This window comes from Mustela erminea, chromosome 10 (assembly GCF_009829155.1).
Source record: "Mustela erminea isolate mMusErm1 chromosome 10, mMusErm1.Pri, whole genome shotgun sequence".
Taxonomy (NCBI): domain Eukaryota; kingdom Metazoa; phylum Chordata; class Mammalia; order Carnivora; family Mustelidae; genus Mustela; species Mustela erminea.
In genome coordinates this window covers 94,498,098-95,646,488 of record NC_045623.1, presented here as the reverse complement: position 1 = coordinate 95,646,488, position 1,148,391 = coordinate 94,498,098, and the positions used below count along the sequence as shown (strand labels likewise).

General features: G+C 46.8%; 19 protein-coding genes, 8 long non-coding RNA genes and 1 pseudogene across 95 annotated transcripts; 14 read left to right on the top strand and 14 right to left on the bottom strand.

Annotated features, from left to right (window-relative positions):
* The first annotated feature begins 37,013 nt into the window (after window positions 1-37,013).
* On the top strand, window positions 37,014-44,785 carry PLA2G5 (phospholipase A2 group V). 2 transcript variants are annotated; one of them, XM_032302297.1, is made up of 5 exons: window positions 37,014-37,119; window positions 39,775-39,824; window positions 40,933-41,077; window positions 43,206-43,312; window positions 44,013-44,785. In XM_032302297.1, the coding sequence occupies exons 2-5, from the start codon at window positions 39,785-39,787 to the stop codon at window positions 44,132-44,134; spliced, it is 414 nt and encodes a 137-aa protein (XP_032158188.1). In that variant the 5' UTR covers window positions 37,014-37,119; window positions 39,775-39,784; the 3' UTR covers window positions 44,135-44,785. The 2 variants fall into 2 exon arrangements, with proteins under 2 accessions (XP_032158188.1, XP_032158189.1); XM_032302298.1 differs by having other exon boundaries at window positions 37,015-37,083.
* Window positions 44,786-54,437: 9,652 nt separating this feature from the next.
* Window positions 54,438-60,002, bottom strand: LOC116567315. Its single transcript, XR_004276185.1, has 3 exons — window positions 59,463-60,002; window positions 55,623-55,804; window positions 54,438-54,660 (listed from the first exon to the last, which is right to left on the bottom strand). It is a non-coding gene; the product is annotated as an uncharacterized LOC116567315 (long non-coding RNA).
* A 1,579-nt stretch (window positions 60,003-61,581) lies between these two features.
* On the bottom strand, window positions 61,582-68,480 carry LOC116567313 (group IID secretory phospholipase A2-like). The gene is made up of 4 exons (XM_032302296.1): window positions 68,376-68,480; window positions 65,736-65,880; window positions 64,749-64,855; window positions 61,582-63,160 (listed from the first exon to the last, which is right to left on the bottom strand). The coding sequence occupies exons 1-4, from the start codon at window positions 68,461-68,463 to the stop codon at window positions 63,015-63,017; spliced, it is 486 nt and encodes a 161-aa protein (XP_032158187.1). The 5' UTR covers window positions 68,464-68,480; the 3' UTR covers window positions 61,582-63,014.
* A 13,913-nt stretch (window positions 68,481-82,393) lies between these two features.
* PLA2G2F (phospholipase A2 group IIF) lies at window positions 82,394-90,532 on the top strand. Of its 7 annotated transcripts, XM_032303025.1 has the most exons (8): window positions 82,394-82,409; window positions 82,697-82,822; window positions 83,497-83,549; window positions 85,352-85,496; window positions 86,139-86,260; window positions 87,045-87,189; window positions 88,119-88,228; window positions 90,257-90,532. In XM_032303025.1, the coding sequence occupies exons 2-8, from the start codon at window positions 82,707-82,709 to the stop codon at window positions 90,466-90,468; spliced, it is 903 nt and encodes a 300-aa protein (XP_032158916.1). In that variant the 5' UTR covers window positions 82,394-82,409; window positions 82,697-82,706; the 3' UTR covers window positions 90,469-90,532. The 7 variants fall into 7 exon arrangements, with proteins under 7 accessions (XP_032158916.1, XP_032158917.1, XP_032158919.1 ...); XM_032303026.1 differs by lacking the exon at window positions 82,394-82,409 and having other exon boundaries at window positions 82,569-82,822; window positions 85,415-85,496; XM_032303027.1 differs by lacking the exons at window positions 82,394-82,409; window positions 82,697-82,822 and adding an exon at window positions 83,184-83,261.
* A 15,688-nt stretch (window positions 90,533-106,220) lies between these two features.
* PLA2G2C (phospholipase A2 group IIC) lies at window positions 106,221-140,341 on the bottom strand. Of its 8 annotated transcripts, none has more exons than XM_032302174.1 (7): window positions 127,398-127,765; window positions 122,993-123,062; window positions 122,263-122,435; window positions 119,690-119,805; window positions 117,619-117,763; window positions 115,851-115,954; window positions 106,221-107,646 (listed from the first exon to the last, which is right to left on the bottom strand). In XM_032302174.1, the coding sequence occupies exons 4-7, from the start codon at window positions 119,781-119,783 to the stop codon at window positions 107,477-107,479; spliced, it is 513 nt and encodes a 170-aa protein (XP_032158065.1). In that variant the 5' UTR covers window positions 119,784-119,805; window positions 122,263-122,435; window positions 122,993-123,062; window positions 127,398-127,765; the 3' UTR covers window positions 106,221-107,476. The 8 variants fall into 8 exon arrangements, with proteins under 8 accessions (XP_032158065.1, XP_032158063.1, XP_032158068.1 ...); XM_032302172.1 differs by lacking the exon at window positions 127,398-127,765 and adding an exon at window positions 124,460-125,503 and having other exon boundaries at window positions 122,826-123,062; XM_032302177.1 differs by lacking the exons at window positions 122,993-123,062; window positions 127,398-127,765 and adding an exon at window positions 140,253-140,341.
* Window positions 127,012-136,667, top strand: UBXN10 (UBX domain protein 10). Of its 3 annotated transcripts, none has more exons than XM_032302169.1 (3): window positions 127,012-127,098; window positions 131,383-131,657; window positions 131,766-136,667. In XM_032302169.1, exons 2-3 carry the CDS (start codon window positions 131,398-131,400, stop codon window positions 132,211-132,213), a joined length of 708 nt encoding a protein of 235 aa, XP_032158060.1. In that variant the 5' UTR covers window positions 127,012-127,098; window positions 131,383-131,397; the 3' UTR covers window positions 132,214-136,667. The 3 variants fall into 3 exon arrangements, with proteins under 3 accessions (XP_032158060.1, XP_032158058.1, XP_032158059.1); XM_032302168.1 differs by adding an exon at window positions 129,658-129,759 and having other exon boundaries at window positions 127,040-127,098; window positions 131,383-136,667; XM_032302167.1 differs by having other exon boundaries at window positions 131,383-136,667.
* Window positions 140,342-209,035: 68,694 nt separating the features above from the next.
* LOC116567217 lies at window positions 209,036-216,613 on the bottom strand. Of its 2 annotated transcripts, XR_004276152.1 has the most exons (6): window positions 216,317-216,613; window positions 213,453-213,653; window positions 212,822-212,972; window positions 212,107-212,199; window positions 211,701-211,793; window positions 209,036-210,091 (listed from the first exon to the last, which is right to left on the bottom strand). It is a non-coding gene; the product is annotated as an uncharacterized LOC116567217 (long non-coding RNA). The 2 variants fall into 2 exon arrangements; XR_004276151.1 differs by lacking the exon at window positions 209,036-210,091 and having other exon boundaries at window positions 211,580-211,793.
* On the top strand, window positions 216,041-273,591 carry VWA5B1 (von Willebrand factor A domain containing 5B1). Of its 3 annotated transcripts, XM_032302164.1 has the most exons (23): window positions 216,041-216,326; window positions 226,343-226,466; window positions 233,150-233,314; window positions 235,060-235,212; window positions 236,406-236,676; window positions 240,149-240,294; window positions 241,196-241,327; window positions 241,970-242,094; window positions 245,435-245,611; window positions 250,338-250,448; window positions 252,074-252,276; window positions 252,750-252,864; window positions 254,294-254,479; window positions 256,898-257,081; window positions 257,955-258,145; window positions 261,501-261,702; window positions 262,197-262,511; window positions 264,353-264,490; window positions 267,349-267,480; window positions 268,723-268,797; window positions 269,443-269,512; window positions 270,052-270,169; window positions 271,612-273,591. In XM_032302164.1, the coding sequence occupies exons 3-23, from the start codon at window positions 233,176-233,178 to the stop codon at window positions 272,116-272,118; spliced, it is 3,690 nt and encodes a 1,229-aa protein (XP_032158055.1). In that variant the 5' UTR covers window positions 216,041-216,326; window positions 226,343-226,466; window positions 233,150-233,175; the 3' UTR covers window positions 272,119-273,591. The 3 variants fall into 3 exon arrangements, with proteins under 3 accessions (XP_032158055.1, XP_032158056.1, XP_032158054.1); XM_032302165.1 differs by lacking the exon at window positions 226,343-226,466 and having other exon boundaries at window positions 236,457-236,676; XM_032302163.1 differs by lacking the exon at window positions 226,343-226,466.
* A 2,592-nt stretch (window positions 273,592-276,183) lies between these two features.
* LOC116567218 lies at window positions 276,184-285,540 on the bottom strand. 2 transcript variants are annotated; one of them, XR_004276153.1, is made up of 2 exons: window positions 285,440-285,540; window positions 276,184-277,528 (listed from the first exon to the last, which is right to left on the bottom strand). It is a non-coding gene; the product is annotated as an uncharacterized LOC116567218 (long non-coding RNA). The 2 variants fall into 2 exon arrangements; XR_004276154.1 differs by lacking the exon at window positions 285,440-285,540 and adding an exon at window positions 277,821-277,876.
* An 18,671-nt stretch (window positions 285,541-304,211) lies between these two features.
* LOC116567940 lies at window positions 304,212-335,704 on the top strand. Its single transcript, XR_004276441.1, has 3 exons — window positions 304,212-304,438; window positions 304,483-305,102; window positions 335,405-335,704. It is a non-coding gene; the product is annotated as an uncharacterized LOC116567940 (long non-coding RNA).
* Window positions 335,705-374,316: 38,612 nt separating this feature from the next.
* On the bottom strand, window positions 374,317-376,779 carry LOC116567342. Its single transcript, XR_004276196.1, has 2 exons — window positions 375,597-376,779; window positions 374,317-374,834 (listed from the first exon to the last, which is right to left on the bottom strand). It is a non-coding gene; the product is annotated as an uncharacterized LOC116567342 (long non-coding RNA).
* Window positions 376,780-378,514: 1,735 nt separating this feature from the next.
* CAMK2N1 (calcium/calmodulin dependent protein kinase II inhibitor 1) lies at window positions 378,515-381,605 on the bottom strand. Its single transcript, XM_032302340.1, has 2 exons — window positions 381,327-381,605; window positions 378,515-379,841 (listed from the first exon to the last, which is right to left on the bottom strand). Exons 1-2 carry the CDS (start codon window positions 381,490-381,492, stop codon window positions 379,771-379,773), a joined length of 237 nt encoding a protein of 78 aa, XP_032158231.1. The 5' UTR covers window positions 381,493-381,605; the 3' UTR covers window positions 378,515-379,770.
* A 13,262-nt stretch (window positions 381,606-394,867) lies between these two features.
* On the bottom strand, window positions 394,868-403,036 carry MUL1 (mitochondrial E3 ubiquitin protein ligase 1). 2 transcript variants are annotated; one of them, XM_032302110.1, is made up of 4 exons: window positions 402,764-403,036; window positions 398,789-398,876; window positions 398,288-398,408; window positions 394,868-396,874 (listed from the first exon to the last, which is right to left on the bottom strand). In XM_032302110.1, exons 1-4 carry the CDS (start codon window positions 402,881-402,883, stop codon window positions 396,145-396,147), a joined length of 1,059 nt encoding a protein of 352 aa, XP_032158001.1. In that variant the 5' UTR covers window positions 402,884-403,036; the 3' UTR covers window positions 394,868-396,144. The 2 variants fall into 2 exon arrangements, with proteins under 2 accessions (XP_032158001.1, XP_032158000.1); XM_032302109.1 differs by lacking the exon at window positions 402,764-403,036 and adding an exon at window positions 402,380-402,757.
* A 30,988-nt stretch (window positions 403,037-434,024) lies between these two features.
* Window positions 434,025-436,577, top strand: FAM43B (family with sequence similarity 43 member B). Its single transcript, XM_032303311.1, has one exon. It carries the CDS (start codon window positions 434,493-434,495, stop codon window positions 435,465-435,467), a length of 975 nt encoding a protein of 324 aa, XP_032159202.1. The 5' UTR covers window positions 434,025-434,492; the 3' UTR covers window positions 435,468-436,577.
* Window positions 436,578-473,805: 37,228 nt separating this feature from the next.
* On the top strand, window positions 473,806-504,145 carry CDA (cytidine deaminase). Of its 2 annotated transcripts, XM_032303817.1 has the most exons (5): window positions 473,806-474,021; window positions 485,795-485,906; window positions 492,901-492,958; window positions 502,688-502,760; window positions 503,978-504,145. In XM_032303817.1, exons 1-4 carry the CDS (start codon window positions 473,868-473,870, stop codon window positions 502,730-502,732), a joined length of 369 nt encoding a protein of 122 aa, XP_032159708.1. In that variant the 5' UTR covers window positions 473,806-473,867; the 3' UTR covers window positions 502,733-502,760; window positions 503,978-504,145. The 2 variants fall into 2 exon arrangements, with proteins under 2 accessions (XP_032159708.1, XP_032159707.1); XM_032303816.1 differs by lacking the exons at window positions 502,688-502,760; window positions 503,978-504,145 and adding an exon at window positions 496,404-497,321 and having other exon boundaries at window positions 473,810-474,021.
* Window positions 504,146-507,010: 2,865 nt separating this feature from the next.
* PINK1 (PTEN induced kinase 1) lies at window positions 507,011-526,979 on the top strand. Its single transcript, XM_032303814.1, has 8 exons — window positions 507,011-507,499; window positions 516,808-517,086; window positions 518,939-519,039; window positions 521,976-522,158; window positions 522,648-522,811; window positions 523,801-523,928; window positions 524,465-524,701; window positions 525,546-526,979. Exons 1-8 carry the CDS (start codon window positions 507,104-507,106, stop codon window positions 525,801-525,803), a joined length of 1,746 nt encoding a protein of 581 aa, XP_032159705.1. The 5' UTR covers window positions 507,011-507,103; the 3' UTR covers window positions 525,804-526,979.
* Window positions 526,980-527,238: 259 nt separating this feature from the next.
* On the bottom strand, window positions 527,239-535,259 carry DDOST (dolichyl-diphosphooligosaccharide--protein glycosyltransferase non-catalytic subunit). Its single transcript, XM_032303815.1, has 11 exons — window positions 535,052-535,259; window positions 534,729-534,839; window positions 531,321-531,407; window positions 530,220-530,323; window positions 530,012-530,106; window positions 529,626-529,719; window positions 529,094-529,242; window positions 528,571-528,718; window positions 527,934-528,054; window positions 527,721-527,827; window positions 527,239-527,630 (listed from the first exon to the last, which is right to left on the bottom strand). Exons 1-11 carry the CDS (start codon window positions 535,203-535,205, stop codon window positions 527,481-527,483), a joined length of 1,320 nt encoding a protein of 439 aa, XP_032159706.1. The 5' UTR covers window positions 535,206-535,259; the 3' UTR covers window positions 527,239-527,480.
* Window positions 535,260-536,766: 1,507 nt separating this feature from the next.
* Window positions 536,767-577,900, bottom strand: KIF17 (kinesin family member 17). 5 transcript variants are annotated; one of them, XM_032303809.1, is made up of 16 exons: window positions 577,334-577,900; window positions 571,483-571,629; window positions 570,392-570,493; window positions 565,240-565,429; window positions 562,132-562,584; window positions 559,175-559,284; window positions 555,232-555,379; window positions 553,041-553,609; window positions 552,092-552,163; window positions 551,613-551,711; window positions 550,806-551,011; window positions 549,083-549,314; window positions 541,130-541,388; window positions 540,108-540,178; window positions 538,837-538,957; window positions 536,767-537,741 (listed from the first exon to the last, which is right to left on the bottom strand). In XM_032303809.1, the coding sequence occupies exons 1-16, from the start codon at window positions 577,562-577,564 to the stop codon at window positions 537,563-537,565; spliced, it is 3,189 nt and encodes a 1,062-aa protein (XP_032159700.1). In that variant the 5' UTR covers window positions 577,565-577,900; the 3' UTR covers window positions 536,767-537,562. The 5 variants fall into 5 exon arrangements, with proteins under 5 accessions (XP_032159700.1, XP_032159702.1, XP_032159701.1 ...); XM_032303811.1 differs by having other exon boundaries at window positions 538,837-538,954; XM_032303810.1 differs by having other exon boundaries at window positions 540,108-540,175.
* Window positions 577,901-580,362: 2,462 nt separating this feature from the next.
* Window positions 580,363-591,527, bottom strand: SH2D5 (SH2 domain containing 5). 8 transcript variants are annotated; one of them, XM_032303187.1, is made up of 11 exons: window positions 590,863-590,947; window positions 590,209-590,384; window positions 586,833-586,961; window positions 586,395-586,478; window positions 585,816-585,890; window positions 584,657-584,803; window positions 583,148-583,396; window positions 582,811-582,985; window positions 582,376-582,484; window positions 581,761-581,920; window positions 580,363-580,910 (listed from the first exon to the last, which is right to left on the bottom strand). In XM_032303187.1, the coding sequence occupies exons 3-11, from the start codon at window positions 586,917-586,919 to the stop codon at window positions 580,707-580,709; spliced, it is 1,290 nt and encodes a 429-aa protein (XP_032159078.1). In that variant the 5' UTR covers window positions 586,920-586,961; window positions 590,209-590,384; window positions 590,863-590,947; the 3' UTR covers window positions 580,363-580,706. The 8 variants fall into 8 exon arrangements, with proteins under 8 accessions (XP_032159078.1, XP_032159079.1, XP_032159081.1 ...); XM_032303188.1 differs by lacking the exons at window positions 590,209-590,384; window positions 590,863-590,947 and adding an exon at window positions 591,388-591,527; XM_032303190.1 differs by lacking the exons at window positions 590,209-590,384; window positions 590,863-590,947 and adding an exon at window positions 591,245-591,271.
* On the top strand, window positions 587,077-588,763 carry LOC116567847. The gene is made up of 3 exons (XR_004276383.1): window positions 587,077-588,224; window positions 588,305-588,405; window positions 588,511-588,763. It is a non-coding gene; the product is annotated as an uncharacterized LOC116567847 (long non-coding RNA).
* A 9,291-nt stretch (window positions 591,528-600,818) lies between the features above and the next one.
* On the bottom strand, window positions 600,819-639,742 carry HP1BP3 (heterochromatin protein 1 binding protein 3). 10 transcript variants are annotated; one of them, XM_032361456.1, is made up of 13 exons: window positions 638,652-639,067; window positions 634,140-634,332; window positions 633,592-633,691; window positions 630,207-630,360; window positions 628,562-628,721; window positions 626,087-626,230; window positions 623,587-623,667; window positions 622,125-622,279; window positions 612,889-612,979; window positions 607,619-607,778; window positions 605,686-605,797; window positions 603,170-603,283; window positions 600,819-602,574 (listed from the first exon to the last, which is right to left on the bottom strand). In XM_032361456.1, the coding sequence occupies exons 2-13, from the start codon at window positions 634,233-634,235 to the stop codon at window positions 602,280-602,282; spliced, it is 1,662 nt and encodes a 553-aa protein (XP_032217347.1). In that variant the 5' UTR covers window positions 634,236-634,332; window positions 638,652-639,067; the 3' UTR covers window positions 600,819-602,279. The 10 variants fall into 10 exon arrangements, with proteins under 10 accessions (XP_032217347.1, XP_032217353.1, XP_032217351.1 ...); XM_032361454.1 differs by lacking the exon at window positions 638,652-639,067 and adding an exon at window positions 639,630-639,742 and having other exon boundaries at window positions 601,226-602,574; XM_032361457.1 differs by lacking the exon at window positions 638,652-639,067 and adding an exon at window positions 639,630-639,742 and having other exon boundaries at window positions 601,226-602,574; window positions 633,592-633,688.
* LOC116568239 (serine/arginine repetitive matrix protein 1-like) lies at window positions 637,733-639,980 on the top strand. The gene is made up of 4 exons (XM_032303752.1): window positions 637,733-637,767; window positions 638,391-638,513; window positions 638,692-639,432; window positions 639,533-639,980. The coding sequence occupies exons 1-4, from the start codon at window positions 637,733-637,735 to the stop codon at window positions 639,978-639,980; spliced, it is 1,347 nt and encodes a 448-aa protein (XP_032159643.1).
* A 14,581-nt stretch (window positions 639,981-654,561) lies between these two features.
* EIF4G3 (eukaryotic translation initiation factor 4 gamma 3) lies at window positions 654,562-998,070 on the bottom strand. 20 transcript variants are annotated; one of them, XM_032301982.1, is made up of 38 exons: window positions 997,966-998,070; window positions 997,433-997,613; window positions 904,560-904,635; window positions 873,060-873,188; window positions 822,191-822,286; window positions 820,636-820,749; window positions 816,884-816,916; window positions 806,662-806,682; window positions 805,630-805,809; window positions 804,946-805,060; window positions 793,552-793,649; window positions 791,486-791,608; window positions 780,237-780,345; window positions 773,564-774,403; window positions 745,790-745,878; window positions 740,469-740,715; window positions 736,850-736,983; window positions 734,718-734,837; window positions 734,230-734,340; window positions 727,544-727,714; window positions 720,551-720,748; window positions 707,252-707,398; window positions 706,581-706,817; window positions 705,052-705,156; window positions 702,917-703,049; window positions 699,447-699,541; window positions 696,922-697,015; window positions 694,753-694,870; window positions 692,210-692,430; window positions 690,355-690,473; window positions 685,198-685,370; window positions 678,473-678,598; window positions 676,878-676,959; window positions 674,703-674,801; window positions 665,642-665,788; window positions 660,091-660,172; window positions 657,849-658,013; window positions 654,562-655,520 (listed from the first exon to the last, which is right to left on the bottom strand). In XM_032301982.1, exons 5-38 carry the CDS (start codon window positions 822,218-822,220, stop codon window positions 655,339-655,341), a joined length of 5,058 nt encoding a protein of 1,685 aa, XP_032157873.1. In that variant the 5' UTR covers window positions 822,221-822,286; window positions 873,060-873,188; window positions 904,560-904,635; window positions 997,433-997,613; window positions 997,966-998,070; the 3' UTR covers window positions 654,562-655,338. The 20 variants fall into 20 exon arrangements, with proteins under 20 accessions (XP_032157873.1, XP_032157857.1, XP_032157859.1 ...); XM_032301966.1 differs by lacking the exon at window positions 997,966-998,070 and having other exon boundaries at window positions 997,433-997,765; XM_032301968.1 differs by lacking the exon at window positions 997,966-998,070 and having other exon boundaries at window positions 657,849-657,995; window positions 997,433-997,765.
* LOC116567108 lies at window positions 750,711-754,550 on the top strand. Its single transcript, XR_004276106.1, has 3 exons — window positions 750,711-750,752; window positions 753,824-754,014; window positions 754,423-754,550. It is a non-coding gene; the product is annotated as an uncharacterized LOC116567108 (long non-coding RNA).
* Window positions 761,565-773,477, top strand: LOC116567106. 4 transcript variants are annotated; one of them, XR_004276104.1, is made up of 5 exons: window positions 761,565-761,690; window positions 767,066-767,223; window positions 771,480-771,533; window positions 771,645-771,741; window positions 773,398-773,477. It is a non-coding gene; the product is annotated as an uncharacterized LOC116567106 (long non-coding RNA). The 4 variants fall into 4 exon arrangements; XR_004276103.1 differs by having other exon boundaries at window positions 767,042-767,223; XR_004276105.1 differs by lacking the exon at window positions 761,565-761,690 and adding an exon at window positions 767,741-767,843 and having other exon boundaries at window positions 767,024-767,223.
* LOC116567307 lies at window positions 923,002-923,873 on the top strand (annotated as a pseudogene).
* On the top strand, window positions 997,819-1,001,453 carry LOC116567105. The gene is made up of 2 exons (XM_032301987.1): window positions 997,819-998,650; window positions 1,001,303-1,001,453. The coding sequence occupies exons 1-2, from the start codon at window positions 997,985-997,987 to the stop codon at window positions 1,001,327-1,001,329; spliced, it is 693 nt and encodes a 230-aa protein (XP_032157878.1). The 5' UTR covers window positions 997,819-997,984; the 3' UTR covers window positions 1,001,330-1,001,453.
* A 27,239-nt stretch (window positions 1,001,454-1,028,692) lies between these two features.
* On the bottom strand, window positions 1,028,693-1,144,962 carry ECE1 (endothelin converting enzyme 1). 5 transcript variants are annotated; one of them, XM_032303670.1, is made up of 19 exons: window positions 1,138,628-1,138,687; window positions 1,091,613-1,091,699; window positions 1,082,775-1,082,916; window positions 1,077,469-1,077,681; window positions 1,061,024-1,061,145; window positions 1,059,570-1,059,716; window positions 1,058,435-1,058,500; window positions 1,057,210-1,057,401; window positions 1,050,931-1,051,073; window positions 1,049,595-1,049,709; window positions 1,045,387-1,045,497; window positions 1,043,897-1,043,995; window positions 1,043,336-1,043,413; window positions 1,041,720-1,041,823; window positions 1,036,318-1,036,428; window positions 1,035,554-1,035,621; window positions 1,034,550-1,034,740; window positions 1,031,875-1,031,970; window positions 1,028,693-1,031,197 (listed from the first exon to the last, which is right to left on the bottom strand). In XM_032303670.1, exons 1-19 carry the CDS (start codon window positions 1,138,670-1,138,672, stop codon window positions 1,031,021-1,031,023), a joined length of 2,307 nt encoding a protein of 768 aa, XP_032159561.1. In that variant the 5' UTR covers window positions 1,138,673-1,138,687; the 3' UTR covers window positions 1,028,693-1,031,020. The 5 variants fall into 5 exon arrangements, with proteins under 5 accessions (XP_032159561.1, XP_032159562.1, XP_032159563.1 ...); XM_032303671.1 differs by lacking the exon at window positions 1,138,628-1,138,687 and adding an exon at window positions 1,144,825-1,144,962 and having other exon boundaries at window positions 1,031,021-1,031,197; XM_032303672.1 differs by lacking the exon at window positions 1,138,628-1,138,687 and adding an exon at window positions 1,117,877-1,118,143 and having other exon boundaries at window positions 1,031,021-1,031,197.
* Between the last annotated feature and the right edge of the window lie 3,429 nt (window positions 1,144,963-1,148,391).

Here is a 1,148,391-nt window from a genome sequence, read left to right as displayed (position 1 = left end):
CGTGGTTCCCCTTCTAGACTGTGTTCTGGGTGCTTGCGACTCTGAAATTTCCTTGCCCAAATGACCCTGAGTCATCTCCAGGGCCCCTGTGGGTTGTTTGCCCAAGTCCATCTTCTTGAGTGAAGGTGACGGATGCCATGCTATGTGAGCAAGAAATAAGCCACTGTGCTGGCTTGAGAATGAGAGGAATCTGGAATGAGTGTGGGAGGAAGCAGATGTGAGTATCATCTAAGTCTTTCGGAGTAGCCGAAAGAGCGGGGATGTGGGGATATCACTAAGCTTCTTGATTAAAGTCTTTTAGGAGATATGTACTAGGTCTTGAAAAAGACTGTGACCCGTTGGCCTTATGCCTCCCTCTCAGTGTAGGAGTGAGGGCACCTTGTTACCATGAGATGATGGAGGCCCCATGTTTACAGTGGAAGCTGGGTAGGATGGGATGATGAGTAGAGCTCATTGGCTCAAGGGGAGGACTGTGTCAGACACCATTGACGTGTCTCCCCAAATTCTTTATATATATGAATATATATTCTTTTTTTAATATTTAAAAAAAGATTTTATTTATTTATTTGAGAGTGAGAGAGAGAGAGCACACAAGAGTGGGGGATCCCAGGATGCTGGGATCATGACCTGAGCTGAAGGCAGATGCTTTTAATGGCCTGAGCCACCCAGGTGGCCCCTGAATCTTGAGGCCCCACCTGTGTCCTGGACCCTCAGCAGCCTGCATCCAGGCCAGGCTTCAGGTGATGAACCAGGTGTGGTTTCTATCCTTGAGCTTCTCCCAATCTGCTATTCACTCATTCACGCACCTAATTACATCTCACTGTATTGTGTATAGAAGACTTTCAGTCTCAGTCGGTCCCCTTCCTGCCACTTGGCATGCATCTGACTTTATTCTACTTGCATCCATTGAACTCTGTCCTAAAACTCTGGACCAAGGCCAAACAAAAATAATTTTTGGATTATGTGTGATTTCTGTTAAGATAGCTGAGAAATAGTGCAGGGGCCAAGGGCAGGCTTCCCCCAAATATGTCACTTTGACATATTGATCATTTCATTTCATTTTATTTATTTTAATTTTAATTTTTAAAGAGTTTTTAAATATCCACCACAGCCTCTATTGAATTCTTTACTCTTTTGCATTCTTTCCAAACAAATTTTACTGTTTCTATTTCTTCTTCTGATAAAAGATCTGCCAGGAAGGTATGAAAAGCAGAAATAGAACCAGTAAATTTACTTAGCACCATTATTTAGTTGTCTTTCTTTCTATTTTTCTCTCTAAAATTTGACCATCCTACTTTTCTATACAATTTTCCTAAGAAATTTATTTATTTTCATTGCTCCAACTACTGCTTTGTATTTCAAGTGTTAACAGATCTGTAGATCCAGCTTAGGCTGACATGCTTTGTAGGCAAAAATTTTGGATCATCACTGTTAAAGATTTATTTTTAAGTAATTTCTATGCCCAATGTAGGGCACAACCCCAAGATCAAGAGTCATGCTTTACTGACTAAGCCAGCCAGGCATCCCTTATTTTATGTATTTACTTTTAAGCCATCTTTACACCCAACACAGGGCTCGAACTCACAGCCCCAAGATCAAGAGCTGCATGCTCCAATGACTGAGCCATCCAGGTGCCCCTGCATATTGATTATTTTAAATAAAATTACTTAAGGGACAGCCTGCACAAAAAGGACTCTCAGACACTGCCCCCGCCCCCCCCCCCTTGAAAGCAGGAAATAAATGTCCCATGTGAAAGGTGTCCTCCCTTGCTAAGAGGTAAAGAGACATCCCTTTCACCAGAGATGGGAAATTTAGAGCCAAGAAGGTCATATAAACGACCCTTGTTACTTTTTACTCACTTACTACCCCAGCCCAAGTTTGGTGTAAAATTATTTACCAATCGAAGTTCCCAAACTTCAGTATTGTTTGTTCTGTTGATTTCTCAGATTTATTATCTTCTTGTCTAAAAAGTATAAGAACTGCCTGTCCTGGTCATTTCTGTAGGTCTCAATTTCATTATTGGGCCCCCATGACCATGTAATAAAACCCTCCTTTTTTCTCCTATCAATCTGTCTCATGTAAATGTAATGCTTAGTCCTGCTGGAAGACCGTGAAGGGTAGAGGAAGAATTTTTCCTTCCCTGCAATAGCAAACACTGGGAAATTCTGATTTCATCCTGGCCAGACTGTATAAACTAGGATCCTGAGGTCTGCCGGGCAGGTGTGTTGGCTGCTACTCATACAGACGTTCTGCTCAAGCTTTTAACATCAGGGGCAGTAAAACAACAAACTCTGGATCACAACAGCTCTGGGTTTGAATTCTCCCTGTTCCTTACACACTGCTTGTGCACATTGTGCGTGCATATGTGCATGATGGGGTACATTTCCAGGAGTAGGTTTGCTAAGTCAAAGGGCAAAGGCGTTTGTAGTTGACCAGTTGCTTATCCTGTTACACCACACTTTTCCCTCCCAGCACGCTGTTATTATTGGTTTGTGCAAGACACGTTTTATTTTATTAATTTCATTCTTTCTCTCCCCTAGGGATTTATTCTTCATATGTTTATTTAGATATATGGTTGCTTGAAAGATATGTAGTGCCTCTGTGTGTGCTCTCAAATTATACATAAGGTATTGTGATATACATTCCCTTTTCTCTTCTGTCAAGTTTGCAAACTGGCCTAGGTGTCCCTTAGCTGAGGCCAATGTGGCCAAGCCAGATTAGAGAGAGAAGCTTGGGTTTTTCGGGGAGAGAGGGATCTGATCTCCACTGCTGGGGATGGTTGTTGGGGAGAAGGGACCGGCCATGCCCCGGAGCAGAGGACAGCCTCTTTTGGCAATGACTGGCTAAGATGGCAGGAATCTTCTGGAATGTTCTTTTTCCTGTCCCTTTGCCTCTTCACCCTGGAGGCAAATATGAGGACTGTCCAAAGCCCTGCTGGAGTGAGGAACTGTTGACAACAGTGTAGGCTGCTCGGCTGCCCTTAGCCCTTCATTTGTGCCTCTCCTTCCCCTCCCAAGCGCGCAGTCCCAGGGACTGCCGATTTCAGTCTCGCTGATTTCAATCTCGGGACATGGCTTCCTGCCAGTTCTGCTCCTTCCCAGGTGTTTAATGAGGAAATCCTGAGCGGAAGAACATATCCTTTCAAAACGTCATTCCAGGTGAGGTTGTAAAAGCAATGTTCTCAGGAATGGAAGGCCTCCAGATTTTTTGCACACAAAAACTTAACACTGAAAATATTCTGGGAAGAATGCTCAATTAAGAAGTGCCAGGTCTCTCCTGGAGGGCGAGCTGTAACAGAGCGAGCAAGTCCCTCCCTTCCTTTCCCGACCAGAGCGACGCACTGAGGCACTGAGAGGAAAGAAAAGCTCTTGGTAAGCATTGAATTGTGGCTTTTTACAAAGGGCCCTTTTGGGCCTCCCTTGAAACTGAAAAGCAGATACAGAGGAATAATGTGGTCACATCCTTACTCCTCCCACCAGGGCTGAAGAGTAACAGGAAAGGAAGAAAAGTTGGGGCACCTGGGTGGCTTAGTCAGTTCAGTGTCTCTCTTCGGCTCCGGTCATGATCCCAGGGTCCTAGGTTCGAGAGCCCCAGCAAGCTCCGCACTCACTGGGGTTTGGGTTAACCTGCTTCTCTCACTCTCTCTGCAGTAACTTCAGCTTGTGCTCTCTCTCTCTCAAATAAATAAAATAAATAAAATCGTTAGGGGCACCTGGGTGGCTCAGTGGGTTAAGCCGCTGCCTTCGGCTCAGGTCATGATCTCAGGGTCCTGGGATCGAGTCCCGCATCGGGCTCTCTGCTCAGCAGGGAGCCTGCTTCCCTCTCTCTCTCTCTGCCTGCCTCTCCGTCTACTTGTGATTTCTCTCTGTCAAATAAATAAATAAAATCTTTAAAAATAAATAAATAAATAAAATTTAAAAATATATATAGGAAAGGAAATAATTTTACCTACACAGCAGTAAGTCTCTTACTTTAAGTCAAAGGACAGACACGTATCGCTAGTTATGAAGTTGTGAAGGGTATCTGTCTTTCTTCAATACAGGTTCAACAAGTGCTTCCTAAAGTGGGGTCCACTGGCCAGTGTGGGTCGTTTCCCATTGAGAGTGTTTAGAAATTTCAAAGCAATTTGATAAAATGAGTTTATTATGTTCATTGAATCAAATAATGAAATGTGTGAGTTCCTATTACATCTGTCTTTTGTTCTGCCAAAACAGTGATCTGAGGCAGGTTAAAGACAAAAAGAATTGGTCCTTTACCAGGGACAGTTTGAGAAGCACCCTGTTAACCAGGAACGAGTGAACTTTTCTTACAAAAGGCCATACATTCTCTGTCACACTATTCAATTCTGCTGTTGTAACTCAAAGCCGTCATAGACAACATGTAAACCAAAGGTCATGGTTGTGTGCCAATAAAACTTGATTTATTGCCATTGCAATTTAAATTTTGGAGCCCTAAAGCTTTTTTTTGGGAGCATTTACTGTGTCTCAAGGTATTATCCTTCTTTTGACTTTTCCCCCAACCATTTCAAAAATGTAAAAACCATTCTTAGTTTGCAAGCTTTATAAAAACAGGCAGCAGATAGACTTGGCGGGCAAACCTAATCCCTGGATTAGACTCTATTGTCTCTGAGAATTAGCGTCTGATTTAGGGAGAGGAGAAAGTTTGTGTGTGTTTGATGATGCTAATTTTGTTTTGAATCAGAACTATATCCATAGGCTAATTTTTTAATTAAAAATTATATATTGAGAAATCTCGCTTGCACCCCATCTGTGTCCGCTCATTTCCCCACCAGCCCTGCTCCCCAGGTAGGTCATCACTTAAATTAGCTTCTTGTGTGTGAAGTGTTTCTGGCAATATTGGCAAATACATGCTCACCCTTCCGCGCTCCCCTACGTACATGTAGCACACTGCACACTGGTTATCCTGTGGTCTGCCTCCCTTGCCACCATATCCTGGAGATACGCTATGTTGCAACAGAGGAAGGAGATTCACTATGTTGCAACAGAGGAAGCTTCCGGCATGGAACAGATAGAGTCTCCTGGTTTGAGATTGTGTCCTTGTTTATTTAACTAGTCCTCTCTCCACACATACTTGGGTTATTTGCAACCGAATTCAAAACAAAGTGGCAATAAAAAAAAAAAAAACTTGCTCATGAATCACTGGATAAGTGCTTATGCGTGTGCATGTGTGTATGTGTGCGCCTTCACAGGGGAAGCATCCAGAAGCGGGGTCACTGAGCCAAAGAATAAATGCGTTTATCGTTTTGGTAGCTATTTTCAGTTTGCCCTTTCTGGGCATTTTGCTCTTCCACCAGCCCCCGTTGGGTGTTCGGGATTTTTATCTCTTCTAACAGATACAGTTGATACCCCAGTGGAGCTTAATTGGCATGTCTCTAATTATGAGTAAGGGTGAACATGATGAGGAATACTGTCCACAAACAAAGCATTTTGGGGCAGAATTAGAACAAGTCACCCTTCTGGGCATTACAGAAAGGCACCACGTCTGGGTGAATGCAGAGCCGGCTGAGCTGTGCATGGTTCAAGTTCAGCTCCCATGGTGCCCCATAAGTAGGGTGCCTTTGTATCGGGATCCACACTCAGCAGCCCTGATGATTCAAGAAGCAGGTGGGAAGAGCTTAGAGGAACCCTGAACCCTGGATGACCCCAAGGGAAGAAGCATCCAGGTGAAGGTAGGACCAGCTACCTAGTTTGTGGGTCCCTTTACAAAATAAAAATGGGACCTCTTGTTATGAACGATTTGACGATGGCTGCAGGAGGGCATTAAACTAGGTGTAGCGCCATTCCAAGCACTGGGCTGGAGGTTCTGGACCCAGGAAGCTGGCTCTGGGGGCAGGGAGAATGATGTCCTGAGTGGAGTGTCCAGCTGGGGGCCAGCATTATCCTGACCCACCCCATGCGACTGGCCACACCGGAGAGGAAGGTACCACGCAGAGGATGCAGACTGTAGCTTCCTGGGACAAGACCGGTGGCTGTTTCCTCCCAGCAGGCCAGCAGAAGCTGCTCTCGCCCTGGGAAGGGGTAATCCATGGGTAATGATAATGACAGCCACAGACAGGTCAGACCCAGCCCTTGGCATCTGTTGTCTCTTTTAATGCTCCAGTGACCCTGTGCACTTGGACATCAATATTGTCTGTGTTGGGATGAAGAAACTAAGGCTCGGGTTGTGGGTGGAGGGGGACTGGACTCAGCCCGTGTGACCCCAGTCTGTCTTTTCACCCCTTATGCTATATTGCCTTGTACTGGCTGGTTTGCATGCCAACAGCACACACATGCACACACACACACACACACACACACAGGTGACCCATGAATCGCTCTATTCAGAGGAGGTTCCAGGAGTGGAGCTGCTGCTGCTGAGCAGGAAGTTGGGCTTGGAGACGGTGGAAATGGGGAAATCTACTGCCCAAGGAGGCAGGGGGAATGGGGCCAAGGCATACATGGCCCAGGCTTTGGACTTCTCACTCTGGATAGAAGACTTCTGTCTGAGGATAGAAGGGCTCCTGTCTTGTCTCTAGAAAGGAAGAAGGGTGTACTCTTCTTTCCAGGGAACTTGGCTAGGGCAGGGAATGGAGTGCTAGAGAAGGAAACTCAGTATCAGGTGGGAAGATTCTAGGGGTAGGGGACTCTTGGCACCCAGGGCCCTCCCTTTGCACCACGGGAGTACCTCTTACTGGAGGTCTTCCAGTGTCTTGCAGAACAGTAGGCATCAGTTTTACCATGTTGACACAGCTGATTCCTACAGTGGTCCTGTTAAGTTGAAATTTAAAGAAATAAACACCAGATGGGGGGGTTAATATTCTATGGCTTTGGGGGGAACCCTGGGGAAGAGGACACAGCCCCTGTCTTCCAGAAGCTTCTAATCTGAGATAAGTGCCTAGGCACCAGATATTTCTAGCTGATGGGGAGACAGAATTCCTGCCCTTGGGCAGCCAGCCCCCGTCTGATAGGGACAGACAACAGCCAAGCACGGGGACACTCTACTAAAGGGCTTCCCAGCAGTCATTGCCTTTTTCTTCTTACTGACAGATGTGTCCAGGTGCAAAGCCCTCCATTTTTAGGTTACGATGTTTGGAGCTGCAGCATGAGTCTTGGCATCACGAGTTTAGAGATGGCCAATATGGCAGAGCTGACGGTCGGGGAAGCTGAGTCCTTGCCAACATGGTTGGAAAGCTGCCCTCTTTCCAGACTCCTGTCATGTGAGAGTCAGTCTTCCTCATTGTCCAAACCTCTTTTTGCTGGGCACTTTGATCCCATGAAGGGGTCATGACAGGGAGACATAATTTTTGCTCTTTAAGGGCTGTTGGGCAGGAGCCATGCCCACCAACACTTGTTGTTTCTTGTCTTTTCAATACCAGCCATTCTGATGGCGACAGGTGTGAGGTGGTCCCAAAGACCATTGTTAGGTGTCAAGTTCTTACTATCTCTTGACTGCGATAGCAATGGTCTTCTCACGGGTCACCCTCCACCTTGTCTCCAACCTCCCTGTAGCCAGAGTCAGTCCTCTGACCACCAAATCTGATCAGGTCACTGCTTTACTTAAGAGACCCCTGCTGCTTTAGGATAAAGTCTAAATGCCATATGACCTTGAAGGCTAAGCTCGGTCAAGATCCTTCCTCCTTCTCCTCTTCCCAGAATCATCCCCTCCGCCCACTCCTCCCCTGGATTGCACCGCACCCCTACAAGGGTGCATTAGACCCTGCTGTGCTCTTTCATCACAGTGGCCCAGCTTTCCTTTCCTCTGACTCCCTTAAGACTGAACCTTCCTGGAACCTCAGGCTGTGAGGTTCTGCTTTCTTTTTTCCCCTTTTGCTTTCTTCCTCCTGGAGTCCACCATATTGTGTCTCATTTTCTTTACTTCACTCAGCTCTGAGCCTCTTACATGCAGCAGGGACCCTGTCCCCTTGTCCTGGTGCCCAGCATAGTGCCTGGCACAGCAGACGCTCAGCAAAGCCAACAAGGGGGACTGGGTGGTGTTGTCGGACTCTCGATTCCACACGCAAGTTTTCCCCTGTGGTAAGCAAACTCAGAGTTCAGCAATTTGGTGCCGCAGCTGTGTTTCTGCACAGCTGTGCAGAAGCTGTGGGGCAGTTTTCTGTGGGGCAGCCCCTGCGACAAGAATGCCTTACTGAGGCTCACCCCGCCCCCCCCAACTACCTGGTTCCCTGTTCTCTCACCCACTTGACCCTGGGCTGAGACCCAGTACCTCTGGAATAGTCTAGAGCAGAGTTTCCAACATGCTGGCTGGGGCTCTGTGCTGACGGAGCCTCACCGTTACCCTTGCAGCTCGCAGGCCTGCTGGGGCCACAAGTGGGCCAAGGGAAGGGACAGATGGGGCACACTCATTGTTTCTCTGCATCCCTGGGGGACCTTCGCTGTTGATAGCAAGCATAGATGGCATAACGGGGCACAGCTTCCTTTCTGTTGCCAGTGGGGTCATTTCCCAAGAAGTTAGCAAATCCCCAGACTTAGAAAGACATCGCCTTGTGATGGGGCTGGGCCCCTGTGTCCTCCCTCTCTGGTACCCCCCCCCCCCCCCCCAGTGGCCTCTCTCTTTCACCCGCTGAGACACAGCCTGCTGCCATGAGACCAGAAACTGAGAGATGAGGACGTGTCCCTCCTTGGCCAACAAGAGGAAGGACTTCATGTTGAAAGTACTGTAGAGGGACAGGCCTAGACTCCTTGACCAGGTGATGCCAGCATCTGTCCCGGCACCTGGCATCCCACTCACACTCAGTACCCCCGGAGAAGGGAGTGTTCCCGACATGCTCCTCCATGCCAGGTGGGGTCCAGGGTGACAACCTTCATCACACACAGAGGACACAAGGAGTGTGCACTCACATGAGCTCCTGGCCCTTCCCATCCAGGTAAACTTCTCACACGCATGCAGGCCTCCGATCCTTCAAGACCTCCCCATGATGCCCTAAAGAGACCTCCATACTCCTCATCTGACTGAAGTTTCTGGAAGGTTGCCAGGGGGTCATCTCAAGAGACTGGGGCAAAGGGGAATCTCTGAGGTCATCGGTGATATGTCCCCCATTAGACATGATATACTAATCCCCACCTTGGATTCAAGGCTTGGACATTCCACTCATGGAACTGGATCCCCAATGTTTTTCTTCAGAATTAAAGCAGCAGCCTTCTTATGCAAGACTCTCCAATGCTTTACACATAAAAACAAGCACAAACACCTCCCCACATACATATATATGCGGACACACACTCAGAGCTCACCCACTAGGGCAGACCTCCTTTCATACAATATATCCCCACACGCACACGACATGTGGGAGCACATATGATTTGTTATGAACCCTCTGTACATAGCAAATCATGTGCATGCAAGTTCATGCTCATAGACACCTACACACGAATGCTCACACACACACACACACACACACACACACACACACGCATGTACAACACAGCCCCTTGCGAAGGCAGCCAATGAGGAGGGACTCATACTCCTGACAGAGCATTAATTTCCAGGTATTTACCCTTTAGAGGCCGCCAGAGTTGGTATCCCCAAGCGACAGCCTCATTTATTCTGAACTCCAGCCCCCCTTAAGAAGCTGCTGCCTCTGAGAAGTTGGGGGCTGGGCAGGAAGGAGTATGGGGGTGTGTGGGGCCGGGGAGTGGACTGCCTGTTATGCCCGAGTTTTCAAGTCCGAGAGATCACCAAGGAGCAAACACCGATGTAAACACACAAGGGTTTATTCAGTAAGCTTAAGCTTGGGCTCAAGGACACCCGACACAGCGGAGTAGGGACTTGGACCCCGAACCAGATTACAGTCAGTTTTTAAAGGCAGAGTAGGGGTGGACTCGGCGGTGGGTGAGGACAAAGGCGATATTTAGAAGGGCTATCAGGTTAAAGAAGACTGTCAGGATATTGGAGGCCTGGTTATTATCAAGCCAAGGCCGTTTTTCCCTCTAATGAGGCACTAACATGAAGACAGTTGGGAGTTTCCTGGTGGAATGTCACATTCCTTCTATCAAGCATCCTTGTTAGTGAGATTTAACACTGGGACATTTGTAAACCGAGGGAGACTCCTGTCTTGCAGAATTGTGATTTCTGCAAGTTTAATATTTGTTCACACATACTATCGAAGGGGGGGGAGCGGGTGGAGGGGGGGTGCAAGGTGCCAGCTTTTGCTTTGTCAAGATGGCGGTACTTATGTCAGGCCTAGACTCGAGGTGGGTACAGCCTTGTTTTTCTTGGCCTCCACACTGCCCTTGCTCCTTCCCCTCACCAGCTGGCAGGACAGAGAGGAGGATGGAAGAATTGTGGGTGCTGTGAGCTGATGCCCAAGCCTTAGATTATTTTAAAATATTTCCTGCGGACCTCACTCCTGACTGAGTGACTTCTCATGACTGGCTCTGGGAGTCGCAGCCAGTCATCTCCCTGCCCGCGCTTCCGGGAGGGGCCGGAAGCTGGCTGCTGTTCCCGGGCCCACAGGGCCTTTGACTGAGTGAGGACCGCTCTTCTCTTCTGCTAAATGTGGCATTTGGGACTAGGAAACGGGGCCTTTTGTGTGACTCATGCATTCAATCAATCACTCATTCACAGAAAGTACATGCTAAGCCTCTAGGAAGTTCCAGACACGTGAGAGCCTCTCGGGAGGTGAGGATGACTTGCCTCTGGGAGCCCTCAGCAGGGCATGGGAGGCAGGGGGCAGAGGGTCCCTGCCCAGTGATTTGGGCCAGGACCTCCACCTTCTTTTCTTGTCCATCTTTCTTCTCCTTCTTCCCCCTCCCTCCCTTCTGGAAAAAGTCAGATACTGTCCCGGATTCCCTCCCCCCCCCCAAAGTACTCCTGCCACCTTATCCCCAGGCCTCACATGCTTGCCGATGGGGCTGCTTAATGCTTTCTGGTCTCTTGCTCTTTCCTTTTCAGCTTTCAGGGACACAGGGACACCAGCTTTCATTTGTGAAGCAAATAGTTTTCCCTGCCCTGCCATACTTGCTCAGAATTTAGTTTCTGCGGCCTTAAATAAACATTCCTTGATACCAGTCCCCCCAAAGTCAGCATGGCCGAGAGAGGCTGTGCTACTCACATACACTCCGTCTGCTTCCCACCTTCCCCAGGCCCCCCTCCAGGTACACAGGCCCAGGAGACCGGCTCTGACTGTCAAAACCTGAGCATCTGTGCCAAGGGCCAGGTCCAGGCTGAAACAAGGTAAAAACCGTGTGCCATGACTCAGCCTTTCTCGGCCCCTCGTGGCAGCAGCAGAAGATGAAAGAGGCTTGGATCTGTGAGTCATGGCCCAGAGGCACCTGTCCTGGAGCACTCCCCAGACCCAGGGATGTTAGTGTGAGCCACACAGAAACACTTGCTGTTTGAGGCCACTGATCATTGAGACTGGAAGTGACTGCAGGTACCTCTCAATAGACAGGACCAGGCCTTGTGGTTCTTACTGCAATGGCAAGATGTCCTTCAGCAATAACCATCAGGAAACTTTTCAACAATAAGGATTTATTACTTCTAGGACTTGGGAATTACATAGCACACCTGGGGCCACACAGCGAGGTCATGGGTAGAGAGAGTGTGTGTTGGCCTGCGGTTCTGCATTTCTTGGGGGTGAGGACCTAGGATTTTGCAGGCTCATTCTTTATTGGTGAATTTAAAACCTAAGAGCAGGGCTCCTGGGTGGCCCAGTAGGTTAAGCCTCTGCCTTTGGCTTGGGTCATGATCTTAGGGTCCTGGAAAGGAGTCCTACATCGGGCTCTCTGCTTAGCACCCTTTCTCTGCTCCCCCACCCTTTCTCTGCTTGCCTCTCTGCCTACTTGTGATCTCTCTCCGTCAAATAAATACAGAAAATCTTAAAAAAAAAAAAAAAAAAAACAACCAGGGGGTGGGGGAAGTGCCTGGCCGGCTCAGCCAGTGGAGTGTTGGGTTTGTGTGTTACAGCTTCATGCTGGGTGTAAAGATACTTTAAAAAAAAAAAAATCTTAAAAAAATACCCAAACCCAAAACATAAGAGTGGAAATTTAAAGAGCAGGAAGAGAAAAAAACAAGCTATGGAATGGTCAATTATCTAAACCAACCAAGATTTCTAAAACAAAGGAAGCAGAATGGACGGATGTGGGTGCCCTAGCTCTTTAACTAGTGGCTGGCAATGTATTTATGGACACAGTTAATTGAGATAGTCTTTGCAGTGGATGCCTTGGAAGCAAAGCTCAAGTCAGGCACTTGAATTACAAAAAAGAGAAAACTCAACCTTGGGGGTTCACACCAAGATAATTGAATCTATCCTAACAACCCTCTAGGCCTCTTTCGTCTCGAAGATGTAATTCACTTTGGGGGCTAGAGCTGGTTATGAGCTGTGTTGTGTCCCCCTCCAAATTCCTGTGATGAGGTCCTAACTTCCAGTCCCTCAGAATGTGACCTTGTTTGGAAACAGGGTCTTTATGGAAGTGATCAGTTAAGGTAAGGTTATTAGGACGGGCCCTAATCTAGGATGACTGATGTCCTTCTAAGAAGAGGAACTTGGACAAGGAGATGCGTGCCTAGGCAGAAGGCCATGTGAACATGAAGGCAGAGGTTGGGGGATGTTTCTATAAAGTAAGGGATGCTAAAGGTTGCCAGAAAACCCCCGGAAGCCAGGGCAGAGGCCTGGCACAGACTGTCCCTCCTGGCCCCCAGAGGAACCAACAGCACTGAGACCTTGACCTCTTTCTCCAGAACTGTGACATTTCTGGTGGCCCTCGTTGTCACATCCAGCCCCCAAAACCAAGGACTCTGGTTATGTCAAATGCAGCTTCTCCTGGTCCCATCTTTTCAGGATTTTCCCCAAGAATTCCAAGTCCACAATTTGTCCTTTTGTCCTTCATCCAAGGACTAATATAAACATTTGGAGGACATCAACAAACAAAAGCATTGCTCTCTTTATACGGCTTCCCCTGTAGTGGAAAGACAGACAATAGACATAAGACACTGTAGGTAAATCAGACACATATCAGGTGGGGACAATGCAATGCAGCAAGAAGAGGTTGCAGGAGTGCATGGTGAGAGGTGGGTTGCAGTGTTTCCTAGGACAGGTGGGGTCTAAGGCATTGTGCTTTGAGCATACTCAGCACTCAGGAAAGTTTTCTCAAATTATTAATAATTAAGAGTCAGCGTATTGGCAGTGGTGATTTTCGGTGTCAGGATTGCAGTTGAAATTTTTCTACAAATCTCTGCTGTTTCCTGATTTTTCCTTTGTGAGAAAAAATTACTCACTGTTCCTTTTTTTTTTTTTTTTTTTGCTGGAGGGAAATTCTTTTTATTTTGAAATACATTTGTGCTTACGGGAAAGTTGCAGAAGGAGAGTTCTTGTATCTCCCTCCTCCAGCTTCCCTGAATGTTTTCATCCTCCATGGAACCATGGGACAACATGGAACCCAGGAAATGAACATGATTCATTAATCTATAGCTCTTCTTAGAGAGTCTAATCAATGGTTCATGATACTGATCACCTCGATCAGTTGGTTAAGGTGGTATCTGCCAGGCTTTCCCAGTGGAAAGTGACAATTTTTCTCTTTGTAACTAGTAGTTATCTAAAAGAAAGATACTTAGAGACTTTCTCATCATACTTTCACTCACTAATTTTGGCATGACCCAATGTCTCTTACCTGCAATAATTAAAACTGGTATTTTTTATTATTACTTTTTCATAAGGAATTCGAATTCTGCTATAGGCAAGAACTTTTCCTGTATCCCTTATTCAATTATTTATTTATATTCTATGCAGTCATCATTTTCATCTATGGGTTATAATTTAATGGCATCATTCTTTTTCTTTCTCTCATATTGTTCCATCTTGGCCATGGAGAACACATTCAAGTTGAAACCTATGTCTTTTGGTATGCCCTCATCATTTTTTTTTTCTTAGCATTTCCTTACTTTCTGACGCCACAAGATGTCCCAAGCTTGTCTTATATTTTGCCTTTCCAAGCTCTAGAATCAGCCATTTCTCCAAGGAGTCCTGGTTCTTTTCCTCCCCCACCTCCCTCCCTCTTTTTGAGGATGGTATTTAGACGCAGATATCCCAGAGCCAGCGGTGCTCATTGCTACTGGGGTGTCATTGCCTCAGGGCTTTCTCAGCAGTCAAAGCTGGAAGTAGACACACACACACACACCCACACACACTCTTATATGCACTTGCACAGTGACTTTACACTAATGCCTCCAATTCCAAACTAGCACCACAGGGTTCATTCTAATACTCTACCTTCCTTATTTAGAACTTTAAAAAATATATTTTATTTATTTATTTGAGAGAGAGAGAGAGCACAGCAGGGAGGGGCAGAGGGAGAGGGAGAAACTTATGGCCTGCTGAGCAGGGACCCTGATACAGGACTTGATTCCAGGACTCCAGGATCATGGCCTGAGTGAAGGCAGGTGCCCAACCAGCTGAGTCAACCAGGTGCCCTTAGAACTTTTTCTGAAAGGAGTTTCATTACTCACTACATATTTACCTATTTGTTCAGTTTTAGGACAAATACAGTACTTTCAGAATCATAAACCCATGCCTCTGTGAGAAACAAATTTGTGAAGTTCTATACATATTTTCTCCTGATCTGTGTCTTTTCTCTTGACTGTGTCTTTTGCAGCACAGAAATTTTTAATTTTAATGAAGTTGTCCAAGGTATCTCAAAAGTCATTTAAAGCCAAAGTCATCTAGGTTTTATCTTATCTTGTTTTCTAGGAGTTTCATGATTTTGTGTTTTGCATTTAGGTCTGTAATCCATTTTGAGTGAATTTTTGTGAAGTATGTAATGTAAGATCTGTGTCTAGATTCTTTTTTTCTTTCTTTCTTGCACGTAGATGTCTGGTTGCATAAGCACCATTTGTTAAAAAGACTATCCTTTCTCCACTGAGTTGCCTTGTTCCTTTATCAAAGATCAGTTGATTCTATTTTTGTGGGCTTATATCTTTTGCCTCTCTGCATGAAGTTTAGAATCTGTTCATCAATACCCACAAAATAACTTACTGGGATTTTGATTGGGATTATGCTGAATCTATAGATCAAGTTGGGAAGAATGGACATCTTAGCAATATTAAGTCTACATATCCACGAACATGGACTATTTCTCCATTTTTAAAGTTCTTTGGTTTCTTTCATCAGAGTTTTATAGTTTTTGTCATATAGATCTTGTACATTTTTGTAAGTGTTATACCTAAGTATTTAATTTTTTGTGGTGCTAATGTAAATGATACTGTTTTTAATTTCAAGTTTCAATTGTTCATTATTACTATATAGGAAATCAATTAACTCTGGTAGATTAACTTTTTAGTCTCTGATCTTGCTGTAATTGCTTCTCAGTTCCAGGGTCTTTTTGTTGTTATTGATTATTTGGGGGTTTGTACGTAGACAATGTACATAGACAATGGAAAAAGACAGTTTTATTTCTTTCTTCTCAATCAGTATATTTTGTTTCCTTTTCTTGCTTTATTATATTAGTTAGGATCCCCAGAATGATGTTGAATAGGAGTGGTAAGAGGGGGCATCTTTGTCTTGTCCTGATCTTAGTAGGAAAGCATCTAGTTTTTCACTCAAGTGTGACTTCAGCTGTAGGTTTCTTTGTAAATGTTCTTTATCAAGATGAAGAAGTTCCCTTCTATTCCCAGGTGCTGAGAATTTTTACCATGCATGGTGCTGGATTTTGTCAAATACTCTTTCTGCATCTATTGTTATGGTCATGTGGTTTTCTTCTTTAACTTGTTGATGTGATGGAATACATTAATTGTTTTTCAAATGTTGAACCAACTTTTTATATTTGGAATAAATTCCACTTGCTTGTGAGGGATAGTTCCTTTTATACAGTATTGGATTCCATTTGTTAACATTTTTGAGGATTTTCACACCTATGTTCATGGGAAATGACAATCTGTAGTTTTCCTTTCTTACAATGTTTTTGGTTTTGGTGTCAGAGTGCTGACCTTATTAAAGAAAAAGGGAATATTTCTTCTGTTTCTCTTTTCTGGAAGAGATTGTAGAGAATTGGTCTAACTCCTTCCTTAAATATTTAGTGGAATTCACCAGTGACCTCATCTGGGTCTGGTAGTTTCTGTTTAGGAAGGTTTAAGGAGGTTACTAATTATTGATTCAATTTCCTTAATAGATATTGACCTTCATTAGGGTATACAAAATTGGTTTAGTTAAACTGAAAGTGAATTTCTCATGGAATTACCATATAGCCATGTTGAACAGCTCATGCCATTGGGAAAGTCAGCTCAAAGAGGGACCACTTAGTTGGAAGTGAGGTACAAATATGGGAAGAAGAATGTGTATGACACTTGAATAAACAAAGAATTCTATGGACTTGCTTGTTCGACATCTACTCCAACTCCTTCTGTTGTATCTTCCTGTACTGCTGAGGCTGGAAAGCTTAAAACTTGTTTATAAGACTTGCTTGCAGGTAAGATTCCATATAGCTTAAGATTCTGCTTATCAGATGTATCTGTTTGGGGTCTGAGGGGATGGGAAGAGGGACAGGACATGGAGCCTCACTTGGCTGGTAGAGGCATGACTCTGATGGGAGCTGTGACATCAGCTTCATGGCTGGTGAAGGAGCACTGATCGTGTTGTTGCCAGAGCAATGGCTCCCATGGCAGGTCAGTTCTGTGAGGTGACTCTGGGGGTTTGTTTTGGAAACTCAGCCTGCCTTTCGGCACTCCCAGGGCTTCTGTAGGATTTGCTGCTCTCCTGTAAATATTTTTCTTCTAAATAAACTGGACTTCCAGCCCTGAGTGGTGCCCTAGAGGAAGTTTGTTGGGGGCATTTTAGGCAGAAGAAGCTGTAAGTCCTGGGGCTGGCTATGAGAGGAAGTGTGCTGTTGGAGGAAGTGAGAAAAGGCCAACGGAGCCCAGAGGCTGGGGTGCTGGTGGGAAAGTCAGAAGGGTCCAGGTTACTGCAGGCATTCCAGACTTCTCCGCTCAACCTCTGGCACTGTGAAGCCATATTGTGAAAGATGGACTCTTATTCATCAGCCCTTATCTTCAAACAATTCAATATTTTCAAGAGAGAGAGAGGGAGTATTGTGGCAGGTTTAGGTTTGCTAAAGAGGACCTCATTTGGGGATAATTTTAAGACCCACAGGCAACTAGAGGCTAGTGTTAGAATAACCTTTAGGAACAAACCATGAGCCCAGTTGGGAGCAAGTCTTTCACTGTCGTACAGGTTGGACTCGTAATGACCCTTCGTGGACTGTGCAGCCTGGTGATTCCATTCCCCCTTCCTACTTGGCCGTGTGTCTCACTTGCTCACACCTCTCTCTGGGAGGCGATCCAGGGACGCAAATAAAACCACGTCTCCATCTTTGCCAGAGCCTCGTCCTTCATTCTGTTTTCCACTATGAAGACTTGGCACCTGGTGGGGCCTCCTCACACTCGCCCCACGCCGGTGTGAGGGCTGCGCTCACGCAAATCTCTCAGCATAACTATGAACGTGGGCTTCTCCTTCGTGCTGGAAATGAGCAGGGCTTCAGAGAATCCTCCTTGTCGCATATCTTATGTCAACGGACCTCTCCTGGGTGGAAGCCATCTCCCTCCCTTCCCTTGGCAATAAGCCGGCCCACCGCTCTTCGATAAGATGTGCAAGACCGTGGATCTTAATATTTGTGTGTCCAATCCGCCCGCCAGACAAGGAGGTCTTCCAAGTCTGGGGGCTATCCAAGCATCAAGCCGTGCCATCTCTTTCCCATCAGACAGGAAATTCCCTCCCTCTCATATAGCTCGGTCACCCCATGTCATACTCTAGGAAGCTGTAAAAAACTTGTCCCTTTAAGTCAAACCACACAGATGGTGCCAGGACAGCGGCGAGGTGAATGAGGAAGGCCACCGCAGAGGAAAATCTCATCACAGTAGAGGTCAAGGAGAGCTCCCTCCCCTCTTCAGAGCTGAACACTCAGAGGGCACTTGCTGTGGGCTGACAGGGCAAGGTAGTCATTGACCTGCATCTTGTTCCTAGCACATGGCTCAGGAATGGAATGGAAGGGGCTCATAAGTGTGTGTTGAGTGAATGAATGGACTATAAATACGTGATGTAGAGTGCTTATCCCAGACACCATGTACTTGGTCAACACGACCCCACCTTTGGAAGCCACTGAACGGGCAGATAAGCTGCTTGTCTGTCTTGTGTCTGGAAAGAACTGTGGTCTGTAGTTTCCAGAGTCCTAGAACCAGCAGCTAAGAAGGGCCAGTGTCCACTCATGGCTTCTCAAAGTTTGTGTTTGGTTTAGGTCAAGAGTTTGATTTCCTCATGGTAAGTAGGTGCTCTAGATAGTACTGGCCACTTAGTCATTTTCTTAGCTGACTTTCTTTCCTTTTTGTTTTTTTTAAAGATTTTATTCATTTATTTGACAGATAGTGATCACAAGTAGGCAGAGAGGCAGGCAGAGAGAGAGAGAGAGAGAGAGAGAGAGGAGGAAGCAGGCTCCCTGCTGAGCAGAGACATCCCCCCCGCCCAATTTGGGGCCCAATCCCGACCCTGGGATCATGACCTGAGCTGAAGGCAGAGGCTTTAACCCACTGAGCCACCCAGGTGCCCCCTTAGCTGACTTTCTGCATCTGTTTCAACTGCAGTGAAATCTTCTTAAGCTCCAGGAAAGAGCCAGGAATGTCTCCAGCCAGTTGTCCCCACGGCTATCTGAAGTCAATGGAGGCTACAGCCAGAAGTTGGGGGAAGAAGGTGTTCTATTGGTGCCCAGGAGAGGCTGTCTGTCCCAGAAAGGGATTCTCCCTTAGCTCTGAGATATGAAGTCAGGCAGCTGGATGGCTAGAACCTTGTCCGATTGCTGCTCAATGGACCAAAGGAGAAATCAGCATGGGGTTGGGGTGGGGAGGGATACAGCTAGAAGTCTGAAATCCTCGCTCTGGAAAAAGGAGAGCCACACCTTGATTTGGAAGGAACATGCTCAGAACGAAAGTAGAGGAGGCAGTGCTGGGAGGGCCCTTCATGAGGGTGGAGCTCAAGCATCTCACTTTCCAGATGGGGAAGCTGAGGTTCACAGAGTTCCTGGCAGAACTGGGACAGAACCGGGCAGAGTCCTCCCGGACTGCTGCACTGTGCCATGGCTAGCTGGAAACATAGACTTTGTACAGTGCAACCACCTCCCTCTCACAGTGTTTGCCCCCTGACTCAAGACTCTCCTTCAAGTAAGCAGCATGTCCTTACTAATCCCAAAGTAGCCGTTGTCTGGGCAACCCCAGGAATGACCTTCAAAGCGTCTAGAATGTTATATGCACTTGGCTTGTGCAGACACGCGTATCTGGTGGCCCTATGGGTGGCCATTAGAGTGTAATTGGCCTTTTGTTGAGTTTCACTCAGACATATGAACTTCTAATCTCAGCTGCTTCGTTTAGTTCCAATGCCTTTGGAAATGGAAAATACATATGATGCTGAGAGAAAGGGCAGGGAAAAGAACCTTTTAAAGATGGATATAAAAATTACCCCTAAAAACACTGATTAGCGTTGCTGTGAAATTAGATATTTCTTCCTTCCCTTTTATTTAGGAGGCAGATTACAGAGGGTTGAGACTGGTCCCATTAAGTTGTCTGTTTGCATGTCCCGCTACTCTTGTGTAGCAGAGTGTAGACCACATACCAGCAACACTGGGATCTCCAGGGAGCTTGTTAGAAATGTCAAATCTCGAGCATCTCCCCGGACCTGTGGATCAAAATCTGCATCTTGACTCAATCCCCGGGGTAATCTGTAGGCACAGAAAGATTTGAGAAGCACTTCCCTAGAGCGTGAAAGCCAGTCAAACACAAAACAGGCTCTGAACAGGGAAAGAAAATAAAATTTTGATCATGCTTGTGTTGTAATCGAGAATATATGTAATCATATAAAAGCATTTATTGCAAAAATGGTTCTTTTAAAATGAATAGGCTTTGTGCTTTTTAGAGCAGTTCCGGATTTGCACAGGATTTCCATATACCTCCTCTCAGTTTGGATGTGCACAAAGTTTCCTGTATTGGTAACATCTTGTATTATTGTGGTTGCTTGTTATGATGAAGGAATCAATACTGATACATTATTATTAACCAGAGCCCATAGTTTATGTGAAGATGGACTCTGTGTGTGTTATGTTCTGTGGGTTTTGACAGATGCATAATGTTGTGTATCTACCATGATCATATCTTACAAGATGGTTTCAGGCCCTAAGGTCACCCCACATCCTGCATTTCACCTAGATATCCACTCTCCCCATCCCACATTCGTGCGACCACTGATCTGGTTACTGTTTTCATTAGTTTTGCTTATTCCAGAATGTCATATTGCTGAAATCATATAATATGTAGACTTTCCAGATTGGTTTCTTTCATTTAGTAATCTGTCTTGAGGACTTCTCCATATGTCTTTTTGTGGCTTGATGATTCATATCTCTTGTCGCTGAATAATATCCCACTGTATGGATGTACCACAGTTTGTTTATCTGTTTACTACTGAAGGACATCTTGGTTGTTTCCAGTGTCTGGCAATTATGAATAAAGCTGCTATAAACATTCATGTGCAGGTTTTTGTGTGGGTGTAAGTTTTCAGCTCAATGGAGGGAAGACCTAGGAGTACAATTGCTGGATCATATGGTAAGACTATATTTAGCTTTGTAAAAAAAATTGGGAAGCCAAACTGTCTTCCAAAGTGGTTGTACCGTTTTGCATTTCCACCATCAATTTCCACCACCCGCACCAGCATTTGGTGTTGTACGTGTTTTGGATTTTAGCCCTTGCAATAGGTGTGTCAGGGTTTTTGTTTTATTTCCCGAAGACATATGGTGTGAAGCATCTTTTCATCTGCTTATTTGCCATCTGTATGTCTTCTCTGATGAGGTGTCTGCTCAGATCTTTTGCCCATTTTGTAACTGGGTTGTTTGTTTCCTTACTGTTGAGTTTCAGGGGTTCTTTGTGTATTTTAGATACAAGTCCTTTACCAGATGTGTGTTCTGCAAGCATTTCCTTCCAGCTTGCGGCTTGTGTCTTTCACAGAGCAGAAGTTTTTCATATTAATAAAGTCCAACTTAACAATTCCACACTGGGTGGTGTCACGTTGGTAGCTTGAAATCGGTTATAATGGAAACACTCACCACCCTTTGGAGCTGGCGAACTCTACACAGCAAGTTTTATTTTTTCTTTTTTCCACCGCAAGAGCTGGTTGTAGAACATTAGCGGGCAAACCGCTGCCTCTCGCTGTCTATTGAATCGTTCCAATTGTTCTATGACTTTTCTAATCATTTTTTTTCTGTGTGCCATAGAAGTTTTTCTGTTTTGTGTATGTAGGTAAAATATTGGTATTTTCTCTTTCTTTTTGTTTAATTGCTTGTAATTTTCATATGTTCCCCCCCAACATTGGAGATATGGTGATGGTCATTTCTTATCAGGGATTTTTTTCATCTTAAATAATATCAATTTTTTAAAAAGATCTATTTATTTATTTAGACCAGTGGGGAGGGGCAGAGGAAGAGAGAGAATCAGACTCCATGCTTAGCACAGTGCCTGAGATGAGGCTCAATCCCACGACCCTGAGATCATGAGTTGAGTTAAAATTAAGAGTCAGATGCTTAACCAACTACGCCACCCAGGCGCCCCTACAAACTGGTGGTTTTTTTTTTTTTTTTTTTTAAAAGATTTTATTTATTTATTTGAGAGAGAAACAGTGAGAGAGAGCATGAGCGAGGAGAAGGTCAGAGAGCGAAGCAGACTCCCCATGGAGCTGGGAGCCTGATGCGGGACTCGATCCCGGGACTCCGGGATCATGACCTGAGCCGAAGGCAGTCGTCCAACCAACTGAGCCACCCAGGCGTCCCAAACTGGTGGTTTTTAATCCTCAATTTTTACTCTTATTTCTTTATAAATGACATTGATATTAATAATTAGACTGAGTTCTGACTATTGATGTAATGTCATCACAAATGATTATTAGTTTAAAAACAACTAGTTTGGGGGGCACCTGGGTGGCTCAGTGGGTTAAAAACAACTAGTTTGGGGATGCCTGGGTGGCTCAGTCGTTAAGTGCCTGCCTTCAGCTCAGGTCATGATCCCAGGGTCCTGGGATTGAGCCCCGCATCGGTCTCCCGGCTTAGCGGGAAGCCTGCCTCTACCTCTCCCCCTGTTTGTGTTCCCTCTCTTGCTCGCTCGCTCTCTCTGTGTGTGTCAAATAAATAAATAAAATCTTCCAAAAAAACCCTCCCAAGTTTATATCTAAAATGAATAATCACCAATAATAGACTAACTCAAAGGAGACAAGGAGCTTTTTTAACTTCAGATAACTGATTTTTTTCAACATATCTAAAATCATTCAAAGTATAAGCAATAGTTATATAGTGAATTTTTGGAATTTAATTTGAAGAGCTAAGTGCAATTTGACAAGATAGACCTCCTATTTTGCTTTGCTGTGTACTTGAAGTTCTTTTCATAAAGGAGGCACTCAATAAATATATGTTAAAACTACAGTTAAAGTCAGGAATAAGACAGATACCTGCTATCACAACAGCAATTCATTATTTTACTAGAAGTCTAAGCCAATGGAATAAGATATCAAAAATAAATAGGGTTGTCTCCCTCCCAATCCCATCTTGTTTCATTGCTGGGGGGAGGGGGGTTGGGAGAAGGGGGGGTGGGGTTATGGACATTGGGGAGGGTATGTGCTTTGGTGAGTGCTGTGAAGTGTGTAAACCTGGTGATTCACAGACCTGTACCCCTGGGGATAAAAATATATGTTTATAAAAAATAAAAAATTAAAAAAAAATCCTCCAACAATAACAACAACAAAAATATGTATAGGGTCATCTGGGTGGCTCAGTGGGTTAAAGCCTCTGCCTTCAGCTCAGGTCATGATCCCAGGGTCCTAGGATCAAGCCGGGCATTGGGCTCTCTGCTCGGCAGGGACCCTGCTTCCCCCCACCCCGCCCCGCCTGCCCCTCTGCCTACTTGTGATCTTTGTCTGTCAAATAAATAAATAAAATCTTTTTAAAAAAAGGTATAAAATTTAGGCTAAAAAGACAATATCATTGTTTGTAGACACTATGATTCTCTTTGCAGAGACAATTAGCATTAGAGACTAAGAGAATTTGACAAAGTTGCTAAATATAACAATATACCAAACAATCTGAAGTCCCATCCACATACCACCAAGAGCCATTTAGGAAATAAAATGGAAAAAAATTCCATTTACAATAAACACCAAAAAATACAGAATTTCTACAGGAAATCTATTATATAGTTAGTAGATTTTTTTTCTTTTGAAGAAAAATCCCCTTGTCCTATTTTTTGGAAGAAAAATCATACAACTTTATCAAAGAACATATAAGAAGACCCAAATAAATAGTAAGACTATGTTATGTTCAGACTTGGTGGGATGAGAGATCGTTAAGCCATATGCAAAATTCAGTGTAATCCCAACAAAATGCCAATGGAAGTTGTCATGGAAGTTGAAAAACCTTCTTCTAAAATTCACGTGAAGGAGGTAGTGTTTAATCAAATCCTTTGGGAATAACCAAAACCTTTCTAAAGAAGAAGGAAGGTAAGAGACTTTCTTTAGGATACGTGAAGGCTTAAACAGTTGTAGACATCAGGCAGAGTGATACCAGGGCAAGTATTCACAGGTAGATGAACGTGAAATAAGGAAAATCCAGAAAGAGATCTAAGTATAGGTGTAGGCTTTTGTTACAGAGGAAATATTAAAATCGGAGGGGAAAGTTTGGATCATTCAGCCAAAGGGGTTGTAATATTTGACCTTTATGGAGACACTCAATTCCTGATTCCCGTCATGCTCACAAGCAAACTCTGATAGGAGAAAATGCAGAAAACTCTTCTTTTGACCTCAGAGTCATGAGCGGCTTTGCTAACAAACTACCAAAGTGGACTGGCAACTTATTACATAAGAGTCAAACATTTTTATACTATAAAAGATGCCATAAATAAAGCTGAAAGACAATTGGCATGCTTAGAGCGTATATGTGCCACATAGGTAGCAAAAGGTTGATGTCTTGCCAATATTCTGCTTCCCGGAAGCATCTGATCCAGGAAGTGTGCCCCTTCACAGCACCCCTGCCCCTAAATAGAGCTGAGCATAGTGCCTGAGGAAGGGATGGAGCTGGGGCACATGGCATCAGAAGTAACACAGATATGAACAGACCATTCATGAAAGAGGAGGTCCAAATGGTCACTAAGAGTATGCAAAACGGCATGACTGCCCTAATGGTGTTAATACACCACTTCATTAGGAAAAATTGACAAATGTGACTAGTAAAGTGGAAAATGTGCATGGCCCCTGCCTCGCCTGGTTCGCATCCTTACCAAACATGCTTAACCTGACAACCATGAGGAAACAATGAGACCAATCTAAATGGAAAGGGATTCTGCAAGGCAAATGGCCTAGATTAAAAAATGTCAATGTCATAAAACACTAAATAAAAAAAAAGATTGAGGAACTTGGTAGATTACTAAAGATTAAAGAAGCACAACAGATTACAACTAAATGCAATGCCTGATTCTTGTTTGGATTCTGTATGGAAAAAAAGCAAAAAAAAAAAAAAAAAAAAAAAGGACCTAAAGGATGCTATTTTGGCAATAGGAGAAAATAGAACATTAGATGTTTTTTAATGTTCACCAGATAATAGTGTTACCTGGCGTACAATTATCTGCCATAGTTGTATTGGATTATTTAAGAAAATGTCTTGTTTTTAGATGACAGATCCTGTCTGCGATTTATCCTCAAATGTGTGTGTGTGTATATAAAAGGGAAGCAGAGCAATTGTAGCAAAATGTTAACAGTTGGTGAACCGAAGGGTTTATAGGTGTTCACTGTATGAATATTGCAACTTTTCTATAGATTTCAAATTTTTAATTTTTCAAAATAAAAATTTAGGAAAAAATGTGAAAACTCTATGACCCAACATTGCCCTTTTCAATACATACCTAAGAAGAAATCGGACCCAGAGGGACCAATATGGATTGAGTGAACAAAGCAAGTTGTGTGATGTTAAGTATGCTATCATTCCACTTGTAGAAAAATAAATAACAACAACAAGAAATAATGTATATTGTTTATGGATACCTGTATGCAGCAGGAGCATAAACTGAGCACTCGATCAATTTCAGAATCTGGTTGCCTGTGGAAGGGGAAGGAGATATGGAGATGGGTTGGGAAAAAGGGCAATGAGTCAGTTCCATTTAATTTGTAAGGCATTAATTATGAAGGAAAAAAAAAACCCCAAAAAACAAAAATCAAAGCTAACTAAACACACACACACACACACACACACACACACGAAAGAAACAACAAAAACACAAACAAATACAAAAGCCAATTTAGACAAAAACAAACAGGGAGAAAAAGAAAAATTCTCTTGGGGGTGAATATGGGGAAGTTTCACATTTCTAGGTTTTTTTTTAATGATTTTTTTCCCCTCCTCTCTGATCATGAAGAAAAATAAGATTTAATATCTGTATTGTGTCACGGATTATAGCAGTCAAACTAGGAGTTGCCAGTCTGGACAAACAGAGTCCTTCTTTTAAGCTCCTGGGAGCCTCTGGTTAGCTGTGTGACCTTGGCCACTTTCCTGAACCCCCTGTCTGAATAGCACGTTTCCCCATGGAGTTAATGTCTGTATTCAAAGGGGTAAATCATGTGTTGCACTTAACATAGCTCCTGGCGCACAGTAAGCGTCCGGTAAGCATTAACACCACTACTATTATTGCAGTGGCTGCTGTATTATTATTCCCCAGCCCCCACTGACCAGGGCAGGGAGTCCCTCTCTAGGCTGCTGCTCTGGGCTTATCCATCTCTGCACTTCTGCAATGTTTTGGGTGGTGTGTTCATTCTCATGCTGTCTCTACCTTTAAACTCCAAGCAAGGAATCTCCTGCTCCCATTCATCTCTGTATCCGGCGTCTGTCATGGTGTGGGTACTCAGGACATTGGTTTTGAGTGAGTGTTGACACCACTGCATTTCTGGCCGCTGGTCCCCACTCTCAGAGCTCACTTTCAATATATTTACTTCCTCAATGGCTCCAACACCTTGCGCCCTCCCCCGCTCCTCCCCGTGTGTGCTCCTGGGCATCCCATCCCTGGGCTCTGTGCTCAGGCCCCTGTCTCAGCTAAGACCGAGGACCCCGGATGCTCCAATAGGCAGGTTACTTAGCAGATTGTCAGAGTCTTGAGAGAGTGCTGAGCTCAGGGCCGCCAAGGTGGGGGTGAATCCTCCAGGCTAGGGGGATTAGCAAAGGATAAGGCTGTGACCAGGATCATTCTGAAGCCACCGCCACTGGAATTCTCTCTGGGTCACTGCCCACAGACAGTAACACCTGAGTAATACCTCCAGCCCCAGGATCTGGCTTTCTGTTGGATTTCCTGCATCTGTGAAGGCAGTTGGGGCCGGAGCAGAAGAAAGCCTGGCTCGTGCAGGCAGAAGTGTCTCTCACCACCTCCAGACCTGTCTTGATCACTTGCTCCCATTCGGGCCTTTAAGATTCTGGAGTCTATTGGGATTTGCACCCCCAATGTTGTGGCTGTGGGCAGGGAGCCAACAGGACCTGGAGCCCAATGGGGCTGCTCGTGAGAGCAGGTTCCAGGAGCAGGAGCTGAGGCCAGGCCAGAAAGGTCAGTCACGGCATGAGGCTGCTTATAGGGGAGGGGCAGACCAGCTGGAGTGGGAGAGATGGGAGAAGGTGGGGTCTGGAGAGCAATGAGGGCGCGCCGGGGGCACAGATCCCCAGGGAGTTTCGGCAAGACATAGGCCCTGCTGGAGGAGTCTCACTAGGGCCTTGGGGTCCCTTTCCCACAAGGTGGCAAGCCCTGGGAGCTGTGCGGTTCTCACGGAGGCCAGGCCGACCTGAAGGGAGCCGGACATCACCTAGAAGGTTGTCCCCGACACTGGGGGGCAAAGCCAGCACAGTTAGGAAGAGGGTTAGAGTTGGAATCTGTGTTTACTTTAATCTGAGGCTTTGCCTGGATTTCTTTTGAACTCAAACCACAAGAAAATATTCGTCTTTGGGAAAAAGAATCATCAACAATTCCTGAACTTTTCTGAGCATCCCCTGTAGGCAGGCACTTGGGTACACGTGGGTGGGAATGCAGAGCTGCGGGGTGCCATTCCAGCTCAATAGGGAAATGGCGCTGGGCTCTTCCTCTGGCCCCCTGCAACCCTCCTCTCTCTGCCCCCAAGCCCTGCCCCCTCTCTCTGGAGAACAGTTTAGCTTTGGGCGGAATTTATGCAGCCTTGGTGATCAGACCCTTCAGGTTCGACTCAAAAGCCTTTGCTGCCATTCTAACTGGTATAAGGTGATATCTCAATGTGGTTTTAATTTGAATCTCCCTGATGGCTAGTGATGCTGAACATTTTTTCATGTGTCTGATAGCCATTTGTATGTCTTCCTTGGAGAAGTGTCTGTTCATATCTTCTGCCCATTTTTTGATATGATTGTCTGTTTTGTGTGTGTTGAGTTTGAGGAGTTCTTTATAGATCCTGGATAAAGTGGAGGTGAACCATGAGAGACTATGGACTCTGAAAAACAATCTGAGGGTTTTGAAGGGGCAGGGGGAGGGGTGGGAGGTCGGGGTACCAGGTGGTGGGTATTATAGAGGGCACGGATTGCATGGAGCACTGGGTGTGGTACAAAAACAATGAATACTGTTATGCTGAAAACAAATTAAAAACAAAAACAAAAACCTAATGATGTAGCCCACCTTGGCTAATTGGATTAAAGTTAATTAATTAATTAAAAAAAAAGCCTTTGCTGCTTACCAGCTGCATGATGGGGCGAGCCATTTCTGCGCCTTCCGTCCTCGCTGTCCTCATCTACAAATGGCAGATGGTGGCAGTGGCCACCTCCTAGGATCCTTTTAAGGGTAAAAGGGGAGAAGGCACACAAAGAGCTTAGCATGATATCTGTGCTCAGGGAGCCTTGGCTATTTCTCTTAGTCACTCCACAAACATTCTTTTCTCAGACCCGGTCCGTGCCAGTGTGTTGGATCATGGAGCTGAAGTAGGACTTCCTCATGGATTCATGGCCCAATTGTTCATTCATTGATGGATCCACTCAGGCATCCAATAAATGTATATTAAACCCAACACTGGGCACTGAGGGGGTCAAAATAAAGGACACAGTCTCCGTGCCCGGGTGGCGCACAGTCTTGTGGGGGAGAGGCTATGATAGAACACGATTGTCCTGGGATGAGGGCGCTCAGGGGCCACAGAGGACAGAGAAGGGAACCCATCCAGTCCGGGGTGGGGTTGGGCTCACTAAAAGCCTTTTTTGGGGGGTGGGGGAGGGCAAAGGAAGATCCAGTTTCCTTATTGTTTCTCCAACTCACAGCCACGCTTCTACTCCAGGACCTTTGTGCATGCTCTTCTCTCTGTCTGCAGTGGTCCTCTCCAGGATGTCCCCCATGGCTCCCTCACCTCCTCCATTGCTTATGTCCAATGTCGCCTCCACAGTTGGACCTTTCCTGGCCACCCTATTTAAACTGGCAGAGCCCACTGTCAAGCTCCCGGTCCCAACACATGCCCACAGCCCTCTGGTCTCCCTTCCCCGCTTTGTTGTGGGTTACCACCTGCTAAGCTGTATCTTCTATGTGGTATATTTGGGGACAAGTTGGGGAACCATGAGGGTTCTTCCCAGGAATGCACTGGGAAGCAGGTGGTAGGTAGGCGGGGCTGGAGAGGGTGGTAGTGGGGCCAGATCATGAAGGGTCCCATTCCTGGGGCGTGGGGTGGGGGACAGGCACCTTTGACCTTGGCAGCAGGTGATATGTGCTGACCTAGAGGTTAAGAAGCTTGATCCAGGAATACAGGAGGAGACCAGGCTGGCAGGTATCAGGAAAGGCCTCTCAAAGAGGGCACAGTACCTGTTAGTCCCAAGGAAGGGGTCCATATGTTATTCTAGGTTTATGGCATTCTAAAGGCCTGGTCTCATTTCCCCCATCCTACCAGACAGATGCTGGATTCTCGAGGCTAGAGTGCAGAGGCTGATTTCTTTTGTCTCCAGCAGGGCCCAGCAGCAGCTCTGCCCACAGGAGTTGCTCCAGAAATGATTGCTAGGTTGGACTGGGATAGGAGACAAGTGGAAGGGCCTGGGATTGTGTCAGGATCATGAGCCCAGAATCTTGGGCGCCACGTTGGATCTTGCCAGTCCGAGTCTGTTCTAGGGTTTCTCTAAAAAAAGAAGTGACATTACAGTGTGGGAAAACAAGTAGGCGTTTACAAGGCAAAAAAGACAACGAAGAACATTCTGGGGGCGCAGGGAACAACAGAAACAAAGACAGAAAGAAGGTTGGCTCAAAGTATGTTTCTTGAGAATGAAGAGTTTGGTTTCGCAAAGATAAAACAAAGCGGGTCCTTGTTAGGGACTAGGTGTTTGATTTTGCGTTTTCAGCAAAGGTTTTGGTGGAATCAGAGTTCAGTTTGTTATTGAAAAATAACCATTGCCAATGTAGGAACAGATTGAGCCCCAGATAAGACGAGCTGTGTGTAACTTTATTTTATTTTTATTTAAGGAATCTCTACACCCAACTTGGGGCTCGAACTTGTGACCCTGACATCAAAAGCTCTGAGGCAGCCGGGCACCCCTGTGTCTGTCTTTAGAGCAGGCTGCCAACTTAGAGAATGACTGAAATCCGGGGAGGTTTGCTGCTCCCTCAAGTCTTGGCTCCTTTCCTCCAATTATTCTTTATCCCACAGATAAATATCAAATACCCTTATGTATTGGGTTCTGTGCTAGCTGCTGAAAATACGATGAACAAGACTGATGGGTTTCCTGGCCTCTAGTGGAAGGGGCAGGAGACAGAAGTCCTAAACAAGTCAGGAAAGAAATCCATGAGAGGTAAAGATGATGGTCAGGGCCGCAAAGGGGAAAAACAGTGATCCAGGCTTAATTTGAAGGGAGAGGAAGAGCTACCTTGGGTTGGTGGTCAGGGAAGGCCTCCTGGAAGAGGTGGCGTTATGAGACCTAGAGCTCATACTGATGCTAAGTATTAGTATTCCAGGCAGGGAGAGGGGCAAGTGCCAAAGTCCTCAGTAGAAATCTTGGAGTGCTCAAGGTTAATGTGACAGCAGGCACTGTCAGTAGAAGGTCAGAGCCGGTGGGCACCCTGGAGCTCATCCAGTCCGTATCCCACTCAATTAATGTGTTTTTTGTTTTGTTTTGTTTTGTTTTTTTTTTTGCAACAGCCCTGAACATGACTGTGGCATGAATCAATGTCAGGCGTGGGGAGGGAGCCTCATGAGGCAGGGAGCACAGACTATTTGACAGCTCTCCCCATGCAGCTGAAGGGCTCCTGACTTTTCTGGGTGTGTGTTTTTTAATTTCGCTAAATTGTCATTTTTTTACACTTTTACAGACTAGAGCTGTTGCTTCATAATTGACTTAGCTAACTTCATGTGCTTTTGACTGGTCTCTAGTATTCCTAAAACTTAAAGTTCCTTTCCCAGAAGAGCATGTGGCGGCTGACCCCACCTCCTCAGTCCCCACCTTTTGAACTATATTTCTTGTTCTCAAAATGCGATAAAAAAAAAAAAAAAGTGCCACCGGGGACGGGAAACTCACCACCCTCAAGACTGTTCATTCTATCCCCAGAACATCTGGGCTTTTAGGAAAAAAACTTCCTGGGCTTGATCCTAAATCAGCAGCCTCACCTGGGGCTGGCTCTGTGATCTGGAACCATGTGGGACAACTGTGGTCCCTTTTTAGCCTCGACGGCCCTTCACGAATTTGGAGACAGAGGCTGGGTACCCTGAGCCCCCTTCCAAACACCAGTCAGCCCCTGTTCCCTCCATCCGACAGGTATCCCGTGACCCAGACACCCCCAGTTTTCTGGAAGCACTCTCAGAGCGGGGGTCAGGACCAGGCACATCCCTCCCAATGAGGTCAGCTAGGATCCCTCACTCAGGGCATCACACTGACCCCCGCACCCCACCCCCCGCCCCATCATGGCAAGGATGGCGCCGCCTCTGAAATCTGAGTGCTACCAGGCTTGGGGTCACAGATCTGATGGCTGAGCTGTGTTGTCCTGCCCTGTCCTTGCAGGGTTCCATTTTGGGGTTCTCGGGGTAGGATTTATTCATCTCTTGTTGAACTCATGTTCATCTTGCTCTTGATCGAGGCCGTTCTGGGACACCATCAAGAGAAAAGTCCAAACTCCTTAGCCTGACCCCCAAGGTTCTTTGGGACCTACCCAGCTGCTTCTCTTCAGCCAGCCCTTCTACCATTCCTCAATTCCTACTAAACACGTAGAGAAAGTTCCTTTTTCTGAGAAATCGAGCGTGGGCCTGCCCCACTTTCCTATTAAAAATAGCAAATGTTTGCTGAGCCCTTCTGATGTGACAGCACAATTCTGAACACCTGCCACCATCAGCTCAGAACATTGGGATGTGGCGGGTGCGATGATTATCCCCATTACCGAGCTTAGCAAACCGAGGCACAGAGCAGTTAAAAACCTTGTTTAAGGTCACATAGCTAATGAGCGGTGGTTCCAGAACATGAGCTCTTTATCAGCAGGCAGCGTGCCCCAGTCAGTTTCCTGCACGTCTTCCTGACTCTGCATCTGGTAACATTCTGTTAAGAACATGCTATTGCCCACTGTATGAGTTATTACAACACGGCAACGGGCAGATGTTAAAAATCAGGGCTTGTCTCCCCACTGTCCCTGAGATCCAGTTATTAAATATTCACTCAAATATCACTGCCTAATGCCTTCAGTCTCAACCATTTATGGCTTCCCAAATGAGCCCTTGTGACGTATACCTGCAAGTCCTGTATAGGCTGATCCTTCTACCTGGGATGCCCTATCTTGCATCCCTGCCTGGTGAACTCTGATCGACTTTTTTTCCTTTTCCCCAATTTTTAAATTTTTGGCAAAATACACTAAACCTCGAAGTTACCATCTCAACCAGATTAAATGTACAGTCCAGTGGGTTGTTTCCACATTCAAGAGACAACGCAGGTGTACAGATGTCTCTTTGAGACCCTGCTTTTCATTCCTTTGGGCACATATCTACAGGCAGGACTGCTGGGTTATATGGTGATGATACTTTTAATTTTTTAAGGACTCGCTGTACTGCTTTCCACAGCAACTGTACCATTTCTCATTCCCACCAACAGTGTACAAGGGTTCCAATGTCTCCAACCTGCTTTTAAAGATTCAGTTACAGGTGTCTTTTCTTCTAGAGAGCCCTCCGTGATCTCCTTGTCCTGGGATAGGTGTCCCTAATGTACATTTACGGAGGACCTGCTGTGTGCTAGGCTCTGAGCTCAGCCCTTCAAGCATAAGTTTGCACAGGAGATGATCTCTGCTCAGGAGATGATCTCTGCTCTCAAGGCGCTCCCTGTCCTAGGACTCAAACTGGAGTTCTATAACAGGCCACTAGAGGGCCCTCCAGGCAGGGAGCAACAGTGAGGTTGGTGGGATAAGACAGTAAGGACCAGTTGGTGGGGGGTAAGACAGTAAGAACCAAGGCAAAGCTAAACACATGTCCAGTGGATGGGTCAGCTCCTTCTCCGCTCTGGCCAGCTGTTGTCATGTAGGAATCTAGAGCTGGGATCACTAGGTCTTTTATTTATCTATTTTATTAAAATTTAAAAAAAAATTTAAAAAAAAGATTTTATTTATTTATTTGAGAGAGAGAGAGTGAAAGAGAGCATGAGAGAGGGGAAGGTCAGAGGGAGAAGTTGACTCCCCATGGAGCAGGGAGCCCGACACGGGACTCGATCCCGGGACTCCAGGATCATGGCCTGAGCCGAAGGCAGTTGCTTAACCAACTGAATCACCCAGGCACCCTTAAAAAAATTTTTTTTAAAGATTTTATTTATTTGTTTGGCAGCACAAGAGACAGTGAGAGCAGGAACACAAGCAGGGGGAGTGGGAGAGGGAGAAGCAGGCTCCCCACTGAGCACGGAGCCAGGTGTGGGGATTGACCCAAGTACCCTGGAATCATGACCTGAGCCGAAGGCAGAAGCTCAATGACTGACAGATGCCCCTTGCCAGGTTCTTAAATGAAAAGCTGACAATCTGGACTTCTGTCTGAGATCTCTTAAGGCTCACAAGTGAGCTGCTAATTCCAATGTTTTGAAAGGCACCGTGGAGGACAAGCTCAGCGCTAGCTTCGGGCTGCAAGTTTATAACCCAGTTCCACTCATTAAGCAATTATCAGGAATTAGGAGCTCAGCTTTCACTTCTCCATGTGGAGTATGAGGAAATCACATGACACTTTTCTCAGGGGTCTTGTGAAAATCATGATCATTAGGTCTTTATTGGATGTCAACCCCCTTGTGGGGTGGCAACCACATGGGCCAGGTGACTGGCCAGGCTTTAGGCTTTGGGTGTTCTTAACACACCTGTCCCTCAGTCTGGGCTCCAAATGCCTCACAAGATTTTGTGGGATTTCAAGATCCCAAGTAGTGACCTCGCCTTGTGCTGGTGGCACTGTGGACAGTCACCAAGTATGGAGTTTCTCCCTCTTTCCTTCCTGATAAATCAGCTTCGAGACTTCCTCCAGATGGAAGTGCTAGAGCCAGCAGTATGTGTGATGAGTTCTACAATATTCCAGAGACAGACAAGCTTCTTGTGGAAGGAGGAATCAAGGAGAACTTCCTAGAGGAGGAGGCTAAATGCGGCTCATCAGTTAGAGAGCTCTGGGCAATCCTGCTCTATGTGCCCCCCTCCAGGGTAGGGGCAGCTACAGACCCTCTGATGAGACCAAGGGCACTTTGGTAGCTCTGGTCTCGGGATGAGAGAGTGCCCGGCTGTCTCCAGCTGCCCTCTGCGGGGCTTCGGCCTTGGGACGAGCCTGCAGGAAAGTGCCAGAGAACAAGCATGTTTATGAGATGTTTAATTTATCCCACAGATCCTTTTTGAGGGCCGAGCAGGTGTCAGATGCTCCTCTAGGTGCTGGGGTCAGAAATGAATCGGAGAAGGATCCTGCCCTCCAGAGGCTTCCACTCAGTGGAGGTTGATGTGCTTGGGGTGTTTTCATCACTGAGGTGTGAATGACTAACTGGATCTGGCACCTGGAACAGGGGGTGCTGGGAGAGGCTGGATTGTGGGGGAGACAGTGAGTTTGGTCCTGGTGTTCCTGCGGGACCTGAGCTACACTCTCAGGCAGGTATTTGAACTGTAATGATTGTATATATTTAATCACCATATATGAAGTGTGGGCCACAGCCCTGGGTATGAAGCTGGAGCCAGAGGAGGCATGCATTTCCTTGGCAAACCTACCTTAGCACCTGCTCTGTGTGCCAAGTGCCAGGAGCACAGACGGAAAGCAGACACAGTGCCTACCCTCGGCGGGGCATGGCTCTCAGTTCAGCGTGATGTCATAATAATGATAATATTTATAATGGTTACGATTCACTGAGCACCCACGAGGTGCCAGGCACTGTGCTGAGTCTCTCTGTCCACTTCAGTGAATGATCACAGCTACAGAATAAATCTGGGCCCGTGACTGGCCCATTCTACAGGTGCTGGTAAAAGCAAGACTTGAGGACACCAGGGGACGCTGGTGGTCGGAGGGGACATCCAGATTTGAATCCAGCCGACTGGAAGCTCAGACGCTTGGACCTGACCTTGTGCTTTCTCTTCCTTCCCCTACTCATTTCAGGGAGCGTCAAAGTTGATGCTGGACACTGTTTGGCCAGGCTAGCCCCTGGACATTTGCAGAGAGATAAGCCCTAAGTCCCTGACCATGGCTGAGCTCAGCTCGGGAGAGGTGGGGACAGACAGGAGCAGACTTCAAGGGCAGATCTTTGAAAACACCTGTAAGTGGGGGGCCCACAGAGGTGGGGGTTAGCCGCGGAGGGCGGCTGGCAGAGTGTGGCCTCCCAAAGCCAGAGAGAGAGGGTTGGGGATAGGGAGTGAAGCCCAAGCTTGGGCAACACCAGGCTTTGTGTGTGTGTGTTGGAGCTGGCTCCGGGACACAGCGGAGGCTTCAGGTGGCCCTGCGTTCAGAAGGAAGTGTGTGATGAGCAAGTGGAGACTTCTTGGTCCAGAAATGTGACTTTTATTTTTTTTAATTTTTTCTTAATTGAATTTTATTTTTTCAGTGTTCCAAGATTCACTGTTTATGCACCACACCCAGTGCTCCATGCGGTACGTGCCCTCCTTAATACCCACCAAGAGACTCACCCAGCCCCTCACCTACCCCCTTTCACCTGCAAAACCCTCAGTTTATTTCTCAGAGTCCACAGTCTCTCCTGGTTCGTCTCCCCCAATTCACTTTTCCTCTCCTTCTCCCAATGTCCTCCGTGTTATTCCTTGTGCTCCACAAGTAAGTGAAACCATATGATAATTGACTTTCTCTGCTTGACTTATTTCACTCCGCATAATCTCCTCCAGTCCCGTCCATGTTGATGCAAATGTATCCATGGACCACATCTTCCTTATCCATTCGTCCGTTGAAGGGCATCTTGGCTCCTTCCACAGCTTGGTGATTGTGGCCATTGCTGCTGTGAACATTGGGGTACAGCTGGCCCTACTTTTCACTACATCTGTATCTTTGGGGTAAATACCCAGAAACGTGGCTTTTAGAGGAAAAAAAAATGCTGGAGAGACGGGTCGGCAGACGCGAGGCTTCCTTTTCCTCACTCATTTTGTTTAGTTTCGGACGGCGAGGCCTGTGGGTGTCCGCAGGCGGAGAAAGGAACTGGTGGGGAAAGGGAAAAGTTGCTGAGGAACAGAGAGGCGTCTCCCCTACCTCTCCGCTGGCGCCCCCAGACGCCTTCACTATCTGTTCCCTCAACCTCAGGTGGGGCGCGAGGGGGCCCGGCCTCTGTCTAGTTCACAGCAGAACCCCCGAGCGCCTTGCGTGTAGGAGATACTCAGTAGGTCCTTTCTGTATTGAACTGGGGTTCACAGGGTTCCACGGGGTGCCCGGCCGTTAGGTCTCGGGAAGAGAAGGGCTCGTGAGGGCTGGAAGAGGAGCTTCTTGCTGATGCTGCAGCGAGCTGAGCGGAGACAGGAGGCAGGAGAAGGAGGAGCTCACACCCACGACTCAGAGAAGTGTGTGCACCTGAGGGTCAGGGACAGGGCACAGAAGTGGAGGATTTACAGAAGTGGGGGATCAAGAGTAATAACAGTTAGCCGTGCTCCTCAAGAACGTTCTAGAAGGCTACTCATCATTTACTTATTCGCATTGTTTGACCACTGCTCTGTTGGAAAGGCCTTCATTCACTTCATCCTCACAAGGACTCTCTGAGGCAGGACAGGTCCAGCCAGCCTGGAGGAGATGTTGCTTGTGGTGGTGAAGCCACAGGATCGGAACCCAGGACTTGAAGCTCGTTGAGAGTCTGTGATGTCAACCCCTGAGCCACACGCTTCCCGCTCGGCCTTATTTCATACAGTTCGTTCCACACCATGAGCCTCTGGGGCGGCAGGGAGCCCTTATTCTCCGAGATCACAGGAACAGAGAAGTGTGGTGACTTGGCCCGAGTCACACAGCTCCCGCGTGGCTGAGTGGGGACGGTGACCTGCATGGCTCTGACCGCAAGCCTGGTGGGATCTCCTTCCCAGAGAAAAGGAATGTAGGAATTCCATAAGGAGTCCAGTGCCAAAAGGGAAGTGCCAGCCACAGTTCCCAGCATCTCCAGAGTGGGGATCTCACAGGCTCCTGGGTCGCCGCACCCCAGGAGCAGGCCAGAGTCGGGGGTTGGCAGGTCAGGAGCGACAGGAAGAGGGGGTGCTGCCTGGCTGCCATGGCTGTCCCTGAGTTGAGCCCCAGGGAGACTGAATGAGGACTCCACGGGGACTCAGGGTCACCGGAGGAGGGCGGCTACCCTGGGAGGGTGATTCCAGCTCTCCTTTCCCTGCTGGAGAGCCCCGGACCACGGGTGGCCCCAGCTAGACCCTCCTAGGTGTCTCTCCTGAACATCGCCCGGGCACTATGACACGCTCCAAGGAATCGCAGCTTCGGGACACAAGAGGCGAAAAGTCCTCGGGGGTCCTGAGGGGGCAGAAACAGGCCTTCCTGTTTGAGCCGTCAGAACTCCTGGATCCGGCCCAGGCCAGAGCGTGGGAGGAGGGCAGAGAGGCCTTTAAAACCCGAGGGCCCAGCCCCTGTGTCTTCTGCAGGCCTGAGACGGACAGAAGGTCTCCCTGGTGAGGAATCTCATTCTGGGGGCTGCCTTGCTTGAGGTGAGGTGGTGGGCAGGGCCCAGGGAGGGGGAGGAGGCCCCTGACCCCCCAGTGCATCCCCCCAGATTGAGGGGGAGGTCTCTCACATGTCTGCTGTGCTGTGGGGCTCGGAGCTGTCCGTCCTTTGTGGTTAGAGACCTGACCGTGGTGGGGGCGGGGCGGGGGGTACAGCTGCTCCATCCTCTCCTTCCAGGGACCCGGCCACTTCCGACCCCCACGTTTTTGGGCTTCTGTTAGGCTGTCTGTCTCCACTCCCTCCACCTCTCATGACCTCAGCCACCACTTGACTCCAAAATTATCTCGCGGCTGTGCTCATTTCCCTCTGTGGTCGCTTGATAAAAATAGCCAGCTCCCCAGCCTTCTCCTGGGGGCTGGCTCTGAGCTCCAGAGATGGGCCACTTTCCTGGCCACTGGGCCAGCTGTGTCCATGCCTCGGTCACCTCCTCGGTGAGACCTCTGTGCATCAGATCCCTTCCCACGGGGCCTCACGCTGTTCCCTCCACCAGCGGCCCCAACCCAAGGTGCTCTAAAACCTGCCTGGGAGTTTGGTTCCTTCCCGGTGTGGTGAGGCCAAGAGATCGGCCATTTAGAGGACAGTCTGTTATTTACGGTTTCTGAAAGAAGGGGACCCACGGCGTGGTCAGGGACACGCAGGGAAGCACCAGAGCCGATCAGCAGGCGGAAGAAATGAGAGCAAGCTCTGCCCGGAGACTTTCTTGTGTTTTCCACGGGCAAGGCAGGGCAGGGCAGGGCAGGGGAAATAGTTCGGGACTGGCCGGCTCCAAGGATTTCAGTGGATTCTGGGCTGCAGGGGCGGTGGGGGGGGGGGTGTCCCTCGCTGCCTGCTTCCTGGTCCCGGCGTGATTTAGGGCAGCGGAAATGCTGGCTGGAAGTGGAAGAGCTCGACAGAGGGGTTGGGGTGTGAGCTGCGGACTGGCTGGTTTGCTTGTATGAAAGCCAGACTCCCAGGGGTCTTTTGTTCCCTCTAGAAATTAGCTACTCCCGGGAGGGACTGTGTCTTCCCAGGCCGGCAAAGCATCCACAGGACATCAAAGCATCATCAAATATGGAAAAGGGACCCCGTGAATAGTTCACAGGGGCCGCTCAGAGGCAGTGAGAAGAGTAGAGTCACAGTCCTGGGCCGAAGCACTGGGTAGCTCACGTCCCCCTGCCCGAGCCTCATTTCCCCCATCCGTGGGATCGATGACTGTTATCCCTTCCTTCAGCAAGTTGAAGGGACAGACACCGTGCCAGAAGGTTTAGCAATAGTCACCTGGCAGGGTCCTCGGCAGGCTTGAAGCGACAGGGGACAGAACCCGGCACGCTGCGGATGCCCCGTGCGTGCTGGCTGTCTCTCTCCTCCTGTGGCTGCTCTGGGAAGCAGCCGAGGAAGACTAGTGTGGAAGGATAGGGTCTAGAGCCTTTTCCCTTGGCTGGTTAGAGCTCTCGGGCCAGAGGCCATGGATGGACAGAGCCGGGAGGAATGTTCTTGGAACGCAGAGGTGCTGCTGGACAAAGGGCGGCCGGGAGAGGCCAGCCCGGTAGCCAGAAGCCCCGGGGAGCAGAAGCTTGTGTGTGCTTGCAGCCAGGCCTCGGGCGGTGCCCGGGGCTCGGGGCCAAGCACTGCACAAATGCCCTCTAGCCTCAGGGATCAGAGACAGCTGGGCACCGAAGGGGAAATCCTGGCAAACCATCAGCCAAACGAGCAGCTGTGGATAAACAAGGATTCTGGGGCAAGGAAGGGGAAGGAAGGGAAACAGGCAGTTGCCGGTAAAGAACCTCTGAGAGGCCAAGTTGGAATCAGGCACTGGCCCAAGACACATGGAATGTCCTCTGCCTTCTGGGTGTGACTTTTCGGGACTCAAGTGGGTGATTCAGATGTTTGCCGAAGGCAGGTGCTGGGGAGGGAAGCTGGGGTCTCCAGGCTCCATGGCTCAAAGAGCAACTCACCCTCCATGACAGGAGGCTGTGTCCTGCCGTGAGAGGTGCATGGGCCAGGCTTTGAGCCCTTCCTCCGCTTCTTACTAGCTGCATGGCTTCTGGCAAGTTCCATGAGCCCTTTGAGACTCCTTTTTCTCCACCAGCTCCATATGAGCTCTCAGTGGGAACAAGGACACCTACCTTTTGGAGCCCTCATGCGTACCTCCGGTCGACTTATTCCTTAGGTAGGCACAGTGCCTGGGGCCCATGGAAATGTCTGAACTTGAACTCTTAGAAAATCAGGAGGAAAAAAAACGAATGTAAGAGTCATGAATAGGTAATACCACATTCAGCCTGGACTGGGTTCGTTTCCATGCCAACACAGTTGTAAAATAGCACTTGAGAGAATTTTTTTTTTTTTGGAGGAAGGGGCCTGTGAAGGCAAAAGTGCTCAAGACCCACCAAGCACAACAAGGCCCCAAAGGGTGGGCACATGGTCTGCGAAGTGTGTTATTGCATTGGGGCTTTTGTGGTGGGAAAGTCCTCTCCTACCTCTATGGGGGAAAGTACCCTATGAGGGCTCTGGGATCAACTCCTTACGGTTTCTGCCTCTTTCCTGACTGAGGTCACCCACATGCTGCCCAACAGGAGTGTGTAGGGCCTGGCGAGGACCCAGAGGTAGGGTCCGAATGTATCTCCTGAGAGACATGTCACAGGATGTGTTTTCTTTTCCAGAATCCCAGAGATGAACGGCTTTCTCCCACTGGCTTGGTTCCTCATTTGTAGTAAGTGCTGGCCCCATGACCTCTGAACTTGTGACCTTTCACCTCTAGGAACAATAGGGTAGTGGAAAGGAGCCTAGTCTTTGAGAATGGGGATTCTTAGTTTGAATCTCGGCTCTGAGCCTCTGTGTCCTCCTCTGTGACCCAGGGTGATATGCAGCCCCCAGATGGGGCTGTCACACGATTTCAGGTGGTGACGAGTGAAGACTGTGCTATGAGACAACAGGTGGCTTGCAAATGTGGGAGGCATATTTTTTCCTTTGGTGCAAAACAAAACAAAATAAAACCCAAATGAGAACAAGACCCATCTGTAATGTTCAGCCCTGGGTCATTCTCTGCAGAGGCTGGTCCCCCCTGCTAACACCTCCCAGCTGGGGAGAACTGGCATAGCACATGAAAGCCCCATTACCATATGCACAGCACCCCAACAGGCTGGCCTAATCTTCAATGTCTTGCCAGATCCCTGGAGACTGCCGGAGAGCAGAGGGTGGAGATCTAGTGTAGGGAGGGAACCCTTGGCTCTCTGTGAAATCCTGAACCTTTCCCTCCAAACTACTGTTTCCCAATCTGGAAGGCAAGGGAGCTGGCTTCAGTGATCTGGAGGGATCCCACCTTGCTAAGGTCCTGGGCCTCATGTCCTAAATGGTATACATGGCATCATCAGGAGAGAAAGGTACCCTATTAATTAGACCTCCCATTTCTTGGTCGTTCACTAGGTGTCTGCCTAGTGAAATTCACATACTTTCTCTGCCTAGAAAAGACACATGCTTTCTCTCATTTTAACCCTTAGGATAAGTCTAAAATGTAGGCATTCACTTTGGGCCCTCCCACCCCACCCCATTTCCAGAGGAGGAGTCAGAGGCTCTGAGAGATTCAGTGACACACTCAACCTCATGCTGTGAAATGAGTGGCAGAGGCAGGATTTGAACCCACGGTTCTCATTCTCCAAGTCCAGACATTTAGCTCTACTGCTTGCCTCCCCCTTCTTGCTCCTGTCACACTAATGGGGAGAAAGAGATGCCTGGCTCCCCACAAGCCCCAGGGTGGGGGCAGGGGCAGGTGCCTGCCCGATAAGAAGCGTGTTCCCCGGGGGCCGGGGGCTGTCTTCCAGGTGTTTCTGCTGTAGGCGGGGGCTTGCTGGAGCTCAAGTCCATGATTGAGGAGGTGACCGAGAAGGACGCCTTGATGAGCTATGGCTTCTACGGCTGCTACTGCGGCTGGGGCGGTCAAGGGATCCCCAAGGATGGCACTGATTGGTGAGCTGATTACCATGATAATCCTTTATGCTCAGCTTCTGTGCCCACATGAGCTCGAGTAATTCCGTGTCAGTTTTGGAAGATGAGTGTTCAAGGGCCATGTTATATGTGAGAAAATTGTGTATCTGGGGGGTTAACTGACTGGCCCAAGACACATCTAGAAACGTCATGCTTCTCAGTGACCACGCGTGTCAGTTGGTCTGTTGTTATGTAACATATCACCCCAAAGTGTAGTGGCTGCAAGTGACCATGACCATTTATTTTGCTACAAATCTGCCTTTGGGGCAGGGCTTGGTGGGATGGCTTGTCCCTGCTCCACCCGGCTTCTGCTTGGGCAGCTCGAACAAGGCTGCACTATCCAGTTTCCAGATGGCTCGCTCCCATGTCTTCTGGCTGCTGGCTGGGGGCTCAGTAGAGGCTGTGGGCTGGGGACCTCGATTCCTGTCACTTAGGCCTCTCCAAGGCTGTTGGGACTTCCCCACAGCACAGTGACCATGGGGTTCCAAGACTGAGTGTTCCAAGACTGCATGAAAAAGGGTTTAGCCTCAGAAATTCTATGGTGTCCATTGGTGGAGGCAGTCACAAAGACTTTGGAAGGAAAGGGACCTAGGTTCCATTTCTTGATTGGGAAGTGTTCAAATTCTAGAACATGTGAGACAGAGAGATGGTTCTTTGGAAAATTCTGAGACTCCTGGTGTGGATGATGGCATAGGTCCATTGAGCAAATGGATGGCAGATGGTGGGAGCCAAGTTTTCCATTGTTGGAGTTCACTTCTGGGGCGATGGATTGGAGATGAGGATGTCAGTATGAACTCCTGTTTAGCTTAATATAGGCACAGGTGGTTGCATTCAGAAATAGGTACAGATGTGTGTACAAACACGGGTTAATAGAGACACATTTATTTTGCTCTGGCAGCTGAGAGGACTAAATGAAACAACATCCCAAGAGCAGTAAGCAACTCCTAGTGCCCAAACGTGGTCTCTAACACTATTCGCCATAAAGGGGAACCAAGGCTCCTTAGAGACCTGACTGGTTCTAGAACCAGGGCAGAAAATATACAGGATGAGTCTGGAGTCTCCTATAAGGCCAAAAGATAAGGAAGTTCTCCCTTGATAGAGATATGTGAGGGAGCCCAGGAGCCAACGGGAAGGGCTCCCATTGGTCAAAGCTGGAGTAATTAGAGAAGCAAAATAAACCCATCGCCCCAGTCTTATCATGAGAAAAACATCAGGCAAACCCCATAGAGGGCATCCTACAAAATACCTCCCCATCATCCTCCAAACATCAAGGTTATCAAAGCCAAGGAGAGTGTGAGCAACTGTCACAGCCAAGAGGAGCCTAACGAGACATGACCACTAAATGTAATGAGGCGTTCTGGATGGGATCCTCACGTAAGAAAACATATTAGGTAAAAACTAAGGAAACCTAAATAAACTATGGACTTTTTATAATTAATGAATCAATAATGCTATGTTATGATTTCACTGATTATTTAGTCAGTGACATCAACATTGGTTTGTTAATTGTAACAAGTGTATTGTATAAGATGTTAATGATGGGAAAAACTGGGTGTGGGGTAAAAGGGAACACTCTGTACGACCTTCTTTATTTTTCTGTAAATCAACACACACACGAGAAATGCAATTGGCCGCACCTCACATACTGGAAGTTTGGTTTTTTTTGCTCACATGACAGTTCCATGTGAATCACGTGTGAATTCCAGGACCCAGGTTCCTTCCATCTTGTGGCTCTGCCATCCCTGGTGGCCTCAGGGTTCCCTGCAGGGTCATCGCCATCCTGCTGAGAGATGGACAGTGTGGGAGGGTTTCATGGGTGGGTCTGGAAGTGGTGGGCATCCCTTCTGCCCCTGATGCCCTGGTGGGAACCAAGTCATGTGGCCACACCCAATTGCAAGGAAGGCTGGGAAACGTAGGCTCACATAGGCTTTCCTGGAGGAAAGAGGGGGTCAGTGAACCCCTTGCCGATGGCAGGCAGCCTCAGTGGAAGAGCAGAGACGTATCTAGCCGTATCCCTAGATTCTTTCTTTGCCAGACCACACCCACCTAGTGGCCCCTGCTCAAGTGACGTGCCCCCTCTGCTCAGGATCTATGCCTCTTGCAATGACAGGTGCTGCTGGGCCCATGATCACTGTTATGGGTGGCTGGAGGAGAAAGGCTGCCAAATCAGGACACAGCCATATACATACAGATTTGCACATGGACGGGTCACCTGCGGTAAGACTGGGGCTTCCCATTCGAGCCACTGATAGAATCTGGGTTCTGAATTCAGCTTCCCCTAGATGTTAGCCAGCCTATACCTTGGAGGGCAGAGCTGGGGGGGCAAGGGAGGCAGGATTATCGCAGCCACATCTGACCTCTGGGGAAGGGCTGAAACGTCGCAGACTGAGGATTCACCAGGTGTCAAATGCTTTGCTTACCTCCATTTACTTGCTCCCCCAAACACCTTTTGAGGCATGTTTAGTCTTCCTGTTTTACAAATGAGGAAACTGGAACTCAGAGCCTTGCCAGTGCACACAGCTACAGCTGGGATTCAAGTTCATCTTGAATCCATCTGAGTTCAGAGCTAAGTTTGGGGGTGGTGTCTCCTCTATGAGAGCTGGAGTTCCTCCGGAGCAGGGGCTGACTCCACCATCAGACTGGGGACTCCCAAGGGCAGAAAAGGTGTCTCTACCACCAGACTGGGGACTCCCCGGAGGGCAGGGGGCCAAAACCTCTCCCTGGGGCAGGAGCTGTGCCTCTTCCATCAGATCCCACATTTCCCAGTTTGGAAGCTGTGCCTCCCTCATCAGACTGAGAGCTTCCTGGGCCAGGAAGCAGACTGGGGAGTCCTCTCAGACTGGAAGTAAGCCCGCGGGGCATTGTTGGTCGAGCCCACTTTCCCTTCCTCACTGTGCATTTGGTGTCCTGTCTGCAGGGTCCGGGTCTCTCTGCCAACAGCAGCTCTGCACCTGTGACCAGAAGCTTGCCTACTGTCTAAAGAGGAACCTGAGGAGCTACAACACTTTCTACTCATACTTTCCCAAAGACTTCTGTTGACCGAGGCTTTTTTCCCCTTCTCCTATACCACGGAGCTCACTCATGCTGCTGGGTTCTTTGCTGTTAGGCTCTTGAGAGCGGCTCCTGATCTCGGCCCTCCTTCTCTCTCCATGGCCCATGGGGCTTGGAGGAGCCCCACGGCCACTCTTCATGCTGCACAGAGTCCCAGGAGAGGATCTCTGCTGGTAGGACATGGTAAGGTCAGGGTCCCTGACCTCCGCTTGTGAGCTCGCCCCTAGCTCCGGGCTGGCTCTCTCCCCCTTACCCTGAAGACAGCACCACCCCCCAATCCAGGAAGATGCATTTACTTTCCAGTTTCTGTAATCTTGGATTCTCACCACCACCCTCTAGAGAATGTTTGCTCAAGGCAGAAGCCAAATTGACCCTATAAGTCTGCCATAGAGATAGTAAATAAAATTTATTCTTAAGACAAAATCCCATAGGGACTTTCCTCTGCTCCGGGGAATAACCCGCACCTCTTCTCCCTCTGCCACTGGGGCTCTGGACCCCAACTTTACCGTAGACTCTCAGGAACAGAGAGTGTGGGTTCATAAATAGAAGCTTTTCGGGGACCAGGGGCACCGGGGTGGCTCAGTGGGTTAAGCCTCTGCCTTCAGTTTAGGTCATGGTCTCAGGGTCCTGGGATTGAGGTTCCGTGGAGAGCCTGCTTCCCCCTCTCTCTCTGCCTGCCTCTCTGCCTGCTTGTGACCTCTCTCTCTGTCAAAAAAATAAATAAAATCTTAAAAAAAAAAAAAAGAGAGAAGTTTTTCAGAGACCAGATCCAAGTCTCCTTTGGAGTTCATCTCCTGACACCTTGTGGGGGTCTCTCCAGCCAAGCACTGGGTTTCATTCTACCTTGAGTTGGTGGGGAGAAGATGCTTGGGAATCATGCCAGCTTGGGCTTCTGGGCCAGCGAGGGTTATGGGCCAATCCCAGCACTGGCTTCTCCAGCTGTGTGGTCTCAGGCTTGTTACCAAACCTCTCTGACTTCCCGTTTCTTTAAAAAAGAAATGAGCTCCTTGATATGAGGAAGTGGAGATGCAACGTGGAGGGGTTTGGGGGGTAGGAAAAGAATAAGTGAAACAAGATGGGATCGGGAGGGAGACAAACCATAAGAGACTCTTAATCTTACAAAACAAACTGAGGGTTGCTGGGGGGAGGGGGCTCGAGAGAGGGGGGTGGGGTTATGGACATTGGGGAGGGTATGTGCTATGGTGAGTGCTGTGAAGTGTGTAAACCTGGCGATTCACAGACCTGTACCCCTGGGGCTAATAATACATTATATGTTTATCAAAAAATCAAAAAAATCAAAAAAGAAAGAAAGAAAGAAAGAAAGAAAGAAAGAAAGAAAGAAAGAAAGAAAGAAATGAGAACATTTCACGTAATGTAAGTGGGTAATCCAGAGGTCACCTGGGTGCTGACACAGGAACGCTGAGGTTCTGGCATGTCATAAAGAAGGAAATTAAAAAAAAAATAGGGGGGGGCGCCTGGGTGGCTCAGTGAGTTAAAGCCTCTACCTTCGATACAGGTCATGATCCCAGGGTTCTGGGATGGAGCCCCACATCGGGCTCTCTGCTCAGCAGGGAGCCTGCTTCCCACCCCCCATGTTGCCTCTCTGCCTACTTGTGAACTGTCAGTCAAATAAATAAATAAAATCTTTTTTTTTAAAAAGATTTTATTTATTTATTTGACAGACAGAGATCACAAGTAGGCAGAGAGGCAGGCAGAGAGAGGAGGAAGCAGGCTCCCTGCTGAGCAGAGAGCCCGATGCAAGGCTCGATCCCAGAACCCTGGGATCATGACCTGAGCCGAAGGCAGAGGCTTTAAACCACTGAGCCACCCAGGCGACCCTAAATAAATAAATCTTAAAAAAAAAAAGAATCTGTTTCTTTCTAAAAAAATATATATATATATATATATATACACATATATATATTTATATATATATATATATACACACACACATACATACATATAGGGTTCAGAGGAGGGGTTTATTTTTACCAAGCAAGGACTCTTAAAAATAAACCCCACCTCATCTATTGATTCATCAAAGAAAGGATGTTCTAATGCCAAGATTGCAGGAAGAAAGCGCACATTCCAAAACAGAGGAGAGTCCCTTCCAAGAAAGGACCTTTGGTTTCCTTACGCCGACAAACCCCAAAATAACCGTATGATAAATGGGATCTATATTTAAAAATTCCAACGCTGAATGTTTCCAAAATAAAATTTAATTTTATGAAATGACTCCTAATGTCTTAGAAAAGTTTGCGTCTGTATTTGACAGAGTTTCACGGAAGGGCGTTCAAACGTCCCATTTGATCATCAAAAAATAATTTTTTTTAAATCAAAACCACGTCCTAAGTCCAAAGTTAAATAGGGCTGTTGGAGAGTCAGAATCTTTGCTCTGATGCCATCTCTCCCCAGTTGTGATATCCTGGTTGATGGAGAAGAGATCCCAGGCCTGGCTTCTCCCGCCTCCCGTCAGGGTCAGGTGGCAGGCGGGGGTGGCCTTGGTGCTAGGTCCTGCAGGACGGGCAGACTGCAGGCTGTCCTCTCTGGGCATCCCAGCTCGGGGCACCAGTATTAAGACCGGCGCAGGCAGGTGTTTTTGAACAAGGGAGGCTGTGAGGTTGGGAAAGCAACACCACAGGCTGAGATGGGCTTGAACTGAAAGGACCCCTGAGGGAGCTTTTTTTAATCTACTAGAAAACTGAGGTGCAGAGAGATCAGGAGACTTTTCCAAAGTCGCACAGCACATCAACAGCAGAAGGTAGAGTTGGACCTTAGATCTTGGTTCTAAGCCCTAGTCTTTGACCGCTAACTCCACTGTCTTCTACTCCGGTCCACAAAGAGAGAATACAGAACCTCGGGTGGTTCAGGGACTCGTCCATATTGGGGGGTTCTCAGGATGATCCCTTGGATTCCACCTGAGGGCCCCGTTCCTCTCTGCTCTAACTGTCTTGGATAACAGAGGCCGTCCCTGGGTGGTTAAGCCAGTTGGAGCTCTAGCTTAATCCTCTGGAGAGGGGGACCCCACTGGGGTCCTCCATGGTGACTGGTCCAGATCCTGTCTCGCTGCCGTGAACATCTCTGGGGGAAATGATGAAATCCAGGAATCATCAAAACCTGGGAGGAAATGTTCTCTCTGACTCTCTTATTTGACTAGCTCTTGAGTGACAGGAGAACCATCAGGGAAGTCATGTCTCAAAACGGCGAGGCCCCCCCAAGGGGTGGACTGTCCTAGATCTATCCTATGTCCCTTGGCTCTGTGGAAACTGCATTTCCCAGAAATTCTATCCCTGCAGAATCCCAGGCTGGTGTGGGTCTCCGGAGATGTTCTGCGTGAGATAAACACCTGTTGAGGCTGACACCTGTTGTCCTGTATGGGCTGTCTCACCGTGCCGGTGTCAGGAAGTACCAGGACCGCAGCTGCTCCGGGTCCTGCCCGGGCACCTGCTTTAGCTCCTATCATTGGAGGTGTCGAGATGGTGAAGGGCATCCTGGACTATCCTCACGGGTTCCACTCATCCCTGCCATTTTGGTTCTCCCTGTCGCTTGGGCCACAGTATTCCAACAGCACCAGCAGAACAAGAAACAGCCTCTCATATAATTTTTTTTTTTTTTTTTTTTACTGGCACCCACAATCATGGAAGTCCAATCCCTGTAAAAAGTTCCTGGTTTTTTAAAAAAGATTTTATTTATTTATTTATTTGTCAGAGAGAGAGAGAGAGAGAGAATGAGAGAGCGAGCACAGGCAGACACAGTGGTAGCAGAGGCAGAGGGAGAAGCAGGCTCCCTGCTGAGCAAGGAGCCCGATGTGGGACTCAATCCCAGGATGCTGGGATCATGACCTGAGCCGAAGGCAACCGCTTAACGAACTGAGCCACCCAGGTGTCCCCAAAGTTCCTGATTTTTTATATCGGAATCTCCTTGCTGTTCTGGGGCTCCGATCAAACCCTGGTTGATAGAGCCGGCTTCCTGGGGTGTAGCGGCGTGCATGGCACACAGCAGGGGTGTCACAAGTGTATGCTGACTGAGTAAGGGGCTGGATGATCAGATGAATGAATGAGACATAGTCAGGAGCCAGGGGAGATAGCTCGGTGCCCCGATGTCTAGCAAGGGGGTGTGGTCTTCCTGCAACTGGCTTGCCTCTGGGATGAGGTTCCAGACTGTTCCATGTGTCCAGAACCTGACCAGACAGGAAGCCAACTTCTGGTCACCGCTTCTGTTTCTGACACTTGCTCTCCGGACCTGTGCCAGCACGAGAGTGCTCCCCTCTGCTGCCGTCAGAGAGAACCATCCTATCCCACTCAGGTGGCAAGAGCCTCCCTTGAAGTCCTGCCACCTCTTGGAGGCCTCTTAGGATGGTGACCATACCCTTCCCTGCTGAACTCAGAAAGCTCACCACCATGGCACAAGTCAAGCCCTGGTGCAGGTTTGTTGCTATCAGTCAAGGATCCTTAATCCATCTTTTCTTTCACATACTCCAAATTGTGCCACTCCCTCCCTCTAAGGCCCTCAGTGGCTCCCCATTGCGGTGTTCTTCAGGCTGATGTTCAAGGTCTTTCCGCGGCTGGCTGTGCTGCCCTTCCTCGATCTCCCAACCATTCCCCACTTCCCCAGATCTCCGCGCCTCCCATTTTGCCCTGTGGGTTCCACTCTGCCTCTGTTCTTGCTGCTGCTTCTCTTCTGGGATGTTGTCCCCTCTCCTTTACCTGTGAGTTGCTTTTTTTCCTTATCAGTCATAATAATCATGAAAGCTACCACTTACTGACCACCTGCCACATGCCAGGGACTTTCCCACGGGTTATGTCCCTTCATCCTCCCGACAACCTGACAGGCAGGTGTCACAATCCCACTTCCTGGGCAAGTCCATTGAGGCCAAGCATGAAACCTTGGCCACACACCCAAGAGAAGCAGAGTGGAAATTTGAACCTGGGACTGTACAGATCCAGAGCCCAAGCTCCCCGGGGCAGGGAGCCTGTGCCTCCCTGCTGTCGGCTCATCTTTCCTTGCTTGGCACAGGGTCTGGCACAGGGGGCGTGCCCGGTGAGTGTGCCCTGTGTAAGACCCCAGGCACGCTGCTGTGTCTGTCCGCGCTGCCTTACATCAGAGACGCTCAGGGAGTGAGCAGGGAACCACAGCCAGGAGGCAGACTTAGGTGCATACAGAAAACCTGGGCGTGAGGGGAGCCTAGCTACCTGAGACTCCACTGGCTCAGTGAGAGCTGATGGCCACAGCCGGGACCCAGAGCCTCCACTCTGTCTTCTGAGCACTCGGAGAAATGTGCTGTTAGACCCTGACTAGCAGTAGCAACTTCATACCCAGACCATCAGTTGCTCCCTCCGCACTCAACGGGGCTAGCATACTATTAATCGGAATTCAATAACGAGAAGTATTGGGAACTAGATACCAGGTTCTAGTCCTGACTCTGCAAACATCTTGGGTGACCTAGGGCCACAGTTTGACAGATAATTTTAACCGTAGCCCTGGTCCATGAGTGGATTGTGAAATCAGTTTTGAGGGTTGCATCTGGTGTGTGCATGTGCGTGCGTGTGTGCACGTGTGTGTGTGTGTGCCACATGTGTGTGCTTGTGCATGTGTTAATATATCACAAGCAGTAAAGTGCTGCTTCAGCAAATTGTGCCTCTCTGGTAGGGGTGTGTGTGTGTGTGTGTGTGTGTGTGTGTGTGTGTGTGTGATTGTGTGTGTGTCTGCTGGAGGCTGGCTGGTTCCAGGTGTGAAATTTCTTAAATTCTGTGGGCTGTCATCAAAAGGATCTGAGAGACCCTTGCTCACAACCTGCCTGGGTCTGAAGCTGCGGGCATCTGAGTGGCTTCCCTGTACGAACCTTAATTGCGCAAACCCGGAAAGGCACCCCTGGGGTCTGGGGCCCCTGGGCCCCCTCATCCTTCTCCTCAAGCCTTAGATTGGAACAGGGCTTCTGGCCATGGGCCTCCAAGCTCATGATGGCATGAGTCCCTGAATGTTCTGGAACCACACAACAGAGGAACTGGACATAAACACAGGTGTTTGGCTCCTGGCTGGGATACAGAGAACTAAGCCATGAGTTTAAGTCCTGGGGAGACAGCATTCAAGGGCTTTGGCTTGAAGGTGGTAGCTCTGTGTTTTTCCTCACTGAGTGACCCCAGGCCTGTGATTCTAATTCTCCAAGCCTCAGTTTCTCAGCTGTCAAACAGGCTAATAATACCTTCCTCAAGGCTGTTGGGAATATTTGATGACATGATGCACGTAAATTACCTGTTGCAGTGCCCGGCAAACAGTAGGCACTCAATAATGGCACCTATTGTGGGAGAGGACCACCAAACCCAAGCCCAAGAGTTTGATTGCAACTGGCTGGTTCTACACACAAGCACTAGAGGCCGAGGTTGGTGTCCAGGGCAGAAGGCTGCCCCGTGAAGTGTTTACCACATTCGGCGTGGGCGTTGGTGATGCTGTCATCACAGGTGCAGTGACCCCACAGGGAGCACAGTGATTGATCTCTCTCAGGCGAGCATAGCAGCACTTACAGGTGAGGCTGCACCTGTGGGCCCGCGGCAGTGAGCCTTGCATCCGGTCAGAGGCTGTGCGTTTCTGCACCTCCAGCCTCTGTCTGCCCACTACCCCGGGCCACCTGTCCACCCACCCCTACCAGCTAAATCCCTCCCACCTGTCCAGGCCAGCTACATGCTCCTGCCAGGTGACCTCTGTCCCAGTGTCTCCAGCAGAGGCCACCGTTCCTCTCCAGGGCTCCCGTGGAGTACCAGTCATGTGTCCACTCAAGCCGCCTACCAGGTCTTCACTGCCCACCTGGGTGAGGCATGGGGACACAGAATAGCCATCACAACACAACATCAACCTCTCCCTCAAGATGCGCAGTCGGGGAAGGAGACAGCCACTCCCCACCGTGGCAAGAATGAGATGCTCGATGAAGGAGTTTGCGTCGAACCAAGAGGCTACTTACGTCCAAGCAGGAAGGTGGTGGGTGGTGCTGCCAGCAGCCTCCCTCCTCACAGAGCCTCTTGGTCCGGCACAGACGGCTGGACACCATCTCCACCAAAGCAGCAAAGAGCAGTGCTGCTTGCACACGAAGGCCCCAGTTCACACATGCTCAGGCTTGGCGAGGTCACTGAGCCAGACTGCCACGCCAGGTGACCCTGTGACTCTAGCTCGACCTCCTAGCGTCGTGCATCTTTTCTTCTGGGATAGAAAGGGTTAGGAGTTTAGTCCTAGTGGAGCTGGGATAGCTCGTCCCCCCCACCCCTGCCCCAGGTACCTGATGTGTTCTCGGGCTGCCCTCTGGCCTGGCAGGTGGAAGACCTACTTCTGAATTACCTGTTGTTGCCAAAACAAATCCCCAGACTGGGTCCCAACTTTCAGGCTGGGGACCAGAAATCTGTGTTTGTAAACAAGTTCCCAGTTGCACCCAGATGTGCAAAGCAGTCAGGTGTGGGGAAAGCGGGAGGCAGGGCAGGTCACTAAAGATGAGCCAGACCCATCTGGTACACTCGCATATACCCATGGGGACAGCCTGTTGACATCCACAGAGACTAGGATGACCTGTAGTCCTAGCCCTATTTTTGCACATTTCTAAATTCTAGACGGTGCCTCCAGGGGTAAAGGTGTAGGAGGTGTGCCCTCCTAACAATACTGAGTTATAGATGACCATCCTAGTCCACTTAACCCATGCACATTTCATGACTTTCCCTTTTAATTAAAAAATTTACTTAAGGGGCACCTGGGTGGCTCAGTGGGTTAAGCCTCTGCCTTCAGCTCAGGTCATGATCCCAGGGTCCTGCGATTGAGCTCCGCATCGGGCTCTCTGCTCAGCAGGGAGCCTGCTTCCTCCTCTCTCTGCCTGCTTCTCTGCCTACTTGTGATCTCTGTCTGTCCAATGAATAAATAAAATATTTAAAAAAAAATTTACTTAAAACAGTTTTCATTTTTGGGGGCGCCTGGGTGGCTCAGTCTGCTAAGCATCTGACTATTTCTGCTCAGGTCATGATCTCGGGGTCGTGAGATGGGACTCTGTGCTCAGTGGGGAGTCTGCTCCAGATTCTTTCCTTTCTCTCTGCCCCTCCCCCGATCTCTCTCTCTCTGTCCCAAATAAATTAATAAATCTTTAAAACATATTTCATTTTTTATGATAGAATATTTTCTTAAAATGTGTTACTCACCTCTCCACTGTTTAAACCAAGAACATCCCTGTAAGTTTGTTACTGACAAAGGCTCACCTTACCCAACCTTTCACCTAGGCTCCTCTATGCCCTTGTTTGACTGGGCTCTGTCCCTGAGTCTCGTCCCCAACGGCAAGAATTTTGTTAAGTCACTTTAGCGAGGATCATTAGAACATTGCTGGGTCTCTAACGTTCTATTTTTCAGCTTTATTTTTCATGCCTTTTTTCTTGTCTTGTAAGTTGTCTGTGCTCATAACAATTTAGTAGACTCTACTTTTGTAAACGGAAATGAAATATTTATGTCTTCTCCTTACCTGTTCCCTCCAAGGTTCGGAAATTCCTAGTGAGTCTTCTTATTTCCACGGCAATATAATTATTTGCCTGAGTTCACTAAGAATCAGTTCTCCCTGCAACAGATACTCAGTGGAAACATTGGTTATGTAACTGAGGCTCTGATGGGAATGTCCTATTTGAGAACGATGTACATAGTTTTAAGGACTTAAGGTTGACTTCATGGAACCAATGCTCATGAAGCCCTTTTGAAAAAAAAAAAATTGTTCTAATCCCTGGCTTTATAGGGCTCCTAGCCTTGCAGATGAGTAAAGAAGGTAACTTACTGGCAGACCCAGGGACCACAGGATATCTTGGGGACCTTGAAAGGAGAGGAAGTCACCCAAATCTATGGATACAGAAGGCAAAATCTGGTGAAGATTTCCCAGACTTCCCAGCCTCCAGAGTTTTCTTAAGTGTCTAATCTGAGATTCCCTGTGAAAACTTCTAGGACAGAGCAAACTAAAAAAGGGATATGTGGTCAAAATCTGTTTTTGTCATCCTTATGTAAATAATCATGTCCAGTTGGATGAGACCAGAATAATTTTGTAAACAAGATCAGCTGCGCTTAGATTATCTTTGGTCAGAAAGGGGGTGCTGACTGCAGAGAGAAATTTCGTGTTTTAATGGAAAACAACAGCTCACCCTTGGGGTTCTCCAATATCTGACTATAATTCCCCAGACTGAAGTTTCTAATTATTCTCCCACCTCCCTGGCTCGCATCCCTGAGAACTGAAACTGCCGTGTTCCCGATGCCCTATAAACAGAAGCTGGACGACTTGAAAAAAAATCTAGAGAACTCATGATCGATGGTGTCTGCTGTTGTGTGAGCCACTCAGAACGTTTACTGGAATGCCCGATGCCATCACCAAAGACATTCGAACCGCAAGCCGGCAAGGTCGTTGGATCATCATTGCTGTCCTCACTCCGTCCCGTAGATGTCTCCAGCCCCACATCTAGAACTCTTCCAACTGGCTGCCTTCGGGTCTCAGAAACTGGGCTCCCCATGACTAAACTTTGTCTCTCCATTATTTTCATAGAAACTCCCCTATCTGAGGCCTGACTGCTCAGACCATCCAGCAGCTAGCTGCTAGGACCAGGTCCCAAGTAGTGGGTTATCTGATCCTTCATGAAAAAAAAAGGCAGCAGAATAATAAAAGGACTCATGGTGTTCTGAGGAAAGATTGTCTCTTCTTTCCTTGAACAAGGAGAGGGACGGATGAAGACTCTTCTGGTCCAAATTGAGTCAGGCTCCTCTAAGACCTTTTTTGACTCAGCCACATCCTTAAGAGCAAGAATCCTGCCAAGGAGCTTTAACCAAAACCCTCACCCTCGATATCTGATCACTTTGATATCTGATCACTTTGATATCTGATCAGATTCCTCACCCCTCATCATCCTTGAGGTGATGTCTGATCAGCCAGGGCTCCTTTTGGCAAGAATCCTGTTCAGTCAGCTTAGCTGGAATCGCCCCCCCCCCGCCCCTTACTTCTGATGTATATTCTTTTAGTGATTTTCCAGGCCCACCTGCTCCATGGTTGTAAATCCCCACATGTCCATCCTGTATTCTGAACTGAGCTCTATTGTATGTGAAGGCTCTTGTCTCCCATTGCAATCATTCCTGGTTAGAATCTACTTTTTTTTTTTTTTTTTAAGATTTTTATTTATTTGACAGACAGAGATTACAAGTAGGCAGAGAGGCAGGCAGAGAGAGGGGGGAAGCAGTCTCCCTGCTGAGCAGAGAGCCCGATGCAAGGCTTGATCCCAGGACCCTGGGATCATGACCTGAGTCGAAGGCAGAGGCTTTAACCCACTGAGCCACCCAGGTGCCCTGGTTAGAATCTACTTTTACCCCTTTAACTACTGCCCACCTCTGGATTTCCTTTGCCTTTACCTTTTCCTGGAAGATTCCTTCCTGGTCATTGTGTGAATTCCTCTGCACTGATGTTTTCATTCTACTTCAGCTGCCCTGTCCCTTCTCCAGCAAGGAGCTGGAGAGAAAGGGAGATGGATCTTCTAGCAAAAAAAAAAAAAAAATCACATCTCAGACTCATCAGTCCATCAACACCAAAATGATAGATTCTGGGAATTGGCAAACAACTCATTTATCAGGTTTGACAACCCCTGAGGCAGAGAATCTGAACATTGTTTGGTTGCCGTGCCTAAAAACTCTTTGAATCATCAGTTCTAAACAGCTGATTTAATAAATCTGGAATGTTGCACAATTGGTTTCCTGCCAGACGCCAAGATTACTCAGGTTTCAAATAAACGTGTTGATTGTAAACCTACAACCTCTTATTATCTTCTCTAAGGATCTCTGTATCTGGACACGGTTGTGCTATCATACTGTGCATCCAGTCCAAGTTCTAACGTGTTTCAGCTGGGACACTTCCTTTCTATGTAGAACTCTCCATAGAAAACTCTCCATATTAAAAACCTTCTAATATTTTATGCTTCGCAAAGTGTTGTCAAATCCATGATCCAATAGAACCTCAAAACACCCCATTTTACAGAGTGGGCAACTGAGGGATAGAGAGAAAAAGGTCCTGCTTGAAGTTATTGCTGTCAGCACTTGAACCAGCTTCTCAGAAGCTGAAGTTTGGGGGAGTCTCCCCCTCATGGGAACAGGGACCTCTTGGGGGCTGGACTGGCATTTCTTCATGAGCGCCCACTGCCTTGCCTGGTGTCTGACACAATGGGGCAGATCCCAGTGTAGATAGTACCCTAAGTGTGCTTCGCCATGGTTCCACTGAATCCTCATATTAACCTACAAAGGAAGTACAGCAAACACCTTATCCTGTATGTGAGGACACTGAGGCACGGGGAGGTCAAGGAGCTTGCCCCAGGAACCACAGCTGGTAAGCAATGCAGAAGGGAATGAACCCCAGAGCCCGCCCTCTTCGCCCAGGAAAGCTGTGCTGAATCAGTATGGCGGCCCCCGGCTCTAAACGATGCCCAGACAAGGTTTCAGTTCAGACCTTGGCCAGCACAGCTGCTGACCCAGGAGGGATGGGTTTCCAGTTGCTGGCACCGCAGGCTACCCTGGTTGCCCAAGCCACAGTGACAGCCACAATGAGGTGGCTAAGGAGGGGTGTCTTCTCCACCGCCTGCCTGCAAATGCCATAGAGCTCCAACAAGCAGGCCTGGCTGAGCACGAGCTCTGGGGAGAAGGAAAGAAACAACAGTCAAATAATGATGGGGATGCCACCACCAGGACCCACGACCACTGCTGCTAACAGTCCTTCAACAATGAGCCTGACAGTGACTGCTATGTGTTCCACAGGCTGGTCTCTAGGGTGCCAAGTGCCTTCCAGAGGTCTGTCATTCACCCCTGACAACACCCTGTGAAGACAGTATGATAATTCCCATTTTATAGATAAATAAATAGAGGCCCAAAGAGTGACTTGTGCCCAAGATCCTACAGACCCCAAAAGCTGGCAGACCTTATATGTGGGACTCTGAGCCCACACTCTTGACCACTACATTAGAGCATTTTTCCTGCCAACTTTTCATGTAGTGCATTTTCCCCACAGAGTCAAATTGTTCATCTTGTTTTATTCACCTTTCCATTTAACATGAGCCTTTTCACCCTGACTGCTTTGGGGTCAACAGGGAACTGCAGGCCAGTGTTGGTGAAGAAAACTTTTCTCTACCCTCTTAGATGTAGTCCATGGGGGCCTGCAAATTAAACTAACAAAAGACAGATTAACAGGAGAAAAGCCACATGATATTTATTCATATTGACATGCACAGGAGTTCACAGAAAAGAAGTCAAACTCTGAGTGATAAGACCCAGAGGATTCCTTTATAGCAGAGAGAGAGTTTGAACTTAAAGGAACATAACCTGTGAGGAAATGACTAAGAGCTATATGGGGGCAACTAATGGAAGAAAGGCTATTTTAGAAAAGTCTGTTTATGCAAACCAATCTGGCTGTTGACTCCCCAGCTCTGATGATAAGAGCTGCTGTTCTCTCCAAGTACAAGGTTGGGGGCAGTTTCCTCAAAAGGAAATTTATGTCCTGCTTTGAGGCAGATAAGGGATGGACAGAGAACTCTTCCCGCATCTTTGCATTCTCAACTGTCTTCAGCTCAAAATAATTTCTATGCAAAGTGGCATATTCTGGGATGACATATTCTGATCCCTTTTGAGGCCTTGGAGCAAGAGTATCACAGAAGCTGGCTTAGCGTGGGTGTCTCCTAGCTCCCGGTCCGGCACTCCGTGACTGCCTTCTTCCCCTGTGTGCTTGTGCTCCCCAAGAGCAGATCTTGTGTTCCTCCTCCCTTGTCTCCAGGACCTTCTACAGCATCAACCAGCTGGTGTCCCCCCATTCCCCACCTGGCTTGGGACTCACCAGAGAAGAGGACAGTGTTGCTCACGGAGCACCTGACCTGCTCTCTCTCTAGTTCCTTCTAGTCCTTCAGAATACCACCAGTTGAAGTCGGTCTCTGCGTGGAGCCTGGGCATCCTCAGCACCTCTCCCGTACTTGCTAGTTGACCCAACTATTGGTCCTGCTTTTCTCTCTCCAATAAGAGTTTTATTTCCATTGACTTTTTTGTTTGTTTGTTTGTTTGTTTTCAGTCACCTTCTGTGGATGACACGTGATACTGGTTTTCTCTATACCAGAATGGAATTAACTTCCTTCTTAAATATTTAGGTTAAGAAAAGTTAAAAGAAGAAGAAGAAGAAGAAGAAGGAGGAGGAGGAGGAGGAGGAGGAGGAGGAAATTGAATTATTAAACCAGACATCTGGATGGTGGTGTGTGAAAGGCTGAGGTTTGGGAAGCAGGTTCCTGCCCCCTCCTACCTGGCAGAGGACTAAGTGGGGGCCAGGAGAACGGGGCTTGCATGGAGTCTGATCTAGAAGGTGGGTCTCCAGGCTTCCAGCTGGCTGAGCTGTGCTGGCACAGGTGGAACCAACCTTGGCATGAACGGGCTGGTCAGCCCCACAGTTGACCATGGGGACAGACTCTGCCTGCTCTGGATGCTAGCCATAGGGGGAGTGGGTAATGGGAACCTGGGGATAGAGGTGACAGCCTGCACCCTTTTGAAAGATGTTGCTGGGCCAGTTGAAGCCAAATGTCCAGCAGCACTTGGTAAAAATACAGGTTCCTGGGTCCCATCCTAGACTTACAGAATCAGACCTCCCGGGTCTGGGTTCTGGCCTAAGAACCTGCATTTTAAACGCTCTCCTCCTGGGAATTCTTGTCCACTGTGAGGTTTCAGAACTTCCCCCTTCGGGAGCCCACCTTCCGGGCCGGAGAGAGTGGCCCTGGGTCGCGGAGCTTGGTGTGGTCTGGCCTCGTGTGCCCAGCCTCTGCAGCTTCTTGCTGATTGAGTTACCTCGGGCAAGATATTTTACTTATCAGAGCCTGCTTCCTCCCCTATAAAAGAAGGTCAAAATACCCGGCTGGGGGGGCAGGTGTAAGAGATCATGTGTAGAAGGTTCTTAGCACCGGGGAACCCTGAAAAATGGCATTTTCCCATCTCCCTCTTAAGAAGCCAGAAGCCACCTGGTTTAATTATTTCCTCTTCCTGCTGCTCTGTGGTGCCCAGACTTGGGGTTTTGGGGACCGAGGAGACTCAAGTACAGCAGGGATCCGTAGAGCCAGGCCCTGGGGCAGACTCATCTTGGGGCTTCAGGGGAGAGGGGAGCCCCACCCCAGGCCAGCCTGGGCCCGGGGGAGGGGCTCCAAAAGAGATCGCCGGCCTGGAGAATGATCTCTGACGGCAAGGTCTCCTGGGAGGAGGGGCGTGTCCTGGGCAGAGGGAGGGGCTGATTCCTGAGCGTTCTGAGGGAGGGGCTGGGAGGTGATAAACTAAGTTTTTCCAATCTAAGATAAACAAATGGCTGGATGAGTGATTAAGAAAACCAACAGAAAAGGCAAGCAGAGCATTGAGATAAGTCAGGGTGTGAGGGGGTTGCTTTAGGTTGGGAGGACCCTGATCTTTCTCAGGGAGTGACTCCTGGCTGAGCTCATGACGGAAGGGGGACGGTCTTGCAAAGAGCCGGGAAAGTCCATCCAGGAGAGGCGCCAAAGCAAGGCTTGGCCAGGAACCTAAAGCAGAGAGAGGAAGGAACCTCTCTGCCTTGCCTTTTCTGACCTGCTTTGAGTTTTCACAGACTACTTTAAAATCTCTCCTTTATTTTAAGTGGAAAAAAAGAAAAAAAGGACCTCCTCCAACCCCAAGTTCTAGAGAGAGCCAGGCCTTCACTCCCTGTTGTCCAGGTTGCCCTGTGAGGTCAGGGCGGGTCTGTCCTCAATAGTTAGCAAGGACACCTTGCACTCCGAGGGAACACCCCCAAGCCCCCTCCAGGGGCACTGGCACAGGGGTACTGACACAGGAGCCTCAGCCACCCCAACCCCCTCACCCCTCCACCCCCTACCCCCTCACATCACAAGGAGCTTGGGTGTTTGGGAGAGGTTCCTACTGGGAAAACAGGCAGAGCTGTGGAGAAGGCCCCTCATGCCCCAGGCTGGGTCCCCTGCCCCCTGGAGGTGGTACCCTGGGTCCAGGTGGCCTGGGGATTCAGCCAGCAGTGGGATTAAGGGCTCCCACCGTGAGGGCTCTTAAGTGAGCCCTGCTGTGATGGGCTCCTCTCAGTACAATATTACCCCCATCTCTCTCCCCAGGTTGCTTCCTGCCTGGCCACATTGCCTCTTACCTCCTCATCCTCTTACCCACTAAGGAGCACCCAGGGCCCTTATTCACCAACTTTCCCAGGAAACAGTGTGGGAGGTAGGGGGAGACACAGCCCCGGAGCCAGAGCGAACTGGGTTCGAGTCCCGACTCTGCCGCTTATCAGCAAGTGACTCACCCTCAAGTTTCAGTTTCTGCAGCTGGAAGATGCAATACCATGCCCCAGGGAGGGGTGGGGAGTGGGGGAGTGGGCACCCCAGGTGTTCCGTGTTGGCAGCTCTGTGCTGGCTCCACTCCTGCCCCTGTGGTTGTCCCTTTGTGAGTCTGACCCCCGAAGGGGCGGGGAAGCATGGTGACTCGTGTCCTTCTGTCTGCCTCCTGCATCCAGGCTCCTTGAGAGATGGGCGCGGAGAACGGAAACTGCCGGTGAGTCTCTCCTTCCTTCATGCCTCTTACCCAATTCCAGGAACAATTCCAGGAACTGGAAATTGGCCCAGAATGAGAATGCACGGGAGGGAGCGGGGTCCTACCTTACTTTGCGGACTCAGTCCTGGCTGCCCTGAGACCCCATGTGCTCGTCCCACCTCTTGGTCCAAAGTCCCATGTCTTTACCAACCTGGGATTCATTCATTCATTCATCATTCATTCATTCATTCATTCATAACAAACAACTCTCAGTCACCAAGCAACTGTGACCACCAGGCCCTGCACCAGGTCTTAGCTACAGGCACGGTCCTGCTCCTGACCCAGCCTTGGACTTGCCCACCCAAGGCCATCCTATCAACAACCCCAACCGCTCTCATTGTAGCCGTTACCTGCAACTCTGGGACATTGACCCGGTCTCCTCTCAACGGTAAATAAAACTGGAGGAATCAACAATAGCCAGAGTAATCCCATCACCTTGAAGCACTAGGGTTTGGGGTGGTCAGTCCTGCGGGTAGTGGTAAGGCTTATTGAAAACAGACACAACAGGGACCGCATGCTCTCTGCTGGATGTTATCATGTCCAGGTTTGGGGTCTGGACCACAGCTGTGATCTGGAAGCTGGGAGGAGCCACCCAGGGTACGAGGTGGGGAGGGGGGGCAAAACAGCATGGCCAAGGTGGTCCATGAGCTGGAGAGACCCCCGGTGCTGATGCCATCACCAAGTCACCGAAAAGCCACCTTACCCCTGGACTTCTTGTCATGTGAGGTCATTGCTGAAGCCCATCAAGTCACAGGAAGCCTCCTGACCAGTACAAATGGGACAGGGTGCCAGGGGCCAAGTAGGGAGAGTCTGGGGTGGAATCCTGGCTTCGCCTTTTGCTGGTTGTGGGACCTCGGAGGTTGCTGTCCCCATTCTGAGCCTCAGGTTGTAAGATGAGGACAGTAATGTCCAAGCCTGCCAAGATGGATCTTGTCACCATCCCAGAGCCTGGCATACAGGAGTGCTAATGGACAAGCAGGGTCACCAGCTCTTGAATAAATGAACATTGTGCACCAGGATCTTACTGACACGGCTTGCACCGTCACGTGGATGGGAGAGAGGAATTGGGTGGAAAGAAGGGGGACATCGATTAACTATTCTTTCCTGATGGGTCTTGATTTCAGATGTGGTCATTACATAACAACAAGAGCAAGAGTACTACAGGTAACATTAAAGAGGCATTATCGGGGCACCTGGGCGGCTTGGTTGGTGAAGGGATGGACTCCTGGTTTCAGGTCAGGTCATGATCTCAGGGTCATGAGATCGAACCCAGAGACGGGCTCCATGCTTAGCGTGGAGTCTGCTTGGGAGTCTCTCTCCCTCTGCCCTCTCCTCTGCTCTCTCCCTAAAATAAATACATCTTTTTTTTTTAAAATAAAGAAGCATTACCATGTGTGGGGTATGGTGCTGACAGCTACATACACAAAAATCTTATTTAATCCGCTGACCTCGTCTTATTTTCTTCTAACTTTTGCCTATACTTTACATGCCTGGAAACCCAAGATTTCTTAGGTGAGGTCACATGGCCAGTCAGGGGTATGACTAGTATTTGAACCCAGTGCCCATGGTTCTTAATTCCAATTACCTGCCTCACATGAGCCACTGAACTTCATGGGGAAATAGGAAACATGCTTTGACAGTTGTTTCACTTACGGGTGTCACAGGCTGGAGGGCCAGTAGCTCCTGGTGCTCCAGCCCTGTTGTTGGGGACACAGCTAATTACATATAAATGACAGATCCTTATATGAAGAAGCCGCCCGTCCATCCGTCCACCCGTCCATCCATCCACCCATCACAAGTCAGTTTCCCTAGAAGCTGAGCCTGAGACAGGATTCTTGTGCAAGTGAGCGATTTATTGAGGGCATGCTCTCAGGAGAAACCTGTAAGGCAGCAAGGGAAACAGGCCAGACCAGGGTATGAAGCTAAGCAAAGAGGTGTTCCGGACGTCTGGCCTCAAGCCTGCTTCCATGCTGCCCGGTGGTCCTGCAGGGAGGCTGGGGCTGGTCAGTTACATCCTTCTGGTATTACACTCTCTAGGCACTGGTTAGAGGTGAGCGGGGTGGGGGGGTGGTAGCTCCCAGCAGACAAGGAGGAGGAGACAGATGTGAGCACACAGCAGCCAAACATCTGGCTTAGCTGGGGATTGGGGAAAGGGCCAGGTGGGGATCTGGGTTGGGTACCAGCAGCATCTACCACAACCTCCATCCATCCATCATGGGATCATTTTGTCTACGAACATTAATCGAGCCCCTTTGCTATTTCGGGGAGCAGAGGAAACAAAGATGAGAGACAAAGCCCCTGTCCTCTAGGACCTCTAGTCCAGCAGGAGGGGATCAGAAAAGGCCAAATGTTAAATCCCACTTAAGATCTAACCTGGTAGACTACAGACCCGTAAAGTGCTATGTGGGTCTGGAGGATGGAACAAGCCCTCAGAGCCAAGGAGGAGTCAGCCAGGGGAGGCTTCTGTTGCAAGTGGCCCTGGGACCCTGAGGAGCCTCGGTGGGGCTTGGCCACCTGAGGATGGCTCCGCCAAAGTTCCAGCCCGAGAAAGCTCCTAGAAGCAGGAGCGGACACACCAGGTGTGCGTGCGGACCTGCATTTGGAGCAAGAGGACCAGGCAGCTTCATCTGGCCTTTAGCTCCAGAGGGATTCGTGGAGTTCCTTCTTGATCCTGGGCATGACTTTGGATGCACAGATGCAACAAGTCCAAAACAGTCATGGGTGCTTCCCACAAGGACCGCCCAGCCTAGTTTGGGAGAGCGACATAGTGGTGGACAATGCGGGTCCCAAACTCTGTGAGATGTCCTCCCTGGGGCGGGGGTGGTGGGAGGCTTTGGGTTTTAAGAAGTAGAGCCATGTGGACAGAAGGGTCAGCATTGCCCTTCAGAGAGGCCATCCCGGCTGCAGCTTGGACAGTGTGTCAGACAGAGGGAGACTCGGGCTGGCGAGTGGCTGTGGCAGGGAGGACGCGCCGCACCATGGCCCCCAAGTCCCCACCCCTAACACCTGCAGCTTCACCCCAAACACCATCCCTAGGGGGCTTCCTGGACTTGGCTTCTTCTCAGATCTTAATCCACAATCAGAAGAGAGTGTCTGCCTCAGTTGGAAAGATTTGGAAGGTCCAAGAACAAGAAGGAGGGTGGGGCGTGGTTGAGACCCTCCCAGGCCAGTGGAGGGGGTCCGACGCTGGGGCAGGGGTGGAGTTCCAGAGCCGCAGATGCTGAGGAACGGAGGAGGGAGTGCAGGGCAGCAGGCTGGGCTACTCCTAGCACGTGGGGGGCTGGCCTTTGCAGCGGGGACGCCAGTAGTAACGCAGGTCCTTCTGATAGGTGTGCAGGTTCTGCTTCAGGCAGAGGGCTATTGTCTTGTCACAGGCGCACAGCTGCTGCTCGCACCAGCTCCCCTTATCCGCTGCAGGTGGAGGAGAACAGAGCTCAGTGTCTATTCCTTCCCGAAGCAAAGCCCAGGGTGGCCTTAGGGTGCCTGGAGGGAGTTTCTGAAGGCAGCCCTGTCCTTGCTCAGCTAGAGTACCCTGCCCAGCTGCTTGGGCTCTAGCTGCATGACCTTGGGCATGTACGGTGACCTCCCTGGGTGCCTTGCTCCTTTTTTCGTTTATTCATCCATTTACTAGACAACTGAGCACCCATCCTGTGGCAGGCCCTAGGGGGACAGGACTGACCCAAACTGACGCATAGGGTTTACACTCCCGGGGTTGGGGGGGCAGCAGATATTCGAGAAGCACAGAAATGGGGATCATAGCCTGTTCCTCGTGGAAGTAAGGGATGACGCAGGGTCTACAAGACAGTAACATGGCGGAAGGGGACTCAGCACCAAGAGCCATTTGAACTGAGGTGGGAGGGGTCTGCTCCCCCTGCGGAAAGCCGCGGTGGCCAAGGGGGTGTGCTCAAGGCAGAGGAGACAGCATGTGCAGAGACTAAGGCTGAACGGACCTTGGTGCATCAGTTTCAGTATCTGTCCTTGGGATGAAGGTAAGAGCTGGCCTTGGGGCTGCTGAGAGTACAGGAGAAGCAAAGCGCTCAGCACACAGTAGGTGCTCAATAAATGTTGGCTATTATTATTGCTATTATCATTATTGAAAGATTTTATTTATTTATTAGAGAGAGAGAAAAGAGTGACAGTGAGCATGAGGGGGAGGAGGGGCAGAGGGAGAGGGACAAGCAGATTACCCGCTGAGCAGGGAGCCCGACATGAGGGTCGATCCCAGACCCTGAGACCATGACCTGAGCCAAAGGCAGATGCTTAACTGACTGAGCCATCCAAGCACCCCTGTTGCTATTATTATTAAGTCTTCAATGAATAGGCAGTGATGTGATGAGCCCACTTGATTCCCAGGCCTGGGAGCTGCTCGCTGTCTCCAGGCAGGGGCCCAGGGCCGGGGGGGACCGGAGGTCTAGCCCAGGCTCTGTCACCTGCAGCTGGGTGACCCTGGACAAACACCTCGTCCCTCTGGCCTCACTTTCCTTGTCTGTAAAATGGAGATCATCAGGGTGATGCTGCTCCTGGCCGGGCTGCTCTGAGGACCAGTAATGATGTAAGTTGTAACGTTGATACTGTACTTAGCCCAAGTAATTGATCTGAGCATGCGCCTGGCAGCAGACACGTGTGAGGCTCATTCGGTCTGCTTGCATTTTAGCTCTGAAATTAACTTTAGGGAGTAGAAGGCTCTTATCATCCCAAGTTTACGGATGAGACTACTGATGCTCCGAGGGGTTAAACAATGTGTTCAAGGTCACGCAGCCAGTTGATTGTGGCTCTGGGATCCAAGCTGAGGTCTGCCGCCCTTCCAGATCCAAACGCCCACTGGACCTCTCCCTACTCCCAGCCCCATTCCTCCAGAACCCCGCTACTGTCGCTGGACATACGAGAAAAACAGACAGCTTGAGGGGCTTGTGTACTGTCACACAGCACGTGAAGGCAGTAAGCGCCAGACCTCCGTTCCTCAGCCTCTAACTCCAAACCCGAGACCCCCGGCACTCACGGCACTGGATGTCCCCGTCGGAGAAGGTGTAGTTGTAGTGGTCTGTGTGGACACGGCACTGGTGCTGCCTCAGGTAACCATAGCAGCAGTCGTGGCTCTGACAGCACCTGGAGAGAGAGGACAAGAGGAAGGACAGGCAGGGAGCACGGCTGCATGGGGGGGAGCTGAGCGCACGCTATGGAGGGTGCACTAGCTCAGGCCTATTGAGGACTTCCTGTGAGCCAGGCACGTGTTTCCTGCGTGAATACTCCCTTCATCTTCACTGCTCCCCTGTGATGGGGGCACCAGTATGATCCCCATTTCACAAATGAAGAAACAGACTCAAGGAGGTCAAGCCACATGCCCAGGGCCACACAGCCTGTAAGTGGCGGATGAGGGAAGTGGCCCTGGGTCTGGATGGCTCTCTTCCCTCCTGGCCGATTCCCCAGGGGGCCTGGTGAAGATTGCACGAGACGGTGGCAAAAAAGAAGTAGGAATTTTTTTAAAAAAACAGCACGCAGGGGCGCCTGGGTGGCTCCGTGGGTTAAAGCCTCTGCCTTCAGCTCAGGTCATGATCTCAGGGTCCTGGGATCGAGCCCCACATTGGGCTCTCTGCTCAGCAGGGAGCCTGCTTCCCCCTCTCTCTCTGCCTGCCTTCTACCTACTTGTGATCTCTCTCTGTCTATCAAATAAATAAATAAATAAAAATCTTTAAAACAAACAAACAAACATAAACCAGCATGCTGTGGCAGAGGGAGTGAGTGTGGGTATTCTAACTAGATTGGGGTTGGAAGGGCCGGGGGCCTTCGGAGACTCTGCAGAACCATCCAGAAGGCAAGCTCCAGGAGGGCCTGGACGGTACGGGGCCCCAGCAGGGTTGCTAGAACAGACCACAAAATGAATTCACGGAATGAATCCATGGGAGAACAGGAAAGGGGAGAGTCCCGGGGTGCGGGCAGGACGGGACAGGACAGGACAGGACCGCCGCCCTGCCCGTGAAGGGATTACCTGTCTGTGGCATCTTTGGGTTGACCTTTGCCCCCAGGTCCACAGTGACAGCCATAGGACCAGTAGGAGATGAGGGGTGTCTTTCTGGTCATTTGTTTGATCATCTTGTTCAGGTTCAAGATCCCGCCCTGGGTTGGAATCACACCTGCCAAAGAGTCCAGCAACAAAGAGAGGACGTGAACGTGAGAGGTGGCCAGCGGACCACAGGCCTGGCACTTGTGACCGGTTGCACCAAACCAGTGACCTTGGATAATAAAATGACAACAGCCACTGTGCACTATGGCTGTTAAAAATACAGCAATAGTGAGGGCTTATTGCGTTTTCTTTTCTTTTTCTTTTTCTTTTAAGAGCGAGGGAGAGCACGAGCAGGGGGAAGGGGCAGAGGGAGAGGCAGAGGGAGAAGCAGGCTTCCTGCTGAGCAAGGAGCCCAAAGCAGGACTTGATCCCAGGACCCTGGGATGCTGAACCGACTGAGACAACCACGTGCTCATGTAGTCATTTACTGACTTCATTCAACCTGTGAGATAAATCCCCCCCCCCCCCGCCCAATAAATACTCTTTTTATTTTGGTACTTTCTAGAGGTACAGAAAAGTTGCAAGGAGTTACAGAGCGATCTTATACACCCCTCACCTACTTCCCTTTGAAGTTATGATCAGCTTACGTAATTACGGTATACTTTTGGGAACCAAGAAACTGACATTAATACAACAAGAACTATGCTTAATGCCCACTTGATAGATGAGCAGCTTGAGCCTCGTACTGGGTCACAGTGGCCGGTACATGGAGGAGCTAGGACTGAAATCCCAGGCGGCTTGGCCCCGTTTCCTGCTTCTGCACTGAGTTTCCAGTCTGTAACAGGAAGACTCACCCTTCTTCCTGCACCCTGCTTTGCACACCCTCTCCCCCACCTCCCTTAGAGAAAGCTACAGAAAAAAGCTCTCCTGTGGCTCACCTGGGAGTGAGCCCTAAATTGGGGGAGGGGGAGGTGGGAAGAGGGGATTTGGGAAGGGATCCTACAATGGGCCAAGGGTGAGATCCCCAGCAGGTTGCCTTGGGCTGCAGCTAAAAGTGACCGGGGGTGTCTGGTACTTGCAGGTCTGTTCTGTCCCCGGTGTGTCCCCTCAATGTACAGGAACCCATGTTGTTACTCCTGTTTGACACGGTGGCTCCAACTGGACACACTTGCTAAGCCTTAAGGGGACTAATGACCCATCCCAGGCCCACCGGAAGCCCAGTTTCTGTGCTAAGGAAACCGGAGGCAAGCCACAGCAGACTTCCCACCCACCTTGTGCGTCAACCAGGGACCTGAGTTCAGAATCTTGCCTTTCTGGTCTTCCTCCTCCCTCTTTCTGCCCCAAGTCTGGCTCTTTCCATGTCAGCTTAGCAATACACAAGTAAACTCACACTTGAATGATGTCGTTTTCCCTTGCCAGGCAAGCTGTACGTTGAGCTTTGGTTCAGAATGCGTTGGTATGGTAGTCTTCTTTCTTACAATTTTACAGTAAGGAGAAACCAGCCCTGAGACACCGAGGAGCTGGGGTCATGATGCCTTTGGTGAACTGGCTTAGCTTGTCAGTAATTCCTGTCCCGGCAACTCTTTCTATCCTCCGCTGCCACCAAGGGGGATGGGCGCCCTCCCCCAAGAGTTACAAGGCTATCGGCTCATCACGCACATGCCATGTGTGAAACACCAAGGGGGATGGGCGCCCTCCCCCAAGAGTTATAAGGCTATCGGCTCATCACGCACATGCCATGTGTGAAACTATTGTTTGCTCATTATTAATCCCACTTGCTAAACCCTTTGGATACATTTTCTCTTCAAAGTCCTAACAACCCTATGAAGAGGGTGTTATTGTGTCCATTTTATAGGTGAGGACATAGAGAGGTGGGGTGACTCGGCCAAGGTCATCCTGCTAGGAGACAGCATTTGAAAGCAGGCTCGCCTGTGTATTTTATCTCTCCAGCGTATTGCTTCTTTATATCTGAGAGATGAGTTCCTGTAGCTTGACTGCAATTTCCCTGATGGTTTTTGCTGTAGCCCTGGAGATGTGTTCCTCTAAAAAAAATGTAGTAGTCCCAGGATTATATAAAGCCCCACTTTAAAGTACAAATCCTTTCTAACACTGGATACTTGGATGGATTGAGGAACAAAAACACCGATTTGCTAGCAAGCACATTTTTATATTTGATCTGCGCAAGTTTGAATGGAAACCGCCCCATCTCCCACCACCATTAACAGGACCCTCTTCCCAGGTTCGAAGGAGACAATGAACATGAAAGAAAGGGTTCTAAAAGTACATGGTACTGTGCATAAGTGAAAGATTGTTATTATCTGGTCAAGGTGACAAAGGGGAGCAGGGTGAAGCGGGGAGATCCTTTTCTGTAACTTGGCGTCCAAAGTCCTGCAGGCACCTGCTTAGCTGCATATCCTTATGGCAGACCAGAGGCATGCTGCACAGCGTGGCAGCCCAGAGCTCCCCGGCCAAAGCCAGTGTTCTAGGGGACCAGCCACTGGGCTGGCTCCTTGCAGGGGCAGAAGGATTGAGGACTGGGGGCCAGCGTAGGGGATCAGAGCAAAGGCTCAGTTGAGGAAGAAGATACAGCACCCACTCACGTCCCACCTTCCCTTCCCAGCTCACCAGCAAACACCAGCAGTGTGCACAGCAGGGGAAGCTCCATGGTCCCAGCACAGAGCAGTGGACGCAGCTGCTGGAAGTACCTTTCCATACTGGCAGCCTTTTATATCAGAGTCGCCCCACCCGGCACAGCCCACCCCTGTCCTTCCCAGCTCTGGCATCCAGCACACTCTTTCCATTTCCTGTTTTTAGCAACGGGGAATTTTATGGTTTTTATTTTTAATACCAGTTTTTTTTAAACCTTTTGATTGCAAAATGAACACATTCAGTGGAGGAGACTTGAAAATCATAGACAAAACAATTTAAAATCGCTTGTGAATCCGGTATACACCATTCCCTTTCTTTGGGATTGAAATATATTTGACATATAACATTGTGTAAATTTCAGGTGTGCAACATGTTGAGTGGATACATTCATATATTACACCATGACTGCCAATTTAGCAATAATTAGTACCTCCGTCACGTCACAGAATTATAATTTCTTTTTAGTGGTTGGAATAAAGATCTAATCTCTTAGCAAGTTGAGTGATTATAGTGCAATATTGTTGTCTGTATTCGCTAGACTGTGCATTTGATCTCTAGGACTTATTTATTACTTGTTGCAAGCTTTTGCTTATGAACATTACTTGTCCTATTTTTGTTCCTCCCTGTCTCCTGGTAACCACCATTTTACACTCTGTTTTTATGAAGTTGTTTGTTTGTTTGTTTGTTTGTTTGTTTTAAGTACTTTCCATGCCTCATGTGGGCTTGAACTACTAACCCTGGATTTGAGATTGAGAATTTCATGCTTTACTGCCTGAGCCAAACAGGTGCCCCCTGCGTTTGGCTTTTTCAGACTCCACAGATAAGTGAGATTAAACAGTATTTGTCTTTCTCTCTCTGACTTATCTCACTTAGCATAATGTCCTCAAGGTCCATTCATGTCACAAATGGCCCGATGGCCTTGTTTTCATGGCTAAATCCTGTCTCATTTTGGTATCTTGACCCCATCGACTTCATTCACCCACTGAGAGGCACCTGAGTTATTTCTACCATTAACCTTTTGTGTCTGTTCTTCTGGTTCTATGGCTTTACAGACCTTTCCACACTTTTCCCTTTCCAGATTAGAAAAATGTTACAAGTAGTCCTTTGTCTTTTCATTGACCCATATAGCTTGAACCTATTTCTATGTCATTAAGGATTCTTCTGTGGTAACAGTTGGCAAGGCAACTCTGTATTCCTTTACACATCTCTGCTGTACATTTAATGAATCCCCTATTGATGGACATATGGGTTGTTTCCACTCTTTTTTTTTTTTTTTGTAATTTTGTAATACTAGTCCATACAGTGGTACAGTGAGAGACATCTTTGAGGCTAGATCTCAGTTTGTGTCCAGAGTTATTTCGTAGGATCTGTTCCTAAAGTGAACTTGAGCGTCTCAGCATGGGCACAACTTGAAGGCATTTGATGGGTGTTGCCATTTTATTCTGCGGGTCTGCCTCCGTTTGCATAGAAGAATCCTAACACATTCCATGGTGTGGACCCAGCCTAGCTAGGGTGAGTGGTAGCAGGCGTTCTAGAGGTTTCCTGCAAACACTCCACTGGTAGCCTTTCAAGTTTTAATAGAGGGTCCACTGGTAGTAGAGATTGGTTTTCTCCCATGCCTGTTAAATGGCGCTCAAGGACATAGTCCACAGACTGACCTTGCTGCCAATTCACCCAAAAAAGTGTGCCAGTAAGAGTCACTGCTGAGAGTTCTTTCTTGAGTCTAATTTTTTTCCTTTGTTCCTTGACTCAGTCACCAACTGACCACTTCATCTGTGAGAAAATAATCTTCATGCAAAATAAGCAAGCAGTAAGCTCACCATATGTCCCGGGCATGGTCTGTGACACGCCTTCCTGTCATGGGCTCTGTGGTCATTCCCTTATACTGCTCTCAGTGTGGGACTTCACCATACTGTCCTCGGGATCTGGGCTCCTGATGGGACACGTGGGTACCTCTCAGAATCCCAGCTTCTCCTGATCTAGTTATCATTTGGGTAGGAGCAAAACCAGCAAGGACCACAGGTACTTTGTTGATTCCAGAGGCTTTTCCCTAATGGGAGAGAAGACATACCATTCATGCTACAAAGAGGCCTCAGAACCACTGTCCCTGACATGTCCTGAGACCTCAGGGCACACCTGAAAGGCTAGGGGCCAGAGGGACCTGCTTCAAATTCTGGCTCCTTCTCTTACCAACACTGGGACTCTGAGCCAATCACTCCCCCTACATGAGTCTTGGTTTCCTCATTTGCTGGTGGGGACAATATAAGGACAATAGTACCTCCCTTCTCTGGTCACTATGGAGTTTAGAGACCATGTGCATCCAGTACACTGTACCGGGCCCCACCTGTGGGAAGAAAGCCGCCACAGTGACCACAGCTCAGGCTGTGTAGCATTTCATGGAGGTGAAGAGGGTGGCAGGTGGTGTTCAAATCCAGACCACCTGGGTTAAGGCTAAACTCCCTGGAGCTCCAGCTGCCTCACCTGGAGCATCATGTCTTCCTCTTCCTCTTGTGTAAAATGGAACAATGACAGTACCTACTTCCCAGGCCTGTTGCAGGAATTAAACAACATGGTAGGTGAATGGGGCTTGGTCCAAAGCTGGAGATCCACAGATGGTAGTTATGATGGTTCCCACCATCAGCACCATCTTTATCAGTACCATTCCTGCTTCAATGAACAGAAAACAACTAGCCTTTTCTTCTGTGTTGTCAAATCTGCCTTAGTCCTGTCCACTATTCCTTTCCTCTGGTTACCTTGGCGTGCTCACATTGTGAAAATTCCTTCGACATCTTTACAATCAGACTGCTGCGGCTTTGAACTCCAGCTTAACAATGGCATTACCTTGATTCCACTACTTCATCTCTCTGAGCCTCAGCTTTCCCATCTGAGAAATGGGGCCAGCGATGCATCCCCTGCTGGCTTTCTGTCATGAGTTCAGGTGGAATGACAGGGAACACAGGTACACAGGCGGTGATCGGGAAATGTATGGCACCTGGTGACCCTTCCTCCTAGGAAGAAAGACTCGAAAGTTCTGACCAAAGCGAGAAGCTGGGCAAACTGACCTCCCCACATGTCTCAGACCCAGAGTCTCTTGTTTCTAAATGACCCAGGGCTGGTCACACATAGCAGGGGGATTTCCACTTTGACTTCTCAATTCATTCAGAGTGACCTAAACACAGACAAGTGGCCATGAAATGTACTTTCAGAATCACTTGAAATCCCCACAGGCAGCAGCTTTGTGGTGGTCATTGCCAGAAGGTTCTTCTGTTCCCAGCCCCAGCCTTGCCCCTGCTGCCTTCCTCCAGCACCACCCCAACCTGGGAGGCGGCAAAGCCTGGGCATTCAGAAGGAAATGGGGCCAGACCGCCTGGCCTGATGTGGATTCTCACTGCTCATCTGTTTCCTCATCTGTTAAATGAGGTGGAGGGAAAGGAGAAAGCACCCCACCGGGTTTCTGTAAGGATTCCAAGGGGCATATGTGGTGCTTGGCTCGTACACTGTAAGCTCTCCATAATGACAGCCAGTGTTGTTACTGATAATTGGCTTTTGGGAGGCAAAGACCACACTTCCAAGAAATTCCATGGGAAACCAGCAAATGGCTCCATTTGATAGGCATTTCCTGAGTACCTTCTACACGCTAGCTGCCAGCATGTACAGCACACTGGGTAGGATGCAGAGAGGAAGGAGTAAGGCAGATCCCCACCAGGAACTCATTATGTCCCCAGGGCAACCAGACACTTTGGAGCTGGTTGGAACCTGGGCTGTGCCAACCCCTGGTGCCCCAGCTCCTGGTGGGGATAGAGGTCTCCTACCAATTTACATGAGATGATTTGGATGGAGATATTCGTTTTGGGGATTTGGCTGGAGCCCCATGGAGAGGGCCATACGGAAGTTTCAGACCTAGGCTACGGTCATGGGGTAGTTCCCAGGGGACAGAGGAGAGCAGACAGGGCACAGTGTGGAGCTGGAGGAATGTCCCCTCCTCTGAGCAGAGCAAGAGTGGCTCTGAGATGGGGTGGCCCCAATGAGTGCCTGAGAGCCTGCAGCTTTGGGGTGCTGAGACCTCCATGAATAGCTGTGTAGGTCACATGGGGGAGCAGAAGAGAAGACTAGGAGAAGCCTGGGGCTCCCAAGGCTCCTACAGAGACTCCCAGAAATAACAGCAAGACTTTATTTGGGAATTAGGAGCTCAAGGGGGTTCTGACTTACATGGGCTGGATAATAAACCAGAGGCATTTCTTACTGTCCATATGACCCAGAGGCCCTGTGAGCCCCAGTAAAAGGGTTAGCTTAAAGGGATACACCATTAACTCCGTGGAAAATAACAGTGCTTTGCCTTGCACAAAGCCTTTGCTCTCACTCCCTCCTCAAAGCACAATTTAGATGCTGGTACTATTTGCTCCCTTCCAGAGGGGTTAGTGGGACTTTAAAGGGTCAGACCACTCAAACAGAGGGCTAATCAGACCCAATGTCACTCCCAAGTCTGGTTTTTCTAGTGGGCTGTAGCTGTGGGCCATGTGGACAATGGCTGAATGGTGTCCTCCCTCAATTTACATATTGAAATCCTAGTCCCCGGTACCTCAGAATGTGGCCATATTTGGAGAGAGTCTTTAAAGATGTAATTAAGTTAAAATGAAGTCATTAGGGTAGGTCCTAATTCAATATGACTCCTTTTAAGAAGGGGAACTTGGGACAGGGACAGGTAGCGAGGAACGATCATGTGAGGACCCAGGGAGAAGATGACCATCTGTAAACCAACGACAGAGACTTCAGAAGGAACCAACCCAGCTGACACCTTGATCTGCATCTTCCAGCCTCTGGAAGTATAAGAAAATAAATGTTGTTGAAGCCACCCAGCCTGTGGGATTTGTGATGGCAGCTGGAGCAGACTAACACAGGTGTTAAGGGAGCCCAGAGAGAAGCCTACCCCACGTAGGCTCCCTGGAGGAGGTGAGCTTCTATTAGTCATCATCCTCTTTCTTCTGCTTGCTCCCCTTCTCCACCCTGAGTGTACACACACAAACAGTGCCTGCAGTGCAGGGATCTGATCTGAGGGACTGGTGTGATCCTCCAGACACTGCCTGTAGACAGGCCTTCCCTGACTCATAAGGCCCTCCTGTTTATTGCCTCAAGTATCCGCCTCCATGAAATGGGAGCAATGTCCTTTGATGCCTCACTTCCTCCACAGTCAGCTGTCTAATGATTAGGGATGACTTGGCAAAGCAATCATTATAGATATGGATATATAAAACATTTTTGTTATAAATGTAGAAGCCGTCTGTTTTTTCTTAGAAAGGTTCTTTGTTTCTTTTAAAATCAACTTTACTGAGGTACGATTCACATAGAATAAAATGTACCAATAAATGCGTCAAGTTCAATGAGATGTGTCAATGTACACCTTGTTTCTTTTTAAAATCAGCTTTACTGAGGTATGATTTACATAGAATAAAATGTACCAATAAATGTGTCAAGTTCAATGAGTTCTGACAGATGTGCACGACTGTAGAACCACACCCCCAGCCACCACAGGAAACACTTCCGTTCTCCAAGAGAGTTCCCTCGGGCCCCCCTGGAGGTTGTGCTGTCCCATGGAACAGGGGTCCCCTCTTTTCAACCGCGGAGCTGGTATCTCGTTGTATGACTGTATCACATGTATGTATCCCATTGTATGACTGTATATGTATATGTGTATGCATCTCATACAAAATCCTTTTTCTGGTTGGTGAACACTTGGATCATTTATAATTGGGAGCTGTTAGGAATGTTTGTGTATATGTCTTTGTATGAACACATGCTTCCTTTTCCCTTCGGTAAAAAGCAAGTGGTGGAATGACCAGGTCATATGGTAGGTGTATGTCTAATTTGGTAAGAAAGTGCCCATCTGTTTTTCAGAGTGGCCATACCATTTTACATTCCTTCCACAAGTATGGGAAAGTTCAGTTACTTCACATCATCCCCCAAATTTGGTACGGTCAGTCTTTTATCTTTTAGGCACTCTGATAAATGTGTAGTAGAATTTCATGTGGTATTAACTTTCATTTCCCTAATGCCTCATGAGCCTGAATACCTGTTGTATATGCTCATTTGTCAACTATTATCTTCCTTGGTGAAGAGTCTGTGCAAATCATCTACTCATTTTAAAAAATTGTGGTCTTTTCTTATTATTGAGTTTTGAGAGCTCTTTATATATTCTGGATATAAGTCCTTAATCAAATTTTTGCAATATTTTCTTCTGGTCTGTGACTTATCTTTTCATGCTCTTAGGAGCCTCTTTTAAAAAACAGAAATTGAATTTTCAAGAAGTTCAGTTTATTGGGTTTATTTTCCCTCTTATATGTTGTTATTCTGATGTTGTAATAAGAAATCTGACTCCTCTGACACAAAGATTTTCTCCTATGTTTCATCTAGAAATTTTATAAGCTTAGGTTTTTACATTTAGGTCTGTGATCCATTTTTAAATATTTACTTTTATAAATATTTTATTAATATATACAAAACTAACATTTGGTATCCTTACCATTTCCAAGTGTACAAGTTAATGGTACCCAGGACGTTTACACTTTTGCAACCGTCATCACTGTCCGTCCACAGAATGCCTTTCATCTTGCAAAACAAACCCTGCACCCTTTAAATATTAACTCCCCATCCCTTTCTCTCTCTAGTCCCTGGCCACCAACATTCTACTTTCTGTCTCTATGAATCTGGCTATTCTGGAGAACATCATAGAAGTAGAATCATATAGTGTTTGTCCTTTTCTTGACTAGCTTGTTTTACCTAACGTAATGTCCTCAAGTTTTATCCAGATGACATGAATCAGAATTTCCTTCCTTGTTAAAGCTGAATAATATGATCCATTAAAAAATGCCTTTAGGGTGCCTGGGTGGCTCAGTGGGTTAAGCCTCTGCCTTCCGCTCAGGTCATGATCTCAGGGCCCTGGGATCAAGTCTCACATCATGCTCTCTGCTCACAGGGAGCCTGCTTCCTCCTTTCTCTCTGCCTGCCTCTCTGCCTACTTGTGATCTCCCTCTCTTTGTCAAATAAATAAATAAAATCTAAAAAATGCCTTTATCGAAATATAATTTCGGTCCCATACCATTCATTCATATCAAGTATACACTTTGGTGTATTTTTTTCTCTATATTCAGTTATGCAACCATTACCACAATCTAATTTACCACCCCCCCCCAAAAACCTTACTCATTAGCAGTCACTCTCTAACCCCCTCGGTCACACACTCCCTCCCCACCAACCTCCACCGTACCCCCCATCCCCAGCCCCAGGCCGCCATGAATTTATTTTGTGTCTCTACAGATTTGCCTATTCTGGACATTTTATGTAAATGAAATGATATAATATGTGGCCTTTTGTAGCTGGCTTCTTTAATTTCACATACTTTTTCAAGGTTCATCCATGTTAGAATATGTTTCATCAATATTTTTTTTCCTTTTCATTGTTGAATAACAGTCCACAGTACAGATAAGACACATTTTATGTGTCAGTCCATCAACTGATGGACATTTAGGTTTTTGCGACTTCTTCGTTATTATGAATAATGCTGCTATGAATATCTGTGTGCAATTTTTGTGTGTGTGTGTGTGGATGTGTGTTTTTATTTCTCTTTGGTATATAACCAAGAGTGGCATTGCTGGGCCACATGGTGACTCCACGTTTAGTGCTCTGAGAACCCTTGAAGTGTTTTCCCAAAGTGGCTGCTCTGTTTCACATTCCCAGAGGCAATGTATGTGGGTTCCAATTTCTCCACATCTTCACTATTGCTTGCTGTCATTTGTCTTTTTTATTATAGCCATTTAGCGGATGTGAAGTGGTATCACATTATGGTTTTTATTTGCATTTCCCTACTGACTAATGATGTTGAGCATCTTTTCATAGGATTCTTGGCCATTTGTTTCCTTCTTGGGGAGAAATGTCTATTCAAAGCCTTTGCCTATTTTCAAGTTGGGTTGTTATTTCTCAATTGCTGAGTTGTAAGAGTTCTTTTTATATTCTGGACACAAGTCCCTTATTAAGGATGTGCACGTATTTTCTCCTATTCTGTGGGTTGTCCTTTTACTTTCTCGATAGCATACTTCGCAGGGAAAAGGTTTTAATTTTAATGAACTTAAGTTTATCTTTTTCCCCCACTGTACTTTCATTATCGTATCTAAAACTTCATCCAACCCAAAGCCACAAAGTTTTAATCCTATGTTTTCTTCTAAGAGTTTTGTAGTTTTAACTTTTCCGTTTAGATCTGTCATCCATTTGGAGTTAACTTCTGTGTATGGTGTGAGGAAGGGATCCAACTCCTTTCTTTTGCATGTGGATATCCAGTTGTCTCTGCCCCATCTGTGGAAGGCTTTCCTTATTGAATTGTCTTGGCACCCTCATCAGACTATAATCCATTCTGATAAATTTTTGTATATAATGAGAGGTGTGAATGGACATTATTTTTTTCTTTTTCCTTTTTTCCTTCCTTCCTTCCTTCCTTCCTTCCTTCCTTCATCCCTCTCTCTCTTTCTTAGTGATTATTATTCTAGCACTATTGATTAATTATTCTAGCACTATTATTGAAAATCTATTCTTCCTCCATAGAATTGCCTTTGCATCTTTGTTGAAAATAAATTTTTCCAGGGGTGTCTGGGTGGCTCATCATTTAAGTGACCATCTCTTGATTTTGGCTCAGGTCATGGTCTTGGGGTCTGGGGATTGAGCCCTGTGTCAGGCTCCATGCTCAATGGCGTCTGTTTGGGATTCTCCCTCCTTCTCTCCCTCTACACCCCCTACCCCACTCATGCTCTCTTGCTCTCTCTCAAATAAGTAAAATCTTAAAATGTTTTTTCCATAATTGTGTAGTTTTGATTTTGCATCATCTATTTAGTTCCATTGGTCTTGTTGTCTATTTTTATACCAATGCACACTGTCTTGATTATATAATGTTACGAGCCTAAAATCAGATGATGTAAGTTCAACAACCTTGTTCTTCATTTCAAAGTTGATTTGATATTCTAAAGGTTTTTAAATTTTCCTTTGAATTTTAGGACCAGCTAGGCAATTTCTATAAGAAACACCTATAGTATTTTAATTGGGAGTGCGCTGGCTCTATAGAGCAAATGGAGAGAACTGACATCTTAACAACATGCAGTCTTCTGATTCATGAACATGGTATATCCCTGCATTTATTTTTGTCTTCCTTGATTGTCCTGAACATTGTTTTATAGTTTTCAGTGTACATGTTTTCCATGTATTTTATCAAATTTATCCTTAAATATTTCATATTTTTGGATATTATTATGTGTTTTTCAATTTTGATTTCCAGTTATTCATTACTAATATATAGAAGTACAACTAATTTTCTTACAATTTCATCTTCTATTACATAATGTTCTAAGCTCATTTATTAGTTCTAGTAGCTTTTTAAAGATTCTACAGTGTTTTTTACATGGACTGCCATGTTTATGCCAGTAGAGATATCTTACTTCTTCCTTTCCAATCTGAATGTCTTTTATTTCTTTTCTTGCCTGGCTAAAACAACCAGTACAATGTTGAGTAGAAATGGTGAGAGTAGATATCCTCACTTTGTTCCTAGCCTTTGGGGGAAGAGCAACCAGTCATTCACCATTAGGTATGATGTTAGTTGCAAAGGTTTTTTGTACATGTTCTTTTTCAAGCTAATGATGGTCCCTTCTATTTCAGTTTGCTGACTTTTTTTTTTTTTTTAATCAGGAATGGTTGTCAGATTTTGTCAAATGGGCTGTTTCTTTGTATTTATTAAAAATATCATATAGTTTTTATTCTTTAGTTTGTTAATATGGTTAATGACATTGATTGATTTTTAATGTAAAACCAACCTTCATTTCTGGGATAAACCCCACTTTCTCATGGTCTTTTTTCCTTCTTTATATTGTCAGACTCTTTGCTAATATTTTGTTAAGAATTTTTGCCTCTAGGGACCCCTTGGGGGCTCAATTATTTATAAGTCTAGCTCTTGATCTCAGCTCAGGTCTTGATCTCAGGGTCATCAGTTCAAGCCCCACATTGGACTCAAAGCCCCAAATAATTTTTTGCATGTATCTTTATGAGGGATATTAATCTGTAGTTTTCTCTTCTTGTAATATCTATATCTGGTTTTGGTATCAGAATAATCCTGGTTATCAGAATAAGTTAAGTGGAAACATTTTCTCCACTTTAATTCCCTGGAAGAATTTGAAATTGGTAATTATGGGCTGCATTTTGCCCCCCCCCATTCATATGTTGATGTTAACCCCCAATATCTCAGAACATGACTGTATTTGGATATATGGCTTTAAATGGGTGATTAAGTTAACATAAGGTCATTAAGTGATCCCTGATCCAATTGGACTGGTATCTTTATTTTTAAAAAGATTTATTTATTTATTTATGAGAGAGAGACAGAATGGGAGAGGGGCAGAGGGTGAGGGAGAGACTCTCAAGCAGGGTCCCTGCTGAGTGCTGGATCTCACCACCCTGTGATCATGACCTGAGCTGAAATCAAGAGTCAGACACTTAAATAACTGAGCCACCCAGTCGCCCCCAGAGTGGTATCTCTATAAGAAGAGGAAATTTGGGGGCACCTGGGTGGCTCAGTGGGTTAGGCCTCTGCCTTCAGCTCAGGTCATGATCTCAGGGTCCCGGGATTGAGCGCTGTACTGGGCTCCCTGCTCAGCAGGGAGATTGCTTCCCCCTCTCTGCCTGCTTCTCTGCCTACTTGTGATCTCTGCCAAATAAATAAATAAAATCTTAAAGAACATAAAAAAAAAAAAAAGAAGAGGAAATTTGGACATAAAAGAGAGCAGATGGCCCCCTGTAAGTCAAAGAGAGAGGCCCTCAGAAAGAAACCAAACCTGCCAGTGCCTTGATCTTGGACTTCTAGATGCAAGAACTATGAGAAAACAAATTTCTGTTACTTAAGTCACTCAGTCCATGGTAGTTTGCTACAGTAGCTCTAGCAGTCTCATACAACTTGTATTATTTCTTCTTTAGTATTTGGTCAAATTTACCAGTGAAGTTATATGAACCTGGAATTTATTTATGTCCTTCCTTCCTTCCTTCCTTCCTTCCTTCCTTCCTTCCTTTCTTTCTTTCTTTCTTTCTTTCTTTCTTTCCTTCTTTATTTGACACAGAGAGAGAGAGAGCTAGAGAAGAAACACAGCAGAGGGAGTGGGAGAGGGAGAAGCAGGCCCCCCATGGAGCAGGGAGCTAGATGCAGGGCTTGATCCCAGGACCCCGGGATCATGACCTGAGCCAAAGGCAGATGCTTAACAACTGAGCCACCCAGGCGCTCCTATGAAAATGTTTTAATCTATGTATTTAATTTCTTTATTAGATATAGGGATAGTTCCAGATGTGTGAGCTTGTGTCTTTCAAGGAAATTGGCCTTTCCATCTTGATTATCGAATATATTGTCTTGCATTCATTTTAATAAAAAAAAACACCAATAAGAAAACAAAGCCACCAGTTATCCTACTGTCTAAAAATAACCATTACTCATGTTTTGCTGTATATTCTTCCAGATAATTTTTATATATGGGCACACCAACTTCCTTATTTCCCCCTGCCACCCCCCCTTTATTTTTTTAAATAAAACTGTTATTACTCTTAATACCCAGGGTTTTTGTTTTTTGTATCACCAAATTTTTGAAGACACAATTGTAGATAGATGTCTACTAATGTGCTTCACTCACGCCCTAACTTACGTTTGTTCTGATTTGTGGAGGAAGCACCACAAAGAATGCCACAGTCAGTGCTCTCTGCATTGTTGCTGGGAACAACTCAGGTGTGCATCTTGGTTTACAGGCATAGCAGTGGAATGACTGGGTTGGCCGGTTTATTCTTGACTTCTGGTGTTGAGTACCCGGTGCTTCAGGGGAAGTAGGGGGAGGGAAGAAGCCATCCCAACCCCTCCCCCCACCCCCCAGGGACTCACTGTCTCTAGAGAACAGCCCAACCAGCACAGCCAGTGGGGAATGTGAGATGGGAAAATGGCAAAAAGGCAGTTCGGAGGCTCTCAGGAGTCCCCCGCTCTGGCCATGGCCTCTTGCATAGATCAGCAGGTTGGAGCTGTATCTTCAGTGTGTGGACTGTGCTGGGCCTTACTTCTTGGTTCTTGTTTCCTTCCTTGAGCGAGTGATATCATTAAGAGGTGTTTGCAAAAAAGCTTTGTGCAGACATGCTACAGCAGAGACCAGCTTCATTCTCCCGTCTTGCTACGTCCTCAGGGATCTCCCAGTCTGCTGGGGCCAATGCAGCCCCTGTCCCATGAGGAACCCCCAGACATTTGGATAAAGTTCTAGTCCCCTGTTCTCTGGGATTCCCAGGCCGAGGGAAGGGTCAAGATCCACAAGTCCAAACATGGACAGGTACCTACAAAGGAATAAGTAAGCAAGTGTGCGGTAGTACCTTCCGTACAGGGACACGTGAGTGGGCGCAGTGGGGTTTGGGTACAGTCACTTTCTCGGAAAGAGGAGGCCTGGCATCCACAGAGAGGAAGTGGGCCAGGGGAGGTGGAGGCAGGGAGAAGGGGAGCAAAGGCCACCTGGTTTGGCAGAACCAGAAGAGGAAGTTGGAAAAGTGAAGGGTAGGAAGGGAAGCCCCACGGGATCACTTCTGTCCCTTGTCAGCAAGTTTGGGGACGCTGGGGGACACAGGCTGGCATGAAGGTGGGAGAGGTGGTATGGGCTAATTTCCAAGAGTGTTCTTCTCTCCCTCTTCCTTGTTCCCCTTCCCAACATTTCAGCTCACCTCAAGGGCTGGAGAACAGGCTTCTGCTCAGTAGCAGTCAGATCTTTAACTGGGCTCTTGCCACAGGTCCCGGATGACTGGACACCTGTCCGAGTGATCCTGACTCGGTAAGGCCCGGTTACAGCTGCGGACTCAGAAGCCAGGGTAGGGAACCCTCCTGCTGGGCTCTCAGAGCCAAGAAGAGGCGGTGCTGAGTTTGAAGCCCTTGTCGGTGCAACTGTCCAAACCTTTGGGGGCTCCAGGGCTCCAGCCCTGTTCTGTTTCTCTCCTGTCCCTCTCCTCCCACACACCTGCCACCCCCAAGAGAGGCGAATGGCAGCAACTCACAGGCCACCAGACTTTCAACTGGAGACAGCTATGCCCCCAAGGGTACCTCTAGAAATGTCTGGAGACAGTTTTTGGTTGTTACAACTTGGCAGGGTTTGGGGAGAGTTGCGTGGGGAGGGGGCCCCTGCTGGGTCTCAGGTCAGGGACGCTACCCAGCACTCTGGATGCCCAGGACAACCCCCACCACAGAAACGCATCAGACCGCGCGTGCCCCAGTGGTGCTATGGCGCAGAAGACGGCTCCCAGAGCAGATGGGCTCGCCCTTTCAGATGCCAGCCGGGGGGGGGGGGGGGGCTTCCTCCAGTCCTCACAGATGTGCTGGCAGGTGTGGGTAGAGCATTCCTTACAGATTCTGAGACCAGCACCCTTCCAGCTGTGCACGGATGCTTTATAGACATGGGCATAGCCACACGGAGAGCCCCTGACAGAGACTTCCTCTTTGACCAAGCCCTGCTCGGGCTCCCTTGAGCTCTTCTTCAAAGAGGGCTGGACTTTCGGACCCCTGTGTTCGTCTCTGTGCTGACCTGCATTCTCTCCACGAACCTCTGGGAGCCAGCTCAGCCAGGAGCCCCCAGCCTCCATATCTGATCACCCCCGATGTCTGACAGGTGTCCCCATCAACCCCCACCCCCAGGTGATGTCACCCTGGCCTGTCCTTTACAGGAGTCCTGTCAGGTGGGTTTTGCTAGAATCCCTCCGCCCCTTTAGTAATTTTCCATCTGTTGACCCCCATCCTGCTCCTTGGCCACAAATTCCCCTTTTCTTTGTTGTATTTGGAGTCAGACACAGTCTCTGTCCCCCACCGAAGTGGCCCCACTTCTCTCCAATACCCCCTTGTGCCAGACCCCCTGCCCTGTGCTTTAACAAATGTAACTGAATCATTTTTTGTTTCACATCCGTTTCAGGTGGGAACAGGGAAACCTCCGGGTGATTTTCCTTCCAGATGTGCAGGGAGGGACCAGCTCCTGGGCAGGTGTGCAAACCCCCACCTCCCTGGGGCAGGGACCGTACCAGGCAGCTGTGGGCAGGGCGGTGGCTGTGGGAGGGAGGAGGTGGAGTCTCCTTTTTCTAGGGCAGTGTCACCAGCCTCCTGCCCAGGGGCACTGCCCCAGCGCTACCCTGCCAGTGCGTGTGGCTGTGTGAAGCTGGGGCCTGTCCCCGGAGCCTTCAGAGAGATCACAGACCTTACAAGCCCTATGTTGCTGGACCCCCAGAACACAGAACATGGCAGATGGGGCACAGGCCAACCCCAGAGTGTTCAGGAAGAAGGTGCTGGTTAGGCATCTCTCTGGGTGGAGGGGCCCAAGCCTCAGGGCCTCTTCTCCTTGGAGAAGCTCCAGGTATGTGCCTACTACCCTGGGATGAAATCCTCCATGGGGAGCAGCAGGGATGGGGCTGGGGAACTGGTGCCTAGAGTTCATTTCTCCAGAAAGAAGAGCTCTAAGTCTCTGAGTGATGGCTGAGATATGTCACTGCATTTGCAGCACCAGAAGGGCCTTGGGATCATCTAGTCAATGCTCATGAGGCACTTGAGGCCCAGAGAGGGTAAGAGATCTACCCGAGGTCACACAGCCATTTGGAAGAATAGCCAGGACTAGAATGTAGGGACCCAGGTCTCTTGGCTTCAAGTGCAAGACCCAGCCAGCAGGTTGGGTCATGTGACTTCCTGGAGTGTGTATGGAAAGGGGGTTGGTGCTGATCCGTGACAGTGGCCCGACCCCATGGGACAGCGAGCTTCCTGTCTTGGAAGCTGGTGCAGGAAGTGTACTCCTACTCAGGGTAAAAAGGAAGGAGGCTCCGGTGCCTCCTGGCTCTGCCATCCTGGGGACCATCCTTTCAGCAGATGCTGGGAAGGTGGGGAGTGCTCCCCACAGAGCCCGGGTAGCCAGGAACAGAGGCCTGAAGGGGCACCATTGATGGGGCCTCTAATGAGGCCCAGGAGGGAACAGCAGGCCCGGGGCTGCAGGAGAGTGGAAGGGACGGACCCAGGACTTGGATTTTTCTCCTCTCTCAGATCTAGCTTGGGTATGAAGAAGTTCTTCGCCATGGTCATCTTGGCCGGCAGCGGTGAGTAAAGGCTCTGGGGAGGCTCCTCTTTCTCTCCTGCTCCCAGACTTTCTCCTGTGACCTTGGGCACCTAGGTTCTCGAGCCACTGGCTGGCAACAAGCCTGTGGCCTGGGCTGCCTGTCTGGGCCACCAGGGAGGCCTTCATTGTCTTGGGGCTCTTTGTTCCCCTGGCCAGCCGTCAACACACCAGGGGCCCTTGGCTTGGCATTTACGAGCCTGCAAGGCGGCAGGGCCCAGAGCTGAGCAAGCGTCATAAAACGGTCGTGTTTGCTTAGGGCGTCTGGCCGCCCCAGGACAGCCTGGGTGTTTGTGTACATGTGTACATTAGACAAGAGCTAATGAGTTTGTGTGTGGCTGTAAGCATGTCTATCTCTGCGTGCAGAGGTGTGTCTCAGCACATGTCGGGAAAACGTGTAGGTGTATGTTAATTGGGACACTGGGACCGGCATGAGGTGTGTGTAGCAGGTATCTGTGAACGCTCAAGTCACTGGGGGCAGGGCCTGGGGGCCCCTCCTTTCCTGGGACTGCTGTTCCCAGGTGCACCGCCTGGGGACAGCTGAGGCTCCTGACACAAATCTGGCCCCCCACAACCAGGTGTCTTGGGGAGGTGGGAGGTGGCCGGACCCCTCACTGACTTCTCCTCCTGCCTGTTACACAGCATCCAAACGCAGCCTGGTTTGAGGGAAAGAAAGAGACACCAGGTACAAAATAGGGTTCAACGCGGCCAGAAGTGAGAAAGGGGGGGCTTGAATCGGCTGCTAACTTGATTGTTGTTGTTTTTTTTTTAAGATTTTATTTATTTATTTGAAAGACAGAGATCCCAAGTGGGCAGAGAGACAGGCAGAGAGAGAGGAGGAAGCAGGCTCCCTCCTGAGCAGAGAGCCCGATGCGGGACTCGATCCCAGGACCCTGGGATCATGACCTGAGCCGAAGGCAGAGGCCCTAACCCACTGAGCCACCCAGGCGCCCCGCTAACGTGATTGTTGTGTAGAAAACAAGCATCTGCCTTGAGCCCCAAGCGCTGGCCGGGAACTGCTCCGGAGCGTGGATCTCTTCTGCTTGGAGCACGCATGTGGGTTGTAGGGGCCGCATGTGTGTGTGTGTGCAGATGTGAGCCCGAGTGTGTGAGGTGTATGTGTGATCATGGGTGTGTTTGCGGGTGTGAGGTGTGTGAGTGTGTGAGGCGTTTGTGGGTGAGTGTGAGCAGGACTGTGTACGTAACAGTGTGTATCCGTGTGGGGGATGTCTGTGAGTGTGTCACAGGTGTGTGCTTCGACACACGTGTAGTGTGTAGGGGCAAGTGTGAGTGTGCATCTCTCCTGAGGGTGCTGTGTGTGAGGCGGGGGAATGTGTGCAAGTGAAGTGTGTTTCTACGTGCACTATGCATGGCTGGGTGACTTGTGTATGTCTGAGTGTGAGGCCGCTGGGCGTGAACACGTGACTGTGTATGAGGTACGTGTGGGTGAGTGTGTGCCCCAGAGTGTGGTGTGCAGAGGAGAGTCTGAATTTGTGTGTGTGTCCGTGGGAGTGTAAGGGGGTGTGTCCCTGTGCATGAGGTATGGAGGGCTCGTGTGATCATGCCCACCTCGTATGGAGCTGCTGGTCAGGGCGCCCTGGGGAGGGAAGCTCCTCCACCCCCCACCCCAGGGTAACACCTGTGCAGCCAGATTAAAGTGGCAGGAGGCGGGGGCTTCGGGCCAGGGAGCCAGGAGGCCAGGACCCCACAGGGCACCCTGCAGGAGTTTGGTGTTCTCCCCAGCTTTGGCCATGGTGTCAAAGAGCTTATGCAACCTGCTTGCAGTGCCGCAGCGCTCAGGGAGAAACCTGTTTGCAAACCCTCGGGTGTCTGGGTTTGACTTCCAAGGTCAGATTCAAGATCGGACTCCCCGTGCTGCTTGGCACGCCCACCCTGAACCAGCTGCCGGAGGAAGGCCTGGGGGACAGAGGTAGCATCCTGTTTCTCCCTCCCCTCACCAACAGCCCTCACAGCCTTGTGCAGCTCAGGGATGGGCTCAGGCCCACGGGACATGGGGTTCTGCCTCTCCCTGCCCCAAATCCCGCTGACACATGTACTTTGCTCTGCAGCATCCTCTTAAAGCCACTTGTCCCAACTCCTTCCCCATTTCCTCTCTCCTTTGCTCCTTGGTTTCTGTAATGACAAAAATCACCCCAACCAGCAGACAGGGAGGCTCAGGAAGAGCAGGGATCCCCAAGCCCATTAAATGGGGCTGCAGTGGCTCTCCTGCCTACGTGCGGGGTGGCCTCCCCCGAGAAAAGACTTAAGCACCTGGCTTGGGATTGACTCAGCGGTGAGCGTGGAGGAGATGCTGAGTCAGCACAGGCCCAGGGCCCAGGAGTCGGGGAGCAGGGGAGGGGAGAGTCTGCCAGGGTGGGCTGGCCTGGCAGGTGCGGGGAAGCTGCTGAGTTTGCTGGTGCGGGAAGGGGTCATTGTGCTATTGCTTCCTGCGAGACACAGACCAAAGGAGAAAGTGTGTATGTGTGTGTGTCTGTCTGTGTGTCTGTCCATCTGTCTTCGCTGAACGACCAGAGCGCTGAATTGTCTCTGGCTTCATCGTGACTGGCACCAGCCCCAGGACTGTGGCAGGGACACTGAGTCCATGCTGGAGGCAGAGAAACCCGACCAAGCCCAGGGCCCAGAACCAAAGCCCTGTGTTCAGGGGAGCACATGGCATTTGTGAACCTTGTTACCGTGAGTGGACTGGGCATTGGGGTCTCACTGCCCGGGTCCAAGTTCTATCCCTACCAGTTTTGATAATGTTCTCGGGAAAGCTGCTGGGTGCTCTGGGCCTCAGTCTCCTCCTCTATAAAGTGGAGATAATAACACCACTCAGTGAGTTAATGCATGGGAGTGGCTTAGGACAGAGCCTGGCACAGAGCCCTCAGCAAACAGCAACAATGATTACTTTCTAAGGGCCCTGGTGCCTCACGGTTGTTCGTTTGTTTGTTTTAAGATTTCATTTATCTAGGGGTGCCTGGGTGGCTCCGTGGGTTAAAGCCTCTGCCTTCGGCTCAGGTCATGATCCCAGGGTCCTGAGATCGAGCCCCTCATCGGGGCCTCTGCTCAGCAGGGAGCCTGCTTCCTCCTCTCTCTCTGCCTACTTGTGATCTCTGTCTGTCAAATAAATAAATAAAATCTTTTTTAAAAAAAAGGATTTCATTTATCTATTTGAAACAGAGAGAGTATGAGCAGGGAGAGAGGGGTAGAGGGAGAGAGGGCAAGCAGACTCCCCGCTGAGTGGGGAGCCCAACACGATGTAGCACCTGATCCCAGGACCCCAGGATCATGACCTGAGGACCACCCAGGAACCCCCTGTCACAGCTTTTTATACATGGCTTCCCTTCCTGCCTGTGCTCACCTTCCCTCCCGCCCCCCTTCCCTGGCCCTGGGGTGTGGGGAGGACAGTCACTCAGATGGGGCAGGGGTGGGGACCCACCAGGCAGGACACTCACAGCACCCCTTGATTTTCTTGCAGTCCTGCCTGAGGCCCGCGGCAGCCTGCTTAACTTGAAGTCCATGGTGGAAGCCATCACGGGGAGGAACGCCATCCTGTCCTTCGTGGGTTACGGCTGCTACTGTGGGCTGGGAGGGCGCGGGCTGCCCATGGACGAGGTGGACTGGTAGGTCCCGGAGCGCCTGCGCTGCTGTTGTGTCAGGACAGGGAGGGGAGACAGTGAGGGTTGGACTGGTCTCCATCTCTGACAGATGGGGGAGGACTCTTTCCCCAAAGGATGAGGCTGGTCCAATGAGTTAGTGACCTTGACTCATGCCCTCCTCCACTGTCTTGGATGCTTTCTACTGTCCTTCTCCAAGTCTTGCGCTTGGAGGCATTTGAACTTTGCACTCTTGCCAGGAAGGAAACATTGACCTGCCCCCAAAGCACATGGGAGCAACGAACACACAGCTCACGCTCAGCAAAAGCAAGGACTGTGACCCCTCTTGCCCCCATCACCCTAGGGGGCTCTGATGGAGGGCTTGAGCTTCTTCCATCAGACTGCTGACTGAAGCCATGGTTACTTTCTGCTCCTATCTCCCCAGAAGCAGCCAGCACTAAGTCTGGCATCATGGGGGGCGGGAGAGGAGGGGGAGACTTGATAGATTCATGTTGACTGATTGCCTTCCTCCACCAGAGGGGATGGAGTTGGCCACACTACATTTGCTTCCTGTCCCTGCACCTTTGTCTCTCCCTGGCCATCCCGCATAGCCAGGCATGGCCCCTTCTTATAGCCAGGCAGGCTCCTTGGACACTGACTGAGCCCTGATCCTCTTTCCTATCCTGACGGCATTGCCAGAGAGCCTGACGCTTCCTGCCTCCTGCAGCTGCACTCAGGGCTCTCAGGGGGAAAGGTGGGAGGCAAGATCATGGGCAAGAAACTGGGGCACTGGCCGGGCTCTGCCTGGCTATGTGACTTCAGTCATGTGATTGCCCCCTCTGGGCCAGAGTCTGAAGGTCTGATCTGTAAGGAACTGGTACAGAGAGCTGGGATCTCTACAGTGAGAGACAGGCCAAGCCTGGCTACATCGCCTGCTCTCTTCCACCTGCCCCTAGGTGCTGCCACGCCCATGACTGCTGCTACCAGAAGCTCTTTGACCTGGGCTGTCACCCCTATGTGGACCACTATGAGCACACCATCGAGAATAATACTGAGGTCGTCTGCAGTGAGTTCTCCCCCTGCCATTCCCTCCTCCCCAACCTAGGAGAAGAACTTAGATTGCCAGTCCCTCTCCCCACCACCCTGTGTGCACAGTTGCCAGGCAACAGACAGGGTGCCCAGTTAAATTGGAGTCTCAGATAAACAATGAAAACTATTTTCACATCATTCTATCCTAAATATTGCATGGGACATACTCATACTAAAAAAATTCAATGTTAGAGTAAAATCAATTACTGTTAGTATAAAAGTAAGAATTAGCATAAGTATATCTCATGTAATATCTGGGATATAATTATACTAAAATATTTACTGTTCGTCTGAAATTCAAATTAGCCAGGCCTCTTGTTCTTGTTCGTTAAATCTGAGAACCCCAGCCATGGTCCTCATCCTGATGTGCTCAGCCTGAATGAGTACCCTCATTCCCTGATCCTTGATTCCTCAGCTTCTCGGGGTTTAAGAAGCGGTTCTAAGTCAGTGGGTCTGGGTGAGGGCCCAGAAATCTGTTTTTAACCAGATCCTCTGGTGATGGTGAGACTTTGTGACATGCTGACCTGGGTTCAAACCTGGATTCTGACAGAACCTCCTGCTGGGTGTAACCCTACCCAAGGTGTTCCCTTACCTGGCCTCAGTCTCTCCATGAGTCCTTGGAAGAGTTTGGATCAGAACAGACCTATTTCCTTCTAATTCTGTCTTTGGGACCCTGCTGGAAGATGGCCTCATCCTAGGATGCTCAGTGTTTCCAGGATTTAAGCGATGAGAACCAGGCCTGGCAACATTCCCTCCCTTGCCATGGACTTTCCAGGCCATTGCTCAGTTGAGGGATGTGGCATCCAATTTAATGGCTCAAGTGTCCCTGCCCTCTCTCCCCTTAGGGCCCCATGGGTAGCCCCATGTCTCCTTGTCTCCTTGGCTTAACCAGGTTCTGCTCACTATTCTTCAAGCTCACCAGCAAGCCCAGATTTGCAAAGAAACCCCAAGTCTCCTGTTCTCTGGTGGGGAACTGGGCTCAGGTGGGGCCCTCTGGGAGCTGAGGTCCCCGTATTCTGCTATTCAAACAGTGGATTGGCGGGGCTGGCTTGGGAGAATGGGGTGGTCCCTCATTAAAGCATTTTAGGGATCTCCAAAGGCAGTGGACTAACCCAAGCAGTGGTTTTCACGTTGGGTTTTGGGGGCTCCTGGGGTCATGGGGAGTCAGGGCATGGGGGTCCTCTAAGTGGTCCAGCTGGCCCCGTTAGCCCATCTGATAGCCTAAGTGCTTCTCTTTAGGCCATTTGATACATTAGCCTCCTGCAAAGAGTTTCATTTAAGAGCAAGGATTCTGCTGATGCAAAGTTTGAGAAGTATGCACACCACTGAGCTGGGGGCAGTTCTCAAAGAGGGTTCCCTGACCCAGCAACATCGCTATTACCTAGGAACTTGCTAGAAATGCAGATTGTCGGGCCCCATGCAGACCAAGTGAACCCGAAGCCATGGGGCCTGGGCCCAGCAGTCTCTGTTTCCATAAGTCCCCGGCAGATCCCCAGGCAGCCCTCAGGTCGATACGGCCAGGGTGGAGGGTTTCTGGGCGCTCACAACACTGGCAGCAACGGTGGCAGTGGGAGCAGTGACTAGGTCTTAAGCCTTTGCCCGTGGGTGGCCCTGCGCCAGGTTCTTTAGGAAGCCGGCCTTCCACCGAGGCTCCTTACCACCAGCTCCCTCCAAGGGCGGGGGTCCGCGATTCCGTGATGGAATCAGGGAGTTCCTGACCCCTGAGTGTCTGGCCCAGCTCTGCCTTAGGTTGGCTGGGTGACTTAGGTAAACCAGTCCCCCCTTTTCTGTGCCTGCCTTGGTTTCCCCATCTATAAAGTGGCCCATTGGACTTCAGGGCTTCTCCGATTGAAGCGCGCCCCAGAGCCACTGGCAGGGCGGTGGACACAGATGGCGGGGCCCACTGAGCCGTGGGCCAGGGGTGAACCCCCAGTGAGGCTCTGCTGCCCGTCCCCCCACCATGGGACCACCTTCTGAGGCCCACTAGAACCTCTGCCCCGCGCAGGTGAGCTCAACGAGACGGAGTGCGACAAGCAGACGTGCGAATGTGACAAGAGTGTGGTTCTGTGTCTCCGGAACCATACGTACAACGAGAAGTATCGAAACTACCTCAACATCTACTGTCAGGGCCCCACGCCCAACTGCAGCATCTACGAGCCACCGCCCGAGGAGGTGGCCTGGAGACACACTGACCCCACTCCCCCTGCACCTCCCTAGTGCCCTCTGGGGACAAGACAGACTGAGCAGGGGGAGCTGGGGCGGGGGGAGACTGGGAGCCCAAGGACTGCCTGGCTGCTTCTCCCTGAAGCCCCTCTGTGAGACAGGCTCCCGAGGGCTCGGGAAGGCCTGGGCTCTGACTGTGGCCCCCAGGCTGGTCCAGCCAGGCCCTGGGTGTGGCCATGTTCTGCCACCGGTCCTAGACTTGGCAGAGAACATGCAGCTTGTTGGGGCTTCTCCTGAGTGTGGAAGGCAAGGCCTGAGAGAGAGGAGGTCCCCTGAGTGGGGCCTCTGCTCCTGGCCACAGCCTGACTTGTTTGGCCTCACCCTCCAGGTTGGACCCCGGGGACTTAGAGACTGAGAGTTTTAGCTGCCGGCACAACCTCAGAGCTTGGTGTGTTCTCAGACAGGTTGCCAGACCGATGGCGGGCTGGTCCCAAGGTCTGGGCTCTGGAGGCCTCCTGGCTGCCCCTAGGAGAACTCAGGGTGACCCTTGCTTTCTCCCTGGAGCTCCAGGGTAGGTGGCCCAGAGTCAGAGGTGGCCCAGACATCAGAGGGTGACCACAGTGCTTAGCGTCTCTGCCCCAAAGTCTGGCCTCAGAGCGGTCTCCAGGGCTCCAACAGAACCCACATTCCTAGTGGCACTCCCCTCAGTGCAGGGTGACCCAGATGGGGGCACCGATATGTCCCCAAGAACTCACAGCTCTTCCCCTGCCTCCCTGCTGAGCCGGGCCTGCCATAGGGCATGGCCCAGAGGAGCTCCCAACCCCAGGCTCCTGGGACCCTGGCAGACGTGGAGGCGACAGGGCTGTCCCCCCATTCCCACACCTCCTGTCCTGCAGCAGCCAGGCCAGTGGGTGGAGAGACCCCAAACCCCTCTCTCCCTGCCAGGGAGAGACGAGGCTGCACCCTGGGGTCAGAAGTCCTCTCCATGGGGAGGAGGCCGAGGGCGGGGACCCACCTCCTCGAAGGGGGAGACAAAGGCAAGAGGGACCAGGTCCAGGAAGGAGGCTGTGGGGAAGATTCAGGAAGGCCGTGGGGAGGCAGCAGCATGCAGAGGGATGGAAGCGGAGAAAGTGGGAGAGAGGTGGGGCCCAGAGGCGCCCAGACCTGAGGGGTCTGGGCAGGAGAAGCACAGTAAAGGAGCCTGGGTTGCAGGACCCTCCTTGGGCCCAGGTTTCCACTGAGCCCGTGGGACTGTGGGCCGAGGTGGAGGAGGGTCAGCCTCGGTGGGGGTGGGGGGGGGTGCAGCTTTCTTGACTCTGCGCCAGCACTGCTGTTTCTCCAGGTGCACCCTCCCCTGTCTTGCCTGCCTCACCTCCTGACCTCAGCGGCCTCCAAGTAACCAGCACGCCCTGCCTCACCCCGATGACCCCCTGGCCCAGCACTGTGACTCACCTGGACACCAAGAGCAGCCACCAGGAGCTCGCCCTGCCCTGCAGCACCCCGTAGGCTGCTGTCAGCAGGCATGGCCAAGAAAGCTGGAGGCAAGAGAGGCATGGGGGTAGGGAGAGACTGCCCACCCCCCAAACAGCAGGACGGGGCAGACGCCTTGCCTAGTGGCACCTTCTAGAACACCGGCCTCGGAGACTGAAGATGAAGCCGTTGGCGTCAGCTGTCACTGTGTGTGAGAGGAGGCCCTTCCACCGCTCACCTCCCTCTGACGTGGTGGCCGTGGTCTGCTGTGAGCCTCATCGCTGACGTCTTCCAGCTAACGAACTACCCTCTCCTGGCTGTCTTGGGAGGGCCCGTTATCTCTGAGCGGAAGTCCCCACCAAGCCAGGGGTGGGACCACGATGGGGCACCCAGTGTCCCCGCTGGACTTGGGGTCTGCAGAAGCCTCCGCCCTTCCCCCGTGGGGACCCAGGTTTTGGGCTGTGCCTCTCCACCTTGCACACCCCTCCACCCCAGAGAGTCTGGGCCCATGTGTTGGGACTAGGTTCTCTGGCCAACAGTCTTGCCTGCCCCACCCCCCACTTTGCCCCGGCCTGTTCAGGATGCTGCACCCCAGAGACACTCCCTAGGACTCAGCACGCCCTCCTCAATCTAATAAAGTCCTCCTGCCTCAGTTTCCCCCTGCTGGTCCTTTCCTCCTTGGCTGGGTGCGCACTGGCCGGGCATCAGGGGAGGGCACAGAGACTCCCTCCAGGGTTTGCAGCTCTGAGGAAAGCAGGTGCCCTGACACCCAGCATCTGGCATGGTCTGACCCCTTCCTGCCCCAGGGCCTGGAGGCAGTGGTCCCGCTCTAGCAGAGAAGCGAGTATCAGGAAGGCTGGAGAGTGGTGTGTTGCAAAGGCTGGACGACGATAACTGTAGGGCTGGGTGCTTGTCAGGCATCAATCTCCACCCCATCCTTTACTGCTGAATATCTGAGGCCCAGAGAGGGAAAGTAACTTGTCTAAAGTCACACAGGTTGTCAGTGATGGGGCTGGTTCTGACTCCTCGGGGTCAACTTTTTTTATTTAAGATTTATTTTCTTTATGTATTTATTGGGGGAGGGAGCAGAGAGAGAGAGAGATAAGCAGACTCAGAGCTGAGTACAGAGCCCAGCTTGGGGCTCTATCACATGACCCTGAGATCATGACTTGAGGCCAAAACCAAGAGTAGGACACTTAACTGATAAAGCCAGACAGACACCCTGCATCTGACTTTTAACTGCCCTTCCTTGCACTTTCTTCTTCTTCTTTTTTTTTTTTTTAAGATTTTATTTATTTATTTTACAGAGATCACAAGTAGGCAGAGAGGCAGGTAGAGAGAGAGAGGGGGAAGCAGGCTCCTGCTGAGCAGAGAGCCCGATGTGGGGCTCCATCCCAGGACCCCGAGATCATGACCTGAGCCGAAGGCAGAGGCTTAACCACTGAGCCACCCAGGTGCCCCTTGCACTTTCTTAATCATGACCTGCGCAGCTGGGCACAGTGGAGCCAGCAACTGAAAATCCACAGGACATCAAGTCCTGGTCCCTGCCCTACATCTTCTTTGATTTAAGTCCCTTCCCTGTTATGGGCATCAGTTTCCCCATGTGCAGGGGGACCAGAGAAGCTGTTCCCCAAAGCCATGTGTTCTCCTGGGCACATCTGGAATGATCTCTGGGGCTCTGCTCCCCACCACCTCAATCTTCAGTTAAACAGCTCTGCTTTGCCTCTATTATGTACTGAGCATTCACACAAACTACTGTAAGAAGAAAAAGACACTCTTCATTAATTTCTTTCAAAGTTTGAAATCTCCTGGACAAGATTGTCTGTTGGTTCATTCATTCAATGGACCTGTACCGATGGTCATCGGGAACCGGGGTGGGGGGGGGGATATCTCTGATCAGTCTCGGACTCTACCCGAGGAAGCCCAGAGGCTGGCAGTGGGGGCAACCTGAGGTAACCTGGCCGTATGGGGCCAAGTGGTGTCATGGGAGCTTGGGGAGCATAGGGACTGAAGCCCCAAGTGTGTCCGTGGCAGTCCCAGAAGGGACCGCCCGCGGGAGAAGGGGTGGGGCCCCCAGTATCTGATCAAATTCCTTCCCCTCCCCCATTTCCCAGGTGGTCTTCCATCCACCAGCCTCTCTCCTTGCTCCTTGGCGATACGTCCCCATCTAAGAAAAGGGAGTGTTCATAATTGTCTTACTGAGAATGAGAGCCCAGTTCCATATGGGCCCTTGTTGCAATAGTTCTTGAATAGAATCTGTTTCTACCACCGAAACGACTGTCTGGCTCTGGTTTTCTTTTCTTTTTTTTTGTTTTTTAAAAGATTTTATTTATTTATTAGACACACAGAGAGAGATCACAAGTAGGTAGAGAGACAGGCAGAGAGAGAGGGGGAAGCAGGCTCCCCGCCGAGCAGAGAGCCCCATGCAGGACTTGATCCCAGGACCCTGAGACCATAACCTGAGCCGAAGGCAGAGGCTTAACCCACTGAACCACCCAGGCGCCCCTGGCTCTGGTTTTCTAACTGCCATGGTGCCATGACTCGTGTGAGAACAGAGTCATCATACTGGGCCCCTCGCCGTGTCACCCAGGACCCCAAGCGGACATCCTGAGGCTTTAGTCTTCAGCCCTGACTGATTGATGGGGGATCCACTCTGAGCCCCACTCCTGAGCCGGGGCTCTGTGTAAAGGTCCACTGAGGCCCGACAAGGATAGGTTTTGGTTCTTAAGGTTCTGAGTACACTCTGTGAAGCCGGATGAGAGGTATAGGCTACTTTGTTTGACAGAGACCTGCTGGGCTGCAAGTCTTTCTTCCTGGCCCTTTCGAGTGGGGATTCACTCCCTGACTCCCGAGCCTGAATACTTTTCCTGGTTCTTGGAATGCCTCTCTATTCTATTTGATCCTGTTTCTTCCAAGGGAACTTCTCAGCTGACCCAAGCGCACCCCTCTCCTTCCTGACCCTCTGCTGAATTTGGAAACTCACTGCTTCCTCTAAGACCTCTCCCTTCCCACGCCCCGCACCCCCACCTTCTTTGAGCCTCCCTTCAGTCCCCTTGTGTCCTCTTATATGATGCCTTCGAACCCCTGCCTCCTCCCTCCCTCTGCCTGCCCCTGCCAGACCTTTTCCCTGCCCAGGCCAGCCCTTTGGGTCCTTGCATATTTAGCTCTCTGCCTCCGTAAGCATTTCTTAAGGGACTCCGGGACCCCTAGAAGCAACCACCTAAAGCTAAGAAGGAAAATGCTCTTTGGAAACAACTAGATATTTTATTCATTTAGAAGGGCTTTGGAGACATCCCAGCAGCTGCTTGACGTCCCCTCAAATCTCTCCCTTAAAATGTATTCCATGGCCTCCTTAAAACTACATATTGGGGTGGAGGGGCACCTGGGTGGTGCAATCAGTTGAGCTTCCGACTCTTGATTTTGGCTCAGGTCATGATTTCAGGGTCGTGGGATCGAGCCCCGCATCATGTTGCCCACTCAGTGGGGAGTCTGCCTCTGCCTCTCCCTCTGCCCTTCCCCCTGTTTGTGCCCCCCCAAAATAAATAAATAACCTCTTTTTAAAAAAATTACATATTGGGGCAACTGAAAAGCTTAAAAGTCTCTGCCACAAACACCAGTGAAAATCTTAGCTCTCATGCTGAATACACAACCTCAGCTTGTCCCATCTGCCAGAAACACAATTCAGATAAAAAAAAAACACAACGGAGTGAAGACCAGATCCAACTATTTTGTATAAATCAGAGAGTGTGCATCACTAGGTTTTGCTATTCATGGCTAAATTTTTAGAGAGAAACTGGTAAGGTCTCTGTCTGCCTGTAAAATAGTTTGTGCGTGTGTGTGAATGTATGTAATATATATGGGATATCATTCTATTCAAGATAGCATTGCCAGATTAATTCACGACATCTCTTCACGGAGCTCTGTTCAAAGGGACTTGGATAGAAATCAGCACTTCTGTTAATTAAGTATTCCTAAATCACACAGAAATCTAGCAAAGAACCCAGGTATTTTCCAAGCCCATACAATTCGAGCAAATCTTGGTCTAATGGCATTGGTGGAACAAAAACAGAAATGTCTTCCGATTCACCAGCAGGAAAGGACAATATGAGCATATGTTTTATTCTACTGGGGTTTAGTAGTTAAATAAGATAATGTCATACCGACTAGGTATTTAAGATTGTAAAAAATTATAAACTGAACCTAAGGAAAAAATGTCTAAGTCAAGGTGCAGTAAAAGTGAGTTGCTTGATATCTGCTCATTTGTGTTGATCAAGCACTACAGAAAACAGAAAACCCGTGTCTGTAGGTTTTTTAGGTTTTGGTTTCTACAATGTTTGCCTAACGTGCAGGTACTGTTAATATAGTTAACGGAAATAGCTTGAGATGCTAGAGAGTTTTGCTTGATGTTCTTATATGCTCGCCTAAGAACAGCTTCCATAATTTTTTTAGTAGCTTGCCATCTTTTTTTAAATAATTTTTGAATTTTTTTATTAGCATATAATGTATTATTAGCCCCAGGGGTACAGGTCTGTGAATCGCCAGGTTTACACACTTCCCAGCACTCACCATAGCACATACCCTCTCCAATGTCCATAACCCCACCACCCTCTCCTTACCCCACTACCCCTGGCAGCCCTCAGTTTGTTTTATGAGATTAAGAGTCTCTTATGGTTTGTCTCCCTCCTGATCCCATCTTGTTTCATTTATTCTTTTCCAACCCCTAACCCCCCACATTGCATCTCCACTTCCTCATATCAGAGAGATCATATGATAGTTGTCTTTCTCTGATTGACTTTACCCTCTAGTTCCATCCACGTAATCGCAAATGGCAAGATTTCATTTCTTTTGATGGCTGCATAGTATTCCATTATATAGATATACCACATCTTCTTTATCCCTGCATCTGTTGATGGACATCTAGGTTCTTTCCATAGTTTGACTATTGTGGACATTGAGTAGCTTGCCATCTTAACAGTTAAGCTAATTAAATTAAGTAATAGATAGTCATTAACTATCTAAATCATTTCTAAGTCAGATAAACCACTAAGACATTAATAACTAAACACAAGTATATGCTTATATACTTTTGGCTTTTTACTTTTATAAGGTATGAAGAAATACCTTTGGGTCTATTAATAAAAAGGAAAAATTGTACCAGAAGAAATATATGTATTTCTAGGAATTGTGAGATGCTATATCCATAAAATTTACTAATTTACTATAGAATGTTGATATATAGCAGACAGTTAACAAGTGTCTACTTCCTTGTTTTCACTGGAAATTGAGATTCCTGTGGGTTAAAGATCCCAGTCATGTATAACTGAATTGCTAGAAATTTCTAGGAATAATAAGGATAAAGAAAAAACTGCATGGAAATTATGCAAGAATGTGGGCTATATTTCTGTTAAGGAAAAGGAGAAAAATTTTGTCTTCAAAGTACAAATTGTTTAAAGGTTGATTAAAAGTTATTTTAGGGACATCTGGGTGGCTCAGTGGGTTAAGCCTCTGCCTTCAGCTCGGGTCATGATCTCAGGGTCCTGGGATCAAGTCCCGCATCAGGTTCTCTGCTCAGCAGGGAGCCTGCTTCCCCGAGGCCCCTGCCTCTGCCTGCCTCTCTGCCAACTTGTGATCTCTCTCTCTGTCAAATAAATAAAATCTTTTAAAAAAATAAAATAAAAGTTATTTCATAATGAAAAAGAGGAAAATATAGGGCAAAAAAAATTTGCATGTCTATAGAAAGTTGTAGAGGGTTTGTGAGAAGGAATTTCCTGTGTGGTCAAGCTGGCTTCGTTGAATTGATTTATTTATAAAGTTTTAAAAATGAGCCCAATAGTGTAAGATGCAAAACTAGCATTTGGTTTGCTTTCTGTTGAAACAACAAACTTTTCTTGGATGATTCGCCTGCTCTTTCTTTGAGATTGTAGAAAGCTTTTCTTTATCTTTTAAGTAAAACTGCCTAGAAAACAAAGATTATGTTTTATCCGAATAATTTCCTGTGTTTACATTAACCATACCATGTCAGTGATTATTTAAGAGAACACAGACTTCTCACTTCTTAAAAAAATTTTATTTATTTGAGAGAGAGAGGGAATGTGCATGCACAATCGTGGAGAGGAGCAGAGGGAGAAGGAGAAGCAGGCTTCCTGCTGAGCCCCAGAAGCAGGGCTCCATCCCATGACCCTGAGATCATGACTTGAGCCAAAGTCAAATGCTGAAACAACTGAACCACTTGGGCACGCCCCCCCACCCCCCAGACTTTTCACTTTGAGAAGAGCTAGGGGTTTACGGCTTGTTTCGTTTTTACTTTTCTTACAATTTTGCCTTCCCAAAAACCAACTCCTAAATGAAATCCTGGTCTTACACTGACCTTGCACTGGGTCCCTGGAAAATCTCCAAGGATTTGTTCTCTCACCTTGTAAAAGGAGAGATGTTAAAAATAATCTGGTTTATTCGACATGTTGGATTGCTTGGACGGCACTGTCAGATCAGAAGAAGTACTTTAACTTTCCTGTTATACTTGAATGGGTAAATATTTTAAATTAAATATATAAATATTTTAGAAATTGTATGAAATTCGTAGAAATTTGTCTATGCTTTGTTGCTTATGAAACATCCTGGCATAATGTTATCAGTCATAATTCTAGTTATTATCTTAATGTGTTGTATGTCACAGAGACGATTACATTCCTTTGTCGGTTAATTGTTTTATAATGAGCTCTCATCAGATCTTTAACCGCAGCTATTTTAAGCCTCTTGTCATTTACAGATAGTAAGCTTTCCTCTGATGCTTTCCTGAAAGGTTATGCCAATCACTGGGCAGCCAAAATGCTCTATTTTCATTAGCAATTTTCATTTCAATTTCAGAGACCCCTGGAAAGGACTAGGGCAGGTATTGTGGGGAGCAGACTTCTGATGATATTCAATGACCTTTAGATCACATTGCTGACCTCAGTAAGGGTTTCCAGAACCAGTAGAGAAGCTGACAGGTTCATCAAATTGCGAACCCAAGATCAAGCAGAACAAGAATTAATTACATGGGACTGAATTAACCAGTGAAGGATGATGCTAGTTTTCCCTTCAAATGTTGCTGTTTTTTTTTTTTTTAAATGTTCTATTTTCTGGGTTTACAGAACTGTTTTCCCTTTTATCTCAAGCTGTCTATAATTCATGACAATTTAGTAGATGGTACTTTTGCAAGCAGAAACAAAACAGGTTATCGTTTCTCCCTGCCCGATTCCTCCAGAATTTGGAAACTTATACATTGACTATTCTTATTTTCATGGCAATATAATTATTTGCGTAAGTTCAAGAAGAATCTGTTTCCTTATGACAGAATGTCATTGGAAACTGGTTATATTCCCAAGGCCTTGGCTGGAATGTCATGTTTGAGAATGATGTGCATAGAACACAATGGAAGAAACTAAGGTTGATTCATGGAGCTGGCTTTGCAGGGCTCCCGGCCTTGCAGGCGAGTAAAGAAGGTCATTTCCTGGCAGACCCAGCGACCTTAGGCTATACTGGGGACCTTGAAAGGAGAGGAATTCACCCAAATCTATAGGCATTGCCAGAAAAATCGGGTGGTGAGTTTTTAACTTTGCTTCCTAACCTTGAGAGGCTCTTGAAAGGCTAACCTGAGATTCCTTACAAAAGATTCCAGTAAAGCAAAGTTTAAAAGGCCTATGGGTCAATTACCTTTTTCACTGCCCTTGTGTGAACAATCATGTATTGTAGAAACGGGAATCAGATGAATTGTATGAAATCAGATGTATTGTAGAAACAGGAATCAACAAGGGAGGTGTCTGTAGAGACAGATTTTCAGTGTTCCAATGGGAAACTATGGCGCATATCCTTGGCTTTTTAAATGATAGTCCTATTCATTGTTTTTGAGCTATTTTCGCCCCTTGGTGAAACTCTGTTTTCCTCTCTACTTAGATGCCCACCTGTAAGCTGGACTGGGTTCTGCCTTCTGCACCTGGTGTTGGATCTTCTGGAGAAGAAGATCTCTCCTTGGAGATCTAGCTACAACTCTCCAAACTGACTTTTCTGATTTTCCTGCTGACCTGCAGTCACTGAGAACTAAACCCCATTGCCCAGATCCTTAGGGGGAGCATCTGAAGAAGCCCTGGGAGCTGAGGCCGGATGCTTCCACGCTCTTCTCGGAGGAATAGACATGGCTGTGACATTCATGGCTGGGCCATCGCCAAGGACATTCAAGTCACACGCCAGGAGGTCCTTTAGATTTTCTCTGGTGTTCTCACTTCACTGTCTAAAGATGCTCCAGGCTTAACTTCTAGAAATCTCCACTGGCTGCCTTCTGGGCTCAGAAACTGGGTTTCATCCAGTTCCAGCCATTCATCTTTGGTTTTCTTTTATTTGCATGGAAATCTCCCTCATTGAAATGCCTGGTACTTTGCAACATCCAGCAAACATCCTCTACTACCAAGCCTCACAGATGGTTCTGCGGGCCACGTCTGAACAAAATGACTGATGAGAAAGGGACGCGTATTGTTCAGAAAGGAGAATGTCTTTTTCTTTCCTCGAACAAGAACAGGGACAGACGAAGACTGTCTCCTCGACCAAACTTCAGTCAGGCTCCTCTGAGACCTCTCCTCAACCAGGCCTGACCATTGGGCTTCTGTGCCCCTCTAACATCATTGGCAGGTGGCCAGATATCTGCCATGTCTGTGTGGCAAGAGCGCCCACCTGTCCTCAACACCTGGTCAAATTCCCTCCTCCCCCACGCCGCACTCCCCACCGCCCGTGCGGTCACCAGGCCTGCCTTCTGCAAGACTCCTGTTAGGTCAGTTTAGCAAGAGCCCCCCACCCCTCACTATCTTAGCCATTCTCCACCCAGACAAGCCTCCCCCTGCCCTGCTCATTTGGCTGTAAATCCCCATTTTTCTGTTTCAGGTGAGTGCAGTTGATACACTGAAGTTTTTTCCCCCTCGTTGCCATAGTTCTGGAATACAATTGGTTTTTACTTGCACCTCCGTCCAGCTCTAGTTTTCCACATCAGCATCTCTGCCCAAATCTAGGTCAGAATTCTGCATTCGCTGGAAGCACAGCTCTCCCTACCCTATTCTTCAGAGCCCTCCAGGAGGGGCTGCCAGCTCTTTTCCAGGACTCCAGTGACACCTAGTGGTCATTCTGGGTCACCGCCCATTCTATGCTCCACATCCCCTGCCCCCTCTGCTTCTGGACCCTGTCGCAGACTGGCCATGCTCAGGAGAGCACAAGGACATGACCAACTGGTGACCAGCATTGCCTCTGTCATCCTTTATTGCCATCAACACCGTCTCCTGCAAAGAGCAGACAGAGCCACATGGCCCTGAGCCCAACACCGCCCCCACCTATGCACACGCCACCTCCCTTCCTCTGCCCTGCACAATGAGGGTCCTAACGAAGAGCACATTGTGGGCACGAAATGAGGCCACGGGTGGGAATGCCCTAGCACGGAGTCTGGAGCAGAGAGTGGCAACTGTCCGCACCGGACACTGGTGCCTTCGGCTGACGTTTCGGACCAAAGGTCTGCAGGGCCAGATTGGCAAAAAGCAGTGGGTAGAAGGAAGAAGGAGCTAATGGAACATTCATGGGGGACCTTCTCCCCGAAATGGAAACCTGGCAAACGCAAAGCTGTGGGTTAGCAAGAAAATCTGGCTCCTTGCATATGGGTGTGAGGGGGAGAGGGAGAGCAGCAGAGAAGGAGGAGGAGGGGAGAGAGACAGTAGGAAGGTCCCGTGCAGCACGCATGGCCATGAACCCACAGGTGGGCACCTGGCATCTGTCCAGCCCTGGGCTTGCTCCACTGGGCCTGGGAGCCACCACTCCCCCCAACTCAGGATCGGACTGTGAATTCAGAGAGGCGGCCCTCTCCTCCCCAGAGGCTGGCGCGGCGATGCGGGTTGTCAGCTACCCAGCTGTGGCTTTCTAACAAGCAGCTGACACCACCAAGTGTGACAAGAAACACAGTTCGGGAGGCAGGGCTGCCCGTTACGCGGGTGTGGAGCCCGGGCCCTGCCAACAGCAGCCCAGCTGGAATTCGCACCCTCTACCCGGGCCGCCCGTCCGGGATGTCATGCTGTCGGGGCCCTGTAAGAAGAACGGGATGTATTAAGCGCCTGCTGTATGCCGAGCAGGTGCTCAGGGCTTTGTGTTTGCTATCTCATTCAATCCTCTTAACGACCCCATGAGGTGGGGGCTAGTGATGGCTTTATTTTTAGAAGGAGCAAACGGGGTCCCAGAGAAGGTCAAGGTCATGCAGCAGAAACAGGGTTTGAACCCTGATTCCGGAGCCTCCGTGTCAGAGAGCAGCCAGTCCAGCCCCCTCCTCTTGAGAAAGGGGGTGGGAAATGAGATTTGAATCAGAAGACATGGGTTCCGACTCCAGCCAACCTGTTCCCTTGGGCCTTCTATTTCTATCTGTGAAATGAGGATGAGTCATTCCTGAGACCCTCTGGTGATCAGTAACACAAAGCTACACAAATGCTGTGTTTTCAAGACCAGGACGAAATCAGGCTCAGAAAGAGGCGGGGCTTGTGCGAGGTCATCCTTTCTCCAGATGCCTTCCTCAAGACCTGAGCTTTCTCTCCCACGCCACCCCTGCTCTGCACTCACCTCTGCTCCTGTGCACCCCCCCCACCTCCCCACTCTGCACCAGCCTCCCTCCTGGATCACGGGCTCCCCTCCTCTCTACCTTGCCTGCTAACGCCCACTTATCCTCAGGCAGGTGCGAAGGCTTCCCAGAGCTGCAGGTCCGGATGGGGGGTCCCCGAGGTCTGCCTGCCGCCGGGCTCCCTGCTCCTCACTGTGCTGTTGGTGTCTGTGTGTCCCTGCCTGGGCTGGGAGTCTCAGGTGGAGGGGAGACCCCCTGCTGCTCCCACTGAGTCCACAGTGCCCAGCCCGGTCTCACCACGCTGGATATCCGTGTGATGGATGGATGAACCCATACCATGAGTTAGTGGCTTAGCCAGAACCTAGGCCTCCCCTTAGGGCAAGTGTTTAAACCCTTGGAGTAACATCCTCGGTCACTGCCCTCCCCACCCCTGAGTCTCTCCAGTTCTGAATTCCTTCTGGGACAAGCCTGCTGAGGGGAACTGTGGGGTAGCGGGGGCAGAGTCTGACAACACCGGGCTCAGATCCCCCGCTCTGGCCGTGTTAGCTGTGTGGTTTTGCAGTGAACTAGAACTTTTAACAGCCCGTGCCTAAAGGTGGGTCGCTACTCTGTGTCTGGACAAGGCGAGCACTCAGGACCTGGGGGGCTACTTCAGGGGGGGTGGGGCACACGTGGACTCCCCCTCTCCCCACTCAGGGTTTCAGGGCCCAGACAATGCCCTACTTGGTTCTCTCATCTGGATGGGACCCCCGTTTCCCAGCCAGCCCAGCAATGCCTGGCCCATCCCAGGAGCCACCAGCCCAGGCACTCACCGACCCAGAAACCCAGTCACCTCACTCCCCACCACGCCCCAACACCACCTGAGCTCAGGCCCACAGCCACACCCCCACGGCCATACGCCACGGTCCTCACTTCTGCTCGGACTTTCACAGCTTCACGGACACCCCGGGAGTGGGAATGCGGGACAGTGACTCCAGACTCAGCCCACATGTGCACGGTCAGCCCAAAGCGGCGACTGCAGAGCGTCTCCCCAGGAGGGCACTGAGCCTAGCACCTTGGTGGAGGGTGTGCCGGCCGCTCCACCTCCCTCGCTGGCTGAGAGCTTCCCCAGGCAGCAAGAAACAGCCGGGGGAAATCTGTAGAGAGCTGCTGTAAAAAATGCATCCACATTCAAAGGCTGTCCCCTTGGAGGCGGGGCTCTCACTCCAACAGCGCCCAGTGGTGAAGTGATTGAACCTTATGGAGTCCCTGTCACTTCCCTGTGGGTCCCCCTTGATCACCGCAGGCCACGCTCTCGGCCATCTAGGTTGCCCCCGAGGATATTAGGCCTCAAGACGCTTGAGCTGCCCAAGTTCACACATGCGGAGAGTGGTCATGTTGCAGAGAATGGGGTAGGGGTATCTCATTGCTCCCAGGATCAAGCCCAGGCTTCTCGGGGGGGGGGGGGGGGGCGGCAAGTCTCTCCTTCACCCAGCCCTGCCCGCCACCTCACTTGTGTTGGCTCTGGAAAGCCCCTCCCCGCATTCCCGGCTCTCCACTCTTGAGCTCCTGGCCATCCCCTTACCTTCCACATTCTCTCTTGACCATGTCCCATTCAGCATATACATCTGCGATTAAAAAAAAAAAAAAAAGAACAAAGTTTCTTGCCCTCATGAGTTTACACTCTGGCTGGGGAGACAGAGGTCAGGTGTCGAGTGGCAGAGAACAGAGCTGGAGGGGGCAGGACCAGGGAGAAGGGAAGTGCCAGGGGCCAGTGGACAGCATCTGGCAGGCTGGTGGGCACCAGCTTTATGAAGACGGGGAGATCCCAGGGCAGCTGGAGGTGGTAGGGAGGGAGCGGTTGGGGAAGCCCATTCCAGGAAGAGGGAAGAGCCGGGTCCTCTGGAGGGAGCATGCCCGTGTGCTCGAGGTGTTGCAGGGAGAGAGCGTAGGAGCTGGGTCCAGAAGCAGGCTGGGGCGTTATGGGGACCTCCTGGGTCCCGGGAGGACGTTGGCACTTACAGGGAAATGGGGAGCCATTGCCCAGCATGGGTAGAGCAGGGACCTGGTGGGACGCCAGGCGCTGTGCTGGCTGACCGGCTGCTGCGTGGAGAAGAGATGGCAGAGGCCCAGCGTTGGGGGGCGGAGAGAATGAGGAAGAGCTGCCGTCGCCCACCCTGGGAATGGCGGCTCGGACCAGCCATCATGGCAGCCCTGAAGGTGGCGAGAAGTGGTCAGATTCTAGATGTTTCCTCTCTCGTTTTATTTTTTTTTAATGTGTGCATTTTACTAAGTGTTTTATAAATACATACAGAATCTAGTTTTATTTTGAAAGGAGTGCCAACAGATTGGATGTGGGATGTGAGATATGAGAGAAAGAATTTGACATGCAGATTTTTGCCCTGGGTGGGGGAGGGCAAAGATGGAGGAGGCCCTCCCCGGCCCCCCAGCGGAGAAGGGGAGAGGCAGGTGGCAGAGGCTCTCGCGTGTGTGCATATTGAGTTACCTTCCATCCCTCTATGGGGAAGCTCTGCACACCCCGCTGGGCCACCCCGAGAGCCCACTTTGTGAGATGTCAGACCCTCAGCATTCCTCTGGGAAGCCTGGCCTGGCCCTCCTGGACGGCAGTCGTTGCTCCCCACGTGGACCCTGTTCCAGCATATTCTGCAGCCTACTTTGTGGTTGCCTGTGGACTTGTGTCGCCTGACCTGAGAGCCACTTGGAGTCTGATGCCTCTTTGTTTCTCTGCTCTTAGCACAGGGCCTGGCTTGGAGCAGCCCTGGGCGTGCACCTGTGGGTAGGGGAATGGCTGTCCTTCCAGGAGAGCAGGCTTTCCCAGGGAAAGTCAACGACATCCCTCTGCAGTCCCACGTCTCAGACCCGAGCAAGGTGGCCTGGATCTCTCACTGGAACCTCTGTCCCCCATGCAGAGTGCAGTCCTGGCCTGCCTCTTCCTTGGTGGCAGATGGCCCAATACGTCCAGAGCCCTAAGCCTGCCTCTGCTGTGGTCCGAATCCTGCTGGGAGCCAAGGTGCCTGGCTGGGACCCGGCCACACTAGGTCCGCACCCGCCTCTCTGCAACCGCCTACCTCAGACCTTTAGGACAATCGCCAATGGATACACATTGACCTCAAGCTCCTCCTCTGTGGTTGTAATGACTAAAGCATGTGGGTAGGGGAGGGGGAAAGGAAGGGGAGAGGGAGGGAGGGAGGGAAGGAGGAAAGAAAGAAGGGCGGGCAGGTGAGTTTACCACTCGATTTTGCCTGCTGAACGAGGCAGAGCACAGAGCACCAGCTCTCAGACCCTCTGCCGACCACCCCTGGCTTCCCTTACTGTCTTCCCATCAGGGAAGCATCACTCAATCCAGATTCTAAGTGTCTGAACTTGAACTTCTAAAGGATGCTATGGCTCTTGAAGTTCTCCCCAGGATATTGAGCCCTGATTTTGTTTGTTTTCTTAAAAATCTCTGAATCCCTACTGCCCAATGCTCAGTGGGGGCTCACTAAATGTTTGTTGGATGACTGTGTGATCACAGCCCCTTGCATGTTCTCCCTTATTATATGACCATGGCCTTCCTCCTCCCAGACCTCAAGGTATGGGTCAGAGGACACGTCTGTAATATTTTCTGGCCTCCAAGGGTAGCACAGTGCTGAGAACCTGGAGTCTCCAGGAACAAAGACCCGTTATATCGGTGAGCTATCCCGTGTAACAGACTACACCACACCTAAGAGACTTGAAATGGCAGCCTTTATTCAGCTCACAATTCTGCAAATGGCAACTTAGCCTGGGCTCAGCCGGAAAGTGTTCTTTGGTCCCAGAGAGCTTCTCTTGTGGGTCATGGTCAACAATGAATAGGTTTTGCTGACCTTTGCCAAGAGTTCTTATATGTCCAGTGTCTGAGTGGACACAGTGGGGCTGATGGACTTTGGCTCCCACCTGCCATTGGGCCAGCCCAGGCTTCTTCTTGGCGGAGCCTGGCATCCTGAGAGAGTAGAGCACCAGGTCTCCTTGGCCCAGGCTCAGGAACTGGCAGACCATCATTAGGTTCCACTACATTCTACTGACCAAAATAACTCACGGGGCCGGAGCAGAGTTCAGATTCAACCACTGGCAAAAATAAATTCTACTTCTTGATGGACAAAGCTGCGCATTCCTTCACGAGAGGCAAGGATGCAGTGGGGTTAAGGACAATTGTGGCCAATTGTGCATTTTGCCATGACAGTGCGGCATTAAAAAGAACAGAATCCGCTCAGCTCAGGTCACTTTGGTGTTCATTAGACTCTAAGTCTGATAGCACTAGGAGCTTCTGGATTTGGGTAGAAATTTTGGGTCCCTCTGATGCCCCCTTCCAGGTCCTTTCTCCATCTCTGTGACATTTTCCTGGGACACCCATGTGGCAATGGTGGGTGTGGATATCTTCATGCTCTATCTCCGGAGAGATGGAAATGACATTAATCTTTCCTACCTGAGGGATTTTGGAGAGCAGAACCGGAACAGAGGAGAAGCGAAGTCCAAGTGCAGCTCTCAGATCCTTGGCTGTGTGCCAAGACTGTGTTTTGCAAGATCCCTGCTTTGCCCACACCTGGATGTGGGTTGCATGACCCGTTCCCAAGTCCACCCTGCATCCTGATTTGGGGATCAGGGCGGAGGGAGAACTTAGGGTAGATCCTGCATCCTCTTCCCCTTCTAGAAATTCCTGGGTTGGGGTTCAGAATAGCTCTCTATCCTACCACCAGTTGATTGCTTCTGAGCCCATATGACTATTGGAAAGTGTTATTTATTTGTGTCTATATGCAGGGGCTCCCTCCATAGCATGCCAGGATTTTATCTTTTACGTTGCTGATCAGCTGCTTTCTGGGGTCGAGTGACAAAGGTGTACCCGAGGCCATGTCCTGAAGGGTGACTGCGGAACTAGAGCCTCCTGAGGATGGCATGAGAAGGCTTCAGGAAGGACAGGTGACCTTGGATCCCATGCTGACCCATGAGGAGGCCCATGGCTGCCTAGCACTGGAGCTTATGCCTGCCACAGCGGGGCCGGCTGGAGAAGAACGGCTTGAAGTTTTTCTCGTAGGTGGGCAGGCTCTCTCGGAAGCAGTAGGCAGACTGCCTGTCACACTCACATGCCCGCAGCCCACAGAGGCAGCTGACGCTGGGGTCAAGGGCACATTGACCTGCAGAGAGAGAAAGGTCACTGGGGGCTCCGCTAGGTTCTAAGGTGTGGGAAAATGGGGGCTTGCTGCAAGGGGTCAAGGGTTGGAAACAGAAAGGGAGGAAATTTGGAGCCTGTCTTCTGGGTCCCTGGTCACACCTGGACATGCCACAGAGAAGCCCGGAAGGAAACGGGGAGGGGGAGGCTGGGCTGCATATGGGGGTGCCCTGAGTGGGCACGCAGACCAAGGACACAGGACCACTTTCTCAGAACTCACCTCTTATATCCAGCTGCTTGCTGGACATCTCGCTGGGATGTCTCAGGCATCTCCAGCTTAAGGCATTCAGAAGGGAACATTCAATGTAGTGCTCCCTCCGCCCACCAACCTGTCCTTCACCCACGCTCGCGGCTCGAAAACGGCACTGCCTCCTACTCGAGCCCGAAAGGGAGCAGCAGCCTGGGTTCCTCCCCTCCTTCCACTTTGCACATCCAGTCCACAGCAAACGCCACCGATTTCTCTGTTTAGAGGACCTCACGCTCTGCCCTCTTCTCTCCCCCTTCCTGGCCACTCCCGCATTCCCGGTCCCCACCAGCTCTTCCTCCCCAACAGGAGGAAATGAACAGGGACTTTCTTAGACTGTCACCCCCATCAGGTCCACTCTCCTGCTTCAAGCTCCAGTGCAGTTTCCTAGTACTGCGGGAAGACATCCAAATCCTCACCAGGGGCCGGAGAGCAGCCTTGCTGTGATCTGGCCCTTGCAAACCTCTCCTTCCCCACTGACCTTTGCTCTGCTCTGGGAACATTGTCCTGTCACATGCTTGGCTCCCTCTTGTCCCAGGGCCTTTATTCTCATCATTCTAAAACACTTCTCTCCAGGATCTTCAAGTGACTGGATCCTACTCCTCCTTTGGGTCGTGGTCAGATTTCCTCTCTTCAGAGAGGCCCTCCCGGGCCCCTGACCTAGAGCGTCATCCAGCAGCCCCTTTCCCGTCTATCTCATTCACTGTGTTTTGCACAACCCACGCATCTCTTATGCATTTGTGTGCATGTGTCTGTCTCCCCTCGACAGAGTGAGCTCTGCGAGGCCAGGGTTTTGTCTGTCTTGTCCATCACAGCATCCCCAGTGTGCAGAACAGATGGTAGCACATAGTGGGTGCTCATCTGAGGGTCTCAGATAAATGAATGCAGCCAGCCTTTCTCTGGGCCTTTGGGGTTGAGTGTCTGCCCTTTGGCCAAGTCACCACTAGATGGAGATCTTTTATTTAGTTGCCAGAGCTGCAGTGCTCTGTGTGTGTGTGTGTGTGTGTGTGTGTGTGTGTGTGTGTGTTCTGCTCTCTTCTGAGGGTGAGGGTTGGGGCTGAGGAAGGGAGGCAGCCAGACTCACCAGTTTGTTGATCATGGGCAAGTTACTTGCAGCATCCACATTTACAAAATGATGATGAGAACTATAAGTGTCAAAAATAAATCATGGTGTCTGCGGTGCAGGCTCCTTGTGAGGGTTCTGGCCGCAGGGTACGGAGGGAGCGGTTTGCACGTGGCAGGCACACCCACCGTGCTCCGTAAGTGCTGACGGTGATGACGATGGTGATGCCTCTGGGAAGAAGAGGAGCCCTTCGGAGTTGGTCCCAGCGCCGGCCGTCCTCCGTTCGCTTGCCTTTCTCCCACTAAAGTCCAACTCCGGCAGCAAGCTGTCCTCCCACACCTCCCCAGAGACTTCGTTTCTCAAGACGCGTCGACAGCCCTCCTACACTCCAGCTGTGCCCTCCGTGTGCCCTCCTGGAGTGTGCCAGGGATGTTCCCGCCCCTGGCTCTGGGCTCCTGCCACTCCCACTGTTCCCGACACCTGGGTCACCTTTGCCCTCGCACTCCCTCTTTCCATCTGAGAAAAATCCTTCAGGATCCATCAAGCCTCAGCTCCCCCCAGAAGCCCCGCTCAAGTCCCTGTCCCCTCCGGGTCTCTGGTCTCCCTCGTACCCAGCACACCCCTTGCTTCCTGCCGTGGTCTGAAGGGGCCCACCTGGACCTGTGGCTGGTGTCCTCGGGGGGCTACTTGGATGCAGGGCACTGCCCCCCTTCAACCATGCTCTCTTCGGGAAAGGGCCTGCCACTCGTCCAGGCCACCGTCACTCTGCTTGGATCCCCTCCTCTCTCTTGTCCTCTTTCTGGTTACCTCTGTCTTCTGGTCCTCGCTTCCTCTTTTCCATCTCTGTTGTCCTTTGTCTTTTCTCTCACTTCGCTGTCCCTTTCTGGTTTTGTCTGGTCCTTTCAGACACACAGATTCTGACCCTCTCCTGACACACAGTGTGACCTCTGAACACCTCACCTGGGCCCCAGGCGCGCTGGAACTGATCTTGAACTGGGGCCAACGGCTGTGAGCTACTATTTCCGGGGCATCCCAATGGCTGTGAGCTACTATTTCCGGGGCATCCCATAGCCATGGCCGGGCCAGGCCCCTCAAGACCTAGAAGGAGAGGAAGCCTGGGCAGACAAATGTCCTCCTTGCCTGCCAGCTCTTCCCAACCAGCCTGAATCCAGTCCCTGCATCTTTCGGTTTGCTCGTGGAGACGCCAAGACAGGAACTGAGTCTTGAAGAAAGGACCTGAAGGCTTCAGGGCTGTTTTTCTCAGTCCGTGGAGTAGCCTTCCACGACAGGACGAAGCAGGACGCTGTACAGGAATGTTCACCACAGAGAACTCGGGCTGCTGACAGGCCTCCTCCTGCCTGTGTCCCAGGCCTCTGCCCTGCTCTCTAAATTCTCTCCGTGGGCCTCTGGTTTGGTCTCAGGGAGTTAAGTGCCATCTGAAGGATGCCTGCTTGGCTCAGTCGGTTCCGTGTCTGCCTTTAGCTCCAGTCATGATGCCAGGGTCCTGGGATTGAGTCCTGTATCGGGCTCCATGCTCAGTGGGGAACCTGTTTCTCCTTCTGCCTCTCCCCCTGCTTGTGCTCTCTCTCTCAAATAAATAAAATCTATTTATAAAAGAAAAATAAATGCCATCCGAATGTCCATGACTCTTGGGTTCTTGCCCCAGTCAGGTGTCTCCCCTGAGGTCGAGACTCCCGTATGCTCCTGGACACTTGACTTCCCCATCGGGTGTCTGATAAGCATCTGAAACTCAGGAAGCCTCATGCCAAGTGCTTGCTGGCTCTCCGTAGCCTGTTCTTCCCCATCTGCACAAGCTCAGACAACACCTTCCGCACAGCTGCTGGGTCCGGGAACCTTGGATTCTGTCTTTTTCTTCCACACCCCGCATCTTATCCATCAGCGACCCCTGACAATCAACCTGCAAAACACCCGGCATCCGGCGCTTCTCTCCTTCTCCACTCCACGCCCCGTGGAAGCTTCTCGCAGTGCTCACTAATGGCTCCCCATCTCTCCTCCCCAGTTCCCCAACCACCATGGACAGTGGCCAGAGTGATCTTTCTAAAGCAAGAGTAGACTGTATCCTGCAGCAAATGCTCTGGAGGCTTCCCCTGCAACGGATGGAGAAGACGCCCTCCTCACCTGCCGGCCCAGCCCCGCGGACCCTTTCCCCGTGCGACACCAGCCACCGCGGTCCCGATGCCCGTGGCCTCTGCTCCTGCCACACTGGCTAAATGCTGCTTCCGTCAAGGGCTTCTTCGGCCCCCTGAAGTAGCTGTCCTTCCCTCTCCCTGTCGTCATCATTCTGTATCCTGTTGCCTTGTTGGGACACTTCATTTCTCAATATTTGGGAATATTGACTCGCTCCCTGGAGGCAAGCTCCCTGAGCAGGGAGTGTGTCTTCTCATTACATATCTACCATGCTAAACATCCAGGGAGCACTCCATCCCTAGGCGCTGCTGCCCCACTGGCTGGAGGTTCACCCTCTCTGTGGCAGCAAAAGATCCCCTTCCCAGGCAGCGGGAAGCAGGTTCTCCATTCAGACCCACCCCCTGCGTGCTTTAGGATTTCAGGCAAGTTGCTTGTCCCCAAGCCTGTTTCCTCGGCTTTCAAATCGGGAAACAGACATTAGCATTGACTATTTTATGAGTTCATTCATTCCCTCATCAAACACGTATTGAGTTCTGAACATGTGCTTGGCCTTTGGCTAGGCACTGGAGGTACAGGTCTGAGCCTGGAGACCCCACTTTGCATAGCTCTCAGGGTGTCCTTCTTTGTGGGTTCTAATGGGGATGAGTGCCCTCCACACAAGGCAGGCTTTTTCCTTGCCCTCCCGGACCTCACATTCTGGTTGGCAGGAGAGCGGATGCATAAACAAGCAAGGCAATTTCAGGTAGAGACAAATGTGAGGAGAAAAAAAAGGGCGATGTGTCAGTGGTGAGGTGTTGTGAGGGATACATCCAGTAATGAGGGAGGAAGAGCTTTGCACACCACGAATGCCAGGGTTGCCCTGTTCACCTTCCCTCGTCGGCGGAGGGAGAAGTCAGAGGCTGTCAGACACGGAGGTGGAAGAGGGACCAGGCCTGGAACCTGGTCTCTGCTTCCCATGGCCTCTTGCACAACGCATACATGGCTGTGTGGGTGGAGGGGGTGGGTGTCTCTGCTGGCTAATCTTAAAGTCCCTGGCAAATGCCAAGAACTTACATAAGCCCACTCAGAGGAGGGATAACAACCTCCCTGGTCCCCCGGTTGCTCGAGGGCGGCCGTCCCCACCTGGCAAATTGGCCCCAGGACTGGGGTTATAGGCCTTTCTCTGCACTGATCTCCCAGTGACATTTAAAGACGTGGACAGGCCAAGTTGTTTTCCTTTCCCTTCCCTGCTCACTAACTGCATCCCGGGATCAGCTGCAGGTTGCTAGGCAACCTGGGGCCAGGCTCTGGGTAGGGATTTCAGAACTTGAAGGTTGGGGGTTGGTGGTGGTGGGGAGAGAGTTAACCCTTACGGGGCTGCACTTTGAACCGCAGTGTAACTGAGGTGGGAAGAGCTTTTCTTCTCTAGGGAGTTAATAACGTTAGCTTGAGGGGATACAGGGGCAGAGGAGAGGCTTCTGAGAAATCTAACAGTCATGAAGAAAATCCCAGTGCTTTTCTGCAAAAGTAAAAGGGAAAAGAAAACTTAGGAGCAAAAAGAAGTCCCGGCTTCTAAGAGGAAAAGCCTTGCCTAGGCACCTGCTATGGGCCAGACCCTGTAGTGCGATTACTTTAGCAACTTTACAAAGTGCAGAGTATTAGCCCCATTTTACAGATGGGGAGACTAAGGCCCAGGGTAGTCATGCAATTATCTGGCTAGAAGTGGTGGAGCTGGGATTCAGACCCAGCTCTAAGCCTGACTCCCAAGTGTGTGCTCTCTCTGGGCCTCTTAACGGGGAACAGAAAGCTAGAACAGAAAGATCTGGGGCATCACAGAGGAGCCGAATTCATCTGCCTTTCTCTGTCCGCTGGGCCAGTGCTGCGCATTCTGATGAGGATGCTGCCAACAAGGAAGGCAAGTCCAACAAGACTTGCAATTGTGGGAGCCCTCCAACCAAGCACACCCCCCCAACACCCTCTAACCAGCCCCATACCATGGGGGGGGGTGCAGTGCGAGGCCGGAGCACCAGCTCTGGGACCAGACAACCTGGGACAGACCAACTCAGGACTCTGTGACCGTGGCCATCTCAACTAACCTCTCTGAGCCTCAGGGTCCTTCTTGATAATCACATTCACCTCAAAGGAGGATCCCAGGGGTTAGCGTGCTCTGTGTAAAGCACCCATCACAGATGCTCACAGACCGCTGCTGTCACTAATGCACCTGTTTTATGGATTAAAAAAACTGAGGCCCAGAAAACTCATGCCAAGCAGTGCGTTCCAGAGCATTGGAAAAGCTAAAGACACATGTGTTTTAGTCTTGCCTGTTAATCAGATCAAACGCTTATGCTCTCTGAGCCTGTCTCCCTGTCCCTATAATGAGAGGTTGGTCTAAAGGGACCCCAAGGGTGCTTGTGGCTCTGGAGAATGCCAGGAGAGCAGGACCTGAGTCTGCCTTGCTCTGTGTCCCAGCCCCTGCACAGCACTGGCTCTGGGTGGGCACCCAGTAGGCGCTTAGGCAATACTGGACAAGTAAATGAATGTGCTGGGTCTGGTTTGTGGGCTCAGCAGGTACCAGCAGCAGACCCACCATCAGAACTCAGATCACCAGCTCCTGGCCCTCCTCCTGGGAGCTGGGGCTTGGCAAGGTCAGGTGGGGAGGACGGTGGTTGGCCTGGTACTCACTGTCTGGGAAGCACCTGCCCCCTCCCCATGCTAACACCCTTAACAGGGTGCCAGACTCTAGGAGGTCTTCTCAAGCTTTAGGGGCAACTGGCTGCCTGGCAGGATCTGTGGGAAGCACAGCCTAGGCAGCAAACTTTTCCCACCACCACCCAGCAGGTGTCAAGCAGAGGATGCTTCTGTGTGCCACCTTGGTGGGGGGAAGGGGAGGGGTTCATCTGGTCACTCAGATCACTGTCTTCCCCAACTCCTGGGTCCCAGGCTGTGGCTCTGGCCCTACATGGGAGAGGGAGGAGGACTGCTCAAGAAGCTGCACCAAAAAGAAGAAAGAAAAGAACAGAGCAGAAAAGAAAAGCTGCTCCAGGTGCAGAGGGCAGAAGCTCGCCCCAAACCTGGGACCACAGTGTGGGCAGGTGCTCCGCACCGGCTGAAATTCTACTTCCCTTCTCAGATCACCTTCTCCCTTCTTCCTCAGTCCCCACACTTCCTGGGGGCACCAGAGGACAGAGCTCCTCGAGGATATTTTCTCTAAAAGTGGTAACTTTTCAAGCACCTTTAAAGTAACACTTGACATGACAGATGTTGTGATCAAGAGGAAAAGCCACAAGAAGAAACCATATGGAAGGGAGACCATGAGCCAGGCTGAGAAGAGTCAGGGGCATCTTTGCTGCGTGCCCCTGCTCCAGCCAACCGCCAGGCTTGCCCCCCTGACTCCTGCCAAGGGTGGGGGCGGGGAGGAAGGGTGAGAAGAGGCAGCCAGAAGCTTGGTCCCTGCCTCTGAGGGCATCATGCATCAAAGTCAGCAACACTTTGGGGGCAACTTCCTCCGGCCCTCTTCCCTTGGCCACCCACCAGGCCCTGACCCCATCCCAGCCCCTGCACATGGTCTGCAGGATCTCCCAGGAGACACACGGCTTTAGGTATGAGCACCGTCATGGCCAGAGAGCTCCAGCACAGAAGTCTCTTTGAGCTCACGTGGGAAATCGGGGTTCTCCCCATTGACAGTGTGGCCGGGGGCTGAGGGCTGTGGAGGCTGAGACGTCGACTATCTGTCCTCCCATTGTGGGGCTCTGAGACCCCAGCCTCATCCCCCACCCCCGCCCGGCTCAGGTCTCACCTCTGGGTCAGGGACACCGCATAGTCCTAATGCTTGGTCCGTCTTGGTATGTCCTGAGGGAGGGCTCCGGGGTTGGGGGGCGCTGAGAAGCCCTAGGGTTTGGGCACTGAGCACCCATTCTAAGGTGGGGCGGAATGAAAGGAAGGGAGGTGGTTGTTCCCTGACCTTGGGGGGCAGGTGAATCCTGACACACTCACAGCCGAGCACAAATACAGGTAAAAAGGAAAGTGGTTTGTGCCACTCCTCAAGGCCAGGTGGGAGGCCAGTTGCCGGAAGGGACACTCAAATCACTGGCTCCCCTGGAATGAATGACATTTATGAGAAAGTTACAGCCAGGGACTTCGAAAGTGCTTGCTCTTTAGACCAAACTTTCCCTAGACACACACCCCAGGAGCCTCCAAACATGCTCCCGGATAGCGGGGGCCGCTCCCCACCTGCTGGACACTCAGGTTTGCCCGCCCCTGTTCTTTGCTCTCCTCCTCGAATGGCCTTGATGACACATGGGTTCCCTCCCCCGACCCCTCCTATTTACTTTTGTGTCCCCAACCCCCCCAGCCGCCCCTGACAGCACCTACCAGGGCTTGGCATGTCCTCGCCCTTAACAAATATTTATTCAACTGAAAGACAGCTAAGCTGCTTTGTTAACACATGACAGACAGAGGAATGTTCTCGACAGCAACAGTTGCCAAGCAAAGCTGCAAGATGCAATGTAATCTCAAGTCAACAACTACTTATCGAACAGGTGTTATACCCCAGGCTCCCGGAAGGTGCTGGAGATGCAGCCACGGACAGGACAGACCAGAGACCAAGCAAGCACTCCCAAGAAGCTCCGATTGCTAGAACTGTCCATCTTCATCTCAAAGCGCTCCTCTACCAGGAGGCAGGCATTAAGGAGAGGCCCAGGTTCAAAGTCATGTCCCTGCAGAGAGGGCTACTCACAGGCCACGGTCCCGTTGGCAATGTGGAATTCGTAGCTGTTCAGCACGGGCTGGCAACCAAACTGCTTTAGCTTCCCGTAGCAGCAATCATGCGCCAGGCAGCATCTGGGGGCAAGACCAGAGCAGGTGATGGGGGAGGGCCTTGGGGTATCGGGGATGGGGGACGGAGGGGCGGGGGGAGCCATGGGTGGACCCTGGAAAGGACGCCCCTGCCTCCTCCCCAGAGCGAGAAAGCATTGATAACAAGGAGGTAAGTTCCTGAAGATATTAACAATATAAACATTACCACTCACATTTCGTGAGCCCTTTCTAGTACCTTCTGCTATCTCATTAGTTCCTCCATGTAACCCTGTGAAGTGTGATTGTTCCTATTTTTGTAGGGGAGGAGATGAGCTCCCAAGGGGGGAATTTCATTAAAGGATACAGCTGGAAAATCTCACACACACACACACACACACACACACACACACACACACACAGACACGGGGCTCAGACCTAGGTCCATGTGACTCGGTCATTCACGTAATGGATTTTTCCTGAGCACCTACCATGTGCCAAGCACTGTGATAGTCTCTGAGAAGACAGGGCTCACCAGAACACCCAAAGCACCATGTTCTCATGGTGCTCAGAGTGGCCCAGGGCCGAAAGGGAGAACACGAAGAAGAGAAAGCAGCTGGGGCAGGACCGGGGACCGGATTCTAAGACACAGAAAAGCAAATGCTCTGGGCCAGATGCTTCTGTCCCTCCTCTCACCAACCCTACCTGGGAGCGGGCTCTTTGCTCTTTGTCGTCTTTGTCTCATGGTATTAAAATTGTCATCAGCCTTTGGGCTTGGAAGGGGAGGGACAGTGGGTCAAGGGTCCGGATTTGGAAACAGGCAAATTCTTATTCAAATCCTAACTTGGCCACTCAGGGGCTGGTGTGTCTTTAGGTTTTGCCATGGTGGTTTAGGGGGTCCTCATGGCTGCTGCCTGTCACCTAGGGATGGGACCACGGCCTTGGCCACCGGATATGTAAGATTAAGTTAGGTCCCACTTGCCAATCACCGATCCCAGTGCTCAGCACAGGATGGGGATTCCATCTGTGTCTGTCCCCCTGTAGTGCTCTGGGATTCCTCTGGATGGAATATTCCAGGCTCTCAGGAGCCCAGCCCCAAGGAATCAAGCTCCAGGAGTGACATTTCGGGTCCCACTACAAGAACATAATTTACACACAGGAGCTTAAAAGTGGTGAGAAACATCATATTTCTCCACATGAATGATGTACAAGCTTTCCTGTTTCCTCCCTCCCCATGCCCTCGCCAGGTTACGCCAACCTCCACTTCTTCTCAGGACTCACACTCCCCACCCCACGCTCAAGAGTAGGCCTGGCAGCCACGCTGGGCCATGTGGCCTCGCCCAGATGGACAACTTTTCCAAACTGGGCCACTGGGATTCTCTCTCCCGGATTGTGGAATTAGGCCCAGGAGACAGCAGGGCGGCCTTGCCGCGGTCTAATCCTAAAAACTGGGTTGCTGAGCGAAGATCACGTTTGCCGTGACGTTGGAGAACTGAAGACGTTTCTCGAGCTCTGAGCAGGCCTGACTGGATGGTTTTTCAAGGCCTGGTGCAGCACGAGAACTCGGGGCACGTCGTCTGGACACAAGGATTTCAAGATGGTGGCTGCGGGACTGCGAATGGGCTTCTGTCTCTCGCAGCGTGAGCGTCCTAACATCCTGCCTCGCCTCAGGCTTGGGTTTCAGTGCACATGAAAGGAGCCCCCAGACTCACCTGTCTGTGTCGTCCACGGGGGTCCCTTTGCCCCCAAGGCCACAGTAGCAGCCATATCCGTAATACGAGAAGAAGGCACTCCGTCCCGTGATGAGTTTGACCATCTTCTGAAATTGCCAGAAGCTGGTGTGGGCAGGGGCCATCACTGCCGGCCAGAACACAAGAAAGAAGACACTAGGGAGTGAGAACATGCCAGCCGGGTGACTCGAACTGAGAGCAGTGGCCTCTGGGACACCAAGAGACCCCAAAACATGCCCCCAGACATGGGCATGGCCCGGGATCATCAGCCCCTTTCCTGGGGAAAGGAATAGGATCAGAGAACACTGTGCCCCAGAGCCAGTTTCTTGCCATCCCAGGACGAGAACCCAGCTTCCATGATGTTTGGGACATTACCGTCAACTATGTCTCCCCACAGCGCACCCCCCGCCCCCGCCATGCCAAGTGAAAAACCAGCACCCCAGGCAGAAACACCCTTGGGTCTCATGCAACATTAATGGGAAATTTTTAAAACCAGAGATGCCAGTTCCTACTAATATCCTCAGGCATGTACAATCTCTTAAGAGGCAGAAAAGATGCCCTCAGTCTTATTTTTTTTAACGGCAAATATACAGAGACCTGGCAATTTTTACTTCTACAGAATGTTTACAGAAGTGGGGGTAGAACACACACACACACACACACACACACACACACAGAGGGATGTTTGCTGTAGCTTGTCCCTTGTGGTATCAAAAAATTGAACACCACCCACATATCTACTAACAGAGGGAGAGTAACTAAATTGTGTCTTGAAAACATCTACTTTTAATAGCAATCTCTCCGGGATTGAGCGGTGGGATTGAGGAAGTAGGTGGAGAAGAAGATAGACACCATTTATATACTTTTATGCTATTTGGCTTTTTTTTTTTTTTTTTACAGTGACCATGTAATACTTTGTGACCAAGTAATACTTTTCTATTAAAATGGTTGAAATGAACATGTGGAAAAGTCTAGAAGTCTGAAGAGTGGTTACCTTTGGGTGTAGGAAAAGGACCAGGGTCTGGGAAGGATGAGAAGTGGCTTCAGCTTGTTATAGTCATTTATTTTACTTTTTAATTACCTGCATATATTAATTTTGCAATAAAATAACATAAAAACATGAACTTGGGGAAGAAACACACAGAGGCGTGTGGAACATGTTCACAGGAGACTCCCCATGTGAAACTGTGGTTTTATTGTCCTAAAGCACCACAGAAGGGGTGGGGAAGCCTGGGGTAGTCACAGCTGTTCCCCAGCAGCCCCCTCGAGAGAGAGAGGCCAGGCACTGATCTTGTAGAGAGCCCACCACGGGGGCTGCAGAAATGGTTCTCCCTGTGTATCCCCCCCCCCCGCCCCCCAATGACTCACCATCTTGAAAACTGTAAATTCCACCCCGGACTAAAGGGAAAATGGGAGCTCCATTTCTGACATTTTGACTTAGAGACCTGACAGTTACAAAGCTGAAACAGACAGAAAAATGGATCTGGAGAAAATTCTATGAATCAAACCCATCCGAGTCAAAGAGTTTTCCAACAAACTCAACACAGTTTGCTAGCAAGTTCTTTCTCACTGTGCAGGGGTGTGTTATCTGATCTCTTGGTAGCAATGACTTATAATTATCCATTATTCCATAAGTCACCATAAGAGAGCCTTTCTGATGAGAATTAATTGTCCCTAAATTAGCTAGATATATGTCTGCGTTTTTGTTCTGGAATCTACATGACTTTAAACAAAGGCAAAGAAGGAAAGAATAAGAGGCTTCCAAAGGGGGTGTGGGGTAAAACAGTAGTCAAGGCCCCCTTTCTTTAGCAAATGGTTAGCAACCTTTGATTTTCTTGAAGTTTCATGAGGTCCCAGTGCTGGGACCAGCCCATTTTGTAGAAGTAACAGAAGGAGGAGGACTTTGGTGGGCGCCTATTCTCTTCTGATTCTCTTTTGAGTAACACCTGATTTCCCCCTAACCCGATGCCACGTCAGAAGGGGCTGCCTGGAGACACGGCCACCCAGACAGGAGGACAGAGCCCTGGAGCTCTCCCAGCTCCATACTACTTACGGCAGAAGGCAAAGACCACGAGAACTCCAATGGCCTTCATTCTCGAGGACACCAGGGGGTCGGGGGCAGGGCGATCACACCTTTCTCTGCTCATGAGGGGTCTGCCAGCCGAACTCCTGAAAATAACCAAAATGAGGCGAGGCCATGTGGGTGCCAAACCCCAATCACAGCTTAGGGCTCAGAGCAAAGGGATCTTTTTCAAACCTAATTATCTCTGAATATGATACCCTTTCTGGTGTTTAGAGCCTAAATATAAAGATACGAAGGGCTCTGTTGTCTGAAGAGTACAAGTGTTTCTTTTCTTTTTCTGGCAATACCGTCCCCTCTTTTTTTCTTCTGAGGAGTCGGTATTTCCACTGTTCCCAAGTTTAAAGGCATCCAGGGTGTCCGTGATGGAAATCCCACGCCGGGAAGTCCAGCCCCGCTAGCACGGTGGGCCCACACCCGTGTCTTCCTTCCCTCCTTGGAAGGGAAGCTCCTCCTTCAGAAGAGCTTAGCTCCTCTGAACCTGGGCTTCCCCTCCTATCAAGTGAGTCTAAAAGACCTGACAGTAATTTCAAACAGTTATTAAGGAGTTCCTCAATGTCATGTGCTGTTTTCTTCGAGGTCTTTGCGAGCATTCCATGGTTTCATCCTCACAAACTGAGAGGCTCTGTCAGAAAAGCCTTCTCGAACCCACAGAGCCCCCAGCTCCGCAGACTTGGGGGACCAATGGAAACAAGGCAGGTAAATCTGTTCGGTACCGAAAAATGCTAGGACAGCGAAACACACCCTTCTTAATACTATTTGCAGCACTAGGTGTCCTCATATGTGGCTCGCTTGCCATAGGACAACAGAGGAGGCTCAGGGACCCCCGTTGTCCCCAGAAGCCTTCCCACCCCTGTTCCGGTACGAGCTCTAAGTGCAAGTGGCCTTGATGTGGCCCATCGGGAATCGGGATCGATCTGATAACAGCAGGACTCGGAGTACAAACAGTAGCTCTGCTGAGCCCAGAGAATTTGATAGGCACTGAGCTTTGGCTAGCTTTACTCTCCGTGACAAAGTTTCCCGGGAAAACTTCAGAATGAGCTCCCTGCTGTAGGGCCCCGGGCCAGGGCGTCAGGTGTCCTTGCTACCTCTGCCCCTCTCTGGCCTGGTTCTGCTGGAGGATGTAAGCCTCGGCCTGGACCAGGCCTGGTCTCATTCAGCCTCTGTTCCAAGTGCTGCAGGGAAATTTTTAAATTAGGTTCCGTCTCTACAGGCTGGCTCCCTTTCCTCTTCTGAGTCTGCAAAAATAACCGTGCGATGGTGTAGTCCAAGAAGAAGGCATGCACGTCTTTTAGATGAGCAGGTGATGACGCTTTGGAGAGACAAAGAAAGGGACTCGGGTGTGTTACTGGTAATGAAATCAGTGTGTCTCTGGGCGCCAACTCCTCCTCTATGCGTCAGCTCCTCTTGAGTGTCAACTCCCCCACTGTGTGCCAGCTTCTCCTTCTCTGTCAGCTTCTCCCTCTGTGTGCCAGCTTCTCTCTCTCTCTGTCAGCTTCTCCTTCTGTGTGCCAGCTTCTCCCTGTGTGTCAGCTTCTCTCCCTGTGTGCCAGCTTCTCCCTGTGTGTCAGCTTCTCTCCCTGTGTGCCATCTTCTCCCTCTCTGTCTGCTTCTCCCTCTGTGTGCCAGCTTCTCCCTCTCTGTCAACCTCCCACCATGTGCGCAGCTTCTCCTTCTGTGTTTCAGCTTCCCCTTCTCTGTCAGCTTCTACTCCTGTGTGTCAGCTTCTCCCTTTATGTGTCAGCTTCTCCCTCTCTCCAATCCATCTTTGTTCACTTCCTGACAGATGTCTCTCCTGGGACATCTCATCCTGGGATCCTCCAGAGAATGCACTTCTCCATCTCAGAATCTGTGTCCAGGGAGGCCAACTTAGTCCCATGTAGAGTGATAAACAGTGAACTCACATTCAAAAGGAGGAGTTGGAGGGGGCCTTAAACTACCTTAAATTTGTATTCCACTCCTATTGGCTCCTCCTACAACCCCACAGGTAAAGCCTATCACTTTCCCGTTTGGCAGTTGAGGAAAGCAAGGCTCAGAGAGCAGTGACTCACAGCTACCAAGTGGCAGGACCAGAACTGAACCGCTGGTCCCGACCTCCCAATTCAGCGCTCTTTCCACCTCACCAGGCTCCCTGCCTAGACCTCTTGCCCATGTGGCCTTTTGAGGGTGACAGAGCATTTTCACAGACGTCTACTGGCCTCCGCGGCTGTGACTGAGGCGGGACGGGCACGGTCCTCTCCTTTGACTGACCTCTTGCGGGTGCTTTGGACTGCACTGAGCTGACAGCAGGGGCACAGGGCCGGAGGCCCGGGGACGTGACGAAGGGCAAGAGCATGGTGGGGAGCACGGCACGGGCTCCAGCTCCAGCTCCAGCCTCTAGCGCAGCAGCCAGCGGGTCAGCAGGTGCCGGTGAGCAATGCCCTCAGACCCATCAATTCATCTGATGTAGACAACGCTGAAATGTGGGCTGGCTTTATCCCCACCGAGAAAATGAGGAGGAAAGAACCCATAAGCTCCATCATCAAAGCTCATTCTATTTTGCTCACCTCTTTGTTCCCAGTACCTCCCGGCACACGCAGGGCCTGGCACACACGAGGATGATGGTGAGGATGAGTCACTTTTGTGTCACACTTCCACACCCTGCGAGGCTTCTGAGCACTTTGCAGACAGATACTCCATACATCCTCACAGCCCTCGGCCGGAGAAATGCCGCTATCAACTTCATCGTGAGAATGAGAAAGCCAGGCACGGAGAGGGGGAGGTAAATCCATATGTGAGGAATGAAAGAAGGAAGGAAATGATCAGAGTCTGATGATGCTTTGAGTTACAGAAACATAAACAAAACCATCCCCTCCCCAGGGCCAGCACGGACTAAGCACTGTTTGTGGATTATCTCCCTTAATTCTCTTCCAAGTCTCCCCTTGTGGCCCAGATGATCCACCCCAGTTTCTAGATGGGAGAACAGAGACTGGCAGGAGTGAGGGGTTTTGTCCTGCACACTGATGGAGCCAGGACTCGCCGCAGGTGTGTGGACACCAAAACTGGCATCCCTAACCCTGAGCCATTCTCTTGCTTCCCTGTAGAGCACGGAGCCCCGGGCTCTACCTACCCAAAACACAGTGAATGTTCTTACTTGAGACACAATTCCAGCAAGGGGTCAGCTTCTTTTTCTCAGACCCAGCAGTGGAACGGGAAGGGAGTTAAATGGTGGCTTTTAGTAGGCGGGCAAGGGAGAGAAGGGAGTGATGAAAATGGTAACGGACCAAGCCTGCAAACCTGGAACCACGGAGTGTGGGGACGGGTAGTTCTGGCTACAGTAACACCATTGCACCTGGAGTGTTGTTGACTTCGAGTCATCAAGAAAAGGTGCATTGTGTAAGAGACCGCGATGCAGGGCAAACCGTTCTGGCTTCTCTGTTGGAAAAGAGGGTAGGAGCGGGGGGGCCCCCCACTGCCTGGCAGAGCCACTGAAAGTTCCTGAACCTTCCCTTCATCAACCGCAAGGTGGAAACAATGAGCCTGCCCCTCCCACAGATTGCCAGTAAGACTGAACAAGTTCCTGAGGTCGAAAGCACTTGGCCAACAGTAGCCAAGGTGAAGTACCATGTTTGCTATGTTCTGCTTAAGAAGACAGGGAAGGAGGCACAACATTAATGGATGTTTTCTAATAATATGGGGAAGCAGTAGAATCTTGCACTTTAAGAGGTGGATTTCATTATCTAGAAACTTCCCTCTTGCAGGTCCTGTTGGGATGCTCAGGCATCAGGACGCGTAGTAATTGTGCCAGCGTCTTGGCCTCTCCACCAGGGCACACACCCTGTTCTACGTCTGCTTGAAGATTACCCACGGTCTCAATCAACACGTCTAATGGGATCGAGGGCAGAATAGTACACTGGGTATAGACTCCAAAATTTGGAAGCTGCTAGTTCAAAAAGAGGCCACCTGCTCTTTGGGGACAAGCTGCTGAGACACTGAAGCTCTTGCCTTCAGCCCAGCCCTGGGGGAGGTCATTTAGACTTCAAACCAGTTATCCTTGGGGGATGCCAAGCGGCAGTCAGCCTGGTCCCTTGGTGGAAAAGCCGGCTGTGGAATCGGCATTGTCTCTTCATTAATTTAATTCATTTGCTGAGCGCATATCATGAAGTGGGCACCGTGCGGGCAAAGCAGGGGACTCAGACACAGGCAAGTTCCTAGCCCCGAGGAGCTCAGGTCCTGCTGACGGAGGGGCACACGGAAGGCGAAACCAATGTGATAATGAACACTAACCCTCCCCAAGCAGTCACACGTTCCCTGCACATGCTAAGACCTTTCCATGTAGCATCTGATTTCACGCCCAACGCACTCCCATTCTTAACCATCTATGTTCTACAGAGTTAGAAACCAAGGTCCAGAGAACACTAATCAGCGACCCAAGGTGTCTAGCAAGCTAGCAAGCGGTGGGGCCAGGATTTAAACTCAAGTCCGGATTCCAGGGCCCATGCCCACTACCTCACAACCAGGGCAACAGGCGGGTGCAGGTAAAGGTGCCAAGCGGGAATGCCGGGCTGGAGGTGGGCTCTGGAGTACGGGTGGAATCAGTCAGATTGGGGTTCTGGAACAGCTCGGCCACTCAAGAACTTGAGGGATCCCGAGGGTCCGTTGTTTTTTTTTGTTTGTTTGTTTTTGTTTTTATTTTGTTTTGTTTTGCAAAGGAGGCCAATGATGCCTTTCTGGAAGAGAGCACTGAAGATCGGAGGAACTGACCTGGTGAGGGCGGGGGGCGCCATCTTGGACACGTTCCACTGGACCAAAAGGGATCAATGTGGTTTGGGGTTGGGGAGGAGGTGGTCAGGAAAGGCCTCCATGAAAGAGTTGACTTTTTAACAGGGGCCTTGAAGGATCAGTCAATTTGGATTGACTTCGAGGAAGGAAGCAGGGGCAGGCATGAGTAACGATCCTGGAGTTGAGAAGACCAAAGGCCCGTTTGGGCAATAAGCTGGCTGGAACCCACGGAGGAATCTGGGGAGTAAGGGAACCACGGCTGGGAATGAGGGTGACCCACTTTGAACCTGGCAGAGCAGGTGCCTCTGGCCACATTTACTGAGAGTCTATTTTGCACGTGCGTCAGAGACTAGGCCTTATAGGGTTTGTCTTTTGAAGACACGTTCTTTAAAGAAAGGGGAGACAAAGGTGGCAAAGTCAGGGCTCTCTCTAAAGAGCAGGAAGGCACAGCCATTGGCGGGTGGGCTCTCCTTCCTTCCCTCCAGCTTCCCCTGGCACTGTGCGTTACATAGCCCTGGGGAGCAAAGGACACGTCCTGCTGAATATTAAACAGACCCCAGGCATCAGCCCCATTTCAGTGCGTGCCCACATAGGGACACACACACACACACATACGGTAGGGGGAGAAGCGGATTTGATTTTCCAAAAGATTGCATAATCCTTAGGTGTTATTAAAATAGCTGATGAAGAATCTACTTTAATCTTTTTTGGGTGGGCGTCAAAGGCCTGAAGAGCATTGCTTTAGATATTTCTGACAGAATCATTTACAAGCAAGAAGCCACCCAGCACAGAGCTGCCAAGCCAACGGCTCCTAAGATTGTCACCTCATGCACCTCCTTGGGGCCCCAGGTGCCACCCCGGATGTCCAGAGCCGGGGAGGAGGCAACCCCAGCAGGTGGCATGGCTCACCCGCAGCTTCCACAGGTCAGGCACAGCTTTCCTGGGACAGGAGGGAACCTCACTGCTGAAATGATCCCCACCTCCTGGGGCCCGAAGACCTTCCTGTCAGCGTCAGAGGCATATAACCACGTCCAACCCCTGCCCGCTCTCCCATTCTTGGCTCAAACTGTATTTTGAAAACAATCTGATCTATAACTCCTCAAGGGCGTGTGACACGCCTTCTCAACCAGACTGTAACCATCTCAGAGGAGGGTCGCAGTCGTGTCCTAGCGCAATCCCATGCCCGTGTGTCCAGCACACACGAGACAGCAGATATCCGGACACAATGTTAGGATACCCTGATTCTTTCTTCTGATAATTTGGTTTTTGTCTACTAACATTACCCTCCAATAATACAGTCACGAAATTATTCGTCTGCGAATTCCAAGAGTCTAGAACCATGCCTGGCACACAATAGTAGTCCAGTAAGGGTTCCTTTTGAAGCTATGTTAATTCCTTTTGAAAGAAAGCCTTCATCCATTCAAGTTGGGATCTGAAGGCTACGTGGGCATTAGGCAAAGGAAGAGAGGAGGCAAAGCTTGGGGAGGATGGAGAAGACTCTTCCAGGCATCAGGGACAGCAGGAACAAAGGTCTGGAGCGTATGTGTATGGCCTTTGGCAGGGGACTGGCTTCGGGGCCGTTGGAGGAGTAGGTCTTGGACAGAGGCAGAGGACATGTCCCCTCCCACTGAGCAGGAGGGATGGAGGAAAGCAGGCAAGTGTGTAGTCTGATGACAGAACACTAACAAGGCTTCCATAGGATGGCTTCTCTTTTGTCTCTGAAGAGGGAAGTAAGGATTCTTCTGCGTTGGAGGAGGGGCAGGGGAGAGGGGTGAGGTTTCAGGAGTGAGGACAAGGTTTGAAATAACCACCAAAGGAGAGAGGAGACCGAAATGAACTGGGAAGTGGGAGGATTTCTGCCTGGGGTTAAGGGTCCAGTAGGTGTTGGAGACCACACCTTTCCACAAATTATGCCAAGGTCTGCGGCTGGTCAAGGTGTCTTCAGCCCCTGGGTGCAAGTGGACTGATGGAATTTCATCAGGTGGGAGGGACCGAGTGGCAGCAGGACAAGGGCGAGGGGGATTCTCCAAAGGGAATGGCCTGGGTAAAGGACTGTGGGCTGGTCAGGGCAGGAAACAAGCAGGTTTGGGCGGGGGCGGGGGCAGTGAGAAAGCCTAGAGGGCAATGGGTTGCGGTTTCCACTTGAAAGAGGAATCGGGGAGGTGGATGGGGTTGCTGGAAGTGCAGGGGTCCTGGCTAGAGAAGGCAAAACGGGGCAGATGTAGTTGATCCCAAGGGTCCCGAAGCCCCCCGGAGTGTGGGGCTGGTGTTAAAGACATTGCCCTGAGAACAGACAAGGCAGAGAGAGGCCCCAACTCAATACAAGCCCTAGAATCAGCCCCTGAGCATGGAGGGTGCCCCGGGAATCAGTCCAGCAGCCTCTCCCCAAACCGGGGACACTGAGCGGGTTGGGGCCTGCCCCCAGGTCACAGCATACGGTGCTCCCCAGCCCCGCCCAGGAGAGGACCCAGGAGGCCCCCCACCCGCTCGCCCCTGGGGCGGGCGGGGTGCCCCACCGACCGGAAGCACGTGGCCCCCTCCAGCCCGTTGCCCCGGAGACGCCGGCTGTTTACCAGCCGGACTGAGCCAGGCGACTGCGGGGCGGATGGAGCAGCGGCCAGGTGAGCGCGCCCGCCGCCCTGGGACAGGCCGCCCTCGGGGGGACAGGAAGGGGTCCCGGGGAGAAGCGGCCACTCCGGGGCAAAGCCAGCCAGCCCGGCCCAGCTCACCGTTGTCAGATGGGACAGTTCCCGGGCTCCGCGGAAGACGAAGGGGCTGGGAACCGGGCCATGCGCTCCTGGCTGGGCAGTACGGACTGGGACACAGACAGACCCACGGGGACTAAAGGACGTCCTGCCCTCGGAGAGACGGGAACTAGATCAGAGCCTCCCCCAGACCCATGCGCTTTCACCCAAGGCACCTCTCACTTTCTAGACGTTCTTTCTTGCCCCTCCTCCAAATGTCTGCTTCTGCTGTTCCAGCTCAGCTCCTTTCCTTTTAGAGATGTCCCTACTTGGAAATAATTAAGCTCTCCTCCTCCTCCCCTCCCCCACGCTGCTCTTGCAACCATCCCCACTGCCTTTTCCAAACCTTTGATCACTTGGTGGCTTGTGGTCCAATTTCTCCACTCCCCCTTGTAAAGGTGGCACTCTGCACTCTGCGTGGGACAGAGCATTCTAATCATTTAGCCGGGGGTAGAACTGGGAATGGTACCAAAGTTTTCTCCTGCTCAGGCCAACTACCATCTCCTGTTGATTCTTCTGAGTGCTTTCATCTTGAAAGCCTTACAGAGGTGGGGGTGGACTGGGGCTGGGGGGTGGTGGGGTTGTTGGCAGGGGATAGTATTAACTGATAAACATTTTTAAAAGACCAATTCAAATTATGCATGCTCGGTATATACCAGCAGATGGTACGTGGGTGGGTGTATTTTACTGCATTTGCTGTGGGTTTAGATTTGGGTTGCCAGTGAAAGGGGGTGGTCTGACCCTGTGCTAAGAGGTGGGCTCCTTTGGAAAGCAGGAATATGGCCTCCACCTTTCCTATCCAATGTTCTTCCTTTCCAGTCGATTGGACAATTCATCTTAAGCAATGGGTACCTGCCCTTTTGGCAGTTCCCTGGAAACCATTACTGATGTTTGTTTCCTGACTCCTAGCAGGCCTCTGGGGTGTAGCTATTCTGTTTAAGCAAACAGGCCACTTGCCTATTTGGTTGGTGGCTTGATGGGTGCCTACACCAAGATCTTGTCAAATCACTTTGTGGTTGAACGTCTGCCAGGCCTCGAGGTGGGGAAATGAGCTAAGTGGCGGGGGGGGGGGGGGGGGGGTGGAGCTGGTAATGATGGGCACTGCCCAAGCCTTCCGGCACCTAGGGGAATGGACAGGGTTCGGGACCCAAGGTGTAGATACAAAAGCATGGTTGGCCCAGGTCCTTAAACACCTGTTCCCCACCACCACCTCCCCAGCTTCCCCTTTCTATGGGATAGATGCTGGGGAGAGTTGGTGTTCCCTCCGTGTAACAGATGGTCCCCGCGCTCGGGAGGAGGCAGTGGGTTATGAAAGCAGGTTCGATGGAACGGTTTTACCTGAAGGAGGTGTTAGTCTCTAAATAACCATGAGTGGGCTTATAGGAATTAGTCATAATTGAGGTTTTTTTTCTCTGAGATAGCTCGCAGTCATGTTATCTTATGACCAGGGTGTCTTGAATATGACACCCCCCGAACATGGATAATTATATAGTACCAAAAGGTATAGAAAGTGCATGCACATAGTCAAGTTTTACTGTTAAAAATAATTCAGCAGAGAGCCTGCGAGAACACATGACTTTCCTCATCAAAGTTGTTAAGGAAGAGGTTTCTAAGTTACCAAACTTACTGACAGTTAAACCTTCCTGAGGCATGTGTGGGAGTTAGAAGCCAAGTCTGTGATAATTCTGTAGAAGCTGTGGCAAATTAATAGCCATTGCTGGAGGGGGGAGGGAGGACCAAGAAGGGGAGCTGGTTCCCAAATTGCGCTTATCTTTGGCAGAACAGTTGGACAATAATGACCTTCTCATGTCACCTTGAGTTAAAGTGCAGAGCTGCTTAATTACAAGTAAAAGACTTTAGAACTCAGCCAACAGGGGAAAAACCACATTCTTCACAGTTGATCAGAAAACAGATTAAATTAACAAGGAGACAGGCCGGCTTTTTTTTTTTTTTTTTTTTTAATGCCAAGGAGAAGGTTCCTGAACTCCCAGCAGCCAGATTGGGTGTGAAAACCTAGCGAGAAGTAGAAGATGGGAAGTGTGGAAAGACCCAGTCTGTGGACAGAAGGGAGCAAACATAGAGGCCTTTAAGTTAAGAAAGGAAGGATAGCTTTCGAACTGGCTAGTGCCTGGGGAATATAGGGGAAGTCTGCGTCTTGTTTGGGTATGGTTTTAATGGAAAGGAAAAGGATGCTTTCTAAAATTTGGCAACATGGGTAAGAGGCACAGAACAATAACATTAGAATGCAAGGTTACAGGGTTGGAATTACATTGCTCAGGACTGTGTGACGAAGGTAGCTTGGTGTAAGTTGGTTTGAGGTAAGGATGCAATTAAAGTGGGACATCAAAAGGCATTTCTTAGGAAAACATGATTTTGCATTTTTGAGCCAAGTTCATGGGCAGTTTCTGAAATCAACCTTCCTGCGTTTCTGTGCAGTGGGCGGGGCAGGCACGGGTTCCAGGGTTTGCCCTGCTGGTCAGAGGTGGCTAGGAGCAGAACCACAGAGGGTCCCCTGGGGGAAAAACTCTGCAGCAACAGGTAAGGTTTTTGGACCTAAAATAATAGAAAGCACTAAGCAAACAGAAAACCAAACACAAAAGCAAAAGAACCTTACCTCTTCTTAAGCCTTGACTACACATGCCCCGAGCCCAGTGTTTATGGCCACAGTTATGTGATTTCGTATTACCGACTTCCTGTTGCGGAAAAAGGGACTGATTTTAGAGGTATTTAAATAATGTCTTCAAGGTCATATGGCTAATTCTATAACTGAGGAAAGGGATGTATCAGGAAGGTAGATTGACAGTCCCATGGTTGCCCAGCTAACTCCCAGCAGAGCCTGCAGTAGAACTCCAGACTTAGGACATCAGGTCCTGGTTCCTTTGCACTCAGACGTGCTGCTCCTTGGGCACTGTGAAGCACTGGGAAATTACCAGAAGGTCTTTAGAGGGCAAGGAGACACCTGGTCAGCCTATGCGGTGGTGGTCAGGATTCCAAGGTGGTGGGAGCCCTAGACGCCCTGCAGTGTACAGGAAAGGATGTCACCAGGGCCTGGAAGGGGGAGGTGGTGGCCACCGGGTTAATGAAGGGGCCACCAAGATGGTGGTGGGGGGGAGAAGGAGGCTTGATCTGGCCATTGGGGCCTGCACAGAGAAGTGCCCACACTACCTCCTGAGAGCTTCTATGGGACTTTGCTAGCACGCATGAGCACCCCCAGCGGGAGGTAGCTAGGAAGACAGAAAGTGAAGCCTGGTCCTCCAGAACAGGACCTGGGGTCACAAGACCTGGGTTCAAGTCCAGGCTCTGCCGATAGGGGACTTTGTGAGCACGGAGCAAGTGTTCTGGGTCCTACACCTGTGGGATGACCTCGTGCCCAGCGTCCCTATGGAGATGGTCTAAGACCCGGTTTGGTACACGATGGCCCACTGCCAGTTTTGTGGGGCTTGTGGGCTAAGAATAGGTTTTGTACTTTCTAATGGTTGGGGGAAAATGGAAAGAAGAGGAATCTTTTGTGCCCCATGAAAATGACATGAAATTCAAATGTCAGTGTCCACAAGCGAAGACTCATGGGCACTCAGCCACCCCTGTTCATTCACCTGCTGTCTGTGGTGGCTGCCACACCCTACAGGCAGAGTTGTGGAGTTGTGTGACAGACCCTGTGGCCGGCAAAACTGGAAATATTGGCTATCTGGCCATTTACAGAAAAGGTATGCTGGCCCCTGGCCTAGAACCTGCGTACCTCCCTGTGAGTTCTGGCCGAGGGTCTGAGATCAGCAACGGTGCTCCCTGCTCCCTGCCCAACCCCGTAAGAATAAGAATCCACCCACCACCCCCCCCCCCCGCCCAAACCAAGTCACTCCCTGGTGCCGACTTTGTTTATTTTCCTCATGGCAATTATTACTTATTGAAAATATCTCTTTACTGGTGGGCTCGACACCTGTCTCCCCTCACTCTTGGTTCACTGATTTTTCTGAGTGGTTGAAATGACTGAGGTTGAGAAGGAAGGCGTGGCACCCGGTACCCCTCCCCCATGCAGGAAATCCAGAGAGGACCCCCAAACTCCCGGCCAGTTGGCACTGATTCCGGCCCCGGGGGTGACCGGCTTGGAGGCGGGAGTCCCGGGGAAGTATAATCTACGGCTTCTCTTCTCTCCTCCTTCCTTAGGGGTCTTGAGAAGCAATGGCCACCGAGGCCCCTGTGAACATAGCCCCCCCTGAACGCAGCACCGCGGGCCACACGGCCACTGACGGCTTCATCTGGCAGCCAGACTCGGCGAACATGCACGTCCTCAGGCCCAAGTCCGCCAAGGGACGGACGCGGCCGAGCCCGCACAGACCGCAGGGCACAGAGCCGGGTCCTCACCGCCCGCCGGCCTCCCTGCCTCCAGCCATCCCCTGTGAGCCGCCCAGCGGCCAGAGGCCGGGAGCCTGCGCACCCAGGTCTCCAAACCAGGGAGCTCCCAGCGAGATCCCCGAGCTGCGGCAGCAGGTGCCGGCTGGCGCTTCCTCCTCCCTCAATAAATACCCAGTCCTCCCTTCCATCAACAGGAAGAGCCTGGAGGAGGGGTCTGTGGAAACAGTGGTGAAACAGGCCGGCTCCCTGCAGCTGAGCGGCACAGTGAGTAAGAATGAAGAAGAGTCCAGAGCTCCAGCTTCTTCCCCAGAGAGGAAAGTCATCATCCGGACCAGGAGACAGACCTCCCCCAGGGCGGGGGACCCGGAGGAGCCCTCAGATCAAGAGCCCAGGCTGCTGCTGGCCGTCAGGTCTCCGTCGGGCCGAAGGTTCATTCACCATTTCCGGCCCACCGACGCCTTACAGATGGTTGTCGCTGTGGCCGAGGACAAGAACCAGGCCAGCTACCAGCCCTGCAGCATTGAAACCATGGAAGTGCCCAGGAGACGGTTCTCTGACCTCACCAGATCCCTGCAGGAGTGCAGAATCCCCCACAAGTCGGTGCTGGGCATCTCGCAGGAAGAAGGGGAGGGGGAGCTCTGAGTCCGCAGCCCCCTAGCCGGGGTCCTGGGTCTCTGAGCAAGGAGCACGCTTGGCTGCTGTGGCCTTCCGGGCAGCTCAGTCCCAAGTGCCGTGTGAACTTGGGGCGGCTGTGATCCTTGTGACCCACCTTCACAGCCTCTCCTCTGCAGGAGTGAAATTTGCACATGCGCCAAGCACATTGAGAAGGTTCTCTTCCAGTTGTTGAAATTCCCTCCAGCACTGGAGTGAACTGGCAAGTTACCAGGGCTGTTCCTGAAACCACCGTGACCAGGTCTCCCCCTTCCCCGAGGTCTGGGTCCTTTCTGGAGCACCCGCTTGCCTTTACAAATGAACTCTCCCTCTCTTGAAGCCAATGGTTTGCCTTTCTGTATTTGATGCAGGATTAAATACTTCCCAGAGAGGATTCAAGTCTGGTAAATAACCAGGGCTCAGGAAATGTCGAACTGGCATTTGTATTTCTTGCAAACATCTTTAAGAAACAGGCAGTTGACACTATCTTGGAAGCAGCCTCTTTGCTGGGCTCGGGTGGCTAGAGTTTCTCGGGGATTACAGTTTGTGTGATGTGGCTTCAGAGGAGAGAACAGGTCTTTCGCTAATACAAATCCCCCAACACATCAATGTTTCTGAAATAGTCTGGGAGCTAGAAAGCATATAGCGTCCACAACTGTGGATTAGCCAAGTGGCCACTCTTAAATAGAGACTAAGTAGGTTTGCAAACATCGGTAGCTACTCTCTACATGCCGCAGTCTTCCCAAACTGAGATAAACCAGTGTACTCTGATTTCCTTCGCTTTTGCTGCTCATGGAATCTTTTTGTTTTTAAAACCATACGAACGTACAAGTCTGTACAAGTTTGCCCTGAAGGCGCCATTGGCTTATCGGGGTGTGGAGATGTCATCTCGGTGTTTCGCCTCCTTCCCACAGAGACTCCCTGGAGCGGGGACAGCGGTGTCCCTGTTTTGTGATTTCGGAACCCCAGGGAGGACAAGGGTTCCTCTGTCGGGCCTCACTCGGCTGCACCCATGCCGAGAGACCCTGGGCCCACGTGTCCGTCTGATTGGCATGTGGTGCGTCTGAATGCCTTAGCCATAGCCATGTTGAAGACCACGGGGTCTTGGGTTTCCAACTCTGAAGTGGTGACGTGGACAGCTCGCCAGAGTCCTCTTATGTCGGGAGTTCAGCAAGACCTCCAGGTCTCATCAGGATCCTCTTTGTGGCCAAATCACCATTCAGAGTAGGGGAGCCGGTCCCTCAAGAGCTCTGCCATCACGGAGCACTGAGTACCGAGGTGCCCTCCCTGTTCCTGGGTACACAGAGAAGGCAGGAGTTCCAGAAGCCTATCAGCGTGGCAGCCTCAGCAGCAAGTGCGCCTTGTACCTAGATAAGGAAGGCGGCTGGAAATGTTACATCCAGCAACTTGATACTCAGCCATGGAGATTAACGCCAACATCGTTTCCTCTCAAGAAGGCTCGCCTTGTCCTTCCCCATCCCACACCACCCAGATCACTCAAGAGTGGGTTCTTTCATAATGTGTGGTCCAATTTCCCAATACTAGCTCGGTTGCAAAGATTGCAAAGCTGGGACTTGCTGGACCTTGGGCAGCTCACGCAGCTGGCCACCTCTCCCAACCAGCGACCATGGTGGAGGGGACTTGGGCGGGTGGAGGGGGGGGATCAGCATCCAGCCTGGTACTCTCAGGCTGGGTGCATATCCGCCTCTGATCCTAGGAGGCTGGGGGAAGAGCCTCCCTCAAAATCACACCTACTCTGTGGTAAGAATAAAATCCCACCCACCTGGGACTCGGTAATTTCTCCAGGCAGGAAATCTGTAGAAAACTTCAGCGAAACAGAGCATGCTGGAGGGAGCTAGAATCTTCTGCACTTAGGGCTTTGCTGCTGCAATTCAGCTTGGAATTTGGGGGTGGCAAAAAAAAAAGTGGAAGGCATGAAACATAGAAATATTTTAGGGTATCTTAGGACATGAGAATAGAGCTAGATTTGAGCCACCTTGATAAACTTTTTTTTTTTTTTGGACAAAAGGATGATGACACAATAAAAATTGATTTGTGTGACACCAAGTAGGCAGAGAAACACGCCTTCTGTTTTCAAGCAGGACTCTGGCCCCTGCGCTCTGGCGGACAGAGGGGCTCACTGACCTCACCTCCTTGGGAAAACACTGAGCTCTGCTGTTAAGTCCAAGTCCCTGTCCCCAGGCACCCCGGGTCCCCACCCTTCCCATAGCTCTTGCTTTCAGGTTACAGGGTCGCACCAAGCTCTCTACGGCAAGAGTCTCCTGAATTTCTCTGAAAAATCATTCCGAGTATTCTCCTTTGGAAGTTGGCAAGAGCTGCCTCTCTCACTATCAGAGAGGTGTGACTTTGTAGATGGCACTGTCACGTGGGCACCCCGGTCTAATGGGTGGCTTTGGGTGACCGCTTTGTAGTCACAGACCTCACTCATTCATTGAACCAGTGGTCACTGAGGGCCTACTCTGTGTCATACACGGGTGACCGGCATTGGCGTCCCACCAAGGGACCATTGACAAGGAAGCGTAAAACCATCTCGGGAGCTGAGAGCCCGACCCAAGTGAGGGGCTGTAGATTTACCCGTGAAGGATCCTGGAGTGAGGAGGAAACAGGCTGTTGCTGTCTCCCCGCTGCCTTGTGGAAATGCAAAGGCGAGTCCTCCCCACCTTTCCAGCGATGGCACCAGGAAGAGTGGTCATTAGGGACGTGAACTTTGCGTAGGACAAAGCTTCAAGACCAGTTTTCCCAGCATCTCCCCTGACACAGTCCAAGAGGTAAATTAGTTCTGGCGGCAGAAGGAACAGCAGGAGACATAAGTGACTCATCATTTAGAATCCAAAAACTTTTCACCAACAGATGGCAGGTGGTTTTAACACAACAGTCCTTGCCCTCAAAGTACCTGGGGATCCAGCCAACAGCCGGCAAGGCAGGGCGGTCCTGATGAAGAGATGTAGGTGAACGTGACCGTGGGCCGGTAGTCACTCCAGAGATCCCGCAGAAATACTCCACAAGCGAAGAAACGTAGACAAGCCTTGAGGTTTCCATTACCACGAAAAACCTTAAAGTCTAGTGACGGATCACTGTCCCAGGCATGCATTACGAAAGGCGGTGTACCGGGAACCAAGTTTCGCTTTTGTCTAAGCATTTTTACCACCATCTCGTGTGCATTTCTCGTGTCAAATAAAACCACGCTGCCCCAAGGGGCCAAAAAATAAAAAATAAAAAAAAGTTTCTCTTTACACAGTTTTTTAATAAGTTGAGATAAAAGGGTGCATGGTTTCCTGTAGTCTGAGGTGTATCTCAGACAAGACTTTTATATGGTAAGAGGATCTACTTTCCTACCCTTTAAACAGAGCTGCAAAGGAAACTAGATGATTCAACTTCAGCCTCCATCTGGAATCAGTCTGCGAAGCAAGCGCAGGAACATTAGTTTCCGTCGTGCACGAGGCAACACACCACTGTCAAGTGCAAGGTTTGGACCCCGTTCACCCTGACCCTGAGCCAGAACCAGCCCAAACCCGGCCAAGGTCAGAGGCCAAGGTGGAGGAGTTGGCGAAATGCAAGCAGAGCGGACTTGGGGTGACTCACCAACACACAAGAGAGTAGCTCACGTTGTACAAATAAAATTGGGTGTTTTGTTTTGCCTCTACACTGGTGATACGGCGTTTTCCTTCCCTGGTGAGGGCAGGGTCTGGTAGCCCTCTCTGATGCCCCTCTGTGCTCCTAGACTTTCAAGTCACGGAGGAAGCGGCAACGCTCCCTAGTGATTTGTGCGGAAGATCAAATCTCTGGAGGTATTTTTGGACACACTTGAATCCTATTCCAGGAGGCTGAACCGCGGATAGGACAACTGCTCATGGGTAGGGTTAAGCAAGTCTCCCTCAAAAGGTCTGCTGTGCTGGGGGAGGAGGGATCACTCTGGGCGCTGTGTTGAGAAGTTGACCTGTGGGGGTCAGGTTGGGAGACAGAAGACCAGCTCTGGCCGTTGCCAGTGACCAGGGGAGAGACGGAGCTAACTTGGGTCAGAACAGCAGCCGTAGATAACATGGGAGGTCTCAGATTCTGGACACATTATCGGTTAAGGGGGGAAGAAAAGGCAAGATAGTTTTGGGGATTCACCCAAGTGGACATCACTTGACCATATCGCCACGGGGGGCCGTTCCTGCAAAAAACGAGCAGACACATCAGCCGCGACTATATGCTTGGCCCGGGAGAAAGCACTGACCAGCAAACATATTCATAGGAAAGAAGTACGTGAGTGTTTTTGGAGGTGTACAGAGAATCCGAAAGCCACTGATTGCTTTAATTGAGAAGAGATGCAACTAGAACTGTTATTTCACTGAACATCAATGAATCACCATCTAACTCTTGGGGTATGATTCCTGACCAAGGTTTCTTATTAAATTAGTTCCCGTAAAAAAAAAAAAAAAGCGTTTATATCCCTTTCCTTCCTTTCCTGCCTGCCTCCATTCTGTTTATTCAAACCCAGCAGCTGACTTGGGATGTATTTCTTGGAAGGGCAAAGAAAACCACTGTCCTCCAACCTAATTAACAAAGCTTCCAAATTTCAAGATTTTCGTACCCACCTTTTTTTTTTTTTTAAGATTTTATTTATTTGACACAGAGAGATCACAAGTAGGCAGAGAGGCAGGCAGAGAGAGAGGGAGGCAGGGTCCCTGCTGAGCAGAGAGCCCGATGTGGGGCTCGATCCCAGGACCCTGAGATCATGAGCCACCCAGGCGCCCTGGCCTTGGTCCTTTTTGTGAGCAGCTGAGGGCGGTGCGTTCCGGCATCTGCCCCGTGAGGGAGAGCCAGGTCTGCTCTGGTTGGCAGGTGCCACTGACAGACACCCTGGGTGGGCTCCAGCCCAGCCCACTGGTGCCCAGAGTGGCCAGCCCCTCGCCAACAAACCGTGGGAAAATGGCAGCAACTCTCCTGCTGCCAGCTGGAAAGTAGAGTCTGGGAATGACCTGCCGCCCCCGCTCCAGCCCTGCATCCAGCTTTGGGACCCTGCAGTGTCCACCTAGACCAGATTTCAGTATAGCAAGTCCAGAAGCCTCGGATCCAAACTCTGGAGGGTTTATTAGTTTCTCCAACCCAGCCTGGGCCTCAGCTGCTCTTTACCTTCTTTTTTTTTTTTTAAGATTTATTTATTAGAGAGCACACAAGAGCGGGGGTGGGAGGGGCAGAAGGAGAAGCAGACTCCCCTCTGAGCAGGGAGCCCAACACAGGACTCAATCCCAGAATCCCGGGATCAGGACCCGAACCGAAGGCAGACACTTAACAGACTGAGCCACCCAGGGGCCCCACTCTTTGACTTCTTCTTTTTTTTTTTTTTAATTTTATTTATTCCTTTGACAGAGACAGATCAGAAGTAAGCAGAGAGGAAGGCAGAGAGAGGAGGAAGCAGGCTCCCTGCCGAGCAGAGAGCCCGATGCGGGACTCGATCCCAGTACCCTGAGATCATGACCTGAGCTGAAGGCAGAGGCTTTAACCCACTGAGCCACCCAGGCGTCCCACTCTTTGACTTCTTAACGGAACTCCCAGCGGGCCCTAGTCTTATTCAAATCATCTGTAGCAATTTCGTTCCAAAAGTATATACTAAGAACCTATATGCCAGAACAGAGCAGAGCGAAAGTCCCTGCCCATATTGAGGTTACACATTAATTAATGTGGGGATACAGAAAAGAACAATAAGGAATAAATAATGCAATGTGGTGGAAACGGATACATGTGATGAAAAACAGAGCAAGGTAAGGGGGATCTGCAGAGCATGGGGGTGGGCTAGAGGATGAGCCATCACGTGGTGGTCAAGGCTGACCTAACTGACAAAGTAGCATCTGGGCAGAGAACTTGCTGGAGGTGAGGGGGTGGGGGTGGGGTGGGAGGTAGGGGAGGTGGGGGAACCTTGTTCCTGGCAGAGGGGCTGCAGAGGCCCTAAGGAGTGAGTACATCCAGCCTCTTAGAGGAAGGGTCCCAGGCAGGGTGGCTGGAGTGAGGGAGGAGCCATCAGACATGGAGGTGGGGAAACAGATCACAGGAGACCCTGCAGGCACCATCGCTGCGTAAAATGGGGAGCCACAGCAGGGTGCTGATCAGAGGATTGGGAACCTGAGGCGTCTTCAAATCAGTGATCTGACTGCTGTGCTGAGAACAGGCAAAGGGAGCCAGTGGAAGCACAAGTAGAAGCTACAACTTCCCATCATCCAAGGGAGCCATGAAGACCAGAGCCATAGCCACAGACATTATGAGAGGCTGTCAGCTGCTGGGTAGATCATCCCTTCACTTTTTAAAAAAGTAGTACTTACTTTTTGGGGCACCTGGGTGGCGCAGTAGGTTAAGCATCTGACTCTTGATTTCGGCTCAGGTGGTGATACTCAGGGTCATGGGATCGAGCCCTGTATCGGGCTCCGCACTTGCATGGCTTCGGCTTGAGATGCTCTCTCTCCCTGTGCCACTCCTGTTTGTGCTCTTTCTTTCTCAATAAACAGATCTTAAAAAGAAGTAGTATACTTACTTTTTTTTTGCAAAAACAGTATTAAAGTAAATACTAACCCATAATATGCATCATCATTCTTCTCAATCATTTTTCCAGGCAGGAGAGGCTCTTACAGAATCCACGATGCTTTGTCCCCCAAACAAACACACATGCCTTTTTATTTTTTAATGCAAAACTTAGAAATTATAGAGAAGATTGAAGAGGAGAATAAAAAACCCCGACGATCCTTTCTGTCAGAGATCCGTTGTTATTAATATTTTGGCATATGTTATTTCTTTCCTAAGGATGAAATTGATTTTGTACATCACTCCCTTGCCGGCAGGTGCACATACATTTAACATTTGCAACCTCAACAAACACAGCGGTTGTAGGTTCTTTTTTTTTTTCAAATTTCTCCCCTCTCCCTAATTATTTTAAGGCTGAGTAATATTTCAACATGTCGCTGTACTGTAATTTATTAAGCCATTTTCCTGTTGTGGAACATTCCTAGGTTTCAGCTTTTGCTATAGAAATCAATGCTTGACGCTGCATCTGTGTTTCAAATCTTTTGAATGATTTCTTTAGGACAGTTTCCAGAAATAGGACTGGTAGGTCAATTATCCAAAAAAACCCAAAAGAAAAACAAAACAACACCTTGTGGATTTTGCTTTGCTTTCGAAGGATCCTATAACAAGCATCTCACGTTTCATCACGGTACCCCAGCTACTGCTGTGGATATAATGTTCTTTACTTTTATTGGTTGAAAATTGTAAAAAAAAAAAAAAAAGTTTTTTCTAATTTGCACATTTTTGATTGCTATTCAATATTAAACATCTCATGTGTCTTTCAACATAATTTTGACGTTAAAGCGAAAAACCCAAAGTGCAGTGAATTTGTTGCCTTAACCTGGGGCAGTTGGTGGGCTGGGAGATATATTTCTTTGTTCTCAATATTCCTATTAATTAATATATGCATTTACCTGATACGAGGATTACACTTTTTAAAAATACATATAGTCATGAACAGAACTCTGTGCATGTTGGATTTTTCTGAATCAAATCTTAGTTACATCCATATCTTTCATCGAGCCAACAAACTAGCCATGCCCGTGCATGGAGGTGGGGCGTAAAGACGAATCAGGTAGGTCTTGGCTCTCGATTGGGATTTCCAATCTAGTGGGAAGAATCATGTAAACAAGAAATCTATACACCATATGCAGTAAGTACTATACTAGTCTTTCACCTCATTTCACAATAGTCTGAAACCCACTGAGTACAATCGTGGCAGAAAATGGCCTTACTGATTTACAACAAACGGAGCTGCCCATTTGTTGGGTACCCCTCTGAGGACCTGGGCTAGCCAGCCACTGCCTCCTAATGCCTTTTAATTTGGGTTTTAAAAGAGGGCAGGAAGAGGTGGGAGAAGCAGATTGAGGCAAAGGCCAGACTGGGAGCACTGGGAACCTACAAGAGAAGAATTTGCCCCCAATGCCATTTACCTTGGAGAGGGGCTATGGAGGGGACACCCTGGGACTTACTGGAATGTTCTTGGACTGGGTCCTGGCTCTTCAGGCTGTGGGTCGCTGCTCCAATCATTCCCTACCAGGAGGGGCCAGCCAAGGCATCTGGTAACCCACCAGTCTAGATTCCTCAGTTCCATCTCTAGGAAAAGTCAAGGTGTGAGCCACAGACACCTGCTCATGAGAGAAGAAATCCACAACACACACACCCGCAGTCAACCCCACACACACCCCCCCCTTCGTTTTCAGGCAGAGGAGCGTGTCAGATGAGGCAGGAGAGCGTGCAGCTGGCAGAAAAGCACTGGGGAAATGCAGACCGTCACCAACAAACCTCTGACTCATCATGACTGGAAATGGGGGACTCAGCCTCTAGAAGGCTCTAGAGGTTTTTTTTTTTTCTTTTTTAAGATTTTATTTATTTATTTGATATAGAGAGAGAACACAAGCATGGAGAAGGACAGAGGGAGAGGGAGAAGCAGGGAGCCTGACTCAGGACCCGATTCCAGGACTCAGGAATCATGACTGGAGACCAAGGCAGATGCTTAACCAACTGAGCCACCCAGCACCATCCCTTCATTCCCCCCGCCTCTAGAGCTTTTTAAAATGATCTGCTCCAGATCTTCTGAATTAAAGGCTCAGGGGTTGGAGGCTAGGAAGCATGGATTTAGAAACTCCCCCCGTGCTAAGGGTCAGCAGGCTCAGAACTGCTGGGCAGGGCTAGGCCTATCCAGGTCCCTGCTAACTCCTATGGTCTCTGAGTCTCTTCACCTCTGCCCCAGCAGGCCAGACCAGTGACTGGCCTCTGGACCCGCGCCCCAGGGCAGGCCTGCTCTCAAATGTCCCCTGGGGCTTCCTCCTCTCAGAGCCGACCCCCCCCCCCACCCCCGACTTGTCAGGAGCTGCCTGGACCCAGCGTCAGCCCAGCTTCTGCAGGAAGGGAAGTTTCTCCCTGCCCTGAGCTGCCACAGCTCATTAGCCCCCTCACGTTCTCAGAGAAGAAACAGTCCTGTGTGGAGTTCAGAGAGCACAGGACTCGGCATCAAAAGTCCCGTGTTCCACGGAGTGGGTCACACGCTGCCTCAGTCTTCCTACCCAACTGTTTCCCAAGGGGCTGTTGAGAAGAATCCGATGACGTAATGTTTACTGAGAAAGGGTGACATCTGGTAAACACATGTGCAAATGCTTGTCTTTATTCTAGGAACCACCCACATGATATCCTTGCTATTTGCTGTCTTCCTGTGTTCCACAGATGTTCACTGAGCAGCTGCTTTGGGCAGGTCCTGGGGATGCAAGGGTGAAGACGTGCTCCCTGGCCTCCAGGCAGGTCGTCCACAGAAAACTAGAGCCTCAAGGGATGAGTGCACCAGTCTCAGCAGCAATGGGCACACAGCGGGTGCTCATTAAGTGCTTGTGGAATTAATGAATACATGAAAGGATGCTAGGGAATCTCAGATTGAGGATGGAGGAAGGTTCTGGAAAGTACTGTGGGAGCTGAGGCTCAGAGGGATGCGTAGGAGAGATGGTTCTCCATCTCTCCAGCCAAGGCAGGAGCCCTCTCCTAGGACGGGCACAAAGCTGGCCTCTTTCTCCAGACCATGAGGCCCTTCAACAACAGCCCATGACTCATTCCACCTCAGGCTGCACTGGGCATCTGGCAACGGGCCCTGCACATGGTGGGTACCCACCTCCCCGAGATGAAACCGTGGAAGATCCTGCTTTTGAGACCAATCGCTTAGCACCAAAGGTGTTAGGCTATCTTGGGTCATTTGGCTTATCTGTGCCCTTCAGCCAGTTCACAGCAAGGTGTCCCATCATCGTGCCATCCCCAGTGAACGGGACAGGATTTACAGTGTCCTCACGAGGGCTCTGTGTAGTGCTGGCCAACGCAGGTTGGTTCAGTCCATCTGCTTAGTCCTTAGGCAATAGAGCAGCCCACGCCTCTCCTTGCCTTAATCGAGATAATATATTCTTAGCAGGGAGGGCCGTGGAGACAGGTGGGTTCCCGTTCTCTAAATATTTCGCATTTTCACAAGAACAGAAGCCTGGTCTGCAGCTGAGACAGCCACCATATTAGTCATCAAATATTCTAGTGGCCCTTCATTAGGCCTCTTTCAGGAACTCTGTTTTTGAATGAATGAAAATACTGTGACCTGGGCTTAAAGAGTCGACCTGAAGCAGAGTGTAACCCTGGTAACATTAGAGGCCCCCTGGCCCGTGACCTCCGTCTTTGGATATATCCAAGAAGAAAAATGGGGCTTTGGGACCAGAGTTGATCACACATTCCCTGTCTGAAGACAGAGGCTGGGCCATCTCTCAGGATCCTTCCAATTCTCTGACTCCACAGAGCACGGGGAGTGGGGGGGGTGTCTTGAAGACTTGTAACTGGAGATTTTGCTAAAAGCAAGCATCACTGCCAAGCTGAAAGCATGAACAAGTTCCTTCCTCCAAACCCTTCAAATCTGAGGTTCAAGGTTGGTGATTGCCCTTGAGCTCTCGGAGCCCAGGCTGAGCCCAGTGACAGCCTGAACGGGACTGCATTCCCGCAGCATCTGCACCTGGGGCCAGGTGAGCAAGCAGGCGCACAGACAGCCTGACCAAGCTCCAGACCCTCCCAGGTACAAGTCGTCCCTTATTTAATGCCTAGCCTGTGCCCAGACCGGTCCTACAACCAGAGAGGGAGCCAGACGGGTGGGTGTGTATAGAGCTCTCTGTACAAGGCAGATGACATTTTCTCAGCCCGAAGGAGATCACAGAACTAGGACATATTTAGTTTAAAATCTATACAGAACGACCCATACAGAATGATCTCCCTGCTGCCCCGGGTTGTCCACGCCCTCCCCTCCACCCCACCCGCCACCCAATACCATTCAATCTCTGCCTCATTCACCTATCTTTCCTCTCCTTCCTTTTTTAGGATTACCTGAATTTTTCTTATTTATTTATTAGCTGTTTTCCCAACCCCAATACAAGGTCTGGGACCTTGCCTGTCTGGATCCCTGCTACCCCCTGCCTGACTGCTAAACGTGCATTGAATAAATCAATGGATGTCCCACATCCAAGGGCACCCCCCGGCCCACTGGGTTTGGGCGTCTTGAAGGTGGCAAGCAGAAGGTACCAGAGGAAGTGGAACCCCCGGCTTCCCGGAGTCTCTTCTGCACGCCAGAGCCGCTGACTTCGCCTCAGCCAGAGGTAGCCGGCGCCACGAGAGTTATGTCAGCCGCTGGGGCAAAATGAGCTCTGTGGCAGGGCGGTGCATGTTGAAGAACAGGCATCCTCGGGCCAGATCCCCTGAACTCAATCCTAGCCCTCCCACCTGCCCGCCAGGACAGCTGGGGCAAGGATTGCACCCCCTCTGTCCCTCAGTTTCCCAGGGTTTTTAGTGTACCGAGCTCCCAGGGTTGTGAGAATTGAGCAGGCTGACACACGTAGCCCCTAGAACTGGATGTGGCGCATGGTGACCCCTCTTGTCAACAGCAAAGAACACGGAGGAGAGCCTCCTGCCTGAGCTCAAACGTCATCTGGAGCCAGAGGATGCCCCCCAGCAGGGGGCGGGGTCCATCCCCAGCCTGCCCCGCCCCTCCCTCTTCCCAACTCGCCCCCCCCATCCTTCCCCTCAGTCTCTTCTATCACTCCACAGCGCCACCTGCCGAGCTGCCTGGAAGAGGGGGGCCGCCGGTCAGAGGCCAGGCTTCCTGGCACCGCCCCACACCCCCCACCCCCACCGTGAGTAAATCAGGTGGACCCTTGGACGCTGACCAGAAATGTGCGGCAAAGGCCCCGCTCCTGCAGATCTTCCCCGAACACCGACGTGAGTTCAGATCCCTGCAGCCCCTGGATCAGAGGTGTCTGAGGGTAGAGCTTTTCCCTGAGGAACAGAAGGGAGAAAAGGGCTGTATTTCTGCCCAAGCGCTCCCTGACCCCTCTCTGTGCTGCGGCTGAGAACCTCCTCTCCCCGCGGCTGCAGCAGCCAGGAAAGGGCGGGGCATGAGCCCTGCTTTGTGTCTTCTAAGAGCTTCCCAGGTAGACCCTCCTTTGATCTTAAGGATGTTCTTCTGAGGTAGATGTCATCCCAGCCAGGGCCTGGACGAGGCAGGTGGGAATTCAGAATGTGACCTTGGCCAGCCCACGGGTGTCTCCGATGCTCAGTGATCACCGGGGTCGGAGTCGACAGAGGGTGGGTGGGCTGGGGGGTGGGGAGGGCGCCGGTCTCCAGTCTGGTAGGAAGGAACACCTTCGCTCTGTCCCCCACCCCTGCCCCGGGAACCCCTACTGGGGGTTCCATTCCCTTCTGGGTGTTTCTCCACGTTGTCATCACACCAATGATGAGACCATTAATGACATTTAATGTCTCCTAATCAATTTCCATGTCTAGGACGATTTCTGGTGCCAAGGTTGACCATGTTTCCTAAGGAGGGTGACACAGAGAGCCTGTGCCCCATCTGGAAGAATGTTTTCCGTGGGGGGCTACACTGTTCTGCAAGGCCCGAGCCTGGTATTGACCTGCCAGGTGGCGGGAACCAGGGGCCAGCTCTCGAGTGAATCGTTGAAGACCTAGGTGCCTACACCAGGCAGGAGGTTCCTGCTCCCAGAAGACTGTGGGACCTTTGCCTGAGAAAGTCAAGAAAGTCCACACAGAACATGTGCGGAAGTTCGGAGTCAGGAAGGGCCTGCCCTGCCCGGAATGAAAACCTTGGCATGCCTGGAGGGTCCTCCTGAGACAGTAGGAGGTGAGGGGCTGGTACAGGGCTCCACAGGCCCTGCTGAGGAGTAGGCGGCTGCTCCCTTCAGGCAAAGGAGAACTGGCCCTTTACACAGGAGTGTATCATGTCCCAGATCAGAAGCTGGTTCTAGAAGGACCTCTTGGTGGCCATAGGAAGGGTAGCCGAGGGTCAGACAGCCTGGAAGCAGGAGCGTGGGTTTGGAAGGTCTGAGCTAAGGCCATGGCAACATCAAGTGTGGCCTCGATCCAAGCCACTAGGCAGTTATTAAGGTTCTTTATTATAATGGGCAGCATGGTGCTTCTGCATTTATAGCCATGCTGGTGGGTCAGCATCCCTGTCTTAGCACAATCTGGACGCCAGCCTGCACAGAGAGGGGCGGGGCGGCAGTGGAACCAGACCCCCAGGGCAGCGGCTCTCCCTGTAGCATGGGCGAATCCATCACAGTCATGCTGGCCCTACCTGCCTGTGAAGATAAGCCTGAGTGCGGCTGAGACCTTCGGTGGTCATGGCAGCAGGCCTCCTTGACCTCTGTCTCTGTTTCCCCATTTGCAGAAAGGGACACATCTCCCCTGATGCTAACATTATGAATAAGGCAGGCAATGACTACTTGAAACAGCGAAGCTTAGTCAGGCGGATTCTTTCTTTTAACCCCATGAGCATCCTAGGGACAGGCTCTAGAAGGGCCAGCAAAAGCCAGATTGACAGAAGCGTCCCCACAGAGAAGGGAGAACCAGTTCAGAATCATCGGAACCCTGAAATCCCCAACCAGCTGCTCTTGTTTGATAACAGAGCACATCACGTAGAGAAATCTCTTCCCCCACCTCTCTTGCATCCCTCCGCATCCCAACGGACATCAGAGTGGCTTTTCTGAAGGCCTCTAGCACATGCTCTTTGTCTACCAAAATGTCTGCGGAATATTTATCATATTAAAAAAATAAAAGTGTTTCCTTAATTGGCCTTTCTTTGGAGACTTTCACTTGTACCCAACCTGAGAAGCGACTCTAACGTTGAATGAGGAGGTCTGTGGTCTTCACCGTGCGCTCATTGGTTATGCCTCCCAAGTCGTGATTTTAAAAAGACAATGAACTCTACAGGTGCACAATGAATTCCTTGCCCCCCTAACATTCACCGCTCTCTAATGAGGCTCTAGAGAGTGACTTGGAAGCAATCTGGTTCACGTCCAGCATTTGCAGCGCGGAACGGTATTGGGGGAGGGGAGCCAGTGTGAGCTACCGCTAGTCTGGCCGATTGGAGGTGAGTCCTGCACGATTCTACTGTTACTAACTTAGGAAGACATCTCAGCCGGCAAAGTTAACTAAGAGCAGAAGGATTCTAAACAACTACTTCTGCAAACTTCTCATGTACCATTTTAAGAAATGCTGCACGACTCGCCGTTAGCAGGTGTCTTCATGGGTGGAGACGCGTGTTGCCAAGTTGGGGAAAGAGAACATTTCTTTGTTCCTCTGTGAAAAGGCCAACATAAAGTCCAACCGTCTCTGGGGCCATATGTCAGAGAGCTGCCCCATCCAGTGCCTGAGAAAGAGGGGATCTCGGGGTTCGGTCAACCCTTGCACATGATCTAGAGGCCAAAGGGTGTCAGTGAGGAAAATGACCGCAGGGCAAAGCTACGCCAGAGTGGGGACCAGAGAGGAGGGTCTCTGAGGCCCTCAGCATATGACAACTCTGGCTTCCCTGGGGAACCATGGGTATTTAGGGGAAGACGTTTCCTCTCTGGTCTTGAAGCAGAGTCAGGAACTGCGGAGAAAAACACCTATTGGGATTCTGTGGCTCTGGCCTCCAAGGGAAAGTTGGGCCATGGGCCTCTCCCAAGTAGTGTCCAGATCAGCCTCCACGGCTTCCTGGTAAACCTGAGGTGTTGCCTAACGTGAGGCGGAGAGAGAGAGCAGAAATGCCTGACCCAGGGCTCTCAGAAGACACCCCAACACACTGCAGTGTTTAGAAGGACCCCTGGCCTCAGCCCTGGGAGACTCCCCCACCCTCCAGTCCTGGCCGTCACGTACCAGCTCAGCAAACAGATGCCTAGAGCCTTCGTGAATCTCAGCCTCCTCTGCACTGTGGGGCTGTTGTGGACGCTTGCTCTGCCGGCTTTCCAGAACGGGTCTGAGGAACCAAAGAGAGAGTAAATGCAGGAGCACTCTGTATACCGTAGAAGCCTGTGTCCACACCAAGTTAGGAGCTCAGTCTCAGGGACCCGACCCACCTAAACCTCTACCTGTAGGCCCCGAACTGCTTGTGGGACTCGACCTGAACCCCAGTGTCTCCCATTTCTGCTTGACCAAACCCCTGCCATAATCAGCCTTAAAGCTGGGGTGTGGTTGTTAACTTTAGAATTCCCCAGACATTCATCTAGAACTGGTAAATCTTTACCATGCCTTTATATGCTGAAAGGCATGCTCTGGAGAACACAGGAAAGGATCCACCAGGCCCCGTATTCTGACCCAGTGTGGTCAGACTACCAGAGTGCAATACGCACCCCCGTCCAGACCTGGTTTCTAAGGCAAAATCTAGCCCTCTCTTGTGCGATCACCAACCAGAAGGTCAAGGTTGAACAGGCCCCTGAGCCATTTTCTTGTGGAGGGGAGGTGGAAGCCAAGACCAGCTGTCTCTCGAAACCAAGGGGAGTTGCAAGGTGGCCAGGTGGTCATCTGCCCAAATATAGAAAGAAAACCTTTACCTAGATTCTGCTTCCAGAAGGGATTCACAGTTTGTACTGGTGGAACTATTTGCTGGCTGAGAGCTGACCTACATTGCCATCCATGCCCACACTGGTAATTGTTTACTGTGGGGGGCCTGTCCTTTGGCCACCATCCTTCCTCTGGTTTCCAGGCTGTTAATTGGTTTCCAGTGGTTCTGTTGCACCAACTGTACTGCATCCCTCCCTCTGATCTGTTCACTGGCTTCCTTGGGCATGCTCAGGGGAACAGACCCCCCCCCCCACAAAGGCATCCTAGTGGCCCCAAAGAGGCATCCCACTCACAAAAACCACCTTTGAAGATGGGATCCTTTGACCGTTCTTGACGAATGCTTGGGACCCCACGGTCACGGAGAAGGGAGAATATGGCGGTGGGGCGCGTAAGACAGGGGGCAGGCAGGTGAACTTGATGGAGAGGTTCTATGCCTTCTAAAGACCAAAGAATAATCAAAGCAGGAAAGAACTGTGCGAGGCAGAAAGAGAAGTTGGTTGAATGCCTCACTTAAGGAGAGGCAGGGGAGCTCTTCTTTCTCGGCTGGGAAGCCAAAAACTCTCCAGTATAAGGAGGGTCACAAAGCAAAGTGCTTTTAGATAAGTCTCAGGTGCAAGTCCTTACTCGGGACGGAGTCAAGTCTTTCCCTTCTCCGGAGGAGGAGACTAGATCAGAGAGGGAGAAGTCACTTGGCTGATTAGTGGAAACAGCATCTGGACTGGCTCCCGAGGCTTCCTGACGCCAGAGCCAGCGGTCTTTCGACTCACTGGACAAATGTCATTTATGTCTTCCCCTCAAGAGCCCCATGTGGGTTCTTATCTGCTTTATTCACAGCTACGTCCCGAGTGCCTTGGGAAATGCCTGGCATGCAGAAAGAAATCAATCCTATCTTTGGAATAAATGAATGCGTCCTATTGACCTTCAGGCATCGTGGATTTGGGATATATCTTGCTGCTTTAGAGCTCTGACCTATACGTGCATTATATAGGACCTTTTTTTTTTTTTACATGCTAATCACGGTCCAAATTCAACGCCTTGGGGAGGGACACTGTTGTGACCGGCTGGAGAGCTGCCCGCCGCCATGTGCACCGTGTCAATGCGGGGCTGGTGGCAGAGGAGGGCAGAGGACATTGTGAAGTGTTCAAAGGCCTTTTAGTTAAAGGGATTCGGTGAAGAAAGAAGAGCCGGCCCCGTGCGGCACAACTAGGGGGCTCGCGGCCTCAAGATCAAGGCCAGCAGAGGAAAGGAAGGGGCTGCGGCGTGTGCAGCTGGGGAGGGACAGCTCAGTTCAGGAACATTGAGTAATGAGCTGAGGCCCCGCCAGAATCAAGAGGAAACAGGCGAGTCAGAGATTTTCTTCTGACGGATGATTACAGAGGTTCGGGGACATACTGGCTTTTAGGACAGGCTGCGGATGTCACTGCGATCCGTTCGGTGCGAGGCCTCTGGCGAGCAAGGGACCCCAATTATAAGTGTTCCTGTGGGAAAATACAGTCTGCATCATGAAGATCTTCTTTACAGCCTCTTTGGCAGGGATGTGTTGGGCTGGAAAGCAGGGCTGTCTGCGTCTGCATCTCAACAGAGTCCTGGATGCTACAACAAAGGCCAGCTTTAACCAAACACTTTGAGAATTCATGTTGGAGAATTAATGTTGGAGGGCAGGACAGGGACAGTGGAGAGGCTGCAGGTGCAGGTGGAAGCGGGACCTCCCCAGGGGTGGGGGCAGGGAGGGCTTTCTGTTCCGGGAGCTGCCAGGCAGCAGACCTTCGGAGCTCGGCGTCCAGAGGCTGTGCCATCATCCAGAGACCTCAGAACACTTGTCCTGGGGTAAACCAGGCCATGCGATGCTGCACTGGGACTGAGCCAGTGCCCTGGGCACTGAAGGTTTTGTCAGATCCTGGCCAGTTTGGGGCATTCCAGTCCACAAAAGTCCCTGAGTCTGATTCCCTGGGTTAGAAAAGCAAAGCAGCATGAAAAGTTCCCCTACTCTAATCGACTACGAAGAAATTAAATGAAAGGAACACATTTAAATGTTAACAGCACACCCTTGATACTCACGTTCACTACTCAGGACTCTGCCAGGAATCTTCGGTTTGGAGCAGGACAAGCTCGACCTTCTGGCTGGCATGATGACGGTCCAGGAGTCCAGGGAAGGCCCTGACTCAGAAAGAAGAGAATGCAGTCAAGAAATCTTTCTGCTGTTTTAGGATGAGAAACTAGACTAAGATTTATCCCAAGGCATAGCCATATGTTTCAAGTCAACATTTAGGATTTTATTTTGAGGGAATGAAGTTGGGCACTGGCGTTCACCTTTCCCTGCATCCTTCATACTGACACTGAATAATGCAGCGTGCGGTTTCCACAATCGTGGGTAACAGGCTACTCCGTGTACATGCCTTTTAGCTAGAGACTGGCTGAGAAGCCCACATGGTGTGTGGTTCCTCCCGGCAATCTGCTTTAACCCGAGGTCAGGCAGTCCCTAGAGTGCAGGAAACGGGGGTCCTGCGTCCCCTCCTCCACCCCATCCCTTTGCTGGGATCTGGGTAGCCTGTGCATCTGGGCACCTGGGAACACAGGCTTGCAGGGAATTTCTAAGAGGTGGGAGAGGGAAGTAAGCTTGAGATCAGAGGCGCAAGCTTTTCCTGGGCTCTCAAAAGAGTGGACAGGAGGGCAAGAGCTTGGGAAGGGCTGGGGATGGCTGCCTTCCCCTCTTTCTCTTCTCCCCTCGGGGCACAGGTAACCTGTTGCATCTCCTACTCCATCACACATTGTCATGGATGTGGGCTTATCCCGTGCAGAGTTTCAGGATAGACTTTGGGGAGGCAGGGGCAGCAAGATGGACAACTGACTTTGTTCTAGCCTTGCACCCATCCCTGAGAGAGTGCGGCCAAGGCATTCTATAGGACAGAAAATAACAGAGGTCCCCACCTGTGGTCCCCTCCACCTCAGCAGAGGTCTGAAATGCCACCTAACAGACACTAGAAGCTCGTTTATCTTCTGGTTTCTTTACTGTGGTATCTACAGCTACAAGAGGGCGGAACCAAGGCTCGACCGACGAGATTCTGTAATGTTGAAGCTGCCTCTGGCTGGCTGTGTGACATTTGGGAAGCCCATTTCCTTCTCTGGTTCTCAAGCTTCTTTGATATCAAAGGAGGACAGCTGATTCTTTGGTCTATTTCAATGACACTCTGCTAATTTAAAAAAAAAAAAAAAAAGGACCAGAGCGGGGCTTTTCTCCCCTTTTCCACTAGATGGCACTGTGCCTCCAATTGCTGTTGAAGGACCTGGCCCAGTCTGGTGGGTATTAATCTATTTGCTCCGTAGTTTCACTCTGGGAGCCCTGTGAAGGCAAGGGTGGTACTGCTCTGCCAGGACCAGGCAAAGATGGTGCAATTGGGCTTTGCAGGTTGAATCAGGACAGAACAGGAACTGGTCCGGAGCTTGTATTTCAAAAAGCAACTTGGTTTTAAAGGGATAACATTCTGGTGAGGGTTGGACAAGCTAGGCAGGTCTTAGCCTCTGATTCCCACAATGTCACCCTTGTTTCCACATGTATTTGCTGTTTTTGCCAGGACAGAGTCCCAGAGGATTCTGGTGCAGGCTCTGTGCTGGATCTCCCTTTAAGGCTCTGCCTTCTAGAATGTCAGCCTTGCAGCTCAAAGACTCTGCTTAAAAAGAACCTTAGGGTGTGTCCCCTCTGAGCTGAGAGTGTCCTGGTCCCCTGTGACCAGCACCTTCCTGCATGTCTGTTCGAGTCAAAAATAAGACTGACATTCTTTCAACTATAAACTTGCTTTTTATTTTTTTTAAAGAGATGTCAAATAGCTTAATTCAACAAATGTTCCAGGACAGCCACATTTTAAAATGTAGCCAGTAAGTCCTTTTTAGAGAATCTGAAACAATGCAGTATTGGATAAAATTACTTACAGTCTTTTGTAGGGGGAGGACAAAACCAGTGTCTAAAGCTATGTTAAATTTTATTCAGGTATGTAGGCAAATATTATGAGATAAAGGACAAATAGAAACATAGTTTTGTGTATGACATTTGTGCCATAGTGGGAGAATTTTTCTTTCTTATTAAAGTTAGAGCGTTCTTAGTTTTGTTCTGATGTATTAAAAAAATGTCAATAGCAAATCCCTGATGATCAGGAGCTCCTGATCCCTAAAAAGCTTCCTGCATTTCCCTAAAAATGTGTTTTGGTTTTATAAAACCCATTTTCAAGCCCTCTGCCCAAAGGTCAGAATTTCCATCAAGAGTGACTGTTCTTGAGTTGTATTTAAAGATTCCCTTTCTGAACCTCACTATTAATGATTTTCCCATTGATTTTTAAAAGATGCAATGTTTGAGATATAACAGAATAATTATTGGTTCTTCTCAAGTTGAAGGCCATATTACATAGGAAATCCATTTCATAAAATATTAATTCATAATCTTACCACTATAAAATATGTACTTTCCCCGTGTGTATTCCCACCTGGATGCTGGCCATATACCTGGATAATTCGGTGTAGTTGCAGGCATAGAAATCATGCTATTTTGCAGAAATCTTCCTTCAAGAAACTGGTCGATATTTTTCCAATATCGGGCTCACATAGTTTCCAATGCCAAAATTGTCAATACCTGATCCGAAGAATGATACTCAGCCTAAGCTAAAAGGATACTGGGAAATCACGTTACCGAACGCGACCCATTTAGTTCTTAGAAATAGTAACATCTCCAGGTTCTGATTAGTCTCAAAGGGCAAGGAGGCACCCACAGACATGATTCAGCGATCCTTACCCCGATCCTCAGAGTTAATTGGCCCCCGCCTCTGCATGTCTCCCCTCCCCCCGTGTCTCTGTGGAGCACATTGGAAGTTCAGTCTCACTTAGCTTATTGTTTACCCCTGTGTGTGGTTGGCACTGGGGCGGTGTCTCCTTACCTTCCTCTCCTGGCCCATTGCCTAGCACAGGGATTAAACTCAGAGAGTGAGCGATTCCCAGGAGGGCGCACTTTCCTTTGTCAGAGACGGTGAGCTGCAATCCATGGCAGAAACTGGGCTTCTGAAAGAAAGTGAGAAATAAGAAGGAGCCATCTCCCAGGGCCCAGAATTAGGGAAGAATTAGAAATATTTCTCAATTACCAAGAGTCTGCCTTCCGTCTCGCACCGCAGGGAGGAATGACCACCTGCCGTAACCACACAGGTTTACGCACACCATTCACTGCCCCAGTCTTTCTATAATCTCAATAATATCTTTTAGTGGTCTATGCAAATCTAGAGAATTCCAAACCGTCCCTCTTCTCGGGGCAGGGCTTCCTGCTCACTGTACACCAGGCTCTCTCCAGCTGCTGGGGCTTCCTGATAAAGGGCAGGAGCGCCATCAATTAACACAGGGCAGGAATGAGACAGGGGAGTCACTTCAACATCGAATATACTTCTGGCAGCAAAAGGGATTCAGACATCACTTTGCAACACAGTATTTTTGTTGTAACTACCTACAGGACAAGTCAAGACCAGCCCTGATGTTTAGTTAAAACAAATACAAGTAAACTACTGTTGTGTCCTTAAATTTTGCTCAGAGCAGCCTTGCAGATTCCAGTAATGAGACATGGCAGGCCAGTAATTAAAATGTAAACTTTGCTTTCATGCCCTTGCAGGGTAAGAATGGGCACAGCTTGCTAAAATACTTCCATACAATGGTAATTACTTGATACTTCTCTGCAAGGTTCTATTAAAGCATTCCCTGCAACCCCAGATGCCAGGATGAAAGAGATACCTTTTAATAAAGCTCTACCCCGTCGTCATCTATTTATAACCTGCCTTGACTCAGAAAGGATTTGAGGTAGCCCACAGTAGTCCTGACAGAAGTCGCTACCATCTGTGATTCACTATCACATGTCAGACGCTGTGTTTTATTGACATTGCCTATAATCGTACAGAAATCTCCCCTCCCCTCCAAGAGAAATATTATTAGGGAGATAATCAGTGCGGAGGTTCAGCACTCAAGGTCCTGAAGTCAGACTCTGGCTTTAAGTCCTGGCTCCATCCCTCACCAGCTGGGATGCTCTGGTTGCCTTGACCTCTCTGTGGCTCAGTTTCTCATCCATATAATGGAGGTATTAGCAATTACTTCGTAAGATTGAGGATCGAATGGGGTGAACAGGTGAAGCATTTACAACGTCGCCCAGTCCACAGGAGCGGCTCTGTTGAGGGCAGGCAAGCAGCAGAGACACCTGGCACTCACTCAGAAGTCCATGTGTCCGAAACGGCCAATCCCCCAGCAGTTAAGCAAAGCCCTGAGACCCAGTCTGAGTTAATAAAATATGAGTGGAAGTGACGTGTGTCCAGAAACCAGTCCGTGACTTTTTAGCTCTCTTCTCTGACCCGGTGACCCTGGAAACCACATATTGAGGTGGTGGATGGAGGGCACCTGCTTCCCAGAGTCACCAGATGGAGAAGTGCCCAGATGATGCACAGATCTTGCAAGAAGGTAGAAGAAAATCCACGTTTGCCTCATTAAGCCACGGGGATTTCCAGATTTCCTTGTTACCGCCGCAAAGCATACCCCCTCCTGACTCACGAAGTTACTGCTGTTCCCATTACCTTCTTTTTGTTCTCCGAAGAAACTCAGAGCCAACAGGGAGAACCTCCATTCAAAACCAGGTGTTTACTGAACTCCCACAGCAGCACGATTGCATTAACGTTTGCCCTCTCTGGAGTCCCAAACCGGTGAGTGCTATGGGAGAAAGTCCATCCTCAGGTCAGCACGGATCGAAATGTCAGCGATGGTAACTGTCGGGAATGTGTGCATTTGCCTCCTCCAAATTTGTGCCAGATCACCCTGAAAGACTCTATCTGGGAACTGGGACGGAGAATGGCTTCAGATTTTTTTATACCCTGACTCCTGAAGTTGAAAGTTATCAGAGATGGGCCAGTGTGCTAGAGACACCAGTGACGGAGAAATCTGGGAGATTGGGACAGCAGGGGTGGGGGGGAGGAGCTCAGGTCGTCTGACTATCACAAGAGGACCAGAAGAGTGCCAGACGCTTGGACCTGGCTCGAATTCAGCCAGCAGGAATTAGGGCCACTTTCTCCAGCTGCCAAGAGCCTTCCTTCTACACCACCTCCAATTTAATCCTGAATCATTCAGTGTCCCTCCTTTCTCTCTCTCCCTCCTTCTCTCTCTCTCTCTTTTTTTTTAAATTTAGACAGCAAGTGGGGGGAGGGGCAGAGGGAGAGCAAGAGAATCCCAAGCAGACTCCATGACCAGCACAGAGCCCAATGAGGGGTTCGATCTTAATGACCTGAGATCATGACCTGAGCCGACACCGAGAGAGTTGGATGCTTAACCAACTGAGCCACCCAGATGCCCCACCCCTTTCCCTTTTAAAGGGCTTCAGCAGGAATAACATTATATATGAGACCAAAAGCTCTAGAACATTCTCCATGCCAAGGAAGAAGGCGTGGGTATTAGCTTTCCAAACACTAGGCAAGCTCACTCTTCAATCTCTGTCTCCTCTTTTGGAGGTAGGGGACCACAGGCTATTTCTAAGTCTCCTGCTGATCCTGACCACCTATGCATCTGTGAACAAGGAGCAGTGGTCATACGTCCTCACACAGGGTCCAGTCTAGCAGCTTAAAAACATCTGTAGAAGCAAGCAAAATGCAGTCTTCATTTTGCACCTGCTTTTTTTTTTTTTAATGCACAAAATCATTACAACTCCTGCTGCCTACCATACAGGATGGTATGAAAATGAGAGCTCAGGTGCTATAAAACCCCAAAAAGCCTCCCAAGAAATGTTATGTAAATGCTAAACATTAATACCCAACAGCTATCCCTTGCTACCAATTTCTAATTTAAAAATTCTACCGCTATCACCTCCATGAAGCTATGAGATTATATCCTAATCTTTGTTAAATAACATTTAACAATAACAATAATGAAACCTACAATAACAATAACAATGAAATTTACATTGAAGTTTTTAATGTGTATTATGAAAAGTTAAAAAATATGGGATGTATAAGCAATAAAATAAAAACCACAGTTCCACTGAAATGCACAACGTGGGGCAACTTTGTATATTTACAAAGATAAAGATTTTGTATCTTTACAAAATCTTTGTATCCTTAGTGAGGTCAAGACCAGAACCAACATACAATTTTCCCATGTCTCCTATGAAAATCTTCCCTTGAGTACAACTTTCAGTGGCTCTGTGAAACTCCATCTTCTGGTATGTTCCAAACCCCTTAACCAGGACTTTGTTGCCGGACATTTTAGGTGTCTGAGATGAATCTCTTAAGCTTCTTTGGTGTTCCTAATGTTCTTTGGGCATACACTCACGTGCAGCTAAGTTGTACTAAAACAGCTTCCAGCAAATACTCAATACTGGAAAAAAGTAAACAGAATCCCATCATTGTATTTGATGTCACTCAAGTAGCAGAGCTCCTTCAGGGAAGGCTTATGAATAGAAAAGCTTTGTCTTCCAGCATAAAGATGCAAAGAAAGAGTAACATTTTGGGCTGCTTTTAAACTAGGGTTAAGATACTGTTATATGGTACCTCTTAACCAGAGACCTATTAAATCAAGACTAGACATTTGTTTAAAAAGTGTAATATTTCCATGCAAGGGTACGAATCTGGCCACCCACATCTTCCTTGTAATCCATCAGCCTCTCTCAAAAGCACAGATTGCCTGCCGACATTAGCTGACAGACATAGAGAGCTTTGAATGGATAACCTTTATGTGTCCTCCATCTGAAAGCAGAGCTCTGGGGAGCTCCACGCTCCCCTAAACAGTTGCCAAGGATACTCCGAGTAGCTCCAGAATCAACACCCAATTAGTCCAAGTGTCCCCATTGGTTAAACACTTTTTCTTTTTCTTTTGACGGATTAATTCACATTTTTCAAACACAAAACAGGCCAGATTCATAAAGCGATCTGGGTTTCATTCTCTGTATGCAGAGAATTCAGCTGCAAGCAACTATTTTTCATGCAAAGGTCTCTCTTTAACAGAGGCCTATCCCATCGATAAGCATCCAAAGCGTGTCATTAACAACAATAATTCAGAACAGCAAACCACGGTTGCATCAGGCGGTGCTCACTTCCATGCACACGGTGGGGAGACGGATCCATCATAACCATTTGGGATGCGCCACTGGGATGACAGCGAGTGAAATGAATGATTTCCCCTGGGGGGGAAAAAAATCTGGTTTATGAACAATAAGTGTTTCTTAGGTGACTGCATAGGCCAGACACGTTACCGGGGGCTTTCTGTATATTTTTGCCCATTTCCACCACTAGTCTGCCGCAGGGAGGGGCTCCCAGGTCCAGTGTGCAGAGGAGGAAACCGAGTCTCCCAGAGGTTAAGGGACAGATCTCTCCCGTGGGTAGTAAGTCTAGAGCTTAAATGCGGGATCGTGTCCGGAGCCCTTGCTCTTTCCTTCATTCCGCCTCCTTTGGCTTCCTCAACCGGATCGGTAGGCTGGCGGTAATCCTTGGCTGAATGCCAGGGAGGCAGAATGGTTGAAGAAGGGGAGATCCGAAGGGAGACAAGCACCTGACCCAGGTCCACGGTAAGTGGGAGAGAGAAGTGAGCAGCCAGCTTCCCGGCGCCGTCCGCCCGTGCCTTCTAAATTGAGGGTCACAGCACGGCAGCCACAGACGGTGAACGAGAAGTGTTTACAGCTTCTCTGCTCAAGGATGGCTCTTGAGAACTTTTTTACCTAGTCGTCAAAAAAATAAAAAAAAGAACCATTACTCAAGTCTCCAAGGGAGGGAGGCCAATTCTGCCTCCCCCGCGAGGAATTCCCTAACCCTGTCCACCCAGAGAAAGCGCCGCAGAGCCTTTATATTGGAACCATCCTTGGGCCAAATCCTGGAAAAGGAAATGAAAAGAAAACAAAAAAGCATTTCCACGAGAAAATGTGAGAAGTGGGCTCTTCCTTGAAGGTAAGAATTCAAAGGGATGGGGAATCCGTGAAGGAGCCGGAGCCGTGACAGGTGGTGAGGACAAGCAGGAGAGGCAGTCCCACTTCCGCTCGGGAAAAATGAGTTCAGAGAAAGTCACTTGTCGCCGTGGGCCTGGTGGGTGATCCGGAGAGAATGCCATTTAAACCAGCGAAAGCCACCTACGGCTCGGCTCGCAGACCAGGGGGTTCTTGCTCCAACATTTCCATATTTATCCAGCGCTGGTAACTCCAGAGCCCTGAAAGAAGGATCCTAAGAAAATTGGGCTTGAAACCAGGACTCGGGATTCCAGAAATCACGCTTGCCAGCAAAGAGTTGAAGCTTATTCTCACCTTTAGGTAAAAGAAGGAAAGACCGTAGCAGATCGGAGGGCCCTTCCAAGTTTAATTCAATGTAATTTAATCCAATTGGGCTAACACTGATTCAACACCCACACTGTGCCAGGCATTATCCTGGCTTTGAGATGTAAAGACTTGGTCCCTGTCCTGGAAAAACAAAGTCTGGTGGAGGAGGAGGGTGTGTAAATAAATAACCTCAGGGAGGAGCCCCGTGCAGGGGTGGGGGTGGGGCACGATCAGTTCTGAATCATGGGCTCGAGGAAGGTTCACAAAGCCAGTGATATCGAAGCTGAGTTTTGAAAGATTATGCGACAGGGGTTGATGGGAATAGAAGCTGTGGTGTCTGGTAAGGGGTTCCCCAATGCTTTCAACCAAGAGCAAGGCAGAGAAGTCAGATTCTATAAGCTCCCTCCATGCAAAGGAGCCAGACCTTTGGTTGGCTCAAGTGGGCATCCTTTAAGGCAGAGCTCTACTGATGCCCTTCCTCAGAGCCTGGGATTCAGAGGTGGGTGGTGGGGCTGGCAAGAGCAAGGTAGAGAGAGCAGGACCCCAAGCCCAGCCTCCACCTTTCCAGGTGACATCTACAGGAAGTTTCGGTCTCAGGGGACTTCTGTTGCTTAAATGCCTTTGCAAACCACTGCTCTCGGGCCTGGAGTGGTTATCTGTTCATGGTGCTCTCCTCCCGGAAAGCCTTGAATACAAAACCCAGTCCCCAAAGAGGTCCTCCCTGATTCCTCTTCTCCTCTCTGAGAACTCCTTCTTAGTTGCCTTGGCTGATTCCATAGTCCTCCTCTGCTCAGAGACCATTTAATGTTGGAATTCCTCTGGATTTGAGTTTCCTCTCAAAGGAAGGGATTTCTTCCCCCTGCAAGAGGATTTTGGGGAGTTCCGCAGATCACGGACCCCTGTTGGCCCATCGATGGCTCAGTCATCTCCAAGCTTCAGACCGTCCAATCCCACTGCCCTCTTTGACATAACCACTGGAGATCCCCAACCAAACATGGCCAAGACTGGATTTATGATCGTCCCACCCCCACCCCAGGTCTACTCTCTCCCCATCTCCCTAATCTCAGCAAAAGGTCCCACAGTAAAGCTGCTGTTCAAGCCATACTCTAAGGAACCCTTCTGGCTACTTCCTCTTCCTCATCCCCACATGCAATCAACCAGCAACTCTTGCCCCTTCCTTCTTCAAAAGGCCTCTCAAGCCGACATACCTGTACCCTTCCCCATTACCAGCATCCCAGCCCGGGCCGCTTAGACCACGGATCCCCCCCCCCCACCCTTCCCATCTGGACTCCTCTGATCAGTCCCCCACACAGCTGCTGGGATATTTCGAGCATACAATCTGATCCAAAGAATCCCCTGCTTAAAAGCTGTTAATGCCTTCCTCGCAGCCCCTTACAGTTCAAAATCCTTCCTGTGGCTTAAAAGGCTATGCATGACTGGGCAAAACCCCGGCCTCAGCTCACGGAATCCTACCCTGGGGTTTTTTCTTAGTTCCCAGAACCAAAACTGCTCACCTCCCTTCACAGGGGCTATTCCTACAAGGGGGATGGTTCTGGCCCCACTGCCAAGCCCATGGCGCCCTTGACCTTCACTTCTCGGCTGCAGCTTTGTTCCGCAGGGCAGTCTGCGGTGTCTGTGCAGGACCTGCCTGTAGCGCTCGAGATTGGTCTTTGGCAGCACTGCGCACATTTAATTTATCTACAATCATTTGCTTATGGTCTGTCTTGTTTTGTTCGCTGCTCCATAACCTGAGCTCAGCAGAGCACCTGACACACAATGAATGCTCAGTATGTATTTAAAAATATATATATTTTATTAAACCGCTTTGCATCGCTCTCTTCTTCGGGGCAAGCACGTACGGCCCTCCGATGCTTGCCTCCTTGGAGCCTCCTCTCCTGGGTCCCCATCTCCTGGTGTTTCCGGTCATCAGGATCACCTTGGGGTTCGCAGGCCTGGCTTCACTGCAACCCTCACACGTTCTGGAGAGGACTGCAGTCTAGAAAGCAATCTTATTTTCTACTGAGTAATGCCTGCCATGTGAGATTTCACCTGCTATTGCTATTTCTACAAAATTCATCACGAAAATTCTGTGTGGACTCCGGTCTCCAGGTTAGCAGGGGAAGAAGAAGAAGGAAGAGGAGGAGGAGGGGGAGGAGGAGGAGGGGGAGAAAGGGGAGGGGGGAAGAGGAGGGTAGGAGGAGGAGGAGAAGAAGGAAGAGAAATATTATTTAAAACCTTTCTTTGGTTTCAATGCTCGCTGCCACTTTTTCGGGTAGCTACGTGTGTATAGGCTATGTCAGCAGTCAGGAGCAGGGACAGGTAGACAGGGTGGTCCTCTTGGAAGTGTGGGATTTAGAGCTTCAGGCACACAGGAAGAAGAAACCTTGCTTTCTACAGTCCCATTGCGCGCCCCCTCTGCAGCGCAGCCTCTGGCCAGCCCTGGCAACGTGACCAGGAGACAAGCAGCGGCAACAGGGGCTGACTGGTTCCACGCAGCCTGGCTCAAAGCAATTAAAAAGAGAATGTCATCTCCTGTGGAGGCTGCAAACAAAAGGCCAGGGATGTTTTTTCCCTTTTTTAATTGATCTGAGCTGTCAACTACTTCATTAGCAACCCGATTAGGTTCTAATTAGCATCCTAATTAAGTGCGTTTAAATCAGAACCTGAGAGGGGTGTGAACTGAAAAGCAAAGGTGGGGGGCAGGTTGGACAAGACACTTGCAAGAAATGCAAACGGCTTTCTTAACCTGAGGCCGTGGCACACACTCTGTTCCTGCCCCTGGATTTCCAGAGAGAGGGAGCGAATGGCTCAGCCCCGTGCTTAGGAAGTCTGGGACGATAAAGCACAAAGGATGGCTTGGTTAAGAATAACACGGGGACACCTAATTGGAAAATATTCCACCTGCAGGAATGAAGGCAGAAAACAAAATTGATGCTTGTAGCTCAGTTTGTCCACACGAGTTCTCCTGGATGACTTTCTCTGACCTTATGAAACCACTGGACTTCAGAAGGACCAAGAAGGACCTTGGAAAGAGGTCTCAAACCTAAGATTCATGCAAACCCCGTGCCATGCCTTGCAACAGTCTATTTTAAAAGTACTTCACTTTGAGCTGTTGGCCGGGGCTGGGGGGGTGTGGGGTGGAGAGGTGCTCAACAGCTAATGTGTTCCTTTCAGCCACCAATCTGAAGTGTCCTGGTCACGCTCAGAACAGACTGTGGGATGGAAGGCAGCTCAACGCCCGGTGGACGTCCAACGTAAAGACTGGGGAATTGTAGTTTTCAAAACCACAAGCACCAAATTTCAACCGCTAAGTTTGGAAAAAGAAAAAAAAAAATCAAGCACAGAGGAAAGAAAACATCTTTATTTATTTCCTAAACTCTCTCTTTCAAAATAATTTTGCTTTCTCTTCCTGTGTTGGCGGTAGTGGTAAAAGGACATCAAAGAAGGGATTTGGTAAGGCTCTTCACAGAAGCAAGAATTTTCCACACACGTGTCAGCTGGAAAAAAAAAAAAAAAAAGCCAACCTGAAATTAGGTTAGTCACTGTTGTATTGGTCTTACTGGGGAGATGGTATTTCAGATTGCTCTGAAGGAACTGCTCCGAAACTTGTCAGTTGAAAAGGGGATTATAGGCAAGAAGGGGGAGGGGCATACACGCTTGTGAGAAGTCCTAAGATGGGCTGTCTCAAGGTATAATGCATTTGGCTGTAAAAATTGAGGCTGATTTCCACATTGACACGTAAAATGCCCTTAGTGATCTCCGTGCACCATATCTCCATCACATCGGATCGTTCAAAAACATCGCCCACCTATGCCCCCACTTCACTGTTTTCCTGTCCCTCATTTTGGGTTTCTTCCACTTGAGATGGTCCCAGGGGCCACCGTCGGTCACCTCCTGCAGTTGTAGGCACACTCAGTGTGGCGGCTGGCTGGTGCGGGGAGTGAAGATATTATAATCCCCACTCCGCCTCCGGAATTTTCTAAGCTCCGAAAGTAGGTTCGATCCATCTGGCTACACCACTGGAACCATAGATAGTGTGAGAAGGTACAGAATTAAAGCCCTCCAAAGCCTTGTGTGAGTTCAGGGGAGGGTCCAGGGTCGGCGGGGTGGGAAGGGGAGAGGTAGGCATCCGTCCCAAAACTGTCCTTGGTTGGCATTGTCAACAAATCTAGGTCAGTACGTAGGAATGTCTTGTTTGGTCATGCCCTTTGCAGCACTGTCCCTCCATGTCACAAGGGTGGTGAGAAAACTGAAGTTGCCTAAAGAGCATCTTGAAGTTACGAGGACGTCACAGAGCCCTGTTTAGTGCCCGGTCAGCCCTGCCAGCGGGTGGGGTGTGCGGGCCACCCCTGCTGCCGTGGCCTAACGGAGAGTCTTTCCTTGTTCCGAGTCCCTGTTTCCTTACCTGTTAAAATGGGAGTGACAACCCCCTCCTTAAAAAGGTTTTCTGGCAGGACGCCTGGGTGGCTCAGTTGGTTAAGCGGCTGCCTTCGGCTCAGGTCATGATCCCAGCATCCTGGGATCGAGTCCTGCATCAGGCTCCTCGCTTGGCAGGGAGTCTGCTTCTTCCTCTGCCTCTGCCTGCCTCTCTGTCTGCCTGTGCTTGCTCGCTCTCTCTCCCTCTATCCCTGACAAATAAATAATTAAAAAAAAAAAAAAGGTTTTCTGGCTATTAACTAAGAAGATATCCTTGAGCATGCAGATATGAGTGCCTGTCTCCTCTCTTCCTTCCCTTTTACGGTTCAGTCCCTCTCTTCCTCTTCTCCTCCTAGAAACACACTCTTTAACCTCTGAAGTCAGAAAATCTATTTTCATCGATTTAACGGAGATCAATTGAACCCGAAACACGAGACCATCAGTACAATTCCTTGCCTATGATTTTCATGGGCTTTTCTGGAAGTCTCGGAATTCCCGTGTAAACAATGGAGATTCGGGGTGCTTACCGCAACAGTCTAAAAATGAAGCCCTGAGAATAATGGTTCATTGTCCTCATTATTCTAGGACTTTTGCAGAATCTTTTTATCCCATCTCTTGTCATAGAGCGCCAAACGGTGGTTACCTCTCTCTCTGCCTCCTCCTGCCTCCCTGCATTATCAGCCTTGACAATAGCCCCTGTTACAAGATGAGAGGGTGCCCTTACTCAAGGGCGTAAGTTGAAAACAAAATCACTAACACAATTCACAAGCTTTGACAGACTGACTTTCGGAGCCCAAATGCGAGATGCTCTGGTTTATTCCTGCAAATGACGGGTCTGCCCGTCCTCCCTAAAAGCTGTAGCATTAAAAAAAATAATAATAAAAAAAAAATAAAATACACGCCGCCGACTGGAGGGCTATTCACAGCCCCGGAGGGTTTATGGGCCACTTTCAGCGCAGTGGGAGACACTGGAGAGAAAGAACAGGGGGAAAGGAGGAACAAGGGAGCAGGAAAAGGGCCAGAATCGGAAGAACACCCCGAATTTAGAGGGCAGGAAGAGGGAGAGGGGCCAGCAAAGGAAACCAAGAGCTAATGGGGAGAGAAGCAGGTGAACCACAGAGGTGATTTCAAGGAGATGGAGGAATTGGGGAAAATGAGGGCGCTTTTGACAGCATTTACTAGTAGAGATGCCCAGCATTTCCTGCCATTGCTGGAGTCTCTTCTCATGCACCTGCTACCTGGCTTACCAAAGCGGATGAGCTTGAAGATGCTACTATGCTCCTATTACGGATAACGAACCTGGGGTCGTGGGCAGACTGGTCAGTCTGCAAGAGCCCACCACAGTGGGTGGCAGACAGTCATATTCTGGTCTAGACCACATGGCTCACCAGTTATTCTCTGTCTCCTGTTAGCAAGATGCAGGCTTATAACCCGGATGCTGGGGCACAAGAGGGTGGACATTTCCGCTGAGTGCATCTCTGCTGACAGCTGGTTCCCTGGGAAGCAGATCCAGAAACAGAGATTTGTACAAGATGGTTTACTGGAGCGGAAGCCCCAGAGCACACCTGGGGAAGACGGAAGGCTACTACATAAAGGTTTCCTCCCCAGTTTCGTAGAAACCCAATACTCCATCCAGAAGGAACAAAGTGAAGCTACCAGGGCTGCCATGAGTTCACACAGGACACACTCGCTCCAGCCCCTTTGGGAAATACCAGGTCTTGGCCACACAACCTTATCCTCTGGAGGTTTGCATGTCCGAAAACAACTACTTCCTCGCTGTCTGTGTCTCTTCCTGCCTTGTCAGGCAGAACCCAGAAAAGGGGGCTGGAGGCCCTGGGAGTTCCTAGAGTCAACCCACTGTGACATTCCCAAGCTCAGGAAAGCTGGTCAGACACACACGACCAGAAAGAGAGAGAAGAGACCCACCCAGGAGAGAATAGTGACCTCAGCAAATGTCAGACACCATGATGTTTTCTCTGGTGGGAATGGCAACAGGCAGAAAGCCCAAGGGTTTCTTAATGAAAAAAAAAAAAAAAAAAAACCCTGTCCAGGCTGTAATCTTCGATTTGTTGGAGACTATAAACAAGCACAGAGGGTAAAGGCACTCCTAATCCGTGAGAGACACTATATTCCCTAGCCAGAGATGCAAGGAATTCTACCCTTGTCCTCAAGATTAGATGTATTTTCGGGAGGGCGGGGCTGGGAGGGGGAAAGAGGATTTAGGGAAGCAGACAGGGCCTGTCTGGGGAGGAGGAGGGACAAGAGAAAACTATTATTGGGTGAGCGTTCAGTATGGTGCTAGATACTCAAGCTTTAGCTCATTTCATCTTCGATAGAACCCTGAGAGAGGGTATTGGTATTATCCCTGATTTTCAGATTAAGAAACCGAGAGGCAAAAAGGCTAACATTTTCCCATGTTCACTGGATTTGGACTGGGGTTTCTCCGCTTCCCACCACCACTATGGTGCCTCCAGTCAATGACCTTAGCGTGCCTAGAACAGCCTCAGGTCTCGCCACTTTCTTGCCTCCCCCATGTCCCACTGCAGACCCAGGGTCCCCCAGGTCCCACAGCTCAGGGTCCAGTGGCACGTGGCTGCCAACTGCACGGATTCCCCTCCTGCCCAAGTCCAGCCACCTGGACCATCCACCTCCCCAGGGGTGTCAGGGTTCCCCCAGCTGCTAAGGTCCTCAGCAAGTCAGTGAGCTCCATGACCATGAGCCTGGAATGGAAAATTCCAGCGAGCACTCTGGCACCCCTGAGTGGACCCTGTCATCAAACTTGTGGAAGTCTGACACATTGCTCTCCTGTGTTGTTGACAAAAGACCTTGGTTCTAACTCTACCCTGGATCATTTATTAGATGCACGATCTTGGGTAAATGATGTGACCTCTCTGAGCTTCTGCCACCATCATCGGTAGCTGGGGAGAAGGATACTTCCCCTGCAAGCCTTACACACAGCAGTGCGTCCCTCAGCAGGAGACAGAGACACTGCAGTGGCCAGTTGCATCCTGGCAGGGCATCGAAGAACACGTGAGAATGTTCCTCTCTCCCAGTCATTCCAGCTGAGAGCAGAGAACCCACCTGTTGGGCTCCAGGATATCTTCATGGCTTCTCTGACACCTGCTAATCTCCCTTTTGAACAGAGAGGAGACCTTGCATCAAGAGCATCATCTGGCTGGACCTTGACAATACTGCTTTGGTTTTTTTTTTGTTTGTTTGTTTTTGTATTTAAGTTCCTGGCCGCCTTCTATTTATGGTAAATGATGCTGGCTATCTATTTGCCATGGTGGCAACAACTTTTTTTTTTTTAATTCGCTTACTTAGGTGATAATGTGAATCGATTTTAAGGACAGTTGAATAAGACAATGGTATAGGTGGTATACAGAAAATGGTAAAAATCATGAAGACAGAACACAAATGACTGAGTTTTGGAGAACACTGTTGAAGAGAATAGAGGATGCTGCCAATTTCCTAGCATACGCCTCCCACCCCGTATGGTGGGTACTCAATAGATACTAGCTATCATACTGTAATTTTTAAAATTATTATTAGCCTTGGTTTTAATTGCACAGATCACTGCCAAAGTATCCAGGAGCCCCAGTTGCTTTTTTGCAGTGCTCTGGTAGGGACACTGCAGCCTTTCTAATAAAGGAGGAGAGGGAGAAGGGGCAACAGCTTACAAAGATCCGGATACATAGCTCTTCTATCACTTGCTAGGCGTACAACCTTATTTAAGTCAAGCACCCTGGCCAAGTTCAAACTCTCCACGATAGTGGCTACCCCTTCTAAGCCTTTATTATACACCAGGGCACTGGCTTTCCATCAACCATCCTGCTTAAATCTCACAGCATTCCTATGGAGGGGGGATGGCTATGTTCATTTTTCAGATAGGGAAATGAAGCTCAGAGAGGTCCCTTGAGGTCCCACAGCTTGTGAGTGGCAATGCCAGCGTTCAGACCCAGGTCTTTCGAACTCGACGCCCACCCCCGGAGTTGGTACAGAGATTAAAAGATGTCACAGGGAGGATGTGACTTCGGCCTGACAGACATTTGACAAACAGCTACACCTCAACCCATTTAGAACTGGGTTAGATCCTGGCCCAGGCGTCAAAAGGATGTTATTTTCTCAAACTGGGTTCAAGAGATGCACGGGAGGAAAACAGGAGGAAGCAGCTGCGGCTCAGGGAGAAGTCTGCCAGCATCCGAACATCCGGCTTCCAGCATCAGTAGCTGGGCTGGAACGTGTGCTTCCCTGGCGCTCTGCCTTGAAGAAAGACAGCTAATGAGGTTGAGCCAGGATGGGTGCACAGCACACAGCTGCTCCTGCCAACCACGTTCGCACTTGGGATGCTCAGGGCTGACGAAGAGAGCACTGCGGGGAGGAATTACCCCCATCCACTGCCGATCAGGGACCGACTCAGGAAATACAGACTGCACAGGGCCGGGGGCCAGGGCGGGGACTACGTAGGGTCAAAGCCCAGCTCCCCAAAGATCCAGGACAGGTAGAAACACGGTGGGATTAAGAAGGGGAGGTGATGCCATTCACCATTGTCTGCACTTAAGAAAGCACCTGCTGCAACAGAGAGGGGCGCTGCTTCCAGTGAAAGGCCAGGTTCGGCCTGCTGGTCCCATGAGTCAGGTGTCTGCACTGTATAATTCATGACATCGTTATTATATTCAATTTTCACAAAAACGAAGCTACGAAGGGATGAAAGCATGGAGTTCATGGGGGGCTGTGCCCAACAAAAGTAGACAGGACCTTGAAGTGGGTGTGGAAGGCCAGGAAGATGGGGCAGCAAGCTAAAGTTTCTTTCCGCCTCGCCAGGGAGGAAAGACAGGAGCCTCTTTTGCAAGAGCAGGAAAGGAAGGAGAATCAGCTGACGGCAGGCTGCATGTCAGAGAGACAGGGAAAAAGACACCTCCGCAGAAGCATTCAGGAAATGGCTCCATTAATTTTGAAGGGCATGAGCTGATAAATGTTGATTGTACTGGGGTGTGTGTGTTTGTGTGTATTGCAGATGAACCCAAAGGGGAGAGATAATGCTTCAGGGTCGCTGCCTGTCGTATTCTAGTACCTTGCATTTTGAAAAGGGTTAGGGGTGGCTGACTTAGTCCTTAAAATACCTGAGTGGGAGTCAACGGTTTTAAACACCATTATTTCAGATCTGACTCATTGTGGGCAACATTAATTTCCTATTTACAGAAGCCGCTTTCCAGCACATGATAGATCGTATTTATTCAATTTACCACCTACATACCTGTCAGATGTTCCTGATGTCCAGAGGCTTTACAAATGCTAGTCTTCCCCACACATTTGAAAAAGCTATGCTCTTTCAATTACAGTCTGAAAATGTTCATCTCAATCACATTAAATTAATAGATGGGCCATGAATTGTTAAAAAGACTTAAGAGTCCCGGAGAGGGGGCGGGGGGAACCCTGCATCAAAGTAGGTCAATCCGTCAGATGGCAATCTTTCCACGAGAGCTTCCCACACCAGCCCATCCCCCTCTCAGCCAAGGTCGCCACAAAACAATTCATCACCCTTGTTCACAAACATGTGTTTAATGCTCGCATGGTTCTATGGAGTTTTCAGGAAGTTGAGAGCTCATGGACCTAGCCAGCTCTCAAGAGATGACATCGGAAGATGGAAAATGGTTTAGAAAATTTGCATCTGTTTCACATGGAAGACTGTGCAGTAGAAGAAATGCCTACAGGCAGAAAGTAAAAACACTTTATACGGATTCCTTTCGGCTGTCCTTAAGCTCCTCCTCCTTGAATGGGACGAGTATGGACTATAGCTTTTCTTGTCTAGCCAGTCCTTGTTAAAAACTTTGCCAGAGCTACATTACAGTTTGTATTAATGTGCCTCTTGGTACTATTACAAAATGAGGTGGGTTTTTTTGTTTGTTTTTTGGGGTTTTTTTTTGACAAGTGCACATTGAGAGGATACGAGATAAATTGAAGACACAGTTTATACATCTGCCACGGGCCTTGTGTCTTATTAAGAAGACATTTACAGTAGTCTGCTATCCAACCCCCACCTTTTATTCTTCCTTTATTGTTGTGATGTTATTTGTGCAATAAATAAAAATGATGAGAAAACTTAAAAAGAATCCGGTCTTTTTTTAACCCAACTTTTAACAAGATTTGTTTATTTGAAAAAGAGAGCGGGGGAGAGAAGCAGAGGGAGAGACTCTTAAACAGCCTCCCTGCTGAGTGGGGGAGCCCCTCCTCAGTGGGATCAGCCCCAAATCAAATGGGGTTTGATCCCTCCACCCTGAGATCATGACCTGAGCTGAAACCAAGAGTCGGATGCTTAACCAACTGAGCCATCCAGGCGCCCCAACCCAATTTTTATGACAACTCATCCAGAAAGAATGAAATCCCCATGAACCTAGACAGGTTAACAGTCCTGTGAAATTTTCAATCTCTCCCTCCAAACATACTGCTGCAACAGCTTCCGAAATGAAATGTGTCTTCTGTTTGAATGGCAGCGGGTGACCAATTTGTGGGTGAGGAGATCGGTGGGCTCCTAGGCACCTTGTCTGCCTCCCAGCCCCTTCCTCCCCTTCTGATTTATCGCCCTGGAGACAATCCAGCAGATCTATGGTGATCTCTGGCAAACAGAGAGTTGTAAGAGGCACTCAGATAGTTGCAAAGAACTGAGAGACAGAGATGCACGCTTGCAGGCCACTGCAGAAATCAAAGAATGGACCACCCCAGCAGGGCACTGCTCCCTGCTTCCTTCGTTTCTGTATATCGCCAGACTGACCCTCTTTCCTGTCATGGACATTCACTGGTCTGGGGTCTAGTCTCCAAGTACTTTGCAACAATTCTCTTTTCATTTGGAAATTCACTCCGCCCGGGTTTCCTTCACTGTGGTTTGGCCGGGGACGACTCCACCCTGAACTGGGGAAGCAGGGCTGTGAATTTGAATTATGTGGGCCTCAGCCACCTGGCACATTGCTTTCCTCTGGTAACAAATACTGGACCTGCGAGGGGCACCTGAACCAAACCAGGTTGTCCCAGTCATCTAGATTCAATTCCAGGATCTCTATTAGAGCCACCAGAAAAGTTGATGATCCCTTCTTCTTGGACTTCGGTCTGGAAAGATGTGATCCTGGAGTTGCTGCAACCATTCTATCACCATGAGGGGGAGCCTACCAGAGAAAGGAGCCTACTCAAAGGATGCTGAGGGCAGAGGGTTCAGAAAGAAACCAGTTATACTATTTGGGCTTTTCGATTAGGCTATGCCTCTACTCCTGGACTTCCCAGTTGATATAAGTGAATAAATTCCCTTTTATTTAAGCCTATTTGGAATGGGTTTCTCTCACTGGCAACTGAGAGTTCAAGGGTTTGCCACTGATTTGCAAATGTTACCACTCATGCTCAAAAATATCAATGCTTTCCTACTGTCTAGAGAACAAGGTAAATTCCTCAGCTTAGCACCCAAGGACATCCACAAGATGGCCTTGACTTGCTTCCCAACCTGTATTTTGAATTGCTTCTTTATATGAAACTCTCTTTCTGTCAACTGGCACACTCTTTGTCACCTGAATATTCAAAGCCCATGGACACCTTTGAATCTTGTTTCCCCTCAGAAATAACTGAAGTCTCAGCCACCTGAGGCCCCAGTGAACTCTTCTGCCTCTGAATTCTCATCACATTCATTGTTTTTGAGATTTTCTTTGATACCTGACATCTTGCTGTTCATTCTTTCACCCATTATTTAAGGGGCTTCTGTGTATTCTAGGCACAGGGCTGGGTACTCAGGAGATGTGATGTCTGTTCCCAAGAAGCTTATGGACTAGTGGGCAAATCAGTAACCAAATATTGATGCAAAGAGTACTATATAATTACAATTAAGATGAATTGAACCCTCCCAAGAAAAGTCAGGGTTCCACAAAAGGTATAATAAGGGAACCTATCCAACTAGTGGAGGGCTGGGAAGATTTCCCTGAAAAAGTGAACATCGGTGCACAAAGAGAGCTCCGTGTGTCTGGAAGGAGGCAACTGGGTGAGGAGTGGTAGGAGATGCATCAGAGAAGTCAGTGGGGCAATGTGTATGGACTGTTAGGGGGCTGGGAATGACTCAGAAACTTAACCTACCAGCAAAGCCATTGGAGTATTGTCAGTGGGAAAGTGACCTGACCAGCTCTGTGCCAAAAAGAGGCGGCACATGGAAAACGGATTAGAGGGGATGGTTGAGACGCAGTTGTTATGGTGGCACAGGAGACAGATGGCGGTTCAAATGTTGAGCTGGAGAGAATTGCATGGTCCAGTTACATTTTGAACGCAGAAACTGTATGACTTCATGATTTGTTGGATGTGGGCAGAGGGATGAGGTACAGGGGACTGCAAGGAAGACGGGGGACACTGGAGGTAGAACAGGTTTGGAGGAAAAGGAGGCTTGTTTCAGATAAGTTTAATTTGAAGTAGGTGCAGGGTAAGTGCATTTGTTAAGTAGTTACATATTTCAAGTTTAAAAGGAAGGTCTAGACTTCAGATATAAGTTTGGCTGTCTCCAGCATGTACTGTGTTTTCAAAGCCAGGGAGGTGGGCCAGCTCATCCAAGGAGACTGTTAAAGCTAAATGATGACTTGGGCCATTCCTCAGATCATCTCAACTTTTAGAGGTTTAGTTGTTGGGTTAGAGGCAACACACATAGGAGATGGAGACCTATAGCTTCTCAGACAGACTGAAACCTCTTGGGTACTGGAACCCAACCTCATCTATTTCTTTGAAGAGACAGTATTCTGAACTTAATCTGTATTAAAGAAATAGAGTAGATTACACCAAATAGTGGAGTGGACAGAGAATCAGAAGACGTGTCCTCTAAAATGCTATGATTCTGGGTGAAAACCTCAATCCACACTCATAATTTAACTGCAAGTGACAGGCCTTCATTCATCCCACTAGTATTCAAAAGAGCCTATAGACACGAATGCTGGATAGGGCCCGGAAGAGGAAACATAAAGGGGAGGAGGGAAGGGAAAAATGAAAAAGGTGTTTGCCATCTTATTTCTTTATCTGAGTCTCACTACATACCTATGAGGAACACTCCTGCAGAAGACAGCTTCACACGTGACAGCGGAACAAACTGAGGTTCACGAACTTTTAGAAACCTAGCCACTAAGTAGCAGGACCAGAATTCAAACTCAGATCTGCTGATCTCCCAAACCTGTGCTTTTTCATCTACTGTAGAGTGTCCCTGAATCCCTGCTCAACAGCACACAACGTATATGAGAGTTAACTAATAGTGCAAAGTGGTCTACGGTTAAATGTCCAGGTAAGAGCCATGGATGGTGAATGCTACTGTTGAAACAAAAAGAAGATCAGTATGATACAGACATAGTTCCCTGTGCCTTGAAATAACGGTAAGAGATCTTAAGGGCCAAGAATATGTGTCCGTGGGATAGGGCAGCAAAACCCAAAGCCACAATGCTAACAAGAAAAACAAAATTAAGGCTCAGAAATTCTCCTGTTCTGTCCCTCACCCAGCTCCTTTGAGAATATGTTCCCAGAAGCAGGGGAATGTCTGTGATGGTGGAGGGTTGAGCAGGAGCAGGTAAAGTACTTAAATTACTTTTTAGGACAAATAAGTGACTGGGAAAGCACGTAACTTTGGCTCTAAACAGCGTTCCCGGAAGACACAAGGCCAATCACTAGTAGAATGAAACAACCCACGGCTTTAATGAAATAATGGAGGTTTTCTGTGAAATCCCCATTTAGTCCTAATTTAACTCGATCCCCTACCACATTCTTTCCCCTCAACACCGTAAGCCTCTTGAGACCAGAGACCATATCATAGTCATTTCTTTATGTCTTGGCACAACATCTTGTCCAACTTAGTCTTAGTACGAACATGTTTTAACGTACTAGAAAACAGATGTTATATTATACGTCCACAAATGGAGCCCCGATGCTTGTGAACGAAAGGAGGAAGGAAAGGGATGACAAGGGTGTTGATCCTATCCCTGGGCTTTTATCAACCCAAGGCGAAGGAAGGAAGGCAGGAGCCAAGGGTTGCATTCCCGACATCAACAATTTTCAACCTCCCAAACTCATCAGGAGATTGAAATCTATTCCGAACCTGCCAGAGAACTACTTAAGAGCAGTTACAAATCGCCAATTCACTTTAACCCCGGTGAAGGAGCCGTCAAGATACCCTGCAGGGCCAGGGCGATATGGTAGTCATCTGTCTGCACTGAGCCAATGCTACTCTCAGCTCTCCAGTGACTCATTGGATCCATTTAGAAGACATCTGGCGGAGGAGAGCGGGGTGACCCGAGGCCAGGAAACAGTAAAGCTTGAACTCTTTCTTAATAAAAATGACTACAAACGCAAAAGCGAGTTCCTAAGAGCTCACATCTATAACACGCTTAAAAGCGTGCCAAGCGCTTTTGTTATCTCATCTGATTTCCCCACGACAGTCTTGTGAGTCAGCAGCACTTAGCACAGTGCCTGGGATTCTCCGAACCCACAGGACCAGGCACCCAGAGTCCTGTTCCTCTTTTTTTTTTCCCCCTTAAGATTTTATTTATTTATTTGACAGAGAGCACAAGCAGGCAGAGACACAGGCAGAGAGAGGGAGGAGGCACAGGCTCCCCGCTGAGCAGAGAGCCCCACGCGGGGCTCGATCTCACCACCCTGAGATCATGACCTGAGCCAAAGGCAGAGGCTTTAACCCACGGAGCCACCCAGGCGCCCCCCCAGAGCGTCCCATTCCACCGATGAGAAACCCCCGGCTCCGAGCAAAGAAAAAGGAAGCGAAGTTCTCGCCAGCGCTCCCAGGAGGGCAGGGTTCAGTCTGCCCATCTGCAGAATGGGCGCATGCACTGAGCCGATGCTCCCCCAGGTCGAGGCCATGGTATCCTCGAGGTTTCACACACCACGCGCGGCACCGGGGGCCCTTCCGGGTTCCACATTTTTCAGAGCTGCCCGGGGTCCACCCGCTCCCGCCCAGCTCCTCACTGTCGCCCTGCCCGCCGCCACGTCCGCAGGTCGGCGGGGAAGGGGGAAGGCCGCCTGCTCCTCCCACAGCGGGACCCGCCCGCCACTCCCAACCGGTGCGGGCTGCGCCTGCGCAGGAGGCGCCTCGATTCCCGCCGGGTGGGAACCCAAGCCCTGTACTTCTGTTCCGGGGCAAAACTCTCCAGCCGCGCCCTCTCTTTCTAACCCTGAGGAGCAACACCACCCCGCCCTAGCAGACAGACCTTTACGTTATTACTCCAAACGGCTAGTTAGGACAAGGAAGCTAAAGTCTCAGCTAAACGGTAGCTCCTGGAGAGGCAGACGAAGAGCCAGGCTGCCTGGGTTCAAATGCCAACTATACTACCTACTGCCTAGGTGATGTTGGGCCTCAGTTCTCCTCCCGTGTGAGTGCGAGTTTTAAATGTGTTCATCGATGCAGCCCGCCTACACGGGAATTATGTCGGGCACGCAGTGAGCGTCATATAAATGTGAAGTTTAACTATCCCAAATATTTTACTGGGCTAACAGGTTATCAGTACTACCCTTGAAATAGCATTTTTGGGGGCACCTGGGTGGCTCCGCGGGTTAAAGCCTCCGCCTTCAGCTCAGGTCATGATCTCAGGGTCCTGGGATCGAGCCCCACATCGGGCTCTCTGCTCAGCAGGGAGCCTGCTTCCTCTTCTCTCTCTGTCTGCCTCTCTGCCTATTGTGATCTCTGTCTGTCAAATAAATAAAATGTTTTAAAAAAAAGAAATAACATTTTTGGTATTAACGTCTGATGACGAGATTCGATCTCCTTTCTCATAATTGTCAGAGAGTCTTCTCTCCTTCACCTGAGTATTTCACCATCCCTCCTGCAGGGCTGACTGCAAGCTTTGTTCCAAAAGAAGGGGTCTTAGACTGTGCTTGCATACACAAAGACATCAACACTTTTCATGTTATCAAGACACTGAAGTCAGCTGTCGCTCCACATTTGTCCGGTGATGGCTCTCTAACATGTCTTTCCTTGGTACATATTTTTCAATAAACAAACAAACAAAAAGCCTTACTTTGCCTTCTGAGTCTGTGGTTTTACGTTGGCAATACCTGTAGTCAATTGCAAAAATCCTCCCATCCCCGTATGCATTCCTCTTTGCAATAGGTGTTTCAGAGACGGAGTCCATTTCTCTACCCCTTGAATCTGGGGTGGCCTTGGGGACGTACTTAACAAAATGCAACAGAAGTCTCACTGTGGGAGTTCTGAGCTTAGACCTCAGAAACCTCACTCCCATTCTCTTTCTTCACACTCCCAGGATGACCACCCATCCTGATTCTCCTGGGAGTCTCCCGTCATATAGGGCTTTCTTTGTTAAAACCAAGCTAGTCCCAGGAAAAGCAGTATGGTTGGTCATCCTTACCCGTGGCCCTGAAGCTGCCGTCATCCTTGAGGATGAGAAGTCAAGAGGAGAGCATGGCCTAGTCAACATCCAGCACCACCAGCATTTGGGTCTTCCAGCCCTAGTCTACTTGCCAGAGGATAGCAGCCATGGCAGTTAATTCAGATGAGACCAACAGAACTACCCAGCTGAAATTATCCCACATTTCTGTCCTGCAGAATTGTGAGCAAATCCAATGGTGATTATTTTAAGCCACATAATTTTGGTTTGTTATGCAGCAACAGATAACTGATACAATACTCTAATCCTTTAACTATAAGGTCTTAGCCAAGGCCCCCACATGTCCCAGTAAGAATCATAGGTGACTTAACCACTCCTTTTGCTTTGTCCTTGGATGCTCCCCATCCTATATAAGAAAGCTTGTCCCACTTTCTTATGGAACCAACAGATAATGAGTACATTAATCTCTGGATTGTACTTTTTTTGGAGTTTCTTGAGCACTAGCTATGTCAGCATCCGAGCATGCATTTTTTCCAACAAACATTTTTTGTGCATCTACCTCTGTGTCAGGCACACTCCGTGGCACTGAGGATACAGCGAGCAAGACAAAGTCCCTGCCCTCTGGTAGAAGAGACAAGATGCCAAAACAATAATTCTGTAAATATAACATCAGGTAATAAAAAATACCACGAGGAAGCAAAAAGCTCAATACGAAAATAGAGAGTGATAGGTAAAACAGAAGAGCCTCCCACTTCAAACAACAGCGTTGTAAATGAACTAATTACCAAGGAAGAAAAATTGTAGCCATTGTCCAAAGTTTAGAGGAGAGGCCAGGGAGCTGTTCTTTCAGCACCTCTCCCATGATCTGAACTCCCTCTTTCACCGGGCATGTACTGTGTTGTGGGATATTGCTCTGCAGAGTAAGAGGAGACAAAGGCAAACAAAGCATGGACCCTCTCCCCAAGGAAATTGTACCTGGAAACATTACAAAAATGCGCCATACTGCAGCACATTAATTTTGCTAGTGCCATGCCAGAGCAGGGAGGCTGATAGGTATCTCTTTCCTTCCCAATACTCTTCTACCTCACCTGGCCACTTTCTTACCCTCCAGGATATCCTGATTTCTTTTAGTTTCTTAAATGTTTGTGTCCTTCCCTTGCGACCTTCGCTCATCCCTCAGCCTAGAAAGGTCATCTACCCCTCTCCCATCCATTTACTTTAGCTTTCACTGAGATGCCATTTTTTTAAAAGGGAATCTTGCCACAGCCTGCTCAGACTGCCCGTGTTATCATTAACTGTAAATAATAATGTTGTATAACAAATAACCACAACAACTTAGCAGCTTATATCAATGAGTGTTTATTGAGCTCACAAAGGTGCAGGTTAGCTAGAGGTCAGCTGACCTAGGTTGGGATTGACTGGGCAGCTCTGCTGATCTCTCTCAGTCATTTTTTCAAAATAGTATATTCCTTTTTTTTATTGACTAGTACATATATATTTCTCTAGCAGGGAGTGACCCACCCACGTCATGTCACATCTCTTCCCTCCTTTGCCCAGTTACAGATTTCTTGAAAGTCCCCCAGCATGAGGATCATGCTTATCACACCTCCCATGGTACTCAGAGCATGTGATGTGGCTCCTTGAGTGGCTTTTAAATTACTATGTGTTAGAAAAATGGATGGTATGATGCTGTGTATTTAGCAATCAGGAGATTTAGTTCATGAAATGTTTTTCTGAAAACTCAGTGCTTGAGCATTGTTGGTAATTTTCCTCATATTCCTCACTGAGGCATGGGGGAAAAAATGAGCTTTCCAAACATGAGTTCACTTAGCCTGTGATGAAGCTGTCCCCAAAAGTTGTCCATGCTCATGAGTATTGGGGTTTCAGAAGTGACTGCAGTGATCCCACTATGGTTTGATGGAACTCCAAGGTACCATGTATGGGAAGCTCAGTGGACTCTGATTCAGTTCCTACAGGTTCCTGGGAAGGCTCAAAGTATGTGAGCATCTCTCATTCACTTTTAAGGCTCAGGGGAGAGTTAATCTAGAATCTGCTTAGCTTGAATGGCTCCCCTGGGGAGGCTTTGCTCCACCCACCTTTTCTTCATAGGAAGCTTATTTTTCAAGGTGATGGAGGGGCATAAGAAGGCAAATGGGAACACACAAGACCTGTCCTACCTACACATGGACTTGGCTCACTGTCATCTCCACTTCATCTCCCCAGCCCAAACAAGTCATAGGGCCCACCAAAAGTCAACAGGATGTGTTATGGGAGAAACTTCCAACGTTGACAAGTTGACGTGACAAGGTTGAAACCATAAGGAGACGCCAAGAACGGGGGCCAGTGGTGCAATCTGCTATAATTAAGTTCCCTCTCACATCCTTCCCAGGCAGGCTCAACTTCTTCTTGGGGCTTGACACACTTAAAATTGTCTTAAAATGGGTGCATTTATGTGTTTGATGTTTATTCTCCCAACACAATAAGATCCACAAGGACAAAGAACACATCATGATTGTTCATTTCTGGATCTAAGCACAGTGCTCGTCCCACAGTAGGCACTTAGTCAGGTTTTGTTGCTTGAATGACTGAGAGTGGCAGAAACAATGGTGGGAAGGGCTCACAGGAGGGAAAAATAGTTTCTGAATGAGTTGAGCCAGGCAAGCTCCTTGAAGGAAGGGGTTATGAACTAAGAATTCAGCGCATTTCTCTCTGGCTCAATTCCACTCCCTTTAACTTAGTGACTGGACTTCAATTTATTTATCCTAAACAGCAGATGTTTGCTATTTCCCAACCCCCTCCCCTTGTGCATGGTGGTGAGGCCTTTGGGAGGGTCCAGAAGCATAGCAGAGAATGCCCAGGACTGGAGCCACAAACTCTAGGGTCTGGCACTAGGCTTCCCATTCACACACTCTCCATTTGCCCCTTCACCTTTAGCATCCCAATCCTACAGTCAATCCTCTCTCTGCAGAGTGAGAAAACTGATTTTGTTAAAACCTCTGTATCAAAAGCCTTCTAGGGGCGCCTGGGTGGCTCAGTGGGTTAAGCCGCTGCCTTCGGCTCAGGTCATGATCTCAGGGTCCTGGGATCGAGTCCCGCATCGGGCTCTCTGCTCAGCAGGGAGCCTGCTTCCTTCTCTCTCTCTCTCTCTGCCTGCCTCTCCACCTACTTGTGATTTCTCTCTGTCAAATAAATAAAATCTTTAAAAAAAAAAAAAAAGCCTTCTAACAGTTCTCGTAATATCTGAAGCTCAGGTATGGCTGACAGCTTCCTCAGAACGGCAAGTCCGCCTCCTGAGTCAGCTGCACTTCTTGACCTGTGCCTGGCCTGTCTCCACCTAAGCTCGAGAAGCACTGTATTGGCTTCAATTTCTAGAAAACACCAAGCCAACTTCCTGCCTGAGACTTGATTCACGCAGTCTCTCCTCTGCCTGGAACGTCCTGTCCTACTCTTTCCCACAACCTTCCCACCCCCTCCACACCCCCCAGCTTTGCACTCCTCTCTCTGCCTTCCATTTATTACGTCCTCTGGAAAATCTTGCCTGACATATCTATCAAGCTGATCTCTCCCTCCTTCATTTCTGCCTCTCAGACTTCTGTTATCACACATGAAATACTGTTTGAGGATGTTTGTATGACACGGTGGTTAAAAGCATGGATTTCAAGTCCCTACTGTGCCACTTGCTTGTAGTAGATGATAGCCCCTCCTTTATAAAGTGTGGCTCAGTCAGTTAAGCATCTGCCTTCGGCTGAGGTCATGATCTCGGGATCCTGGGATTGAGCTTTCCTCAGCAGGGAGTCTGCTTCTCCCTCTGCCCTCCTGTTCATGCTCTCTCTCAAAGAAATAAATAAATAAAATCTTTTTTAAAAAAACCACTCAGAATATTGCTGGCACAGAGGTGATGATCATTCAGTGTTAGTCACCATTTTACTTCGGTTTCTCTTCTCAACATGCTTCCTCTCTTGCTTTAGCTGCTAGGAAGCTCTGAGAAAGTGATTGTGAAAGTCAAGACATCTTTGATCCCCTCCTTGGGAGATCTTTTTGTCCAGTTACAGGGGACAGACATTAAATCAATAATTGCACAACTAAGAAGTCAGCTCCAGCATTGCTGGCACCGTGAATAAAGAGTGTGGGAGCTATGCAAGCATGTAACTTGGAGAAATTAAACTGTTTGGGGGTAATGTGACAGGCAGAATACTGACACCCCCCCCAAAGATGTCTACTACTTAATCCGCAGAACCTGTGAATATGGCACGTTATATGGCAAAAGAAACTTGGCAGCGGTGATGAAATAAAGGATTTTGAGATGGGAGATGATTCCGGATTAGGCGAGTGAGCCTAATGGAATCACAAGAGTCCGGAAAAGTGCAGGAGGAAGGCAGGAGAGTGAGAGTGAGACAGCATCAGGAAGATCTGACTGCCCTGCTGGCTTTGAAGATGGAAGAAGTGGCCAAGAGTTGAGGTACTGGGTGGTCTCTAGAAGCTAGAAAAGACAAAGAAATGGATTCTCCCCCTGGAACTTCCAAAAGGAATAGTACCACCTTGATTTTTAGCCTGCTGAGGTCTGTTTTGGAGTTCTGACTTCCAGCAGTGACATATAATAAGTTCATGTTATGCTAAGCCACCAAGTTTGTGGTCATTTGTTATAGCAGTCATAAGGAACTAATAGAAGTGGTCATCTTAGCCCAATTTTGAAAGGAAGGGAAGAAAAGAGAGAGGAAGGGAGGAGGGAAGGGAAAAGTTTAAGTCAGGGGAGGTGGAACCAGTTAAAGGAGATGGTCTCTAAGGTGGGCTGTAACCTACCAGCCTCTGATGCTGTTTGTGGGAAGGAAAGCCTTGGGGGGGGTCACTAATCACTACGGGGGTGTCTAACCCCCATGCTATTCCTTGCACTACTTTATTGCAAGTCACCTTTGGCCTTCATTTTAAAGCACTCAAATCAGACACACAGATGGTCCCAGAGATCTTGGAAAGGTACAGAATGGAGATAACCCATGGACATATTGAAAACTAATATTGAAATGTAAACTAATATTTCCTATGAACCTGGTTGTAGTACCATAATCTTCTGTGTTGCAGAGCAGACCATGGGGGAAGCTGTGATTGGTTTGTTGGGAATGCCCAGCATCTCTGTATATACAGGTGGCCTGTTGATGTCCTGCACTGCCTGGTGTTGGTTAAAGCAGGACGAAGCCAGGCAGAACTTTGTGACTGAGCAGGCCAGCAAAGAAGGGGATAAGCCCAAGTGCAGAGGTGGCCGCTGTGTGACAGAATGTCCTGGAAAATGGCCCACCCTAATGGGGCTTATTTAATCTCATTTGAAAACTTTCCCTCCAGTGCAAACAAATGTGTCCCTCAAATTCTCTTGCTTTCTACATCAGCAAATTTGCCCTCTGGATGAAAACTGCTCATGGCTTGTTGTTTACCCCGTTTCTTCTGTCGGGACTGAACCACCCCAAATGGGGCAGTCAAGGGGTGATGTTTCCATCTCATTCCGGGATCAGCTTTCAAATCTCCTCCTCAGAGAGGCTCTCCCTGACTTGTCTGAGTTGGCTCACTCATTTTGTCATATACCGAATTTGTCACTCTTGGAATAGTTTATTGATTTGTTTATTGTTATCAATAGTTTATTGATCTGTTTATTGATTTGTATGCGGTCTAAAGCGGGTACCTCATCCCTCTTGAAAGCTGCCAGGTTGTCTTCCCATTCTTCTATCACCAAGTTACAAACTGAACTGTGTCCCCACAAAAATTCTTATGTTGAAGTCCTAACCCCCAAGGCTTTAGAATGTACCTGTGTTGGAAGAGAGGGTCTTCAAGAGGTAATTGAATGGAAATAAGATCTTTCGGTGGGCCTAATCCAGTTTGACTGGTATCCTTATGAGGAGAGGAGGTTTGGATGCAGACAGGGACTGAGGGAAGACCATGGGAGGACCCAGAGAAGGGAAGGCCAGGAAAGGCTATCCAGCAGCCAAGAAGAGAAGCCTGGAACAGATCCCTCCCTCGTGTCCTCAGCAGGGCCCTACCAACACCCTGATCTCAAACTTCTGGCCCCCAGAACTGTGACAAAACAGACTGCTATTGTCTACACTGCCCCATCTGTGATGCTTTGTCAGCAGCCTTAGCAAATCCACCCACACCACCACGAGGAGAACCAGGGGTTTGCAAGAAACCCCTGGAGGGAGTGTCTGTTAGGAGTTCCTCCTCATCAATTAATTAAAGGCAATAATCAATTGCCCTAGTGGCCATGGCACAGCACACTCGAATTAGGTAATTGGGCGTGAGTTTAATAAAAGGACCATTTGTGGGGATGTGGCCAGGCCATGGGGCAGCATGAGGGAGAGTGCAGCAGGCTGGAGCTAGTGACTGTGGGGAGCCATTTCTACCCCCGGGCTGCTGGGGATGGGGCAGGGAGCCATCAGCAGGAACAGGAACAGAGAGTACATTCTGTGGAAGCAGAGTTACCTGAGTAAAAGCTGTGGCCTTTGGGGACCAGCCAGCTGGCAGTGACGCCGCAGGGAAATAAACACCCCTACCTTACTCCCTCCCTTCCCTTGGCAGGCAAGGCTCAAACGTGGCAGGTGTCATGAATGCAGTCCCTGGGGTCTGGCCTTCTGGGGGCAGAAAGCAGGTGGAAAGTAGGTCTGGAGAGCCCAATGGAAAGTTCCAGCCACAACACCCTCTTTCCCCATTGCTGTTGAAGGATTTCTCTTCCGCTTGCTAACTCCTGCAGAGAAATGGGCCAAAACCTACCTCATCTTCAGCTCCTGCAGTCTGGGAATGCCATTTCTACACGACACTTTGGATATTGCATTTCATCACAGATGTCCCCAAATGAGCCCATAAATAGAGGTTTTATTTCTATTTTACTGAGAACATGTTCTGAGAAGGGTAGCACGGTCTTAACACCTGCCTCGCACAGATGTGAGCCCCTAAACCTTTGCTCTGTGGGCTTTTTGGTCACCCCGATGAGAAGATTATCCTCTCCAATCTTTCTCAGGCACGAATCAGCTTCTGCAAGTTTGGCGTGCGTAAGATGCTTCAAAAATGTTCATTCATCAACACCCAGGAAGATTCGAAAATAGAAGGAAATGGGTGGTTCATGTTTACTAAACACCTATTAAGTGTCAGGCATTTAATCAGCCTAATCCTGAAAGAATTTAAGGTCAGAGTGTTATCTCAGCTTTCGGAGGAAATGAGGCTCAGAGGAGGAAACTGACCAAGGTCGCACGGCCAGCAGGTTAGCAGAACTAACTGACCAGAACCCTGGGATGTCTCACTCCAGTGTCTGTGTCCTTCTCGCTCTACCAGATGCTTTCCAAAGAAACAAAATGGCTCCAAAAAAAAAAAAAAAAAAAAAAGAGTTTACTGGTGAAATAAGGTGCTCAAAGTAACAATAATGCCAGATGTATATTGAATATTTAACATCTGCCTAGGCACTGTGATTTACGTGAGTTATCGCATTAAGTCCCCCCAATCAGGGCACCTGGATGGTTCACTCGTTGAGCGTCTGCCTTTGGCTCAGGTCATGATCCCAGGGTCCTGGGATCAAGCCCCGTATCTGGTTCCCTGCTCAGCAGGAAGCCTGCTTCTCCCTCTCCTGCTCCCCCTGCTTGTGTTCCCTCTCTCATTGTCTCTCCCTCTGTCAAGGAAATAAATAAAATCCTTAAATCAGTCAATCCTCAAAACCACCCTAACAAGCTCTGTGCTCTTTTTATTCCCATTTTGAAGATGGACCTTGAGTCTTCAAGGACTTAAATGACTTGTTCTGGGTAAGTCATGTGCTCACGATCCAAACCCCAGGCCTGAATTTTGGAGGCCAAGCTCTTCACAATAATTACAACTTCGAAGAATCCATTAAGATGAATTTAGGAGAAGGGCAGAGAAGGGAGACCCTCCCACCCCACCTCCCTCCGCCTCATGTGTGGAAGCCCCAACCAGCACAGATTACCCACCAGTGCAAGGTAAAGTCCCTGCTTGGCACTGAGTTAAGAGCGAGAAGAGCAAGCACAACCAGAACTGCTGAGGGAACCTTCCAGAAAGAACCTGCTTCTTCCGTGTTCACACAGACTTAAAGAGACTGATCTCATCCCCAGCACTACTGACGTTTGGGTGGGAGGAGGTGTTGTGTCCTGCGGAATGTTGAGCAGTGTCCTTGGTCTCTCTCCTCTAGATGCTGGTGTAGCCCCTTTGTCCAGTGAGATAATTGAAAAGGTCTCTAACCCTTTCAGATGCCACCTGCAGAGGAGCACGCCATCTCCTCCATTGAAGAACTCCTGTGCTAGCTTGGGATGAAGGTGAAGAGGAGGAGAAAGCCTCAAATAGGAGCTCTTCATGTGGAATGCCCAGATATAAAACCTCGAAACGGAAGGGCTGACCTCTGGAAACAAAGCAGAGCCCGGGACAAGGAAAGACACCGAGAAGAACTCCTGTTTTGATGGAAGCGCCGCTATGACGGGCAGGTGTGTCACTTATTACTACTACCCAACAAGGGATAAATTGCTTCGCCTTGCAGACTTCTGGTCTCCCCAGCTGTGCGAGGCTCATAAAAATACCCACCGCTCAGGGTCGTTTAGGGATCAGATGATGTGTCTAGTGTTCCTCATGTGACTGGAGTTCGCAAAGTTAGTTTCCCTTTTCTCTCTCATTTCTAAGACCAGCAAAGTCAAGTTCTGCAGCTGGGCCATGTGACTGCTATCCAACTTCCTGCCTTCATCTCACTCCGATGAAGTCCTTTCTCGCCCTCCAAACAGCTGGCCAAGAATGACTCACCACCACAGGAGAGCCATATCTCAGAGAATGAAGGGGGAGGGGCACTGCGGGCAGGGAAAAAAAAAACAAAACAAAACCCAGCCTTCGCACTGAGGGAAGGGCATAGAGAAATTACGAACTATGGAGTATGTGGGAATGGCAAGTGGTCTGGGGAACCCTAAAGCCTGCAGAGTACTATCATCCCAGCAGCTGAGGCCGAAAGAAATTAGAACCAGACTTTGAACAGCCAAGCTCTTATTGTTTGTCCGCCAAACTCCTATTCATCCTTCAAGACCCGTCCCAAAGAAAGAAAAGTAGAGCTAGTCATATGTGGGTGTGAAACATTCGGGATAAATAATCCCAAGAGTTGGATCCAAAGGAGAGTTTGAGACCAACCTTTTTTTTTTTTTTTAATTAATGTATAATGTATTATTAGCCCCAGGGGTACAGGTCTGTGAATCGCCCGGTTTAGACTTCACAGCACTCACCATAGCACATACCCTCCCCAATGTCCATAACCCCACGACCCTCTCCCTCCCCCCTCCCCCCAGCAACCCTCCATTTGTTTTGTGAGAGTAAGGGTGAGACCAACTTTTGAAAGGCTAGGCCCTCACTCTATTTGCATGGTAAACTACCTTCCTATTGTCATCTATCTTAAATGCCCAAATGTCATCCTCTTTGTGACACCAACCCAGCTTCCCCAAGTAATGTACAAATTTCTCCTTACTTTTCTGTGCTCCTACCGCTCTTCTAGCAATATATCCGTTGTACCATAAAAGCTTGTTTTGTGTTGGGCTCGCCTACCAGGCAGTATGACCTATGGTGGGAAAGGATCACATGCCGTACGTGTTCACACTCTACGTGCCTAGCACAGAGCCTGTGTGACAGATATTGCTAGTGGCCTACTCAATATCCAACCCTCCCGTCTTCTTTTCTAACAGAATACCAACGGGGCAATATGTTTGATCAAAAATATCCGTGGGGCACCTGGGTGGCTCAGAGGGTTAAAGTCTGCCTTCAGCTCAGGTCATGATCTCAGGGTCCCGGGATCGAGCCCCGCATTGGGCTCTCTGCTCAGCAAAGAGCCTGGTTCCCCCTCCCCCTTTGCCTGCCTCTCTGCTTACTTGTGATCTCTCTCTCTCTCTCTCTCTCTCTCTCTCTGTGTGCCAAATACATAAATTAAAAAATCTTTAAAAAAAAAATCCACCTCCCCGGGCACCCCTGAAACAGGTGCGTTGTGACCTGGCTTGGACTAATGACTTGCGACCTGGGTGCTCTAGGGTTTGCTTCTAGAAAAGCCATCGCTTTCCTGATTAAGGGTCAGATCCATCTGGCTTTTTGACTTTGACCCCTCATAACCACCCCATTTCCCTGCCTGTAACCCTGGACACCACACCTCGAGGTGGAGTGGTCGCTTGTGACCATGAGGATGAAAAGTCACAGTGGGGATGGCTGAGCAAGCATCTGGAACAATCCCGAGTCCTTAAGGACTTCCTTGGGCAGCTGTGAGCTCTTAGGATTTTCCTCTTCTGGACTGGTTGTCAGATATAAAAATCAAACCCCAGTATGATTAATCTATTGGATGGGTACACGCAGCTCCCTGAGATGCTAAATGCTATGACTAGGTGCAGAAGCCGTGCTTAGTGAATTGTGATGATCCAACTGAATGGCCAGATCTCTACCTGCTCAGCTCAGGCTACTTGGCTTCCCCTGGACCAATAAACATGTGTAAGAGAGGCACAACTGTGATGGAACCCTTAAGATTTTTCTTATTGCGTTAAAAATTCTCAGAAGTTCCCAGTATCCTTAACATGGCAAGGAGCCCAGGGCTTTCTCCATCTGGGGCACCACCTTTCTTAAAAGAGGCTAATTTTGGAGACCATTCTCATCTAGTTGGTATAAATTTTGAGGCAATTGTCAGACTGCGGCATGGGATCATTTGGATCAATTACCTTTTCTTTCTTTCAACACTTATCGACCAGCTGGTCTGCCAAGGGGTAGGCACTATAATGAGAACTGGGGCTATGGGAGGGGGTGGTTTGCAGAAACAGCCCCCCACCACCACCCCGCCAAGGAGCTTACGGTCTAGTGGGAGAGGCAAAGCCTCCTTGAACAACAGCACTGATGAATATTTAATTATAAAGGAAGATAGGTAATACATAGAGACTGCTTGGACATACTACAAGGATCTGTTGTGGCCTGTCCTGGTTTTCAGGGAAGGCTTCCTGGAGGGGGTAGCATTTAGGCTAACATTGGCAGGTGACCTGTGTTTAAATCTCCCTCTGTCACTTACTAGCTAGTGTACCCTGGGCAAATAATTTAGCTCTTCTGGGCCTCCTTTCCTACAATTGAAATGTAGAATTTGTAATATTTTCCACTAATATTTGTGAGGCTTAAATGAAATAATGTTCATGGTGTGACTCATAGGAAGCACTTGTTAGGCAGCTGCTCTTAGGATTTTGTTTAGGTCTGAGCCCCCAAGGCTGTCGCCACCTGGGACCAGTGTGCTAAGCACCAGTGCTCAGAATGGGGGGGGGGGTGCTGGCGATTCCCACCAGTTCAAACCTGTAAGGACTCCGCTCAGGAAATCATGTGCCGGTGAGAAAGAAAAAAAAGGCTTAGGACACAGTGATGGGTAATTAAGTCCCTAAGGCTGACCATAGCAAGGTGTCCTTCTCCGAGCTCTGCCTCTGCCCCCTCCATGGGGTTTCCAGTTACTTCCAGGCTTGGCTGATGCCAACCTGATGGGGGCGGTGGGAGGGGGGGGTAGTAGAGACCACCCCGTGATACCCTGGAGAGATTCAGAGATGCTGGCTGGGAGGGGCTTCAGAGAGCAGGATCTGCAGCTCCAACCAGCTTCACTTCCTCTGTACCCCACCTGCGGGCCCGTGGGGAAGAGAAACTCTGGGACGTCTACTCCCCTTCTTTAAGCCTCAACTCCCTCATCCGCAGATAGGTTGTTAGATGAAATCTGTGCTTCTCAAACTATGCTGCATGTCAGAATCATCTGAGGGAGATTTTAAAAAAACAAACCAACCCAGAACCCAGCTGAGCCCCAAACCAATTCAGAAGCTCTTGGTGGGACCCAGGCATCAGCATTTTTCAGACTCCCCAGAAGATTCTAATGTGCAGGCAGGTTGAGACCCACGCTAGACAAGCCCTAAGGATCCTTTCGGCTAGGAGGTTGGATGCAACCTCCTCCAGCTGTGTGACCTCAGAGACGGGACTGAAAGTCTCTGAGCCTCCATGTCCTCAGCAGTAAAGAAAGGGCAGAAACAGCATTCCCCTCTTAAAAGGATTCATTTCTGTGAAGTGCTAATAATGGTGATGGGCACCACGGAAAGCTTCCAATAGTGGGAGCTGGGGCTACTCTCGCTCTTATTGTGACCACGAAGAAAGAGGAGGAAGAGGAAGAGGAAGGAACTCTGTGTCAGCCCCCCACTTTGTCCCTTCTCCCAACCGTGCCCATGACTCTCACAACAATGAAAGGAAGACACATTCAGCTCTCACAACCTGAGGAGACCAGGATGTGGGGATGTGGCACTTGAGAGTGCCCCATTGGTAGAAGAAAGGAGGGATGATCACAGCCAGTTAGCAGGGGTCTGGTGTTGTGCTGCCCAGCATCTTTGGAGAACTGCTGAAGGAACCTTAGACATTACCTAGTCCTAACTTATTTAATCAATGAAGACTCTGGGGCACAGAGAGTTTAAATAATTCATCCAAGGTCACACAGTCTTGGGTCTAGCCAGGCCCCAAATCCAGGGCTCGCTCTTTCTTTCTTTCTTTCTTTCTTTCTTTCTTTCTTTCTTTCTTTCTTTCCTCTCTTATTAACTTCAGTCTAGAAGTCATTAAAAAGAAAATAAAAACACCCTGCAGCCTCCTCTCAGAGGACAAAATCCATCAGCATTAATCAGTCTTTTTGCTTTGGCAGGGATGCCTTATCTCTTCCTTCTAAGCAGACACTGTGCCTACAGCTGAAAGAGCAATCGTGATAATTAATAATAATATTTTGCACTTGGAATTTTCCCCTGGCAGCAGCTGCTCTGAAAGCATCCTCTCATTCAGCCACACGGTATCAGCCAATCAATCAGTCCCCAGGAGCCCGTGGCGCATCTGCTGCCAGCCTCTTGGCCTGTGCTGGGTGCTTGGAAGGACCCAGCCGCATAAGAAACAGTTCCAGAGCTCGAAATGCTGGGGGAGGAAAAATAAACCCCGACAAGAGGCTGTCACTGGCAGAGGCGCCAGGCCTTTGTCACATCAGTTTCTGTGCACGGTAATGAAAGTCAGATACCATTATAGGAGCTTCTGTTTGATTTGCCATGCCTGGAACTGCCCCTGAAGTTCATTGGCCAAAGGTAACTAGCATTCATTCAAGAATAATGCCAGATAGCGCCCGCTGCACCGAGAGGCTTAAATGAGTGAGAGCATGTGAGGCTCTTAGAACAAGACCACACGTGGGAGAGCACCCCATAAATGCTAGGCTTGATTGGTGTTGTTCTCTGCATCAGCAAGAGTCCCGCTCAGGAGACAGAGGGAATGCTCAAAAGGTTTACCAGGAAGAGAAAGTAATAAAGAGATTGTTTATGAGGTGTGGGCAGGATTAAGGGAAGCTATAAAGGGTGGTGAAGCACCCAAGGGGCCAGCAAGAGCAGATCTGCTCCCGATCTTGAAGGACAAGAGAAGGGGTCATGGAAGAGGGAGCTCCACAGGGGCTGTGGCACAGAGAAAAGCAGTCACTATGAGACCCGCCACAACCAAGCAGGAGAGAGTCGGGAGAATAGAGGCCCCATTGATCTTTCTTCTTGCCTTCCAATCACCTCTTGGAACCTCCAGTAGGAAGCTAGAAGCTAAGGAGAGCTGGCTGATGGGTGTGGAGTAGTCAGCCTCTGGGGACACAGAGTAGGTAAGAGAAGAGCAGATAAAAACCCAGAAAGAGGGACGCCTGGGTGACTCAGTTGGTTAAGCAGCTGCCTTCGGCTCAGGTCATGATCCCAGCGTCCTGGGATCCCACTCGCCCTGTCGAGTCCCACATTGGACTCCTTGCTCGGCAGGGAGCCTGCCTCTCCCTCTGCCTCTGCCTGCCACTCTGTCTGCCTGTGCTCGCGCTCTCTCTCCCTCCCTCTCTCTCTCACTCTAACAAAAAAATAAATAAAATCTTTAAAAAAAAAAAAAAACAAAAAACCCAGAAAGAGACAGTAGAAGTGGAGAGGGGACAAACTGAGACTTACCAAAGGTAAACCCAACCAATAATTCAAGATGGCGGTGAAGGTTTGGCATGACCATACTTTCATGCCATGAGCTCTAAATCTTTATTATAGAATTCTGGAGAGGCCCTTGAGCCAAAGTTTTGAAAATGTAGATCCTTTGAAATGGAAAATAGTGCAAAACTGTGGGAAAACTTACCCCCAAAGTTGGGTTTGGGAGTAGCCAAGGAAGGCTCCTGATAAAGCTCCCCTCACATTAATGTGGGCCTCTCTTGTGGCCCTGATCCCTCTTCTGTGGGAAAGGGGGTCTTCAGGCTAGGCTTCCTCCCCCCTTGCTCAAAACTATAGAGTTTTCTCTGTTTTGGATTTTAGAACCGGACAACCTATCTTTGGCTCTCAGCTTTCCACCCTCAGTGGCCATGTGTGTTTTGCCTGATCACTCAGCCCCATATGAAAGTGGGGATAATGACCCTTCCTTCCTCATAGAGGTGTTCTGAGAATTAAATGACATAATACATATAAAGTGCTTACAACCCATTGACTGCTAGCTTTTTGAGGTCAGAGGTCAGGACGATTCAACTCTAAACCTCAGTGTCAAGAATGTCTCACATATACCTAGTAAGAATCAGTGCACAAGACAGGACACTACTCCTATTTTCCCCAGTGAGAAACTTGAGTCTCACAGAAGTTACTTGAGTTGCTCAGGGCCACAGAGTTATTAAGAACCAGAGCCATGATTAAATCCAGGTGACCTCACTCCAAAGCTCTATCTTCTACACCAGTGGTTCTCAAGTTTTAGCAGGCATCTAGGTCACGCCAGGCTAGCTAAGACTTCCCCCAAGTTTCTCACTTGGCAGATCTGGGATAGGGCCCAAGAATTTGTATTTGTAACAAGTTTCCAGATGATGTTGGTGCTGCTGGTCTATGGGCCCCTCTTTGAGAACCACTGGTCTACATTTTCATCTGGCCAGTGTTCGTCTCCACTGTGAACACTCGTCTGATTTCTTCAACCTCCTGGGAGCAATCTGCACAATCCAGTTCCAACCTGAGCCCATGACTCTATCTCACTTTCCAGATGGAATCCTAGCATGTTGCCTGAGTTTGCCTGAGAGACTGGCAGCTCCCGGTGGGCAGAGACCTTTTCGCTTGCTGCTTCCTACTCCCACTTATTATCTTTCCCTCCCTTCTCCACCCTCAGCCCTTGGGACAGCCTTGGTGTCTACTCTACCACGCCTGTCTGTGCTCACACAAACATACACATGTAGGTTTTTCCCTTTTTAAAAACAAAAATAAGTTTGTGTTATATAACCACTTCTCTCTCTCTCTCTTCTTTCAATCTTACCCTCCTGGGAGAACATTTCTTCCCCACTCCAGATGAATCCTCCAGGAGCAATGCTCCCTAGATGCCACTCACTGCTCTCCATCTCTTCAAAAGCCTGCCCCACTGAGTCACCTAGCTTATTGTTGGGTCTGGCATACGGAACTTGGCAACAGTAGCCCAGAGCCTTCCTCCCCACTATCTCCATGAGGATCCAGGTTCTGCTTGGTTCTCACAGTCCCTGCCATGGCCCAAAGCTGCCTACACCCTAGGAAGAGGGGGGCAAGTCTGCCTATTCTGGTGGAACATAAGGCAGCCCACTCTCCTGCACATAGAGTCATGTTCTCCAGGAGCAGCTATATCTTTGGTAGAGGCGATGTTTTGGGGCTCCATCTGCCTTTCTCTCCTTCTTCTTTCTCGTTGGTTCCAAACGTGGGTGGGGAAACAAGGTATTGTTTATCAGCTCCTCTTGACGTGCAGCACTTACAATATATCTCGGACCCAAAGACCTGGCTCATTTTAACAGCTAATTCTGTTAGGATGCTTTTGGTTGCAAACAACAGACGGTGCAACTAAAAGTAGCTTGAACAATAACGGGGCTGTTATCTCATATGGTAAGAATTCTGCAGACAGATCTCCTCATCAACCTCCTGATCTCAAGTTCGTTCCTTTCCTCAAACTGAGGCCCAGCTCTGGGTCCCTTTTCCCATCATTACACATATTGTAATGGCAGGAGAGATGGGACAAGTTAGACTATCAGGTCTCAGTATCTGTTGTGCTACCTCCTGTCTATGGGTTCTCGGGTAAAGGACCCAAACTCTTTGACCCTCAGTCTCATCCTTTGTGAAGTGAGGATAACATGATCTTCCTTCTAAGAGTGCAGGAGGGTTGGAATTAATCCACGAAGAGTGTCTTGCACAGTAGGACTCAATGCCTGCTCATTCCTGCCGCATTTTCTCCCCTACGACCTTCTCAGGTGAAAGAGACCTAACTCAGTACTAAGAAATACTTCGAGTTACACCTTAAGTCAGTTTTGTGTGTACGTATTTGCATGTGCTTTCCCCAGGCAGTGGGGAAGAGACCCCTCTTGAACCAGCTGGCCATCCTCCTACTTGTTTCCCCTTGGGACAAAGGATCTTCTTGGGTCTAAAAGTACAATTCCTAGGTACAAAAAGCGTTTTTCTTCCTCAAGCCCATCTGTCAACACACACAGAACAGATATGCTGTATCCTTCACTAGGGCTGCCGGAACAAAGTACAATTTAAACAATGGAAATGTATCATCTCCCAGCTCCAGGGAGAGAAGTCCAAGATCAAGCTGTCCTCAGGGCCACACTCCCTAGAGGGTTATAGGGGAGGATCTGTTCCAGGTCCTCTTCCCAGTGTCTGATGGCTTCTCCGCCAGTAGAGGCGTGACTCCCCTCTTCACATGGCGTTCTCCGTATGTGGCATTGTGTTTAAATCTCCCCTTTTTCTAAGGACACTGTATCTTATGGGATTAGAGGCCCACTCTACTCCATCATGAGCTCATCTTAACCAATTATATCAGCAATGACCCCATTTCCAACTAAAGTGCAATTCTGAGATGCTAGGGGTTATGACATCAAGATACGCATTAGAGGAGGGGACACAGTTCAATCCATAACCCACCCTATGCTTCAACAACAGTATCCCCCAAACACATCCCCTACTCTTTTCTTTCTGTTTTTGCTCACGAGATGACACACCCCTTCCCTTCCATCTCTTCCAAATCCTACCCATCCTTAGAGGCTCTATGCAGACCACCTTCCTTCAACCCTCTGGTCAAACACAGTCCCTCCTTTCTCTGTCCTCTCATACCTTCTCACAACAGTGCTTTTCAAAATCAGCCCCACACTTGGTTTTGCTGAGTGTTCAGATCCCAGATAGTCACTTTCCAGCTGGGTGATCTAGAATCTCCCTACTTGGGTGTGGTCTGGACCAGAGGAATCTGTGTCATCCAGAGGCCGTTAGAAATGTGGAATCTCAGGTCTCACACCAGACCCGAACAATCTGGGACTAGACAAGATCATCAGCGGTTTTATATGTACCCTGAAGTGTGAGATGCTCTGTTTTAGCACCAGGAACTTATTTGAGCCTCAGTTCCCTCACCTGTACGATAGGAATATAATAGTATGAGCCTCATAGGGTTTCTGGGGGATGTGGGGAATGACTGAGAATGTGTGTGGTGCTCAACATTGTGCCTAGAGTTGGATCATGGTGGTGACAATCTTTGCGGATATTAGCATAAGCTCTTAAATAGCAAAGATGAAGATTCAAGAAAGTAACGCACACAAAGCTCTTCGAATAACCAAGCTCAGCACTCAGGAAGTGACAGCGATTGCCGATCCTATCTATGACGCTCCCCTGTTTTCTCCTGCTCACCCATGGTGGGGGGCACTACCCAGCTCAAACATTGCTCATCAGTGTTCCTTGACAGGAGCGCAATGGCCGGGTTCACAAGCGCATATGGAGAGGGGTTCCTGGGCCTCATCAGTCCTAATTACATGCACTCGCCATGCCAAGGCCTTCCACCCAGGCTGCTGTCCCTGAGCCAGCTGCCCCTTGCCCCAGTTCCACTGCCATCCAAGAGCCGTGGACACACAGACACAGTGGTTTCCTGTCCCCCTTCATCTCCAGGAGGATCCACAGCAGTGGGGAGAGGGAGGGAAGCAAGAGAGAGGCCAGAGCGAGCGAGAGCGAGAGCGAGAGCAAGAGATAGAGGAAGAGGAGGACCTGGAATTGTCACGGAGGGTCAAGCGAGGTTGTAGGATATAATTTTGGAACATGATATACTGTGTTTCTGCCAGGAAGGGAAGGGACAGGACTTGCTATATGCTGGGAACCCTCTGGCACCTTTCTCATCCCTTATCTTATTGATGAGGAATACTAGTCGTAATTTTTGTTCTCCTTTTGTAGACGAGAAAATGGAGGCCTATAGAGATTAAGGAACTTAGATGAGGTCTTCAGGCTGGTTTGTGGCTGAGTTGAGGGTCTAAGGCCGGTGTCTCTGACTCTAGCCCCCCTGCCCTGAGATGGACAGGGGTGAGCAGGGAAGGGAAGACACACAACCAATCCTGCTTCCCAGTTTTGTTCATAGCAGAACAAAGCCTAACACAGAGAAGAGGGTGGGCTTGACAGAGAGAGTCAATTATCGTATGGTTTCACTTATTTGTGGAGAGTAACAAATATCATGAGGACAAGGGGTGTTAGAGAGGAGAAGGGAGTTGGGGGAAATTGGAAGGGGAGGTGAATCACGAGAGACTATGGACTCTGAAAAACAATCTGAGGGGTTTGAAGTGGCGGGGGGGCGGTGGGAGGTTGGGGTACCAGGTGGTGGGTATTATAGAGGGCACGGATTGCATGGAGCACTGGGTGTGGTGAAAAAATAATGAATACTGTTTTTCTGAAAGTAAATTAATTAATTTAAAAAAAAAAGAGGGTGGGCTTGAGCAGAGAGGAACAGTGGAGAGGGTGCCACCTGGCCTTCTCGCAGCCTCTCCCTTCCACAGATGGACAAACTGAGACCTTGTATTAGCAGGGGAAGGAGACGCATATTTATAGGGCCCTGTGCCGGCTGACCTCCCAGGGTGCCCCACCGTGTCCCTTCAGCAGCTGCGGAAGCTCACCAGACCATTCTGCTCCCCGTCAGCCGCCATACCAAGTTTTCTGTGGAATTAAGCAGGGTCCAGATTTTCCAAAAACTCCTATTGCCCCCCACAGATAAGAGAGCTGAGGCTGAGATCTAAAGGAGACTTACCAACCCCTCAGAGCCAGGGAATGGCAGAACCAGGAAGTGAACCCATCCCTCACGGCTCTCAAAGCCCACGGGTCCTGTCTATGCCCTCTGAGAGAGGGAGTCAGCTCAGAGGCACAAGAAGAACGGATGGAGGCTACCTTCCTCTGGCCCCGAAGCCGCAGCACACCTCGCCCTGGGGGCAGAGGATGAGAGAGAGTTTGTCTTCCTGAGGCACAGCAGACACCACCCTTATGGCGTGGGGAGGCGGGTAGAAGTCCGGCCCAGAAGGCCCTGTTCATTGAGGGCTTTGGACATCCTGTCACCATCGCCGGAGGCAGAACATTCCACAGTTATTTCCGATCTCTGACCTCAGCAGACCCAGATCCAGCCAGGCCATGCCTCCTGTTGCCCCACTCTCTCTCACCAGCCATATGCATCCTCGGTGAGCACCGTGCCCAGAGTTAATTGCCACATCCTTTTACCAACCGGTCCTGTTATGTGCTTAATCCTTTTCTTTAAAATGATTAACTTTTAACGTGGCCTCTTCCTGAAGAATAATATCCACAAAATTGCAGTCATGGGATGCTCATTATTCATGTTGATGTCCATGGAAGTGAACACACACCATTAAAGTAAAGTGTACCTATTTGTGTAGTAAATGAAATTATGTAATGCTCCGCCAGTGAGTGATGTAGCCATAAAACTCTGGGTATGGATCCAGAAAACTCTGACTGGTATGCATGAAATGAATCCCCCCCACCAACCTCTAGGTGGTAGGGTTATTGCTTCTCTCAATTTGACTGATGAGGGAATTGTCCCAAGGTCACACAGCCAACAAATGGGGGATCTGGGACCCCTGGTTACTGATGCGCCCCCTCCCCACTGCCCTGAAGAACAATCCCCTTAACCAACAATTCCCTCTTAACCAACCTCCCTGAGTCCCCGGCAGTGGCTTTGGGCCCACTGCTCTGCCAGAGTAACCATTGAGAGGACCACCAGTGGTTCTCCCTTTGTTCAAATCTCTGTTTCCCTCCAGCTTGGATGCCCTCATACAGGGTCCAGAACACTTCCCCCTATGCCAGCGGCCTCTGAGGCAACCCAGAATGGACAGACAAGAAATACAGATCAAGCTGTCTTACCCCAATGTAATCAAGATATTGCAAGGGGAAAAGTCAAGCAATGCTTCCAAGCAGCATCAAACTCCCCCTCCCTGCAGGACCATTGGACGTCCCTTTACACAACTCCCCTCTCTGAGCCAAAGCTTCTTTTTGCCACCGTGGCAGATCTCTGCAGCCAACACCGAGGTTAGGGACCTTTGACTGCATGGAACAGAAATCCATACGGGCTCACTTCAGCAAAAAATAAATTTATTGGAAAGATTTGGGGAAGCTTACAGGTCAAAAGAAAAATTGAAACAAAACAGAATAAATCAGACCTCAAAAAGACTAAGAGAGCAAGGATTCAGGCAGCAGGAGCTAAAGCGTAAGCCAGGGCCTGGTGAGTCATGGTTACCCCGCCACTGTCTTCATGCGGCTGCTCCTTAGACTTGAGCTCCAGAAGCATCCTGAGTTCTGTGTTCACCTCTAGGCCAGGGGATGGGCAGGTGTCTTGGTTGACAGCCGCACAAATCCTGCCCATGGTGAAGAAGGGGGGGTGCAGAAGCAACACCAGAGCTTCATGATCCTAAAAAGGAGGCAAACCTCGGGCATCTGATGTCCTCTGCCATGTGGGCTTTAGAGGATGCTGAGGGGTCCATCATTTGAGCACTCTAGGCAATGTTAGGTCCCTATCAGTGCTGTCAAATGAGGAGGATTTCAGTACGGATGTTCTCAAACACCTAGCTAGACCTAAGGAAGGGGGACAGGAAACTCTCCTGGGAGCGTCTTGGCCTCCAAAGGGCTCTGCCTCCAGATGACTGTCAAGTCCCTTGGTGGTGACCAGAGGACCAGGGGCAACTCAGAAGTTTCCTCCTCACTCATCTTTGAAGCCTCCCTCTGTGAGGCTCGCTTCCAAAGTTGGGCACACGATTCCTCCCTCTTGCGTGCCCTTCCACTGATACTGGCTTTGCCACTCCTCCCACCAAGAATCTATTTCTGCTGTCCCCTTGAATCTGAGCCGGCCCTCTGCCTGGCTGGATGTGATGCTGTGTGACTTTCCCATCTAAAGCATCAGAAGCCTTGCAGCTTTGGTTTTGTACCCAGTGCCTGGCACTTAGGGGATGTTACCTGTTATGGGTTGAATTGTGCCCCATCAAATGAGAATGTTGAAGCCCTAATCCCCATTGTGACTATGTTTGGAGATAGGGCCTTCAAGGAGATCATTAAGGTCAAATAGTAAGGGTGGGGCCTGAATTTAATAGGGCTGGTGTCCTTACCAAAGGAAAAGCCATGTGAGGACACTGCTGGCAGGCAGCCATCAGCAAGCCAGGAAGAGAGGTCTCACCAGAAACCAACCCTGCAGGGACCTTGATCTTGGTCTTCCAGCTTCCAGAACTGTGAGAAAATACATTTCTGTGGCTTAAATCACCCAGTCTGGGGTGTTCTGCTATGGCAGTCCCAGCAGACTCATGAACTACTCATTTGTTGGTGGGAAATCTCAAGAATTATCCCTACTCCCTTTCATCATTCCGCACTCTCTTCCTGGTGGATCAATCCCGGGACCTAATTGCCACCTGTATGTTGACAACTGCAAAATATATCTTGAATCTGCCCACTTCTCTCCATCCCATTGTCATTACCCTAATTCAAGCCAACCTCCTCTCCAGCTCAGTATATTAGCCAGCTATTGCTATGATAATGCTGTATAACAAACACCCCCCATGTCAGTGGTTGGTCACAACAAACATTCACATTTCTTTTTTTTTTTTTTTTTTTAAAGATTTTATTTATTTATTTGGCAGAGAGAGATCACAAGTAGGCAGAGAGGCAGGCAGAGAGAGAGAGGAGGAAGCAGGCTCCCTGCAGAGCAGAGAGCCCGATGCGGGACTCGATCCCAGGACCCTGAGATCATGACCTGAGCCGAAGGCAGCGGCTTAACCCACTGAGCCACCCAGGCGCCCCAACATTTCTTTTTTTTTTTAAAGATTGTATTTATTTATTTGACACAGAGAGAGAGAGAGAGAGAGAGAGAGTGATCACAAGTAGGCAGAGAGGCAGGCAAAGAGAAAGGGAGAAGCAGGCTCCCCACTGAGCAGAGAGCCTAATGCTGGGCCAGGTCCCAGGACCCTAGGATCATGACCCACACTGAAGGCAGAGGCTTAACCCACTGAGCCACCCCGGCGTCCCAGCATTCACATTTCTTGATGATAGGTTTATGAGTCATTTGGGACAGTACTTGCTCAGGCTATAGGTCAGGTTCTGGTCTTCTGTATTAGTCTCCTCTTTCTCCATGGACCAGCACCTACCCTGGGCAGGTTCTCATGGCAGGTAGTAGACGCATGAGTGTAAGCCACATCTTGCAGGTAAAAGCCCCTGCTTGTGTTACACCCACTCATAGTCTATTAAAGCAAAGCTATGCAGTTAAGCCCAAAGATGAGGAGGCAGAAAAATATTATTCCTCCCATAAAAGGGAAGCCAACCAAGAGCCAGGAAGGGAGGAAGAACTGAAGGCACATAATATGTCACCGCACCTGGGCTACTATGATAACCTCTATAATAGACACCTCCCCAAAACACTGGAAGAGATATCTTCTAAAAGAATATTCTAATCAAGTTGCTCCTCTGTTTGAAACCATTGGTGGCTTCCCACCGCTCATAGGATAAAGTCCAGGTTCCTCCTGTTGTCTGCAAGGTGCTGTGTGATCTGTCACCTTCCTCCCTCCCACACCATCCACCCCGACTCAAGCTGCTCCAGCTGCACTGGTCTTCTAACTCCTTGAACTCACCAGGACACTTGCCCACTCTTGGCTTCTTTTCTTTTCTTTTTTAAGATTTACTTACTTATTTGAGAGAGATAGAGAGTACACAGGACAGGGAAAGAGGGAGAGGATCTTTCAAGCAGAATCCTTGCTGAGCCTAGAGCCCTATTCAGGGCTCCGTCTCAGGACCCATGAGTTCATGACCTGAGCTGAAATCAAGAGTCAGAGGCTTAACTGACTGAGTCATGCAGGAGGCCCATGCTCTTGGCCTTTCCACCTCTGTTTCCTGCACCTGGAAGCTCATCTCTGTCTTCCCCCACCTGCCGTCCTAGAAACCTTCCAGTTCTCCAAGTCCCTATGGAAATGCCATTTCTTTAGGGAGATCTACCTTGCCCCTCTTCTACCTGCAACCTCGGATCCCCTCTTACAGATTTTCTAACTTCCTGTGATGGGCTGAGATTCAGGTACTGAAGTCCCAACCCCCAGGACCTCACAATGGGACTCTATTTGCAGAGAGGGTGACAGAGTTAAAATGAGGTCACTAGGGGGTGGGCCCTATCCAATGATTGCTGTTCTTATAAGAAGAGCAAATTGTAAATTAGGACATACACACAGAGGTAAGACCATGGGAGGACACGGGGAGAAGATGGCCATCTACAAGCCAAGGAAAGCCGTCAGAAGAAACCAACCTTGCTGGTTGGTTATCTTGGATATCTAGCCTCTAGAACTGTGATGATATAAATTTTTGTTGTTTAACCCACCCAATCTATGGAATTTTGTTATGGCAGCCCAATCAGACTAATACACTTCCAGCACTTTCCTTTCTAGCATCATCCACAATGTGATATGTTACTGTGTACTTTCTTGTGTGTCCATCTCTCCCACTAGACAGTGAGGTGAGCAACCATACCAGGGACCACATTGTCTTCTTATCCCAAACTCTATCCCCAGCACGTAGCTTGATGCCTTGCATACAGTAGGTGCTAAAAGAAATATTTGCATAAATGAATACACAAATGAGCCTCATCTCAGGAGACAAAGGGAGGTGAGGGCGTTGCAGGGTGGGAGAGGGTCTCAGCACGGACCCACCCCGTGCCTCCCCTGCCTCGGTTCTTCTGTTTCTAATGACCTTCCCAACACAGAACAAGCTCAACTGTGAGACTTGTGATTTGATTTACTCCCTGGTGACATCATAGCCTTCACCATGGCAACACCCAGTGATGCCTGTCTGCCAGACAAAGTCGCTTCCATCAGGAAAGGGCAAAGGGACACCCAGAATGGGAAAAAGTCTCTTGTGAGCACAGCAGCCACCCCCACAGCCCTCCATGGGCAGCCAGGACCCAGTGGGGCTGTGGCTGCTGTGCAGCCATGTCTTTGTCCCCACGGAGGGCCTCCAGACTTCCCTGCCTGCGAAAGAGCTCTTTATCTTTGAGACAGGCCAGCCAGCCGGAAGCAAAAGTGTGTAGGTGGAGGCCAAATATAGTACTGGCCCGTCTGGCTGGTTTACCTGCAGCATCTGCTCGTAGCCGCTCAGACACCTGCGCAAAGCTCTTGCTTCCCGTCTGTACATCATCTTTCCTTCCTGGCTTTGTGCTTTCCCTCCTGCCTGCCATCCTCCCCACACCAACCTCCCCCATTTTCTTTTTTCCTTCTTTCTTTTTTTGGGGGGAGACCAAAAATCGACAGAGAACCCACTGTGTGTCAGGCACTATCTTAGACAGGAGTGTCTGCCTGTGCCCAAAGGGGTCTCTGCCTTATAAAGGAGTTAAGCCCCCATGCTTCCCCTTTCGGAGGGGCTTGACAGTAGGAAGCTTTGAAGGAAGCTTCAAAGAGAAGAGATATATTGCTGGTATCATGAGTGAGATCTTGGAACGCATTTCTTGCATCAACAAGGTTCTAAGTGGCCGTTAAGTGTCATTGAAACACTACTACTAATCCTCAGAGTATTTAGGGGATTTTGAGGGCCAGTCTGGAAATCCAACTACCATCTTACCTAGGCAAAGGGATTCCAGATTTCAAACGTTTAGACGCTACCTTCGTATTGGCTGAGCACTCTGTCTGGTGGTATCCCCGAGGCCCTCAGACCTCCTTAATCCCCACAAACAAAGGCATCAGAAACTTAGGAGACATCACAGTTTTGTCCAGTGCTTACCCCCAGAGAAAGGGCTGCCCAGTGATGAAACAACTTGGTACATAACAATCAATGCAGGTTTGCATCGGGGGCACCAGGGCTCCCACCGACCACTCCCCTGGCCAGCTGGCTGATCTTAAGTGAGGTGCCCTCCTTCCAGAGGCCCAGTGTTTTCAGCTATAAAGTGGGGATGGTCCCCCATCCATTTCATTTCAGGATTATTGGGGAGTGACGACTTAGCCTGGTCTACAGAAGTCACAGAATACACACCAGCTGTTAGAGTAGCTTCTTCAGGAAGGTAGAGCCTGCCTTAGAGTCACCCCACTGGCGGAAGTGTCAGCAGGAAGGGCGAGATGTTGAGAGATGCCTCCTGAGCTGGCAGGGAAGCCAAGACAATCTGCTCTAGAAAGATCCCAGCAAGCTGCCTGGGTTAGGGGAAATCCAACCGTGATGACACGGCACCGACTTTGCAAGATGTTACCTGATTGTGGAGGCTCATGAGGGACAAGCAACCACTGGGCTGATTTCTTTTCCCATAGATCAGCGGCATCTCCCCAGCCCTTACCAGAGCTGGAAAAATAAGGACTTTCTGGACAAGCTTTCAGGCTGTCGACCTTTGATAAGTCACCCGAATCCAGAAATCAGATTTTATAACTGGTCTCTGCATTGTCACCAATCACTTTGGTAGGTAGAGAACAGCACTGGCCTGTGGGTTCTCGAAGGGCTGTGCCTTTTTGATCCATATAGTTTCCAAACATAGTAGGGTATGGCACGCAGTAGGTGCTCATAAATGTTTCTTGGATGGATGGCTGAATCTATGAAGTGCAGTGAGCTGAACTGAAAATTGCTTCCTTTCTGCCAGACAAGTCCAGAAGCATGTGAAGACCCTGGCCTCGGGGAGCAGTGGGGCTCAGGCTCTGGGAAAAACTGTGAAGACCATGAAAGTAATTGAATCCTTAGGGCCCTTGAGACCCAGAGCAAACCATTCCTTACCTATGTACAAGGCATATTTCATAGAGGAAGGGACTGTGGGCTTGGGGGCCAGCCCCATCCAGCCTCTCCTGTTGATGGTGAGGGCTTGGCTCTGTTTCCTCTCTATAGCAAGGGCATAATGGCATCTCCCTTGCAGGCTTCTTACAAATTTTTAAAAATTATTTTTATTAACACGTAATGTATTTATTTGCCCCAGGTGTACATGTCTGTGAATTGTCAGGCTTACACATTTCACAGCCCTCACCATATCACATACCCTCCCCAATGTCCATAACCCACCCACCCTATCCCTACATGCCACCCTCCAGCAACCCTCAGTTTGTTTGTGAGATTAAGAGTCTCTTATGGTTTGTCTCCCTCCTGATCCCATCTTGTTTCTTTTTTTTCTTCCCTACCCCCCAAACCTCTGCCCTGCCTCTCAACTTCCTCATATCAGGGAGATCATATGATAATTTTCTTTCTCTGATTGACTTATTTCACTAAGCATAATATCCTCTAGTTCCATCCATGTCGCTGCAAATGGCAAGATTTTATTTCTTTTGATGGCTGCATAGTATTCCATTGTATATATATATGCCACATCTTCTTTATCCATTCATCTGTTGATGGACATCTAGGTTCTTTCTATAGTTTGGCTATTGTGGACATTGCTGCTATAAACATTGGGGTGCAGGTGCCCCTTTGGATCACTACATTTGTATCTGTAGGGTAAATACCCAGTAGTGCGATTGCTGGGTTGTAGGGTAGCTCTATTTTCAACTTTTTGAGGAACCTCCATGCTGTTTTCCAGAGTGGCTGCACCAGCTTGCATTCCCACCAACAGTGTAGGAGGGTTCCCCTTTCTCCACATCCTCGCCAACATCTGTCATTTCTTGACTTGTTAATTTTAGCCATTCTGACTGGTGTGAGGTGGTATCTCATGGTGGTTTTGATTTGTATTTCCCTGATACCGAGTGATATGGAGCACTTTTTCATGTGTCTGTTGGCCATCTGGATGTCTTCTTTGCAGAAATGCCTGTTCGTGTCTTCTGCCCATTTCTTAATTGGATTATTTGTTCTTTGGATGTTGAGTTTAAAAAGTTCTTTATAGATTTTGGATACTAGCCCTTTATCTGATACATCATTTGAAAATATCTTCTCCCATTCTGTCAGTTGTCTTTTGGCTTTGTTCACTGTTTCCTTTGCTGTGCAAATGCTTTTGATCTTGATGAAATCCCAATAGTTCACTTTTGTCCTTGCTTCCCTTGTCTTTGGCGAAGTTTCTAGGAAGAAGTTACTGCAGCTGAGGTGGAAGTGGTTGCTACCTGTGTTCTCCTCAAGGATTTTGATAGATTCCTGTCTCACATTGAGGTCTTTCGTCCATTTTGAGTCTATTTTTGTGTGTGGTGTAAGGAAATGGTCCAGTTTCATTCTTCTGCATGTGGCTGTCCAATTTTCCCAACACCATTTGTAGAAGAGACTTGTCTTTTTTTTTTTTTTAAGACTTTATTTATTCATTTGACAGACAGAAATCACAAGTAGGCAGAGAGGCAGGCAGAGAGAGAGGAAGGGAAGCAGGCTCCCCGCTGAACAGACAGCCCGACACGGGACTTGATCCCAGGACCCTGGAATCACAACCCGAGCCAAAGGCAGAGGCCTCAACCCAATGAGCCACCCAGGCACCCCGAGACTATCTTTTCTCCACTGGACATTGTTTCTTGCTTTGTTGAAGATTAGTTGACCATAGAGTTGAGGGTCAATTTCTGAGCTCTCTATTCTGTTTCATTGATCTTTGTGTCTGTTTTGTGCCAATACCATACTGTCTTGATGATTACAGCTTTATAATATAGCTTGAAGCCTGGAATGGTGATGTCACCAACTTTGGCTTTCTTTTTCAACATCCTTCTGGCTATTCGGGGTCTTTTCTGGTACAATATAAATTTTAGGATTATTTGTTACATTTCTTTGAAAAAAAAGTTATGGTATTTTGATAGGGATTGCATTAAATGCATACATTGCTTTCGGTAGCACAGACATTTTTATAATATTTGTTCTTCCAATCCATGAGCATGGAATGTCTTTCTCCATTTCTTTGTGTCTTCCTCAATTTCTTTCATGAGTACTTTATAGTTTTCTGAGTACAGATTCTTTGCCTCTTTGGTTAGGTTTATTCCTAGGTATCTTGTGGGTTTGGGTGCAATTATAAATGGGATCAACTCCTTAATTTCTCTTTCTTCTGTCTTGTTGTTAGTGTATAGAAATGCAACTGATTTCTGTGCATTGATATTATATCCTGACACTTTACTGAATTACTGTATGAAATCTAGCAGTTTTGGAGTGGAGCTTTCTGGGTTTTCCACATAAAGTATCATATCATCTGTAAAGAGTGAGAGTTTGACTTCTTCTTTGCTGATTCAGATGCCTTTTATTTCTTTTTGTTGTCTGATAGCTGAGGCTAGGACTTCTAGTACTAGGTTGAATAGCAGTGGTGATAGTGGACATCTCTTGCAAACTTTTTATGGAGCTAATGCTAGCTAAGCTGTTTGCATAGAGCCTGACATATATATGTGCATAGTAAATATGTTAGTGTTGTGTATGCATAACATAACGTACATATGTAATAACATAACAATAGTTATACGTACCATTAATGAAATGTATCAGTGTTTATAACATACAAACACCCAATAATAATATCATTGCTGAGACAGAGGGACCTGGGGCAAGGAGCAGATACAGGAGAATAAGAAGTTTACCTTTCTTTAGTTACATTGCTTCTTGAGTCTTTCCTTTCCTGGTTGCAGTGACCCTTGGGGGTGGGGGGTGGACAATGACACCGCCATCCGAGCCCTGCTCAGAGAGAGAGCGCTATCTGACCTATGATGAGAGCCCCAAATTTCAGCCCAAAGGAAGAGAGATGGAGAACCACCATGAGGTCCTTGGAGAAAGCGTTGATTGAGCTTGGGGTTCTGAATGGGCCTTCTGCCAGCCATGATGAAGTGGGCAACAGGTGGGCAACAGCAGAGGCCAGGAGCCCAGTTAGGGGCCTGATATGCCTGTGAAAGAGAAGAAAGGAGGTGGTGGCTGTGGGAAAGGGAGATGGGAAACGGATTTGGAATATAGTTTCAGAATACCGATGGAGCACCTTTCCTATCACCTCGGATCTCTCCATAGCCACTCCGGGCCTGCCCTCCAAATCCTCACCCGGAACTCCCCTGACAGTTTAAAATCAGATCTCATCTGCATCAGCCCCTGCTTTAAAGCTTTCTGATGGCTTCTACCACCCTTGAGATTAAAGGCAGATTCCTCAGCATGGTCGGCAAGACTCCGCCAGGTCTGGCCCTCATCCTCTTTTGTCCATCTGCACCACCAGGCCTTGCACACAGGCCTTGTTCCCTCTTCCTCTGCCCTTCCTCCTTCTCCCCCTCCTCTAATGAACACCCATGCATTTGGATCTCAACTCAAGTAGGCTTCCAACCTCCCTGATTAGCCAAATTCCCCGTGTCAGGCAAGCTCCATAGAGCTCTCTTGGTGACGTCTGTCCCTTTAATTAGTAGCTCCCTCTTCCACTAAAATATAATCTTTACAAGGGTCAGTCCTGTGTGTGTTTGCACTCTCTCCCTGCATCCCCAGGGCTTGGCACGTAGGAGTGCTTAGTGAACAACTTGAGCAAATGACTGTCTGTCATCGGCCAGGCATGGTGCTAGGCACTTGGGAAGGCATCAACAGGCAGGGATTTTTCAGGAGCAGAGAAGCAGTCCCTGGGAGGGAGATGTCCTTCTGAAGCTCTGTCCCTGCTTCCCTGTGTCTCCTCATCGGTATTCACAGCACTGGAGCATCTCAAAGGCTGGCATCCCCTTGGCAACGTTGCCACCAGCCTGGCATGATCTGATACTTATCTGGACCACGCCGGCTGTGCCCAGCCTCAGAGGAGCTCAGGAGGATGCCATGGCAACGGCCTAGCTCCTGGGAAGGCCCAGACTTCTGGACATGCCAGATTAGGCTTCTCCCTTCTCTGGCAACAGAGTCTGGGGTCCAGCCTTATAGGGACAAAATCTTTGAAGGAGAAAAATCAGCTTGAACCTTGCTGGGAATGCATCCTTGCACTCCATTGCCTCTGAGAGCCCAGGGGAACCGCAGACCCATCGGTCCTAGCCATGGGCCTGTCTGCATGTCGACAGTGACTATCCCCACGGGGATGAGTTTCCTTGGTGAGGATGGGGAATCACGATGAAGGAGGTCACAGAAAGCTCCCATGTGGGGGTTGCAGGGAATGGGCATGATGCCAAATCTTGGCTGTGCCTTCTAATTCCCTTTACCTCTGAGTCCAGTGTCCTCCTTTACAAACTAGGGATTGTAATGAATAATAATATAATAATAAATAATAATAAAAACTTACTTTGCAGGACTCTTGTGAAGGCCAGATTTGTTGACAAGTAGGAAGTTCTTGGAACATGGACAGTACACATGAAATCATAGCTGTTTTTACCAGGAGCGTGGCAGGTGAGTCTGTCCTCACAGTGCAGGAGCCATGCTGGGGGTCCATGCAGAACAGGAAGGACTCGTTAGTGGAACAGCTGTTTATTGAGCATCTGCTGTGTGCCAAGTCCTGTGTTCAGCACTGGAGCTGCCCTGGGGAACAGATGGGACGTGGTATTCATCCTCTGAGGAGCTTGTGGTCCGGTAGGTTGGTGAAGGGGGGAGATGACAAAGCACAAATGAACAGAGAAATTTCAGGTTGTGGGAAGAGCTACTAAGGAGACAAACAGGATGCCGTTTGTGTAAGATAAACTAAGAAGAGGTTGTATCTTTGCATCAGTAGTCAGGGAGGACCTCCCTGAGGAGGTGAAAATTCTAGTAAGACTTTAAGGGGATTCTGCCAAAAGTGAGGGGCTGGACACTCCCTGGGGGAGGGAGCAGGGCCCCGGGGAGGCCCTGGGGGCTGGGCTTGAGGAACTGAGAGGAGGGGAAGTATCTGGAACACAGGTCGAAGAGGGAAACTGGGCCCTGGGCGGGGTCATCCAAGACCAAGGTAAGGATTTTGGATTTTGAGCGTGATGTAATTCCCAAAGTGCTTTAAGCAGGGCAGGGAGGTGATTTAATTTATGTTTTTAAAGGTCACTTTGCAGGGCGAAGCAAGAGGGAAGCAGAGCCATAGGAGGCTGCTGCAGAGTCTGGGGATGGTGGGCGGAGGCGCTAGGGGCAGAGGGATGAACTTAAATATCTGGAAGAGAGAATCTGTTATGCCTGGGGATGGACTAACCACAGATAGATAGCGCGATTATTTTGTATCATAAAACCAACCAATACTCTTCGTTTCAACCAGGAAGTGCTCCAGACCACACTTTACACACCTCTCCCCCTCTGGCCCGGGGTGCTGGCCCCCAAGTCTTCCTGCACTCAGTCTCCCTGCCCCAAGCGGAGCTGGCAGCAACATCAGTGGGCTGCGTTGACTTCAGCTCAGCCAGGAGCACCACGCCACCCGAATGAATATGTGTGAGTTCATCTTGGCCAAGCAAGCAAGAAACCAGGCACAGCAGCTCCTTTCTAGGCTGTGTTTGGGAGACACTGGGGCCCAGAGAGATTAAAAGACTTACTTACCTAAGGGACATCCTTAGAGAATTTGCTTCAGTAAATAGCTAAAGATTCATTTATTCAATAAGCCCATCGAGCTTCTGTTATCTATTGTGAACACTGGCTGTTCATTAACTCTTGCAGGCCCCGCACCCAGGCAGCCTCTGGAGTTTCAAAAGCAAATCAGAGAAAGCCCCCTGCCCTTGCAAAGCCTGCTGGTTTTTTTTGGGGGGGGGGGTGGATGTTGGCGGGGAGGACCCTGAGGATGTCTCCAAAGGAAAGGGGTAGAATGCCATAGAGGAACACAGTAGCAAAGACACCTCAACAGCCTACAGAAAAGCAAAGGCAAATGGTGCAGCAACCTGGTAAACATGTATCCAGTATGAACATAGAACACATACGTCCAAAGGGCGTGGAAATATCGTTCTCCAGCTCTTTATCCGTCTTCCTTACAAGTTGTGCTTAGCCTTTTCATTCGGACCACACATGAAAGCAGACTCAGAGGGTAAGGTAAATGTCATCCTTGGCTCTTCGGAATCGTCCCACATTCCAAACTGTGTGGCTATTGTTCTACGCACATCATACTGCCTTGGCTTCCGGGGCGCCCTGAGTAACATAAGCTCCTTGAAGAAAGAGATTATGACCTTGGATTTCTTTTCATCTTCGTTTTTCCTTTTTCTATAATGACTTAACAAAAGCTCTCTATGCGTTGGGTTGTAGATGCTGGAGTCATAGGGCAGTGACGATGATGGCGTGGTGGCCGCTGTCATGGGACTGACGACAGTTCAGCCAACTCCCAGCCCACAGAGGGTCCTGCTATGCGGGGCTAAATACCATCTCAAGCTTAACGACTCCCAAGTGTCGTCTTCTGCTTAGTGTCCTCTGAGCTCCAAACTCATATATCCAACTATGAACTCTCCCCAGATAGCTGATTTGCCATAAACTCATTATGTTCAACATAAATTTCTAGATTCCTAGCCATGCTGCCTCCGACCAGGTCCTCCCCACCTTCCCCACCTCTGTGAAGGGCACCCATCTCACTGCACAAGCCCATAACCTAGGAAGTGCCCTCGGTTCTTCTCTTTCCGGTACCGCCCCCCACCCAAGCCACCACTGCTGTCACCACCATCTCCCCCACCACCCTCTGTTACTTCTATTTCCATGATAGCTTCCCCCTTGACCTTCTCCCAGCTCACCCCACTCGAATTCATTCCCTACACAGTGGCTAGGATGACCCCATCAAATGTAAACAAAGACTTATTTCTCCCACTTTATCATCTCCATGGGTTTTCATTGCTCTCAGAGTAAAATTCTTGCTCCGCAGGGACAGGCACTGCTCCTGTCGCCCCACTGCCCCTCCCCCACTATGTGGGCCACTCTTACACTGCTCCAGCTAGCCTGCTCCCCTTCTCTTCCTGGAGCCCCTGGCACCCCCCCCACGCTTTGCACCTGCTGCACCTCTGCTCCTCCCCCACCCCATTTCTGAGCAGCTGGATCCTTCCTCACCTGCTTCCGCTCAGATGTCACCTCCTCAGAGAAGCCTCCCCTGACTTCCGGATCCGACATCAGACCCCTCACCCTAGTGGCTCTGTGCCACGTCGCTCAAACTGTCCCCTCTGAGGCTTTTCTCCAACCTTGAATGTTCTCATGACTGCAGAACGTAGGAATCATGATGGCAGGGGCAGTGTCCCTGCTCAGAACTGTGGCCCCGAGGCTGGCAGAGGAGACATTCAAATAGTTGTTGAACTGAAACAGACCAAACAACAACAGAAAAGGCTTCCCAGAGCTGTGTTGAGAATTATGCGAAACAGTGTGTGTACGTGTGTGCACACGTGCGTACATGCAAAAGAACCTGGCACGGTGCCAGGCTCATTGTAGGTCCTCCATGCACAGGGTGTCCCGGGCTGGCCTGCAGATTTGTAGGGACTTGAAATGCATTCTCTCCTCTTCTCCCAGGAAAAAGCAGGAAGAGACGAGAGGACAAGAAACGTAAGGAGGGCTCCAGCCCACACTTGAAGCGATATATGCTTCTTTATTCTCCTTCCTTCCTTCTCTGTGATGCGTCTACGGTTTTCAAAAGCCGAAGAGCGCAGTCCGAGATTGATAGCTTCAGAGATTCGGCCCTTCTCCGTCCCGTGAGCGATGCCTCCTTGCCTCCTTCCCATCACTGCTGAACTGCCACCTGTTCCGAGGCGCCCACGTCTGTCCAGGCGCCCGCCTGTCCCTGCAGCGCTGAGCCATCCTCCACCCCTGGCCAGGGTGTCTGTGTTCCCGCCTCCGGGACAGCTTTGAAGCCAGGAGCTGCCGCTGCCTGTTTGTTTGTACCGAGTCACCATGTAGGATAACAGAGCATGAATAAGAAACAGGTACGTGATGGCAGAGCAGCTGTCTCCTGCCAGCACTGACCTCTGCCAGCTGCCATCCGCAAACCCCAGGCATCCCAGGTTCTGGAGAGGTGGCAGGGTGCAGGTGACACACCCTGGAAGTGGAAGCAGAGCACACTTCAGCTCAGCACACAGGGACCCAGCCCCTCCGGGTGCCACCAGCCACGTCTGGGTTCTGGCCCTGGCTGTGCCACTAAGCCAGGAGAATTGGGTAAGTCCCTTCACTCTTGTGATCGTCCATTCCCTCATCTGTAAAGTGGATATAATAATAATTCCAAATGGGTACCCAGGATTTATATTTTTGATCAAGGGCTCTACCTGAGGGTTTTATTCCATTTCATTTATTCGGTCGTTCAGAAAATATTTACTGAGTGACTGCCCTGTGCCAGGCACCGTGCTGGGTGTAGTGTATACAGTTGCCAAAGAAGATGAGATATTAGCCTTCCTGGAGGCATCTTTGCCATAGGGGAGAAAGACATGCACCATGTGATCCCATGGTAAGATGTTCAGTGCTGTCTTGATAAGCGTCATAAAGTCTACAAAGGACTGGTGCTCAGGGCAAGGAGACTGACCTGGGGAATTTGACCTCGAGCATCCCACGAGGAAGTGATCCTTGAGCTGACATCTGATGAAGTAGAGGTGTTCATTAAGAGAGGAGGAAAGAACGTTCCGGAGAATGGGAACTGCTCTGAGTCAGAAGGTAGCTTGGAGACCAGGGGGGCCTGGCAGGGAATACAGTGCCTTTGGAGGGTGCAGAGTGGAAACGAAATGGGAAAGTCATCAAAGACCAGATCTGTGGGTGGTCCTTGTTGGCCGAGGTACAGAGGAATTATGTCTTTATCCTGAGAGTAACGGGAAGTGTTTGCAGACTTAAACAGGGTCGGATGCTCTGCAGGGTTCACTCTAGCAGCCGCATGGAGAACTGACTGGAGGGGGCTGAGGGGAGCAAGGGCCTGGAGGCTATGGCAGTCACCCTGGAGGGGGCTGAGGGAAATTTGGCACAGTGGTGGCATCAGAGCCAGAGAGAATGTCCAGTGGAGGGCTGCACAGTGGGATGGACGGGGTTGCCATTCATCAGGGGGAGACAGGAATTACCGTCGCCACTCTGGAGATAAGAGAATCAAGATTCCGAAAGGGAAGTGGTCCCTGCAAATAGGAGTGATAGGACCAGGCTCATGACCTGTCTTCCAACTTAGGGGTTCGATCCCCAGGAGACCAGTGTCAGATATCATCATGTAGGTGAGTACCGAGTGGCTGGGGGAAGACTGGTAACCAAGGCTAGGGCTGACTTCTTTCCCGAAGCTCATGCTGTCAAAGGTGATGAGGGCAACCTCTGGGTTGACCGGTTCTATCTTCAGCCAAAGCCCAAGGGTGCCAGCCATGGGCGGGAGAGGGGGAGAGAACTTGAGGGTCAGCTGGAGACAGGACCTGGAAAGAGTGGAGATGATAAGCTCCGGATGCACACAGACCTGGGTGCAAATCCTGCCTTTACCCCCTTTCAGCCATGTGCCCCATGGCCTTCCCAGTAACTCCCAGCATGTAATCTGAGCTACAAGCGTTTGTAACCCAGCCTGGGCTCACTGAGGTTGCCAGTGTCCCTCTCCCTAGAGACTGAGCTGCCCTTTCTCTCCAAGGATGTCCTGAGCGGGGTGTAGTGCAGACTCTCGTGAGGGTGGTAAGCATCAGAGACGGAGAAAAGAGGTCCTCCCCACAGCAAGACTTCAAGGCAGAGGTGGCAGGAGTGGTCTTCCCAGTAGGGATGATGACTGGATCATTGACATCGTTCTAACTTAGCACTGCCCGGTGATAAAACAGACTGATTAGTCTATCTGATGGTTTTGAGCTCTCTGCACACAATGCAACTTCTCTCGCCTGAACTCAGAGCAGACGGCTCCCCGTGTCCCTCAAGGCCCCTCCCACCTTCATCCCACTATGCCCAATGCCAATCCCCGCCACACACACACACCACTGCCACCTTCCCTGGGGAGGAGAGGAGGGGTTTGCCTTAACTCTCTGAAGGGACGTGGTCATGTTCATGCATTCACTTATTCAACAGATATTTGTGAAGCCCACGTGCCCCAGGATCAGCAGGGATGTTAGCATGGGACTGCGTATGAGAGAGACTAATTAGTCCAAACCCTCGTTCACTTATTCATCCAACGTGGTATTAGTTGAGCACCTTCTATATGCTGGGCTGTGCACTGAGCACAGGCTACTATAGCTCCTTGGTCAGCTGATCTAGCAGGGACAGTCAGCTTCCTCAAGGAGCTGGAGCTTCACCTTAGCTGGACAAGTGAAAGATAGCTAAACAGAAACAGGGAAGGTCATCTTTGAGCACCAAAGCGATTAACGGTAGGTCGGTTCAACCCCAGAAGTTCGAAACAACCCAGTATGTGAGGAACCACAAGTAGTTCTACATGGCTGGGGGAAGGGTCTATTTGGGGGACTGGGCAAGAGCAGGGCCAGAGAGAGGGCGTGGCAGTATCATAAAGGGCCTTAAATGCTAAGCTAAGAAGGGGACTTTCTACCGAAAGCCGTGGAGGGACATTTTAAAGGTTTAGGCTGGGCTGAGAACGGGATAGTAAGTAGGGACCAGCCAGAGAACTGGCTACAGTGTGGGGATAGGAAGCCATTAGGAGGCTGGAACTGAGGCCGGGGGTGGAAAGGAGGCGGGTGCTCAGAAGACATCAGGAAGCCAAAATCTGCAAAAGGTGGCTTATCACTTCTCTATTGCCAGAAAATGCTGCTAACCAAACCACTCCACTCGCAGTGATTTACAACAACAATCATTTATTCTAGATCAGCTAGGAGTAGGCTGATCTCAGCTTGGCTAGACTGGGGTGGTTTGATCCCTCTCCATGCATCCCTCCCCCTCCTCCTCCTCCTGGCCCCAGCACACCCTCTACCAGGGCAGAGGCAAGCGAGCAAGCCCAATCAGGTGAGCACTTTGCAAGCCTTTGGTTACGTCATAGCCTCCAACATCCCATTGGTTGTCACAGGGCAGATGTCAAGGTGAAGGGGCGGGGGCTCTAGCCACTTTGCAGCCAAATCACGGGGCACAGAGGACGCATGGATATAGGAGCACTGATGATCTGGGAGGATTTCACTATTTCCGGCAGCAGAGGAGGGGCTGGAAGGGAAAGCAAAGCAAGGGAAGGAGGTCATGAGTTTGTTGCCAAGAATGTCCCCCATGGCAGTCCACTGCCTCCAAAGCTGGGACCTGGTCCCTTTTGCACCCCACGCCATGTAGCCACAGGAATTAAGCCTGAGACGGGGGCTGTCTCCCACACTCTATGCGTGCAGCCTGGTTACCATGCCCAGGGGCTTCCGGTGAACGAGCCCACCCACTGCCCATTACCCCAGCTGGACCCTCCTGATCTGCCTGCCAGCCCTGCCCTGGGCCCCCAAGCTGTGTTGCTGGAGGACTCGCTTTGCCTTCTCACCCAGACTGTGTTGATTACACATTCCGGAGGCTTGTTTTCCTCTGTGTGGGCAGAAACAGTTGCACGATTGCTTCCAATTCTGCAAACAGAGGGCTGGGTGGGAAAAGAGGTGTGTGTCTGGGGACAGGAGGAACCTGCTGCTTCTGTCCTCACTGGGGTCCCCTCTTCCCCTCTATACCCCCTCCTCCTCTCTTGCTGCCCCTGTGGACCATCCACCTGATTTCTCTAACTGCACAAGAAATGGGAAAGAGATTCAATCTCCCCTGAGGGGAACCCTATACCCTAGCTGACCCAACCAGGTGATCTTAGGATATGTCATCTCCCCTTTCTGGGTCTGAGTGTTCACACCTATAAAACAGTAACACTGCTCTAGGGAACACTTAATGCTTACTTTAAGACTCATGGGATGCTAACTAAGTGCCATACTTTCTTAAATGTTTTGCAAATGAGAACCGATATAATTATCATAATAACACTTGGAGTATCCCCATTTAACAGAGGAGACACACTGAGGCACAGACAGGTTAAGTGATTTCCCCAAGGGAGCACAGCCAGGGAGTAAGAGAGTCAGGGCTTGAAGCCAGGCAGTCCAATGCCCAGGTCCACACTCAACCACCTTTTTATACTGACGCATGATTTCATCTCCTCTCTGACTTTCTAGAAGTCCAGAGAACTGGCCATGTGGAGTCATGTACCAGCCCCACATCTTTATTACCTTCCGAATGCCTTTTGCAGGTTGAATTGTGTCCCAGGAAAAGATATGCTCAAGTCCTAACCCCCGGTGTGTGAACATGACCATCTTTGGATGGAGTCTTTGCAGGTGTAGTCAGGTGGAGACAGGGATGGGTCCTGATCAGCGCCAGGAGCTTGTAGAAGGGAAAGGAGAGGGAGTTTGGAGAGAGACACGCCGAGATATGGAGACACACCTGTATGAGGCTGCGTGACACAGAGGCAGGATCCAGCCACGCAATGCCAGCAGAGGAAGGCTGGACGGCGGAGGATCACCGGGAGACCCCAGGGTGTAGACAGCAGGAAAGGCTTCTCCTCTAAACCTTCAGAGGGAGCAAGGCCCTGAGGACACTTGATTTTGGATGTCTAGCCTCCAGAACTGTGCAAGAAAAAGGGTCTGTTCCGTTAAGTCACTCACTTGGGGGCCATTTATCCCCGGGGCCCTGGGAACCTGACACGGTTGGTAAGGAAATCTCAGGGCTTTGCGCAGAGGCAGCTCTGGAAAACTCCTACAAGCTGGCAGGCTTCTCTCCCCACCCAGACCTGGGCTCAGTTCCTCCCTCTCCCGCCCCCTGTGTTTCTCCTGATGGCCTCATGGCCCCCTCCCCCAGGCCGACCTTGAATCCCAGAGAACTGGGGTCCTCTAATGCAATCTCCAGGCGTGGAGTGGCTGAGTAGAAAGGATGATTCTGGAAGTGGCCTGAACGAGGTGGGCTGGGGTGGGGCAGAAATCTTGAACTTCATCGGAGTTTAGAATTAGGCTCTGGGGAAGGCTGGGGATTCCAAACGGCTGTGCCCCTTAAGCCCCAGCCTGCTACCTGCAGAAGAAAGTGGCTCAGGGGGACTCCAGGTGCCAGTCCCACCCCCTTCTCGGACTCCACCCCCCACCCTTCCAAGAGCAGGGCAGATTCGCCTGCTTCCTGGGGGATCCCAAGCATTCGAGCATTCGAGAACACAGAGTCTGGGGGTAAGTGTTCAGGGGACTGCCAAGTGGAAGGAAGGTTGGCTGGGAACCCTTGTGCCTCTTCCTACCCGGGCCGGTTCCTGGCCCCTGTGTCTCGCTCCTCAGCACCTTCTCCAGCACGGAACCCAAAGCCTGGCTCACTGTGGGTAAGCGACGGCGCTGCAGTGAATCCTGCCTCGTATCTCTAATCTATGCTGAAGTTTTGCTCAGGCTGGCTCTCGTCCCTCTCCACGTCTCCATTCCCCCTGCCCAGCAGGACCCTCCCAAGTCCCTCCCTCTCTCCCTCTAAACTATTCTCCAAAATTCTCTTGCTGGGGCCTCCCGGTCAGCTGGCTGATAGCTGCAGTGCTGAATGAAGGTCTGGGGGAATGTTAGTCCCCAGGGAACCCTAAGATGTGACTCTCTAATGGTGGAACCATCCATTCTCAAGCTTCCAACTCAGATCTTGTGTCTTGGATCCCACAGGACCTCTCTGCTTCTTTCACCCCTTCCTTGCCCCAGGGCATCTGCCCACTGTCCCCAGCCCACCCTCAGACTCCGCCCTCCTGAGACAGAGGGTCCAGAAAAGGCTCTGGATGTCGCCTGATCGGTGGTGAAGGAGGCAGGGTGGAGAGACGGAGTCAGACAGACCTGGATTTGAATTTTGGTTCTCCCACTTACTGTGTGGGCAAGTTACTTCACCTCTCTGGGCTTATTTTTGACATGAAGAAGAATATAGCCTCCACCACCCCGTGTGTGGCACAGAGCAAGTGAGCCTGCCCTTCTTCCAGGCCCTTCGTGCTGTGTGTAGCACATAGTGTGTGGCACACGAGTGTGTCAAGGGAAGTCCCCACTCGGCAGAGTCTGAGAGGCATGAGTTCGCGTCCATTCCTTCCCCTCCGAGCATGTGTCCTTGGGGGAGTCATGTCACCTCTCTGAGCTGCAGTGCCCCTCTCACGCTGGGATGAAGCCCCTCTTCTCAGGGTTTTAGAAGGACTAAATGAGAAGCACAGGGAAAGGGTTGCTAGCTGGTTCTGTTCTCCCTGCGTATTCACCTTCTCAGCCAGGGGCTCCTGAACTCTAGACTCCAAGTTAGGTTTCACAGACCCTCCTGGCAGACCTCTAGCCTCCAGATCTCTTTGTCCTTCATACGATAAGCCTCTGGTTCTCTGTGTGGTCCAACTTCGTACCCCAGAGGCCAGACCTCTAGTTTGATGCCTCCTGGAGCTTCACCAAAAAGCCCTAGCAATTTCTCTTGTGACTTCGGCATGACCCAGGGCAAGAGGCGAGGGCTGGGGGCTCTAGGGCTAGATAGACATGGCCAAAGTAAGTAGAGCCACCTGCTTGGCTGCATCATGGCCCCAAGGGGTAAGGGGGGCACTCTGTGATAAAGCCACAGCCAGGACTTGCTGGAGGACAAGGAGACACAGGGGGACCCAGCTCTGCTCCAGTCCCAGGGAGAGGGGTCCTGGGGCCATGGCAGGCCCAGCATAGGGCTGAAGGACTGGAAGTGCCCCTGTTCCCTCAAGGAGGGGCCACCCACAAGCCTGTTATCCCTGGCCAGGCCCTTCCCATCAGCCCCAGCAGGAATTAGCAGAGGCTGCTAAGTGGCCTCCTGCTTCCTCCAGTGGTCGAGAGGAGGGGGAGGAACGGGGGAGGAGGGAGCAGCACCCGCGCTGTGCGCATAGGGTGATTGTCATGGTTACGCTCTGACAAAACCCATGGCTCTGCTTCCTGCAGGCCACCTAACCCGCCATGGCCATGTGGGCATCCATCATGCCCGCGGCCAGGGCGCTGGGCACTGGGCTTGGGCACCCCCTCCAGCAAGTCTGTGTCGGGGGAGGCAGCCTCGGGGGCTGTGGACCAAGGGAGTATTTTGCGCAGGCACGTGTTGCTTCTGGGGCAGGTCAGGGCTGGTCCAGCTTGCTAGGAGAGAGGGGCCGGCTGCTGGGCTGTCCTGAGTGTGTGCGCGGAGGGCGTGCACGGGAGTGTCAACGGGACGACTTCGGTGGGGGGCTCTACTAGCGCCTGTGTGCCGACAGACATCAGGTTGTGTGTTTGCTCTGGGGAGGGGGTCAGAGGTGATGGGATTCAGGATGTTCCAGCAGGAGAAGTGAGAATTACTACTACCACATGTTGCTGCTGGAATCCTCCTCCGTTCCTCCCCCCTCCCCCCTCCCTCGCTCTCAGCCACTCTCTCCCTCTCTCCCTCTCTCTCTCCCCACTCCTTCCCCCTCTCTCCCTCTCTCTGGAGCTCTCTATTTCTCTCTTCTTTTCTCTGTGTGATTCTCTCTCATCGCCTTCTCTCTGTGTCTCTCTTCTCTGTCTCTGCCTCCCTCCTACCCCCCATCCCAGCCACCTGTTTCCACCATCATTGGGTCCCCATCACCTCGTGTCTTGTCCTCCGGAGCCCTGGGGCTACCAGGAAGTCTGCAGGCTCTCCATCCCTGGCTGCCTGGCTCGTGCTGGCTGCTGTCCAGGTGCCCGGCGTGGGAGTGTCCCCCTAGCCACCGGCTGAGTGCGGCACATGTCCCTCACCTCCTGCCAGGTAAGCAGGGCTCCAGGACTGAGAAGGGTCCTCCAGCGGTGGGACGTGGGCTGTGGGCGGTGGAAGGTGACAGGCGGCAGGCGCGGGGGACTTGGTCCGGAGTGCAGCAGTGGTGTCTGCTAACATGTCAAGCCATGCTGGAGCCCTGTCACTGTCATTACATCTCCCGCAGCCCCAACAGTTCCCTCCGACGCGACGCTCCCTCCGCTCCCTCCACAGGGCACCAGCGCAAGGGCAACCGCAGTGGAGGGAGGCTTGGTGGAGGTTTGGCCACCGGGCGGAGGCCAGAAGCTTCCCCTTCTCTACTCCCTCCGCGAGCAACAGGCACTTTCCTGCGTCTCTGCTCCTACTCTTTCTTTCTTCCTTTTTAGCTTGCCTTCTTTCTTTCTTCTTTCTTTCCTTTCCTTTGCTTTTTTTTTTTCTTTTTCTTTCTTTCTAGAAGTCTTTAGAGGAAGCAGAGCATTCTTCCTCTCCTCTGCTGGCATAAAAGCTCAATCCCCGGGTTCATTTGTCCGAACCTGGGCAGGTCCCCGGGAACCGGGCTCAGAGGGCACTCCATGAACTCCTGCCGTCTTGCCCAGGGTGAAGGGCGCTCCCTTGGTCAGCTGGGCTTGGAGGGGGCTGAGCACATGTGTATGTGGTATATAGGATGTGAGTTGAGAAGCGTGTGGGGTATGTGTGTGCAGGAGTGTGTCCCTGGAGGGTAGGGATACATACGGAGTGAGCTCCATGAGTTGTAACCGGGGGCACGTCGCATGTATAAGTGTGTTCATGTGTCTCAGGGCACTTGTGGCACTTCTGTGGGATGCACAGTGCCTGCGGGGTTTTAAGAGCACGGGGCGTATGTGTGTGTGGCTCATGTGCACACATGCACGTGCACAGATGATTGTGGATTAAACCTCGCCCAGAGGTTTCTGGGCAGGGTCCCTGAGGCCTCACCCGACTTCGGTTAGCATCACCCTCCAGGAAGGCTGCTCATTTCCATCCGGCCCTCCCGCAGCTGGCCATCCAGGGCCCGAGGTGAGGCGGGCTCTGTGTTCTGATGGGTGGACTGCACACCCCACTGCTTTTCAGATGTGAAACAACCCAAGGTTCCCAGCCAGAAGGGCGGGTAACTAGGTGTCTGTGGCCTTGCAGAAAATAATGCAAGGACCAACCCCAAAACCAGGCCAGACTAAGCTCTCAGTAGAGATCCCAGCCATTGACTGTTGTTTTGCTGGGCAGTGGAACAGTCTGTTAGTAAAGTTGTCCTGAGCCAGAGGAAAGAAAGAAGGAGAATTTCTGTGCCTATGGGTGTCCCTCACCATACATCGCTCTGAGTGGACACCTGCACGGAACCCCTGGCTTCTCCTTCACCAGCAAATGATGCTGACTATGGTTCTGCAGGAGGCCGGCTCCACAGGGAAAGGAGGCAGCCCTGGAAGACTGGGGACAGTGAAATAATCCCAGCCAGAGGCTCTAGGTCAGCCGCTCCTTCAGGACCCTGACCTTAGTGTTCAAGCTATCTTTTCTGCTGGGTGAGTGAGTCTCTTTGAACACCTCCTGGCTGAGTCCCTCCACCTACATGGCCAGGGTAATCAAAGGCCAAGCTAGCCTAGATTTCTCATGGCCTCCCTAGTGTCCCCAGTCTGGCAATGCCAAGTAGAGGGTCACCATAAACCAAAAACAGACTTCCCTGTGGGCATTGGGAACTGCCCAGTGGGCTGAAGGAGCAAAGTGTGGTTCTAGGTTAGCAGGGATGAACACATCTTCTTATGCCTTTTAACCTCCTTAAAGAAAATGTGACCACTGGGGACTCCATTGTGAAAACCCTAGCCGGTGCTCTGGGGGGAGGTGGGGGCTCACCCAGCAGCATGGCTGACACAGGAAGCCTTCTGGGAGAAGGGGTTGGGATCACGGGCTCAGCGTGGGGCTAAGAAGGCTTCCTGGAGAAGGTGGTATTGGAGTGGGGACTTGGAGGCAGCAACCGGAGGGGATGTGGCAGTATGAAGGGACAGAGAGGGGCAGGGGAGGGTTCATACAGACTGGAGGCGTGCCTACAGGTGGGGAGGGGCAAGAGGGCTTTGTCCATGGGCATCAGATAGGCCAGTCTGAATGGACAGGCAAGGTAGGGTGAGACGAGGGGAAAGCATGCCAATCATCTGGGTAGTGGATGCCCACTTTATGCCAGGTTCTGTACTGAGTCCTGGGGCCCTGTCCTCAAGGAGTTTGCAGTCTCCAGGAGGGAGACCAACACTAATCAACTAGCCAAGATTATGTAAAATAGTGCCCAGGAGACGGGCACTTGACGTCTCCTTGAGCCAAGCGGAGGAGGCAATGCGGTTTCTCTGGACCTGAGGCAAAGGGATGGGTCCAGGCTGGGGAGACACACTTAGAGGAGTTGGCTGTTCGTACATTGCAGCGGGGCCGGGGTCCACTGCTTTGGGACAGCAGAGAAGGCCTGAGGTGGGCCCTGGAGGAATGTGTGTCTCCATGCCCAGTCACTTGCCTCACAGGGGGATGAATCTGCAAAAGAGACAGAAGGGGCAGCCAGAGAGAGCGACCAGTACCTCATGTCTTCCCTGCCCTGCACTGTCCCCTTGCCAGGGACCTTACCCCTGGTATTTTTATTTAATCCTTACATTACAGCTGATGAAACTAAGTCTTGGAGATCTCCAAGCACTAGGTTTGAGGTCATCTAGCAAATGACAGAGCCATGGCACCGGAAATGAAGCAAGGGATGTTCCGGAGCACATGTTATGGGCCTGGTGCCGGGAGAGAAGAGGAATAAGGAGGTCTCCCTGCCGTCCTCTTGGAGATGTTAGAACCATCACGGAGGGGGATGGTTATGGCAGGATATGGCTTAGGGGGTTTGGGGGATGGAGCCTCGTACCAGATAAAGGGATCAGGAAAGTCTTCAAGGAGGAGGCGGGACCTGAAAGGGCCCAGAGGACAAGGAGGCTTAGAAACTGGTAGATGAGACAATGGTCTCTTGGTGGAGGGAAGCATATGAACAAGGACATGGATCTGGGGGCTCACGGGGTTCTAGGGAGAAACATACGTACTGCTTTGCCAGGAGCACAGAGTTAAGGGGAAAGGAGAACTATGGGATCAGGCAGCAGAAGTGGAGAGACGGGTGACCATCAGGGAGGCGGAGTTTGACATGAAGGAGTCAGGCTTCAGCCAAAACTACTGGCAATCCTGAAGCAAGGAAGCACTGGACAGGGGGCGACCCCAGGACGACAAACTGACGAACCCAAGCATTTAAACTTCACCCCTTGAATAGCCACCGGGATCTGGGAGTATTCCGGTCCTCAGTATGAAACTCTGTGCTGGATTTTGCACTGTGAATGTTCCTAAATTCCAGGCGATCCCAATACAAAGGTCTTCTCCCTCTTCTTAGAGCCACACCAGGGATCACACTGCTGGGCCCAGGACACAAGGCAGTTCCTTCCATAGGTGCCATTCTGGAGACAGGGAAGGACCCAGGGTCAGGACAGACAGCTGGAGTGGTTGCTCCCAGGACAGCCTAGAAAGGAGCCGTAGGTGAGAGTGGTTGGAGGTCAGGGGGCGGGTCCACCTGGTTGGACAGGTATCTTCCCTATTCTTTGTTCAGATCCCATCCAGTGGTCCCAGTAATCATTATCTGGGACCCCACAGATGTGAGATTGTAGGTTTAAAGAAAGTCATCCTAACAGAAGAACGTTAATGAATGTTCTTCATTCTGACTGACCACTCAATGACCACTTAATGCCGGACCACTCTGAATGACCACTTCATTCATACTGACGACTTAAGTAGTTCCCGACTGAACATCTCTCCTTGCTCAATGCCAGCATCCATCCCTGGCCATCACTAACACCGACACCCATCAGGCTGTCTTTGGGTTTGGGGCCGTGTCAGCAGCCAAACTCACAGTGGTGAAGGATCACAGAACGGAACTGAAATCTTGTGAAGGTTGTATGATTTGTATTCTAGTGGACCCACTGGCCAAGCTCCCTTCCCCAGCTATTACTCCCTTCCTAATATTGTGGTTTCTGTCCCTGGACCGTCATCTGTGCTCAGACACCCAAATAGTTCTACTAGCCAAGTTAGATCAGATTGTGCTGCAGGAAAAAGCAGCAACCTTTTTCTTCTTGCTCCTGCCACACACCCAAAGTGGGCCATGCATGTTGTCACATAACACAGTCACTCTTAGATCCAGGATAACAGAGGTTCCTTATGGACACGTGTCCCCACGATCACAGTGGCAGGGAACATGACACAGCTAACTACACACCAGCTTGGAAAGCTTTCTCCTAGAAGTGACACTCACTTCCTCTCAGTTCATTGGCCAAAGCAAGACACACAGCCATACCCTCCAGAGGACAGCCTACAAGTGCCCAGAGGAGGAGAATTGGAAAGGTCTGCCGAGCAGAGTGAAGATCGCATGTGGGCTTCTTCGAGACAGAGACATCATAGTCTTTATGGTGATGCAAATAGAAAATGGGAGGAAGGTTTACCTTGCGTTGAATCCCATCAGGCATCTTGGCCCCCAATCCCAGCTGCCGAATACCTTGTGGCTAGCAGAGTCATCTCCAGTCATCCTCAAGCCCAGCCTTAGCAAGGCGACTGGAGAGTCTTCATAGTGTCTTAGTGTCTTGGCCTGCTGTCCTAAGAATACCCTAGAATGGGTAGTTCAAACAGCAATTTGCCTTTCACAGTTCTGCGAGCCAGAAGTCTGAGATCAGGGCGCAGGCGTGGTGCGCTTCCGGGTGACAGTCCTCTTCCTGGTTTGCAGGTGCTGGGCACCTTCTTGCTGTGTCCTTACAGGGTGGGGAGAGGGAGAGCTCTGGCTTCATGTTCTCTTCATATAAGCCCATGGTTCCACCCTCATGATTTTAGCTACATCTGATTGCCTCCCAAAGGCCATCTCCAAATACCATCATGGTGGGGACCAGTGTGGACACGTAGGAATTCGCAGAGACACGGGCCTTCAGCCCATAGCACGGAGACCGCTCTGCTGTAGGAGCTCTAATTCTTCTGGGTCCCTCCCCCACTGAGCCTCAGTTCCTGATCCTCAGAACGGTTACAATAATCGTTATTTTGCCCCAAGTCACAGAGCTCCGGTTAATTCACAGATATTGTGTTATAAATCGCTCCATATGAGGCAAGGACGCTCGTTATTCATACTTTCATGGCACCGTGGTCGAGGCGGAAGGGTCAGTTGGTCAGAGACTAGAACCCCCTCACTACTTTAAATTCCATCATTTTCAATTCTTTGAATCCTGAAGTTTTTTTTTAAAAGGTTCCTCAAGAGCCTGCCGGGGGTTCTGACCTCGACCAGGTTTGCCCCTCCGTCCATCTTCCCCCACACAGGCCAGAGCTGCCCGTTTACCTTCGAAAGCCAACCCTCCGTCGTTCGCACAGCTCTGGGTCGCCGCTGACCACCTCAGCTGAGCTGTACACGCCTGTACAGATACGGTCAGCCCCGACTCTGGGCCGGGCACCGATTGTTCCACCACGTCAGGACGATGCCCAAAGCAGGCCTGCTACTGTGTCCATTGTACAGATCAGACAACTGAGGCTCAGAGAGGTGAAGTTGACTTGCCCTGGTCACTCAGAGGTACCAGTCAGAGTCCGGCTTCCAACCTAACTGTTGGGACTCTGGAGCCTGAGCTCTGGACCCTCAGGCTGGCTGGCCAGAGGCACCCTGCTTCCTCTCTCCGCCTTCTCCTCCCCAGCTGGTTGTCTTCTAGTCTCTGTTGCGGACCATCCCACTTTGTATCTTGAATTCTAAGAGAAGGCTTTTATCTTGCTTCTGAGCATGGGGGCTATTGTCATGGCTTCTACAATGGCTGGAGGACAGTCGCAGAGGCCCCAGAAGGAGACTGCTGGACTTCTAGCCCCACACCTCCCACGGACTAGCTTTATGACCTTGGGCCAGTTTCTTAACCTCTCTTATGTGCACCCAGATCATCTGTAGAAAAAAAGAAGAAGAAGAAGAAGAAGAACGAATGAAAAAAGAAGCGCTGTAAGCTCATGAGGAATCCATGTGCTAATCCACGTAAACCACTTAGCGCAGTGCGGAGTCGGTGACAGTTTAAGTGTCGGGAGCCTCTGAATCCTATCTCCTTAAGCCTGGTTGGCAGTGGGGACTCTGTCTCCTGGACCCAGCTCCTTCCACACCTTCCCCAGGTTCCCTGCTAACCTTCAGCCGCTCCCCAGCAGCTGGAGTCCTCCTGGGAAAAGGGAGCCTGCAAAGCTCTTCTGAGTTTCTCCTGCACTGGGACCCCCTGAGACCCATTTGGATGCCAGTCTATGTGTCCACAATGTTCTGTTTGCCTTTTGGCTCAGCCGATTTCCCAGCAGGAGTTGCTTCAAATATGCCGGCTGGGTAGGAAGAGGACGGGATGTAGAGCCATCCCTGCTGCTGGAAGCCTGGGGAAGGAATGTCAGAAAATGGGAGCCAGTGCGCTGTGGAACCTGGGGCTTTTGTCCCAGCTGATGCCAGGATGGCCCCTCTGAATAAGAGCAAGCAGCTCCCGGGTGCCCGGCCAGGCTCTTGGCACCTGGATCTGACAAGGAGGCAGCAGAAGGACCCAGTTAACAGATTACATTCTAGAGCCGGACCGCTGGGTTTCAAACCCTAACTGTACCACCAGCTTGCTGTGTGACCTTCTTTCTTTAACCTCCCTGGGCCTTGGTTTCCTCTGCTATAAAGTGAAGAGGATCTGCTTCATAAGGTCTTTGTGGGGTCGGGGACTTAAGTGAGTTAATCCCCTGGGGAACTGCAGAAACAGTGACGCCTCTGAATGGAGCCTGAAAGTCACACATGGGCCCCCTTAAAATGGGAACCTTAAAATGGGGAACCCGTACAGGGCACGTGGGTGGTTCAGTCAAGTAAGCATCTGACTCTTGATTTTGGCTCATGTCATGATCTTAGGGTCGTGGGATCGAGCCCCTATTCAGGCTCTGCATTCAGCCAAGAGTCTGCTGGGGATTCTACCTCTCCCTCTGCCCCTCCCCACGCTCGTGCTCTCTCTCAAATAAATAATCTTAAAAAAAAAAAAAAAAGATGGGGAGCCCATGCACATCTGTTCCCTGAGAGCAGTTGGGAGCACTCGATTTCTTCTGGGTGGACCCTGGACTTTCAACTTGGGAGAGAAGAGAGAAGATTAAATTCTCCAGGCCCCTCTCTTCATGTTAGATAAAGATGCCAAGATTGGGTCAGTGTTGGGAGGTGACCTTCACCAGGTCACGGCATTAAGTACAAAGGGGCCTTGTGGTTAACAGACAATCTCTGAAGCCAGAGTCTAAATTCTAGCTCCATTACTTAGGAGGGTATCACCTTGAGTAAGAGATGTAAACTCTCTTGGCCTCAGTTTCTTCATCAGCAAAATGGGGATAACAGATCTGCCTCCTCTTCATAGGGCTGTCCTGAGAGTTCCTGGGGCTAAGGCCTAGCAGATACTCCTTGCTCAACATGCGTTGGCTGGTATTACTTTTATTTTTCTATTTATTTTAGATTTCATGTATTTATTGGTTTTTAGAGAGAGCAAGTGGGGAGACTGTTAGATGGAGAGACTCTCAGGCAGACTCCATGTTGAGCATGGAGCTTGATGCACGGCTCGAACTCGTCACCCTGAGATCATGACCTGATCCAAAATCAAGAGTCGGATGCTTAACCCCAGGCATCCCTGGCTGTTAGTACTTTTAAAGAGCTCTTTCAGCCACTCCCTGTGTGCTAGGGAACATAACTAGGAATGAGACAGTTTGGGTCTCTTCCCCCCGGGGATGGGGTGGGCAAGGACAGACGCTAAGCCAGCACCCTGCCCGATCTGCATCCCACCAGGCGCCCTGAGTGCAGGACCAAGTCATGGGCACGGCCAGAGCGTGTGACAGCAGGGTCCCCGGCGGCAGCCCACACAGAGCAGTCGGCAGAGCTGGCCCTGGGGCCTGGGGAATTTGTTTCTTTGTCCAGCGCCCTTGCACTGTCCCACGCAGCCTGTCTGTGCCATCCGAGGGAACAGCATGTGCGGGGGTGTCGCCTCGCAGTGTGGCACAAACCGACCTGGGACCTCACAGGGAGTTAAGACAATGAACCCACGCTTCTCCTATACCCAGGCTGGGTGCTATAGGAGAGGGGTTCCCTGGGGTGGCTGGACGGCAGGTCTGGGGGCCATGGGTGGCCACGACCACCATGGGGAAATGCCAGAAACACAGGTGCCCAGATGCAGCCTGAGCTGGCAGGAGAGTAAGACCAGGAAGAGCTCCCAGAGAGGGAAAGAAGTGAAAGTCCCGCCAACATGTATCTAGGAGGCGGCCCTGGGGTGAGCAAGCCCTCTAGACTCAGTGTCTCACTTGCAATCCTTGCAAGAACCTGGGGGGCTAGGCTCCCCCTCTACGTGCTCCTTACACAGAGGGCGAAACTGAGTTTCAAAGAAGTTGCTTCGAGAAAATTGGCAAGAAAGAGCAAAGGCGGTGTCCCGAAGCAGCAGCTCGCTCCCTAGCCTTGTCACTGCATCCCTCCCATGCGTTTGAGGAAGGCACGGTTCAAGGGTGTCACGTCAATTTCCTAGGAGCCCCCCCTGTGCAAGAGATCAATTCTAGAAGGCAAAGGACTGCGGGGGGGGGGCGGGGGGGGGATTCTAAAACAGCCCTTCCCTGGGGGCCGTCCTCCAGGGAACTCCTCAGTGCCAGGGAGGCATGGACAAGGCTGAAACCACAGGCGACCATTTAGTGCCTTCCCTGGGGCTGCGGGGACGCTGGTGGCTCCGCGTAGGGGGTTCACCTTGTACCTGTGGCCCCAGAAAGATGGGCACCAACTGCGTTTGTGTCAATGGAGTGCAATTTTCCCAGCGATGGGGTAGCTCATTTCTGAATGATTCTCCGTGGGCAGAGACCCCAACGCCGGGCCCTCACGGGGTCCCCGGGAAACAAGCATCTGTGCACCTGGCAGCCAGCACCGCCCGTGAAGACTCACACCACCTTCTCGATGGTGGACAACAGAGACTGTCTTCAGAAACCTGACAGCCCGCATGGAGGGCTTGGAGGACGCGTACTTTTCGGTGTGGTTGTGCCTCTTCTTCCTCTTATAGCAGGCTTCTTAACTGGAATCTTCTGCCGCCGTGGACGGCTTGGGCCTCAGCCACCCGCCAGGCTGGCAGAGCGGACATCCGGACTGGCCAGACTCCAGGTCTCTCTCGGCAGTGCCAGCACACCAAGCACTGAGCGGCCTGGGCATTTCTGGCCTGATTATCCCCCGATCCCCCACCCAGCAGACGACTACGTCTATCCCTGGGATGGACTTCCACAGGCTTTGGGCTGAAATCAAGAGATTTCTCGCACTGTTAGCTGCTTTAAAGGAACCCATGGCCGAGGCCTGTCCCCACCCACAAGACCGTCCGTCCTGTTCATTTATTCATTCATTCCCTCCCTCGTTCAATCACTGGGACAAACGGAGCACCTGCCAGCATCCATTCGGGTCATCGGTGAGCCCTGATTATGGGCCAGACAGTGGGGGGGATGGTCCTGGCCTCGAGCGCTGGGAGCTGATGGGACACAAGGGGACAGGACCCAGGGCCTCGGGAGCAGAGTTCTTGTCCATTGTGCTCGCCTCTGGGACCCCGGCGAGTTCTGGTACATGGGCGGCCCCCCATCCGTGTGCACTGAGTGGACAACACATGGCCGATGAGAGAGTGGCTGGCAAGTTCATGGAGGTGGGGTGGCATTTGAGCTGGGCCCGAAAGGATGGGTGAGTGCTCCCCGGGAGGGCAGGGTTGGGGCGGGGATGGCCTTCCTGGCAGAGTCAGTAACACCAGAAGAGATGTGGGAACAGGAAAATCAGGCTTGTTTAAAGGAAAAGCAAGTGGTCATGACAGGTTGGAGCATGGGGTCAATGGGGCAGGGGCGGGGGTGGTTCGGAAGCATCGATGTGGGCCCAACGCGGTGGGGAGGTGGAGAGAAGGAACCAGAATGTGAGAACCTCAGAATTCTAGAAGCTTGGGACAATCGGCCAGGCCTGAGAACCCATCGACTCTGCCCCAAACTTGCAGGGAGCACTGGTGCTGCTCTGTGTGGGGGGTCGTCCTTGGAGCCCAGGTTCCCAGTGGCGCATGAAAGCATGGACTTTCTAAACAGCTCGGTGACAAGGAAAAGGATGAGGACCCCCAGCCCAAGGTGAGTGGGCAGGGGGCAAGGCCTGAATTGCTTGGTGGGCTCACAGTATATATGTCTGGCCCGGGCCTGGCCAAGACCACTGAGCTGGGGAGGCCCAGCCCCTTGGACACAGTCTGGGGGCATCTGGCCAGGGGGGAGGGGACAGGTGTCCATAATGGCTTCCCAGGTGAAGGAAGGCTGCCGTGATGTCTCTGGGACAAACTGGAACAGGAGGGAGAGGGGACAGGGCTCATTTCAGCAGCAAGACCCGAATCAGAGGCTTTCCTGAGGTGGGCTCTTGGGTGGGGACCTTCTCAGCTTCCCAGGGATCCCAGGGATCCCAGCTATGCGGACTTGGTCCCTGTGCAAGCTCCTCCAGCCCAGGAAGAGGGGGTCCCTACAGGGAGGGTCTACAGGAAAAGACATGGAAGAGAAGCCTCCAGGCCCATCCAGAACCCACTAACTTCCTGTCCACTCACTTGCAGGCATTCTGTCCTTTATGCTTCTAAGGAGGTGGGCACTATCGTGGTCCCATTTTACAGCTGCGAAAGGCACAAAGAGGTTAAGTAACTTGCTCAAGGTCACACAATATGGAGGTGGCAGAGCCCAGCTGAGTAGCCACCAGGAAGTGGCCGTCTAGGACTCTCACCCAGGCAGTGCTCCAGATCCTGGGGCCTGGCTGCCAGCCACTAGCAAGTTTCCCGCCTCTCCAATCCCCTTCTGGCAAGCAGGCAGGAGGGCCCTCTCCTTGAACCCAGGACCCTGATGCATGCATTCTCCAGCCTGTTGTGAGGACAGAGGACAAGCAGGGTTCCCACTCTCTCTACTCCTGGCTCCTGTCCCTGGGCATGGTCCCACATTGCATCTAAACCAAGCCCTCTGTGGGTTCCTGTTGGCCCAGGAACTCTAATGGGGCGCCTACCAGGCTGTAGTGCTTTACAAGCATTCCTAGTGCTCACACCCACCTTCCCTTTATGGGTGGGGGAAACGAGATGCCAGGGATGTCTGGAAGTGTGCTGGCGAGTGCTCGGGCTCGGTGAGTTCTGTTCTCAGCCTAGAGCCCTGCACCCCAGGCTATCCCAGAATAACTGGGGCCCAGACCACAGCCTGCCCAGAGGCACCGTCTGGGGTTGGCTCCCGGGGGGAGGGGGCGGTTGTGTGCAGGGGCTGGGTGAGCTCATGTGCTCAGAATCAGAGCAGCAGCTCGAGAGCATCCCTGCCAGGGGAAGCCTCATGTCGCGCAGCTCAGGCTCCCCAGGCTCCTGGTGTTCCCTCCTCTGCATCCTCCCTCCTCCGCCAGCCTCTCCTGGGCTTGGCATGGACTGGGAAGGAGCTGGAGAAGGGGAAGGGCAGGTGCTGGCTGGGGGCAGGCTGCTTCCTATCCCACCGAGCCCGAGCACTCGCCAGCACACTTCCAGACATCCCTGGCACCTCATTTCCCCCACCCATAAAGGGAAGGTGGGTGTGAGCACTAGGAATGCCTGTAAAGCACTACAGCCTGGTAGGCGCCTCATTAGAGTTCCTCCTCTGAACTGAGCCCCGTGCGGGGAGCTGGGACCCAGGCACAGGAGGGGAACCTACGTTCTTGCAGCGCCTGGGGTCGCCAAGCATCCCTAATTAGAAGTTACCGTGCTTCGGATGACAGTTGTGACAGACAGGTGCTCAGAGGCTGTGGAAGCCCCGGAGGAGGGCGTGCCTGATAGACTGGGGCGTTGGGGACCGCACGGGGAGGGAGGCTTCAGAGAGAAGGTGGCTGTGAAACTGGGCCTTGAAGGCTGAACAGGTCTTTGAAAGGCGGAGAAGGAGGAAACCATCTTTTCAGGGAAAACCCCAAGAGTGAGAAAGAGCCCCGTCCGGGGCGCCGTGACAAGGTCAGGGTGTCTGGAACAAAGTGACCATGCAGAACGAGGCAGGAGGTGACACAGGACAGAGATGGGGACCCAATGGGGATGAGCCCAGAATGCCATGCTGAAGGTTTAACCTGTTCCGACAGAGAAAAGCGATGAGGAGCCATGACGCTCAGGGTAAAAGGAGACTGTGAGTGTCGGGGTGTGTGTGTGTGTGTGTGTGTGTGTGTGTGTGTGTGTCGGGTGTGTGTGTGTGTGTGTGTGCGCGCGCGCGCGTACGTGTGCGCACATGCCTGAACTGCCAGAGTGAACTGGAAGGGACGCAGCCTGGAAGGTGAGGGACCAGGGCAGAGATGGTGGCGATGGTCCAGGACAGAGTAGGGAAGCAGCAGTGGTGGAAATGGAGAGAAGAGGAGGATGTCAAGAGAGTGCCTGGGCGGAAACGGCACAGCTGCGGGGGCAGGTTAAGCAGGAGGCTGCACAGCCACACAGTGAAGCGAGCACTCGGGCTCTGCGGTCCTTCTGCTTGGGTCCAGCTCCCAGCCCTGTTACCTACTAGCTGTGGGACCTTGGACCGTCTACCTCACCTCCCTGAGCTTGATGTTTTTATCTATAAAACAGGGGTGCTAGGAGTACCTATCCTGGAGGGCTGTTGCCAGACTTTATAGATGAAGCCTGTGGAGTGATGTTTCATTCATTCAAACACAAGTATTTATTGAGCATCTACTAGAGCCAGGCGTTATTCTCTTGGTAGCGGGGTTAAGCAGTGGAGGAACTGAAGCCGTCCCTGTGCCCTCATTGGGGATGACGCTCTGGAGAGCTGGGGAGACACGTCAAACCAGCATACACAGCACGCCAGACGATGACAAGTGTGTAGGAGAAATCAAGGAAAGAGGGCTCAGAAGTGCTGGGAGTTGTGATTTTTAGAGCGACCTATGTGACCGAGATGGAGCGCTCAGGGGTGGCGTCCCAAGCTCACGGCGTGGGAGTGGAAGTAGCAAGCTGAGCTGGAGTGGGAGCAGAGATTTTGGAGGGGCGGGCGCAAGGGATAAAAGCGCACGGAGTTGGACACACCATCGCTATGAAGTTACTAGGTTCATGGCAGGGCTTGGGGAGCGGAGGAAGACGGGAGTCAGAGGCCAAGTGTTTGCTATGAGGAGGGTGTAACCAAAACCTTGGGAATGACAAGCAATGGTGGGGGGTGCCTAGCCAAAGGGCATCAGCCCTCTCCCTCCCCCAATCCCCACCATGGAGAATGGGTTTTATGAGCAGATTAAAAGTGGTGATCTTGGAGCCGCAGCTGAGACCAAGCATCTGTCCCAACTCCTGACTCAGGGGTGACAAGGAGTCAGCAGCCCTTCCTGTCTAAGGCTGCAGGGGAAGCAGGTCCTTGGACAAGGACTCAGAGGGAACCCCAGGAGAGGCCCAGGATACAGGGTGTCCGGTGGCTCCAGTGTGGTGGTCACAAAAGGCACAGTGGGGCTCGAGGCGGGGCGGGTGGCCAGAGTCTGGCCCAGGAACACAGAATCATGGCGTCCCCTGTGGACAGAAGGTAGAAGAAGCTGGGACCCTGTGTTGCCAGTGATGGTGTATTTGAGGTCTTGACATAAAAATGAGATGGAAGCCTAATGGATTTAACATCAGCTTCTTCCCTGAAGAGTCCCTCTGGTGGTCAGAGGACATCTGTCTCTCAGCCGGGTGAATGAGGAACCCGGGAAGTGCTGGCCTGGCGTTATCGTTTATTCATTCATTCATTCGTTCATTTCACTGTGTAAATATTGAGCGCCTAGTGTGTGCCAGGCACCGTACTGGGTACTTTCTATACATTATTCACTGTGATCTTCACGGTGCTGGTGAGGTGGCAGTCAGTGGCCCTTCTGCTCACCCAGTCTTGCTGACGAGGGAGCTGGCATGCGGGTACTAACACGTCCCCATGTGGGGGAGCAAAGCAGTCGCTATCTGGGCTTGTCTGGCTCCATCTCACATCTGGGCTTTTCTGGCTCCAGAGAGGCCTTCCCGAAGGGCAGGGAGTGCTGGAGATTTACAGGTTCTAGACCATCAAGGACTGTCTTGGTTTCAACAGTCATCCCGGGAACCTCCTACAACCGGAGTGTTTCCTAAGCCCCGGTGGCCCCTTGAGCCCCAGCTTCGGATGGTTGGAGAGAGGATCCCGGTCCCATGAGCTCTGGGTTCTACCTCCCACAGGGCTGGCAGGGGGCTGCTTCAGGGGAAAGCCCCTCACACAAGCACCCATTGTACCCCCCTGCTCTTCCACACCACCCCGCAGACTCCTGTGCAAAACCAAACACATCTATCTCTGGGCCTCAGTGTCCTCAATCTGCAAAACAAGAGTGGGCCTTAGAAAGTGCTTGTGAGGATTAAGAGTGCTTCCTTCCAGCACATTCCATGTTCAATAGATTCCAGCTATCATTACTACGCCTCCGCCTACTCCCCTTCCTCTGCCGCTAGATTGGTTGTAAGGTTCTTGAGGTCAGAGTTGCGTCTTACCTTCGTACCCCCAGTGGTTAATTCAGGGTTTAGAATATAGTAAGTCTTTATCCGTGTGGATGAATTGGGAAAACATGTGCATTGTTTAGGCCCCAAAGAATTTCAAGTTCCCTCTTCCCAAGAAGGGAAGGTATTGATACTGTTAAAAGGTCCATTCTGAGTGAGTCTGCTTCCGGGTTACCAACTTCATTCAGGTAAGCCCCACTTCCCAGGTGAGCCCACACCCTCTCCCACCTCCTGGGCAAGGTGCTCTAGGCATGGGCCCCACGGACAGTGTGGGAAGGTGCCCCAGGGGCGTCTTCCTGGGATGGACTCCATCCTGGGATGGACTGAAGCGGAAGGCCTAGTTCCCCACACAGCTGGGCACTGGTTCCCTGAAGCTGCATTCCTTGGTCAGCATTCCGACCAGGGGTGACCCAGGCTGAGGAGGAGCGCGGCTGGTGGGGAGGGTGTGTGGCAGCAGGCGTGGCGGAAGAAATGAACTCCGCCATCTTGTTCTGTCCCCTGGGAGAAGGCGGGCTTTGCTGGGTGAGCACCGGGACAGAACGCTCCTGAGAGAAGGCAGCTGGGGATACAATGGCCCCCTCCTAGCTCCTTATCTGCCTCCTGCTGTCAGTCAGCCTGCCCAGATAAGGCAGGGCTGAGAGCTGTCTGGGCCGGAGCCCCAAGGGAGAACATAATTAAAAAGACATTGCTGCCAGACAGAGAGCGTGGGAGCACCAGAGGATCCTATCAGGGGCATGAGGAGGACCTGAAGGGGATGAGTCCCCTCCTTTGAGTAAAGGCAGAGTAATAAGCACACATTGAACAGTCTTGCAAACAAAAGCAGCAGAAGCTTGGCCCAACTCAGCTCCACGGGGTGGGGGAAGGGGGGAGGGGACTGGGGTGGGGGGACTTGGAACAAATCTGACCTCAAATTTGTATTGGCCCATCCTTTGACTTTGCTTCCCATTCCCAGTGCACCCTTCAAGCACAATGATGACCCAGGGAGGGTCTTGGGACCCCAAGAGACAGTGGACACATCCCTGCCCTGAGAAGTCCAGTCATCCATTCCCATATTCATTTAATCAGCACCGAGGATAGGACAGGGAGTGCGGAGAGACCCAGCTCATCTCTCCAGGAGCGCAGGCTGCAAACGGGATGACAGACAGCAGCAAAATAATCTCGCACAACACACAGCATCCTTACAAAGGGACGGAGGAGCTCCGAGGGCTGTGCAGGGAGAGGACGCTGGGCCCAGTAGGGGGGAGGGTGGTGTGGCTTCCATCGGGGTGACCCTCGGTTGACACTGAAGGACAACAAAGAGGTTACGAGTCACTAGTTTGAAAGTAGGTCGAGGGGTGAGCCTTTTGGGGGTGAATGGCGGGACAGAGGCGGGAGATCACAGGACATGTTTGAGGAATGGACTGGAAGCTGGGAGAGCCACGAGGGCTGTGTGAGGATGCGGAGACCCACAGGGAAAGCCAGCCGGGCCGGACTGCACAGGTACTGCCAGGTTTGGGTCTCTACCCCAGGAGCAAGCAGCAGGGCATGGAGACTCCCCCGTGGCTGTGTTCTCTGGGGGCCTGGCCGCTGAGAGAATGGGGTGGGAGGGACGGTAGCTCTAAGAGGCCGATTGGGAACCTCCGTCCAGACGGACATGGTGGCGGCTGAGACGATCATGCCTGTGGTGGGGAACGGATGGGTGCCCTGGCGTTTGCAGAGATAAATGACGAGCTTTAGCTGTGGACTGGGTATGGGGGGAGGGGTGAAAAAGAGGAGCCAGGAATGACTCCCAGCGTTTTGACCTGCACACTTGGAGGAATCAGGTGGCTCCTTTCATTTGAGTATCTTTTGGGGGTACCCTCACTCCCCTCACAACCTGTGCTGACATGGTGGGTAGATTATTCTAGATGCCTTCAGAGAAGGGGGGATGTGGTGAGCTAGCCCCGTTCCCTCATTCTGCTGAGGAAGCAACCACAGCTCAGGGATTAAGGGACTGACAGAGGGATGGGGTCCGGGCCCAAGTCCCTGGACTCCCATCCAGAGCTCTAGGAACACTGTCCCCTGGGGAGGATTCTGGGTTGGCCGTGAACGTGCTTGGGCTCTGGCCCTGACTCTGTTCCCTCCCGCTGAGTGAACCCAAACAGGTCCCCTGTCTTCAGGCCTCAGTTTCTCTGCTGTGAAATAGACAAAAACAGAATTCCCACTTCTCTCAGGGATGGTGGAGAGCAAGCAGGAGTGACTCCCACGAAGGCGGTGGGGACAACTGGGAGAAGGCTGGCCGCCTGTGGGGACGGAAGGGGAGGCCTGGGCTGGGGAGGGATGGGGGCACCTCTCCCCACTTCCCGCCCTTCCTGTCTCTTACAGGCCCTAAAGGCTGAGTAGCCAGCGGGATGCCAGGTCTGCTGAACCAGATCACAGGGGCAGCCCTGCCCCTCACCGCCTCTGACGTCACCTCCTTCGTCAGTGGTTACGCTCTGGGTCTGACTGCCTCTCTCACCTATGGCAACCTGGAAGCCCAGCCCTTCCAGGGTGAGGACCCCTGATGCGGCTTCCCCAGGGCCCCCGTCCACCGTATGTAATCCTCACCTTGACAAGTACTAGCCCATCCACAGGACGAGTTATGTTCATTCTCTGACTCTCAGTTTGCTCATCTGTGAAATGGGAATGGCGGTTCCGCCCCTCGGGCCTCAAAGCCAGTAACACAGCAGGTTAGGATTTGCGCTCGGCCCCAGCTGGCTGTCCCAGGACAGCCCACAAGCAGGCCCACCTTCCTCAAATGGCCCGTCCCCCCACTTTCTCAGGAAGCCTCCCAATAGAAGAGGCATCAAACTCCACAAAGAAGTAGCAGCTCCCGCTCTTTGTCCCTGTGACCTTGGGGAAGCCACTGTCCTTATCCAGATCGGGATGCTTCTCTGCCTATCTGGATGCAGGGGTTTACAGGAGGAGCCGATGAGGTAACGCGCAAGGAAGGACCGCGCGGAATGAAAAGCAGCGTGAGACTATGAATCATCCGTGCGGGGCACTTGAGAGAGAACGGGAAGCTGGCCAGCCGAAGTCTGTCAACCCATCGCCTGTCTCCCCACTTAAGGAAGGGGGTCACGGAAAGGCTGGCTGGGAGGGGCTGTGTAAAGCCTTGTTGCAGCCAGGATTCCTCCTCAATCTAAGCAATGAGGACTTCCTAACCCCCAGGTTTCATGTCTTGGGGTACCACCCTCTTTCCCAACCATCTCGGTCCCCAAAGGAAACGGTAGGAAAACTGACTTTTCCTCAGAAAACTTCTGGGCAGGACAGATCACCCTGGCTGTCTGTTTAGGAAAATCTCCAGGGGGCAACTTAAAATGGAACTTGCTAGGGGCCCAGGAGACCAAAGGACTGGCCAATGTGGGGAAGGTCCTTGAACTTTCCACGTGCAGGGAGAACCAGTGTCCCCATCAGTGTAGAGGAGGTTGCTGAGGCCCAGAGGGATGGGAGCCGGGGACTAGGGACGGCTCGCCATGGACCAGGCATTGTGCTGCCCCAGGGTTCGTGGGCACTTCAAATGAGGTACTGTCTTGATCCCTCGAGAGTGGCCCCAAAGCCATTGGCATCACTCAGGAGCTGAGTGGAAATGCAGAGTCTCAGGATTTGCCCAGAACTGCTGAATCAGAATCTGCATTTTAACAAGACCTGCCCCTCCCTGACCCCAGGTGACTCGTGGGCTCTTAGACTCTGAGAAGCACTAATGTATAAAAACACAGGGCACGTGGCTAAATCACAGTGACTACTTTTTCCAGTTCCACGACAATACCGTGAATTTGGCTCTTTGGCCTCATTGTACAGATGGGGATGTAAGGCTTCAAGAAGCCCCATGTCTTATGCAAGGTCACCAGGCCAGGAAGGGAGGCAGGGACTGGGTTAGAGCCTTCATCTGTCTCCTCTGATGCCCCAGCTCCTTGGCACACACAACAAGTCACATAAAAACCCAGATTTCTCTTGTCTCTTGAAAACTCAGACACCCTGGCCACATGGGTCTCAAATGCCTGCACAGTGAGAGCCGGCCGGGACAGATGACCAGCTGTCCCTTTGCCAGCCCCACCCCCACTGCTCCCACAGGGCCTCTGGTGCACTTACATGAACTGCCCCAGAGCCATGACCCCAGCCGGGGGCCTGGGGTCTTTTAAGTGGCAGTGAGTCCCGTCCATCGACTGGCAGCTCAAAGGCTTGGCTTCCCTCCCAGGGGTGGAGTGTGCGGGGTGCGGCTGGAGCCCCCCATGATACCGGCCCTTCCCCTGCAGGCCTCTTCGTGTACCCACTGGATGAATACACCACGGTGATCGGCTTTGAGGCGGTCATTGCCGACCGGGTCGTGACAGTACAGATCAAGGACAAAGCCAAGTTGGATAACTCCCATTTTGAGGGCACCCGTGTCCGAGCCACCTCTGTCACAGGTGAGGAGAAGGGCAGTAGCAGAGGTCCTGGGCCTGGCTAGGGTCTCGAGCAGACTGAAGGGACAGCAGTGGGACAAGGTAGAGAGAGCACTAAACGGGGAGTCAGGAATGCTGTGTGATCTCAGGCCAATCATTTAACTTCTCTGAACCTCATTCTCTTTTGCTCTCACCCCAAAGGCATCATGAAGATCAAAGGCAACAACCCCATGAGTTGTGGCCTCTATCTCTACAGGTAACAAGTCCGTTCAGCTCGGAGGCTGTGGAATGAATCACACCGGGGCTTGACTCCCCAGCTTATCTTTTGCAAATGGTATGAGCTTAAATAAAAAATTAAGCTTCATCTGTAAAATTGAACTAGTAATTGTGTCCACCCAAAGCTCAACAGAGCCATGGTTGCAGAGATGACAGTCTCTGATACCAGGGCTACTGGGCCCGCTGTTGAAGGTACCGAGGCACAGAGAGGGTGAGTGACCGGCCTAAGTTCACACAGCACGTTAGTGACAGGCAGGATTTGAATTTAGATGTTAGAGATTCTTACCATTGGATCTGTGATCGAATGGGGTTAGTTCGCCTGATCGTTAAGATGTTCGAGAATATTTTAATGAGCAAGTAGCATGTGTAAGATACCAAGTTGCCTTTAGGTTGTTCCAGGAAGAGAGCAAGGACAGGCTCGGGGGGTAACCACAACAGGAGGTGGGAGGTGGGAGTGGCTCTGGAGGAAGGGTTGTGGGTGATGTCGGAGGAGGGAGAGAACGGCCAGGTGGGGACCAGGGAAGTTTCCACGGAGGGCTTGGTGGCTGAGCGATGCCAGCTAAGTGAGGGTGAGGAAATGGGCCTCTCGGACAACAGGAGAGAAATGAACAAACGCACTTGCCTCAAAGCTGGGAGGGTGCTCAAATGTGATTCTGTGAGGGGAAGCAGAGTCCGGGGATGGGGACATGACTTCTGTCGGGGTTTCATGGGTCCCAGCCTCCTACTCCCAGCAGAAAGTACACGGGGCCTGGCCTCAGACCCCTGTGAGTTCAGATCCCGGTTCAACGAGTAAGTTATTCACTGAATAACTTGGGTAGGTCGCACCCCCCGCCCCGAAGCCTCAGTTTTCCCACCAGCAAAAGGGGCTCGCAAACCTACCACAGTTACAGGAAACCAGAGATAACATATGCAGAACTGCTGACTCCACGCCTGTCGCTCAGGGAACGCTCTGCAGGAGGCGATGTCCGCCATCCCTCCTTCCTGCACACCAGGGAAGCTGGCTTTGGATGAGGATTTGGAGCGGATTCTGTTTGTGGTCAACCTGGGGACCATTGCCCCTATGGAGAATGTCACCGTCTTTGTCAGCACCTCCTCGGAGCTCCCGACACTGCCCAGCGGGGCTGTGCGGGTCCTGCTGCCTGCTGTCTGCGCCCCGACTGTGCCTCAGTTCTGCACGGAGAGCATCGGCCCCTCCACCCAACAGACCCAAGGGTAAGGCGCCTCAGCCTGGACCAGGGGTAGAATCTCGGGTGGCCACAGGGAGTCAGTTGGATGAAGGCAAGAGAGTGAGGGGTGGGAGACATAGGCAGAAGAAGACGAGGCTCAGTGCTAAAGTGACCACCATCCAAATAATTACTCCCCTCCGCTCACTTTAGAACACTTAAGAATCTCCCTGAAATGCCACCCTGTCGCTATTGGCCAGAAACTCTGGTATTTGGGCAGCTTGGGATGAGAATATCCAAGCTTTATTTTATAGTGCACATGAGAGGTATTTTCTGAGCACCTGCTAGGTGCGAGACACCGAGCTGAGCATTAGGGATACAGAGGGCACCAAGCCATGGTGGCTCCTTCTTATGTGGAACTGGGTAGCAGAGATCATTATCCAACAGAGAACACTAATGATAGGTGGGTAATTGTTTCTGTGCTTGCATGCATAATTAACGATGTGAAAAGTGCAATGAAGGAGAAGTTCATTGGGCTGATGGTATAAAAAAGGGACCCATGCTGGGGGGCAACTAGACTTCTCTGGGGAGTCATGTTTCAGCTGGGAGCTGAGCCATGACAGGGAGGTGGGCACAGACAAGAATGTTCTGACAGAGGACAGCAGGGGCAAAGGCCCTGAGGTAGCAAGGACAGGACTCCAGAGAGAAACTGAAGCAGGGCGACAGAAGATGGGGCTATAGACACACAGGACGCCCTGTGGCCCTGACCAGCTTCAGATCTCTCCCAAAGCCACGAAAAGCCAGTACAAGGGGTTTCAGCAAGGTGGGGCTGGGGATACTACAGACCCAGGGCAGGACAGTTTCTCTCTGGGTTGCAGCCTAGAGCCCCTGCTGCTGAAATTGGGTCCCTTTTCCCCACCTGAGGACTCAGGAGGGGGAGCGTGTCCCATGCAGGGAGAGGACGCCCTCCTTACCAGCTGCATTCAGATGTCTTTGGAGGTGTCTTGTATTTTGTCATTCACATGTGAATTTTAAAAATCTATTCCAGAGGGTCTTTGCATCGCTTTGGCAGAAAAATAACCTTCACAATTAATGGCCAGTTACATTACCTAACTCCCCCACCCCTAATGAGGGTGAGTGAGAGCCAAGCTGAAAACTGGGAAGGTGAGCCAGGTGTATCCAGAAGTTTCATACACATCCTCGTGAGGTTCTGGGGACTGCCAGGGACACAGAAGACAGTGTCAACAAAGTTCTGGAGGCCACCATTAAAATGCTGGCCTCGGGCCAAGCTGGGGTTGGGGGGAGGGTTATAGCAGCTTCCCACATGAACTCAGCCTGGAGGGCACTCCTCGGTCACGACCTGGGCATTAATTAAGCACCTACTGTGTGCCAGACACGGTTCTGGGTGCTGGGAATATAGCAGTAAACTAGAAAGACAAGGTCCCTGCTCTCATGGGGCCGGCATTCTGATGGGGGCAGGAGGGACATGGGGACAGACAATAAAGAAATAACCTCACAACATGTAATATGTTAGATGAGTTCTATGATGCTAAATGCTTCATAGCATGGAGGTTAGAGTAGAGTGGGGTTAGTTGCTATTTTAGCTCAAATAGATGGCTTAGGCAACATGTGAAGCCTGATCTGAAGAAAAGGAGGCTGGAAATATGCTGGAGGAAGAACATTTTGGGCAGAGGGCAGAGCAAGTGGTAAGTGCAAAGGCCCTGAGGCAGTAATAGGTATGGTGTGTTGGAGGAGGAGCAAGAAGGCTAATATGGCTATAGCAGCTTGAGAATACAAAAGAAAGAAGTCAGAGGGATGATGGTGAGTCCAATTATAGGATCTTGAAGCCTAGGGTGAGAACACCTGTTGGCACAGCAGAGAAGCTGGCAGCACAAGCCAACATCAGACCAGAAACACCAAAGACACACTGTGTATTGCCAGACTGCTTTCTAGGCTGAAAAGTTTCCATTTCCACCAGTAGAAGGAAGAGTCTCCTCTCCTCCTCCTCTAGCATTTGGTATTACCTATTTTTCTTTCTTTCTTTTTTTTTAAGATTTCATTTATTTATTTGACAGAGAGAGACAGCTAGAGCTAGAACACAAACAGGGGGAGTGGGAGAGGGAGAAGCATGCTTCTCGCTGAACAGGGAGCCCAATGCGGGATCCCAGAACCCTGGAATCATGACCTGAGCTGAAGGCAGATGCTTAATGACTGAGCCACCCAAGCGCCCCATTACCTATTATTCTTGTTTTATTTGTGTCACTCTGTCTGAGCAACTTCAAGGTTCATGGGGATTTGATGCCGGCTTCTCCCAAGAGCATCTGTTTCACTCTGCCAGCCGGGAGGGGCAGGAATAAGCTTCTCAGGGCCTCCCAGGCCTCGTGTTCCTGGTCCCACCAAGGTCTTGAATGTCCCCAGCTCTGGTAGGACCTGCCTCTCAAACACAGAAGGCTTGCTGCCAAGGCCAGCAGGTATAAAGACAGCAGCACACAAGCCTTTGACCCAGGAGCCCCGGAGAAATTCTTTCCAAAGTCCAAAAAAGGGACCCAGAGAAGGATCTTCTGGGCAGTGTTATCTGTTGGGACAGGGAGGCAGGAAGAAATAAGTAGGAGATAAGATGCTCCTAAGAAATGCCCTGTCCCGGCAAAGGCTGGTTTGCAGACGGCCAAAGAGAGGGAGCTCAGAAACACAGCAGTGAGCGAGAGGAAGGAAGTGATAGAATGTGATTCAGCACACAGTGTGCTCTCTTCCATTGAAAACACACAACCTCGTGCCCCCCTCCCCCGCCCCAACCCTGGGACATCACCAGGAGACCTTTCTGTCAAGTATTAAGCAGACAGAGCAAAGAGCTTAGGGGCCGTGGCCCTGCGGGTGGGGGATGGATCAGGGTCCAAGACCGGGTGAGGATGACCCAGAAAGAGAGCCCAGAAACTTGAGGCTTCAGCCGGGGACGCTTCCCTGAGTTCTCATTCAAGGCGCCTCATTATCATCCCCATTTCATGGATGAGAAACTGAGGCTTGGAGAAGCAGCTCGTGCAGGCACTCCCAGCTCACAGAATAGGGCAGGGAGCCAAGAAGCAAGGTGATGTGGTGTTAACCTCTTCACCGTGTAGCCAGACTGACCGGCAAGAACGCACTCTCTGCCCAGTCCTAGCTGTAGGAACTTAGGCTAACCGCTGCACCTTGTGGAGCCTCTATTTTCCCATGTGGGAAATGGGGAAATGGGGACCCTGATCCCTCTTCTAGGGGCACTGGTGAGAAGGATGTGCGCCGCTGCTGAGGGGCACCAGGCCTGGCGTCTGGCTCACCACTGTAGGTAGCTGTGCCTTATGTCTGAGTGCCCCCTCTCCCTAGAGGCAGGCCTTGAGGAGGAGTAAGGGTCTAGGGTGGGGGGGGGCAGATCAGCCCCCTGGAGAGATAGGCTACGGGGGTATCAGGGCTGCTGGGGCTCACCATCTTCTTCTGTCTTTCCACTGGGCCCCTGCTGCCTCCTCCTCTTCCTCTCTCCTCCCCTCTCCCAGGAAAGACAAGCATTGCTTTGGCACCCGTTCCCTGGACTCCTGGAGCAAACTGTGCCTGGCGACTCTCCTGGATACCGACGTGTCCAACCCCATGGAATATGAGTTCAACTTCCAGCTGGAGATCCGTGGGCCGTGCCTGCTCGCAGGTGAGACACAGCTGCCCAGACCTGGACTGGGACTGGAAAGGAGACCCGAGGCCCCAGAGTAGGGGGAGCTTCAGACCGAAACCTGCCAGGGATAGAGGGGAAGAGGAGGGCAGGGAAGCAGTCCTGTCCAGATGGAAGACATCCTGAAGCTCACGGAGCCTTACAGACCCCCCATTTCCTGCTTCCTGACATCTGGCCCTAAGATGAGCCCCGCCCCAGGCAGGTTTCAAGGCTGTCCCCCATGCCCACTTCAGTGGCTCCCGTGAGCGATGTCCATGGGGGCATGGACATCCTTGGTCCTCCCCTAGAGGCCACAGCCCCCCAGTGCTCCCTGTTTCTTACTTTGCGTGGTCGAATCACCTGGGGAGCTTTCAAATCCTGCAGCCCAGACACCCCCACCACCACCACCGCAGGGCTCCTGATGACAGTGGTCAGAGGTATGTGCCGGACACTGGAATATTTCAGAGCTCCTGGGCGATTCTAGCATGCAGCCAAAGTTGGGGACCATTGTTCTGATGGCTCCCCTCCCCAACCCACTCAAGGATTTAAAGGGATACAAGGACACAGTTTCTTGTCAATGAGGGCTCTCCCAGAGCAGCACGATGGTCCAAGACAAAAGGCATTTACAGGGTGCCCAGCGATCGACCGTTGAGCTTTTTCTTTATGTGCCCCAAGAGGAAGCAACACGTTGACCCCAGTGGGTCCTGAGGTTGGGGCGGGAAAGGACATCGACACCATCCGTCTAAGTCCCCGTTTTGCCAGTGGGGGAATTGAGGAGGCCTGTCCGTGGTTACAGCAGGTCGGGGGTCCCTCATCTCTGACCTGGGTCTCCGTGTTCCCCCACGGAGCCCCTATTTCTCCCAAGACTGCTGAGCCTCTGCCACCTTTCTGTGCCACCCAGGGGTGGAGAGTCCCACCCACGAGATCCGAGCTGACGCCGCCCCGTCCGCACGATCGGCCAAGAGCATCATTATCACGTTGGCCAACAGGCACACCTTCGACCGGCCCGTGGAGATCCTCATCCATCCCAGCGGTAGGGGGCACCAGGCGGGCCCCGGGGTTGGGGGGGTGACATATGGGAGGAAAGAGATGCTGAGCCTATGGGGAGCAGACACAGTGATGGCCCTTCGTCCGGTGGGCCAGATCAGGGGGAGCGCAGGAGCATATGGCAGAAAGAGAAGACCAACGAAGTGACTCCTGGAAAATGAGTCTAGCTGGCAGAACTGAGTGCCCAGATTCTAGCTCCAGAGGCCCCCAGGTCTCATTCACCTATAAGGGAACTTTGCCTCCAGGGTAGCTGAGCAGATGACCTTTGAAATCCTAAACTCAAGGGGACCCTCCCAGCTCTGAACACTCAGGGAGGAACTGTTCTGTCTCTTTAAGGATTCCTAAGATGTCAGGATCTGAAAAGATCAGAGCCCGGTCTATCCCCCATTGTACAGATGGGCCAACTGAGGCCCAGAGAGGGTCAGTGAGTTATCCGAGACCACTAGGCTCTCCTACCTGCCAGCTCAGTAGTCTTCCCATGGCCCCACACGGCTCCAGGCAGTCAGGAATTCTATTCCCCTCTTCCAATCGGGATTCCTCCCCACTTGAAGATCCTGTTCTTAAACCAAGGTCCCTGGTATTGCCCTCGTATTCGGACAACCGCCAAGCATTGATCTCATCTCTGCAGAGCCCCACATGCCACACGTCCTGATGGAGAAAGGGGACATGACCCTGGGAGAGTTTGAGCAGCACTTGAAAGGAAGAACGGAGTTCATTAAAGGAATGAAGAAGGACAGCAGGGCAGAGAGACAGGTGAGGGTGGCTGGGGCTGCGTCCATGGTGACAGAAGTGGGGTGACACGGGGAACTGGGTCATCACTGCCCCAATGAGGATACCGAGCAGGGGAAGGGGGTGGCTTGCCTGGTCACTCCCACAGCGAGCTGGTGGCAGATCCTCGTCCATGCTTCCCTCCGTGGGCTGGGGCACCTCTGGGAAGGTGGACATCCAAATGCGGCAGCTACCCTGTCCTCCCGCTTCCTGCCAGGCCACTTGTTCCTGGTGCCACCAAGGGGCCTGAGCCCGGTGGCGTTTCTAGGCTGGTGGCAGAAACAACCTTGGTCTTCTCCAGGTTAATCCACCCCAAATGGCTCCCAGGACCCTATAGGCAGGTGCCCTCCCAGCCCCATCTTTACCTCTGGCCTTCCCTGTCCCTTCCTGCTAAATGGGTCTCTTGCTCATCCTGTCTCTGAGATCCTTGCTACTATGACATAAAGAATAAAGGTAGAGCGGAGAAAGCCTGATGAAGACCCTTTCTCGGCCCGCTCCCTCCAGCATGAAGTGCCAGTACAAGGAGGCTTCAGCAGAGCAGGACGGGGGTGGGGGCATTGGGGAAGGCTGGTCGGAGGCCGGGACCCCGGCTGTAAGCTCTACCAGCAGTCTTCCCTGCTCATGGCCCATGGCTCTGCACCCCAAAATGGGCCCTGAAGACCAAGGCAGGTTTAAGAGCGATGTCATACTTCTTTCTCTGGTCTCCCCTTTTTAAATGAGAACATGAGGGTTAGCACCCGAAAAGAATGGGTAAGCTGGGAGGAGAGGGTAGACTATTCCCTCGGGAGGTGGCTTCGGTGACATGACGCTAAGGACTTAGAGTCCATCTGGGGGGGGTTCAGCTTTGCTGGATTTAAGAGCCCCTCCCTGAGTGGCAGAGGATCCTGGGGTTTGGGGGGAGGACGTATGGGAATGTGTAGATGGCTTCCTGCTCATGTCTTCCCCCTTGTTAGATATCCCACCAGAGGGGCCTGGTGGGGCATAGGAGGGATGGCAGAGATAAAGGGTCAGTAGCTCATGTACTATATCATCCCACGTTTAGGGAAACACACCTGCCTTTGCAGAGGGACCCTCTCACCCAGATGAGTCAACTGGGGGAAGAGGCTGGGGCCAGAGTGGGGGTGTCCCTGGGCTTTGAGAACTATAGCATGTGAGCAGCGGGTGGGGTCATTGGGGCTCTCAGGACTGGGGCTGGCTCCCCTACCTGCCAGCAATTCTCGGTTAGCTCTGGGACAGCTGAGGCAAATGAGAATTTGCCAGCTTGGGTTGGTTATGCAAATACCCTGTATTCCCATGAGCTCCAGGACTGATAGTGATCACTCAAAGCTGCTAAGAAGTGATGAGTCTCTTTTAATTGGATAAGGGCAGCTGGAGAAGACACTGGAGAATTCCAAGCCGGGCCCCCACGCCACTTCTCTGAGAGGCAAAAATCATGTTCCCTAGAAGAGGCTTCTTGCACAGGCAGATGGGGCTGTTGCTGCCTTGGGCTCTGTCTTCCAGAAAGCCCAGCTGGGCAGTGGCCTTTGGCAAGAGAGCTCCACGTGGGAGGGAGAGCATAACCCCTCACCACGGAAGGAGGCAGGCATCCAGAGCGTGAACAGCAATCAGGAAGAGGGGGCAAGTGACAAAGAGGAAGATACCATGTACAAGAGACAGAGATGCAGATAGAAGCAGAGACAGGTAGAGACAACAGAGAGACTAGGTGAGGGGGCGGGAACCCCAGAGATGCACACAGAGGTCAGTGGCAGATAAAAAGACCCATATAGATTCAGCCTCTCGTTTATTCATTCAACAAATACTAGGTCCCCCATAGATGTCAGTCTCTGTTCTAGGCATTGGGGAGACAACACTAAAAATGACATGTCCTTTTTCTCATGAAGCTTGCATTCTAGCACAGACAAGAAGTAAATGAATGAGCAAGATGAGTGTGCAGAGGACTGGGGTCCATGAAGGAAACAAAGCAGGATGATACACTAACGAGTGATAAGTGTGGGTGCTCTAAGCCCGGGGTTTAGAGAAAGTCTGTCTGAGAATGAGACCTGGTGAGTGGTGAGGAACGGGAAGCCATGCACAGATCCGGAAGCAGGACAATGGTGACATGTTTGGGAAACAGGTGGTCGGAGTTGTTGAAATGTCTTGAGCAGAGTGGGCAAAGATGGGGTGGACAGGTAGCCAGGGGTCAGGCATTAGGGGGGGCCTCATACCCATGATCCAAAGTATGAGGGGAAGCTATTGTTTAAACAATGGGATGACAAGGATGATCACGCTCCCTGCTCTATGTGGAAGGGACCCCAGCAAAGGACATCTGGGTGGCTCAGTCAGTTAAGCATCTGACTTCAGCTCAAGTCATGATCTTGTGTCCTGGGATCCATCTCTACCTCTGGCTGCCTGCTCAGCAGAGAACCTGCTTGTCCCTCTGCCTCTGCCCCTCTCCCTGCTCATGTTCTCCCTTTCTCTCCCCCTCCTCTCTCTTAAATAAATGAAATTAAAAAAAAAAAAAAAGATGGACCGTAGGGAGATAAAAGTGGCGGAAAGAGGACACTCAGGCCCCAGACAAGAGATTGTACTGTCCCGCACTGGGGTGGTGGCAGTGAAGACAGAGCAGAAGACACGTTCAGAATGCATCTTAGCTGCAGAACTAACAGTCCTTTGCTGAACGGTGGGTGTATGGGGTGGGGACAGAGAGGAACCAAGGACAACCCCTAGGTCTTGGGTTTGAACACCTGCATGTGTGATGATGTCATCGATTGAGTTGAGGAAGGGACTCCCATAAAGAGAGAGAAACAGACACAGAGAAGCTGGTACCCAGGCACAGTCAGACAGAGACAGAAAGAGGAAATCGGGGTGGAGGGGGAAAGAGGGGGCAGCGTGAGGAAATGAGCATGGGTGCGTCTGGAAGCAGCATTCAGCCCCAGCAGGCCAGCGGCTTAGACACTGGGAGCAAAAGACAGAAGGATGCTTTCCAGCCTGCACCTGTGCAGGGACTTCCTGCTCAGGGTCATCTTCTAACCTCCCTGAGAAGGAGATGTCATTTGCCCCATTTTATAAACGAAGAAACAGACCCAGAGGAGGGACTTGCCCAAGATCACACAGCTGGATGGTGAGAGCTGGGATTTAAACCCTGATCTTTCCAAAGTCCACACAACTGGGAAAGTCTAGCACACAGAAGAGCCAGGTGCAGTCGACCTGGGGCTCTCTCTACAGAGCATGATTGGGGTCTTGACAAAGCTTGGTGAGTAGTGGGAGGACCCCCAAGAGTGGGCCCCCAAGAGTGGCTCTGGACCCCTGAGATGTCCAAGTGAGAGAGCTTTCCTTTCTCCTCCAGACAGAAATCATCCGGAAACGCCTCCACAAGGACATTCCCCACCACTCCGTCATCATGCTCAACTTCTGCCCTGACCTTCAGTCAGTCCAGCCCAACCTGAGAAAGACCCATGGGGAGTTTATCTTCCTCATTGACAGGAGCGGCAGCATGAGTGGAACCAACATCCACCGTGTCAAGGTACTATAAGAGAACCCTTGCCCCCGGGGACTTAGGGTTCCAGACTAAATCAGCTGTGCTCCCCCAAACCAGCTTCCTCAGTGCTCTTGTGCTCCAAGCAGCCCTCCTTCCACACCTGAACTACTTTTCCTCAATGACTACATGGAACAACTTAACCAGAGACACCCAAACTCAACTGTTCCCAAAATAAAACTTTGAAGTGGTATGAACGGAAGTAGAACTATTGTCCAAGAGAGAAAGTCATCTAGACCTCTCCTTGGCACCCCCCAAACCTCTGTTGAGTGCATGCTCTGACTGAAACACCTCACCAGGTCCTGGGAAGAGAGGGGCCCAGAAAAGAGGGGAAGGAACCAACATTTGCTGAAGCTTACTATGTATCAGATACGACCCTAGGTATTTATTGCACAGCTTGATGTTGGGCAGTAATCCTTCGAGGTTGGCCCTATTGTCACCATTTTCCACATGAGAAAGCCAATCCTGAAAGTTTCAGTAACCTCCCCAAGGTCACACAGCTGGTGTGGTCTAAGATCAAACTCTTGTCTGTCGAATTCCTACCACTTGACATCAGAGATCCATTGCGCATGGCCTTGAGGAGTGTGTATAATCCAGTAGAAAATATTTGGTTCTTTTTTTTTTTTTTCCTCAAGCGCTGTGGTTGGCCAACTGGAAAGACAGCAGGTTGTAAACATAGTTCCTGCCCTCCAGGAGTTCACAGTCGAGTGCAAGGGCAGCCCTGCTAACCAGCCATAGCTGGGACCATGGCCTCATTGCAGTGGGAAGTTCAGAAGAGGAATAAACCTTCCTCTCCGTGTGCCCCCAAGTGTTTCATCTCCCTCAGGAGATTATTTGCCTCGATTATGGCATTATCTAGCTCCTCTTTGCGTGTTTGGTTGTGTAGATGTGTGTCTCCTCCTCTGGAGTTATGAACTCATTAAGGGAAAGGGCCAGATCTTTTTCATCTCTCTCTCCCTATGGAGTCTGGCTCTGTACTTATGCATAAAAAGCCCCCAGTCGCTGTTTATTAAACTGGGTAAAGGCGCATCGTTCAAGGAAATGAAGGATGCGGGAACAAGAAGAGAAGGGTCTGCCATCACCTGAAATTTCATCCCTTTAGTTTGTCCCCGGAGCAAACTCTTGTTTCCAGGGCAACAGGACTGGCAAGGAAGGAAGGGGATGTGTGGGATCTGTGATATCCGCCATCTCCTCGGGCTTGCTATGACTGGGTTTAGTCTTGAAGTACGACTGAGCAACCATGTATGAGACCAAAGTTCCCCGTTTGAAGCCTCCTGACACTGAGGTAGATGCTAGACTGGCCTCTGTCGTCCTTCAAAGACAAGAATGAGACTGGGGAGCTGTCCATAGTCCTGCTGAGACACACTCCAGGTCTGTGGGGCCATGTGTATTTCTTTCCACAGCTGTTATCAGTTTGTAAGATAGCTCTTCAGTTGCTCTCAAGTATCATGGGATCTTATGATATCTTTTAAAGAGCATTTACGCTATTTTCCCTGCCACTTTCCAGGTAAGGAACCTGAGTCCCCAAGAGCCTGTTTTCCCCAGCCTCATAGGGCTAATGAGGAAATCAAAGTTTGCCCTATCTTGGATCAGTGCTCATTTTCCTTACCCTGCTGATGGGGAATGACAATACTTCTCTACGGAGAAAACCTCTCTTCTCTGATTATGTCATCTACCACATGGCTTACTAGAAAGAGCAATGTCTGGGTTTAAGAACCATTCTGCCACTGATTTGCTATGTGGCTTTGGACAAGTTGATTCTCAACTCTGGGATTCAGTGATCCTTTCTGTAGAATGAGAAGGAGGGATTAACTCAGGGAGGGCAAACATATGTCACATGTCCCTTTGTTCTCCTCTCCCAAGGCCAGACAGACATCAATAATTGACCATGGCATTTTTTTCTCATGCTGAGCCTGGACTCATTCTCTTTATCCTTGTCATCTCTGGGTTCCAGGCTGTTACTGCCAGTTAAATGGAGTTAGTTTATGAATGGAAATCCATTTCCTGAACTAAAGACCTTTCCAACTTTACCTCCCAGAATTTTCAGACAATAACTTCCTCTGACTCTCTTCTCTGTCCCTTTCCCTTTTGGAGTCTCCCCTGCTCTCTTGTCCAGTTCAGCTCACTGAGCTCAAGGTCATCCCTTCATGAATGGCTTTGCTCTGGCACAACGCATTCTGCTACACATGCCCCCCCCCTTTTTTTTAAAGATTATATTTATTTATTTGACAGACAGAGATCAGAAGTAGGCAGAGAGGCAGGCAGAGAGAGAGGGGGAAGCAGGGTCCCTGCTGAGCAGAGAGCCCGATCTGGGACTCGATCCCGGACCCTGAGATCATGACCTGAGCCGAAGGCAGCGGCTTAACCCACTGAGCCACCCAGGCGCCCCCACATGCCCCCTCTTAAAGAAAGGTGCAGAAATTACCTAGGACACACATTCCTTTCCCCACTGGCAATGAGGCCATAGATGTGTTGCTTGGGTCATTAATTGTGGCCTTCAGGTAGACTAAGGAAAAACTAGGCTTAGGGTTGCCTGGGTGGCTCAGTGGGTTAAAGCCTCTGCCTTTGGCTCAGGTCATGATGCCAGGGTCCTGGGATAGGGCTCTCAGCTCAGCGGGGAGCCTGCTTCCTCCTCTCTCTCTCTGTCTGCCTTCCTCTCTGCCTACTTGTGATCTCTGTCTGTCAAGTAAATAAATAAAATCTTTTTTTTTTTTTAAAAAGGGGGTGGCTGGAGAAACTAGGCTTAGGGAGATAGGAGAGAACAGAAATCTGAACAGCCACATCAAGGGGGAAAGTTCAGCCAATTTAATCTCCTGCAGCTGGTCTCATTCTCCAGCTGCCACTGGCTGCCAAAAACATGGCTTTCAAAATTCTAATAGGTGTGAGCGGAGACAATCTGTATGTATCAGCAGTCTCTCGCTAGCAGGAATATACATTAGAGGCTAATGAAAAAATAAGCAGATATTGACCTCTTTTGTAGAGAAACAAAATGTATTGACACGGGCAACAAAAAGAGATGAGGAAACATGGATGTTAATGTTTGATGTTTACAGAGGGGGATGGGAGAGGGGCTGCAGGTCTATGCAGCCTGCAAGGCTATATGCTATGGAAGTGGCCAAGATCCAGTTGTCGCTGCTTCCTTCTAGATTCTGGAACACAAACAGTTTGTCTCTCAGAAGCCATGCTGAGGTCCCTGGGGTACCATCAATAAACTACTTGGGATGAGGGAGAGTCCCCACCACCCTTCCCGAGCTCTGTGTCATGGCAGAGAGCCAACGTGAATGATGATTTCGGAGCTGTTTTCTGTTTGCCTGTTTGTTTTTTTAAAGATTTTTTTTTTAATTTAATGAGAGAGATAGAGAGAGAGAGAGATTACAAGTAGGCAGAGAGGCAAGCAGAGGGAGGAGGAAGCAGACTCCCTGCTGAGCAAAAAGCCCAATGCGGGGCTTGATCCCAGGACCCTGAGATCATGACCTGAGCCAAAGGCAGAGGCTTACCCCACTGAGGCACCCAGGTGCCCGCCTGGAGCTATGTTTTAAAAGCTGTTCTGTTCTTCGGTTTTGTGATCCAATGCAACTTCTTAACTCTCTGAGATTCAGTTTCCTTTTCTGTAGAACAAAGGTGTTGCTATTAATGTTTCTTATGGGGTTGGTGATCGTAACCATTTACTGAAGGTTTACTAGGTGCCAAGCTGAGGCTCCAAGGAGTGACCTAACGAGTCCAGGGTCAAGTTAGTAATGGTATAAGTGAGATTTAAAACCACAGATGTCTAACTTCAAAATGTATCTTCTTCTTCACTGTGCTGTAATACATGTTACAGAGGTGAAAGCAGATAATTAATGGAAAGTGCTTAACACGGCGGTTGGCACAGAGTAACAGCTTGATATTTATTGTTGCGCTCTGCGACTGTCATCGTCACCACCACCATCATCATCTTCATCCCTCCTGCCATCTCCCCCACCTTTCCTCTTTGTGATTTTTTATTTCGACAGACTTCAGCAAGGGCTCTTAGTGGTGCGGAGTTAAGCCGGTTAGCACCCTGTAATGTTCCCAGACTCTGGAGGCACGGAGACTCGCGTTAGAGCACTGGCTCTGCTACTCTCAAAATGTGCACGAATGAGTCATCCCCCCTCTCTGTGGCTCAGTTTCCTCTTGTATAAAATGGGGATGACATTGTGCCTTCCTCAAGGCTCACAGTGAGGATGACATGAAGTAAAGCATGTAAACTGTCTCCCAGGTGTTTAACAAATACGAGCTGGAGCGACTGCTCCTGAGAGACTTGTTAACTGGAGCGTTAGCCATTGGTAGGGCACGTCGGATGCAGAAGGGCCTAGACGAAAGCCTGTTCCATCCACGGTGTGCCCCGGACCCAGCCACGTTCCCCCCTTGGATGTCGATTTCGTTTTTGCAGAAGGAAGTGGGTGCTCCCTGCTCGCCCTACCTCTCAGGGTCCACAGGAGGTGAAATGGAACTGGCAAGCATCATAGAAGGGCTTTGAGAAGTCAGACTTGCCACACGGATGAGAAGTTTTATGATGATGGCTTTGGTCCAGCCTCGGGTTGCTGTCAGCAAATTTCTTGATCTGAGGGCAAAGGCACTGTTGGGTGTGGGCAGAGGGGGGAAAGCCTGTGCGGAGGCTGCTTCTAGCTGCTGGGTGGTGGCAATACCAGTAGCTCCTTCCCAAACTCTGAAAAATACCTTTCTTGCCTGCCAGGATGCCATGCTGGTAGCTCTTAAGAGCCTCATGCCAGCCTGTCTCTTCAATGTCATTGGGTTTGGATCCACATTTAAGACTCTCTTCCCTTCCAGTCAGACCTACAGTGAGGTAAGGCAAGGGCAGGGCTGGGTCCAGAATGGGTGGGTGGTGAGGAGCAGAGGGAAAGAAGAAAAAGAAAGCGTGGGTAACACTGAGGCCTGCCTCAGCTGTCGCCCCACCCCTTGCCTTGTAGAAACTCAGTGATGCCCACGGCAGAGAACTCAAGAGGTTCTCTCTGGGTAGGCCATTAGCTGACATCTCATCTTCTGACATTCCTCCTCTTTTAATAAGGACCATTGGGGGGAAAATTATGGGTGTGCTCGGAGAGAGGGCAGAGGGAAGGGGTAGAGAGGGGATATATCCTGCTTCTGCTTCAAGAGAACGAGACATTCATGCAAGTTTGAGCTAAAGGAGTGAATGGTAAGGGGTTACGGAATGAGTAGGTGGGGAGAGGGGCTAAGAATAGAACTCACAAGGCTCCAATGACAATTTAGAACAAGAGGATGGAGGCCCTAGCAGCACATTCAAAACTGGAGCCTATCCTGTCCAGGTCTAGGAACAGGAAGAAAGAATGTAAGGGAAGGTAGAGAGAAAGGAAGAACATGTTTCCATGAAAAATAACTTCAGAGGTTTTTAAAATACTAGAATAATATATATTGATTATCCCCCAATTTTTAAAACCAGATAATAAAAGGTCTCCCATGATCACATCAGAAAAAAAAAAAAAAAGGAAAGACCACCATTAAGAGCTCCGTATAAATCCTTCCAGACCTTGTTCTGTGTGTTTACACGCATTTTAAATAAAGACAGTAATAGATCTGCCATACCATTCTGTAACTTTCCAACACAACAGTCTATCATAAGCATATTTCTATCTAAGTAATATTAATCTACACAATAACTTCAATGGCTGCCTAGTATTTAGTGTTGAACTAAATCCCTACTTGAGCTTGCTAGTTGCTTCCATATTTTTCTATTCAGTCATCTTTGTAGCGAAGACTCCACACCCATCCTTAATGATTCCGTTGGGATAACTCCTTAGTCTTATTGGCTCAGAAGGTAAATATCCATTTCAAGACTTTTGATACATGCCATTAACCCAAGCATAGATGTTGGAAGAGCATCTTCATGACTCAGGAGCAGAACATCTGATAGCTGTCTAGTGCCAGGAGTCCTTGGGCAGTCGGGTTCCGCAATGCTGATCCAGGAGGAAGGGAATCTGAAGCCCACATTGGGCGCTAAATCTAGGGATTTAGCACCACAGGCAGGGCTAGAATTTGAGTCTTAAGATTTCTAGTGTAATGGTCTTACCATTACAGACCTCCTGCCTCGCTCATCAGAAAAGGACACCTCATTTGTGCTAAGCAGTCAGGGCTTGCCATTTTACCTTTTCCACAGGTGTTTATATTTTTAATGAGGAACAAAGGAAGACAGTTGTAAGTTAACAAACCATGGACAACAGCACTTAGGGCATTCGTAGGGGTTGCTATTGGGCAGAATCACACCTAATGAGTGGCTATCCTTCTTCCTGTGCATGGGACAGAGATGAAATCGGGAACATGAGTCAATTCAGTGAGACCCGGCTAAGATCTAGGGAAACAAAGTACTCATCCTCCAAGGACTTACAGTTTCGGTGTCATACGGGGATCCCTCTCCATGGCCCTATCTTCCCTCTCCATGGCCCTTCCCTGCAGGAGAGCGTGGCCATGGCCTGTGATAACATCCAGAGAATGCGTGCTGACATGGGGGGCACCAACATTCTTTCCCCGCTCAAGTGGATCATCCGTCAGCCAGTGCGCCGAGGCCACCCACGGCTTCTCTTCCTGATCACCGATGGTGCCGTCAACAACACCGGCAAGGTGCTAGAACTGCTGCGAAACCATGCCTTCTCCACCAGGTGGGCACAGGCTGAAGGTCTAGGCCTTGGTTATCCTGGGCTGTCCTGGGCTGGGGGGTGCCAGAACTGGGGCATCATGGAGGATGCCAGAAGGAAAGGAGAGAATTCTAGTTCCTACGGTGCTTTGTTTCCAGGGTGGCTGGTGTAACTGACTTCAGAGTTTGCCTCTTTCCCTCAAGAGTTCAGATGGGATGCGATAGCACCTCACCTCTGCGTATAGCTCCCAAAGGGCAGCCTAGGGGGGACGATGTCCTTCCTGCTCCTTTGACTCTGTCCTGGGGTGAGATTTAATGGGTTATTGTGAATGTTGGTGGCTACTGATGGCTCTCTGCCTTCTTCTTCACCCTCTGCCTGATGCTAGGATCAGCTCTGAGATCGCTCTCCTCACTCATGCTTGGTCCCTTTCCCCACAAAAGGGACAAAGAGGACACAGAGGATGGGAAGTAGCCTCCTCTTTCTTTCCCTTCTCCCAGGTGCTATAGCTTTGGAATTGGACCCAACGTCTGCCACAGACTGGTGAGAGGGCTGGCCACTGTATCCAAGGGCAGTGCTGAGTTTCTGGTGGAGGGGGAACGGCTCCAACCCAAGGTAGGCAAAAGGAGCTCACTGTGTTCTGGTGCCAGTACCTCAGAAGCCCAGACTGGCCATACAGCAACTCATTGGTTGGGATTTCATTTCACCCAAGTCTGAGCTCCCCACTAGGCCATTATACACCCCAGTGACAATCAGAGCGGTAGAGGCCACAGAGTAGATAGTCCCCAGGATCACTGTACTGGAGTCAGTAGAGGACACTATGCCCACAGGTCTCCAGCCACTGGATCACATGCTCCAGCCACCGGACGGGCAGGACTGGGGCTTCCGAGTCACTGCGTCTGTGGTTATGGAGTTGTGTTTGGGGTCATTTCTGGCCACATTGCTGATGATGACAAATGGTGGCTCAGAAGCATTTAAAGGACCCAGAAATCAAGGAAATTATAGTCATGTCTCCATTTTCTGCACAGTTGGCACAAATAACCCAACTCTTTGAAAATCCTTGGGTCAGTCCAGATCCTCCAGGAACCAGAGAACCACAGACAGAGCAGGATTTAAGAAGTTCATAACTACAAGAAGTCCACTGGGGGATAATATCTGTGAAAGAAAAAAGAGGAAGAAGCAGGAAGGAGAATTCTTCAGCCTGTAATACCCATGCATACCTGTGAAAGGAAAGGAGGGAAGCAGGACTGAGCAGGGAGGGCTTCACACTGCAAGTCTGGCAAGGTCTCAGCCAACCCAACAGGGACCTCGGGAGCAAAGATTACCCTTTAGGCAGTCAAATCAGGCTGAAATGCCTGCACCAATATCTGGGCAGCTCAGTCATTGTGGAAGGGTTTCCACAGGGAGGTGTGGTCTTGGCTTGAATGCTGGGGCATTGCATCTGGAGACTATCACCTAACTGCATTCCTTGCAGCAAAAGATCATAGTCTTCCTCAAGGAGATGTGGGAGTGCACCCTTATGGCTCTCACAATTCCCAAGTCATTTTCCCCCAACTTTGCAGTATATCTGAAGAAATCAGCCTAGGTGATGCTTAACCACAGCTGTCATTTATTGAACACCTATCATGAGGTAGCGACTTCAAATCCAGTATCTCAGCTAATTCTCCCAACTACACTGAGAGTTGAAAATTACTCACTTTACCAGAAAAGGAAACAGAGGCCCAGCAAGGCAAATTAATTTGCTCAAGATCACTCTCCAGTCCCATGCTTTGACACAAATTTTCTGTGGGTCCCACGCTAGTCACAACCTTTCTTTAGGTCTTAGATCTCCTCCTTATAAAATGCTAAGCTTAGAGAAACAAGCTCTGCTCCAACTCTGACATTCTAGTAGTCTAAAAAGCTAGAGGCATATTCACTGCTGGACAAGACCTAGTGTGTCTTCTTCTCTGCTCACACCCCTTCATGCTCATATCCCTATGGTCTTTGTACTCCTCCTCTGTGCATGTCCTTGCTCAACGACCTGTGTTCTGACCCTGCCCAACAGATGATCAAATCTCTGAAGAAGGCCATGGCCCCAGTCCTGAGTGATGTAACTGTGGAGTGGGTCTTCCCTGAGACCACCGAGGTCCTGATCTCACCTGTGAGCACCAGCTCCCTCTTCCCCGGAGAGCGGCTGGTGGGATATGGCATTGTGTGTGATGCCTCCTTATACATCTCCCATCCCAGATCTGTAAGTATCTTAGACATTCCATAACAGTGGGGCTCCAGAACCATGCCCACAAAGCCACCCTTAGCTGGAAAGGCTATTGGTAGCCTCTAGAAAGTAATTGGGTCTAGGCTTACAGTTGTGGGGTCTGGTTGCCTGACCGTAGGCACGCAGTCAAGATGACACTGCTTGGGTCAATGTTATCCTCACAACACGTGGTTCTTAAGATCCCCTGCAGCAGAAAAATTGGGAGAACGTGTCTAAAATGCAGAGCCCAAGGGGTGCCTGGCTGGCTCTGTTGGGTAAGTGGCTACCTCCTGATTTTAGCTCAGTTTTTAATCTCAGTGTCCCGAGACTGAATCCCACAAGGCGCTCTATGATAAGCAGGAAGTCTGCCTCAGGATTCTCTCTTCCCTTCCTATCCCACCCCCAGCTCACTCTCTCACTCTCTCTCTCTCAAATAAATACATAAATTTTTTTAAAAGATAAAGTAAAATGCAGAGTTTCTGAACTCTGCCTCTGAAACTAATGCTATATGTTAATTGAATTTAAATACATTTTAATTTCATTTTAAAAATACTTACCAAAAAAAAAAAATGCGGAACCCAAGCTCCAACCCAGGTCTACTGAATAAAAGTCTTTGAGCATAAGGCCCAGGTCCCCACATTTGACATAATCTCCCCAAATTGATTTTTGACAAACAACTCCGTTCAGAACAACCGCACTCAGGTTTCTTTCCCTAAAAGCTCTATTCAGGTCACGTCTCCTCAGATGAGTTTGTGTTTTACTCACACGAATCATTCTCTTGTATGTGGTGACAGAAGTGAGATAAAAGTGAGGAACTTCTCAAAGGAAGGTGGAATTCATGCTAAAATGTGGGGGATTGCCTGAAGTTCCCCCATCCCTCCTCTTTAGTGAGTCTCTCCACTTCTGCTTGAAGGATTTGTCATCTTGCTTCATTTTCAAGCAGGAGTCACCAACTCATTGCCTAAAGGGACTGGCAGGTATAAAATGAATAAAATGAACTTCTAAAAATAAAAGTAGAAAACACCATGAAGGACAGCCGTTATCACGGTGTCCACAGAGAGGCAAGAGGGGTGATGAGGAATATGGCGAACGGGATGGCACACGGCCATCTCAACTGGGCACCCCCTCCCCAGGGTGGGCTCTGTATTAAAGGTGTTTTCAATCTTGCAAGAGAAGTGAGAATGGGTGTGTGATATTTCCAGCTTTTAGAATGTTATACACTCTCCTAAGAATCACGGTCGGGGTAATGGTTAATGTGTTATGGAGAGCGGGGAGTTCAAAAGCAGGGAGAAGATGCTAAAGAGAATGTTGGTCGGTCTTTGAACAATCTAGACCCTTCCTGGAGGTCTGGGAGGCATCCGATCATCAACAGACTCTACCACTGGAAGGAACCATCAAATAAAAGCCTTCTCCTTTCCTTACCCATAAAACTGGCCAAGTTTTCTCCTGATACTAACACAGCTCTTGGGGAAGGGTATCCTTGCCTATTGTGGTTTAAGTATGACTTTCCCTTCTTTGGAAAGCAATCTAGAAATAACTAATGAAATTAGAAATACATAACTTTTCAGCCCAGAAATCTGTCCTAAGAAACTAACACCTAGAAATAAAAGTGATGCAATGGATTTATGTCAAAGGATTCACTGCAGCAATTTTTTATGGTGCAAAAACAATGGATCCCATCGGGTGCCTGGGTGGCTCAGTGGTTTAAGCCTCTGCCTTCGGCTCAGGTCATGATCTCAGGGTCCTGGGATCGAGCCCCATATCAGGCTCTCTGCTCAGCGGGGGAGCCTGCTTCCTCCTCTCTCTCTCTGCCTGCCTCTCTGCCTACTTGTGATCTCTGTCTATCAAATAAATAAATAAAAATCTTAAAAAAAAAATGGATCCCAAAGCAAAGTCTTAAAAATAAGGAGTGGTTGAATATTGTACAGTCAAAGGTTTAAAAGAATGGCTGATATATAGGACTTCCAAAATGTTTTAAGTGCAAAATCCAAGATACTGATAAATGCAGGTAATATAGTCCACTTCTTGTAAAATAAAAATTACCCCCAAAGCTCTTATGTTTTATATATATGTGTGTTTATATCATGGAGAATGGAAGGGAAGGAACAGATGGTTCATTTTGTTAATTTTGGTTACCTACTTGGAGACAGCAGTGGCATTTAGAATACACTAAAAATTCTTTTAAATAAAGAAGATAATTAAAAATATAAACAATATAAATGTTATGAAGAGTCAGTTCCATTCACCATCTCTTAAATGGAAGTCTGCCCAAATGACTCAAGCAAGAAAAAACTTTCCTGTTATTCCAGATCCTCAAAGATAGAATGTCTCCCACCTCCTGTCCTACCCCTGCCTCCCCTACAAATGCTCTTTCTGACATCTACTCCCAGCCCTCTTTTCTCTGCCTCCTTCCAGGACAAGAGGAGACGATACAGCATGCTTCATTCCCAGGGGTCCAGTAGCTCCGTCTTCTACCAATCCCAGGATGAGGGGCCCAGCCCAGACGCCAGAAACTCTGCCAAGAGCATGGGGTCACACTTCAACCTCAGACAGCCCAAAGATGCCCAGCCAACCACTGGAGATGCCACCACTAATCCTGGTTAGTCTGCTGCTCCTTGTCTTCACTCCTTTTTCCAGGGAGGCCATGATTGCTACATTTTACTGAGCACTTACTCTGTGCTGAGCACTTTATAGAACCCATCTCACTGAATAGTTAGCACCTGTGAAGATGGGTCCTAGTTCACCAATTTTACAGATGATGAAACTGAGTCTTGGGGATGTTAAGCAACTTAGCTAAGCTCATGAAACCCAGCAAGAAGGAAGGTACAGACAGGTCTAGAGCTGTTTGCACTCTTTATGGTGCTAATTTCCATTCATAGGGCATTTGTTGATCACCTACTAAGGCTAAGTACCAAACACAGAGTGGGAAACAAAGATGATGCAAACATAAATCCTTGTCTTTCAGAAGTTCTCTGCCTAGAGGAAGAGATACAATTGGCTCTAATATTGATAGAAGCAGAGTGACAGGGACCAGAGTGAAGTTTAATAAGCTGTGGGAGGTCCCAAGATGTCTAACACATTGTTAGACGATATCAACAGAGACATAATGAGGGCACTGCTTCTTAGATGTGGGAAGGGAGAGGAGATTCCAGGCTGCAAAAAATGGCTGAGCAAAGATGTAGAAATGTGACACCTAGAAAAGACATCGCAATTGATTACTCATCTCTTACATTTGAAGCATAGGGTACACTGAAAAAGGAGCAGAAAGGACAGTAGCTGGGTAGATGGATTAGGACCCCAGTTTACGTAAGGCTTTGAATGCCAGGGTTGGTGAGACATCTACAAATATTTCAGCAGGCAAACAGTGGGTAATGCAAGAAGTTTCCAAGCAGGAAAGGAGCATGCAGGCCTCTCTCTCTCTCTCTCCACTCTTCCCCACCCTGCTGGCTCCCCTTGTCACCACCCTACCCAGCTCTAGACTTCTCCCAGCGACGGCGGGCATACAGCACCAACCAGATCACCCACCACAAGCCCTCCCCAAGGGCTCCCACAGCAAGCGACCCCACAGTGCCTGCCAAGAGATACCCACTTCGGAAAGCCAAGCTGCAGGACCTCACCAACCAGAGCATCACAGATGACCCTTGGTGGCAGATTGATCTGCAGGTACCTGAGCAGGGCGGGTTGGAGTTGGAGAGACCATAGCTGGGGAGAGAGCTGCCTCCTGCTTCAGCCACAAGGTCCACTATTTATACTGCAAAATGAGTGTCTTCTTCCTCATTTTTCTGGATCTTGATCTGCTTGAGCCTCTTTATAATAATGGTATCCAGTATTCAGTGACATCACCCATTCTCCACACACAATACTTCCCAGCTGGCCAGGAGCAGCCCCATTGACACTCATTCGAAGGGGCTATGTCCTGTGTCTTGTAGAATGTTTGACAGCATCCCTGGCTTCGATCAGCTGAATACCACCTTCATCCATGATAACCAAACCAGTCTGCACTCATTGCCAAATGTCCCTGGGGAAGAGGGTAAAACCACCAGATAGAGAAACATGGCCCTAAACCAAATTGGTGTTTGTTATTATCTGCATACTTTATCCACTTTCTTAATAATGGGTTTCATGCAGCTTTGTCATTGTAAGTGACGGTTCCATAAAAGCAGCCCTTCGCTCTCCCCTTCCACCCACCATCGCCATCCCTCCCTGCCTTTCCATAAGCTCCTCTAGTTCCCAAGGGGAGAGATATTGCCACCTTGTCCCTGCGAGCCCTTCTCTGTGCTTAACCAGGAATCACTTGATGCAGCTAGAAGACGCTGACCTTGGAGTCAGGTGGACTCTGCTCCTCAAACATGTTGCTTACCCTCTCTGAGCCCCAACTTTTCCATCTAGGAAATGGGGAGAGTCGTTTGTACAGCGGATTGAGCTAACTGCCATCAGCAGGCATTGACTGGGAGCTAACTCTAAGTGGAAGACTTGCAGGCAATGGCTGATAGGAGAGGAAATGCCTGGTGCAGCCCCTGGTATACAGTAGGTGTCCTTTAAATGCAACTCTCCTTGGTGAGAGGTCTGGGAAGTTTAGCATCTGTTCTTTACTGCTTGCTCCTGGCCCATCCTTGCTCATGTCTTTCTGATCGCCTGCTCAGCTTCTTCTCCAATCTAATTCTCCCCTGCACACGCACACACACATGCCAGCACACGCACACACACATGAGCACACACATACACCCTCCCTGAAGCCTCTGGCTGGGTGAAAGGCTGAATCTTAGACTAATCCGTTGCTATGGAAACTGTAGCAGCGTCTGTTTCTCAGTGTGTTGATGATGGTAGGGCAGGGGTGAGGGGAATCCCAGCCTCTGATGGGAGACAGGGATTAAGTACCCCTTGGAACCCAGGATCCAGCTGAATACCAGCTCCTACCAAGGCCATCCGACCAATGACCAGTCCCTTTCTTCTCCCACACCCTTGTACCATCTCTAGGACCTCAGGCCCAGAGGAGACAGGAAGGAGGAGCCCAGCCCTTGCCCTAAGGAGCCCCTATCTAATGGAGAGACACAATCCTCTTCCCAGTAAATACCTAATAGAGATGAGAAAACCTCGATGATTAACTGTTGACCTAAAAACCTGAGAGGCACTTTTTCTGTTTCACCCTGCAAGTGCCTTTTGCCCCTGCCCCACCCCCTTCCCCCTACCAAACATATGTGCTCCCGGAGGCACAAAATTCATTTTTAATTAATTTAATATTCTTTAATTATGTAAGTAAGTATGTATTACTTACTCAGAGTTTGCAATGAAAAACCCTCAAACAGTTCAGGCAGGTATAAAGTAAAAAAATTATCCCTTCCCTGTGCCCAAACCCTCTGATTTTCAATGTTTCCTTCCAAAAATACTACACACACACACACACACACACACAAAACACACATATGTGTTTTGCATAATCACATTGCAAATCTCCAATTATATCCAATTATCATTGGATTAAAAGAGTAAATTAAAGATTTGCGTTTGGATTTTGGAGATATCCAATGATAATTGGATATCTCCAAAATCCAAACGCAAATCTTTAATTTACTCTTTTAATGTCTTTTTAATTCTCTCTCTCTCTCTCTCTCTCTTTGGTATTCAGTAAAATTCCTCTTTTTGGTGAACAGTTCTGTGAGTTTTGACATACGCATAGTTCTGTAACTATCTCCACAGTCAAAATACAGAACGGTTGCAATTTACTTTTTTAAGATATGTTTGATCTTGGACATCTTCCCACCCTGGTATGAAGAAATCTGACTCTTTCATTTCAGTGTTTGTTGTGTGGCATTCCATTGCATGTATCTTCCATAACTCATTTGTCACCCCCATTAGATGTGCATTTTGAGAATGTCCAAAGATTCACTTTTACAAACAACGCTGCAACGAATCTACAAACATGCACATAGATATTCACTTCCTGTGCATTTCCACAGAACCTCTAAAAATGGAATCATTGGGTCAAAAGAGCTTGTGCACATTTAATGTTGCTAGACAGCACACAGCTAAAGTGTCCTCCCACAGGTGTGCCTCAAGTTCATACTCCCATCAACGGTCCACAAGAGAAACCCTGTCTCCCAGTTGGCCACAGTAGGCGTAATCAAATGTTTAAATATCTGCCAATCTGGAAGATGGAAAAAAATCATATAACTTATTTTATTTTAGAGCAATGTTCATGAGGCAGAGCATTTTTTTCATGGGTTTATTGGATACTTTTTCCATGTATTGCCTATAGATACCCTGAATCCATAGTCTCCCTCTGCCTCCCTGCCGCAGTGATTTATAAGACCTTTTTCTTGAAAATGATCTTTGTCATGTGTGTTGCAGCTATATTTCCCAGTTTATCCCAGGCCTTTTGGTGTTTTTTGTACCAGCACAAGAACAGACAGATTAAATCCACAATACAGAAGAGAAGGTCCAGAAATAAAACCAATGTACATGTGAGCTTTGACAGGATACAGGCGGGGGATTGATAAACCTTAGAAACTTAATGAATGAACCATATTTAAGAAGTGGTGTTGAGATCTGTACTACTGGGAAAACCAAGGAAAAGGTTTGTTCCTATTTCTTTACACTAAAATAAATTTCATGTGAGTCAAAGATTTAAGCAAACAAAAATAAATCATAAAAATTCTAGATTTTTTTTGAGTGGGAAAGACCTTTTAAGCATGACATATGAGAAGACATAAGGAAAAGGCTGATAATTTTAGCCTCCTTCCAACACACACACAAAGTTTTAAACTTTATGGAAAAAAAAAAAGAGTGGGTTTAGAATATTATCCCTGGTATGTGATTTTTCACAGTTTTCCATGGTTTGGGCTGTATCCATGCTTTGGGATTATCTGTGTTGATGGTTCTCATGGGTAATGGAGAGTAGGTTATGTGGCCTGCAGTACTATAGGACCTGGGGTGCCCTGAGAAAGAGCTGTGGCTAGGGGTGGAGGGAAGGGGCAGCCACCAGGATCTCAGCTTCCACCCCTCCCTCTTGCACTCCTAGCCCTTGCTGAACAGTGGTCTGGACCTGAGCCAGGGCCCCAAACTCCGGGGCCCAGGGGCCCGAAGGCCCTCTCTGCTGCCCCAAGGCTGCCAACCCAGCCTGCCCTCCAGCCAGGAGACCCAGACCTGGAGCCCCATGAAAGAGCAAGATCTTGGGTCTAGCCTGAAGCTTGCCTCAGACAGACGTAGCCCTGGGGACCTGGGTAAGTGCCTACAGGGTTTAGGACCTGATCGGGGACAGGGACGAATTCTTGACTGTAGCCCAGCTTCATATGATAGGACTGAGGGCAAACGCCTTTGTCTGTGCCCTTGGCGGGGAGGGGGGTGGAGAGGCCCTTCGGTGCCAGAGAACCTCACAAATCCTGATCTTCCTGGACCAACCTGGCCCTTGGGCTGGCTGTGAGGCTCCCAGATGTCCCTGTGGCTGCACTCTTCACTGCCCAAGTGTCCCCACCCCACCCTATCTGGCCACCTCAGGTACTGGATTCCTGGAGGTGGGTCTGCCCCATGTTGGGGACAGGTCCATACCATCCAGCTGCCCTAGGGAAGAAGTCATGTGTTCCTCGAGGTGGAGGGTAGGGGGAAGAAGACTGTACTTGCTTCGCGATGTCTGAGCCCTGGGGAGGTATGACGTCCCTGAGGGTTGACCCTCTGTGCCCCAGCTCAGAGCACCGCTTGGTTGTCCCTCTGCCCGCAGAACCGTCCCATCACCCTTCCGCCTTCGAGACTGAGACGTCCTCGGACTGGGAGCCCCCTGCAGAGTCCGAGGAGCGGATCAATCCGGGCAGGCCCCCCACTCCAGGCCCGGTGCTGGGCAAGGCCGTGGTCAAGGGCTTGCGTGACAGTCAACGTTTGCAGTGGGAAGTGACCTTTGAGCTGGGGCCCCCCGGCCCGGAGCGGGGAGGGGCACACGACGCCGACCTGTGGAGCGAGACCTTCCACCACCTGGCGGCCCGCGCCATCATCCGCGACTTCGAGCAGCTGGCGCAGCGCGAAGGCGAGATCGAGCCAGGTGAGCTCCGCTGCCAGCGGGCTCCGGACGGCCTCCGGGAGCCCCTCCTCGAAGCCCCGCCCCATACCCCTCCCCACTTCAGGGCCACGCCCCCTCCTCGCAGCCCCGCCCAACGCCCCATCCTACAGCCCCCACCGTGATCCTCTCTCCTCCTCCCCACCTCGGGCCCTGCCCCCTCCATAAGGTCCCGCGGAAGGCCCCACCCTCCTCCTGGCCCACCCAAGGGTGATCTGCTCTCCTCCCCAGGCTTCAGCAACTTCCTTCTTCCCACAGCCCGCCACTGTCTAGTGCTCCATCTCTTCGCGCCCCCTCTCCACCGCCCGCCCACCCCGAACCATTGCCTCCCGGTGACTCCCCACGGTCCCAGCACTACCAGCCCCAACCTCCACCTCCCCTGCCCCCCACCACACACACACACACACACACACACACACACACACACACACACACACACTGAGCCCAGGGTTCCATCCCTTCCTTGATCACCGCCACCCCTCGCCCCGCCCGGTCACCCAGCCCCCAGATGCCTCCCGGCTAGCCCTGGGTTCCTTCACCCCTCCCATCCCTTCCGGTGATCCGCTGATCTGGAGATCTGGTGATCCGGTGATCTGTCCTGTCCTCTCCTCTCTTTCCTTTTCCCCGTCTGCTGCAGTACCCATTCCTTCTCACTTCCCAGGGCGTCTCCTTGCAGCGCCCCCCGTAGGCCTCCAGAGACAGAACAACGGGGCCAGCCGGATCGCCCCTGACCAGCTCCCCTGGGACCACACCTTAGTACAGAACCCACTAGACCTAGTTGGTCCACTCACTCATTCCTCAACGCCATTCATTGATTTTGGATCATTTTGGGGCCAGGCTCGAGGCTGAACAGTGCAGTGACCACCACAATTCCAATCCTTAACGCACGCACTAGCTGGGAAGCCAACATGAATCAAATAATTGCGCGCACAATTAATTGATTGCATTTGGCCTGACTGTCCTATTAAGAAATACAGGGATCCAAGAAATCCTGTAACAGGGATGGCGGGGAACTAACGGAGTTCAGGAATTGGGGCAAAATTTCCTAAGACCGTGATTCCTGGGATCACGATGGTGCACACTGAGAATAGATCGGTATAGATACAGAGAACACACAACCCTCTGGAGACTGCTCACCTGTTTTGTGGGAAGAACTTGGGTTTGGAGGTCAGAGCATCCTGAGAGTTCTGATCCCAGGGCCATTACTAACTCGCTGTGTGACCCTGTGTTTTCTGCTATCCCTCTCTGGTTTTCAATCTTCTCTACAAGATTGTCCCAATGGGCCAGACCAGTGGTCCCCACCCTGCCAGGGGACCTGTGAAATCCTGCAGCAAAGTTTTTATCGGATAGCAGCAAAATTAAAATAGACAATACGGGTGGCATAGAGGGTTTGGGGGTTTTGCTTTTTTGCTTTTAGCTTTTATTTTTAAGTAATTTCTACACCCAACCTGGGGCTCGAACTCACAACCCCAAGATTGAGGGTGGCACACTCAGGCCACTGACTGAGCCACCAGGTACCCCTAGAGGATTTTTTTAAAAATAACACTCAAGTTATTTAAGGGGTATAGCTATCTTTTTGTCCTAGATGTCTTAGCTCTTTTACATTAAAATGTCCTCATTTTATGAAATGATGATGGAGGTTAATAATCTTGGGGGCGGGGGTTAATGTCCTTAACTGGCAAGTGCACAAACCCTTTGATCTGAAGGGCTTCTGGAATCCCAAAGACAGAGACCACTGGTCTAGTCCTTCTTTTAGCTTCCAGAATTCCTGGGTCAGCTGGGACTTTCTGGGTCCACACACTGACCCCCAGCCTCTCCCTCCGCAGGGTCCAGCCGCCGTTATCAGGCGAACGCTGTGCACACCAGCAAAGCCTGCAACGTCATCAGCAAGTATACAGTCTTCATGCCTGTGGACGTGAGCAAGAGCCGGTACCTGCCCACCGTGGTGGGGTACCCCAACTCTGGTAAGGCAGATGGGCTCTTCTGAGGGCCAAGCAGCCCCCCTTGGCTGGCAGAGGGGAACTGGGACACAAAGGAGCGCAGACCCGCAGAGAGGGGTACAAAGAATGGCCCAGAAGCAAAAAGGCCCCTGGCCAATGGTTCAGTCACCACAGGGTGGTGGGTATGTGAACCCCTACCCACTATTCTGCAAAGGACAATGAAACCACCCCCACTCCCTTTTTCCCACCAAAGGAATAGGACTTTACTGTATTCTTCCAATTGGGACAATGTGTGCACTCTCCATAGAAAATTCTAAAATACAGAAAGACATAAAATAAATAAAAATGCCTGGACTTGACAGTCATCCAGAAATGAGTACCTCCTTACCTCCTTGGCGTGACCATCTTTCCAGACTTCTCTCTATGAAGTCAAAAGACAGATCATTTTTCATGAGTTGGATTATACCGATAGGTGCTGTATTCTACCAAATGTGGGTGTGGAAAAAAAAATCTTTCCACGAAGGTGAATGTCTATCACCACTTCAATAGCTACAGGGTTTTCTATATTCATCATCAATTAGACAGAATTCTAAAGCACTTTATCTACATCGAATGTCTTAATCCTCAACACAGCTCTGCAAAGTAGATGCTATTATTACCCCCATTTTACAGGTGGGAAGATAGAAGCAGAGGGAGCTAAGCTCCCTGCCCAAGGTCACGCAGCAGTGAGAGGCAAAGCTGGGCTTGGAATCCCGTGGCCTGGCTGCAGAGTCTGTACTCCCTCCTGACCCGCTCAATTACCACTTAACGTTTATCAGAACCTTTTCCATGAGCCCCCCAGATACTAGACCTTCATTTTACTCCCCTCTTGATTATTGTAAATTATGGTGCAAAGAACATCTTTTTTTTTTTAAAGATTTTATTTATTTGACAGACAAGATCACAAGTAGGCAGAGGCAGGCAGAGAGGGGCGGTGGGGCAGAGGGGGGGAGGAGCAGGCTCCCTGCTGAGCAGAGAGCCCAATACGGGGCTCGATCCCAGGATCCTGAGATCATGACTCAAGCCAAAGGCAGAGGCTTAACCTACTCAGGCGCCCCCAAAGAACATCTTTATGCCCCTGTCAGGTTATCTCCTTGGGGCTAATTAACTCTCTGAAGTAAGATTGCAGATCAAAAGGCCTGCCTGTTTAAAACTGGGATGAGTTTTAAAGTTTTTCAAAGTGACCTGACTACAAAGGTTGTTCAGGGGGTCGGCTTTGCACCAACACTGTGTGCTGCTTGTCTTTCTAAATGCTGCCAGGCTCGTAGGCAAGGGAAGAATCTCTCTCTGGGGAATATTTTAGGTTTTTGTTTTTTTTTTTTTGGTGAGATACTTTTCATAGGTACATAAACTATATGTACTTTTTCTTTCCTGAATTACATTTTCCTACCCTCTGCAGCTCCTTTTTTCCCCTTTTTCTTTTTTGTTTTTTTTTAGCAGATCTCCTGAAAGAATGTTTAAAAACAAAATGTGCCTCTCCTTGTTCCTGTCTCCCTCCTCTCCTGCTGCTTTTTATCTATGGCACCAAAACCATCGATGACCTGTTCCCTCCTTGGGTTGCTCTCATTTCGGGCTCTGGCCAGCGGCCCAGACTGTTGCTGCACTAGGCATATTTTCATTCTCTGGGCTTTGTCAACCCAAATGACATTCTCTCCCTCCCTGCCCGTCTCAGACCATCCCCCTAGCGTCTGTAGCACACACAGCCTGGAAGGTTCAGAGAGCTGGTCCATGTCTTAACCTAAGTCCCACAGCCCCCTAAGACCTGGATCAGTACTTCCCAAAGTGTAGTTCAGGAAACCAGGACCCTAAGTGCATGTCTTGAGCACGGCCATTCTGCGCAAATTAGGAAGGCCCAGTTTAGGAAATACATTTAGGAAGCACTGGATTAAATAAAGTTCAACAGTTTTCTTGATTGCAGAACTTGTCAGAGCCTTTAGTATGTTAACATATATCACGAGGCTCAGAGAAGGGACTCTAGTATAAAGCTCAACAGTTTTCTTGACTGCAGAACTTGTCAGAGCCTTTAGTATGTTAACATACATCATGAGGCTCAGAGAAGGGACTCTAGTTTGCAGCTTCTTCCAAACTTACCTCCCCGTAGAACTCCTCATTTATTTTTATTTTTTATTTTTTTAAAGATTTTATTTATTTATTTGACAGAGAGAGAGATCACAAGTAGGCAGAGAGGCAGGCAGAGAGAGAGGGGGAAGCAGGCTCCCCGCTAAGCAGAGAACCCGATGTGGGGCTTGATCCCAGGACCCTGAGATCATGACCTGAGCCGAAGGCAGAGGCTTAATCCACTGAGCCACCAAGGCGCCCCAAACTCCTCATTTTTTTTAAGGAATAGTTTACAGACTTTTGTCCTCCAAGAGTGGAGCTCCCAAAAACTCACTTAAGGGTGCTATAGCTTCATTTCTCTTTATCCACATGCTGTTTGAGGCCCTGCGACTCCAGGGGCCTGCCCTGTGGGAGAGGAAGGGGAACCTTGGTCTCTGAGACCACAAATTAGGAGAGAATGAAAAATGGGATGTTTTGAGAAAACCAGCCTTTTAACTAACTAGAAAACATTACTGCTTCCTGAGCGTCGTCTTGGCAATAGCACGCACCTGGCAAGGTTATTATCCCCTTTTCCAGATGAGGAAACTGAGGCACAGAGGGGCTAGCACCCCCTCCAGCTACTAAGAGATGGGACTGAGGTTCAAACCCAGGTCATTTTGGCTCCAAAGTTCATGGTCTTACCTTGTACAATGTCTTTCTGCCTCTGGACAAGTGACTGACCTGGGGGAAAGGCAAAGACGAACACAGTTGTACCCAACTGACCCCCTCTCCTTATCCTTGTGAAGGTGCCGCATGGCGGATGGTCAGCTCTCAGGTCCTGACCCGACAGAGGAGAGGCCCAGCTGCTGGCTTCGGACGATCTCAGACCCTGCTCGGGGAAGACTCGGCAGCAGGAGATGGCAAATTCCAGAACCTAAGTAAGAGCTGCCTCATGTGTGTTCTATGCCTAAGCCTGGGAGGCACCCCGGTGTCCAAGGCTCCCAGAAGCCAGGCTCCCAGAAGCCAGGCTCTGAGTCTGCGCTCTGGGTCCCCTTGCAGAGCCCAGGTGAGGCCAGGCCTCCCAGACAAGACTCTCGGAGGCTCATGTGCCGCCGCCACCACCACCACCACCGTTAACACAGCTTTGCTGAGAGAGCTGCGGGGAGCCCACACCATCCCCCCCCCCCCTTTCAAAGTCTGCCCAGCCCCGGGGCTGTTCTCAGCTGCAATCTCTTGAGTCCTCTCAGGCACCAAAGGCCAGGAAACCTAATAAGCAAGAGGGGAAGCGAGGAGCAGAGAGGCAGCTCCATCTGTCTGGGTCCCACCATCTGCTGCTTTCAGGATTCCCGAAGCTTCCTTTCTGCCTTTGCCTGATTTTGTCAGGTCCTTAAGTGTCCATGAGTTGACCCTTTTGTGACCTGGCACTCATTCACAGGAATAGTTTTAACTCTCTGTGTCCTGAATGCGTGCATGTCTTTTGGTCCCTCCAAAGACAGCCTAACTGCTGCATGGGTCCTAACCCCTGCTTCCTTCACGCCCTCTCACGTTCAGTGAGGATCTTGGCCTCCTCCTGTGCATGGGAAGTACATCAGAAGTCCCACCTGGCCACGAGGCCAGACACCCAGATCGTACTAAGTTTTTACCTGAGGAACGCGAAAGTTCTCACAGACATTGATGGTGTGAAAAAGGAACAGTGTGTGAGGGGTAGAAGAATGTGTAACTCCAGAATTAAAAAGCTCTGCCAGCTCTTTGGTCCCTCAGGGCCTCCCAAACTGGGGATGGGGCGGCGGTGGTGGTGGAAGGGGTGGGGGCAGCTGTAAGTCCTGAGGCAAGCTGGGCTTCGCGTCCAGAGGAAGTTTCTGTTTACCTTTTCATTTCTCCATAGCTCAGTTCTTGGTGGCCCATGGCGTCCCTCAAAATCACAAATCCCTTCTTTTCTTTTTTTTTTTAATTAATAAATTTATTTATTTATTTTGAGAGAGAGAGAGAGAGCAAGCGTGGGACTCTTAGGGTAGACCAGGGGTGTTATCTCTGGAAGACAAAGGCGCACGCAAGCAGGCTCTCCCAGCCCACCCCACACATAGTGTGGATGTGGACCTTCACTCTCCTTGGGGGGCTGAGAAGTGAGAGAGGGAAGGCCAGAGGAGCTCGGGCCTCACTGGCTTCATCATCTGTTGTAGATGAGGAAGAAAGCCCCACTGCACCCTTTGGTGAGACCACGTCCCCGGGCCGCGAGAAGTACGTTGCTTCCGAAGGTGAGTAGGTGGTCAGCTGACTCTGTCCTTAGTTAAGGTAGGGACAGTGACTGACCCACTGGCCAAGAGAGTGTCTTAGCTCAACAAAGTCCTCAGTGGTTCATTTATTCCTCAAAACACCCCTGCGTGAGATTAATAGAGGAGTACCCTCAATCTAAAGATGTGGAAACTAAGACTCAGAGAAGTCAAGGGACTTGTCCAAGGTCACACAGCAAGTTAGTAACAACACCAGGCCTGGAATCGGACTTCCCGATTCCCAGCTGAGGGACCATTCTACCACCTAACCCTGCTCAGAAGCCTCCACAATGTGCCAGGGAAGGAAACTCAATGTCCCCCTCTCAGGGATGGGGGAGGGGCTGATGTGAAGCCATCACTGTCCCCCACGGGTAACCTTCCAGAAGACACCAACAGCCACTGGCCATGGAAACTCAGAGGCCTATTTCTTACACGTGGACATACGTATTTCATCCTTTCCCACACCACCTGGACCAAAAGCAATCCTGTAGTCTAACAGTTAGCTCGGATCCCCCAGGGATGGAGGCAGGCCCCTGCTCCTCTCTGGGCCTCTGTTCCCCCTACCCCAGGCAGGAAGCCTGTGGACAGGGTCGTCTGTCATGCCCCAGCTGTCATTCTATGGCTCTCCAGGTCCCCTGCGCAGTCTGGCCACCAATACCCTTTCTTCCTTCAAGACCTCAGACTCTCTCTTTGGATCCAGGTACGTGGGGTCTCCCCTCAAGGTAAGCTGTGCCACCACCTGCTTCCCCAGGGCCGTTCCTGCTTGGAAGGCGGAAAGCAGGTCCAACCTGACATTTAGACAAAAATGAACAATCTGAAGGGTATTGAGAAGGCCCCCTTACCCAGATATACCGCCTTCCAGTCTTCACATTGTGGAAGCCCCCCACCTCCACCACTGTGGTCTCTGTGCAGGTGCAAATCCCCCGGGAGAGCTAGCCTAAGCTTCTCTGGCCACTGGGCTGAACGAGAGCATGTTATCGGAAGAGGGCCCCAGAAAGAACCCTCACCTATTCGTCATCTAGGCTGCCGCTAACTCACTGAGTGACTCAGGAAGCACAAGCTCCCCTCCCTGGGCCTCAGTTTCCCCAGCTACCAAATGAGGAAGTTGGAGGAAGCCATCTGTCATGTCCCTTCTGGCCCTGACTTTTGGGGGCAGCTGAGCGGGCACTGGGTGGGGTGGAATGACCGGGGACGCCAGGGGACAGCTCTGGCCACTCTTCCCCGCTTCCGCCCACACAGGCTGAGTCTGAGCAAGTCCAGGCTGCTGACTCGGGCAGCCAAGGGCTTCCTGAACAAACCGCTGACCAAGGCTCCAGAGTCAAGCCCAGGGACCCAGAGTTTCGACTACATCCCACTGGTGAGTGCCCCAGACCCCAGACCTCAGCCTCTAACACTCCCTGAGGGGCCTTCTTGGGAGCCTCCTGCCCACCCGTCCCCCTTCCCAAAGGGAAGAAGACTGAGACCTTCCCCCCCCAAGTAGACTGCAGGGCAAGAGCCAGGGGGCCTAAGAGTGCTGCTAGAAGCCAGCACCAGCATCACGAATATTCTTTGCAATCTGCTCTCTTGGCTTTAAAAATTCACAGGAATTTTGCGTTCTACTCCACCATCTATGTGTGTTTATTTTCCAATACATAAAAATAAGCCTTGAAATAGCTCACAAGCAAGTAAAATTAACACCGCAGGAACACACACTGTGTTTAGCAAGTGACGCTGTAGACAGCCCGGCATGCTGTGGCAGGGTGAGAAGCCCAAGTCTGAAGCAGGGTGAGAAGCCCAAGTCTCTGCATTGAAGAGCAAGGGGGCCTGGCCCCACCGCATGGGAGGCCCAGTGAGGCTTGGGGATCAGAGGGTGCTGGGGGAGGGGCCACGGTGTGAGCTGCCCCACACAGTCCGAGTCCCTATATGCCCGAGGCATAGTGTCACGCTGAATTTCCAAGGCTCCTGGGCCACAGAGCTTTGTGCTTGCTTAAGTGTTTGTGGAGCCTGGCATGATGCTAGACCCTGGGAGACGACCCTGAACTGGATGCACAGAGTCCCTGAGCTCATGGCTCTCAGTGTCTAGTGGAGGCACAGACAAGGAACCAGACATTCCTGATGCTTGGGTGCTGTGAACTCAGAGGTCGGGTTTGGTGCGTTGAGGTGTGGTGGCTGCGGAGGGACATAGACTCCAGGCAGTGGTCAGACCAAGACCAGAAGGGTGAGGAGTCGTGACCGGCAGTGTGGGGAGGAGAGAGCTTGGGGACCAGAGCACTGGGGGCTGGGGGCAGGGAGAGGACGAGCCAGTGCTCTGGAAATCACGGATTCTAAGAGAAATTTGAAGTCACTGAGCTGATGGCTTCCAAAGAGCTCCATGGTTTATGCCTTACTAGAACCCCTCCAAGGCAGGAAAGAGGAGAAGCAGGGGGGTGGGGGGGCAGGGGAGGGGAGTGGAGGCAGCAGAGTAGAAAGGATACCCGTCGGTACTTGGAAACTGATCAGTGTGGAGGGAGGGACAGGGAGGTGAGCTGCCCGGAGTCTGCCGAACGGCAACGGATGACCCCAGAGCCCGAGCAGGGCCCCCCTACACAGGACAAGAGGCAGGTGTGGAGTAAAGAGCTTGGGTTGGGCCTGATCAGCCTGAGGTGCCCATGGGGTAAGCTCGGAGATGCTCAGTTGGCTGGAGTACCCTGCAGATCTCCCAGGTGGGAGGGGCATCTGGAGGGATCAATGGGCGGGCTGTGTGGACCCAGGCTTTTGCACGGCCTGGTGCTCCACAGTCTAAAAAGTTTGAGGCCCACTGAGGGGCTGCCCCACACACAGGTGTCTCTGCAGCTGGCCTCCGGAGCCTTCCTGCTCAACCAAGCCTTCTGCGAGGCCGTCCACATCCCCATGGAGAAGCTCAAGTGGACCTCACCCTTCACCTGCCACCGAGTGTCCCTCACCGCCCGCCAGCCAGAGTCTAAGACCCCGAGTCCCCAGGGGTGCACCAGCCCCTCCGTGCGGCTCCCCTCCTGCGACAGCTTCTCCCCGGAGCCCCTGGCAGAGGGCAAGCCAGGCTGGGAGCCCAGGGCTGTGGTAGAACACACGGGGAAGCTGTGGGCCACCGTGGTGGCGCTGGCGTGGCTGGAGCACAGCTCGGCCTCCTACTTTGTGGAGTGGGAGCTGGTGGCCGCCAAAGCGAACTCATGGCTGGAGCAGCAGGAGGTACCCGAGGGCCGCACGCGGGGCACCCTCAAGGCGGCTGCCCGCCAGCTGTTTGTGCTCCTGCGGCACTGGGACGAGAACCTGGAGTTCAACATGCTTTGCTATAACCCGAATTACGTGTAGTAGGGGTGGGAAGAGCGGAGAGGGAGGGGACGGTGCGGGCCTGGCAGGGGGGAGCTTTTGCAGCTGTAGCCAATATACTGATTGCTAGAAAGAGCCCTGGACTGGCAGTCAGGAGGCCTGAGTTCAATCCCAACTTTGCTACCACCTAGCTGTGCGATTGTAAGCCAGCTCCTACCCCCTGTCTGGGCCTCAGTTTCCCCACCTGTAAAATAAGTGCGTGAGGTAAGGGAGGTTGGACGAGATCTCTAGAAGCTCCAAAGAATGCCCAGGCAGCTGTGGGCTGGGGAGAGAGAAAATACAGCTTAAACCCCAGTTCTCTCTGGAAGAGGGTCCCATGGGCAACGTCCCCCCCCAAATAAAAGGGTGGATGAGTGAACCCAAAGACTGCCAGTAACCAGACCTGCAAGCTCACGTCCAAGCACGGGAGACCACCGCTGCCCACTGCCTTGTGCCCGTGGTGACAGTCCAGCACCCTGAAATCCCACTCACAAACCCACTGGCGAATTCGCCTTCCCAACATGCTACAAAAAGTCACTCGGGGGCCTTTTCCCGGGGCTTGGAAGCCCTAGTGTACGTCAGTTTGCAGACTGTCGGTGACCTCCAGTCTAAGAGGACAAGGTAGGGAGGCCCAGGAGGGACACCTGCCGCTGAGGTATTAAAACCAAGCTTCAGTCTGTGCTAAAATAGTCCGAACAGAATAGACATGGTCACAGAAGCCGGTGGAGAAACCAGGCGACAACTTAAATAATTTGCACAGTTTCAGGAATTGTGCAAGGTGAACTCCGCCGGTGCTGAGGGGCACGAGGGGGCCCTGCGTCAGCTCTATTTTGGGATCCCGGGGGCCCTCTTTGCAACAGAGAACCAGACAGAGCCTGGCTGTGCGTTTGGGACCAGCAGCTTTAGCTGGGAAGGGGCTTTATTCAAAGAAATGAAGGACGCTTGAATGGTCCAGCAGACACCGCCCGGGAACTTCCCCCCCTCAAGCTCACCTGGACCCTGTGGTGATGGGCGCAGCCTCGGACACCCTGGGGGCCCAGTCACCTCTGCCCTGAAGACTCCTCTGGAAGCCGAGCTGTCCGGGACCCCAGGCTGAACCCTCACACGCCCTCTCCAAGGCCTTAACATCGCTTCACCAAGTGGTCCCTTCGGGTCCCAGGGCCCTGGCACAAAGCCAGTCCCTCTCCAGGGAGATCTGGAGGTCCCCACAGAGCAAAGTGACCTGCGGGGGGTGCTGTGGGCTCTGGCACACGTCCCAGCCTCACGAAGCCTTGAGAAATGACCATTCTTCCTCAGGGGCAGAGGTGGAGAGGGGCTCCAACAGAATGCCCTTCAGGCGTAGAGAAGAGGCAGCCTGGATAGGATATGGTGTCCTGCACCCCCACATACTGGCCTTGGGTTGGGGGCCCTTCTCTACCCTCCCCCTGTGCTATGAAGTTTCCCAGGAGGGGTTTTCTCCACACCGGTCCTGCTGAGGCTCCAAAACCCTGGTGATTCAATCCCAAGGGAAGGGGCTGGAGACTTTGTATCAAGTCCGGTCTGCTGCTTGGCTGGCTGGCCTGCTTTAGAATCACCCTCTGGGGTGGAACCCAGCCTGGTAGCCCCCAGCACCGTGGCCACCAGGACCCCAGGTTGCGCACGGATGACAGTCCGGGCTTTTGGCTTGAAATCAGTGCCACTGAGAGGGATGAGGGTTTTAGGCTGTGTTGCTCACGGCCTCAAGCAGGTGTGAGGACAGCTTTGTCCTCTCCCTATGCGACTCCCAGCACAAAAGTAACACGTGCATCCAGCAGTCCCAGCCTCAGGGTAAGGAGAAAGGGGTGTGACCTCCCTCCCTTGGCCCACCATTAGCAGAAATACCTATCAGACTGAGAGTGGGAACACCTGGCATTCGTTTGGGCAAGTGGCTTCCCATTGCTGGGTGCACCAGAGCTGGGAGGCTGCCCCTGTCCCAACGTTCCCATATTCTGTGCCTCTGAGATGATTCCCCTTTAGTGACCATGGACTTGTGCTCACCACCTGTGACCTTGAACCCGTTGCGTGTGCTTTCTGGGCCCCTCTCCTCTCACATGATGTTGGACTGAGCCATCCAGCTTTCCAAGCCACCTGATTCTGGTTCTCCAAGTGTGGACAATGAGCAGGTTCAAGGTGGCTTACTGTGGAACTGGAAGGAGTAACCGAGAACCCAGCACGGTGTTGGGTGTACAGCCCCCTTCTCCAGGGAATGTCCTTAGATCCTGCTCCAGGAGCAGCAGCTGGAAATCTGGACTGCTGACCTCCACACCCCTTGGCTCCCCTGACTAGCACCCAAAGAAGCAGAGCAACAAATCCTTGTTGATATCAAATAACCCAAGGACTTTGGTGGACATCCGGATAAGAGATATTTTTTAGAGAACTTCAGACGTATGAGATGACACACAGTCTCCAGAAACTGCCACCAGAACTGCCAAGTCCAAAGAGAAAAAGGCTTAAGGAAAAAATAACCTTAGGTAATTAGCGCAGGCATTGAAGCTAAGGTGATTCCAGAAATTATCAAGGAGGGACACATTGCTCCGGCAATTGGGATTAACTTGGATTAATCTGGATTTTTTGTTCAACTAGCCCTTGCTTTCTATGTGATGCAAGGAAACGTTTATGCCCTGCCTGAATGAATGAGTACCCTGATCTGCATCCTTCCTGCCCAGTGGTCCCCTCCAACAGAGGCGGGCCTCCAGGGGCAAGAACACTGAGGAGAGCTGGGAAATCTCGGTGCTTGTCCGAACTCCCATCAGTATGCTGTGTGGCTTCTGGCAAGTTGCTTGCTTTCTCTGGGCCCGGTTTCATCTTCTGTAGAATGAAGAGGCTTATTCAATCAGCATTTCCAACACTATTCTTTGGTTGATATGTGAATTAGCAATTCATGAGAAACGGTCCGGCAGGCAAATATGTTGGGGAAACCCAAGGAAAACAGATTTCTTTAGGTCAAGACAGACTCGGAGTCATGAATATGTAAATGTGTATTGTCAGTCTCCCATGAGGTGATTCAGAAGGCTGCTCTCCCCAGGGTTATTCAGCTGGGAAAACGCTGGTCTAGATATCCCTGAGGGATCTTCAGGCGCTGACATTCAAAGAGCCTTTTTTGAGAGCCTCCTGCATGCCAGGCGTCCCGGGGCAGCAGAGTGAGCACCACATCGGCTGGGGGTTCCTTTCCTTTCCGAGCTTGGTGAGAAGCATCAGAAGCGAGTTTGCTCCACCCACCATTAACCCCCTCCCTGGCATGCCGGGGAGGGCATGTCTTCGCCTGCTGCTTCCCCAACCTTTGAACCTACCATATGTCAGGGTGGCTTCAGACTGAGCTGTCCGGGCATCCCTGGCACTAGAGGCCAGCCCCTGAGCTTTCGGACACCGGTGGTGTGATAGAGTGGTTCCCAGCAGCAGCGTGGGACCCTGGCCAGAGCACCTGCGGTAGGCTTCCTTGCCCCGGGGTTTGGGGTAGGGGGAGAGTCTGCCACAAAGTGTCCCAAGGGGCCAACCTCCCGCCACACACAGGGCAGCATCATCCCTCTGGGGCCCCCCTCTGCTGAGATCAACTCCAGATCCCGGGAAACTGGACCCCACCCTTAGGCAGATTTGCCCTGGATTTGAAAATAAGCGTTTTCTCCATCTGTCCCCTGCCCGCGGACAGAACAAATGACGTCCTCTGTCCTCTGCTGCTGTGACCGAAGGAATAGAGTCTTGAGTTCTCAAACTACCTGCTGTGGGTTGGAGGGGGGTGCACCTGCTCGCTAGGAGGGGAACCTCCCCTCTCCCTTGGCAGGGACCCCCACTGAAAGGAAGTGAGGAAAGGAGTCTCCCCGGATCTGTGTGCAGCCTCCACCGTTCACCGGCTCCGCCAGAACCCACCACACAAGGACCTGCTCGTGTAGGGTACAAAGGCTGCTTTTCACTATGTGCATCTTGGAACCTCTCCCAAGTGGTCCCCAGACACAAATGCTTCTGCATCCTTCCTGCAAAGGGAGAGATAAGGGCTTTTCTACCCCAGGAATGGGCTGTGTGTTCACTGCCATGGTATTTGAAAGGTTTTTTTTTCACCAATCTAGCAGGGACGAGGGAGATCAACCCCCCACCACCATGGGTGCATCCCTCAGCGGGAGCATGTCCCCCAACGTCATATAAAAATAAGCAGGGCAGGGGATATATGTGGTATTTCACAGCTGGAACATCTGATCTGCAGAGACAGGTCCCTAAAGTCAGGACCTTGGCAGCATCTCCCAGCCAGGCTCCCTAGCACTCCCTACCATGGAGCTCCCTGACCTGCGTGTTTACCACCACCCACCACCCCCACCCCCGCCTGCTGAAGTTGACCTCCAAACTGCCTCCCAGATCACCTGACAAAGTGGGATTCCTCCTGTTCATGCTGCAAACCTTGGCTTGTGGCCAGCTGCCTTGAGCTTACAGCTGCTTCCCATGGCAAAGCACCTTGGCTCCATGCGGTCGAACGTAGCGACACACCCAGTATAGTTTCACTATTTGTCCTGGTGGCTTTGGCTCAACCGGCATGGCCGGTGCTTGTCCCCCTCGGAGCCTTAAGTGCCTACAACATGCTGCACTGTTCCCTTGCCTGCTCACCTATAATGTCCCTACAGTGCCTGTGACACTTGCTGTTCTTAGAATACCCGCTGCCTTTTTCCAGTGGCCAGTCCCATGGACCCTGCGGGAGTCCTGGATGGCAGCTGTCTTCTATCCACCAACAATTAGCAAACCACACCCGGGGGCTGTATGACCATGTCTGGTTTCAAAGGAATGGCTTATTTGTCATTGGTGGCTACTGTTCTCTTAGAAGTGTTTTTAGCTCGTAACAACTAATGAACCTGATATGACAAAATGATACTTGTGTCTGCTCTTTTGTTCTCATTTTGACAAAATGCTACTTGTGTCTACTTGGCTTTCAAACTAGTGGTTCAGTGGTCTGTTTGCCTTGCTCAGTGTGCTCACATCTGTCTTGGTTTGGGACTCCCCCCTCCGGTGACCCATCATCCCTGTCTGTCTGGTGCTGAGGTGCGGGACAGTCTTGGGATATGGGACTTTGACTTTTTAAAATTGGAACAATCCCAGGAAAATCAGAACAAGCTGGTCATGGTGGTTCCCCCAGAAGCAGAGCTTGAGGTAAGGATTCAGTGCAGAGAATGTATTTGTGTGATCCCCAGAAACACCCTAAGGCAAGTGAGGAAGTAAAAGGGCAACACAAAGGACACCAGTAACGGGAAGGTTACGGCTGTGAGTGTGGACTTTGATCCCACTGGAAACGAGAGTAGACACACATCTCCAGTGTGCTCCAGCTCCACTCCGCCACTGGTTGAGGGTCTCTCCCAAGAAATGCCATTCACTCCTTAGCACTTCCGGCCCACCACCGGCGTCCCGGTCGGGCTCACTTCTACAGTAGAGAAAACCACCAGTCAGAGAAGTACAGGTGCTAGCAGGTGTCCAATCCAGGAGCTCCGGGACCTGAACGAGCTGTGAGGGCACGCCTGCACCCAGACAGCACAGCTGTCACCACAGCTCTGCACGGCTGCCTCCCACATTTCAGATTTCCCTCCAAAGCAATTAGTGGTCACAAAATATATATATATTTGAAAATCATCGCCAACTGTCATTTTGTCTTACAACCCATACAAACTGCCCCCAGAAGCAAACCTAAGTCATTTGGAAATCCTTTAGCATCTTACCTTATTTCATCACACCGTGGGTCTTCCCTCTGCAGCCTTCAGGGAGAACAGGCAACTAAAACAGGAATTTCCAATAAACCCAAATCATCGCTCTGATGTGCTAACTGCCCTAATAGGAACCATCTGAGGCTCCAACATGCTGCGACTGACGAGGCCAACAGAAATACTGCATACTGGCCTGGCCCTCGTAGATGACTCTCAGCTAGGTAATGGGCCTTTGCTGAGCTAGACAAGCCTTTTCTCTGACCTCCCACAGCAGCTCTAGGCTGCTGGGGGACCGAAAACTCCTTTAACACCTCACTGACCTATGAACAGGCACAACCTCCGTCTTTATAAGAAACCTGCTTCTTTGTTTTCTTCTCCAGTTGTGCATTCTGTAAAAACCACCGTGTGTGTGTGTGTGTGTGTGTGTGTGTGTGTGTGTGTCCTGGTGGGGTGGCAATAAGGATCTCCTAGTCCCTTGTGCTATGAAAAACATACTTAGGAAAGCAGACCCTCGACCCTTGGATTCTCTCCAGGAACTCTGTGGAAGGAGAGAATGAAGGGAGCCCAGTGGTTCAGGTCTTGGGTCTCCTGGGTCTTCTATCCTGTGGTTACCAGTTCCCTCCAAGGCACTGCTGGCCTCCTGGGAACCTAAGCTTCCTTGTCCAAAATGGGGAGAAAACAGTATGTTGAGTCCTAGCCTAGCTCTGCCAAGCTCTCTTGTTCTGCCATCCAGCAGCAACTACCCTCCTTCTCATCTGGGCCTCACTTAGAGTCTCCCAATGGTGAAGCCCTTCTGGAAGCATCCAGACTACCCACATGAAGTCTAGCCACTCCAGATCCAGGGTTGGAGAAAGAGAAGGACACATCCGCTTTGATATAATGAGACATAGGTCATCTGTTCGGAGGAGGTCCTCTCCTGGCCTGGGGGGAAGGTGGGTCCTGGATACTCAGAGCTCCTGCTCTCCGGTAAGATCTGGAATGGGCAAGGGGAGTTGTCTATGATGGCTCCCTTAGCCACTCCAAGTAGAACCGACCACCCCCTACACTCCTCTTAAGCTCCAAGATCTTTCAGGATGCATATATGGACCATCCCAGGCACTGAACCAGTTCCTGCCTATCCTTCATTCCTTGCTTCTGAATCTGGGGCTTCCAGAGGCCAGAACTGGGACTGTTTGCACAAAGGCCTTGGCGCCCAGAGCCTGCGGTGCCGTTCTGATGCCTTCCGGAAGAGGGCGCTGTGGGCGTGCACTGCCTTTCAGGTCTGGGCCTGCAGAGACATTTGGGAAAAGAGGAGCGCCGCGGCAGGGATGAAGGGAGGCTTCAGAAGCTATTCCTGTCCCCTGTCAACAGCCTTTTTTCCCCGCTAAAAATGGGTGATTCGTGATGGCTAGGAAGCCCACTGAAAGGCTGTGCCGGTCACGTACTCATCCGTGAGTCCAGGCACTGGGCTCGCTCCCCTGGAACTGGAAAGGAGGTGACCACTTGGGCCTTCCCTGCTCTGCCCACTCCTCCTCCTGGTCACCCTATGAGTACCCCTCCTTCTCCAGACTCAGTGAGAGCCCACCTCCTTCAGGAAGCCTTCCCAGGCCGCCTCCAGGCAGCAGCTTCCTACGGGATATTTACTAGTGTAAACGTTTGTGTGTTCTGTCTCCCCCATCAGACTGGGAGCTCCCCACCATACCTGTTGGTCTCTCCCAGGGCAGGGCTATGTAGCCCTCATCAGATCGGAGGCTCCTCAGGGGCACAGACCTTATCTCCTCCATCTGACCACGGGTTTTCCAAATAGGGTCTGTCTCCTCCATCAGACTGTGTGCTCTCTGAGGCAACTCTTGCACAGTTCTGGGGACACCTGTCTCAGGACTCTGTGGGCAGACAGTAACAGTCTGAAGACAGCGTTCCCCCTTTCCCCCACGGGGACATCTGTGATGCTCCCAAGTCCCCTGAGCTTTGCACCGGGAGGGAGGAAGATGGGTTGGATCAGAGGAAAGATCGCCACTCCGGGAAAGAATAGAAAGCAGGCAGGCGAGACTCGAGAGGGATTGAAGACAGCAAACCCCCTGTTTGCACCACACACTGGCCCAGATGCTGCAGGTTCCCCCCATTCCATAGGGGCTGCAACCCAGGATGTGTCCCTCATCACTGCATGTCAAAAACAAGGGCAGTCTATTCGAGAACTGTGGCTGGTGCCCCCTAGTGACTGGGTCACGCAATAACAAAACAGCCTTCCCCTGGGCGACAGGCTAGGCTGCACAGTAAAGGACCACAAATCGGGAAATGCCACGGCTCTTGTTTTGGAGCCTAGAAGTCCAAGATCAAGGTGTGGGCAGGGCTGGTTCCTTCTGAGCACTGCGGGGAAAGGGTCTGGTTCATGCCTCTCTCCCAGCTGCTGGGGCTTTCGTGGCTTGTGGCAGCCAACCCCAGTTTTCACATGGCCTTTGCTCTGGGACGCAACGGCCTCCAAATTCACCCTTTATCCAAGGACCCCAGTCATATTGCATCAGGGCCCACCACAACGACCTCGTTTTAATTTTATTACCTCTGGAAAGATCGTATTTCCGAATATGATCACCTTCTGAGTACTAGGGGTTCAGAGTTCAACATAGGAATTTGAGGGGTGGGGGGCACAAGTGCACCCACAAGGCTGCACTCATAGGGCTGATGGTCTAATGGAGAGAGACAGACAAGAAACACAAAATCAAGGAACTGTACATTAAGGCAAAAAGTGACGAGGCAGAAAAATGAAGCAGTATCAGGAGAAATGGAACGTGAAGGAGGGGAGGATGCTCTCCGAGGGCAGACAGAGATGACCTTTGGACAGATGACAGAGGAGCAGAGACTGGATTCCAGGTGTCCCCCAAGCAAGACGTTCATGTCCTTGCCATGTTTTCTCCGCCAAGCTGGACATTTATCAAGAGCCCAGTGGGCAGCCCACCTCCTCCAGGAAGTCTTCCCCGACCTGTACCCTCAGGGCCGGCTGGACCTCTCCCACACTCCTTTGTACTCCAGGTTACAGCTGTTACCAGCACTTTCCAGGTGTGGTATTTCAGGGTTGTGTGTCTCCCCATCAGACTACAAGCAATCTGAGAGCAGATACTGGGCTTGTAGATGCTCCATACATGTAAGCTGAAGTGCTCGCTTAGAGGGTGAGCCAGTCTCCTCTCTTTAATAAAAAGGATCAGAAGTTTTAAATTGGGGAGTCCTAAATGTCAGCTATATTCTAAGATCATTCCAGCGATGTCTCTCATGGGCTCCTCACAACTCTATGAAGTCCCCTTTTGGTGTTTCCAGTGAGAACACTCCAGTTCACAGATACTCATTAATCTGCTCAAGGTCCCCCAGCCAGAGACTGGTGGGGTAGGATCCAGACCCACGTCCGGCCAACCTGAGGGCCAGTTCTCACTGCCCCACTGGTTCCCTCACCCCACATCTCCTGGATGCTGGGCCACGCAGGGGCAGGGAACATTTGCTACAAGTTTTTCATGTTCTCCTGTGCTACTGAGCTCAGCTGCTGGGACCACAGGCTCGCTGCCCCTCTTGCCCCCTAAGTCCCCTCCTCTCCACCCCACCCCCCAGGAGGCAAGCACAGCTGCATACTTCCCATCCCTCCCCAGAAGGCAGCAGAGGACCAGGAGTCTCCAGGCACAGGAAGGGAATGGGTAACAAGTCCTCCTCCTGCATAACACGTCCATAGAGCTTTGCCTCTTCTCTGCTGTTTGTCCCCATCACCGCCGCCACTCCGGCCCCAAGGAAGCGAAGCAGCAGATGGCCCTGGCCCATGTGACCCAGGTCCCAGCTGCTTCTCCTACTGTGGCCAGCCTTGAGCTGTCAGGGCTTGAACGGGTGCTCAAAATCCTCCAAATGCCCACTTTGCCCCATAATACAGATGGAGATATTGAGTCCCAAGGAGGGATGTGGCCTGGACCACTCAGGTCCCCCCAGGCCTGCCCTTGTTGGGTCTCAAGGGCGTACATTATGGCTACTCTAAGAGAAGGTCTTCAGAAAGGCTCCTCGGGACACAGGTGTGTGGGTAAGGACGTTCCCACAAGCTAGACTCTGAAGCGGCAGAGTCAAGTCCTAGGGCAGGAAAGAGCACTAGGTGATGGGGAGCAGAAGGCTGGGCACACAGAAAATGAACGTTGCCACCCTCCCCACTTTGTGGTTAAAACCCAGACGCCCTGATGCTGAAATAAGGAAAAGGGGACAGGTACCTTCCACAGCTCACCTACCCTCTCCCCCAACTGCCCTGCTGTGAAGGCCCAGGTCTTTCCAGGACACAGACTCTGGGTCTCAGGTTCCCCATCTGGGGAATGAGGGAGGGCTGAATAACTCCCAGGCAGTGACTTTACCTTCTTGGTTCCAGACTTCAGAACATTCCAGAACATCCATGGTTGGGGATGCCCATGAGGTTGTATCCACTCTCCTGAAGACAAGGACTCGTCCCTTAGGCCACAAGGCCCCGGCATGCATGGCCACAGCTGGTCCATGGGTGGAGACATGAGCTCTGGGAGTCGGGGGAACCTACAGAGCATCACCGATCCCACGGATCCACCGGATACCATTCCAGAAAGTTCCACAGCCACCACAACACTGTCCCTCAAGACCAGAGGCTTGATGAAATTACAACCACTATCAGGGAGTGTTTGGCCCTGAGTGGTGGAAAACCCAAGCTTCTGGGCTACTCCATCCAGCGTTGGCCTGTCACCATCCCCCGCCCCCCTCAGCGCTGTTCAAAAGAAGAAATGTGCTTGGCCCCATGCAGCTCAGAGGGGGACCCACAGGGCTGCTAAGCTGCCAGCCTGAAGTCAGTTTTTACTGAGGGCTCTGGGGCGGGGATGCCTGGGGAGCTGGGGGGCTGGGCTCAATTCCCTGGTTGTTTTTTGTTTTTTTTAAAGATTATATTTATTTATTTGACAGAGAGAGAGAAAGATAACAAGCAGGCAGCAAGTCAGGCAGAGGTGGGGGGAAAGCAGGCTCCCTGCTGAGCAGAGAGCCCGATGTGGGCTCCATTCCAGGACCCTGAGATCACGACCTGGGCTGAAGGCGGAGGTTTAACCCACTGAGCCACCCAGGCGACCCTCCCTGGGTTTTCTCAAGCTGCAATTCCCAACCAGGAGAGAACGTTCAGGGTAACGCCAACAAGGCCTGGGAGTGGGCAGACACTGTACCGACATCACCAGTAATAAAATGAATCAGAGTCCCCAGACTAGCCCCTCCCGCGAGGAGGACCGCCGCCTGGGAAGGGCTGCGCTAATACCGGGAGGTGGGTGCTCCCAGGCGAGGGGGGCGGCCCGCGGGCAGAAACCAGCTCGCCAGCGCCCTCTCCCGCTGTCTCCTGCAGCCTCCACGCCGCCTCTGTTCTTCCCCAGCTGTATTTGCCGAGGTCCCTCTTTATCTGCTTCTCGCTCCCAACTGTCGCCCACAACTGCCTTTGTCTCCTCTCTCCAGGGGCGCCCAGCCGGGGTGTCTCTCGGTCTATTTTCCCCGCCCCCCTCCCCACTCCGTCCAGCCACCCTCCCGCCCCCGCGCGCCCTGCCTCCAAACCCGGCGAAGCCACATCTGTCCTTAACCCAAAATCCTTCCAATTAAACCGCTCCCTCCGGCTCCGGCGGCTGCTGCTGACGTCGGGAGAACCGGGCGAGGCGAAGCCCCAGCCTACGCGCTGGGGTTGGGGGAGGCGACGGCCCCCTCCCGGGGCCCCGCGGTCGTCCGTCGGTCAGCCCACGACCAGGCGAGCAGCGCGGAGGCCCAAGCGTCCGGAGTCCAAAACTCACTTCCGCCAGGCCTTGCGCTCGGGGGTCCCCCCCCCCCACCCGCTCCAAGACACCCCCATCTGGGTCCCCTGCCCCGCCCCTCCCCCCTGAGATCCCCGATCTTTCCTAGACCTCCACCTGAGTCCCCCTGCCCGGCCTCCCGCTCTCGGGATCCCCCACCTGCTCGAAGACACCCCCCCGCCCCGTCTTCCCTGCTCGGGGAAGCTGAGTTCCTGGTGCTCAGAGTCCCCCACCCGCTCCAAGACTCGCATCGCGCTCCAGGCGAGAGCTCCGCGACCCCGGACCTGCGCTCCCGCGTCCCCACCTCCCGACTGCGCACTCCCAGCACCCTCTGCGCCCTGGCCTCTCTCCGCGCCCGCACCCAGCGGTCAGCAGCACTCCCGGCACCCTCCCGGCACCCTCCCTCCCCCCCCACCCCCGCCAGCGCGTTCGGGCCTCAGTTTCCCCTCTCCAAGCGGCGCCGACTCTGCGGCCAGGAAGACGTCGCCGTGGGAACCGGGACGGGGCACATTAAGAACGATTAGCCCACGCACCGCTGAAAGCGACACCTTAATAAATAGTAGTCTGACCCGCATGTAAATAAATATTGGAACGCATTAGGCGGGCAGGAGGCGCGCCTTTTGGCCCACAAGCTGCTTCCAAGACCTCGGGAGATTGGCTGGAACCTCGGCTGCAGGAGATCCCCGCACCCCAGGGCCTCAGCCCCTGCGGCGCTGAGCAGGGAGGGGTGGAAGCCGAAGCTCAGGAAGGGAGGCCAAGGGAGAAGAGGATGGAGACACAAAAAGCCCTGGGGAGAGAGAAAGTGAGCGTGGGGGCAGGGAGGGACAGGGATAAACCCCAAGAGGGGAGTGAGGACAGAGAGGAGAGGGAAAAGGCAGAATCTGGTGCCCCAGGATAGAGAGGGGGAGAGCTCCCTCCCTCCTGCTGACCGGCTTCCTTCCTTGGATTCTCCTCCTTATCTCCCTAGTCTCTTAATCCTGGGGGACCCCAGGCTCAGACACAGGCCTCTTCCTATCTGTCCCCACTTACTCACTAGAAGAGTGCATTTAATCTAGATGTTTTAAATGTCATCCGTGCACAGGTGGGGGAGGGGGCTTCCACGGGCACCACCCCAGCCATACTTGTCTCCTCTGAACCCCAGACTAGCACCCCTCTCCCATGGCCAAGACCTTAACACAAGGGAGCACCTGCCCTCCTCAGAAACCTGAGTCACCCTTGGCTTTCCCATTTGCTAAGTGGCAACTCCCTCCTTCCAGCTGCTGAATCCAAAAACCTGGGTGTCATCCTGGATACCTCTCTCCCCGCCTATGAGGGAATCTTGTCCTCTCCACCTTGAAAATATTTCTGGAATTCTTCCACTCTTCCCTGCTCTCTGGCCAAGCCCCCACCATCTGATTGTTGCAACTGCCCTGCTCCCCAGGCTCTCCCCAACCCTGCCCCCATGGTCTCTCTGTGGACAGAGTAGCCACACAAAAACACGAGTCAGATAAGGCCACTCCTCTGCTCAGATGTTTCATTCAGAGGAACACTGCCAGCCTTAAATGGCTCACCAGACCTCAGCAACCTTCCCTCCCCGGCTCCCTCCCAGTGCTGATCACCTACCTCCCCCACACCCCCCCTCCACTTGCTCACACTCACACTCGCTGCTGCCTCTTCCTGGAACATTCTCTCCCCACATACCATCAGAGGTTAACCCATCACCTCCTTCAAGTCTTTGTTCAAGGGTACCATCCCCCATTAGTCAACTCTGGCTGTCCCATTAGAACTATGAATTTCTCTAACCTCTCCCTCCCCTTCATCCTGCCTATCAGTCTGCCTTCCATTTCTTCACAGTGCTCAACCTCTTCTAAGAGCATAACTTACCCATTTATTCTTTGTCTCTCTCTCTCCCAAATGGACACTGAGTTCCAAGAAAGCATGGCTTTTGTCCAACCGCCCCCCCACCACAACACCGCTGTATCTTTAGTGCCTAGAATAGGGTAGGAGCATAAAAATGTCTCAAAAATAATTGAAGGAAGGGAAGAGAAGCGGGTGGTTGGTTGGAGGGAAGGAAGAGGAATGACAGAATAAAAGAGGAGGGAACAGCCCAGGCAGATATAGGGTTGCTCGGGCAAGCATTAACCGGATGGGGAGCGTGTAGCTGGACTAGAGCTGGAGTGGCCCTGGGACTGTCATGTGTGAGCCATTCTTCGCCAGCCGGTGCCCAGGCTGGAGGAGCACCTGGTGGGGGTGCAGCAGTCCCATCTCAGGTCAGCCCCCCCCCAACCCTAGGGCAGGGAGCACCAGCACCCCCTCCGGCCCCAGCTGGGTGTTGGACCCCGGGGCCGCGGGTGGTGCTGCATGGGCAGGCCCCTAGTAACAGCCACAGTAATTACTGGTTGTATGCGATTAGGGGATAATTATGCTTAATAAGTCCAAAAGTAATTACCATGCAGGCTGCTTGCTGCTTTGGAAAACAGAGGTCCCTGGTGAGCAGGAGCCAGGGAATGGAGAAGGGGGAGAGTGGGCTTCCCAGAACATCAGAGGCACTGGTTCGTTTCTCCAGCAGGTGCCTGAGTCCTCTCAGTGGCATTCCCACCGGGGGCTTGCTCACCTCCGACGATGAGACAGCTCCTTCCATCATTGGATATCCACATATACAATTTCAGCTACTTCTGCCCGTACCATAACCTCTGTGCTCTCACTGAACATCTTAGCATATGCACAAACAGAACTAAAGTACCATTTGGAAAAGGAGTAGAGTGCACCATCACATGCATTGCCACGGACCAATTTATTGGCTCACAGCACTACTAACATAGGGGGTCCTATTAGTCCCACCACCCAGATGAAGAAATAAACCCTCACAGAAGTCAAGCTCAGAGCAATGGAGAAGAGCAGAGTCTGGGTTCACATTTCAGTCTCTCTGATGCCAAAGTCTATATTCCCAGCATGTAAGCTCTGCTCCTTCTCCCTGAGGCCACACAGAACCAGTCCAATTCACCCTCCCAGAAACTAACCCAGGTCCCCAGGACTCTAGTCGTTTTTACTCTAGACAGAAGCAGTGGCTGGACTCTGCACCTGCCCAGGAGATCATGTGGTACAATGAAAAGGACATCAGTTTCTTTCCATTGGTTCTGCTGCCAACTAACCCTGTGGCCCTGAGCAAGTCGTTGGATGCCCTTGGGCCTCCATGTTCTCATCTATGCAAATGAGGTAAAGGGGCCCCCAGTTTGTGACTCTGGATTCTCTCCCCTCCACCCAACCCTAAGACCTGAGCTGCTCTAGGCCCACAGTGGCCCAAGGCTTCAACACCCTCGGTCTGGGAAATCTCAGTGACCTTCTCCAACCCCCGGGACAGCTTCCTTTCTTCCTCTGGACTGGACTTCCCTTTAGAGTTAGCTCAAGAAGATGCTTTAGAGGGGATCAGTGACCAATACCCTGACCAGACACACAACCCTACCCTTCCACAACCCAAACATCAGCCTTCTTTCTTTTTTTTTTTTTTTAAGATTTTATTTATTTACTTGACAGACATAGATCAAAGGTAGGCAGAGAGGCAGGCAGAGGTTGGGGGGAAGGTTCCGCTGAGCAGAGAGTCCGATGCGGGACTCAATCCCAGGACCTGGGACCATGACCTGAGCTGAAGGCAGAGGCTTTAACCCACTGAGCCACCCAGATGCCCCAAAACGTCATTCTTAGAACTCAATTTCCAGGGGAAGGGGAGAGAAGTGGAAGTGTGTAGTCCACGAAGAATATCACATTAACATGCAAATGTCCTCCTTAAGTTTGCTGCCATCATCTGGGTAGATTCATTTGTATGATTAGAATAACTTGAGGTTACTTAAAGGATGACACCTTGATGTCCATTTTCTCCCATATCTCTACACCAACCCTGCTAAGGCATGGTTAGAGCTGTCCTCATTTCACACATTCAGCAACTGAGGCCCAGGGAGTGAAAGCAACTTGTCCAAGATCACATGGCTAGCAAAAGCAGAACCAGACTTTGAACCCAAGTCTGACTCTGAGCCTTTAATTGTGATCACTACTCTATACCCCCTCACAGCCTCAAAGCCAGCTTCTCTGGCATCTGGAAGTTAGATAAGAGGTAATGAGGGCTTAAAGGGTCAGATCCACCCTCCCCACAGCATTAGAGCCCGTGTGGGTCGTTAGAGGCTGGGGAAGCTGTCTCGCCCCATCCTGCTGGCATCTTTCTTGGTAGAATGTCTAATGCAACCATCCCTCTACTGAGGACCGTCCTCAGGGTCCCAGAAGGAAAGAGAAGCATCTAAAAGAGAAATACCACAATAGAGACATCTCACTGATTCCTGGAGCATTGCAGTGTGGGGACAGAGAACACAGAAACATAATTAAAACTGCTCTAGCACCCTAAACTGCCAGGCCTGCAGGCCGAAGGAAAGAATGGAGTGGACTTCATATGGAATCGGGAGGCAGTATGCACCCTCAAGCTCCAAGTGTGGGAAAAAATGGCTATGCTGTAAACAAGATAGAAGAGCCAGCCACCCATAAAATCTGCCCCATTAATAGAAAACATATAAAAAAATTTTTTCTCTGTGAGAGTATCAAAATTACAAACTGCTTTCAGAAAATAATATCACTGAAAAACACTGATCCATGGAGAAGCAGACTAGGGCTGGGACACACAAATGCTCCCTAAGGCTGTGGGGTCCCCAACCACCCCTCGGAAGATTTCCAAACATGAGGAGGCTGACCCCTGGCCCCAGGAGATTCTGATGGAGCAGATAAGGTGCAAGACCTGGGAATCACAGTATTGGTGGACTCTCCCCAGGAGATGCAGTGGTATTTCCAGCCGGGTCTGGGGCCGAGAGACCACAACCCCCAAATGCCAGACACGGTTCAGCACCAGGGACAGGGGCACACGCACTGGAGCTTGCAAAAGTGGCAATCACTATGCCCATGTGGGGAGTTAAGCAATTTTACTCTTACTCTTTTCCATGGGGAGAGAAGAGTGGGAACTTCTTAATCCTTCCTTTGTGGTTGGGAGGAAAGCATATGCTCTTCATGGCCGCGGTGACCCAAGCTTTGCAGGACATGAAAAGTCAATGCGGAGCAGGGTGGAGACTCACACCAGTCTCAAAGATGAGGGTTGCCCCTCCCCAATAAAGGACTTCCTGCTTTTACTTGGCAATGAGGGAGAAGCAAGAGGGAAGTGGAAGAGTCCTGGACTGGGAGTCCTGTGCATTAGTCTTGAGTCTCTCCCTTGGGCAAGCCACCTTCTCTCTCTGGGCCTGACAGCATCATTGCCTGGGCTCTGTGGCTGACAGAATAAGGCTGAGGTTTGACCCTAGATCTTTTTGTTGACTCAGATAATGCTTTCTACCTCGACCTCACTCATCATGATCTCCAAACAGTGAATAATCCCAAACCAGTGTTTCTCAAACTGTGACCCTCCAAAGTGGGCGTGTTCCAAAGGACAGGTGTTTCGTGCCTCCAAAGAAGGAAGGAGAAATACTATAGAAAAAACAAGTTTGAGAATCACAAAGGTAAACAAGGTCAAAGCGGCCTCTCTGCTGTAGGACTTCTGGGCCCTCTAATGCACTATTGTGTGTTATTTCCAAGATGGTGAGCAAAAGGTACTCAGTGTTTCTCAAACATCCTTCCATGGAACACCTATAGGAACAGCTAATGGTTTTATAAATACACACACCACATATATAGCCCTTCTCACATGCCAGGAGCTATTCTAAGATCTTCCCATTTTAGGGCACTTAACTTCACAACAATCTATGAAGCAGATACTATTACTATGACCATTTTTGCAGAAAGAGAAACTGAGGCACAGATGGGATTACATACTTGCCCAGTCACATGGCTGGTGTGCTCCAGAGGCTGCACTTTAGCTGTGTCCCTGGACCGCAGCTCCCACCTTGAGGACCTGGAGTTCACAGGCCACCGTCTGGGAAATGCTGTCCCGCGTGCAAGTCTATTTAGCCTTGGATTTTAGCAAGAGATTTTCCTTTCCACTTTTGTTTGCTTTGGACTGCTGTTTACATTCCCTGAGCAAACCGTGGCAGGCCTGGGTGATGACTGGGAGGCAAGAAGAGCCTGTATGGTTAAAGGTATGTGTGTCTGTGTGTGTATGTGCCAAGTTCAGGTTGGCCTTGCTGTCGGGGGCGGGGGGGGGGGCTGAGAACTGTTGCATTTCCAGTCACCTGGTGGTGGAACAGGAGACAGGAGAGAACGGAAGGAGAGGAGGGAAAGGGGCAGGGGAAGAAGAAGGAAGGGGGAGAGAGAAGGAAGAAAGCAAGGGTGTGGGGGGTGGGGGATAGGCTGGGGAAGAGGGAACAGAGCAGGGAGCAGGGAAGAGGGGAGCAGAGGAAGAACTCGGGATGGTGGGAAGTTGTGAACCACCTCCCCTCAGTCCCCAGAGCCTGGGGTCTTCTGCCCTACCTTCCTCTCAGGGCCTCACTTACCCCCATCCTCCTCCGTGAGGGCACCTCCCTTCTCTGTAGCCTCAGCCCAGGTGAGTCCCCCTCCCGCCATGCATAAGGGCTCTGGGGACACCTGGGGGGGGCAGGATTTGGAGCTGGTCCTGCCTTGGGATCCCCAGGACTGTGTCTTGGGATCCCCTCCATCCCTGGAACCCCATTCTGGGTCTAGCTCTCTCTCTCAGGACACTTTTCTGCATTGTTTCTCCAGGACAAACCGACACCTGTCACTCACCAACACTCCTGCCCCTCCCTGGAATTTCAAATGGGCCTGACACAGTTTCTCTCCAGCGGCCCTTCCCTGCTTCTGTGGCTCATCTGCTCTAGGACTCAGCTGTGTTTCTCATATTCTGGTTTTTTAAAAAAAGAATTGAAACATGGGTCCTGCTTCTCTTGCCATGGGTAACATCAACACCAAACTGGAACATCATTGGTGACAGTCCCTGCTCCAGGCCCAGCCCTGGGGCTTCCTTGAAGGCATCAGGGTGATGTCATCCCACAGGCCTGACATGCCAGTGGACTCCGGCCCCATCCAGGTCAGCCCCCACCCAGCCTTAGGTCTCTCCCAACCCAAACCCTACTCCCAGCCCGTCCGGGAAAACATGTGGGGCCAATGTTGCCATGGTAACCATGATACCAGCGGTTCTTATTCATTAGGTTCAGGGTGTAGAATTACATGGCCTGGAATCACAAAATAAGAAGCATCTAGCATCACGGGAAGAACAACAGACTGGGCTCACCTCTGGCCACAGCGAAGTTGCTATCAGGCAGAGGGACCCCCAAGTTACCTGTCCTTGCTGGGACCCCACCTGTCACACACACACATGCTTGTGTGAATGTGGGGAGGGCTGGATGAGATGATCCCCAAAATCCCTGAATTGCTGGATGCCACCAGGAAGGTCCCCCCGCAACCACCCAAACAACTACCCACCAGCTCCACGGAGAGAATGGAGAAACGGTCAGAGGAGTATCAGCAAAACCTCTGTTTTAGGTCTCCCTCCCACGGCCGGAAATCAGGAACACCTTAGTCCAAAGGAAGCCAGCCTCCTTCAGGAGTTGGCCTCCCTTGGAAAGAAACCACCCTCCCTGGGCCAGACTGCCTGGAACCCCAGTCCCTTTCCCATCTACCTGCCCCTGGAAGCAGCCCTTCCTTTGGTCTAATTATTTCCCTTCCAGAGATCTAGGCTCAGGCAATCACCTGAAGTCAGGAGAAAGCTTGAGCTCAAAGAAGTGCATCCATGTTGCTTATAACATGGAAAACTTGGGAGTCCGTGTTTTGGCTATGAAGGAGTGGCTAAGGAAGTTGGGGCACATGTCCCCAACCAGAATACTGCGACAATCATTAACAATTATAGTTACTGGGACTTGTTTCTCACCTAGGAAATTGCTTATGCTCTGGTGCTAAGTAGGAAAAACAAGCTGCCAAGTGGTCTGTGCTGTATGGGTTTTTTTTGTTGTTTTTGTTTTTGTTTTTAGAGCATAGGAAAAAAAAAATAAAACCTTGGCTCAGGATAAATTGTCTTCTTTTTTGAACCTTACTTTCCAAATCTTTACAGCTAGCATGTATTATTATATTCTAGGAAGATTAATTCATCATTTTTTTTTAAAGTGAGCCTTGACAGGGAGGCAACAGGGTTTGACAGTCCTTGGTTCGAATCTTGACTCTGACATTTTGTCCTCATGGGCTTGATGATTTCCTTAACCTGTCTGTGCTGTGGTTTCCTCGAACAGGGATGGGGATGATGTCTAGTTTGAAGATAAGATAAGAAAGGGCCTCTAGAATACCCAGCACAGCCTGGCAGAGTAGGTACCCAGTAAACAGCATCTAGTAGCTGGACTCCCTGTGGCCATCGTCATACACCTGGGCTGGCTCAGTCCTCAGCCCCTTTTCAGATTCTTGGCCTCTGTCCCTTAGCCTACAGTTGTAACTCTCTCCTGCTCTCTCAGCCCGGGTCCAGCTCCCTTTGGTGAGTCTGTCCCCTGCCCCAAGCACAACCCCATGCCAAGAGCCCAGTAGCCCCACATCATGCTCAAAGAGTTGCCCAAAGGATTCCTCCAGGATGCCCAGCTCACTGTGCACACTCTTCCCACGCCCCTTCCAGCACTCTGAGCCCCCCACCCCAGCCAAGGACACTCCAGCCCCAGGGGCTGCTCCTTTCCATAGTCTTTGTCACCTTCCCTGAGTCCTCTGGGGGAGACACAGTCAGGCCTGAGTCAGCCTGTGTACCCTAAAGCCCTGCCCCGGGGGATAGGAGCGTCTTTCGATGAATCAGCCGGTGGCAGCAGCCCCACTCACCGGGCCTGGTGACAGACATGTTTTACCTCTGATAATTCCACCATTTCTGGCACCTAAGAGTCAGGGAGAGATGGAGCAGAGCAGGCAAGAGAACCGTGAATATTTCGTGGGAGCCAGAAGCAAGGGAAGCTCTCTGTGGAGTGACAGGCAAGGGAGAAGGGACAGGCTCCGAGGTGCCAGTGCTGAGCAGGGGGTGGGGGCCTGGGGACACAGCCCTGAAACCCATCTTCCCCATCTGCCTTCTCTCTCCCTCGTCTCTCGTCTTTCCCATTTCCTTTCCTCCTCCCTTCGTCTCCTTCTGTGTTCTTGTTTCCCCCTCCCTCTTTTCCTCCTCATTAATTCATTCCTATTTTTAATTCTTCCCCATCTATTTGTTCAAGTGTCCTCCCTTCTGCTCTCCCACTCTGTGCTGAGTCCTGTGCTGGGCACTGGGGACATGGATGAAAGAGACACAGCTTAGGTCCTCAGTGACCTTCATAACCCCCTCACTCCAGAGACTCCAGAGCTCCCGCCAGAGAAACCAGGGCTAACCAGCCCTCTGGGGTACCTGGGAAGGCTTCCCTGAGGAGGTGTTCCCCATGCAGAAGGATGAGACCTTCGTCCAGGGCACAAGGGAGGGCAAGGCAAGGACCGCGGGCACAGAGGCCAACAGTGGGCCAAAGTCAGAGTGTCACAGTGTGGCCAGATGCTGAGAAGATGGTGCCTCTTGATTTCCTGTGACCAGGCACTTTGCTAAGTGCTCTCCCTGTACAGAGAGGAAACTGAGGCTCAGAGAGTTGCATGACTTGCCCAACATCACACCACCAGTAAGTGGCAAAGCTAGGACTTGAATCCATACCTGGGTAGCTCTAAAGGCCATCACCTTGCTCCTTGACCGTGATAAGCCTCATTTCAATGGTTCTCAGAGGTGCAGGCCACTCCTGACAGGGGACCCATGAGGCCCATCCCTGCAAGCTCAGGACACACGTGGTACTTCTCTGCTGCCCACAAAGGCAAGGAGCCTCTGTCCTGTGAGCATGAGGCCTCAAGCTGTCCTGCACCACCAGGAAGAAATCAGGACAGGCCTTTCCCCTGGCCCCTTTCCCATCTCTCCAGGAGAGGTCTGGCTGGTGAGCGAGCCCAAATGGTTCTGACGACAGCGCTCTCCCCAACGCCCCAGCACCTTATTCACACTGGGCATCTGTCCCTGGCTTCTATAGGATCCAGCTGCTGGGGGCGGTGGGTGGACAACACAGCAGTCTCCCAGCCCTGCCCTGGGCCTCCCGAAATCACAGGGTTGCAGGTGGTGAGAACCAGAACACTAGGGAGGTCATTACCACCAAAGGCCTGTGGGTGGCAGTGCTGAGTACCACCAGCCGGGAGCCGGTGACAGACCCTGAACCACCACCTCCCTCTAAATGCAAATAGCAACTCCCACTTCCTCATTGCCTGGGACTCCTTTTTAGCTCAGCAAACGGTAGGGCAACCTGGAGAAATGGAAAGACTGAGGACTCTGGGGGCAGAGTCCTTGGCCTGGGTCCCAGCTATGGGACCTCACCTCTGAGAACCTAGGTTTCCTCATGTGCAGGAGGCTGACAGTGATATGCCCCCAGTACCAGGGAAAGTAAGTATTCATAATACCTACATGAAATAACACCAATTAAGCACCAATGCTTTAGCTGCATTTCATTCATTCATTCATTCATTCACTCATTGATTTTGTTCAGCAAATAGGCACATAGTGCCTATGTATGCCGGGCACCGAGTAAGGCACAGGGATGAGAGTTGAATACTCAAGACTAAGAATGACAAGGTCCCTCTTTCAACAGACTGCACGTGTTTGGGGCTGCCAAGAGTGGAGTGCCAAAAAGTATAAAACTGGGTCACAGAATTGCAAATGACTGGGAAGCTACCTGAGACAGGTGATTGTGGATGAATGGCAAGAAGGAGCCAGTCATGTAAAGACCAGGAGAGACATTGTGCAGAGGGAGGAGCATATGCAAAGGCCCTGGGGGCTCAGAGATCTCCCATCACCTCCCTCAACACCTGCAAGCTGTGTTCACATCTCCTGGTGACCCCTCAGAGCCCCTCCAAGAATGTCTGGGAAAGCTAGTGCCCCACTGTGGGATTCTTGGAACTGGCACTGCTCAGGGCTGTCCCCACAGAACTACCCCATCTCCTCTCTCCCCGGTGCCTTCTCTCCCCGCTCTGTCTCTGTCCATTTTCTCTTTCTCCTCTCCCTTTGCATCCATACTCCATCTCTCTCCATCTCCTCTCCTAGTTCACATTCTTCCCTGTCTCCATCCCACCGTCTTCTTCCTATCTCATCTAGATTGACTAGTTCGTTGGTTGGTTGGTTGGTTGGTTGGTTGGTTGACTAACTTCTCTCTCTTCTGGTTCCTGGCAGACTTTTAGGAATACATGAAACTCGAGGTCAACAATGATCCAGTCCAGGGGTCTCAGGTGGTCAGGTGGTCAGGCTCAGTCCAGGAACCGATGTCTGTATTCCCAAAGGAAGACGACTGCTCCGACTGCCCCACCATCAGAAGACCTCCTACCAAGAGTGCTTCTCTCCAGAAGGCTGTAGATAAACCCTATGATGGGAGACAGTGAGGTGTGTTCCCCAGCAAGTGTCGTAGGGCAACATCCCACCTTCATGTGGCTGATTGAAAACCAAACTATTGGCTTCCAGGAGTCCCTAGGGGATGGTCGGTTCAGACCACCTGGGCAATTTATTGGAAATAGAGATCCCTAGACTCAACCAAGAATTACTGAAGTGAATTTTCCAGGGCTGCAGCCCCAGGATTTATATTTTTAATAAGATTTCTGGGGATTTTGACAGAAAGTGGGAACTGAAGAAGCCAACCAGGGTGAGGTCTGCAGAGAGAGGAGTTCTCTCCCTCTTGAGTTAGCCATTCACCACCTCCTACCAGGTGCCAGGCAGTGTGCTCAGAGTGGGTACTCATGGGTGGAATCAGACAGAGTGCCTGCCCTGTAGAGCTCATTCTGCCAGGATTCTGACCCAAACCCTAATGCTCCTAGTAGGCCCCATGCAATCGGCCCATCTACCACTGGACCACTCATGCCAGCTGCACTGGCCCTCATCTGGCTCCTTGAACACTCTGCATTCTTCCTACCACCCAGCATTTTCCATGCAGCTCTATTCCATCTGCCTGGAACTCACCCCATTCCCATGCACACCCCATCTCTGCCTCGTTAAATTCTCTCATCTGCCAGAAACATTGGGAGTAAAATGGCTGAGAATCTGGATTACAGAGCCAGAGGGCCTGCGTTCAAATCTCCACGCCGCTACTTACCAGCTGTATATATCAGATTCTACTCAATCTTCCCATGCCTCAGTTTCCTGGTATGAAACATAATGGTCATTACTTCTTCGAGGAAGCCTCGACTCCTAAAACCAATTCCAGTTCCCTGTTAATAACTTCTCTTAAGCGTCCCCATCTCTTCTGGGTAGAGATTAAAGTATTTGTAATAAGGTTTCTGTTTGTAAAACTATTGGAGTCATGTCTGTCTTCTCCACAAGAGCAAGGACCACTTCTACTTTGTCCTCACCACTGGTCCCACACAAGGCCTGGCACTTCATGGAAGGTACAAGAATCTGTTGTATGAGCAAACCAAAGAATCAAGCGTTGCCCCCCTCAAACCAGACCATTTCACCTCTTCCCTGAAATCAACATCAAGCATGAGTCACAGTCAGAGGAACATTTGTCTTATACCCAGAAATCATAAGAAGGCAAGTTGAAGGCTTTCTGTAGTCTCTTGAGAGAATGCCAAAAGTGGGGGTTATAATCTTTGCTCAGACCAAACATCTTTAAATCCCTCCAACTCTGCCTCTGGGCTGCTCTAGCCTCTCAGGAAAGGGGACAGTCTGCTACTCTCGGCCAGAAGCCTAGACTGAAATGCTGCTGGTCATCTTTCTCATGAGGAATCTAAAGACCATACCATGTACTCTGGAACCTTCCTTCTCTAAGGGAAGGATTCCCTGGCCAACCATGGGACATACAAACCCCTGAAGGACTGATGGACAAAGAGCTCTCAGTTCCCCACTCCAGGCCCAACCAGCCAGTCTTGAGGTCCCCTTGGAAGGGACTTGGAGGTCCCTCCTCCACCATTTACTATAAACCAGCAATGAGGAAAGACAGTCTTAGTGTGGGTGCCTTTCATCACCTTTCATTCTTGATAAACATAGAGTCCATACAGTCCTCACAGAATGTCTGTGCTGTCAGGGAGTTGACAAAAAGGAAATATACTCTGAGCCTTCAGGAAGTTTTTTCCCCTCTCTGAGTTTTCATTTCCCCATCCATGAGAGGCTGCTAGACTCTCTTCCAGCTGGAAACCAACCCAGGGTTCAGGTACATCTAAAACAGCAAAAGGAATTGGTCCAGGGCTTTAAGGCATGGAATTAGAAAGAGCCAAGTCTTCCCTGGAGACTTCCTGGGGCAGTCATAAAGACAAGAAGGCTCTTAAGTGACCAAAAAGCCCAGGTCAGCTTTTATCAAAATGTATGTGGTATAAGAGTGCCTCTAGGTGTGGGTCTGAATCACACATAACATTTCTTTCCCATAACCCTCAGTCTGCCTAAGACACATTTGCATCTAATCTCCCTCAGAGGGCTGTAAAGGCACCCACGGTCAAGAAGCACACACATTTTTGTGTCCCTGGTAATGGGGGGCACCATACCATGTGTGCTAATGGAAACTCATTAAGTGTCTGCTGAGATGAGGTTTTTTTTTTTTTTATTTTTTATGACTTCATAGCCTACTGGCTGTGTGCTTAACCTCTCTGAGCTTCAGTTTTCTTACCTGAAGGAAGAAACTAAACAATATACATACCTATGAGGTCATTCTGAGAATAAAATTATGCATGTAAGATGCTAAGCTCTATGTCACCACAGAGAAAGCTCTCAAAAATGTTAATAATTAATAGTATTAATTATGGTAGTAAGATGGTAATGATGGTGATAATGGTGGTGAGGATGGTGGTGATGGTGGTGTGGTGGTGTTGACAGTGATAAAGTTGTGATGATGATGGTGATGATGGTGATGATATTGGTGGTGATGCTGGTGGTGATGGTGATAATGGTGATGGTGATGATGCTGGTGGTGATAGTGGTGATGACAGTGATGTAACGGTGGTGATGGTGGTGATGTTGTTGGTAAGGATGGTGGTAGTGGTGGTGATGATGGTGGTAGTGATGGTAGTGATAGTGGTGGTGATGGTGGTGGTGATGATGGTTGTGGCAATGATGGTGCTTGTGATGGTGGTGATGGTGGTCATGATGTTGGTGATGTCGGTGGTGATGATGATGGTGGTGATGGTGGTGGTGGTGGTGATTATAGTGGTGGTGGTGGCAGTGATGGTGGTCGTGATGTTGGTAATGATGTTGGTGGTGGTGGTAGTGGTGGTGGTGGTGGTGATGTTGGTGGCAATGGTGATAATGTTGATGGTGATGATGATGGCAGTGGTGATGTTGGTGGCAATGGTGATAATATTGATGGTGATATTGGTGGTGGTGGCAGTGGCATTGGCAGTGGTGAAAACAGTAATGGTGCTGATGGTGGTGCTGATGATAAAGATAATGATACTGTGATGGTGATGACAGCCCTGCCTAGGTCAGCTCAGGTTAGTACAGAATCACCGCCCTCTGGTCCTTTGAGTCCAGACAATACTTGGCAAAGCAAGGCACTTGAAACCCCGACAAGTCCTTCTGGCCTTAGGTACTGCCACAGAGGCCGTAGCAGAAAGTACACACCCACACTCAGTAAGAGGTTGGGATGTTTCATATGGCATGTTCTGCCAACAAAAGGTGAATGTAATAATTTTGAAAGTAATATTTGTGCACTTGAGCTACTGAACAGCCATTTAACACAGTGCTCAGCAGGGAAGGCAAGACACACGGGCAATAAGGAATCTGTATCCATTACACCCTAGAGGGCGGCTGACGCCGGTGGGTCGGGAGCCGAATTCCATTTGTCTGGGAAAGGGCTACCTATGGAAATAAACCACAGACATTTGTTGAGCATCTACCGTGTGCTGTGTACAGGCTGGGCTCTACAAAGGGGTACCACTGAGTATGAAACCCAGCTGTTACCCTGAAAATCTAGGTATGGAGAAAGGAAGCACAATACATAGAATAGTGATGCTATCATCTGTCCATTCATTCAACAAAAGCACTAAATACCTAGCTTGTATCAGGCCTGTGGCATGTACTGGGAATACTCAAATAAAAGAAGGCTCTGTTCTCAAGGAGCTCCCAGCTTGGGAGAAAGACAGATGAATAAACAAATACTCACAAAAGAGCAGGCTCCAACGGATACAATGGCCATCACTCACACAAGGCTCGCTATGTGCCTGGCACTGGACAAAGCATTTTACTTCTGTCATATTTAATTAATCTTACCATGAGCCTGTGAAGGTGGAACCATTAGGATCCCCACTTTACAGAGGAGCAGCCCCGTGGCCACATAGGGTAAGTCATTTGCCCTAAGTCACAGAGTTCCTAAGTGGAGGAATCAGGATTGGAGCCTGGCCTTGGGACTCTTGGGCACCCTCCTGGTCCAGGAGATAGGGGGCCAATGCTCCTTGGAGGACCAGGCAGGGGTTCAGAGGAGACCCCTGAGCTGGGCCATGAAGGAAAAGGAGGAGTATGCCAAGAGCTGGGATGCAGAGGGCAGGCGGGGTGTGAGCAGATCAAGGCATTCTAGAAGTAGCCACGGAGGGAACCACACGTGCAGTTGAGAACACATGTGTCATTCTCAGGGGACAAAGAGAAGAACCAGGGGCTAGATGGAAAGTTCCTACAGGGGAAGGGGGAGTTGAGACTGCTAAGTGAGGGGTAGGGGTCTGATGCAGACCACTGGACTGAGAGCTGAACTATTGGGAGTCTCAGCCTGTGCTGAGCTCTGCAGGCTTGCTGGGCAGTCCAAGAGCCAGGAGTGACTTCTTGCCCTCCAGGCACCTGGTCCTTAAGAAAGCCAAATCCTTCCCGGGCACCGATTAAAATTCCACTTTCAAATACATCTCATGGGGTAGAAAGAGCACAAGCCTGGGCTAGAATTCCACCTCCAACCCATGCTATCTGTGCAACTTGGGGCAGGTGCTCCAACTTTTCTGAGACTCGGTTTTCTCACCTATAAAATGGGCTGATTTATACCTACCTCACTTTTGTAAGAAGCAGGACAGTATTAAGAAAGAAGGAAGAAAGGAAGGAAGGAAGGGAGAGAAGGAGGAGGAAGCAAGGCAGGCGGGCAGGCAGACTAGACTAAGAGCTGACATCCAGTAGTTCCTAAATAATAAATCTTTACTTTCTCTCCACTTCCTTCCCTTTTGGTTTCCCCCATTCCTAGAGAGCATGGAAAGTACAGAGCCTCAATGTTCTGATTGTCCTGATTTCAAATATTCTGTTCTCTTGTCCCCACACATCATCAAACATCCCCAAGATCCTAAAGTTTCTGCATCCAACATGTCTTCCAGAATGTGCAGCACTCCTAGAACTAGCCTGGAAATCCTCTGTGGGTGCTGGTTTGGGGTTCAGAAAATACCTTCCCCATATAGGGAGGGCGCAGGTTTAACACAGGTAACATGGGAAGATGCTTATCACATTCCCCAATGTTCTGTCTACCTTGAATTAGAAATCAGTCTGCAGTACTAAGGACAGATGAGGCTGGTTGCTTCTGGAAGGCGCTGGATGCAGAGGGAACCCTGATGCGTCCCCTTAACCTGGGGCTGGGGCCTGGGAGGACACCACACCTCTCTCCACCCCTTCCCGGAGCTCCACATGCTTCTACCAACTGCCATGAAGATGCCTCAGAGGCGATGCACACTCTACCTGACCCCCGCTCAGCTCCTGCTCTTCATCCCCAAGCCTGCCCCCACCAGCAGCCCCATGTTTACCACTTCAGTCCATGGCTCCAAGGCAGTCCAGATAGCCAGAGCTCATTGCCAGCATCCCTCCCCCTACTGGTCTCCTCCTCAACTGTCACAAGCCTGTGCTGCCGCCCCAAGGTCTCACAGCCTCCCCTCCTCTGCATCTCCACCCTTGTGACCTAAGCCAAGCCCTAGCCTTCTCTCAGGACAATACCCCCCTCCTGTCTGGTAACCTGGGGATCCTGTGCTCACCCCACCCATTCATCACACCACAGTCCAGCCTTGCAAAATGCAAACCTGCTTATGTCACTTCCTGGCTTGATGGTTCCCACTGCTCTTAGAATAAAGGCACCAGTGGGGGACCTGGGTGCCTCAGTCATTAAGCAACTGGCTTCAGCTCAGGTCATGATCCCGGGTTCCTGGGATGGAGTCCGGCATCAGGCTCCCTGCTCAGTAGGAAGCTTGCTACTCCCTCTCTCACTCACCCTGCTTGAATCCCCTCTCTTACTGTGTCTCTATTAAATAAATAAATAAAAATTTAAAAAAAAAAAAGGAATAAAAGCACCATTGCTTCTTTTTTTTTTTTGGCACCATTGCTTTATTCAAGCCCAAGGCAGGGCTCGAACCTAGGACCCTGAGATCATGACCTGAGCCGAAGGCAGAGACTTAACCCACTGAGCCACCCAGACTCCCTGGCACCACTGCTTTAAAGACAATTTTCCCTAATGGGTCAGAAAGACCCCAAATTGGCTGGCCCCACCTTCTTATCTATTCTTACACCCCCTCACTCAGATACCGCACCTTCCTCTCCCTTCTGCACACTTGCTCTGCTCCTTCCCACCCCAGGGCCTTTGCACATGTTTTCTTTTCTCCCTGGAAGGCTCTTCTAGCCTCTCTTTACCTAACTAGCATCGTATATCTAACTTCTCAGTTGTCAGACTCTTCCTCCAGGAAGTCTTCTGTGACTTTTCAGACTAATTCTGGGTTCCCACAAAGCACCACACGTCTCTATGGGGCATTTATCACAGTTGCAATTGTACATCGATTTGTGTGGTCATTTGATTAATGCCAGTCTCACTGGGACTCCCCAGAGGCAGGCCTCGTGGCTGGTTTTATTGATTCCAGAACAGAGGGCACTGGTATATTGTGAGCACACAATGAATAAAATCAAATGAATGAACGCATGCGTGAATGAATGACTTACTTCTTCGGGTGCACACCCTCTACTCCCTGACCTTCTGCGAACCCTAGACTTCTACAAAGGCAGGTGGAGACAATGAGAGGAAAAATGACTTGTCAAGTCACAGAGCAAGTACACAGCTGAGCCAGGACCAGGAGAATCCAGGCTTCCTGAATGCGACACCCTTGCCACCTGCTGACTTGGGAGTCCAAGCTCCAGAGTGGGGGGATGGGGAGGGGGTGTGGGGAAGACTGCCTAAGAGGGCCAAAGAAGGGAAGAATTTTATAGGCCTGGTTTCTGCACACCTGGGCTCTAATCCAGGCTGCAATCACCCTGGCGAGAAAAATGTGTTTTTCCCATGTTCTGCTGGGCCCTGCCGACACCACATGCAAATGTATGCAAATTATGTGCAAACACAGTCTCTGGCTTGGATGAGAGAAACCAAAAGCCTGGTACCAGGGGGAGCCATCTGAGATCAGACCAAGCTGGCCAGCCCTTCTGGCCATAAAGGCCATAAAACTCTGACGCAAGCCTTTTGGCCACACAAGTGAGCGGGGGCATTAGCAGGTGGGAGCATTTCCCCCAGATAATCCCCCCTCCTGGCCTCCCGTCAGCCCTGGGGGACTTGGGTGCTGGGAACTTCGGGCTGTTTTTCTAGGAGTGGGGTCGTCCCCTGCCCACCCATCCTCGGCACAGCTGTAAGAAGGGTCTGTTCTGAAGGGAGCACCCTTTGGAGTCCATAGTGGTTCCTCGTGGCTTCACTCTGGTGTCCTGCAAAACACAGCCCAGGGCCCACCTTCAGAAACAGAACTTGCAGGTCCAAAAGGGTCCTCAGCTTCCGCCTAGCTGATGCCTTTCTGTCCCTCGACACTCAGCTCTAGGATCCCCTGTGAAACATCTTCCCCTGCCCCTCACTCTCCCCAGCTGGCATGGACCTCCACCCTCCTTGTGTCTCCCTGGATGCCATCCAGCAGCGCATAGCCCTCCCCCTCCCCGGGGAAGCTCGCTCCATAACGATCTGTCTCTCCCACTGCACCGGGACGGCCTCGGGAGGACACGACCTAAAGTGGGGGGCAATGTGTTGAGTGAATGACTGCAAGTGAGTCATGGGGAAGAGGGAGAGAAGAAAGGGAGCCTCACTGATCTCTTCAGGAAAATCCTAGAAGGTCTGAGAGCGCCAGTGAGGCAGGAAACTGTGGGCTGGGTGGGTCTGGCCTCCTGCCCCAAGGGGCCACTGAGGCCTGGCCCTGCCTGGGCTGACACCTTCCACGGCTCCCCCTTCGCCCCATCCGAGCATCAGCCTAGTCAGCTGTCGGCGCGGGTCCTCCCGTCCTCCGTCCAGAAAGTGAGCTGTTCCTTGAAACCTCACAGCCTGTGATTAGATCTATGGCAGCTTTCTAAGCGGCTCAGTGGTTCCCATGGCAACCCAACTGGTACCCAACTGGCAGTGGGCCACCTGGAGCAGAGGGAGGGAGGAGGGAGACAGGTGTGGGGCGCTGCCTGAGGCAGGGAGAGGAAGAGGGAGCTCCAGACAGGATGGAGACCGCAGGAGAGGCCTGGGAAGAGGGAAGGGCCCAAGTCACAGGGCCCTGGGGGGTGAGTGGGGGTGAGCTGGGGAGGCCGCGGGACCCAGGAGTGGTCAGACGGCGTGGGGGGAAGCCGAGGGAGGTGGGGGCGATGAGAAGGTAGGACTTGAAGGGATCTGGGAAGGGGTTGGGGGAGGGGGCCTGGGTGAGATGGACAGAAAGCCAGGGGGATGACAGAAGACAGAGAGCCTGAATGGGCTGAGGAAAAAGCAGGAAACCAGAATACTGCACGTTGGGGAAGCTAAGGCAGAAAATGGCCCCCGATTGGCCGGCACCGGCACATACCTTACATAAGGAAGGAAAGAGAGGGACACAGCCACTGCCCACCAGGTCCCTCTGTCTCTGACCTCAGCCCCTCTCCCAGCTTGGGGCCTAGGGCCTTGCAGCATCCACAGAGGAGAGATCTGCTTGACCTCTGAAAGGAAAAGGGGCCTCATCAAAAAGCCCCCTCATGGCTTCAGGGCCCAGGTGTGGGACGAGGGTGACGTGGAGCTCGGACTCAGGCAAAAGCGCCCCTGGCCTAACAAGGCCCTGGGCCTTCAGCACGCGGGGCTGCCCGAGGACTGCCGGCGGGAGACAGCCACCACGCAGGCCAGGAGAGGAGGCCCGGCGGCGCTCTGTGGCCGTGAGACAGCCCAGAAGAGGTGCCAGGCTGAGGTCAGAAATTCAGGAACTGCCCCAACTCTCGGCCCGGTCGTGGGCTCACTTCAGTGGCCACTTTACAAAATGTCTGGGTTAGAGAAAGCACTTGGCGGGAGTCCTTCACACATAAGCGACAGGAGCCCAGCTCACAGCAGTTAAAGGCAAAACTAAATGTATTTGCCCATGACATCGAGAGCACAGTAAATTCAAGCGTGGACCAGGCAACATCCCCGAAGGACTCCCCTCCCCTTTCTTCTTCTTTTTCCTCTCAGGCAAGCTCTTCCCTGAGGAGGAGCCTGGTCACAGCAGCCGCCACAGGCTAACTTCCTCTCTCAACAGAGACTTCCTGACGGCGCCCCCAAAAGCTCTCAGGGCGGTACTGGGTCCCATGCCTGTCCCTGAGTAATGGCAGGGTGGCAATGAGCCCTCCAGCCACTGGTCACATGCCAGGGATGGCTCTAGACACTTGGTATTTTATATATATATATATATATATATATATATAAAATGATTTTATTTATTTATTTGACAGAGGGAGACAAAGCGAGAGAGGGAACACAAGCACGGGAGTGAGAGAGGGAGAAGCAGGCTTCCTGCTGAGCAGGGAGCCCAATGCGGGGCTCGATCCCAGAACCCTCGGATCATGCCCTGAGCCAAAGGCAGATGCTTAACGACTAAGCCACATAGGCACCCCCACTTCATACGTATAAACCCCTTCGTCCTCAGAAATGCCAGGACTGCTCTTACTGCCGTTCCGCAGACGAGATGGATCTACCGAAAGTTCTGTAGCTGGTCCGTGGCTCATGATGGCGGAGCTGGACCTCCAGCCCCCACCCAGGTGGTGTGGCTTCAACGTCCCGACCCTCACAGGCACAGGGTCCCCAGAGGGCTTGGGAAAGCAGATACCTGAGAGCCCGGAGGTGTGGGCTGGGTCCACGAATGGGCGCTGCCGCCTGCAGACCACGCTTCCAGGAACACAGAAGTGCCGTCACCTGAGCCCCTTGGCTCAGCCACTTGAACCAATCATGGTGGCTCTGATTTGCCACACGTGGGTCCCATGGCCAATCCTCGTGTTTGGGAGACAGAGGGAACCAGACCTAAGCCATGGAGACCCAAAATGGGAGGAGAGCCTCAAGGATAAACACAGTTTCTGTAATCACATGACGTTTGGACAACTTGGTACCCCCCCGTGCCTCAGTTTCTTCATCTGTGATTTGGGGACAATAGCACCTGCCTCGCTGCATTGTTGTGAGGACAAAATTAGTGAGACCAGTTAAGCACTTCAGCTCGTGCCTGGAACAACAAGCACCTGATGAGAATTAGATACCCACTTTGTGCATGTTACAGCATGAATACAACATTTATGTTGACGCTTGTGACAAGGGCACAAGAGCCCCCAGCCCCACGTCTGCAAATACACGTGAGGATGCAAACATGGACGGAAGCCACACCACCACTTGGAGCGCACAGGCACATGGGACATCTGGAGGATGTTCACACAAGACACGTATGTGAACACAGATGGACACAGGCTCCAAGCCCTTTGCACACACGGTAAGTTAGCGCCCCCCCCCCCCCCGTGGATCCTCTCTGTGCCCACTGCTGTGGGATGCTGCCCCGAGTAAGCTCCCCTTGAGGGGTCTCAGAGAGAGGAGGCAGCTCAAGGACAAGGCCACATCACAGCGAGGAGCCAGACATTTCAATCCATCGAAGTTAGATTTGTGACCATCTCCAACAATGACGAGCATTGTGACCTCAAGCGAGTTGCTTAATCTCTCTGAACCTGTTTCCACCTTCATAAAATAGCATGATCTATACCTACTTTCCAGTACTGTAGTGAGAATGAAGTGTGTGGGCTACAGAAAGGGCTCAGTGAGAGCTGCCTGTGCACACTGCTTTATCACAAAAAGCATCTCTTGACTCTGCATGGGCCTCCAGGCGTGGGGAGAATCCGTGCAAATGTGGACTAAGAGCCAGGCCCGGGTCAACCTACGATGTTGCCGCAGAACCAAGTCCTCCCTCCCGCCACCATGGAGGTGGGAGCAGCCACAGCGCCAACTTACTCTACCCTCCCAGAGCTGCGGCGTGCCCAGCAGGGCTGACAGCTGTTGACAGTGTCCCCTGCAGTTCAGAGCCTCCCCCTGCAGCTCCAAGTGGCAGGGCAGTGTTTAGAAATTACAACAATCTGTAATTTGTATTCAGTGATTTGTATAAACGTATAGGATCCATATTAGCTCTGGGCAGACACAATCTGCATTGCAGAATGGCCTTCTCTGTGGGCAGGCAGCAAGGAGCCCGGCTTGGGAGGTCTGCCTGAAGTCCCCCTGTGACAGCCTCACAGTCAAGGACAAGAGGGATTAGGGCCAAGACAGCATCCAAACTACCTCTCCAGAACTCTCCTGCCTAGCCCTCTCACTACGCCCCCCCCCCGCCGGCAGTCAAGTCAAGTGGTTAGGAACTTGGGCATGGGAACCAAGCAGTCCTGGATTCAAATCCTGACCTCTCGCCCTCTCCCCATGCAGCCTTGGGTGAGGCACAGCAGCTTCAGGGGTCTCAGGTCCTCTTCTGGAAAGCAGAGCAAATAAAAGAGCCTACCCACTATGGCGGAGACGTCAGAGACTCCTTATAGGCTGGTACTTAACAAGTGCTCAATAAACAGCACTTGGGATTTTCCACCACTCTGCATTCCTCGTTAGGTGCTGCCCTATCTTCGCCTTATTTTTCCCCCCAGAAACACCACTGAGCCTAGGCTCCAAGTCAACCATCATCCACTGGCCCCTACAAGCACGACCCAGCACAGACTCTAGAAACAAAACAGTGGCAGCACCTACCCTATAAGACAAACGACTCACCTCTGTCTTTTAAACCCTCTGATCGTTAAACTGAGATCCATGATGATGGGGCATCTATCCTGTCTATGGTTGTGCCCCCAGCTCCTAGGACAGTGGCTGACTCACAGGAGGCACTCAACAAATATTTGTTGACTAATGAGTACATTTGTCTGCTCACTCATCCTGTAAACATTATTGGCATCTACTGTGTCTCAGATGCTGAGCATGGACAGAAATCAAACACAACGTATGGGGAGAGGGGAACATGGCAGCAAAGAGAAAGTATAAGGTGACAGTTCCTCCAAGAGGCCTGACCACTCTCACAGGCCCAGTCTTGGCTTTGACCCTGAAGAGATACTTGTGGTCTCTACTCCAAGACAGGTGCTTTTGAAAGTCAACCCTACCCAGATTATTTGTCCATTCAAAAAGTGTTTGTTCCCCAGTCCTGAACCCAACAGAGATGCCAGAAAGCCTAACTAGCTGCTCTCCCTTTTAAGAACATTCAAGAACAGCCAATTCAGATCATTCCATCTGCTGTCCTATACTCTAGAGTTAGTATAAACTGGTCAGTAAGTACATACCCCAGGTGTTTTGCTCATGAGAGTCTCTATATCCCATCTGCTTCCCATCTCTCTCTAAAACTGGCATGAGGCTGTGGAGAGGTCTCCTCCTGAAATGCTTAGGTCCCACTTACTCCAGAATCTGCAGACTATCCCTGCTTAAGCCTTAATTAGCTTTTAGCATGCACTTGGGCTATTCATGCAAATTAACCTCCCCTCCTTGACAGCTGTCACAAAAGTTGGTTTTCAGTCTAAAGTCCTAAGCTGGCATTCAACAGCAATGAAAAATCTGGCTCCAACACTGGATGGTTGGATGGATGGATGGATGGATGGATGGATGGATGCATGAATGAATGGAGAGATGGTGGATAGATGGATGGGTTGGTGAGTGGATGGACAGGTGGGTGGGTAAGTGGAGGAACGGGTGTGTGGGTATATGGATACATGGGTAGATGGGTATACGGATGAATGGATGAAATTCCAACACTCTCCTCACCTCTGATGGGCCCATGTCTCTGGTCCTAAAAACCTGAAATATCTGGCCCCAACCCTGGATAGGTAGGAGAATGGATGGGCCAATGAGTGTATGAACTGTTGATTCCCTGAGCTCCTCTACTCTCTCAGTTGGCCTACCTCTCTAAGCATGTACACCTATGCACTACTGCCTTGAGGGTTTCCTACAAGCCACTTACCCAAAGCCCCTGGGGAATAACCCTCCAATGTTTCTTCATCAATGAGGAGCCTCCAGTCAGCAGCATCTAGTGAAATAAGTGAGATAATACAGATAAACACTCATTCATCCAATCCACAAATAATTATTGAGCACCTACTATGTACTAGGTACTCAGGCATAGAATAATAAACCAACCTCTTACTCACTCCAGGCACCTGACCAGGGCCAGCAGAAGAAACAAAAGACCTACATGTTCTCACACAGAAGTTTGGATTTACACATTTATACAAAATGTTCAACCCCTTGCCTCCCTCCCCCATCCCACTTACACCTCCCCCAATCCAACCCCAGTGAGAGTCCCTCCACCCAGAGATGTTGGATGGACCTACAGGAAGAGTCAGGTCAGAATCACAAGGTGAGGTTGATTCCCACCAGGTTCAGTTTGGCTCCATTCTGCAAACATCCTCTGAAAGCCTTTCTGTGCCCAGTTCTGTGGGATAGAAGAAGGGCTCCTGCCCATGGGCCCTCACAGAACAATGGCAGGGCAGTGAGAAAGTCTCAGCTACAACTAGAGACAGTGATCCAGGAGGGGCTCCTCTGGGGCAGGGGCTGTGTTTGAGTCATGGCCAGGTCCTCACACCCAGCACACTGTGGTACATGGTTGGTGTTCAATACAGATTTGAAGAATGAATGAACCTACAGTTCTCTCCTTTGAATTTTACCAGACCCACCCTAAAAAAAGCCAACATGGGAATTTTTATTCCAACTTCAGAGATGCCAGTTACGTTTCTCCAGAAAGGACAAGGATGAGAAGGGGAGTGGAAATGAGATCAGAGTGAGGGTAGATTTTCTCTGGACTGGCTCCTTTGCACTGGATCCTCAGGAAGGAAGACCCCCCACAAGGTCTACAAGTCCAGAGTAATGATGATGCATGTCCAGAGTGAGCAAGCAAGTCCGAGACCTTGACTTCTGAATCTGCAAATCTTCACCCAGCTTCCTGGCATCTTTGCTTGTGCCCAATTTTGTTTTCTTAAATTTTGAGTAAATCTCTCAGTGGTAAATGCAGCTGTTTCTCTGCTCTGGGCCAGGGGAACTCAAAAAAGAGCTGAAAATTAATACCTTCTGCAGGGAGCACTAGCAGCAGGAAGCAAATGTGGAAAACCCTGAGGGCAAGTGCATTGGAAGCCCCAAGCAGCTTGGTGTTGCTAAAAGAGCTGACCAAAGTTGAACCAGACTCTTCTGCTTACTAGCTGTGGATGATCCTGGCAAGTTGTTTTGCTTCTCTGAGCCTCAGTTTATCTCTCTGTAAAATGGGGATCATTGTAGCAACCCATGTGGTGCACGTGAAGATCCTCCATGGAAGGGAAGAGATTTTTGCTTGTGTTTCTATTTCAGGGTGGAAATTAAATGGAATGATGAAAGGAAGGCACTTAGCCCAATTCTTGGCACATGGCTGGCACTTCCTACTTGCAGAATCTCTAGTACAGGGGCAGGTATCTGGGCAAGAAGAGAGATCTGAAGAATGATGATAAAGATGGTGATGGTGATGACAATGGTGATGAGTACGATGGTGGCAGTGGTGGTAATGATGTTGGAATGAAGGTGATGATGATGTTGGGGTCAAAGTGATGGTGATGTTGGTTGTAACGATGGAGGTGGTGATGATGATGATATGATGATAGCAAGAAGAGAGAAGAGATCTGTAGTACCTACCTTATTACAGATTACGTTCTGCTCTAGAACTTTCCTGGACACTATCATACTGAATCCTCAATTGAACCATACTGTTTGCCCATTTCACAGATGAAAAACCAGAAGCTTAGAAAGGTTCAGTGACTCACCCCGGACCATACATTGCAATTCCAGGTCTGTCCAATGCTGGGACATTAGCTCTCAACCTGAGCCATCCTTAGTGAATGGGAGGCAGACAAAGTTATTCCAGAACCCAAGGCGTGGCCTCTACGCAGAAAGAACTTTTTCTGATCTTCCATTCTCTGTAGCTTCCTGATCTGCTCTTGATTCATCCGCTCAGCCTTGCGGCTGGGGACACCGGAGTGGCTCACACAGTTCTTTCCCGCACTCTCCCAGGGACCTTCACGTGGTGTGAGTTGGGGAGAGCATTGCCTGAACAGTTAACCACAAAACTAGGTGACGAGAACCACTCTCAGGGCCATGGGAGCATCCAGAGGGACTGTCGTTTCTCCAGGGACAGGCATGGAAAGCTTCAACAGAAGTGCCTTTGGGCCGGTTTCAAGGGAGGAACCGAAGTGTGAGGATAGAGTGAGTGTCTGAGGGAGCGAAGGCATGAGGGAGGAATAGAAAACGTATCCAGAGAACCATGTGGCCAGAGTCGAGGGACCCTGGAGAGGAGGGAAGGCGGCAGCTTATGAAAGGGAAAGGGCCCTGAATGCCACCTGAGGCGATTTTTATTTTCCCTGGAGATGGGGAGAGCCATGAAGATTCCAGCTGGGGAGCGGGAAGATCAGGTTTGTGTCTTCCGAAGACCAGTGCTGGCAGCAGTGGTGTGGAGAGGGGGTTAGGCAGGGGTGGGCAAGAAGGCATCTGGAGAGAGGCCTGGACAGAGGGGAGAGAAGAGGGCTGAAAAACGCTGGCTTGTATGTACCCCCAGCCCTCTCTGCAATGCTCTTCCTCCCACTATTTGTCTTTCCTTCAGCAACCTGACCCCCCCCCCTCCTGGGGCAGGGGGACCTCTGAGACTGGCTTAGTACCTGAGTTCTGAAGACAGACCCAGGTTCTGCCACGTAGCAGCTGAGTGACCTTGGACATGCCACGTAACCATTCTGACCCTCCAACTTCCTCATCCGAAAACTGGGTCGTCACAAGGTTGAGTAGAATAACATATGAAAATGATCAGTCTAGCACTTGGTAAACGCTCATGATTGTCCCCTACTTGATAAAGGAAGAAGCCGCGGTCCAGAAACGTGCCGTGACAAAGTTATGCAGCCCGAGAGCCTCAAGCCAGAGGCAGAGGCTGTCTTCCCGGTCTCTGTGCCTCAGTTTTACCCCATTTCTCCTGTAAATGGCCTTCCCTCAATTTCCTGCTCCGTACAATGGGATCAGGGACCTCCCTGGTGCCATTAGTCAGGGCAAGAAAAGTGGCCGATGAACCAAGAATCAGAAGGGAGAGGGTAGGGGGGGAGCCAGTGGGGCCCTGGGGCTCGGGCAGGTTCTCCCTTCCTCCCCACTCAATATCCTCTGCTGTCCTCTGGCCTTGATCATGAAACCCTGCCCTGATTCCTTCAACACGGCATCAGTGGGCACAGGAGGGGTCCCTTCCCCCACCTTCCTACAGGGCAGATAAAGCTCCCCTACCCAGGAGCAGAGCCTCCATGAAATACGGAATCCAAACTTGGTCTTGCTTCTGGATCAAGCACTCCGGGTTCGAGTTCAGACTCTGCCTCTAAATCACAGTGTGACCTGGACCTTTTCCTTCTGGGGACCTCAGCTTCCCCATCTCAGAGGGACTGGGCTGGACTCTCAGCTTTGTAAGGACCCTCTCGGCCACACCCTGCAGCCCATCCCTCCTCTCCTGCTCTCCACGGCTCATCCTTCCAGGCCTCGGACCTGGCCCCTTGCTCCCATGGGCTTTGCTCAGGCTGCCTGGGGCTCCCGGGCTCCAAGGGGCACAGACCCCAGCCAGCGCTGAGCCTCTCTCTGACAGGGAACAGCCCCCACTTACCAGCAGGGTACCTCCCGATGCCAGTGATGCCCCCCAGCCCTCTCACTGAGAGTCCGCAGTGCCCAAAGGAAACCACACCCCCAGCCCCATCTCGATTGACTTCGGAGGCTGGCCAGAGCCGGGGTTTAAAAATACAAGTGCCCGCGCACCCTCCGTGCTGACCGCCCACGCAGCCTGCGCTTGCCCACTTCACAGATGCCGCCGTGGCCACCGTGGGTGGCACAAAGGGAACAAAGAGGGGTGGGGAGTCCAGAGAGGCCCGGGGGTGGCTAGTGAGGGGGACGGACATTCCTCAGAGCCTAGACCACAGAACGGGGCTGTTTACGCCATCTGGCCCTACCCAGCTCTCTGGTGTCCCAAGAGAAGCAGTCCCGCTCGGTGCAGACTCACAGGGTCATGGGCTCGAACGTCTCACGTACCCGCAGTTAACTCCCGGTGTGGCCACTGACTGGCTGTGTGAGCTGGGGTAGGTCCCTTGTCCCCTCGGAGCCTCAGCCCCATCTGTAAAACAGAGGTAATAAAAGTGCGTACATACTTCACGGGTCTCTCGGGAGAGCTAACCAGGCCCAGGCCTGGCCGAGCAACGGTAGCTCTCTTCATTGTGACTGTTGCATCTGTGTTGTGGCCGCTCTCTGCAAGGACTCAGTCAGGGGGCCAAGGAGAGAGAAGGGACAGAACGCCCAGCTTCCACTCTCTTGCCCACCTCCGGAACACCCCAAAAGTCCAGGCACGTCTGGCACCGGGGGGTGGCTGAGAGTAGAGTGCCCCTCCCTAGAGACACACAGGCAAGTCAGGGCCCGGAGAGAGACGGCCCCCGCGGACAACCACGGGAACATTGGACCCTGGAAATCTGGGCCTTGCCCCCAAGGTGAGAGGGACTTAGCACCCTTGGAACTGTGAGGGCCCCTGGAGCTTCCCCAAGCCACTTCTCAGCGTTCCAGAAAAGGAAACTGAGGCCTGGAGAGGGGAAAGGATCTGTCCAGTTCATGACAGAGTGGGAATCCAACCCAGGCTTCCCGGAGCCCTGACGGGTGCTGCCCCCCTCCACACCATGGCCTTGCCCTCCCCTCCCCTGCCAGGTCCCAGCGGGAGGTCTCAGCCCCAGGCAGGCAGCTGAGCAGCTGTGGGAGCAGGAGCCTGGTCCCGCACCCCCCTGCCGCACCCTTCCCCCCCAGACTTCAGCTGGGGGTTCAGGAGCAAGGGCTGAGAGCACTGCTCCTTCCCCAATCCCACCAGGGCCTGCTACACCCTTACATAACCTGTTCCGAGTTATACAATCTGCAGCCGCTTCATTCCAGAATGGGAGCTCCAGGAGCGGGTTCTAGCGTGGGGAGAGGCTGAGCGCCTCCGTGTGAAAATCGGGTCATTACCAGCACTCAGGCTCCAGCGCCAGCTGATGGCCTTCCCTCCACGGCCTGGGGCCTGCCAACCTCCTCCCGGCCCCGGAGAGTGGGAAGGCCCAGGGAGGACCCAAGCCCCATACCCAGGCTCAGTGCAGAGGGCAGTCCCTGGCAGTGGGGGTGTGGGGCTGGGTACCAACCCAGGGCTGCATCCTGCTGCTCCAGCCTCCACGCAGGCTCTTGCCCCCAGACTCCACAGCCCCAGGCAAGCATATCAGCCTGAAGAACTCCCCGGAGGGAAACCTAAGGCGGACACTTTGAGGGGCCATGAGCTCTAGGATCTCAGGTCTGCGTTTGCGTTGGATTATCTCCGTCATCAGCCAAATTACCACACATCAATTCACTTCTCTGCATCTTGGTTTCCTTATCTGAGAAACGGGACTAAAAGAAATTGGCCTCCTTGGTTACCGTTCATATTAAACAACGTCCCGACTCACATAATGCCTGGCACGAAATAAATGCCCATTTGGCAGACGAAAAAACTGAGACCCAGACAGGTGACATCTCACCTGGGAGCAGCAGAGCTATGCACAAGCGAGCGAGCCCCTGCGTGCCAGGCACACGCTCTGCCGAGATTGGGCTACTCCCCGAAACAGCTCTGTGGGGTCGGTCCCCTTGTTCCTCCGATCTGACAGAGGAAGAACCCAGGCTTACAGGAGACAAGGCACCCATTTGGTGGCAGACCCAGGACTCAAACATGGACGTGGAGCTCCAGAGCACAGCGGTCGACAGCAGGTGAGCAAGACAGCAGCCGGGAGTGATGACCCCCAGGGCTGTTCTCTCCTTCAGAAACACGGTCACCCTCCCCATTCCCTGTCTCTGCCACTGCCGTGCTGCCCGTGACCTTGGCCAAGCCAGCTGACCTCTCTGGGCTCTCATGGCCCCTCTGAAGCAAGCCCCATCCCTGGGCTAACCATTACCGGGGTTATGGTGAGGACACATTAAGACAACGAGTTAGAAACTGCTTTTCAGCAGAGAGAGCCGGCACAGCTGCGCAGCTCAACACTTCCCCAGCCTCCCGCTCCCTCCGGCTCAGCAGGAACTAGCTAATGGACTGACACCAGGGGCCTCTCAGCATCTCTGGCTGTTCAAACAAACACCTCTCCCCTCTACTGCCCCCGCTCCGGGCTGCCCTTCGATACAGGCGAAGCCCCCGGTCTGTTCTCTGGCCTCTCTTGCGCGCTGGGGCGGACCAGGCTGTACACGTGAGTCGCCCCCTTTCTGCCTTTCTCTCAAAGAGCATTCCTTGTCTCGTGCTTCTCGGGGCACCCTCACACTGAATCCTCGCCACGGGCCTCTGGGAAGCTGGGATTCATCCCCCTCCTCGCGCAGAGGAGGATGCTAAGGCCCAGAGAGGTGAAGTCACGTGCGGGGGTCCCACAGCCGTCCACCTCCGCGGAGTCGGGATTCAAATCTGTGCACCCCGGCTGCAAGGTTCAAACTCCTAACCAGAGATTTAAGCCAGCCCAGCTGCCAAGGCCACAGGATGCCCATTTCTCAGGTTAGAAAGATTAGGGCACTTGCCCAAGAAACCCAAAACGAGAGCCAGTACAGTCTCAGCATCTACTTCTCTCCGGCCGCTCTGTGTCTTGACCAGGAGGCACAGGTGGGAGCCATGCAGTCAGCGCTCAGTCAGCCAGGCCGGGTAGACGCCAGGGGTGTTGACCAAAGTACAAGTAGAGAGCCCTGGCAGACTGCCTACGTCACAGGGCGAAGGACTGCCTGAGCTGGGCCTGGGCCTACTCATGCTCCTCTCTGGGCCTCAGGCTCCCCAAGGGTAGAAGAAGCACCAGACCCCGGATGGGCGGGGTACACCCCGCAAAGCCCCTCTAACTACAGGAGGCTCTGTCCTGAGCAGAAGTCCCCACACCTGGCCACTCACCAGAAGCCCCGGGGGGACTTGTCACACCCCGAAACACCGGCCACACCCCAGAGTCTGATTGAGTAGGGATGGGCAGGGGCCTGGGAACCTGTATTCTTTATATCCACCATGATTCCCTCCCATGCCCCGCACCCCTCACTGCCACTCCAACTCCTGTCCTCAGCCAACTCTGAGAATCCCAGGCTGGGACAATTTTCCCAAAGCCAGGGGGACCCTAGTCCCCTGCCTGTGCTCAGAGTTCCCACCTGGGGGTGAGGTGATCCTTAGGGGTCCGTGGGGGTCTGCAGTAGGTCAGAGATGGTGTCGAGGAGGTCTCTAATGTTGGTCTCTAACAGCTCAGAATCAGGACCTGGTAGAATTCTAGATGTTCCGGGGTTGGGCCAGGACCTTGACCTGTCCCCATCTTCTTATCTAGTTCTTTGGTTAGCAACTACTAATGAGCAGCTCCCATGTGTCAGGCACTGTTTTGGGTGCCAGGGGTGTAAGCAGTGAATAAAACAATGTCCGTCCCCTTGGGACACTTCCGTGCTGCCAGGGAAGACAGTCATAAAGCAGCCGAGATTGGGCAGCCCCTCTGCAGGTTCCAACAGCATCCAGCATCCACGACCCCTTACCTCTGACCCTCATCATGAGCTAGAAGCTCAGCCCCCATTTTACGGATGAGTCGCTGAGGCCCAAAAGCCATTTTGATAGCCTGTCTCCTTACTCCAGGCAAGCAACCCTCCCAGCCAACCCTGTGTGCGGCTGCCTCTGAGCAGAACTTTCCCTGTTGCCACGGCAACCCCCCTGGGGAGGCCTGTCCTACTTTGCATCCCTGGCGCTGAGCTAGCGGCCTCACCCCACCCCCCCTAAGACAGAGAGGTGGGTTTATCCCACACAAGGGAACAACTGGTCCCACCGGGCAAGGACCAGACTCCCTCACTCAGACATCCAATCACAGCCAAGCCACATCAAGGAGGCACCAGGGACCAAGCCAGGCCCTGGGACAGAAGAGGTCATGGTCACGGTCCCTGCCTTTAGAGAGCTCCCTACCCTCCCAGGGGTGGTGACAATTGCCACAGCCCCAGGGACAGCGTAGCCGAATGCCAGGTGCAGTTCCTGCCCTTCCCATGTATGACCCAAATAATCTTCCCATGAACTCTTGCAGCAGGGGTCACCATTCTCCCTTCACAGATGAGGACGCTGAGGCTCAGAAAGGCTAACAAACTTGCCTGAGGTCACACCGCGGAGAAGCAACAGGGCCCGAAGTAGGACTCGGGGAGATCCCAAGCCACACCGCAGGTGCTCAACATTGCGGGGGCGGGGGGAACCCCATCAGACTGGTCCAGGAGGGTCACAGCATCTGTCCTCAAGAGTCATCTCCACAAGAGGAGAGGAGGGTGGGAACAGGAGCACGGTGGGGCCCTAAGAACTGCACGACTGTGGGGGGAAGGGGGAAGAGCCAGGACCGCAGGAGCAGCTTGGTGGGGCTCAGCTGGGACTTGGGACCTGGGAGACCTGAGAAAAGAAAGCACAGCGGAATGTGGTCTGCCCAGAGAGCCCCGCTCAGGAGCCACAGCGCACCGGCCCCCTGAAGACAATGCAGTACCCCTGGCAGCTCCCAAGGGGGCAGCCTGGAGCAGGCATGCACAACTCACCAGGAGCCCACCTTCACACTCTAGGGAAGGAAAGAAAGGCCCAGGCAAAGGTCTGACTTCATTCCTCAGCACCTTGTATTAACACGTTAGTGCAGTAGTTCCAGGCACAGACCGCAGAGCAGACAGCCTGGGCCCACAGCCCATCCCTCCTACGTCCTAGCTATGGGAACTTGGACAAGGGATGGAAACTCCCTGAGCCTCAGTTTCCACATCTGTGAAATGGGGATAATAATACAGACCTACATATGTGTGTGTTGGAAGGGCTCAGTGAGTCTACACCCCCTCCCCCCTCATTCACGGCACCTGGCACCTAGCGTGTTCACTGTCAGCTGTTGTGATTATCTCTAGCACACGGACACAAAACAGGTCTACATTTTTACACAGACAGGGGCATGAGGGTGTGCAGGCCTGTGCACACTGTGTACCGGTGTGCCGGTGCATGTGTACATCTACCCCTTTAGGTAGACCTGAAGGGACACCCACCAGGCGTGTGAAAGATAGCCGAGCACAAAGGCTCGGGTCGCAGACAACAACTGCATGCCTGCAGGGAGGCATGCCCATGCGAGGTCCAGCATGGCCCATCCCCTTGTGAACACCTGCCTTCTCGTGTGCACCCCCAGGGCCTGCACGGACAGCAGGCACACGCAGTTGCACAGTGGAGGTTGATATGTATTACATAGATGGGTTTTGAGTTTTTCTCCTGGAACCACTGTGATGCGAACAAATCTTAGCTCTGGAAATCACAGATGGATTGGGGGGTGAGGGAAACAGGTGCTCAGGGCATAAGCCTCCTCCCACAGGTCCCCCCCGCCCCCCGCCACCCAGAGTGTTAAAGCCACCATCAGGGAAGAGAACCTGGTGAAGATGAAAATGAGGAGCCCAGAGTGGGGGAGCCAAGCCACCAAGTGCTTCTGTTTTCCCAGCCAGGAGACTGTCCCCGAGGAAGCCACATCCTCTTGGGAAATCCTCAAACACCAGACCCCCCCCCCCCACCTCAACCAATCAGGAAGCCCGTCTTCCAGGAAGAAAAGAATTCTACCCATCCCTACCACTGCCTTGGATCTTACTCGGAGAGAAGAGAGTTAAAAGAAAAGCTTGCCTAGCAAGACCCCTCTTGGGAAATTGCCCTGAAGTGAAGCCTCCCCACCTCCTGGGGTGTGAGGAATAGGGGAGGGGGGATATCTGTGCCTCAAGCAACTGATAATTAGTCAAGCCTACAAGCCCAAGCAGCACAGAGGGAAACAGATCCTGAAATGAGGAAGACTTCTGTTTATTCAGCACTTTATTCAAAGGCATCAGCTTATAGAACTGCATTGCACACTTCTGCAGTTCAGAGAGGTTCAGCGACCTGCTCCAGGCCACACAGTATTTCATCTGTAAAGCTAAGACTTGACCCCCTGTCTGACTCCACATCCCGTGGCATTTTCTTTGCATCACGGCACTGCCCAAATGTAATAATGTCATCTATTGACGGCACAATGAGCAATCAAATAATGTGGGGTCCGTTCCCCAGGAGCGATGTAGGACAAAATCAAAAAGCAGAAAATGGAGGCTCATCTGTGCTGTTCCTACTCCAAAGGTCATGGGAGAAAGGAGGGCTCCGATGGCCTTGGTGGCAAGGAAATTCTTTGTGGAGGATGGGGGGAGTTTTTCGTGGACGAGGAGGAGTAGGGTTTGGATAAATTGTGAGTTACAGTGGCATTCCAGACAGGGGGACATGATGAGCAAAAAGGCAGAAACTAGGAGCTTAGGGTGTTGGCACTGCGGGGTGGAGGCAGAGATAGACATGTGTTGATCTCGATGGGAGAACATCTGCTTGGTTGAGGGGGAGATGGATGGCGGGGGGGGGGGGGGGGGCGGGGGGGGGGGGGGGGGGGGGGGAAAGGGTAGGGACCAGGTGACCCAACCATGAGCTTTCCGTCTTGTTCATCCCATGATGGTACAGGGCATTCAGCAGGTACTTAATATCTTTCTGAGTGGCTGAAGGGATGGATGCAGGATGGATGGAGGGAGGGATGGACGGACGGACGGATGAATGAATTATATGAGGTAGAGGTAAGTATGACAGCAACAGCTCTGGGCTGGGAACTGGAAGCCTGAAATTCAGGTCCCTTTCCTGCCACCATCTGAAGGAATGTCTCTGGGCCTCAGTTTCCCCATCTGTAGAGCCCAGGTGATTCTCAAAGGTCTTCCACACATGACAGTCTGTGATTCTGGAGACAAAAGCAGAGTTCAGGGTGGGGGTGAGGGGCGCTGGCTGCAGGGGCTGAGCCCGACAGCCCCGGGGAGGGGAGACAGGGTTCAGCCAGCCTCTGCTCCTTCCTGCTGTCACCTCCCCTCCCTAGACCCCAGTTTCAGCAGATGCATTCCAGGATTTTAGGACCCTGTGAGACTTCGTCTGAGGGTGAGGAGAACGAGGAGTGAGGAACCCAGCCCCAGCCCTCTCTTACCCCACTTAGGAGGTTAAAGCAACTTGGGAAAAAGCACGTATTCTGGGCTCCTGGAATCACCCTTCATTTTCCTGGCAGATAAATGGGGCAAAACAGAAGATACTGATGCATTTAAATGGATCAAGGCAGGCGGAAGTTTATAGGATTTGAATACACTTTTTGGCTGCCTTTGAATATTCATTTGCCCAAGGGAGTGTTGGGCAGCCAGATCCATGGGCCCTAGTGGGAGGTTATCTGAGGTTGGGGGGAAGGGGGGCACACAGGAAGGGCTGGCAGGAATCCCTGCTCATCAGGCTCTTGGGAGCTAACTGCGCTTCTCCACCAGCTAAAATGTCACAGGCTCAGAGTAAATTCTAGGAGTTGATACACCCCACAGTTGCTGTCGTCATAGCAACCACCTCCCTGCAACCATGTGTCCCCGCAGATCGCAGCAGATAAGACAGGTCTAGCAGGTGAATAATGAGGAACTTGCCCAGGACGCCAGTGGGCCCCCCAGGACTCAGAAATCTGCCTTGGAATTCCGGAATACACTGTAGGCTTCTCAACCATCCCTGAGATTCTGAACTGGAGCCCAGAGTTCCAGAACAAGCCTAGAATTCCAAAATCTGTCCTCAAATTCCAGAATACTTTTCCCACGGCCCAGAACACATTCTAGCTATCCAAAGAATCCCCCTCATTTCTGGCAGTCAGGGCACACTCTGCAGGCAGCTCCACCAAACTCTAAAACACACCCCTAGACAGACATACATTTCCATTCTCATCTCCCTCTTGAGTCAGTTCTTCCCAGGGGCAGGTTTTCTGTCTGAACCTCAAGGACTATGGAGCACTCAGGTCTCGTGCTGGAGAAAGAGGGTCCGGGGATGAGCCTAGGGTTTGAGAAAATTGACCTTGTCCTCATACCCAGGAAGCGCACCCTGCCCCAGACGTGTGGGCACCTGCCAGCCAGGCCTCAGGGTCAAGGGCAGCTCCCCCAGCCCGGTGCTCGCAGCACTTTCCACGGTGTACTCTGTTCTCCACAGTGGGCATGAATCGATGCGAAGTCACCCCTACTCTCACTAAGGCCCCTGGGTGACCATCAGCACATTAACCCTGGCCCTTCCAGGAGGAACCAAGCTGGAGGGTGGCCCAGGCAGCCTGAGATGGGGGGCAGCTGAGTTATGAAGCCTTTCCCTCCTGGCCTGGGGTGGGGGTGGGGAGGGTGAGAGAGGTTGGGGGGTGGGTGAGAGGAGTCCACAAGCCAGCCCTCCCCCCCCACCTGCCAACACTGTCTCCCAGAGCGATGGGTAAACCAGAGCATCCTCTCTGCAAGCTGCTGGAAGCTCCTGTCTATTTCAGTCTGTTCCCTCTTCCTCTCCAACCACACTGTTCACTGCCGCTGGTCATCTCCATCCTCAGTTCCCCTTCCCTGAACCCACCCCTCACTCCGCCCCTCCTCCACAGCCCAGGCCCTACAGGCTCTCAGCCTTCCCTTCTCCCTGCCTCCCAGCCTCCACGTCTCCCCTGTCCGTTCTGCTGCTCTCTCCCAAGGGCCTGACCATCCTACCATCCTGCTCAGAGCCCAAAGCGCCACCCGCACACCTCACATCGGCTGGGCCCCCTGAGGCCTGGACACACCCCGCATCTGCATCTCCGCATCTCCCATTTACAGTCCTATTATGACCTCTGCCAAGCCGGCTGGCTCGCTATTGTTAGAGAAGGCCCAGGCCGAGCTCCCAGGCCTCTGCTTCTCTTCTCTTTTCCCTCCTCAAAAGCTCTTTGCACCTTTCTAAACCTCCAAACTGGTTTAAGGGCCCCTCCTTGGAGGTGACTGGAGATGCTCCCCATGGTTCTCTAAAGCCGCAGCCCTGCTTGGCAGTGGGGCAGACAGAGCTGGCTGTGGACTGTCAGAGCTGCAAGGGGCCGTAGAGATAAACAAGTCCAAGTGGTTTTCAAGCTGGGTTCCGTGGCATCCGACTCGGGGGTGGGGGGGAGCTTCAAAGACTGTGGGAGGAGGGAGGTCACAAAGGGTGGTCGAGGGCAGAACGTCATTAACCAAGCGGGTCAGAGAAGGTGCTCGGAGGAAGTGACATCCAAGCTGACTCTTGAATGGACAAGGGCCACGTATGTACAGATCATTCTAGGAGCAGGATATTCACGCAAAAAGAAAAGCCAGTGTAAAGGTCCTGAGGCAGAAACAAGCCCGCCATCTTAAAAAAGAGAAAAAGTTCAGGGCAATAGTGACCAAGAGCCAGAGCCATCCGAGGTGAGACCTCCATAGCCCATTCCATTTGGGGAAAGTGGGTTTCACTGCTCAAAAAAAACATCGAACCCACTGACCTCGTGTCATCCTGCTGCTTCATAGGAGAAAAACTAAGGCCCAGCATGTCCAGGCATTGTCCAGCAGAGAACTGGTGGCCAGGCTGAGGCCAACACTCAGGTCGCAGGACACTGCCCCAGGCACCATCTGTCACCCATGGTGGGCAGCATGGACCTCCCTGGGCTCCGCCTCTCCCTTGAGCCTGCTCGGGGTCCCCGCCCCACGCCACAGGTGAGAAGCATGAATGAGGTAACATCTCCCAGGCTGGGGAGCTCCGGGGAGCAAGCAGCCGGCCAAATAAAGGCTTTATTGGATTTGTTAAACATGCGTCCTGTGGCCAAGGGCCTCCTGGCACAGACAGCCTCACAGAGGAAACACCAGGCGAGCAGACGATGAAATTAAAAGGCTTTTCATTTCCAGAGTGGAGGCTGACAGACGCACATGGAGAACATGCCTCTCCCCAGCTTCTCCTCAGCCTCTTCCCCGGGCCCCCTCGCCCCTGCCTGTAGAGCAGGTGCCTGGGCATAGGGCTCCCCATCCCCCTCCTCAGGGCCGCCCACACCTTGCCCAGGGGTCAGAGACCTGGAAGGGACTCTGGTGAAGGAAGGACCCATGGGAAGTGTCTGAGAAGTCACCGAGTCCATCCCACTGGCTTGGGGCTGGATGACCTCCATCGCACAGGACAGCGGGCCGCAAAGGCGAGGCAGGTGGGGAGATGGTGGGAGAAGCCAGAGAAGCCAGACAGGCAGGGGTCCTGTCCCCACTCTTGCCCTGACCAGCTCTGCAGCCTCTGGCACATTACCTGGGCACCAGGTGTCTCCATGTCCTCGGCTGCAGAAGGGAAGGGACGGCCAGTACGAGGATGAAGTGAGAGTTGTCCGGGGAAAGCTCTGGCCTACAGTTGGCATCAAACAAATCTCACTTAAAGATGCTAGAGCTCCAGTTTTCCTCTGAGGGCAAGGGGGGGCCTCTCTGTATTTGCACTCCCCGCTCACAGCCTCACACCAGCTTCCCCTGAGCCTCTGATCATAGTAAACTATTTGTGCACAAATACATCCCATTGTACAATATTTTCACGGCTCGCCCCGGAGAATATGACCTGGTTTCCTTTCAGGCCAATCAGAGCACTAAGATATTGGTCTGGAAACAGATGCTGTTTCCCTTCGTGATCACCCAAGCCTGTGTAGGTATGTATGAAACTTTGTTAAATGCAGATTCCCAAGGCCAAGGTTACCCTCTCCTGTCCATGTTGCCCTTAGAAAAGGCCTATGGGAATTGCACCATAAGAAAACAAGATAGAGGACGCCTGGGTGGCTCAGTTGGTTGGACGACTGCCTTCGGCTCAGGTCATGATCCTGGGGTCCCAGGATCGAGTCCCGCATCGGGCTCCCAGCTCCATGGGGAGTCTGCTTCTCTCTCTCTGACCTTCTCCTCATTCATGCTCTCTCTCACTGTCTCTCTCTCAAATAAATAAATAAAATCTTAAAAAAAAAAAAAAAAGAAAAGAAAAGAAAAGAAAACAAGATAGTTTATACCTCACTTTAAAGGAGACTGAGTCACTGGTGGCTCTTTTCAATGTTTGGTGTTTTGCTTTGTTTTTTCAACAAACAACTATTGGGCACTTAGTGTGTACAAGGCAATGCATTAAATATATTTTGTTTACAAGAGCAAACAAATCAGACCTACCCCCTTTCTTTTCAGAAGAAGCAGCCCATGTAAGGGCTGAGGGACTGGATGGCTAAGTAGAACCAGAAACAGTCTGGTCTGCTTCAAACAGACCCAGTTCAAGGGGTCCTGGTACATGAATCAATGGCAGCCTGCAGGAAGACTCTGCCCACGTGGAACATGATTCTTTCTTCGGACGTTCTCATCAAGGATAAGATGATGGAGGAGTCCTGGGTGCCAGCAAGCTTGGGCGTTCATGCACAGATGTTCACAGAGCACCTCCTCTTGGCCAGGCACTGTTCCAGGCACCGCAGACACAGCAATGAGCAAGACAGACCAAAACATCTCTTCGTGGGGCTTATGTTCTAGTTGAGGGAGACAGATAATCAACCAATCGATAAGTAAAAGAAAGAGAAGACCAGATGCTAGTAGATACTATAGAAACATTAAAGGGGAGGCTACAGAGTGCTGGGAGGTGGGGGATGCCTTTAAATATGACCGGGAAAGGCAGCTCTTTCTGCCCATGAGTCCTGTCCCCATGTTTCAATAAAACCAGTTTTTTGCATCACAAAAATAAATAAATGAAAACTCAAAAAAAAAATTAAATATGACCAAGGAAGGCATCGCCGATAAGACAACATTTCAGTAAAGGCCAGCCAAACCAGCTGGGTAACACAGAGCATTCTGAACAAAAGAGAAGCATGTGCAAAGGCCCTGGGGTAGGAGTGTGCCTGGCATATTCCTGAAATGGAAAGGCCAGTGTGGCTGGAACAGAGTGGCCAAGGAATATGGGGTAGGAGATGAGCTCAGAGGGGAAACAAGAAGAGGCCATTGCAGGAATCCCCACAGCAGGCAGCCAGTGGAGACGCCTAGACCAGGTGAGACGTGCTGAGGGGTGGGTAAAACATGGGCTTTCTAGTCAGGTTGCTGGGATCAAGGGGAACCTTGCCTAGGTGACTTTACCTCAGTGCCTCCCTTTCTCCATCTTAAGATGGACATGGTAAGCAAGTGTCCCTCCTGGGGAGGCATGAGGATTAAATGAGCTAACACCCGTGATCGTGTTCGGTACACATCAGGCACTTCAATGTCAGCCCCTTCCCCTCACAGTGGGGAGCCCTGGCAAATGTCACCTTCACCTGATGGTCAAGGTTCATGTCACCAGTGATGCCGTGCACCCCCACTGTGATGGGACGAGGAGGCCACTTGGCCTCTGTGGTACACTTCCCCAAGCCCCATAACCTCAGTCTCGTCATGAGAAAACATCAGACGAACCCAAATGAAGCGGCGTTTTCCAAGAGATCTGGCCATTACTCTTCAACCCTTTCAAGGTCACAGAAAGCAAGGAAAGGCTGAGAGTATCACAGACCGGAGGACGTGAGGGATACAGGCCAGCCACACACTGCACACATTCCTGGAATAGGAAAAGGACATCAATGGGAAAATGGGTGAAGCCCTAAGGAAGTCTGGGTTTGGGTGAATCATCATGTACCCAAATTGGTCTCTTCACTTTGACAAAATACACCACAGTCAGGTATGGTGCTAACAGCAGGGCAAACTAGGGGAGGGGGTGGAAATCTGAGCTCGTATGAAACTCCCCAAGGACCAGACTGGCATCTTTGTATTATTTGTTCAACAAATATGGAGAGGGGCATCAGGCCGACCCCCCTTAATTCTGCAGAACCCCCCAGGGAGAAATGAGGGCCAAGCAAGGAAGGGAAGCCTGGGGAGGAGAGGTTCCCTAACAATCTGGGTTATTCACCCCTGCAAAGGGTGCTTCCCCACTGTGGGAAAGGCTCCAACAGAGGCTGGAAAAGCCCTCGCCTTGGAGACCACAATCTATTCCATCCAAAGAGGAGGCTGAGAACAACCTGGGCAGCTTGAGTCCCCACCAGGACATCTGCGTCCCTGGTTGATCTCCAGCCTGAACCCAATCAGCCCATGGGTCAGCCCCAGATCACCCTTTCCTGTCCTGTCCCTGATGAATGCTGCAGCTGGCAGAGGGTAGTCACTCCAACCCTCCCCTGGTGATACATCCGCCCCCCACTGCACACTTTACTGCCAGGGGTTCAACCAAGTTTTTGCCCCCTATGGCAAAGGGCAGAAAAAACAAGGGGGCAGGCCACAGAGGGGTCGGATCTCAGCCTTGCTGCCTCCAGGGGGGAGGTGTGAGACCAGGACCAGGCTGGGCCGCCTACCCTCTCCAAACCCACTTCCTCATCCCAAAGAAGACAGAGTAGTAGAACCTATGTCAGGCCTGGTGTGAATGCTCATTTAAAGAGAACACTGATGGGTGCCTTGGTGGCTCAGTGGTTAAGCCACTGCCTTCGGCTCAGGTCATGATCTCAGGGTCCTGGGATCGAGCCCCACATCGGGCTCTCTGCTCAGCGGGAAGCCTGCTTCCCTCTCACTCTCTCTGCCTGCTTGTGATCTCTCTCTGTCAAATAAATAAATAAAATCTTTAAAAAAAAAAAAAAAGAACACTGATAATCATTCTGATACAGTACACATTGCGCTGGACACAAAAGGGGTACGAACTTGACCAGACCTGACCCTGACATCTTCCTGGAGGGAAGTCGGGCCTTTCACAATTCAGTGCATCAAAGGAGAGAAGGACTATGGAAACATCTGTTCGGTCAGAGTGCCCGTGCCTGGCCCCCAGTCCCATATCTCAAGGCTTCAAGAAAGGAATTGTAGGGTCTCCCCCTCAACATTTAGGGATCCTAGCTTAGTCGGACTAACATGCCAGAGAAGACTGGTATTTGAAATCTGCAGGCCTTGATTAGAGAAAAACTCTTTTCGGCTTTTTAAAAACAACAGAAGCAAAGACGCCCTCCTCCTTTCCCTTACCCACACACCCCAGCAACCCTGCCTGCCTTCGCTGCCGCAGCAGCTCCGGTCCAATGGGCACCCCAGGCTCCAGTCTGCCTCTGCTGCGCCCCACCTTGGTGCCACACCAGTTATCCCAGTGATGACTGTCTCCAGTATGGCCAGCAGGTAAGGACTCCAAGTGCCAGGGCCAGGCTGTTCAGAAGCCAGCACCACATGCAAACGGGCCAATCCCTAAGTGGCAAAGGGCCAACCTGGGGGGGACCAGGGACTCAGCCAAGCTGCCCTGGGCACCAGGAAGGAGTCAGGTGGAAGCATCTGCTGTTGGATGTGCAGAGCCAATGAGCGGGGGCCAGCGATGCCTGGCTCATAAGAACAGCAATTTCTATCCCACGCCTACTCCATGCCAGGCCCTGCAAAGTGATTTCATTAACTCATTGAATCCTCATGGAACCGGGAACTCTTTTTCCCCCTATTCGGTAGGAAAAAATGGATTGAGGTCCAGACAGTTGTGAAACTTCCCCAGCTAGTAGGGGCAGACCTTGACTTCCTGTCCAGGTGCCCATTCTGACCACACCCCTAGTCCGCATCCTTCATTCCATTCAGCTGCTCCTTTTGCGCCCCCCAGGTTGCAAGCTTCATGGGACACTGAGCGGAGCAAGACTCAGTCTGTCCTGGAAGAGCTTGCAGATGAGGGTGGACAGAGAGTAGCAGCCATTTATAAGAAATCTGACACTCCCCCTGCCAGCAGGTGTAACCAGCTCTGACAAAGCAGGCAAGGAGCAGCTACCTCTGTCCTGGGCAGTCCTGGGGGCTTCCTTGAGGGGACATCATTGGAGCTGGATCTTGCAGGATTCCCACAAGGGCCTGAACAACAGGCAGCGAGAAGTTTATGGGCATGGGCAACCTAGGGATAGGCACCACTCCAACTTCTTTCCCCAAGACAAGAAACTGGGTTTTAGTCTTATTCCTCCAGCCTTATGAGCAGCATGGCCAGGAGCCAAGGCTCTTGGAGCCAGGCTGGAGCCAAAACACCCTCTGCCACTTTCTGCCTGTAAAATATTAACACTCACAAGGACAATGATAATGCATGGATGGATAAAGGGATGAATGGATGGATGGATGGATGGATGGATGGATGGATGGATGGGTGGATGGAAGAGCTATAGACCCAGAGCTCCTTAACAACTTTGCCTGGAACAAGGTGAGTCCCAGAAACAGAGCCAAGGCTGAGCAAGCATTCACTCCTTCATGAATGCATGCAGGCAACACAGACTTGCTGAGCACTTACTAGACGCTAAGCACTGTCCTAGGTGCTGGGGATACAGCAGGGAACAAAATGAGCCCAAATCCCTCCCTCAAAACCATCCACAGTAGAGGATGGAAGCATCTGCTTCCATAGGATAACTAAATAAGCAGATATAAATGTGTCTAGCCTCGGGAGTTGCTACAGAGAAAGATGAAGTGGGATAAGAAAGACGGGAAGGGTATGAGCCCCACGGGTATGTGCAAAGAGAATGCTCCAGGTGAAAATAACAGCCAGAACATGAGCAGGCTTGCAGGTTGGGAGATGGCTAGGTGGCCAGTGTGGCTTGGGAGGTGTGCAGGGCTTGATCACACAGGCTTCTGTTGGCCTTTGTTGGGATCTGGGCTCTTACGCACGGTGAAAGAGTAACTCAGGAGAGCTTCAGGAAGAACAGTGACAGAATATGGCAAGAACAGGCTACTGTGCTAACTGACAGTAGGGAACACAAAGACAGAAAGAGGCCAGCATGGAAGTTCCTGCAAGCACCCAGGTGAGAGTCAATGTGGTCTGGCTTTGGATGGTAGTAGTGGAGGCAGTGAATTCTGGATATGCATGGGAAGCAGAGCTCAAGAGATTTGCTGAGAGCCTGGATGTGAGTTGTAGGGAAAAGGGAGAAGCCAAGATGGCTGCAGAGTTTTGATCTCAGCCACAGGAAGTATGGAGCCCCCATGTACTGGGTTGGGGAAGGCAGTGAGACACGAGGATGTTCATGTAAAGAGGGCAGGTTGAACACACACAATCACCTTGGTTCTCCCCACCTCTAAGGTGCTAAAACAATAGCAAAAGGGCTTCTTTAAACGTTTGAAAGTTTTGAGCCCACAGGATGGGAAGAAATGGGGGAAGAAACAACAGCAACAAAAGTTTAAGAGCTAGAAAATAAATGGACAATTGAGGAAAAGGAATCAGGGCGGGGGGGCATCCCCCAAAGACTCAGAGATTGACCATATCAGATACCTCTGGAAGTTGGAGTAAAGAGCAACTTAAATAAAGAAGATTCTTTGAAAGGCTGATTAAGAAGCTGTTATCACCCCAGCCCACAGACACCTGTAGATTCGGGGACACCAGGCACAGTGCCCAGGATGGTCCTCCACTGACAACAGGGAGAATCCGTGAAGAAGCTGGATGTCAAGACCCTAACCACCTCCCATCACTCTGCTCTCAGAACACCCGCAGCCAGACTTACACCCTCCGGGCAGACAACGGGAAGAGCTTTTTCTGGGAAACATGATGAACCAAGAAGAGAAGACCCCGAGAAACCCTAGAGATACCAACAGTGGAGGTCTTCCAACCAAATAGCTCTGACAGATCACCCTATGAAGAAGCCCACAGCCCACAAGACCTACCCATGTACACAGAGCTTCCAATGAGCTCCTACTTTACTATTTTTAAATATGCATAGATAACAAAGGTTTGCCAGACATCAGAAGAATGCCTTCAACCTGAAAGATAAAAATAAAACAAACAGAAAACACCAACATAAAAAAACATGTCTTAGTATCATCATAAGACATGCAGAGGTGAAATTAAAATAGGATTCTCATTTTTTTTGAAGAGACACAGAGCACAAAATTTAAAAAAAGCTTTTAAAAATTAAAAATATAACAGCAAAAAAGGAAAAGGAAAAAATTGGAAAATAAGGTTCAGCTTTTCCAAAGTGACAGATAAGAAAAAAAAAAGGGGGGGGGGGGAGAGAAAATAAAAGAAAATTGGAAGACTTGTCCAGGAGTTCCATCTTCAAATAATAACAATTCTAGGAAGAATAGAAAAATGTGTAGGAGGGACAGGAATTGTCAATAAAATAGATTAAGAAGATTTCACAGATCCAAAAGATAGCTTTCTAAATTTCAAGGACTCAGAGAGGCCCCAGCACAATACATAAAAATAGACCCACACCAAGGTACATCATCATGAAATGTCACTATCTTGGGACCCTAAGAGAAGATTCACTAAGATTCCAGACTGAAAAGGTAAGGAATGAGAACAACTTCCTTCTTCTGGAATAGCCAATAGAGCAAAACCTTCAAATGTTTTATAGGAAAATAATTTCCAACCTGCAATTCTATACCTAGACTAACAGCCAATCAAGGATGGGATAGAATAAAGACATTTTCAGATGTGCCAAGTCTCAAAAAATTAACATCTCATGGATCTTTTTCAGGGGGCTACTGGTAGATATGTTCCCCTAAAACAAAGGAACAAACCAAGAGAAAAGAAGACAAGCAATACAAGAAGCTAAAGACCCAACACAAGAGAGAGTCAGAGGAATCCATTTGGCTGGTAGCAAAGGATCCTAGGATAACAACTGTGCACCAAGTGCAGAAAGCAACCAGCTCAACAAGAAGAAGGTCAGGGGCTCGGAAGACTTATCAGGGAGATGAAACTGATAGGAAATGGATGCATGCACATGTCTTGAGAGGAGACTCACATTATTGGCCAAAAACTTGCACAGAAAAGGGGGAAAGTCATTGCATTATTGGGAGACTAGTAGAACGGAAAGAGCAAGGTAATGGGGGAGGGAGCAAAGAGAGCCAAATCCTCAACTTCCTTAGTGTACAGCCAGATAGCTAGAGTTCCACTTCTGACATGGCAATGTGAGGAGCTCTGCAGATTTGTTTCCCAGTGAAACTGCTGAAAATTATTTTAAAACAACCATTTAAAGTCTGTGGAAATGTTCCTAAGGGCATACAGCAAATGAAGAAACATTCATTCAAGAAAACCTAATAAAGCTCTATAAGAACAGCAAGAGTCTGCAGCATTTGAACTATGATCCACTTCCTCCCTCTTCCTTCTCAGATCAGCATTATGGAAACTCCACTCTAGATGGGCAGAGCCAATAGCCCAGGGCTCTCTCCCCCGCAGTTCCCAGTTGGAGGCCTGCAGTATCTTCCCAGGAAGGGGAGGATATCAGTATATCTCATCCTGCCTCAGCTTAGTATTGCACATGTTAAGTCTAGGTGAGTACAACTGAAAGATGGGGGCTCCCTTCTTCTTTCCAACACCCACAGTGGGATGGAGGCTCTCCTTTGTGTATGGCATGCTGGGGTCCCAAACACCTTCATACTGGCTCATTCATAAGGCAGAGTTCCATGCCAGGAGAAGCAAACTGAGAAGACCAAAGGCCACATCCAGCCCCCACTCCATCAACTACCCAGCTCCTAAAGGCGGAACATCACTCAGAGAGAAGGCGCCACTGTCCCCACACCCAGTTCCAGAGCCCTGACTCAGATACCTTGCCCATGGAGAGAGAGAAACCATAAATAGAGAAGTCCAAAACTTGTCTCAAAAGCGCTGAATTCATTTGCAACACAGGCTGGGGAAGTTGAAGCTTAAGGTCACTCTCAAAACCAATAAATATTGCAGTGAAAAACAATTAAGAGGAGACCAGGGGTTCGTTTGACATTTAAGTGAAATCCTAAACTTATCAGTGTATTAGAGAGAACCAGGGAAGGAGACAGATAGGAAGATTCCTCTTAGGGTCAGAACAAATCTCAAGCAACGATCTCAAAAACTATATCCTCAGAGAAGACCAGAATTGCTATCATATATTATTTAAGACATTCAATTTCCAACAAAAAAAATTTACAAATTATGCATAGAAATGAGAAATTTTGGCCCACACACAAGAAAAAAAGCAAGCAACAAATTGCCTGTGAGAGTAACCAGATGTCAGATTTAACAAAGAAATCTAAGTAGCTATTATAAATATTTTCAAATAACTAGAGAAAGTCATGCTTAAAGAAGTAAAAGAAGGTATGATGACAATGTCTCATCAAATACAGAACATTAAAAAAGAGACAGAAGTTATGTTTTAATGGAAATTCTGGAGCTGAAAAGTACAATAATTGAAATGAAAATTTCACTACAGGGGCTCACCAGTTGATTGGAACTGGCAGAAGAAATAATTAGCAAACTTGAAGATAGATTGGTAGAGATTATGCAAGCCAAAGAACAGACAGAAAAAAGCACAAAAGAAAATTAACTTTGGGGAAGTGGGGAACCCTATTAAGCTCACTAACGCATGCATAATGGGAACATCAAAAAGAGAAGAGATAAAGAAATGAGCAGGGAAAAAAATCAAATAATGACTAAAAATGTCCCAAATTATGAAAAACTTTAATCTATAGATTTAAGAACTTCAAAAAATTCCAAGAAGGATGAACGTAAAGCAGCAAAATTGCTGAAAGCCAAAGATAAGAAGGAAATCTCCAAGATAGCAAGAGAAAAATTATCACTTATAAGGGAACTCAATAAAATTAAGAGCTGACCTCTCACCAGAAACACTGGGGCCACAAAGCAGCAGCAAAACATATTCAAAATGCTTACAGAAAAATTCTGCCAACCAAGAACCCAGAAAAACCATCTTTCAAAAAAGAAGGAGAAATAAAGACAATCCCATTATTACTCTAATACCAAAACCAGAAAAAGACATCACAAGAAAAGATTACACACAAATATCTGTTATGAATATAAATGCAAAATTCTCCATAAAAGCTAGCAAACCTAATCCAGCAATATATGAAAAGAATTATGCACCATGACCCAGTGGGATGTAGCCCAGGAATGCAAGGTTGGTTTAACATCTGAAAATCAATCAATGTGATACACCATATAAACGGGATTTTGTAATGTCACATGATTACCTCAATAAACACAGAAAAGACATTTGACAAAATCCAACACCCTTTCATGATTTAAAAAAAAAAAAAAAAAAACACTCAACAAACCAGGAATAGAAGGAAACTCTTTCAACTCGATGAAGGGCATCATTGAAAAATCCACAACTAACATCATACTTAATGGTGAAATACTGGATTGCTCTTCTGAATTTGGGAACAACACAGGGGCACCTGGGTAGCTCAGCCGGTTGTGTATGAGTCTTGATTTCAGCTCAGGTCATGACCTCAGGGTCATGAGATCAAGCCCGACATTGGGCTCCACACTGAGTGTGGAGTCTGATTAAGATTCTCTCTCTCCTTCTGCCCCACACCACCCAAATTAATTAATTAATTAAATTTAATAGGGAACAAGACAAGGATATCCACTGTCACCACTTCTATTCAACATTGTATTGGAGGTCTAGCCAGGGCACTTAGACAAAAGAAAGAAAAGTAAAATTCCTCTATTTACAGATGATATGATCATATATATAGAAAATTCTAAGCATCTCATTGAAAACTAACAAATTGATCAAGGTTGCAGGATATAAGAGCAATATACAAAAACGAATTGTATTTTTACCTAATTGCAAAGAAAATGAAATTAAGAAAATGGCTCCATTTAGTTAGTATCAAAAAAATCAAATACTTAGGAATAAATTTGACAAAAGCAGTGCAAAACTTCTACTTTGAAAACCACAACACCTTATGTGTGACTCTTGGTCCTGGGTCATGTCAAACCCCACATTTGGTGCAGAGATTATTTAAATAAATAAAAACTTTTTTAAAAAAAAGCTTTAAAAGAAAAGAAAAGGGGCACTTGGGTGGTTCAGTTGATTAAGCCTTCAGCTCAGGTCATGATCCTGACATCCTAGGATCAAGCCCTGTGTCAGTCTCTCTGCTCAGCAGGGAGTCTGCTCCTCTCCCTCTGCCTTCCCCCCCACACCCCACCCCTGCTTACTCTCTCTCTCTCTCTCTCTCTCTCTCTCTCGTGCTCTGTCTCTATCTCTCAAATAAATAAAATCGTTAAAAGAAGAGAAAAAAATTAAAGACCCAAATTAAACACAAGACATCCTATGTTTATGGATCATAAAAATTAATATTATTGGGACACCCAGGTGGCTCAGTCGATTAAATATCCAACTCTTGACTTCAGCTCAGGTCATGACCTCAGGATCATGAGATCAAGCCCCTCATCAGGCTCTATGCTTAAGATTCTCTCTCAGGGCTCCTGGGTGGCTCGGTTCCTGGGTGTCTGACTTTGGCTTGGGTCATGATCCCAGGGTCCTGGGATTGAGCCCCACATCGGGCTCCCTGATCAATAGGAACCCTGCTTCTCCCTCTCCCACTCCCCCTATTTGTGTTCCCTCTCTCCCTATGTATCTCTCTGTCAAATTAATAAGTGAAATCTTAAAAAAAGAAAAAAAGATTCTTTCTCTACCTCTCTCTCTCCCCCTCCCATTCTCTCTTTCTCAAAAAAATTTAATATTATTAAGATGGCGATATCTCCCAAACTGATTTGCAGACTCAGGGCAATGCTTATAAAAATCTCAATGGCATTTTTTATAGAATTGGAAGAATTGGTCCTAAAATTCACATATCATTGCAAGAGGCCTCAAAAAGTCAAAACTATCTTTAAAATGAATAGAGTTGGAAGAATCATACTTTCCAATTTCAAAACTTACTGCAAAACTACAGTAATCAAACCAGTGTGGTACTGACATAAGGATAGACATACAGATCAACAGAATGGAATTGAGAGTTCAGAAATAAACCCAAAAACCTACGGCTACTTGATTTTTGACAAGAGTGCCAAGACCATTCAATGGGAAAATAACCATCCCATCAACAAACAGTATAGGGATGACTGGATAGCCTCATGCATAAGAATGAAATCTGACCCTTACCTCCCACCATGCCAAAAAAATAACTCAAAATGGATCAAAGATCTAAATGTAATATTTGAAACAATAAAACTCTTAGAAGAAAGGGTGAAATCTTTATGGTGAAATAAAACCTTGGATTTAGCAATATATTCTCAGATGTGATACTGAAGCTATAAGCAACAACAACAAAAAACAGGTAAACTGGAGCTCATCTAAATTTTAAAAATTTGTATTTCAAAGGATACTAGCAACACAGTGGAAAGAAAACACACAAAATGCGAGAAAAGTGTTTACAAATCATAAATCTGATGAGGGATTTGTATTTAGATGATCTAAAGAACTCGTACAACTCAGTAACAAAAAAACAAACAATCATAATTAAAAATGGGCAAAGAATCTGAATAATCATTTCTCCAAAGAAGATATACAAATGTCCAAAAACACTTGAAAATATAATCAACAGTATTAGCCATCATGGAAATGCAAATTGAAACTTCAATGTGCTACCATGTTACGCCCACTGGAATGGCTATAATCAAAGAGTCAGATAGTGACAAGTGCTGACAAGGCTGTGGAAAAATTGGAAATCTCATACATTGCTAATTGGAATGCAAAATGGTACGGCGGCCCTAGCAGAGAGTCTGGCCGTTCTCAACTGTTTAAACATCAAATTATCTTATGACCCATCAATTCCATTCCTACGTATGATACACTCAACAGAAATGAAAACTTAGGTCCACACACAAAATTTGCACACAAATAAATATTCATGGAGGCATTATTCATAAGAGCTAAAAGATAGAAAGGACCCAACTGTCCATCATTTGATGAGTGGATAAACAAAATGTGGTCTATCTATCCAATGGAACATTATTCAGGTATGAAAGGGAACAAAGAACTGACACCTGCTACAATACAGATGAACCCTGAAAACATACACTAAGTGAAAGAAGCCAGCCACAAAAGGCCACATGCTGTAAGACCTATTGATATGAAATGTCCAGAGTAGAGAAACATAGAGAGAAAGTAGATTTGTGGTTGCTCAGGACTGGGGGCAATGGGGCAAACCTTGACTATGGCACCTGCAAACCTCCTACTGGCAAGGAGTTCACGGTTGCTTTTCACAGGCTAGCTGGGACACAGTCAAGACTAGCTCTCTTCCTATCACAGATGGGCAGGGAGTCAGCCCATAATGCAAAGACCCTCCAGGGACAGCATCCTAGAGCCCAGGGACCTGACCCTCAGTCCTCCCCCGGATGCCACGGGGCTAGCTTAGCCTCCTGGTCCGCTTGGGCGTCCCCTCGGGCCTCCCCTCTTATCCACATCTGAGATCCAGTGTGGCGATGCCGTCACCAAGATGTCCTCTCCATGCCTATTTTATTTTTAGATGTTATAAGTGTGTTAGGGAAGAAAAAAAAATCCGCTCTCCTGTTCAGACACATTGACATCCCTCTGAAAACGCCCACCTCCTCTGTCACAAAAGGGCCACCAGGCTTTCTACTTTGCCGTACTTGCACTCATTTCTCCAGGTGCTCAGCCCTGCCCCCTCTCCAACTCATCTCATACCCCATTCCCTCTCACCCCCCTCCACACGGGACAGCCTGGAATGCATCCGGTACCTCCTCCCTTCCGGGCCTTTGCACCTGCTGCTCCTTCTGCCTGGAACCCTTCCCTCTTGTCTCCCTTGTGACTGAGCTCTAAAGGAAGCTCAGCTTGAATGTCAGACGGGGTCAGGCTCCCTGATCCTCATTCCCACGGCATGCAGAACTTTTCTTTTGCAACACATTACACACATTTATAATGACTTAAGAATTTGCAATTATGTATAATAATCTCATCCCTGCTAGACTGAAAGCTTCATGGTGATCATCCCTGTGTCCACCTTGTTCCCAGTTATCCCCAATGCCTAGCAGAGTTCCTAGCACTTAGTAGGTGCCCAACAAACATTAATTTGTTGACTAACTGACCTACTAAGGTCAAAGGAAAGCTCCCACTTGAGTGCCTGTACTTAACTCTGTGCTATTCTCACAATTGTTTTACAGAAAGAAAAAAAGCAAAACTGCAGCTTGGAGAGGTGATGTGACTTACCCAAGGTGATGCCATGCAGGAGGAAGGAAGGGGGCTGGGATGGAAATCCAGGCTGGGTCCTTCCAGGTCCCAAGGGAACACCCTCTCCTCCAAAACCTCCTCCCCTGGAGGTTGTAAGGGAGAGGTCCTGGCGACAGCCTCTGCCACTGGGGGCAGCCCAGACCTGCCCCAGGCTCCAGAGTACAATCAGCCCAGCTCTTCGGAGGACCCAGTTGCTGTGGGGCCTCCCTCACCTACCCCATCCAGGCACCCACAGCCCGTCCTAGGCAGGTAAGTCAAGGGCGACCGTGGCGCCTCGGCGCCCTCTAGCGGTGGCAGGAAAGGGCGGCTGAGGGGAGGAGAAGGAAGGGAGGGAGGTGGCTGGGAACGGGTAGGGGAGGGGACAGGACGGGACCTGACGGGGGTTGGGGGTGGGGGAGGAGAGGAAGTGGAGAAGGGAGAATTAAGGCTAAGGAAGGCGTAGGGCTGGAGCCAGAGGAGACCCCGCAGGGCATTTTTCTTGGCTCCAGAGTCCCTCCTCCTCTTGCAGTGCTCGCTGGGCAGGTGGTCCCTCTGGGTTTCTGCCCTCCGGCTCAGCTCAAGCCCTGGGCACTTCAGAGGGACACCCTGCCCCACGGAATGGTTGAAACTCTGTTCTCTCCCTCCAGGCTGGGATAGTCCCTCTGTCTCCTGGGACAGAGCTGCTGACCTTCTCCCCCCAAGACTTCACTCAGTCACTCAGCTGTCCCAAGAGGAGGCACAGCCTCCCTCTCCTCCCCCCCCCGCCCCCCCCAAAATCGAGACCTCCACAGTCACAGGGACAAAGGTCCCAGGTCGGCCCCAGCCTGGCCCACTGCCTCCCCTCCCCCATCAACCTCCCCCAAAATCCCAGCAGCTGCGGTTGCCATGGTACCAGCACCCCCCACCCCACCCCCACCCTAGCACCTAAGAAGAGGCCAAACGTGCGAGGCGCCAGCTCATTTCCCGCCCCCCAACTTCGGCGTAATTAGTGCAAATTAAATTTCACACCCCTTCTACTGAGCAGTCAGAGCTCCCTGGGAACGAAGGCCCACGATTCATGGGGGAACACACTCTGTTCGCAGTGTGCAGACGTGACAGAACATTTCTCAGCCGTGAGTTCTCACGGTTCCCCCAAGTCACCGAGGCGGCCTCAGACATACACGCACGTGCCGCTAGGGGGCGGAGGGGGGGCCCGACCCGGGGAGATGAGGAGGCCAAACCCCTCGCCCCAATTTCCCTGGCTCTGCTCTGAAACCACAAGGATAGGCCAAATAAAGGAAAGCCACGGATCAGCAAGGCCTCGGATCAGCAAGGCCTCGGGCGCATCCATCCAGCGCCTGCTTCTCTCCCGCCACCTGCGCGTTCACAGGAGACCTCACGCTCAGAAGCCCCGCCCCCCACCAATTTCTCTTTTAACGGGGGGGGGGGGGGGGGGCCCCGCATTCCATTTTGCACTGAACCCAGCCAACTTCGTAGCCAGCCCTCCCTCCTGCGTGCATTTATTTGCACAGAAGGATCCGGATAAGCAAAGGAGCGCCATACACCTCAGTGCAAATAACATTAATAGATCCGATCCTGCGCCGCACGCTTTGTAAATGCTTTCTATACTTTAACCCCCTTGAATCCTCACAACAAACCCTACGAGTCACTGCCTCCTACAGTGTTTCTTGAACTTGCCTTTTCAGGTCTGGGAATCCTGTTAAAATGCAGGTTCCGAGCCAGTAGGTCTGGGGAAGTGCCTGTGACACTGCATGTACAACAAGCTTCCAGGGGAGGCCAATGCTACCGGACCCAGAAGCTCATTTTGAGAAGCAGAGGTCTGGTAAAGGCTGCTGGGCCGCCAGGCTCTGGAATGCTTCCCTCAGCCCAACCGGATCTCCCCAGAAAATGCCTGTGAGACTATTTCTTCCTCCTAGTGGAGGGCTCAGGAGGCACAGCCAATGACCCCAGTGACTGGTAGGCAGCGGCTGGCCTCCCTGCCCCAGGCTGGGTTAACCCCGGGGATCATTCAGGCTTCAGGACTCCGCACGGGCTGAGCCCAGGCAACCGTCAGATGAAGTCAGATGAAGTCAGATGAAGCCACCTGGCAGCTTAGCGCCTCCTCTAGTTCCACCTGCCTCCCTCATTCCCTTACCATCTCTCCCTAAACGAGTCACTTGTGTCCCTGTCTCAGGGGCTTTGTAGACACCCTAGCTAGCCAGCGAGCTACTATCCCAGTCTACGAACAAACTGATGGACCAGGAGGTTAACTTGCCCAGGACATACAAGCAACAGAGAGAAAATTTGAACCAGCAGCCTCGTTCCATTGCATGAGGCCGCCCCGGAACGCGTGTCTATACCATGTCAACCATGTTTGTACTCACATGCATATACTCCTGTGAACACACCTGCTTGTGTGCACATCCACACACACACGGCGTTTTCTGCACGATACCGACACTCGGGCACGTAAATGGCTAACAGTCCCTTCCGACATCTACTCCCACACAGGGACACCAGCACACACACGCACACCCCCCCGACACCTACATCCCCCGAGACACAGATGTGCAGAATCACTCCTTCACTCAGTGAGCAAATGAAGGATCTCACCTGCACCTGGACATCTGTCCATCAGATTTCAATTCAGACATCACCCCACCTCCCCCCAGAGCCATCCCTGTCTCCCTGAGATTAGGTCTGGAGCCCCTCCTCCCAGCTCCCTAAGCTGCCACCCTCACCCCTGTTCGCAGGTTTGTCTCCTCAGCTGCTCTGAGGGCTCCCCTAGGGCCGGACACACAGTACAGGACCTGGCCCACAGCAGGCACTCAGCATATATTCCCTGAACTACATTTCACCCGCTCTGCCATTTCCCAGTCTTGTGGCCTCAGACAGGTTCCTTCCCTTTCTGGAGTTCCTCATCTCCCAGGAACATGACACTGGGAGCTGATGGGTCCAGTCCAGACATTAGGAAGGCACCAAAGGTTTCCCCCAGGAAAGAAAGGGACATTGAGTAGAAATTGGAGGGAGGAACAAGATTTAGCCAGGAGCAAAGGGAAAAGGAGAGCGGTAGGCAAATGGAACAGCACGTGCAAAGGCCCGGGGGAAGGGCTTTTTCAAGAAGAAACCCACTCAAAGGAGAAACCCATATGTCTGGAATGTGGGGAGAATTCTCCGTGAAGAGGCAGGATTGATGCTGAGGGGCCACAGTTTGGATTTCATCCTGGGACCAATGAAGAGTCCTTGAAAATTTTAACAGTGATATGTGATCTGCGTTTTTGAAAGGGCATCCAGACTTCTACTAAGAGACTAAATCCAGATGAGGGTGGGGGCCAAGGGAACAAGAATGGAAGTGGGGGGTAATTTTTTTTTAAGTAGGCTCCACATCTGGTGTGCTGCCCAATGTGGGGCTTGAACTCGCAACCCTGAGATCAAGACCTGAGCTGAGATCGAGAGTCAGCCACTTAACTGATGGAGCCACCCAGGTGCCCTGAGAAGACCATTTGGAAGACTGTTGCCAGCAGCCCAGTGCAAGATGATGGTATCTCGGACTCGGGTGGGATCAGTAGAACCAGAGAGAAGTGGACGGTTTAGAGGTATTTGGAAGGCAAAATCAAGAGGCAGCTCAGATATGGAAACGCAGGGAGAAGGAAGAGTTGGTGAGACACCCCTCGCCTCAGACAGACCCCCATTCTGACAGATCCTCCTCACCCTGCCCCACCCATCCCCATCAGAAGCCAGGGAGCCACTCCCTTTACTCGCCTCTGGTCTACTCTCTTCACTTTTATTGGCCATGGCCAATCCCACATGAGCTCAGAGCCAATTCGGTCACAAGGCTGTTGCTGCAGCCAGCTGGTCCTTCAAGGCCTTGAACTCCTGTCCTTTCCAGCCTCTTCTCCAGGCAGCGCTCTCCCACAGCACCCAATACAGAGACACCAGTCCACAGGGGTCTAAGTGCCCCCCCTCCCCCACCAGCTGCAGCAGAAAGGGCCCCTGGACTGAAAGTTCTTACTCTCACTCGACACCTACTTGCTGTGTGGCCCTGAAGAAGTTGCTCTTTCTCTCTTGTTTCCTATTTCTGCATCTGTCAAGGAAAGGATGGAGTGCAATGACCTCTAAGGATCTGGCCAATCAGAGCACGAGACAGATCTTCTAAGATACAGTGATTGGTCCCAGACTGGCCCGAGCTGAGCCAATGAGAGTCCGTCCTGGGACTTTGATTGAAATTATAATAAACATCGCCCTTGCTGCTGAGGTTGCTGGCTGGCAGCGTGTGAGCCTAGAGATAACAGGTACACCTGGGAAGAGAGTCTGCCTTAGAACGAAGCCAATATTTATCCCTAAGGATGTGGTTCAAGCACCTGGATCTAGCCATGCCTGAAATTGGTTACATGGGCTAATAAATTTCCCTCTTTGCCTAAGCCAGTCTAAACTGCACTTCTGATGCTTGTCTCCAATGGAATCTTGACAGGTATAAGTCTTTCCACTCAAACGTATTATATCATATTTAGTGCTTTCTCCTGTGATTCATTTAAGATGCCTTCCCTGTTCTCAGCTGAAATCTCCCAATCCTCCCATCTTTGAATGTAGCTGAGGTGCCTCCTCTTCCAAGAAGCCTTCCCTCACCATCCTGGTCCATGCTGATTCTTCTGTGTCTGGAATTTCTCAATATATGTTTCTCAACATTAATCCTTTAAAAATCCCATTTAATGAAAGGACTGTATGATCAAACAAGCCTGGGAAACACTGCGTGCTATATCTTCCTTCTGAGGGATTCGCTATCCTGAACCTATTAAGAATTCTGAGGGGCAACTGGGTAGCTCAGTCAGTTAAGCATCTGCCTTTGGCTCAGGTCATGATCTCAGAGTCCTGGAAGGAAGCCCGGCATCAGACTTCCTCCTTGGCAGGGAGTCTGCTTCTCCCTCTCCCTCTGCCCTTGCCCGCCTCCACACACTCCCCCCCTCCCCGCCAGCTAATACTGTCTCTCTTTCTCTCTCTATCTCAAATAAATAAATAAAAGCTTAAATTAAAAAAAAAAAAAAGAATTCTCAGTTCTAATGTAAAGAAAAAAATTCACATTGTGTTTCACAAATTTATTTCCTTCTTTTCTCGTGGGATACCTAATAACCCCCGACAGGACAGTGTTCGGGGTCTTACAGGGTAAACACTACTTCATCCTCAACTTCCATGGATTCTGCCTTTATGCCTTCTGGGGGTACTTTTCAGATCAATTTCCCTAGTGCTTATTAAATGCGTACTGCATGCCAGGCCCAGACCAAGGGGCTGAGAATGAGTGAACAGGCAACCATTTCCCAGACTGGGAGGACCCTGCAGGTTGAGAGACAGTCATGCCTGACTGCACAAGTCTGACCAGGGCCCACCAATGCCATGTGACCTCGAGCAAGTCACTCTTCCCCTCTAAGCCTCAATTTCTCCATCAGTAAAATGAGAGGATGGGATGTCATGGTCTCTAAGGATCTGGCCAACCAGAATACCAAATCCCCAGGGCTGCAGTGACTGGTTCCAGGCTGGGCACGAGACTCAAGGTGAGCCAATGACAATCCATCCTGGCACCCTGGGGCCCTTCAGGAAGTCAGCTGCCACAGGAAATCATAAGGCAAGTATGGATCTGAGTACAGGAGTGTATTTTTTTGGAGCGGGGGTGGAGGGAAAGGTCCACAGCTCTCAGTACATTCCCCAGTGCCTCCCTGACCCAAAGGAGGTTTACAAATGCTGGCAGTAATGAAAATTCAGTAACAGGAGACTGTTCCGGTGAGGAGCTTAAGACCCGTGTGAAAGGGCAGGGGATTAAGGTTCTGAGTGAATGAACTTGCTCAAACCTCTTTGAATGCCTTTATGTTCACCAGGCTGGGGCGGTTTTCATCACCTGGCAAGTAAAGACTTTGTCTCCAATGAATTCCAATGGCTCTACTTAATAAGCTATGTGTCTTCAGGCAAGTTACTTAACCTCTCTGTGCCTCCGTTTCCTAATCTTATAAAATGAGGATGCTTTCTGGTCTGATGTCATAGGGGAGGATGAGATGAGATCACCCAGGTCAAGGTCTTAGTCCAGGGACGGACACAGGACAAACGTGAAATAAAGGTCAGCCGGTGTGATCGCAGCATTGTGTAAATCAAGCAGAAAGAAAAGTCCTATGTGAAGACAAGAACAAGGGTTCGTGCTCCTTGGGCCCATGGTAGCAGCTTCCAAGCTGGCTCCCAATGATCCCCACTCCCTGGTTTCGGGTCCTTGTGTAATCCCCGCCCCTTGAGGTCACGTGGCAAGGAACAGAGGGCAAAGAACTGAGGACCTCCATCCGATAGCCCCCAAGGAACTGCATTCTACAACCACAGGTGGGCTCAGAAGCAGGTCCTCTCTCTGTTGAGCCTTGAGAGGATGCAGGTATAAGTCCTCCCCAACAGCAATTGTGAGATACTAAATGTTACTGTTGAAAGCCACTAAGGTTGGGGGCAATTTGTTACACGGTAACAGGGAATTATTATCCATCTAGTAACAGATAACTGATACCCTAACAAAAAAAGAGACTTTTTTTTTTTTTTTTTTTTTTGGCTCATTTAACTGGGAAGTCTAGGAGTGGAGTTTGTTTCATGTATGATTGAATCCGAAGGCTCAAATGTCAACAGGCATCCATCTTTGTTTGGGTTTCTAGGAGAACAGGCCTGAGACAAGGACCCGGATGCCGGTGGTTTATTTGGGAGGGAATTACAGAAAGCAGGAGTGGGAGAAAGAGGGGTTTGAGACAAGCAAGAAGGAAAGTGGGGAGAAAGAGTGTGTTTCCACATTTGCTGTGATAGGCAACATGGGCTGGACTGCTCTGCAGTCTCTGAGAAGCGTGTTGCCTCCCAGCATTGTCCTTCTGAAGAGCAAGAGTGGGGGGCATTGATGCTGTAGCCCCTCACTACACTGGCTGAGAGGGGCCCGGAAGGGATTTAACCTCCCGAGAGGCAGGGCTGTGCCTGTGCTCTGGCTGGGCGGGCTCCTCGGCTCCTGAGATGCTCGAGGTGGATGCTGGGAGCTGGGAGCATCTGCCCACTACCTCCTGGTTTCTCAGCTCCCCTCCTCAGATCCCTGCAGCATCAGGCATACTCTCCCCCAGGGGCAGCAACACTGACATGGGCAGTCCTGGGCTCTCCTCTACAGCTCAGCAAGGCTTGGGGATGGAGCCTGTCTTTCCCCATAGAGGCAGCAAATGTCTTAGGATCGGGTTTCATTGGACGAGAAGGATCCCATGCTCACTGCGTCAGCTGACCAGGGGTCTTGACCTATCCTTGAAGCCAGGGATAACAGCCATAATGATGTCTGTTAAGTCTACATGAGTCTGACTCCTATTAGTGGTTTATGAGATCCATATATTAGGTGATAACTAGACTTTTTTAAGTAAATGTAATAAAACAGTGGTTCTCAAACTTGAACTGCTTCAGAACCACCCACAAGTCTTGTTAAAAAACAGACTGGTAGGCACTACCCCAGAGTTTCTGTTTCAGCAGGTCCAGGATGACGCCCAAGAAATTGCATTTCTAACAAGTTTTCAGGTGATGTTCATGCTGCTGGTCCAGGGACCACACTTTGAGAACCACCGGGATAGACGGTATCAGAGGCCACTGTATGTCATAAGGCTAACCTCTGTCCCAGTGACTTATGAGTGTGGACGCAGGGTCACCATGTAAAAGGCACTTCCTACTGAAATCTTCCCAGTGCCATGAGATTAAGTAATTTGCCCAAAGTTGTAAGTAAGAGCACAGTGGCTTAAAGGCAGGTCTCATGGGCTTTGAACCATAACACTAAACAACTTTGCCACGGAACCACACACAAGAACTCAGGATTTGGGCTGGTTGTCAAGTTGTGCTTGCCTCATGAAGAAGCAAGGTACAAAATAAGCCTTTGTAACAAATCGACCCCAAAATACATTGGCTTAAACAAGATAAAAGGTCACTTCTCTCTCATATGACAGCTTACAGGTACATATCCAGGACAGCTCTGCCAGCCTCCACATGTGGCTTCCCTCCTGGGATCTAAGGGGTCTTCAGCAGTAGGAAGAGGAGAAGGGAACTCCAGTCCTTTTAGGGGAACACCCAGAAATTGCCTAAGGCACTTTCATTCCCATTCCCATTGGCTATATCCCAGTCACATGGTTGGATTAACTGCAATGGATGCTGGGAAATGTAGTCTCGAGCTGGGGGACCAGGAACACTGGAGATAACTGGTGGACTCTCCAACACCAGCCAATGTGGCCTAAGGTGCCTGACCGAGGCCCCCAGGGGGAAGGAGTACAGTCCCTAGAAGGACCCCTAAGGACCCCCTAAGGGGGTCTTGTAGTGGAATCCCCTTCAGAGGACAGGATGGTGGCCCAGTCTTAAACCCCAGAGACAGGGGCCAGCCACCTTCTCCAGCACCCCTCTGTGGATCTCATACTGAACTCCAACCCAGACCATTCTCTGTATTCTAATAGGTTTCTACAGACAGCACATTTTCCAGTTTATTACATCGTGTCAAGTAGAGCTTTCGATTTTAAGCTTCAAAGTTTATTTACGTAAAAGATGTTTGCTTTATCAAAAAGGATGCTGCTGTGTGGATATTAATAAAGCCATGTACCTCCAGCCAACAAAGTGATCTGTCTGGCTGAAGGGGGTTGAGACCGTTAGACTTTATGCCGGAGCTTATTTTTACGGGCCCTGCCACTGAACTTCACCCCTCACCCCCCCAGTTTCATTCCCAACCACAGATGCTTCTTTTTCTAATCTTTCAAAAAAAAAAAAAAAAAAGGCAGTGACTCACAAACAAGAACAGATTTCTCTTGCTTGCAGAAAAGGTAAATTGCTGGCAGAAATAAATTTGCAGATGCTAGAATTTCACAGAAAGGAGCTCATTGGTGGAGAGGGTTTAATATGAGCCCCCCCCCAACCCTCCCCTTCGGAACTCTACCCTCCTGTCTTCCCTACTGAGCCCAGCGGGGTGCTGTTGGGGCCTGGCTGCCCCCATGTTGGGCGGGGCCCAGAGGTGGGCTCCACCTCTGAGAATGACTCCCCTGTTTATCTCCAGGTTTGTCCCAGTTCCTGGGCCTGGGATTGGGCCTGGGGGCCCCTGAGATGGAGGACTCCTCTGTATCCCGGCTCCGCACAGTACACCGACCTCGATTTATGTGGGTTACTCCCAGCCCGTGGATCTGTGGCCTGGCGAGGAGAAGGCCTGTGGGACCTGCCCAGGGCCTGTGGGAGGGGGTTCCTCACTCAGGCTGACTGTGGAACCCAGGTCAGCAGGAGACAGGCTCAGATGCCGGAGCACCCTCCTCCTGAGAGTGAAGGCCCTGGGGTAGGGTCTGGAAAGTTCGCTGTCTGAGACAGAATTTATGGCAGAGGGGTTTGGGGTCAAGACTGCGGCTTCCCAAGCAACGTTGTGTGCTCTCACCATGCCAGGCCTCCACGGGCATCTCCCCCAGTCCTCACAGCCACCCCAGGAAGGGAGTGTACCCATTTTACAGATAAAGAAACTGAGGCACGGCGAGGTGGGGAGAAGCCACTCGCCCACACTCACATGCCCTCTAGGGACAGACTAGGGATTCAAACAGACCCTGCAACTGGTACCCTTTTCCTTCAGACCTGCCTTCTCTTTCTCCCTCTCAGTCTCCCCCTCCCCCCCACCCCTCCCCCGCCAGCTCCCCCCCATCCCCACTTCACTCCTCTCCTGGAATCCTGACTTCCTCCTCCTCTCCACTGCTCTTTTCACACTTCATAGAGAATCCAAGGGAGAACATGAGAACATTTTCCAAGGAAAACAATCGTAGAGGAGCCAGAAGTGGGGGTAGGAGGATCTTGGAGCCCAGCAGAAAACACTCAGCTCCCCACAGAGGCAAAGGCCTCAGAGACACAGGCCATGGGAGACATGGGACTCTCCCCTCCTCCCGCCAACTCCCGCAGACAAGTTAGACTTGCAGTGCCCAACCACATACCCAGAACCACTTCCACAACTAGTATTTTTTTAAGATTTTATTTATTTATTTGAGAGAGAGCACGCGAGCTGAAGCAAAGGCGGGCAGAGGGAGAGAATCTCAAGCAGACTCCAGGCCGAGCACCGAGCTTGATGTTGGATTTAATCTCACAACCCTGAGATCATGACCTGAGCCAAATCAAGAGTAGGACGCTTAACCAGCTGAGCCCCCAGGAGCCCCCACAACCAGATTTTTAAATGTCTAATATCCCTACACGTCCCTCTCATGCCCCAAATCTCCTCTATTGATCATTGGTTTATTTAAGCTTCTAATTCCTATTAAAGCCCAACTATCTGCACTCCCTCAACCCACTGCTCTCTCAGAAGGGGTTAGTTATTTACACGTATTGTGAGTAAATCTTTGACCCTTCCCTGGGAGAGGATGTGACCAGGAGAGGTTAAGCCCATGGGCTCTCTCGATGTCCACTCTTCTCCGGTGGCCAGAGGGATCTCAGGCTGCATCGTCGCCCAACTCTCCAGGGCTGCAAGGTGTCAGATGTGGCCAGTAGCCATCCCGGATCTTGTCAGGTGCCTCCCCACACTCATTCCTAGTGTGGCAAAGGCCTGACGGAGGTCCCCACAGGCAGCAGATGGCGAGCCAACTTCTGCGTTGCCATGGCAGCCCTGGAATAGGGGTGCGGAGACCATGCTGTGTCTTGTGCCCTAGATTGCAAGAGAGCACATGGGTGGACTGATTCAAGTTTCCACCGTTATCGTCCCCTCCCCAACCCCATCAGGTGGCTGCTGGAGTCTCTGGCAAGATGGGGAAGTGGCTGGGGGCCCAGCACCTAGAGGCCAACACACCTGGACTCCAGACCACCTAGCTCCTTCCTTCCTGGCAGGAACAAGGCCAGCTGTAAGGTCAAGTGCAACCAAGGGGCTTCCAGGAGCCCACACCCACCCCACCCCCCGCATGGAGGTTCAAGGACCTCTTATTTGTGGGCCCCTCAAATACAGCATGGGTCCCAGAGGCCAAAAATCTTTGGGGGCCAAAGATGAAGGGGTAGGTTGGCCAAGAGAAGCCCCCCAGGACCTGCTTCCTCCATCTCTGCCAGTAGGAGAAGCAGGGGCCCAGGTCGCTGAGCGGTACCAGCCTCCAGTGCAGGACACAGCCTGAGGGACGCCACCTCCCTCCAGCTCCCTCCAGGCAATCTCCATGCCCTGGGCCTGTGTGAGCTGTGCAGGCAGGAACCCCGGACGCAGGCCCTGAGGCAGGCTGGTGAGATCAGGCACCGGAACGTCCCCAGCCGAACCCCAGAGCCAACCCCCCACTTCTGAACACTGACCACTGCACATTTACCACATGTATAATAAACAGTGTGTTTGTGTTGTACACATACACACCTGCACACACACCCAATGTGCATGCACTCAGTTCACACACAGTGCACACAGAGTGGATAGTAAGTGCTCAGGGTGTGAGCTCGGCATGCCTCTGCCCCAGGGCCCTGTTACCTACCAATGCATGCACACACATGGTGCATAACTTGTGCACACACCTCACACGTGGGAGGCCCACACATCGGACAGAAACGGGTACGGTGAGAACTTAGGAGAACACACCCACACACCTACCGGCCATGTCCCCAGCGAGCGCATGGAACAAACAACACGTGCGTACGTCCCCAGCACCCGCACAGGGCCGGCGCAGGGAAGGGAAGGAAGGACTCAGGGAACCACCCCTTGTCTCCTCCCTGGAGACAAGCTAAGACCTGGAGGGTCATCCACAGAGGCAGGTTGGGGCCTGGGTGATCTCTGACTCAGCATCTGTGCAGCCCCTATAGACAATGAGGTCAGCGACCAGTTCCCCTGGAGAGGACCCAGGAGCCAGTGTCTGGGCCACAGCCAGGCCCCGCAGTCCTGTAATCATCGGGCACAGAGGTGGGGCCGGAGGACAGCGCCAGGGAGGTTCCCGGAGTCAGGCTGAGGCCTAGGGTGGGGTGGGCTCCACAGGGCCTGGGGAAAGGGGGGAAGGAAAGCAAAGCAAAAAGCTCCAGGATGGGGCATCAGGAGGCCTGGGTTCTAGGCCTGGCTCTGCTTCTGCCCCATTGGGCCCTGCCCCGGTGTCCCCGTGGATACCCAGGGTGGGACCCTAGGTCCTGCTGCCCCCTGTGCTCATACTGAAGCCTGTGTCATAGGGGGTCACTTGCCACCTGCACATCCTGACCCCAGTACACAGGGTCCTCCATGGCCAGGGGCCCGGCCCCATCTCTCTGGGAGCTCTCCTGTACCAGGCCTGGGTGGGCTCATGGGAGAGTCATTGAGAGGCTTTGCCACCCAGGGAGAGGGAGCCTACCCCTTCCGTGTGGCCTGGGCGGGACAGGCTGCAGGAACCAGCTGAGTCTGCTCTTTTGAGCCCCCTGGTCAAGGACACACATACCTCTTAGGGGCATGACCCCCTTGAATCATGGAAAGCGCTCCAGGCTACAGGTCAGAGCACGTGGGTTCTGGCCACAGACATTGTGTGACCTTGAGCAAGTCCCACACTTGGTCTCAGCTCTGCTGTCTTTAATCTGAGGAATCTGACTTAGAACTGGTCTCCAAGGGGCACCTGGGGGGACTCAGTTGGTGAAGCATCTGCCTTTGGCTCTGGTCATGATCTCAGGGTCCTGAGATCGAGTCCCCCCTCAGGTTCCCTGCTTAGCAGAGAATCTGCTTCTCTCGCTCCCCCTGCTTGCAATCGCTCACTCGCGTGCTCTCTCTCTCTCTCTGTCAAATAAATAAAATCTTTAAAAAAAAAAAAAAAAAGAAACAAAACTGGTCTCCAAGGGACATCCATTCCATGTCACCATGAGCAGCAGATGGTTCCCCAATACTGAGGCCTCCGAAGCACCCCTAGGGCAGGCCCCAGGCCAAGGCCTTTGTAGCCACCACCTCAGCGTTGAGGAAGGTGCTCGTCAGAGCCCCAGTTTATAGATCAGGGCCGGACAGCTTAGTTAAGGACTGAGGTCACAGCCCCAGTCCATAGCAGAAGAGAGACTCAGTCTCACCTTACCTGACTGCAGACCTTAAACCCCCAAAAACTATACCACAGGCACAGTTTCTCTAAGTGCTTTACATGCATTAACTCAATCCACAGGCCAAACCCAAAGATGGGTTCTATGATTCGCTAGATTTTAGAGAAAACAGAGGCCTCCCTGTGAAGCAATTTGCCCGAAGCCATGCAGCTAGAAAGGGGGAAAGCTGGAATCAAAAGCATGGATAGGGGTGCCTGGGTGGCTCAGTGGGTTAAAGCCTCTGCCATCGGCTCAGGTCATGATCTCAGGGTCCTGAGATCCAGCCCCGCATCAGGCTCTCTGCTCAGCAGGGAGCCTGCTTCCCTCTCTCTCTCTGTCTGCCTACCTGTGATCTCTGTCAAATAAATAAATAAAATCTTTAAAAAAAAAAAAAAAAAAGCACTGATGACAGTGTCCGTCTAGAGCTTGAGGCCTCAAGCGTGACACTGAGCCCATCCTCCCCTCCCCCCCACCCCCTGCAGCCAGAGCAACAGACAGTCCCCAGCAGAGGTTGAGCAGTGGGTCAAGCCACACTTTTCCCACTGGCCCTGGGTATCCCTTATCTGCTAACGTAAAGCCGAGTGACAACCACGAAACAATACACACTTATCCCCTCTCTCAGCAGCGCATGAGACAGCCGGGTGGTGCTGCTGCTCTGGGCCGGGCTGGGCTCCCGTCGGCTTGCCTCCGGGAGGGCCTGTCCATTGCTGGCGGCTGGGCTGGGCTGGCGTGTCCAGGGTGGTCTCTCACCTGGCTGGCGTGTCCAGGTCTCTCACCTGGCTGACAATTAGTGGGCTGTCAGTGGGGATGAGAGAAGTGACTGGGCCACCTGTCTCTCATCCTCCAGCAGGCTCATAGGCTAGCCCGAAAGTGCCAGCGGGACGGTCTCAAGGGTCAGGGAGAGGGAGAGACCATGAGCGAGATGAAGGACTAGACAGGGAGGCCGAGGAGGCACGCTTGGAGCCGGCACCGTGCACTTTGCATTAGCCCAAGCTAAGCATCAGGACAACCAGAGCCATGGGCTAGGGATGCAGACCCCACCTTCCCAGAAGGGACAAGGTGCAGAGTCATTTGTCAAAGGCACGCTCACAGACAGAAGGCAAGAACGGGGCACACTTTCACAATCCATCCGCTACACCATGTGTCTGCTTTCCAGTTTTATTGTGACACACCTGCTCCTTCTATCAGAGTCAGAGAAAATCAGAGCTGGGACCGGGGAGCTTAGAATTCAGCTCGTTCCCAGTCACCCATTCTACAGATGAGGAGCCTGAGGTCCCAAGAAGGAAGGAACTATGCCAGGGGTTGGCATCCCCTGCACTTTCCTTTGGCTCAGGGAGCAGAGCAGACTGGCATCCTTCTTGTGCCTCTTAGCTGCTGGTGGCCTTGCTACCATCCCACTGAGCTGGTGCTTGGCACCCGGGAGGCTGGTTCCCATCTCAGCCCCCACCCTCTCCTGCTATCCAGTGAGTCACACCGAGCCCTGACATTTGTGTAATTGTCTTCCATGTACAAAGTGCCTTCACCCATTACTCAGTCCTCACGATCACCCTAAAGGGGGGGGGGGGGCAAAGCAAGAATAACAGCCACCCTTAGCACTCACCAAGCACATTCTAAGGGGCACACATTGTTCTAGGTGCTTGGCATATATTAACTCATCCCACGGAGGAAGGCATGATTGTTATTCCCGAATTACAGACGGGGAGAGTAAAGTTTCAGAGAGGTGAAGAGGCTTAACCAAGACCACATAGCTGGTAAGTATGGGAGCGGGGACACAAACCGAGGTCAGTCTAGCATCTGACCACAGTCTATGCCAAGTCATCAGGGTGGCCCGGAGAGGTACCCGGCTCCTATTTTTAGCTCTCCAGGGTTCTGGCCTGGAGTGGGGCTGGGAGAGGAGCTATGCACCAGCCCACATGGAATCGGGGTAGCAGGGAGATAGAGAGCCTAAGAGCTTGGCACATGGAGCTCAGCCACCTGAGGTCAAATCCTGGTTCCGTCGCCCAAGAGCTGTGTGACTTTGGATGATACATGTAACTTCTGTGCACCTCAATGGTCCAATCTATAAAATGGGGATGATGATACTCAAACTCATCTCCCGGCCTGGCTTGTGAAGATTAAATGAGTTACTATATAGAAGACAATTAGCAGCACATAGTAAATGCTTAATAAACATCATCTATTATGATATCTGCCTATTACATCACTATCTGAGCCTCTTGGCTTCCGGGATGCCAGACTGACTGCCTGAACCGAAGCTAATGTGTCAGGTCCCCAAGCTGCCCTGCGGGGCTCGAATCTCTTGGCGGGAGGGCTGGGAGGCAGTCGTCCAGGGCTCTGCTCTTCTGCCTTCACATCCCCTGAGGGCCAGGTCCCGACTTTCGGAGACTCCAGTGCCATAAGAAGAGTGTGGGGCTCCCCATGCTGTATCAGTCCAAATAAAAACAACACCATAACATAGAAGGAGCACAAAGAAGTTCACCAGAGACCTGATTTGGGGGATGAGGAGTCCGCGAGTGCTTTGTCGGGGGGTAACGTTTGAGTTTATTTTTCTGTCTCCATCTTGTTGGCATCTTGAGGAAGTGCTTGCTCCAACTTGGCACCTTCCTGCACGGGGCTCTCAGAGGGCCTGAGGAGTCCGTAGGCACCAGGCTGGGAGCTGGGGCCCTTAGGAGGCCATGAGCCCATCCTCTCCCCAGAGCACCCACCCTTTGGGGGGCGATGCTAGAAGAAAACCCCCACCCGGAACGCTAAAAAAAACCCTCCAACCAACAATTTGGCAGCTGCGGTTACCAGGGAGATGGTGAGGGCTGCGTGTGGTGCTGCCTCCTGCTTGGCAGAGCCTCTGCCTCCACCCCCAGGGGGGCATTCTCCTGGTGTCATCGTGGGGGCGAGGGGCCAGGCCAGGAAACAGAAGCCCACGGATTGCATTCCCCCATTGTCCCCGCTGTCCTCAGAGCAGAGGGCGTAGACCAGACAATGGGCTGATGGACAATGGAGAAGGGCAGATGGTCTCCCCAACCCGCCCCCTTGCCAGCTGGAGCCACTCAGCCTGCCAGCGCTGCCGCAGAGGTCGGGGTGGGGGGCCCCGGGCTCAGCTGGCTGCAGACCCCAGCCTTGCACCTGCCCGCATCGGGTTTTCGGAAAAAGGCTTGAACCGGGAATTAGGGCCCCTGAGTGATGGAAAATAAGAGGAAGCATAATAACAGCCAGCACTCACTGGGTCTAAAATAAATCTGTTCTTCATGTAAAATCCAAACTCCTGCAAGGCTCAGCACAACCGGGAACTCGCCACATCCCTCTCGTGTCCCCACACTACTCTCTCCTGGATCTCGGCTGGCGTCTTGCCGCCCCTCCTGCGCATGGCGTGTGGTCAGTCCTTTCCAACCTCTGCACCTTTGCCTCTGCTGTTCCACCTGTGCTTGTGGTCAACTCCCCCCGCCCCGGCCCCCATCATCAGGACTCCCCTTAAGTATCATCTCTTTGCAGAGACTCTCTGATCGCCCTCTCTGAAGTAGATGAAAATTCGGCTCCTTCAAGTAACACCTGTCACAAATCATAATTAGTGACTTTATCTGTTTGTTTCTTCATAATCTGCTCCTCCCCCGGTCCTGCAAGCTCCAGGAGCACAGGGACTCCTATCCCCCGTACCAAGTGCCTGGCATATCCGAGGTGCTCAGTAAATGTTTCGGGAATTCACCAAGCTCCAGGCACTTGATACTCCCAGTCTAGCCTATGAGGCTGTCTTTGTCCCCATTTTGCAGAAGCAAGAGCGGAGGCTCAGAGAGGTTAGCAAGCCAAGACTAGATTCGGGGCCGAGCCGGCTCAAATCTTTGTTCTTTGTCCCACTCCGTCCCACTCCAGCCTCCCGGCTGTACCAGGTCCCTGCCTGTTTCCAGGCCTCAGTTTTTCCATCTGTACAATGACAACACTGAGCTTCCTATCCCTGGAGACTCTTGTTACTCTAACAGTCTAAATCCTCACCCAGATAAGCAGCCCAGCCAAGCGTTCCCCACCTGCCTGCCCTCTTCAGTTCACTGTCTCTCCGCTGCTTGGGCTTCCGGAGCCCCAGGCTGAGGAGTTTTAACAAGGATATGGAGGAACCTGAACTCTCATTCCCTGATGGAGAAAAGGCAAAACAGGAGAGCCACTCTCCGGAACACTCGACATCCACTTACCATGTGACCCAGCAATTTCACTCAAGAGGAATGAAAACCTACATCCACACAAAGACCTGGATGTGACTGTTTACCACAGTTTTATATGCAATCGCCCCGAATTAGAAACAACCCAAACATCCATCAGCCGGTGAGTGGACAACTGGTGCATGGACCCTAGAACGTTCCCAGCAATGAGAAGGAATGCACAGACGCAGCAACGGGACGGCTGAGTCTCACCGTAACTGTGCTGAGTGAAAGAAGCCAGACACAGAAGACACATCCTGTATGATCCCATCTGTGTGAAATCTGGCAAAGGGCAAGATCACATGGAAAACAGATCGGTGGTTACCTGGGCCTGGGGGTGAGGAAGGGGACACCTACAAGGGGGCACAAGGGAGATGACCAAGTTCTCCATCACGACTGTGGTCACGGTGACACCACTGTAGGCATTGGTCACAAGTCATCAAACTGTACACGTGAAGTTGGCACGCTTTCTTGCATATAAATTATACCTCGATAAAGAACCCAAACAAGGCAAAAGGGGGAGGTCTGGATCACGTGCCAGGCCCGCCATGCCACCCTCATGCTAAGAGTCTGCCTGGGGACTGAGTCCGGGCCTCCCCGGTGAGCAAAGCCTGCCTGGGAGCTGATGGGAGCTGATGGGAGCTGATGGGAGCTGGCCCGGCCCGTCCTTAGCGCTGCTCTCGAGCCCCACCAACAACACTCAGTGCACTTGGTCCTGACCAGGGTTCGGGGCTCCCACTGTCCCTGCTCTCCCTTTCTGTGGGGCCCTCCCTCACCGGCTCCTGGGCAAGGCCACAACTTGGAACAGAGCAACATGTGGCACTCAATTCACCCCAAGGCCAGAGAGTGCCTCCTCAGAACCTCCTGACATCACTGAGGGCCACCTTGTCCCCCCTGTTGCTACGCTTCCTCCCCACGGACAGGATGGCCCATCCCTGCCCAGCCATGGTTCCAGCGGGTAAGACAGCTCCAGACGCAGCCAAGAGAGGAGTCCGCAACACAGAGGCCTCCAAACTCACACTCACACTTCCCTGCCTCCACACCTGAGGAGACCCTCTTTCCTGCAGGACAGTCAGAAAGGTGGAGGTACTGGACCCTCACCTAATACTGGCTAGGCCCCAGGGCAAGCATACCAATGGAGGTCAAGTCAGGAGCACCCCCAACCTCCTCTCTTCCCAACACGGATTCCATCTCACTCTGCAAAGGGTTTCAGGAGCACAGGTGGGGACTCACAGGAATAAGGCCAAGCACCATCCACAGGTCCGACAAGCGGCTGCCCCTTGGACTTAGAGACGCACACACCGGAAGTGTGGTCCAGCTGTCAGAGAAGATGACCCTGGGAAGAGCCCCAGGCAGACAAAGAAAGCAAACCTAGGGCCATTCAGCTGGGAACTGGGGATCCCAAAGTGTAGTCCAGAGGAGAAGGTGTGGCTTCTGGATGGATGTGTCCCCTTGACCTTGCAGACTACTTGCCCCAGGGGGAGGGGCCAGGCCAGAGGAAGGCCAGAGCAGGACCTTCTTCTTTTTTTTTAGGATTTTATATTATTATTTGTTTGAGAGAGAAAGAGCACGCACGAGCAGCAGGGAGGCACGGAGAGAGAGGGAGAAGCCAACTCTTCTCTGGGCAGGGAGCCCGATGCAGGACTCGACCCCAGGACCCTGGGATCATGACCTGAGCTGAAGGCAGCTGCTTTAACCAACTGAGCCAACCAGACACCCCCAGAGTGGAACCTTCTAAAGCACAGGCCCAGGGCAGGGGCCCCGGTCACCCAGGTCTGAGGGCTAAGGGCAGTACTGGGAGGTGGTGATTCTGGGATCAGATGACGAGAGGTTTCGAATGTTAGGCGAAAGCCCTCAGCCTGCAAGTCTGACAGAAATGAACACCGACTGACGGGTTCTGGGGGCACAAGAGAGTCCAGAGCAGATCTGGATTTTAGAAAGATTGATTGAATACCCATTTGTGCATCATCTGCTGTGTTCCAGTGCCTAGGCCAGAAGTTGGCGGTGTGAACATGACCCCAGGGTGACTGTCAAGAAACCAGCCACACCAGAAGGGTAAAGAGAGTGCTCGGTGGGAAGGGGAAAGGAAGCACCGTATGGGCTGAGCAACCCTTCTGTGCTGGGCTCAGTTCCCGGCATTTTAGCAAAATGACCTGGGTTCATCCTCCCCATAATTTACAGATGAGGAAAGTGAGTTGCCCAAGGTCACACAGTCAAAAAGGAGTTGAGCTTCATTGGAAACTGGGTCTGACTCCAAACCCACGGTTTTGTTGGCTTCTGCAGAGAATGGGGGTCCTGGGGGGGTCCTGGAAGGTGATAATACCGTGCGGGACAAGGGGTTGACTGACCCCCAAGGACCAGGCAGTCCGCAGCCCAGCCAGCCAGAGGGGTCACCTGTCTTGTGGAAGAAAGAATAAAAAACTTGTCGAGCAGTTGATTCTAGCAGGAAACGGCTGGACCCCCAGTTTCCCTGCGATTCCAACCCTCTTGCCTACCTCCTGCCCCTCCCCGGCTGGATTTCCCAGCATCTCAGAGGAGCAAGAAGGAAGTAGGGGAAAGGAGAAGTTCCCCTCTCCAGAAAGCTTAATTCTTTGTATTCTTGAGAAGGATTGGATTGCAACTGGCCAGGGAACACCCAAAAAGAAGATTTCTCTGGATTTACTCATGTGAAGACCCTAGCCAAGGCGTCAGGCAATCTTCTCCAAGGACCACAATTCAGGGGAATGTGTCTGTCTACATGCATGTGTGTGTCTAGGGGTGTGTGTGTGCACGCACACGTGTGCGTGTACCTGTTTACCTGTATGCGTCTGTATGTCTTTGTGTGTGACTGTGTCTGCCTGTGTTATCTGTGGGCATGTCTGTGTGTGACTCTGTGTGTGTGTGTGTGTGTGTGTGTGTGCGCGCGCGCGCGCATGTGTGTTTGGCTGGGTAAGTGAGCATCTGATCTGACTACTGAAAGTGCAAAGGCTCCATGGCTGTGGGCCCCCTCACGGAGTGGCCAAATCTCTGGGGTCTCCCTCCCTCCCCCATGAAACGGGAAGAGGACTGTCCTTGTGCAGCTAAGTTGTAGGGAAGAGGGATTGAGTGACGTATTATGTGCGTCAGATATAAACTGAGTTTGATAAGGTAGATTTTTACACCAGTTGGCCCTTTCTCTCCCACCTCTTACTTCATTCTGGTACCACTTTCATTCATTCATTCAACCCCCATTCTGAGCCAGGTACTCTGGTTTTAGGCAGTAAATACCCTCTCTCAGAAGTTACAGAAAAAGAATAGAAACCAGACTCGAATCATCCTGGTTTAAGCTTTTTTTGGTTGTCGTTGCTATTCTTGATTTTGAGATTTTTTTTTTTTTAAGATTTTACCTTTAAGTAATCTTTATGCCCAACGTGGGGCTCGAACCTACAACCCCGAGATCAAGAGTTGTGTGCTCGGCTGACCAAGCCAGCCAGGAGACCCATTCTGGTTCGAGTTCTTCTGAATTCTTCCATTCAGTATTTCCTGCATCCCTTTCTACTGCGTGACCCCAGGCAAGTCATTTTCCTCAGTGAGTCTTCATTTCTTAAGCAGTAAACAGGGCATGGGAATAATGCCTGCCTACCTTGTTTGGGCATTGGAAAGCTGAACTGAAAACAATAGGCCTTTTTCATAACACTGCACAAATACTAGTTGTCGTTAATGTAAGCAGCTGCATTGCCATTTACGGTACAAAGCTTTATGCGTGCAGCTGGAGGAACGTTTGGGTTATAAATGATAAACCCAGCGGTAGCTCATAGGCGTCCTGAGGAACCACATCACCCAGCTTGCAGGAATTTGGTACGAGGCTCTTCCTGACTCTGGGTCTACCCTGGCCCAGGTGGCTCTGCCTTCTCTGGGCCTCTAGGTTTTCCTTCCTTGAGACGTTCTCCTCTTGGTCTTTGCCATCAGGATGCAGCCACTCCCCTTCTCCAGGCCCGCATCCCCAAGCAGATGTCCCCCCCACCTGTTACCCTCAGGGGCAACAACACATCCCCCTCAACAGAAACTCTTCAAGAATCTGGGTCACCCACGCTTACCTTCAAAAACATTTTTGGTTTACCAGTTGCCCAGCCTGGAATCTACCTCCTACCCCCTCCATATGCCATGGACACACCCCCCAAAGCCTAGCAAAGCAGAAGGAGCTCGGGGTGCACCCCAGCTCTATCTCTAATCGCTGTGCCTCTTGCTTCATTGCATTTCCTTCATCTGTATAATGGGAAGAATAGTAGTACCTACCTCATAGAGTTTCTGTGACAATTCAGTTAGAATGTGTGACTTTCTTAGAATAGTCCCCGGCACATAGTACGCACTGAGTAAATGTTAGCTTATGACTCCATCCTACATGACTCAAGTCAAGAAGCCTCCCCTGGCTAGCCAATTTCTCCCTCTGAGCGATTATCAACACTCCTGTGGGTATTGACTTTTTCCTAGCTTCATCCCTTTTACAAGTGAACACTGAGTTCCCACAGAGATCAACAAACAAAGCAGGGCACTGTCCCCAAGGCTCACTTACCTAATGGAGAGGAAGAGGAAACAGGTCATCAAATCCTGAGTGCAGGGATGGAGAGAGTGAGGGGCAGGAGTGGGGAGGGCTGGAGAAGCCCAGGGGTCAGCTGTGTTTGGTCAAGAAGCTTCCTAGAAGGAGAGCTAACTGAACATAGTCTTAAAACATGAGTAAGCAGTAGTCCACGAAAGGGAATAGGGACTCCTCCGACAGAGGAGATAGTATGTGCAAAGGTCCTAGAGGAAGAAAAAGCCTGGCCTTTTGAGGAAGTGCAGACAATTCAGGGTGGCTTGAGCACAAAGGGTTAGGGTGAGGGGCTAGAGATGGGCTTGGAGGTAAACAGAAGACAGACCACAAAAGGCTTTCTATGCCCTGTTTAAAAGCTAGGAGTTCCCAGTGCAACCTGGTATCCTGGACCAGAGTCTGAAGCAGAAAAAGGACAATATTGGAAGAACTGGTGAAATCAGAATGAAGTCTGTAATTTAGCTAATGGTGTCATACAATGCTAATTCCTTGATTTTAACAAACATACGATGGTTACGTGAGACTAACATTAGAGGAAGCTGAGTGTAGGATATATGGGAGTTCTCTACAATATCTTTCCAACTCTTCCATAAATCAAAAGTTATTTCAAAATGAAAAGTTTGGGGGTTTTATTTGGAAAAGCTAGGACTTTATCTTGGGAATAATGGGAAAACCAATGAAGGGTTTATAGCCATGGAATAACCCGATATGAGCACTCTGGCTAAAGCCAGAGGTTGAAGGGGCCAAGCCTAGACCCAGTGAGAGACTCACCCATAATCCAGAAGGCTGTGAGGCTGGAGAGGAGTGAGCAGAGCTGAAGGTTCATCAGAATGTGGAGTTTAAGAAATTTGGTTTTGGGACACCTGGGTGGCTGAGTGGGTAAAGCATCTGCCTTCCGCTCAGGTCATGATCCCAGGATCCTGGGATCGAGCCCTGCATCAGACTCCTTGTTCAGTGAGGAGCCTACTTCTACCTCGGTCTGCCACTGCCACTCCCCCCTACTTGTGTGTGCGCTGGATCTCTCTCTCTCTCTCTCTCTCTCTCTGACAAATAAATAAATAAAATCTTTGAAAAAAAGAAATTTGGTTTTGTTTGGATGAGAAGATAAGGGGGCTGCTGAACCAAAGAAGACACTTGAGTTGCTAGTTTGCGCAACGGAATCACCAGCATTCTTTGATTGCAAGTGACAGAAACACCCTAAGAGAAAAGGACAAATGTATTAGCCACCCACTCGGCCCTGCCCTGAAAACACACGGAAGGGAAGCCAGAGAGGGAGCTGACTTCAGGAACAATTGGAACCTGGCCTCAGGCAACTTGAGGACACCCTCTTCCTCCTGGTGTCTTGGTGTCTATCCAATTGCAAAGAGCTCAGGACTCATATCTTTAAAGCCTTGTACCTTGCCAGGGAGGCATCAGGCTCAGGAGGCATCCTCTCTGGGAACCCCATTTGGCTTCCTATAAACTTGGAACAGCCAAACTTCCTGTCCCCAAAGCCCCAAGGGCTTCTGAGGCCTAGTGCTCTTAGCATTGATTGGCCCTCCTGGCCCTCCTGGACACATTGACTCATCACCACCCACTCACACCAGAGCTGCACACCTCATGCAGCTCCAACCCCCCACCCCCCACTCCAACCTCCGCCAGCAGAGGGAATATAAGAAGAAGGCTTTGGGCTGCCTGTGCAATGTTCTCTTCTTCCTCACCCCAGACCTGGCTCAAATGGAATGCCCACTCAGGCCTTTTTCTCACTCTCTCCCCATCCCTAGGAATTACAATGGGGAGATAAGGCAGGCAGATGGTCAGAGGTGGAGAAGATGACGATTGGGGGTGAGAAATGTTAGGTTGTTGGTGGGAAGGTGTACAGGTCAGCTTAAATCATTCCTCAGAGATATTTCCCATCACAGTGAAGCAAAAGATACCGGCTCTGGAGTCAGACACCCAGCCTTAAATCTCACTGATGTTTTGCCAACCATGTCACCTTGGGAAAGTTGCTAAAGCTCTGTCTATCTTACTGTCCTCATCTGAAATGTGGTCATAGTAATTCTACCTCATGGAGTCTTCGGAGGTTTTAGTTTCTTTTACTGAATTAGTTAATATATGTGCTGCACTTGGCACAGTCAATGAGCCCTGGGGGAAGGATAACTGCTTGTAGTTCATCCTGTTTGGTTTTATTTGTGCAGCTTCCTTGGTTTTGAAAGAATGAATGGTGGGGGTGCATTGATGATAGATAGATGGAGGGCTGGATGGATGGATGATGGATAGATGGATGATTACACAAATGAATGATTATAGAGACGGATGGGTGGATGAATGAATGGATAAGTGTTGAATGGAAGGTGCATGATGGATGGATAGAAGGATGGGTGGATGGTTGGATGGATGAATGGATAGGCATTGAATGGACAGGTGTTGAATGGATAGGTGGATGGTGGATGGATGGATGGTTGGATGGACAGATGAATGTTTGGTGGTTGGATGAATGGATAGGTCATGGATGGATAGGCAGATGATGGATGGATGGAAGAATGGATGGTAGGTTGGATGGATGTTTAATTTGTTAGGTGGATAAATGGTTGCATGAGATACTGAAATGTGAAATATGTAGTCCTTGTCCTCACTGAACTCACAGTTTCATTGACACCAAAGAGACAGAAACAGATTATTACAACAGAGAAGCAGAAAATCCAGCCAGGGGTGTGCAGGAGGTAGGGGCAACCAGGAGTCAGCCTGTCAGAAGAAGAGGAGAATTAACAATGGTAGCTCCTGCCCTCAAGGAGCTCACAGTCTAATTAAATAATTAGCCACTTCAGATTCTTTTTGAAACTGAGCCAGATATAAATAAATCTCTAAACAGAACAGTTAAGTAAACAAGGTGTTCTTTAAAAGGCAGTGAGCTCAGATGTACAATAAATCCTGATTCAAAACATCATTTTCTCCTTGGAACAGCCTCAGAGTTAATTCCCCAAATTTGCCAGAACACACACATTTCTTTGTCCCTGCTGCTCAGCCTCACCTCCTCGCTAGTCCGCCTGCGCTACTGTGATAGGAAAATAAATACCCAAAGCCCTCTCCACCCAGCCCACCTGCCTGCCGCTGTGTGTTACAAGGGGAAACAGATACAGTCCTCACCCTGACAACTCTGCACGCATCCCCCCAGAACAGGCCATCAGAAACAGGGATCAAAGGGCCGAGAGCTTGTTTTCCCAGTAGTGCTTTAGGATTCAGTCTTAAATGGGAACTCATCCACAGCACAAAATTTGAAAAATACCTGGCCAAGAATAATTGAAGGAGCCCCAGACTCAGCCCTTGTCCCAGCTCTGTCAATGGACATTGTGCAGAGCGTGGGGTTGTGGGGGGCGAAGAATGAGGTCCCCCATCTGTCTAATAGAAGGATCCAACAGAATGATTTCTGAGCTCTCCGTTCTGCTATTGAGCAACACACACACACACACACACACACACACACACACATAATTTTATTTGTAGGTTAAAAATGAGGGAGTTTCAAGAGTTTTAAAAGGAGCAAGCCTCTCCCCCACCCCCTCCCCAGAATTAGCATCCGCTCCAGGAAGGTAATCGTGCAACCTCCCAGCAGGGCTGCAGGGTTCACACGTGACCACATTGGTGCGGGCATTGACAAACTGTAAAGCTCTCCACCAGCGAACGGGAGGATCCCTTCTTTCTGGACACTCGGAGTTGTGAGCTGGGAAGAAGCAAAAGAAGTGAAATGTCCCACTAACTCTGAAGGGCCTTAGATGCCGGTTGCCCACCTTTGGGTGGGGACCTCTCCTGGGACTAGAGCCAGGTCCCTTCGCGACCAGGACTCTGCTCATCACAGGTGCGGGCCTGGCCAGAGCCTGGGTCCTCCAGGGTCTCAGATCTCAGGGGAAGGCAAGAGCAGATTCCAGATCTCTTCCAGCAGCTTCCCCAGCAGCATGAGGCATGAAGTTTGCACAGGTGAGGACATCCAACCTGCCTCGCACTGGTAACAATGGTTATCCATCAGCAGCTGGGGAGTGGGTGGCCCGGGAAGGTGTCGCTTTCCACCGTGTGTGGTGCTGGCATGCCGCAGCAGAGGGCTGCCAGCAAGGCAGGGAGAGGGAGTGGGTGTGGGGTCTTAGAGCCAATGGCAGTGGTCCAGAGTCACCCGGTTCGCAAACCAAGTCCCGCCCCTTCCGTCCTACCTGTGTGGCCACAGATTTCATCTAGTTAAGCGTTTCTCTTGATGTCAAAATCGTTTAATCGAGGTGTCTCCTTCAAAGGGCTGCTGGGGGAATTGCATGAGACAGGGGACAAAGGGCTGTCCTACTTCAGATTCCAAGATGAAGATTTGGACACAGGAGCCAGGGAAGGCCTGGGGAAAGCCCCGCGAAGGGTGCAGGAGGCATGGCTGGGCAGGGAGACGGGGATCATCACCCACCCCCCAGCCAGCCCTGAGTTCTCCCACACTGAGGCCAGGGGCCCAGCAGTGAGCTTTTAGCTGGCAACACTCCTGGAAACCAGCTGCGAGGGCCTCAGTCCTGAAGGGGGACCTCAGCAGGGCACTGCTTCACCCCCTTAAAAGGATTTAAGCCTCAACAAATATTAGCTCTTAATATCATCTTCCTTCTTATCACTACCTTGTTTAACCCTCACAGCCACCCTGGGATGTCTGAATATCATTTTACACCTAAGGAAACTGAAGCTCAGAGATGTTAACTGACTTACCCAAAGACGCACAGCTTCCACATAACAGAGCCAATACCGGAAAACCAGATGGGTCTGTGACGAGTGCTCATGCCTCTCAACTCCAAGACGAGGGTCTGCCTATCCCAGTCACTCTTCCTTCCAGAGCTGGACAGATGGCCTCCAGCTAGTCCATGAACAGGAGCTGACGCCCTCCAGGGCACCCCGATCCAGCACCAAGACTCCGTGATGGGGCCAAAGCCTGTCTCATCTCTCCAAAGCTTTTACCCACTCAAGCACTAGATCCTAAAATAGTCTAGCTCATATTTCAACCATAACTGTCCCCTTTCAGGGCAAGAGAAGGGAGCTCCAGAGGTGGGGCCTTATGAGACCCAAGTCTCAGAAAGACACCCATGGCCCTGAAATGCCCTTGGCCAGACGCCTTTCCAGAAAGATGCTGCTCAGAGCCCTCCGTGGGAGCTCCGAACCCACCCGACTTACCCCTCCCACTTTGGGCCTCCCTTCCATCATGCTGGCATGTTCCAGACCCTCCACACAGCCTGCTTACTCCCACCTGCACCTTGGCATAGACCGTTTCCTCCTTTTCCTCCTCCTGGTGCTGCCCCTCCCCACTTCCTCCCCAGGCTTCCCCTCTGGGTCCCAGCTTAGATGTCAGCTTCCCCCAGGAAGCCTCTGACCTCCAAGGCCCAGGTGAGGGGCATTTCCTCAGTGCCCCCCAGCATCCTGTGTTTGCCCCTCCCCCACCACCTTGGGCCCCTTGGAAGATCAGGAACCATGTCTTGTTCGATGCACCCAGCACAGCACTGGGCACATGGCCTGTGATGAATAAGTAGTGAGTGAGTGAGTGAATGAATGAATGAATGAGGTGATGGTATGATCTAACCCAGTCCTCCACTGAGGACCCAAAAAAGGAGAAAGCACTCACCCCAATTTCACCCTGCCCCTCTGCCCCACATTACTCCAAAATCCGACACCCATTTAGGAAACCCTCCCCAGCCCTACACAGCGAGAACCCAAATGGCTCCCAGGCAGGCATGTTGCGTTTGTCCTAAAATCATAGCCACGACGGTCCTTAAAAACATGTCAAAGCCAGATGAGGAAACTGAGGCCCTTGAGAGGCGACATAAGCTATCCACACAGCTAGCTGGTAGTCCAGTCACCCAGCCTTCCCTCGGCCTCAGAAAATCCCATGGACTCTTTTTCGCTGTTGGGCTAACCCTGCAGCCCCGTTGGCTCCTCTCTCTGGGGACAGCAAGTGCAGGACACATCCCTTCTCCCGGTCCCTGCCACCAGCAGGATACTTGGAAGTTCTCCGGAATGGGCGGGTCCCTTATCCCCCCTCCCTCCCCCACCCCCAGCCTCCCTGGCCCCCACAGCTCTGCAGGGGTGGGAATGTGGGAAGCTGGCACCAGGGAGGCTGCAGGTTGGAAATAAATTCTAATCAAAGCCAGAATCATTCTGTCTTCTCCCTCTGCTCCGAGGACAGCGTTTTTGCTGGGAATTACTCATAGGTTCGGAGAGAACTCTTCTGAGGTTTCTCAGAGCCAGAGGGGAACTTGCAGGGTTGGAAGGATAAAAATCTTTTCTTTTTCCCCCCAGGCTGGTTCTTGCTTTTATTATCTTCTCTCTCTCTGCCTCTCATTACGGGCAGGACTTTGAGGAGACAGACTTCACTGGGCTCTTGTCTCCTGATCTTAAAGGCAGAGGAGGCAGGGTGCTGACAGTTGACTGGAGGTTAGAGGCAGGGGGCTGCGGGGTGGGGTATGGAGCTGGTGGCCCCGTGTGTTGACGGGAAACAAGAGGGGGCACAGGGGATGCATTCTCCCATGCACTGAGGACAGGGGCCACTAGCAAGGAAGTCACTAGAGAGAGGATAGCCTTTCCCAGAAGCAAGGACCAGAATCAGTATTATTCTTAATCAGTATTATTCTTAACTCCTGCCCGGCCTTTATCCCAAGGCCACCTCGGTCCTATCTCTGTCCCCAGAGGGATCCACAGTCCAAGCACCCCTCTCTCTTCTCACAGCTGCGGCACCTCCATTCTGGTGGACATTATCTCCTCTTTAGCTCGCCATGGTGGCCCCCCATTCCAGCACCCCACCCCAAGCTTCCAGTCCTTCCCGCCTCACCCCAGTCCACCCTCCACCCAGCCTGAGCTGGGCCACGCCACTGCCCCCTCTTCCCACAGAGACCAGAGTCAAACCCCAGCCACAGTCAAGGGGGGCTCCGGTCCCTCTCAGACCCCTCTTGGCCTCTGCCCTCCCCTGCAGGTCCCAGCCACCCCAGCTTTGTCCCTGACCCTAGAACACGGCAGCTCTCCTCTCCAGGTCTTGTCACAAATGCCGTTTCCTCAGAGGGGCTTTACCCATCCACCCTCCCAACCCCGTCATCCCTGCCACGGGATCCCCTTCATATTCAGGATAGCTGCTGTGCCCTGAAGCCGAGATGACTTCTCCCCAAACCCCCTCCTCTGGCAAGCACTAGGCAGCAAGAGACCTCTCCAGTGACTTTGGGAAGCAGCCACCGCCATGTTTGCTATGCTCTGAAGGTCCAGGGCAGGGCATGCCCTGGTCACCCATCTCCTGCCCCCTGTTGGCAAGGGGTGGCCCCTAGGCCTGCAGCCACTCCAGCTCCCCCAGATCTCCCCTGAAGCTCGCCGAGTTCCGGGCCGAGTTCCGGGCCAGGTATGCGATCTGCTCCATGGTGAAGGATGCTGGCTTGTCCAGGAGCTCAGCCCAGCCTAGGCTGGAGGTCAGGGGAGTCCTAGGCAGGGCCCAGTTCATCCTTCCCCAAGTCCATGGGCAGCTCTCCTTCCCATTGCCAGCCTGAGCAGCCTAGAGCGACTCACGCTTAAGCCCAGATGCAGGGGCCACAGCCTGCCTATGAGTCTCCGCACTTGCACCAGGTCTGACCCCTAGAGCAAAGCCTTCTTCTGTACCCTTTGTAATGATGCTGCTTCTCTGATGAAAGCCCAAAGGATACTCTCTCCATTTTAGCCCTTGTCAGTACTGAAGCTTAGTTTAGTTATAATATGCCCTTTTCTTTCTCACCACCCTACCTGGGAAGATCCTGGAAGGCTAAGATCCAGTTCATCTTTTCATGGCTGCATCTGCAGGGCCTGGAACAGAATCTGGCACAGGGCGGTGCTCAGGGGTTACTGAGGGGTGGACTAGCTACCGTTAGCTGGCAGGACTTGGGGAATAAGAAGGTGCTGGAGACATAAAAGGATGAGAGGCCATTAAACACTGGCCACACACCTACTATATGCCCAGCACCGAGGGGACCCTACCCTTCTGTCTCAAACTGCATCCCACCCAAAGCTGTCTCCCACCCCAATAGCAACCCCCCTCACTGCCCACCTCTTCCAAAGAATGGCCACAGCCCCCTACCTCTTGACTCTTGGTTCTCACCTTATGCTCACAGAAGTGGCCATACCTGAGGTCACCAGTGTCAGGGGACCACCAAGCCTTGGATCTCCTCTGACGATGCTGACCACCATCTTTTCCTGGTCTGGTCCTGCGGCTTCTGCTCCCACCTCTCCGAGCATGCCTGGTCTTCCCATTGCCTGTTACCCAGATTCTGTCCTCAGCCTCCTCTCCCTTCTCTTCTTCACCCCACGTGTCTCTCTGTGGCCCCAGCACCCGGCCCCAGCCTAGGCAAGACCATCCCCCCATCACCACCAAGGTCATAAACTTGAACCTTCATATCCCAGTTCAAGAAGTGTCCTGACGCCCCCATGTCCAATGGCCTGGGAGAGTTGTGACCTGACACGGTGTTTGGACCCAGAAACACCAAAGTGCTTGTGGCCAATTTTAAGTGTATCCTTTTATTATCAAGTACTAGTCCCAGCCCGCCTCGATGACTTGGAGCCCACTGAGCTAGGTGAACAGACCCTTGGGGAGAGACAGGAATGCCTAAAGCCCAAAGCCATGCACCAGGTGAGTGATCCCCACTCAGCACTGGTCACCCACAGCACCCTGCTTCATGCACAGCCTTCAGCAGGTGGGTAAGACTTAATAAACACCTACTGAATTAGCGTGTGAATGGGTTGGGCTGGGGGAGGGTAAGCGCTGATTCAAACCCCAAGGCAGGAGATCAGAGCGCTTGATGGGAGACCAATGCTCCCCTTCAGGCATGAACACAGGACGACAGGAATCTGAAAGGAGGGCACCCAGGGATGGTGGCTGAGACTCCGTGGGGGACACTGATATGGGCTAAGTCTTCACCCTCAGCTTGTAAGACTGCCTGCGAGGCCCTGTGTGGTTAGACCCAGGGGAGGACCAACCAGTCTCGGGCCACTCTGACACCAAGTCACAGCCAGCCCACAAGGAATGTTCCCTGGATCTCCAGCCAGCAGCACCTCTACCTTTGCAGGGGGAGCGTCTGCAGAGCCGTAGAGCTCCTGGCCTCACTCTTGCACCCATGTGGTGTCTGACGTGTTGCAATGACCTAGTATCCATCATCCAGGGAGGTACTCCTATCTCCCTTTCACAGAATAGGAAACGGAGGCTCAGAGAGGGTAAGTGACTTACTTGCCCAAGAGCTAACAAAGAGGTTTGGTGGGATCTGAAGCCAGGCCCGTCTGGCTGGAACCTCACCCTTCCCACTCCAGGCTGCTATCTTCTGAAGACAGCGGAAGTCCAGACCCAGTTGCGGTGCACCCGAGAAGCGCACAGGCGAGGCTGGGTCAGGCGGCCGGGGCGCACTTCTGGTGTTCCACATCCGGACCATCTGTGCACGACTGGTGTTGAATAATGCGGACAATCCAGCACGGAGTGCGCTTATCAGATGCGCGATGGTGATGGCACATGTTGCCGGGGTGGGTGGGGGGTGTCGCAGGAACATGTTAACACCCTTCAGCCCATTTACACAAGCTGGATTATCAACCCAAATAGTTGCCATCCAGCAAGAATTGGGGCTCTGGAAACGGATGGATTTGACAGGTAGGGAGTAGGGCTGGAGGGGTCAGGGAAGAGTGGGGAACAGAGCCAGGAAAGGCAGCAGAGAGGAGAAATAGGGACTGGGGAGAGGGGAGGGTTGGTGTGCTAGGGGAGGACACATGACAGGAACCAGCCAAAGTGTACGAGCCAGTGATTCCCTTTTGACCAGTGATTCAAAGGAATCCCGGGGTGATGATGTTGGCAATAGCGCTACCCAGGGTGCAGCCTCTCACCCCCAAGACTCCAGCTGGGTGTCAGACCCCTTCTCTCTGCAGCCACAGACCCCTGAACTCACATGCCACCTCACTGTTTGGTTACCTGCCTGCCTCCCAGACCACAAAGAGATTTAAAACCAGGCAGTCTGACCCCAAAGGTCTAATCACTTACCCACCATTATACTGCTCTGTAGTGGGTGGCTGAATGAATGGAGGTTTAGGTGGTTGGATGGGTGGATGAATGGGTGGAGGGCTAGATGGATGGGGGCAGGGATGGAGGGAGGGAGAGATGATGGATGGAAAGATTTAAAAAAAATAGGAGGATGGGGAAGTGAGAGGTGGTAAGATGTTGCAATGATGGCAGTCATGATCATTTAAAGTCAGAGCCCAAGAGGGATTAGGAGAAAACTGAATCAAGGTCTCGCATAGACCACCGTCCCCAAAGCCCAGAACTCAAGCCATCCTCAGTAGAAAGGCCTGAAAGGACCTATGGGCCTTTGATCCCTAAAGATGAAGACATCCTTCAGCACCCCTGGTCTATACCAGGACACAGGACAGTGCCCAGATAGAGCCGTGCACATCCGCCAGACCTCACACAACTCCAACTGAATTTGACGAGGACTAATATTTGCACACCCACTGTGTGCTCAGCACAGTCTTCTGCTGACCCGCTGGCCAGCTGGTTGGCTCCCTCGTTCTGGCTGGCTGGCAGCCTGGGCTTGGCCAGGCGGCTCACAGAGCCCGTATCAGCTTACACAGCAGTTGGTGTTTCCTTCGCTGTAAATGCCCTTGTCTCCCTGGATGGAGGGAGAGTGTGATGATGACAGGGGTGGTCAGAATGATTTACTTTCAGCTCTGATGAGCCCTGCCTGGGGAGTTCTCATTGTCATCAGGTGGTAACAGTTTATGGTGGTGAGTATTTGAACAGCTCAGCGCCTTGTTTCGATAAGCATCATAAAAAATTATTAACCAAGCAGATGAGAGACGAAAGGGACAGACAGCCTGAGCTGTTTGGGGAGCGCTTACCCGGGAGCTGCTGACCCAGGCAGAGGAAACATATTGACATGAGTGTGTTCTCAGGGCATCCCAGGTGTTAATTAGGGAGGCGACTCCCTGTGGTCCCCGCTCTTGAATCCAAAAGGCCTGAGTCTGTCCCCTGACTATTGTGGTTTTGGGGGGAAATAGCTTATCCTCTAGTGATAATAAGAGTAATGCACCCTTACTGTAAAATATTTAGAGAATTCAGGGAAGTGGGGGGAAAAAGAAATAAAAATCATCCAATAAGCCTCATCTGAAAGAAAACAGCATTGATCTTTTCTTCCACTCTTATTTTTTCTTCTGCATATTTGCAGTAGCTGAGATGATCATAATAATTACCATAATAACCATATCTTAATATGTGACAGGCATTGTTCTAAGTGCTATCTGTGTATTAATTCATCTAATCCTCCCAATGGCCCTCCGAGGTAGGACGACTAGTAAATACCTGATTTACAGATGAGGAAACTGAGGCACCAAGAGGCTGGCTTGCCTGAGCTCACAGCCACTAAGGGGGCAGAGCTGGCTCCAAACGGTTCCACAACCCTGTTCTATTGTGGGTCCAATTTATATTCTCCTTTTCGCCTTGAGCATCCTGACATCCGCACTTTCCCATGTCAGCACACAAACTGCAGAAACATCATTTTTAATGGTTGCTAAATATTCCAAGTGGATGGACTACAGTTTACTTAGTCATCCTCCTATTTTGGATCTCTCTTTCCTGAATGCTGGGTGTTCCTAGGGCATCAGCAGCACAGTGGCGAAAATTACTGGCTCCCCTTCCCGAGAATGGACTCACACACCCACCCCAACACCACCACACAAAGCCGGCCCCAACTCCGCACCAAGGACTTGACAGCAGCCACCCCTAGCCCCCAACTCCCTGCCCCACCCCGCCCCCAAACCGAAAGCCTGGAATCAGAACTCTGAGGAGGCTCCCACCGTGGGCCAAATATATCACACAGAGATCCACGCCTGCCAGACAGTGTGGGCAGTGCACCTGTCCCGCCAGCCACCTGGGCAATACACCTCACTGTTTTCTGCCTTATAAACCAGAAACACCGAGCCCAACCCTGCCTACCTCGAATGACAAGTTCTCTGCGAGGATCAGATGACATAATTGCCATAAAAAAGCTTTTGAAACTGGAAAAAAGCTTTACATATGCAAGAGCTTGTTATTATTGTAACATTAATTCAACGACATTCCCGAGGAGCTGCTCCACACCAGGCATTTGTGTGATGCCCCGGGGAAATAAAGACTCAGAGGAGAGCCCCAGTGCCACCCAAGAGGGAAAAACAGTCTGATGGAGGAGCACAGACCAGCAGGAACACACAGGAAGACAAGTGACGGAACAGAGGAGTCTCAGTGAGGGAGCTAATTCAAGGGGAGGGGTCTCAGGGAAGGCTTCCTGGAGGAGGTGGCGTCTCAGCTGAAACCTGGAGGATGAGCAGCATTAGGCCGGACAGAAAGGGGGTGGCAGACTGAGAGAACAGCCTATGCAAAAGTGCGGGGGCAGAAAAATCATGGCATTCTGGAAAGAAAGCATGACCAGGGCATAGCAGGTTTATAGAGAAGTGGAAAGAGGGCTGGCTTATGGTGTAGACACACCCCCATCTGCTCTCTTAACTGCCAGTGATCCCCTAGCTGCTTAGGGAATGGGGAGGGAGCACATGACCCACTCCCCAGGAAGGCAACTCCACCAGGCACACTGGCAGCTGACAGCAGCATCACACACTTTACAGCTGAGAGGCAGCAAGGCATTGTGGGAAGCCCACCCCCCCCCCCCCCGGCGGTGGGGGAAGATGGGTGGGTTGGTCTGTGCTCCCCAGACAGTACAGGGCAGCTCCCCAAGCCTCAGCCCACCCTTGACCCTGCATCCTCCAGGTGGGAATAACCGGTCTGCGGTCTCCCCCTTGGTTCCTGGGGATGGATTGCCACTTCTTGAAATCTCGATTTCACACCCGTCGGCACAGTAAGGACAGTGCCACTGGCTCTGGGGGCTGCGATGTGTTCCAAGAGGCTGTAGCGTGTAGACCGAGCAGCAGTTCCGCTGGTTCCCAAACACGGTGTCTCATGCGCACACGTGGCAGGCACCCACTTCCCCGAGGTCAGGACTAGGGTTGGGTGATATCTGAAGTCTCTCCAACATTGGTCAGAGGAGTAGATGAGTCCAGGCCCAGACACTAGGGACTGCTGAGCTGACGGGCTCGCAGGTTGGGTCACAGTCCAAGATGCCAGTCCTTCCTGGCTCACATGGCACTCTGGGGAGACCCAGGACCCTCAGGGCATCTCAGAAAAGCCCCAGGGTCCCTTTCTGCCAGTGCTAGGAACCTAGTGAGGTTCCAGGGAACCAGAGAAACCACCCGGGGGCTTTCCGGAGGCCTCAGCCAAAAAGCAAGGGGATGAAGGTCCTGCTGTGTGTCTCCAAACAAGACCCTCAACCTTTCTGTTGAGCCCCAGTGTCTTCCCAGTCGCAGGAGGCTTGGGAGCCTGCCAAAGTCCACAGAGAGTTTACGTACTTCCCACGAACATTTATTTTGACACTGCTCTAGATGCTGGGGAGACAGCTGAAAACAAGACATTGCCCTCGGGAAGCTTCTACCCTCTCTTCCACCCTTTTCCCTGTTAAATGGAGCTCATAACATTGCCCATCTCCTGGAGTTCTGAGGAGTAAAAAAATTTATATATGTAAAGAGCTTAGTGCAGGACCTGGTGCTTAGGAAGTGCCCCCCCAGGGGGGCCTGGGTGGCTCAGTCAGTTAAGCATCTGCTTTCCTTTGGCTCAGGTCACCATCCCGGGATCCCAGCTGGGATCGAGCACCTTGTGCACAGAAACCCCCACCCCCACCTCCCACCCCCACCCCCCACCCCCACCCCCGCATGGCTCCCTCCTCAGAGTGGAGTCTGCTTCTCCCTCTCCTCCCTCTACCCCTCCCCACCCCACTCATGCTCTCTCTCTCTTGCTCTGTCTCAAATAAATAAATAAATAAAATCTTTTTTTTTTTTTAAAGTGCCCCCCAAACACGGTTATTAGTAGCAACAGCATCTGTGCCTGGGTTATAAGGATTGGATGAGCTACTGTAAGGACAGCATTTATGGGAACATGGGCAGACAGCAAGTGGGAAAATAAAAACAGCCATTTCCTCAAATGGGAGCCCATATCATCAGCCCATTTTAGAGAGGAGGGACCTGAAGCGTGAGAAGCCAAGTGACTTGCCCACAGTCTCATTTTGGTTAAGTGGAAAAGGGTCTTCAACAGACTCCAATTCAGGATTCCTCAACCGCAGCACATCCGGGCCTGGCTAATTCTGCATGGTGGGGGCTGGCCTGGGCGCTGTTCAGCAGCATCCCTGGCCTCCGCCCACCAGATGCCAGGAGCTCCAACTCTTCCCCACATTTCAACAACCAGAAATGTCTCCAGACACAGCCAAATGTCGCCTGGAAGGCAAAGTTAGCCCCTGCGGAGAAGCTACTGTAAACCAACCCTTGAGCTCAGATGCAAGGACTTTCAGCGTCTGACCGAAACCCCCTCCTCCAACCCCCGCCAGCACTGCCCGAAATGCCTTGTTCAACCACCACCCAGAGGACGGGCCCTTTCTCAAGCAAACCCCCAGCTTGCCAGCCTCTGTCCTTCTGCTCCTCTCCCCTACACCCAGACTGCCTTTCCCACTCCCACCTCCATCTCCAAGGGCCTGCCCAAGCCCACCTGCTTCCTGAATGGCTCCCCCACCCCAGCCCAGAACTCACTGTTTCCTCCCCAGCTCTCCAGCTGGTATCCTAACTAGTCATAAGCATGTCTGGCCTTGCCTGCTCCCTGTCAGTGTGCCCCACCCGCACTCCAGACTGAAGCAACTTGAGGGCAGGGGCTGTGCCTGACTCACCCCTGTGTCCCCAGCACCTCACAGGGGCTGGTGACACCAGGCCGGCCCCCTGCTCTGTGCACCTGGCGGTCACAGAGGAGACTGGCGCCCAAGCTGACTCCGGGGGCTGAGAAAAGGTCCTGGGCCTTGGGGAGGCAGTGGTGCTATCCCACTCGGGAGGGGTTCAGGATTAAAAGTGGGAGCCAGGCTTGGGCTGTTGCCACCTCCGGTTCCTACTAAGGACTGACTGAGGACAGGTTGGGCAAACCTCCAGACATTGGTGTCTCCACAGGTGAAATGGGGATGATCTCCAGTGACCCAGATTGATAGGACTGCTGGGAGGGCTCCTCGTCCAGTGCTCGCCCTGGTTCCAGCACAAGGATTCCCCGAGGAAGGTGGGAGAAGGTGGGAACCTTCTGGCCGCGCTCCCGGGGGAGGCTTGACATTTGAAATTCTTGGATCAGGAGGGCAGGGGCTACCCCGCCAACCCGGATAAGGAGAGGCCACGGGGACCCGGAGGGCGGAGGCGGGCGGGAGGCCGCCCGGGAGGCCGCCAGACGCAGTAAATAATTCACACAGATGAACTGGCGATAAGTGCGGCTTCGCGGGGGATCGAGTTCAGGTCGGAGGAGGCGCAGACCGCGGCAGGGGGCCTGTGGTCTCCGCAGTCTAGGAGGGGAGCCCCGGCTGCCGGGAAGACGCGGCCCCAGGTGCCGGCTGGGGCGGCTCCCCGCGAAGGGCGGGAGCTCCCCGGAACTGCCCCGCGGGGCACGGAGCCCCGCCCGCCGCCTCCGCCCCGCCGTCCCCATGGCAACCGCTGGCCCGGTCCAGGGTTCACTGCCGGCCGGATCCTCAACCTCTCCACCCCCGCCCCCCTCCCCGCCCCAGATGATGGGCCTTCGGGGCTCTGTGCGCTGGGCGCGGGCCTAGCCCGACCCCCTCCTGATCCTGGAGCGGTTGAAACCGGGGACTCTTGGAGTCGGGTCCCCTAGGGTTCTGTCCCAGCTCCACGACTTCCTGACTGTGCCGGGGCAGGCAGAAGACACCAAGGCTCTGTGCCTCGGTTTCCCCTATCTGTAAAATGGGGATAATAATCCTAGGAACTATCTCCTTGGGCTGTGAAAATTAAATGAATTAAATGCGAAGAGTGTGGAATGGTTACTGGTGTACAGTGAGCCCCGCACAAACGTTATTTTCCTTGTGGGGAGAGGGAGACCCAGAGGGGCAAAGACCTGCCCGCGGTAAGGTTCACACGCAGCACATTTGGGGTTGGAATAACAAGTCACCAGTCCTTTCTCAAACACCCACCGCGTGGGCTGGCCATCTGCTCTGGGGGTTCCCCAAGGGTTTCCTAAGCTTCCTGCAACACCAGCCCCCCTTCCCAACTTCTTGAAGCTGCCCTCTCGTCAAAGGGTCACTGTCCAGAGAGTGAGGTCCCTGAAGGCCAGTTCTGTGGCCCCAGTGCCAGCCAAGTCCAATACCCAGCCCGCCCACACCCCTCATCCCTGGCACAGGAGTCTTTAAAGGAACAGGGATTTAGTTCATTAATTAGTTCATTTCCTCTGCCCCAACACTCTCCCAGACCAAGCCCCCTAAGGCCTTGGCTACCAGCTCTCTGCTTTCCAGGACACCCCTTTCCCTGACAACTTCCTGCCATCTCCGCCTGCCCCTCATCTGCCCAGCCCCCATGGCCATTCTGTTAGGATTTCCCATGGCACATTTCCCAGATCCTTCTCCTCCCTTCGGCCTGTCCTCCTCCCTGACCTCCCTTTCCCTCTGGTGACCCTTTGTCCTCGAACAGCTGTTTCTGGGTCAAGGACCTTCCTCCAGGCCCGAGGGCATGCACAGCCCTGGGTTAAGGACAAACCCTCCAATGTGAGAGGTGACAAGATAAATCAAATCTTCCTCCCAGAATGATGGGGGGGTGGTGAGGCCCTGAGGTGGGGCTGTCTTCCCGAGACTTTGGGTTGCACTGAAGAAGCGGCTGGGGCCCATAGGCATGGCCTCTCTGTCCCTGGGGGCCACCCCACCAGCTCGGGCCCAGCTGCCAGGTTTCCCGGGATACAGCCCGGTCCTCGGATTTATTTTTGCATATGGTTTGGGAGAATCTCTGTTGCCGGAATAACGACAACCTTTTTTTTTTTTTTTTCTGTTTGCTTCCCTCCAATAGGCAGATTTTATAAACCAGAGCAGCTGCCTGAGGTTTCCAAGAGAAAATTCTGCACAGTTTCTAACCAGGGTGACAGTTCCCCTCCACAGGAAGTTGCTTTTATTAAGATTGTTGGGTTTTTGTGTATGTGGGTTTTTTTGTTGTTTTTTTTTTAATCTATTTTTTTGTAGGACTCCATCTATCGGTCATCAGGCAGCACCTTGGCCTTATGGACATTTTTGGTTGTTGTTGTTGGTTTGTTTTTTTTTTTCCGTTTGCTGGAATTCATGATTACATCTAAACCACAGTAGGCTTGCCCAACACAGGGCAGAGTTGAATGGCCAAAAAGTGGGTCATTCACATGACCTGAGCAGAAGAATCCCAAGTAATTTATGGAGATATTCTCCCAACAGAGTAATTCCCCACACCTTAAGTGGGCTACACATGATGATTTCCTTCCAAAGAGGACGGTATGGAAGGAGACGGGAGGGTAAGACACCTGACCAATGCCACCTCAGTTGAATGATCAAGGTCAATGGCAACAGTGGTAAGTCATGCTGATAGCATGTGCTCTTGATATGACGTAATGAGGGACAATTTACCTCCGTGCTTCCCAAAACCCATAACCCCAGCTGAATCACCAGAAAATCATCAGATAAACCCCAGTCAAGGGACCGTCTACCAAATACCAGTCCTCCATCAAAAACAAGGGAAGTCTGAGAAATTTTGCTGGCCCAGAGGAGCTCAAGGAGATCCAATGACTAATTGGAATGTGGTGTCCCAGGTGGGATCCTGCAACAGAAAAGGGACATTAGGTAAACAAGGAATGAAATCCAAATGAACAGTGGAGTTTCACTAGTGGTGGTGTACTAGGGTTGGTTCCTGGGTTGCAGAAAATGTACCAAAGTGGGGCATCTGGGTGGCTCAGCCACCTGGGTAGCTCAGGTTAGGCATCTGCCTCCTGCTTTTGGCTCAAATCATGATCTCAGGGTCCCTGGGTGAAGGCCCGAGTTGGACTGCCCTCAGCGATTCTCTCTTCCTTTTCCTCCCCCTCTGCCCTTTCCCTTGCTCGCTCACTCCCTCTCTCAAATAAATAAATAAATGCACAAAATCTAAAAAAGAAAAATGTACCATAGTAATGTCAGACATTAACAATAGGAGAAACTGAGTCAGGGGTATTGAAAACTCCATGCTATCCACACAACTTTTCTGTGAATCCAAAACTATTCTAAAGTAAAAATTTACCTTTTGGAAAAGTGGGATTCAGGCAACCCCTAAGACCAGGTTCTTTTTGGTTCCCTCTTTTTTGCCTGAAGCAAGGGTCCAGGCTGCGACTTTAGCGGTACCCCAGCCCAACCCCCTTTCCACAGAACTGTCATTCTTTTCAAGCTCAGTGAAAACTCCCACTTCCTAATGGCTACATACTCGGTGTTTGGCCCATAGCAGGTGCTAAGTTGAAATTTGTGAAAATGAATGGAACTTGAGGACTTGTCAAAGGAGAAGATCTGAGCAGAGAGCCACACTCTTCCTTTTCTTAGGCAAGAGGTTCAGTACCTGCAAGTCCCCATCCAAGTCCCCATCCGGAGAAGAAAGACTTCTGGCAACATGGTTAGAGGGGTAGACTTCTCCGAACAGGGCCTTTGGAAAACAAGCATTGAGATTTACTTAGGATTGAATTTATCAGGGGTTTTGAGGAGCTGATGACAATAGGTAAGCGGACTCCTCCAAACTGCTCCCAGACTCCACAGTGAAGCCTCCACTGCCCCCTCCGTACCCCCAATGGGTACTTCTACAAAGACGCTTCGTACAACAAGATCTGTTTTCCAGGTTCTAAAAGTCTACTGCCTGGCACATAGTAGGCACTTGATATACATTCATTGGTGGTTACTATTCATTATGCGCCAGGCTCTAAGCAGGGGAGAGGTAAGAGTTCCTATTTAATCCTTTAATCCAGTGACATTCGAGTCTCTTTCTTTTAAAACTCAATTTGCCAATTTCTCCCTTAGAGGTGCTTTTGGATATTCCTCCGGACTGTCGACCTGGATGGGCCACAGAAGCAGAATCCAGGGAGATGCATGCTTATTTGCAAGCATTCAGTTAGTGAAGTTTGAACAATGCAGCCCTGGTGGCTGGATGGATGCAGGGAGGCCCTCCCCCACCTTGGACTCGTCATGGCCTTTTCCATATTTATTGCCACCTAAGCGGATACTTCAAACATATTCGGCCCTTTGTATAATCCGGTATCTGCCCAGTCCCCAAAGTGCCTTCCCAACAAATGTTTACCCCGATGTTAGAGTATATTTAAAAGATTGATATTCCCTTTTGCTGAATGGAGCTCTCCGGAAAAGCCGACTCTGTCTTCCCAGGCAGAGGATCCTGCCTTGACTGACGGGGTGGCCTCCAGCGAGAACATTTTAATACGTCACTTATTAAAGTGGACCCAGAGCCTTGGCAGAGGGCTACCGTGCTCCCCCCATTCCTGGCAGAGGGCAGCTCCAGGCCGTCGCTGACACATCCAAGCACTGCCTCCCTCCTGACCGCTTATGCAGTTGTCTGTTGTGCAGAAGGCAGAGAGCGTAACCTCGAAACAACGAACCAGCTAAAGGGTCTTTAAGGCTGAAGGATAATGTCTGCAGCTGGGACTGAGCTCCGGTGATTCTGCATTGCCCCCCCCCCCCCAACATCCTGGAACTGAGGCTCTGGGTTCTACTCCTGCTGAGCCGACCAACTAGCACACCGGCCTTATGCAATTTACCTCGCATCTCTGAGCCCTGGTTTCTCCTGCACAATCAGGATAGGAATAAAGCCAGCTTCCTAGGGCTATTGTGAGCCTGGCGTACAGTCAAAGCTCAGCTAGTGTGGTTGTTTTGTGGTCCTTTTAGCCCTTCTGGGGCATCCATTTCTTCACCTACCAGAGAGTTCATCGTTGTGGCTTTCCAGAGTTGCCGGGTGGATTACGGGAGAGAAGGGCTGCACTGTATCGAGCAGCTAAGCAGTAATTACTCCTGGTATGGACCAAGAGGTGTCTTCAGAAAGACTCTTTTCATATGGCTCCCGCCCCTCCTGGCCGACTGAGGCCGAACAGAATGTGGGCCCTGCCTCGCGCTCCCAGCGTGGCAAACTTCCACTTTCTCACGGGAAAAGCACAAGGGGAAAGAGAGTCAGGCTCTGTGGTGCCTACAGGCCCATCAGCTCCAAAACACTGGGATTCTCTGGGGTTGGCCGGACACAGAGCCAGGTTCAGGAACAGGTCACGCGCCTGGGAAGCTCAAGCTGCCATCCCCCGGGCATCCTGCTGCCACCACCAGCTCCCACTTCCCACCACCAGCCCTCCATTCCCACTAATGGCTCATAGGATGTCCAGCCTCTCTGCTGGGCCCTCCTGAGGCTCAAGGCCTCCACTGCCTGGGAAGGGGGATGAGACATCACCCCCTCCCCCACAGGCCCTCTGGAGCCCCTCTTCCCCACCCCCACTGCCACCACCCTGGGGCCTGTCTTACCTGATGTCTGAGTCACAATCACACTCCTGTCACCATGAGCAGTGTTGTGACTCCCTGGCTGACAGTTTTACAACAAACACATTAAAAACTCCCGGCACTGAGGTTCCTGGATGCAGAACAGCCCCCGGAAAAAAGAAAAAAAAAACTTCTTCAGGCCTTTCTTCAGCCAAAAACCCTTCTCCCAAACCCTCCCCCCACAGGGACCTGCTCCATCACGATTACCTGCCCCCAGAACCCCGCAAGGGACTGAGATTTTGTTTCATAAGGACCCTCTTTGGTGATTGGGGGAAGCCTGAGACCTACCAGGCTGTGTGGGCCCCAGAAGACGGGGCCCATCCCTTACACAGTGACCTGTGAACTCTGCAATGGCCTGTGAACTCCAGAAGCCCAAGGTGCAGGGGAAAGGGTGTCGCTGCTCCTCAGTCCTGCCTTTGAGGACAGATGGCCCCCGGTGAAGCATTCTATGGGCATAGAGCGGCCTGTAAGAGTGCTACAGCCTGCTGGGTGCGGTGGTAAACTTCCCACAACTCCAGGAGGCAGGAGCTGCCTGACCCCCAGCTCACAGATTTGGAAACTGAGGCTTCAAGTAGCAAGGTGACTTGCTCAAATCCATATAGGTGGGACGCGAAGAAGCTGGGATTTTAATCCAAGTCCGCCAGCCTCTAAACACTACTCTTTTTAACAAGACTGCCTGCCTCCCAACACACAGGACCTTCATCGCCAGCACCCAAGGGATGGCAGCAACCGCAGGGAAGCAGGGAGAGCCCTTTGCAAATCCAAACGGAACGAACTCTCCCTCCGGCGATGGCTGTCAGTCTACTGTCTTTCCTGCCATCTGAGCCCAACACCGCCCTGGGGGCCCTCCACACTGCCTTGCTGCCTCCTGGACCAAAGCTACCAGTCCCTCCTTCTGGTCTGCAGCCAGCAGACAAAAGCAAGTCCCCCGACACCAAAGCAGAGACCAGAGAGGAGTGAGACACAGGGACAGTTCTTTTATTGTAAGTTGGAGAAAGAGCCCCGTGTGCTGGTTACAGGTGCGACATCCAGAATATCGAATTAAGAAAAGAGGGAACAGGGAAGGGAAGAAACCTCTTGAGGTCCAAAGTTGCAAACAAAAAGTGGTAAAAGATTTCCTCACGCAAGAGGCGTTTTTTTTTTTTGTTGGTTTTTTTTTTTTGCAAATACCATGCAAAACAGGCAGCTGGTGTGCCTTAAGAGAACCCCTATAAATAACAGAAAAGACACTCCAAGCATTCCTTTACGTGGACTCAGAGCACAGGGAAAAAGAAAAGAAACCAAAATGCCTTTCGGCATTTCAAGATATTTGGCACTCTTGTGATTACATTTTTTTACAGCCCATTAAAGAGAATAAACTGACACAATATTAGAGAAAAAAAACAGGCTGCTCACACAACAGACTGCAGGAAGAGGTTAGAAAGAGCTCAAGCATTTTTTTTTTGTTTTGTTTTGTTTTTCTGGGTTTTTTTCCTGACATATAAAATGTGTCCATTTGCATTAACTTGGGCAAATAGCTTGCAGCAACAAAGAAACACAAGCTTTACAAGTCATTTTAAAATAAAACAAGGATTCTTCCTTTGTATCATTCCTTAGAAAAGTTCTCTTCTTGTTTTAAACACATTCTGATAACTTCAAATGATGACCAAAATAAAACATAGTATCTATAGAGATCATCTGCTGATTTTTCATACATCCAAGGATAACAACATAAAAAAATAAAACCGGACAGCATTTCACATCCAAGTGCACAGAATCATTTTTGCAAGATTAAATAGTGTAAACATTGGGAACAGCCAAATCAGTGAAGAATGCCAACACCTCAAAACACCCGGTGTTGCCGCTTCATTATTTAAGTGGTTCAAAATCCAGATCATTGCGCAATATTCACTGTATATAAAAGGAAATGGATATTAATTTTGACAAATAGCTGTACTGAGACTTCTTTTTTATTTCTTTATGTGTGTGTATATAGTGATTTTTAAATTTTTAATTTTTTTTTTAATTTTTATTTTTGCTGAGGAGCCCAGAGCCTTCTCCTCCTCCTTCTCGCGCCTCGTCTGTCTCCCGGCCTGACACGAGATACAGGTTGTTGATTTCATCGTGGGTAGCAAGCTAGTCATGAATTTCAAAGTGCTTTCTCTTTTCATGCTTTTTGCCAATAACTGTTACCGCCGTTCTTACTCTCCCTTAACTCATTGTCTTTGGGGGAGTTAGACACCAGGAGGTGCCTTGTCTGTCATATTTTTCAGCACGTCATCAATCCTATCATCTTCAATAACCACTGCAAAAAAAGGGGGAGAGAAGGAGACGTGAGCGCGCCTGGGCCTCGCCGGGGGTCTCCGATGTCGCCCGCTACGTCCGGGGACTGGGAAATGCGGGAGGCCGAGGGAGGGGGGGTTTCCTCGCGCGCCAACCTCCTCTGTCTCCGCCGGGGGACCCTGTGCCGCTTCCCTTTGAACCGCTTCCCCCCGACCCCAGGCTGAGCCCGGGTTCGGGTCTGAGAAAAGGCGGCGGAAAGGGCGCAAATCCCGCAGGCCCGGCCGCAGCCGAGACGCGGACCCGCCGCGTCCTCACGGAACCGCACCTCCCCGGCGCTATGGAAAGAAGGCTCGCCAGCAGAAGGCGGAAGGGAGGAGGTGCTAGGGTCCCGGCTCGGGGACCCTCGGGGGTGCCCCGAGCGCGGCGCCGGTGTCTAAGGCTCTGGGTACGGAGATGCGGGGAGCAAGGGGGCACGCGGGGGCCCGGGGGCCCCCGCGCGCGGCGGGTCGCGGATCTGGCCTGGCCAGGGCCGGCGACCCCTCCTGCGCGCCCCCTCCGCTCCGCCCGCCGCGGCAGAGGTCAGAGCCTCCCGGCGCTGCCGGCCTCCGCCGGCCTCTCCGCCTCTCTCACCGCCTCTACCTAGCCAGCCTCGCTTTCCTCAGTCCCGCCAGCAGTCTCTCGGCGTGGCCGTCACCTGTCGAGGTCTTTGGGTCTCTCTCCGTCTGGGGTGTCGGTCTCCCTCATTGTTTCAGCTGCTTCTCTGTCCTTCTCCGACTGGCGTCCCCGGCTCGCTGTCTCCCGCTCTGGCTCCCTCTCCCGAGCTTTGTCTTGGCCTCTGCCCCTCTCGGTCTCCCCCAATCCACCACCCGCCTCCCCCACCAGCCCCCCATCTCTGCCTCTCAATATCTCCGGGCAGCTATAGGTCCCCTCATTGTCCCCGCGCCTCTGGAGCTCCTCTCCGAGCCTCGCTGCGTCCCAGTCTCCCCCCGGTTTTTCCAGCTCCCGCGCCTAGCGCTCGGACTCCGCCACCCCCTCCCCGTGCTAAGTAACAATGAGAAGCCGTGCGACCCGAAAGCCCCTAGCCTTCCCCGCGGGAGTGGGGTTCCCCCCAAGCAGTTCTCCACGCCGTCCCTGGGGGAGCCCTGGGCCCCCCACTCCCGGGTTATAAAGCGAGTGCAGCTGCAACTACACTGCGCAAAAGGGGAGGGGGGTTAGAAATCGAAAAGCAAACTTTGCCGCGGGTGGGGACCCGAGAATAACCTTCCAGCCCCCGCGGTAGCTCGAGGCCGCCACGCCCCCTGGGTGACCCCAGCGGGAATCAGGCTGAGGGGGAGGGGTTTCCGCGGCCAGCGGGCGCGGGACCCGCAGTGCAGGATCCCCCCAGTTCCGCGCGATGGGATTCCGTTCGGTCGGAACCGGCTCCCGGGTGCTGAAGAGCCCCCACAAACCTCGGCCAGGTCTCGGCGCCCGAGAAAAGGGGCGTCCGGGGAGGGGGCCGCTAACTCACCCCGCTTGCTCCGGCCGATCTGGCCCAGCTTGGGCGGCCGCTTGTTCTGCCCCGCGCCGAAGAAGTTGTTGGTGTCCTGCAGGCGGCAGGAGAAGATCTGGCCCACGTCGCCGCCGTCGCCGTAGGGGCTCAGCTTCTCGTCGCCGTAGGGCAGCACCTCCGACATGGTCGCGTCCGGGGGCTCCGCGGCGGCGCCTCCTCCGCCCGCGTCCCCGCCCGCGGCGGACAGGGTCAGCGGCGCTGGGGCCGGGGGCGGCCGGCCGGGGACCGCCCGCGGGCAGCTGCGGCGGTGGCGCCGGCGAGGGGCCGGGGGGCACCGCGGAGGCGAGAGCGCGCCGCCCGCCCGAGCGATCCTACGAGCGCCCGGCGCTGCGCTGCGCTACGCTCCGGCTCGGCGCGCGAGTGGCTGCTGCTCCGGCACCGGCGAGCAGGACTCACATCCTCGGCGCGCTCGGGCGCTGGGCGGGGGCCGGGCCGGGCGGGGCCGCGAGCCGGAGTGGGGGGGCGGTGTCCCGGCGAGCCCGCGGGGCGCGGGGCCGAGGAGGGCGCACCCCGGGGAGCCCGGCGGGCCGGTCCTGCGACGAGTGCGGGCGGCGGCCGCGCGGCTTCGGGGAGGCTGACTGGGGAGCGGCGAGCCGCGGGGCGCCGAGGGGCGGAGGGGGAGGGGAGCGAGGGAGGAGGGAGGGCACGGGGGTGGAGGGGAGAGGATGCCCGGAGGGAGGGAGGGGAGAGAGAAACCGGGAGGGAGACGGCGAGAAAAACAGAGGGGAAAGGGAGAGGGAAGCAGGGGAACCGGCAGGGAGAGACGGAGGGGAGGGAGAGAAGAAAGGGGAGGCAGCGACGGGTCCCGCTCGCCGCCGCCGAGGGCGGAGCGGAGAGGCGCGCGGACGGGGCCGGCGGGGAGAGAAAGAGGGTCGGGGAGGGAAGGCGGAGAGTGGGAGCGCGGAGGAGGAGGCTGGGACGGAGAAGCCGGCCCGCGAGCGAGCTGCGAGCGAGAAATGCCGGCCGCTTCGCGGAGGCGAGGCGCCGGGAGGAGGGCGGGAGGAGGGCGGGGACGAGGGGACCCGGGGCCGCGGGGAGAGATCCCTGGAAGCCGCGCGACGTCACCGGGCCGCGCGGGCCGGCTCGGGCCGCGGCTCGCTTCCTGCCCCCGCCCCCGGCCCCCGCCGGCCCGCCTGCGCCCAGGGGCCCCCCGCGAGCCCCGCCCCGGCCCGGCGGCCTCCGGGCGCCTCCTCCCCCCGCGCCCCTCCCGCGGGGTGTTTACCCGGCCCCGAGCCGGTGAGCGCCGGACCTGCCGCCCGCTCGGCCTCCGGCAGGGCGTGGGGCACAGGGCGTGGGGCGTGGGGCGGGAGGCGGGGGTAGGGGTTGGGGGGGCGCGGGCCAAAGACCACACGCCGGGAAGGACAGATGGACGCCGGTCTCCCCCGAGGCCGGACGCTTGGGCGAAAGGTCGGAGGGCGCGAGGGCGACCTGAGGACGCAGCCTCCCGCGCCGGCCTCAAACCAGGAAGCCCCCTTCCCCCGCCACACTGGCGCTCCCCCCTTCACACGTCCGGCGCCCGGCCCCTTGGGCCTCACCCCCTTCCTCCCCCACGGCGATCGCCCTGGAAGGCCCTGCTCCCAAGCCGAGACTCAGAACTCTGGCTCCCGCAAGGCCTCTGGGTGGAGGCGGATGGGGGGGTGGAGGGGGCAGCCCCGCCTCCCGGAGGAGAGGGGAGTGCCTCATTACGCCGGGCTCGCCCGGGGTGCCGGGCTCTCGGCGTCCACCGCCGCCTCCTCCTCCTCCGGGGACACCCCGGGCCTGCAGCCCTCTGCCCTGGGGGACCTCCCTGCCAGCAACAGCCTCGAGCCCTGGGGAGACCCTGTGGCTTCTGTGGCGAGGAGCGGGCTCCCGATCCCGGGAGGGAGACTGGGGCAGCCCCCAGAGGCCTGGGAGGCGCATCTGCCAAGCAGATGGTAACTCCGAGGGGGGAAAGGGACGTGAGGAGGGCTCGTTATCCTCGCCCAAAGCCAACAGCTCTTCCCCTGGAGAGCGCCTTCACTCGGCAGAGCCAGTGCCGAGAGGAGTAACCGTCCCTAGGTCGTGCCACCAGCGAAGGCAGAGCCAGGGAACACATCTAGGTACCCCCCCCCCCCCCCGCCCCGTGAGGCCTCAGCTGGACCAACCGCTGCTCCAGCACCTGGCCCCACCCTTGGTGAAGGAGCACCCTCAGGTTCACGCTCCCCTTCCTTCTGGAATTCCGCGTGGGGGCAGGTGGGAGGGAAAGGAGTGTGGTTTTTAGGACACCACATCTGGTCGAGGCAGCGACGAGAGAGGAGCCAGACCAGCCCCCTCTCCCAACTGTGCAAAAGGGACCCCTGCCCAGAAGCCAGGCACCCTGGGGAGAGCGGAGGAAGGGGGCTGAGAAACAGGAGACAGAGACAGTGGGATGCCTGGATTGGGTGGGGAATGGGAGGGGGCCTGGGTTTGAATCCCTATCCTGTCATTGGCTAGCTGTGTGGCTTGGGACAAGTCACGTCCCCTCTCTGAACTTCCATTATCTCAGCTGTAAAATGGGGCATTTGGCTGGCTAGCTGCCTGGATGCCTCACAGGGCTGTTAGCAGAACAAAATGAAATCAGGCTCCTGGTGCTTAATGAGTAGTGAGAAAGAACACTAGCGCTTCATTCATTCCCACTTCTGAGCTGTCAGAGCTGGGAGGATCCCTAAGGGACGAGGCAGCCCAACCTCATGGACAAGGGGGCAACTAAGATCCCGAGACAGAGGCTCAGGGACCTGCCCCAAATCCCCCAGCGAGTCAGCTGGTCAGTGCCGGTCTGCAGCTTCCCTTTGCTTCCCCTCCACAAACCGCCCCATTCATGAAGGCTCTGCAGAGTGTCGGCTTTGAGGTTAGCATCAGGCCAAATGCTGGAAGAGAAAACAAAAGCATAACCAGGAGGATGATCAAGTTACAACAAGAAGCTCTTACAAATGTATCCTGCTTTTCTGTTTCCCCCCCAATGCATTTCACATCCATGATTGACCTTGCTTCTCAAAATAAATATCTTCCGAGGTAGAAAGAGGAGACCTCCCATCCCTGTCTAACGATATTCCCAGAAAGGGGATAAGTGACTTGCCAAGGTCACAGGCTAGTGATGGAGCCAGGAGAAGCCACTCTTGCCAGCTGTAGTTCCAGGTCCTGTAGGGGACACTCCACGCAGGGTTGGGACCACCCTACTCATCCAGTTACCTGCAGAGATATGAAGCAATTTACACAATGAGCATTCAGCCCAGTCCCTGCTCTACAGAGGTGAGCACAGCAGCACAGGGAGGGCTGAGGAACCCTGCACACACAGCAAGCGAGAGTAAGAAGATAAGCCGGCTTTTAAACCCCATCTGTTTTTAGGTTTTCCTTGCCCTGTTCCAAATAAGGTTAAAGGTGGCTGCATTGCACCTTCCCAGCTCAGTACACACCCCCTTCCTGAAGCACACCCACACACACACCCTCCAGGCACTCAGCACTTGACAGTTAGAAAAGCATTTCCATGACTGTTACACCCTCCGTGGGAGCCTTCCCTTAGCCTTTAGAAGCTGCAGGACTAGGACAGTCAGGCCCATTTTACAGATAAGGTACCTGAAGGTTGACTGGTGTCTTCACTGGTGTCTTCAAGTTCACATGACCGTGCTGCAAGAGCAAGTGTGAATCAGCGTGGTATTTGTCCACACCTCTACGCCTCCCAGCTGTCTCAGTTACAAATACCGCAACCATCCTCCCTTCTGTCCAGCCTCCAGTGGGGCATCCCTTTATTCCCAGGGCACTAGCCCTGGATGCAGACATAGCCTGGGGATTCGTGCGTTCTCCTCCAAAGCTGAAGGGCTGGCTCTGAGCCAGATGCCCAGGGCTGTGTTGAGGGTGCCAGGGCCAGATGGAGGAGTGGACCAAGCAAGACCGGAGAGGAAGCTGCCCTCCCTGCTACCCATCAAGGAAGACTGGCAATACATGGTCTAGTGCAGTAGCCCCCGGGGTGGGTGGCAGCCTTCCCTGGGGGCACCACATTCAAATCCCTAGCCTGGCATTTCCTAATTTCATGATTATTTCACCTCATGGTGCCCCAGTTTTCTCATCTGTCGAATGGGGCTAATAATTATTCCTATTTGGTCAGGAATAATCATTCCTATTTGTTCGGGAAAGGAGCTCATACACTCATCATATGCCTGGTACACAGTAAGTCCTGGATGAGCGTACTTCTCATCCTCAGCTATTGACTCTCTTTGTGGCCCTGAATAAGCTGGTGCTCTCCCCTAGGCCTCTGACTCTACATCACAAAATAGAAAACAAAGAAAATCGCATCTTTTTTCCAACTGCAAAATCAGCCAGTTCTCCCAAATCTCAAATAGACAAAAACTCCTTGAGGCAAAAGTGGGGGGCATTCCCCTCAAATTTCATCTGAAATCTCCTTCAAGGGACCCTAGGACTCTGTAGAATTGGGGGCCACAGGACTGGACTACATCCATGGCCCCTGGGGCACTGACATTCCCAGGTTGAAGTAATAGATCTTGGCAGGTCCCTGCTGTGCACTGAGCCCTACACCAGTGTTTGGGGGGGGGCGGATAAAGGGAAAGCCAGCCCCAGCAGCACCAGCACAAACCTGGCACACAGTGGTTCTCTTTCTTTCCTTCCCTTCTCTCCTATCCAGACGGGGAAACCAGGGCACAAGTGGCCGCAGCCGAGAGCGATGGCAGAACTCAGAGAAGAATGAGACCGTGGGGAAACTTCAGCCTCAGGGATGCCGCCACAGAGGGGACTGCGGGGAGTGTGGAGACTTGCCAGGGCTGGCTCCGACCCTAGCCTCCCATCAGGACGCTGTGCGAGGTCAATGGCCAGCTGGTCACCTCCAGAGAGGCTAAGAGGCCTCCCAGCAGGGCATCGTAGCTCTGAGCCAAGTCTGGATGCCAACCCGTGTCACCCCTACCCTTGTCGGCTCAGGGACTGGAACCTGGGTGCGGCCAGGCAGGGCCTCTGCCTCCCCCCACCCCATCGGCTCTGTCACATATGCCCGGGGAACACGCCCTGAGAGAGAGGCGTGTTAACGCATGGACGTGGCTTAGGCCTTGAATCGAAAAACAGAAAGAGAAGAATTCGTGCGTCTCTCACTCCTTCAGCAAACGTGTGTTGAGGACTTTGGTGGCCGCACCGTCCTTCCCCCAGGACGGCCCAAGGGCTCTTCGTTTCTTCCCTTCATCTGTCTAATCACCAAGCCCCTTTCTTCAGAAATCATCTCACAAGAGACCCCAGTAAGTAAAATAATAGATAAAGGGCAAGCTGCTGGGGAGCTAAGGGTTCAAGACCCACCCTTTGGCTCCCCCCAACCGCCCCCTCCCCGAAGGGTCTCCAAAGAATGCGCAGAGCTCGAGACAGCTCCGTGGGAAACCACCCAGAGTTCTGCTAGTCCAGCCTCCTCCCAGCACAGACGGGGAAACTGGGGCCCCGAGGCCAGGCCTTGCTGGAACGGAGGGCTCCCCTCCATCAGCGCTGTATCGCTCAGCCCACCCGGAACTGCACAGGGGGCGGGAGATGCAGCACCCACCATTAGTCAGAAAAAAAGGGCCTTTCTCAACAAGGACGTTTGCTGTGTTTCAGACAAAATAAATAAACGTATCGGAGAGTGATTTTTTAAATTTTTTAAATTTTTAAGTTTTTATTGTGCCCACAGCCCACAGAGTAAGAGTCCCATAGGTTCTTCAGGAAAACCTAAAGAACGGTGGGTGAGGACAGCTGGGAGGGGTTTAGGAGCCAAATGTCACCGGTATGGTGTCCTGTCTCCGCTCTCCCCCACCCTCCTCCTTCTGCATCCTCACACGTGCGGGGACGGGGGGGGGGGGGGGGGGGGCGTCCTGGAACTCTAAGAGAGCAGCTCTGCCTATAACCCCCAAACCAGACCGAGCCGCTGGGGTGCTGGGGCTCTGTGTCACCCTGGGAAATGATAGCCCCTCTCGGGCTGGGAAAAAAGAGAGCAGCTGACAGGCCTGGCGCCATGGTGCTCTCCGGCATCCACACGACCCCAGGGGCAGACAGGGATGGGTAGCCCTAGGGACACATGGGGAGGCTCAGGAGCCTGGGAACTGGGGTCTGACTCTGAGTCCAGGGCTCTGGATATTTTACCTAGGTGTCTGCCTTCATCTGTCCAGAGCTCCCAAGAGGCCCAAAGTCTGCTGACGAAAGGGTACCTGACCCCACCACAGCAATGAGCCGAGCTAAAGGGGACAAAGAAGGAACTGACCCCCAGCAAGTTCAGAAAGGGCCACCACCACCTCCTGACCTCAAATTCCTACTGCCCAGTCACTACTAAGAGCTTACCAGGCCCCTGATCATGCTAACGGCTGTAGACAGTCTATGCTCACCATTACCTTGGGAGTGACTCTCATCTGTCTTAGACCATTTGTAAGGGTCTGCAGCCAGGAAAGTGGAGTCGCAAGCCCAGGGCTGCAACGGCCCAGGAGAGGCAGCGGGTCTGTCGCAAGGCTGAGCTCTCAACTGTTGGGCAACACTGCCTCCCTGAGGATACCCAGGACAAGCCTCTTCCGGCCTCTGCACCTCGGCATACCCACAGAAATGGAGAGGCTCTAAGCTTAAAGAGTCTAACCCTTGTAAGCCGAGAACTTGGAAATCTGATCAAAGAGATGGGATTCTCTTTCCCAGAAGCAGAAAATTGTGTACCCAGTACCCAGGGGATCTCTGAACCTCCATGGCCCCTTAAAGTTAAAGATCGCAGGACTAGATCCCACAACTGCCATTCCCCAACAGTTTCCTGCGACAGCAGAAGGAGACAGCGTCAGGACCAAGACCCCAGGTCTCCCGGCACAGATCTGTCTACTGGACCTGCTGAAGAGCAAGTAAAAGAGAGTAAATCAGAAGACCCGTGCCTCGCCCAGCTGCACCCCTTCCTAAAGCCCTCCCTACACCACACGCATGGGCGTGGATGCCTTGCTTCCCTCTCTGAGCCAGAATTCTTCACAGCTCCGAAAGGGGGATAACTACATCAGCCTCAAAGGGAGATTGTATGGATCCAATGAGGTGCTGTGGGGTCATTGCAGGGGAGAGTCCCATGCTGTGAATCCCACCACCTAAAGCCCTCCGGGGGTGGACAGAAGGGCCCTTGCTCCCTAGGAATGGAAATCCCGATGTAATAGGAAGGGGAGAAGAGTGAGAAGCAGCCACTGCATGGTCACAGAGCCCTCCGCATCCTACCCTGCCTGAGCAGGGCACGGGGAAAGAGGAAACTCCGTCTGCGAGGGCAGGTGCAGGCGCAGGTGAGGAAGATGGAGGGGAGAGAGCCACACAGAAGCAGAAGCAGACAGAAGCAGCCCCTGGCTCCCCAGAGAGAAGCAGAGAGCCTAAGAAAGCCTCAGGGAAGAGGACGGATCCACACGCAGAGGAAGAAACTCTTACCCACATTGGAAGGCAAGAGGCAAACAGGGCAGATAAGAGGTAGGACTGCCAAGTAAAGTAGTTGACAAGAGGCAGCCCGATCAGGGGACAGAGGAGCTGGGCACTTGGATGAGGGGGCAAAAAGGCAAAGGCAGGGCAGAAGAGACCGAGAGCAAGGACAGCAGGCCGGGCTAAGAGACACTTCTTTCTCCTGCCGAGAAAACACTTCTTGGGGGAGAATCAGAATCGATGCCATACAATTTTTTAAGCATCCTTTACCAGTGTGAAGTCATTTGGGTATTTTAAGAACATGTGATGCATTATGCATATCTCATTTTTGTTGAAAGAAATCATGGTTAGTATATTTAAAGATGTGAATGCCTGAAAAATTATCGGGGGAGAAATGGCGGATTTTTTTCCCCCAGAATTTTCTGGGCTTCTTGAAACTTTCACATCTCCACCCGGCTTCCTGGTGAGCTGGGCAGAGAAAGGAAAGAACCAGAGAGAAAAATCCCTGCTTCTCTCCTTTCCAGGCTGTGCCCCGCTAGACTTGAGATCAGCAGTTCGGGATCCTTCCAGGCCTGTTTCTGCCCCTGAGGGCAGAGAAAATTTGCAAAGACCTTTAGAAGCACAGCCTAGGTGGTTCCTGAGGCCTCCAGCCGGCCTCAACCGTGAGGGCATAGCGCCACCTGGAGGTCACATCGGGGACTGCAACCGTAGGAGGGATCCCATGCAGCGAGTCCTGGCAGTGGGAAAGGGTAGGAAGAAATAAAGACTATGGACAATCTGAGGGGTTTGAAGTGGCGGGGGGGGGGGGGGGGGGGGGGGGGGGGGGGGGGGGAGGGGGGGGGGGAAGTTGGGGTACCAGGTGGTGGGTATTATAGAGGGCACGGATTGCATGGAGCACTGGGTGTGGTGAAAAAATAATACTGTTATGCTGAAAATAAATTTTAAAAAGACTATGGACCAATTTATTGCAAGAGTCTATGAAGCTCCACCCTATAAAGAACCTTAAATACTAGGAAAGAAGATGAGGGGCTGGGAGGCCTTCAGTTGGGGCAGTTTGGACTTTAATATTAACACAACCTCCCTCCCTCCCCTCCCCCAGCCTAGAGAACATTCAGGTTACAGATACAAGGTGCCAGGCGCACTCGGTGCCTAATTAATGCTTGTTCAATTATGGCCCCCAGAGTCGTGGCTGAATCCTGGAGGGATCTGAATTTGAGGAACGTCGTGGAAGGGAATCACTCTGGCAAGGACAGAGGGTAAAGGGTAAGACAGGAGGACCCTGGCCCAGGCCTGGTCAGTCCCTCTAACCAAGGCTGGAGTCACTGGCTCAGCCTCGTGCGGCCCGCTCTTGGTGAAGCGAAATGCCAGGCCCCTCGGCTGGCATCTGGAAAACAATAAGGCAGCTGCAGGGGACGTGACTAATGAGCATCCCGGGGAGCAATTCAGGACATCATACACTGAAACTTATCTCGTTCAAAATTGATAAGTTAACACTATCTAATTAGAAAAATGTGCTGCTCTCCACGGCTTTAGGGGAAAGTGGTCCTGAAGCTATGGTGGGCACCTAGCCTGAAGAGGGCCCAGCTCTCCTCTGTCAGACCTGCAACCCCAAAGAGGGCCCCCAAATTCCCCCTCATTGCTCCCCCACCCACTCTTAGACATGCAAAATGGCAGAGCTGGTTGAAGGTTTGGAGGGCTTCGATCCAACTCGCTCCGTTTATAGACAGAGCTGCAGCCCAGAGTGGTCAAATCACTCCATGAAGATCACACAGCCCCAGAGCCAGGACCTGAGAGCAGGCCAGCCTTTGGGCTGCCAGTGCAGACTATTTGCCACCACACAATGACATGGTTCCAACTTCCCTATGTGGAGTCCTCAATGCTCTGGTCAGCTCACTGGACGTGATGTTCCTCTCATACGGTTTATCGTCATTGGCCCAAAGCCCTAGAGAGGAGGGGTCCTTCCCTCACTTCATACAACCAGGTCATGGCTCTCATCTCTGGTCCCGTTAACCGACTCCCACAGGCAGCCTTTCAGGACCGCTTACCGCACGTCTCGGACACTTGCTACTCAACACGCATTCCATGGACATTCACTGCTTGGGCCTGGAGTCAGACTGCATGGGCTTAAATCTTGACTCTCTATGAGCTCGGCAAGATACCTGACATCTCTGGGCCTTGGTTTCCTTCTCTTTATTTATTTATTTTTTAAAGATTTTATCCATTTATTTGGGAGAAAGAAAGAACACGAGTGGGGCAGAGGCGGAGAGAGAGAAGCAGACTCCCCACTAAACAGGAAGTCCACTGGGTCTTGATCCCAGGACCTGGGGATCAGGACCTGATCCCAAAGCAGACACGTGACCAACAGAGCACTCCCCCTCCTCCACTGGGAACCCGGGTTCCTTCTCTTTTAAAGGAAGACTAATACAAACACGTAACTCAGGATACGGATTAAATGACAGGCATCGTGGCGAGCACTTGGTGAGTACCCAGCAAAGAACAAGCCCTAATGTTAGCTCTAACTAGTGTATAGAGACGACCTGAGAGAAAATAAGATGTGGGTCCTTCCCAAGATTAGTGTGAAGTTTTTCCGGCGAGATAAACACAACACCAGGCAAAGTGGGTGCAAGGCAAGATTTATTAAAAACACTCTCCGGCGAAGTTTCAGGGCTCAGGAGAAGGGGAGCCAGGAAAGTTGCGCCGGGAGGAGGTGGGTACCCTCAGGCGAGGTTCCCTGACTCTGGAAAGCAGAGTGGCAGAAGTCGTGCCCAAGGCAGGGAGGAGGGGGCTTTTAAGGGGTCTTGAGGGGAGCTCAGGGGTCTTTTGGCAAGTTTCCCTTATTCGGATATCTCCCCTGCTCGTCGGGGTCCCATTGGTCCACTGGAGCCCGGGGCGGGGGTCTCAGATTCCTGCTTGGGCGTCTGTTCTCCTGTCCGAGCTCAGGTCTTGTGGCAGGAACTTTCGCCATCTTAAGTAGCCCTTCCTGCCAGCCCAACAATTAGGTGCAGGAATGAGAAGACTGTATTATGGAACCTCAGGGGAGGAGCCCTAACCCCGCAGAGGCATCGAGGAATAGAGGGGACACTCACCTAAAGCTGAGTTTGAAAGGGTAAGTAGACATGAGCGACGTGAAGGGCCAGGGTGCCGCGGGCAGGACCCGGCACAGCCTATCTCAGGAGCCTCACTGACCGCATGGCCAGAGCCACACGCGTGGGACAGAGGGATGCGGAGAGGCGTGGACAGGTGGCCCGGGCTCTATTATGCAAGCCTTCAGATGCCAGGGAAGAGCCAGGGCCTGGGGCTGGAGATCACAAGGAGCCTGGGGAAGAGCTTCCAGCAGAGGATGGAAGGCGTTGGCGTTTTCCTAGGTCATTCTAGGCTCTGTGGGGTCCGTCTTCTCTGCCTGGCTCCCCTTTTGTAACACAGAACTGCCCTTGGTTGGTTGATTCTGAATGGGAATCTGCTCTAACCAGGTCCGTTTCAAAGGCCCATCCCAGCTCCTGTATTCTGTGAACCACAAAAATGCCCAACCCCTGAGGGTCATGACACCGCCCCCGTAAGGTTTACTGCCTTTCAAACAATGCTGGTGGCTGGTGTATAGAGACAACTCGGAGCCCTTTGAGGGCAGAGACTATCTTATTCATTTTGCATCTCCAGGCACAGACTGTTAAATATACGTTTAGCAAATATTTGTTAGATGAATAAATGCCCATCAATGAGCTTGAACATGACCAGCTCTTGCTCTGAGCATTCCAGAGGCCCTGTGGGATCATCAGCCTCAGACCCAACGTCCAGTTAGGATTTTCATGGCCTGGGACCAAGCTTGTAAAGGGTGCTAGACTGGCCAAATTTGTCGTGTTGTTTGCTTTTTAAATGTTCCCCATATTGTTGCTTCTTTAATTTTCTATCATAATTCTGAATGAGTTAGGATTCCAAAGACCTGCCTTCTGGCTTCTGTTCCATCAGGATAAGGTGGGGAAGTGCAAAGCCTCTCCCTGTGATATGTAAAACCAGGGGATGACTGGTGATTGTTGAGGTGCTGACTGGCCAGGAAAACGCTGGGTCTGCCACACTCAGGGGTCTGTTAGACAACTTCCCCTTCCCTCTCAGGCTTAAAGTAATAAAGACAAAATGTGGAGGCATTCCAGTTGGATCTTAGTAGCCTCAAGCATATCATATAACCTGCAAAATGGGGTGATACAGTCTCCCCCTCTTGCTTGCCTTAAGTCTTAGGAACCCCGCCTGTGAGGAACCTGACACGGGCTAGCTCACGATGTATGTGGCTGGAGGCAAACCCAGAGCCCTTCTGAGCCTCGCTTGTGAAGCAGGGATAACCATGTCCACTCTATGGACCCTACCCACCCACCGCATTAATGCACACAAGTGCCTCGCAGACATTCGAGAAGCCAGGAGCGGATATTCAAGAGGACCCCTGAAGGTGTCTGTCTAGGATGGAAGTGACGGAGCGTGAGGGTTGAATTAGCAAAGAACTGAAAACTCACAACTACCCCAAGGTCGGTTTGACACTAATGTCCTGTGGTCCTCCCCTCCCTGTCACTCCCCACTCCCCGGCCTGGGCCCCTCTGTCTCAGGGTAGGTCCTGTTCAGCCCTCCTGGAGATGAGGCTCCTCAGTGGAAGGTGGGAAGTGCCACAGGGCCAGGAGGCTGGGAGACAGTGTCAGCCCCTCCTGGGCTAGGACTGAACAGGGACCTCAAATGCAGAACCCAGGTACACGCGTGTCCATGTTTCCTGCCATCTGTCACTTCCTAAGACAGGGAGCATGTGGCACGGCTCTGTGTCCCCAGCTGGGCTTGGAGTAGAGGCATATATGGTCTGCCCAGATCCGAGTGGGGTTAGGATAGTGCTGGTGGCCTTCCCTGTTCGATCACTCTGGTCCGGCTTACTCATGAAATCTGTGCTGAGAGCTGAACTCTGGATAGATCGCCACATACGCCGGCCATAGGCGGCTCGTTCAACCTCTACTGAAAGCTGGACCGGGGCGCCTGGGTGGCTCAGGTCATCTTCTCGGGGTCCTGAGATAGAGCCTCAAATCAGGTTCTGCGTTCAGTGGGAAGTCTGCTTGAAGATTCGCCCCCTCTGCTCGCCCCCCCCCCCCGCCTTTACACTCTCTCAGAGAAATAAAAATCTTCTTAAAAAATAAAAATAAATTGGGGGGCCTGGGTGGCTCAGTGGGTTAAGCCTCTACCTTCGGCTCAGGTCATGATCCCAGGGTCCTGGGATCAAGCCCCACATCAGGCTCTCTGCTCAGCAGGGAGTCTGCTTGTCCCCCCCCTGCCTGCCTCTCTGACCACTTGTGATCTGTCAAATAAATTAATAAAATCTTTAAAAATAAATAAATAAATAAAATTTAAAAATAAAAAAATAAAAGCTGGACCTTCTGAAAAAGTCAAGGCTGAAGGACAAGGAAAAGGGGGCAGGTTCTTTCAGGGCACTGGGTCACTCCTTCACTCGCCCAGCCCCCAGGCTCTTCCCACATCCCCAGACAGGACTCAGTGCTGGCAAGAGGCTTCTCACCTCTGCCCATGCCTCCACAGCCCGCCCCTCCATGAACTCAGGAGTGAGTGTCCTACGCGGTTCCCATGGACCCTGAGGAACTTCGCCACCACCAGCGAGCGGGAGGGTCCGCGGGTGGAGTTCAAATCCCCCACCACTGGCTATGTGCCCCCCGCCCCACAAACCCCCTCGGGGGTGATTTCCTCATCTGTGAGATGCAGATGCCATGAGAGCCTACAGGTTTCCTGAGGATTAGCTGACCCTGAAATGAAAGCTCAGAAGAGCACACAGTATAAAATCTAAATGCTCATTTCCCCCCCTGCTGTCCCCCAGCACCCCATCCCGGTGCCACTGTCCCCCTGCCCTTCTGTTCAGGACTTCTCAGCGAGGCCAGAGATACCAACCAGCTGCTCTCCAGGACGCCCGCCCCAGGCCTCTGCCTCACCAAGCCGCACACCCCCATAGGAGCCCCAAAGCACCTTTCCGCCCAGGAAGACACACACAGTGGCTCTGAGGTCTCTACATCATTCCACCCCTGGTAGGATTCAATCCCATCTTGGGCAAGCCTCACCCAAACCACCGAAATTTCGTTGACAAAGCAAAAGGCTACCACTTGGTTGTAACATGTTTATTTCGTGCTGTCCACACTGGATCCTGCATCCAAGGGGTATCCGCACCCAAGACACCCCACCTCCCCCAGAGGAGGAAAGGGGATGAATATTCAAAGCCAGGGAAGGGAGAGAGCTGTGCACAAGACCTCTGGCTAGTCGGAGGTGGGGGGTCCCCCACTTCTCTCCACAAACAGGAGGGGGCAGGAGAGGGAATGAACAGCGACCCAGGGGGGGACAATGCGATTCTGCCAGGGGACGTTCACTTCCTGATGTGAGGCAGGACCTGGAGAAGGCTCTGTGCTCGGGGTGCTGGCTTGGTGACAGCCTGGGAGGGCGGCTGGCAGAGCGAGGCTGGGGGAGCAGCGGCCCTACTGCTTCCTGCAGGAGGTGAGGCCTTCCGGGCTCATCTCGGGCAGGGTAAGTCGGAGCCAGCGTTCAGCCTCCTTGGGCCCCAGGAACTCCCAGTCAGGGCCGGCGGGGTGCGCGGTGTGCTCCGTGTGCTGGGACGGCCCTCCCTTTAGGTCACGGAGACGCCAGGAGGGCGGCTGCCAAGCTGCCATCTTCACCACTGGGGACGACGCGACAGTCCGACTGTCCCTTCAAGTGGCCGCTCTTCAGCCGGCTGACCAGAGCCCCATCTTTTAGGCAAGCAGCAGGCTTCACTCCCTTCTGTCCTGACACACACGTGCACACATTTAAGAGGTAAGGAGGTGAGGGGAAAGGGAACCAGGTGACACGTCCAGCCTGGCCTTTCTCCTGGGGTATAAGCAAAACAAAGAAAGACTTGACAGTCTCCTCAAAGGCGACTCTTCAGAGACAGCTTGGTGAGGCGTACACCAGACCCAGCGCCCAGCTTGCCACCCTGCTGGCTGAGTCACTCAAGGTTCCAGACCACAGTAACTCCCCAGAAAGGACCAGAAGAGCTAGAGATCGCCCGCTTGGGCCCTTAGGTCACACACACACACACACACTCTCACACTCTCTCTCTCTCTCTCTCCACAGGTGCCAGGAAGGAATGCAAGGCCACCACATCCACCCCCGGAGCGGGGAGGGGGGGCGTGAGGCTCAGCCAGCGGAGGAAGGGTCCCCTCTCACAGCGGCAACAAGGCAGCATCCCAGTGTCAGAGGCATGGGACTAGGACGCCCCCCACCAAGTCCCCTCCCTCAGTCGTAGCTGGGCTAACAGCGGCCCCCACCACTGCACTCCTAAAGGCCTCACGACAAAAATTCCTGAGAAGGGGTGTCCCCCCTCACGTCGCCCCGTGGGGCCCTCGCACGGTTAGCTGTTGTACAGGGGGATCACGCGGGCGATCTCCTGTCTGCAGATGGGGCACCGCTTGGGCTCCGGCAAGGCGCGGTAGCACTCGGCGCAGGAACACACGTGCCCGCACTCCAGAAACACACACGACTTGAAGCTGCTCAGACACACGACACAGGCGCTCTTCAGACTCTCCCTGTCCTCGGGCTTGGCGCGGCTCAGCAGCTGCGCCTCGTGCTCCTGGAACTCCTGCTCCAGCTGCCTGAGCCGCCGCCTCTCCTGGCGCTGCAGGTAGTGCTTGCGGAGGATGAAGAAGAGGGCGGCACAGGTGGCGAAGCCGAAGACCAGTGTCAGGACCTTCCAGAGCCGGACGCGGGCCTCCTGGCCCTGCAGCAGGCTGTCGAAGTCCTGGCTGCTGAGGAAGTACGGCAGGCCCTGCTTGGGGGGCTGCAGGCGCACGGAGCTGCTGTCCAGCACCAGCTCGCCCACCCCCGTGAGCGTGGCGCCCACCTTGAGCATCTCCTCGGTCTCCTGGATGCCCTTGGGCCGCTCGCCGCTGATGTAGTGGCCGATGACATCGGTGAAGGACTGGACCGAGGGGTGGAACTTCTCGTACACGGTCTCCAGGCCCAGATCCTGGGAGTCCAGTGGCTTCAGCACTCGCACAGCCATGGCCACGCCGTCCTCGTGGGGGACCAGGTCGAAGGGCACTGTGTTGGTCCTCTGGTGAATGATCTTTGAGTAGTCGTTCCTGAAACAACGAGAGAATCCCAGATAGAAGAGATGACAGCAAACGCCCCCTGCCTAGGCAGAGAGGGGATGGCCTAAATGCCAGGACAGGGTGATGTCCGCACTAACCGGAAGAATACGCACAAATCTCTGCTATCCTAGTGCCTTGGGACGGGGAAGCTCCGTTTTTGAGGTTCTCAGGCCGATCAGTAGGCCCTAAGCACTGTCCTAGACCACCTCCTCCGTTTACCACTCCTTGCCACTTTCAAATAACTATCCAATTCCTTAGAAAGTCAAAAACAGGACTACTGTATGATCTGGCAATCTCACTTCTCGGGGTATGCATCCCAAGGGAAATCAGGGTCTCAAAGAGGTACCTGCGCTCCGGTGTTCCCCGCAGCGCTATTCACAAGAGCCAAGATGTGGAGACAACCTAGACGCCCACCAGCAGATGAGCGGAGCGAGAAATGTGACACACACACAGTGGGACATTATTCAGCCATAAAAAGGGAAATTCTGCCATATGTGACAGTGACAACAGGGATGAGCCTGGGGGATGATAAGAGGAACTACGCCACCACGCAGAAAGTCAAATACTTGTATGAAGGACCTAAAACAGTCACACTCAGGGGCACCTGGGTGACTGAGTCGGTTAAGCATCCAACTCTTGATCTTGGCTCAGGTTATGATCTCAGGGTTGTGAGATCGAGCCCCACGTTGTGCTCCATGCTGAGCGTGGACCCTGCTTAAGATTCTCTCTCCCTCCCCCTCTGCCCCTCCCCCATCTCACACAAACATGCACACATGCTCTCCCTCTCTCAAAAAAGTAAAAATAAAATAGTCATTCATGGAGACAGCAGGACGGTGGCTGCCAGGGGCTGGGAAAGAAGAATATGGGAGCTGCTGTTCCGCGGGTATAAAGCGTCAGTTATATAAGATAAATATATTCTAGAGATGTGCTGTACAACTTTGCACCTGTAGCTAATAGTACTGTATGCCCCAGTACTGTTAAAAGGATAAATCTTGGGGCGCTTGGGTCTCAGTCAGTTAAGCATCTGCCTTTGGCTCATGTCATAATCCTGGGGTCCTGGGATCGAGTCCAGTGTCGGGCTCCCTGCTCAATGGGGAGTCTGCTTCTCCCTCTCTCTCTGCCCTTCTACACCCCTCCCCATTCTCTCAAATAAATAAAATCTTTTTTTTAAAAAAGGGGGGGAGTTGGTATCATGTTAAGCGTTCTTACCACAATAAAAAATACAAAACAAAAACCCACTAGGATTGGCTGGAAAAACCGTTCTCCCACAAGAATACCGTCAGCATGAAGGAACTGGTCTAGGCCTTGTCTCAGGAGAACCGGAAGACATGGAAACAGCACCCAGGACACCCGCGTTTGAGCCAGCCAAGTGGGAGGCCTGGCCAGAGGAGAAAGGCTATGTACCAAAGGTGGGTCGTCCGGTTCCACACCATCTTGTGTTCCTGCAGCGTCAGCCGCTGAATCACGCCCTTGCAATTTTCCACGAACTGGCTGTTGAGCGTTTCTTTAACAGATCGAACAGCCCCTAAACAGAAACAGATTCTTTTACTTCTGAAGAACTGTTCTGCCCTTTCCTTTCAAGGTGATTTAAATACTGTTTTTAGTTTGAGTTCCATTGATCAAAATGAGGAAAATGACATCACTGTAAGTTCTGCTCTGCAGGCACTTTACAAGGATCCATCATTTCAGCTCTCCAACCCCCCTGAAAGGTTGGAATGCTTGTTCAGATGGGGTAAGGGAGGTTCTGAAAGGCTGGGTAATTGCACCAGGATCACACAGATCTTCCTGACCCCAAGGTCCAGGTTCTGGACCACTGCCCCAAACTAAAGGACCTCAATATCAGCCAAGAAGATTTTTCATCAAACTTGGAGAAGAGGAAATGTTTAATTTTGCCAATAAACATACCTTCAATAACAGCGTAAGGCACACATTTTCCTGGAGCTTCCGAGAGAATGTTCTTTAAGTCTTCACCCAAGTGGATTCTTTTAGCTCCCTAAATGGAAACAACACATTCAACCAGCTGCTGAAAACTCCATGTTCTACCACACTGACAGGCCCAACACGAAAAAAGCCTATTTACTTTTTTCACGTAATGAACAGAGAACAAGGAAATCAGGCAGGAAGGAGAGGATGGAGAGTCACACTCCCAAGCTGTGCCCCAGAAGTTTCTCCACATAACCAGCATCTGTCGCCCTCCAAACGGGGGTGCCGGGGACATTCTCTCCCCAGTTAACGGAAACACACCCTCCTCTTCATTTTAACTTTTTTTTAAGTGAAAATATGAAAGGGACTTATTGGTTTTCATGCCACAGACAAAACACAATTTCATCTCTTCTTGACGATGACACAGAGCCACGCGCCTAGAGGGCTGCTGTGGAAGGCAGCCGCGCCAGTGCCTCGGACACGGCAGGGGCTCAGGCAATGGTGGGCCACCCACTCTCATTCACTTTCCAACCTGCTGTGCAAGGGGACCAAGCCAGCCTGGCACTGCTGTATCGAAAATAAAGAGATTAATAAAACCAATGACCGGTTCCTGAGTATCCATGTGGGCTGGGCACGGGGGATTCAGGGATGAATCAAGGACACTTCCCGCTTCCAGGGAACTGCCATCGACAAATTGGAAGGATGGGAAAAAAAATCTGAAGGTTGCCAGCTAAGTAAGCCCTTGAGGCGTGAAGAGGGATGGGTACTCTAAGGTCACTGAGGTCGCTCAAAATTGAAGCTCGACCTGCACAGTGCATGACAGGAGCAGGGTCAAACCAAACTGACGAACCACCTGCAGTGTGAACATAGTACAATAACCACCCAGCAACTAACACTTACAGTCTACTGACTCCTTTGTTCTGTGTCCCTCCCCCGGACTATTACACTGGAGGACAGCTGCGACCTCACTTGCCTCGTTCACTGCTGTCCCCCTAGGGCCAAGCAAGAACAGTGCCTGACCCACAGCAGGCACTCAGTATGTAGTCAGTGAATGAATCATCACTTAGACTACCACTGGCCCTTGGACAACACAGGGGTGAGGGGCACTGACCCGCCACGCTGTCGAAACTCTGCATTCTGCATATAAATCTGGCTCCCAAACTTCACTACTCGGGAGCTTACTGTTGACCAGAAGCCTTACTGATAACCTAAACAGTCAATCAACACATATTCTGTAGGTTATATGTATCATAGGCTGTGTTCCTACAATAAAGCAAGCTAGAGAAAAGACTTTTTAAAAATCATGAGGGGCGCCTGGGTGGCTCAGTCAGTTAAGCATCTGCCTTTGGCTCAGATCACGATCCCAGGGTCGTAGGACTGAGCCCCACCTAGGGCTCCCTGCTCTGCAGGAAGCCTGCTTCTCCGGCTCCCATGCCCCCTCCCTGTGTTCCCTCTCTCGCAGTGTCACTCTCCCTCAAAAAAATAAGTAAAATCCTTTAAAAAAAAAATCATGAGAGAAAATACATTTACAGTACTGTATTTACTGAAAAAATATCTGCATGTAAATGGACCTGCACATTTCAAACCCATTTTGTTCAAAAGTCAAGTGCATATACCAGGCACTACGCTAAACACTTTAAAAGCATAAATGCATGTAATGCTCCTACTGTCCCTATACAGAAGACATTATCCCCAATTAAAGATCAGGAACCAGAGGCTCAGAGAGGTGAAGTGCTTTGCTCCAAGTCATACAGCGGGAAGAGTATCCACCACAGGAGAGCCAGTTAGAATTTTTTTAATGGGGAGAGGGAATACGATCAGAAAGACCTGGGGTTGAATCAAGTTTCAGTGCATCTACCATGACTGAACAACCTGAACCTGTTTCCAAAGCTGTAGAAAACGGAGAGGAAACGGTCACTGATTTTTATGTGTATTAAATGACGGAAGGACACCCAGGTGATTCAGTCAGTGAAGCGTCTGCCTTCAGTTCAGGTCATGACTCAGGGTCCTGGGATGGCTCCCCAGGTGCTCCCTGCTCAGCAGGGAGTCTGCTTCTTCCTCTCCCACTGCTCATGCTCTCTTTCGCTCTAATAAATAAAATCCTAAAAAAAATTAATAAAAAATAAATGATGCATAAGGTGTGAAGGAATCTAACCCAGGAGCTGGCACGTGTAGGCAAGCCATAAAGAGCCATTCCCATCACTATGAGAGCTACACAAGGATAAGACTCAAACCTACTCTGGAGGTTTTATAATCTGATCAAGAAACTAGCATCTAAAATTTTAGGAATTCCAACTCTTTCCAGGAAGGGGCTATTTCATCCTCATTTGGAAACTGACTGGCAAAACTTTTAAGGTCACCCAAAATGGGATCCTGGAGAGTTCACTGCTTCAAACGTCCCACATTCGGCCAGCCTGATTTCAAACTTCTAGGGTCAGAAAGTGAAGTATCGGTTATACCTCCAGTCACTGACTTCAGCAGTAAATTTGCTTATTTACAATCAGACAAGCAACTGGGCAGCTGGAATTCCCTAGGAGGCCACTTGCACCACAAATCCAACTGTCTGGTAACTTGCTTCATTTCAGATGGATTACCAAACTCCCTTCCCCAGCAGGGATTTCACACACTGGTTTCTAAGCCCTTCCTGAAAACAGTATGATGATAATGAACTAAGGTTTAGGAATCCTTCTTCAAATAAATGTCAAGTGAAGAAGCCCGAACTGTGCTACTGTGACATTGTGGTATTTCAGCCAAAAGGAATCCACAAACATTTACTAAGCATCTACCACTGAGTCAGAACCTGGGGGGGGGGGGGAGGATAAATAAGACGGTTTCTGACCTAAAGAGGTCCACCTCTCATGGGCCAGTCAGACATTCACAATAAAGCAATGTGATCGATGAGGAGGAAAAAAAAAAAAAAAAAAAGCCTACACTTGGAATCAAAAGATCTAAGCTCAAGTCCCAACCAGAGGAGCTGTAAGACCTTTGCTCTGCGTCTCCATTTCCCAATTTGCAATCTGGAGATGACTGTCGTTTTCCCTACCCCAAAAAATTACTGTAGGGGTGCCTGGGTGGCTCTCTGGTTAAGAGGTTAAGGCCTCTGCCTTCAGCTCAGGTCATGATCCCAGGGTCCTGGGATCAAGCCCCACATCCGGCTCTGGCTCCCTCCTCTCTGCCTACTTGTGATCTCCCGTCTGTCAAATAAATAAATAAAATCTTTTAAAATAATCATTGTGAAGAAAAAAGTAACAAGATGAGAATGTGCTAAGCTGTCGAGGGCAGCCTAAGAAAGCAAGCGTTATTTTTAAAAATAACTAAAATATTAAAAAGGAAGCGTCTGTAGAAGCAAGGACGTGAGTGGTTACGTCAATGGGCAAGGTCTAGGGCTCCTGCACTGGCTGCTCCCCCCGCGTGAACCGCTCTTCCCCTAGACACCTGCCCGGTCTCCCTCGCTTCCTCCTGGGCTCTGTTAAACGTCACCTTCTTTGAAATAGCAACCCTCCCTTTCTCCAGCGCTGCATTCCCCCTCTTCCCCGCCTGAGTCTGCAGTATTTTTCTCCCCGTCTGTCATACCATCTGAGCTACTCTCTGTCTGTCTCGCCGTAGGGGAATGGAATCTCCATGAGGGCAGGGACTTTTGTCTCTTCTACCCATGCCAGAGCCCCAGTGCCTGGAGCCGCGCAGGCCGCCCCTAAGTATTTGTCCAATCAAGTAATGAAGTCGAGATTCTGAGGAACGGGGGCGGCTGAGGAGAAGAGGGGCCGGGCAGCGGTTATCACGAGACCCGAATTCTGATCCTAGCTCCTCCCGTGCCTGGCGGGGCGACATCTCTCAGGGGCCGACTTCCTCTTTAGGGCCGTTTCGGACGCTGGAGCGGCGCGAGGCGAGCGGCGGGCTCACACCACTCCCGGGGGGCAGGGGTGAGCCGGCTGAGGCCAGGCTGGCTCCAGCACTGACCTTGAGCTCTTGGGCGACCTGGGCCTTCTGCCGGTACACGGAGTACAGGACGGCGGTGACGACAGAGCTGGTGCCCAAGAGGAGGAACTGGCCCAGCGAGGGCCGCCCTCCGCTCTCCATGGCTGCGCGGAGTCCCGCGTGCCGGCGGCGACGCCGAGGTCAGGCCGCGCGCCCCCCTTGCTCCGCCGCCCTCCGCCCCGGAGCGCGCCCCCAACCCAACCCGCCCTTCCGGAAACCCGCTCCTGGTCGCGCCGGGCCGGAAGTGGGCGGGGCCGAGTCGACCGGAAGACGGCGTAGCCGAGGTGCTCGTGGGGCCGCGGAGCTGCCGGAGCCTCCGCAGGGGCGGGGTCTCCCTCGCCGAGGGGCGGGGCGAGCTGTTAGTGCCGGGGTAGTTGGGGATCGCTAGTCGCCAGTGACCTTTTGCTAGACGCGCGGTGTACTGGTGGCGAGGGGCGTGCCCGCGCCCCCTGCTCTCGATCCCTCTGGTTTTCTGGGTTATCGGGTTGTTGGATGGGTTCTTGATAGCTCCAGTCAGTAGACTGAGAGGAAAGGAGAGAAGTAGTGTGTAGCAAGCCCTTGGGAGTACTGCACGTGTAAACTCAGGGCAAACCTCGAGCCTTGGATTTTATTCTTCCACTTTCCAGATGCGAAAACTGAGGCGGGGGAAGTTAGGGGATGGGCTCAAAGTCACACTGCCGGAGAGAAATCCATCGGGCTCCAGAGCCCTTACTGCCAAGAGGGCAGATTTTACCACCTCAGCAGCCCCTTAATCTGTCATCGCAGCAAGTAACCTATTGTTTGTTGGCTAATAACTAGAGCTACTTTATTGAGCGCCTATTATACGCCGGGTATTGTGACAAAAGTTTTGCAGACATCCTATTTAATCCTCACAACACGACTATGGGGCAGATTTCAGACTATCTTCTGACCTCTTTAGTAATTTCCTTACTAAAATAATCAGAAGATGCCCGAAATCGAAATCAATGCATTTAAAATGCATCTAAAATCTGTAAATTGCTCCACAAGAGTAAAATCTCTTTATGAAAGAAACGGGTTCTCTGTGACATTTTTCTACCACATTCCTTAATTACCCTTCGAGTCAAACAAGAATTACTTTTCTGTGAATATGGGTTTAGAATCTCCAGATTGTTAACACCCCCAGATAATTTTGATGATTTTCGACCCAAGAAGTGATCATAAATTTGTTACACACACACACATACACTTAAAATTAAATCAAGGGGCACATGGGTGGCTTAGTCCTTAAGCATCTGCCTTCATTCAGCTCAGATCATGATCCCAGGGTCCTGAGAGCGAGCCCTGCATCATCCGGGCTCCCTGCTGGGTGGGAAGTCTGCTTCTCCCTCTCCCACTCCCCCTGCGTGTGTTCTCTCTCCCTCTCCCTCTGTCTCTGTCAAACAAGCGACCAATCAAATAAATAGCTGTCCAAAGTTAATAACACATCATGTTGGCAACAGTGAAGGAAAAGAGATTCCCATATATCACTTATGGGTGTGAAACTGGATGTTCTTTGTAAAGAACAATTAGGCAGTGATGATCAAGATTAAAAGTGCCCACACTTATTGGCCTAGCAATTCCACCTCCAGAGATTCTTCCTCCATAAATAGTTACACATCTGAAAGGCAAATATACAAGATTATTCATTGCAGCATTGTTTTTAATAACAAAAGAATGAAAACAACTAACACATTATCAATAGTTAATTTGTTAAATAAGTTTTAAATGTACATGTATGTGGGCATCTTAAAGTGAAAAAGCAAAATGCAAAACTATTTAAATATCCCATTTATTTTAAAGAGGAGGAAGAGGGGTGCCTGGGTGACTCAGTGGGTTAAAGCCTCTGCCTTCGGCTCAGGTCATGATCCCAGGGTCCTGGGATCCAGCCCCACATCGGGCTCTCTGCTCAGCAAGAGCCTGCTTCCTCCTCACTCTCTCCCTGTCTCTCTGCCTATTTGTGATCTCTGTCAAATAAATAAATAAATAATCTAAAAAAACAAAAACAAAAACAAAACAGTTGGCAGTATTTAAAAAAAAAAAAAAAAAGCACTTTCAGGACACCTGGTGGCTCATTTAAGCATCTGCCAGGGATCAAGTCCCACATGGGGCTCCTTGCTCGGCAGGGAGCCTGCTGCTTCCTCTGTCTGCCACTTCCCCTGCTTGTGTGCTCTCTCTGACAAATAAATAAAATCTCTAAAAATTAAATAAATAAGCATTTTCATCCAAAGTTTTCCATTTCATAGAGTAGTTTACAAAAAAATTCCCAAAGCAAATTAACTATTAAAACACTGTCAAGGGTGCCTGGGTGGCTCAGTGGGTTAAAGCCTCTGCCTTCGGCTCAGGTCATGGTCCCAGGGTCCTGGGATCAAGTCCCGCATAGGGCTCTCTGCTTAGCAGGGAGCCTACATCCCCCTCTCTCTTTGCCTGCCTCTCTGCCTACTTGTGATCTCTGTCTGTCAAATAAATAAAATAAAATCTTTAAAAAAACTAAAGAGGAGGAAGAAAAATATATACATTTATATATGTCTAGAAGGATTCAAAAAAAGCTGATAATATTGGTTATTCACATAGAATGGAATCTGCTGGCTAGAGAACGGAGTGACTTTTCACTCTTTTATACTTTTTAGTGTGCATATATGGCATACTTTGAATTAATAAAACTTGTTTTTAAAAGAACAAGAAGAGGAACGCCTGGGTGGCTCATTCGGGTAAGTGTCTGCCTTTGGTTCAGGTCATGATCCCAGGGTCCTACAGGATCCCTGCTCGGCAAGGAATCTGCTTCTCCCTTTGCCTATCATTCCTGCGGCTTGTGTTCTCTCTCTCTGAAAAATAAAATCTTTAAAAATAAATAAAAAATAGGGGCACCTGGTTGGCTCAGTGGGTTAAGCCTCTGCCTTCGGCTTGTGATCTCAGAGTCCTGGGATCGAGCCCCTCATTGGGCTTTCTGTTCAGTGGGGAGCCTGCTTCCCCCCCCCCCACCCCCGCCTGCCTCTCTGCCTACTTGTGATCTCTGTCAAATAAATAAATAAAATATTTTTAAAATAAAATATAATATAATAAAAATAACAAGAAGAGGATTGCCTGAATGACTCAGGCAGTTAAGTGTCTGCCTTTAGCTCGGGTCATGATTCCGGGGTCCTAGGCTGGAACCCAAATCGAACTCCCTGCTCAGCAGGGAAACTGCTTCTCCCTCTGCCCCTCCTCCCCTGCTTCTCTCTCTCTCTCTCACACACACACACGCTCTCTTCTCTCTTTCAAATAAATAAATAAAATCTTTTAAAAAATAAGTAAAAGAATAAGAACACACCACTCCACGTGATACAACCATATCCAGTCAGGCTCTGCCTTCTGGCTGTTTAGGATCTTGGAGAGAAACAGACATGGACGGCTATCTGTTATGCAGACCTAGTGAAATTAGGACAAGCAAAGTACCACCAGCGTAGGGAGGTGCAGTTTATTTTCCTCCCTAGGGAAGGAATTTGAGTTCTGCAAACAGAACAGAGGGTGGAGTGGACAGATGGGGGTAGGAAAGACTTTTCACGCAGAGGAAAGAAGATGACCAAAAGTGCGGAAGCTACCGAGAGCTGGCTGGTATAATTCAAGCCCAGGACATGCAATGACAGAGAATGTGGAGCAAGTACATTAAAAAGGAGGGATGCAAGCAGATCCTGTAGGATCCTAAAAACCAAACCAGAAATTTAAACTCCCTCATATTGGGGATTAGATCTAGTAAAGCTGTTTGAGAACCAGCAAAGCATGATCTAATCTGTTTTCTTATCATCAAAATCCCTATATCCTTAGCACACAGCAGGGGAAAGAACAAAGAAGGGGCCATAAAAATGAAAACAGGTGTGGTGTCTCCACTACTAGGGGTCCTTGTTTATGACTTCTGATTTTCTGGGGCCCTCTTGTTTTTTAGTCTGCCGACCCTTTCATGGGTTCCTTGGGAGCTCATTAAAAGACCCATCGCTCCTCAACGAAACAGTTCGGTTTTAACTAAACCTGCCATTTCTTTGCCAAAGGCTGAAGTCCTTCGTTAGCCATGCTGAGCACGGTCCTATTGGAACATTTTGAAATGCACATCCAATGGCTCTTGTTAGGAACGATGAGAGATGGGCCGTTTCGGCTGCAGCCAGATGTCCCTAGGGAGCCATTCCCAGCTCCGAATGGCTGTTCCTCACGGAGTCACAAGGTAAAGATGAGCCTCTGATTTCAGGAAAGTGAGGTAAGTTCCCAAGGCACGAGGCAGAGACTTTGGGGGTACCAAACCTGGGAGAGATAGGCTACCAAGGACAGTGCCACCACTGGAAACACAGAGTTGAGGCCATTAATTTCCTCTCGGAGGAGCAACAACTCCCTGTGAATCACTGAGTAAATGCCCTCTTTGGCCATCCATCCAGCAAGACACTTAGCAGGGTCCAGGCCCCAAATTAATACAAAAGCAGTCACCTTAGCACCTGCACTGACGTTACAGACAGGAGCCATGGGAGACAGAAAATAGAAAAGATCCACATCTGGTTGTCACTCAGTATCCCTACTTTCCCTTGGGGGGAGCCTCTAACATAATAAGTATCATATATAATAATTATATGCTGTATATATAATATGTTTACATAATTATATATAATAATTATGTAATTATATAATATTATATAATGTATTCAAAATATTTTTAATAAGCATCTTCCCCATGTAATGTACTCTTCCAGATATGGGACACAAGGATAATGTACAGGACATGCCCCCTCCTCTCATGGGGTACAAGTGAGACTTTTTTTTCTTTTTACAATGGTTGACGCCCCATCTATTTGTGAAAAGAAACTGAGATGATTTCCTAAGATGGAACATACCATAAAACAGATATATTAAAAATAAACATAGAAATCAATCAATAACAAAACCCAGCTGAGGGGCGCCTGGATGGCTCAGTGGGTTAAAGCCTCTGCCTTCGGCTCAGGTCATGATCCCAGGGTCCTGGGATGGAGTCCAGCATCAGGCTCCTTGCTCAGCGGGGAGCCTGCTTCTCCCTCTGCCTGCTGCTCCCCCTGCTTGTGTGCTCTCTTTCTCTCTGACAAATAAATAAATAAAATCTTCAAAACCCAGCTGAAAGGAGCAGGAAACTAACAGGTACTGGGCATCTAGAATGAGTTAACAATTACAGTTGGCACCATCTTTGACCGTGAGCTTCCCAACAGCCATGGCAAAAAGGAAGTGTGTTGGGTACGATCTCATACAAAAGACAGGGTGAGTACCTGAGAGATCAATTCAAGGCAGCTGGTGAAAAGTGTGATGAAGAGGGAGGGGCCAAGTTGACTAGAGGTCAGAGGGTCGATCCACCGTCCATCCCCAAGGATGCTGCAGTCAGAAGCTCATGGAAGGATACAGGCTTTCAGGATTTCCCAAAAGAGGGTGCACTCGGGGTGGGAGCGGAGGGGGGAGTGTAAGCCCAGTGGGTTCACTTTCACTCTCAGTCGTCTTTGGGCCCATGGCACCTACTTACCATTGACTGACCAAAGGTTCCAGCACACAGATGGGAAGTCTCGTGGAAGGCAAAATAGCTTGTGAGGATGTAGGGTTGGGCCTTGGCCTCACCAGCACCGCAAACCATAGCAGAAGTCCTAGCCCCTAGATGGGGACTGACCTATTCACTACTTCACTCTGAAATTCCTCAACACAGTATGTTATCAACCGAACATTGTAATTTTCTTTTTTAACAGTTTTATTGACATATATTTCAAGTGTACAATTTGATACGTTTTTTAAAAGGTTTCTTTTTTTAAGATTTTATTTATTTATTTGATAGAGATCACAAGTAGGCAGAGAGGCAGGTGGTTGAGGGGGAGGGAAGCAGGCTCCGCACTGAGCAGAGAGCCTGATACAGGGCTTGATCCCAGGACCCTGAAATCTGACCTGAGCCGAAGGCAGAGGCTTAACCCACTGAGCCACCCAAGCGCCCCACAATTTGGTAAGTTTTGACATTTGTATAGACCCATCAAACCATTAGCACAATTAAGTCCGTAAACATACCCATCACCCCCAAAAGTTTCCTAGAATCCCTTGGTGGTGTCTCTCTTCTGCTCCCACCATCCTTCATCCCCAGGAAACCTCCTATCTTAGTTCGCATTTTTTGAAATCTTCTGTAAATGGAATCACACAGCAGGTACTCTCCCGTCTCTGACTTCTTGTGCTCAGAATCAGCATTTTGAGATTCACCTAACTTGTGTGTAACAGTGACAGCCCATCTCTTTCTTACTGTGAATCGTCTTCCATCGTAGAAATACACCTCCATTTCTTTATCCATTGACCCGTTGATGGACATCTGGGCTGTTTCTAGTTCAACTACTACAAACAAAGCTGCTTTGGACATTCGTGTTCAAATGTTTGTATGGACATAAACTTTACCACTCTGGGGTAAATTCCTAGCACTAGAATGCTGGGTCATACCGTAGATAAACGTTCAAGAAACTTTTAAGAAACTCCTAAACAGTTCCCCAAATTGGTTGCACCATTTTACATTCCCATCAGTGGTGTATGCGAGTTCTAGATCTTCCAAACCCTCACCAACATTTGGAACAATAAGCCTTTTTTTTTTAAGGATTTTATTTATTTATTTTTGCAAGAGAGAGCATGTGCACGAGAGAGCGAGCAAATGAGCAGAAAGGAGGGGCAGAGGGAGAAACAGACTCCCTGCTGGGCAAGGAGCCCTATGCCCATGGTGGACTGGATTCCAGAGAGACTCGATCCCCAGACTCCAGGATCATCACCTGGGCCGAAGCAGACACTTAACCGACTGAGACACCCAGGCGCCCCCAATCAACCTTTTTATTTTAAACATTCTAATAGGTGCAGAGTGGCATTTCATCATGGTTAAAATTTGCATTTCTCTAATATTAGACTAATGATGCTGAAGGTTTTTATGTGTTTATTTTCCACTCATCTGTGTTCATGGTGATGTGTCTGCTCAAATCTTTCTCCCATATTTTTGCTGGATTGTCCTGCTAATTATTGAGAGTCCTTTATATATTTTGGACACAAGTCTTTCATCAAATACGTGATTTGTAAATATCTCCTCCATATCATGTCTTAACTTCTCTTAAATTGTCTTTGGAGAGCAGTAGTGTTGATTTTTATGAAGTTCAATTTATCAGTTTTTTTCTTCTCTGGACCATGCTTTCTTTCTGGGTTGCATTAGCTAACCTAAGATCACAAAGATTTTCTCCTCTTTTCTCCCCCCAGAGTTTTATCGTTTTCGGTTTTACATTCTGTCTACAATCTGTTCGGCATATGTGGTGAGCCAGGCACTGGGATTTCTGTGCACCATCTCCTGCTATCCTCACGTTTCCCTGCAAAGTGGTTACATACTATTTTCCTCCCCCATTTTCAGATGTGGGAACTGAGGCTCAGTGAGGTAAAGTTATAGGGTTTACCCAACTTCATCTCCCCTCCAGATCTATATGCCTCAGCACTAAACTATACTGACTCATTTCTCTCTTGTTGTTGGCCCTAGAAACAACTCAGTGATCAATCAGTCCTTTCCTACCCTGAACCCCACAAGTTACTCCTGTTCAAAGATTGAGTCAATGACAGCCCATGTGGGGAAATGGTCTAGAAATCGGGACTCCTGAGCTCTAATCTTGAACCAGGTTGGTTTTACCACTGCAGGGGGAAAAAATGGAAATTATTTGTAAAACGATCTCCAAAGGTCCTTCAATTTCTACATTCTATGATTTCGGGGATTTTCCCAAGAACCAGTGCAGTGGATACTTTTAGCCACAAAGAGGCGCAAGGCGTACAAGAAGCAGCAGGCGAAAAGCCAGAGGATAAAAGGGACAGGCGAAAAGCCAGAGGATAAAAGGGACCAGGGGCCTAGGGAGGGGAGGCAAGGGCGGTGGAGGGAGCGCTCAGGCTAACTGTAGTCCCTGGCTGGACTGTATCCAGGGGTCCCACTGCGACCTATTTGCTGGCAGGTCCTGTGACCTTCACGTGTTGCTAGTTTTACCACCAGCCTCACCTGGGAAATACAGGAGCCCCCCTAATTATGAACAGCACCCCTTGGCCAATTAGAAGGACCAGCACCCTGGGTATTGGGAAAGGGGGGAATTAGGCAAGACTGGAGTCCTAGGCTCTGCCATTTACTAGCAATGTGGTCTTCGGCAAGTCCTGGGTAAAATGTTTTTCATCTATAGATGTAGACGGTCCCCAGATTATCCTCCAGCTGGGATTCTGCTAGTTAATTTCAAACTACTTAAAAATTGGAGAAAGAAACATTCTCCTCCCCAGGTACTAAACAAACCATTGCCCCATTCCGAGACTGTTTTTCTTAACTGGAAAGGCAGGTGATGCTCCCTGGTCTTCCACCCAGGACTGCTGTCACCCCACATAAGCTGGTGCGTGGGAAACCGAAATGGACATGTTAGGAATTGTTTTCATTTTAATTATCGTTTGTGTTCTTGGCTTGTAAAACATCGGCGAGGAGGTTGATAAAATTGAACAGTTCGAGATTTTTAACTAGTTGAATCTCTTCGGCATCATTTGGTAGGTTGATATTGTAGTTTCTGGGTGGAGAAAATGTACTGTAGACACAAAATAAGTTAACAGTTTAATAATAAAGTCAAAATGTGGCAAATGAGTAACACACAGACACAGATGACACAGAGGTTCAAAGAAGGAAAACTTTGTCAGAGGGTTTCTATGGTTAGGGAATAACAATAGCAGTAACATTTACTGAACACCTACTATGTGCCATGCCCTCAGCTATGCAACTATGTACAGAATCATCCATTTTGCAGTCAAAAGGGACTCTGGAGCTCACCTGTCACACCAGCAATTCTATATATACATGTATAATGATTCATTTCCGGTCCATCTCCCCTGCTGAATTCAAAGCTGAATGAGCCCAGGTATCACTCTTGTCACCTGCTGCATTCTCAGTACCTAGACCAGGAGCTGGTATACAATAGGTGCTCAATAAATACTTGTGGAATAAATAAATGAATGAGCAAACCCAGTCTAAACTCATTCCCAGTAGAAGAAGCCCTTCTACGGGGATTCAGAAAGAGTCAGCCAACCGTTACCAGAATAATTCCCTCGGTGGGGAACTCACTACCTCACAGAAGTCTATGGGCAGCCGTCTGTATCTCTGGCACTTCACCTTCTTGGCCCTGGTCCTGCCATCCCCAGGCTTTGACCATCCTGAGGAAGAGACTGAATACTGAGCCCCTCTGCATACCTCAGAAACTTCCCTTGAGTTCTGCCAACCCTGAGCCCACCTAACTCTAATGGAAGGAAGTGGAGAAACATTATGGCAGGCAGAAAGAGTATAAGAAGGTGCGGAGCCTGGGCAGCTCAGTCAGTTAAGTGTCTGCCTTCAACTCAGGTCATGATGTCAGGGTTCTCCTATTCGAGCCCCAGGTCAGACTCCCTATGCAAAGGGGAACCGGCTTCTCCCTCTGCCCCTCCCCTTGCTTGTGCTCTCTCTCTCTCTCTCTCTCCCTCTCCCTCAAATAAGTAAATAAAATCTTTACAAAGGAAGGAAGGAAGAAAGGAAAGAAGGGGGAATAAGATGGGAGGAAGTTATCTATGTGTGAAGCAGCTGGGATGGACCCTGAGAAGGAAACAGACTGTAGACCCTGGAGAGGAAGGGATAAACAGAGAAACTTCTGGGGGACCATGTGTTGAAGGAGGTGGGCCTTGCCTTTAGCCTCAACCAATGAAGGTGACCCTGGTTCCCTTGCCAGGGATTGGCTTAGGAATGAGCTCATAACCCAGTTCTAGTCAATAAGCTAGAGGGAAGGTCTGCTGAGGGGCTTCAGAAAAGCCTTCTCTTAAGACTTCTCTTAAGAAGCACAGGCTGAAAGAGATGGCCCCTGCTCCACCTCTGATGGATGGATCTGGATGTGATGCAACTGTTGAAGCCCTCTTGATGCCACCAAGACCAATACATGGAGAAGGGAAAATCCAAGAGAATCATAGAGAAGTGGAGTTGGAACCTTGATCAAACTGTGCCTGAAGGTGTTCTGTCTCTGAACTTCTCATCAACGGAATAATAAACCCTAATGCATAATCCCAGTGAACTGGCCATTGGTATTACCAGCAAGAGCATCCTAATAGATACAAAGATAAAAAGACAGCTGCATTATGAGGGCTCTTTCAGGGACAAGTGCAGAAGCTCAACTTCAACATGCTTGAAAATAGAATGCCTTAGTTCAGAAACTAAAACATTCAGTGTTGGCTGGATCCAGGACTCATTATGTTATCAGGACTCATTTTCTCTCTCTCTCTCTCTCTCTCTCTTCTCTGTTCCATTCTGAGGCAGTCAGTCCCCAGATCATAAAGCAGTCACCAGGAGCCCTAGACCCATATCTTTACAGCTTTGCAGCCCCAGTAGAAGAGGAATTCCCTTTCACAATTGTTTCAAAAAAGTTCCTATGATTTGAGTTCCATGGACTGCCTTGGATTTCATATCCATCCCTGAGCTAATCACAGAGGACAGGGAAGGAAAACACTGACTCGTCAAGAAGGAATGGTGTAACCAATATTAGATGCATTATGGTGTGAGAATTGGCCAAAGATCAGAGTGTTGTTCAGTCCAATCCAATAAATATTTACTGATTGCCTTCTATGCAACACACACTGTTCTAGGCACTGTAACCCAAGAAAGGGGTTACATAAGACATGCCGGAGCAACAAGAACTCAGAAATGTACAACGACAACTGATCACATTATAACCAACACAACCATATTCCTGATGTAATAGCTTGTGTTACAGTCCAACCAGTAGTTGGCACATGTGAAATGAGCTACAGTTTCCTTTCTTGGTCTAGATACCCATGGGCTTTGATCCAGTCACCTATGTTCTACAGGAGGCACTCATTAATATTTAGATGTATTTGGCCAATTTGGTCAACGAATATGTTTTTAACTTGTGATTACAAAATATAAATAGAATTTTTGTTGATCAAAAATTCATTCAGTTCCAAGTTAGTGAAACTCAATGGAGGGCCAAAGATGAAGGTGAACCAGCTTGTACTCTAGGATGCAAATTTAAGGAGGCACTCATTCTCAGGTCTCTACAAACAAGCTTGCCTTCCTCCAGTCCCAGCTCTGGCTCAACTCAAACTAGCTGAAGCCAAAAAGGAAAAAATATTTACAAAACAATATTCTAACTAGGAAAGGTACAGTGGTGATGCTGGCCAATAGGGCACATGGATCCAGGACTGAAAGGCACCCATATTTATTCATTCTCTTCTCTTCTCCCCTTTCTTCTCCCTCCTCCTTATTTTTCCGCTGCCTTTTTACTTCCTTCTCCTACCACCATTCATCTTTCTCCTTACAATTACATCATCATTGCAAGCAGCTCTGGGTTAAGCTCTTTGTCTTGTAAGCAAAATGGGAGAGGGGACTGGAAGAGTTTCCTGGTAGTGGCATTAAGGAAAACTCTCAGGGAAGACCTTGCATTGGTTATCTTTGGTCACGTGTCCATGCCTGGACCAATCACTGTGACCAAGGGGTAGGATAATACGATGGTATCATCTGGGACATGTATTTGTTCCTGTGGTCCAGGGGCTGCAGGTTGAGGCCAGGAAACTGTCTGGTAAGCTGAGACAATGCCGAGTATTGTAAGTCTGAAACAGTCTAGCCCTTGTTTGTTTGTTTGTTTGTTTTTTCCATTGAAACAATTATTTTTAAATAACAGTTTGATAACCTGATGTTCAAAAAAAAAATGCAACAATTGAGTTACAAAAGAAAAGATTCCACTTGGAGCAGGGAGTGTGGAAATTGTGGGGAAAGAGGCTGGAAAAAATAAAGCCCGATCAATGAGGTCCTGTAACTGATTAATTTAATAAACTTATACATCAATGTCCACCAAATCGTGCAGTCCGCACTCTACTCAGGAAGCAGCAAGGAGTTTTTGAGCAGAGCAGAGGCATGTCCGAGTGAAAGAAATGGCTCTGAAAAGCCACCAAACTGTGTGGCCAACACCTCTCAGGCTGGCAGGAGAGGTAACAAGGCCCACGTGCTGGAAAGGACTGCAGTCTGGGGAAGCCGGTAGCCCGAAGGCACAGAGCACAATGCACATTGTCAGGGCCCTAACTCCTATGGCATCGTGTGGGTCCTCAAACTCAGAGGACTTCCACAGGGTCATCCCTGACACACCCTCACCCCCATATGACTCCCTGCTCTTTCCCAGGCAGACCCACTCAAGCTCCCCAGACAGGACCCACGACCATTCCATTCTGTGGCCATGGGGCAGTCACTTAAGACCCTTGGACCCCCGTTTACTCAATGTTTACCAGGCGCAAATAGCTCCCAACCACACATACATGGAGAAAACCCGCACTGAAATATAGCTAATATTTACCCAGTGCTTGTTCTATGCGAAATCCTTTGAATGCATTATCTAAGCAAATCTGTGTGACAGTGAGTGGTAGAGACGCTAACCGCACCCAATATTGGTCCCATCCATTCTTGCCTTGTCATAAAAGCTCCTGGTTTCAGCTGGGCCCATAAAAAAGGCATTTCCCAGCCCTTCTTCCAAAGGTATAACCATCTCAGCAACAAAGTTCCAGACAAAGGAGAGGAAAGGGAAATGTCACATTCCAAGGAATGTTCTTAACAAACATCAGTTTAATTAAGAGTAGGGAAAGAAACACTTCAATAGTTACATACTTGGATCATAAGACACGTCCTGATTTTATAAAGAAGCTCATCCTCCTGCACTCCCTCCTTTCTTCCTGTTGGCTAGAATATAGTCAAGATAGCTGGAGCTCCAGCAGCCATTCTGGATCATGAGGGAGAAGCCAGGTGCTGAGGATAACAGAGCAGTAAGATAAACGGGTCCTGGATCCCTAGTGGGTATAAAGTCAGCCTGGACTTCCTACATCTATCATAAAGAAGTGAACTTTTGTCTTTTTTTAAGTCGCCATCATTTTGACTTTTTTTTTGTTACTCCCAAGTGAACCTAATCACAACTACTAAGCCTAACTACCCTGCACTAGCTGTCCCCCACCCCTTCCTGCTTTGTTTTTCTCCAGAGCACTTACTACCATCTAATGTACTCTATTTTAATAATTTGTGTTTTTATCATTGGTCCATCCCAATGGGATGTAAGCTTACAAAGGCAGAGATTTTATGTTTTGTCCACTCCTGCATTCCTAGTTCTTTGATAGTGCCCAACTCAGAGTAGATGCTCAAACAAAATTAGTTGAATGAACAAATGGAAGGATAAAGTTACATAATAAAATGAACTTACAGATGAGGGTCTGAGAGGGTCTCACAGTGAGGAGCCTGGACCTGAAGGGAACCCAGGCTGTCTGACTCTTGAACACTAACTTAGCTGCTACCCAAGTCAGGGAACTCCTCAAAATCCTTCTGACTGGAACCATACCTTGTTTCTTTTCTTTTTTTAATTGATGAATTTGTTTATTTATTTGAGAGACAGAGAGAGCATGGTTACAAGCTGAGCGAGGGACAAGAGGAGAGGGAGAAACAGACTTCTGGCTGAGCATGGAGCCCCGACTAAGGGCTTGACTTGGGACTCAATCCCAGGACCTTGAGATCATGACCTGAGCCAAAGGGAGACACTAAACTGAGTGAGCCACCCCGATGCCCCTCATACCTGATTTCTAACGGGAAAGGCTACACTTCTTCAGGGAAAAAATACGAGCAGGAATCCGAAGCAGAGGAGATTCTCGGAGGTCTCAGGCTTAGTTACTCATGACTATTGGGAACAACGTTTTCTTGATTCTAAGACACCACTGATTATAAGACACACTATCAATTTTATTGGGAGTGAGGAAAGAAATGCTTCATTAAATAGGGACATTGATCATAAGACATCTTGATTTCAGAAATATTATACTGGGGAAAATGTGTGCCTTCCCTTGAGGGAGTGGAGGGGCCAACATGCCTTTAAGAAAGCTGTCAGAGGTATTTTCTTAAGTCTTCCTCGAATGAATAGAATTGGGCCAATTTTTTCCATAAAAGAAGCTAAAACAAGGCTGGGTTCTTTGATTTCCTCCCCCCACCTACATCTACGCCAGAGCTAAGCACCCCCTTCCTCCCTCCCTGTGCCTTATGCACGACGCCTCTTTCTTTCAAGCCACTATGTAATTTGAGTGTTTACTTATCTCCTCTTCAAGATTCTGGGCTGGAGAACGAGGATCACTGAATCCTGTCCTATTTGCCCCCACAGCCCCAGCACAGGGTCTGGCACACAGGAGGGTCTTAGTGAATTTTTACTGAGGAAATGCATGAATGAATCAAAGAGCAAGTAAGCAGGACAATGGGTGAAGCGTTATAGGGTTATGCCTCCACCTGTCAGATCCTCAGCCCATGGGAAGTGGGGGGCGAGGGTTCCCGTATATGTGCCCAGTGGAAGCCAAGCAAGGCCCCAGGGATTTGAACAGCATCAAAGAAGAGAGGGGCAGGAGTCAGATCTCCTTCCCAGGGGGTGTGTGTGTCGCGGGGGGCGGTGTGTGTGTGTGTGTGTGTTAGACATTGGTTATGCAACCCTGTGGAAAAGAGCTGTTTTTACACTGGGGGAGGGGCTCGGCCTCTAACCCGATACCCTCAGGGGCTCATCAATTCTGGAAGGAAACCTGGTGCTGCTCAGCTCACCTTCCCCCTCCTCAACCCCCAGGCAGGAAGAAGACAAGACACATTTTCTCCCCAAAATATGCAGAACAGTGGTTGCCATGAGCACTGGGATCCGCATGTTGCTTGACATCCGTTTTTTCAGAAGTTCAGTTGCCATGGTAACCAAATACCGTTTTCGAGACTGGAGATGAATCTCGGGCTTGAAGCTGAGGGAGACAGTGGCTCTTTCTAGACATCTCCTGGTGCGGTGGGGCGGGACTGAGCCTTCCACCTCGCCACTCAAAAAAACATCAAAGAATTAAATCGAATTGCACTGAAGCAGCCTAGGAAAAAATGGAAGGGAAGTGCAGCTCCCATTAGCCTGGCTGGGCTGGGGGGCTGCTCAGTGCCCTCCTTGAAACCACGCTGGGTACTGTTAACACTGCCTGCTGCTTAGGTGGCAGGGACTTTCCAACAGGAGCCAACGTTGCTGGGGGCACATAGCCCAAAAACAGGCAAACACAACCACAGCCGAAACAACAGGTGTTTATGCCACAGTAGCATAAACAAAGCATTATTGAGCAGCTACTATCAACCACGGATAGTCCTAGGCACTGGGGATACAGACAAAAACCTTCCTCAAAGAGTCTAAATCCTGCCCCCAAGAAGACAGATGATAAACAACACAGAAGGAAAAGATGGTTTTTCAGAAGGTGGGGTAGGTTGACAAGCGTCCCACCCCCTGCAAAAGATGTCCTAATCCCTGTGAATCTGTGAATATTTCATCCAAAGTAGCAAAAGGGGTTTCCGCAGTCATGATTAAGTTAAGGATCTTGAGATGAGGGTCTTATCCTGGATTATCCAGGTGGGTCCCAGATAAACAAGAGGCTATGCTGCTGGCTTTGAAGGTGGAGGAAGGAGCCAAGACCTAGGAGTTTAGGAAACTTCTAAAAGGTGGAAAAGGGAAGGAAACAGATTATCTCCCAAGCTTCCAAAAGGAATATAGCCCTATGGTGTTCTGATCTCCAGAATTATTAAGATAATAAGTTTGGGTTGTTTTAAGCCACTGCTTGTAGTCATTTGTCATAGTGACAATAGGAAACTGAGACAAACGGAAACACGTCAATGGAGAAAAATACAGCAGAGAATGAGGGCAGAGAGTAGGGTAGGGGCAGTGGGTGTGGTGGGAAACGGTCAGACCTCCGACGTTCTTGAAATAAGAGCCGAGGTAAAAGGGAAGAAGGACTGGCTGAGGGTGTGAAGGAAAGGAAAGAGTCAAGATTGATGCTCAATTCTTGCCCGAGTAACTGGCAGGCTAGTCATCACTGGTTTGGGTCATTTCCACTTTGAGAAGTTTATGTGACCTGCAAGTCTAGGATAGGAAAGAGTTTGGAGTTCAGAGGAGAGGTCCAGGCTACAGATAGAATTTGGAGGTCGTTGGCTTATAAAATGGTATTTTGGGCTAAGAGCCCAGATGAGATCACCAAGGGAGTGTGGGCACTCCAGCACCTGAAGGTCAAGGAGATGAGGAGAGCCCCGTGGAGGAACTTGAGAGTGTGGCCATGGAGAGACAAGGACACCAAAGAGGATGTAAAGACGAATGTTCTGGAGGAAGGGGTGACCGGATGTATCAAATGCTGCTGGGAGCTCAGTGAAGGTGCGCACTGAAAGTTGACACTGATTTAGCAGCTTGGCAGTCGGCCGGGACCTTGAGAAGCACAGTGGAAGCCAAAGCCGGATATGAACGAACGGATCCAGGAGACCGGGAGGGAAGGAACTGGACCCAAGAAGCAGAGAGCACGTTTTCAAGTTCGACTGCAAAGAACAGTGGGTAAGTAGGCACTGGCTAAAGACAGCATGTCAGATCAAGAGAGGATTTTATTTTGTTCTCATTTTGTATGGGATGAAAAATGATGGCATGTTTGTATGCCGATGGAACAATTCCCCAAAAGAGGGGGTTGGGGGGAATTGAGAACACAGAAGAGGGCACAGGGGCTCTCGGGATGGGGAATGGGGTGGGCTGTGGGCTCACTCCCTGCGGTGGAGGGCCGGCTCTAGGCAGCTGCTCCACGGTAGCAGAAAGGAAGCAGCATGTGAGCACAGATGCAGGTGGGCGGGTGGGTGTGCTGCTGAGTCTGAGGAAGTTCTCTTCCTAGTGCCCCAATTTTCTTTGTGAAGTAGAAAGCAAGATCCACAGCTGAGAGTGAGGGCCAGGAAGGAGGCGTGGGGGTCTGGAGGGAGAGGAGGTGTGAAGTCATCACGGAGAGCGGGAGAGTGAATGGACTCGGGACATAGAGTAGAACCGGCTGGCTGGCTGATGTCTGCTTGAGATGAACAGTCGTGAATGGAGACCAGGCTGCGGTCTCCGTCTTGGTCCAGCCAGGCCGAGCTGCACGGGTGCAGTAGGTGAATGGTTGGGTGAAGCGAGATTTGGGATTCTGCTCGGGTTAGTAACTCAACCTGGGGGAAGAGCAAAGCACTTGAGGGGACTTGTGGGAGGCAGAATAAGGCCCCCCTCCCCAAAGATACCCACAGCCTTATCCCTGGAATCTCGGCATATTTTAGATTACAAGGCGAACAGGAATCCGAGTTAAGGTAGCAGATAGAATAAAGACTGGCAATCGGCGGACCACGCAACGGAGAGATTATCCTGCGTTGTTCAGGATCATGGGAATGAGTGCTAAGACTGGGGCAGGAGACAGGATCCTCACAGGAGGAAATGGGGGCTGAAATGGTGGGGGATCCTGTTTGTGGCTACAGCAGAGAACAATGAGCCAGGACTTAACATCTTTCAGGGGGAAAAGGTCCCTGGGGCTGGTAAATGGCCACAGCATGTGGGTGGCACAGTCTGGTGACATGGGAGATTTCAGAGGGGGAGAAAGGGATTTTGATTTGGGAGCAACAATGGGAAACAGCAAGGACCAGTACCTGGCCACAGGTCCAGTGGTTTGAGTGGTGTGGGATAGGGCCCACCCACCCATTGCAAGGGCTCCAGGAAAACGTTGTATTGGAGGGCCATTGCTCAACCCCTACTGACCCATCATTTGTAACTAGCCTCTAAAATGCCTCCTAAGGATCCAATTTCCCAGCACACATAACCTGATAGAGTCCCTCCCAGCCTGGAGCAGGACTGGTCCTGTGTGACTAATAGAACATGGCAGAGAGACACTCTGTGACTTTGGAGACTAATCATAAAGGGTTTGCAGCTTCTGCGCTGGCCTCTAGGCTCATTCTCTCTGGGGAAAAGTCAGCCACCATGCCACGAGAACACGCAAGCAGTCCCATGAAGAGAAACTAAGGCCTCTGCCAACAGCCGTGCCATCTTGCCAGGTACAAGGGTGAACCCTGTCACAGTAGACCCTCCAGCCCCAGGCGACCCTTCAGATGACGGCAGCCACAGCCAGCGTGTGGCTGAGATCTGAGTAGAGACCCTGAGAATTCCTGACCCACCGAAACCCTGAGAGGTAATCAAATAATTATTGCTGTTGTAAGCCACTGCGTTGTGAAGGGAATTGTTTCATAGATAACTAAATAAACCTGTGCTTTAAAAAAAAGGGGGCGGGGTGGGGTTCCTGGGTGGCTCAGTGGGTTAAGCCTCTGCTTTCAGCTCAGGTCATGATCTCAGGGTCCTGGGTTCGAGTCCCGCATCGAGCTCTCTGCTTAGCAGGGAGCCTGCTTCCTCCTCTCTCTCTGCCTGCCTCTCTGCCTACTTGTGATCTCTCTCTCTGTCAAATAGATAAATAACATCTTTTTAAAAAATTCTTATTTATTAAAAAAAATCTTATTTTTTTTTTATTTGAGAAAAAGAGCATGAGCACGGGGGAGGGAGAGGGAGAAGCAGACTCCTTGCTGAGCAGGGAGCCCAGTGTGGGACTCCATCCAGGATCCTGGAATCATGACCCGAGTCAAAGGCAGATGCTTAATGACTGAGCCACCCAGGCGCCCCAAACCTGTGCTTTTTTAATAGTCTCTCCTCGGTCAACACCCCTAGATTTCAAATGAAATGACTTCCTCAGGCAGGTTGCCCCTGACCCTTTTCAGAGCCCTCTGTTCTTCTCACCACATAGTTAAATAATAATTTGCATAATCGTTCGTTTTGTGTACATTCTTAGGACACATGCCCCTCTCCCAGCCAAGACTATAAGCTCCAGACACAGCCCACACATAGCTTGCGGGCTCCTGTCCCCCGTGCCTGCCACATAGCGAGTGCTCAGAACTCATCTGTTGAAAGGCCAGCAAAGTGACTGAAGACTGACCACATTTGCTTAGGGAAGGGGGTCCAGTGGAGGGGGGGCCCCGTCAAGATCAGCTTTGGGACAAAACGGAGCCACATCCCTGCCTCTGGCCTTGTGTTTGCTCCCACCTGCCCGGGCTCAGGGCCTGGGGGGTGGGGGGGGACACAGCTGTCTCCTCTTGTCTGCATTCCCGAGAGCCAGCTGTACCCAAACACGGGCCTCAGTTGAGACTCTTCTGTTTGTTACGCAAACGTGATTTTGCTTTGAACCAAACTATAATTTGATGGATGCACCAGGAGCTTACCTCGTGAACACAGGTGCGCTGAAAATAACATTTCATCCATCACCCGTGTTCATCTCCTACCTTTATACCACTCGGCACTCAGGCATCTGATCGTGGACCAACGCTATCCCGAAGGCTCCTTGACATTTTACATCCTACTGAATGAATAGGAATTCTTGCCACACTCCTCTTTTTCTTTCCTTTTTTTAAAATTAATTAATTATTTATTTAGAAAGCACAAGCAGGGACGCCTGGGTGGCTCAGTGGGTTAAGCCTCTGCCTTTGGCCCCGGTCATGATCTCAGGGTGCTGGGATCGAGCCTTGCATCGGGCTCTTTGCTCAGCGGGGAGCCTGCTTCCCCCCTCTCCCTCTGCCTGCCTTCTGCCTGCTTGTGATCTCTCTCCCTCTGTCAAATAAACAAATAAAATCTTTAAAAATAAAAAAAAGAAAGAAAGCACAAGCAGAGGGGGAAGGAAAGAGGGAAAGAGAGAGAGAATCTCTGGCAGACTCCACGCTGAGCTCAGAGCCTGACGTGGGGCTCAGTCTCTTGACCCTGAGATTATGACCTAAAACAAAATTAAGAGCCAGAGACCTGACCGACTGAGCCACTCAGGAGCCCCTACCCCACTCCTTTTTTAAAATTTCTGAATCACAAATCCACATGTGCAATTTTTCCAAAGGTTAAGAGCAAGCCAAACAGATTTCAGCTCTTTCTTCACCCGCTGCGTGGCCTTAGAGAAGCTATCTATCATCTTTGAGCCTCAGTCCCCTCATCTGTAAAATGGGGATTACAACAGTTCCTGCCTGGCAAAAAGTGACTGTAAGGTTTGGCTTGGTGAAGGAAAAGGTTTTGCATAATGCCTGGTGCTGAGTTAGCTTTCACTAAATATGGGCTTATTATTATCACAAAAGAATAGAGCCAAATGACTTAGAAATGAATACAGCTTCAAATACAGCTTCAAACAGGGGCACCTGGGTGGCACAGTCGGTTAAGCATCTGCCTCTTGCTTTCAGCTCAGGGCCTGATCTCAGGGTTGTGAGATCAAGTCCCATGTCAGGCTCTGCCCTCATTGTGGAGCCTGCTTGATGTTCTCTCTCTCCCTCTGCGCCTCCCAATCATACTCTCTCTCCCTCTCAAATAAATAAATAAATCTTTGTAAAATACATAGCTTCAGGGGCATCTGGGTGGTTCAGTCGTCAAGCATCTGCCTTCAGCTCAGGTACTGATCCCAGATTCCTGGGATCGAGCCCTGCATCGGGCTTCCTCCTTCTCCCTTTCCCACTCCCCCTGCTTATGTTCCCTCTCTCACTGTCTTTCTCTCTCTGTCAAATAAATAAATAAAATCTTTTTTTTGTAAAGATTTTTATTTATTTGACAGAGAGAGATCACAAGTAGGCAGAGAGGCAGGCAGAGAGAGAGAGAGAGAGGAGGAAGCAGGCTCCCCGCTGAGCAGAGAGCCCGATGCGGGACTCGATCCCAGGACCCTGAGATCATGACCTGAGCCGAAGGCAGCGGCTTAACCCACTGAGCCACCCAGGCGCCGCAGTAAATAAAATCTTTTAATAAAAAAATTCAGCTTCAAGCAAATCTGTAGAATTTTAGATGTTCATGAGCAGTCTAGAACAAACATAAATTCTTCTTTAAAACAAATAGACACACAAAGGTCTATCAGTTTAGCACCCAAAGACCTACACACACACACACACACACACACACACACACACACACACCCCTAGAACTGTGATGCCTCCACACCGGAACATAACTCATTTCTATTCACAATTTACGCAATCACTTACAACCACCTGAATATTAAGAAAACTGTACTTTAAGAGCTCTGAAAACCTTGCCAAAAGCCCTCTAAATGAAACGGTTCCCAGCCTTCAAGAGAAACATTGCACCAATTACTCTCTACCTTTTTCAGAGAAGGAAGGCAAGCTGCCCAAGGTCACAAAATGAGTCATTGTCAGAAGTGAGTTTTGTGTTTTAGTTTTTTGTGTTTTTTTTTGCTTTTTGTTTTTTTTCTTTTTTAAATTTAAGTGTGTGTGCTGTCCTTTCAGAACAACGAACTCGAGATTTGCTCTAAGCTGCTTCTGTCTTAGCGGAGAGGACGACCACTGAGTCAGCAGGCAGAAGCACCTCTCCTTCTCATGCTCATGTCCAACAAATGTCTTTTCAGAACCTGCTAGGTTCTGGATGCTCTCGGGGACACTGTGGGGTTCAGCAGCGTAAAGCATGGACACACTCCCTGCTCTCGGCGTGCTCCGAGTCTTAGGGGTAGAAAGAGTCAAGCCTTATATAAATGATTACACATATAACGACACGATGACAATTCTGATCAATGCTTTAAGGGTGCTGTGAGGGACAGAACCAAGGGAAGGCGGGAGAGCTTAGGGGACTGTTTCCCTGGCGGTGACACTTCAGCATTGGCTTGGAAGATGAACAGGCTAGAAGAGAACTAGATGTAGGGGAAGCACGGGGGTGAGCAGGAACAACCTGCAGAGAGGAGGGGACAGGGCTGGGGAGGTGGCAGGACTGGAAGGAGCCTGGCATAGCATGGCTGAGGCCAAGAGAGGGTCTCCCAGGGAAGCCAGGAGTGGGGGTGGAGCGCAATCACATAGAGATTTGGAGGGGGGGCCTGTTGACAGAGTAGGGATTGTCTTAATTATCTTCTGCTTTAAAAAAAAAAAAAAAAAAGCCTCCCTCCCAAAGCTTAGCAAGTGAAGACCCCAGTAAGCATTTATTACGTCCCAATTTGTGGAGGGCAGGGGAGCCTCGTGGTCTGGCACAGGGTCCTTCACGAGGTTGTAGTCCAGATGAAAGCTGGGTCAGGGTCACCTGAAGGGCTGACTGGGGCAGCCAGGTCACTTCCAAGTGGTTCCCTCACATGCGTGATGAACTGATGCCAGCTCTTGGCTTGAGGCCTCAGTTTCTCCCCATGTAGACTCCTCCAGACACTCGCTGCTCGAGTGTCCTCGTGACCCAGCAGCTGATTTCCACCAAAGACGGTGACCCACAATGTCCTTGCCTCAGAAACCACACCATGGGGCACCTGAGCAGCTCAGTCGATTAAGCATCTGCTTTCAGCTCAGGTCATGATCCCAGGGTCCTGGGATCGAGCCCCACTGCTCAGCAGGGAGACTGTTTCTTCCTCTGTCTGCTCCTCTCCCTGTGTATGCTCTCTCTTTCTCTCTCTGGCAAATAAGTAAAATCTTTAAAATTAAAAAAATAAATAAATAAAAGGAGAGAAAAGATACCACTCCATGTCCAGTGCACAGGCGTGAATACCAGGGAGGCAGGGATCAGCGGGAGCCTCTCAGTGGCTGGCGCAGTGGGAACATCTCACGCATTTCTTCAGTGTCCCCTGCAGTGTCTGGTTTTGAACTCAGCACCGACTCAATAAAACGATTCCTATGATGGCACAATGTCCAGACTAAAAAGGACAGTGGCGATGAGTCCAGCTTCCTCAATTGGCAGAAAAACATTGCTGAATGAATATATAAATAAACACAGATGAACGAATCAATTGATGTGCATCGAGGTGCTTTTATGATCCCAGGAACAAATGGTCATGAGAATATGACATGTGACTCCTAAGCACAGCGTTGACCCATCTGTGGGGCGCCCGGGGAGGGGGGTGGTGAGCTCAGTCGGCTGAGCACCTGACACTCGGTTTTGACTCAGGTCAGGATCTGAGGAGAGTGACACGGAGCTGGGTCCGGCTGGCAGTCAGCACAGAGCTGCTTGAGATTCTCCCTCTCCCTCCGCCCCTCCCTGCCTTGCTCTCTCTTTCTCTCTCCAAAATAAATAAATCTTTTTTAAAATGATAAAATAATAATGGGGTGCCTGTGTGACTCAGTGGGTTAAAGCCTCTGCCTTCGGCTCAGGTCATGATCCCAGGGTCCTGGGATCGAGCCCCGCATCAGGCTCTCTGCTCAGCAGGGAGTCTGCTTCCTCCTCTCTCTCTCTGCCTGCCTCTCTGCCTACTTGTGATCTCTGTCTGTCAAATAAATAAATAAAATCTTTAAAATAATAATAATAATAAAATAATGGTTCCTCTGAAACTACTGAGGAGAGACTTCGGTAGACATGGAAAATTGAGGTAAACTCCCCAGTCCCTCCCCAAGCCTCACCAAGATGACAACAAAAGACCAAAAGTGGCATCAACTGACAAGAAAAAAAGAGAGAAGTGGATGACAGACACTCCGAGGTGTTAAGAACATTCTGGAAGGCACACGGGGAAGGGGTAGCAAGCTCAGTAGGGTGGGGACAACAGAAACCTCACAAGAGTCATGCCGGGGTGGGGGGGGCAGGAACCGGGGTCGGGTAGAAGGTGGCAGTGAAAGCCCCAGATGCCATCCCCTTTCCTGAGAAGTGCACACATTCCCACTTCTCCCCTTGGGGGGTAGACTAGAGCCTTCCTCTCTGGAGGGACTGTCCCCAGAGCATCTGGACCGAGGACCCCGGGGCACAGCCCAGGTGAGGGATTCCCTGGCAGCCTGCCTGGCCATCAGGAGGCAGGAGGCAGGAGGCCCCATCTCCACTCCTCCCCCAGAGGGAGGCAGCCCTCCCCCAGGTGCAGGCCGCTCTAGAAGTTCTCTCTGGGGCCAGTGGCTTGCCCAAAAGAAAAGCCCTACAGACCTTGATGTTGTGAGGGTTGTTCGAGAAAAACCAGAGCTGGACTGTTAAAGTGGTAAAAACAGGTTTCATCCAGAAGTGATTGCAACAGGGGAAATGAGACCTCGGTACAGAACTGGGCTCCATTCCCAAAACAGCAAGAACAAGTGGGGCTTTATAGCCAAGGAGTAGTGTGGACTCAGTGGGTGGAGAGTTAAGAGGCTCCAACAGGGATGAGGGGCTCTTCTCGCTAAACCGACTCCGCAGGATTCTTGCTGAAGGTGATCAGATCTCCCCTGCAGGGTGGTGGGGGGTGAGGAGTTGGATCAGACATTGAGGGTGACCAGATACAAAGGGCAGGGCCCTACTTCATCAGTAAAGTGACTTACTGAGTTTCTTGCTATGACCGAGTGATGCAGGACTGGGGCCAGAGCAAAAACGGAGCACAAGGGTCTGACTCAAGCTCTGGCAAGGAGAGCCTTTGTCCGGCTTGCCTATAACATCGACGGCTGAGTTCGTCCTCAGATACTGAGGCCAGGCACAAGTCCTGTCATCCCTCTCCACTCCCCAGACATAACGAGTTTCCAGACTGCGTTTGTGCCTCTCAGACACAAGAAACAAGGATTCCCAGACAGTACGGGAAAGCTGTCCACAGGAGAATCAGAGATTTATTTTTCTAGAAATGAATAATAAAAAAATGAAAAACAAGAAAAAGGAACCCAGGGAGCAGAGCAATGCCTGAAACTGAAGAGGCCTTTTTAAAACAACTATAATTATAATTCCAAGGTTATCTTTTTCTCTATATATAATCAATGTAAAGCCTTATCAGAATGATGTAGTAATAATGCAATGTTTATAAAACATAATTCTCATTGCTCTTATTTTAATCAGGATACCAGATTGAATAAAAATCACAACAGTCTCCAGAAATAATAACAACAATAATAATAAATAAATAAAATGTTAAAATAAAAACAACTGGGATTCCTGGGTGGCTCAGTCAGTTAAGCGTCTGCCTTCAGCTCAGATTATGATCCCAGGGTCCTGGGATGGAGTCCCACATTGGGCTCCTTGCTCAGTGGGGAGCCTGCCTCTCCCTCTGCCTGCTGCTACACCTGCTTGTGCTCTCTCTCTCTCTGTGACAAATAAATAAATAAAGTCTTTTTAAGAAATAATAAAAATAAAAAATAAAAACAACTATAATTAGAAAACCATAAAAATACCACAAAAAACTTTTAAAGCAAGTTCAGCAAAGTTACAAAATATAAAACCAACACACAAAAATCTGTTGCATTTCTATACACTAACAATGAACAATCTGAAAAGGAAATTAAGAAAACAATTTCATTTACAATAGCATCAGAAAGAATAAAATAGTTAGTAATAAATTTTACCAGGAAGGGGAAAGATCGGTACACTGAAATCTATAAAATGTTGCTGAAAGAAATTAAAGAGGACACAAATAAATGACAATGTTCATGGACTGGAAGACTTCATATTGTTACAATGTGTCTATCCTACCCTAAGAAATTTACATATTCAATGCAATCCCTATCAAAATCCCAATGGCACAGGAAATCTGGGTGTTTCAGTCGTTAAGCGTCTGCCTTCGGCTCAGGTCATGATCCCGGGGTCCTGAGATTGAGCCCCGAATCAGGCTCTCTGCTCTATGGGGAGCTTGCTTCTGCTTCTCCCTCTCCCTCTCCCACTCCCCCTCCTTGTTCTCCCTCTCTCGCTGTATCTCTCTCTGTCAAATAAGTAAATAAAATCTTTTTTTAAAAAATCCCAATGGTACTTTTTTGCAGAAATAAATATATTCATCCTGAAGTTCCCATGGAATCTCAAGGGATCCCAGATAGCTACAACAATCTTGAAAAAGAAGAATAAAGTTGGGGGTCTCACACTTTCCTTTTTCAAAACTTACCACAAAACTATAGTAATCAAAACAGTGCAGTACTGACACAAATACCAACATGAACCAATGGAATAGAATGAAAAGCCCAGAAATAAATGCTTGCATATGTGGTCAAATGATTTTTGACAAGGGTGCCAAAATCACTCACTGAGGAAAGGACAGTCTTTTCAACAAATGGTGCTAGAAAAACTGGATACCTCTATACAAAAAAAAAAAAAAAAATTATGTTGGATCCTCACCTCACACCATATGCCAAAACTAACTCCAAATGTTTCAAAGACCTAAAAGTAAGGGTAAAGCTATAGAACTCTTAAAAGAAAACAAAGGGAGAAAACTTTATGACATTGAATTTGACGGTGCACCAAAATGGCAGGCAACAAGGGTAAAAATAGTTAAAATAAACTACAGCAAAATTTAAAACTTCTGTGCATTAAAAGACATAATGAGGGGCGCCTGGGTGGCTCAGTGGGTTGGGCCGCTGCCTTTGGCTCAGGTCATGATCTCAGGGTCCTGGGATCGAGTCCCGCATCGGGCTTTCTGCTCAGCGGGGAGCCTGCTTCTTCCTCTCTCTCTGCCTGCCTCTCTGCCTACTTGTGATCTCTCTCTGTCAAATAAATAAATAAAATCTTTAAAAAAAAAAAAAAAGAATAAAAAGGCGACCTAAGGAACAGAGAAAATATTTGCCAGGCATAAGGGGTTAATACCTAGAATATGTAAAAAGCTCCTACAATTAAACAATTTTAAAATGGGTAAAGTACTTGAATAGACATTTCCCCAAAGAAGATACACAAATAACCAATGGGCATATGAAAAAAAATGCTCAACAGCAATAGTTAGGGAAATGCAAATCAAAACAACAATGTGATACCACCTCACAGCTATCAGGATGGTCACTACATATTTTTAAAGTAATAATAACAGAAAAATAGCAAGTGGTGAGGAGATGAAACTAAAACCCTCGTGTGGTGTAAAATGGTGCAGCAGCTATGGAAGACAGCAAGGTAGTTCTTCAAAATATTAAAAAAATAGAATTACCATATGATCTAGCAATTCCACTTCTGGTTCTAGATCCAAATAATTTGAAAGCAGGGCCTTGAAGAGACATCTGTACACCCACATTCATAGCAGCATTATTTGCAGCAGCCAAAAGGTGGAAGCAACCCAAATGTCCATCAACAGATAAGCAGGTAAACAGAATGTGGTATATCCATACAATAGAATATTATACAACCTTTAAAAGGAGGGAAATTCTGGCACCTGCTACAACACAGATGAACCTTAAGGACATTATACAAAGTAAATAAGCCAGTCACAAAAGACAAATACTGCATGATTCACTTATATGGAACCACAGAGATAGTAGAATGCTGGTTGCGAAGGACTAGGACAGGGAGAAATGGGGAGTTGTTGTTTAATGGGTATAGCATTTCAGTTTTATAAGATGAAAAAGTTCTGGAGATTGGTTGCACAACAGTGTGAATACGATTCACAATGCTGAACCTATATTTAAGAATGGTTAGATGTACTCTGGAAAACAGCATGAGGGTTCCTCAGAAAGTTGAAAACAGAGCTACCCTACGACCCAGCAATCGCACTACTGGGTATTTACCCCCAAAGATACAAATGTAGTGATCTGAAGGAGCACGTGCACCCGAATGTTTATAGCAATAATGTCCACAATAGCCAAACTATGGAAAGAACCTAGATGTCCTTCAACAGATGAATGGATAAAGAAGATGTGGTATATATACACAGTGGAATACTATGCAGCCATCAAAAGAAATGAAATCTTGCCATTTGCGTCAACGTGGATGGAACTAGAGGGTATTACGCTGAGTGAAATAAGTCAGTCAGAGAAAGACAATTATCATATGATCTCCCTGATATGAGGAAGCTGAGAGGCAACATGGAGGGCTTGGGGGGTAGGAAAGGAATAAATGAAACAAGATGGGATCAGGAGGGAGACAAACCATAACAGACTCTTAATCTCACAAAACAAATGGAGGGTTGCTGGGGGGTGGGGGAAGGGAGAGGGTGGTTGGGTTATGGACATTGGAGAAGGTATGTGCTATGGTGAGTGTTGTGAAGTGTGTAAACCTGGCAATTCACAGACCTGTACCCCTGGGGATAATAATACATTATATGTTAATAAAAAAGAAAGAAAGAAATTTATCTTGGACTGTCAGGGGTAAAAAAAAAAAAAAAAAGATGTGGGTGGGTGCACCTGGGTGGCTTAGTCGATTAAGTGTCGGACTCTAGAATTCAGCTCAGGTCATGATCTCAGGGTTGTGAGGTCAAGTCCCAAGTCTGGCCCCACACTCAGCATGAAGCCTGCTTGGAGATTCCTTCTGCCCCTTCCCCCGCATGCTCTCTTAGATAAATAAAAATATTAAAAAAAAAAAAAAAGAATGGTTAAGATGGTACATTTTATGTTATGTGTATTTTACCACAACTAAAAACTAAAAAAAAAAAAAAAAAAGTTAAAGCAACTATAACTACTATTCTTTGAGACATGAACAAGAATGAGATGCTCTAAAAAAGAACAAAAAATTGCTTTTAGAAGTGAAAAATTATGGGGTGCCTGGGTGGCTCAGAGGGTTAAAGCCTCTGCCTTAAGCTCAGGTCATGGTCGCAGGGTCCTGGGATCAGCACCACATCGGGCTCCCTGCTCAGCGGGGAGCCTGCTTCCCTCTCTCTCTCTCTGCTTACCTCTCTGCCTACTTGTGATCTCTCTCTCTGTGTCAAATAAATAAATAAAATCTTTGAAGTGAAAAGTTATGAGAAAGATATGAAAAAAAAAATCTAATGGAAAGGTTGGAAGATAAAGTTGAGGTAATGTTCCAGAAAACAGAACATTTTTTAAAATGGAAAATTGGAAAGAGCATTGTGAAAAATGAGAAGACCAGTCCAAGAGGTCCAACATCTGACTAAACTACATCTGCAAAGAATAAACAAAAACAGAATGGAGGGTATTAACACAAAGAAATGTCCCTCAAACTGATTTCCAGATTAACAGACTCACCAAGTGCCCAGAGTCAATGCACATCGCTATGAAACTTATACCTCTGGAAGACCATTAAAACTTGCAGAGAGAAAGGCACCTGGATGGCTCAATGGGTTAAGCCTCCGCCTTCAGCTTGGGTCATGATCTCAGGGTCCTGGGATCGAGTCCCACACTGGGTTCCCTGCTTGGTGGGAAGCCTGCTTCTCCCTCTCCCCCTACTTGTGTTCCCTCTCTCGCTGTCTCTTTCTGTGTCAAATAAATAAATAAAATCTTTTTAAAAAACAAAATAAGATAAAAATAAAAAATAATGCAAGTATCAAAAAATTAAAATAAAAATAATACAAGTATCAATATGATGGAAATAAAAATGAGTGGAAGAAGGACACCCCCCCCAAAAAAAATTCCAACGGCACAATAGTCCATAAAACAATGATGGCTGATGCAAAGGAGCTTGTACCAAGGACCAGAGTGAAGAGAATCTGAATAAAAAGAACAGCGGAGCTCTGGATGCTGCTGAGCCTGCTAAGGGACCAAACCTGGCAGAAGTGCAGGTCTGAGACCAAGCCCAAGGGTGTAAGGAGGAGTGAGGCGTGGGAGGAGGGGGGGCAGGGGGGAAGGGAGAGGTGGGTATCCCTGCCAATGAGGACAAGTGAGTTGTGAACAAGGTAACAAATGAACTCACAATGTCAATTGCAGCTTTGAGGTCCAGGGGACCTCACATAAAAGCAGACTACTGCACACTGATCTCCCACAGCCCTGGGGACGCCCTCCAGAGGGGATGTCCCAAAGGCAGTGGCAACAGAAGCCAAGGCAGCTTAGAGAGGCAGTGAAGGCCCTCCAGGCTGCACACCTACCTGTAGCTCCTTGATCTCTCCTCCTCTGGGAGGCAGGAGGCTCAGGGACCAGACAAAAGGCATGCAATCCTGGGGACCTACTTGTGAAAAAATGGTGGTTTATCTGAAATGCAGATTTAAGTCTGTGTCTTGCATCTTGTATGTGAACCTAGTAACCTCAAAGGCCTGGACGTATCTCCTTTTTTGCAGTCAATACTTCCCTGCTGGGGCCACTCCCACCAGGGCGAGGGACTCAAGGCACCCTCACCCGGAGCTTCTACGCAGGAGACCCCAAAGCAAGAAACAGCAGGATTTCTCCATAAGCTACCCCTCTGGTCAAAACCACCTCAAGCTTTTTCCATAAAGGGAGTTGGCTGAATTAATGTCTCCTCTGGCCCAAGAGGCAAATCTAGCCCCATGAAAAGCACTCAAAACATTCATTGTGCTTCTCAGAGCCTGTTCTCTTGTGGAGAAATGAGGCCACATCTTCAGGGCGGCGGGAACAGCGGAGGCTTCCATGTCCTTCTTGAATGATTGTTGATCACAAGCACGTATTACTTTTATAATCACTAAAAAGCAATAGACATTTCCATATTGAAAATAAAATGAGGCCACAATAAACCAGATCATCTGTGAGGGCCCCTCCAAGGCTAAGAGTCTGCAATTCTAAGTAATTGTCTGTTCGTTATTTGCATGTAATTTTAGAAACATTCCGTGATACAGCCTAGTTGTGGGTTTTTATTTGTTTGTTTTGGGGGGGTATTTGGAAGATTGGGGGGGGCTTTGATTCCCCCAAGGACTCTGAACTCAGCCACTCACTACTGCTGCCTGCTGACCCTGAACGTTGAACAATCTTCCCCCTCCCCCCACTCCCAGAGGTCACTTGGCTTGCCTGGCAGGGCAAAGCTTCTGAGCTGGTTCTTGACCTAGAAGACTCCCCAGATGACCTGTTCTGAAGCCAAGGAAGGAGCCTGGATGTTGGCTGTGTAAGAGCTATGTAAGAGCCCCAAAGGCCCCATCGGAGCAGACCTGGGATTCTATAGAACCTATGGTTTAACAAATCCTGAAAGGGGGAGATGCGTCCCCCCACCCAGGGGGTTCCGAGTTCCCAAACAGGAGTTTTATCTATTTAATCCTCAGAGGGCCCAGAGGCAGCCCTTTGGCCAGAAGGAGCTTTTCAGCTGCAATTCCCACAGACCCAGGACTGCTCCGGAACGTTCCCCCACCCTCAAAAAGTATCCCTGTGCTTCCGGCCAGGCGAGGGGCTCTACCAGGCGCTGGAGCAGTGACTGCTCTCCCGGCTCAGGCGCAGCAGCCTGGCCCATGACCTTGGAAGAACCGAGGAGAAAGCTTCACCAAGCGACAGTACTTTTCCACTACAGGACTCGGCCACCTCAGCTGGCTTTCTGCTGTGCAGACTGGAGGCAAAGTGCGCCAGGCCAGCCCCATCAGGAACCCACCCAAAAGCACTCAGAGATGGGGGTAGGGATACGCGGTGACTGACGGGCAGCAGGAAACCTGGAGAGAGGATGGGGGTCCCGAATGCGCCAAGGGGAGTGTGGAGACCACCAGGGAGGTCAGAGGAACGTGCATTTAGCAAAGCCCTCCCGTACATTTCAAAAGATTTCTACTCCTTAACCGCCCCTCCATCCCCACTCCTCCAGTAAGAATGATTAAACCCGTTCCACCGCGCCTGTGCCGGGTCCCGGGCGAAGAGCAGCGCGAGCCGGCGCGGGGGAGGAGAGAGAGGAGGGCGAAGGGAGGGGACAAGAGAGCTAGCGGTCCCGCCCGGTGATGTAGGCAGCCCGGGGAGGTGGAGCCGCGACGCCTGAAGGAGTCCCCACTGCAATCGCGCTCTTGGTTTACCCCTCCGAACGGCCAGCCGCCAGCCCCAGCTCCCGCGACCTCCCTGCAGCCGCAATTTGAGCGCCAGGGGCCGCGGATTCCCCGGTGCGGGCCTGGGGGTCGCCTCCACCACGCCCAGCCCCCTCCCCTCTTCGCTTCCCGGACGGCTGGAGCTACTCCCGGGGGAGTCTGTTCCCGGACGCTCGGCCGCCGCCCGGGCATCTCGGCTGCCAGCCCGGCCGGGCACCGGGCATCTCCGGACACCGACTGGCCCCGGCGCCACCCAGCTGCTGGCGACCCCGGGGCCGCGGGCTTCTGATCGCCCTCCCCTCCCCCGGCCGCCGGGCAGGACGCCCGTGAGCTCCCCGTGCCCCCAGCCCCTTTGGCCACCGCCGCCGCGATGCTGCCCTGGAGACGCAACAAATTCGTGCTGGTGGAGGACGAGGCCAAGTGCAAGGCGAAGAGCCTGAGTCCGGGACTCGCCTACACGTCGCTCCTCTCCAGCTTCCTGCGCTCCTGCCCGGACCTGCTGCCCGACTGGCCGCTGGAGCGTCTGGGCCGCGTGTTCCGCAGCCGGCGCCAGAAAGTGGAGCTCAACAAGGAGGACCCGACCTACACCGTGTGGTACCTGGGCAACGCCGTCACCCTGCACGCCAAGGGCGACGGCTGCACCGACGACGCCGTGGGCAAGATCTGGGCGCGCTGCGGGCCGGGCGGGGGCACCAAGATGAAGCTGACGCTGGGGCCTCACGGCATCCGCATGCAGCCGTGCGAGCGCGGCGCCTCGGGAGGCTCGGGGGGCTCGGGGGGCCGCCGGCCGGCGCACGCCTACCTGCTGCCGCGCATCACCTACTGCACCGCGGACGGGCGCCACCCGCGCGTCTTCGCCTGGGTCTACCGCCACCAGGCGCGCCACAAGGCCGTGGTGCTGCGCTGCCACGCCGTGCTGCTGGCGCGGGCGCACAAGGCGCGCGCCCTGGCCCGGCTGCTCCGCCAGACCGCGCTGGCGGCCTTCAGCGACTTCAAGCGCCTGCAGCGCCAGAGCGACGCGCGCCACGTGCGCCAGCAGCACCTCCGCGCTGGGGGCGCCGCCGCCTCGGTGCCCCGCGCCCCGCTGCGCTGGCTGCTCAACGCCAAGTGCGCCTACCGGCCGCCGCCCGCTGAGCGTGGCCGTGGGGCGCCGCGCCTCAGCAGCATCCAGGAGGAGGACGAGGAGGAGGACGCAGACGCGGAGGAGCGCGAGCGGCCCGAGGTGCTCAGCCTGGCCCGGGAGCTGAGGACGTGCAGCCTGCGGGGCGCCCCGGCGCAGCCGCCGCCCGCGCAGCCCCGACGCTGGAAGGCCGGGCCCAGGGAGCGGGCGGGCCAGGCGCGCTGAGAGCGCTGGGGGGTGGGGCGGGGGGCAGGACTTGAGGCCCCAGCCCCTGCCGGCCTGACTTCCAGTCTCCAACCCTGGCCGTGCCCGCTTCGGCTCCCCTCTGGTGTCCTGCCTCCCCCGCCCCCCGCCCTTGCCTCCCTCGTGGTCTCTGTTGTTGTCTACCCCTTGTCTCATCCTGGCTCAGGGTGACGCCTGATAAGCCCTTGATTATTGGGGGACAGAGGGGAGGAGAGCAACAGAAGTATTCGATGTTCACCTTTCCCCCCACATCCGGAGTTTCTGACTGCCTTCCATTGTGGAATTGTCCATAAGCTTTACAACAGGTCTTTGTCCATAGACCACCCCCTCCCTCCCAAAACAACCTCTCCAAAGAAGGGGAAAGAAGTTTCCAGAAATCCAGGCGGGTGGCCTTGGATGTTGGCCAGGTGGATGCGGTGGTCCTCCCCTTGGCCAGTCAAGCCTTCCTCGCTGGGACTGGACCAGTTCTGGGCAGGTATTCTCACAGAGCACGAATAGCGGCCCCAGAGACCTGAGACCAGGTCCAAAGTGGGAAGAGAGCCCGCTGCCATACTCACAGGCCCTATTCTTGGCCTTTCTGCCCCCTGGAGGACTTCTGGACTTCGCTGCTCTGCCTCTGGAGAAGACTGGGCTCGTCCTACCATCCCGAACAACAGGTTAGACCAGGTAACAGCCTTCTGCCCAAGGCAGCTGCCCAAGATTGTGCCCTGGTCCCTGGCACCCCCAGAAGACTCCACCCCCCATCTCCACAGACAGATGTGTGGGATTCCCCACTAGGTACCTCCAAGTAGGACCAAGATAGGGTCTTCAAAGGAGGTAAGGAGAACCTCTGGCAGGTGCTTGAGGACACTGACTACCCAGAAAGTGGACACAGAAGGGATGTCCCCCTCCCCCCACTTGCAGTGGAGGCTGGTCAGAGCAGGAGGGTCCTGACAGGAGGTGGGTTCTCATAGCCAGCTGAGGAAGGGGAGTGTGTTCACCCAGCAGAGGGAGAGGGCCCCTGCTCAGGTGTGTCTCAAGAAGGCCACAAAAAGCCCAAAGATCTATGTGTCACCAAATGATCATTGTAAATAAAGTGGACCTGCTTTTTCATCCTTGTCTCCACTCTGGTGTTTTGTTTGATGCCAGGCTTGCTAGGGACAAAAATACTATCAGCACTCTAAGGGACAGGACAAGCCCCTAGGAAGGGGCCCCCTTTAGCATCTGGAGCCAAGAGGCAGGATGGGCGGGGAGGGGCTGCCGCCAGGAAGCTGTTCCCTTAATGTCAGGGAAGGAGACAGTAGCAGGTGTGACATCACCTGTGCCAAGCCTTGGAGGAGTGTCTGTCTCTGCCTCCCAGAATGTCTGTCTGTCTGGGCACTCAGAGGCGAGTGTCTCTGGGATGTTGGCAGGGAGGGGGCACGGGGGTGGGGACTTCTCATCAGCCCCACCTCTTTGAGAAGATTCCCATGTATGTCAAAGCCTGTGGTCTGAGCACGGTGTCTCCCCAGGGATGAGGAGGGGGGCGGGTCATAAAGGAGATGGGGTGGGTAGCACATTTTTCTTTCCGAGGAGCTAGAGAAATCTGCCCAGACCTTTGTGACACAGTGAGTGTTGAGCTGGGATATCTTTTTTATTCCTGTACTGAACTGGGCACCGATCCCAGACTTGTCCGGAGCCCAGACGAGTAGCCTCTGCAGTGGCCGGCCGTCAGGACAGTTCTGTTTCCTGGAGCTTCGGGAACAGAGGGTAATGCTGTCACTTCACCAGGCAGAGCCCAGGCAGGGGCAGGGCTCCTCGAAGGGGGAGGCTAGAGATGACTCCACGTGTCGGGGCAGAGGGACGACAGGGACCCACCAGCCAGGATGTCCTCATGTTCATGGCTCCCCTCTTACACATCGCCAGCGGTTCTGTTGGTGTTCCTCTCCATTTGCAAAAGAAGAGGACCCAGGAAGATGTCAGACCAGAGAGACCAGGATGCACTGCCGGCGAGGCAGCTGCTGGTGTGTGAGGCAACCTCACCTGGAAACAAGGTCGCAAGTGCACCATCTTTAATCAAACTCATAGGGGTGACGCTGACCCAATGCCTGTCTCGGGACAGGCACTGAGCTGGACACTGGGGGTCCAGGAGTCCCTCCCCTGCTCCCCTGGGGCTCTTGCAGTCTTAGGTGAGATGCACATGATTAAAAGAGCAGAATTGCTGCATAAGAATGCACAGGCACCTTGTCAGCCTCAGCTCCTACTCTGCTTTTCTCTGGGAGCCTCCCAAAACACACACACACACACACACACACACACACACACACACACCCCTCCTCCCTCCTTCCCACTCTACTCTCTATGCCTGGGTTAGAACACCAGGGTGAGGGGACTCTGACTCCTTACCAGCTGTGTGACATGGGGCAACTCACTCAGCCTCTCTGAGCCTCCTCTTGATTAACAGTTAAAAAAAAAAAAAAAAAACAAGGATAATATCAACCTCACAGGCTAATTGTAAGAATGAAAGAATGAAATAGAATCCTACCCCAAAACACTTTGGTAAACAATAAAACACCCAGCACATATGAAGAACAGCTGCTTTACCCAGAGGGCCCTTCTCTTAAGATTAGGACTTCAGCATGCTTGCCCAGCACCCACTGCAACCCCACAGCAGTGGTTACAAGTTGTCTTTCTGGCCACATCTCCACCTTCAATGACATAAGCCACAGCGTAGCACAAACTGACATCAGGTTATAGAAGGGGATCTCTGGGAGCATCATTCCCACCAAGAGAAGGGGCCACTCTGACCTCCATCTCTGCACTGACCTTGGCTTTCTCCCTGATCTTAGGTACAAAATGGAGAGGAGCCCTGACCCACTGGTTAAGCTGTCTGGTGCCCCTGCATGTTCTCTCCCGGCCGCTACAGGTTCCCCATCTGTAAAACGAAAATTGGGTAGACTGGACCAGTGGTTTTCAAGTCATGGTCCTCTGAGTCCCCAGGGGTGCCCAGGATGCTGCTGTTGGGAGTGATAGGCAGATGGGATAGGAAGGCTCCCAACCTGCTTTAACTGAAGCCACTTATCTGTTGTTTTCTCTTTGGGGTTTCTGTGATTCCCTTTGAATAAAGGGATCCTCCCGATTTTTCTTTAAGTTCAAATCACTGGGTGACCTGCTCTGTCAATTCCCCTTCCAGCCCCGAGGCGGCATGCATCTGAGGTCCGTTGGGCTGACGGGGTCTGAGAAATAGCACCGGCATGTGTCTTCCCAGGACCTCGTGGGCCTCTTTTCCCACTCTCCTGATGCCCCTCCACAGCAGCTGAGCTGTGACAAAGGTGGGTTGTGCCGCCATCCACAGATCCCAGGGTCAAGTCGCTGACCCACCCTTAATGCCCATCGTGACTCTGTGGCTCATCTTCCGGACGGGGTCCTGTTCCCAGTTCCCCAGACAAGTCCATGTGCTCCCACCTCGAGGCTTGTGCCTGTTCTCACCACCGGGCATGTCCTTTTTGGCTCCACATTTTCAAATCCTACCCTCTCTTCAAAGCCCAGCTCAAATCCCACCTCCTCCAAGCTTTCCCTAATGCACATCCCTCTTCCCCTCCTGCCAGATCCAGCGGGGAGCTCTCCTTTCAAGCTCGCACAGGACATGGTCCTCATCACGAGACCCCTAGGATTGCCCTTTTTCTGTGTGTCTCTCATAGAGATCTATTTCACTTCCCCGCCCACCTTGACCACAGCGGGGCAAGGGCCGGTGCTTGATACTAATTTGTTGAATGAGTGAGTGAGTGAGCCAGATGGAAGAGCCATCACGGGGTAGGAAACCAAGTGGGTGGAGAAGCTTTCCTTCTGCCAAGCTTCTGCCTGGAGATGCTGAAGGAGAGCTATAGCCTCAGACGCCCTGTTCAGATGGATGGCTATTCTTGGGGAGAAAATCAGCAGCCTGACATGAGGTCACTGGGGGAAACAGAAGCCGCCGTCCCTGGGATCCGCTCTGTGCTCCAAAGCCTCAGGACTAGGCTTTCTTGCTCTGCAGACTAGACCAGCGCCCAGCACAGGGCTGACGCAGAACAGAGCAGCTCCTCGTGGTGACCCTCCAGGCTGGCTGGCTGGGCAGCCGGAGGACCGTGCAGACAGCTGCACTCTCTAACACACAGGTAGTCGAACCTGGATTTGGGTGTCAGACACATCTGAATGCCAGCCCCAGAGCTGCGCTTTGGACGGCTGTGTCACTTTGGGCAGATTTCCGAAGGTTTCTGGAGCCTTGGTTTTCCATCTGCAAAAAAAGCGATAGATGAGTCTAGGTCTTATATGGGTGTTGGGAGGTTGCAAGAAGGCACTGCCTTTGGGTAATTTATTTAGCCCTGTGCCCGCCAAACCCAATAAGCAGTAGCTGTTGCTTTCTGTTGATTATTACCATTCTAGCTGACGCTGCTCACTGATAGCACTGGGATGACATGAGGTGCCTGGTCACATGATGCCTGCTCCCCACCCCAGGGTGGCTCTCTGCCTAAAGTCCCATCATCTCTAAATCATGGGAGGAGATTCAACTACAGCTTGTCTCATTTTTGTCTCTAGTTGTTCAACAGACATAAGCCCAATCATCTTAACTCTAGAGTAGACCTAGTATCTTGTGTCTTTTTTGTATATCCTTTTCTTTTTGCAAAAGCACACCGAGCAAAGCACACCTAGGTGAATGAATGAATGAATGAATGAATGGGTGAATAGTGAGCTAAGATTAGCAGCTGCAGGCAGCAGTGCTGACACGTATCCTTCCCGGCCAAGGTCTTCAGAAAGCTGGGAGGTCATTCCTTTGTGAGTGATGGCTCAGCTTCTCCCTGCCGCCCCCCCTTAGCCCATCCCTGTTTGTCCTTGGCTCCAGACTATGGAGATGAGGAGGATGCTGCTGGCTGAGGGACCAGGAGGTCCCCAGGAGAGCACAGCTGGAAAGGATCAAGGGGGCTGACATGCAGATGTCATGTGTCTCGGAGCCAGAACGGTCCTCCCTCTCCTTCTGCTCCACCGCCTGCCTGTCCAAGAGCCCATATGGGTTTGCTGACTGACCCGGAATAAGTGACTTTCATCATCCTCAACTTCTAAGGGGACAGGAAGCTGGGCAGGCAAGACACTAAAGAGGAAGCTGGCAGTCAAACCACCATAAGGGAGACCTCAGCTCAGAAGAGTGGGCTAGTACTGCTGTGTGCTGGGACTTCTTGGCAAAGAGAGAAAGGAGCTGGGTGGTCCTGGAAAACAGGCAGATCTTGGTTTTGCCTGCGCAGCATTGCCCCCCTTTATGGTGGAGTCTGCTTCCTCTTCCTCCTGGGAACACAACTAAATTCTCCCACTCTCCTCCTGTGCTGAGGTGGCGTCGTGCGACTGGGTTCTAGCCAACACAATTTATGACTGTCACCTGGGAGGGGGATGGACCACAAAACATAAGCTTTGCTTTATTCTCCTGTCTGCCTGCTGGGTGTCATCACCCAGGGTGTCCTTGGCAGCCATGTGTTGAAGATGACAGCGCCTCCATCAGCCTGGGCCCCTGAATGACCGCAGGAAGTGGACTCCCACCCCTGCCACCAAGGGGACCAAGAAATAACATTTTCTTGTTAGCCCCAAACCTATCAGGGCTGTTGCAGCACATAGCTTACCTTCTTGTGACCCACTGCCCTGGGGTTTCCGGTGAAACCACCATCTCCCACTCTTAGTTCCTGGTGTTCTTTCCAGGGGAGCTAACTTTGCTCACTTGGGCTCCAACGGAGGTCATATGATGGGGTCTGACCAATCAGAATAGCCCATCTCCTCAGCTCCAGAGATTGGTTCTGGGATGGGCATGAACAGAGATAGGAGAACTTCGTTCTGGGTCTGTTGTTGAAACTTGGGGAAAGAGAGACTCTTTCTGCCAGGGTTCCTGAGAGGTGGGGATATATCCGGTGTTGCCAGCAACCATCTTGCCACCATGAGGAAAGAGAGCCTTAGAGACCAGCACTCTGAAAAGCAGAGGGGCGCCCAGAGAGAGCAAGACCAAGCCCCATGATGTTGCTTGAGTCCCTGGATCCCCATCACACCTCCCCAGTTCTGCTTTCGGTGTTTTCAGTTCATAAAACCAATAAGTTGTACTTTTTGCTTAGGCCAGTGTGAGCTGGGCTCTGTGTCCCTTGAGGTAGAGAGAACCCTGACCCTGCCATCACTGTTCTTATTGGGTCCCCCATGCTGGAAAAGGGGGATCCTTGAAAGGCTTCAGGGTCTGTCACAGGTCAGGTCTGGTTATGGGACATCCAGCTAGTTCACGAGATCCCTAAGTCCCCAGGCCCCTTCCCTCTCTGGGGGCCACGCGGTCTTCCATCCTGGCTACCCTTTACACCCCTTCCCCCCTCCTCTCTCTGGTGCGGGTTCCTTCCCTGTTCACGTGCCTCCGTGCCGTTGACCAGGACATGGCTCTGACCCCAGCTCCACGTCTGGTTATACTTTAGTATAATCAAAGTCTCTGGCCTCTGGCCTTCTTTCAAGTGCTACAGCATGAGGCAGATGGGTGCAACTCAGACTCTGGATGGTCCCCCAGCTCGAGAATCCACCCTCCCCCACTTAGCTATAGCTGGGGAGTGGGCTCACCAGATGGAAATCTCTTAGGGAACCTTCCCTGGGGAGGCTCGCTTCCGACAGTGGAGCCGAGGCTGAGCAGGCTGATCTGAAAAGCAAAAGCCTAGAACTGCCTTCTAACTGCTCTGAATGTCCACTTTCTCTGTCATGTGGAGATGATGCTCCCAGCGGCTCCTGCCTCAGAGGGTTGTTCTAAGCGGCTGGCCAAATGGGATGGAAGGCCCAAGAGCTGTGAAAAGCATCAGCTTCCGTAAAAGAGCCTGGGGCCTGGGTGCATCCTTATTGGCTCCAAGCCAAGAAAGCCGGAGCGAGGCAGCTCTGCAACACCCAGGCTGAAGGCTCCCATTTGCAGGAAGGAGCCCACAGCAAAGGAAATGAGCACAGAGCCCAGGAAGGAAGGTTTAAAATAGACATTTGCAGGGATTTCCCGCAGGGGAGAGCCACATGGCCAGGAAACAGCTTGTGGAGCTCCCAAGATAAGCTCTCCACCTCCGCGTGTGCACAGACACCACCCCCCAGGGTGGACTTGGGGGATGGGTGGTGCACCCCTGTCTGCACACAGTGGGGACCCCCAAAGACCCTTGCAACCGGAGCTGCCCCTGAAGTTCTAAAGCAGGAATGGGGAAGAGCGTAAGCCCACCTGTGCTCTCCTACTCACGGGCCCTGGACAGCTCCAGTGCACTCCAGCCACTAAAGCTAGCCTCAGATCTCATCCATTGAGTGTGGAGATAGGGAGGGGAGAGGGACTTTGCAGTCAGATCAAAGAGGACACTTACCGCTTACTCAGTCTCCAAGGGACAGGAGACTTGCATCATATCAACCCCTCTGCCAAATGCCACTGAGACACAGGTGCAGATGGCAAAATGGACTCTGGGAAGCCTCCCGCTAGCCTTAGGGAAAGCACACTGGCAGATGACTTCCAAGGTCTAAGTATTGCCCATGGAGCCGTGCATGTGGTCAGGGCCAGGAGATGTCTACAAGGATGTGTCCCCCAGCGGTCTGGCTCCTTAGAGATGAATTAAATTATTTTTCTAAGGTTATTAAAGGGAACACTTTTTTCGAAGCTAGCAAAATGACAAAGATGTAAGAAAAAATTAATACTCTCTCCCAACCCCTCTCTATTCCTTGATTCCCGTGCCCTCAGCATGCACACACTGCTAGATAACTAATGGTACAGACCGGGGGTTCCTCTCTCCCACTGTTTTCCTTAGTTGTGAATGTAAATAAACCCACATACATGCATATAGCGAGTTTGCCATTTGGTTACACAAAAATGGAGTCATTCTCAAACCCACTCTGCAAGGAGTTTTATTCTCACTTACTTCATGCACCAGCCCCCACCCCGCCCAGTTCCCTGGACCCGAGTCTGACTCCTTCTCTTTCAACAGAAGCACAGTGTAGTCCACATCTTCTGTTAGTGTGTGTTCAGGTGGTCTCGTGTTTTTAAAAGCACCTAATGAACCCCTGCCAAATGCAGATCTCCAGACCACGTCTCCAGGAACTGGACCATGAGTTCTAAGAGCCCTTTCAGCTGAGACATCCCAGCACTATGGAGCAGGAGGGAGGAAGCTCTTCCCAGCTGTGAGGTCTGGAAAGAAGGAGCAGAGGTGTGCTAAGCATATCCACATGTGGGCTGAAAATAAATAGGGTCAAGAAGAATTGGCAAGAACTCCTGGTGCTGGGATATCTCAGCCGAAAGGGCCCCTAGAACTTGTGGTCCAATTCCCCAATTTCCAGAGGAGAAGGAGGATTTGTCCAAGGTCCCTCCTGGACCCCCAGCTGGAATCCTGGCCTCCCTGTGGGTTTCCCAGCAGTCAGAGGAGATACTGACCATCTATCTAAGGTTTCCTGTGCTCCAGGAATTGGGCTACAGACCAGGAATCCATAACCCACCTCCATTCAACTTTCTTTAGATAAATGCCGAGTGCTTACCACATGCCAGGCACTGTCCTAGGTGCTGGGGAGACACTGAACAAAATACACAAAGATCTTCCTGCCCACATCCTAGTGAGGAGCAGCCAACAATCAATAAGAACCATAATAAATGAATAAATTCTGGAAAAGGTGATGTGTATATGGGAAAGAAAAGAAAAAGTAGAGTGGCATAAGGAGAGTGTGTACCTCTTCCCTCCCCTGGTGCCTTGAGATGGAAGAGTCTAAGGTTATCAAATTTCTGGGCTAGCAATGGCCATGGTGGCAGAGACTGGTTAGATGGTCACCAAATCCTCTTCTTCCAGAACCATAACTACACATTTCCCGGCCTGGCATGGTGGCAGGTGTGGCCATGTGACCGACTTCTAGCCAATAACATGTGAGCTCCTTCAGGCATGGCCCACAAAAACGTGCCCTGAACACAGCCTTGTTTTTCTACTCCCCGTCTGCCAGCTGCATGGAGAGGACACCGGGGGAGGGGGGTGCGAGTAGGGAGCACGGCCGCAGGTGGATGGCGTCTGGCTCCCTTCGGGGAGAAACGGGGAAAAGGCAGAGTCCCTGAAGAGACTCAACTCCCTCATCAGACTTTGCATGAATGAGAAGAGGGTTCACCGGGGGGCTTGAAGACGAGGGAGGTGGTTTACAATTCATTTCAGGCAGAAAAGAGATGCCAGGGGCTTTTATATCTGTTTGAAGGACTTCTCAAAGCCACAGCTACCTTCCTTTCTCACTGCCGCCCTCCTGTCCTACTCCACAACCCCCACTCATCCATCCATTTGCTTAGTCATTCAACTAGTACTTATTGAGCTCCTACTATATCCCAGGCACTGTTTGAGGCCCTGGGGATATGGCAGAGAACAAAGCAGGTGAAAATACCAGCCCCCAAGGGTTTCCATTCTCTCCAGTCTACCAATCATCAGACCATAAACCAAATAAGAAGAAAAGAGAACGCTTTTACCGGACCCGTTTTACAGACGAACAGCCTGAGGAGCAGAGGTTAAGTGACTTAAGCGGCTATGATTTTGGCTGCTTGTAATAAAAGCACAGCTGGGAGCCTGGGAAAGATGTCATTACACAAGGTGGGGACTTAATTCCTTTACAAGGCAGTGGAGCGCCTGAGCCACGGAAGCCAAGAGCTTGGGTTCACACTGCCTCTCAGAAGGCGAGTGGCCTACAGCATGTTTCTTACCCTTTCTGACCCTCAGTCTCCCCACCCGTAAAGCACAGGTAATAACATCCTAACCTCTGTGGCAGATTGCTCCATAAGGTCCACTCATGAATTCTCCCTCCCCGTACCCACTCCCTCGTGTGGCCCCTTCTCACGCTGACTCTGAACTTGGCCACGTGACTTCCTTTGGTAATGGGACTTCCACAGACTCGATGACTCACGCAACGGGGTGAAAGCTACAGGATGGGGCTTGGCTGTCTCGGGACTCTGTCGCCCCATGGAAGAAACCCAGGCTGGCCTACAGGAGGCAAGTGGCCCCATCCACAATCGGTGCCCTCCCCCAGACATGCATGGGAACCCATCTTCAACCATGTAGCCCCAATAGTGCCCTGATGGGATTGCACACGCAGGACCCCAGGCAAGACCATCAGAAGAACTGCCAGTGGAGACCAATCCACATTTGCTGGCCTACAGAATGGCAAGCAAGTAAAATGGCTATTCTGTTAAACCAAGGAGGGTTGAGGTGGATTGTTTTGTGGAAACCTCAAGGCTGGGGTCTAAGGAGTCAATGAGAATATGCATGCAAAGCAATTAAAGTGTGGTTTGGCACAAAATAATAACTCAGGGGCGCCTGGGTGGCTCAGTGGGTTAAGCCTCTGCCATTGGCTCAAGTCATGATCTCAGGGTCCCAGGATCGAGCCCGACATTGGGCTCTCTGCTCAGCGGGGAGCCTGCTTCCCCCTCACTCTCTGCCTGCCTCTATGCCTACTTGTGATCTCTCTCTCTCTCTCTCTGTCAAATAAATAAATAAATAAAATTTTTAAAAAACATTTAAAAAAATAAAAAGAAAACAAAATAATAACTCAGTAGGTTGTAGCTATTATTAATACCATATCACCGGAAGCCAAGTTTCTTAGTTTCAGGAACCCTCCATGTTGGCCTCTTTAGTTACCCAAGTGTAAAGTGAGCAGATTCTGGAGAATTCTGTGAGATTGCTTGAATCGGCCTGCAGTGGCTACAGACCGGGAGGTTTAGGGCTTTTTGGGTGGACTTTAGCCTAACTACTCCTGAATGAGGAAAGAAAAAGGAATTTCAGGCAGAGACCGGATGGCCCCAATAGCGAGTTATTTAAGGTTATGTAACCAAGACTGGCAACACTGTTACAGACTCTTGGGTGTTTTCTGGGGTCCCAGAGTTTGCCCTGAGCTGTACTTTGCGGGCTACTTCCCTCCCTTGCATGTCTGTGTTTTGAACCTCTACTGTGTGCCAGAGACAGGTCTAGGTGCCCAAAACACAGCAGAGAACAAGACAGACAACCATCTGTCTATAGGCAGAAAGACCTATAAGTAATGCCATCAGACAGCAATCAGCATCTGAAGGAACATGGGTAAGGTAACAATAGAGAGTGATGGGGAAATGCGGTCAGGAAAAGGCTCATGGAGCCAGGGCCATGTGAGGACCCCAGGGAAGGAACATCCAGGAAGAGAGAAGGGCCTGTGCCAAGATCCGATGATGAGAACCTTGGTGTGTTTGATGAGGCTGGCAGCTGATGGGAGACAGCTGGGGCCTGTGGCCAGAGGGACAGACAGAGGGACAAAGGCCAGGGTGAAGATTCTGGGTTCTCTTCTGAGCAGTGGAAACTTCTGGAAGCCTTGTGTCTTCGAAAACTCACTCAGGCCACTTTTTACAGGACGGAATTGGGAGAAGGAGACATAGAAGAAGCAGGAGAACTGGTCAGAGATGCAGGTGGGAACCAATGGTATCTTGGACCAGGACTGGAGCCGTGAAGACGGGGAGAAGCAGCTGGACTCAAACCTAGTTTGAAGGAAGAGCCTGGGCGCGGTGCTGGAATGAGTGTGGGCATGAGAGCAAGCGAGGCGCTGGGAGTCACGGCCAAGTTCGTGGCTTGAGTCGCTGGGTGACCGTCTGTACCTTGAACAGAGGCACAGAGGGGGCGGAAACGGGCAAGTCGGGGGCCAGGAGAGGGGAGAAGCAGTTCTGGCTCAGACCACCCTGGATTCAGATGCTAACAGGCCTCAGTCAAGGGGCCCAGAGGCCGAGGAGGCAACTAGGTAGGCAGGACTGGCTCCAGGATGGAGGCACGTGAAGTCTGGGGGCCACGGTTCTAAATGGCATTCCAAGCCATACTTCTGGATGGAGTCTCCCTGCAGAGGAGTGGCCGCAGAGAGAGGCAAAGAGGGCCCCCCATGCCTGGTGGCTGAGCGGAGAAGGAAGGAGCCCAGGGTGCAGTCACAGAGGGACCAGAGGGAACAGGGGGCTCAAGGCTTCCTGGAAGCCAAGTAAAGAAAGTGAACCAGAAAGAGGGCGTCCACGCATCTAACAACACTGCAAGGTCGAGGGCGATGACCTCAGAAAACTGACTAATGGTTTTGGCAAGATGAAGTTCACTGGTGATCTCAGCCAGGGTGACTCCAGCATTAAAGAGAGAAGGGAGAAACAGATGGGGAGAGAGTTTTGTGAGAGCACCTAAAACAGGGTGACCGGCGGGGACGGAGGTAGCAGAGCCTTCTCTCGGTCAGCCTCTCGATCCCCCGGCACATGGCTTACAGAGCACCAGAAAGGGCAGGCCCTGAGCCCTGGCAGACAGTGGGGAACAAGGCAGTCCCCTCCTTCTGCCTCAGCTTACAAGCCACCTCATGAAGAGGTCTTGTCAACCCCTCTACCCAAAGTGGGACCCTTGGGCTCATCTCTGGGCCAGATACAATTCATACTTACAAAATTCAAGGTCCCTTTAGGGAACCTGACCCTGATGACTTGTTACCCCCTTCCTCGATAACTAGAGAACTAGAGTAGTGATTTGGCCTTAAAGGAGAAATACTCAGGTGCTTGGGGAAGCAGCTCACGAGGGGCCCCGACCTGGCCTCAGTGGTCAGAGGCCTCCTGAGGATCTGACTTTTGAGTCAAGTCCCAAAGGACAGGGCATCTCAAGGAAGAGCAGCTCAGACTCGGGGGGAACAGCAGATGCAAAGGCCCTGAGGCGACAAGGAGTTTGGCACCTGAAGGATAGAAAGTGAGCTCTGGAGAATAGTGACCAGGACAGTGAGGGTTTGGAAGCAACAGTTTAGGAGGGACATTAAAGAAGCAGGACATGGAGCAGGAAGGAAAGAGGACTGGAGGGGGGCAGGGGGCAGGAGGTAGGATCCCTGTCCCTCCCAGTCGGCCCTACCCTCAAAGCGAACACCTGGGCAGAGAAGCATCTTACCTCCTCCCTCCCTGCGCAGTTCCAGGGTCCAGGGGGCAGCACGCCCACCCTCTAGAGGTGGAATGTGGTTTAAAAAGACCAACAGGGAGACAAGTGACAAGGGACAGCTGTGGTGGGTGGGAGTGGGTAGAAGAATGGGAAGAGGCCAAGGTCAGGAGGGGGCAGGTTGGGCCCTTCTATGTACTCATCTTGGTCCTTTAATTAGCAGTCACTGAACCCCCTTCTTCTCCCTCTTCAAACCCCACTCCAGAGGAGATTTCCATCTGTGGACGGGCCCCACTGTGGGCGAACCTTGGACCATATAAACTCCCCCACTTGAATCTCTGCTGGCAGGAGGGAGCCATCCAGGCTCCCTCTCCCTGCCCCACCATGGGTCCCCACGCGGGGATCCTCTCATCATCCCCCTCCCATTTACTGGCTTCCCTGGGGGTCCCATCAGCATTGAGGCTGTGGTGGCCACAAGGTGTCCTGAGGCCTACAAAGCTGTGGCCCGTACGCCTGACCCCATAGCTGACATCCTGAGAGGGCCTTCAGTTCCCCCCAGTGCGCCCTGCCGAGCCCCACCCTAGGCAGGAGGCTCCTCCCTCTCAAGAAGCAAGGTTCCCCGCTGGGACAGTAGAGTCTCAACGGAGCCACTCATGCACAGGAAGAAAATGCCGCTGCCTATTTTGGTCACATGTTCTCCTGCTCAATGGCGTCCAGGGTCATAAAAATCATGGCTCCCTCTCTCGCTTGCTGAGCAATTCTGTGCAAGGGTTTTCACCTCTCAGAGCCTCGATCTCCTCATCCATGCAATGGGCAGCACACCTCCCTTGCATGGTGGCTAAGAGAACGGTGAGTGTGTCATGGCATCCAGCTCAAGTCCTGGCATGTGGTGGTGTTCATCAGACTCCTATCTCCCCTTTCATGGCTGCCCCAATCCAGTCAATCACCTGGGCTCTCTTTTCTCTGGGACTAGCCATGACTTAGAATATTCTCCCCAGCATCCTGTTTACAGGCTCCAGAACAAGCTCACATACCCTTGATACTTCGAAGATTTTTACCATTAACCCCTATAGGGAAACGGAAGTAGCAGGACAGTGGACAGCACCTCTGAGCTATTGTGCATGCTGTTCCCCCTTCTTGGAATGCCCTTCCCTGCTTAACTCACTGGTGAGCTACTCATCCTTCAAGATCCAGCTATCATAGCCGTTCTTCTGGTGCAGGAGTTTCTTGCTGCCCCCTCCCCAGGTAGAGACTCCTAGCCCTCTGTGCAGCCCTGACCCATAAGAGGAGGGAGCACAGCAGAGACACACCCTGGTCAAAGGTGCATAGAGGGTAAGCACAGAGGGAGCATCTTTGCAAGGTCCCCTGCTGCCTCCCCCCAGGCCAGCCTCTATCCTACCCAGAGATCTCTGGAACCCTGGAAAGGGATTCTTGGTCTCAGAGGTGGGAACTCAGCCCTTTGGATCCTGGGCCATGTTAAAAATTAATCTACAAGTACTTCATGCTACCCTGAGCAGGCCACTCTGCAGAGAGTTCTAGAAATTGTCCCTCCCTCTACTCTGTTGCTGGGGCTTGGAGAAGGGGAAGGACTGGTCTGAGAGTTCCCATAGGATGTTTGGAACATGGGGGTTATTGTCCACAGGCCTTGGGCTAGAAAGGATAGTTACTCTGGGAAGGACTGGCTCAGCCAGTGGTTAAGCAGGAAAGGACATTCCCTGCTAAAGAGGGAAAAGCTTGTGCAAAGGCTCAGAGGTACAGTCCATCGTCCTGCTAGACTTCCGCTTCCCTTCACTGGGCTCAGCCAAAAAGGTCCCCAAAGTCCCAAGGCTCATAGTAACTATGGCATTAGCATCAATAATAATAGCTTACAGTTAGTAAATGCTCTCTATGTGTCGAGCCTTGTGCAAGGGCTCCGCACGTATTCTCTTGTGTGTTCTCAGAATAAACCCACCAGAGAGGTGCCGTTGTTACCCCCACTTTCTAAATAAAGAAAATGAGCCTCGGGTCACTCGGGTGGCTCAGTGGTTGGAAGGCTGCCTTCCGCCCAGGTCATGATCCCAGGTCCTGGGACTGAGCCCCACATCGGGCTCCCTGCTCAGTGGGGAGCCTGCTTCCCCCTCTCTCTCTGCCCTTCCCCCACCCTTGCTCATGCTTGTGCTCTCTCTCTCTCTCTCAAATAAATAAATAAAATCTTTGGAAGAAAAAAAAAAGGAAAATGAGCCTCAGAGAGAAGCTAAGTCATGATCAAGGTCATAGAGCTAATCCACTAGTCCCTGTGTGATTTAGCAGTGGCCCCTTTTCGCAAATACACTTAATAAGTTTATTTAAACAGAAAAGATCGGCTTTATCATGCGCGTGTCTTTTTGGTTCAAACATATACATTTATCTAACCTTAAGTCAACCACTGAGAACCGTGAGCCCTTGTAATATTTTGAAAATCTCGAGCTGGAGCTCTTGCCTGATCTTTCAATCTTACAGCAGCTTTAGGATCCATTAGACTGATGTTTTGTATAAATGCCTCTAGAGAATGCTCACTCTCAAGGATAATAGCTACAAAGGTAACCATTCAGGAAGAGCTCACCTGCAGCATCAGCATGCTCGCTAACTGTTCTGATTCAGAAACTTAAAAGAGGCATGATAAATAAGCACATTTTGTTTTAAAAACAAATTCTTTATCTAAAAGTTACTCACGCTTCTAGCGGAGGAGAGGGTCAGGAGTATTCAAAGTGTACCACAAGGGGACCCCTCAGTAGGTCAGACGTTAAGCATCTGCCTCCGGGGGCTCAAGTCATGATCCCAGAGTCCTGGGATCCAGCCCCACATCTGGAAGAAGCCTGCTTCTCCCTCTCCCACTCCTCCGCTTGTGTTCCCTCTCTTGCACGCTCTCTCTCTCTCTGTCAAATAAATAGATAACTAAAATCTTTTTTTTAAAAAGTACCAAAAGTAGTAAAATGTACATTAGACAAAAGGTCACCAGCTGTTGTAAAACCATCTCACTCAGGGGTTAGTGGGTAGAAATCTATCTAGGCTCTCCAGGCAGAAAGGAATTTAATACAGAGAACTGATGCTTACGAATCACGGGGCGGGGGGGGGGGGGCGGTTCAGAGTAGTGGAAGTCAGAGGGTTCAAGGTCATACTACAATAGCTTCCAAGGTCACTGCTACCATCCACTGCTGCTGCTGCCCAACTGTCCCGCACCTATGACCCACTCCCCAGCTTGTGTGCTGTCTCTCTGGAAAAAAAAAAAAAAGAAAATCATTGGCACTCTCCTAGGTACTAACATTCTTATATGAAAATTTGGGGGTGTAATTTTCTTCAGTATGATTTTTTTTAAAGAGTTAAAAATACATGTTAAGGGCTCGGTTGGTTAAGCTGCTGCCTTCAGCTCAGATCATGATCCCAGAGTCCTGGGATCGAGTCCCACATCAGGCTCCTTGCTCAGCAGGGAGCCTACTTCTCTCTCTGCCTCTGCCTGCTGCTCTGCCTGCTTGTGTTCTCCCTCTCTCTCTCTCTGACAAATAAATATATAGAATCTTAAAAAAAAAATACATGGGGGGCGACTGGGTGGCTCAGTGGGTTAAAGCCTCTGCTCAGGTCATGATCCCAGGGTCCTGGGATCGAGCCCCGCATCGGGCTCTCTGCTCAGCGGGGAGCCTGCTTCCTCCTCTCTCTCTGTCTGCTTCTCTGCCTACTTGTGATCCCTGTCTGTCAAATAAATAAATAAAATCTTTTTTAAAAATTAAAAAAATAAAAATAATTAAAAAAATACATGTTAGGAATGATAGACTTCTAGTTCCTGATGAAAATCATGAACCAGCAAAGTTCGCAGTCTCCTTCCCTCAAACCTTGCCCTGTGAGTGCCCTAGAAAATCAATGTGGCTGTGGAGTGGTGATGGATAGAAGGCAATGAGAACGTGCTAGGGTGTTGTCTTGTTCAGAAGAAAAATATAAATATTGATAAGCTTTAGAAATTGATGGGAAATTAGCATAAGCACGAGTCATACTAATATGGATAACCACTAAAGAAAAAAAGAAAATGAATAAAAAAAAATACAGATTTAGTAAAAGTCAGAAAAGGTGAGGACGGGAGAAAACAAAAACACCAAATCAAAAAGATATCTGCACCCCAGGTTCATTGCAGCTTTACTTGGAAGAGCCAAGAGCAACCTCGTGTCCATCAGGGATGAGTGGATAAAGAAAATGAGGCATAAACATGCCATAAAAAAGAAGGATCTTGCCATCTGCCACAGTGTAGAGGTATCTTAAGAGTATTATGCTAAGTGAAATAAATCAAAGAAACAATTCTGTGTGATCTCACTTATATGTGGAATCTAAAAATAAGGGGCAAAAATGAGCTTCTAGATGGGGAACAGATTGGCGGTTGCCAGAGGCGAGAGATGCGTGTGGGTAAAATGGGCAAGAGGAACAAAGGTACAGACTTCCAGTTATAAAATAAGTAAGTCCTGGGGGCACCTGGGTGGCTCAGTGGTTTATAGCCTCTGCCTTCGGCTCAGGTCATGATCTCAGGGTCCTGGGACGGAGGCCCGCATTGGGCTCTCTGCTCAGCAGGGAGCCTGCTTCCTCCTCTCTCTCTGCCCGCTTCTCTGTGATCTCCGTCTGTCAAATAAATAAATAAAATCTTAAAAAAAAAAAAAAGTAAGTCCTGGGGATGTCTTACACAGCATGGATACTATAGTTAATACTGTATTGCGTATTTGGAAGTTGCTAAGACAGTAGATTCAAAAGTTCTCACAAGAAAAAAAAAAAAAAAAAGGTGTGTCACTATGCATGGTGATGGACGGTAAGTAGACTCGCGGTGATCGTTTCACGATATATACAGATATCAAGTCATTACGCTGTGCACCTGGAACTCATATCGGTGGCATGTCAATTACATCTCAATTAAAAGAAAGAGGGGATTGACTATGGGGATTAGGTTGGCTTCAGACTCGTTTGAAGGATGGAGACACAGACTCTATTTCAGGAATAACCCTGAATCTCACTGCAAAACTAGACCCGTGGGGGCCCCTGCCACTACTGCTACCACGGCTGATTTAAGGACTTTATGGCTGGTTACCGTCAGGAAAACACTGACACTCCCGCTCTGCACCAAGAAGGCAAGGACCATCCTGGCATAAGGCTTCTGCTGCAGCTTCTGCAAAGGAACTGAAACACCTCCCAACAGTGCATCCAGAAAAGCTACGTGGCCACCTCCTTCCAGGGCTCTACTTTCCATTTCTGGCCATCTGTCATCTCCCTGGCAGAAGCCAAGTGATCTGTGGAAATCCTAGTGGCAAGAGAGTCTGGAGATGTCCTCTCTAGCATTCCAGACTCTCCAGCAGAAGCTGTGAGGGAAGGAGCTTTGGAGGGATGCTGAGTAGGATCAGTCTTCAGTATTGGCCACAGTCCACCTCTTGGTTCCTCAACATCCATCCCCACGCTACTTTCCATTCTTAATCCCACAAAACAGCCACCACGTGTCACCACCCAACCTAATTCAAGTGTGTCTCAAACAAGAACATCTTTAGACTTTCCTTGAAAAACCAAATCGTAAGGCCAGCAGTAACCGCATCCAGCTCTCACCCCAGGGAGCCTGGGTAATGTCCTCCTCTTCTCTAATCACAGTCCTACCTTGATATCCTATAATCTATACACTTAATGGTAAAGTTTACCACCAACAAACCACACTGTACAAAATGGCAGAGGGAGGAGGGACACTTGGCACCATCAATAAACATTTACATGACTTAGTAGAACACATCAGCAAGTACTGTAATTCTCATTTCTGTTACAAGCCATGAGGCATTTATAACATCCTTCCTCTGCTGTCTATTCCATGTTCCCTAACCCTTCAGCAAGTATGTCTTGAGGTCAGAGGTTTTGACCTCCTGGGATGATCTGAGCTTCATTCAGGAGGAAACTGAGCCCGCAGTTGTCCTGCTCATTCTGGGCTGCTGTCCTCTTCCATTAACTTTTACCACCAACCACGGAATTAGAAAACACCCCGGAGGATTTCACGGGATCCAGAGGTGCCCGTCTCCCTGTTCATACTGTGCAGCAGCAATCAGAATTCCCCCTTAATGACCAGAACCAATCACTCCAGGCAACACGGAACCATTAGCCACCCCAAACCCACTTTATTCCCCCCATTCATCCAGGGCACGTGGATTCTAAAATGGCCAGATGTTGGTCTCAGTTTCCAAATAAGGGGGATCTCTGTAGTTTGCCCTGGCGGAAACATTCTTCCTAGCATAATAAAACCTCTAAACTAGCAGAGCCCAAGATCTTGGGGAACAAAAGCTTTAGAAGTTACCCAGCCCAAGATTCCCCAATCCATGAATTCTGGAAGAGAGAGAAGTAGCCCTTTGCACTGGCTGCCCATTCAGAACGTATGCCAACACTGGGCAAGCACTTCAGAGTCATACGAGGTCGTCTTGTTTGCTGATCCTAATCAAGTCACTGACCCATAAAGCAGAGTGATTCTAGTGATTAAAGCATGTGGCAAGACCGGTGAATCTCATGCTCACCTACCAAGTTCTTTATTGCTTGTGCTGAAAAACGAGGCCTCTGGTCAGAAGTAATGCTATTTGCACTACCAAGATTGTGAATAAGATGTTCAGGCAATCCACCAATGATGTTTCAGGCAGAAGGATGGCAGGCAGAGCATGCAAACCCATAGCCAGAATAAACACCTAGTCCTGGGAGGGCATCAATCCAGCCTCCATAATGAAAGGAATCCAATGTAACCAACCTGCCACCAGATGGCAGTCTGGTCCTCTCCAGATCAGGTACCATATTGAAGGCTCAGAGCCACTGCGGAAGGTTGGCCTTCAGCCATGGTGAGGAGACTTGAGCAGAGACTGCTAATGGTCACCCAATATGCACTGATTTTGTTCAGGCCATCCATGTACCCATCCAAGAGAAAGCATTTCTCAGCTTCCCTTGCTATGAAGCAAGACCATATAACTAAGCTCTAGCTAATGAAATGTAAGCAGAAGTGCACCCTTACTACTCTTCTACCCTTCTTTCTGCTGCTCTGAATGAGTTTGTGAAGGCTTAAGCTCCTGTAGCCATCTTGGGCCATAAGAGGAATTTAAAAACAGAAACCACAAGCTAAGCGGGTAGAAGCTGGGTCCCTGATGGCTATGGGATCCTAGACTAAGACAGAGAAAACTGTATGTTATTTAAACCACCATTATATGGTGTTTTCTCTAATGTACGTCAAACCTATTTCAAACTGATATATATAGATATCATGAGTAAGATGTTAGAGGAAAATCTAAAACATAGCAATAATTACAATAAGTATAAATGGACTGGATATCTTATCAAAAGACAGAGACTTCCAGAAGAGTTTTTTAAATCACCAGTAATATGTCATTTATAACTCAATCGCTTACAATGAAGGACCAAAAGATTAAGAATAAGGCAGGGGATGGAGCACCTGGTGGCTCAGTTGGTTGGGCGTCTGACTTGATTTCAGCTGAAGTCATTGTGAGGGTTGTGAGATCAAGCCTGGCATTGGGCTCTGCACTGAGTATGGAACCTGCTTAAGATTCTCTCTCTCCCCCCCCTCTTTCCCTCCCCACACTGAAGAAAGGAAGGAAGGAAGGAAAGTAGGAAGGAAGGTAGGTAGGAAGGAAAAGAAAGAAACAGAGGGAGGAAGGAAGAAGAGAGGAAGAAAAAGAAGGAAAAATTTAAAAAGGCAGGAGTTCTTGTTTTAAGACCCACAGACTCCCAGTAAGTCACTGGATGAAATTCAAAGAGTCTGTGAACTTGGAAGGAAAAAATATGCCTTTATTTTCGCTAACCTCTAACTAAAACTTAGCATTCCTATTATTTATAAATGTTGACAACAAATCACAGAAATATTAGCACATCTATGACTTTGTCACCAAAATAAATCATACATATTTTCATACCACTTTATTGTAGTATCCTAAAATATCCTTTACTCCTATCACTACTTCAAAACCACAGTAGTTGTTAGGCCTACTGTTAGATCTTGTGATTTGATACATCAATAAAAAACTACATATAATATGACAAATATTTTAACTATTCTGATAACTATTTCAATATACTTGGTTTGCTTTCTAATTCCATGAATTTTTTAAAGATTTATTTATTTACATATTTATTTAAGAGAGAGAGAGAGAGTATGTGTGAGCAAAGGGAAGGGCAGAAGGAGAGGGAGACAAGTAGACTTCCCATTGAGCAGGGAGCCCCAAGAGCGGCTCAATCCCAGGACCCTGAGATCATGACTTGAGCCAAAATCAAGAGTCGGATGCTTAACTGAGTCACCCAGATGCCCCAATTCCATGCATTTAAAAACATTATTTTAGGGGATACCTGGGTGGCTCAGTTGGTTAAGAGACTGCCTTCAGCTCAGGTCATGATCCTGGAGTCCCAGGATAGAGTCTCACATGGGGCTCTCTGCTCAGCAGGGAGTCTGCTTATCCCTCCCCCTCCCCACTACACTCTCTCTCACTCTCTTTCTCTCAAATAAATAAATAAAATCTTTAAAAAAAAAAAAACCACATTATTTTACGGGGGCCACCTGGTGGCTCAGTTGGAAAAGCTACATGCGAAAGAATGAAACTGCCCACTTTCTTTTACCATACATAAAAATAAACTCAAAATATGATAAAGAGGGCTACCTGGCTGGCTCAGTCAGTGGAGCCTATGACTCTCAATTTCAAGATTATGAGTTTGAGTCTCACATTGAGTATAGAGATAACTTAAAAAAATAAAATCTTTGGACACCTGGGTGGCTCAGTAGGTTAAGCATCTACCTTCAGCTCAGATCATGATCCCAGTGTCATGGGATCGAGTCCCACATCAGGCTCCCTGCTCAGTGGGGAGTCTGCTTCTCCCTCTCCCTCTGCCCCTCTTTCCATTCATGCTTTCTCTCTCTCTCTGTCTCTCTTTCTCAAATAAATAATTTTTTAAAATCCTTTGATGGATCCACATGAAAGTACTTGCTTTCTAGGTAAGCATCTTTGCTTACCTAGAGCTGGAAGCACTGCATCTCAAGGTAAACACGCATCTGATTTCACTAAGTCCTGCGACATTACACTCTGGAAGGCTGTTCCAATTTGCAACCCCAGCAGCTGCACATGAGGGTTCCAGCCTCCCCTCATCTTTACTAACACTTATCACCATCCGGCTCTTCTTTTTATTTCTGCCATCCTAATGGGTGTAAAGTGACATCTCCTTGTCTTAATTTCATTTCTGTGACTGTAAAGAGGTCAAGCAAATACTTTTTTCACCATTTGCATTTCCCCTTCTGCAAATTCATGCCTACTCATATCCTTTGTCCAGCTCTCTGTAGGTCTCTGGTCTTTTTCTTGTTGATTTGCCATGAGCTCCTTACATACTCACTATATTTGTTTGCTATTGTTCTAGTCTTTGAAAAGATCCCCCCCACCGCAGTTTTTGAACCTTCTTCCAACTTTGTCTATCAAATCTTTAACTGAACAAAACTCTTCCATCTGTATATGGCTAACTTTGAAGACAAAATTCTGACAGAAGTTCTTTCCATCCCCATTTCCTCTGTAAAATACCTGTTCAAGTCTTTTGCCTACTATCCTATTGGGATATACATGGGTGTGTGACCCCAACTCCAACCCTGGGGCTGGGGTGTTGCCCATACATCCAACAGCAAGCAATTCTTGAACCCCAGTTCCCTGTCCTACAATTCAACTCAATTCGAGCACTATCCACCATTTCCACAGGCTACGGGTTCTGTTCTACACGAGGGCACGCCCCCATCCCCCACCCGTCCAGGTGTCAGTCACAAGCCCAGATTGTCACCTGGGCTTCTGACCAACCAGCTACAGAAGGTTCCAACGACCCCTCCTTAGGTTCAATTAATTTGCTAGAGCGGCTCACCGAACTCAGAGAAACATTTAACTCACTAAGTCACTGGTTTATGGCGAAAGGCTAGAACTCAGAACAGCCAGAAGGAAGAGATGCACCGGGCAAACAAAGTATGAGGAAAGAGCTGTAGAGCTTCCGTGCACCCTCCGGTGAGTCACTCTCCCTGAACCTCCACATGCCCACCACCTCAGAAGCTTTCCAACCTCCTTCCTTTTGGGTGTTTATGGACACTTCATTATAGAGATGGATTAAATAATTGGACATTAGTGACTGATTCAGCCTCTAGCCCCTGCCCCACTCCTGGAAGTCAGGGTTGGGGGGTAGTGGGTAGGACTGAAAGTTCCAACCCTCTAATCACGAGGCTAGTCCCCTGGCAAGCAGCCCTCCTCATTCTTAGGTAAGGTCCAAAACTCACCTCATTAACGTAATCAAAGATACCTCTTATTAACTTAGGGAACTCCAAGGATTTTTGAAGCTCTGTGCCAAGAACAGAGTCAAAGACCAAATACATACTTTTTTAAAGATTTTATTTATTTATTTGAGATAGAGCAAGAGTGAGAGAGAGAGAGAGAGAGCGCACGCACAAGTAGTGGGAGCAGCCGGCAGAGAGAGAAGCAGGCTCCCCGGTGAGCAGGGAGCCCCATATGGGGCTTGATCCCAAGACTCCAGGATCATGACCTGAGCTGAAGGCAGACGCTTAACAGACTGAGTCACTCAGTTGTCCCCAAATACATATTTCTTTTTTTTTTTTAATTTTATTTATTTATTTGACAGACAGAGATCACAAGTAGGCAGAGAGGCAGACAGAGAGAGGAGGAAGCAGGCTCCCCACTGAGCAGAGAGCCCGATGCAGGACTCGATCCCAGGACCCTGAGATCATGACCTGAGCCGAAGGCAGCGGCTTAACCCACTGAGCCACCCAGGCACCCCCCAAATACATATTTCTTAATATAAATGAAAATATTACAGGATACCTGCCATTTTTCGTACTGATTTTAGGAATTTTTTAAAAGATTTTATTTATTTGAGAGGAAGAGAACACGAGCAGAGGAAGGCACAGAGGGAGAAGGAGAAGCAGATTCCCCACTGAGAGGGAGCCCCATGTGGGGCTTGACCCCAGAACCCTGGGATCATGACCTGGGCCAAAGGCAGACGCTTAATGGACTGAGCCACCCATGCGCCCTGATTTTAGAAATTCTTGATGTATTCTGGATCCTAATCCTCTAGGAGGCATTAGCTCCCCTACATTTCTGGCCTACCCTAAGCACTCCTACGCCCAGGGTATGCTTAAGGTAGGAAGCCATAGGTTTGTCCAGGAGCCACCCACCAAAGCTGGAGGAGACACCTGAAGGGGCGGAGGGAGCAGAGGTGAGACCCTCGGACTCGCTGTGTTTGCTGGAGTGGTTTCCTAGGGCCACCATGACCAAGTATCACAAACCAGACTTCTTTCCCAGTGTTAGAGGCTGAGGCTACCAAATCAAGCGATCAGCAGGTTGGGTTCTTTTGCAGCCCTGCAAAGGAGAAAGTTCCACGCCCATCCCCTGCCTTCTGGTGATGACCAGCAGTCTTGGCTGGTCGATGCCCCGTCCAACTCTGCCTCCATCTACACGGGGTCTTCTCTGGTGTCTCTGCGTCTTCATGTGACTGTCTTCTTAGAAGGAGGCCGGTCCTATCGGATTGGGGACCGACCCTCCTCCACCATGACCTTGTCTTAACTAACTGCATCTCCAGTGACTCTGTTTCCAAGTACACTCACATGCTGAGGTTCTGGAGTTCAGGACTTCTACGTGTCCATGCGGTGGTGGAGGGTGACACCATTCAACCCATCACACCCACTTTGTCCACTGTGGACATCCACCCATCATGTAATACTCCTGTCATTTGGGAAGCTTTCTCTACCCCCCCCCCCCCCGCCCACCACTTTCTCCCGACAATGAATCACCATTGCCACAGGCCCCAGGAGCTGCTCTTGGGTTGGGGTGTTTTGTACCCATCCAGTGACGTGTCTGTCCCTTCATGAGAGCGTGAGGTCCTCCAGTGCCGTGTTCAGTTCTCATTCACCTCTGATTCCCTGACACCCCGCTCAGGGCCTGGCACACGGTACTCTCTTTTTTTTAAGATTTTTATTTATTTATTTGACAGAGACACAGTGAGAGAGGGGACACAAGCAGGGGGGATGGGAGAGGGAGAAGCAGGCTCCCCTGCACCCAGCAAGGATCTTGACTCGGGGCTCGATCCCAGAACCCTGGGATCATGACCTGAGCTAAAGTCAGATACTTAACGACTGAGCCACCAGGCACCCCCACAGCACTCCTTACAATAGGAATGATCACTAAGCACTTATCCTGGGCCGGTCCCTGCACTAAGAGCTTTACATGTATTACCTTGCTTGATTTTTTACAATCCCAGGAAATAGTACAATAGTCTACATGCCACAGGGTTGCCAGAAGCAAAACTCAAAAAAGTTTAAGCAAGAAGTCATGGTTCCTGGGTGACTGTTAGCTTGTTAAGCGTATGCCTACGGCTCAGGTCATGATCCCAGGGTCCTAGGATCGAGTCCTGCATTGGGCTCCCTGCTCAGTGGGGAGCCTGCTTCTCCCTCTGCCTGTTGCTCCCCCTCCTTGTGCTCTCTCTCTCTCTGACAAACAAAATCTTAAAAAAAAAAAAAAAAGTGAATTTATTGGTTCAATTAAAAAAAGTGTAGCAGTATATGTCTTCATGGCCAAACCCAGATGCTCAGAAAAAAAATCGGGTTTTTTTTTTCTCCCACTCTCAGCTCTCAGCTCTGCTTTTTCCACTTGGCTTCACTTTACAAGCAGGCTTTCTCTGCCCAGAAGGCAAGCGAGCTGTCAGCAATAATCAGATCCTCCTAGCTCAGCAGCCACCGTGGATGAAACCAGGGCTCCCACTGACTCAGGTGGAAAGTGAGGTCTCTGGCTGGCCATCCTGTGTCCACCACCTCTCTCCACCAGAGAGCGGAAGCACCATGTCCGGGCGCCCACCGGGAGGTCTCCCCGAAAGGAACCACAATGAAAGAAATGTGAAATCTTCCTGTGCCCAGCAGGACTCCAGTCACCATGACCCACCACGGTGGCTACTAGTGCTGTCCCTTGTACAAACAAGGAAAGAGGACACGGAGGGATGAGCTAACCTGCCTGGGTGCCCAGCTAGTAATGAGAGGCAGAAGGAGGCTTCAGACTGGGGGGTCAGATGCCAAGGCCTGAGCCCCCAGTTGGTTCATCATGGCAGTTCTCCGTCAGTTCTGGGACAGACCATAGCCCATGAGTCATTCAGATGGAGGCAAAGAGACTCGGGTTTGAGATCCCTTTCTGATCTCTGTGAGCTCAAGTGTCCTTGAAGCAGGAGAGCAAGGTTCTTGTCTCACGGAGATGTAGAATGAGTCTCGCAGACAAAGGAGAGTGAGCAGAGCGATCGAATGTCACGAAGCAAGGGTACAGGGAAAGCTCTCAGGAGTGAGAGGGGTCCTGACCCCATCACCAGCATGGGGACCTTGTGGCCTTAACAGTCTTGTGACATCTCAGTTCGAGGACGGACTGGTGATAACATCTCTAATGCCTTCTTCCTCTTTGGGGTCTGGCCATTCTTTGTAGTCACGATGTGATGTCATAAGAAGACCCCACCTCTGATACCCAGGGGTGGGGTGGTCTGTTTTGTTTTCTTGTCTCTGATTTCTTTGGCCTCAGCATTTCTGGGATTTTTGTGGAGCCTGATCCTGTAGACCCCTGCCTGTCCTTTCCTACCTAACCCTGTCTGTCCCTTTCTCATTCCTTCCCCTGGAAGAGTAAACCAAACTGCCGTCAGGGAATGGGACGGGGACTGCTCTGGCTGTTTCCTGCTGAAATGGGGTGACAGGCTGTGCGGCTGTTAGAGTCTAACCAAGGGTCAGTCTGGCTGACGGTATGGCTCCGGGAGCGGGGAAGGGGTTGTGTATCAAGATGGACAGCAAATGATACATGCATCACACAAAAGGAGAAGCATAAAACGAGTATGAGGCCCAAAATGATGACCACATCCCTTAGATAAGATCCCCAATTACCAATTCCATCAAATAGACCAGTGGATATCTTGATCTCATGTAACTGATCATGAATGTCCCCTCTTAATTAATAATTAATTAATAATATATAAATTTGTTTTAATAATATATAAATTTGTTTATATTATATAAATATAATATACATTTGGTATAATTAATTAATAATTAATTAACACCTTGCGGGGATTATCGGTAAAGTTATGACAATACATGTGAGGAAACTCCTCACACGCCTAATGGTATAGCAATAGTGGAAAGCCAATAGTGGCCCAGTTTTTGACTCTCTGGCTTCATTTAATTCTTGGATGAATGCGTCTACTGCCTGGGAGATGCCATTCAGAGTCCAGCCAAGCAAGCATACAGACGAGGATTGCCATGGGACAAGAATACTTACTGAGACCTTTTGAATTTCAGAGCGTTCAGGTAGAGAGAAAAGTTAAATGCTACAATTTGTTTATAAATGAATACTTTGTCACATTTCTATAAATCGTAGATATCGATTGTTTCTTTCTTTCTCTCTTTCTTTAATTTTTTAATTTTTTAATAAACATATGATGTATTATTAGCCCCAGGGGTACAGGTCTGTGAATTGCAAGGTTTACACACTTCACAGCACTCACCATAGCACATACCCTCCCCCCATATCCATAACCCACCACCCTCTCCCTAACCCCCTCCCCTCAGCCCCCCTCAGTTTGTTTTGTGAGATTGAGTCTCTTATGGTTTGTCCCCCTCCCGATCCCATCTTGTTTCATTTATTCTTTTCCTACCCCCCAAACCCCCCACATTGCGTCTCCACTTCCTCCTATCAGGGAGATCATATGATAGTTGTCTTTCTCCTATTAAGTCATAGATATCTTAAGAGAAAGTTTCCTTAATCTGGAAGAGTAAACATTAGAGAACCAGCAATGTTTCAAACAAGGGTCATGAAACTATCATCTTTTTAGTTCCTTTGGTCCCATGTTACCAATTCTTGTTCGGTCTGAATACAGTCTTTTGGTTACTTCTGGAAATTCTTACCCATTTCAGTTTCAGAATACCTGTATTCATCCTAAATACAGGTAAAGAATACCTGTATTCATCCTAAAAGTCCTTTTTACGAATCTCCTTGAAGATGAAACTCATTTCACAGGAGGACAATTATAAGTGACAAAAAAAAATCAAAAACAAATCTTGTTAATCACCTGAGAGTTCATGATGATGCCACTGACAAGGAAATTCACTTAGCTCTGCACATAACACTTCAATAATTAGAATATCAGGTGATAATGGCCTTATAACCAGAAGGTAACATACCAAACAAACAAGCCTAATTAGTCAACGAAACTCTGAGATTTCATTTATGACTCAAATCTTGGGGAAGTTTGTTTGTTTGGGGGTTTTCTAAGATTTTATTTATTTGAGGGATGCCTGGGTGGCTCAGTCGGTTAAGCGTCTGCCTTCGGCTTAGGTCATGATCCTGGGGTCCTGGGATGGAGTCTGGCATCAGACTCCTTGCTCAGCAGAGAGCCTGTTTCTCCCTCTGCCTGCCATTCCTCCTGCTTGTGATCTCTCTCTCCCTCTCTGACAACAAAATCTATATATACATATATATGTGTGTGTGTATATATATATATATATATATTTTTTTTTTTTTACTTTATTTATTTGATAGAGAGCATGAACAGGGGGAGCAGCAGAGGGAGAGGGAAAAGCAGATTCCCCACTAAGCAGGGAGCCTGATTTATGCAGGACTCTTGGGGTCATGACCTGAGCCACAGGCAGAAGTTTAACCAACTGAACCACCCAGGTGCCCAGGAGGCGGGGAGGGGGGGGATGCTGTTAAACCCTTAGAAAGTTCTATAGCACAGTCCTAAATAGGATTAGGGATCATTAAAGACCTGATTAAAGTAAATAATAGAAACCGGTTTTCCTGGGAAAAGAAAAAAAGCCTTTGCTTCATTTCCTTATAAAGAGCAAACCAACAATTCAAGGAAACTTTCTTTTTAACAGAGAGAAAGCAGACTTTCAATCTTGTATCAATATACCTTAAAATCCATCTTAGTCCATCCTGACACCTAAAATTTCTTTCCAAAGATTTCCCTTCACAAACTTTCCACAACTTTCCTTTGCATTCAGATTTTGTCCCAAGCCATTTCTTACCCAAAAAACCCATCTTACTTAGGACAAAATTACCTTCATTTACCTTCAACAAAAATGTAGTTCCATTCCTTATAGCTTTCTTAAACCTACCAAGCTGCTTGCCTATTTCCATCAACCTTAATTCCGCTTAGCCAAATTTTAACTCTTAGAAACCTTAGTCAAACTACTCAGTGAAGACAAAGTAGTAACCAATGCAAATTGTCACACTAGAATTCTTTGGATGGCAAACCCACGCATCTATTAAGCATGGCTTTTTCCAACAGATGAAAGTATCCTTATTTTCTTTGCAATAAGAGGTCAAACGGGCACACCTGCGTTTGACCATCAGTGCTTTAGTACTCTGTCCTGTTTGGAAAACACCTAGATGTCCAATGACTTCAATCCAACTTACCATCCAAGCAAAACTTCAAAGTTTCAGGTTATCAAAGATTTTGAAAGCTATCTTAATAATTACCTATGAAAAAAAATAATAATTACCTATGAAAACTTTGAGACAAACAAGTCATCATTTTTTTAAAAATATCCATTTATTTGACAGAGAGAGAGATCACAAGTAGGCAGAGAGGCAGGCAGAGAAAGGAGGAAGCAGGCTCCCCGCTGAGCGGACAGCCGGACACAGGGCTCGATCCCAGGACCCTGGGACCATGACCTGAGCAGAGGCTTTAACCCACTGAGCCACCCAGATGCCCCACAAGTCATCATTTTAAATAACCACATTGCAGCAGAGATAACATGAGCTTATCTGACCCTCAGTAGATCTTGGTAGAACACAAGTTTCAACTAGTTCAAATGCCAAAATGATGGCATTTGGGTCCACTTAAAGGTCAACCAATTTGTTCCGCATTGTTTATTTTAACCTGGGGCCCTGGTGGGGAAATCTGAGGTGGGTGGGAGGCCTCACTCAAGGTGGTGTGGAAACTGGAGGAGGGAGTGGGGGAGGGGGCGACAGAACAGGCGAAGTGCTGCCGGAACGCAGAGAGAAAGGGTTCCCAATTCTAAAGCTTATCTGCTTGGACAGATGAACAAATGCCATGGTTTTTTGTTTTTGTTTTTGTTTTTTTTAAAGATTTTATTTATTTATTTATTTGACAGAGATCACAAGTAGGCAGAGAGGCAGGCAGAGAGAGAGAGAGAGGAGGAAGCAGGCTTCCTGCTGAGCAGAGAGTCTGATGTGGGGCTCTATCTCAGAACCCCAAGACCATGACCTGAGCTGAGGGCAGAAGCTTTAACCCACTGAGTCACCCAGGCGCCCCTGCCATGTTTCTTCCCCTACCAACAAGTGGAACAAGGCAGTCCATGACAGGTTGGAGAAGACAGGGAATTTCCTTGAAATAAAGGGAGTTTCAGCAGCTGCTTGGGAATATTCCTTAAAGTCCCCGTCCTGAGGTTAACTAACTACAGCTGGCTCCAGTGATAGCCATTAACCTGATCATGAATGAGGGAGAAGCCCCCACATCTATTAGGACAGAGAGAGAGACTAAGAGAGAGAAAGTCAGCATCTCCTTCATCTGGGATGGCCTGTTTCTTCCAGCAACCTGGGTTCTATTAGGAGACCTATTTGGATAATTATCATCCAATAGATCACAAGGGATCCTTTAAGCGAAAGATGACAACAGGGGAGGTGGTCTTTGCATGCTCTATTTTTCCTTCAGAAGCCCATACCTGGGTGTTGACTTCCACCTGTTAGAGGGAGACATAAAAGCTATCTGGGGGCCACCAATACAGTAATCATTGTCTGAGCCAAAATAGCTCTTCCCAGTGAGGATGTCAGGCTTTCAGGCATGATTTGAAATCAAAGATTAAATATTATCTCTTCCTAGACACAGCAGAGGACTTCTCCCAAGACACCCCTTACTGTAAACCTCTGAGTAGTGAGGCCACCAGGATTGGAAAGAGGGGCAGAGTAGGTGGCCCATGTATCCAGAAGGAAACTGATTTTGTTTCTTTCAGTCTCCAGTGGGACCCAAGGCACCTGCATGGCGATGATCTTCTGGGCCACTGGGCAGAGGGATGGAGCTCATCCCCAGAAGGGGACTGGCCCCCAGACCTTTGTCCATGAGGACAGTTGCTTCCAGTGATCTCCTCTGCATATAGGACAAAGCTGTGGCAGCTTTGGGATGGGGGGAGCCATTCTTGTTTGAAGTGTCTGATTTGCCTGCATTTCTGACAGGCAACCAGAGTTACTTGGATCGACTAGAGTGTAAGGTTTTACAGGCAAGATACACACAACACCAGTCAAGATAGGCGTAAGGCAAGGTTTATTAAAGGCGCCCTCAGTTGAGGTTCTGGGACTCAGGAGTAAAGTCGGGGAAGTTGTGCCAGGGAAGGGGTTGAGTGAGCTTTTATTGGGCCAAGGCAGGGCAGGGCTCATAACCATATTTGATGAGGTTAAAGGTTGGGGGTTGGAAAGTCCCAAAGTGGCTGGTTTCTGTTTCTCACATAGGTATCAGTTTACTCAAGGTGACGTGTCCTTGACAGATGTCCTTCTGGCCAGAAAGTCATGGGTAGAGGAAGATGGCAGTCTGGAGGCCATTTTATTGTTCCTCCTGCATTCCCAGGGCCGCCTGACCTAACAAAGAGGTCTTGTCCTTTATGGCTGCCACTAGAACAATGGCTTCCTTTTGGTTGCCCTTTTCCTTCTCCTGGGCCTCCCGCGGATCTCTATTTAAAAAGATGGAATTATCCATCTTCAGCAGTGTGTCTAGGGAGCTGGCTGGACCTACACCAGCTTGTGCAATTTCTGCACAGAAGCCGATTGAGTTACAAACTTATCTTGTGATATTATTCTTTTTCTGGATTATCCAGGACTAGAGAGGTGTGTCGTGTTAAAGCCTCTCTTAGTCTAAGGTAGAGGGGGGCTCAAAGGGCTCCTGCACTACATGGGCCAGCTTGGACTAGTTTAAAGACTTAGCCCTAGTTCTCTTAAACCTTCTAAAACCCATGCCTGAGAGTGTTTTTGTCTCCAGAATCCCAAGAACCATCATAGTCCCATCTGGGATCTTCTAGAGAGACCTCCTGTTTACCAGCAGGGCAGGTCTCCTGACCTATTCGTGTTACAGGTTTTCTTTCTCCACCGGTGCCTGTGGTTCTTGGTCATGTGTCTTCAAAGAACAAAGAGGTAGACCAGAGAGTGGTAGGCAGCAAAGCAAGGCTTGCTGAGCACCAGCAAAGCCATCCTACAAGCCTCCCAAAACAGAGGGGACACGAGAGGGTTGCCACCCAAATTTCTATGTCTGGGGGTTTTTATGGGATTGTTGGCAGGCTGTTTTAATCTGATTAACCCTCCCTGCACGGGTCATCCAATCACATTTTTGTGACGTGGGAAAGGGTGGCGGGCTTCTTCCAGGATGCTGTAAAGGGTGGTTTCCTCTTAGGGCAGGGGCTCCTGTCCCTGCCTCCCAGTTTTCCAACGCTCTGTCATTACTGGTATTCCTTTCCCCATCAGCCATGCTTCATCCCCAAAGTACCGAGCAGCCCGTAGGGCAGCTAGCTTTTCTATAAGAATCAACATTATAGCTTCCCAGTCTAATTCTAACATTTGAGTTAAATTTTGAAAGACTTCAGTGTATCGGCCAGGGTTATCTGCAAATTTGTCCACATCCCTTTTAATCTGTTTAAAATCTTGGAGAAAGAAAGGTCCATGGACCTTAATTGGGCCGAATTCACTGGCATCTTAGTTCATGGACATAACAAATGTATCTTTTTGTCATCAGGAAGACTTTTGGTCTCAAGCAACCCGGGATAAGGACGGGGAGATGGCTTAAAGGGCAGCAGTACCACCAGGAAAGGAACCTCAGGGAGTGAGTTACTAGGTATTTGCTTTTCTTGATCAGTTATGGAGGCCAGGAGACTGGGGCCCAATTTATAGGTTTTACAAAAATCTGCCTGCTTTCACAGGGGGAAAAATAACCCTGAACATAAGGAACTTCCTCCCATTTACCCGCTCTTCTACAATAGAGATCTAATTGCTTTTTTTTAAAAAAATGATTTTATTTATTGGGCGCCTGAGTGGCTCAGTGGGTTGAGTCGCTGCCTTCGGCTCGGGTCATGATCTCAGGGTCTTGGGATCGAGTCCCGTGTCGGGCTCTCTGGAGGCTCAGCAGGGAGCCTGCTTCCTCCTCTCTCTCTGCCTGCCTCTCTGTCTACTTGTGATCTCTCTCTGTCAAATAAATAAATAAAATCTTAAAAAAAAAAAGATTAAAAAGATTTTATTTATTTATTTGACAGAGAGATCACAAGTAGGCAAAGAGGCAGGCAGTGGTTGGCGGGGGGAAGCAGGCTCCCCACTGAGCAGAGAGCCTGATGCGGGGCTCAATCCCAGGACCCTGAGATCATGACCTGAGCCAAAGGCAGAGGCTTAACCCGCTGAGCCACCCAGGTGCTCCAATAGAGATCTAATTGTAAGGTAATATTATATTTAATACTTGCCCTCTCTGGGGGCCAAATTTCACTATCCTCCAGGTGACATTGAGGCCAGGCCTACAAACAGAAAAACTTCATACATTTCCTTTTAAGTATCTGTGGATCATACTTCTCCCCGTTTTTGTTTTTGTTTTTGTTTTCAAGATTTTATTTATTTGACACAGAGAGACACAGCAAGAGAGGGAACAGAAGCAGGGGGAGTGGGAGAGGGAGAAGCAGGCCCCCCGATGGGCAGGGAGCCCTATGTGGGGCCCGATACCAGGACCCTGGCACCACGACCCAAGCCGAAGGCAGACGCCCAACTGACTGAGCCACCCAGGTGCCCCAAACTTCTCCCGTTTTTCAGGATGCATTCCAAAGGAGTTCCCGTGGAGGATGGGGTGCTTCCCATCTCGCCATCCCAGTGGGAGTCAGTTGCCTAGTACCTGTTACAGAGAGGTGACTACAAAAGTGTCTGTCATCTCTCTCTCATAAGCCATGGCATCCCTTAGTGTGCCTACCCAATGTGAGAGGACGGCCTAACATCTTGGGGTGAGGAAGGACCAGGCCGGCAGGAGTAGCCATCCTTACCTGCTCTGGGGTGTGACCCCTCAGGGCTATCTCCATCCTTTTATGTGTCTCAGAGACCCCCAGGTCACCCACGGAGACCAACGCCAGGTGCAAAATGCCAGATTGCCAATCCTTACCTGTGCCCCTTGGCTGAACCTCGGACAGAGTAGGGGAAATCCTTTTCAAGGGCCTCATTCTTCGGAACTCTCTCAATTTAACTCTCCTTGTTTGGTCATATAAATTGTCTTGCCACCCTAGCCCCGTGGTGCCTGATCAATCAGGCTAATGATAAGCCAAATTCAATTATATTTCCTTGCCTTACTCCTTGGGCACTTTTTCCATCCAGATACCTGATGTCCCAACTGCAAGTATGGCCTGATGAGGGGGGCGGGCCCTGACATTTAGCATCATTGTTATTCCATATTCTTGTGTTGGGGCAAGAAAGTCTCAACCGTATGACCCCTTAAAGCCTCAGCCACTAATGCAACTAATCAAGGAATTGGCTGGGGGTTTAAAATTCCCTCCTTAATGCCCAAAGGATTCCATGGAGAGTAAAGACCCAGGAAATTTACCACATAAGAAGATAGCTCTAATCCTGCTTGCTGATAATTTGGGTTTTAATTTCTGTGATTACACTTAAATTGTACCTAACAGAAAAACCTTTGTCTTACCAGGCAGCAAAAAATGAGGGAAAGGTGATTCCTCCTAAGCTAAGTTCTCATGAAAGATACTTTTTTTTTAAGGAATTTTATTTATTTATTTGACAGAGAGAGATCACAAGTAGGCAGAGAGGCAGGCAGAGAGAGAGGAGGAAGCAGGCTCCCTGCCCAGCAGAGAGCCCGAAGCAGGGCTCGATCCCAGGACCCTGAGATCATGACCTGAGCTGAAAGCTCAGCCACACAGGAACCCTGAAAGATACTTTTAAATGAAAAAGCCTTATATGTACATAGGCAACCCCCTTCCCCCAGATGACAGTCAGTGGGAAGACCACTTTCAGAACCACTGAACCCATGACATTCCCAGGTGCTTAGAGAAGAAATTGCAGAGGATAGAAATCGATTTTAAATCCTGAAATGAATCCCTGATTAGAAGGGGGTACTTGAGGCACCTGGATGGCTCAATGGGTTAAGCCTCTGCCTTCAGCTCAGGTCATGATCTCAGGGTCCTGGGATTGAGCCCCGCATCAGGCTCCCTGCTCAGTGGGGAGCCTGCTTCCCCCCACCCCCCGCCTGCCTCTCTGCCTATTTGTGATCTCTCTCTCTCTCTCTCTCTGTCAAATAAATAAATAAAATCTTTAAAAAAAAAAAAAAAAAGAAGAAGAAGAAGAAGGGGGTACTGATCATCGGGGGTTGGAAGGGCCTTACTATGGGCAAAGTCCCTGAGGTGGGAGAAAGCCTTTTTTAAAAAATCAGTGAACAGAAAGCAGAGCTGCGTAGGGTTAGGTCAACATTCCCTTCTTTTATGGAAGGGGAATTGACCAAATCTTTGTCCAGAAGCCTGTCCCCTGAGACTTGAGACCAATGGCGACACTATTCACTTTTAACTGGCTGACAGGTGCCTGGTTTTGTTGTTTATTAGAAGAAGAGGTCATCCAAGGGAAAGACACCTCCCAGGAAAGAAAAGAAAAGAGTTCACTTTGCTCACCCTTTAGTGGGAGTGTTCCCGGGTTTCAGCACCAAAACGAAGCAAGAAAGTGAGATTCTTGTCTCACGGTTGAAGAATGAATTTTGCAGACAAAGGAGAGTGAGCAGAGCCTTAGAATCTCATGAAGCAAGGGTACGGAAAAAGCTCTCAGGAGGGAGAGGGGTCCTGACCCCGCCGCCAACTTGGAGACCTTGTGGCCTTGACAATCTTGTGACATCTTGGTTTGAGTAAGGACTGGTGATGACATCTCCAGGGTGGGGTCATCTGGTTTGTTCCCCTTATTTCTGGTTTCTCTGGTCTCAGCATTTCTGAGGTTTTTGCTGAGCCTGATCACGTAACCGTCCGTACCTAACCCCGCCTGTCCCTGACTCATCTGCATCAGTAAAACATGGGCAGGCAACTTGTCTGCATCTACCTCTTGGTGAGGAGAACATGAAATAATTCAAATCATTGTGTTTAGCCCAGGGCTTGGCACATGGGAAGAGCTTAATAAGAGTTAGATTATGAGTAACTGTGATCATGAGTAACTGTTCTTTGAATGAAGAAGTCAGTTAATGGTATCTGAGCTCTAACTCGGGGATCCTGGGTGGTCCTCTTTCACAGAGGAAAGGCCTGGGTGTTGGAGGGGAGGGCTTTGGGCTCTGACAATCTCCACCGCCACTCAAAACTCCTCTCTTATATATTCCTCTTCTTTGAGCTGGGCAATTAACTTTTCTTAATTTTATATAGAGCAGAGATTAAAGCAAGTTTAGAAAATGTTGGTAATATTATTAATCTAAAACTTAGCTCTGTACATGTTTTCAGGCCCACTCTCCCCCTCCAGATGGCCACTCCAAGCACATTCTGTCAGGAATTCTAGAACGACTGCTGGTCCCAAGCCCCATTCAGCTGGGTATGCAAGGGGCACTGTCCCCACTTATGACCCAGGTAAAGAGCTTTGAAGGGGCCAATGCCATAATCTGCCTGGAGGTCATCCAAGTTTTCCTGATGCTATGGAGCCAAGAAGCCCAGCCCCAGTCCCGGGCAGGGCTGGCCTCGGCTGATGTGAGTCAAGACAGGGCAGGGGACAGAAAGAGTACTCCGACAGACCTGATAGGACAGCAGGGCCTATATCCCTCTTCCCTTTGCAATTATACTTGGCTACCAAAAGCTTTACAATTATTTCCTTGTGGAGTGGGTGCACTCGGTCCCCAGACATCCTTGGTTTTCTTTCCTGGAACCTTAGGAGAGGGGTCATCAGGTAGCCGGGTACGACAGCAGTACAAAAGCCAGGGGAACACAAGGACAGGTATCTCTGCCAGTCCTGCTTCAGATCCAAGAAAATGCTCTCAATGCCAAGTGTGTAGAACCAGAAGAAAAGTGCACCAGCTGGCAGGAAGGAACCAGCTGCCTCTCTGAGGGCTAGATGTGTAGAAACAGGGTGGGAGGAATCTGAAGGGAGGAGGGCAGGGGAAGGGAGAGGAAAATGAGGCAGACTTTGCCCAGCTGGGTGTTTCCCTATACCTCCATGGAGGAAGAGCTCCAGGCTAAAGGACACAAAGATACTGGGCTGCATCTGTTTTGCCCGAGATGTCCGCATGCAGGAAATGGACATGCTGCCTCATCTTCTCCCCTCCTCCACCTTCCCCTCTTCCCCTGCCCCACCCTCCGTCCAAGCCCTCGGAGAAGCTGCTGGTTCACTTCCACTTGCTGGGGGTCTGCGGACGTTTGGACACCTCTGGACACGCTATCTGGTGTTCTGCCTTTCTTATGTGATCTTGGCCCAGTCGCTTAATGACAATAACTTCGTCTGCATAAAGTCACAAAGAGTGCTTTGTCCTGATGCCACAAGAGCCTCTAACCATACTCACTGGACACATATTATCTCATTCGAGCCTCATGACAACTCTGCAAGATACTGTTAGTGCACCCACTTTACAGATGAAGAACCTGAGGCTGCAGAGACAGATGGTTATTAATTTCCTAAGGTCCTATGGCTAATAAGAACTGGAATTCCAGCTAGGGTCTACTAAACTCCAAAGTTCAAGCTCTTCTCTAAGGAGGTAGAACAGAGATGGTCACTATCCTCACTGTAGAGATGAGGAAACTAGCTCAGAGAGGTCAAAGAACTGGCCAGTGGTTGTACATGTGGAAAGTGGTGCTGCCGTATGTAAACCCATTTCTTTGGCCACCAACCCAATGTTTATTTTGCCAACAAAAATGTGAGGAAACCTGAGTAGACCACCTCAGAGATTCCCTCCAGCTGAGATACATTTAAATTCTGGGTTAAGAGAGGAGTCAGAAGGAGAATGGGTGAAAATGAAGAAGCAACTTGGTCTTACTGCTTTGTCTCACACTCCCTCCCTCGGGAAGCCAGAGTGGCTGCCCCAGCTCTGCCCTTTCAGCCTCATCGCATCACCCAGGGAAGGAGACAGTCAACACATTGAGGTGCATTTCAACCCTTGGAGTTTGGACTCCCCAGACCTCACACTGACGCCCCCGCCCAGCAGCCTCTTCCCCGAGGAGCCTGTGTCCGCAGTTGCCCCTTACACAGGCGCATCCATGCCCTGACCATTCGCCCCTCAGAGTGTTGGCAGCGAGAGTGGTCCCCAGGGGAGAGGGTGAGCACACGTGGGTACAGTCGCATCCTTACACACTGGGCCCCCCCCACCGCACCCTCCAATCCCAGCCTGCGGAGCCGGGCGGGGGGCAGGGAAGGCGGTGGCTGGAGACCCCGGCCCCGCCCAGCGCCCCACAGGGACACGCCCCGGGGGAGGAACTAACGTTTTGCTGGCCGGGTGGGGCTGAGAGCGGACTTCTGCGCCTCCGCCGCCCCCGGGGAGAGACATGGCCCACGAGCGTCCCGCCGCCGCCCTGGAGCCCGAGCTCGTCCAGCGGCTGCTGCTCTCCTGCCGGGAAGCCAAGAAGTCTGCCTACTGCCCCTACAGTCACTTCCCCGTGGGAGCCGCGATCCTCACTCGGGACGGAAGGATCTTCTCCGGTAAGGGCACCCCGGTCCCCCTTGGCCGCAGCCCGGGAGAGAGGTCGCAGGAGGACCGGAGGGAGGCGGCAGAGCAGAGGGCAGCTCTGGCCGCTCGTGGCTGGGCCAACACTGTAACGCTGGCATCGCCCCCTCCCCACCAACTACCCTCTCCCCGGCGCCCTGCCTGCTGTCCGGGACCGTGGGGCTGAATGCAGGTGCTGCTCAGATGCAGCGACCTTTTCAGTTCTTAGAGGACTGGGAAGCCAGAGGTGGGACGGGGAGGGACATGGGAAGGGGAGGCAGTAACTCAAAGTTGGGACACGGCTGATACTTTGTGAGCCCCCCCCCCCCACTCCACACGTGGCCCTCTGCGAAGGCTTCCAGGTTTCATCACTCTCACCCACCCATATCCGTGTTCGGCCCATTTTTCAGTAGAGAAACTGAGGCCCCGAGAGAGGGACACGGCTTGCTCAAGGTCATGCTCAAGGAGCGTTGGTGGTGGGACTCAGGGCTGGTGTTCCCCAAACCCTGCTTTCTTCCCATCACCTACTGGGCGAGGAAGGAAATTGAGGAACCTATGGCCAACAGGCAGTGACTTGTTAGCGGAGTTCAGGCCTTGCAGAGTGATCCTGGAGGAAAGAAGCAGAGAGAAGTTTGGGTGACTAGCAATGATCACTGGCCTGGGGAAGGTGAGAACTGGACAATGGAAACTGGAGTCAGCACTAATCGATTCCTAAGCTCCCTTTCTTTGGTCTGTTGGTTTTCTAGAAGGGCTCACTTGAACAAAAGTTCAGACTTGTTTTTGCTAAGAGGCATTCGCATTCAAAGCAGCGGGGGGACTTGGTGAGGAAGTAGTAGGGAAGCTATGCCCCTCCCCTTCAGAGGGTAGATGAGAATTGGCACAGTGGGACAGATGGGGACACCCAGCACTGCTGCCCAGAATCCGCCTCTACTTGGCAATGGCAGCTATTTAAAGGGACAGAGGTTCACAGGTGGACATCCAACCCATGACCTCCAGTAGCCTAAGCCGGTTGTGAGCCACTGCTCAGCTGTGAGTCTGGCTGGGGATCCCTGTCTCCCCTTGTATGGTGCGCACCACCCCCCCCGGCCCCGGGCTCTCCTTGCTGTTCATGTTACCTCTTGTCTTGGAGGTTCTGTCCGGTTTCAGGAGTCACCTGGGTCTTAAACCTCTTTGAGCGGGAGAAGGAACCTTGAGGGAGTGCTAGTATGTGAAAGTCTAGTGAAGAATGTTATCCATTAACCCTTATAACCCCTCATGGCAGTTTGAGATCACAGAGAAATAAATGGAGGCTTGCAGGAACTAAATGCCCAAGTCATAAAGTTGAGATTCGAACCCAGAGCTCCCCTGACTCCAAGTTGGCTATTTCATAGGGAATCAAGACTCTGTGTGTCTGGTGGGAATTCAGACCTGGCCTGGTGGGTCAAATGACTATTAAACATTAACCACCACCACAAACAACATTGCAGCCCACACTGTCCTTGGGCTCCAGGGGCTTGAACGCTGAATCCGCCATTGGCTCTGTCCAAAGCCTCCTTGCATGGATTTATTCATTCAACAAATATTTGTTGAGCACCGTGACGTCCGAGGTAAAGTGCCAAGTACCAGGGATATTGCAGTGAGCACAAATGATGTAATCTCTGCCCCCCCAACGGAGGTTCCGCGTCTTACACGGATCATGGTTTGAAAGGGGAAGCCTCAACCAATGACTGTAGGAGTGAATGAAGGGGGCGAGCCCGAGTGCGGCCTGTTGAGATTGCAGGAAAGAACCTTGTCATGCGGCGGAGATTTAGGGAAGCCTTTTGGGATGGGGCGGAGGCTCTGGACTTAGAGGCTCCTGGGTGTGAATCCTGGAGCTGCTGTTTTACCAGCTGTGTGACACTGGACATGACCCTTCACCCTAATGTGTCTTACACATTTGTAAACTGAGGATCGTGCACCCACCTTTCTGGATGGCTGTGAAGAGAGCTGGTTTCTGCCCTGATGGTTGGTGCCTGTGCTGATCAGCCATGGAATCCTCAGGTTATGAGCTCATGCCTATAAAATGATTAGCACAGTTTCTGCCCACAGGAAGGATGCCACTAGTGGTGGCAGCTTTCTCTCTCTCTCTCTCTTTTTTTTTTTTAAGATTTATCTATTTATTTATTTGACAGACAGAGATCACAAGTAGGCAGAGAGGCAGGCAGAGAGAGAGGAAGGGAAGTAGGCTCCCTGCTGAGCAGAGAGCCGGATGCAGGGGCTCAATCCCAGGACCCTGGGACCATGACCCAAGCTGAAGGCAGAGGCTTTAACCCACTGAGCCACCCAGGCGCCCCAGCTTCTTCTCTTTTAATATTATTATATTATTATTACTATTGATAATATAACATTACTATAAATATATAATAATATATATTATTATATTATTACTATTTGGAGGCAGATTGTGGAGGACTTGTGAAGGCTAAGCATTGACACTGAGATTTGGGGAGGTAGGAACATAGGGAACCAGGAACATTACTAAGGAGAAGAGTAACATGAAAATGGAATTCAAGAGCAGTTAGTCTGACAAGTACTCAGGGAGGGCCAAGACAGAGGAAGGAGTGTCAGGAGGATGACGTCTGTCTTGTTTGCTGACCCGTCCATAGGGCTGGCATATTGACCAGCCTTAATATGTCCTCAGTTAAAAGTTTGTTGAATGCATGAGCGAGTGACTCGAACTAGGACAGTGGTAAGTGGAACAATAAAGAAGGAAAAGCCTGAGAGAAACTGTATGGTGCAAGTGGACTAGGCTTTCGGTGAGCGTACTGGAATGAACGAAAGGAATATGTTTCTAGATCTTCAGCCAGGTAGACCAGGGGAATGATGAGGCACTGGCCAAAGCAGGGAGCAGAAGGCAGAGCTGGATTGGTTGGTGCTGAAGACATCACGGGCAGGGACCAACAGCTATAGTGGATTGATCACCCACTTAGTGACTGATCACTTGCTAAGCACTTGGCATGGAAGATCTCTTATGAGATCTTATATGGTATCTTAGAGCCCCCACATGAAGGGACACAATGACTGTCACAGGCACTAGAGCTGTTTCAATTGTAAATGACAGAAACCAATCAGAACCATAATGGTTAAGGGTAGATCTTAACTCAGGAATGGCTGGGCCCAGGAACTCAGATGTCACCATGCCCTTTATCCTTCTGGGTGTTTATTTCTTTCTCTTATCCTGTAGGTGGGCTTTCTCCAGGCATCAGGGAACATGAGTGCAGGCAGCCTCTGGTTCACATCCTTAGAGCCTCAAAAGCAGAGAGGCAAGAACTCTTTCTCCACTAGTTGGAGATGGAAAAATTCCAGGGAAGAGCTCTGATTGGTCCTTCTCCAATCACGTGCACATCCCTGAGCCAATCACTGTTGTCATGATAGAGTAGCGCAATTGGTCCAGCTGACTCACACGCACATTGTTCCCAGGGTGGGGTGGGGGGGGTGTCACCACAAGAAGGAGTATGGAGGTGCCAGAGCAAAACCCAAACACACACTCTACAAATGAGGTAACTCAGGTCAGCTTTTTGTGCTGCCCTCTGCCACAGGGTGCATGTGTAGAGGGGGTCTGGGAGAGGGGGAAGAATGGAGGGTGTTTACCAGAATCCCTGAATCTCCCGTCGATGGGAAGAGAGGGCAGAGGGTAGTAAGGCAGGGATCCGAGAGGTGCGGACCTGGAACAGTCAGAGGAAAACTGACATGCGTCGTGGGGTGAACTAGAGATGCTTGGGAGACAGAGCAGGTGCGGCTGAATTTAGACACGGAGTTTATTGTTTGGTACGAGACAGGCCTACCTAGTTCTGTGACTTCTTCCAGCCGCACCGAAGACCAGCCTCTGTGGAGTTTCCCTCCTCAGGACAGCTGGTGCCCCATTTGGTTCAAAAGCAAGTCTGACAGCCTTGCTGTCACGGGCTTGTAATAATGATGCTTCCCCTTGACCCTGGCCAGGGTCTTGTGCCTCTCAAGGATGGGCCACAGGATGGTGACTCATTACCTTCTGTGATCGCTGCTGGAGAGTTGCAGGGGAGAGGAGGAGCCCACCAGGGAAGGAGGAGCTGCAGAGGGAGAGGGAGGTGGGGGCACAGAAGAGATGGGGCAGCAGGGGAAGTTGGTAGGGGCAGTGGGGTAGCCCAGGGCAGCCAGGGTTTGTGCAATACCAGATGGGAGGTGGTGGAGGAAAGTCATGGAGACCACTCTTTGCTGGCACCATCCAAGGGATGGGCAAATTTGTCCTTGGGATGGTGGTCTGTCTCCCTCACCCCCTTCTCTCTAGAGGGACTTCAGCACTCTATATCCTCCTTTGCTGTTTGGGGGGAAGCCACTTTACTGGATCAGCTATAATGAGTTCTGGGAGGAACAAACCACATTTCTAAAAAGACACTTAAAGATGTCCTCGTTAATCGCTGAATCCAGCTTGTCTTGGCTTTAACCGTTAAATCTGATCCTTCGTGGTCTTCCCCCAGACCAGCCCCTGGCCTCCTGACTCCCTCCCTGGGCTTCCCTTCTCCTCCAGGACTGCTCTCCAAGCCATGCCCCGCTCCCCAAAGCACCTCCAGGTGAGTCAAAGCAGGCATCTCTAACTGGCTTCCTGTCCTTCCCCGCCTCGCCCTGTCCTCCCGCCGGCGGGCCCATCCAGTAGCCCTCTCCAGTGTCCCTCAAGAACAGTTCCTTACAAAGATGAGCGTCACTAAAACCCCTGGCCTCTGTAGCTGAGTTAGAATAGGATTCCTGGGTCACAGTGTGTTGCATGTGCAGTGGGTAGGGAGATGGGAAAGTGGAAAGGGTGTAATATTTCTTCAAGCACGTGGCTGTGACATTTCTTTGGTTCAGTGATTCTCAAATATGGTCCCCGACCTGTGGCCTGGGTACCTCCTGGGAACTTGCAAGAAATGCAAATTCTTGGGGTCTGACCCAGGCCTACTGAAGAAGAAACTCCAGGAGCAGGGCTGAGAAATCCCTTTTAAGAAGCTGTCCAGAAGATACAGACGCCGGGGGCTGGTATGAGAAGGACTGCCCTAACCATACTGAGATCCCTCGGGACGGAGTAAGCTCCGTGCTTTCGAACAAGGCTCTTTTCCCTGTGGGGTGGTCGGGCCCACATCCCCTCCTCGTAAACTTCCTTCCTTGGTGATAGCTTGATAACCTCTAACCCTCGCCCTGCTGTCAGCGCCAAACCAGCTCTACCACATGTCCTCACAGAAATGCCACAGAGAAAAAGGACAGTCCTTTGTACCTGACAGGTCAGGATGTGAGTCCAGGCTCCCTGCCAGCAGGCTCCGCTTTTATCTTCTCTAAAATGGGCTCCTAATAGTCTCTGCCCTACAGAGTTATTAAAAGGGTTAACGACATAATATAGATGGAGTACCAGGCGGGTAAAAGAAAAACAATGAAAGAAAAGAATAAAAGAAAGCCATTAGCAATATCTTATAATTCAGGATCCCTAACTTGCTACCATGTCAGCCTGCGTGTGTCTGTGTGTGTGTGTGCGTGTGTGTGCGCGCGCACGTGTGTGTGTGTGTGTGTGTTTCAGAGCAAAAGCAAAGGCAATACGGAGAATGATACTGGTTTGCCTGAATGGATGACGGCCTGTTTTCTGAGCTGAGGGAAGCAAAAGAAAATTGTCTGGGAAGAAGCTAAGGGCTTTCTTCCTCTTTTTTTTTTTTTTTTCCTTTTTTTTAATAAGACTAGAAAATTCCACTTGAAGTTGTTCCTTTGCATCTCAGAGATCTAGCACCCAAGTGAGAAATTCCACTCATTGGATAAAAAATAACTGAGGGTCTGGCTGGCCTCATTGTTCCAGGACCCCAAGCATTCTGCAGCACGGGGGTCCCTGCCCTCAGGAAGTTAATCTGTGATGAGAGAATGTGACAATAGAGACATTTCTTCAGGAAAGTGTTAAGCAAGGTGATGAAAATTAAAGCAGGATAAACGGATGGAGAGGGTTGGAGGCCGTGGGGGGTGGGGGGAGGCAACAACTTGAGCTAGGGTGACCATGGCGGGCTTCTCTGAGGACGGAACATCTGGGCAGAGACAGGAGGACGGTGAACCATCTGCACACGGGGGAAAAGAGTTGCAGGCAGTGGGAACAGCCAGTGCAAAGGCCGTATGGCAAGAGAGTCCTTGGCATCCTTGGAGAACAGCTGGAAAGCCAGTGATCCTGAAGAGCCAAAGGAGATGAAGTCCAACAGGTAGGCAGGTTGGGACCAGGTTTTGTGAGGCCTTGTAGGCCCCCGGAAAGGATTTCAAAGTGTCTGAAGAGAAGAATCAGAGCCACTGTCACACCTTGTCTAGAAGGAGCAGGTGCTCAGTCACACAGGCCTACCACCACCAAACCCTTGCCTTTATTATCATTAAATTTTATTTCAATTAATTAACATGTAATGTGAATTTCAGAGGTAGAGTTTAGTGATTCATCAGTTGCACAGAACACCCAGAGCTCATTCCACCCCGTGCCCTCCTTCATGCCCAGCCCCCCATTACCCCATCCCCCACCACCACCCCTCCAGCAACCCACTGTGTTTTCTCTAGAGTTAGGAGTCTCTTACAGTTTGTCTCCCTCTCTAGTTTCATCTTATTTCATTTCCACCAATTCCAAAATTGACTTTTGTGCAGTTGGTAACAGCAGCTGGCCATTGTTGACCCACAGCGCTGTGCTAGGCTGTGTGCTCGCTGCTCTACGTGTGTGATCTCCACTCGTTCTCACCAGAGTCCTCCGAGGGAGGTGCTATGGCTTTCACTTCATAAATGACGAAACTGACCCTCGAGAAAGTTTTAGTGTCTTTCCCAAACTCTCAAGAGTCAGTAGGGCCAAGGGTCCCAGGGTAGAACAGAAACTCGGGGCTCTTTCTGCAAAGCCCTGATTTAGCCGTGGGCTCTCTTCTAAAACAATCTCTCAAAAAAATGAATGAGTGAATGAACGAATAATAAAACAGTCTCTCTCCCTTCACTGGCCCTTTTAAATTTTTAGGGACAGTAAGGAAGATTTCTCCATATGAGGCCATTCTGAACTTCAAGTGCAGACACAGGCAATTGTCCTGAGGAAGGAACCTTCCGCCAAACCCAAGATTTCTGTGAATCACGTTTAACAGGGAGAGTGCCCCTGAGTCAGGGAGGAGGCAGGGCTGGGGCAACCCCCCCGGAATAAGGTGAGCAAGGATCTTACTCTGGGAGAGGCAGAAGTCAAATGCAAGCACGCCAAAGTCAGCAGAGGTGGGCAGGGCGGGCAAGGGCTTGTTTAGAGGAAGTCATTTCAGGCAGGCACCAGGAACTTGGCTGGGGAGACTAGGTGGGGAGTGAGCTGCATTCATTCATTTAACTTTTACTGCCCTTGCGAGAGAGAGGGCCAGTTATTGGCTCTAGTGACTCACATTGAATGCAAATAAATGCTTGGCCGAAGTCAAAAACACTTGGCGTTCAGTAAATGTCAACCATTGCTTTCAGGGTTGGAAGTCCCTGGTCACTCCTTGTCCTGGAATCCAACTGCACGGGCTGATTTCTGGGTGGCCATAAACGACAGATGCCCATCCGCACTATTAGACAAAAGGAGGGTGTGTTGGCTCCTAAAACTGTGGGAAGATATGGCGTGTAGCCAGGCCTCAGGGCAACTGCACCAGCCCAGACTCCTTTTTTCTGGCCATCTCTCATCTCAGCTCCCATCCGTTCTTCTGAGTGTCCATTTCCCCAGCGGTCTCCTCCATAATGAACGGAACCAGCGCAGCAGCCCGACCCAAGCCCAAACTCTCAGTCTCCTAGAGGAACTGAAGTTCCTGTGTAGAGAACTGTGATTGGCTAGGTCTGGGTAAGGTGCCTGGCTCTGAATGGCCCAGGGAGTTAGGTGCTCAACTCTGATTGGCCCAGTATGGGTCATCCTGGCAATAGTCCTTCGGCCTATAAAACGGTCATGTGAGACAAGATGGAGGCTCTCATGTGAACTGCTTGTCGGGCCGGTTGTTGCAGGAGGCCTGGTGACATTCATTCCTCTCCATCTGTTGGACATGAATGCCTGTGATCTTGAGAACCATGATGATGATTAGTGGATCAAATGATTAACTGAACCCCTCCTGAAGCGTCCATTTAAATAAGGCACTGACAGAAAATTCTGTGGGGAAAATACATGAGGAAATAATGACCAGTTTCCAAATTTGACTACAGTAGGAACCAAATCCTGCAAAATCACGTTAAAAAAAAAGGAATGATTTAGGTAAGGAACAGTCTCAGGTGATGAGACAAATGGAAACGTAGTGACTCGCACAAGATGGCTGCTTGCTTCTCTCACCTAACAGACCCGGGATGGGCCAGAGTCTTGGGCATATGGACTGTTCTGCTCTGCTGTGGTCTACGAGGCTGTTCAGTTCAGATTCCTTCTCTATTGATGTCCTGCCATCCCTAGAGTGGTGTCCACAGCCATGTGTTCAAAACCAGTACACGTCATCACATCCATGTTCCAGCCCCCAGGAAAGGGAAAGATGAGGTGGGGAGCAAACAATGGCCCCATAAAGATGTCATCTGGAAGTTGCATCCACCATTTCCGCTTGTATCTTAATTGATTAAAGCGACAAGACTATAGGAAACCTTCCAGTGAGGCTGGGAAATGTGGTCTCTTGGCTGGGTAGTCACATGTCCCACTCAACTCCAGTGGCTTCTGTTGGGACAGTAAACCCTGGGAACAATTAGTCTTTGCCACAGGACTACCTGTGGCCTGTAAGTATCTGTGTACATCCTTCTTTCCACATGTAGGACCCACTTACCACTTTCTTAAGAGAGGCGACCCAGGGACACCTGGGTGGCTCAGTGGGTTAAGCCTCTGCCTTTGGCTCAGATCATGATCTCAGGGTCCTGGGATCGAGCCCCACATCGGGCTCTCTGCTCAGTGGGGAGCCTGCTTCCCCCTCTCTCTCTCTCTGCTTGCCTCTTTGCCTACTTGTGATCTCTCTCTCTCTGTGTCAAATAAGTAAATAAAATCTTTTAAAAAGAGAGAGAGAGGTGACCCAAAGTCCCCACCCAGTCACGGCATCCAGCTCCAAGAGTGGAATCCCAGGGCTGTTCAGTCTCCTTCCTGAGATGTGGATGTGGTCCTGTTGGCCTAGTGGCCCAAAATCTAAAAGTAATCACCAACACCCCAGTTCCCACTCACTCCCACAATATTCAGTGCGGAGAAGAAGCAGGAAAGAGTAGGAAAGAATAACCACTATCAAATCTTCTGATAAGAAAAGGGAAGAACAGGGAGCACACAGTGGCCACCAGTCCATGCAGTTGTCGGTCCTACTGGGCAAGAAGTGTGAAGGCTCCCTGCCCTGGTACACACTCTCTCACCTTTCCGCCCTGAGGGAAACTGTCCACTCTCTATGGTGGCCCCAGACTTTGCCCTCTGGGAACTCTTCCTTGACTATCCTAAACTCAGCCACACATCTGAAGTGGGTTTTGGGGAGAATTTCCCACCTTGGGGGCACACAACTCTCTGAGCTCACTTCTGATGGCGGGGTTTTGGGGACCCAAGTGTTTCTTTGGGGATTAAACAATCACAGGATTTTACAGAGCAGACTTTTGGCTTCTCTGGGCTAGCCAGTTCTGTGAAACACTTAGAAACCTCCTGGTTTATTTGCTTCATCTCTTCCATACAGGAGTACCATACTCAAAGATCCTTTCTGGGCATAGTTCTTAAGCCTACCAACTCCCCTTTTTTAGTAACTGGCTTCCCTGTTTGTCCCATCCCTGCTGCATCATTTTGATGATGGCCCCCCTTGAGGCCCCAAAACAATAGACTGGGTAAGAAGGTGTCACCCTTCATCAGATCTTTGCCATGGGGCTGATTCCCATTGTCAGGTAGTAAATCCTAATGGTATGTAGCACAGTCTGCTTCCCAGGTTATTAAAGGATGGGACCTTATTAAATAACCTGCCACAGAGTAACAAGGGCCATCAGCTTTCCAGAGGGCCATGTCTGTTTTCCCATTCACGTCATCCAACTACTAAGCCAAGGCCGTGTATTTTTTTTTTTCTTAAGGTTTTATTTCTTTTGTCAGAGAGCACAAGCCAGGGGAGTGGCAGGTCAAGGGAGAAGTAGGTAGAGGGAGAAACAGGCTCCTAAAAAGCCAGGCGCCCGATGCGGGACTTGATCCTAGAACCCTGGGATCATGACCTGTGCAGAAGGCAGACACAACAGACTGAGCCACCCAGACGTCCCAAGACTATGTATTTTAGATGTTTGCTTTTTCAAGGCTGCATTTCACTCTCATTACCAATTTCTCTATCAGTTAGGTGTATGTAGGTTAAAGCTGCTGTAACAAAAATTCCCAAACACAGTGACTCCAACATGACAGGATTCTCTTTTATTCTCCCATAACAACTCAGAGTAGACAGTTGTGCCAGGGCAAACAGGTGATTCGACTCTGCTGCATGAGTTGGACCAGGGTCCCCAGTGCCTGCTGTCCTGTTGCTTCTCCATCCCTATGACCATAAAGGACACAGCCAGAGCTGTCCCACTTCCCCTCAGCCTGTAGAACATAAAAGAAAGGAGTAAAAGGCTATTCATCTCTTTACCAAAAATGTGATCCTGAAGTTTCCCATCTCACTTTGGGCCACATCCCGCTGACCAAAACTTAGTCGCATGGTTGTACTATGCTGCCGAGGAATCTAGCAAATACGGTTTCTAGCTGAGTGGCCGTGTGAGCCGGCATATTGGCTCACTTACTTACTTCTTACTTAAAGCAAGAAGGAGAGGGGCACCTGGGTGGCGGTTAAGGCTCTGCTTTGGGTCATGATCTTTGGGTCTGGCATGGTCAGGTCGTGATTTCAGGGTTCTGAGATCGAGCCCCACATCAGGCCCCCTACTCAGTGCTTCTCCTTCTCCCTTTCCCCTGTCTCCCCCCACTTGAACGTGGATGACTCCCATCTGTCCGTGCTCTCGCTAATAAATAAATAAAATATTTTTTTAAAGAAAAGGAAGAAGAAGAAAATAAATCCTGGGGAGCAATTAATAATCTCTGCCTCGGAGAGAAAGGCAATCCATGAAGAGTGACACAGACCACATCCCAACAGTCAGGGGAAGCCCACTTTCTGCGGCGATTATCTCTGTGAAAATGGGAGTTTGTTAGTCAGTCAATCTGGCTATGCCAGTGTTTTGTGTCCTGGGAACAGGCTTTGCCCATTGTCCCCCAGGGATGCTCCTAGGAGGGACACTGGGGAGGACTCTCTGACTGTGGGCTCTGCCACCAAGCAGCCTGCCGTCCATTCGAGGGCTGGGATTGCCTGAAGCCTTGTGCAATCACGGACACCTTTTGCAAGGCTTGCGAGTTCCTTGTTTGTTATTGTGTTGGTTTTGACAGTTTGTTTTGCAACACGACTCAAATAGAGTTCACTTGAACTCTGAGAGCTGGTAAACACCACCAAAATTTTGCCCAGACCCAATCGTTGAACCTTCTGTCTCTTAGATTCAGGACTGGGGAAGCTCTGCTCAACCTCTTAAGCCATGGCATCTCCCTTGACCTTGACCTTGACCTTTGCTGGGGAGGTGGGCGTGTGCTGCCCCTGCTCCCGGGCTATGCTTCAAGATGGAGGTATTGCGTGAGTAACAAGGGTCGGAATGCTGGGAAGGGCCATAGCAGTAGCAGGGGGTCACCAAGTCTCCCAGTGCTTCCTGTCAAGCTGTCCTCTCTGAGTAGTAGTGTTCTCCGTGCGCTGGAATGGGGCAAGGCTCTTCCGCAACACCTGCCACGGAAAGTGGTTCTGCTAGAAATGCCACTGGGTTTTCCTCTCTTCTCAGGGTGCAACATAGAGAACGTCTGCTACCCATTGGGCGTCTGTGCGGAGCGGACGGCAATCCAGAAGGCCATCTCAGAAGGACACAGAGAGTTCAGGGCCATCGCTATCTCCAGGTAAGGGGTGGGAAAGGCAGGTTGCAGCCGTATGCATCCATCTGTTTGGCCATCGCTCACCACACGCATGTTATCCATCCGTTCATTCATCTAACACATTTCTTCTGTACTTCCAATGTGCCAGGCACTGTCGGGCTTGGCTGAGTGCTGAGAATAAAGAGAAAAATCAGAAATGGGCTCTTCCCAGGATGCCTGGGATGGTTCAGTCAGTTAGGCAATGCCTTCAGCTCAGGTCATGATCTCAGGATCTTGGAATCAAGTCCTGCATCAGGCTCCTTGCTCAGAGGGGAGCCTACTTCTCCCTCTGCCTGCCACTTCTCCTGCTTGTGCGTGGCCTCTCTCTGTCTCTCTCTCTCTCCCCCTCCCACAAATAAATAAATAAAACCTTTAAAATAAAAAAAAAGAAAGAAAGAAATGGACTCTGCCCTCAGAGAGCCCAGAGCAGATAAACAACCAAGGTATCTTTAGCTTAAGGGTAGGTATGGTTTTTGTTCTAATAATAGCGCAGACTACACCAGGATGCCTACAAGCCACAACAGAAAGGCAGCATAGAAACCTAAAGCTAGAGGGACCTAAGAATCACCTGATATAGACTCCCTGGCCACGACCCCATTTTACAGATGGACAAACAGGCCCAGCGAGGTTGGGCGACTTCCCTGGGCAAAGCTGGGAGGATCCCAGATCTCTGCAGCCTCACTCTGGGCTCATTCCACACCACCATGCTGTGCCGGAAGTCAAACACCCTTCCCCACTCTCATTGAGCTGCCTCAGGGATCCCTCATTGGGAGAGGTGACTGCTACACTTGGCATTCCCCACCTCTGAGTGCCAGGAGGCAGGCTACCAAGACAAGCTGGTGGGGTGACAGCCAGGTCAACCCGGGTTACAGTTCACACTAATCAGATTCCATTCGGGTCCTGACTGAACAAAAGCATTAATGAACTCTCTCTGTACATGCTCCAACGTAAATAAACAGGTTCCTGCAGCCACTCCGGAAAACATCATGGAGGTTCCTCAAAAAGTTGAAAATAGAACTACCCTACGACCCAGCAGTTGCACTACTGGGTACTCACCCCGAAGATGCAAATGTAGTGACCTGAAGGGGCACATGCACCCCAATGTTTATAACAGCAATGTCCATAATAGCCAAACTCTGGAAAGAGCCTAGATGTTCATCAACAGATGAATGGATAAAGAAGATCCGGTATATATATATATACATATATATATATATATACACACATACACACACACACACATATACACATACATACATACATATACAGAGTGGAATACTATGCAGCCATCAAAAAACCCCGAACGAAATCTTGCCATTTCCAATGACATGGCTAGAACTAGAGGGTATTATGCTAAGTGAAATAAATCAATCAGAGAAAGACATTTATCATATGATCTCACTGATTTGAAGAATTTGAAAAACAAGACAGAGGATCATAGAGGAAGGGAGGGAGAAATGAAACAAGGTGAAACCAGAGAGGGAAACAAACCTTAAGAGACTCTTGGTCTCAGGAAACAAACTGAGCGTTGCTGGAGTGGAGCAGGATGGGAGGGATGGGGGGGCTGGCTGATGGACATGGCGGAGGGTATGTGCTATGGTATGTGCTATGGCGTGGAATGAGCCCAGAGTGAGGCTGCAGAGATCTGCCGCGAATTGTGTAAGACTGATGAATCACAGACCCACCCCTGAAACAAATAACACATCATATGTTAATTTAATAATAAATAAATAAATATCAAGGTTCCCACATGTGGACTCTCACAGGACGTTCACTGAGTTCTTGTCATAGGTCATAGGGTAGCTCCGTTGGCCGCGGACCCAGGCAAGGTGGCGTCAGGATTTGAGCACCAATGGGCACTTTCACTCCCTCAGACCCTGTTCCCCTTCCGGTTTGATGGTGAATTGCTCTTGTGTGCACCTTTGCATTGTCTGAGGACAAGTTCTCTTTTATTACTCTTTTTTTTTTTCCCCCAAGATTTTATTTATTTATTTATTTGTTTGGGAGGAGTGCGAGTTGGGGGGGGGGGGGAGAATCTCCAGCAGATCCCCTGCCGAGCAGGAAACCCCACGCAGGGCTCAGCGTCAGGACCCTGAGATCATGACCTGAGCCCAAATCAAGAGTCCAGGAGGCTTAACCCACGGAGCCACCCAGACGCCCCCAAGAGAGTTTTCTCAGTAGAGTAATGGTGCGGGGGAGATGCCACTGGGAATGTTTAATCTTCCCGGAGAGCGACTGTGAGGCTGACCAGACGCTGGTCTTTCAGGACCTCCAGGTGCCTGGGTCACAGACGAGGAGTGCACTACCCCTCCCTCGTGGTGGCCCTGCAGGGTCTTGTGGGCAGAAACGCAGGGACTTAGCACAATGCCCTGCAGGGGCCACTTGGTAGAAACAACCCCCATTTCTTTTTTCTTTTTTTTTTTTTTTTTTTAAGATTTTACCTATTTATTTGACAGACAGAGATCACAAGTAGGCAGAGAGGCAGGCAGAGAGAAAGAAAGGGGAGGAAGCAGGTTCCCTGCTCAGCAGAGAGCCCGATGCGGGGCTGGATCCCAGGACCCTGGGATCACGACCTGAGCCGAAGGCAGAGGCTTTAACCCACTGGGCCACTCAGGCACCCCCAAGATCCCATTTCTTTATAAGATCCTAAACTTTGCCTCAGTCTGGCCCCGAAGTGGACCAGGCTATTGAAGTCTATTTTCCTGAGCGACTGGAGTTAAGGGGCGCTGACGGAGAAGGGCCCAGCTTCCCAGAGCCTTCCCTTGTCACCAAGGTCTGTCCTGGCTTCCCTTCAGCTTAGGGAGGAATAAATGAGGCTGTGCTGGGAACATTTTGTGCAGATGAGCAGAGCTCAGGATGTGGATTACACTTAATTTAAAAGCAGGGTGTGGGGAAATAACTCATACAAAGCTGATCCAAGAAAATAATGGTATTCTGGGTGAAAAAGAGGCCAAAGTCAACAAAAGAGGATAATGGCACGGGAGCTTTGCTCTGTTTAGAATGTTCTAAATGAATGGCTTTTTCTCCTCGTCATTATCTACTTTTAAAAAGGACTGGGTAGGGACGCCTGGGTGGCTCAGTGGGTTGGGCGTCTGTCTTCAGCTCGGCTCATGATCCTGGGGTTCTAGAATTGAGTCCTGCATTGGGCTCCTTGCTCAGAAGGGAGCTTGCTTCTCCCTCTGCCTGATCTGCCTGCCTCTCCCCTTGCTTATGCTCTCTCTCTCTCTGTGACAAATAAATAAAATGTTTAAAAAATATTAAAAATTAAAATTAAAAATTAAAAAAACAGGACTGGGTATCACCAGTGGTGATTAGCAAATGTCCTTATTTACATTAAATCTGCATTTTTCTAGCACCCAACTACTCTGCTCCAGGGATCCAGCCTGCCCCAGCGTCCCTGAGCCAGCAATGCAGCCATTATTACATTAATGACTTGGTAAATTGGGTGCGTGGGTTTGCAGAATGAGTGGAAAGTGCCAGTTCCCTTGTTACACTGATGGGTGTGAACAGTTTCAGAGAGCCCCTTCGAGAGCTCCAGGACGTGTGGAGCTCCAGAGTGTGGAGCCCAGGATGGGATTTTGCTAACAGAAAGCTAAGCTTGTCCCAGGGTGGGCCCCAGTGTAGGCATCCAAGGCGATCAGTTTCCAGTCCGTTGCATCTGATAAGGATGGTCCCAGCACATGAGCAGAATCAGCACAAATACAGAAACTGTCAATCCCAGCACAAGGTGGGAGAGGTCGATGTCCTGCTGCACCAACCATATTTCGGGGCGTGTCTTCTCCCAAGCTTTCGATTCTTACTCTTAACAGGAAGATTGAGTAATGGTTAAAAACCCTGGTTCCGGGGTTAGTGAGACCTGGGTAACCCTGTTCCACTGCTTTTCGTCCCTAGCATGGAGGAGATTAACACACACCCCCTGGGCTGTCACCACGCGACAGGAAGTGATTTCTGTACAGGTGCTGGCACAGAGTATGCAACAAATTACAGCTATTGTTTTCACTTTATCCTTTACACCTATCCCTTTTCAAGCTGCAAAACTCCCAAAGGCAGAGCCCGCAAATCCTGGATTCAGATTTTGGTCCTGCTAGCTCTGTGACCTTGGGCAGGTCATGTCATCATCCACGACCTATAACATAAGGATGATAAGACTACCTACATAGCCCCTACCTTATGGGGTTGTTAGGGGATTAAATGAGTTCATGTCCCTGAAGTCCTTAGCACAGGAGCCCGGCACAAAGAAGTGCAACGTAAGGGGAAGCCAGTACTGTTACCAGGCTCTCTCTCAACCTAAGAGCTATGCTGCCTGGAAGTGATTTCTTCTGACCTTTGAAGCCAAAGCCAAGTCCAACTTCCTGGTTGAATGCATGTTCACCCCACCCCCTTGAAGACCCTAATGCCAGTCACCTCGTCCAGGGAACTGTCCTTTGGACAGCTGGCCATGCATATCACAAGAATGAGAAAGGGAGTGGTGAGCTTGGCAGAGGCCAGATTATACAAGGCCTTACAAGGCATGGAAAGGAGGCTGAATTTCAATCAGAATGCCTCTACCATGGTCTTTTTTTTTTTTTTTTTAAGATTTATTTATTTTAGGGGAGATGACACAGAGAGAAGGGAAGATGGGGAGGGAGAGAATCTGAAGCCGACTACCCGCTGAGTGTGGAACCTGACGTGGGGCTTGATCTCACAACTCCGAGATCATGACCTGTGCCGAAATCAAGAGTCAGAGTTCAACCAACCGAGGCACCCAGGGGCCCCCGTCCTCTCCCATGGTCTTAACCACAGCCTGCCTGTTTGGAAGTATAAATATGCAGACTTTATCTCCTCTTCCAGACAGTAAGATCCCCGAAGATAGAGATTCTCCAGTTGGTCTTTGTTGCTCCTTTCCCGTGCCTGCCTGGTATGGTCAACATGTATGGGGAAAAGTAAAAAATAACACAGGATCCAGCCTCCAAAGAGCTTCTGGAAGGCTCTGGCTGCAACACCTGTCACCTGGTAATCATAAGGGTTCATTTGGCTCAGTGTGCATCCTGGGTCACAGGTCCCCACCCTCTCACACCCCCATGGGCTTTTGTTCTGAAGCTGGGAGCCTGCTCAGAAAGGACTCACCTTTCCATGCAGCACAACCTTTCTTTGGAACCCCACATATGAAAGGGAGTTACGAGGATTCGATGAAATAACACAATTATCACTGTCTCTTCCCTCAGCTGCTTTATGCCATCCCTACCATCTGTGTCGATCTCTACCTCATGCATCGTTGGTTGGTTCATTAGTCAATTTATCTGGCTTCTCTCACTAGTCCTGACTCCTGAGTGCTATGAGTTTTGTCTGTTTTGCTCATTGCTGTATCCCCAGCACCAACAGGGCCTGGCACAATGCACCAATAAACATTTGTCAGTTAAAATGAGATAATTCATTTAAGTGCTTTGCAGGATGCCTGGAACCCTCCAGGCACATATTAAATAATATGGTAATCATTGCCAACATATATATGATAAGTTAATTTTAAATTATATGTAAGTTATATATAATAAATCTGTATGAGGAGGTACTAAAATGAAGACAGAGCTAATACATGTAAAGGAATGAGTGCCTAGTAGTATAGGCAGTAGTGATACGTGTAGACCACTCTAAGGTTTACAAAGCCCTTGGCACACTTTTTTTTTTTATTAAGATATTTTATTTATTTATTTATTTGACAGAGAGAAAGATCACAAGGAGGCAGAGAGGCAGGCAGAGAGAGAGGGGGAAGCAGGCTCCCTGCTGAGCAGACAGCCTGATGCGGGGCTCGATCCCAGGACCCTGAGATCATGACCTGAGCCGAAGGCAGAGGCTTAACCCACTGAGCCACCCAGGCGTCCCGCCCTTGGCACACTTTATCTCATTTTGTCTTCCAGCATTCCTGCAAAGTAGGTGCCATGATTCCCTACATGTTACAGGCAAAGAAATGCACACTGAATGGGTTAAAATGACTTGGTTAAAGTCACACATGGTTAGCGAAAGGAGGAGCCAACGAAAAGCCAAAGCTGAAGTCCTGTGTTCTTGCAGAGGTCTCTCAGAGCTGTGGGTCTAGAAGAGCAAGGATGATGATGTTAGTGGACATAACCGCTGGTGCTCCAGCAGACTTGGCGGCCCCTACTGTTAAACTCACCTTCCTTAAGAGCCACCCCTCATCCTGCTCAAAGCTAGAGGACTGCCTGTAGGTGGCTCCTTTCTGAGAGGCCAACCCTTGGCTGTAAGCATCTCTTCTCTAGACTTCTCAGATGCCAAGAGCCTGTTTTACCCTTTGACTCACATGTCTTATTTTTTTGCATGCCGCAGGGCCTTCGCACATACTATTTCTGTTGCCTGCAGCACAGAAAAACATGGGGCTTTGGTCTAGCACCTCTGTTAGTTACTTCATTTCACTGCATCTGTTTTCTTGCAGATAAAATGGTCATTCTGACACTCAGGTTGCACTGAGAATTCAAAGAAATAATGGATAGCCAATGCCGGGTACAGATCTTGGCACACAGTAGCTGCTTGCTAATGGTGACTTAGGAATGCTCCATTTCCTCCAAGAACAGGACCAAATGCCATCTCCTCCACAAAATATTCTCTATTGTTCCCCTGTCAGGGATTGTCTCCTCTTAGAGTACGTTCTTACCGCGTTTTGTTTAAAATGATAATTCATCCAGGTGTCTGCTTGTTCACTGGGCTGAGCAGACTCCTGAAGGCCAGAGAGATATTCCTCTTAACCTTTGTGTCCCTGGAGTGTGGGTGACAGTGAGTGTTTTGTGTCCCCGGAGTGTGGGTGACGGTAAGTGCTCACTAAACGTTTCCCAAAGGCACTGATGAAAACGACACGCCTCTGGTTGGAAACTGCCTGGTGGGATGGGGTGTGACCTCATCCAGAGCTGGGCAGAGCCTCGGGGCCTGATCTCCACAGCTATCTTCATGCCTCAGGAGAGACTGATCCGGGTTTGATTCTCTGTCCCCACAGTGACCTGCAAGATGACTTTATCTCACCCTGCGGAGCCTGCAGGCAAGTCATGAGAGAGGTAAGCACCTTGCCTTTCTGGAAAAGGTACACCAGCTGCATCCCTGGCCTCCCAGGCTGTGGGAGCAAAGCCAGGCTGCCAGCCAGGACACATAGCTACCGTCCTGTGTGCCCTGTTGGCCGACAAGCTTGCCCAAGCTTGCATGAACCACTGGAAATTATTCCTTCATACAACAGCCACTGGAGTGTCTGCTGTGTGCTGAGCACTGAGCTAGGGCTGGGGAGACAGCAGTGAGCAGACAAGCCAGGCCTTGTCCTCATAGTTCACAGTCTAGTGCAAGAGACAGACAACAAACAAGGAGCAAAATAAACAGTTTCTGAGAATGATGAGGGCTATGGAGAAAAGAGTGCAGAAAAAGGAATCCGAGGTCAACAAACATTGGTCTAGGGCAAAGCCAGCCCCATCCCCTTACTTTTGTAAATAAAGTTTTATTGGCACACAGCCCCGCCCATTCCTGTATGTTTTGTCTGTAGCCGCTTTGGCCCTACGACAGCACAGCTGGACAGTGACAAGGAAGCCCTGTGGCCTGCAGAGTCTAAAATAGTTCCTGTCTGGCCTGTTACAGAAAAATAGTTTGCCCACCGCTGCTTTAGATAGCCAGGAAGGGCCTGTCTTGGAGGATGACATCAGCGCAGAGATATAAATAATAAAAAATGAGGCAGACAAAGGTCTAGAGAAGATTTCCAGGCAAAGGAAGCAACATGTTTAGTGCCCATACACTTGGTGAGTTTGATTAAGTCGTGAGAGGGCCAGAGAGGCTGAAACACAGTGAATAAGGAGGAGAAATGATGGGACTGAGGGCCTTATAGGCCATGGGACAGGGGGTACACTGGATTCCAAAAAGAAAGGGGACTGAGGAGTGCCTGGGTGGCTCAGTGGGTTAAAGCCTCTGCCTTCGGCTCAGGTCATGATCCCAGGGTCCTGGGATCAAGCCCCGCATCAGGCTCTCCAGCAGGGAGCCTGCTTCCTCCTCTCTCTCTCTCTGCCTCTCTGCCTGCTTGTGATCTCTGTCTGTCAAATAAAATAAATAAAATCTTTTAAAAAAGGCGGGGGAACTGGATTGTGCCCTTAGAAATGGTGAAAAGCAGATTCGATGAGTTCTTAATGTGGACTCAGTGGTAAGTTTTTTTGTGTGTGTATGTACATTTGGGGAGTGTCAGTAGCTTTCCCAGGCTCCCCAAGAGGTCTGTGTCCCCCAGAATCCCCAAAAGATTAAAGCCACTGGCCTGGAGAATCCCACAGGCCCTTGAACTTCCAGGTGACATCATCAGCCCTTCTAAACACAGCATCTCATTTCATCTTGACCCCAGCCTATCAGGGAAGTGGGCGGGCCGGTGCCCCCACTTCCAGAAAAGTAAAACGTCCTGCCGAAGGGCATGCAGCCAGATGGTGGTGAGCTGGCATTCATGGTCAGTTCAGGCTCACTGCTCCTCACGGCCGTCTCCCTGCCTTTGTGGGTCTATAAACAAGACCGATTCCCTTGGGCCCTGGAGGAGATATAACGGTGCTTTGCAGACTAGGAGAACAGGAGCGCCTGGTGCCCTGGAGATGTCTGCTTTTGGAGTTGTTTACATCCTGGGAGAGAAGGGGTTGTTTCCTTTCATTTGCTTTTGTGCCCTGGGGTTTCAAAGCATTGCCTATCTGCAGACAGCTCCATTGTTTTTCTGCTTCTTGCTAGGCCTGCAAACCAGACAGAGTTAGCAGCCCAGGGTTCCCCAATTCAGATGCAAATGCCGCCATAAAGGCATTGAATCCACAATATGGACTCCTCTCACATTCGAGGGGCAGAAATGGCTGCCTAGCACCTTGGCATGTCCAAGGCCATGTGAGGAAACCACATCAGGGTGCCAGCTCCCTGGCTTCCCAGGCCCCAGCTTAGGCCAACTGCTCATTGCTGTTTTCCCCAAACAGATTAGATGTTGGCAAAGGAGAGAAGGTGAATAAAAAAAAGCTGAAGGAGGGAGAGGCAGAACTGAAACCAAAAATGCAAATAACCAATGATGAAGCTTGGGCGCCCAGGATGGGGCCCTTGGACTCACCACCACTCAGGTTTCATCCATACCCTCAGGCAGAGCCTGCCAAGCAGAAAAATCTCCTTCCTTAAAGCATTAATTTAAAAAAAAAAAAAAAAAAATCCAGGGTGCCTGGGTGGCTCAGTGGGTTAAAGCCTCTGCCTTTGACTCAGGTCATGATCCTAAGGTCCTGGGATTGAGTCCTGCATCGGGCTCTCTGCTTGGCGGGGAGCCTGCTTCTCTGTCTCTCTCTGCCTACCTCTCTGCCTACTTGTGATCTCCGTCTGTCAAATAAATAAATAAAATCTTAAAAAAAAAAAAAAATTCAGAGACTGATCATGCCCCGTAATAATGTGATTCAGACAGAAGCGTGGAAAGCCATTAGGCTACTCAACACCAGTCAGTAAGAACGGCTTCCATTAACTGAGCACCTGCTATGTCCAGGCACTATGTCCAGTGCCTTCTGTCCATCATAAGTCTCACAACGCATGGGCAGGCTGAGCCCCAGTTTGCCGACTCCAGCTCTGGAGCCCTGCGTCATGCACAGCTGTCTTCCTGCCCAGTACTTTCTTCTGTTCTTTTTTTTTTTTTCTTTTCTTATTTTTAAGGTTTTTATTTATTTATTTGACAGCTAGAGAGAGAGAGAGAGCACAAGTAGGCAGAGAGGCAGGGAGAGAGAGAAGCAGGCTCTGCTGAGCAGGGAACCCGCCGCAGGACTCGATCCCAGGACCCTGGGATCATGACCCAAGCCAAAGGCAGCTGCCCAACTAACTGAGCCACCCAGGCGCCCCACTTCCTCCTGTTCTTAAAGTCGTTTCACACATCAAGATGCTGAGCCCCAGAGGATCGGATCATTTGTCCAAGATCAAACATCAAGCAAGTTTTAGCTCCTGAAAGTAGAAGAGAAAGATGGGGAGGCAGATCTGAACTAAAATTTCTTCTTTGCTGGCTTTACCCTCTTAAGTGTAAAGTGGGGTATGATAGCACGTACCACAAGAGCAGAGAGTAAAATCATGCATGGGCAGTATCTGGTGTGTAGTGAGCCGGGCGTGTACCTGCTCATGCTTGGGAGGAGTGGAGGACATGCTGGAGGGAAGCAGGGTTTTAGTTGTCCAATGTCCTGGCAGGAAGAGGTCTGGCCCTGGGGGTTACTGTTCCTGTAAAGCCCGGGGCAAGTCTCATCACAGAACAGAGCGCTTACTGCTCCTTAACAAAGTGCTGAGCACTGTTTTAATTGTTCAGTGGGCATTCTTGCATTGGCTCTGTCCTCAAGCTCTCTGGACCAGGTATGATGACTGTCATCCCCACTTTACAGATGAGAAAACTGAGGCACAGAGAGGACCATTCTGCAGCTAGAGTCAGACTCAAATCCAGGTCAGTCCTAACCCCTCGGGCACGCTACCTCCCTCATGATGGCTTTGCTTCTTTTCCAGTTTGGCACCAACTGGGCTGTCTACATGACCAAGCCAGATGGCACCTATGTTGTCAGGACAGTCCAGGAGCTGCTGCCTGCTCCCTTCGGGTCCATAGGCTGGCAAAAGGTCCAGTGAGTTCGGGAAAATGCCCACTGCCTGGAAGAACCTGGGTTTCCACGTGTATTTAAGGGGACAGCTGCCCAGAGAACTTCACGAAGATGTTCTTACAGACCTGGAGACATCTGCCAAGTGGACAGGGCTGGGCAGAGATGGCTTTTCCAAATGCACTCGAGCACGGAGATCTTCACTGAAGCAATAAAGGGTTTCGTTCCGTCCTGGGCCAACATCCCTCCTGGCAACCCACCTTGTCCTTCCTGGGACAGGAACACCCATCCCTTCCTTTCCTTCCCAAGGGCCATCTTTAAAATTCCAGCCAAGTCTGGACTGCTTCCCCATCAGCCTTCCCAAGGTTCTATGCTGTTCTGAGCGACTTTTCTAATCATAGACCTCACAGAGTGCACGTTTTGCTCCATCTCTATCATTGTTCACAACTCTAAGGGTGACAGAGTGATTTGTCTTTCTAGAAAGACCTGGACATCTTCTGCTAGGGGAAAGTGGGACTGTGTACCCTTCGGTGTGGAGAGCTGGCTTTTTAGGCAACTTGCTCCTCCAGATGGGAGGCCCCGCTGGGCTGAGCCAAACTGCCAATGGCCATTTCTAGCGTCTATTTTGGACTCAGGGTAGACCTGAGCACCTCTGGATGCTGTCCCCTCTCCACGGCTGTATCTGAGTGATTCCAAAGTACAAAGGGAAAGGCAGGAGTTCGTCTAGACAGGGTAAAATTGTATCTCTGGGGGCACCTGGGTGCCTCAGTGGGTTAAACCTCTGCCTTGGGATCAGGTCATGATCCCAGGGTCCTGGGATCGAGCCCCACATCGGGCTCTCTGCTCAGCACAGAGCCTGCTTCCCCCTCTCTCTCTCTGCCTGCCTCTTTGCCTACTTGTGATCTATCAAATAAATAATAAAAATAAAATCTTTTAAAAAAATGTATCTCTGAAGACCAACTGTGTGCCGAGTACTTCCCCGTGGATTCTTTTTTCTTTTCTTTCCTTTTTTTTTTTTTTAAAGACTTTATTTATCCATTTGACAGTGACACAGCAAGAAAGGGAACACAAGCGGGGGGCAAGGGGGTTGCCAGGAGTGGGAGAGGGAGAAGCAGGCCTCCTGCTGAGCAGGGAGCCTGACATGGGGCTCAGTCCTGACTCTGGGATCATGACCTGAGCCAAAGGCAAACACTTAACATCTAAGCCACCCAAGGTACCTGCATGGATTATTTTTATTTAAAGTGCCCAGCAGCTCACTAAAGTGGTTATCTACCCCTTCTTAGAGATGAGGGCACTGGGCTTCAGAGAGGTTGAATGACTCACTCTAGGACTGTGGGAAAGCTCAGACCCGAACCCAGGTCTCGGAACTCTGAGTATGGTCTAGAAATAGTGCGTGATCTTTGCCAGGAGCTGTGCTAAGGCATGTAACACATATGAAGGCTTATGTGAACCCTCATTCATCAAGCTCAAAGTGCATTGTCCTCATTTTACCAAGGAATAAATAGAAGCTCAGAGAGGTAACGTCACTTGCCGAAAGTCACACAGCTAAGAGGCAGCAGAGCTGGAACTGGAGTCAGGTCTGTCTGATTCCAAGTGTTTTGTTGTTTCTGGCTTTTTTTCCATTCTCCTGCAGCTGAAGTTTGGCTGCCTTTGTATCTTTTACATGGCAAAAACTGCAAAGTGAAAGATGTGTAAGATATAGTCTGCGCCCTTGAGGAACTAACTCCCAGTCTGACGGAAGAGAGATGTAAACAGGTCAAGTGCATGGAAATATACACAGTGATCCAGGTGAGTACCGGATGCGAGGTGGGTACAGTCGAGGTGCCATGCTGCCTTCTGGGGTGTGAGGAGGTTAGGGAGGGGACCATTGCATTGATGCACTGGTTATCAAACCTTGTCCGCCTATCTGTCTTTTGCCTTTCTCTCTCATGCACACACAGAGTTAGGAAGGTGAGGCCTCAGGAAGGAAGGGAGCCAGGTTGGCCCTCTAAAGGGGGCTGATGGCTCTGGGTGTCCTCCCTGGAAGTTGGCGGTGGGACCAACCCCACTGGATGAGTGAGAATAGAGCACAGATTTCTTCTTTCCTAGACAGGCAAGTTGCTGGGGGTGCTTGTAGTGGACAGGCAAGTCATCCCTTTCCTGTGAGTCTTTCTACTCAGGTCCAGAGCTCGTGGAAGTATTGCTGTCTGGCTTCTCCACAATACACCCAGACCTCCCCCCTGCCGCCATCTTGGGAGGCAGGAACATGGTCCCAGCATGGCTGCACGGCGCAGAAGTCGACTCTGCCTTTCTTTAGAAGTGGTCGACGGGGTCTTCAGCTTAGTCTCCTGAATGTTCTCAACAAAGTGGGATGGAGAAAGAAAAAAAAAGAAAGTTGAAAGAAAATGCACTAAGATGTTAACATCAGTTAAAATTCTGGTCAATGGGAATCTCAGTTCATGATTTGTTTTCTTTGTACATATCTGAATTTTTAAAAAATATTTTATTTATTTATTTAACAGAGAGAGACATAGCAAGAGAGGGAAAACAATCGGGAGAGTGGGAGAGGGAGAAGCAGGCTTCCCACCAAGCAGGCAACCTGATGGTGGGGCTCGATCCCAGCGTGACCTGAGCCGAAGACAGACACTTAACAACTGAGCTACCCAGGCGCCCCCATATCTGAATTTTTTTAATTTCCAAAATGTTTTAAAGAACTTTAAAAAATGAGAGAGCCCAGTGGGTTTCAAGTTTGGAGCCAGCCAGCCTCCAAACTAGGTGGCTTTGGGCAAGCTGTTTGATTACTCTGAGACTCAATTTCCTCATCTCTAAGACAAGGATGATAGTGTCCACCCCATAGAATTGTTGTGCGGATTGAATGAAATCCTGAGCCCAGAGGTGGATCCTCAGTGAGCTCTCTTTGATAAAATCAGTCATGACTTTTATTAAGGGTGACAAATGTTGGTCCTTTGAGAACGGATTTGATTTTTACCAACAAGCCCATCTACCTGTTCCTTTAACAATGATTGATCTGATGCCTACTGTGTTCTAGGGCTGGTGCCAGACCCTGGGGACACGGCAGTGAATAAGACAGATAAAATTCCTGCCCAGTTCTCAGTTTACCCCCTGGGAGATGAGATCTAAAGATTATAGGACGTCATGACAGTCACTGAGGGGAAGACAGCACTCTGGAAGGAAAGCAGCCAGAGTGGAGCTTGTTTGAGAATGGAAGGGCAGCGCGGAGGAGAGATCCGCAGCCAGACCACGAGAAGAGTCCTCCCACTAGGGAACAGAGCTGGGGAGGGGTGAAGAATGCGGACTGCCAGAAGCACCAAGTTCAGTGTCCTTAATACGTCCGTGGAGACAGACTGGGGAAGACAATCCTCAGAGATCCCAGAATTACTCAAACAATGACCGCTTGGAAGAACAGGACTCCCTTGGTTAGAGAGAGGCTGGGATGTTTGTTTAAAATAAAAGGATTCTCGTTTTGTGTCCCCTGTTCTGAGGCCCTGTGATTTCAGAGCAGCACATGCACTGTTATTCAGAGCTGTCTATGTTTTTTAGGACTCTAAAGCAGAGTCCCAGATTCCCGTGGAAAAAAATAGAAGCATGTATATTTCTGAGGTTTTTGGCAGCCGCTGCTAATTGCTCATGTAAAATAGAAGATTCTTGAGGATTTCCTTTTAGCGGGGAGGGAAGCACAGCTATAACTGACAGGTACAAGGGGTACTTTGGGTGCCTAGGTCAGAAGTGAGGCTAGAAATTACTATTCATGAATAAATAATGGAATGGCCTATCTCTCACACTTAGTATTTTGTGTATGATTAAGGACACAGAAACAAACATGGAAAGAACATCCAATGTGTTACCCATATTTTTGAGGACCAGGGTAAGGGACAGTTAAGGGGAGGGGGATTAAAACCTCAACGACTGAGCAGGAAAAAATAGGGCATAATGATTGCATTATGTACCGATTGCCGTGTAACAAATTATGCCTAAATCTTGCAGTAGCCTAGGACAACAAAAATGTATTATTTAACAGTTTCTGTAGGTCAGGACTCTGGGCAGAGGGAGGTCATTTGGCTCAAGGTCTTGTACAAGGCTGGGGTTTAGATGTCAGCCAGGGCTGTGGTCTCCCTTGAAGGCTTGACCAGGAAATGGTCCACTTGGAAGCACACTCACATGGTATTGACGGGATCAGGTTCCTGCGGACGGTTGCTGTTACTAGTCCTTGCTACATGGGCCTCTCTGCAGGGCAGCCTGCAACACAGCAGCTGCCTTCCCACAGAACAAGTGAACAAGACAGCAGGAGAGAGTGAGCCAGATTCCTTTTGTAACCCAACCACAATGGTAACATCGCATCCCTTTTGCCAAAACAAAAAAGCCATATAAAAATTCAGTAGCAATCCTGTAGCTTAAATACTACCGGGTAAATGCAGCAGTTGGTCCAGAGGTGGTGGGGAAGGTTAATCAGGGATGTGTGTAAGATATTTGACATTCTGAACTGCTTCCTTCTGGCTCCTCTCTACCCCCTCCCTCCTTCCCAGGGGGAGTGAGCACTGTGATTGGGAATTTAATCAGCCCCTTCCCCTCTCCTCCCCCTTGGGCGCCAGGCTGCCCACAGAGGGCTGTCAGGCAAGAGCTAGAGAGCCAGCAGGCCCCACGCTGGGTGCTGGGGACCCAAGGTTTCAAAATCACAATCCCTGAACTAACAGAACTAACAGTATAAAGGAAGAGACAGAGAGGAAGCATCCAGCCTAGTCTAGGAAAGGTCAAGGAAGTCTTCCTGGACTAGTTATGAACGGGGATCCTTTCTAAGAGGTAAATCAAGACAGAGGCACCTGCATGTTGCTTGGGACATCTGCAAGTAACTCAGTATTGCTGGGCCATAAATAAAGGTCAGGGAAGGGGGCCAAGAAGAAAGATGCCAGGGCCAAACAGAGAAGGACTTGCTGTACCAAGCCGAGGAGGTTGGGCTTTGAGGGGCAAAGGGCAAGGGCAAAGAGCCTGCAAAGGACTGTAACAGCAGGGGACATGGCCATGTTTCTACTCTGAGTTATCACTGCGGGGCAGCGAATTTATAGGACTGGAGCCACAGAGTGTTGAATTTCTGAGCAACACACCTTCTCCCTGACCCCCATCATGTTTTTCTCCATCTCGGCCAGACGAACAAACACCCTTCTTCCCAATGTAGTCTCTCTCTCTCTCTCTCTCTCTCTCTGCCCATCACGGTCTGGCTCTAACCTCCAAAAACTGCAGCCCAGGAATTTCAAGTAGCCGGATTTTGATCTCGTAGCAGCTTTGCTCGGCCAACAGTTTTAGCAAAAACTCCTCCACCTCTGCTGGCAATTTAGAGATAGCATTTCTGAAATGGTCTGTGGATACAGGATGTTGCTGCTCCGGGAAAATTTGTCTCCTGCCAGGAGGAGACAAAGAGCATGAAATGCTGCCAAAGGACGTTGTCCACAAGGGAAGGTCAAACATCCCTCAACACTTCTTTTTTTTTTTTTTTTTTTTTTTTTAAGACTTGTCTTTTTCCATTTTTACACCAGCATCAGCTTTTTCTCCCCTGTGTCCTTTGGGGGAAGGTTAAGAGATGCTTCTTAGGAATATTACCAAAACAACACAGTCTTGTCACCTGGAGGGAATAATGTACAAGGAAGACAGAGGGACGCCACAGAGCTGTGTGTCAGAGAATGTCCTAGGGCTTCTTCAAGGACTCCCTCTTTTCTCCTCGAATTCCCGTGGCTGAACATAGCAAACCACGCCTGGTACGAGTCGACATGTAATAAACGTTCTAGGGATGGAAGAGGGTACACAGACAGCTCCACAGAAGACCACATACCCCACACCCTTCCCCAACTTCATCGTCCTGGCATAACACAGAAGAGACAGAAGAGGTTTCCAGAGGATGCCCTGAGACCTGAGGCTTGGGGCCACTCTCAGAAGACTTTTCCTTCTTAGGGGGACTGAGGGGGGCGAGTGGAATCAGGGTCACAATCTCTAAGAAAGTCAGCTGCTGTGTCTCACCACATGAGGCTGTTTCTCTGCCCCGAGAACAGAGAACACAGAACCCCTGCGATTTCTTGGGAAGCCTCTCATTTAGAAATCCACTCGCCTGCCCTTTCCATACAGAGGGCAGTGGAAGACTCGAGCTTTGTGCTGTGCTTGATTCAGACCTGTCAGAAGAAACATCGATTTTTTTGTTGTTTGTTTTTGCAGGAGAACTCTCTGTTGAACCAGAAAGTGCCACAGAGGGCTAATTAATATCACTCTGGAGAGTTCCTTTCTGCAGGTGGGTGGGTTAAGCATCAAGGGCTGGCGAGGTGGTCTGCAGCTTAGGGGAACAAAACCAAAGGGGGACAACAAATGCCCTCTTTAATCAAAAACACTGGTACAATGTCCCTGTCCCTTCAGTGAATACCTCTTACAAGCTGGGTAATTCATCACAAGCCTTAGGGTAAAATGTTCCATTCCTAGGATAGTAAAGAAAATCCTTGTAGTTAAAACATTCAGTCTCTCTGAGAACCTCTTGTTCCTTCTCAGTAAACATTAAAGAGAAGAGCTGTGACGACAATGACACAGAGCAGATGAATAGATGTAAACTTCAAATGAGACCTTTGCCCCGACTAGGTTTCCATGGATCAGCCTGAGATTACCGGAGTGTGAAGTTTCTCCAACCTTCTCTTCCTCCGCTTTGTCCAAAGGGCAGTTTCAATGGAGCATTTAAAATTATAATTTAAAATTCTCTGAGATCCACTGAAAAGAAAAAGATAATACCTGATGTCTATGTGCCCCTAGAAAGAGGAAAGAAACTCATCTATGTATCTATGTATGTCTCAGGGCACCAGTGTGGCTCAGTGGATTAAAACCTCTGCCTTCGGCTCAGGTAATGAACTCAGGGTCCTGGGATCAAGACACAACAGGCTCTCTGCTCAGTGGGGAGCCTGCTTCCCCCCTCTCTCTGCCTGCCTCTCTGCCTACTTGTGAACTCTGTCTGTCAAATGAATTAAAAAAAAAAAAAAAAGTGATACATATCTATGTATGTCTCTCCCAAATTAATATGAAGGGGTGTCATCAGGGCCCTGCAATTTCTCCTGATAAAAGAGATCAGGGGCGCCTGGGTGGCTCAGTGGGTTAAAGCCTCTGCCTTTGGCTCAGGTCATGATCTCAGGGTCCAGGGATCCAGCCCGGCATCGGGCTCTCTCTGCTCAGCAGGGAGCCTGCGTCCCTTCCTCTCTCTCTGCCTGCCTCTCTGCCTCTCTGTGATCTCTCTCTCTGTCAAATAAATAAATAAAATCTTAAGAAAAAAAAGGGAGAGAGAGAGAGAGAGAGAGATCAGAACACACACACACACACACACACACACACACACACACACACACTGCTCAGACAGTTGACTGACTACCTGTTCCTAGCCAGGGGTCCACCCTATGGCCAAGCAAGCCTGGGGGGTAGGTGATTGAAGACTCCTTCCAGCATTAACATGTCCCCCTTGACTTCATATTTAAGGTGGAAGAAAGGGGTTGAAACATGTTCTCTCTTGGTGTCCTGCCTCTCCCACAACACCATCATCAGGAGAATAGAAGAGAGGATGCTTCCTAATGTTGGCCGGCCCTGAACAATGGTAATTCCCATCCTCTGTTTCAGAAAGAGGTTGACTCAGATGTTTGCTACTGCAGAGCCAAGTTCAACTCCAGGTTTACAATACAGCAAAGTTCATTATTAAAATGCATTTGTTGTTTGAAACCACTAAGTTCAAAGACAGTAAACTTTGTGAACTTTAACACACTATCCAAAATAAGTTCATTTTGGGGGGCACCTGGGTGGCTCAGTCGTTAAGCATCTGCCTTCAGGTCATGATCCCTGGGTCCGGGTTCCCCCTGCTCAGCGGGAGGCCTGCTTCTCTCTCTTCCACTCACCCTACTTGTGCTCCCTCTCTCACCATCTCTCTCTCTGTCAAATAAATAAAATCTCTAAAAAAAAATTTATTTTTTAAAAAACTGAGACCGTGAGTTAGACCAAACTTCTCAAAGAAGTTCCCATGATGTTAAAAAGAGGTTTATGTAAAATGTTTATTGAGATATTACATACAGGAAATTGCACAAGCCAGAGTGTAAATCTAGATGAGCTTTCATCAAGTGAACGTACCCAGATCAAGAAAGAGAAGGTCACCAGCCCCCAAATCCTCCTTGAGTCTGCTTCTAGTAACCAGCTCCCCAGGCCAACTGCTCTCCTGACCTCTGACACTGTAGATCAGTTTCACCTGCCTCTGAACTTGATGCAGATGGAATCATAGTAATCATTCCTTTCTATGTTTGCCTGCCTTCCCGATCAATGTATTTATAAAATATATCCATGCCGTTGCACGTAGCTGTAGGTACTTTTAGGCTATTTAGTAGTCCACTGGGTGAACATATATAATTTACCAAGTCTGCTGTAGATGGCCATCTGAGTTTTTCCAGTTTTACACTATGAGAAATAGTGCTACTACAAACATTCTTGGGGAAATATATATGCATTCCTCTGGTCTATACCTAGGAGTGAAAAATACCAGGTTCCCATTTAATGCCTATGTTAGTTTCAACATGTTTAAATTCACCAATTCAAGGGTGCCTGGGTGGCTCAGTGGGTTATGCCTCTGCCTTCGGCTCAGGTCGCGATCTCAGGGTGCTGGGATCGAGCCCCACATCGGGCTCTCTGCCAGCAGGGAGCCTGCTTCCCCCCTCTCTCTCTGCCTGGCTCTCTGCCTACTTGTGATCTCTCTCTCTCTCTCTCTCTCTCTGTCAAATAAATAAATAAAATTCTTAAAAACAAACAAACAAACAAAAAAGTCAAGGAAAGAAAAAAGAAATCACTCAGTACAAATCCCTTGATCAGCCGTTCCTAACAGCGGCTTTGGGTAAAAGGGCTTTGCCACTAACAGGCAATGTGACTTTAGGCAAGCTGCTCCGTGTCTTGGGGCCTTAGTTGACACATTGGAAAAACGTAGACTTCAGGCGAGATTTCTCGTGGGGGGTCCTAAGAAGGGAAGAGGACTGTGGGTTCGTAGAGAGGAGCCTAAGGGCATGAGGGGGTGGGATGGGTGTTTCAGGGAATCCATAATAGCTGAACTTGCCGTTTTGAGAAAGGAACACTTTATTGCTATTATAAAAACCTAGTAGAAACAGAAGTGGAAAGGGAAAAACAAAGGAATCTACACACAGACAAGGGTACTAGGAAGCAGTAAAGGAGAATAAGGCAAAGTTACATCTGCAGGATCTTACAACATCCAGCCTCATCAGCTGGGGAAGCCCCTTGGAGACAGCCAAGCTGGAGGCTGCATTGAGAGGCCTGGGCTGAACATCCTCCCCTCAGGTGGGACTTCTACCCACCGTCCCCATAAGGGCCAGACTTCTACGGCAAATATTGGAGTCTGAAGTTAAACATTTGTTTGCCTACATACAGTTTGGAGGAGCAAGCTGCATTCCTCCATTATCATGACTTTACAGCAAGGAGCCTGGGCTAGGTGTGTTTGACCACCCCCCTCCTGGATTCCATTCTGGGGGGCCAAAAGGGATATAAGGCAAGTTGTATAGCTCTTTGGAGTCCAGACCAGAAAAGCTAGTTTTTGGTTTTTTTTAAGATTTTATTTGAGGGGTGCCTGGGTGGCTCAGCGGGTTAAAGTCTCTGCCTGTAGCTCAGGTCATGATCTCAGAGTCCTGGAATAGAGCCCCACATCCAGCTCTCTGCTTGCTGGGGGGCCTGCTTCCTCCTCTCTCTCTGCCTGCCTCTCTGCCTACTTGTGATCTCTCTCCATCAAATAAACAAAATCTTTAATAAATAAATAAATAAATAAATAAAGATACAGGGGGTGGGGGGATAAAGCGCAGAGGGAGAGGGAGACGCAGACTCCCTACTGAGCGGGGAGCTCAAGTTGGGGTTCCATTCCATGACTCTGAGATTATGACCTGGGCCCAATGGCAGATGATCAAACAACTGAGCCCCTCAGTCACCCCCAGAAGGGCCAGTCCTAACCTGGAGCCCAGCTAAAGTCAACTAAGCAGGCTCCCAAAGTCTTTCATGCAGGAATCTCATAAACAACATTCTTTAGCCTGCCTGTGTGGGTGCAGGTCGGGGTGGTCGGTTACGCAGGACAAATCACAGAAACCTCCATCCAAATAGTGCAGTGCGCAAGGACTCAACAATCGGGGCAACGTGAACTTTCATCTCAGCTCTGACACCGCATGTGACGACAGACTGTCACCTTGCTTTCCTTGCCTCAGTTTCTTTATCCATAAAAATGGCATCCTGTGCGAAAATGAAATGAATTAACAGATGTAAAGAGTCTGGCGCGACGGGCAATGGTCCATCAATATCAGTTTCCTTTCTCAATTTCTCTATTTCGCCCAGGAGCAGAGATGTCCACACTCGAAACCCTTAAACCCTCCACGCTGGGTTCAAAGTGCGCAAGCGAGAAACTACCCGCCGCGCAGGTACGCGCACGGCGCCCCCTCGCGCCCAGCCGGGGAACCGCCGGAGCAGAGGCCCCGCCCCCCAGCGCCCGCGCCTGCGCAGAGGCACTGCCCCAAGTTTGTTGTGGTGCCGAGCGTCCCGGACGCCTGAGGGGGCTGGAGGGAATCGGGTCGCGGTGCCACCATGGCGGTGCGACAGGCGCTGGGCCGGGGCCTGCAGCTGGGTCGAGCGCTGCTGCTGCGCTTCACCGCCAAGCCGGGTCCGGGCTACGTCTGGGGGCGGCCCGAACGGCCGGGCCCCGCGGCGGGCTGGGGTCGCGGAGAACGCCCCGGTCAGGCCGCGGGACCCGGCGCGGAGTCGCGCAGGCTGGGGCTCGGGCTTCCCGACCGCTACCGCTTCTTCCGGCAGTCGGTGGCCGGGCTGGCGGCGCGGCTCCAGCGGCAGTTCGCCGTGCGGGCCCGGGCCGGCGCGGGCCCTTGCGGCCGGGCCGTCTTTCTGGCTTTCGGGCTGGGCCTGGGCCTCATCGAGGAGAAGCAAGCGGAGGGCCGGCGGGCGGTGTCGGCCTGTCAGGAGATCCAGGTGAGGGGCGGCCCGGGGCGGGGCGGGGCTAGTGTGGGGGCGGGGAGGGGCGTGGCGGAGGCGGGGCTGGGAGTCACCTGCTGCCTGGGACCTCGGGGCCAAGCTCTGCCTCTGTCCCAGCTGGAAATGCGTTGGACCTGAGCAGTTGAGGTTCATTTGCAGTGGTACTGCTCTCCTGGTTTGGGGCCCGCACGTCCCATGTTCCCTTCCTCAAACGGCATGTTCTGGAGGTCATGCTGCGAATTTTAGTGCCCGCTGCAGCATAGCTGATGGCTTTGTGTAAATTTTCTAAAATGCAATGACAGTTAAATCATGACACTTCCTTTCCTGAGGTAGTTGTCATCCCCAGTCTGTGGATGAGGAGAAGTACTCAGAGAGGTAAAGTAATTTTCTCGAAGCCGCACAGCTATTAGCAGTGCCCAAAGTCTGGCTCTGCAAAGCGTGTGCCTTTAACCTGAGCCTCCGCAGTTCAGCCAACTAGTGACGTAGCTGAAGCCAAAGTAAAAACTGTGAACAGCCGTAGCAAACATAAGGACTAACAATTTTTAATGCGCCTGTATGAAGTTACCGGGAGTCACTGGGTATGGGGGAGGGGAGGCTTTGTAAATGCCTAAAATAGCTCAAAGACCTGTTTCTGCCGAACCAAAATATGTATTAGACTTCTCCAGACAAACAGAACCAATAGCATGTGTTTATTTATTTATTTATTTTTTAAAGATTCATTTTAAGGAATTGGCTCTGCCGTTGTGGAGGCTGGCAAATCCAAAATCTGCTGGGTAGTCCGGCAGGCTGGAGACCCAGGAAAAGCCATTCTTGGGGTTCAGGTCTGAAGGCCATCAGCTGGCCGAATTCCCATTTCTTCCGAAGAGGTCAGTGTTCTGGGGTCTGAAACCGCCCACGGAGTTAGCAGAGGGCCTGGGTTGTACAGCATAGGGCTGAGGTCAGGGAAGATGGGGTGACTTGCCCAAGGACACAGCTCGTTAAGGACTGGGCAGTGTCTCTCATGTTTCCTGGTTTCCAGCCCTTGTTCCAGTTCCTACTCATCACCAGAGTGTCTCATGTTTGAGCTCTGGCCAGTCTGGGCGACAGGTGACATCTGGTCTAGTCCCCAGCTGCTGTCCTTGTCAGCAGTAGATGTAGCTGTGGAAAACAGTATGGCAGTTCCCCCAAAATTAAAAATAGAATTATCATTTGACCCAGGAGTTCCACTTTTGGTTATATGCCCCCAAAGAACTGAAAGCAGGGACATGAGCAGAAGTTTCTAGACCCATGTTCATAGCAGCATTATTCACAATCGTCAGGAGAACCCAGATGTCCATGGGCGGATGGATGGGTAAACGAAGTGTGGTATCTACATACAATGGAGTATTATTCAGCCTTGAAGTGCTGACACATGCTACAACATAGATGAAATTTGAGGACATTATGCTAAGTAAAATAAGCCAGTCATGAGAGGAGAGAGATTGTATGATTCCACTTACCTGAGGTACTTAGAGTAGTCAGGTTCACAGAACAGAAAGTGGAATGGTGGCTACCAGGCACTGGAGGGAGGAGGGAGTGGGCAGTTAGTGTTTAATGTGTATGGAGTTTCAGATTTGCCAGACGAAGATGGAGGTAGATGGTGGCAATTGGTTGCACAACAGTGTGAATGTGCTTAGTGCCATTGAACTATACGTTTAAAAATGACTTAAATAGGGGCGCCTGGGTGGCTCAGTGGATTAAGCCTCTGCCTTCGGCTCAAGTCATGATCTCAGGGTCCTGGGATAGAGCCCTGCATTGGGCTCTCTGCTCAGCGGGGAGCCTGCTTCCCTCTCTCTCTCTGTCTGCCTCTCTGCCTACTTGTGATCTGTCTGTCAAATTTAAAAAAAAAAAATCTTAATTAAAAAAAGAAACAATTTAAAAGATGACTTAAATAGTCGTTTTTATTTTATGTATATTTTAACACAATTCGTAAAAATAATTTTAAACCCTGTACGTGAATGTTCATAGCAGCAATATTCGTAATAGCAAAATATTAAAAACCCAAACCTCCTTCAGCAGGTGAATTGTTAAACTGGTACATCTATACATAAATATTAAGCAATAACCAAGAATCAACTATCAGTACAGGTAACAACCTAAATTAACCTCAAGAGTATTAGGCCTAGTGAAAAATGTCAGTCCCCAAAGGGTACATACTGTGTGATTCCATTTCTGTAACATTCTTAAAATGAGAAAACTGTACAGATAACAGATGAGTGTTGCCAGAGGACAGGGGTGGGTTAGGGGTAGTGCGATACAGAGGTGGCATGAAGGAATTCTGCTGCAGTGATGGCACAGTTCTGGATCCTGATTGTGGTGGTGATTACACAAATCTGTACATGGGATCATTTGCATAGAGCTGGCGGTCCTAGCAAGACGGCGGCACCCAGGGCAGGATCGGAGCAGGCTGAGAGAGGACTGGGGGGAGGTTGAAAGAAGAGTTCGGGGGCTTTAAGAGACTGCTCAGCTCACCGCACGCTGCAGCATCCCTGGGCTACGCTCACTGAACGCCGGCAGTGCCCTGAGTCCCACCGTGTTCCCCCTTACCAGTTTATTGACTCAGCTCCAAATTCAGCTTTCTTGTTTGCTCTGTGAAAATGGACCTGGGCCTTTGAAATGTTTTCCTTTGCTAAGTGACAGGGTAAGATTTGTCAGTAGAGGGTCCAGGAGAGATGGCAGGAGGAAGGGCTTTTGCTTCCTGGTTCCTCACCTGTGTGCTTGCTCTGCAGCCTTTGGGCCCTTGCATTGCCAGAGGCCTCCCCAGCATGTGGCTTCTGAAGTGCTGGGTGGTCAGCAGCTCCCCCCACCCCACACCCACAGTGCCTCCCTGCGAATGACTCTCCACCGCACCCTAGAAGGGGGATTTCCAGTCAATGCCAAGGAACCTTACCAGTGAATCTCTTGTTATTTCTGTTTGCTGTTAAAGTCAATTTATTATTTTTTTAAAATATTTATTTGAGAGAGAAAGAGGGCACACACAAGCTGGGGAGCAGCAGGCAGAGGGAGAAGCATGCTCCCCTGCTGAGCAAGGAGCCCAGGACTCTGGAATCATGACCCAAGCCAAAGGCAGATGGTTAACCAACTAAACCACCCAGGCGCCCCCCAGTTAATTAATTATATTAAATGTCACATATTTTTTTAAAAAGTTGCATAGGGCGCCTGGGTGGCTCAGTTGGTTGAGCGACTGCCTTCAGCTCAGGTCATGATACTGGACTTCCAGGATTGAGTCCCGCATCAGGCTCCCAGCTCCTTGGGGAGTCTGCTTCTCCCTCCGACCTTCTCCTCTCTCATGCTCTCTCTCACTCAGTCTCTCTCAAATAAATAAATAAAATCTTAAAAAATAAGAAAATAAAAAGTTGCATAGAGCTGCACACACACACGAATGAATGCAGGTTTTAAAAGATGGTTAAAAACTGAGTAAGGTCTCTAGTTGATAGCAGTGTACCAATTTGCTCTCCTGGTTTTGATACTGAATTGCAGCTTTATAAGATGTCACCATGGAAGGAAACTAGGCGAAGGGACACAGGACACTTTGTGCAGATTTTTTTTTTTTTTTTTTGCAACTTCTTGTGAGTCTAAATTATTTCAAAATTAAAACTTAAAAATTAGGGGCATCCTGTGTAGCTCAGTGGTTTAAGCCTCTGCCTTCAGCTCAGGTCATGATCTCAGGGTCATGGGATCGAGTCCCGCATCAGGCTCTCTACTCAGCAGGGAGCCTGCTTCCCCCTCTCTCTCTGCCTGCCTCTCTGCCTACTTGTGATATCTCTGTGACAAATGAATAAATAAAATCTTTAAAAAATATATATCTCATTCTCAAAGCCATGGTTGATAAAGGATTACCATACAGAGCACTGCTTCCACTCCATGGAGTTTAAAAACTATTTGGCAAGGCAAGATAGACTGACTCTCTCTTTTTTTCTTTCTTTTTTTTTTTTTTTTCTTAAGTTAAAAGTTCTCCCACAAGGTGTATTAGCTTATAGGTACCCAGTGCTGTAGGAATCCTCCAGGTCAGGTTGCTGTGGGCTGGGCTGTCCCTTCTGGTTCTAGAGGAGGGAGGAGCTTCAGGTGGGACTTGATGGGTGAGTAGGGAGCCAGGCCGAACCCCTTCACAGAAACAGGTTTGGAGAGAGGCGCATGAAGGCGAGTATGGGCAGTGCACAGTAGAGCCCAGTGAGCTTCCACAAATAGGAAGCACTAGGCCAAGGTACTGGAAAAAAGGTGTTTGAGTGGAAGAGTGACCTGTGAACATGAACTGGTAACCAAAGGGTTAGGGGCACTAATAAACACAGCTGCAGTTTTTACCCAGGCTTTCTCCACTTGCTGTGAAGTGCCCCTGACTCTCCTCCCCCAGGGAGGCAGATTTGAGCCTTCTCCCCACTCCCCCCGCACCCCCACCCCCGCCTTATTTGGTGACCTCTCAGAAAAAAAAAAAAAAAAAAAACCCTTACCTTGCTGTCTCAGTGATTTTGCTGAGAGTCAGCAGGAGTTATACCCCAGCTAGTGTGGGGAATGTGGTGACCTAGGCTCTTTGTCCTTGGGACTGTCCCCAGAGTCAGCCGTGGGCACCTAATTTAACTCTTGCAGCAAGGAACCAGTTTTTTATTTCAGTTTGGACACGTGTCTCTAAGTGAGTATTTCGTGTGCAAGACCCTGTGAGCTTCTCTCCTCTTCCTGGTGGGTTGCCTCCAACTAGGGGGACTGCTGTGGATCTCTGAGCCACAGCCTGCTCGTCTGAGAGTTGACTAGGGAGCCCTTCCTTTCAGTGGTGAAACCCCGGCTTTAGGGGAGGAACCCGTGTTCACAGAGGCACTCATGACTCCATTTGGTTTCTCTGTTGCTACAGGTTTTGGTATCTTTGGACAACACCAGCCATGTTCTAATTGGAAAATGGAAAGTGAATTTGATTCCCCAGTGCAGCCCAAACTTGGGCAGTCTTTGTTTTGCAACACTGCTCATCATAATATTCATTAGACTGGAGAAAAATCCCCAATTAATGGAGCCATAAATCATATGTTTGGAAATTGGGCCTTTAAGATTTTGTTCGCATCTCGTTTGTGTATTTGTCCATGTATGCACGTTGTAAACGTGAGATTTTTTTTCTCTACCTCTGGATGATGTTGACAAAATTAATTTGTAGAAGAGCTCAATTTAGTTGGTGTAAAGGCAAGTGGTTGTAAGAATTGGGCATTCTGGGGGTGCCTGGGTGGCTCATTTGGTTTAGCATCTGCTTTCAGCACAGGTCAGATCTCGGGGTCCAGGAATGGAGCCCTGTATCAGTCTCCCCTGCTCAGCGGGGAGTCTGCTTCTTCCTCTCCCTCTGTGCTCTCTCTCTCTCTCAATTAAATAAAATCCTTAAAAAAAAAAAAGGGGTGCCTGGGTGGCTCAGTTGGTTGGACGACTGCCTTCGGCTCAGGTCATGATCCTGGAGTCCCAGGATCGAGTCCCACATCAGGCTCCCAGCTCCACGGGGAGTCTGCTTCTCCCTCGACCTTCTCCTCGCTCATGTTCTCTCTCACTGTCTCTCTCTCAAATAAATAAATAAAATCTTCAAAAAAAAAAAAAAAAAGAATTGGACATTCTGATACCAAGAAAAATACTTTCAAGTTCATGTGATCTGGGAAAACATTCAATATTAAAGATAATTTAAGGTTGTTGGCTTAATTACAATGGACATGTTTTTAAAGTTTCTAATAGTAGAGGTAGAACTTTTGTTCTGCCTGTATTTACTGAAAGATAGGTTCGTGTTACAAAGTATTATGAATAATATAAACATAATTACTGAAAGGAAATATAGGTTAGTTTTGGCTTCTTTTAGGAGAAACAGCCCTGTATGCAAGGAAAGTGTGACTGATTATTTAAAGAGGGAAAACTTAGGACAAAACCTGAATATAAGAAGAAAAGCTGTAGAAGGTTTGTGAGAAGGGAGTCTTTGGAAGGAAATTTTGTGCATGGTTGGGACCAGGATTATGGAGATTAGTCAAGAAGTTTATTCCGGAGTGATCGACAGCTGGGGAGAAGACAGGTGGTTAAGGGAACAGAATCAGGCAAAGGTCGAGCAGTGACACAACATCAGCAGAAGCCTCGGCCCATTCTCTGAGGAGTTCCAAAAGCTGGATTACCATCCAGAATTGGATTTTATATACTCCTGTTGAACAGTCATTGGTTGAGACCACCTGGGAAGAGGGCATGACCTCAGCAAGGCAGCTGTCTTCAGTCAGGGCCTTCTCTAGTGACCACGGAGAGCTGAGGACTATTGGCTACATTCCCACAACTGAAGGTCCTTCGTTCCTGCTGGGGGTTCTGGCCAGCACATCCCAGCACCCACCACAAAGGCTCAGGTCCATGCAGCACCCCGGCTGGCTCTGTCTCAGTGTACGTCAACACGGGCCATGACAGGGAAGGACAGCAGAGGGACTGCATACATTTTTTAATTTTAATTTTAATTTTTTTAAAGATTTTATTTATTTATTTGACAGAGATCACAAGTAGGTGGAAAGGCAGGCAGAGAGAGGAGGAAGCAGGCTCCCTGCTGAGCAGAGTCAGATGTGATGTGGGCTTGATCCCAGGACCTGAGATCATGACCTGAGCTGAGGGCAGGGGCTTTAACCCACTGAGCCACCCAGGAGCCCTGGGACTGCGTACATTTTTTTTAAAAATTCATCTTGTTAGAATGAATTAGTTTTACTCTCAGAAGTACATCAGTACAAGATTAGAATTTGGTTTTCCTATTAAAATGACCATTTTCTTAGTTATTAGACTACTCGTAATAAGAAATTAAAATAAACAAAGGCTTTTTTCTTTATCTTTAGTCTTCCTAGAAGAAAAGTTTCCATGTTTTGTCTCCATTAGGTCTTTGATTACTTCACAGTTGAGTCTTAATATTAAAAGAGTAAGTTTTGCTCTATAGAGAGCTCTCTTTGCCTTTAGAATCTTATTGCCACCTTGGTTAAGTAGATAATTAAGTATTAAGCTTTGTAATAATCTGTAATCATATTTAGGCATGTGCTGTAAAACCTTATGATATTTTTGACCAAATTCCCAAGATTCCGCTTCTAAATGAAATCTTTTTTATTAACAAGGCTTGTTTGTTTGGTATCTTACGTGGAAAGCATTGTCAAACAAGTGGTGACAAACCTTAGATTATGTTATGTGGGCGAATAGGATAGCTATTCCAGAAATTATATAAAATTCCCAAGGTTTTGATATGTCCTGGTATAATATCATCACTTACTCTTTTTTTTTTTTTAAGATTTACTTATTTATTTATTTGACAGACAGAGATCACAAGTAGGCAGAGAGGCAGGCAGGTGTTGGGGGAGGGAAGCAGGCTCCCTGAGGAGTGGAGAGCCCAATGTGGGGCTTGATCCCAAAACCCTGGGTCCATGACCCAAACCGAAGGCAGAGAGTTTAACCCACTGAGCCACCCAGGCACCCCATTATCACTTATTCTAATTATTGAAGTTTTGTGTGTCACAGAAAAACCATGGCCATTTTTAGTCCTTTGTCATTTACAGTCATTGTTTTAGTCTGATGCTGTTACAGATATGTTTCAGCTTCAAAGAAATTTGTGGAAAGGACTTTTGACAAGTACAGGTCTCTGATACCTTTAAGACTGTAAAACCAAACTGAGTAAGAATTTTAGGAACTAACAGGAAAACTGCATTCAAACAGAACAAGAATTAGTAAAGTGGGACTGAATAAACTGAGGAACATGATTACTCTTGTTTGAAATGTTGCTGGTTCTCTAATGTTTGCTTTTTCAGACTTAAGGAAACTGTTTTTCTCCTAAGCTGTTGACTTGCAGAAATTTGGTAAAATATTCCTTTGTAGACAAATATGAAACATTTATCTTTTTCTCCCCACCTAATCCCTCCAGATTCAGAAACTCTCAGTGAGCATTTTTATATATTCATGGCATTATATTTATTTGCATAAGTTCAGTAAGAATCTGTTCTTATGATAGGACACGATTGGATTCATTGGTTTTATTATCAAGGCTTTGACTGGAATATTCACTTTTAGGGTGACATGCATAGACTCTGATATGACTAGGCAACTTTAAGGAACTAAGATTGATTTTATGGAGCCAGTGAAGCCCCTTGGAAAAATCAGCCTACGACCTTGCTTATAGGGTTCCCAGCAGCCTTTCTGGGTGAATTAAGATCACTTCCTGCAGGTGCAGAAACCTCGGGTTATTTGGGGGACCTCAAGAAGAGAGGAATTTACCCAAATCTATCGGTATTGCAGGCAGAGTCTGATGGCAGATATTTGGCTTGGCTTCTTAGCCTTCAGAGACTATTAAAAGTCAGTCTGAAATTCCTTATGAGAAGTTCTGGCAAAGCAGATTTTCTGTTTAAAAATAAAGCAAATCCTGTATGGCCAATCACTGTTTATTCTTGCAGCACTTATGTAAATAAATAGGCCAAGGTTATTGTTAAAACTAGAGTCTTAATTTGGCTATCTTGGGTGGAAATGAGGGTGATTTTAGAAAGAGAAACCACACATTTATGGAAGTTAAAGGAACTGTCTTTGGGTGTTTGTTGTTTGCCTCTAAAACTAGGATGGATCCTGAATTCTGGTTTCCTCCAGTATCTGGTTATGATTCTCCAAACTAAGCTTTCCAATTTTCTCCCATTCCCTAAAAATGCCCTTTCTTCTGAAACCCTGTGCACTAAAGCTAGACACCTTGAGGTGGACTTCAGATGTTTTAGTATTACTAGAGCTGTTTTGGAACCTAAGGAGGCAGATATTGTCCACTGCCAAGGACACCAAAAATGGGACTGCTTGATTGCCCATGGAATGATCGGGCAGATCAAGGTGCCAGGCTGGTGGCCCACACAAAGACTCCAAAACCTTTTACGGTGGCTTTAGTGGTGGACACAGACTTAGCCAAACAGCAGCCTGAGATCTCCTCTGAAGGTCCGAGAAGAGCTGCCCGAGAACCATCCCGTAGCTGCCTGCCAACGCCTGCACAGAGAGCTGTCTCTGTGATCAGAAGCCTCCAGGGTTGTGCGGGGAGCTTGACAGACAAGGCGTGCCAGCCGCAGCAGGGAGACGTTTCGACCTCTTAACTAATGCAGGTTCCATGCTCAGCGGTCTCTGATTGCAGTGAAGGCACAGAGTTTGAGAAAAAATTATTCTGAATGATGGGAGAGAAAGGGAACTTGGCCTAAGCCCCGGATGAGCAGTGAAGACCATGCCTGGCTCTACCTCTCCCCTCCCCCACCGCCCTTCACTTGGGCCTTACTAGGCATCCTGGCTCATGGTGCGTGTTTTGTTCCTCACAGGCAATTTTTACCCAGAAAAACAAGCTGCTGCCTGACCCTCTGGACACCCGACGCTGGCAGGGCTTCCGGCTGGAGGAGTATCTGATAGGGCAATCCATTGGCAAGGGGTGCAGCGCTGCTGTATATGAAGCCACCATGCCTGTGCTGCCCCAGAGCCTGGAGGTGGTGAAGAGCATCAGGCCTCTTCCAGACAGAGACCCAGATGTCATTCCACGAGAAGAGGAGCCAGCCTCACCCCCCGCCTTTCCCTTGGCCATCAAGATGATGTGGAATATCTCGGTAAGGAGGGGGCCTTTCATCTCTAACTTGGGCATTTCTCAAAACACCAGGGGTACCTGGGTGGCTCAGTCAGTTAAGCGTCTGCCCTCTGCTCAGGTTGTGAACCATGGGTTCTGGGATCAAGCCTCACATTGGGCTCCCTGCTCAGTGGGAGAGTCTGCTTCTCCCTTTGCTCCTCCCCCTGCTTGTGATCTCTCTCTCAAATAAATTAAGTCTTAAAAAAAAAAAAACAAGCCCCAATCTTGGTGGACCTGCCAGTGCTTTTTCCCAGGAGGCAGGCAGGCGGGCTCACCACAGCCCGGGCACCTGTATGTATGTTTAGGCTTCCTTGCCCACTCATGCAAGAGTTGGAAGCACTCTCAGATTGTCCTGTCGGCCAGTCACCTGAGGATCCGGTTAAAAGGCAGATTCTGGTCATCGGGCCTGGGGTGGAGGCTGGGATTCTGCCTTTCTAACCAGCTCTCACGTGACGCCCGTGCTTCTGGTCTGGTCCACACACAGCAGCAGGTGCCAGTTTGCTGAATTTGGGTCTGCAGCTCCCACCATCCTCCCTCTCGCTCTCCCTTGACCTGCCTCAGTGGAGAGGAGAGGCCACACTCCTGTCCTCCAGACTCCCCTTCAACCTCCCCTCCAGATCAAAGGCTTGCTTGTCACCTCTCTGCTCCCAACTCTGGGACAACTCAAGGCTTAGGGGAACTGAGTGTTTTCCCTCCACAAAAGCAAAGATTTCATCTAGAGCAATTTATTTCTCTTCTTGCTATATATTTGGGTTTCGAAAATTAATCAAGACCCAGTGTTCTTTTTCCTGCCCAGAGCACCCACCCAAGGCTAAGCTGGGGCACAGCTGTGGCGGCTCATGCTGGACACTGAAGAATTCAGTTTCTGGTTTTGATCTGGGGGATAAAGGGGGATAAAGACTCTTGCCTTTCCAAGCTAGGTGATTAGCTAACAAGTAGCCAAGGCCTTTGCCTGTGCAGCAGCCAGGGTTAGCATCAAAGCTTCCAGATGCACGTGCTGACTACCACACTCACAAAAGCTAAATGACTGGACTCCTAGAGGGGTCCTGACTGGTTCCACAGGGTCAGAGAGCCCTTTGAAATGACACAAGGAAAACGGGTGCTTTTGCTCATCTTTGGTTCTTGCTGTTACTCCCTTTTACTGAGGGGCTGGGAAAGCCTCAGCACAACCTTATCCAGGGCAGGTTTGTCTGGCTCTGCCTGTCCGCTGAAGGCAGCCTGCAGGGGCGAGTCTGAGTGACCCAGTGGCCAGTTGGAGCCTGGGGGTGACTGGAGGCATTGATGGCAGGAAGAAAGGTCCCTCCCCCTATCTTGCCATCTCTTCCTACCCCGGGCACCTGAGCTGCCAAGAGTTTGAGGTGTGATGTTGAAACCCCCCGGGAGTGGGCACAGATGCCATCTCTGCCCTCTCTCTCCCTGGAGGGACTAGCTTGACTTGCTATTTCAGTGATTTTATCTTTTTTTTTTTAAGATTTTATTTATTAGAGCACGAGCAGAGGGAGAGGGACAAGCAGACTCCCTGCTGAGCAGCCCCCCCCCCCCCCCGCGCCCCGGGCTCAATCCCACAACCCTGAGAATGTAACGTGAGCCACCCGGGTACCCCCAGGGAGTTTATCCTAACTTGAATATCACCTGGCTGGCTCAGTCAGTGGAGCGTGCAACTCTCAATCTTGGGGTTGTGAGTTCAAGCCCCACATTGGTGTAGAGATTACTTAAAAATAAAATCTTTTTTAAAAACCTCAAATAATTCCAGGCAGTAGCTGTCTATCCAGATTGCATGGAGGACATGGTCGCGCTCAGGTGTGTGTAACTCCGAATTCATGACTGTGTTCCAGGCGGGCTCCTCCAGTGAGGCCATCTTTAGTACCATGAGCCAGGAGCTAGTCCCAGCTAGTCGAGTGGCCTTGGCCGGGGAGTATGGAGCGGTCACTTACAGGTAAGCACTCATCTGCCGACCAGACTGGCTGTGAGTTCTTAGCAAAATCCTCACCTGTGTACTCAGAGCGGTGTCCGGCAGACGTGTAATAGACGGTAAGTGATTCCAATCTTGGCAGGGCCAGGAGCTTTAAAAAAATGCGGCCTGTTCCCCAAGAGTTGTGTGTGTGGCAGAGGAAACAACGAGTCGGGAGCAGAGGTCAGGGTAGGAAGTGCTAGAATCATGGACGCTCAGGTGCTGAGGGGAGCCCATTCGGAAAGGCCTCTCGAAGGGACCATCCGTGGTGCCTTTTGAAGATGATTAAGCAGAGAACTAGCCAGGCCTTCTCGCTGGCAAAGAAGTAGCCCGAGTAGCCAGAGAGGCCTTCTCCACAGAGGGAAGAGGGGTGGGTGGCAGCCCGCACTCCCAGCTCTGTAGCAGGCGGTGTGCTCGCTTTCCTGCTTGCAGACCCTGCGAAGAGCTGCGTCTTGGCTGCTTGGGTTATAGCCGCAGTGCTGTCAGAAGTGGGGGGCAGACACAGGGACTTGCGAGAGCACGTGGAAAGCCCCTCCCATGGTCTGGAAGGCTCCCGTGTGCCCGAGGGGCCATGCGGGCCAGCAGAAGCGGCTGCTTGATGGGCTTGGTGTCCTCTCCTCCCCTTAGTCCTTTGTAGGGAAGGACTGCTGCTTTTCCTCAGGCGGTTTTCCTCAGGTGGTTCTGTTACTCACTTGGGCCTGCTGACGTCTTCGGCCGAGGCTGCACAGTCCTCCCACCTGAAGTGCCCCCTGTCAGCCTCTGGGTCCTTAGCCTGCTTTCTGTTTTTTCATAGCATTTCTCACCATCTGACCTTAAATCTTAGCTCTGTCTCTCCCGTTGTACTGTGAGCCCTCTGAGGGCAGGACTTTTCTGTCCCTACAGCTCAGTAAATGTTCATCAAATGATTCCATGAATTTGACAGAAGGTCTGTTACCTAAGGTACTGATGACGTCAGTGACTCAGACCCTGGGAGCTCTCTGGGCGTGTTTCTGTCCACCCTCTCTGCCCATCTAGGGATGTCAGGCTCAGCCCTTGTCATCTGCTCCTCCTGCCGGTCCCACCTGATCTCTGATCTTGTCCCGTTTACACCCTGTGCTCCACCAGACTGAATCCATACCGCCCTGGACAAACACGCCAACTCCTGCATGCCTGTCTGCTGTACAGTTAGTTCTCCTCGGGCGGCCCTCCCCGCAGCCTCCTGTCCCACTCCATGCGTCCATTCAAACACACCCACATGCACACGTACCTCGCACAGCCACTCTGCCCTTGGGCTCCCACGACAACTGGGCTGAGCTTTCCCACTGTGACATGGACAGCCTTGAGCTGTGATCCCAATTCTCCCACTAGCCTCAGTGGCCCCAGGCTAGGAACAACGGTTTAACTCCCTTGATTACTTACAGAGCTGCTCTCAGATGGACTCAGGAGAAAGCAGTAGGCTGCACGTGGACGGACTCCACAGCTCCGGAACTGAGGCCGATCTTAAGACGGGGGCCGGCATCCTGCTCCCTTAGTGTTGGCTTCCTGTCTCTGGGCTTCAGCTCCATTCTCTGCTTTCTGCCACCCCAGTGTCCTTATTTCTTTTTTTAAATTGTTTTTAAGATTCTATATATTTATCTATTTTTATCTATTTATCTATTATTTTAAGATTTTATCTATTTTATCTATATTGACAGAGAGCACAAGTAGGCAGAGAGGCAGAGAGAGAGGGGGAAGCGGGCTCCCCGCTGAGCAGAGAGCTTGATGCGGGCCTCAGTCCCAGGACCCTGAGATCATGATCTGAGCCTAAGGCATAGGCCCAACCCACCCAGGTGGCCCCCAGTGTCCTTATTTCTTACCCCACGTTCTTCGGTGTCTGTGTGCCTTTGGTTTCTACATCTCTGGCTTCCCGTGGCCCCGGTCAAGCCTCATGGCATCCTTCACCTTCGGCTCCACTGCTGACTGCTTCGTTACTACCATGTTTTTTCACTAGTGCGCCTCAGAAAGAGAAATGAACTGGCCCTCATCCCTTTGCCCACCAACCATTTGTGTCTCGGATGTGACTGCAGGCTCCTTGCCCCGAAGCTAGGAGCCCACCCAGTGAGAGTACTGGCTGAGGGGTGGGGCCCAGACCTAGCAGGCTGACTCACGCCATCCAGAACACAGCCACTGTGCCCCTGAGCAGGGCTGTGGGCGGGGGGCTCCCCGAGGGGGACAGGTGGGCAGGCAGGTGACTTCTGTACTATAAACTGCATCTGTGTCTGTTCATTCATTTAGCAAAGGTTTTGTGGGGTATTTTAAAAGATTTGAGAGACAGAGAGAGAACGCATGAAAGAGCAGGGGGAGGGGTAGAGGCAGAGGGAGAGGAAGAAGCAGATACCCCGCTGAGCAGGGAGCCTGATGAGGGGCTCCATCCCAGAATCCCAGGATCATGACCTGAGCCGAAGGCAGATGCTTAACTAACTGAGCCACCCAGGTGCCCCTCAACAAAGATTTGAGCTCATACTACACTTTAAGGGTTATGCCAGAGTCTGCCATCAGAGATTCTAGGTCCTTTATATAAGCATTAACGTTACTACCTTATTCCCTTTGGCAATTGAGACTGAGCCTAGAGAAGGAACCTGGCCAAAGGCTTACAGTAGCGGACCTAGAATTCAAACCATATAGTCATGATTCCAGTCTCTTAACCACTGTATTCCGCTGCATGGGATTGACAGATGGACAGATGGACCAACCAGGGGAGTCATCAGATGTGACAAGTCATATTTATGGGTTTATTTTTTCACTTTAACCCCAGGTTCTGTACCCAACACACAGCAGATCTACAGTACATATTTGATAAATTAAAAAATGGGTGAATGTCAGTATTTATCATAGCATGATTATCTTTCCAACCGGTTTGTCTGATACTGGATTCCTATATTTGTCCCATTTGGCCGAAATAGAAGGTCCAAGGGAGGTCCCAAGCAACTGGCCCCTCACCCCAACATCATCCGGGTCTTCCGTGCCTTCACCTCTTCTGTACCACTGCTGCCAGGCGCCCTGGTTGATTACCCCGATGTGCTGCCCCCACGCCTTCACCCCGAAGGCCTGGGCCACGGGCGGACGCTCTTCCTTGTTATGAAGAAGTAAGTAGGAGCTGGTCATGCCTCTGTGCACCTGGAGCCCCCGGGTGGCAAAGAGGGGGGCCCTCACCCATGCCGAAGGCATAGTATCTCAGAAGGCGGGGTTCCTTTGGGGTGACTTTTCATGAAAATGGAGTCTCCTCTTCATTCAGAACCTAGTTCTCACCAGTGTTTTTAGTCCATTCGACTCTTGCCCCTCTCTATGGCTTGCCTTACCAGTTGTGTAAAACAGTTCTCCTCCCTAACCCCCTGCACCTCCTGGCACGGCTGTCACTGGCGTGAGGAAGGAGTATCTGTACCATTACTTCCGTCATGTGGGGCCCCAGCTCTCCCTCCCTGACTTCAGGATAATGGGTGGTAACAATACTGGGGTGGGGCGAAGAAGATCAAAAAACTCCAAGAAGAGGAAGGGCCATCATCCTAATAGTAAATAAGATGTTGGGGGGACCACTGATGTGCGACAGCCAGAGACCCTGTCACCCTGTCCACCAGCTACCCCTGTACGCTGCGCCAGTACCTTCGTGAGCACACCCCAAGCCCCCGCCTCGCCACCGTGATGATCTTGCAGCTGTTGGAGGCCGTGGATCATCTGGTTCAACAGGGCGTTGCGCACAGAGACTTAAAATCTGACAACATCCTCGTGGAGTTGGATGCAGGTGGGTCCTGGCCGCACCTTCCCAGATCTCCAGGGGCACCAGATTTCAGCTCTGCAGACACTTAGGACCCTTCAGTCCTTTCGGGTTTTATGCCCTACTATAAGTTGTGTCTTAATTTAGCTCTGTACCCAAGAGATGAGCAATCTTTCCTTCAAAATGGAGGCTTTCTTCTCTTTGTGGGGCTTTTGAAATGATGGTTAATAGTCCCCCAGTTCCTTCTGTTGCCCACTTACAGAACAAAAACCTCAGTGGCGGAAGTTTTCTCAAAGAAAAGAGAGGTAGATTTAGCTCAGCAGAACAAAGAATTTTCAGACAGTGGGAGCTGTCCGAATGTAAGCCCAGCGGCCCCTGGAAACAGTGAGCTCCCAGTTCCTCACACAGGAAGCACTGAAGTGGAGGCTGGTGGCCACTTAGCCTGTGAAGGACAGCGGAGGGCGGGTAAATTTTGAGCTGGAAGACTTAAAGTAATGGGCCATTAAATTGCTAGAGGAACTAGCTTCTTGAAGGAAGTCTGTGTGATTCCTTTTACAAATAACTAAACCCCAACATACCCATTTCTTAGGTTTGGACTTGGGGTTTCAAGTTCAATTTTAGTATATGTGCTGCCGAAGCGAGCACGGGGTTTCAAGTTCAGATCAAAGATCTTTGAGGCATCAGAGCTAAGCGCCATCTGCTGAGTAAACCGGGAGCAGCTCCTTCAGTCTTGGGATAGCTCCGATTACTTGATCAGTTACGTTGAGCCCAACTTTCATCTAGTTCTTTGCTTGAGAGCTTTGGTTTCCTAGGAGACATCTTTGGGCTCCTGTAGCCGGCCTCCCGTTGAGTGCCCTGCTGAGTGGCCACCTACCCGGGCCTCACTGGCCCGCACTCCTGGGCTGATGCCGTGTCCCTGTTAGCCCCTGACCCATGTCTTGGTGTCTGTGGTAGGGCACCTACGAAGTCCCCTCAGGAGAGAACCAGTCACTCACCTCTACCTGTCCCCTCCCCAGACGGCTGCCCCTGGCTGGTGATCACAGACTTCGGTTGCTGCCTGGCTGACGAGCGCACCGGCCTGCAGCTGCCTTTCACCAGCTGGTATGTGGATCGGGGTGGAAACGGCTGCCTGATGGCTCCAGAGGTGAGTCTTGTGGAACGTGTCCTGTGCCCAGCAGACGTCTCCATCCTGTATCGCTGACCAGGAGGACGAGACTCGCTGCCTCATTACCCACCCGACACCTCGCTTTTCTGACCCTTAATTTGGCACAAGTCCCTTTCCCCTGTGTGTTAGTCTGGCCCTCCCTAATGTTTGCAGGAGATGTGTGTTTTGTCAGCATAAAGTAGGCAACCGAAGAAGATTCTTCTGGGTCTGAGCCACGACTCACTCAAATTCTGGGTTCCTTGGGACAGAGTTCAGATTAGCCCATGAGTCAGGTGCTATGTGTTAGAAATGCCAGCAGCGGGGCGCCTGGGTGGCTCAGTGGATTAAAGCCTCTGCCTTTGGCTCCAGTCATGATCTCAGGGTCCTAGGATCAAGCCCCGCATCAGGCTCTGCTCAGCGGGGAGCCTGCTTCCCTCTCACTCTCTGCCTACTTGTGATCTCTGTCAATTAAATAAATAAACTCTTAAAAAAAAAAATACCAGCAGAATGAAACTCACCCGTTGCTTTCTAAACAGGTGTCCACCGCCTGCCCTGGACCCAAGGCTGTGATCGACTACAGCAAGGCTGATGCCTGGGCCGTTGGTGCACTTGCCTACGAAATCTTTGGGCTCTCTAATCCCTTTTATGGCCAGGGCGGGGCCCACCTTGAAAGCCGCAGTTACCAGGAGGCTCAGCTGCCAGAGCTGCCCAAGTCCGTGCCTCTGGATGCAAGACAGCTGGTGAGGTCACTGCTCCAGCGAGAGGCCGGCAAGGTGAGGCTGTCCCCAGGGTTTGCAGGGAGCGTGGAAGTTTATGTTCCAGAGTAAAAATCAGGTTTGGGCAAGACTGGAGTGACAGCTCCTCTTAGAAAGATAAAGGCCAAGTACAGAAGAACAAACTTTAGTATTATCACGAGTAGGGGAGCCGGCCACCAAATGCGAATTCCAGCATTGCAGCTCTTCTCTTCTTGGCTGTAGTGGCTTAAGTTACTTAGAAGATAATATTTTTAAGAAATATTTAATGGAGTTGTAGTTTATACAACAGTTGACACCTAATGAGACAGATGTGAAGACCTCTCCCAAGAGCAGATCTGGACATTTCCAAAATCAATTAGGGAACTTAAAGGCTAGAATATTTGAAGTCGTGATTGAGCACCGTAGGCCCAGTTCAGCTGGAGTGCCTCGTGGAAGAGCACAAAGGCAGATAGGGTTCAAGCTACTGTTCTGCCACTTCCTCCCACTGGGCGGCATGCTGTCAGGGCCACAGCCTGTGCTCACTGCTGCCAGTTACCGAGCAAGGAGAGGACCCCTCACTCCAGAGAGTGCTAGGATCCAGGCGGTTTGTGGGCCTTCCTTGTTGGGGCGGCTGTTTCAACAATGCAGACTGCACAGGGCACGGGTAGGCCCCTGGAAAAGCCTGGAACAGGGGTAGAGAGCAGCCAGCAGGTGTCTGGTGAGTGAATGGTATTCTAGAAGGAGAGACAAAGGGGTGAACAAGAATTTGGTTTTGGGGCCAGAGAAGGGAAGATTCTAAAATAAGAATTCGCTAACATATCAGGTGGTAGGTGGAATGCTTTGCCAACGATGTTCTAAGCTTCCACTTCCCTGCCTGTTGCAGAGACCATCTGCCCGAGTAGCTGCTAACGTACTTCATTTAAGCCTCTGGGGTGAACATACTCTAGCGCTGAGGAATCTGAAACTAGACAAGATGATCGGCTGGCTCCTCCAGCAGTCAGCCGCCACCCTGCTGGCCGACCGGCACACAGAGAAGAGCTGCGTGGAGACCAAGATGAAGATGTTATTTCTGGCCAACCTGGAGTACGAGGCACTGTGCCAGGCAGCCCTGCTCCTCTGCTCCTGGAGAGCGGCCCCGTGAGGGCTCCGCTCTAGCTGGCGTATTACTAAAGAACTTAGCACCATCTGTGTGGTACTGGTCTGTGAGTGCTGCAGGGTGGGGTGGGCTCCCATGCGCGAGGGTGGGCGGCACGTGGAGGATGGCGCGGAGAGGCTGGTCGGCACTGGAGAAGGCCTCTGGTTTGGCAAATGGAAGGAAGAGCCAGTGGCAAAGTTCACGGTCTGCGGCTACTAACTCACCCTAGCTGTGCGATTTCAGGTGCATCGTGTAACCTGCATGAGGTTCTCTCACCTGTGCTGGGAGAAACTGGACTAGAGCGGAGCTGGAGAAGCTGGCAGACTTTCTGCGGAGCGCCCATGTCACGGCTACTCCACTGTTGTTAGAGCACAAAAGCAGTTTGAAATACGTAAATATACCGAGATATGAATTCATGTGTCACTAAATACTCTTTTTAAAATTTGCTTCAACTATTTAAAAACGTGAAAACCACTTTTGGCTTACAGGCCAAACTGGCCACGCCATCATTTGTCAACCCGCAGTCTAGATGAATCCAAGGGGCCAAACTCTAAAAAGAAATGATAATCACTAGGCCCTCTGTATATTAGTACTAACAGTGTGGTAAGATCTGAGTACAAATCCACAGGACTGAGTTCTCTGTAGCAGGTGAGGAGAGGGGCTGGTGTTAACTGTGGGCCAGAAGCCCTGCCTCCCTCACAGACCTCTGTGAAGTCCATGGCTGAGCAGATCTCTTGGTGGAGGAGGTTCAGGCAAAGCAGGGGTTATTAGAACAGCATGGACTCTAGGAATGGACCCTGGCTGGTTTGAAAGTGGCAGCCAGGACCTCGGTCTGCATGTCTTCCGAGCTAAGGCAGAATCTGCCAGGTCAGTATCCGCAGGCTTCAGGATGAGAAGACGCTCTAGCATCTTCTATCGAGGCCTGGAAAGCTCGGGGCGTCTCTGAGAAAGCACTTCTGCTGAGCTCCTCCAGCTACTGACTGACGCAAGTCTAACAGAGCTAGAAGCGATGATGAAGTGGAAATTGACAGTGTGTTGTTTTACTTGCTTTTGACTAGTGTTTCTTACAGGAATTGTGAAGAATTAAATGCACATTTACAACCGAAGAACACATATTTGCTTTGAATTGAATATGTGGCTTTAAGAGTGATTCTTACACCCTAATAAAAGACAAGAAAATTCTGTGAGATAACAATGAGGAAGGGATTCCACATACAATTTTACACGTGCTTTTTAGAGATCCAACTACCGCCTAAAGCAAGGTGAACATACACGTCAGCTCGATAATCCTATTAGAAAGTCAAACACCTTGGTGTATTTAATTAACCATGTCCTCTCCCTCGAAGTTCTAGGATTTCATGCTTAAGGGAAATGCAGTCCTTGGTCAGCGACACAACTGAACCGCATCCCCACCACAGCAAAGCACACGGGCCAGACAGAGTTGGAGGGCAATGTTTATCTTAGAAATGAGAGTGACCACATATGAAAAATACCACTTAGCACACATAAAAATCAGTCCCCACCCCCCACCCCTTGGTACTCGATGCTGCATTTCCCCCTGAGGTAAGGCTGAGCCACTGTCACACAGCTTTAAAAAAAAAAAAAAAAAAAACACCAACCAGGAAGACCCAATCCTACATAACTGCCATCCGTGCGTCTTAAGGAGTCCCAGGGCTCCGCCCCTCAGTCAGACTTCTCCTTCTCCTTCATGTGCAAGAAGACCGTGCTGAAGATGAACAGGCCCAGCATCATGGAGAAGGCGCTGGCGTAGTAGGGATAGGCCGAGGGGATGAAGCGCTCGTACTGCGTGTGCTGGAGTGGCCTCACGGACACCTACGACAGGGCAGAGGTGACAGGTCCGGGCCGCCCAGCAGCACAGGCGGGGCCGCCGGAGCCAGAAAGGGAACCGTGACTGACACTCACCTGAGTGGAAGAGTGCAAGTGCGTGTAGCCCAGCCGGTTGTAATCCACTTTAAACTGGAACACTCCATACACATCCGGCAACTTGAACTGGACGCTGTATTTGCCACCTGGGGAAGATCCGAGACCTTAACCAGGAGCGGCTTCCTGCCTCACGAGAGCAAGCCACCGTGGGGCTGCGGGCCCGCAGCTTTCCTGTGCACCGCTCCTACTTACCTTTCTTCTTCAAGAAGGTCCTCACGAAAGGATCGATGCGGACAAACTCCAGCTGAATGTCATCCCCATCAAAGGGGACCCATCTGCCATCTGAGAGCTGCTCGATCACGATGCTGTACTCCTGAAACCGCAGGCTGATCAGCGGGGGGCTGCCACCCTCAGAGCTGCTCTGAACCGCTGGTCTGCCTGACCAGACTCCGGGGGAGCCCCACCCCCCACCCGGGACAGGAACTCCGAGCCACAGCTTGGCACAGGCCCATCCAAGTCTGCACCCAGACCCAGCTCAGCTCACAAGTGGGCCGGGCACTCTCGGGTCTTCCTGCTGCCACCTTCCCTACCCCTCTACATCTTCCAGACCCGACTCTAGCAAGTCCCGCTCCCAGCAGCGAGCACCCGGGGAAGCCTTCCCGCTCCTGCCCCTCCACGGCGAACCCACGCCCCTTCGAACCCTCGCCCCTTCAGACATCAGCTTATCTGCCAGGCACTCTGCACCTACACGTACATTCTTAGGAATAGAGATGAATTTCTTCTTATTTAGGCCACTAAGGCCATCAGAGAAATGTTCAATAAAGACTTTCACGCCAAAGCAACTTGGGCAAAACTGCAAGGGGACCCTCCTGCTCCAAGGCGCGCTTACCACAAGGTCGGTGACGGTGTAGGCATTGGGTGGGGCTGTCTCCCCAACCCGATGGTGGGACACAGGCCCCACGCGGAGGACCCCTTCCTCCTTGAACACCCAGCGGGACAGGGCCACAGCTAACTCATAGTTGCCCGTCTGGGAGTACCTGCAGAAGGGGAAATCGAGGCTAGAGCACCAGAACTGGCTTCTTCCCAGTGGTGCCTGATGGGTGAGACAGGTCCCTGTTCATCGAGATAAACCCTGGGGGCCGTGCATATCTAGGTATCCTGCCTGGAGGGCACGTGGCAAAGCTGTCAGGTGGTGGTGCTCTGGGGTCACCTGCATGATCAATACACATCGAAACATCGCCATTACTATTTGAAAAGTTTGTGGAGTGCCAAAACCAGTAACAGCAACAAAGTCGAGTCTTCAAATTATTTTAAAGTATCTGAAGACAGCTAGCCTCTGACACCCCTGTCACTAGAAGGCTCCTTCTTCCCCAGCATCCCGGGCCACACCCGCCGGAGCCCCCAGCACCGACCTCTGGGAGCCGGGCGCGGCCTTCTGCACTGCTGAGTTGAAGAAGGCGTCACTGAAGAAGTCCAGGGAGCCGCTGAAGATCACCCGGGCGTTGTTCCTGGCCTGGAGCCCGGCAATGAGCAGGGTGTTCTTCCCCACTGCATGGGGGTACTGGGAACAACAGGGGGCTGTCATCCAGGAGAGCTCGGGCAAAGGACAAGTGACTAGACCACAAGCACCTGGGTCCTACCTGATGGTGGCACCTGAGGCCCCACTGCCTCTACCCCCTCTACCCGCCCCCCCACGTCCACCAACCTCTCATTGCCCAGTCCCCACAGTGAGCTCTCTCCTGCTTTTGGTTTTTTAAGAGAGAGAGAAGGGGGCACAGGGACAGGTTCCACATGCAGCATGGAGCCCAGCAAGGGCTCAATCTCACGATCCTGGGATCAAGACCTGAGCTGCACAAGAGCTGGCGCCCCGCTTCTCATTTTCAAATAAAGTGCTCTACCGCCAGGTCCAGGATTTAGAGGCCTCAAGGCAGCAAGGCCCCTCACCTGGGTGATAGGTTTATCCGGGAAGAAGGAGTAAGAGGTGGAGGAGCCCGTCAGAATGTCCAATACCAGGGGATTGTCAGGGTCGGCCACCATCCTGGGGAAGGAAAAGAGAACACTCGACACTGAGCCCAAGGCCCTGGAGTCCCTAAGGGCTGTTTCTTCACAGGGATGAGTCCTGCCTTCTCAACAGCTGTAACTCCTGCTACAACAGCAGCCCTCCTCCCACCGCAACAATGACGTCTGACTCTGCATTTCCGAAATTAATTTTGCGCACGTCCTCCAGGGAAAGGAACGCCCCCAAATCATCAAGTTTGGGTTAGTTTCCCAACAAAAGAAAGTGGTCCTGTCCCTTCCAGGGTTCTAGCACCCTATGCCTTCTCACTCACCCGACCCCTCGAAAGAGGATGGGGTTCAGAGATGATCTCCCGACAATGGTTGGGGCCTTCAACAGGTTCTCAGGGTCAGCCACGATGAGCGTATGCTGCAGCGGCAGAGGGAAAGACGAGGGTCAGGAAGAGGGCCCCCCACACCAACAACTCCCTCCCGACCTCCTCTCGGTCTCCCAGCTGAACTCTGCTCTAAGGGCCTGATTACCTGGCCAAGGTCTGAGATGTCGTAGTTGTGATGGTCAATGACAGCCGTTTTCTCCTCGTCAAACTCAATCCCACACTCACTGCCCAGCTCTCGAAGAGGATCACCTGCACAGACCCAAGAAATGCCTGGCTCAGCCCTTAGAGGTGCACCCTGGGCCAAGCAGTGTTGCTTGCCCTGGCATCCTGGTGACTCGCTCATCCCAGTCATCCCAGAGCCCTGCAGCTTCCCCTGGCTGAGGTCAGCCCCAGCTGGACCACAGGACACAGCATGGCATTCTGACTGCGGGGGTCAGAACCTGAATGGGTAACACAACCAACCACCTGGCTGCCTCCACCCCCAACACACAGAAAGCCCTGCTGGGGCAAAGCAGGTACCTCAGACAGTCGTGACCTGGACGAGGCTGGCCTCACAGGACTTCTCTCCTCCTTGTCACCCCCAACGAAAAGCCCACCCAGTATGGTTGTAAACATCTGGCAATACTGGGGCCCCTAGGTGGCTCAGTTGGTTAAGCATCTGCCTTTGAATCAGGTCATGGTCTCTAGCCCCAAGTCAGGCTTCCTGCTCAGCCAGGGAGTCTGCTTCTCCCTCTCTGTCCCCCTACTCCTATGCTCTCTCTTTCTCTTGAATAAAATCTTTAAAAAAATAAATAAATAAAATAAACATCTGTCAATGCTAAGAAAAATGAAACAAGGTTGGCCAGGTGCCTGCTGAAGCCGAGTAATAACGCATGCAGGCTTCAGGATGCTGCTCTCTCCCTAATGCCAGGTATCTTTGAAATTTTCCAAAACAGGAAACAAAAAAATAATCTACCAAAATGCTCTGAGGTCTGCCCAAGGAGCCCCGACTTGTCATCTTTTTGTAAGGGGAGTCCCACCAACATGAACAAAAACAAAACAAAGGGAAAAAACAGGGCCCCCAGCCCTTAAGAGGCCCAACATCTCTGGTCACAGGAGCACAGGAGGGACTGAATGGCTCTGGAGTTCCCATACTCACTGCTCAGCCCGCCTAGTGAGCACCAATCTGGCAGCTTCCACTTGTAAAACTCGCCAAGCTTCCCAGAGAAATGAGGGAAAGCACTAGACCTTCCCAATTCAGACTTACCAATGTCTGAGCTAGCAGCCACCAGGACACTGCCTCCACCGTCAATAAAGGTACTGATAGTCTCCACATTGATGTTGCCTCCAAAATCTGAAAGAAGCACCAGACTGACTGAGCCAGAGTGCTCCTCGGACACGTGGGCAGGGAGGCTGGACCGCCGACCAGCCACGATCCATCCCAGCCTCTGCGGCCCACAACGAGACGGTCATTTACCATATATGCCTGTTTCCCCAAACTGAAGATCTTAAAGGAATGACTTGAATTCATAAGCTTTTAACTTTGAGAAGTATAAATGACAGAGACAAACACCTACCAATTATAGCTGTCAAGTTAGTTATGCACATTTCAAATCACATATAAAATGTATGTTCAGAAAAGTTGCATTTTCCCACTCATATGTCATGATACAACTTCATTCAAACTCACCACCTGCGCCTTTCACATCAGTATCTCTGTCATCACTGGAGTGACTTCCGGCTGACAGTCCTCTAGAACCCATCAATTTCACTTCCATCTAAATTGTCTTAGAATGAGCACTTCTAAATGAGCATGATGCAGTCACTTAACACTAGTACTCATATACCAACATGCATAACTTTTCCCCCTATTAATCCTATGATTTAGATCCACAAGAGCCATAACAGAACGACTCCATGCTTTTATTAAAGTGATCCCTAAAAAGGCACATTAACTTCCAACCTTTGTACTTATGAGATGGTATCTTTCTTTGGTCAGTCAATCCTAGTCAGAAGCAGATCAAGAGTCTTCCCCAAAGTACAACCTGATGTTCAACATAAAGTAATGGAGGGAGTGCTTAGGAAATCACTTAGTCATTACAAGAACGTTATTTCTTTTCTGCGGAAAGAAAAGGACAGTGGGAGGGAGCTACATATACAGGATGTCCGGGAAGACCCAGGGCAAGTAGCATCTGAGTTGTGAGAGTGGCCCAGGCAGCATGGGGGGCATCGAGAATGACAGGTGTGGGGTCCCCGAGGCAGGTGAGCCTGTCCCAGCAAGGAGCCCAGTGTGGCTCAGCTGGAGTGTGAAGGGGCGAGCAGAAGCAGGTGAGGCCGTGCTGAAGCGGGGAGGGCGGCTCACGAGGCTCTACAGGCCCCTGTGAGGTTGGCCATGAGGAGGAGCCATTGGAGGTTTTCGAACAGGACACCAACATGACCTGCTTTTTATTTCTAAAGGACGAGTCTGGCAGCTCGGTGGAGAATCGGGTACGGGGACTAGAACGGAAGCAGAGCAGTGGGTTAGGAGGCCACTGTGATGATCCAGGCAGTGAAGAGAGAAGGGTAGGGAGGGAAGGAAGAGAGGAGGAGGAGGAAGACAGGGGGGAAGTGGGAGGGGGGCCTCAGTCCTATTCTGAAGGTAAAGTCAGCAGGGCCTGTTATGGACCAGATACAGGGTATGAGAGAGAGGGGGGCGCTAAGGGCAACCCCAAGATTTCCAGCTCAAGCAAGTGCCGTGCACTGAGACTGGAGAGAGAAGTCTGTCCGTCACACGTCCATTATGAGTCTGTAATAGGACTATGTACAGATACAACTATGAGAATGGCCTTCTGAGGGGTCATTTTCAGGAAAAAAAACAAAAAAGCAGTTTACCTTACCTTCAGGCACTGACAGAACATTCTGTACCTGCAACTTCACCTCTTCTACTACATTCGGAAAGCCCTCTATCCCCACTCCTACAGACAGGCCAGGTAGGGTCAGACAATTCAAAAGCAGCTCCAAGCACAGTGGACAGTGTGGTTCCCGGCCAGGGGCAATTCTGCCCTACGAGCAATGTCTGGAGGTGGCTACTGCCATCTAGTGCGACACAGGTTCAGAATGCTGCTACACATCTTACAGTGCCCAAGACCACCCCCTACAACAGTGTTATCCAGTCCCAAATGTCCAGAAGCGCCACTGTTGAGAAATCTTTGTACAGTGGCAAGAATCCAGGCTGTGAGATGGAGCTACCTGGGCTTGAATCTAGGACACCTCTCCACCTTTCTGTAGTCTTTTCCGGGTACAAAGGATGTGCTAAAGGACCATTCTTCTATGCCAGCAGTGCATGTGACTTGGGAGCTTCCTAATCCCGAAGTCAGGGAGGAACCCAGGGGGATGGAGAAGGAAGCCAGGCCAGGGTTCTCACACCTGAGGGGGATAACCAGTCACAGCACCACAGAGCCAAGGCCAAGTTCTTACCCTAAACTGCCCCCAGCACATACAAGTCTTCTCCCCAGGAGTACCCATGCAGCTTTCCTGTAGCATGCGGGACTTCTGTGCTATGCGCAGAAAAAGTACATGTGGGGCAGAGCTTTAAACACTGAATCTCAGAGAGACCTTCTTCCTTTTCCAATGATTTTTCAAGCTTGCCCCATCAAAGAGAATGTCTTACTTTGATATTGATCTTAACATTTCTCTAATGTTTGCTAGCCTCCTTTACGTGGAAGCCTGACTCCGTGCCTTCAGCAGGCAACAGAAGCTGGCTAGAACTTAACAGTGTTTACACTATTTATAGTTAGGTTTTAGTGAAAAGAAGTGATGATACCAGCTCTCCATTTTTAGTGGAGATACTGGGTTCAGCACTGGTTTCCTTTCAAAATGCTGTTAGAGTTTTGTTCTTTCTTTTTTTCCTTTTTTTAAAGGGGTCAATTTAAAGGAACATTAAGTATTAATGGGTGATGTGGAATACAGTAAAAATCAGGAAGGAGGTACAGAAATGACTAAGATTTGAGAAACACTGTTTAGCTTCTCTGACATTCCCAAAGCAAGAGCCTAGCTCGGCCTTCCCCCAGCCCTTCTCACCTACAGCTCGCTCCCTTCTCGGTGACATTCCCATCCACCTGGGCACAACTTGTAAGCTGTCACAGGAATGCTGACGTATCAATTGGATAAGCCAGCGAAGACATTCATTCTGTTCAACAACCAGCTCTCTGCTAGGCCCTGGACATACCCATCCAGTCTCCAGTAGGGGGCTGGGCTAAATTATGGCTAATGTTCTAGCCATCAGAAACCGAATCCATCTCAATTCTTACCATCAATTATCACAATGCCTCTGCAGACAAACTATTTAATAACATGCCATTTTCTCTCCCCACAGAAGCCAACCCAAGCAGGGGCACTCTCTGTTCTTTCCCACCAGACCCTTTATAGAGAAAACCCCCTTCTCAGGGTAGCAGGGCCTGCACTTCCACCGTCTGTGCAACACCTGAGCCCACAACCCTCAGGTGTGTCTTTTAGAAAGGAGACATTCCTTCCCAGGCCCAGGTCAGAAGTGAACATTTTCCTCTTCCCCGGTAGCAGCAGTGTCCAGGGCTGGTGACCCATGCCATGACCCAGAAAATGCACAAGATCCAGAAGAAAAAGATCAATCAATCGTGGGCCTTGAATCCCAGTTCTGGGAGCGACGTGCAGCACTTACCTTCTACCGAGGGGGAGAAGATGATGAGATTGTCGTAGAGGAACTCCCCGTACTTAATGAGGGACAGGCTCGGGTCATCTGCGGTCTTGAATGTGAGTTCAAAGGCCCTGTCTGGACGAGAAGAACAGGGAGCTGAGGCAGACGGGACGCCAGGGAAAAGCACCGCTGCAGAGACCTCGACCGCCCCCCGCGAGCGAGAGGCTAGAGTGGACAGCCTCTTCGTGGAAAATCGGAAGGAGGGAGGGAGAGTAGTCCCTGCCCTGGGGCTCGGGAGCTTTTCCAACCCGACTTTCCCCCACTGCGCCCTCGGGCCCCGGTCTCACCCTTCAGGCTTCGGAAGAAAAGCGAGTGCGTCTCCCGCAGGTTGAGGTTGTCTAGCAGCACTAAGGTGCGAGGACCGCTGGCGCAGGCCGGGCCAAGCAAGGGCAGCAGCAGCCACAGGAGAGACCAAGCGCGGGCCGCGGCGCCGGGCTCCATCTTCTTCCTTCTGCCAAGAACCCAAGCACCTGGGCACCGGAAGCGCCCCGTCTAGGCTGCCCAATCGCAGCTCGCGGTCTTGGAGTAACACCCGGAAGTGATCTTGGTACGCCGCGGCCCGGCAGCCGGGGCCGCCGCCGGGGCGGAGATGATGGGAGAGCATCACCGGAAGTGCCCCGGTTGGGGGCGGAGTCTCTGAACCCTATTGGCGGAAGGGGCGAGAGGTCCCGCCTCCTCAACGGAAAAGGTTCAATCCTAGAAAGACAGCTCCGCAGCCGCAGCCAGTCAACAAGGCCGAACGGCCGTAGGCTCCGCCGAGTCCGGACTCCCGCCGGGACCCCAGATCCCGCCTCTTCCTCAGACCTGCGTCCCTCTTGGGACCTGGGGCGGTGGTGGCCGCCAGGGATCACCTCCTCGGTTAGGGTTAGGCTGGAAATAGAAACGACGGCGAGGCCCAGCTCTCCCGCTCACCTGCGGCCTTTGAAAAAAGCCTGGGCTCGTGGGAGCTCGAGGACAGGTTTGAAGCACCCGGTGCAGAGTGAGGCTGAGCATCGGCCCCACCACGGGTCTGAGGAAAAGCTGCCGCAATCAGTTCCAAGATTTCGGTGACTCTCTGGTCCCAGCCACAATCCTGGGGCAAATGGGTGAAGGTAATCGCGGAGAGAGAAGGTAGCTGTTCTGACCTTTCACACTTGTCCTCGAAGCGCAAAAGTCAAAATCAACCTCCATCCGTCTCCTTAACTGATTCTACCTCCTCTCCGTCTCCACTGGCTCCTATGTGAGTTCAGCCTCACCCCTGCGGGGGGCCCCAGTCCAGCAGTCCCGCCCTTCTGCGTATGATCCCACATCGGTCCCCCTGGAACTCAGACCCAGTGATGCCATTCGGTGGCTTAGGAGTCTGCCACAGCTCGGGGACACCGAAGACTCCTCAGGTCTCTCTTGAAGCTGATCTTGGCAGCCACATCCTCCTCTTAGCCCTGCTCAGGGCTTCCCTGCTGCAGGGCTCCAACAGACACACTCCACCTCTTGCCTTTGCTCATGCCCTCCCCCCATTCCCATCTTAAGGCCCCCAGGATCTTCTCCACCCTTTATGATAGCCCTGTCCTTCACAAGGGCACTCTGTTCCCCATAAACACCCGATCTTTCTTCTTCTCAACACAGGTACTGCAGCCTGCCTACAGTTAGACTGATCCCCAGGGCGTGAGCTTGGCCCAGGCATGTGGCTTTTGGGACCCACCACAGTAATTAATGCAAAATGCAGAGAAGAACAAACAAGGGGGACTAATACGGGGCACCTGCTACCTGCTGGGAACATCACTTAACTCTCACTGAACCTTCACTATACCCCTAGGAGGCAGCTGTTTCCCTCTCACAGATGGAGCCCAGGGCGAAATGAGTCTCCTCTTCAACCAAAGGCCAGGCCTTTTCCCTCAGATGGTGGGGCCCTCCTGCAGGGCAGGCCTGGGATACGAAGGGCAAGGGGAGGGCTGTGCCCTCAGTAGCCCGGATGACCTGGCCTCATTCCTGGCCACTTCAGGGCACCCAGTTCCAGCACAGCCCCTGAGGACACACCCCTGGCCTTTTTCTGGGTTTCAGCAAGACACAATCTTTATTGTCCAAAACAAGGGATCTGCTTTCCTTACTCAGATCTTTGGAGAATTGAATGAGGTGCTTGCCCCAGAAAAATGCACTTGTACTCATGAGTGTGGGGAGTTGCGGAACCCCACAGCCCGGTTTTAAAGGCATCAGGTAGTTAAGAAACACCGCTCCAAAACGCGCTTCCCCGTGAAGGCCAGGCAGCCATGGCAGGAGGGGCCCCAGTGACACTGTCAGAGGACTAGGGAAGGGAGCTCATCGGGAAAAGGCAGTTTATTGGGGCAGCCTCATGTGGGGAAGCCTCCTCTAGGCCACAGAGCAGCTGGGTGTGAGCTCCAGGACTCCTGTGCCCACACCATCCAGCTTCCTGGCCTGTAGACAGAGGCATGATGGTCTATCACCGAGATCCTGTCCTTGATCAACACGGAAGTTGCTGCCCACTCTGTCGGGGCTGCTGGTGAATGCCGTGAGGTTTCTGAGCCCATCAAGGCACAGAGTAACGGAACAGGGGTTGGGGGCACGCGCGGTGGGCTGTGGCAGGTGAGCAAATAGAACACTGGTGTGGCGTGGAGAGCCGGAGCGCACCTCCGCAAGGATGGGTAACAGGGAAGGGAAAGCCTCTTCCCAGGGCAAGGACCCCTCTCGAGCATCCGGACACCGTGGGGGCAGTGGGGAGGAGGCTTGGCTGGGGCTGCCCTGGCGGGCGGCGGCCTGGCAGTCTCACAGATGCCCCAAGGTAGGGCAGCAGCAGGAGTCCGTGTTCACAGAGGCTCACTGCCAAAGCTGCTTTTGCTTTTCTTACGCTTGGCCTTGGAAAATGGAATGTCGAGGGACTCGAGGCGGAAGGGCCGGGGCTGGGGCATTTCGGGGGCCTGGGTAGGCGACATGGCAGAGGTGTTGCTGAGTGGGGAGCCGAGGCCAGGGGGCGAGCTGTGATGCGCTGTGGAGAAGGGGACAGAGAAGCCAGTGATCCAGGGGGCACGGGGATGGGGAGCCCACCTCACCCCGCCCAGTTGAAGGTCTCATCCCACCAGAGGGTCTGGGCCAGGAGCTCGGAGTTCTAGAGACTCAGACTCAGGCAGCCCAGGATCTTGAGCCAGACAGGCCTGCACTCAGGGCCCAGCTGCGTGCACGTGGGACCTCGGGGTGCAGGGCCTCAGTTTCCTCATCTGCAACATGGGCACAGTGCCGGGTCCTCAACTGATGTTTGTTTGTGTCTTGTGCTGTTTCTCCCTCCTGATTCTCAGCTCTACTGAACTCTGCCTCCTCAACAGTCTCAACGTAGAACTGAGATTTGCTTTTTGTGGCTATTAGAAGCTCTGTGGCCTTTGATTTTGCTTTTAGAAATGGAAGAACGTGGGGCACCTGGGCGGCTCAGTTAAGCATCCGGCTCTTAACTTGGTTTTGGCTCAAGTCATGATCTCAGGGTTGTGAGATCGAGCCAGCGCCAGGCTCCTCAGTGGAGAGTCTGCCTAAGACTCTCCCTCTCCCCCTGCCCCTCCCCTGTGCTCTCATGCTCTCTCTCAAATAAATACATAAATAAAATCTTGAAAACAGAAATGGAAGAACAAAGCGACTTTCAACTCTTGCTTTTAAAAGTGTTTCACTTCTGTGGCCCCGTCTGCCCCCTTTGGCTCCGTGGGAGAAAGCCACACTACTGACATTTGTGGAAGCCGGCGAGCACATGCCAGGACCCCAGCTGTGTGTCGCAGGCCTCCTGTGCTCGGGGGAGGCAGAGGAACCAAACACGGCCGCTCTGTGCCAGGAGAGGAAGGGGGACAGGGAGAGGGAGTCTGGGCACGGGACACACACACACCGTGTGCCAGGCTCTGGGCTGGGCCGCTCCCCCCCAACCCTGGGAGGCAGGCATGCCCCCTCTGTGTACAGCTGAGGAAACTGAGGCTCAGGGATGGGAAGGGGTTTTTACCCTGGACCTGACTCCAATCCACCCGTCACGTCTGTCCCAGCTGGCAGAAGGCCGGGCAGGGCTCTCCCTGGGAGCGGCTGCAGGACAGGAGGTGGGCGGGGCTCTCACCGAGGCTCTTCATGGGATCCGTGCTGAGGATCTGGCTGGCTCGCTTGGACCGGAAGTAGTTACTGGCAATGTTCTCGCTGTCGCTCCGACTGAGCATCAGCCTGTAGCGGTCTTCTTCCTGCTGAGATTCCACGTTCTCGTGGGTCAGCGCCCTTTGTTTCTACAGTCCTCCCCTCTGCAAGCCTGCTGGGGTGGGGGCTGCCCAGAGCCTCCCGGCCCACTCTCCGGACCCCACTAGAGACCCCAGACTCCTGCGGTGGGATCCGGGCAGCTCGGGAGAGTCACAGCTCCCGCCAAGCCGATGCCACCGCCTTCCTTGGGATAGGAAGTGTCTTGTTCTCCAGTACCACGAAGCCCAAACCCATCATGACATATTCACAGACTTGGAATGCCCCATGGGCACCGTCAAGGTCATTACAGCTGGAGCCCCCATCTCTCATCCCCAAAGACTATGATTTGTTACCACTATAACAGACTCTGCGTCAGCCTGACTCTCCCTTCAGGGCTACCCTTCTCCCCCTCAACATGGTCCTGGTGAGGCGACCGTTCTCTGCCCGAACACCACCACGCCCTCTTGCCCACACCCGGCTGCACAACTGGGCATGTGACCAGCCCGAACCAGTCACAGAAATATACATCTTCCGGACATAAGTCCCTGGTCCAAGAGCAGGTCCCCTGACCCAGACACGGCTGATCAGAATCTTTCCACAAGGGCTGGTTTGAGATGTGGTAAGAGACTGGGTCTCTTCCTCTTGGATCCCCATCTTTCCTGCCGCGCAGAGAAAGCCTGCCTGGGTCGAAGCTGGCACTGCCAGGGAAGTGGAACCGAGAGGTAGAGAAGCGCACAGAAAGACGGCGTGCTCTACAGGAAGGTTTCCTGCCCTCCGCTGTTATAATACGAAACACGGGAGATGGGAGAACCGAGTGACTCTGGAAGCCCAGTTACTGTTTTGTGGGCCCTTGAGGGCCCTTTGGTTGGAGGATCCCAGCGAGGGCCCAGGGAACCAGAATGTACAGCCTGGCCTCTGCGACTGAAGACGAATCTTCGGTCCTTGGTCAGCGGGATGGGCTACCTCGCACCAAATGATGGCCAGAGCAGGGGAGGGTCCAACAGAGGGACACAGAAAAGATCGCCTCCTGCGTGACCCTCAGGTGGGAGGAAGTTAGAAGCCCAGGGCCCTATAGGGAGGCTGACCTGCAAGGACCCCCTCCCTATCACCCCCACGCCACGCCAGCTCCCCACGCCTCACCCCCTCCCCCACAGGCCTTACCGTGCCCGGTTCACCATTGTCTGCTGTGGAGGCTTTGCGGACGGCCTTGTTCTGTGGCCCTGTTGGAACTGCTATGAGAAACACAAGCTGAAGTCACTGCTGCCTGGTCCCCAGTCCGCAGGCCAGAAGGCCAGGGTGGGCAGCACTTGCCCAAGCTCGCGAGGCCTGGAGCCGGGGGAGCACACTGCCCAGGCCACAAGATGACTTTGGGAAACATACCAGGAGGGCTCAGATGCCAAAGCAGCCATTCTCCTGCTTGTCACAACCCAGCGGACAGTAGAAACCCTGCTGACAGATGCCAGCGCTTGGGAAATGACTCAGAGACTGAACAAACATTCTCTGATGGGGGAGGGGGGTGCTCCCAGCTGCGAGGCCGGAGACAGACCTTCAAGACCACCTTCCCCAGCCCCTTCTTTGTGAGGATCCAGGACCAAGGCCCAGAGAGAAACAGTGACCTTCATAAGGTCACACGGAAATCAGGGCCAAAAGCAGAAGGTGAACCCGCTTCTATCCCTGGTCCTGGGCCTCGCGGCTCTGACTGGGACCCTAGTTCAGTCACTTCTCTGAGGTTCCAGCTCCTTAGATGTCAAACAGGAGCGACCATCTTTGTCCTCCCCCCGAGTGTTGGGGGAGCTAAAGAGTGAAGATCGCGACAGTGACCAAAGGTAGCACGTACTTGCCTCGGGCTGGCCATGGCGCTAAGGGCGTCACACACATGAACACAGGCCAAGCCACCCAGCGATCTTTACAGAAGGTGCGGTTACTAATCCCCATTTCACAGATGAGGACACTGAGTCCCAAAGAGGCCACTCAGGGAGCAGCGGAGCACGAATTCCAGCCCACATCTGTCTGACTCCAGAGCATACCACTTCTACCCCGGGTCCCCACTGTCTTGGAGCCCCAGGGTCCCCTGTGGCTGCTGCACCCACAGCCAGCAAGCCCAGGGCCCCGGCTCTGGCGGGTCAGCCCGCAGGAGGGCACGCTGCGCGGAGGAGGGCCGAGGGGACAGCCGAGCACCTGACCTACTGGGAGGCTGGTTTTTATGATGATGGGCTCCGGGATCTTCCAGAAGCCGTTGTCCTCGTCCCAGCAGGCCTCACGCCTTATCTTCTCCAAGTTGCTGTAGTTACAGTCCCGGCGGATGAGGGGCTGCACCTGCTCCAGGAGCTGCTGGAGGAGCATGGAGTCGCGCTCCTGCCGGCGGATGGTGGCCAAGTAATCGATCTTCTCCAGCTGGAACTCCGACTGCAGGTCTTTGATCTCCACCTCTGCTGCCCGGAGCTGAAAGCAAGGGGTCGGGAGGGCGGGGTGGTGAGCGGTGAGCAGGGAAGACACGGAGCCATGTCGCCATCTGCCCACCTGCAGCACCCACGGCCTGCGCCTCTAGCCGCCCACTTGCCCTCGGGCGCTGACCCGCCCATCCACCCACGTCCGCCGCCCATCTGTCCACTGGCACTAAATGAGCACCTACTATGTCCACAGCCCTGCAGGAAACGGAAAAGGACTCACTCATCAGCAGCCCCTGCTGGCCCCCGGGATGATCCCGCACAAACACATTTTATCCAGGAGTCTCCGAGAAAGTGCCACACATAGCACTGGGGCTACCATGTCCTAAAAGGTCAGAAAGTTGTACAAATCCTTTTCCTGGGGGGAGTGGAGGCATAAACTCTCAGCCTCAGCAGTGATGGCTCTCCCATGACCATGGCCAAGTTATGATGTGACAGACATCAGACTTAAGAGGCAGAGCCACCCCGATTTGACCATGGATTCCAGACTTTTGTGATCTCCTGCCCGGGGCTGCCTGAATGGAGATTCCCCCCAAGCACAGGTGACTCTCAGCTACAGCCATAACCCTGCTGTCCCTGAGCCCCAAGACTCCTGGGTGCACAGTCTGTTTCCTCAAAGAGCAGGTGCAGTTTGGTTAGTAAAGAAGGATGTTTTCAGTTCATCACATGTAACCAGGCAAGAATGGACACCACCTGGTAGGACACAGGTGGGGAATTAATAATGCTCCATTTCTTAAGCTGGATGGTGGATACGTGGTATTAAGGGTAAAATCTTTATGTACTTTTATACATCTGGAAAGATCTGGAATCCTTCACAGTGACTTTTGTAACATTTATTGAGATAAAATTCTCACGTCCTACAACTCACCCATTTAACATGTACAAGTCAATGGTTTCTAGTATATTCCAAGTAGTGCAGCCATCAGCATGGTCAGGTTTAGAACTCCTCATGATCCAGAAAAGAACCCCACCCCCACAGGTACTCATCCTCCGCTTCCCCCCAACCCCCAGCCCTACACAACCACCAATCCACTTCCTGTCTGTCTAGATTTGCTTATTCCAGAAATTTCATATCAAAGTAATATACAATATATGATCTTCTGTGTGTGGCTTCTTGCACTTAACACTGTTTTCAAGGTTCATCCCTGTTGGAGCATGTGTCAGGACTTCCTTTTCTTTTTTTTAAAGATTTACTTATTTATTTGAGAGAGACAGAGTGGGGGAGGGGCAGAGTGAGAAAGAGAGACTCTCAAGCAGACGCCCCGCTGAGCACAGAGCCCAAAGCGGGGCTCGATCTCACGACCCTGAGATCACAACCTGAGCTGAAACCAAGAGTCGGATGCTTCAATGACGGAGCCACCCAGGAGCCCCAGGATTTCATTCCTTTTTACTGCCCAATAATATTCCATCATGTGGCTATACCACATTGTATTTTCCCATTCATGATTGTTTCTACTTTGAAGTTAGAATGAATATGGCTGCTATGAACATTCGTGTACAAGTTTTTCTGTGGCCATATTTTCATTTCTCTTGCTTGTAACTGCTGGGTCACAGGGTAACACTATGTTCAACCAACTGAGGAAATGCCGGACGATTTTCCAAAGCAGCTGCACCATTGTACATTCCCACCAGCAATGTATGAGGACGGTCATTTCTCCACCTCCTTGCCGACGTCTGTTACTACCCGTTTTATTACGGCTAACCCCCGTGCGCGTGAGAGGGTAGCTCTACACCATAGATGGTAGTTTTGTATTGGAGATTTGCGTTTCCCTGGTGGCTAATGACATTCAGCACTGAGTTTCTTGTGTTTATTGCCCATCTGTTTATCTTCTTTGGAGAAATGCCTGTTCAGATCCTTTGCCCATTTCTAACTTGGATTATTTCTCTTTTTATTCTTGAGTTGTAAGCATTCTTTATATATTCTGGATATAAGCACCTTATTTGCAAATATTTTCTCTCATTCTATGGGCTGCATTTTCTCTTTCCTGATAGTATCCTTTGAAGCACAAAAGTTTTAATTTTGATTAAGTCCAATGTATCTATTTTTTTCCCTTTGTTGTTTGTGCTTTGGTATCATACCTAAGAAAGCAATGTCTAATTTATTTTTTTTAAGATTTTATTTATTTACTTGAGAGAGAGTGAGGGAGAGAGAGAGAAAGAGCAAGAGAGAGCGCAAGTGCACAGAGGGAGAGGGAGAAGCAGACTCCCCACTGAGCAAGAAGGCTGACTCAGGGCTCCATCCCAGGACCCTGGGATCATGACCTGAGGCAAAGGAAGCTGCTTAACTGACTGAGCCACCCAGGTGCCCCAGCAATGTTGAATTTAAGGTTAACAAAGATTTACACTTTTGAGTTTCATAGTTTTAGCTCTTCCATTTAGTTTCTTGATCCATTTTTTAATTAATCTGTGTATATGGTGTGAGGTTGGGGTCCAACATCATTCTTTGCCATGCAAGAATTTGTCCCAGCACAAACTGTTGAAAAGACTGTAATTTCTTCACTGAATAATCTTGGCACCCTTGTCGAAAATCAACTGACTATAAATACGAAGGTTATTTACAGACTCTTAGTTCATTCCATTAATCTATATGCCTGTCTTCTTACCAGTACCACACAGTCTGGATTACTGTAAATGTGTAGTATGTTTTGAAATAAAGAAGTGTGAGTCCTCCAACTTTGTTCTTTTCAAGATTGTTTTGACTATTCTGTCTCTTGAATTTCTATATGAACTTTAGTGTCAGCATGTCAATCATTGCAAAGAAGTCATTTGGGACTTTGATAGTGATTGCCTTGAGTCTGTAGAACAGTTTGAAGAGTATTCCCATCTAATCATTATTAAGTCTTCCAATCCATGAACATGGGGTCTTTTCATTTATTTATTTTATTCTTAATTTCTTTCAACAAGGTTTTATAGTTTGGGGAATATAAGCTTTATACTTCTTTTGTTAAATTTATTCCTAAGTATTTTATTATTTATTGATGTATTATAAATAAAAATTTTTTAAACATTTATTCTTTTTTCTTAATATTTTATTCATTTATTTGAGAGAGAGAGAGAGAGCATGCACAAGCAGGGGGAGCAGCAAGTAGAGGGACAGGGAGAAGCAGGCTCCCCACTGAGGAAGGAGCCCTATGTTGGGGTAGATTCCAGGACCCTGGGATCATAATCTGAGCTGAAGGCAGACACCCAATGACTGAGCCACCCAGCGCCCCATGGAATTATTATTTTTTTAATGTTTATGGATATTATGTATTTTTATTTAAGTAGTCTCCACATCCAATGTGGAGGTTTAAACTCATGACTCCAAGATCAAGAATCTCATACTCTATGGACTGAACCAGCCAGGTGCCCCATGGAATTGTTTTCTTAATTTTATTTGTAGATTGTTCATTGTAAGTGTGTAGAAATACAATTGCTTTTTGCTTATTGATCTTGTATTCTTCAACCTTGCTGAACTTGTTAATTGATCCTAGTAGGTAGGGTTTTTTGTGGGGTTTTTTTTGTTTTTTTTTTTAGGCAGATTCCTTAGGACTTTCTACATAAAAGATCATGTCATCTATAAATAGAAATAATTTTATCTATTCTTTTCCAATTTCAGTGCCTTTTATTTCACTTTCTTGCCTATTACCCCAGCTAGAAACTCCAGCCCAATGTTGAACAGAAGTGGTGAGAGCAGACATCCTTGTCTTCTTCCTAATCTTAGGGGTAAAGCTTTCAATCTCTCCTCATTAAGTATGATGTTACCTGTGGACATTTCAATGATGCCTTTTATCAGAATGAATTAGTTCCCTTCTATTCCTAGTTTCCTGAGTGTTTTTACCATAATAGGTGTTAAATTTTTTTTTCATATACTTTTTCTGTATCATTAAGATGACCACGTGGGTTTTGTCCTTTATTCTATTGATATAGTATATTACATTAATTGATTTGGGATACTAAACCAACCTTGCATTCCTAGACTAAATCACACTTTTGCATGATGTATAATTTGGTTTGTTAGTATCTTGTGGAGCATTTTCTGTCTATATTCATAAGAAATACTAGTCTATAGTTTTCTTGTTATGTCTTTCTATGGTTTTGGTATCAGGTGATATGGGCCCCATAGAATAAGTTAAGAAGTGTTTCCTTCTGTTTCACAATTATTTTTTTTAAATGTTTTTTAGGGGGCGCCTGGGTGGCTCAGTGGGTTAAGCCGCTGCCTTCGGCTCAGGTCATGATCTCAGGGTCCTGGGATCGAGTTCTGCATCGGGCTCTCTGCTCAGCAGGGAGCCTGCCTCCTCCTCTCTCTCTCTGCCTGCCTCTCTGCCTACTTGTAATCTCTCTCTGTCAAATAAATAAATAAAATCTTTAAAAAAAAATGTTTTTTAGGGGCACCTGGGTGGCTCAGTGGGTTAAGCCTCTGCCTTCAGCTCAGGTCATGATCTCCAGGTCCTGGGATCAAGCCCCATAGTATGGCGGGGGGGGGGGGTCCCTGCTCAGCAGGGAGCCTGCTTCTCCCTCTCCCTCTGCTTCTCCTCCCTGCTTATGTGCTCTCTCTCTCTCTCTCAAACAAAGTCCTGGGTACCTAGGGATGATGGAAGCTGCCTAAATCTGAATCTCTCCACAGAGACCCTCTGAAACAACACAGAACAGGGAAAGAAAATGAAACCCCACTCCGCCCAGCCTACACCAGCAGGTCCAAAATGCCCAAAGTCCAGCAAAGAGCTGGTGGGCCTGCCCCACAGCAGGAGGAGTGGAAAGCACCCAGCAAAGTGCTGGAAGGCAGATAACATCACTCCCCCAATGAGAAAGCCCTACTTTGAGCAGGGAAATACTGAGGATAGATCAGATACTGCAAAACCCAGAATGCACTGGACTGCAGGTCAGTCTCTGCAAGTCTCTGGAGAGACCGAGGGGTGAGTCTCTGCAAGGCATTGCTTCTGGACGGTGTTTAGAAGTGGAAGACCCCTTGAGGTGCAAAATAAAAGTCTGCAGAAACAAGAGACCCCTCCCACTGAAAGAGAGATTGAGAGAGAAAGAGTGGACCCAAAAATGAGAGCGAGATTTGGAAGGCAAAGTCTCGACCCCTGTGATTTCCACCCCTTAGAACGTGCCTGTAACTATGTTCCTCTTCCACAGCAAAAAGGACTTTGCAAATTGAATTAAGGTTATTAATCTGTTGACTTAGAACAGGGAGATTAGGGGCACCTGGGTGGCTCAGTGGGTTAAGCCGCTGCCTTCGGCTCAGGTCATGATCTCAGGGTCCTGAGATGGAGTCCTGCATTGGGCTCTCTGCTCAGCAGGGAGCCTGCTTCCCTTTCTGTCTCTCTCTCTGCCTGCCTCTCTACTTGTGATCTCTCTCTCTGTCAAATAAATAAATAAAATCTTTAAAAAAAAAACAACAGGGAGATTATCCTGGATCACCTGGTGAGCCTAGTGTAAACACGTGGTGTGACCAAGGGGTGTAGAGAACCAGGCAAAGGAGAAGTGATGCTTTAGATGAAGGAGAGTCAGAGAGCTGAAGCCTAGGAGGGGCCGGCCCCGGCAGTCTCTGAGGGGGCCGGGGGCAGGGGGCCTCTAGAAACAGAATGACCTCCGGTGGACAGCCAGCAAGGACATGGGATCCTCAGTCCTACAGCCGCATCGGCCTGAGTCCTGTCAACAACCTGACTGACCCTGGAAACGGATTCTTCCTTAGAGCCTCTGAGGAAAACCAGCCCTACCCACACCTTGGTCCCAGCCATGTGGAATTCTAAGCAGAGGAGTAAGTCATGCTAGAGCTGGACTGTGACCCAAAGAACTGTAAGATAGTAAGTTTGTGTTCTTTTAGGCAACTCTATCTGTGGTGACAGCTAACTCCCACAGCAATAGGGGACAGTCTATTTAATATTGCACTTCACTACAGGAACAGAAGAGTGTGCTGTCGACTGAGCAAACCCAGCCAGCCGCCCAAACCCTCACCTCTGCTTTCAGCTGGTCCTGAGAGTGCAGAAAAACAAGACACTGCAAAATACACAGAAAAGAGCAGAAGTAGCTAATCAAAGCGGCTCTTTGAAGAAAGAGGAAATGAAAATCAAAGCATTTCAGAAGAAAATCCCCCCCAAAGCATGAGCACATAGAACCAAAATATAACTCAACATCCCAATGTGCATAAAATTTCCTTCAGTTCACACACATGAACATTTCAAATCAACAATCCAGAAACCTTAAAGTGGAAACGGGCAGAATCAAAGAAGGTATAAAACGGGACGTTTAACCGAACTCCAGAAAGACTTTTTCAAAACTTAGGTGCATAGATGAGATTACAAGATAACCCAGGAAGAACAAACGTGGCTGAAAACATAAAAAGGGTATTAAGAAAAAACACGAAAATAACCAAGAAAATGTAAACACTACAGATGTTCAAAGAGGGGGAAAGCATCAGCTTCTGCTTTGGCGAGGTCTTTGGGTGAAAGTGTCTGCTGGGGAGGAGAGGTGCCCTGCGGTTGGCCCGTTGGCCAAGGGGGACAAGTCACAGGCCAGAGCCCCTGGGGGTGTGCCGAGGGAAGCATGCGGAAGCTCCTGCCCTGCTGTCCTCACTCCCCGTGCTCAGCCATATTTACCTCCCTTCTCCTCCTGGAGCCACTAAGCTCATATTGGGCACTGGTCCCTCCCCCAGCGTGGAAGGCTCTGCCTTGCGGTACAACCTGGCCCCACCTTTCCTAAGGTTCAGGTCCCCCCTCAGAAGCCACCAGCTCCAGAGAACGTCCCTGCCCCCCACCCAGGGTGGCCCCCGGGAACTTCTAGGGTTCTGCTAATGCTCAGTTCCCCAATGCAGATGCTGGTTCTATGGGTGCGTTCACTTTGCAGAAATGAGCTAAGTTGCGTACTTGTGATTTGCATATGTGTACCTCAATCCAAGAAAAAATCAAAATAAAACCACCTGATGTGGAAAACAAAGGCAGGAGAAAAATGATTAAATTTCCTTACGGCCTACAGCCCATGGACATGTCCTTGAAACAGGCAGAGGGACTATTCGTCTAGGAGCTCAGCTGCCTTGATGTTGACACTTTGTTTAAGGGCGTGAGGCGATCCTAGCCTGACCCCCACCCCCGACCCCCACCAGGAAACCTACTTTAACATATAAAAATTCCTTTGGAAAGTTCCTTTATCTCTACCCGCCAAGATACATGCTGGCAACCGTCCCCCAAGCCTATGTCCCACCGATACACACCTGAAGGGTCCATGACTCGGGTGTTACTAGACGGTCATGAATGACCTTTCCCCAACAATAGCTAGCCCCCTCAAGGTCCTGGAACCTTCCTTCCAAAATTCCTCAGAGGCTCACGCTATCCCAGCGGGCCACTCCTCATGGCCCCGGTGCAGCTCTTTCTGCCCACAGGTCCTGTCCCCGTGCTCTGATAAGGCCACCTTTCTGCACCAAAGACGTCTCAAGAATTCTTTCTTGGCCATCGGCTTTGAACCCTGACGTCTTTCCTACATCACCACCCTCCCCCCGAGCTCCCTTCACGGCACGATCACAGTCCAGCCCTAGCCCGCTTGTTTCTCTGCCGTCCCTTTGTTGCACACACTCGCCCAGCACAGCAGACACACGTCGGTCACGGGACGGCCTCCAGGGCGGGCGACGCATACAGCAGGCACCCGATAAATGCCCATCTGAGGAATTATGGGTGGCGGCTGGGGCCAGCGGGGCGTGCGCCAGGGCCTCACCTTCCGCTGCATCCTCTCCAGCAGCTTGCTTTTGGCCCGCACCTCCTCCTGGATCGAGTCGTAGACGTTGAGCAGCACCCAGTCGCTGCCGTCCTCGTCCGAGTTCTGCAGGGCCGCCACCAGCTGCTTCTTGCGCTCGTCCGCGTACCGCTTCCGGCGTTTGTGCTTCTCCTTCAGGTCCTTGTTCTTGGCCTGCTCTCCCCCTACCACCTGCTGCTCCAGCAGCTGCAAACTGCCGGTGGGGAGAGGAAGGAGCGGGTCAGTGGGGCGGGGCCGTCACCGGGCGCTCGCTGTCCAGTGGGACATCGTGGGGTCCTCGAAACCACCCTTCATGGACACGGGCTCGGGCTCAGAGAGGCAAAGCCTCTGGCTGGGGTCAGACCCCGGGGGTTCCAAGCAGAGTCACCCGGTCCTGTGCGCCCAAGAGGATGGCGAGCATCTCCCCGTGGGCCACAGCTGACCCACCTACCACCTGCCCCGGGCCTCCCAGAGCCCAGGGTCCCCACAGCGCACAGGCTGGCGGCCGTGCTCCCTGGCACCCCTCGGGACCAGAGCAGCCCAGGCTGAGCAGTGTTCATCGTCTCCCTCTGCAGCCCCCCACCCAGCTTGCTCCAGGTTTCCCCACTGTGCATTCTCCAAATAGCCAGGCTGCTCCCCTGTGCCGCACTTTTGGGGCACCCTGTAACTCGATGCCTTCCTGAGGCTTCTGGCCTTCAAACCCCATTCAGGTTTGCTAGAGTAGCAAAGGTACTCTAGCTTCTGTGAAGGCTTCCCGGACCACACTCCGGACCACACCCAGACCACGGCCATGGACGTGGACAGTTTTCTCCGGGTTTGACGCTTGACAGGCGTGGTATCCTTTGACCCTCGTGATGAGCTTCTCAAACTGGAGCTCTTATTATCACCCATTTTGTAGATGAGAAGCTAAGGCACAGGGAGGTTTAACATTCGCTCTGGTGGCAGAGGTAGTGGTGAAGGTGGATGGGAGCCCAGACAGTGGACTGCACAACCCACTGGCTTCTCACACTACAGAAGCTGGTCCTCCCTGGGCCTGGGTAGCTGGTCCCCCTGAACCATGGGCTCCCTGCAAGCCAAGGTGGCAGCTCATTCATCCTGTGTCCTGGTTCCCAGCGTGCAGTCCCTGCTTGGTTCACGTTTGAACCATGGACCGTAGGACTGGGTTTGCCACTGCTAAGAGGAGGCTGAACCCTGGCCATGGGGCTGACCATCACGGACCATGGTGACCCTGATGTTATTCTCATTTACAGAAGTGAGAACCAAGGCTCAGAAATGTTAAGTGGCTGACACAGAGTGAAGACAGCCCAGCTCCCCAGACGGGCAGCCTCTGAGGGTGATCAGGGTGGCTTGTCCCCAGGGTGAGCAGGTCTCACATCAGGAGGGCACACTGGGAGCTGAGAAGAGCCTGCATCACGCCACCCTGGGATTCCTGAGAATGCCAGTCCCTTCCCTTTCTCCTGGAGCACCTATGCCCCAGCAGGTGCCTGAGGGAGTCCGGTGGCACTGTAAGGTTCCCCGGGCAGACCACTGCCTGCCCGGCTGATGGCACCATCTCTGCCCCTTGCTCCTAGAGAGAGGACCGGGGCCTCTCCAGCCTCATCAGGCAGGGGAGTGGAGTGGAGGCTCAGCTCTCCAGGCACTTCCATCCCACAGCCCCTCCCTGTCCTGCCATGGGGCCCTACCAGCCCCACGCCCCAGCACTTACCGGGCAAGCACCTGCTGCTGGTCCACGACAGGCAGCAGGTCGTCGGTCAGCACCGCCACCTCCACACTGTCTCTTCTCACAGTGGTCGTGGCCAGCAAGGGCTGAGGCTGAGCCTCCAAGGCCATCTGGGCCTCAGTCTCAGCCCCGACGCCAGGTTCTGCTGCCGGCACCACCTCCTCGGCCACTTCTGGGCCCGGGTCAACCTCCTGAGCACAAACAGAAACCAAGATGGAGGCAGAGAGGCTGACCCCTGGATGCACACTACTGCGGCCTCAGTCCCAGATGGCAGCAGCAGGGTCCCTCACGGCCCAGGATGGGTCACTTCGGGCTCAGAGCCACCCAGTACCTGGTCAGGTTCCTACCCCACCATTTCCTCCAACACCCGGAAACAGTTTCCTTCTGCCCTCCTGCCCCTGGGGACTCAGCTTCCCCAGAGCAGCTGGGGCAATTTTTTCCAAATACAAATCCATGATAGCCCTTTCCCGGTGAGAACCCTGCACAGATTCCCAGCACCCTGGCAGTAAAATCCAGCTTCTTCCATGGCCTTTGTGCCCTCTGTGCCTCTCCCTGCCTTCCCCCTCCCCCACCGCATCCACCCAGCTGCCTCTCTGGCCTCGTTTTTCTATTGCTGAGAAAGTCGAGCTCTTCCCGGCCACAGGACTTTGGCACATGCCATCCCCTGGCCTGATGCTCTGCTATGGCCCCTTCTTCCTGCTTGTGTCCCCTCTCAATGTCACCTTACAGCCAGGGCGCCCCAGACCACCCCATCTCCCATCTACTGAGAACCTCAAGTATGCCACCTCCTACCCAGTGATCCAGTCCAGAGGCTGGAAGATAATTTTCTCTCTCCACACACATGGATAGATGTAAAGCCTTGCTCTCATTCTCCATGGCCTCTTGTGCTTTCTTAAGCAGAAGAGAGAAGGGAGGGCTCTGAGAGCAGCCATGCTCAGCACGGGACCCAGGCAGTTCCCTGCCAGTGCCTTGGGACCCCTGCTCCTGCCCAGCAGCCCTCGCCCTCAGCACACACAGGGCCTCCATGCTCTAGACAGGCTGCCAAGGCCAAGCAAAGACTAAGAGTTGCCGAGCAGTGGCCTCTTAGTCATAGCAATAATAAGAGGTAGGCCTGCTTTGTGACGGGCCAGTTCCAATAAGCTGGGGGTGGGCTGGGTTCACAGCCTCTGTCTTGGGGATGAGGACACTGAGGTCCAGAGTGCCACAGGAAGACCCAGGCTCCTAGGACTCCTCCTCCAACCTGAGGGTCTGGACCCGGGGGGGGAACTCACAGTCCCGGACAGGAGGAAGTCCGCTGCCTCAGCTTCAGACCTAGGCCCCGGCAGATCCGTCAGGGAGGGGTGCTGGCAGGAGGACGGGGTCGGGGAGGGAGAGGGACAGTGGGCCAGAATCATCTTCCACTCCCTGACCTCCCCGCTTCAGTGCCCCACGCCCCAGCCCGGGCGCCTCACCAAGCCACCACCTCCTGCTGCCTGTCACCGCTGGGAGCAGGGGCGAGGGGAGGAGAGAACAGGGAAGAGAGAACGTGGAAGGGAGTGAGCTCCGGGAGCATCAACTGCGGTACCTGAGGTAAAGCACGCATCAGCACCCCCATTTTAGAGAAGAGGAAACCGAGGCCCAGAAAGCTGACTGCTCGAGGTCACACAGTTCTGTGGGTAGTCGCGCCGGGGTTTAACCCGGGTCTGTCCGGCTCAAAGGCCTGTGCTCTTTACACACACACAGGAAAGGAAAGGAAGGCAAAGGAAAAGGAACACAAGGGAGCGAAGAGGAAGGGAATTTAAACCAGGAGAGAGAGTGGAAAGGGGAGAGGCACCCAGCAAAGCGGCAGGATGGCAGGGCAAGCCCTGCCGGACCCGGGGGGTGCAGTGGGGGGGGTCCCTAAAAGGTGGCAGCCTTCCTGCAGCCTCCAGCCTCCTCCGGCTCCTTCCTTTGGGGCCTAGAAGCTAGTGTAACCACGACAACTCAGCAACCCCCCCAAGTGGGTGTCCCTCCATCAGCAGAACAGGTGCCCACCCGGCAAAGCCTCCTGTCTCCATCCCTACTTTCCCACCGATAAGCCGAGACAAGGCTTCTGCGGCCACCAAGCCGGAGCCGCCACACGGACCGGACCGGACCACCAGCACCTGCCCCAGCGACCTGCGTGCCTACCCCACCCCACCCCACCCCCGCTGAGCTCTGCCTGCCGCCTTTCTGCACGACATCTCGTGTGACATCAGCTACCTGTGTGGGGAGCCTGGGGGTGGCCACCTGGGGTGCCTCAGCGCCCCCCACGGCGGAGGAGAGCCTGGCCAGCTTGGCTTCCACCTCGGCGAATGGATCGTGCAGGCTGGGGAGCAGACCCAGCGCCGCCAGCTGTGGCTGCTCGTCCTCGGGGACCGACCCGGCCCACCGTGGGGCTCCGGCGGCCTCCCAGCTGAGGTCGTGGTCCGGAAGGGAGCTGCCCACAGCCTCCGTCTCGGGCGCGGAGAACTCCACGTTGGAAGGCTCCTGGGGCGCCGGGCAGGCCTCGGACATGGAGGTGTCCTCGAGCGTGGAAGACTCATCGGATCCCAGAGACGCCTCAGACTTGGAGGTCTCCGCCGTGGGCAGCTCCTCGAACGCTGGAGAAACCTCAGTCTTGGAGACATCCTCGCCGGGCAGAGCACATGGCGTGGAGTGGATCTCAGGCTTCGCGGCCAGCTCGCAGTGGAATGCAGGGGAGGACTCCGGCCAGCTGACAGACTCCACCCTGGACGTGCCCTGCGCCTTGAGGACCTCCGCCTTGAGGACCTCCGCCTTGAGGACAGCCTCTGCAAATGGAAATTCCTTTCAGCATCTGACAGAGGACGACGGGTGACCCCCTGGGGGCCGGCCCCAAGCACAAGGTCTCTGAGGGGCAGGTTTAAGAGCCAGAGCCTCCCAGACCCCCAAATACTGGCCTCCATCTCTGCCCTCTCCTCTGTCAGAACTCAGACCCCTCTCCTGCCTCCTCTTCCAGGAAGTCTTCCCTGACCAGTACCAGGAGCTCTCTATTCTCTGACTTCCCCGGCCTTCAGCTGCCTTTGGGCTGCTCTTCACACAGAAGGTGACTTCCCTGTGGGTCTTATGGCCTCCGAGGCCGAGAACTCCCGCTCAGCAAGCAGACTTCACCCCCGAGACCCGGAGCGGGGACCTCTACATGGCACCCCTGCTCAGAGCTCTCGTCCACAGGAAATGCTAGCTCCATGGGAGCTAAAGCAACACTGCGGATGATCATCAGACTAAATAAAACCACCTGATGGCCTAACATTCAAACTGGACTAGAGGAACACTCTGAAGGACAGAATATGCTAGAACCTGCCCTTCGCTCTCCTCTGGGTCTGCCAGCATGGACTACAGCCCCACAGGCCTCCTCAGGGCTCCCAGCTCATGGGCGCTACAACCACTCACTTCTTTGTGTCTGTGTCCTGGGCTGGAGACACATTCCCTTTGCTGAAAGAGGACATCCTCTCCCTAGCTCAGCAGCCGGAAGCTCTCCAAGCCTCAGTGTGCACCATGGCAATGTGAGGACTCAGCACGTCCTCACTCACTGAGGGAGTACCCAGCACCCAGCACCGGCTACACAGCAATGCCCAATAAATGGTACCCACAATGTGACCAATACCGTCATCATGACAAAGGGAGTTTTATAGTATTGGGTGAGTACTAGGAAGTCTGAGCTGCCTGGCAGCACAGATGTTTGGAGGATAGTGGTAGGGTAGAACATTCTAGAATGTCAAAAAAACAATGAAAATCTTCAGCAAGGAAGAACTTATTTTGGAATGTGGTTGCTTTGTTCACAGAGCGGCTTAAAAATGAGAGGAGAGGGGCGCCTCAGTGGCTCAGTGGGTTAAAGCCTCTGCCTTCGGCTCAGGTCGTGATCCCAGGGTCCTGGGATCGAGCCCCACATCGGGCTCTCTGCTCCGCAGGGAGCCTGCTTCCTCCTCTCTCTCTGCCTGCCTCTCTGCCTACCTGTGATCTCTGTCTGTCAAATAAATAAATAAAATCTTTAAAAAAAAAAGAGAGGAGACCCGAAAATGCAGAAGCAGGAGGAGGGAACTTACCCATGAAATATGGGTGATACGTTGTAATGCTAAGTCAGCCTTGGGCTAGGGCCCAGCCTGGAGCCAAGGCTTCACAGATGCAATGCTGGGTGAGTGAGAACACTGCCTGGGTTCCAATTCTGACTCACTTCACCAGCTGTGTGACCACGGACAAATCACTCACCCTCTCTGTGCCTCGGTTTCTTTACCTATAAAATGAGCCTCATGGCGGTACCTACCTGGCTGGGCTGTCATAAAGAGTAACTAGAACTGAGCCTGGAGCATAGGAAGTGCTCTATGAATGTCAGTTAATAAAATGGGGAGGGGGAACCAGCTGGCCACCCTCCCGACAGCCCGGGTCGGGTGCCCACCTGTCTCCCTACGCAGGTTCTCCTCCAGTGTGGACAGCTTCACGTCGTAGGAGTTGCGCATGGCAGTGATGTCCTCCTCCAGCCGGGCCCTGGACTCCTGCTCCGCCTCATAGTCAGCCCTCAGCCGGGCCAGGCGCTCCTCATACTCCTGGGAGCGGGAGTGGGGGTGGGGGTGGGGAGAGAAGACAAGGTGGGGGGAGGGGGAGCAGGCAGCATCAGACCACAGTTCGCCTTCTCCGTCATTCAAATAACCCAGGAAATACCAATAAGCCAAAAGACCTAAGTTAAAATTACCTACACAACATGGGGATGAAACTGGCTGCTGTAGGCCCTTCTGAAGTTTATCTGCATTTTTTAAAAGATTTTATTCATTTTATTTTTTATTAAAGATTTTATTTATTTGACAGAGAGAGACACACAGCAAGAGAGGGAACACAAGCAGGGGGAGTGGGAGAGGGAGAAGCAGGCTTCTTGCTAAGCAAGGAGCCCGACATGGGGCTCGATCCCAGGACCCTGGGATCATGACCTGAGCTGAAGGCAGATGCTTAATGACTGAGTCACCCAGGCGCCCCTTTATTTATTCATTTTAGGGAGAGAGAGAGAGAGAGGAGGAGCAGAGGGGAGAGGGAGCGGGAGATCATCTCCAGCAGACTCCCCGCTGAGCACGGAGCCCCACATGAGACTCGATCTCGAGACTCTGAGATCATGACTGGAGCTGAAATCAAGAGTCGGACGCCCAACGAACTGAGCCACCCAGGCGCTCCTAGACTGTGTTTCAGTGGCTTCCTACGTTACAGGGCAAAATCTAAGCCTCTAGACTTGACCGAGTCCCCAGAGATCTGGACAGCCCACCCCATGACATATACCCCACACTGGGCACATGGGCCACTTTCCACTCTTTGACAGGCCCATGTTCCCCTGCCTCGGAGTCTCTGCCCTCATCCCCCAGCAAGCTCTTCCTTCAGGCCTCAGCTCAGTAACACCCCCTCCAAGCAGCCCTCCCTGACCACCCTCTCAGACAGCACTGTCCCCTCCTGCAGCCTCAGCACCTAGCACAGGGGAGGGAGGGGCTCGGGGCAAACTCCTGAGTCCGTGAGTGCCTGGAGCCCACCGCTGGCCTGGCCGGAAGGATAACCGGACCGCTCTGGCTTCCAAGCACACCTCCCATGGGCAGGGCCGGGGTTCAGGCTGATGACAGTACATGACCTCCCGTGTCGTGGAGCTGCCCCTGAGAAAGCCAGACGGACAGGCCGGGGGAGGGGAGGGACAGCCCCTGCGCGCACACCCACTTCACCAGGACCCTTCCAGAACAGAGCCCAGAGTTCTACGACGGCACAGACTCTATGACCCGGGCTCTCGGGGAGGGACAGAGGATCATTAATATGTGACTGGGAGTTCTGTGGCACACCTGAGATGCCCTCGAGTCCCAGGGCCATACGTAGGGCTGCTGGGGCCCAGGGAGGTGACTTGCCCAGAACCACACAGCTCTCCAGTGGCCACAGACCTCCTCCTGCACCCCATCTGCTTTCTCACTGCTCCCCCGCCCCTGCCCTGGCTTCTTCTCCTCCCCAGCAGGGACTCGGGCCCTACCCTACATGCATCCTTCAGCAAGCTCTACCCAGCCTCCTCCACAGTTCCCTCCCTGCACGGCCCTGGCCCCAGTGTCACCCTGGCTCAGCCTTGTCACACCTACACAACCAGCAAGATCTGGCTGGAGATGCAGGTGTGTGCATGTACACACTCACACGCACACGTGTGCACACACACACACACACACACACATACAGCAGTACCAACCTCCAGTCCGAGTGGTACATGTGTGACCCCGAACCACAGAGGGCCTCTTACGCTGCCAAGCGCCCCTCCTGGGTCCTTCTGCAACCCTCCACCTCTCCCACTTCCCGTCTCCTGCTTCCCGGAGAACACCAAAGCTTGCGTTCGCCATCCCAGCCCACACCTTCCCGTCTACCTGCAGATCTACCCGGAAGCTCTTCGTCCTCCTGCGACAGTGGACAGACCCTGTGAAGCCAAGCCACCCGCTGAGTGACTTCTCTCTTCCCATCCCTGTCTCCCTCCCGCAGCGCAGACTTCTTTCGAGATCACCCCCAGCAGTTACAGCATGTGCTCTGATACTCGACACAGAACTCCTCTCTCGTGGCCCCTCACGGACCCCCAGCTACAGGGCCCAGTGCAGCAGGGGCTTGGGAAATGCCTGCCAACCCAAACTCCGAGTCCTGCTTGGTGCTTGTTCCATGGTCCCATGGTGAGAAGATGCCCAAACAGTCCCCGAGAGCTTAAACAGCCTTTCCTGGGGCACGGAGCCCACCAAGAACTGGGCTTGCAGAATGGAAAAGCTGGATGGACCCAGGAATCTTCTGATCCAAATCCCCCCTTCCCTGGAGCAGCCGGGAGACTGAAGCCCATGGAGTCACATCTCCCACTCGTGGCAGAGCCCATCCCTGGCCCCGTACCCTCGCCGGCCCACACAGGGGCCACCCCCTCACCCTGAGAGTCCCGACTGGTTCCGGGTGGGAAAGGAAAGCACGGTTCCAGGCACATAGTAGGTGCTCAATAAATACGAGAGGATCATAAGCGAAATGGGAAGGAAGGCGAGAGGGAAGACAGACACCTTTGACTCTTCCTCCAAGTGTGGCTCACAGAAGAAACAGCAGGGCCTGAGAGGACACTTGGTGGTGGCCACGGGCGGGGGGGACGTTCAGACACAGCAGCCACAAGGCTATCCCGTGAGGACAAGGCCAGCGACCGCCACCTCTGGCAGAAGGACCTGCCAGTCACTGGCTCCCTGAAGCCGCCAGCCCGGAGCGGAGTCTCTTCTCTGGTGACTCATGGGGGATGGCGGCGCCCTGCTCCTCGGCCGGGGTGCCTGCCCCAGCCAACCAGGCTCCCTCAGGGGGTACAGCTGTCATGGGTAGCCTTTAGGGACTCTGGCCAATTTCTCCCAGCTCTCCAGCCCACAGGACTCAGATTCCCAGGACTTACTAGTCTGCCCCTCAGAGGCTGGGCCCTGAACCCCCACAGCCTCAGCCTCACCAGGGCTCCCAGGGGTCCCCAGGGCTTATCACTGAGTTTATAACTGAGGGGCAGAGGCCCAGCTGCGGACACATCCAGGGACGCAGTCCCTGCAGAGCTGTCCCAGTCCGGCATCCTTCTCTGCCGGGAAAATGCCAGTGTTCCACCCCATGCTCAGGTCTCTGAATGGGGCCCTCAGATGGCAGGGATTTCCAGAAACCAGCAGGGCCCAGAGTCAGGACGGAGCCTAAGCCAGGAGTCAGGGGCTCTGCTGAGTCTGGCTGTGTAACCCCCTGCTAGGGATCAGCTCGGTGTCTGTAAACCAGGGCATTGCTACCTGGCCTGCTGGTTCCCAGAAATGCTGGAAGGCACACAAGGGGAGAATGAGGGGCCCCCAGGAGACAGCTTTTTCTGGGAGGCCAACACCCCATTTACCCACTGGTCAAATGAGTGCTCGGCCTCCCCACTGCCCAGCCAGGGCACCCGGCTCTCAGCCTCTGACTTGTGGGCACCTGACGAAGTTACCAATTCCTTCCGCTCCGTCCCCTCTGCCCAGCTCAAGCTGTTCCCACCGCCAGGAAGGCCTCCATTTCCAGCAACCCACAGCCACCCCCCTTCCTACAGTATGGAAAAGAGACAGCACCCCTGCAGACACCCCACAGCCCTCCCCGTGCTCCCCATGTTAGACCCTGATGAGGGATGGACTGCATTCTGGAGTCAGGACCTGAGTTCAAATCCCACTCAGACTCTCCTTAGCTGGGTGACCTTGGGCGAGTCACGGCACCTAGCTCCAAAAGGGAGACTGAGGTGCCAAGCCCATGATTCTGGTGGGGGTAAAATGATATCATTCGGCAGACGCTCTCCTGCTGGGCTTCACCTGCCTGCCTTTCTCCCACCTACCCCCGGGTCTCACCTCCCGGATCAGCTGCTTCTCGGCCTCTGTGTCAGGCTGGATCACCGGTGGGGGTGCCAGCTTCTCCTCAGTCTGGACAGCATTTAGAGGGGTCTGACTGGACAGCAGGTCTGGGAGAGAGACAGAAAGGAGGGCTGTGACCAAGCTGCACAGAGTCTGCGAGAACCAAGCCAAAATCTGGAAAGAGACAACCACAGACTTATGCAAAACACACTTCACAGCATTGAGTTTCTTCCAAGCACATCTCTATGTAAAATACTAATTTACTCAGTCATTCAACGACTATTTCTTGAGCACCTGCATGTTCTAGGCACTGGCGACCCAGCATTAAACAAAACAGACAACATTCCACACCCACACTGAGTTTTCATACAGAGGAAGAAGGTACACACAGTAAATAAACAAAATGTTAACATATTATAAGCGAACGTGTTCTAGCAAGAGAGAGAAAGCAGGGAGGGTGCTCAGGAGTAAGAACAAAGGGGGGGGGGCAATTTAAACAGTGTGTTCCGGGAGGACCTCTTGGATAAGGTAAGGCAAAGTCAGTGACCTGAAGGAAGTGGGAGAGAGAAGCAGGCAGAGATCTTAGGGAAGAGCTTTCCAGACAGACGAGAGCAGTGAGTGCAAAGGTCCTGTGGCAGGAGTGGGCCTGGACTTCCAGGAACAGCCAGGAAGCCAGCCAGGAAGCCAGTGTGGCTGGAATGGAGTAAGAGAGGGAGAGAACAGGTGATGAGGAGCTCAGAGAGGGCGTGGGGGATCACAGGGACACTGAAAGCCGTGCTGATGACTTTGGGTTTGACTCGGTTAAACAGGCCAAGGAGGGGGGTTGTGCAGGGCAGTAAAAGGATGTGCATTTGGACAGGACCTCCCTGGCTGCTGAGTGGGGAATGGACTGAGGGGGCTAAGGACAGACTCCTGGATACCTGTCGGGGTGGTGCCCCCTAGTAATTCAGGTAGCAGATGCTAGCGACTCAGGGGACAGCGGTGGACAGATTCTGGACATCTCTTAAAGGTAGAGACAAGATCTGCTGCTGGACTGGATACAGGTTTGTGCGAAAACGAGAAGCCAAGGGCTACCCCAGGGTTTCGGGCTTGAATACTCAGAAGGAAAAGGGTGGCCATCCCCTGCACGGGGACCGGCAGGCTGGGTGGGATTAAGAGCTCAGTGTCAGACACGCTAAGTTCCAAATGATCCCTCAACAGCTGGATGTTCAAGTCTGGAATTCAGAGGACACTGCGTCGCAACTGTTTTTTTTTTTTTAATTGTCTCTATTTTGTGATGTTTGATATAGCGGGGGATTGCCAGCCAAGGAAAGACCGCCCCTGGCCAGGCCGGCTAATTCCTAGAGGAAGCAAACCAACTATTAGCCCACTTTCACCTGCCAACCAAGCGATGCCGAGTCCGCACCCCTCCCGCCCCTCCATCTGACTCGCACTCCCAGCCAGGATCTCCCCTGCCCGAAATCCCTGGGGGGCCGGGACTGCCCCTGTGCCGCCACCCACAGGAATCCTTCAATCCAGCCCTTCCTGGGCTCTTGCTCCTGCCCAGACTTTCCCATAGAAACCCCAGTCATGGCTCCAAATCCAGCTCTGGCTCCGGAGACCCCTCGCTCCTCCCTGTCTCCTGACCGATGCTGGAGCTCCCCCCGGGCCCTCCCAGGACATGTGGCCCCATGTGCTGTCCCATCCTCTTGTTTCTAGTGTAACGCTGACCTCTCCAAGGGCCCCCTCAGGCCCCTTTATGAATGAAGACCTAGACACAAACCACACGGCCGGGCTGGGGGTCCACACGGGAGCCAGAGCCCAGAGATGGTGTTTAAAGCCACAAGGTGAGGCCACCTCGGAGGCGCTCAAGGCCCTCTTCAGCCCAGCACGGCCAGCCCTCACTGGCCATCTCCCAGAGCCCGGCTCGCCAGGCTGCCAGCATGACTGCTTGTTCCCCAAATGTCCCTTACAGTTTTGTGTATCTTGCACAGTCTAGCCACTCTCATCCTGGCTAAAAGGGAGACCTCTCTGCCTCCAAGACTCTGCTCAATCACCTCCTCCTCTGTGAAGCCTTCCCTGACTGACCACACCCTACCCCCAACAGACTGGGTCACTTACCCCCTTCTGCCCTCTAGTGGCCAGTTCAGCTCTCTGACCTATGTGTACTGTCTGCTGGAGGGTCCTTCTCCCCCAGACTAGATGCCCATGAGGCAGCGCCTGGATCGGGGTCCTCTCTGGGCTGTCAGTGCCCAGCACAGATCCCCACACGGGGGCTGCTCAGCGAGCTTTGGGTGTGTGGATGGGTGGGCAGGTGGACGGTTGGGTGGACGGGTGGATGGATGGACAGATGGATGGATGGATGGGTAGACAGGTGATAGATAAATGCGTATGTAGAATGGACGGACAGAGAGGAAGGTAGGGAGGGAGGTAGATGAGTGAATAGACAGACTCCGGCTCTTTTGTGCTCCCTTCCCCAGGGAATTCTCGGGTAAAGAAAACCCCAGAATGTGCAAGGACCCCAGAGAGCCTGAGCTGCACATAGAGACCTCTCCTTGCCGGATGACAGCCAAACACCTGGGTGTGAGAGCTGAGATCACAAGGTGCCTAACCGGGGGTGGGACACGGGGGAGTGTGTCACCCGCTGCTCGGCAGCACGGTGTCACGATGCTGCCACAGAGACAGCAGGCACACAGGCGGGATGGTGGCTGCGCGGCCAGGAGGCGGCGAGCCCAGCGGCTGACGGAACAGACCAAAGAGACCCCTTCCCGAGTCCCTGGGGGAGCAGAGGGCCTCCGACCATCACCACGCCGGCTCTCGCTGACTGCTCATGCTCACGGGATGCGGAGAGGAGACAGGACTTGCTTCTCAGTCTCTCGGATGGGCAGCCAGAGGCAGAAGACTAAACAGCGGCGGGGGGGAGCCTCTGTCCCCAGCCCTGGGCCTTGCCGCCCTCTCCTCCCCCAGCCACCCACCTGCCAGGTTGCCGGGGCTCATCTGCTGGGCCAGGATCTCCTTCAGCTTCTTGATCTCCTCCTGGTACTCGCGCAGGAGGGCGTCCTTGGGGTCCTCGTTGATGCGCGGCTTGTTCTTGATGTTCTTGGCCCGGTTGGCGTAGCGCAGGGTGCTGAGCGTCTCATCATAGTTGTTGTCCGCAGGTGACAGGCAGGCCACCATCAGCGTCTTCGTGTTGCCGCCCAGCGAGTCCTGCAGCAGCCGCGTCAGCTTCGAGTCCCGGTAGGGGATGTGTTTACAGCGCCCGTCCACCAGGGCCGAGATGACATTGCCCAGGGCCGACAGGGACAGGTTGATCTTGGTGGCCTCCTTGAGCCGCTCCCCCGTGGCACCCGTCTTGGACTGCCGCTCGCTGCCCGCCAGGTCCACCAGGTTCAGCTTGCCGGCACGGAGGTGATCCTGGCCCCGCTCGTCTGTGGACGGACCAGGCGGAGGGTGAGGGGCTTTTGGTGAGCCCCCACGTGGGGCACTTAGCCACAGGCACACAGTGCTCCCACCACCAGCCACATAGGAGCCCATGAGAGAGGCACTGTCACCATCCCCATCTTACAGAAGAGGAAACTGAGGCTCGGAAAGGCATCTAACTGGCCCAAGGTCACACCCCCGCTAAGTGGCAGACCCAAGGTCAGAACACAGGGCTGCTTGACTCGGGGAGCAGAAGCTAGACGGTCCAGACTGTTCTCTGAGCGTGGCGGGGATTTTTTTCAGGGATCACAATGGCCCCCCAGATTCCCTGTGAGGCCAAGAGTGGGAATATGTGACTGGTCACCCAGGGTCTTGTATCCTTCACTGCAAAAGACACTGGCTTTGGAGGCTCTTGGACCTGGTTCCCGGCCCCGCCCCACCTCCTCCTTGCTGGGTGACCTTAGCAGAGCCCTGCACCTCTCTGGTCCTCAATTCTCACAGCCACAAAATGAGACTAATAGCAGCTAGCTCCCCCCTCGGGCTGGTTGATGGGAGGAGTAAAGTAAATGGAGGGCACATTTTTACAGAGTTGACTCAGGGCCCAGCACACAGCAGGGGCCCGTGCCCCCGAGAACAAGCCTGGATCTGCAGTGACCAAGGTCCTGTGGACAAGGCAGACCCCAGTGGTGAGGGTGACAGGAGTCGGGCTCAGAGCACAGGTTTTGAAGGCGCAGATCTTGGGCATCCAATCCTGATTCTATATCTTAGTTGCTATGAAACTTGGGGAAAAGAGACCAGACGAATATGGGGCACCTGGGTGGCTCAGTAGGTTAAGCCTCTGCCTTCCACTCGGGTCATGATTCCAGGGTCCTGGGATCGAGCCCCGCCTTGGGCTCTCTGCTTGGCAGGGAGCCTGCTTCCTCCTCTCTCTCTGCCTGCCTTTCTGCCTACTTGTGATCTCTGTCTGTCAAATGGATAAATAAAAATCTTAAAAAAAAAAAAAAAAAAGATGTTCATGGTAACATTGTTTACAACACTCCCGAATGGAAACAACCTCACTGCCCTCTAAAGATTGGTTAGAAAATCGCATGAGAGATGCGCCCTCCTTCAGCGGGCACTCAGGGTCTCAGAGACCAGGCAGGAACGATGCTCGGGGCTGGCGTGGGGAATGGGACGCAAGGGAGAAACTAAATACAGCGTCAGAGTTCGATTGTTTTTATCAATTTCACAGGATAACAGGGACCAAAAACCCCCAATACACTCAAATGCTAATAGGTGTGTTTATGAGTAATTTACCTACCTTTCTCTAATTCCTAAATAGCATTATTGAACTTATTTTATAGCGAGAATGATAAACATCTTTTAAATTTATCTGCAGGGCGCGTGGGTGGCTCATTTGGTTAAGTGCCCGACTCTTGATTTTGGATCAGATCGTGACCTTGGGGTCATGGGATGAAGTCCTGCTTGACATTCTCCCTCTCCTTCTGCCCCCGTCCCTGCTCACACACACACTCACTAAAAAAAATTTAAAAAATAGAAAAATAAATTTGTTTAAAAGCCTGTCTCCAGGCAGCCTGCTCCATCCTTCAAACCCTTCTGCAAAGACCAAGGTGCACTCCAAAAGGCACCCTGTCCAGATCCTTCCTCAACTGCCCTAGGCCCTGCCCCCCCAAGCACAGCCTCATGGCAGGATGCCGTGACCTCACTGACCCTGCTCAAACCATATCAGCACCCTGGGGAGACTCAGACCCAGCAAGCACCAGGCAGTTGGCCTAGGGCCAGGTCACCCCACATGTTGGGCGATGTCGTGGGAGGTACCCCAGCTTTGACCTTGGGTCCAGGATCTCTCCAAGATTATGTTTCTGGTTGGGCGGAGGCTGCTTCCTGCTGCACTGCTCTAGAGAGTTCTATCCGTGATGGACTTGGAGGCAGCTGCCGTGTTATTGGAAAAGCCCAGATGTCAGAGAGAATCAGGTTCAAATCCCAGCTCCCCCACTTATCAGTGGGGCCCCACACAAGCAAGCCACTGCACCTCTCAGAGCCTCAGTTTTCCCGTCTGTAAAATGGCAATGAGAATGCCTGCCTCTAGGACTCCCGTGGGCTGTAAACGGAAGGAAGCCTGGGAAGTGCTTAGCACAGCCGTTACTAGGGGCCAGAAATAAATATGAGTTTCTCCCCTTCCTCTTCCCTTCCTCAGGGACTCTTCTAGACAGGGGGATGCAGGGGATGACTGAAGGGTGGGGAGCACCGCAGAGAAAGAGGAGACACCGAAAGGTCTAGGCAGGACATGCTGGAGACAGAGCCCTGGGATCGAGGCCCAGCTCTGACGCTTTCTAGTTGCGGGACCTCAGTTTCCTCATTTGTAAAATGGGGGAAACACTGGTAGCCACCTCCTGGGCTGTGGTAAGGAATAAACAAGCTAACGCGCAGAAACTGTGGCACATAGTAGGTGCTCAGTGTGAGCAGCCAGTGGCAGTATTGATGCTGCTGCTCCTTAACCAGGAAACCTGGGCCCTACCTAGCACAGGAGGGTCCTCCTGGGCGGCCTCCAGGCCGTTTGAGCACCTTCTCCCAGTTTCGGATGGGGCCCCCAAGGCCCCTGGAGGTGAAAGGTCTTGGCGCCCGGCTCCGGCCCCCCCGCCCCCAGCAGCCCCCGCACGTACCCACGGCATAGATCTCAATGCTGATGGTGAAGATGGAGTGGGAGCGCGAGGAGTCCTTGTTCATCAGCGTGTAGCCCACTGAGCGGTTCTTCCAGCCCGTCTCCATGATGCGCTCACACTGGGCCACGCTGTGCACCGTGTGCATGGAGAGCCCCTTCACGTACACGCCCCTCTCCGGGTGCTCCTTCAGCTGTGGGCGGGAGGGACGGGTCAGAGCCTCGTGGGACCGGGGATCCCCAAGGGACCCAGGGAAGGGCCCAGTTCGGGCCACCTCTGCCCTCCTGCAGTGCAGGGAGGCACCTCGAGGTCTCTGCAACAGGCAGGGGCTTTGCTCCAGGTGGAACCAGCCTCAAACCCACCCCACCTCTTTCTTCCTTGTTGTGGGAACTTGAGCCATTAACTCAACTTCTGTGGGCCTCAGTTTCCATATCTATAAAATGAGTATGAGATACCCATCTCTTAGGGATGGGATGGGGATTCGGTCAAATAAGGCTCGTCCACGCTTGGCACAGGGCCTGGCAGGTGGCAAGTGCCCCGTAACGCCAGGCACTGTCCACGCTGTTGGGTGGTGGTGGGATTATTATGAAGGGGTATTCTAGCCCGGGCGCTCAGCTGTCAGGGGCTGACCCTGTAGTCCCCCGAGGGCTCAGAAAGCTTTCGATAGGGCTCCTGATCGCCTCTCTGCTGTGGCTCCAGGGAAGCAGGAACGTTCCCAGGCCCTTGGATCGTGGCCGGCAAAGAGCCATTTGTTGCCCAGAACTTCCACTGGCACCAGCTCAAACCAGTCGCCAGCCCTCAGCGTGATGGCAGCGAGCAAATTAATTTATCTGACTGCTCCCTGCTTCCTCTCCAGGCAGCCAAGTTGTTTTGTTGCTGACACAGAGCTGTGAAATGCAATATTTTTCAAGTGTGAGGAAATAAAACCACCCCGGCGAGAGCAGAATGAATTAGGACAAGTCATGTCCCTGCTGGTCTGAGCCACAGAGGCTCAGGTGCTTTGCTCCCAGCGGCTCTGGGGTCCCACATGGGGCTGGGCCCTCGCTATGTGGGGTCAGGGGGTGGGCACCCAGGCTTGCCCTATCTGCTCAAGTGTGGAGAAACACCCAGACCCAGACTGAGGGACTGGAAAACCATCAGAGGCACAGACTAGGAAGGGATTTGCTGAAGGTCACAGAGCTATTAGTAACAGAATCAAATGGGGTCCCCCACGATGGAAGGATGGAGAAGCCGGAGCATCCCGCAGTAACTGAAGTCTGAAATGACAAAGGGCTGACCTTGACCTAGGACGTAGGGGTGAGGACAGAGCACCAGGGATGGAGGGAAGCAGGAGACCCTGCCAACATGAGGTGGTTGAAGCCGGCCTGAAATGCGCTGGCAGCGCCCTCTGGCTCCCAACACCTGCCCGCCTGCCCCCGAGCCCCAGGACCTGGAAGCCACCTGCACACAGTGGGCCCTGCGCCCTGGGGGTGAGCAGTTGCTCCGGGCGTCAGCCTCGGGGAGCCGCAGGCTCCTGGTCTCCTAGGTCAGAGCCTGGCCTTGCCACTTGCTGGCTGGAGAAGTCAATTCGCCTCTCTCCGCCCCGGTTCCCTCTTCTGTCTGAGGATGATAAATCCTGTTTCTGCAAGACCACTAGGAGGACTGAGAAGAGGATGGAGCTGAAAGCCAGTATCGCGGGTACGCGGAGGGCGCCGCCAGCCGAGGGCATGGGGGGTAGGGGGGCGCCCCTCAGGAGCAGGGAATGTGGGCGGGGAGGCAAGCCCTCCCGCAGCGATGCCACTGCCCTGCTTTTAGGCCCTGGAAGGCTTGCTCCCCAACCTCACGATCCCCCACAATCCTGCCCCACTCGGTCCCAGCCCTGCTGCCCCAGGGAGGCCCTGAGTGCCCGAGTAAATACTCCCTCCGACCCGGCCCAGAGCCTGGGCACCATGGCAACAGCTGGGATGCAGCCGGCGAGGGGCAGGTGCCCCAGGAAGAAGGGGCTCCTGACACTGCCCCCCAGGACAGTGAGAGGCCCCTGAGGGCTTTACCTCTACCGCCCAGAGTGGCCTGGTTCCCTGAGGCTGGTTGGTACTAGTGTCCGGGCCGATCTACTCACCTCTAATTACCAAAACCATCAGGCCCTGTGGGAAGTCCGGGTTCTGAGCCCGTGCTGCGGGGCCGGCCACCTGGGCTCAAACCCAGCCTCCCCCTTCCCTGACCGTGTGCGCGGGGGCTGGCCTCACCCAGGCGCATTGAGCCTCCGTTTCCTCCTCTGGCATAAAGGGTCAGAGCAGCACCCCCTCCTAAGGCTGTCCTGAGGTTCCCAGGAGCACCCATCCGCACCTTCTCCAGGAGACAGTGGGTCAAATCCCCCACACCCCGTGCCCTGGCGGGGAGTGTCTCAGGGTGCCTCTGTCACTGGCACCCCCAGCCCCCCCACCCCAGCAGGCTGACTCACCAAGCCTGAGGCCTGGGGCCAGGATGGGGCAGGGGCACAGCTGCCAGCCCTCAGGGCCTGTGTCATTGAGGCCCTTCTAGGGTCCTGGGTGTGGAAGCAGAGGAGGTGGGCCCCCTGCTGCCCAGTGCGGGTTGGCAGGGGGCCCTGATCCCCCAAGCTGGTCTTTCTCGGGACTGACACGTGGGAGCAACGTCCTGTGCCTTCCTCCTCCCCCCATCTCCCTGCCTCGGGGCTGAGCTGTGACTCAGCGGCTCCAACTCCTCCATAGAGAAAACAGTAGAAAGACAGCAGGTGGGCGGCCAGAGGTCCCAGCCCAGAAAGGGCAGAGTGCTGAGGCTTCAGGGCCAGGCCTGGAGGGGAGGGTGGTCACACCCGTGTGGACCTGCTGTAGCACACAGCCGGGCACCTGGCACCAGAGGTCTTCCCAGGCTTTGCTGCATGAACGGGTCACCTGCTGGATGTGCTTCCCTTGGCTGGAACCCCATTGCTGGCTTCTTAGTGCCCCGGGGGGTTCTCTGTGTTGCTGACCCCAAAGCATTCTGGCAGGGAAGCCTCTGACTGCTCAGGTCTGCTACCAACACCATTGCTAGCAATTAGCTGTGTGGCCTCGGCCACGACCCTTCCCTTCCCTGGGACTCAGTTTCTCCATCTGTACTAGGAAACAGCTGACTAGAAGCTCTCTAAGGGTCTTCCCAGCTCAAATTCTGAAGAATTTTTCCCCAGTATGGCCAAAACAAACACATTTTCCAAGACAGCTGCTGCCTGGGGTCTGATGTCACTTGGATCAAAGCGTGGTCGCAGGTCAGAGAGGAACTCGCAGACGTCCCAGAGAGGGTGCCCAGGGGACAAGTAGGAGGCTCAAGCAGAGTAGGGATATAGCCCTGCCCCCTCCACGTGGGTAGGGATCAGGGGAACCAGGTGCCTCCAACACCCTGTCCAGTCTGGGGGTCACCGGGGTTCAGGAGGACAGGGAGGCATCAGCAGCAGCCCGTCACCTGGTTCTGTCAAGGGATGGGCCCTGGGGAGACTTAAGCAGCTCGTCACAGAAAATGTCCAACCCTGGGGTTGCCAGGGTGGCTCAGTCTGTTGATGGTTAAGCATCCGACTCTTGGTTTCGGCTCAGGTCACAATCCCAGGATCTCAGGGTCCTGAGATCAAGCCCCGAGCTGGGCTCTGTGCTCAGCGGAGTCTGCCTGGGACTCTTACCCTCTCCTCCCCCTCCCTCTCTGCCCCTCCCTCCTTGCTCACGTTCTGACTCTCATTCTCATTAATTAATTAATTAATTAATTAATTAATTTTTTTAAAAAGAAAGAAAATGTCCAACCCTGACTCTGGCTTCCTAGCCTCAGGCAAGTCACCTACTCTTTCTCAAACCCTTTCATCCATAAAATAGGAATCTCCATGGCAAGCTCCTAGGGGTGATGCGTCCCCAGCTTGGGCGTTCTGACTCTGCAGGAGGTGGGCCTCTTGGGAAGTCCCCTGGTTGCTTGGTCAGATAAGAAGCGTGGGAGTCAGGGGTACTCCCCTGCATTCTGGCTACAGAACTGGCTCAGCCTCCTCTCCACCCCCACCCCCTGCGCTGGCCTCTCCCCCTTGGGCCCGACCCGGCCGCCCCAGCATTTAAAGAGTCCCAGAGGGGACGCATAATCCAGGCCTCCCACTCAGGCCAAGACCTGGGTCCAGCCTTGCCACCAACTGGCTGTCGGGCCCCAGCAAGTCACTTGACCTCGCTGGGCTCCCCAAAGGGTTAGCCAAATTCTGCCTATCATGTGTCACCCCCTCAGAGCCACATGTTGAAGGCCTTCTGTGCGCTGGGCTCTGCGAAGGGCTCACGCTCACTGCCCTCTTTGGTGCTTACTTTGTAAGGGTCATGTCACCAGTCCTGGGGTGCCCCACACCAGACACCTTGCAAAAAGGAACAAAGTCCCAGAATCTGAGGCCACAAACAACCGTGAAATGGGATGCTTGGAGTCACGACCTTGAAGTCAGACAGACCTAGATTCAAGTCCAGTTTTGGCCACACACATAGGCAAGTGAGTTAAGCTGTCTAAGCGCCCCTTCCCCCACGGGGAGACTGGGGATAGAAGCTACCCAACGGGACCACTGTGACTAGCGACAGGGTCGTGTGCCTCGAGCAGCAGCAAAGAGAACTCAATAAGCAATAATCGTTATCACCTTCTTTCTAGCTTTTGGGGCCCTTCGAGATTTTTTTTTTTTAAAGATTTTTTAAATTTATTTATTTGACAGAGAGAAATCACAAGTAGATGGAGGGGCAGGCAGAGAGAGAGAGAGGGAAGCAGGCTCCGTGCTGAGCAGAGAGCCCGATGCGGGACTCCATCCCAGGACCCTGAGAGCTTAACCCACTGAGCCACCCAGGTGCCCCTCTTCGAGATTTTTAAGTAATTTTTTTTTAGAAGTGGAACCTATTTTTCAAATGAAATCTATCACAAAACTCCATCTACTTCACCAGATTTAGGGGGCCTGACCCCAGGTAAGGTCCAGTCCTCTAGTGTGGGGTCGGGGGTAGGCCTGTGGGCGCCTCCCCTCTACCAGGGACTCTGAGAATCCTCCAAAATTCAAGTTCCAAAGTCCCCACTCTCATCTGAACCAGTGCCTGTGGCTCCAGGATACCTTCCACATGCTTCTGAGGGAGCACTGATGCCAGCCTCTCCCCTCCCTCGGCCCCTCCCTGCCCGGGGCCGTGTTCACACCCACCTCTAGCTTCTGCTTGGTGTCTGTCCCCAGCAGGTCACGGACATCTTCGTTGTAGATCTCCAGGTAGGAGGCCCGGACCAGGAACTTGGTATTCTCTGCACACTGCCAGGTTATGGACAGGGACAGCTGAGACACCTGAGTGCCTACTGCCAACACTGACCCAGCCCCCTACACCCTCTCCAGCCAGGACCTAATAAAAGGACATCGCGGCCAGAGAGGCGCGACGGCCTAGCCCTGCCTGCCTGCCTGCCTGGCCAGCTGCCCGCCGCTCCACTCCAGCCCCGTGGGCCCCTGGGCTCCTCTGACTTGCTTAATCCTCATACTGCTACTGTCGAATGCCCTCTCCACTGCCTCATAGGAAAGGAGATGGGAGAGGCCTCCCCATTATTCAGGTAGAGAAACTGAGGCCAAGGTAAGGACCAAGCACTGGCTTTGGTCTGATCCTTCCTTGTTGCTAAGGTTCCCAGGGGCGGAGGGAGGGCACAAAATGAGTCCTGGGAGCAGGTAGGGTAGGCTCTGCAGCTGACCGCAGGCTCCACTCTGCCATCTCTCCGAAGCAAAGATCTCTGCTCGTGGCCAGGACTGGCCACCAAGGCAGTCCTCACCTGCAGCCCAGACACTGGGACCCCCAAGTCTTGCCCTGCATAGAAGGGGGGGGTTAAGTCTGGGCTTCCCTATGTCGAAAATGGGGACAATGGAGATCTCCTGGGCAAGGGTGGGGGTTCGGTGAGATCATGACGCAAAGGGCTTCCCACTAGGCTTGGTCAGTAGCAACTGCTTCATTAATTGTCACAACCCCGTCTCGGGCCGGCGCTCTGCGTCATCAGGTCCACGTGGGACAGCAAGTAAAACGTTAAAGTCCAAAAATGGCAGGAGAAAAACACGGAACTGGGAGGCAGAATTTTCTCAATGTGAAGTTCTTCTCCCATCCCCCGTTCAGAAACCGGAGCCTGCCTCTGCTCACGGCAGTCTCCGATGTGCTCAGAGTCCTTGCTGCGGGGCCCCGGTGCTCCAGGACCCCTCTCCGGAACGTGTGGGGAGCCCCCAGCCCTGAGCGCCAGCCCTGCCCCTTCCCGCCACGAGGGCCCTACCTGGACACTCTCGAAAACGTGCTCGAAGGCCCTGGGGATGACGCCTCTCTGGGAAGGCGGGTCCGGCAGGCCCTGCATGGTGAAGGACTTCCCGCTGCCCGTCTGACCATAGGCGAAGATGGTGCCATTGTAGCCCTCGGTGACACCCTGCGTGGGGGGACCACAAGCCCGGTGCTCAGCTGGCCGGGCCCCGCGGGACTCGGGGCCCCTCCCCGGGTCTCACGATGGCACCCAGCCAGCAGGCAGTGCAGAGACGAGTGAGCCCCGCTCTGCCCCCAAGGATCTCACCTCCTGGTGGGGAGCCTGACACACGCAAGTGACCTTCGTACCAGGCAAGCGGCGGTGTCCGGGGAGCGGGCAAGGAGGCGGGGGGCAAGGAGGGTAACCCAGAGCCTCGGGGGGCGGGGGCAGGCAGAAGAGGGGGAGCTGCAAGGTGGCTCAGGGTTCAGGAAGTTCAGGAAGAGGATGGCTTTCCAGGCTGATGGGAGCTCAGAGCGGGCAGAGGCTGAGGGCAGGTGGAGCGGCGGGAGGAGGGGCGCGAAGACAGGAAGGAAGCCAGAGCAGCACTGAAGTCGGTCTTCATTCACCGACGCGTTTATTCATTCCGTAGGCGCAGGCACCACGCTCTAGCTGCGGACATGGTGATGAACAAGGCGCAACCCCAGTCCCTGCCCTAGCGGAGCTCATGAGCTCATCGATTCTAGAACTCAGCATGGGGAGGGGAGGAGCCTGTGCCAGCACAGGACAGCTGCTCCCAGGCCCCAAGGGCCCACCTGGCATCTTCGTCCAGCAACACTGCCAAGACCCATCCTGTGGACCACCGTGGGGCCTGGGATCCCCAGGGACTGCTGCTGGAGGAGACCCCAAGTCACGATTCACGGCTTCTCGGAGGCCTAGGCCTCATTTTTATGGGCAGAACTGGACAAGCACCTCTGCTTTGTCCAAGCAAGCCCTGAACATGTGGGTTCCTGCACCTCATCAGAGGTGGGGGGAGCTGCATGAAGGGACAGCCCCCTGCGGGGGGGGGGGGCAGGGCAGACCAGTCACCTGCTGGAAACCTCAGAGCTGGGGACACCTGCAGCCCCGGGATCAGCACGGTGCTGGGCCCAGAGTATCTGCGTCACCCAAACCCGGAGAAGATGTTCTACACGAAAACAGAGATGGCTTCACTGGCGGGTAGGGTAGCCAGCAGCCATGCTAGAAATGGGCCCAGTGGGACTGAGAAACTGAATTTCTTTGATTTGATTTAGTTCATGTACATTTAACTGAAGCAGTAGGAAATGTTTTTCCATTAAGCATCACTTTATTTTTTGTTTCATTTCATCTTAACTGTTGACACTCGAGCACCTGCATGGAAACATGCTACAGTGTAAAACATGGCTGAGTTCAAAGACTGCATGAAGAAAGACTGGGAAATGTCCCACTGTCATTGTATGAGGACAACATTCATCAGCGTGTTTTCTTCAGATAAAATTTTGGGTATACTGGGTTAAATAGAATTTATTATTAAAGCTAATTTCATTTTGTTTCCTTTTTTTTTTTTAAATGCTCAGTTGGGGGGCACCTGGGTGGCTCAGTGGGTTAAAGCCTTTGCCTTCGGCTCAGTCATGATCCCAGGGTCTTGGGATAGAGCTCCGCATCGCATCCGGCTCTCTGCTCAGCAGGGAGCCTGCTTCCCTGCCCCCAACTCTGCCTGCCTCTCTGCCTACTGGTGATCACTGTCTGTCAAATTAAAAAAAAAAAAAAAAAAATCTTAAAATAAAATGTTCAGTTGGTTGAGCGTGGGACTCTCAGTTTAGGCTCAGATCATAAGGGGTCCTGGGATCGAGCCTCATATCGGGCTCGCTGCTAAGCAGGAAGCCTACTTCTCCCTCTCCCTCTGCTTGTGCTCTCACTCTCTCTCTCAAGTAAATAAACAAAACCTTTAAAAAATAAAAAACCTAAAATTAAAAAATTTTTTAATTAAATTAAAAATTAAAAAGTCACACCTCTCACAAATCATATATATAAAACAACAAATATCTTAACAAAATAAAATGTGCTTCTAGAACATTTAAATTAAGCATGTGGCTCACGTTACATTTGTACTGGAGATCCTTGCTCCAGAGCTGGGCTCTTCAATGGGGCAGCCACTAGCCACATGTAGTTATTTAAATTTTTTTTTAAGATTTTCTTTATTTATTTATTTGACAGAGAGAGATCACAAGTAGGCAGAGAGGCAGGCAGAGAGAGAGAGGGGGAAGCAGGCTCCCCGCTGAGCAGAGAGCCCGATGTGGGACTCGATCCCAGGACCCTGGGATCATGACATGAGCGGAAGGCAGAGGCTTTAACCCACTGAGCCACCCAGGTACCCCATAGTTATTTAAATTTAACTTGACTTTAAACAAAATTAAAATTCAGTCCTTCAGTAGCACTAGCCTCTGTTCAGGTGCTCACCTGCCGTCGATGGCCGGTGGCAGCTCGAGACAGAACGTTTCCACCCCTGCAGAAAGTTCTACAGAACAGGGTATCATTCCACAGCGAGGTAGAATACAATTTTACGTGCATTTTTAAGGCAAAACATAGGATTTCAAAAAGTTTTCACCCATCAAGTGATACCTCCAGAGCTGCAAGGGACAAGCTCGCCTGAGGAACAGGTCCTGACTGTGGCCTCTCATTCCTCCACCCCAGGGCCCACAGGTCTCCCTGCTCTCGAACCAACCAGCAGACTTGCAGGAAATCAATGACTAATGGACTCTTTTTAACTTGCTGTCACCCTTGGCAGTAATTCCCATGAAAGTGCATTACAGGCTGGATGTGCTGAGTACTTTCCTCCCCTTACGTTAAACATGTAACTACTGCAACCAAAATTAAAAGCATCTGTCCAGGGGCGCTTGGGTGGCTCGGTTGGTCAAACGTGTGACTCCTGATTTCAGCTCAGGTCGTGATCTTAGGGTCTGGGGACGGAGATGCTTCTCTCCCTCTCCTTTTGCCCCTCTCCCCACTTGGGTTTTCTCTCTCTCTCTCCCTCTTTCTCTGAAATAAATAACTCTTTAAAAAAATTTTTTTTAAGAGAATCTGTCCTAAATTGCCTCATGTCCCCCTTCCGTCCCTTCCCAAGGACACCACTGAATGTCCCATCTGGGAACAGAATCCCATGGCTTCTACTGCACTGATGTCTGGGCATGGTAGAAGTCATGGTACCTGGCCTGTGGGTGGGCTGGGGATGGCTCATCAGGGGCAACTCCAAGGCCATGGGTGTGAAGCCAGGAGAAGGGGCGGATGGCAAAGTCACTGGCTGGGAAAGAGACCGTCGACCAGGTGGCAGGCCAGGCGCGGAGGTGAGCAGCTCGGGAGAGAATGGGGTGAGGAGGCGAAAGTGGGGGGTTTAGGGTGGGCAGCACCCAGGAAAGCCAGAGAGATCACCCAGGGACAGAGAAGATCAGGAATAGGGTCTAGATTTGAGGCCTGGAGAAGCAGGAAAGAAAAGGGCAGGAAGGGGCAGTCAGAAGTGCTGGGGGCTTTGTGCAATAGGGACCCAAAGTCAAGGGCCTGGATGGGAGGCCCCATGGAGATGGCACAAGCCCCAGGAGAGGCTGAAGTGGGCTCAGAGCCCCGCCGGGCAGACCCACAGCCCCCTGGCCCTAATGGCACAGCTGCTCCTGGCTCAGAGTCACCTGAGCTGTGCTGGGTGTGCTGCCCATTTAATGGGAGGCAGCAGGATGGAGTACGGGACCAGGCACTGTGCTGGGTATCAAAACCGCCCCTACCTCATTCTGCGATACTCCAGACCTCAGAAGTTTCCCCCACCAAGAAGGAGGACTCCAGCTCTATACTTGTCCCCAGAGTCAAATGCAGGCCTCCACCTGGAAGGCCCCTGCCTCCACCTTCCTACCTGGCTTACCCCTCTCTTTCTTCAGGTCTCAGTTTAAACCTCACCACTTTCAGGAAGCCCTCCCAGACTTCCCCTCCCTTCCTATACCCTCCAAGCCCAGGTTCTCCAGCTGTCAACATGCCCCAGGCTTCCTCTCTCCTTCATCACCTTGGATTGGAGTATTACAACCCTGGACTGTGGGCAGGGGGCTGGAATTGGTGTATTAGCTTAGCTGCTCCTCCCCATGACCATGAGCTCACCGAGGGCTGTGCTCCCCAAGCCGAGGACCGGCCTGGTAAGGAGCTGCTACTTTTTAGATGAATGGGTGAATGAATGAAAACGAGTTTCTGTCATGTTGAATTTAAGGCTCTGGGGGATGTCCAGAGGCAGGTGTCTGGCACAGAATCCCAAGAAGTGGGGGAACTCAGGAGAAGAGGGAGAGCCAGAGGGGAGATGTGATAGAAACACCATCCCTAGTGTCTCCTACCTGGGGTTGGGGTTTCCTGAGGAAGTGCTCAGGGGAGTACTTCCAGGATGAGGCAGGGACCCACAAGCAAGGCCAAGGGTCTCAGTCTTGGAATCTAAATCTCTAAGGGGCCAACCCTGGAAAAGGGAGCAGAGGAGATCTGTAAGGCCTCAGAGACAGAGCCAGGACAGGTGGCTAAAAGCTTCAGGGACACTAACTCTGACTCACCACGAAAAACAGTCTTCTAGGAGCCAAAAAGCAAAGGGGAAAGGGGCTGCTTTGGGAAGAATGAACTTCTGCCACTGGGTGGACATTCAAGGACTCAATGGGGAGAGGGGGCACACCAGACACAACCCCTCAGGTCCCTTCCAGCCTAGGAGTGCGACAGCCTGCCAGTGCAGGAGGACAGCCTAGCCATCCCCAGCGTCTGGGACCACAACCTACGGAGAGCTGCCCTCGTCTCCCCGGCATCATTTCCATAGGGCCCTGACCACTGGGGAGTTCTGGGCTTCAGAACACTTCAGTGCTCTCAAGGGAGAGCTTTGAGCCTTGGTGGAGAAGTGGGGCAGTCGAAGGAGGTGCTCTGAAGGATTTAATTGGCCTGCCAGCGGAAAACAACAAAGATTCTACTGCGCATTCTGGAAATGCTGGGTTTAGGAAGTCAAATCAGTTTCTTCACTGCAGGACCCTCCAGAGCCTCAGGTACCTGAATATGCCTTGGGACGCTGACGCTTCAAGCGAGGGAGGGTGTAAGCACGATTTCCCAAAGTTTTCCTTTTTTTCCCTGGGACAACCTGTGACATCTCACTTCACTAACGACTCGCTGAACGGCTGGGGAGATGCCTTGGGAAAAGCCCGTGGCCAGAAGACATGAGGCGTAGCTCCAGCCACTCCTCTGCTGGAAGCTTGGGCAAGTTTCCCTCTCCTGGGCCTCAGTCACCCCATCTGTGAAATGTGCAAGCGACCTAGTGTGAGTGCTCCGGAAAGCAAAAGCCCTATGAAGGGTGACAAACTGGTGTTGCCTCTTTGTTCCTCAACTGCTGAGAGGAAGAGGATGATGGGTTAGACCAAAGGGAAATGGTTTCCGTTCCTCCCAGACAAAGGCAGAAAGGAGGGAAGCAGAGATCTTTGTGGAACAGAGGATGAGCGGCGATTCTGGGTGCTGAGGGGAGAGAGCGGAGGCTACAGCCAGGGAAGAGGAGGAGGAGGCTGGGGGAAGAGGCTTGAGCGTTTGGAGAAGTCCTCAGGTCCTCAGCTGATGGTGGAGGGCAGGCCGTCCTGGATGGAGGCTGGAGCTCTTGGGGGCAGGGGGCTGGGAGGGGTGGGGGCGAGGGCCAGCTCTGGCCTTGCAGACAGTGGACACCGGAACCTGGACGTTGTAGGTGGGTTCCAGCTGTCTCCTACCTAGACAAAAGACTTCAGCCCGACCTGTTGGTGTCCACCTACTTCCTCCAGAGGGGCGTCCCAGCCCAGTTCGGGAACAGCGCTGTCCCTTCAGGCCCCCTGGGCGGCGGCCCCCCGGGCGCCCTCACCTCCACCAGTGGGTAGGCGATCTCGTTGTAGATCTGCTCCGTGAAGTGGTCCATGTAGTAGGCGCCGTCGAAGGTGAACTGCTTGGGCGGCTCGTCGGCGGCGCCCGGGTTCTGGATGAAGCACTGGCCGCGCGCGGAGTCCACCGTCACCACGAGCTGGCAGTTCAGCTCCCGCTCCCGCTGGTTCATGGGGCGGCAGCGCACCACCACCTTCACGGACTCCGAGGCCATGGCGCCTCTGCGGGGGTCCCCGCGGCGCGGCCCGACGTGGGCGGTGCGGCCAGGACTCAGGACCGCCGGGGTCAGGGGGCGGGGCCAGCGCCGGGGAAGGGGGGCGGGGCCGCGCGGCGGGGGCGGGGCCGCGCACGCCGCCGGGGGCCGGGACTCCCCGCGGAGCGCCCGGAGAAGAGAAGGGGCGCGGCGGTGGGGTCGCAGGACCGGAGCAGGGACCGCCGCCTCCTCCCGCGCCCGGGCTCGTCCGTCCCTGAGCCCCGGTCCGGGGAGGAGGCAGTGGGGGATCCGCGCTGCAGGCGCCGCCGCACGACCGGAACCCCGGAGCCGCCCCAGCCGCCCGCGGGCACGCGCGCCGCCGCGGCGTTCGCGGTTGCCCGGCAACGCCTGTGGCGTCACAGCCGACGGCTCCCGGGGGTGGGGGTGGGGGTCTGCGCGTTCTCGGCACCCAGCCCCTGGGAGAGTCGCGCAGGAGTCTAGCTGTTGGCTGGCCGGGGCGGATCGCTTCGCTGGAGCGTCAGCTCTCTCCTCTAATCCCCACTGCCCAGTTCAGAGAGGTTAAGCAATCTGCCCGAGGTTGCTCAGCTAGGACGGGGAGAGATGCAGGAGGCAGGACTTCACGCGGTAGTTAGAGGCCTACTGAGAAAGGCGACAGGGACCTTGCTGCCTTTTATCCACACCCCTCTACTGATTCAGGGGAGGGCTGCCTCCGACAGAGCAAATCTTCCTTCTTATGCTGCCCTCATTTTTTCTAAGACTAAGGTTAAAAAACAAAACAAAACCATTTTTGAGAACCGAAGTCTTTTTTGGCGGGAGAGGTTACCAGGCCAAAATCCCACGGCTCAGCCCAAGTCCCTCCAGCCAGAATGGCAACTGTCATTTCCCTGCAGGAAGTACCCACTGAGGATTTTAACAGAAGAGATAGGATTTGAATTAATCTACCTATGCTATTCCTTCAGGACATCCTGAGCCCCTGAGGACAGGATCCCTCTGGTTCACCACCCAGCACCAGCTAAAGTTACGGTTGGCAAACCAAGATAGGCAAACTGGACAAAGACCCTGACTTTCAAAGGAAAAGTCTGTGCTAGACAATCGGAAGAAATGCATTTTATTTGTTTCAAGTGCACACAGTAAGGAGAGCGGGTTACCCAGATGGTGCCAGTTGGAACAAAGAGAAAACTGATCTATGGTTAAGACATTGAAGCATCTGCACACGTGGGTCAAAACCCTTGCCCTATGCATACCACGTGATGAGTACTGTGTGAAGGAATGTTAAAGTGCTTTGAGAACATTCTTGATACCTTGTCCACACGGAGGATATGCTCAATGATACCCATCTCTCACAGAGGTAGGCTTTGGCCCCAGGCCAGGCCCGTCGCCAGGTCATAAACACATGTCTCCGGTGCTGTAATTCCAGCACCCCAGGACACCCCGTGTCAGCAAACCCCTCTCTTTGCCAGGGAAATGTGAAACCAGGCCTCCCACGAGAGACCATGGGTTCTGGTGGAGATGGCTATAAATTGAGCCCCAGTTCCCCCTCCCATTCAGTGTAAACTCAGTGCTGTGGTTCCAGTGAGGAACCTCCTACAGGCACCTCCTACCCCTGCTCTCCCTTGTGACGAGTGACATGGTCCCCAGCCCAGCCCATTCCCTAGGCAGGAGGTTGTCAGCTGGGAAGCCAAGGCCTGACCTCCAGAGGAGCCTCCCTTCTTTCTCTTCCATCAGGGCCGCCCTCTTCCTCCGAGGAGTCAGAAATCATCATTTTCAAGGCATAGAACTGTCACATCCCACTCCCAGATGTGGGAGAGGGCAGCCCCCAGATTCGTGACTTGGCCTCTGCCTCAGGAATAGAAGTTCCTCCAAAGTGAACCTGTTCCCTAAGTAATTCGGTACGTGTGTCCATCTTTCGAGCTTACTTATTGTGAAGGCGCTGGGTACCTACCTGTCACTCACTGCAGGGCCACTACCTTAGGCCCAAGTCATTTCCCTGTTACCCCACCCACCCCGCGAGGCCCAGGCCCCTCTGGCAGGACCCAAATCAGTTCCACCTTTGGGTGGTTCCGCTCTGAGTCCAACCCCAGTATGGCAGGCCTAGTGAGGCGGCCCCTGATAACCATGGCCAGCGCCCCGTTGTGGGGAGTGGGTCAGAATCAGGTGGCTTCCCAGGCAACCCCCAAACCCAGACCAGCCCGCAGGATGAGCTGAATAGGACCCTGGTCACCCTGCACACCTGCGGCTCACTGCAGGCCCCTCCTGGTCAAATGCACAAAGGAAATGAGCCTCTGTGTGTGTGTGTGTGTGTGTGTGTGTGTGTGTGTGTGTAGGGGTGTGTGTCCCGGTGGTCCTGAGGGTGTGGGGGCGGGAATCACAACCCTGTGGCTTTGATTGGCGACAAACCAGCCTTTCTAAGCAGCACAGAGTTTCTTTGCGCTGTTGGCTCACATCCCTTCTAGAGACAGGTGTCTGCATGTGTGCGGGCGTGGGGCGGGGGGGGGCGCAGCTCTTCGTCCATCCTGCCTTTCCATGCCCTCCTAAGCTTCATTCCTAAGAACGGAATTCACAGAATTCAATGGAAGACTCCCTCGCTGTCAGATGCTGTGAGACACAGGCTGTGCTCTGCCAGCGGGTGCAGCTGGGCCCAGCCGCCAGGCCTGTCAGCTCCTCCGAGCGCTCTCCGTTTCTCTCCTGGAAAGGGTGGCTCACTCCCAGGTCTCTGAGGACTCACTCCAGCCTCCCCAGTCACCTCTCCCTCATGTGCCCGCCGCTCAGTCAGGTACTGTCTGGAGACTCCCGGTCAGGACCACATCCCTCATGAACAAACCTTCCTGCCCCCTCAGAAAGTTCCCCTCCCAGCAGTAAAGTGAAGCCCAGAGACAAGCATCCGAAGTCACCCAGCAGGTGACTGGAAAGCCTGGAGCTCCGCCTGCCCCGCCTACAATCTCCGCGGGCCACATGTCTCGTGAGAAGCCACCAGCGATCCCCAGTGTCAGGGCTCCCCCCTACCACAGGCGGTGACGTGATGGAAGACTGGTCCGAGGGGCAGAGTTGGCGGGTGGAACTGGTGACCAGCAGGGCAGCAGAGGGGCAGGGCGGCCTGGTGAGGCCCAGGAGCCAGGGTGAGGTAGGGCCGGGGGCTCGCCTCCTAGCCCAGGCCCTGCAGCTCTGCCTCGGACTTGGCATGGCCAAGGGGCCGCAGTGTCCGGGGGGGCCTGCCCTCGGACCCGCAGTCCTGCTTTTCGTAGCCGGGGTTCAGGCGGCCCATGTCAAGGGAGCAGAAGAGGCTGCGCTCCGTCCCAGCGTGGTGCTCCAGCAGGGCCTCCAGGCTGGCAAACTCGGCCGGCAGGTGCTAGGGCGGAAAGGGCTGAAGCTCCAGCTTCCCTTCCCCCACAGCTCCGCTCTGGGCACCCCCCATCCCCTCACAAGGGATCCTGCCCTACTTCAGAAGGGAGGAAATCTGACCTCAGAGAGGTCACCATCTTGCCTACGGCAGAGCCAGACACTGTCTCCTCTCTTTCTGTCTCGCCAGCCTGGACGGGACTGAGCCATTCATCTTGTAACAAGTGCGCACATCCAGCCCCTGGAAACCTGTGGTCAGACCAAGACTCCAGACCTGGAAGCCCAGAGGCTGGGTGAGGTTAGGCCAGTGTCTGCCCCTCTCTGAGTCAGTTTCCAGCTCCACTAAAAGACGGGCTAGAGCGTGGGAAAGCCACTTTTAAGAGCCGGGATTCCTATAGAAATGGGAAGCATGACCAGGGCCCAAGACTCTGAGGGCACCTGGGTGGCTCCCACGGTTAAGGGTCTGCCTTGGGCTCAGATCATGATCTCAGGGTCCTGGGATCAAGCCCAGGGTTCGCTCCTTGCTCAGTGGGGAGCCTCCTTCTTCCTCTCTCTCTGCGGATCCCCTTGCTTGTGCTTGCTCTGTCTCTATCAAATAATTAAATAAAATCTTTAAAAAAACAAAAAAAGCCCCTCTGGAGGCCCGAGGGTGGGGCCAGCTGGACCAATGACAAACTAGATGGAGAGTTAGTTAAATAAGGGGTGTGGCCAGAGAGAACCAATGGGGTACCATGATGAGGCACGTGCCCCCCCCCAGCTCAGGTTATAAAGGGTGGGACTTGTAGGGGCGGGGCTTTCGGGGGGCGGGGCCCCAGGCTGGGCCCAGTGGCAAGGGCGGAGCAGGCTGCTTGCTTGCTCACCTCCACGCAGTAGCGGCCCAAGTGGTTCCGGAAGACCTGGTGGGGGACCACACCACACTGTGTCCGCACCGACAGGCACCACTGGCCACTGGTGCCGGGCTCGGGCCACAGCAGGAAGGCCCCAAGCACGTCTCTCCGCAGCAGGGCGAGGGCGCTGGGCCTGGAAGGGCAGCGGGGAGAGGCTGAGGGCAGGACTCTGGCCTCACGTCGCTCCCCGGGGTTGACGGCATCATCTGACCCCTCTGCCAAGGGAAGCTTCCTTCCTAAGAGGCGCTAAGGGGCCCTTGACTGCTGACCGCTGCAAGACCCACCCTGGAGAGTTTTGCAGAGGTGGCGGTTAGGAAGCAGCTGCCCTGTGACAGGCGAGGTGCTGAGAGCTTTCCTTGAGTGACCCCATTTGATCCTCTCCACAGGCCTGCGATTATCCCCATTTCACATTTGAGAAAACAGGTCCAGTGGGGGAAGCCCCTGGCCCCGGGCCCACCAAGGCCAGGACGGCTCTGTCTCTGTCCAGGAAGGTGGCACACCTCAGGGCCCCGGGGCAGCCCAGGATCCATTCCTCTGCCCAGCCCAAGGGGCTGCGTGCGCACCAGCCGGGTCAGGCACCCCCCGTACCTGGAGATGCCAGCAAAGGCCCAGATGTTCTCCGTCAGGCTCCCCTCGCTCTCCACCAGACACGAGGGGCCACCAGGCCCCCGGGGCCACGCCTCCCACGCGGCAGGAACTGTGGAGACCACCGAGGGGTCAGAGAGAGGGAGAAGCCGCCCCACAGCTACCAACCCCATCCCTGCCATGCTCATCTCCTCACCAAGTCTCCCCCGCGCAGAGAGGTCCACCCACGGGCACAGCCCACACGCACCCACCGGCTCACCAGCTGAAGCACACCCACAGCTGTCCGATCACCTGCGCAAGCCCCCAGGTGTGCACACCTGGCTGCACACTCACGTGCACACAGGCAGATGCACACACAGGCCGAGCCCTTTGATTCACAAGGACGCACCCGGGCCTGCGCCCCCGCACCCACGCGGCAGGCGAGCCCCGGGGACTCACAGGCCTCCCGAGCGGACAGCTGCAGCTGGGTCTCGTAGGTGCAGCCACGGTAGGCCCCAGAGCGGATCACCTTGCTGCGAATGGCCTTCTTGCGTACCAGCGTGGGCGAGCAGTAAGGATTCCCCAGGCGGGCATGGCGGGTCCCGCCTCGGCCTTCAGACTCCGGCAGCTCCTTCTAAGGCACCGAGAGGGGCCCACAGGGGCAGGCCGACTCAGGCCCCGGCGCAGTCAGGCAGAGCCCCATGCTGCTGCTGTGCTGCATTCCCCTCCCATGACCCCCAAACCCTCATCCAATTCCCTCGTCCACTGCCCGCCCCACAGCTGGGGTGCTGCGTACCCCACTGCCCATGGGCCCCTCTGCTGGCAGCCGCCGGAAGGAGACCAGCGCGTGCACATTCTGTGAGAGCTGACCACGGCCGAATGGTTCCCGTACTAGGCCAGGGGGGCCCCCAGGGCTGGACACCTGCTTCGGGGCTATGTCCCCTGCAGACCCCAGGCAGGGCTCAGGCTGTGCGCGCTGCTCAGGGTGCTGCAGGAGGTAAGCGAGCTGGAAGGAGCGGCAGAGCAGCAGGTGCAGGATCTGGACCTGCGGAGGAGGAAGAGGCTGGCTCAGGTGGGACGGGGCCCCTGGGGGACTCCTTAGATGGCAACCCACTCGCTATTAGCGCGTGCAGCCCTCGGCTTGGGATTCTCTGCCCCATCCTTCCTGGGAAAACTCCCACTCATCCCTCAAAACTTCACCACCATGCAGTTCCCCCCAGCAGCTTCCTTTGTTCATTGAACAGATCCTGAGCCCCGCTTTGTTCCAGACGTCACGCTTGGAGCTGGGAATACACAGGCTAAATGCACGCCCGCCCCTAGCTTGACTACCCCACCCCATGTCCATTTCCTTTTAGAGGATCGGCTACGAGCCCAGGCCCTCCAATCCCACAGCCTGGGCTCCAGTCCCAGCTCTGCCACTTAGGGGCCGCTGTGTGAATCTGGGCAGACAGACGGGGGACTCCCCATCCCCACTTTCCTGTGCTCCTTCAGTGAAGTAGAGCACAGAGAGCCGCCAGCATAAGCCTACCGCTCTGGGGCCAGTACGTTCTACCCCCCACATACATTGCCCAGCCCCAAAATATTGGAGCTGTGAGCTCCAGAAGGTCAAGGGCAGTGTCTCAGCCCCCTGTCCTTCCAGGAGCCCGCACAAGAGCTTGAGATACAGGGCTGATGGCAAGTGTTGCTAGCTGGCACCAAGCCCAGCCCCTGCTGGCCACATAGTCATCTGCCAAGTCTCTGCTGATCATGGTGGCCGTGCTGGCTTTGGCTTCTGGGATCCACCCATTCACCCACTAGCCCCACAGGGCCATGCACCAGAGCAGTTCAAGACCTGGCCCCAGTTTCTACGGTCAAAGAATTCCAAAGATTAGGGACAGACCAATGACAGTGTGGTTCACGTTCTGAGACCTCAGAAGGAAGAGTGGTCCAGAGGACTCAAGGTAGGCTTCAGAGACACATAGGCTGGCCTTGAAGGGCAAGCTGGAATTTGCCAGAAGGGGAAGGGAATTCCAGGCTAAGAGCATGAGCAAAGGCCTGGCAGAGTGACCATCCAATTTCTAAGCACATGGCCTGATCCCCATTTCCAGGCCCTAGGGAATGCTGAGGCCACTAACCTGCTTTTGTGGGGTCCTCAGTGGGCAGAGACACAGAAGGAGCCAGTGCGGGAAGGAGTAGCTGCCTGGAGGGGACTCCGGCCAGCTTAGCTGAGCCCCCCGAGGCCTAGATGCCTGGAGCCCATGCTGATGCACGGCACATCCCCAAACCCAGCCTTGGTGGTGGCTCCCCTGCCCCGGGCCCCCGGTACCTCTCCAGGCTGGTTGCCCACGAAGAGGTGGCAAAAGAGCTTGTTGGCCGGGCTCTGGGGGTTTCGGGCCATGAAGGCGAACTGGCAGTCAGCCGGGCACCAGGTGGAGTAGAGGATGCGCCGCAGGGCGTGAGCCATCAGGAGCACCTGGGGAGGAGCGGGCGGGACGGGCTCCGTCAGCCCCACGTGGCCTCTAGCTGCTGGCCCAGGGGGTGCCCGCCCTGTGGGTCCCACACGCCTGCTGGCTGGCCTCCGGGGCCTGGTCTCCGGCCTTGGAGCCCAGCCTAACCCACCCCCCCCACCCCCAGCCCCTGGGGGAAGAACTCCTCCCTCCTCCCAGGCCTGCCCAAACCCTGCTTCAGATGGGAACGCTCAGCCTTCAGGTGCCCTCGGTCCTGTGCTCCCCACTGCCAACCTGCTGGCTGGGATCGTCCCCGCCCCCACCCGCCCCCACCTGCACTCCCCATGCTATGAATCCAAGTGGCAAAGCGCTCACTGCCTGCAGAGGCATGAAAAGAGGCAGTGGCCGGGGCCCTGGGGTGCACGTCTGGTGTCTGGAGTCGGAAACCGCCACTCTCTGGGTGACTTGATCAGGTAAGCACAGCCCTTTGAGCCCGTGTGACACTTACTAAGTGGGGACGGTGCCCCCTCTGATGGGGTTGCGGGTGGGGGCCAGTGAGATCTCGTGCAAGTGCCCAGGACCTGACCGCAAAGCCTCAGTTCTGGGACGCACAGCTCTGGGACACGGTTCGCACCCATCTTAGGAGACCGGCCCCGGGGTTGTGGGGTACACAGTGCGACACAAGGTTAGTGTTCAACACACACTGGCTTGCCCCAGGACGAGAAGGACCCGCGATCAGGCAGGCACTCCCGACGGGCCTCTGGGCTGAGTCTGGCCGCTGGCCAACCTTGGGCAGATCCCCCCAGAGGCCCGCAGCCGGCAGAGAGGTGACAATCTTGACACTCAGGCCAGGAGGTAGCACCTGGAGCTTTTGGAGGGCAGGGCCGGGGGTGAGAAACCTTTGCCAGGGACGTTCAAAGGCCCAGAGCAGGCTGGGGAGGCAGGGACGCTCGAGGGGTGGTGCAGGGCTGGGGGCTTTCTGCGGGAGGAGGACACCGGTCCCGTCCAGTCCTCGCTGGCCCCCACGCAGGCTCCTACCTCGCCCTCCCCGCTGTAGATCTTGAGGCCCTGAAGGCTGAATTTCAGGATGACAGCCCGGCGTCGGGGACAATCCTAGGTGGGAGAGAGTTGGTCGGGGCCGGGCGTTACCTTCCAGGCCCTGCCCTGCCTCAGGACCAGGCCCGCCAGGCTACTCCGTCAACTCCTCCCCCGCTGCCAAGGGACTGGGCCCTGGAGAGTGGACTCCCCAGAAGCTGCAGAGGTGCGGATGGGGCCTGGCAGATCGCCCCCGAGCCAGGGTCTTAGCGGGCCACGTTATGACCATCCCCCACATCTCCACTGTGGCCTCCACCCATGGGAGGCAGGTCACGATTGCCCAAGGGAAGCGGTCCTGGGGTTTAAGGGACACAGCTTCAGGAGCCTGGGTGTGGTCGTCTCTGGGCCCACTTCTCAGAATGACTTTGGTCTTGCCCCTCCCTGGCCCTCCCCCGCCCCATCTCTACGATTGGGGGGTTGGGTAAGATGGCCGCAGGGGCCATTCCAGCCTGACCCTCCCAGGCTGTGAACCCTGCTAGGGACAGGGACAGGGACAGGCACATGCCCGCCCTGGCTCCCTACCTTCAGTGCCCACAGCTGTTGCTGCACGAGCCACACGCTCTCCTGGGTGTCCAGGTCGTCCACGCGGAAGGAGCCCACGTACTGCTTGGGGATGTGGTGAGGGCAGGAAGGAGGCCAAGCAGTCAGGACCAGGGCTCCTGACCGCATCCTCCAGACTCTTCCCCCCGCCCCTCCACCAAACACACACTGCTCTACCGGCTAAGCTGTGGACAGGGACAGAGCACTGGACTCGGAGTCTAGCAGGCCCTGCTGCCTTCCCAGCAGGTGGCCTTGGTCACGCCTCTCTGCCCCTCTGAGGCCTCATCTCCTCATCTGTGCCCACATGCATTCTAGAGTCCGGGTCTGCTGGGCAAGACAGGCGTAGCTCCTCCCCACACCCCAGGACCTGCACTCAGCTCCGGCCCACGAGAGCGCACCCCGTGGGGCGGCCCCACCCACCTGGGCGAACTTGGTGATGCACCTGGGCCGGTGAGGGGCAGGGCCGCAGTCAGAGGCCCTCCGGCCCCCTGCCCCGGCCCTCTGCATGGCCCCCAGAGTCCCCAGCTTCCAGCTCCACGGGAGAAAAGGCTGCAAAGGGCAGGGGAGAAAGGATGACTCCCAGGAACTCCCGCTCAGAGGACGGCGAGCTCCCTGCCCCTGGAGATCCTTCCTGGGCCCTTGCCGTGTGCCAGACAATGTCCAGGGCACTGGGAACACAGGGACTACATGGCCCAGAATAAAATGACAGACTCCCTCCTGCCCTCGGGGAGCCAACAGGCTTGTGTGGAAGACAGACACTGAACGGATCAATCAGTAACATATGGAACATGCTAGATGGTGACAGAGGAGAGAGGAGGCGGGGAAATGCAGGCTGGGGGTTGCTGCAGGGAGGAAGGCCTCGAGGAGGGGAGAGCTCTGGGGGAGGAGCTTAAGGTAGGGGTGGGGCAGGCCACCTCTGTGCTCTGGCCTTGGCCTGCCTCCAGGGTGGAAGTAGGGGTGCAGGCCATGGAACCAGCCTGTATAAAGTGCCAGGGAAGGGGCAACGCCTGGGAAAGTAGCACCCGAGAGGAGGAATGTGACAGCAGCCACTGTGCAGAAGCACAGGGAAGAAAGCAGCTGACCCCTTGGCTAGACCTTACCAGAAGAGTGGGCCAGAGCCAGATTGGGATTGGCCTTTAGTGTTACTCCCCAAGGCAACTGAAGCTGTGCCCTGCGGGCAGTGGAGAGCCATAGAAGGCTCTATGCCAGGAGTTCTGTGACCTATGGGAATGGCCCATCAGCTTGGTGGCCTGAGCTCCTGAGGCTAGCGACGTGCTCCACAGGACCTGCCTCATTCGGCCAGCCTGACTGAAGGAGCCCTGCCCCCCAACCCAGCCCAGGTTTTGGTCTTTCGTGGGGCCCCTTTCCCAAATCCACTAGTGGAGGAGAGAAGGAAACCTCCCTTACTAGACCACCCTCAAGTACAGGGAGAGCGCTCACTCCCCACTTAGAGCTCATGACCGCAGCTGGCGCACAATGAACACGGAATCAAGGCATCTTGAGAAAGAATGACTGATGGCCTCTGTCTGGGTGGCCTCATGACTCGGTTCCCTCAGTCCTTCCGGGGGCCAACTCAGACCCCACCTCCGTCTCCCATCCTGCCTGGCTACTCACCAGACTGCTTCCAATCACTGCACTTAGGATCAGAGAAATCTGGGTCCAAATGCTGTGTGACTTCAGGCAAACAGCCCTACCTCTCTGAGCCTCCATGTCTGCATCCCCAAAACCTGGGATCAAGTCAGGACTCTAGAACTGAATGGAGGAGCAGGCACCCAGCATGACCCCGGCTGGGCCTGGAGGAACGCTTAACAGGTACACGGAGCGTGGGGGGACCCCAAAGTCTGCTGTTCAGGAGGGAGCTTGGGAGGGCAGCGAGGTCTGACCACTTTCAGGGCCCTCCTCGCACGGAAAGACAGGAAGACCTCCCAGGCAAGGAGAGTGAGGCAGAGGGCGAGGCCTGCCTGGGAACCAGGATTCCTCCAGGAGAGAGCAGGTATTAGGGCGCTGGGCAGGAAATGGGTGTGTCCCGGGTGTGCTCAACCCACCCTCCTACAGACGCTCTCAGTGCCAGGAGCCCAGGCCACCTCTCTCTGCCCAGACCTTTAGCCCCAGGCTCAGGCCGGGTGGGGGCGGCAGCAGCCGCCCACGACATTCTAGGAGCAACCCCTTACTTCACTTTCCATGAGCGGCCGCACTAGGAGAGCCAGAAATAAAGGCTGCACGGTCCCATGGACGCTGTCCTGGTTCCTCCCTCCTGGACCCTCTCTCTGCTTTTCCGGCCTCGCACCCTCCACTGTTTGATCCTGATCATTTTTTCACATCACGTCCATCACCTATTGTCCATTTTATGGTTTTTTAAATTGATCTTGAGTTTTTTGGTCCATTTGATGTTTAAATACAACCAAGTTAGACGCGTAACAGGCACAAAGGCTGTGTGGCCGCTGTCGCAAGGCGCTTCCAGCGAACTCGCCTTTTGTCATTATCACAGTATGGGCTGGGGTGCCCTAGACCCACACAGGTGGAGGCAAAACCCAAACCCCAAGTGGGGCAGAAGGGAGAGAGGGAGAGAGGAGAGTCTGAAAGGCAGTCAGCACACGTGGGGACAGAGAAGCAAAGACAAAATAATAGATAAAGGAGGGACGGGGGGAGGAGAGATGAGCCCCTTTCCCATCCTGCCGGTGCTAACGCAGCCCCTCAGACACTAAGGGTGTAAGACAGCAAAGAGCCACATGGGCCCTCAGGCACACTCACGTTCACACTCACACATGGCGGGACAGCTGTGTCTAGGGCTGCGAACCACCTCCTCCTTCCAGATACAGAAAGGCAGCTTTCCTGGGGACACTCCAGGGTCCAGATAGTGGGGGTGGGGAGCACCCCTTCACCTGATCCTTCCCCCAGGAAACCGGAAGTTTCTCTCTTCCTCTCTCCCTCCCAGTGCATGTCACCCCCAGGCCTGAATTTGAGGGTACCCAAACGAGGGAGGGTACCAGGCTCACCCCAACCCCAGAAACAGACCTGCTTACTCATTCTGGGCACAAACACACACTTATCTCTTTGGAGCACACTTGTTTTTCCAAGGTTTTACATAGGAACCCGGCTGGGCCAACACCATTCTAGAAGGACACCTTCGGAATGAGCCCAGGGCTCTTCTTTTGTTCCTCTGAGAATTTCCAGGTGGTTCTGCTTAGAGACAGGGTACTGGATGGGTTGACATGCCTCCAGGGTCAAGGACAGAAGCCCTCTACTGCACTGCACCATGGCTGAGTTGAGTCATGGGGTTGGGGGGGGCGCTTTATAGCATCCTGGGAGACCACTCAGCCTGGACCCTGGGCTTAGCAAAGGGGCGCTCAAAGGGGTGAAGCCACTTGCCCACAGTCACACAGCATAAGGGAGAGCTGGGAAGCAAACCTGGGTCTCTGGGAGCTTTTCCCCTAGGCCGTGGCAGTGTCCTTCTGCTTAGACTCCTCTCCCAAGTAAGCAGGGCGTCCATCATGGGATCCTGGCGAGTCCCAATCTATCCAGCTGCCCCAAACACCTCAGGGGCTGGGGGCTGATCTTACCAGCAAAACAGCTGCTTTCTCAGTCTGACTGCCTCCTGCCCAGATGGTCTGGGGCTGCCAGAGCCTCTCTGGCAGCTGCCTCACCTCCACCACCTTTGGCTAAGCGTCACAGAAGAGCCCCCCCCCCACACACACACACTCCTTCTGCCCTAGGCCACCCAAGCAGCCGGAGCTCAAGATCAGCATCGTGGATTGTGAGGTCCCCAAGTCCTCTCAGCCTCCATTTATTTCCTCACCTGTAAAGTGGGGAGAGTAACAGCAGCTCCCTCCTGGGGTTGTACATTTATCTGCTCCTTCTGACAATATTCCAAGTGCCAACTATGTGCCGGGTGAAGGAAACAAGAGTCCCAGCCCTTGGGGAGCGCCCAAGCAGGGCTGGGGCAACGTACTGGAAAACAACATTTCCGCGGGGCTTAAGTGATTTGGAGAAAAATACAGTAGGGTGAGGAGGATATATGATGTCTGTGTGTGTGTGGGGGGGGGGTGCTATTAATACAGGGTGGTCGAGGATGGCCTCTCCGAGCAGACGACTTGGAGCGGAAAGTGCTGTTTTCAGGATTCAGTGGGGCGCTCCCCCGCGTGGGTCATTTGTCCTGCTATCATCGTCGCGCCTGTAGAGTGCGGCCAGGGCTTTGGGCTGACAGTCCCCGGCCCAGGGCAGAGAAACTCCCCGGACCGCCCGAGGGGCGAGTGAGGCAGGACGCTGGCGGAGGGACAGGGGAGGTGACCGCGGAGGTGATGGACGGCGACCGTGGCGGTGGCGGTGATGGAGGGAAGCGGCCGAGATGCTCCTCCCCATGCGAGACCTCCTCCCACCTCCGCGCCGAGGGTACCGAGCCCCGCTCCCGGCGATCCGCCAGCCCCAGCCCCGCTGCCCCGCGCGCACTCACCGCGCCCGCCGCGTCTCGAGTCCCGCCGCCGCAGCTCCGCGCAGCACCCCCCGCGCGCCCTGCGCGTCTCCGCCGCCCGCCCCCCGGCGCCCCCCGCCCGCGCGCCCCCCACGTGGCCGCGGGAACCAGCAGCCCGTATCACCTGGCGGCGGCGCCCAGCCCTGGCCGGCCAATCGGCGCCTGCGGAGCCGCTCCGGTTAGGCGTGTGGCCCAATCAGCGGCCGCAAGGGGCTCTGGCACCGCCCCCGCCTGCTCGCGCCCCGGCGCTCCGCCTTAAAGGGCCTGAGGGGTCCTTCCCGCCCAGCGCCGTCCCCTCTTCTCTGGCTGAGGAGTCCGAGTGCCCAGGGCCTGGCTGGCGGTTCCCTCTTTGAGGAGACCTTACCCTCCTACTCCCTGGGAAGCTCCTCCTCCTCCAAACCGCGGCTCCCGCAGCTCCTCCTCCGGGAAGCCTTCCTAGACCACCAGTAACTCCTCCACCCCCTGCAGAGCCCTCGCGACTCTCGCTGGTCACGCCATTCCTCTTACTAGCGCGCAAGCGGCACTGATCAGGAGGGGCCTCCATCCCCAGGGCGCAGGACAGAGCCTGGTTGGTTCAGTGGTTGTCGTCTCGACGACCGAGTGAATGCGCTCAGGACCCGGCGTCCGGGGCTCCCGGACCAGTCTCTCCTTTCTCCGCTCAGCCTCGGATGGCAGTGGGTATCCGCCTCCTCTTCCTCATCCTCTCCCCGCCCAGCCGGTTTCCTAGGACCATGCGAGTCTGCCCAGCTCGGCGTGAACGTTGGCCCCCCGCACTGGGGCCGTGACCCTATCCTTCGGGTCGCACGGAAATCCACTTAGATGGGGGACACCTGGTGGGCACACCCAGCCCGAGTGTCAGCTTCAGCTTTGAACTGGAAAGCACTCTTGTCCCCATCAGACCAGGGACCTTTTAGGTGCCAAAAAATACATTGCAAACCCGATCCAGCCCAGCCTTTGGTGCATGAGAAGCGCGAGTTCTGCGGAGGAAACGCGGGACATTGTGCACGTGCCACTCCTGGGCGGGGGGGGGGACGGGATGCCGGGGCTCAAGTCCAATGGGAAGGGCACGCTGATAGAGGTGGGCAAGGCAGAGGGACAAGGTCTGGAGCTGAGGACCTCAGGCGGGTTCCAGGAGGAGGCTGGTTTCAGCCATGCCTGTCGGTGTCCGCCAGACCATCTGCAGGCCCTTCCAGAGGCAGCACTGGGCTGTAACGGCTAGAGGAGGCTTGGTCCGGAATTTGGGCACATTGTCTTACGAGATGTGGGACCTTGGGCAAACACCTTAATCCCTTTAATCCCGAGTGCCTCGTCCGTAAGTGTTACTAACACGTGACTCATAGCAACGTCAGGATCCAATGAGTTATGTGGGCAAAGTGCTTGGCACAGTGCCTGACACACAGTAAGTGAGACACTCGATAATTAATACTAGTTGGTGTTAAACTTTGCTTCTGTCCTTGAGTCTCTTTTACATATGACCGAATGGCAGGTGTTTAATGAATTCCACATATCCAGTGCTCTAGGAAGCCCTTCATGAAGATATGTGAGGGCCTTGGCCTTGAGTACGGTGATGAGAAAGAACTAGATGGTTTACAACTTGTTCCTGCTTTTTGAAAATCTCAATTTATGGAATGCAGGGTACACAAAAGATAAAGGGTTAATTCTTACTAGCTTTTTTTCAAAAAAAGAAAAAAGCGTGTGACTTTGTTTTGAAAAGATTTTTTATTTGAGGGGCACATGGGTGGCTCAGTCAGTTAAGACTCTGCCTTCAGCTCAGGTCATGATCCCAGGGTCCTGGGACTGAGCCTTACGTCCGGCTCACTGATCAGCAGGGAGTCTGCTTCTCCCTCTCCTTCTGCCTCTACGCCCCGCCTTGTGTTCTCTCTTTCAAATAAATAAATTCTTTAAAATTTTTTAAAAAATAAAGATTATTTGAGAGAGCTGAGGGTGGCGGAGGGGTAGAGGGAGGGTCTCAAGCAGACTCTATGCGGAGTGTGGCGCTTGGACTGTGAATTTTATTATTTTTTTTCAGCATGTGAATTTTTTAAAAATTTGACAGGGAGAGAGAGAGAGAGATCACAAGTAGGCAGAGAAGCAGACAGAGAGAGGGGGAAGCAGGCTCCCTGCTGAGCAGAGAGCCTGATGTGGGACTCAATCCTAGAACCCTGGGACCACGAACCTGAGCCGAAAGCAGAGGCTTTAACCCACTGAGCCACCCAGGCACCCCTAGTTTGTGAATTTTAAATAAAGGACTTGCCAATTACTAAATTTGCAGTCCCACTTTGACTATTCAGAGAAAGCAATACAAGTCACAGTTGTATTAACTACCGGCTCTAACAAGTTTCTGATGCATGCAATTAATTCTGATCATACACTTTTAAAAACAGGGATGGGGCATGCCTGGGTGGCTTTGTTGGTTAAGTGCCTGCCTTCAGGTCAGGACATGATCCCAGGGTCCTGGGACAGAGTCCTGCATCAGGCTCCTTGCTCAACAGAGAGCCTGCTTCTCCCTCTGAAGGCAATGCTCCCTGCCTGTGCTCCCTCTCTCTCCCTGACAAATAAATAAAATATTTTAAAAATAAATAAATAAACAAGGGACGGGAATTTGCTTCAGGTCAAAATGAAAAAAGACCAAGGGATTAAAATCAGATGGTGAAACAGGCAAATCGGAAAGAGAATTCTGCTTTCTAAACGCTTCTCAGGATAAGGGGACAGGTCAAGATCTCAGCGGCAGGCACTGCGCTAGGTTCCAGAGATCCTGAGATTTTAAACAAAACATCACAGAGCTGGAAAGATAATGTGTGAAATATATATGTTACATTGGCTCCCGACCACTCAGGATCCCCTTTACATTGATCTTCATCCCTACCCAGGGATACAATGTTTCAAAACCATTAAACACATTTATACATTTGAAGTTCATTCCTTCATTTTTATTTATATATCAAAGTGATGTAAGTGCTTATCTGAGCGATTCCCCCAGGTTACCAAATTCAGTTGATCTAATTCCAGTAGAAGCACAGAATCTCTAAGCTTCTACTGTGCACACAGCCTTACTAAAGGTGCGTTAGATGTAAAAGCTGATGTTTGCATCAAAGGAGACAGACGCTGCGGGTGTCAGCCACCTCCGCGTCAAGCCAACCTAGTTCCGCTCAGGATGGCCACATAAGCCGGTCATTGCTACATCCTTGTCCACCCCGTCTCTAATCCTACATTCTTGACAACACAGCTCCCTGGAGCCATCAGGGTGGGACTTCAACCATTGGATTCATGACTCACTCTTGCAGGAAGCCCAAAGGAATGATCTATATTCAGCAGAGAAAGAAATGACAAAAAAGGCAAGCTGGGGCGCTGGATTCATGAGCCCTGAACGTGCTGGGGCGCGTGGCCAGGTCGTGGTTATTTCCTGATGAATCAGTAACATTGACTGAACTTGCTTGCTCTCACAATCTCCCCTTTTCTCTAAAATCCCAGAATCTCATACTGGAACTGTCAGCTGATGAATGTGAGTGGGAAGTAACACCGCCTCATTTCGAATCTGATCGCCAAGGTGGTGAGCCTGCCACAAACCTGGGTGCAGCAGCTCCTGCACATCTGGCTTTCACAGGGCAAGCTGCCATGCGTTTGCTCTGTAACACTTCCCCATGTTGATAGTTACTTTCAACCTTGAGCACCATTAATTCCATTCTCTAAGGTAACTGTCCCTGCCAACTTACCCCCAATAGTGTACCCTCCCAAAGTAAGTGACCTAGGATACGAATTCAACAACAACAGAAAATCAACCAACCCAGAGATGTGTTATGGGTTGAACTGTATTCCCTCTCTTAAGCTTGAACTGTATTCCCTCTCTTTAAGTCCTAATCCCTAGTGCCTCAGAATGGGACTGTGACTCAAAGAAGGGGTCTGTGAAGAGGTAGATTAAAATGAGGTCACTCGGGGCACCTGGGTGGTTCAGTGGGTTAAAGCCTCTGCTTTCGGCTCAGGTCATGATCCCAGGGTCCTGGGATTGAGCCCAGCATCGGGCTCTCTGCTCAGCAGGGAGCCTGCTTCCTCCTCTCTCTCTGCCTGCCTCTCTGCCTACTTGTGATCTCTGTCTGTCAAATAAATAAATAAAACCTTAAAAAAAAAAAAAAGAGGTCACTCTTCCAGTATCACGGTGGGGGGGTCCCGATAAGAGGAAATTCAGACACACACACACACAGAGGGGAGACAAGGTGAAGACACAGGAAGAGAGCCATGCATAAGCCGAGGAGAAGGACTGGGACAGATCTTCCCTTGGCTCTCAGAACTAGCCCTGCTGACACCTTCAATTTGAACTTCTAGATGACAGAACTGTGGGATGGGCTGCTGGTAAACAACCCGGTCTTTGCTACTTCGTGACAGCAGCCCAAGGCAACTTAAGACTGTGATTAATATAAGATCCCTTTTCACCCATTCAAAATGTGGAGGACAACCCTACGGGCCAGAATGCTCTTCCCATGTATTCTGGTTTGGCAAAGTGTGGAGGTTACGGGATCAAAGAAACGTGATCACTTTTCCAGTTGGGAACCAGAAGGTTAAGTGCCTTGCCGGAGTTCCAAATGGGACACAGACTGTAGGCACCTGTCAGGGGGTCCCGGTTCAGGAAGTGCTTCTGCTTCTGGGGGAGAGGGAAAGGGCACTGCCCTGAGGGTCATCTGCGAGAGCCCAAAGCTGCTGCTGCTGCAGCTGCCATTTTATTTCTAGGAATCGTGGTTTATCTTAATTACTGTGGACTTCACACTTCCTTCTCTTTCAGTGTTACCGTTGATACGATGGCATCCCTCCTAATACTATGGGATAAAACTGGTGCCCTAGATCTAGGCACTCTATCTTGCTACCTGCACCCTACTTGAGCAGGGGAACAAGGGATGGTTCCCATTACTTTCCCACCTGAAAAGTATAGGTCTGAAGAGGACCTTTTTCCAGAAACACTTGTTAGGGCTTTGTTGCCAGAGACAGATCAAATAGAGGAGAACGGATATGTTTTGGAAAGCTGAAGAAAGGCAGTTAATAGTGAATACTCCCTAAAGTAATGACTGTTGAAAAACGTAAGTTGGTAATAGTATTCAATGGAGCTTAAAAAAAATATTGGCGTCTCTGGAAGGCTCAGTTGGAGAAGCATGTGACTCTTGACTCCTGGCAAGAGTCACCTATGTTGGGTGTAGAGATTACTTAAATAAAACTTAAAAAAAAAAAAATTGCACATGGAGCAGGCACAGTTTTCTCTGAGCCTCTCTTCACCCACAGCCAGTTAAGACCCTAGCTTTGACCCAGCTGGCAGCTGATGACTGCCTAGGCCTCTGGTGACCCCAGCTTAGAGGGGACTCCTAGCTCTCAACCACCTGGCTGCCCTTCTCTCCTGCTCCCTGGAATTTGAAACTCAAAGTTATAACTGTTTCCTCTTTTCTTACTCATCTTCTAACAAGCTCCTAGCAGTTTAAAAACCTAATTTCAAAATCTGCTAACTGCTGCCCATTGATCTTTAGCCCAATCCTGTTGTAAAATGTGGCCCGAAAAGTTTTGCTCCCTGAGCTATCAGGGTCTAAAACTGCTAGGGGAGGTGTGGAGGAGAGGTAACTGGCATCAGGTCTACCAAGTCTGGGTTCATGTGTAACTCCACATCACTTACTACACATTTAATCTGGGGGAAATTAATTTGCTTCTGCAAATTGGGGTTCATTTCACACATCTTTGAGAATATATTTGTGAGGACTTGAGCTAGTGTGATTACAGTGCCTAGCAATAGGAAACTACAGTGAATGGTAATTTAAACAAATACTGAACTCTTGTGAAATTAGATATTCTAGCTCATTTATTTAAAGGAAAAAAATGTCTTTCCAAAAATTCTAAAATGCCTTAGTAACCTTAGTGTAGTGATCATGGTTCAATTCTTTCACACTTGATTATCTCACATTACCTTTGGGTGGTTATTCTAAAACAAACAACTGTGGATTTAAACATCTTTCTCTTTCTTTTTTTTAAAAGATTTTATGGGGCGCTTGGTTGGTTCAGTTGTTAGGCATCTACCTTCAACTTGCGTTATGACTCCAGGGTCCTGGGATCAAGCTCCACAGGGGGTTCCCTGCTCAGCAGGAAGCCTGCTTCTTCCTCTCCCTCACCCCCTGCTACTGTTCGCTCTCTCGCCATCTCTGTCAGATAAATAAACCTTAAAAAAAAAATTTTAGGGGCGCCTGGGTGGCTCAGTGGGTTGAAGCCTCTGCCTTCGGCTCAGGTCATGATCCTGGGGTCCTGGGATTGAGCCCCGCATCGGGCTCTCTACTCAGTGGGGAGCCTGCTTCCTCCTCTCTCTCTCTCTGCCTCTCTGCCTACTTGTGATCTCTGTCAAATAAAATCTTTAAAAAAAAAATTTATATACTTGAGAGAAAGCACGCATGCACCGAGGGAGAGAGGGAGAAACAGGCTCCCCGCTGAGCACAGTCTGATGCGGGGTTTCCATCCCAGCACCCTGAGATTATGCCCCGAGCTGGAGGCAGATGCTTAACCGACTGAGTCACCCAGGCGCCTCCAACACCTTTCTTCACACGAGGAAATAAAAGCTCAGGGAGATGAGGCACCTTGGCTGGTAAGTGATGCAGCCTCCAAGGACCACAGCTAGATGTTAGGATCCTGGCCTGAGCAATGTACTCTAGTCACAAGTCTATTTCAGTTTGGTACTGATGAATATTCCTTACTTGATATACTGCACCAGCAAAGTTCTGTTACACAAACAAGCAGAAGCAGTGTTAAGGGATTTATGTCTGATGGGAGAGTTTCATCAGAACAAAAGTTCTTGAGCAGTAAAGTGGGTGAGCAAGGATGCTGGGTAACTCTCTGGGTTTTAGGAAAGTGTATCTGTTGGTACTGAGGGCAAACAAAGCAGAGAGAAGGGGAGACCAGGTGACTAAGGTTTCTCTCAGAATCATGAGTATTAAACACAAGGATTACTAATATTCCAGCTCATGATTACTAAGCAGATATCCTGTCCACAATATTCAGTTATCAAACGATCCCCCTTCTGGCACTGCACTTGGTAGGCCTCCTGAAGTACAAGTTTACGGCTTATAAGGAGGGGAGAGCTGCTTACTCAGCAATGTCATGGTTCCGATAGAGGCTGTGGCTCCTGGAGAAGAGCTCACAAGCATCAGGGTCCCATCAACTCCAAGAACCTGCCTGTAGTAAGCCAACTGCGAGGAAACCAGAATGTGTCCCAAGGCTAGGATTTGAGAATGACCAAGTACTTGTACAGTATCCAAAATACAATTTAGGGAGGCCTAGATAATATTCCCCAGTAATCTGAGATCTAATTGTAATAGTTCTTATCAAACTTCTTAAGCAAACGTCTAGAAGCAAACTTAATAGGTCTCATCTCATTTCCAAATCCTCTCTGCTCTTAAGTCCTTTGTCAGGAACAGAAAACAGACTCCACTGGGTTGCAGGGTAAGAGAATTCAGAACCCTGAGGAACTGCCGGTGGGAAACAACAGGGCAGAGCAGCTAGAGACAGCTCGGCATTCTGAGAGCATGGGTTTAATTATGGCTTTGCCATTTACTGTGACCTGCCGCCAAGTCCTGAACCACATCTGTGCCTTAGTTTTTCCCTTCTGCAAAATGGGGATGATACACAATCACCATCTCATAAGGTTGCAAGGATTAAATGAGATAATGTATGTACAGAGCCTGACTTGTAGAACAAATTCAGTTAGTGTTCACTATTATTATCACTAGTCTTTCTTGTGTTCATAAGTCAAATTTATAACTACACTTCATTGACCATTCAAGGCACTGTAAGCACAGATTTAATAGCAAACAGTGCTAATTACACATTTATACAGTACTAAGAAAAAGAGAATTGCAGATTTTGAGGAAAATGACTGGGGAAGGTGCCTTTCGAAACTTCCTTTGACACACCAGTTGATGACAAAACTGAGTAGGAACAGTTCAGACTAAGTGAATAAATTTAAATAATCGAAGGTAGAAAATTTCTCCAGCAGAAAAACCAGTGAAGAATCTTATGGAAAATGATAGAAGGAAATAATGTAGAAAAAAATGTTAGAGATTAGTTTTTAAAGTTTTTCTTAGTTGGCTAAATACAGCAGTTCATGAATATGGCTGGCTTCCCCTCTTTCTCCTGAACCATCAGGATGGCAAGAGCTATCACAGCTGGAGCAAGAAAAACTTCATAGGTTCTTTATGGTAGGCACAAAATCGGTTAGCAAACCTAGACTAGGGCTGATTAACTTTTGCAAGACAGGAATGATGGAAAGAATGTTAAAGGTATTGGTGTATTACCTAGCTTTTGTTTTCATGTAATTTTCTGGTTAATTATCCAATAGATGTGATTAAAACATACCTCTTTCTTCTAAGATTTATATTGGACCAGGCTTTCTTTAATTAAGTCCGTGTGGATGGTTAACATCTGTATTGAATGCTTTTATCTTATTACTAAGAAAAGATCTGAATTTTCTGTTGTTATTGTTGCAATGGTAGCTCTTCTTTCTCATTGTGTAGGTTAAGAAGCTGACAATCTCTCTCCCAGTATTTTCTGAGACTCCTTTATCAAAGCTAGTTTGTAGATGGTTTAAGAAAACATCAAACAGGGTGCCTGGGTGGCTCAGTTGGTTTAGCGTCTGCCTTTGGTCTCAGGGTCCTGGGACTGAGCCCTACAGCAGGCTCCCTGCTTGGCGGGAAGCCTGCTTCTCCCTCTCCCACTCCCCCTTCTTCTGTTCCCCCTCTCGCTGTGTCTCTGTCAAATAAATAAAATCTTGAGAGAAAAAAAAAGACTACATGAACCACTGTACAGCTGAGCTCAGTCAGTCACTAACAGAGAGAAATGAAGCCACCGATCTGTGCCAGAAATTGCTGGGATTACCTGAGTTTGCGGTTTTCCCTGCTGTAACAGGGAAGTAAAATTTAGGTGTCCTTCTCCTGTAGAATGCCTAGAAGGGAGAAAAACCCAAACATTCCTTTATTTCAAAACAAGTAAGGTGCTTGTTTTTGATGATAAGGATTTTCACTGAAGAGTGCAGTGGCCCTTCTGTCTTTTCCCTTTACGTGATTCTAAAGCAAGGACAGTTTTGTCCTTACCTGAACTTTGTGAAGTTAAAACAATGTCAGAGCTGGAAAGGATTTCAAATGATCTAAACTTCTTCCCCGATGCTGGAGCCCCTGATGTACAATACAGCCACCAGGTGACCGTTCAGGGTATCTTCTTAAAAGCGGTATCGTAAAACAAAGAAACCAACCCAAATCCTCCAACTTTTGACCTCAGAAGAGTATTGTTCGCACAGGTACCCAACACCCATACCTAAGAAATTACTACGTGCCAGACAGCGTAACAGAAAACAGAATTAGAAAAAAAAAAAAAAAAACAGAATTAGGTCTGTAGGGTTTATCAACCCTTCGGCAGTCTCATTTTTTTTTTCTAACCCAAGAATATATGTGAACATTAAAATGAATGGACTCTAATTTCTTGAAAATAAGGACCTTAGCAAAATGCAAAACAATTTTTTTAAACCTCTTACTCATTAAATAACCAGGTTCAATATTATCAAGAGAGACATCATTTACCATCCATATAAAGAATTCAAAAGCAAATAAACTGAAGCTTGTATTTAAAAAGGAAGATGGGGGTGTGCTGCTGGCTCAGTCAGCCCAGCATGTGACTCTTGATCTTGGGGTTTTGAGTTCAAGCCCCACACTGGGTGTAGAGATTATTCTAAAATAAAATCTTTAAAAAAGTTTTTTTTTTAATTAAAAGAAAAAATAAAAATAAAAAGGAAAATGGATGGCAGCTATTCCAAGGAGTAGAAAAGACTCAAGTGAATGTGACTTAGCTACTTCAAAGGATGTACTAAAATTTTTAAATATAAGCTACAGTTCAGCAGCTTTAAAATTTCATGTTTATTCATATTTTTCAAAATATATGTACATAAAAAAAGGAAGATTTACAACAGGAAAGATTGCCTTACATGCAACACAAATTCCAATGGGCTCATGATGGGATCACACATGATTATGGATCTACTTCCAGCCAATCTTCTCCAGTCCATTTCCCAGCTGCACGCTAGGCTGCAGACTAGACCCCAGGAGACAATGCAAGTGGAATGAAGGAAACAAATGTCTCGTGCCTCGGGCAGCACTCAAAGGGGCCAGAGGCACACGCCAAAAAGTTTAAGACAATTAAAATGTCAAGTGCCACAGGGAGGGTAAATGATAACCCAAAATCAGTATTTCCCAAGTAGAAAGCTAGTACTATTGAACACAACTGCACAATACTGAAACAAATACAAATGAGGAAGGTTTAGGTAGTCGGGCTTCATTTGCCCTTCTTTTTTTTTTAAAGTATCTCAAAAAGGAAGCCACTTGCTTGATATCAAAAGTGCCGTGGAAAGAAAGGAGGGGAAAAAAACCCACAGATGAATCTGGAATTTAGTTTATTTTAGCAAATTGTACGTTTTTCCACTTAACATTTCTACATTAGCAATGATGTTAACTCTCCAACATTTCCTTATAAAAAAGGCAAACTGGAAATGACAAGTCATGCTCCAAATATTAAAAAATATATTTAAACATTTGATCAAGAAGATTTTATATGTTTTGGTTTTTGGTAACACAGGTGACACCAGAAATCACAAATTCAATGTATTCCTATATTTCTCCTTCAGTCAAAAATCAAGTGGTGAAGGGAATTTGTGCTTGTGGTTGAGGGAACACAATGCCCTGGGCCAGTGAAAAAAACCTGGAAATTGACCAATATGAAAGTGGCCCAAAGGAGTCATAGATCTTCAGAACCTAATGAAATCATAACGTTTTTTGGCTTATTCCCAAAGCTAAGATGTCTCTGTATTTATATAATTGGAGAGAGAGGGTTAGTGGAGTGGTTTTATAAATAAGATTAATTATTATAGCTATAACTGGAGTCTCCAGGCAGAAGGCTTTACAATTCAGTCAGTGCTATATACTGCCTCTTTTTTACTTCCAGCACCTGACCAGCATCCTATTCATGATGCTTTCTACAAATATAAAAATCTTTGCAACTGTTTAGATAAAGCTGGAAGGGGGGAAAAAAAAAAGCCAAAGCTGACCATAAAAAGAGGGTTGGGGTGGAGGAGGAAAAAATGACAAGTGTAGATTATACAGTTCAGGAAAATCCAGAGTTCTCGCAGAAATTAAAAGGACTGAGGGAAGGGCCAGGCACCAAGAACAGCACCTAAAGCTAACAAATGCCTAAATTGGTTTATTTATATTCCCTCCCCACAATGTTCATAGGGGAGGAAAAAAATGTAATTTTTAAAAGCATCAAAACTAAAACAAATGCACACTGACCTTAGAAAATAAGATTCTGAACTTCATCATGATACCCTTTTTTTTTCCCTATAAAATTTACTTTTTTGCTTTGAAAGATTTCTTCATGTTGGATTTGCCCTTGCCGGGCAATTTCACTTCCTTTCTCACACTGGCTGCAGGCTTCTTTGAAGAGCCACCACTAGGTTTCTTGATGACTGAAGGTGAGGGTCTGGCTTTCTTGGCAGGAGTTTTAGCCTTGGGAGGGGCTTTCTTGGGCGGGGGCCTAGCTTTCCCACGCTGGGCAGCTGGGACTTTAGGTGCAGGCTTGGACACTCTCTGTTTCACAGATGCAGCCTTCAAGGACGCCTTCGCTGGGGTTTTCTTCTGCAACCTGTGAGAACCAAAAAGCAAAGACTATCACTTAGTACTTGAGAGAGTCACTTTGCCAGGATGACCAGATACTTTGCCACAAAAGATCTAGCGCGGATAAAAAGCCACCCATTAAAAGGATAGGAATGTTGTTATTATTCTTTTAAAAAGATTTTATTTATTTATTTGACAGAGATCACAAGTAGGCAGAGGGGCAGGTGGGGGGTGTGGGGGGAACCAGGCCACCCCGCCAAGCAGGGAGCCCCATGCAGGGCTCGATCCCAGGACCCTGGGATCATCACCTGAGCCAAAGGCAGAGGCTTTAACCCACTGAGCCACCCAGGTGCCCCAGAATATTATTTTTTTTAACTGGAGCCTTTACTAAGGATTCATGGAAGTCTATACGTAATTCATGACGTTTTTACTAAAAAAAATACGGGATTATTTTTCTTTGGACACACATACAGATTTGACCAAACAGTAAATTATGTATTCACAGGGCTTCCTAAGCTCAAAGCCCCTGAACTTTCAAGAAGACAAGATCAAATGTTACACAAAGAACTTTCTGAGAGGGATCCAAGTTGTTCAGTCACTATCACTATTACGGCCATTTTTACCTCCTCTTAGGTGGAGGCTCTTCATCGTCAGAGTCTTCTTCTGAGGAGTCATCCTCCTCTTCATCCTCGTCTCTTGAATCATCTAGCTCTTTCTTTGGAAATAGAACTCCTGGGCTATGAAAAGGAAAAAGGGAAGAAAAATTAGGTAAACTTAGGTCAAAGAGAAGTGCCATATGGGACAAGAGAGAAAGGTGAAGCGAGGTGCTATTTCGTGGACATTCGAATGCCACGGTACGAGCATCAGGTCACAGTTGAACTTATTCCGATCACACCGTCATAACACATCTGTAAAAGTCCCAGACCACACCTCATTCTCTTCCTCCTGCCATTTAATAAAACTGATTCTTAATCACTGAGTAAAATGATTACTTAAGCTCTTAATGTCTGTCCAACACTGTATTAGCCACTGAATACAGAGCAGTGAATTGTCTGTAAGGCAGCAAACCGTATGCACAGCAGTATACATTTTTTGCCCTCCTGATACTGGCAAAGACCTCAAAATAATATAAAGGCCGAATCTCTTCAAGTTTTAGAGAAATACAGCGAGGATTTTCTATTTTCTTTGCCCTTACTGATAAAAATATTGATCTCATTGATTAATAATTCCTTAAATTGTAACATTTCATGTGCTTGATTTTAAGAATTAAATTTAATGTCTGAGAAATTTAAGTAATATGCAACCAACCAAGTAACACCTATTTAGGCTTGTGCACAAGGTCCAATATAAGAAACTACACTATACTCTCGCTAAAATAAGGTTTTAAGAGAGCCTGGTTTGCTCAGATATTAATCACCCGCCTTCCGCTCAGGTCATGATCCCAGAATCCTGGAATCAAGCCCTGCATTAGGCTCCCTGCTTGGCAGGAAGCCTGCTTCCCTCTCCCACTCCCCCTGCTTATGTTCTCTCTCTTGCTGTCTCTCTCTGTCAAATAAATAAATAAAGTCTAAAAAAATAAAATAGGGGCACCTGGGTGGCTCAGTGGGTTATAAGCCTCTGCCTTCGGCTCAGGTCACAATCCCAGGACCCTGGGATCGAGTCCTGCATTGGGCTCTCTGGTCAGCAGGAAGCCTGCTTTCCCCTCTCCCTCTCTGCCTGCCTCTCTGCCTACTTGTGATATCTGTCTGTCAAATAAATAAATAAAATCTTTAAAATAAAAATAAAATAAAATAGGGTTTTAGTGGTGCATGTCACAGCACTTTACTAGAAATGAGAGCATAAGAAGACCATCGCATGGGCACACAGGACAGTGCTTGGCCCATGGGAGGTGCTTAACTTATTTTTTAGTGCAGTAATAAATAAAGATAAAAGAGGTTTTCAAGGAAATGGCCTCTATAGTATTGAGAAGGCAAATCAGGATTCTTGGAAGCAGCCAATGCTCTTTATCCTTGAGCAACTGACAATTAAAAAAAAAAAAAAAAAAAAGATTTATTTGTTGTGAGAGAGCGAGCGAGCATGAGCAGGGGGAGATGTAGATGGAGAGGGAGAAACAGATTCCCCACTGAGCAAGGATCCCGATGTGGGACTCAATCCCAGGATCCTGAGATCACCACCTGAACCTAAGGCAGATGCTCAACTGGCTAAGCCACCCAGGCACCCTGAATGATGGACAATTAAAACATACCCAATCCTCTAATACTCTTCTTCTCATTAGCATTTACTTAATAAAGAAGGGCTGTAAATAAAATCTTAAAAAAAAAAAAAAAAAAAAAAAAAAAACCTGGGCGCCTGGGTGGTTCAGTGGGTTAAGCCGCTGCCTTCGGCTCAGGTCATGATCTCAGGGTCCTGGGATCGAGTCCCGCATTGGGCTCTCTGCTCAGCAGGGAGTCTGCTTCCTCCTCTCTCTCTCTCTGCCTGCCTCTCTGCCTACTTGTGATCTCTCTCTGTCAAATAAATAAATAAAATCTTAATAAATAAATAAATAAATAAATAAATAAAGAAGGGCTGAACATAAAAATGGCCAAGGAACTCAAAGAATTCAATGCCTGATTGTAGGAACGGATGGCTAACAATAAGCTCTGGCAGGGTAGCCCAAATCCCGACTCCTACATGAAAAGCTTTTACTCTAAAACCATATTGCCTTAGGTAGGGGCACCCAGGTGACTCAGTCCGCTAAGCATCCAACTCTTGGCTTTGGTTCAGATCATGATATCAGGGGTCATGAGACTGAGCTCTGAGTTAGGCTGTATGCTTAGTGTGGGAGTCTGCTTGAGATTCTCTCTCAAGGTCCTGGGATCAAGCCCTGTATCAGGTTCTCTGCTCAGCAAGGAGCCTGCTTCCCCCCCGCAACCCCATCCGTCCCTCTCTGCCTACTTGTGACTGAATGTCAAATAAATAAATAAATAAATAAATAAAATCTTAAACAAACAAACAAAACCAAAACAATACTGCCTCAAGAAGTCTTTACTTTCAAGTAGAACAGTAACAAGTTAATAAGTTAAAAGCCCAAGCCTGTAACCTAGAATCAGATTTTAAATTTATAATGACCAACACTTCACATTATGGGCTAGCTGCTTACCTGGGATAATAGGGAAAACAGAGCTGGAAGGTGCCACTGAATCCTTTGCCAGAGATCTGTTCCATCCACCCATTCTTTTCACATTTCTGCAGAGTTTTCTTCAGCAAATGCACTGAACAAAAAATTCAGAAAGAAAGTTGTTTATTAAATTTGATAATTACCTCAACTCTAATCAGTTATACATCAATTTACTGTCCTGTCACAGATACTAGCTGACATGTGCTAAGGGAATTCTTTGTGGTCAAAGGGATGAATAATTCACTACACAATTAAGTGCCCATAAATTTGAAAAGGTTAAACTGTCACAGCAAGAGATTTAGAGACCATTAAGCCAAGTTCCGAATTTCACAGAAAGGAAAACAGGAGCTCAGAGTGGTGGTCACTTGCCCTACAGTGGCACAAAATGATTAAGAGCCAACTTAAAACTAAATCTCTCATCTCCATTCATTCGAACATCCCCTGAATGCCCGTCTGTACTAGGAAAATCATCTAAGAGAATTATCTATAAAGAGTAATATCACAGCAAACCACAGAATACTATGCTTCTAAAGGCCTCACCGACTCTCATCTTTCATATAGAGACACATCAAAACTACATTTTAAGGTGATTCAGTGTCCACAATACAGTAGCAGTATCAGTAAAACTGAAAAGGTTAATAACCCAACTTCATCTTCTCTTCTAGATACTCAACCGAAAGGGAAAATCATGAAATGGTTTGTAAAGGGTCAGCAGACACAGTAAACACAGTACATATTTTAAGGAAGGAAAGAATAAAAAAAGTCACAGCAGTTTTCAAAGTAATGCATGAAAAAAATGACCAGAAAGTATTCTTCTGTAACATTAAAAAATTCATACTGCATATATGCTAAGTCACTTAATATTAAGGCTTCAAAAGTACTTTTAATTAAAATAATACAGTCTAGTTTGCATTTTGTTACTTACTTTCCACATTCTTTACCTACACCACTATGCCTAGTCTAGCACCTCACTGAGAAAACATCCAGCCACATTACTCCATATGTGACTGTGCTGCTAGGATGAGACTTTGAATCACAAATCACTACCTGACAGGGTAAATACACTTCACTGGAAAAAAAAAAAAAGCATTTTCTGTTTTAGGGCTTAAAAGGCAATGAGAAATAGCAAGTCATATTTTAAAACACCAGCTTGGTTTCAAGGTGAAATTAGATGCTTTAGTAAATATTCAGAAAGGCAAAAAGAAACTATACTTGAGAGTGTCCTGAACCAAGGATTTATCTAAATTACAACAAAAATATATATGAGGGGCGCCTGGGTGGCTCGGTGGGTTAGGCCGCTGCCTTCAGCTCGGGTCGTGATCTCGGGGTCCTGGGATCGAGTCCCGCATCGGGCTCTCTGCTTGGCGGGGAGCCTGCTTACTCCTCTCTCTCTGCCTGCCTCTCTTCCTGCCTCTCTGCCTACTTGTGATCTCTCTCTGTCAAATAAATAAATAAAAAATCTTTAAAAAAAAAAAAAAAAATATATATATATATATATGAGAAAAACCTTTACAGCTAAATCAAATCAAATCCTGATCTTCAATAGAGATTGTAAAAATTAAGGAAAAGGGGACGCCTGGGTGGCTCAGTGGGTTAAGTGGCTGCCTTCAGCTCAGGTCATGATCCCACGGTCCTGGGATCAAGCCCGGAATCGGGCTCTCTGCTCAGCAGGGAGCCTGCTTCCTCCTCTCGCTGCCTGCCTCTCTGCCTACTTATGATCTCTGTCAAATAAATAAATAAAATATTTTTTAAAAATTAAGGAAAAGCTTTGATAATTTTTCTTTGTTGTTCTTTGTTGTTCCCTCTTAGTTTCACAGTCGGCACTTAATGCTTTGTCATTAACAGCACGGGCTCTAAAATGTTTCACAAGGTAATTCCCCTGAGCCCAGTCACTGCATACAACTCTGAGTCTTACTTTGATAGTTAGAATTGGTCCCTGGGTGGTTCTCCAGGACATACTTCTTCAAAGCAGTGGTTGAGCAGGTCTTCGGCTCATTCATGGCAGCAATGGCAGACAAGATTGCATATTCCATCAGGCTTCCACCAAGCAGGGGTTTCTCCCCTGATTTCTTCAGCTGTTTTCCAAGGAGGAAGAGAAAAGCATCAAGACAACACTCTCCCAAAGCAGGTCAAGACAAGACTCCTCTGCACCAGGTGGGTCGGAGTTCCTGCATTAGCACAGATATGTTTTACAATAAATTGTCAGGTTAGGGACTTTCTCTTCCCACTCATCAGGTATTCAATCTGACTGAGGAGTCCCAACCCTCCTATGGCCTCTCCTCTCTCCATTTACCCTTCCATCCAACCTAAAACAGCAATAGCTACCCTAACTCAAACAGAGTAACTGCTCTACCCCAATAAGCAAGTTAACTTGTTATGCCCCAATAAATAAGATACTTTTGAGAGTACTTCCTTTGTCCCAATCTGAAAAATGCAGTAGTTACATAAAAAAACAAATAACCTTTTTAATCCTCCAAAGAAAACAGCAAAGGAAAAGTTTAATAACTATTTAGGGTATCATACAACAGAAAATTACATAGCATATTCCAAGGACAAAAGGATGGGGAACAAAGATCAGCACCAATAATCAAAAAGGGTAAAAGGACAAACTCAGGTATTGTCTACAAGTGAGATTCTCAAAGAGCAGTCTACAAATCTCCGGGGTTCCTGAGACTCTTTCAGAGGATGTGTAAGGTCAAAACAATTTTCATAATACTACTAAGATGTGATGTGCCTTTTCTGCTGTGGTGACATTTACACTAATGGTAGAAAAGCAATGGTGGGTAAAACAGTTGCCACCTTACCACAAATCAAGGAGGAGACAAAAAAATGTACCAACAGTTACTGTAGTCTTTATTGCTATGCACTGTGTTTAAAAAAATAATAAAAAGTCAATTTCACTTAGGAATGCCTTTGATGAAGTAGCAAAAATTATTTTATTGAATCTCAACCACAGTGCACTCTTTTTGCTATTTTATGGGATGAGATGGGAGGAACACATAAAGCCTATCAGCTGCATTGGAGGTATGACAGCGGTCTCAAGGACAAGCACCTTCAGCAACTGAGCTGTGAGCTGAACTAGCTCCATTACTCATGAAACACCCTTTTTTACTTGATGGAACAACAAACAGATAAATTATAGTTATTTAGGACTTGGGATCCTGGTAGATATTTTCTTGAAAATGTATTAAATAAGTGTCTCCTTCCTCCAAGGAAAACTAGCAATATTTGTTACCAAGCATGAAAAGCAGTTTTTAAAAAAATTTTATTTATTTGAAAGAGAGAGATAGAGTATGACAGTGGAGAGGTCAGAGGGAGAGCAGACTCCCCACCGAGCAGGGAGCCTGATGTGGGACTCGATCCCAGGACTCCAAGATCATGACCTGAGCCGAAGGCAGTTGCTTAACCAACTGAGCCACCCAGGTGCCTCTAAAAAGCAATTAAAAAAAAAGCAATTTTAAAGAAAAATTTTAAATCACAGAACACTTGTATTTACACCATGGTGAGCCTGGTAATTTCCCAGTACTTAAATATTGTTCTGATGAGGTCAGCAGGTAATATAATGTTACTTTTATTATTATTTGATTAAACGTGATAATATTTTAATAAGCTACATAATTCAGTGAACCACTATTTTCCAAATGATCCTGTTATGAAACTATGGTTAGAAGATCCCACTCCAAGTTCAAGACCAAATGATTTTAAGGGCAAGAATAAAAATTTCCCTCATATGGTCTCAGGTTCTACATGGCAACTAACCTTTAAGGAATTACTACAAAATCAGTTAATGTAATACATGATATTAACAGGATAAAGAACAAAAACCATACGACCATCTCAAGAGACACAGAAAAATCATCTGACAAACCCAACAGCTGTTCACAATAAAAACTCCCAGCAAACAAGTAATAGAGGAAAATAGTTTCTCAACTTGGTAAGAGGCATCTATGAAAAACCTACAGCTAACTTAATGGTGGAAGACTTGATGTTTTTCCCTCTAAAATGGGGAACAAGATAAGGATGTTTGCTCTCATCACTGTCCTGGAGGTTGTAGCCAGTACAATTAGGCAAGAAAAAAGCAAAACAAAACATCTAGATTGGAAAGGTAGAAGTAAAACTGTCTTTATCTGCAAACAATATGACTCTGTATGTAGAATATCCCAGGGAGTCCACAAAAAATCCTAAGGAGCCTACAAGAAAACTTACTAGAACTAGTAAATGAGTTCAGCGAAGTTGAATTAATATAAAATCAATAGACAAATCAATTGTATTTCCATAGACTAGCAATATTCAGAAGTGAAAGTATTTCCATTCACAATAACATGGAAAAAGAATAAAATACTTAGGAACAAACTCAAGGAAAGAAATCTAAGATCTTTATACTACAAAATGCTGCTGGAAAAATTAAAGCTCTGAATAAACAAAAAGACAGTGTTCATGAACTGGAAAAATCAATATTATAAAAGGATAATGATTCTTCTCAAACAGGTTCAATGCAATCTCTACCAAAATCCTAGCTAGCTTTGTGAAAATTGACAAATGATCCTAAAATTCATATAGAAATGCATAAGACCCAGAATAATCAAAACATTTTTTTTTAAACTACATTTTAACATTTCCCAGTATCAAAACTTACTGCAAAGTTTTCAAAGCTATAGTCATCAAGATAGTGTGACCCTGGCATAAGAATTCACATATAGGGATGCGTGGATGGCTCAGTCAGTTAGGTGACTGCTATTAGCCAGGTCATGAGCCCAGGGTCCTGGGATCAAGACCCACATCGGTTCTCCGCCTCCCTCTGTTCATGCTCTCTCTTGCTATCTCTCTTTTAAATAAGTAAATAAAATATTAAAAAAAAGAATTCACATGTAGATCAATGGGACAAAATTTACAGTTCAGAAATAAACCCTTACCATTTACAGTCATTTTTTTTTTTTTAATAAAAATGCCAAGGTAATTCAGTGGGCAAAGGACAGTCTTTTCAATAAATAATGTTAGGACAAATGGATATCCCCATGCAAGAACATAAATATTTATATCCTCACCTCATACCACAAATAAAATTCAAAATGGATAGGCCTAAATGCAAGAGCTGAAACTATTAAAAAAAAACATAGTAGTAAATCTTGTGATCATAAGTTAGGTGATGATTTATTAACTACAACACCAACAGCAGAGGCAATTTTAAAAAATGATCACCTGGCTTTCATCAAAATTAAATACTTTTGCACATCAAAAGACACCATTAGCAAAGTGAAAGCATAGACCACAGAGTAAGAGAAAATATTTGCAAATCATATATCTAGTGAGGAACTTATATCTAGTTACATAACTTTTATATCTCAGTAAGATAAATAATCCAACTGTAAAAACAGGAAAAATAATTAAAGAGACATTTTACCAGAAAAGATAAACAAATGTCCATTAAGCACATGAGAAGATGGTCAACATCAGCAATCATGAGGAAAAGGCTAACCCAGACCACAATGAAATGACACACTCTATCCACCAGTATGGCTAGCATTTTAAAAAGATAGCAACAAGTGTTTGCAAAGATATGGAGAAATTAGAAACCTTACACTTTGTTGGTGGGAATGTAAAATAATGCAGTCACTCTGGGAGTTTCCTACAACATAAATTTACCATACAGTCCAGCAAGTCCACAATCCTAGTTATGTATCCATGTAAAACAAAACACGTGTCTGAACAAAAGACTGAGATGTAAATGCTCATTGGCAACATTACTCAGAAGAGTAAAAACAGTGGAAATAACCCCAATTTTCATCAACTTGTGAATAAACAGAGAGTGTTAGATTCATACAGTGTGATACCTATGCAGCAGTACAAAGGAATGAAGGCACGGATTCATGCTGCAACAAGGACAAGGCTCAAACAAGACTATGCTAAGTGAAAGAAGCCAGACACAAAAGCCACATCTTATATGACTCTATCCATATGACATGTAGAAAAGGCAAATCTATATAAAGAGAAAGTCCATTAGTAGGTTGGCTGAGAATGAGAATGGGTAGACACTCCAAATGGGCACAAGAGAGCTTTCTGGGTGAGGAAAATGTTCTAAAACTGGATTGTGGTGATGGCTGTACGACTTTGCAAATTTACTAAAAATCACTAAAAACTATAAATCATAATTTAAAATAAACGTATTTTGGGGCACCTGGGTGGCTCAGTGGGTTAAAGCCTCTGCCTTCAGCTCAGGTCATGATCTCAGGGTCCTGGGATGGAGCCCCGAATCGGGCTCTCTGCTCAGCGGGGAGCCTGCTTCCTGCTCTCTCTGTGCCTGCTTGTGATCTCTCTCAAATAAATGAATAAATAAAATCTTAAAAAAATAATAATAATAAAGGGGTGCCTGGGTGGCTCAGTGAGTTAAGGACTATTAAGCCTGCTTCCTCTGCTCTCTCTGCCTGCCTCTCTGCCTACTTGTGATTTCTGTCAAATAAATAAATAAAATATTTTAAAATAATAATAAAAAAATAAATGTATTTTATGATATATAAACCATACTTCAATAAAGCTATTAAAAAATTATCATTTGTTCCAACTTTTGGTTTTAGCTCAGGTCATGACCTCAGAGTGGTGAGATCTGAGCCGTGGGTGGGGCTTTGCACTCAGTGAGAGGTCTACTTGTCCCTCACCCTCCCTCAACCCCTACATGCTCAACAGCTCTCTAATAAATAAATATATATTTTTAAAATTATCATCTGTTGAGTTTTCATATAGGATCAAAAAATAATGTCCACAACTATTTAAAAATTATCTGATACTCCAGACTTTTCTAACTATATTACTATGTGTGGTGAACTTTCTTCAGATACAACCCAAAATGTGTTGAACAGATAGATACCAGCTGTCTTCTCTTCACCAAGATATTAAAGACTTTTGCCAGTTTTTAATAAACAGTACCTTTCTTCTCCTCTCATTCAATTTTTTTGTTTTGGCAAATATAGTTATTTTTCACAAAAAATTTTATCATTTATGTTAATGTGAAAAATTTTTTAAATTTAGTATTTAAAAGTTCCTTCAGTTTTAATTTCTAATACCATAAATATTGAGATATAACCCACATAAAAAAAAACCTCTTGGGGTCCTCAAATTTTTAGAGTGTAAGGAGGTCCTGAAATCAAACTTCTGAGAACCACTTCTCTACAATCCTTTTCAGCCTCTAACCTGGAATGTCCCAGAAGCACCTTTGCCAGTTATTTGTTCTAACTGGCCTCTCTCTACTGCTCTCTGAAGAGCATTCTTCAACAGCTGAGGCCTGCAGAGAAAACAAAAGAACAGCAATCAATACATCAATGAAGGGAGAGATTTGAAGAAACAAATCCAGGGTTATTCCCTGAACTGTGTTCTAATTCTTATTATACGTGCTACTTTGTTAAAATGGACAATAAGAGGGGCACCTGGGGAGCGCCTGGGTGGCTCAGTGGGTTAAGCCGCTGCCTTCGGCTCAGGTCATGATCTCAGGGTCCTGGGATCGAGTCCCGCATCGGGCTCTCTGCTCAGCAGGGAGCCTGCTTCCTCCTCTCTCTCTCTCTGCCTGCCTCTCTGCCTACTTGTGATCTCTCTCTGTCAAATAAATAAATAAAATCTTAAAAAAAAAAAAAAAAAAAAAAAAAAAAGAGGGGCACCTGGGTGGCTCAGTGGGTTAAGCCTCTGCCTTCAGCTCAGGTCATGATCTCACAGTCCTGGGATCGAGCCCCACGTCAGGCTCTCTGCTTAGCAGGGAGCCTGCTTCCCCCTCTCTCTCAGCTCTCCCTCTCTGTCTACTTGTGATTTCTCTCTGTTAAATAAATAAACAAAATCTTTAAAAAAAAAAAAAAAAGGACAATAATATAAAGTACTGGCACCCTTAACACAAGTGGCATTCTTTTTTCTTTGAGCAAAGAAGTCACTACCCAGATACACAGAACCATATACCATACACAACCAATTTCTGAACTTCAAGACACTCCAAACACTCTCCATTTATTTTCATCAACAGTGGCAACCAAACCATGTAATCAAGCAAAGCATGGGTATGTTTAAAGGTCCCATTCAAGGGGCACCTGGGTGGCTTACTAGGTTAAACCTCCGCCTTTGGCTTGGGTCATGATCTCAGGGTCCTGGGATCGAGCCCTATGTGGGGCTCCCTGCTCAGTGGGGAGACTGCTTCCCCCTCTTCCTCTGCCTGCCTCTCTGCCTACTTGTGATCTCTGTCAAATAAATAAATAAATAAAATCTTAAAAAAAAAAAGAAAAATCTCAGAATGGCCCATTCTTTCACCACTGCCATAATCTTAGTACCAGCTACCATGCCCTCCCTTCTGGGCACTGTGATGCTGTTTTCATAATGCATATCACTATTAGGTCAATACACCTACGAAGGCCACCTTTATGATGTTACTCAACTGATGAGATGTCAGGGTCCTAATGCCTCAACCCAGCTTCAAAGCCTTCCATGAAGTAATCCCACTTCTTATTAGTCTAGATGCAGTCAAACCCTTTAGTTATCAAAAAAGAATGCCAATTCCTCCTGCAATGGTCTCACGAGGCTCCTTTAAGAATGCCTTCCCCAGGGACGCCTGGGTGGCTCAGCTGGTTAAGCGGCTGCCTTCGGCTCAGGTCATGATCCCGGCGTCCTGGGATCGAGTCCCACATCGGGCTCCTTGCTTGGCGGGGAGCCTGCTTCTCCCTCTGCCTCTGCCTGCCACTCTGTCTGCCTGTGCTTGCTCTCGCTTCTCTCTCTATGACAAATGAATAAATAAAATCTTAAAAAAAAAAAAAAAAAAAAAAAAAGAATGCCTTCCCCACTTCACCATCCATCTAAATTCTACACCCCTGGGACACCTGCGTGGCTCATATCAATTAAGCGTCTGCCTTTGGCTCAGGTCATGGTCCTAGCGTCCTGGGATGGAGTCCTGCATCAGCTTCCTTGCTTAGTGGGGAGCCTACTTTTCCCTTTGAATGCAGCTCCCCTTGCTTATGCGCACTCTCTCTCCCCTGACAAATAAATAAAATCTTAAAAAAAAAAAAAAAAATTCTACTTTCTTCCAGATCTGATCAAGCCCCATCTCTTTAACTTACCGCTAATTCGCAGGCACAGATCCTTGTTCTGAAAAATTCTATAGCCTGTATCACACCATTCTGCACTTACTAAGATGCCAAGTGCTATCTGAAACGCTTTATTTGCATGGAATAAACTAGAAAATACAACAAATCCAAGAAGCAGGTACTATTACTGCCCATACTTTACTGATGGGGAAAAGCTGAGTGACACAGAAGTCATTTCTCCAAGGTCACAGAGCTAGGCAGTGGAAGATCCAGTTACAAATTTAGATAATCTGATACCAGATTCTACAATCTTGCTCACTATGCTATGCTTGCATTTTCCAATAAAAGACACCCAGAACAGTGGAAAAAGCAGGAAGTATGAAACTGAAAAACAAAATAAAAGTTCTGGCTTTACCAGTGAACAGTCAGGTAACCCCAGGTAAGGAAAACTGGTGTTGGGATATGTATTTTTAAGTCTATTTTAAGAATTATGGAAAACAGTGTAAACAAAAGTGTTTTACACAATGAAGTGCTATATACCTTTAAGGGACTTTTTATTATTATAACAAGTTTTGTTCTTAATTAGATCATTATACCACTTTAATTAGAAGCAGGGAATAATGGGTGACTGCTGATAGCCATGTTTTTCAACTGGAAAAAATCAGTCTGCATTGAGGGATATAAAAATGAAAGCCATGCACAGAGAGAACCAAAGGTAAGGGATGGAATACAAAAATGCAGCTGGCAGCATCAAGGATTCTGAGTTGTAAGCATCTGAATAAGAAAGTTACATCAGGGATGCCTGCATGGCTTAGTCATTAAGAGTCTGCCTTCAGCTCCGGTCATGAACCCTGAACCCCGTGTCCTGGGATCAAGCCCCACATCGGGCTCCCTATTCGGAGGGAAGCCTGCTTCTCCCTCTCCCACTCCCCCTGCCTCTGTTCCCTCTCTCACTGTCTCTGTCAATTAAATAAATAAATAAAAATCTTTATAAAGAAAGAAAGTTACCATCAGTCTGGAAGAAATGCATTAATGGGGCGCCTGGGTGGCTCAGTCTGTTAAGTGTCTGTCTTCAGCTTGGGTCATGATCCCAGTGTCTTGGGATCAAGTCCTGCATCAAATCCCTGCTCAGCGGGGAACCTGCTTCTCTCTCTCCTTCTGCCCTTCCTCCCTGCTTGTCCTCACCCTCTCTTGTGCTCTCTCAAATAAATAAAATCTTTAAAAAAAAAATCCATAAACGGAATTAAGAACATCAAAAAACTCTTGAAATTGAGTGTTGAAAATGTTAAGAGGGGTCACCAAAGACCCTTCTAAATTAATTCTCTAAATTTACCCTTCTAAATTATTCTCTAAATTAAAAAGTTTAGAGAAAAGTATAGGGCATACAACAAAATCTTGTGCTATTTTCTTATTCTGGTGGCAGAAAAAAAAAATCAAAAAGACAGTATGAATTTATACCAGACAGAATGATTCCTAATGCCTTGGAAAGTTTTTTAAAATTTTATTTATTTAACAGAGTGAGAGAGGGTGTGTGCATGTACAAACGGGGAACAGCAGAGGGAGAGGGAGAAGCAGGCTCTCTGCTGAGCAGGGAGCCCAAAGGAGGGCTCAATCCCAGAACCCTGGGATCGTGACCTGAGCTGAAGGGACCATGATACTTGACTAACTGAGCCTCTACCCTTGAACGTTCTAAAGGTACCTTCCTAGAATAAACCCCAAATCTCTGTAAACCCCACATACCCAGTTTTTAATTTAGAGTTACAAAAAATCACTGCTACCAAATTAAAGAGGTGACTTACATATTATATAAAAAACACTGTCTTTTAAAATTTATATATTTTTAAAGATCTTATTTATTTGACAGACAGAGATCACAAGCAAGCAGAGAGAGAGGGGTAAGCAGGCCTTCCGCTGAGCAGAGAGCCTGATGAGGGGCTCAATCCCAGGACCCTGAGACCATGACCTGAGCCGAAGGCAGAGGCCCAACCCACTGAGCCACCCAGGCGCCCCTAAATTTTAATTTTTTTTTCAAAGATTTATTTATTTGACAGAGACCGCAAGAGAGGGAACAGAAGCAAGGGGAGTGGGAGAGGGAGAAGTAGGCTTCTCGCTGAGCAGGGAGCCCGATGTGGGGCTCGATCCCAGGACCCTGGTATCATGACCTGAGCTGAAGGCAAACACTTAATGACTGAGCCACCTAGATGCTCCCAAATTTAAGGTTTTTTAGAGAGAGAGAATGGGGGGTGGGGAGAGGCAGAGAGGGAGAAGAGAATCTTAGGCAGTCCCCACACCCAGCATGGAGCCCCACATGGGGCTTGATCTCACAACCCTGATCTCATGATCTCAACAGCAATTAAGAGTGGTAAGCTTAACTGACTGAGCCACCCAGGCGCCCCTAAAAAATACTCCTTAAATATTAGAATCATATTTAGCACAGTGTAATGCTCATATGGTAAGAATGATGTTGGAACTGAGACTGAAAATATTAACATGAGTTGAGCACTACCTATATGCCAGGCACTGTTCTAAGAGTTTAACATGTGCTAGAGATTTGAGCCTCCTAACGACCTTATCAATACACTGCTTATCAATGAGGAAACTGAGACACAAAGGGATAACTTACTTAGTGATACAAAGCTAGAAAATGACAGAATCAGGATTTAAACCTAAGGGGTCTGGTTATGAAGTCTGTGCTCTTACAGCCTCTAGATATATGGGAGAAGAAATTCACGCCTCATTTCACATGCTCCAGGACACAGGCTCCTTGTGGACTGGCCAGGTGAAAAGCCCATATTCATTCATTTATTCACTCATTCAACTAATATTTACTGAGCATCTACTATGTGTTAGGCTTAGAGGAAACAGAAGTGAACAATTTAAATAAAAATCCTGGCCTTCAGGATTCTGACATTTTAATGGGGTAGGCAGGTAATTTTAGAAAGTAGTCTTTCTACTTTCTAACATATGCAGATATAGCATATGTTAGAATGTGATGAGTGGTATGGAGAAAAATAAAGCTTCAGAGAAGTAGAATTCTGAATCCTGGGATAGAAGGGAAGGGCTGCAGATGTATTTTCGGTGGTTCCATCAATAAAATGCAGCCCCTGGGCCATGGCTGGATATTGACTGCAACAAAACTACAAAAAGTCATCTTGGAGGACACTGAACATGGCCTGCACATTAGATGTTAAGAACTTAAATAATGTTAGTATGATGGTTTTGTTCTCACTGCATTTATGTGTAGGTTTGTAAGTTTCCAAAATAAAATGATTTAAAAAAAAAAAAGGGAAGGCGATCATGGCAGAGTCAAGGCACTCTAACGATGACATGAGTAAAACCTGAGGGTAGTGAAGGCCAAGTGGATTATGGGGGAAAGCATCCAGGCAAAGGGAAGAGCAAGCACGCAGACTCTGATGCCAGTTAAGTGAGAGAAGGGTAATGGTGGTTTGGTCAGAGATGCAATGGAGTGTAGTGTCTTGTATACTATTTTCAGAGACTCTGGCTTTAATTATGTGGAGGTTGGGAAGCCACTAGAAGGTAGAGTGGCAAGGGCATATGATCTATCTTATATTTCTACAAGTCCCACTCTCATTGCTATGCTAAGAAGACACTGAAGGGGAGGGAGCATGAGAGGCGCAGTTAGGAAGTTATTGCTGTAATACAAGTTAGAGACGATGGTGGCTTGGAAGAGAGCGGTACAGTGGAGGTAATGAGAAGAGGTCTGTTTATAGTAGTATCTTAAAGCCAAAGCCAAAGTAATTGCTTACAGATTAGATGGAGGTGTGGAATAAATGGAAGAGACTATCATAAAAGCAATGTTTCTGGCTTCAGCAGCTAGAAAGATGATGTCGCCATTAACCGAGGTGGAGAAGATACGGAAGACACAAAACTTTTTGAGGAGTGGTTCAAGAGCTCAGTTCTGAACATGTGAAGTTAGAAACGCAAGTAGTGACAGGAAATAAGCATCTGTCTCTGTGAATGTGCAGCCAGGAGGGAGGTATGGGCTAGATTTATATATCTGTGAATTAGTAGTGTACAGCTTTGACAGTAAAAAGCTGTTACCAAGCGAATGTGGATAGAAAAGACAAGAAGGAAGCCTGGCTAGCTAGCTCAGTCAGAAGAGCCTGAGACTCTTGATCTCAGCATCAGGAGTCTGAACTCCCTATTGGGTATAGAGATCACTAAAAAACAAAAACAAAAACACTAAACAAAACAGAAACCAAACAACTAAAAACAAAAAAAAAAGACAAGAGACCTACAATCTAATCCTTAGGAAACTGAGAAAGAATGGGTAGTGAAGTTGGAAGAAAATCAGGAAGACAGGCTGTCCTAGAAGGCAAGTAAAGAAAGTAATGGAAGGAAGGAGAGGAGCTCGTGAATGCGCTAAGTCAATGCCAGTGAAAGACCAGCAAGTAAATGAAGGACTATGAATGGACTACTAAAATTTACAACATGGACATCACCTGTGGCACTGACAGGAAAAAGTATTTCAGGTACGATGGCTGAGAGTGAAGTGTGAAAAAAGTGGGTTCAAAATAAAGTAGGAGGGGAAGGGCGCCTGGTGGCTCAGTCGTTAAGCGTCTGCCTTCAGCTCAGGTCATGATCACAGGGCACAGGGTCCTGGGATCAAGCCCTGCACTGGGCTCTTTACTCAGCAGGAAGCCTGCTTCTCCCTTCCTCACCAGCCCCCCCACCCCCGCCCTGCTGTGTTCCCTCTCTCGCTCTCTGTCAAATAAATAAAATCTTAAAAAAAAAAGTAAGAGGGGAAAGGAGTGCCTGGCAGGCTCAGTCAATAGAGCATACAAGTCGGGGGCATGATCTCAGGAGCATAATCTCAGGGTTGTGAGTTCAAGCCTCACACTGGGTGTAGAGCTTATTTAAGAAGAATACATAAAATTAAAAACAAAAAGGGGTAGGAGGGGAAAAACTGTAGACATCAAGTACAAATAACTTGTATTTTAAAACTGTATTTTTGGGGCACCTGGGTGGCTCAGTGTGTTAAGCCTCTGCCTTTGGCTCAGGTAATGATCTCAGGGTCCTAGGATTGAGCCCTGAAATGGGCTCTCTGCTCAGCACGGGGCCTGCTTCCCACCCCCCGCCTCTCTGCCTACTTGTGATCTTTCTCTCTGTCAAATAAATTTAAAAAATCTTTACAATAAAATGAAATAAAACTGCATTTTTTTTGCTCTTTTGTTTGACCAAGTCTAAGTACAACTAAATTGTCATGTTAATTGTATGTACGACAAGATTCCACTACAGTCAGAGACAAAATCGTTATGGTGTCACAACAGTAAAATGAAAAAGGGTTTCAAAAGAAAAAGTTATCGGGTGCCTGGGTGGCTCAGTTGGTTAAGCGACTGTCTTCGGCTCCTGGAATCCCAGGATCGAGACCCACATCAGGCTCTCAGCTCCCAGAACCAAAGGTAAGGGATGACCTTCTCCCCTCTTATTCTCTCTCTCTCAAATAAATAAAATCCTAAAAAAAAAAAAGTTATCATTAATAAGGTCATAAAGATCTTCAGGTTTGTTACCATTATGGGTTGGTAACCCATCTATGATCAGACAAATTTTGTTCAAAATAAGACGATGACGAGAAATGTTCCTAAAGATTAGACGTGGGGTGACGTTCTGCTGCTAGCAACAACCTGTCTCCTGTGAGAAGAGCAGTATGGTAAGAAAAGAAAAAAGTTGGGAGGTGATAAGGTCTCTAATCACCAGAGAGTAAAGAGCAATGAACGTGAAATGTGTTTCCATCTTTAAATGCATCATACACGCATTTCTAGCTCAAAGCTCTATCTGTGGGTCATACTCAGCAGAAAAAGCATGAAATAATCAGGATATTAATTTCAAACTTAGTGCTTCTATGATTCCCTTTTCTTTTGTACCATTTCATTGACTCTTTAATTGGGCACTCTGAAGATCACGGAGTGGTTTTCTGAAAACGTGGCGTCTGGATTGAAACTACAGCAATTCTAATCACCGGCCTCAGTAATGCAAGTACATACTGAAGCTAAAGAGTATAGGACAATGTGCATGCAAGACAGAAATCACAGAAATGACTCTGTACTGGAAGACAATTCTCTAAAAGTCATATAACAAAGATCTCACATAAACACACTTAAAACACAAACTGTGAATTATAAATTTAAACAATACGTCTGCATGAAACCACAGATTAGCACATGTGACAGTCTAAATTATCATTCTACATATTTTTTTTTCATTCTACATATTTTTAAGTAGCAAATTTTTAAGAAATGAATTACTACCAAAATTCTCCCAGAACTCTACCTTAAATGTTTAAATGACAAAGACAGTACTGTCTCTGTAGAGGTTTTTAGAAACCTGAATTCTCTTACGTTTCAAACTCTAAATAAAAAATAGAGCAATATGATCTCCCTGATATGAGGAAGTGGTGACGCAACATGGGGGCTTAAGTGGGTAGGAGAAGAATAAATGAAACAAGATGGGATCGGGAGGGAGACAAACCATAAGTGACTCTTAATATCACAAAACAAACTGAGGGTTGCTGGGGGAGGGGGTTTGGGAGAAGGGGGTGGGATTATGGACATTGGGGAGGGTATGTGCTTTGGTGAGTGCTGTGAAGTGTGTAAACCTGGTGATTCACAGACCTGTACCCTGGGGATAAAAATATATGTTTATAAAAAATAAAAAATTAAAAAATAAATAAATAAAAGAGCTTATTTACAATAAAAAAAAAAATAGAGCATACACCAATCACCTCATACCAACTGAGGATAACTAATATCAAAATACCAGAAAAACAGGGGTTGGTGAGGACATGGAAAAATCAGAACCTTTGTGCACTGTTGGCTGGAATGTAAAATGATACAGCCACTATGTAAAATAGTATGGCAGTTTCTCAAAAAAAAAAAAAAAAACTAGAATTATTGCATCATCTAGCAATTCCACTCTTGCGTATGGACCCTTAAGCACTGAAAGCAGGATTTTAAAGAGATGTTAGTACATCTCTAGTCAGAGAGCATAGAGCAGCATTATTCACAGGAGCTGGAATGTTAAAGTCAACCTAAACATTCATTTTTATTTTTAAAGATTTATCTGTCAGAGAGAGAGATACTGAGAGACAGAAGGAGAGAGCGTATACACAGGCTAACAAGCGGGGGGAACAACAGGCAGAGGGAGAAGCAGGCTTCCTGACAAGAAAGGAGCCTAATGGGGATTTCAATCCCAGGACTCTGATATCATCACCTGAGCCGAAGGCAGACTGAGCCACCCAGGTGCCCCTAAATTTTCTCCCTCTTGAATATTTACTCTTTCTTCTTTCTCATGAGAAAGGGGCTAAGGGAATAACACAGACATCTGTATTTTGAAGTCTAGGCAAACAGCTCATACCTGATGTCCACTCTAAGTTTAGGGTAATACTGAGACACGTATTTCCTGATGAGACTGTAGGAAGCTTCTTTAGGTTCACAAAGGCGAGTAAAGGCCAATGGGAGAATATCCTCCAACTTTACTTGTGGTTCTGGATCCACTGCAGAGTTTCTGTTCTGAAATATAATATCAAAAATTATCATCATTACAGAATACGGAGTTCTCTGTTCGAATGCTTCTATATTCAACTCAAGGGCTTACCTAAATTGACTGCTAAATCAATTGCAGAATACTATCACTTTTTCCCACAAATAAATATATACCACAGGGGTAGTATAATGGCACTTTTGTGGCAACTTATTTGAGATAAGAACTTCAGATTGAGAGTTAAAATATGTATAAATATGAAAAGAGGGGTGCCCCAGTGTCTCAGTCAGTGAAGCATCCGACTCCTGATTTCAGCTCAGGTCATGATCAGGGTTGTGACAGCAAGCCCCAGACTGGGCTCTGCACTGGGTGTGGAGCCTGCTTAAGATTCTCCCTCTCCTTCTCCCTCTCTTTTTTTTTTTTTAAGATTTTATTTATTTATTTGACAGAGAGAGATCACAAGCAGGCAGAGAGGCAGGCAGAGAGAGAGGAGGAAGCAGGCTCCCCGCTGAGCAGAGAGCCCGACTCGGGGCTCGATCCCAGGACCCTGGGATCATGACCTGAGCCGAAGGCAGCGGCTTAACCCACTGAGCCACCCAGGCGCCCCTCCTTCTCCCTCTCTTAAAAAAAAGAAAGAAAGAAAGAAAAAGAAATCGTAGACTTTAATTAAAGGTCCTAGTTTATCCTTAGCCTTCAATAACAAAGAATGAAAAGGAGCACACGGCACCAAAAAGCTCTGTGAAGAGTTTATTTCATTCAAAGTTTTAGAAAAAAAGTACAAAAATCTTTGGAGTTGCAAAAACACAGACACAGAGAAATAGTCATGATTTCAGTTACTGACATAGAGGAAATACTACATATTTCACTTTATTATAGTACAAATACTTTCCATAAATGAAAATATGTATCTCAAGGAACAGAAGTGTTAGTATGCACAAAAAAGAAAAGGAAAAAAAAGAGAAAAACAAAAACAAAAACAAAAAGGCTCTGGGTATAGTTTTGGGGTCTAATATCGGGTAAAGATATACTCATACGCCCTTTTAGTTTAACATTTCATATTTCAATAAAGGGAATATAATTCATACAGTTGCCCATAATTCAACACCTGGCAGTTAAGTGCATGGGCTCTAGGGCTGGAGTGCTTGGATTTACACACTGCCTGTTTTCTATTCATTAGCTGGCCAATAGTGAGCAAATCATTTACAACCTCTCTAGGCCTTAGGAAAAAGGCTACACTCGGCACAGTGCTGGCCCACAGGGAACACTCAATCAGTGCTGTTATGTCTAGTGGAAGAAATAGTTTTACAGAACTCAAACTGTGGTAGAGACTTCTTACCTTTCTGTTTCTGGATTTCTGAGGTGTTTTTCTTGATTTTTGGACCACAATAAAACTCCCAGAAGCACCTTTTCCTTTTACCTAAGGTAAAGTAATTACAGTTGCAATAATCAATATTTTTAAGTTACTGTGTTATTAATATTTATAACTTTATACTACCCAAAGTACAGGGCATGGTACTATAAGAACTAATGTACAGTACTGCTCAATCCTTCAGAGACAAAAGAACAATGGACAGACTGAAAGACTTGGGATTGAATCCTTTTTACGGTTACCATCTAGCCATTTAGTATTGGACAACCCCCTAAAGTCTCTGAGCTTTTGTTTCCTCATTTACAAAACTGGGAAGAATGCTATTGTGATACCAGGTTAGATAGTCTACGAGCTTTCCACCCCCCAAAAAAGTACTATGAAAGAAGGGACAATCTTGGGGCATCTGGGTGGCTCAGCGAATTAAGCCTCTGCCTTCAACTCAGGTCATGGTCCCAGGGTCCTGGGATCGAGCCCCGCATCGGACTCTCTGCTCAGCGAGGAGCCTGCTTCCCCACCCCTCTCTGCCTGCGCTCGGCCTGCTTGTGATCTCTGTCAAATAAATAAATAAAATCTTTTAAAAAAGGGAGGGGCGGACAATCTCTTAGGGATAATAAGAAAATCTCTGTCTTGAAAGGAAGATCATTCCTTGGCAAAAGTTTACAGCCTGCTGATCTCAAACTACAGTGCTTCCCAGATCGCCCATTAGTGATTATTACTGCACATGGGAATAGTTATCTGATTAATTCTTAGCCACCCCATATGGTATGTGTAAGTCTTACCACATATTTCCATAGTTTACAAAGCACTTTCATAGAACTTTAAAGCTGATTGGCACTAACCTGAGTACTCCACACCTTAGCTTTATTTGTGCTACTATGAATGTAGCAATCAAGCTGAAATGCTTTCAGCCTATAAACTGTTGTTTAAGCATCAAACTGAGGTCAGCCTACGAGGCAAGAATAGGTCATAAACTATATTTCATAAAAAAAAAAAAAAAAAACACAAAAAAAACCCCACCACAAAGCCAGCTCATAAACTGTGCTGACATATGCTATGGTAGAGGACAAGTGTTTGGTTCTAATTACATTGATTAGATAATACCTTTTAATCAGTGACTGTTTTGAAGGCCATACAATTATCGTTATACAACATTCTGAGAAAGCTGTAACATTAGCTCCACAGCAGGAATCTGTTTTACTCACTGATGGGCCGCTAAGAACCCGGCACACAGGAACAATATATATTTGTGGAATGAAGTAGTTCTTGAAAGTTCCTAATCACAACGTAAATGCCTGAGTGGCACAGAATTCTGTATTAATCAAACTGCGCAGAAAGGTGTAAGAAAGGCAACACGACTCATGGAATGCAGTTAACTAGGTCCTCTGACCATTTCTGCCACTACCATCGGATTGTGATTACTGGACCTATAAAGAGGATTTAAGATAAAGTCCATTCCAACTTTAAATTTTTATGATTCTAAGCAGTATTTTTATGTACTATGCAAAATTACATAGATTTAGGCCTGAAATCAATATTGGTTTTAGACCAGTCTCAATTTACTCAGGCTTCTCTGAGCTCCTAACAAGCTTTAAAATTAAGTTAAAGTAAACCTATTTACAAATACATTAACAGTAACAAGTCTAGTTACATAACTTTGGCTTTAAAACTAACAAACACGGGGCAAGAATAATTCTTTTTTGCTGCTCCAAGAAAATGATTCTGTAATTCTAGCTCTCATCTTCAGTACTAGGTGATCTCAAGCATAAGTGGCCCCCAAAGAAAATCTAATTATGGGGCACCTGGGTGGCTCAGTGCTTCCCAGATCGCCCATTAGTGATTATTACTGCACATGGGAATAGTTATCTATTGGTCTTTGTATGCTTAAACATTGGTCTTTGTATGCTTAAAGCTCAATCCATAAAATGAACCAGATCTATAATCCTACAAGTAATAAAAATGTTATGTTTTCTTCATTTTAATGCTGGAGATCTGTCTTTTAAATGACGAGGTCATGATCTCAAGCCTTGTGTAGGGCTCTGTGCTCAGCATGGAGTCTGCTTAAGATTTTCTCCCTTCTGCACTCATGTGCTTGCTCTCTCTCACTCTGGCTCACTCTGCCCCTCCCTCCTCCCACCCCTAGCTCATGGACTGTAGCGTGCTCTCTAAAAAAAATAGATAATTAAAATTTATAAAAGTACGAGGAGCACCAGATTACATCTATCATAATACATAATGTAATGTAGCATAATTACACTATCATAATGCTTCTGCTCTCCAGAACAGTTAACTTATCAAAGGTAACCAGCACCCATGATTCTGAAACCTTGTCTCAAATAATAAAAGTAGGTAAAGTTTAAGCATTTCATCGTCATATTAATTTACAAAAGAGAACACAAAAACTCTAAATGTTGTGGACTTATAGTTAATACATGCTGAAATGATCTCATCCCCAATAATTGGTTAATACCTGTTTGATGACACCTCTATTTAATTCTCTTTTCAGTGCTTGTTTGAGGAGGTAGCCCCTTCTCTCCAACTCCAGAGAAGGGTACTTATGGATAATGTATTTTCGAATAGCAACAACTGATGCACCACTCTTCTGGAAGCATGCCTAGAAAACACATTTACCAAACCATACACATTACTTTATACTAGCTGCTTTTCATTAGACAGAAAAACTGACACATTTTCAAAATAAATTATTTTGGAGGTGAACTTGACAAAGGATGATAAAAATGGCAGAAAGAAGGAGTAGTCTTTCAGGTAACTTCAGTTCATCGTGGCTGTTGAAAAATACAGAAATACAATCTTTTTGCAACAATAATTTTAACTTACTTCAAGACAGGCAAAGAGAAAATACAACATATGAACGATATTCTGTGTGTCAAGGAAGAACCTCTTCCCATTTTAATTCTATTCTATATTTAAAAGACAGATCTCCAGCATTAAAATGAAGAAAACATAACATTTTTATTACTTGTAGGATTATAGATCTGGTTCATTTTATGGAATGAGCTTTAAGCATACAAAGACCAATGTTTCTCTGTAGACTTTGTGTGAATGTCAGCAGAGAACATAAAGATAATCTAAATAAATGGCGTAAAACGGTTTACAGATGGAAAATCTTAAGAAGAGTTTTGGGTAACAATGAGGGCATTCGGCTGTGACTTAAAATGCCCTCTTCTGTTTCCATCCAATTTATCTATATTCCATTTGAATAATGACCATGGAAGACTTACATAGGTCATTACATCACGAAGGTGGCAAATTTTTTTCACATACTTTACATAAAGAGCATCTGTTACCAACCTAATCGGCTAGTACACCAATTTTGTGTTGCCGTTGTCTATAAACTAAATGTGTCAATTCTCATTGCATAAAGACTTGGTTGAATGTTACTTTATAAACTTTGACAATAAAGAAAAATTGTACAACATAAAACAAAGTTGTGTTAATATAGTTCACTTACTTCAAGTATCTTTGATCTATTACAACCCATTAAAGTTTACTCCTAATCTTTTAAGAAAATACAAAGAAAATCAAGCAGAAAAGAACTCTCTAATCCTAAAACAATTCATGCTGCACCAAACTAACAGAGATGGAAGTAGACATCAGGACTCCTATTTATTCACAAAATGGTATCAGTGGTCTGAAATCATGATTTGTTACATTGCATGGAACACACATACACACACATAGCCTCATTTGTACAAATATGTGCAGATTCAAACTATTCTTCAGGCCTAATTATATTGTTCTTTTTGTTTCACTACTTTAAAATTTTAGTCCCTTCTCCAACCTCATTGTAACTCTGCTCTTCAAAATCTAGGCTGAGAGGTCATGAAGTGAATGAAATCCTGGAAGAAAGGATATACAGAGAAAAGAGATCTCACTACAGTCAAGCTATCTTGATCGCACTACAGTCAAGTATCTTTTAAGGAGTTGAGAGCCCTCTTAAAAGAGTACAGGGAGAGGTCTGAAGGCTAACCCTTTCTCAGTTCATGAGTCATTCTCAAATTCTGAGAATGACCACAAGGCTCCTCTTTCCTCTGTATACCACTGCTGATTACACTGGTTTTTATCCCTAATTTTGACTGAGATCTTAGCAACAAGGTCCCTAAAATGAGGGCATTTTGTTAATTTGGATGATGAGATGGTAAGAGGAACTAGTGAGATTATCATCTCATCATGCAAAATTAGCAAGGTAAGCATAACCAGAAAAACTTAAACAGAAAAGGCAAGGTCAGATTAGAAGAAAACCTTAAAAATTAAAATAAGCAAGCTATTGGTAAACTAATGGGAGTCAGCGGATTACAACAAAGTCATAAAACTGTGCAAAGAGAATTTCTGGTGATGAAGCAAAGTAGTAAGGTTTTTAAGAGGGTTTCTTAGAGCTCAGGTGAGCTAGCTATTACCAGTATTAGACACTCAGCTTTGAATTGGACCTAAAGAAAGTGTATCTTTTTAAAATAAAAATCCTCTATGCTACTCAGTTACTCTCAGTCAGAATCAGACTTCTTAAGGGCAAAGATGACCCTGTTTGTTTTCTTCTCTGCTATATCCTTAGCAGGATTACAGATACACAGAAGTTAGTCCTTAAATATGTTTGTCGAATGAATTAACAAGTTCAGCCGCCGAAAAAATAGTATATTTAACCATTAAACTGGGGGGAAAAAAATCTGTATTTAACCAAAACACTCAAGTTAAAAATATTTGCTCTCATAAATTTGAATTAAAAAATTAACAGTGCTCACCAAATGTGATTTTCTTAAAAAACAAAAACAAAAATAAAACATGAACTTCACAATGGCTTTCTTCTATTTAAGTATCTTTAAGAAAGCAGAGCAAGATTTCTCATGTCTGGACAGGAATATGCCATTTTCAAATAACCCAAAGACGAACAAAATAAATCTAAGATGAACTGCTTGTAATAAAAACTTGCCTTAATGGCCTCAGTTAGGATTGCATCCATCTTGGGACGTGGGGAGGAAGCCATCGGTGTTTGTTTCTGGGCCCTGGCTAGCTGGCTGGCAGAAAGGGTAGCCCAGGAAGGTATTGTTTTTTTCACTTTCTTCTCCTTTTCTTTAGACTGATCTTTTTCACTTTAAAACAAAGAATTGTTATTATGCAAAGTAAACTGCAGAAAGAGGTATAAAATCAGAAAGAAGAATAGACAAAGGAAGGATAAAAATTAATGTTTTATTTCCACACTAAAGTGATACATAAAATGAGCAAAATTTTCACAAAATAAAAACTTTTTAAAAAATTGGATACTATAAATGAACAAAAAGGTGTTTTCTCTTAGTTGTAGAGGTCAGATAAATTAGCACTATGATGGTCCAGCACACTAAAGAAATTAGAATTTTAAAACATATTCTAACTACAACAGCTGTCATTTAGCACAGCGGAAAAAGAACTCAAGCTCTGAAGTTGGAAGACCTGGGTTTGGGTTTTTGCTCTAACATTTACTAGCTATATGACCTTGGCAGGTGACCTGAGTCTCAGCCTCCTCAGCTGTAAAATAGTAATATAAGGCCAAATATTTTACAAGTTTGTTGCAAGAATTATATTTGTAAATACAATTTTGTGAGCATAAAGCATTACACAAATTGTATTCTAAAAATAATAATAGCACTCCATGCTCCTAAAATACAGGGTAGCTGCTAAAAATTCCAGAGAACTTAAGCCTGTAAACAATTCCCTGAGGACTACACCCAGAAAGTGCAGTTATTCCTAAGTTATTCATTCATTTAAAAAGCAATTCCTAACAATTCTGACCAACTATGAGAAGAACAGAACAAGACCAGCTGTCCTGCAAACAAACAAAAAAATCAAAAACAAAAAAACCCACTTTAAATTAAAAAACAATTACTGGGGGTGCCTGGGTGGCTTTGCCAGTAAGTGGCTGCTTTTGGCTCAGGTCATGATCTCAGGGTCCTGGGATGGAGCTCTTGTTCTTCGCCCTCTGCCCCTCCCCCTCTTGTGTGCACATGCGCTCTCTCAAATAAATAATAAAATCTTAAAAAAAAAAAAAAAAGATAAAAAAGAAATGCCACCACATTGCACAGATTATCAGTAGCAAATTTCACTTTCAGATTCTCAATGTCACCCTCCAACTGATGACTACGTCATCAAACATACACAGAGTTTTAGGTGACTCTGGCAATAGCTGGTACAGACTAATGTTTTCTTACAGAAGCATATAAAAACAACTCACAGAGGCAGAGGCAGGAATAAAATGGTGAAGTGTTTCCCAGGTCAGATTTTTAGAGTCATGTTTCATTTCTTATTGAAATTATGTCAATGATTAAAATATCAGACACTCCCACAATGAATTCTAAGCAAAAGAAATTCCAAAGGCAAGAGCAATGAATTTTGAGTTACTCAAACCACTATCACGATAACTACTACAAACTCTAATAGGCCATACAACTACACAATAAACCTATTTCAAACAATATTCTAAAAAGTAAGTCCAAGTTTATATCTATCATAAACCAATGTTATAATGCCTTAAACAATCTGATCTACAGTCCTTTTACACAGTCTTCAATTACTATAAATAGCAAGAATGCATGACTCCTTACTCCTTTTTGGTTTCCTCTGAAGACTTGTTCTCCTCCTTCTCTTCATTCTCAGGCTCTCCCTTTGGCTGCTCCGTCTCACTAGATGTAGCAGGTGGAGTTTCATTCTCTTGTTCTTCTACAGTAGAGACAGATTCCTCTGAACTTATGTCTGGTTCTAAAAAATCAGGTGAGCAGAATTGGATCAAGTAGATATATTAGAGACTGAGTCAATAAAAGGGCAAAAGTCTTATTAAACAGAAAATCCAAATGCTCCAACTGACAGATGTATTCTAAAACAAACAAATGCCAATCAGTTGCTGTTTTCTTTTCTTCTTTAGGTCACTCAAACTGCCTATTCAATGGATTGTTTATCCAGACCAGCAGGTGAGAAAAGGAGATGGACTAGGCAATTTGAGATTATCTCAAATCAAATCTCTTGCCCACAATATGCAATATTAATGATAAGATTCATAATTAAGAAATTAGCTATTTCAGAATTTAACAGACAAATCTTAGGAAGGGAATGAGTAACAGAAAATTAACACCTACTTTCCAGTTTAAAGGACTGGGACAAGAGCTGAAATCCGAGAGGGGGAATAGTGAGGTCTGCAGTTGCTAATTTGGGTCTTTCTCAGCATTTCTCTTTGACCAGTTACTACAAAATACAGTACGCCAGATATGGTTAAGTAGGGACTTCAAAGAAAAGGACTCTCCAGTGGCAAAACTTGGGCAAAAAAAAAAAAAAAAAAGTATAGGCTTGAAGAGTTTGGTCACTTAATGGGGTGCCTGGGTGGCTCAGTCAGTTGAATGGCTGCCTTCAGCTCAGGTCATGATCCCAGGGTCCTGGGATCAAGCCCTGCATCCGGCTCCCTGCTCAGAAGAGAGCCTACTTCTCCCTCTCCCTCTGCCTGCTGCTCTGCCTACTTGTGCGCGCGCTCTCTGTCAAATAAATAAATAAAATCTTTAAAAAAAAGAGTTTGCTTTTTTTTTTTTTTTTTAAAGATTTTTTAATTTTATTTGACAGACAGAGATTACACATAGGCAGAGAGGCAGGCAGAGAAATAGAGAGAGGAGAGAGGAGGAAGCAGGCTCCTTGCTGAGCAGAGAGCCCGATGCGGGACTCGATCCCAGGACCCTGAGATCATGACCTGAGCCGAAGGCAGCGGCTTAACCCACTGAGCCACCCAGGCGCCCAAGAGTTTGGTCTTTTAAATTATGTGAACAAATTACTATCATGATGAAAACTTCTAAGAAAACAACAACAAAAAAAGCCACTTCCTTCTTATAACCAAAACATATATACAGTTCTAAAGGAACTTCTAATTTTTAACATATTAAAATTCTAAACCATGAATTTCAGGACAGTCAACTATCATTTGTTGATCTCATCCTAGTTATGCCCTTCAGCCAGACTTGCATATTAGCTGAAAATCCTCCCATATACGTTTAGCCAAAATTGAGGTTTTAGAGTCAGACACACCTGGATTCAAGTTCAGCCCTTACAACTTTCTAGCTTGCTATCTTAGGGCAAGTTCTTTGATGTCTCCAAGTTTCAGTAATCGTACATCAGATCTATCATGGGTATTGCATACAGTGCTTTGTATGTTCACGTGCACTATGTGGGTGATTCCCACTCTCCTTTGGCCTCTCCTGCTGGTTCGATAACTATTTTGCAAAGTATTAAAGCTAGAACTTCATTATAACAATGGTATCTGTCGCCTCAGATAATAACTGTAAAATGTATTTTTTAAATCATATCTTCTATTACCCCTCACCCCACCGATTTAACTCCTGCGAAGGTTAAGAACTTACTAGTAGTTAGTCATTATGCTTATTTATACATTGTCTTATTCTAAAAAGGACGAAAAAAACTGTTTACTGGGTTTTACTCTAAGAGTAGAGCTATAAATTCAATTTCACATTATCTTCTCAAGAATAACGCTTAGGGGCACCTGGGTGGCTCAGTGGGTTAAAGCCTCTGCCTTCGGCTCAGGTCATGATCCCAGGGTCCTGGGATCAAGTCCCACATTGGGCTGGCTCTCTGCTCGGGAGGGAGCCTGCTTCCTCCCCTCTCTCTCTCTGCCTGCCTCTCTGCCTACCTGCGATCTCTGTCAAGTAAATAAATAAAATCTTAAAAAAAAAAAAAAGAATAACTGCTTAACAGTTGATGGATTAATAAACGTGCAGTAAACGCAACAGACACTAACTACGCAGTATGTATAAGACACTGTTTCTAACTCAATAAACTATTGTGTCTGTCTCTGTGAAATACAGGATTTATAAAATTTAAAATATGAGTGAAATCCTATTATTTTTACATACAAAATCCTATAATGGGGGATTACACACAGAACTTGTGAAGTGAATACGGACCCTTTCTAAATTCCTGGTTGACTTCTCCAATACCTAAACTCTCCGCAGGTATTCTGAAAACTTACGCGATTAGTGATTTAGTGGCTTTTAGCTGACTGTCGTTAAGCAAATGTGGCTTAAGATGGGCAATCAAGTGTAGTTCAGGACAAAATAACCAATTTCACCTCACCAGCACCTCTCCTTTTTCATTCACTGATTCCCGTGTCTCCTAAGTGCCTCAGGCTATTCATCTGGATCATCTTTTAACAGTCATTTTGAAACAAAACCCAGCTTTAGCTGGAAAAAGAGTATACTCCTGCTGCAGTGAGGTATAAAGACAACAGCATACACATATTTTTTATTCCCAATCTATGCTGGTCAGCAAATATTTAGTTCTAATAGCCACAAAAGGGACAGCACCATGTGCTCATCCCTGGCAAACCAAAGCTGAAAGGCAAGGGAGAAAGGGTAAAAGGATAAGGAAAAGAAGAAAGTCACAAGAAGAAAAACAAGGAAAAGGAGAAGAGGTGATTAGAGATACCATAAAGGAGCACTATTACCCAGTTTGATGGATCTACATTTTTCTTGATTCATTATGTTTCCAACTATGTCTAGCCGATCTTCTCTCCACCAACGCCAAATACAAACCAATACTTTGATTGCCCATTTGCTCTTTTAAGGCCTCATGATGATTTCTGGGTGACACTGCACTGTCCATCCTGAAGGCTCAAGTCCCCCATTTCTCCACGGCCTTCATCACCACGACACGGTATGCCCAGAAGCCACTCTGATGGTTCCTGCTCTTGCCAACTATTTTCTTTTTAATTCCGAGAATCTGAAATTTTTGCCTTCTAAAAATCTTTAGAGAAGATGAAATTCTTACTTCACTCACTTTGGTCTGGAAACGACGTATCTATAGGTACCACTTCTCTCTTTCAATGTCCCCCCAAAACAGCCATGAAAAAAGAACAATTAAGTTCAAAGGAATTTATGGGATACTCCAAACTGGAGTAGAAACTTTTGCCATTTTAGGTTGTCTACTGCTTTACTTTACCTGGCTTTTCTTCCTCCCCTTCAGCAAGCTTGCTTTTGGGAGGAGTTTCCCGCGTAGAATTCACAGTTCGACGAATTGGCATGGTGCTATCTTCTACCTTCTAAGAAAAGAGACAGCCATAATCACACATGCATAAGAAAACTTCTCTATTTTTGCTTTCACAAGGGGCCTAACTGGGTGTCAGAAGATGTAGGAGAATTCTTCAAGTCGACTCCAGGATCTGATGCAAATTACTTTTAACAGGTTTTTTTGAAGTAATAAATATGGTTTTTAAGATGTACTTTACAAAATATTTTATTTTAGCTAGGATTTCAAATGGAAACAGGTAATTATACTTGATTTGGAATAAATTTAGAAGATTGGAGGTTTTCTCAGGAATTTGAGGGGAAAGGGAAGATGAAAAGAATTTTGTATGTTTGATCTTTTTTCAGATTCACACCCCAGAACTCCCCAAAGTAAGGAAAGGAACATGTACCAAGAAGGACCCAGCAGGGCCTGAAGTCAGGGACTGATCCAAGAGTGAGCTTCAAGAATGTGTCAGCCCCTACCTCACCTAACTTGTCCGCGTGGATCAGCTGAGCTCCTACTATAAGTGGGAGTGCCTTAGGATGGACGAGTTCACCTTGAGACGCATCAGTCGCCATTTAAAATAATTTCTAGGCCCGAGTACAGGTTACACTCTGAAGCCTCTGCTGTTAACCACAAGGATTTTTCCTAATGGTTTCAGTGTGAAGAGTCAACCTAAAGCACAGAAAAGACCTGGTGTGAAGATTAACAGAAACAAAACTAAACTAAATGTCTAAATTTAATACACATCCAAAGGGGAAAAAATTAACTATAAAACTTATAGGTAAGTAACAGATGACTTGATCAGTTATTCAGAAAGATAAAATCAACTATCACAATACAGACTATGTAAAGCAGCCACTAAGACAAATGCACAAGCCACAGCAGCTGTTGCACCTTCCACATGAACAAAGGCAACACAGACAAGAAAGCTTCTAAGGAACCTATCCCCAATCCCCTCCGGGTACCATCAGGAACTTAGAAAAGACAGAATAAGGAGACTAAGGAACAGTTTAGTCAAATGTTACTCAATACTGAAGAGAGAAGGTTTTTGTTGTTATTGTTCTCAAATGGACTAAGAAAATAATCTGCAATCTTGACTTCATCTCCATTAGATAAGCAATCCAAGGGAAAAAATCCTGCTGAAGACAATGTGATACTCTAAGAGCCTCCAGACCTAGAGAAGCAAATTTAGACTGTCACCTAGAGAACAGAAGTACACCTCCAAGACCTTATTTATTATTTTTAAAATAGCCAAACTAGCACAGAAGAACATAATTAAATATTCAAAGATAAAACCCATGTTTTGAGTGACCATGTAGTCACTCAAATTTACCTGATCATTAATACTCTCTGCCCTCAAAAAAAAAGTTCATCTGGGACTCAATGACATTTTACAACAAAAATCTCTACAAAATATAAGAAAACGATCATTTGAGTGTTTAGTGTTTAGATCTTTATGCTAATGAACATTAACAAAGACTTGGGGAATAGCAGATCAGTCCTTCAATCTCTACTTTAAGCTCTGGCCCTGTCTAGGAATTCAAGAGCTTTCTATTTGTCATGTAATAGTCCCAAGCTACAATAACTAGGATAAATCCAAAAAACCCAAACATAGAAAATCCTTTCACATTTACAGGGAAAAATCTTTTTATGGGAACCCCCAAGAGCAATGCCAGACTTGTGACTTGTCAATCAGCTGCAAGCAAAGGCAGCTGAAAGAATTCAGGATGCACTAAAACTTACTATCAAGAGTAAATTAGTAATATCCATGAATATTTTTAAAATTATCATGTTATAAAAACTACTTAAAATGTTCCTGTAGCAATTCACTTCAAAGAATTATAAAATACAGAAATAAGAATAATTGTTTTTTGGTCTGTGAAAAGACGGCCACACTGGGCTTAAGAACACTATTTAGGCTTGTGAAACCTCAAAGTCTATCTTGGAATAATCTGAATACAAAAACCTGCTCATTCATGCAACTAGCACTTACACAGTAATATGTTTTCTCGAACAACTAAAAAAAAAAAAAAAAACACTAAGCAAATCTGCTGCTGTCTTCACATGTGAACCCTACAGAGAATTAAACCACCACAATCAGGTTATTCTTGGTAAAGTGATATGCCTAATGAATTCATCTTTCTTAACCCACAATAACACTAGCTATGCTGAAAATGCTACTGTGAAGTCAACAAAAACCTTCAGAAGACTCTGTTCATAGAATATCCTAAAAAGAAAAGTTCTCCCTGTAAACACAATACTGAAAAAAGTATCAAACCTTTCCAGACTACTGTATTAATTACTCAAAACTAAAACAAATGAGTTAAAAGGGGAGGGGACATGCAAAGGAAGCTACTACTAATGCCAATGTGGTGAAACTAGTATCAGGGCAACAAGCACATGGTCCATAAAAAGATATTAGACATCATTAATCCAAGGACAAAAATGACAGTTTAAATTAGCATGCTCAGATTGGAATTAAAAAAAAAAAAAAAAAGTTGGTTTGCCCAACTTTCTGGCTCCATCTACCAAAAATATAAATCCTGACACTCTCCTGCTCAAAACCTCCCAATTACCATATCTCCCTATTTTACTAATCTTACCTCCTACTACTCCACCCATCACTCTACTCTTGACCCCAAACACAAAACTTTCTTTTGGTCCAGGCACTGTGCTCTGCTCATCCCTGCCTCAGGATGTGTGCACCTGCTGTTCTCTTAAACTAGAACACTTTTTTCCTAGACACTTCAATCAGGTTTCTGCTCAATGTCACACCCCTCATCAGGAAGGCCTCCCATCCTCCCTATTCTTCAGGTTTCTCTAGCATTTAATACCAACTGGAATTCAAAATATGTGTTTACTTGTTTATTATCTCAAATGCACTGCAAGCACTACAACGTCTAGGACCTTTAATTCACACTGTATTTGCAGCACCTAGAAGTGTCCAACACATAATGTGTTGGGACAAAATTTGGGGGAAAAAAGTTAAATGAACAATGCCATCTAATTAACTACTTATCACTATATTTAGTGTATGTGAATAACACTCCAAAAATGAAACCCAAAGTTATTTGGGAATAAATATTAAGAAATGTTTGCTTCAGAGGCACCAGGTTGGCTCAGTCCATAGAGAGTGCAACTCTTGATCTTGGGGTTGTGGGTTCGAACCCCACACTGGGGAAAAAGTTAACTTGAAAATAAAAATGTTTGCCTCAGCTCTGAATTTCCTTGGGAAGGGTCATGGAATTTAAAGCTTCAGTGTTTAATACTTTCTTTTTAATGGGCTGGATAATGAGTTACTTAACATGTTCAATGTTCATTACAGAGCTAACAAAACTATGAATGGTTAACTCACATTGCCTTATCATCACCATGTACCTATTAATTTAACTTTTTGTTGCTGCACTTTTGAATCAGAGGTTTAGGCTACCATGTTTATTCCCCAGCAGAGATCTTATCTAGGTGGTTCACTGCTGCATACTTGGTGCCTAAGAATACACAAGGCACAGAATAGGTGCTCAACGAGTATTTGTTAAATGAAAGGATGATGAACAGATGAAAGAGTTTTTCCAGCTAGGTTTCTTTATGTGCCAAAACCAATATGAGTTTACCTGTGGTTTATGTGGTCCTCCTATGGTCTCCAATCTGGGTTTTGTTTTGTTTTTTTTTTCCTAAATGTTAGATTACACGAAGAGTTGCCTTTTTAAAAGGAAATTCTAAATTGTTTTTAATTTAATGCCAGAAATAGAAAGGGTCTGGAATTTCAGAGTTTTTATTTTTCTCTACATTATGAGAAAGCAATAGAAAAATTAGTAGGAGGTTAACAATGTATTTCAGTTTACTGATATCCTTGAAGATATGCATTTTAGGGAACTACTACTATTTCATATTTTATCATAAAATGTGCAATAGGTTATAAATTACAAAATCACTAGTTATATGCACAGAATATATCAAACTGTTTGCAACCTTGTCTTTCACCGTTCTGACTTAATAGTAACGTCACAAAAAGCATGCCAGTAATTTGCTGGCAACTCCCACCCCCCCAACTTTTACACTTCAATAAAGCAGTATGTACCTAATTAGTGTCTACCTTGGGAATCTATGGTATGTATGGACACTTACATGGCCCCCCTGAAAGACAATCACAACGTTAAATGCCTAAATAGTTAAGATTTTCATTTATCTATGGACAGTTCAGAGTACTTCCTCCAATTTTCCGCCCTAAATCGCCCAAGTTAGTTTAAAAACTCGGCCAAACCAAAAACTAAACAAAACACAAAATAAACCTTTAAAATGTTACTTCTACTTTGAAACACAGTAAAATGAACTTTTCAGAAGAGCACTAAAAAATTTTTAAAAAAGGGGCGCCTGGTGACTCAGTGGGTTAAGCCTCTGCCTTCGGCTCAAGTCGTGATCTCAGGGTCCTGGAATCGAACCCCGCATCCAGCTCTCCGCTCAGCAGGGAGCCTGCTTTCCCCCCTCCTCTCTCTGCCTGCCTCTCTGCCTACTTGTGATCTGTCAAATAAATAAATAAATAAACCTTTAAAAAAAAAAAAATTTTAAAAAGCTCCAAATAGCTTTATGCCCATGCCAGATAAAACAAAATCAAAGTATCTTCCAAAATAAAACCAGTCACATCTAATTTCACTCTAAGACACGAGAGCTTCCTCCCATCAAGTCCCAGGCGAATTCCTAGACGTATTTCTAATTGGACTCTCGCCTTTCAGTGTAATGAAAAGTCAGGAGCATAATAAACAACGGAGAATTCAGAATTTGTACGCTGAAGAGGCAATCAAGTTCACCTTGTCCAATCCTCCGTGCAGAAGAGAATACTCCCCCCCAAAGGCTAGGTGACCCGTTCTCGGTCACAGACAGTGGCCAATTCGGTATCAAGACTCAGATCTGAGGCTCTCACTTCAGCAAACCTGCCTCCAGCTCTTGACAAACGCCCACATTCACGAGTTCGACTTTTTAAATTAAAACCACACCTTCTAAGGCGCGGTGAGTTTCAAGCTCCGGGCGTGCCAGACGGGAAAACGAAAGCTCAGGCCCGCATCGCAGGAGCGGCAGCGGCAGCGGTAGCGGCAGCTCGGAAACGCCCGCCCAGACAGCTGAGAGGCACACGGGGAACAGCGCAGCCGAGACAAAGAGGCAGGGAGCGGCCGGTGCGGGGCGCGAGCAGAGGCGGGGGAGCGCGGGGCCAAGAGGAAGGCAGCGCTGCGGAGGGCAGGAGGGCTCGGCGGCGGACACCGAGGAGCTGCGGCGCAGGCTCCGCGCGGTCGGCGGCTCCGGGCGCGTCAGTCGCGCCCGGGGATGCACGCGGCCGAGGCTGACGCCACAACCCCGGCAGCGGTCGCACGCGCGACACCAGAAACGGCGGACCGTGAGCACTAGCGCTCCGCGCACTCACCACTGGGAGCTCCGTAATGGCGGCGGCAGAGGCGGAGAAGCCGGGGGGCGGGCCCGCCGCAGCCAGTCACCGCCGCCGGCATCTTTCGAACCCGCTCCGAAAACCGCTGAGGGAGTGGGGCGGAGGGGGAGGGTAGGGCGGGGGCGGCGGCGGAGTCCGCCGCGGGCCTCGGGAGCATGCGCAAGGCCTCAGCCAATCGGAACGCAGCGGGAGGACGCTGGCGCAGGCGCGCTGGGACGCAGGGCCCTGGACCAGGGAAGAGCTACCCCCTCCTCCCCCCAGTCCAAACAAAACAAGGGCGGGAGCGCGCGCGCTGGAGGGCCCCGGAGGAGGCGTCAACGAGAGGGGCAGGGGGCTAGGTCGCAGGGGAGAGGGAAGGGAGGGCGGAGCGGCCGGGAAAGGCAGACAAAAGGCACCACCTCCGGGGACCCGAGCGCCCCGCCCCCTCCACTCTGGGAGCGGCGTCGGCGCCCCGGGTGAGCGGCCTCGGCCACTCGCCTTCGGGGTCCAGCGAGTCCGCGCCCACTCCCCGCCCGCCTGTTCCGTCCTGCGTTACCTCTGCGCTCCCCCCTTCCTGGCGCCCGCGTTCGGCACGGCCTCTCAGCGCCGCTCCCGCTGCCGCTCGTCGTCTCCGCCGCCGCTGTCCTCCAGGCCCTGCCGCCGCGCTCTGCCGCCCCGCCCCCCTGCCCGCGGCCCCGCGCGCGCGCGCACTCCCGTGTCGGCCCCGCCCCCGCGCGCGACCGCGACCGCGCCCCCAGCCCGCGGGAGTCGAGGGAACGCGCGCGACTTGCCTCCCCGGCCGGGTGCGCGAGAACGCGAGAGGGCGCTCGGAGGAGGGAGGACGCCCGGGATGCGGCGGTACGTCCGGCCACGCTTCTCCCGGGCACTGCCCGGTGGTGCCCGTTAGCTTGGGTGCGGTTTCGTTTTCCTCGAAGGAACCCTCTTTTCACTCCCTGGCCCTTTCACTACTCTTTAGTTGGCTCCCAGGTCGTAACCGGGTCTCCGCTTTGGAGCTCCGTCTGCCTTTAGAGGGGCTGGCATCTCCCTCTTCTCAATTCAGCCGCCGCACAAGAACAAACTGCCTTTCTCTGATGACCATGAAAGAGTTGAACAACCAGACAGCGGTGAATTCGATACCTCACATTCATTCCTATTAAGTATCCAAACAGTATAGAGCAGAGTAGTGATTCAGGAAAAGAACTGGGAAAGTTGCTTTTCTAGTCGATGAAGTCCTTGGCCGCCTGATCTGCACACGCAAGAAGGGTTCTCGGAAAGTAAACCTTGGCATCAGGAAGGAGGGAATTCCCTTTGAACTGCCATGTCACTTGATATGAGCGGACTTCAGCAATGCACATACTATTGTAAAATGGAAATTTCCAAAGCCAATGTATTCAAAGTAGGTGTTTTGTGGTGGGGTAGAGGTAGTGCGGGTAATGCATATACGGAAATAAACACTAGAATTACCCCGAGGCCACAGCAATGTGGCTGATACTCAAATGCATGTGCTAATCATTCTAAAGATTTATTAGGAAACCATTTAAGCACTTGCTAGCCCAGTCCTCAGGCTATATAGTTAGCATTTTAACTATCTCACCAGCTTTCACAGTCATAGCCATTCTCTCCATCAGTTGCAAAATGAGCTGTATAAAATTTCACCACCACTACCAAAAACTGCTTACTAATGGCATGACTGTGGTCATATTCAACCTAGTTCATAAGGGGGTTCAGTCATTTTGTGCCATTTCTTTATCCTGCTCAATTCCTTTGTTCTTTGTTAACCTTTCTATCCTTTGTATCGACTCTATTCCATTTTTATGTGTTCATATACTTAAAACATCTAGCCTTTGCTCTTTTACTCTAAAGTGTCTTTAGCACTATTTATACAAGAAGCAACCCAGTTAAGAGCAAGCTATATTTCTCCTCCACAGACTTTTGCTCAACGCACACGCACACACACACCCTCTATTCTGTTTACAGCTGAATACCCAAGAAGGGAAAACCTTAAAATTCTTCCTCAGGGATGCCACACACAAACCATGTGCTAAGGCTACACTTGCTGAAGTCTTGTTTTTTACTTACAAAGGGATTTTAAATTTTTTTACTGTACATATATATTGATTGAGGCATCATACATCTGCTAAATGTAACATCTGGCTAGTTTTGACTTTTACACTTAGCTGCATCTGAGTTAAGACTCCTTGAAGGTATGGTTTTGTAGCTTATATCACTTGGCTTTCTTTGAGCTATACTGTTAAAATATTGTTGTGTTTGTTGAACAGAGTTACATGATGAATTTTGTACTATTCAGCTTTTAAGGCTGTTTGGCTTGAGGGGTGCCTGGGTGACTTAGTTGGTTAAGCAACTGTCTTCAGGCTCAGGTCGTGATCCCAGGGTCCTGGGATCCAGTCCTGCATCAGGCTCCTTGCTCAGCAGGGAGTCTGCTTCTGCCTCTCCCTTTTCTTGCTGCTCCCCCAGCTTGTTTTCTCTTTGTCAAAAAAATAAAAATACAATCTTTTAAAATTAATTGATTTTTTAAAAAAATTTATTTATTCATTTGACAGAAATCACAAGTAGGCAGAGCAGCAGGCAGAGAGAGGGGGGAAGCAGGCTCCCCACCGAGCAGAGAGTCCCACTTGGGGCTTGATCCCATGACCCTGAGACCATGACCTGAGCCAAGGGCAGACGCCCAACTGACTGAGCCACCCAGGCACCCCCAATTTTTTTTTAAGGCTATTTTGCTTGAACTGGGAGGAACACACACCTTGGCAAGTTTAGGAGCAGGTGAGCTCTTATGGAGTGTATGGAGACTACCATCAGAGCCTTGGAGGAACCCTATGCTCACAGAGATCTCTTACATTGATATTAGAGCCCTCGAAGTCCCAGCATTCGGAGACTCATCTGGTTTAAGCTTCACTCTCTTCTGTAACACTTTTAAAGTGCTAATGCCAAGGAGAGCTAACAAACAAGTCTCATTGATCATTGAAAATTCATTGTTTTTCTACCTCTAAACTTGAGAATCTAAAGCCTTCCCTTCCACAGTCAGGGATCAGAAGAGTAAGAATTGTGGGTGTCTGATTAGAAGAGGAACTTCTAGCAGACAGAGGTAGTAAATGTGCTGTTGTCTGTGATGACTTAATTCTGCCCAGAAACACCTGCATACAGGAATGACCTGAGAGTTCCAGAAACACAAGGAAACGTAGGGTTTTATGAACTAGAAAAGCAAGTGTTAAGAAATCCCCACAATGCAACTGCATCATCTCTACTTTTCCACAAAACACCCACTTTTTCAGAAGCCGATTCCCTGTTGAAACTTTTAGCATACCGCAAGATTTACAGATGGCCTGTTGTCAGTGCAACAGATAGTTTTTCACTGTCCCTCAAATTTAAAGCTAAGTGATACTTAAGTCCATTAGGCTAAGACGCCTTGTTTTGTATGGAAAAGCAAAATGCATGGCTTTGGAGGTTTGGGCATACGGATAGGGGACGTTGAAACAATTGCAGATTCCAGGAGGGTTCCAGAGCAGAGCTATGGTATCGCAGTCATGGGACTGAACACTGAAAGTCACATCTACCTGTTTTATTCACATTCTGCCTCATATTAATAAGAGAGATTTGAAGAATAATTCTTTATTGCCTGGTGGGGAGAGGTTTCTATTCCTAGCAAGGCTGATCTTTATTTTTTTTTTTTTTAAGATTTTATTTATTTGTCAGAGAGAGAGGGAGAGAGAGCAAGCACAGGCGGACAGAATGGCAGGCAGAGGCAGAGGGAGAAGCAGGCTCCCCGCCGAGCAAGGAGCCCGATGTGGGACTCGATCCCAGGACACTGGGATCATGACCTGAGCTGAAGGCAGCTGCTTAACCAACTGAGCCACCTAGGCATCCCGCAAGGCTGATCTTTATTATCCCCACAAATCAAGGCTGAGGGTTACTTGTCATTTCATGCACAAGTAACCAAAAGCTAGGCCAGGGCTTGGATCCCTTAAGAATGTATGGTCGTGGCAGGATTGGAAGTCATTTGACATTTCTGGTTTCCAGCCAGAGAGACTGGGAATGACTCTCTACTTAGTTGTAGCTCAGAAAGAGATGGCGAGACTTAACAGTTTGCACTAGTGAGCAAAAAAAAAAACACAAAAAACAGAAATATTATTCCTCCAACTCCCCTGTAATTTGTCTGTTATCTCTGGTTATCTGAGGCTACCACTTTGGTTTAGAGACAACAATCACCCTGGGTCCTCCAATGTTACACTTTCCTCTACTCACTGGTTGTAATAATTTTATTCAGCCCAGCAGTCATCGACCTGTAAGCGTTTTTCTAAACTATAAAAAATTCTGGATCTGAAAGATACCTGGTCCCCATCATTTTGGTTAAAAGATGCTGAACCAGTTATAAAAAACCAAACACGTTTACAAAATAACACTTCCCTCACAGAACACGTGTTCTGTTCTATTATTTTTTTTTAATGCTGGTTGTCAATGATTAATTTAGTCATTTGGCTTGATGACCTCTGTCCTAGATGCCATTTGCCCTTCAGTGTTCAACTGGAGTCAACATTTCTGGGTACTTGAGGGGTATTTTGAGGATGAGGGTTTTAAATAACAGTGGTCTGTTAGTTTGAAGTATCTGACATATTGGATGGAGTTACAGTTAAGTCCTCAAGGCAACAAAAACATTTGGGTATGTTATTAAAGGTATCCTGCAGTGGGGAATAGAATCTAGAAGCAGGGTAAGTGAAGTAATTAGTGCTACCATCTTTAAGGAAAACAGGATTTACTTTCAAGTTTGTTTTCATGTCAGGTTATGGAAAATGGAAACTGTATGTGTTGCACAGTCTTTTCCCCTTTCAAACACAAGAGGCAAGACAACTACACCTTAAAGACTAAAGATACTCTATTTGCTAGATTTACTAAAAAGCAAAACATACTCAGTTTTGTTTTGACTATATAATCTGACGTCAACAGTATTACTCTTCTCTCTCCACTCCTACACGTTGTTGCTTATTTGGAGTAATTTGTCTGCAAGACAACCAGGCCTGTGATAGTGGCCAGAGACAGCTGTGGTTCAGATCAGTGACACCCAGGGTGACCAACTCTTCTGGTTCACCTAAAAGGGGGAAGTTGAGGGGTGCCTGGGTGGCTCAGTGGGTTAAAGCCTCTGCCTTCGGCTCAGGTCACAATCCCGGGATCCTGGGATCAAGCCCCGCATCAGGCTCTCTGCTCAGCCTCTCTGCCTCTCTGCCTGCCTCTCTGCCTACTTGTGATCTCTGTCAAATAAATAAATAAAATATTTTTAAAAAGGGAGGGGGGAGGTTGACCATTAGTGGGAGATAGGACTCTGTTTTTAAACTAGGGAAGTTGCAGCAAAATGGATTATTTTTAAGACCTTTCTTTGTGGTTATGGAGTAGTTTTAGAAACTTTCTTTAAATGGGAAGATTTTGGGTGCCTGGGTGGCTCAGTTGGTTGAGCGACTGCAAATTGGCTTGGGTCATGGTCCCAGAGTTGTGGGATTGAGTCCCACATCAGACTCCTGGCTCCATGGGGAGTCTGTTCTCCCTCTGACCTCCCCTCTCATGCTCTCTCTCTGTCTCTCTCTCTCAAAATAAATAAAAATCTTCTTAAAAAAATAAATGGGAATTTTTTTTATTCAGTAAAACCCAGTAATTTTATGTTTTTTAAGGTTTATTTGGTGGGGGCAGAAGGACGGAGAAACCCAAGCAGACTCTGTACTGATTGTGAGCCCAACACAAAATTTGATCTCAAAACCCTGAGATCAAGACTTGAGCTGAAACCAAAATTCAGACGTCCAGCCAACTGCACCACCCAGGCGCCCCTGAAACCCAGTAATTTAAAGGAAAACATGAGTCACAATAGAATTTTTTAAAATTTCAGAATTATGAAATTGGATCCATTTGTTTCAATAAAGTTCTAAAAAGATGGTGATGGAAAGGATCCTTTCCTTTTATAAAAAAGTGAAACTGCATGGTGATAATGGAATCTTCTCAAAAAGGGAAAACCAGAAAATACCAACTTTGAGTATTATTTATTTTTTGAGGATTTTATTTATTTGAGAGAGACAAGAGAAAGGCAGAGGGGAAGGGAGAGAGACAAGCAGACTCTGTGCTGGGTGTGGAACCTGAAAAGGGACTTGATCCCACCACCCTGAGATCATGACCTGAGCCAAAACCAAGAGTCAGATGCTTAACTGACTGAGCCACCCATGCATCCCTGGCTTTGAGTATTCTTAAAATACTTGCAGCAAGGCTCTTAAAGTTTCAACCAAAAGTTCAGAAAGAGTGGCATAATTCTTGAGAACCGTACATATTAAGACCCAAGACACTTAGTTCATGTTTTAAAACTCATATTTTATCAGTGATGTCCCTGGCTCTTTCCAACAGATAAATATTTTACCAAAAAGACCCTACATGAAGATGTTCAAATTTAACATAACTTTTGTGTTTCTGCTTTATATTCTACTTGGTTGAGTCTATGATACTTAAAAAAACAACAACAAAAACTAGAATACATGTCTCATCAACTGGCAAGCTTATTTGGTATAGTTGTCTCTGTATCCGAAGTAGGTAACATCTCCTATAATAGGAACAAGGCCAGAGTTGGATGTTACAGGATAAGCACTTTTACGTTTATTATGGTTTTGTAGCAAAAACTAGGCAATTTTTTCTTTCATTCTAGGTAGGGGAATGTGTAACTTGCAAAAGGACACTAACCATTAGTCCTGTTGCAATGCCTTATGAAACCCTAGGAAAAGAGAAAGCTAAAAGCTTCTACCCCTCAGGTTTGTTAGCAAAGGATAAGCCTGAGACTTCATAGTGTATGTTAAGGAAACCAAAATAATGAAAAAATCTGAACTGTACAAGGAGCGTTAAAGAAATGTGGATAGGCAAACCGTGATCTCCTTTCTGAAGATAGTAAAGATTAATTGTATGTAACTGAATACAACTAAGGTTGTAGAATGTGGTAGAAAATGAACACTGAACACAGGTAGGATGTGCACTAGGTATTCCATGCAGAATGGTGAGCTCCTGATCTGATCTCTTGTTAATTTACTCAACAACCCTATGAGGTAGATGGTGTTATCTTATTTTAAGGATGAATAAACCAAAGGTTTAAACAACTCAAGCAAATTTAGAGTAAAGCCTCTATTCTTCCCATTCCAATTTTTTAAAGTATATCCACACTTTCTCCCCCAGTGTGGATTAAGACTTCTGGTGGAGAGCCAGCATATTTTTGGAAATAAGTGACTCTTAGAAAACCAAGTGCAAATCTCAGCTCTGACACTTGCTAGGTACCCGACTTCTGTGACATTTAGTTCCCTACCTATGGAAAGTAAGCAGTACACCTCACAGAGGTCATAGGGCTGATGAGATGAATTAGAGGAAACCCTGGAATGCTTAACAAACTACAGCTTACAAACGGTTTTAACATATATTGGCTCATTGATACTGTGATGTAAGAAGGGCTTATTGTTTTTGTATGTAGATGTGCAAACAAAAGCCTAAATGAGTGCTTGTTTTTAGTTAGCTTTATAAACCAACGCAGGCATAGGCAGTACTCCTCAAACTTCAGTGTTCCCAAGAATCAGCTCAAGAGTTTAAGTTTCTTGGGCTCTTTTCACTCATTCGGTTTTAGTTTAGTAGGGCGGGATCCATGAATCTGCAGTCCTTTTTAAAGTTTATTTAAGCAACCTCAACACCCAAGGCAGGGCTTTAACTCATAAGCCTGAGATCAAGATTCACATGTTCTGAGCCAGCCAAGTGCCCCCAATTTGCATTTCTAGCGAGCTCACAAGTGATATTGATGCTGCTGGTCTATGGCCACACTTTGCATGACTCTCATCTTAAATATAACTACTCACTCCAAAGAGCCTGAAGTTATTCCAATCCACTGTGTGGATTAATATGGGGATTGGAAATGATTAAAAGTACTGCCATGTCTTCTGCTGAGAACTTACTTAAAAAAACAAACAAAAACCAACCAAACAACTAAGGTTGGTCTCTAGGGAATTCTACTAAATTGAGAGTATAAGGCAAGTTTCAGAAAGGTCATTTCACCCATTTGTCCAGAAGGGATATGTCTGGATTAATTTGTATGGGCATGCTTAAATTCCACTTTTGCATGTGAAAGTGAACTTTCACATACTCTGCCACTCGTTCTTCATTTCTCAAATATAACATGCATCCCCCTGCTTTTGCACTCACAATCCCTTCTAGGGATCACCTAGAAGAGAGGAGACGACCACCTCCTTAACTATTCAATACTTTTCTCGGTTTAAAATTCTTTTCCTGCAGGAAGCATTCCTGAATCCCTTTACAGAAGGTCATTATATGTACTCGTAGCACTGTTTTCAAAACATGTGCCATTTAAAGTTGTGTGCCAACACCCTGCAGTTAAAAATAGCTTTTAAATATTTGAAAATATATATCGATGCAAGTTAACCAGGTAAGCCATTCCACAGAGGTCTCAATCCTGCCTCATATTAGGATCACATAGGGAACTTTAAAAAAAATGATGCCCAGGTCTTAAACTTGGAGATTCTGAAATAACTGGTGTGAGTTGGGGTCCCAGGATTTTTTTTTTTTAACATTTTATTTATGTGAAATCAGAGAGAGAAGGCGCTCAGAAGTGGGAGGAAAGGGAGAAGCAGACTCCCCGTGAGCAGGGAGTCTGATGCGGGGCTCAGTCCCAGGACCCTGGGATCATGACCCAAGCCAAAGGCAGATGCTTAATGGACTGAGCCACCCAGATGCCCCTTGTATTTTTAAAAACTCTTCAGGTGAATCTAACATGCAGCAGTGCTGAGCACCATTACTCTATGTGCTACGAAGTAGTTAAGGCAGGATAGCTATTTGCGTTTGGGCAAAGATAGTTTCCTAGGCCTTCAGGCCAGAAGACCTGTATTTACCAACAAAAGGTAAAAAAGTCACAAGAGTCAGAGAGGACAGCACTGGTAGTACAAATTCAACTGCTAGGTGGTAATTGGCTTAGAGAACCTTGATATTAACGTTTTTTTAAAAAAATTATTTATTTGACAGCGATCACACGTAGGCGGAGAGGCAGGCAGAGAGAGAGAGGAGGAAGCAGGCTCCCTGCTGAGCAGAGCGCCCAATGCAGGGCTCAATCCCAGAACTGAAATCATGACCTGAGCTGAAGGCAGAGGCTTCACCCACTGAGCCACCCAGGTGCCCCGATATTCTTAACTTCTTTAAAATGTTTAATATCCTGTTATCAAGACTTTGTTAAGCATGGTCAGCAGGGATTCTGGATGTGCTCATAGGGTTGGTGTGAGTGAACCATTCTAGGGAGGACAGTGAAGCCCACAGGAGTGGAGTGGTCAAGTGACCGGGAAAGAGCAGCAGCACAGACCACCAATCTCCCACCCGAGTCAGGACCTCGTCTCCGCTTCAGCATACAACTTCCTCCCGTGTAGAAACTCCTGCTATCCACCTGATAACATTGTTATTCCCCAGTGGTTCTTCTGATGCCCAGTTTAACTCTTTCATGTCTCCTAATAGATGCATTTAAGATTTATATTTACTTCAAAATACTATTTAAGGGGGTGCTTGGGTCATTGTAGCATCTGACTCTTTTTTTTTTTTTTTTAAAGATTTTACTTATTTATTTGACAGAGAGAGATCACACATAGGCAGAGAGAGAGGAGGAAGCAGGCTCCCCGCTGAGCAGAGAGCCCGACGTGGGACTCGATCCCAGGACCCTGAGATCATGACCTGAGCCGAAGGCAGCGGCTTAACCCACTGAGCCACCCAGGCACCCAAGCATCTGACTCTTGATTACGGCTCAGGTCATGATCTCAGGGTTGTGAGATCCAGCTCCCCCCATGTGTGGAGTCTGCTTGAGAGTCTCTCCCCCTGCCCCACCACTGACGCTCTCTAATAAATCTTTTTTTAGAGGGTTTTAGTTTTTAAAAGATTTTATTTTTTTGAGAGAGAGAGCATGAGAGGGGAGAGGGTCAGAGGGAGAAACAGACTTCCCGCTGAGCAAGGAGCCCAATGTGGGACTCAATCCTGGGGCTCCAGGATCATGACCTGAGCAGTCGCCTAACCGAGCCACCTAGATGCCCCTCATATAAATAAAATCTTAAAAAAACCCAACAACAACAAAAACTATTTTAGCTGCAGTGTCACACAAGTTTTGATATGCAGTACTTACATTGTCTGTTAACTTCTAGTTCTCTAACAGTTTCCCTTATTATTTAACTAGTCACCCAGGTAACATTTTAATATTGCATCGTATCATCGCTTGGTAAACTGAATAATCCTAGCTAATGAGGAAAGAAAATAAAGGGATAGTTCCTATCTTTTTTCTTGTTACGTAGAACGAGGAAAAGAATGATTGGAATATCTATATAGTGTGTGTTCTAGAAACCAGAGGTATATAAAAAATGAAGCAATATTTTCTACAAGTCATTGGTGTTCCTTTGAATGTGGCTTACTCACCTGGCAAGATCTTATCTTCAGTAAGAAAAATGGAATTTAAAGTGCTGGCAGACGTAGATGCAGACACACTCCAGGAATAATGAGCTCACCCAGTGGTCTGATTTTGGTGTCTAAACATTTTTCTAAAGGAAAGCAAGTCTCCTTAAAACGGCTGATCCTAAGGCTAAGGCAGGGAAAATACAAGATATGCCAGTAACAGGGCACCTGGGTGGTTCAGTGGGTTAAGCCTCTGCCTTCGGCTCAGGTCATGATCTAAGGGTCCTGGGATAGAGCCCTGCATCAGGCTTTCTGCTCGACAGGGAGCCTGCTTCCCCCTCTCTCTGCCTGCCTACTTGTGATCTCTCTGTCAAACAAGTAAATAAAGTCATTAAAGAAAAAAAAAAAAAGATTTGTGAGTAGCATCTTATAATGTCACAAAGTAAGTGCTCTAGAAGGAGAAGTTTGAAGGAATGTCAAGGGGTTACATGAATGAACTTGAAAGAGCTCCCAAGGCGGAAGCTGGAAATCTGCGCAACACAACCATGTTCTATTGGGTTACAACTCAAAGTATAAAATAAATATATAGGAGTCTGTAGTGATTTATTTATTTACACATATACACAACCAAATAAAGAAATGAGGAGACAAATCTTCCTTGCAGGAGGATTCCAAGTTTAGACACTCCTCACTCAAGGAAAGAAGTGGAGCTTAATTCTCTCTTCCCTCCTCCAATGTAGGTTGGACTTAGTGACTAGATTCCAAATAGACCAGAATAAGAAAGGGAAAAGGGAAAAAAGGAAAGTAACTTGAGTGGAGACCCTAAACTATGTAGTCAAGGTTAAACACCAGTGATGTCATGGGAATCCTATTCCCCCCGTAACTTCAGTTTAGGTATGAGAAAAACACCAGACAAAACAAATCAAAGGACAGTCTACAAAATACCTCACTAGTACTTCTCAGAGGTCATGAGAAAAAAGTAAAGATGAAAAAACTATCAGAAGGCCAGAGGACAGTAAGGGTATGTGATCACTAAATGCGATGTGGTATCCTGAATTTCACCACAGACTAGGAAAAGGGCATTAGGAAAACTCAAATAAAGATTGGAGTTTGGGACACCTGGCTGTTGGTAGAACATGGGACTCTTGATCTTCGCATCATGAATTCAAGCCCCATGTTGGTCTTAAAGTTTACTTTAAAAAAAAAAAAAAAAAGGTTAGTTTTTTTTTGAAGTTTAGTTAATAGCAATGCACAAATGACAAATGTTGTATAGTGATGATAATCGTATTAGTGGTAACTGAATGAGGGGTATATGGAAATCTGTGTAAACCTGAACCTTTTCTGTAAGTCTGAAATTATTTCAAAATAAAGCATTTATTTAAAAAATTTGTCATATGATTGTCTTGGCTTATTTCTTTGATATTTCTTTGATATGTAAATCATTTTGTGACTTGTTAATAAAAAAAATTGTCTTTCTTCTTTTTTTGGGGGATAGTCCCAACACTGAATGATTATTTTTCCCCTCTTAGGGATACTTGTAATATTTGAAGCTGGTGAACACATGGTGTCTCTCTCCCTAAACTACTGGAGGATATGGAGACCTATAGCTCAAGCTTAAAGGTGACTGAAAGCGATCTTCTATAAGACTAATAAACTGGGACTAACTGGTGGTAGAGGTTCTGCCTCAATGCATTTTTATTCCTTACTGAGCAATTTTACTCTCAAGACAAGCAGTCTTAGCTGTTCAAACCTCAGACTCCAAGTCTTAACTTTTTTTTTTAAACATATTAACTTTTAGAGTACACTGTAGTAGCCTTTAATTCACACAGGAATTTCAATCCTGAAGAAAACTACTCAAGTAGCAATAAATGAGAAGTTTAGTTAATAGCAGTTAAGTTAAAAGTAAAAAGCAGTTTAGTTAAAAGACCAGACCCTCGGTGCCAGTGCTAGGATGTCAGCTATCTGTGGTCATATACTTCAAGTCCACAGGGTGACAAAAGGAGTCTCAGGAACTTATTTAGTATTAAATATGCTGCCATTTATATGAAAATAAGTGACAGAGAACAAAGCTAAATCAAAAGGCAGGGAAAAACCTGGGTCTGACCCCTGCAGTCAGGTCCCTCACACTGTAAACACCTGTGAGATTTGAACATTTGCTGAATGTTGTAGGTCAAAACAAAAAGCAATGGAATGCAGGATTTCAGTTATGTGCAATGTCCCCAATAAGCAAATTCATCTGAACAAAAAGTAGATTAGTGGTTCCCAGAGGCTGAGGAGAGTAGAGAATGAGGAAAGCCTGTTAAAGGGTATAGGGTTTCTTTCTGGCATGATTAAAGTGTCCTCAAATTACACAGAGGTGATGGTTCCACAACTGTGACTGTACTAGAACCACTGAACCGCGTACTCCGAGAGGGTGAATTTTACGTTACAGGAACTGTTTCGGGAAGAGAAAAAGGAATGCAAACAAAGAAGAAAGCAATGCAACATGTTCCTCTCCACAAAATGGGGAATAATGGAGTTCGTAAGTGCTAATGGCATGGTCAAAATGGAACATCTGAATCCCTACACTTTTTTTTTTTTTTTGTAAAGAACAAAACCTGAGTAATGAAAACACAGAAATAGATCCAATAGCTAAGACAATTTTTTCTACCTTAGAATCCACTGGACTTGAATAGACCCATTTGAAACAAAAAGATATGTCAAACCCCCAGAACTGTAACTTGTTTGGAGAGTGGTTCTAGAACAGAGAAAATGGTCTTTGGATATAATTATTGTAACTCATCTAGAATGCATTCTAAAATATGAAAATAAGACAAAAACCAACCAAAGATCTGTCAGGGTAAAGAGGGGCAGACATTTCTTAGTGGGATAGGATGTTGATGAAGCATGTGTAAATCTCTAGCACTTTTTTTTTTTTTTTTTTTTTTGGATGAAGAACATGAGGTCCATGAGAGCAGAGACTGTTTTATTCACAGTTATATTCCCTGCACTTAGTACACAGTAGATGCTCAGTAAATTATTTGCTGAACAAATCAAGTTTATGATGCAGCTCTGAACTGGCTTGTTCATCTATGCAAGGATCTAAAATGAGTTTATTTTGAAAACTGGCATCTTGTTCTTTTGCTAGAAAAAAATTTTCCTTTAACTTACTGAATAGCTATACGTTAACTAGTTTGAATACAGGCACAAACCACCTGAATTAATGAATTAAACTTAAATTAATGAACTTGTTCCCAAAGTTAAAAAAGGTGAAACAGCTTTTGCAAAAACTTGAAGGAGTAGAGGCCTGTCATTGCTGGCCATGTCACCGATTACTCTACAGCAAAAACCACCAAACCCTGCCTTCCAGTAAGAACACTGCAAAGAGTGTAGGAATCATGATGATGCTTTGTAGTACAGCTGGTATTAGCAGGGATCAGTTATTCCACTTGGCTCTTATTTTGCCATTAGTTAACAACCCTTCTCCCCGTAAGTAAAACTCTGTGTTTATGTAGAGCAGTAAGAGAACCCAAATATTACTATGTAGTCAGTCTTCATCACACCTCCTGTTTTAGGTGAGATTTCAAACATTAGTTGCTATTGTACAGAAGCATATTCAACTCTAGAATTTTTTTTCCAAAATAATATTCTCTTTCCTCCATTCCTGACACTTGTCCAAGTCAAAAATAGTGATCAACTGGCCCTCACTACTACCTGAAGGCCAGAGCCCTGCAAGCAACAGCCACTGATTTCCAAGAGGCAGTCACCACCCTGCTTTCCTCAAACTGGCCCCCTACACCCCGTGAGTGCTGCCAACACCTAAAAAGACCTACATCACTCAGGAGAGTCCTGGATCAGAATCCTCTGTACTTAGGTTCTGGCAGCTATTAAAACTCAGTATATCATAGATTCATGTTACTTCTTCCGACTGAGAGATTCCGTGCAGAGCCCACAGCCAGACTCTGAAACAGCTTTTCATTTTTTATGACAGATGCTGTCACATGTCTGTTACAAGACTTCCAGGACTTGGTTCTTCGAGAACAGCTTTCCACCACCGTGGAATCAGTTCTGTGGACTCACGTAGCAGGATCCTGTATTGTGTTCAACTACACTCTGAAGAAAAACATTTTATTGCTATGGAAAATCTTGTTCTTGTGCTTCACAAGTCTTGCCAAGTCTCTTAATGTGGATATTTCTTCAGAGATGGAAGCCAGAAGAACTCTTTGGTTATACAGATAGAAAATGCAAAGACTGTTTATTTGGGAGCAGCCCTGGCTTTCGTCGTAAATACATTTTGTAGGGGGATGGCCTACAAACAATTGAAATGAAAAACCATCTGTAGAGACTGCAATTTCATAAAAGAAAAAACAAAAAAAGCACAGTGTTCCAGTATCTGTAGGAGAAACAGGCTTAAAACACAGTTGGTTTTATACTCACCAGACTGGCTTGAGTGAAGTTGAAGTTGGGAACAATGTGATTGTCACATATGGTATTGGTTTGGTTTTAAATCCGATACCCACTTTTAAAAGGCATAATTTAGCTTTGGTTTCTTTCATTCTTTAGAAGACATATTTGGGTTTCTTAAGCATCAGAGGTAATTGATGACTTAAAATTAGTGGTAGTGGTAGTTTCAAAATGGATTAGTTTCCCTACTCCTACTACACACAAGGGAACATTATTTAAAAACTTGCCCTTAGGTTTGCTCCCATCCTGAATGCATTTCTAGCTGAAGTTGGAAAGAAGGTTCCTCTGGACTTCCCAAGGGGCTCTCCCACCCAAATACAAGTTCCCTCCCTACCCACAAAGTAGCTTGCCCTCTTCCGACTATAGACAGACAGACAGACAGACACACACACACACACACACACACACACACACACACCCCTCAGGAGTGATCTGGATTAGACAACAAATAGCCAGACAGCACCTCCCAGAGATGGGCGCACATGCAGCAGCTGTCAAAAGGAGAAGTCATTTTACTTTCTTTTAAACTTGCAATGTTTGTCTTTATTTTGTTCTTTATATTTTGAAAGTGAAAAGAAATAGTATTGAGTCAATTTTTGTTTTTTTTTTTTAAATATTTGTTCTATGTATTTACAAGCCTTAAAGTTGCTCTAAAGATTTCAAAAGTATTAAGAGTACTTTTCGCAGGGTAGCACTTTTTTTTAAATTTTTTAAACAATTCTTGGAGTTCTCTGGTCCACAGCATTTCCTTCTGTTCCAAGGTTATGTATGTTTTGATTACTATTGTGATTTTTTTTTTTTTTAATTTTCTGAAGCAAGCTGAGAGGCAGGCAGAAAGATTTGATGCCAAAAAAAAAAAAAATCTTTCTTACCTTGTTCACCCCAAACCTTCTTAAATCTGGACTAACTACTATGCTTTAAAACAAACGTGAGGTGCATCTGAAGGGGAGGGAAATTTATTTCTCTGCTTTTCTATTATACAAGTTGTTTACAGAAACTGCAAATTAAAAAATTACACTGGCATTTGCAGTCCTTAAAATAAATTAAAAGTTCTCAACTTTTTTTTTCTGCTAAACAGATGTATTTTTTTAAAGTATGAGTCCTTGTTTAAAAAGAAAAGATTAAAACAGAAAATATTTTCTATAAATAATACATGTATTTTGGTTTTAGTGCTCCCGCCCTCAGGTTTGAAGTTTACTTTTTTCCAGTACCTTTTTCCTCCATGATCACCTTTTTTCTCTTTCCCCTCTCCCACTCGTGCACACGTGGGGATTTCTGCGAGAATTGGCCTTGCTGCACTGTGATTGGCGAAGACGTGAAACTTTTTAAAAAAATACTTAAATTGTTTCTTTTGTTTCGTTTGTGTATTTGAAGCTTTAGTTATCCTCAGACTCCTCTTCTGCTTCCCGCAGCCACGTGAAGAACGCTGTGACAGATTTCAGAGCTACACCCTTCCCATTCTGCTCTGCAGGGTCCTTGCTGCTCTCCCATTTGTAGAAGGCATCCTCGGAGATCACCTCCTCATCATATAGGCAATCAAAAAACATCCGTAGCAAATCTGCAAGGACGTAAAATATACCATCAGTTCTGGGCGCTGTAGTTGTGATGGAGAGACTGTATTTCCAAGGAATGAATGAATGAATGCACATGAATCCCCCTAGAGAAGAATATCCCTAACAATTTATCATACTCCCTCTTTATAGTATAATAGCAAAATAACTAGTCTAAAGAAAAGGAAAGGGGCACCTGGGTGGCTCAGTGGGTTAAGCCTCTGCCTTCCACTCAGGTCGTGATCTCAGGGTCCTGGGATCGAGCCCCACATAGGGCTCTCTGCTCGGTGGGGAGCCTGCTTTCCCGCCTCTCTCTGCCTGCCTCTCTGCCTACTTGTGATCTTTCTCTGTCTGTCAAATAAATAAATCTTTTAAAAAAATAAAGAACAGAAAAAAGATTCAAGTAATCTAAATTATTTTTATTGCTACTATTTTGATCAATCTGAACTATTTTCTGATAGTGCTGAGTTGTTCGATATTATGTAGTTCTCAAACTACACACTATAAAAATTAAATACAAGAATAACTTTATTTTCTTCTTTATGCATCCTAGACTGGTTGAAATTTTACAATGAAAATATATACTTCTTACAAATTTTGGAAGAAAAAGACAGAAGGTACTTTTCTCTAATGTTGCTTTCAAATTGGAAAGAGTAAAAATTTATATGGAAAATGTGGGTAAAAACTATCTCCGCTGGATTTTATCCAGAGGAAAAAAAAAGCCTGCTGTTTTCAATGCCCTGATGATCTGGGCAAATTTAATTTTCTGTTTTGCTCCCATAGTGGAAACTTAGCTTATGTTATTGTTCAAAAAGAGAAAAAGTTGGTAAAGTTATATATTCTTTATTTTTTAATTCCTTCATTACAGGCTCTTAAGTTCATTTAAAGTCAGCCTCCATTCATATGAGTGAAGGGAAGCAACAGAATCAACAATAATTGATAATAAATATTAGGCTTAGAATGAGTCATTATTAAAACTTTTCTTTGGATTTATCTTTGTAATTTTATTAGTTAAGCTAAATTGAAATCACTTCATTCTCTAAACCTTGGTTGGCCTATGGGGAAATGGAAACAAGTGGTAAAGATTCTACTGATGGCGGGGCACCTGGGTGGCTCAGTGGGTTAAAGCCGCTGCCTTCGGCTCGGGTCATGGTCTCAGGGTCCTGGGATCGAGTCCCATATCGGGCTCTCTGCTCGGCGGGGAGCCTGCTTCCCTCTCTCTCTCTCTCTGCCTGCCTCTCTGCCTACTTGTGATCTCTCTCTGTCAAATAAATAAATAAAATCTTAAAAAAAAAAAAAGATTCTACTGATGGTAAATCTAGAATTAAACATCTCTCCAGGGATTATCAAAGCTGATAATTATGGGAGATACTTTAATGTGACTGGCTGAGCACATAGCATCAATTTCATCTCTTGAAAAGTAAATGAGTCCTCATCCTTATAAGAACAGAAAAGGGAAGTCATGATGTTAAATGACCCTCCAAAGGTCTTGAGAAAGAGAAAACAAAGTCAGTTAATTCTCTGATTCAGACTTAAGTGTCTCCTCAGTTACAGCCTGAGGATTGTTTGTTTCGATCTTTTCCTTTAGCTCCCAGGGGGATTCATCAGCACTATCAAAGAAGGAAAGCCCAGCAGCAGATACAACCTAAGGAAGTACCAAAGAGCTACTTCAATGTCATCTTTGATATTGCCCTCTACTTTCACAAGTTTCAACTGAATTTTCAAGACTTAATATAATTCAGTTAATTGACTGGTATCACTAAGACTTGGGTGGTCCAGGTTACCTTATTTGTCTGGTTAGCAAAGAATTCATCATAACCCTGAAGTGAAAATTAGTCTAAAACACCTTGATGTCTCTGTTGGGTGTCTGAGGATTCTGAAGAGTACCATCCTCTTTAATTACTAAAACCTGTGTCAAAGAAGGTAAAAGACTGTAATGCATGTATGCTATCACCAGGATGGTCTGCATTATCCAAAAGTGTAGCCACTAACCATGTGAGTTATCTACATTTAAATTAAATAGTTTAAAATTAAGCTCCTTAGTCACAATAGTCACATTCACAGTGCTCAAGTGAATATACTGTACCATACTGCACGGTACAGATATATTCCCATCAGTTAGGCAGACTTGCCCTACAATGAGGATTAAATCTCTAATACAAACTAGTTTTATTACTGTTTTCTCACAAAAGTACAATAAAAATTCAGGTTTATTCAAGTTGTTGGTTATCTGAGTTTTTGTTAGTAGTGATTATTTTATTATTTACTATTCAAAACCCATCAAAGCATCATAAATCTTCCCCACTGGTTGCATTAATTTTAAGAGATAAACTTACTGGCAGGTTGATCAAGTTTTACTATTGATGCCTGTAGTGCATAAAGTGCTTGCAGTTCCTTCTCTGTATCTGAGTCTAGGTACTTGAGTAAGATCGGCACTCTCTGCTTGATAACAGCAGTGTCCACTCGGAAGGTAGAACAGTCGGCTACAGGTGATACAAGAGCTAAATGTTACATTTAAGGAGTTAATACGCAGCCCTTTCAAATTTTCTGAGTTGATAAGACGCGACTACAAGGAAAGTGGAAGCAAGGGGGTCCAAGGAAAATATTTTGAAATCTAAAATATTCTGAATTTATTAATGGGATATTCTTCCTGAAATAGTAAAATTACTTGGAGGAGGAATGTATTTTGAGTGCTGGGTTCCCTCAAAACAAGTGTACCAAATTCGTTATCTTTAATCATAATGAAACATGGACAGTGGTTTTGTGACATTCCAAACTACAAAAGAAACATTAAAAAGAAATTAAAGTGATAGTTCATGCTAATCTTTTCAGAAGGGTAAAACAGAACCATGTTATTGTTATTAGGAGGGTGAGTGAGGACCAACTCCAACAGTGGCAAACAACATATACAATCTAAGCCTTCTGGAGTAAAGGCACAGTAAAAAGAGGCTGAGGAAATCATCCTCAAAGCCAAGAAGCATGAGGTTTTATTTCTTCTGTAAGTTAGCACTGGGACACAACCTTGTTTTTTAAAGCAGCTTTTATACTTTCCAACTGTGATTTTTATTTTTTAAAATATTTACTTTGAAAGAGCATGTGAGTGAGCACGGCGTGGGGGAGGAGGGGCAGAGGGAGAGAGACAGAATCTCCAGCAAACTCCCTACTCCCTACTGAGCAAGGAGCCCAACACAGGGTTCAATTTCATGACCCTGAGATTATGATCTGAACTGAAATCAAGAGTTGGTCACTTGACCAAGCCACCATGCACCCTTAAATTGTGATTTTGAAACACCAGCCTTATGGAGCGCCTGCATGGCTCAGTCAGTTGAGTGTTCAACTCTTGATTTCAGCTCAGGTCATGATCTCAGGGTCATGAGATCAAGCCCTGCATTGGGCTCTGTGCTCAGCATGTCCCTCTCCCTCTGCCTTTCCCCCCTGCTTGCTCTTGCACACTCTCTCTAAAATAAATAAATAAATCTTTAAACACAAAAACAAATAAACTCCAGAAAAACCCCAAACACCAGTCTTACATTTCCATAGATAGTAAAAATGACTTATGACATTTTTTATAAAGACTTTCTATTACCAGCTTGTTACTAATTCATTAAAGACCTAACACTGAATATTCTTCTACAGAAAATCTTAAAATATAATTCTGAAGCTATCTTCTAAAATGATGACAGACCTGAAATTCTGAACAACTTTTGAACTGACAGGATTTTCTTCCCCATTGCAGGAACAGAAATGTGAATTTCTACCTGAGGCTAGGTGCATGATCTCATTCAATACTGTTAAATACTACACGCAGCTGACACAAGCAGGGTTTGTACCCGCCCTAACCCTATCCACCTATGTGATTAGCATTCAGTGACACTGTCGTATCATCTAAGATCAACATAAAGCAAAAGAAACGATTGTTTTCTTTCCTCATATATGTTTTTATATAAAATGGCTTCTCTCTTGAGATGAGAAGTCCTTCTTGATTCTAGGTTAAGAATATTCAATCCAGGGGTGCCTGGGTGGCTCAGTGGGTTAAAGCCTCTGCCTTCAGCTTAGGTCATGATCCCAGAGTCTTGGGACTGAGCCCCACATCTGGCACTCTCTCAGCGGGGAGCTGCTTCCCCCCCTTTCTCTCTCTGCCTGCCTCTCTGCCTACTTGTGATCGCTGCCAAATAAATAAAATCTATTAAAAAAAAAAAAAAGAATATTCAACCCATTCATTATAACTCTTGAGTGGAAGACAGAGGAGGCTTCACGTACTGGAGGTGAAAGGTGAAGGTAAAACCACACCCAGCAGAGTAGAAAACCATCCAAGCAGCATGCACTCACTTTCTTCCTGAATTAGAACACAAGGCACAGGGTAGCTGCTCAGATCTGGGCTTACTACAGGCACGGCAGCTAATTATCCCCCTGCTTGAGACAGCCAGGCATTGGAGACAGAAACGGCACCCATTTGCACAAGAAAATGAGTTTCACAGGGCAAAATTTGAAGGCCATATAAACTCAGACCCATATCATCAGCAGTTAACATACCAGGGATTTCAGATGTTAAGAGCTGCCTTCAGAAATGTTACTTACCTATAATAGCTGCTTTACAAACGGCTGTCATTAAAGCTCTAAGGAATGTAGGTGAACTCATCTGGCTTTCATCTAGATTAGCCTGAAATCAAAAGTAAACGCAACAGTTAAAAGTACCCTTACATCAGAGAAATTATTTCTCTTAAAGCAGGTCTCATCTGGCACTAAGGACAGATGGGGTCACATTCAACATTCTTGTAAAAATTAATCTTGATTCACGGGCAGATACTTGGGCTACCACTGGTTCTGTCTGAAAATACTCTAAGTGGCAGCATTTAGTTTTCAGAGAGCTAACTGCTGCCTGTATTCTGCTCAATTATACAGTGTTATGCACCATATGCATTTGGAAGTACAACCATTTAAAAACATTTTCTTCCTCAATAAATAACTTATATTCAGATGATCTCACTACAGTGTGTCTTAGAAACTACTTTTCTGAGTAGTGTGTAATGAATTTTAGATGTGCTAACACTGCTTTTTTCATCTTAACTTTAATGTGAACTAGAGATTAAACTCAAGCATTGTCTCAAATCTTTCAGGTGGTGGTGAGAAAAATGTTACTCTTTTCTAAGGATGGCAGAAAAAAATGTATTTAGAGATATATTTAGTACAGTAAATGGGCCTCAAATTTGTTTTAGTTTCTCTTAAGATCTTATCTTCTTATCTTGCTATAAAATGCTATACTATGCCAGGGGCGCCTGGGTGACTCAGTGTGTTAAGCCTCTGCCTTCAGCTCAGGTCATGATTTCAGGGTCCTGAAATGGAGCCCGGAATCGGGCTGTCTGCTCAGCGGGGAGGCTGTTTCCCACCCCGTCCCCATGCCTGCCTCGCTGCCTACTTGTGATCTCTGTCAAATAAATGAATAAAATTAAAAAAAAAATCCTCAAAAAAAAAATTAAAACAAAAACAAAAACAAAAACGCTATACTATGCCAGATGAATAGCAAAACAGAAACAAAAGGAGACATTTTCTAGGCAGGTATTTAAAATACTTCTCAAAGTTTATGTTCCTTATGCCTGTGAACAGAATTAATGCTTGTCTCAGCGTCTTTTAATAGCACAGCATAGTATTTTCCGCTGGATCAGCCTTAAAACGACTGGCCAGGAAAAAACTTAGGATATCACTATAAACCTCTGTGTTAGAAATTAAGAATTTCAAAGACATTCAGAGATCATTTAAATGTTTATGAATATTAAAACTGACACAGATTAACTAGCAGCTCTCCCTCTGTTGAATATTTAACCTCAAACATCACTTGGTGAGAGTCAAGTTAAAAGGGGTTAACAAGTCAGATGGTCAGCTCTGCAGGATACTAGCAGCACTGCACATGGCGGGCTATGTTACAGTAAGAGGTTTCATTACCAATTTTTTCCAAAAGAACAGAAACATGTGGTGCCACTGCTAACCGTGGAGGATGGGAATGGTATGGGGGAAGAGACATATATAAAAGATTTGATGATCTATGTGTTATAGCCAGTTACTGGTTTATACCTTGTAAACAAACAAACTTTATTTAGACTGAAGCCAGGCTGGTCTAGGCCCAGAAATTACTTTTGCAAAGTCTGAACAATTATTTTTGAAGAAATTTGGTTCAACGATATTTTAAAAATAGGTTGACAGAGAGCTATTTCAAGTACTGAATATCATCTGAAATTCCCAAATACTTCAGAAAAAAATTAAAAGATGAGCTAAAAAGAATTAGATAATCAATACCACTTTCAAGCCATTTGACTGCTTCTTATAAAGAAACAAACTGCAGGGGTGCCTGGGTGGCTCAGTAGGTTAAAGCCTCTGCCTTCGGCTCAGGTCATGATCTTGGGGTCCTGGAATCGAGCCCCACATGGGGCTCTCTGCTCAGCAGGGAGCCTGCTTCCTCCTCTCTCTCTACCTGCCTCTCTGCCTACCTGTGATCTCTGTCTATCAAATAAATAAATAAAATCTTAAAAAAAAAAAAAACTAACTGCATATTGCTTCTACCAAATAAAGCTAAACGTTGTAATTCTAATATTTAAAAATAGACTAGACACTGTAGATTTAAGCAAATATCTTTTTTTTTTTTAAGATTTTATTTCTTTATTTGAGAGAGCGAACGAGCACGAACAAGCATGGGGAGCAGAAGAGGCAGAGGGAGAAACATGCTCTTCACTGAGCAGGGAGCCTGATGTAGGTGGGACTCGATCCCAGGACCCTGGAATCATGACCTGAGCTGAAGGGAGGCGCTTAACCGACTGAGCCACCCAAGTACCCCAGAGATTAAGCAAAGATCTTAACAAAAATGGGCAAGAACAAGAAGGCAGGTGGGTCTGCTGAATAAGCAAGCTCAGATGTACATAATTCTGGTACCAGACACAGAGCAACAAATGTCTTTATGTACTATGAGCTCAGATACTATTACATTTTTGGGTTTTCTCTCCTTTTAAAAAAGTCACCTTTATTAGCATAATCTACATTGTGAAATTTACCCTTTGTCTTCTCTGTGAGGAGAATAATTGTTGGTCTAGAATAGGCAGAATAAATAGTGATATAAAAAAAATGAAGCCCAACATTGATGAAGAGGTGAAAATAGCCTCATTTTGCAATATATGAGAACATAAAAGACCAAATGGCTGAAATGATGGTGATCTATGAAAAACCATGGCAAAAGAAAGTAACGTTAAATATGTAAACACTGACTGGATTTCTATTTTTTAAAAAAGATTTTATTTACCTGAGAGACAGAGTGTGAGAGAGACAGTGGGCACGAGCGGGCAGGAAGGGCAGGGAAAGAGGGAGCAGCAGACACCTCACTGAGCAGGGAGCCTGAAGTGGGGCTCAGTTTCATTACCCTGGGGTCATGACTTGAGCCATAGGCAGCTGCTTAAAGGACTGAGACACCCAGCGGGGCCCCTGACTGGATTTTTTAAAAACAGAAAATAAGGCATGTCGATAACATACCAGAAAGGCTATGCTAACTCCTACAACAAACTACCACATAAATGACTTAAAAGTCTTAGAGAGGAAAGAGGTGGTTATGCCAAGAGGAGTAAGTCAGTACATGAAAAACAAGTGATGCTAAACTAACCTCCTTGCCTTTTCTGATTTGATTAGTATACAGTAGCTCAGATGGATATAAGTATATATCCCCTGGACTTCAACAAGGCTTCTGACCAATTATGTAATGGCAGCTGTACCCTTGTGGGCAAGATGAAGAGATGAGATAGACAGTAAAATGATGTGAAATAATAAACAGATTAACAGCTGGAAGTGTCCATGGGGGTAGGGGTGGGATCTTGTTCCTAAAAGGATGCTAATTTGCCTCATTCACATATTTTACCCACAACTTGGATGAAGATAAAGTTGACATATTAATGAAATGCAAGGAAGACACAAAGTCAAAAAGATGGCAAGGAAATTTTATGATCAAAGTCAGAATCTAAAATGTCCTGATAGACAAAAACTTTTATCTAGTTTAAGAAGATGAACATAAGCAGAAATAATTTTTTTTTTTTTTTTTTTTAAAGATTTTATTTATTTATTTGACAGACAGAGATCACGAGTAGGCAGAGAGGCAGGCAGAGAGAGAGAGAGAGGAGGAAGCAGGCTCCCTGCTGAGCAGAGAGCCCGATGCGGGACTCGATCCCAGGACCCTGAGATCATGACCTGAGCCGAAGGCAGCGGCTTAACCCACTGAGCCACCCAGGCGCCCGCAGAAATAATTTTTTAAAGCCCCATTCTGGTTCCCAAACTAAACACATTAATGTTGTAGGTGGTAGAGATGACTAAACAGTAGAGCATAGAAGGGTACTCTATGACTGAAAGAGCAATCTGAGTTCAGTGTGGTGAGCACAGAGTCCAAAACAAAAAACATGACAGCACTGCCTAACTCCACACTGTTGCATCACATCTGGCAATCATGTTCAATTTGCACATGTCACTTGTGAGAGTGATACTGAAAATCCAGGCTATGTTTGTATAAGAGTAACCAAACAAAAGTCTGGATATCAAGATTTTAAGAAAGGATGGGAGAACCTAGAGAGGGAGACAGGGATATAACGGCAAACTATTACAATTAATTAAAAGATTCCCAACTATGTGACAGGACAGATTTACTACCCTGAATAGACATGGAGGAAAAAAGATTTAAAAAAGATTAAAAAAAAAATCGTCAGAAGTTTCACTATTTCTCAATGCCTAAAGTAGACAAAGAATGAACAACCCAGGGTGCCTGGGTGGCTCAGTGGGTTAAAGCATCTGCCTTCGGCTCGGGTCATGATCCCAGGGTTGAGCCCCGCATCGGGCTCTCTGCTCAGCAGGGAGCCTGCTTCCCCTTCTTTCTCTGCCTGCCTCTCTGCCTATTTGTGATCCCTGTCAAATAAATAAATATAATCTTAAAAAAAAAAGAATGAACAACCCATTACAAGGACTATAAAAAAGACTATATCCAAGAGGGAAAGGACCAGATTAGTCCTCCATGACTTTCTTTCAACTTGATTATATGATCCCATGGAAAAGGTATAAAATTTTCAGAAGGGAGAATTATTATGAAGATGAAAGTCAACATAATTCAGAAAAATTACATACTGTTTATTAATTTCATCCAGAATGGTATTTAAAATGCAGGAAAATTTAGGAAAAACATGTATTTTTTCTAATGAAAGATTTTTATTTATTTATTTGGGGGGAGAGAGAGAGAGAGAAGGAGAACAGAGAGGGACGGCACACTCCTGCTGAGCAGAGAGCCTGACGTGGGACTGATCTCAGGACCCTGGAATCATGACCTGAGCTGAATGTATGTGCTTAACTGACTGAACCATGCAGGTGCCCCAGATATGTCTTTTTTGAATAGCAAAATGTAGGGTCTATCCTAAACTAATGATAGACCCAGGAAAATGGCTTCTGTTTGGAGTAGTTTTACTTGACCTTATAAAAAACTTTAAATCTTATAAAGATAAAAACAGTCTTATAGTTTCAAATACACATACATGAAAGAATAAGATGTAACTTCATTAAGGTTAAATACTCCTATGAAGTGGAAGGGAAGATACAAGCATACTTTGTTTTATTGTTTATGTACTTCAGTGGTACTGTGTTTTTTACAAATTGAAAGTTTATGGCAACCCTGCATCGAGCAATTCTGTCAGCGCCATTTACCCAACAGTATTTGCTCACTTCTGTGTGTCACATCTGGATAATTCTCACAGTATTCTGAACTTTTTTATTATTACTGTATTTGTTATAATGAACTGTGATCAGCGATTCTGACTCACTGAAAGCTCAGAGGATGGATGGGTAGCATTTTTTAGCAATAAAGTATTTTTCTTTAAGATTTTATGTACTTTTTTAGATATAATGCTATTACAGACTTAACAGACTACAGCATTATGTAAACATAACTTTCATATGCACTGAGAAAACAAAAAATTAATTTGACTCGCTTTATTACAGTATTCGCTTTATTGTGGTCTGGGACCGAGCCCGCACTCTCTCTGAGGTGTGCCTGTACGTGAATGCAAGTGTTCCCACAAGAATTGTTCTTGCAGAGATACCAGGGAAGGTGACATAATCTCTATACCTCTACCCAGTCAAAGATCTGTTCATCATTCGCTTTGTCCTCGATAATGAGTTTCTCGAGTCGCTTATACAGCTCTTCAGCAGAGAGTTCTTTTTTTGAAAGTGCTTCAGAGGAACAGGAACTATCAGACTCTATAAAGTCCAACTTCTGAAACATAAAATGTTGTATATATTAACGTAAGTCAGTATCAGTAACACCCTGAGAGGAAAACAAAGTCATGGGCAATGTTTTATTTTACATGGGTCAAAATGATCAGCAGAAGCCATTTTTTACTTATAGTTCTGTAAAAGTCTCATTCTCCTACCTTTCTGAACATTTCTCCAACTTTTTATATTGTCTATCTCTGATTTTCCTTAAGAACAAAAAACCAACAAGACCCCTAGAATTATCTTTGTGGCTATGCTCACTCCAAATCATTCAGTTGTGCTCTTAGCAATGACATAGCTGCATGGCACAGCATGAATACTAACAGTACAATTTAACTCCTTCTGCAGCCTATCGTTTAGTATCAGTACTGGCACAGAAGAGGTGTCAAAATTCTAAATTTGGTAAAGTCCTTCAAATACCTCCTGAAGATTCTGAATCCAAGTCAGAGAATGATGCTATATTATACAATTCCTGAACAACCAGTGTATTGTAGGGAGGACAACAAAAATGAAGGGTTTTATCAGTATTGCATGAAAGACCTTTTTCCCCACAAAAATCATTCAATTCCAAAGGACTGAATATTCTGGTACGGAGAAAGACTGTATATATGTAGTCACTGCACCAAATCACATCATCATGGCCTGTGTGGGTCCAACCCAATGCAGAAATGCCTTTGCATCAGCCTTGACAGCACCACCTGCACACACAGTTCACGCAGGCAGCGGGCATAGAGGGCCCCTGGGAAGCTCTGTGAACACACATAAGGAGCTCTGCAGCCCTATTAGGAGCACTGGTTTCACCTCTCCTGTCCTGCTCTCACTTTGTTCTTAAATACTTTATAAGAGTTATCTGGCTTTTGCTTCACATCCATGACAATGACCCTGGACAGCCTAAAAACAAGTGTACATGCCTTCAAATTCTCCTAGAACACTGGCTCGCTCTATCACGTAAAGTCTTAAGGCCCCCACAAGTGGCAGCTTGACGGAGCACAGATATAAGGACTCTAGAGTCAGTGATGGGCGGTGGAGTTCAGGCATGATTCAGTTCTTCTTCTTCTTCTTTTTTTAAAAGATTTTATTTATTTGAGAGAGAGAGAGATCGACCACAAGAAGGCAGAGAGGCAGGCAGAGAGAGGTTGGGAAAGAAGGCTCCCCGCCAAGCAGAGAGCCCAATGCAGGGCTTAATCCCAGGACCCTGAGATCATGACCCGAGCTAACAGCAGAGGCTTAACCCACTGAACCACCCAGGCGCCCTGACTCACCTACTTCTACCAGGAAGGCTTGTTCTAAGATGAGAAGACCACCACCAACCTCAACCTCAGCCAGTTCCAAGGGCTCAGGGCACTAAGAACATGCACCCTGCTGGCACCAAAAGGTCTCTAGGACCATACACTTGGTAGAGCCACCCATTAACCTGGAAGGGAAAAGCCCTATACCAGCAGGACCATGCAGGCGCCCCAACAATTCTTTTGCAATAAAAGTATTTTGGGGGGGGTGCGCCTGGGTAGCTCAGTGGGTTTAAGCCTCCACCTTCGGCTCAGGTCATGATTTCAGGGTCCTGGGAAGGAGCCCCGCATCAGGAATCTCTGCTCAGCGGGGGGGCCTGCTTCCTGCTCCCTCTCTGCCTGCCTGTCTACTTGTGATCTCTCTCTCTCTGTCAAATAAATAAACAAAATCTTTAAAAATAAATAAATAAAAAGTATTTTGGGTGGTGGTTGCACAACATTGTTAATACACTGTCATTGAATTGTACATTTTAAAATGATTAACTGGATGTTACGTGAATTTCACCTTAATTGTTAAAATATTTGAAAAAATTTGATGATTTTTATGCCATTCTGACACATGTACATAAAATTATGATCATACACATATACTAAATATAAAAAAAGGAAATCATACCATAATTGTTCAATTCTTAGAGGAGTGGTTAAAAAAAATCAAAATCATTGATAATTTTCAAGGGTATAAGGCAATGTGATATAGAAATATGCTTTACTCAGTGAAGTTTCACTATAAAAAAGCCATAGGTTAAAATATTAAAGATTATTAGCACCAGCTTTACTCTAATACCTTTGGGGACTTTGATATATTTCCTATACCTTCCCCAGATCTACAAAGGAAAAGCTACCTTGAATTCTGGGGGGCGGGGGGATTGTGTGGAGAGAAGGATTCATCCTACTGTTTTGATTGTCTTTACCATTTATGTAGCATTTTATTTTTTATCTTTTGTAAGAATTTATTTATTAACAACAATAAAATCAAACAAAGTATATTGCTCATTAATAAAACACGACATAAAAATTTGAAAATGAAAGCTAAAGGGAGTTGGTGCAGAGCTGTAAAGTTTGCAGTTGTCCCTGGAAAGAAACAATTGCTTCTCAGAACCCCTGTGTTTCTGCATAACTTATCTCATCTTTCTAGAGCCCAGAAGGCTGGGCTTCAAATTTGCGAATTGGTTCATCACTACCTCTTGCAGAACGTACTAGGGTCCCCAGGAAAAAAGGCACTGAACCAAGTATTTTAGAAAAAAGCCAAAAGTCAGGATAGGGAAGACCAGGTTTTCTAAAACCTCATTTTTCTAACTACCCTTTAAATATTTTTATTAGTAACAACAATATTCGTAATTGATTACTTCTCTGTCTCAGTGCTTCTTAAACTTTATTCTATTTAATCCCCATAAAAATTCCACAAGGTAGGTATTATTATCATTTCCTAGGTGATGATCCTGAGGCTTAGCGAAATCAGGTAATTTGTTCAGTCACATGAAGTGATTCAAGGCTGGAACTTGAATCCAGGTTTATTTGAAACCCAGGTGCCATATAATTTCCTATTTCCGGATATATACCTAGAAATGGAACTGCTGGGTCATATGGCAATTCTGTGAGAAACCGTCTTTATGTTATTTTTATAAATTATATCTTTATATACTGTGTGCCTGTTTATACATATTTATAATTATTATTTTAGGGATTTGCCTTTTAAAACATATAGGAAACAAACAAGAGAAACCACAAACCACAACACAGTAATACTAGCTTTTATATTTACCTATGTGGTTACCTTAACCACCAGTGATCTTTATTTCTTCATATGACTTGAGGTTACTATCCAGTGCCCTTTTGTTTCAGCCTGAAAGACTCACTTTAGCATTTCCCATAGGGCAGGTCTCCTGCTGACAAACTCACTTAGCTTTTAAATCTGGAAATGCTTCACTTCCTCTTCATTTTTTCCCCCCTCATTTTTTTTCCCCTCTTCATCTTTAAAGGAAATTTTGCCATATATAAAATTCCTGGTTTAAAGTTATTTAATTTCTTTTAAAAAAATTTATTTTAAAAGATGGTATTTACCCATTTGAGAGAGAAAGAAGCACAAGCAGGGGTGGGGTAGCAGTGGGAGATGGAGGAGATACAAACTTCCCGCTGAGCATCGGGCCCAACTAGGGGCCTGATCCAAGGACTCTGGGATCATGACCTGAGCTGAAGCCAGACATTTAATAGACTAAGCCATTCAGGTACCCCCGAAGTTATTAAATTTATTAAACAGATCATCCCAGTATCTTTTGGCTGATGAAAAATTGGCTATTGATCTTATTGAGGATTCCTTGTACAGGCAAAGTCTCTTGGTTTTTAGCTGCTTTCAAGATTTCCGTCTTTGTCACTCAAAAGTTTCATGTAATACATCTCTGAGTAAATCTCATTCAGTTTATCTTACTTAGAGTTCACTGAAATTTCTACACATGTAGATTCCTATCTTGGATCAAGTTTGGGATGTTTGTGGCTATTATGTCTTCAAATAATTTTTCTGCCCTGTCCTTTCTCTCTCTCTTCTCCCTTCTGGGACTCTCTAATGCCCATCATGCTTGATGGTGTCCTATAGGTCCCCAGGCACTGTTCATTTTTCTTGATTCATTTTTCTTTCTGCTCCGAAAATTGAGCAATTCTTTCAAAGGCTCCTTTATATGTTTAATGAATTAATTTTCCAATATGAATTATCATAAAGTTTATTAAAAAAAAAACCAAAGTATGAGGATTTAAAAAAAATTTTTTTTTAAAAGATTTTATTTATTTATTTGACAGAGAGAAATCACAAGTAGATGGAGAGGCAGGCAGAGAGAGAGAGAGAGAGAGGGAAGCAGGCTCCCTGCCGAGCAGAGAGCCCGATGTGGGACTCGATCCCAGGACCCTGAGATCATGACCTGAGCCGAAGGCAGCGGCTTAACCCACTGAGCCACCCAGGCGCCCCGAGGATTTTTAAAAATTTAAAACACTCAGTGAGAGGCACCTGGGTGGCTCAGTGGGTTAAGCCTCTGCCTTTGGCTCAGGTCATGATCTCAGGTCCTGGGATCAAGCCCCGAGTTGGGCTTTCTGCTCAGCAAGAGGCCTGCTTCCCCCCGCCTCTCTGCCTGCCTCTCTGCCTACTTGTGATCTCTGTGTTAAATAAATAAATTAAAATCTTAAAAAAAACAAACAAACAAACAAAAAAAGCAAATCAGTGATACTCATAGTTTCATATAACAACACCAGAAATTTCATTTCAAAAATTAAAGATGGATTTTTATGGCAGCAAATTACTGCCAATCAGTGACCCCCCTGACAGAGCAATTTCAACTACTTTATATTCAAATTTTTAGATTCTTTCTTCTGTCTGATCAAATTTATTGTTGCACCACTCTAGTTATTTTCTCATTTTAGCTATTCCAACTTTCAGTTCCAGAATTTATATTTGGTTTGTTTTTATAATCTCTACCTCTTTATTGATATTGCCAGTTTGATCATACATCATTCTCTTGATTTCCTTTGGTTCTTTGTCCATGATTCCTTCAGCAATTTGAGCATATTTAAGGCAGTTAGTTTAAATTCCTTGTCTGGTATGTCCAACATTTGGGTTTCCTCAGGGATGTTTTCTGTCAATTTCTTTCTTCTTGTGAATGAGCCATATCTTCCTGTTTCTTTATATGCTTTGTAATTTTTTGTTGGCAATTAGGTATCTTGAATATTGTAAGGTGTAACTCTGGATATCAGACTGTTGTAGTCAACTGTATATTGACGTTAGACAAAGACTACCTTCCTTCCTGTGTGTGTGGTCATTATAGTCTATGACCCATTATCTCCCCACAACGCCAGTGACCTTGCAGAGATTTCCGTGAATGCATGAAACCAATGAGAAAAGTGTGGGGTGGGGTGGAGTGGGGGTGAGTAGGACCGCAGTCAAATGCATCTGGTTCTTTAAATTCTTTGACAGATACCATACAGGAAACCACTTTGGTCTAAGCAGTTAAAACAATGGCCGGGCCCTGCACTAGACCCTCAGTAAACTGCCAGGCAGATTAAAAGGCATAGCACCCGTCTTTGGAGGACAAGGTCTTCATTTCTCAACCTGACACCAAAAAACTGCACCACCATCTCCCCAACTGTCTACCACAGGGCTAGGGGCTAATAGCTTCTATGCAAAATGCCAAGGTTACTGAAATTTACCAGATTCTTTTTTCACGAAGCTTTTCCCTAGTGTTGGTAGCACACTGTTTGACTAGACTCCACAATTCCATAATAGCTCATTCTAACACATCTTGCTAGCTCAACAGTTGTTTCAGTGGAAGGAGTAATTCTGGAGCTGCTTACTCCTTCATCTTCCATACATCCACACAGTGATTTCTGAATGTTTTATTATGTTATCATAATATTCCCGTGATAAAGGCTACCTAGTTGTGATGTATTAATCTTTTAATATAATGTTGGACTTCACCTGTGAAAATTTTGTTGAGAAATTTTCTGGGCATTTATTAAGAATATTGGTTTATAGTTCTTTTTTTTTTTTATCTTGAAATGTGTTTGTCTGGTTTTATTACCAGAATAATGCTGGTCTTATAGAATGAGCTGGCCAGAAATCTCTCTAATTTTCTGGAGGAACTGGTACAGAATTCTTTGCAGAATTAGTATTATTTCTCCTTCAGATGTCTGATAGAACTCAACAGTGAAAACACTAGGGCTTGAAGTTTTCTTTGTGGGAATGTTTTTAACTACCTCAGTGTAATAGATGCTCAGGTTATCTATTCTTGAGTTAGCTTTAGTGGTTTGTACCTTTCAAGAAATCTGTTCACTTCAACTAAACTGAGGTACTTACTGGCATAAAAATTATTCATAAGTTTCTCTGATCCATTATTATGTGCAGAAACTGTGTAACATCATCTTTCTCATTCCTTCTACTGGTAATTTGCACCTTCTTTTCCAATTTTGTTTTCTCTGATTAGTCTGGCTAGAGATTTAATAATGATTTTATTTTTTCACAGGGCCAGCTTTTGACTTCACTGATTATTCTCTATTGTTTTTTTCACTGATTTCCACTTTGATCTTTATTATTCCCTTTTTCTATATCCTTTGAACTTTATTTGTTCTTCTTTCTTCTCATTTCATAAGGCTGAAAATGAGATCACAGATCTGCAATCCCACTTCTGTTCTAAATACAGGTGTTCAGTGCTAACATTTTCACTCTGAGTACTGCTTGAGTTACATCCCACAAATTTTGATGTGTTGTGTTTCTTCAATCAAATATTTCTTACTATCTTTTATGATTTCTTCTTCAAGCCATGGGTTATTTAGAAGTGTGTTGTGTCTAAATATATGTTACCCACATTCTTTTTTTTTTTAAACTATTTCTTTTTTTATTTCTTTTTTTCTTTTTATTTTTTTTTAAGATTTTATTTATTTATTTGACAGGCAGAGATTACAAGTAGGCTGAGAGGCAGGCAGAGAGAGAGAAGGAGGAAGCAGGCTCCCTGCTGAGCAGAGAGCCCGATGCGGGGCTCGATCCCAGGACCCTGGCATCATGACCTGAGCTGAAGGCAGAGGCTTTAACCCACTGAGCCACCCAGGCGCCCCTGTTACCCACATTCTTAAAGGTTAGTTTAGCTGGAGAGACAATTCTAGATTAACTAACTGATACTCTCTCAGCCCTTTGAGATTATTCCACCACCTTCTGTTTTTCACTGTTGCTAGTGCAAATTCTACTGTTTCTTTGTAGGTATCATACTCCTTTATAACTGTTTTAAAAATCTTTTCTTTGTCTTTTGATATTACGCAGTTTCCCTGAAATTTAGTTACCCTCCATAGTATATATGTGCTTTCTATATAGATTCTTGTTTTAACAGCTCAGGAGAAGTCTCAGTCACAGTCTCTTCAAATATTTCCTCTTTTCCATTTACTCTGTTTTTCCTCCTGGGATTCCCATGAGACATTTGTTGGGACTTTCTCATTCTGTCCCCTAAATCTCATAACATCTCTTAGAAATCTACCATAGTTTCTTCATTTCTTTCAAATCTTCTCAGTCATTTTGACTAGTCTTTTCTTATTTGCTCATTTTTGTGAATTCCTCTTTTGTATATAGTATTATGTCATAATGCCAAGTGAGAATTCCATTATTTCTAGTCTTTGGGGTCTAAATCTGTTCATTCTCACTCATGGCTGCTTCTTTCATTACAGGTTAAATGGGTTCTAAGTATTAATCCATGTATTTAGATAATGTTAATTTTTAGAAAATAATCAAGAGACCTAAGTTGAGAATGTTTTCTCCAAAAATAATTTTGGTTTGCTTCTTCTGGGAGCAAGGGTAATACTGAACTAGGACCATTTCGACTTCTTCCTAGATTTTTGGTAGCACTTATAGTGGCATTGAGCAACATGCCCTTCATGTGTGTTTATTGCTAAGGGTTCAGGTTTCATCTGTGGCTTTTTTCTTCACTTACTAGGTTAGTTCCTTAGCAATTACGTTCACTTTCTATGAACCCAGCAATGCAAATAAATTACGCTTCATCTAGGCCTTTACCTTTTGGCAGGAGGGCTCTCCAGAGTATCTAGGAAGTTAATGTCCCCAGTAACCTAATGCAGTGTCTTTATCCAGCACAACATACTTAATTTAAAATAATTTTCAGATTGCTTTATTTTCATTTTACCTGAGTGATTTTTTTCTACTTATTCATCATTTTGTTAGCTATCTTGGTTTTAATTTTCCTATACTTTAGGACTTGATTTGCAGGATAATTTTTTAAAAGATTTTATTTATTTATTTGTCAGAGGGGGAGAGAGAGAGAGAGAGAGAGACAGTGAGCACACAAGCAGGGGGAGCAGCAAAGGAGAGGAAGAAGTAGGCTCCCCACTGAGAAAGGGGCCCAATGTGGGACTCAATCCCAGGACTCTGGGATTATGACCCGAGCCAAAGGCAGACACTTAACTGACTAAGCCACCCAGGTATCCCTTGCAGGATCATTTTGAGAGGGAGTTGTTTCCTTTCTCTGTCACTCTTCCTCATCTAATATTTTTATGGTTGCCTCTATCTGATCCTCCACAATTCCTTAATGAGAACCAGAATATATTGATCACGGGGTCTTCTTATACCTTGTTGTGGATTTCTGGATCAAGTTACCAAGCGGACAGCCTATCCAAGGTTTTGGCTCTATGACTGTGTCTATTTCCTTGCATTTATCTTTCTATGGAGTTCCGACTTGGTTTCATGCAGTAAGCCTATCCTCCAATTTTCTGCCCTGTAAGGGGCATACTAGTCCTCATTACCTCATAGACATGTTTTCTGCCTGTCTCTACTGGTTTTTAGACCCAGAGCTCAGATGACTTACAGCTTTAGCCCTATAACCCCTGCTTTATTTATCAACTTCCTTTCTGGTTCATGGAGATACATAGCTTGTTTTCCGTGTGTGGCTAAATCCTTTAAATTTTATTCTTTATCTATCATCTAATGAGTGAATAGCTGGAGTGGCCCTAAAGCATGGACTTGAAATGACATTTTGACCATGAATCTTATTTTGGTCTACTTTTCATGACTGAACTACTAATAAAATTACCTTCATTTAGTCTATAAAACAGACCAACTACTATAAAACAGGAAGGTATAAGCCTTGTTCTTACCTGCTCCAAGAGAAAATTATGTACATCTTCTCCTTCTGGTAAAAAGTCCTTCCAGGTGAGGTCAGCCTCCCTCCATAAGGCTCCCACTTTCTTATGGCTCTAAAACAGAGATAAGTCCAATCCATTTACTTTTACATTGTGATAAGAAGGAAGAGGAGGAGGAGAGGAGAAGTCTTGCTTAAAGTCAAGAGTATAGAATTGTAAAGACTGAAAACTCAAAACTTTCCCTTGTTTGTTTTTTTTAAATATTTAATTTTTATTTATTTGACAGACAGCGATCACAAGTAGGCAGAGAGGCAGGCAGAGAGAGAGGGGCAAGCAGGCTCCCTGCTCAGCAGAGAGCCCGATGTGGGCCTCAATCCCAGGACCCTGGGATCATGATCTGAGCCGAAGGCAGAGGCTTTAACCCACTGAGCCACCCAGACCGCCCAAAACTTTCCCTTGTTGATATTAAGTTAATGTCTCAGGACTCCTTGCTTTCACACTAAGGTATCTGAATGTATGCAAATGTAAGAGTGAATGGCTGTGATGTAGCTATTTAAGGTTCAATAACTTATTTTATCAGATGACTAATCTGGGGAACTGTAAACTCACGTTTGGGATTTATGAATATAAGCACCTAAAAAAGGTTCAATTCAGAGTTCAAAAATTCAACAGTGTCTCTTGTCCTAGATAGTGTTATATACACCTGCTATTAAAGCCATTCATCAAGCCTCACTGGAACCCCTTCCTCTTCATAGTAGATCACAATTATGCAAACATGAGAATGACTAAGGAGGTTACTGCTCCTGAACCAGGAATGAGAAGTATTTCAAGGGCAAAAGGAACATGGTTGAGCCCAAGATATAACAGAGAAGAGCTGCTGTCAGCTGAAAACTAATGAGAAGGTACAAGTCCACTGCCTGAATGAAGTCACAGTAATAAAGGGGAAGGTCAGCCGTTGAGCCATGGCTACTAGCTATGAAACATGTACTGATTATTTCATAGAGTAACTTGTCCAAGGCACCACAGCTAGCTGATAACCCACCAAATTCAGGATGTAAACTCAGGCTGACTGCAGAAATTATGCTCTGTGAGAACCTGGTTAGGAGAAATGAGAATTTGCTTTCTGTTTCTACACATAAAAGTTAGTAAGAATTTGAGTTTTTAATAAGGACCAAAGTGAAGTAGGTTAGGAAAGGAGGAAGGAATTCTGGACCTACAAATTAGGGTTCAATAAAAACTTTAGTGCCATCAAGTAAGTAGTATTAATAACAAATAACTAGAACTAGAGTCCAGGCTCTTTAGTACACCCGTCCATGAATAACTCGTACAGAGATGTAATACAAAGGGACTTCTGTATACCCAGGGGGAGTACTGAAACAAAACAGTTTTACTGATGCCTATAATAAAACAATGAAATCTATTATCCCAATACCTTTGACTCTGGTTTGAATAAGTCAAAAATCACTCCAGAATTTTCATGTATGAATTTTATTTTGATGTTTCTCACCCCGGGTGTTGTTAATACCACTTTCCCAAACCTCTTAGACCTTTAATATAGCACTGAAACACTCTTGAAAGTTTTAGTTTAGACTTGTCTGTCTCCCTTTCTAGTTTATGAATTCTTTGAAGACTTAGTTCTTTGTAAACTAGGAACCTGGCATAGAGCTTCTGCAAAGAAATGTGCAGTATTTATTAAACTCAATTAAATATAACTTTAAGATAGCGATTCACAAGCCTGTAGAATAATTTTTTTTCTGTAGAATAATTTCTAACACCTATTACTCATCAGATTACCTATCCTGAGATCCAAAATTAATAAAATCATCATTTTAGGCACGTTACATTACTCTAAAAGCAAGGAGTTTTCACTGAAATCTACTAAAAGTAAAAATAATACAGCCATTATGTTTCAAGAAGATAAAATTACTGGTCACTAATACAACATATTTTGAGATTCTTTAGAATTATACCAAATCCAGTTGAGATTAGAGAATTCTTTGCCAAGTTATTACTAACAGAAGGAGAAATAGACCTTTGTAAGAAATCAGGTTGAAATACTTCTTTTCAAATAATAAGAGGCTACAGAAATACTTGCACAGTGATACCTAAGCTCTTCACGGATAACTCAGGACCCAAAATTACTGCCCTTCCTAATATGCTGTTGAGTCTGACACTCGGTTTAACACTCACCATTTGTTTGCATAGAAGGTGCAGTATTTCAGAAAGCAAGACCCCAGCTCTTCCAACAGGAAGTAAAGGTTTGCTAAATTCTCTGTAAAAGACAGGAGTAGTGATTAAGTTCCTCTGAACAAACTCCCTATTCTAGAACAGTAGGCAAACAATGTGTGCCAAAAGAACAGATACTACGCAACCTAAATAATAATGGGCAAGAGAAAGTTCCAGGACATGCTCTAAGTAATGTTCAGCAGAAGACTTCAAGTTCACTTTATGCTTCATGGAAAAGCTGGAAAGGGACCTTAGAATTCCTGGGTTTTGCCTTTTTCTTTGATTGTGATAGAAGCAATGCAATGATCAGTCCCACTTAATCATCTATTTACATAAATACCACTTCAAGCCTAAAGGAGAGAAGAACCTTAGGTAACAGGGAACTACAAAGCTTAATTATGAAGTATTTTTTTAAAAAGGAAGATGTTCTTTAGACTATGGATAAAACAGAAAGGGACCATTTATTTTTCATAGTCTAAATTAGTATTTCCCACACTGTGTTCCATAGGATATGAATAATTATTCCTCAAGAAAAGGATTCTACAATTAAGTGAGGCAATGCTGAATTAAACAAAGATAAAATCTTTTCAAATTTGTATTTTTTAAAAATAAGCTCTATGCCCAGTGTAGGGCTTGAACTCATGACCAAGAGGTGAAGAGTCACATATGCTACAGAATGAGCCAGCCAGGAGCCCAAAGTTAAATAGTTTTTCTTATTTTGTTTTACTACAGAATTCTCATATTCTTTAATGTCCTGCAAGCCTCAAACAAAAGGGACACACAGTATGTGGAGTTTGAGCATATGAAGTTTTTGGGGGAAATACTACTGTTGTAAAAAAACGTTTAGGAAAAATTAGTCTGTACAATATAGCAACAATTCCCAACTCCTGTCCAAATCTAGGAATGCCTAAAATGCAGTTCATTTTATTATAACCAGAGCATGTACAATGCAAGTGTCAGTCTGACAAGCTATTATGTAGAAATAACTTCTCATGGCATTTGAATAATGACAGACATAAAAGTCAGATCAACATTAAGTTTCCAGGACCAATAACTTTCCAGTTAAGTGATTCTGGAGCCCTATCGACAAACATTGTTAACTTCAATGGACCACAGGGTCATCATATCCCCATGACTTCTCCACTGCAGATAAAGTGTAATGTAACATTTTCACACTGAAATGTCTTTTCTTAAACTGAAGTATAGCTGTATTAGTTTCAAGTGTATAACAGTGATTTGACAATTATATATATTATAAAATGCTCAGTGTGTTAAGTATAGCTACCATCTGTCACCATACAAAGTTATTGTGATATTATTGGCCACATTCCCCATGCTACAGGTTTCATCCCCATGACTTATTTACTTTATAACTGACAGTCTATACTTCCTAGTCCCCTGAAATGCGAAGTTGTGAAGAGTCACAGGCTGCATCCAAGAGCCTCCAAAGGGACCAAGGGAACAGCACTACGCTAGAGTTCGCTGCTAAAGTTTCGCATCTGTTTACCTTGCTGTCTACACACCCACAAAAACAAAAACAAAAAGCAAGTAAAACTTACATGAGAAGTTCTCTCATGGAGATTCCTCCTTCTTTTAACATGGGGGTTACCAGTTCAGCAAGGTACAACCAAATGTGGGGAATATCAATGGCCATGTCATCTGCCAATTCCAATGTTTCTGAAAAACTGAAAAGAACAAGAGAAAAAGTCACACAAATGTAATTCAAAAGTTAAGATTAAATAAAGAGACCAAAAATCAGTCAGTCAACAAATACCTATTAAAGCATCTATTATGTTAGATACCATGCTAGGCATAAAGTAACTGATAAATAATAAGTTCTTATTCTCAAGAACTTATGTTAGGGGAGGAGAAAGAACAGCACAAACACAAGCACACCTGCAGAAAGGGCTAATAACTGAATAACATGAACTGTGGTACCAGGATGTGCCAATCTAGATGGGGACAGAAGGTAACTCCGTATAAAGGTGACACGTGGAAGATTCTACGATGAAAACAAGGCAGCCATGTTATGTTCTGGGAAGAGATATTCGATCTAATCCTACACTATCTACAGTTGAGTATGGTACTCTCTGTGTCAGTCACATGCCCCCAGTAAAAATTTTGGCGTAATGTAAACTAGACCCAAAGAGAAGAAAGGACAAACACCCTTGTCCTTGAGGAGCATACAATGAGGGAAACAAACTGATTGGATATAAAAGAGTCTGATGACATTACTAATAATATTATCATTATGACATATTAAAAACTGTTGTACCTTTAAATAAAAGCTAATGGTTTCAGGATTTCATGCTATGAAATTTTTTTCAGTGTGGAAAAAAAATAAATGGGATTTAAATATAAAAACGTGGAAAGTCAAATACAAAATATAAGTACAGATTTAATTAGGGTGAAAAATCCACAGCTATTCATTTATTAATATAAAAACGTTTAATTCAAGACTTTGTGAATTAGTCACAGCATATTAAAAAGGACAAAAACAAAAGTAAATTTAAATAAAGGAGACATACATATAGTTACAAGGACATACAGGTAATTTAAGGAAAGGGATGAGTGAGTGCTGGGGCATGGGCAGGTATATTTGTCTTCACAGCTTTCCATATCTCTGCATACAGAAAATGTGTGCTTTTTTCACTATAGTTCAAGTCTTAGCTAGAGCACGCCACTCTGTGTACCTACCATACGGGTCTACACGTCATTAAAAATTCTCACTTAAAAAGAGATACCACTATAAGGCAGGGTCACCCTTCTGAAGGTGCCATTTCAAAAGTTTGTAGCTCTGCGACATTACTTAACTCTGGGCTTCATGAATCCTTAACACCAACTTTCAGGCCTCACAGCTCATAATGATTTGAAATCTACTTGCTGTACAACAGATAACTTAACTATTCTCTCATTATGTGCACACTTTAAGCTCAGTTAATGTGCCACTGATGGCACATTATCTGGCTGGACTCCACGATTTCTGGGAGTCTATAATGTCAATTCATGTTCTATGGCTTAGTGGCATAGATTAAGCTATTTAATGAGCCCATGAGACAACTGTAGCTATCTGGGTCTCTCAGCAGTAGATCTGTGATTTTCACTTCATATTACAATTAGAAGACATCTACCCATACTCTTGCCTTTGTTTTCTATTTCTTGATTAGTCAGTACATCACGAGACAGTGTCTAGAACACAACCACTGGTCAAATCCATACTGCTGATAAAAAACATATTTGGCTGAACACAGGGTTTCTATAGAAAAAGCTTGTTAAGAGGCTTATTTCTTTTCAGACTTACAGGTCCTAAATCATCTTGTACATTTTTTAAAGAAAAACACATGGTGGGGCGCCTGGTTCAGTGGGTTAAGCCTCTGCCTTGGGTCATGATCTCAGGGTCCTGGGATTGAGCCTTGTGACTTCGGGATCTCTGCTCAGTGGGGAGCCTGCTTCCCTCACCCCCTGCCTCCCTCTCTGTCTACTTGTGATCTCTGTCAAATAAATAAATAAAATCTAAAAAAAAAAAAAAAAAAGAAAAACATATGGTGTATAAAAGTCCCTAGGTAATTATCTTTATGTCTTTGGCCTGTAACAATGCCTTGTATAATACACATTTTCTGCTGGCTGAATGAATGAGACAGAGCTACACCATAATCTTGCTTCTTGGTACATAGTGACCATTACATCCAATGGACTAAACTTTGGGGAAGTCCAGAGGTGGGACTTTAAGCATCCCTCCCTCATCTCAATTACAGAGGCTCTACTTTTACTCACTTTATGAGACTGAGTTTCTATCTAAAATTTAATTAAAGGGGTATGGTTAAAAGTAAAACAAACAAACAAACAAACAAAAAAACCTTTTCTTTAGTTCACTGAAGTTCAGAAATCTGAAAAGGCAATCTTTCATAATTGGAAATGGTATTATCAGCAGCATCTCCCACAATTTCCACTGTGATAATTAAAAAATATATATCTTGATATAGAAAAACAAGAGAGAGACAGTAAGGACATCTAAAAATCAAACAGGTTAAGCATTATTATCACTGGTCATAACAGAATCTAACTACAGGTAAAAGGAAGAAATAAATGAGGATGAACGCTTCTTACACTTTAGTATCATATTCAAAGGATCACTACAAAGAAGAGGTTTTTATTTTTTTTAAGATTTTATTTATTTATTTGACAGACAGAGATCACAGGCAGAGAGGCAGGCAGAGAGAGAGGAGAAAGCAGGTTCCCTGCTGAGCAGAGAGCCCGATGTGGGGCTCGATCCCAGTACTCTGGGATCATGACCTGAGCCAAAGGCAGAGGCTTTAACCCACTGAACCACCCAGGTGCCCCCAAAGAAGAGTTTTTAAGCTAGCTCTTACCTGTATAAGCAAACGTGGTCTCTACTGTCAACCAGCACCTTTGCAATTTTTTAAAAAAATTTGCACTTCTGCAATTCTGCATCTGAAACTTAAGTCTGCATGTCTGTGTAAGCTTTAAATAGTGGGGTAGAATTGCCCTAAGTGGCAGGAAAAGTTGCCCAAAGTAGTCAAAGAAATAAGAATTTTCTCTCTAACAAATATCTCCCAAAGTGAAACACTAATACATCAAACTTTCTAAAGGTACATATTGTGTGTCTATTGACAACTCCAATTTTTATCATCCTGGTTTTCATTTGTTTATTAAATTTCCAAATAGATTCCAATTCCATGGCTAATAGTGAACTGTACACAACTATTTTTACTAGATAGTTTTAAGAATGAAGTCTTCCAAAGCCATGTTATAGAATGAATGTATCAACACTGTATGCAATACATCTATCTATACAATAACACATATCTACCAACCAACATACCTAATTAGCATCATAAAGTATTCAGATTTAAGTCCTGAGAATTTCAAGATGGCTTGATGTCACCTTTGTGGGAATATTTTTAAAAATATTTTATTTATTTATTTGACAGAGACAGAGGAGCATAGCAGAAGGAGCAGCAGAGAAAGAGGGAAGCAGGCTTTCTACCAAAAGGGGAGCCTGATGTCGGGCCTGATCCCAGGACCCTGGGATCATGACCTGAACCAAAGGTAGGCTCTTAACTGACTGAGCCACCCAGGTGCTCCTATGCTTTTGTTTTGTTTTGTGTTGTTTAGGCTTTATTTATTTATTTGAGAGAGAAAGAGAGAGCACACACGAATCAGCTAGAGCACAAGCAGGGGGAGGGGTAGAGGGAGAGAGGCAGAGAGAATCTCAAGCAGACTCCACAATGAGTGTGGAGACTATGCAGGGCTCCATCTCACAACCCATGAGATCATGACCTGAGCAGAAACCAAGAGTCAGACATTTAACTGACTGAGCCACCCAGTAGCCCCATGGGGATTATGTTTTACACTCAGCAACAATTATGCTTTGCGTTGATAAACTATCTAGTAAACAATATGACACAGACTGCCTATTTTAAGCTTCTATCTAGTATCAGAATTTAGTAGCAGTGCATACTTTGAAGGGTTCTATAGAAGAAATGGCAGATTAATAGCTGGCTAATCAGGGCCCAGTAAACAGGGAGGCCTTCTACCTTACATCACCTCTGGCTTGGGGAGCTGGGCAGAAACAGCTTTAACAACTGCTCGGAAGGGGTGCCTTGGTGGCTCAGTCACTTAAGCACCTGTGTTCAGCTCAGGTAATGATCCACGTCGGGCTCCCTGCTTCTCCTTCTTTCTCTGCCCCTCACGCCACTCAAGTCTGCTTCTCCCTCTGCTCCTTACCTGTTTGTGCTCTCCCTCAAATAAAGAAAATCTTTAAAACAAAAACAAAGACATTAACTGCTTAGAAATTGGCATCTACGGGGTAGCAACATCCTAGGAAGCTGACCTTAGATGTTTGCCCACAATGCTATGTAAAGACAGAGGTCTTTGGATACTGGGACTAAAGAGACAAAAGTCTCAGGGTATTTTTGTGGCTCAAATGAAATGGCCTCTCTGGGCAATGTAGGGGTTTGGGGGGTAGGAAAAGAATAAATGAAACAAGATGGGATCGGGAGGGAGACAAACTGTAAGAGACTCAATCTCATAAAACAAACTGAGGGTTGCCGCGGGGGAGGCGGGTAGGGAGAGGGTGGTGGGGTTATGGACATTGGGGAAGGTATGTGCTAAGGGAGTGCTGTGAAGTGTGTAAACCTGGCGATTCACAGACTTGTACCCCTGGGGCTAATATTACATTATATGTTAATTAAAAAAAGAAAAGAAAAGAAAAGAAATGGCCTCTCTGGACAGTATGAACTATTTATAATTTGGGCTTTAGAAGTAAATGAGAAACTCTGATCTATTTGCAAGAAAGCTCTTGGTGGAAAATGACAAGTGGCTATCACTTTGTGTTCATCTTAGAAAAAAACTGCTGGGCCTCTCGATTTAGGAAAAAACAGGGGTCTTCATAGGGGTTTTGGCCTAAGGATGGCATGGTTAGGTCTAAAAAAGTATTAAAAGCAAGGTCTAGAGCCATGCGGAAGGAAGTAGGGATAGAGGAAGATGAAGTAGATACTGAGATACAGAAGTGTTCATTTCATTTTCAGTATAAATAAAAGATGGTGGTTTTATTGCCAGCAGTAGCAACAGCATCACCACCCATGAAAGTGTAGACAGTGTCTCAGTAGAAAAGTAGAAAGTGTCTCAGTATGAGACTTTTTCCTCAAAGAATCCCCCAAAGGAAAATACCAACATCTGAGGTAGCCAAGAAATCAAGCTAGCCATGAAGCTAGACTCTACTTCCTAGGGTCTTTCTAGATACAAATAAACTTAAGAGTATACTTTGAAGAAAGAGAGAAAGGGCAAATAGTAATCTAGCATTCTCATTTGTAAAATTATCTGGTGAATACATCATAACAGATGAGAAAGAAGCAAATATTTACAAATTAATATAATTGTGTCCTCAACTATAGTTTTCAAGGTTTGAAACTATAATTTCAAGTTGGCTAGGCACAGAAAATTTGTGAGGGCACGGATACCCTCATTTGCTCTATTTACACAGGCTGATTATTGGAATGAACTGATTTCTCTTTCTGAAACTCGGAAACCATTTAGGTCTTAAAGGCCAAGAATCATAGTAACTAACTTTAGCCACAGTTTCTAAGAAGACCTTAATCTAGTCTTTTACTGAATTTATCACAGACTACCTTATTGCAAGACAAGTTATTAAAAGACTTATTGAAAGACAAGTTATTAATTATCCTAAGGGCAAGTATGTATTTTCTAGGACCTTGAAGACACTGTCATAGTTCCTCACAAAATCAAATGAGTAATTATTCCTAAATACGATCAACTTTGGCATTTAATGGTTACCTTATTCGAAAGGGTTGACCATATCTGTAAGACATACAGTGGCATTTCAACACAGGTGCATTTAATTTACAAGAATGTACTATGAGCTTGGCCAAAATGGTTTACAAAGAGAAAAATAAGTAGTGCAGAATTCTTACTGCCATTCTACCCAATGAACATTTATGCTGAAAATGAAATATGAATCTGATGCTCAGCCTTCAGGAGGTTGTAGTTCCTAACTGATTAGAGAGTGGGCACCTGGCAGTGCTGGATGTGTTTCTATGTTTACATTTGCACAACACGGCTCCTAAAATGAATTTTTTACTATATGCAATTTTCACCTTAAACATTGATTTCAGAACCTAAGCCTGGGTAAGATTCTGGGCTATATCACAAAGAATCCATGCACATATGATGATCACAAACATATCAGAACTTGATCTGATGAGTAAACAACACTACTGATAGCTAGACTTCTTCAAAAGAGCCATCAACAAGACTCATAATGAAACCAATCTGAAACAGACTAAATCATTAACAGTTTGGAGTTAACCTCCTTCTAGGGGGCTAAAGTGGGCAGACAAGCATTCACTGGCAAAATAACCACATTTTATTGAAAGTTTTAGATTTAAGTTGATTTTCCACACACAAAAAAAGCGTTTTCCTCAAAGAATATGCACAGTTACCATTTAAGTGGGCTGGTGAGGGCCTGAGATTCCCCAAGATTAAGTGGTCTCTGGTACCTTACTTATACCATAATACAGATCTAACAGTAAAATTTTGGAAACCAGGAGATAACCTTTATGCCCTAGCACAATCTACCACATGCCATCATATCCACTAACATACTATCAACATATTATACATCAACACATTATACTGGACATAATTTTACTCTATGAAAATAAATGGTTAAAAATGTACTTTTAAAATTAACCACTGCTCAAGAGCCTAGAAACTGAATATCACTCTTGAGGAGGATACTGACCCTTTGAAAATGTCCTGTTTGCTGAGTTTTTCTGACTGTACCAGCTGATAGAGTAATTGGCCCATGTGATCCCTGGTGATCTGGCTCCTTTCCAGGGTGGACTCCACTCCCATTCTCACAAACACATGTAGCAGGCCCTGGGCATTCAGCTCTTCCACACATTGCATGGCTTCCTGTTCAAACAGCAAATAAGAGCTTACTCTGAAACCTGGATCCCATTACCAGAGTGTTAAAAATAAGTTTAAAATCTTACACTTAACGACAAAGTCAGGAGAAACCTCCACAAACAAGACAGTCTTCAAATATTTTTTTAAACATTAACAGAGCTCAATAAATTGCAGGCTGACATGGGCGATATTAACCATATTAAAAAACAACAGAATAGAGATCTTTACAAGGGTAATATATTTAGGTTAACAATTTTACTAAAGATCACTCAAAGAACCAGAATCAAAAATATATTTTTCTACAAAATGTTTACCTGTGTTATGATCATTTAAAAAACTAAACATGGCATATTACAAAACAGATTCAATATTATGAGTCAAATGACTCAATGTGGCAACTGAGATAATTTTGTTTGTTAATATTTGCAAAATCTTCAGTGAAGAAGGTCTTTCTTTATAGGAAAGTTAATATGGTTAGCTTAAGTACTAAAACCTTTTAGGAAGTTCTTGGGGGTGTGGACTTGTGAAATGGTCCTTAGCATAGGGGGATCTGGCTAGGTCTGTCTCTCTGAAGCCAGGCAGCCAGGGTTGCTGAATCACCAATATAGCAGTGTACCTCCCTGCCCTCAGGTATTCAACTTTGTCTGAATCCAAAATTCTTTGGTTGAACTTGTGAAGAGAGTAGCTCTTCTGAGAGGAAAGATGCACATGAGAAGGGCAGCCTCCTGATTGAGGAAGGGAGGAAGGCACATCTAGGTTTCTCACTGCTGCTTTATTTCCCCTCTGCTATTTTATTTCATACCTCCCCCACATCCACTTTTTAATCTAAAAAACTTTCAAACTACAGAGAAATTGAATAGTACAATGTACACATCTTTGCTTAATTCAATTGTGATTCATCAATTGTTAGGTCTCTTTACATATATGCAAGAATTTTAATATCCATATAATGTCAATAAGAATATTATCTGAGGGATGCCTGGGTGGCTCAGTGGGTTAAGTGGCTGCCTTCGGCTCAGGTCATGATCCCAGGGTCCTGGGATCAAGCCCCGCATCGGGCTCTCTGCTCAGTGGGGAGCCTGCTTCCCCCCTCACGCCGCCTGCCTCTCTGCCTGCTCTCTGTCAAATAAATAAATAAAATCTTTTAAAAAATACTATCTGATGGGGGGCCTGGGTGGCTTAGTCAGTTAAGCATCTGACTTGTGATTTTGGCTCAGTCGGGATCTCAGGGTGGTGAAATGGAGCCCTGCATTCGGCTCCATACTCAGCAGGGTGTCTGCCTGAGATTCTCTCCCTCTGCCCCTCCCCCAACTCAGGCTTATTTGCTCTAAAATAAATAAATAAATCTTTAAAAAAATGATATATGGGGTGCCTGAATGGCTCAGTTGGTTGGGTGACTGCCTTTGGCTCAGGTCATGATCTGGGAGTCCTGGGATCAAGTCCCCTATCAGGCTCCAAGCTCTGCAGGGAGTCTGCTTCTCCTCTAACCCTCTCCCCTCTCATGCTCTCCCTCACTCTCTCTCTCAAATAAATAAATAATATCTTGGAAAAAAATGCTATCTGATATATAGTATACATTCAAAATTCCCACAACTGTCCCCACATGTCCAACATAGCTATTTGTTGTTGTTCTGGATACAACTGAAACTCCAATATCCAATGTCAGGATGCATGACGTCTCTTTGGACTCCTTTAATAATAATAATTTTATATTTATTTATTTATTTTTAAAGACCCTTTTTTTTTTTAAAGATTTTCTTTATTTGACAGACAGAGACCACAATTAGGCAGAGAGAGAGGAAGGAAAGCAGGCTCCCTGCTGAACAGAGAGCCCGACGCGGGGCTCGATCCCAGGACCCCGGGATCATCACCTGAGCCAAAGGCAGAGGCTTTAACCCACTGAGCCACCCAGGCACCCCAATAATTTTATTTTTAAGTCATCTCTATACCCAACATGGGGCTCAAACTTACAAACCCAAGATCAAGGGTCACATGCTCTACTGAGCCAGCTAGGCGCCCCAGTATCATGGTACTTTTAATGTCTCAGCTATTCATAATCCTGTCCTTTCCCTGATTTTCTCATGATTTGAATCTTATCATTCAGTACTCAGTACTCAGCTGAACTCCGATGGTCTCCGTGACTAATCATGGGCTATCGTATCACCTAGTTTTACTTCTGCACATATTTATTAGCTATCTTTAGGGCTGCTCTGTACCTCTCATTAGATGGTAAGCTCCACAACTGACCCACAGAAGCAGACTATGTTGTTCACTATATACACTACAGAATATCCAAGCAGTCTTCCCCAAAATGTGGCCGGCACATTTTAGATACTCAATTAACTATATATCACAAAGGCTAAAGACACAGGGTGTAGAATCAAAGAAATGTAGGTCTGAATCCTGGCTTTGCTTCTTACTACTAGGTGAATTTAGGAGTGTAACAATCTTTCAGTCTTAACTTCTCCTCATAGAGTTACTGTGAGGAATGCACATAAGAAAAGGACGGGACACACTGCCAAACACAAAACAAAGGGTCAATAAATATTAATTTGTATTTTTTTTTTTAAAAAGATTTGTTTATTTATTTATCTGAAAGAGAGACAGAATATGAGCTGGGGAAGGGGCAAAGGGAAGGGGAGCAAGAATCCTCAAGCAGACTCCCAGCTGAGCAGGAAGCCTGATTCAGGGATCAATCTCAGGACCCTGAGATCATGACCTGAGCCAAAATTAAGAGTTGGCTGCTTAACCAACTGAGCCACCCAGGCACCCCAATTTTTATAATAGCACCTACTAAGATGCTAGAAAAATCTCTTCCTTAGGATGTGCTCTGTAAGCCTTTAGCACAACATACTGATATGCTAAAGGTAATAAGATACAGTCTATGCTCTAAAACTAGAAACCTAATTTTATTATTTTTAAAAAATATTTTATTTTTAAGTAATCTTTACACCCCACGTGGGAGTCAAACCTACAACCCTGAGATCAAGAGTTGCATGTTCTCCCAACTAAGCCAGCCAGGTGCCCCATTTTTATTTTCTTAAGGAATCTCTGTTCTCACTGTGGGGCTCAAACTCCGGACACTGAGACAATGAGTCACATGCTCTACAGACTGAGCCAGCCAGGAGCCCCTAGAAAACTAATTTTAAATCCAGAGTCAGCCACATAGCAGCAGCATGACTCAGAGAGAGTTATTTTACATCTTTGCCTCTCAGTTTCCTTATCTCTAAGATGGCTATTATAATAGTATTAACATCAGGAGGGTGATCCTCCTAAGGACTAAATGAACTAATACATATAAAATATGTAAAACAGCACATCTAGCACATAGTAAGCCCTCACAATGGCTAATAATATTACTTGGTTCTTATCATCATTCACAGCAGAGCTGTTTTATACATTGTACAGTGAAATTCCTGAGTCCTTGGGTGCCTGAGTGGCTCAACTGGTTAAGCATCTGCCTTTGGCTCAGGTCATGATCTCTGGGTTCTGGAACTGAGTCCCACATGGGACTCTCAGCTCAGCGGGGAGTCTGCTTCTGCCTCTCCCCCTGCTTGTGCTCTGTCTCGATCTCTCAAATGAAAAAAAAAAAAGAAAGAAAGAAAGAAAGAAAAGCATTTGCCTTCAGCGAGGGTCGTAATCCCAGGATCCTAGATTGAGACCCACATTGGGCTCTCTGCTCAGTGGGAAACCTGCTTCTCTCTCTCCCTCTGCCTGCCGCTCCCCCTGCTTGTGCTCTCTTTCTCTCCCTCTCTCTATCAAACAAATTAAAGTCTTAAAAAAAAAAAAAAAAGAAAGAAAGAAAGAAAGAGAAAAGAAATTCCTGAGGCCTAATTAACTCTGGTTCTTGCATCCTGCAGGCCAGGCCTAGGGCTAATGATTTTTCAGAGAGCTCTCCTTTCACACTTAGGTGTTGCTAAGGTCTTCCCCACACCTCCCTGCCATGTCTTCAGTTCATCATAGGGTCATACTTTTCTCCTTTCTGAGTATTTGTTGCTCACTGATGGGGCATATTTTCCCAAACTACCTGGCTCATCATCAAAATTTCTTGGTACTTCTCAATTTTGGACAACTTCAGAGGACTGAGGGTTTTAGAAAGTTAGGTCTGGTTAACCAAGGTGACTGTTAAGTAGAGAAAGCAGGTAATGACTACACTGTCAAGAGAACAAGTAAGCTTGAAAGAATTTTTAATATAATGCTAAAGTAAAAGTAGTTAATATATCTGACAATTTAAAGATAAGCCTTTGCTGATTTCGGATCCCTAAACTAGGTCCTATTATATGATCTTCCCAAGACCCATAGGTCTACTGGCATTTATTATAACTACAGTTTAAATACTTACCTGTGGAGTTAAGTCTTAATGATCTGTTTCTTCCATGAGACTACAGAGCTCATAAAGTCGAGCACTGTAGGTCTATCTCACTCACTACCATCTTAAAATAAAGCTCAAAGAGAAGGCTAGGGCTAAAGAATGGCAGATTCAATGTTTGAATCTTTCATTTCTTGAATGTTTCACTTAGGTTATTTGACCCTGACACAGTGCTTACTCCTTGGTGCCTCAGTTTTCCATTTATGAAATAAATAAAAAGTAACACCAGTCACACTTCAAAGTTAACACAAGAATGATGATAAAATGATTCCCATGATAAAATTCATGGGAGGCAATATAGAGGGAGACAGAAATTCCTAATAATGGTAACGTGCTGTTTTTTGTTTATTAGTATCAAAGTCAAGTGTGGTTCTCCAACCGCAGGGATAGACTGTTGTCCATTCTCCCTTCCTGCTTGCCGTGCGATCCTGGGAACTCTGTAATCAACTTAAAAGAGAATAGTTGGCAAGGATGCATCAGAGTTGTGCAAACTGAACTGTGTGGGACTTGGATTACTTCCTGTAAGTCTTATTGACAAGAGACTTACTAGACCAGAACAAAGTTACTGTATCTGTTATGGGGCTTTCTGTGTTATTGTTGTTGTTTTTAAAATTTCATTACCTTAAAATCATTAATGTGTAGAAATTCGTCAATAATAGACTTGGACTTCTTCTCCATCTCCAATTCTGACAATGCAGGTTTGTCAGGAACTGATGTTGCTGGAACTTCTGGTTTCACTACTAGTGAGGTTAAAAAAAGTAAAAGGAAAAATGACAAAAATTATCATTAAAGTGGTGGGATTATAGCTGACAATATTTATGTGTTATTACATTAATTTTCCCATAAAAGCATTAAAACAGACACAAATTTGACAAGGGAAGACATCTAAAAGCAGAAAAGAAAAATGTTTATCACAGCATAGATACACACTAAGTAACTTCATATTCTATAATTAAAAGAGTATGTAGATATGGTAAACTTTTTTAATTAAAGCCTTTTTGTTCCTTTCTGCATTTTGATTCTTCTCCACTGCTTCAATGATGAAGAGCACATGAAGCTTCCACAACCACAAACAGAGCTCCAACCACACTGGCCTTCGGCCGCTGCTTGATCATACTGTGGTTCTACCTGCCTACTACTCCTTTTCTCACAGTACTCCTCTTGGTTGGAATGCTCTTTCTCTCTGCTCCATACCCATCCCTCCCTATAAACCTATTTTAACTCCTACTGGTCCACTGGACCTGAGAGAAGCCTTCCCATCCCTCTGTGTCAATTCTAGCTAGTTCCCTTGTCAAGTACTCTCTTAGAACTCTGCTCCTCTCCTCTATAGCACTTTTCTCAGTCTGTACTTGTATATGACTGAAGGCTGAGAGTAGAGATCCAGGGCCCACAATTCACTAGGTGGTAAGTGTGCATGTAGTGAATAAAGCAAATGACCCAGACAATAAACTTGCAGAGGGCAGCTGTGCAATATTATTTACTACACACTTGATATTTTCATGCCTTATCTTGTTATGTTCCCCAAATACCTACCATAGATATGAAAGCCACATGCCCCTAAAGCTAAAAGATCTGAAGTCTAGAGCTGGGAGAAGACATTTCAATTTGTCTTTGAATTCATTTAGAGATTATAGTTAGGAAACATAATTTAAATACTGAAACGAATTTGAAAACTATAAAAATCTTATAAACAACCAGTACTACTTCAAAATTAAGATTTTAAGAATGCTGAAAATTACATTTAAACTATTTTTCATTGTTGCCATCATCATCATATCATGATGACATCTAGTACCTTTTGAAAAATCTATTGTTTATCAGATAATGTTCTAAGTATTTACCTGCTTTAACTTCTCATTTAATCTTTACCATAATTCTACAGGTACATTTACTATCCCCATATAACAGATGAGGAAACAGAAACACAGATAGGTTATATTCATGATAGTAATTTTTAGAGCATTACTGGAGTTGGTCCTCTAATCATACACATGCTAAACAAACACAAAAACCACAGAAGTTACCAAGACTAAGGTAACAAAAGATGATCTGATATTTCCTCTTAGGTTTGCCTTGCAGTGGCACAATAATGTGAGAATTTTCAGACACTTGAGGGCCCTACAAAGCATATATGCACTCTAATGCACACTGAGCTGTTATTTATTTATTTTTTGCATAGTGAGTTGTTATTTTGAAAACTTGTAAGAAATTCAGATTGCTTAATACAGCAAGTGGCCCTCGTAACCATCATATTTACTACAGAAAGCAGAAAACTTACAAATTATTGAACAAAGGGATAACCTGAGAAATGAGAGCGATGTTACAGAACTACTTAGGTGCCCTTTACCTTTGAAGACACCACTGTGTCATTATCACACATTGATTCTGAAATCTACACAGGCACAAGGTCTCCTCTGCATTTTTTGTTCCATATTTAAGGCCCAAATCTCCTTCCTGTATGTATCAAGTCTCTCACCTGACTCACGGGCCTTGTTTCGGTCAGCCTCAGCACTGCTCCTTTCCACATCCATGCCTCCCGTAAGCTGTTTTACGGTCTCTAGCATCTCTCTGCGTTGCTCTTCCTGAGACTGATTGTCCAACAGGTCTTTGCTGCTGCCGCCCCTCATGAAAGTATTGGGACGAGCTGCTGCAGATGGAAGGGGCTTGTCATTCTTCTCTCTGCCCATGCTTCCACGACTTAAAAGACAAAATACACTTTTCAGAAGAAAGATCACCCCTTCCCCAAATATTCAAATTATAAAATAACACTTAGAGTTTCTAAAAGTATGCAGAGTATTTTTTTTAACATAACTTCAAAGGTGTGAGGCACCAAATTATACTTTAAACTGTATTTATTTATTTATTTATTTATTTTTAAAAAAGATTTTATTTATTTATTTGACATACAGAGATCACAAGTAGGCAGAGAGGCAGGCAGAGAGAGAAAAGGAAGCAGGCTCCCCGCAGAGCAGAGAGCCCGATGTGGGGCTCGATCCCAGGACCCTGAGACCATGACCTGAGCCGAAGGCAGAGGCTTTAACCCACTGAGCCACCCAGGTGCCCCTTCAAACTGTATTTATATAAACAAGTGGAATCAGTGCTTTCAAGAGAATGTTAAGCATGTTTTTACTTTTTTCACACATGTTAAAAGGGATACTACTTAAAATTTTAAAATGCCAATGGCATCTCTTTATTTTAGTTTTTAAAATTTTTTAAGAATAAAGATAGTGATGAATGTATGAGCTAAAAAACTGAGAGACAGAATACCAAATAAACATGGTATCACTAACTTACAAATTACAGAATTTATTCAGAAACTTCAAATAGAAGTAAAATATTTTGAGAACCAAGTAGAAGTAATTTTTTTAAAAAAGATTTATTTTATAGAGAAAGTGTACTAGACTAAGAGTGAAGAGGGGAGGAGCAGCAGAGGGAGAGAGTCCCAAGCAGACTCTGAGTACTGAGCCTAATCTGGGGCTTGATCCCATGACCCTAAGATCACAACCTGAACCAAAATCGAGAGTCGGACACTTAACTAACTGTGCCACCCAGGCACCCCAGAAGTAGATTCTGAAAGGCCAAAGTCACATTTTATTAAGAGATAATCTTCCAAAATCTCCCTATTTAATCACTAAACTCCCTATTTAGACAATTCTAATCAGCTGGGCAAATAGTTTCTTGGGCCATAACAGATCAGGTCAATTAAAAGGAAGAGAAGAGAAATGACTAGAGGCACAACAATGATCTAACCTCTGAAAGAACATACACAAACGAGTACCCAAAACGCAGAACCATCAGGGGAAATTTATGGCAGGGTAAAGAGCCACAAATACCTCAAGAGCACAAATGATGCTTCATGGCAATCTGAGCCATCATTAAAATCTGAATTAGGCTAAGTATATTTTGTTGCAGAAGCCAAGGGAACAGTTAACATTGTTTATAAAGTCTACCTGGTCAAACTGATTACAATAATAAAAAAGAAAGTTTCAGAGCTTAAAGCAACTTCAGCACTAAAAGCGCTTAAATCAAAATTTTTGAGGGGAACCTGGCTGGCTCAGTTGGTAGATTGTGTGACTCTTGATCTTAGGGTTGTGAGTTTGAGCTCCATGTTAGACACAAGAGATTACTTGAATAAATAAAATTTAGGGGCACCTGGGTGGCTCAGTGGGTTAAAGCCTCTGCCTTCAGTTTGGGTCATGATCTCAGGGTCCTGGGATTGAGCCCCACATCGGGCTCTCAGCTCAGCAGGGAGCCTGCTTCCTCCTCCCTCTCTCTCTGCCTGCCTCTCTGCCTACTTGTGATCTCTCTCTGTCAAATAAAATAAATAAAATCTTAAAATAAATAAATAAATAAATAAATAAATAAATAAAATTTAAAAACTTAAAATTTTAGAAAATAAAAAATGTTGTTTTCTGTCATTATTCTACAGGTCTTTATTCATTCTTTGTAAACCAACCAATAGAACACTTCACTGTATCAGTCTTACAAAATGAAAATAGAAAGACAATACAGAGAATAGTGAGAAACAAAGGAGAGCCTCAAATATAACTTGAAGACCAGTGTGACAGAAAAACATATGGATAGGCTATTATGCCCTTTAATTCATGTGCTTCGAAGTGTGAGTCCAATCTAGAGCATACTGAGACTTTAGTTTAGCAAGCCTGGCACCGGCCTCCAGGGCTATTTGGGTGGGTCTGGTCTCTTAAGAAACAAACTATTAGAAATTTTCCAGGTAACCTGCTCTTTTTTTCCACCTCATCCCAAATCTTCCACTCAATTATGTTCTTATCTTGGAAATTACAAAATGTGAAGATCAAAGCAGGAAAAGAAAATCAACCTTAGGGATAAAAGGCATCCATGTCATAAAGATGATTATCATAGTCTCTGTGGGCGTGTGTGTGTGTATGTGTGTGTGTGTGTGTGTGTGTATGAAAGAGAGAGAGAGAGAGAGAATGATAGAGAGAGAATAGACATCGACAAGTAGGTCAGTCCTGAGTTAACAAGGAGTAGGCTTCTTACCTGGTTAAGGTCCGTCGGGAATCAAACTCTAAAGGCGTAGATGATGTAGACCCTGAAGGTGCTGGAGGTTGCAAAGCAGAGAATCTGTTTAAACTGGAAGCACTGGACCGTAAGGCATCTAAAGTTGTTGAGGATTGAGGGGGAAAAAAATACAAATCACATGACTAAAATGCAGCTGCTTTTAATATTATTTTTTAAGATTTTATTTATTTGAGAGAGAGCATGAGTGGTGGGGAGAAGCGGAGAGGGAGAGGGAGTAGCAGACTCCCCGCTGAGCAGGACCTCAGGATCATGACCTGAGCCAAAGGCAGAAGCTTAACCCACTGAGTAATCCAGGAGCCCCTCAAATGCAGCTTCCAGTTTATCTGCCTCCCTTGGGATGTAGGTGGATTGTTGGAAGACTGGGTATTTCTAAAGAGCCTAACAAGGTGATGTCAATCTCATGGTCCATAGACCATACTTGGAAGCATAATGTTAGAGGGAATTTATCTGTCTGAGGGATGGGGTAATTGGGTGATAGGCATTAAGGAGGCCATTTGATGTAATGAGCACTGGGTGTTATATGCAACTGATGAATCACTAAACTCTACCTCTGAAACTAATAATACTACTTGTTAATTAAATAATAATAATAAAGGAATTAGTTGCAAAAAACCTCCCCAAACTTAGAAATCTTTGTTCATTACAACCATTTGCTGATTTTTTTTTTTTTTAAAGATTTTATTTATTTATTTGACAGAGAGAAATCACAAGTAGATGGAGAGGCAGGCAGAGAGAGAGAGAGGGAAGCAGGCTCTCTGCTGAGCAGGGAGCCCGATGCGGGACTCGATCCCAGGACCCTGAGATCATGACCTGAGCCGAAGGCAGCGGCTTAACCCACTGAGCCACCCAGGCGCCCCCATTTGCTGCTTTAAAAACATAATTAAATTATCCTAGGTAGGCAAGGGGATGGGAGTGGTAGACAGGGAAGGAGCAAAAACATAACAAAATACTGAAAGCTAATACAAATCCTATGTATTTATATTATGTAAATTTGCATGTGGGCCTAAGTGAATAACACAATTTATTAAAAAAAAAATTTAAGATTTTATTTATTTATTTGACAGAGATCACAAGTATGCAGAGAGGCAGAGAGAGAGAGAAAGAAGGAGAAGCAGGCTCCCTGCTGAGCAGAGAGCCGATGCGGGGCTCGATCCCAGGACCCTGGGATCATGACCTGAGCCGAAGGCAGAGGCTTAACCCACTGAGTCACCCAGGCACCCCTAAAAAAATTGTTTTTAGGGGTGCCTGGGTGGCTCAGTTGGTTAACTGTCTGCTTTTGGCTCAGGTCGTGATCCCAGGGTGCTGGGATCAAGTTTCACATCCAGCTTTCTGCTCAGCGGGAAGTCTGCGTCTCCTTCTCCCTCTGCACATCCCCCTGCTTGGGTACTCTCTCTCTACCTCAAATAAACAAATAAATAAAATCTTTAACAAGTTTTATTTGTAGAGAGAGTGAGAGCACAAGTGGAGGGAACGGCAGGCAGAGGGAGAAGTGGAGCCCAATACAGGACTTAATCCCAGGACCCTGGGATCAAGACGTAAACTGAAGGCAGGCGCTTAACTGACTGACACACCCAGGCTTCCCATTAACACAATTTTTTAAAATTTAAAGAAATCGAAGGTCAAAATTCCTTAATAGAAGGGAAATATGGAAAGGAGGTTAACAATGAAGTTTTTTACTTTCCATCGGACTTCCTTAGCTTTAAAAAGATGTGTTTGTCATGATCTAACATTTGATCTCTCAAAATGTGACTTTTGTTTAAAATTTTTGGAAAATATTTCACTCCAATTCTTTTACAACTTCCTTTTACAATTCTTTTTCTTAGCGAAATGAGTTTTCTTTTTCCTTTGGGGTATTAGTAATTTCTCCAGTTATACTGAATTAGTGAACATCAACTTTAACAAAGAAACCTAAGAAATTAAAGTCTTAAATAACCTAACTGAACTAAAAAAATTGTAAATATTTAAAATACCGAAGGATCCATAGTGAGAGGGACACCAGTAAGTTTGGGCACCCTTCGTCTATAGATCTTTTCCTAAAACCATTATTAAACGATTGTGGGAGTGTGCTATAAGCTGAATATTGACAGATCACATCCAGGTTCCCAAGAAGGGACACTGCTTACTTACCAGTCTCACTTGCCTTTGCTCCACCACTGCTGCCCTTTCCCCAACTGCCCAGCTGTGCTTTAGGTACCAGCTGAATTTTCTCATCAATTGTGGGCTGTAACATAAGTGACCACAAAACAATTATAGGAATCATTCCAGAATTATTTTTCTTCTTTTCCTATAAAGATTTATTTATTTCAGAGAGATAGTGAGCATGCATGCGAGTGGCACGGAGGGGCAGAGAGAGAGGGAAAAAGAGAATCTCAAGTAGACTCCTCACTGAGCACAGAGCCCAAAGCCGGGCTCGATCTCACAACCCTGAGATCATGACCTGAGTCGAATTCAGGAGTCAGCTGCTGAACCGACTAAGCCACCCAGGTGCCCCTAGAATGGTTTATCTTCTTTCCCCCTTCAGTGCAGTGAACTTTGGCAAAAAGAATACTCCTTGGGGGGGCGCGTGGGTGGCTCAGTGGGTTAAAGCCTCTGCCTTCGGCTCAGGTCATGGTCTCCGGGTCCTGGGATTGAGCCCCGCATTGGGCTCTCTGCTCAGCAGGGAGCCTGCTTTCCGCTCCCCCGCCTGCCTCTCTGCCTACTTGTGATCTCTCTCTCTCTCTCTGTCAAATGAATAAAGAAAATCTTAAAAAAAAAAAAAAAAAGAATACTCCTTGGAATAACAATTTAAGAAATATAAACTGGAGCTATTCACATTCACATGGGATTCTGGTGGACCCTGAACTACTTTCTTGGAATCCAGCATCCACAAAACAGTTTGGAACCAATGGTCTGCAGAATGCATTCAGGTCCTCTAAGTTGGTACACCATTGAACTAAATGTAAGCAGTTTCTAGTAATTCCTCCTGTCTAGTGTTGCCCAATGAATATATAAATTTTGTATACCACAAAATTAACGGATTAATCTCTTCAAATTACTGTCAGAAAACAGGTCAGATGGCACAAAGATTTCATATTTCAGCAAAGCCCAATATGTGGGAGCTAAAGATGGGGAAGTGGAATTGCAGTATTCAATAAAAGGCAGTAAGAAAAAAAGTGAATATAGGAAATTAGACAGGAAGTTAAAATGCCTCTTTAAGGTTTAATCCTCCAAACACAACTTCAGCACAAATGAATGGACTTAGAATGCAATATTAAATAGAAGACACATACCACAGAAAGCTGCAATGTAGCTCTTTGCAATAAGTGTTCATAAATTCTCATAGTGCTGCCTTGCTCTACCACATGCTTTCACACGAATCTCTCCCAGTTAACAATGCCTTTGTTTAATGGCTTTCAACTTTTTCTAGGGTATTTAAGTAGCGTACCTACACTGCAACTATCGGAATATACACAAAATTTATTAAGAATTTACCAATTTACACAATATTAATAATGTTGTAGTTTTAATACCAACACTATTCATTTTTATAGCATCCATGCACGGAAACAATATGTAAAAACACAAGTATTATTAGTAAGTACTGATGTAATTTTCAAAGATGTTGGGGTTGATATTGGAGGGATTATCTTTTTAACACAAGATTTTTGTTAAAATAAAATAAGTCTCTTGCTAGAAACAGAAGTGGATGGGAATCAAGCTGTTTTTGGCAATAGAATCCCTGCACTGAGACATAAATAACTAGAAGAATGTACCAGAATCTTAGAGAATAGGATCTTTGCTAATTAAAATCAAGGGCAATCTAGAGATGGAATGTTCTATCCTGAAGCAATACTTTGACATGAAGATGAAAATGACATAGTCCATCTTCTTCCAATTTTCTCAAACTCTTTTTCTTTCTGTCAGTTCTCTTTCATTTGGTGATTCCACAATAGCTTTAGATTGCTATTAGTATCCTACCGGTAGGCTGCAAATTTTCAGAACTATGCAAAGTACATGACATAGGAAGGATCAAACCAGAATTGCACATGATTTGTAAAACTGGGCTGTAGGAGCTTTACTTTTACAAAAGGTAATGCCACTTGTTCTATGTTCTCCAAGGTTCTTCACGTGACTTACAGTGATCAACTTCTACTGCTGAAAACATCTGCTAAGAGAAACCTTTTTCCTCTTACCGCCCACGGATTCTCAAGAGAGGAAGGTAGAATATTTACATCTTCATCACAGAATGATTTCTAGTAGTAGTCTTCTGTGATTTCTTTGAGGCCTTGGATATGGCAAACCATTAACTCAAATTAGGCTTAAACAGGTAGTTGCTTCTTCCCCAGAGCTAAGGATACATTGTATAAAGCTTACAATTTATAGCTACTAAAGTATCTTTATTATTATCTCTCCTACAGTAAGCATCTCATAACTTCATCATCATAAACTCATCATTTCCCTTTTAGCAAACTCTCCAAGAAATGAGAGGAACAGCAGGAATGAGTAGTAAGAATATACGGAACAATACTGGCTTGTTGAAAAGCATCTGCATTAAAAAAAAAAATACTCACCTATAAAATCTGTAATATGGCTATTTCTGCTATGAGCAAGAAATAATTTTGAGAGTCACATTCTCAGGCTGTCTTAAGTTGTGTTTTAAATGTCACACTCACCTTAGTGATTTTAAGGAATTTTGAGGGGTCTAATACCCGACTATTCTTGGCCCCTTGTACAGTGTTCCATCCCCCTTCATCCACTCTCTGGACACCTGCAGGGAGAACAGAGTGTACGTCTCTCATCTACCTCAAGTCAGTTTGACAGCGACAGAGTAAGTAAGCAGTATTTTCAACTTAGGAGCTCCAATGAAAATCAAGGAAAAGGACCAAAGAGATTATTAAAGCATTGCTGACCATCTCTTTAACATCCAGGACGATATGAAAATATCAGGTAGAAATACCAGGAGAGCCGACCTAGGAGAAACTAACTGACACAAGGGCCAAATCTAGTGTTTATGGTGCATGATTAGAACCCTTCAGGATATGTCAGATGGAAAGTATTTATTACAAAGTTTACTTCACTTAATAGTGTCAAATGACACAGTACACTTGGCTCATTCCCCCAAAACCTGCTTCTCCAACCCATCAGCTGCTCAGGCAAAAACCCTGTTCCTATTTCTCTCTCTCACTTGGCACCAAATCTTGTTAGTTTACCCTTTACAATATATTCAGCATGTAGCTCCGTCTTATTACTACCAACACTACCATTTTGGTTTTCACCAGCAACACTTAAAGCATAAAAACATCTTCGCTAGCTCCAATGCTTCCGCCCTCTACTGTCTGTTTCATGGCTACCAGCACGACCCTAATGAAGTACAAGTCAGGTCCTGTGACTGCTCTACTCAAAACACTCCTATTAATCTCTCCATCTCACTCAGACAAAAAACCAAATTACTTCTAAATGGCCTACCAGCTCTGAGTAATCCAGCCTCCCCCATCTCAAACCCTATCTTCCACTACTCTCTCCTTATGCTCTTTGCTTCAGCCACTCTGACCTCCCTACTGTTCCTTGAAAATGCTACTTCAGGGCCTTATACTTATTATTCCCTTTGCCTAAAAACCTTTCCCCAAATACCCATATGGCTTAATTCCCTCAACACTTGCTTCAGGTCTTCACTCAAATTCGAATTTTAACAGGCACCACCATCATCCTATTTAGAACTGTACCTTTACCCACCAAGCCTGGCACGACTCTAACTTCCTCACAAAATTACATATTTTATTTGAGCATCTGTTGTCTGTCCCCCTGGTACGGTGTAAGCTGCATGAAGGAAGGGATTTTGTTTCTCCTGTTAAGTGACAGGCACTTATATTTGTTGAATGTAAACCATCAAACTCTCTATTCAAAAGCTCTTCTGATCCTCACATACATGATTTTCTTTGTTGCTATCCAGTATTACTGATCATAAACAAACTTGTTTCTTGCTTTTTTTTTCTTATACCCTAGTCCTTCTTCCTCTCCAGTTGTTCTTTATCTGTCATTTTTCCAAGACTTCTTTTCTTTAGTCATCTATGGACATCTTCCCATGGACTGGGCTTTCAGTCTAGTTCAATAATAAGTCATTATATGAAAGGCACTGTGTTAGGTTCTAGGGTGAGGAAGGTGCGGGAGTGTGGTGTCCCATGAAACTTAAAAGAACACTTTCTTCCATGGAGGATTCATCTCTCATAACTTCATTCTGAGCTCTACTGTCTGTGATAAAGAACAGTTCACGGTCGTTGAGTATTGAGTATGTGCCGGTTGCTATGCTGAACACTTTACAAGTTATGCCTCACTTCATCCTCACACAAACCCCAGCAACCATTATTTGATCCATTTTACAGATTACGTGACTTGTGCAAGGTCCTACAGCTACGACGTAGGAGAGCTGAAATTCAAACCCAGACAGTCTGGCTTCAGAGTTTATGCTCTCAACCATTATTTACGTGACCCAGAACTGCCATGCTCACGTAACAGCACAGTGGACAAATGAAAGCTCTTATTTGGATGCCCTCTTGCCATCTCAAAAGAAACAGGCTTATGAGAAGAATGATCATTTCCCTTCTGAAGAAGTTTCCTCTTCCAGTGTTCTTAAACTTAGTCAATGAACTTCCTATTTTCTGCAGGGCAGAATGCCTTCTATGTCAGCTTTCATATTTTCCCACCCATTTCTTCCTTTTATAATTATTGTTACCAGGATTTCAGCAATGCAACATTTCTGAGTTCAGTATGCCCTTTGATTCATCATGTAAAAATGATCAGACTTGTTTTATTTATATACCACTAGCATGACATCATTCCTTTGTTTAAAAATTTTTGATGGCTCCTTGATGTCTATCATGTACAAAGTCAAAATTTCTTAATCTGGCTCCATTCTTTCAGAAAAACATTTTCCCACTGAGTCTCAACACTTAAACTTTGCTCCAATCAGGCTTGTCTGTGCCTCTTCACAATATATATTTATTTTAATTTCATGACTAAAATTATTCCTTTCATTTCAAATATTTAGCATTCACCTGGACTCAGTTCAAGGGTGCATTCCTAAAATAAAGATGTGTTCTAGCTTGCTTTCTTCTTCTCCTCGGAGTCTTAACAATCTTTTTTTTTTTTTTTTTTTGAGGAAACTTGAAGATTTTTAACTTGATTATGGAAATTTTTGAGCATAGAAGAAAATAGTATGAACCCCAATGTGCTCAACAGCCAGCAATAATTTAAAACATTTGCAAATATCCTTATATCTATTCTTTCTCCTTTTTCCTGTAGCATTTCAAGAATTACATAATTTTATCCATGTGTATGCATATGTAACCAAAAAGATTATCATTTTTAGATAATAACCATGATGTTATCCCAACTTTAAAAACAGTAATTCCATAATTGCATATATACAGTACATATCCAGATTTCTCCAGTTCTTTCAAAGATAGGTTTTTACAATTGAGGTTTGTTCAAATCATGGTCCAGATAAGGTCTGCACAGTGCATTCAGTTGCCAAGCCTCTTAAATTTTTTTAATCTACAGTTTCCCTTCTGTTTTTTGCTTTTGTTGTATTTTAACTGGTATTATTGTTTTGTAAAAAAACTAGGCTGTTTATAAAATATTCTACATTTTGCTTTTGGCTAATTGCTACCTTGTGGTGTCATATAATCTGTTCCCCATTGCCCCATATTTCTTTTATTTCTTTTCTTTTTTTTTTTTTTTTGAGTCTTAATCTTGAGAATACATTTCGTAATTTTATTATCTTCTACTTGACAAATGTTCCCTTTATTAGTTTTGCCTTCTCAGATAAACTGTAAGCTCTCAGAGAAAAGAAACTGTATCTTCTGCTTCTTTTTATATCCCTCACCAATTCTGAGTAGACAGAAGATGCTCAATAAAGCCTTGTTGATTAATGACTTTGAAGTAGTCAAAGAAACCATGATGAGTCCTGCATTCTTGGGTTTTACTCAAAAACCAGTCTCCAGGTGAAACGGCTTCACTTACAAATTACCACTCTATTTTTTGTTTATTCTTTCTGATGTCATTTCACATCTAAATACAGAATTTTTAAACATCTGTCATTCATCTCCCTAGTTTTCCTAACACCCCAGTGGTCTCCACCCCTCACCTGTTCTTCTCTTCTCTTTGGTCATGAGCTGTTGGACCTTCCTTTGCTCTTCTTGTTCTTCTATTTTAGCCTCTTTGTGAATCTGTTCAATAGTTTTAGGTCCTTGATCTGCTCTTCGAGATACCCAGTTGCACTATAAAAGGAGAAAATAACATTATCAGCTAGAAAACAAAAAATGAACAAAATAAAATTTTGAAAATCTATTTTATACTTCTCACTGCTGGAAAAGTGTAAAATCTGTACTACAGTACTTTTTTTCATCTGTCTTACAGATGGCACCATGTGCAGTTTAGAATTAGAGACGAAGAATTAGTCTTGGGGCCCCTGGGAGTCTCAGTTGGTTAAGCAGCACAGACTCTTGATTTGGTTCGGGTCATGATCTCAGGTTTGTAAGATCGAGCCCCAAAACAGTCTCTATGCTCAGCAGGGAGTCTGCTTGAGATTTTCTTTCCCTCTCCGGCTGCCCCTTATCCCTGCATGCTCTCTCTCTTTCAGATAAATAAATCTAGGCACCCCTGGGTGGCTCAGTGGGTTAAAGCCTCTGCCTTTAGCCTTCAGCTCAGGTCATGATCCCAGGGTCCTGGGATCGAGACCCACATCGGGCTCTCTGCTCAGTGGGGAGCCTGCTTCCTCCTTTCTCTCTGCCTGCCTCTCTGCCTACTTATGATCTCTGTCTGTCAAATAAATAAATAAAATCTTAAAAAATAAATAAAATCTTTAAAAAAGATTAAATTTGTCTCAACCAACCCTGAACTATTATATGCTGAGTATTCCAATGTTAATGAATAAAAAGAGTGAAAGACTGATCCAAATCTATTTTTAAAAAATTATCTTGTGGGACACCTTGGTGGCTTAGTCGTTGAGCATCTGCCTTTGGCTCTGGTCATGATCCCAGGGTCTTGAGATTGAGCCCCACATCGGGGAGGCTCCCTGCTCAGTGGAAGCCTGATTCTTCCTCTCCCACTCCCCCTGCTTGTGTTCCCTTTCTTGCTGTCTCTCTCTGTTAAATAAATATACACAATCTTTGAAAATAAATAAGTAAATAATTATCTTTTATATTTGTAAGGAGGAGCCAGAAGAGGAATCAATAAAGCTCAGGGTTCTTCAGCATTGCCTTCATCTGGGTTATTGGTACCTAATTCATATCGCATTCCATGGGGGCTCTAAATCGAGAATGACTAGCATTTTTCTTCCTCCATATCATGGTTCTCATATCCTGCACAAAGTGCCACCTCTCTGCCCTTTGATTATCCTATTAAGGACAAGACAATTTGTCTCATTACAATTATACTTCTCCCTTTCCTTCCCAACTATAATCCCAACACCTGATAGAAGTAGAAGTAGTTGAGGGCACAGGTGAATAAGTTTTTTATGTTTATTTACATTTCCTAGACGCAAGGAGGCAAATATGTCCAAATCAGCCCACAAATTCTGATCATCTGGTAGTGGCTTTGGTAATAAGAAGAATCGTGAGGTCACACTGAACCTTTAGCAAGATAAAGAACCATCATGAATGCTATGTGGTCTAGGTATAGGGCAGGGAAGAGCTAGAACCTGCACTCTCTTTCTCTAGTTTAAGGTCAGCTGCAGTAAATAAGAATAGAGAAAAGAGGTGGACGTGGTAATTTCTCTGTTATGAGAAATAAGCAGCAGCAGCAGCAGAATAGGAGGATATACAGGAAAAACAACGGAGAAAAAACACCAACACTTCCTATGAGCTGGGCACTTTACATAATCACGTCACTGAAGCTTTATAACACACATGTAAGGTAGGCAACATTCCCATCTTAGAGAATAAATATGTAAGGCTCAGGGAAGTTAGATATAACCATTTTGAAGATGAGGAGTCCCGATTAGCACACTAAAACTAAATTTAATTGAACACAGTTTGAATTCAGAATGGCTGACTTTAAAAATACAGTGTGGTTTCATAATTAGCACAGAGAGAAGAAATGTAAGAGGCACGTATATGTGCTTGTATTCTCTCACAGAGCTCTGTCGTGGAAGTGCGTCAGTTCAGTTCTGGAAGTCCTTCCTGCAGCATTACGTTTTTACACGTGCACATACTTGGACATTCTCCCCATTCCGACTCTTTAAAAAGGACTGGAGTAGTTGCCTTACATTTTTCTACTTACCAGCCTTAGGTCTATCACATCTTGAAGCATGAATCGAATCCTAGATGAGGTTTTTCTTTCTTTCACGATTTTTTCCATCTGATTAAAATACTGGTCCATACGTGGCTGCAAGGGACAAAATACTCAGTATTCTTGGCTGAGGAACTCAAATGTACTTTTATCATATAAAATTTTTAAAAGGGCTAAGTATACAACTTATAGCCAAAAGATAATGAGGCAAAATTTTTAACTAAGCATATGATGCCCAAAATAAAGGTTATGTATTCTAAGGGCTATAGTCACATGACAGGCAAACAGAATAAAAATGGAAGTGTCATGCTGCAGCCCCTGGAACCTTCCTTAAGAGAGGTGGCTGTGACCTTTGCCTCTTTCCAACCTTCTCCGCTGAGAATGTAAGGCCAAGGGCTATAAAAGTATACTTTGGGGATGACAGAATTGTTAAGCGCGAGTGACTGAACTCTTTACCACCCCTGAGCCACCAAAGCAACCTCAGATTTCTTACCTCTGAACTTTACTTACTCGAGTGAGAAAACTTAATCTTACATAAACCACTATATTTGGGATTTTTTGTCACAAACATAATCCCAGCTGATTCTGATGTTATTAAACATTTCTGATACTATTTCTTCAAAGCATTTCTAATTTTCCTGCCCCCTTATTTGGAGAGCACCATGTTATGTTTGAGTCATAATATTGTTAATGATTTTTTAAAATATTTTATTTATTTATTTGACAGACAGAGATCACAAGTAGGCAGAGAAGCAGGCAGAGAAAGAGGAGGAAGCACGGTACCTGCTGAGCAGAGAGCCAGATGCGGGGCTTGATCCCAGGACTCTGGGATCATGACCCCAGCCGAAGGCAGAGGCTTTAACCCACTGAGCCACCCAGGCACCCCGTTAATGATTTTTTTTATTATGGTTAGATAGCCCTGTGGTTAACTTGAGCATAAACTTAAGAATACTCCTAGGTTTTCACTTCCGTAACACCCTCAGTCCTGGCCCACAGTAGCTATTCTCCTTGTATTTCTGCCGATAATTTGCTATACATAAAAATGACCTGTGAGGGGCGCCTGGGTGGCTCAAAGGGTTAAAGCCTCTGCCTTGGACTCAGGTCATGATCTCAGGGCTCTGGAATGGAGCCCAGCATTGGGCTCTCCGCACAGCGGGGAGCCTGCTTCCCCCCCCACCCCCACCCTCTGCCTGCCTCTCTGCCTACTTGTGATCTGTCTGTAGAATAAAGAAAGAAAAATCTTTAAAAACAAAACAAAACAAAAATCCTGTGAGATGGTCATGCAGAAAAAGGAAAAGGGACAAATAATCTGAATTCACAAGTTGGCCTCATCACTTCTTACCATGATGGAAAGGTGGTAAGGAGCTCATTGGCCAAACACTTGACAATGAGAAGGGCAAAACAAGACAAAGAAGGAGCCTAGACTGCCGGGGTGAGCTGGAACACTCCTGCTGATGGTTCTAGTTCTTTTCACAACTGACAGAGGCCACTCTGGGTGCTTCTGAGATTGGGGTGCTTACCTTTGCCTTCTCGAAGTCCAGGTCTCTGCCGATGGTGGTCAGCAGGCGGCACAGGCATTCCAGGGACTCCTCATCATGGTTCTTCAGCAGTTTCACCACACAGTCATGCATGATGGCTTCCGTCAGCATCTTGAGTTTGAAGAGCTCCCCAATAAACTTGATATTACCAATGGATCTCCGCCGGGCTTTGTCCTTAGCTTCTTCTAGTTCATCATGAAGCCTCGTCCTCTCCTCTGGCTGTTGTATAAGGAAGAGTAATGGGAGCTTGATGAAGACAACTGTACTGCACACAAGATGCTAAGAACATACACTTGGACTCATGGTCTTGTGCTCTGTGGGAGGTCAGGGATAGTCTGAGAATCTGACAGTAACTGTAGTCCTACTCCATAGAAAAACTGCACCACACCCAAAACTTTGCATCCATTTCAGGAGATTTCTGGGACTCAGTGACCCCTCTGAAATCTGGGCTCTGAATTCCTGTCTTAGGAGGTTGAGGTGCTCTAACAGATGGCACTAAAAGGAATAAAGCATTCCTCTAAACGTCAATATAATGTCTCCACATGAAAAAAGCCACAGTCATCTACTGAAATAGGGAGATGTAAGCAGCTTCATGAAAATGCTGTTCGCTAACAGAGAGCATAAGCACACTGTCTTTCTGTGCAAATACTCACAGCACTGGCAGCCTCGAGTTCTTTCTGCTTCTTCTCAAAGACATCATCATCTGCTTTATCTTTTTCAAACTCCTTCTGGCAGCGGTTCAGTAGCAGCTTCCGGAAATTCACTGTGTTACCAGGTTTGTCTGCCATGGGTACTTTCAGCTGCATCCATATAGGAAAATGCAAAAGCATCAAGATTACTTAAAACATTTGACGATTCTCTCAAAATACCTATTGTCTAACTATAGGTAAAGCTGAATGAACTACAGGTAAGCTTTTACAAGAGGTATACAATTTAGTTTCAGGCAGTTCATGTTTTAGTGGTAAGAGGTCTGTAATTTTATACAGAAAAGATATACATTCCTTTCATATAAATGTACTCTATCTTTATGGTTGGTTGTGCCTCTAGCTGACTTTGAAATCCATGTCTTACTGTGACAACTACAGCTCTGTCCTTATCTAAGACCTCTACAGGGTTTTACCTTTGTTTTTTTACTACCATTGTAGGTACTCTGGTTTAAAGGAACAGATAGAAATGACATAAAGCATGGCCATAGGAAAACAGTTGTGGGTGGGGATCCTTATTCTAGAAAAAAGCAGAAGAGGGGTGGGGAGGACAAATTTGATGATTTTTGAGATATCCTGTCCTTGGGGAAATGTCATTAACAATGCGATGCTGGTACTTACCTTGACTATCCATGCACTTTGTTTACTGATTATTTCTTATGTGCCCAAAGAAAATACTAATTTTCTGAAAGTTTAGTCTAAAAAATGGCACCTGTGAAACATTTTTTTCATACACAGGAAGACCCAGACTGGAGGGGGTAGTACAGGTGGAGGCAAGATGCTTACAGGGTTTCTGTTCGAATCTCAGAACTGCTTTCTAGTAACAGCAATAGCTCTTATCTTCAAGGTTATGTGTAACCAAACACAGAGACATTCTTATAAGAAAGTGGACTGGTGCACTGATTGACTAAAATGCATCATTTTACAAATGCAACCTCCCTAAGCACCATTCTGAACAGCTACTGTGTAACACAGCGAAATGTTTTTTTCTGGAATCACAAAATGGCTCTCAAAGTTCTGAAATGCATGGTCTTTGCCCTAGGTTTAATGGGAGAACTTCATAATAAAACAGAATGCATTGTATTTACACTCACAAAAAAGTTAATGTTATCAACCAGAATGAACTTGGACAGTTGCTGATTAAGGTCAAATGGCTAGAGAAACTTCTTGAGAATTGAAGACTACGATGCTATACTGGATTTGTGTTAGAACTGATGGACACACTCTCCAACAGATGCGCTACGACACATGAAAGACCATTTAATAGTCCAGTGCTTTTTTAAACATTTTATTTATTTATTCATTTTTAGATTTTTATTTATTTGACAGAGAGAGAGAGAGAGAGATCACAAATAGGCAGAGAGGCAGGCGGGGGCGGGGGGGGTGGGCATCAGGCTCCCCCTGAGAAGAGAGCCCGATTCGGGGCTCGATCCCAGGACCCTGAGATCATGACCTGAGCCGAAGGCAGAGCCCAACCCACTGGGCCACTCAGGCACCCTAAACATTTTATTTTTAGGTAACTTCTACACCCATCGTGGGGCTTGAACTCACAACCCTGAGATCAAGAGTTGCTTACTCCACCGACCAAGCCAGCCAAATGCCCGAACAAGTCCAGTTCTAATCAACAAAGAGAGCAAGCGTTTCATTACACATTGTTTTCAGCTGGAAATATTAACTCAGGAAGAGGGTAAAATCACCAAATTTTTTTTTTTTTTTAGTAAGCATAAAAAAACTAACATGTCCTTATCACCAAATTCAAGCCAAACAAATTCAAGTGACCATAGATAACTGCATAATCAGGTCTACTCCACGACTGCAAAGGAAGGCAGGCATTTAATCAGCCTTTAAGAAAGAAATGCTACATGAAAGCAAGGGCTTTCCAAAGGAAAAGCCAAAAGTGGACTCTATTTAGGACCCAGAACATAAAACAACGTACCACAAAAGAGAACCAGAAAGCATATCCACGAGCAAAGTGATATATAATAGACCAACAACATGATATTAGGTTCCAAAACAAACTAAAACTCTTAAAAATCAGCAGAACAAAACCCTCAGCAGTTGTTTCCAATTTGTTGCTTTACAGGAACACAGTAAACCAGCCAAAAAGTTCTATCCAGCTTTTTGGCATATTTACCAGCATCACCTACATTAATACTATGGACATAATCGGTAAGATAAAAATCGGCTGAGCCACAATCTATCAGCCCTAAAGAGATGTTTCTTGTATTATGGATTGTAATGTGCAGGCAATGGAAAGACTGTGGACAACAGTATGAAAATCCAAGCCACACTCTCATGAGGAGAGGGACCAGAATTAAAATGAATCGAAAAGATTAAATAAATGCAACTTATGGCACTTAGCTTTACAGCGAACAAGTAGAAATGACACAAGGTAAGGGAGAGCTTTTCCTACACGAAGGATATTAAAAGCTATGCCTTTTAGGCTTTTTTTTTTTTTTTTAAAGATTTTATTTATTTATGTGACAGACAGAGATTCCAAGTAGGCAGAGAGGCAAGCAGAGAGAGAGGAAGGGAAGCAGGCTCCCCGCTGAGCAGAGAGCCCGAAGCAGGGCTCGATCCCAGGACCCTGAGATCATGACCTGAGCTGAAGGCAGAGGCTTTAACCCTCTGAGGCACCCAGGCACCCCCCTTTTAGACTTTTTATACAGGGAAGGCTATGTTCAGAGTGTTGGATTAAGGAATGGAAGATAAGCTTACTTACTTTTAAACAAAGGCAATTCTTTTAACCCAAGTTTCCATTTCATCCTCCAGAATAAGGGAGACACAATACCCAAGTCTAACCTAGGGTGCCGCTTTGAGCATCCAATGAAATAGGTTTAGTGGAAGCACTTTGTAAGTCACAGAGAAGAAGGATGGGATGTTTGAAACACTGAACACTGAGCTTTAGTCTCTTCAACTGCAAAAGGAGACATTCTAATGACTATAGACTGAATTATAAAATAGCTGTTCAAACAGAAACTAATCCCTGCTCTGCCAGCTGACTTTGGCCAAGTTATTCAGTTTCACCAAACCTTTATTTCTTTCTAAAATGGGAATGATAACATCTGTCTTTTAGGACTGCTGGAAGAATTACATGAGGTTAGTTTAAGTAATGCAAATGATAGCCGCTGGCACATCACCAAGAGTTTAATCAGCTAATACAGCTCTATTTATATACTCATGTTTATGATTAAAAATAAAAGAGTAATCTAAATTATAACATGGGTGTCAAAAAAAACATGTAAGCCAAGTCTGCTCACTAAGCAATTAGGAAGAAAGCCATAAATGGCAAGAAATAGGAATACCTGCTCAACAAAATGATGATCAGGGGAGATTTCCCATGTACAAGTCATAAAAAAATGACTGTAGAGAGGCTTTTTAGATATAATCAAATGGAAATATAGATATAATCAAACTAAATAATGACCAGAATGGCCACAGATCTGCAAGTACACATATCTTCAAATGAATGAATGCCTAGCTACACAACCTCCTAAGGACTTGTTTTGGAACATGGTTTTAATGTTCTTGGGATGATGAACAGGGTAGTGGGAATATGGAAATAGGCCAGTGAGAACATATTCTCTGGGAATGGTGATGCATAGTAATATTTTTGTTCTTGAGATGATAAATTCAACAGGGTTGTGACATCAGTAAGTCAGCCTGTGTTGTCTGCTGGACATTGACTGCTCAGAAGACCCAGTGAAATTGTTTGGTTAGAAGAGACATGATGAGTGGATGTCTTGGTCTGCAATGGCTGCTATACTAACTACCATAAAATTGTGGCTTAAACAACAGACATTTATTTCTCCCAGTCTCACAGTCCAAGACAAAGGTGTCAGCAGATTGAGTTCTTGGTGGCCACCCTTTTCCTGACTTACGGCTTTCTCCTATATCCTCAAGTGGTGGTCAGAAGAAGCTCTTGAGTCTCTTCCTCTTATAAAGGCACTAATGGAGGCTATACCATTAGGACCTCATCTAACCTAATTACCTTCCAAAGGCCCCACTTACTGATGCCAGCAGACGAAGGGTTAGGGCTTCAACATATGAACTGGGGGTGGGGGACAAAAACATATAGTCCGTAACAATGAACAAGGTAGATATTTGCAAGTGTGATCATGGAAAATAGAAAAAAAAAAGAAAAAAAAAGAAAAAGAAAAAAGGTGATGTGCTACAGTGAGAACTTTAATTTTCTTTAAGCAGTAGTCCACAATCAAAACTAAGACATGTTTTTTAAATGGGTTGTCTGGGGGCCCCTGGGTAGCTCGTGGGCTAAGCCTCTGCTTTCAGCTCAGGTCATGATCTCAGGGTCCTGGGATCAAGCCCTCCATTGGGCTCTGTCAAATGAATAAATAAAATATTAAAAATAAATAAATGGGTTGTCTGAGATAGTTTCCCGGGTAGTAAGGGAGTCAGAGGGAATAGTTCAGTAAGGCTGTTCTGTAAGCTAGATACACTGGAGAGAACCTGGCTTTTCATTTTTACACAAATGTAAACTAACAGTGTAACATATTACACTGTAAAGTAATCATACCATGTATCACCTCATATTGGGATGAGATCTGTGCACATATCAGTCACCCAGCAATCTTGGATACGAATGTTGTCAGCATTAGGTAGTCATTTTAAGCAAAAGGGCCTGTACTGCTGATATATTTGCTACTGTTGAGGGTAAATCCTTCTTATTCCTAAAAAGAGCAAGGGTTGCCAGCTCTGTGTTACTTATGGTAGTCAAATAAGAGATTAGAGTATGAAAAGACCAGCCCTAACCATGCTTAGCGTGCTCCCGATTTTCCAAGCTGTCTCAGAACATAAGCAGTGCTAGTGGGAACCCACGGCCGAGGAGCCATTTTGCTCCTGAAGCAGGTTCCGGTATGAGGTAAAGTATTTGGAATGACTGGTGTAATGAAGTGGCACCTCCAAGCCACCTCTAACACATGAGGTGACCAGTAATAAATCAGTTGTCCAACTGTCCTCCTGAGTCCATGGTGACATACTACTTACTCTCTGTCAGTAGTTCTGTCCTGACCTTAGCGAAATTACTTATTAAAACTGAATGAACACATACTCTGAATGTACTACAAACATATGAATTAAACTGCATTTCTGGTTAGACACATCTGAAGCGGTATGGAGTTCTGAGAGATGCCCACAAGATTCAAAATGGAGTTATGATAGGGTAAGTCATTTCTCCTCAACGTTTCTTTAAAGTATTTTGCATATTTCATCAGGTGAGTTGAACATGCCTCCTCTTCCAGTTGACTCTAGCCACTTGCTGTTGCCCAAAGCTGACTTTCCTGGTCTGTACTTCAAAGCTGCTGCTTCTTTTTTTTTAAAGATTTATTTTTTTGACAGAGACACAGCAAGAGAGGGAACACAAGCAAGGGGAGCTGGAGAGGGAAAAGCAGGCTTCCCACCAAGCAGGGAGCCCGATGCTGGGGGTGGGGGGGCTCAATCTCAGGACCCTAGGATCATGACCTGAGCCGAAGGCAGGTGCCTAATTGACTCAGTCACCTAGGCGCCCCTATACTTCTAGGCTTTCCTTGTTTCTTTCTTTTTCTTGTACTTTTTTTTTTTTACTTGATTCATTTGACAGCCAGAGATCACAAGTAGGCAAATAGGCTGAGGGGGTGGGGGTAAGCAGGCTCCTTGCCCAGCAGAGAGCCCAATGCAGGGCTCCCGCCCAGGACCCCAAGATCATGACCTGAGCAGAAGGCAGAGGCTTAACCCACTGAGCCACCCAGGCACCCCTTGGGCTTTATTTCTGATGAGATTAAGTGTGTTTCCTTCATTCTTTCAGCATCTCTTCCTGTACTCAACCCTCCCATTCTTTGCATGGTTTACACTTGAAGCACTTGAGGAGTGGCAACAATGAAACCTCTGGATATGGCATAACAAGACACAGAATGCTCAAAAAATTAGTTCCTCCCTTTATAGATGAGGCATGCATGCCTGCCACAGCGCAGATAAAAAGTACGAACAAAGCCCCCCTCCATAAAATGCAAAGCATTTAACTAGAATTCAGTACTTCTCTTAGGAGAATGACAATCGAATTGAATGGCTAACAGAGTAGACTAGACAAGAGAGATTATTGTCCTGTATCTAAATTTGGAGTTAAGTTAAATAAAATTTTTAGTTGGATTGTTGGCAATTTCAAACTGCTGGGCTCTTGTTTAATCATAATTCAAATCAAAGTCCACATCTCATGAACCCCATGAGCATGTAAACTTCTAAGGGCTGGTACTTTTTCTGCTTTTTTGTTGTTTTGTTTTTTTCACTGCTAAATAAATTCCCAGTGCCTAGAATGGTTCCTGACACATCACAGACTCTCAGACATATGTTGTAAGTGGGTAATGCATGAACAGAAGAATAACAACTTGAGTTTATTTTATGCTCAAAGTCTTTTTTGGGGTGTTGGCTTTGTTTGTTTGCTTGTTTTTACAATATTTTTATTTATTCATCTGTTACAAAAAATGCTACTAACATTTTTGCATATGTTGCCTGGTATGTAAGAAATGTAGGTTTATCAGTTGGGTACACACTTAAGAATGGAAATGCTTATTACAGCAAAAAATAATTTCAACCTTCTTTTTTTTCTTTCTTTCCTTTTCTTTTTTTTAAAGTAGGTTCCATGACCAGTGTGGAGCCCAGTGCAGGGCCCAAACTAATGACCCTGAGATCAAGACCTGAGTAGAGATCAAGACTCAGATGTTTATCTGAGCCACCCAGGCACCCCCAACTTTAGCTTTTAGAGCCAAGCTTGTGGCCCTCACCACTTTATTTATTAATTTTTTAAAGAAGATTTTATTATTTATTTATTTGACAGACAGAAATCACAAGTAGGCAGAGAGGCAGGCAGAGAAAGAGGAGGAAGCAGGCTCCCTGCTGAGCAGAGAGCCCGATGCAGGTCTCGATCCCAGGACCCTAGGATCATGACCCGAGCTGAAGGCAGAGGCCTTAACCCACTGAGCCACCCAGGCGGCCCCCCACCCCACCACTTTATATTCCCACTAGCAATGCTTGAATTCTTGCTTCACATACTTGTCAAATCCTGGTAAGTTAAGCAGTCTGGAGTTAATGTAAAGTTTTATACCTAGCTGGTTAATGTCATCATTTTGTTGGTCATTTGGATGACCTCTTTGGTGAATTGTAGGTGTAAGTTTATTGTCTGTTTAAAACAATGAGTTATTCTTGATTTCTTTTAGCTTGACAAAAAATATGATCTAGACCCTTCATTGGGTTTTGTGTTGCAATTATCTTTTCCTAATACATGATCTGCATTTTTACTCCCTTAATGACATCTTTTGAGGAAAAATATGCAAATTTTAATGTAGTTCAGTTTACCAATCTTTTTTTGGTACACAGTGACATTTGGGTCCTAAGAAATCTACTAACAAATTATTGTTCTTTTTAATATCTCCTCCCCATCCTGGTTTCTTTCTATTTTTTAAATGTAAGCCTTTACTATATCACCAGTCTAAACACTTTCCTTCATTTTCACTTTTTCTACTATTATTCATGACTGGGATTTGTAGGAAATTGTTTCAGCCTATGGTTTTAACATCTTAGTACTTATGAATAATTTCTCAGCCACTCTCTTCAAGCATCGCTTTCTTCCCACTCCTTCCTCTCTCCTCTTGGGACTCCAATTAAAGCAAAGTTTGACCTTATGGAAACTTCCTCATCATTTACTCTCCCTTTTGTAACTTTATTTTTTGGTCTGTCTGCTTCTTATGGATTCTGCAGACACATCTTCTACTTCATAATTCTTTTTATTTTTATTTATTTATTTATTTTTTAAAAAAGATTTTATTTATTTATTTGACAGAGATCACAAGTAGGCAGAGAGGCAGGCAGAGAGTGAGAGAGGAGGAAGCAGGCTCTCTGCAGAGCAGACAGCCCGATGCGGGGCTCCATCCCAGGACCCTGGGATCATGACCTGAGCCGAAGGCAGAGGCTTTAACCCACTGAGCCACCCAGGCGCCCCAACTTCATGATTCTTTATTTCATCTGTACCTAATTGGCTATTAGGCCAATCCATTAAATTCTGAATTTTATTATATATTAAGTTATAGGATTTCTATTTCGTTCTTTTGATACCTTTTCTTTCTCTGTTAAAAATTTCAGCTACTCTTTATTACCTTGAATATAATACAATTACCTGATGTCTGTGCCTGATAAAAGCCAATATCTGGAGTGCCTGTGGGAAATTTGTTTATTGCTGTTTCTCATTCATGGTGATTTTTTTCCCTTGTGTGACTTACTGTTTCTAACTATGTGCTGGACATTTTATTTGAAAAACTGTTCAGAAATAATCTGAAGACTAATATGACAGTTAAAAAAATATATATGATAGTTTTAAAAAGAATTTGTGCTTGCTTCTTCCAGGCACCTAGCAGGCACTAACATATTCAGAAATCACTACAATTCTAGTTCAAGGATTGAGATTATCTGATGTTGAGCTACATCCAATCCCTGTGAGAGCAGGTCAATTTCCGATTCGTCCGTGTTTCAAGCATGCAGTCCTTTGGGAAATCAACCTAAAATATGAGTCAAGCTCCAGAGCCTCTTCCACCACTCTTTTGGTAAACACTGTTCCCAAATTCTATCCCCTAGTCCAATGAATTTTTGAAAAACAAGTTTTTCAAGACGTATTAGTTGCCTCTTCTAGGGGGAAATTTTACTAAATGTGTCACTTTTCTTTGGATTTCTACCTTTTCAAAGATCTTAACCTTAGTAATTCTTTACTGTCTTTTAGTTCTCTGATACATTCAAGATTTTAAAGATTAATGTAGCCAATTTTTCTAATTGTTATCCATGGAATGGGTGGTCTGGATCACCTAACTTGTCAAAACTAGAAGCTCTAATACTTACTCCTGTGTACTTGTCCTTAATCTAAAGACTTTTTATCTCTTACCTTGAATTTGATGTTTAGTATTTCCAAATGGTCTAATTTTATTATATATATATTTAGTATAAGCAATAGTTTTATTTTGCATATTATAAATATTATTAAATGATGTTATACTTTATTCAGTACTATTATTGAGGTTGATTACCCCTAACACATTTAGTATTACTTCATTAATTTTAACTGCTGTATTATGTTACTATTCAAATCCACTGACCAAATAAATTGTGGTATACCTATTGTCTTCTTTAGGCTTATTTCATTTGTTTCCTATTATTCACTATTAAAACCAATACAGAAAATAAACATTCTTAAAAATGATTCCTTGTGGGGTGCCTGGGTGGCCCAGTGGGTTGAGCCGCTGCCTTTGGCTTGGGTCATGATTTCAGGGTCCTGGGATCGAGTCCCGCATCGGGCTCTCTGCTCGGCGGGGAGCCTGTTTCCTCCTCTCTCTCTCTCTGCCTGCCTCTCTGCCTACTTGTGGTCTCTCTCTGTCAAATAAATAAATAAAATCTTTAAAAAAAAAAAAAGATTCCTTGTATTCATCTGGTAATTTCTGTGGGGTATATATCAAGAAGTAAAATTCCTGAGGAATAGTATATGAACATCTTCAACGTTATAGTTTAATTACTCATCAAAGTGACTGTATTAAAATGATTTCATTTTTTTCCCTACTCTAACAAGTGTGACTTCTATAGAACTGCGGTTTGTTATTTCCCTAATCATGAATAACACTGAATATCTTGTTAAATTAATCAGCTAACAGATTTTTATTTCTACAAATTGCCCATTTAACTGGGCTGTTTTCTTACCGAGTTTTCTCCTTAATTCTGTATTTTAATATTTTATCAATTATTACGTATTCCAAATAGATTCTGCCATGCTGTGGCTTTATCTTTTTATTTATGGTATCATTTGCTACACACCAAGGATTGTAAATTTTAATAGTCAAATTTTGATAGCTTTCTGTTATTCACTTTGAATCTTAATCTTGCTAAACAAAATTTTCCCCAACATTCATAACGATAGTCTCAATTTTCTCCTAAAAGATTAGCTTTTCTTATTTGGATTTTCATTATTCCCATGACTGATTTTTGTATTTTCTACATAGTAAGAACCAATGATGACTCTATTTCCATTGCCCCCTTTCATTTTAAGCCCTCAGTACCTCAAAAGTCCTAGAAGCCATGACAGTGGTTACTTTAAGGAATAAGGAACAGTACAGTTTTATTTACTGACCAGGGTGGTAGGTATGCTCCCTTCACTGATATACACTGAGCTGTACACTAATGATCTGTATAATTTCTGTACGCATGTTGTAATGGTGTGCTAAAGCTAGCTCATACTGGGTCACAGGAGCCAACTATTCAGTTGATATTTTGTGAACTACTGTCAAACTGTTAACTGGCTTAAGATCAGCCATGAAGAAACTGTATCATTACATTTGACAAAAGCAACAAATGAGGAATTTTTCTTTTCCCCAATAGTATGTATGTCTATTATACTTCAATTTAAAAAGTTTAAAAACTTTTATCATTTGGTATATAACTCTGGGGGAATTTATACTAAAAAAGTAAATCCTCAACATGTAAATAAAGGAATTATACTTTGGTGTTTATTGGAGTGCTGCTTGTGGTTCCAAGAAAATCTGCAAAAACCAGAAAAGTAGAAACAACATGGAAGAAAAAGAGGAAGGGGGGAGAGAAAAAAGGCTGGGGAAACTATGGTGCATGTATGTGCATATATATATCTTCAGATATTATGCAACTACTAAAAAAGTAGGAGTAAAATCTCTGTAGTGATGTAGGGATATGCCCAAAACATATTAAGTGAAAAAAAGTAAACTGCAAAAAAATACATACGTGACAGAATTTAACTACTACAAAACCAAAAGTATTCTCTTTATACGTATATATATTTGCTTATATACTTTTATGAATATAAATAAAACTGTGGAAGTGCAGACATAAGCCATTCACAAAGGGAGGTGTAACCGGATGGGGCTGAAAGAAGAGCAGCAGCTTTCTCTCTGACACCCCGTTTACTGCTGCACTTACTGCAAAGGTTATTCTGTAATTAAAAATAACCTAGTAAAGTTTAATCAATCTTATTTAAAAAGGGCTGAATCATAACAAAATTCACGTAAGTGGTTGGTTTATCTATGATTGTATTTTAATCTACTTTCTATTATTGCCTTTCCAAAGGCCATTTTCATCAAAGATACTCTTCTATTGAAAAACATTAACATGGGCACCTGCGTGGTTCAGTTGGTTAAGTGTTCTTAAGTGACTCTTGATTTTGGCTCAGGTTGTGTTCTTGGGGTTGTGGGATCAAGCTCCACATGTGGCTCCCGTCTGCTTGAGATTCTCTCTCTCCCTCTGCCCCTCCCCCCACTCTCTCGTGCTCTCTCTCTCTCAAATAAACAAAATCTTAAAAAAAAAAAACAAATTAATAATCCTTCACTGCCTGTAGGATTAAATCTAAAATTAGTAAAAAGTACTAAAGTATAAGCCAGGAGATCTGGGATCTAGTCCTAGTTCTAAAAAGTGGCTACAAGATGGTATGGTTGCCACCTGCCACAAGAAAAATGAGAAGCATGAGATGGCCTTCAGATACCTACGGTATGGTAATTAGAAAGAAATATGGCAAGTGGCTCAAGAATCCTAGACTTGGATTCTAGCATTGCCACTTACTAGTTAATGTGACTTTAAGCAAGTTACTTACCCTTTTTTAAGTCTCAGTTTCTTGTTCAGTAAAGTGGGGCTAATAATACTAAACTTCCAGGGTTATAATAGCTATTAACAAGAATATATGTAAAGCATCTACCCATAATGCAACATAGTAGAAGCTAAATAAATAGTTTCTGTTATCACAATCGTCCTCAATCAGCCAGCATTTTAAGACCTTTGCAATCTTTTCCACCACCAATATAATTCTGAATTATTTAGGGATGATACAGGCCAAATACTGAGCTAGGAACTTTACATAAACAATCTCATTAAATTATACTATTAGTAAATTAATGTTATCATTGTAATAGCCTCAAATTGCATCACTTAATTTTATTTTATGATTAAAAAATGAGGTAATGTAATTTTATGAAGTTACAAAGTTTATAACAACTCATTATAATTTATTATGAAGTTTATTATTGAGTTAGCAGCTTGCAGAGTAGGGACTTAAATTTAAATTTTAAAGTTAAAATTTAAAGCCAGAACTGTGAGACAAAAGGCCCGTATCTATGACTAATGTGCTGCATGCGCTACCTCAGACATGAGCTTTTGCTGCTCTACACTTGTTCCCCCCAACAACCACCGATCCTCTCAGGCCCACCCTGAACGCTACCTGCCTCACAGAAGCAGTCTGTCACTCTACCAATAACATAGTCATTTCTTTTTTGTTCTACTTGGTTTTTAGGTCTAGAACATCCATTCAAGCATCAACATATTGCAATTTCACAGAATATGCTCTAAGTGATCATTTTGTTAAATGCTAAGTTGTTTTTTATTTTTTCCAATATGAATTTTAAATTCCTTAAAGACAGAAGAAGTAAACTTTCCAGGTCACAACAGACTTACCTATCTTTGACACAGGACTCAAAAATACTGGGAGAATGACAGAATTCTGCACTTTTATAACAAGGCAAATGACAATGAATTGTGATAAGAAAAAACCCCAAATGTTAAAGGACACACATTTCTGACACAAGTACCTGGGTAACAGTAACAGGCAGAGAAAACACAGATGGTACATGGTAGTGTTCTGACTGCAGAACAGAGGACAATGAACACTAACCAGAAGCTCTTTGGTCTCCCATTCTGTCTTGCCCTAGATTTGACAGGCTGTAGAGATTAAATGGCTGTGGACAATGTAAAGAGAAAGAAATCTAATAGTTTCTAAGAGATGAAATGATCACTTTTGAAACTTTTATGACCATAACTATCTTTTCATTTCACCGAGGCTCAAATTAAAACCAATATATTTTCAGTTTTGAATTAAATGTGAATGTAAGCATTCACTTTATAAGAGACAACAGGAGAGGTAGGTTGCTCAGGCCAATAATTTCACATTACTAATTTAAAACTTATTCAGTATTGCTCACACTGGGTGGGAACATATCAGGCCTATTTCAGTCTATTTCCATATCCCCTCCAGAGGTGAGGATATATTTTAATAAAGCAAGATTCTTTTTATACATTGAGAATATTATATAAAAAAGTGCTATAAATATATTCTCCCCTTTATGTTACCCCAATAACACTTCTGGGAAGAATGTGTAGTGAGGGGAGAATATACCTCTTGGAGATTTCTGGTTTTACTCCTTCCTCTCTTCTTACCGTTACTAGACATCGACACATGTTTGCATAAGCCACAGAGAAACTGGGCTCATCGATAGCCTTCTCAAAGACCAGGTCAATGACTCCCTTCAGCCGCTCCTCTGTGTCAACAGTAAGTCCTGACACTTGCTTCATCAGTTGGTTGAACATCTGTGGTGTCAGTTTATTTAAGATACTTCGAACTTTTCTGAAAAGCTCCTAGAGGGGCCACAAAAAAAGAAAACAGTGTTATAGTAACTGTGACAGGATGATTCTTTCTGTAAGGGTTAATATTTTGTTTATAATTTGTAAGTTCAACTTCCCAAATTAACAAGGATTGTGAACTCATAACAGAAATAATTAAATCTATTTTAACAAACATCAAACCATTATATCACTTCTTTTCCATAACTGATGAGAATTCTAGGAACTAGGTATATTCACTGGCAAGAATATCACCTGGTACATTTCTCAAGGCAATTTGGCAAGGTGTATTGAAAGCTTTAAAACTATGATGTATCTTTTGTTTTTTTGTTTGTAAGATTTTTATTTTTTATTTTTATTTGAGAGAGAGAGAACAAGAGAGAATGAGCAGGGAGGAGCCAGGGGTAGAGCAGGAAGGAGAAGCAGACTCCTGCTAAGCAGGGAGCCTGATGAGAGACTCCATCCCAGGAACCTGAGATCATGACCTGAGTTGAAGGCAGATGATTAACAGACTGAGCCACCGAGGCACCTTTATGATGTATCTTTCAAAATAACTATTATACTTTTAGAAACTTATTCATATTTAAGGATAGGTACAAAAGATTTTAGCCACAATAACTTTCATCACTACCCCTTTATAGCAAATAACTTAAATCTCCTAAAATAGAAAATCTGTCTAAATTATGATATAATATAAATTATGGTACAGAATACAAGGCAGAAGGTATTTTAAACTCTCATCAAATTAAAAACAGAAGAGAACTTCCTCAACTAGGAAAAAAAGCATATATAACTCTACTTAATGGTAATTTCCCTCTAAGAACAGGAACAAAGCAAGAATGTACATTCTTACCATCCTATTCAAAGCCATACTGGAGGTCCGAGTCAGTGCAAAAAAGCAAAGAAAAAGAACTACAATCTGTATAGATTGTAAAGGAAAAAATAAAACTCTCTATTCGTAAATGATATGATTATGTAGAAAATCATAAGGAATCTACAAAGATATACTAGAACTAATAAATAAGTCTAACAACATTGCAGAATATAAGTCAACATACAAGTAGCAATTTTATGTCTATATATTAGGAACAAACTAGAAATTACATATTTTAAAAGTACTATTTACAATAGCACCAAAAACCATGAAATACTTAGTTAAGAATCTAACAAAAAGTCTACAGGAGCTATATGATAAAAACCACAAGTCACTAATGAAAGAAAAAAAGGAAGACCTAAATAAAGAGACCTATGTCATGTGCCTGTATTAGAAGATTCATTATTATTAAGCTGTCAATTTTCTCTAAACTGATCTATAGATTTAAAACAATCAAAATAAAAATCCTAGTAGGGTTTTGGAGCTTTCAGACAAAAATCAAGAAGCTGATTCAACAATTTACGTGAAAAGACAAGGGGGAAAAAAAGCGAGAATAGCCTAAGTGATTTTGAAAAATAACAAAGTTGGAGGACTCATACAGCCTGCTCTCAATATTTACCATACAAAGACACTGTGATATTGGCCAGGGGAGTGACACATAGATCACTGGGACAGAATATAAGTATAGAACTAGATTCACACATATATGATGAACCAATTTTCAACAAACGTACAAAGAAAACTGAATGGAAAAACGATTTTTTTTAAAAAAGACTTTATTTATTTGAGAGGGAGTGAAAAGCAGAGCAAAAGAGAGAGAGAGCACAAGCTGTAGGGAAGAGCCTGACACAGGGCTCCATCCCAGGTCCCTGAGATCATGACCTGAACTGAAGACAGATGCTTAACCAACTGAGTCACCCAGGCACCTGAGAAAAAGGATAATTCTTCCAACAAATGGTGCTGGAACAACTGGATATACATAAGAAAAAGAAAAGAAAAAAAGAACCTTGATCCATATCCTCCATGAAATAAAGAAATTAATTAAAACTGAATCACAAACAGATATGTAAAACCTAAAACTATAAACCTTTAGAAGATATGAAAGGAGAAATTTTTTATGTTCTTGGGTTATGCAAAGATTTTTAGATATGACAAAAGCACAGACCTATAAATGCAGAAGTTGATAAATTCAACATGATCAAAGTTGAAAACTTCATTTCTGCAAAGATACTCTTAAGAGAACAAGAAGACAAACCACGGACTGGAAGAAAAGTTTTGCAACACACACATCTGATAAAAGATTTGTATCCAGAATATACACAGAACTCTCAAAAATTGAACCACCAGCCAATGAAACAGGGTAAAAGAAGAGAAATTTCACCAAAGATACAAGAATGGCAAATAAGCACAAGAAAAGATTTGTTTATTCAATATATTATTCATTTGGAAACACAAATTAAAACAATGAGATGCTACCATACATATGCATTAGAACGGTTAAATTTGTAAAGCACAAAGTAATAAGTGCTGGCAAAGAAGTGGAATAACTGGGATTCTCGTGCCTTGCCGCCGGAAACGCAAAACTGTCCACCCCGGCAAACAGTCTGGCATCTTCTGATAAAGTCAAACCTATATTTACTAGATAATTCACAGATGTCATAGCTACAATTTTACCCCAAGAGACAAAACCTTACGTTTACACAAATCCTATACAATGATTACAGCATTTTATTCATAATTGCCAAAACCTGAAAACTGTGAATGGATCCCTGTGAATGGATACACTTCTATGGTGTATCGGGAACAATGGAATACTAACAGGTAATAAAAAAGTAATGAGTCATACATGACTACAAATGGAATGTGCCAAGTGAAAGAAGCTACATTCAAAATGATTTCATTGATTTGGTATTTTGGAAAAAGCAGTGCTACTGGGACAAACAGAGTAGTGACTGCTAGAGGTGGGCATGCAGGGAGAAGATGGATATAAAGTAGCACAAGGAAATTTCTGGGGTCTGATAAAAACATACCATATCTTGATTGTGGTGGTTGTTACATGCCTATGTGTGTTCAAGAGTTGCAGATTTATATACCAAATAGTAAAACTTACTAAATGTAAATTATGTCTCAGTAAAATATGAAGTTACAAAAATCCATGAAACCGTAATATAACTGAAAAGGCCTATAAAATGTTTTATTTGATCCCTAAAAAATTAGTTTCTGAATATAAGGATTTTTAGAATACATGTCAATATGTTAATAGTTTTCTCTAGGAAGGAGGTAGTAAATAAATCCATTTAAATCTTTAAAAAATTATATAGTCAGGTTTTTTCAGCAGTGAGTTAGCACTGCCTTTATTTAAAAAAAATTAAGTTTCTTAAGGGTGGGCAAAGTCAACAAAATTCTCCAATTGCCTCAATCAATTGACAGTATTGGTGAGATCTAAAACAATCTGTGCTTTATATCAAGGGGGAAGAAAACACAACCTTGGCTCAGTCACTAAGCAGCCAGCTCTTTTCATGATATCAGGGTCCTGAGAGGGAGCTCCATATTGGGCTCTACACTCAGCGGGGAGTCTAACTTGAGTTTCTTTCTCCCTCTCCCTTTGAAAATGCACCTGTGCTCTCTTTCTCTCCTTTTCTAGGAAGAAAGAAAGAAGAAAAGAAGGGAAAGGAGCGGAAAGGAAGAATAAAGACAGATGGAGGGAGGGAGGAAGGAGGAAAAAAGCCACAACCTTCAAATATCTCAAAAATTTCAGATGATAATCTGAGCTTAAAAACTAGGATAAAAAAGTAATTTATTAAAGTAATGAACAGCAAGGTGACTACAGTTAGTACTGTATTGCATATTGCATCAAAAGTTGATAAGACAGTAGCTCTTAAAGGTTTTCATTGCAAGAAAAAAAAATTTTTAACTATGCATGATAACAGATGTTAACTGGACTAATTACGGCGGCCATTTTGATATACATAAACGTTAAATCATTACAGTATATAAACTGAAACTAACATGATGTTATGTCAATTATACATCAATGAAAAAAAGAAATTGGCATCAAACAATAACTTTATTGAAAATCATTAATTCACATCTACTTGAGGCCCAACAAATTCTGTATCAGGTACAAATGAAGTGTCACACACAGTTGCTGCCTTCCAGACCACTGACTTCAGCTGCAAAGACAAGATAATTGTAAGTGAGGTGATAGCAAACACCAGGTGAATGAGGAGGCACAGAAGGGAGCAGTTTATGTGTTAGAGAGGTCAGAGGCAATGGGTTAGCCAGCAAATGAGAATTGGGCCAGGTTATGAAGGACAAAAAGAGCTGGCTAAGTGACTGTGTATCAACTATACTCAAATAAAAATTAAAATTAAGAAATAAACAACTAGGGGTGCCTGCACGCTCAGTCAATTAAGTGTCTGACTTAAGGGTCCCCAGGTCATGATGTCAGGGTCCTGGGATCGAGCCCTGCATGGGGGTTTCCTGCTCAGCAGGGAATCTGCTTGATCCTCTCCCTCCTTCTCTACCCTTCCACTCGTGCTCTCTCAAACAAATAAGTAAAACCTTTAAAAAACCACCACCAACAAAGAAAACAACTAGCCAAGTAAAAAAGAAAGGGAAAAAGACATTTTAGAAAGGGAAAACTCCTTTAGGAAGGAGTTATTAGTGAGGGTTTCCTATTTTGGGAATAGGGAACAACAAGGAAAGAGCATAGGGCTAGTGTGTGAGTTGTTGAGAGAAAATGAGGTATTTTTTTTTTTTTATCTGAAAATGAGGTCATTAAAGACAGGTTAAAAGCTAGGGCAGAGATCTAAAAATCAGTCCGTCAGGTAGAAGAGTCAGGCAGAAGCAGTAAGAATGCTATAGCAAGAGAAGAGAAGAGAGACATAAGCAGGGGACCACATATACAGTAGTATATGTGGTTGAAGTCTAGACAAATCAAGAGGCAATGACTCCTAGAACTGCCTCAAGGCAGTCCTATCTCATGACACAGGAAAAATAAGATCATTGGTATTATTCATAGTGTTGGTTAAAATACAGCGGTAGGAATGAAGTCAGAATGAAAGAGTATTTTAGAAGTCGAAGTGGCAACAATAAAACTACTCTTTGACAAAAAAGTAAAGAAACAGAATTAGCAGGAACACCAGGTCAGCGTGATGTAGACCTATGCAAAAGAGAAAAATGAAAACACCAAAAAAGAGAAGGCAAGGAGCAAAGATGCACCATACTCAGAAGAAAAAGTATCAATAACAAGAGGATTGTACTCGCCCTGAAAAAGCCGCCTATTAATTCTCCACTGGGTTTGCTTTATCTTTTCACTGAAGAAAACTTAGCCAATTAATGAATGATTCCTCAAAACAAAATTATGTTTCAGAAATAAAACTTAACCAGTAATAGGGAGAACTTTGTTACAAAGTAAACAGGCAGATTACAAGGTGCAATGAATGGACTAGTCCACAATACCGAGGGCAACTTAATTTCTCGATACTTCAATTTTCTCATATATAAAAGAAGGAAAATATCTATTCCCTCCTTCATAGTTGCTGCAATAATCTAATGAAATGAGGCACAACTACAAGTGCCTTAACCACTAAAACAAGACCTCTTCGCCTTCAGTGATAAAGATTCAGCAGGAATTTTACCTATCCTTGCAAGTCATTTAGGCCCCTTATCAATCAGCACTTCTCAGAAGGATTGGAGGGAGAGATACATAAGGTATTTCTAAAATAAGGTTGAGATACATTGAAAAGAAATTAGATACTTGATTTCAGTGACTCTGGAGGAGGATGCACCTAGGGACAAATAGCTGTGGAATCACTAAAAAGATGAACAAAGACAAGCAGCCAGTTGAGGTTTGACAGCATGGTTTTGTGATGAGTAAGTTCATCTTGGTCTTGATTTGTATGAACAACTTTGTTGGTTAGTTTGTTTATCAAGTATAGTATCTACTATGTTTGTGGTTCTATGTTGGTGTTGAATTAAGATCTACATGTATAAGGCACACATCTGACACAGATCATCATCATACTGAGTACCTGGGTTCCAGGAACCATGCCAACTGCTTTATATGACTTTATTCAATCTTCAAAACAGCCCCATAAGGTAGGTAAAGGCAGGTAATAATTAGTATCTTCATTTTACAGTTGAGATTAAGAACTTGCCTAATAGGACTTGCCTGTCTCTAGAGCTGAAGCTTTTCACTGCTGTATTAAACTATTTACAATGAGAGGAAAGATATTTCAGGAATGAGACACTGACAAGTCAGCATATGATCTGTGATACCTAACTCTGATATAGGTGCAAAATTCAAGAGCAGACTCTAGTCTTGGTGCCTAGAAGCAAAAAATCCAAACAAGATAGTAGAGGTAACCCAAGTATAGGAAATGGCACTGTGTGTACAGCAAATGATGAATGAAGACTATATAATTTGACACAAAAATTAATTTTGTTTGGATTAAAGGAATTTATTCAATTTATCCTAAGGAGTTCTGCAGGCAGGTATGCATAGAAAGATGTGGAGAATTCAATTTTATTCCAAAACAAGATTGGTTTCTAAATTCTAACTTAATACAGAAATGAAGGCCTGACAAGGAGACATAAAGCAATATGCTAACTGGACTAGCACAGGGTACTAAGAATCTAAAAACACATTTTTAAGAAAAGCAAGCATTGATCTAAGCCTAAATGATCAAAGTCTATGACATATAAACCCTCTAGATACAGTAGTTGTTTTGACAACCAAACAAGAAAATAGTAGGTACTTGGCACCCATTACGCTAAAGATTTTAGAATAATGCTTTTAAAAAACAAAAAATGTACAAAAATCATGAACTAAAATCTCTAGTATACTAATAGGACAAAATAACAAGTCAAAGCACATTAAAACAACAGCACTGTAATTCCAAAACAATGTAAGAATGTGCTTCTGTTCTCACCTGAGTTTTGATGTTTTCAGGATCCTCAGCTTGGCTGTCTCGTTTTTGGCTGGGCTTCCAGGCATTCTCTGCCTTTTTCAGGTGCACATCTTCTTTCACAGAGACTGTGATAATCTTCCTTGGCTCTCTTCTCTGGCCAGGTTGAGATCTTCGTGGTCCAACATTCAACAACTAGGACAAGAATATTCTTTATTATATCTAAAGAGTGTACTTAAAATTTGCTGCCTCTGCTGTGCTTCCCAATTCAAATCTGATGATCACACTGAACATTTCCTACACGCAAAGATGGATATTAAGCACTCAATTTGATGTGATCTTTCTGGGGGAGAAGAGGAGGACAACCTTAGAATACCATCAGTGTAATATTTTCCACTACTACAGTTTCTAACCCTGAAGTCCTAAATTAGATAATGTGATGGGAAAATTCTGTTTGATACTGCTATTATTCTTAACAAAAAAGAATACCCCAAACTGAAGCTTTATTTTTCACTAGCTGTGTGACTTTGGACTGCTCACTTGAATAATTATACAAATTCACAGGCAGTAATCATCACAGTCACAAAGCTGCTTCAAAAACTAGGTTTCCACACTGCTAGTGTGAAATCCAAATACAATTTTATCAAAAAAATTCTTTATAGCATAGACATCCAGCCTTACTACAGATTTTAATGGATCCCTGTAAACTTCCTGGGCCAGAAATACTAAAGTAAGTCTTTCTTAAATCATTAAATGAGATTTAACTAAATTGTTCCCTGAAAAAAATGTCTTCTCTTTTGTCAGTTCTTAGTTCCTGCTAGAGTCCCACTATACTCACTCTGTTAAAAACACTTGCTAGCCTGTCACAATGGTCATCAGATTAAGACTAACTACTGTTAGAGATAATGAAGTAAAACTTGCATTCTGTGTATTAAAATATCACTAACAGTTGCCATCTCAAATGCCAGGAAATAACTTTTCAAGATTAAACATTTGGGTTGATGTAAGTTTTGTTCCTCCCAGATCTATTGCATACTGACATATGCATATGTCATATACATATGACATATGCCAAGAGTCGGATGCTTAACTGAGTCTCCCAGGAGCGTCCGTGATATCATTTTCTAAATCCTGAGTAAATATTGTAATTAAACTTTAAGAGGGAAGGAAAAGAAGTCACACAAGACATACAAATCAGAATCATATCTGTTAGTGCCCTAATACTGCCCTTCTGAATTTATATGAAGATTTAGAGAAGGAAGCAGAAACTTAAATTTCAATGCTTTATATTAAAAAACAGGTTCTAAGAAATACATAGTCTGAGGCTGAAGCTGGCAAGACTGAAAGCCTTTAAACAACACTCATTCTCAGAATTACACTTCACCATCTGCCCTAATCAGTAATAGCAGTATCAAGCATTTATCAGGATCAAAAAATAGCCTTCCTGAGCAATATACACTAATCTTGTCAAATATATCCAGCTAAGTACTCAGAATAAATGATACAATCTCAGAGTATTTGGTACACATTAAAAAACCTGAGGTACCACACATAGTTTAACTAAAAATGACCTGAAGAGGATCACACTAGAAAAGTACCAACAGGGAGCAGGTGCTAAACTGGACAGTCCTACTATAAAAACATTTGTTTATAACTGAAACTTTGATATAATAGCCCAGACAATTCTTTTTCTCTCTTTTTAAACAGAAATGAAGATTTATTATTTTTTTTAGATGTAATTAATTTGTTTGAGAGACAGAATACAAGAGAGAGCATGAGAGGGGAGGAGGTCAGAGGGAGAAGCAGACTCCTCACAGAGCTGGGAGCCTGATGAGGAACTCAATCTCGGGACTCTGGGATCATGACCTGAGCCGAAGACAGTCGCTAAACCAAGTGAGTCACCCAGGCACCCCCAAAACAATTCTGATAAGAGAATGCAGAACACTAAATATTATCTGATATTTTTAAAATTCAGGTTGTATTCTAGTGTAAACAAGAATGGGTAATTAGTGTGGGTTAAAATCTTTTCAGTGCTTGGATAAGTTCAAATAACTTATATATAACTTATACTATAAGACATTTAAATTAATCCATGCATTTGCACATAAAAATTTGTCAAGAACAAAGATTAGTGGATATAATGAAAGGTAATTATGTCAAAATCAGATAAGAGGCATAGTAATAATAATTTGGGGATATAATGTTTTTTAAAGATTTTATTTATTTATTTGACAAAAAAAGACATAGCAAGAGAGAGAACACAAGCAGGGGGAGTGGAAGAGGGAGAAGCAGGCTTCCCGAGGAGCAGAGAGCCTGATGTGCGGCTCAATGTGGGACTCGATCCCAGGACCCTGGGATCACGACCTGAGCTGAAGGCAGACACTTAATGACTGCACCACCTAGGTGCCCGAATTTGGGGATATAATTTTAATCATGTTTGAATGAAGTAGGAAAGTTCTATTCCCTGAACGTACTTACTGGAAACATCAATGACTATGTAGCAGTGAGATTTGAATGTAGGAAGTAAATACAACTTACGCCAAATCTCTTTACCAGCTCTAAGACAAATATATATGGATTTCAAATGAACTGCATAAGATGTGAGAAATATTACTAAATAGGTAACAACGTTTCAAAGGAAAGTAAGTATTAAAAAGATTAACATAAGCTGTTAGTCCCAAATAAAAAATCGGTATTATAACCTATGTGCAAGCTCCCAAGACAACCTTGAAAATTATTTGGTTCATTGCATATAATAAGATATTGTTCACAAATATTTAACCGAGAATACTGAGTCTTCACCAGATCTATTAGACTTATAAATGCTTTACACACTTAATAAATTAATCTCTAATGTACTCATGCTTATACTCTGAAAATGAAATCATTATGTGGAACATCAGTGTCTGGAAAGAGTATGTTACAGCAGAAAAAAAGGCAGATTAGAAGACAAAAGGACTGTTCAATTCTGCTACTTATGAGCAAAGTTACTGTGAGCAGGTCTCTGAACTTTGTTAAACGTAGGCTTTCTCATACATTAAATGCCAGTCCTACCCACAGAAGTTATATTATGAGGATCAGGGATATAAGACATATAAAAGGACCTTAAAAACTAGGTAAGTTATCATCAATACAAAAGAAGAAAAAGAAATTTTTAAAGAAATGTTATCTAGGGGCGCCTGGGTGGCTCAGTCGTTCGGCTCAGGTCATGATTCCACTGTCCTGGAATTGAGCCCCGCATCAGGCTCCCTGCTCAGCGGGAAGCCTCTTTCTCCCTCTCCCACTTCCTCTGCTTCTGTTCCCTCTCCCGCTGTGTCTCTCTCTGTCAAATAAGTAAATAAAATTAAAAAAAATTTTTATATAAAAAAGTGCTATCTATACTGATATATTAACCTTAAACATTTCATGTTCTTTGGTGTGTGTGTGAGCATGTGGAAAGCTTAATACAAACTATCAAATTTACGGCATCCTTCAAAAGATGCACCATATATAATGAATGATTTATTTACTAAACACACATGAAATTAAAGAGTTATGAAGTGTACATATATAAAAATGAGCCTGGTCTCCTTGCTTAAAGGAGAGACAATCCTGACTGGAAGAGGAACTCCCTGTCTGGCAGAAGAATTTTAAGGTATAATGTGCTCAGGATCCAAAAATGTGACAACTCAAATGAAACATCAACATTTGGCATTGATTGGAGTGCCTGGATGGGTCAGATGGTTAAGCATCTCTCTTTGGCTCAAGCCATGATCCCAGGATCCTGGGATCAAGCCCTGCATCAGGTTCCATGCTCAGCGGGGAGCGTGTTTCTTCCTCTCCCTCTACTGTTCTCCTGCTTATGCTCGCTCACTCGGTCAAATAAACGAATAAAATCTTTTAAAAAAATCTTTCTGGCATTGATTAACTAGTGAGATGCATTTTTTTTCCAGGTGAACTGAGTTTTAATTTTTTTTTTTACCTTCTCTCATATATTTTTCTTAAATGTATTAAATAAAAAGCCATACCCATCTCTGTTTTAGAGATCAATATACATTGCTCCTATCTCATAGACTATAACATTAAACTTACCCCAACAGGACCAATAACCATCCTACCATGTTTTAAAGGGATTATGGAGAAAGGGAAGGATGATATAACCTCAGGAAACCTCTCTGCCCGTAGAATTTTTATTATAATATAATAATTATTATAATAGCTCAGCTAGGGGTACGTGGGTGGTTCAGTTGGTTAAGTGTCTGGCTTCGGTTCAGTTCATGATCTCAGGTTCCGGGTATCGAGCCCCGTATAGGGCTCCCCGCTCAGTGAGGAGCCTGCTTCTTTCTCTCCCTCTGCCTACATGTAGCTCCCCTTGCTTGTGCTTCCTCTCTCTACCTCTCTCTGCCAAATAAATAAATAAATAATTTAAAAAAAAAAAAAAAAAAGCTCAGCTAACCTCAAAGCTAACTGAAATAAATATGAATGGTAAATTACTAGTCTCGCTCCACTGTCTCTCTTTCAATACATGTCTCTTGGGGCGCTTTCTGTGATGTCTGCCCAGATTACCATTTAAAGTAACATCACAGGCGCGCCTGAGTGTCTCAGTCCTTAAGCATCTGCCTTGGGCTCGGGTCATGACCCCAGAGTCCTGGGATCAAGCCAGGCATTGGGCTCCTTGGTCAGCGGGAAGCCTGCTTCTCCCTCTCCCATTCCCCCCAGCTTGTGTTCCCTCACTCACTGTCTCTCTCTCCTTGTCAAATAAATAAATAAATCTTTAAAAAATTAAAAAAAAAATTTACATCACACTTGCTAAGTAATTCGACTTTTAAAAAGGTAGAGAGAGGATACTGCCTGAGTGCTTCCAACAGATCTATACATTACTATCCATCAAAAGACCTTTATGCTTGAAAATGTTGCATAACTGCACATGACATGTTAAAACAATTGCTACCCACTTTTAATAAGTCTCTTGCAGAAAAGTTTATAGTAGGAGTCACAGTTACTTAAGCCACACCATGAAAAATTAAGTCTAGCAGATCTTAAGATCTTTGGATGGTAATCATTTATAAGCCAATTGGGAGGCTGGGAAAAATTATTAGAGGTATGGTACCAAAAACGATGAAGAGTAAGACTGCTTCTTTTTTTCCAAACAGCATTATTAACTGTTCCTTTACATGTTACATAGCTATATCCTATGAAATTCCCATTTGAATCCACAACAACATACCAACATAAGCAGGATAAAATTAAGTGGAGCATGTTTGTTAGCTGTGGGAGATGCTGGAAGAATAAATACTTGCATTAGGCTTAACATATCAGTATTACTCTGACAGATGACAATTTTACTTAAAAATTAGCTTGTGTCACCTGACAGAGCTATTTAAAGAAAGTGAAATAACTAGAGCTAACTCTTTTGGAGACATTACAAATTCCTCATAATGGCTCATTTCCAATCATATTTCTTGGTACCAAATAAATCATTTACATATGTAAGTAGGTAGATTAGTGGGCAAAGACACATTGTGATAATTTTAAAATTCATTTTCTAATTTCAATATTATAAAAGAGACATAGCTTATTCTCAGTCCATCGCACTTCCTTTTTGCTATACCTAGTTACTAAACAATAGCAAGCTGGTGATGTAAAGTGGCCGTATACACTGGAAGATGAGACGCATCAAATCATACCTTCTTTGAGTGACATATGAACAAAACAGAGCAATATGATAATGACAGATGTTGTTAACCTGAAACTAATAAAAAATGGCATCAACATTATTTCCAGTGTTTGGCGAAGCAAAGATATATATCAAAACCGAAACAAAAACAAAAAAAACACTAATAGAAACACAACTTTACACTACCAAAAAGGGAAATAATGCTGAAAAATAAGGTATCAAATGGTTTCTAGAAAGCTGCGCTCTAAGACTTTCTGGTGAGATAATTAAAACTTGAGAAAAATTTTAATTTAGTATACAGAAAATAAAGATTAAATTTCCAATCTGGGTGAGAATAGAAAATCACACACAGAGATATTGTTAAGATGGTAATGCTCAATAAATAACATGCTTCAAATTAAGGAGATTTTCTATAGGTTTTACAAAGCCTTCACTGCACTATAGGCACTGAAGTATTTTTAATTAGTATTTGGCTGCAGGCAAACAACAAATAATTCAAATATCTACAAAGTGACATTTGTTTCCTGATGTGTACAGTCTTATTCCAAAGCAGGTTTCAAAAGTTGCCACTCCAGAAATAAAAAGGTGATGGGAAAAATAAAAAGTGTCACCTTAAATAAAAGTATTTTTACAAACAAAATAAAGTAGATTTGCAAATGTACATCAAACTCCAAGCTCCTCCAGAAGTTTAAATTAAGTGCTCTCTGTACCACTCCAATTTGGGAAAAACAGGTATTCACATCACTGGCAACCTTCCCCCATGCTTTCTGCAAGTCTACAAAGCAGGGAGTAGGCACAGCCTGCCACATCTTGCACAGCGCAGTGCCCCAGCATAACTCCACTGGTGACGTCACTTCTACCGCTGAAGAGCCTGCCAATGGGGGTGTAAGTGCAACCTGCAGTATACCAACACTGCACTCTTTTGTACATGTCATGTGTTCATATAGTGACTTCACAACCTACAGTAAGTGAGAAAAACAAAACAGAAAATATCATAACACCAGAGACTATTGTTAAAAAAAAAAAAAAAAAAAAAAAAAAGGATTCAGCGCACCCCTAGAGGCAGGCTCTTCAGGGGTGGGTGCGACATCGCCAGTGGAGTACAAGCTGGGGCTTTGCTCTGTTCCAGAATTGGCAATCCATGCCTGCTCTGCACTTTGCAAATCTGTAGAAACAAAGACAAAGAGATGACCATTAGCCGAATGTCATCAGAGATCTCAACTATATCAGGACACCTCAAAATAAAGCAGGAATCCTATTTAAGGTTAGCTCTATTTTTAACCCATCTGCAGTTCAATTGAAAAAAATATGTAAAAAAATCAAGACCAAATTAATGCAGACCAGTTTCTCTCAGGTAAAAACAACTCAGTGTATTCTTTATTTGCTTTAATATTAGTTGGAAAAAAAGACAGTCTTCACCTCTTCTACGTCTTCTTGGTTAGAGGAATCAACGAAAAAATGCCGCTCTCTTGCCATTAGACAAGTTGTCATGAAGTCTCTAACAATTTCTAACTAACTGGGTTGTAGGGAACTTGCACTTACAGGTACGCCTCTTCCACCAGGGGTTTGCCTTCCAAAATCTGCAAAGGCTGGAGTAAAGTCTGGTCCTCGAGGCAAAATCCGAGGATCCAGAGTTCGCATTGGCAATTTGGGTTGGTTGATCTGCATGAAGAAGCAAAGGAAAGCTTAACACAAGTTTCAGAACACTCAGTACCCAGAAAGTAAAAACTTAGACTGAAAAGTTATGTCAACTGAAATGACGAACACTGGTTTTCTGAAGCAGTGAAGTCCAATCTGAACCATGGAAGCATCTCTGGACTTATTCCTGGGAGTGATTAGGCCTAAAATTTCCAAGGAGAGGCTAGACATAGTAAGTAGACTGGCTCAACAGACACTCAAAGACCAGCAGAACGGCTCAAGAAAATCTGTAAGATCCTATGAAGTAGGGACAAATGAGGGAATTTTTTCCAGGATATTCACCAGGACATCAGAGCACTTGCTTTGAAAAATCCTGTTATCATTTATGTCAATTGTGCTGTGTTTTTTTTTTTAATAAACATATATTTTTATCCCCAGGGGTACAGGTCTGTGAATCACCATGTGCTGTTGTTTTATGGTTAGCAAAGCAAATATTCTCAGTGAATAGTAAGTCTCTAAAGGAGATATTTTAAAAATCTCACTCAATCCACCTTGTTAATTGGAGCTATCTGGCTTTGTATAGGCATGTATTGTGATGGCAGATGAAACAAAGTGAAGTAGCTCAGGGAGAAATCAACTAGTAACTGGGTGAAGTAAAAAACCAGTAAGGTAGGGAGACAACAAAGAATATCTTCTAGATGATAACTCAATTTAGGGTATGTAAAACCCACCCTCTAAACAGTCTCAAATTAGCACTACCGTAAGTGCCCAAAAGAGAAGACTGTATCTAAGTCTTCTCTTTTGGGCACTTACGGTAGTGCTAATTTGAGACTGTTTAGAGGGTGGGTATGTATTTCTCTTGGTATCTAAGTCTTCTCTTTTGGGCACTTACGGTAGTGCTAATTTGAGACTGTTTAGAGGGTGGGTATGTATTTCTCTTGGTATCTAAGTCTTCTCTTTTGGGCACTTACGGTAGTGCTAATTTGAGACTGTTTAGAGGGTGGGTTTTACATACCCTTGTTGCTTTAAAGAGAGTAATATACATAGGGATTGAATAAGCAGCTGCTGGAAATCTCAAAAAGAGGTAGATCTCGTTCTGAAAGACAGTTACCCTCTATGCTTCAAAAAGGACTAATATTTTCTCTTCAAAACAAAAATATTTTAAGCTCTGTCATCATCACTGGTTCATCATTGAGAGACATAAAATCACTTGGGCAGCTACACATCTGAGTCTACTCTTTTTAACTTAATAAAGACAAAATAAATACTGTACTAATTTCCTATATGCACTATTAAGCTCAGATGTAAAAAGAAAAGATGCCTACTTATTTGCCAAAACTGAAAAGTAATCACTATAAGTATTTATTAGAGAAATTTTGAGATATAACATTATTCAAATTATGCTGATTACCACTTGTTTGATTTGCCAAATACACTTGTAGGCATCTGACCTGTCCTCAATGCCATTCTAACTCCATAATGGAATTCTAGAACAGTGAACAAAAGAGCTCCATATCCCTTTAGCTGTATTAGCCCAGCAGACACACATTTTTTACAACACTATGCAATAGCAATAATAAGCAGGCAATGAATGAATTTTAAAACAACACCACTCAAATATGCACCAAACCCCAAAGTTCCAGTAATCCACAATAAACCCCGAATCCAACAATATGTAGGAAAACTCTAAGACTTAAACATTATATATTTTAATTCAAATACATATAGGCTGGGGCGCCTGGGTGGCTCAGTGGTTTGGGCTGCTGCCTTCGGTTCGGGTCATGATCTCAGGGTCCTGGGATCGAGCCCTGCATCGGGCTCCCTGCTCCGCAGAAAGCCTGCTTCCCTCTCTCTCTCTGCCTGCCTCTCTGCCTACTTGTGATCTCTGTCTGTCAAATAAATAAATAAAATCTTAAAAAAAAAAATACATACAGGCTTACAATTCCTAAAAACTACTCATACTTCACACATCTGTACTGATAACTGAATCCAGTTCCTTGTAGAAAGACAGAGCTTTCTCTGAGAATACAGCTTACTTTGTCAAGAACCACATCACTGATGGGAGGCAGGCCCTCCGGTTTCTGTATACAGGCTGGCATGAACTGAAAGTCCAGCAAAAACTCCCTGTCATACTGCTTCTTGCCTTCAGTGTCAGCAGGCTTCCAGGAATCTAGAAAAAGAGATGCAGACAAAAAAGTCTCTAGGGTCATTATATGGATAACGCCTAAGAGTTCAAACTGGATTCCAATATTCACTTTACCTGTCATAGACTAAAATACAAAGCAAACACTGAGCTACTGTCAGAAAAATGTCATATAAAAATTTTAAACTGTCTTATGTTCCTTGATCCCTTCTGAATACCATTAGCCTGTAATCTGAAATTGCTACAGAAACCACTTAATATACACATTAGACAGCCTTTGGCCAGAAACATGTAATAATACTCATTAGATAAACTACCAAGCCTTAAAATACCTCAGAAATAAGGAATCTATAATACTCTTTGGTTTCACGTAAAAGGAGACTTCGGTTGTTCACTTGGAAATGCTATTTTGGAGGGAAAAAAAGGCAAAAGGATACAAAACAAATACAAATAACTTGTTAGATTCTGAAAAGGCTAACCAGCTATATATGATTTTTCCCCCGACCATGGTTTACTTTATTTAGTAGTATAGTTTTTATTATATATATTATATATATATATTATATAACTAGTTTTTATTTAGAAGTATAGTTGATTCAAAATATTGTATTAGTTTCAGATATACAAGATAGTCACTTGACAATTGCATACATTACAAAAGGCTCACTTACCATGGTAAGTGTATTAACCACCTGTCACCATATGAAGTTATTACAATATTACTGACTATACATTCCTTATGCTGTACTTTTCATCCCTGTGACTTATTTATTTTGTAACTGAAAGTCTGACCCTCTTAATCCATTTACTTTTTTTGCCCACCCACATCTACCTATCCTCTGGCAATCACAGGTTGTTCTGTCTCTGTTTTTGTTTTGATTTTTAGGTTCCATGTATCGGTGAAATCATATGGTATTTGATTTTTTTCTGTCTGACTTATTTCACTAAGCACAATACCCTCTAGATCCATTCACACTGTTGGAAATGGCTAGATTTCATTCTTTTTTTATGGTTGAGTAATCTCCACCGTGTGTGGGTACACCATGCATGCAAAAACACATCTATATACACACATCTTCACCATCCTTTCATCTATCAGTGGACACTGAGGCTGCTTACAGATCTTGGCTATTGTAAATAATGCTGCAATAGACATAGGGATGCAGATGTCTTTTCAAATTTCTGTTTTTGTTTTCGTTGGGTAAATACCCAAAAGCAGAATTACAGGGTCATACGGTGTCTCTATTTTTAATTGTTTGAGGAACCCCCATAATGTTTTCCATAGCAGTGGCACTATCGTTATTCCCACCAATAATAATATTTTTAATATTAATTTCAAATTAGTTTTTTGCCATAGCACTCACTTTGCTACTATGACTATTGTTATAGCTATCATTTCTCACAATCCTAATCTCATTATATAAAGTTGGAGAATTTCCTGAAATTTTTGTTGGATAAGGAAAGCAAGTCACAGTATTTTTTTTTTAATTAACAAAACTCTGATCAAAATCAGGCCCCAAGATCACTTCACGATAGTTCTTTGGGTCCTTTTTTAGGTTAGTGATTCTTAATATATAGGTGATAGACTCATGATGGTCTGTGAGAACACTGTAGATATTTTCAACCAAATCCTTATTATCTTCTTATATTCATTAAAAGGCAGGCAGTTTACTGGGATCTAAATTTTAAACTGGCAGGGAGCCTGGGTGGTTCAGTCAGTTAAGCATTTGCCTTCGGCTCTGGTCACATTCTCAGGATCTTGGGATCAAGCCCATGTTGGGTTCCCCACTAAGGAGAGAGACTGTTTCTCCCTCTCCATCTGCCTGGTGCTCTGGCTACTTGTGCTCTATCTCCCTGCCAAATAAATAAATAAAATCTTAAAAAAAAATAAAATTGTAATTGCTATTTTCCAATTACTGCAAGGGTATATCAAAATTTAGTTGTTCAATATAGTTGGGGCCTATGGTTGGGTACCTTTTCCTTGCCAAAGGATAAAAATATAACTGACAGGGGGCGTATGGCTGGCTCAGTCAGCAGAGCACGGGACTCAGAGTCATGCATTTGAGCCTCATGCTAGGCATAAAGCTTACTCAAAAACACATCACACACACACACACACTCACTCCTATGGATGACAATAGTGTCTCAGTCTACTAAAGGACTGGGGTAGCCACAAGTTCTTCGTGATATAATACAAGCCTAGATCTTTAGAATTTTAGTATACTGAGTCCTAAAGTTAAAAGAAAATTTTACTATAACATACCCCTACAATTTCATAAAGCCCATTGGCAGCAGTTTACTGGTAGTGAAAAGATCAGTTTATTAAGGTGGTGGTATCTATCAATGACTTTCAAACATTTCTTACTACAACTCCCAATAAGAAATATAATGACTCTATGACTCAGAACAAATACAATTTTTAAAGTTTTTTTTAGAACAAATACAGATTAAATAAAAGAAATCAAAGTTTCTTAAAACAATATTTGCCCTTGCTCCTGTAATGCACTGACAATTTTTTATTCTCCATGTTAAAAAATGTTGGTTGTACATCACTAATTTTTGTCTAAGATTATTTTTGATGTCTGATATTCTGCTTTCAAATCCAATCTCACATAGAAGTCACTCAGATTTCGCAGACTATGAAAAAAGTTGTACCTATCCCAAACTTTCTATCAAATGAACCATCTTCCCCCACATGTCCATGCCACATCACTCTGAAAATTTCAAAGTCAATCATATTTATATAGGATTGGAACAGACTTTCATGGACTTGATGGTGCCTGAAGATGAAAGAGCCTCCAAGGCTCATCATGTGCTCCACAGGGCATGTCTCATACTGCATGTGCTTAATAAGCTAGTCACACTGCTTCTGATGATTGTAGTTCAGTTCCACAGAGTGATTTCTGTCAACAAATTTCTCTTGTGAAATCAGTGAGTTACAACCAACATTTTAAAATTCTTTTTGTTTCTTTTTTCATTTCTTCCTTTTAGGTAGGCTCCACGCCCAACGTGGGGCTTGAACTCATGACCCTGAGATCAAGAGTCACTTGTTTTACTGACTGAGCCAGCTGGCCCCCTACAGTCCAACATTTTAAAAAGAGAATAGAGTGAAAAATGTGAGTGTGTTACATGTAATAAGGGTAAGTGTTAAAGGCTTGTGAAATGATGAGCACAAAAGAGCACTGAAACAGCCCTTTCAATTAAACTAAGTAAAATTAAATTCCTCTTGTTGAATTCCACTGGCCTAGCACTGAGCGTTATCTTCTGCCAGCTGCTCTTCCAATGCCTGTAAAAGCAGAATACGGCATCAGATATCACTTCCGTCAACAGAGAACTCCCTGGATTTGCTAGTCACTAACTTATGCCTGCTAATCTATTCTGTAAATATTATGCTGTGATGAGCCTCTTATCTTCCATCCAATATCTCTCTACAAAGAGACAACATTGCTGTAAGGTTAGAACAGTGAAAGTGAGAAGGGAACACATGCACAGGAAGGCAGGGATACACTTACCTGGTTTGAATGGGAATGTCACCCCTTCACCAGAACTATCAGTGGAGCCTGAATTAGCATCTATTCCTTCACCCTCAGAAATACTCTCAGCACCATTACGTACAGGCTCAGCTTCTTCTCCATTTTCTTCCACAGTTTTTACTTTTTTTAGGTCAGAGGGGTCTCTTCCAGGATGAAACCCTTGGCTCATTTTATCCTGTTCAGATTCAAGTACTTTGTCACCTGAAAGCTCCTCTTCAGCTTTAGGCTAAAGCATAAGTGAACACAGAGGTTACATGATTTTTGCCATGTAAATATGCATGAAAACCTGTACCTATCCCCTCAAAAGGCAAACAAAAACATCATTCAAAAAAAGGATGTCTGTGTTCGGCATATGGTACTAGCATGCTAAGTTTATTTAAAACACTTTTCTCATTTCATCTCTTGGCATAGAGAAGACAAGTCACATGGCTACTGAAATGCTTTAACATGACTAATGACATCTAAATGTACCGAAGGTTAGAATGGAAAGAACTGTTAATCCTTGCACTTGTTGGACATGAAAGAGTCCTGGTCAGAAATCTAAATCAAGCACTCCTACCCTTGCCATTAAGGCTCAGCAAATATAAAAAGAAACATTAGAAGGTATTTTTTGTGTTCCTGTTGTTGCTAAATGGAGAGTTTGATGAATAAAGTATCTAGGTCCTGCAAAGTTGAACATCTCTCATTTTATAAGGAGGACACTTGTTAATTAAAATCTACCTTGTTTATTGGTTCCTGGAATTCTCTGTGGTTGTAACCTTATTCAAATTATGTATAGAAAAGTGCTTGGCATGTAGTCCTCTACGGAGGGAGAAATCTGGGTTCTGGTGCATCCTATTTCTATTTTTTGAAGATTTATTTTTATTTATTTTTGAGAGAGCAAGAAAACACACAAGTGGCAGGGACGGAGGCAGAGAAGCTCAAGAAGATCCTGCGCTGGGCACAAACCCGGATGCAGGGCTGAATCGTTAAGACCCTGAGATCACAACCTGAGCCAAAACCAAGAGTGGGACGCTCAACTGTGTCACCAAGGCACTGCTGACGCATCCTATTTTTAAAAAGCAAAATAGAATTGAAGTTATTCACCAGATGATTTTTGACCACCACCTGACCCTTGGTTTTGGCTCAGATCATGATCTCAGGGTCATGGAATGAAGGCCCGTGACAGAATTCTTGCTCAGTGCAGAATCTGCTTGGGAATCTCTTCTCTCTCTCCCTCTGGCCTTCCCTCCACATGCACTCTCTCTATAAAATCTTTTAAAAAAAATTCCTTGAGGACCATATATGAACTATCAAAATTCCCTGAGGCAGTTCTCATGAACTTTATGTCTTTCTTTACCATGAAGGGTAAGCACTCTAAAAAACAAGCCTTTGGAAGAAGCACTCAGAGGAAATAGACATTCTAAACCGATAAATTCATGCTAGGAGAGAAAAAATAGAGGCTCTGCTGAATTCTTTCAACAGAGGATTGTATAAAAGAATGTCACATACACAAGCAAGTGGTTATGCCCAACTGATTCATAAAACTGTTTTTCCAAAAGATTAAAGAGTTAAAAATCCTACTTTCTTACACAAGTGAAATATTATTAACGGGTATACTACCAGTCAATTTTCTTCTAACATACATCAGATCATGGGAAAAGACAAAATTTTAAAATGCTGTCTACTGGGGTGCCTGGGTGGCTCAGTGGGTTCAAGCCTCTGCCTTCGGCTCAGGTCATGATCTCAGGGTCCTGGGATCGAGCCCCACTTCGGGCTCTCTGCTCAGCAGGGAGCCTGCTTCCTCCTTTCTCTCTCTCTACCTACCTGTGATCTCTGTCTGTCGAATAAATAAATAAAATCTTAAAAAAAAAATAAAAACAAAATGTCTACAGAAACCGATGGTTTTGAGGACTTGCTTCCATGATGAACACAAAAAGTTCATGCAAACATGGACACACATACACCCACACTGTGTGTGCATGTGTGCTTTCTCTACTCGCCCAACAGGAAAACATAGTATGGAAACCATCAAAAGAAAGATATAAAAATTTCAAGAAAATACAGGTTGAAATAATTTCTTTTTGAAACATGGCACAGAATGAACATCTTTTAAAGTTTGAGAAAAAACCAAACTCCCAAGTTTAAATCACGAATCAACAAATTTCCATTTTCTTATTCTATATTCTATTGTAGTCTAACTTATAATGACCTTGCAATGCCACCTTCTAATTAAGTACAGATCATCACGAAGATCTTTTAATAATTTGTTATGAGAGTCTGTCACTGTTACTTAAACTTACCAAAGAGCAGTATAGCTACATTATACAGTTATAGAGAGTTCTTTTTTCAGAGCTTACAAAATGAAGAAAAATGTTATTTTAGTGGAAAAAAAATTTATTATGTCCTCTTCTCTGTACCTAAAATCAGCAAAAGAAAATCTACTGGGTATAATTAGAGAATGTATTACTTGGAAAAGTTAATTTCTAACTGGAAAAAGAAGTATGAAGAAACTTGGTTCCATGAATGACAAACCATAATTCAGAGAACACAAAATCATTGAGCTGTCTGAGGCACACTGTTAGGATATTTTTCTTTCTTTTTTTTTTTTTTTTTTAAAGATTTATTTATTTATTTGACAGAGAGAGATTACAAGTAGGCAGAGAGGCAGGCAGAGAGAAGGAGGAAGCAGGCTCCCTGCTGAGCAGAGAGCCCGATGCGGGACTCGATCCCAGGACCCTGAGATCACGACCTGAGCCGAAGGCAGCGGCTTAACCCACTGAGCCACCCAGGCGCCCCAACTGTTAGCATATTTTTCAAGGGACTCACCAAATGAGCTGCGTTATTTAGCTGGATGAAGCCCTATTAAATGAACTTATAACTGAAGAAAGGAAACACATTATTGGCTGGACTGTCAAAGGTGAATTTAGTTGATAAAACTGCCTATTTAACTCATGAGTTTTAAAGTGCCAGAAAGTCAGACCAGACCACTATGTATGTTAATAACTGATGAAATATCCTACAATTTTTTTAAAAAGATTTTATTCATTTATTTGACAGAGAGAGATCATAAGTAGGCAGAGAGGCAGGCAGAGAGAGAGAGGAGGAAGCAGGCTCCCCGCTGAGCAGAGAGCCCGATGCGGGACTCGATCCCAGGACCCTGAGATCATGACCAGAGCCGAAGGCAGTGGCTTAACCCACTGAGCCACCCAGGCACCCAATATCCTACAATTTTAAAACAAGTTTTAAGATGCCTTGATCAGCAATTTTAAGATGACTCACCCTTCATGTTACCCTTCTAGGCTATAATTTATAGAATTTGATAAAATATTTGCAACGATATAACAACCAAATATATAACCTAATATGCTAATATCTGAAACATTCTTTTAAAGGCTGAGAAAAATGTGTTAAGAAAAGGAGAGCTTAAGGATCAGTGAAAATAAAGATAATGACAACCAGTATGCACTAAACTACTATAATAAATGTTCAACTACAGGAAAGACAAGGAATTGGATTTCTGGGGGAAGGGGGTGCAAACAATCAAATTCTTTTTAATTATACCTTAAAACTATAAGGTAAAGAAAAAAGTGACTGATTCAGAATAAGTTAAAACAGTTCTCATGTCCGAAGAATAACAATCTGAAGTGGGCTTTAGCCAATTATGGGTCATGGGTCAAACGTGGCTCATCCCATATCTGTACAGTGTGCAAGGAAAGGATGGTTTCTGTATTTGTGGTCACTGAAAAAATTTCAAAGGAGAATATTTTATGACACATGAATATTATAGGCAATTCAAATTTCAATGTCTATCAATGAAGTTTTACTGGAATATAGTCACAGTCATTCATTTATACATTGTCTATGGCTGTGTTTGGGCTACAGCAACAGAGCTGAGAAATTGTGACAGGGATCATTTAGTCTACAAATTCGAACTATTTACTATCTGGACTGTTACAGGAAATGTTGGCCAACCCCTGACCTAAAGAAGAGGATGAATATTTGCAGTAGTGGTGGCCTACCCATTTAATATTCAATAATGCTTAGAAATCTAGGAAAGGAATATGAAGTATAACAGAAGAAAATGAATAAAAATAGTGGAATCTAAAGAGAAACCAGTTTATGAAGCTCTTACAGCCATACCAGGAATGTATGAGATTCCCCTGCCTCTGGAAGGTATTTTATTCTCTGTAGGAGCAACATTTTCTTATTCAGCTGCAAGACAAGTGCATCAACTATTTGCACCTCTACAACTTCCTGCCAATTCTTATCCCCTGATAACCACACTACAATCACTTTAATGAAACATTTTAGTGGTTGCTATGGGACTAACTGTGACATCAGTAGGGCATCATGTAAGACTAGTGACAGGACAGGGGGAAGTAACAAAGGGGTACTGTGAACTGCTTGGAAAGGGTAAGAATTATAACTAGAGAGAAAAGCCTTTTGAAACAAATGTATTTAAAGTCACTTTAAAATAATCTGTATATTCTAATGTTATCACCTTATGCATTTAAGAAAAATTACTTTAATAAAGTAGATGTTAAGAGTTTAAAAGGAAAAAAGCAACGTACAGAATTTTTAGATTACTCTTCATTTGTAAGCTTCAGTACATAGCGGGACATAGCACTAAGGATACTGAGATTATAGACTATGAAACTGATAACTCTACCCTTGTTTCTTTCTTACATGGTCTCCTATTATGCTGTAACCTACAGCAAAATCTGGCACGGTTTAGTTCAAACAGATAAATCACATGTGAAAAGTCACGTTACGGCGATGCAGTTAAAAGATGACATTTGCAAAATGAATTTCTCTAAATGCACTCGATAATTTCTACCATCACTGCTACTCAGTATTTGAAAAAACTGTTTCTATTTTTTAAAATTTAATTTTATTCTTTTTCAGTGTTCCAAAATCCATTGTTCATGCACCACACCCAGTGCTCCATGCAATACGTGCCTTCCTTAGTACCCACCTATTTTTGTTTACCAGAGTAGTTTTTCCATCTTGTTAACAGAAGGAAAAATTCAATTGAGGGGGTTGGGAAATTAACCAAAAATTAAGCAGTAACTCACTTTTGCCATTTTAGAATACGCATTTGGAAAGACAGACAAGACTCTGATGAAACTGAAAATGGTATCAAAAATCTTTTAAAAATTCTGTAGGTGGACCAAAACAATCAGACTCTGAGCTTGATATATCACATTTTGTTTGAAAAACAGTATCTCAAAAAAGAGATATAAACCCACACTTGTCTTGGGAAATGGCACCACTACTCTAAAGATAAGCTAAAGAAAGAGATTTACTTTGTCCCTTACCTCCACTTCTGCCTCTAACACCTCTTCAGTGGTTCGGGTCCGATCTTTTGGTTTCTTCCACATCTTTGGTGCGGTTACAGCTGTCTGAGCTGAAATACAAGATCAGGGCCATTACTTCCCACTGCAAAGTCATGTTTGGAAATACCGAGTCTAAAATGATACCTGCATTCAAATTTAGCAGAACACAAGAGGGCTTCACCCATATGGAAGAAACAGCTGAATGATCAAGTGAACAACTGTGTGGTTGTGGCCCAGAGACTGCACCAGCACATGTCTTAGGCACGAACTGGTCACATCAGCACATACAGCCTTCCAACCACTGTCCTAGGTTCTTCCTATTTCATGGTTAGGATACATAATTCAGTATCTATACAAGAAATTGGCCCACCAGCCAATTCTAGACTTGGGGTCTGCTTCTATTATTAATTAACTATGTGACTGAAAGCAAGTCACACTTCTCAGGCACCTGCACATTTAACTATAAAGAGGGGAATGAGATTAGGTGATATCTAAGCTTCCTTTAAGTCGCAAACATATCAAATTCCAGCTTCTGTTTTTCAAAGCTTTCTCGACAACAAAGCAATACTCTGATTAAGATTTCACTAGCTAGGCAGCACTTCTAAAACCATTAGTTCTCATTTCAGACAATACTGTCAGTCTAGTCATCCACACCGCTGAGGAGAAAATCAAGAGACAATCTAATTTTTACTGATTATATTGGATCAGAAGTTCTATTTGGGAAATTAAGTCTAAAAAGGATTTTAAAATATTTATTTGGCTTGCAAATTTCACAAAATCGTTCAACATTTGGATGTACAATTTAAAGACTAAACATCAGATAGCAAATAGAATATATAAAAAGGAGTCTACAGAAGTCAACACATGAGTCAATAGATAGAAGTGAGGTATGACGGGCAGATAGGTAGGGAGAAGAGCCCACGGAAAGCCACTTAACAAATACAGACATCATCAGAAGTCAATAAACACAAAGCTGAAAGTTTCCCTGTACTGTTTCTCTACAGGAATATAAGATAGTTCATTAAGTAAAACCAACCAATCTCTCTGGACAACCTACTCTTTTTCAGAAGAACAGCAGAATATGAACACTTACACTGTTCTGCGGAACAAGGAAAAAGAAATATTTAACATTCTTCTCAAAATTATTGCACCATCATAAAAAATACTATTGTAAATCTTCTTTGTTACACACACCTCAATCTTTTTTTTCCCCTTCCCCTCACGGACCATAACGAAAAAGAAAACGTTAGATCACTGTTATTCTTCTTTGGTGATCTACTCAAAGTAAACTTTTCTCCCAAAGTATGGAATTAAGATTGTGGTAACCATGCACAGGTTTAAATTTCCTATGTTCTCACAGTCTTATACGGAATATGTATGTTTATGTGTGTGCGTATGCATGTAGTGGTCTCTTCACTTTTTATGGATCTTCTGATTTTATATAACCGGTCTGTTGTATGTGCATCTCTCCAAAATGTGACTAATTCTTCTTCCACCGCAGAATCCTTTTTAAGAGAGTTTAGTAAACGTGTACATTTTATTTTAAATTTTATATCATATATACATAAATTTAGCTCTAAATTCCATTCATAGAAAACGGGAAGACCACTTTCTGGAGGATTCTTTGCTATCGAATATACACCCAGGACTGGTTTCCTCTAAACAACAAAAATCAAAGATGTAAATAAACTTTATTTTTCAAGGATGTATCAACCATGCCCACAACCAAATACCATAAAAAAAAAAAAAAATCCAAAAGACAAAAAACAACAAAAAACCCCCACAAAAACCATTTCTTCCATGGACAATTTAACACATTTAACATACCTTTCTTTAAAAAAAGCTACTTATGCAGCAGAAATTGTTACTCTGTTTAAGTGGCTATTTAAAGTTCTGATTTAAAGTAATAATTCAAGGGGTGCCTGGGTGGTTCAGTGAGTTAAAGCCTCTGCCTTCAGCTCAGGTCATGATCCTAGGATCCTGGGATGGAGCCCTTCATTGGGCTCTCTGCTCAGCAGGGAGCCTGCTTCCCCTCTCTCTCTCTGCCTGCCTCTCTGCCTACTTGTGATCTGTCTGCCAAATAAATTAAAAAAAAAAAAACCTTAAAAAAATAAAGTAATAATTCAAAAATGAAGTGAGAGAAAAGACACACTTCTTTTAGGAAATATGCAATCTTTTGAAAACCTGAAAACTAGGTATACACACATACCTAGTGTCTGGAGAGATTATGATATACATCCCCTTTCCTACCATTACTGATGGAGAGGTGCACTAAACTTTGGGTGTTCTACAGTGGGGAGGAGAGAAGAGTGGGGAGGAAAACAGAGACATCAACTCTGATTTACAGGACAATTAAACCTGAGTTAGCTAGAATAAGACAATTATATTTAAGACACTGTCTCAGATTTGCTGTTTCCTTTCTAGTCCATTCCCAAAGCCTACACCTTAGATTAGGCCCATATTATCGCACTAATGTTACCGTAAGATGGTCTCTTAACTAAGTATCTCTGATACTTATTTTAAGATATCATATATAATACTGATGGATGGCCTTTATAAAGAATTGATCTGACTGGGTTATTCTTTTTTTTTTTTTTTAAGATTTTATTTATTTATTTGAGAGAGAGACAGAGAGAGAGAGCATGAGCGAGGAAAAGGTCAGAGAGAGAAGCAGACTCCCTGTGGAGCTGGGAGCCTGCGACTGGGTTATTCTTTTATTGAAAATACTCTTCAAGGCATCATACACCATGCCAAGCATAGTTACACAGAGTGGACACTTAACTTTGTTGACTAAAAAAATAATAGCAGCTCAATGTGAAAGATATAATACTGACATTCCCAAAACAAAGACATGGATTCTTTCCCCCTTGTCTTCAATTAAAGCACCACTGGACAGGTGATCATCTTTGTATGAGATTCTTAATTATCTGAATTTAGAGATACCTAAAGTAGCTTCCCCTATCCTTCATAAGAACTCAACTCTTAAAAACACATTTAATTTCTATGACTTTAAAATACAAAATAAGGAAATGTAAACAAAAAAGCAATACTATGATTTCAAGACTTTTGCAAATTTTACATTATTGGCAGGAAAATGATGTTTTCCTTGAATGCTCTTGTTAGGAAATGACTAAGCTTTAAATTCAGGAAAATACTGGGGACACAGACAAGTTTAATGATTGCGTTTTTTTGTTTCTTTGTTTTTTAAAGATTTTATTTATTTGATAGAGAGAGACACAGTGAGAGAAGGAAAAGAAGCAGGGGAAGTGGGAGAGGGAGAAGCAGGTTTCCTGCCAAGCAAGGACCCCAGTGTGGGGCTCGATCCCAGGACCCTGGGATCATGACCTGAGCAGAAGGCAGATGCTTAACGACTGAGCCACTCAGGCAGCCCAATGACTGGGTTTTATTTTTTTTATTTTTATTTTTAAAAATTTTTTTTTAAAGATTTTATTTATTTATTTGAGAGAGAGACAGTGAGAGAGAGCATGAGCAAGGAGAAGGTCAGAGAGAGAAGCAGACTCCGCATGGAGCTGGGAGCCTGATGCGGGACCCGATCCCAGGACTCCGGGATCATGACCTGAGCCAAAGGTAGTTGTCCAACCAACTGAGCCACCCAGGCGTCCCTAAATTTTTTTTTAATTTAAGATTTTATTTATTTATTTGACAGACAGAGATCTCAAGTTAGGCAGAGAGGTAGGCAGAGAGTGAGGGGGGAAGCGGGCTCACTGCTGAGCAGGGAGCCTGATGCGGGGCTCGATCCCAGGACCCTGGGATCATGAACTGAGCTGAAGGCAGAGGCCTCAACCCACTGAGCCACCCAGGCGCCCCCAATGACTGGGTTTTAGAAAGATTCTTTGTCTTTTCCGTGACAGAGGTTTTAGAATTTATGCCAAGACTGCATCGAGTTAGAAATGTTCCCATTTTCTACTCTCACCCCTGAGGTAGAATACAGACTCCAGAAAACTGTGCTGTATCAAAACTATTTTAACTAGAAACCACTCCATTTTAAAAAAAGAAAGCACAATGCAATATATTTTTGTGACAACTGGTAAAGGCCTGACAAATCATCTCTGTAAAGAGTCCCTTGTTGTTCATTTACTTTTTATATGGCCTTTACTGGAGTCAAGGTGCTAATCTTGCAAATTAAAAGCTAACAACTATCCAACTATAACAACTAATTTGCTAATCTTGCAAATTAAAAGCTAATAACTATCCAACTATTACAACTATGTGCAACTCAGGAGGCAAATGCTGGGCTTGGAGAAAGGGGGCTAATAGAGAAGATTCATAAGTTGAATGAGTTTTATTAAACCAATGTAATTTGCACAGTCTTCCCTGAAGCCTGATGTAATTAGAATACTGAGAAAAACTACTATGTAAAATGATAGATCACATAAGAACAACCAATAGCAGTTAAGAGACAGACACAGAATGCATCCTGAAGAGCTATCTAGATCATAAAAACATGATCTAGAATGTATACTGTCTCTTCTTTCCAGGAGTATGAGTGCTAAAGAAAGTCCAAGTAGTTAAGTCCTGGTTACTAATTTGAACTTTTAACTCTAAGAGATGTCAGAAATGGTATAGGAAGTGCAAGAATGACACATGTCTCCTATCACTAATATAATGCTATTTCTTTATCTAGGGTATTTTTTTTTCCTAGTCCTGCCAGTCACAATTCCTACATATACACGGACTATCATTCACCTTAAGACTTAGAAAAATTCCCCCAAACAGGGAGAGCTTGGAGGGTAGAAATTTAGTTTTAAAGGATGGAATTGGTCAGTTCCTTATATATATTTTCCAACATGCAGGGTTTTATAAGAAAAATATTTATAACCTTCCTCTCTTTCTTAATTTTTAAGTAGGGTCCACATCCCATGTTGGGCTTGAACTCATGACCCAGAGATCAAGAGTTGTACATTCTACCAGAAGAGCCAGCCAGGTACCCCAAATGTATTTTTTTCTAATCATAAAAGTAAGATACAGCCATTGAGGAACACTTACGAAATTAAGACAGATATAAAGCTGGAAAAAAGTTCTATGAGATATTGTGAATATTTTGGCCAAACTTCTTGGCAGCATTTAAAAGGCACAAGTGTATGTACACTATATAGTTTTATTTATTTATTTTTTAAACTAAACTGCAAACAAGAATGTAAACCTTCATAGTTTTGCTCTTTCAGTACGAACTGTCATAACAAATCAACTTAGTCAAAATCCCTGTATGTTCAATCTACCACATTTTTATTAACTGAGTAAAAGAAAGTTCACAGGTTGGTATTTATAAGTAAATCATGAAGATAAAAAAAAATAGGCAGTAAATAATTACAAAAGGGCTAGATGTACATATATTTTTTTAAAGATTTTATTTATTTATTTGACCTACAGAGATCATAAGTAGGCAGAGAGAGAGGCAGTGAGAGAGGAGGAAGCAGGATTCCCGCTGAGGGGAGAGAGGATGCAGGGCTCCATCCCAGGACCCTGGGATCATGACCTGTGTGGAAGGCTGAGGCTTTAACCCACTCAGACACCCAGGTGCCCCTATTAAGTCACTTTTGTCAAGAGTAAGTAGGGAGAAAGAAAAGCTTCCTATGTAGGAAGTCTACCTTAACATGGAATTATTCTGCTGAAGCAGCAACTGACCAAGACCAAGTCGCAGCAAAGATTTTTATGAGCTGTTTCGAGTAGCAAAGATTTGGCTTTGGTCTAGTTAGATTTGGCTAAGGGCTTAAAAACAGATTAGGCTAATTAAGAGAAAAGGCAAAATAAAAAATTCATTACATTTGTAACATGTAAAATACTTACGTAAAGTCTGGAAGGAAATGAAGAAAACTTTAATGTTAAGACTCATTATTAACTGAAAAAAAAGATGCAGGACTATAATATTTGAATAATGGGGGGCTTTCCTCTGTTCTTTTATTATAAATAATAAAAATAATTTGAATTTGAAGAAATAAAAGAGTGAAGCTTTTGAAACTGATTTTTACTCATTGTTTCAATCTTGTTTTATCTTATATGACTGAAGTGGATGTGTTTTGTTCTAGGTTTTAGGACTGCTCTTTATAAAAATATTACTGAAATAAATATTAAGAACTGTTAATCTTCTTCCAGGATGCCTTGGTAGCTCAGTCATCTAAGTGCCTGCCTTCAGCTCAGCTCATGATCCCAGGTTCCTGGGATCCAGCCCCACCCTGGGCTCCTTGCTCACCAGGGAGTCTGCCTATCCCTCTGCCCGCCACTCCCCCTGCTTGTGTGTTCTCCCTCTGGCAAATAAATAAATAAGATCTTTAAAAAAAAAAAAAAACCGGTTAATCTTACCAAAGATGTTAAAATTTTACATATGTTTGTTGATCTGTGGACTTGGAGAACTCATGGAGCTCTTTGACAGCATTTGCTTTATACCAAAAAGTGGAAGCATCATCACTCCACAGAGATTAAAAGAATGTGAAAGAGGTGATTACATAGGAGAGGCAAACTTTCAGTCCCAACGTATTCCACTAGCTATGCAATATAAGTCTGAAAACAACTTTTACTGAAGATACCATGTTGGTAAACTTGCTTCTCTTTATTAGATCACTTCTTCCTTATTACTTAGTTCTTCAGTAGTCAAGTCAAATTTAAGAAAATTTCAATTTTTTTCTGGTGCCCAAAAGGGAAAAGACCTTTTTTACTTTCCCTTTTCTTGGATCTTTGCCTAGAGAAAGCTTGTAATTGTAAATCATTCCTCTATCCATCTGATATATGTGTAAATCTTTTTAAGATGCTAAAGACTCTTGGCAGCTTTGTAATTCAGGAATGTTTTTCTTAAGAGCCTGGGAGCCATCTCTCTCCTTGCAATCACCGAGCCTCCTCTCAGCAACTACCTGCTATCATAAACAAATGTGAAGTTTAACTTCTCCTCTGGATAAAGACAAATGACTAACACAGATGTACACCCCAACTACAAAGATAATTCCTGATGAACTAGATACAACAGCAATGGTGCTGGTACAGTCCTATTACATGAGGACAAATTATCATCTTGAGAACATGTATGTAACGAATTGTATTTGCCTGGCTTGAGGAAAGGGTGAGGATTCCTCCTGTCTGTATTCTCATTAGTGGGTTGTATACAATGCTCACTTAATGCTTATTCAATAATAAAACTACTTCCTTTCTTTTCTACATTTGTAAAGAGCATTTTCCGGTTTGGAAGGAGGTTTTAATTTTTTCCCCACGATCCAGTAACAAGAATGAGATGGTCTAGGAGTACCTAAAATTAACAAATCAGCTAAAGATCTTGTGGCCATATAACAACCAGATAAGAGACCCTGAGTTACACACACACACACACACACATATATATATATATATTTTTTTAAAAGAGACCCTGAATTATAAAAAGTCTCCCTTCTAGCACTCTAGTCTTCTGGAATATAATATGAACTCCTTAACTCTAAGACTTAAGATGAGTGTGTCCAGAGTCTGAGTCTCTGGACTGAAGAGACACAACACTATGAAGAGTTATTAAAAGTAGACAGTTCACAGGGCGCCTGGGTGGCTCAGTGGGTTAAAGCCTCTGCCTTCAGCTCAGGTCATGATCCCAGGGTCCTGGGATTGAGTCCCACATCCGGCTCTCTGCTTAGCAGGGAGCCTACTTCCTCCATTCTCTCTCTCTGCCTGCCTCTCTGCCTACTTGTGAACTCTGTCAAATAAATAAATAAAATATTAAAAAAAAAAAAGAGTAGATACTTCACTACTGGTAAGGGAAGGGCCTCCTTACATTGTCACAGGGTTGTGTATAAAGAGTAGAATGTTCCAATAATGGAACTTCCAATCAGAATTCCCACACTTAACACCCAGTTCTAATCTCTTCTCTTTCCTATCATTTTTTCACATTCTTTCCCTTTTTTGGATCCTGGTTTTTAATTCCTAGAAGCTGGCATTAAATCGTTCTGATTACAATATATTCAAGAATTTTATTTAAAGTTTCTTGAGGCTAGGGATCCTAATCTGTCTTTTTTTCTTCCATAGATCCTTATGAGGACCTAGGAAAATCTGATGATTCTTCTAAGAAACTGGGCTACAGCAAGGAAAAAACCCAGCGGAGAGAAGGTTAAGTTTTTACAATGGAGATGTACGTGAAGAAGAAAACTAACAATTGGGATAAAATACGTAAGAATGATGGGTCACCTAGAGATGTCAACAAAAAGAAACACTAGGGAGTAAGTCAGTCTGTCATTGTTTTCCAGCCATCTTCTCAGGGGTTACTATCTGAAATGTATGAATGCTTGGTGATTATGCTACCCTTCATATTCCCTTCCCTTCTCTGACTTCTTCAACTAAGTTAAAATAGTAAATAAAAAATAGTATATAAGGGCGCCTGGGTGGCTCAGTGGGTTAAGCCGCTGCCTTCGGCTCAGGTCATGATCTCAGAGTCCTCGGATCGAGTCCCGCATCGGGCTCTCTGCTCAGCGGAGCGCCTGCTTCCCTCTCTCTCTCTGCCTGCCTCTCCATCTACTTGTGATTTCTCTCTGTCAAATAAATAAATAAAATCTTAAAAAAAAAAAATAGTATATAAATACAAAATAGTAAATTAAAAAAAAGTAAAATAGTAAAACTGGTCTGTTCAGGGTCCAGCGCTGGAACCAAAAAAGGAAAACAAAATGAGGGTACTAGAACAGAATTCCACCAAAGACATACATCTGTAACACAACTAAAATTTTTTTATTTCCACGCTGAATCCCTACGTTGTATATCTGAAACTAATGTAACACTGTATGTTAACTGGAATTAAAGTAAAAATGTAAAGTTAAAAAACATACTTTTTTACTTCCAGCTTTAACTTTACATATTGTGAAGGTAAAAGTCAAGCTGTAGTTTTGTACATTTTTTTATTTTGGTTTGTTAATCCTTTTAATGTTCTCAATAATTGCTTTTTTCATTATATGGGTCTTTTTTCCTAATTCTTTTGTTTTCTATTTTTTTAAATTTCCCTATTACCTTTATTATTTCCGTTAGGTTTAATTTGTTCTTTTAAAAATATCTCAGCTTTGTTTTTGTTTTTTAAAGATTTTATTTACTTATTTGACAGACAGAGATCACAAGTAGGAAGAGAGGCAGGCAGAGAGAGAGGAGGAAGCAGGCTCCCTGCAGAGCAGAGAGCCTGATGTGGGGCTCAATCCCAGGACCCTGGGACCATGACCTGAGCTGAAGGCAGAGGCTTTAACCCACTGAGCCACCCAGGTGCCTCTCTCGGCTTTGTTGAGGTAAAACCGACAAATCAAATAATAAGACATTTAAAGTGTACATTGTGGTGATCTGATAGACGCACACACTGTGGAATTCCCTTCACCTAGTTCATTAACACATCTATCACATCTCACATATATATTTGGAGGGGTGCAAAGAACATCTAAGTTCTTTTTTCTTTGCAAGTTTCCCTTACACAATATGATACTATCAACTATAGTCACCATGTTTTACATTAGATCTCAGGCTTTATTCACCTTACATAATTTGTTATTTGAATAGCTTCATCACATGGAGGCTGAAGTCATTAATTTGAGACCATTTTTCTCTCTTACTATGTGCATTTAGTGGTATAAACTGTCATCTAATATCTATATTAGCAGTTGTGATACACGGAACAATGCACTGCCAAAGATGTCCATATCCCAATCCCTGCACCCTATGAATAGGTTACATGACAAAAGTAACTTTGCAGATGTGATTACCTTAAGGGATCTTAATATGGGAAGAGTCTTATATTGAATTAACCTAGTGGACCCAATGTAATCAAAAGGGTCCATACAATTGGGTGGGAAGCAAGAGAATCAGAGACATATGAAGATGTTATGGTCCTGGCTATGAACATGAGGAAAAGGCCAGAACCAAGAGGAATATAGGTAGCCTTTAAAAAATGGAAAAAGCCAGGGAACAGATTCTCTTCCAGAGTCTCCAGAGAAAACACATTTTTGTTACTATCTCAAGTTTAGTCCAATGAAACTGATTTTGGATTTCTGACCTCCCAAAATGTGACATAATAAATTTGTGTTCTTTTCAGTCAACAGGTTTGTGGTCATTTGTTACAGCAGCAACAGGAAATGAGTATAAGCACAAATTTTGATTTGGGTTTTATTTCCACCCAGTTGAAAACACTTTATAGTTTCCCTTTTTACTTTCTCTTTTACCCCTGGGTTATAGAGAAATCTGTAATTTAGTTTCTGAATATTTGGGGGATTTTTCCAGAGATGTTTTTCTTACTGATTTCCAATTTAAATGCATTGTGGTCAGAGAACAAACCTGCTTTGACTTGAATCCTCTGAAATTAAAACTTGTTTATAAGTCATAATATGGTCGATCTTTGTAAATCTGCCATTTGAACTCACGTGTCTGTTGTTTGTTTTGTATCAATTAGGTCAAGTTGGTTGATTGTGCTACTGAAGTCTTCTATAGACTTACTGATTTCTGTCTACTGTTTCTATCAATTATGTTTCTCTAATCAATTAGGTTATGGATGTCACTACTTTTTGAACATGTGAAATGCAGTTATAATAACTGTACTCAATAATTATTCCATCTGCTAATTCTAACGGCTATGTCAGTTACAAATCAGTTTTGATTGACTCATTTTCTCCTCATTACGGGACCTGTTTTTCCCATAGTTTTATCAGTCAATTCTACTAACCATTTGAGAAGAAATAATATCAATTCTACACAAACTTTTCTAGAATACTGAAGAGGAGGGACTGGTTACCAACCCATTCTATGAGGTCAACATTACCCAGATGTCCAAATATGAAAATTATCAGAAAAGGCTAATATCCGTCAAAAAACCTAAATAATATTTTATCAAACCAAATTCAACAATACAAAAACAAACAAACCCGCCCTACTTCAGAGACAAATTTTATTTTAGGAAAGCAAAGTTGGTCTATTATTTAAATATAAAGTAATATAAAGCAAGTAGTTAACAAAAAAAACCATGACTGTCTCAAGATGTGTAAGAAAAACATTCAATAAAATCCATTTCTATCCCTGATTGAAATAAAAAATCTCAGAAAATTAGGAATAAAAAAAATTCCCTTGACCAAACATTCAAAAACCTACAGCTAACGTCATACTTAATGGTGAAAGATTAAATGCTTTCTTTGAGATTGGGACCAAGATAAGAATGTTTACTTTCACCACTTCCAGTCAGTACTATATTGAAGGGCAATAAGTCATGAAAAAGAAATAAAAGGTGCCTCCAGTTAGAAATGAAATAGAACAGTCTTTGTTCAGGAATGACAAGAGTACTTACACAGAAAATCCAAAGAAAGTGCTACAAAAAAATGCTAATAAAACTAGTAAATGAATTTTAGCAGGACTGTAATGTAAGAGACTGAAAACTCCATTGTATTTCCATACACTAGTAATGAAAAATTAAAAATTGAAAGGAAAAATACCATTTATAACAGCATTTAAAGATAAAAATTTGACAAAATTATGAAAGACTTGTACATTAAAACCTTCAAAACACTGCTGAGAGAATTAAAGAAGAAAAACTGTGATGATATGTCATGTTCATGAGTCAGAAGATTCAGTATTTTAAGATGTCAATTCTATCTATAGTATTCAACACAAATCCAATTAAATTCCCATAATGACATCAAGAGTTGCATGCTCTACTGACTGAGTTAGCCAGGCGCCCCAACCAACAGGCTTTTTTGTATTAAATATTTGTAGAGAAAACGGATTCTAAAACATAGTTAACTGTACTAGAATTAAGATAAAAAACTTAATAAGAAATGCAAAAAATTAAATTAAATTATCATAAAAAAATAAAAGACTTAGAATGCCCAAAAAAAATTTTGAAAAAGAATAAAGTTGGAGGACTTAATACTATCTCATTACATGAATTATTACAGGCCTCAGAAATCATGACAGTGTGGAACTGACATCAAGAAGGAAAAATAGAGAATCCAGAAATAGACCCACATATAATATATATAACATACTTTGGGAAAAGGTTTTAAGAAAATTCAACAGAGAAAGGACAGCCTGAAATTCTCACATATTGCTGGTGGGGCTGTAAAATAGCACAAATATCTGGAAAATGGTTTGTAGTTTCTTAAAAAGGTTAAAACATACATTTACATAGAACCAAGCCATTTCACTCTTACGTATTTTACTCAAGATATTCAAGAGAAATGACAAAATATATCCATAAAAAGACTTGTACACAGATGTTCACAGAACCCTGTTCTAATAGCTCCAAATTGCAAACAACTCAAATATCCAATAGGTGAACAAACTGTGGCACATCCATAGCATTACCAGTAATTTTTTTAAAAAATGAGCTACTAACATATGCAACAATATGGATATATCTCTTGAGTAAAAAAGCCAGATCAAAGTTTATGCTTTCTGATTTCATTTGTATGACATTCTAATAAATGCAAACTATAGTGACAGAAAGCAGATCAGTGCTTGCCTTTGGAATGGAGTGAGGGTAGTGCAGCTCAGAGGGATTTATAAAGAGGTCTGAGGAAACTTTTTGGGGTGATATTATGTTTATTAGCTTGATGGTAGTAATAGTTTCATGAGCATATGCAGATGTCAAAACGAATACAATACTTTAAAAATATATATGTTAATTTTATGTGAATCACACCTCAAAGGTGTTAAAATGGTTCAGGTTGTTTCTTAAAAAAAATTAAAACGGAGGTATATCCATGTATCTATTATGAACCTGCTAAAAAATGATAAGTGTCTTTAAAAGACTTTGAAATAGCTTGTGTAGTATTCTTCCATTTATAAAAAGAAATATATATCTGTACACCCAAGTACATCCCTTGGGGCTCCCAAGGGCTGTTTTTTCTTCCTGTTGTTGCTTTTTATGTTTTCTTTCTTTAAATGATAAAAGTATCAGTTGAAACAAATATAAAGGTAACACCCCCCTTTCCCCAATTAATTACTTCTAGTGGCTTGAGGTAAACAACATTAACACTCTTTGGTATACAGTTGGCCATCCCTTAAAGACTCATACAAATAATCATAACCAAATACATATGTTTATTTTAAATGGAAAAACAGAGTCATACTAAAGTTATTTTGCAAAATGCTTTATTTTCCCTTAATTTATTATGAAAATCTCTCCAGGTTATCACAGTTCTATCTCATTCATATATTAGTTGTAAAATATCCAGAATAAATATGTATAATTCCCTTTAAAAGATATTTTGCTGTTTTCCTGCCAGATTTACCGCCAAAAAGGTAAAAGTTAACCCTTACACAAATACATGAATGTTGTATTTCCTCCCTTCTCACAGGTAACTTGGTATTATAGCTAAAAATGGTATTTCCGGGGCATCTGGGTGGCTCAGTGGGTTAAGGCCTCTGCCTTCGGCTCAGGTCATGATCTCAGGGTCCTGGGATAGAGCCCCACATCGGGCTCTCTGCTCAGCGGGGAGCCTGCTTCCCTTCCTCTCTCTCTCTCTGCCTGCCTCTCTGTCTACTTGTGATCTCTGTCAAATAAATAAAATCTTAAAAAAAAAAAAAACCAAAAACATGGTATTTCCCACTTAATAATGGATGGGCATCTTTTCTTTCTTTTTTATAGGGGGCCTATTTGTTCTTTCTTTTCTATGAATTTTTATTTTTGTTAGTTATTCAATCTTCTTTCAGGTTGTTTGCTTTCTTATTTTTTTTAACTCACAGGTACTCTGCAGACAGGTTAACCTTTTACATACCCATTGTCCTGTTTCTTTTTGCCAAGATAAAATTCAGAATTTTATAATGAATTTTCTCTAATGAATGCATGTTGTTTTTACAAACAACATCAACACAAAAACTATGAAAGAAAACATGCATTTTAATTATTCTGAAATTAAGGCAAGGAAATTTGATAATGACTCAAAAACTTAAGAATGTAGAACTTTAAGATACAAAGATTTTTAAATGGATTCACTTGGGGGAGCCTGGCTGGCTTGGTCAGAAGAATATGCAACTCTTGATCTAGGTAGGGGTTGTGTTGTGAGAGTTTAAGCTCCATGCTGGGGGCAGAGATTACTTAAATAAATAACACTTGAAAAAAAAAATTGATTCATTTGGATGAGAATAAATCCACTACTAGCAATCATCTACTTCACAATCGTTAGGACCACATGTTCCCCTAGTTTCTGAAGCATATCCAACCTAGGAATTTATCTTCTATCTTGCAGGACCACTTCCTGTCCCACCAGCACTAAAAATTTTACCACCAACACACTTAATGAGTCATTGCTATTCTAAGGCAATCAAGGACATGACACAAGTGAAGAATCCAATTATTAGAGTTTGAGCCCTTTGAGGACAAGGACTGCATCTTTCTTTTTGGTCTCTTTTGTATATCCACCATTTAATATAGCACCTAATCCATGGCAGATGCTCACTGAAAATCTGTTAATGAATGAACTCCGTGCAAGCAAAATTCAGCCCAAAGTTAATGTCTCTCCATAACACTAAACACTGGTTCAGTCTCCTGTGCATTTGGAAGTATTGCATTATCCCCATTTTGGAGATGAGGAAACTGAAATACAGACAGATGAACTCAATTGCCCCAAACCCAGAAACAGTAACCACTGGAGCTGGAATTGAAACACAGATGTAACTGAAAAGTCCTTGGGTTCTCAACATAACACCCTCTTAACTCTGGTTTGTTCCTGCACCTTCTCCTCCAAATTCCAAATTCATTTACATTTTTGTATTTTACTGCTCTTTTTGCATTAACCTAGGCATTTCTGCATTTTAACAAATGCTCTTGTACCACCACTACCATAATCAAAATAGACTACAACTAAAGGTTTAAGTCCGGCACAGAAGAAAAATTGTCAATCGCTACAGCACAAACAGACAAGACACTATAGCACAAACAGCTATGTTTCTGTTTACTCAATGCTTTTCACCTCTAAATACAACACTAAGGCTCACTGCCTTGAAAATTCTAGAAAGTAGATTAAAAAAAAAAAAAAAACACCTTCCTGTTTGATCCATCAGTGAGACCACATTGCCAGTGCTTTGCAAAATGCCCAAGATCACGGAAACCTTGATTTGGGAGAGCCACTATGAGTGATAATATACATCCTAACAGATGTATTTCCTCATTTCTTCATCTTACTCATCTTAGATTTACTCATCTCTCTGTAAGATCACAGAGTTCCCAAATACTGTCAAGTGACAATTATATTTAGGTATTAAGGGTCGAGGAATTATCAGAATGGAAAATTCTGTGAAGACAGCCATACAAAAAAAACTGTCAACAGGTTCTTTAGCAAGGTGAAGGCTGAGAAGTGAGCATCATGACAACAATGTGGGAATTAGCACCTATTAAACAGTATGAAGGACTGGCCAAAACAAAGTAAAATTAGGGAGAGCTGGGAATTCGGCCTTAGCTGAAGGCTTAACCCGAGTCTGGATCTTAGACTTTTGAAACAACTGTCTATACAACTCTTGGAAATTATTTTCTCTGGAAGACTGGAGTTTGCAAGAAAAGTCTCAAAGCAGAAAGAGCTGTGATAGTTGGGGCAATCCACTAGTCTATGAAACGGACTTTCTAGAAAGGAAAGCAGATTGAACAGTTGGATAAGTGAAGGGGATAGACAGCTGGAAGGACAAGAAAGGTCAAATTGTAGGAGTCCTTACCCAGAGTGACTCAACAGAGGCAAAAATACACAAGAACTTAGCTAACTAAGAACTAAGGAAATGCAGAATCATTACTTATAGAACACCAATCCCTGATGTGTTTCATCCATTAATACTGACATTGCTCTCTCAGCCCAGTCAGGTGTTCCATATTTGTGACATCAGACAATGCCCCTAGAATGGCTACTACAGTGGTGCATTCACTATGTAGCTGAGAACACCCTCTCAAACTCAGGTAAGACATAGCTACTAGTAAAACAATAAGATAGAGTAAAAATAATACAAAGTTCAGACATAAAATACATCAAAACACAACTGGTTTTTGGTTGTACTCCCAACATTCTTCCTAGTCTGGTACTGTTGATTATGGTATTTTTGTTGAAATCTATTTCCTAATGTCTAAGCTGTAACTTCCCTAACTAGATTCATTTCTAGCTTCAGGGTTTCCTAGCATTTACTTCTAAGGCTGATGCCTCTGACAGATCCTTTTCTTTTTTCTTTTTCTTTTTTTTTTTTTTTTAAGATTTCATTTATTTATTAGAGATAGAGATCACAAGTAGGCAGAGAGGCAGGCAGAGAGAGCGGGGGAAGCAGTCTCCCTGCTGAGCAGAAAGCCCAGTGTGGAGCTCGATCCCAGGCCCCTGGGACCATGACCTGAGCTGAAGGCAGAGGCTTTAACCCACTGAGCCACCCAGGTGCCCCCCTCCGACAAATCTTTATATATACTGGTGACACAACCACTTGAAGTCCTATTCATTTTTTTTAAATAGCTTTATTGAGAAATAGTTAATATACTATAAAGTTCACTTTTTTAAAGTATACAATTCAGTTGTTCATAGCTGTAATGGAAAAGTCTCGCCACTTTCCTTTGTAGGGAAATTTCCTATTGTGTGTTTCCTTTACCACTTGGAACACTTCTGACACTTCTTGTCATCAAATATATGGGGTTTTCCCCTCCATAACAAGCAATTCTCCATGACACCAACTGGCTGTCCTACAATTTAACTCAACTCAAACATTATCAACCTGAAGATGTCAGATCCCACAGGTTAGGGCTCAGTTCTACAAAATTTTCTCCTCACTCCTACTTCAGATGCCAATCGAAAGCCCAGGTGGCCAATCAGTATAGCTCAGAAGTTCCAAAGACCACCCTCTCCTCAGGTTCGAAAACATGTACTTGTATTTACCAGTTGAAGATATGATTACCAGTTTAAAAGATATAAATAATCAGATGAAGAGCCAGATGAAAAGGCGTAAATGGACAGGGCGAGGTCTAGGAGGGTCTCAAGTGCAGAAGCTTCGATCCTTGGAGTTGGGAGTACATTAGTTGTTACCGGTGTGGACGTGGTTGCCAGCCTGGAAGTTCTCCAAACCCCCTCTCTCTGAGATTCTACGGAGGATCCCTCACATAGGTATGACCAAATACTAATTCCATATGCAGTCCCGTTCTTCTCTCAGGAGGATGGGGCATGGGGCTGAAAATTCCAAACATCCAAGGACTTGTTGGTCTTTCTGGTTACCAGCCCCCATCCAGAAGCCATCCAGGAGCCTACCTAGAGTCACCTCAGTAGAACAAGAGGATCTTAGTGCTATCGCTTAGAAATTTACAAGGCTTTTAGGAGCCATCAGTGGAGGTAAAAGACCAATATTAGAACAAGAGATGCTTCTAGTGTTCTTATCACTTAGTAAATTACACGGGTTTTAGGAGCTCTGTGCCAGTAATGGGTGACAGAGACCAATATATATTCTCCACTGGAGTGCCTGGGTGGCTCTATCAGTTAAGTGTCTGCCTTCAGCTCAGGTCATCATCCCAAGGTCTTGGGATTGAGCTCCATGTCAGATTCCCTGCTCAGCAGAGGAGTATGTTTCTCCCTCTCCCTGTGCCCCTGTTCTTGTGCTCTCTCTCTTGCTCACTCGGTCTCTCAAATAAAATCTTCAAAATACATACATACATATCTATATCTATATATATTCTATTATTGCACAACAGCATATTCACAGAGTTGTGTGACAATCACCACTATCTAACTTCAGACACTTTCATCCCCAAAAGAAAACCTATACCCATTAGTATTCCCTCCCTAGCTATTCAATCTCTGACAACTATGTTTCTATTTTGTGTCTCGAAGAATTTGCCTATTCTGGACATTTCACATAAACAGAATCAAACGCTATGTGGTCTTCTGTGACTTTTTCACTTAGTATGATGTTTTTAAGGCTTATCTATGTTGTAGCATGTATCCATACATCATGCCTTTTCATGGTAGAATAATATTCTATATTATACACACACACACACACCCCATTTGTTTATACATTCATCAGCTGATGGAACTTTAAGGTTGTTTCTGCTTTGGGACTATCCTATTCATTTTTTTCCCATTCGTTTTTTTCTCTCTGCTTTTCTTCCTAATTTTCTACTCCTGACCTAAACAGGAAGTTAATGTTATTTGTATCGTCTCCTTAAATACATGCCTAAAGTTTTTCAATGGTACAGATTTTCCTGGTAAAATACACTGTTCTAAGCATACCTCCTGCCTTCCAAATGACAGCAGAGGCCACCACTAGAGGTGTCTCGCCACTGGGAAGGTTAAAAGATATAATGGGCACAAAAGCCTCTAATCAAATTTACACACACAGAAGGGACTATTGTGAAGGACTTCCCACCATTTCATGCTCATGATTTAATTAAGAACTTCTGAGATGGTATCATCTTATTAAGCTTCTCTTCTTTGGAATATAAATTCCTAAGGACAGTGATAACGACAACCATTTATTCTGTGTAATATTAGTAGAGTTCAAAGGGAACATTTGGTCCCTTAATACTAGCTGAAAATAGAAATATTAATATTTAGCATTTACTGAGTACTTACCGTGTGTCAGACACTGTGCTAAGTGTTTTATATATATCACATTTTATGTTTACAAGAATTTTATGAAGTAAATACAATTATCATCTTAAAATTCTGGACAAGAAAAACTCTGAGGTTAAGAAACTGGCCCATGGTTACAGAGACAGGGGAAAGGCTAAGGTGCAGGAGTGTCTGACTCTGTTGTTTTGATCCTGACCACAACACTTTATTGATAATGTTGAGATTAACCAAATGCACAAAAAGTAATAAACAGATCCTATGCATATATATTCAGAAGATTGCTCCTATAACTAAATATAAAAAGACCTTGTAGTAAAAAGTGAAAGTGTAGAGTTTGTTTTGAAGGTGAATACCCCCCAGTGCCACCCAACATCCTAAAGGGTTTAAGCAGAGATAAATAAGGAGTGGTAAAGTCAGATCTGTATTTTAAAGAGATGACTGCCAGATGGAGAATGGATGTGAAGGGGGGCAAAACTGGACATGTCAGGGACATGAGAGGTCATAACGCAGTGAGAGCACTAAAAGGAGAGGAGGAAACAAATTCAACAACCATATCAGGTAAAAATCAGAGAACCTTGTTAAATGATTACACCGGGAAGATGAGTAACTCAAGGAATAAGTCCACCGACACTGGCTTCAGGATTTTAGCTTATGTAAAGCCTGTGGCATTAACTGAGATAAAGGAATAGGTTTAGGGAACTAGGTGATTAGTCAGACAGTGGACATGTTAAATCTGAGATGTCTCTGGGATTTCCAAATGAAGATATTTGGCAGGCAACAGGAAACGGAAGATAGAAACTCAGAAACAATTATGAGTATAGAGAGAAAAATTTGGAGGTCATCTGCATATACCACTGGGAGCCATCTACCATCAGAGTAGATAAAATCAACCCTGAAGACTGTGTTGAATGGTGACAGAATGAGAGCATGACCCAAATATAACGGAATTGTTTTGAGTGATGGAACGGTTCTGTATTTTGACTGTGGTAGTGATTACATGACTTAATGTGTCTGTCAAAATCCACAGAAATGAATGCTAAAGGGAGTGAATTTAACTACAAAGAAATAATATGCAATAAATCTTACTAAAGGAAAAAAAAAGCAGAGAGCCATGAGTAGTGTCACATTTGGTGAAAAGACCATACGACAGCATGCAGGGGGCAGAAAGCAGATGATGTTAGTTGAAAAGTAAACAGAGAAGGAGCAAAAATGATTGACTGTTCTTGGGAAGCCTGGAAGAGACAAGGAAGAGCCGAATTTCAATGACAGCTAAGTGGACGTGTTGGACTGAGGGTATGTTTTCACTAGGAGGTAGACTTCAGCAGATTTACAATGACAAAGAAGTCTATGGGAAGGCAGTGAATATATAGGAGACTGCAGGAGACAACTAAGAGACTCCGGGGAAAGTTTGGATGGAGTCAGACTGGTAGTTCTAGCATAAGGTTAAAAAAGGCATACTTAGGGGCGCCTGGGTGGCTCAGTGGTTTAAAGCCTCTGCCTTCGGCTCAGGTCATGATCTCAGGGTCCTGGGATCAAGCCCCACAAGGGGCTCTCTGCTCTGCAGGGAGCCTGCTTCCTCCTCTCTCTCTGCCTGCCTCTCTGCCTACTTGTGATCTCTGTCTGTCAAATAAATAAATAAAATCTTTAAAAAAAAAAAAGGCATACTTAATGCACTCAATATTCTACAAAGACACAAAGTCATCTGCTGAGGGTGAGGAGGTTTGGGCTGAGTATAGGATTTCATATAGGAATGGCTGGGCAGAGAGCATGAATTGGTAGATATATCTACATTCACAGTGGCAGGCATTGTCCAATAGTACTCTGCCTGCTGGAATTTAAGAATAGGGAAGATGGGGTAAAGCTAACTAACGTTTCTCAAAAGGAAAAGTTGGTAGGAAAACCACAGATTTTTTTAAGAGGAGAGTTCAGATAATCATTCTCCTCCACCTCTGCTTAAATACTTGAAGACTACAGCTCTGTTCATGTGACTTAAATATAAAATCTGCTGCCTCTCCAACACTCCTTTCCCTGATTATTTTTATGTCACTTAAAACATTCTAACACACGGGGCACCAGGCCAGCTCCATCAGTGTAGCGTATGACTGGATCTTGGGATTGTGGGTTCTAGTCCTAGGTTGGATGTAGAGATTACTCAAAAATAAAATCTTAAAAAACAAACAAACAAACAAAACCTTTCTAACATACTACAAGGGCAGAGATCTTCTGGATTCTTCAATTCTTGGAAACCTTGAGTGCCCGTAACGACTGACTCATAGGAGGCTCTCATTAACTATTTGTATAGTTGAAACAGGTGGGCTTCTACATTTCTCTCTGAATATGGGTCACCAGCCGCTAAATTCCAAAACATTCAAAGAACTTTACAGCAATATGGAAAGTATGTTAGAAAAAGTAACAGAAATGTGAGGTAACAGAAGGCTTGATTTGTAATTCTTCTTATGCCTCTGAGAAACCAATTTACCATTGCATGGCTTATTTTTTGTATCAGCAAAATAGGAACAATTCTATCCCAGGAATAACTACTTAAGTCATAAGATTAATGCCTGAGAAAAGGCTCTGTAAAAATTAAGAAAGTAACACAACTTTATTATGACTGCAGCAAAATTAGCAAGTACGACTAATACTAATACAGCAACAGTAAATAGGAAAAAGAAATATATTGAAGAAATGTATTTTGGACCCCTTTTTGCACTAGTAGGTAAAATTTTCTTGTCAAAAGTATTAGAAACAGTTCTCAAGACTACCATGTGCAAGGTGGAGATCAGCACTGGGAGAAGAAAACACTTTTAGCAAGACAAGGTTTTCCTATCGAGAGCTCTCTTGTCCAACAGAGAACAGCATTTCCTAAGCTGTCCGGATTACTCTGTATGGAGGCAGGTAAGCACAATGGTTTTTTTTTTGAAAGTATATTAGTAAGTCTGGGGAAAAGTGGGCTGAATTCTGAACAAAGAATCCATGTCTACTCATGGAGATATATAGGACTATGTTTATTAATATCCAATGAATGAAACTTTTGAGACTCATGTTGCAAAGAAATCAACTACTATAAATAGTAGGAAAGTGTATATCATACACAGATGAGAGATCATACAGGGGCTTGCCACAAGGCTTGGCACTTGAGTCTGTTAGTACATTATACCATTTGGTGTCTGGGCTCATCCTGCAGCATATAAAAGAACTTGAGGGGCACCTGGGTGGCTCAGTTGGTTAAGTGTCTGCCTTCAGCTTCAGATTATGATCCCGGGGTCCCAGGATGGAGCCCTGCATTGGGCACTCTACTCACTGGAGAGTCCATTTCTCCCTCTGACCCCCAAACCCTGCTCATGCTCTCATTTGTTCTCTCTCAAATAAATAAATAAATAAATGAACTTGACCCAACCCCAATATTTTCCAGAAAATGCTTAAGATTTCACTGTGAAGAGCATTAAGAAAGTAGGAATCACACGGCAGAAATGTACCTTTCAGGCAGCTTTGTTTCAACTATTTTTATAAATAAGGTGAGGAAAGTCAATCATTTTAATTTATTTATTCCTAAGGATCACTCAAACTCAAGCTTCTGAAAAAGGGAGCCTAAAGCCTTTGTTTTAAAAAGTGCTCTACTATTTTGATGGATAACATGGAACCAGGAACATGTAAGAAGTCCTGCACATAAGGCTTCAGAACATATTTTCTGAGAAACTAAAGGAATATGAGAAACTAAATTATAAGGGTATAGATTAAGGGAGGGATTAGGCTGGCTTGTGGGAGATCAAATCACAGGTGATCTGTATTTAGCCAGAGGAACTAAATATTCCAGGGATGTTTCAAATATTTCTTAGAAGGTGTAAGTTGAGCAAGGCAAGAATAAATTTTAGATTCCTAATTCTTCTTTTTTTAAAGATTTTATTTATTTATTTGACAGATCACAAGTAGGCAGAGAGGCAGGCAGAGAGAAAGGAGGAAGCAGGCTCCCTGTAGAGCAGAGATCCCAATGTGGGGCTCGATCCCAGGACCCCCGGATCATGACCCGAGCTTAAGGCAGAGGCTTTAACCCGCTGAGCCACCCAGGTGCCCCTAGATTCCTAATTCTTGCTGCTGACCATCAGATCATGGTTTTCACATAGGACTCGTGTTAGTCTACCCAAACTGAAAGGCTTTTGTTTTTTTGTGCTTACTTATGTTTTATTTCTTTAAAGGCACTACGAATTATTCTCACAGGTGAAAATCAATCAAGGATTACTACTAAAATATATTTTCCTGAGTTAAACTATGTTCCTTTTATGCTGAAGTGAATCAAAGCCAAAAGAGAGAACAGCAATGTCACTGGCTGTATGGATCAGTATTTTATTAACACCCACAAAACACACAAATGTACCTCCATTTGAGAAACAAATCTCTCGTCTTGCAACCTACAGAATCTAGAAACCATCCCTCAACCTTAGCTGAGATTCCAAGAACATAAGGGAAACCCCTGGAAGCCACATAAACAAGGTCTGTTGTTGCTACTACTTTAGTCACTACACTACCGGGGATATGGGACACTATGCCAGTCTCTAAAACACAGGAGTTTACGTTTTAACATCAATGTGGAGATGAAAGATCTTGGATCCCAGTAAAGTGAGGACTTGGAATTGAGGTTCTCACAAAAAGCCCTGAGACTCCAGGGGCACCTGGGTGGCTCAGTGGGTTAAAACCTCTGCCCTCGGCTTGGGTCATGATTCCAGGGTCCTGGGATCTAGCCCCACATCGGGCTCTCTGCTTAGCAGGGATCCTGCTTCCTCTCTCTCTCTCTTTGCCTACTTGGGGTCTGTGTCTGTCAAATAAATTAATTAAAAAAAAAAATCCCTGAGACTCCAAACAGAGTGAGAGCCTCAGTGAAAAGGTAGTTAAAACAATAAAAGAGAACAAAATAAACCAGTGAACAAACACAGAGTAAAGACAAGAAAGGATGCTTGGTTTCACCTAGGTGGAAAGGGACTGTAGTCATCTGAAAAACAGTATCTACAGGAATGCTTTCATACGTTGCTTGGAATATGGAAGGAGATTTAGGACACTGAACTCAGATTAAGGTCTAGCTAATGTTTTCCTCAAGACACGTGGTAAGTAAAGCAAACACAAACACGCTTTAGGATTACCTGCCCACAATGTACATCCAGGAAAGTTTTGCTGAAGAGGAGTTCATAAAACAATTTTTTTAAATATACAAAGAAACAATGTACTATGAGCAAGAGCCAGAAGACACAGTAAGTTGAAAGACCTCCCTCTGCCAAAGGAATATGAAACAATATTTTTATATCAAACAGAGATAATAAAAAAGCTAAATTCATTATTATTTTCAAAAGCGAAAAGCTCATGTCACATAGTATGCACCTTACATTGTACACGCATTCAGGAAATTATATAAAAATGAACTGCTGGATGAGGAGTCGGGAATGTTTTTCCACAAGTTCTGAAACCCTTTTTTTACCCAACAAGTACACAAAAGCCATAATAAAAACCCTAAGACTTCAAGAAATAGTCAATTAATAGAGATTTCTGCACATTTAATTATTGAGGTGATCATATGAACTAAGTAATCAAAGGTCCGGTCAATCTCTCAGGCTTTTCAGAGTACCCTGAACATAATAAACACAATTATCGTTTCACAGGGCTTGCTCTTCGACACCTAAGTATTCAGAATTGCTGCATTTTGTTCCAGTCAGAAATATGATCTAGAATAGTTTCAAGAAAATGTTTTCCAGCACAAGTTAAGAAAAAGGACTATATGCCTATGTCTGATGTTACAGCTTTAAACAAGTATCTTTACGCCAACTATGAGGTAGTCTTCTTATGCATCACACCTGTCAAAAGCAAATGTGTTCTGAACTGAGCTTTAAAGTGCTTTATCCTGAGGCAGATGCAGTGAGACCTATTCTCAAAAGTTAACAACAGGGGTGCCTGGTGGCTCAGTCTGGCTGAATATCAGCTTCTTGGTTTTGGCTAGGGTCATGGTCTCAGAGTCCTGGGATGGAGCCTGATTGGGCCCTGCACACAGGGCAGAATCTGCTTGTCTCTCTCCCTCCCCTCTGTTCCTCTCCCCCCTCTTGACTCTCTTTAAATTAATAAATATTTGTTTTTAAAATCAACAAGAGGGGTGCCTGGGTGGCTCAGTCGGTTAAGCAGCTGCCTTCAGTTCAGGTCATGATCCTGGGTCCTGTGATCGAGCCCCACATTGGGTTCCCTACTCCTTGGGAAGCCTGCTTCTCCCCTGCCTACCAGTGCCCCTGCTTGTGCTTGCTCTCTCCTCTCTCACTTGCTGTGTGTCAGATAAATAAAAATCTTTTTAAAAATAAATAAAAATAAAAGTCAACAACAGAAGACTGATATCCAAACCAAATTGTTATGATTTAATCATCTCTCAAAGTAAACAAGATACTGAATGAGTAAGTGCAAATAAGACTATAGTCATTGGGAACAGAACAACTTCAAATGGATAGATCTTCAAGAGTAATGATAATTTAAACACTTGTACAGAAATGAGAGGGCTGAGAATGTTTTTGGTAGCTTTATACTTTAAAAAATGCTCTTTACATGGGTTCTTCAGGTTCATTTACTTTGAATTCTGAAGAGTATAAAAAATCAAGGGATATCACAGAACTTCTAGTTCTTTTAGTACATATAATACATTTATAGATTTTAAAAAATCATAAAACCAGAAAAGTGTCAGGACACTTTACTTCCCGACATCACCAACATCTACCCTCGCCCCTAAATCATGCAGAAGACAGTTCATTCTTTTCTAGCTATCTTCTGGTTGCTGCTGAAGTATCTATATTCTCTCACTAAGCTGCTAGTGACATATATTACTAATTCCCAGAGGACTGACATTTTAAAAAAAAAAGGAACCATGATATGAAAATTACTTGCCCTAAAATCTGTCTGTCCATCTACCCATGGGCACAGACTTGCAAACATCAGGCCACCTAACTGACATACTACTTAAAAACACAATGTCAGGAAATGAGCGGAAGTAGGAGTTTGGTGTGGGCTTGGTCTTTACTTATTTCAGGATTCAGGTATGGTTTGTATCTCTGACTTGTATTCCCTATGATTATTTTGTTTTTCTTTCTGTTCCTTGTTTTTTTTTTTTTTTTTTAAACGTTTGTCTTCAATAGCTTCTCCTAATTTTGGAGCTACCACATCGCTAGCTGTTGGATGACAGCTCACAGGTAAGCATGTGAAAGGAGACAAGGAAGGGTCAAGCTACTCTTCTCCAACAAAGGAGGGCTCCTTGGGGGGCCTTCACCTGTAGCCACATCTAAACTGTTTTTTTCATAAAGCCCCAGAGGTCATCAACCCACCAAGAAAGAAGGTTCCTGAAACAGTGATGATACTGTGAATTCTGATCCATTGGAGGACAATCTCTTGAGAAAACAGGTGATTTACAAACTTTATGATAAATTACTGCCTTTCTCTATAACCTTGCAATGTTGCATGCACTACGTTGAACTAGATGTCCTTCTGTTCCAAGGAACCAGACAACCTCCCTAAGAAATTCAGGAGGAAACTGCCTCAAAAACTGAGCTGTATGGGAAAGCTGTATCTTAAAACTAGGGATCAGGTTTTTTATTTCCTAAGTTTCCCTATGGATTAGACAGCTCAAAAAAGACAATTAGCACCAAGGATGTTGATGACTAAAACCTCCCCACCCAGTGCAGTCATCAACATCCTTGGTGCTAATTGTTCTGGGACAACTGCTGGGGGAGCATACAATTTTCTAATTGTATAAGTCTACCTGGGAGGGATACAGAGGGTAAATTTTACTGCATGGGGCCACTACTGCACCAGAGGGGCTAGCTGACTTATTAAAAGCCATATGGACTAATGACTCAAGCTGATAAGCCTCAGATAATTTTTTATTAAAATTATAAAAATTCAGGGGCATCTAGGTAGCTCAGTTGGTTAAGCATCTGACTCTTGATCTCTGCTCAGGTCATGATCTCAGGGTTGGGAGATTAAGTCTCTAAGCTGGGCTCTGTGCTGGGTGTGGAGGTTAAGATTCTCTACCTCTCCCTCTGTCCTTCCCCCACACCCCCCCCCCCCCGTCACCTGCACTCCCCTCTCGATCCCACCTCTTTGCCTCTCTTAAAAAAAAAGGGACAGGGCGCCTGGGTGGCTCAGTGGGTTAAGCCGCTGCCTTCAGCTCAGGTCATGATCTCGGGGTCCTGGGATCGAGTCCCGCATCGGGCTCTCTGCTCAGCAGGGAGTCTGCTTCCTCCTCTCTCTCTCTCTGCCTGCCTCTCTGCCTACTTGTGATCTCTCTCTGTCAAATAAATAAATAAAATCTTTAAAAAAAAAAAAAAAAAAGGGACAGCACCTGGGTGGCTCAGTTGGTTAAGTGTCTGCCTTTAGCTCAGGTCATGATCCCAGGGTCCTGGAATGCAGTCCCAAGTCAGGCTCCCTGCTCAGCAGGGAGTCTGCTTCTCCCTCTCCCTCTGCCCCTCCCCCCAGTTCCCCCTAGCTCATACTCACTCTCTCGTGTTCGCTCTCAAATAAATAAAATCTTTAAAAAAAAAATGACAAAAGTCCAGTAATTCCTAAGTTCCTAAGATCCTAGGTGATGCTACATTAAATAAATAATTTTGAACTGGGAAGAATAAAATACTTTGAAAATATTAATGATAAAATTAGTATTATAAGGAAAAAAATGAAACCTCTAAAGGAAAAAATGAAGAGCATTAAATTTCTCTTTGAATCAGAGAGGGCCCTTTCATTTTTCAGAACTAGTTATAAACTTCGATGTTGTCACTGCTATTTTTCTAAATCCCAAATCAACTAAGCAATGAATTCCTTTATGTTTAGGATTGATGGGGTTCTAATATTTTGAGAAGATAGAGTATGCTTGTTTTAATTGGTTTCCAGCCCCAAAGCTACTAAATTAACCACTGAGGAACTGATTCATATGAACAAGGCAAAAAAATAAAAATAAAAATAAAAACAAAAAACACATGTACAGTGACATATACCTTGGAGGCATTTTGTATATTTGAAATTTCATTTGCATTTTTAGACAATGGAGTAACTCTTTTGCAGGCTGCACTAAAACATAAACACACCATTGAAGAAATCAGACTACGAATGTCAGCGTTCATTTGATGTTTCTGGAAGTCAAGGAAAGTATCCAATTAAAAAATAAGTCAAACACTGCTTCTTTTTCATGTTCAGCAAGCATACAATAATTAATGGCACAGCAGCTTACCTGGGCTGGGGCTCTTTCTTGAACTTAGGCTCTGAGCATCCATAATCTCTTCTGTTTGTCCATCTGCTTCTACCTCTATTTTGTTCTGAATCTCTTTTGCATCTTCACTAAGGCAAGTTCTTGTGCTCTCATCCTCTTCTAAGACCCTCTGGACTGCGGTGGGAACACCAGCAGTACTAACATTAGAAGCAGCAGCAGGAACAATGGCTGGTGTGGGAGGAGGAGGAGCTGGAGGAGTTGGAGGAGATGGAGAAAAGGAAGGAACTGTGGAAGGGGTAATGGGAGCCGGGACACACTCCACTTTCATTTCTTCTGGGGCATTTTCCAGAATCTCCAATTCGAGAGTCAATGGCAACACCTCCTGTTTTACTATTTCCACAATGCTCTCTGTGGCTGGTAATGGTTCAGTAACTCCATTCATTTCATTAATTAGATTAGTACTAGCAATCAGTGGAATATCATTAGGTGCTACACTACAAGATTTCTTGCATATATCATCATCAATTACATCTGTTGGTGATGGATCTGATGTCTCTGTGCAAGATACAGGGCTGGGTACAGGAACTGTGTCTTCTTTTGAGGAAGAGAGTTCACACCTGTCATCTACAGCAGTGGCAAATATTGGCTGGCTACTAAGAGCAGCAGAGGTGGGGGAAGCAATTGTACTTCGAGCAAGTGGAGAAACAGTGGTAGGTGATGGAGGCAGAGGAAGCTCTGGCATGGATTCTACTGCAGTTGTCTCTGATGTCTGGCCTGCTTGTTCTTTCTTCTCTCCACTAAAGACTAGCCTAAGAACTGGGGAAGGAGACTTTAACACTGGATCGGGTTTTGGCTTCTCTTCTGGGGAAGAAAAAACAAAAGAGTAAGAATAATCTTAGATCAGAGATTATATTGTATTATTTTGTGCTAGTTCTTTTAATCTCTTACCCAAAATCATGGTGAACACAAGAAACACCAAATTATTAGACTTACTCTATCACTCTAAAAACACTGTCATATTTTCTGGTTATAAATAGTGTTACTTGGTCACCAATAATTTTAAAGTTTATTTTGGAGTAAAAGAAGGAATCAACAATTAACCAAATAATTAACTCAAGAATACAACAGAAAAGTTCATCAAAACTGAAGCTAAACCATCCAGAAATGGGAATGGGGCTTTATCTTGCTCCCTATAGAATTTTTTTCTACCAAGGATACACTACAGTGGCAGAACAGATCAAGAACAAATAAGAACAGATTAAATTATTGTAGACTGGCATTTGTATTTTATATATTTCTGCATTTAGGAGAATTTTTGTAAAAAATGTGTATTACATGTATAAAAAACTTTTAAGAGAAGCTATCATGGTATCATTTATTATTGGTACAATTTATTATATGTGAAATCAAGTCCCTGAATATAAAAATTCATTTACAAATTAACTTCCATTTTTCAAAAGAGGCAGCATGTATATAACCAGAAATAATGTGAAAATATAAAAATGAAAATTTATCTTGTAAAAAAATTTTTCAGGGAGAAACTGAAGTTAATATTCAGATTATTAAGTCCAATTAAGAAACACAATATATACATCTGAAATACTTGAGAATATATAAAATGTATCTGTGTATAGATGAAAAAGAAGAGAAGAAGAAGAGAGAAACTGATGATACAATAAAGGTATACCAGAAACATGTAAGAAACTGTAATTCATGAAAATTTCCATATTCTAAAATTCTAGGTAAACTGATATGTGATTCATTCCAGGGTCGATGAAGCCAAAGGAGATTTAGACTGGTTTCTAGCCTGATCCTTCTGCAGCAAGATAATTAGGCTCCACTGGAAAAACAGATATTCATGAGTATGTTCAACAAAAAAAATTTTAAGCACTACTAAAAGACAAGTTTAAACTGAAAGAGACTTTACTTTCTCTGCCAATCTTTATGTATCAGTGAAAACAAGTCTTTACAATAAATTATTGTAGTGAAGTTTGTCATAGAAAATGTGCTCTGTTAATCAGAAAAACAAATGGTAAATATTATCATTAAGTTGTTCAAGGATAATTCATCCTTTAATATCATTTATCATTCATCATTCATTAACCACTTTTGCTGGCCTTAAAATTCATTTTAATTTATGGGTGTAGTATCCAGTGCTTCTTAAATTGAACTCTACCTGTTCACTGTACAGGAGAAATAGGATCATTAGGCTCTCACTGTCAAATCCCTCAGACTAAGTTGTCAAGGCAAAAGACAAAAATATTTCAAAGCAATCTATTATATGTATTATATATATATATATAAGAAATATAAGTACACATTTATTAAAATATCACTTGCAAAAATTATTTCCAACTCACTGGAGTAACTGCTACAAAGGTCAACCAGATTATATGAAAGCACTGTGAAAGCCCATCAGAGTAACACCTTTTTTAAACACTGAATAAAGCAGTAAATAGTAAAAGAAGTAATGGTAAAATAAAATAAAATAAAATAAAAGCAGTAGATAGTAAAAAGTGATTCTCAATCTAGTAAGTTTGTCAATTCTATTATTAATTTTGAAAAATAAAATTTCCAATACCAAAACAAAAGCAGACCTAGACTGAAATTTCTATATAATCTTGAGAAAAATCTAACACGAAGAAAAAAAAAAACAAACCTATTTTGAGAGGTCCTCATTCTGAAATAAAACTCCTTTAATTCATTCAAGTTTTAATACAGAAAGCTGAAAAGTATACATAATAAATCTAAACAAATAACACTGATTTTATCTGAAAAGTTTTATTATTGAGTATGCTTTGCAAAAAAAAAAAAAAAAGGAGTATGCTTTGCATAAAATTAGTCAAGCAGAGAAAGACAATTATCATATGATCTCCCTGATATGAGGAATTTGAGAGACAGAGTGGGGGTTTGGAGGATATGGAAGGACAAAATGAAACAAGATGGGATCGGGAGGTAGACAAACCGAAAAGAGACTCTTAATCTTACAAAACAGATTGAGGGTTGCTGGGGGTGGGGGGTGTGAAGAGGGTGGCTGGGTTATGGACATTGGGGAGGGTATGTGTTATGGTGAAGTGTGTAAGCCTGATGATTCACAGACCTATACCCCTGGGGCAAATAATACATTATATGTTAATAAAAATAATTAATAAAAAAAAGTATTGCAAAGTCATGGTAGTTTGAAATCTAATATACTGCATTACAAATATTTCTACCATTTGGCCATCTTCAAGAAATTGTAGGAATTTCATCTTTAAGAATTTTTAAAATTCTTAAATCACGCAAGAAGGAGCAAAGATAGAAGTCTGGAAGATTTAAGGCTATTTATATTAACAGTGTATAAGCAACAAAATGAGAGAGAAACAGACTAAACGTTGAACATAAAAGATTTATTAAAGAAACAACAGTGTGGGCCATATAATGGTATAATATGAAATCATTTAAAATAGGTTCTTATAAGAGTAGTGATATGGAAAGTTGTTTAAGATAAAAGATGTATTTTTTTAAAAAGCAGGGCACAAAACTGTATGAGAACATAAACCTAATTTGATAACTTAAAAAAATGTATGCTACTAACATATGCGCATGGGAAAGTCTGAAATTAAGCTTACTAACAAGGGCTCTAGAAAATGAGACGAGATATTTTCTCTTTCTACTTATCCATAGTTTATACAATGAATGCCATATTTATAAGGAACAAACTGTTCCCTTTATTCTCAGACGGCAGTGGAACCAACTGCCTAAATGGGTACCTTTTGGTTGCCAGGAGTCTCATGTAACTGAGAAGGTGATACCATCATTTAATGGGCAGAGATCAGGAACAGTAAGCATCCTGCAACTTGAGGGACAGTCTCACCTGACAGAATAGTCATGTCCTAAATTCCAGGGGAGCTCCAATCGAACAACATTGCTATAAATTGTTGAATTACAACACAGTACCATTCATTGAGTGTCTACACTAAGTGCTTTCAGAAAGCACTAAGGCTATGACTAAGTCTTTCACTGTCCATACCATGTCCTCCACACACTGGGCTTAATGTACCTACTCAAACAATGGCAAACAACAATCAAGCTGTGCCTAGACACCATCAACGCCAACTGATAATTTTAATTCATTCAACATTCAATGGTTTTCTCTCTATAAACCAAGGTGAAGGTGTTCCCTGTGTCTCTCTCTTTATAAAGTAGCAAGCAATTGGAAATGTCCTATTTCTCTGGCAATTTGGTGTTCATGTAACCATTTCAGCTGTTCATATCACAAACTCTGAGAAAGCCACAAGTTTAATAATGGTAGCTAACGTTTATTAAGCACTTCTTATGTAGTAGGAACTGAGCCAAACACCAAACATGCAGAGTGTCCTTTAATTTTTACAAAGACTGCTGGGGGTAGAAACTATTATGTTCATGCTTTACAGATGGGGAAACTGAGTGTTTTATAGATTGTCATAGGTCCAGGGTCATATAACTGGTCAGTGTTGGAACTTGAAAAGGATTCAAAATCCCATATTTTTCCAGTTCAAGGGGGGGAAAAAAAGGTGTATGGAAAAAGAAGTATTTCGATGAAGAAAGCTGGTAGGAGATTTTGAGACTAACATGTGATTCTGTTACCCAATGCAAACCCACAGTAATGACATTTCCACTGAGAGAAAAACCAATCTGACTGTAGAATGCAGAGGCTATTGTTTCTGAAGGTAATCTAGCAATCTCTGAGAACAGTATATTTTCGTATCTTTAATTTTAAAAGGAATAAAGGGTTAAGAAGAAAATTTTTTAATTTCTCAACTGTAAAGAAATTTTTCTGAAAATTGCTAAGCCTTTTCTAATGTTACTTGAATTACATATATTTGGTTTAAAAATTACACGGAAAACTATTCTATCCATTGGCAAACTGTGGTTACAATTAGAATTAACTGAATTTTCTAAAAAATAATTGGTACTAAGGAGGAAAGGGCAGTGTTCCCCAGAGTAATTTATAACTACTACAAAATATACTTAAAATTCAAATTTTCCGGGGCGCCTGGGTGGCTCAGTGGGTTAAGCCGCTGCCTTCGGCTCAGGTCATGATCTCAGAGTCCTGGGATCGAGTCCCACATCGGGCTCTCTGCTCAGCAGGGAGCCTGCTTCCTCCTCTCTCTCTGCCTGCCTCTCTGCCTACTTGTGATCTCTCTCTGTCAAATAAATAAATAAAATCTTTAAAAAAAAAAAAAAAAAAAAATTCAAATTTTCCTTTCCATCAAGGTAACCTAAAACATTTTCCATGCAACCATATCTATATTGAACATCAATCTGGAATGTTTATTATTCAAATTTCGACTAAACTTAAAAAAACAAGAAAAGACCGAGAGTCTTTAATGTCTGAACCCTGCCGAAAGAAGTATCTGACAGAGCAAGTTTTAGAAGCATGCCAAGTTAGGGTTTGTTACCTACTTTTTTGTTTGGAACAATCTTATAAAACAAAATATACAATGTTTATTAGGTTTCTCAATACTAAAGGGCCCTAGAAAACACTGAAATCAAACATAAGTTTCTAAGTGTGAAAACTTATAAAAAAAAATATTAAATAACATGCTTAGGCTATGTGCCAACTCCCAAGTACTTTTTAAGGAATAATTTTTAGAAAGTATATTAACATCCACCTATGAAGAGGTTTGGAGGAATGAATAAATCAAAAAATTAGAAATCACATATACTTTCTATTCATTCTTACAACGAAGTCAGAAACATTATAGAAGCATGTTCCAAGTCACATGTTTCCCCCCTTGTTTTTCCAATTTTCCCCAATTTTGGTTAAGGTCAACCTGAATCCAACTATATAAAAAAGAAAGACTGATATCCCATTTTCTGACATGAACTTTCCCTTACAGTTTTCTATTATAATCCAAAAGGCAATTTGTGTATTTATTTTGTGTATTTATTTCAACAATGATTTTACACTTCATGTTCAAGGTAAATAGAATAGAGACCTCAGTATGATTAAGATACACAGCATAATGACTCATCAAGACCAAACACTAGTGCATGATGAAGCTAGAATAAACTCAGTACTTTTGAACTGAAGCTACAGAAGCCAAATTTGTAAGTAGACATATTTCACGTTTTTAAAAATAGCAAGATACTTAAGCACCCATGTTGTATCACCACTTCCTCATATCAGGGAGATCATATGATAGTTGTCTTTCTCTGCTTGACTTATTTCGCTAAGCATGATACGCTCTAGTTCCATCCATGTTGTCGCAAACCTGGCAATTCACATACGTGTACCCACGGGGATAAAAATATATTATATGTTTATAAGAAATAAAAAATTTAAAAAAAAAGAGCAAGATACACAGGAACATGTTAAAATGTAAAAATGAAACTAGGTTATTATTGTAAAGAAACATATACTTTATTTCCCCAACCTTGTTGCCCTTTCCCACTAAAAAACAAAACAAAACCAGTTCCAGGCAACTAAGTTTTTAACCTATAAATATATATCAAAGTGAGGCATTACTAAAGTATAGGAAAACATTTTTACTAATCAACCCTATTTTACTTTCCTAGAGGTAGAATGCTTTGATTTTCTATTTCAAAGCTTTGTTTACAAGTGGGTATCTAAATAACCTTCAGATATTTCACTCTTGCTCTTAAATGCTGAGGGCAATATAATCAATTAAAAAAAAAAAAAAAGGGAGGAAAAGAGTTATACACAAACCTTGCTTCTGGTCGCTAGCTGCAGTGACAGGGGTGCTGGCAGCAAGATGAGCGCTCTCCACAGTCCCATAAACCACAGGGCTGTGCTCAGGGACCTGGCTGGACAGCTGCTGGGATTTGAAGTACAAAAAAGGGTGATAATGAGCGTGCGAACGTAAAAACTAGCAACATGGAACCCAAGCAAGTGGGAAACACAGAGTAGGGTGGGAGATCACAAAATTAAAGAAAAAAAAAAAAAAAAAGGAAACCAAGGAAAAAATATATAGGCCAATTTAATAATTCAAAAAGTACGAAAGACGGCAAGAAAAGGAAAGAGGCAGCAGAAAAGGGGAAGGAAAAGAAATGATTACTATTAACCACAGCAAGCGAAGACAACACAAAAATCATTAGTATAAATGCATTCTCCAGAATTCCTTCTAAGGACAGACTTTCTACCTAACAGCAGACATCAGATCTGATATGGAATTTAATCTCTTCCAAGTCAAAGACCTTTAAAGGGATCTGGTGAACTTCACCTACAAACTACCTAGCAAAGTAGTTCATCTGACAAAAGCTGGAAAAACAAAACACGATGAGTTTTAAAACCAGTCACTGAAAAAAAAAAAAAAAACCCAGTCACTGATTCAAGAAAACTATATTGAAGAGCGATCCTCATCATTTGTCCATATAATCACAAATGTGAAATGCAACTTGTAAAGTATCGAAAGGCATTTTTCCCTTAAAATGTCTTTAGATTCTTTTTTTTTTAGATTCTTTTTTTTCTTTTTTTTAAATTTTTTATTTTTTATAAACATATATTTTTATAAAAAAATGTCTTTAGGGCGCCTGGGTGGCTCAGTTGGTTAAGCAACTGCCTTCGGCTCAGGTCACGGTCCCGGAGTCCCGGGATCGAGTCCCGCATCAGGCTCCCAACTCCATGGGGAGTCTGTTTCTCTCTGACGTTCTCACCTCTCATGCTCTCTCTCACTGTCTCTCTCTCAAATAAATAAATAAATTCTTTAAAAAAAAAAAAAAGTGTCTTTAGATTCTGGGACAAGGATGACTTTTCAGAGTCAGAAATCTGAGTAAAATATCTGTTTTTCAGAGCTAAGAGGAAACTCTTCATTTTCACTCAGCCACTTTATTGGAATCAAAAATGGCCATGAAATCCTAGCACAGTAGTTTGAAAAAATTGCAGCCATTGTTCGACTTGGGAGGGAAAAAGAATTACACAGGAACGGACAAGAACACTCATTCTACATCACATTCCATGCAGGTATTTGTTCTGGATTTGAGGGTTACACATAAGCCAAAAAAAAAAAAAAAAAATAGAGCTGTGTCTCTCCTCAGAGATCTAAGGTCATTTTTTCATTAGCTAAAATCTATATTGAATTCTTTCAGTGCTATCAGAGCAGTCCCTGGACAATTCTGATAGGGGTGTGTGTGTGTGTGTGTGTGTGTGTGTGTGTGTTTTAGACACAAGGGGGAATTAAAGTGTGAATGAATTTGGGGTGAGTAGGGACACTTAAAAAAGTGAGTCTTAATAAAAAATATTTCCAAATCAGTAAGTCTCATTGAGAATAGGAATATAAAATAAACCGGTTTAGATGCATACCTTTTATCATATGTCATTTTAGTAACTACTATCCAGAATGTACAGCATGTAATTTACATTTGATTATATCTGGACTGTAGAGAATAATAGACAGGAAGAGGGAAAATTCACCTATTCATCAGATGGTAAGAGTGCTGATATTCCAAATTATTTCTGAATAAAGACTACTAAAATTATATTCCTATATATAAAAATTGAAAAGAGTTACTGTTTTTACTTTGAATCTTAGTCAAATAAATGAAGAGCACTGCCTTGATTGCTCTGAATACTTAGTTCCAGTGGGAAAAATGTTATTAAAATTCAAAAATTAGGACCTCTTCATAGCTATAAATGAAAATATGGACAGGCTAAAAATAGCTCTAGAACAAAGGAAAGGCCCTAAGTTACTTAGCATTTATTAAACAGGAAATAAAGACATACAAATGGTATTATTTACCTAAAAAGGGAAAAAATATTAACTACTCCAGTTGCCTGGCAAACTAACCCCCCAAATGGGTAACTGCTAAAACCAGGTCACCAAAATGACAGCTATACATAAAGTGAGATATGTAAGACAGTAAAAGGCTAATGATACCTATACATCTATGTTAAACAGAGAGTTTCTCAAGGTCAGATTAAAACATCTGCAATCATATTCAAGAGACAACCGCACAGACATTTTTAAATTAACAAAATCCTAGGAAGATTTTGCATACAAACATTTACAAGAAAGGACTGAGATAACAAACTGCTTAAATCCCAGTTCCAAACCCAAACATCCAGAACACAGTTAAACAACCACAACCTGCTAGGAAAGGACCTTTCAGTTTCCTCAGCTGTAAAATGAAAAGGAACTAAATAAAGATCCTCCTAAAGATCCTAAAGTCCATTCAGGTTTAACAATCTCTAAGCCTCTGAAAGGATCAAGAAAATGAAAACATAATATTCACCTCAATATAATTCAATACTCTCACCTTGTTTTAGATTAATTTTAATGTAGGATAATCTTAAATTTCAGCTTAAGCTCTAACTTCATCTCTTTTCACTTAATGAAATAACTACAAAAAGCCTGTAACAAAGAGTTCCTTATCATTCCACAGTACAATCAATCATGGATTATTTTATCTAATTGATAAATCAGAAAAATCAGGAAACAAACTTGGAATATTGTGACTGAAGACATCGTATCCAATGCTATACACATCTGAATCCATATATGGACATATAGCTTTTGGATAGCTGGAGAACTGAGGTAGTATTTACTACCTAAGATCTACTCTGCTCAGAATATATTTAAGGACTTTCAGGATCTCTCCCCTTTATTCATATTCACTATTGGTGGGAATGAAAATTTATAAAAAATCATTCTGGAAGAGCAGTTAGTATAAAAATATCAAGTAATTCAATAAAGATACTCAGAAAGTCAGAGTTAAATGGTTAGGGTTGATGTGACAAGGACAATCTTACAATTCATAATTTAGGTCAATGCTAAATTCCATTACCTCCACATGTTTCAAAATTAAGGCTCTAACTGGCAGAAGAAAAAAACTTCTCTCATTTTTCAACTACACTTATAAGGAAACTTAAAATAACATATGTTAAGATATTAGATATCTGATAGTATCAAAGAAATTAATTTCCATTAAAAATTCTTTTAAAAATCTACTCTGTTGAAAAAAAATTCACTCTGTTGAAGATTTACATATTAAATCTGAAGTACTGGCCTCAAGAGATAATGGTAGATTAGGGCAAAATACTGGAGAAATTGTTTTTTATTTTTAATAGTGTTTACAAAAAAAAAAATAGTGTTTACCAATAGGTAAAATAGGCAACAAAATCTGGAATTTGTCCTTAAATAATTTTTGTACAATTAAAAATTCCCATCTCTTTATATAGCCCACATTATGTCTATCCAGAAAGGGGCTATTTCCCTTTACTACCTATTTTAATCTTGTATATGGTTATGAATTACACAGAGGTAGTTATAGACAGAGTGTCAGCAAACTATGGCCCAGGGACCACATACCTGTTTCTGTATCATCCATAAAATGTATTTTACATTTTAAATAATTACCAAAAAAAAAAAAAATCAAAAGAATAAAAGTTCTTGACACTTAAAAATTATATGGAACTTAAATTTAAGTATCCACAAGTAACATTTTGCTGGAACAGCCATGGCCATTCGTTCATGTATTTTTTATAGCCACTTCTATTCTACAATGGCAGATCTGAGTATTGGTGAAACAGACTATGCCTGAAAAGTTGAAAATATTTACTATCTGCTCTTCTGTACAAAATGTTCACTGACTCCTATTATAATTCACCAAGAGGAACCAGAGACTCTAAGTAGTAGTGCAAATATCACAGGATGCTCATATAATTCATTACCATCACAAGAGACTATATTTGAATGTTTCGTATTCCATGACTTTAAAATAATCATTCTAATACCTCATGGGTTTTTGAACATCTACAAATCCTGGGAATAAACAAGTATAGCTCTCCTCCACCCTGCCCTGAGAAACATTATGAAGATTAAGAAGTAAAATAATAATAAATGATACCAGAAAAAAGGACCAAAACCTGCTTCTTTCTTAAGTGGGAGGAAGTCTTCTTTGTTTGTTTCCTTCTGGTGTCTGTCATGTACAAAACACTGCTGATTAAAATAAGACAAAAATCTTTGCTTCATAGCACTTTAATCAACAGAAACATATAAAAGAATAAAGCATAGAAACACACAATTATGGAATATTCACCCATAGGAAAGAATGAAATCTTGCCATTTGTGATAACATGGATGGACCTAGAAGGGGTTATGCTAAGGAAAATAAATCAGACCTTCGACGGATAAATCCCATATGAGCTCACTTATATTTGGAAACTAAAACAAAACAAAACCAAGTGAAAAGGCAGAACAAAGCTTGTGAATCAAGGGCAGGGAGGCCAGTAGCAATCACTGTCATGGAGGAGAAAGCAAAGGACAGGAGAAGGGATTAGAGAAGTACCCAGAATTAAGATAATGTATGACCTCATAAAGACCTCCAAAATTCGAGAAGTATGGACTTCTATATAGTTTAGTCACCAGTAGAGAGACACTGAATAGTTTTTAGTAGGGAAGGGATGTGATCAGATTTATGTTTTATAATGACTCACTATGGCTACTATATAAAGAACAGACACAGAATATGTCAAAAACTCATTAAAATTCAAGAGCCAAAAAACAATCCAATTTTAAAAATGGGTAGAAGATCTGAACATTTTCCAAAGAGGACACAAAGATAGCCAACAGGTACATGAAAAGGTGTTCAACATAACTAATCATCAGAGGAATGCAAATCAAAACCACAAAGGGATATCATCTTATACATGTCAAAATGGCTATTATCAAAAAGACAAGAAATAACTAACAAGTGTTGGTGAGGATATAGAAAAAAGGGAACCCTTGTGCATTGTTGGTGGGAATGTAAATTGGTATGGGCGCCATGGAGAAAAGTTTTAAGATTCCTTTAAAAAAAAAAAAAAAGGTTAAAAATAGAACTACTATATGATCCAGCAATTCCATTTTTGGGTGTTTAGCCAAAGAAAACAAAAACACAAACTCAAAAAGATATATGTACCCCATGCTCACTGCATTATTTAAAATAGCCAAGACATAGAAACAACCTAAGTGTCCATCAATTACTAAATGAATGAAGAAAATGTGGAATATATATACACACTGGTCATTTTAGTTTCAAAGATACATTTTTAATAACAGATAAAAGATGAAACCTGATGGTTTCTTGTGATCTCTTGTAACACTTCTTCTGACCCCTGGAACTAAAGATATCATAGTTACTGGAAGACTGTAAGCTGCAACACCACTGTTCAATGTCTGACTGGGAGTAGGTGGCAAGGGACAAGAATCGTGCTACATGTGTAAAAACTGATGTTATACTTTCTTTATAATTAGGATTCAGATTTAGAGTATCTAAGGTAAAATCACACCACTATAACAGCAAAAGCTTTCACAAAATTTGAAGAACTATGAGAAAACATCGTTCAAAGTAAAGATGAAGAATCACTAAACATAAAGTAAAATTTAATATTATTAATGTTCTGTAAGTGGATCTTTATTGGGATGCCAAAACAATTTAAAACACATCTGCTCCATGAGTTTCTAAAAAGATAAGGTATCTCTCAAAAACAGCATTCCGACAAATTTTGTTTTCTGGCTTTAGGAGATTCCCATAGGCATTCAAGCTTGATAATCTTGGTTTTATTAAAAATTCAGGACATTTTTACAAAACCCTGATTGGATACAGACCTGATGAAATCAACAACTCTGCTTTATAACTCTAAGTTCAACCCCAATTGTCCATTTACAAATTCATTTTCAACAACAGAACAGATGAACCCTAACCATTAAGGGTCTTTGCTCATTGTGACATCTCGTTTAAAACTTTTAAGAGAATCAGCCTCTCAATTAGATACCTGATTAAAGTTTACAATACTTTCTAAACTATTGAAAAGTACTATTTCTTTCTTTTTTAAAATTTTTTGTCCAACATGGCGCTCAAACTGACAACCCCCAAGGATCACGTGCCCTACGGAATGAGCCAGCCAGGCACCCCAAAAAGCACTATTTTTAAACAAAAGAGATTACTAATGAGAAATTATTTTATTAAAGATGAAAAATGATGGGGCACCTGGGTGGCTCAGTGGGTTAAAGCCTCTGCATTTGGCTCAGGTCATTATCCCAGGGTCCTAGGATCGAGCCCCCTGTTGGGCTCTCTGCTCGGCGGAAAGCCTGCTTCCTCCTCTCTCTCTCTGCCTGCCTCTCTGCCTGCTTATGATCTCTGTCAAATAAATAAATAAAATCTTTTAAAAAAAGATGAAAAATGATATGATTTAATTCCATGACCACTATCTTTACTGCAGACAACACTTAAAACAAAAACATACCTATGTGCTTCAAGACAGACAAGTATATTGACTCATTAGTGCTATGACTAATTCAAAAGGTGACATTTTAAAAAGTTAAGATGGAAGGTCCCTGGGTAGCTCAGTCAGTTAAGCATCTAACTCTTGATTTCAACTCAGGCCATGGTCTCAGGGTCCTGAGATTGAGCTTAGTGTGGGGCTCTGTGCTCAGCGCAGGGGTCTGCTTGGGCTTCTCTTTCCCTCTCCCCCTTCTTGTGCATGCACATACTTTCACTCTCTCACTCATAAATAAATCTTTAAAAACAAAAATTAAAAATTAAAAATAAACGTTAAAACTGGGTTTGTTTGCATTACATGGATATCTCCTTCAAATTCTTTATGTACAAACTTACCTACTTACTGTACAATTCCTTGTATCATTGTCTAAGCTTCAGAACCCAACTTAACTATTACTGCTAAAACTATTAACAAATGGTCAGAATTTAAGGTTTCCAGTTATCAAGTTAATAAAAAGCTCTTCAAAAGACTAAATTATTTGCTGATTTTGGCAATTTTACTAAATGCCAAAGGGAAGGCTATATCTTTCCAAGATATTCTAGTGATCCATAAATTCCAACTTTTTCTCTGCTCCTATACCCTGTGGCATAGGACTCTCTCACATATTGTAATAGTACTTCACTGTAAGAGTAATTTTTAAAGAAGAGTAATTTTTAAAACAGAAAAAAGAACAAAGGTAGTAGGGAGAGGAAGAAAGATATATAAAGTAGTTCATTTAAAAAAAATCTGGACTAGTGTCCAGAATCTATAAAGAACTTAGCAAACTCAACACCCAAAAAATTGAGTCATTTTTGATTCATCGCCCCAGCCTTTGGAAGTAGACAATTCTGGAAGCCTTGCCTATATAGCATCATATATTTATTTTTATCCTAAGGGGTTCCATAAAAACTTCCAGGCATCTAGCACATTTCTTAATACAGAAATGTTCCTTGTGCCTTATTGCTATCAACAGAGACACAGCTGAGAGATTATGATGCTGAGGGAAAGTAACAAACACATCCCTCTTCTTTCCCACTTTAGTATTTAAAAGCTAAAAGGGAACTCAGAGTTTACCTACTACAATCCCTCATTTTACTGATGAAAAAGTAGGGCTTAAAAGGACTTAATGTTCTGCACTAAGGTCATATATCTAAGTGACAGAATGGAGACCTGCACCAAGTGTTCTAGTACGCGATGAGGTCTACACACGTACCTCTCTCAGTGCACTGTGATCACCTGAATGGGTACGAGTACATACATGCATGTATTTTTATATATGTTTGAGATATAAAATCTTCAGGTGTTATTCTGTAGTCATTTTAAAACTTAAGAAGAAGGACAATTTCAAATTCAATCTACTCTTTAGGGCAAAAACAGTAGCAGCAAACCCTCTTTATCCTTAACCTTCTCCTCACATATACCTACTACAGTTTCCCTAAATTCACTCCCTCTTATCTTGAATGCTTGCCAAAATGAAACTCATTCCCCTCTTCAAACATTCTCATGTATATTCCATGTTATATTTTACTATAAATCGAGGTATCTAAGCTGGAAGAGTCAACATCTGACCATTCCCTCTTTTACACGTAGGGGAACCATGCATCCTGTTTATCTGAACAGTACTGGTTTATGCCTGTTGTCCCAGCAAAATGATTCACAGCATCCCCATGCACTGTAAAACCCCAATTCAGATGACAAATTATAAGGTCACTCTATAATCCTTAGTAGTAATCAATTGCTACATATTTTCTATTTGTAGAAGAATAACTCCCTAATCTATCACGTGAAACGACAATCCTCTCCCTTCCTCCTGTTTCTCATCTCTACCTGCCACCTTCTTGCACATGCTGTCCCTATGCCTGGAATATCCTTCCCTGTCTTTTCATTATGTAAATACCAATCTGGGAACTCAGATCAAATGTCATCTCTGCTGTGAAGCCTTCCCAGAATCTTCCAGTCATGTTCCGAGCCTCCTGCACTAATGACTGCAATATTAGTAACAGGAAGTGTGTATCGAATGTTCACTGTGCTTCGAGCTCATGCAAATTTTAGGTATTTACTCTTATTTAATGGTACAATAACTCTATATGGTAGGCTTTGTTTTCCTCATTTTTTTTTTTAATGTGGAAAATTAAGGCTCTGGAAAATTAAGTTATTTGACTAACATTACAAAACTAAGTGGTGGAACTAGGACTCAAAACCAAGAACGTTTGGTTCTGAGCCAAAGCTTTTAAATCCCCCCCTATATTATCACACAATTAACAGGTTTCTGTGATCCAACACCTTTGAAACTGAGTTGTAAGTCTGTCCCATTAGGTCACTTCTGTGCATTCATAAGTCTTTGTATACACTCCACAGGAAAGCCAATCATATATTAGTAAGTGTCCTCTGTCTCACTTAAGATGGGGATGACCTCAATGACAGGGAAAGGCTTTGCTATTCATGGCACTTGCATTGGTACTTAAGGCAGATACATGATAAAGCCAAAGCAATACAGTACTTACTATTCAAACATAAATTCTAATGCAGAGGGTTGTCTCATCTGTGGTTTTAATTAACTAGAATGTGGTGCAGGAGTTATCTAGCATTAGACCACAGCTGCAAACTAACAATCTTTAGGGTAAACCTAATGGGTTTTCTTAGGCTGGCATAGTGCTATTTGTTAGTAGAATTAGCCGTCAACATTTAAAATGTGCAGATTTTTTACATAAATAAGGATCTCTAGCTTCTTTTGAAATACTGGGCCAACATTTTTACATAATCTAATAGTCAGGAAGTAGTAACTGCCTACTTTACCCAGGGATGTCTTCTCCCACTCTATGTGCACCATTCTTTATATATTTCCAAAATTAAAGCCAACAGTCAGTTGCCATCATCATGTTTATGCGGTTGTTCTTTTTTTTTTTTTTTTAAGATTTTTATTTATTTATTTGACAGAGAGCCTGATGCGGGGCTCCATCCCAGGACCCTGAGATCATGACCTGAGCCAAAGGCAGAGGCTTAACCCCCTGAGCCACCCAGGCACCCCTATGCAGTTGTTCTTAAAAGGAAAACAGAATGCTTCTAGTGCCTAGATCTTTGCTAAAAAGCTATGTGTGCATTCCACGAATTTCATGCATTTGGAAAGGCTACACATTAATAAATGTGGTTTTGAGTGCAAATAACAAAGTAAACTCAGGCTTCAGGACAATATTACAAATCAAAAAGTATTACCAACATTATAATTATTGACTGGTGGCCTTTATCAATTAAAAGCATATATTTAATGTGCTTTATGTTTACACAAACACATACACCTGTTTTCATTCAAGCCTGCGGTCCCTGATAAAAAAATAGAGAGCAAAAGGATCTCTGTAGCTAAGGGTAACCAAAAGAAGGTAGGATATCAAGCTGGTAATATTAAAGAAAAACAAACCATAGGGAATTAAAATACAAAAAGATATACTAAGACATATATGATAGAGAATTTGAACACAAATATATAGGCTGAAAGTAGTAATATTTTAACTAATGTGGGAAAACAGAGATCAAAATTTAACTGCCCTATGCAACACATTCCAGGTTTTTCTGTAATATGCTTTTACCTAACTGTGCACAAGCTTCAATGCATAAATGCTACCTATATCATGTTCACTCACAGGGAGGAAATTAAATAAACTCACACATTTTCAAGGGGCTCTATACTCAGCCATGTATTCGTGATCTCAATTTTTAAGAACATTTTTAACAAATTTTTTTAACCTGTGCTACTAATATCAAGTCGATAATCCATCATTCTAAAATATTTAATCATCCCTATCACTTGTTCATAAACTGGGTCCTGAGGAATATCTCAAAATCAAGCCACAAAGAGGGAAGCAAGCAGCCCCTACTCCTTAATAACTTTCATATTTTCTGTCTTATACGCTGAGCTCTCAGTTTAGGTATTTTAAAGCTTTGAAAATCACTCATCTCCTCCGAATGGTTTTTCAAAATTTAAAACGATCAAGTGATGAAATCAAAATCCTGGCAAATTCAGGGACTTTCAGCCTCTACTACAGTTTACTAAACTCCAGTTCTTCCTGGAATGTCTTGATTTCTAAAAGCAAAAAAGTGAACTATTAGAAGACCATGATAACTACATTCTGCAATAGGAATTAAAAGGTGCTTAGCTGACAGAATTTCCCAATACCCCCATGTAAATAATTAAAGATGACACCCTCCAAGCAAAAAGCTCATTTATATAGTCCTAAAAGGTAAGAGGGATACCTAAAATACATCCAACTGTGCTCTGAGTTACACAGGCACTTGCCCCAAACAATACTGTTAAGTAACAATGTTTAAATTTTCAACCTTAAAGTTTTCACGAACATAGTGTGCAGCATTTAATTCCTACGGCTTCATACTGAAACATGAAATACTCAATTACTGATGAGGTTTCCATAGGAATAGCAGCTCCTTTTGGTATCATGCAATAGTTCATTAGGAAGACTGGCAGCAGCTATGCTCTGAATGTGAAGACAATACATAGAAATATTACCAGTAAAAATCTGGAAGTTATAACAATTTGTAAAGACAAAGAACATGTCTGCTTAAATATCATTTAGATATTCAAGGCTATGATACAACTGATGGACATAAGAAGTACAGAGAGTGGCTAGAGAAAAAAGAAGAGCCCAGCAGAGGTTAGCGAACAAATAAATACACAGTGTCATCCTTCATGGTTCACTCTGTCTTACCTGAGGAGGAGTAGGTGTGGAAGTGGGTCTCCCTATGGGAGGAGTAGGATTTCTGCTGCCACCTCCAGACATAATCTCCTCTGTTATGTCTTTCCCTCCCTGGTTTGGATCCCGAATTCTTATCTATAAGGTCAGAATAAGATGGTATATTGAGAGATGGGTATCTATGTGGTACATTTATAGGCATAAACTGGGAAATCTATCAAATGTTAAAGTTGATAATCACCACATCTGACTTTATTTCAATCACAGAACCATACGGGGTCATTCAAAGAAGTTTGGGACATTACATCTGACTTGAACTAATTAGAATAACCCGCTAAAATTAGACCCAGTTGGTTGAATTTCTGGATCAAAATGGCAAAATATTAATGCTTGTCTTGTAAGCACTGGCAAGTTCACTGATTTTATTTACAATGCTTAACATAAGATTCATAAATAAAATCATTTTAAAATATACATTACTCTGTAGAAGAAAGCTTTAGGGGTTGTAAATGGTTCTCTAAAAAAATGAAAAATGCACAGATCCTGGTAATTAGAATAATTTATGTTGCAGATACCTTACATATGTATATAAGAATGTTCATTTCAATAGTGGCTTTTCAAGCAAAGGCAAAGAAACATGCTCAAGGCTGATCAAGAATAAGTAATTAAAAAATATGGTACATCCTTACATTAAATACTAATCAGCCAATAGAAAGAATGAAATAGATCTACATGTATTGATATGGAATGACCATCTACATGTATTCGTAGGTAAAAAGCAATGCAGAACAATGTGTATGGTGTTCTTTCAATTTTTTAAAGGCTAGTTATGCTTATAGATTTCAGTGGAAATGGTGCTGCAAAGAAGACAGAGCACTTGGGTCTAGGCCTTCTATCCTATGACAGTGCTGAGACCTAAACACCCCTTCTGCTATCACTACCTCCAGAGTGAAACCAAGGTAGCCCTGGATTTCTAGAAATGTCAAAGCATTCGTTAATAAAACCACCTGGATCTGGAAACTGTTTTGGGAGTTCTTCAGTAAGATTTCTAATATCAGCTATTTTTTCAGATACAGAAACCTGTCTCTTCTACAGTTTTAAATACTGCTTTTCTTTCATTTGTTCTACTTTCTTTTTCAGCTACATCTATTATGTTTTCCATTTTCATCATCTTCTTTATTAATGTTTCTGCATGCTGGGTATTCTTCACATCTAACATCTACCATGCTGTTTCAACATTTCTAAAGCATACTTTCTCAACTCCAGTATTCTCATACATGGGTATGTCCTGCTTATTATGATGTGTGCACAAGAAATTTGTTTCTGGTAATAAGAGAGCCAAATTTTGGAACCTTATTAATTTTTATTAAATGAGAGTACTTTCAAGAGTACTGAATGCTATGGTATCTCTCCCACATATCTCATCCTTGTGAATTCCATTTGATGTGTCCTAATGGGTAAGATATTGCAAGCCACTCTTCTATAGGCTCTACCACAATGTAAATTTTATATTACTGCACTCTAATATTCTTGGGCCTGACTTACTAGACAGAAGCAAAGTCCCTGTAACTTCCTAAAAACACAATACATTTTCTAAATTCTGCTATTTCTAAAAATAAATCTATTGCACAGGGAGGACTTTTCTTATTGTCCTTAACACCTTGGTCATTTCCACTTGTGCTGTTTTTCCCCTGTAAGTTCATATTTGAATGTAGAGCTGATTAGAACTGAAGTTAAAGGACAATAATCACTATGTGAAGATAGAGTTCAAATTTCTTCCACTTAGTAAGATCTTAGGGGACTAAACTCTCCCAGTTATAAAGAAGGCACGTTCTCATCTAGCATAACTAGCTCAGTGCTAGTTGATTGAAGAATGATATTAAGCAAATGGTTCTTGTAACTTCTACTTATTATGTCCATACAAACTGTCTAGGTCTAGCAGTAAGGATATAAGCAAAGAACAAAAAATGGCAGTCATTTGTGAACACAGATGAAAAATTATTACAGCTGTGGGTAAACTTATTTAACAAGGGAGTGGACATTCAATTGTAAAATAAGAAAAGTTATTAAGTATCTCTTACGGTTTTTTTCTCTCTCTTGGCTGGAGGGGGCTGCTGCTGCGTAGGCACTATGATTGGTGCTGACTGATACACTGGCTGACTTGGGTAAAAAGGCGTTCCTAAAGAATCAGAAAAAAAAATGAAAAGCAGCATTCAGTTATTTTGTCAACCATTATAAGACTACTAATGGCACTGTGTCTCTGGACAATCAGTTAAAACCATAAGTGACTCTTAATCTCACAAAACAAACTGAGGGTTGCTGGGGGGAGAGGGTTTGGGAGAAGAGGGGTGGGGTTATGGACATTGGGGAGGGTATGTGCTATGGTGAGTGCTGTGAAGTGTGTAAACCTGGCAATTCACAGATCTGTACCCCTGGGGATAAAAATATATTATATGTTTATAAAAAATAAAAAATTAAAAATAAAGTAACAAAAGCATTCTTCTTAATCTTCTCTAACCATTAGCTCTCTTCTATTTCCTGAAGTACTCAAAGAATGATTCCCAAAAACTCAAGAACACCTAACTCTTTGTCAGCATCCAATATGAAGACAACTAAATAAACAACTCCTGCAGACTGCCACCAGAGTCACCTTTCAAAGAAACAAATCATATTATAGCACTACTTTTTTTTTTTTATAAAGATTTTATTTATTTATTTGACAGAGAGAGATCACAAGTAGGCAGAGAGGCAGGCAGAGAGAGAGGAGGAAGCAGGCTCCCTGCTGAGCAGAGAGCCCGATGTGGGACTCGATCCCAGGACTCTGAGATCATGACCTGAGCCGAAGGCAGCGGCTTAACCCACTGAGCCACCCAGCACTACTTTTAAAAAAAATCTATTTTGGGGGCCTGGCCATTCCCTGCAATGTGATTCTCAAGCAAGGATCTGTGTGAATATGTTTTGTGTGGGGGTTTGGTCAGAGGAAGGAGAATACATACGATCATCTTATGGAGTGGGAGTAATCTGATTCTTCTCCCTACTTACAGAGAACCACTGTCATAGGGAACCACCCTTAAGGCTTAGAAAATATCACACTATTGAAGCAGAAAAAAGATGGAGAACAAGCAGCTGAAAAATAAAGTCTAATACTAGGAGTCCAGGTTCCAGGGTTTTAACTACCTTATGTACCATTCTCTAGCTCCATACCTTTGCTCTAGCAAAAACCTATTACCTACTTCTATCCCTTGAGTACATGAATTTTTTGACATTGTTCGTACCTTTGACTCCATTGTCCTTCTACCTGAAATTATCTTCTTCTACCCACCCCTGGGACTCTTAATGAATACTTTCTTAACTTTTTGAAAGTTTGGCTATTGTTGCAATTATTATTAAGCCAGAGTACTAATAGAAGAGGTGATGAGAAAGGGTCAAATACTGGATACATTAAGTAGCACCTACAGATTTGCTGACAGAGTGGATGTGACTATGACAGAAAGAAGTGTCAAGGAAAACTCTTCAAGGTTTTTTGTTGCAGCAAGTGTAAGAATGACAATGTTATTTACTGTGCTATTTCTTTACTTAGTGAGATGAGGAAAACTAGACGAAGAGTAGAGTTTAGGGCATAAGAGTCAAGAGTTCAATTTCAGACGTGTAAAGTTTAAGATTCTTACTAGACCTTCAAAGGCAGATAGCAGCAAGTAGGCAGGAAGAGACAGACACAAGTCTGGAGTCAGAGAATCGGTATCCATTTTGGAATTAGTGGAGTATGAGGTAACTGAGGAAGTTAGTACAAATAGAGAATGAACCCAAGGATGAAATTTTGGAGCACTTTATGTTGTTCAGAGATTATAGGTATATTAAAAAAAAACCTAGCAAAGAAGATGAAAAAGAAAATCAAGGCAGTGGTTGAAGTAAAGAGAAGGGTTCAGGAATGGGGAGCATGCATAATTATGTAAAATGGCACTGAGAGTCAACCAAGATTCAGCAAAGTAGAATGCATATGTGACACTGACAAAAGTTATAAGGGTGGAAGGGCAGGAAAGTGGATCCTGATTAGGGTGGGTTCGGAAGTGAATGAGATGGAAATAAAGACAGCCGAACATTCTTTTCTTAAAATTTTGCTATAAAGGGAAGCAAAAAAGTGGTTGGGTTTTTTTGTTTGTTTGTATCCTGTATGCCAAAGGGACTAATCCACCAGCAGAGAGAGAAAGAAAATAATAAAGCCAGAAAGAGAGAAGAGAACAGCTAGAGTAATAGCCTTAAATGTGTACATGATGGGATCCAGTGCATGAGCAGTACAAGCCTTTGGTAGAAACAGTGATGGTTGAGTCATGATAGCAAGAAGGAAAAACATGAAGGTATAGGTAGGTAGTTAATAAAGGTAAAATCCTTGGTACTTTAGTTAGGAATCAAATAATGTTTGCTCTATTATCACTGTCATCATCATCAAAAAACCATCCCTGCCTTCATTACATCTTCAAGAGGTAATTTCTTGGAAGCAGTACCACATTTGCAGGTACCAGAATTCTGCATGTCTCAATCAAATCTGGAGAAGATTTAAAAAGGGGGCATGGCTAGGATTTCAATGAATTCAGGGTAAAAAGAGAAAAACGCCTTATTAGCCATACTTCTGGTAGTGCATACACTAGTCTCAAAGTCAAGCTTAAATAGGTGATTCTATACTACCCTATACTACCCTTACTAGTTCCAAACTCAGAAAACAATCCCCTAAAATCAGTTTCAAATGCTGCTAGACAGGCAATACAGTCTGCTCTCTTTGCCATATTTTTTAAACTGAGTGACATAAGATCCAAAAGGTGAATCATCCTTTTAAGAAAAAAAATTAGATTGTTCTAATGAAACAGTTTTGATTCAACACAACTGGGGTAGGGATTTGCATATAATATAATACACAAGCAATAAATATCAGCTGAATAAATCTGGTAGCATAAGATATCTTAATAATGGGGTTAAACACAATTAGTAAAATATCAAGTAAACTGTGGACCCTAGCAGAGTGGGACTTCTATCCTACCAAATAACGGTTATCTTTTATAAAATACTAATTCAACTTCTTATATAGTCAGAGATGTTTAAAAACATTTATTTTATTCTATTAAAAATGGGAATAACTTTTACATACCATTTACTAATTAGGTATGTTACATGCTGTCCCTGACCTCTTATGCATGGAATGTTGCAGGTTTATCTGGATTAGGGGTATGTCAACTAAAGCCAACAGGCTAAATCCAGAATGAAGTTTTATTGGAATACACCTATATATAGTATTTTATCTGTTACCTGTGGCTGCTTTTTCACTAAATGGCAGAGTTGAATAGTTGCAACAGAGACCATATGGCCTGCAAAAGCTACAATATTGCCCTTTATAGAAAAAGGGTTAAACCTTTTCTTCCCCTGATCCCTGTTCTCCATCGGTGGTGCATCAAACCCCAGTCTATACAAAATGTGTCAATGATATATAGCAAAATTTATTCAATAATAAGCACAATAATAAAGCACCACATTACTATACTAACACACACAAAGTTACAACTATAGGCTTGCTAATTTGACATTTTGGAAAGGTCTGTTACTATTTTGAAATTAGTTCAGTCTTGTTCCTTTGTTGTTCAAAAAGCCTTCCTATATGAAATGCTCCTGACATTAAATAACAGTTTTCTTTGAAAGACTTTGTGGCAAAATTAAAAAGGGAATAGTTCTGTATGTTTCTTCCCTTATTTTACTTTACTTTTTAAAAATTTTATTTGACCAGGATACAGAAAAATTTGGGAACCAGTGGTCTGGTCAATATTTACATTTGTTCTCAATGGTAAAACCCCAAAGACAAACACAAATATCAAACAAATGCACTTCAAGAGCCTAAAAGGCAAGAAGAATATCTCAACATTTATATCCTACAAAATACCTACCACATTGTCTTATACACTGTAGGTCTTCCAAAAACCTACCAAAACTAAATTTTCCCACAGAAACAATATAAAAAGAGCAGTTAAGTATGCAGGTTGGCACATTAACATCAGTTTATCCCATCCCAGAACAATAATGTTAGTATACAACCATATCAACACAGTAACTTTTTGTTGTTTTTTTAAGATTTTATTTATTTATTTGACACAGAGGGACAAAGTGAGAGAGGGACACAAGCAGGGGAAGTGGGAGAAGGAGAAGCAGGCTCCCCACTGAGCAGGGAGCCCAACATGGGGGGTCGATCCCAGGACTCTGGGATCATGACCCAAGGTGAAGGCAGACACTTAAGGCTGAGCCACCCAGGTGTCTATTCACAATATTTTTTAAAAAGATTTATTTATTTGAGAGAGAGAGAGAAAAAGAGCATGAGCAGGAGGGACAAAGGGACAGGGAGAGAGAATCTCAAGCAGACTCTGCACTGAACACAGAGTCCAATGCAGGGCTCAATCCCAGGACCCCAAAATCATGATTTGAGCCGAAACAAAGAGTTGGTTGCTTAACGAAATCACAGTATTAACATTCCACTGAACACATACTTCGGACGCCAGAAAGTTTCCCACTTAAACACCACGGGTAATAATGAATGAATCCCTCAGCTCTTAGGAGCTGCTGAATAAGGCACCCAAGCCCCCACAGAGCTCAGAAAAAGTGCAAAAGAAAATGAAAGGAGGAGGAAAAAAATCACACGGTACAGTGAGAAAAAGGGAGAGTATACTGGTTTGAAACAAAGGAGAATGGCGCTTTTTTTTTTTTTTTAAGATATTATCTATTTGTCAGAGAGAAAGAGAGAGAGGGAGAGTACAAGCAGAGGGAGAAGGAGTCTCCCCACTGAGCAGGGAGCCTGATGAAAGACTCGATCCCAGAACCCTGACATCATAACCTGAGCCAAAGGCAGATGCTTAACTGACTGAACAACTCAGCTGTCCCAGAATGGGATCTTTTAACGATGTAAATTCTCACTCTTTTCTTTTTCTTTCTCAGTATCACTGTCGCTGTTAACCATATCTTTTTGCTCCCAAACCCAAATTTTCACACCTTGGGTCATCACCTCTAGCATTTGCCTGAAAATAATTTCAGTCTTCATGAGGTATTTTCTGATACAAAAGGCATCAAAATATTTAAGAAACACTGATGAGAGAAAAACTGAAAAGTGACATTGATTAAATACTACTCATTAGTTACTTTTCAACACTATAAAACACTCCAAGAATTATAATGTATTAACAGAATTTTATGATGTTGGTTATTGAACTTCAGTAAGGATAAAAACATTCTTTAAGAATCATTGTTCAAGATTAAAACTGAATAGAGGAGTAAAATATTATTACCCTAGAGTAAACTGTAAGCTAAGCACAAAGGACTAAGACTTCAGCAAAACAGACTGTCCAACTCACCAACTCCACCATTAGGGCAGGAAGGAAAAAGACTAGGATTCTTTCCTTACCAGTTCTGCCAGAGGAAGGCCCTCTGCCCTAGAAGAAAGGACTGCTGTGCTTTAGAACAGAGAATTAGGATTCCATTCCTTAAACTTGCTTTTTTTTTTTTTTTTTTTTAAAGATTTTATTTACTTATTTGATAGAGATACAGCAAGAGAGAGAACACAAGCTGGGGGAGTGGGAGAGGGAGAAGCAGGCTTCCCACCGAGCAGGGAGCCTGATGTGGGGCTCGATCCCAGGACCCTGGGATCATGACCCAAGCTGAAGGCAGAGGCTTAACGACTGAGCCACCCAGGATCCCCTCCTTATACTTGCTTTTAACCTGAACCCAAGATTAGGAAGAAGAGGAGGAAGAGTAAAGGGGGACAAGGATCAGAGGGAAATGAAGAACTGGGAGTGGAAGGGTAAGAGAAGAGGAGATTCCAAAACGAGAAAACAGGAAGGGGGATGTTTATGTCCTCTAGACCGTAAGGCCAGAATAGCTGCCCTGAGGTGGTAAAGCTGAAGAACCTATAACTGATGGGAACTATTGGATCACAACTTTTAAGTCTGATAAAAGCATACTAACTAATGATAAGCCTTAAAACTAAAATATCTGTCCACACCATGAAAATAATCTAAGCCTATCAGTAGAGGACTGGATTATACATTGTGATTCATGTATGATCATGTATGATTCATTCACCTAAAATGTAATGTTATGTAATTTGAAATTCTATAGGTAACGAAATGGAAAGATGTCCATGAATATATTGTGAGATAGGGGAAAAAATAACAGAAAGATTTAGAACATTATAAATAGTATGTGACCATTTATATTAAAAACTTGTTTAAATATAAAAGAAAAAGTATATATTAAGCTATTAAATCATTATTTTCTTAGGGAGTGGAGAAAGGGAAAAAACTGGCTACTTCAACTTTATACATTCCATATTATTTGTATTTTTCTCACTAACTTGTTTACTTTCATAATGAAAAATTATTTTAAATTGTTTTTCCTCGTCCCAGCCTCAGCAATCAGACAACAAAAAGAAATAAAAGGCATCCAAATCGGCAAAGAAGAAGTCAAACTATCACTCTTTGCAGATGATATGATACTATATGTGGAAAACCCAAAAGACTCCACTCTAAATCTGCTAGAACTTGTACAGGAATTCAGTAAATCAATGCACAGAAATCAGTTGCATTTCTTTATACCAATAACAAGACAGAAGAAAGAGAAATTAAGGAGTCAATCCCATTTACAATTGCACCCAAAACCATAATATACCTAGGAATAAACCTAACCAAAGAGGCACAGAATCTATACTCAGAAAACTATAAAGTACTCATGAAAGAAATTGAGGAAGACACAAAGAAATGGAAAAATGTTCCATGCTCATGGATTGGAAGAACAAATATTGTGAAAATGTCTGTGTTATCTAAAGCAATCTACACATTTAATGCAATCCCTGTCAAAATCCCATCCATTTTTTTTTCAAAGAAATGGAACAAATAATCCTAAAATTTATATGGAACCAGAAAAGACCTCGAATAGCCAGAGGAATATTGAAAAAGAAAGCCAAAGTTGGTGGCATCACAATTCCAGACTTCAAGCTCTATTACAAAGCTGTCATCATCAAGCCAGTATGGTACTGGCACAAAAACAGACACAGAGATCAATGGAACAGAATAGAGAGCCCAGAAAATAGACCCTTAATTCTCAGGTCAACTAATCTTCGACAAAGCAGGAAAGAATATCCAATGGAAAAAAGACAGCCTCTTCAACAAATGGTGTTGGGAAAATTGGACAGCCACATGCAGAAAAATGAAATTGGACCATTTCCTTACACCACACATGAAAATAGACTCAAAATGGATGAAGGACCTCAGTGTGAGACAGGAATCCATCAAAATCCTTGAGGAGAACACAGGCGGCAACCTCTTCGACCTCAGCCGCAGCAACTTCTTCCTAGGTACATCGCCAAAGGCAAGGGAAGCAAGGGCAAAAATGAACTATTGGGACTTCATCAAGATCAAAAGCTTTTGCACAGCAAAGGAAACAGTTAACAAAACCAAAAGACAACTGACAGAATGGGAGAAAATACTTGCCAAGGACATATCAGATAAAGGGCTAGTATCCAAAATCTATAAAGAGCTTAGCAAACCCAAAGAACAAATAATCCAGTCAAGAAATGGGCAGAGGACATGAACAGACATTTCTGTGAAGAAGACATTCAGATGGCCAACAGACACATGAAAAAGTGCTCCACATCACTTGGCATCAGGGAAATACAAATCAAAACCACAATGAGATACCACCTCACAACAGTCAGAATGGCTAAAATTAACAAGTTGGGAAATGACAGATGCTGGCGAGGATGCAGAGAAAGGGGAACCCTCTTACACTGTTGGTGGGAATGCAAGCTGGTATAACCACTCTGGAAAACAGCATGGAGGTTCCTCAAAAAATTGAAAATAGAGCTATCTTATGACCCAGCAATTGCACTACTGGGTATTTACCCTAAAGATACAAACGTAGTGATCTGAAGGGGCACGTGCACCCGAATGTTTACAGCAGCAATGTCCACAATAGCCAAACTATGGAAAGAACCTAGATGTCCATCAACAGATGAATGGATAAAGAAGATATGGTATCTATATACAATGGAGTATTATGTAGCCATCAAAAGAAATGAAATCTAGCCATTTGCGAGGACATGGATGGAACTAGAGGGTATTATGCTTAGCGAAATAAGCCAATCGGAGAAAGACAACTATCATATGATCTCCCTGATATGAGGAAGGGGAGATGCAACGTGGGGGTCTTGGGGGTAGGAAAAGAATAAATGAAACAAGATGGGATCGGGAGGGAGACAAACCATAAGAGACTCTTAACTCTCACAAAACAAACTGAGGGTTGCCAGGGGGAGGTGTGTAGGGAGAGGGTGGTGGGGTTATGGACATTGGGGAGGGTACCTGTACCCCTGGGGCTAATAATACATTATATGTTTATGAAAAAATAAAAATATATGAGAACAGGAAAAAAAAAAGATTGTTTTTCTCACCTTAAGGAAACTAGGTAAACTGTTTTAATCTAAATGACAAATTGTCTACTTGATGGATTTTGGATCTGCATAAGAATTTCCCAGGGAAGAAAGAATATCTAACAAAAGGAACAGACATCAATAATGTCTGAGATACAACTGCCCCTCAATACCCTGATTTTGTGAAAATAAACAAATACAGTCTATAAGTGATAGAAATAAAGCCAAATACATTATAATACTGTATATACAAATCAGAAAAATATTTCCCTACCAGTAAACTCATTTATATTGTTTCTATATATATTGCAGTAGTATTAAGAGCAATAAAGAAGGCTGGCACAGATTTACAACAGAATTGTAATGACAACATTTTGTGTCAAAAAAAATTATGTAAAGTGTAAATAAACAGACTAGAATTCAGTGAGAAGCCTTTCAAAATGATTTTGTGAATTAGAAGATAGAATTGCATAAACCTGGTGATTCACAGGCCTGTACCCGTGGGGCTAATAATACATTATATGTTTATAAAAAAAATTAAAAATTAAAAAAAAAAAGATGATACAATTGCATTCCCATTACAACTTGGGATTGAAAGAGAAAATTCTGTGGATTTTAGCATGCTTTCTCTGCCAGTCAGTTTCACTTACAGGTTTTCTATTCAATAAATTCTTGATGATACCAACTGTCAATTTTACACTTAAAAAGAATTTTTACTGGGGATGCCTGGGTGGCTCTGTCAGTTAAAGCATCTGACTTTTGATTTTGGCTCAGGTATGATCTCAGTGTCCTGGGATTGAGCCCCATGTCAGCTCTGCCCTCAGAGGAGAATCTGCTTGTCCCTCTCCCTGGACTCCTCTCCCTGCACGCTCAATCTCTCTCTCAAATAAATAAAATGAATAAATAACTAAAATCTTTCTTAAAATGGAAAAAAAATTATAAATGGGTTTAAATTAAAGAATAACTACAAAGATACTAAATGGTATGAAAACCCTGAGTTCAAACTAACTTCAAGGGGCTCACAAGGGATGCCAACAGTACTGGCAACATTCCACGTCAAAAAAAATATCAAATATTTCCTAGTAAAAATACAACTTCAGTAAAACCATTTCATGACATTATGAAGTGTATCATTTTGCAACTGGCAGTCTTACAAGCAATAGTAACCAAGTTGTAAAAAAAGGTTTTCCCAGGGCGCCTGGGTGGCTCAGTCGTTGAGCCTCTCTCTGCCTTAGGTCCTGGATCCCAGGGTTCTGGGATTGAGTCCCCCACTGGGCTCCCTACTCGGTGGGAAGCCTGCTTCTCCCTCTCCCGATCCCACTGCTTCTGGTCTCTCTCTCTTTCTCTCTCTCTGTGTGTGTATGTGTGTGTGTCTCTCTCTCTGTCAAATAAATAACTAAATAAAATCTTAAAAAACAAAAACAGAAAAAAAAAAAAAAAAAGGAAAAGTTTTCCCTTTTCTAGAAGTAGTAAAACCAGGTAACACTTGGTTCCTTGGCCTGTTTCACCTCAAAACCTAAGGGAAATGTTCTTGAGCTATTCTAATGCCAATTAATTCTGATGTAAAGAACTGAGACACTAAATCTCAATGTTAGGAGATTGGTGAGTGGATACCTATTTATCTAAAAGTAGATTATACTGGGGTTCCTGGGTGGCTCAGTGGGTTAAAGCCTCTGCCTTCAGCTCAGGTCATGATCCCAGGGTCCTGGGATCGAGCCCCATATTGGGCTCTCTACTCGTCGGGGAGCCTGCTTCTCCCTCTCCCTCTGCCTACCTCTCTGCCTGCTTGTGGTCTCTGTCTGTCAAATAAATAAATAAAATTTTAAAAAATTAATTAATTAATAAAATAAAATAGATTACACTATCTTAAAAGAACAAGTTAAAATTTTAATATGTCCTTACTGGTAGCAGAAAAGATCAATGCTTAGTGAATCCTAAAGTTTAATTTTTCAAGAATTTGCTGATTTTAACTCTTAAAATTCACGTTCTATATAATAAACCAAGTATAATATGTGCTAGAAATTTATGGAATAAGTCATCTTAGTGCTGGTTCACAAAGTATAAACATGTCACTTATTTCTCTACATTAAAAACATTTGTGATTTTTTTAAGGCATTTTCATTTCACTAATTCTCATAACCTTCCTATGACACAGATCTTATCACAATTTTGCAGAAAAGGAATCACAGAAACACTGAATTATACTCAGGCATCCCACTCCAATACCTCATCACTATTTTAGGTGTTAGGGATACCAGAGTGAACAAAAAAATAAAATTCATTGTCTTTGTGGATACTATATTCTAGCAGGAAAATGTCAACAAACATTTTGGTAAATGGTGTTAAATGTTTGGAGAAAAAGAAATCATGGAAGGGAGATAAGTTATAACTGACCCTTGAACAACACACGCATCAGGGGCACCCTCTGCTCGCCTGCATGCAGTCCAAAATCCATGTATAAGTTTTGAAGCCCCCAAATCTTATCTAATATAGCTTACTGCTGACTTAGAAGCCTTACCAATAATGTAAACAGCTAACAGATATTTTATGTTATATGTACTACATATATATATTCTTACAAAAGCGTTAAGCTAAGAGATAGGTAATGTTTTTAAAGAAATTGTAAGAGAAAACACATTTACAGTACCATACTGTATCTATCAAAAAAATTCATGTTTAAGTGATCCCATACAGTTCAAACCTGTGATGTTCAACAGCCAACTGTATATTTATTCCATCAGCAAAAATGCAATAAAAATCTAAGTAATTATGAGTTGGTTGCAGATTCAGAACCTTAAGACATGGGTTCTTTGCAAGAGAATTACCAGCTCTTTCAGGTGGTGTCATTAACTAAATATAGTTCTGTAATACCCTTTCCTTGTAAATCACTCCCTAAAAAGCTTTTGATTCAGAACTGTTTGCAACATTTTATTTAAAAATTCTTTATACCACTAAAACCTCACTGACTAAACTGATCAACCAAACACAAAAACGAACTAGCAGGAATTCCTCCGTATTTCATACTTACCGTAAGCATTGGGGAAGTCCCCAGGTCCTGGTCCAGGATAAAAAGGCCCTGGCCCTGGTGGCTGAACTGGATACTGTTGTGGGGGCCCAACATAAGGAGGGCCACTATGACGGTACTATAAAAGAGAAATTAAAGATATTTATAAATAATATGAAGATGGCTTACTATTAAAAAAAAAAAAGTTTTGTGTGTGTATAAGACAATTACTGAAATAAGGTGAAAACTCTTGGTTAAATACATTAAAAAATGCTTGCCTGCCATCAAGATGCAATGAGGATGAAGAGAAAGATGTGCAGTAGGTAAAAACCTTACAGCACATCAGTGCACAGACAGACATCAGCTTGCTGTAAAATTATTTCAGGCTGGTAGCTTTCAATGAAATTGAATGTTATCACAGGAAGAGCATAATTACTGAGTCTGTTTTAGAGCAGATGGATATGGGAAAGGGATGGGGTAAAAGCAAGAAAATAAAAATAATTTCTCAAACATCTTAGAAAAATGGAAGAGAAATATTTCCTTACAATATTATGGAAAATGACAAAATGGCCAGACTTACAGCCAACAGAAAAGTTCACATACCACTAAAAACCAATGCCATCACCCACCCTCCCTGCCTCCTCTGATGAGAATTTGGGTTAATTCCCACTCTATTGCTGGACCGCACAAACCTGAGCGATACTTTACCTGTGGAATACAGTACTGAGGACCCTGGGGCACTGGGTACGGCATGGGCAGATGGTTAACCATCATGATGTGCTGATTGGCCTGATACACTGCAGTGGGTGTCTGTGCACCAGGACGAATGGAAGGACTGCTGTTCGGGATGGTAGCTCTAGGAGGCTGTATCTGAGGCCTCTGAAAAAACTGAGGAGGGGAGAAAAAAAATATTTATTTTTTTTACTAAGGGGAATGTGTAAATTTTACTATCTTGAGCTTTCTCCTTTTGTCCACTAATAGAAATTTTACCAACTGAATTGAAATATAATATACACAAAAAGAGGCTAAACTGCATGTGGCTGGGATCACTAAAAATATTCTATACTAGAATATTTTTAAGGCAAGTTTTAATCAGTGCTATCACATATATGAAAACAGTCAGGCACTCTCACTTTTAAAATGAAGCCTCAGCTATCTTAAACAAAAAATTATATACCATAATTATTAATTTTAAAATGTGATAAAATAACAAAAGGAGTAGCTTGTGTTTCTCTAAAAGTTGTTCTACTATATAAAAGTACTTATATTAAAAATTAAAAGCAGTCCCCTAAAAAGCTACCATTCAAGTAATTTATAAAATATTTCTAGACATAAAGATTTTCATCTCAGTCTATTGAAGTCAAGTTAAAAGCAAAACTATCAGGAGAGTTGTCACATGCCGATTTATTACATGAAGGGAATGGCCTTGCTTTTCTAAAAAGTGGCAACCCCATATTAAATTGAACCCAATTTTGCTTTCTTGAATAGTTTGCAATAAAAGTGGAAAATTTAGACAGACTTAAGAATGGTCTGGAAGGAGAAGAACTCAAATTTATCAAATGGCAGCCAGTACCTGTGGTTATTTATGGCTCTCACTGCAGGCTTAAAAGCCTTGAAACAATATACCAACAACAAATTCTCACCGTGAATGCATGTATATTCATCAGCAAACAATCAATCTCACTGTAATAATAAGGGAACAGAGTAATAAAGAGGCCATGCAGAACCAGTAGTTGTTACCTGGATGGGTCTGAATCCTCCCTTCAATTAGGAAGCAAGAAAGCAGCAGGAAACAGAAAGAAAGCCAATGGAAAAGCTTATAGATCAGTAGGAAGGGGTAGGACATAGCATGCAGCTCAACAAAAATATCTTTCTATTTAGTAATAATAGGAGAAGAAGGAAGATTAGAAAATCAGAATGACAATTCTCCACTTGAGAATTCAAGGACACATGGAACTGAAGAACTGAATCACACTTAATATAAATAAATACAGTGGCAAAAATATTCTTATAGTAGCTACAAGTTACAACAGCTTGAAAGGATATGTCTGTTTTTAAGTACAGGTGGGACTGATTCCTGTTCTTGGCTCTACAGACACCCATTATGTGATTTGGCATTAGTTATTTAGCTTCTCTATGACCCACCATCTTTAATGGAGAAAATAGTTAATAATAAAAGTGCCATTCATTATTTTAAAGTTTGCAAATGTCCTAAGACAAACTAAACTTTTCAAAATATATCAGGCCCATCAGGAAAGAAATCTGTTCTTCTCAATTAACACGGCATATAAGAACCCACTTAAAGCTTTAAAATGGGGAAACATAAAACTAGTCTTAAAATGTGGTTTAGCTCCAAAATTTCTTAAGTTGTCTCACAATTCCAGACATGAATACTGATTATGATTGGTCCAAATAAAGCAAGGATGAGCTTTGACCTTTGGGCCCACTCAGGTCTTATCCTGCCTTACTTACTCTTAAACATCAAGTCACCTACACATAGTAGAAGAAATGACTTTTTATTTTGTGTTGTTTGGAAGAATTAGGATCCAACGTCCAAGGCTCATCCCCATTCGGCCTTCATAACCCAGGACAAAGAAAGCCCTAAAAAGAGTAAGTCACAGAAATGCAATAGGCAGTACAGCAGGAGAATGGAGTGGATGAGGGAACCAGATGGGAAAGGCCATAAAGAGCAGTTGATGAAGATGAAAAGAAAGTACAAGCAGCAAAGCTGGGCTGGACCACCCCAACAACAATAGTCTTGCTGTTATCTCCACTGACAGTTTTGGTGACAGACACAAGAATTCTGTTGGCTGCAACCAAGAAAATGAACTAATAAGCTTTGCATCCTACACTTCACCTCTCTTAATTACACAGCAGACAGAATCTATTATTCATCAATGTATGTGAGTTGTAAACACAATTCATGAATGGACTTAAGCATTTTTATAACTTGGTTAATATGAGAGGAGCCACAAAACTGTTACAGGCCTCAGAGAGAGGACAGTCATTCATCTGCTCAACTTAATGAGCATTACAACATGTTGGATGCAGTGGACAGAAATCTTATTCCTGTAAGATCCTCTTCCACCAACTCTAGAGGGCAGCCAAGACAAAGAGAGTATCAAACACAAGAGGTGATAATCCACTGTAGTTACATTATCACCAAATTTTCTAAGAATATTTACTGCCTAGTGCACTGAAGAGGCATGGTGTTACTAACTTGTGCAGAGCAAGGAAAGCAGATATGGGCAAAGTTTCTCCACAATTTTAACAGTTTACTGTATGTGAGTCCTTCTCCTGGCACTAGTTTCCAACTCCTCTGCTGGGGTTTTTAACGCCCTGATTACGACAGTTGAGAATACAGCTTATTCAAGGAGGATTCAGAAGCCTATTTTCTTCAGTAGTTTTAAAAAAAGAAATAAACAAGTGTTTCTGATGATAGTGCTAATATTATCATACAGCTGAACCCACAAAAACACAAAATTTATGGTTATGTGGACATGCAATATTTCTTATAAACTAAGACTTCAGCTTTGAAGCAGTGTAGGAGAGTGTATTCACATATGCATATTAAATAACACTGAAGCTTGATATAGCACTTACTAGCTACCAGGTACTACTCCAATTATTTTCCACATATAGTAAATTATTCTTAAAACACACCTCTAAGGCAGGTAGTATTATTAACACCTCCATTAGATACATGGAGAAATTGAGGGACAGGGAGATTAAGTAACTTTCTAAAGGTCTCCCACCCATAATTTAATAAGCACGGTCAGATTTAGGTGTATAAACTTTAACTGTTACACACCCTACTTCTCATGAAATGGAACACCCCTCATATTTTCAAACAACTGTTGACAGTCAAAAGAAATTTTTTCTAAGGCCCAAGGGATGTGGTGAGACCTTTATCCAAGTGCACTAATGGGCGGCATATCCCTCAATCGTAACATTCCTGGTAACAACAATTACTTCACAAAATTCATGCTTATTATACAGGAAAATAAATTTCTTCTACTTACAAGACTCTAATTCTCTATCTCCCTTAAAGTAACTGATAACTGTTCATATGCTTTTACTTCCTTGGTACAACATTTTAACAGACCTTTTACTCAAACTCACTGCCCAAGAATTTTATAAGGACAGGCTGTCTGGAGCTTACTTTTCACCCTTCCTCATTCTCCCTTTCCCCTTCCCCCATAAAGGAGATTCTACTATCTTTAAGACTAAAAAAGGTGTAATGACTGGAAAGGCAAAGAAATAAAAAGAGAATGTACTAAAGAAATAAATAAATAAAAAGAGAATAAAAAATGAATGTATTCTCTCCTAACCATTCAATTGTAAATTTAGAGTTAGATTTAATAGTGGTACAAGAAATTAAAAATCTGTGGGTAGGCATGGCAGCAAACTACATGTGAATGTGAATGGGCCTTCCGAAACTGCTTGCAATGTTTCTGAATCCCTTTTCCTCTCCACTAATCAAACTCTCTGGGATGCTAGATGGAAGGACAGTACAAGCCATTTAGTCCAACTACATACCTAAAATTTAAATCTCTTATTTGACATGCCCTTCAGGTTACGACACCTGAGCAACCAAAGACACAGTCCATTTCATTATTAAATGGAGTTCTGACTTTCCTTTTACTGGCTCCAAATTTTTCTCTCTGTATCATTTTTCCTCTGGTCCAATAAATATCCTAAAATCACATCAAAGTCAAATCCTTCTTCCACAGAAGTGATAAATCTCTAAGTTATGTGGAGACATCCATCACTGCCAACCTTCACACCAATGTCTATTTTTTGTTCAAAGCCAATTACTACCCTCCATGCCCTGTCCCTCCAACCAACATATTAAATTCCCTTTTCAGTCTTCTCTCAATATGGTCCCACAGTTAAAAGTCTCACTAAATAGAGACCAAAACACAAATATCCAGGTGGTGTCTCCCTAGACTGTATCTGGGCTCACTCAATAAATTTATCTGTTGCTAAACGAAACAGCAACATCTCTCTCTTATTCTGGCTGACTATATTTCCATTAATAAAACCAAGAATAACAGGAGCTGTTCTGTCAACCACATTTTACTACTGATTGGTACTGACTTACAATCTCATAAAACCCGTTCGTCTTCTTTATATATAACCTGGCAACAAGTCATGTTCTTCACTTTTGTGTATACTCTTAGGGCTGTGTAATGAAGTTCAGATAGGGAATAGTGTATGTTGTTTCTTTGAAAATGTATTTGGCTAATTTCAAACCCATCATTTCAGACTGTACAGATACTTCTGGATTCCAAATATATAATACAAGGTCAAAACCACATAACTATCAGCAAATTTGACAGGCATGTCTTTAATCCAAGTCACTGATGAAAATGCCAGAAAAGGCTAGGTAGAGAAGGGAGGAATCATGTACAACATAAGTATCATTCCCAAACTTGATTTCAATCTGTTTTAAGTCTTTTATCTTTCAATGGTCCACTAATATGCCAGGAGAATGGCAAGGGAAAGAATCAGCTCTCATTTGAGGTGGTCATTGTGCAACTTTTCCAAAGGGTTTGGATACATTTATAACAGAGGCTGAATTTAGAGTACTCATGATAGCTAACTTTCACTGTAACATTCTAGAAAGCAAAAGGAAAATGTTACCCCTTGGAAAATACTTCTAAAGATGTGATAATTATACCGTTACCTAAAGTTTCCTTGCCAATAACATTAGGAATAAATGTTTTTTGAATATGTTGGCAATTCTATCACTTTTCATGACTTCACTCTTTCTAAAATCATCAAAAGACAAGGATATCTTTTTTAAAAACTAAATAATAAGTTGATATTCTCTGAAAACTACCCATTCATTTTCAGCAACTCGAAAAATCATATTCAATCACATTAGTTCTTCCTCTGTGGAAGAAACTACAGAATAATTATTATTTTGCAAAGCAATAAAAACTATATAAAAAATGTGCTTCTGAAATCCCTAGCTTTCTGCAATATATAGTTCAGCCTCCTAGAGGAACAGTAAGATTTGGAATTATGAATTTTTTAGGTTAATATGCTGACTTACACCAATTTAAAACGAATTCTAAATTCTTTCTGTACTTTCCCTGCATGTGGCCAATATCACATAATTTATGTGTCATTAAGAATTAAAAGATGTGGGCGCCTGGGTGGCTCAGTGGGTTAAGCCGCTGCCTTCGGCTCAGGTCATGATCTCAGGGTCCTGGGATCGAGTCCCGCATCGGGCTCTCTGCTCAGCAGGGAGCCTGCTTCCCTCTCTCTCTCTCTCTGCCTGCCTCTCTGCCTACTTGTGATCTCTGTCTGTCAAATAAATAAATAAAATCTTTAAAAAAAAAAAAAAAAAGAATTAAAAGATGTAAGCTCTAGAGCTGAGTTGTCCAATAGAATAGCCACTCGCCATATTTGATGACTTATAATGAAAGATTCCGTTCTTCAGTTGCACTGCACAGTTTCAGTGCTCAATAGCCACATGTGGAAACGTGTCGTGAACAACACACTAACATTTTCACCACCATTACAAGAGTTCTACTAGATAGTAGTGCCACAGAGGATTATGTCAGATGGAAGGAAAAAAACCCCGAGGATTCTGTTCAGGGACAGGTGTTCTGTCTGTCCATGCTGCAGACTCTGAAAAATGAGCATCCTTGTAGAATACTTTGCTCACAGGCAAAAACAGGCTGAGAAAGGAGGGAAAGATAGGCAGGTTATGTCACTGTTAAAGAAAACTGACATTTACCCAGAATCTACTATGTGCCAGGGACTCTGACAGGCAGGTACTCTGATCCTCATAACTCCCTTAGGAAGTAGGTGCAGTTGTTGTAAAACTTCAATATTTTATCACTTATGGGCATATTTTATCCACTTCCAAAGATAAGAAATCTGAGGCTCGAAGTTAGTTTGTAGTGAAGCCAAGATTCCCAGTTATGCCAACTCCCAACCTGTATTTTCCTTTACTATTTCTGCCCTAACCCTACAACTCTTTGGTGACTAAGGCACTAGATAAACTGCCCATGACTGACATACATTAAGCTCTGAAAAATCTAAGAGGACTGGTCATAAGGCTGCATAAATGCTTGATCTTATTTCTACTTGGCTTGATATGCCAAGTCTGACCCCAGAGGCAACCTCTAAACTTTCATTTATTTTATTTTCCAAATCTAAGAAACTGCACAGAGCAATACAAATATTTCTCCACCAGAAACTAAGACTTCAAATGTAACAACACAAAAACATTGAAGGGTCATAATGAAAAAAATTTAAAAAATAAAAATAAGCCAGCAGTTTTCTTTTCTTTTAATCTTTTAGTAAAAAGAACAAAACTACAACAGGAAAACATGCACAGTTTCAATGCTGTTTGCCACTAGGTAACATATTTCCTTGATGTGAAATACTGTTAAGCTTTATCAAGCTTTTATTTGTTTACAATAAATCCAATTACTTCGAATATGGCACACTATTCAACATTTGTCAATATTATGGGAACTAAAATCATGTATCAACACATTGCAAAATATTTTTGTTCTATGAACGCTTTTAAATACCAATTCCCTGATCTTTCTCAAAATGCAGACTACTCAGCCACAGAATATAACCAACACTTGATCTCTGTTGTGAAATCCAAAAGTAAAATAAGGACAGGAACACAAGTAACTTTAAACCACAACTACACAAATTTCAACAACTAAACATGAAATTAATAACACAAGCCAGAATCTACATTATACCAAGTGACTTGCTTTACTGATGAGTGTACGTTCTGTTCTTTCTGTTTCTAATTACCTTGGGATTTTCAAACATCAGAGTAAAAATAGTTGCCATATTTCTAAAGCCATGGGTGTCTGCATATAAAATTACTTAGTACTTCTTCTTTTACCTTGTAAGAAAATTGTTAATCTAATCTAAAGCTCTCTCCAGGCTACAAAATGCAAAAAGAATGGAACATCCTAATTAATTAATCTGAAAGAATCCCTGTAAAAGCCTAAAACTAAAAAACTAATGGTACTGGAAGAAGACACGGCTGACATAATTCTAACTGGAGCATGGTATCCCTGACTTGAGGGACTCAGTAAGAGCTCTAGCTGGCCACACATAAAGATACTCTACCTAAAAGTAGTTCCAAGAAAAACATTCTGTTACAGTTTCTTGATCCTATTCAACTAAAAATATCACTATCCAGAATGCTGTTTCATTTCAATTCAGTTAACTTCATTTTACAAAGAAGAAAAAAATATACACATAGGTTCTAGATTACTAAACTGGACAATTGTGTTTTCATTTCGCAAGCAATTACCTCCAATTATCTTATCTAAATAACAGTATTTTTATTCTTTGTAATGTTTATAGAACCAATGGTTACTAAGCAGTCACAAAAACTTAACGTATTTACAGTTGGACTTTAGAAACAACAATCACAGGAGCCATCATCCAGCATCAAATTACTGTGTTTAAAAATATATATATATATCAAAGCATGAAAGGATGTGGTCAGAAAGGCAGCCACTGATGAACAATTCAATAAAGGAGAAATAGGAAATCTATTCACTAAGTCTAACTAGTCATAGCTAATTATAACCCCTGATTTAATTCTTTCTGGCCAAAGAAAACAATTATAGATCAAAAAATAATTTATGCCTTCAATTCACAACAAACCAAAAATAACCTAGGACATGGATGTTTTACCCTTTAAAAACGTATTCTCTGTGTACCACTCAATGTTTTTTACCATTTGCTCTCATTATACAAGTTTCTATGTACTATTTTGTCTTATGAGCATCTCCTTCTCTATGAACCTCTACCTGACTGACTTTCTTTTTCTTTTCCTTACTTCCTTCCTTCCGTTTTCTTTTGAGACATCGGATGGGGATGTGAGGAGGAGCACAGGGAGAGGGAAAGAATCTCAAGCAGGCTCCTAGCCCACCAATGGAACCCGAAATGGGGCTCAGTCTCACGACCCTGAGATCACAACCTCAGCCAAAAACCAAGAGTTGGACACTTACCCAACTAAGCCACCCAAGGAGCCCCTCTAACATGACTTTAGATTTGAGGAGAAGACTGTTTTAAATACAAACTTCAACCATTAATTCTCAAGTGGGAAATAGTATCATCTCCATGGGGGTTATCTGGAAATATGTGGAGGTGTTTTTTGTTTTGTTTCGTTTTTTAATTGTCACTGCGGGAATTCTACTGGCATTTAGAGTCCTAAGGTTGCTAAATGAACTGCAATTCACAGGGAAGGATTTCATAACTGGTTATCCCACCCAAAATGCCAATACCTATTCCATACTGGAACAAACCAAACTGGACTGTACAGCCATGGATAAAGCAGAGCAAACTCTTCCTAACAATTCGCTCTCCGCCGCACCACGGCTTCAGCTAGCTCCCGCTCAGCACTGTCACTTCAACTCCCGGCCCTCTCTCTCCTAGTTTTCCAAGGGGACTAATTCCTACTGCTGTCTCCACCAAAGTTATAGGTTTCCGTACTCAATTCTCTCTGGTGTTATGAAAAATTTTAAACTGCTATTTAGAAAGGAGGAATACCAGAGTAAAAAGCAGCCAGCTCTCTGGTTTTTGTATCCAAAAGTAACACTCTGGATTTATGATCCATCTCAAGAATTGATCTTCAAGAACTTGTGTCAGAAAGTAATTACGTTCCTTGCTAATGAATAAATAATAAGCATATACACACAGGGAGTTCTACTTTTCTAATGGTTGAAATATGCCATAACTTCACAAGCATTATCCCATAGCTAAATAAAGAACCAATCTGCCAAAACTTTCTTGAGTCATATGACACATGAAAATCATTTCAGAAATGAAATCAACCTTTTCTCACCAAGACTCCTTTAAGTGTTCCTTGGTTTTTGGAATTAAAGAAGACAAAGAGTATCACAAGACTAGGCTCAGAAGAAAGTTCAGAAAACAAATTTTCCCAGAGTAGACTCTTTTATAAAGGCTTAACTACAACATCCCTATTTGAGGACCAATGCAATTGAACAGAAATTATAGAAATACTCAGCCTTATATGAAGGAGCTTAGAAATAGTTTTTCTTAATCAGTAGTTTTTTTCCTACACTGCTTTTGGAACAGAGAACTCCCAGGTTTCTCTGTTAGGAATAGTTCTATGGCTTGATCCCTGACTAAAATTTAAGCCTTGCCTCTATGACCATTGACGAAATATTTTATAAAATTTATAATCAACCTTTTTACCTATGGGCTTATCTTCCTTTCAATTATAAGTAATCAATCTAGAATTGTAGTATATGCCAAACACTGCTAATCACTGTCCTTCCATTATCTCATTTACTCTTCATATCAGTCCTAAGATGGGTACTGGTATTGTCCCCATTTTACAGATGAGAAAACAGGCTGAGACCAATGAATAAATTTCCCAAAACCACTCAGTTAGTAAGACTCAAACCTAGGTCTAGTTGACACGACAATGCAAGCTCTTAAAGTACTTTAACAACGCTGTCTGTTGATACTAAAAAATACCCGAATTTTATTTCTTCATCTAACCCAAAGAATTGCCATCCATTTCACATAACCATATCTGAGTTCTCCTGCAAAGTGTCCTTAGCACCTCAGAATATGCTTGGTCTCGGGCGCCTGGGTGGCTCAGTGGGTTAAGCCGCTGCCTTTGGCTCAGGTCATGATCTCAGGGTCCTGGGATCGAGTCCCGCATCGGGCTCTCTGCTCAGCAGGGAGCCTGCTTCCTCCTCTCTCTCTCTCTGCCTGCCTCTCTGCCTACTTGTGATCTCTGTCTGTCAAATAAATAATAAAAATCTTTAAAAAAAAAAAAAAAAAAAAAAAAGAATATGCTTGGTTTTATATCATCTAAATTAAAAAGACTTCATTTTGAGAAATAGAGCCTTATATCACTGGTAGACAATGAAATCCAGCAATTACACCATGTCCATTTACTCAATAATAAGAATTCTAACTATGATTAACACAGGTAAACAATGGGTAACACTTCTTTCATTTTATCAAACCATGCTAGGCTGCATAACAGTATCAAAAAACAGCTAACACTTCCTGCTGTTTACTTTATGTCAGATGCCTAAAGAATCTTATCTCTAAAATGGAGGGCATTTATTCCCATTTCCCATATGAGGGAACTAAGGCTCAGAAAAAGATCTGTTTAACCCAGATAGTTGCACAGTAAAGCTGGTAATATGAACCCAGATCTGTAAGGCCTAGGCCCTTTCAACTATAGCAAGAGAAAATGTTTCAGGATACTCTGTAAGAAGCTATTTGGAGGGAAAAACCCTGCAAGATTTTTCTTTATCCCAAACCACCTCCTCTAGTATATTCCTGCTAAATAAATTAGTGCCAGCATATACTTTTTTTAATTTTAATTTATATAATTACTTCATTTAAAAAGAACCAACTGGCTACAAATATTAAAATTAAATAATGTATTTATTTTCTATGTATCCTGAGAATAATTCTATGAAACAAATGACTATGTATTAACTGTTAATTTGATATTAGATCTAAGTTAGTAACTGAGATTAAGTGGTTTTAGAAATACTAATGCTATTTTATACACATCAATACAAGTTACATCAGAATGTTAACAGAAAACCCTTAGAATGTTGCCTGTTCCAGTCAAATTTAAACAATACATATAACCACAAAATCTGTGAGGGCTTACCATATCTGAAAATTTTCAGGGTTCCCTAAATTGAGAGCAATTGTTTTGGGGGGAAAAAACCACTTTATTATTTTTAAATTGTGCCATTAACAGAAGGGAATGTGTTCGTTAATAACAAAATGCCGTGAAATTAGTGAAGGACAAAAAGAACAGAATCACAGGAGACTGGAGCTACTCTTAAAGAGTACAGGTTGGGAGGTTCCCTGGAATGGCAGCATTCTAAGGATCAGCAGCTACTAAAGCCCCCACCTATTAGTTAAAGGTGATAGTGAAGGGGCAAGGGTACAGTACCTGGTGATGGGCAGGTCGAGGCCCCGCTGCAAACTGAGAAAAGGAGGGAAAACAAACACAAAAGGAAAGGCACAAAGAGTCAGAAACACCACAACAAAAACCAAAATGTCACACAATATGCCAAAAGAAAAAAACCCACAAGAAAAAAACAAAACAAAACAAAACAAAAAAAACACAAACAGTCAAAGCTTTGCTGCAGGACAGTGACAGACAGGTACTAAGATTCAACAGGTTAACACCACTCCAGCTATAGTTTGCCATTTATCAGCTGGGAGAGAAACAGCTAAGCTGTTAGGCACATAAGGGTATCTCTCTGATAGGAATATTAAAAAAAAAATAAAATAAAATCCTAAAATAAAGCAAAAGAAGGTTTGAAATACTAAGTGATTATATTAAGACAAACATGAAAAAGTCAAGGGTGCTTATGCAACTGATACAGCTGGAGGAAATGGAGAAGTTTTTATATTATAAGAAATAGCCAGGAGGTAATTAAAATGTCCAACAGGAAATACAGAATGTTAACAGGACCGATTTCAAATTCACTTTAGTTTAATAGGGTATCTCACACGTGAAATGGAAATTTCAGTATCTTCCTTTATTTCTTAAAGAATAAAATTTCATTTATATATCTATAAATATACAAATATATTTATAATATATAAATATATATTTAAATATATAAATTATGACATATATATTTAAATACAATTAACTAGTAAAGTTTAATATCAGGCATACCAAAGCAAATAGCTGGTAAAGAACATCACCCTCTAAAATGATTAATCAAAGTGGCACTATTTTAAGCTCAGGAAGAAAAAAGAGTGAAAGAAATCAAATCTCTCAGTTTTTATACACAACAGCACAACACTGTCCATATGTACCTACTGCTATTTGATACTGAGAATAAAAACAAACAAAAAAATATAATTCCTTAGCCCAACAGAGTGCTTCAAAGCAGGTAATACACACTCTCTTACTTTCCCTAATGTACAATGAAAGAAAAAGCTTTCCTACTAATAAAATTTTAAGTACTAAACTTGTAAGATCAACTATTCTTCACTAGACCATTAACTAGACTTCCAGTGTGATTTCACTAAAAAAGACAGAGAAGCTGGGTGCCTGGGTGGCTCTGCTTTCTGCTCAGGTCATGATCCCAGGGTCCTGGGATTGAGCCCTGCATCTGGCTCTCTGCTCAGCAGGGAGCCTGCTTCCTCCTCTCTCTCTCTCTCTCTCTGCCTGCCTCTCTGCCTACTTGTGATCTGTCTGTCAAATAAATAAATGAAATCTTAAAAAAAGACAGAGAAAACTGTTCGGGACATAGTGTCATGTACTGGCTACTAATACATTAACTATTGAAATGTTAACGACCCCCTTAATAGTGAAAAGAAAATATTTACAAAGCAGTTTTGAACTCAAACCACAAGGACCTGAATGGAATACATTTAAGAAACTAAAATACGTTTTCAGTTATTTCCTAGAAAGCCTTCCTTCTATTAACTCAACACTGCAGGTGAATCAGACTGAAGATTAACTAAGAACCAATCCCTCATACTCAGAATTTAAGTTACATGCAAGAGATGTGGAATTATTCCCCAATTGCTATTTCACGTAAATAATTTTCAAAAAATTGCAGTGGAGCATATGCCACAATGCAGGAGCTGGCTGAAGACTGCTTTATTAAGAATTCTTCTTAGAAGCTAAAACATCACCTATTTTTCAAGTAATGAACGGTGTCTTAAACACAATTCGAAGTTTTTCAGCATAAATTTAACGAGCCCTTGATGACCTGTGTGATTAGAGTGTGTTAGGTCAGCCATTATATCTGCTAACTACTATAAAAGAGTTTTTTAGAATGATGATAAGGGCAACTTTACTTCGTGAACTTTTTCTCTTCATAGAAACTGAGGTCTTATATTTTCAGTTTTCCAATTATGAAAAGAAAACAGATCATACCTCTACTATGGACACCAAATTTCATGAATAGGCAATACCACCCATGTGGTATGAAAGTAGGGGGTGGAAGTGAGATGTTTCTACATGACACTTTTGAAGAAAATGAGAGAGAAGGGCCACGTTAAAAAATTAACCTGAGTATAGCAGTACCTGTCTTATCACTGTTCCACAGAAAGGTCTCATTTCTAAGGCTCTAAAATAAAAGTTGTAACTTCATATATTCGGAAGATTCCAGTCAAAAGAGAACTTTCTATGAGCAAGAGGAGTACCTTAATAAAATTACACATATATTTAAAAAAAACCAAAAACAAACAAAAAAAAAAAACCAAAAAAAAACACAAGTTAGTTGGAAAGTACCCTAGTCTATTTTGCACTAGTCACCATTGGCTATTGAGCTTTCCACTTGGAATGACAACAGTCTTAATCCTATGGGTAACTGTAAGCAACAGAACAAACTGTAGTCGCTGCTGGCTCATATTAAAAATAGAAAGATTCATTTCTTCTTTTTATTTTTTAAGGGGTTTTTAGATGGTGAGGACTGTAGATATTAAGGAAAGCAGCCTTCTGTGAACTTGGATCCAATGTTAATGCCACCCACCCACCCATTCACTCACTCTTCTGTGCACAGTTGGCAACAGGGCATGGCCAACATAACACTGATGCATTTTTGGCACTTAGAACCACAAAATATAACCAGTGGATACAGGTTACTACAAAAGCCAAACTGTTCCCCCTTCCAATGAGGCATTTAATAGATACTTTGGAGGCTATTTAAAAATAAGCTATTTTTTAAAGAGTTCCAGTATAACCAGAAAATGGAACAGATAGGTAGCTAACCAGTACCTTTTTGCTTTTAAACAAATTTTCAATAATATGAATTTCACTAAGATACTATACATCAAATAGAAATACGGACACAAAGATAACCTGAAAGAGGGAGGGGGTGCCACGTGAAGCCACTTGGATTGCAAAGGCAGCTGTCCAGGGAAGAACAGAAGAGCCTAAACTGTGCAATTGCCAATGGCCCATTAATGCAGAAATAGAATGGAGTAAGTTTTAGCTGCTCTACAAAGCCAAGGGAAGGGTCCCTTCCTGAGTGCAACAGCTTACCTCTCCTCACCAGTTGAGATAGCTGTGGGATGGATGAGACTAAACTATGGCAACTTGGGATGTAGAAAGAAAATGCAATCCTGTCAAACTTCATATCCCAACTTCACCCTCCCAGCACCAACACAAATGAAATAAAGAAAACTGGACCCAAAACAACAAGCAAGAGTAGTCTAGGGTTTGCTAGTCTTGCACTTGTTTTGGGATATGTAATGGAATGTTATGTGTGTGGTTTTTAGTAATGGGGGTGGTAATGGTCACTAGCAGAGCAGATGGCAAAAACTGCATAGAGGATAGTATCTGAAGAGTTTATGACCACAGAAACATGGCTGACAACTACAGACAATTTCCTCTTTGATATTCAATTATAAAAAGGAAAGAGGGAAAAAGAAGCCTTGAAATTTATCTTTTAATATCAAATTTATCTGAAAGGGATATCCCTCTTTGAGTTTAAAATAAAGAAAAATCTAAACCCCAAATTACTCCTGTCTAATTCCCAATCAAGAAGACCCACCCAATTTGTTATTCTTTTCCCCGCTATGCCTGGCAGAAACTGCCATGCTAGGTTAGACTTCCAGAGAAGAAGCAATCAAAGCATTTCTGTTCATCAGCCAATAAATGGATGTGGTCAAAAATAATGAGTGCCAGAGGCACCACTGCCTGCAAGAAGTACAGTTTGTTATATTGCTTACAATGCAGTATTTTATCCAGCCTCTTCCAGCCAAGGACCTGTAAACGGGAGTCTGTTCCAAAACCTTCCTCCTCTTCCAGTTGTCTGTGCAATGTATTGGCACTGTTCTGCTGGGCTGTCAAAAAAACTGGTTTAGAGATGCAGCTCTTCAGTCAGGTTTTGCGCCAGTTCTAACCATGTAAATTTCTTTTCTTTCAATAATTATAAAAGGGGGATGGGGTGAAGAGGGCCATAGTTCTTTGCAGTAAGAGCTTACCATAATGTCCCATGTTTAATGACTAGAAGCAGGGCCTATCTAAATTAATCTGGTGAGATCTCAGGCCCACTCCAAGTAGTCAAGTATCCACAACCCCAAACCACTCTCAGAACACAACTTGCATCGGACATCTTGTTGATCATTTCAGCAAAAAAAAAAAAAAAAAAGAAAGAAAGAAAGAAAAAGAAAAAAGAAAAAGAAAAGAAAAGAAAAGGAAAAATGAAAAAAAAAGACAAGCAAACAGGCAACTAGGACCAAAGTCCCACCTCTTTAGAAAGGTTCTTCCACCCCCTGGGGAGAACCAGGATCTAAGAACAGGTATTGGAGAAGAGGGCAATAGGGAAAAGGAAGACAGAAGAGGGTAAGAAAGAGATTACATTTTGGTGCAGTCCATGATATCTAGTTCTTTGAGCAATTTTTCATACATTTCAACATTTCTCAGTTCATGCATAAAACCAAATGAATAGGAGCTAATGCAATGAAATACCCCTATACTATAGGCCAAAAAGCAGGGGTGGGAAACCAAAGAAGATACCTGTACTCTGAGGAAAACACAGAGCTGAGATACAAGTAGGAATGTGAGATACGATGTGAGATGTTACAGAAACACCTTCTGGCAAAAATCAGTCATGCAGGGCAGGAAACGACGTTCTAAGGAATGGACAGCTGAAGCCACTATATACTTTTGTGAAACAGAGGGATGAACCTTTGCAATATTTATTGCAATCCATGTAAAGGATGAGCAAAGAGGATGACAGCATTTTAATTTGTATCGCAATTTATTTACCGTCTGAAAAAATAAATACACCACTGGTGTATGTCATGCATATGTCCAAACTGTCAAATGGTTAGAACTGTTCTAGCGACACCGATTCAGAAATCTTACTTCCCAAACCACTGAAATTTGAGAGTCTAATTAATGAAATTTAATTTACTTTTCAAATCACTGTGCTTTACTGTCCTCCTGAATTGTGAACAGTACAACAAATTAAGAGCTGAAATGAACTTGAATGCAACCAGATTAAAAAAAAAAAAAATCATGCCACAGAAAAGTAAAAGAAGATAAAAAGCTCCATTTCTTCTCTCAATAAATTTAAATTATTCCTATACTAAAAGTCTGAAAATGCAGTTCTGACCAATAATAATAATAATAATAGTAATAATAATAATAAAGTAAAATAAACTGTCCTTGGAACAAGTTTCCAAAAACGAGTAAAAGTTTTAGCCAAAGGAACCGAAGCTCCTAAAAACACAAACTTAAATGGAAAACACTGTCTAGAACAAGCTTCTGTATACTTACCGGAGAACGGGTTTGAGGTTGTGAATTCATTGTCTGAGGGGCTTGAGGGTATACCAACGTGGTTGGACCTGCATTCTGTCCAGAGGGATATGGGGTCTGTCAAAAAAATGACAAGAACAATATCATATTTTGAATATACATGGCAGGATAACTCAAAGTATTCAAAAGAAATTTATTAAAGTATTTACTAGTACGGTTTACAACTCTACTTTTAAAAACTTATCTTTACCACAATACACAGCAATTTAGAATCAGAGTGGCATTTTTTTAAGAGGTTACTTTAAACACCTCCTGATAAGGAGACATCTGCAACCCAACAACTAAGTACAATGATTTGATAACCTAAGTACAAAGAGCATTCACTGTCAATTCATCTATTTCAGAAACGGACAGACCATGCCACAAACAAAATGAAACATGGCTGAGAGAATGTGTTATTGCTGTGGTAAGTTTTCCAAAGTATCTATAAGCAAAGAAAACCACTGAGGAAGACACCCCAGAGACAAATTAGTAGTTCACTAGGTTTACTGCTATATTGTTGCTGTTCTCTTCCACTGCTTACACTTTAATCCTTTTACACGACCATTTTCTTTTTTTTTACATAAAAATATATAATCAATACGAACTTTAGTCAAAAGCATGGGGTAAGTGGTATTATGTACTAACTTACCATAGGTTTTCTGAAAATAAGAATATCAGCTTTTCATTATGAAACCATGTTAAATACTACAAACTAGGGCGCCTGGGTAGCTCAGTGGGTTAAGCCGCTGCCTTCGGCTCGGGTCATGATCTCAGGGTTCTGGGATCAAGTCCCGCATCGGGCTCTCTGCTCAGCAGGGAGCCTGCTTCCCTTCCTCTCTCTCTACCTGCCTCTCTGCCTACTTGTGATCTCTCTGTCAAATAAATAAATAAAATCTTTAAAAAAAAAATACTACAAACTATCATTTGTGCTACTGAATCCAGGAAAGGAAAAAAAAAAAAAAAAAGGGACGCCTGGGTGGCTCAGTTGGTTGAGCAGCTGCCTTCGGCTCAGGTCATGATCCCAGTGTCCTGGGATCGAGTCCCACATCGGGCTCCTTGCTCAGCGGGGAGCCTGCTTCTCCCTGTGCCTCTGCCTGCCTCTCTGTCTGCCTGCGCTCGTTCTCCCCGCCCCCCCCGATAAATAAATAAAATCTTAAAAAAAAAAAAAAAGAAGAAGAAGAAGAAGAAGAAATCTGTAACATGTTTAAAATGAAATAAGAGCGGGTGCCTGGGTGGCTCAGGGGGTTAAGCCGCTGCCTTCGGCGCGGGTCATGATTTCGGGGTCCTGAGATGGCGTCCTGCATCGGGCTCTCTGCTCGGCAGGGGGCCTGCTTCCCTTCCTCTCTCTGCCTGCCTCTCTGCCTACTTGTGATCTCTCTCTGTCAAATAAATAAGTAAAAATCTTTTTAAAATAAATAAATAAAAATAAAATGAAATAAGGGCAATAGCAATGGATACAGAATCACAGGACTTGGCTTCAAATCCCACCTGCCATTTACTTGGGCAAGTAATTTATCCTTCCCATAAATGTAAAAATATTAGCTAATCTACTTCACAAGTAAATTCCTAAGATTAAATGAGGAAAAATCAATTACTGTACAATCACCTTTTACCACCACAATACCAGTTCTACAAATGAGGAAATCAAAGGTCACAAAATTTAAATGTTAGGGCACTTGGGTGGCTCAGTTGGCTGAATGTCTGACTCCTGGTTTTGGCTTAGGTCATAATCTCGTGGGTCAAGAGACTGAGTCCCATGTCAGGCTCCAGACTCAGTCAGGAGTCGGCTTAAGATTCTGTCTCTCATGGAGCCTGGATGGCTCAGTGGGTTAAGCCTCTGCCTTCAGCTCAGGTCGTGATCTCAGGGTCCTGGGATGGAGCCCACATTGGGCTCCCTACTCAGCGGAGAGCCTGCTCCCCCCACCCCTCCGTGCCTGCCTCTCTGTCTATTTGTGATCCCTCTCTGTCAAATAAATGAATAAAAAATCTTAAAAAAAAAATTCTTTAAAAAAAAAAGAAAGATTCTCTCTCTCTTCACCCACTGGCAAGCTTGCTCTCTTTCTCCCTGTCTCTGTCTCTAACAAATAAATAAATCTCTTAAAAAAAAAAAAAAAGAAAGAAAATACAAGGGTCTTATCCAAGGTAACAAAGTAAATGCTATCTCTAGAAAGTATTCTAACTTTGTTTTAAAAGAAAATTCTACAATTTTTAGCGTCTGTTGACCATTTAGCGGCAGTTTAGCTGGGATTAACAATTTAAAGCAAATGTCTGAGGGATGCCTGGCTGGCTAAGTCAGTGTAGCATCCAACTCCTGATACTGCAGTCATGAGTTCAAACCCCAAATTGGGTATAGAGATTACACACACACACACACACACACACACACAAAATCTTCAAAGCAAATCTTTAAAAACTTTATCATAACTTTTAATTAATGAAAACAAAACAAAATCAATGGACACACACTAGACACAGAGGATAACTTGTAATCTTTGAACATGGTAACATTATGCCCATCTCTATAACCAACATTAAGGTCCTACCTACATCAGGTTAGTTTCCCTTTTTCACAACAGGTGTACTAAATCTGACCACAAATTGAAAATTATGACAGCAAGCATCTCAAATCTATCAAATAGGTGGTAATTGCATCACATATGACCCAAAAGTTAGCCATGGATTTCTCACCAAAGATAATTTTTAGCACTGTCTGAAAAATCAAGTTTATGTGTATATATCACATTCAAACTCTAGAAGGCTGGAGGTTGACTATTTCAACTTAAAGTTAACTTTCTAATTGAAGTTAACTATTCCAACATAAGAGAGGTAAATGGATTTCTTTGCCAATTTGAATGCCTTTTATTTCTTTTTGTTGTCTGATTGCTGAGGCTAGGACTTCTAGTACTATGTTGAACAATAATGGTGAAAGTGGGCATCTCTGTCAGGTTCCTGACCTTAAGGGAAAAGCTCTCAATTTTTCCCCACTGAGAATGACATTCGCTGTGGGCTTTTCATAGATGGCTTTTATGATACTTAGGTATGTTCCCTCTATCCTTATAGTTTGAACAGTTTTAATCAGGAAAGGCTGCTGTATTTTATCAAGTGCTTTTTCTATCAGTTGAAAGGATCATAGGGTTTTTGTCTTTTCTTCTATTACTGTGCTCTATCACGCTGATTGATTTCTGAAAGCTGAACCACCCTGCATCCCAGAATAAAACTCACCTGATTGTGGTGAATAATCTTTTTAATGTACTGTTGGATACTACTGGCTAGGAATATTTTGGCATCCATGTTCATCAGGCTATTCGTCTGTAATTCTCATTTTTGATGGGATCTTTGTCTAGTTTTGGGATCAGAGTAAAGCTGGCCTCATAGAAAGAGGAAGTTTTCCCATTACTTTTATTTTTTGAAACAGCTTCAGTAGAATAGGCATTATTTCTTCTTTAAAGGTTTGGTAGAATTCCCCTGGGAAGCCATCTGGCTCTGCACTCTTATTTTTCTGGAGGTTTTTGATTACTGCTTAATTTCCTTGCTGGTTATTGGTCTGTTCAGATTGTCTATTTCTTCCTATTTCAGTCTTAGTAGTTTATAAGTTTCCAGGAATGTGTCCACTTTTTCTTGATTGCTTAATTTGTTGGCATACAATTGCTGATAATAATGTCTAATAATTGTTTCTATTTCCTTGGTGTTAATTGTGATCTCTCCTCTTTCATTCATGATTTTATTAATTTGGGTACTTTCCCTTTTCTTTTGGATAAGTCTGGCCAAAGGTTTACCAATCTTACTAATTGCTTCAAAGAACTAGTTTCTAGTTTCATTGATCTGTTCTACTGCTTTTCTAATTTGTATTTCATTGATTTTTTGCTCTAATCATTATTATTTCTCTTCTGTTTGGCTTAGGCCTTATTTGCTGTTCTTTCTCCAGGTCCTTTAGGTTAAGTTTAGCTTGTGCATATGGGATTTTTCTAATTTTTTCAAAGAGGCTTGGATGGCTACATATTTCCCTCCTAGGACCACCTTTGCAGTATCCTATAGGTTTTGGGTCGATGTGTTTTCATTTTCATTAGTTTCATTTAATTGTTTAAGTTCTTGAATTTCCTGGTTGGCCCAAACATCCTTTAGCAGGATACTCTTTAACTTCCAAGTGTCTGAGTTCCTTCCAAATTTCTTCATGTTGAGTTCCGGTTTCACAGCATTGTGGTCTGAAATATGCAGGGGATAATCTCAATCTTTTGGTACCAGTTGAGACCTGATTTATGACCCAGTATGTGGCCTATTCTGGAGAAAGTTCTGTTGGCACTGGAGAAGAACAAGTATTCTGTTGTTTTAGGATGGAATGTTCTGTATATATCTATGAAGTCCATCTAGTCCAATGTGTCATTCAAAGCTGTTTCTTAATCTGCTTAGATGATCTGTCCATTGCTTAAGTAAAGTGTTGAGGTCTACTTTGATAATACTACTAATGTATTATCAAAGTTTCTTTATTTTGGCTATTAACTGGCTTATATAACTGGCTGCTTCCATGTTGAAGACTTAGATATTTATAATTGTTAGATCTTCTTATTGGATAGACCTTTTAGGTATGATATAGTGTCCCTCTACATCTCTTACTATGGTCTTTGGTTTAAAATTGAATTTGTCTGATATGAGGATTGCTACTCCAGCTTTCTTTAGAGGTCCATTAGCATGGTAAAGGTTCTCTATTCCCTCACTTTCAATCGGGAGGTGTTTTTAGGTTCAAAATGAGTCTCTTGCAGACAGCATATGGATGGGTCCTGCTTTCTTATCCAATCTGAAATCCTCTGTCTTTTAATGGGAGCAATCAGCCCATTTACATTCAGTGTACTACTGAAAGATAGGAATTGAGTGCCATTTTATTACCTGTAAAGTCCATTTCTATAGATTTTGTTTCTTTCTGGTCTGTGTGACTTATGGGTTGCTCTTCACAGAATCCCCCTTTATTTTTCTCACAGGGCTGGTTTGGTGGCCACATATTCTTTCAGTTTCTTTCTGTCCTGAAAACTCTATCTCTCCATCCATTCTGAACGACAGCCTTGTTGGGTAAAGTATTCTTGGTTACATGTTCTTTTCATTTAGTACCCTGAATATGTCTTGCCAGCCCTTTCTGGCTTGCCAGCTTTCTGTGGACAGGTCTGATGTTATTCTAATGTTCCTCCCTCCAAATATAAGAAATCTCTTCCCTCTAGCTTCTCTCAGGGTAACTTCCTTGACTCTAAGATTTGCAAGTTTCACTATTATATGTTGGGATGTTGACTTATTTTTATTTATTTTGGGGAGGAGTCCTCTCTGCCTCTTGGACATAAATGCTTGTTTCCCTCCCCAGATCAGGTAACTTCTCATCTATGATTTGCTCAAATATACCTTCTAGTCTTCCCTCTCCCTCCACCTCCTTAGGGAACCCAATAATTCTGACATTGGTATGTTTCATGGCATCATTTCATTGATCTATTTTCATGGGCTAGTAGCTGCCTATCCCTATTTTCCTCCTATAAGTTTTTTTCTAGATCACTGATTTGCTCTTCTGCCTCATTTATGCCCGCTGTTAGAGTATCCAGTTTAGACTGCATCTCATTCATAGCATTTTTTTAAAAAGATTTTATTTGACAAAGAGAGATACAGCGAGAGAGGGAACACATGCAGGGACAGTGAGAGAGGGAAAAGCAGGCTTCCTGCCAAGCAGGGAGCCCGAGGCTTGATGCCAGGACCCCAGGATCATGGCCTAATGACTGGGCCACCCAGGCACCCCTCATTCATAGCATTTTTAAGTTCGACCTGCTTAGATCTCATTTCTGCCCTTAGAGAGAGTCTATATTGTCACTAATGCTTTTTTCAAGCCTAGCTATTGACTTCATGATTGCTATCCTGAATTCCATCTCTGACATCTTGCTTATATCCATGTTCCTTAGTTCTGTGGCAGAGGACATTGTTTCTGGTTCTTTTCTTTGTTGAGAGTTCCTCCTCCTAGTCATTCTGTCAAGGAATGGCTGAGTGAATGCAGAGTCCAAAATATCAACCATGACCCAAGCAAGCTAGATGCACCCTAGCAAAATGCAGAGGGGTCAAATGCCACCACCAAAAAAAACAAAAAAACAAAAAAACTAAAGCCAAAATGAAACACAAGAATAAAATTGAAAAATTGAAAAATGGGGGGCTATAATTTCTCAATGGGCAAAGCAGTGTATTTCAGTTGTTCCTGGGTGTATTTTGGTCTGTGTGTTAGAGGACACCACATCCCAAAATTAAAAGGAAAGTAAAACTTGTATATATGAAAAAGGTAAAACTGAACAGAGTGAAAAAAGATCTAAAAGAAAGCATATATCTATTTTTTAAAAGTATACATGTGTAAAAATAAAAGCTAAAAAGCAACTGTGAAAAATGAGCTGATATAAGAGATATCTAGCTGAAATGAAGAGAAGAGAAGAAAAATACAACAGAGAAAAAGCATGAGAAAAGGAAAAAAAAATCTGAAAAATAAACAAGTCATGAAGTCACACCTGGAGCTCATATACAATTTTCCTCTGGCGTTGGGATTTTACAGCCTCAGAGGATCCAGAGAATTCTCATTCACCTGTTCTTCCAGCCTGTCTTCTGGGGGAGGGGCCTGCCGCACTGTTTCTCAGGTAACCCCACCTGTGCAGAGATACCCTGCTCCCTGTCAGGAGGATGGGCTCAGTGGAAACCAGTCTTCTGTGTGGCTTTTGCTCCCTGGATGCTTTCCCTGCCTCTTCAGAGAATCAGAGCAAAAATAGCCGCAGCCAAATCTCTGGCCCAGAGCAAAAAATCTCAATCTGTCCTCTTTAATAGCCCTTCTAGGACAAACAATCTCCACTTCTGCAGGTTTTGCTAAAAACTGCGGCCTCCTGTGGTGCGCGCCCATAGCAACTCTCTCAGAGGTAGTCTCAGGGGCCCAGGAGTGCCACTGCCTTTTGTGATTCTAAAACCATGAGTGGCTGTGGGTTCATGTATACACCTAAAACTCTGGAATCAGGTCTGGGTTCTGCTCTGAAGCCTTCTCCTGGCCACTACCATGCTGCAAGTTTTTGCCTGGCTGAAGATTCAGGTTCCAGGTTTTTTCAGGCTCTTGAAGGAAAGAGCAGTTATCGACTGGCCTGGCTCTCAGTTTATGGTAATTGGAGCTGAGAGTCCCTTCCTGGGTTCACTAACGATAACCTGTTTCCTGTCTCCAATGCTAAGGCACTCTACCATTTCAGGAATCCCATTTTGCTCTGTGGTTCCCCCTAAACTGAGATCACAATGCTCTACACCTAGAATTTTTGGCTTTTCATTTCCCGAGCCCCCATTAGAGAGGTATGTCTCTCACTAGAGCAGATTTCTAAGGGTTCTGAATTGGCACTCTGCTGTTGTACCCCTTCCAAGGTACGAGCTTTGGAGGTTCCCTCCCCCCTTCTGCTCATCTTCTGGTATCTCCCCACGGAGTCATGACCCTAAACATCCTACCTTGCAAAAAGCAGTCACATTTCTGCTTGTTGAGATCCTGATATATAATCATAATCTAAGGCTGATTTCATGGGTGTTCAAAATGGTTTGATATATATCCAGCTAAATTCAGGGGACCAGTTGAAACAGGATCCCCTACTCCTCTGTCATCTTGCCTCCTTTCCAAGAGAGGTAAGTGGATTTCTTATCAACTCTGTCTGCACTCTAAGTTGAAAAGTATTTTGTCAGGTTTCACGACAACATTTGGATATAATTGTAAAATACAGCACCAATTTCATCCTTTGTCAAATTAAACAAAGTGAACAACTGTTAAGAAAGCCATATTATATTCTCAGTGGTAAGGCTTGTTGGTTTTAGGGAATCTTGACACTTTATTCTCAACATTTAGTTGATGTTGGTTGAAGCAAAAGCTTCTGTCAAGATACCAAATATAACATTGAGAAGTACAACTTATAAAAAACATACAGAAGTGTTCTCTTTCTATCCTTCAAGAAGTTACATGAGAATGTTGCCCTCCCAGAGCTAGAGTACTACAAAAAGGAAGAGCACCCTAATTTGTTTTCAGAGAAGATGCTGAAAATATGCTTAATGGCCACATCTGACTTAATACAAAATTTTCATTAATATCTTCAACACTGGAGACATATAAGGCAACAAACACATCTACAGTTAATTGAAAAAATGGTATGTGAATTACCATTCAGGCACAAGTTCTTTCATTAGGTAATACACCATTCCTGGCAACACATATAGATGGCTCCCTGTCAATACATGCACTGTATCATAGGTCTTAAAATGAATACTATTAGAAGAATTTATTTTCCTTTAGCTTTGAATTACTATTTTAAACAAAAAATAATCAAGTACTACTTCTACTTAAATTATATGTATGCCAAGAGCAAATTCATATTCTATACAAGCGGTTTCATCTAAACACAAAGCATAATACCTGATGACAGCCACACACAGAAGTGATTCCACTTTCACAATGTATGCCATTATGGGATTTTAACAGAGCACAGATAAAGGAATTTTGCCAATAGCTCACTTAGCTTCTCTCAGAGGATTATTCAATTCTTTGTGGCTGGTTTTATAAACTTCTTTGGAATGATATAAGTTGTACCTGTCGATGCTGCAAAGAGTGCAACTATGAAAAATGCATCTAGGTTTTTTCTCTCTTCTCTGCATGTAATGACCCAATTCACCAAGTTTAAGTCATTATGGAATAACTTGCTTAATATACTACTGTACTTTGTTGGAAAATATTGCCAATATTTAAATAGGAAAATTCTATAAGCGTGTTTCATAATATCGAGTGAACAGAGAACTAGGGACAGATCAACAGTGTATCATTTCAATAGACATCATAGGTTTTGTTTGTACTTTTTCTTTTTGCACCTTCACAGGTATTACAAAGACTTACTTCTCCAAAGACATACATATGAATTATTCATATTTAAACTGTCGATCAGTTCACTGTTAAGTTTACATGAGTTACAGACTTACAATCTCATTTTCATCATTACTTTTATGTTTCAATGAACCTTCCTAAGTCACAGATACTTTCTTATCAACTTGGGAAATAAGAACACAATAGTAACAAAAACTAGCAAATGGTGTTAACTGACAAAATGCTAACAGAATGCCAATTTTTAAAAAAAGCCAACCAAAACAATTTCTGTGCTGCAGACATAACCTTTAAGTCCATAATAACTATTTAAGAAACAGTGATTTGGATATTTAAAGATAAAAATCTGAGGGTAAATTGCATTACAAGACAGAACACCATAATACAGCATTGGGTCCAGATGTGATGGTTTTCAAAATATATGAAAAAAATCAACAAAGATTTTCAGTTTTTGCAATATAATACAATGGACTTAAACCAACAAAAATAATTCTAACAGGGGTTGCCTGAGTGGCTCAGTCGGTTAAGTGCCTGACTCTTGATTTTGGCTCAGGTCATGATCTCAGGGTCCTGAGATCAAGTGCCGCCTTGGGCTCTGTGATCAGTGGGAGTCTGCTGGAGATTCTCCTTCTCCCTTTGCCCCTCCCTCTGCTCATTCACACTCTCTTTCTCTCTCTCTCTAAAACAAATACATAAATTTTAAAAAATTAAAGGGGCACCTGGGTGGCTCAGTCTGTTAAGGATCTGGCCTTGGCTCAGGTCATGATCCCAAGGGTCCTGGCATTAAGCACTGAGCTCAGGATCCCTGCTCAGTGGAGAGCCTGTTTCTCCCTCTCCCACTCTCCCTGATTGTGCTCTCTGTCATATAAATAAATAAAATCTTTAAAAATAATAAGATTCTCCTATTTAAGACTCTCCCTTCACCTGAAACAAATACTACCTAAATGACTAAATTCAATACTGTGAATGCGTGCATGAACATGCAAATCTGATTGAAAAATGAAGTTGCAGGGCACCTGGGTGGCACATTTGGTTGGGAGACCAACACTTGGTTTTGGCCAAAGTCATGATCTCAGGGTCACGGGACAAGCCCTATGTGGGTGTCCATGCTCAGAATAGAGTCTGCTTGAGATTCTCTCTGGCCCTTTGCCCCTCCCCATGCTTTTTCTCTCTAAATAAATCTTAAAAAAAAAAAAGAAAAAAGAAAAAATTAAGTTCCCACAACTTTCTGAGGAGCTAGTACCTAACAACTGCCAAATTTTACTTTTTAAAATTATTATTTCAGTAAAGTTAACAATAGCGTTACATTAGTTTCAAGTGTACAATATAGTGATTCAACAATTCACACCACATCTTCATTGTCTATCCATTTATCAGTGGACACTTGGGCTGCTTCCATAATTTGACTATTATAAATGATGCTGCAAAAATCTTTTTGAATTAGTGTTTTCATAGTCTGACATTTTATTTTATTTTATTTTTAAATATTTATTTATTTATTTGACAGACAGAGCTCACAAGGACCTAATCCCTCAATCATTTTTAATTGGACATTAGTGTTAATTATATGCACACTGTGCAAAAGATCCACAGGATTTTTTCATCATGTAAAGCTGGAACTCCATAACTACTAATTCCACTTTAATTTTCTTTATATACATTTAATCTTTTAGATTTTTAACTTAAATAGCCAGCTAGGACTAGTTGCTACCATATTGCACAGCATAGGTCTAGAAAGCTGTTAATTCAAAGTTTTACCCTTCTCATGTCTGTCATTTATATCATTATAAACATCTATTTCTGTGTTTTCAGAGAGCACAGTAATATCCAACAAATAAGAGTATAATAGAAAACACTGGAGAGAGATGCAGAGACCCATACACAGTCTTAAGTATATTACTTGTTTTCCTCAGCTAAATAAAGGCTGGGAAGCTTTAGGTGACTGATTCTCAAACTGTGGACTGCAGATGTCCGGGCATTCCTGAGAGCTCAATTAGAGGGTCTGCCAGGGCAAACATTTTCAAAATATTAATGCTAAGCTATTATTAGCCTGTGCTAACACTTGCACTAATGACAGAAAAGCAAGGTGGGTAAAACTACTGGTAGTCTTCACTTCTACATTCTATGTACTTAAAAAAAAAAAAAGTACTTAAAAGTGCCATTTATGTGAAAGTAAAAGTTTTTACTTCTTGAGTAAATCTAAATTCACATGGAGTTTAAAAAATAATACAGAGAGTTTCCACACAGATGCTCTTCATCTAATTTGCCCTAATGGTAGCATACATCTACAGGATAACAACAAACCTGGAAAAGATACACTGATTCAGTGCATCAGCCTTATTCATAATTCAGCAGCTTTCTGTACAATACACACTTCTATGTTTAATTACTGGCAATTTTATCTAATATATAGATTTGTATCACCACTACTATAGACAGAATAAATAACAGATTCTTCATAAGGATCCATCAGACCACCCTATTATAGCCATATTTACCTTCTTCCCTTCCTCCCTCCAGCTCTCATGCACCTAATCCATGGCAACCTCAAGTCTATTCTCATCTCTGTGATTTGGTCACATATAAAACATTATAAAACTGGAACTACATAGTAAGGAAGCTTTAGCACATGTCTTTTTTAATACTTAGTGTGACCAAATAAGAGAAGATAAACAGTGCACTTCCAAAGCATACTGGAATAAGACGTCTGTACTGACAAAGAGTAACTGCTTGAGTTACAAGCTGAATTACATGCTCATTTCATGCAACACCATTTTATTTGAAAGAATAAGTAATAGACAAAATATGCTTATGAAGACTTTGGCACATGGTAAAGATGAACAAAGTGAGCCTGTCACATCAAGGAAAATAAACAGTATTTGTTACCAATAATAAAATTAAAACTTTCAAATAAAAATCTGTCACTACGAGCTTGGTACCTTCCCAATATTTAGACTTTTCCGATGAGAACATGATTTTTTTATACTGTGTAATAAAACGTTTTGTGTATAGGACACCTGGGTGGCTCAGTCAGTTAAGTGTCTGACTTTGTCAGATCAGGTCATGATCTTGGGGTCCTGGGATTGTGCCCCACAAGCTCCCTATTCAGCAGAGAGTCTGTCACTCTCCCTCTGCCCCTCCCCCTACTTGTGCTCACTCTCTCAAATAAATGAATAAAAACAAAAAATCTTTTTTAAAAAGTTTTGTATAAAACTCAGTGAAGCAGTATTTTTTGAATGACCAATGTGTGATATTACAAATTCATATAATAGTAGATAATTAATTCAAGTGCAAGACACACCAGTAGATTTCAACATTCCAGAGGACCAACAGGTCACGAACCTGGATTCAGATTCCAGAATGCAAATAATGTTACCACTTACTGAATTTGACATAATTTCAAAGAATTACCACAAGTTTCTGAAAAGGACTGTATAAAATATGTCTCCATTTCCCTACTACACACCTGTATAAGACTGTATTTTCTTCATATACTTCAGCTGAAATAATATATTGCAACAATTAGAGTGCAAAAAGAGATAAGAGATCCCATCTAACATCTATTATTGCAAAACTGTAAATAATACAACTTTTTTCATCAATATTTTTGTTTTGGAAAATATTTTTGCATAAAAATATATTATTGATGTGTACAATAAGTGAACTTTATTTTTACTTTAAAATAAATATTTTAAAATTCTTCAGTTTTAACTCCTAATGTAGCAAATACTAATAGATATAACATGAAAAAAATACTGAGAACCCCAGAGCTATTTAAGAGTATAAAGAGGTCCTCAACCAAAACACTGACCCAGATTAATACTAAAGCTAGAAGTGACCCTCCTCTTGCTCTGAAAATATTGGACACTTTATTTCTCTATCCTTAAGTTTATCCTTTAAAAAAACAACAACAACAAAAAAAAAACACTTGCCATTCCTGATGGCTGTCGAACAGTTATTTTCACTCTCATATTTACACAGGTCCTGTGTTTTACTGTGAACCTAAAATAATTTTCCATCAACACTGTTTCTGAGCACCTTCAATCTTCTCGGAACGGTCTTCCTGAGCTCTACAGAACCACATTCAAAAGGATAGGAAATGTAGTGGTGTTTTTGCCTGCCCCTGCCCAAACCCCCTCCCTGGCATGACACAGTCTGAAGGAAGCCACCCAATTCTCAGTTTCTCCCTTGAGACATAAAAGAAAAATGGAAATGTGTGCAACATTCTGACTTCGCTTACCTAGGGGCTGCTTAAGAGACTGGTTTCTATTTCACCATACTCAGAACACTGATGGGAACAATGGCATAGTTTGTATATCACCCTGGAGTCCCACAGAAAGCAGTGGCACCTGTTGAGCTACATGAGAACCGCAGGGAGACTTCAGACCTGCAAGCATCTGGTACGAGAGATTACAGGAGGGGGGAATACAACAGAATATTTAAGGCTATGAGAAGGCGCAAGGGTAAGACTCTTAAGGAAACTGAGACATTTAAAAGAAGCCATGGATATAGTGGAATTGGAGGGAAACCACACACAAAGGCCCAGGGAAGATGTATGAACAGAAAATGCCTAAGAAGATCTTTAGCCTTCACACTGATGAATAATAAATGGTCTTGCCCTGCAAAGAGCCAGGTCCCCAGTACTAGGGAGTGTGGCTGCTTTTCAAATGCTCAATTACAAGGCATACAAATAAACAAGGAAAACTGACCAAAAGAACAAAGTAAATCTCTAGAAAAAAACCTTAAAGAAACACAGACTTGGGAGTTACTTGACAAGGACTTCAAAACAAACAAAACAAAAACAATAATCTTGAATATGCTCAAGAAAATAAAGGAAAACAGAGACCTAAGAAAACCAGGAAAACAATATATGAACAAAATCAGAGCATCAAGAGTATTAAAAAAAAGAGAATCAAACAAACTTTGAAAAGAGCACAAATCAGAGTATCAAAAAAATTGTAAAAAAGAATCAAATTCTGGAGTAGAAAAACTCAGTAACTTTATTTTTAAAATTCACTAGAGGGGTTGAAAAGCACACTTAAATAACTGAAGAAAGAATCAGTGACTTTGAACAGAGGACCCTTGAAATTACCAAATGTGAAAAGCAGGAGAAAGAGAAGAAAGGTGAGGAGCAGGAGTAAGAGGCAAAAAGTGAACAGAGCCTGAAGAATATAAGGGACCAAGGGCACCTTGGTGGTTCAGTGGGCTAAGCCTCTGCCTTTGGCTGGGGTCGTGATCTCGGGGTCCTGAGATCGGACCTGACATTGGGCTCTCTGCTTGGCGGGAAGCCTGTTTTTCCCCTCTCTCTCTGCCTGCTGCTCTGCCTACTTATGATCTCTCTCTCTCTCTTTCTCTCTCTCTGTCAAATAAATAAATAAAATCTTAAAAAAAAAAAAAGAATACAAAGGACCTCATTGAAAAAAATCTATATATGCATTATGGGAGAAAATAGAAAAGAAAGGTGCAGAAACCTAATTTGAGAAAATAATGACTGAAAATACCCTGAATTCAAAGAAAGACAAGGACACACAAATACAGGAAGCTCAATAAACTCCAAGTGAGAAACATTATAATTGAACAACTAAAGGAAAAAAACCTGTCAAATGAGAATTCTATGTTCCTCAAAAATGTCCTTCAAAAATAAGGGCGAAAATTCCAGATAAACAATAGAGTTTATTACCACAAGACTTATCCTACAAGAAATGTTAAAGGGAATCCTGAAAGTGGGAACAAAAAAAATACTAGGCAGTAATTGGAAGCCAAAGAAAAATACAAAGTTCTCCAGTGAAGTTAAATTCATGGGCAAATATAAAAACCTGTATTCATGTACTTCTGGCTCATAACTGTTTAATTATTTTATGGGATTTAAAGAACAAAAGCATGAAACTAATAATCAACATTAGATACATCTTCTATATATACAATACAGAAAGACATAATCTATGACACCAGTAACATAAAAGAGGGAGGAGGCAGAGGTGAAAAGAAGTAGAGTATTTGTAAGTTATTTGTAAATTAAACTGTTATCAGTTTAAAACGATGGCTGTAACCTTAAGATGTTACATGTAATACTCATGGTAATCAGAAAGAAAACATATACAGAATATACACAAGAAGGAAATGAGAAGTGATTCAAAACATGCCACTACATAAACTCAACTAAGTACAAAGGAAGACAGTGAGGGGGAAAATGATTTTTTTTTTAAAAAGAGAGTTTTAAAGTAATAAAATAAATAACAAAATGATGGGGTGCCTGGCTAGCTCAGTTGGTGGACGATGCAACTCTTGATCTCAGGGTTCAAGTTCCATGTTGGGTATAGAGATTACTTAAAAATAGAATCTTAAAAACAAAAACAAAAGAAAATAACAAAATGGCAACAGAGAATCCTTAAGTGCCAATTACTTTAAATATAAATGGATTTAATTCTTCTTTCAAGAGATGGATTTGCGAGGCCCCTAGGTTTCTCAGTCAACTGAGCGTGGAGCATAATTAAGAAGAGATATATAAAAAATAAAAAGTACAGACCAATAACCCCAATGAATATGGATGCAAAAATCCTCAACAGAGTATTAGCAAACAGAATCCAACAGCACATGACCAACTGGGATTTAGTCCTAGAATGCTAGGATGGTTCAACATACAAAACCCAATCAATATAATGCACCACACTAACAGAAAGAAGGGTGGGGGGAAGTACATGATCATTTCAACAGATGCATGTAAAGCACTTGATAAACATCAACATACGTTCATGATAAAAACACTCAACAAACAAGAAATAGAAGGAAACTACCTCAATATAATAAAGGCCATACATGAAAAGCCCACATCAGGTATCATACTCAATGGTGAAAGACCAAAAGCTTTTCCTCTAATATCAAGAACAAGACAAAGAAGAAGAAGAAAAAAAAAAGAGTAAGACAACAAGTAAGACAATATTTCAACACAAATATTCAACATAGTACTGGATATTCTAGCCAGAGTAATCAAACAAGGGAAAGAAATACAAGGCATCCAAATTAGAAAAGAATAAGCAAAATTATCTCTGTTCACAGACAACATGATCTAGAAAACTCTAAAGAATCCACAAAACACTGTTAGAACCACTAAGAAGTTGACCAAAGTTGCAACATAATGAACACACTAAAATCAGTTGTGTTTCAGTACTTTACTGAAGTTCATTCACAATAACAACAAAAATAACAAAATACATAGTATTAAAAATACATAGTATTAAACTTAACCAAGGACATTAAAGACTTGTAAAGTGAAAACTAAAAAACACTAATGAATGAAATGAAAGAAAATACAAACAGAAAGAGATTCCATGTTCATGGACTAAAAGACTTCATAGTTTAAAGAAGTCACTATTATCCAAAGAATTTTACAGATTTAATGCAATCCCTATCAAAATCCCAATGACACATTTTTGCAGTTATAGAAAAACCCATCCTAAAATACATAAAGAATCTCAAGGGACCCTAAATAGCTAAAACAATATTGGAAAAAAGAACAAAGTTGGAAGTCTCATACTTCCTGATTTCAAAACTTGTTACAAGTCTATAGAAATCAAAACACTATGGTACCTGCATAAAGACAGACATACAGAACAAATGAAAGAGGAGTCCAGAAATAAACCCTCATACCTACTATCAAATGATTTTTAACAAGGGTGCCAAGACTATTCAATGGGGAAGGAAAACGACAGTCTTTCAACAAATGACGTTTAAAACAAACAAACCTGATGGGGCGCCTGGGTGGTTCAGTCATTGAGTGTGTGCCTTCAGCTCAACTCATGATCCCAGAGCCCTGGGATCAAGCCCCACATCCGGCTCCCTACTCAGTGGGAAGCCTGCTTCTTCCTCTCCCACTCCCCTTGCTCGTATTCCCTCTCTTGCTTTCTCTCTGTCACATACATAAATAAAATGTTTTGTTTTGTTTTTAACTGGATAACCAGTTAACCACATGCAAAAGAATGGATATATCTTACACTATATATAAAAATGAATTTGAAATGAATCAAAGATCAAAACTAAAGAACTAAAATTATAAAAAATCTTATAAGAAAATATACTGAGCAGGGAGTGCCTGGGTGGCTCATCTGGTTAACTGTCTGCCTTTGGCTCGGGTCACGATAGCATCCTGGGACTGAGTCCCACATTGGACTCCCAAGGTGTGTATACACTTTGTATGGCGACAGACGGTAACTACACTTTTGGGGAGCACTGCATTATGTGTAGAATCATCAAATCACAATATACACATGAAAGTAATGTAACACTGTATGTCAACTATACTCCAATTTGAAAACAAAATAAAACAAAACTTCTGAGAACCAAAGGACACAATCAACTGAGTGAAAAAAAAAAAACCCTCACAATATTGGAGAAATTATTTGTAAACCATGTATCTAATAAGGGGTCAAGATACAGAATATATAAAGAAATCCTACAATTCAACAGCAAAAAAACCCAAACAGCCATACTGAAAAACAGTAAACACATTTGAATAGACATTTCTCCTAAGAAGGTACACAAACAGCCAATGAAAAGATGTTCAACATCCCTAACCACTGGGGAAATGCAAATCAAAACTACAATGATATAACAAATCAAGCCCATTAGGATAACTACTGGAAAGAAAAAAAAGAAAGAAAGAGAACAGAAAATATCACCTGTTGATGAGGATGTACAGAACACTGGAGCCCTTGTGCACTTTGGGGTAGTAATGTAAAATGGTGTAGTTACTATGAAAAATATGACAGTTCCTCAAAAAATGAAAAACAATTAACCTTGTAGTCCTGGAATCCTACTTTTCTAGATATATATATATATATATATATATATATATATATATATATATACACTCAAGAGACTTGAAAGCAAGGTTCTCAAAGGAATCTTTTTATACTTAGGTTCATAGTAGCATTATAATAATAGCTAAAATGTCAAAGCAAATGTGTCCACCGACATAAACAAAATGTGGTATATATATATACAAAGGAATATTATACAGTCACAAAAGATAAGAAAATCCTGATACATGCGTCATGAATGAACCCTGAAGACATTCATTATGCTAAGTGAAACAAGCCAGTTACAAAAAGACAAAATTCTGCACGATTCCACTTATGAAATATTTAAACTAGTTAAATCTAGAGACAGAAAATGGAGTAACTGTTGCCAGATCCAGCTGGGAAGGTGCAAATGGGGAGTTATTTAATGGATACAGAATTTCAGTTTTATAAGATTATATGGGTTCTGGAGAGAGATGGCAGAAAACATCACTGTACTTACTTAACACCACTGAACTGTACATTTAAATATAGTTAAGATCATAAATTTTATGTTTATCTCACAAATTAAAAAGTTTTATTTATCAATATATTTTTATTTTAAGTATCAACCTTTGTTAAAGTATCAGCATTACTGTAGATCAAAGTCTGATCACAAAGAACTTGGTTTCAATAAAATTTATTCAACCTTGTCAATTAGTTGTCAAAATCATACATATTTGTACATATATACTTACATATACTTGCTTATAACTTCTTGCATTTTTTTTAAAGATTTTATTTATTTATTTGCCAGAGAGAAATCACAAGTAGATGGAGAGGCAGGCAGAGAGAGAGAGAGGGAAGCAGGCTCCCTGCTGAGCAGAGAGCCCGATGTGGGACTCGATCCTAGGACCCTGAGATCATGACCTGAGCTGAAGGCAGGGGCTTAACCCACTGAGCCACCCAGGCGCCCAACTTCTTGCATTTTAAGCAGTACTTGGGAAAGCAGACCTGCCTAAACTACTGATGACTTGATAAAGCACTGTAATCAACTTGAAACTCATCAATAATAGCTAGCTATACAAAACCATCTAACAGATCAGAAAATCATTTAGCAGTCCGTACAAAACACAATGCCTTTCCCTCTATTTCAATGAAAGGAAAAGCCACATTCTTATCTTTTATTTCCAAGAAAGGAGAGTAACGAGGAGAATCAGACCCAACCAAAATACCGATTTTCCTGTCTCACAAAGTGTGAGGTATTATCAGAAACAAAAACAGCCCCCACTTCCCTGGACATCAAGAAACACAAGTGACTAGAGTAAACAAATAATCCTCCACTGCAGATGAGAACACTGTGTCTGTGTGTCATTCAGGGTTCAGTGGAATATCTGTTGCAACTGTGAATGTGACAGGAACTGGAGAACTACTTTCTCTTTTGCTAAATCTGAATTTGTCTCCTATGGAACAGCTGAGTCCACCTGAAATCGTTTTCTTCTTTGCTCTTGGCATCATGCCCAAGCATCAGGGCTGGTCCTTGGGTTTCAAACCCAGATAATGTTAACACTGAGAAATGACCAGCTTGTTATGTATCTATCAAGATGAGGGCAGGTATGGTATCACACACCCATAATCAGTGAAATTGCTGCAATTATCTTCAAATGGTGTTCAAGTCAGTGTCCATTTACATGCAGTAAATTGAAAGGGTCATATTCTTTTTTTTTTTTTTAAGATTATATGTCTTTATTTGAAATAGAGCGAGAGAGGGAGCACAAGTGAGGTACAGAGAGAAAGGGAGAGAAGCAGGCTCCCTCCCTGTTGAGCATGAAGCCCACACTTGATCTTAGCCAGAAGTCCAAGAAGCAATGAGCATGGAGCCCAATGTGGGGCTCGATCCTTGGACCCTGGGACCACATGACCTGAGCCGAAGGCAGACGCTTAACTGGCTGAGCCACTTGGCTACCCCTAAAGGTCTGTTTTGTTTTGTTTTGTTTTTAAGATTTTATTTATTTATTTGACAGGCAGAGATCACAAGTAGGCAGAGAGGCAGGCAGATAGAGAGAGAGGTGGAAGCAGGCTCCCTGCTGAGCAGAGCCCGATGCGGAGCTCGATCTCAGGACCCCAAGATCATGACCTGAGCTGAAGGCAGAGGCTTTAACCCACTGAGACACCCAGGTGCCCCGAAGGTCTGTATTCTAATATACCATTCCAGGTATATTAAATTCCTAGTGACAGCACATGTTAAAAAATGCCAAAACAGAAATCCTAGTAAATATCCTAATGGTCTAATATTGAAAATAAAAACTTAAATCTTCCCATGTTTGCTTAACATTTTTTGAAACACAGAATGAAGCAAATACAGTGTAATAACTGTTTAATGCAAAAGCCATTTTTTCATCAACATGAAAAAGTATGTATTTCCCACCTTATATAGAGCATCAATCATCAAAAGTAATGTAATTTTACAGGCTAATAGACTTATCAAATATTCCCACTCAGTTAAACATTATTGTTAATAGAATGCTGGCATTTATTTCTTCTTAATGAATCCAGTTTCTCTTTCCTTTTGGAAATAATCTCAGACACACAAGTACATATGCTGCATAAACTGCACCTCCAAGAGTAAGAACACTCAGGTGTCAAAAAGAATAAGTCATAGTGACTCACTGCTTCCTTGACAAATGAAGAGATTATGATTATTAGATACACTGAGACCTCCAAGTGCTTTTTCTTTCAGAGCCAAACATATAAATAGGCAAACAGGGTAATAATAACAACATTTTGACACACTGGAAGGCCCAATTACAGTACATGATGGCGCAAATCTTGACTACAGGGCTAGTAAAACAAGAACATCAAGGTAAAAATATTATAATTTATTATTAACATAAAATCCAGCAAATACATATACCACACTAACATTTCCATTTCAAAAAGACATTCGCTATAACCTGACAAAAAGGAAACAAAATTCCCATGTAAACTTTAAGCACATAAACACCTGAAGCACCCAAAAGGTCTGTCTGTCCAGGATACAAGCTAAACTGTAATTGTACAGAATTATTTTCTGTATAATTAGAAGACTTTCTTATTTTCCTATCCTTTTATGTATCCTTTATACATTCATCTCTACACTGAAAGAATTGAAAAAGTATTGGCAAACTATTTATTCAAAGTTATCTATAAGGAAAAACCCTCACCAGTGGGTCTCCATTATGATTTTTCTATCTTAGGATGCTAAATGCAATGAGAAAACAAAAATCCCCTACAAGTTATTTTTAGATCATCACAGAGCTGGTTAAATAAACATTATGCCTGCTGTGTAATGTGACTCCCCTAGTACTTACTCTGCCAAGAATAAACAGACATCACTGCACACTCAATCACATGAGACAGGTTTAGAAAACAGCTGAGTCACCCACCAATAGCCTTCCTGCTCCCAGTAACTCAGTGGAAATTTCTGTCTTGCCACAACACTTGGCGTCTTCTCCCATTCCCACTAATAAGTTACAGTTCCCTGAAAGCTTTCCCAACCAGCTTATGATAAAGCTCATTTTAGGAATCACATGGTTCTACCTCCAACCCAATATGCCAAGTGCTCCTGACAATACAAAAACAAAGACAAGAAAAAACAGGAGGCTAATTAGGCTAGCAAGCTTCAACTCAATTAGGTCAGGTCTATTTTGGAGAAAAACATGTCTTTCCAGTAGACCTGGAAGTGAAAATAGTTATCACTGCACTGTCCAAACAGTATGCTTATCTTGGACTTGCCAATACATACCCTAGGTTTTCTTTTGGAAGCATCCTTGAATGAAGCGGTCTATGTTTTTGTCCCCCACCAAAAATAACAAGGCCACAAAACAAAACTGCTTTAAATTTCCTTTCCTCTGAGGATCCTAATTAGTAGCATCATCAATGGAAAACATTAAACGCACAAAAGCCTTTCGCTCAAATTGGAACGAAATAAACCCTCAAAACATACATTACTTAAAATGTAGCAATTCATCAACTTTTTAATTCAGCATCAACTGGAATCCTACAGTTGAATCTATATTCAAGGGATTTACAATTTACCTAACTCAACTGTAAGGGAATATAGACAATGTTATAAGGAGTGTGAAAACACGTCAAGAAGCAAAGCAGAAATGGATTAATTCTTCCTCCGAGAAGACTTCTAGAGAGCGTCCACAGGTAACAGTTTGACCATGGATGGACGGATGAGGGGAGTCAGCCACACGAGGAGAGAGATACCATACACAGGCGTAACTACAAGTATAACAGCAGCGTGAAGACTTGGAAAAGCAGGGCTTATCTGCTAAGCCCTGAAACAGGTCAGTAACCGCAGACCAGAGTGGCAGGTGAGGAGTGAGGCCACACAATAAGGTTGGGACCAGACAAAAAAGGTATATAAAAATAAGGACTTTACCTTGAAAGGAACTCCAGGAAATGTTAAACAAGACAGCAATTTCACTGAATTTGTTAAATAAAAATAACTATTACAACAGTAACTAGTCCTGGAAAAGACATCGTGTTATGGATACAAGTCAGGGAGCTACTGCAACAATCATAGTCTACGAACACGATGATTAAGAATCTGGTCTACCACAGAACACCTGGGTGGCTCAGTTAAGCATCTGCCTTCTGCTCAGGTCATGATCCCAGGGTCCTGTGACTGAGCCCCATATGGGTGTGGGGGGGGGGTCTAGGCTCAGCAGGGAGTCGGCTCCTCTATCTCCCTCTGCCACCCCCCTCATGCTCTCTCTAAATTCTCTCAAATAAATAAAATCGTAAAAAAAATAGAAAAGAAAAGAAAAAGAATCCAGTCTATCAAAACGAATCTATACAAAGGAGGCAGATTTGAGAGATAATTAGCACACTGAAACAGCAGGACTTACTTCACAACTCTGTACGAGGTAAGGAGGGAGACACTCCCAAGATTTGAGGATGGGTACGTAAAGAATACATATAAAACCAAAAATGATTGGGCCCCAGGCCACCTGTTGGACCTCATCTCATAGCCCACTACTCTTCAGCCACATTGTCTATCTTTATTTTCCTCAAACTTATCAAGGTTCCTTTCATGTAATGCCTTTCTTTTCATTAGCTGTTTTCTCTGCTTTGGATAAAAAAGTGATAAATTCCATTGTATTCTGTTGAGTTCTAACTGTTGGAAGAAACCCTCAAGTACAGATACATAGAGAGCAATTACACATGTGCAGAGCACAGTCATCTTCACAGAGGGATCTGGGAATCAGCAGCATAAAACCAACAAACAGTCCTTGCAGCAAGAGTGGATGAGATCACCCAGGACACAAGATCAAATATCAGAAAACAACCTGAAACAAACATAACTTACAATAGGAAATGGATCTTTAAAACACAAAGATGTAGTTTCTGAAAGTTGGGACCTAAACTCCCTTTATTGAGACTCTGTTTACTACTAGTCACATATCTAATTTAATTATACGCAACCTCTATGAAGTAAATCTTTTTTTTTTTTTTTTAAGTAGGCTCCATGCCCAACATGGGGTTTAAATTCATGACCCTGAGATTAAGAGTCAGATGCTTAAAAAAAAATAAAATAAGGGGCACCTGGGTGGCTCAGTGGGTTAAAGCCTCTGCCTTCGGCTCAGGTCATGATCGCAGGGTCCTGGGATCGAGTCCAGCATCGGGCTCTCTCCTTGGCAGGGAGCCTGCTTCCTCCTCTCTCTCTCTCTCTCTCTCTGCCTACTTGTGATCTCTCTCTGTCAAATAAATAAATAAAATCTTAAAAAAAAAAATTAAAATTAAAAAATAAAGAGTCAGATGCTTTACCAACTGAGACAATAAATCATTTTAAAAATGAGAAAAGAGAGGCACCCGGCTGGCGCAGTAGGTAAAGCATGCGCCTCTCTAATAACAGGGCAGGAGTCCTGACCCCACACAGAGGGCAGAGTTGACTTGAAAAAAATAAGAAGAGGGGTGCCTGGCCAGCTCAGTGGGTTAAGCATCTGTCTTTGGCTCAGGTCATGATCCAAGCGTCCTGGAACCAAGCCCTACATAGGGCTCTCTGCTCAGCAGGAAGCCTGCTTCTCCCTCTCTCTGCCTGCTGCTGCCCCTGCTTGTGCTCTCTCTGTCAAATAAATATATAAAATCTTTAAAAAAAAGAAAAAGATAAAGAAAACAGGTTTGGAGGACAAAAAGTAACTTGCCCAAGGTCACATATATAAGGGCTAATTCAGAACATGAACTTCAATCTGCTGACATCAATGGAAGTATAAGGAAACCAATGGCAAGTGATGAAACAAAATACTGATTAACTTCAAGCCAAGATAATGGTTCCCAATGGGGAGGAAGGAAGGGATAGATCTAGATAAAGAAGCACAAGACGGCTTAGACTCCAAAGATACAAAGAATTGAGGAGAGCTAATAAGATCCACCTGAAAGGACTTCTAGGAAAATAATTTACCTAAATTTCCAGAGTGAGGAGACAGTGGGAGGGTGAGAGAATGGGAGGAAAGGGTGCTAAGTCAGAAACCTGATAACTGGACCTTTCCAGAAAGTCCAGTAGCAGAGATTCCACAAGCACTTTAAAGGCTATGGAATAAAAGTATAAGGAGATAAGCATATAAATAGCAGAAGGCAAGTTTCCTGGTTCCAGAAATAATCTGGAATTTAGAGAATAGTCACATAAACTTTGGAATACTTAATCTTCTCAGAGATAAATGGCTTAAATACCGAGTTGGAAGCTTTTGTTTGTTTGTTTAAGATTTTTATTTATTTATTTGACAGAGATCACACCTAGGCAGAGAGGCAGGCAGAGAAAGGCAGGGAAGCAGGCTCCCCACTAAGCAGAGAGACCAATGCAGGGCTCGATCCCAGGACAGAGACCATGACCTGAACCGAAGGCAGAGGCTTAACCTACTGAGCCACCCAGGCGCCCCCCGAGCTGGAGGTTTATAAGGAAAATAACTATCTTGCTTTTCACTTTGTGAGATAGCCTCAAAAACAGCCATTTGCGCTTAGCACACAGTATGCACTATACAAATACCTGGCATCCAAATTATTTGTGGGAAGAAATGTGGGCCTTCTAAGAAAATGTGGCTATTTTTTCAACCAGATCATCTTAATAATTATAAGCTTATAATAAACGTATTAATAAACCCTAGTAATTAGGAAGGACATACAGGCCTTAAGAGACTGTATTGACATACAGTCAATAGGAGCTTCTAAAAGGTATAAAGGAAAATTAAACCACATAAATACTATTTTCTGCAATAAATCTATATGGATTCCTGTATCTTATTTAGATCACTTCTAACACTGTCTTCTACCAAAACACTGGGAATACAGCACAGGCATTTTCCTGCAAAAATTTAATTTATTATTATTTTTAATTCTCCTAAAAACCCAGCAAAATCTCTCCAGACAGATTTTCATGATATTTGTCTTATAACTAGTTCATCTACAGAATCACTCATTCCCAATAATGTGACTCATCTAGATTAAAATATGTATATTATAAATCAAAGTCATCTAATCTAAAGCACGGCTCTAACAGATGATGAGATAAATCTGAATGAAGCTTCAACTAAAACAAAATACAATTAATCTACCCAAATACTAATAGATAGTGTATCATCTCTCCTCCACCCCACTTCTCAAATTACAGTCTTAAAGAACAATTCTCGCTTTGCTTTTGATTTATTTAGGAAAAAATATTTCAGCTGTTGAAATAAATGTTTATGATGCTGATTTACAATAAGGGCAAAAACAAACTTTATAGAAATGCCATGTTATCATTTCAGGTATGATTTTTAAATTTTTTCATCTTGAATTCTATTAAGAGTTAATTTTATTCAAAGATTTAACAGAAATGGATCAGATGTCACCTTTAATTTCTTTTGCCCAGGATTCTATAGAGCACTGAACAAATTACAAAAAGAGAAGATGGTAAAGATGAACCAGTGAGAGGCCATAGTACACTTCACAAAATAAAATGGAGCATGCATAAACCAGAAACTGTGCACTTTTTTCTAAATACATTATAATGCAATGAGGACTGCTTCTCAAAGCAAATAATAGATGTACCTACTAGATAGATTTTTTTCCATTTTGTGTACTATAATGTTTGCCTGACAGTTAACAATGCTGAGTGATATCTGGTTAAGTTCACAGATGAACCTTACTATGTTTCTGGGTAACATCAAGGTCATTGCAATGGCTGACTGAGCGGTTACTGTGGGATTTCTAAACCACTCTAAGTATCAGCTTTGCCCGAGGTTTAAGTTACTGAATATGCTTTTTTTTTTTTTTAAACAATTCTGCAGGGGAAATATATCAGACATATATGTAATAAATACAGTGAGAGTCAAACTAATAATTAAATCTTTTAATAAGATAAGACAACAGTGTCTAATGATATAAGTGCCTATGTAGCAAGGTCTGGTTTTCAGCACTAATAAACAGTTATGACATGATTTTGAAGTGTTTAGAAAAAGTCCTATAAATATGACATTAAAATGTGATGCCACAAAAGACAAATACTTCATTTCCTGAATTAATTCCAACTCTAGAGAACAAACTGATGGTTACGAGAGACAGGGGGAGAGTAAAACAGGTGATAGGGTGAAGGAATGCACTTGGCGTGATGAGCAGGGGTGGGGTGTAGAGAAGTGCTGCCTCACTCTATTGTACACTGAAACCAGTATTACACTGTATGTTAAATAACTAGGATTTAAATAAAAATTTTTTAAAAACACAACAGAGGCTTAAGTGGGTAGGAGAAGAATAAATGAAACAAGATGGGATTGGGAGGGAGACAAACCATAAGTGACTCTTAATCTCACAAAACAAACTGAGGGTTGCTGGGGGGAGGGGGTTTGGGAGAAGGGGGTGGGATTATGGACATTGGGGAGGGTATGTGCTTTGGTGAGTGCTGTGAAGTGTGTAAACCTGGTGATTCACAGACCTGTACCCCTGGGGATAAAAATATATGTTTATAAAAAATAAAAAATTAAAAAAAAAAAAACACAACAGAGGGAAAATAAAAACAAACTTAAAAAACAATGTTAAATACTCCAAACCTATTTTAGCACAAGGAGATACAACCAACATTTATAAGCTTTCAAGACATCTGCATTCGTTGTTTGATTTAATTCTCACACCATCCTGTGATGCAGGTACAGGCATACTTCATTTATCATGTTTCATTTTACTGTATATCGCAGATACAACTTTTATTGTAAATTGAAGGTTGTGGCAATGCTACATTAAGCAAGTCTATCAGTGCCATGTTTCCAACAGTATTCACTTACTTCATGTCTCTGTGTCACTTTTTGATATTACAATATTTCAAATATTTTCATTACTATATTTGTTATAGTGATTTGTGATTAGTGATTATAACTCACTAAAAGCTTTGGATGGTTAGCAATTATCTGTAGCGATAAACTCTCTTTAAATTAAGGTTACATACATTGTTTGTTTTAGAGATAATGCTATGACACACAACAGATGATAGTATAAACATAACTTGTTTAGGATAAGAAAACCAAAAAATTCTGTTTGGAGGGAGGTTTAACTTATCCAAGTTCTCATAATCAATAAGAGGTAGAACTGGGTTTTATAACCTGGTATTTTTTGTTAAGGATTCATTTATTTTAGAGAGAGTGAGTGAGCCTGGGTGGGGCAGGGGAGGACACAGGCAGAGGGAAAGAGAATCCCAAGCAGACTCCCCACTGAACAGGAGTCTGAGGCAGGACTTGATCCCACGACCTTGAGATCATGACCTGAGAGCCAAAATCAAGAGTCAGAGGCTGAACCAACTGAGCCACCCAGGTGCCCCTGGTTCTATATTTTTTTTTTTTAAAGATTTTATTTATTTATCAGAGAGAGAGAGGGGGGAGAAAGCGAGCACAGGCAGACAGAATGGCAGGCAGAGGCAGAGGGAGAAGCAGGCTCCCCGCTGAGCAAGGAGCCCGATGTGGGACTCGATCCCAGGACGCTGGGATCATGACCTGAGCCGAAGGCAGCTGCTTAACCAACTGAGCCACCCAGGCGTCCCTGGTTCTATATTTTTTAAAAAGAAACTTCACTTTCTGTAATGCAGGCTTCATACGTAGCAACTGAGAATTCTCTCCCGTGGTTTATACTTTGGATGCGGGGGTGGAGCTCTCTGCCTCAGGAAAGATGGGAAGACTATAGGATCAATCTCTTTTTAAATTTAAATCAATAGAGAAAATCCTGCTGGGACTCTATCACTGTTCAACCTTTGGGCTGTACTCTAGGCCTCTTCAAAAGTACTCCAGCAGAGAGTATAAATTTCTGAATAGAATCTCTTTTCAACACCAGAGACATGATTGTTAGAAAATTAAAAGGGTTATATTTTAAATGTTATCTAACACAAACACTGTTCTTAATTGTGGCTTTTGGACATTTAAAAATAAATGTTTTCGGCAATTCAACTACTCATTAAGTCATAATATGTGTTTCATTCTGCATTCGGACCATCCAATTACTCTTACTCTTTCTTACCTCACAAAGAGATATTTACTGAGCATTACTTTACACAAGCTGAAGTGTACTTTACTACCAGTCACCACCCATCTCAACAGCTGTACCCGTTGTTTTTGATCAACCCAATACTAGAAATAATTACTATGATAAACATAACCCTAGAATGAGACAATTTTGACAAATAAACTGATTTCACAACATATTCTGTAAACTGAAATAATTAGCACAAAAAATGAACCTTAATCTCTCATATTACAATACCTTACCATATAAAATCAGTTACCCAGAGACTGTATTTCTTTGCACCTAACCACCACAGCTCTATATAAAGCTTACCTGTGGATTATGTTCAGAGAATATTCAGACCAGAAAATGAAATCATTTCCTAAGAAAAGGAAATAAATTCTATATTCAATATAGTACTGAATTGATTTTTTAAAAACCTAAATCCCTGTCATAGTATCCTGACCAGGGACTTTTCCAGCTTAGGAATCCAATTTTAAATATGTAATTCATGGGACTTCTAACTTCCTCTGTGGTCTTGATCTCTGACTCCCAGGACAGAGCCAGCCTCCAGCGCCTCATGCTCATTAGGGAGTCTGCTTGTCCCTTCCACTCTCCCTTTGCCCCTCTCACTCTCTAAAATAAATAAATACAGTCTTTAAAAACCATTTAAGGGTGCCTGGGTGGCTCAGTTGGTTAAGTGACTGCCTTCGGCTTAGGTCATGATCCCAGAGTCCAGGTATCAAGTCCTGCATCCAGCTCCCAGCTCTGTGGGGAATCTACCTCTGCCTCCAACCTTCTCCCCTCTCACACTCACTCATTCTCTTTCCCTCAAATAAATGAAGTCTTTAAAAAAAATAAAAAACATTTAATTCATGATAAAGGACAGTTGGAATACTGAGAAAAGGTTCCTACACACTTTCTCAAAATAAACCTCCTTAGAGCCAGCTCTCTAAAGATGCAACAAATGAGTATTTGGCTCTTTTTTAGTTAGGCCCATACCTGTAAAATAAAGTTTTACTGTACAACAAAAACTGCACAAAGTACAAACTACAAACAAAGTTTGTACAAAGTATAAACAAACTGTACAACAAAGTTAAAGGTACCAGTCGCTGTTTAGCAACCTCCGCTGTTTAGCAACTAAAGCAAACAGCCGCAAAGTGACACTTCTGGAAAATTTCATTTAAGGCCATTTTCATCCATCAAAGATGTAAGGACTTATTTATGGTTCAGACACTGTACTAGTTTTATGGAAGAATAAAAACTGAAAACAACATACTGCAGCTGTAAATCCAGGAAGAGTTGATTGTACTGACACCAAAAGCAAAGACAACCAATATGCTCTTACTATGCTTGTATTAGAAGGCCCAATCATACAACACCTGCCAGGATAGAATTTGGTTCCATCACCAAATCACTATACATTAGCAATACTGTAAAAAACGTTTAATATAGACTGTGATACAGAAGTGTATTGCCAGTAAGAAGTTATTAACAGTTTCCTGTAGACTCTAGATAGAAGTGATTTCTCAAAGCCATCTTCCCTAAATTAAGAAATGGCCAAATTCATTAAGTTTGTATGTCATCTCAAAGTATTCCTTTCACTAAAAACTACTCCCAGCAAAGAACACCTAAGAAGTGTCATTTAGGGAGTGAGTTCCACAGCTTTCTTCTCTACATTGGAATTACCTCAGGCCCCATCCCAAGCGATTAAATGCCAATCTCTGAAGAATGGGACCCAGGCATCAGAAGGTTCTAATGGCAGCCAGAATGAGAACCACTGATACTTCTCTCATTTCTGAGCAATGACATTATATGGAACAGGAAAACACTACCTCAATTTACCACTCTTTCTGTACTCTGTACACTTTGTTCAACACTTAAATGCTATGGTTTTTCACCTTTCAACTAGACAATGACGGACTCATACCATAGAATGGCTTTCACAACATATGTAGATCTGACAGGCTACTTGCTTTCCCACAATATTAACCATATACTCTTCCTTGTTTAGCTTTTCTCTCCACAGCCTAACAACCAGCACCATCTCCTCCAGGCTACTAGACTGAAAGCCCTGGTCTGCCTATAAAGGAGAGTTCAGTGCCTGGTTCACTGAATTCCCCGGGAGCGAAGGTATTCTATCATCTGTGCACTGCTGGCTCTGTGTTTCCAATGTCCATATGTGCTGTTCATCACACCTTCTATACTTTCTACATCTCTACTACTTTTCTCCCTCCATCACTCCCATCTTTATTTCTGATTTCTTCTTCTAATTTTCATCTAAAACATTCCTAGCCAGACTCCCCATTCCAGTCATTCATCACACTAGAGAGAATCTTTACTCTAGGTCCTGCTGAATCTCCGTTAAGACTATCTCCTCCTCCACTAAATTCTTAACTTCCAGATTTAGATGTGTGGCTCTACATTTAAAAACCAGAAGCCTAAATATTGTGTGGCTGAATTTTTATAAAGCCCCAAGTTTGCAAATTTAAGTTGCTTCGCGTGACTGTTTTTACTATTTCATAAAAATAATGTTGTTTAAGTGGTGACTATATTCCCAAAAGAATTTATGAAAGCAGAGTCTATTTAAACTAAGCTTGAAATAAAGTACTATGGTGAATTATAAAAAAGGAAGGAAGTGTGCCAAGGGTTATGTGATAATCTTATGTGATCTAGTGATATGGACTTGGTCCCTTTACCAATGCTACCTAAGGTCCTGAAGCAAGTCATTTCATATTTCCCACTCGACCCTCCTAAGATATAAAACAGGAATGATCATATCTATCTTATAGTGTTTTGTAATAATAAAATATAGTAAACTGAGAAATGCTCTGAAAATTCTAGCCTATATTATTATCACCAAGATATTATCCTCAAATACTATAATCTGATGAGTACACAATAAACACTAGTTCACACTGTTATAATTCAAGTTATATTAGAAAGGACAGGTTGATGTTTTTAAGATTTTATTTATGTATTTGACAGAGAGAGACACAGTGGAAAAGGGAACACAAGCAAGGAGGGTGGAAGAGGGAGAAGCAGGCTCCCTGCTGAGCCGGGAGCCCAACGCAGGGCTCAATCCCAGGACCCTGGGATCATGACATGAGCTGAAGGCAGACGCTTAACGACTAAGCCACCCAGGCACCCAAAGAAGGGCAGCTTTTAGTTAAAAGTATTTCTCAATGTTTCCACAGTCCGGTCTTCCTACTACTGTCCTTATCTGTTCAAAAGTTGAAATTTTTGAGAATCTGTTATTCTGATTCCTACCATATTAGATCTACTTATAGAGCCAAAGACCCTCTAAGGATGGCCATTCTTCAAGAAATTTGTATTTCCTTTTTTAAGATTTTATTTGTTGGGGCGCCTGGGTGGCTCAGTGGGTTGGGCCGCTGCCTTCGGCTCAGGTCATGATCTCAGGGTCCTGGGATCGAGTCCCGCATCGGGCTCTCTGCTCAGCAGGGAGCCTGCTTCCCTCTCTCTCTCTCTGCCTGCCTCTCCGACTACTTGTGATTTCTCTCTGTCAAATAAATAAATAAAATCTTAAAAAAAAAAAAAGATTTTATTTGTTTATTTATTAGAATGAGAGAGTCTCAAGCACAACCTAGAGGGATGGGAAGAGAGAGAGAAGCAAACTCCCTGATGAGCAGGGAGTCTGAGCATGACTTGAACCCAGGACCCTGAGCTGAAGGCAGACACTGAACTAAGCCAACCAGGTGCCCCAAGAAAACTGTATTTCTTAAGGCTTCTGGAGAAGTCAAACTAAGTTAAACACAAAGATTCAGTGAAGGGTGCCTTCTGTATGCAACCAGCTTTAAATAACTTTAATCTTTTCTATAAATTGTACAAAGTTCTACAATCTAATTTTCAAGTATGCATTTCAACAGTGGTTTTTGTTTTCCTTTTCTGATTTTATATCTTCCTAAAACTTCACTGTGATGGAAGCTAAAAGATAATCACTCTCAAAACCAAAGAGATAGTAGAACAATGCCTTCTAGGTCTTTGATATTTATTCTCTTCCCCTGTTGGCCAGCCTTCAGTTTTTCTGCTCCTTCCCTTCCTTCTTAAAAGTTGCCAAATGGTTACGTAAATAAGCCAGCTGGCTTCTGAGTCATCACTTCCGTATCCAACTTCTCTGACTCTCAATGTGAACCTTAATATGCTCTATGAACCCTTAGCAGCCCTTGAAATTTTTCAGTGTCTTTTTTAACATAACAGCTGGACATTCAGGGATTTTTCTCACTGTGATAGGATTGTTAATGATACCTGTTGCTGACATTTTAATAAGTATATCTATCATCCCTTCTAAATATGCCTTTCATTTTGGCAACCCAAGACATTTTTCTCTAAATCTGCTATTGCTTTCCAAAACAACAAAATCTCTACATATGTAAAATTTTTTAAGTTAATAAGAAATGCAATAGTCTACATTACTAGTTTAATGACATAATTGGGTTTGCCAATGGCTTCTTTGTTATGATACCAAAGACACAGGCAACAAAAGAAAAAAAAACAAATAAATTAGACTTAATGAAAATTAAAAAATTTTTTGTGCAAAGGACACTACCAACAGTGTGAAAAGGCAACCAATGAGATCATCTATTTGATAAGGAATTGAGAACTCCTACAACTCAACAAACCTAATTAAAGAACTCCTACAACTCAACAAACCTAATTAACAAATGGGCAAAGGACCTGGACAGACATTTCTCCATAAAATATATACAAATGGCCGGGGCGCCTGGGTGGCTCAGTGGGTTGAGGCACTGCCTTCGGCTCAGGTCATGATCTCAGGGCCTTGGGATCGAGTCCTGCATCAGGCTCTCTGCTCAGCAGGGAGCCTGCTTCCCTCTCTCTCTCTGCCTGCTTCTCTGCCTACTTATGATCTCTGTCAAATAAATAAATAAAATCTTTAAAAATATATATATATATACACACAAATGGCTAATAAGCACATGAAAAGATGTTGAACATCACTAATCATTAGTAACATGCAAATACTTTCTTTGTCTCATCCACACTAATTTTCTGACTCCATCATTAAGTTTACATATGCAAACTCAAAATGAGCATATTCTGAATGACAGCAGATGTAAGTTGTCCAATTCAATGATGAAAATATTAAAAGGTAAGTTAGTTACTACACAAAAATTCCTGATTCTTGGTATTAAAACAGATAAAGCACTGTGGTAATTACAATCAAAACCATCATAACAAGAAGTACATCAAGCACATGTATGAATTAAAGAAAACCTATAATCCCAAAGTACAATGTAAGAATTTTCCATTCAGATCACCTGCTCAATTATCTATTTTTTTATCTTCTACTATATGCCCTTAAGACTAACCACTTTCCTCTGAATCCACTTTATTCACATGAATAGGATTCACAAAATCTTATATGAAGTGATAGCTCTCATTCATTTCCAAAGATAACATTCTCTGTTTGGGTTTTATCTTTAATTCAAGAGATTTATAGACTTCCAAATAAATAGATTTTATTATTTATTCCTACATTATGTTTAAGATTATGAAAAATATAAAATTATGTTCAAATAAAATAAGTAATTCTGATAAGCTTTTTAAAAAATAATAATTATGTTCTGTATAGTTATAGCTTAAACATAATTTAGATTTTGTTATTCTTTTGTTGTTAAGCTCTAATTCCATTAAATATTCAAAAAAGGATGAGAAAGGGGTGCCTGGGTGGCTCAGTGGGTTAAGCCTCTGCCTGCAGCTCGGGTCATGATCTCAGAGTCCTGGGATCGAGCCCCACATCGGGCTCTCTGCTCAGCGGGGAGCCTGCTTCCCCCCCCACCCCCGTCTGCCTCTCTGCCTATTTGTGATCCCTGTGTGTCAAATAAATAAATAAAATCTTAAAAAAAAAATTAAAAATTAAAAAAAAATTTTAAAAAAACGATGTGAAAATAATAAGGGAAAAAGGATGTAAATATGATTGGAATTTAATATTTTTCTCTCAGCCTAACATGATCAAATTTTTAAATGCTCTTGGAGTATTTGAAAAAATAAAGAGCATGATCTTAGTTCAACAAGAAAAAAGATATTTAAACAAATTTAGTAATTATTATTTCAATGAAATTATCAGTAGTTTTTAATATCTTTTATCTTAGTTGAAACAGTAAAAAGTTATCTACATACTGTTAGTTTAATACTTATGAAGTTCAAAAATGATATCCTCAATCATTTTTATCATTTTTATCATGATTAAATTCGTACAATATTTCTCATACACACTATTCTTGTGCTATGTATGTACTATTTATATATTTACATCTGTATCTATTTATATAAAACAAGTTCAACTATTTGTATCATTTAAACATGTGTTTTCCTAAGGCCAGCTGAACAAAATTTTTCGTATTTAAAGGAAGAGAAGGAGGAAGGGGGGAGAGAAAGGGAAGTTGAATAGGGAGAGCGAGAAAATAATGTGGGAGGGGAACAAGGGAAGGAGTGGGAGGAGAATAATATGTACAAGACTATCTGGCCCACAAAACCCAAATTTTTAGCAGCTGGCCTTAACAGATTAAGTGTGCTGATCTATGTGAGGGGTTGGCAATTCTTTTCTATGAACATTTAGATAGCAAGTATTTTAGGCTTTGCAGGCCACACAATCTCTAGCAACTTTTCAACTCTGCAGTTGTAGCACAAAAACAAAATCCATAAATTAGTGTGGCTGTGTTCTAGTAAAAAAAAAAAAAATTTTTTTTAAAGATTTTATTTATTTATCTGACAGAGAGAGAGAGAGCACAGAACAGGGGAGCAGCAGAGGTAGAGGGAGAAGCAGGCTCTCTGCTGAGCAGGGAGCCCAATGCAGAGCTTGATTCCAGGACCCTGGGATGATGCCCTGAGCTGAAGGCAGCTGCTTAACTGACTGAGCCACCCAAGTGACCCCCCCACCCCCATAAAATTTCATGTACCAAAAACAGCAGGGGGAGGGGGTAAGCTGGGTGGCTCAGTTGGTTAAGCATCTGCTTTTGCCTCAGGTCTTGATCATAGGGTCCAGGGATTAAGTCCCACATAGGGCTAGGCTCCTTGCTCAGCAGGGAACCTGCTTCTCCCTCTGCCTGCCACTCCCTGTGCTTATGCTCCCTCTCTCTCTTCTAAAAGTAAATAAATAAAATCTTAAAAAAAAAAAAAACAGGAGATGGGCCATAGTTTGCCAAGACCTGATCTACATGATTATACTTACCGATCTGTCCACTTCTTTGAGCTGTCACTCTCCCACACTAATTATGGATTTGACAATTTCAATTTATTTTACATATGCTTCATATATTCTAAACAAATTAAGAAAATAAGAGCTTATGATGTTACATCTTCTGGGATGTAACATCCTAGAAAAAGGATGTAATTAAATCTTTGACTATAGGAATTCTCTTTCTCCTACAGGTTTTTTTTTTTTTTTTTTTTTGCCTTGAATTCTATGTTAACTTGTAAAGGTTGCTTAAGTCTGCTTTCTTTCTTTTCACCAGCATTTTCCTATTAATGGTTCCATATTTTTGTTTTCAATCTTTCTGTATGTTTACATGGATATACCTGAATTTTGGGTTTTGACCAATTTCAGTCTCTAGTTAATGGAAGAACTTAACTTCATTATTATAGTGACTAACATGTTTCATAGTCCTATTTTATCACATTTACTTTGTATTATCATTATCCCCTTTCCTGTCTTCTGTTAAATTCACTGGGGTGTATTGGTACCACCTTATTCTTTTTGTACTGTAATTTTTAATTAATGTATAATGTATTATTTGTTTCAGGGGTTCAGGTCTGTGAGTCATCAGTCTTAACACAATTCAACACACTCACCATAGCACAGACCCTCCCCAGTGTCCATCACCCAGCCACTCCATCCCTCCCACTTCCTCCCCTCCAGCAATGCTCAGTTTGTTTCCTGAGATTAAGAGTCTCTTATGGTTTGTCTTCCTCCCCAATCCCATCTTGTTTCATTTTTCTCTCCCTTTCCCCCATGACCCTCCACTCTGCCTTTCAAATTCCTTATATCAGAGAGATCATATAATTGTCTTTCTCTGAATGACTTATTTCGCTTAGCGTAACACCCTTTAGTTCCATCCACATTGTTGCAAATGGCAAGATTTCGGGGGTTTTGATGGTTGCATAGTATTTCAGAGTGTGTGCGAGAGTGTGTGTGTGTGTGTACATCATCTTTATCCGTTCATCTGTTGATGGACATCTAGGCTCTTTCCATAGTTTGGCTATTGTGGACATTGCTGTTATAAACATTGGGGTACACGTGCCCCTTTGGATCACTACATTTCAGAGGTAGAGAGAGAAGTATCTTCAGGGTAAATACCCAGTAGTATGATTGCTGGGTAGTAGAGTAGCTGTGTTTTCAACTTTTTGAGGAACCTCCATACTGCTTTCCAGAATGGCTGCACCAGCTTGCATTCCCACTAACAGTGTAAGAGGGTTCCCCCTTTTCTGCATCTTCACCAACACCTGTCGTTTCCTGACGTTAATTTTAGCCATTCTGAGTGGTGTAAGGTGGTATCTCACTATGGTTTTTGTTTGTTTGTTTGTTTGTAAGATTTTATTTATTTATTTGACAGAGATCACAAGTCGGCAGGCAAAGAGGCAGGCGGGGGGAAGTAGGTTCCCTGCTGAGAAGACAGTCTGATGTGGGGCTTGATCCTAGAACCCTAGGATCATGACCTGAGCCGAAGGCAGAGGTTTTAACCCACTGAGCCACCCAGGCGCCCCTCTCATTGTGGTTTTGATTTGTATTTCCCCGGTGCTGAGTGGTGTTGAACACTTCTTCATATGTCTGCTGGCCATCTGGAAGTCTTCTTTGCAGAAATGTCTGTTCATGTCCTCTGCCCAATTCTTGACTGGATTATTTATTCTTTGGGTGCTGAGTTTGATAAATTCTTCATAGATTTTGGATACTAGCCCTTTATCTGGTATGTCGTTTGCAAATATCTTCTCCTATTCTGTCAGTTGTCTTTTGGTTTTACTAACTGTTTGCTGTGCAAAAGGTTTTTATCTTGATGAAGTCCCAATAGCTCATTTTTGCCCTTGCTTCCCTTGTCTTTGGTGATGTTTCCAAGAAGTTGCTGTGGCTGACTGAGGTCGAAGAGGTTGCTGCCTGTGTTCTAGTCAAGGATTTTGATGGATTCTTGTCTCACACTGAGGTCTTCCATCCATTTTGAGTCCATTCTTGTGTGTGGTGTAAGGAAATTATTCAATTTCATTCTTCTGAATGTGGCTGTCCAATTTTCCCAACACCATTTTTTGAAGAGACTATCTTTTTTTCATTAGACATTCCTTCCTGCTTTGTGGAAGATTAGCTGACCAGAGTTAAGGGTCCATTTCTGGGCTCCCTATTCTGTTCCGTTATCTATGTGTCTGTTTTTGTGCCAGTACCATATTGTTTTGATGATTACAGCTTTGTAATAGAGCTTAAAGTCTGGAATTGTGATGCTGCCAGCTTTGGTTTTCTTTTTCAACATTCCTCTGGCTATTCGGGTTTTTTTCTGGTTCCATATAAATTTCTTTATTAGTAAGGAAATTACATATCCTTCTACCACTGTATATGCCAGTTACTTACCTATTATCTTTCAGCTCTAACCTCCTCTAAGAAGGAGGGTGCTTTCACCCTGTCAGCATTGTTCCAGACACCAGCTCCATTTCAGATCCCAGCCTCTCAAAGCTATTAGAGATGCCAACAACAGACAGGCATATATAAAGTATCAGCCTCACCTAATTCTCTCCTCTACAGAGTTTCTGTTGTCTAAGGACGAAACATTAGTAAATCCCTTCTCAGAAGTGTCAGCAATAGTCCCCAAAGACCCTTCCTCCAAGCTCCTAGGTCTGGCAACACCACCACTTCTTTCTTTCCTCCAGCATTAGGGATGTTAGCTGCTTCCTATGATTATTAATCTCTGGATTACCTCAGCATCTCCTTGATAATCAATCAGCTGGTACAAAAAAATTATGTATTAAATCCTCTCTATTTGGAGCACCTGGGTGGCTCAGTGGGTTAAGCCTCTGCCTTCGGCTCAGGTCCTGAGCTCAGGGTCCTGGGATCGAGGCCTGCATCAGGCTCTCTGCTTGGCAGGGAGCCTGCTTCATCCTCTCTCTCTGCCTGCCTCTCTGCCTACTTGTGATCTCTGTCTGTCAAATAAATAAATAAAATCTTTAAAAAAAAAAATCCCCTCTATTTGAAATACTTAGTACAGCTGTTTTCTTTCCCCTGACAAAATATTAAGTAACTATTTAGGTTGTCATGTTGTCAACTGTACTGAACAGGGAGATTTAAATTTTGGAAATGAACTGTAAGAGAAGATGTCTAATTTTAATGGTTTTCAAGAATAAGAACCGAAATAAACAGAGTTTTGAATAATACAGTATACTATGTGAAAATGAAGTTTCACTGGAAGGGAACTGAGGACGCGATTTATTTTGCCTGTGAAGTATAACAAAATATAGTCAACGTAATTTTTCTTCTACGTATTACCTAGTTAGGTATGTACAAAACAAAACACTGGGCAGACAGAAACACATGAAAACTGAGATGACTCTTCACTGAGAAAAAAAATAAGCATTCATCCATTGATAAAAAGCTTAAAAGCAAGGGTGTCTGGCAGGCTCAGTCAGAAGAGTATGGGAATCTTAATCTCAGGTTCATAAATTCAAGCCCCATGTTGGGTGTAAGAGATTACGTAAACAACCTTGAAAGGTCACCTAAAAACTTTAAAAAAAAAAAAGTTTAAAATCTAAAACTAATGATGTTCTATATGTTGGCTATTTGTATTTAAATTTAAAAAAATAAAAATAAAAGTTTAAAATCAGATTTAGCTCTTCCTTACATCTATCGGTGTGAATGAGTATGTAAGAAAAAGGAATAGTAAATACATCTATGCACTGAGAAAAGAATTTGTTTGGTAAGTGAATTTTAACATTTTAAGAGTCATTTTATATATCAATGTATAATATTCATTATTGATCCTTACTTGATTCTGCTTGCTTTACTTTTTAAAAATATTTAAGTAATCTCTAGAACCAACATGGGGCTCAAACTCACAAACCAGACATCAAGAGTCATATGCTGCCTTTTCTTTCTTTCTTTTTTTTTTTTCCCCTTAAAGATTATTTATTTATTTATTTATTTATTTATCTGACAGGTGGAGATCATAAGTAGGCAGAAAGGCAGGCAGAGGCTGGGGGTGGGAGTGAGGCAGTAAATAGGCTCCCCACTGAGCAGAGAGACCCCAATGCAGAGCTTGATTCCAGGACACTGAGACCATAACCCTAGCTGAAGACAGAGGCTTAACCCACTGAGCCACCCAGGCATCCCAAGAGTCATATGCTGCTCTGACAGAGCCAGCCAGGCACACTGATTCTACCTGCTTTAAATGTAACTTAACCTCTCCCTCACTATTGGAAGAATTTAAAATTATTGCAAAGTTACATAACTTGTGCTGTCTGCTTTTTGTTGACTGTTGAGTCATTGAAATTCACAATTCTTAGTTCTATAAAGATGCTAACTTTTTTCCAAGATGCTAGTTTAAATACCAAACCTTGTATTTAGCAAAACATTTCAAATAATCATCTGATCCTTGATAAAACAGAGTTGACCCTTGCACAACTCAAGAATTAGAGCAATGACCCTCCTCACAGCTGAAAATCCACATATAACTTCTGACTCCCTGAAAACCCAACTACTGTTAGGTAGTTAGGCACTGAGCCTGGGTGGCTCAGTCATTAAGCTCTGCCTTTGGCTCAGGTCATGATCCCAGAGTCCTGGGACTGAGCACCACATTGGGCTCCCTGCTCAGCGGGGAGCCTGTTTATCCCTCAGCCTCTTTCCCCAGCTCCTATTCCCTGTCTCGCTCTCTGTGTTGAATAAATAAATAGAATCTTAAAATTAAAAAAAATAAAATAAAAATAAAAAAGAAAGAAAATCTAACTACTAACAGCTTACTGCTGACCAGAAGACTCACCACCAATGACATAAACAGTGGATTAACAACGTATTTTGGCTTTGGTGAGTGCTGTGAAGTGTGTAAACCTGGTGATTCACAGACCTGTACCCCTGGGGATAGAGTATTATGCCTCCATCAGAAAGGATGAATACCCAACTTTTGTAGCAACATGGACGGGACTGGAAGAGATTATGCTGAGTGAAATAAGTCAAGCAGAGAGAGTCAATTATCATATGGTTTCACTTATTTGTGGAGCATAACAAATAGCATGGAGGACATGGGGACTTAGAGTGGAGAAGGGAGTTGGGGGAAATTGGAAGCGGAGGTGAACCATGAGAGACTATGGACTCTGAAAAACAATCTGAGGGTTTTGAAGGGACGGGGGGTGGGAGGTTGGGGTACCAGGTGGTGGGTATTATAGAGGGCACGGATTGCATGGAGCACGGGGTGTGGTGCAAAAATAATGAATACTGTTATGCTGGAAATAAAAAAAAAAAAAAAAAAAAAAAAAAAACGTATTTTGTATGTTATATGTATTATAAACTATTTTTATAATAAAGTAAGCTAGAGAAAAGAAAATATTAAGAAAATCATAAGGAAAATACATTTACAGTACTGTAGTGCATTTATCAAAAAAAAAAAAAAAAAACCCACAATTAAATAGACCTACACAGTTCCAACCTGTTTCACTCAAGGGTCAAATGTACTCTTTTTTTTTTTTTTTTTAAAGATTTTATTTATTTACTTGAGAGAGAGACAGTGAGAGAGAGCATGAACGAGGAGAAGGTCAGAGAGAGAGAAGCAGACTCCCCATGGAGCTGGGAGTCCGATGCGGGACTCGATCCCGGGACTCCAGGATCATGACCTGAGCCGAAGGCAGTCGTCCAACCAACTGAGCCACCCAGGCGTCCCCAAATGTACTCTTGTAATAGTTTCTCTGTTCTTCCATTCCTTGGAAATTGGTTCCCCTCCCACCCCATTAAGCTGGGGTATCTGTACCAATTGTATAGATGGGTAAGATTAAACTCAGGACAATATTCTACCTAGTATTTACTCATCTTCAGACCTTTCTCCCATAGTCTTTTTTTTTTTTTAAAGATTTTATTTATTTATTTGACAGAGATCACAAGTAGGCAGAGAGGAAGGCAGAGAGAGAGAGAAGGAAGCAGGCTCCCTGCTGAGCAGAGAGCCCCATGCGGGACTCGATCCCAGGACCCTGAGATCATGACCTGAGCTGAAGGCAGCGGCCTAACCCACTGAGCCACCCAGGCGCCCTCTCCCATAGTCTTAACTGCCCACTGCCCCCCACAGCTCTCTGAATCACAGAAATGGTACATGGACGGAGTTGTGTGTCTCCCTCACCCACCCCCCAAAACTCATATACTGAAGCCCTATCCCCAATGTGATGATATTTGGAGATAAGATCTTTGAGAGACAGTTAGGTTTAGATAAGGTCATGGGGATGGGGCCCTCATGGTGGGAGTAGTGCTTTTACAAGGGACACCATAGAGCCTGCATGTCTGTTTGTCATGTGAGAACGTAACAGGAAGGTGGCCTCCTGCAACCCAAAAAGGACCTCACACCTCACAAGGAACCAATGTAGCCAGTACCTTGATCTTGGACTTCCAGCCTCCAGAAGTATGAGAAATGAATGTCTGCTGTTAAAGTCACCCAGTCTATGTGGTTATGGCAGCCCAAGCAGACTAAGACAAATGGAATATGAATTTCTGTGGGAAATATCACAAGCAGATTGAATTGAATTGTCAGGCTGCTCCATCTCCTGATTATCTTTAAAATTCACCTGTTCAATTTCCCATCTCAAAATTTACTGACACATGCTAATTTCTGTAGCCAAACTAAAGTTGCAATTTTCACAGCCATAAAATCTAAAAATTCTGAATGTCACAGCCAGTAAAAAATAGACTGATGGCACTCAAGTGACTATGTCTTCTAAAACTCGGGAAAATAAATGAAATGTGAAATTCCAAAGTGGTAAACTTGCAAGGAAAATGCTGAGAGAATGCACTACCTATTAAAACAGATGAGCGGTAGCCACAGAAATCAAGAAAACACAGAATCAGACGTATATATACAAAGAACAAATTGATGGCTGCAAAGGAAAGGGGGCTGGAGGAATGGGAAAATGAGTGAAGAGGAGTAAGAGATAACAGGCTTCCAGTTAAGGAATGAACAAGTCACAGGAATAAAATTTACACGATAGAGATTACAGTCAGAGGTTTGGAGTATCATTGTACGGGGACAGATGGCAGCTACATTTGTGGTTGAGTACAGTATAAGGGTATAGAGTTGCTGAATCACTGTGCTGTATATCTAAAACATATGCTGTATATCTAAAACCTTATACTGGTACAGGATAAGCTTTAGAGTTGCTGAATCACTATGCTGTGTATCTAAAACTGATGTAACGTATGTGGACTACCCTCAAATAAGAATAGGAGGAGGACGAAGATGAGGAGGAGGAGGGGGAGGGGGAGGAAGCAGTGCCCACCTCATGATGTGTCCAGAGGAAGCAACTCTTAAAGATCTCAAACACAGAATCCTAAACCTTTTTCTCCCTGACAGAGTTTGGATAAAAATGAACATCATCAATAAAACCAGAGCCCCTATCAAAGACAACAGAAGAAATGCTTTTGAAATAACAGTTTTTATAGATTGATTCTTACAAAATTCTTTGACTTTCTAAAACAAGGTTGAATTAATGTAGCATTTTAAAACTTTCACTCCTTATACCTTAATATTTCAAAATATAAGTTCTCGTCTTATCAATTTGCCAAACAGAATCTAGAACTCGGAGTTTAGGGTGACGAAAACCTGAGTAATATTTACAACTTAACTATCATCCTTGCAGCAATAGTTTAAAAAAAAAAAAAAAAAAGAAGAAATTTTGAATAAAAGTCACTGGAATTTTTTTTCTAGACACATGTAATGAAAAGTATGATCAAGCACATAAAAATTATTTTAGTCATGTTTCATGGTAAGTTACAAGACTGCATAAAAAATGAAATTAAGCTAGTAGAAAAACATTCGGAAATCCTACTTTATAAATACTGTTACAATTATTTTAATAATAAAAACAAAAAAGACAAAACAGCTGAAATTCTCCAAATATAACAACATTAAAATAATCTCAACAATTAGAGGGAAAAGCTTATCACAATTATTTAGCATATACCAGATGAAACCACATACATAAATGATCTAGATATTTTATTGGTCCTTATAACTTCTACGCTAATGATATTTGTAAAGGTATGTTAATTGATAAAGTGGTTAAGGACAGTGTGTGTTGCAGTTTTCAACAAGGTATACATTTTTAAGTACATATATTAACAACTAGGGGGGAAAAAAGAAACAGATGATTTGGCACCATGAGGGTCAACTCAATACAGTTAGCACTGCAGGTTTCTGAACCCACATCAAATCCGTATGTGGTAGAAATGCAGCTTCCAAACACCACACATCTTTAAAAAAAAAAAAGACTGCCTTAGATAGCTATGATGTGTTCCAAAGGAAGAAGGGGAGTAAAACATAATAAAATTTGCTTTGCTTTTTTATAGAAATTCAATACTCATCTATTTCAATAATGAAATATGAAAAAAAATTTCAAAGCTTCCTCTATTTTATCCTGCTTATTATAAGCCAGACCATCAGAGTTGTCAAATCAGAATTAATTTTCTTCATGAAAGACAAAAAAAACCAAAAAATTATAAAAGCTTGTATGAAGTAAATAAAATCGCTATCTTAATCATAAAAAACAATTTGCAAAGCCTAAAATAATCAATCAAGAACTGCAAAGAAACACGAGAATTTTTCTGTAGTAAAATAAGACTTCTGAAAGGAAAGTGAAGTCTGTAAGTTAAAATGAAGAGACTATAGGAACCATGACTCATCTGAAATGTACTAATAATGAAAATTGTAATGTTTAAAATATATATCATGGTACACTTATCGTAATAAGCACTGTGCAATGTATACAATTACTGAATCAGTGTACTGTACACCAGAACACTGTGTTAATTATACTGGAACTAAAATCTAAAACTTAATAAAATTTTAAAAAGAGAAGAAATATCATGACCAAGAACTATTCCTCAGTGAAGAAGTCCTTTGCTTTTAGTATTTCCAGAAACAACAAAGAATTGAACTAGGGGATCATATGCTATCACCATTCTCAGTCCACTATAAAACATGATTGAACTGATCTCTCTGAAGAAAGGGAAACTGAAAGAAATTTCCAAAAGCGTACAGAAAACATCTATTGCTCCACTTCTTTGGCAATGTTCTGACCACACTTTCTCACTACCTACTGTGAGCATAGCTTAGGAGTCACACAGTCACACAGTGACATCAAGGAGTGGGGAGAAAAAGGCCTCAATGTTGAACCTGGTAATCAGTGCCAGTGTGATCTCCTTGTTTGATAATTTTGCTCAATTATGTAAAAATTAACTGAGTCAAAGCAAATGTGTAACTACAATTAAGCAATAAGTAGGAAACAGTTGTTTTGCTTAACCTAAAATAATCCAAATAACAAACTTCTGGTATTTTTTGAAAAGATGAAAAGTAAAACAATATAAAAGTTTGTCTAAGTTTAAATTAAAAAATACAGCACTGGAGTGCCTGGGTGGCTCAGTGGGTTTGGGCCTCTGCCTTCAGCTCAGGTCATGATCCCAGGGTCCTGGGATTGAGCCCCGCATCAGGCTCTCTGCTCAGGAGGAGGCTGCTTCCCCCTTCTCTCTCTCTTCCTGCCTCTCTGCCTACTTGTGATCTCTATCAAATATATAAATAAATAATCTTAAAAAAATATATACAGCATTCAGAAGATTTTCACAGTAAGAATCGTCTACTCTGAACTAGTTTCTAAAACCCATGAAGAGGGGCGCTTGGGTGGCTCAGTCAGTTAAGCATCTGCCAGGTCAGACGCTCTGGGATCAGCTCATGATCCCAGAGTCCTAGGATGAGTCCCACATCAGGTTCCTTGCTCAGGGGGAACCTGCTTCTCCCTCTCCCTCTCTGCTGCTCCCCCAGCTTGTGCTCTGTCAAATAAATAAATAAAATCTAAAAAAAAATAAAAATAAAAAATAAAACCCATGAAAATCTTAAAGGGAATTCCAATCTCACTTAATATGAGCCTCTTGTTTACAAAGAGAAAAACCGCGCATTAGTAAGAACTTCCACTGGGTCAAAATTTGCAATAATACTGGCAGGACCGAGACTCTTAACTCAGGTCTCTTGACTCCTGGGAGAGTACATTTTTCTACTTACTTTGAAATCTGCCCCAAAAGATACTTTTAAATTCCAAATTCTTCACCATTTCCCAAGTAAGGACATTTTGGATTTAGAGACTATTAAAGTGCTGCCATTTCAGGGTAAATGAAAAAAAATCCACACTTAAAAAGACTCTGTGTCTCTCAAATTCCCTGTAGTTCGAAAATATCCTTTGAACTATTAATCTCTTCTAGACTAATAGTCCAAAGTTTCTCACTCTGATTAAACAAAACCACCAGAGGGGGCCCCTGGGTGGCTCGGTTGGTTAAGCCTCTGACTCTGGAATTCAGCTCAAGTCATGATCTCAGGGTCATGAGAAAGAGAATGAAGAAGCTCCTCAAGATTCTTTCTCTCCCTCCCCTACTCCACTCTCAAAAAAGCCCCCAAAAACCCCCAGAAAGGAGAGGACTAGAAAAATTTATAAGTCATATAACAACAAAAATGCAAATAAAGCTTTAAAATTTAGCATGCACACACACATATGTAAAATCCTATCTTGAAGGGAAAGAAGTAGATGAAGAGGTTGCCATTGATGAAACAGAAACAGATGGGGGCGGGGGGGCCCTTGGTGGCTCAGTCGTTGAGTGTCTGCCTTTGGTTGGGGTTGTGGTCCCAAGGTCTGGGAGTCAAGCATCGCGTCAGGCTCCCGACTCGGTGGGAAGCCTTCCCCCTTCTCCCACTCCCCCTGCTTGTATTCCCTATCTCACTGTCAAATAAATAAAATCTTTAAAAAAAAAAAAAAAGAAAGGAAGAAAGAAAAGAAAAGAAATAGGCATGGGGGAGGAGGTGGGGGCCAGAGAGGGTATGCCTGGGTGGCTCAGATGGTTAAATATCTGCCTTCGGCTCAGGTCATGATCTCTTTGGTCCTAGGATGGAGCCCTGCATTAGGCTCTCTGCTCAGCAGGGATTTTGTTTCTCCTTCTCCCCCACCTCATGCTTGCTTGCTCGCTCGCGCTCTCTCTCTCTCTCTCTCCCCCAAGTAAATAAATAAAATCTTTTTTAAATAAAGTTAAGAAACAGACTGGGAGCAATTTTCTACATTTTCCTTCTTTTATGTTTCAAAGCTATGAAATTCACTCTTCTTCAACTTAGTTGCTTTCACTTAAATCCTAATAGATTCATTTAGTGTCAAACATTAAGTCACAGACACAGGTAACTACCTAGGACAAAAACACGATCACAGAAGCAGGTGAGACTCATCATAAATGGCATGTGGCAGAACGAGAATCTTCTTCTTTTTTCTTTTTTTTAAAGAATTATTTATTTATTTATCTGACAGAGAAATCACAAGTAGACAGAGAGGCAGGCAGAGAGAGACAGGGAAGCAGGCTCCCTGCTGAGCAGAGAGCCAGATGGGGCCTGGATCCCAGGACCCTGAGACCATGACTTGAGTTGAAGGCAGAGGCTTAACCCACTGAGCCACCCATGTGCCCAAGAGTGTCTTTATTCTTAACTTTAGTTGATTTGTGCATAAGAATAAACGACACTAACTGCTAAAGGAAAATAAACAAGGCTGGCCTCTTCCTTTATCCTGCAAAGGATAAAGCAAAAACTTGGAAGAGATCTCAAGCTCTTGGGGAGAACTTTTGAATTTTACAGTAAACCAGTCATGTAGCTAAATTAGATGAGTTAGACACACATACACACGTACACAGCCACACACACGTAAGTCCTGAGGAAAACCAGTATGACAGCCATGAAACCAGTAAATGCCACTTACAGAGCGCATTTAGTGTATCCAAATCTAAGGCAGGATTTTATATAATCCTCATAATAACCTTATTGAAGGATGGTCGAATTCAAATTCTCACCTATATAGCAGATGATAAAACCACGTTCAAGAAATATTAAATAATTTACACAACATCATGTAACCAGAAAGTGAAAGACTGAGCCCCAGACGCTAGGCCTGTTTGAGCCCAAGCGTGTAATCCTTTTTCCTCTATTTGAAGGCTCTGCTTTCCATTATGCTCCAAGAATATGTTAACTGTGAAACCTAAGGAGACTTGAGTTTCCCACAAAACTCCTCAATTTTCCAAGCATGCCACCCAGAAAAAATTCCTCACTCTATCAACAGAGGTTAAGACATTGCTCAGAAACCAATGAATCCCTGTAAATCAGCCTTTGTTTGAAAGGGAAAGGAAAGAGGGGACTGTGACCAGGTGATTTACTGGGTTCCTTAATCGTATAGGCACTATGGTAGCCCAAGAGACCACAAGGAAAGCAAGACAGATAATACATGGTGACCATTCTCCTAGGATCCATGTACTCTTGACTTCGAAAGGTAACTAATAAAATCGCATACATAAAGCCATCTGTGGGCTCAGCAGCTGAGACCGCAGGGAGAACTTTCTTTTTTAAATGCAAACTATGCTTTTTTTTTTTTAAAGATTTTGTTTATTTATTTATTTGACAGACAGAGATCACAAGTAGGCAGAGAGGCAGGCAGAGAGAGAGGAGGAAGCAGGCTCTCCGCCGAGCAGAGAGCCCAATGCGGGGCTCGATCCCAGGACTTCGGGATCATGACCCGAGGCGAAGGCAGAGGCCCCAACCCACTGAGCCACCCAGGCGCCCCGCAAACTATGCATTTTTAAGCAGCAAGGTCTTTCAGAAAACTTAAGTGCTTTGAGCCAACTGCCTAGGTCAAATCATAACTTGAAACAGTAAGAATTTGAAACTGAAAATTAAGTTATTTCCTTTATGTGCCACTGATCAGTTGCTTTTAAGTTCACAATTTACCTTTTTTGTCTGTATACTCAAAATGGATCTGGGCTCCCTAATACTTAAATATTTTAAAATATTTTAAGTATTTTTCCATTTCAGCTGACACAATGTTATGCTTTGTCAATAGAGGGCCCCACAGAAATAGTGCAGGAGGAAAGGGTTTTGATTCCTGGTTCCTATTTGGCTTACACACCAAGCTCCTGCATTATGAGCAGGTTTTCCAGAATCTGGCTTCTCCAGGGCTCAGCTGCCCTAGAGCACACAACATCTTCAGTATGAGGCTGCTAGAGCAATGCGCAGCAGCCAGCTGGCCCCACTGGTTAACAGCTACTCCTGGAATCTTCTTAGGCAGCAAAATACCTCCTCTAAGAAAACTACCTGTGAAAAGCTTTCCCTCACCACCCCAGAGGGCAGCATTCTGGCAAGTTGCAGAGGGTGGATTTCTAGTAAATTCTACTGGAATGTCACCACAACTTCTCTACCACTCCGTGAGCTGCGCGTATGCCCTCTTCAAAAAGGTCTGGATCTCAGCCCAAGATGGGAGAGGAGTCTCTTACCTAACACTAACTACCATGGAAAAAAAAAGGACAGACACAAGGTTTGGAAGCCTTTTTAGGAATTTTATTTTTTTTAAGATTTATTTATTTGACAGAGATCACAAGTAGGCAGAGAGGCAGGCAGAGAGAGAGGAGGAAACAGGCTCCCTGCTGAGCAGAGAGCCCGATGCGGGGCTTGATCCCAGGACCCCGAGATCATGACCTGAGCTGAAGGCAGAGGCTTTAACCTACTGAACCATCCAGGCGCCCCTAGGAATTTTAAGGACAACATACACTACACATTGGAGTGTGCCACACTTTGACCTACTTACAAAGTCACTGTGGGGGTTTACCATTTTGAGTTAAGAACGGAACAAAAGAAGTCCCTGCAGCAAGTTTAGGTTGTGATGCAAGCTACTCTACCACGTGGGGCCTATAATCGGCATAGTCAAGGTTATCTGAAGTATCTATGGTAAACACAGAAGCTATACAAGGAGCCTCTAGCCACTGCACACTGCAGTGGCTCTTTGCTAAAGGAGACTGGCACTAGAAGATCCAGCTTTGCCCAACACTCAATAAAGTCCATTTCCAGCAAGTTCCAGAGGAAGGGTTTCTACCATATTCCACTGATACAATACTACAATGACTTCTGTACCATGAGGTGAGCCACAGCCATGCACTCTCCAGTATCAGCCCTAGAGAAGTAGACTCTTACCTATGTATTGTCTCAGCCCCAGGATAAGCATCTGCTCCTTATAGTTGCTATTTGTATATTCTTCAGAGTTCTCTTTCTTTAATAAGCCAATCCTTCATTACTCCAATCCCCAATTATACTGAATAATCTCTTTTTTAAAAATAATCTATTATAACCCAACATGGGGCTCAAACCCACAACCCCCAGATTGAGAGTCACATGCTCTACCTATTGAGCCAGACAGGTGTCCCCTGAATAATCTTTTATATTAAATTTTCCCTATTTACATTACAGCATAGTTTTTTTCTTCTTGATTAGAATTGGACTAATACACAATATTAATAGCTTGGGTGGTTCTGCTCCATGCCATGAAAGCCAACACAAGAACCTCCCTTTTAAACAATTAAGAGTTCATTTTGCCATTTTAGTTTTAAAACTCAGAATTAAATAGGAATGACTTAAACCAAGTTTAAGCATAAAACTAAGTGCAAATTAATTTATGTACTTTTTAAAATATCAATCATGGTTTGGAAAGTTGTACATTCCTTCTCCAAATGTTCCACAGTCTTTAAAAAAACAATAATCAGCCCTGTAACACAATCGCCAGCTTTTAGCATTACTTTGAATAAGTAATATTTTATCTCTTATTATGTAAGTTCTAAAAAGCCTAAAACATGGAAGCAACAATTGAAAATAAAAAATTTTCATTATTAAAAGGTGCAGTTGTTATGTATAAACACTAATAGTCTCAAACAGCATGGGTCAGTTAGCTTGACTCTCTCAACATTCCACTAAGAGACTTCATAATTCTAGCATGCTCTTAACCACAACAAAGCCCAAATAAGCATATAATGGTGGAATGGTACAAGCTAATCAGAATCTTGGGAAATGGTTTAAGATGAAGGGGACCCACGGTGACTTCTTACAACATGGTTTCAATGTCCCCTGCACCTGTTAATTGGAAATACACTATAAAATTCACATTCTTTAACAATCCAACATAATTTTAAGCCTAAGAAGGTCCAATAACCTATTTATGAAATCAAAAACCAAACCAACAAAGAAGCCCACTACTATTGCTCTAAGAGGTAAAAACACCCATTTCTTTTTAAGTAGAAAATAACCACCACCACTCCACCAAAAAGAGAGAAAGAAAACTAGCAGATTATACACTAGAAAGCAAAAAAGTGATTTGTGCGGTTTTTTAAATGGCCTCTATAACCATACGCTAATTTCCTGAACAGCAAAAAAGGAAAACTAAGTATCAATGATAGTTCATTTTGAATGACTCAATAAATATAACTGTATAAAACTGTCAGTAGCCACGATTATGAGGTATGTCTGAAAAATTACGAAATAGATAAATTAAAGAAAAACTATTCTTCAAGTAATGTATGTTACTTCTCAGAAATTTGCTTCAGAAAACCAGAAAAACTACTTTTATATGGAAATTTTTTTAAAAATAAAGTTTTTCTTACTTGAGAGAGTCCAGGGGACGATGCATGTCCCGGGGGCGTTGCCGCAAGATTTGGATGCCCCTTACTTATTTCATGTGCTGAATAAGGGGAAGGGGTCGGGGGTCCCGGTTGTCTTGCTACTTGTGTTACCTGTGAGGAAATCAATATTTAGTAAGAGCTGTATACTAGTCACCCAATCTTTTTTTTTTTTTTTAAGATTTTATTTATTTATTTATTTGACAGACAGAGATCACAGCAGGCAGAGAGGCAGAGAGAGAGGAAGGAAGCAGGCTCCCTGCTGAGCAGAGAGCCCAATGTGGGGCTTGATCCCAGGACCCTGGAATCATGACCTGAGCTGAAGGCAGAGGCTTTAACCCACTGAGCCACCCAGGTGCCCCTACTAGTCACCCAATCTTAATAAATATTGCTGAACTGGTTACCTTTTCAAATTGAATTCTCTACCTCACAATTCATACTAAAATAAGTGTCAGACCGACTAAAGACTTAAAATTTCAAAATGGAGCAACAGAATGATTAGGGGGAAAAATGACTATTATCATCAGTTTGATAAAATATTCCTGAAGCATAATCTAAAACCAAAAACATTAGGAGCACCTGCATAGCTCAGCAGTTAAGCATCTGCCTTCAGCTCAGGTCATGATCTCAGGGTCCTGGGATGGAGCCCTGCGTCAGGCTCCCTGCTCAGCTTGGAGTCCGCTTGTCACTCTACCTCTCCCTCTGTTCATACTCTCTCTCAAATAAATAAAATAAAATAAATAAAATCTGTATGAAAAATAATAAAACCAAAAACCTTAAGGAAAATTATGCTAAATGCAATAAGGTAAATGTAAATTACATGCTGTACAATGCCACTTATGTGACATTTTGTAAAAGAAACAAAAAAGAAACGATTGCAAGGGAAAGAGGATGACTACAGAAGGGGCACAACACTGTTTTTAGAGTGAAGTAACCGTTCTATATTTTGACTACAGTGGGAAATACATGTCTCTAGGAGATTGTCAAGACTCCTAGACCTGTACACTAAAAAGGTGAATTTTATGTTATGTAAATATACCTCAATAAAACTGAACAAAATGGGGCAACTTATAGAGTATACCTAAATATACATGTATAGTCACATGCGTGTATATTTCTACACATATAGCTTTGCCTCCATTCTATGTCTAACGTATATGTGTATAAATAAAGTGCACACACATATACACATACTCATAGGTATATGTATTATATTAAAAAGATCTGTAAGGAAAAAATAAATAATAAAAATAAAAAGAAGATATGCAAATATCTTAACAGAAAGCATTACAGGTTTTTTTTTCTCATTTTTATTTTCTAATATAGTTCAAAGTCATAAATTTGTATAGAAAAATAATTACATGTGTTTTTAAGTAAACAAAAATTACTTTCCCACTTACCACTGGCAATAAAGTCCCCATCAATCTATGATGGAAATGAAAACAATTTACCCAGGCCACTTCCTAAAGCCTAGCAATCAACCTAGCCAGCTCATCTCTAACACAATCTAATCCAGACTATCACTGAGTCTGGAAAATGCCCATGAATGGGGGGGTAATTCTGTTGTCATCAGATATAAAAAAATTTATTCACCTTAAGGTGAGGTTCTCAAATTTGGGGGGAAGGCCATGAAACCTTTTACAATCTGGGGGAAACTACAGACCTCTCCTCGAATATTCTGAAAGGCATAAAATACATAGGCTAATGACAAAACTAATTATATTGAAATGTAGATATTAAAATACTAAGGTAAATTTGTGGTATAGTAACGTATGTGTTCTTTACTTATGCATTAAAAAAAATAAGAACTAGTGACAGCTTTTGCCTAACTTCATAATTCAAAGAAATGATAACATTTGATTAGGTATTTTCTCCATCTAAGTTCTTAAATCCCCTGATTTCTCTCACAGTTGAAAACTCTCCCCAGGTAGAAAGGAAAGTGGTTTTCAAATGGTATCAGCTTTTCTTGGAATTCACACAGTCAGAAGCTCTGAAGAAAGTCTACTCCCCAGTAACCTAACTTTAGAATCCCTATGTCTATCTAAAATGGCTTTAGAGGTGCCCGGGTGGCTCAGTGGGTTAAAACCTCTGCCTTTGGCTAGGGTCATGACCCTGGAGTCCTGGGATTGGACCCCGTCTGTGTCATCTGGCCCTCTGCTGGGCAGGGAGCCTGCTTCCCTTCTTCTCTCTCTGCCTGCCTCTCTGTCTACTTGTGATCTCTGTCAGTCAAATAAATAGATAGAATCTTTAAAAATAAATAAATTAGGGTGCCTGGGTGGCTCAATGGGTTAAGTCTCTGCCTTTGGTTCAGGTCATGATCTCAGGGTCCAGGGATCGAGTCCCGCATCGGGCTCTCTGCTCGGCAGGGAGCCTGCTTCCTCCTCTCTTTCTCTCTCCCTCTCTGCCTGCCTCTCTGCCTACTTGTGATCTCTGTCTGTCAAATAAATAAATAAAATCTTTAAATAAATGAATAAATAAAAACAGCTTTAACTAGAAGCAAAAAGCTTAAAGGCTAAAAGAGATATGAATAATGCTAACCAAAGTTTAAGGCTTAAAGTAATTGTATTTAATTTTTCTTGTTTTTTGAATAGCTCTATGATTTTCTTTAAAAACTTTTCCAATTTTGAATAAAAATTACATTTATATGGACACAAGGTTTACTGTGAAATGCTACTGCATTTATAAGCCTCAGAAAAATCTTTCAAAGGACAAAAACTGGATTACCATTTAAGCATCTACTTTAGAAAAACAATAACTACAAATGAATTCTTGCAACCAAATTTCTCCTTGACTAGGTTTTATAAATGTATCTTATTTCACATGTTTTAGAATAAATTATTTTAAATATATAGCTAAAGTAAAACATCAAAATGGATATATATTTAAACATTAAAAAAAGAAATTCATGCAATGAAAGTGAAAACTAGTAAGTTATTAGCTATATAAATGTTACGTCAAATCTCCAATTCATCCTGATAAAACAAAGATTAAGTTTACTGAGAATAATATATCATTAATAATATAGGAAAATACAAAAAATAAATTGCTATTAAGAATAAATATTGGGGGACGCCTGGGTGGCTCAGTGGGTTAAGCCACTGCCTTCGGCTCAGGTCATGATTCCAGGGTCCTGGGATCGAGTCCCACATCGGGCTCTCTGCTCAGCAGGGGGCCTGCTTCCCTTCCTCTCTCTCTGCCTGCCTCTCTGCCTACTTGTGATTTCTCTCTGTCAAATAAATAAATAAAATCTTAAAAAAAAAAAAAAAAAAAAAAAAAAAAAAAAAATAAATATTGGGACACCTGGGTGGCTTGAGCATATGCCTTCAGCTTGGGTCATGGTCCCAGGATCCTGGGATCCAGTCCCACATCACGCTCCTTGTTCAGTGGAAGCCTGCTTCTCCCTCTGCTTGTGCTCTCTTGCTAACAAATAAATAAAATCTTAAAAAAAAAAAAAAAAAAAAAAAAAGAATATGGGCGCCTGAATGGCTCAGTCATTGGGCGTCTGCCTTCAGTTCAGGTCATGATCCCAACCAGGGTCCTGGGATCAAGCCCTGCATCAGGGGGTCCCTGCTCAGCAGGAAGCCTGCTTCTCCCTCTTCCATTCCCCTTGCTTATGTTCCCTATCTCACGGTGTCTCTCTCTGTCAAATAAATAAATAAAACTTTAAAAAAAAGAATAAATATTAAAACATAGTACTCATACATGTCATTAATAACAAAAGTAAAATTTACAAAAAAAAAAAAAAAAAAAACACATACACACAAACACACAAAAAAACCTTGACCATACTGGCAGGTATCTAAGAAACAGAATATAGGTAGGTTTACCTTGTCTCCAAAACTACAGAGCAGTGTGTCACAACTGCATTAAAACCACCCAAAAAGCGATTCCAAATTACGGTACAAATCTTCTAAAGAAATAATCTCACCTCAAAAATTAGGAACTTCAAAGATCTATCCAGCAGTACTACATGTGATAGCAAAAAAGGTAGAAATAGCAAGTAACAGGAAAATATAGTAACAAGTGGACTAAAGACATAAAAAAGATATAGATGTGGACTGTTATCAATAGAAATGAATATGTAAAATAATCAGAATATAAAAGAAAAAAATATACTTTTTAGAACTATAAAGAGTTTCTTCCATATACTGATGAAGATGGAAAAAAAAAAAAAACCCACATGAATGATTTCAGATAAAGGTCAGTGTTCATCTCATTCATTTTCGCCTGAAAACTACTTGAGTGTACTTTTTAAGGGTATTAGGTCAGCCAATAAAATACAAATGTTTGCGAAAAAAAATACAAATGTTTGAGAGAAAGAAATACAGCATTTGCCAAAGCCAAAAGTATTGTGCTATTACTACATTAAAAATTTCCTTAAACAAGCACTAGTGAAAAACAACCTGCACAGGCAAATATTCCTGTGGTGTGCAACCTTTCCCATTCCCAAACGGCTATGCCAAACTGCAGAAATCCCTCAGTATCGTATATTCTATAGGGCACTCCCTCCTAGAATTGGGGGTTTCTACTAATGAAAACAAGCCAGAGAAAATAAATCTTTATCAAATAATAGGAGAAGGGTAGTGGCTGGTGTGCAGGGCTGACATCTCTCTGCCAGGGATGGGAGCTGAGGTCTGTGGGGAGGAGAGGAGAGAAAGAGCAGGGCCAGTGACCAGGCAGTCCATGTGGCCAGAGAGCACAGGAACCATCTCTGGCCACAGCCTGAAATCCTCCAAGACCCATGACCTGCCGAAGCACCCCCTCTGAGGAACCTCTGAAGGAAATAAAAATGTTCACATGGGTAGGCATTATCTACAACAAGGAAGTAATAAAAAGGACACCTGACTGAATTCTGGAAGATGACAAATTACCCCACTCCCCACCAGAAAAAAGATGAAACCAATGCTGCTCCCTTCAATGATTTGCTTCTGAGAGAAACATTTAAAAAAAAAAAAAAAAAAAAGTAACAGGAGAATCACAAAAATCATATCATTCTAAATTTTTCCTAGGGGCACCTGGGTGGCTCAGTTGGTTATTTATCTGCCATCGGCTCAGGTCATGATCCTGGGGTTCTGGGATAGAGTCCTGCATCAGACTCTCTGCTTAGCAAGGGCCTGCTTCTCCCTCTCCCTCTGCCAACTGCTCCTGGTGCTTGGGCTCGCTCTCTCTCTCTCTCTCTCACTCACTGTCAAATAAAAGTCTTTAAAAGACATTTTTTTCCCTAGAAAGAAGCTGCTCCATGCAATAAATCTTTGATCTGTAATTGCGCTCTGCTTAATGCAAAAAGACCCCTATTACAAGTGTCACACTGCACAACACACTATACGTTTGCTTTTAGTGTATTATAGAGCTTAATATCTTTGCCAGGGAAAAAGGGTATACCACCTTCAATGAGAAATTATACAAAATGTAAGTAGTTAACACAAGCCTAACCCAAGAAAATGGCACAGGACTAATGAAGTTGTTGGGGACAAAAATGAAAGGTACACACAACTTTGAATACCTCTTTCAAAATATTCCTAAATAAATGATTATTAAAACTTTTAATCTCTGACTGGAGTTTCTTCCTCCTGGCTAAATTACTCCATCTCAGATCATACTGTCAAAATTCATGTACTTCAAAGGTAGAGGAAAAGAGTTTTCGTAGAAGGAAAAAAACATTATTTCACACATATTACTACCATCTCAATTATGGAGGCAGGGAAGAGGTTTAAAATAGCCGATTATGACAATACTTAACCAATTCCAAAGCAAAAAAGATTATTGTCTTTCATGTAATATTAATCCAAAGCAAAATTAATCGACAATCTCATGAAGTACACTGGTGCACTGCATTAAAGTTTAAAAAAGATAATATGCCCAATAAACTTTTATATTTTTTAAAGATATTATATTTTTGGGGTGCCTGGGTGGCTTGGTCATTAAGCAGCTGCCTTCAGCTCAGGTCATGATCCCAGCGTCCTAGAATCGAGCCCCATATTGCGTTGGGCTCCCTGCTCAGCGGGAGGCCTGCTTCTCCCTTTTCTACCCCCTTGCTTGTGTTCCCCCTCTCAATGTGTCTCTCTGTCAAATAAATAAACAATATCTTTAAAAAAAAAAAAAAAGGAAGAAGAAGAAGAAGAAGAAAGATATTATATTTTTGCCTTGGCAACAACGGGCAGCTTCTAGAATTCTCACTCATTTGCTGATGGGAAAATAAATTTGTACAACCAGTTTGGGAAAGAATGTGGTACTAGCTACTAACTATGAAAGTAGGCATACCCTATGATCTAGCTACTGCATTTCTAGTTATACATCTGTGAGAAACAGGAAAATGTGCAACAAGGCACATGTACAAAAATGTTCATAGTTGTATTGCTCTTAGTAAGCAAAAACTAGAAATAATATACCTGTTCATTAACAGGAGGATGGATCAATAATGCAAGATCTTCCTATACAGAAATTCAATGAAAAACTACAACAACACACAACCTGAATGACTCTCATAAAGAATATACACAGTATGATTCCCAAGAAGTTCCAAAGAAGAAAGCATTTGACTAAATTAGTTTAGAAATACATGGATGGCAAACTGTCAATAAAAGCAGGGACTTTTTTTTTTTTTTTAAAGCAGATACATTACTTTGAGAAGAGAGGGAGTTTTTAACAGGAAAGACCATACACTATTTAATTTTTCGTACCTGGGCGGTGATACACAGTTTCTGCTTAAAATGATTTTTTTTTAAAGATTTTATTTATTTATTTGACAGACAGAGATCACAAGTTGGCAGAGAGGCAGGCAGAGAGAGAGAGAGGAAGGGAAGCAGGTTCCTTGCTGAGCAGACAGCCCGATGTGGGGCTCGATCCCAGGACCCTGGGACCATGACCTGAGCTGAAGGCAGAGGCTTTAACCCACTGAGCCACCCAGGCGCCCCTGCTTAAAGTGATTTTTGAAGTCTTTTAATTTTCTGCAGTTTTAGGCATGCACATTTTAATACCTTATACTTCCTAAAAAAGATTAAAGGCGAAAACAAGCCAACTACCCAGTAGCTGGAGTAAAATATTAGTCACATTAATATAAGTTATAATATGTCTTTACAGAATAGAAAGTATATATAAAAAAATTTTTTGGCACAAGAGAGGGAACCTCTAAAACTGTGACTCTGAAAACTTCAGCTCACTAGTGATTTTCATTCAAGACTTCTACCTTAAAAAAATTTCCTTAAAAAATCGATATTTGGTGATTGCTGACCAATATAAAGGATCTTTTGAAAATATAAAGGTAAACCATAAAGTCATTACCTTTTTTTTTTTTTTTAACTTTGATAAAGTTCATTTAGTGAGGTCATCTAAAAACATTCCAAGAGCTTCAGCTCCCATACAGAAATAACCAGGTTCAATTTGGGGAAGACTGGAAAGATTCCAAAGTTTTCCTTACTTGGTTACTTTCAATACTATGACCTGCTAGCAGCTGGATGGGTAAATCGTTTTCCCTCTTAGTTTTTCATATCATACTAGTGTTTCCTTCCGACTATTTGTTTCCCAATATTTACAGATATTTATTAGAGAGACTGGGAAATACATAAAAGCAGGTATACTCAACTAAAAAGGAGCATCATACAGGATACTAAAACACTTTCCTTAATATCATGACATTTTTCACATTCTCTCTGACATTATCACTACCAATGCCCACCTAATCAACAAGAAAGAAGAGAGGGGCACCTGGAAGGCTCAGTCGTAAAGCAAGACAAGATTATCATAGAGTAAATCAGTAATATCCTAAACTAAAATTTAAAAAAATTCAGAGTCTCAGGAGATGCCTGAGGGTCAGTAGGTTAAGTGTCTGCCTTCAGCTCAGGTCATGATCACAGGGTCCTGGGATGGGCTCCCTGCTCAGCAGGGAGTCTGCTTCTCCCTCACCCTTTTACCCTCCCCCTTCTCGTGTTCTTTCTTGCTCTCTTTCTCTCAAAATCAATAAATAAAATCTTTTTTTAAAAAGTTCAGAATCTCAGAATTACAGAGGTGACTAAGCCAATTTCAGCAGTCCTAGGATCAATAAGGACATAGGACCACAGGGAAAAAGAAGACATAACAACAGATTTTTTTTTCTTTAGGTAGCTTCAGTATTGTTTGTAATTAAGGTATAACAGAAAACAATTTCTTAAAAAATATTGGGTCTGCTGATACTAAAACAGAATAAAAAAACAGAAAAGATACCACGCAGAGATCATAATACAGACCAATTTGATACAATACCTAATTTTAAATCCTTTTTTTAAAAGATTTTATTTATTTGAGAAGGAGAGAATGAGAGAGAGAGAGAGAGAGAGCACAAGAGGGGGAAGGTCACAGGAAAAAGCAGACTTCCTGCTGAGCAGGGAGCCTGCCGCAGGCCTTGATCCTGGGACTCTAGGATCGTGACCTGAGCCGAAGGCAGTCACTTAACCAACTGAGCCACCCAGGCACCCCATCCTCTCTCTTAAGTCAACTGTAAGCTTCAATGCTCCATCAAGGTCTGTATTAAGCTATAGAGATAAAATACTTCTTGTCTGAAAGGAGCTCCAACAGAAAGGAAGTCACAGGTAAATAAAGAAACAAATCCTGTGATAATTACTATTTGATGTACATTAAAAGTACTGCTGAAAACCAGAAGTAACCAGGTCTGAAACTTTGCAAAGGTCTGGTGACATGTGAATTGTATCTTGAGAGGGAAAAAGCTTCAGTTCAGACCAAGAATTAGAAACAGGATATCAAAAAGAAAGTTAATGGCTTCAGAGGTAAGAAGGCAAAACATGTTCTGCAAACTGAAAAAGGGTTCTCTTTGGAAAGGGTCTACGGAGGAGAGTTAAACAGAGAGAAATGGGACTGGTATTATTACAGCCTGATTTTATAGCCAAGTTGTGAAAAACTACAGAATTCTTATTAAGATATTTTAATTTCTTCTTTTCAGCAAAGAGGAGCCACTAAAATTTTAAAATCTCACCTCTTTTCTATTTTGTAATGAGAAGAGAGAGGCTAAATGTTGACACAAAAAGTGTACATAAATGTTCAAAGCAGCATTATCCATACCAGCTGAAAAGTGGAAATAACTCAAATATCAACCATCTAGAGTTACTTACCAATAGATAAAATAAATATGGTATATCCATACAACAGATATTATTCAGCGATAAGAACATTATGCTAAGAAACATAAGTCATCACAAAGGACAAGATACTATATGATTCCATTTATATGAAATGTCCAGGCAAATCTATAAGAGACAGAAAGTAGATTAGGGGCTACCTAGGGCTGGCTGGGGGTGATGGGTGATGTTTCCCTTATTAGGAAAACAGGATTTCTTTTCAGAGTAATGAAAATGTCCCAGTACTGACTGTATTTATGACTGTGCAACTCTCAACATGATAAAATCCAGTGAACTGCAGATTTTAGATGGGTGAGTTACATGATATTGAATTTTATCTCAATGAAGTTGAGAGATAAGAGACAGAAGCTGGAGCTAAGGAAACAAACTAGGTAGTGGGAAAGGAGATGATTTTCACATGGGATTCAACTAAAAAAAAATAAATCTGTGGGATGCCTGGGTGGCTCAGTCAGTTAAGCATCTGCCTTCGGCCTGGGTCATCCCAGGATCAAGTCCCACATCAGGCTCCCTGCTCGGCGGGGAGCCCAGGGAGCCTGCTTTTCCTTCTCCCCTCTGCCTACCACTCCTCCCGCTTGTGTTCCCTCTGACAAATAAATAAAATAAAATCTTTGGGGGAAAAAAAAAATTTGAGAAATAACAATAACTTTAATCAAGAGTTTCAGAGATGACTTACACTTTCTACCTGCAATACATTACAGTAACTGAAGGCATCAACAAGAAAACTATGAAGAACCACGTCTGACTGCAGGAAAAGACGTGGCCAACTTTGAAGTACTTTCTCCTGCTCACCTAATCTGAACTTCAGATCATGGGCTTCACTGACACAACAGCAAAGTTAGCAATATCTCTATCTTAAGTTACTACTATTCATGTTGGGTTTTTTCCATTCTTCTTTCGTATGTTAAAAGCTGAGGTACCGAAAATATCATTGAAGAAAATATAACCATACATAGTTTCAGCTCTATCATTTAACAGGTGTATTACTATGGGCAAATAACTCGAAGTTTCACTTTCCCACCATATAAAATAAAATAAGGAAATCTTAGAGGTATGTATTGAAGATTAGAGATAAATTTTAAGGAGTACCTAATATAATGCTTAATACACAAAAATTGGAAGCGAATACTATTTTTACCCATAAATTAAATATTAGGTTCATAAAAATCTTTGTAAGAAGATACAAATCATTTATTTATTTATTTATTTTAGAGAAAGAGAGTGTGTGCCCCTGCAAACAGGGGAGAGAAAGAATCCTCAAGCCTCCACACAGAATGCAGAGCCCGATTGATGCAGGACTCAATCCTCGGACTCTGAGATCATGACCAAGACTTGGACTCTTAATCAACAGAGCCAGCCAGGCGCCCCATAAATTTTATTTTAAATACACAGTTCAACCTGCTATATTGTTCATCTGTAAACATGAAGTACACGAGTCTGTATTACACATGTGTACAATGACTATTTTTAGAATATAAAAATATTCAATTGGGAATTAAACAAGGTTTATATCAGTTTCTCTTAACAATGTTAGCATACAAAGGAATTGTATACACTAGAGGGATGGCAAACTGTATAAACCAGAGGGATAACAAAGCTTTTTTTTTTTTTTTAAGATTTTATTTATTTATTTGACAGAAAGAGATCACAAGTAGGCAGAGAGGCAGGCAGAAAGAGAGAGGGGGATGCAGGCTCCCTGCTGAACAGAAAGCCCGATGTGGAACTCCTGGGATCATGACCCAAGTCAAAAGCAGAGGCTTTAACCCACTGAGCCACCCAGATGCCCCATAACAAAGCTTTTTAACTCACTGTATCTTCTTCACTGATATGGTCACAGAAACAAATCAGCAAAAAGTGCAGAACAATGAGCAAATCATGAAATCCTTGTCAAAAAAGATAAAAGGGAAATGTAACACTGAATCACTGATTAGTGGAAAAGGGACTAATTGACTAATTGTATAATGAAATAAATTCCTATATGCTCTGTTGAAGATTCTTTAAGGAAATGATCATTGGTTCCAAAAGGAACACCCCTAAGTTTGAGAACCAGATTTTCAGTACTCTTACATAATTCAGGTTCAAACAGTACAAAGGAGAAAATCCCAAGGGAACAGATTGACACCATACCTAAAACTATATTTGGATTAGAAACAGAGATGGTTTCCGTAAGTTTAGTCTACTTTATTCAAAGACCACTTAAGAGCTCCTGCAAATCTCAAGGGAAAGATACCACAGAGATTATCATTCTACCTCAATACAGGAGTTAACAACAGAAATTCTCTTAAAGGTGAAACGAGAAAAAAAATCAAACAAAGAGTAAGAGTTCAAAAAGCAACAGATAAGCAAACAGGACTGTTGCCTGGGTGGCTCAGTCGGGTCTAAGTATCTGACTTTGGTTCAGGTCATGATCTCAGGGTCATGAAACCAACCCCTGTGTTGGGCTCCCCGCTCTCCTTCTCCCTCTGTCCCTCCCCCCTCACACTCTCTCTCCAAATAAACAAATAAATAGAATAGAATAGAATAGAATATGATTTCTTTTTTTTTTTTTTTTAAGATTTTATTTATTTTATTTGACAGAGAGAGAGATCACAAGTAGGCAGAGAGGCAGGCAGAGAGAGAGAGGAGGAAGCAGGCTCCCTGCTGAGCAGAGAGCCCGATGCGGGGCTCGATCCCAGGACCCTGGGATCATGACCTGAGCCGAAGGCAGCGGCTTAATCCACTGAGCCACCCAGGCGCCCCTAGAATATGATTTCTATCAAGTGTCCAAACTGTATGTTCTAAAAATCTCCTTAGCTGTTAGGGGACCAAAACAGTGACCTAACTACATTGAGAGTAAACAGAGGCAAGAAGGGAGGAGCACAAGAGAACTGAAACACAACAGTCCTCAAAGCAAAGAGTCAGTGGGTAATGACTAATAGAAAATTGTTTTATTTAGAGATACAGAGGTAATACCAGAGAAACTAAATGCGAAAACAGCTAAAAGCAGGACTGCCCCTGCAGGGAAAGACTGGACAGTGAAGAGTAAGCAGGGGACTATTTCTTTGCATTATAAACCCTCCCATATTATTTGCAATTTTATTTTTTTAAAAGACTTTATTTTTAAATAATCTCTGCACCCAACGTGGAGCTTGAACTCACAACCCCCAAGATTAAGAGCTACATGCTCTGCCAGTCCAGGCACCCCTACTATTTGCTTTTTAAAAATCAGATGCATTCTCTGTTTTCGTGAAATAGATGGGTCAGTGTTAACCAGCTGTTAACAATTATCATAAAGGGATGCCTGGTCAGTCAGTTAAGCGTCTGCCTTCAGCCCAGGTCATGTCTCAGGATCCTGGGACGGAGCCCCACATCTGGCTCCCTGCTCAGCAGGGCCTCTGCTTTCCCCTCTTCCTCTGTTGTTCCCCTGTACATGCTCTCTTGCTCTCAAATAAAATCTTTTTTAAAAAAAAGGAATTACCATAAAGAAATCACCAAGATAATAAAGATCCACAGACTAGGATAAGAATGTTCATCAGAGTATTATTTATTTTAAAAATATAAAAAGCACCAAAATGCGCAACAGATGATTAGTTTTATAAATCAAAGTACAAAAGGAATATTTTTATGAACATCTTCACCCCTATAACTGCTTTCTTCTCAATACAACCAAAAATCTCATGATATAGTTTTCTTTTTAATGATACAAACCATTAAGAAGCTAAGGTACTAAAAATATCATAGGAGTGGGGATGTATAATTCCATGTGTATAATTCTTTTTTCCCTTAAGATTTTATTTATTTATTTTACAGAGACAGAGCAAGAGAGGGAACACGAGAAGGTAAGTGGGAGAGGGAGAAGCAGGTTTCCTGCTGAGTGGGAGCCTGATTCGGGGCTCAATCCCAAGACCCTAGGATCATGACCTGAGCTGAAAGACGCTCAACAAGTGAGCCAGCTAAGCGTCCCCTGTGTGTATAATTCTATAATGACATGATAAGATATGCATGATATGCTAAAACAAAAAATGTAATTTACAAGCAATACATATTAAGTATAAACAGAAGGTTTTTAAAGTTATATCTGCATCGTAAATTTTTCTATGTCTATTTTATATGCATATAAAAACATAAAACATCCAAAAAATTTTCACTCTATATAGGTATTTCTCTGGGAAATAAGATAATGGTGGACTTTCATTCACTTCACACTTTCATTTTGTTTCTTTTCCTAAGCTGGCATTATTTCATCAGAAGAAAATTAAGGCAGGAGTCAGCTGTTTAAATATTATTTAGGGGCGCTTGAGTGGCTCAATCGTTTAGCATCTGTCTTCCATTCAATCATGATCCCAAGCTCCTGAGATCCAGCCCCGCATAGAGCTCCCTGCTCAGTGGTAAACCTGCTTCTTCCTCTCACACTCCCCCTGCTTATGTTCCCTCTCTGGCTGTCTCTCTGTCAAATAAATAAATAAAATCTTAAATAAATAAATATTATTTAAACATAATATTTATAGCAGTAAAAATATATTATCTCTTGGGGAATGGGTAATTACATCCTTCAAATATACATTTAGAAAGACTTTTTTTTTTTTTTAATTTAACAGACAGAAATCACAAGTAGGCGGAAAGGCAGGCAGAGAGAGAGAGGGGGAAGCAGGCTCCCCGCTCAGCAGAGAGCCCAATGTGGGGCTCGATCCCAGGACCCTGGGACCATGACCTGAGCCGAAGGCAAAGGCTAAACCCACTGAGCCACCCAGGCGCCCCTGGAAAGACTTTTTTTAACAAGAAGATGCCTATAATTTTAGGGCAAGAAAGAGGGGTATGAAATTATGGGTACATTAATTTCAGAAGTTTTTTTTTAAGTGTACAATAAAACAACTATAAGAAACATGTCGGGGCGCCTGGGTGGCTCAGTGGATTAAGCCGCTGCCTTCGGCTCAGGTCATGATCTCAGTGTCCTGGGATCGAGCCCCGCATCAGGCTCTTTGCTCAGCGGGAGCCTGCTTCTCTCTCTCTCTCTCTGCCTGACTCTCCGCCGACTTGTGATCTCTCTGTCAAATAAATAAATAAAATCTTTTAAAAAAAAAAGGAAACATGTCAATATGAGTGGCATGATCCTTTTCGTGGCAAGAACATAGGTCATTTCTTTTCCCTCTTATACTTTTCCCTGAGTTTTGTTTTTTTTTAAACAGGCACACATTAATTTCATAGTGAATAAAAATCTGCTCTTTGGAACTTGGTTGGTTGTTAAGGTTTCCAGATTGACCTATGATATTCTACTTAAGCCAATAATGTAGCCCAAGAAAACAAGGTTCACATTATCCTCGCTGCCATGTTGCACTCAGAGCAGAATCAACCATCACGGTGATTTTCATTATCTGTTTGCCTCCCTGTAATACTTATGGAAAGGGACAGGATGTAACAAGCACTTATGACAATGCATGCAGACAAGTGGCCACTCAGACGATTAAGTATAAATACTGTATTATTAATTCCGCCAAATCTTAGTATTTATAATTTGGCTGTTTTGACAGTAAAATTGATTTAGACTATCAACTCACAGATACCAGAAACAACTCGGGTGCCCAGAGCTGCCTTAATATACACAAAGGGATTAGGCTAGGACAGCGAATGGATTTTTTATTTCCTTCATTACGAACAGTAGCCTCGAAAACTGTCTTAAGAATCCAAGGTACGGCTTTTGAGAGGGAAGACGGCAGCAGAGTAGGGAATTGTTGAATCACTGCACTGTACAACTGAAGCTAATACAACACTGTATCTTAACTACAGTGGAATTAAAAGGGAAAAAAAAAAAAGATTCCAAAGTCTTTTCCCAAGTCAGTAGTAAAACCTTAATCAAATTAGGAATAGCTGTCCTGGGAAAAAACTACAGAAATGGTTAAGGAGTATTTATTCTATGAATAGATAACCCAACTATTTAGTAAAACTAACTTCACACATTAAAATCAGTAATTTAGTTTTCCACCCTAAACAAGTCTGCATGTCAGTTGGGAGATTACTGTATAGATTTAACAACTGCAGTGGTACTAGTTATTTTTCATTTTACAACTTAATTTCTTTTAAATTCTGGTTTGCTTTCTTTTTGCTAATCTTCCAGGTGCTAATGAACCATTTATATAACTAATCAAGATAAGTGAATTTGTTTTTAATTCCAAGGTATTAGCACTTAGAACATGATATTCAATTATATATAAACATAAATTCAATTACATTATCAAAATCAGTATTAAGTTGCTCTGGAACAGACCTAAGGCACGGGCGACATATGATACATGATCCTACAGAGAAAGATGAGTTAAAAATCATCACAGTACATAAAAAAAATGAAACCTCTCTCTTATTACTTGTTCTCCCCCAAATCCTAGCCCAAAACATAAGCATGAAGAATGTCAGCTTCTCTCAAACCCTTTTCCTGTGATGTCATTTATTATCTTCTTCTGGAGAATACTTAGTATTTATGATAAAATGTTTGGCCAATCAATATTCAGAAAGACTCTGGCATCAAGACCTCTTCCAGAAAGCTTCCCAGTCAACCCAGCTATCAATCAGCCTAATCTTTTAGTCATACATCTGTGACACCTCTTTACTTCTCTTTTCAATAAATGTCTTCATCAAGAGAAAACTCTCTGAATTGGCCTTTAAAAGTCTGAAATAAAGGGCGCTTGGATGGCTCAGTTGGTTGAGCATCCCACTCTTGGTTTCGGCTCAGATCATGATCTCATGGGTTGTGGGATCCAGCCCTGCCCCAGGCTCTGCCCTTGGTGGGAAGTCTGCTTGAGATGCTCTCCCTCTGCCCCTTCCCGCATTTGTGCACACACTCTCAAATAAATAAATCATTTAAAAGATTTGAAATAAATATTTCACATGTGCTAAATTTTTCTAAATTTTCTGAAAAGTTACTAACAAATGCTAATTGAACAAATAAAGACTAAAAATATACTGCTGATTTTACAAATCTTAAAATTCTTAATACAGCCAGAGGTTCTTTGGGATGTGTAAGAGTTAAAGAAATTAAACACCCTTTTATTGAACACTCTGCATGCTATATGGCAATTAAACAAGCAAAGAATGACACAATGAACAAAGATGCTAATCCTTCACAATCTCTTGCCTACAGGATTCCTGACAGCCAGAATTTGCTTTTAAAAGATAAAAAGGGAAACTGCATGAGGTGGAAGTTAAACGTCTATCAAAGCTTGCAGAAAAAATGACCTTGCTATTCATGCCACCAACTTCACAGTGATAATAAATCCATGGTGTTTGTTTTTTATTTTTTCGTTTTCTTTTTCCCTTGAAATAATTACAACTCCATTTACCATACAATTACTTAGGACAGTCCAATTTCCTAGGACTCATTTTATTTTAAATTGGACCCTATCAGTTGTTTTGTTTTTAACAACGGTACATATAATGCTTTATAAATGAACCTGAAGGGAATATCCAAGTTTAATGAAACATTTTCAAAGTTCTTTGACATTAAAGGTCTTGTGAATTGTTTCTATGATTTTTTTATCTGAGAAAGTCAAAAGCAATTTATAACTGACATTTAACAGAACAACTTTTATATCTTTAAGGTTAATCATTCTTTTGAAGGAGAAAATGAGGTAAATACATATTAAATAATATTTTAATTAGGTATGTGATTTAACATTTAATGAGCAGATCTACATTTTATATATATTTGGGGTTTTTTTAAAGATTTTATTTATTTGGCAGAGAGAGACACAGCGAGAGAGGGAACACAAGCAGGTGGAGTGGGAGTGGGAGAAGCAGGCTTCCTGCTGAGCTGGGAGCCTGATGCAGGGCTCAATCCCAGGACTCTGGGGTCATGACCTGAACCGAAGGCAGCGGCTTAACCAACTGAATCACCCAGGTGTCCCAAAAGAACAATACTTTATGACAATACTTTTATGTGGAATATAAAACAAACTCATAGACACAAAGAATAGAATGGTGATTACCAAGGGCTGGAGTTGAAGAACTGGGGAAATGCTGAACAAAGATTCTGGGATCTAACGCAGAGGATGGTGATTACAGTTAACAATATTACATACTTGCAAGCTGTTAAAAGACCAGACCTTAAATGTTCTCACCACAGAAAAGAATAATTATATAACATGATGGAGGTGTTAGCTAAGGTAATGCTGATAATCATATTGCAGTATAAAAGTATATCAAATCAACAGGTTATATGCCTTAAATTTACAATGCTATATGTCAATTACATTTCAATAAAAAGAAAACCTTCTAGGGACGCCTGGGTGGCTCAGTTGGTTATGCAGCTGCCTTTGGCTCAGGTCATGATGGGAGCCTGCTTCTCCCTCTGCCTCTGCCTGCCATTCTGTCTGCCTGTGCTCGCTCTCTCTCCCCCTCTCTCTCTGATAAATAAATAAAATCTATTAAAAAAAAAAAAAAGAGAGACAACATGGATGGAACTAGAGCGTATCATGCTTAGCGAAATAAGTCAAGCAGAGAAAGACAACTATCATATGATCTCCCTGATATGAGGAAGTGGTGATGCAACATGGGGGCTTAAGTGGGTAGGAGAAGAATAAATGAAACAAGATGGGATTGGGAGGGAGACAAACCATAAGTGACTCTTAATCTCACAAAACAAACTGAGGATTGCTGGGGGGAGGGGGTTTAGGAGAAGGGGGTGGGATTATGGACATTGGGGAGGGTATGTGCTTTGGTGAGTGCTGTGAAGTGTGTAAACCTGGTGATTCACAGACCTGTACCCCTGGTGATAAAAATATATGTTTATAAAAAATTAAAAATTTAAAAAAAAAAAAAGAAAACCTTCTACATGGAAATAAAAGTAATACATGCTTTAGCTCAACTGACTACCTTTCTATAGTGCCAATTTTTGTTACTTTTTTAAAAACCAATTTATAAAAATCAGGTGACAATCTATAATTACAATAATTCTTAGCAACACTGTTGAAATTCAATTATCTCAGCCAAAAAAATTTGTATTGAATTATTAAAAATAAAGCAATCTGTCCAACAGTATGGCAGTTATTGATCAAAAGGAGGAAATATAAAGAGTAAACAATATTTAACACATGTAATGAGATTACAAGTATTTTATCCCCTAATTTTCTTAGTTTTCTAAAATGTACATTAGTTTATTAAAGAAAAGAGCTTACTTTACTATTTAAATAAATTTAGACATTCCAAAGATTATCTTGTGTGAAACTGAAGTTTTAAAAGCCACATAATTAATAATTAATAATAATTATTATTAAATTATTATTATGGAATACATAAGCAGTTTATCTAACACTATATTAAGGATGTTCAGTTGTCACTTCAAAGGGATGTTAACAGCAGTCAGTATTCCCTGGTTCTGGTTATAATAGTGGTAAACCCAGAGTGGTGACAGGGGATACAGTTGCAGCTAAATACCTGAATGATGATTACAAATCAGGTTTAATCAGTTTTAAATGGATTTGTCTCATTTAACCTTCATAATGACCTTTAGAGATGAATATAATAACCATCTCCATTTTATCAATGAGGAAGGAAACTGAGGTACAAGCGAGTTAAGCCATTTATTTGCTCAAGGACTCAAACAACTGCTATGTGAAAGCACCAGTATCTGAATTCAATCTGTAGGGTTCCGGAGCCCACTAGCCACGTATAACCACTGCTCCCCATGTAAACTACAAATTCCAATCCATCCACTAATACCATAAATATCAAAGTATTTTTATAACTTAAATCAATATCATGTTATATCCATACCTGAAATCCTTCAATGGCTGCTGCATGTCAAATAAAATCCAAATGCCTTTTAGGGACCTTACAAAATAAGCAAGATCTACACTTTGTCACTCTCTAGAGCTGCAGTTTCCAATATGATCACCACAAGCAGCTATTTAAATTTCAAAGAACAAAAATTAAATAAAATTGAAAATTCACCTCCGCGGTCACATTAGACACATTTCAAGTGCTGAGAAGGCAGGCTTTTAATGGACAGCACCAGTTCCCAGCATCCCATGTGTGCTGTCTCCAGAGCACTGAGCTTCCCACCACCAGGAGAGCTCTACTCATCTGAATGCCTTGGAGCCTCTGAAAATCTATTCACGCATTTATTTCCTCCCTATCCATGAAGGGCTGAATTCTCCTCATAGTTCGGATACCCTAAAATGCCACCTTCTCAAGCTTCCCACTCACACCTAATTAACAATTACTCTGTTATCAGGGTGCCTGCTTAGCTCAGTTGGTTAAACATCTGCCTTCAGCTCAGGTCATGATCCCATGGTCCTGAGATCGAGTCCCACATCAGGCTTCCTGCTCCACTGGGAGGCTGCTTGTCCCTTTCCTTCTGCCCTACTCACGCTTTCTCTCTCTCTCAAACAAATAAAATCTTTTAAAAAGAAAAAAAAATTACTCTGTTATTAATTCTGCATCCTGTGTATCTCCTTCATAGCACTTACTACAATTTTCATTAGTTTTTACATTCATACCAATGCTTTTCTCCCAAAAGTTGTATAGTACATAGTGGATATTCAACAAAAACTAGCTGGATTGAGTCTTAACAATTTTAAGTCATCTTAATAATGTTACTAACATCTAAGAAAAACAGAAACCAGGTTTGCTCAGCCATGTTATTTTGGGTTAGATAATTTTTGTTGTGAGGCTGTCCTGTACACGTTGGGACGTTCAATTGCATCCCAGGTCTATATAGCCTTCAAATGCTATGGGAATTCCTTTGCCATTCCTGCACCAAATTGTGACAATGAAATATGTCTCCAGGCATTGCTATATGTGCCCTAGAGGGCAAAAGCATCTCTAGCTGAGAACCACTGACCTAAATTTTTTCAAGTGATTATACAGAATTCTAACTTCAACGTTAAATCAATGGAGAATATTAAGAAAATAACTAAACACCAAAAAATTGGATAACCTAGGTGAAATAGACAAATTCCTAGAAATGCAAAATCTCCTAAGACTAAATCACAAAGAAACAGAAAATCTGAATAGATAAGTAACTAGGAAAGAAAATGAATCAGTACTCAAAAAACTTCCCAAAAGTAGAAAAGCCCTGGATTTGATGGCTTCACTGGGAAACGATACCAAACATGTAAAAAGGAATAACACCAATTCTTCTCAAACTTTTCAAAAAACTTGAAGAGAAGCAAATAACTTCCTAACTCATTCTATGAGGCCAGTGTGATCCTGATATCAAAGCCAGATAAAGACACTACAAGGGGCGCCTGGGTGGCTCAGTGGGTAAAGCCCCTGCCTTCAGCTCAGGTCATGATCTCAGGGTGTTGGGATCAAGCCCCACATAGAGCTCTCTGCTCAGCGGGGAGCCTGCTTCCCCCTCTCTCTCTGCCTGCCTCTCTGTCTATGTGTAATCTCTCTCTCTGTCAAATAAAGAAATAAAATCTTAAAGTTAAAAAAAAAAAAGACACTATAAGAAAATGACAGACCAGTAACAATGCAAAAATCCTAAAAAACAAACAAACAAACAAACCCCCAAAACAAAACAACAAGAGACACACAACACTAGCAAACAGAATCCAATAGCATATTAGAAGGATTATATATCAGAACCAAGTGAGATTTATTCCTGATATGCAAGGACAGTTCAATATATAAAAATCAATCAGTGTAATACACCACACCAACATGAATGAGAAAACCCATTTGACCAGAAAAAATTTCACCATCTTTTCATGATAAAAAAGACTCAACAAACTAAAAATAGAAGGAAACTGCCTCAACATAATAAAAGCTATATATGAAAAACCCACAGCAAATTTCATACTCAGTGGCGAAAGACTGAGGCTTCTCTCTAAAATCAAAAACAAAGCTTTCACCATTTCTTTTCAACACAGTATTGGAAACCCTAACCAAACAATTAGGCAAGAATAAAAAACAAAAGACATCTGAACTGAAAAATAAGCTATATATGAAAAACCCACAGCAAATTTCATACTCAGTGGCAAAAGACTGAGGCTTCTCTCTAAAATCAAAAACAAAGCTTTCACCATTTCTTTTCAACACAGTATTGGAAACCCTAACCAAACAATTAGGCAAGAATAAAAAACAAAAGACATCTGAACTGAAAAATAAGTAAAATTACTTGTTTGAGATACGATCTTCTATGTAGAAAAGATTCTCTTTCCACAATAAAACCATCGGAATAACAAATGAGTTCAGGAAAGCAGCAAGATATGACGTCAACGCACAAAAATCAGTTGAATTTCTAAACATGAGCAATAAATAATCTGAAAAGGAAAGGAGGAAAACAATTCCATTTACAACAGCCTTAGAAATTAACAAAAAATGTGAAAGAATTCTATAATGAAAAATATAAAATGTCACTGTAAGAAATTGAAGACATAAAATGAATGAAAATACATTACATATTCATAGATTTAAAGACTTAATATTGTTAAGATGTCAATACTGCTGAAAGTGAACTACAGATCTAATGCAATCCCTACGAAAATCCCAATGATATTTTTTACGGAAACAGAAAAATCCAACCTAAAATTTATGTGGAATTTCAAGAAAGCATAAATAGACAAAACAATCTTTTGAAGGACTCACATTTCCTGATTTCAAAATTTACTACAAAGCTTATTAATAAAAAGCAGTGTGGTTTTGGCATAAACACAGACATACAGACCAATAGAATAGAATACAGGGACCAAAAATAAATACTCGCACATATGCTCACATGATTTTCAAAAAGGACGCCAGGACCATTTAATGGGAAAAAGAGTCTTGTGAACGAAGGATGCTGGGAAAATGGAAAACCACATGACTCAAAAAGGAAGGACATTCTGACACCTGCCACAATATGGATAAACATTGAGACATTATGCTAAGTGAAATAAACTAGTCACAAAAAGATAAATATAATTTATCTGTATATGTATAATTTGACTTACACAAAGTACTTATAGTAATCAAAATCACAGACATAGAAAGTAGAATGGTGGTTTCTAGAAACTAAGGGGAAGAGAAATGAGGAACTGTTATATAGCAGTTGTAGTTGTTTTATAGGCAGAGTTTCAGTTTTTAAAATGAAGACTTTTAGGGATGGATGGTGATGGGGCTGCACAAAAATTTGACTGTATTAGTAGAACTTTAAATTGATTAAGACAGGGGCACCTGGGTGGCTCAGTAGGTTAAAGCTTCTGCCTTTGGCTCAAGTCATGATCCCAGAGTCCTAGGATCGAGCACCAAATAGGGCTCTCTGCTCAACAGAGAGCCTTCTTCCCCTTCTCTCTCTGCCTGCCTCTCTGCCTACTTGTGGTATCTGTCCAATAAACTAAAAAAAAAAAAAAGAAAGAAAGAAAAAAGAAAAGAAAATTAAGACAGGGGATGTCTAGCCAGTTCAGTCAAAAGAGCACATGGCTCTTGATCTTGGGCTTTTGAGTTTGAGCCCCACACTGGGTGTACAGATTAAACAAATAAATAAAGGTTTTTTTTTTTTAAAGATTTTATTTATTTATTTGACACAGAGAGAGATCACAAGTAGACAGAGTCAGGCAGAGAGAGAGAGAGAAGCAGGCTCCCCACTGAGCAAAGAGCCTGATGCGGGGCTCGATCCCAGGACACAGAGATCATGACCCGAGCCGAAGGCAGCGGCTTAATCCACTGAGCCACCCAGGTGCCCCAAATAAATAAAGTTTTTAAAAAACAATTTTAAAAAATAAAATGATTAAGATGGTAAATTTTATGTTAAGCCATTTTACCACAATTTTTTTTTAAAAAGGGGAAGTATCGGGACGCCTGGGTGGCTCAGTTGGTTGGGCGGCTGCCTTGGGCTCAGGTCATGATCCCAGTGTCCTGGGATCGAGTCCCCCATCCATCGGGCTCCTTGCTCGGCAGGGAGCCTGCTTATCCCTCTGCCTCTGCCTGCCATTCTGTCTGCCTGCGCTTGCTCTCTCCCCCTCTCATAAATAAATAAAATCTTTAAAAAAAAAAAAAAGAGGAAGTATCTTAGGAGTGCCTGGTGGCTCAATGGGTTAGGCCTCTGCCTTCGGCTCAGGTCATGATCTCAGGGTCCTAGGATCGAGCACCGCATCCGGCTCTTTGCACAGTGGGGAGCCTGCTTTCCCATCTCTTGCTCCCTCTGCCTACTTGTGATCCCTCTGTCAAATAAACAAATAAAATCTTTAAAGAAAAAAATCACATAGCTTTTATTTAAAATAAATAAATAAATAAAAATTTTAAAAGAAGAAATATCTAAATGTGATTTTCATCTTTTATTTTAATTTCAAACAAAAAACCTAGATTTCTAAATATGTTCACGTATCAGCAATGCTACTGGAGAAAAGTGACAACAATAATAATTGTAAAACTACAATCTTCTTACAACAAAATCCTTTTTGTCACAACAGACAGGAAAATTTCAGTTCTTTTGTATACTCCATAATGTAAAAATACTGAATGGGAAAAAGCATTAAAAGGCTTTTAGAAAGTCCCAAAACATTCCTAATTACATTTCTATAACTGAGAAATGGATAATAATTAAACCTTTGCTAATTTTAGACAAAATATGGTATCATTTTACCAATGTTAAACTTTCTTCCACAGCCACTTAAAACCTGCTAATTTTCTCCTTCATGAACTGTGAAATAGCACTTTTAACGGATCAAGTTAGCAAACACAGCTGAAATGAGAACACCTGGGGGTGTCTGGGTGGTTCAGTAGTTTAGGTGACAGACTTGATTTCAGCTCAGGTCATGACCTCAGGATCCTGAGATCGAGGTCCACAATGGGTCCGTGCTCAATGCAGAATCTGCTTGAGATTCTTTCTCCTTCTCCCCCGCCCCTCCCCCTACTCATGCTCTAAATAAATAAAATACATGTATTTTTTAAATGAATGTGAACCTCTGAAAGTCCAGATACAATGAAATGGATACACTCCTATACTGTGTGGCAACATAACCTACCGTAACTGTATAATATCAAAAATATTAAGCATCTTTAAAGATACACATAAGTATCTATTATGTGTGTTACTTTAACATACTAAGGTTACTTTTGAGAATCTTAGCCTAAGGTAAAAATCCTATTTAAACAGATGAAAATATGCACACGTATGTGTATGTATCTTATTTATGCATATGTACATATCATAAAATTATTTGAAACAGAAAATAGAGGGAATCTTCAAGACAAACACTAGTTCTTAAATTTACTCATTATGGAACTTATGGTTCCCCTCATTGACACGATACTTAAACTTATGTTTGTGCTTACAATGTTTGTGTCATGTAATAACATAGGAAATTATTTATAATACAATGTTGTATTAAAAAAGAAAGCAGGGGTGCCTGGGTGGCTCAGTGGGTTAAGCCTCTGCCTTCAGCTCAGGTCATGATCTCAGGGTCCTGGGATCGAGCCCCAAATCCGGCTCTCTGCTCAGCAGGGAGCCTGCTTCCCTGTCTCTCTCTCTCTGCCTGTCTCTCTGCCTACTTGTGATCTCTGTCAAATAAATAAATAAAACCTTTTTAGAAATAAATAAATAAATAAAAATAAAAAAGACAGCAACCAAATTGTATATCACATGATTTTCATTATGTTTAATGAAAACCAAACTCTATCCTTAGAGGGAAAAAGAATATATAGAACATGTAATTGTGTCAGCCCTATATTTTGAACCTAAAGTTTATCTTTTCTAAAGATATTATAATAATAGTAATAATAATAATAATAAAGTTTACTTTTTCTTCCAGGAAGAAGCTACTGATAAACACAATATGGAAATATCTCAAAATAATTAACCTGAGTGACTAAAGTCAAAAAACAACCAGCACCTACTGCATTATTCTTTTTCCTATTATAGCTTTTAATAAATATCTAGAAAATGAATCCATAATAACAAAAAGCAGACCAATGGTGGAGGAAGGTGGAAAGAAAAGATTAGAAAGGCAAATGAAGAACTTAAGAATGATGCACGTTAATTTTGATTGTGGCAAAGATTTTCATGGAGATAGATATATATATATATGTTAAAACTTCCCAAATAGTACACTTTAGATATATTTAAATCACTGGCACTATATATACTGTCTGTCAAATATACCCCAATAAAGCTGTTTTTAAAAATAAAATCTACAAAAACAAATCATCAGTTCAACTGGCATATTTACCACTGGGGGGAAAATGGACTGTCATTCTGGGCTGCATTATAGGGCAATTAAGTGGATTTACATCTTGGTAGATACAGCTGTCTAAGGAGTACTGATCCACCCAGGCTAAATTTTGTCCCTGTGCAGATATTTACACTGATATGTTGGCCTACTCAGTATTTATCAGTGACTAGAAAAAAAAACATAAAAGCATTATTTTCTAATTAGATTCACAGAACTACAGTATGACAGAATCAAGACTTTAAAAGTATAACCTGGCTAAAAAGGATAAATGTTACAGCATTAAGGAGTAATTTACTCAGATTAACTTATTTACAGGAATTTTGCAGAAACTGTTAATAACACAACTCTTCCAATCCACCAGAATATGTGTGATTGCTGCTTCCTGTAGTAAAGTCATTATTCCAAAAATTTGTATTAAGTTTATTTCTGCAATTTTATTAAAAATACTGGCTTAGGGACACCTAGAGATGGCTCAGTAAGTTAAGCAACCAACTGTTGATCTCAGCTCAGGTCTTGACCTGGGGTGGTGAGTTCAAGCCCCATGCTGGAATCTATGCTGGCTCGAAGCCCACTTATAAAAATAAATACTGGCTTAACAGTAATAAAATCCAACTTCTCTAAATAAAATATTAAGCCAAAAATATACAACATGGTAAAATTTCATATTTTGTTCTTAAGAAGTATGCCAATTAGGAGAGTTATTAATAAATATACTCCAAATCAGCTCATTCCTCTTCAGCTTTGCCACTTCCTCTCTACCATATATTTCTCTTCCTAGAATTTAAAAACTACTGGCTTCATTCATTTTTTGTTCATATAATCAATCACTCTCATGTAATTATGGCTAATAAGGAATAATGACAAAAGTATCTCTCCCATCCCTGAATAAGAAATATGACAAAAGTATCTCTCCCATTCCTGATAAACGTTCTAAAGAGAAACTTCTAGAAATCAGGCCAAAATAAAAAAATAAATGACAATCAGCCAAAAACATTAACTTGACAGCATTATAAAAACTGAGTCTTGGGTCACCTGGATGATGTAGCTGATTAAGTATCCAACTCCTGGTTTGGGCTCAGTTCATGACTGACTGGGATGGAGCCCCACGTCAGGCTCCACACTCAGCACGGATTCTCTCTCCCTCTCCCCTCTCCCACCCGCGCTCCCCCACATCTCTCTCTAAAATAAATAAATCCTTTTTAAAAAAAAAAAAGTCTTCGTTTTGCTGCTTCTTTGATTATCAGCAGAAAACCTATCTAAAATGCTGACATGAGGGCATAAATCCTATATAACAGACAAAAGAAATCAAACATTTGATTGTATAATGTTTTAAGACTGGCCAGGATTCATTTTTGCCTTTCAAGGAATTCAACCAGCTCAATTAAGGGAACATATGGGCACCATATGGTGAGACAGGAGGAGGTGAACTGAGGGTTAGCCTGTATTTTATGACAGAAATCATGCTAAAGGACCTAGACACTAGAGAAATAGTAACAAGTAACATATCTTGGGGCTGAGAAGAAGGGGAATTAAAAATGTCAAAGCACCTGGTCACAAACTCTCTTACTCATTCAGTTAAAGTGCACAAGACTGTAAAAGTGAGGCAGAGACTTAAATTGCTAAGAATGGAAACATGTGATCAAGAAAGTAAAGACTGCCATATTTTAAGGTAAGTTTTTATTGCCTAAAATAAAATCTCTTATCCTTCCAGAACAGGCATCACATGTACTTGGTGCACCCACTTTGTTCATTGACTAAAGGACTATTAGTATGGCAGCGGCTTAAAATAGTAAATGTCAGGGGCGCCTGGGTGGCTCAGTGGGTTGAGCTGCTGCCTTCGGCTCAGGTCATGATCTCGAGGTCCTGGGATCGAGTCCCACATCGGGCTCTCTGCTCAGCAGGGAGCCTGCTTCCCTTCCTCTCTCTCTGCCTGTCTCTCTGCCTACTTGTGATCTCTCTCTGTCAAATAAATAAATAAAATCTTTAACAACAACAAAAAAAAATAGTAAATGTCAAATTTGATCTAAATAAATTCAAAACCTTTGTTTCAAAACATGACATGTAAACTCTGTAGCAGGCATTGTGCTATCATTCACATGATCTGGATAACCTCCTCTCCAAATCACTAACTTTACAAAGTCACATGTCTTCATTTATGAGGAATTTCAAAAACATGTCTACATTTTTAACTCAGTAGTTTCACTTTTTAGGAAGTTATTCCATAAAAATAATCTACAATTCAGAAAAGGCTTTAAATTCAAGTAAGTTATTTCTAATAGGTAATATTATAGGTAATATTAGAAACAACCTAATGTTTGACTTCTCCCCTAAATAATGTTTACATCTACTATTTTTCTCAACAAAAATCTTGCTCCTCACCCAGTGTTCATCTGCACGAAAATTACCATGTTCATTTAGTTACTCAAGCTAAATCCCTAGCAACACCATTTACTCTTCTTTCTTATCTCACATCCAAGTTACCGTGATATCCTTTTCCGTCTACTTTCAAAATACATACCAAATTCCACTACTCATCTTTTTCTGTACTGCCTTAGAGGAAGTAGATCATCATCCTCTGCCTATTTTACTACAATCACCTTTATTTTTAGATTTTCTTTAAGATTTTATTTATTTATTTATTTGAGAGAGAGAGAGAACAAGTGGGCAGAGAGGGAGAAGCAGGCTCCTGGCAGAGCAGAGAGCCTGATGCGGGGCTCGATTCCAGGACCCTGAGATCATGACCTGAGCCAAAGGCAGAGGCCACCCAGGTGCCCCTAGATTTTAATTAACATATAATCTTAATATTATTTGTTTCAGGGGTACTGGTCTGTGATTCAGCAGTCCCACACAATTCACAGCACTCACCATAGCACATACTCTCCCCAATGTCCATCACCCAGCATCCCCATCCCTCCCACCTGCCACCACTCCAGCAACCCTCAGTTTGTTTCCTGAGATTAAGAGTCTCTTATGTTTTGTCTCCCTCTCTGGTTTTGTCTTGTTTCATTTTTCCCTCCATTTCCTTATGAACCTCGGTCTTATTTCTTGAATTCCTCGTATCAGTGAGATCATATGATAAATGTCTTTCTCTGATTGACTTATTTCACTTAGCATAATACCCCCTAGTTTCATCCAAGTCGTTGCAAATGGCAAGATTTCAGGGTTTTTTCTGATGGCTGCATAACAGACCATTGTATATACATACCACATTTTCTTCAACCATTCATCTGTTGATGGACATCTAGGCTCTTTCCACAGTTTGGCTATTGTGGACATTGTTGCTATAAACACTGGGTACAGGTGCACCTTCGGATCACTACATTTGTATCTTTGGGGTAAATACCCAGTAGTGCAATTGCTAGGTTGTAGGGTAGTTCTATTTTCAACTTTTTGAGGAACCTCCATGCTGCTTTCCAGAGTGGCTGCACCAGCTTGCATTCTGACTCTAACTAACAACCTCTTAACTCATCTTGCTTCCACTTCACCACCCCAGCACCTGCCCTTATCAGTCTACTCTCTGTAGAATAGCTACAGTGTCCTTTAAACAGAAATTCAGAACTACTGCTTTTAAGTTTCTAAAGGCTTTCTATCACATTTAAATTAAAATCCAAATTCTTACCATAGTAAATAATGCCCTACATAATCTGATGCTCCAAATACTTCTCTGAATTCTATCCCTACCCTCTCTCCACTCCAACCACACTAGTTTCCTTGCAGTTCTAAGACCACAGTAAGCACACTGCTATCCCTAAGCCTTTGCACTACTATTTCTTTTACCAGAAATACGTTTTTCCTAGAAATCTGCAAGGCCACTCCCTCACTTCTTAGCTTTCTACTTAAATGCCTTTAGACAGAATGTCCAGGATTGTCCAGTCATTCTCCATCCCTTTATACTACTCCATTTTCATCAAGACACTTATTCCTACACACCACTATATTGCACATATATTTGTTTACTTTCCTTCTATCCCACAGAACAGTATAAACTCCATGAGTACAGTAGGTTTGGTTTGCTCACTACTACATTCACAATGCCAAACAGTGCCTGACACACATTGAAAGCTCAAGAAATATCTGTCAAATGTCCAGTGAATATTAAATTCTTATGACAAAATAGATAACCATTATTTACGACATGCTTCAAACAGCATAGGAAAAGCTAACATTATAACATAAACTGACCAAATAGAATAAAATATCTTATATAGAGTCTACAACACAGAAAAAAAGACAAAGGAAACTATGCCAAAAAATGGTTATAGTAGTTGCTTCTAGAAATCACTCAAGATTACTAGAAATTTTCATTTTCTTCTTTTACTTATCTTAATCTTGGAAACAGAAATTGAATGGCAAAGAGTATACTTCTAATTAGAAAAAAAAATGTATTTTATGAGTTATGTCAGACTCAGGACACCTGAGTGGCTCAGTGGGTTAAAGCCTCTGCCTTCGGCTCAGGTCATGATCCCAGGGTCCTGGGATCAAGTCCCACGTCGGACTCTCTGCTCAGCAGGGAGCCTGCTTCCCTTCCTCTCTCTCTGCCTGCCTCTCTGCCTACCTATGATCTCTGTCTGTCAAATAAATAAATAAAATCTTAAAAAAAAAAAGTTATGCCAGACAAATTTAAGATGCCCAAAAAAAAAAAAGTTATGCCAGACAAATTTAAGATGCCCTTAAGGTCAGTACTAACAAAACATAACACAACAAAACAAAACCGTTTGCCTACAGAAAGTTTATGCCAGAAAAAAACTAAAAACTGTTTTTCAATGTAAATTATATGTTCTCAATTACTAGGATGATCAGGCAATTTGTCACCTAACTGGAGTCCATCTGAAGAGTTGGGGGTTCAAATAATTTACAAGTGTTAACTGAACTACAACAGGTGTAAACTGAGACTTGTTTCAGGGAAACCATCCTACCTACTCATTCCTACACAATAACATTCTAAGTCTTCACAACAATCTTAAAACCTCCAAAACCCATCTACTATCTCATCTCTACTTCTGCAACAGAACACTGCCATACAAAGCTGACTACTGACCACTCCTTTAAGCATGTGTCTGAATTTTAACTTCCTAGAAGGCCTTGTGTTCCCTACTCTGCCTAGAGAAGTTCTATGCCTTCCAGCTTAGTGCCACTTCCTCAATGAGTGGCCTCTTCCTTTCCAATCTCTAACTAAAGGTTCTTAACTCCTTTGCAACTCTAACTAAAGGTTCTTAACCTTGGGCTGATGAATGGTCTAACGAACATTTGCAAAATTCTGAAATTATATGTAAACACTGGGTATATGGTCTCTTTTGAGAATAAAGCACTGTGGCTACATTCAAATTCTAAAGGTAATTCATAACCCAAAAGTATAAGAATCATTGCTTTATCATACCACGTTAGATTACAATGACTTATTTACTCATCTTTCTCACCATTCTGAGTTTCTTTGAAGCACCCTATTTGGAAGATGAGAAATTATTGGTATGATAAACTGAAACAATAAAAAGATGTCTGACTCTTCCATTCTACTTAAATTCCCTTAGGCTCACTGTGAGACACCTGAAATCTGCTTTTAATTTTATGACCTTCATCCTCTACCTTTTAAATTTCCCTTCATTTATGAATTTGAATTAATCATTTAACATAAAAAATTAAATTTCCCAGATTAAAACCAATGTTCTCATTTCCAAACCTCTTTTGCATTTTTTTGTAATCAGAGAAAGGTAAAAAATGAAAAACCTTTAAATATTAAAAATTTTTTTTTTTAATTTTAGTATCAAAAAAGAAAATTAAAACTCAGTGTCTTCAAGAGTCACAAGATAAGGCCAGAAGTTGATTTACAGAAAGATGAAAAAGGAAGAAAAAGACAACGGTATACTAGCCAATGTATTTTAAGACAATGTTTGTTTCACTATTAAATTATGATGAAGGGGAGAAAAGCCTATTCACCCTTCTTATATTAAATATACCTAATTCAATTTCTGATTTTAATGAACCTTTGTCAAAAAAACATTTCACAGGAATTCAGTAAAGTGTCAGGATATAAAATCAATGCACAGAAATCAGTTGCATTTCTCTACACCAACAGCAAGACAGAAGAAAGAGAAATTAAGGAGTCAATCCCATTTACAATTGCACCCAAAACCATAAGATACCTAGGAATTCACATGACAATCAAACAAACATTGCTGTGATATCAAAGGCTCGCGTGCCAGAAGTTAGGCACCGCAACAGAGACCTCAGGTACTCACCGTGCTGTACACCGCCGAGACAGCAGGAGTGAAGATTCGGTCCTCGAGGGGCTGTTGTACAGGTCCTCTAGGGATTCTAGAAGAGCGAGTTAAGGATAAGAGAACTCAAAAATGCCTTGCTTTAGCATTAACAGAAAATTACCGTCACAAGGTTCTGTCAATGACCCAACTTTCGTCACTCAATTAGTAAGGTTACTCATTTACTTCGCTACAAAGCTGGAAAACAAATATTTCAAATTTCTTAATGTAATCAGGTCAATCTCTGCAAAAGTGATTCCCATGATAAACATTCCATGGCAACTCAAAACAAATAAAATTGCACAAGCCTCCACACTTTAGGTCCAGGATGAGACTGTACCACCTTTACTTTCTTGAGAAAAAGACTTAAAGTATAAGCAGGATATTCAGGAAGATACGTGGAAATTACTGACAAAGACACAGTCTGTTCTGCTAACTACAGAGAAATGGCAAATATAATTGTCTCCTTGTTTTTCTACTTAGCTGCTACTTTCCCCATATCCCCATTAAAAAGAAAAAAAAAAAAAGGCTCTCCAGCATAATATTTAAAATATTTCAGCATGTTGCCAAGATATTCTGTTAAAAGACAAAAGACTATCATTTTATTAAGCTTCAAAACCAAATGAGCTCCATCTACCTGGTAAAGTGATATTTTACCTCTTTAAGAATGACAACCAGAAAACACACACACACACACACACACAACCAAAAGATTAAAAGCAATTCTCTCCAGACAGCAGGATTACATAACTGTATTGTATGTTTCTATAATAATTCAAGTATATTTTTTTAAATGACTATGAATATAATAAACCCAAAATGAAATAGAATGCTTCCTTAAACCTAACAAATACTTCATATTTGTTGTATCATAATTCTTTCTAATGCAATGAAACACTGAGGAAGACAAAATGACAGCTGCAAATAATAACTCTACATGAATCACCACAAATTGATGAAATCTGAATCCTTAGAAGATAAATCCTTTATATGTAAGTAGCAACAGTTTACTGAGGTGGGAGAGGGAAAATAAAGCAAAACCCCTCAAAGCTGGGGCACCTGGGTGGCTCAGTGGGTTAAAGCCTCTGCCTTTGTCTCAGTTCATGATCCCAGGGTCCTGGGATGGAGCCCCTCTCTGCTCAGCAGGGAGCCTGCCTCCTCCTCTCTCTTTCTGCCTGCCTCTCTGCCTACTTGTGATCTGTCAAATAAATAAATAAAATCTTTAATAAAAAAAATTAGTAACACTCTAAGCGTCTCTAGACAATTCTTAAAAACTAGCAACCTGAGACCACAGTTCAAGTTGTCATAAATGCCTAGACACAAAGAACTGATTTAAAATGCTGTAAAATTTCAGTAAGCAGTTTTTTTCCAAATAATTTTTTTTCTTTTTTCTTTTTTCTTTTTTTTTTTTTAGAGAGATCACAAGCAGGCAGAGAGGCAGGCAGAGAGAAGGGGAAGCAGGCTCCCTGCTGAGTAGAGAGCCCGATGTGGGGCTCGATCCCAGAACCCTGAGATCATGACCTGAGCCGAAGGCAGAGACTTAACCCACTGAGCCACCCAGGTGCCCCAGTTTATTTGGAAAATTTTAAAAAATAATAAAATGCTTCAAAAAATAACAAAGCTAAAGCATTTCAGAAAGGAACTACTTCATTCAAACTATACATAAGTTTGCAATGTAGAAAATATAAGGCTAACAAGTTCCAGGACAAAAGCTCTTCATAATGATTTTGTCAATTCTCTCAAAATGAAGATTACCCTTGGCTAAAATAAAACTTTCTTTGAATTACAGCTGCATTGTGGTTACATGAATGGTGGAAAATATAAGACTATTTTTTCTTCTGCAAAGCCAACAGCTATTTCTTTTTCTAGCTAAGGCTAATTCTCACACTTTAAGAATAAGTTCTCAAATGAGAGTTCTCAGTACTATGTCCCAAAGGTTGAGGCACACCATTTAAGATTACAAAGGAAGGCTAAGGTTCCTGATTTCTATTAGTTATTTTATTGGCTAAAATATAATTACAAGATTTGTAAAGAGGCAATCATTTTTATGGTCAATAGTCCCAGTAACAAACATTCTCCTGGGCCGCAAATACAGAATGAGGATTTTGTTTTTATTTTATTATCTGTAAACCACAAACAGAACACTGTGGATTGATAAACTGTTTCTTAAAAAGAAGTTCTGAGTAAAAATCACTTATTTTAAAACAAAAACACAGTTCTGTAAAAAAGAAAATAGAGGTCAAGAGATCTGAATCTAAAGTAGCCTGCAAGCCTAACCAACTATGTTGTCTTCACTGAACCATTTTACAGTATCTCCTGTAAACTGAGGTTCAGCAAGAAGTAACTTGCCCAAGTTAACAAGGCTAAATGGTCAGGCCAGGTCTCCCTGAATTGTAAAGATCACACTCTTGTTTAATTTAATTCATTAATTAATAAAATAGAGATCACTCTCTTCCTATTATATCAGTGTGTCCACAGACAGAACACTTCATTGCACAGTAAAAAACAGTATCACAACCTGGTCAAAATATGGTTGCCCTATCCACATGACAGAACTAAATGAGCAGTTCATCTCATAGAAGCATCAATGAAGTTTCACCCCCAAAATTCCAGAAACTTCCAAATTCTTGGTTCAAACTGAATCATCTGCCCACAGCAAACAAATACCTAGTACTACAGACTGGGCAGGTAATGCATCAGACCAAGTGAACTTATTTTACAAAGCAATTTTCTCCTTCTTTAATTCTTAGTGGTCATAATTGCCTATCTTCATAAATCCTATCTTCATAAATATGCTAAACTCACTGAACTATACACTTCAAAAGTATGAATGTTATTATATGTGAATAATATCTCAATAAAAAATCAACTTTAATAATTTACAAATAAGTTGTTTAATCCCATTTCCACTAAAAACAGCCTCTACAAATTAGTATGAAATAGGCACTTCTAGGCATTTTCTCCATAAATAAGTTAATTCAAAGAAATGACGGGCTTATAAAGCTCTTTCAGTACAACATATATCAACCTAATTCTGCCTGCATTTTTTTTAAAGATTTGAGAGAGAGAGAGTGCATGAGCAGGGAGACAGGCAGAATGAGCTGCTGAGCAGGGAGCCGGAAGTGGGACTCGATCCTGGGACTCCAGGATCATGACCTAAGCTGAAGGCAGTTGCTCAACCAACTGAGCCACCCAGGTGCCCCTAATTCTGCCTGCATTAAGCTTATTACCAGCTTTCACCAACCTCTGTATCCTCAGCATAAATCACTGGATGTTCACCTTTTTACGTTTGGGCTGAAGGTAGCAATCAAATGGCTTCTCATAGTACCACTTAAAATTCTAATTCAATCAATGAGCAGTGTAATATTCATGTGCAATGCTCTCGAGCATGTTGTTTTTATTTTTTAAATCTTATAACTGAAATACAGGATGCATACGCTCTTGACACCTCTGTGGTTCAAACTGCTATATATTATATCATTAGGAAATATAGGAAAAATCATTTTAAAAACTAGCCAGATAGTATGTAATAAGTGAATTTAAGACTCCTAAGTAGAAATACAAATGCAGGGTGCCTGGGTGGCTCAGTGGGTTAAACCTCTGCCTTGGGCTCGGGTCATGATCTCAGGGTCCTGGAATTGAGCCCCGAATCAGGCTCTCTGCCAGCAGGGAGCCTGCTTCCCCTCTCCCTCCCTCTCTCTCTGTGTCAAATAAATAAATAAAATCTTTTAAAAAAAAAAAAAAGAAAAAGAAATACAAATGCAAAATATTTTTAATTCCTCACTTTGATTTTCTATAAAAAATTAACAGATTTCAGACATAAATAAAATTAGAAGATTAGAGAGTATTAAATATTAAAGCACAACAGACTCTAAATTGATTATTAAAGTACTTACTACATACTCTCCACATTAAATGTCAATTAGGCAGATAAAAAATTTTCAAGACCAAATTTCATCAAAGAAGTTCGAAGACCTATGAGATTACATAATGACCTGAATGTTTCCTACTGATGTCAGGAAAAAAAGAAGGGACACATGTGTACTGAAATTTCATGAATGATGACCTCTCATTAGGATGAAGCTTCTTGATCAATGACAATCATATCTGACCCTGAGTTTGACCTATAATCAGTATTTCCTCAAAAGGCAGACTTTGAGAAATTAGAAAACAAGTAATCAAAGTCAACAGAAATCTTCCACCAGTACGCTGAAACACTAATGTTCCATTTACAGCTCCCAGCTGAATGTTCCTAAACTTTGCCTGGTCCACTGTAAGAAAAGCTACTATCCTGGATCAATGCTCAACATAAGTAGTATTCTTAAAGTGACAGCCTCAAGTTATTATTGCCTCATTGAAAAGGAAAGCAACAGTACAAATCCATTGCACAAATTAATATAGAGAAGACACAGGCCACTGATTTCAGGAGATGAAAACAAATGATAAAGATCTTTTTCTGCATCATTTCTTATTTAAACCTTATGGCAATATGGTAATGAGTCAATTTACACCTTCTCTTTTTTTGGATTTTACTTTTTAAAATAATCTCTACACCCAACATGGGCTCGAACCTACAACCCCAAAATCAAGAATAAAATGTTCTGCCAACTGAGCCAGCCAGGAGCTCCTCTCCTTCTTTTCATATACGAAATCGAAAAAGGCATGATAATGAGAAAGGAAGAGAACTTGTATAAAATATAAGGATAAGGGCAGAATTTTTACACTATGCACTGCTTCACAAAGATATTACACATGGGGGTGCCTGGGTGGCTCAGTCATTAAGTGTCTACCTGTCTTTGGCTCCGGTCATGATCCCAGGGACCTGGGATCAAGTCCCACACATCAGGGTCCTTGCTCAGCAGGAAGCCTGCTTCCCCCTTTGCCTGCTGCTGCCCCTACTTATGCGCGCGCACATGCTCGCTCTCTCTCTCTCTCTCTGACAAATAAATAAAATCTCTTTTAAAAAATAAAAATTTAAAAAAATTTAAAAATAAGAATGGAAAGATTAATGCATGTCATTATGAAGGATGAAATAGGCAGGACTGAATTAATTTAAGGTTGTCAAGTATGGATCAAGTATGTAAAATGTCCCACAAAGTACAACATCCTGAATGATCCTATCCAGCAACTATAGAAATCTCATGGGTCAGAACGTTAGTAACTGAGTGGACAAAAGCGAAACAGAAACTGCATTCCCAAACCTAAACACTATGACATAACTATTCCTGCTTTAACTCTGGAGTCTATAAGAAAATATATTTTTTTAAAAAGATATCATTGCTCTAAGAAAACTAAAACTTTCTTCATTGTTCTGTATCGTTTCCCCCTAAAACTGCACGGGAAATAAAACTAGCCAATTTTATTCCTTATTTCAATTCGATTTAATGTTGGACTGTTAATTTAGGTCCAAAATCCTTTACTGAAATTCAGATTTTTTCCACTGGTAGAAGACTAACACAGTTGTTATATCATGTAACACCTCCAGCAGGGTCTTCGGCAGCATCCCTTAATTAAACACATTAATATCTCTTCTGCAAAATATGTAAGTATTCAGACTTCGAGCTTTCTGTCCAGAGTTTTTGCTAATTTACAAAAAAAAAAAAAAGTTTTCTGAACCCTTTTATTGGAAACTACAAAAGTACAAAAAGCCTATACCTTCCTTCCCATCCTTGCTCTAAAAGTCTCTAGAAATCAACACATAAATGTTAACTAGGAACCATTATACTGCATTTTTTTTATAAATCTAGAAACACTGGTTTCAAAGTGCGCAGCCAGAAAAGCCCCTTTTCTGGCTCTGGTTTTCTACCAACTCAGAACTCTGGATTTCTACTAACTCAGAAATTGATTTCCTGACAGTAACATTTAAGTGTACCCAGAAACATATGCTGCTTAGATGGGTTAAAAAAATACAAAAACAAAAACAACATTACCGAGAAAATGGCTGCTTACCACGGTGTTAATACTTCTACTCAAGACAAAAATATAAAACTTTCTATGAGATACAGTGATAAAGACACATGAAAAAAGAAAAGAAAAATATACTCACAAATTCCAAACCTAGCTTTTAGTTCTCAAGTTTTTAATTCTAAGACAAACACTTGTTACACTAACACCCACTTCAGATTAAAACATGGTCAATCCATGTGGCAAAGCAAAAGCAGAAGGCAACAAAGTACCCCTCTTCCATTAAAAATGCCCATCTCGAAGAAACATTAAAAAGGATAAAGTGCAATTAGCAATTCCATTTGCTTCCTACATCTGAATCACTCAAAAAGCCTTAGATAATAACCAAATAAAATATGCTGGTATACTAGATTTCTCTTGATATGGATCCAGATAATAACAAGTATGGAACACACATTTGACAGATTTTAAAAGCTATCCTCCAAAAAAAGAACTGAATGAGCTAGCCATTCACATATGACAAAAGTCAACCTTCACTGGACATTCTATTGCTGGCTTCAAGTTTTTAATAAAACTCTAAACTTTGGAAAATTTTCAAGGACTTGACATTTACCTGAACTGGTAGACCATTTTTAAAATGTAATATGAAGATGAGATCATAATTACAATGTTCTGAAATTCTAGTAGTAGAACTTAGGCTTAAAAAGAACCATGACAAGTTAGGAAAGATTGAAAAAGACCTGGAGATGGACGGTGGTTATGGGTGCAGAGCAACATGAATGTACTTAAGGTCACACTACTCTACATTTTAAAAAAGATTAAAATAGGGCCAGGGAGGTGCCTGGTCGTCGGTAGAACATATGATTCTTAGTCTTGAGGTCAAGAGCTTGAGCCCCACGTTGGGTGTCCAGAATACTAAAAAAAACTTTAAAAATTTTAAGAAGGTTAAAATGGTAAATGTTAGGTTATATATGTTAACATAATCTTTAAAATAAATTTTAAAAATAAGAAATTAAAAAACCACAGACTATCGAAGAGCTAAAGGAGATTTTCTTGGTTCTTTAAGATCTGGCATTACCATTCTGTATAAAATGTATGGGGATTCTATCAGTGACTCTACCTCTTTCTGATTTTCTACCTTTTTTCTGGGGTCAAAGAAACAAGAATCTTTCTTTTCACAGACATGGTGCAATACACCAGGATGATGCAGACAATGGTGATCGTGTACACCTGTACACAATGCAATCATTTTCAGTCTGTATTCCTAGGAAAGAATGTACACAATCTCCCACATTCTCCCCACATGATAAATCTTCTATCTCTGTGGGTCAAACTGTGGCTCACAAATCCAGATAGAAAGGAAGAAATGACTCGTGAATTTGGGATATTGCTATATATTGTTCCTACATAAAAGAATATTATAGATTTGTTTTTAATGATAGGGAAAACGACGGTTCTGACTTTGAATAAACAAAAGGAAGGGAACATAGGAAACACACCCAAACCTTAAAATACATGAACCTCAAGTCACTGAGACGTCAACAAAAGGACTGACAGACTCATCAATGAAACAGACTAGAAAATTCAGAAACAGAGCCATAAAAACCTAGTGAGTTTACTTTTCACAAAGATGTAAAGGCAATTAAATGAATAAACAATATACTTTTCAACAAATGGTGTTGAAATAATTTAAAAAACATATGCAAAACAATGAATCTTTGTCATATACCTTACCCCTTAAACAAAAATTCAAATCATACCATAGACATACTGTAAAATTTTAAATGCTAAAACTTTCTGAAAAACCTATAGAAAGAAATAGATGTGACTGTGGACTAAGCCAAGAGTTCTTAGATGTGATATTAAAAGCATGCTCTTTAAAAGAAGAAAAATTGATTAACTGGCTATCTCAAAATTAAAATTTTCTACTCTATGGAAGATACTGTTATGAAAAGATAGAATGGAGAAAATACCTGCAAAATCTTGTATCTGATTAAAGGACTTGTATTTAGATTATATAAAGAACCCTCAAAACTCAATAGTAAGACTACCACTACCTTTTTTCAAAATGGGCAAAAGATTTGAAAAAATGCCACCTCACCAAAACAGATGTGCAGATGACAGACAAAAACATGAAAAGATGCTAAGCATCATTTGTCAATAAGGAGTGTAAACTAGAACAACAGTGAACTATCACTACACCTATTAGGTCTACAAAATGACAATACCAAGTGCCGAGGATGAGGAATAACTGGAAATCTCACACTTCGCTGTTGGCATAGTACAAAATGGTACAGCCACTTGGGAAAACAGTTTGGCAGTTCTTACACAGTTAAGCATAAATTTGTATGTATGACCCAGCAATCCCACTTACACACACTTCCCAAGAGAAATGAAAATTTATCCTCACCCAAATGCTTAAGCACAAAGGTTTATAGCATCTTTATCCATAATGGCCAAAAAAGGCAAAGAGCGCAATTATCTTCAACTGGTAAACAGATAAAATATGATACACCCATATAATGGAATACCCCAAACCACTGAAAAGGAATGAATTACTGATAGAACAATGTGAATGATTACCAAATGCTAATTAAGTGAAAGAAACTAGACAAAAAAGGCTCTGGGTCCGTTTATACAACATTCTGAGAAAGGCAAAACTACAAGAATGGAATAAAGCTCACTGACTGCCAGAAGCCAGGGCGTGGGGAAAGGTTATCTGCAATGCCAGCGAACTGAAAGACTAAATTGGGTGATGAAACTTTTCTGTATCTTCAGTGAGGCAGGGTTACAAAACTCCACATTTGTCAGAATTCACTGAACTATATACCTACAATAAATGAAAACTGAGTTTCCCCAAAGGTTAAGCAATAGAGTCACCACGTGACTCAGCAATTTCACCCCTAGTTATATATCCCAAAGAAAAACACATATCCACACAAAACTTGTTATGAATGTTCATATTAGCATTATTCACAACAGCCAAAAGGTGGAATCAACCTAAATGTCCATCAACTAAAGAACATATAAACCAAATGTGGTATACCCATATAACAGAGTTTTATCTGCCAAAAAAAAGGAAATGGAAGACCTGACACCTGCTACAATATGGATGAACCTTGAAAACAAAATGTTAAGCGAAAAAAGCCAGTCACAAGGGACTACATATTTGTACAAGTCCTCTTAAATGAGCTACCCAAATTAGACAAATCTAGAGACAAAACGTATAAACAATAAATTAGTGGTTGCTTAGGGCTGGGGGAATTGATAAAAACAGGGGAAGGAGAAATGACGGCTATAGGGTATATACTTCTTTCTGAGGTAATCTGAAAGTTCTAAAACTTTGGTGATGGCTACAAAGTCTGTAAATATACTAAAAAAAACACTGAATTGTACATTTCATTGTTTTGGGGGATTTTTTTGTGTCTGTATGGTTTTATTAATGTCTTCCCTCTATGTTCATCTTTCATAATGGTAGAAAGAGCAAATCACTTCACAGCAAAATCCAACCACACGGAATTCAAAAACTCTCAATAAAGCTGTTACTCAAAAAATGAGTATTATTACATGTAATTTTAAAATAAAAATTTTTTTTTTTAAAGATTTTATTTATTTCTTTGAGAGAGAGACAGTGAGAGAGAGCATGAGCGAGGAGAAGGTCAGAGGGAGAAGCAGACTCCCCATGGAGCTGGGAGCCCGATGCGGGACTCGATCCCGGGACTCTGGGATCATGACCTGAGCCGAAGGCAGTCGTCCAACCAACTGAGCCACCCAGGCGCCCCTAAAATAAAATTTTTAAAATAAAATAACTGAGCCACCTGGGTGGCTCTGTCAGTTGAGCATCTGCCTTCAGCTCAGATCATGATCCTGGGGTACTGAGATCAAGCCCCACCTAGGGAGCAGGGAGCCAACTTCTCCCTCTCCCTCTGCCTGCCACTCCCCCTGCTTATACGTACTCTCTCTCTCTGTCAAATAAGATCTATGAAAAAATAAAAATTAAAATTAAATAAAAATAAAATTTTACAATAATATAAGAACTCCCCAGTGGGGCAAGCACTCTATCTGTTCTGTCTACCACTCTATATGCCCAGAACTTGTTAGAATATCGCAGAAAGGGATCTTATACTCAAAATGTTTCATCAGCGTGATCTAGCCCAATGAAGTTAAAAGTAAGTCTCATCCTAAGAATCCACAAAGCAAACAAGGAAAAGTGTTATGCAACATAATAGGAAACAGGTATCCAAAAGGAAAATGGGTAGCTCGATTTCTCAGCAAACTGCATTTCTTTCAAAGACAGAAAGCAATACAGGATCTTATTAGTGTAAGGATCTCCTGAAACCCTACCTAATGATCTAGCAATATGCAAACTTGTCCAACAAGCTTTTTGACATGACTCTTAACAAACGTCTCTCTTAGGTAATAAGTGGAAAAGATCCATTTCTACCCATATGCAATAAACCCAAGCCAAAGCACATGTATACTAAACCAATAGGTCAACACTGCTTGTCGATGTACCAAAGGGGAGATTTAATTAGAATACCTAGAAATGAGTCAAAGTATTTATGGACGCTAGAAAAATGGTAACACAGATTAAAGATGACCACTACAAATAACTTCACAAGATAAAGAATCGTGGTGAATTTATCAACAGTAAAAACCATACCACAACGTTTGTATCTTTAGGGTAAATACCCAGTAGTGCAATTGCTGGGTCACAAACGTAGTGATCCAAAGGGGCACGTGCACCCGAATGTTTATAGCAGCAATGTCCACAATAGCCAAACTATGGAAAGAACCTAGATGTCCATCAACAGATGAATGGATCAAGAAGATGTGGTATTGGGGCGCCTGGGTGGCTCAGTGGGTTAAGCCGCTGCCTTCGGCTCAGGTCATGATCTCAGGGTCCTGGGATCGAGTCCCGCATCGGGCTCTCTGCTCAGCAGGGAGCCTGCTTCCTTCTCTCTCTCTCGCTGCCTGCCTCTCAGTGTACTTGTAATTTCTCTCTGTCAAATAAATAAATAAAATCTTTAAAAGAAGATGTGGTATATATACACAATGGAATACTATGCAGCCATCAAAAGAAATGAAATCTTGCCGTTTGCGACAGCATGGATGGAACTAGAGCGTATCATGCTTAGCGAAATAAGTCAGTCAGAGAAAGACAGCTATCATATGATCTCCCTGATATGAGGAAGTGGTGATGCAACATGGGGGTTTAAGTGGGTAGAAGAATCAATGAAACAAGATGGAATTGGGAGGGAGACAAACCATAAGTGACTCTTAATCTCACAAAACAAACTGAGGGTTGCTGGGGGGAGGGAGGTTGGGAGAAAGGGGTGGGATTATGGACATTGGGGAGGGTATGTGCTTTGGTGAGTGCTGTGAAGGGTGTAAACCTGGTGATTCACAGACCTGTACCCCTGGGGATAAAAATATATGTTTATAAAAAATAAAAAATTTAATTAAAAAAAAAAACCATACCACATTACAGCTGGAAGTGCCTCACTGCTCTATTCAACCTAATATCAAATGCAGGGATTCCACACACCCAGCGTACACTACTCCACAGGAAAACCCTTCAAATATCTGAGAACTTTATTCTTTTCCAAGTAAAATACACTCACATCCTTTGACCACTCATCAAGAGGCAGACGTGCCATAATGCTGTGAGAGTAATGTGGATCGGAGACACTTTCCCATTATCAATGACCCAGAGATTACGTATGCTTTCTGTACTTCATAACTACTTTCTACTTCACATTGTCTATGATAAGCTATTTCCTATACGTTTTCCTCCCATATAAAGTTGCCACAAAGTCATGTCTGAGGCATTCTGTGCATAATAAGCAATCACTTCAATGCACACAGAACACTTGGCATTTGCGCCTGTTTCATTTCATCGAGCAGATTTGGATTTATTTCATTTTGACATCTAACTCTACACTTGATTTTTTCACCTAAGTTACTCAGTAGTGTTAATGTACTATAATAACAGACTAGAAGACAGAGGAGTCCAGTAGCCCGGTCTGTATGGCCACGTGAACTCCTCCTATTCTCACTTCCTGTCCCTTTCCATACTCCAAATACTGCCAACTACTCCATCCAGTACATCTAATGTTCACTATTTAAACAACAAGGAAGCAACCAAAAAGGAATATTAATTCCTCTGTGTTCCCTATTGCTCAACTTTTTTTTTTTTTAAGATTTTATTTATTTATTTGTCAGAGACAGAGGGAGAGAGAGCGAGTGAACACAGGCAGACAGAGAGGCAGGCAGAGGCAGAGGGAGAAGCAGGCTCCCTGCCGAGCAAGGAGCCCGATGCGGGACTCGATCCCAGGACCCTGGGATCATGACCTGAGCCGAAGGCAGCTGCTTAACCAATTGAGCCACCCAGGCGTCCCTATTGCTCAACTTTTAAAAATTCTGATTTTAGACTGTGAAAAAGTTGTAAAGAATTCCCAAGAGAATACTGAACACATTCATTTCATCTAAAGAAGGATGAGTGAATGGTGACTACGAATACACACTTAACAGTAATAAAAAGGTGAAAGAGAAGTAGTAAGATCCATTAACTGGAGGAAGACAGCAGAGGAGATAAGACTAGTTAGGAGACTATACCAGTGTCTAGGTAAGAGATGATTATGGCTTGAAAGACTATAGTGGAAATAAAAAGAAAAAGCCAAGTTTAAACAGTAAAATCAACAGGATTTGCTACTGCACTGAGAAGGAAAGGAGGGGCTAAGTTGGTTAAGCATCTGACTTAAGCTCCGTTCATAATCTTAGGCTTCTGAGAACCAGCCCAGTGTCAGGCTCTGAGCTCAGCAGTGAATCTGCTTGTCCCTCTGCCACCCGCTCCGACTTGTACTTTTTCTCTCAAATAATAAACATATTTACATTCACTGAATTCTCATATTCAATAGCCATCTTCAAATCATTTAATTCTCTTCAAAGGGCTCTTATTTGAAAATCCAAATGCTATAATTAAGCACGGATTTAAGAATAACTTTCTTTTAAGATTTTATTTACTTGTGAGAGAGAGAGAGACAGCCAGCCAGAGAGAGAGCATGAGCGGAGGGGCAGAGGGAGAAGCAGACTCCCCACTGAGCAGGGAGCCCAATGTGGGGCTCAATCCCAGGGCCCTGAGATCATGACCTGAACCGAAGGTGGACCCTTAACCAACTGAGCCAACCAGGCACCCCACAGAATACCTTTTTCATATTATTCACTACCACATCTAGCATATGTGCTTTGGTTCTTTCTTACTGTCTATAGCCAGTCTGTGCGAAAACACCTGACTTTCTCTTTTTTAACTAGAAAAAGCACAGAATCCAGATACAGGAAGAATAAAACACAAATACAAGTACCTTACCTAAGCCTAGCATTTTGGATCAATCCTACAGAATTATAATATTCAAGGCAAGAGTATTACCTATTACCTATTAAATCAGGTAATAAAGATATTTTTTTTTAACTTTGAGGGGGTTTTTTTGTTTGTTTTTTAAGTAATCTGTATACGCACAGAAGGGCTCAAACTCATGACCTTGAGATCAAGAGCTGCATGTTCTTCAGACTGAGCCGGCCACGTGCCCCATAAATGAGGTAATGAAAATTTAATGTTACAGGCAATAAACCAAATGGAACCCCAGAAATATTTTAGGGTAAAATTAACAATTTGGATTACTTTTAGACTGTATTGTACATCCCTGGGCACTGACAAACAAGTGACACATTAGGAAGGGCAAGTATTTTGGAAGTGGGAAAGAAAAGAATTTGAGTCCCAGCTTCCTCATTTACTAGCTAGGTTATCTTGGGAGAAATGATCTGATCTCCTCAAACCTGTTTACTCAACTATACTTTGTGGGAATGCTGTAAAGATTTAACAAAGTAAATTTTGTAATTTGAACAGCACATAGAGTAGGTAATAATTAATTATTATAAATAGCTCTTCATAAACATTGTGATGTTCCTTTCTCCGGGCCACTCAAATGGCAAGGTTTCCTAGCAACTTGCTAACCACCCGAGAACTCTCCTACTTCATTCTGCAGAGCTTAGAAAAGCTAGGGCGAAAGATGTGGTAAGGAAAAGAAGGTCTTTCGGAGCTTCTGACAGACACCGCGAGATGAAAAGGGAAGCTAGAAAGAATGCAATCTGTTCCACATCTGACAAAATTCTGAAAGATACTGATGGACTTCTGCAACTTGGATAGTGAGCTTTTAAACAGACATTTATTTGCCTCTTCAAAGATTTTTCTCTCTCCTATGAAACTTGTTGATTCTGAACTGTTCTTCCCAAGGTGAGCAGCTAATCAGACAGATTTTTTTTAAAAGATTTTATTTATTTATTTGAGTGAGAGAGCGAGAGAGAGAAAGCATGAGAAGGGAGCACAGGCAAGAGGGAAAGGGACAAGCAGGCTTCCCACTCAGCAGGGAGCCTTACACAGGGCTCAGTCCCAGGGCCTGGAGATCATGACCAGAGCTTAAGGCAGACACTTAACCCACTGAGCCACCCAGGCACCCCATGAGTTCTCAGCTCAAAGTTTATATGGAAGAGTGTCAGGTGAAGGAAACTGCTTTCCTAATTTATATGTGAACTAGCATCATTAGCCAAATTAATTCACCCAACTATCACGTGAAATGATATTCAGATTACTGAAAATACTTGATCCCACCAGGCCAGCTATCAAGGAGACTTATACAGAAAATCAATACCTTTTTAGGAACAAAACCTATCTCCAAAGACCCCCACCCACTTAAAATTCACGTCAATCTAATTTTTCTCAAAAAAAAAAAAAAAAAAAAAAGATCTGATTAAAAACCAAAGCGGGGGTGACCTGGGTGGCTCAGTCGGTTAGGCATCTGCCTTCAGCTCAGGTCATGATCTCCAGGTCCTGACTGAGCCCCACATCCGGCTCCTGGCTCAACAGGGAGTTTATTTCTCCCTCTGCCTCTGCCCCTGCTCATGCTCATGCTATCTCTCTCTGTATTGCTCTGTCTCAAATGAATAAATAAAATTTTTAAAACAAAAATCTATAACCTGGTTATCCATTAACATTTATTACTAGGGCACCTGGGTGGCTCAGTCATTAAGCTTCTGTCTTCAACTCAGGTCATGATCCCAGGTTCCTGGGATCAAGCCCCACATCGGGCTCCCTGCTCAACGGGAAGCCTTCTTCTCCCTTTCCCTCTCCCACTTCCCCTGCTTGTATTCCCTCTCTTAAATAAACAAACAAAATCTTTAAAAAAAATTTTTTTAAATAAAAATATATTAATAGCCTTTCCTGATAACTGTGGATATTCTTTTTTGCTATTACACCAAAACTTGACAAGGATTAGAGATGATATGGAATCTGAAACCATATTAACTTTTCATACAGTTACATTAAAATTGTTTTATATTGCATTTTATTTTTTTTTAAGATTTTATTTATTTATTTGACAGAGAGAAATTACAAGTACACTGAGAGGCAGGCAGAGAGAGAGAGAGAAGGAAGCAGGCTCCCTCCTGAGCAGAGAGCCCGATGCGGGACTCGATCCCAGGACCCTGAGATCATGACCTGAGCCGAAGGCAGCGGCTTAACCCACTGAGCCACCCAGGCGCCCTATATTGCATTTTAAATGGATCTTTTACCTATGCATAATTTTGGAATATCTGCACTAATCACCTAGGAAATGTTGGTACATTAAGTTATGCATGTTTTCCAAATGTCAATACATTTCATTGTATAGTAGTAAAATAAAATCTGTTAGTATCATCACTGATTTCCTCAGTAAAGTCTATTAAAGTATTGGGAAACTGTCAAACTCATGGTAGCAAATACAAGTTTCCAATATTCTAATTTTCACTTGAAACATATCACTTTATTATTGCCAAGAGTTTTCCTTGAAGTAACAAGCACACTCATTTATTCCTGAAAATATGTCTGCTAAATATCCAAGTCTGAATACAGTTTATCATTCTTTCAAGTGAAAATGGTGTTACATAAAAAGCAGTTAGTGAAATACTAACACTCAATGTTAACTATACTGGAATTGAAATTAAAAAAAACAAAACAAAAGAAGTGGTTAAGTGTGCCTGGGTGGCTCAGTCATTTAAGCATCTGACTCTTGATTTCAGCTCAGGTCATCTCACAGGCTCATGTCATGGAACCCAGCATCAGACACCATGCTGGGTGCAGAACCTGCTTAAGATTCTCTGTATCCCTTCTCCTCCGTCCATTCCCATCTCATGTGCTCTCTAAAAAAATTTTTTTAAATTTAAATTCTGAAAAAGTGGTTAGTTCCGACTGCAACTCACTCACACAAGTCGTTTGAACCACTACCGGAGGGATGCCTGGGTGATGCACTCGGTTAGGTGTTCGAGTTCTTGTTTTGGCTCAGGCTGTGATCTCAGGGTCGAGAGGATCAAGCCCCATGTCAGACTCCATGCTCCACGTAGAGTCTGCTTCAGATTCTCTCTCCCTCTCCATCTGCCCCTCCCACTAGTGCATGCACACACTCTAAGACAGATAAATAAATAAATCTTTTTTAAAAAGCCATTATTAGACAACTATGTAACAGAAGTGCTTTATGCATGCTTCCCATTTCCTCACACAGAACATTAAAAAGATGTCTACTGAAGAGTCAAGATTTAACAAAACAAGTAAGTTTTGCTGTTTCATGAAATATATTAAGACAAACAAAAAAAAAAGATAATAAATGAAACTGGCACCTTTGTTTTTTGTTGAGAATGCATGTTGGTGAAGAATACAGTAATTCTGAGGACAGTTTGGTACCACTATCTTGATTCATTCTAAGGCTCCAGCAGTGTGACCCACTTATGATTTTACACCATCAGTGAAGATGTCAATAAAGTGAAAAAGGAAAAAGTACCTCAGAACAATTATTAAAATAGTTCTGACCTCCTCTCTGCCTCCAAATAGCATGCTATCCTATGAAAACCATATTCTTTCATATAGGCTCACGAATGCCAAGAGCAAAATTTCAATACTACTAATATCCAAAATAAAAATCCCAGAGCATTGTAAATCTAGGTAAGCAGGCCAGAAGCACACTGCTCCAAGTCAGGGCACCAGAGAAACCCATAAATGTACTTATGCTAAATTCATGCAAAAATGGTCGTCAAATGAGGTCATGAAAAAAATCCAAAGGGCTTTTCATTCACACTGACAGAGAACTACTGTGCATTTGAGAAAGGAAATATGATTACTCATTAAAGTTCTTTCTGGAAAAAAAAAAAAAAAAAGAAAGAAAAAAAGAACAAACTGGTATTTATGCTGCAATGCATTCCGTTAGCCCAAGTTTAGTATAAAATGCTAAAATAAATGTAGCAGTAGCAGCCTTTACTACTGTGTCCCCAGTGTAGCCATTCCGTCTAGGCCTCAGCCCAGGGTCACGTAGCTCTCCGTCTTCAACTCATCTTTTGGATCTTACACTCAATGCCCTTTCAACACGGCCTCACTAACCAGCACAGTTTAAACCACTAGAAAAACAAAGACTCACTGTTCTTTACTTCTCTTAAAAACTTTTTTCCTTTTCTCTAGCTTCATCTTAAGTAGCTAAACACCCACACCTCATGAGATGTCTTTCTAGAATGGGTACAACAACTGAGATGGACCAAGTCAGTGGCTCCAATTTAGGACAAGAACTCTGGAGTTGAATCGTATACATCCCACACAAAGCTCTTTAACCTATAAACTTGAACCAATAATGCCAGCCAACATCTAGGATTCAAAGAACTTAAACATATTTCAATTAGAAGCTCAGAATTTAACTGAAATAGATCAATTCAGAATGTGTCAAAATTACAATTCTTTTTTTTTTTAAATATTTTATTTATTTATTTGACAGAGATCACAAGTAGGCAGAGAAGCAGGGAGAGAGAGAGGGGGAAGCAGGCTCCCTGCTGAGTGAGAGCCAGATGCGGGGCCCGATCCCAGGACCCTGGGATCATGACCCGAGCCGAAGGCAGAGACTTTAACCCACTGAGCCACCCAGTTGCCCCAAAATTACAAATTCTAAAAACACTTAACTCAGGAGGTAGTTTACTCACATCACAGTCTAGAGCACAAACACGATTTTACCATTCCAGTTCTTTTCTACTACCTTTGTAACTTCTGGGGAAGTTACATTTAACGTCTATTTTTTTTTAAAGACTTCATTTATTTGACAGACAGAGATCACAAGTAGGCAGAGAGGCAGGCAGAGAGAGAGAGGAAGGGAAGCAGGCTCCCTGCGGGGCTTGATCCCAGGACCCTGGGATCATGACCTGAGCCGAGGGCAGAGGCTTTAACCCATTGAGCCACCCAGGCACACCTAACATCTTATTAATATGTGTCTTCACCTGGAAATTGAGGACAATAATAGGACAATAAGAGTACCTACACTTCACAGGGTCAAGAAACAGGTTAGAGGCTTTACATAAGGCATCTAACCTAGTGCATGGTATACACTGGGCATACATTAAACCACTGCTAGTACTGATCTCCAAGAGCAATTACTCCAAGAGCATAATAGCACTGGTGTCTGAGTTATTCCCAGGGTCCAGCAAAGGGACTAGATTTCCAGAGCCCTGAAGACAAGGGGTAACAAAATATGGACTCATTTTCCACTCTACCTTCATTAGCCAAGGCAGCTGCCAAGAACAAAAGCCACGTCTCCTGATACCTGGCAAACAAATGCAGTACTGCCTCACGAAGTGACTGCTTCTCTGAGGTGCCTACAAATGTATTTGGGGAGAAGCTTCAAGAGCAAGTGGAGGAGCATCTGTCCTTCTACAAGACAGGAGAGATTCCACAGAAGAATGTGGATGTCATGAAGGAGGCAATGGTTCAGGCAGAGGAAGTAACTGCTGAGATGGTGGGGAAGCGGAGAAGCAGGTGAAGAAAGGCTTAAAGGAAGAGAAGAAACGGCTGGCTGCCCTCACCCTCGTGTCTCTGGAAAACAGCAATAGTACCCCAGAGGACTGTGAGGGGACAAATGAAAGACCCAAAAAGAAGAAAAAGCAAAAAGCCCAGGAGACTCCACAGGAGAATGGAATGGAGATCATGCTGTCTCTGTCTCTATCTCAAAACCAATGAAAAAGAAAGCTCCTTCCAAGGAGGAGGTGGTTGGTATTGATCCTGAAGAGACAGCTGGCAGAATGTCTTCCCAAGAGGAAGAAATTTTTCCCCAAAGAGAAACCAGTTAGTGATGCTGAAGAGGCAGGAAACAGGGGCATCCCCACAAAAATTCTGGACCTGAAGAGGCTGCTGGCAGCAAGAGTAGCAGCTCTAAGAAAAGAAGCAAGCTCCAGAAGCTAGCCCAGGAAGATGAGAATAGGCATTTACCTGGTGGGCATCACTCACATGACATTTCCCAACCCATCCCTTATATCCCAATAAAAACAAATTCATAAGAAAAGAAAATCAAAATAGCAGTAGAACCAATGACAAAGCAATAGAGAATCTCCCTCAGAGTTCAATTACATATTTATGTAACAGCTTAAGTAACGTTAACTGTGAATAAATTTTCACCATGTTGTATATTATATTCCCTTCATAGGACATGTACTATCAAGCCTTAGCATCTAAACATTTAGTACATATATCTAATACTGAGGTTATTAAACAGAACTTAAAATGTTTACAAACGTTTTCCAGCAGACACTATGTAGTGGCAAGGGTAACGAACTGTGACACTAAGTTTACGTTAACAAATGACTTGTCTAAGAGTAAAGTGAGTGACAGGAAAGCAAATAAAAAACCCTAAAATCGGTGTTCATAGGACACCAATCAAAAGACATTTGGGGCTCAATAAAATCCTCCAACATCTCCCAAGAATACGAATACAACAAAGCTGGGTGCTATGTGCACTACTGTTTATTACATTATTCTGTAATTAACTTTCTATATGCATAAAATATCTCATTAAAAGATGAAACACCTATGTAAAACAAAAATGACAACAGAGATAACTCAAGTAAATTAAAAATAAAATTGAATTAAAAATAAAATTGCAGGGGTGGCCTTGGTAGTTGGTTAAGTATCTGACTCCTGATCTTAGCTCAGGATCAGTTATGAACAGTTGTGAGTTTGAGGCCAGTGTGGAGCCTACTTTAAAAAAAAGTTGTAAAATATAGCCCAGCTCTACCTGATAAAGTTTGCACATCCAAATGTGCTGTTTTAAGAATAATTTTGGGGGGTAAAAAAGAGTAACTTTTGGGGGTACATGGGTGGCACATATAGTTAAGCATCCAACTCGATTTTGGCTCAGGTCATTATCTTAGGGTGGAGGGATCATATACAAATGTACCAATCAGATACAAATGTAGTGATCTGAAGGGGCACATGCACCCCATTGTTTATAGCAGCAATGTCCACAATATCCAAACTATGGAAAGAGCCTAGATGTCCATCAACAGATGAATGGATAAAGAAGATATGGTGTGTATACATATATTACACACACACACACACACACACACACACACACACACACACACAATGGAATACTATGCAGTCATCAAAAGAAATGAAATCTTGCCATTTGCAACGCTCTGGATGGAACTAGAGGGTATTATGCTAAGTGAAATAAGTCAATCAGAGAAAGACAATTATCATATGATCTCTCTGATATAAGGAATTTGAGAGGCAGGGTGGAGGGTCGTGGGTGCAAGGGAGGGAAAAATGAAACAAGATGGGACCGCAGAAGGAGACAAACCATGAGAGACTCTTAATCTCAGGAAACAAACTGAGAATTGCTGGGAGGGGTGGGTGGGGGGAATATGGTGTTCGGGTTATGGACATTGGGGAGGGTATGTGCTATGGTGAGTGCTGTGAATTGTATAAGACTGATAATTCACAGACTTTTACCCCTGAAGCAAAGAATACATTTTATGTTAATTTAAAAAAAAAAGAAATAACTTTTGCTTATTTCATATTGGTGATTTATATAATCAATGCAACACTGTTTACTTTTTCCTGTCAACTGGGGCAAGAAGCATTCTTTGAATAATCTATATAACTGTTCATATTATCTAATAAAAGAACTTCATATTATCTAACAAAACATAAAACAATAAAACCATCAGACATTGGTGAAAAAGATTTTTTTTAAGGTTTTATTTATTTGACAAAGAGAGAACAGGAGAGCACAGGCAGGGGGAGTAGCAGAGAGAGAGGGAGAAGCAGGGCCCCTGCTGAGCAGGGAGTCCGACATGGGGCTTGGTCCCAGGACCCTGGGATCATGATCTGAGCCTATGGCAGTAGCTTAACCAACTGAGCCACCTAGGGATCTATCTGTATCTGTATCTGTATCAGAGTCCTATCTGTATCTCATGAATGACTATCAAGCATCAACAACGAGTTAGTGGTGCTGGTAGGGAGGGGAGTGGGGGATAGGGTAACTGAGTGATGGGCATTTAAGGAGGGCAGGTGGTGTGATGAGCACTGAGTGTTATGACAAAGAATAATGTCAACAAGATCAAGTCTTGAATAATGGCATTTATGTAGTAATGGCATTTTCTTTATCAAAAAAACCACGAGAGGAAATGAAACTTTGCTTTTCTTTACATTTTTCATTACAAGATACTGGATTTCGCTTTTGCAACTGTTTATTTTTAAGTAACAAGGTAAAATTCTAAAACATCCTGTTGCTACTACGAAGTATGAACAATGAGACTGGGGGTGGTGAAAGAGAAAGGCTAGCGCAAGCCCTAACAAAGGCCCAGCACACCGGCTTGGGCTAAACTCCCCAGAGTATGAAAGCACTCTTTGTCTTTCTGGTCAATGTAAGACCATTGAATGTCCTGGTATATAGTTGGGGGGGGGGGGGGTAGGCAGAAGAGGGAGGATGGGAGTTCTGCCTCTTTAGGGGATGTCTCCTCAGCTGCCTGGCTACAGTAAGAATGAAGACTGTAAAAGCACATAAAATCTCCCAAGCATGCAGCTACCCAGTTGTTGTCTATTAATACGCACCAGCAAAAAAGCACTCATGGTAGGGATGGGAGACACTCATGTGCCTTCATTACACTACATCTTACTTTACTACTGAACAAAATTCTAGGACCTGGATTTCTATTTCACATTGACCCTCTCAATCTAGTTCATTCAGAAAACCACAGAGGAAATAAAGTGTTTTGGCTTCCAATTAGGACTCCAGTAATAATAATCTCCTTCCTTTAGTTTGAATAGTACTCAGAAAAGTTTAAATTAAGAAAGACCTTTCAGGGACACCTGGGTGGGTCAGTCGGTTAAGCATCTGCCTTCGGCTTGGTTGTGATTCCAGGGTCCTGGAATCAAGCCCCACATCATGCTCCTTCCTCAGCAGGGAGCCTGCTTCTTCTCTCTCTGCCTGCTGCTCCCCCTGCTTTGTGCGCTCTCTCTCTCTGACAAACACATAAATAAAATCTTTAAAAAAAAAAAAAAAAAAAGGAAAGACTTTTTTTTTTTTTTTTTTTTGCTCAAATGTTTTTCAAAAAAACAAACAAGCAGCGTAAGTTCTCTAACAAAGGCAACAGCTCAAGGTTCACAAAAAGGACCTCAAAAGTCCATTTCAGTGCACTCTGTTTACTCTACTTACTACAAAAACTGTACACCCTCAGGGTGTGGACCATAACCATTTTCATCATTGCTATAACTTAATGAACTACAAGAAGTTGGTGAAAGAAGCTGTCATAGTCTAATTAAATTTGACTGATAATCCATTGTATAATTTCTATGAAGCTACAAATGGCATAAGACACTACTTCTTTTGAGGTTCTCAACAAAGAAAAGGCTCATTTTCCAGTATTATGATTAAAAATGAGAATGTTGATTTGCTTAAAATACACACACACACAGCCCTAGTTAATGTCTTCAGTGCTGGAAATTTTCATTTCAAAATCCCACTCATGACTCGAGATTTTATACATGCATACGGATGATTTTAAGCAGCACTAGTTTAGCATCCCAATGAGACAAATCCAATTGCAAATGTATTTTAATAATTAACATTTATTCTGAGAGTTATGCAGATTTTGGTTAAATAGAAATTTTGCTTGTAACACTACTTTAAGAATCACTGAATTCTTTTCTCTTTTTTTAAAAGATTTTATTTATTTATTTGACAGAGAGAGATCACAAGTAGGCAGAGGCAGGTGGAGAGAGAGGGGGAAGCAGGCTCCCTGCTGAGCAGAGAGCCCGATGTGGGGCTCGATCCCAGGACCCTGGGATCATGACCTGAGCCAAAAGCAGAGGCTTTAACCCACTGAGCCATCCAGGCGCCCCTGAATTTTATCTTCTGAGCTAAAATGAGTAGGATATTGTAAAATCAGCAATTTGGAAAAGTCCTGGGAGACGATCTTACAAAATACACATGAATAATAATAATGAAGGAGGGTAGGGGAAGATAGCCTCAGAAGTAATATGCTTAAGGTCACAAAGCTCAATGTCCTTTACACAGACACAGTGGAAAATAAAAAAAACCAAATTCATATATAGTTTACAACCTCAATTTTACTGGGTCATAATTTGCAAATGAATAAATCTTCTACTAGTCCCAAAGGGCCTCTAAACAATTTTCTGGAAATCATACTGACTTCTGAAGTGAAATGGTATTTTGGTGAGAAATTGAAAATATGTAATAGGGGACGCCTGGGTGGCTTGAATGGTTAAGCATTTACCTTCAGCTCAGTTCACAACTCCAGGGTCCTGGGATTAGGCCCTGCACAGGGCTCCCTGCTTGGCTGGTAGCCTGCTTCTCCCTCTTTCTACTATTCCCCCTGCTTATGCTCTCTCTCTCTCTGCCAAATAAATGAAATCTTAAAAAGATAAAAATAAGAATGTATAATAAGAACAAAGAAAACCAGCTGAATTTATTTGGTAAATAAAAGGAAGGAGCAAACATTACTTATTTTAAAAATAAAGCAAAACTGGGACGCCTGGGTGGCTCAGTTGGTTGGACGACTGCCTTCGGCTCAGGTCATGATCCCGGAGTCCCGGGATCAAGTCCCGCATCGGACTCCCAGCTCCATGGGGAGTCTGCTTCTCTCTCTGACCTTCTCCTCGTTCATGCTCTCTCTCACTGTCTCTCTCTCAAGTAAATAAATAAAATCTTTAAAATAAATAAATAAATAAAGCAAAACTACAGATATAACCAAAGTCTGTAGGTCAGTAGCTCTCTTGGGCTATTAACTATAACTAGTTTTTATAAGAGCACTTCATAACTCTTAAACAAACAAACTGCAAATGGTGCAGAGGATATAAAGTAGAAAGTACCAGCAGGGATGGATCTAAGGTAGAAAGTCGTCGTCTTCTACAGGTAAACACAGTCAATTTTCTAATAAATCTTCCCACAAATATTCTACACATAAACGTACACTTTCATTTTTAACAACTCTTAAAAACTGCTTCTAAATTCATCTAAAATGTCAGATCACAATAGGTTTAAGAAAGGAGAATGAAATTCCTAACATGGGTCATTCACAATTATGAGAATATGATGATTATTACATGAGAGAAAAGTTGCAAAATAGAGAAAATAAATATTCAAAGTGTTAACTAACAGCACCATGTGGTCTAATCTCCATCTGCAAAGACCATTTCAGCATATAATTTCACATAATGGAGCCAATAAAAATATACACACTAAGGGCACCTGGGTGGCTCAGTGGTTAAGCATCTAATTTGGCTCAGATCAAGATCTCAGGGTCCTGGAATCAAGATCTGTGTCAGGCTCCCTGATCAGCAAGGAGTCTGCTTCTCCCTCTACCCCTGCCCCTCTCACCCCTGCTGATGCTTGCTCTCTCTCATATAAATAAAATTTATTAAAAGAAAAAAAATACAAAACGCTCCCCAAGAAAAATAAAAGTAGCCACTGATTCTTTTATAATTTTCATATTATAAGCACATTACCAAAACTTTGTAAAATAAAAAATTTTAAAACTACCCACAAATCTGAGGACCCTGGATGGCTCAGTCAGTTGCGTGCCCAGCTCTTGATTTCAACTCCATCATGATTTCAGGGTCCTAAAATCAATATATGCATTGCACTCCACGCACAGCAGGGTGTCTGCTTGAGGATTTCTCTCCCTCTCCCCTTCACTCAGCCCCTCCCCCAGCTCTTGCATGTGCGCTCTCGCTCTCTCTCTCTCTCTCTCTCTCTAAAATAATCTTTTAAAAGAATACATATAGGGGCACTTGGTTAAGCATCGGCCTTTGGCTCAGGTCATGATCCCAGGGTCCTGGGATCAAGCCCTGCATGAGGCTTCCTGCTCAGTGGGGAGCCTGCTTCTCCCTCTCCTCCCTGCTCACGCTCTCTCTTGCACTCTCTCTCAAATAAATAAAATCCTTAAAAATAAAAGTTTAAAATTAAAATTAAAAAACACATATATATATTATACACACATATGCACACACACAAAACCATACAGAATTATTTTGTTCCTCAAGTGTTTATATATAGCTAGAAATAAAAGTAAAATCTTCAAGTCTGAAACACTTAGGGTCAGAGCAGCAGGAGACACATACCTTTTTATTAGTGTTTCCTAACTGTTGGTGTATATTCTAATTCTGTCTCTAATATTTTTAAAAAGAAAAATGTTACTCCTTTGACAGATCCTGACCTGATCATTCAAGTCTGTTATGGAGCCCAGAAAAAGAACCACTGCAGGTTATCCACACCTCATCTCCAGAGCTCTTCCAGACCACCCACCATCTGCCCAAACAACTGTATATTCTCAGCATTCCTAGTTCTAGGACACTCCTCCCACCACTATTTTGGCCCTATACCATTGATCCGACTTTTTGACAAATGCTTTAACTGACAGCCTCATTGGGAGCACCAACCCAGCCTATTCTGTCTGTCAGTCCTATCTACCACACCAGCTGAAAAACAGACACAAGCCAAATTTCAAGTGAGGTTTGAAACCCACTCTTCATCTGGCCTTCCCACACAAAAGAAACAGATACAGTGAGATATTACATTCTTCAGCTCAAATGCAACAGAGGACTAGAGAGAACAGAAATACTTTCAGTTCTGTTAAGATTTAGTCATTCATTCGCTCATTCATCATTCAACAAATATTTATTAAGAGCCTACTTCATGCCAGACATTTTTAGGAACAGGAGATAAAGTGATTAACAACAAAGTCCCCACTCTCTTGGAGTTTATATAAAATCAGTTAACAGTAAGTCAACATCTTGGTAATGACATTTTCATCCTAAGGTTTTAATCTTCATATACTAAAAAACAAAACAAATTAAAAAAACTGTAAAACAAAAGTTTTAAAAGAAAAAGGGGCACAGATGGTTTCGTTTAATGTTTTGAACAAATTCACAATGTAATCTGCACTAACAGACATACTAAATACATTTTGGGGGGAAAAACAGGTTTTTCCCTTTATAGGCTATCAAATCTCAATCTCCTATTGAACTATGATAGATATCTATTCTTTTTTTTTTTAATTTAAATTTTGTTATTTATTTATTTATTTATTTGACAGAGCACAAGTAGGCAGAGAGGCAGGTAGAGAGAGAGAGGAGGAAGCAGGCTCCCCACTGAGCAGAGAGCCCGATGCAGGGCTCGATCCCAGGACCCTGCGATCATGACCTGAGCCGAAGGCAGAGGCTTTAACCCACTAAGCCACCCAGGTACCCTTATTTATTTTTTTTTAATAAACATATTATGTATTTTTATCCCCAGGGGTACAGGTCTGTGAATCGCAAGTTTTAAACACTTCACAGCACTCACCATAGCACATACCCTCCCCAATGTCCATAACCCCACCTCCCTCTTCCCCACAGCAACCCTCAGTTTGTTTTGTGAGATTAAGAGTCATTTATGGTTTGTCTCCCTCCAAATCCCGACTTGTTTCGTTTATTCTTCTCCTACCCCCTTAACCCCCCATGTTGCATCTCCACTTCCTCATATCAGGGAGAGCATATGATAGCTGTCTTTCTCCGACTGACTTATTTCGCTAAGCATGATACCATCTAGTTCCATCCACGTCGTCGCAAATGGCAAGATTTCATTTCTTTTGATGGCTGCATAGTATTCCATTGTGTATATATACCACATCATCTTTATCCATTCATCTGTTGATGGACATCTAGGTTCTTTCCATAGTTTGGCTATTGTAGACATTGCTGCTATAAACATTCGGGTACACGTGCCCCTTCAGATCACTATGTTTGTATCTTTAGGCTAAATACCCAGTAGTGCAATTGCTGGGTCATAGGGTAGATATCTATTCTAACTATTAGCAAGGGTGACCACAAAGTAACTTGTAAAAGCTAAGAGGGAATGGCTATTACGGACAAAGAAAATACTAGGCAACTAGAATATAAAAGGGTAAAAGGGAATTAGTAAATGTACATCCATGCTGAGCATTATACTACAAAACACAGTCTCATCCTCAAAGAGCTTACAATTTGGTTAAATTATTAATGTGTATAACAAATAATCATTCAAGAAGTTTTCTGAGGAATGCCAATCCATAACATCAGTGACTGTGTAGGACTTCAGAAAACAAAGAATTATTTGTGGACTACAAATGATTAGGAACCATCCACAAGGAAGAAAAGACTGAAATGGATTGTACAGGAAGGTTAAGACTGAGAAGTAAATGACCAAAAAGCTTTCTTAGTAAAGAAAACACAGAGGCAAGAATGTACGTGGAATATTCTACGATTTTATATTGTGGCTGGTATCAGTACTGCAAATAAACAGGAGGTCCACAAAAGTCAGAAAGTCATAGGATGGCGGAGCTAGAAAGAATTCCAAATTCTACCCATATTCTTCCAAAGATGAAAAAAGTGAAACTCCGGAAGGTCACCAAATAAGGCCACACAGTAAACTGATGGCAAAGTTTAGATTATAATCTAGGTGTGCTGATGTTTATGACTGAACACTAGCTCCCTTCGGACTATGAACTAATGGCAGGATGATCCAAGAGAAAACATGCTGCAGGTATTTAGGCAAAAGTCCAGGTAAAGAAACAGTATGGATTTGTTATCATCTTAAAGATACGGTTTAAAGTTATAGGAGCAGATAAAATCTTGGGGAATTATATGGAAGAAAACAAGAGCCAAATCCGAAAAACTGTATAGGGATCATGCTCTCTTCCCCTCCACATATCTGTCTTACCCACAAAATGGGACACTACTGCCATTTTTTCACACTAGTGTATAAGGCATGGTGTCACTGTGCATGAGGCAGGCCATTTTTTTCCTCTCCTCTAAGCAGTAAGCCCTGACCTAGACTCTTAAGGTCCCAAGTTCTGCTGGTGACTATTAAACCCAAAGAAGTTAGAAGGGATGACAAAATCAGAATGTTTCAAGATTTGAAGGAACCAATGTGATCATCTTTCTACCCACCCCTTAACATTTCTAAGTAAGAGAAAAACAGTTGTCAGAGAGAATTAAAAATGTCAGCTTTACTACTAATAAAACCTCGACTAGAGGGGTGCCTGAGTGGCTCAGTGGGTTAAGCCTCTGCCTTCAGCTCAAGTCATGATCCCAGGGTCCTGGGATCAAGCCCCACATTAGGCTCTCTGCTAGGCAAGGAGCCTGCTTCCCCCCTCTCTCTGCCTGCCTCTCTGCCTACTTGTGATCTCTGTCAAATAAATAAATAAAATCTTTAAAAATAATAATAATAAAATAATAAATTTTAAAAAGAATCATTCATTCATAATATACATAAAATGACAGTTTTGGTATTCTTTGTCTGCCTTAGGATGAAGTTCATTTCAATCTCACTCCAAGATTTTCTACTTTAGCTCAGATCATCACTGAACCTACTTATTCCCCTGTACTCCCCCCAAAAGTTCATCATCTTCCAACTTCACAAAATTCATTTTTTAACTTATGGTATAATTGGCATACAACATTATAATAGCTTCACATTTGGCAGTGTATACTGCAAAATTATCATCATGGTAAGTCTAGTTAACATCCATCACAATAGTTTTTTTTTTTCATATGATGAGAACTTTTAAGATCTACTCTCTTGGTAACTTTCAAATATGCAATACAGTATTATTAACCATAGTTGCCATGGTATACAGTATTATCTGCATAACTTATCTATCTTATAACTGGGAATCTATGCCTTCTGACTCTCTTTATCCATTTTGCCCACCACTCACCCCTGGTAACCACCAATCTGTTCTCTTTATCTATGAATTTTGTTTTGGGGTTTTGTTTTTGTTTTAAATTTCACATATAAAGGCAATCATACAGTATTTTTCTTCATAAAATTCTTTAGTGCTTGTTTTTCCAAGGAAAAATGAGAAAGAAGTCTTATTGTATGGATACAAATACATGGCAGGAATTTTTTTTTTTTTTTTAAGATTTTATTCATTTGAGGGGCGCTTGGGTGGCTCAGTCAGTTGGGCAGCTGCCTTCAGCTCAGGTCATGGTCCCAGTGTCCTGGGATTAGCCCTGCATTGGGCTCCCTGCTCAATGGGAAGCCTGCTCTCCCTCTCCCATTCCCCTGCGCGTGTTCCCTCTCTGTCAGATAAATAAATAAAATCTTTTTTTAAAAATAAAGTTATATTCTTAAAAAAAGAAAAGAGTTTATTTATTTGAGAGAGCATGCATGGGGTGGGTTGCAGAGGGAGAGGGAGACAAACAAGCAGATTCCCATGCTGGGTGGGGAGCCTGAATCAGGGCTGGATCCCAGGACCCTGGGATCATGACCTGAGCCTATGTCAGATGCTGAACAGACTGAGCCTCCTAAGCACCTGACCTGGAGTATTTTAAAGGTTGATATTTCAGGGGCACTGGGTGACTCAATCGGTTAAGCCTCAGACTCTTGGTTTTGGCTCAGGTTGTGATCTCAGGATCATAGGATACAGCCCCAACTAGAGCTCCAAGATCAGCACAGAATCTGCTTATCCTTCTCCCACCACCCCTCCTCCTGCTAGCACTCACGTGCACTCTCTCTCTCAAACAAATAAATCCTTTTTAAAAAATTATTACAAGACTAATACTTCAAATTATGTCAACTAACTTGCCCTTTAAAACAGTATATTCTTTAGCAGCCATAAATTTTTAATAATATAAGCTTAGAACCTTATACATACTTTCAATGCTTCTTTTAAAAAAAAAAAGTCTGCTTCTCCTCTCCCCCAATCATGCACTCTCATATAAATCCTTACAAAAAAATTTTTTTAAGTCCAACTCCATTTGTGTTCTATTGTACTAAAAAAAAAAAAACTTTCAACTTTGCTTTTAAAGAGTTCAGTTAAATAATCTTTTTAAAAAATCATAGCAACAAACAATGCTGAGTAAAAGAAACCAGAAACAAAAAAGAAAATTCTGTATGATTAGATTCATACAGACTTCAACACCTAACAAAAAACAAGTTATGCTATTAGAAGTAGGTCAGTGGACACAGATACTAACTGGAAGGAAACATGGGGGGCTCTTCTGTGGTTCTGTTTACAGTACATTTCTAGCTATTCTACACCACTGTTTTCAGTATGTGAAAATATTGTGATGCTCACTAACAACTGTTTTGGGATGGTTTGTTATACAGCAACAAAAGAACTTCATCTATGCACAAACACAACTCTTCCATTAAAACAAACTTAGAACGCAGCATTATGACCAAGTATGGCCAAGCTTAGAAACCCCATATGTAAAACGGAATTGCAGATTAAATGAGTCAGGGACGCCTGGGTGGCTCAGTGGGTTAAAGCCTCTGCCTTCAGCTCGGGTCATGATCTCAGAGTCCTGGGATCAAGCCCGGCATCAGGCTCTCTGCTCAGCAGGGAGCCTGCTTCCTCCTCTCTCTCTGCCTGCCTCTCTTCCTACTTGCGATCTCTGTCTGTCAAATAAATTTTTAAAAAAATCTTTAAAAAATTAAAAAATTTAAAAAAAAAGATTAAATGAGTCAATCCTCTACACGGTAGCTGGCATAGACTCAGTGCTCAATAAATGTTAGCTCTGGGGTTTTCATTATTATTCCTTCAAAGCTCTCTAAATATGCCATATTCACTTCCCCTCCTGTATCTCTGCCTCACTTTCATCACCTAGCTCTTCTGAACTCACACAAATCCTAACTAGTCCTCAGGACCAAATGTAAATCCTTTCTCTCCAACAAAGTATTCTATGACTACTCTTACCTCCAAATTTCCCTTTTCTAAGGTCAACTGTATTTACTGAGTAAATGCACAGAACAGCAAAACATAATTATTAATGTATATATTTAAGTTTTGTTTATCTTCAAAGAATCCTATTTCACTTTCCCTACATGTTCCCTAGTATATAATAGAGAAGACATAATAAGCTCAGTAGAATTCACAAACTATTAGGTCCAACCATTGACCTGTCACACAGATGAGTAACAAGAGGAGTGTTCTAGTTGGATACCCCATGGGATCTTCTACATATCCCAAATACTTAAGTGACCACTGAAAACTATTCTATAACTTCAAAGTCCTACTTCAATGCTCCACTGAGGAGTCAGGTGAGTAGCATAAAAAAAGGGGTGGGAAGAAGTTTCACATTCTAAAATCTGAAACTCAGTAAGAACATGCACCTACGTATAAAAAACAAAGGCTAACTCCTCCACCTCATTCTGCTCCTGGTATGAAGAAGAATGCTGAAGGTAAGGAGAAAGGTGCCACTTTCGAGAAAAGAAGCTCTCAGTAATGGCACAGCACTGAGGGAAGAATAAGAAAATTAAACACAATAATAGCAAGACTACTGAGCATTCCCTGCAAGTTGCACTCCATGCTAAGCATGTACATGTACTTGTCATTTAAGGCTCAAAACAATTTGTGAAATAATGGCTCTTAAACCCATTTTAAAGATCAGGAAGCTGAGGAAAACAGACATTTGGTGGCTTTCCCACAGTCACACAGCTAGTAACAGTCAAAGCAGTGGATGCCTGGGTGGCTCAGTTGGTTAAGCGACTGCCTTCTGCTCAGGTCATGATCCTAGAGTCCTGGGGTCAAGTCCCACATCAGGCTCTCTGCTCAGCAGGGAGTCTGCTTCTCCCTCTGACTCTCCCCTTTTTTTTTAAGAGATTTTTTTTTAGTGCTTTTCTTTTTTTTTAGTGCTTTTTCTCTCTCTCAAATAAATAAATAAAATCTTAAAAAAAAAAAAAACAGTCAAAGCAAAGATTCAACCCAGGTCCCTGAGCTCCAATTCCAAAGAAGCTTATGGCCACCATCCTGTTTCCCCTGTAATGAATTCATGTATTTATAAATAATGGACTTAATGACTGGAAAGAATCTTAAACAAAGCTATATTTCAACTCAAAAAGATAAAGGAGTAACTCTCAATAGCACTTCTTTCACTACATTATACAAAAACTGCTTTATGCCAAAGAATAAATTCTAAATTACCAAATAAAAATAAAATCATGTGACCACTAAGACATCAAATAATTTCTATCTTCCTATATATGAGAAAACCAAAATCCAAGTGACTAATTCAAGCCATGCAACTTCTTTTTCTGTTAATTCATTACCAGTTCTGAAGTATAGGGTGAGAGAAGGAGGACGACTTTTTTGTGAATGTCATAAGTTAGTTGGAATTTAGTCACAAATGTGAACTTGCTGCTTTTCAAATTAAACACCTCATTATTTAATATGCTTTCACATACCTAATGCTTAATACTTAAGGCAGTTAGCATACACATACAGGACAAATTTCCTGCCAGATCAAACAACAGAATTTTTTTCACTTTAGACTAATTCAAGTTCAACTGTGATTCAATTACTACAGTCCAGGCCAATACTATTGAGTACTTTCACGTAAGAAAATAACACAAACTTTCCCTCTCCCACTCTCCCTGCTTGTGTTCCCTCTCTTGTGTCTCTCTGTCAAAAAAATGAATAAAATCCTTAAAAAAAATAAAGAAAGAAAGAAAAAAAGAAATTAACACAAATTAGATGTGTGAAAAACTACTTTCCAGTGCATTTAACACATCAGCTGGGGGCTTAGTCTGCCAGTTTGCATTACACATGTGAATAATGTGTAACTGCACTTACACTAGTAGCAATTCTGAATTTCAGACTCAGGCAAGACTTATATAATGATAAATTTGGAAGCTAGAAATTTACAAGCCAAAACCATGTGTGAAGGCAAAACTGCCTAGCTGGAAATAGAATGTTAAGAGTCATATAATCTAATCCCAATTAAAAATAAAATCCTCTAGGGTTGCGTGGGTGGCTCAGTCGTTAGGCATCTGCCTTCAGCTGGAGTTGTGACCCCAGGATTCTAGGATCGAGCCCCACATCATGTTCTCTGATTGGTGGAAAAACCTGCTTCTCCCTCTCCCACTCCTCAAGCTTGTGTTCCCTCTATCGCTTTGTCTCTATCAAATAAACAAATAAAATCTTCTAAATAAATAAGTAAATAAAATCCTCTAGAAACTGTTGTACCATTTGATACCAGGCTTTTTCTGAGATGTCTTCATGACCCTCCTCCTTCTCTCTTAATGGTGAATTATCAAAATATCTGAAGATTGTAAAACATCTCGAGTCTCAAAAGATCTGCATTCTTTCTATCTGCCCTAGTCTACATGACTCTGAGTCAGTGGTTAAAATATAATAATGATAAATTAAATAATACAAGGCAAAACACTTGAGGGGGAAAAAAGGAATCAATCGAAAAAGAAAAACTTGATGCCTTCAGCACCTAAATTGAAAGAGATCAGAACATTTGGGACAAAAATTGGCTTAAACCTTACTGGCACTAGAGTAAAAAAAAAAAGTGATGGGATCAAACTGCTCCGAATGGGGGCAGGGTGGAGGGCGCTGGATGGCTGGGTTGTTTAAGCCTTGGACTCTTGACCTCAGCTCCAGTCTTGATCTCAAGGTCATGTGTTCAAGCTCCTTGTTTACTACCTGCTGGGTGTGGAATCTACTTTAAAAAAAAAAAAATCTAATATGCCAATCCCCACCAAACAGAAGCTCCATAAATTTAGGTAGTTACCATACTGATACAGTGCAACAGTGGTTTCTGGAGTAGAAGTCAGTGATATACTGCACTGCTGTATAAAAGTCATTTATACAACACTGCACTGGTTAATTTTTTATTTTAAACAGAAAAAAAAAAAACTTACCTGCAAAAAAATTTCTTTCCTACATTATAATTAAGTAAAATTTTGCACAGTGTCCATGAAAAACAGGAATACTACTAAATGGTATAATCCCAGGGATGACAAAGTGCATACAGTGAAGGCAATTACTAGGAGACTGAAATGCTCTGGTACACAGTTTGGATGGTCTAGAGATCAATTAAGAGACTAGAAACACATCATATTCTCTTCCTCAAATATCTCAAATATTATATATCTACTCCTCAAATTCAAGTGGCATTCATTTTGGCCTGCCAATAAACTATTTTCCTAAATACTTAAACAGCATAACTCTTCGAAAAAAATTAATACCAACCATTTAAAATTGGTCAGGGGCACCTGGGTGCCTCAGTCAATTTAATGTCCAACTGTTGATTTAGGCTTGTCATGATCTTGGGGTCATGGGATCAAGCCCCCCCCATCAGGCTCTGCCTCAATGTGGAGTCTGTTTGTCCCTTTCCCTCTGCTTCTCCCCCACCCCACTGCTCCTCCACCTGGACATGTGCACATGCATACTTTCTCTCTAAAATAAACAAACAAAAAGCTTTTAAAAATATATACATACATACATACATAAAATAGGTCGAGCTAAAGACCTCATTTTTTAAAAAATACATGCTAAGGTATGCCTTTTCTCAACTGTTAACCAAAAAAGGAGAAAGGGGGAGCCTGGCTGGCTCACTCAAAAGAGCATGTGACTTGATTTCATGATCATGAGTTCAAGCTCCATACTGGGTGTAGAAATGACTTAAATAAATAAACTTTAAAAAAAAAAAAAGAGACATTAATATTTTGGTCATGATTTTTTTTGTTACTACAATGTTTTCTGGCTTTGTTCTTCTTTTTACCAAATAGATCTAAAATTACCACCACATCAACTAACTGTTTCAACTCATCCAGGTTAAAAAACAAGTTCCACAAGTATACATCCAAAGTAAAATACGTTACCAAAAAAACATCAGTTACTATAAATTTGAACAAGGGGCAATTTAATTATATATCCATTTAAACCCACTAATTTCTCAATAACCATGTGCCCATTAAAATACTAACATGTAAAAGATCAAATCTGACATGCATATGAAGCTTATGAGATACAAAAAACAGGTTTTTAAAAGAGGAGATACAATAAAAAGAGTAAGAGGAGGGCAAACCATGAAACCGACTCAACTATGGAGAACAAACTTAAGGTTACAATAATGAAGGTGAGTGGGGGAATGGGCTAAATAGGTGATAGGGATTAAGAGGTGCACCTGTGATGAGCACTGGGCATTGTATGCAAGTGCTGAATCACTATATTGTATACGTGAAACTAACATAACACTGTATGTTAACTAACTGGAATTTTAAAAAATGAAGCAAATCTACACTACAATACAATAAAGTAAATTAAAAGAGGAGACACAATTGTAAGTATAATATGGTGGTCACCTTAACAAACAACAAGATAGTATGACAGTTCTTCATGCTTAAAGAACTAAACTCTTGGAATATAAAAAATTCTGATAATTACAGACCTAACTAACAAAGTTCTTTTTTTTTTTTTTTAAAGATTTCATTTATTTATTTGAGAAGGAAAGAGAAAGCAGAAGCAGGAGAGAAGGGCAGTGGGAGAGGGAGAAGCAGACTCCCCACTGGACAGGAAGCCCAATGCAGGACTCGACCCCAGGACCCTGGGATCATGACCTGAGCCAAAGGCAGATAGATGCTTAACCGACTGAGCCACCCTGGAGTCCTCTTTATAAAGCAGGAATTTTAAGTAAGATGCTCCATTAGCCTACAAATATTACTGGCTTAATTATTCAAACACAAGTTATTTCTGTATACCCAGTAATCAGTCAAATTTCAGGGACATATTAAGACTTAAAATTTTAATGGTCACTAGTTTATTTCAAAATAGAAAACTGAACCAGGCATATCTTGATGATCTAGGAGATAGTACATTCCATCAGAATCATTCAACTGCTGACAAAATTACTGTGAAACAAAAACAAACAGGGAAGTCCTAGAAATACTGTTTAAACACTGTTGAAACACCTCACTTTGTTAACAACAAAGCGCCCTTAAAAGCAAATGCTTACGGTTACATATTCCATATAATATGAACAGCTCACATTACTACGCCCTTACTTTTGTATGTCCCACTTTGTTCCATGCACATTAATTCATTTACAACAAACCTCAAAGCAAAGTTTCATTATTTTGTCCCATTTCAGGGAGGACAACTGAGGCAGAGAAAAGCAAAAACAAAACAAAACAAAAAACTCGTAGGCTAGAATTCAAACATCAATATTCTGACTCTAGAGTCCACACTCTTAGCCACAATACCATTCAATGTTTATCTAAAGTATTAATACTGAAACTAAAGAGACTTAAGCAAACATTACACCAACATAAGGGAAACAAAGTCATCAGGTATCCCAATTCACACATGAACAGAGATGACACCAGGTCAACTGATGAAGTGGCTGACTTTTGCCCTCAGTACTCTCACTTCTGTACCCTCATCTATTTTGCCTCCCCTAGCAGCATTCCCCCTTTCTTTCATAGGCATCAAGCACCTTTAGCATCACTGAAAAGAGTAAAAGACTGAATCTCAACCGCAGTATACCTTAATAAATAAGTGACAAGGGGCACCTGGGTGGCTCAGTGGGTTAAAGCCTCTGCCTTCGACTCAGGTCATGATCCCAAGGTCCTGGGATCAAGCCTCAGCCCCACATCGGGCTCCCCTCAGCAGGGAGCCTGCTTCCCCCTCTTTCTCTGCCTGCCTTTCTGCCTACTTGTGATCCCTGTCAAATAAATAAATAAAACCTTAAAAAAATTAAAATAAAATAAAATAAATAAGTGACAAATAGCTAAGCCTTCTCGAATTATTACTATTTTACCACAACAATAAATTACTTAAGATCAAAAAAATGTTCTAAAAGTAAATTTTAAGATACTCTCCAGAAAACAGAACAAGTATTTTAGAAGAAAATGGGGTCTTCCTGGTATCTGTAGACAAATGGAACGATCTGATAAAGCAGTATAATAAGTCAAATGTTAATTACAGAATCTAGGGAGGTAAGTATATGTAAAATCGAATTCTTAAAAACGTCATATAAATATCATTTCTCTGCTCTAAACCCTCCAATGTTTTCTCGTCGCAGAATAAAATCCAAAATCCTTACCATTTCCTATGAGGGCCTACATGAACTGGCCCCTGACATCCTCATCTCAAATTATACTGGCCTCCTTCACATGCCAAATGTGTGTGAATGGTATAAACTAAAGAGATTTTGCACCTACTGTTCCCTCTACCCAACACACTCCACCCACAAATATGCTGACAACTTAACGCTCCACTTCCTTCATATCTCTGTTCAATTTTCCCTTTAAAAAAGACTTTCTTGGAGTGCCTGGGTGGCTCAGTGGGTTAAAGCCTCTGCCTTCAGCTCAGGTCATGATCTCAGGGTCCTGGGATCGACCCCCGCATCAGGATCTCTGCTCAGCGGGGAACATGATTCCCACCCCCCCCCGCCCCCCACCCCGCCCCCCCGCTCCCCACCCCGCCCCCCCGCTCTCTGCCTGCCTCTCTGCCTACTTGTGATCTCTCTGTCAAATAAATAAATAAAATCTTAAAAAAAAAAAAAAAAGACTTCCTTGATCACTCTAAGTAACAACTCTCTCCAATGTCTTTGTACAGTGGTTTGTTTTTTTTTTTTTTTCACATAGCACTTATTACCAAAGGACTTGACATACTTGGTACTTTTTACCCCTGCTATAATACAGGTTTAGTTATTAAAGGGCTTGTTGGGGCGTCTAGGTGGCTCAGTGGGTTAAGACTCTGCCTTCTGCTCAGGTCATGATCTCAGGGTCCTAGGATGGAGTCCCGCATCAGGATCTCTGCTCAGCAGGGAGCCTGCTTCCCCCTCTCTCTGCCTGCCTCTCTGCCTACTTGTGATCTCTCTCTGTCAAATAAATAAAATCTTAAAAAAAGGGGGGGGCTTGTTTTTATTCTCTGGGCTCTTAATATAACACCTGACACATAGCTGGTATGCAATAAACATTTCTTGAATAAATGAACAAATGAGTGAATTCCTTAACCCCACCTATTCATAAGGCCACCCTGACTTCCTAGTAATAACAGGTTAATGAAGACTCTGAGATTCAAACAGCAACTATCTCATAAACCATTTACCATATAACTACCATCTTATATCAACCTATCAAGCACTAATTGATGAAATTACCCAACTCCGACTCTACGACCCAGCAACGGCACTACTGGGTATTTACCCCAAAGATAAAAATGTAGTGATTTGAAGAAGCACATGCACCCCAATGTTTATAGCAGCAATGTCCACAACAGCCAAACTATGGGAAGAGCCTAAACGTCCATCGACAGATGAATGGATAAAGAAGATGTGGTATATATATGCAGTGTAATATCATGCAGCCATCAAAAAAAAATATTGCCATGTGCAACGACGTGGATGGAACTAGAGGATACTACACTAAGCAAAATAAGTCAATCAGAGAAAGACAATTATCATATGATCTCACTGATAGATGGAATTTGAAAAACAAGGCAGAGGATCATAGGGGTAAAAAGGAAAAAATGAAACAAGACAAAACCAGAGAGGGAGAAAAACCATAAGAGACTCTTAATCTCAGAAAACAAACTGAGGGTTGCAGGAGTGGTAGAGTGTGGTTAGGATTGGGGGGCTGGGTGATGAATACTGGGGAGGGTATGTGCTATGATAAGCGATGTGAACTGTGTTAAGACTGATGAATCACAGACCCACCCCTGAAATAAATAATAAATTATATGTTAATTTAAAAAAAAAAAAAAAGAAAAGAAAAGGAAAATTACCCAGCTCCTCCAGTAGGTGAAGTAGGGAAATTACACACAATACACTTAAGAAGAAATAAGTACAGGTGAAGAAAGACAAGTATCTATGTTGAAAACAGATGTCTAGGGGCGCCTGGGTGGCTAAGTGGGTTAAAGCCTCTGCCTTTGTCTCAGGTCATGATCTCAGGGTCCTGGGATCGAGCCCCGCATCGGGTTCTCTGCTCAACGGGGAGTCTGCTTCCTCCTCTCTCTCTGCTTGCCTCTCTGCTACTTGCGAGCTCTGTGTGTCAAATAAATAAATAAAATCTTAAAAAAAAAAAAAAAGGCACCCATGAAAATAAATTTATACCAAAAGTTTGAGCACTGTCAATCTTTTAACTTTGTTGTTGTCATAATGAAGCTCAGATCCAAATCTGCAACCCACACCCAACAACCATCCAAGGTCATTGGCATTTATTTCAATAGAATACTCAAGCTCTACCTACCTGTCTGCCTGTCTGTTTACCCACATCCTGTTTTCCCTTCGCTTTGATTTCCTTATCTAGTTTCTTCATCTAATGTTACATGAAGTATTTTTGTAAACCACAGTGAATCCTTTTTGGAATTAAGTTTATCAAAGGTTGATAAACTCTAGAGATTTTCATCAGATTACTGTTTCTGCTTAAGATATAAAAAAATGCAAAGAATATGGCACCCACTCTAAAAGAAAAGGACAGATAATCGAAAACACCACAACTTCACTTGAGCCCATCAGAGACTGCTAAAGTTGTGAGGCAACCAAATAAGCCAAATTCTAAAGTCAGAAAAGGCCCCCCAATAAAGGACAGAACACACATGGCAGACTACAAGAAAAAGAGGTAATTAGGGCCGCCTGGGTGGCTCAGTCGTTAAGCTTCTGCTTAAGCTTCTGCCTTTGGCTCAGGTCTCAATCCCAGGGTCCTGGAATCAAGCTCGCATCGGGCTCCCTGCTCAGTGGGAAACGGGCTTCTCCCTCTCCCACTCCCCTTGCTTGCGTTCCCTCTCTCTCTCTCTCTCTCTCTCTCTCAAATAAAAAAATAAAAAAGCTTTAAAAGAAAGAAAAAGAGGTAATTATAATATCTAAAATAAGCTCCTAGGAGCTAAGTGTAGACTAGCCTAACACTCTCCCAACTCAGTATTCTAGGTACAATAGGAGTCTGCACTCACTTGCAAGCTCTTTTCTAAAGGCCTCCACTGGGTGCTCATGAGAAAGACTAGATTCATGGCAAAAAAACCAGAGAGAGTCCCACTCAATATTACAGGAGTGTAGGAAGTTTTCAGCCATCACTGAGAACGGGCACAAAGACCCACTGGCTTCCCCAGATCCTTTTCTCCTATGAAGCAAAAACATTATTAGGCCGCTGGGAAAGAGGCAATAAACATTCACACTGCCAGGACACTGGCAAACATCTACTGTTGCCAGGATAAGACAATAAGCAAATTCCTCTACCCTTGTGGGGAAGGGTAAGAAATCATTTTGGGCCTAGGATTGAACACTGATATACCAAGTAGAAGTATCGTAACGCTGGGTGAGGGGCAGGAAACCCCATCCAAGAACAACCACAAATACAAGGCAAATACTGACTGTCAAGAGAAGGAGGAAAGGGAACAATGATAAAGCCCCATCGTTAGGGCCAAGGTAGACATTGAAGCCTAACACTGAAGCTGGACCAGAATAACTACGTCCACAATCCTAACATCAACTAGCAAGCAACAGCCTTCTACCAGTGGGCTAACATTAGCCACCACTGTAAGACTTTGAAGCCTGTGGTACACTGAAGATGAGAACAATAAATCCCCAGACTAGCTCAACTCATGATGAATTTGACTCAACACCCCACCACAACGGGTAGCCATATTTTCAAGAATAAATACTATTTCCCTCAATCTCTACTATACTACACAAAATGCCCAACACTTAAATAAAAATTATGAGAAACACACACACCAAAAACCACCAATACTGAACAGAAAAAGCAATCAAGACAAGCTGAACTCAAGGATCACTCAGATACTGGAGCTATCAGACAGAATTCTTTCTTAATTATGATGATTAATATGTTCAAGGACTTAGTGAAAAAGGTAGATAATATACGTGAACAGAGACATAATTTCAGAAAAGAGATGGGAGGCTATTTCTAAAAGTCAAATTGAAATGCTTCAGTGTCAGAAATAAGGAATTCTTTCAACAAACTCAATAGCAGAGTGGACTCAGCTAATGAAAAGAATCAATGAACTTGAAAATACATGAAGACACATGAATAAACATTACCCAAATTGAAACAGAGAAGAGAGCAAAAAAAGCATCCAATGTTGAGAGACACTATCAAATGGCCTAACTTACATACAAAATGAAGTCTCACAAGGAGAAAAGAGAGAGACTGGGGCAGAAGAAACACTTGGAGATAATGGTCAAGAACTTTTCAGAAATAGGGGCACCTGTGTGACTAAGTAAGTGTCTGCCTTCAGCTCAGGTCATGATTCCAAGGTCCTGGGATCAAGCCCCCCACCCCCACCCCTATCAGGCTCCCTACTGAGAGGCGAAACTGCTTTGCCTCTCCTTTTGTCCTTCCCTTCCTGGCTCAAGCACGCTCTGAAATAAAATCTTAAAAAGAAAAAAAAGTTTTTCAGAAATACAGGATGCTATCAAGCCACAGATTCAAGAGGCTTAAAGAAATCCCGAGACAACAGACACAGATGCCTCCCCACATCAAAGTCAAAAAGCTCAAAGGCATCTAAAGGGCTGGGGGTGGGAGGGGGTGAGGAATGGGTACTACATATACACTCAAGAACAAAGATAAAAATTTCATCAGATTTTGTCAGAGATTATACAAGCCAGAAGACAAGGACTTTTTTTTTTTTAACTACTTCAAAGTAGCAGAAGAAAAAAACTGTCAACCCAGAATTCTATATGCAGGAAAAGTATTTTTCATTATGAAGGCAACATTAAGATAACTATCAATATAAATAGTGTTCACCATGCCAAACTAAAGATAAATAATGCAAGATATTTTTTACTTGAAATGCAATAAACATGGTAAAAAGTGTCCTTGACCCCAAAATAATGCTGAAAAAGAGGTTATTTTTCATAACATTCAAACATTTCCTTCACCTTTCAAATTAAAGTTTATCATCTCCTTAACATCCTACTCAAAACCCTTCCTATAGGGGCGCCTGGGTGGCTCAGTGGGTTGAGCCCCGGCCTTCAGCTTGGGTCATGATCTCAGAGTCCTGGGATCGAGTCCCGCATTGGGCTCTCTGCTCAGCAGAGGGCCTGCTTTCCTCTCTCTCTCTCTCTCTGCCTGCCTCTCCATCTACTTGTGATTTCTCTCTGTCAAATAAATAAATAAAATCTTTAAAAAAAAATAAAAAACCCTTCCTATTAACACTAATAAATTCTCATCCAATCCTATGGTTTAGAATACTATGGAGGAACTGAAGCAATTAAAAGAGAATGAAATAAACCTTAAGAAACATGGTAAACCCAAAAAACTATTCTGAATAATGGAATTATGATTGATTTTTCTTCACATCGTTTTTTTTTTTTTAAGATTTTATTTATTTATTTGAGAGAGAGACAGTGAGAGAGAACATGAGCGAGGAGAAGGTCAGAGAGAGAAGCAGACTCCCCGTGGAGCTGGGAGCCCGATGGGGAACTTGATCCCGGGACTCTGGGATCATGACCGGAGCCGAAAGCAGTCGTCCAACCAACCAAGCCACCCAGGCGTCCCTCTTCACATCTTTTAAAGCTTCCCAATTTCCCGTTTGAACGTTTATTTTGTTTCAGATGGAAAAATTCTATTAAAAACAACAATGTACCAGAATTAAATAATATTGCAACTTTACCCTTCTTCCTTCATGGCTGATATCTGAGCCATTCCAGTTTGGACTATCACCACTACTAACAGAGAAGTAAACGCAGATCAATCAAGAAATAAAATAGCTCTACCTTCTACCATAGCCCCACCTTTCAGAGTATGAAAAATCAAAAAGGAGGGACACCTGGCTGGCCTAGGGTAGCACATGTGACTCTTGATCTCTGGGTTGTGAGTTAGAGCCAAACTCTGCCGGGCACAGAGTTCACTTAAAAATAAACAAATCAGGGACGCCTGGGTGGCTCAGTTGGTTAAGCCGCTGCCCTCGGCTCAGGTCATGATCCCAAGATCCTGGGATCGAGTCTCGCATCGGGCTCCTTGCTCGGCAGGGAGCCTGCTTCTCTCGCTGCCTCTGCCTGCCTCTCTGCCTGCTTGTGTGTACTCTCTCTCTATCTCTGGCAAATAAATAAAATCTTTAAAAAAATAAAATAAATAAATAAATAAAAAATAAAAATAAAATAAAATAAAACAAACAAATCAGGGGTGCCTAGGTGGCTCAGTGGGTTAAAGCCTCTGCTTTCGGCTCAGGTCATGATCCCAGAGTCCTGGGATCAAGGCCCGCATTGGGCTCTCTGCTCAGCAGGGAGCCTGCTTTCCTTCCTCTCTCTCTGCCTGCCTCTCTACCTACTTGTGATCTCTGTCTGTGAAATAAATAAATAAAATCTTTAAAAAATGAAAAAAAAAATAAAGGACTGATGGTGGTTCAAGGTATATTAAATATTCTAGTCGCCCCCCCGCCATTATCCTAACAAAAGCACTGTTCTGAAAAATCGGAATTTAGATCCCTAAAGATCACTATCATCGTATGCATTATCCCTAATCTTTGAACTAAATTTCTTGATTTCCACTGTGTATTCCAATGTTACCCGCTTCTTCTCTGCTTATGCCTATCAATAGTGAAGAAACCATATTTAATAAAACCTCACATGAGAATTTTACTTCACTGAGCAAAATAATTTAAAATGGTCTTGTCCTTAGCCTTTAGGAGAAAAAAAAATTTAAATGTTCAAAATATTGGCCAATTACACTTAGAAAAGCTCTCTGAAATAAAATGTTCCTATTTCTCAAAATGAAACTTAATAATTCTATCCAGAAATAAAAATTTGGAAGTAAGTTCAGAAAAAAACTCCACAGGCTTAAAAAGTAGTCACAGCAATTGTGACTTAAGAACGCTGTCAGGCGGGCGCCTGGGTGGCTCAGTTGGTTGAGCGACTGCTTTCAGCTCAGGTCATGATCCTGGAGTCGCGGGATCGAGTCCTGCATCGGGCTCCCAGCTCCACGGGGAGTCTACTTCTCTCTCTGACCTTCTCCTCACTCATACTCTCTCTCACTGTCTCTCTCTCAAATAAATAAATAAAATAAAATGTTAAAAAAAAAAAAAAAAGAATGCTGCCAGGCGCCTGGGAGGCTCAGTGGGTTAAACCCTCTGCCTTCAGCTCAGGTCATGGTCCCAGTATCCTGGGATCCAGCCCCAAATCAGGCTCTCTGCTCAGCAGGGAGCCTGCTTCCTCCTGTCTCTCTGCCTGCTTTCTCTGCCTACCTATGATCCTGGTCTGTCAAATAAATAAATAAAATCTTTAAAAAAAAAAAAAAAAGGTGATGTCTGAGGCACCTGAGTGGCTCAGTCACTGGGGTCTGCCTTCGGCTCGGGACATGATCCCAAGGTCCTGGGATGGAGCCCCACATCAGGCTCCTGGCTCAGCAGGAAGCCTGCTTCTCCCTCTCCCACTCCCCATGGTTCTGCTCCCCTCTCCCGTTGTGTCTCTATCAAATAAATAAATAAAATCTTAAAAAAAAAAAAAAAAGAATTCTGATTTCTTCTGCAGTGTAATAAAACTAAAAATAAAACTAGAAAACTGAAATACAAATGTATAGGAAATATACAAAAAAATACATTAGACTAGGGGTGCCTGGGTGGCTCAGTGGCTCTGCCTTTGGCTCAGGTCATGATCCCAGGGTCCTGGGATCGAGCTCTGAATCGGGACTCTGCTCATCGGGGAGACTGCTTCCCTCTCTCAAGCAAATAAATAAAATCTTAAAAGAAAAAAAGAAAGAAATACATTGGACTAATAAGTCCCAAATTCAGGATAACAATTACCTCTGATGAAAGAGAGGAGCAAGTGATCAAGGAGGGAACATGCTGAGGGTTTTATATTGATAACATTTTGTTGCTGAAGCTGTCTGTGTACTTTTTAAAATCTGCAGTATTTCAAAATAGTTTTTTTAAGTTTTCAAACCAGATGTACCCCTCTGCATCTCCCTAAACACAAATGTATATTTTATGTAAAATATAATCATCAATCACACTATTCCTATGGATTCTAAAAGGGAAAATATATCCAACCATACACACTAAACTTATGCACTAATTCCATTCATGAGAAGTAAATGCCTTTTTTTTTTTTTAATTTTATTGGGGCACCTGAGAGGCTCAGTGGGTTAAAGCCTCTGCCTTCAGCTCAGGTAATGATCTAGGATCCTGGGATTGAGCCCCGTATCAGGCTCTCTGCTCAGCAGAGAGCCTGCTTCCCATTCTCTGCCTGCCTCTCTGCCAACTTGTGCTGTCAAATTTTTTTTTAAAAATCTTAATTTTGTTTATTTATTTGACAGAGAGACATAGCAAGAGAGGGAACACAAACAGGAGGAGTGGAAGAGGGAGAAGCAGGCTTCCCACTGAGCAGGGAGCCCAATGTGGGGCTTGATGTCAGGACCCTGGGATCATGACCTGAGCTGAAGGCAGGTGCTTAAGAACTGAGCCACCCAGGCATCCTGAAGTAAATGTTATAACCCATCTTCATCATCTATACCATGAGGTCGATACCACCTACTTATCCAAAGCAGTATTATAAAAATTAAATGGGACCAAAAAATGTACAGACCACACAGCATATGTTCATTGAACATCAGTTATTACTAACAGCAAAAAAAGCTAAAACTATGAGACTGTATACCAGTATTTACCAACTGTAGAATCCCTCTGCATGTAGACTTATTCCTGATGGTGTATACATTTTCTTCTGTTCCCAATTTGAGGAATAACCTTGGGAATGGATACATGTATAACTAGTATGAGTGACATAACACATCCAGCTTTCAGAAATGCAATAAATCTTCACAGGCAGGGTTTTTTTTTTTAATATTTTTTAAAAATTTTTATTTATTTATTTGACAGACAGAGATTACAAGTAGGCAGAGGAGATAGGCAGAGAGAAAGGAGGAAGGAGGAAGCAGGCTCCCTGTCGAGCAAAGAGCCTGATGTGGGGCTCGATACCAGGACCCTAGGACCATGACCTGAGCTGACGCCCCCACAGGCAGGGTTTAAAGCTCCCTGTTCTCCACACAGACTTCTAGTAAGCATTTGTTTATTAGTGTCTACTTTGTGCCAAGCACTGACAACCCCTAGGGAAATTGAAACAAAAAACAGTTCCTGACTTAAGCAGTTGGTGGAGAAAATAGAGAAATAATAGATCTATCCATAGCTGTTTATAGAGCAACAAACCCAGATGGGAAGAGGTGTGAAGCATCCCCCTATTGACTGGTACTCCCTTCATCTTTCCCTGGTCCTCTCTGAAAATAGACGGTAAAGCAATATTTATCATACAGATAACACTACAGAACTACAAGTTCTCTAGGTAGCCACTAAGCCACATGGAGCTACTGAGTTTTTGAAATATGGCTACTGCAAGACAGATGTGCTCTAAGTGTAAAATACACACTGGAGTGGAAAAATTTAGTACAAAGAATATAAAATACAATATCCCACTAACAATCTTTATAATGAGCACAAGTTAAAATGATAATATTTTGGGGTACCTGGGTGGCTCAGTGGGTTAAGCCGCTGCCTTCGGCTCAGGTCATGATCTCAGGGTCCTGGGATCGAGTCCCACATCGGGCTCTCTGCTCAGCAGGGAGCCTGCTTCCCTCTCTCTCTCTGCCTGCCTCTCTGCCTACTTGTGATCTCTGTCTGTCAAATAAATAAATAAAATCTTTAAAAAAAAAAATGATAATATTTTGGGGGCCTCTGGGTGGCTCAGTCTGTTAAGCATCCAACTCTTGACTTCAGCTCAGGTCATGATTTCAGGGTCATGAGATAGAACCCCACATTGGCTCCCCACTCAGCAGGGAGTCTCCTTAAGATTCTCTCTCCCTCCCGCTTGGGTGGCTCAGTCGGTTAAGTGTCTGCCTTCAGCTCAGGTCATGATCCCAGAGTCCTGGTATTGAGTCCCTCATCAGGTTCCTTGCTCAGTGGGGAACTTGCTTCTCCCTCTGCCTACTGCTTCCCATGTGTGCTCGCTCTCTGACAAATAAATAAAATCTTTAAATAAGAAAAAGTGCATACAAGTATAAAAATCATAAAGTACACTTAAGATTAGCATACTTTATATATATATATTTTTAAGATTTTATTTATTTATTTGACAGGCAGAGATCACAAGTAGGCAGAGAGGCAGGCGGTGGGGGCGGGGAGCAGGCTCACTGCTGAGCAGAGAGCCCAATGCGGGGCTCAATCCCAGGACCCTGGGATCACGACCTGAGCCGAAGGCAGAGGCTTTAACCCACTGAGCCACCCAGGAGCCCCAAGATTAGTGTACTTAAAAAAAAAAGGTAATATGTTATATATACTGGGTTAAGTATGTTATTAAAATCAATTTTGGGGAGCCTGGCTGGCTAGTTGGAGAGTACAACTCTTGATCTCAGGGTCATGAGTTCAAGTCCCACACAAGGGGTAGATACTACTTAAATAAATAAAAAAATTTAATAAAATTCAAAAAATTGATTCCACCTGTTTCTTTTTACTTTTCAATATGGCTACTAGGAAACCTAAAACTACATAGGTGGCTCACCATTTCTACTGAACAAATGATCTATAAAAAAAATGGAAACAGGGGCGCCTGGGTGGCTCAGTCGATTAAAGTCTCTGCCTTCAGGGTGCCTGGGTGGCTCAGCTGGTTGGACGACTGCCTTCAGCTCAGGTCATGATCCTGGAGTCCTGGAATCGAGTCCCACATCAGACAGACCCTCTGCTTGCCAGGGAGTCTGCTTCTCCTGCTGACCTCTCTCCTCTCATGCTCTCTCTCTCTCATTCTCTCTTCTCTCTCTCAAATAAATAAATAAATAAAATCTTTAAAAAATAAAATAAATAAAAAAGAAAAGAAAAAGGTGGAAGAACTGTTTAAAAAAAAATAAGGGACGCCTGGGTGGCTCAGTTGGTTAAGCAGCTGCCTTCGGCTCAGGTCATGATCCCAGAATCCTAGGATTGAGCCCCACATCCGGCTCTTTGCTCGGCAGGGAGCCTGCTTCTCCCTCTGTCTTTGCCTGCCATTCTGTCTGCCTGTGCTCACTCTCTCTCCCCCTCTCTCTCTGACAAATAAATAAAATCTTAGGGGAAAAAAATAAATAAAAAATAAAAAGCCTCTGCCTTCAGCGCAGGTCATGATCCCAGGGTCCTGGGATCAAGCCCGGCATCGGGCTCTCTGCTCAGCGGGAAGCCTGCTTCCCCATCTCTCTCTCTGCCTGCCTCACTGCCTACTTGTGATCTCTGTCTGTCAAATAAATGAATAAAATCTTTAAAAAATCAAAATAATACACAATTCACTTCAAAAATATTAAGTATTAATTGGATTTGAATCTAAAGAAAAGATCTATGCCATCAGAATTCTAATTGCCTTTAGTATGTGTTTACGGTCTGACAATGGAATTCATTAACCCAACAAATTAAAATCACAAACTCTACTTTTCTAGATTGATATGCAGTAAAATTTTTCCTCCTCCTAATACAATGAATTACACTAGAAACAGCCCATTGGAGGTGCCTGGGTGGCTCAGTCGCTTGAGTGTCCAGTCTTGGTTTCAGCTCAGGTCATACATAATCTCAGAGTCCTGAGATTGAGCCACACATCAGGCTCTGAGTTCAGCGCAAAGTCTGCTTAGGATTTTCTCTCTCCCCTCTCTGCCCCCCCCCATTTGCTTGCTCTCTCTCTCTAAATAAATAGATCTTTAAAAAAATAATAATAACAGAGCCCAGTATACCACAGTTCATCAAAACCACATACCACAACAAAATCCAAGCTCTTTTTATTTTTTAAAGATTTTATTTATTTGACAGAGACACAGCAAAAGAGGGAACACAAGCAGGGGGAGTGGGAGAAACAGGGTTCCCACTGAGCAGGGAGCCTGACATAGGGCTAAATCCCAGGACCCCAGGATCATGACCTGAGCCGAGAGCAGACCCTTAACGACTAAGCCACCCAGGAGCCCCAAAATCCAAGCTCTTTTTTAAGACTGACAGACATAAACTTCAAAATATTCAAGAAGCAAGACAGTTACTGATGAATGCAACCCATTCATTTTTATTATTTTTTTATTAGATAAACTCTACCCGCAATGTGGGGCTCAAATTCATAGCCCCAAGATCAAGAATTGCATGTCTACTGACTGAGACAGCCAGGTGCCCCATGAATGCAACCCATTTAAATTACCTGTAAGTGCTTAATTATAGACTCTGTCCCCTGGGGCTAAAAACCAAAGCACTGGGCGCCAGGGTGGCTCAGTGGGTTAAAGCCTCTGCCTTCAGCTCAGGTCACAATCTCTGGGTCCTGGGATCCAGTCCCTCATCGGGCTCTCTGCTCAGCAGGTAGCCTGCTTCCTCCTCTCTCTCTCTCTGCCTACTTGTAAAATAAATAAAATACTTTTAAAAAAAAAAAAAAAAAAAAAAAAAAAAAGCTCTTACTCTTCAATGTCTAGAGAAAAGCCATGACAATTCATTAGGTACATGACTTACACTGACCTGAGTTCCTCCAGAATGAGCTGAAGAAAAATGAGGACCAGCATAAGAGCAAAAAGAGAGAACACTTAATGCCCTCATTCTCCAAGCCAAGATTTACATAGCTCTGAGAAGGTTCTGAAGAGATCAAACCAAAGGGACTACAAATGGATCCTGACATCCAGGGGCTCTAAGGAATAACAAGGCATTCCCTCATCTCTTTAAGAACTCAGATAAAGATCAGCCCCAGGGGCTCCTGGGCAGCTCAGTGGGTTAAAGCCTCTGCCCTCCACTCACGTCATGATCCCAGGATTGTGGGATCGAGCCCCACATAGAGCTCTCTGCTTAACATGGGAGCCTGCTTCCCTCTCTCTGCCTGCCTCTCTGCCTACTTGTGATCCCTGTCAAATAAATAAATAAAATCCCCCACCTCCCCCCACAAAAAAAAGATCAGCCCTAAAGAAGCTGTAAAAACTGTTACTCTTCTCTCAGAACTCATATTCTTATATGAAACTCCTAAAGCCCTGGAGATTTGACCTCAAGGACCTATGCAATACATATGACCAAGAATCACAGACCAAAGGCAATCAATCTCCTTGCCAGAACTTCATAACACGAACGAAATGTTATCTGAGGGCAAGGCAATGGCCAAACAGCACACACTTAAAAGTAAGCACTTTAGGGAAGCCTGGTGACTCAGTCAGTTTAAGTATCCGATTCTTGATCTCAGCTTAGGTCATGATTTCTCTCTTAATAAATAAAATCTAAAAAAATATAATAAAAAAACTTTAGCCAAACTGCAGCCTTAATGATTTATAATTCTGTGTTCAGATTTTCACAAATGAAGGAAGACCTATTAATTCTATACAAGATCCAGGGTTAAAGCATAAAAACACCAAACACGTAAAAATAATAATGGCCAGGTGGTTCCATAGCCCTTGGTGATACTGTAACACCACAAGGATGGACCTAAGTTCAGTACTCAAGCAGAATACAATCGGATTTTTTTTTTTTTTAAGAGAGATCACAAGTAGGCAGAGAGGCAGACAGAGAGAGAGGGGGAAGCAGGCTCCCCACTGAGCGGAGAGCCCAATGTGGGGCTCGATCCCAGGACCCTGAGATCATGACCTGAGCTGAAGACAGAGGCTTAAACCACTGAGCCACCCAGGCGCCCCTACAATCGGATATTTGACACAAGATTTCTTTTGGCTTAAGAACACCCCCAATGTGATTCACCCTCAGCCTGGGTTAGGTAAAAATTGGTATCTATGTTCGTTTATAACCTTGTACTTTTCTTTAATACACGAACTAGTACATTTACCACTTCAACCGTCTATCTCCCTTACCATACTGCCAGATCACAACATTTCTGGCACTAAACATAATGCTGGGCATATCACTGAGAGCTCATAAAAATGTCTGCTGCTTAAATGCATAATCTGGGGCTATACTGGGCAATAGGGCAGCACCCAGTTACATGTAGCTATTTAAACATAAATTTTTTTAAAAGATTTTATTTATTTGTGGGGCACCAGGGTTGCTTAGATGGTTAGGTGTCTGCCTTCAGCTCAGGTCATGATCTCCAGGTCCTAGCACTGAGTCTCTCATGTTGGGCTCCCGGGTCAGCAGGCAGTCTGCTTCTCCCTCTCCCTCTACCTCTCCCCCTGCTTGTACGCTGTCTCTCTCTCTCCCTCTCTCTCTCTCAAATGAATAAAATCTTTAAAAAAAAAAAAAAAAAGATTTTATTCATCTGAGAGAAAGAGAAGACAAGCAGGAGGAAGGGGAGGCAGAGGGAGAAGCAGACTCCCCACTGATCAGGGAGCCTAGTGTGGGACTCTCATCCCAGGATTCTGGGATCACAACCTGAGCCGAAGACATGCTTAATCAACTGTGCCACCGAGGTGCTCCACTAACAGAACTATTAATCTGAGAAAGAAAAGGTAGGAAGAAAAATGTTTTTAAATGTACACCAATCTAGTAAGCAAAGCAATGAAAGGAAAAGAGTTCTATAATACTGTCTTCAGTAGCAATTATATTTCAAACTTCTCTGGTAATTCTTTATTGCTAAGGTTTATTTGATTAAAAACACCCTTCTCTGCTCTGCCTCAAAGAAAGCTGGTAGTAACAAAATGGCTGCTGCCTATTTCTAGGGAAGATGAGAGAAAGGATATGAGATAATTTCTGCCCTAAACATAAACTAATAAAATAAACAGATTAAAAAAAAAAAAGAGTTAACTCAGGGGCACCTGGGTGGCTCAGTGGGTTAAGCCTCTGCCTTCAGCTCAGGTCATGATCTCAGGGTCCTGGGATCAAGCCCCACATTGGGCTCCTGCCCAGCGGGGAGCCTGCTTTCCCCTCCCTCTCTGCCTGTCTCTCTGCCTACCTGTGATCTCTCTCTCTTTGTCAAATAAATAAATAAAATCTTTTTTAAAAAAGAGAGAGAGAGGGGCGCCTGGGTGGCTCAGTGGGTGAAAGCCTCTGCCTTCGACTCAGGTCATGATCTCAGGGTCCTGGGATCGAGCTCCGCATGCGGCTCTCTGCTCAGCGGGGAGCCTGCTTCCCTGCCTCTCTACCTACTTGTGATCTCTGTCAAATAAATAAAATCTTAAAAAAGAGAGAGAGATGGGGCGCCTCGGTGGCTCAGTGGGTTAAAGCCTCTGCCTTCGGCTCGGGTCGTGATCCCAGCGTCCTGGGATTGAGCCCCGCATAGGGCTCTCTGCTCTGTGGGGAGCCTGCTTCCTCCTCTCTCTCTCTGACTGCCTCTCTGCCTACTTGTGATCTCTGTCTGTCAAATAAATAAAATCTTTAAAAAAAAAAAAAAAGAGAGAGAGAGAGAGAGAGAAAGAGAACTCAGTCTACTTTATCAATTTTACAGAGGAAGACACCAAGCACAGAAAGATAAAATAACCCCAGAGAGAAGAACAGATGCTAGAAGCAGACCAAGCAAGCAAGAGATTTTTTAAAAAATAAATAATAAAAAAAGCAAGGCAGAGTGCACAGAAAGCCAGGAAAGTTTTCTGTTTTTCACTAAATTATAGCATATTTTCTAAAACATGAAGAGTCTACATTTAAAAGGGAATGATAAGCACTAAAAGGTCTCTGACTTTTACTAAAGGTCAGGTAACTCTCCTAAGTTAAGTTTTGTCTTATGTAAGACTCTACGTTTGTCCTCAGAAACCCTAACTCATTACTTAAACGCTTCACTGGCAGTTAACATTTTTTTCAATAAGGTGATCAATCAAGTAAGTCACGTAAGTCTCTATAATACAATCACATAGAAACAATTTATTCCTACTAGTCAGAGTAGATTTCAATGAAGCCACAAATATGAGAAAATAAAACTGAAAGTAGAAATATTAGTAATTATTTTCAATGGAAACATAATTCTAGTAACAAGGTTAGAACATAAATACTGAAAGTGAAACTAAGGGTAAGAAATAATTTGCTTCTCGGGGCACCTGGGTGGCTCAGTGGGTTAAAGCCTCTGCTTTCGGCTCAGGTCAGGATCCCAGGGTCCTGGGATCGAGCCCCACATCGGGCTCTCTGCTCAGCGGGGAGCCTGCTACCCCCCCTCTCTCCCTGCCTGCCTCTATGCCTACTTGTGATCTCTGTCTGTCAAATAAATAATAAACAAAATCTTAAAAAAAAAAAGAAATAATTTGCTTCTCTAATAAAAATGAAATTATTTCTATCAACCTGAAAATGGTATTTGAGTAAAAACCAAGTAGGAGTGTTTGTACTTTCTAAGAGATTTTCACTACTATGAATCATAAGTAAAAATATAAAATGAAAAGGATAACTCTAAGTTATTATCACTTCACCTTGAGTAAAAGTAATTCAGTGTAATAAATCCTAAAGTGTTATTAAAGACTGACAAATATATTGGATTTTTTAAGATTTATTATTTGAGAGACAGAAAGTGAGGGGAAGGCCAAAGGGAGAGAGAAGCAGACTCCCCACTTAGCACGGAGCCCAAAGTGAGGCTTGATCTCACAACCCTGAGCTCATGACCTGAGCCGAAATCAAGAGTCAGACACAACCAAGTGAGCCACCCACTAGCCACTATCTTGTTTTGACATTAATTTATGTAGCTTGTTGTGTACTCAGCCTCAAATTCTCAGGTAAATATCGCTTTTGTTTCTTAAAAAAAATCTTCTTTCAATAAAATATGTCAAATGATATGAGAACTTTATAATAATACAAAAAGGGAAAGGAAACAAATGGTCAGCAACATAAAAATGTTATTTTCCTAACATATTTTTATCCTCCATGTTTATTTCTATAGCTTGTTACAATATTCATATCTACTTAGACATGTTAAATAATGGAAAACTATACCTCACAAATATATATTTTATAAAAATGCAGAGTAAAACACTAACTTATAGAATGAACTTGGAAGTACGGAGAGCAAGTAGCTGAAAATCTGTGAAGATTCATTCTACCTTCATTGCCACTATTTTTTTTAGTTCATTACCTGGAATTCCACCCTTCTTTGACATAGCTAACAAAGATTTTACTGGCAATTAATAAATACCTTAAATGAATACATTATTAAAATACAATTCTGTTAATTGGGTTATGACTCAATCATACTATTTTAAAAATCTTTTAAAGGTGGATGGGTAGGCTGGTATAAGAACCATTAGCCCAAACTACCTTTCAAGAAAGCTACTTAGTTTACCGTGTTTCTTTTCAACCACTAGCAAATGTATGACATACTTGTTTATAGTTTTAATGAACTTCTTCCTCTTCAACTGTCTCATGTGAGTGTGCTCAAAAAAATTAAAGCTAATTTAGAAAGAAGCTGTTTGTCTTAAGAGGTGTAGCTGTTGGGCGCCTGGGTAGCTCAGTTGGTTAAGCCACTGCTTTCAGCTCAGGTCAAGATCCTGGAGTCCTGGGATCAAGTCCCGCATCGGGCTCCGGGCTCAGTGGGGAGTCTGCTTCCACCTCTGACCTGCTTTCTCTCTCTATCTCTCTCTCAAATAAATAAAGTCTTAAAAAAGATTAAAAAAAAAAAAAAAGAGGTGTAGTTGTCACCCTCTCTTCCATAAAGCTCCAAGGTGTATAGAGTGGAGCAAAGAACTAAATATTGGAACATTATAAACTACTACTGACTAAGCACCTATTATGAGCCCCTAATTACTCTAGGCATATCCTCATAAAAACTACATGTGCTAGGGGCACCAATCTGGCTCAGTCAGTGGAGCAAGCAATTCTTGGTCTCTGGGCTGTGGGTGTGAGCCCCAATGTCGGCTATAGAGATTTCTTAAAAATAAAAAATTCTTTAAAAACAAAAAACAAAAAAACCACATGTGCTAGAAGCTACCCAAAGCTCCCGAATCTTTGTTTTCCTCTCTTTCCTCAATAAAAAAAGTGATGTACGGGGTGCCTGGGTGGCTCAGCTGGTTAAGCCACGGCCTTCAGCTCAGGTCATGACCCCAGGGTCCTGGGATGGAGTACCGCATCAGGGTCCTTCCTCAGCAGGGAGCCTGCTTCTCTGCCTCTGCCGGCCACTCTGCCTGCTTGTGCTCTGTCTCTCTCTCTCTCTCTCTCTGACAAATAAATAAATAAATAAATAAAATCTTAAAAAAAAAAAGTGATGTATGAATCTTCTGGCAAGTGCCCTTTAAGAGAAGCAGCATCCCTTTGTCCTCTCCCTTCTCCTTCCTGCTAACTGGCATGCAAACTTACAGACTAGAGCTGGAACAGCCCTCCTGAACCACAAGGTTCACTTGGATCAACACAGGGCACGTTGAAAAGACAAAACCTAGATCCCTGACACCTCAGAGTGCCACAATGGCTTAGGACCTGGTGATATGCTAGTTATGCAAGAATTCAGATTAAAATCAAGGAGTCTCTCCATTACACATTGAAGGACATGTTAACACATTCCCTTCTATAGCATGGTTTGGTTTTGTTTTTTAAGTATTAGGCAGGTTTATGGTAACTCTAATAATCTTCAGTAGTAACAATAGGGGTAGGACTAATAGGCCTTACTCATTTGCACAGAGGTAGCACAAAGCCCTGAACACAATAAACTGCTGAATTAAGAAAGTACCCTTCACAAGAAGAAAGAAAACAGAAAGGTTGCCAGTGCCCATTAGTTTGTCAATCTAATTAGATACTGGTAATAAACTATTTCAGGTTGTAAGAGGATGTAAGGTGTAAAATCCCTGGTTTGGGGGCGCCTGGGTGGCTCAGTGGGCTAAGCCTCTGCCTTCAGCTCAGGTCATGATCCCAGGGTGCTGGGATCGAGCCCCACATCGGGCTCTCTGCTCAGCAGGGAGCCTGCTTCCTCCTCTCTCTCTGCCTCTCTGCCTACTTGTGATCTCTTTCTCTGTCCAATAAATAAATAAAATCTTAAAAAAAAAAAAAAAAAAATCCCTGGTTTGTGCTTTCACTTTACCCTGTCCCAGAATGAAGCTATTTCAAAATGGGAAGGGGAAAAAAAAAAAAAAAGATCCTCCTCTAGTCATTTGCCAGACTCTATTTCAGTATTAATCTGGAAAAGAAACTTAAAGGACATGTCCCCTGAGAAGTAAGCATTTATTGCTTGATCATTATAAATCAAGAATCTTAACAAGAAAAAGACATCAAATCCAACAGCAAGCATCATGTTAGTAGCACTCAATGCTCTCAGAAAAGTCACTGTCCAAAAATAATTTAATGTACCTTAAATATTATGCAAGACCTAATTAACTCACAAAAGACCATTCCAATTTTCTAGACCAGAAGTCTCTAACTTTAGTTGCATATGTAAAACACCAACTCCAAAATCTGATTTAGGAAATGTCTATATATGTATTTTTTTCTTTTGCAAGATTTTATTTGACACACAGAAAGAGATAAAGCGAGAGAGGAAATAAAACCAGGGGGAGTGTGAGAGGGAGAAGCAGGCTTCCCGATGAGCAGGGAGACCAATGCGGAGCTCAGTGACCTGGGATTATGGCCTGAGCTGAGGGCAAATGCTTAACAACTGAGCCACCCAGGCAGGCACCCTTGTATATTTTTTTAAATTGCAAAACTGATTCCAACAAGCAACCAAGATTGAGTACTACTATCTTATTCTTACCAAGTGCCTAAAATAATGCTAATTAAGGTGGCATTTTCTTGAATTTAAAAAGAAAAAAAAAGAGACACTCCTTACTTGGATAGTCAAATCTAATGAAAACATTAATTTGGTTCAATGACTAAAAAATTTAGCATTTTTTACATTCTTTTAAAGATTTATTTATTTTAGAGAGAGTAAGAGCACATCCATGTGTAAAGAGTTGGGGAAGGGGGAGAAGGAAGAGGAGAGAATCTCAAGCAAACTCTTCACTGAGCATGAAGCCCAATATGGGGCTCGATCCCACAACCCATGAGATCATGACCTGAGTCAAAATAAGGAGTCAGACACTTAAGTGACTGAGTCACCCCGGTACCTCAGTATTTCTTACATTCTTTATTATTATTATTAAAAGACTTTATTTATTTGAGAAAGACAGAGATAGCAAGAGAGAGCATGAGTAGGAAGGAGAGGGAGAAGCAGGCTCTCTGTTGAGCAGGCAGCCTGACTTGGGGCTGCATCCTCAGATTATGACCTAAGCCAAAGGCAGATGCTTAACCAACTGAGCCACCCAGACACCCCTATTTCTTACGTTCTTTTTTTTTTAAGATTTTATTTATTTATTAGACACAGAGAGAGAGATCACAAGTAGGCAGAGAGGCAGGCAGAGAGAGGGGGAAGCAGGCTCCCCGCAGAGCAGAGGGCCCGATGCGAGGCTCAATCCCAGGACCCCAAGAACATGACCTGAGCCAAAGGCAGAAGCTTAACCCAATGAGCCACCCAGGCGCCTCATTTCTTACATTCTTAAACACACTCTCCCAATTTATTTTACACTGGCTTCTCTCATCAACAGGGCATCACAAAGTGTCTTTGTCAGGAAAATACAATGTTCTCTAGACATTTGAATCAAACCGATTTTCCAATCACAAAGAAGGCAATAAGCTAAAATAACAGCAAAGCAGGAAAAATAAAATGTTTTTCTTTTCACTAAAATTCAAGTTTCTGATAGCTGGGGTAGGAGAAATTTTCATGCAGATTATAAAAAGATAAAAATGCAAAAGCAGTTTTTAGCAATGGACGACTATCATTTGAAAATGAAACTAATCTACAAACTGCACAAAATGGGATCTGAGAAAAGAAGACATATTTAGGATTAGGACTGAAAGATGGTTAATTACTTTCTTGTTTTATGAAAGCTCTGAAGTTTCAATTAAGCACTTCAGCTAAGGAACTGAGAGCAAAAAAGTGTTGTTACACTACTAAAATAAAAACTAGACAACACTTTAAAATCATCAAGGAGCGGGGATTTCAGTGGCTCAATTAAGCATCTCACTCTTGGTTTTGGCTCAGGTGATGATCTCAAGGTCATGAGATAGAACCCTTCATCATGCTCCACAATGAGCATAGAGCCTGCTTAAGATTCTTTCTCCCACTCCCTCTGCCCCTCCCTCCCATTCATCTGCATGCATTCTCTCTTTAAAAAAAATCAAGATTAAAAAAATTAAAAAGTTTAAAAATCACCCATGAAAAATAACATCCTTTAAAATACAGTTAATTACTTGTCCATCAACTTGAGAATAGCTTAATGAATGTGTTAAATCCATATTATGGAATATATATATATATATATATTTTTTTTTTTAATGAGGAAAAGCTGTATTATAATCATTACAGCTTACATTTACTAAGCTAAATATCATGTGCCAAACATAAGCACCTTACATTTTAATGCTGATTCAAACAATCTTAGGAACAATTATCATTCCCATTTTGCAAAACAGAAAACTAATTTACACAGCAATAAAACAGTCTGTCCAACATCACACTATGTAAGTGGAAAGTTTGGATTTATCACCATCACACCAGTTCCAAACACCAAGGCTCTTAACTTCTTACCAAACTGATTCTCTTTCTGTGTAATGTTATAGGATATCTAGGAGACACTAAATGCAAATGGCTACAGAATAGTGTATGTGTGTTTGAATAATTCAATCTCATTTTGAGTTAAGAAATAAAATTCCTTTGGATATGTATGGATTTTTTTTTCCCCTACCAGAAGCAAAAAAAAAAAAGGGGGCAACTCAGTCAATAGAGCATACAACTCTTTATCTAGAGGTTGTGAGTTCAAGCCCCATGTTGACACAAAACCTACTTAAAAAAAAAAAAAAAAGATTAAGATTATGCTTATCGAAGATGCTATCATAGCACTTTTATTTTATACATTTCTGTGCTGTCTAAATATTTCAAAGTAAGTATGAGGTTTCAAAAAATACTATTTTTTTGCTCTTCTCTGATAATTTTTTTTCAAAAAAACATTTTTAAAAACTATGACTTAATGACAATGAAATCTGTAGACTTAGATTACTTTTTTATGAATATTTACAGTATTTAATATCAGTCTATAACAACGAAAGGAGAAAAGAAAACACAGTGGAGAAAACTATTTTTTAAAATCTATCAATGAGGGCACCTGGGTGGCTCAGTGGGTTAAAGCCTCTGCCTTTGGCTCAGGTCATGATCCCAGGGTCCTGGGATCAAGCCCCACTTCGGGCTCTCTGCTCTGCAGGGAGATGCATGACTCAAGGAAGTAGACTGCTCTAGTAATTCCAAAATCTTTTAATTCCACCTATATTTGTCACAGACATATATGAGGAACTAAGATAATCGATACAGATGAGGCACAAAGGCAGTCATCTAGATTCTTTCAAATAAGCTCACAGTTTAACAAGTACAAATATTACTTAACTAAATTTGCATACTCTGTCCCAACGGACCAAATTCTATTCAACTTAAGCATGAAATCAGGAATTCATTAGCTACCACCTAAATTTATCAAGCTTTTCTTATCAGTAGCTACTGCTACATTATTTTTTAAAGGTTATTTTTGAAATAAAATTTAAATTGGCAAGTTTGCTAAAAATAGAAAACTTGGCAAGTGTTTAGTTAACAAGAAAAAAGTAAGTTACTATGTAAGTCACAATTTAAAATACATTATTTCCTTGGCCAAATAGGAAAACTATGGTTTTTTAATAAGTCCTGGTTCTTTTTTTTTTTTTCTAGTTCCCTTTTATAACAAATGTCGTTCTATTTTCCCATTTGTTATAGAAAGGATTTAAAGTGGCTAATTAGAACATACTTAATAAAGCAAGACAATACAAATAAAATATTAAAAAGAAGAAAAACAATAAAGATCTAATTAGAACCAGGAACCAAACCATTAAAACTCACAATAGCAGGGGTGCCTGGGTGGCTCAGTCATTAGGTATCTGCCTTCGGATCAAGTCATGATCCCAGGGTCCTGGGATTGAGCCCCCACATCAGGATCCCTGTTCGGCAGGAAGCCTGCTTCTCCCTCTCCCACTGCCCCCACTTGTGTTCCCTCTCTCACTGTCTCTCTGTCAAATAAATAAAAATCTTAAAAATAATAATAAAGGGCGCCTGGGTGGCTCAGTGGGTTAAGCCTCTGCCTTCGGCTCAGGTCATGATCTCAGGATCCTGGGATCGAGGCCCACATCAGGCTCTCTGCTCAGTAGGGAGCCTGCTTCCCCCCTCTCTCTGCCTGCCTCTCTGCCTACCTGTAATCTCTCTCTCTGTCAAATAAATAAATAAAATCTTTAGAAATAATAATAAAAATAAAACTCACAATAGCTAGTATTTAATGTTCATAACCTTTGGTCTATTTCATCCTTTGACATTCTCTTCATGCCTTTTCATCTCCTTCTATGATCTGTCCCCAGAAATACCCACTTAAATACAAAATGTATTTGTATAATAATGTTTAGTGCAGCATGGGTTCATAACAGATGAAAATGGAAATAACCCAAATTAGAAGGAATTGACCAAAAGTAAGTTAAGTAACACTCATACCAAAGAATTCTAATCACTTCTAAAATTAAAATAGAAATGTATTACCGACATAGAGAATTGTTCCGGCATATTAAGAAAACTTAATTAAGGAAACTATATGTATTGGGTATTATTACACTTAAATATATATTAACATATATTACACATATAAACTATATGTTAAGGACAATATAAAACAACATATACAGTGCAATCCAATTTTAGTTAAAATAAAAAATGTTAAAAAAGGCATAGAACATAATCTACAGAGAAAGATATCATACAGTTAACTGAGGAGGATGAAACCATATGGGAATTTTACCTACCAATGTATTTCTATAATGTACAAGATACAGCTATTATCTTTTTATTTTATTTTTTTTAAAGATTTTATTTATTTATTTGACAGAGAGAGATCACAAGTAGGCAGAGAGGCAGGCAGAGAGAGAGGAGGAAGCAGGCTCCCTGCTGAGCAGAGAGCCCGATGTGGGACTCGATCCCAGGACCCTGAGATCATGACCTGAGCCAAAGGCAGCGGCTTAACCCACTGAGCCACCCAGGCGCCCCCAGCTATTATCTTTTTAGCACAAAGTAAAACTCATTACACCAAATACTTACTAAACACACAAAATAGGGGCACCTGGTATTTCTTAATATACCAAAACAATTCTCCAGTCACTTGAGCAGCTGGCTCATGATCTCAGGGACCTGGGATCTGACACTGAGCAGACTCCCTACTTAGTGGGGAGTCTGCTTCTCCTTCTCCCTCTGCCCCCCTCAACTTGTACACTCTTTTTTCTTTTTAAAGATTTTATTTATTTATCTGTCAGAGAGCACGTGCATAAGCAGGCAGAGGGAGAAGCAGGCTCCCCACTGAGCAGAGAACCCAAGGCAGGACTCAATCCCAGGACTTTGGGATCAAGACCTAAGCCAAAGGCAGGCACCCAGCTGAGCCACTCAGGTATCCCTTCCTCTCTTCTCAAATAAATCTTTTTTAAAAAGTAAATAGGGGCACCTGGAATTTCAGTCATTAGGTGTCTGCCTTCAGCTCAGGTCTAATCGCAGAGTCCTAGGACTGAGCCCCACATAGGGCTCCCTGCTCGGCAGGGAAGCCTTCTTCTCCCTCACCTTCTCCCCCTGCTTGTGTTCCTGCTCTTACTACCTTTCTCTCTGTCAAATAAATAAATAAAATTCTGGGCGCCTGGGTGGCTCAGATGATTAAGTGGCTGCCTTCAGGTCAAATCCAACCGAGCCCCACATCGGTCTCCCCGCTCAGCAGAGAGCCTGCTTCTCCCTTTCCCTCTGCCTGCCGCTCTACCTACTTGTGCTATCTCTCTGTCAAGTAAATAAATATTTTTTAAAAACTAGATGATAATAAACAAGCCATTTTAGAAGACAAAGAATGGGTCCTAACTTTACAAAAAGTCCACCAAGAGGAATCTGTATCAGGCTAGACTTACTTCTTACCAGCTTTTTATATCCCGAGCTTTGAAATACAGGTTTCTCAAAACGCAAATCCTGGATACAGGCATCAACATAAGAAGAGCTTAACAAGTATTGATAAACATTGTAATCTATCTTTAGTTTAAGTCTTAGAAAATGATGTTCATTTTCTACTGGCCAGACTAAATGATAGCATCAGTTTTCTGACTACCAACTAAGTGCCAGACAGTACACTTGGTATTTTGTAGAGAGGATTTCATTTAATCCACAGAACTTGAGAGGTTTTATTAGCCCCTCTTACAGAGAAAGAAACTAAAATTCAAAAACATTAAGAGAGGGACGCCTGGGTGGCACAGTCAGTTAGTTAAGCATCTGACTCTTGATTTCAGCTCAGGTCATGATCTCAGGGTCATGGGACAGAACCCCATTTCGGGCTCCGCACTCAGCGAGGTCTAGTTGAGATTCTCTCTCCCTCTTCCTCTGCTCCTCCTGCTTGTGCTCAACCTCTCTAAAAAATCTTTAAAAATATAAAAACATTCAAAAATAAGATAAAAAATGGGGCGCCTGGGTGGCTCAGTGGGTTAAAGCCTCTGCCTTCAGCTCAGGGGAACCTGCTTCCTCCTCCCTCTCTGCCTGCCTCTCTGCCTACTTGTGCTCTCTCTCCGTCAAATAAATAAATAAAATCTTTAAAAAATAAAATAAAAGATAAAAACATTAAGAGAACTGCTAAAAATTATGTGATTATAATTGATAGAACCAGAAGCTAGGTATGTTGGACTCTATGGCTTGCTCTTTTTTTTCTAAGTGTTCCTGACCAACATCTCTTCAAGTACCCAGTGTACTTTACATTCATATTTTAACAAATTAATGCATCTGAAGCAAAATTAGAAATATACATTGTGATGTCACTTGAGGAAAACATATTCAAGTCTGAATGGCAAGATCTCACAAAACTATTCAATTATCTCGTATTCAATACTATAGCTAAAATCTGGTTATAAAACAGGTATCCATAACCAAAACCCAGGCAATTTCACAAATTCTGAAAGATTAAAAATTAGAGTACATAAAAAGCAAACATAAGGTTTTAAGAGTTAGGCATAAAAATGAAAGGTGAGGGGCGCCTGGGTGGCTCAGTGGGTTAAGCCGCTGCCTTCGGCTCAGGTCATGATCTCAGGGTCCTGGGATCGAGTCCCGCATCGGGTTCTCTGCTCAGCAGGGAGCCTGCTTCCCTCTCTCACTCTCTCTCTCTCTGCCTGCCTCTCTGCCTCCTTGTGATCTCTGCCTGTCAAATAAATAAATAAATAAAATCTTTAAAAAAAGAAAAAAAAAAAAGAAAGGTGATACTATTTTTAAATAATAGGTTAAAATGATCTAAGAGATAAAGGCAATAAAATCCAATGATGTGACCATGAAAAAAATTAGTCTCAAGGAGTTTTTTATTTCAACTAGGAAGCTTAAAAGTACAATACAATAATGCTAATGCAAAATGAGCTTCAATTCTTCAAAAACTAACAAATTCCCCAGAGAGATGTTATTTTATAAATTTTAGGATGTCCTCCTCACAATCTACTTGTGAAGAGAAATTATGGGTCCAAAATCACCACTGAAATGTATTTGGAAAATACTGTGCATGAGAAATTCCACAAAACATACATAATATGCAAATATATAAAAACCTGACTATACCACAAAACTTGCTAACATGAATTATCTTAAGAGAAATGATTTCTACTTTCATTAGCAATACTATCCTTATAAAAATTATTTCAAGTGGGGCACCTGGGTGGCTCAGTCAGTTGAGCAACTGACTCTCAATTTTGGCTCAGGTCATGATCTCAGAGTTGGGAGACAGAACCCCACGTCCAGCTCCACGCTCAGCACAGAGTCTACCTGTGATTCTCTCTCTCCCTCTCTCTGCCTACCCCTCAACCTCCACTCTCACACGCTTTCTCTCAAATGAATAAGTATTTTTTAAAAATTACTCCAAGAGGAAATAAAAGTATAAATACAGTAAACTCATCCCTGGTATCAGGCCCCCATCACAAAACTTGAAGACAACATTCAATTATGGAGAGGCCTACTACCCAGCTGCAAGAAATCTACCTGCTCAACTAACTACTGATCTACCTCATCTTCATAAATATGAATGGAAACCACCAATTACCAGACATTAAGAAAGTTAAGAACCAAGGTGCCTGGCAAGCTTAGTTTGTACAGTGTGTGACTCTCAATCTCAGGGTCATGAGTTTGAGCCCCACACTCAAATGTACAGAATTGACTATATTGCAAACTTGTTAACATGAATTATCTTAAAAATGATTTCCACTTTCATTTTCATTGGAGGTTGAGATTACTTGAAAATAAATAAACTTTTAAAAAGGAAGTGAAGGGCGCCTGGGTGGCTCAGTGGGTTAAGCCGCTGCCTTCGGCTCGGGTCATGATCTCAGGGTCCTGGGATCGAGTCCCACATCGGGCTCTCTGCTCAGCAGGGAGCCTGCTTCCTCCTTCTCTCTGCCTGCCTCTCTGCCTACTTGTAATCTCTCTCTGTCAAATAAATAAATAAATCTTTAAAAAAAATAATAAATAAAATAAAAAAATAAAAAGGAAGTGAAGAACCAAGAAGAAAAAACAAAACCCTAGAGAGAAATGATGCAGGAAACAGAAGACTTTTTAAATTTCTAATTAGTACCTAGGGAAGTATTCAAGGTAATATGTTAGTCATAAAACAGGACACAACTACCAATAAAGGGGGAAGGAGAGGGAGAAAGCAAAGTTCTTGGATATTAAAAACAATTGTCAAATTTTTTAATTTTTTATTTACATACCCTTCAATCGAGCAGTTCTGCTTATAAGACTCCATCCTACTAAAATACACATTATGTCCAAGGAAAGGCACTACAAATTTTAATACCAAAAAAAGGAAAAAAACCCTAAAAACTAAACTAATACCCATCATCAATAGCAGAAGACTTAAATTAATGATGGTACAGCTACACCACAGAATCATCAGTATGTATCAATATGACAAAGATCTGTAAGAAACATGAAAAAACCAGTCACTAACATGTGCAGTATAATCCCACTTCATGTTTTTAAACAAAATGTACCATATAATAACAGTAATAGCCATGACTACATTATTACACAAAGTGGCAGGTACAATTTTAAGCATTTTATATACACAAACTCATTTAATCCTCACAACCACCTGATGCACTAGAGTCTATAATTACCCCTTTTTACACATGAGGATACTGAGCCACAAAAAGGTGAAGTCACTTTCCCAAGGTAAACAGCCACTGAACAACGGGAGCTGGGACTATGATCTGTGGCATTCTAAAGTCCCCACCTAAAATCCCCAAGATCACTCTTCACATTTAAAGCAGTTGGGATACGAACCCCAAAGTTCACCTCCAGAACCCAACCTCTAAAAACCACCTCTCTCCTCCTCCACCCTCTTCCCCAATCCCCTCTTCCTCTCTATTTGTAAATAAATACCAAAAGATCTGTAAGAACAGACACACTAAGTGACAGCTTATAATGATTTGAGTGGAAATCAAGTTTATCATATATTTAAACATGCAACATATATAAATTGATATGATTTATATTCATTATAATACATATGCACACATGCACTATTTTACTAAGTTTTGAACATCACCTAAGATTTCGATAAATACAGGAGTCTAGGATATGAGCAGATAATTTTCAAATCAGGAAATAAAAGCTAACATGGGACAAAAAACAATCTTTTTTTTAACGATTTTATTTATTTATTTGAGAGACAGAGAGTGAGAGAGCATAAGCAGGGGGAGCAACAGAGGGAGGGAGAAGCAGGCCTCCCTACTGAGCAGGGATGCCCGATCATGACCTGAGCCAAAGGCAGATGCTTAACTGGCTGAGCCATCCAGGTGCCCTGAAAAAACTAAATCTTATAATAAAAGAAACGCAAATCAAAATTGTGTATCAGTTCACCTATCAAATTCACAAAAACTGAAACACTAGAATATTTGATGCTGGTAAAAATACAGCAATATACATCTATTATCCTAATGTTCACATCTGCTACACCAGTAATTTTTACTTTATTAAGGAAATATCTGATATATTGAAAAATGTTATACACAAAGATGTTAGTCTCAGCACTTCTTTTAGTAGCAAAATTGTTAACTTAATAATCCAGTGATACGGGTTGTGTCTCTAGCAGATACACAGAATATTATGAAAAATAATTAAATCATTAAAGCACTCAAAATGTTTACTGAAATAGGAATAGGTCAATGCTAAAATACAAAAAACAAGGGTGCCTGGGTGGCTCCATCGGTTAAGCATCTGCCTCTGGCTCGGGTCATGATCCTGGAGTCCTGGGACCTAGCCCCACCTCAAGATCCCTGCTTGGCTGGAAGCCTGCTTCTCCCTCTCCCTCTGCCTCAGCTCCCCCTCCTTGTGCTCTCTTCCTCTCTATCTCTGTCAAATAAATAAATTTTTTTCAAATACAAAAAATAATAAAATGATTTACAGAATCATTTACAGCTATGCAAAAAAAATGCATGTACATAAATACATATACATACATATGTATGCAAAACATGCATACATATATATATACATAAACATACAAAAATTCTGTCAAGGAAATATATCAAGGTATTAACAATAGTTATCAATGGGTAGTGGAGTTTTCATTTTTTTCCTGTGGTTATTACAATGATCACATGGCTGTTCTGCAAAAGGGAGCTTTTTTTTTTTTCCCTAAAGCAGAAAAGCCTTTTCTCTTCATCATATCAAGAGAGTAATGAATGAATTATTTGTCACTGTCCAGCCGGATATACCACATCTCACTGTTTGCTAGGCAGCATATCCCAGCAGTCCTACATCATACCCATCTCTGGTCACAAGCAGAAAGGATGGAAACTCAAGCACAAACATACCCCATCCAAATGGCAATGTATTCACTTTAGGGAGTGGCTTAAGCAGCACATGCAGCAACTTCGTTTCTCTATTCAAACCACTCTCCATCTCTCACCTTAACCTTCTAGGTTGGCTTTGGATGTGCACAATACTCCTCACAGGAGCCACCCACAGAGACAGACCTTTATACTCCTCTACTACACGCCACCCACTTTGTGCCTGAAGGAAACAGTCTCCCTTCAGTAAATTCACCCAAGTCAGAAACCACTATCTTGCTGGACACTTCTGTCATCAACTGATACAGACAGGTAAGCCGTTCTGTTTTCTGAAAATAGTCAATCTTGCTCAGCAAATGACAGCATATGCTAACATTTCATACTCCTATAGAGAATGGGTGGTGTCCCTGCTAAAGGTATAAATTACAAATCCCTCCCAACAACAGAATCTGCAATAAAGTAACTCTTCGACAAGAAAAGCATAATTCTCAGGGCAACCACCTTTAAAAGAATCCTGACCCAGATCCTATTCCCCAGGCTGCTCCTCCTGCATCGTGGCAGGAACCACAGCAGTCAGTCTGGTACGATGCCTGCCCCTGCGGCAGCAGCAGCCATTTTTGGCTCACCCCTGCAGCAGCCCAGATGAAAGCCAGGACAGTAAGAACAAGATGGCAAAGGACTTTAAAAAGCAAACTCAGGTAACAAATACCCGGCAACAGGAGAAAATGTTGCACAAATCTGCCACATTGTTAAAAAGGCTTTTTTTCTTTCTTTCTTTTTTTTTTTTTAAAGATTTTATTTATTTATTTGACAGAGAGAGATCACAAGTAGACAGAGAGGCAGGCAGAGAGAGAGAGGGAAGCAGGCTCCCTGCTGAGCAGAGAGCCCAATGCAGGACTCGATCCCAGGACCCTGAGATCATGACCTGAGCCAAAGGCAGAGGCTTAACCCACTGAGCCACCCAGGCGCCCTCTTTTTCTTTTTCTTTTTTTTTTTAAGATTTTATTTATTTATTGGAGAGAAAGATCACAAGTAGGCAAAGAGGCAGGCAGAGAGAGAGGGGGGAAACAGGCTCCCCGCTGAGCAGAGAGTCCAATGCTGGCTCCATCCCAGGACCCTAACTCACATCATGACCTGAGCTGAAGGCAGAGGCTTAACCCACTGAGGCACCCAGCCGCCCCTTTTTCTTTTTTTTTAATGGTAACTCTTTTAAAGTAGTTTAAATCAAGTCTCTTCATGTCATGCAAACAAATTTGGGGAGATCAGAACTAGTATTGATATTATGGAAAAACAGATTAATTTCATCAGAATACCTGAAGCAACACACAATTCATAATTCCTTTTTACTTAACTGTTAACCAAAAACATGCCCTCTCTCTTCCCTGGATTCCCTGTCAAAAATCTAAAAATGTATTTTAAATCCTCTTTACTCTCTTAAAATAATGAATATAATTTAATGTCTTTCCTGAATGCAAAATATACAAGAAGTCACATTTTAGCTTAGTTTCATTTCTGAAAATAGAAATAGCTTTATTTATCTGATTACAAAAATAATACCTGGAGAGTTTTGGGGTTTTTTTTTTCTTTTTCTTAAGTAGGCTCCACGCCCAGTGTGGGACTTGAACTCATGACCCTGAGATTAATGGTTAAAGAAAACAAAAATCGCCAAATCTCACCAGCGAATAGAGATCTCTATGAACACTGCTGTTTAACCAAACACTATTAAAATATTTTTTTTAAAGATTTTATTTATTTATTTGACAGAGAGAAATCACAAGTAGAATGGAGAGGCAGGCAGAGAGAGAGAGAGGGAAGCAGGCTCCCTGCTGAGCAGAGAGCCCGATGCGGGACTCGATCCCAGGACCCTGAGATCATGACCTGAGCCGAAGGCAGCGGCTTAACCCACTGAGCCACCCAGGTGCCCTAAAATATTTTTAAGATAAAATTTGATCAGATATGCTTTTTTAACTGGCTTTCACAAAATAAATGTGGACCTTTTTTTATTTTTTTTAATTTTTTTATGTAGGCTCTACCCCCCAACGTGGGTCTGGAACTTAAGACAGAGATCAAGACTTATATGCTCTACCAACTGAACCAACTAAGTGTCCCTAGACTTTTTTTAATGTCAGTAAATGTTCTGCAACATTTTTAAGGGTTATATAATACTTCAATGCATATACAGTCCGTAATTTCCCCAAAACCCCTTTACTAGGCCTTTAATGTGTTTCAAAAGGTCCACTATTATAAATGATGGTGTGGCAACAATCAGAATTTTATTTGAACACCAACTTTAAAAGTACAAGTCTATAAAAACAGAAGGTACTTAAAAATAAAAAGATGATTTCAAAGTAATCCTTGGATATATGTCTAAATAATCCCTTAGGACATTATCAAAATGTAATATGGGGCGCCTGGGTGACATGGTTGGTTAAGCGTCCAAGTCCTGATTTTGGCTTAGGCCATTATTTCGGCGTTATAGAATCAAGCACCACTGCAGGCTCCACACTCAGCAAGAGTCAGCTTGTCCCTCTCCCTCCACTCCTCCCTCCACTGGAGTGCTCAGAAGTACGTGCGCTCTCGCAAATAAATAAAATCTATTTTTTTAAATTAATATAACAGTAGCTCAGTTTCTGTTATGTACATCTAGGGGCACATGAAACAAAATCTTAGGTCAAACGGTCTCAAATACCCCACTTGGGAAAAGAGATTAATTTTATTCTCTGTCTCACCCCACATACAAACAGACTAAGTTCAATCAAGACAACAGCAGAGCCTGGGGAAGCACTGAAAGCAATATAATGAGGTGAAACCGATCTAGGACTCTAACGGTATTTCCGAGGCCCATCTTCAGATTGGAGTATGGGGAGATTAAAGGCTCAGAAGAGGTTCTAAAGACTCCCAGATCTCTAAGTGACAAAGAACCAAGCACTTAGCAAGAGCAGCTGTGCTTAAAACTGTATCTACACATTCTGTCACAGAAATTTGGGTTAACAAATTTATTTGAGAAGGCCAACTATTTCTGGTTCTGAATCCCTTAGACGGAATTAGCCAAACCTGCTAATACTAGGAAAAGGAACCAGAACAGTAAAATTCCCCCTCTTCAGGATGTTCAACATGGAGCTTCTTTATGAAAATGAGTTCATTCCCTTCCAACCCACAGACTGGTTCCTAATTCAACTTCAATTACCTTTCTACCCTTCATTAGTGGTAACGGTATCTACCCACCATGAGTTCAAGAACCTCCCCCCCAAGCGTTTCTTATGAGATCAATAGTGATTATTAACTGATGTGATTTTTATATCGTATAATGAAATAAATCCACATTTGAAAAATCTGCATAACCTAATGAGCCAATATTTTCCAAATGACCAACTCATGGTATTACATAAAAATCACACATGGGGGGCACCTGGGTAGCTCAGTGGGTTAAAGCCTCTGCCTTGGCTCGGGTCATAATCCCAGGGTCCTGGGATCAAGCCCCATATCGGGCTCTCTGCTCAGTGGGGAGCCTGCTTCCTCCTCTCTCTGACTGCCTCTCTGCCTACTTGTAATCTCTATCTGTCAAATAAATAAATAAAATCTTTAAAAAAAAAAATCACACATGGGTAAAAAGATCTATTCAAAGTACAATCAGACCAATAGATTTAACTGCATGAGAAGTTCAAGGACATGGTTTCAGGTTCTAAAAAGAACCTACACCCTAGTTTTGGTGTAGTAATAAAGAAGATCCACAATTATCTGAGAATAACATTAAAACCCTCCTCTCCTTCCCAACAACATATCTGAGGTAGACAAGATTTCCTTCAAACAAAACATACAGCAGAATGCAGAAGCAGATGTAAGAATATAGTTTTCTTCCACTAAGCTAGACATTAAAGAGATTTGTAAAAACAATACTATTTTGAAAAGCTTATTTTTCATTTGTCAACTTTATGCTAATATAATGGATCTGTTATTGTTATTTAAGTGAATATTTTTTAATTTTGTTTTAGTATCTAATATTGTAAATATCAACAAGTAGCCCACCTAACAAAAGCTCTCTGAGATTCTCAACAATCTTCAGTAGTGTAAAGGAGTCTTGAAATCAAAAACAAAATCTGAGAACTGCTGTTTAAGTCAATGGTTTCACTATGCTGTCTGTGGAAAATCTGCCATCAGTTTCCTGGAGTATGGTTTCCAATTTACAGAAATAAAATCTATGGGGAGGAGGGACATGCCTGGATGGCTCAGTCCATTAACCAACTCTTGGTTCCAGCTCAGGTCATGATCTCATGGTTGGGGAATGGAGCCCTGCGTGGAGCTCTGCACTCAGCACTGTGAGTGACTACCTGAGATTCTCCCTCCCTCTCTCTGCCCCTCCCTACACACACACACACACACACACACACACCCCTCTCTCTCTCTTTCTCACTCAAATAAATAAATAAATAAGTTCTTTAAAAATAAAATAAAATCTACAGGAAGTTTTCATTTCTGAAAGGAATTATTTTTGCATCAAAAATCTAAATCACTGGGACACCTGGCTGGCTCAGTCAGTAGAGAATGTGACTGTTGATCTGAGTTGTGAGTTCGAGCTCCCTGTTGGATGTGAGATTACTTAAAAATAAAATCTTAGGGGCGCTTGGGTGGCTCAGTGGGTTAAGGCCTCTACCTTCATCTCAGGTCATGGTCCCAGGGTCCTGGGATTGGCCCCGCATCCAGCTCTCTGCTCGGCGGGGGGCCTGCTTCCTCCTCACTCTGCCTGCCTCTCTGCCTACCTGTGATCTCTGTCTGTCAAATAAATAAATAAAACCTTTTAAATAAATAATAAAATCTGGAAAAAAATCAAAATTGCTGCTTTAAGAGCTCACATAAATTTATACAAGTCCCCTTCATAATGTCAGTATCAGCTTAATCAGCTTATACATTTGCTAATAAACTGGTTCCTAAATGTTCTCCACTTCCCTCACTTATCTATTTTCTAACTAGATTGGAAAATTATCAGGGTCAATGCCACTTTCTTTTTACTTCTTCACACAGTCCTCCTACAGCCCATGGCAGAAATTAAATATATGCTACCCCTATAATGGTCACTTATGGCCACTTGCAGAATAATGTGTTATTTTTTTTTTAAAGATTTTATTTATTTATTTGACAGAGAGAGATCACAGGTAGGTAGAGAGGCTGGCAGAGAGAGAGAGAGAGGGAAGCAGGCTCCCCGCCGAGCAGAGAGCCCGACGTGGGACTCGATCCCAGGACCCTGAGATCATGACCTGAGCCGAAGGCAGAGGCTTAACCCACTGAGCCACCCAGGCGCCCCGAATAATGTGTTATTTTTGAAGAAAAGCTAAAAAGCACATCTCAAGGATTTCTAGACAGAAGGAAAAAGTCCTTGATCATTCAGAAGACTATAATGGCTTAATTCTTATAATTAATTCTTATAACCATCAACTATGGCATCTACCACAGTAACATTTTTTTTTTTCGCTTTTTTTTTTTTTTTTTTTTAAGATTTATTTATTTATTTATTTGACAGAGAGAGATCACAAGTAGGCACAGAGGCAGGCAGAGAGAGAGAGAGGAGGAAGCAGGCTCCCCACTGAGCAGAGAGCCCGATGCGGGACTCGATCCCAGGACCCTGAGATCATGACCTGAGCCGAAGGCAGTGGCTTAACCCACTGAGCCACCCAGGCGCCCCAGTAACATTTTTTTTTTAAGATTTTTATTTATTTATTGAGATAGAGGCAGTGAGAGAGACCATGAGCGAGGAGAAGGTCAGAGGGAGAAGCAGTCTCCCTGTGAAGCTGGGAGCCCGATGCGGGACTCGATTCTGGGACTCCTGGATCATGACCTGAGCTGAAGGCAGTCGTGCAACCAACTGAGCCACCCAGGTGTCCCCCACAGTAACATTTTTATGTGTGTGTGACATTTCTTATTGATAGTTGAGGCCATCTGAGAAGGTGCTGAGTTAAAGGATTTCCATGATCCTTTCCAACCCTCATATTCTAGACTCTGAATTCCTTTTATTCTCAATCCCAACATTAAATAATGCTGGACACTATGGTTGTTTAGGGGCTGAATGATGAGTCAGCAGGTGAAGCCATTTGTGAGAAGCAGTTTCATTACACTTCCAACAACAGAGAAGCCAGCAAAGACAGCTACCATTGTTTACATTGCTGAACATGCTGTCGGCTTCACAGGCCTGTAAAACCACCTATTGTCAGCAAACTCCATTTTTCTTAGTTAAGGGTTAAGAAGCACCAGACTTAACTACCAGCTCCAAAGCTCATGAACAATCTCTTTTCGCAAAACAAAACTACTATTAAGTGCCTAAAAGAACATTCAAAAACCATTCTTGCAACTAGAAAATGCCTCCATTTACAATAACCCAGGTCCCTTCAGACACTACTGTTATACATGCTCGGACACAGAAGTCCTTCCGATAGGAAAAACAAAGGCGGGGCACCTGGGTGGCTCAGTTGGTTGAGCAACTGCCTTCGGCTCAGGTCATGATCCTGGAGTCTCAGGATCGAGTCCCACATCAGGCTCCCTGCTCAGCAGGGAGTCTGCTTCTCCCTCTGACCCTCTCCCCTCTCAAGATCTCTCTCTCTCTCTCTCTCAATAAAAAAAAAAAATCTTTAAAAAATAAAAATAAAAACAAAGGCATTTAAAACACACACACAATGCTGTTAACTATTTAAAGCACAGTTCAGAGCTTTTTTGACACAGCTGAAAGTAAGCAGGCAAAACATGAATTGCTAATCTTTTTTGAGAGAGCAGAGGTGGCCAAGCTACCTGAGTTGAGTATTTGCAACTCAGTTTGACTTCTCAGAACCAAAAGGGTTTGATCTTTACGAATCCTTTTGTCCTGGGGTGCCTGGGTGGCTCAGTGGGTTAAGCCACTGCCTTCGGCTCAGGTCATGATCTCAGGGTCCTAGGATGGAGCCGCATGAGCATGCATCTGGCTCTCTGCTCAGTAGGGAACCTGCTTCCCCCTCTCTTTGCCTGTCTCTCTGCCTACTTGTGATCTCTCTGTCAAATAAATAAATAAATAAAATCTTTTAAAACAAACAAACAAAAGAATCCTTTTGTCCTGGGAACCTGGGTGGCTCAGTCAGTTAAGTGATTGCCTTCGGCTCGGGTCATGATCCCCAGGTCCTGGGATCAAGTCCCGTATCAGGCTCCTTGCTCAGCAGGGATCCTGCTTCTCCTGCCTCTGTCTCTCTCTGTCTCATGAATAAAGTATTTAAAAAAAAAAGAAGGTTCCCTTCCAAATATATTTTTCAGAGTTGTGATTTCCAATGAATGACTGAACTGAAAAACACCTCCCAACTGCTTTCTAGTTTCATATACAACACCTCATCTAGGCATTACACCTAAATTAATTTCCCTTTTCATTTTGAAAGCAGTCAAATTAACCTAGTATTTCAAATTCCTAGCTAAACTGATAAGGAATTACAGATGTATCTATCTACATATGTGTCTAGCTACTTATCTACATAAACATCTATGTATATGTCACCAGTGTCATAAGACATTATGACAAAAGATGCCCTACCTTGTACTAAGCAGGTACTATTCACCATTATTTGAGTTATCAAGATCATCCCTTATAAACTATAAACTTATAAATTTATAACCTATCTAATATGAATCTGCTACTAACGATGCACTAACTTAAATCAAAACTGTACCTACTTCTTAAAATATATAAAAGTTCAAGTGATCTTTAAATGCATATTGGGTAACAATCATGGAAATTTACATAACTCCAACTTTTCCTTTTTTTATAAAAAAATTTTTTAAGATTGATTTGAGAGAGAGAGAAGATGAGCAGATGAAGGGCAGAGGAAGAAGCAGACTTCCCGTTGAGCAGGTAGCCAATAGGGGGCTCAATCCTGAGACTCCGGGATTAAAACCTAAGCCAAAGGCAGATGCTTAACCGACTAAGCCACCCAGGGGCCCCAAGTTTTCTTTAAAAATTTTTCAAGATTTTATTTATTCATTTGTGAGAGAGAACGAGAGCATATGCGCACAAGCAGGGGGAGCAGCAGGCAGAGGGAAAACCAGGCTCCCCACAGAACAGGGAGCCTGATAAGGGACTCAATTTCAGGACCCTGGGATCATGACCTGAGCCGAAGGCAGACACTCAACGAACTGAGCCATCTAGGCATCCCAGCTCCAAGTTTTCTTGCACAAAAATATCTAAGCATGTTTCATAAAACTGGAAAACTGCAGATCAGAAAGTAAACAAACTCAAAGTCATCCTTAGGAAAAGTATACTTGTGTTTGCTCTCTGACAAATAAATAAAATCTTTAAAAAAAAAAAATAAAAAGGAAAAGTACATACAACATACTTTCAAAAGTTCCAAGCAAAAATTGTAACTCACATGTCAATCTTGGATTTGAATTATTTACTACAAATACCTAACTCAAAACTGCCTCCTAATAACCCTCCAGAATGGTCCTTTAAAACTCTGAAATGAGGGGTGCCTGGGTGGCTCAGTGGGTTAAGCCGCTGCCTTCGGCTCAGGTCATGATCTCAGGGTCCTGGGATCGAGTCCCACATCGGGCTCTCTGCTCAGCAGGGAGCCTGCTTCCTTCTCTCTCTCTCTCTGTCTGCCTCTCAGTGTACTTGTAATTTCTCTCTGTCAAATAAAGAAATAAAATCTTTAAAAAAAAAAAAAAAAAAAAAAAATCTGAAATGACTGCACTGGCACCTGGGTGGCTCAGTGGGTTAAGCCTCTGCCTTCGGCTTGGGTCATGATCTCCGGGTCCTGGGATCGAGTCCCGCGTCGGGCTCTCTGCTCAGCGGGGAGCCTGCTTCCTCCTCTCTCTCTCTCTCTGCCTGTCTCTCTGCCTACTTGTGATCTCTCTCTGTCAAATAAATAAATAAAATCTTTTTTAAAAATAAATAAATAAATAAATAAATAAACAAAACTCTGAAATGACCATATCATCCCCCTAGTCTACAGCTGATAGCTCTCCGCTGTCATCTGGGTGACAAGTTCCTTAGCCTGGCTTATAATGCCCTTTCTGTGGCCTCCACCTGTCCACTGCTTCACTCCAAACTGTTAGCCTATCAATGGTGAACAAGTCAGTTTTCACTGAGTCTCTGTATGTGCTGATTCCTGGCTGGAATACTCTTCTTCCTACCATTATCTTTCATATGGCTCATTCATACTTTCAGACACAGTTTAGAAGTATCCCCTTCTCAGGAAGCCTCTCTCTTCATTCCTCCCAATCCTCCTCCACCCCCAAGACAGATGACCCTCCTCAGAGCTCAGTGGTGTGTTTATTGATTCCTGTTTACTTACCTTCTTAAATATCTGTCTCCTGTACTAGTAAGTTTCTCGAAGGCAAAAACTAGTATTTCTAACTCCTCAGTGCTCACCAAACATCTATTGAATGATTAAGCTAGAATACATAAACAACAAAACAAATTTTTCTTTAAAACCTATGAAAAGGGACGCCTGGGCAGCTCAGTTGGTTAAGCAACTACCTTCAGTTCAGGTCATGATCCCGAGGTCCTGGGATCGAGTCCCACATAAGACTCCCTGCTCAGTGGAGAGCCTCCTTCTCGCTCTCCCTCTGTTGCTCCCCTGCTTGTATGCTCACTCTCTCTCTCTGTCAAATAAATAAATAAAATCTTGAAGAAAAAAAAAAAAAAAACTACGGAAAAAGTATCCCAACTCTGCTTTGTTTTACACTCCATGTGAAACAGCTTGCCAAATCATCAGTTCCCAGTTGGTAAAAATATTGGACTAAGAGGTTCCCAATTTGTAAGCCAGTCTCCTTAGGTCCATAAATTCATCATCCACAAGCTATTTTATTTCAAAAAGCCTGAAAAATTATAAGGAATAATGAGGAAAAGACTGGCTAAATAAACATCAGTTCCTTTTCTTCTGCTTAAAATTTGCCAATCAAGAGTGTTAACAATGGGTTTAGCACACTGTGTTGAATTACTGATCAACATATAAAGATCTTTCATTAAAAATGTGAATTTAGGGACGCCTGGGTGGCTCAGTTGGTTAAGCAGCTGCCTTCGGCTCAGGTCATGATCCCAGCGTCCTGGGATCGAGTCCCACATCGGGCTCCTTGCTCGGTGGGGAGCCTGCTTCTCCCTCTGCCTCTGCCTGCCATTCTGTCTGCCTGTGCTCGCTCTCTCCCCTCTCTCTCTCTCTGATAAATAAATAAAATCTTTAAAAAAAAAAAATGTGAATTTATCTTTTTTAAAGATTTTTATTTATTTGACAGAGAGGGACACATCAAGAGAGGGAACAGAAACGGGGGAGTGGGAGAGGGAGAAACGGGCTTCCTGCCGAGCAGGGAGCCCGATGTTGGGCTCGATCCCAGGGCCTTGACAATCCCAGGGATCATGACCTGAGCCGAAGACAGACACCTAACGACTGAGCCACCCAGGTACCCCTAAAAAGATTAATTTAGGGGATACCTGGGTAGCTCAGTCAGTTAAGCATCTGCCTCTGGCTCAGGTCATGATCCCAGGGTCCTGCAATCAAGCCCCACAACAGGTTCCCTGCTCACCGGGAGCCTGCTTCTTCTCTGCCCCTCTTCCCTACTCGTGCTGTCTGTCTAAAATGGATAAATAAAATCTTTTTTTTTTAAAGATTTTATTTATTTATTTGACAGAGAGAGATCACAAGTAGGCAGAGAGGCAGGCAGAGAGAGAGAGAGGAGGAAGCAGGCTCCCTGCTGAGCAGAGAGCCCGATGTGGGACTCGATCCCAGCACCCTGAGATCATGACCCGAGCCGAAGGCAGCGGCCCAACCCACTGAGCCACCCAGGCGCCCCAATAAAATCTTTTTAAAAAAGAAGTGAATTTAGGCATACCTGGATGGCTCAGTTGGTTGAGCATCCGGCTCTTGATTTCGGCTCAGGTCATGATCTCAGGGTCACGAGATTGAGCCCCGCATCAGGCTCCACACTTGCCTGCTTAAAACTCTCCTTCTCCCTCTGCTTCTCCCACTCCCCCACCCACCCCCACCACAAGTTCTAGAGCTCTCTCAAAAAAAAAAAAAGAAAAAAAAAGCAGATAGAGCACACAACTCTTGACCTTGGGGTCATGAGTTTGAGGTCCACACTGACCTAGAGTTAACTAAAAAAAAAAAACCAAAAAAGTGGATATAAAGTAATGATTTCATAACCACTGCCCAGAATCCCAACAGCAGCCTATGAGTAGCCAAGGTAGGTAGTGATTTAAATCCATTTAAAGTTTTTATATTATAACATATGTGAATATTATGGACACTGGGGAGGGTATGTGATATGGTGAGTGCTGTGAAGTGTGTAAGGCTGATGATCCACAGACCTGTACCCCTGGGGTAAATAATACATTATGTGTTAACAAAAATAATTAATTAGAAAAATATATATGTGAATATTATAGAAGCAAATTAAGCTTCTTTAAGCAAAATAAGCAAAAGTATAAACTTAAATATAAATACCCAAACCAGAGCCCACCAAGGACTAATTTTAGGCTTGCAAAAAAACCCTGGGAAGAACTTCTCTTCAGTCTCCACAATCTTCCTTAAATGTAGGAACAATTACAAAGGCAGAGTTCAGAGTTTAAATCAAAAGTCTACCTGTCACTTATTCAATGTCACTTTCCCCATCTACATAAAGCTCCATGGAAACCTAATCTGGAAAGCTGTAAAAGACTATGCTTTTGGGGTTCTCTTTCCTCTTGGCAGCTGCTGCTTCCTCTTTTCACGTTTCACCATCCTCATCACATCAGCAGGTGCTGCATGGACCCCTAAGAACCTGTTTTCCTCTTAACTCTCTCTGTTGTGCTTTATTTCCACAAATTTGTTTTTCCAGCCCTTTCTCTGCTCACCAGACTTCCATCTCCTTATTTCTAAACATGTTTTAGAAATGTCCATCTCTTAACCAAATAAGATTTTCCATTCACATCAGATCCAACATGTCCTCAACTGAATTTATCTGCTCACTACCTCAAAACATGATATATAAAATCAAATTCCACATCTTCTTTACTTCATCACCAACAGTATCATTTTCCAGTCTCAAAGTCTTGGAGTCAGTTTTAGCTCTTTTCATTATTTCACCAGGATATTCAAATCTCTAACTTTCTTTGAGAGCTTTCATGATATAATCACCCCTTCCTTTTCATCTCCCTCTAGACTACATGTGCATCAGTAAAATCCTGGAAAACCGTAAGTGGGTCTAGCATATTAGTCTCCATGCTTCTTATCGATCTCAATCCATCCAGCACGAAATTCATCTTCCTCTAACTACCAAATGTGTTAGTAGGTATCAGGTTTTCAAAAACTTTTGCTTGCTACAAGATAGAAGAATAGATACCCAAAAGTTTGCAAAACTGTCAAATGCACTGCACATTAGGTTTTCAGTCAAGCACATCTTCTGACTACCCTAAATATATTATCTACTGTATTTCCTGGCTGCTATAAAAGCAATTTTTTTCCCTCAACTGTAAATGTCTTCTCTCTTCCATCTACCCAAATCCTACTTCCTAACTCCTCAGTCCTCACTGATCTCTCAGGCCTCTGACCGCCTACCTCTATTTAGAGAGTACCTTAAATTCTTTAACTGTTTCACTAGAGCACTCACACTTCAGGATTCTTTTTTATCTCCATCCAGAACTAGCATATGCAGTTATTTAATAAACACCTGCTCCTTTCACCACTTAATAAATCACTGCCTATCTACTAAGCATCAGGCACTATTAACTTAATCTGTGGAATCCAAACAATAACCAGAATTTCCCTTCCCTTTTCTACTTTTCTCTTGTCTCAAGATTCCATCATGTTTCTCCTTCTCCCTTGAGCATCCTAACCTTGCCATTTCTAGTTATCCTGTTCCCTTCAGTTGAGCCTTCAACTGAATAGTAACTAAGCTACTTTCAAAAATAGGATTCTAGGGGCGCCTGGGTAGCTCAGTGGGTTAAAGCTTCTGCCTTCGGCTCAGGTCATGATGCCAGGGTCCTGGGATCGAGCCCCGCATCGGGCTCTCTGCTCTGCGTAGAGCCTGCTTCCTCCTCTCTCTCTGCCTGCCTCTCTGCCTACTTGTGCTCTCTCTCTCTGACAAATAAATAAATAAAATCTTAAAAAAAAAAAAAAAAAGGATTCTAGAATACAAAAAAAAAAAAAAAAATTACTCTTCTCTCCAAATATTCAGAAAAATTAGGAAGGGTGACCAGCAATGTGTTTCTGAAGGTTATATTGCCAGTTGGAAGGTTCTCACAACTGTCCTTATCATTGACGCTAATTTTCACATGTATCCTTATGAACAGACCAAAGCCTTCAATTTCAGAAAAAGCAGACTTACTTTCTGTACCTAGACTCTGTGTTTGAGAAATACATGATTAAATAGAGAAAAGAACAATTACAGTCTAGAGGAGACTAAGGAAAAATAATAACCAGATGCAATGTGGGACCTGAAACAGAAAAAGAACAGTGGAAAAACTGGTAAAAATCATTAGCTCTGCACTATAGTTGATAATATTGCATCAATGTTAATTTCCTGTGCTTGATAACTGTACTATGACAACTGAAAATGTTTACATTAAGGGAAGGAGACAAGGGATAGGAGAGAACTCTTACTATTTTGGCAAATTTTTTGTATGTCTAGAATCAGTTCAAATAAAGTTTTTTTTTTTAAAGAGGATGACAATACTTTGCTATTTAGTTCATATGCTAATGTCAAAGACCTTTATAACTACAAGATCAAATACAAATTTTTACCAAGGAATTTATAGTGTCACTGGAGGTACCTGGGTGGCTCAGTGGGTTAAGCCTCTGCCTTCCGCTCAGGTCATGATCTTGGGGAGTCTGCTTCCCCTTCTCTCTGTCTGCCTCTCTAACTACTTGTGATCTCTGTCAAATAAATAAATAAAATCTTAAAAAAAATAAAATAAAATGTCTTGCTGCTTCCCAAGTATTTTAGTAACATATACAGAAGTAGCATAAAGACTCCTAATTTTCTAAACTATATAGATAGGATGACTGTATAATTTACCATCCAAACCAGAACCATTACAGGAGAAAGGAGATCTCTCATCACCTACTGGTAAGTCAAAGTGATCACTGCTGTTAAACACCTCAAATCAGTTTGAGTTTGTACAATACCTGATGCTTTGGCAAGTCATCAGCATCTCCCTCAACCTCAGGAACAAACACCCCTAGGAGAAGGGACAGAAAGCTAGACCAGAGATCCCCAAAGGAGATTATATAAGGGGAAATTAAGTCAATACATACTAATATGCTTATGTATTTTAATTATGATTTTCAGGGGTACCTGGGTGGCTCAGTCATTAGGCATCCGCCTTCAGCTCAGGTCATGACCCCACGGTCCTGGGATCAACCCTGAATCAGGCTCCTTGCTCAGTGGAGAACCTGCTTCCCCCTCTCCTGCGTCCCTCTCCCCACTTGTTCTCTCTCTCTAAAATAAATAAAATCTTTAAAAAAATAGTAATTATGATTTTCAAAAGAAAGTCAAGAATAAAATCACTGACTTTCCAGAGCAGCATTCAGCTTTTACTGCCTTGCCTAAAATGTACCACATTCAAGTACACTCACCCAGTCACAACACAAAACATAATAAGCTAAGGTCAAGTACTCTGCTGTCTACTTTTGAAACAGCAGTTACCCTCCAGAATTTGGACTGGTTCCAAATTCTAATATTTGTAAAAAAGACCAACAATATAATATTGAAATTATCAGATGAGTATGATATATTAGCCTCAAAGTCTCAAGAATATTAATCGGGTACTTGAGGGCATAAAAATTTTACATAGGTTAAGACCCACTTCCTTCATATATTTAATGAGCTAAGCTAAAGACATGCATACTTATTTATAAAACTTAAAAAGTAGATATAATCTTAAAACACCAGCAACCCCATTCCCACACTGTAATATTTCAAGTCATTGAAGAGACTGTGTGTGTAGAAAATTTTCATCTAAAACACTGTTTCTATTAGACCCAAAAGGTTATAAAAAGCCTCTTCATTACTGTAGTCTTTTTCTGAATAGCAGAAAGCATCCTTTTAGACAGAGGTGAGCAGTATTTCCCAATTTTATTTCTTTATAAGAATGTACACATTAGAATAGCCTGAAGGTATAACCTAATAAATAAAAAATCAAACTTAGCTTGAAAATTATATAAATGCTTCAGGCAGAACTAATATTCTATGTGAAATACAATAACCCAAGAATTTGTAACTTAAAATTTCAATTCTTCACAGAACAGCGAAATAGTCAAATGCCCTTATGTTATTTTTCACAAAGCTATCCTGCCCAACAGGAATTTATCTTAATAGAGATAGGCAAAATCTCTTTTGGGTAGCTCTCCTATCTTTTAGGCATTATACAAAAGGTGAAAATGATCAAAGTTCTTTTATTCGCTAGGCTTTATTATATAAATAACACACCTCACTAAATCTCAAACACTTAATGGATAATAAAACCTTAAATGTAGTTCTGTGATATCATTCCTCTTCTCTTAATCTTTCCTATTCCTTCTTTCAACCTACACACCTCAACACATCTTCAAATTTTCAGCATGTTAGTTTCCCAATAAATAAAAAAACAAAAACAAATGAAATACAACTGATTTTTGACAAAGTGCTCAGACAATTCAAACAATACTTCTCTTTCAACAAATAGTGCCGAGACAACTGAGCACTCACATGCAAAACAATAAACTTGAACCCCTACTACATAGCATACACAAAAATTAATTCAAAATGAATCAAAGACCTAAATTTAAGAGCTAGAATTATAAAAGAAAGGAGTAAATTTCCATGACCTGAGGTTAAGGAAAGCCTTCTTAGACACACTAAGGAAGCAAAAGTGACAGAAGAAAAACATAAATTTGATTTCACCAAAATCAAACATTTTTTACGTTTCAAAGGACACTATAGAGAAAGTGAGGGGAGCCTGGCTGGCTTAGTCAGTAGAGCATACAACTCTTGGTCTTGGGGTTGTGAGTTCAAGTTCCAAATTGAGTGTAGAGAGTCCTTAAAAATAAAATCTTTAGAAATACCTGGATGGCTCAGTCAGTTAAGTGTCTGCCTTTGGCTCAGGTCATGATCCCAGGGTCCTGGGATGGAGTCCTGCATCAGGCTCCTTGCTCAGCAGGAAGCCTGCTTCTCCCTCTGCCTGCCGTTCCCCCTGCTTGTGCTTAATTGCTCTCTCTCTCTCTCTGACAAATAAATCAATCTTTAAAAAAACAAATAAAAAGTAAAAAGTAAATCTTTAAAAAGAAAGAGAGAGAGAAAGAAGACAACTCACTGAATGGGAGAAAATATTCATAGGGGCACCTGGGTGACTCAATCAATTGAGCTTCCAACTCTTGATTTGGGCTTGGGTCATGAACTTGGGGTCATGAGGTTGAGCCCCTGTAGGGCATGGCTCCGTGCTCGAAGGGAGTCTGCTTGAGATGCTCTCTTTCCCTCTCCCTCTGCCCCTCCCCACACACGGTGCACTGGCACACCCTCTCTCTCTCTCTCTCAAATAAATAAATAGATCTTTTTATTTTTTAAGATTTTACTTATTTATCTGAGAGAGTGCACATGAGAGAGCACAAGCAGGGGGAGCAGCAGAGGGAGAGGGAGAAGCAGACTCCCCGCTGAGCAGGAAGCCTGCTGTGGGGCTTGATCTCAAGACCCTAAGATCATGATCTGAGCTGAAAGCAGCCACTTAACTAACGGAGCCACCCAGATGCCCCTAAATAAATAAATCTTTAAAGTATGTGTGCATGGAGTGCCTGGGTGGCTCAGTGGGTTAAAGCCTCTGCCTTCGGCTTGTGTCATGATCCCAGGGTCCTGGAATCGAGCCCCACGTCAGGCTCTCTGCTCAGCGGGAAGCCTGACTCTCTCTCTCTCACTCTGCCTGCCTTTCTGCCTACTTGGGATCTCCATCTGTCAAATAAATAAATAAAATCTTTAAAAAATAAAAAATATGTGTGTGTGTGTATGTCTGTGTGTTTGTGTGTAAATATTGTATCTGATAAGGGACATGAATCCAGAATAGAGAACTTACAACTCATAACAAAAAGAGAACCTCATTAAAAACTGGGTAAAGGACTCGAACAGACATTTCTCCAAAGACAAATGGCCAATAAACGCATGAAAAAACACTCAATAAGCCACCAAGGAAAAGCAAATTAAAACCGTAATGAAATACCACTTCACAGCCACCGGGATGTCCTCTGATAAAAATGACAGATAACAAATGTTGGAACCCTCATACTTTGCTAATAGGAATGTAAAATGGTGCAGTCACTTGGGAGAAAGTTTGGCAGTTTCTCAAAACATTAAACATGGAGTTACCTTGGGGCAACAGGGTGATTTGATTTTGGCTCTGGTCATGATCTTAGGGTCCATCATGATCTCAGGGTCATGCGATCTGCCCAAGACAGGTTCCCCACTCAGCAGGGATTCTGCTTGAGATTCTCTTTCTCCTTCTGCCCCCCCACCCTGCTCTCACGCATGTGGGCTCTCTAATACATAAATCTTAAAAACAAAACAAATACAGAGTTACCTTATAAAACCCAGCAGCTACACTCTAAGGTATATACCAAAGAGAAATGAAAACCTACATCCACACAAAGACAGTCACAGCATAATTATTTGTAATAGTCAAAAGGCTGATGAGGCACCTAGGTGGCTCAGTCAGTTAAGCATCTGCCTTTGGCTAGGGTCATGATCCCAGGGTCCTGGGATCGAGCGCCGCATAGGGCTCTCTGCTCCACAGGGAGCCTGCTTCCTCCTGTCTGCCTGCCTCTCTGCCTACTTGAAATCTCTGTCAAATAGATAAATAAAATCTTTTTTAAAAAAAGTTCTAAAACTGGGGCACCTGAGTGGCTCACATCATGATCCTGCTCCCTGCTCAGCAGGGGTATGCTTCTGCTTCTCCTTCTCCTTTTCTCCCTCCCCATGTCTTCTCTCTCTCTCTCTCTCTCTCTCTCAAATAAAAATCTTTTTAAGAAAAGTTCTAGGGGCACCTGGGTAGCTCAGTGGGTTAAGACTCTGCCTTCTGCTCAGGTCATAATGTGAGGGTCCTGGGATCCAGCCCCACATCGGGCTCTCTCCTCAGCGGGGAGCCTGCATCCCCCTCTCTCCCTGCCTGCCTCTCTGCCTACTTGTGATCTCTCTCTTCTCTATCAAATAAATACATAAATTCAAAAAAAAGTTCTAAAACTGATTTCGGTTATGACTGCACAGTTGTGAATATACTCAAAACCACTGAAGGGTACACTCCAAATCGGTGGCTGAACTATATAGCTCAATAAAACCATTTTTAAAAAAAAGTAATAGTTTCACACAAATGAAGTCTAACCTTCTCTTATATTGATTCAAAGCCCTCTACAATCTGAATCCATTATTTCAAATATTCTACGACAATAATCCTCCTCTCCAAGCACACTGATGAGGAGCCTCACAACCCAGCATACAGCATACTTACTTCATGCCCAAACCTTGGCTCCTGTTAATTACTCACTCATCACAATCCACTCCCCTCTGCCCATCTAAACCCTGACAGTAGTCTTAAGCACTTGTTTTAATGTTTTTTAAATTCATCTTTCAGTTCAAGTTCTGTTTCTTATATGCTATTTTCTAGGGCCTCGTTTCTGCTGGCAGATAGTTAAGTAACAAAGTAAGCAAGACACAGAACTGTATATGTAGTCCCACCCCGGCCCGGGTTCCTGTTCCCTCTACAGTAACAGAAACACTCCTGGGACCCTGCCAGGATGGGGGAGACTGAGACAAATACTGCTGTCCCTCCAAAGGACATTTTTTAGCAATAAAACTGTCAAGTATTTAAAAAGAAAAAAAATCCCATATATGTAATTTAACCTTATGTTATAACAAAAGGACAGAATTTAAGCCCATTAAAGCCCATAGAAAAAAGTGCAAGAAAGAAATATACTAAAATGTTAACAGTACTAAGATTATGGGTGACTTGTTACTTTTCCGTGTTTTTTAATTTCCTGATTTGATTACGTTAGTTCTTACAATCACAAAACAAAATTTTTCAGAGTAACATTTGACTATAAATGTTTTTCCTCTTTGGCCTTATACCAACCCTCATCATCAGTGTCTATACTTCAAAGGCAACTCAGCCACATTATATGACTTTGTAAATTGGGTCAATGCTATTTCATCTCAAACAAAATTATGAAACTATTATCAATTCAATTGCATAACAGTGCAAAACAATTTTAGAGCACCCTTGAATGCTAAATGTGAGTTGTGATGCCATCTATATTGGCCCTAAAATTTATCTTAAAGCTGATTTCCAGACTCTAACTTAATCAACATTTCAACAAATATTTACAGACTATCTATCTGCCAAGTACTGCTCAAGCGGCTGGCAATTCAACAGCAAACAAAACTGACAAAAATTCTCTGCCTTTACGGACCTTACCTTCTATTGACAGAATTTAGTATCTCATAACCGGGAACGCACGTGGGCTTGAAAAAGTATAAAACTACTACTAGTTAATGAAGGTCATAAAAACTAAACTGACAAATTTCAAATGTACTTAAAATAGTTAAAACAGTCTCAAATTTCAGCTGAGGCTACAAGACAGTGAAAAACTCCTTCTGGATGGCAGCAAGCCAAAGAACTAGGAGCCATTTGAGAATTCAGAAGGAGCTTGGGATCTTGCAGTATTTCATCGATGTAAATCTCAGCTGCAGTTTTTTATATTCTGCTTCAAGTCAGGCACCTGGCTAAGAATCAGGGAACAGTTTCCTATTATATTAGCTCAAATTATTATTCCTAAAGTAAAAATAGATTGTATCTCATCACAAGAGTTTATTCCAGAACTTACTTTCCCTCATACTTCATAATGAATTAACTGTATTTTCAACCAAAGCAAGCCAGCATCTGGCTGGTCATGGCAACCATATTTTATGGTCTCAACCCATCCCACTCTTCACCACCCAAGTCACAGAGGCATTTCAGTCTGTTTGACCCACTTGATCTTAGCCAAAAGGCCAAGAAGCAATCGGTCTGTTTGACTAAATCTAACATTAATAAGCCAAAAAACAGACGCTTCTTATATCATGCTTCTAATGTTAGCATGCTTCTAATATCAATGTCACTGACCATCAGACAAAGAATCCATTAATAGGTCTCCATAAATCCTTCCCACCTACTTGCAAGAACAAAACAAACCTCAAACCATAATCTTCAGAATCATAAACAACTGTAATTCAAGAGTCATTTAATAAACTAGTCTAACTCCTTCATTTTAGAGGAAGAGAAACTGATGACCAGAGCATTTATATGATTAGTCCGAGATAACACCTCTAAAAAATGGAAAAGCCAAACTCAAATCCAGATTTTTTTTTTTTACCGCAAATCACGTACAGTTCTCAAGACATCAAGCTAAATTTACTTATATTTCAAAGCTAGTTTCCAAGCCAAAAATCTAGTTATCAGAAAAGCAGGGAGTTATTATGAGATGAGTAGGAAGGAGACCAGGAGACCAGATCTGAAATGTATCTTCTCATACTCTAATTCCCGGGATTATGGTGCAGAAGATACTTTGAATCTAAGGCAATTGTGTTTTGATAGCCACAGTGTAAACTACCTCCTCTAGCTTCTCTGCTCCTGCTAAAGACCTGAATCATGACTGAAATCCATTTACTTAAATTCTATGCAGCAGCAACAGCAATGGAATTGGGAAAAGTCAGCGGCAGGAGAAAGCTCTAAACCTCGGGTAATTCTTACTCATCCTTCTAATGTAGTTCAGATGTCAATTTTTTCTAGGAAGCCCTAATTCCTCCCTCCTCCAGGCTAAGCTCTTACAACAGAGTTATCATCACACTTGTTTCATGGTATTCTATCACTTACCTATCAGGACCAAATTCTCTGAGGGTAAAAGCTTTTCTTGAGATTTTATTTACTTGAAAGAGCACAAATGGGGCGCCTGGGTGGCTCAGTGGGTTAAAGCCTCTGCCTTCAGCTCAGGTCATGATCCCAGGGTCCTGGGATCAAGCCCCATATCGGGCTCTCTGCTCAGCAGGGAACCTGCTTTCCTCTCTCTCTGCCTGCCTCTCTGCCTACTTGTGATCTATATCTGTCAAATAAATAAATAAAAATCTTTAAAATAAAAAAAAAAAAGAAAAGAAAGAACGAGCACAAATAAGGGGAGTAGCAGGCAGAGGGAGAAGCAGGCTCCCGTCAGAGCAGGAAGCCCAATGCAGGGCTCTATCTCAGGACCCCAGGATCATGACCTGAGCCAAAGGCAGATACTTAACCAACTGAGCCACTAAGGCTCTCAAAGGGCAAAAGCTTTTCAACCCTACACCAAGCTCTGAATTTGGCATACAATATGTGCTCAATAAACAAACAAATCAATTTTAAAACTTGCCCCTTACACTGAAGCTGCAATATAAATGACTAAAACATGGCAATCTCATTATGACTTAAAACACAGTTTTTTTGTTGTTGTTTTTTTGTTTTTTTTTAAAGATTTATTTATTTATTTATTTGACAGAGAGAGATCACAAGCAGGCAGAGAGGCAGGCAGAGAGAGAGAAGAGGAAGCAGGCTCCCTGCTGAGCAGAGAGCCCGATGCGGGCCTCGATCCCAGGACCCTGAGATCATGACCTGAGCCGAAGGCAGCGGCTTAACCCACTGAGCCACCCAGGTGCCCTAAAACACAGTTTTAAGGGGCACCTGGGTAAGCTCAGTCAGCTAAGCGTCTGCCTTCAGCTTAGGTCAGGATCCCAAGGTCCTCCCTCGCCCTCTGCCCCTCCCCCAATTCACGCTCACGCGCGTGCGCAAAAACACAGTTTTCAAATATTTTTTTACAGCAGACCTTTTCGTAAAAATCTTATCAGAAACCCCAATATGGAACAACAACGTATCAGTCCTTCAGTGGTTCAGTCTTACAGTTTGACAAAAAAAAATCTCACTTTAAGACCTGTAAGCCTGTGACAGGGAGTAGCAGCAGCAGAGGCAAGAGCCAATGTGACTCAAGCATCTAAGTAACATTCTTCCTTCCCTATCTTCATCTTGCAATGGTCTCCCCCTCTACTTCCTAGAAGAGGATCCGCCCTTTAGAGTATACATCCATCTCTGCTGATGGTGGGGCTTAGGAGTAGCAAGACTGCTGCTGCTTCATGAGCTATAGAGGTCTAGCTCCTAGTACCACATACAGTATTTTGCTGGAGGCCTTGCTAACTTCTGAACAAGCAGAAACAAGCACTCAATCAAAAGTGCAGGCCTATTCGTACGCTTTAAGGCTCAATGAGGTAAAGATAACCTACATGTCTTATGGTATGTGGCTATGAACTAATTAAAACAAGATACAGTAGCAGCTGAGAGCCTCTTTACTGCATACAGACCTTCCCCTAGCTACCTCCCTCTCTCTATGCAGATCTGGTTAAGAAGCAACCAAGCAGTAGAAAGGACATTCATGAGCTCTGGAGCCAGTCATACCACTACAGAACTGCAGACCCCTACTTACTAGATGGACAACCTCGGGAACATTACTTGAACTTCTCTGCTCTTCAAGTTTCCTCATCTGTAAAACCAGAGACAGTACCTACCCTCATTAGGGTTGTGAGAATTAAATAAAATCATGCATGTATAGTACCCAGAACAGAACACTAGGCACTCAATAAATGAATACTATTGTTAATATTATGCAGATTTAGATTTGGTCAAGAGGCAAAGAAGAGGAAAACAAACGTTTCTGGCTTCAACCTATAAAACTGAAAATCAACAGAGAAAACAAAAAATTTTAAAATTTTTTTTTAAATAATATTAAATACAAAAACACCCTCAATGGGCATATTTGTTTTTAATATATGTCACACCCAAAACAAAACAGCTGAGGACACAGGACACCAAAAAAAAAATTTTCTGGTTGCCACAGGCCTTTACCAAATTTAGTTTCTTCAAAGAACCCACTGCCCTGATTTTCTTAACCAAACTGGCTGCCCCAAAACAGTAACTAGACTCCCCAGAAGTGTCAGCAGCTCTGAGAGAAATTACACCGTGAAGTCTTTCCACATAAATAGAACACTGTGTATTCATAACAGACTGCAAAACTGTTCTAAGTCAGAACTATTTGGGCACCCAAATTCAAACTCATTTATCTTTAATTATCTGAAAGGTAAGCAATTTCCATCCAAAGGGCTAGGCTTTTAACAGGAGCCCAAGAACCCCCTGAAAATGTAAGCAACATTTTTCTGTGGAGAGGGTCTATAAGCTTTCATCAAAATGTCAAAGTTGTTTGTTACGCAGAAAAGGTTAAGAATCACTTTTAAGATGCTCAACAGAGCTTCTGAGAAGTTCATACTGGGAAGCTGGGGAGGGCGTACCTCAAGGCAAGTACCTTGAAGTGCCAATTGCATAAACTAGTCACAGTGGATTATGTTATAAAAATTCTAAGCATATTCCTCCCTCAGCAGTAGCACTTTTCACAGCAGGGTTTATCCTCTTTCATCCCCCACCATCCCTGCCACCCTCCATCATTCCTTGCCAGGCCTCAATCCCTGCCTCTCTACGGTCGAAGTCCTCTGTCTAAATGGCTTTATGGGCCTGCCGTGGAATAATGATGCCTAGAGGCGGTGCCAGTTGATATTCCAATTCATTATTGCCAACATTTCCCTTCATTTCTGATTTGTCACTTGAAAACTGAGTACAAATGAAGGACTCTATCAAGTGAATCTCCTTTCAGCATTTTCATAAATTTAAAATACTATATGAACTTATTAATGCAATTCAAACACAACTGCACTGACATATTTTGAGGAACTGGAGATTTAACCAAGCCATAGAAAAAGCAACTCCAGCCTTGCAGTCCAGTCTCAAAGCTTCGTGTCTATCAACTTACCACATGATGACCACTTTGATCAAACAAATGCAAATTCCCATACTCCCTCAAGATAGAAAAGCAGAATTGCCTTTTCAATCCATTTTAACCAATTCCCCATTACCACTGATAATATTTCATTATTAGTATGTTCTAATGAAATCTGTAACCTGTACCTCATTTACTATACAAACTTTTAGATTTTACTAATCAAAACCTTTCAGTGAGTAAAGCACTGAATTGTGAAATACATCAAGACTTTTAATTTCTTCTATGACATGAGACAAAATAAAAATTTAAAGCCACATAAAAACCAACTATCCCATATTTCTAAAACAGGTATACCTAAGAATCATCTCCACTGGAAATTACACCTTAAATTTATGCCCTTTAACAACTGTTGTAGTACCAGTAACTACTTGTGTCGCAACCAACTCAGAGCTTTTCTAAGTCCTTTTTTTGTGAAATGCATTGAGAAAAAGCACACTTGAAACACTTCAGTCACAGCTCTTTGTGTACAAATAAAGTCACCAAATTCACCAAGCACTGGTCCTCACTTACCACTTTTTACGTCAAGAACACACACGATGGGCTTCCTTTCAATGCTTAACTGTGAAAATAGCTCCAAAATACAAGTAATGAAAAATTTACTTGGTGGCACAGTACATAAATTTATAGCCCTAACCAAGTATGGGCAATCAAGACCAAAAAAAAAAAAGACACATTAGAAAGGAATTCAAACTCACAAAGCATTCAGCGAAGATATGTTTAAGAGATCCAGCACTGAACTCCACCTTGAAGTAGGCTAATCGGCCAAACCTTCTTCCCCCCAAAGTAAAACAACTACGGATACTGATCAAAACCAACCAGATTTTCCATGAGCAACACTAAGGTATCACTAAGCATTCTCATCTGCGAAAAATTCTTAATTGAACAGAATCATGCAGGATAAAAACATTATGAAATCAGTACACACATCACACTGGAATGGAATTTATCTTTACTCTGCGCCACACCGCCTGGATTGAATAACAATATTTAAAGAACAGAGAAAAGGACACTTGAGAGAAACCAAAAAGGATGACCTGAAATGACTCTAGAAGGGAGATACCTTTCCCTTCTCAAAGTAATCGATACAGACAGGAATCAAACTACAGACTGTGAAATCGTCTGTGGACTTCATGGCAGTTATTTACTCACACACCCTACTCTCCCTGGAAGTCAAACACAAAATGACACAAATACAAAAACACAACACATCTAACATCCAATGGTTATTTATTGATTTACACAAATACAACGGGGGGGGGGGGGGGGAAGATGCATGATGAAATCTTATTCTCAGGTCCGTAATACCTTTCTAAATCTCCGTGGAATTAATGAATTCAACGTTTTACCTTCACCGGCTAGTTTCTGACTAAAATACCTCGTCATCAAGTCTTTTCAAACAAAGCTGTACAATCGAGCAAATAACATGAAATTAGATACATTCAAAACCAGGCTCTCCTCCAGAAACCCTGATCCCTTCTAGTCATCGGGCCTAAGAAGAGGAAATTAAAGCCTTTAAAAATATCCATCATAACACAAGCCTTCCAAGAAGTGAGACTTTCGGGGGTGATGGGTAATGTCAGTTAACTTCCTCTTCCTTTAAAAAGGTCAAAGACAGGGAAGCGTTCGGTGTAACATTTCCTCCACAGACCGCGTTCCACCACAAACCACATCACAACTCCCCCCATCGCTAAACATCAGCCAGAGGGGGTGCTTTCTGCACATTTTCACCGTAGAGTTAAAATCCGACTTACCTCAGAAACGAACTGAGCTTAGTTTCAAACAGGAAATTTACCAATAAAGTTTATTATGTACTAATAATAACAATTAGGGAAGCCCACCAGGCCCCACTGCAGGGGGAGAAGGGAGAGGAAGAAGAGGAGGAGGAGGAGGAGGAGGGTGTAGTCCTCACAACAATCAGAAAAAAGCCTTCCCTGCAGGGCTGGTCCCAGGCACCAGCAAATTCGGCCTAATAAAGGGGGGCGGGGGGAGGCGGGGGGAGGCGAGGAGAGGGGGAAGGGTCCCCCAGCTCTAAAAGGGAAGGGCTGCAGAGGCCGGGCCGAGCGGAGCTAGTTTTCACAGTAACTGCAGAGGGTCCCGGGGTCCCCCGCAGGGCTGCTGCCGCCTGAGCACCCCGAAAGCTCCGGCCAAGCCGGCCGCGGGGGCTCGAACAGCAGCCCCTTCCCCGGCTGGGCTGTGGCGGCCGGCAGGAGGCTCCCCGGGGAGCCACGGCCCCCCTCCCCCGGGCTGCGGCGAGGTGCCTAAGGGCCGACAGGAAGGTGAAAAGGATACTGTTGGGGCGCCTGGGTCTGGAGGGCCCTGATGTTCGGGTGAGGAGGGGCCGCTGCCGCCGCCGCCGCCGCCGCCGCCGCTGCCGCTGCTGCTGCTGCCGCCGGGTGAGGAGGCGGTACCGCTGCTGCCGCCGCCGCCGCCGCTCCGGTGCCGGGTCCGGTTCCTGCTGCAGCCGCTGAGCCTGATTTCAGAGCCGGTTTCTGCGGTAAACTCATGGCAAAGCGAAGCCACCAACCCCCCCAGAGCGGGACCGGGCGCGCCGGGGTGCAGGGGCCGGGGGCAGCGGGGGGGGCGGGATAGGGGCAGACCCGGGGAGGCGGCGGGAGCGGGGGGCCGGGGGGAGGCTGGGAGGAGGAGGAGGAGGGGGCCGGGGCCGGTCACACACGCCCGCCGCCGCCGCCGCCGCCGCCGCCGCCGCCGCCGGCAGCAGCAGCCGCCCCGCGGGCCAGCACCACCGGCTGCCGGTCTCCGTGACAACGCGACCCCAGGGGGGGGGCCGGACCCGGCGGGGGCAGGAGGCGGAGAGACCGGACCTTTCACGGCAATATCCTCATGGGCCGGCGGCGGGGGGTCTTTATCCCCCTCCCCGGGGGAAGCGGCGCCCTTCTCGGTAGCGGGGCTCAGGCGATGCCGGCGGATTTTCTTCACTCAACGAGCAGAGCATCCAACATGGCGCTGCGGCCGCCTCCAGCAGTCCGGCAGGACGGCCGCTCGGAAAACTTCGGGGCTTTTCGGAGCGGCTCGGGAGGCCGAGAGTGGGAAGCGCCTTCGGCTCTTTCCGGAGACTGCGAGCGGTCGGGATTCTTCGGAGACGCTCGGGGGGCGTCTTCGGCCGCCGTTCGGGAGAGCTCTGGGGCTGACTCGCCTCCTCGGGAAAGATCGGCGAGGGGGGCTTCCCAGGCTCGCTGCAGCGGGGGTGCTGGGTGGAGGCAGAGACCAAAGGCGACGTCTGGTCCGCCAGAGCCCTCCCCTGCCGCCCAGCCTCCAAGAACAATGGCAACGGCCCTGGAGCTTGCGGTCCGCAGAGCCCTGCCCGCAGGGGCGGGAGGCGGTGAGGCGAGAAACCTCGGTTACAGTGGAAGGAACCGCTTAACCAGAGTGAAACCGCTGGAAAGAAACCCGCTGCGTGCATCTATTAGCATAATAAATAGCACTCGCCGGCCCCTAAGGCAGTTCTCGTCCATTGTGTCGACACTTCGCCCTCCTACACTCGGAGAGGTGAGTGGAATGAGGAGCCTCACTCCCAGAGCACCCTGAAGCCCGCAGAGGAAAAGTGACTGGCCCAAGGTCACCCAGCCGGGAGGGGGAAGGGCCAAGCCTGGAGCCGAATCCCACCTCCATCTGGAGGAACTTTGCGACTCCCAAGTTGTCTGGGGATCTGATGCGACCCTCCTCCTGTGCCAGCCGCCTAGACTCAGGGGTCCTGTGGACGGATTTGTCCAAGGCCCGCCCCATGAGTGGAGCGCCCCTTGCCCAGCAGCTCCCCAGGGTCCTATATGCCGGGGTAACATTTGCCCTTTGCTCCGCACTGGGCTGACCGAGACCACCCAGCCCTTCCCCGAACATCCCACCCCACGCAGGGGCCCTGTGCTGGCGCAGGTGATTGATTGGAAAGGAATCGCAGGGATCCACCGGAGCGATCCCGGTAGGACCGGTTACTGGGCACAGAGCACTTAATACGCATGATCTCACACAGTCCTGCGAAATAGGAAGTACCCATTTAACAGATGAAACTGAGGCTCGGGGGCGCCTGAGTGGCTCAGTGGATTAAGCCGCTGCCTTCGGCTCAGGTCATGATCTCAGGGTCCTGGGATCGAGTCCCGCATCGGGCTCTCTGCTCGGCGGGGAGCCTGCTTCCCTCTCTCTCTCTCTGCCTGCCTCTCCATCTACTTGTGATTTCTCTCTGTCAAATAAATAATAAATAAAATCTTTTAAAAAAAAAAAAAAAAGAAAGAAACTGAGGCTCGGGAAGGCGCAATACCATCACACAACGGAAGCGCTGAGAAAATTGAGGCTCAAAGCAGACAGGAGACTTTCCCAAAGTCACATAGAGAATGTAGTTGACAAGAGTCAAAACTCGAATTTGGTTATGACTCCTGCTATATTGCTTCACATTGCCTGCCTTTTTTTTTTTTTTTTTTTAATTCACATAAAGCTCTATGCATAGCGGCTGCTTAATTCTTTTTTTTTTTTTTAAGATTTCATTTATTTATTTGACAGGCAGAGATTACAAGTACGTGGAGAGGCAGGCAGAGAGAGAGGAGGAAGCAGGCTCTCTGCTGAGCAGAGAGCCCGATGCGGGGCTCGATCCCAGGACCCTGGGATCATGACCTGAGCTGAAGGCAGAGGCTTTAACCCACTGAGCCACCCAGGTGCCCCAGCTGCTTAATTCTTGACAGTCCCTGAGAGCCAGACGTCTCATCCCCCATCTCCAGACTGGAAGACAGGAGTTACTTCATACTCTGGAGCCCTAAACTATTTGGGTTTGTTATAACTGACGACAGGGTTGGATCTTCTGCTCTTCTCCAGGCACGACTGGCTCCAGGAGAAATCCCCAAATGGTTCAGTTCCCCCAGATTCTCCTTCCTGGTGTTCTGAGATCTCAGACTTCCTTATCCCAGTCAAAACCCGTTCCCAGGAAAGAATTTGGCTTCTCATTTACACTGGAGTGATAACAGACTGATAATTGCTTAATTGCTATTCTTTTCTAAGCCAGTTTCATTTTCTAACTTAATAATAGCTACAAGCATCAGGTGATTACTGTGTGCCTGATCTTTGCTAAGCACTTTGTGAACATTATCTCTCTTAAAACGGAAAGACCTTGGGCAAAATAATCTAAAAGTCCCTGATAAGATTCTGCCCCCAGGCAAAATGAGGGGAGGCTTACAGAGAGCAAAGTCAAAGAGATAGAATGCTCTTTCATCCAAAAGCATGACCCTGCTCAACACCCCTCTCACAGAGCCCCTAGTATTCATTAAACACCTACAATGTGCCGGGATACAACTCTGCTAAACGTTTCACTTAGATTAACTCTTACACCCCTCAACAACTATACAACGTGTTATTTTATCCTATCTACAAATGAAGAAACAGAGGCTCAAAGATGTAAGGAAGCAACCTGTGTAAAAAAAATTTTAGTAGGCTCCACGATCCAACGCAGCACTTGAACTTGCGACCCTGGGATCAAGACCCGAGCTGAGATGGGTAGTCAGATGCTTAACCAACTGAGCCACCCAGGCGCCCCTCAACCTGTATAACTTTTAAGTGGAAGGGCTGGTATACAGCACCAAGGCATCTGACTCCAAATCTGATTTGCCACATTTCCTTCAACACAGCAACCTCCCCAATCGTGGCCAGAGGTACCATCAAAAAGCAGAACTGGGGGCACCTGGGTGGCACAGTGGGTTAAGCCTCTGCCTTCAGTTCAGGTCATGATCTCAGGATCCTGGGATCAAGGCCCCTCATCGGGCTCTCTGCGCAGCAGAGGGCCTGCTCCCCCCACCCCCTGCCTCTCTGCCTTTCTGCCTACTTGTGATCTTTCTATCACTGTGTCAAAATAAATAAATAAAATATTAAAAAAAAAAAAAAGGCAGAGGTAGTTCAGTGAACTTGCCTCACCCTCCAAGTTCCGTCTCCCTCCCCCACACCATCTTCAGGACCTGGTCTGAATTGGAGATCCTTAACCACCTGGGCTCTGTTTCCGTCCTGCCCCTCACATCTAGAGCAGCAGCCACCTTAAGTCTCCTGCAAACAAAGCCATTTTGCTTCTCCCCCAGGGGCCTTTCAGCAGACTGCTCCTACTACCAACAACCCCTAGGCACCCTCTCCCTGCTCAGCGCATTGACTTAGCTCAGTCCTCACCTCTTCCAGGCATGTTTTTCTCACTGCCCAGGCTGAACGAGGCACCCTGCCTCCAGGCTCCCAAGGCTTAGCTGTCTCAGGACACCTCTATGAGCCATTGGAATCAACTTACCAAGCTTGAGTTTGATTCTCAGCCCTGCCTTGTATTAGCTCGATGAGCTTGAAGACATCACTTAGCCTCTCTAAGCCTTGGTTTTCTCATCTGTCAAATCGATTCTGCCCCCTAGCATGAGAAATAAGACAACAAATACAAAGGCATCTGGATGGCTCAGTTGGTGAAGTGCCTGACTCTTTATTTCAGCTCAGGTCATGATCTCAGGGTGCTGGGATGGAAGCCCACGTCAAGCCCCACATCAGCCCCACGCTCACCAGGGAGTCGGCTGGTCCCATTCCTTCTGCCCCCGCCCCCTGCTGGCGCTCGCGTGCTCTCTCTCAAATAAATAAATATAATCCTTTAAAAAAATTTTAATAATAATTTTTAAAAGACAACAAGGGAAGCTTAGGTAGCTCAGTCAGTTAAGCGTGTGCCTTCGGTTCAGGTCATGATCCCAGGGTCCTGGGACTGAGTCCTGCATTGGGCTTCTTGCTCAGCTGGGAGCCTGCTTCTCCCTCTGCCTGCCTCTCCCCCTGCTTGAGCTAGCTCTCTCTCTCTCTCTCTCTAATAAAAGGGGAAAAAAGAATGAAAAAAAAAAGAGAGCAAATGTAAAGAACTTATCCCATACCCTGGCATAATAATTGTCAGATACATTACTTACACATTTAAAGTATCCCAAATGGGACACCTGAGTGGCTCAGTCCATTAAGCGGCTGCCTTCAGCTCAGGTCATGATCCCCGGATCCTGGTATGGAGTCCCGCATCGGGTTCCTCCTGCTCAGTGGATATCCTGCTTTTTCCTCTTCCTCTGCCTGCTACCCCCTCTGCTTGTACTCTCTCTCTCTCTCTCTCTGTCAAATAAATAAATAAAACCTTTTTAAAAAAATAAAATAAAACATCCCAAATATTTAGCACTCAATAAATAGGACGTGAAACTTGCTGAAGGATAGGATAATTGTGAATTGTCAGAGGATTTTATGCAACCCTGGAGTCCTGGGGACCCCAGAGCCCCCAGCTGGGCCTCATACTACACAGAGAAAGAGAAGAACCAGAGTATCCCAGAGCAGGCACCAAAAGCCCACAAGAGGAGTGTTGTACCTTTGACCTCTGCTATTGCCAGAGCCTCCAACACAGACTTGCATCCCCCCCCCACCACCAAATAAATATACCTCTCCATCCTCATTCAAAGAGCCAGCAGACAAGTGAAGACATGATATATCTATCTCATGGCTGGGTGATAGAGTTTTCCTTATTTGTTATCATGTGGGATCGGTGCTCTGTTTCTCTGAGTGAACTGGAGATTGGGCTCGGCAGGACCCCTTACTTTCTTTCCTTTTTTTTTTTTTTTTTAAGATTTTATTTATTTATTTGACAGACAGAGATCACAAATAGGTAGAGAAGCAAGCAGAGAGAGAGGAGGAAGCAGGCTCCCTGCCAAGTAGAGAGTCTGATGTGGGGCTTGATCCCAGGACTCTGGGATCATGACCTGAGCCAAAGGCAGAGGCTTTAACTTACCACTGAACCACCCAGGCACCCGACCCCTTACTTTCTTAATTGAAAACTTGAAAATAGGGGGTGCCTGGGTGCTCAGTGGGTTGAAACCTCTGCCTTCAGCTTGGGTCATGATCCCAGGGTCCTGGGAATTGAGCCCCGCATCGGGCCTCTGCTCAGCAGGGAGCCTGCTTCCCTGCCTCTCTGCCTGCCTCGCTGCCTACTTGTGATCTCTGTCAAATAAATAAATTAAAAAAAAAAAAAAAACTTGAAAATACTGTTGCAAGCTGGAGTTCTCTTTCCCCTTCAATTTTCCTCCTGGAGAAGACTGCCCTTTCAGCATAAAGACAAGCCATGTTATGCCAACAGAAGCCATCTTTAGTAGACACGCGGGGAGGGGACTTGTAATAATTTGTGGCTCTGCTCAGCGACATCTGAATATCCACCAAGGGTAGAGCTGGGCATAAACCTTGGTGAGATCTAGACCATCATCAGTTGAGACCTAGAGATGGGAGGCTAAGAAGGTGTAAAAACATTAATAAATAAATAAATAAATAAATGAAAAGGATTGAAGACTGAGGACAGAGACACTTGAGGGCACCCATCCAAAGCGGCTGGGGTGGAAGGAGAGGAGCCCCCACGGGAAAAGCAAAGAAACTGTTTGGCCCATTTTGTGCACCTTGGTAAACGTGTTCATAATCAGCCATGAAGGCTCTTCAGGAAAGAGCTGTATTGGCAGGCCCTTCCCATACATCACAGAGCCCAGTGATAGGGTGCCATGATTCCCTGCAGAGGTTTTTGTTTGTTTGTTTGTTTTTAAGATTTTATTTATTTATTTGACAGAGATCACAGAGAGGCAGGCAGAAAGAGAGGAAGGGAAGCAGTCTCCCCAGTGAGCAGGGAGACCAATGCAGGGGCCGATCCCAGGACCCTGAGATCATGACCCGAGCTGAAGGCAATGGCTTTAACCCACTGATCCACCCAAGTGCCCCCCCCCACCCCCAGCCAAGGTTTTTAACTTCAACACAAATCTGGGTCCTAACCTTACAGACCGGCTGTACTACCTTAAGCAAGTTTCCTAACTTCTCTGGGCTATTTGCAAAGTGACTGGGAGGTCTGCCTCAGAGGATAATAAGCCAGATGGAAAGCACTAAGAAGCCCTGGGGATGAAGCCGAATTCCTCTCCTGTTCCCTCCGGGGCAGGGAGCAGCATTTCTTCTTTGCGGCCGTTGTCACTTCTCCTGGCACCGAGTTGTCCGGCCCCTTTGCCCACAGTGTGGGCAGTGGCTCTCCCTTGCTCTGCTTCTCCTGGAAGCGGTCATCGCTTGCTGCTGCAGAGCGGGCGACCTCACTAGGCTACAAGAAGGAGCAAAACTAGTCTCATGGAACGGTTGGTTAGTTTTTTGTGTGATTTGTACTTTTCCGTGATTTTTTTTTTTTTTAAGTATTATCCTAGAGTCTAGTCAGGACAGAAAATACCTTAAAGACGAGCTTGCCCAGTGTTCTGGCTTTAGGAATAGAGCCCAGAGGATTTTTTCAAGGTCACCCAGCAAGGGAGCAGCTGAGCAGAGATGGAAGCTGCAACCTCTCTTCACTGCTAGGCCAAGGCGTTTGTCACTGATGCTGTCCTCCCGTTAAGCAGTCTGCTGCCCAGCCCCCTGGCCTGCATGCTTCTGGGGCGGGGGATCTTCTGGATTCATGGAACTGGCATTTATTACTAAATGACACTACGTGCCTGGCCCCATGTTGGGCCCCCAAGAGGACTAGGAGGCTGTATCTCATGGGGAGGAGAGAAGGGTTACCTGGACCTACGAGTTAAGTAATCTCCATAATGATTTATATTAAAAAGTGAAGATACTGTCAGTTCTCTGCTCAGAGCACTTTACTGTCTCCTCCTCCCATCTGGAGTAAAAACAAATATCTGGGCGCCTGGGTGACTCAGCGGGTTAAGCCTCTGCCTTCAGCTCAGGTCATGATCCCAGAGTCCTGGGATCGAGTCTCTGCTCAGCAGGGAGCCTGCTTCCCCTCCCCTCTCTGTCTCTCTGCCTACTTGTGATCTCTCTCTCTCTGTCAAATAAATAAATAAAATCTTTTTTTTTTTTAATTTTATTTATTTATTTGACAGTAGATGGAGAGGCAGGCAGAGAGAGAGAGAGAGAGAGGGAAGCAGGCTCCCTGCTGAGCAGAGAGCCCGATGTGGGACTCGATCCCAGGACCCTGAGATCATGACCTGAGCCGAAGGCAGCGGCTTAAACCACTGAGCCACCCAGGCGCCCCGATAAATAAAATCTTTTAAAAAATAAAAATAAAAACAAAAATCTACTCAATGGCCTGCAAGGCTCTGCATGAACTCTGCCTCCCATCCTCACCTTGACCTCTCTGAGCTTCTGTCCTACTCTTCTCCATGTTTAGTGCACTTGGCCTTCGTGATGTGATGTTCCTTCATCAAGCACACTCCCACTTCAGGGCCTCTGCATTTCCTGTTGCCCGACCTTGGAATCTCTGCCCTGCACCTTCCCCCTCTTCCTTCATGTTTCTGCTCAGATGCCACCTTATCAGAGAAGGCTTCCCAGACGTTCCACAGAAATTAGCAACCCACCCCCATCCCTAGCACACCCTGGCCTGCTTGAACTTGCTTCAAGACACCCATCACCATCTGACATGCGGCATTTCCATGTTTATGAGTTTATGGTCCACCTCTCCCCCGTTAGAATGTTAGCCCTAGAAGAGGAGGGACTTAGTCTGTTCCGCTCACTGGTGTATCTCTAGGTTATAAAATAGAGCCAGACGTGTATTATGTACTTGTGATATTGTGATTTTAATAAGAAATGTATATTTGGTCTTCGGTTCTTGGCAGAGAGCTCTAAAACCCTTGGAATTTCCAAGAGATTAGAATGATAAAGGTATCTTTTGTTATGTTAACGAGGTGACTTATGGAAAGCCCCTAGGTCACCTAAGGATAGGGGGTGAGGGCGCTGGTTGTTAGGGGAACCAACCCTGTTCATGGAGACTTGGGATTTTCAGCCCCAACCCAGGACCTCTGAGAAGGGAAGGTGAGCTGGAGGTTGAGTTCCCATGATTTATTCAGTCATGCCTAGGTAATGAAAGCCTCTGTTAAGAACCCCAAAGGATGGGGTCCACAGAAGCTCCTAGACTGGTGAGCTTGTGGAGATGCAGGGAGAGTGGATGGGTGATCAGACCCTTGCCCACACCTTGCCCTGTGCGGCTCTTCCAGCTGGCTGTCCCCGAGTTACACCCTTTCATAATAAACTGCATAATAAACATAATAGACTTACTCTAGTGAGTAAGATGTTTCTCTGAGTTCTGTAAGCCGCTCTAGCAAATTAATCAAACCCAAGGAAGGGATTGTGGGAACCTCTGATCTCTAGCCAGTAGGTTGGAAGAACAGGGGACAACCTGGCCTCCCAGCTAGCATCTGATGAGTGGGGGGGAGGGGGGTCCCATAGGACTGAGCCCTCACCCTGTGGGATCTGATGCCATCTCCAGGTAGATGGTGTCAAAACCGAGTGAAGCTGTAGGACCCTCAGCTGGTGTCTGAGAATTAGTGTTGGAAATCCCGGAGCACTCCGTGTTTGTCACCTGGACACAGCCTGACGAACACGGGTTGTGGGAACGGGGGCAGAGTGCAGAGGACGGAGCGCAGTTTCCACTTTCTGACTCCTCAGCACTTCCATTCTTTGACTTAACTTGAGCGAAATTAGGACTGTCCTTCCAGCTGCGTACCATTCCCAGCTTTGAAATTAATTAATGCTTTGAATTAAATAGAATTTGCTACATCTGGGTGTGTCCATCATCACCATCGTACATCTTTCCCTTGGCTGGTTAGGTGTTGGTTTTTAAGATTATTTTTTAAAGATTTTATTTATTTATTTGAGAGAGAGAAAGAGCAAGTGGGCACATGCATGGGGGGTGGGGGGCATTGCAGAGAACAAGCAGGCATTCCCTCTGAGCGGAGAGCCCAACGCGGGTCTCTATTCGAGGACCCTGAGATCATGACCTGAGCTGAAGTCAGAGGCTTAGAGAACTGAGCCACCCAGGTGCCCCTAAGATTTTTTTTTTTTTTTAAAGTAATCTCTATACCCAACATGGGCCTGAGATTCATCTCTATACCCACAACCCTGGGATCAAGAGTCACATGGGGCCTGGGTGGCTCTGTGGGTTAAAGCCTCTGCCTTCTGCTCAGGTCATGATCTTAGGGTCCTGGGGTCAGGCTTTCTGCTCAGCGGAGAGCCTGCTTCCTCTTCTTTCTCTGCCTGCCTCTCTGCCTACTTGTGATCTCTCTCTGTCAAATAAATAAATAAAATTTTTTAAAAGAGTCACATATTCCATCAACTGAGTCAGCCAGGCGCCCCTTTGCTGGTAAATTTTGAACAAAAATGGGGACCATTTTCCTAGAAAGAGGAAAGGAAATCCAGGGAGCCATCCCAGGGGTCCCTGGATGCAGATAGAGCCCGGTCCTAATTATAAGTCTGCTACTTTTTTTTCCCTCCTCCTTCTTCCTGCAACTATTTTTTAATTGTGCTTAGATACAACATAAAATTCACACTTTAACCTTTTTTTTAAAAGATTGATTTATTTTAGGGGCGCCTGGATGGCTCAGTGGGTTAAAGCCTCTGCCTTCGGCTCAGGTCATGATCTCAGGGTCCTGGGATCCAGCCCGCATCAGGGGCTGCCCACAGCAGAGAGCCTGCTTCCCTTCCTCTCTCTCTGCCTGCTTGTGATCTCTGTCAAATAAATAAATAAAATCTTAAAAAAATATATTGACTTATTTTAGAGTGAGAGCATGGGAGAGGCAGAGGGAGAGTGAGAGAGAAACTCAACCCAACTTTGCACTCAGTGCAGAGCCCAACATAGGCCTCCATCCCACAACCCTAAGATTACGACCTGAGCCAAAACCAAGAGTCAGGTGCTTAACTGACTGAACCTCCCAGGCGCCCCCACTTTAACCATTTTTAAGTGTACAGTGAAGCGGCCTTAAGCGTCATTCACATTTTGAGCAATCACCACCACCACCGTCCATCTTCGGAACTTCCACCACATCCCAAACCAAAATTCCTGTACTCATTAAACAATAACTCCCTGTCTTTTCCCCCCTAGCAACCATGATCTACTTCTTATCTCCATGAATTTCACTACTCTAGGTACCTTATATAAATGGAATCACACAGGGGCGCCTGGGTGGCTCAGTGGGTTAAGCCTCTGCCTTCGGCTCAGGTCATGATCTCAGGGTCCTGGGATTGAGCCCCACATCGGGCTCTCTGGTCATCGGGGAGCCTGTTTCCCCCTCTCTCTCTGCCTGCCTCTCTGCCTCCTTGTGATCTCTGTCTGTCAAGTAAATAAATAAAATCTTTAAAAAATAAAATAAAATAAAAATAAAATCAATGGAATCACACAATACTTGTCCTTCTGTGTTCTGGCACATTCCACCGAGTATAACATTTCTTAGGTTCATCCATCCTGCAGCATGTATCAGCACATAACTCCTTCTTAAGGCTGGATAATATTCTATTACATAAATATACTACCTTTTGTTTGTCCATACAGGGATCAATGGACCTTTGAGAAGAGGCATGCAAGTAGCCTTTCTAGTTACTCCTTTCAACACTTTGGGGTATATACCCAGAAGTGGAATTGCTGGATCACATGGTAATTCTTAAATTAAAGATTTAAAGATTTTATTTAGTTTTTAAAGTTTTTTTAAATTAAAAACTTTAAATTAAATTAAAGTTTTTAAATATTTTATTTATTTATTTCAGAGACAGAGAGAGAGCGCGCATGAGTAGGGGGAGGGGCAGAGAAAGAGGGATAAGCAGGTTCCCCGCTGAGCAGGGAGCCCAACACGGGACTTGATCCCAGGCCCCTGAGATCATGACCTGAGCCGTAGGCAAATGCTTAACCAACTGAGCCACCCAGGCGCCGCCATTTAAAACCTTCCTTATGGAAATGTCTACTCAAGTGCTTTGCCCATTTTTAAATTTTTTTCAATTTTTTTTTCAAGTTGGCTTCTTGTTTAATGTGGCACTTGAACTCACAACCCTGAGACCAAGAGTCTGGCACTCTACCCACTGAGCCAGCCAGGTGTCTCCCTGCCTGTGTATGTGTGCGTGTGATTTTAAGTGGGCTCCACACCCACTGTGGAGCCCAGTGCCAGGGTTGGAATCACGACCCTGAGATCAAGAGTCAGACGCTCAAGGGACTGAGCTGCCCGGGCACGCCTCCCGGTTTGTCTTTTTGTTGTTGAGGCATATGAGCTCTTTCCTCTCTTCACTTTTAACTGTGTCTTTGAGCAGATTCCATAACCCCATGGTGCCACAGCTTTCCCAACCATAATAACAATTGTTTTCACCTATTATTTCCTACTTCCAAGAGCTGTGGTGAGCATTCAGTAAGCTAGCAAGCAGAAACCAACCATCAGCGTGTCTGATGGTTAAAACAACAGCTAACCTTCACTGAGCATTTGCTGCAAGCCGGGCACTGGGCAAAATTCTTCATATGTATCAACTCATTTAATCCCCGTAACACTCCGATAGAGCTCTGAGGACTAATACTGCTTGCACTTAGGACCTGAACCCTAATCATGGCTGCTTCCTCCCTGGTCTGGCTAGCCACCCAACATGTTCGGGAGTGGCTGCTAGGTCTGGAGGCAAGGCAACCTTTGACCTCGCTGATGCCGGGCCTTATCAGAACCCCCTACACCAAATCTCCGGAGATCACCCTGCACTGCCACTGTGCCTGGCCCAGTGAAACGTCTCTAATACCCGCCTAGCAGGCTTCCAGCCCTCTCTAAACCAAGGGACTTCACACAATCACCCACATATCCCATCTTGAATCTGGAAACCATATCCTCCACCCTGGGTGGCCCAGCCTTCCCCTGGCTCTTTTCAAGCCGGATGCTATTTAATCATCCTGCCAAGCTGGCTGCCTTGGGAAAATCCTGGATTCTGTTTTCCTCCTATCCAATGACTGGAAGAGGAAGCTGGATTTCCAGATGCCCACAGCTGGCCCCAAGCACCAAACTGGCTCCAGTGATCTCCCTGGGAGCCAGCCTGCCTGCCCGGCTTGGCCTGCTGGCACTTCAGACACCTGGAAAGAGGCTGGGGCGAGTTGCTAGGCTCTGCCTTTCCCTCTGGAGTGAGAATGAAAATAGCAGCAATTTAGAATTAATTCTGCAGATGGACATTTTCAGTTTCCCAGATTTGGCAATCATGCTTTTTCCCCCCACCTCATTACACACATTTTCTTCCACTGAAGTAGAGAAGTTGAGGAAGATGCATGGTTCTCTCCCTTACGCAGGCTAAGCGGGGACTGGATAGAGCCCAGGTTCCTGACTGGGGTACCTGCCTGACTCCTACCAATCTCTGCACCCTCATTTCCTGCCCCTTCCCCCATTGACATGCACCCCGAACAGCCATGCATTCTCCTGTTGCCAAGTGCAGCCGTGTTACCACCACTTGAAATGTCTCTGGCTCCTGGACTGCCTAGCAAGCTCCTACTGATCCTTCAAAACCCAGCTCAAGTATCATCTCATGGGACAAACTTTCCTCCATTCTCTTCCTGCTCCCCAGACAGATTTAATTGCTCCTACCTTCTGCTACTATTTTAAAAAAATATTTTATTTATTTGCTTAGAGAGAGGGCAAGCACGGGGAATGACAGAGAGAGAGAGAGAAAGAGAGAGAGAGAGAGAATCTCCAGCAGACTCTGCAGAATGTGGAGCCTGACAGCGGGGTCGATCCCACAGCCCTGAGAGTATGACCTGAGCCGAAACCAAGAGTCAGACACTCAACTGACTGAGCCACCCAGATGCCCCTGTCTTCTGCTACTTTTGTGTTGGAACATTATTTTCCTATGCTTCTATCACATTCTGTTCAGACGGGGCTTCTGAAAACTCAGACCTGGCTGCAGTAATGGTCAATAACCATTAACCTCTTTATCTCGTCAATGAAGCTGTAAAAGGCTTGGGGATAAGTATCACATCTGTACATCAGGAAAATAGAAACTTCTTTCATTTCATGCCATAGCATGGCCGACTTCAGCTCTCGGTTGTATTCTCGGTCTTCTTGAGTCAAGGCATCAGGAAGGTTCCTGTAAATAAATGCAAACCCCCCCCCCCCCAGGCCAACAGTCCCTGCTGTGCGCACCCGTAGTGCCACTGGCCTTCTCACACTTAAACTTACTTCTCTCGTGGCTGTCCCTTTGCTAGAGAGTGAGCTCTCGATAGCAGCGGTCATGACTTTCACATTCACTGCTGGGTGCCCCGTACCCAGACCGAGCCTGGCACATAGGAGGCACCCCATATATGGAGGGATGGATGTTGACTGAGTTCCCGAGTGTAACCCTACTCTGGCAGATTTGGGGGAGCACTACCTGGACAGGTGGGACTCCTCCATCATGCAAGGTTTTCTGGAAACCCTGCTCTTAGAATACCTTAACACCTCTCTTTGGCACTGTAGCTGGGGAATGCGGGAGAGGGCCGCAGTGCTGTAGGGCTTTCATCCGGGAAAATAATTGCCTTGGCTCAAAACCCAGTTCTGAGACCTTAATTGAGTCACTTCACCTTTCTGGGCCTTGAAATCTCTCATCTGCTTGGGGATGACGGGAGTTTCAGCATTCCAGCAGAGCCGTAAGGTGGAAAGACTGAGCCCAGTACTGAACACAGAAGATGATCAGTAAACGGGGTTCTCTTCCCTTCAGCTCTTCCTCATACCTGGGGTTTGCGAGGACTCCGTTCTCTGGACTGCCATTCCTGACGCGAGGGCAGCCTGGGGCCGAAGGTTGCCCAGTGGCACAACGGAGTGGGTAAAGCCCAGGTCTGGGGTCAGACCCAACCTGGGTTTGAAGCTCAGCGTTGCTACTCCCTAGCGAGGCCACTTTTCCTCTCCCTCCCGTGCCAGTGTCCCACGAGGAAGCACGAGACGTCTATCCACCAGGCTGGATTCCAGAATTCCAGGGAATACGCAAAGCGCCCAGGATGGGGCCAGAGCCAGAGAAGCTGCTGGCGAATGGTGAGTCCCTCCCCGCCCTCCGGCTGGCACTCGGCCCCTCCCCGCTCTGGCACGGCCTGCCAAGTCCCAAAGTGGCTGCTGCAGCTGTCGTCCTGAAAACACATTCCCTGGCTGCCTTTGTCTTCTCATCCAAGTCTTCCCCAAAGCCTTAGACATTCCCACATCAAGGGTTTAAGAAGACAAAAAAACCCGAGCGGACCTATCCACGCTGCTGGTTGGCACATGTCCCAGAGGATCTGGCTCTGCAGTCACTGAATTCGACATTCGGTTTCCCTCAGTCAAATTCGCTCACATCCGACAAGATCAATGAGAAAAATAGGGAGCGATGATCAAAAGGGCCGACAAAGGCTCTTGGGGCAGCTCTCCCAGCAGGACCGCACGCCACACAGAAGTGCATGCAGGGACTATTTCATAAAAACTCCTCCACGCACAGGCATCCCTCAGGCCCGGAGACCAAAATCCGGTTCCCATGACAACGCTGCAGCAAATGTTATATATAAATGTGTGTGTGTACACAGCCACACGGAGACGCACAGAAATAAACTCTTGGCAAAATTCTTTCCTGTTCCAAACACGAAATAACCTGCGAGGATTGATTGCTGGAAGAGAAAGCAAGGAAGCTTTTGAAACAAACATGCTTCCACGGGCTGGCTCTCCATGGAAGACACCTGTTTTGATGTGGGTCTGTTTGGTTTCTGCACCTGGAACATAGTCGTTACCCAATAAATACGCAATTGTTGAATGAACAAATGCGTGATGGTTAAATGGAAAGAAAGAAAAGAAGGGTGGGTAGCAGGGAGGGAGATCGGAAGCAACTTGGGACGTCAGGACTGAAGGGCTCCTGCTGAGTTAAGAGTCTAATCCAACCGCCCATTTTTTCTGTTGGACAAACTGAGGCTCAGAAAAGGGAAGGACTCAAAAAAAAAAAAAAAAAAAAAAAAGAAAAGAAAGGAAAGGAAAGGGAAGGACTCAAAGCCACTGAAGGAATTACTAGCAGAGCCCCAGTCCTGGAGATTCAAGCAAGCACCGAAATGAATGTGAGTCCAGTTTCTAGCTGGATAATAAGCGTACACTGAACAATTACTATGTGCCAGCAACTGTGCTAAGTACTTAGGGACATTATCTCACAGTTTGCAACTATGCAAGGAATGTGTTAGGGTTCTCACTTAACAAAGATGGAAATTGGGACTCTCAGGATCTGAAGTCACTTAACTGGGGTTAGCTTGGCTAATTTGTGGCTGGAATGGAAAATAACCCCAGGTGGCTCAGACACCAGGTTCTGAGCCCCAATATGGCACAGCTTCTCTCTGGAATGAAGGCCTGGGCCAGACCGGGAAGCAAAAGGGGAAATAGGAGCAAAAATTGTCTCCGTTCTTGCAGACACCGGCCTTGGGGAGGTGATGTAACTGGGCTAAGTCAGGGAGTGGCGGGGAGGGGGCTAGAACTTGACATTTGAGGATCCCAGCCCAGCGTTCCTTCAGTTTAATCGCTGCTTTCTCACAAAACACCCTCGGGACTGAAGTCTGGTTCCTGTCATCCCTAGATTCAGCCAACTAACTGGACAAGGCGAGGGGCCCACGTGTGGTTGCTCAAGTCCTACGACGCAGTCCGGGGCGGTGGACCCAGCTCCATGCCCAAGCGTCTCGTTAGGGTTTTGCGCCCTCTGGTGGTCATATGTTAAAACTAGCAAGAAATCGCGCTCTTCGACTCCTCTGGAACCAGTTTTTTCCCTTCTGGGAGCTGGAGTGACACGGAAATGGTACACAGGGTCCAGGTACAGGCTCTCTGCTGTCCTGGATCTGCCATGCGCCCCCTTTTTTCTCTGCTTCCTGATTGGTCTCCCTGCCTCTGCTCTGGCCTTCACACAACCCATTCTCTGTACATCAGCAGAAGAACTTCTAAAAACCCAAAATTGATCATATGGCTCCCTGCTTGTTCTCTCCAATAGCTCCCATTGCTCTCAGGATAAACCCCAGTCTCCCTTATGGCTGGAAGGACACTGCTCAGTGACCATTGTATGTGTGTGTGTCTCTTTCTGCAGTTTTTCTGGCTTTCTTCCACTTGCTTATGTTCAAAGGAATCCAACAAGCCAGACTCAGAAATGATTCAGTTAAAACAATTAGACAAAGGAATTGTTTAAACAACAAAAAAAAAGATTTTTAAAAAATTTTAAATTAAAGATTAAAAATTTTTGAATTAATTTATTTATTGTCAGAGAGAGATTGAGAGAGAGAGAGAGAGCACAAGCAGGCAGAGTGGCAGGCAGAGGTGGAGAGAGAAACAGGCTCCCTGCCGAGCAAGGAGCCCGATGTGGGACTCAATCCCAGGACCCTGGGATCACAACCTGAGCTGAAAGCAACCGCTTAACTGACTGAGCCACCTAGGCGTCCTCCTCCCAAATTTTTTTTAAGTAAACTCTGTACCCAATGTGGAGCTCGAACTCATGACCCTGAGACCAAGAGTGGCATGCTCAACTGATTAAGCCAGCCAGGTGCCCATAGATAAGGGCTTCTATTTATTTTTATTTCTTTTTTTTTTTTTAAAGATTTTATTTATTTATTTGACAGAGAGAAATCACAAGTAGATGGAGAAGCAGGCAGAGAGAGAGAGAGGGAAGCAGTCTCCCTGCTGAGCAGAGAGCCCGATGCGGGACTCGATCCCAGGACCCCTGAGATCATGACCTGAGCCGAAGGCAGCAGCTTAACCCACTGAGCCACCCAGGCGCCCCTTTTTATTTCTTTTTTAAGTAGGCTCCATGTTCAGCGTGGAGCCCTACATAGGGACTGAACACATAACCCTGAGATCAAGACCTGAGCTGAGATCAAGAATCAGACACCTAACCAACTGAGCCACCCAGGCACCCTGATAAGGGCTTTTAAATATAATCATGATTTATGTTAAAAGTGCTAGTAGGAAAGATGGACCACATGCATAAACAGATGGGGAATTTCAGCAGAGATGGAAGGTGTAAGAGTCAAATGAAAATTCTAGAAATTAAAAAAGAAAAAAATCACAGTAGCAAAGATGGAAGGATGCCTTTATGGGCTCCTCAGTAGACTCAACAAAACTAAGAAAAGAGTCAGTAAACTTGAAGATAGGTCAAAAGAAACTATCCAAACTGAAACACAGGGAAAAGTAAGTGTAAAATAAGAAAACAGAACAGAGCATCCAAGAGCCACAGGACAATATCACATTATCTAATACACATGTAATTGAAATCCCAGAAGGAAAAGAGAGAGAGAGAGAATGAGCAGAAGAAATATGTGAACAGATATTGGTTAAGAATTTTCCAAAAATAGTAGAAGACATCCCTGTAGATCTTTAGAATCAGAAATACCCAAGTAGGACAAATTACCATCCAGCAAAAAAAAAAAAAAAAAAAAAAAAAGGAAAAATAAGATCACCTAATATATCATAGTCAAAGTACTGAAAACCAAAGAGAAAATCCTGAATGAGCCAGAGGTGGGGGGGGGGGATCACTACTCACAAAGACACAAAGATAAGAATTACAGAAGACTTCTACTACTGGGTATTTAGCCTGAAGATACAAATGTAGTGATCCGAAGGGCACGTGCACCCGAATATTTATAGTAGCAATGTCCACAATAGCCAAACTCTGGAAAGAGCCTAGATGTCCATCAACAGATGAATGGATAAAGAAGATGCAGTATATACATATGATGAAATACTATGCAGCCATCAAAATAAATTAAATCTTGCCATTTGCAAAGATTGGATGGAACTAGAGGGTATTATGCTGAGCAAAATAAGTCAATTAGAGAAAGACGACTATCATATAATCTCCCTGATATGAGGAATTTGAGAGGCAGGGCAGAGGATTTGGGGAGTAGGGAAGGAAAAAATGAAACAAGATGGGATTGGGAGGGAGACAAACCATAAGAGACTCTTAATCTCACAAACAAACAGGGTTGCTGGGGGAAGGTGGGTAGGGAGAGGGTGGTGGGGTTATGGACACTGGGGAGGGTATGTGATATGGTGAGTGCTGTGAAATGTGTAAGCCTGATGATTCACAGACCTGTACCCTTGGGGCAAATAATACATTATATGTTAATAAAAAATAATTAATAAAATAATAAAGAAATAACAACAAAAAAAGAATTACAGCAGACTTCTTATCAGAAACTATGTAAGCAGAAGACAATGAATCAGCTTATTTGTTTGTTTATGTTTTTTTTCAGTAAGCCCTAGGCCCAACATGGGACTTGAACTCACAACTCCAAGATCAAGAGTCTCATGCTCTACTGATTGAGCCAGCAACTGCTGAAAAAACTGCCAACCCAGAATTCTATATACAGTAAAAATATCTTTCAAAAATGAATGTGGTGGAGGGGCTTGGCTGGGTTAGTCAGCAGAACATGCAACCCTTGACCTCAGGATCATGAGTTTGAGTCCTACATTGGACATAGAGTTTACTTAAAATAAATGAAGGCGCTGGTGACATGAATCTATATATAACTGCATGCAATTACACATACCATACAAATGCGTGCAAAAACTGGTGAAATCTAAGTAAGATTCAAATAAATCTGCTTAATAATATTGCCATAATGTTGAATTGAGAATAAGCTTTGATATTGTACAATAGTTATGTACAATGTTACCATTGGGCAAAACTAGGTGAAGAGTAAACAAGATTCTATGCTACTTATCTTTTTTAAATATGATTTATTTATTTATTTATTTGACAGACAGAGATCACAAGTAGGCAGAGAGGCAGGCAGAGAGGGAGGGAGCGCAGGCTCCCTGCTGAGCGGAGAGCCGGATATGGGGCTCGATCCCAGGACCCTGGGATCATGACCCGAGCTGAAGGCAGAGGCTTTAACCCACTGAGCCACCCCCGGCACCCCGATTTTTTTCTTTTTAAATGAAAGCACAGCAATTCTGTATCCTGATTTTGGTGACTATATGATTCGACATATCTCAAAACTCAGAATTCTACACAAATAAACTCAATTTTACTGAACATAAATTTTTTTAAAAAAGAAAGACTTTTTCAAATCAACAAAAGCTGAGAATTCATTACCAGCAGAGCTGCACCATCAGATCTTAAAGAAAGTTTTTCGAATGTAAGGATACAATACCAAACAGGTACTTGGAGCTATACAAGGACATACTAATTTTCAAAAATGGTTATTAAAGTGAAAGTAAATATAAAAGATATGTTTAAATTATTTTTAATCACCCTAACAGGGAATTAACTACTTAAAAGAAAAATAATAGCACCGTAGTGGAGATTTATAGTGTATGGAGAAACAGAGGTGTGGGCTAGTTCAGTTGGAAGAACATGCAACTCTTGATCTCAGGGTTGTGAGTTTGAGCCCCACACTGGGTGTAGAGATGACTTAAATAAGTACAACTTTTTTAGAGGGAGTAGGGACTGAGGGGCAGAAGGAGAGGGAGACAGAGAATCTTGGGCAGGCCCCATGCCTAGCACAGAGCCCAACATGGGGCTCCATCTCAAAACCCTGAGATCATGACGTGAGCTGAAATCAAGAGTTGGATACTTAACCAATTGAGCTACCTGGGTGCCACTAAATAAACAAAACGTTTAAAGAAGTTTATATAGTGTATAGAAAAATAAAATGTGGGGCGCCTGGGTGGCTCAGTGGGTTAGGCCGCTGTCTTCGGCTCGGGTCGTGATCTCAGGGTCCTGGGATCGAGTCCCGCATCGGGCTCTCTGCTCAGTGAGGAGCCTGCTTCCCTCTCTCTCTCTGCCTGCCTCTCCGTCTACTTGTGATTTCTCTCTGTCAAATAAATAAAATCTTTAAAAAAAAAAAAAAGAAAAGAAAAAAAGAAAAATAAAATGTGTGACAATAATACATAAAAGGTGGGAGGGAAGAATTGTGAGTCTACTGTTGTAAGGTTCACTATATGGGAAATAGCATGATATTGTTTGAAAACAGGTTGAGGGGCTCCTGGGTGGCTTGGTGGGTGAAAGCCTCTGCCTTTGGCTCAGGTCATGGTTTCAGGCTCCTGGGATCGAGCCCCACATCAGGCTCTCTGCTCTGCAGGGAGCCTGCTTCCTCCTCTCTCTCTCTGCCTATTTGTTCTCTCTCTATCAAATAAGTAATAATCTTTGAAATCAGATTGAGATTAATGAAGGATGCATATCGTAGGCCCTAAAGCAAGGATTGGCAAATTATGTCTATGGACCAAATCTGTCCCACTGCTGTTTTTGCACAACTGGTAAACTAAGAATGTTTTTACATTTTTTACGCGGCTGAGAAAAATCAAAAGAAGAGTTCTATTTCATGATTCATGAGCATATAGGAAATTCAAATTTCAGGGTCCATAAAGAAAATGTTATTGGAAAATGCTCTCATTTGCAGATTGTCTAGGGTTGCTTTTGTGCTCCAGGAAGAAAATCACCTAGTTCTAATGGAGACAGATGGGTCTGAAAAGCCGGAAGTGTTTCTGATCTGGCTGTCTACAGAAAATGTTTGACAACCTCTCTGTATGAGTCCATGAAGCAAATATTCTGGATTTAGTGTTTTAGCACAAGGAATTAATAGGACTCTGCAGTTGGGTTGGTTGAGTGAAACAGACCGAAAGTAGTCCCAGACAAAACGACGTTGAAAACGCCAGAGCTGCCTTAATATGTGTCAGGGGAAAGTATCCGGAGGCTTAGGGAGATTAGACTGTCAGGGTGGATTGTCCCAAAGGCTTACTTACCTACCAAGGGAGAGTCCAGGGGACGTCCCTTTCACCACTGTGGCAAACACATTTGTGAGAGGAGCTCTAGCAGCTGTGGCCTCTTTTCTCTTTGGGTCAGAAACTGCAGTGGGAATTTCTACTCCTGAATTTGGACCTCTAAATACATGGAGATAGGGATGCATGAGTGGCTCAGTTGGTGAAGCGTCTGCCTTTGGCTCAGGTCAGGATCCCAGGGTCCTGGGATCGAATCCCGCATCGGGCTCCTTATTCAGCCGGGTTCCTGTTTCGCCCTCTGCCTGCTGCTCCCCCTGCTTGTGGTCTCTCTCTCTCTCTGACAAATAAATAAGTAAAATCTTTTTTTTCTTAAAGATTTTATTTATTCATTTGACAGAGGGAGAGAGAGAGATCACAAGTAGGTGGAGAGGCAGGCAGAGAGAGAGCTCCCTGCTGAGCAGACAGCCCGATGTGGGGCTCGATCCCAGGACCCTGGGATCCTGACCTGAGCCAAAGGCAGAGGCTTTAACCCACTGAGCCACCCAGGCGCCCCTAAATAAGTAAAATCTTTAAAATAAATAAATAATGGGGCTGAGATCCTGGAGTGGCAGGGGTCTAGTGGTGGTATTTACTCACTGAAGACAAGGTGCACCCTGATTACTGTGATGAACGGCATTGTCGGAGCAGCAGTCAAAACAGCCGGATTTACAGAGCCATCTGCATTGGCTGGTTGATCACAGTGCCCCTAGAAGAGAAGGTGGGCCATCTATGAAATCCTTTCAGGATCTGTACAAACAGATTTCTTGGTTGAATAAACAGAAATCTACTTGAATCCCCAAAACAGAGAGTCATGGTCCCTTGATCAATTCAAAGTCTTGAATCAGTTTACAGACCCAGAACCCCTTGAATAAAGGGGAGGATGGTGTCCCTTGAAGGAGGATCTGCTAGGGTGACAAAAATTTATACCGGTGATCTTTCTCCCACCCTTCCGCAAGGGACCTATGGATGTTTTCCAGAGTGACTGTGTACTGGGGGAGAGGAAATAATCAGTCTTTCCAGAGATTCCCAGACACTGGCTCTGAACTGATCCAAAATGTCCCTGGGTTCCATGAGTCAGACTAGGGACCATGGAGGTCAGGTGATCAATGGATTGTTAGCTGAGGTCTGACTCATAGTGTCCCCAGTGTTTGCTCAGATCCATCCTGGGGCTGTTTTCCCAGTTCTGGAATGTACAGCTGGAACAGAGAGACTCAGCGGCAGACAGAATCCCCACCTCCTAACACCATCACGTTGGGGCTTAGGATGGGCAACATATGAATTTGGGGGGATTAAGACATTCAGTTCATACTATCCTGGGACCTGGTATACAGCTACTGACCTGGCAGATGCTTTTTTTCCAATACATGATAGCAAAGAGCACAGGAAGTAGTTTTCTTTCCTCTGGGAAGGTTAGCAATAAACTATACCCCCACTGTCCCTCCTCAGGTGCCTCTCAACTCTTCAGGTCTACGTTGTGATTTCGTCCCCAGGAGTTTTGATTGCCTTCTTTTCCCCTCAAGACATCATGCTGATTGATTATTGATATTAAGATGATCAGCCCCAGTGAACAGGACTTCACAGCTACTCTAGACATTGGTTAAAACATTTGTGATTTGTGCCATCAGGGGCACCTTGCTGGGTCAGTGGGTAGAACCTGTGACTCTGGATTTTGAGGTTATGAGTTCAAGCCCCATGTTGGGTGTAGAGATGACTTAAAAACAAAATCTTAAAAAAAAAAAAAAAAGATATTTGTGTACCAGAGAGTGGGGGGAGATAAATCCCACAGAAAGCAGTCTACCACTTCAATGAAAGTCCCAGAGGTCCAGTAGCGTGCTCTTGTCAGATAAGCCTTCTAAAGTAAACGACAAATTCTTGCATCTGGCCCATCCTACAACCAAAAAGGCATAACACCTAGCAGGTCTTTTTTTGAATTTTGGAAGCAATGTATCCCTCATATAGGTTTGTGACTTAGGGCCATTTACCACGTGACCTGATAAACTGTTAGACTTGAGTGGGGCCCAGGGAAGTCTCTTCAACAGGTCTCAGGTGCCGAGCCGGCTGCCCTGCAGCTCGGGTCACATGATCCAGCAGATTCCCAGGCTCCCTCAAGGGTCACCGGTGGAGAGAGATGGAGCCTTTGTCAGATCCCTTAGCACAGACCCTTAGGGTTTTGGCACAAAGCCCTCCCACCCTCCGTGGATATCTACTCCTTTTTTGAGAAACACCTTTTGGCTTGCTATTGGGCACGTGACCACAGACCTCCAAGTTACCACGCGATCTGAGCTGTCGTCATGGAGAGGGTGTTGTCTGACCCCAAAACAAATCCACAAAAGCACACTCGTTATCCAATGGGACTGGTGTAGGGGCGCCTGGGTGGCTCAGTCGGTTGGGCTCAACACAGAGTCTGCTTGTCCCTCTCGCTCTGCTTCTCCCCCGACTGACTCACGTGTCTCTCTCAGATAAATAGATAAATAAAATCTTTTTAAAGAAATGGGACTGGTATATTTGAGATTGGGCTTAAGGAAGCCCGGAAGACACAAGTAACTGCATGAGGAAGAGGCGCACGTGCCCGTGACCTCTACTCCCACTACATTACCTCCTCTCTCCAAGCCCACAATTACGGCCTTCTGGAATGTTCTCTGCACCATGCTGACAGAGGAAGAGAAAACCTAGGTCTGACTTACAGAGGGTTCTGTGCAAAGTGGTCATGTGTAGCACGATAACCCGTTTCTGGGACATCCCTGAAGGGCAGTGGTGAGGGGAAACCCTCCCACTGGGCAGAACTTCAAGTGGTGCACCTGACTGTTCATTTTGTCTAGAAGATGAACGGCACAGAGGCCTGATCTGTATGGATTCGTATGCTCTGCCCAACAGTTAGCCGGATGGGAAAGGACATGAGAAGAACACGATTGGAAATTGGTGACAAGGAGGTCTGGGGAAGAAGTACGTGGACAGACTTCCCTCAGTGGGCAAAGAGTCTGAAGGTATTTGTGTCCCTGTGGATGCTCACCATTGTCTGTTTTAGGTAGGGGACTGATGTGTCATTGGGTGCACAGATCTTTGTCACTGTTATATCTCATTGTGAAATGTGGTTTTTAAGCATTCTAACATGTCTGTCTTTGCCTCAATAAATGTTTTATTTTGGTTGAATTCTGGTATCAGGGGCTGCAGACTCTGATTTTTTTTTTCCATTTGTCTCATAAATCTGTGTCCCTCCCTTCATTCTTCATCTGTTTTGGTAGTGTCTCTTATAGACACCTCAGAACTGAGTTTTGTTTTATGAGTCATTTTTTTTTTTTAAGTAGGCTCTATGCCCAACGCAGTGAATTCGGGACCCCGAGATCGAGTCCCATGCTCTACCGACTGAGTCAGCCAGGTGACCCCCCCTACTTTTTTAAAGATTTTATTCATTTATTTGACACAGAGATAGAGATCATAAGTAGGCAGAGAGGCAGGCGGGGGGGTGGGGAGCAGGCTCCCTGCTGAGCAGAGAGCCCTATGCGGGCCTCGATCCCAGGACCCTGAGATCATGACCTGAGCTGAAGGAAGAGGCTCAACCCACTGAGCCACCCAGGCACCGCCCTCCTTTTGTTTTCTAATTTAAAAAAATTTTTTTAAAGATTGTATTTATTTGACAGACAGAGATCACAAGTAGGCAGAGACAGGCATAGAGAGAGGGGGGGAAGCAGACTCCCTGCTGAGCAGAGAGCCCGATGCAGGGCTGGATCCTGGCAGATTTTAACCCACTAAGCCACCCAGGCACCCCTAGATGCCCGTTTATCAGCCTATTTCATTTTACAGAGAGCTTTCTTTTTCAGAATATTTTATTTATTTATTTGACAGTGAGAGAGCATGCTGGAGAGCGCACAAGCAGGGAGAGCAGCAGAGGGAGGGGGAGAAACAGGCTCGCACCACTGAGCCGAGAGCCTGATGTGGGGCTCGATCCCAGGACCCTGAGATCATGACCCAAGCTGAAGGCAGACGCTTAACCCACTGAGCCACCCAGGTGGTCCTATGAACCAATTTTGAAATAACTTTCAGGGAGGGCGCCTGGGTGGCTCAGTGGGTTAAGCCGCTGCCTTCGGCTCAGGTCATGATCTCAGGGTCCTGGGATCGAGTCCCGCATCGGGCTCTCTGCTCAGCAGGGAGCCTGCTTCCTCCTCTCTCTTCTCTCTATCTCTCTGCCTGCCTCTCTGCCTACGTGTAATCTCTGTCTGTCAAATAAAAAAAAAAAAAAATCTTTAGAAATAACTTTCAGGGAGACCTGGCTGTCTGGGTTGGCACAGTGTTCGACTCTTGATTTCCGGGTTCTGAGTTCAAACCCTACATTGAGTATAGAGATTACTTAAAAATCTTTAAAAATAATAATAATAGCTTTCTTCTAATAAGTGAGTTGGTTACTAGGTTTTTAAAGTTTTATTTATTTAAGTAATCTCTACACCTAATGTGGGGCTTGAATACACAGCCCCCAGATCCGGAGTCTCATGCCCCGACTGAAGCAGCCAGGTGCCCCTTTACTCCAAGCATTTTTTTTTTAATTTTTTTTTAAAGATTTTATTTATTTATTTGACAGAGATCACAAGTAGGCAGAGAGGCAGGCAGAGAGAGATGAGGATGCAGGCTCCCTGTGGAGCAGAGAGCCCAATGTGGGGCTCCATCCCAGGACCCTGGGATCATGACCTGAGCGGAAGGCAGAGGCTTTAACCCACTGAGCCACACAGGCGCCCCACTCCAAGCATTTTTATCATCCCTGACAACAACTCTGAATACATTTAACAATGACTACCTCTTCCCCCTTCTCTAGCCCCTGGTAATCTCTACTCTAGTTTCTGTCTGGGAATTTGCCTGTTCTAGGCACTTCATAAAATGCAATTTATTTTTGGGGCGCCTGGGTGGCTCAGTTGGTTGGGCGACTGCCTTCGGCTCAGGTCGTGATCCTGGAATCCCGGGATCGAGTCCTGCATTGGGCTCCCTGCTTGGCGGGGAGTCTGCTTCTCCCTCTGACCCTCCCCCTTCTCATACTCTCTCTCTTTCAAATAAATAAATAAAAATCTTTAAAAAAAATGCAATTTATTTTTTAAGTCTGACGTTAGCCTTTATTTTATTTCACATTTTTGCCTGAAGGCCCTGATTTTCTATGTTTAAAGTGCATTAGCTTTACTGGGATATATCTTAGGATTGATGACTCAATGTCAGTTTCATAGAGTAGCTGGTGAGCCTTTTTGATGTGTATGTGGAGCCAGACAGACCTTTTATTTCTGGAAAGTCTGCTTGGATTATGGTCTGAGATGTTAACTCTTCTCCATTTTTACCTCTTTATCTAGCTTTCATTCTCTTGGTTGTTTCTCTGCTTTTTCTTCAGTGTCTTCTGTAAACTTTTCATTGGAATCTAGTCTTCCTTGGGCACTTGGGCCTTCCATGTTTAAACTTCAGCTATGGTATAATTTTGTTTTTTCTTCTCTGAGATCAATTCTTGCTTCCTTCCCTTCCCCCTCTTTTAAAAGTCTGTTTCTCTTGTTAGTTTTTGTATTTTTTTAAAAGATTTTATTTATTTACTTTACAGACAGAGATCACAAGTAGGCAGAGAGGCAGGCAGAGAGAGAGGGGGAAGCAGTCTCCCTGCTGAGCAAAGAGCCCAATGTGGGGCTCAATCCCAGGACTCTGAGATCATGATCTGAGCCGAAGGCAGAGGCTTAATCCACTGAGCCACCCAGGCCACCTAGTTTTTGTTCTGTTGAGATATTTCCCCATATCCCCAAATGGTTATTTGAGAATATTTCATTCAGTCTAGAGTATCGTGTTACGGTTTTCTTCTGCTTTATGCTCGACTTTGAAATATTCTGAATTATATTTCTTTTATCTTTTCTTTTTTTAAGACTCATTTATTTTTTTGGAGAGAGCGCTTGCATGTGAGCCAGGGAGGGGCAGAGGAAGAGGGAGAGAGAATCCTCAAGCTGACTTCCTGCTGAGTGTGGAGCCCAACTTGGGACTCCACGCCAGGATTTTGAGGTCATGACTTGAGCCTAAATCAAGAGTCAGCTGCTTAACTGATTGAGCCACCCTCATGCCCCTCTTGGTCTTTTCTTTTCTTTTTTTTTTTTGAAGATTTTTTAAGGTATTCTGAACACCTCATGTGGGGGTCAAACTCACATGCTCCCCTGGCTGAGACAGCCAGGGGCCCCTATTTGTCTTTTTTTTTTTTAATTTTATTTATTTATTTGACAGACAGAGATCATAAGTAGGCAGAGAGGCAGGCAGAGAGAGAGGAGGAAGCAGGCTCCCTACTGAGCAGAGAGCCCGATGCAGGGCTCGATCCCAGGACCTGGGATCATGACCTGAGCCCAAGGCAGAGGCTTTAACTGAGCCACCCAGGCGCCCTCCTATTTATCTTTTTAAAGATGGCTGTGCCAAAGCTATAAACACATTGTGTTATATTTTATCTAATACTTCAATTATTTTTACATGCTTAGGTCTCTGGTATATGTAGAATTTATTGCTGTGACCCTGTGTGAGAATTGTATGAGGAAGGGGAGGTCGAGATTCATTTTTTCCCAAGTGGGTATCCTAACACCACTTGCTACTGGCTCATCATTCCTTGACTGATTTAAAGGGTTTCCTTTATCCTACACTAATACCCACATATCCACAGAATTGCTTCCGGCTCTCTAAAAAATTCCATTTGTTTAATCCCTCTCTCTGGAGACCAACCCCACACACCATTATTTTTTAAAGCTTTGTAACAGATTCTGATAGCGCCGGCTCCCACATTGTTCTTTTTCTAAAGACTTTTTAAAAATTTTTATTTATTTGTCAGAGAGATAGAGAGTGTGTGTGTGCACGAGCAGGGGGAGCAGCAGGCAGAGGGGGAAGCAGGCTCCCCACTGAGCAAGGAGCCCGACGCGGGACTCGATCCCAGGACCCTGGGATCATGACCCGAGCCAAGGGCAAAACCTTAACTGGCTGAGCCACCCAGGCGTCCCTTGTTCTTTTTTCAAACTTGTTTTGGCCATGGTGTGTTTTGTCTTCCATGTGAATCGGCCTATCAAGTTCCATGAAAAAACTGTCTCGGAGTTTTGGTTGAGAGAACATTGACATTATAGATAACCTGGGGAGAATCAGCTTGGATTACAGTGAACCTTTCCATTCGTGACCAGGGCGTCCGTGTGTGTTTGTTCCTTTCTGTAAAGGTCTTGCCCATTTCAAATTGGGTTCATTATTGCTTTAGACTCTTTAAGTTCAGTATGTTCTCCAGTGCCTCCTTTTTGCAGGTTCTCAACGCTTCCGTGGAGCCTCTGCTGAACCCCTTTGCTCCCGCATTGACTTCTCTCTAGAAGTCCTGTACAGTGTCTGCTTGCGTTCCACTGGCATCTGGCAAGTGTTTCCTCACCTCATCTGTAGGGTAAACCCCTAAAGGGCTGGGCTGGGGGTTTTATTCCTGCTTGGGGCCCCAGAGCTCAGAGCAGGGGAGAGGAAGGGGCCTGTTCACTTGGTCATTGGGGAAGGCATGAGGTTGGGTATGACCAAGGCAGCCCTTGGCAGGGAAAAAACAGTGTCTCACTCTTAGGTACCTCAGTGTGCACACATGTGAGTGTGTTCCCCAGGCCATCACCGTTCTATAGGAGCCTCTCATGCTTTCCCCAGCAGCTCCTTGCTATCAGCCTGGTTCAGAACTCGGCTCTGCCACTGCTCCCCGCTGAGTTGGATGATAGAGTAGCTGTCTCGGAAACCGGCCATGAGCATTCAGGGAGAGGTTGTGCGGGCACACAGCACACAGTCTGATCAGCAGGAGGCACACAGTGTGTGGGAACTTTTTTTTTCTTTTTAAAGATTTTAGTTATTTATTTGACAGAGATCACAAGTAGGCAGAGACAGGTGGGGTGGGGAGAGCAGGCTCCCCACTGAGCAGAGAGCCCGATGTGGGGCTCGATCCCAGGACCCTGAGATCATGACCTGAACCGAAGGCAGAGGCTTTAACCCATTGAGCCACCCAGCCCCAGTGTATGGGAACTTTAAGAAAAAATTCCATGTAGTCACTCATTCATCCCTTGGCGAGGGTGTGTGGAGGACATTCCAGTCTGAAGGCAGGGAAGGACACGGACTGTGTAAGGTGCAAAAAGAAGGCTCAAGGTGGCAAGGGGGGGACCTCCCGTGGGGGCAGTTCGGGCAGAGTCCAGGTCCTAGGGCAGATAAGTGCAGTGGGGAGCTGGGGAAGGGGAGTGATGTGATCTTTGAATAGGCTGCTCGCCTGAGGGACAGCTGGTTGGAGGGGGTGAGGTTTAGTTGATCAGGTGAGAAGTGCCAGGCTATGAGCTCATGCCCACACCCAGGGTGAAGGTTCTGAGGGGTTCAAAGTGCACCACTGTCCCGAGCATCCTCCTATCTCCCCAGACATTGTGGGTCACAACAAAGAGGAGACAGAGATAAGTGTCCATTTTATAGCTGGAGAAACTGAGAAATGATTTACTCCTTTTAAAGCAAGGGAGGGTGAGTAGTTTTGTCCCTTGAATAGGTGCTTGCTCAGGTCATCACTCTGTCCAGTTCAGAGTAGGAATCCTGATTCTCCCCCCTTCTGTCAAGGATCAGCTGGAATCTCTGTCCTCAAGGAAGTTTTCCCTGGTTACCCCAGCCCACTGGGCTCATTCTCTCTGGCATTGGTGTGTTTTGGGATGGCTCGCTTGATGATGCACTACTTATGGCTAACTGTCCATTCAGCCATCACTCCATTCATCACTGACCACCCATTCTTCCATTTACCTGTCTATCTACCAACCTATCCATCTACTCACCCATCCACCATCATCCATCCAACCATCCATCCATCCATCCATCCATCCAACCATCCATCCATCCATCCATCCATCCATCATCCATCCATCCAACCATCCACCCATCCAACCACCCATCCATTTGTCTACCCACCCACCTACTTATCCAACAGTCACTGAGCCCTACGCTGTGGCTGGTCTGTGCCAAGCCCTGGGCTGCTAGAGATGGTACAGGCACTTTCACAGCCTAGAGAACTGGAGCCTCTGCGTCACAGGTTGAATTATGTCCCTTCAAATTCATATGTTGAAGTCGTAACACCCAGCTCCTCAGAGTATGACCTTACAGGATCACTGCAGATGTCATTAGTTAAAATGAGGTCATCAGGGTGGGCCCTGATCCAATATGACTGGTGTCCTTATAAAAAGGAGGGGACTTCGGACACATACCGGATACGCACATGGGGAGAACACCATGTGAAGATGAAGGCAGAGACTGGTGATGCTTCTACAAGCCAAGGAGCGTCAAAGATGGCCAGTGGACCGCCTGAAGCTAGGCAAGATGCTTGGAATAGATTCTTCCTCACATCCCTCAGAAGGAATCAACTTGGTCGACACCTTGATCTTGGACTCTAGCATCCAGAACTCTGAGACAATAAATTTTTGTTGTGTGAGTCACCACGTTCGTGGCACTTCGTTATGGTAGCCTGGCACTAGTGTACTCTGGTAGGAGAGGGAAGCCTGTGTGATGGCCCCGATCTGGAGGTCAGGAAGGGCTTCCTACGAGAGGTGATGCTATGCGAGGCATAGAAGGACGAGTAGGAGTTTATCAGGCAGAGAAGTCGGAGAAGAGCATTCTCAGCAGAAGGACGAATATATGCAAAACCCAAGGGGAGGAGGCATGAGTGCACGTCAGACACTTTTCCTTGAACCTCTTTGAATTTACCTACTCCTGTTGGCCCTGCCAAGCATCGGAGGCCCGGCCACCCCTTGTTGCTGACACCCTTGGCTCCAAGATCATGGAAAAATGACTTTTACCAGGATGCTCCCTGGACACAGCTGGCACACTTCATTCTCTCCAGAAGGGAGTGCTTGGGTGATCATACCGATGGAGGAGGAATGGCCCGATGGGCACAGGCCCTGAATCACCTTCCGGCATCTGTCAGGGTCCAAGGCCTCTGCAACAGGGAGCTGAGGAGGAGGAGCAGTGAGCCCCGCTGATGGGCAAGGATGGGCACTCTGTGTTGGCCAGGGCTCCCCAAGCCCCCATAGCCACACAGGACGCACACCGGCCCCGGGAGGACACACACAGTCGCACACCACTTGGTACAATATTTTATTTGTGTTACGATAGTGCCACACCAAAACTACAGTAGCACAGAACATAATAATACAAACAGAGATTCCCAGCTCCAAAGCGCACTTCCGTGGAACCGCAGAGAAGCCAGCCCTATGGCTCCCTGGGCCTGAGGGGGGTGGGCGTCTTTCGGAGGACAGCTGCCCATGCCCTTGGCCTTTTTTAAGCTCTGGAGGAGTAGGGACAGTGGGGGCAGGTCACTTTGCTTCCATCTCTGTTGGGCCTGAGCCCTCCTCTACCCTGGCCCCCTGTCGTTCCTAGGGCACCCCCTCCGGCTGAACCCTCAGCCTAGGACACTTGCTTCTGGTGCGGAGGCTCCAGGCTGTGGTGCCTTGAGGACTGGGAGTTCCATGGGGAAGGCAGGATGGAAGGGGGCGCAGAGGGCTGGGGAAGCCTACCTCTGTGTGGTGGGGTGCGCGCACCAGCCCCTGACGCTGGCTTCTTCTCTGGCTCCTGTCCTTCCTTCCTTCTGAAGAGCTACCAGGCCTAGTGAGGACCGGGGGCCTCATCTGGAGCCCATCCTGCCTCAGTTCTGACACGGATGTGGCTGGTCCTCTTAGGCAGGGAGGATTCTGGTTGCCGGGCTGAGGCGAGTGCGGTGAGGGAGCACGGCCAGACCGTGGGAGCCGGGAGACGACGGGCTGCTCTGGCCTCAGCCACAGGGGCCTGCTTCCCCCAGACGGAGCTCCTGAACCGCGGCCTCGGAGAGGGACGCCATTCCTGGTTCCTGACACCACAGGCTGGACTGACCGTGTTGGGGGAGCCTTTCCCTCACAGTCTTCCTTGGCTGAAAACACCTCCAAGTGAGGAGTCCGTCTAGCTACAAGTATTGTCTTGATCCAACTGAAGAGGCTGAAGGGGGGGGATGGGGCTCAGGGCAAGTTCAAGGGTTCGTCAGATTCCTGACCTTGGTGCCCCAGACCTGCAGGCTAGAGCTCCCGGGCTGCCGTGTGAGGCCGCTCTGTGGACAGCGGGAGGAGGGGTACGGCCTTGTGTTACAGTTAGGACACTTGAAGGCTTCACTGAGGAGGCAAAGGGGCACCTGGCGGACGGCTGTCTCCTTGGCGTGGAGCCTGGGCTGCAGCCTCAGCTAAGGCACTGAAGATGGAGGGTGGGCAGGCGGGCCCGGCTGTGGTCCTGGGAGCCAAATCCAGGCCAGGGGTGCAGGACGGAGCCCAGAGGGAGGATCCGGGCCCTGTAGGGCAGGGGAGTGGTCTTCCCTTTTCTTCTTGCCCTGGGGAAGAGGGTCCGCAAGGCAGACCCCAGAGTTGCTGAGAAGGGAGGGTTGCTGGGTACACGCCACACAGGGAGTGGCCAGGAGAGGGATAGAAAGAGGCCAACTACAGCACGGCAGAGCGCATCTGACGGAGGGCTAGGTCTCTCAGGGCTCCTGCCCTCCAGGTCCAGGGTTTTGGGTGCCCCGGGGCTGGGTTTGAAGGCCACAAGCTGGCCTCACCCTGCCGCAGCCATCAATTTCGTGCTGCTACTTTGGGGATCAGACCGTCCTTGTTGGGGTTCCCACTGTTGGACTCCAGGGACAGAGGCAGGCCAGCTGTAAGGGGCAGTGTCTGGGAGCTGGCCTCTGCCCCTTCCTGGCCTCCACACCTCCTCTCTTTATGCCCTGTGACCGCAAAACCAGCTGACAGAGGCTGAAATTGCAAACGCCGAGAGCGGGGGCAGCTCACTACTTGGGGACATGCTCAGTGGCGGGGGATGGCTGCCCCAGCCGACCCCACAGCGAGTGAGGAAGGAAGGGGTCAATCAGTGGGGCTTCCCTTATCCACAGGTTATTTAGAAAAACAGAATATAATAAATATACCAATCCTTTCCTTAAAAAAAAAAAAGTGTTTTAAATGCATTATTTCCCTGAAGATTTCCAGTGTATTCCACAATGTTTAAAAAATAGTTTCCCCAAAAATATATCTTTAAAGCATTTGACACAGTGGTATTTGTGGTGTTTCTGACGCTGGATGTGGGCAGGGGGCGCTGTGTCCCACCGCCCGTGTCGGTGCGGGGCCCAGGCCCGGTAAGCCACCAGCCTGACACCCAAATGCCCGTGAGAACTGACGCGTGTGCCTAGGATGACAGGGTCTTCACAGGGGATCAAATCTCGGATTGTGTTGAGAACCCGCATCAGAGGCTCAGTTCCGGCTGGAAACCCTCCAGTGCGGGGTAGGGGGGCCCTGGGCAGCCAGGGGGCGGGGCAACACCCCAGACGCTGGACGACAAGGAGGCCTGCCGGGCTCCACCTGGGGCCCATCGTCGGTCCTGGCTCACGGTGCGTTCACCCTCACCAGACCTCACACTTGTGCTGAGGGTTCATGGGGGAGCCGGGCGGGCAGTGGAAGTGTTCTGAGAACTCCCTGGAGTTAGAGACGGAGCCAATGACCCGGAAGCGGGAGGGGCTGTGAGGATCGGTGATGAGGCCTTCGTGGGAGCTCTCGGGCGTACGGACAGAGCACCAGACCTTTACGAGACGACAAGGGAGAAGCTGGGTCACCGTGGGGCCCTCAGACCACCAGACCGCCCCCATCCAGGACCGCAGGGAAAGGAGCCCCCACCTGGTTCTGAGACCCTTGGGAGTCCCGAGGGAGACTTGGTGGGTAGGGAAGAGACTGTGGGCTGGTATGTCCCCCATCCCAGCATCCCCTACTGTGGTCACCTCTGTCTGTCGGGGGCCTCTGCATTAGGTTTCCTGAGAATAAAGGGTTCTGCCCCCAAACCAGTCTGAAAACCTTGAACTGAGTCCAGGTCACTCACTTCCTGGGCAGAACAAAAACTGTCTAATGGCCTGGTGGCTCTGGGCACTAACAGAAGACGACACATGAATGCCAATTCAAGGGACATCCTGGAGCATCTCGAGTTTAGGAAATTTCTAGAACCCCTGAACCAGAGGGCCCTTAGCACTCACTTGGCCTCTCATCTACCTGACACAGGAAACTTTTCACGGTCTCCATGGCCCTTAATCGGATTTCTCTACTGGCAGGAAGCTCGCCTTCGTACAGAGTAGATGCCCTACGGACAGTCCAATGAGCTAGAAGGTTCTCAATTGAGGGGAACTTGCCTTTTGGCTCTCAGAGCTCCTGGAACAGTAAGATGGCAGAAACATGCCTGAGCTTGGCATATGCTCTACAAAGAACTCACCTGCGCAAAGCCCAGGAAGAAGAGCTGGTTATTTGTGAGGCCCAGGGTAGGCAGCGTCTGCTCAGCCCCGTACTTCTTCACCCAGTTCTGGTAGGCCTGGGAGCAGAGAAAACAAAGCTCAGGGGCTCCCACGACACAGGAGCGAACAGGGCAACAATGGGGGCGCAGTGTGGGAGGTCTCAGAAGCTCAACCCTCTTCCGGCAGGGACTCGTTTGGGTGAGTCTAGGCCCCCCCTTGGCCTGGAAGAGGGACCTTCTTCACCAGCACTCACTCCGAAGAGCTTTAAACACCATCTGCATGGCCACGGCTCTCAGGTGCCTACTCTGTACATTCACGGCTTCAGCTGGACTTCCAAGATGCATCCAGACTTAATACGGCACAGACAGAACAAGGGGTTACAAGCACGCACGCACACACCCATGCACACGCTTTCTGACCACAGTAAATGGCAGAACCAACCTCTTAGTTCCTCTGGCCCTGACCCCAGAGTTTTTCTTTGAGCTTCTCTTTCTTTCCTTTTCTTTCTTTCTTTTCTTTTTTTTTTTTTTTTAAGATTTTATTTATTTATTTGACAGACAGAGATCACAAGCAGGCAGAGAGGCAGGCAGAGAGAGGGGCAGGGGGAGCAGGCTCCCGGCCAAGCAGAGAGCCTGATGTGAGGCTCGATCCCAGGACCCTGAGATCATGACCCAAGCCGAAGGCAGAGGCTTAATGCACTGAGCCACCCAGGTGCCCCTCTTTTTTTTTTTTTTTTTTTTTTAAAGATTTTATTTTTAAGTAATCTCTACACTCAACACAGGGCTCGAACTCATGACCTGGAGATCAAGAGCCGCACACTCTTCCGACTGAGCCAGCCGGCACCCTGAGCTTCTCGTCCAATTATCCAAACCACCTAAATCCGGCCACTTCTCACCCCTGCCGTGGCTTCATCCCTTCTCTTGCCTGGACAACCTCACAACAGCTTGCTAACTAGACTCCTTGACTCGAGCTGGTTCAATTCCAGTTCCCTCCAACACAACATCTTAAGTCATCCTTGCAAAGCCGGAGTTGGCAGACCTTCCCTCGAAGGGCCAGAGAGTAAATATTATCAGCTTTGAAGGCCAAGCAGTCTCGGAGCAACTCCTCTGTGCTGGCCCTGTAGTGGGAACACAGCGGTGGAGAGCACGGAGCCCAGTGGGCCTGGTGGGGTCCCCCTACATTTTTATTTACAAAACCAGGCTAAAGGCTGGATTTGGCCCACAGGGTGTCTGTCGGTTTGCAGACTGTTGGGTTTTTTTGTTTGGTTTTTTTGAAGTTTTACTTATTTAAGTAATCTCTACACCCCATGTGGGGCTCGAACTCATGACCCCAAGATGAAGAGTCGCACATTCTTTCCCACTGAGCCAGCCAGGTGCCCCTGCTGACCCTGGTTTTAAAGGATAAATCAGATCATATCATTCTTCTATTGAAAATCCTGTGGCAGCTCCCACCGTACAGAACAAAACCCAAGTTCCTGGATCAGCCGACCAGGCCCGGTGAGCTCTGGCCCCGCCCCTCCTCCGACCTCTCCTCCTTCCACTTCACCCCTGCCCAAGAGTAGCAAGTGGAGGTGGACACAGTCTGGCCAGGTCAAAGCCAGGAAGACCAGCTTGCCCTGCGTCCTCTTCCTCCTCAGGTTTCAATTCAAACGTTATCCCCTCCAGAAGGCCTACACTGACCTCCCCACCTTCCTGTTCTGTATTACCTTGCCCTACTTTATATTCTTCATCCTGTCAGTACCTGAAATGATCTCCCTTATTTGTCTAGGTATGTACTGGCTTTCCTCAGCGCCATGCAAACTGAGCTGGTGAGAGCAGGACCCCTGTCTGTTTTGGCACAAAGTCTCCACTGCCCGAGACAGTCCGTGGTTGCTAGAAGGTTCACAGTGCAGTTTCACCGACTCATGGCTTCAGGCAGGTGACCCAGTGTTTCTGGCCTCAGTTTCCTCACCTGCCAAATGGGGGTTGTAATACCTAATGGTAAAGTTGTGGGGTACAGAGCAGAGCCTGGCACGTAATAAGGCCTCAACCAGTGGCATTTCCAAGCTCTCCCTGTCACAGCAAGGAGGCGCCTCTGTCTTGCTCAGATGGACACCGCCTTCTCCTCTCGTGGGCTCCGTTCTCTCTCCCTTCCAACTCAGCTAACCTTTCTGAGTGTCCCCCTTGCCCCAGCTCTGTGCCCAAGTTGTGGGTCATCCTTCTGACAGCCCAGGGACATAGGGAGTGGGTGTTCACAGCCAAGTTCGCTGCGGCTCAAGGAGGCTAAGTGACCTTCTCCAGCACCAGGACTAGAACTCAGAACTGGCTCCATGACCAGTGTCCCTCCCCTCCCTAGCCCTCCCCTCCAGGGCCCACTGCTGCCTGATTCAGTGATGCCCATCCCTGCCAAGGTAGGAACCCGCAGGTCGTCAGGTGACTCCAGCCTAAGCCCTTTCCTCTGTCTGTCGGGCTGGACTCAAGCCTGGAAAACCCTCTGCGTGCCACGCTCCACGCGAGGGACTTCTGCAGACCTCTCCGTCGGTCCCCACTACCCCCCGTTTCGCAGATGAGCAAACAGGTCCCGTAGCCACTGCAGCTGGTCCCAGCTTGTCCGTAAAGCCCTTTCCTGAGCAGGCCCCTGCACAGGCCCAGGCCCGGGCCGGGGCGTGTGCTCTTACCCGATAGGCTGCCTTGAGCCCCCCATTGTCGGCGATGTTCTCCCCCAGCGTGTGCCGGCCGTTCACCGGCTCCCCGTTCACGCTGTAGTTGCCGTACTGCTCCACCATGCACTCCGTCTGCTGCTTGAAAGCCTCCACGGACGAGTTCTTCCACCAGGGCCGAAGGTTCCCGTCCTTGTCATACTCTCGTCCTGTGGGTTCCGAGGGAAGCGTCAGGCCAAGGGGGAGAGGGTGAGGAGGAGGCCGGGCTCACGGCACCTCTCCTCTTGGTGAGAAGCAAAGTCACTTACCCGTCCCCCTCGGGCCCCACCCCCACCATCTATGCAGCAGCACCCGGAGATGATGCCGGTCTGGATGCCAGAGGGGCTGGGAGGATGAGCCGGGCAGCTGGGGGTGGGTGGGGGAGAGAGGATGGACGAACGTCACGCAGGCAAAGGGTCAGCACGTTCATGGTTTTGGTGGAGCTGGATTCATTGTCAAGGCTGGCTGAGGGCCTCGGACCCTGAGCCCAGGAAGCGGGAAACGAAGTCAGCCACACTGGGCTCACAGGACAAGCCATGGCCTCTAAGGTCCCATCTCCTCCTTCTTGGCCTTGGAGTCCCCCCAAGGTGGAGGGAATGAGGATTCTGAATGTTCTGGTGAGGAGGCGAATGACTTCAACTCCTCTGACGGCAGGTGGCCCAGAGAAGTCTCTGGAGTGCCGAAGTAATGTGAGCTCCCTGCCGATGACTGACACCCACACCTGAGTATGGGACACCGTCCAGGAACCCTCTGTGTCTAACACAGTCCCGAGGCTGCACTCATCGTGCCCATTTTACAGACAAGGATGAGGAGGCCTGGAGAAAGGACAGGACTTGTCCTGGGACTTCAGTGGGCAGAGGCAGGGCCAGGACTGAAGCCAAATCCATCTGTCCCCAGACCTCTGGAAGTGACGAGAGCAAAGCAGAGGCCGTGGGGCCAGGAGCCAACATGCCCCGTCTGAAGGGGACCCCAGGAAGCAGTACCTTGATCATCGAAAGCATGAGTCAGCTCATGGCCCACGACAACACCAATGCCACCGAAGTTTAAGGCCCTGGGGAGGAGAACACAAAGGTGAGGATGATCCCACAAGGGGACATCACTTCTGGGGTCTGGAGACAGCAGGGTCCCGGGGGCTCTATGGGGATGTGGCCGCAACCTGAGCCTCCAGCCAGATCCTGGAGGCTAATCAGAGGCTGGGCAAATGGGCTGTGGTCGGCCTGTACACCCTGGAGGCCAAGCACTGTGCAAGACACTCCACCGAACTTCACTGTCCTCTTGGTCCCCTCAAAAGAGCTTGGCATCAGTGACCCACTGTAGAGATAAGCAAACGGCGCTGCGAACAGTTCAATCACTTTGTCCAAGTGTCGTGCAGTCAGCGAAGAGCAGACCCGGGATTCAAACCCGCACTTTCTCACACTTTCCACCCATCCCCAGCTGCGACTACCCTAAAACACTGCTAGAGGGGCATGCCCCTAGATAGGGCACCCAACTTCACGGCAAGCCCCCAAGCTCCCAAGCTACGCAGGGGCTTCTGGGCCCTGGAGACCCCAGAGGGAAGCGCGGGGAGTGAGGATGTGGTTCTCTCTGCAACATCTCTGAGCGTCCCAAGCTCCCTGGGCTAGTGGGACAAAAAGCCCTCAGGGAGACCAGCTGGCTCATGTGGTTAGCTGCGGGCCCCGGGGCTGGGCTGGGTGTCCACGGAGGGGCGGGGGAGGGGGAAGGGGTGGGAGCACCATAAGCATCCTACTTGGGCGAGGAGCGGGTGTAGAAGGGCGCCTGCAGGATCCCGGCAGGAAACACGATCTCATTCTTGGTGGGCGAGTAGTAGGCGTTCACCATGGGCGGGGTCATGCTCCACCTGCAGGCAAACACGCGTGAAACCCAGGCCCGGCTGGTGGGGAGGCAGGTGGGGTCCGCCCATCCGGCAGGTGTCGAGGGCCTGAACCCCAGCCCCAAGGCACGGAAGGACAAGGACAACTTTAGCAGCGGTGTTTTGGGGGGAAAACCAGAGAACACCCACATGTCTGCAAAGAAAGGGATCCGCTGAATCCGAGGTCCACAAAGTGGAACAGCAAGGCACTTACGGACAGCCAAATGGACCGTTATGTAACGAAAGGGCCACTGCTGCAAGCGGTTCTCAAAGTGTGGACTGTGGGCACTTGGACGGGGCCCCCAAGTCCCTTTCAGGGGGTCCGTGAGGCCAAAACGATCTTATTATCTTCTATAATAATACTAACACATGAGGTATCTTTTCCACCGTGGTGACGTTTGCCGTGACAGTGGAAAAGCAATGGCGGTGGAGCTCCCAGAGCCCGTGTATGAATCAAGGTGGCGGCCCCAGTTGTTCTGCTGGTCCCTGCCTTCCTCATCAGGAAAAACAAGCCCATCTCACTGAGGAACATCGCTGATGAAGCAGCACAAGTACTTCATGTTCTTTTAAGTTTTATTTATTTAAGTCATCTCCACACCCAACGTGGGGCTCGAACTCACGATCCCGAGATCAAGAGTCATGTGCTCCACTGACTGAGCCAGCCAGGCGTCCCACGATTACTTAAATCTAGATCCTTGAGTAGAAGTGTCTCGATAGTCGGTGCAACCAGATGGGAAGTCTGCATAAGTGCTTGTGTTTTTCTCATGGGACCCCGTTGGTGCTGGTGAGGGTGCGCAGCAGATGTCTGGCACCCGGCAGACATCTTGAAAATGAAGTGAGCTTATCACCTCAAGAGTAACCACTGATGTCATCTGTTGTCAGTGATAAAAATTCAAGGTTTAAAAAAACTTTGGGGACGCCTGGCTGGCTCAGTTGGTGGAGCATGCGAGTCTTGGTCTCTGGGTTGTGAGTTCAAGCCCACACTGGCCACAAAGTTTACTTAAAAAAATAAGAATAAAAAATTTTTAAAAGAAATTTGAAAATTACAGGCACATGGGTGACTCAGTCAGTTAAATGTCTGACTTTGGCTCAGGTAATGATCGCAGGGTCCTGGGATGGAGCCCCAGCTTTGGGCTCCCTGCTCAGTGGGAAGCCTGCTTCTCCTTCTCCCTCTGTCCCTCCCCGTTTGTGCTTTCTCTGTCTTTCTCACATATATAAATAAAATCTTTAAAAAAACTTTAAAAACTAAAAAAACTTAAGTTTTAAGGAAAATTAATTAATTAATTCATAAATGAATTAGTAAAATTAATTACAAGAACTTGTATTGGTCACCATAAACTAGAGAGCTTCCAGACACTGAAAGACTTTTCTTTCTTTCTTTTTTTAAAGATTTTGTTTATTTATTTGACAGAGAGAGAGAGAGAGAGCATGAGAGGAGAGAGGTCAGCAGGAGAAGCAGATTCCCTGTGGAGCTAGGACCCCCACCCCCATCCGGGACTCAATCCCAGGACTTCAGGATCATGACCTGAGCCAAAGCCAGTTACTTAACCAACTGAGCCACCCAGGTGCCCAACTTTTCTCTCTCTCTCTTTTTTTTTTTTTTTTAAGATTTTATTTATTTATTTGACAGAGAGAGATCACAAGTAGGCAGAGGCAGGCAGAGAGAGAGAGAGGGAAGCTGACTCCCTGCTGAGCAGAGAGCCCGATGCGGGACTCAATCCCAGGATCCTGAGATCATGACCCGAGCCGCAGGCAGTGGCCTAACCCACTGAGCCACCCAGGCGCCCCTCTTTTTTTTTTTTTTAATTTAAATTCAATGAGCCAACATATAGTACAACTTTTGTTTCAGATGTGGAGTTCAATAATTCATCAGTTGCTAATGACGTCTCTCAGGTCAGCAGCGGTAAGAACAAAGGTGGATTTTCTTGGATATGGTATAATGAAAGTGCCACTCTCCAGAAGTATATAAAAGTCAGCAAGCCTTGTCCCAAATGACAATGTATAATGTTCCAAATCATGGCTGAATAAAAGACCCATTCAAGGTGCAAGACAGACTGACGGACTTCGGTGCGACAGAGCAGGAAGAGTTCATGGCTATGCGTTCAGACTCCATGGTGCAACTGACCATTAAGAAATCAGGGCGCCTGGGTGGCTCAGTGGGTTAAGCCGCTGCCTTCGGCTCAGGTCATGATCTCAGGGTCCTGGGATTGAGTCCCACATCGGGCTCTCTGCTCAGCAGGGAGCCTGCTTCCTTCTCTCTCTCTCTGCCTGCCTCTCTGCCTACTTGTGATCTCTCTCTGTCCAAAAAAAAAAAAAAAAGAAAGAAATCACTACTTATGGGGCGCCTGGGTGGCTCAGTGGGTTAAGGCCTCTGCCTTCGGCTCAGGTTATGATCTCAGGGTCCTAGGATCGAGCCCTGCATCAGGCTTTCTGCTCAGCAGGGAGCCTGCTTCTCCTCTCTCTCTGCCTACTTGTGATCTCTCTCTCACTCGCTCTGTGTCAAATAAATAAATAAAATCTTAAAAAAAAAGAAATCACTACTTGCTGAGTTTTGGTGTAGTTATCAATGAAGGATGTGCACAAGTAACAGAAAAGGCTACTAAAGCATCTCTCCCTTTCCCAACTTCATATCTGCATGAGACTAGATTTTCTCTGGTGGGGAGGGGCAGAGGGAAAGGAAGAGGGAATCTTTTTTTAAAAGATATATATATATATTTTTTAATTTTAATTTTTTATTTTAATTCTTTAAATATTTTATTTTATTCATTTGACAGATATCACAAGTAGGCAGAAAGGCAGGCAGAGAGAAAGGAAGGGAAGCAGGCTCCCTGCCACGCAGAGAGCCCGATGCAGGGCTCGATCCCAGGACCCTGGGATCATGACCTGAGCCAAAGACAGAGGCTTTAACCCACTGAGCTACCCAGGAGCCCCAAGATTTATTATTTTAGAGAGAGAGAAAGATTGAGTGCGTGTGATCATGGAGGGGAGAGGGGCTGACAGAGAGAAAAAATCTCAAGGGGACTGCCCGCTGAGCACAGAGCCCAACAGGGGGCTCAGTCCCTCGACCCTGAAATCACAACCTGAGCCGAAATCAAAGAGTTGGATGCTTAACCGACTGAGCCACCCACGCGTCCCTGAGAGAGAATCTTAAGCAGGTTGAACACCTAGCGTGGAGCCTGATGAGGGGCTCGAGCTGAAGACCTGAACTGAAATCAAAAGTCAGATGCTTAACCGATTGAGCCACCCAGGAGCCCTCAGATTTTCCTTATGTATTTCAAAACAATATATTGCATCAGATTAAACACAGAGGCAGAAATGAGAATCCAGCTGTCTTCTATTAAGCCAGATAGTAAAGAAACATGCAAATAGTAAAGTGATACTTTTTTCACTAAAATGCTTTTTTAAAAAAAGTCATTTTTCATAAAATTTACATTAAATTAATATAACCTCCATACACATAAAGACTCTTTGGGGTCCAATAATTTTTCAAGAGTGTAGAAGAGGGTGCCTGGCAGGCTCAGTCAGAAGAGCATGCGATCCACGGGGTTGTGAGTTCAAGCCCCACGTTGGATGCAGAGATGACATACATAAATAAAACTTATTAAAAAAAAGAGTATAGAAGGGACCCTGATGGTAGAAACATTTGTCCACTCGACAATTTTTCTGGTATGAAGGGGAAGGCCAGTGATGAGTGGAGTGAGACAGAAAAGACATTTTCTCCAAGAGCTTAGACAGTCACTTTGTCTCCTCCAGGTGAGCCTCAAAGAGATGCGTTGTGGGGTACTGAAGCCATGGGAAGATAGAAATCAAAAACATCATATTTATATTCAAATAATCATGGCTCCATACATTAATCGGCAGGAGGCAGAATTTATTTTTTTAAAAAGATTTTTTATTTATTAGAGAGAGAAAGATCATGAGCAGGGGGGAGGGGCAGAGGATAAGAGAAAAGCAGACTCCCTGGTGGGCAGGGAGCCTGCTGTGGATGTGGGCCTCCATCCAGGACACTGAGATGACCTGGGGATCAATCTCAGGACCCCCAAGATCATGACCAGAGCCAAAGGCAGATGCCTAACCGACAGAGCCACCTGGGCAGCCCCAGGAGGCAGAGTTTATATGCAAAATTTTAAGCTACATTAAAAGACTGATAAACTCAGAATGTTCTGGCAGTACCTGTGCCATATTCTGGAGATTAAAAAAAAACGTCTTCTGGTGCATTTAGGGGAAGGAGTTCCTCTGTAGGAAATAGGAATCTTTTTGGTTTTCTAAAAGGATTTTATTTATTTATTTGACAGAGAGAGATCACAAGTAGGCAGAGAGGCAGGCAGAGAGAGAGGGGGAAGCAGGCTCCCCGCTGAGCAGAGAGTCCAATGTGGGGCTCGATCCCAGGACCCTGGGATCAGGACCGGAGCGGAAGGCAGAGGCCTCAACCCACTGAGTCACCCAGGAAAACAGGAATCTTAAAAGAGGAGATATTCAAACCTCCATTGGCCACGAGGCGGCGCCAGAAGCAAAGAGAATTCTTGCCTCCACCTTTTGGTAAGATTTATTCTGCAAAACGTTTTAGGCGTGGAGGGAGCCTATTTTGAGAGCTAGAGCTGGGGTGACAACGTATGAGTTTTGAGGATACTGCCCAAAAAAATGACAGAAATCTCATTCCAGATTATTTTTAAGAAGCTTTGAGGTCCAGGAAGAAGCTATATTTAAAAAAACTTCCCCCAGGGGGTGCCAGGGTGGCCTAGTGGGTTGAGCCTCCCACTTCCGGTTTTGGCTTGGGTCGAGATCTCAGGGTGGTGGGATCGAGCCCCCTCTCGGGCTCTGTGCTCTGTGCAGTGCCTGAGATTGTTTCTCCTTCTCCCTCTGCCCCTCCCACTTGTTCTCTCTCCCAAATAAATAAATCTTAAAAACAAACAAACAAAAAAACCCTCTCCAGAGGGTCCTGATGTGCAGTATGGTTTGGAAATCCCAGCTACCGGGGGCCCATTTGGGGTCTTCGCTAGCTGAGGGCCTCCCCTGGGCCAGACACTCCCGCTCACACTTCACTGTTACACACTCCTCCCGTCTTATCTGCAGAGAAGGAGCCAAAGACTCCCAACTCTGAAGCAGGTGAGGCTAAGCCACTCTGGCCACCAGAGGGGCGTCAGGGGCATGTGGACCTGGGCCACTCCCAGCTCCTGGCTGGGCACATCTCCTCGGTCCCTGGTTTCTTCATCTGAGGAGCCCAGAGCTGCCCGTGTTCCAGGAGCCAGTGCCCTCCCAGCAAGGCCCCAGGGACTCACTGGTCTCTGTTGGGAGCTTTCCTCAGCTGGTCGGCAGTGACCCTCCAGGAGAAGTTAAAAAACCGCATGGCGTTCTCAAAATAGAGGTCCGGGACGGCCGTGTACTGGACAAGAGGAAACAGAGTCACGAGATGAGAGTGTGCCCAGGCTGGCGGCCCCTTGGCTCCCCACATGCAAACCCCTTCTTCTAACACTGAGGAAGTTGAAACTCCATGAGGTTAAGGGACTGGTCCACAGGTCAGAGGCCGGAATGGAGGGCTCAGGACTACGGGCTTGGGTTCTCGCTTGGCTCTGACCTCGCTGGGGCCTGGTGTCCTCTCCTACTTGAGGACACACCAGCAGCTTCACGGGGCTGCTCAGCACCCAGCAGTGTCACGGGGATGCAGTAGGGCCTGGGGCTTAGACATCGAATCTCCCCAGTGCTGTCCAACAGAATGTTCTGCGAAGACAGGTGTGTTCTACACCTGTGTGACCCAGTATGGCCGACACTGGCCACACATAGCTACTGAGTATTTCGAATGTGGCTGCTGTGACTTTTCAATTCAGTTTTAGTTAATTTAGATTTCAACTAATTGAATAGTAGTGGCTAGTAGCTGCCACAATGGATAGCACACAGATCAAGCATGGGTCTATCTCTGAAATGGCAGGGGACATGCATCATCACACGCTTTCCTCAGCAGGGCCCAGGTCTTTTCAGGGCAAGGTTCTCCCTCAGATCTGCTCCAGGGCTTTCTGGCTTTCTGTCAGGGCTCTGGTAAAACACTGGGCCCCTGGGGACAGGACTGTGATCCTGTGGGCTGTGCCTGGGCTGTCCCCAGGAGCCTTCGGGTCTCGTGTCGTGATGCTCCGGAGCATCTTAAATTATTCTCAAGGAAAAAGGCTGTGGAATGAGTCACTCCCATATTCTCAGAAGTAATTTTAATATTCTTGGGTTTTAAATAGAGCCTTGACAAGAGGTTATTATAATTGCAAAAATGCCTGAATTTCACACACTTCAGTCACAAGAAAATAGAAGACTATCCTTCTGGGCAGAAGCACAATCCCTTTACGGGGATAATCTGCCGAAAGTTCTAACCACCAGGAATATATCAAGTATCCTTGTTGCTTCAATTAAGCCTAAACGTGCATTTGGGATTCACGCTCCCTTTTTCCCATTAGCATTTCAATGTCCAAATGAGGTCCAGGTTTCTCTGGGAAGGTGGGGGAAGACCTTGGGGACAGGAGGCAATCTGGGGGGCCAGGAAGGAAGAGGTGACCTGAGGGGCTCTACTCATTCCACCTCCTGCTGTTTCAGGGACCTCAATTCTGTCTGTCTCTTCTAAAGGACCTCCATTAGCTGGAGTGTCTAGCAGGGCACACATGGCACCATTTGGTCCAGACTGCTGGGCACTGACAGTGGCCCCAGGGAGGCAGAGGCCTCAAGAGGGCCCAGGAGAGAAGGGGCACAGAACAGCTCCCTCGTGCCTGATCCATCCCCATACCCCACACTGCTGCATCCTGAGACGCCCTGACAGTCGAGGAGGTACCTCTCGCATCCCAGCCTGTCTCTGCTCTTCCCCACGTGGGGACCTCAGGGACATTTGGGAACACAAGGGGGCAGGGTGGGAGCCACTCACGTCATTGAACACTTTGTCGAGCTCCTTGGGGTCCATGATAAAGTTGGGGTAGCCTATCATGTTGTAGATTGCATCTGCCTGGACAGGAGAGATACAGAGGTCACTGAGTGCCCAGCAGGCCTGGCTGGGCTCAGGCTCTGGGCCAAAAGGAAATGGCCAGTCCCCCACCCTTGCGGCTTCTGCCTCTCTTCCTGGAAAGATCCCTCTCTGGCCTGACTTCTACTTACCCTTTGGCTCTCTGCTTCCCCAGAGGGAAGCCTTTGCTGGCTGCCACTCGCTGGACTGTATCAGATCCTTCGTTCTCCATTAGACATGTCACATCTCCCTGCATTTGGCCCTCACACACTCAACACAGTTTATTTTTATGTTGTCATTAATGCAATCGTGTATTTAAGGCTATTCCTCGATCCTGCTGGAATATTCACCCCCAAAGGCAGGACAGCTTCCATGCTATGCTCCCCACATGTGACCAGTCTCCCTTCATGCACCCCCCTCCATCTGTGGCCGCGGCCTCTAAGTGGAAAGCCTCAGCTACCCTTTCTGGCACCGGGCCAGCCTCACCTTTTCCTTGGCTGATCTCCGAGTATCTTCGTCCATCCACTTCAGGGTGCTCAGGCTTTCCTCAAATGCCTTCTTGATCTCTAGGATTATCTCACTGGCCTGAGGAGACAGAAGCTGACCAGTGAGGTCTGGGCACTGAATGGGTACACCATGTGGAAGGAGGCCAGAGTCTAAACTCGGGAATCAGCTCAAAGCCTCAGGCTCCTCAGTGCCCAGAACACTAATGTCCTCCAAGGTAAGACTGGACTTCCATAAACCGGGCATCCACGCCACAGATGCTCAGGACAAGCTTTGGGAAAGTTGGAAAAGTCTCTCCTCTGCAGGACTTTTCAGAGCCTTTAGTGTGTGACGTGAATTTCGATGGTTTAAGAAAGCGTAAAATTTTTGTAGCCTTTTCAGACTTACTAGACCATAGGATCCCTTTTTGATGGAATGGGCTTTAAAATCTAGAGAACCTGAGTTCTGACAAGCAGTTTCAGGCTGGAGATGAACAGCTGTTCTCGAGGACAATAACGTCAAAGGCAGACTTGGAGCCCAAAGATTCTAGAGCAGAGGAAGGAAGTCGCTCAGCAGAAAGAGCAGAGGGGCTGACAGCTGACAGAACTAGACAAAGACTCTTTATCAGCCACTGACAGGCCAGTCTCGTAAGGAAAGTCTCTGTTTGCTAACATTCAACTGCAGATAATAGCTATGTAATTAAAGTAAGTAATAAAAACTGTAAAAAAATATATATATATAATAGCTACCATTTACCGAGCCCTTGTTTTCTGTTGGGCTTTCTTTGTGTGTAGCATTAAAAAATTATATTTAATTTATTTATATGACAGAGAGAGAAAGAATGCGTCTAATCAAGGGGAGCGGCAGGCAGAGGGAGAGGGAGAAGCAGGCTTCCGCCGAGTGGGGATCCCGATTCGGGGCTTGATCCCAGGACCCCAGGATCATGACCTGAGCCGAAGGCAGATGTTTCACCGACTGAGCCACCCAGGTGCCCATGTGTAGCATTTCATTTCCTGTCCTGCTACAAGATGGAGAGCCCCGCTTCCAAGTTAGCCATGAAGGAAGAAAAGGGTCTCAGATCACACAACCAGGAGATGATGGACCCAGGATCTGAACTGGGGCCTGGCTGTCGTTGTGCACCTAGCCATGATGCTCCTCAAGGGGTCCGGACATGGGGTTACCCCCTGGGGTAAGGAAGATGTCACCCGTTAGGTCAGAGCTGCTCTGCCAACAGGATGTTGCTGGGCCCGTTGTTCCCCGTGGGGGTGGAGGTGGAGACGGTTGGGAGGGGCTCGCAAGGTTCATGATAATGTAGTTCAAGTGCCCCACGCAGCACAGCAGCTCACAGCAGTCATTAGAAAACAGGACAGGACCTTTGAGTGAAGGCCAGAGCCCTGGCCTGGAGCAGGAAAGGTCCAGAGCAGACTGGAGCCTGGGCTGCCAAGTTCATGAGAGGGGAGTGCAGGTGCACCAGCCCCCAGGGAGGTACTCACTATGTTCTTGCTGTCCTCGGCAAAGGTCGCTTTGACAAACATGGGGCCCAGGGCGAAGCCCAAGTTGTTCTCTGTGTCACTCACGCAGAACTTCCACCGAGGAAGACAGGTCTGGAAGCACAAGGGAGAGAGGTTACTGGCCCCGTCCTTCTCCCCAACCCCTGTCCATCTGGGGGGAAGCAGCAACAGCTGGGGCCCGTGCTTCCTTCCAGAACCTCAGGGAGACTTTCTGGACACGGTGGAAGTTATTTTAGACACTGGACTAAGAGGCCACTGAACACTGCTTATCGCCACCATCTACTATTTCCTGAACGCCAGACTCTGCGCAAGACATCAGGAATGGAATCTTCCAGAGCCATCGATATGAACCTGGAAGGCAGGGCTGTGGGCCTTGCCAGATGAGGATGCAGACAGACACTCAGCAAGTGGCAGTCACTGGTGTGTGTGTGTGTGTGTGTGTGTGTGTGTGTCAGCCATGGGACTCTGACCTGCCCCCACTTCGCCCTGGCCCCTGGGGGAAGTAGAGGATACTGGTGGCAAAAACTTGAGAAGTTACCTTGTCTACCCTTGTGCACCAGGAAACCCTTCCCAGAAGGCCAGGACCCAACCCCATTGAAGGCCTTGCTGAGGGAGGGCCCAGTGCTGCAGGGCGTGGATGTCGTGGTCACCCGGGATCTCACCCACAAGCTCGCCAGCCTGCCCCACACCGCTGTGGAGCTGGACGTGGGCGCCCTGCAGGCCGCAGCCTCATGGAGCTGGGCTCCGGGAAGCACACCCAAGCGGGTTGCCATCCCGCTGGCTCGCCTGCCCTCTGTGACCACCAGAGGTGGCCCTGCTCCCCACATCCCTAAATCCCCCATAGGGCCTCCTGACCCCAAAGAACAGGTGGTAGAATCCACCAGGTTCAGGGCGCCTGATTCAGAAGTTTTCCAACTGAAAACCACCAACAGGTGGCTGGAGAAACAAAATGTGGTATTTTTATATAACAGCATGCTACTTGGCAACAAGAAAGAGTGAACTACTGATAATCGCAACATGGTTGAAATTCACAGCCATTAGCGGAGAAGCCAGGCTCGGAGAGTTCCCGGGCTGCTCCGGCCCCTGCCCGGCCACACCCACCCGGTGGACCTTCTGCTTCTCTGTGGTGAAGGGGTGATTGGGAGACAGGAGTGTCTCTGTTTGGAGTGGGGTGTTGGTTTCCTTTGTCTGAGGGAACACATTTCCTTTGTGCGCTAAACTGTGCACTTGGTGTATCCTGCACACTTTACAGTATGCAGATGACACATCAGCGGGAGAAATTTCCTCCACGAAAGAAGGGAAGAAAAGGGCATCTCAGCTTTCCCTAAGTTTAGTGGCCCAAGTTCTTCTAAGCTTTCCTACCCATGTGTCCGTTTAGATGCCCTCCCCTCCACACAACCCACCCACATCTGGCAGAGGCTACCCATGCAGGAGGTCAGGACAGGGCGACCTTGAACTCATGGCCCTGTGGGAGCCCCAGGCCCTAATGGCTGAGTCAGAGGCGGAGTGTCACCGCCTTCTCAAGAGAGCATTTGCATAAGCCCACTCACTCACTCACTCATTCGTTCATTTGTCCGTTTGTTCACATGGCCAGCGCCTTCTGGAGAGTTCTGCACCTGGACTGTGTTAGGTGTTTGGAACTGAGAGACAAACTGGCCCTGGGCCTTGCCTGTGAGGGGCTCAATGGAAACACCCAGGTAATCTGCATGACAGCCCCAGGAGGCAGGCGCCCCTGTGCGCCCGTGTGTGGATAAAGAACATGGCTTGGAGGGCTCTGCCTTTGGGACGGACTTTTGGGGATCCCTTCGTGTACTCCCAGACAACCCCGGTCAGCAGGCTAGGGACTGGTTACTCCTTTGGAAACTTGGGAACACCGAACCCTCTGCTCCAGGGAAGGGATTGGTCTAAGGCTGGAAGAACATTGCAAACACAGACCTTCTGATCCAAAGTTCCGTGCTGTTTCCTTACACTATGCACGGGGCATGTAGTGACTCAAGTACACAATCTCCCACCTCTAGGGTCTTCCAATGCCCTTGCTTCTGACAAAGCCTCCCTGCCAGCTGAGAGCATCGCACTGGTTGGAGCAGACGGCTGCACCCGGAGCCTGGCCCAGGAAAGCTCCCTCGCTTTCTCGCCCGCCCTATCTATCATAGGAAAAGAGAGACCTGAGATTTACCATTCTAACTGTTGGTGGTGTCAGGTATATTCATCCCGGTGTGCAAACAATCTCTTGCTAACGTGAACCTCCACACCTACTAAATGACTCCCCATGGCTGCCTCCCTGACCGTGCCCCTCCCCCCGCAACCACCAGGAGGCGCAATTTTAACTTCTGGCTCCTGCAGAGGCAAGGCTGAGTGGGGCAGGACTCAGTGTGGGCTGCCCCATCCGTTGTGCTGGGACTGAGAACACACTCCCTACTTACGAGCTGTGCGACTTTGAACAAGTCCCTTCCCTTCAGAGAGCCTCAGTTTCTTCATCTATAAAATGGGCTGGTGATAACAGCTCCTCACATAGAGCTGTTATAGGAACTCGGTGACATAATGCTTATAAAGGGCAAACATCTAACAATAATATCTTTCATCATCATCATCATCATCATCATCATCATTACTAGTGAGTGGCTGAAAGTGCCGAGTAGTCATGGCCATCCAGAGCTGGGTTTGAACTTGAGCTTGGCTGCCTCCTCGCTGGGTGACCTGGGAAACCCTTCACTGCCCGGAGCCTCTTCGCTCCTCTGCACCCAGGTGGGAAGCAACGAGGCAGGCGCACACTCCCCGCACACAGGTGTCTCTGTGACGCCCGTCCCAGGTCCTGCTCACACTCCTCCCCTATAAAGTCCCCTGGGAGGCCCTGTGCTCCAGGGGACAGAGTCACGTCTTGTCACACCTGTGACCCAGGGCTCACCCAGGCCCGGCCCACGGTAGGTGCAGGGGGAGCGGGAAGTCGGGCCCTCCCCTGGCCCTTCTCTTCGGTGCCAGGTGGCTCTCGTGGCTTTGGCCCTGTGGTACCCTCAGAAGCCTCTCTTATGCCCAGCCACCCTCTCCCTCACCTTCCTGCCGCAGGTGCGTGTACATGCTAACGGGAGAGAAAAAGAGAACCCTGTGCAGGATAGACTCCAGGACCAGAGGCAGGAGCCCATATCCTGTCCTTCTCTGCCAGCACTTATCTGGCTCTGTCCGCTCCACTGGACTCCAGGAAGGGACGCAGGGGCAGGGTGTATTGGGCGGGCTCTGCAGCTGGGGACCTGCCTGGGGCCCTGACTTGGTGTGTCCCATCAGCACATCTGAGGGTCTCTGGCAGGGGACGCGGGCTCTGGGGGGCACAGACCCCACCTCACTTGTCCCGTGTCCCCACACAGGGCTCTTGTCCTGTCAGCTGCACGAATGAGAGGGGGACAGCCACCTTCTTGGGGAAAGAGAAGAAATGGCCTGGGACATTCCTATCTGGAGTGGGGTCCTAAGGGAGGGAGGGAGGGTCCTGGAGCCCTGGGACCTCTGGAAGAATGGACCGCCAGGGGTCATGGTGGGGGCACTGGAAGGAGGGTGGAGACCACCTGGCCGGCTGGGAGGGTAAGAGCAGGGAACATGTGTGCACTCTTACCATGAACCAGGCTCTGTGTTTATGGGGAAGGGGCAGTATTCCTGGGGGTCCCCTGTATAAAACAAGGATCATGATCCCATCCAGCTCACAGGGATATGAAGATCACATGAGTTACAGGAAAGTGTTTGTTATCAACGTCACTGAGAAGGGGTTGGGGAGAGAGAGAAAAGAAACCACCTTTTGCTGTAAAGAAGCTAAATCTCTAAGTTGTTTTTTTTTTTTTTTTTTAAATTTAAGTAATCTCTACATCCAACTTGGGGCTCGTAACTCATGACCCTGAGATGCATGCTCTTCCCACTGAGCCAGCCAGGCACCCCTCTAAGACTCCTCTTCACCCATTAAGACCCAGTGTAATCATCTCCTTCTAGAAGCTTCTGTCCATCTCCAACTAGCTTAGATCCAGTCCAGTGTGCCCTGGGACATTCGAGGGGACCCCTTCAGAGCCCCTCACCATTCTCTCCCTATCCTCCACCCCCCTCACAAGTTCCACGGCTCCGGGGGACACAGAGGTCGCATGAGCCTCCCACCCAGGGCCTGGCACACGGCAGGCGCTCAGCAGGTGAATGGGAAAGCAGAGAAACAGGCTCACCTTCTTGGTCCCGTACATGACTTCCATGAATTTCTCGTCGGCGTCCTGAAAGCGCTGATCAAGGAAGGAACTTGTCTTCCGCACTAGGTTCCAGATCATGTAGTTGTTCAGCAGGCTGGGGCAAGAGCAGATGGGACAGCTCAGAAGGGCCCAGAGCTGGAGGCATCACAGCACTTCCCATACTGACCTTTAGGGGGCGTGCAAACCCGGCCTTTGGATTGCAGGCTCTTTCCACACCACACCCCCCTGTACTCCCCACCCCGACTTACCCTCCCCAGTTTGGCAGGTTACTGCTTACTAAGCACAGAGAACGTCAGGTCTTCAAGACAGAACCCAGGTCCTCTTTGAACACCCCTCGGTGCCTAGTGCAGTGACTTGTGTTTGTCGGAGAGCTAGCTGCCTTTTGTTTGGGAGCCATGGAGTCACCACATGGAGACTCCCCCTGGAACGGGTTGGGGGGCGTGGGGAGCAGTGCTACTGGGCTGGAGCAGGGAGGAGCTCGGAGATGTCCCGACCAGAAGCCCAGAGACGGGAGAGGAGGGCTCCAAATAGGAGGGGCAGGAAAGAGATTCATCTGTGGCCATTGTCACCTTTGCAAAGAAGTCACTTTAGCACCAAGAGATGTTCACAACAGTGACCATCTAGCCTCAAACTGAAACCACCCTAAATGTGTGACAGGATGGGTGGGAGTGAGTCAGTAATCCTACTATGTGTACTTGGTGGGAGGAGGCACAGCCAGGAAGAATGGGGTCCACATGGGGTGCAGGATAACACGGGGAAAATGCTCTTGATGAAGGTCAAGGGGAAAGCAGATTATCCACGTGGTCACAAAGATGGGGAAAAAAGGAACCACGTATTAGAAAATTCACCTCTCTCTCTCTCTCTCTTTCACACACACACACACACACACACCCATAGAATCAACAGTAGTGTCTGGATAATACTAATTTTTTTCTATCTTTTTTCTGTAGTTTTCTAAAACCTCCACAAGTCTTTAAAATTGTAACAAAAATCATAAATATTACCTACAGATATCAGGGAACATTGAGCCCCATTCCATGTCATTCCCTCACCCGGTTCTCACATCCCCACAAGGTAGCGCTATTTCCACCCCCAGTTTAGGACGGTAAACTGGGAGCCCGAACCAGAGAAAGGGCGAGAAACTTGCCCAAGGCGACAGAGCTGGTGGGCGGAGGGGCCGGGCTCTGAATGGGCTGCCTCTCCCCAGGGCCCACTCTCCCGAGTCCGTCTGTCCCCCGCTGCCCCCGCCTGTCTGGCCCGAGCAGAGCAGGGCAGTGTGGGACCCCAAGGGCTGGCTGCCGCTGGCCATCCTTACCATTTGTCTGTGCTGCTGATGAGGGCAGAGACCTGCCCCAGGTACTCCTTGTCGTAGACGACAATGGGCTCGGACTCATTGATTTCCACCGGGTAGAAGATGGTATTGAGAAAGGGCAGCCAGTGGATGGCGGGGGCCAAGGTCTGGAAGGGAAGAGACAGGGTGACTCGGGGGGGGCTGCCGCTCATCTGCATCTGGGGCCTCCCCCGTGCCTCCAAGGAGCTGGGCGCCAGCAGTGCACCGGGCACACACCACACTATGGCTGCCCGACTTCCGTCAGAGAGGCCAGGGACAGAACTCTAAGGAGACAAACAGCAACCTCAACTTGAGATGGAGCTGGGCTGGAATACAGGGGACCGGGGGACAGCAGCGGTAGCTGCCGTGCAACAAGCACTCCCGTGACAGACACCCCTGCAAATGACTCCCGTGTCCTCACTCAGTGGAACCTCAGAACAGGCCTAGGGGTAGGTACCATTATCCCCACTTTATGGATGAAGAGACTGAGTCCAGACAGGCCTAACATGGAAAACTGTGGAGCATCCGGAGCCAAACGGCCCGGGTATATGTTCCAGGGCTCTTCCCAGCTGCGCCACCTTGACTAAGCGGATAAATCTTTCTGGGCCTCGGGGTCTCATCTGAAAACTGGTTTCCTCATCATAAGGGCACCCACCTCATAGGCTTGGTGTAAGGGTTAAACAGGTTCATAGTGTCTGTTCCACTCAGCACGTGCTTCTCTCATATCAGTTAGCTTCCATGCGACTTAGTCTAAAATGACCAGTAAATTCAAGAATGACAGCACTGTCTAGTGTCAACGTGGGACCCCTGGGTGGCTCAGGTAAGTCAGGTAAGCCTTCAGCTCAGGTCATGATCCCAGGGTCCTGGGATCGAGTCCCGCATCAGGCTCCTTGCTCGGCGGGGAGTCTGCCTCTCTCTCTGCCTGCCCTGCCTGCCGCTCCCCCTCCTTGTGCTCTCTCTCTGATAAATAAATAAATAGAATCTTTAAAAAAAAATTAATAAAGTATCAGTGCTTTGTCCCACAGGTGATTTTTCTCAGGCATGGGGTCTGAAAAAGCAAGCTCAGAAGGACAACCTTCAGCAAGAAAGGAAAAGCCCTCAGTTCAGCTGATGCACAGGAAGCTGGTCAGTGCCATTTTTTAAAATAAGATTTATTTATTATTGGGGGGAGGGGCAGAGAGACAGAGAGAGAGAGAATTAGAGAGAGAATTCTAAGCAGACTTGGTGCTGAGCATGAAGCCCAACATGCGGCTCGATCTCAGGACCCCGAGATCCTGTCTGTGCCGAAATCAAGAGTTGGATGCTTAAGCGACTGAGCCACCCAGAGGCCTGGTCTGCTCGATCTTTTCTTTTAAAAAGATTTTATTTATTTATTTATTTGACAGGGAGAGACGGAACACAAGCAGGGGGAGTGGGAGAGGGAGAAGCAGGCTTCCGGCTGAGCAGGGAGCCCAATGTGGGGTTCGATCCCAGAACCCTGGGATCATGCTCTGAGCCTAAGGCAGATGCTTAATGATTGAGTCACCTGGGCGCCCCTGGTCCGCTTGATTTTAATATAATTTAAAATGAGTGCCTGTGCCGGAGCTCGTTCCCTGAAGAGGCAGTGGTTGGCCTGGAGTAACTCGCAGTTTCAAACAGCTAGCTTGCTCTCGGCCCACTTGGTGGTGGCCCCACCGCCCAGGGCTCATCTGTCTGCGGAGTCTCTGTGTCCACAGTCAGCCTTTCCACTCCACCCCCACCCCCAAGCAGCCTCCACTCACGCTGTGCTCTCTCCCCAGGTTCCAGTGATTGCTTTGATTACAAACTTGTATAACTTTTGGGTTTAATTGAGGTAAGACACACAAACATACAGTGTACCCTCTTAACCATCTTTAAGTGCCCAGGGCAGTGGCCTTAAGCACATCACACTCTTAGGCAAGCACCACTACCATCCATCTTGATTTCGTCTTGCAAAACGGAAACTTCTACCTATTAAACGATAATCCGTCCGGCTCCCTCCCCGGAGCCCCCAGGAAGCATTATTCTTTTTGTCTCTGCGAATCTGACGGCTCTAGCTACCTCGTATAAATGGAACCATACTGTGTTTGTCTTTTTGTGAGTGGCTTATTACACTGAGCCTATGACACGGTCCTTAAAGTTGCCCAACTTTGAATCTAATTGTAAGCATTTATACAATTAATGAGAGCTTCATAAACTGTAGGCGCCTGGAATGAAGTCCTGTTTTTCCCATATGCCTTGTTATTTTTAGTTAATTTCTTGTCCTGTGATTCTCCAGAAGGCGTTGTTTTCCAAGCCACATGTACTGTGTGATACAGCAAAAGTGTTTCTGTGCGTCAGTTACTTAGAATGGTATCTGGTACGTAACGACCACTCAGTGCTCAGCCGATATTAGCTATTGTCATCATTCTCAAGGTCTCCCAAGAGTGGGTCTGGGCTTGAACGATTCTGAATTCTGTTCTCTATGAAAGAGAACACTCTATGAAATTCTGTTCTCCATGTTCTCTTGAAAAAAGGCAAAAGGGATGGGGCGCCTGGGTGGCTCAGTGGGTTAAAGCCTCTGCCTTTGGGTCAGGTCATGATCCCAGGGTCCTGGGATGGAGTTCCGCATCCGGCTCTCTGCTCAGCAGGGAGCCTGCTTCCTCCGCTCTCTCTCTGCCTGCCTCTCTGCCTACTTGTGATCTCTGTCTGTCAAATAAATAAATAAAATCTAAAAAAAAAGGGGCGCCTGGGTGGCTCAGTGGGTTAAGCTGCTGCCTTCGGCTCAGGTCATGATCTCAGGTTCCTGGGATCGAGTCCCGCATTGGGCTCTCTGCTCAGCAGGGAGCCTGCTTCCCTCTCTCTCTCTCTGCCTGCCTCTCCATCTACTTGTGATTTCTCTCTGTCAAATAAATAAATAAATAAAATCTTTAAAAAACAAAACAAAACAAAACAAAATCTAAAAAAAAAGAAAAAGGGCAAAAGGGAAGACAAAGAAAGTGAAAGACACATTACACGTGACCTTCAGATGGTAAGATCGATCAATAATGTAAATTCAAACCACAACAACCGATTCATCTATGACCCGCTGATAAATCCCTACGACGCCCAGTAAGAGAACAGTCACAAAACCTTCCACTTAACGATGCTGACTCTGCAGACAGCTAAGGTGACCTTCCTGCGGTCGCATAGTTAACCAGTGACCGTGCCTGTTCACTATCCAGGCTCACTCGTCTCTCCGGTTTCAAAGGGCAGCTCAGCTGCAGGGGGCAAGGACCTCAGAGGACGGAAGAGGGCAGCTCCCACAGGCAGCAGCGTGCTGGCTCTCGGGGCCAACCCGAGTGGCCTCTCTCCCTAACCTGTGCATTTGCTCTCTCTTCCCGGCATGAGCCCCTCGGGTGGGTCAACCTCTGGGGCTCCTCCATAACGTTTCCGGGGCTGTGAAACTTGGAGTGTCCAGGTGAGACGGTCAAATAGGGCTTGGCAGCTGCCTGCAGGACCTGCTGGCAAAGACGCCTGGGAAACTCACCAAGTTGACAAAATGTCATTGTTTATACAATTAACGAAAGCTTCCCAGACTGCAGGCGACTGGGACACTCTCATCAGGGCACAGCCATCAGGTGGTGATAAATCCCTGTGTACTTAACACAAGCGTGGTTCTGTAGGGAGAGCAGGTGTTCTGTGCGGGTAAATTCCCATAACTCCAGATAAGGTGTGCGTCGAATACCAGAATTTTCACATTTTCTATCTTGCTTTAGTGAATGCCTAACTTAGACATGTGTGCCTCGATCTGTCTCCATGGAGATGGCTGTTTTAACTAACCAGGACATTCCACTTGTGACTCAAATCCTTTGGGGCACACCAGTCAGCTCTATTTTCCAGACCTGCAGCCAGAGGGTCCTGATGGTCACCAACCAACCAGCCCAAGTAGGCTTGCAAATAAGAGGAAAGAAAGATGCTCTCAGATTTTATCTCAGCTGGAGAATTAAGAGCAAAGAATCAGGCTCATTCCCAAATAACTTTTGATGCGGAAGGTCCCAGAGAGGAAGGAGAAGGTCCTCAGGCCCCTGAGAGAAGCAACAGAAGGATGTCCGATTCATGGCTCTGAATTCAGACCCTGTTGGGGGCTGGCCTGGAGCCACTCTGTATTCTGGAACCATACTCTGAAGGTAGGTGCACTTTTCCCAGAGTCACCTGCGGTGTAGGAAGAGAACCAAATTTCCAGACACCAGGGAACACCAAGACAGGCTCTGTCCAAGGTTGGAAGGATCAGACTGGTTGAGTGCTGGAACTGTGGGCTGTCACCAAGAAAGCAACATGCGAATAAGGCTTACTATACAATGTCTGACTTGTCCGTGTCAGTTTACACAGTGACATCCCAGGTAGAGATTCTTTTGGCTTCAGGGATCCAGGACAGTCTTTAGACATAATTTTTTAAAAATATCGACATATGCCCAGTTTCTCTGGGAAACACTTCATAGTTTTCAACTTGTTTTCTAAGAATGCTGTGGCCAGAGTGAAGAACCACTGCCCCTTATGGGGACAGGGGCTGCCCGCATCCCTCTCTGTGTTCTGGAACACAGCAGGAGCGAAGGAGCGAGCAGAGCCCCATTTTACAAGGAAGGAAGTCAAGGTGCGGAGAGGGGGGTCATGTGACTTGCCCAGGGTCACACATCTCGGGGCTGGGCCAGAGCAGTCTTCTGACCCCAAGCCTGGGGCTCGTCCCTCTGCAGACGTCGTCCCCACCCTAGCAGCTCTGCAGCGGCGGCGGAGGAGGAAAAGAGAAAAGCTGTGTGATAGGGTGCCCGGGGGGGGCAGCAGGAAGCCACGCCGGGCCGGATGTGCTCAGGGCCACCAAGTCTTCTCTGCCGCTCTTGGGGTAGAGTCGGCCGGCACCATGGCCGCTGTGGGGGTTACTGGGCGGCCGCAGGTGGCCCGCCTGGGCAGAGAAGCAGGCCCCTGGAGCAAACCAAACTGCACAACACAGACGGCATCTCCTTTGACCTCTGGGCCTCGGGGCGGAAAAACAGCACCAGATGGTAGCCAACAGCCTGCTGATCTCCGTAACAACCACGCCGCCCCGCTCACCCCGATGCCAACATCTCCGGGGACCTCACGGGCAGCTGGCACCCAGAAGCGGCCCTATCGCCCTCAGCCCCAGCTCTGCCTGGGCCGCAGCTTCACCTGGGACAGCCGGCCAGCCTCCAGACCGCTGGCTCACTCAGCAGATCCCCTTCCCTGGCTTGGCCCTATCCCTGCCCTAGGGCCCTCCTTTTCCCAAAGCACTCAGCAGCGAGTCCGGGATTATCTCCTCGTTGGTGTGCCTCCCTGACCTGGAAGTACCTCCGGAGCAAGGCCTCGAGGGCGGCCCCATACACACCTGTTAGAGGGAGGGATGGAGGCAGAAAAAAGGTAGGGACCTACATGTTCTTCCTGAGAGGAGAGGAAATTTGCCAGCTCTAATGGATGGGCAGGACCTGGCTGGTCAACGAGAGCAGGAGGAAGGAGATGGCCTGGTGGAACCCCAAGTGGCCTACACCGTCCTCCCCAGCGGGCAAGCGGTCCTCCCCGGGCACTCCTAGGCAATGGCAGGAAACAGGAAGACTAGCCAAGGCTACTCTGCTGATTCCTCTGTGACCCTGGGGACCTGGGATAAGACCAGACACCAACACATGGTGAACTGGAAAGATGAAACTGGCAGGTGATCACCTCAACGCACCACCTGCAGGTCTCAGGGAGCCACCGGGGGGCAGCCTTTGGCAGAGGGGCTGCTGGCTTCGGAGCTGGGTTAGTCAGTGACAGGGAGCAAGCAACCCCATTACACCTCCAGGACGTTGCCAAGGCTCATGGCAAGAGCAGAGATCCTGTGAGCCAAGCCTGAGTCCACTGTCCAGCTCCCTTGATACTTAGGGAGCCTCGGGGCCTTGAACATGTCATTCAACCTCCTGGCCTGGCAAAGGGAGAAGTGGCTACAAAACCACCCCTCACGCCGCCTGCTGTACACCAGGCTCCACAGGACTGGGGCTTGAGACCAGAAATGCCCAAAAAGTGTGGGTGATTATCATCATGACCCTAGAGCCTCCCCAGGTAAATGCTGTTACAGAAAAGCTGTGTGGCCTCTAGCAGGTAACTGAATGTCCCTGAGCCTCAGTTTTCCTATCTGCGAACTGGGGTAACAACCATCCCTGCTTCATAGGGTTGTTCTGAGGACCTGATGAAGTGGGTACAGAAACCCCGGCCCAGCGCCCTATGTCCTGAAGCCCTGGGTGTGTCCCAGCGCCACGTTACCTGCAACTCAGCAGCGGTCACTTTGTGGTAGATGAGCTCCTCATCCCGGCGCTTCTCCTGGGGGATGGTGATGTTGGCCAGCGCTGTCTCAAAGTCCAGGATCTGCTGCATCTGGGGCCGGATGGTGTCTTCGTCCCCGCCACCCAACAGCTTGCCCAGCTGGACCATGTAGTTCAGGTACCCCGTCAGCACCTGTGGGCCCGGCCCCCGCGATACGTCAGTGCTGTCACCCACGCACGGCCCACTGGACAAGGGTGGAGGGCAGGGTGGGGCCAAGCCACCCCAGGGAAGGTTCTGGCTCTGCGCTGCCTGACTGGCTGCCCACAGCACTCAGGACAAAGCCCACAGGTCCCCAGCAGGTGGGTCCCTGCAGTCCCAGCCCACACCCGCTCTCGGATGCCTGTCACATGAAAGTTACCAACAGACCGTCTTTCAGGTCTTAGAACAGTTTTCTGAGCTGCACTTCTCCACTGTGGCCCCAGACTGGAATTAGGTTCCCCTGCTCAATTTTCTCAGCTCACCCTTGAGTGACCACAACTGGTTACTATGCCTGTAACTGGGTGTTTAGTTAATGAATGCCCCCCTTCCCTGCTAGACCCCAAGACCCGGGGGTGGGGACATGCCTATCCAGGTCCCCAGTACTTGCCCAGCAGCGGGCACAGGGGAGCTGTCTGCTCAGTGCAAGTGGACGGATAAAGCAGTGAGAGATGATGACCCACAGGTGAGGTTTCCCCGGGACATTGTGAGACACATGAGTTTTGGAGTCAGTGGGTCTGGATGTGAACCTCAGCCTCACCGCTGTGGGACCTTGAGTGGGTCACTTAGCATCTCTGAGCCTTGCTCGCTCCTCTGTAAAAGGCAAGGTAAAAATAATGGCCACCAGGCGGGTGGGGGGAATGAAGTTCAGAGACGTTCTGTATCTGCAGGGTTACTGGGAGGGCCGGAAGTGAGTCTATCAACGACAGTGGCCATTACTGTCTCGCTCTACAGTCGAACAAAGGACACCTGTCCCCTGCCTCTTGTGCCCACGACACCTGAATGTGAAACAGCCAAAGAGGGGGGATCCCCTTTCCTGCCAGGGACTGCCTAGCACCCATCAGGTAAGTGACACCTCTGTGCCACTCCAGCTTTGAAGACCCACGTAGGTGTGGACCCTCAGGAGATACTCAGCGGGTAAAAGGCCCTGGGTGTGGGCTGGGAGCCACTCCCTCGGCATTACACTCACCTTCTCATTTTCCGTTTTGTTCAGGTAATAGTCCCTTGAGGGTAAGCCCAGGCCAGACTGGTCGACCTGGAGAGGAAGGCAGGAGTGACCGGGGGGCCTCCTGTCACATGGCAACACGGGACTAGCCCGGGTGCCCGTAGGAGCAGGAGCTGGTGGCGGAGGCCACCTCTGAGGTGTGCCCACCCAGGGCAGGGACAGACACATGTCTGGCGGCACACCTGCCCAAACGCAGGGATTCTGGGCCCTTCTGAAGGGTCAGAGCCACCCTCCTCTCTCAGCCCCTCTGAGGTTTGGCACAGCACTTCTCCTTAATTAAAAACTTCCCAAGATGGTGCGGTGGTTAACAGCTACTCACACCCTGCCTGGCCTTCGTCAAGCTACCGAAGCTTCCCTCTGGGTCTTCCTCTGGAAAACGGGGGAACTAGGATCTCCCGCTGAGCTGGAGTGAGGATCAGAGGGGAGGTCGCCTGGAGAGGGTGTGCGGAGGGTGTGGCAGGTCGGGGAGCCTCAATTTCTGACCAGCAGCTCACACAGCCTCGTGGGTGCACCCAGGCCAACCTGGGTGTCAGTGTTACTACGGTTCCTTTGATTGATAAGCAAACTGCGGCTCAGAGAGGTCATTTGCCGAGGTCATGCGATGAGGGACAGACAGAGCTGGGTAGGACAGAGCTGGGTAGGAACCTCAGCCCAGCCTGGGCTCCTGGCTTCTGCATCGCCGGGTGGGCAGACCAGGGGCTTCGCTGGGTGCACTGACACCAAGGCTAGGGCAGGCTCCGGCAGGAAGAGCGGGACTCAGGGCCATAAAGGCCAGGAGCCGAGGATGGGGGACCCAGAAGTTAACATCACTCTTGGGGCCCACAGTGACCAATCTGAATCTCGGAGATTCATCTGTGCCACAGTGACCGCCCCCCACCCCGATCCCGCACCTGAAAACAGCAGGCTGCATTTTCATGACTTCTCGCCTATACAAATCTCATGGTTCAGAGCCTCAGAAATAACCCCCGCTCCGAAACCTGGAGGCTGTCTCCCAGCGCAAGTCTGCCCTGAGCCCTGGCACTTGCAAAACTCAGAACAGGTCATGAGGTGAGACTCAGAACATGCCCATTCCTCTTCCTGGGGCCCCAGGCCGGCTCACCTGGATCACGTTGCTGTTGGAATTCTTGGAGTCGGCACTGACGTACACAGAGAAGAAGGGGGAGGTGCGGTAGTGAGAGGTGACCACCTGCAGCGTGTCCTGGAAGTTGTCTTTGTCCCAGGGACCGGTGATGTTCCAGCCCCCGAGCTGTGGGGACCAGAGGGAACAGCGAAGTGATAAGGTGGCAGGGAGACCCCGGCATGAATTCTGCTTCCGCCGCTCACCGGCTCCGTGACCCTCGGGTGGTCATCTGACCCCTGAGCCTCAAGAGCCGGGGCAAGGGACGGTCCTCACCAGAGTTTCTGACCAACCCACAGGAGACGCCGCTGGGGCGAGACTGATCCTGACCAAGTGCACCAATGACACACAGCAAGAGAGAGAGAGAGAGAGGGAGAACACAAGCAGGAGCAGTGGGAGAGCGAGAACAGGCTTTCCTCGATCCCAGGACCCTAGGACCATGACCTGAGCTGAAGGCAGATGCCTAATGACTGAGCTACCCAGATGCCCCAAAATCTTTCAAAAAATAGAATAAAATAAAGAAATAAATAAAAGGTTGATAAAGCAGTGGTTGCTAGTTTCTCTCAGAGCTAGGATTTTTTTTTTTTTCAAGTAGGCTCCATGCCCAACATGGGGCTCAAACTCACAACCCCGAGATCAAGAGTTGCAGGCTCTACGGACTGAGCCAGCCGGGCGCCCTGGAGCTGGGATTTCTGTAATCTCCTCGGTCTCCTTGGCTTGGCACACACTGGCAGGTGGGGTCTGTGCCAGAGGGGAGGGCTGTCCAACCCCAGTGCCCACAGCTCCCGACCCTGCTGTGATGCCTTCCCACAGCCAAGCTACTAGGAGGGGCACTGAGGGAGCCTGGGACAGCCAGGAAACACGCACGGCCGCCCTCTGTGGGTGCCAGGCAGCCTGGCCAGCCATGGGCGGCCCCCCAAGAGTCCATCCAAGACTGGGAGACGCTCGGCAAGAACCTCCTTGCAGGAGGATGGGGAGGCCTGGGGTACGTGGGGCCTTCCTTACGGGGTGAGGTTCTGCCTCTGATCCAAGAGTCTCTGTTGGTCCTTCTGGAACATACCCCGCCCTCACACACAGACCTCGGAGCAAGAGGAAGCAGCAAAGTAGAGAAACATTTTCTCTGTAAATACAGTCCCTATGTCACCGAGATACACGGAGACACACACACGTGACAGACATCCACAACAATGATGACACACACCCCCAATACAGAGATTCCCACCCGCAGACACGTGTGTGCACATGAGCACACGCGCGAGCGTGCAGACACACACACTCAGACACTTGCAGCTCCAATGGGCTCTAAAGTCCAGCTGGGTGAGACAGCTGGGGGTGTGAGGTAGCCGGGGGACCCGGCGGTTCCAGAGGTGGGGGTAGGGGGGCAGGCAGGTGGCACAGGCCAGAAGAGAGCCAGGAAAGCCAGCTCCAGGACTCACCTTCTCAATCAGCTCCATCAAGGGCTTGGCTTTGAGCTCCTCGATCCTGGTTTCATTCATACATGCACGGTAGTACACTTGGGCCTTCCTTTCTGCCTCGCTCACACTGGCCGTGGAATTTTCTGGAATGATAGGAGATAGCAGTTTGCAACCTGCCCTCATTTGCTCAGTGGGTGGCCTGGGGGAGTCCTTCCAGGAGCCTTGGTGTGCTCAGCTGTAAAAAGACCTAGGATTTCTGCCTATCAGGACAGCCATAAGGCCTCAGCCACAGCGGGTCCGTGACTGTCCTGGTCAGAGCCCAGCCAACTGAAGTGCTTCCTAACTTTTGCTAACTGCAAATAAGAAGAGCATACCGGGGCGCCTGGGTGGCTCAGTGGGTTAAGCCGCTGCCTTCGGCTCAGGTCATGATCTCAGGGTCCTGGGATCGAGTCCCGCATCAGGCTCTCTGCTCAGCAGGGAGCCTGCTTCCCTCTCTCTCTCTCTGCCTGCCTCTCCATCTACTTGTGATTTCTCTCTGTCAAATAAATAAATAAAATCTTTAAAAAAATAATAAATAAATAAGAAGAGCATACCATGTTTCTTCCTGTCCACCAGTCAGGTTTGTAGACATGTCCCTTGGTTGGCAGCACAGGGCCACCCAGCAGGATGGCCTGCTTTCCCTTCTGGTCAATGTGGGGCCCAAACAGCCCCACCTGGTGTGTGGGACAAAGGCCTGCCTTGGCTCTCAGATCCCAGATGACCTCTCTCGTGATAGACTGGAGCCGAATGGAAGCTTCCAAGGCCTCGTGCATCCTTGCGCCTCCTCCTTGCAGGGGCTAGCCTTGTTTGTCAGATGTACAGTTGGCCCGGAGTGCTGCTGCCATTTCTCTCCCTGACTCCGCAGTCAGTGTCTCCATCTTTGCACCAGGACACCCGGGAGACTTTAGTCATCCCCTTCTCCCTCTCCCTGTCCTTGGTGTCCCGGTCCAGGTGCCACCTGCTGAGGGCCACACTCCTGTATGTGCACCAACACAGGGCAGGGTCCTGCCTGTGCCCAGTGAAGGGGACCACATCCTGCTGTTCAAGCCACGAAGGACCTACTATGTGCAGGTTCAGGTCATGACGGGCCTACTATGTGCTGGGGCTCCTGTGCCTGAGTCTTCGTCTCAGAGCCCTGTTCTCGATGGTACCTGGGTCCCTGGCCCCCTCGGTTCTGTCTGTCTGCCTTGCTTCTCCCTGGGGACCTCCTTCCTCCCTGCTCCAGGCACTTTTCCTCATTTCAAGTTTGTATCTTTTGGATCCAGAAACTCCTTCCTTTGCTTCCTTCAAAGACCTCCCTGCCCCCAAGCCCCATGTTCTCCACCAACACTTTTCTGGCAGATAAGGGTCTGCCTTATCCATTCACCCACTAAACAGATACCAGATGCTTACTCTGTGCTAGGTACTGCGCCTGCTTCAGAGACACAAAAGACAATGTCCCTGTCCCCGTGGAGCTTCCTTCCTAGTGTGAACACACAGACACCAAACAAGCAAACACATAAAGGAGAAGCTCATTCCAGCCTTCCCGTATGAGGTGCTGTCGAAACCTTATTGCCTTCAAGGCCTTTCCCAGAGGCCATCTTTCCCGTGGAGCCTCTCCTGAGGTGCTCCTTCATGAGGGCTCCAGCATGGAGCACCAACCGAGTGCCAGGCACCAGGCTGGGCTCAGGGTTTTATAGACACGAAAAAGACCTGCTCACTCTCCGCCTCCTGGGTGCTCACAGCCTAATGGTGAACGCAGTCAAGCAAAGAAATGACCCAGAGACACGAAAGTACTTTAGTTAAGGCAAATGACTGTGGACCCCAGAGAAAAATCACACCCTTCGATGGTGTGAGGTGGGGTTGGGGGCGGGGCTCTATCTCTGAGCCAGTTCTTTCATTTATTTTTTTAATTAAAAAATTTTTTTTAGGGGCGCCTAGGTGGCTCAGTGGGTTAAAGCCTCTACCTTCAGCTCAGGTCATGATTCCAGGGTCCTGGGATCGAGCCCTGCATTGGGCTCTCTGCTCAGCAGGGAGCCTATTTCCATCTCTCTCTCTCTCTCTCTGCCTGCCCCTTGTGATCTCTGCCTGTCAAATAAATAAATAAAATCTTTGAAAAAAAAAAAAAAAGAATTTCTAACTCTTCTAGTTAATAGAATTAAAATTATATTTCACTCTTTAAAAAAATTTTTTTTTTAGTAGGCTCTATGCCCAGTGTGGGGCTCGAACTCACCATACCTAGTCAGGTATTGCATGTTTCACATCCTCCCCAGCCGGGCACCCCAAGCCGGTTCTTTTAAAGGTAAGAAGTTGGGGCACCTGGGTGGCTCAGTCAGTTAAGCAGCTGCCATGGGCTCAGGTCATGATCCTGGTGACTTGGGATCAAGCCCCGCATCGGGCTCCTTCCTCAGGAAAGAGCCTGCTTCCCCCACTCCACCTGCCTGTGCTCTCTCCAAAATAAATAAAATAAATCCAAAAGCCTAAAAAAAAATTAATAAAGTTAAGAAGTTATTCACCAGGTAGGAATGAGGGGAAAGTTGGAGAGTTTGAGGAAACACGAGAAGCACAGAAAGGCATGCTGTCTGGAAAAAAGATACCCGTTCGATGTGGCCCATGGTGCAGAGGGCATGAGGTCACTTCGGCTCTCCCAGCCCTGTCCTAAGAGCCCATCTGCCCTCCCCCCAATTCTTTTTTTTTTTTTTTAATATTTTTTTATTTATTTGACAGAGATCACAATTAGGCAGAGAGGCAGGCAGAGAGAGAGAAGGGAAGCAGGCTCCCCGCTGAGCAGAGAGCCCAATGCGGGGCTTGATCCCAGGACCCTGGGATCATGACCCGAGCCAAAGGCAGAGGCTTTAACCCACTAAGCCACCCAGGCACCCCTCTCCCTCCAATTCTTACGATAACCAGTATCCTGGTTTTCTTTGGGCAGAGAGCACTACCCCCATCTTGCTGAAGTCAGGGTGACAGCCCTGAAGAGGGCCTTGGGCTAGTCTGAAGGGAGATGCAGAGACAGGACAACCCTGAGAGAGACAGAGGTCCGGGGCCTGAGTGACGAGGGGGACCTGAGTGACAGCCCTGGGGACCACAGGCTGCCATGCTGCAGAGGCCTGGAAACACCAGTGTGTCCCCCCTGTCCCTCCAGAGCGTGAGACGAGGCCTCCTGGAGGGGAGGGCAGAAATGGGGAGAGCTGGCCGTCCCCCTGCTTCAGACCCGGGAAGCAGAAGTGCAGGGAAAGCAAGGGGAGCTTCCACTCCGCCCCCCGCCTAGCCTAGGAGCCTTGTTTCTCTGACAATGGCTCCCAGCAGCGAGGCTCCTAGAAGGGAAAACACAAGAAAGTCATTGCTCACCCGAGCCTGTAAGCAGCATCTCCCCCATGCACATGCAGCTCTGGCCGTGACCCTGAAATGCCAGGGCCAGCGTCGGGGGAGTGTGTTCTGTGCGCTCTGGCCCGTAAGCGGATCTGGCATCTCCTTCTCCTTTGCCCAAGGCCACTGAGATAAGAGGCCCGAAGAAAGGCTGTGGAGGAACGGCCTGGCAGTGCTCAGTAGAGGGAGTTCCAGGCTTCCATCTTGCCCCAACAGAATCCCTGCGTTATCACTTACAAACGTCCTTCAAGCAAGCGCATGGCCCCTCTCTCCTTCGCTGACAGGCTGCTCCTGATGAGCTCAAACTTCCTTCCTCTGAGCTCCACGCCCTGGATCGCACATCCACTTGTTTTCCCGCAAAGGTTTATTGAGTTCCTACGGCCTGGTGGCTGCTGCGGTGGGGGGAGAATGCAGCAGGCCACATGGACTCAGGGCTGTCCCCGTGAGGCCTGTAGCCCAGGAGGCGGGACAGAGAGCAGCAGGACGATCACAGAGCATCTGACCGCAGGGAGGGCAGGAGCTCTGAGGACCAAGTCCAGGAGGGCCTGAGAAGGACAGCAGGGGAGGCCCAGGGAACCCTGTCTGGACTCGGGGCTCAGTGTGGAGTGGATGTGGGGAGCTGGGCCTGGGCTGCTTCAGGCCCCAGTTCGCGTCCCAGTCATCTCTGTTTCTTCGCCTGTACCTGGAAAGCCCACAGTAGCCCTAAGCAGCATTTGCTGGAAGAACAGAGCCCAGTGTCGCTTCTGAGGAGGAAGGAGGCCATTTCTGGATGTCGAGAGAGTGATGAGGTCAGCGCCAGACAGAGACTGGCATGGGGAGGACATGAGGCAGGCGGGGCAGGAAGGGACAGGAGCACAGGCCTGGCAGAAAGGGACAGGAGCACAGGCCTCACCAGCAACAGGCGTTTACAGCTCCTATATTCCCACAGGGACACTGGCTGGGGCAGGAGCTCTGGGAGGTCAAGTTCCGCCACTCCTCCCCCTGCCTCTCTCTGGCTCACGGAGCCCACTGGGATAACCCCAGCACACACCCCCACCTCCGCTCCTCTGACTTCTCCCATAGGACACCATGGCCTGGCAGGCACTGGGCATTCAAGGGCTGAAGCAAGACGGCCAGGTGGGAGGCCACTGCGCAGACGAGCCTGAGCGGTAATGTGGGCTGGGGCCAGGGTGATGGCAGAGAGGGGGCGAGAGGCAGCTGGAGTGGGAGAGAAAGAGGAGTCATAGATGCCGAGTTTTCCTGGACGGGAGCAAGGGCTTGCTGCTGAGAGGTGGGAGATTAGGGATGGGAATGAGATAAGCAGTTAGTTCCGTTTCTGACATCTTTAGCTGAAACGTCTATTAGACACAGAAGTGGAACCCTGGGTGTGAAGTTTATAGCACTAGTGTCTTGTGCCGTGGAGGGGGGCACCTGGGTAGCACAGTCGGGTGTCCAACTCTTGGTTTCAGCTCAGGTCGTGTTCTCAGGGCCTTGGGATCGAGCCCCACATCAGGCTCCATGCTCAGCGCACAGTCCGCTTGGGACACTCTCTTGCTCTCCCTCTACCCCTCCCCCGACAAAATAAATAAATAAATAAAACCCCACTAATGTGCTCTGGACTATACGAATGCCTTAAAATTACCTATAAGGCCCTATATCATGCATTTTCAACAGGGACAATATTGCCCCCAAAGGGGAAGAGAATTAGCTCTTAGGGAGCAGAAACATCGTACCTTTCAGGTATACATAGATTACATAAACAGGTGCATAGCATTATCTTTTGTATTCTTCTTGGACAACACAGAAGAAATGGATAAAATCCCAGAAATATACAGTCTGCCAAGACAAAATCATGATGAAATAGAAAATCTGAACAAACCAACTACTAGTAAGGAGATTGAATCTGTCCCCAAAAATCTCTCAACAAATGAAAGTCTAGGACTAGACATGAGTGCTACCAAACATTCGACAAAGAATTAATACCAATCTTTCTCAAACTCTTCCAAAAGACAGAAGAGGAGGGAATTCTTCCAAACTTCTTTTGCAAGGCCAACATTACCCTGATACCAAAACCAAAGACACCACAAGAAAAGAAAACTATAGGCTAATATCCCTGATGAACACAGATGCCAAAATACTCAACAATGTATCAGCACACAGAATTCAATAAGCCATTGAAAGGATCATACAAGTGGGATTTATTCCAGGAATGCAAGAATGGCTCAATGTCCATAAGTCAATGTAATTTACCACATTAACAAAATGAAGGATAAAAATCATTTGATCCTCTCAATAGATAAAGCATCTGACTGCATAAAAGCAACATCCATTTATGATGAAAACTCTCAAAAAGTGGTTACAGTGGGAATGTATCTCAACATAGGAAAGGCCATATATGACAAGCCCACCGCTAACATCACAGTCAGTGGTAAAAGCTTGTCCTCTAAGATCAGAAAAAGACCAGGATGCCCACTCTTGTCACTTTTATTCAACATAGCACTGGGAGTCACAGTTGGAGCAATTAGTTCAGAAAAAGAGATAAAAGACATCCAAATTAGAAAAGAAGTAAAACTGTCACTATTTGGCAGAGAACACAGAAAACCCTAGAGACTTCACCAAAAACCTGTCAGAACTAATGAACAAATTCAGCTGCAAGATACAAAATCAATACATAAAAATCTGTTGTATTTCTATACACTAATAACGAACTATCAAAAAGAGAAATGAAGAAATTTACAATGATGTAATTTACAATTACATCAGAAAGAATAAAACACCCAGGAATAAATTTAACCAAGGAGGTGAAAGGTCTATATATTGAAAACTACAAGACATTATTGAGAGAAACTGGAGAAGAGGGGTGCCTGAGTGGCTCAGTTGTTAAGTATATGCCTTTGGCTCAGGTCATGATCCCAGGGTCCTGGGATCGAGCCCCGTATCGGGCTCCCTGCTCAGTGGGAAGCCTGCTTCTCCCTCTCCCACTGCCCCTGCTGTGTTCCCTCCTTCGCAGTGTCTCTCTCTCTCTCTGTCAAATAAATAAATAACATCTTTAAAAAAAGAAAAAAGAAACTGGAGAAGACACATAAATGGAAAGCTATTCTGTGCTCACAGATTGGAGGAGGTAGTTCTGTTGAAATGTCCATACTGCCTGAAGCAAGGTAGAGATCCACAGCAATCCTTATCCAATTCTCATGGCATTTTTTCCAGAAATAGAACAAACAGGGGCACCTGGGGGTCTCAGTCAGTTAAGCATCTGCCTTCGGCTCAGGTCACAATCTCAGGGTCCCAGGATGGAGCCCCATGTTGTCATGGGCGGGGCTGGGGGGTGTCCCTGCTCAGCAGGGAGTCTGCTTCTCCCTCTGCCTCTTCCCCCTGCTGGTGCTCTCTCTCTCTCTCTCAAATAAAATCTTTTTTTAAAAAAAAGATTTTATTTATTTATTTGAGAAAGAGAATGAGAAAGGGGAGGGTCGGGGGAGAAGCAGACTCCTCGCCAAGCAGAGACCGATGCGGGACTTGATCCCTGGACTCCAGGATCCTGACCTGAGCCAAAGGCAGTCACTTAACCAACTCAACCAGGCAGGTGCCCTCAAATAAAATCTTAGAAAAAAAAAAAGAAGAAATATAACAAACAATACTAAAATTTGTGTCAAACCATAAAAGACCCTGAAGAGCCATGGCAATTTTTTTTTTTTTTTAAAGAGATTTTATTTATTTCTTGAGAAAGAGAAAGAGCGGGGCGCCTGGATGGTTCGGTGGGTTGAAGCCTCTGCCTTTGGCTCGGGTCATGATCTCGGGGTCCTGGGATCGAGCCCCACATCTGGCTCTCTGCTCAGTGGGGAGTCTGCTTCCCTGCCACCCCGCCCCCCCGGCCCGGCCAGCTGCCTCTCTGCCTACTTGTGATCTCTGTCAAATAAATAAATAAATAAAGTCTTTTTAAAAAAGAAAAAAAAAAAAAAAGAAAGAAAGAGAAAGAGCACGAGCTGAAGGAGGGGCAGAGGGATAGCAGACTCTCTGCTGAACATGGAGCCTGAGGTGGGGCTCGATGTGGCGGGGGCGGGGTGTTGATCCCAAGACCCTGAGATCATCACCTGAGCCCAAGTCAGGCTTAACTGACAGACCCACCCAGGTGCCCTGAGGCATAGCAATCTTTTTTTTTTAAGATTAATTAATTTCTTTATTAGAGAGAGCACAAGTAGGCAGAGAGCAGGCAGAGGGAGGGGGGAGAAGCAGGTTCTCTGCTGAGCAGGGAGCCCGCTCCGGGGATCATGACCTGAGCAGAAGGCAGCAGCTTAACTGACTGAGCAACCCAGGGGCTGCTAGGCATAGCAATCTTAAGAAAGAGAAACAAAGCTGGCTTCACACTCCCTGTCTTCAAGCTATATTACAAAGCTATTGTAATTAAGACATTATGGTATTGGCATAAAAACAGACACAGAGATCAATGGAATAGGATAGAAAGAAAGAAATGTGGGGCGCCTGGGTGGCTCAGTGGGTTAAGCCGCTGCCTTCGGCTCAGGTCATGATCTCAGGGTCCCAGGATCGAGTCCCATATCGGGCTCTCTGTTCAGCAGGGAGCCTGCTTCCTTCTCTCTCTCTCTGCCTGCGTCTCTGCCTACTTGTTATCTCTCTCTGTCAAATAAATAAAATCTTTAAAAAAAAAAAAAAAAGAAAGAAAGAAAGAAATGCACTGCTAATTAATACATGACACAGGAGCCAAGAATATTTGCTGGGGAAAGCACAATTTCTTCTGTAAGCGTTATTGGGGAAATTAGGACAGCCACACTCAGGAGAAGGAAGCTGGACCCCTATCTCATGTCATATGTAAAAATTAACTCAAACTGGATTAAAGACTTGAACATCATACCTCAAGCCATAAAACCCCTGTAAGAAAACATGGGTGGTGAGTTCCTTGACTTCAGTGTTGCTGATGACTTTCTTAATCTGACACCAAAAGCAAAAGCAACAGAAGTAAAGATAAACAAATAGCTACATCCAGCTAAAAAGCTTCAGCACAACAAAGGAACCCATCAATAAGATGAAAAGACAACCTAGTGAGTGGGAGAAAATATTTATAAATCATACATCTGTTAAGGGACTAGTATCCAAAATATATAAAGAACTCATACATCTCAACAACAAAGAAAAAAAATCTAATTAAAAGATGGGAAGATGATCTGATCATTTTTCCAAAGACATACAGATGGCCAGCAGGTACCTGAGAAGATGTTCTGTATCATTAGTCATCAGGAAACGCAAAACAAAACCACGGTGGGGTATCACCTCACACCTGTTAGAATGGCTCACACCAAAAAGACAAGGAACAAATGTTGGAGAGGGTGCAGAAGAAAAGAAACACTTGTGCAGTGTTGGCGGGAATGTAAATTGCTCAGCTTCTATGGAAAGTAGCATGGAGGGGTGCCTGGGTGGCCTAGTCATTACACGTCTGCCTTTGGCTCAGGTCATGATCCTGGGGTCCTGGGATCGAGCCCTGCATGGGGCTCCTTGCTCAGCAGGAAGTCTGTTTCTCCCTTTCCCACTCCCCCGACTTGTGTTCCCTCTCCCACTGTCTCTCTTTCTCTCTCAAAAAAAAAAAAAGAGTAGGGGCACCTGGGTGGCTCAGTGGGTTAAAGCCTCTGCCTTCGGCTCAGGTCATGACCCTAAGGTCCTGGGATCGAGCCCCACGTCGGGCTCTCTGCTCAGCGGGGAGCCTGCTTCCCTTCTTCTCTCTCTGCCTGCCTCTCTGCCTACTTGTGATCTCTGTCTGTCAAATAAATAAATAAAATCTTTTTCTTAAACAAGTAGTATGGAGGTGCTTCGAAAAATTTAAAGTAGAACTTCCCTATGATTCCTGCTGGGTACTTACCCAAGGAAACAAAAACACTAACTTGAAAACGTATCCACACCCCCATGCAGCAGTATTTACAACCACCAAGATATTGAACCAACCTATTGATCCCAGTATTGAGTGCTCACTGACAGATGAATAAAGAAAATGTGGCGCACACACCCCCCCCAACACACAGAGTACTACTATTTGTCCATAAAAAAGAAAGAAATCTTGCCATTTGTGACATCAAGGATGAACCTCAAAGATATTTTGGTAATTGGAGGAAGTTAGAGAAAGACAAATACTGTATAATCTCTCTTAATGTGGAATTTAAAAAATACATACATATAAAAAAATACATACATATACATAAACATGTAACAAAAACCAAGCTCATAGATAAGGAGAACAGATTAGCAGTTGCTGGAGTTGTTGGGGGGGGGGGGTTGAGAGAAATGGGTAAACTGTTTTTATTTATTTAAATAAATTGAATTAGGGCGCCTGGGTGGCTCAGTTGGTTGAGCAACTGCCTTCGGTTTAGGTCATGGTCCTGGAGTCCCAGGATCGAGTCCTGCCTCGGGTTCCCAGCTCCACGGGGAGTCTGCTTCTCCCTCTGTCCTTCTCCCCTCTCATGCTCCCTCTCATTGTCTCTCTCTCAAATAAAAATCTTTTTAAAAAATTGATGAAAAAATTAGGTAAAACAGAAAAGAATTTTAGGCAGGGGGCAAGAATGAAAAAAAGCTGAGAAACCTGGCCCTCACTGTGGGCCTCCAGCTCCCGTCTGCATCCTGCCCCCTCTCCCTCTTGTTCCCTGCCCCATCCCTGTGGTCTATTCTCTCACAACTAATTCCAGTTTCTGCCCCAGCGTTCCTGCTCTGAAGGCCCAGCCCTCCAGACTGCTGTGTCTGCAGCGGCCTCCTCCCTTCCCGGGCTTGCTTCCTACTCCACTCGTTTCAAAGCCCTAACTCTTTGCAGCCGCCTTATTTACTCACTTATTTGTTTACGGTCTGTCTCCCCTGATGGAATGCAGGCCCCACTAGGAAAGGCTGTCTTATTCCTCACGCCATCCCGGCACCTAGTGATGGCTGGCACATAGCCAGTGTACCATACATAATTGTGGAATGAAGGAATGAATGATGGAATGTTCTGGGAGCCCCACAGAGGAAGATACCAATCACATCAGTCTGAGGAGGAGGCTTTGATTCAAAGGGAAATCAGTCACACACAGTTTTCTTGTGAGGAAAACCCTGGTCTCCTTTGAGACTCCTCGCTTGCATTTACTTCCCAGAAGAAGGTTCCATGGAAGCAGGCCAGGCGCCATCAACAGCGCAGCTCCCAGGACAGAGCCAGGGGGCCAGTTTTGGATATGGTGGCACTTCCAAGGCCCCCAAGGTATGAAAATAATTTGGCAGCCCAGGGCCAGACAACAGGGCTCCCAATTGCCGGGGCTACTTCCTTCCAGGGTCCCTGAGTTCACCTCTGTCACTTCCCCAAAGTCCCAAAGAGGAAAGACAGCATACCCTCTACTTGACCCACTTCTTCCTCTGGGAGTTTTCACTGGAACCCCCTCTTCCACACCACTCCCTGGGAGGAAAGGAAACACCCAGCAGCTGGGCGGGCTGCGGGGATGGAGCTTCCCGGGAATTCTGTGATCCCAGTGCGACCCGTCTGGCCAGGAGCACGCGGAACTCCACATCAGGGCGAGACCAGCCCTTGTCTCAGATAAAACCATAGACTTGGTACGGGTAGTCGCAGGCCTCAGGAGCCCCATCCTGTGAGAGGAAGTGGGGGGGCTGATAAATGAGGCCCCTTCTTCTGCAGAGGAACAAAAATAATGATAAGACCATTACCATTACTGGTGCCTACGACAGACAGGCCCAGCCTGGGCTGAGCTCTTCTCAGTACCCCACTGGCACCCCGAGGTCAGACTATCACCCCATTCACAGGGAAAGAAAGGAGGCCCAGGGAGAGGAAGGAACTTGCCTGAGAGGTAATACTAACACGTCACATGCTAGAATTTGAACCCAAGCCTTCTCAGGCTTCCCTGAGAGAAGGAACTGCTTTCTCTGTGGGTGGGTGTGGCTGTGTGTGTGCTTCGGGTCCTAACAGTTTCCACCCGCGAGTGCTATTAGTATCCAGCCCAATTCAGAGGCAAGAGGTTGAGTAACGTGTCCAAAGTCACACGAGTGAGTGGCGGAGGCTGGGACAGGGGCCTGAGCACTCTCTGTGCGCCTTTTCTTTCCTGCAGGCTGGCTCGGAAAACTGGAGGTAGCACCCAAGCAGACCGGCCACCCCAGAGAAGCCCCGGACACCCCCTGCCTTTCCCGGAATGGGAAAAAGGGGCACGCAGCTGCAGACACGGTACCGAACAGAAAGCATCGGGTCACAGATCTTGTCCAGAGGGTTTCCTGCGTGCACAAAGAGAAGAAAAGAAGCTGGATAGCAACTACTAGAAAAACAAATCAGAATAAAAGTACGAGAGATGGCACAGGGTGACAGGATTAGTTGCCAAGTCACTGACACGAACAGATTGAATGCCGATGGAGTGATGATTCTGTCTCCATTTCTCCGGCAGACTGGCGCTGGGCTACACGGAAGAGAGACCATGAAGTCCTTGTGAAATCCATGATGCTCAAACTATTATAAAAACCAGGCATTAATTTTGCACGCATTAATCTTACAATAGAAAACAGTACAGGGGCGCCTGGGTGGCTCAATGGGTTACGTGTCTGCCTTTGGCTCGGGTCATGATCCTGGGGTCTTGGGATCAAACCCCACATCAGGCTTCCAGATCAGCAGGGAGCCTGCTTCTCCCTCTGCCTCTGGCTGCCACTCCCCCTGGTTGTACTCTGTCTCTTAAATAAATAATCTTTTTTTTAATGAAAGAAAGCACGGTATGTAGGACAAACACATAAAACACAACTGTAACTCGAGTCCAAAGAAGCCCTTTGGTAGCCTCAGAGGGCATCACAGAGGAAGCAGGTTTGAGGAAAGTCCTACAGGACAAGAAGCGGCGAGGCAGGTAGTCTAGACGGCAGATGGGTCTGTGTTAAGAGCACAAGCTGGTGGGAAGGCCCAGCCTTGGGGTGAGAGGTCCTGCTGCATCCTTGCCCTGATGAAGTGAGGCCACATGCTTGTCTCCCGGAGGCCCACGAGGACAGCCCAAGCCGGCAACCGGAGGGGGCAACAGAAATGTCTCTCGGGTGAATATCTCTGTTCGTGCAGCTGAGGTCACACCTCCCAGCCAGTGGGCTGCAAGGAGGTGCCACAAGGGGGACTTGGCAGAGCTCAGCCCACCAGTGACAGATCTGCCCAGATTTCCTCTGAGGGGGGCCCCTGTGAATTCACCTTTCAGAGAAAGGAGTGGCTTGTCCAAGGTCCTGCCCCCACAGCTGATGGTTATAGCTGTTCTGCCTGGCCTGGTGACACAGTCCTCACCAGCACTCCAAACGTTCTCTCTTCTGCCAGAGAAGCCCACCCCAGGCCAGCTTGGTCAGTCTGGGAACCCCCGGGCACACTGTAACCCCCAGCAGCTGCAGCCCTCCCCCCACCCCCGCGGGACCTGCTGGCTGACTCCTGTGTCTTGGGGAAGATGAAACCAGCCTGGCCTCGAGCCCAGGAATGCACTGGCATTCTGTTCAGCATTTTCTGTCACCCATTCACCTGCCCCCTGCCCCTTCAGGGGTTTCCTGGCGCCAAAGTCCCAGGAGTTAGCCTGGCAGGTAAGGGACTCCGGGGATATGCCTTCTGGCGAAGCTCCTGGTCAGAATGGCCTGGAACTGGCCTCACCTACTATGTTCAACAAGCCCGCCAGATCCCATCTAAAGTGGAGAGATTCACCAAGCAGCTCCTGGAGAAAGGAGCCTGCCGAATTGTAGCTCTGGGCCGCTCTGTGGCCTGCACATGGTTGGTCTGACTCAGGGGAGTCGGTGGAAAAAGAAGGGAAGTTCGACGTCCCCCAGCTCTGGGGCCAAATCTCAGCTAAGTGTCATCATTTCCTGAGTGTCTGTGAGTCTCCTCTGTATAATGGGGATATTCCTCCATGGCTTCAATAAAATAATCCAAGGAAACAGCCTAGTGTGGTCATGGATATGCCCTGTACCTCATTCCCTGGTAAGTAGGTCCACATCAGGGCCTCCATGAGAAATATGTAATTCTTAGATTTCTTCGATCACCTCACTAATACATAGAATATCCCCCTCAATGCTCTTTGAGTTCAGGAGCCTGGGGAGTCTGTCTGTGGTCCCACAGCTTATTGGGAGAGGTCTGGGCTGGAGCTCACTCAGTCCACTGGGCAGTACACTCAGTACACCAGCTCTGCTCGGCTGGGTCCTCATGAGGTGCCAGGATCTGTGCTGAGCACGGGGACCTAGCACACACAAGCCAGCACTCACGGCAATCTCGAGTCTGATGGCACCATTATCCCCATTTTATAGATAATAAGTTGGAGAGGAGCCAGGTCATTTGTCCAAGGCTATAGGAGTGATAAGCTGGTGTGCCAGGGCGGCCTGACTTGAAAACCTTGCAGTCTGGCCTCCTGATGCCACCAGGCCCCGGTCCCAGGGGCAGGGGCTCGAACACATGGTTCTGGATGTTCCGTGCCCAGCTGAGCACAGCTCCCCACCTACACCTTGACTCTTGGGGACGGGATGGAGGTAAGGCCAGAGCCCAGGACCATAGCCCACTCCTCCCGGGCCCTGCCAGCTGGGGGGACAGGGCAGGGGGACGGACTCAGTCCTGGCAGAGGCCCAAGGTCCCCCTTGAAGCAGGATCCACAGGAGCCACACACAAGGACCAGTCCTGGGCCTAACTGGGAGGTTAGAGGACCCGTCTGCCTGTCTTCTCCATCCCCTCTCGGTGCTGACTGCTCCCCCCGGGCAGGAGCTTCTCTCCATGAAGGACTGGTAGTGTCTCCTCAGCAGGGTCACTTAGCTTCTCTGAGCCTGTTTCCTTATCCACGACATGGGAACAACGGCCCCTAAGTCCCAGGGAGGCAGTGAGGATAAAGGAGGCAGGAGACAGAGAGAGCTGGTACAGAGCACGGACAGTGGCAGCCACTCAACAAACATCAGTTTCTTCCCCTCTTTCCTTCAGACCCCCACGCTCCACACTGCCAGCAGGATGGGGACGGGGACATTCGTGCCCATCGGACTGAAGGAGGGGGTGTGAGGTGGGGAAAGGACACACGGCCCAGACTGAGTCGGACAAGTCCCTTCTGTGCCACCTGCTAGCTGGTCTCGAGGATGGCTCTGGACATCAGTGTCCTCATCTCTCAAATGGGATGAACAATACCTTCCTCACTCCTGCCCTACAGGATCGAATAGGAAGACATCGACAAAAAGCTCCGTAAACTGTAAAGTGCTGTGCAAAGGTCAAAGGTGAATAATACCTATCACCCTCACACGCACAGCAGCCAGCACGATACGCCAGGCCAAGGCAATGCACCTTAAATACATTTTTCCCATTTTATTTTCATAACCTGGAGGTGGCTCTACTGAATGAAGGTGTCCTGAGGGGTCATGTCATTGACCCGAGATCACAAAGAAAGAGGTGGAGGCAGGGCTTGAACCCAGGTCCTGGTAACCGAAGGAGAGGCTCTGGCCCATCTCGTCATCCTGCTTGGACTGTCCTCCTGCTTCGGTTGTTGGTTCCTGACAAGCCCTTGGCTGTCTTCAGGTGCTGGAGAAGGGACATCCCTGAGTTCCAGTCTGGCCACCCCAGACATTCGCCTGTTAAGCTTCTAGTTCTGAAATGAAAGGCTGTGTCCCCTTTCAAAGGCACCTACCTAGGTAGCATAAAGTAGGGGCTTTGCTGTTCCAGACACACAGGGTTCCCTCAGCTCCCCCTCGCCTCCATGTACCACTGAGCTCTGATGCTCAGGGAGACAAGCCTGAGGCTGGGGGGTGGGGGGGGTGGGGGGCGCAGAGAATAGAGAGAATGGTGGGCGGTGGGTGGGTCTCACCTAGCAGCGCGCCCCACCCCCACCCAGAATGGGCTGGGGTTGGAAAGAAACATCCCCTAACCTGGTTTGCCCATTTCCACTGTCATCTGAAAGACACAGTTGCCTGAAATTCTCAACTGTCAAGTTGGAATCTCTTGCTGTCTCATAGAAAGTTTTCTGTCCCTTTGAGCAGATGTGTCCCCTTTGGGGTATCTTCATATATTTTATGTACTTTTTTAAAAATTTTTAAATATTTTTATTGATTTATTTGACACAGAGAGAAATCACAAGTAGGCAGAGAGACGAGCAGAGAGAGAGGGGAGGCAGGCTCCCCGCCAAGCAGTGAGCCCAGGGCCCTGAGACCATGACCTGAGCTGAAGGCAGAGGCTTTAACCCACTGAGCCACCCAGGCTTCCCTATTTTACATACTTTTGAGTATCTTGCAGGTTTTTTAAAAACCTAGTTAGATCTGCTCAGTCACTGATGGCTTTTCATGATCTCGCCTCTCCCAGCATTTGGGGTCCCAGGATGGGGCCGGCGAAGCAGGAGAGGGACAGAGGAGGTCTTGGCTGCAAAAAGGGCTCAAGCCGGGAGTCCTACATCTTGTGGTGGGTGTTAGGAATTCACGTGGCAGACGACCCCAGTGGGTGGGTGTTCATTCAACCAACAATAACCAGGGATAACCCTGCAAACAAGACACACACGGGGCTCTAATCTAAAGATAAAACCACCCACACCAACATCGACTAGAGGTGCCAAAGGCCTAACAAGGTACAGAAGAAGAACTTCAATTAGACGGTTTATCGTGCAAGTCCAAGCAGCACGAGGACAAGGGATGCTCCTGCCTGTGGTGGACAGCCCGCCCACAGATGTTGCTAGAACTTTCATCTGCTCACAACCCTAAAACCTGCCCAAATGTGCTCAGCCTTGATTCCCTCAGCTCACAGCTTCCATAGCTCACTGCCTGTGCCAGGCACACCTCAGTGGCAGCTTGAAGCCACAGCAGCAAGGACCACAGCGACCCGTCTCGCAGGTCCCACCCTGGGCCGCACACGCCACGCCAGCCCTTTACAAACGTGCTTCACGGTTCTCAAGACTCCTAACTTTGGTAGTAGTAGTCCTTTTTAAAAAATCATTTTTTTTTTTAAATCAATGTATACCTGGCACAGCATGTTATGTTAGCTCCGAGGTACCACACAGTGATTCGACCAGTCTAGATGCCACACGGCACTCACCGCTAGCATCTGTCACCACACAAGGCCATTACACTAGCACCGACTATGCCCCTCTGCAGCGCTTCACGTCCTGGTCTATGAGTCCCAGGCTGCTTACCAAGGAGGTGCTTGATGATGGCTTGGTTGTGCTCCCAGAGGTTGCTGAAGGTCCCCCAGCGGGAGTGGCCATCAGGCACGGGGTTGGCTTTGATCCAGCCACCACAGGCGTAGGTGAAGAAGTCCTGGCAGGGGTCCACGGTGGGGTCCATGGAACTCAAGATGGAGCTGGTCACTGAGACGCAGGCCTCACTGAGGCACACCGCGGGGGTTCCTGGCAGGGGTCAAGGACAAGAGGCTGGTAAAGGGCAGGAGAAGGCTGTGGGAATACAGTGCGGGTGGCACTGGGGTGCCATGTCCCCGCCCCAGCCCCGACCAAACAGAGCTGAAGCTGGATGGTCACCAGACTTCTACAGAGAAACGATTTCAGTAAATTTACAATTTCCTGGCTTGTAAAAGAAGACTTCTGTTTAGCGACCTAAAATCCTTTCTGTGGCTTGAAAAGTACCCAGAACCAAGGTGTTTCTCTTAATCAATCCTTCCTTCCACAAATATTCATTTTTTTAAGTTGTTATTCCCTGATGTTGCACAAGTTCATTCAGTTGCTCATTCATTCATTCAACAACATAATAACTGAGTCTCTTCCAGGTTCTTTACTGAGTGGTGATGTGTGTGTGTGTGTGTGTGTGTGTGCGCGTGCACGCACGCTCGCGCATCTGTGTGGTAAGGGATATGAAAGGCACAGTCCTTTCTTTCAGGAGCTGATAATTTAGCTGAAGATACAAACATTTCATAAGAAAAGTTAAATCACCACCAGAGGAGAAATGTTTGTCATTCTGGAAACAAAAACTGACTGTATTTAGTCCAAGACAAATGGGTGATGCAGACAATTTGGTACGAGGACTTAGGGCAAAGGACAGCCTGTGATGAACAGAAGAAACTGAAAAATAATTCCCTCTGAGTACAAGGCAGGAGAGTTATCTCACTGACTCTCAAAGAAATAAAAATGGAACAGACTGAACGAACCATTTTCTTACGGCCATTTTTATAGACAAGGAAACTGAGGCACAGAGAAGCTTAGTAGCTTATTCAATGGCCAGTGGGGTACGAGCCCCATCCTCTCTCTGCTCTGTCTCCTATGGGCCTGGAGGGGCACGATGCCATTGATGATGGGTGGGCCCCGGGGGGCCCCATCTGTTAGGTGCCTTCCAGAGGAGGGATGGTAGTCAGTGCAGGTGGCCAGTGGGGAGGGCTGCCAAACTACAAGAGCCTCCCATGAATCCACTTCTTCGGGGCTGATTCTCATAGGACATGGGGCAGAGGCGGGAGGGGTCTTGGAAGGCCAGAGGTAAGAAGAGGGGCCAGACCCCAGCCTCGGGGTTGGGTGGTGGGGTCCAGCAAAGGAACCAAACTGGGCGGCCTTGATGGGGGCTCAGCCGAAGGTAGAGGGAGATCTAGCCTCGTGATTAAGAATGCAGGCCCAGCCGGGTCCTCGGCTGACACAGGCCACAAGAGGGACTTGTTTCACATTCGTTATCTCATTCAGGCCTCACCGCAGACATCAGATACAGGCGTGATGCCCTGGCTAAAGAGGGGGAGGCTGAGGCTCTGTGTACATGAATGGGGTACGGCCACACGGCCGAGTGGGAGAGCCGAGGCCGAAGCAGCTCCAAGGCCGGGTTCCTTGTTTTCCTCTCTGCCTCTTTGCCGGTCCCATCGGGGGGTGGTGTGGCCCTTCTGGCAAGTTCAGGGTTCCTACCGCACAGGGAGGAGTATGGCAGGGCCAGGGCTGGAGGCTCTTAGACCTGGGTTCAGATCCCAGCTTTCTGATTCCAGCTGTGGGCCTTGTGCAGGTGACCATGTCTCGCTGAGCCTCAGTTTCCCCGTCTAGTAGCGAGGAAGCACAGTGGGCCTGATGTTACAGCGATGGCGGACAACTTTGTCTCTGGGCCTGATGTCCCCGGGCCAACCTTCAGAAAGCAGGAAAGGATGTGTGGTTCTGGCAGGGAAACCGGGCACCAGCCCGGGCTGGGGTGGCCTGTGGGCTTTCTCACGTTGACGGTGGGCACATCTGACAAGCTGACGAAAGGCTCAGAGGAGCCACACGGCAGCACAAAAACCAAGCTCACTTTATTTGAGGGGATTACTTGTTTGGAGCGGACTGTACAACCCTCCTAAATTACTGACCCGGCAGGCATGAAAACGGAAAACAACTGGCAGGGGTGTGCTGTCACTGAACCATCTCTAGAGGAGGCTGTCTCTACCAGAGCTGCACGGCCCACTTCCCCAGGGGGGAAAACGTACCAGAATCTTCGGGGTGTGGGTGGGGGAAGAGAATTTCTGTGTGGTTTAAAAAGCCTAGTCACGGGGCACCTGGGTGGCTCAGTGGGTTAAAGCCTCTGCCTTCGGCTCAGGTCATGATCCCAGGGTCCTGGGATTGAGCCCCGCATCGGGCTGTCTGCTCCGCGGAGAGCCTGCTTCCTCCTCTCTCTCTCTCTCTGCCTGCCTCTCTGCCTACTTGTGATCTCTGTCTGTCAAATAAATAAATAAAATCTTTTAAAAAAATAAAAAATAAAAAGCCTAGTCACTACTATGAGAGAACTTCGTATTTGGGAAGGGAAAAGAATACTTATTGTTTTTATACAGCAAACTGCAGGAAGCTGGGCTTGACCAAACCGTGGCTGCTGGGAATGACCAAACCGTGGCTGCTGGGAATGTCCCAGAGACAGACTGAAAGAGGGTGATGCCCCGGGAATAAGGCCGATCAGAAAAGGCACACCAGCGTGCGTGTGTGAGAGACAGGGAGACAAGGAGGGACGTGGGCGGATTGATTTTTGACGTTACCATAAGGGGACTTGAGTTTAAAAACAAAACAGGAACCAGTTTCCCGAGAGGCCTGATGGGTCCCCACTCTGCTAAGAACAGAGCAAGGCCCCAAGGTAATGCCTAAGTGATACTGGGTTGTTTCACTGCTTAGTGGTTTATAAATCCTTTAACCAGCAATTCCTGATCCGGCATAGCTGATCAATTACTTGTTTCTAGGCCTCCCTCATCAACATCAAGGTCAGCACCTTCAAAACTCGGCCCAGGCTCCAACTCCTCAGGGAAACTTTCCCAGACCCTCATTCCTCGCTGGGCCCCTCGGATGGCTGCCCGGCTGTGTGCTTTCTAGGCGCAGACTGTGCTAGGTCATGGCTGTCTCCTGGTCTCCCTCGCCGACTGGGAACACGAGCTGGAGGGTAAGGCCAGCACCGTATCTGCATTCCTATCTCCTTCGCCCAGCATTGTACCTGGCACCTAGCAGCTGTCCAGTACGTGTGTGTTGAATGAATGAGTGAGTGAATGAGAGGAGCTTTGTCCAGCTCTTGGTCACCATCTGTGGAGGCAGAAAATATTTCTTCCTCTGAGGATGTATGTGACCAGTCAAGAAGGAGGAACGGCCCCAGATCTAGTCCATAGATACTCGTCTGGACTGTGCTGGGTCCCGAGTAAGACACTGAGTAAGACACTGAAGAATCTTTTCTGGGAGAATCTGTGTTTTACTGCCAGTGTGTAAAGCGCCTGCAAGTTTCTGGAAAGAGGGTGTGGCAAGAAAGTAGACAAAGAGGTATTTAGGGGCCCAGACATGACTTTGAGACAGGTCCCTCAGTACCAGCAGAGAATGTGCTCTACCTAGCCTGATGTTTGCTCAGGTGTGGCCAATGCCGGCGGCTGCTGGCAATCGTGAGGTTACTGTCCATCTGGGGTGGCCCCTGCTGTCCCAGACCAAGGCAGCCAATGAAGATACGTGGGTTGGCTCAGGGCTCATGAGATCCTGGCCCAGAGTCACCCTGGCGGGGGTATGGGGGAGAGCTCCTTTCATCCTGGTCCAGGCTGGGGAACACTCTCTTGTGGCCCAGAGGGGGCTGGGATAGAGGTGGAAGCAAGGCTGCTTCCTGTGGACCCCATCCGTGGGCCTGAGCTCTAGGATCCAGCCCTCGTGGGTTCCCTTCTCGTTTCTGGGAACTTCTGGGGCAGTCTCAAGGTAAAACTGGCTGCTGGAGTGCCTGACACAGGTGGATGTAAGGATGACTGTGGGGATGTCCTGCCCTCTCTCCAGGCCCTCAAACTCCTTCCCCCACCCAGTCCAGCAGGGCCACCCATGCAGGCCAGCAACTTTATAGTGGGGAAGGCACAGCAAAGCCTGTGGTAAATGTTCCCAGATCCTAAGAAGGGTCATAACCTCTCTGATGGGATACGTGACAAGGTGACCAAGTTGGTGGGATTGGACCCTGAGCAAAGGCCCCAGAGGCAGCTCTACCAGATGGACCACTTGCCATGGGAAAGCCAGCTGTTTGGGCACAAGGGTACGAGAGATCCTGGAATTGGCCAGACCCCCTATCCTTGTTGTTTAACTTGGCTCTGCCCTTTCCAGTTCCACAAGTGCTTATTGAACATCAACTCTGCATGAGGTACTCGACTGGATACTCTCAGCCAGACGCAGAGAGCCAGCCCCAGACCCCAGAGGGCAGGATCCGCCCGGCCCCACCATACTGCCCGACAAGACCAGACCCAGAGATGTGATGACAATGTGTACACATGAGGCCCGCGGAGGCCAGCTGGGCCTGGCAGGTCTACTCTTCTGGGGGTTCTAACACACACAGGTGCACCACAATGACAAAGGCAGGTGGGGCCGGCCAGTCTTCTTTGAGACCCAGCTGCCCCCTCCCTTGGTGCACCAGCCACGTAACCTTGAACAAGTCACCTAATCTCCCAGCCTCAGCTTCCTCAGATGTAAAATGAGGTCAAAAGTAACCACACCTCACAGGGTCGTCGTGAGGAGGAAACGAGATCATGTTTGTAAAGAAGAGGTGTGGTATTTGGTCCATGGAAAGTATTAAGTAAATGGAAGCTATTATTGTTTTCTGTTGGAGCTAAGGATGGCGGACAGTGCCAGACCGTGAGCCTCGTCAGCTCGCATCCTAACAATGATAGCACCCAGAGCTAAGACTCAAGAAGTTCTTGTAGACACCAGGTGTGTGACAGACATGATGTCTAATCCTCAGAGCCAGCCCCAAATCGGGCCCCATTTTCCCCATTCACAGGAGAGCAGACAGAGGCTCTGGGAGATGAAGTGACTTGTCTGAGGTGACACAGACAATAAATTGCTGGGCCAGTGTTTGTTGGACTCCTGTCCCAAACCTCTGCACCACCCACGCCGTCCAGCCCCCACGTCTCAGCCCATCTCAGCACCGAGCCATCCGGGCCATGCTCTCTCCTCGGCCCTGGAGGCCAGCCCCGGCTTGAGCAGGGAAGCCCTCTGACCCCTGGGGACAGAGCCGAGGGCAGGAGCGAGTCAAACCCACGACGAAACACAGAGGCACCTACTTGTCCGGTACTGAATGCCCAGCGCTGCCAAGCAGGCCACCAATCCTGCCGCCAGAAGCACCACCAGCACCACCAGCCGCTTCTCCACCTGGGTCCGCGCAGCCCAGCACCTCTGGCCACTCCGGGGGCTGCGGAAGTTCACCTGCAGGGAAGGAGGCAGGAGGGGTGGGGAGGATGTGAGCTCAGGGTCCCCCTTCCCCAGGAGCAAGGGGCTCCGAGGCAGGCCCGGGCCCCGGGGAGCCATCAGGGCTGCCCTCCTGCCTCAGGGGTGGTCCGGTTCCCACAGAATCAGTCCTAATCCAGGAAGGGAGCCGCCACCCTGCTCAGCAGCTCGGATTAGCTCCTAAACACCAGACTCAAGCCGCTCAACCCAGCCGGACTTGTGTTTTTTTGTGTTACCCGATACGGGTAGGGAAAAAAAAAAAAAAAAAAAAAAGAATAGCTTTTCCCCTGTTTCTCCAGTAAGGAGTTCAGAAAGAACAGGATGTTTGGACTTGCAGGCATCCAGTGAGCGTCCAGCTGGGCTCTTCTCGGAGCCCCCACACCAGCAGGCCAGGACGACACGCACAGCTCACACTTTCCAGGAGTGCGGACATCCTTTGCTCATTACACCCTCAGGGTCCCGTGAGGGCTGTGTTACTAGTTCTCTTTTACAGATGAGGAAACACGTTCACAGATGCGAGGCCCCGTCTCTCATCACACAGCTAAATGAGGAGAGCTGGGGTTTGAACCCAAGTCTGTTGACTCTGGAGCCCACCAGAGGATCAGGGACGGGTGTCTGGGAGATGTCAAGGGAGAGGCAATGGAGAGAGCGCTCCATTCAGGCAGGTCCTCAAAGGGAGGAGGAAAAATGTCCCCAGCCTAACAGTCTAGCTAAACAGGAAGGGAGGCACAATGAGGGGAAGTGGAGGGCGTGGTGGGGCCCTCGGAGCTAAGGAGGGACATACTGGACAACCGCACTGGGAGCCCTCAGCCCAGGCCTTCACACCTGAGGCCAGCTCGGGGCTCCCTTCCATCGCAAGAGGTGCTTCCTGCAAAAGCCTGGGCCCCAGCATAGGTGGGGTCCCATGAAGGTGAGGCTTGGCTCAGTGACACAGCAGTCATGTGCCACCATGTTGGAAATACTCAGAGGAAGACGGACTCCCTTGCTTTCAGCTGCTCCCAGTCCAGTAGGAAGGCGGATAAAGAAGCAGACTGGGGTGGAGGGTGGGGTGGGGGTCCAGTCGAGGAAGGCTTCCTGGAGATGGGGATACCTGGGCTGGGTCTTGAGGAATATGTAGGAGCTGGCCAGGTGAATGGGGAAGGAAAGGGGAGAGGAAGCAAGGCCTAGAACCTAAGGGGCCCTATAAGCCCCTTTAAAGAATGTGGACTCCATCTGGAGGGCAGAATGACAGAGAGCAGATGTGTCCCTTTGGAAAGACCAAGGTGGAGGGGGGTGTGTGCATGCGGCGGGTGGGGGGGACCCACAGCTGCCAGGGGGCGGGGAGTGGGGAGCTTTCAGGGGAGATGAGGAAATACAGACTCTGACCTGTGAGTGCTCCCCCAAAAGCTGAGGGGGTGCCTGTTCCTGGGAGCCAGGTCCCAGCCCTCAAGGCGCCTCACGCAGACGTGTGGGATCTGAGGCCGGTCCCCTGAGGGATGGGCACCATGCAGCCTCATGGTCATCACGGCGTAATTTCTGGGCAGGAAATGACTGGAAATTGCCGTACCAGAGAAAGGGGAACATGAGAACTTTTTTGGAAAAAAGAGAATTGTGTTCTAAAACCAACAAAAGGAACTCAGGGCCTAGTCATATTTCCGAGGAGGGCCGGGTGGCTCCAAGACCCAGATAGGAGGAAGGCTGCCGCTGCCCAAAACCCCTTTCTGAAGAACAGTTTTAAAAATGTGAGAAACAGGAAAAAAAAAAAAAAAGGCGAGTCACAAAGCTTCTGACCACGGTACTACCGTGAAGTTAACACTGGGCCGGGAAGGCCAGGGAGGTGCTAACATGTTCCCAGCAGTGGCAGATTTATAAAGTGCCTCTTCCTCGGCATCCATTTTCTCACACAGCTCCTCTTGGGAACTGCTATTCAGAGGAGTCCCAGAGGATATGAAGCAAGCACTGACATTTCCCTCTTCCTGCCAGCTTGCCCCTGGCCTGCCTCACGGGCTGCCTCCTCCTGAGGGCCCTCAGGCCCCCGTATCATGGCCCAGTGCAGGAGGAGAGGGGGCAACAGGCAAAGAGGCAGGGGGCACCCCTCTGCCTGGTGCTGGCTCTCGGAAGCCAGGGAGCATAGCCGTCAGGCCTGGGGAAGCAGGCACACCTCACCAGCCAGGTCTGTGGAGGGAGCGCCCCCCAACTCCCAGGGGGGCGGGGAGTCAGGTAAAAGAGAGGGAAAGAGGAAGGGAAGGGAGAAGATGAGAGAAACAGAAGAAAGGAAAAAGGAGTCATAAAGGTAGCTAATATTCGAGTGCCTTCTAGGGGCCCGGCCGTCGCATTAGTTCCATTTTGTTGCTGGGTGATGCTATTCTAATATAGAATATTATAGAATATTATAGATGCTATCCTATCTTCACAGCGTCCTGAAGAGCAGGCACGAGTAGCAGCTCCAGAAGAAACACAGGAAGTGGGGGAGGAGGGGGAACAGTGAGGAAACTCATGTCTCTCCAGAACCCTCAGCCTCAGGCCCATGGCCACGCCACCAAGGAGCAAAGAGTCGAGCCGAGCCTCATTGTCTCGTGTCAACCAAACAGATGGTGTTCACTGGGAAACTGAATCAGAATTAAGTCCAAATTAAATTAGAAATTCAGTTCCAGGAAGAAATGGCAAACGGAATTTGAAAATAGGGTTTGTAACCTTTGTAATGTTCTTTGCTCAACTCAGTGCTGACTGGCTGAGCGCCTGCGGGTTGCTTGACAAGCCTCCTCTCTGAGGGCAGAAGGGATCCAGAGGCATCCCCCTGGGGCAGGAGAAGTCGCCCAGAGGCCTCTCTGGGGGAAGCCATCCGATTCCTGGTGCAGTGGACGGGGCCAGGCTTCGAGGCCCTTCTCTCTGAGCCCTGTGGTCACTGCCCAGCCTCCTTCAGACCATCCAGCAAGCTGAGGTCACAGCAAGGGGAGGACACAAGTGCTTTCTCACTTTCCTTTTGGAAACAAGAGCATGTTGCTCACCAGACACTGGTCTGCAGCGGCTGGGAGCAGGAGAGGATTAGTGGCAGGCAGCCCACTCCGTCTCGGGAGAGGTAACTGGGAGCAGCCGTCAGCCAAGGAGCAGAGCTGGCACGTGGGAGATGGAGCGGAGAATTACTGTAAACGCCGCGCTCACGGGTGGGCTTAATATCCCATTTATTGTCAAGGGGGGCAGAGGGAGAATGAGACCAAAGGAAAAGGATGCCCTCAAAGGAGCGAGGTGGAAACGGAGACAGAGGAAGAAAGACACAGACAGCCAAAAAAACAGAGAGAGAGAGAGAGAGAAACAGTTGAGCTGTCCAACCTAGGGGTTCCCAAAGCTTACACAGCCAAGGGAACAAAGCCCTAATGAGGGATAAATATTCGGTTACAGAAGTGAGTGCTTGGCTCACCTAGGCTTACAGCAAGAACGAGTTCTGCAGGCCAAGGACGGGACGAGGGACACGGATGCCTGGGGCCCAGGAGGCAAGCCAGCGGGAGAAGGGGTGGGAAGTGGGGCAGAGCCTGGTGTTCGGAGGAAGCAGGGGGTCCGAAAGGGAGGCAGAGGTCCTTGCTGAGCCCCCACCAGGTCCCCCAGTGACCTGGACTGCATAGAGAGGTGAATGGGAATCAGTCTGGCCAAGGGTTTGGCAGGGAGCCCACCCCCTGCAGCCCAAGAGCCTGGCTACCCAACGAGGGCTGGCAGGGTGACCAGGCTGCCTCCTTCAAGTTCAGCCTCTCCGAGCAGACAGACCCTGACAGCTCAGCTACCATGAAGGGGTTTGGTTGGGGGAGTTTCTTCCAGCAAAGTTTTTATACAGTGGACTTCCAGCTGAGGCCACTGGAGCCCGCCCAGAGCAAAACGGTATCTTCTTATCGTCCCTGCCTCTTGCCTGAACCCTACCTGTCCCCCAGGCCCGCATGCTGGACTCTCTTCCAATGACCCATAATAGCTCACACTAGTGCCTGCTGTGGGGGAGGGGACTCTTGCCATTGACACAGGAACCACAGTATTTAGAAGCACTTTCCACCTCTTTGTTTCCCGGAAGGAACACCCAGCTAGCTGCCCATGGCATGGGAAAAGGGAGGTTGAAGGTCAGCTATGATTTATCAAGACCCTGTGCGTGTGTCGCTGGGCCATGTCCGGGCTTCAGTCTCCTATCTTTATAATGAGGAAGCTAGACGCGGTCCCAGGTCTGACCATCTCAAATAAGTGGACTCCTGGGGAGTACAGAGGTCATCTTTTTTTTTTTTTTTTTTTAAAGATTTTATTTATTTATTTGACAGGGAGAGAGATCACGAGTAGGCAGAGAGGCAGGCAGAGAGAGAGGAGGAAGCAGGCTTCCCACTGAGCAGAGAGCCCGATGCGGGGCTCGATCCCAGGACCCTGGGATCATGACCTGAGCCAAAGGCAGAGGCTTAACCCACTGAGCCACCCAGGCGCCCCAGCACAGAGGTCTTCTTAAAGTACGAAGTGGGCTTGTCCCTGAAATCACCCTCGAAGGACAGCCCTGTGTGTGGCATGTTTGGAGGTGTGAGGGGGAAGATGAGAAAAGTCATCAAGAATGAAATATCTCAGCTTTCCCTTCTCTTAAAGAAACTGATTTTTAGAAGCAACAAGATGAGTTTCAAAGGCTTGGGTAGCAGTGTCAGGGCCGCCTGCTCCCCAGCTTAGACTGCGGGATCACTTTTGCTGACCCCCTTTGAGCCACCAAAATGGTGGGTGCTGGGGCATGGGGCAGCCTTCTTTGAGCAGAGGAGAGGCTCCTGAGAGCAAAGTGGTTACATTTAGGGCATCTCCGTGACCTCCCGCCTAGTGAGTCATGGTAACAATGCAACCAAATCCACGGTCTGTGCACTATGCACAATGCTTTTGTGCATAATGCTTTCACTTACACGGCCTCATTTCAATCTTTGCAAACAATGTCGACTAATAATATTAACCCTGGGACGCCCAGGTGGCTCAGTCAGTTAAGAATCTGCCTTCGGCTCAGGTTATGATCCCAGGGTCCTGGGATGGAGTCCCGCATCGGGCTCCCTGCTCAGCAGGGAGTCTGCTTCTCCCTCTGCCTACTGCTCCCCCTGCTTGTGCCCTCTCGTTCCTTCTCAATCACAAATACATACATAAATAAAATCTTTAAAAAATAGATTAAAAAAATAAAAAAATAATATTAACCCCATTTGACCGAAAAGAACCTATTTCATGAGCTGCTTTCAGGTCTCATAGACCATCAGAGGCAAAGCTGAGGCCTTGGAGCCATCTGGCTTTAAATTCGGCCCTTAGTCTGCAGTGAGTAATTTTAGTGAATCACAATTACCTTGGGCCTAAACATGAGATAAAGGGGGAAAAAAAAGCCTTTCAGCTGCGGTACCCATAGAATGTGGTCCAGCTAAATCTAGCACTTGGTCAGCATTCTCAGTAACAAAGCTGTCAAGTTTGCTGGAGAGATGCAGGGTTTTACTTACTGGTATTGGTATGGGTAACTTTGGATTTCCAGAATCAGTGGGCTTCAAAATTGTGAAAAGTCAAGTAGCTTATTTTTATAGCTGCCCATCTAAGAGGGAAATTTGAGAGGAGGGGATGGGGCCATTTTAAAAATCTTAACTTCGGGGCACCTGGGGGGCTCAGTCGTTAAGCACCTACCTTCAGCTCAGTCATGATCCCAGGGTCCTGGGATCGAGCCCTGCATTGGGCTCCCTGTTTGGCGGGAAGCCTGCTTCTCCCTCTCCCTCTGCCCCTGCTTGTGTTCCCTCTCTCACTGTGTTTCTCTTTGTCAAAATAAATAAATAAAATCTTTTTAAAAATAAGAAAAAATCTTCAATTTCAAGGAGCAATTGCAATTCTAGCATCGGCTCACAGGAAATTATCCAAAGGGCTGAGGAATGGTCACCTACAATGTTAGTTATTGGGCCGACTATCCAACCTTCAGATGGGGTATAGGTAGTTTTATATACTGGTACTGTGAGGCATTATATTTTATGTACTGTGACCTTTATGCCCAATATGGGCTCAAACTCACGACTCCAAGATCGGGAGTCACATGCTCTACTGACTGAGCCAGCCAGGCGCCCCTTGGCGTTATAATTTTTAATGACAGCATGTTTTGGGAGTTGTTAAACAACAGAAAAAATGCTCATGGAGTGGCATTAAGTGAAACAAGCACAGCACAACATCGTGTACTTAGAGTGAGCTCAATTATGTTTATAAATATAAGTGTGCAAATGTGGAAAACCAGAAGGGGTTATCTCCAAGTGCTGGGATAATGGTTTCCTTTTAAATATATATTTTTTACACTTTTTTTTTTTTCATAAATAAGCACGTAACGTCTTTATACGGGGAGAAAAAAACACTCCAGTGATTAAAAACAAAATTAGTGGGCGCCTGGGTGGCTCAGTGGGTTAAGCCGCTGCCTTTGGCTCAGGTCATGGTCTCAGAGTCCTGGGATCGAGTCCCGCATCGGGCTCTCTCTCTGCTCATCAGGGAGCCTGCTTCCTCCTCTCTCTCTCTCTCTCTGCCTGCCTCTCTGCCTACTTGTGATCTCTCTCTGTCAAATAAATAAATAAAATCTTTAAAAAAAAAAATTAGTAGAAAGCTTGGCTTCGTAAATTGAGCTGAACAAGTTCTCCATTAAAGCAGTAGCTCATTCACACTTGCTTTGGGGAAGTCATGGGGGCTCAAGTGAAGCTGGACTGGGTACCCACGGAAAGGTCCCAAGTCCTTGGGGCAATCATTTGGCTTTGCCTGTATAGAAAGTAGACAATGTACCCAGTTTGGCAGATTGGTGTAGGGACAGCAACACTGCACTTCAAAACATAGCTCTGTGACCACAGGAATGTCCCCAACCTGTCTGAGCCTCCGCTTCATCATCTGTAACATAGCCACGGGGCCCTGACCTCACAGATCATAAAAACAACAATAATCCTAGCAGGCCCTGTGAGAGGCATCGCCAACTTTCCCTAACCCCCATTTTACAGATGAGGGAATTGTGCTTTCAGGGGTTAAGCAGCTCACCCATGACCATGAGCGGAATCAGAATTCATCCCAGGGAACCCAGCTTGAGAGACTGGGCTGCTTCCACTCTCCCTGGCAGCCCCAGGATGGATGAACACACTTTGTGGCCTGAAAAAGGCATGTGGGCTACTGTTATGTTATGGTGATGACAACATGGCCTATTATTTTGTTGTGAATTCTGAAATGCTTTTGTGCTGATATATTTAGAACCTTCTGTGCAAGATGACACTGAAAAGATTGCTGATTAGATTCTGTTTTGATTTGTGAAGGGAAAAGTGCCTGCCACAGAAATCTAATTTCCTGCTGGATTTAGCCTCTCAAGAAGGGTCCCAGGGAAGAGGTTCCAGACAGAGAGAAGTTCTCTCTCTCTCCCAGATTTCTAGTTCTGGGACCTAAGACAAGTTGTATACCCACTCAGACCCTCAGTTTCCTCATCTGTAAGTGGGAACAGTAATCCTTACAGCTCATGGGGTGATCCTGAAGAGTTAAGTGGGATGATTTGGGTAAGAGTGCCATGTCCCAGGGGGCAGACCACTTGGGAGTCATGAGTTTGGATCTCCCTGAGCCTACTTTCCCAGCCTGGAGGAAGGACACCAACAGTGTTGTTTTTCTTTACTGGTATTATTATTCCAGCTTCTGGAATAATAGCCCCGTGTCCCTGGAAACCTTTCAGTACTGGGCAACCCTGAGTAGGGTTGGATCTGACAGCCCACGGCTGCACGCACCCTAAGCTTGCCCTCTGGGTGAGTTGTGATTTGGTGTCAGCTCACTGGGGGGCCCCAACACATTCCCCAATGCCTCCCTTGGTCAACCTGGCATAAGTTCTCCTGGACTAAGATGCCCCGTTCCTCTCTCTGGGCTGGTTTCTCAGGAGCCACATCAAGGGCCCCCGCTGAGTGTCCCTGACACTTCCAACTTGCTCCCACCCACCTGCCTGGGTCCACCAGGGCTGAGGCCCTGTTCAATACTGTTCCAGCTCAGCCCTGCAGGGAGAGAAGAGCAGGAAGCAGCTATGCTCACTGCTCTGCCACAAGGAAGGGAGGTGGTGGGCATGTCTGAGACTCACAGGGACAGACCCTGGGGAGGGGAGGAACTGGGTTTCGTGAGCAGGCTGCAAAGGGACAGGAAAAGAGGAGGTAGAAGATCGGTTCCTCCCTGCAGGAAATTCAGGTATTGGGGGAAAGGGGAAGAATGGGGCCATGCCTACCAGATAGGGTGACCAACCATCCTGGTTTGCTCAGGACTGAAAGGTTTCCAGGGACACGGGGCTTTCCACACTAAAACTGGGACAGTTTTAAACTCTGCTGTTATTGGACTGTGTGACCCTGGGCAGGTCCCTCAGCACTCAGGGACTGCCTTTCCTGTGAAAGGTAACTGGTCCAGTTCAGTTCCTTAGGGTGCTTCAACTCTGCCAAGGGGCTGTAGTGCCATTGGCAGGTGGCAGGACTGGGGGACAGCCAGAGCTGGGGAGGAGCCCTGGGGGGAGGGAGCCCAGTGCCTTGGAGGCACTTCTGCCCCGAAAGTCATCTTCCCCCACGGAGCCCAGAGCTGCCCTGAGCCGGCCAGGCTGGCATGGCCCCCTCTCCGCCTGGCAGGGTGGGGGCTGGCAGGGTGGGGGCGGGGAGGCAGCAGTGCGCATGCCCAGCTGCCTGGGGGCTCGCAGCCGGCAGGGTTCCTACCTGCAGGCCATTTGGGTACACTTCACCCTCGGACAGCGAGTCCACCAGGTCCTCCTCGTCCAGCGTGGCCCGCTTGTAGGTCGACATCTGCAAAGCCAAGTGGAGCACGGACTCCCTCAGCGCCTCCATGGCTCTCGGGCGAATGGGGAGAATGGGGAAGCGGCCCAGCGCTGCCGCCGCCGCCGCCGCCGCGCGCCCCGCCCCGCCCGGGACACCGAGACCGGCCCACGGACCGGCCCGCGGCGGGAGGAGGGGGATCCCGCCTCCCCCGTCCCCCCGCCCCCCCGCCCCCGCTTATGCAACACGACGCCTCACCCCCGGCGCCCACAGTGCAGCGGCCACCGGCTCCTCATGCTGCGCCCCGGAGATGCCTGGTCCCCAGTGTCCCCGCGGCCACTGCGCGACAGACTGGCCCGGCGGGCCGGACAACGCGCCACCTTCGCGGGCGGGGCCTGACCAGCGCGCAGTTGCCGGTTCCCTTCATGGCCCCAGGGGAGACCTGGCGTAGGTGGAGGCCCCCCACGGCCAGCCGCTGCTGGCGGGAAGGGGTCTCGCAGCAGCCCCTCCTCTTGGGAATCCCCAAGTCACCCTTCAGGACGGGGATTGCCAGCGGGAGTGGAGGACTAGGAAGATGCCCCTAATTTGGACCACAACTGTCAAGAGAGAGGTTCCACCTCCCAGGGCCCCTTAGATGCCTCGAGTAAGTCTCCCCATCAGAGCTAGAAAGATTAGGGGGCGGGAGGTGGAAGAGAAAAGGCAGGTGTCTCCCCTCTCATTTCCCCTTTCCTCTAGCTCAGGGATTTTAAGCCAGACAATTAATGAAAATTCCAGAGGCTTAGGGCTAGTCAAAAAACCAGGAAGGTGACCCGACCCATCCCTCCACCTTTGGTCTCAGGAGGCAAGAGTCTCAAGCAGGTGCTCCCTCCCCAGCCAGGTGAGCTGGGCTGGAAAAGCAGACTCCCTCAGACGTGGGGTGCTCAGGTCAGGACCCTAGGTACCCAGCACTCTGCTTCCTACCTCAGAGAGGTCTAACCCAGAAATTTCCCAAAGGATCCGCCAGCCACTTCCAGTGGGACCTGGAATCCCCCACATTTATACATTTTCCAGCTTCCCCCAGAGCGTGTCAATTCCCATATTCGGTTCCCTAGGCCACACACGGGTGTGCAGGAACTGGCTCAGAGGGGTGGGGTGACTGCCTGGGGTCACAGCGACAGCTCCCGGCAGCCTCCTGCTTCTGCTCTGGTCCTCTCAGCACCCAGAGCGAACCTTTAAAAGGAAATTCTGAACTTGCTATTCCCTTGCTTGACACTTCCCAAAGACAGTCCCTTTGCCAGTCTGTCCACGGGCCCCCCGCCTACCCTCATCTCGTGCTGCCCCCACCTCACTCACTCAGGCCCCAACTTCTTCAGCCTTCACTGAGTTCCTCAGATTCTCACGTTTCTCCCCTCCCTCCCGATCTTTCCAGCTGCTTTCCCTTCTATCTGGAACATTCTTTCCTCATCTCTCCTCCTCCCATGGCCACTTCCGCTTCAGACCTTCGCTTAAATCGCCACCTCCTCCAGAGTCCTGACCACTCTTAGTCCCTCAAATACTCTGTTACACACCCCATTTTTCTCTATCTTTACTGCAGTATGTTGTTATTTTAGTTTACATTGATCCCTCCCCCGCACCCAGAGCCGGAACCTTCTTTGGCACAGAGAATCTCCATCACCTCGCATACAATAGGTGCTCAATAAACAGTTCCATTCGATGGTGGAACAAGAGGAGGGGAAGTGAAAATTACTCTGGGGCAGTGCTGCTGTCCTTGACCATCAAATTTTGCAATGTCCAAGGACAAAGGAAACTATCGAGCTGGCACGGGCCTGGGGAAGGTGGGTACTTGGGAAGAATTTTAATTCTGGAGTCTTCTGCTCTACTCCCAGTGGGTGGGGGAAAGCCCTCTACAGGTGGAAAGGACTCCAGGGCTGCTTCTCCTCACGCTGAGTTACAGACTGGCCTTTTTCTGAAGCCAGGACTCTTGTTTAAACTAAGTAACAGCTGTCAACTGCCCAAAGGAAAGACCCTTGAAAAAGAAGTTCAGTTCACCACACACCTTCCAAGCCCAGCACAGCCGCTACTGTTTCAGAGACACTTAGGGGTATGAGGCATTTGTCAGTTCTTTCACATCTATCATCCTTTTAAGCCTCTTGCCCTTCCCTCTGAGTAAGTATTATTGGCCCCTTTTACAGACCCTGAAAGTGAGGCTCGGGCAGGTAATTTGCCTGGGTACAGAGGCAGTGGCTCCGCCTCCTTCTGTCTCATTTCAGAGATCATCTCTTCGAGGAAGCTCTCCTCACCACCCTCCGGAAAAGGTGGCTTCTGGTCCCCTGCTCAGTGTCCCCCCCCACCCAAGGCCCTACCTCATGCTTCCTTCTGTTCCAGCACATAGCATTCTAAACGGGAGGACCCTGAAGCCTGGGGCCAGGGTTCCTCAGGCCCTGTCTCCCCGGGGCTAAGTCTGCAGCTGGAGCCTCCTCGGCTGTTGGAGCGAAGGCAGCAGGCAAGGGAGGGAGGCTGGAAGCCCATCCTGGGGGCCAAGGCCAGGCCACCGGTGCCGTCCGTCCCACTGCAGCCTGTCTGTGGATGTGCTATCTGACAAAATGTAGCGGTCCTGACCCCAAGATGCTCTGCAAGGCTCCCAATGAGAAGACTGAGGATGAGGGGGTTGGCACGACTCGACCCCCCTCTTCCCTCGCCAGCCAGATCACCCGGCTGGAGAGTGAGAGGCCCAGGATGTGAATGCCTGCCTGCCTAGCCTCATGCTGCTGCCTCCAAGAACCTCAGCCACGAGGCTAAGAAGTGGCCTTGAACCTGGGTCCCACACTCTCAGTCCTGTGCTCTTTGTGAAAGGGGGAGCTGCACCTTCGGGTGGGGCCCTCATGGAGTCCAGTCACCGAGCTGGCTGGGTGGCCCACACTCGTTCTAATCGTCTTTTTGCAGTGCTGGGGTCACACGTGACCCCGCAAGCTTCGGGGAAAGGAGAACACAGCTGCTTTGTGGCGAGTCTGCCCCCGTCCTCTGGTTCCTCCCCCTGCCCCTCTGTGCCTGATGCTCATGAGAAGGTGGAGACCAAGGACGGAGGAGTGGAAGCCACAGCTCATCCCCCCCAACCCCCCACCCCGCCCCAGACCTCCAGCTGCAGAGAAAAAGTGGTGGGAGCCAGAGGCAGCTGTGACAGTGCCCCGCTCTGGAAACCCCACCCTGTGGAAATCAAAGGCCTGGGGTGAACAGAAATAAGAAATACTAGAAACGCTCACATGCTTCTGACACCAAAGGCCTCTGGCCGGGTGATAGTCGGGCGGGATCCCATTTGCTGTGACTGTGTTAGTCACGCAGAGGGTTCTCGCTGTTGGTTTGCCCAAGGCGGGGGATCTTCAAGGAACCTTGGAGCTGTCAGAGGCAGGAAGTGCAGTCCCAGTGAAATTCACAGGCCTGCGACACCCTGGCCACACCCTCCATGCTTCCACATTCACCCTGGCCACACCCTCCATGCTTCCACATTCTTTCTGAGTCTTTGCTCCACCAGCTCCTGCTTTGGGGGCTTGTGATTGGCTGGGATCCGTGAAGTCCTTATAGGTCATCTCACACACACTCACATCATGTGTTAGTCCAGTAGGTATTCAACGGCACAACGACAGACTGGGTAGAAGCTCTAGATCCGAGCCTCGGTTTAGATGCCTATGGGGCCACTTCCCAGCTGTGTGACCTTGCGCAAGTGACAACCTCTATGTGCCTAAGCTGTCCTGTCTGGAGAATGGAGATGATAATCACTGTACCCCCCACTGCAGGACTGCTGTCATCCTTCAGAGAGTTAATACAGACGAAGTGCTTAGAGCAGTGCAGGACACACGGCAGGTGCTCACAAGGTATCCTTTTTCCTTCAATCATTACTTATACGCCGCAACTCAATCAAACAGCTTCCGTCAATCCCTATGGCCTAAAGAACCCCGAACTCCTCCCTCTCCGGGTCCATCCTCCACATACCCCTCAGGTGTGTGGTCATCACCCCAGCTCTGAGCCAGCCCCTCAGGGGTCGGCCACCAACGGGAGTCCAAGAGTCCTTGACATACGTCAGGCCTGTGCTGCAAGGTGAGGGGGCAGCTCAGAGGAGGACTTGGTCCCCGCCCCCGAGGGACCAGTAGCTGATACCTGTCTCCCAAAACTGGGGCCCCCTCCCCTCCACTGCTCTCCATCTTTGGCCTACCTCCTCCTCCATGAAGCCCTCCCCACTTCCTTCCCCAAGGTTCCCCCCTCCCTCCTCCAAGTGGCACCTGCATTATGTACAGGCCTTATCTGGGCATCTCCACACCCGAGATGGAGAGAACCTGGGGGGTGGGCAACAATCCTCTTACTACTTTCCAGCCCTGGCACCCAGCACACAACCTGGTATATAGATAACTAGTTCACTAACTAGATAACTAGTTAACTATAGATAACTAGATAACTAGTATCCCAGGTTTTCACAAGGGCATTAGCATCTGTGACTTCAACAAAGAAGAAAGAGTAGAGTTTATTTGCTTGATGACAGTCATGTAAAATCAAATAGAACAATTTCAGGCAAGGGACAAGCTAGTGAAAATATGGGTGTCACTCCTAAAGATGAGACTATATGACATTTATTATTACTATTATGTCATCTATTGCATTGCTCAGTCTTTTAGAAGGAAATTTCCATTTGATTAATTTATTTTTAAATTTACCACAATGTTCCTATTTTGATACTAGGAATCCTAGGAATTGGCTCGGATCCCTTTTTCCCTTGGCTGCCAGGAAACTGACAGTCAAATCAGACACTCATTTACGGGCACTTCCCTGGTCTTTATGTTCAGCCTTTTCCTTGTCCACATTTTTCAGTCTGTTTTCCCTGATTCTGATTTTCCATTTCAGTTGCATATTATCTTACTGAATGAGTTTTGGTCATAACCCATCACGAATCCTTTGCAGAATAAAGTAAATTAGAAGCAACCTGTAGCAGGCACCTGGGTGGCTCAGTGGGTTAAAGCTTCTGCCTTCAGCTCAGGTCATGATCTCAGGGTCCTGGGATTGAGCCCCGAGTCAGGATCTCTGCTCAGCAGGGAGCCTGCTTCCCCCCTCCACCTCGCCTGCCTCTCTGCCTACTTGTGATCTCTGTCAAATAAATAAACAAAATCTTAAAAAAAAAAAAAAAAAAGAAGCAACCTGTAGCAAAGACCACTCCCCTTCCCTTAACCCCTCCCCAGGGAATGCAGCGTCAAGGTGCTTATTCAGCAGTGGGGGTCAGGCAGTCAAGGTAGACCTGGGCCCAATCCCAGGATCCTGGGCTCACGTCATTTCCCTTCTGGGACCTCATTTTCCTCATCTGGAGAAAGGGTTGTTGTGGACAGCCTGGTATACAGCACGCACCCCAGCCCCAAGTCAACCCACTTCATACCTGTTTTTCTTTATTTTCTCCACCATTTTTTTTCATTTACTTGGGATTTTCCCATCATCCACATATTTTTTCTTTTATAAATTTTTTATTTAAGTGTGCTCCATATCCAGGATGGGACCCAATGTGGGACTTGAATTCATGGCCCTGAGATGGAGACCTGAGCTGAGATCAAGAGTCAGACACCTAACTGACTGAGCCACCCAGGCGCCCCTACCCTCGCCCACATAGCCGAGCTTGGCCTTCATACAGCCAATGCTGGCCTGACTGTAGCCGTGCCACTGTGCTCAGGACAAAAATAACAGACTCCCTGCTGACCAAGGTCAACATCAACAGTGATATGTCCAGTGAGAGTAGGTACTCTTGATAGGTAACAGAAGTGGCACTTTACCTCTGTGGTCTTCCTTCCCAACACACATTCCCCCAGGCTAATAAGGAGGAAAACAGCAAACAAATCCCAACGAAGAAGCATTCTACAAAATACCTGACAGTATTCCGCAAAGCTGTCAAGGTCATCAAACAAGGCAAGTCTGAGAAACTGTCACAGTCAAGAGAAGTTAAGGAGACAGGACTCTAAATGTAATGGGGTGTCCCAGATGGAATCCCAGAACAGAAAAAGGACATTAGGTAAAAATGAAAGAAATCTGAATTAAGTATAGACTTCAGTTAGTAATAATGTATCCATATCAGCTCATTCGTTGTGACCGATATCCCACAGAAGACGTTAATAACAGGGGAAGCTGGATGTGTGGTTTAAGGGAACTCTCTGAACCATCTTCTCAATGATGCTATAAATCTCAACGGTTCTACAATAAAATGTTTGCTTTTTTAAAAACCACAACTGCTGCCCCAAAACCCAAAACAGTATCATCCAGTGTCATCAACACGCACACAAGCCCAGCACTGTCCAGTTCTCAAGGCTCAATTATGCCAATTTTTTAAAAAGAATTTACTTATTTGAGAGAAAGTGAGTAAGAGAGAGAGCTGTGCATGAGTGGGGAGGAGGGCCGAGGGAGAAGCAGACTCCCTGTTGAAGTGGGGATCCCAGGATCCTGGGATCATGACCTGAGCTGAACGCAGACGCTTAACCGACGGAGCTGCCCGGGCATCTCTACACCTTGATCTAACTTGTGTCTCATGAGCACCCTGTGGAATCAACCTGGGACCCCCATTTTATAGATGCACAGACCAAGGCCGGAGAAAGGAAGCAGCTTGCCAGTTGGCGGCAGAACTGGAACTCGAACCCAGATCTTCCTGACCCTCTGTTTTTGGGCCACCTCCCTGAGGCCTGGCTCCCTAGGCCAACCTCCTGCGGAGACAACAGGCTGCCTGGAGTTGGGTTGTGCCGTGGGACCACAGAAGTGGGTGGGGGCGGGGAGGGAGACTCCACTTTGTGCCACCAAGGGGGTCAGGTGGAGCTGGAGGCCGGACATGGAAAGTGGGGAGGCAGACAGGAGTTGGGGGCAAGGGATGCCTAAAGATGAGACTCAGAGACAGAGAGAAGGCCAAGGACACAGAGCGTACATGGGAGACTATGGCTGCTCGCCGCCTCCTCAGAGAAGGTGGCGGCCTTGCCAGTCCGTGAGTTGATCACGATGGTCTGGACCAGAGAGTCCCAGGCTGAGCTCCCTGAACGTGCTGGCAGATGAGACATGCCCACACATGCAGGGAGCTGGCAAACACTCCCCTACTTGGCCTGCTGCTGACTCACCTGCCTGGGGGCCCTGGGAGGCATTGAGAGCCTTACCTAGTGCTGCCAACCAACACCCTCAGTGCTGCTGAGGCGGCCAGCCCACGCCCAAGCCCCAAACCTGGCCAGCAACCTCCTCCCTACTCCCTGACCTGGGCCACACATTACACTGCTGACCACACCTCTCTCCACCTCCCCCACTCCGGTGTGATAGCCTCTGTCTGTTACCTCTGCCCCTCTGGGGCAGGGGGGAGTGTTCTAGGCTCTGCCCCTCCTCCCCCTGGAAGCCTTCCTTGTTGGCCCCCTGACCCACTTGATCTCCCATTATCACCCCCCACCCCCCACCCCAGTCCCTCACCTCCCAGCTGGCTCTAAGCAGAACTTTCTCAACTAACTGATATGGTCCAGTCACTCTCCTCCTTCACACACCGGCTCCGGAAATGGCAGAAAAAAACAGGAGCCTTGGCGCGGCTTCCAAACTCTCCTCCCTGCTGGGGTCTGGCTCCCAGCTCCCCTTGAGCTTGACTCGCTAGTCCTCCCTCACATGCTCGAACCTCAGTCAAATACATACGGTTCAGTCCCGTAGCCACACCGTGCTCCCGGCTGCCGGGCCTCTGCGAATCCGCTGCCCTCTGCCCATGAGGCCTCTCCTTGCTTCTTCCCCTGGCTAATTCATCAGCTCAGATGCTTCTTCCTCCAGGCAGCCTTCTCGGACTTCACTGTGACCTTTCTTCCCCTGCAGCACCCTGCACAACCTTCTAGCATCTCATCCCAACAGAGTGACCGCAGGCAAGTGCAGCCGTGTGACCCTGACAAAGTCCCCCCACTTCCTGTGTGGGCTTTGCTTGTCTATCAAGTAGAGAGGATAATGGTACCTATTCTATAGGGTCTTTATACGATCAAATAAAATAAGACACATCAAGTCCTCAGTCCGGTGCTTGCAGAGAAGCTGCACTCAGGAAGCATTAGTGTGGGTGGCAGTGGGTTCAGAAAACGCGGTTCCCATCCTACGGGGAACGACAGAAGATGGGACCTAGAACATGCCAGGTGCGGGGCCTGGCCCTTGCTGGCACCATAGTACCTCCTTGCCTGTTCGCCGCTGCACAGTACAGAACTGTAACACCGGGAGGGTTAGCAACATGCCCAGAGTCACACACCTGGTGAATAACAAAGCCCAGACGGCAGCCCAGGTGTGCCAAGGCCCAAAGCCTGTGGTTTTGCCATGACAACAAACGAGGTGGCAGCCCCAGACGGGTCCGTCCTTCCCACTTCAGGCATCCCTTCCTGGCTGCGTTAAAGGGCCAACTCGCTCTGGTCTTCTCCAAGCACCAAGTTCAAAACAGACCGGAAACGTGCAGCTGGCCCCCACCCCACGCAGGATGACTGGTCTGTGTAAGGCCCAAGCTGAGGACACCACACGTGTCTTAACAATTTGCTGATCTAATCACATAAAACTTGGGACAAAGTTAATCTCTCTCTCTTGATACTTAAGATGGTCACGCCTGAAGTACCCCCTAATTAGGCTCAGCCAGGAAGCAGCTCATGGAAATGGTTGTAATTAGTATTTGTGTTATATAGGTGGGGTAGTAAGGGCCAGGAAGAGGGAGGAGGAAGCAGGTGAGGCAGGAAGCTTTGGGGACTCCTTGGATCCATGAACTGAGGGTGGCTGGGGCCCTCACAGTTTGCACCAGACCCCACGCCCACCAACTTACGTGGCTGATCCTGTTCGACTTTCGTGATGTCTCTGTGATGTGGGCCCTGTTCTCCCTTTTCTAAAGTGAGGAGACAGATTCAGAGAGGTCCATTCACTTGTCCAAGGTCACACAGCCAGTGAAGAAAGAGCCGGGGTTCACACACAGCTGCTCATCTCCCCATCTGGCCCAGTGATGTCATGGACAGCAGGCTAGGCCTTGGGCTGGGAGGCAGGAGGTCTACATTTTGGCCCCAGGTCCCATGTTGCCTTCCGCTGGGCTTCAGCAAGTGCCTTCCCCTCCCCAGCACACAAAGAGAAGGTGTGCCTGTCAGGCGGGGAGTGGCTGAAAGCATGGACTGGGGAGCTGGGCTCCCGGGATTCCAGCCTTGGAGCAAACCCTTCCATCTGAGCTACAGCGCCCTCGGTAAGGTGCAGACAATGGTGCGGCCCTCACAGGGGTGCGAGGCTCAAACACATTAAAAAGCTTAAAACACTGCCTGAATGTTATTATCATTTTTGGGGAAAGCCTGGGCTTTGAAGGCAGTTTTTCCATCTGTAAAATGGGGAGGTAGTTTGTTGCTGGAGTCAAACGGTGGTTCACAACGCCTGTATATTCTTAATTCTATAGAGCCCTTCATATTTCAAAGTTACCACAGCAACCCAAAATACAAAAGAGACGTAAGTGGGCCTGCCCCTTGGGCACTCAATGACCCCATATCCTGACCCCAACCGGGCTTCCTCAAGGGTTCCAAGGAATGAAGTTTGAAAATCACTCCTTTACGTTGCTTCCTGACAACTGACAGCTCTAAAGCGAGGTGGATACTGGGACTGGGGCCTGGGGCTGGGATGGTGCTTGCCCCACGAGGTGAGCACGGGACAGGGGGTGGCTGGGCCACACCCATAGTGGAGTCCAGGGAAGGGGGGCTGCTGGCTGCTGCCATTCAAGCTGGACAGCGGCCTCCCCAGGAGGTGGTTGAGGAGCTGGGGAGGAGCCAGGGGAGAAGCACGGACCCATGTGGCCCCCCGCAGCTCACGTACCTGTCTGCCACCAAGAGGTGACCCCATTCTCATCCAGAGACATGGGGACAACACTGAATCCCAGGCATAGAAAGCCTTTGCGACTGTGAAAACCTGGCCCAAATTAATGTTTTTTTGCATATTTCTAGTAGATGACTTTCTCTCCCTAGGAGCACAGAGTCTGGGGCCAGAGGATATGGGTTCAAGTGCTGGCCGAGTCCCCAGAGCTCAGTTACGGGGCCGTTGCCTCCTGCGTGAGACAACAACACAGAGGGCATGGCCTAGAGCCTCAAACACAGCACTGCGGGCCGCTCTGGGCCTGGGGCAACACTAACCAGCTTGCTCCGTAGGGCCCTCATCCGGTGTAGACAGACGGCAGTTGAATCGGGTTGACTGACTCCTGGATCCTCTAAAGCACGGGCTTCAGGCGAGGTAGTTGGGACTTTTCAGTTCTGTGCTCAAGCACAGATCAAGCTAGATGGGGATCTGTCTGTCCTTCGACTTTAAAAGTCCCATTCAATTCGATAGCTGTTTCCTGGAGGTTCCGTGGTGCCTGTTCGCCGAGCACACATCCCGTGCCAGGTTCTCACCACAAACCTGCCTGGTAAGCCACACTGTCCCCATTTGACAGATGAGCAAACCGAGGCTCAGAGAGGTGCTGTGACCACCCCCAGGCCAGGCTGCCCCTTCACAATACACAGGAAGTGCAGCTGGGCCCGGAGGGGTCCCCTGATATGGAGGCTGCAAGAAGACTTGTGAGAGCCTAGGGTACCAGCCCCCGTTACTTCGGTCTTCTGGTGGGAAATGACATCCTCCGAGTGAGGAGACCCAACCAGCATCAGGGCTTACTCAGGAAACAATCTTAACTCTAGGGGAACCAGCAGCCTGAGAGGCTGGGCGCCATGTCACCTCCTCCAAGAGGTCCTCCTTAAGCAGTCCTGTCACCTCCTCCCCCCTCCGGCCGATGGCCCATAATCCTTCCCTGAGCACCAGAATGGTGTGAAGCACTCTATAGACATCACTCGTTTACTCCCGCCAATGCCTTTCGGCAATGATCTCTACCTCTCTGAGCCTGGCTTCCTTACTGGTAGGAGGGGGGATATATGAGAGCAACACATATTGCGAAGGTGGGTGGGAAGATCCAACTGGAAAAAACAAACACACTGGCAAATGCTGGTTTAGCACTTCCTGCCAGCCTGGCTTGGTAACACAGAGCACAGCCAGAGGGGGAGACGGTCTGGCCTGTCCCCGCCATTCCACTGAGGCTGCTGCCAGGTACCCCAGACCCTCTTTCCCCACAACATCTGGTCCTGAGGGACACGGCCAAATGGAGTAGAAGGAGCACTAGAGAGGAAGCCAAGAGTCCAGGTTTGGGTTCTGGCTGTACCCTCACGGGCCCTGTTTCCTCCTGGGCCCCTTCCCCAAGGCGGGACCGGATGATAGAAATACAGCATTGTTTTGCCTGATGATTCTTATCTTCCTCTGCCCAACCTTCCCTTAGAGATAGACTTGTCTGGACGAAGTGCAGCAGAGGGGCTGAGGCTGGGGCGCGGGGTGCCGGCGGGGAAGCTCCAACCCCCAGCTCCCCCCGCCCCCGTGGTAACAGCATCCTGGCCTGGCCCTGGGCCTCCCTGGGTGGCTGAGCCTTCCCTTCTCCCTTGCCTCCCTCCTGGACCTGGGCTCTCGCCCTGCCAGGTTCCTGCTCCTTCTGCCCCCACTTGCCCAGTGCTCCCCAAGAACTTCATCAGGCATCAGCCAGGCTGCTATCCTCCCGACCCCACCCCTGGCTGCTTTCCCAGCACTTCCTACAATCAGGACTCCGCCAACGGACAGCCGAGGTGTCTGAACTTGCACACTGCCCGAGCCAGGGCAGTGCCGGCGGGCGGAGCTGAGGTGCGCTCTCATTGCCTGTTCAGGGTGGCAGCACCCCCGGGAGCTGGCGAAGCGGCACCCCAAGTGCAGTGACCCACCCCGGCAGCCTCTCCCGCTGTGCTCACTCCCCAGGGGAGGACGTGCAGAGGTCACGAGCGTGGCCTCTGAACAGTCAGGGTTCAAAGCCCAGCCAAGTCTTCACTCTGTAACCCTGGGCAAGTCCCCTAATCCCTCTCTCTGGCGGAGCTTACTCATCTGTAAAATGGATTTATTAATAAGTTGTTAGGAGGATTAGATGACTTAATAACATCAAACACTTAGAAGAGGACCTCAAACAAAGGAATCACTTAACAAATAGTATTATTATTATTGCTAACAGTCTGATTAGCCCAAGGCAGGACTCACAACCCGGCATCCCACGGGTCAAGTCTGGCCCACAAGAAGTGAGTTATTGGCCTGCAGCACTGTACCCGGTTTTGAAATGCCCTCATTTAGAAGACTCTACATGAAGAGCAGTATTTTCAGCTTTTCTCAGGAGCCGAGGAGGGGCTGCCAGGGGACAGGACACAAGTCCCCAGGGCCCCAAGCCCTCCCACCCCACCCCCATTTCTCCTTGGCTCCTTCTCGCTGCAGCCCAGGGTCGGCCTTCACTTGTCATCATGCTAGTGCTCTGGTTTTTGTAACAAAGAGAAAAGAGAAGTATTTCTTGTCCCCTTGTCTTAGTCAAAGTGGGAAAATGATTTATAGGAGGTTGAAATAGGGCAAAATGAATCTGTGGGGACAGAAATCACAATAGCAGTTGCCTCTGAGGCTAGGACTTCCTGGAAAGAGGCCGGAGGGGACCTGCTGGGGGAATGGAAATGTTCTAGAAATGTCCCCTATCTTGATTCCCCTTGTGTTTTCATGCGTGTCTATGTTTGTCAAAACTCATCAAACTGCTTCCGGCCTGTGCCTTTCACTGGATGTCACTTATACCTCGAGAAGGAAAAAAGAAGCCAAAACTGAAAGATGGGTCAGGAGGGGCTCATATTTCAAAGAAAACCGCGACTAACTCCTTCTTGGGTGTGAAAAGAACGACTGTGACTTTAATATATGGGAAAAAAGGCAGCCTGAGGTGCCCCTGAGAAATCGACCTGGTTCTCCTGCTCACATGTGAGCTGGAGACCTAACGGTCTGAGGCCATGATTGATCTTCAAAAAACTGCACAGACCTATAATAACCAGCACCGTAGCCATTAGCCACATGGGGCTACTGAAATTAAAATTAACTAAAATTAAATTAAAATTAAAAACTCAATTCCTTGGGATGGCTGGGTGGCTCAGTCGGTTAAGCGTCGGCCGTCAGCTTAGGTCATGATCCCGGGGTCCTGGGATCAAGTCCCACATCCGGCTCCCTGCTCAGTGAGAAGCCAGTTTCTCCCTATCCCTCTGCCTGCCGCTCCCTGGGCTTGTGCTCACTCATTCTGTCAAATAAATAAATAAAATCTTAAAAAAAAATTCAATTGCTCATTTGCACCAGCCACACTTCAAGGGCTCAACAGCCATACAAGGTCATGGACAGCACACATACAGAACACCTGCCTATCACAGCAAGCTCTATTGAAGGGCACCAGCTGCAAAGCCCGGACTTCCTTCTGATCACCCGCCCGGGCAGGCACTGCGATCACAGCAGTGCCTGCCGCAAAAGAGGTGCTCAGTCAACATGAGCTGAATGAATGAATGGAGGGAGAAGCAGCACACAGCACTGCCTGGGTTTGAATCCCGACGCTGGTCCTTGCCAGCTGGCCTCCAGTGGATCTCCCCTCCAAGCCTGATATGGTCAGTAGAGATGACAGCATGGCCCTCTCTCCCCTCCCTCTCAAGCCCAAGCACATAAAGCAGTGTCCTCGTGGGGTGGGGGGGAGGGGGGTGACTCGTGCCAACTGCCAAGAAAACGCCTGCAGGAGAACTAGTGTAGAGCAGGTGGGAGGGGCCACTGGGGGCAGTTCTGTTTGTGAGTGGGTGGCAGTGCGGGGCCCAAATGTGCAGGTTCAGGAGGGAGGGCTGCTGAGCACAGGGAAAAATCTACGTTGGCCCCCATGCCTGGACGCCTGAATTTGAGCTGAGAAATAGCGTCAGACACACACAACGCTGCTATGGTCACGGTGGCTGGGCAGCTACCTTGATCCCCAGAGAGACCCCTCTGTCTTATAGGGTGTGGACCCCCACCAGGGCAGGGCAGGCCAGGATGGGGCCCATCATGGGGGCTGCTGGGGTGGAGGGGGCACCTTGCTCAGGGCCCAGCCCTGTCTTCCCAGTACCTACCCTTCTCCATCTCCAACCACATGGGGCCTCTTAGAAGAGGGGGGCGCTCATGGATCTGTTTGTTCACTCATTCAACAAATACTTAGTTGGCACCTATTGTGTGCCAGAAAATAAGCTCCATGCTTGAAATACGTCATTGAACAAGACAAAGTCCTTGTCTCAGGAGCTTGAATCTTAATCAGTAAGATCAACAAAAAACCATGTTGCTAAGGGGCGCCTGGGTGGCTCAGGCGATTAAACATCTGCCTTCAGCTCAGGTCGTGATCCCAGGGTTCTGGAATTGAGTTCTGCATCTGACTCCCTGCTCAGCGGGGAGTCTGCTTCTCCCTCTCCCTCTGCCCCTTCTCCCTGTTAGTGCAACACTCTCTCTTAAATAATTGAAATCTTAAAATAATAATAATAATAATAATAATAACAGCACCCAACACTTATTGAGTGCTTACTGTATGCTGAGCACAAGTGCTTTTTAATGCATTTCTTATTTATTCCTTACAAAAAATGATAATGCATGTTATTATTGACCCCATTTTATAGGTGAAGAAACTGAGGCACAGAGAGCTTATAGCCAAGATCATGCAGCTCTAACTGTTGACGTTTGGGATTTGGACTCAGGGAATTCGACTCTCGAGTCTCTAACCCTACCCAGTACCATGTAGGCTCATTGCAGAGACTACCTCGTTGTGTCATAAAGAAAGTCCAGCGGGGCGGCTGCATGGTAGTGAACTCCTGGGTAGGAATGGAGGAAGGGCTCTGCGAAGTAACACGTACACTGAAACCAGAATGACAGGTGTCGACTGTCAGAAGGTCACTTCAGGCAGAGGGAATAGCAAAAGCAAAGCCCCAGAGGCAAGACCAAGTGTACGTGCAAGAAGCAGGAAGAAGGGCAGTGTGATCAGAAGGGAGTGAGCCTGGGCTGACCCCCACCCCATCCCATTCTATAGATGAATTAACTGAGGCCCCAAGAAGAAGCTCCCTAAGTGAGCCAAATCAGGGGTAGAGCCAGGACCAGAAGCCAGGCCTGTGGACTCTCAGTCCAGCGCTCCTTCCAAAGCCACACATGCCTTTGGCATGAATGCTAAGGGCTGGGTAGTGAGGACTGAGTCAGCCTGGGCCTAGGATGGTCATGGGTAGCTGATGGACTGTCATCTCCCTGCAACCAGGCCGCCCCCTTCCTTCTAAGTCAGGGGCATCAGCTCCTGGACCACTCACTGCTCAGGACCCCGTCCACATTTCTGCAGCCAGGGCTAGGTGATACTGGCTGCCCACTTTCTTTCTCCTGGGGAGGGCTCACTCCCCTCATTTCACTTTTGTCTTCATAGCAACTCTGAGGGGTCAGAGTCAGGGTCTCTGTGTCACGGGTGGGAATGCAGATTTTGAAGCTGGACACATTCAGCTCAGCCATTTGGGAACTGACATTGAGCGAATCCCGCCACCTCTTGGGGCCTACTGGCTTCCTTGCTAGGTTGTTAGTAGTGGCTAGTGAGACACTGTGGAAAGTGCCACATGCCATGGATGCCACAGAGTAAGTGCATCAGAAAAGGTACCCTTCGGGGCTCCTGGGTGGCTCAGTGGGTTAAGGCCTCTGCCTTTGGCTCAGGTCATGACCCCAGGGTCCTGGGATCGAGCCCCGCATCGGGCTCTCTGCTCAGCGAGGAGCCTGCTTCCCCCACCCCCTGCCTGCCTCTCTGCCTACTTGTGATCTCTCTCAAATAAATAAATAAATAAAATCTTAAGAAAAGAAAAAAGAAAAGAAAAGGCAGCCTTCAAACATCATCACTATGCCTGCAGACAGGAAGATGTTGGGAGCACGGTGGCACCAGGAGACCTTTCCATGCACCCTGGAAACCATTCTGGTCACTGTCCCCACTAGCCCTGGGGCTCCAATTCTCAAGACCTCCTGAGGAAAATAACCGAGGGCTCGCACTTCCGTGGGAACTTTGGCTCACCAGCCTAGCCCAGCCCTGCTCCGAGGGGGGTGCTCCCTTAGGGGATGCTGTTCCAGACAGGAAATGGGAAGGGACAGATTAGTCTTTGTGGAAGGTGGCCAGGTATAGGGGAGGGCCCCCCATCCCCACCCCACCAGCCTGAGCCTGACTTGAGCATCCTCGTGGGACGGAGGATGTGTCTGGGAGGAAGCTCTTGGCTCAGAAGAAAGAGCCTGGCTCACTGTTTTCCTAATACTCCAGTGGGTCATGTCTCTTCTAGTTCCCCCCAGAAGGTCCAGGACGGGTCACCTCTAGAACCCTGCCTGCCCCACTCGTGCACGGAACCATAATCCAGCTCCAGCCGCTCACATGGGAACTGCCGCTCTTCCCCTAAAGCACACCTTCTACTTCTCTACCCCCAGACCTTTGCTTATGCTATCTCCTCCACCTGGAGAACCTTGCTCTCTGCTCTGTTCACAGAGCCATAACCTTTTTCTTTTGAGGCTCAGCCAAAATGGTGTTTCCTGTGCCCCCACATAAAGGGGCTCCTTCCTTGGCGCTTTACTTTTCTCCTTTCTCACATATCCTGCCAGGGCCAGACACAGGAGCACAATCAGAGCCTTGAGCCCCTTGAGCCCCTGCCCCAGAGACCACGCGTGGAGGATTCCCAGGGACTGCTGAGCCACTCCCTTGGAGGAATGGGAAAGCACCCCCATTGGGGAAAAATTTCTTCTGGGAATTGGAGATAAGATGAGGAAAGGTGTCCTGTGGGAAGGGCTGGGAGATCTGAGCTCTGGTGTGTGTTCCAGAATCCCTAGGTCAGGACCGAGGCTGAAGAGGCAGGAGTGCGGCTGTTCAGAGCCTGTCAAGGACATAGGAAATGTGGCTGTGAGACCTTGGACAAATCACTTAGCCTCAGCCTCCTCATCTGAAAATAGGATTGATACTCCCTACCTCTGTTAACCAGAAGGGAGAAGCCCTTGGCACAGAGGAGCTGCTGGAGCCTGAGGCAAGCTGAAGCTATGGGCTGATATAGATGGTCCCCAGGGATCCCCAGGGCTGTACCACTGCTCCCCTGCTGACACCCAGGGGCTCCCCTGTCAGAGGCAGCTTTAAAACTCTCCAGGACTTGGGCTGGAAGCCAGAGCTGTTTCCATTACTGACCTCCTGCCAAGGGCTTAGCCAGACCCAGCTGGAGCCCGTCATTCACTGTTTCTGGAGGTTATCAGAGCTGGAGAAACTGCAGGGCAGCAGTGTGTGTGACAGGAGCCTGGCCCTAGCTCTTGGCTAGCTGGGACTGGAACTGGGCCAGGGGGGCACCCCACTCCCTCTAAGAGAATCCATGGGATCCTCCTGCCCTCTCTTGCCCATCCCTAAGGCCCCACTGGGGCTCTGGGGTTTTGGGGCCACATCTCAGCCATGGGTATGTCTCATTCCCACTGGGGCACGAGGCACAGAGTTCCAAAGAAAAAACTCTGGGATGGTGTTGGGGGTGGGGGGTGGGGTCACTCCTACTCTGTGGTTAAGAAAATAAACTCTAGAGCCGAGCTACTTGGGTTCAAATCCTGGCTCTGTTATTTAACAGCTATGTGACCCTGAGCAAGTTACTCAACCTCTCTGTGCCTCCATTTTCTCACCTGTAAAGTGGTGAAATCATAGTACCTATCTCGCTGGGTGGTTATGACGACGCCATTTGTTCTTTGTGACGGGTTCACTACAGGGCCTGGCACCCAGTTAGCATGGGACTGGTTAGCGGAATGGACAGACACATGGACGGAGCCTGTGCATCCAAGCTCAGCCCCGTGGCTCACAAAGCCCATTAGCATCCGTGTGGATGTCACCACCTGCTACCCCTGCCTAGGTCATGATCATGTCTCTCCGACTGGCCTGCTCTGCCTGGCAAAACCTTGCCACTGCTGTTTGTCCCCAAAACCCCTTCAACACCTAGTTCAAAGGTCATGCTACTCTCTGTAGCCTCCTGGGTCAAGACCCTCAGGGTTGTAAGTGACAGAAACCCAGCTTCCGCTTGGGTTTCTAACAAAGCAAATTTCCTGGCTTGCACTGCATGAAGGGGAAGAAGGGCCAGGCCTGGGACAGGAAGAGATTCAGGAGCTCAGAGGAAGCTCCTGGGTTCTCTCCCCTCCCTCTCCTCCCCTTTGTGTTACCCTTGTTCTCGCCTTCTGGGTTTAGCCTGGGTCAGGCTAACCTGCTGGCAGCTGCCAGCGCTAGAGAAATGAACGCTTCTTTCTCCCTCTGTTGAAATATAGTTCGAGGGTGGGGCATGGAGGGGGCATGCCTGGGTGGTTCAGTAGGTTAAGTGTTTGCCTTCTGCTCAGGTCATGATCGCTGGGTCCTGAGATGGAGCCCTCCCTTTCCCCTGCCGCCCCCCATCCCACAGTCCGGCTCCCTGATTCTTTCTCTCCCCCGACCCCTTCCCTGGCTCATGCTTTCTCTCTCTTTCAAATAAATAAATGAAATCTTGGGGGGGGGAATATATATATATATATATATATATATATATATATATATATATATTTTTTTTTTTTTTTTTTTTTTTTTTTATTCCTAGGTAACAGCTCTGATGGGCCAGGCCTGGCTCAAGTGTCCTCCCTGTGAAGAGGCAGAGGCAAGGTCCTGGGATGTGCAACTAACTACCCCCAAAGGGAGGGGCTGCCAGCAGCAGCAGGAGAGGGAAGAAGAGCTGGACAGACACAATCTGTGTCCATGCCATTGCCCTGACACCCTGGCTCTTCGGCTTTTCCTTCCCCTGTGCTCCCATGGCATCCTGCACATCCCGCCCCCGCCAAAAGATCCCCCTGGGCCTGTGGTTGTCCCACCCACTGGGCCAGGCAGTCTTAAAGGGCCACGGCTCCCATCATCTTGGCCTCCCAGCACTCAGCTCTGGTCCCTGCAGACAGTTCACTTTCAACAAATGAGGAAAAGAAAACAAGAAAGTAGATGCGGGGCGCGCCTGGGTAGTGCAGGTGGCTGAGCGTCTGACTCTTGGTTTCTGCTCAGGTCATGGTCTCGGCGTCCAAGGATCAAGCCCGGAGTAGGGCTCTGTGCTCAGTGTAGAGTCTGCTTGAGATTTTCTCTTCTTCTCCCTCTGCCTCTCCTGCACATGCTGTCTGTCTCTCTCAAATAGATAAATAAATCTAAGAAAGAAAGAAAGAAAGAAAGAAAGAAAGAAAGGAAGGAAGGAAGGAAGAAAGAAAGAAAGAAAGAAAGAAATCACTTTCTATAATTAAAGAAAGAAAAAAATAAGAGGTAGAGGCAGTTGCCCAAGGGGCCAACCAGGAACCAGGATAAGAATCTTAGTCTAGGTTCTTTGATTCCCACCTTGAGCCTACCTAGACCCTCCACTTACAATCATCAAAATAATCTTTTTTAAAAAACCTCTTTGAAATTTTATTCAAGCCGTTCAAGTGAAAAAAAGATTTTCTCCCCCTCTTTGGAACTGCCTTTTTGGGGAAATGAATGATGGGGACATTTGAGCTGAGTTTACTAACCTGGAGTTCAGACTTGGGAGCCTCTGTGTGTTTGGAAAAGAAAGCTTATCATAGGGTTGTGGGTTGGTAAAAGGATGTAGTTTTAGTTCTCACTGTTTTACAAAAGAATCCATTCTCCAGGAGTTCTAGGAAAGCTTTGACAATCCCCAAGGGGCAATTAGGTTACTTTTTTACTGCTTCTCAAAGGAAGAATGAGGTTTTTCTCCTGTTGCTCCGTGTGTATTTCCTTACTGACATTCAGGATTGGGACTTTATCTTGTAACTATTCCAGTAAGTAATTCCATAAAGCTAATAACTTGGAAGATAAAACAAATATGTTTGCAATTTTGTGTTCACTTTCATGTAAATATTTAGGATGTGGATTACACAATTCTAATAAAACCTCATGCTTTTATTACCAAAAAAAAAAAAAAAAAAAAAAAGGCCTCTTTGAGAAGGAGAGTGGAACCCATCCCTCAGGACGCGGGAGACAGGCCCCCAGACTGGTGCGTCTGGGGGAAGCGCCCTGGATTTGCAGTCAGTTGGACCCATGTTCCAACCAGCTTCCGAAGACACATGTTATGATCTAGGGCAGCCCCAGTGGTGGTGGGGATTGAACGAGAGAATATGGACAAAGCGTGCGGCATGTTGTAGGGACCGGAAGAATGGGAGCTACTGCCGTCAGAGTCGGGCTCCCTGGCCCTCCCAGGGCCATGGCGGATCTCGCTGGCTGCCCAGAAGGCAGGACCCACAGGTTCACAACCCTGGTGCCTCCCTTTACCCCATGGGCAGGAATGTTCCCAACATCCGTCCACTCCTCCGTTCACCCACTGATGTGCCCGTCCCAGCATCTCAGCAGGCCCATCCCACACACCACCAACAGCATAGGCTTTGGGGGCGGGCCATCACCGCCAGTTTACACAGCACTGGGCCCACAGGTCACCACCCACGACACTAAGATGCGGGACAATGCAGCAGCGGAAGCGTGGCGGACCCAGGATCCAGGCAGCCTGGGTTCGAACCCCAGCTCTGCCTCCTACTACCTGTCTGACTTGGGCAAGTAGCATGGCCACTCTGTGCCTCAGTTTATCAGTAAAACAGAAAGAACAGCAGCACTACCCTCCCAGGTGGCACAAGAAAGAGTGAAAGCACGTGAAGCAGCATGAACACGGGACTGCTGGTCCCTCGATCCTGTCGTGCGCCTGTGGGAGGTACCAGCATGGGCTCCCATTTTGCAGACGAGAAAATCACACGGAGCCAGCACCAGACACCGAGTCTGTCTGATTCTGAACTCCCTGTCATCTTTCCCCCACCCCTTGGCCCCCATATTCCCTCCTGGACTCCGAAATCCTGTCTTAGCATGAAGGGCTCGTCCCCACCTGCCACACTGCCCAGGCCGTGTGACAGGACACCTCTCCACATCCAGCCCCAGCCAATCAGGGTGGCCGCTCGCCAAACCAGATGCTACTGAGCTGGCGTTGCCTCAGTGACCAGGAATGTCCGCCTAACAAAGCCCACCCCAGGCTCAGCTTCGCATCTGGTCCCCATTACCCCCCTCACCGCACATGTGTCATGCTTGCCAGGGAGGCCGGGGGGAGCCTGGGAGGAAATGCCTAGCGGGAGAGGAGGCCCGAATCCTGCTGATGGTGGGGGAGCAGTGGTGCGTTGGCTCACGAGGACACACGCTGCCCCATCTGCAGTCGTGGCCCGCAGTGGGTCCCAGGTGCAGAGCAGAGCTGAATAGAGGGTAGAGAATAAGGGACCAGGGATGTGACAGGAAAGGGAGTGGAGGGGCGACGAACGGAGGGAAGGTGCTAGGCCACGAATCCATGGGACGGGCTCTCGCCACCATCTGCAGTGGGAAGAGCAAAGGTTGAGGAGCAGAGAGACCTGGGCGTGAATCCCTGGAATCTACTGCTGTGTGACCCTGGGCAAGTGCCCTTGCCTCTCTGAGCACATGTCCTCATCTATATCATGGGGACGTGCAAACCTACTTCATGGGCCTGTGGTGAGATTTAAGGAGATAAACCATGATGAGACAAAGGCGCAGGATTTCAAGTTCCTCCGCCTCCTGAGGGCATGGGCTGAGATGCTGGACATGAACGGGACAGCACAGCAACGTGCAGGTTCCTGGAGAGGTGGTGTGGCCAGAATGACCTTGGAGTTCAACCTGAGTGATAACATGGCCCGTGTTACGGAGGTGGCAGCAGCACGGCCCTGCTGTGGCTGCTAACATGTAACAGCAGCCACGGCGGCAGGCACACCATCTCCTGAGCAAGGACTTCATTCCAGGCCTAGTGCTAGGCAGCAGAGACAAAGAGAGGTTAAGTAACTAGTCCAAGGCCACACAGCTGGGGAGAGGCTGTGATTCAAATCAAAGTCTACCCAGCTCTTAGGTACCAGAGGATCCTGCAGCACAGAGTGGGAATTCTGGGCTGGGAGACATCCCTGCCTGGGCCAAGCACACAGTACCCAGCGGCATTCCCTAACCCCCTCCTGGGCCCACAAACTCCTGGCTCTATAGCCCTCTAGTCCAGCTCCCTCCTCCCCATGCTGAGGCTTGGCTCCTACTCAGCCAGCCCAGGAACCAATTTGCAATTGCACAATTAACAATTGGGAACAACTTTTCTTCTCTTCCAACAGAAAGAATAGCACAAGCCTTGGTGACAAGGACACAGCCGGGCTGCTGCCAGAACCCTTGAGATCTGTCCCTGCCAGGCTGCAGACACCCCTTTCTTAACCCAGTCCCACCAGGAAATCAAGTGTCAGGTGGCCCTCTCTGTCTTGTCTTCCTTTCTCATCGAAGTCCTACCCCATCACCTCCACCAGGAAGACTTCCCAAATGCCCCAGCCCAGAGTGTTCACATGTCCCTCTGCCCCTCGGCACCACTGGCTCTCAATTCGTCTATTTAATACCACTGGGCACCACTGATTTGTCCATTTACTCAGTGCCCAGCCTACACCACCTTCACGGGATCACGTATCTCTATCAAATTTTAAATTCTGTGTGTTTGTTTTTGTAGGCAACAGGCAGGTTATCCCTCTCAAGAGTCTCTCAGTCTAACACAGGACCCATGGAGGCTGCTTGACCCATAGCCTACTTCTTAGATTGGAGAACTCTTACTCATCCTTCAAAACCCAGATCAGATGTCACCTACTCCCTGAAGCCCTCCTTTGTGTCCTAGGCTGCCCCCACTGTATGCACCTGTAGTGATCTGGACATATCTCTAATTAGAATATCTTTACCCCATAACGTAATTAATAACTACCTTCAGGGGTGCCTGGGTGGCTCAGTTGGTTGGGCATCTGACTCTTGGTTTCAGCTCAGGTCATGATCTCAGGGTCCTGGGATGGAGCCATGTTGGGCTCTGTGCTCGGCAGGGAGTCTGCTTGAGGATTCTCTATCCCTCTCCCTCTGCCCTTCCCGACCTCATGTGCACAGGTGTGCACATGCACTCTTCCCTCCCCCCCAAAATAAATAAATAAATCTTAAAAAAAAAAAAACAAGAAACAAAAAATTACTTTCTGGGCACTGGGCTAAGGTTGTTTCACTCAATTCTTAAACTACCAATAACTCTGCAAGACAGAGTCAGTATCCTCATTTAACAGATGGGAGATGATAAAGCTCAGAGAGCTTGAGAGACTAACCTAGTATCACACAGCTAATAAGTGGCAGGCCAGAAACCTGAAGACGGTTCTGCTCATGCTCCAAGCAGATGACGGATTCCTCAGTTGGATCCAGCTGTCTCCTGCAAGACGGGTCTCACCCACCAAGTGCACCTGAATCCTAAGCCTGTCACAGTCCCTCCACGGATCAGCCCCAGAGGTGAGATGCCACTCGGCCCCAACCCCATGGCAGCATTCAGGCCGCAGGGGACAACCAGCTGGTCCCGCCGCACTCCACTAGCCTCCGGGAGGACTCTGAAAGCCGTAAGCACTTGTAACCAAGCAACAAGGCATTAGAAGCAGCTCCCGCTGGCCCCATCGTCCAGGCCTCTGCAAATGTGCTCTCTGTCCACACCGGGGATACGTAGGCTCGGGGGAGAGTGCGGGCTCTGGAGTCAGCCAGCCAGGGGATGGTTTGTAGGACCTTGGGAACGCCACCTCTCCAAAGCCTTAATTGGCTCAGCTACAGAATGGGAAGAACCGCCCCGCCCACGACGCTGATCCTCACAGCAGCTGGTTAAGATCACGAATGTCAAGTGTCTTGCACCATGCTGGGCACATCCTCTCCCTCAGTGGACAAATATTCACTGTTCGCCTACTATGTGCCAGATGCCGTTTTTAGCGCTGTTCACAGCGGCAAACAAAACAGCAGCATTCCTGCCCTTATGAAGACTTTCACCCTCAGAGCAGGGACTACCTCGGATTGTTGGTCAGTTCTCTCAGCAAGGAGTCCTAGGATAAGGTGGCCTTATCTGATCCCAGATCTTCACACAGATAACACGGACACACCTTGGAAGCTCTCCCGTAGCCACCACAGGACATGGAAAAGGAAGTCCCCCCCGGCCCCCCATATCATCTAAACAGTCAAAGAGAAAAACCAAAATGACTGTCTACAGCAGCCTGGATGGGCCCCGGCAGGTCTTCAGCACAGAATGCTACACAGCCCCCAAAACGATCGGCGAACAGCTTGAATGCAGCCCGGAGAGAAAAGAGCTGGCTGTAGGAGTAAATACACGGCCTCCTACCAATGGTTTCCGGTTGTTTCTTTTTTTTAAAGATTTTATTTATTTATTTGACAGAGAGAGAGATCACAAGTAGGCAGAGAGGCAGGCAGAGAGAGAGGAGGAAGCAGAAAGTAGTTTCTTGGAGCACCTGAGTGGCTCAGTGGGTTAAGCCTCGGCCTTCGACTCGGGTCGTGATCTCAGGGTCCTGGGATCGAGTCCCATATGGGGCTCTCTGCTCATCAGGGAGCCTGCTTCCACACCTCTCTCTCTCTGCCTGCCTCTCTGCCTACTTGTGATCTCTGTCAAATAAATAAATAAAATCTTTAAAAAAAGAAAAGAAAGAAAGTAGTTTCTTCTGGGAGGGGGGCGGTAGGGAAGGGGAGCGGGTGGGAACAGGTGGGAGACTGGACTGCATTTGGAATGTTTCATTCCTGAAACTGGATGGCTGGTTCACCAGTGTTTGTTTTTATTGAACGCAGTGCTTTTTATATATCTGAAATACTGTGTGTCACACACCAAAAAAAGGCATGGGCTGTGGAGGCGGACAGACTGCGATTTCAAGCCAGCCCGGCGCTTTGCTGTCCTATGAGCTCCATTTTTGCCTCCGTGAAATAGGGATCATAATGTGGGGGCCCTTCTGAGAATCACAGGAGGTTGTGCTGGGGGGGCCCGTGTGCAGCCGGGTGGCCTGGCACACAGAGGCTGCTGCTGTTCCAGCTGTGGGGAGAATCTCCCAAAATGAGTCGCCAGAGGAGAAGCCCCAGTCCACAGGCTTCAGATCAAGCCGGGGAAGGGCTTACTTGTCCCACACCCAGGGCGGCCTTCAGTGATTTTTTAACTGGTGACGCATCAGGGGCTCCGGAGATTAGCCAATCTTGGTCCCTCGACCAGGAGACATAAAGTCACAGGCCTAGGCTGGCTGGACTCCCTTCTCAGATTCTGTCCCTGGGCTTCTGGGGACCCCTCCCTGTTGGGAGCAGGGCGGGACAGCTGGGCTCCCTCCCTGCCCAGTTCTCCCTGGCCTCTCCTGAGACCCGACTCCTCATCCTCAAGGGCAAGTCTCAGCCATCTTACACCCAAATAACCCCTTTGGAGCAACTTCTACAGGTCCCAGGCTTTAGCAGCTGTGGCCCAGGTGTCTGTCTCCTGGTTCAAATCCAGCCTCGGGGGTGACTTCAGTGTTCTCAACCCTAAACTGGGGTCACCAACACCTCTCTCTGCAGGCGGTGATGGAGAACACTGGCAGCTGGGGTCTGCACCTCAGAGATGCATCTCAAAGGCATCAAAGGCATGTCCCCGGGGTCAGTCTTACGGATATCTAATGAGTTACGGATATCTAATGAGTTACGTATTTAAACCATTCCTCCCAACTTTGGCACAACCTAAGTGGTAGGCCCATTGGACTCAGAGCTGAACCAGGCTGAGCGTACATGTGTAGGAGAGGGTAGGGCAAGACCTGGGCAGAAGAGTGGCCGGAAGAGGGGAGCAGGGAGCCCCCACACGGCCTCTCAGACACCCAAGCCCAGGGAGGCTACGCTCACTTGCACCAGCCTATGAGTTCATCAGAGTCCCCAAGAGCCCAAGGGCATTTCTGGAGCATAGCTCTAAGAGGGTGGCCGAAGGGAGCAGGGGTGGCTGTGAAATTTGATTTCAGATTGTAACGCATCTGGGGAACATTCTGACTTCATCCCTGCCCTGGTTTAACCCGGCCCCACCCCCCATTCATAAAGAGCAGCCTGGACGGAAAACACCTTCCCCACAGACTAGGCCCTACTCTGCCCCAGCCATGCTCGTGAATCCCCCGGGGGCTGACAGCTCCCTTCCCTGGGCTTCCATTCCTCCATCTGAACATGGGTGGAATGAGAGCTAAGGTCTAGCCCATCCCGCAGACCCCCTCCACATTCCTGCATAACCAGAGCCCGCCAAGACCCAATACTGGTAACGCCGCCCTCCTCCGCCCCACCAGACCTGCACACAGTGATGGGCTCCCAAGTCAATAAGGGAGGAGATCACAGCCCAGGTGGACGCGACTCCGCAGGAAGGTGAGTTGGGGTCCCCACGGTGTGCGTGGAGAGCGCACCCCAGCGGAGGAAGCAGCCCGGGGAACGCTGTCCACGCTCCGATTTCATACCCCTTCCCAGCACGGCCGAGTTGGCTCACCAGCACGGAGCTGAGTCCGTCTGACTCCTCGGGCTCAGTTTTTCCAGTAGTTAAGTCCAAATAACACAACAGACGGGACAGGGCTGCTGTGAAGCTGTTGTAGGATGAGTGTGTCAGCAAGCCGGCATATACTAGCTGCTCAAGAAATGCTGGCTGCGGGCTGCCTCCCCGGCTGTCCACCACGGCTGCCCTGGCACCAGGCTGGCACCCAGAGGCCCTGCTCACTGCTTCCCCAGCTTGCTCTGCCCCCCACCGGGCCAACAAGCAGTCCGGATGTTTACACTGGCCAGCCAGGGCCCCTGCCTGCGGGGGACAGGCCGAGTAAACACCCGCGGCCACACAGCTCCAGCCTCCCACTTCCCACAGATCCCCCGCCTCCCGGGCCGGCCTCCGCCCCACTCCAGAGCCTCTGTTTACAGATTCTCCCCACGAACTGTGTCTGGCATTGGCTGTGTCCAGCGACTACCCGGCAAGCTACCCTAAGGCAGTTTCAACTCTCTCCGGGAGCTGTGCTGGCTTGGACAGGTCACTCTGCTTCTCAGAGGCTCGGCTTCCTCAACTACAAAAGGGGGATGACAGGGACAGGGAAGAACCAGTGGGGTGGCGTGAGGAAGGCACTAAGCACAGCGCCTGGCTGGTGGAAGGTGCTGAAAAAATCAGCTCTTAAATTATGACTGTTTGATGGCTCCTTGAGGAATTTGGCCAACAAGCCAGTGGGCCCTGAGAGCCCGTCTTAAAAATAAGTAATAGGGCGCCTGGGTGGCTCAGTCGCTTAAGTGTCTTGAATCTTGGTTTCAGCTCAGGTCAGCATCTCAGGGTCCTGAGACTGAGCCCTGCATCAGGCTCCGTGCTGAGCGTGGAATCTGCTTGAAAGTCTTTCCCCCTTCTTCTCCTGCCCCCTCTGCTCATTCCCCTGCTCACACTCTCTCTCCTTCCAAAATAAATAAATGAAATCTTAAAAAAAAAAAAAAAAAATTAAGGAACAAGAAATTCTTGGCTAGACCAAACCAAGCACTTTTCGGCGTCACTGCATCACGTCACACAGCGACTGTGGGAGACAGGGTGCATTATTATCCCCGGTTTCCCAGGTGGAGAACCGAGGCTCAGAGAGGTTGAGTCACTTATACAAGGTCACACAGCCCCTGGTAGGTGGAGGAAGTGTGTTCCTGATCCATGGCCTGTGCTCCTGACCTCCATACTCGCCCATGTCCCTGCGGGAGCTTCACTGGCATCTTCTTTCCAGCCTTCCTCCATTCTGGGGATGCCTCTTCAAGTCCCAACTTCCTCCAGCCCATGGGAGTACTAGGAGCGGCCATCAGCCTGGGGCCCAGCTGTCTGGACCCCAAAGCCTGGGACAGACCGGATGCTACATTCTTCTCTCGCCCTGGGTCGGAGCCCGTAGGGTCCTGTGGCTGCCAGGCCTCCAGGTCTGCAGAAGGCATGGGGGAGCCATTGTGGACATACCACCTAGCTTGTGCCAGGTCCTGTTGGACATTTTCATGACCATCCTGCGTAGGAGGCATTTTACAGAGGAGACCCCGGCTCGGAGAGCTGACGCCACAGCCCATGAGCGGGCCACTCTGACTCACCAGGCTGCCCCCCATCTCCTAAGGGAGATAAGACATGACACAAACAACCTAACATAAACCAGAAATCGATAAGGGCCTTCAGGAAAGGCCAGATAACAGGCTGGGGCACTTACAGAGAGGGGCTCGGCCTTCCTGGGGAAGTCTGTGTGTGGATAATACAGGAGGAATTCCTCACAGGAGACGCAGGTCCTGGGGGCGCCCAGCAGCCATGCCCATGAGGGGCTCTGTTAGGGCCCTAATTCTGGGCAGGCAGGGCTGACCACAGGAAACACACCTCGCTGTGCAGCCGTGGCCAGTCAGTGCCTTCACTGGTAATCAACACTTAATAAACACCTGCTGTATACTGAGCCGGGCAACAGGCTTGCTTGCTACCACATCTAATTCTGCTTTCGTAGCAGTCCTGTCACACAGAAAGAATTACTTTCACTTTAGAGACAGAGACACCGAGGCTTAGAGAGGGAAGGGCGCTTCCTCAAGACCATTCTGCTTAGGGTGGGTGGGGGGTGTCTGCCTGATCCCCAAGTCCTAACGGAACAGAGTGGAGTCTCTGGGTACCTCTCTTTGATCTGGGGACCCACCCCTCTCCTCCTCCCCAAGGCTCCCAGGGAGCTTCCCCAGGCTTGCTGACCACTACGCCTGCGTGGCTCACAGGGACAGCTGGACAACATCTGAAGTCGGCATCGTAGTTCCACTTACAGAAGAAGAAACTGAGGCTCAGAGTGTAGTCACGGGGCAGCTTCGCGCGAGATGGGATGCAGCAGGCATGTGTGTGGGTGAAACCAGGAGACCCATACCCTGGCTTGTGGAGAGCTGCTCCCCTCTCTAAGGCTGGAGAACAGGCCAGTGCCGCCCACCTCTGACCTCCTGAGAGGTGCTTCTTGTCCATAGCTATGGGCACCCTGTGGGGAATCTGGCAGACCTCTCCCCAGCAGAAGCTGAGGGAGCCTGGTTATTCAGCTGCCATGGAAACACAGAGGATGCTCCGAGCACAGGAAAACTGCCGGCCTTGCTCACAGGCCCAGTGCAAAGGGCAGGCAGAGGGCACAATCTGGGGCTCCTCCCATGCACCCGACTCCAAGGCCCCAGGCCTTGTGACAAAAACGGCAGCACCCACTGTTGGCCTAGGCGGCTGGGAGGTCGGGCCATTTGGCCCTGGGAGTCGGCAGCTGCCCTTAATAGCTAGGAGGGCCAAGAGAGAAAAACCCAGAGATGGTGAGGAGAATCCGAGGAGGGGGACAGACAGAGCTGGGAAGGAAAAGGGGGCTCAGAGTTAGGGAGCATCTCCTGAGCCTGTGGGACACAGCTGCATCAAACTGGCACCTTCCTGCACCATCCCCCCCACAAAAGATAAGCATGGTTCCCAAGATTGCAGAGAAAAACTGACATCGGGTGGGGGATGATGGGCCCAGCCCAGGGTATGAGGTCAGGGGTGACAGAGGGACAGAAAGGAACAGTGGGAAAGGGACACAACAAAGCTGTCTAGGTGGAGGGGACAGTGGTAGACAGAAGGCTTCAAGGCCCCCAGGGCCCACGCCCAGGGCTGGGGTGGCGGACGTCCTCCCCCAGCCACAGGCCAGGGGCTCCTCTTTGTCCTTCTCTGCATCACCGGGAATGACAAGATCACGGATCTATCGGTCCTGGGTTCAAGACTCATCCCTGATGCTCATTTGCTCTGTGACCTTGAGCAAATCACCTGCCTTCTCTGGGCCTTCTCTTTAAGACAGAGCACAAGCTCAGGGGCGCCTGGGGGGCTTAGTCGGTTAAGCATTCGACTCAGGTTTTGGCTTAGGTCATTATCCCAGGGTCCTGGGATCGAGCCCCATGTCATTCCTCCACACTCCCCAGGGGATCTGCTGGAGAGCCTCTCTCTCTCTCTCTCTCTCTCTCTCTCCCTCCCTCTCTCTCTGCCCCTCCCCCAACTCACTGTGCTCTCTCACTCTCTCAAACAAACAAATCAATCTTTAAAAAAAAAAAAAAGATGGGGAGCCTGAGGGGTTCAGATGGTTGGGCATCTGCCTTTGGCTCAGGTCGTGGGATTAAGTCCCATGTCCTGGGATTAAGTCCCATGTTGGGCTCCCAGCTCAGCGGGGAGTCTGCTTCCCCCTCTCCTCTGCCTCTCCCCTTGCTTGTGCTCTCTCTTGTCTCTCTTAAATGAATAAATAAAATCTTAAAAAAAAAAAAAAAGAAGAAGAAGCACAAGTTCAAATGCTGCTTCTAACTATATGTGTGATCTTGGGGAAGTCACTTAACCTCTCTGACCCTCGATCTCCTCATCCATAAAAAGGGTCTATTAATGGTACCTATATCTGACAAAATTGAATGAAAATATGTAGGTTAAGCACTTCGCCCATATGAAGCCCTCAACATTAGCTGGTATTAACATGATCGTACCTTTTACTGGATTATCAGTGGGTCTCAACCGAGGCGATCCTGCCCCTCCAAGGAGTTTCTGCATATACGTTGGAGCATTTTTGGTGGTTAGATGACTGGGGAGTCCTAGCATTTAATCCTGGGGGCCACAGTTGTTAAATTCCCACAGTGTGCATAACAGTGCTACAAAATAACACAAATCGCCTCTCTCAAATGCCAACAACCCTTGCACGGGGTGCCTGCGGGGCTCCGACAGTGAAGCATCTACCTACAGTTCAGGTCATAATCCCAGGGTCCTGGGGTGGAGTCCCGCATGGGGCTCCTTGCTCAGCAGGGAGCCTGCTTCTCCCTTTCCCTCTGCCCCTCCCCTCTGCTTGTGCACTCTCTGTCTCAAATAAATAAATAAAATCTTAAGAAAAGAAACAAACAAACACAGGCTGCTAATCCCCAAAGACCATCCGAGTGTCCTGGATCTCCAGGTCCAACAGGAGGCAGTGCAGGGTGGTGGGTCTAAGTTACACAGTCCTGCTTTCAGTCCATCTCTGCCACCAACAAGCCATGAGAACCCGAACCTGGAGATACCATGTCACCTCTTTGGGCCTCAGTATCTTCATCCGTGAAAAGCAGACGCTGCCTGACCGGCACCTGTATGACTGGCCGGGGCTCGAACAGGGTGATGGCTACCCAGCATCTACCGCAGGGCCCCGGGGAGATGGAGGCCATCGCCACTGCAGAGTGAGTGACCAGGTGGGCCGGGTGGGGCAGATCGGCGAGTTACCAGAACAACCCTTCCACCCTGCCGGTCCCGGCAGGCTCCGGATCCCAGTGTCTTGCTGGTCAGAGCCCGAGGTGGGCCTGGTTTGGGAGGGACAACAGGGCACTGCCCTCCTTACAGGGCAGAGGCCAGGGGGTGCCAGTAGGAATAGCCCTGGCCTGCTGAGACCAAAGGGAAGAAGGGAAGCACGGGGCAGGACCCCGAGCCAAGGGGATGGCTGAGCTGTGAACCAGGGCCTGTCAGTAGCTCTCTCGGCTTGTGTGCCAGGGCTGGAAGCGTGATATTTATCAGGCAGCCAACTGTGCACCGTGACGGGGTAAAAGGCTTTGCATTTACCGCACTTCATCCCTTGAATGACCCTGCAAAGTAGGAGGTTCTTCCCTCACTTGCACAGACAGTAGATGAGCTCATACAGTCTATAAGACTTGTACAGTTGCGCAGTGTGGACACAAGGACACAATCACCATTCTTCCTGTCTTCTCCCACCCCCCCCCCCACTCTCGCTCTAACTCCATCCAATGGCCCCGTACTGCTCCAAAAATAAAGATAAACTACAAGCATCCCAGAGCCTGGGCCAGAGCCCCTCCCATCCTGTTGAGCCTTTTTTCAAAACGTCCACTCTACCCTAGGCCCCCTGGCCACTCTGCTTTTCCTTTAGTTCTTCCTGTTCCCTTAGGCGCCAGGGCCATTGCACACACTGTTCCCTGTGCCTGGAACGTTCCTCCCCTCCCAGCCAGTGAATATCACTTCTCGTTCAGATCACAGTGAGTGATCTAAAGCCCCCTCTGACCTTTATAGGTCAAATCCCCCCCCTTACCTTTACCAGGTCAAATCCTCTGGCTACCAGCGTAGCACCAGGACCTCCCGACCTTAGTCACTGCCGCAACTTCATGCCTGTCTGAGTTTATCAGATAAAGAGCAACTCGCCCCATGCTTTCCTCCCATTAATAGGTATCTATCAAGTGCCTACTATGTGCCAGACCCTGCCCACTGTACTGCGGGGAAGAGGCAAACAAGCCAGATAAGGTCTCTACAATCATGGAACTCACTTCCTAATGGCAGGAAAGGGACAGCAAAAGGCGCTTGTGCAAAGGGGCGGAGGTGGAATGCAGTGTAGGCTGCCCGGGTTGGGGGGCGGGGGGGTTGGGGCAGCAGTCTGTTCAGCTGAAGCCGGGAGCACAGGCCAGGGGCAGCCAGAGATGTGGCTGGAGAAATACACAAGGACCGGGCAAGGAAATAGGCCCGGAACACCACAGAGTTCCTACGAAGGAGTCTGACTTGCTCCCAGGGTAATGGGGAGCAATGGAAGGTTTTGAAGCAGTACAGCAACAGGCTCGCGCTGTGTTTCAGAGAGATGGCTGCGGCTGCAGTGAGGAGGAAAGGTAGGAGGGCAAGGCTGGAGGCAGGGAGGCCAGGGAGGAGGCTCTGACTTAGTCTAGGAAAAGGCGCCCATAGGGGCCAGCAAGTAAGAGGAAGGGGGAGGGAGGCTGACTATCGATAGAACTAGGTCAAGGACATGTCTGGGCGCCACCTCGAATTCCACTGAGGCCCCTGTGCTTGGTGGTGTCCCTGACGGAGGCCAGCAAGGCAGGCAGGTCTGGGAGGCAGGAGGGGGCCTTCACCGGGGAAGGGCAGCACGGAAGCTGGAGGCCTGGCGGGCTCCGGGGCCAAGGAAAGAGGCAGTGGCCTTGGGGACCACTCCAACATGCAGCGGACAGGGAGGAAGGCATCACAGGTGGGCCGCAGCACAAACCCTACAGAACCCCTGCCCAGTGCTTCTCAAGGCGGCCAAGGTCGTGAGAAACAAGGAGAGTCTGGGAAACTGCCACAGACGAGAGGGAGCTAGGGCAACACGAGGACAAAATGTGACATGGTGCCCTACATGCTGCCCTCCACGCCAAGGACTGCTGAAACCCAAGCAGCACGCAGGGCTCTATGAACGGGCATAGAGCGACTGGGGCCGCAGAGAGCTTCCTCCTCCCTCTCTCTGCCTGCCTCTCTGTCTACTTGTGATCTCTGTCTGTCAAATAAATAAAATCTTAAAAAAAGAAAAAAAAGTTTCAAGATTCCTGGTCCCACGGATTCACTCGCCCAAGAAAAAGACAGGGGTACAAGGTGGTGGGCGTCGAGAAGGGGAGTTGGGAGCACCTGGGTGTCTCAGTCGGTTAAGCATCCGCCTTCAGCTCAGGTCATGATCCCAGGGTCCTGGGATGGAGCCTGCATTGGGCTCCCTGCTCAGCAGGGAGCCTGCTTCTCCCTCTGCCTCTCTCTGTATCCCTCATGAATAAATAAATAAAATCTTGAAAAAAATAAAAAATAAAAGGGAAGGGGAGTCACTCTGCAGAGTGGATCTGCTCTGTAATGGGAATCATCCGTGTTTGCTGAAATCCCCGACAGGAGGCTCCGAGGCTGGGGTCATTTCCAAATCCAGGTCTCCTCACACTTTCCCAAAGGCTCCCGGAGAGAGAATCCGTACCCACGGAGATCTCAGGACACAAAGAAGAGCCTTCATCGAAACCCCATGTTTTTTAATCCAAAAATTCATGCCAGGGGATGTCTGGGTGGCTCAGTCAGTTAAGCGTCTGACTCTCGGCTCAGGTCTTGGTGTCAGGGTCCGAGTACAGGCCCTGCTTTGGGCTCTGCACTAGGCATGGAGCCTACTTAAAAACAAAACAAAATAAAGTAAAATAAAATTAAAATTCATGCCAATTCTACATTCTATCCCCAGATAGTACCTTCTGATTTTGCTGTATTCCCCAGGGGGATATATTCCCCAGGGAATAAATTCCCCAGGGCAGTCCATGTACTGGTATGAAAAGCCCAGATATGAAAATTAAGCATGGGGGCGCCTCTTGAACTCAGGGTCATGTGTGTAAGCCCCACATTTTGAGCAGAAGGTTACTTTAAAAAATAATAAAACAAACAGAAAGGAAGCCTGAAGCCTCAAGAGTGGATAAGCTACCAGGAGAGAAGGCGGAGGCAGGGGAATCACAAGCTCTGTGGCCCTACAAGCAGGTAGACACTGTGCAGAGACCCACATTCATTCTTTTGACAAATGTTTATGTGCCCCCCACGTGCCAGCGTTGTCCTAGGCAGACCCACAGGGAACAAGACAGTCCCAAATCCTTCTATGTCAATGGGAGGGGACAGAGGAAAATGAGTAAGTAAAACAGGGAGTCTGTAGAATGTGGTAAGTGCGACAGAAAAATCAAGTGGTGTGAGGATGGAGGTGGACAGAAAACGGGAAGGGAGGACATCTGTCACAGGGGTGGCTGGGAAGGTGACACCTAAGAAAGGAAATAAGGTTGCTTTGCAGATGGTTTCTCATTTATTTTTCACACCTCTGGGTGGTATTTCTTTGCCCTGTTTTATAGATGAGAAAACGAGCCTCAAAGAGGTAAAAACAGTTGAGTAAAGGTCACCTTGAAAAACATGGGCGCCCTGGGGGAGGGTATTAGACTGGAGGCAGGCCCCTCATTCCTGTCTGAGGAGGGTGGTTGGGGGCGCCCCGCCGCCCCTCCCTGGGCCCTGGCTCATCACTAATTGATCAAGCCCACCGCTCACTCCCTTGCTGAAGCCAGATTTTCAGTCCCTTCCAACTCCTCAGTAGGGGGTGCTGGCCGCCCCCCCTCTTCAGGCACCTTCTTCACTTGATCAGCCTCAAGAGGTTAAGGGGTGAAATGGGCCAGCACACCATGGCCCCCTGCCAAGGTGCTGGGTGGGCAGAGGAAGGGGGAGGAGGACCAGCACTTGTCAAGGGGAGGGACCCTCCACCAGCTCAGCCCCACACAGCTCTGTCTAGAGTGACCCGGACGGCTGAGGGGATGCGGTTTACGGAGTTAACCACGTCCAGCTGTCCCCACCAACAATCACCCTGGGACCCCTCCATCCACAGCTAGGGCACTCCTCATGGCTGAGAAACAAGGTTGGAGGAGACTGAAAGGGGGGGGGTCTCCCCACCCCCGAACCCTTCCTCTCTCTTCCCACATAACGAGAAGCATTTCAGCCTTGAAGAAATGACTCACATCTCCCCAGAGAGGCCGGGGCTGGGCTGAGTCAGGCTGGGGGAGCCCGACGGTCACGAATCGGCCTGCTCGGGCTGAGGCGGCTCTGGGCCCCAGGAAGGCAGGCGACAGACAGACACAGAGACGGCAGAGACAAGCGGCTAGTGGCTCTCCTGACCCACCCTTGAGCGTGTCACTGGGTGTCGCCCAGCGTTGCTCACATGGAACTTGGTAGAGAAGAAAATTCCTCTGGACTTTCCTGAACGAGGTTTCTGGCTGACTCACGGCTACCTGGGGACAGCAAGCGAACTCACAAATCACCAAAGAAGGAAAAAGCGATTCCTATGAAGCAATCTCTTCAATGGCTGGATCAGAGATCACCAGCACGAATGCTCACTTCCATCTTTGTTCTGGGCTTTGTTCTTTAAAGCAGCACATCCTACATGAGCTGGGGGGTGGGAACTGACGGCAAAGTGAAATTTTATATATTCAGTGCTACTTCTCCATTAGCTGGCATTAGACACATAGAAATGTGTCCCCAGTGACAACACGAACCATCAGCTGGCCACAGGATGGCTTGGCCCCCATCCCGGGCCCCGCCTTATCTCAGCCCTGTGAGGCCGCGCCCTCCTCCGCTCATCCTCATCCTTCACTGGGCACGCGCTGACCGCAAGTGTGCAAGACAGCATCTCTGCCCTTGAGGACTTCCCCTGCAGGGGAGAGAAGTAATAGTCAGAATGAAAGTAACGACATGAGGGTGTCTGGGAGGCTCAGTGGGTTAAAGCCTCTGCCTTCGGCTCAGGTCAGGATCCCAGGGTCCTGGGATCAAGCCCCGCAGGGAGCCTGCTTCCCTTCCTCTCTCTCTCTGCCTGCCTCTCTGCCTACTTGTGATCTCTGTCCGTCAAATAGATAAATAAAATCTTAAAAAAGAAAGAAAGAAAGAAAGAAAGTAGCGACATGAGTGTCTGCATGCTGCCAGCTGCCTGCTGTCCCGAGGGTGCCACCTGCTCCCCTCCAGGAGGACCCCTGCATGGGGCTCCAGGGCAACCTTCTGCCTGGCTGGCCTTCTCTCATCCCTGGCCCTTCTGAGCCCGAAGCACACCCCGCCTCCACCCTGATGTGGGACCCTTCATAGGAGCCAACAAGAAACTCTGATTCTGGAGTCAGCCAGAACACTGGCTCCGCCATCTCTAAGCAGTGTGTGGCCTCACCAGGCCTCAGCGTCCTCATCTGTTCAATGGGGACACAACAGGACCCATCCCTTGAGAATCAATTCCAAGAAAATGAGTCAACACATGTGCTGTTCACCCCAGCGCCTGGCTCAAAGTGGATGCTCCCTAAACTGTGGTTCCAGGTCAGGGAACCCTGAGAACAGGTGTTAGAAAGAGTTATAAAGGGGTCCCAGTACTGGGAACTCCTGGCTTCTCTGTGAGGCCGCTAGTGGCCCGTACACCAACCCACCTCATTTCCAAACCCGCTGCCCATTTCACACCAGCGCCATGATTTCCAGAACCGAGCTCCCTACTGTGGGAAGGGAACCTTCTTAGACTTGTCCTAAACTTGCCTCACCCTGATGCACCAGGACCAGGGGGCTGAGCCGGTAGCACTGAATGTTGCCCCTGCCCCTTCTCGGCCCTCATCTTTCTTCCATCCGATGTTCTGAGCCAACAATAGCGGCTTTCCAGGCTCGGCAGCCACACAGCACACTCCTCCCTGAGCAAAAATACCCATGCGGGGGAGCGTCCCGCCCAAGCTAAGGCGGGGGCCACAAAGGGGAGGAGCTGGGCTGGGTGGTGGGGGAGGGGGTGTGGCAGGAGGAGGAGAGCGCATCTCTTGAGTGCCCACTGAGTGGCAGGGTGAGAAAGGCCGGGTCACTGGGGGAGACACAGAACCCCAGGAGACTGTGGGGGCGGAGCGAGGGCTGGTCTCCAGGAGAGCAGGGGAGCCAGTCCCCACAGAGGGATCGGGCCCAGGTCCAAGGTCTGGGGCAATGCCCGGGGAGAAGAGTGAGGTGAGTGGGCTCTAGAACCTGGTAAGGAAAAAGGAGCCCAAAGCGACTCCAAATTCTAAGAAGAATGGGGGCTCAGAGGGGTTGAGTTTCATGACGGGGTGCTAGAGCTGTCTTGGATCCCAGGAGCCGAGTGTTCAGGCCAGGGTGGGAGGCAGGGAGAGGCCTGCAGAGCTAGAAATTCCCTTCAGTGAACATCTCCGTGGTCGTATTTGCCAGACAAGCTTAACTGGGGGAAGAAAACAGAAGCCTGCAAACGGTAGGACCGTTTCCACTTCAAGAGGTTTGGAGGAAGGGGTGTCCCCTTGCTTCTGGGGAGATGGCACTGGGCAACGACTAGGCCCAGGCTTTCTTGTGGCTCGTTTCTCTCCACAGCAGGGCATCTCCTAAGAGCCCAGGGAGGGGCTGCTTGTGTGGAGTTGTTCCAACCACCACCCCCCCAGGCCCACTTCTGTGGACTCCTTCAAAGCCTGGGGAGGGCCTCAGTGCAGAGGTCACAGAGAAAGAATCTGGAGGTCAGAGTACAGCCCCTCCCCACCCCCAGCTGTTTCAAAGACAGAATGTGTGCACATGAAGCATCCCCCTCCCTAGAAGCCACCAGTCTTTCGGGGAGGGGTTGCGGGGAGGGGGTCCAGACACCAGAAGGCCTGGAAGAATTCTGCAGGTGTGGCTGCGGGAATCTGGGCCCTGAGTCAAGAGTTTCACGGGAGGCCTGGGATGTGAGTTTTGATACTGAGCTATGACCCAGACCCAGAGCAGCTCACACAACTTTGTACGCTCTGTTCTCACCTGTCAAAGCACTGGGCCGGGTCCCCAGCCCCAGCCCAGTCAATCCTCATCGGCTCTACTCCTTCAGTGTCTCTGCCTCTCCCTCGCCATTACCACCAGCCTGGGCTGAACCAGCCCCTCCCACCCACCCCCCTTTTAAGATTTTTTTTTTTTTTTTAAGATTTTCTTTATTCATTTGACAGAGAGAGAGAGAGATCACAAGTAGGCAGAGAAGCAGGCAGGGAGAGGGGTGGAAGTAGGTTCCCCGCTGAGCAGAGAGCCCGATGCGGGGCTCAATCCCGGGACCCTGAGATCATGACCTGAGCCGAAGGCAGAGGCTTTAACACACTGAGCCACCCCAAGATTTTCTTTTTATTTTAAAAAAAAATTTAATTTTTTTGTTTTTAATTTACTTGACAGAGATCACAAGTAGGCAGAGAGGCAGAGAGAGAGGAAGAAGCAGGCTCCCTGCTGAGCAGAGAGCCCGAGGTGGGGCTCGACCCCAGGACCCTGAGATCATGACCTGAGCCGAAGGCAGAAGCTTTAACCCACTGAGCCACCCAGGTGCCCCAAGATTTTCTTTTAAATAATCTCTCCACCCAACGTGGGGCTCAAACTTACATCCCCAAGATCTAGAGTCACACATTCTACCAACCAAGCCAGGCCGGTGCCCCCGGTCCTGTTACTCTGAAGGTTTAGATAATGCTTTAGACAGACTGGTTACCAGTGTCTTCATTAGGACTGACAGAAATGTCTTTCAGAACTCCCCGCCTCCTTTTGCCTCAGTTTCTACCCAGTGATGTTCTGATGGCTGACATGACAAAAGAAAATCCCATGACAATGCTGAGCCCAGAGCAGGTATGTAATAAACCAGGATTTCCAAAGTGTGAGCCGTGGCCCACCAGCATCAGAATCAGGGAGTCTGTCGGAAATGTTAGGTTCCTACACCCCCTCCAAACTTACTGAATCAGAAAGTCTGGGGCAAGGGCAGTGAAATTTGCATTTGCAGAAACTCTGATGATTTTCATGCACACTCAAGGCCGAGAAGCATGGCAACCAACGCAATCTTACTGCTGTTGCCACTAACCTGGAAGTCCTGGGTGCCCTGACTCTAAGTCCAGAGGTTATCGGGATGGGGTCAGGGCATCTGTCTCCAGAAAAGCACATGGTTCATCGTAAACAGATATGCTTCCTAACAGCTTCAAAACATGAGCCCGGGAAAGACAAATATCCTCTGATTTCACTCAAATGTGGAATTTAAGAAATAAAACAGAGGAACATAGGGGAAAGGAAGGAAAAATGTAGTAAGATGGAGACAGAGAGGGAGGCAAACCATAAGAGACTCTTGACTCGGGGAGCCTGGGTGGCTCAGTGGGTTAAGCCTCTGTCTTTGGCTCAGGTCATGATCCCAGGGTCCTGGGATCGAGCCCCAGATCGGGCTCTCTGCTCAGCAAGGAGCCTGCTTCTTTCTCTCTCTCTGCCTGCCTCTCTGCCTACTTGTGATCTCTGTCAAATAAACAAATAAAATCTTTAAAAAAAAAAAAAAAAAAAAGACTCTTGACTCTAGGGAACAAAGGAAGGTGGCTGTGAAGTGGGGGGGGTTGTAACTAGGGGATGGGCATGAAGGAAGGCCCGTAGTGGAATGAGCCCTGGGTGCTCTATGCAACTGATGAATCACTAAATTCTACCCCTGATACTACACTATATGTGAACTAATTTGAATTTAGATAAAATCTTGAAAGAAAAACAAAAACAAAAACAAAAAACATGAGCCTAGGCCTTGGGATTTGCCAAATCAAAGTATAAATTCTGGTTCTTGCATGCATTTGCTTAGCTGTGGAACCTCAGGTAAGGGACCCCGACCTCTCTGAGTCACCTTCCTCAATTTTAAAATCGTGATAAACAACCTCCACCGGCCAGGGTTGTTGGGATGATCTGAGGAAGTGCCTTATGCAAACTACATTTCAGGTGCTAGGCGGGAGAAGGGGGGAGGGTGAAAACCCCAACAGGAAGCGTCTCACTGTCTCCCGTGCCTCCTCAGCTGCCACAAGGGCTCTGGAGGTGGAAGGTGTGTGTCATCCTCACACACCACAACTCCTGGCCACCTAGAGAAGGCGGAGACCCTCTCTGAGAGGCCGGCCAACCCCCAGGAGCCCTTGCTGTCAGCCAGGTTTGCGAGGAGCAGAAGAAGGGGTTACATGGTGAGACTGAAGACAAGACTGTTCCAGTTAAAATTCTGGCTCTGCCACTACTGGCTCTACCTGGCTGGCAAACTCCTACCCATCCTTCAAGACCCAACCAAATGGGGGGCCTGGGTGGTACAATCGGTGGAGTGTTCCGCCCCTGATTTCGGCTCAGGCCCTGATCTCAGGGTCATGAGAACGAGCCCCATGTCAGGCTCTGGGCTCAGTGCAGAATCTGCTTAAGAGTCTCTCTTCTTCTCCCTCTGCCTCTCTTGCTCATGCTCTCTCTCTCTCAAATAAATAAATCTTTTTAAAAAAAAGACCCAAACTTCAGTATCATCTCCTGGGGCCAACTTAGTCATCTGTTTCTCTGGCCCTCAAAGGCTCCTGCCCACACACTCAAATACTATTCAGGAATTTACCTGTTGACTTGTCTATCTTTCCCACAGACCTGGGAGCTCCTGGAGGGCACCCTCACATCTGCCACAAAGAATGTACTCAGCTAAATGTTGATTCAGTCTGAATTCCAACTTTCTCAGCCCTCTTGGTTCCCTTCCCTTCCCCCAGTAAATGCCTCCTACTCTACTCCCTGTTCCTCTCCCGGAGAGAGACCCTTTATTCTCTAGGAGTTTAACTTCCAGATGCCTCTCTCCTGAAGGTCTGAACCTGCTCATCCCAGAGCTGATGTGTAAGGAAGCCTGTACAGAAAGACCTAATATTCACTTCTCCACCTGTGCTGACTACAAAGACTCCCACGGAAGGTGAAATGCTCAGAGTCTGTGAGCCTGCCTGGTCCTAAGGACTGTGGGGAAAAGTCAGTTCTAAATAATGATTTTTTTTTTAGGATTTTATTTATATATTTGACAGAGAGAGATTGCAAGTAGATCACAAGAGACAGGCGGAGGTGGGGAGGAAAGCAGAGAGTAGGCTCCCCGCTCAGCAGAGAGCCTGATGCAAGCAAGGCTCGATCCCAGGACCCTGAGACCATGACCTGAGACGAGGGCAGAGGCTTAACACACTGAGCCACCCAGGCGCCCCAAAAGTCAGTTCTAGATGAAGCAATTCTAGCGTCGTCAGTAAGAACCTGGGCTCTGTGACCAAACTGCCTGGGGTTCAAATCTTCCTCTGCGGCTTACTGACTGAGAGCAATACATTGCCTCTCTGTGCCTCAGTTTCCCCTGTAAAACAGGGTTAATAAGTACCTCATAGGGTTGACGTGAGGACTAGGTGAATTTATAACATAAAACATTTAGCTCTATTCCTGACACACAGCAAATAACGCCACGAACACCGTTATCATCACGTAATAATAGCTAAGCCTGGGAAACACTGCTGGCAGGAAAAAATAAAAAGATTATTGAGAAAACCCTAATGTGGGCAGAAGTGATTATATCCTCTCCCCCCAAGGACTCATTGGGCGTCAGTGGCCCCAGAAAGTCCTCAGAAGCAGCATGCCCAGCCCTGTGCTGATTACGTTCTAACCACAGCAGAGCCCCGTCTCCTGGGCTCACCACGGACTGTGGGCTCGCTCAGAACAGCTCTGTCTGCACGTTCTCCCAGCACAGGCTGACACAGAGCAGAGTGGCGGGAATGTCTTCCAAATAAACAAGCTCACCATGTAACCTGAGTCTTTGACTGAGGCTCCAAGCACAGTCCTTCCAGGGAGGCCCCTTTCACTGGTGAGGTTAAGTACCTATTGCCCGAAGCATACATCCCTAGAGACTCCCCAAATCCCTCCTGATCCCACCAGGAGCTGGGAATACAGAGAGGAAAAGGCAAGGGCTCTGCTAGAACTCCCATCTAGAAAGAAAAATCAGCTCACAGACACTAGGCACTCCCCATACGGCAGGCACGGATCCTACACTTTACAAGAATTACACTGCTTGTTTATAAACAACCCTATGAGGGACGCCTGGGTGGCTCAGTTGGTTAAGCAGCTGCCTTTGGCTCAGGTCATGATCCCAGGGTCCTGGGATCGAGTCCGGCATGGGGCTCCTTGCTCAGTGGGGAGCCTGCTTCTCTCTCTGCCTCTGCCTGCTGCTCCCCTTGCTTGTGCTATCTCTCTCTCTCTCTGTCAAATAAATAAATAAAATCTTTAAAAAAAAAATAAACAACTCTATGAGTTTTGGTACTATTATTGTTCCATTTTCCTCAGGCAGAGGCAAAGGTGAAGAATTAAGGACTCTGCATGAGGTTGCTTGGGTAAGCGGCAGAGCTGGGACTCAGACCTACGCAGGCTGGTCCCGGAGCTCTAGCTCTGGATCCGTGCTCATGCAGGGAGGCGTTGACAGGGTGGGAAGGCTCACCTAAAGTGACTTGTGCCCTGACAAAGGGAGTCCGGGGTGGGAAGTGAAGGCAGCTGGGGCAACGCAAGACAGGCGGGAGTTGGTCAAGAAAATGTCTAAGACCAGCTGTGGAAAGAGGAGCCGGCCTGCTGCTGTTATCAGTGACACCCCCATCTCTAGGAGTCGAGCCCTGAATGTGCACCCGACAGGCTCCAATCTTATTAGCTCTCATTTTAGTGATCACCCAGGCAGGTGGTTGTTACCCCCACTTCACAGATAGGAAGCCAAAGCCTCAGAGAGGAAAATTTCCCTGCTGAAAGGTCCTTTACAGGACACCTAAGTGGTGGATCCTGGGTTCAAGTTCAAGTCAATACCACAGCCCCTGCTCTTAAGCCTCAGGCCACACTGGACGTACGGGAGTTAGTGAGTGCAGGGACCGGAGGCAGAAGGTGGGGAGTCAGGCAGCATTCCCTGCTAGGCCGGCCTTTCCTGTCTGCCCCTTACTCGGGCTGGAGGCAGACACAATCGCTCCAGCCCACCTGAGCCACACGTGTGTGTGTGTGTGTGTGTGTGTGTGTGTGTGTGTGTGTGTGTGTGTGTGTGTTGGGGCTGGCAGTTAAGGACCTTGTTTAAGGGTCTCCCAACAATCTGGGGAAGTAAAATAAGCAAGCAGCCATGGGGCGGGCTGATGAAGGCAATTTCCTCACCTCCCCGGCTTCAGCACATTGACCAGAACCAGAAATCAGCACAAATGAAGGCTAGTCCCAGATATTCTTTCCAGCACGACACAAGGCTTAGAGCGACAGAACCACAACAGTAATAATGTTGATGACGGCACCCATTACCGAGGACCTACTGTACACACCCTCCTACGAGCTTTACACAGCCTTACAAGAATCATTTCAATGTAACACCATCATGAGAAAGATGGTACTATTACCCCCTTCTGCAGGGTGGGGGAAACGGAGGCTCAGAGAGAGTCGCTGGCCCAAGGTCATGTAGCTGGTACAAGAACCCAGGTCTGTCTGGCTCTGAAACCCACATCTTTTTTTTTTTTTTTTTAAGATTTTATTTATTTATTTGAGAGACTGAGATCACAAGTAGGCAGAGAGGCAGGCAGAGAGAGAGGAAGGGAAAGCAGGCTCCCTGATGAGCAGAGAGCCCGATGTGGGGCTCGATCCCAGGACCCTGGGATCATGACCTGAGCTGAAGGCAGAGGCTTTAACCCACTGAGCCACCCAGGCACCCTGAAACCCACATCTTAACCAGAAAGAACACTCTATCTCCCTGGTCCAGGAGACCAGGGTCTAAGTCCCGCTTCTAACTCTCTGTGTGGCCTCAGGCAAATTTCCTTTCCTTTCAGAGGCTTTGTCTTCCCGGAACAGGTTGGTCTAGATGACATCTAAGTCGCGCTTCCACTTCAGCCTTCTGTGACTCTGAGAACCGCCATGACCTCTTGCCCTCTCCCCACCCACCACTCCAGGAAGCCCTGCAGGATGCCCGCAGAAAAACATGAAGTATTGCCGCCTTCTGGCTGCCTCGTGATCCCAACCAGCCAGGACACCCAGAACCGCAAAGCCACAGGATTCCCTCGAGCTGGGCGGTGGGAGCAGGAGCCCAGAGGGCAGAGGGGCCGGGCAACCCCTCGCAGACACCACTTCCTCTGCCCTCACTTCTCCAGGGTGTGCGGAAGTAGGGGAAGCAGGCTTTGGCTCTGTGCCCTTCTGGCCCATTTCTCTGGGTCCCCGTGGCCTGGGGTGGTGGGAATGTGGCCACTTTGGGGGAATCCCGAGCTCACTCTGGAAGGTCAAGTTCAAGTGGAGGTTTTAGGACAAAAACCTTTGCTGGGCTCCAAAGGCAATTTTCGCCCACCAAGCTCTGTGGCCGGAACGTCCTGTGGCATCTGGGATGTCCTGTCTCCCTCTCTCCCATCCTCTGAAGTGGCTGCTAACATCCCAGATCCTGGAGTGAGACAAGCCTCCCCCTCAGGACAGGTCAAAAGCACTAAGATCGGGATGCCTGGGTGGCTCAGTTGGTTAAGCAGCGGCCTTCAGCTCAGGTCATGATCCCAGCGTCCTGGGATCGAGTCTCACATCGGGCTCCTTGCTCAGCAGGGAGCCTGCTTCTCCCTCTGCCTCTGCCTGCCATTCTGTCTGCCTGTGCTCGCTCTCTCGCCACCTCTCTCTCTGATAAATAAATAAAATCTTTAAAAAAAAAAAAAAAAAAAAAAAAAAAAGCACTAAGATCCGGCTCCCTCTTCACCTGCCACCAGCCTCCCTGCCTCGCTCCTGCCCCCTGCAGTTCATCCTCTGCACAGCAGCCAGAGCCTTGGCAAAACCTAAACCAGTCATCTCCCTGCTTGGAGCCCTGCAGCGAGCGGCTTCCCATCACTCTCAGACCAAAATGTCAACTCCCCCAGCCCCTGTCCCCATGATTGACAAGGCCCTGCACGACCTGGCCCCTTTTCCCCTGCTCCCTCTGTCCAGCCACAGCAGGCTTCTTGCTGCCCAAAACATGCCAAACCCACATCCCTCTCTCAGGCCCTTTGCATTTGTTCTTCCTCTGCTCAGAACTCTCCTGCCCCACATCTTTGCCCAGCTGCCCTCTCCTCATCCTTCAGGACTCGGCTCAATGTCACCTCCTTCCCTGCTGACCCATTTGAGTAGTTCCCTCTCTACCTCTCAGCTAACTCACCACTACATCACTCGGTTTTCTTTTCTTTCTCTGAAGTGATCCTTCTGGTTGGTTGGGTTGCCTGCACAGTCCCTCTCCTCCAGGGCATCTGCTCAGGGATTTTGCTACTCCATCCACTTTGGTTCCTACAATGAGCTGGGACCTCATTTTGCATGTGAGGATGCTGGAGTTCAGAGAGGTATACTGACTTGCCCAATGTCACACAGCAAGGAAGTGGCAGGATTGAGACCCAGGTCTGCCTGATACCCAGGCCATTTCTGCCAGGCCTCCATGGAAGAGACTCCCATGGCCAGGGGCCCACTTCAGGGGGCTCTCGCCCAGAGAGGACCAACTCACAGTGAGGCACTTAGCAAGGGTACCAAGAAGGAAGGGCCTGTCTACTTCCTCAGTGCCCCCTCCTCAGAGATACAGGGCAGCTGGGGCTCACGAGTGGGGCAGGCACAACCCTAGAGGTGAAGAAGCATAACCTTCAAACCACCCAGTGTTGTGCAGAAGGGGAAACTGAGGACCAGGGCAAGGGAGGGATTTAAAGTCGCACAGACTGGTAAAGCCTCACAGCCTGGGGTCTCCAGATCCAAGAACCCTTCCTTGCCCCGAGAAATGACAAGTGAGACCCAGAGCACAGGTTCTAGGAAGAGTGCCAGTCCCAGAGCTGCCAGGCCCCGAGGGCAGGGGCAGGGCCAGCAGAGTGCATCTGAAGCCCTAAGACAAAGAAAAGTCTCAAATTTCTTCCTTCTTTCAGAAAAGATTCGTCAGGAGTCTACTCGAGGCTAGACCTTGGGCCTGTCAGTAGAGGCGAGCAATTTCCCAAGCAATACTCAGCAAATGGACACCTCCCTGGAGAAACACCTGGTAGTTTCTCCGAGAGTGAAAGACACACAGACCCTCAGACCCAGCAGGCCCCCTCCCCAGACCCACCCGTGAGAAACGCGTGCGTAGGCCCACCAAGAGACACACGGGAATGTCACAGCTGCCCAGACAGGAACGTCGTCCATACGTGTGCATCTGCCCAGTGGGATGCCTGCAACAGAGCACATTCTGGAACACGCAATGACGTGGGCCAACGGAAAACTGTTCACTGTTGACTGAAGCTGAAGGGAACCAGACCCAAGAGGACATACTTTGAATTCATCCGATAAAGTTCAAAACCAGGAGAAACCAGGGTGACAGAAAGCAGATCAGCAGCCACCTGTCGCAGACAGAGATGGAAAGGGGCACCGGGAACTTTCTGGGGAGGTGGAAGTGTTCTAGGTTTTGCTCTAGGTGGCGGTTATACAGGGCTATACATTTGTAAAAACAGCAGCACAAGACGTGTGCATCTTACTTAAGGAAATTACACGACTTAGAAGATGCCCGGTCTTGCCCTGAGGAAGCCCACAGCCCTGCCGAACAGGACGACCGTGAGAGCAGCTGGTGTCGCCGGGGCCCCGCTGTGTGTCAGGGACAGAGCTGGCTTCTTCGGGAACAGCAGGTGACTAATGCTTGCAACTACTGTCCAGAAGAGGCCCCAATATCTCCACGTCAGAGGGAGGAAAACGAAGCTCAGAGAGGGGACTGCGTCCAAAGGGACATGGCAGAAAGGGAGGGAGCAGTCCCCACCTCCCTGCCTTCCTCAGCCCACACTGCGAGGTCACTGGTCCCCACGCAGCCGCCACCTCCCCAGGGCCTAAGGGAACAGTGAGCGTGGGCTGGATTTCTGTGAAAGAGCTGCTTAGGAAATGCCTTCTTCCTCCGCCTTCCGCCCCCTCCACCTTCCCTCACCCCCCCACTGCCACAGATCTCTGAGGTCACTGCAGCCCTGGCCTTCCGCCCAACCAGAAGGAGCCCAGGAGGCCGGGCAGCCGTGTGCTGGGGGGTGAGGGGTAGGGGTGGTGCTGACCAAGGGGCTTTCTCCGCTCCTGGGCTCCCCTGACCCAGCCCGTGGCCCCCAGAGGGCCAGGAGGGCTTGAGGTTAGAGACCCCACCCTTGGCTCCAGCTCACACGTGACGTAACCCAGTGTCTGGACTCGGAGAATCATAAAATGTTTATTTGGAATAACAACCACCACCATTACCGCGGCTTACTCAGTTCTTACCCTGCGCCAAGAGCTGGAGTTTGATCCGTGGCTCCTCACCAACATCCCCCTGAAGTAGGCACAGTTGGGATCTTATTTTACACAGGAAGAAATGGAAGCTCCGCAGGGTTCAGTGACTTCCCACAGCCTCACAGCGAGAGAGCAGAGACACGGGGATTTGAACCCAGGTCTGCCCTGCTTCAGGCCCATGTTCCACACCAGAGCGCTGTGTCTGTAATCCCGCAGGTTATTGCTGAAAGCGCCCCTGAGGAGGTCTGTTCCAGCCCCACGGGGCTACAGATGGGAGAACTAAGGCCCTGGAAGCTCTTGCTCAGAGCCACACATAAAGTTCGTGGCAGGGCTTGGCCAGGAAGCTACATTTGTCCCCTTGGCCTGGCTTTCGGTGACCAGAGCCTCGGAGCGGGCCACGTGCACCTGGATGGGCTGTGCGTGGGAGGCAGGGAGGCCTGGTTCCAGGCAGAGGTAAATATTGACATGATGGTGTTTACACTGTAACCCTACCCCTCCCGGCTGGGCCTCACACCGGTCCTGTCCCCCACCAAGGAGGAAAAGGAGCTTATGGGAAGGAGAGTCGGGGGGAGGAGGCTTCTGGGCTGGGGCGGCTGCTCGTGCTCCCAGGGGCCAGTGGGCAGGAAGCCTGGGACATCTTCAGGCAGGGGGTTGCTGCAGCCCACAGGGCAAGGCCAGGAACCAGGGAGATGGCGTCGGAACTGGGAGTCGCAGACCTGGGTTTCAGTCCTCGCTCTGCCACGGATTGTTGGTGGGACCCCAAAACAGTTGGTGACCAGGGGGGAAAGAACTGGGGTAACTGTCAGGGGCTGTGCAAATGTGAAAAATAACATTTCAGCTTGGTCAACGTCCGGCCCCAGTCACCTTCCAATGCCTCTGGCCGCTGCCCGGCAGTCCTGCCCTCCCTGTCCCCAAGGGGGCTTTCCTGGGACAGCAGAGTTTCTGCTCAAGTGGGTGGCAGCTTGGGAATGAAGCCAGGATCCCAAGGAATCAGGAATTCACTGCCTGGTTCCAGTCCCTAGTTCCCAAAGTGATCTGTGAGTGTCAGCTTCCACAACTCTGTGCTGGGGATAAACCTACTTCCTGGAGTTCCCATGAAGGTCAGAGAGGTTTGCTTTTAAGTCCCAGGCACATGGAAGGTCATCGTTTTGCCCCTCAGTTTTCCCACCTATGAAATGGGGAAGGTGAATCAGATGTTCAGAACACAAGCACGCTATGGTTTTAAGCTCTAGTAGCCAAGGCCTCACTGTCTCCAAGCCCTGAAGTTAGATCCTCCCTTAGCTAATTTCCCGAATGTTCTCCAGAAACTTGTTCCTCTGTTTACATCTCCTCAAAGGATCCCCCACCACCACCAAGGGCTCTGTGGGGAGGAGGGAGCTGTTCCAAGGCTTGTCAGTGAGCCAAGACAGGCTGTGGATCTTTCTGCCACCTCTGCTCTTGGGGACCCCTGGGGAAGGGGAGAACTCCGAGGCCCTAGACCCCCAGTGCCACTCACTGATTGAGGGGTTCACTTAGCGTTGGTTGTTCATTAAACTCCCCCCCCACCACAGATTATAATTCCTTAAGGACAGGAGAGTATCTTCATATTTTCATTTCTCTAAAACTTGGCTCCTAGGAAACATACCATTTCACTAACTTGCCATAGGAAGCACAAATGCCATCTCTTCTGGGAAGCCTTCCCTGATACATACTCATGGCAAGGGTGACTCTAGAGTGGTATCCCCAGGTTGGCACCATCCTATTCTACCTGGTTTTAGAGACATGTGGGAATTTCATCCTTCTCATTTGATCAAAGTTCCTTGAGGCCAGGAGCTCCACTGTTGTTTGTATGAAAATATGTGGAGGACGGTCAGTGTCCACAGGGAATGGGCTTTATGCAACCTCCGGGGCCACCGCCTCCCCTCTCTTCGCTGCCCGTGCTGGGCAGCATGATGGGGCTGTTGGGTGGGGTAGGAGGGACAGTAACTAAGTGTCTAGTCCACTATCGTCTCTCCTAGGACCACTCCACCTGCTTCCTAACTGGTTTTCTGGCTCCCGGCCTCACCCCTGTTGACTATCTCAAAACATAAGTCTGACCACATCACTTCCTGCCTCTGAACTCCAGAGTGGCTCCCCAGTGTCCTTAGGATAGAGGCCCCAGATCTTTAACAAGCCCCTCCCTGCATGCACCTGCTCGGGGCCGCCTCCCACACATCATCTTCTCAGCCTCCAGACCCAGTGACTGCTGAAGGCTCCGTGTCTGGTCCCATCTCTCACCTACGACTCCCTCCACCTGGATCCCAGTTACCCTTCAGACCACGCATTCTTGAGACCACGGCTTTCATGCCACGTCCTCGGGGAGCCTCGTCTGATCCCCAGGTGAGGTTCCCCTCTCTGCTCCCCAGCTCCCCACATGTCTCCTTGGTGACTGCAGTTGCCCTTTTCATTTCCTGCTCCTTATCTGCCTGTCCGCCCGACTGTGGAAAAGAGATCTGTCGCTCTCCTTCAGGCTGACGGCCGCCCCGACGCCTGGTCCCATGCCAGGCAGACTTGTTTGCTGAACGAGTGAACGCAGCACTGTGACTATGGCCGGGGTGCTTACCTAGCTGACAAAAAAGAAAAAAAAAATGGAGTGGGAATACGAAAAGTCATAAACCTTTGCCGATGACTCCTCCCTCACAGTAGACATCAAAGTGTGGACTTTAGCCAAGCGGGTTACATCGTGGCCAATGCCTGAAACTTTCTGCTGAACCCACCTGTGGACAGTCGTCTGACTACTCAAATCTTCTTGCTCCCCACAGGGTCTGATCTCTCCCATGCTGCCTAAGAAACCAGCTACCTTGTTGTTAACAAAGATTCACGACACGCCTGTTTTCCACAAATCTCAGCATTGTCAGGAAAGCTGAGTGATCCAGGTACCAGCATAGACGCTGAGCCGCAGAGAGAAGGGTACTGCGGGGTTCTGGGAAGCCAGGAGCAGGCCTCCGAGGGGACAGGTGCAGGGGGCATGTGGCTGGCCTCCCATCTTCAAAGAGTAACACCTTCTCAAGTTCTTAAGCTTTTCTACACTGGATCCTAGGTTGTATCCGTATGATACCCTGCCAGGGAAGCAAATCTGCTCCGCTCGGTAGGAAAAGAGGTGCAGAGAGGGGGAAAGAGTTGACCCAAGGTCACACAGAAAGCTGGTGGTACATCAGTGTTCAAACCTAGGCAGTGGCCCCTGTCCTCAACTCAGCCACTTACTTGACTCCCAACCCTTGGCCGTGGCTTTAAGCTCAGCCCCTAGGTTGGAGTGTGGAGGAACATTCTCAAGGCATCACAACAGCAGAGAGGGAACACTGGGTTGGGCCTCCTTTCCCCCAACCTGTCTTCCTGGTAACCCTGGGCCTGCTCTGACCTTATCTTGCTGTGTGACCCTGGGCAATCTCCTTCACCTCTCTGTGCCTGTTGCTGGGTGGTATGAGGACAACTGAAGACAGGAGATACAAAAGCCTTCTCAGAACCCTCATCCCAAGCCTGCACTGGGGTGTCCACTTGAGGCCTTTAAGAACTGCACTGACTCCCCACCGAGGGGCTAGACCTGGATGGGGGGCTGGGGACCATAGGGGACATTCAGGCAGGACATGAGAAAATAGCCCACCTCCTCTCCAAAGGAACCCTGTTTGGAGCCCGGGGACCAGGGGAAACTTGGCCATGCTGGAAGGGAGCGAACATGGGATTTGTTTAAAACCCATGAAGCAGGAGATCCGAGGAATGAACTCTTTAGCAGCCCGGAATCACCCTCACCTCAGGAATGAGCACAGGGACTAGTGTTTAGGGGAAACCAAAATGACAGGGGCCAAGGAAGCCTGATGTCATCCTCCACCCCACCCACCCACCCCCACGCACAGGGGGTCAACAATCCCCAGTGGGGCTCCAACCCCTCAGCCTAAGCGTTCAGCCATCTGGCCCCAGGCATGTCCCTTGCCTACTCTCTCTCCTGCTTTCTGGCTCTCTCATACCCAGGTGCCAAGCAAGCACCATTTCTGGCCTTTCCAAGTGCATTCCTTGTTGCACTCATGTCCCTGGTCCTCTGTTCACAGAGGTTCCCCTGCCTGGAAGTTCTTTCCAATTCAGATGTCACCCGCTCAGTGACATTTTCTCTCATCTCTCCAGTCAGGAATAACTCCTCGCCTGGTGTGATACCTCTGACTCTCCCAGAGATATGCCATCTGGCCTGAGGATCCTTATAGACATTTATGAACTGGCAGAAGCTCCCCGAATGCTGTGTTAATGACAGTTTTCCCTCCTTAGCATAGGACATATAGTAAGTGTTCAATAAATCTTCATTGACTGATGAACAAAGGAATGGTTCTCTAAGTGTCACTGCTCCTTCTTCTCCCCTCACGATAACCTGTAATCCTTCTTCCCAACCAGCAAACAGGTTAGATGTCACACAGAATGTCCCAACTCAAGCTTAAGATGGTAGGGAAAGGAAATAAAGCTGTGTTGGAGCGAACACTCTCGCTGGGTTATCTCACCAAATCCCCCATTACCCCTGCAAGCCAAGACCTTTCGTCTCTTCTCACAGATGAGGAAACTGATGGTCAGAGGTGAGGGTTCGACTTGATCCAAGTCCCCATGGGGACATGGGAGAGCCAGGCTTCAAACCCGAATCTCTCTGATGCTAAAGCGTGGAAGGTTTCTCAGGTTGTAAGCCTCTGAAAAGTATCTCCATGGCAAGGTGCCCTCTCTTTTTTGGTAGTTTCTAAGGGGAAAAAAGTTGTCTTTCTGAGTAACTTAGATCAGGGTGGCTTTGAAGGCAGAGTGAAGGATATGACTTCTACGTCTCAACCCCTTTTTCTGCTCCTGTGAAGAGACCTTAAATCAAGGGCCAGGCCACAGGGTGTGAGCTCCCTGCCACCCGAACTGTCCAAGTAGAGCATTCCAGGAGAGAGATTCCTGACCAAGGAGGCAGGCTGGCTCCAGTTGTATCTCTAAGACACAATTTCATTATTACTGACTCTGGGCAGGCAAATGGCAGAGGAGGAGGTAGATATTGGTGGGGAGAGGAGAGAGGAGGAAAAAGCGATTTTGGGAGGGGACGCCCGCTCTGGGTGGAGCAGAGTTCGGTCCTGGGATACCCGTGGGGAACTCTTCATGCCTACAGGGGTCCCATCTTGTCCCTGCCTGGTTCCCTTCAAGCTTGACAGCATCATTACAGAGAAATGGAGGTAGCAATCTCCCTGGAACTGGCAGCCATCATCACCGGCACATGTCGTCCTCAGGCCCTCCCTGGTGACCTGTACTCACTTCACAGGGCACAGAACAGGACTAGGAGAGAGAATCAGAAGGGCCTGTCCAAGGGAAAGCAAAGAGAAGTAGGTGGCTTCCACCCCCATGATGCAGAAGTGATCATCAGGCCCTAGAGAGATTACTGAGAGGTCCAAGGTTTCCTTCCAGAGACAACACCCCGCCCTAAAACAGCCCCAACAAACCCAGCCTCAACTAAAAGGGTTTCTTTCCTGGGGTTCCAGAAACCCCCATGAAATCCCCCCTGCAAGTCCCTTCTCCCTGGTGTCGCTTGCCAGCCCCCTCAACACCCCCTCCTCTGAGGACCCATTATAGGGAGATGTTGGGGAGAGCGGATTACCGAAAGCAGGGTCCCCAAGCACTCCCTGGTCTCTGACAGCCGCCAACCTAGCTGCCTCTACCCCCTCGGGCCATAGGGGGACAGGCAGCCCCGAGCTCTTCGACCTCTACCTAGCCCTCCGAAATGCGCTAGGCTCGGCCACCCACGACGCCCCAAGCCCAGTCTCAGCCCCAGACCTCGGCGTCCCGGGACATTTAGGTCCAACTGGACCCAGCCGCTCCGCGATTGTGCCCGACCTCCGTATCGAACCCAGCCCGGATGCCCGGGGTCTCCACTCCCTGCTAGGACTTCCGGACGCCCCAGACTAGAATTGCACCAACTGTCCCCGACCGAATCGGCCACCCTGAGCCCTCCAAACCTGGCCGGGGCCAGCTGCCCAGACCCAAGCTGAGCGCGGCCGCCCCCGACGGAAGCTCGGCGATGCAGCCCGGCCAGTCGAGTCTAGCCCGCGCGACCCCCGACTCCACGCCTTCAGAGCCAGAGCCGCAGCCCGCGCCCAGCCCCCCGCGAGCCCGGCCGAGTCCCCCAGCCGCTTGGCCGCCGGGGCAGTCGAGGCGGGGCCGGGTGCGGCACTCACCATAGCTCGCGCGCTCCGCTCCCGCACCGCTCCGCTCCCCGGGCCCGGCCCCGGCTCTCGGCTCCTGGTCGCGCTCCTCGGACGGCGCGGCTGCTCGCTCCGGCCGCGCGCTCGGCTCCCCGCGGGCGAGCGCGGCTCCGGCGCCTGGCCCGGGGGAGGCGGGCCCGCCGAAGGCCAATAGCGGGGCGCGGGGGCTGGGCCGCGTAGCCAATCACGCCCCGAGCCCGGCCTCGGCCCCGCCCCTTCGCCTCCTTAACTCTCGGCGCGCCGGGCAGGGAGAGCGGGTGCGTGGAGACCCCGAGGCCTGCGCGGGCGGGGCCTCGGGTTGAGGGGTGCGGGGTCGGGACCTGGCCGAGCCCCGCTTCGGGGGCAGGCAGAGCCCGGGGAGCGGCTCGGCTGCGTCTGGTGCGCGGCGCCGGGAGCCTCGGCGACCTTTGTCTTTTGCCTGGCGCCTGCTCCGGAGTGTGACCCAGGGCGCTGCAGCTGCGCGTGTGTTTATGTGGGGTGTGTGTGTATGTGTGTGTTTGTGTGTGTGTACGCGCGCGCGCGGGCGGGCGCGCGCGGGAGGGGAGGAGGACAGAGAAAAAGCGGGGGAGGCATGGATCCCGCGTGCCTGTGTGTTTATTTGTTACAGAAAGGCAGAGACTGACTATATTTGGGTTTTGTTACTTGGAGCTTCCGTGTGTGCTTCCGTGTGTTCCGTGTATATGTGTGTGCCTATGTCTGTGTAAAAGAGAGGGGCAAGAGAAGGCGGTGGGAGGGAAGCACAGAGATGTACCCATGGCTCTCCATGCCTGTGCGTTTTGTGTGTTCAGAGTAGAAACTGTCTACTGTGTGTTGTGTTAAGAAGGCGAAGGAGGAATAGGGCTCAAGGGTGTGTGTCTGTATTTGTATGTGTGTGACCTGTGCATTATGAGCCTGTTGTACATGCGTGGCCATGTGGTAGAAAGAGACTTTGCGTCCCTCTTACAGACACCAAATTCCTGTGGTGGTGTGATGTTGTGGGTGCTTGTGTTCTTGTACACACACGAGGGGGCATGGCTGTGATTTGGTACACTGTGGATGCAGCCCAGTTTCTAAGAAAGAGATGAAAACCTTGTGTGTGTTGTGAAAGTGTTTTATTTGTGTGACTTTGGAATCACTTATATTTGTATTGTGTCCAGAGGCATGATGGGTGTATTTTCAGGAGAGACAAAGCCCTCTGGGAGGAGATGGGTGGAGTTTGGGCTTTGAAGGAGGTATAAGCCTCCATAGGGCAAGAAGGAATGAGGTGGGGAACCTTGCCTATCAGCCGTGGAACTGGGGGCAAGGGAGTTGAATTAGCCGGGGGAACGGGTGTGGATTCTGGAAGAGAGGACACCTGCTGCCAGGAGGGGGAGTAGGAACCGCTGACAGCAACCCCTGCTCAGAAGCTGGCTGGCGTGACTCTGGGCACAGAGTGCCAGGTTCCAAAGGGGACCGTCTGTTCCTGGGCAGTGTTATGCGGCAACCTGCAGGTGGCTGGGGGCTCTGTGGAAATAGATCTCCCCCCTTCCATTCAGCAGCACTCTGATTTCCTTAATGTGGAGGGAAGGACATAGGGAGGAGAGTCACTTGTCAAAATTCACAAATTCAGGGACGCCTGGGTGGCTCAGTTGGTTAAGCAGCTGCCTTCGGCTCAGGTCATGATCCCAGCGTCCTGGGATCGAGTCCCACATCGGGCTCCTTGCTCCGCAGGGAGCCTGCTTCTCCCTCTGACTCTGCCTTCCACTCTGTCTGCCTGTGCTTGCTCTCGCTCGCTCTCTGACAAATAAATAAATAAAATCTTTAAAAAAAAAAAAATTCACAAATTCATTGAGTGCAGCAGACAGGAAGCAGGGTAGAGCGGGGAGGGTTGGGCCTTACCCTAAAGGTGACAAGACCTTCTCTGTTCCAGACACTTTCTCCATTCTGAAGGTTGGGTAATACACCATCAGCTGCTCAGGCCTGGGCCAGTTTCAGATTCCTGGCCAAGTGTCTTCCTGGGAATTGTAGCCTGATGCCTGGTAGGACATTCTGAGATCCAGGGAGACACAAAAATGGAACCCATTCATCCTGCCTCCCCTTGACAGCAGTGTGATCGTGGTGGATTCCCTTATCTTCTCTGAGCCTCAGTTTTGTCCTCTGTAAAATGCAATTTGTAATTCCTGTTCCCTCCCTGTACTGCTGTGAAGGCTTTACAACTTAATGTACATGCAGGTCCCTTGTAAGTTACAAACCACTGGAGAATATTAAGCATTTTTCCACCTATATAAAGGTCAGCAATAAGCAAATGAATCTGTGCTGTCAGGAGATCAGACTAGTGTTACCTTTGGTGAGGGAGTAACTGACAAGGGGAAAGCAGGGGCTCTTCTGGATGCTGGAAAGGTGGTTTCAGAACCGAGGGGCTGGGGAGGGGAATGTGCTCGGTTTGTGAAACTTCCTGAAGGTCTGTGAATTCTTCTTACAGGCGTACTTCAGAGACATTGCAGATTTGGTTCCAAACCATCACAATGAAACAAAAACCACAATAAGGCGAGTCAAGTGAATCTGCTGGTTTCCTAGTACATAGAAAAGTTATGTTTACATTATACTATACTATACACTATACTACAGTCTATTAAGTGTCCAATAGCATTACATCTACAAAAAAAAGTTATGTACTTTAATTAAAAGATACCTTTGGGGTAGACACCTGGGTGGTTCAGTTGGTTAAGCTGCCGATTTCGGGTCAGGTCCTGACCTCAGGTCATGAGATCGAACCCAATGTCAAGCCCACATCGGGCTCCATGCTCGGCACAGAGTCTGCTTCTCCTTCTCCTTCTGCTCCTCCCCCGGCTTGCACTCACTCTCTCTCAAATAAATAAAAATTTTTTTAAAAAGTAAATTTTTAAAAAAAGATACTTTTGAGGTGCCTGGGTGATTCAGTTAAGCATCTGACTCTTGATCTGAGCTCAGATGTTGATCTCGGGGTGATGAGTTCAAGCCCTGGATGTTGATCTCAGGGTGGTGAGTTCAAGCCCTACATTGGGCTCCACGCTGGGCATGGAGCCAACTTAAAAAAAAATAAAAAGACACTTTATTACTTTATTGCTAGAAAATGCTAACCATTACCAGAGATTTTAGCAAGTCATCATCTTTTGCTGGTCTTGCCTCGATGTTGATGGCTGCCCACTGATCAGGGTGGTGGGTGCACAAGGCTGGGGTGGCTGGGGTGATTTCCTAAAACAAGACAATGGTGAAGTTTGCTGCATTGATCGGCTCTTCCTTTCGTGAACGATTTCTCTGTAGCCCGCGATGCTGTTTGATAGCAAGTTACCCACCGTGGAACTTCTTCCAGAACTGGAGTCAGTCCTCTCAAACCTGCCACTGCTTTGTCAACCATGTAATATTTCTGTACTCTTCTAAATCTTTTGTTGTCTTTTCAACAGTCTTCCCAGCACCTTCACCAGGAATAGATTCCATCTCAAGAAACCACTTTCTTGGCTCATCAGTAACCAGCAACGCCTCATCTACGGGAGTTTTCTCATGAGCTCGTAACCATACGGTCCCATCGGCAGGCTCCACTTC

Bases quoted from the DNA above. Each gene is read 5' to 3' on its own strand.
- PLA2G5 (XM_032302297.1), top strand. From the start codon at position 39,785: ATGAACGGCTTTCTCCCACTGGCTTGGTTCCTCATTTGTA. The intron at 41,078-43,205 runs GTGAGCTGATTA...TTGCAATGACAG, and splicing joins CCCAAGGATGGCACTGATTG to GTGCTGCTGGGCCCATGATC. The intron at 43,313-44,012 runs GTAAGACTGGGG...TCCTGTCTGCAG, and splicing joins ACATGGACGGGTCACCTGCG to GGTCCGGGTCTCTCTGCCAA.
- LOC116567313 (XM_032302296.1), bottom strand. From the start codon at position 68,463: ATGGAAAGGTACTTCCAGCAGCTGCGTCCACTGCTCTGTGCTGGGACC. The intron at 64,856-65,735 runs GTAATCCCTTCA...CTCTCTCTCCAG, and splicing joins CCCAAAGATGCCACAGACAG to GTGCTGTCAGAGCCACGACT. The intron at 63,161-64,748 runs GTGAGTGCCGGG...CTCCACCTGCAG, and splicing joins CGACGGGGACATCCAGTGCC to CGGATAAGGGGAGCTGGTGC.
- PLA2G2F (XM_032303025.1), top strand. From the start codon at position 82,707: ATGGCAGATGGGGCACAGGCCAACCCCAGAGTGTTCAGGAAGAAGGTG. The intron at 82,823-83,496 runs GTATGTGCCTAC...CTCCTCTCTCAG, and splicing joins TCTCCTTGGAGAAGCTCCAG to ATCTAGCTTGGGTATGAAGA. The intron at 87,190-88,118 runs GTAGGTCCCGGA...ACCTGCCCCTAG, and splicing joins CCCATGGACGAGGTGGACTG to GTGCTGCCACGCCCATGACT.
- PLA2G2C (XM_032302177.1), bottom strand. From the start codon at position 119,783: ATGAGCAGAGAAAGGTGTGATCGCCCTGCCCCCGACCCCCTGGTGTCC. The intron at 117,764-119,689 runs GTAAGTAGTATG...TCTGGCCGGCAG, and splicing joins CGTGGTCTTTGCCTTCTGCC to TGATGGCCCCTGCCCACACC. The intron at 115,955-117,618 runs GTGAGTCTGGGG...TCTTGCCCCCAG, and splicing joins CCCGTGGACGACACAGACAG to ATGCTGCCTGGCGCATGATT.
- UBXN10 (XM_032302167.1), top strand. From the start codon at position 131,398: ATGGCCACCGAGGCCCCTGTGAACATAGCCCCCCCTGAACGCAGCACC.
- VWA5B1 (XM_032302163.1), top strand. From the start codon at position 233,176: ATGCCAGGTCTGCTGAACCAGATCACAGGGGCAGCCCTGCCCCTCACC. The intron at 257,082-257,954 runs GTTAGTCTGCTG...CACCCTACCCAG, and splicing joins AGATGCCACCACTAATCCTG to CTCTAGACTTCTCCCAGCGA. The intron at 258,146-261,500 runs GTACCTGAGCAG...TTGCACTCCTAG, and splicing joins GGTGGCAGATTGATCTGCAG to CCCTTGCTGAACAGTGGTCT.
- CAMK2N1 (XM_032302340.1), bottom strand. From the start codon at position 381,492: ATGTCGGAGGTGCTGCCCTACGGCGACGAGAAGCTGAGCCCCTACGGC. The intron at 379,842-381,326 runs GTGAGTTAGCGG...CTTTTTTTGCAG, and splicing joins GATCGGCCGGAGCAAGCGGG to TGGTTATTGAAGATGATAGG.
- MUL1 (XM_032302109.1), bottom strand. From the start codon at position 402,634: ATGTCGCCCCGCCAGGCACGGGAGGAGCTAGGATCAGAATTCGGGTCT. The intron at 398,877-402,379 runs GTATGACAGACG...GTTTCCATTTAG, and splicing joins GACAGAGAGTAGCTCAGATG to GGAGCTAAAAGAATCCACTT. The intron at 396,875-398,287 runs GTACATAGCCTT...TCGTTGTTTCAG, and splicing joins AACCGGACGACCCACCTTTG to GAACGACTACTCAAAGATCA.
- FAM43B (XM_032303311.1), top strand. From the start codon at position 434,493: ATGCTGCCCTGGAGACGCAACAAATTCGTGCTGGTGGAGGACGAGGCC.
- CDA (XM_032303816.1), top strand. From the start codon at position 473,868: ATGGCCCACGAGCGTCCCGCCGCCGCCCTGGAGCCCGAGCTCGTCCAG. The intron at 474,022-485,794 runs GTAAGGGCACCC...CTCTCTTCTCAG, and splicing joins GGACGGAAGGATCTTCTCCG to GGTGCAACATAGAGAACGTC. The intron at 485,907-492,900 runs GTAAGGGGTGGG...CTGTCCCCACAG, and splicing joins AGGGCCATCGCTATCTCCAG to TGACCTGCAAGATGACTTTA.
- PINK1 (XM_032303814.1), top strand. From the start codon at position 507,104: ATGGCGGTGCGACAGGCGCTGGGCCGGGGCCTGCAGCTGGGTCGAGCG. The intron at 507,500-516,807 runs GTGAGGGGCGGC...TGTTCCTCACAG, and splicing joins CGGCCTGTCAGGAGATCCAG to GCAATTTTTACCCAGAAAAA. The intron at 517,087-518,938 runs GTAAGGAGGGGG...ACTGTGTTCCAG, and splicing joins AGATGATGTGGAATATCTCG to GCGGGCTCCTCCAGTGAGGC.
- DDOST (XM_032303815.1), bottom strand. From the start codon at position 535,205: ATGGAGCCCGGCGCCGCGGCCCGCGCTTGGTCTCTCCTGTGGCTGCTG. The intron at 530,107-530,219 runs GTAATCAGGCCC...CTGCCGCTGCAG, and splicing joins ACATCTCAGACCTTGGCCAG to CATACGCTCATCGTGGCTGA. The intron at 527,631-527,720 runs GTGAGTGTCAGT...GCCCTGTCGTAG, and splicing joins ACTTGCACTCTTCCACTCAG to GTGTCCGTGAGGCCACTCCA.
- KIF17 (XM_032303809.1), bottom strand. From the start codon at position 577,564: ATGGCCTCGGAGTCCGTGAAGGTGGTGGTGCGCTGCCGCCCCATGAAC. The intron at 571,630-577,333 runs GTGAGGGCGCCC...CCCCCCACGCAG, and splicing joins TCGCCTACCCACTGGTGGAG to GGTGTCACCGAGGGCTACAA. The intron at 551,712-552,091 runs GTGAGTTCCCCC...CTTCTGCTTAAG, and splicing joins ACTTCCTCCTGTCCGGGACT to AAAGCACAAGAGGCCATGGA.
- SH2D5 (XM_032303183.1), bottom strand. The intron at 585,891-586,394 runs GTAGGGAGCCAG...TCTCCCACCTAG, and splicing joins AACAGCTGTGGGCACTGAAG to GATTGTCCCCGACGCCGGGC. The intron at 583,397-584,656 runs GTACCGGGGGCC...CCTCCTCCGCAG, and splicing joins TGGGCAACCAGCCTGGAGAG to GTCCAGATCCTGCACCTGCT.
- HP1BP3 (XM_032361454.1), bottom strand. From the start codon at position 634,235: ATGGCGACTGATGCGTCTCAAGGTGAACTCGTCCATCCTAAGGCACTC. The intron at 622,280-623,586 runs GTAAGAAGTCTC...ATTATATTTCAG, and splicing joins AGAAATCCAGAAACAGAAAG to AACAGAAACTCTGCAGTGGA. The intron at 612,980-622,124 runs GTATGAGCTGTT...TTTTCTCTGCAG, and splicing joins AAACTTAGAGTGGACATCAG to GCCTCAGCTGTTGAAGAATG.
- LOC116568239 (XM_032303752.1), top strand. From the start codon at position 637,733: ATGTACCTAATTAGTGTCTACCTTGGGAATCTATG. The intron at 638,514-638,691 runs GTGACCCGTTCT...CGGGCGTGCCAG, and splicing joins TACTCCCCCCCAAAGGCTAG to ACGGGAAAACGAAAGCTCAG. The intron at 639,433-639,532 runs GTCGCAGGGGAG...CCACTCTGGGAG, and splicing joins CGAGAGGGGCAGGGGGCTAG to CGGCGTCGGCGCCCCGGGTG.
- EIF4G3 (XM_032301966.1), bottom strand. From the start codon at position 997,647: ATGAGTTTACCGCAGAAACCGGCTCTGAAATCAGGCTCAGCGGCTGCA. The intron at 685,371-690,354 runs GTAATGAAATTT...CTGTTTGAACAG, and splicing joins TACACATTAATGATTTTAAG to GAAGCCATGCAATGTGTGGA. The intron at 674,802-676,877 runs GTGAGTGTTAAA...TCTCTGTTTTAG, and splicing joins ACCTTCTATGCAAACAAATG to AGCCATAAGAAAGTGGGAGC.
- LOC116567105 (XM_032301987.1), top strand. From the start codon at position 997,985: ATGGGCCGGCGGCGGGGGGTCTTTATCCCCCTCCCCGGGGGAAGCGGC. The intron at 998,651-1,001,302 runs GTGAGTGGAATG...CACCTCTTCCAG, and splicing joins GCCCTCCTACACTCGGAGAG to GCATGTTTTTCTCACTGCCC.
- ECE1 (XM_032303670.1), bottom strand. From the start codon at position 1,138,672: ATGTTGGTGAGGAGCCACGGATCAAACTCCAGCTCTTGGCGCAGG. The intron at 1,041,824-1,043,335 runs GTGAGTGGCTCC...CCTCTTGTCCAG, and splicing joins TCGACAAAGTGTTCAATGAC to TACACGGCCGTCCCGGACCT. The intron at 1,031,198-1,031,874 runs GTGAGTTCTTTG...CGTCTCGTAAAG, and splicing joins TCTTCCTGGGCTTTGCGCAG to GTCTGGTGCTCTGTCCGTAC.